Source organism: Ambystoma mexicanum, chromosome 7q, assembly GCF_040938575.1.
Source record: "Ambystoma mexicanum isolate Mex_15411 chromosome 7q, UKY_AmexF1_1, whole genome shotgun sequence".
Taxonomy (NCBI): domain Eukaryota; kingdom Metazoa; phylum Chordata; class Amphibia; order Caudata; family Ambystomatidae; genus Ambystoma; species Ambystoma mexicanum.
This window is the reverse complement of record NC_090941.1, coordinates 916,461,420-917,614,852: the sequence shown is the minus strand read 5'-3', so window position 1 is coordinate 917,614,852 and position 1,153,433 is coordinate 916,461,420. Positions and strand designations below refer to the sequence as shown.

Here is a 1,153,433-nt window from a genome sequence, read left to right as displayed (position 1 = left end):
CTCTACTACTTTTATCTACAGAGACATACTGTTCTTTTTTATCACTACTCAGGACATTATTTATTGTTATTTGAGTACTCGGCAAACTTTTAGAGATTGCAGTTGGTACTTCCACAACCTCTTTATCTTGAAAATCAATTACATCACATATTCCTGCAGCGACTAGGGAATCCGGGAGAGATAATTGCATGCTCTGGCTAGATTCCATAATATCTACACCAATTGAATTCCGATCGCAAATAGATGTTTCTTGCCTTTGGGTGTAAACAATCGCAGTGTTACTTTCGTCTTTACCCCCAAGGGCACAAAATGTTCTCATATCAGATAGAGCCAAACACGTTCTTATACTTGAGGCCGATTTACTTGCACGCACTAGATTGATTGTTCTAGAAGACAATTTGGGCGTAGAAATAGCCCCACGTGCGCATGCGTTAATAGCTTCTTTCGGCGGCATCCCGGTTCGCAACGTCATGACCATTTCAAAATGCAATGATTTTAAGAAAACCCCTTCGTTGTCACACTTACTATCGAAAATACAATCTTGGTTCTGGCCCACCTTTATGTTGTAGTTTGTATTCAAATATATGACTACTTAAGTGTAGAGACGCCGTAAGGCTCACTCAACAACAAGAAATGCGGTGTGTTCATACATGCATAAACAGCTAATCAGTCTAGCATTTACAATTATTTACGCACAATAAAAAGAAAAAGAAAAAGCAAAACCAGTACGTTAGCCCCCAGCCCTCAGCCAGCAGGCAGCCGACAGCACTTCTCAATGCACTTCCTCCAAATGCGCGCGCGCCAAATGCGCGCGGCCCGTTGTTTAAAAGGATTATGGGAGAAGGGGGCGGAGCTTACGCTCGTGGCTCTGCAATTAAGTAAAGTTAAAAAAAATATATTAAGTATTTTGGCACAATAATTAGTGTCCTTAGTATATTATACAAGTGTCTCTTTTCCTCGGTATCCAGAGTATCTTTACCAATTCAAACTTTGTAAATCCGTGTTCACAACAAATCGGGCATTCGAACTCCTCAGCAGCCGAAAGCACTTCTCAATGCACTTCCTCCAAATGCGCGCGCGCCAAATGCGCGCGGCCCGTTGTTTAAAAGGATTATGGGAGAAGGGGGCGGAGCTTACGCTTGTGGCTCAATTCAAACTTTGTAAATCCGTGTTCACAACAAATCGGGCATTCGAACTCCTCAGCAGCCGACAGCACTTCTCAATGCACTTCCTCCTGCACTTTGTTGTGACCTATTGGTATGTACTACAATTGCCAATGCATGCCCCGGTTGGGCCTCTGCCTGTATCTGTTTTGTTTGTGTCGTCAAGCTAAATAAATAAAGGTTTAAAAAAAAAAAAAGTCCCACCATGCCAGCCCCCTTTTGTCCGTACTCGTTGTCAAGTGGACAATTTGCTTTGACTGATGGAAATACATACAAGACCCAATGAACAGCACAAATTAAAATCCCCAAACAATATTATATTGCTTGGATTCCCATCGCTCAACCAAGATTCAATCACCTTCCCCGTCATTTCTTGTACTTCCCCAATTGAACATTCATCTGGATTCCAATACAAGTTCACAACTAAAAACTCTTGCCCACTCTCCACCAGTGGTATCACACAAGCTAAGATGCCCTTAAATGTTGAATCAAGTAAGTAGGCATCAATTGCTAGTGAGAGATCAATGGCTAAAAGTCAATTCCCAGAAGGTCTTCCAAACTTTCTAGTGGCAGTATAGGAGATGACCTGGTAGCCATTTAACAGGGGTGGGGATGTGAGCATGTTGTTTTGTAAACAATAAATATTGTGGCCCTATATACAAGACTCAACATTAGCTAGATCGTTGATGTTATGATAGCCATATCAGTTCCATTATAATAGTTTCAGGTGACTTTTGTTAAAGGTTGCGCTGTTGATCTTTTGGAAGGAGATTCTTACAGATTGCCTCCAACAACTATGTCCAATATTTCACATTCTCTTTTGGGCTTCCAACACTGATCTCCTTGACTGGTATCCCTTTAGGTCTGCTGAGTGAATTGTTTTGTTCCATTCCCATGGGACGGTCCTGGTCCTCAATAAGGGATTGATCTGCAGAGTCTCTCCAAAACGACATTATATACCTTAGGCTCTGAAAATGCACCACATAGAATCCACATAGAATCCCATGGATATTATGACATCTGCTTCCTCCCATACCAACTTTGCTCCTAGGTGGGATGACAAATGAACTACCAATGTATCTCTCCCTGAATTTAATATTCCCACATGTTCAATGTCCCCCCTATGTAGGGGACGTAAAGCTGGAACTTTAAAGAACATGTGTAGGAGTTTGCAGCGATTCAGTGAAAGAGAACCATTTATTTGCACCAAATTCTAAATTCCCACTATTCTGTTGTCAAAGGCAAAGTCCCAACTAGCTGAGGGTAATTTCTGCCACCCTCAATTCTGATTGCTAGTAGTAGGTGCTTTGATATTAGGGGCCTCATTACGACTCAGGCGGTAAGGGGTTAACGCCAGCGTTAACAGCGCCGCCCCCTTACCGCCTGATTTAGCAGGTGTTAAAATCCATGGCGCTAAGGGACCATGGAGTTAATTACGCCACCGTAATTTACGGTGGCGTAATTAACGCCTTCCCCACTCCCATTATGCCCTATGGGGCAAAAATGGGAATGGGGAAGGGTAAATGGGGATTGGGGACTTACCGCCCCGCCTAGGTCGGAATGGGGCGGTAAGTCCGCCAACCACCATGGCGTAAACGTAGTTTACGCCATGGTGGTAAAGTCACGGCCCAGGCGGTAACTTACCGCCTGGGTCGTAATGAGGCCCTAGGTCTTTGCGTGATGGTCTTATGCACATTTTGATGTTGTTCCTCATCAATCGATTTCACAGACTCGTCACATTTAAAAGATCACATTGGATCTGGCTGTTCATCCATCCAAGTCAGACAGAAAATCGTTATCAGGAGCAACAGTCAAAAGGCTCTTCATCATTCTATGGGATCAAGAACTTATTTTCCCTTGATTAGGGCAATTCGATAGTTTGCACTTTATTTTGGACTTTGCTACTTTCTCTGTTTAGTTGTATTTTCCGTTTCACTGGATATACTGTCCACATGTGCATTAAGGTTAATAAGTTGGTGTTTAGGAGGAATTTCCTAAAAGACTTCCTATTTTGGCCTCTCATATTCGGAAGGTTTTCTTTATTTCTTTTTTTGGCTACCACCTATCTTTTTATCAGGCAACTGAAAGAGAGAAAATACTCCACAAGAGGACTTTCCTTTATTGGTGTCACCACCGGAGAAAGGAAAGTGTGGATTTTTTCCATTGTCCTCCTGGGTAGGAAACAAAATAGGTGAGACACTTGGGGCCTGATTCACAGAGCGTTTTCCTATGGGATTACGCTATTATAAAACACTTCTGTGAATCAGGCCCTTAATCTTGACCTACTGAATATAGGTTCCAATTGAGGCCCGGATGCTGGTATTATGTCGCCCTCTTGTATCAGTGAGTCCAATATCAGGATTCTGGTTTGAGAAATCGGAAAGCGTCCACTCTCATCCGCTGATCACTCTGAGTAAGTTTAGCTAAAACCAATTTAATTAGGTTTGTGTTCTGCACAACCGAGTCCTTAATATTGTCATAAAGACGTAAAATGGACCCCAGGACTAGATGTGAAGCTGCTATTGAAGAGGGCCCCAGAGTGTTAATGTTTGGTGTGGACATCAACACATAACTGTGTTGAGATTTTGGGGGTGTCACAAACCCTGGTTTGAGATTTAAGGGCCTGCTGCTCTTCGGGGATCCCTCTCCTCCTTGGAGGGTTGCAGGTATGGGGGGAAGAAGTGGGGCTAGGGCCATGTCCAAGGTCAGGTCATGGAACACAGACACTCAGCACAGAACCCAATACTGGTGATTTGCATTAAAGCAAAGAGCATTATGGGAACATAAAATTTGACACAATTTTAAATTTTAAACATGTCTTATAGTGATTCAGCAAGATACCCTTTTGAGGGAACAATGGAAGTTGCACTCTATTGTTTCCATTGCTCACAATACTCACCCTAACAAAAATAAATGTGTGAATTGCAGAATATATATACCAGTTTGGACAGCTGTAACAAAGTATGGGAGGCTTTGGCTGTTTCTGTATTCAGCCACCCCATGCTGAGTCTTCAACAAGCAGTTAGTTGCTTGAGCTAGGCTTCAGTAAAGATTTGTGCGTTTACTGTGCTAGCATTGGAACCTGATGACAGAACCTGCTCATGGGCAACAGAAACTTTGCTGCAACACCGCATCATCTTGTTTCTGCCCTGGGTGACTCTTGAGAAAGGAAGCATAGGCTCTTTTGAGTTGTACATTCCATAAAACTTGCAGCTGAAAAACATAACAAAAGTTCATGATTCATTTGTAAAAGAAATCTTAACAATGTATGAAATATAGAATATTTGGGTAAACGTTAAAAGGACTTAATTCAGAGAAATATAAGGGGTTTGTTTTATTAGCTAAATTGGGACACTCTCGAGTGATGGTAGCAACAATGCCTTAGATGTGATGAACTAATGAAGGTGACAATTGGGGTTTAGTCCACCAAATTAATATATTGTGAAATGTGGCCTTGTGTAACCTGTGAAAAAGCACTACAAATTAGCAGAGTGTGGAGTGTGTTACTTATTTTAAATTGTGGAACTCAATATACTTCATCCATAAGGCAAGGCATCATGGCCATGAACCTAACTGCACATCACCACCATTGGCTCTTTCAAAAACCCCTTCGGCCACTTCCCGCTCTCCCCAACAGACACAGTCACTTGCAACCTCATCTACAGACCACCTATGCCCAATACCTTCCTCATCAGAGACTTCACAGACCTGGTCACTACCATATCTCTCACACATGCCAACAACATCTTCCCCAGTGACTTCAGCATCCCTGGCAACCCAGCAACTAAGTCCATGAAGGAAGATCTTCATTTCCTTCAAGACTCTCTGTACCTTACACAGCAGACGAAAGACCCAACGGACAGTAGAATCCTCAACCTCATCATCCCCACCCTGTCCAACCTCCATCACAGGACTCAAATACCACTCGACTGGTCATACCATCTGGCAAGCCCTTTTCACATTAGTCACAGTACACCAGTCAACTTCACCCACCGGAAACCCAGCAAACAACCCTTCAGATCATTCAAGAACTTCCCATGAAAGCCCTCACAGAAGCCCAACCCATCCGTCTCTCCCTCATTCACATGGACCAATCTACCTCAAATGAACCAGGATTGCGACTTGCTTCTCCAAGAACACGAAAACACCCTCAAAACCAACATCAACCACCAAGTCTCAGGGAAACAACGCACCCTCAAGACTAAACATTCTTCACACTGGTGCACTCAAGAGCTCATCCTCAACAAAAGAACTATCAGAAAACAATAAAAGACTTGGTGACAATCCCACTGCGCATCCAAACTCACCCTTCTCAAAGAACTCCATGTAGATGACTAATCACCATATCCAATGCCAACAATGAAAGCAGAGCTACCTTCTAAGTGATCAAGAAGTGCATCAACCCTCTTTCCGATCCATCCATACCAGTCTCCATCAAAATAATCCACCACCATCAACTCTTTCTTAACAAGATCAGCATGATCCGCCAGCACATAGACACCAGCACCACAACTGGCAGCACACCACACATTCCATCTGGCAAAACCACCATTACCTGGACAACTTTCAAGGCACTCATCATAGAAGAACAGACTGCCAATCTATCATCCTGAAAGGTGATGCTGTATGCAGACAACAATCTCCCTGTCTATACACTCAAGATTATTTTGACTGAGGCACTCCTTTCTTACCTATCAATCACCAACAGCACCCTCACTCCAGAAACCTTCCCCTCAACCCTCAAGAACCGACAAATTCTCCTTCTTCTCAAGAAACCAAGACTGAACAGTGATGACCTCAGCAACTACCGCCCCTAACCCATCTTCCCTTCCTAGGTAAGATCCTTCTGAAAGACATTGCCACAGAACTCCTCCAATACATCAACACCAACAATCTCCTTTAGTCCTACCAATATAGCTTCAGACTCATATGAAGCATGTCAACATCTATTATCAAGGTGATCGAAAATGCCCTGAACATCCACAAAGATTGACATCTTTGAATCCTGCTTCTCCTCCACTTATAAGCCCTGGAGATGTGACCTACATGTTTTAGCAGTACTCAGAAAAAGGACTCTGCAAATTTGACCACATTGCCTGACCCCCAAAGGAACTGCACTGGCTAATGTTCTAAGGACATATCACCTTCAAATCCTGTTGCATCATCTACAAAGCCATTGCCCTCAAGTCCATTAGCTACCTCGCTGAGAAGCTCTGAATCTACAGAGGCCTATGATCCACCAGAAGTCAGGAAATGTGCAGACTTGAACTCAGCCAGTGCAAGAAGGAAAGAACCAGAAGATATGCCTTCTCGGTCTATGCCCACAGACTCTGGAACCTCCTTCCAGTCAACATCAGATTTGCCCTCTTGCTTCTATATTTCAGAAGGGAGCTCAGGATCCTCCAATTCAAGGAATGGCTCGTCCCCAGTTCCTAAATCTACACACCCTCCATTCCACTTCGCCCTGAGACTGGGCGATCTGCTCCTTCCTGTGCTTTGACCTGGTTGCTTGCGGATCCCTGACTGCCAAATTACCCATCCTTCCTCTACCATACTGTTAGCTCCCAGCTCCCTTGTATTGTTCTCTTGTGATCTGATTCCCCCTCTGTACTTCTCCTATGAATTGTAAAGTGTTCTGTGGCCTCCCATTGCTAGGTCTGTACTGAATAAATACCCTAATAATAATGATAAACTGGTGCAGGTGAGCATTTCAGACTCTGCTATAACGTCTACATTTGGAACTGCATCTCTGATACAAGTTCTTTTTTTTGTCATGGACTCTCCAGGCTGCTTGTATTTATTTTTATTTATGTTCAATGCAAGGAGAGCTTCAACAAGAAACAGTGCAAAGAAGAAGTGGTAGTTACACTAACCAGATGGAGTAGGAGGGTAAGGGACAGAAAGTGGAAACAGTACAGATATGACACAATTATAATGTGCCATGGACAGAGTGGATAATAATGGTTTTCACTATACAGCACAAAATTGTTGTATGCAACGTATACATTGATAAAAGGGAGAAGATGGAGTCTCTGGGGGAGGGGAATAATTTTGGGCTGATTACTCGAATGTGCCCTCAGGTGAGAGGAAGTAGCCGTTAAAGTCTGTATTGAATGTCAAATAAGTGAGGATGGAAAGGTTATCCAGGATAGGGTATTTTAGTGGTGGGGTACTAATGTATGAAAAAGGTGGTTTTGGAGTGGTCGATAAAGGTCCCCATGAGAAAGAAGGGTTCACGTTGTATGCGCCATATTAGTGACTGGGAGAAAGACGATATTGACGCAATATTGCAGTTTTACATATATTTAGCATAGTTAATGGAAATGGGATATGTGTACTTTTAGTGTCAACTTGTGTTTGAATTCATACATTTTAGATTGCATATGCGCAGCAAGATAAATATCAAAATCGCTGATATGGGTATGGTGTGCCACAAAGCGCCTAGACGCTGGGTAACAAGGAGCTTCATAATGCACATGAGAGAAAGGGGATTTGCCACCAGGAAAACACGGTGAAGAGTATGCTGTAGTTTTAAAGCATGCATGCACTGACATACGTACATGGGTCTCAAGAGACATATGTTTGGGCTGCATGGTGGATATGTACAAGTCTGTATGCTGGGTGCTCTTTCATAGTTTGGCCAAACCCTGCAACCAGGGTTTTGCGAGGTGAACTCTGTGTGACTGGCAAAACTGGATTGGCAAGTATTAAAGGCTGAGGCAGCTTCAACAATGTCAGATGGTCAGTTACAGGCAGGCCCAGGGTTTTTACGACTTTTTGCGGAAACTTAATCGCCACTAAGGAAGCACTGTAAGGCATTGTAGTAGTCTGACAGGAGAAATGGCGCTGATTAAATTCAGTCTATACAACATCACACGTAATTAGCTCCTTTAAATAAACATGTACGTACATAAGAGGCAGGAGCTAAGCTTTGCCATACTTACATCACACTAATGCAGGGCAAACAGAGTGGGTGGAAAATGTCAGTGGTCCTACGTGGGATGTTTGCTCAGTCTGAGGAGGACACATTAATCAATCTGCCTTGTGTAACATTTTCAGCAGTGTCCAGTAGGTCAGACTTGATTACTCAGGCAACCGACTCCACTTGTCTGGAAAACATCCCATTCAGCAGGCCAGTCTGCTGGAAAAATGACATAATCAGAGAAATATGCGACATTTCAGATGGACCAAATTCAACGTGCATTCTGCATGGAATGCCTGATACAAAGCGATCTGACAGCGTCTGCGACACTAGCAAGTACTTCAGTGAGACGCCAGATCTGCTTTACCAAACGCACATTCGCAAAACCAATAGGTAGGTCTCCTGTTTTGATAAGTGAAACTATGTGTTTATAGATGGATCAGAGAGAATGTATGTGTGCTTTGTGTGTGTGTTGTGTGTGCCCACGTGTGTACAGGGGTGTGTGTGTGTGTGTGTGTGTGTGTGTGTAGTGCGCGCGCGTGCACACACGCGCGCGTGTGCAGGTGCGTGCAGAGTCGGACTGGGGCATAAAATGATCTTGGGCACCATTTAACAATTGGCGCACAGTTGCAAATGGCAGTTCATTCCTTTTGTGGCACGCAGTTTGAGTAGTACCCAAGGGGAAGGTGTTTGATCAAATGGGATGCAAATTGTGCATTTTAAAGAAGATTTATTCGGTCACGGTGGTCAAAACTACTTGCCGCATAGTGAAGTGACTTATCAAACTGGTCCAAAAAGTGGCCCACTTTGACCAGAAAAACTGTCCCACGCTAGCATTTTGCATTTTTGGTTCAGGCATTGCCCTATAGGCCAGTCCGAGCCTGGGTGTGTGGGCATGCATGTGTGTTTGTTATGCTTAAATTGCACTACTAAAAACCTATGAAATTCAGTAAAAAAAACTTTGTTAAAGGGACGTTATGGTTCCAAGTAAAACCGAAAAACCCCTGAAATTCGCCGGTTATGGTAAGCTAAGCAACCATAACTCGCGCCACCACTGTGCACTGCTAAGACTAACACCCAGGATATCAAAGATGACATCACAAATGTCATTGATGACATCACTGATAACATCACATGTCTGACTCGCTGTTTTTTCCTTTAGTGATATATTTTAGACAGTAATAGCTAGGAACAAAAAAATCTAAAAGTACTATATTTGTAGACTTATACTTTTAATATGTTCTTACAATAATTCTCTTCGGGTCCACTCACAGCATATAAAACATATACATAGGAAAAATACACAATCAGTAAGGTTATCAACACTTTCTTATGGTTTTGCTGTTTTTTTTATTACTGTACTTTCTCTGGATGTGCTCATATTTGTATTTACATTAGTTTCTTTAGGGTGCAATCACATCATGTGAAATTTGTACATAGGGAAGTAGTAGGTTTGAAGCAGAGCAACCCTTTCTGTGCATAAAGATAATCAGTTAGGTTGTGAACACTTTCTGCTTCTACTGCTGCTTTTTTGCATACTTCACTTTCTCTATATATACTCATATTTGTATGTGTTGTTGTGTCTTTGTGTTTTGTATGTAATAATGAAATTATGTAGTAAGTGGTTTTATTAGCTACTTATTACATGTTGCACAGTACAGAAAACTCTAATAAAAAAGCATTTATCATTTAACTATTCAACATGGCAAGATTATGAATATTGCACCTCCATCATGTATGCTGCACACAGTGCTTATATTTATACTTGAGTAGCTTAGTATACTGTAAAGAACTTCATAATAGAATGCTATTTATATCAATGCATTGCCTAATGTACTACATAGCTCAAGATATCTATTCCAATTATCCTTGACACTTTTTCTGTCAACATTATAATAAGAATCCCATGTACAGTTTTCATAAAAGTAAATGCACATGTGATGTTATCAGTGATGTCATCAATGACATTTGTGATGTCATCTTTGATATCCTGGGTGTTAGTCTTAGCAGTGCACGGTGGTGGCACGAGTTATGGTTGCTTAGTTTACCATAACTGGCGAATTTCAGGGGTTTTTCCGTTTTACTTGGAACCATAACGTCCCTTTAACAAAGTTTTTTTGACAGAATTTCGTAGGTTTTTAGCAGTGCAACTTAACCATAACGTCCCTTTAACAAAGTTTTTTTTACTGAATTTCATATATGTTTTTAGTAGCACAACTTAACCATAATGTCAGTTTAACAAAGTTTTTTTACTGAATTTCATAGGTTTCTAGTAGTGCAACGTAACCATAATCTCTACAAACTTCTGACTTCATTGCACACCTTCCGGAGAATGCCACATGAGCATATGGTGGCGCACAGCATGATGACGTGTCTAAGAACCCGTACTCACTTCACGATAAGATCTGTGCTTCGTGTGGAAGTACATTTTCTACTGATGTAGGAACTTGCAACTTTAACATTTCCCTTGCACAGCTCCAACACCTATCCAAACTCAGCCATTAACAATCTAGTACACAGTACATACTTTTAGCAAAACTGCTATTTATCTTAAAATGACATTAGCTAAGGCCATCCCTTCTCCCCAAGAGACACCACCAACGCTGTAATCAAAGAGCATGAGAAACACTGCGCCCTACCTTATAAATTACACACCCACAACATTTTCCCCCGTCCACCTAGCCCTCCATATTAGTGTTTGGTGCCTCTTCCCTCAGTTCCCTCCCCAACTTTCGTGCTTACCTCTCCTGCCAAAATAAAGCCATTCAAAAACAAAATAAATGTTCATTTAGGAACCACCTTTCACAGTTAAAAAATAGAAGTAAAAAAAACACGCATAGACTCCATCTAATTTGTATTTCTCAGTAAAGTACATAGACACAATAAGATTTTCCAAGATTTCCATTTGCATTTTGTGTTATGGTAATGGGAATATTGTGGCGTTCATCCTCCGACCCAGAGACTGGAACGGTGGATAAAAGGCCAGCAGGCCAAGTTATCAGCCCAATCGAAACGAGAGTGGATAACGAGGTCTCTCGACCATTACCCCCCATTCCAGCCCCTAAAATGGGGAATGAATGCCATTAGCAGACTAGGTTTCCAAAGCGGTAACCCGTGCTACTAAAAAAGAGGATTTGTCGTGCTATACCGGGACGCGTCCCTGTTTAGGAAAAAAATCCTTTTCCAAGATGGCCACCATGGAAAGGGAAGGCAGGGGTTCCATACAGGGCCCCTCTTCGCTTTCCATGGCAGCCTGCAAAAGGCAAAAACAAAACCCTGTGCCCATATTACCACGAGCACAATTTTCTTCCCTTTCAAATGTATCCTAATTTTGAATAACTTTACCACAAAGCCAGTCCCAGGTGGACATGGCCACTTTAATCCTATGTTTTGTTCCTTCTGGTCATGGCCAGTAGCCACATTGTCAGAATCATGACCTTATACCATGACCACGACATTCTGGCCACTGCCCATGGCTACAGCGTACCCCTCAGTCACTAAAGCAATACCGCTATTTTTTTTAACTACATCATGACATTTGTCAAATAAGAAAACACTGCCACATTTGCAAAACCATGCTTTTCGTTTGTTGCCAATGAGCCTTACGCAAATTTGCTGGAAATCCACCCACATTTTATTTTTTTCAAAACTGTCAAAAGAATACACAAATGATTCGTCATATAAGGTGTGCACAAAATCCCAACAAAATGTGTAAACTCATTCGAATTCACGTCAGAAATATTCCACCGATCAGCATTACCCCTCACCTCCCCAAACATTATTTCATAAGTTTCACAAGTGCAACGCTCAGAAAATATTATTGTCCCAAGGGTTCGACCATGTATTTTTGTACATACGTTGATCTATGGCAAACATTTCCAATGCACCTTACCTCATTTTTCCTCTTTTAGAAACATACGAAATGTGACAGAAGGGCGCATCCATCTTGTGCTATTCTTTTCCATTGCTGCATCTGCCTAAGGTAAACTACCCTGACGTCACTAAATCATATGCTCCGCCCCTGACCCTCACATAACCAACCTTACTGATATTCAACACCTTTCTCGCTGACGTTCCTCTTCAGCGTAGCCAAATGCGCCCATAATCACCTATGTGCTGTGACGCAGAACCCGAAAAGCAACGCACATCGAGTAACAACATAGCACATCACAATTCGAAATATTAAACCGGTCTTTAAAAGGAAACAATAACACTGTACAATTTGTAAAGTACAATAAACTCTCAGAGAACATCCGACTATTCCCATATTCAATCAAATTGCAAATTTGTTTCTTTGCTCGTGATCGAAAATGTCAATCGTGAGGCACATGTTGTTCTTTTCCCATACACAAAGTGTTCATTTTCGATAAAGGAACCGCTTGGGTCGCACAGTGAATTCCAGGGCGTCGGCATGAACTTGGGCCTATACCACCATAAAAGATATTATGTTACTCCTAAACGCTACTGCAGCGTACGGACACATGGTCCCTGGGCGATCGTCCCACAAAACAGTCACGGTGATCCAGCCGTTGACGACTACGTGCACCTGGCGAATAAAAAATCCATCAGTTGGCATCTGGAATCCATGGCATTCGCAGTAAGGCAGCATGTAGCTATTTGAAAACATAACAGAAAATATGTATGAATACCCAACCTTTATTACAATACATCTATTGATTTCTTAATTCGGCATACAGTTTAAACTAATGATTAGCACACACAGCAAACAATCTCAAAAAAGACAAAAAGAATGTGGAAACTGATAGACAAATCGGTCCGGTCATACATGACATTTTAAAGAAATATTAGCATTGAACCTGGGTGAATCTAGTGATAGTCTACATAGATTCTGCACTCCCCATAACCACACAAAAATGACAACCACACAGAAAGATAGTACTACAGTTACATTGCCAAAATTAATGTACAGATAATAATAAATTAAAGCTTGTTCCGGTGAACAGTCATCAAAAGGAAACTTACATGATATTCACCGTCACCATTCTCTTTCTGTAACTCAGACTGCAATGCTCAATGCTCTCGCACCAAAGGACCGTCATGAACTGATGTGACATGTTCCTTACAAACTTTTGGAATGCATAACCTTATCAAATGTTCATAATTCCAAACCTTATCTGCCTCCATTCTTACTAAATATTCCCTTTCCCTCAAGGTCAAAAAACAATTGACCCTTATAGTTTCAGTCCCATGCGTAGGCTTCCTTAGCTCGCAACCAAAAAATCAAAGCTGGTGACCTTCAGTCAGGATCCAAATACATTTGCACTTTGCAACAACATGGCTCAACGCATTCATGAGAACTGGTACTCGCATACACGTGCAGAGCCGCTGTTTCCATCAAACACTGCAGGTGGCTGCCTCAGATGCCAAACTCTAGGGGGGCGCCAGTCTGTCTACAATATTATTTTAAATACATTGTAACACAGACACATTAGTCCTTCACCTGTACTTTACACACATTCTATTGAGGAACACCTCCAAATGTACAGTATAACTTTCGTGACAAAAAAACACCACTTTTTTACTTCTTGCTGCCACATCCCATCCCAGCCTCATCAACCCTCACCTTCCGAGACAGTATTTGCTAAGTTTAAAAAGTGCAATGTTCTGTTTTTTTATATGTTTTTGCGGCGATGTCCGTTGACATCAAAACACGGATCAAAGATGGTGGACGCATCGGAACAATCTGACGCACTTCACGCTCTTCACCATCCATGAGCGAACGCATCACATGTCCGCGGACATGACGCACCCGATTAGCCAATCATTATATTGTCTGCGGAGCAAACAGGGAAGTGTGACCGCGGAGCGGACATAGATATCACTAATTTTTTAGACCTATTTTTTGATCGTTTAAAAAAAAAGTACTCAACAGATTTTCACCAAATTTGCAAAAGCACGCTTTCGGGACCAAACCGCTGCTCCTGCCGCAAATCTGGTGAAAATCCATCCAGCGGTTTGATCTGTAGCCGTGCGCAAAAAGTGCTCTTCCTATGGGATTAGCAACTTAACCATACTACGTGCCCACTGCTTCCCAGGGTCACAGAGGAATCCAAACCTTGGAACCTGGAGCTTACACAAACCCAACAAAGGAGCTACCAGACCCCTCACATAGTTCGAAAATATTGTTTTCTCATCCCTTTCGACTTTCAGGTCTCGTTTTGAATCTCTTAATGCTTAAAGACAGAGTTGCAGAAGAAGCTTTGCACCAAGACTTGCAAAACAATGTTTGGCTGATGATGCCCGAAATCGCATTTGGATGAGGACCACAACATTTCTACTGGTGACCAATACATCGAGCAAGGTTTCTAGAGTTTATACCTAGATGTTTCTTATCTCGTAGTTGAATTAGGCGTTTTGGGGAACATGCAATTGGCCTGTGCTGGAGAGGCTGTGGAGGGGTTGCCATCTATCTTCATGTCTGGTGAAACGACCAAAAAACAAACGCTATTGGGGAGATATTGTTGGTTTATTAACACCATTTCCGAAGGATATAGTCTGTTAACACCTGAAACATGTCTTTTAAGCGATTTGAAGGGCATGACCATCCCCTCCAGGATTGTCACTAAATCTTTGATTGCTAAAGCTTCATTATTAGCTAAAATAACAATTGCAACACTTTGGAAATCAACCCATATTCTCTCCATGAATGAATGACTTGGTAGGATGTAGAATTTTTTCATATGTGAAAAGATGACATATGTAATATAATGTAATATGGCACTTGTATAGCGTCTATTGCCACTGGTATGTCCTCAAAGCACCCTTGAATGAATGCCCTCGGAGGACGGAAGTCCCAGGTATGAGAGATTAGCCGTGGGAGTTTAGAATGCATCTGTGCATATGTTAAGCTAACCTTTTTTTCAAAGAATGAAGAGTTTTCTGGAATAAGTGAAACCTTTCAACAAAAGGTTTACTTGCCCAAAAAGGTTGAGGAGATCGAGCCTGTTGAACGATCATTAGCGGCACACATGGTTTATTCAATTTCTTCTTTCGGATGTATGAAGCTGTGCGCTCTATGAGGGATGTTACTTAAGCAATATGACCCTCGCGGCGGGGGCTTTACCAACTCAGTTAATGCACCGGGGCCCATAGTTATAGGCCCGAGCAAAGAAAAAAAAAGCTTACCTGAGTCCCCGGCGGGGGACGAAGGCAGCCTCTCAGCCATGTGGAGGCTCGGAGCAGGGATGGCCCCGCTTCGAGCCTCCTCATTGGCTGAGGGGCTGCCACGCCCCCAGCCGAGGATAAGGTGGCTGGAATCCTGGCCGAGAATCTAAGGATTCTCTGCCGGGTAAGGACCCGGCGAGAGCCAATCAGAATGTGTGTTGCATTCTGCTTGACTCTCACCGGGTACTAATAAGCCATCAATACTCTACGGCTTCTTTGCACTACCAATCCCTTGCGTGTGGCGCTGTCTGGTTATGTTAGAATATGATGCTGGATTTACGCTGAGGTGGAGGCCCTGGGTGCAAAGGCGACTTGGTGGGATGGGTTCGTTCACATTCATTTTTTAAGATCTGTTTTACTTAAAATTGTTTGTAATTTGGAAAAACATAATATAGGGCATCCAAATCGAAAAGAGAACATGCTGTGCTAAGATCACTGGTAATAGATTTGGAGGAAAAATGTGTTGCGAAAGAAACCTAGCCTGGCACTTCTTAGATACATGTAAGAGGACTTGATGCTGATAAGGGGAGCAATTGCCAAAGAAGTCTCTGGTGTGGACAGCGGTAATAGTCAAAAGGGTATGCAGAGGAGGGAGGGGCGCCGAGCAGAAGAGAATATAAGCAGAAAATAAATAAAGAAACAGAAGGTTTCTGCAGTAAATGGGGGAATCAAAGTATTAGAGCATAAAGAGATTAATAGTGAAACCTTTGGGGTTAGACAGAGTTGCTCTTTAGCTCCCTGCCTTTTTATCCTTTATATGGCAGATGTAGGTGAATTTTTGGGAAATACAGGCATGGTGAGGGCAAAATTGGGAGATCTCAGGCTCTCATGGTTGGCATATGCCGATGACTTTCTTCTTTTTCGATCATACCAAAGTCGGTTTGCAGAGGTTCATCTGCAAATTTGAAGAGTATGCCATTCTTGCTGGGTTGAAGATCAACCCGAGCAAAACCCGTACAATGGTCTTCTCTAGGGGAAGAAAAGGGAATAGCAAGGTGTGGAAAATAGGTGGTGAAAATATCATCAGAGCACACAAAATTGTCTATTTGGGATTTCTTATTCTGGCCCAAACATCGGCGATTGAATTAAGACGATTTCTTAGACACAAACTGCTCCCGCTCATTTCCCAATCCATAAGGTTAGACAATAAATATTGCATGTTTTCCCTTAAACCTGTAGTAGATTTTTTCAAGGGAAAGGTTACCCCAAAGCTACTATGTGGAATAGAACTCCATTATTTGGCACTCTTGACATTTTGGGACTCTCTTGAGGGTATCTATTGGAGAAAAATCTTGAACTGTTCCAATAGTGGCCATAAAATACGAACTCGGGTTGGTTTCATTGCGAGCTAGGATTCTCTGGAGAGTTCTTACATTTTTCTCAGCCCTGCTCTCTCACAAATCTGATACCCTCTATGTTGATGTGGGACAAACGATCTTCTCACAGGGACCTATGGATCAAAACGTATATCTTACTAGATTCAGTGATCTCTGTGATAAGACCTTGTCTGATCTTTCTACTGATAGGGATACTTTGTTAACGAATCCCAATAAGGTTAAGGAGTGTCTATTTAGTCATGATTGGAGCAATACGCTGGAAAAACTGCATACTTATCCTTCTCTCAGTGACCTACAATTCGATCATAAGAAGAGAGGCTCACTGTCTTTTATCCTGACTCAATTTCCAAATCGTTATTACCATGCACTACTCCTCAAACTTAGATGGAATCTCCTTCCCACTAGGGAAGTTCTACATAGAAGGAAGGAGTTTACTGATGTGGACCCTACATGCCGTTTTTGCAACACTCTTGGGGTGATTGAGTCTACTCGTCATCTCTTTCTAGAATGTGTTGCTTTAAAAGGTCTAAGGGATAAATACTTAGCTAGATTCAACACGTTAGGCCAATTGGGGGCAGATACTTTTATTTGGTCACAGTGTCTTGCCATTACTAATACTAAGGATGGGCTTGCTGTGGCGGGTTTTATTAAAGCTCTAGATTTGTATGCCCCTCTTTTCTGATCAATTTGCATGATGAATTTTATCTTATGCTATTTTTCTCTGTAGGTATATATAAAATCTCAATTTTCTGTGATATCTTTGCTAAAATCTGCCTATAAGTAATTTGAAGATGCTCTCTTAATTCTAAATTACTTTGTTGAATTTTAATTGCACTGAATCTTTTAAAATGTGTTTTTTGTGCTATGAGTCTTAATCTTGGAAATGGAATCTCTGTTTTCCATTGTATTGTTTTAAAGATGTCTGTATAAATGAAATTTAGTCCTAATGTATGTTTTTTTTTGTAAAGGTTTCTTTTGTAAACCATTTACAATAAAAATAAAAAAAAGTAAAAAAATAGTGAAACCTTTTGTATTTTTAGACAGGGCGGAGGTCATTTGTCTTTCTGGGAAATGAGCAAACGATTACAGACCGTGGTCGTTGTTCTTAGTGTTTGTGTAGAGTTTCAAAGTGGGTAGCAAAAGGTGAAATGGAAAGGGGTGGAAAGTAAATCTCTCTTTGGTGGAGGAATGTTCCCGAGTGCTGGTTTTTTGAAGGTATCAGGAGATATTATTGATAAGATTAGCTTTATAGAGAAGGGTGAACAGGTGCTTGGAATTAGAGTTGGTACTTTAGGGGAGTCGGAGGGGAAGGAGATAGGATCTCAGATGTATTCGCATGTTCATAAGGCATTACTCTGTTAAGAGTAGCAAGCTAGGTTAGCAGTGTTTTATGAGCTAGATATGTCACATTGTAAAACAACATTTTTATTAGTATTGTGATGGCTGTTTTGATTGCAACTTTCCTCCCAAAATCTAAATCTTTAGTTTTTGTTAAGTAATTTTTATTAAGTGTTTATAATGAACAAATACAGAATATAGTATTCAGCAATTAAGAACAATTATAAGAATTGCCAGTCAAATAATCCAAGACAAATAAGTACATTGAGTTAACAATTGGAAGGCAACAAAGTAGTGTATCAAGGTTGCAAGAAAGAGAACATGTAATTGATGTAGTCATTAGAAATTAATTAGCTTAACTGTATTCCAAACATAAAATTCTAAAGAGTAGAGATGTTCCTTGAGAAGAAATGCAAGTTATGACATTTTAAAGAAAGTTGCTAACTTCTACATGGGCAGAATTGAAAGTAGCAAAGGTCACCACTATGTGGCTGCTGTGGCGATCCAGTCTATCTAGGTACATGGCAACAATTAGAAATGTGTGGCTGTGCCGCCAAAAAGCCAAAACTAATATGACAATACGTTCAGCCTCCAAATGGTTACGTACAGTGCATCTTGTGCAATAGTATTGTTCTACCCAGGTCTCCTTATCCATGCATTCATTCATTATAGGGTCCATTTCCAGCATGGAAGGCTTGCGAGTCTGCTGAAGGCTCACAGGCCCTAGATGACAGGGCACATGAAGCTTTGTCTTTCAACAATGGCTTATGGACATTACGGCCCGGTAAGCATGCCCCGCCCGTTAATGCTATGAACACCACTGGCAAAAATCCAGGGTGTTAATGGTTAATTGATGCTACTTTTTATGGGACTCAGCTTTGTGCATACATTGTGTGCCTATTTCCCTTTAAAAAACTGCAAAGACTGCCATTTGAAAGAATAAAGGGAGCTTGTGCTTTGTCCTTTTACTATTTCCATTGCTGTCCAATGAGGAGTAGGATGTTTTGCACCAATTAACTACTCCTACTCCCTTTAATTTTGATCGCCTTACTTATGAGCCATTACACAACTATGAAGTTCATTCTTTCCTCGTCGCTTGTCTGCCCTACAATCGGTGGTGTTGCTACGTCTGGAAAAGATCAGGGGCTAAACTAATGACGGGACTGGTGGGATTCTGGGCAAGCTATAGCCTTTTGGTTGTAGTCCCTGAGCTTCTATCCGGGGCTACAACCAAAATACCCTGGATTATAGCCCCCTAGGCCCCCCCCAGCAACGTCTCTGCCTACAATTGTACACTTGAGGATGAACACATGGGTAATTGCTTCCCTTCTTCCCCCTTAGATGATCTCCCCATTAATGGGGGTGTTTAGGGTCTTACTTGTGAGAATTTAAACACTTCTATCAACCTCAACGAAAAGGTAAGAGTTTTTCACTATAGGTCCACTTGTTTTGAATAATAACTTCTCACACCTATAGTAGCATTTTTTCTACTACTCACACTCCTTTTAGTTGGTTGTGTAGGTTTTACTCTATCGTCCTCCCTCTGCGCTTCATGCCTCTAAAGAAGGCCCAAACTCACATGGGGTCCAGAACATGTACAATCAGGACCATTGCATTTTGGGGGTAAAAACAAACAAATGAAATATTTTGTTTTGTGAATTGTGTTTATAATTATGTAAATATTTTATGTATATGTTTTTATTTTCTTGTTTTATGATAAATGTGAAATGGATTCTGCACATACATAAATAAGAACTAATTTGGAAAGGGTATTCTTTATTTATAAAGTGCTTAGACACAAAACGAGTGCTTCAAAGCGCTCCAAGGTGGGGCGGCGCAGGGGTGGGGGGCAAACATGGGATACAATCATTCATAAAGCCTTGGGGAATTCTGAATGTTATACAATAATAATAAGCATACTAGGCCTGACGACATTTCTGCTAATTCAAGTGCGTTAACAGATAGTGGGGGAAATCAGGGAGGGGGAACAGAGGGGGTACATGGATAACAAACTGACAGTAGTGCAAGTGTGTGACAAGTAGTGAGGGCTGGAGGGAAGAGGGGGAATTTGAGTGCTTTCTTTTGAAACACCCATACAATATGTTCTTCGAAATGCTATAGTTGTGACAATATAAAGATTAAGGGCTGTTTGTGTTATTGCAGAGCGCAGGAGAGCAGGTAAGTGGCCTGAGACGGAGTATCAAGTGACAGTTACGAAGGGCAAGGCATTTAGGAAAAAAGATGGTACCTCTGACTGTGTCCCCAATTTAGCAGCCAGTAGGTGTAAAATTGGGAAACTTTCTCTGTTCATTTTTTATTTTGATCGTGCACATTTGTTCGGGCATTTAAAAAAAAAGTGTATTATAGAGGGTCCTCTTCGCGCCTCCGTTCCTTCACTCCAAACCCACCTCCCACCCTCTATGTCCCTAACCCCACATACATATATAAGATATATCTATAAAACAATTGTTCAAATTCTGGTCGGGCAAATGTGCACGGACAAAATGAAAACTTTTAAAACAAAGTCGTTCAAAACACGGGATACGAGGTACACCATAAGAGTGCATTTTTAATATTACTACATGTTTTCTTTTTCCCTCTTTCACTTTTCACCACTTCTTTCTCTACTTTCTTTTCCTTTCACATGATATGCCCCATGGACCCATGTATTTTTCCTACAGGTATTTATTGTTTGATTACCATTCTGAGCTGTTCTCATCTTCTAACCAATTTATTTATATGTTTGTTTTTTCATTTTCAGAATTAATATACCACTTTTATCCAAAGTGCTTCACAACAAAGAAACAGTACACAAATATGATTAAAAAAAAATACTAACTGACGAATATGCATCAAAGATTGGGTTCAAAAACATTATTCAGGAAAGGAGAGCTGAAGTAAATGGTATTACCCAAATTGTTCGTTTACAATTGTTCGAATGAACAATTGACTGAATTTAAAGGGTCACAATTGACCTTTTCACAATTGACCGAAAATATATATATATATATATATATATATATATATATATATATATATATATATATATATATATATATATATATATATATATGGGTTTCGGGGGGTTTGGCGTTGGGTGGGGGGTTGTGGGGGGTTCCCCCCCCACATATATGGTACAATTGACCTTCACAATTCGGTCAATTGTGAAAAGGTCAATTGTCATTCGAACAGTTGTAAAACGAACAATTCGTATACAACCAAGTAAATAAATTGTAAGACGTTTTTTGAATTGTGAAAGGTGGAGAAAGAGCGAATATCAAGAGGTAAGGAATGCCAGTTTAGGAGCAAGAAGTTGAACTGAATAAAAGCTGGTTGTAGCACAAGGAGGATGTGGAACAGAAGGAAGAAACTGGGAAGCAGGACGTAGGTTATATAGCTCTCAACTCTCATGCTTTTGGAGGGTGTCACCTGCCTTGCAATCAGCGGATTCACCCGCCAAGCCCCCTATACGCCCATTCACCTCAATGGGGTCTCACCTGCCCAAAAACAATTGCGTGTTTTCCCCCGCTTTGCTGACACAAAAGGTTGAGAGCTATGGGATTACTAGTGGGACGATAGAGGGAACTCAAGGTGCCCAGACAGGAAGGAGCAAGAGCATGAATACATTTGAATACATTTGAAAACCAATGAAATTTGCAGCGCCGTTAAACTGGTAAACACATAAAACAGGCAAGAAATGGGGAAATATGAGAAGAGGGATGTAGGTAGAAACAAATACTAACAGCGGAATGCAGAAGCGAATCTAAAGGAAAAAAGGCATCATTTGGAAAACTAATGTAAAGGGAACAATATCTCCAAGACAAAATCAGGAAAGCCTCATCTCGACCCACCAGGACTGCAAACTCGCATTGCATTATAACTCCCAGATTCAACTTAAAAAAAGCCGGTGGCACAAGCTTTCGTGTCCAGGCCGCTCTGCCGACTCATTTACGAATGGACCAACCATTCCAAATCTTCAAAAAAAAATACCAAAAAGTGCTTAAACTCTAATGACATTTGATTACCTCCTGCTTTGCTTTTTACCTCCTGTGTCGCTTGACAAACACTGATCCTGCCTATACCATATCTGTGCCGGACCAGAATGTTAGTCGACAACTGCACTTTAATTTGACTGTACCCACCCCTATGCTGTACTGTAACAGCTGTATCATTCTATAACACTGTAGTTATACTGTATTTATTGACATATGGAACTGCATTACCTGTAATTTTTGTGCAAATGCGTCCAGATACCTATGGGTTTGGCGCGCAATACAAATAAAGAAACAAACAAACAAAAAAACAACAATGGTATAGACAGGACAAAACCAAAGACTGAGCAATGTTTTAGCAGAAGAGAATGTAGGCAGACAGGCATATTTTCTTGCTGTTAAATAAATGAAAATGACACATGCGGACCACTGATGCAGTTTGAATCTGAAATGCAAGACAAAAAAGAACTCCTAAATTACGTGCTGGGATAACAAGGGAAGATGAAGCAAAGCAAAAATGATGGATAAAGGAGGGGCGATCTTAGAAGAAGATTGAAAGAATACAATTTCTGTTTTTTTAGAGTTTAGACAAAGAAAGCGGGAGGACATCCAAAAGGAAATGGCCGAAAGACAAGAAGATGGATGAAAATTATTACTATGATTAAAAGAAGGAAAAGACACAATAATGTGGGTACAAGCGGCATAAAGATAAACCTGGAAACCAAAGTGAGGAAGCCAGTGAGGAAAGAGAAAACCTGTAGTGTGTGAATAATACAGGACCAAGAAACGACCCTGTAGGAACACCATGATGGAGAGAAAAATAACAAGATGGAAGGCCCTTGCAGGAAACAGTGAAGGAGCGATTAATAAGATAAAAAGTAAAACACTTTAAGACAGTACCAAAAACCAAAGAGTCGAAAGACTCAAAAGTAAGGTAGAATGATCAACAGTGTCAAATGCATCACTGAGGTCAAGCAGAATCAACAAGGAAGACATCCTGTGATGTCAAGTGTTGCAATGACCGAACTCTCTCTTTTTGCTCTCATTGGGGCTCATTTTCGAGTTCCACGTAATTCAGTGGTGGCGACCTGTTACATTTACACTTTTGTGCAAACAGGTCCACACTGCCAAATTGCCCTCATTCGCACTGAGGAGTGCAAGAGGGGGAGTATGAAATGGCGGATTGCACACTTGTACGCCGCCCTTACCAACCCGTCCTGCAAATTAAGTAAACACTGCCTTCCATGTACACATAGCAGGCAATGTTTACAATGTGTTCCTATGGAGTCTGCCTGCTTTTTGCTGGTGTAAAAAGCAGCCAGACTCCATAGGAATCCATAGCATTTGCAGCAGCATGAACATCCATGCTAGACCAAATGCTGTAGAATTTTTACGGCGGATAGGAAGTGAGTGGAGGAATTGTAAGTTACAATCCGCCCCTCCTCTCTGCCATACAAATGAATGAAAATAGGACGTAAAGTGAATGAAAGCTGTAAAAGCCTTAGGCTGTGATGCCTTTCATTTACGTTACGCCACGCTCCAACCAATATGAGCTCCACTGTGTTTCGTTTTCTATTTGCCTCCTTCACTTAGATTTAGCTATTCTGCCTCTACTCCTCTCCTTGAATAGAATTACCTACATTATTGTTAAGAGTCTGCACTGAGCCACCTATTCTATAAGCAGTTCAAGTTCCTCCTGAAATCCTGCTTATTTCTAGGGATGGATATGGGACACTTGACGCCCTCTTGTTTTTGGGATCTAGTAACTGGGCAGGGTGTACCAAATATAACTTATACAAAATAAAGCTGCCCTGACATAGGCAGTCTGTCCCTCGCATCCCACAACATAGGTGTTCGTTTTTCACACCTCCATTTAATGTCATGCCACATTTTTGCAGCTCCTCTAAGGCGTAGCAGGGCAGCAAAGCGAAGTGTGCATCTCCTCAGTTTTGCGCTGGCATGAGATTTTCACGCAAGCATAATACCAATGGATTCCAATAGAATAAGTCTTTCAATTTGCCCCTGCTAAATAGCAAGCAGATTCCATTGGAATCCGTTATAGAATAATACCTGAAAAGCCTTCCTTGCAGGCAGTGTTTCATTACTCTCAAAACGGAGAGTAAAAGTGAAGAGTCAAGGTGATTTCACCGTGCTTTATTCTTCACACTTACCCCACGATTTGAGAGTTAAAAAAACTGCATGCAGTGGAGCCAACAGCACATGGGTGCAACGTAGGCGCTCCCCTGCATGCAATGATCATCAAAATGGCGCCATAGAGCTCGCAGTGGTATGCCTGCGATCATGCATGAGTGCAGCACTCTAGCAGTAGGACGGTCGTGGAGAAGAGCAGTTCAGCCTGAAAGCCAGGTGCTGCTGTGGTGAAGTAACGATGGGCCACTGGTACAGTCAGGGTGACCAGACATCCAAGTTGGTTCTGGTGGGAGGGTCGGTTTTTCACACCATGTCCCTGTAGGATTTTACAAATATTCAATGGTCTCACTTTTGAGTCTTGGCTTTGAAGCACGTCTTTAAGTGGTCATCTCAAGAAGGGGGCAGACACACCTTCCTCCAGCCATGGGCCGTCTTTAAGTGGTCGATTCGGGGAGGTGAATTGTGGTCTGTGTGAAGTTTTGTGGCGGGAATGCAGACAGACTACAGCTGCAAGAAAAGTCTGGCATGAGAGAGAGATCGTGCAAATGTTACCATCCATTATTGCTTCCAAGAAATCAGTTGGTTCCAAAACCAAGAACAGAATAAGGCACAGCGAAGTGATGGGATGGAATGTGAGGAGGAAACTAAATAGAGTGAGGATGGAATAGAAGGTGGATAAAAGGAAGGATGGGTGAAAAGGTGAGAGGTAAATAGGAAGGGACAGACAATGGAGCTCATTTTGAGCTGGGTATACCGGAAACAAAATGCGTAAAAGCCTTGTGTAGAGCTTTTATGCATTTAGTTTCTGGTACGCCCCGTTTTCATTCATTTGTATGGTGAAGAGGGGGGGTGGATTCTAACTTTCGATTGCACCACCTTCTTCCTCTCCGCCATAAATAAAATACTACAGCGTTTGCACCGGCATGGATTTTCATGCAAGTGCAAATGCTGTGGATTCCTGTGGAGCAGAAGCAAAAAGCAGGCAGACTCCAAAGGAATCCCTTGTCAACAGGCAGGCAGCATTTGGTTCTATGCGATTTCTTTGCTTTGGGTAGGTCGCCTAACAAAAAAAAGGTTTTTCGGCCGATTTTAAGCAGCCTACAAAACCGAAAAAAACACATTCCCTTGCTCCCCTCCCTCACCGCCTGCCCCTCTCTGGCGGGATTATCTCAAAATTAGGGGGTTTCCTGAACCCCCCTCCTCCCTCCAGCCCCCTCCACATCCAAGACTCTGCCAAATCTAAAAAATATAAACAAAAACCCAACACACACACACACAAGCTGTGACAAATCAACATCCGGGGAACCAGTGGTCAAGGGATTCATATCGGTTTCTAAACCATCAATCAGCCCCACACTTCTAGTACACCAGAAGGGATCCGAACAGATTGGAACACAAGTCAATTCTAAACTTCCTTGTTCAATTTTTGGTAACATGGACGGTACGGCAAGCTTATCTCCACAAGGTCCTGAATCATCGGTTTGTTGCAACACAGCGAAAATACAATTATTACCCAATGATAAAAGGGACTGTCCAGTAAAGGTTGTACAAAAATATCTACTTTATTATTACTACAATAGACAGTTCTAGCACACTGCAAAATACAACCCACCCTTAAAGCGCACAGAGGACAAACAGTTTAACGAAGGAAAGTGAAGCACTCTGGATACTGACAGGAGGGTAGTTGGTAAAGTAATCAGTCATACTGGTCAAAGTTATTTGGTTTCAGCACCAAGGGGGCAAAGGGAGAAGGACCACGGGGGCAGAACCACGATGTACCTTGTTCTTAAGAAGTTCTGGATGCTCGACAGCGTTGAGGCGGTTCCAGGGCGCTTTGCAGCTTCTGAAACAGAGTTTGTGGCTGGAGACAGCTGTGGGTATCAGGCCGCAGGCAGTTCATCAAGCAAGGCTGGACGGACAGCTGCAGGATGGCCGGCACGGCGGCTTGGGCCAAGAATCATTGTCTCTGTGCTGTTAGCGCATTTGGAGCACTGGCCTAGACATCTCGGACGGCTCTGATGACTGCGGCATAACAACAGTCAGCAGTGCAGCTGGATGTGGTTCGAGGGCTCGACTGTCTCAAAAATGTCCTTAAAAGATGGATGCTGGTTGATGCTTGTGTGGCACTCCTCCTAGCTTCTACGCAGGGCTCGTGTTGTCCTTTCAAGGCAGATGGCCCAAAGCTCAGGAACGTGTTTGCAGGCAATGGCCTTGTCCTTTGTCCAGCTTCTCACAGGGCAGGCTGTGTACAGGCTGGGTACCGGTTGTAGAGCTGCTAGACAGGTCCGCTAAATCCAGTATCTCCCTCTGTTCCCTGGGAGATGTTTAGGGGAGGGATCTTGCTTCCCTCTTGGAACACCTGGCCTTCCTTCACCAACGGAAGATGTAAGGTAGACTGTACCTTCAGCCCGGTCCAAATGAGTCCTTCTTCTTACTCCTTTCAAAGTCATCGGATGATCTGCTAAGCAAGAGGTCCCCCCCTATTTTAAAGCCAAATGGGCCACAGTGATTGGTGCAGGCTAAGCCTACCTTCATGAACCAATCCTGGGTCCCCACCAACAATCTTCTGTTATGCATGAGGTCAGAACCGGACTGCTCTGCAACAGAGAAAGATGAGGGGTGGCAACATATACCTAAGTCCCACCCATCGTCCTGTCTGTTGTAGATGAAAGTGTCTCTCTGGTTAACTGAGCCCTCTGTGACTCTTGATTAAGGCCTCCTTTGAAGTATGTGGTGAGAGCAGACTTCTTGACCCCCTCAAATCACATACTTCTCCCCTCTGAAAGGGGTCAGCTCTGCAGGGGTTTGCCTACGGTAAATTATGGACCCAGACATGCACGAAAGGGGAGTTAGCCCTGTCTTCCTTTTGTCTGTTCCGGCAACCAAGCCTCACCTCCAGGCTTACCCAGCCAGATTAGACAAAGGGAAAGCAGATACATGGAAACCTTGATATTTAAATTAGGCGGCCCATGGCTGGAGGAAGGTGTGTCTGCCCCCTTCTTGAGATGTTTTGATGTACCCGTGGCTGTCACATTCCTGCTGGACATGACAGGGGAGGACGGCACCTGTAGGCTGTGCCCTCCCAGAGTATACAAGAGTTGGCCCTCATTACGAGTCTGTCAGTAACCATGACGGTAAAACCGGCAGGTAGCCGCCAGACCCATAATGATTTACCAGCACCTGACTTGCCGGAAATACCGGGGCATAACAACCCTGGTGGTCTGGTAAGTCAGGCGCTGTAGTTGTAAATCCCCATTCCTATTAAATGGGAATGCGGACCACGGAAGCACAGGCACTGTTAATAACAATGCCAATGCTTCCATGAAAGTCTGCAGCCAGGTGCCGTTCCACCCGCCAGGTCTGCCCTGGCGGGCGATATGACACCCGGCCACACACTCGTAGTTTGTCAGTCCGGGAACAACGGTGGTGGTAAGCCTACTGGCACTGTTCTTTCAGACCGGCAAACTTGTAATGAGGGACAATGGGCCTCATTATAAGGCTGACGCTCCCGGAATGAAGGGGGCTGATTACGAGCTGCCCATCGCGGGACCCGGATCGCACGCCTGGTAAAACCAGGCGTGCTTTCCGGGTCCCGCGAGGGGAAGAGGGAGGCAATAACGGGCCAGATGTAATCTGCCTGTTATTACCTCCCTCCCCATTCCCATTGAGCCCTATGGGGGCTCAAATGGAAATGGGGATGGTTCCTGCAAGGAGGACTTACCGGGTCCTCCTAGGTCGGAGTAACCCGGTAAGTCCCCATTCCAGGAACCCGGTAATGGAGCCCGGAACGGAGCCAGCCATGGAGCTAATAGCTCCATGGCTAACTCTATTCTCGTAATGAGGCCCAATGTGTTTTGTGCGGTGAGCAGAGGAGATGTGTGTAGAATGGCCTCACACATTTCCAGAGACTGATCTCCCATCATTCATTTTCATTTATCAAAAAATTAAAAAGCTCAGGAGAGTGCACACTCCTGTGTGGAAGGTCCAATTCCTCACACAAGCACACATACATACATACATACACTTAGCATTTCTCCCTTGATGCGATTTCCGGGTCCTGGCGTGCCTATCAACCCCTGCGCGCAGTCATGTGTCTAACAGGGGCAGATAATTTGATTTAGAAAGACTGCTCTGTGCAAGCAAGAATTTTTATGAGGTCGTTTTTTTATTAAAACCTCTTCACTTAGGACCCAGCATTTACTCAATTTGCATGGATTGCAAAAAGGGCAGCGTACAGGAATGTACACCAACTTTTAACATTCTCCGTTTACACTCCGCCATGCAAATGTGGAAAATTTGGTGGCAGGAAGTTGTCTACGTTTAGGTGTAAATGGAACAAATTACAAGGAACTCGGAAAATGAACCCTAATATGTGTGGAGATAGATATACCGTCCTTCAATACGGTTCCAAGGATTTCACCATAAGTCGTTAAAACTGTGCACCCAAGTACTGTGCAGAAAAATACCCTCAATCACCCGGAAAGGGTTTGAACTATATAGACTGCATCAGGTCACAACAGGGCTAAAATAATACTGAAAGAATAAAAATATCCAATTCAAATGAAAACCACACCAGTCATTCTTTTACTTCACATATTGTTGAGTGCTCAGCTTTTAATGCCCTTATATTTTTTTATTTAAATTGTGGTCAGCATAACCACTGTACTGGAGGCAAAACAATGACTGAACACGCATATTGGTTGTGCCATTCCACAGTATTCGTTTCGGAGCCTCATTCTATAAGGTTGCCACACACAGTCTTTTTCCAGATGCAGTGGTGCCTGTGCACAGCTGGCTGGAAGTCTCACAGTCCTCTATGCGGCTGTCTGTACCATTAGGTGCGTGCCACTTCATCTGCCCTGCTATTGTTGTGCGGTGTGCTTAGAGTATTGTGTTTAGAGTTAGTGAGTCTGCACCCTGGCATGTGCTTGACCTGGCTAGCCTATAGCATATCGATATGACACACCTGCATGCCAAGCACCACCATGCCGACAACGCCTATGTATGAGAAAAAGCAGGACAATAGATTGGCCAAACTCTGCAACATGGTAGCCCATCGCCACCTGAACATGCACACGTCCGCCACAAAGAGCACCAGAACACACCTGCCTGTCATGTATGAGCCATATTGCTCATCTTTGTGCCTGACCATTTGAAATATCCGGTGCAGAATTGCAACTGACTCTTCAGAAGCCAGCTGGGCCGAGGCATCGATAGGGAGGGGACGAGGGGGTGGGGGGGCTATAGCGCCAGGGCCTTTGGTTGCAGCCCCCGACAGAAGCTCAGGGGCTACAACCAATAGGCTAGGTAGCCCTGAGTGCTGGCAGTCCCAACAGCATAGCCCCAGATTTTTTCCAGACCGAGCAACACACCTGATTCAGCTGTGATGTTCAATGGCATGCATGCCATGCAGACTAGCTAAATGGGGCAGAGGAGTGCCGCTGTTATGAGCTATGTTGCAGGCATGACTCATTCCTTTTCATGAATATCAATGAGGAAAAATTAGTATGCAGATCCGCAGTGTCAGCCCAGGTTAGGCCCATCAAGGTACGTGCCACTGCAGTGATGCATGACTCGCATTGTTCATGGCGCGGCTAGTAAAAAAATAAAATTGAATTCAAGATCAGTGCTGGCAAAATGTAACTGATTCACACAATCAATGTCAGTGCTTAGAAATATGTTGCAGGACTGAGCCCCAGCAAGCACCTGCAATACATGCAGCAGTGTTTGGGGGTATGTGTGACTGAGCATGGGAGGAGGTGGCTGGATCAGAGCACTATTTTTAAGTTGTAATCTTTTCTTCCCCAACCTATGATTTTTTTTGATGTTCCTGTATGCAGCCAGTGAGCATGCAATCATTCTATCATCCCCCGCTCCACTATGTGTACCACTCTCAACCTAGTAAAATTACACTGCATGACTCGCCCAGACTCAATTTTCCACTGCCCCAAGGTAATATTTTGCTCAATACGTTCAAGTCTTTCTCCTTTTGACAAAGTGGTAATTCCAATTCCTTGGCAATCCTATGTTTCGGCGTGCATGGCGGAAGGGGTGTTGCTAGGTCTGGATAAGATCTGGGGATAAGCTAATGTCGGGACTGTCGGGACTTGGGGCTAGCTACCATTTTGGCTGTAGGCCCTGAGCTTTTTTCCGGGGCTACAACCAAAATACCCAGGGCTATAGCCTCCTCAGGCCTCCCCTAGCAACACCGCTGCATGGCGGCATAGAGCTTTCACATTTCACTAAATGCCATGCTTGCCACCACCTACCACAGCATTGTCCAGTCTACATGATCAAAAGCAGTTGAGTCACATGAACACCAGATGGCTTGTACTCTTAGAGCCTTAAATATATTTCCAAACATTTAGTTCTAGGTTATGGGCCTACTCCAATATGTACTGTTTTCCTCAATCTCTGTGAGGAGTCTTTGGCAGATGACGGTGTCTAGGGTTTCCGCTTTGACTTCAATGGAGTAAGTGGGAGAGCATTCTCCCTGTCGCCCTTCCTGAAGATAAGCTCAATCATGTCCCTAAAAAATTCACCCAATTGTTCCATGACTTTTGAACCCCAGGAGGAGAGGGACACTGACACCACGAGCTGACCTTGTTGGGTGATGACCCCTTGCACTTCTGGTGGGACCAACAGCTGACCTTTCAGCCTGCAAAGCAAGCGCTCAGCCATATTGCTTCCCAATACTTCTGTGTGAGGGGTACATGAATTAATGCCCGGACCCCATGTCTGTGTGACAAACAGGAATACCGGCTTATGCTCTGGGATAACATCCTTGAATTTGTGCTGTTGTTGCCGACTGTCTACCCTCCTGACATCAGAGGGACAACGCAAGAACCAATCAGCTTCTTGAGTGCCAGACTCTTACAACCTAGGAAGGCCCTGGTGGGAATGTCTTTTTTTTTTTTAAAGATGTCTGCCAGGGAATGCTCCGCCAAAGGGCTTCTTTTGAAAATGCTATTTAGAGGCATGTTAACTGGTCCCTTCTGCCTACCCTCCCTGGAGCCTTTGAAAGGAATCCAGGCTTTGCCGTGTGTGGTCTGCTTTTCTGGTTAGTGATGCAGACAGTACAGGGCCTCTAGGTCACAGAGGTCACCAGAATGCTAATAGGAAATCTGATTGATGAGGGAGTGTCAGTGGACAGAATGGGATACTTAATTAATGACCCCAGCTCTGTTTAAGGGGAAATGTGCCTTACTCGCAACGCTCTCTTTTTGTCTTAAAAAAAACCCACCCCCGTAATCCTAACTTTTCAACATAAAGGGGACTTCAAAGCCTGACATGGACACTTTTTATGTGCTGGGCTGGATTGGTGATTCTTTCTCGTCTTTGTTTGGGGCAGCCGGGCTTTATTCCAAGGCTGCAAGAGAAAAGACCACATTGTTCACTGGAAATGGGGATTTTTTACAAGAAATTTCCTCCTCGCCAACGGGACAATTAACTGCTTCACATGGACGCTCTGTCGGTGTAACCCTCGCAGTGTGAAGAGCCTGGGAGCGTGTTTTCCGCAACACTGATTTGTGACTGAAAATAAGGGGCTTGGCCCTGGGAAATGTCCTGTGCGTTTCTGCGGAGCACCTTGACACTTGCGCTTGTGGAATAATCACATTAGGGAGGTGTTCGTCGAACCCATAAAATCCAGCCAGGTTTACGGAATAGCCGCAATGAATACTCATCGGGCGAATGTCCATATATTGGAGTGCATTTGAGAGTATTGTCAAGACAGTTGAACGATCCGAGAACTGGCTGGGGGTCGGTGACTGAGTATCTAACCACAGTTCTTCTTGCACGGCTGTTTTCCAGGCACTTGACCTTAGCCAGCATATACAACAGTACTCATTCAAAAGATCCCTCCTCTAGGAAAGCCGGTTATTGTATTTATATTGTAATCAAATATGCCCAGAATATCATAAGCAGATCCTCTCGCTCTCTCTCTCTTTCGCTCTCTCTCTTTCTCCCTCTCTCTCTCTCTCTCTCTCTCTCTTTCTCTCTCTCTCTCTTTCTCCCTTTCTCTCTCTTTCGCTCTCTCTCTCTTTCGCTCTCTCTCTATCGCTCTCTCTCTTTCTCTCTCTCTCTCTCTCTTTCGCTCTCTCTCTGTCTCTCTCTCTCTTTCGATCTCTCTCTTTCTCCCTCTCTCTGGTTCTCGTTCTCATCATTCCCTGGGTTTGATTTACAAAGCGTTTTTCAGTTCACTCTCTGGGACTGATTTACAGAGCGCTTTTCATTTCACTCTCTGGGCCTGATTTACAAAGAGTTTTTCCATGGGATTGAGCCATTGTAATACGCTTTTGTAAATGAGGCCCTACGTCTCAGTCTCTATGTGAGTGGTAAAGTCCTTTCCTCAGAGTTCAGAGTATCAGAAGCAGATCCTCTCTCTCTCTCTCTCTCTCTCTTTCTCTCTCTCTCTTTCTCTCTCTCTCATTTTCCCTCTCTCTGGTTCTCGTTCGCATCATTCTCTGGGACTGATTTACAGAGCGCTTTTCATTTCACTCTCTGGGCCTGATTTACAAAGAGTTTTTCCGTGGTATTGAGCCATTGTAATACGCTTTTATAAATGAGGCCCTACGTCTCAGTCTCTATGTGAGTGATAAAGTCTTTTCATCAGGTGTGCATTTACTATAGCTCTCCAGCCGTGGGTGACATCTATGCGAAAGACCTACATCTTGGGAGAGGCTGTGTTTTTTTTCTCCCAAAAAGCAGCTATTCAAAAAAAGCACTAAAATGAAATTGTTTAATTGTACTAACATTGTAACCTTCTCCTTTTAACATTTTACAATGTGCTTTCTAATGATGACTTTCAGAATATATATTTTTCAGAATGAGAAGGTTAAGCATGCCGTACTGAGCAAAGAATATTATCAAAACCTAGAGTAACCATATACATTATTCAAGGAAAAAACTTTATTTGCTGGGACGTTAAGGTGAGAACGTAACCCAACAAAACCCCTGAAATTCAGCTAGTCACCTTAACATCACGCCTTTTGCTCAGCCTATGACCACAATGATGGCATCACAGATCACATCACTGATGACATCTCTAATGACATGTTGTATGAGAACACTGATGATATTACAAATCGCATCACTGATGCCATTACTGGTGACAACAATAATTGCATTGTATATAACTGATTGCACCAATAATGGAATTAGACATAACATAATTTATAAGTTATCTCATGAAAACTTTGATTACCTTAATAACAATTTAGGCTGTGGACTTGGTCATGACAAAGACCAGGTCACTGGCCAATAACAAAGGCCGTAGCTAGTGGTCGGTTAGTGTTCTAAAATACCAATGTGCATGGTTAAAGCCATGCCTAGTAGCCCATCACTGTTTTAAAATATGCACTGGGCAACGTTGAAAGCTGTATTCAGTGGCCATAGCTAAAGGCCATACATAACTAGTGCCCATTAATATGCAAGAATACACAGTCGGCAGAGCCAAAGGCTGTGGCCACTCGCAAGTATTGTGTTGACGACCATGGCTAGTGCCTGATCAGTGTATATATTATACAGTGGACATGGTTGAAAGCTGTATCCACTGGTAAAGGGCAAAATCTATGGTTGGTACCCTGTCAGTGTTTTACAATATTCAGTGCACATGGGTGAAGGTTGTGACCACTGTCCATAACGGAAGGCCATTACTAGTACCCATTAATGTGTATAAATATATTCGGCCATGCACACTGACAATGGCTGAAAGCCATGCTTAATGCCAGTTACTGTTGTAATGTAATTAGTGATGTCATCATTGATGTGATCTGTGATATCATCATTGTGGTCACAGGCTGCGCAACAGGGGGTGCAAAGTTAAGGTGTGAACGGAGGATAGAAAAGAGGCAAGGCGCTGGTCTTGGAAGCAAGACCATGCAGAGCAACAGAAGTTCGAAACCGAATTCTGGTATGGTATTAGGCCATTATAAAAAAAACTATTAAATAAATAAAATGAAGGTGACTTTAGCTGAATTTCAGAGGTTTTGTTGCATTAAATTCTCACCTTAACGTCCCTGCAACTAAAATGTTTTACTTGAATTTCAAAGGTTTTGTTATTTAATACATAATTAACATTAGTACAAACAACTTGGTTAATAAAATCAAAATATGTATAAAGTAAAATAAAAAACAATTTTACAAGCATATTCCCCCCAAAACCCTATTTTTAAAAATCTTACTTAAAGGGATGGTTCGCCCAAAATGTTTTATTTAAAAAATAGATTGGCAATATTAAAAAAAATCGATTGTCAATTTTTTTTTCCAAGTCCCTATGTAAAATTTTGAGCAAATCAAGCTCAAAGAAAGCACATGGGGGCATCGATTTTGTGAAATGGATGCCCGCCGCTGTGCTCGCTTTGGCTTTTGCGGCACTAATGAAGGAAAATCCATCCAGCTTTATTGTGTTGCCCAAGAGCCCCAAATGGGAATTGCTAAATGCTGCAGTGTTTCTCCCTAAATCTGCTTTCCCATTTGGAGCTCTAGGGCTCCCTACAGGGAGCCCTAGAGCCCCAAATGGGAAAGCAGATTTAGGCAGAAACACTACGCGGTTGTTTTGTGCAAGGCTAAATGCTGCAGTGTTTCTGCCTAAATCTGCTTTCCCATTTGGGGCTCTAGGGCAACACAATAAAGTTGTATTTATGTTTGCGGTCGCTACAAAAGCTAACGCAAACATAAATACAACGTTTTTAAAGCTGCAGTTTTATTTCTAAGTTTTCCGGGCTCCTCCAGCCCGGAAAACTTAGAAAAGAAAATGCAGCTAGTGCTTATTTAAAAAAATAAATAAATAGCACTTACCGAGATGCAGCTGCAGCTTTTCTGCCTGTAATCTCCGGTCCGCGTCCTCCGAGTCCCGGCACCAATGAAGGAAAAGCCACCCAGTGGTAGCTTTTGTTTACTACAGCTGGCTGGCTTTTCCTTCATTAGTGCCGCAAAAGCAAAAGCCAGCAAAGGCGGGCATCCATTTCACAAAATGGATGAGCCCATGTGCTTGCTTTTGCAAATTTTGAGCTTGAATCGCTCAAAATTTTACATAGGGACTTAAAAAAAAAATGCCGATCCCTTTAACTTTTTAAAGTATTTACATGTATATGTACTGTTCAAAAATAGTTATCAACATGTTATAGTAACTGTGTACAAAGACTACACTCAATATATCTTCAAATAAATATTTACAAGACTACTGCCATATATATATATATGTAGATATATATGTTTAAAAAAAAGGTTTTATAGCTGCGTCTACCAAGGATGCATGAAATGAGCCAATAGGACATCAACCTCCTTCAATCCGGCTATGTATCTTCGTGCCTAATGTGCCAGCCAATCATATCATGCGCTGCGGCTCTGCACCTACATGTGACTATTATGTGCATCAACGAATGATCCAATCACACGTTGTGATGTATTCACGTGACTACGCCCATGCCGTTTGACATAACCTGTGCATCAGGCCTGAAATGAGCCAATAGGACATCGACTTCTTTTAACGCGTCTACAAATCTTCGCGCATGATGCACCAATCCATGAAATCATGCATTGCGGCACCGCGCCTACACTTGACTTTTAGGCGTGTGAACGAACTATCCAATCACACGTTGTGTTCTATTGACATGGGTACGCTCACACCGGTTGACGACATTTGCGCATACAAGACTGTCCAATGAGACAGTGCAGCAGTCTGTAGCCACGAATAATCACCACACCCAGAAAAAAGAAGTTTACATTTATCATTGCTTTTTGTACTTGCTAATGAAAGGGTTTTCGAGTAACTTCAAGCACTTTCAGCACTTTATCCCTTATATTATTGATCCTTTTTACCCACTTTTCCCCAATCCTATTTCTCTTTGTCCTGTGATTTGTTCAGTTTGTGTATTTTATGTATTACTTATTTTTTATTTTTTTAAGCATTTTCATTTTTTGCAGAATTATCTTTTTTGTGTTGTCTTTTTTAAAGTTTTCCTTTTCCCTTCCTGTAATATTCCATCTCAAAGCCCTGGAACATCAATAATAATAAACCATCTAGCGTGAGTCCATTGGGTTGAGGTGGATTATGAGTATCCAAAAGCACACGATCATCATAAAAGGAAAATGCATGGGGCCCATTCCTTGCACAGAAGGTGATCAGCACCACCTGCAGAACCTCCATCCACCAGTGCATCAACAACTCCAACTGGAAATGAAGCCTCTACATCAGCAGTGGTATCCACTACACAGACTTCTCTGTTACCGACACCCGATCTTACCATGATGCAAGTGATGTGTAAAAAATGCTGTGAATGGGTAGTCAAGGAAGGTGCCACATTTAACGAATGGCAGAAGTTAATCGCACAACACCAGATTTCCTGACATCATTCGTTTTTTTTAAAGTGGTAATTCTTTCGCACTTTTTATCTAAAAGAAAATACAAAAAAATACATGCAAATTTATGTTCCTTTTTATTTTAATTCCCTTTGTTATATATTTCATCCTTATGTGTTTTGCTCCCCTATTCCAAATACCTTTATACATTTTCTTTTCTTTCTTCCATAATATCAGCTCTTAAACAAAATAAAATATAGTTCATAAAATAAAAACAAAAGTGTTTACCTTTTTTTCATAATGGTACTAAGTGAATACTGACGGTATTCCTTGTATACAACCATTAACAGGTTGTATTCATTAATCATACTACAGAGGAAAACAACTTCTCAGTGGAGAAAAAAAACCTCTATTTATTTATTTGAAATATTTACCAATAGGTTTTTTTTATACATATGCAAAGTATACTCTATGGAACATAACATGTAAAATAAAAATGGCAACACTTTCAAAAAGTAATAGCTGCTACAGTGTAGTATAGGAAAACAATATCCAGTATTATCCCATCAGCTATACTAACCATTTACGTAACTACGAACTTAGTTTTGCATCAGCATATTCGAAAAAGAATTGCCCATAAATTCAATAGTTTGTACACATATAAAGACATTTCAGCCCAATGCACATATGTAACCATGCTGTACAAACATTATTTAATATTATAAGATAACCAAATTATAGATTACTTTATGCAACCTTCATCAGGAAACCAAGTCATATAACCTAACTATGTCTTCAGTTTTACAAATAAAAAAATAAGAGGTAGACAATAACAACTGTTGTGAGTAAAGATATTAACACTTAGAAAAAACTAAACTAATAACCTAACAAATGTCATTTCCATACTTGTTTTTCCATACTTGTTACAAAATATGTGTGCTCCTTTGTTTGACCACCTACACACATGAGAAGTTCATAATGACATTTCATATTGTACACAGCATATTAAAAAAAATACCTGCTAATTATTATATAAACGTCTGTTAGCACCGGTATGTTTACACAGTGTGGAATACCTTTTTTTACCATATTAAAATTCATTCTAAATTATAAAAAATATATCTACATTGCCATTTCATAACTTCTTTCATAATTTGGTGTGTGTCCTTTTTCTGGCCACCTACACACCTAAGAAGAAAACGACAATTTTCTTAAACCTACCATACAAAACAAAACAAGAGGTACAGTTTAATTACTAAAAAGATTATCTTACTTTTCTAAAACTTCACATTGCATTTAAAACATATTTATACATTTAACAAACTAACCCTTTCAGTAACATATTTTGATTTTTTTTCAATTATGATACTTTTTTGAAAATGGTGTGTGCATACTTAATTTCAACACATATACACATAATAAGTAAACACAATATATCTAAATTCTTTCATACATCTATAATTAGTAGTAACAACTCATTTATTCTTCAAACTTTACACTATCATTTTTTTGTATCTACAACCTACTGTTTACTTGTTTCAGATGTACACAGTCATAACCTTTCTACACTCCCTCACACTCTAAATAATGTACATGGAACCATTTTTGTAACCTAGCACTTATAAGGAACACTTGTACATAAAATATTCAGTGTTTTACACAATAAAATAAAAGTAGAAGATTGCAGAATGCTGTTTTCTCTTCTAATTTATATAATCTTCTGAATATTACTTGCACATTTATTACATATTATTTTTAAAGTACATCCTAGTAACAATCCCTCTACTACTTTACATAAAACACGTATCACCCTATTTCTGCATTTTAAACTTTTATTTTGGATACGTCCACTTCCTGTAAGTTTTTCATCCACATACACATACTCTTTTAAATGCATCATATTTATCATTTGCATTGTAGAAACTAAACTTTCTACAGTTCCAGTCAAAAGTATTTTATTTAAAACTGCAAGAGACATACTTGGTGTTTTGCACTCATACAGTTTAACTACAGGGTATCTCATTTTAGTATGATGTGGAGCCAGCATCCGTATTTGATGAAACTGACTCTTACATCTACTTTTATCAAGACAAGCTAGAGAATGTCCGAAAAAATCCAGGTTTTTCATGAACATCACAGTCATCTATTCTTTGTAGCATCTTGATCTGTGTTGAGGATTATCATATTTGTGCAAAATTTCCATACATCTGTTTAACACTTTATAAGAAAGCATATTGATATTGCACAAAACATTGCATATCCATACCTCACAATCCTTCTTTGATTTTATTTTTGACTGACCTAAATGTTCGATTTCCATCTTATCACATCGTAGATTTCTTCTTCTTTAGAAATCACACCATTGCGGACCTCATAGCTGCATCCACTCTCATAAATAGCTAGGGGAACATTCTTTCCTTGAATGTAACTCTTCTCATTAAAAAATCTATCCTTATGAGAAGTATGTTTCCAGTCTCCACCAAACACATTACGTCTAAATACATTAACTTTTTATATATGTGTATAGGAAAGTGTAGTCACCTTAAGTATTTTCTTAAGTTTATTCAATATGAAAATGAACAATTTCATTTTCATATCAAAAGCTTTCTTAATTATTACTTTGACTTTTTTCTTTTGCAAAATATGCTTCACTACATATCTAGATTTTGGTTTCACACTTCTCCAAAGACATATATAGGAAAATGTAACACGAGAGTGATATATTTTCCTATATATATCTTTATTCCTCTGTTTCAAATTGATAGCACATTCACTATCTTTTCTTCTAGAAATCTTTTTTTTACTAGCTAGTAATACATTTGATACATTTTTTCTATTTTTTCTTTCACATCTCCTATTTGATATTGGACGTTTTCAAAAGTATTATCGATAATAGTATTTTTGGCATGGGTGGAGTTTTTGGCGGGGCTCTCATAACATGATGATATGTTACACAGCCGACGCGCGTTTCAACCTAAGTCTTTTTCAAGGCCAATTGGGTTTGAGGGTTGAGCTTCCAGGTGGGATGGGCTGGTCCTCCCAAGTGTGGGTGCCAGTGAGCTGGTTAGCCGTGCTTGGCCGGGTTCGGCAGTGCTGGTGTGTGGAGTCGTGGATCCACACACTTGGGAGGACCAGCGCATCCCACCTGGAAGCTCAACCCTCAAACCCAATTGGCCTTGAAAAAGACTTAGGTTGAAACGCTCGTCGGCTGTGTAACATATCATCATGTTATGAATATTACCTTTACATCCAATGATGTCTTTCATTGGTGCTGACTACAACAAGGAATAAACCTAAAAAACCTCATGTTTTGACACACCAATAACCTGAATCATCTATTTTTTGTGCAAATTGCCTACCAACAAGTACTGGATTATCAAATCCAACCAGCGCCTTTCCAGTCCAAGAGTTTGTCGCTCCCCACAAATATTATCGATAATAGGTATTGTATTGTCTACAGGATTTGTATCTACAGATTTACAAACACTACTTTCTGAAATCTTTCACTGTAGAAATGTACATCCCTACCGATGATCCATTCTTATGGCTCGTTGGTGTTGCTTTCTTGAAGGCATCTTACAAAAAAGCTGTATAAAAAATAAATTGGGATAGTGAAGGTCAAGCATTGTGTTTATTTATATTTTCAATATATAATATAACTTCCATGCCCAGGCTGACAGGCAGAGACGGGGTTTAACAGACCGCCAGCCTGGGCTTTTTAAGGCCAAGCGAAACAAGGGCCTCAGTCAAGGCTGCGGAATGCAAAACCCTGAGACCACCCATCGTAATTCAGAACTCGAAATCTGCCTGAGATGCGAATAATTATCTTTCTTTTAATTCCTAACAGGAGATGTCCTATCCACTATCCTGCCTTTCACCTACAAACTAATCACTACTGCTACTCAACAATACATATTACCATGCATATCCACCCTCCAGTACACATCCCCACTCTCATCAGAGTTTGAATGGCAAATCCTCTAGGTAGTCCTATAAAGCTACCTTACCAAACCAATAATACAAATACCCCATACCACTATACAGTTCTTAAATAATACCTCAAATACCCTACACATAACTTCAGAGTACAATTCTGTTATGCTCACCTGGTCTCTGCGGGGGCGTTTGGGCATGGTTGCAGCCCTCCCAGGAAGTAGATCCCCTCTGCCTACCTTCTACCTCTGCAAATAGGCTGTGGACTGCGGTGAATTGTAGCACTGCTCCTGCGTAGATATGAGAGGACGTGAGTTTGTCAGCCTGTGACTGATTCCCCTCTCAAACCCTTCTTCCCATGGCGTGGTTGTCCACTCCTTATTAATGTCTATCTCTGCTTTCTCCCAAACAGGTGTGATTGTGGCCCAGCAGAGCTACGGAGCAGGAGGCGGTGCCGGATGAGATGGGAATGCTCCCACAGTGGTCTGGTAGCAGGTGAGTGGGTGTTTAAGGATGAGTGAGAAGAATTGTGCAAGCGCGACCTTAAACTGAATGTTCATTATGTCTAATATTGTCTTTCGTCCTTTTACATGGGCTACCTTCGGAGATGCAGAATGCGTCGTGCTGCGGTGTCAAGAGCAGGATTCCTGCATTTCGGAGGATGAAGATGATGGAAGAATGGACATCAGGTTCGGCGAGTGAAGAATGCGAGTGAATGCTGTTTTCAGGATGCAAGCGCGTAGGGAGGAGACTGGATTCCCAAAGTAAGTCTGCTTTATCCCAGGCGGCGGTGAGCGTTAACGCTGCATGCGAATGCTGACTAACGCAAAGCGCTTTCCTTTGGATGGAAGTGGCTTATATAGCAGAGTTCATGAGGCCATGCCCATCAGGCCTGGCTTGCCTGCCACACCTTGCCACTCCCTGAGTTAGCATGTGCACAGTAACTCAGAGAGGCCACACCCGAACAATGGGCACATGGAGCTGCTTCAGCAAAATTAAGCTCCAGAGTAAAATCATTTTTACACAAAATAAAGTGTTCCTGTTTACTGACTCTCATGAGCCTAGCGCCAAAAGCACCAGGACTGTGTCCACCCGGGCCCCCTGTAACTGGGACCCTTTGTCATCTTCGCCTGATGGCACGATGTCAGTGTCATTGGGCCTTTTGGACCAGTTACCATAAAAAATTCCCAAACAACTTCTAAAGAGAAGAACTGTTCACTGTAAACAACTTGACAAAAATGACCAACATTTTTACACACACATTTATAAAGGTGTTGCAAAAGAATAGGTAACACATCTTTCCTTTCATATACCAACAAACTATTCATTCATCTCTGGTGTGTCCTAAATGTACAAGTAACTTGATAAGACAACATAGCTCCAACATAATTCACTGCCACTTAGTTCCCACACCCAGCTCCAGTTTTCATACCTTAAAAGCCTCTACTTAACGACTGTAGTTGAACTCCAGGCACACACCATGAAGTCTACTCCTGGTCACATAACTGGGCCTTGCCACACCCTTGCTTCTCCCAACACCCACTTAGTTAGTTTTCCTTAGCCACCCTCATCGACAAACATGCAAAATGAACCACCTCACCTTTTTCCACCTATTTAAGCATCATAAGCCAATGGGCTTTCCCACTATCCGCCTTTCACCTACAAACTAATTACTACTACTGCTACTCAACAAAACATATAAGCATGTATAACCTCCACCCACTGCCCATCTCCACTCTGGGTAGGGTTTTCATGGCCAAGTGCCATGTGCAGCCCCACAAATCTACCCTAGCAAATCTCATCAATAATACTGTTTCCCCATACCACTAAACATTTCTTCAGTAACACCTAACATACTGTGATGCTGGAAATGCATTGGAGGCACAGGGCCTCCCTGTCCTTGTCCTGTAGTCCTTTTTCATTTGTGTTCTGTATTATTTTCTGCCCAGGAGTCCATGTGGGACTCCTGGCAGTGCAGCTCTTCCTGTTTTCGGTTTGGTGTACAGACCTATGGGATACCCTTATGGCACCCATGGGTGGGGGTACAACCCTGTGCCCCTAGTGTATGTTTTTGGGCACCTGTGGGTGGCCCGCAGAGCAGGGTATGGGCTGGTGGCAGCTCCATGCTGAATTGACAGGTGCTCTGAGTATCCTCCATTTTGGGATACCCAGGCCCTGCCATTGGAATCAGTTGATTCCTGATTGGAAACAATATGGGCCCTGTAGCCACTTGCTTTCTATTGCATGTTACCTTGTTTTCCCAAAGTCCTGGGAAGCCCTGACTCTGTCCCTTCCCCCTGACTGGCTGTTGGGTGGAAGTTCCTTATATGGTGTTGTTGTGAAGTCCAGTCCAGACTGGCTGGAGCCTTCCCAGTGACTGTATGTTGTGGGTACACCCTGTGGGTAGGACCTGCGTGAATGGAGTGTGTGACCAATATGCACTTCTTCTTGTGGCTGTCTGGTTTCTGGTATGAGAGACAAAGACTGAGACAGCCCTGCCCGAAACTGGCCTGAATGGAGTGTGTAGTGTTGAATGGCAGAGTACTTGTCCCAATCCACATTCCTTGTTGTGAGTGTCTGAGAGGGAGGAGGATGGCCTGAATGCACTGTGTGCCTGATTGGATGAGTGACTGCATGAATGCCCAGATTGGCTGCTGAGTGTGACCCAGCAGTGTGGATGAGAGGCAGGATAGTATATCTGGAGACTTCTCACCACTGGAAATTGTTGAGAAGCTGTGTCTACACTCGAAGAGTAACTGGAACTGCTGATCCTTGACACCCAGCTGGAAGAAGAAGACTTGCTGTTGCATTTGCTTCGACCTGATCTGAAAGCTGCCGAATTCGTCGAAGACTGATCCGAGAAAGGACCTGGTAAGGCGCCCCCTTCCCGTGCACCGAGGGACCATCGAGCACCGCTAACCTACTCCGAAGCTCCCTGAAAGTCAGACCCTCTAAAGGCTGCCGACCGGAGACGGGGACCGCCGAGGAGAACGAAGTGAAGCATCAGGACTTCGCCGCTGTCGAAGTCCATTGCCGTCGACCAGGGTTCACAGGTTTGTGTAACCGCTGGAGGCTGGTCGAGGTCGTGTTGCCCCAGGAGAGGGGACCGCTTGACGCCGTGCCGCCGACGACCGGAGCCGCCCGCTCATTTGCCTAAGAACATTTGAATTGAAGGACTCCCTTGTCTGCACCATCGACCGCTTTGTCCTGCTGGAGAAAGTGAAGGCCACCGATGCGCTGAGGAGAATCCGCCGGTGGGTTTCCCACCACCTGAAGGCCACGATGGCTTTGACGACTTGACGCCCTTGCTGGGCCACAGTTCTTCTGAAACTCTTTGCGGTCCTGAACAATCAATCGCTGAGGTGCCCCGCACACCTCATCCTCGCAGGACGTCGCCGACGAGCACCGCCTGGATCGACGCCGTGGTCTCGGCACCTCCGAACTTCCCCTCGACGCCGTCTACGCCAAGTTCATCTTCTTTGACGCCTCTCGACGCTCTGTGGCTCCGGCTTTAAAGAGAGTCACTCAAGAAGGATCCATCGACGCTTCTTCGAAGAACTCTGCTCCACCAGGTCTTGGGGGGTAGAAACCTTATAGGAGAACATAAGACTATTGATCAATATATGGACTGGGCTTGTGCTATATATCTTTATTTTACAGGTTGCCCAGGTGGGGGAATCTCCACACAGAACTGTGCTCAAGGGTAGAGGACAGTACTCTGCCTATTGTTTCAATCATCTTGCTTTCCTTTCGACCTCTATTGCTGGTTTCCTTGTTATTGATCTGTGTGACATTCTAACAGTATAGCTGATCCACTTTAATGAGATCTGATAATATTGGTGGTACCACTTTAGAATTTTATATATTTACCATTGTTGATTTCTGAGTACAAAGTGTGTTATCCTTTGTGGGGGTTCGGGGACTACACTGTACTTAAGAACCAGCCTGCATCACCTCCTGAGAAGCTAGGCCTTGATTGCTCGTCCATTGCTACCACAATAGAGAATCTTGGCTGGGGTCCTCTGTGCCTCTCCTCTACCATATAGAGAGCAGAAGTACAGACACCCCCCTCCGGTCCTTTACACTGGTGGCAGCGGTGGGATGCTTATGGTTTTAAGAATCAGTGTATAACCGTGCAACATACAAAATATCCGCACTTTATTAAATTAAGGTTTAGTTGTGTACAAAATAACTGCATTACAAACAATGGAGTCTATTGCAAATGGAAAATTGACTAGGATGAGCTTAGAGGCTCTCCAGAGTGCTTGTGAAGCCAGGGAGTTAGACTTTGTGGATAAGTCTAGGGCTGAGCTGATAGCTGCCCTGGTGGACTACCAGACTGATGGTGAAACTCTTGATGAGGGGGGGAATGCAAACATTGAGGACTCTGCCCCTGGGGTTTCTGCTGAATCTGTTTCTGGGAATGCCACCATTCCTGCTGCCTCTGTTCTGAACCCAGCAATTCCTTGGAGCTTGAGTTATTAAGGATGAAATTGGCCTTTGAATATCGCAAGTTGGAAATAGATGCTGAGCTTAAGAAGGAGGAGTTGGCTCAACGAGTGGAGCTCAAGAATAGGGATCTTGAACTCAAAAATAATGTCAGAGAATCCAGCAAGAGAAAGCTAGAGTGGAGACTTCAGCTAAACCAGTTGAGAGTGGCAGCTCCCCAGCCACCAAGTTTATGAAAGATTTGGTTGGTGTGTTTGTGGAGGGTTCTGAGATCCTCCAATGGAAGCGTTTGAAATGGCTTGTGCAATTCATGATGTTGACAAAAGAGATTGGGCTAAGAGTTTGTTAAGCAGAGCGCCTCAGACTGGGTATGACTGTATTCTGAAGCTGAGTGTGGAAGACAGGGGTCAGTATGAGTGTATGAAATCTGCTTTGATTGCCAAGTTTGGCAAAACACCTACCCAATACCTTAAAAGGTTCAGGTATTTTAAGAAAAGAGAGAATGTGTCTTGGGTTGACTGGGTGAGTGCTGCGCACATGAACATGATGGGGTGGATTGATGGATACAAAGTGAAAACGTTGAATTGTCCCACCTGTTGTTTTTTGAGCATTTTTCTGAAGCCTGTTCACCAGAGCTGCGTCAGTATGTTGCTGACCAGAACATTTTGGATCCCTTTAAGCTGGCTAGGTTGGCTGACAAGTGGGTCTCCCACCGGGTGTCCCCTAAGGACTCCAGTGGGAAGGACAAGGACAAAGAAAAGGGGGCCTCTCAGAAAGCTGAGGAGTCCCAAAAGCAGTCACAGTTGGGTAAATCTAAACCCTCCTCTCCTAAGACCCAAAGATCTAGTGGGGATAAGTCATCTGTGGGTGGGAATAAGAGTAGTGGTCCACCTGCTGCAAAGCAGGCTCCCAGTGGTTCCACGACCGTACCCTGCACTCCCGGCACTTGTTGGGATTGTGGGGCTCTGGATCACAAGAGGGGTGACTCCAAGTGTAACGGTAAGGCACTTGGAGTACAGGCTGTCAGCCTGACCTACCCGTACCCCATGTCTGAGTTGGAGGCCACTGTCCTCCCCTCCTCTACAGGGATCACATTTGGTGCTCCTGTAGGGATTTCCTTAGTGTCCCTTGGGGCCTGGGACCAGTACATGGAAGTACTGGCGACTATCCCACAGAACACGTGTAGATTTTTGAGAAGTGTCCTCTTGAATGGCCAGCCTTCTACTGGTTTGAGAGACACTGGGGCAAGCATGACAGTGGTGGACAGGACCCTGCTCAAGCCAGAGGACTATGTAGGTGCTCCTCTGAGAACCACCAGGTTAGCTGGTGGGCCTCCCAAATTATCACTGTAGCCTTAGTCACACTCATAATTGGAGACAAGACAGCAAAGCTTCCTGTCCTGGTTCAGGACAATGTCCCTGCTAACATTCTGTTAGGTAATGATCTAGTAGAGTTGGGGTTGATCTCGGATGGTCTTCCCATGACTGCTGCTGCAGTCACTAGGTCACAGGTGACACCGGGTCTGGCTGTGAGTCAGCTACCCGAGCCAAAGGTGAGACCTAAGGCAAGACGAAGGAAGAACAAGAAGGCCACCTCTGTGCAGGGGACTCCTTCTCTTCCTGCTGTTCCTACAGCACCCATTGGGATCCATGCTCCGGACGGGCTGGATCCAGTGGTAAACCCCGTCTCAACTCCTGTGGGAGAAGAGCCAGAAGACTCTCCTGTGGGAGAGGTTCTCAACCCGGAGGATCATCCCGATCTTCAATGCTTGTTAGCTGAAGGAGGGCCCTCCCGGGCAGACTTCTGTAAGGGACAGAGAGAGTGCCACTCTCTCGAGGGTCTGAGAAAACAGGCCCTATCCCAGGCATAGGGAGAAGTGCTTAGGACATTCCGGTTTCATTGGGAGGGTGAGCTCCTTGTTAGTGAGCCCACTAAGCCTGAACCTGGTGCCCTCAAGAGGTTGGTGGTACCCAGGTTTACAGGCCCTTCCTACTGCAGTTGGCGCATGAGGTGCCTTTGGCTGGTCATCTTGGTACCAAGAAGACTAAGCAGAAGCTCTCTGCCCATTTCTACTGGCCTCGTATGGGAGTAGAAGTCGAGTCCCACTGCAGGACCTGCCCAACTTGTCAGTTGTCTGGCAAGACTGGAGGCAGTGTCATTTCCCCACTGCAGCCATTGCCAGTGGTTGGCACACCATTTGAGAGGGTGGACATCGACATTGTCGGTCACCTGGACCCTCCCACTTCAGGTGGACATCGGTTCATCCTGGTCTTGGTAGATCATGCCCCCAGGTACCCTGAAGCTATACCCCTTCGGACTGTAACTGCCAAGGTGGTTGCCAGGGCTCTCCTGGGCATTTTCACCCGTGTTGGATTCCCTAAGGAGGTTGTCTCTGACAGAGGATCCAACTTCATGTCTAGTTACATGAAGAACATGTGGAAAGAGTGTGGGGTAACCTACAAGTTCTCCACCTCTTACCATCCTCAGACCAATGGTCTGGTTAAGAGATTTAATAAAACTCTCAAGGGCATGATAGGTGCTTTGGAAGAGCCCCTAAGGAGGAAATGGGATCTCCTCCTGCCATGCCTGCTGTTTGCTTACAGAGAGGTACCTCAAGAGGGTGTTGGTTTCAGCCCCTTTGAGTTACTCTTTGGACATCCCATGAGGGGGCCCCTCGCCTTGACCAGAGAAGGCTTGGAAGCCACCCTTCCAGGTCCCGCCAAGCAAGTGGGGGACTATGTGTTAGGCCTCAGACGGAGGATGACACAGATGATGGGTCAGGCAACAGCGAATCTCAAGGCCAGCCAGGAATTGAACAAGTACTGGCATGACCTTAAAGCATCGCAAGTGGATTGGACTCCGGGACAGGAGGTCCTCATGATGGAGCCCACCAAGCCTCGGGCGTTGGCAGATAAACGGACTGGACCCTTCAGGATAATCTCCAAGATGGGTGAGGTCAATTATCTGGTTTTACATGGGAGCCTCTGGGGTAGCCCCTTAGGTATTCCATGTTAACAGGCTCTAGCCTTTCCATAGGCAAGCAGAAGTCTCATGTCTCTTGCTAGCTTCAGAGCAAGAAGAGGATGAGAGTGAGCTTCTTCCTGATCTGCTGTATAGCAACCCTCAGGATGGCTCAGTGGAGGGAGTACATCTCTCTCCAGATTTGACACCAGAGCAGCAGAATGCCTGCAGGATTTTGCTCCAGCAGTATGTATCTCTGTTTTCACTGACGCCAGGCCTTACACCGTGGTTTAAGCACGAGATTGATACTGGTGACAGTGTGCCTGTCAAAAGCAGGAGCTACCGTATGTCAGATACTGTTAAGAACCACGTCCAGGCTGAGGTCGCCAAGATGTTGGATCTGGGTGTTATTGAACCCTCAACCAGTCCCTGGTCCCGTCCCGTGGTCCTTGTCCCCAAGGCAAGTTCCCAGGCAGGTACCAAGGATTGGAGGTTCTGTGTGGACTACAGAGGAGTCAATGCCGTCACCAAGACTGACGCACACCCATTGGCCAGGGCTGATGAGCTCGTGGACACCATAGGTGCTGCCAAATTTGTGAGCATCTTTGACCTCCCCTCAGGCTATTGGCAAATAGCTCTGTCGGACCATGCCAAGGAAAAGACGGCGTTCTGAACACCACAGGGACTCTACCAGTTTAGGGTCATGCCTTTTGGGTTGAAGAATGCCCCTGCCACCTTCCAGAGATTGGTCAACCATGCGCTCAGTGGGCTGGAAGCCTTTTGTGTGGCTTACTTAGACGACATTGCCATCTACAGTTCCACCTGGGAAGAGCATTTGACACATCTGGATAAGGTGTTGTAGGCCTTAATAAGGGCTAACCTCACTATCAAGGCCACCAAGTGCCAGATAGCTCAGGGGAAAGTCACATATCTTGGTCATGAGGTAGGAGGGGGTCAAATCCAACCTCTCCCCAGTAAGGTACAGGATGTACAGGACTGGGAGACTCCCACTACTCAAACCCAGGTGAGAGACTTTGTGGGCCTCACTGGGTATTATCGCAATTTCATGGCAGACTATGGAACCATAGCTGCACCCCTGACAGCTCTGACTTCACCCAAATAACCTAGGAAGGTTAATTGGACTGAAGACTGTCAGAGGGCCTTTGATGGCTTGAAAGAAAGTCTGTGTAGGGCACCTGTGTTGTGTGCGTCTGACTACAGCAAACCCTTTATCGTCCAGACGGATGCCTGCAACACCAGAATTGGAGCTGTCTTGTCCCAGTTACATGACAAATGAAGGGAACATCCTATCATCTTCATCAGTAGACAACTCAAGGGTAGAGAATTTAGGTGGGGTACTGTTGAGAAGGAATGTTTCAGTATAGTTTGGAGCCTTAGGCGGTTTAGGCTCTACCTTACGGGGTCTACCTTCAAGGTTCAAACTGATCATAAGCCCCTGAAGTGGCTTATGCAGATGAAGGGTAAAAACCCGAAACTGCTCAGGTGGTCATTAGCCTGCAAGGGCTAGACTTCACCATAGAGCACAGACCAGGGAAGAGTCACGATAATGCAGATGGCCTTTCCAGGAGGTATGTTGATTGTCTGGATGAGGGTGTCTATCTCGTGGGAGATTAGGCACCCTAACCTCAGTCTGGGGGGGGGGCGACTGTGATGCTGGAAATGCATTGAAGGTACAGGGCCTCCCTGTCCTTGTCCTGTAGTCCTTTTCCATTTGTGTTCTGTATTGTTTTCTGCCCAGAAGTCCATGTGGGACTCCTGGCAGTGCAGCTCTTCCTGTTTTGGTTTGGTGTACAGACCCATGGGATACCCTTATGGCACCCATGGGTGGGGGTACAACCCTGTGCCCCTAGTGTATGTTTTTGGGCACCTCTGGGTGGCCTGCAGAGCAGGGTATGGGCTGGTGGCAGCTCCATGCTGAATTGACAGGTGCTCTGAGTATCCTCCATTTTGGGATACCCAGGCCCTGCCATTGGAATCAGTTGATTCCTGATAGGAAACAAGATGGCCCCTGTGGCCTCTTGCTTTCTATTGCCTGTTACCTTGTTTTCCCAAAGTCCTGGGAAGCCCTGTCCCTTCCCCCTGACTGGCTGTTGGGTGGAAGTTCCATATATGGTGTTGTTGTGAAGTCCAGTCCAGACTGGCTGGAGCCTTCCCAGTGACTGTATGTTGTGGGTACACCCTGTGGTGAATGGAGTGTGTGACCAATATGCACTTCTTGTTGTGGCTGTCTGGTTTCTGGTATGGGAGACAAAGACTGAGACAGCCCTGCCCGAAACTGGCCTGAATGCAGTGTGTAGTGTTGAATGGCTGGGTACTTGTCCCAATCCACATTCCTTGTTGTGAGTGTCTGAGAGGGAGGAGGATGGCCTGAATGCACTGTGTGCCTGATTGGCTGACTGACTGCATGAATGCCCTTCTGTATGATTGGCTGCTGAGTGTGACCCAGCAGTGTGGATGAGAGACAGGATAGTATATCTGGGGAACTCTTACCACTGGAAATTGTTTAGAAGCTTTGTCTACACTTGAAGAGTAACTGGAATTCTGATCCTCGACGCCCAGCTGGAAGAAGAAGACTTGCTGTTGCATTTGCTTTGACCTGATCTGAAAGCTGCCGAATTCGTCGAAGACTGAGAGAGGACCTGGTAAGGCGCCCTCTTCCCATGCTCCGAGGACCATCGAGCACCGCTAACCTTCGCCGAAGCTCCCTGGAAGTCAGACCCTCGAAAGGCTGCCGACCGGAGACGGGGACCGCCGAGGAGAACAAAGTGAAGCACCAGGACTTTGCCGCTGTCGAAGTCCAATGCCGTCGACCAGAGTTTGCAGGTTTGTGTAACCGCTGGAGGCCCGACGAGGTCGTACTGCCCCAGAAGAGGGGATCGCTTGACGCCGTGCCGCCGAGGACCGGAGCCGCCCGCTCCTTTGCCTAAGAACATTTGAATCAAAGGACTCCCTTGTCCGCACCATCGACCGCTTTGTCCTGCCGGAGAAAGTCAAGGCCGCCGATGCGCCGAGGAGAATCCGCCAGTGGGTTTCCCACCACCTGAAGGCCACAAAGTCTTTGACGACTCGACACCCTTGCTGGGCCACAGTTCTTCAGAAACACTTTGCGGTCCTGAATAATCAATCGCTGAGGTGCCCCGCATACCTCATCCTCGCAGGACGTTGCCGACGAGCACCGCCTGGATCGACCCCGTGGTCTTGGCACCTCCGAACTTCCCCTCAACGACCTCGATGCCAAGTTCATCTTCTTCGACGCCTCTCGACGATCCGTGGCTCCTGCTTTAAAGGGAGTCACTCAAGAAGGATCCATCGACGCTTCTTCGAAGAACTCTGCTCCACCAGGTACATTGGGGGGGTAGAAACCTTATAGGAGAACATAAGACTATTGATCAATATATGGACTGGGCTTGTGCTATATATCTTTATTTTACAGGTTGCCCAGGTGGGGGCATCTCCACACAGAACTGTGCTCAAGGGTAGAGGCCAGTACTCTGCCTATTGTTTCAATCATCTTGCTTTCCTTCCTACCTCTATTGCTGGTTTCCTTGTTATTGATCTGTGTGACATTCTAACAGTATAGCTGATGCACTTTAGTGAGATCTGATAATATTGGAGGTGCCACTTTAGAATTGTATATATTTACCATTGTTGATTTCTGAGTACAAAGTGCGTTATTGTGATAGTGTACATACCTTTGAATATTAATTATATAAAGACTGTGTTTTCAGTAATACAGTGTGTGGACATTCCTTTGTGGGGGTTCGGAGACTACGCTGCACTTATGAACCAGCCTGCATCACCCCCTGAGAAGCTAGGCCTTGATTGCTCGTCCATTTCTACCACAATAGAGAAGCTTGGCTGGGGTCCTCTGTGCCTCCCCTCTACCATATAGAGAGCAGAAGTACAGACACCCCCCTCCGGTCCTTTACACATACTTTAACCATAACTTCAAACTACAATTCCCAAACAACTTGTAAAGAGAAAAAATGCTAACTTAAAACAATATGACACACATTTGCATCATTTCTTCATTTACGTTCAAAAAGGTGTTGCAGGATAATTTCTAACACATCTTTGCTTTGATGTACCAACCATTCATGCATCTCTAGTGTGTCCTCAATTCATGAGAAAAGTAATAACAGGAAAGAGCTGAAAGATAATGCACTGCCACTTACTTGCTCCACCCAGCTCCAGTTTTCACACCCTAGAAGCCTCTCCTTAAGAACTGAACACCAACTCCAGACAGACAACAGTCTACTGCTAGTCACATAACTGTGCCCTGTCACAACCATTCTCCACCTACCACCTATTTAATCAGTACTTCTTAGTCATCCTCATCAAATAACATGTAAAGTGAAGCAGCTTACTTGTTTCCACCTATTGAACCATCATAGGTCCAACAGCCTGATCCACTATCCTACATTTCACCTATAAACTAATCAGTACTACTGAACAAAAGATATCAGAAGTATGTCCTCCCTTCACTGCCCATCCCCACTTCACTAGGGTTTGAATATCCAAGTGGCCTGGCCAGCCCCAGAAAGCAATCTTAGCAAACATCATCAATAATACTGTTTCCCCATCCCACTATGCACCCCCATTTATTTTACATCTCCCTATGTCAGTGCACTGCGTAACAACATATTGCATTGCATGGCATGAAACCGAAATAGATTCCTGTCCTTCCAAAGCACACCATTTCCAAGCAAATAGTACATTTGTGAATGATGTACCGAAATGAAAAGTGACCTAATCTTATACACCATAGTATCCATTTTTTTACATAACATAGCAATTCATAATAAAGTATAAACATATTAAAAGAACCATATGCACAAGCCATGTCATTTGCAACTTCATACCTATTTACAAAGGTTCAGACACATATGCCCTCATTACAAGTCCGGCGCTGGACCATGTTGCTATAAGCACCATGGTTCATGCCGGACTCTGGCATGGTGGATGGCGGAATTACCGCCCCATTCCAAGGTGAGTGGGGCGGCAATTCCCCATTCACCATTTGCCCTTCCCCATTCCCATTTTTGCCCCATAGGGCATAATGGGAATGGGGAAAGGCGCTAAGTACGGTGCCGCAAATTGCGGCACCGTACTTAGCACCAAGGTCACTTTGCGGCATGGGTTTTAACGCCTGCAAAAAGCAGGCGTTAAAACCCGGGACCTCTTAATCAGGCGTTAAGGGTTAACGGCGCTGACGGCGCCGTTAAACCCTTAACGCCTGACTTGTAATGAGGGCCATATTATACATTACTGCACAAAAGCTGAAATACAAATTACCAAACCCTACCCACATAGCCACTATGAATTCACCATCTTCACTTTACTTCATAATTTCTCAGAAACCATTTACCTGGAGTGTATTACCTAGAACACCAAAAGACTTTCATAATACCTTGCATACTGTACATATAACTTCAGAGTACAATTCCTAAACAACTTCCAAATAGAAGAACTGTTTACTGTAAACATGACACAAATTACCATCATTTCTTCATTCACAGTCATAAAGTGTTGCAAACTAATACGTAACACATCTTTGCTTTCATATACCAAACAACTATTCATTAATCTTCGGTGTGTCCTTAATTTATAAATAAAGTGGTAAGAGAACATGTCATGGTCATGAAGTCAGGGGCACAGGAATGCAGGGGTCGCATGCACAGGAGACCTGGGTGGACACTGTCCTGGTACCTTTGGCGCCAGGCTCATGAACAAAAGTAAACAAGAACATCCACTTATCACCAAAAAGCTTTTATTATGGACATAGCACTTCAGATGCATTAACCTTGAACATTCCATCCATTAAGCAGGATTCATTAACCTTGAACATTCCATCCATTAAGCAGCCCCAAGTGTATTCTTAGGTGTGGCTGCTAATGGATTGCCTTCGCATGTGCTCACTCTCTAGGAGTGGCAGGGTGTGGCTCGCAAGCCGGCCCTTATGGGCATGCCCACGATCTCAGCTATATAAACTGGCCCGATCCTCAAGGCAGACGTTTTGTGTTATTCTGCACTTGCAAGCAGCATAGCGCTCACTGACGCCTGAGGTCAGACTTACCTTTGAAGATCCTGCTTCCTGGGCATCCTGCTTCCTGCCAGCATATTTACCAACTGGGGGAAGCTGTTCTTACCTGTACATCTCTTCGGCGAACCAAGTATTCATCTTTACACTTTCCGGAATGGCAAAATCTTCAACTTGGCACCGCAGCACGACACGCTTCATCGTCGACAGCAGCGCCTGCAAGGAAAAACAGAAGACAAGATTAGACATTGAAAAAACAGTCAGTTTAAGGTTGTGCTTCGCCATACTTTGCGCTTTTCCTTAAACCATCACTTACCTGCTGTCGAACATTACGGTAGCATCCATCTTCCATCCGGCCGCATCTCGCGTCTCACAGCTGCATTGAGGCCGCATTTCCATCTAAGGGAAGAAAACAGAAGAGAGACATTATTGCGGGCATAAACAGGAGCAACATATAAACACATTAAACCGAACGAACAGCATCACAAGAGCTCAAGAAAGACTTACCAATCATAAGGAGAAGCATAGTCGCAGCTGGACTGGACTAATCCTTATCAGGGATCAGTGAAGGAACTAGATCTCATTCAACGCGCCCCTGCCAGAAGTTGCAGGAGGAAGAGCTTATTTTCCATAATTCACAGGTGAGCTTTATGGGCCGGCGTATGCGCATAGAAACTGTACTTTGGGTGAAGGGTTCGAGAGGTACAACAATCACAGGTTGGCGCACTCACACACTGTTATCTCCACGCAGGAGCAGTATCACCACGTACCACCGCTTACAGCTCTTGTACTGAGGGAGAGGCCTGAAGGGGTGATTCAAGTTCAGGGAGGGCTGTAACCGTGCCCCAACGCCTCCGCAGAGACCAGGTGAGCGTAACAGAACATAGCTCCAAGATAATGCACTGCTACTTAGTTTCTCCACTCAGCTCCAGTTTTCACACAACAGAAGCCTCTACTTAACAACTATAGCGCAACTTCAGGCACACACCATTCAGTATACTGCTAGTCACATAACTGAGCCCTGCCAAACCTTTACTTCTCCCACCACCCATTTAATCAGTCCACCTTAGCCATCATCATCAACAAACATACAAAAAGTACCACCTCACCTGTTTCCACCTATTTAAGCATCATAAGCCAATGGCCTGACCCACTATTCGCCTTTCACCTACAAACAAATTATTACTACTTCTAATCAACAAAAACACATTGGCAGTATGTACTCCCTTAACAGCCCACCCCCACCTCACTAGGGGTTGAATATCCAAGTGGCCTGGCTAGCCCCATAAAGCTATCTTAGCAAACCTCATTAATAATGCTGTTTCCCCATCCCACTATGCACCACCATTCATTTTATATCCCTCTATGTCTGTGCATTGCGTAACAACATATTGCATTACATAGCAGGAAACCTAAATAGAATCTTACCTATCCAAAGCACACCATTTGCAAGCAAATTGTGAAACTTCCAAATATAGTTGTTGATTATTTCTAAAAGACTAGCAAATTTGCATTCACCAGATGCACAGCCTCATAAAACTTCTCAATTTTAAAGCCACATTCAAACACTTCAACAATTCAAAGACAGTACAAAATCAACAATATAGGGTCACAGAAAAACAGCTTTAATATCCAACTACAAAGCACACAACCAGCCACATTAATGGTCTAAGGTAGGGTTATGCTACTTGGTTCACACTAGGGTTTGTTATACAGCCACATTCATATTACATCTTCCAATTTCAATGTCAAACAACCTTTATTATGAAATATATTTTTTGTCACACATAAGCATTGCATAACATGTCATACGGCTTCATCACTCTCCTAAAAACACTGAATTAAATATGGTACACCCTACTTGCCAAACAATACTTATAAACCTGACTAAATCAGACACCTAAACATACTTCATTTATCTTAGAAATACAATTCAAAATGTACATAAAAAATATAAAAACACACTATCACTCACCTTCACCTGCTCCAATTAGTGAATAGATATAGCCAAACACAGAACATGTGCACACTCTGAATTCTGGAACCAGAATGTGAAGGATTCACCAACAGGTCACTTTCATAACTTTCATAAATCAATAGCACAACAAGAGGACTGTATAAAGCAAACTGCCCAACACATTTTTCTTACAACCCATATCAATCAATAAACCCCAACACAATCCTTCCAACGAATACTATGCACACTATATAAAAAATAACATTCCCGCCCCTAATTTTCCAAATTACATAACCGTGGCTATAACCCCGGTTACACGATGAAAAACCACCTATAGATGCGGTTACACATACATTTTTCAAATGTGATGAAAAACACATCTGACAAAAGTTTCAAAATCAATTCACACTAGCCTTCAGGTAAGAACATCCAAACAGAAACATATGTACACATCTGTGCCGAGGAATCCATAATATAATATGATCACTGCACCAAAATACAGACAGGCATAATCGCGGGTACAATCAACAGGTTCATACTTGCGGCTACCAAAACCTGCCACAAAGCATGACGTACGATTGGAGCGTTCATAGCCGTGGATCAAATCAACTGCCAACACTCACGGCTAATTGTAACATTTTTACAGATTCAAAAAGACGTATTGATAAGGTGTATCAATTGAAACAATATAAGGGTACACATGAGGGAATTGAATCAGAAACACATGTGAAATTGTGTACTGTGAAATCAATACAACAACATGATCACTGTACAGAAATTGTAATTGATATACCTGCGGCTAATGCTCTAGTTATAGACACAGCATAAACTGCCAAAAATACACATCTAATTGGCTTCGGGCTACCTGCGGCTATAATTCACCTGACAGGGCACAACCTTTTATTGGCTGCTGTCGTAACTGCAGCTATTTTAAAAAAAAGGCATCAAAGGTTTAAAAAGTTCTCTGGGTGGCTCTTAAAAGAACCTTTGTGTTCCTTTACCAATATTTAACCAAACAATGAGAGTTGTAAACCCTTACTGCCCAATTCCGAGGTCCCTCAGCGGGAGCCGCAAAGAACGTGTGGTCTGACCACACGTCCTTTATGGGTCCCGCTAAGGGACCAGGGTTCTAAAAACGGGCCTGCTATTCGCGGGCCCGTTATTAGCGCCTTCCCCATTCCCATTGAGTCCTATGGGGGCTCGTATGGGGAATGGTTGGTTGAATGGGGATTTACCGGGTCCTCCAGGGTCGGAATGACCCGGTAAGTCCCCATGCAACCAGACCGGACCCGGACCCAGTATTGGAGGCAGCCATGGGGCTAGTAGCGCCATGGCTACCTCCAATCTCGGAATGAGGCCCAATATATTTTCTTTCAGAGAAATGCTCTTCACCTCTATTTAAGCAATAAGCCCCTGAGCCGCGGGGGCATTACCGATGCAGGTAATGCCACGGACTCATAGTTGTAGGCCCGAGCGTGACAGGGTTCTAATAGCATTTTTTCTGTTCCAAAACGCGGTCGCGTTTTGGAACGGACAAAAAAATAATAATAAATGTCGAAAAAATGGTTGCCATGAAAGGAAACAGAGTCCGTTTCCCCTTTCCATGGCGGCCATCGGGAGCGGACGTGCTGGGGACAGAAGTGTTCCCAGCGCGTTCACTTCTGAAAAAGGAGAAACAATAAGGTAAGTGGGGTTGGGAGGGCAGTGAGGGGATAGTTTGCAGGGAACAGGGGTGGAAGAAAGAAAATACCTGAATCCCCGGCAGGGTACAATGGCAGCCTCCAGCCGTGTGGAGTGTCATGATGCCTGCCCCCGGAAGACCAGACCAGGCCCAGCAGCCCCGGAAGCAGGCATCATGCCACTTGGAGCATGCCCAAAAGCCCCAGTTAGGGGCTGTTTGGGTGCAGTCCTGGCGCCTATGACGCCAGGCTCATAAAGATAAAGTCAGTCCTGGCGCCATGGACGCCAGGCTCATTATTGATAACTTACCTGAAGCAGACCATGCTGCATACTCACCTGAGGCAGACCATGCTGCATGAAGACTCAAGCCAAATGAGGCTTAGGGGGGACTAATTTACTGAAGGGACTATTTTGTTACTTGGGTGGGGCTGTGGAAGAATACTTACCTGGATCTTCTTCCAAGGCTATTTAAACCACGCCCGGACAGCCACACATGCTTCGCGTTATTCTGCTTCCTGCAGCGTAACGCTCACCGTGTTTTCAGCAGCTCCAGTCTTCAGCCACGCCCGCTTCAGTCCTGGGACTCCTGAAGCAAGAAGAAAAGAAGGATAAAGGTTAGAACAGGAGTTTTAACTTTAATCCTTACCTGAATCCTGATCCATTTCGCCACGGAGCTGAAAGACAGAAGTCTTTGAAGCATCGCTTCGCATTCCTACGGCGCCACGCTGAACTCACCTGCTTGGCGGTACTTCAGCATTCCATCACGCTCCCTCCGTCTCGCGGCCGCCCTCCGACACCTGAGGAGACAAAGACAGCAAGGTGAGCAAGGGGACTCTCTAAGGCTATACAAGCTACCCCCAAGGACTTACCTGATTTACCACGGGGGGTACTCACCTCATCTCGGGTCGGCGCAGTCAACTCTGCTTCATTGCCGTACCCCGGCCCCTAAGGGGAAAACCACAATAGACTTACCTGAATCTTACCAATTGCCATTTGGAAATCTTCGAGTGGATTAATCGGCAACCTGCAAGGAATCGGACAGAGTGAACATCAGACATTTGAACTCTTATGAACAATTGGACTTTAGAGTCAATACTGGAACTCACCAATTCCTCTACGCCAGTGAAGAAACTGGTCATCAACGCGCCCCTGCGGTCGACGCAGGATGGAGAGCTCATCCTTCCAAACCATCAGGTGAGACTAAGGAGGAGACATCAAGAGTGATCTGTGGGAAGACAACAGGAGTGGGGAAGGTGGGTTGACACTCAATTCCACGGGTGGTTAATTCCTCTTCTCCTTTGCAGAAGAATATTCCTGCGAGCCAGACAAACTAGGCTGAGCGGGCCAGTCCAGTCAGTCATCTCGGCGCTACACGTCACGCTGGTGGAAACAACAGCGGCCCAGTTCCGGTCGACGCCCCAGTGGGAACCAGGTGAGCGTAACAGAACGCGAAGCCTACCCACAAATACCCACCTGGGCGTCATGGAGACCTCAGAAACTGATCAGTTGGCCCAATTATTAGGGGAATTAAGGGCCGAAGTGCATTCCGCCCGCAAAGAAATCAATGCTCTCAGGAGGGAACTGATAGTATCAAAAGAACGAACTGATGGGTTGGCCAGACAACTATTACAGAGCCAGGCTGGACAAACACCTTTACCAGAACTTGGGGCAAGTCCAGCTCCTGTACCATCGAGTAACCCAGTGCAGATAAATTTACCTGGAGCCGTTCCTTTGGCTCCGCCTGAACGCTTTGCCGGAGACCCAAAAGGGTTTGCAACATTCATGAATCAATGCCGCTTGCACTTTTTATGTAGACCTGGAGCTTTCCCAAACGATCAGGCCAAGGTAGCCTTTGTACTGTCATATCTCAGCGGCAGTGCGGCGGATTGGTCCATTCCACTAGTTAACCAGGATGACCCGATTCTTCGAGATTTCCAGGGTTTTCGAACAAGCATGGAAAGACTATTCGCCCGACACTCCCGAGGACAGGCTTTGGACAACGAACTTTTATCCCTACGTCAAGGTAACCAGGATCTTTTATCTTACATTGCAACTTTCAATAGATTAGTAGTGGAAACCGAATGGCCTGAAGCCAAGCGAATCACATTATTCCATCGAGGACTTCGGGGAGAACTCAAAGATGTTGTGGCCCAAATCGTGAACCCGCCTCAAGACTGTGCTGAATATATAGATCTAGTGGTCCAGCTCGATCACAGACTTCAAACCAGGAAGGCTGATCGAACCAAGTTTGAGAACAGGGTGTTGGTTAAAACCCACGTAAACTCCAAGGGAGTAGATGTCTCAGAACCTATGCAAATCGGGGGGGTTAAAGGACCCTTAACCCAGAAGGAAAGAGATAGAAGACGGCAACTGCAATTATGTTTATATTGCGGAACTACTGGTCATTTTCTTCTGAACTGCCCTGTAAAACCACCCAAGAAAGCTATAGGAGCAGCAGACGAAAACCATGTGAAATCTGACTCGGGAAACGACCACGCCCGGCAAGCGTAGAGGTCCGCTTGCCGAGCTTAAAGAAGGACACTCTGACCTCGCATTTCACCATACCCATGGTCCTTGTAGATCCAGAGCAGCCATCACGCATGCACGCGGTAAAGGCGTACGTAGACAGTGGAGCCATAGGAAATTACTTGGACTGGGAATCGGCTACCAGGATGAATCTATCTCTCACCTGCAAGACCACGGCCGATGTTGTCACCACTGTAGATGGAACGGAAATTGCCTCTGGACCCGTAACTCATAACACTGCAGAGATGACATTGCTGAGTCAAGATGGGCATCGAGAGGCTATGGTGTTTGACTTAATCAAGGCCCCACAGTTTCAGCTGATGCTGGGGATACCTTGGTTGGAAAAACATAATCCCTGTATTGATTGGCGAGAGAAGAGACTAACCTTCCCAGAATGTGCTCACACCTGCTACCCAAGGAAAACTCAAAACTCAGTCCTGGCCTCAGTAATTCCAGTAGCCATACAATTACCTGTTGAATACCAAGACTTTCAGGATGTCTTCCAAAAGGAACAGGCAAACACCTTACCACCTCACAGATCGTATGATTGTCAAATATATCTTGTACCTGGAGCACAACCACCTTGCAGCAGAATCTATGCCCTTACGGAACCCGAAAATCTCCATTTGCGCCAGTACCTAGACCAGTACCTTGCTAATGGCTTCATTCGCCCATCCAAGTCCCCTGCATCTTCAGCTTTGTTCTTCGTACCGAAAAAGGAAGGCGACCTTAGAACATGTATAGACTACCGCGCACTGAATCAGATAACCATCAAGAATCGATACCCACTGCCTTTGATCCCAGAACTACTAGACCAGGTGAAGGACGCTTGTATATACACAAAACTAGACCTTCGGGGGGCATATCATCTGGTACGTGTCAAAGAGGGTGACGAATGGAACACTGCTTTTCGCACCAAGTACGGACTATTTGAGTACCAGGTGATGCCCTTTGGACTATGCAATGCACCAGCAGCCTTCCAGTTCTTCATGAACGATGTCCTCCGAGAGCTTATCGACGTTTGTGTGGTTGTTTACATCGACGACATCTTAGTATACTCCTTATCAGAATCTGAGCATGTAAAACACGTCCGAGCAGTCCTAGAGAAGTTACGCCAGCATAAATTATATGCTAAACTGGAAAAGTGCATCTTCCACACTACGGAAGTGGAATTCCTTGGATTTATTCTGACCCTGAGAGGAATCCGGATGGATACACGAAAAGTGGATGCCATTCTTAATTGGCCTTCGCCAAGTTCAATCAAAGGAGTTCAAAGCATGCTTGGCTTTGCCAATTTCTACCGCAGGTTTATCCCAGACTTCTCGCACATTGTACATCCCATTACGACGCTATTGCGAAAAAAAAAACGGTTTGTGTGGACAGAGGAAGCCGAGAATGCCTTCCAAGAGTTAAAAGCTAAATTCACATCTGCTCCCATATTAAGACACCCGCGCCCCGAGCTTCCCTAGATAGTGGAAACAGATGCATCCAGTTCAGCCATGGGAGCAGTCCTTTCCCAAAAGGACCCCGAAACTAACCAGCTTCACCCAGTGGCGTTTTGGTCAAGAAAATTTTCAGCCCCCGAATTAAACTATGCCATAACCGACAACGAGCTGCTGGCCATCAAGTCCGCCTTCAAGGCTTGGCGGCACTATCTACTGGGTGCCAGACATACCATCACGGTCATCACCGATCACCGCAACTTACAATACCTAAAGACAGCCAAAGCCCAATCTTCGCGCCAACTCCGTTGGGCATTGTTCTTCGCCGAGTTTGATTTTGTAATAACCTATCGACCAGGTTGTAAGAATGGTAAAGCAGACGCCTTGTCCCGGATTGGAATGGGAGAAGCAGAAATAACTTTAGAACCCGTACCCATAATTCCGGAACAGAGAATCCTTGGCCTGACATCCATACAGACACTGGAGGACATTCAAAACAAGATCCACCAACTCTTTCATTCCGTTGCCCTACAGGACTGGGCAAAGAAAGGTCCAGAGTACTCTGTCATCGATGATTTACCTTATTACCAAGGCCGGCTATATTTACAGCAAAAAGAACTACAGGAACTTGTCATTTCCCATTACCATGACACCTTAATAGAGGGGCATCCGGGTATTGCAAAAACCGAAGCTAAAATTAGGAAGCAATTTTGGTGGCCCACCTGGCGAAAGGATGTCAAGTCATTTGTAATGTCTTGTGGCATTTGCGCACAAAATAAAGGGCAAAAGAAAAAACCTGCTGGATTATTGCAACCATTAGACATACCACCTACCCCTTGGCATACCTTGTCATTAGACTTTATCACGGATTTACCCCTGTACCAAGGTTACAATACCATTCTAGTTATTGTAGATCTTTTTTCTAAAATGGCCCACTTCATTCCTTTAAAAGGGATACCTTCAGCTTCAATCCTGGCCAAGGAATTCCTTGAAAATGTTGTCCGCCTGCATGGATTTCTTTCAGTGTTAATTTCAGATCGGGGCAGTCAATTCATTTCACATTTTTGGAGGAAATGCTGCCAACTGGCACAAATTGATGTTAGGCTTTCGACCAGTCACCACCCTCAGACCGACGATCAAACGGAGAGGACCAACCAGACTCTTGAACAGTACTTCCGTTGTATGCTACATCAGTCTGAGGGGAATTGGAAAGACATTCTGTGGATCGCAGAGTATGCGTACAATAATTCCGTACACTCAGGAACTGGACAAAGTCCTTTTTTTACCATTTATGGGCACCATCCTCGAACCTCGGATTTGGACTCACCCCAGCATTTAGAGATGCCCGCAGTGGACCATCTCCACGCTGTTATTACACAAGCCTTTAAAGAAGCAACCATCCATTTGCAAAAGGCTAAGGAAAAATACAAAAAGGATGCGGATCAGCACAGAAGTGAAGCTCCTCAATACCAAATAGGGGACCAAGTATGGTTAGCCACTAAGCACTTACCACTCAAGGGGACTCGGACCTTTAACCCCAGGTATTTGGGACCTTTTTCTGTCAAGGCAATTATTGACCCAGTGGCCGTCAAGTTGGACTTACCTGCTAATATGCAAATCCATCCCGTCTTCCACGTGTCTCTTTTGAAGCCAGTGCAACCAGGAACTAGGCTAACCACTCCACCTGAACCTATCCTCATAGACGGGGAGCCCGAGTTCGAAGTCAAGAATATTTTGGACTCAAAAAGAGTGAAATCAAAACTCTTTTACCTAATTGACTGGAAAGGTTATGGTCCGCAGGAAAGGTCTTGGGAACCTAGTGACCACGTGCATGCACCCCGTTTAGTGAAGAGGTTCCATCAGGAATTTCCAGACAAACCACGGCCAAGGGGGAGAACGACTTTAGGAGGGGCCTTGAGGGGGAGTGCTGTCATGATGCCTGCCCACGGAAGACCAGACCAGGCCCAGCAGCCCTGGAAGCAGGCATCATGCCACTTGGAGCATGCCCAAAAGCCCGAGTTAGGGGCTGTTTGGGTGCAGTCCTGGCGCCTATGGCGCCAGATTCATAAAGATAAAGTCAGTCCTGGCGCCATGGGCGCCAGGCTCATTATTGTTAACTTACCTGAAGCAGACCATGCTGCATACTCACCTGAGGCAGACCATGCTGCATGAAGACTCAAGCCAAATGAGGCTTAGGAGGGACTATTTTACTGAAGGGACTATTTTGTTACTTGGGTGGGGCTGTGGAAGAATACTTACCTGGATCTTCTTCCAAGGCTATTTAAACCACACCCGGACAGCCACACGTGCTTCGCGTTATTCTGCTTGCTGCAGCGTAACGCTCACCGTGTTTTCAGCAGCTCCTGTCTTCAGCCACGCCCGCTTCAGTCCTCGGACTCCTGAAACAAGAAGAAAAGAAGGATAAAGGTTAGAACAGGAGTTTTAACTTTAATCCTTACCTGAATCCTGATCCATTTCGCCACAGAGCTGAAAGACAGAAGTCTTTGAAGCATTGCTTCGCATTCCTACGGCGCCGCGCTGAACTCACCTGCTTGGCGGTACTTCAGCATTCCATCACGCTCTCTCCATCTCGCGGCCGCCCTCCGACACCTAAGGAGACAAAGACAGCAAGGTGAGCAAGGGGACTCTCTAAGGCTATACAAGCTACCCACAAGGACTTACCTGATTTACCAAGGGGGGTACTCACCTCATCTCGGGTCGGCGCAGTCAACTCTGCTTCATCGCCGTACCCCGGCCCCTAAGGGGAAAACCACAATAGACTTACCTGAATCTTACCAATTGCCATTTGGAAATCTTTGAGTGGATTATTCGGCAACCTACAAGGAATCGGACAGAGTGAAGATCAGACATTTGAACTCTTATGAACAATTGGACTTTAGAGTCAATACTGGAACTCACCAATTCCTCTACGCCAGTGAAGTAACTGGTCATCAACGCACCCCTGCGGTCGACGCAGGATGGAGAGCTCATCCTTCCAAACCATCAGGTGAGACTAAGGAGGGGACATCAAGAGTGATCTGTGGGAAGACAACGGGAGTGGGGAAGGTGGGTTGACACTCAATTCCACGGGTGGTTAATTCCTCTTCTCCTTTGCAGAAGAATATTCCTGCGAGCCAGACAAACTAGGCTGAGCGGGCCAGTCCAGTCAGTCATCTCGGCGCTACATGTCAAGCTGGTGGAAACAACAGCGGCCCAGTTCCGGTCGACACCCCCGTGGGAACCAGGTGAGCGTAACAGAACGCGAAGCCTACCCACAAATACCCACCTGGGCGTCATGGAGACCTCGGAAACTGATCAGTTGGCCCAATTATTAGGGGAATTAAGGGCCGAAGTGCATTCCGCCCGCCAAGAAACCAATGCCCTCAGGAGGGAACTGATAGTATCAAAAGAACAAACTGATGAGTTGGCCAGACAACTATTACAGAGCCAGGCTGGACAAACACCTCTACCAGGACTTGGGGCAAGTCCAGCTCCTGTACCATCGAGTAACCCGGCGCAGATACATTTTCCTGGAGCCGTTCCTTTGGCTTCGCCTGAACGCTTTGCCGGAGACCCAAAAGGGTTTGCAACATTCATGAATCAATGCCGCTTGCACTTTTTATGTAGACCTGGAGCTTTCCCAAACGATCAGGCCAAGGTAGCCTTTGTACTGTCATATCTCAGCGGCAGTGCGGCGGATTGGTCCATTCCACTAGTTAACCAGGATGACCCGATTCTTCGAGATTTCCAGGGTTTTCGAACAAGCATGGAAAGACTATTCGCCCGACACTCCCGAGGACAGGCTTTGGACAACGAACTTTTATCCCTACGTCAAGGTAACCAGGATCTTTTATCTTACATTGCAACTTTCAATAGATTAGTAGTGGAAACCGAATGGCCTGAAGCCAAGTGAATCACATTATTCCATCGAGGACTTCGGGGAGAACTCAAAGATGTTTTGGCCCAAATCATGAACTCGCCTCAAGACTGTGCTGAATATATAGATCTAGTGGTCCAGCTCGATCACAGACTTCAAACCAGGAAGGCTGACCGAACCAAGTTTGAGAACAGGGTGTTGGTTAAAACCCACGTAAGCTCCAAGGGAGTAGATGTCTCAGAACCTATGCAAATCGGGGGGGTTAAAGGACCCTTAACCCAGAAGGAAAGAGATAGAAGATGGCAACTGCAATTATGTTTATATTGCGGAACTACTGGTCATTTTCTTCGGTACTGCCCTGTAAAACCACCCAAGAAAGTTATAGGAGCAGCAGACGAAAACCATGTGAAATCTGACTCGGGAAACGACCACGCCCGGCAAGCGTAGAGGTCCGCTTGCCGAGCTTAAAGAAGGACACTCTGACCTCGCATTTCACCATCCCCATGGCCCTTGTAGATCCAGAGCAGCCATCATGCATGCACGCGGTAAAGGCGTACGTAGACAGTGGAGCCATAGGAAATTACTTGGGCTGGAAATTGGCTACCAGGATGAATCTATCTCTCACCCGCAAGACCACGGCCGATGTTGTCACCACTGTAGATGGAACGGAAATTGCCTCTGGACCCGTAACTCATTCCACTGCAGAGATGACATTGCTGAGTCAAGATGGGCATCGAGAGGCTATGGTGTTTGACTTAATCAAGGCCCCACAGTTTCAGCTGATACTGGGGATACCTTGGTTGGAAATTCATAATCCCTGTATTGATTGGAGAGAGAAGAGACTAACCTTCCCAGAATGTGCTCACACCTGCTACCCAAGGAAAATCAAAACTCAGTCCTGGCCCCAGTAATTCCAGTAGCCATACAATTACCTGTTGAATACCAAGACTTTCAGGATGTCTTCCAAAAGGAACAGGCAAACACCTTACCACCTCACAGATCGTATGATTGTCAAATAGATCTTGTACCTGGAGCACAACCACCTTGCAGCAGAATCTATGCCCTTACGGAACCCGAAAATCTCCATTTGCGCCAGTACCTAGACCAGTACCTTGCTAATGGCTTCATTCGCCCGTCCAAGTCCCCTGCATCTTCAGCTTTGTTCTTCGTACCGAAAAAGGAAGGCGACCATAGAACATGTATAGACTACCGCGCACTGAATCAGATAACCATCAAGAATCGATACCCACTGCCTTTGATCCCAGAACTACTAGACCAGGTGAAGGACGCTTGTATATACACGAAACTAGACCTTCGCGGGGCATATCATCTGGTACGTGTCAAAGAGGGTGACGAATGGAAGACTGCTTTTCGCACCAAGTACGGACTATTTGAGTACCAGGTGATGCCCTTCGGACTATGCAATGCACCAGCAACCTTCCAGTTCTTCATGAACGATGTCCTCCGAGAGCTTATCGACGTTTGTGTGGTCATTTACATCGACGACATCTTAGTATACTCTTTATCAGAATCTGAGCATGTAAAACACGTCCGAGCAGTCCTAGAGAAGTTACGCCAGCATAAATTATATGCTAAACTGGAAAAGTGCATCTTCCACACTACGGAAGTGGAATTCCTTGGATTTATTCTGACCCCGAGAGGAATCCGGATGGATCCACGAAAAGTGGATGCCATTCTTAATTGGCCTTCGCCAAGTTCAATCAAAGGAGTTCAAAGCATGCTTGGCTTTGCCAATTTCTACCGCAGGTTTATCCCAGACTTCTCGCACATTGTACATCCCATTACGACGCTATTGCGAAAAAACAAACGCTTTGTGTGAACAGAGGAAGCCGAGAACGCCTTCCAAGAGTTAAAAGCTAAATTCACATCTGCTCCCATATTAAGACACCCGCGCCCCGAGCTTCCCTACATAGTGGAAACAGATGCATCCAGTTCAGCCATGGGAGCAGTCCTTTCCCAAAAGGATCCCGAAACTAACCAGCTTCACCCAGTGGCGTTTTGGTCAAGAAAATGTTCAGCCCCCAAATTAAACTATGCCATAACCAACAAGGAGCTGCTGGCCATCAAGTCCGCCTTCAAGGCTTGACGGCACTATCTACTGGGTGCCAGACATACCATCACGGTCATCACCGATCACTGCAACTTACAATACCTAAAGACAGCCAAAGCCCAATCTTCGCGCCAACTCCGTTGGGCATTGTTCTTCGCCGAGTTTGATTTTGTAATAACCTATCGACCAGGTTGTAAGAATGGTAAAGCAGACGCCTTGTCCCGGATTGGAATGGGAGAAGCAGAAATCACTTTAGAACCCGTACTAATAATTCCGGAACAGAGAATCCTTGGCCTGACATCCATACAGACACTGGAGGACATTCAAAACAATATCCACCAACTCTTTGATTCCGTTGCCCTACAGGACTGGGCAAAGAAAGGTCCAGAGTACTCTGTCATCGATGATTTACCTTATTACCAAGGCCGGCTATTTTTACCGCAAAAAGAACTACAGGAACTTGTCATTTCCCATTACCATGACACCTTAATAGAGGGGCATCCGGGTATTGCAAAAACCGAAGCTAAAATTAGGAAGCAATTTTGGTGGCCCACCTGGCGAAAGGATGTCAAGTCATTTGTCATGTCTTGTGGCATTTACGCACAAAATAAAGGGCAAAAGAAAAAACCTGCTGGATTATTGCAACCATTAGACATACCACCTACCCCTGGGCATACCTTGTCATTAGACTTTATCACGGATTTACCCCCGTACCAAGGTTACAATACCATTCTAGTTATTGTAGATCTTTTTTCTAAAATGGCCCACTTCATTCGTTTAAAAGGGATACCTTCAGCTTCCATCCTGGCCAAGGAATTCCTTGAAAATGTTGTCCGCCTGCATGGCTTTCCTTTAGTGTTAATTTCAGATCGGGGCAGTCAATTCATTTCACATTTTTGGAGGAAATGCTGCCAACTGCACAAATTGATGTTAGGCTTTCGACCAGTCACCACCCTCAGACCGACGGTCAAACGGAGAGGACCAACCAGACTCTTGAACAGTACCTCCGTTGTATGCTACATCAGTCTGAGGGGAATTGGAAAGACATTCTGTGGATCGCAGAGTATGCGTACAATAATTCCGTACACTCAGGAACTGGACAAAGTCCTTTTTTTACCATTTATGGGCACCATCCTCGAACCTCGGATTTGGACTCACCCAAGCATTTAGAGATGCCCGCAGTGGACCATCTCCACGTTGTTATTACACAAGCCTTTAAAGAAGCAACCATCCATTTGCAAAAGGCTAAGGAAAAATACAAAAAGGAAGCGGATCAGCACAGAAGTGAAGCTCCTCAATACCAAATAGGGGACCAAGTATGGTTAGCCACTAAGCACTTACCACTCAAGGGGACTCGGACCTATAACCCAGGGTATTTGGGACCTTTTTCTGTCAAGGCAATTATTAACCCAGTGGCCGTCAAGTTGGACTTACCTGCTAATATGCGAATCCATCCCGTCTTCCACGTGTCTCTTTTGAAGCCAGTGCAACCAGGAACTAGGCTAACCACTCCACCTGAACCTATCCTCATAGACGGGGAGCCCGAGTTCGAAGTCAAGAATATTTTGGACTCAAAAAGAGTCAAATCAAAACTCTTTTACCTAATTGACTGGAAAGGTTATGGTCCGCAGGAAAGGTCTTGGGAACCTAGTGACCACGTGCATGCACCTCGTTTAGTGAAGAGGTTCCATCGGGAATTTCCAGACAAACCACGGCCAAGGGGGAGAACGACTTTAGGAGGGGCCTTGAGGGGGAGTGCTGTCATGATGCCTGCCCCCGGAAGACCCGACCAGGCCCAGCAGCCCCGGAAGCAGGCTTCATGCCACTTGGAGCATGCCCAAAAGCCCCAGTTAGGGGCTGTTTGGGTGCAGTCCTGGCGCCTATGGCGCCAGGCTCATAAAGATAAAGTCAGTCCTGGCGCCATGGGCGCCAGGCTCATTATTGATAACTTACCTGAAGCAGACCATGCTGCATACTCACCTGAGGCAGACCATGCTGCATGAAGACTCAAGCCAAATTAGGCTTAGGAGGGACTATTTTACTGAAGGGACTATTTTGTTACTTGGGTGGGGCTGTGGAAGAATACTTACCTGGATCTTCTTCCAAGGCTATTTAAACCACGCCCGGACAGCCACACGTGCTTCGCGTTATTCTGCTTGCTGCAGCGTAACGCTCACCGTGTTTTCAGCAGCTCCAGTCTTCAGCCACGCCCGCTTCAGTCCTGGGACTCCTGAAACAAGAAGAAAAGAAGGATAAAGGTTAGAACAGGAGTTTTAACTTTAATCCTTACCTGAATCCTGATCCATTTCGCCACGGAGCTGAAAGACAGAAGTCTTTGAAGCATCGCTTCGCATTCCTACGGCGCAGCGCTGAACTCACCTGCTTGGCGGTACTTCAGCATTCCATCACGCTCTCTCCATCTCGCGGCCGCCCTCCGACACCTAAGGAGACAAAGACAGCAAGGTGAGCAAGGGGACTCTCTAAGGCTATACAAGCTACCCCCAAGGACTTACCTGATTTACCACGGGGGGTACTCACCTCATCTCGGGTCGGCGCAGTCAACTCTGCTTCATCGCCGTACCCCGGCCCCTAAGGGGAAAACCACAATAGACTTACCTGAATCTTACCAATTGCTATTTGCAAATCTTCAAGGGGATTAATCGGCAACCTGCAAGGAATCAGACAGAGTGAAGATCAGACATTTGAACTCTTATGAACAATTGGACTTTAGAGTCAATACTGGAACTCACCAATTCCTCTACGCCAGTGAAGTAACTGGTCATCAACGCGCACCTGCGGTCGGCGCAGGATGGAGAGCTCATCCTTCCAAACCATCAGGTGAGACTAATGAGGGGACATCAAGAGTGATCTGTGGGAAGACAACGGGAGTGGGGAAGGTGGGTTGACACTCAATTCCACGGGTGGTTAATTCCTCTTCTCCTTTGCAGAAGAATATTTCTGCGAGCCAGACAAACTAGGCTGAGCGGGCCAGTCCAGTCAGTCATCTCGGCGCTACACATCACGCTGGTGGAAACAACAGCGGCCCAGTTCCGGTCGACGCCCCCGTGGGAACCAGGTCAGCGTAACATGGAGGCTCGGAGCAGAGATTGCCATGTTTCGAGCCTCCTCATTGGCTGAGGGGCTGCCATGCTTCCGCCGGGAACAAAGGATAGGAATCCCGGCCAAACAATCATACAGGTAGAAACACTAGTACTGTTATTTTCTTTGAAAAGAACACCACTACAGATAGTTGACAATATAGAGACACTGGGCCTCATTACAAGTATGGTAGAAAAGAATTGCAATCACTGGCATGCCGGTGCTACCATGTCCGTGCAGCACTGCTGCTGGAATCAACGGTTGATTCCGTGTCAGCGTGCACACGCATTCCAGCATGCCAGAAATGGCTGCACCGGCATGCCGGTAATTCCACCAAACTCCCACCCAAACCCCCACACCAGCACCCGATGTGGGTGACTCCGAATCCAGCTTCACGCTCTCAGACTTACCGGCACCGTTGTTACGGTGACTGGCAATAACATGAACGCCGGAACAGGAAATGTCTTCCAGGGTACCAGTAGCACGGAGGCACAAACTGGGGTTCAGCGAGGCTGATCTAAACATGCTGGCCAACATGCTAGTCGGAAATGCTGATGATGTGTTCAGCAGCAACCTATGGCGCCAGGCACAAATGCACAAAAAGGCCATCTGGAAGGAGGTGGCCCGGAAGGTCACGGCTGCCGGGACAACACCCCGAACAGTTCGGGACTGCCACAAAAGGTGGGACGATCTATGTCTGAAGGTGCGGAACCTCCTGTCAGCACAGTGCACCAAGTTCATGGGCACAGGAGGCTGCCCTGCATCTCCCATCCACCTGCAGCCATGGGAGTAAACATGCAGCAGCGTCATGCACCTCGAGGCCACTGAGGTAGTAGGTGCAGCAGAGGCTGGATGTGTAACATCGGATGTGGCTGGTGAGTACCCGTAAGCCCAATGTCAGCTCACACACCTTGTACCATGTATACAATTGAGTAGGCAAACATGTCAAGTATGTTGGTCCTAATGCCAGTACAGCCCTGATGGTGGCTCCCCTTCAACCTGGTTGCACACATCCATATAGAACTTGCTCCCAAACCACATTCATACACCACTCACACATCACACAGGCCGCCTGTACCGCCCTCAAAAGATGCACCTGCTGGCACTCAGACACACATCCCCCTGACAAAGCACAACTTCTGTTGTCACCGCCGTGCTAGCACATGCCCACAGTCTCGTCAGTGTCAAGCACCTCCACCAGCAGCAAATGACCAGCCGCACACATTAATGATACATGTGGCCCACTCGTTCCATCCACCACAGCCCATCCCGCTAAATCATCACCAACGCAGCAACTGCCATAGGCAGCAGTCACATGTGTAACAAATCCATGTCACAACCAGCCACACAATATCATTCAGCTTGTGTGGCATGCCCATAACACCCAAACTGGGAAACACGAGTACACCACACAACAGCTACTGCACACACCAGGTGCGCAAACCATGCATGCACCCACACAGCATCCCCGACACAGGCATGTGTGCACCATGCCATGGCTACCACCATGTCCATGACACAGCATTGCCATTGGAAAGCACTAGCATTTATGTCTGTCTCATGAATCCACACCCATGACTGATACCCGGCCTTTCTTACCCCCACTGGCACATCATATGCCAATGAAGCTGAACCACCTAGTACATCCCGGACCACAAGGCCATGATGCCGATGGACCACTACCATGTCCACGCAGGACTCAACTGCATCCTCCGGCAGACGAGAGAGCACAACAACTCCTGCACCCCAGCCACCCAAAAACCAGGAGGCACCTGCCCCCCAGCCACCCACAAACCAGGAGGCACCTGCACCCATTCTGCAAGGGGGTCCAGGAGAGGGTCCAGCTGACACAACCCACACCCCTGCGCAATGTCAGGGATATTGAGAGGCGCCTGTCCAGAATGGAGGCACGTCAGGAATCCCTGGCCTTAATGGTCCAACAACACCTACATGAGGCCCAGCTCATGTGGGAGGGTCTTCAAGTCAGCTCCAGGAGGTCTGCACAGTCACAGGGTAGTGCCACAGGTGCCATTTTGCATTTGGCATGGCGTTTGAGGGAGAGGAACAGTGTGATGTCCTCCCTGGTTGAAACAATTTCCATGTTGGTGCAGGCCCTCATGGACCAAAGGCACATGTCCATGCCACTGGCTCCCTCCACAAGTTCAACTACAGGGAGTTCCCTTCAGAGCAGCCCAAGGCGTTGCTCTGAGCATCTGTCTCGGCCAGTAAAGGCTGCACCCCTGCGCCTAAAAGGGGAAGGAAATAGGACACTGATTTGGTGGGTGCAGGGAGGGAAGGGTGGGGAGAGGCTTTGAGGATAGTTGGAGAGGGGGTGTGGGGATAGCTGGGGAGGAGGTGTGGACAGGGATAGTTGGGTGGGATAGTAGAGGAAGTTAAGGCTTCTCACTAATGTAAATAATAGTTTTTGTCACAATATATTTAGTGTTGAAAAATAAATCATGACTGGACATTGATCAGTGTGAGTGCATGTATTCATGTATAATGCCCAGTGTGCTAGATGTCCTGTGCCGCGTGTGTAATAGGTGCTCAAAAGTAGTGGTGTATGAGGTCTTCACGTGTGACTCGTCCATATGCCATTGCGGTGTGGTACAATAGCCAGCTCATCATCACTGTCGTACTCACCCTCTGATGGGTGCATGTCTATGTCGGGGGTAAGTGGAACGTTGTACATGATGCACATGTTCTGCAACATGGCACAGGCAAGCACAATTTTGCCAACCTTTTCAGTGCTGTACATGAGTGCTCCCCCCGATCTGCTGAGGCTGCGGAACCGGGCCTTCAACAAGCCAAAAGTCTGTTCAATGGTGCAGCGAGTACGTACATGGGCATGGTTGTATGCCTGCTTGTGGATGTTTTGGGGTTGCCTGACGGGTGGTATCATCCATGGCATCAGGGGATACCCAGCATCACCTGTACGGGAGCAACAGAAAGTGTACATGTCATTTTACTGGTAATTTCATGTTGGCACAGGTTGTATAGTGTTCATTTGAGGAGTCAAACATGTGCAAGCATAAAAGAGATTAGCGAGCATATGCCAATTTTCGGGTACCAATATGGCCCTTTGCCAGAATGCGTGAGGGGTGTCACGCAGTGGCATTCACACGGGCCATTCACAGACAACATGACCTTTGACCCCTTTTGTAGAACTGTTACACATGGAATGGATGGAAATGTCATCAATGTGTTACAAATTAATTCCAGCTATATGGCCATGTACAACAGTACATTTAGCATTTCTATTAAATGCATGTGTGATTGTGTGGTTGTGACTAGTAGTGTACCTGTCCAATTTGTGTGCAGTAAAAGGTTTTTGTGGGTGGTTGCTTCAGTATTCTCTGGCTGTGCATCATGAGTTGTGGTTTTGCTTCACTGTGTTTGTGCCTGTCATTGCCACTATGGTAAGGTGCATTCTGGTACATGTAGTTCTTTCGTTTTTCGCTGTACAGCATAGATGTGGTTATATATGTACTGGGTATTTTTCATACATGGATGCATGCCTGTCAAGGACTTGCACTCTGCCATGCTACTACTGTGCTGCACCTTGAGTAACACATACCCACTTGCACATTTCATGCACTCCCAACACTGAGTGGGCTCATCTCCACTTCAATGTTTGAGGTGTACTTGTTTTGCAGTTGTCGGTAATTATGTTCCTTGCTCTTGTTCTTGATCTGCCTTCCCCTTTTGCCACCCTATCCAGCCTCTGTGCACGTACATGGTGGTTGTGTAACAGTTTCAGCTAATTGCTGTGGGAGTAATGATGGGCCAGCCATGACCAGTGGATTGTGCACATCCACTGGTCATGGCTTGCATACTGGGCCATAATACGACACTGCGCATGTCCTAGTAGTTAGACTCACCCAGCAGCCAGTTTTGCTATGCTGTTTACTGCCCCTGCCCGCCAATTCAACACTGCACATGGGCTAGTAGTTAGACTCACCCAGCAGCCAGGTATGCAATGCTGTTTACTGCCCCCCCCCCAATTCAACACTGCACATGGCCTAGTAGGTAGACTCACCCAGCAGCCAGGTATGCTATGCTGTTTACTGCCCCCCCCCAATTCAACACTGCAAATAGCCTAGTAGTTAGACTCAACCAGCAGCCAGGTATGCTATGCTTTTTACTGCCCCCCCAATTCAACACTGCACATGGCCTAGTAGTTAGACTCACCCAACAGCCAGATACGCTGTACAGCATGTCGTGCCATGTACCGAGGCAGCGTGGTGTTGCGCAGCACCATGGAGTTGTGTGTTGAACCGGGATATGTTGCGTAACAGTGGGTGATGAGGTGGCAGGCATCACACACCATCTGCACATTCAGCCGAATGAAAGAGCTTCCTGTTGTGGTACAGTGCCTCCACCGCATGCCTGGCCATTGTAAAGACTAGAGGGGGTATCTGTACTCCTGTTCTCTATATGGCAGAGTAGAGGCACAGAAAACCCCAGCCAAGATTCTCTATTGGGTAGCGAAGGTCGAGCAATCAAGGCTTAAGCTCTCAGGAGGTGATGCAGGCTGGTTCTTAAGTACAGTGTAGTCCCCAAGAAGCACCCACAAAGGAATGTCCACACACTATGTTAGTGATAACACAGTTCATTATATAATTAGGCTCAAGTTATGTACAAAATCACAATAACACACTGTGTGCTCACGATAATCTAAAATGGTAAATATATACAGTTTCTAGGCGGTACCATAATTACTCTTTTATTCGATTAAAAAAGACCAATAAATACATATTTGAAAAAAAAATGCATCAACCGTACTCAGTTCAAATGTCATACAAATCAGTTAATAATGTGAACCAACAATAGACATAGGAGGAAAGCAGGTTGGTTAAAACAATAGGCAGAATACTGGCCCCGACCGATAGGCGCAGTTCTGTGTGAGGATCCACCCACCTGGCAACCTGTAAATAAAGATATAATACAAGCCCAGTCCATATATTGTTTATAGGAGTCTTACTTCCCTCTAAAAATGTTCTACCATCCCAATGTACCTGGAATAGCAGAGTTCGGCGTCGGGTCGTCGACGGATCTTTCTCGAGCGGCTCCCTTTAAGACAGGAGCCATGGATCGTCGAGATCCCTCTAAGAAATGATGAACAAAGGCGTTGAGGCAGCAGATTCGGTCCTGGGGGTGCTCGTCGTCGATCAGTCGGGGACATCCTGCGAGAATGAGGCATGCGGTGCACCTCGACAATGATAGTTCGTTGCCGCAAAGAGTCATTGAAGAACTTTGAGCCAGCAAAGGTGTCGAGTCGTCGGCTTCTCTGCGGTCTTCGGGGGGCAAGAAACCCACCGGCGGATGGTCCTCGGCGGTGCTGGCGAGAGCATCCTTGAATTCAAAGTGTCTTAATCAATGGAGCTTTGCGGCTCTGGTCATCAGCGGCACGGCATCAATCGGTCCCCGCCTCTGGGCAACATGGCTTCAACAGGCCTCCAGCGGTTATAGCAAACCTGCAAACCCTGGTCGATGACGGTGGACGGCTGTCCGGTGCTTCTCTTCATTCTCCTCAGTTGTCCCTAGTCTCCGGTTGCCAGTCTTTCGAAGGCTGACTTCCAGGGCACTTCAGCAAAGGTTAGCAGTGCACAATGATCCCTCATAGCTCGAGAAATGGTCTCCTAGCCAGGTCCTGTCTTGGATCAGTTTCGACGGTACGGCAGCTTTTGGATTGCGGTGAAGGTAACAGCAGTCAACCTACTTCTTTGGGCTCGGCTTCAAGATTAAGCATCAGTTTTGACTTCAGCTTCTGAACGATTTCCATAACAAGATTAAAAATTGTAAAAATTGAAAAAGAGGAATCCACTGAAGAACTCAGTCTTCAGTATTTTAGAACATACCTGCACCTGCTTGACGGAGAAAACCTATTAAAGACTCAAGAATTTCTTCATCCAGAAAGCGGCAGACACATGGACAGTCCTTAGTGGCAAAACATGTGTTTTCTAGCACGACATAGTGCACCCACACGCGCTTAAAAGCCAAGATAGAGACACGTGCCCATCCTAATCTATCCCAATAAAGAAACTGTGTGTTCCTGAGTGTGACTATCGAATTGGGCAATCCACAGTAGGCAAACCCGAAACAGTCCCTTGTGTTTTTTATTGCCATAAGGGTATCCCAAGGCTCTGTACACCAAACCAAAAAGAGGAAGAGCTGCACTGCCAGGAGTCCCACATGGACTCCTGGGCAGAAAATAACACACATGGAAAAGGACTACAGCACAAGGACAGGGAGGCCCTGTCCCTCCAATGCATTTCCAGCATCACAGTCACCCCCCAGACTGAGGTTAGGGCGTCTAATCTCCCACGAGATTGACACCCTCATTCAGATAGTCAACATACCTTCTGGAAAGGCCATCTGCATTATCGTGACTCTTCCCTGGTCTATGCTCAATGCTGAAGTTTAGCCCTTGCAGGCTAACGGACCACCTGAGCAGTTTCGGGGTTTCACCCTTCATCTGCATAAGCCACTTCAGGGGTAGGGCGTAAAATGCCTAAGGCTCCAAACTACACTGAAACATTCCTTTTTAATAGTAGCTCACCTAAGTTCTCTACCCTTGAGTTGTCTACTGATGAATATGATTGAATGTTCCCTCCCTTTGTCATCTAACTGAGACAAGACAGCTCCAATTCCGGTGTGGCATGCATCCTTCTGGGGGATAAAGGGTTTGCTGTAATACGGCACACACAATGCAGGTGCCCTACACAGACTTTCTTTTAAGCCAACAAAGGCTTCTGGACATATTCGGTCCAATTAACCTTTCTCGGTTGTTTGGGCAAAGTCAGAACTGTCAGAGGGGCAGCTATGGTTCCATAGTCTGCCATGAAGTTCAGATAATACCCTGTGAGACCCTAAAAGGCTCTAACCTGGGTTTGAGTAGTGGGAGTCTCCCAGTCATGTACATCCTGTACCTTACTGGGGAGAGGTTGGATTCGACCCCCTCCTACTGCATGACCAAGATACTTGACTTTCCCCTGAGCTATCTGGCACTTGGTGGCCTTGATAGTGAGCTTAGCTCTTTTCAAGGCCCGAGATACCTTATCCAAATGAGTCAAATGCTCTTCCCAGGTGGAACCATAGACAGCAATGTCGTCTAAGTAGGTCACAAAAAAGGCCTCCAGCCACTGAGCGCATGATTGACTAATCTCTGGAAGGTGGCAGGTGCATTCTTCAAATCAAAAGGCATGACTCTAAACTGGTAGAGCCCCTCAGGTGTTGAGAATGCAGCCTTTTCCTTGGCATGATCCATCAGAGCTATTTGCCAATAGCCTGAGGTAAGGTCAAAGGTGCTCACAAATTTGGCAGTACCTATGGTGTCCACGAGCTCATCAGCCCTGGGCAATGGGTGCGCATCAGTTCTGTTGACGGCATGGACTCCGCTGTAGTCCACAGAGAACCACCAAACCTTGGTACCGGCCTGGGAACTTGCCTTGGGGACAAGGACCACTGGACTGGACTGGGCTGGTTGAGGGTTCAATAACACCCAGATCCAACATCTTGGCAACCTCAGCCTGGATGTGGTTCTTCACAGTGTCTGACATCCTGTAGAATCTGCTTTTGACAGGTACGCTGTCACCAGTGTCAATTTCATGCCTGCACCATGGAGTGAGGTGTGGTGTCAGCGAGAGCAGAGGCGCATACTGCTGGAGCAAAGCCCTGCAGGTCCTCTGCTGCTCTGGAGACAGATCTGGAGAGAGATGCACTCCTTCCACTGAGCCATCTGAGGGTTGCTATGCAGCAAATCAGGAAGGAAGGGGCTCGCTCTCATCCTCTTCTTGCTCTGAAGCTAGCAAGAGGTATGAGACTTCTGCTCGCCTATGTAAAGGCTTGAGCCTGTTGACGTGGAATACCTGAGGGGCTACCCCAGGGATTCCCATGTCCACCAGATAATTGACTTTGCCCATTTTGGAAATTATCCGGAAGGGACCAGTCCACTTATCTGCCAAAGCTCTAGGCTTGATAGGCTCCATCACAAGGATCGCCTGTCCTGGAGTCCAATCCACTTGTGATGCTTTAAGGTCATGCCAGTATTTGTTCAATTCCTGGCTGGCCTTAAGATTCGCTGTCACCTGACCCATCATCTGTGTCATCCTTCATCTGAGGCCTAAGACATAGTCCCCCACTTACTTGGCAGGACCTGGAGGGGTGGTTTCCAAACCTTCTCTGATTGTTATGCTCACCTTAGCTCTGCGGGGGAATCCGGAACCTCCGTGCGACACTCCTTCCCTGGTTGTCTTCTCTAGGATGGCTGATCTATGAGTGCAAGAATGAAAGGGACAGTGAGTTCTGGGGGCTAGGCACTGATAAGCAAGCTTCCACACACTTCCCTTATTGCCTTTCCCACCCCTTGTGTGTGTGTGTGTGTGCTCACATTATGTGTTTTAAAGGTAGGCTCTCCATCCTGCTTTTCAGCTCTCAGCAGGGGCGCTTTTGTCCTGGATCATCAGTTACTTCACTGATGTGTCTTCCAGCCCAGTCCTGCTGTGGCTTGGAAAGGCGCTATGCTTTGGAGTGTTAGCCTTTTGTTCTTCCTATTGTCTTGTTTGTATATTAGATCTTTCTCTTCTTGCTTGCATGTCTCCTTTGCAGGCTTCTGTCCTTAAGTTCTGCTGCCTTGCCTTATTACGTTCTGTGCGTCTTTTCCTAAGACTTGCCTGCTTTCATTGCCTGTATTTTCTGTTGTCCTTATCGTGGAGTCTTCTGGCACCCTTAACGTGTGTTTCCTTTCCTTTGCAGGGTTTTGAGCAGAGCGGGGCTCAGAGCGAGCCAGCTGCTGTGGAGGCCGCAGTGACTGGAAGCTGATGAGCCAAAGATCTGATGACAGAGCAGCTGAGCCACGGATCGGAACGAGGAAGGGGCCAGAGCTACTGTGGAGCCGAAGACCAGATGATCAGAGCAGCTGAGCATTGGGTCGGAGTGAGGAGGGGCCGGAGCTGCTGCAGAGCTGAAGACCAGATGATCAGAGAAGCTGAGCCATGGATCGGAATGTGATGGGGCCAGAGCTGCTGGGAGCCAAAGATAGGTAAGTGCAGTGCTGGAGTAACTCCGTGGGCTGGGTCCTCCAGTACGGGAGTCGGATGCTGGAATTAAGCTGCTTTGCAGAAGATAGGTGCTCCTGAATCACAGTGAGCGTTCTGCTGCCAAAAACAGTGTAACGCGAAGCGTGGAGTCCCGCCTGGGTGTGGCTTATATAGGCAGCCACACCCAGGCTTTGGCAAAGACTAGTCCGTTGTTCAATGTTGGGTGACAGTTTATGTTGATTGGCCAAGCTGATTCCAGGAGCGCCACGCTCTGGTCCAACTGGGTTTCTCCTCATATCCTGTGCGGAGATGTAAAGCCAAATGAGGGACTCTTGAGGCACGTGTGTGTGGGTGGGTTATTGGCTTAGTGTGAGCAGGTGCATTTAAGGTAGAGGTTGTGACAGTACTCCCCCCAAGGCCACCCTTACGATGGAAACCCCGGGTTCAGGTTTGGTTGAATGAGTCTGATGGAACTTGTTTACTAGCCTGGGAGCATGGACGTGTTCGCTGGGCTCCCATGATGCATCTTGTGGGCCATGCCCTTTCCACTTGATCAGATACTATAATCTGGACTTAACAATTTTAGAGTCTAATATACTTCTGACTTCATATTCTAGTTCCCCATCCACGATTGTAAGTGTCGGGGGTGCTTGTAATCGAGTATTTGGTTGGACCGGCTTCAGGAGAGACACATGAAAGACTGGGTGGATTTGCATGCTTGCTGGTAGGGTTAACTTCACTGCCACCGGATTGATGATTGATTCGATGATGTACGGTCCTAAGTACCTTGGACGGAACGTTCTGGGTCCCTTCATTGGAACATGCTTCGAGGCTAACCATACTGCGTTCCCAACCTGATAAGCTGGTGCTGCCTTTTGATGTTGATCTGCAAATTTCTTCTGTTTTTCTTTAGCCCTAACCATTTGCTCTGTGGCCTCCTTAAATGCTTGCTTGATGGTAGTATGCAGCGTTCTCACTGCGGGCATCTCTAGTTCCTCAGGTGGATCGAAGGTGGAAGTTCATGGATGTCGACCGTACAGAACGTAGAATGGACTTTGCCCGGTACTGGAGTGTTGCGAGTTATTGTAAGCATATTCTATGATCTATAGGACATCTCTTCAGGTCTTCTCCGACTGATGAAGTAGGCATCTGAGATATTGCTCTAGCGTCTGGTTGGTGCGTTCCGTTTGGCCATCGGTTTGCGGATGGTGACTGGTAGATAAGCGTAGGTCCACTTGGGCTAAATCGCAACACTTTCGCCAGAATTTGGAAATGAATTGACTGCCTCGGTCCGACACTAGGATAGATGGAAAGCCGTGTAACCGGACTATTTGTTCCAAGAAGGTTTTTGCCAGGTTGAGCGCGGTAGTTAATCCTTTTAGTGCAATAAAGTGAGCCATTTTTGAGAATAGATCTACAGTATCGTATTGTAACCTTCACAGGGAGGTAGATCGGTAATGAAGTCTGGGGACAAAGTATCCCACGCTGTAGGTGGAACAGCTAATGGACGCAAAAGACCCGCTGGTTTCTGTTTTTGAGATTTCTTCTGAGCACAGATGCCACATGTGAGCACGAACCGAGTGACATCCTTTCACCAAGTAGGCCACCAGTAAGTTCTTTGGATTTTGGCCAATGTCTTTGCTATCCCTGGATGCCCTTCCAGTAATGCGTCATGGTATGTATTGATGACCTTTTCTCGTACAGCCTCAGTTGGGAGGTATATTTGTTTCCGAAAACACGGTAAACCATTGCATAATGTATGCTGACTGCTCTTGGTGACCCATGCCTGAAGTTCTTCTCTACTCATGTTGTGCAGTATTTCGGCTTTTAGAGCCGCATCAAACGGGCTGGTGGCTGTGGTTCCCACGAACTTACTTTCGGGTATTATGGCTATCGGTTCAATTTTTTCATAAGCCTTGTCTTCAGCCCCCAATCGTGACAACGCGTCAGCCTTGCCGTTGCGCACTCCCGGACGATACATAATGACATAATCGTACTCGGCGATAAACAACGCTCATCAGAGTTGGCATGATGATTGTGTTTTTGCTGTTCTGAGGTACTGTAAATTACGGTGGTTTGTGATGACGGTGACCGTGTGTCGGGATCCCAAAAGATAATGCCTCCATTCTTTGAAAGCAGCCTTGATCGCCAGGAGTTCTTTATCGGTAATTGCGTAGTTCATTTTGGCTGGAGTGAACTTCTTTGACAAGAATGCAACTGGATGTAGCTGGCCGGTGTCAGGGTCTCTTTGTGAGAGGACCGCACCCATGGCAGTGCTTGAGGCATCGGTTTCAACTACATAGGGAAGGTCAGGTTTCGGGTGGTGTACCACCGAAGCTGAAGTAAACTTTAACTTCAAGGTTTGGAAAGCAGTTTCTGCCTCCACGGGCCATTGAAGCGTTTGTTTTTTCGTAGCAGAGAGGTGATTGGATGGACTATTTGGGAAAAGCCTGGTATGAAGAGACGATAAAAGTTTGCAAAGCCAAGAAAGCTCTGGATTGCCTTGATGGAAGTGGGAGACGGCCAGTTTGAAATTACATCCACCTTCCTGTTATCCATTCTGATTCCCTGAGGGTTAAGGATGAATCCTAGAAACTACACTTCTGATACATGAAAGGAACACTTTTCCAATTTAGCGTAGAGTCGATGGCGTCTCAACCTGTCAAGAACAGCCCGCACATGAGTGACGTGCTCCTGTTCGGTGTTGGAGTACACCATGATATCGTCGATGTACACCATGGCACAGACGTCCAATAAATCCCTCAACACGTTGTTCATAAAGTTCTGAAAGGCAGCCAGGGCATTACAAAGCCCAAAGGGCATTACCTGGTATTCATAAAGCCCATATTTTGTCCGGAATGCTGTCTTCCACTCATCCCCACTTTTGACCCGCACTAGCAGGTATGCCCCACATAGGTCCAACTTTGAATAGATCTGTGCGTCCTTCACCTGGTCCAATAGTTCTGGAATAAGTGGCAACGGATAGCGATTCTTAATCGTTACCTGGTTCAGTAACCGATAATTGATGCAGGCTCTAAGATCCCACTCTTTCTTCCAGACGAAGAAGAGAGGCGAAGCTGCCGGGGACTTGGAGGGTCGGATAACACAGTTCGCCAGCTATTGCTCCAGATATGCCTTCAGGTGGGTGTTCTCCTGTTCGAGTCAGCGCGTAAATACGGCTACAGGGAACTTGAGCGCCAGGGATAAGATCTATCTGGCAGTCATATGCTCGGTGCAGTGGCAGCGTGTTAGCCTGGTCCTTCTGGAAAACGTCTTGGTAATCAGCATATACTTGAGGCAGAACACCCAGGACACCAAGTATAGTTTCTTTCCTTGAAATACCTTGGGCATCATTACGAGGTGGGCGCAAAGGGATACCGGGCACCGTTAAGGACATTGGTGCCGGTAATCCCTTTGCGCCCTATTCCGGGTCCCTTAGCAGGTCCCTTTTTTAACACCTGGTTTTTCCATGCGTTATGGACGGGGCCTGTTAAAGGACTTCAGAGCTAATAACGGTACCGCAATTTGCGGTACCGTTATTAGCGCCTTCCCCCTTCCCATTGAGCCCTATGGGGGCTCAAATGGGAATGGGGAATGGCTTTTTCAATGGGGACTTACCGATCCCTCCAAGGTCGGACTGGACCGGTAAGTCCCCATTGTACGGGACCGGACACATCGCCATGACTACCACCAACCTTAGAATGAGGGCCCTTGAGTTTGTACTTCCTGAGTAACCGTACTCTTGTAACAGGAATGGATACACTCCTCTGAGAAGGTTGACCTCCTTGCTCGCCAGTCGATTCACGGGTTATGGGCCTCTAACCATGGAATCCCCAGGATCAACCGAAACTGGGGAGCGCTTATTAAGTCGAAAGCGATGTCTTCCCTGTGACCATCCTGACAAAGGAGTGTTACGACTTCAGTGCAGTGGGGAACCGGTCCAGAGGACAATTGGGTACCATCCACCGCCGTAACACGTTCCGACATTGCCTTTGGATGTGTGAGGAGACCGATTCGGCCCGCCAGGTCCTGATCAATATAGTTACCTACTGCCCCACTATCTTTGTATGTCTCAAGGGCATGCAACCGTGTGGGCTTCTGTTGACTATCAGGATCACTCGGACGACGAGATGAGAGGCCTGTGGATCCTTCTCCTTGCTCGACAAATGGACCTCTACATTTGCCGGGCGTTGGAGTTTTCCGAATCGAACTTGGGCTCTTCTTGGTCCATTGCCCCTACAGATTTCCTGGGTGGTTTTACTGGGCAATCCCGTAGGAAGTGTCCTGCCTTACCGCAATACAAACACAGTTGCTGCTGTCCCCTTTTTTCCCGTTCGGCCTTAGTCAGGGCACCCCATACCCCGCCGATCTGCATGGGTTCTGGTTGGCTCTCTGACGGTTCTCCCTTCTGATCACGCTCGGTCAACCTTTCGATCCTGTAGTTTATGATCAAGCCACACCACAAGATCAATGAATTCTGCACAATCGTTGGGAGGGTTCACGACCTGGGCAAGAACGTCCTTTAATTCCCCTTGTAGTCCTCTATGAAAGAGGGTGGTCCTTTTTTCTTCCGGCAAGTTGGTCTCTGCCACCAGTCTGTTAAACGTGGATATATAGGTTAACAGGTGCTGATTCCCTTGTCGCAATGACAAGAGCTTGTTACCTAACGTTTGACCTCTGGTATGTCGGGCAAATAACTTCTCTAGTTCCCATTGGAAGCCTGCGTAATTACGCAATAATGGGTCATCCCGATTCACCAGAGGGATGGACCAGTCTGCCGCACTTCCCACCAAATAGGACAAAACAAAGGCCCCTCGTGACTGTTCATTGGAGAAAGCCCCCGGTCTGCACAGGAAGTGCAGACGACACTGGTTCATAAAAACACCAAACTTGTTAGGGTCCCCGGAGAAAGTTGGGGTGGGGCTAATGGTACTGCCCCTGGAAGAACTACCTGCACTGGGGCTGGCGGAGGTGTGACGGTAGGCTGAGCACCTGGTAACGGGGTCTGTCCAGCTTGGTGCTGTAACACTTGTCGCGCTAATTCCTCAGTACGGTCCCTGTTAACGACCAGTTCTCTCCGCAAGGCATTTGTTTCCTGCCTAGCGGCATGGACCTCGGCCCTCAATTCCCCGAACAATAGCACTAATTGGTCAGTATCGGAGGTCTCCATGATACCCAGGTAGAGGTTTCAAAGCTGGCTTCGCGTTCTGTTACGCTCTCCTTAGCTCTGCGGGGGTATCCGCAACCTCCGTGCGACACTCCTTCCCTGGTTGTCTTCTCTAGGATGGCTGATCTATGAGTGCAAGAATGAAAGGGACAGTGAGTTCTGGGGGCTAGGCACTGATAAGCAAGCTTCCACACACTTCCCCTATTGCCTTTCCCACCCCTTGTGTGTGCGTATGTGTGCTCATCTCATGTGTTTTAAAGGGTAGCTCTCCGTCCTGCTTTTCAGCTGTCAGCAGCGGCGCTTTTGTCCTGGATCATCAGTTACTTCACTGATGTGTCTTCCAGCTCAGTCCTGCTGTGGCTTGGAAAGGCGCTATGCTTTGGAGTGTTAGCCTCTGTTGGAATGTCTCTTCCTATTGTCTTGTTTGTATATTAGATCTTTCTCTTCTTGCTTGCTTGCCTCCTTTGCAGGCTTCTGTCCTTAAATTCTGCTGCCTTGCCTTATTACGTTCTGTGCGTCTTTTCCTAACACTTGCCTGCTTTCATTGCCTGTTTTTTCTGTTGTCCTTATCGTGGCATCTTCTGGCACTCTTAACGTGTGTTTCCTTTCCTTTGCAGGGTTTTGAGTAGAGCAGGGCTCGGAGTGAGCCAGCTGCTGTGGAGGCCGCAGTGACTGGAAGCTGATGAACCGAAGATCTGATGACAGGGCAGCTGAGCCGCGGATCGGAATGAGGAAGGGGCCGGAGCTGCTGCAGAGCCGAAGACCAGATGATCAGAGCAGCTGAGCCGCGGATCGGAATGTGGAGGGGCCGGAGCTGCTGCGGAGCCAAAGACAGGTAAGTGCAGTGCTGGAGTGACTCCGTGGGCTGGGTCCTCCAGTACGGGAGTCGGATGCTGGAATTAAGCTGCTTTGCAGAAGATAGGTGCTCCTGAATCGCGGTGAGCGTTCTGCTGCCAAAGACAGTGTAACGTGAAGTGTGGAGTCCCGCCTGGGTGTGGCTTATATAGGCAGCCACACCCAGGCTTCGGCAAAGACTAGTCCGTTGTTCCTGGTGCCTTGTTAGGCCCCCCCCCTCCATGTTGGGTGATAGTTTATGTTGATTGGCCCAGCTGATTCCAGGAGCGCCACGCTCTGGTCCAACTGGGTTTCTCCTCATATCCTGTGCGGAGATGTGAAGCCAAATGAGGGACTCTTGAGGCACGTGTGTGTGGGTGGGTTATTGGCTTAGTGTGAGCAGGGGCATTTAAGGTAGAGGTTGGGCCCCATCACTGCATGGCCAAAGAGTAACTCAAAGGGGCTGAAACCAACACCCTCTTGAGGTACCTCTCTGTAAGCGAACAGCAGGCCTGGCAAGAGGAGATCCAATTTCCTCCTTAGGGGCTCTTTCAAAGCACCTAGCATGTCCTTGAGAGTTTTATTAAATCTCTCGACCAGACCATTGGTCTGGGGATGGTAAGAGGTGGAGAACTTTTAGGTTACCCCACACTCTTTCCACATGGTTTTCATGTTACTCGACATGAAGTTGGATCCTCTGTCAGAGACAACCTCTTTAGGGAATACAACACAGATAAAAATTCCCAGGAGAGCCCTGGCAACCACCTTGGCAGTAACAGTCCGAAGGGGTATAGCCTCATGGTACCTGGTGGCATGATCTACCAAGACCAGGATGAACCGATGTCTACCTGAAGTGGGAGGGTCAAGGGGACTGACAATGTTGATGCCAACCCTCTCAAATGGTGTGCCAACCACTGGCAATGGCTGCAGTGGGGCAATGACACTGCCTCCAGTCTTACCAGTCAAGCCCTGCAGTGGGACTCCAACTCTACTCCCATCCGGGGCCAGTAGAAATGGGCAGAGAGCCTTTGGTTTGTCTTCCTAGTCCCATGATGACCAGCCAAAGGCACCTCATGCCATAACTGCAGTAGGATCGGCCTGTAAACCTGGGGTACCACCAACCTCTTGAGGGCACTAGGTGTTACACTCACTTGATATCCCCAGGGGAGTCTGGAAGGCTCTGAGATATGGAACCCTGGATGTGTAGTTGCCCAGTGCTGAATAATGAATCTGCAATTACAGAAGGGAGGATTTGTGATAACTGTCTCTAATGAGTGAATCTCCCATTTCCCTGTGACTGATTCCCTTCCCAATGGGTTATTTTATCACCTTAGTTATTTGTAGGGTGAGCTATCTGTCCTGCGTTTCTTGTGCAGGGGCGCTTGACGTTTGCTGGCGAGCTGTCCGAGTTGCTTCACTGGTGCCTCTGGAATCCATTAAGGTAAGTACAGCACTGTGCGGTTGTTTGATATTGAAAGCGAACCTGAATATGTCTCTTTTCCTTTGCAGATGTTGCTGCGGTAGCGGTTCGCCGGAAGTCCTTAAGCTAGTTCTCACAGGTGAGTGTTGTTTCTTCTTCTCTCGGTTTCCACAGATTGCAGCCCAGTTGAGATGCTGAGTGCTGGATGGTCTTTTCTCAGGTAAAACAGAATAATCTTGTTCTTGTTCTTGCAGGATTACAGGAAGATGCTGAAGACGAGGAGCTGGACACGGAGACCGTAACGCTGCGGGTTGCAGCATAACACAAAGCATGTTCTGCAGGCAGGGTGTGGTATATATAGCCCAGGTACAGTAGTACCAGGGAAAGTAGTTCCAGGCCTGCCACACCCAAAACACTAGACCGCATGGCTTGGTTCTTAGAACTAGACTATGTGGGTGCTTCCATGTTGCATTTAAAGGCCCATGTACATAAATGGGACCTAGTTTGAACAGCCCTTCCTTCTGACATATGAGCCTGGTGCCAAATGCACCAGGACTGGCTCCAGGAGCCCTTTCGCAGTAGTTTTAAGGCCCTCAGGGTTCTGGTGGGAGCCTGCTTGTGGCACAACTTGTGCCCCCTCACAGTGGTCATAACACCAGGTTCAGGCTTAGTGGGTTCAATACAAAGGAGCTTACCCTCTCAAAAAATCCAGAATGACCTAGGCACTTCTCCTTTTGCCTGGGCCAGGGCCTGTTTCCTCAGACCCTCAAGGGAGTGGCCCTCTCTCTGACCCGTACAGAAGTCTCCCCTAGAGGGGCCCCCTTCAGCCTGCAGGCATTGAAGGTCGGGGTGATCCTCTGGGTTGAGCACCTCTCCTGCAGGAGGGTCTTCTGCCTCTTCTCCCTCAGGAGTTGAGTTTGGGTTCACCACTGGAGCCAGCCCATCTGAAGCATGAATCCCAGTGGGAGCTGCTGAAGCAGCAGGAAGAGAAGGGGCCCCACTAACACCCAGGACATCAAAAACGATCAGGTCCGTGCTTCGAGGAGAGTTTGGAACTGAATTTCTACCAATCTAGGAACTGTCAAGCTCAAAATGTATCCTTGCACAGCTACTACACCTAAACTTACACATTATCCATTAACAATCTAGTACAAAGCACATACTTGGAAGAATATTAACAAAACTGCTATTTATCTTAAAAATTGCATCAGCTATTGCCATCCCTCCTCCCCAAGAGCCACCACCAGCTGCAGGACCTACACAACAAAAAAAGCACAGTACTTCCAAAGACAATGAAGACAACCAAGAACATGAGGTAGAGGAAGTGCCTACCTCTAGCACCCAGAGGAAATCATGAGTGTGGCAGTTCTTTACCACGGTTGGGAATGTACCAAAGGCTAAAGCTACCAAAGTGAAATGCACTAGTGGTGGACGACCTGGAAAGTACTCCTACAATGCCACACCATATCCAACCACCGCAATGCTCTCAGAAAGGTTGTTCCTTTCTTAGAAAGTAGTAGGCTGTCTTCCTCCACCTCAACTTCTTCAACCAATACTGTAACCGCAGAGCCTACTTCTGTGGGACACAAAGGCCCAGCAGCTCCCTTGCAAGCAATAAAAGAAGCTGTTGATCCATATTTTTCGAAGACAACAGTCCTCTGTATACTGCAACACACCACTCGGCAGCAGCGGTAAGCAGTTTCGAAGTGCTTTCGAAGCTGTAATCAAGGAGCATCAGAAACACTGCCCCTACCATAGAAGTAACACACATGCAACATCTTCCCCTGTCCACCTGCCTCCTCCATATTAGTGCTTGGTGCCTCTTCCCTCATTTCCCTCCCCACCGTAGGTTCTAACCTCTTCTGCAAAAATAAAAAAAAATAAAACAACAACAAAAGGAAGATTCCTTTAGGAATCACCTTTCACAGTTAAAAAATAGAACTTAAAAAAAATCTCATAGGCTCCATCTACTTTACATTTCTCAGTAAAGTACATCGACTCATTAAGATTTTCCAACTTTTCCATTAGCTTTTTGTGTTATGCTAATGGGAATAATGTGGCGTTCATCCAGGGACTGGAACGGGGAATAACAGCCCGGCAGTCCAAGTTATCGGCCCAAGTGAAGCGAGGGCGGATAATGAGGGCTCCAGACCGTTATCCCCGTTCCAGCCCCTGCAGTGGGGGATGAAGACCATTAGCACCCCGGGTTCCCAAGGCGGTAACGCAGGGTGCTAAAAAAAGAAAGGATTTACCACGATGGCCACCATGAAAGGGGAGGCGGGGCTCCGTACAGAGCCTGCAGAAGGCGAAGCGAGAACCCTATGACCATATTACCACAAGCACCATTTTTTTCCCTTTCAAACCTATTTCGCTTTCGAATAACTTTACCACATAGCCGGTCCCAGGTGGACATGGCCTCTTTAACCCCATTTGTAGTCCCTGGACACTGCCCATGGTCACAGGCTATACCTCAGTCACAAAAGTATATCACTATGTTTTGTACCTACATTATGACACTTGTCAAAAAATAAAACACAGACACATTTGCAAAACCATGCTTTAAGGTCCTTGCCAATGCTCCTTACATGGGTTTGCATGAAAATCCACCCATGTTTTATATCTTCAAAAGTGTCAAAATATATGTACATGCAATAGTCATTTAACTTAGCCCCCACTTGACAAAACCAATTCAGGCTTTTGAAGGCATGCGTCCCCAACCAGCACGATCCTCCCCGCAATGAGAGGCAATAAAGGACTCTCCCAAATCGGGAATAAAGCCAGGACAGAGTGCGAGTGAGCTTAAATGGGAGTTTATCAATTAGAATAGGGCATGCAAAGGACTCTGCAAAACTCCGAGAGCGCTCTGTCTGACAATAGCAAAGACAGGCGTATATATTTACAAAAAACGTCATAAGAACCTACACACTATAGGGGGCACAAGTTCAATGGGATTGGGTGGCGACGACTAACTATAGGTGCTGCTGCGATGTGGTTGGCTTTGGCTGGAAGACGTCACTGGTCAGCCTCGCGGGTTGGGCTGGGCCTGGCAGGTTGGCTGGGTTCATCCGGGCGGTGTTGTTGTGCCATCGTGGCCAGTGTCAGAGATGAATGTCCTTTCCTGACTTATTTGCCCTGGGCCATGCACACCGCAGTCATTCAGTCATTGCAATATTATCTTATTTGAGTAAATCTTCCAATAGGTTATTCTACAGGTTAATGCAACACAGGAGGAATGTACCTTGTGAGGGGTCTGGAGGCAATACGTCAGGACATGGTTACCAGTGTCCTGTTGACCGGGGCTATAGGTCGAGGGGCTAAGCTTCAGGGCCTGGGACGGGCGGTACAGGTCCCTCTGCCTTGTTAGAAGTTGTTATGGATGTTCCGCTATGTGTTGTCAAAGTGTTGGGTGTCCTGATTGCACAGGGCCATAAGTCTAAGATGGTCTGGTGGGCTATGGGGTTTACGAGGGGGCGCCGTTAGAAGTGTGTGTTCAGGCAGAGGTTTACTGCTGTGCTGTAAATAGTGCAGGTGGCGGGCCGTGGCCTTGGGTGCTGCAGAGGGGGCTACAAATCTTTGAAGCGGCTCCAGTCTGGTTGGGGGAGGTGGAGTAGCGCAGCGCGGGCCTCTGCTCTCATGTCTTGGCAGCCTTCGCAGGGTGGGAGGGGGAACGGCCTTGCATGCATTTCACAAAGGTATCTCCCTCGTGTGTTGCCGATTTTAGGTAAAAACATCACAAACATTTGAACACTCTATAATACTTATTCAAATCATTTTGAAACATGCATTTAAACTTTGCTGGATGTGTTTCGATTATACCCAGGCTGAGCACCTTATTCATACAATATATCTTACAACTACAGTAATTAGTTATGTGCATATACATTTGCAGTGAGTGAGGTAGTTCTAGGGTTGGTGGAGTACATAGAAAGTAACCCGCCACTGTACGTGGCGGAGATGGCACATGAGGAGCCTAGACATACACGTGTGACGAGTGCATTCTCGCACACTCTTCACATGTGTCATGGGTATGGTTACATTCGTTTTCTTGTGTACTCTAGCAGCATCAGTTTAGTTGTGGTGCGGGACTGCGTGGCATGGGGCTTTCAGTGGTACTTATGAGGAATAATCCCCCGCAAATGCTTTCACCATTTGTACACCCCTGCAGGGGTGTAGGTCCTTCACGGCTGGTGTCATGTACGATAATTACACAATTTCACAGATTTCTTTAGTAAGAGTGGTTGTATGGAGAGGATACATGTGTTAAAAGTGGTTTCGTACATTCATATTTGGGTACCTGTCTGCTTTCAGCAGATGACCATTCTACAGATTTTCCCATCGCCCAGGCCTTGCTGACCGGGTCATCGTGGAAGCAGCGATACACTGCGGAAGGTGGACTGTTACAATGTTAATGTATTACGCTAGATCATGCCCGTCTTGTTCGTGGGAACGTGCTTGCAGCGGATCTACCATGGTGCTGCGGAGACAGGGAGGACTGAACCTATCTGAAGGTGGGGGCCGTGCAGCAGCGCGCTGAGCTCACACCATCTTGAGCAGACAGAAAATGGTTTCTGAGGCCTAGCTAAATTTAATACGTGCGGGCAATGTCTTCAGCAGGTGAGCCATCCACCACCTGGGCCCTGGTGGTAGGAGGGAACGCCCGATGAGCCATGGCCCTCACCCGGGGTGGAGATGTAGGCAAGGGGGGGTCTTTTGGACCACTCCCCCCCTACATTTCCCCCCTTTCGTTACTTAAGTAACTTAAGAACTCCTCCAACCTTCCACACTCCGCTTCGTCCATCACTGCCTCGTCCCATGCAGGTGTGCCTTTTATGGGCATCCATGCTCTGCACACCCCCCTTAAGCTTTCCCCTCTTCTGGCATATTCATCTGGGGTACAAGTCAGGTAGATACATCAGCCATCTCCCGCCAAGTCTACCCACACCTCCTGGTACCATTCTAATACACGGGGCTCTCTAATGGTGGTGTGCCATGCTTTATCTATGATATCTTTGTCGTGATAGATAGGCACTAGCTGATATCTTGGTGTGTCATCTGTTCCTGTTTGGACCTGTACTTCCTGCATGTTTTGTATTGTCCCACGGGTGTTGCCCATTGTCACCATCATCATTGCACCATTGGGTACTGCGTTAGCACAAACTCGAAGACCCACCTGGCACAGGCAAAAAATTAAAAGGAGGAACACCACAGCTGGCATCAGAAACTTCACAGTTGTTCCAAGCCATGAGGGGACCCAGGAGAAGATGTTATCGAACCATGTACTGTCTTCTGCTCCGCCTTCCATTTTCATTTTTTCTCCTAGGTTGTGGACTGCTTCGATCACATGGGACAGGGAGCCATTTTCTGCGTCTTCGGAAGGTACGAACGTGCAGCAGGCACTTCCGATTTTTCGGCAAACACCTCCATCCATCGCCGTCAACAGGTCCAGGACATACCTGTTTTGCATGGTCATCAGTCGTAAAGCCCTTAGTTCCACTTTGATTACGTTAAACCCTTCTTCAGTGTCGTTCGCCAGCTGAATCAGTTCCCAGCGTGTTATCTGGAGCCATTTTGCATTTGCTCTTGCTTGGACACTTGAGACCAGTGAGGCAAAGAATGTTTCTGCTGAGCTGAATAATCGATATTTATCTGGGATCTGGGCCAATAGTTCTGACGATTCCTTTGATATGTAGTTTGATGCACGTTTGTTACGGTTCAGCATTTCTCCCTTGTTTCCGGAAGACAGGACATACATTTGTGACTCTGCAGTTGGTTGGGCTGCACTCTGTTGCCGGCGTCCCGGTGTCTTGTTGTTCCCGTCAATGTGGCTTTCTGGTATTACCATTAGGGCTGAGTGTAGAGTGGCCATTGAGCAGCTGCCACTCCACGACGGGGGGAGGTGTAGGTATGCCTGGTTGCCGCATACCCAGTACGTGTCCATAAGGGCCGCTGTCCCTTTTCTCAGATCTGGGATGGTGAGGGTCTTGTTACAGTTCTTGTTTGTTCCCATGGAGGTCTTCCCCTCCCCTTTAAAACACAGTTCATAGTCTATTTCGCTCTGTAGTTTGAAAGGTTTTTCAATGGCGGTTACCCAGGTTAGTTTTGAAATGTGTTCCTTCCATACTGGTGTGCATGTTTCTTCTATCCACTGCAATTTCGCTGGTGCCACACCTCTCAGTGCTTCCGCTTTGCACATTACTTCTTCATCCTTCCACTTGTTATCAGAAAAAAGTGTCCCTTGTATTACAAAAAATGGTTCTTTTAAACATACTACCCCTGCCGTTTTTGGGTACCACGTTTTCTCGTTCTGCAGCATTTGAAAAGTAACTTCGTGTGCCTGGAAGGTGTTCTTAATCCTGCATAACGTGAGATGAAGGAGACATTGGGCATCTATAACTGGCAACTCTTTGGGTAACAATACTTTGGGTGTACCTGAAGCGTGAGGGATGAGGGAGCAGACATAACAGCTCTCGTTTGTTGTTTGTTTAGCTGTGGCACTCATATCTGCATACCACTTATTTGTTTGGTGGGGGTGTCGTGGGTCTTCCATCTTATCTAGACCCAACCCATAGTACTCATCATACTTCCTCCTCCCTGCTTCCCTCTTTCGTCTGTTGTTCTTGTTCCTCATGTACTTCCCAACTTCCTGGGCGAAGGATAAAATAGACCCCCCTTTCTCATTCCCGCCCCCCGCGGCCCATTCATCGTATAAAATTTGTGTGCTGCTATCATTTTTTCCTTTTCGTCCCTGAGTTTATCTTGCAGGTTGTTTTTTAAGACGGGGGCAGGTTGACTGGTGGGGGTGTCATACAACCACGATATTGCAGACGGATTTCGGTCATTTAAGCTGCGAGCATTATACCTATACATCACTGGTGGAGACACTGGGCCTCATTACGACCCTGGCGGAGTGGGTTTACGCCAGCGGTATTCGCGGCGGACCCTTCCGCCCTACTACGAGTTCCCGTAGCGCCATGGAGCCGTTTTCCGCCTGGTTTTTCCGGGCGGAGAAATCCATGGCGCTACGGGACCTTGTTGTTAATTACGCCACCGTATTTTACAGTGGCGTAATTAACGCCTTCCCCACTCCCATTATACCTTATGGCGCAAAAATGGGAATGGGGAAGGGTAAAATGGGGAATGGGGATTTACCGCCCCGCCAAGGTCGGAATGGGGCGGTAAATCCGCCAACCCCCATGGCGGTATCGGCAGCTTTCCGCCGTGCTCCATGGTGCATATTGCACCACGATCTCCGCCAGGGTCGTAATGAGGGCCACTGTGTTGTTTTGCATTCCACCCTGTGGCTCTTTCTTTTCTGATATGACAGCATTGGATGGTGTGGTGTGATAACCCCATACAAGTTTAGTTCCATCCCATACCAGAAAATCACCTTCTCTCGTATTGACACTTGTAGTTACATTGGTCCCAGTGGTGCTGTTGGTCCCAGTGCTGTTAATCCCTCCCCCCTCGTTCATCTCGATAGAGATGAACGCGACAAACCAATATGTAACCAGGCCAAACATTAGCATAAAAAACATTGTAATGCACACAGATAATCCGCACTCATACGAATATCTACATCTCTCATTTAATAATTCTCTCATTCTGCTAATTCTATCCGTTGCAGGCTGCCTGTTAGATGCCATGGTAGTTCCTGTTTGAGATACAAAAGTGCATTAAGTGCATGCATGTAAACATTTTGTTGGCACCATTAGGGCCGTTATATGTTGACGGGAAATGGAAGCGGGTAGGGTTGTAGGGAGGGGAATTCACAGACAAAGGTGTTAACAAGTTATAATTTGATCATTTCATCAATCACATAATATGATAAAACACAACAAAAAACAAATAGACAAGAGAATGCAACAATACTTCATCAGTCACTTTCCCATTCGTGTTCATTGCTGAAGCACACACACACAAGTCGATGTTCAGACATTTTGTTCAGTTAAATTGGTTGCTGTTGTCTGTGCCTCCTCATCTGCCTCCTCTTGCACATTATTATAAGCTCTTCGCACATCTGTCAAGTGTATCCAGTACCGCAAGCCCTTCACTTTTACGGCTGTGGGTGTGCAGAACACTACCTCGTATGGGCCGTGGAACCGTGGTGCATTCCATCGACACACAAAACTCCTGACATATATTAGTTTGCCTTGCATTAGCTGTAGCTGCTGCTCAGGTTCTGTGACAGACCCTGTTATGTTTCCCTCCTCTCTAGTGAAGGGTGGGGAGAGCTGCCGTGATATTACGCGCGCTGCCCTTGTTAGTTTTTTCAAATAGTCCGTGAATTCTTCTCCTAATATCGCGGCGCTTCTGTGTGCATCTGAGTGTTCGCGCAGCGGGGAGTGTGCTGTGTGCATTCGTCTCCCAGTCACGATTTTGTGCGGGACAAATGGTGATCTTTACTTGGCTGATTTCTCAATTCAAATAGCGCAAGGGGCAGACAGTAGATCCAGTTCTTTTTCAATGAAAAGCAGAGTTTTGATAGCCTGCCCTTTAGCAGTCCGTTCATCTTTTCCACTACGCCATTACTTTGAGGATGATAAATCGAACACAATTTGTGTTTTATTCCCAATAATGCAGTTACTTCCTTGAAAAGTTCATTTACAAAATGAGTGCCATTGTCTGAGCGAATCACGTCACAAATTCCCCAGCGCGGGAATATTTCCCTCACTAGGAACTTGGCGGCGCTTTTGGCATCAGGCCGTGCACATGGTCCAGCTTCCACCCACCTTGAGAATGGGCACACAACCACGATTTATTGGGGAATGTTCGTAATACAGTAAGGGTGCCTTCACAGTTTTACCCCCCACTGTTACATCCAAAGCCTCGGTGTAAGGAACTTCAATTACAGCCCCAGAGAACCCCTGCGTCTCTAACTTCCGGTTAGATAACGGGAACCGGCCCTCTCTGATACATGATTTCTCCGCTCCCGAATCAACCATGAATATGAACTGCTTGTCTCCTATCTGCGCCCCTACCAATGGTTCCTCTGCTGCATTGTAGGTGGTAGACAGAACTGGACACCCAAGTGTTCTCTGTGGGCTGTCCTATGCGGGGTGTCTCATCGCCCCCCCCTCATTAAAGACACTTCCTGACACCACTGACATGCCGTTGTAAGGTGCTGGTGCAGGGGCCCCGTTTGCTGTTGTCGCGAAAGGGTTACCTGGCGTGTATTGCATACTGTCATTGTTTTGTGGGTGGTTCTGTGTTCTATACTGGGGTTCCTGTTGCTGGCCGGCATTACCTTGGCCTGGGTTTCTTAGTTGCTGTTGTCCCATTGGGAGACCATATGGGCTTCCCGGATGGGGATGGCCATATTGTTCTACCTCTTGGAACCCGTTGTTGGGCCTGCTCCTGCACTCTCTAGAGTAATGCCCCCATCTCCCGCAGTTCCAGCAACTTCCTTGCGCTCCTCTAGGACCTTGCCATCCATTTCCTCCCATTCCCCCGTACCCTGATCCACCTCCTCTCCGGCCCCTGTACCCACCTCGTCCCCCTCGAGGGGTCCACTCTTGCCACTGCGGACCTCCGCCTTGCTCCTGCTCATTCCACTGCCTCTGTCCTATTCCCGCCCAATTAGTTGCCACCCTTCCTTGTAGTGCTATCAGCCCCTCCTCCTCATCGTCTCCCTCCCTGTTGTGTGGGAGCGCGGCTACTGCCGTTGCAACCTTCACCAACTTTGTCTGTACTAACTTCGCCTCGTCTGCCAATCTTTTCTGCGCCACCTCCTTCTCCCTCTCCTTGATTCGTTTACAATGGTGTACTATTATGCTCTGAATCTCTGGCCATCCCTTTGCTTCAATACCTGCTATCTTGTCGAGCGCCTTCTGCACTTCCTTTGGGAGCCCTCTTTTTATAATGAAGTAAAATAAAGATGTCGATTGATACCAGGGCGTGCCCGTTTCAGCTCTCCACATCTCTTGGACCCGAAAAATGTAATCCATAGCCTCCTCCCCGTCATTCATTGTACACTGCATCACTGACTGTAAGTCCGGTGTATCTGGGAATGTTTTGCGTAAAGCATCCCACACCCTGGCGCGCACTGTGTTAAAGGAGGCCCCATCATGGCGGTCACAGTCTAATGTTACTCCCGGGAAACCGGCCTTAACCCATACTCTTTCAGCCTGATCACCCACTGCTGATACGAGCAAACTCTTCACATCCCCTATAGCTAGGGGCACCCCGGCAGTGTGTTTCTCAAAGGCGTATATCCACTTGCTTGCCCCTCCTGATAATGGGGGCAATAGCTTTAATAAATTGGCTTTATCCATCTGAGCCCATGGGATGTAGTTAGGCCTCCCTCCTCCCCTATGTATCAATGGGAGCTGTAGCCTTCCTTTTGCCGTTGCCTCTACACCCGTTCTTGCTGCTGAGGTTCCCAGTGATGCCATTTTCCCCACTCTGTTCCTTAATCGCCCCGTCCACTCATCATCCAGTGTTCTCATTGAACACGTACCATCCCCCCCTTCGCTTCCCCCTCCCATTGCCATGCTCAACCTGTCGCTTTCTTCTAACTCGTCCCTTATGTCACATAGCAATTCCTCTCTGTCCCCCATAGGCCTTTCTTCATTGTCAGTATCTCCCTCTCGTGTCCCTATTTCAATTATTCGTGTCGGTTCTTCTTCAATTCTGAACAGTATCTCGCCTTTTTTCCACCCCTCTTCAGGCTTTCTATTCTCACCTGGCGCTCTAGACGTGCGCCCTGATCTAGCCGTATTAAGTGCTGTTTGTCCACACATGTCTTTTATCCTCGAGAGCTCATCTTTTGCTATTGAGAGTCTTGACTGCAAATCATCTGTGAGTTTCTCTATGTCCACCCTTTGTGTACTCGTCTGGCCTCGCTCTCTCGTACTTTCATATGGTGGGGGTGCCGTGGGCCGGTGGGGTGTAGTAGTTGTCGGGGGAGTCACATATGTGGGGTCACTGTATCCTTCTGCGGGCACAGGCTTGTTTAATATCGGGTACAAACTTATTACCTCTACTGGTGGCGCTGCACTTGACAATTCTTTGACATCTTTCTGTATCATTAGTGGATTGTCTGTGGTGGACGGGAGATCAGGATTTAATGCTGGTGTTTTAGGCGGTGGTATCTCTTCAAATAACCTCCAAAGATCTAATACTTCCCTCCTATTTTGCAACTGCTTCCCCTTGTACTTTAAACAAATGCATGTGGCCACCATATCCAGAATGCTTTTATCAAATTACCCTCCCTCGGGCCATATCTGGGGTAACCCCTCTCCCTTCAACTCGGTTATCCATTGGTCGTGATATTTCTTAATCCGCTCCGCGTACCCTGGGAGATTCTTACAAATATGTGATAGGGGTGTTTCGGCCCCCATCTCTGCGCCCTCCTAGTGCTTGTGTGTCTCTGTGTGTCTGCAACTACAATGTAAATGTATTGTCAGTATTATTTTTCGTTTTCTACTTCACATTCAATATTGGGCTCCTTTGGGCTCTCCTCCCCTGCCTGCACAATACAAAGCTGGCTGTACACAGTTTCTACACTATTCTCTTTGGGGGGCACATACAAGAGCAACCCATCATTTATTTTGACAATATTAACTCAGAAATCAAAAAGGTACCCACTCACTTCACTGTATCAACGTTGTCTTCAAAAAAGTTTTATCCGGTCACACTTACCATGACCATTTAACTACTATACATGTATAACCGTTTTACACATTCACAACATCAAATTGTCTTTTGACACATACGAGGTGCACACACCTCTTGGTACCACTCAATTCACCACTCACGCTGCCCTCCCTTTCCTCCCTAGCCGGCTGTCCCTATCCGTCTTATTTGAATATATGGATGCGCATATATATATATATATATACTAGACTGCTCTCCCCCCTTCTAGTAGGACTTTTTTCCTCTTACTTTCCCCCTAAGTTTGTGCTAATCTCACTTTTTATTCTCCTCCTACCCCTAAAGAAAAAGAAAAACGAAGTAATAGCGGTTACTAATATATTCTCAGTGCCCCCTTTTGCTGAACACTTTTATCTTATATTCCACTTCCTCATATATTCCCAGTACTAGTCAATATAGCACTATGCGGCGCCGCCTTCCACCCCCTTTCGGAGCTAGGTTCCCGTCACTTTTATCTCTTAATCACCTCGTAATCCTAATGGCCATATGCAAAGAGAAAGCAAGACATTTTAAGATGATCCTTAGTAGATCTACGTACCCCCTCTTCGTTACCTGTCCTACACTTCCTTCCCCGATCCCTTTACAATCGCTCGCACTCAATACTCACGTGCCGTCTTGAACCGATAGTCTCCGAAACTGGGTCCGTCCAGGCAGTGTCACCGTCAGCTCAACAGTCAGCCCCGGCTCCGGCGAGCGGTACTCAAAGGGGATTTTTCAACCGGGATCCCGTACCCTTTCTCTATTGAGTGCGCACTTCTTAGTGTACCGGTCGCCGTTGGCGGGCAGCCTCCCGGAGCCGGCTCACCGTGCGTATCCCTTTTCGACCGGAGATTCTCGTGCCAAAAGGGGACGGTAATGTTAGGTCAGGAAAGAATAATAATAATAATAATCACGCTTTCGGGGTCACCACTGAAGGCATGCGTCCCCAACCAGCACGATCCTCCCCGCAATGAGAGGCAATAAAGGACTCTCCCAAATCGGGAATAAAGCCAGGACAGAGTGCGAGTGAGCTTAAATGGGAGTTTATCAATTAGAATAGGGCATGCAAAGGACTCTGCAAAACTCCGAGAGCGCTCTGTCTGACAATAGCAAAGACAGGCGTATATATTTACAAAAAACGTCATAAGAACCTACACACTATAGGGGGCACAAGTTCAATGGGATTGGGTGGCGACGACTAACTATAGGTGCTGCTGCGATGTGGTTGGCTTTGGCTGGAAGACGTCACTGGTCAGCCTCGCGGGTTGGGCTGGCCCTGGCAGGTTGGCTGGGTTGATCCGGGCGGTGTTGTTGTGCCATTGTGGCCAGTGTCAGAGATGAATGTCCTTTCCTGACTTATTTGCCCTGGGCCATGCATACCGCAGTCATTCAGTCATTGCAATATTATCTTATTTGAGTAAATCTTCCAATAGGTTATTCTACAGGTTAATGCAACACAGGAGGAATGTACCTTGTGAGGGGTCTGGAGGCAATACGTCAGGACACGGTTACCAGTGTCCTGTTGACCGGGGCTATAGGTCGAGGGGCTAAGCTTCAGGGCCTGGGACGGGCGGTACAGGTCCCTCTGCCTTGTTAGAAGTTGTTATGGATGTTCCGCTATGTGTTGTCAAAGTGTTGGGTGTCCTGATTGCACAGGGCCATAAGTCTAAGATGGTCTGGTGGGCTATGGGGTTTACGAGGGGGCGCCGTTAGAAGTGTGTGTTCAGGCAGAGGTGTACTGCTGTGCTGTAAATAGTGCAGGTGGCGGGCCGTGGCCTTGGGTGCTGCAGAGGGGGCTACAAATCTTTGAAGCGGCTCCAGTCTGGTTGGGGGAGGTGGAGTAGCGCAGCGCGGGCCTCTGCTCTCATGTCTTGGCAGCCTTCGCAGGGTGGGAGGGGGAACGGCCTTGCATGCATTTCACAAAGGTATCTCCCTCGTGTGTTGCCGATTTTAGGTAAAAACATCACAAACATTTGAACACTCTATAATACTTATTCAAATCATTTTGAAACATGCATTTAAACTTTGCTGGATGTGTTTCGATTATACCCAGCCTGAGCACCTTATTCATACAATATATCTTACAACTACAGTAATTAGTTATATGCATATACATTTGCAGTGAGTGAGGTAGTTCTAGGGTTGGTGGAGTACATAGAAAGTAACCCGCCACTGTACGTGGCGGAGATGGCACATGAGGAGCCTAGACATACACGTGTGACGAGTGCATTCTCGCACACTCTTCACATGTGTCATGGGTATGGTTACATTTGTTTTCTTGTGTACTCTAGCAGCATCAGTTTAGTTGTGGTGCGGGACTGCGTGGCATGGGGCTTTCAGTGGTACTTATGAGGAATAATCCCCCGCAAATGCTTTCACCATTTGTACACCCCTGCAGGGGTGTAGGTCCTTCACGGCTGGTGTCATGTACGATAATTACACAATTTCACAGATTTCTTTAGTAAGAGTGGTTGTATGGAGAGGATACATGTGTTAAAAGTGGTTTCGTACATTCATATTTGGGTACCTGTCTGCTTTCAGCAGATGACCATTCTACAGATTTTCCCATCGCCCAGGCCTTGCTGACCGGGTCATCATGGAAGCAGCGATACACTGCGGAAGGTGGACTGTTACAATGTTAATGTATTACGCTAGATCATGCCCGTCTTGTTCGTGGGAACGTGCTTGCAGCGGATCTACCATGGTGCTGCGGAGACAGGGAGGACTGAACCTATCTGAAGGTGGGGGCCGTGCTGCAGCGCGCTGAGCTCACACCATCTTTAGCAGACAGAAAATGGTTTCTGAGGCCTAGCTAAATTTAATACGTGCTGGCAATGTCTTCAGCAGGTGAGCCATCCACCACCTGGGCCCTGGTGGTAGGAGGGAACGCCCGATGAGCCATGGCCCCCACCCGGGGTGGAGATGTAGGCAAGGGGGGGTCTTTTGGACCACTCCTCCCCTACACTTTACACAAACATTCAAGATTGGGTTTATAATCTTTCTGGAAACTTTTTTCCACATTCATCCATTTAAAAATGTTGAGAAACCGCCCTCTAATTTAGCCCCCTCTTGACAAAATCCCACCAAACTTTACAAAAAACATTTATATCTAGATCTAAAATGTTTTTGCAAACCTTTGTGTAGATTTGTCATATGGCATCACATTTATAAGCCTTTATAAAACTTTTGGACCCCCTTCTAATTTTGCTCCCTCTTGACAGAATCCCATCAAACTTTCCAAAACCATCCAGAATCAGACCAGAATAGAATTCCACAATTTCATGCAGTTTCATTGAGTGGCCCCAAAGAAATAAGCCATCCGAAAATTGCTTTTCACCAACCCAGTATTGCAGTAATAGGCATAGATGTCCTCGAACATCTGAAGTGTCCGCGAACATCACAGGACTGTATGCAAACACCCAGAGTGTTTGCAGACTTTAACTGGTGAAAACACACGTTTTTTGGCTTCTTATGGACCTATCCCATCCCATCCTCATCGCCCCTCACCTCCCCAGAGATTGTTTGATAAGTGCAATGTTGTGTTTTTTAATATGCTTTTACCCTGATGTTCGCGGACAACGGGTTCTGTCTGCGAAACCAACATGGTGGGCGTTTCCAAAAATAACCTGCACTTCACGCTTTTCACCATCCAACCAGTGGTAGGGATGTAACGGTATTACGGTATACCGTTAAAGATACCGTGAACCACTTAATTGAACAATAATAACCGTCACATTGTTTATACCGGTATACTGTTTATACCGTTAAGTGTGCTTTTCAATCTGATTTGGAAAGGCTGCAGTAAGCAAGTGCTGCACAGTCTTGGTCTTGCACTGTTGGATGTGCCGTCTGCCAAGTAGTTTCAGTTGGAGCAGTTTTTAATGCCATTCCATAAACCACACATGCCTGACACAAAATCACTGTTAGCAATAGGAAGAATAAATACAGTGCCAAGAAGGGAAAGGGTTTACTTTGGGTTGGCGGCTTTGGGGTTTATATATTTATAATGGATGTTTTCTAAACATATTACAATGGGGGATTTCCCTGGTTCTATCATTGAATTTACATATAATAAGTCACACTGCGAAATTTACAAATCTCTGTGGGTATTCCCTGCTGCCATACCAAAGGTTAACATGTCCGTGATTACTGAACACCTTTTGGCCCGCAAGTAAACTAAAGGCTGTAACGTAAAGAGAGAGTGCGTGTGCGTATGTGTATGCGCACAAGCGTACACTACCATCGACTCCATTGATCTGTGGCATGCAGGTTATCAAGATGTCAACATGTTCATCTTCACGAATGGCCAGTGGAGGAGCTAAAAGCCTAAATGACCACTTAAGAAAAACTATTCAGTTTGCTTTGCCAGTCGCAGCAGGGCACCCCCCGCTGCCCCTCTCCTCCTCTCCACACATGTGTTTGTGTTTGGTGGAAGCAAGGGGTGGCATTTCAGTGGAAAGTATGTTGAAAAGCCCAATTCTGGCCCTGGATGCCTGGTTTTGTTTGTGATGATAAATCTGACAATTTATGACCTTTTAGAAAATATTTGTTAAGATTAGTTAACTCCACCTGCTATACCGCGATAACCATGATATACCGTCATTTGGCAAGAAGGCTATTGTATCGTCGTAAAAGTAATACCGTGACACCCCTAACCAGTGGGCGCGTCTGATGTCCGTGGACATCATGTCGCCTTCTTGGCCAATTGGATGCCCATCCATGGACCGAACAGGGAAATGGGTCAGCGGACTGAACCCAGATAACACACATTTTTTTGTACCTGCTTTTAGCACATTTTAAAGAAAACTACTGGATGGATTTACACCAAATTCACAAAAGCACGCTTTCGGGAGCAAGGCAACGCTCCTGCTGCAAATTTGGTGAAAATCCGTCCAGCGGTTTAGGCTGTACACAAGAGCAAACATTTTTTTCCAATGCGTCTATGGAAAAAAAAAATTGGGACCCCCCTCTATAACTTTGCCCCCCCCTTGATGAAACCTCACCAAACTCACGACAAATGTTCAGAGCGAGCCATATACTTTCTTTGCAAGTTTAGTAAGGATTCATCCAGGGGGAGCAAAGTTTTAAGCTGCCCAAGCTGCCCAAAAAGTGTTTTTCCTATGAGTTGAGAACTTAACCATAACTACACGGCTGCTACGTGTAAAAATAAATAAATAAATAAATAAATAAATAAATATGGCCGTGTAGTTATAGTTAAGTTGCTGTTTCCATAGGGAGAGCACTTTTTGGGCGGCCTATAACTCCACTCCCCCGGGACGAATCGTCACAAAAAGTATATGGGCCACTCTGAATTTTTTTGCAAAGTTTGGAGATGTTTGGTCCAGAGGGGGAAAAAGTTATAGGGGGGGTCCCAAAATGTCTTTTTTTCCCATAGACTGAATGGGGGGAAAACTTTGTGCACAGCTACAGGTCAAACCGCTGAATGGATTTTCACGAAATTTGCGCTAGGTACAGGGGCTTGGTCCAGAAAGCGTGCTTTTGTAAATTTTGTGACCTTCCGTGCAGTACTTTTCATTAAAATTACGAAAAGTAGGTCTGAAAAAATTAGTGATATCTATGTCCGCTTCGCGGTCACACTTCCCTGTTCGGTCCACGGACAAGATATCGATTGGCTAAGGGGCTGGAGTCATGACCGCGGACACGCAACGTCTCTGGCGATTGGCTGCTGCGAGACGTGTTCTGCGTCAGATTGTTTGGATGCGCCCAACATCTTGGATCCGCCAATTGCAGAGCAACAACCAGCGTACACATGCTTTATTTATAAAACTCTTTTGTTGTGTCACAGAGCGTTGGGAAAGGTTCAGTCAGTAAGACGTGGGTGATCAATGCATTTGTTCTGGGGGTCGGTCTTCATGATGTATTTTCTATGGCCACCTTGTACGCACAGAAAATGAGGGGTGTAATAACGGTAGCATTTCAGTCCATGCAGTGCACAGGAAACTTGTAACTGTTGTAAGGACATGTGTAGTGGTAGCGAACATTTAAATTGACAACATGCCGTAATTGCACTGCTTTTTCCTATGGGTATTATTATATTCATTAGTACGCCATCATGGGTGTCACATGCTACAGTGGTTGTGGCCAGGGCCTACAGTCTTGGATGTAAGGCCGTCGGTCTTCGCCTACAGTCTTGGATGTAAGGCCTTCGGGCGTCGCCGAAGGCCTTACATCCAAGACTGTAGGCCCTGGCCACAACCACCGCAGCATGTCACACCCATGGATACACCCGTAGTATTGCGTATCAAATGCCAGGTTGTGGGGAGTGTGTGCAGTCTTGGCCATGCACCCAAGAACAAAGTTATAAGTACTGGACTTGCAAGCCACTGCACACCCATCCCATGTAATATCTATGGACATACAGCTAGGAGTGAAGCCTCTGGCCAGAAGCACTGAAGGATACCACACCTATAGAAAAACCCTCACTACCACGCATCACTGAGGTGGTTGTGGGGAGACCATGCCGCAGGCCATGCACCCAACAGCACAGTTATATGTAGTGTACTTACAAGGCACAATGGGTGTGATATGGTGTGGTAGTGCATCACTCCAGGCGACTGTGGGGAGGGGCTGCAATCATGGGTGCATGGCCAAAGGCCATGCCCCCAAAAGCACATTTGTACATAGTGTAGTTATATGCCGCAATGGATGTCATATGGTGTGGTAGTAGTGGCCAGGATGCAGAGTATTTGAACAAAGTAATAAGCACTGCAGTTGTAAGCAGCTATGAATTTTATTTACTGTATACCCATACATTGATAATTCTATGGCCTCAAACTCACGTTTGTAGCCTGTGCCTACAAACTACTAAACCATATCACAGCTATTGGTACACTTGTACTATGCAACATCATTAAGATAGTTGTGGGGAGGGCGTAGCGTTTTGGGAGCATGCCCAAAGGCCATGCACCCAAAACCAACTGTGTACATAGTGAAATGACAAGGCACAATGGTTCCGATATGCTGTCGTGTTTCTGGCCAGGATCCAGAGTCTTGACTGCATGCCCAAAGGCCATGCACCCAAGACTGAAGTCATAAGCAGTGGAGTTATAAGTGAATATGGGTGTGGTGTAATGCGCTAGTTGTGTGCACGCTCTAGTGTTCTGGCTGCATGGCTGCAGACGATGGTCCCAAAAGTTAATTTATAAGTAGCTAATTTACAAGGACCATGGTTTTGATAGGCAGCGATGATTGTGGCTAGGAACTATACTCTTTGTACCTTGGTCGTGAGGCGTAGGTGGTAGGTTACACACCGAAGATGCAAGGGCCAGCCTACAGCCACTGCAGCATATTACTACCATAGATTAGACGTGTAGATTCGCATGTGTAGAAAATGACTGCCAATATACTTACTCTTACTTTGTTCAGAATCCACATATCTTTTTTAAATGCCTTTCGTACTTGGCGGAAGTATCCTTTTTTGGAATTTCTGTGATAAAAGAAAAAGGTATGTTAGTCTTTGCATTTTATGAAAACTCACTACATTGCATAATAGACAGTTTACCTTTTTTTTACCCTCATATTTAGTTTACAAACCAGTGTACTGTGCATTGTGCTCAGTTTCTGTGTTTGCTTTTCTAATCCTTGGGTCTGGCGAAAAAAATCCTTGTCGGATTAAAAAAAAACCTTCCTTTGCTATGGTACTAACTACTTCCTTGTTTCCTTTGAGTGTTTCCTTCATCTTTCTGATTAATGTTATGTTTGTTGCCTTCCTGCCGATTTTTAACAACAGTTAGATACCTTTAGGTGTATTCTAACTGTGCATGTGTTCCTACAGATCTGTGATATTCATTTATTTGTGTCGTTATATCCTGTTTCCTTCATCTTTCTGATTAATGTTATGTTTGTTGCCTTCCTGCCGATTTTTAACAACAGTTCTGTAGGCGTATTCTAACTGTGCATTTGTTCCCACAGATCTGTGATGTTCATTTATTTGTGTCGTTGTTATATCCTCTTGGGCAGTTAGATACCTGTCGGCCTATTATAACTGTTTGTAGTCTTTCACATCATTTTTTGGCAATCTTGAAGTACACATTATTTATTAAATTTTGGCTTTAAGAAGATTAAATACGCATTTGTAAGATTAGCTGACAATCTCTGCTTTAGAGTAATGGTGCTATCATTACATTCGAACCATCCACATTTCTTTTTAATGTATGCAGTGTAGTGACCTGCATTGGTTGTAGCTCCTGCATGGTAGATCATAGCTATTGTTGTAAAGGTTTTCTTTCCAAGTGACACTTGACCGTGTGTGAATCCAGTCAGTTTGCAGTTGTTTTTGGTACCATCTGCATTATAACGTAGAAGCATAAGTATTATGTAGGCACTATGTGATTGTATTAGTAAGGTGGAGCGATTGTCTGAATTGCAAATAGTACATAATCTGCCATGGTTTGCATTCTGTACAAGTTGCTGAAATGGAATGCTTTCACAATTTGGTATGAAAACATACACAAATCGCTCATTTGGGATTTCTTCCTGTATCACATTGCTACAGAGAGTGCATGTATGTTTCCACATGTACGAAATCTGGAAGATGTCATTTACAGGTATGGTTTTGTTTTCCAATACTAATAGTAAGTAGATTAGAAATTCTTGTGGTTCTTCTTGTGAGTTCATAGTGAATCTCACCATTCCAGCACAGTCGTCCAATTCTTGCCTTATTCCATGAACACTGTATGTGTTGTCAGGATTGCTTGTTGCATTTCTATGAAGCACTAACATTTGCAAACACAATTGGTCTGTACTATGCAAGTAAATATTGTTAACAATTGGTGGCAATTGAAATAGAATATTCATTGCTACATTTGCATGGCAATTTACCCCACTTTCATTTGCAAATTTGAATGGACCAGCTAGTTCTGTATCTGAGTGCATTTTTCAGAATTTCTGTTCCTTCTTTGACAACATCCCTGGTTTGCATTCCCTAATAGGTTCTTCTTTGTTTGTGGTAATTGATGAAACTTTAGCTTCTTTTCTTTGAGAAATTTGCTGTTGGATTCTGTTGCATTTCTGTTTCATTTAGTTTTCTTTTACCACGTTTTACTTTATCTGGAACAGGATATTGTTTCAGATGAGGGGTGTACATTGAATGCAGTCTATTGTATTCTAGAATGCAAGGAATATCAGCTTTGACTTTACTTGCATCAAAGTTCATTAGCAATAGACCGTCAAGTGTGCGTAAGCGTGATAATGCTGCGTAGCTCATGCCTTCCTTAAAGACTGTCAGGTCGATTCATGGAAATAATGTGCGCTGAAATTTTCAGCGCAAGCGTGCGAAAGCGTGCGAATCGCAGTGCCAGTGTGAAAATCGCAGCGAAATCCGCGCACAGCGATTCATGGAAGTCCGTGCGCGAGGAAATTCCAGGATGTGCTCCAAAATACTGCGTGACACACGCTGGGCACACGTCTTCAAACCGCGTGCACTAAGGGCACAGCAAAAGCGCACATAGCGCGGCGCACACAACAAAAGTAGGCGTAACACGGGGCGTGACACGCGGAATGGGGAACAACGCGTGAAAATTAGGGCGTTACAGGGGAAGTACAGGAGGCAAGTGCACAGAACGCCCACGCACTCGCCTACAACACGTATTCATGGAATCGAATAGGGCAAACCAGCGCACGGGCAAAGACGCGCACAGGCCTAAACACGTCCGCCACATGAAGGCAGGCGGTAGCGACAAACACTGACACCCGCTGTGTGAAAAATAGCGTGTGCGTGTATTTCGGGGGTGCGCGGGAAGTTTCACACGCGATAGGCCTTGGGCGAGCGGGGTACGTGTATTTCAGGGGTTCACGTGAAGTTTCACACGCGATTGGCCTTGGTACGTGGAATTCAGGGGTGCGCGGGAAGTTTCACACGCGATTTTGCTGTCAGAGCGGGGAACGTGTATTTCGGGGGTGCGCAGGGAGTCCTACACGTGAATTGGCAGTGTGGGTCCCCCCAGGTGTCCCCCTACCCCCTCCATGTCCCCTGCAGGCAGCCCACATCACAGGGGACTACCCTGCACCCCTGATCATGTCCCGCAGGCAGCCCATCCACCATGGGCATGCCCCCCAGCCAAGGCACATGTCACCTTGCAATATGATCAACATCTCATGTCCCCCTGCACCACCACCACCCAGCAGTCAGGGGCACCTGCCAGCAGGCCCCCACTCATGTCCCCCTGTACCCCCACCCCCCAGCAGTCAGGGGCACCTGGCAGCATGCCCCCACTCATGTCCCCTTGCACCCACAACCCCCAGCAGTGTGGGGCACCTGCCAGCAGGCCCACACACATGTCCCCCTACACCCCCACCCCCCAGCAGTCAGGGGCACCTGGCAGCAGGTCCCCACTCATGTCCCTTTGCACCCCCACCCCAAAGCAGTCAGGGGCCCCTGCCAGCAGGCCCCCACTCATGTCCCCTGGCACCCCCACCCCCCAGCAGTCAGGGGCCCCTGCCAGTGGGCCCCCACTCATGTCCCCCTGCACCCCCACCCGCCAGCAGTCAGGGGCCCCTGCCAGCAGGCCGCCACTCATGTCCCCTTGCACACCCACTCCCAAGCAGTGTGGGGCACCTGCCAGCAGGCCCCCACTCATGTCCCCTTGCACACCCACCCCCCAGCAGTGTGGGGCACCTGCCAGCAGGCCCACACTCATGTCCCCTTGTACACCCACCCCCCAGCAGTGCGGGGCACCTGCCAGCAGGCCCACACTCATGTCCCACTCATGTCCCCCTGCACCCCTACCCCCCAGCAGTCAGGGGCACCTGCCAGCAGGCCCCCACTCATGTCCCCCTGCACCCCCACCCTCCAGCAGTCAGGGGCACCTGGCAGCAGGCCCCCACTCATGTCCCCCTGCACCCCCACCCCCCAGCAGTCAGGGGCACCTGCCAGCAGGCCCACACTCATGTCCCACTCATGTCCCCCTGCACCCCCACCCCCCAGCAGTCAGGGGCACCTGCCAGCAGGCCCACACTCATGTCCCACTCATGTCCCCCTGCACCCCCAGCAGTCAGGGGCACCTGCCAGCAGGCCCCTACTCATGTCCCCTTGCACCCCCACCCCCCAGCAGTCAGGGGCCCCTGCCAGCAGGCCCCCACTCATGTCCCCTTGCACTCCCACCCCCCAGCAGTCAGGAGCCCCTGCCAGCAGGCCCCCACTCATGTCCCCTTGCACCCCCACCCCCCAGCAGTCAAGGGCCCCTGCCAGCAGGCCCCCACTCATGTCCCGCTCATGTCCCCTTGCACCCCCAGCAGTCAGGGGCACCTGGCAGCAGGCCCCCACTCATGTCCCCCTGCACCCCCACCCCCCAGCAGTCAGGGGCACCTGGCAGCAGGCCCCCACTCATGTCCCCCTGCACCCCCACCCCCCAGCAGTCAGGGGCACCTGCCAGCAGGCCCCCACTCATGTCCCACTCATGTCCCCCTGCACCCCCACCCCCCAGCAGTCAGGGGCACCTGCCAGCAGGCCCCCACTCATGTCGCCCTGCACCCCCATCCCCCAGCAGTCAGGGGCCCCTGCCAGCAGGCCCCCACTCATGTCCCCCTGCACCCCCACCCCCCAGCAGTCAGGGGCACCTGGCAGCAGGCCCCCACTCATGTCCCCCTGCACCCCCACCCCCAGCAGTCAGGGGCGCCTGCCAGCAGGCCCCCACTCATGTCCCCCTGCACCCCCACCCCCCCAGCAGTGAGGGGCATCTGCCAGCAGGCCCTCACTCATGTCCCACTCATGTCCCCCTGCACCCCCACCCCCCAGCAGTCAGAGGCACCTGCGAGCAGGTCCCCGCTCATGTCCCCCTGCACCCCACCCCCCAGCAGTCAGGGGCCCCTGCCAGCAGGCCCCCACTCATGTCCCACTCATGTCCCCCTGCACCCCCACCCCCCAGCAGTCAGGGGCACCTGGCAGCAGGCCCCCACTCATGTCCCCCTGCACCACCACCCCCCAGCAGTCAGGGGCACCTGCCAGCTGGCCCCCACTCATGTCCCCCTGCACCCCCACCCCCCAGCAGTCAGGGGCACCTGCCAGCAGGCCCCCACTGATGTCCCACTCATGTCCCCCTGCACCCCCACCCCTCAGCAGTCAGGGGCACCTGCCAGCAGGCCCCCACTCATGTTCCACTCATGTCCCCCTGCACCCCCACCCCCCAGCAGTCTGTCATGCTCACCTGATTCCCACGCGGGCGCTGGCCTGGTTTCGAGTGCTGATGCCTCTTCAATTGTGAAGCGCAGGGCTCTGAAGATGGATAGGACGGGCCCCTCTACTCTGGCTAATCTGGCTCGCAGGAATATCCTCCTGTACGTGAAAAGGGAGTATTACAATCTGGCGGAATAATGCTCGAGCCTCCCACTTCCTTCCAACCCTCCTCGATACCCTTCCACGATCCCCCGTGAAGTCTCACCTTAGGGTCTGAAAGGACGAGCTCTCCATCCTGCTTCTGACGCAGGGACGCGTTGAACCCAGTTACTTCACTGGATTGAGGTTTGATGGGAGTTCAGGTAAGCTTGATTATACTGGTAAGGCGCTGTAAAAGTTCTGTTGCAAGTCCGGAGATATGGCGCCGACCCGAAGTGAAAAGTGCAGTTCCAGTAAAGATCTGGTAAGTCCTAGATGAGCGCTCAGGTAATGTTTTTGCATTCGCTCATCTAATGTCTTTGTCTTTTTTCCCCATAGGGGCTGGGGTCCGGAAAATGCCTGGAAGCAGCAAGACCCAAAATGAAATGGGAATGACGCAACAGGCAAGTCTTAGAAGGAAACTGAGCTTTTCCTATTCCCTTCCTTCTCTCACCTTGTGTTCTTGTATTTTTCTCTCTAGGCTCTGGGAAGTGGCTGCGGATCCGGATGATCGCTGCTGAAGATGGAGGCGCCCAAGAAAGGTGAGTGAAATGCAGCGCTGCAGCGATCGGAGCGAAATGCTTTTAAAAATGATGTCTTCCTTTTCAGGATCGTCGGTGAGATGTCTCTGTGGTGCAGATTTAGCAGGTAAGGCCTTCTTCCTCTCCAATTCTCTTCTTATCCCCCTTTGCAGGTGTCCCAGGATGCTGACAGGCGTGGCTGAAGTCCAGAAGCAGGAGCAGACACGGTGAGCTGTGTCCAGCTGCTAGGTGCAGAACAACGCGAAGCACGTGTGGCTGTTCGGGTGGGGTTTAAATAGCTTTGGAAGAAGTTCCAGGTATGTGTCCTTCCACCGATCAGGTATGTATCCTTCCCCGACCACACCCGGGTGGAAAGTAGTCCCACAGGTAAAGTAGTCCCATTCAGGCCTCAAGAGGGCCTGGATGTAGCAGCATGGTCTGCATCAGGTAAGTGCACATAAAAACACTTGAACACATGTCCAGCTTTATGAGCCTGGCGCCTAAGGCGCCAGAACTGGGGTCCAACATGAGCCTGGCGCCTAAGGCGCCAGGACTGCGTCCAAAGGGCCCCAACTTGGGCCCGCTGGAACTTCCCTGGGGGGAATGATGCCTGCCTCTGGGGTTGCTGGGTCGTACCTGGCTCCTTGGAGGTAGGCATCATGACAGTACCCCGCCTCAAGGCCCCTCCCAAGGTTGTTCCCTCCGGGGGTTTCGGTTTGTTCGGAAATCTCCGGTGGAACCTTTGTATTAATCGAGGTGCGTGAACATGGTTACTAGGCTCCCACGATCTCTCCTGAGGTCCATATCCCTTCCAGTCAACAAGATAGAAGAGTTTCGACTTTAACACCTTGGAGTCTAAAATGTCTTTAACTTCGAATTCTAATTCCCCTTCAATTTGAACTGGGTCTGGAGGCTTGGACAGTCGGGTTCCTGGTTGTACTGGCTTCAAAAGTGACGCATGAAAAACTGGATGAATACGCATGTTGGACGGTAAATCCAGTTTAAAGGCCACTGGGTTGATTATAGCTTTGATGGGATAAGGTCCTATGAATCTGGGATTGAAGGTTCGCGGGCCCTTGAGGGGTAAATGTTTAGTTGCTAGCCATACCTGGTCTCATACTTGGTAAGGAGGAGTTTTACTTCGGTGCAAATCAGCGTTTTCTTTATACTTTTTCTTGGCTTGCTGTAAATGAGTTGCAGCTTCTTTGAAGGTACGGGTTATTGTGGAATGCAGATGATTTACTGCAGGCATTTCCAGGGTCAGAGGTGGATCTAGGTCGGAGGTCCGAGGATGGTGACCATACAAAGTATAAAAAGGAGTTTGTCCGGTTCCAGAATGCACTGAATTGTTGTATGCATATTCTGCGATCCAAAGGATATCTTTCCAATTCAACTCGGATTGGTGTAACATGCACCGAAGATATTGCTCGAGAGTCTGATTGGATCTCTCGGTTTGTCCGTCGGTCTGGGGGTGGTGGTTGGTGGATAACCGCACATCTATTTGTGCTAGTTGACAACACTTCTTCCAAAAATGGGAGATAAATTGACTTCCACGATCCGAGACTAATATGGAAGGGAAACCATGTATGCGAACTATATTCTCCAGAAATTCCTTGGCCAAGGTGGAAGCTGAAGGCAACCCTTTTAAAGGGATAAAGTGGGCCATTTTGGAGAATAGATCCACAATTACAAGGATAGTGTTGTAACCACCACAAGGAGGCAGGTCAATTATAAAGTCCATTGACAAGGTGTGCCATGGTGCCGGTGGAATATCCAAGGGTTGAAGTAGGCCGGCTGGCCTTTTCTTTTGACCGTTGTTTTGGGCGCAAATTCCGCAAGACAACACAAAAGACTTTATGTCTTTTCTCCAAGAAGGCCACCAGAAGTGGCGTTTGATTTTTTCCTCCGTTTTAGCGATACCAGGGTGTCCTTCCATTAATGATTCATGATGATGGGCAATAACAAGTTCCTGCAATTCTTTACTTGGCAGAAACAACCACTCCTGGAAGTAGGGTAAATCATCCTTAACGGTGTAATGAGGACCCTTTTGACTCCATTCCAGTAAGGCTGAAGAGTGAAGTTGTTTTACTTGCGTTTGGATATCCTCAATAGTTTGCAATGAAGTTAGGCCTAAGATTCTTTGTTCAGGTATGATTGGCACAGGTTCTAAACTCGAATTGGGTTCTTCCATGCCAATCCGGGATAAGGCATCTGCTTTACCATTCTTGCAGCCAGGGCGATAGGTAATTACAAAATCAAATTCCGCAAAGAATAGAGCCCATCGGAGTTGTCGTGAAGATTGAGCTCTGGCCGTCTTTAAATACTGCAAATTTCTGTGGTCCGTAATTACGGTGATGGTGTGTCTTGCCCCGAGAAGGTAGTGACGCCAAGCCTTGAAAGCAGATTTAATAGCCAGTAACTCTTTGTCGGTAATTGCGTAGTTGATTTCAGGAGGAGAGAATTTTCTGGACCAAAAGGCCACAGGGTGTAGTTGGTTAGTTTCTGGGTCTCTTTGCGACAGGACAGCTCCCATGGCCGAACTGGATGCGTCGCTTTCCACAATGTAAGGGAGATCTGGGTGTGGGTGCCTCAATACAGGTGCAGAGGTGAATTTGGTTTTCAGGTCCTGAAAGGCTTGTTCGGCCTCAAGAGTCCATTCGAAGTGTTTATTTTTCTTTAGGAGAGCTGTGATGGGTTGGACTGTTCGGGAAAATCCCGGGATGAATCTTCGATAGAAATTGGCAAAGCCAAGCATGCTCTGAACTCCATTCACCGAGCTAGGAGATGGCCATTTGAGGATGGCCTCCACCTTTCGCGAGTCCATTCGGACTCCTTGAGGTGTCAGGATGAATCCGAGAAACTCAACTTCTGTGGTATGAAAAACGCATTTTTCAAGCTTGGCAAATAGTTTGTGCTGGCGCAATTTCTCAAGAACTGCCCTAACATGTTTTCTGTGATCGGCTTCTGAAGAAGAGTACACCAGGATGTCGTCAATATAAACAAAGACACAGACATCAATAAGTTCCCGAAAAACATAATTCATAAAGTACTGAAAGGCGGCAGGTGCATTGCACAAACCGAAGGGCATCACCTGATATTCGAAGAGCCCAAATTTGGTGCGGAATGCAGTCTTCCATTCGTCGCCTTCTTTTATACGCACCAGGTGATAAGCTCCTCGGAGATCTAACTTGGTGTACACACTAGCGTCTTTCACCTGGTCGATAAGCTCAGGGATCAGGGGCAGAGGATAACGATTCTTAATCGTTATTTGGTTTAGGGCGCGATAGTCTATACATGTTCTAAGGTCGCCCTCTTTTTTCGGCACGAAGAACAAAGCTGAAGAGACAGGAGACTTGGACGGGCGAATAAAACCATTGGCTAGGTACTGATCTAAATACTGACGCAAATGCAGGTTCTCAGGTTCCGTAAGAGCATAAATCCTACTACAAGGTATTTGAGCATTGGGTACCAGATCGATTTGGCAATCATAAGATCGATGGGGAGGTAACGTGTTAGCCTGTTCTTTCTGAAAAACGTCTTGGAATTCTTGGTATTCTGACGGTAGCTGTACAGAGGTGGAAGTCGCTGAGGCTAAACCCATAGCTGGATTTCTTGGATAACAAGTTGGTTCACAATCAGGAAAACTTATCTTCTTTGCTCGCCAGTCTATTCTTGGATTATGTGTTTCTAACCAAGGAATTCCAAGAATTACTTGAAATTGTGGGGCCTTGATCACATCAAACACAATTGCTTCCCGATGTCCATCCTGACCCACCAGTGTCAATTCAACAGTGGAATGCGTTACAGGCCCTGAGGCTATTTCGGTTCCATCTACTGTAGTAATGACATTTTGGGTTACTTTCGGGCGGAGAGGGAGCTTAATCCTGGAAGCCAATTCACGGTCTACGTAATTTCCAATAGCTCCACTGTCGATGTATGCTTTTATAGCATGCAACTACTGAGGCTGTTTTGGGTCCACGAGCACCATTGGCATGACAAAATGCGAGGTCAAAGAGTTTGTTTTCAAGCTCGGCAAGCGGACCCCTACGCTTGTCGGGCTAGGTCGTTTCCCGAATCAGGTGTCAATAAATCATTATCAGTGGCTCCAACCACCTTCTTAGGTGGTTTAACCGGACAATTTCGAAGAAAGTGACCGGAAGCCCCGCAATACAGACAAAGTTGCATTTGCCGCCTTCTCTCTCGTTCCTTTTGCGTTAATGGTCCTTTAACACTGCCGATTTGCATAGGTTCGGATACATCGGCGCTCTTGGAGTTAGCGTGGGTTTTGATCGGTACTCGAGTTTCGTACTTGAACCGATCTGCTTTTCTATTTTGAAGTCTGTGATCAAGTTGAACCACAAAGTCTATGTAGTCTGCGCAGACCTGGGGTGGATTTACTATCTGAGCGAGAACATCTTTAAGCTCTCCGCGCAGGCCTCGATGAAACAATGTGATCCTTTTATTTTCTGGCCATCCAGTTTCCACAACCAGTCTATTAAAGGTGGCAATGTAGGACAGGAGATCCTGATTACCTTGTCGTAAAGATAGCAGTTCGTTATCAAGGGCCTGTCCTTGAGAGTGTCGAGCAAACAATCTTTCCATGCTGGCCAGGAAGCTCTGAAAATCCTGGAGAATGGGATCATCCTGATTTACCAATGGAATAGACCAATCGGCAGCACTGCCACTGAGGTAAGATAGTATAAAGGCTACCTTGGTCTTGTCGTTAGGGAAGCCCCCGGGTCTGCATAGAAAGTGTAAACGACATTGGTTCATAAAGACGGCATATTTCTTGGGATCCCCCACAAAACATTCAGGCGGGGCCAAAGGCATGTGTCCAGGTAGATTGATTTGTACTGGGTTATTCAAACCCATTGATGTGGAAGTACCACCGGAATTCGGTAAAAGGAATGTGCCCTGCCTGGGCCTGCATTAACCTTTTGGCCAGGTCATCTGTTCTTTCCTTGGATAGGATCAGTTCTCTTTTGAGAGCGTTAGTCTCCTGGCGGGCTGAGTGCACCTCTGCCCGTAATTCCCCCAAAAGCTGGGCCTGCTGGTCAGTCTCGGAAGTCTCCATAGCGCCCGGGTGGGAAATTGTGGGTAGGCTTCACGTTCTGTCACGCTCACCTGATACCCACGGGGGCGCTGGCCTGGTTTCGAGTGCTGATGCCTCTTCAATGGTGAAGCACAGGGCTCTGAAGATGGATAGGACGGGCCCCTCTACTCTGGCTAATCTGGCTCGCAGGAATATCCTCCTGTACGTGAAAAGGGAGTATTACAATCTGGCAGAATAATGCTCGAGCCTCCCACTTCCTTCCAAACCTTCTCGATACCCTTCCACAATCCCCCATGAAGTCTCACCTTAGGGTCTGAAAGTACGAGCTCTCCATCCTGCTTCTGACGCAGGGGCGCGTTGAACCCAGTTACTTCACTGGATTGAGGTTGGATGGGAGTTCAGGTAAGCTTGATTATACTGGTAAGGCGCTGTAAAAGTTCTGTTGCAAGTTCAAAAGTTCAAGCTTTAAATAATAATGTTCATTGTCTTTTTCAGGTGATGAAAGAAGATTCCTTTGGAGACTTCTTGCAACAAAGCGCTAATGTTGATGTCTTTTCCCCATAGAGGCCGGGGTTCAGAATGCCGGAGATATGGCGCCGACCCGAAGTGAAAAGTGCAGTTCCAGTAAAGATCTGGTAAGTCCTAGATGAGCGCTCAGGTAATGTTTTTGCATTCGCTCATCTAATGTCTTTGGCCCTCATTACGACCCTGGCGGAAAGCGAAAAACGATGGCGGAAATGCAATACCGCCATCGAATAGCGCTCGGTGCGACTATGACCCGTCACCGTAAAGTACGATGCCATTAGCGACACCGTAGTGAACGCCAACGCTAACTGCACCAAGTACGCGCGCGCGCGCCATGCCAAACCGTAATTAGCACCATGGCGCAAGGGTACGCGAATTCCGACCCTAGCGGACATGTACCTAACGCCATCAAGCACGGCGGAAAGTACCATTCCGCCATGGTGAGAAGTACGGCATCGCGAATCAACCGTAAACGGCCCCACTGAGTGCCTGTACACCGCTCCCTGGCCACATAGTACAACTCCCCGTAGGTGCAACGAAGTCACAATGCAACCAGTGAAATGTACAAGTCACCCATGCATGCCAACGAACAAAAGAATCACAAGAGGGGCCAATGGGAGCTGCAGGGCACAGATGGCACGAATACAGAAGCTATACCAATGGACATGACCTCAGTCTCCCACCAAGAAACGCACGCAAACACAGGCAGCATAATTCCGATAATCACATCATTCCACCAATCCACCTGGCTGACCGGCATCTGTTACACAAAACCTACCCCCCGCCCCTGAGCATGACATCATCCAAACAGTCATATTGGCAGCCCTCACCCCTGACCTCACTGGGCTTCGTAGGCAAACGCGCCCAGCACAGTACCACGCAACTATACTCCGAAGCTGGAACCCAATGCAGATCTCCTCACAATACATCGCTCCCCAAATAGGAATATGCCACATCACTTGCAAAGAAGAACGCTACACGGCCCATATCAGAATAGAAATTTAATGCACAACAGATTCACCAAGCCCATACAGCCATTAGGCCATGAACTCCAAAACACATTTCACCATTGTGGGCTGCATCCGCAAGAAATGACCAGCTACTTCCTGTGTGACGCCCTGTTCCCTCATGGTACACAGGGGCTACATTCCGTACGAAAAGGCAACATGGAAGCGCCTAGAACCGCAGGGCCGTCCCAATAGGGAGGCACTAGTCCAGCTGAAAGGCCGAAATGTTGCTCCGAGCCACTAGTACTGCGTAAGGGCATGTGGCCCATTGGCGATCGTCCCATAAGATCGTAATGCTGCTCCACTGATTAACACGAAGCAGCAGGTGTCGGGAGTAAAACCCATCTGCAGGAGTGGCATACAGATGGCAGTGGCAAAAGGGGAGGAGATACCTGTCAACAAAAAGAAAAGAATGGCCATCAGAACTACATTCGAACAACTCACTTCAATGATCACACTAGATCCACAGCCATATGCATGCTAGCCCACTCCAAAGGATCATCACTACCCCAAAACCACTTGCGACTCATAACTATCCATATCGAGGTGAAAACACCATCACAAACGAGTGTACCTGTGCATGCGTCTGTGAAAACAGAATCCATCAGATGGGATTGGTAACGTGCATGGACACAAGTGTCTGAAGGCGCGTCGAGACAGGGAGGGCTCAACAAGGCCAGATAGACGATGGTCCCACTATGGCAGCCCTGCATCACATAGCGCAGGGGAGGCGGACAGATTCCAAGAAGCCCTGTACATGGCAAACACCGTATCAAATCATCTGCCCATGCATCCATTCATCATTCCCTCATCCCGTAATGATAACGCCTGTTTCCATACTCACATAACATGTGAGAATTCCATTGAGTCTGTGCGTTATGCAGCCTGCAAAATCCACTGTGCCCCAGCCCGTAATTCCAGTGTTGTGAAGTAACATGTATTTGGGAACGTCCGGCCTCATCATCCACTTCGCTATTGCGCATCCCAAACTATTCATATCAATCATTGCATCCTCGCCATGGCCCCTGTCCCAAGGACACTGAACAATAGAACGTTATATTTGCAGTCAGACCTGTGGGCATCTCCTCGCCGCTAGCTGAAGACCGAAAGCGCCGCCCTTCGAATTCCTCATTTGCAACATCACGTCGAAAAGGCATCTGTGGCCGCTTGAAATCACAAATTAATCCATCTAGTGCGGCTGTGTGTGAAAATGGCAACTGCCTTCACCCACAAATGGGACGCCCCGCCCGTCGGTGCAACTCGGTACAGTGATGCATGAGGGCCCACCGTTACTCGAGTACTACGTTCCACTGACCCTTCACAAGTCTGTTCGCGACTGCAAAGAATGCATGTGAAACAATGGGACCATAGCCGAATGAACATATCAACCAATGTTACACGGCCATCGGGTACTAATACATGATTGTAATAGCAAGATGCCATTCCTCGAATTGCAGCGTTGTGTGCGGGACGTGCTCGCCCAAAGGGGAGAGCAGCTTGCACAGGTGGAATGAATCACCACAGGTGGAGGCCATACAGCCTGAAAACACATAAATTGCACGCCCAGTCTCCTCCCACAACCACTCCGAAATGCTACCGGCCGGACTCGCGATGTTGGCCCTGGGGGACCTGATAGCAATGCAAGTACTCCAACTCCAAGAAGAAGACGAACACCAACTACAACCGGCCGCACGGAGGAGACGCAGGAGGAGGAGGAGGGCAAGGCAGGGCCAGCAAGGGCCGCCAGCACAGCCACTACCACCACGCAGGCAGCCCGCAATCCCACGCCTCCGAGCACATCCGTTCAACCTCACTGATGAGCAGATCCACACCCTCTACCGTTTGGACCGGGACACCATAGCCGCCATTGTGGACATGACACAGGCTGACCTTGTCAGCATGATAGATAGCCCAACCGCCATCCCACCCCTACTGAAGGTGGTGTCTGTACTCCACTTCCTGGCCACAGGCACCTACCAGCACACAGTCGGACAGTTGCATGGCATTTCTCAGCCACTGTTCTCACGGACACTATTGCAAGTGCTCGATGCCCTCCTGCAGCACGCAGACGACTACATCTCTCTACCACGCTCGGAGCAGGAAATTACCAACACAAAAGTGGGATTCCATGCACTTGGCGGCATACCGGGTTGCATTGGTGCCATCGACTGCACCCATGTGGAATTGGTCGTCCCACATGCCATGGAGGGCCAGTACCGCAACCGAAAACAATTTCATTCACTGAATGTACAAATGGTGTGTGACTCCAACAGGATCATTACACATTGTTGTGCCCGATTCCCTGGATCAACCCATGATTCTATGGTCTTGAGGAACTCTACAATACCACGCTACATGGAGCGACACGCAGGGAACAGATCCTGGCTACTCGGTGAGTCTCATTTCATGCATGATGATGTGGGGTATGTGATGCGGCAATGACCTGGCAGGAAGGGGGGGGGGTGCGTACGTAGCAATGGCATTCCACATAATTCGTTTATCGTCCACATACAGGTGATGCCGGATATCCACTGAAGAGATGGCTCCTCACACCAGTCCGGAACCCGCGGGACCAGCATGAGGAGGACTACAACCATGCCCACTCACGTACCCGTGTAGTCATTGAACAGGCATTCGGCCTACTGAAGACCCGTTTCCGGTGCCTCAGCAGGTCTGGCGGGGCACTCCTGTACCGCCATGAGAAGGTTGCAAAGATGGTGATGGCATGTGTCATGCTCCACAACATGTGCGTACGTAGAAATGTGCCCATGCCCCCTGACGCAGAACTGCAAGCACCTGAAGATGGTCATGATGAGGGTGGGGATGTGGCAGCACCTCAAGGAGTCTGCGAGGCACAGGAGGGCCGTGAAATTCGTCAGCATCTCATAGATGCATGCTTCTAGCACTCACGCCTGGTGGCTGATACATGGACACGGGACTCGTGGCACTGTGTGTGTCTGGTACATGCACAATATGGACTGTACGCCTATGATGGCCTAGTACACAAAGATCATTGTCCACACATCTCATTGTTTGATCGTGCATTGTTTATGGCAGATGTGATATCATGTGGAACACCCTATCGACCCGCCACCCAAGTGAGCCCAACACACCCTCCTACCTCCCCCCCGAACACCAGTGTCCAAAGATGCTCATTGTCAGTGGGCAGTCGCTATTGCAAGCCCCCTCTGCGGGTATCAGGGGCACCCCTGCCTGTGGAGCGCAGGTTCCTCCCAGATCTACGTTGGGGGCTGCCCTGGACGGAACTTGCAACGGATGATGTCTCTGCCTGCTCACGTCCATGCATGTCCCTAAGGGTTTGTGAGAGCTCAGTGAGCACACGGCGCACTGCGGCAAGTTCGGCACATACGTCTTTGGACGTCGCATGCAGTTCCCCCCTCAGGCTCTCGGTGCTTCTCTCCATTTGGACTCTCAGGCTCTCGGTGCTACTCTCGATTTGTGCCCTATGTGTCTCAGTTGATGTTTCTATGTCTGCCTTAGTGCCCCCACATCCATCGGCATGGTCCTTGAGGAGCGTGGCCAGTTGCTGCTGTTGCACGATTAACTGGTCGAGGGACTGTTGCCTCTGCTGGGCCATGGCCATTTGCGGTGGTGTCACAGAGGGGCTGTTCGTCTCATGTTGCCCTGCCACAGGGCTTGTGGGGGATGGCCAGTCGTCGTCTTGTGGGTGCCCCTGCGTGGTATCCTCATGGTGTACGGGATGGAACAGACAGGGGGATTGGGACAGGTCATGGATGTATCTGACTTCGACATCCCCGTCTTCTGTGTCGGAGCATGCTGCCATTAATGGGGTGTCACCTATGGTGCTGCTGCCACCAGAGGCAGTACCTTCTGTGGCATCCATTGGGGGGACCTGTGGTGGTGCTGTTGTGGGCATGCTGGCTGCTGGGGTGCCTGTTGATGTTCCCTCCTGTGTGCTGCCACTTGATATGTGCTGCTGCCATGTCTTGATGCGTGCAGCTGAGGTGGAGGGTCTTTGGCCGTCGGTCTTGGCCCTCTTTGCAGGTGTGCTGGTAGGGGTGTCCTGGAGCTCGTCGTTTGGATCGGACCCTGTGGTGGAGTAAAGGAGGGCGAGCGTTATTAATGGGTCTGTGGGAATTGGAATGGCAATGTATCACATGCATTGGGGTGGTACCTGAGGGTGATTTGGGTCGGGGCCTTGGAGGTGCTTTCATTTGTGTGTGGAGTGAGGGTGCAGTTGTTTGGCAGCCTGCAGTTAGGGTGTGCCTGCTGCACGTGTAGTGGGTGTTATTGGGGTTTTTAATTATTTATGTATTTATTGTGGTTTTAAAGTGCGCTATCAGGCCAATGTGTATGGACGTTCTCCTGGCCATGTGTTTCTGTTGCACTATGTGGGCACGTGGTACTTCACATGATTGTACATTGTGGTTTTGGCATTGTTTTATTTGGGCCACCTACCTGATTCTCCGGATGTCTGCACTCCTTTCTCCATCCCTCCGACTCCCTCTATGCTCTCCATTCCAATGGTGGAGGCACAGATTTCTTCCCAGGGGGTCAGCTTGATGGGTGATTCCGACCCTCCCCCGGTGGCTGTGGCAATGTTGCGGTTGGCAGAAAGTATGCTACGGACGCGTATCCGCAGGTCGTCCCACCGCTTCCTGCATTGCTGTGGGTTGCGGGGTGCGGTCCCCACCGCACTTACCCGCTGTGCCACCAGGGCCCATATGGCCTTCTTGTTCGCAAGTGCCGTCCTGGTCATTTGCGTGGAGAAGACGGCGGCGGCATTCTCCTGGAGGGTCTCTGTTAGCACGGTGAGTTCCTCACGGGAGAAGTGGACCTGCCGCTTGCGGTCGCACGCTTTCTTCGCTACTTTTCCCATTTTTCTTGGTTTCACTAGGGTGGATGACGGGTTGGGATGTGTCTCAGGGTGGTGTTTTTAGTGGTTGTGTGTATTTTGTGGTTTTATAGGTGTACGGGGTGTTGTTTCCCGTTCCGGGCCCATGTTTTTACTTCCGTTTCCGTATATTTACGGTCACCGTACTTTCCGGTTGGCGCTCACTGCGGTGTCCGCTATGATGGGTGGCGGTATTGCACCTAGGGCGCCGTACGGCGGCGGTGTGGGCCGTTTTGGGGTCATTTCCGCCATCGCGGACTTTGCACTTCCGCCATGGCGTGGTGCTCGTGCCCAATGGGTCGGAATGGGCCGCACTTTGCTCCATCGTGCAATGGCGGAAACGCTATTTACGCTGTGGCGGTCCGGTCAGTCACTTTCCGCCAGGGTCGTAATGAGGGCCTTTGTCTTTTTTCCCCATAGGGGCCGGGGTCCGGAAAATGCCTGGAAGCAGCAAGACCCGAAATGAAATGGGAATGACCCAACAGGCAAGTCTTAGAAGGAAACTGAGCTTTTCCTATTCCCTTCCTTCTCTCACCTTGTGTTCTTGTCTTTTTCTCTCTAGGCTCTGGGAAGTGGCTGCGGATCCGGATGATCGCTGCTGAAGATGGAGGCGCCCAAGAAAGGTGAGTGAAATGCAGCGCTGCAGCGATCGGAGCGAAATGCTTTTAAAAATGATGTCTTCCTTTTCAGGATCGTCGGTGAGATGTCTCTGTGGTGCAGATTTAGCAGGTAAGGCCTTCTTCCTCCCCAATTCTCTTCTTATCCCCCTTTGCAGGTGTCCCAGGATGCTGACAGGCGTGGCTGAAGTCCAGAAGCAGGAGCAGACACGGTGAGCGTCCAGCTGCTAGGTGCAGAACAACGCGAAGCACGTGTGGCTGTTCGGGTGGGGTTTAAATAGCTTTGGAAGAAGTTCCAGGTATGTATCCTTCCACCGATCAGGTATGTATCCTTCCCCGACCACACCCGGGTGGAAAGTAGTCCCACAGGTAAAGTAGTACCATTCAGGCCTCAAGAGGGCCTGGATGTAGCAGCATGGTCTGCATCAGGTAAGTGCACATAAAAACACTTGAACACATGTCCAGCTTTATGAGCCTGGTGCCTAAGGTGCCAGGACTGTGGTCCAACATGAGCCTGGCGCCTAAGGCGCCAGGACTGCGTCCAAAGGGCCCCAGCTTGGGCCCACTGGAACTTCCCTGGGGGGAATGATGCCTGCCTCTGGGGTTGCTGGGTCGTACCTGGCTCCTTGGAGGTAGGCATCATGACACAGTCAGGGGCACCTGGCAGCAGGCCCCCACTCAAGTCTCACTCATGTTCCCCTGCACCCCCACCCCCCAGCAGTCAGGGGCACCTGGCAGCAGGCCCCCACTCATGTCCCCCTGCACCCCCACCCCCCAGCAGTCAGGGGCACCTGCCAGCAGGCCCCCACTCATGTCCCACTCATGTCCCCCTGCACCCCCCAGCAGTCAGGGGCACCTGCCAGCAGGCCCCCACTCATGTCCCACTCATGTCCCCCTGCACCCCACCCCCCAGCAGTCAGGGGCACCTGGCAGCAGGCCCCCACTCATGTCCCACTCATGTCCCCCTGCACCCCCACCCCCCAGCAGTCAGGGGCACCTGGCAGCAGGCCTCCACTCATGTCCCCCTGCACCCCCACCCCCCAGCAGTCAGGGCACCTGCCAGCAGGCCCCCACTCATGTCCCCCTGCACCCCCACCCCCAGCAGTGAAATGGCGCTTCCATGACACAAACCAAAAGTCTACTCATGTCCCCTTGCACACCCACCCCCAAGCAGTGTGGGGCACCTGCCAGCAGGCCCCCACTCATTTCCCACACAAGTCCCACTCATGTCCCCCTGCACCCCCACCCCCCAGCAGTCAGGGGCCCCTGCCAGCAGGCCCCCACTCATGTCCCCTTGCACACCCACCCCCCAGCAGTGCGGGGCACCTGCCAGCAGGCCCACACTCATGTCCCACACATGTCCCCGTGCACCCCCACCCTCCAGCAGTCAGGGGCCCCTGCCAGCAGGCCCCCACTCATGTCCCACTTATGTCCCCCTGGACCCCCACCCCGCAGCAGTCAGGGGCACCTGGCAGCAGGCCCCCGCTCATGTCCCCCTGCACCACCACCCCCCAGCAGTCAGGGGCACCTGCCAGCAGGCCCCCACTCATGTCCCCCTGCACCCCCACCCCCCAGCAGTCAGGGGCACCTGCCAGCAGGCCCCCACTCATGTCCCACTTATGTCCCACTCATGTCCCCCTGCACCCTCACCCCCCAGCAGTCAGGGGCACCTGCCAGCAGGCCCCAACTCATGTTCCACTCATGTCCCCCTGCACCCCCACCCCCCAGCAGTCAGGGGCACCTGGCAGCAGGCCCCCACTCATGTCCCACTCATGTCCCCCTGCACCCCCACCCCCCAGCAGTCAGGGGCACCTGGCAGCAGGCCCCCACTCATGTCCCCCTGCACCCCCACCCCCCAGCAGTCAGGGCACCTGCCAGCAGGCCCCCACTCATGTACCACTCATGTCCCCCTGCACCCCCACCCCCCAGCAGTGAAATGGCGATTCCATGACACAAACCAAAAGTCTACTATGTACATCAACACATGTCCCCACACGAAGACAGGCGGTAGCGTCCCTGTGCATTAAAAAAATGTGCGCTATCAAAAAGCACGTATATACAGCTCTGATGAATTTCCCATACTGTGGCCCTCCAGGACAAATGACGTGCAAAGGGGTACGCAACAAACACGGACACCCGCTGTGTCAACAATAGCGTGTATTTCGTGGGTGCGCTGGAAGTTTCACACGCGATTGTGCCTGGACGAGCGGGGTACGTGTACTTCAGGGGCTCGCGGGAAGTTGGGCTCGCATGAAGTTTTACACGTGATTGGGCCTGTGCGAGCGGGGTACGTGTAAATCTGGGGTGGGCGGGGAAGTACAGGAGGCAAATACGCAGAACGCCCAGACACACGCGCCAAAAAAGACGCGCTAATCCGGAAACACGTACACCAGCAGGAAGCAGGCATACGTGTACCCGCGCAGCATAAAAGTGCGCGCAAACAAGAAGCAAGCTCAGACGCCAGGATGAACATACCGTTCCTAGCAGCAGTGGTCGTTGGATACCGCAGGAGGAGGAGGATAGTCAGGCCCAGAATTTTCACACCCAGAACAAGCCTTTTTGGCATGCCTGATGACCAGGTGTATGGGAGGTACAGGTTTCCACCTCACATAATACTCGACCTGGTCAGTGAGTGGGAGGATGACCTCACATCACCCACCCTCTGCTCCCAAGCACTCAGCCTCCTGGAGAAGGTCCTCAATGTACTGCACTTTTTGGCCACTGGATCATTTCAGCGGACAAGTGCCATAGTGGGGTGGGTGTCACAGGCCACACAGTCATGCTGCCTACACCAGGTCTTGGCCATCATGACTGCACGCCCATCAGTGCGCAGGCACATATACCTGCCCAGAACACCTGCAGAAAGGCAGGCTGTCGTCCAGGATTTCTACGGGGTGGCACAATTCCCCAAAGTCCTAGGTGCTATTGATTGCACCCATGTGGCCCTATGTCCCCGCAGGGCATCAGAGCACATCTATAGAAACCGCAAGCACTGGCATTCCATCAACGTCCAGGTAGTATGTGATGCAAAGGGAATCATCACCTCAGTATATGCCAACTATCCAGGGTCCACCCACGACAGTTTCATTTACAGAATGTCAACCCTAAACCGGGACCTAGAAGCTGGGCGGCATGCTTATACATGGCTGCTTGGTGAGTATAAATGCCACAGCACATGCATGCATGCCAGATACTGAGTAATGTCACAACCCCACTAATGATACCCATCACCACTTCCCCAGGGGACAGTGCCTACCCTCTGAGCACCCACATGATGACGCCAATTCAGAACCCCACCACGCCACCCGAGGTAAGATACAAAACAGCCCATATTGCAACCCGGGGCATAGTGGAGCGCACATTCGGAGTGCTCAAGTCACGCTTTCACTCCCTTGACCGTTCTGGTGGGCAGCTGTTATACGCTCCCCCAGTAGTGTGCAGGATCATAGTGGCAGCATGTGTTCTACACAACGTTGCAACACGCCGGGGCCTGCCGGTGGACATGGTGGTGCCCCCACATCCCCAACCACATGCACGCCCGCTGCGCATGGGAGGGGAAAGGGCACAGGGTGAGGCAGCCCGAACACAGCTGGTGGCTAATTACTTCACTTAGAATCACACCCCTGTGGAGGGCACACAGCCCTGCCACATACCAGCTGAATCAATGATGATGACATGAGGGACAGTCAACTGTCACAACCATACCATCCTGAGATTGGTCACCTGGATGTGTCACAATGTGTGCATCCCTACCTACAGAAACACCACCAATGCTGTGTCATCAAAAGACACATATGCTGCTAAATGCATGATCCCCTTGCAAAATACAATATGAGAACAGTGCCATGTCACCCAACCCCTCCCCAGCACCGCCACCCAACACACCATGGCATGTCATGCTATGTGAGAGCAAACAAAGCAATCCCAAAAACCTGACACAAGTGTCACAAAGTACAGTGTCCCTAATGGAAACTGGCCACACACAATATGCTCCTAGTAATGTTGAACTAACAACACACATGATCAAATACTTACCAACTAAACAATGCATCTAGACAAGTTCAAACATTTCTAAAACATGACAGTACTAAGTTAAAGTAGTCGTAGTCATACAACCTGAATATGCCACCACATCGCCCCCTTCAAACTGTAGTCTTGCAGCCTTCAAAATTGGTCTGTGTACTGCATACAACATGAACTCCATCTCCAAAGTAGACGGCCTTGTGAAGACATGAGGAATGAACCTGCAAATTCAGAGGGAGACATGGAAGCAAAATCATACATTAATACACCATGCAGTGTACAATACAACAACAATATACACAATGAATGTCTACACAGTATTGACTACAGACTGCCCACACTGCTTATGGGAGCCCAACGTCACTGTGTACATCACTGTCACTTGGTCACACCCTTTGCAAGCCCATGGAAACGGGAAGCAGGGGGGGTGTGTGTCTCATGAACCCAAGCATCTAACCCAAACTCAGGACAAGCCTGCATGTGCCCAGCCGGAATACAGTGGATGCCCACGGGAGCCACACAAGGCAACACACTGTCAAATTATTTGTTTTAAAAATCAAAAATCAAAAATCAAAAATCAAAAAGGGCCATATGGGGGCTGGAGGGTGGGGGGGAGACCACCCAGGAGGTCCGAGGACAGGGTGTGCACCAACAGCCACCTGTGTGGATGTTGGGAAAAAAAACACCTCCATGGGCTCATGGCCTGCACGGCTATGCCAATGTGGGAGAATTGCTGACGTCGCTCTCATGACCCTCTGCTGCTCCATCAGGAGGTGGTGGTGCTATGGGAGGCAGCCCACGCAAAGCCCTGGTATGGTCCTCCATGGCAGCAGGCATGCGGGTGTGGAAGGTCTCGTTCTGGAGGATTATAGTGCGGAGATCCCCATGCAACACCTGACGTGATGCCCGGATCTCCTCCCAAGTTGCCCGCATCTCAGCTGGAAGCATACTTGTGAGGTGCTCCAGCCGCTGTTCTGCCCTAAAATTAGCGGAAGTCTCAAGCTCAGGAAGAGCCTGCCTGAGGTTATGGAGTTCTTCACTCAGGGCTTCCCTGTGGGCCTTGGACTCTATTGAGATGGATTGGCACAGAGTCTTCAGTGCCGCCCGTCGGTCCCTGTTGGACGCCAACATGTCTGCCCTGTGTGATTGGCAAATGGAGTCTGTTGCCTGCTGTAGTTGCTCCATCTGCCTTTCAGAGGGGATAATGGAAGTGGCCACCCTCTCCATTGCCAGAGCCATCATTTCAACTGATGCTGACTGTTGGGTTGCCATAGCGTACATGGAGTTCTCCCATACGCTATTGCCTGGTGGCGTACGGCCACCACGTCGACGGGCACCACACCTGTTTGGGGCAAGGCGATGTGCACCTTGCTGTGCTGGCACCGCCTGAGGCTGCAGGACTGCATTCCCCCTCTGATCTGCTGGCCCAGGAACAGGATCAGATGCTGTGGAGTGTGACCCTGCATCCGTAACCGCCAAAGGCGCCTCTACCAACACTGACATCCCCATAGAGGGACCTACCCCTGGTGCAGGTGGGTTGGCCAGAACAGAATCCCTGCCAGAAACACTTACCTGTGACGGCACATAGGTCTCATCATCCGAATCAGCACCTGAATAGAGGTCTGGGGAGGTGCACCCAGAGACACCCTTGGAAAGTATGGTCTGCAGGAGGATTGGGTTCTCACCCACCACCACACCACGTCCCCCGCTGGTGCCCGGTCGTGCCCGGTTGTGCCTGAGATTCCTCCTGGGTCTGCACCCTCTCCTCAACCTCAACAGCATCAAGTGTGTCATCCCCTGCAAAAACATGAAAGAGAAAAAATGGAAACAGGCATTAGCACCATAGCACACAAATAGGCCTGTCAAGCTACAGAACCAGTACATGATTCACACATGTCCCACATGACTATAACCCTCCCATGCCTGCCCTGTCACTCAGTAGTAAGGGGAGGCAAAAGGCAGACACTGATGACACCAATATGGGAGAGCAACACATTTGCTGCATGCTGGGTAGCACTGCCATCACACATTGGCCTGTGAGTGGCATGTCCAATACACATACATGACACATGGCAGCACACTGATGGCATTTAGCATAGCCATGGTACATTTGACAAGTACAGCCATATGTCAGTGATTGAGTACTGTCACCCATCCATGTGAGATGGACATGATGACATGAAAAATGCCGCATACTGTAAAGTACACATGTGCCACTCACTGCAAAACATGCAAGGTACAAGAATACAGTAATAGTTGGCTGATCTATTTTTCGTCACATTGACATCGCAGGAAACATCTGTCATTTTCCACATGCAAACAGGCACTCATCTAAACATTTGTGCTGGCCAATACTCCATCAGCCTGAATGGTCTCATTGTGTACATAACCAGGTAAAGCATTGCCCCAGTGTGGCCAGTAAACAATGACCGAAGCATATCACATATGTCACAATATGGTTGATAAATGTCTAGCAAAAAAGGGGAGAGTGGAAAATATTATCCTGAAGGCACACTTACAAATTCTGACCAATGTAGTTGCAAGATGGCAGTACAAGCTCAACTGCACAATTGTGGACCTAATAGGATACTGTGGGCAGAAGGGATGCAGTCATAGCCAAATACAAGGCACGTGATCCCATGTGAGGAAGGAAATGGGTGACCCATAAAACTCTGGGGTACACACCCTCACCTGGCACTCAATCAGAACCCGTCACCCAAAATACATACACATGCACTACACACACACGCATGGGCACTCACCCGAAAATGCTTCGTAATCAGGTAGTTCTCCCACACCTCGGATCTGTTCCTCTGTGACGAAGGTCCCAGCAACAGACTCATGTTCAGTGAGTTTGTTGTCCTCTTGTGGAGACCCACCACCAGTCACCAGAGTAGCGGCATGATTTGAGGCCAACTTGTCCTTTGCTCTGCGTTTCAGGTCGTTCCACCGCTTGTAGCAATCATCAGCTGAGCGCCTCACAAATCCAAGGGCACTTATGTGGTTGGCGATGGTCTGCCAGTGTGCCTTACGTTGACCAGGTGTGGTCTTGGACCCTGCAGTCACCACCATTTTGTGGCTATGTTGCGACACATAGCTCACAAGTGCATTAAGCTCCGCGTCATTAAAGCAAGGCTTCCTTGACGTGCTGGAGTGTGTAGCCGTGCCTGGGGTCTCAGCCTGTCGTGCCAGAGCACCCTTCTTCCTCTTTTTAGAAGGTGGAGCGGAGCCAGAGTGGCTAACGCTGCTCTGGTCAGTAGGGGCAGAATCACTGGTGAACTGGGTTGTTGGAGTGTGCGAATGCACATTGACCATAGGACTTAGTGCAGGCATTGTCTGAAGTGTGATGTTGGCAGGGGGAACATCAGTATGATGGACCAGGACCGACACTGTCCTGGCTGGGAGGGTCAGAGCTGGGGCAGATGGAGCTGCAGCTGCCCCTGCTGCCTCACCACCCTCCATACTTGGGGCAGCAGATGACATAGCTGCCCCAGATCCACATGCCTTGGTGACAACTTGCACCGCCACACGTGGCCTAGACTTGCTGACCTGGAAGTCAGCCAGGAAGTCATCCTGTGCCAGGTCAGGTGCCACAATGGGCTGGTGCAACAGGGGCTGAGCTGGGATGGTCTCAGCCACGTTTCCCTCAACCATGGGGAGGGGTGCATGGGTGTCCCTGATTGGTCCTCCACACATGGGGGTCTAGGGGCACCCTGCAAATCCTGGCCATGTCCCCTACTGCGCCCACCATGTCCACCTTTTGAAGGTCGGCCACCTTTGTCTCCCTTACAGCTTGGTCGCCTCCCAACCATGGCACTGATGTTGTTGTGCTTATGGGAGGAGCAGTAAACTATTGTCCTGGGCAATTGGGGGTCAAAGGGGTAGGGTACTAGATGAAATTCGTACCCTAGTGCTCTAACAACGCTGTCTGTGACCCCTGGGGGAAGATGACGGGTCACGCAACACACAGGCAGCCCAAAAACAAAAATAAACGTGCACGCAACCCCTCGTAGACCACATGCGTGGGAAAATGAACCCGCACTACGCTGTGGCACCCAGAAACACAAAAATAAGCGTACGCGTAATACACGCAGCCTACAATGACCTCTGAAGGGGAGTGCGACACACGAGGCAAGCACAGTTGCTAAGTACGTGTGGAACTCACCGTCTGCCTGGAATAAGCACGTGAAAAATACGCGCGTGTGCACGTTGGCAACACCCCCGCCAAAAGAAGAATTGTACGCTGTCTGAGGAGACAGGACAAAAGGAGAAGTGAACACTGTTTGAGGAAACAGGCCCAAAAAAAGTAGAAAAATGAAAGCTGTCAGAGGTAACAGGGAGTACGAACTTGAAACGCTGTGAATTAATCGCGTGTGAACCGACAAGAAGTACAAAATTCACCCACTCGCTCTCCACGAAAAGCACGTACAAGAAAATGGCGTTCTACACGTACCTTTTAAACCGGCCCACACGTACACGTCACTTACGCGTGTACGCGTCCTTTCCTCCAATTACACGTGCTGACACTCGGACGTGCAGCTTTTCCATGTGTGCTCTGTCATCACGTGTTATGAGGAAACACCTGCGCGTGTCACGTCACAGACACGCTTACACGCTAAGGGCCTTTGGTCCAATGAATTCACGTACGTGCCCTGACGCGCTTATGCGCTAAGGGCCTTTCCTCGAATTACACACTGACGTGCAAGATTTTCACGTGCCAAATCACTCCGTATCAAGCTGGCCACGCGTTCACACATGGAAGACCACGCTCCTGCCCAGAAGGCCGAATTACTGCCCCTCAGAGCCCCGAGCACGCTCCCACCTGCCATCTGCTGCTGCCTGATTGCATGCTGCCCACGTGCCCTGCCATTTGCTGCCTGCACGTCAGCCAGGGGTGCTGTTGCTGTGACCAACCCTGCTGGAACCGAAGACTCCTGACTGCTATTCCATCGCTCCACAGCCCAGCCCCAGGACCCAGTTGCCCACCCACACCTGCCTCTGAGGTTGCCATGTCGGGCACTACAACATCTGGCACCACTGGCAACCCCCAGCCAGAGAGGCAGAGGGGCACCAGCTTCACTGCCACCGAAGTTGGTGTCCTGGTGGAGCAAGTCCTGGGGCAGTATGATGCCCTCTTCGGCGGTTCACGCGCCGACAAGGAAGGACGGACTCGGATCTGGATGGACATCGTGACTGCCATCAACGCAGAGGGGGTGGCAGTCCGCGACTTCCAACATGTCAAGAAGCGCTGGGAGGACTTCAGGTCCAGGACCCTCAACAAGGCCCGGCACCTCTTGAAGGCAGCGGATGCTAAGGGGCGCCGGGGCCACCTGTCGGAACATCAGATGAGGGTCCTGGAACGCATACGCCCAGCGCTCCACGTCCAGGTCCTTGAGAGGCAGACCCGTCTGCAATCGAGCGGTAAGTGTACATGCATACTGATTGGAAGCTGTGCGTGTGGTGGTGTGCCAGTAGTGTGCAGGTTGTACATGTGGTTTTGTAGGGCCATGTATGGATGTGTATGTACAGGGCTGTGAGGCTGACACATGCAAGTCCTTTCATGTGTGAGACACATGGATGGTGTATGTGTGGGTAAGCATGCAGGCCAAATGCAGATGCGTGAGCACACATGTTTGGATTACTGTGTATGTAAGTTGGCATGGTTGTGGTGTCACACATGGATGTTGGTTCCAGCTGCATGTATCAGCACCGTGTACATGTGCATGTGTGTGTATTTGACATGGGTGCAACAGTGATGCAACATGGATGCATGTGAGACTGATATGTAGAAGACTGATTGCCAGATGTGACATGGATGCCAATCTCATCACTGCGATAGTTGGCGGAGGTGTACACATGCATGTAAGTGTGGTGGCGTGTGTGCATGTCTAGTGCACTCCCTGTGTTTCATGTGATGTCTGGCTCACCTCTGTCTGCTCATGCTGTTGTATGTGTATGGATGGTGCTGACTGTTGCAATATGGCTGTGGAATAGCTCATGTGTGTGAGTTGCAATGACATGTGTGTTGATGCCATGTCTGAAGTTTGACAATGCCACTCATGTACAACTGTCATGTGTGTATGAGTACATTGGACAGTGCCCTGATGCCTGTCTCCTATCTCTCCCTGTCTGCAGCGTCAACTGATGAAGAGGGTGGAGAAGGTGCTTGTTAGGGAGAATTCTCTGTTTAGGCTGAATTTCCTAACCTAGTGAGTCCCCCAGCAGCTTTGCTGGATTTCTGGAGTTTGTTTTTTCCATCCTGCCAAGAGTGAGACTCTTTTTCTCCCACTCTTGGACATGAATGTGGTTAATTCCTGTGAATGTCAATGTGTTCTATGGGCTATGGGGTCTTTTACTCCATAGGGTCTCATATGTTTTTCTATGTGTGTTACACCGCACCCTCCGTGCCGTAACACTGGGGCGTCCTAGAGGATCCCCACCCTAGACTCCATACCCGGGAACTGACTACTGTCTCCCCGGGCATGTAAAGTCACCATTGGCTTTACTAGACCTAAATTTACTAACGGAACTAGTACAAACCATCCTATTGTGGACGTACTGGTAGGGGTAATTCGATTACCCCTGGGTCTATTATTCGAGGGGGCACTGTCCCGTCCCCCCTCGTCGAGTTTTGGCTGGTGGCAGTGGAAACTACTTGTTATATTCGACCCCGAATATAACCTTATGGGATTCTTCCCATTGTTGGAGGTTGATACTTTTTCTCGTTAATCTCTAACATACCACCGGTTTATTCATCTTAAATAAATCTATCGGTTGGTATTTTCTGCCAGAACTCGGTTTTTAAAATGGCGTCTGTGTTCGTCTCTGTGACTCCTAAACCTGTCACGGCTTGCTCCCTTCGCTCCCGTTCCCGCCACCTGGGGGCATAGTTTGGGGTTTATTCCCTACTGGACATTTCCTCCGAACCTTACTCTACAGTACTGTGATGAATTAGGAGCACTAAAACCCTATTTTCCAAGTTACTTCCCTTCCGGATCCATTCCAGGTTTTTGGCAGCCAGCATGCTACTTTAATCTAATGACTATGCTTTCCAGATTGACTATGCTTCCCAGAATGCCTGGCTCACTGCTTCACCTCCTCCCTTGCAGGACAAGGTTGGGTGGAGGATAGGCAACACCTGTGGCTGCAGGTGCAGCAGGCGGCACACCTGAGAGGTGTGCTTGTTAAGCAGCTTTAAAAAGCCTCAGTTTGCTTCAGTCCAGCGCTGGTCATTGTTGCAGCGTTCCTGTCGTGACTGGTCCCTTGTTCCTGGTTCCTAGTTTTTGTGCCCAGTTTCTAGTTAGTGTTTCTTGTTCCTTGACCTGGAATTCGTATTTGAATGCTTAATTGATTTCTGCCTTCTGGAAATCCCTTTCTCCCTTTCTCTGTCTGCAGGCAGCCTTTCTCTGAGCTTTCCTTTTGCTGCAGCCCAATTGCCTGTGTTCACTGTTTCCTAGAAATTGTCCTTTGCTACTGAAAGACTTGATGCATTAATCTTTCCTTTACAGGTTTAGTTTCCTGCCTTTTCACCTTGGATGGGTGGGAAGGATTCCCTTTTGATATCGTTTTCACTGCTCCTGATCCTTACCTTCTATTGGGATCCATGCCATGTTTTCCTTTACACTTTTGCATTTATTTCCTATTTTATTATTAGGTGTGGGAAGCTGTTGTAACTAGCTCCTGTGTGATTATCTTTTGTTTTCCACACTGTACTATTCCTTCTTGCCTCTTGACTTGGGTTTAGGTATTTAGTTATCCTCACTCTTTGCCTTTACTGCCTTCTGGGTTCTTGTTTGATTTACAGGGTTGTGGGTTTAGTACTGACTTTTGAGTGGTCTTTCCGGTCCTCGTGAATACGGACATCCAAGTGGTCTTTCCGGTCTTCGTGAGTACTGGCATTCGTGTGGTCATTCCGGTCCTCGTGAGTACTGTTTCCAAATTCTTTATTCAGTACCGTCTAGAGTGTCAGCTCACAGATTCTGTCCCTGCTTGCCCTCTACGTGGGCTTAGCGCTGTCAGTATCTGTAATAGCATAGTGGGTAAGGAGTTTGCCGACTTTCCTTTCAGTCATAAGGAGGTTCTAAGTGCTTACCCTACATTCCTTTTTCATATAGTGGTATACATGAGTCTTGGGTATTGAATGCACGTTGTTAGATTCAAGGTTGTTTACTGTGTATTTTGTGCACATTTCCCCTGCCATATCCATCGCCTTCTTCCTTTCCTGACAGAATGACCAGCCGTTGTTCCCGTTTGAACATGGCCAGATTACGAAGGAAAGGCAGCAAGGCCTCTAACAAGTTTATACAGAAAGCTTCCCTTACAATTACCCGTGAAAATCGAATCTCTGCTCCTGACTTAAATGAAATCCTTGACACGAATGGGTATTTACGTGCAAAGTATTTTTCCCACTGGGTGGCCCATCCTACATTGCCTGATCCTAGCTCTGTCTTTAATTCTGATCCAGAGTCTATGTCCGCACAAGCCTTAGCAGTGGAAAACAACACACTGCTAGAATTTATACACACAAGTACCTCTGTTATTGAACCCCGTGACTCCGGTTGTGCTTTACCTCAGATTGAACAGTTTCATGATTCAAGCATGAAGAATGGAGGGGTTCCTTGCATATCTTCTCTTTTCTGCCCTCAGTCTACAGCTTACTCCTCTGCACAGGTTCTTACTGTGGTCTCTAATGCCAAGGGGTCTGATGCCAATAGTCTGCTTAAAAGAAACACAGACCACGTCGATAAGAGAGAGTATAGATCACAAGACCTGCAAGCAGTAGATGACAATATACAATCAGTGCACTTCGAGATGGCTAGGGCAGGATCCAGCCCTGATGCCACCATGCCTTCCCCTGTGTCTACAGATTGGGATGTACAGCTAATGTGGGACATGCTAAAAGCAGAATTTGAGGAGTTAAAACAAGAATACATTTCCTTAAAAGAGGAGAATAAGATGTTACAGTCTTTTTTGAATACACCTCCAACTTTATCCGTTGATGAAGTGAATACTGTTCAGTCCCTGAGTGCGGAGACTTTTGTAAATCATGATACTTGTCAATATGTAAGATCTATTGGGAGTGAAAGTCTTTTTTCAAGCACAGCGCTTATTCAGGGCACAGGTTCTGACAACTGTCCTACCGTTTGTCAGGAATTGCTGTTAGCTGAAGATTCACAAGCCACTCCTTTACCTGAGGCTTCCTGTGTAGCAGTTTGTCATAACTCTGAGCTTGAACACATACATGCTTCTGATTTCCAAACACAATCCACAATGGTGGCATACACAGAATCAGTCACAACTGTAGGCTTAGGTTCTGCCCTTGATCTAGCTGCTGAGACTGAAGTAGACATTCAAGCTGATGTGGAAAACGATGCTACCTCTGTGTAAACTCTTCCTTCTGCCAATTTCGGTCACTACGAGCAGTCAAAGACAGTGCAGAATTCATGTTTTGATGGACTCATTCCACAGATTACTGAACCAAAAACCCGGCAGGCGATCCCTGAACTGTTGACTGTTAATCAGCCACTTTCAGAAGCTAAGACAGAAGAATGGTCAATTGACGAAATCCTGATCAACAGAGACTTTACTATGGTGATTCCTCTGGTTGATTTTGACTTCTACAAAGGAAGAGACTCTGTGTCATCCACTAAGGAGAGGGACGGCAGGGGTACAGCTCAGACTTTGGTTACTGGTGCCAAGGGGTCAACTGCCTTAAAGGGGCTTTCCATTCCTGAACCACAAGTGTGTCTGTCGACTTCTGGGACTTCAGACTGTCCCCCTACTACCATTGACTCTTCAATAATCCTGTCCACAGCTCTGCAGTCATCGTTGGCACACGTATCTTCGATCAATAAAAAATTGCTATGTCTGCCAGTCACCCAGGAGCCTTCACCATGTACGCAGTCAGAGCCAAAGACCTTGACAAGTTTGTCTTCAGCTAACAAGATGGCTCCGGCTTGCATGCCCTCAGCCTCAGAATTTCCTCTGGCATGTCTGTCTTCGGCTACAGTGACTCATCCAGCAGATTATCCTTCAGCCATGGAGCCTCCGGTAGTCCATTCTAAGTGCATGTCTTCGGTCCCAGAGCCTACTGCTAGTTTGGCTTCAGTTCATGAGAGACCTGTATCCTGCTCAGCCTCGCTGCCAATATCGGAGGTGTACCTGTCTACACTGTCAGATCCTGCTGCATATTCTTCTGCTCCAGAGATTCCTCCTGAATCCCAACCATTTACTGATGAACATCCATCTTGCCCTTCCTATGCTTCAGGGGGATTACCAGAATGTCTGCCTTGTACACAAAACAATTCTTCCAACTACTTGACTGTAGCATCAGCGCCTCCCGAATATGCAACATCTGAGCCTGAGACTTCTGCCAGCTCTCTCTTCAGAAACATCAAGCCGGATCACGACTCGGGAGGGCCTTACATGCGAGGCCGCTGGACTTGCCTGGAGTATTACGAGAGAGAAACGGATGCCATCCGCCACGGCCCAGTCACCGAACGAGTAGCCGACCAGGATAGCGGGCTGAACGGTCCGCGTTTGGAGTCCGGTTTGGATCAACCGCTTGACAACCCTTTTGTTGCCGGATCCCACATGAGCCTGAGGGAAGGGACGGGCACGGCCCTCCAGCTGCAGCGCCAGTTGGGTGCTAGTAGCCAAAGGAGGGGAATGTCTGCTGCAGTTCAAGATGTGCCTGTTTTTGCTCCCGCTGCTAGTATGCCTGATATTCCGAGTACTGCGTCTAACACTCCTATCAGTATGCCAAACGTTCCTGCGGTTGTATCCCACGTGCAACAAGGTGGCTACTTGACTGGCTACATGACTGTCAACGGGAGTGCCAGCCTCGTACAACCCATTGGATCTCCAGACCTCCAAGGCATGGAACATATGTAGGCGAATCTTTGTCACTTTCAACCACAAACCTTTACCCAGATGGATGACAGAGTATCCGAACCTCTACCTCAGCCGCCACCTTCCTCTTCCGAACATAAACATTTCCTGAAACCTGCTGTTTCCTCACCTCCTGTGTGTCCACTCTCGGCAGTGAGGCTAACAGAACTTCTACCGTTGTTTAAGGCATGTAGCACCAGCCTGCCTCTTTCCTCAAAGATGTATGCATATCCTCTTCCAGTGACTAAGCTTCCTGGACCTTCCACCTCTGCTTCGGGTCCTGCAAGTCCTTCATGCCTTTCTTCGACCCATGAGTCTCTTCCTCAACGAATTCCTGCCTATGACTCTTATAAACTGCGGCCTGATTCTATGCATTCCAGTCCTTCTACTTTTGCCCGCGGGTCATCGTTTTCCTCAGTGCTACCTCCAAAGACAAAGCGCTCCTGTCGTGGAAGGAAGATGTTTTGTGCGGGTAACGGTCACCTGGAGTCGGCCGTGGGAGGGGGTATACTGTCACGGCTCGCTCCCTTCGCTCCCGTTCCCGCCACTTGGGGGCATAGTTTGGGGTTTATTCCCTACTGGACATTTCCTCTGAACCTTACTCTACAGTACTGTGATGAATTAGGAGCACTAAAACCCTATTTTCCAAGTTAGTTCCCTTCCGGATCCATTCCAGGTTTTTGGCAGCCAGCATGCTACTTTAATCTAATGACTATGCTTTCCAGATTGACTATGCTTCCCAGAATGCCTGGCTCACTGCTTCACCTCCTCCCTTGCAGGACAAGGTTGGGTGGAGGATAGGCAACACCTGTGGCTGCAGGTGCAGCAGGCGGCACACCTGAGAGGTGTGCTTGTTAAGCAGCTTTAAAAAGCCTCAGTTTGCTTCAGTCCAGCGCTGGTCATTGTTGCAGCGTTCCTGTCGTGACTGGTCCCTTGTTCCTGGTTCCTAGTTTTTGTGCCCAGTTTCTAGTTAGTGTTTCTTGTTCCTTGTCCTGGAATTTGTATTTGTATGCTTAATTGATTTCTGCCTTCTGGAAATCCCTTTCTCCCTTTCTCTGTCTGCAGGCAGCCTTTCTCTGAGCTTTCCTTTTGCTGCAGCCCAATTGCCTGTGTTCACTGTTTCCTAGAAATTGTCCTTTGCTACTGAAAGACTTGATGCATTAATCTTTCCTTTACAGGTTTAGTTTCCTGCCTTTTCACCTTGGATGGGTGGGAAGGATTCCCTTTTGATATCGTTTTCACTGCTCCTGACCCTTACCTTCTATTGGGATCCATGCCATGTTTTCCTTTACACTTTTGCATTTATTTCCTATTTTATTATTAGGTGTGGGAAGCTGTTGTAACTAGCTCCTGTGTGATTATCTTTTGTTTTCCACACTGTACTATTCCTTCTTGCCTCTTGACTTGGGTTTAGGTATTTAGTTATCCTCACTCTTTGCCTTTACTGCCTTCTGGGTTCTTGTTTGATTTACAGGGTTGTGGGTTTAGTACTGACTTTTGAGTGGTCTTTCCGGTCCTCGTGAATACGGACATCCAAGTGGTCTTTCCGGTCTTCGTGAGTACTGGCATTCATGTGGTCATTCCGGTCCTCGTGAGTACTGTTTCCAAATTCTTTATTCAGTACCGTCTAGAGTGTCAGCTCACAAATTCTGTCCCTGCTTGCCCTCTACGTGGGCTTAGCGCTGTCAGTATCTGTAATAGCATAGTGGGTAAGGAGTTTGCCGACTTTCCTTTCAGTCATAAGGAGGTTCTAAGTGCTTACCCTACATTCCTTTTTCATATAGTGGTATACATGAGTCTTGGGTATTGAATGCACGTTGTTAGATTTAAGGTTGTTTACTGTGTAATTGGTGCACATTTCCCCTGCCATATCCATCGCCTTCTTCCTTTCCTGACAAAACCAAAGGTTGAGCCCTTTGTTCCCCTTTTGGCGGGCTTCTGCACAGAGGCCCTCCAAAGTGGTGCCATTCTGTCTGGGTACCACAGGGGGTGTGGGAGGGGGTTTAGGCACCCTGGACTGAGTTGCCTTGCCAACTCAAGTCGCACTCTGGTGTGATTGGCCCAAGTGGTGAGACACCCCGCTCACCACTTAGCGTGTTTTGATTGACAGCTAGGCTGAATGAATGGGGGTTTTCTGCATAAAAGCAGGGCTTTTGGGACTGGATCTTCAGAAGTCGCCACAGGACCTAAGAATCCGACGAGGGGAAAGCTGAACTGACCTGCAACGACGACACCTCCAGTGGAGCCCTGCTGAACCGGCTCACCACTTCCCGACGACAGAGGAGATCTCCCCGCCGGAGAGTCTCTTCCCCTGACTGGTGGGAACAACCAGTCCCCTTTGCTTTTTCTTCGCTTCCAGGGCATAGTGGTCGAATTGCCCGTGCTGAGCACCCCGGCAACCGGATAGCCACTAACCCGTACCGCGACCAAAAGGTGGTGCCTTGTGACGGAGCACTCCGCGGCTGGTCTCTTCCCTGGTGGTGCAACGATCTACAACTTTCCTTCGACGACGAGATCATCTCTTCTCGTGGCAAAGCCCCGACTTGCATACACCACCAGGAACAACTGCCCCAGCCGGAGCTGTCTCTCCACATACAAGGTACCATGTCCGCCTGACTTCCCTTGTGTCGGTTAGCGTGAGGTGTCTTAATCCTCGCCTCTCCATTGGGTCGCCTCCAAACTTTCTTAACTTTCTATTCTGAACTGGTCCAATCTTTCTATGACAATTTGCGCCAAAGACTCTAAGTGCATTTCCACTGTGATACTTTTTGGGACATATCGCCTTGCCTCTCTCCGAGTGGGCCTGGCCTCTGAACTTTGCGATCTACAGTAGACCCTGCCTTACTTGCCTTGCATTTGTTCGTAAAAGTGTTGGTACCGAGTTGATTTCATACCCTGCCTTTTCTCTCCCATCCTAACGAATACTAGAGTGCCACCTAGGTTAAAGCATTCACCTCCGTCTGCAAATAAGTGGTGCCGTTGAACCTAGACTTGTCGAACTATTGTTAGGGGGATTGATTTACTTATAGTAATTGTGATTGAAGTTGTTTGCCGTATTAGTGGCAGAGTGTTTTCCATAGATGTGTTGTTATAAATAAATACCTATATATCTCTACACCCAAGCTCTGTTCCGTGTTTGCTTGTTCTACTGTGTAAACTGCCCTATCTTGTATACTCCACATACTGCCTAACTTTTCTTGAGAGAGGTCTGACTTCTCAGCCACAGCTACCAGGTGAATTTGTGTGGTACAGACAGCTACCAAGTGGGTTTACTGCCAACACCTGTAAGCCTAAATCTTTTGCAGTGGTCCGAGAGGGAACTGCACAGGTTTTCTGCTTAACACTGGTGTACAGCGGTGGGATTTGTATCGAGTATACAGTTTAGAGTGCTTTTCAACACTTTAGGATAACTAACCACAAAGCTTAGCACTAAAAAGCAACTTTCAAAAACATGTCTACTATGGAAGTTTACAGTCAAGAGTCCTTGTCAGGTGAAAATACTGAGAGTTTACGAGCCCTCTGTAGACAAGAGAATCTTTCTGTAAGAGGCAAGAAAGTAGAACTGATAGCGAGATTTCTGGAAAACCAAAGTTCAGAGGAACCAACTTCTCCAGCAAATGTAGATAACAGTAATGGTATTGATCTGAATCAAAGTTCTGATAATAGTGATGAAGAGGCTGAAGAGGAAGGAGAGGCTAACGAAACTGTCTCCCCTGCTCCTGTGTCTGCCTTACCAGCTGTACCTACAGGGCCTATAACAGGTCCCGCACTAAGTCCTCAAGTCCTTGAACTAGAAAAAATGAAAATAGACTTGGAATTCAGAAGGATTACGGCTCAAACTGAACAGAAACACCAAGAAATGCAACAAATTCTTAGGCTCCGAGAAATGGAGCTCAAGCACGAGTTAGAAATGAGAAAGTTGTCTGTCGAAACTGCTTCTGTCTCTGGCTCCTCTAGAAGTTCCAGTCCCAAAAGACCCCAGATGCCGAAGAAATTAATTGGTATGTATGAACCAAAGTTGGATGTGTTCGATTGTCTGAGTTTGTTTGAGTACAATCATGGGCTCCAGAACATCACAGGTAATGAGTTGCTTACCTGGCTGTTCTCTAGGCTCCCCCCTGTTGCAACTGATGTGGTAATGGAGTTGGGGGAGGAGGATAGGAAAGAGTACGAAAGTGTGAAACTAGCTTTGATAGCTAGATTTGAGAAGACCCCTTCCCAGTATCTTAAGATGTTTAGAACCCTCAAAAAGCATGATGGTACCCCTTGGGCTACCTGGGTGAGTGAAGGGTTGAAAAACTTAGAGGGATGGATTAAGGGTTACAAAGTGAACACTTATGAGGGTATGAAGAATCTGTTTATGTTGGAGTCTATTTATGATGCCTGTTCTCCTGAGCTCAGACAGCACTTGGCTGATTCGAAAGGAATTGGATTCCGGGAAGCTAGCGAAGGCTGCTGACTTGTGGGTTGCCAACAGGGCTACTCATAAGGATTCTGGGGCAACTCAGAAAAAGGATGAGGGAAAACAGCCTAAGAAAGACTCAAAAGAGAATTCTAATAACTCAAATTCCAAAGAGGGCCCCAAACAAAACCATAAGGGTAAGACACAAGGAAAACCGCAGCAGAATAGTGTGTCTTCTGGTGCCAAACCGGAAGGAGGCCAGAACAAGCCACCATTCCAGAAAGCATTCGGGAAATGCTTTGTTTGTGGCTCGACTGACCACGTGAAAGGAGATCCCAGATGTAAAGGTAAACCTTCAGGGGTCCAGCTTGTCTCCTTAGCCTTCGCTCCAGAGGAGGAAGTCCAAATGGCAAGTGGAAACTTTCTACTGCTGGCTGATGAACCCATTGGAGTCTCAGCCAGTGTTTCTTTAGTATCTCTGGGGTTGTGGGAACAACAGAATTTAGACGTCTATAATTCTATCCTCGATAATACTAAATAGTATTATAAGGACAGTGTCCAGGTGAATGGTCAGGAGAATCCTGCCATTAGGGACACTGGGGCCAGCATAACTGTGGTGGATAAATCGTTTTTTCAGGCTGAGGATGTTGCTAAGGCACCCAAACGCCTCACCAAGTTAGCTGGAGGGCCTGTGCAGATGCTTCCCCAATTACCAGTTCTCATCCAGTGTAACGACATGACTGTGAAGATTCCTGTCAGCATACAGAGTGAGGTACCAGGACGCGTTCTGTTGGGTAACGATTTGAAAACTCTCAGAGTTGTGTCGCATACCCCCAGACCTCCTTGTAAACGGTTACAGGAGCTAACCAGACCTGCAAGGGAGAGAACCATGCGAGGTACTCTCCAGGAGATGATGAAGAAAGAAATCACTCCTGCTCCACTGGAATTGTCAGCTGCTGTCTCCAAGAAATCAGAAGCGAAAGGGAAACCTAAGACTTCTATACCGAAACCAGCAGCCAGCATTTCAGTGCAGCCAACAAGGACTTCCCCGCGGTTGTCCAAAGTTACACCCGTAACTCCACCTCCAGCTGAGGCTGAGAGGGAGGTACAACCCTGTGTGGTAGAATTAGACTCTGAAGAGGAGCTAATGGAAGGCCAGGAACTCATTGGAGATCTGGATCCTGTTGACCATCCTGAGCTGCAGTCTTTACTGGCAGAAGGTGGACCCAGCAGGGCAGACTTCAGTAAGGGACAGAGAGAATGTCCAACTCTGGAAGGTCTTCGCCACCAGGCAGAAGCTCAGGCTAAAGGGCAAGAGCCTGGGAAATAAAGGTTGCACTGGGAAGATGGCCTCTTCTACAGTGAACCGACCGAGTCTGCACCTGGAGACTACAAACAACTTGTAGTACCCCAAGAGAACAGACCACAGTTCTTGCAGTTAGCCCACGAGATTCCTTTGGCTGGTCACTTGAGTTTCAAGAAGACTAAGGAAAGGCTCTCTCTCTACTTTTATTGGCCGAAGATGGGGGCCGAAGTAGAAAAACACTGCAGGAGCTGCCACACCTGCCAGACCGCTGGTAAGGTTGGCTCCAAGAATGTGGCACCTTTAGTGCCTCTCCCAGTTGTGGGAGTCCCATTTGAGAGAGTAGGGATTGACATTGCTGGTCCCCTTGATCCTCCAACCTCCTCAGGCAACAGGTTTATACCTGTTGTAGTAGACCATGCTACTAGGTATCCTGAGGCAATTCCTATGAGGACTGTTACAGCTCCGGCTGTGGCTAAGGCCCTCCTTGGTATTTTTACCAGGGTCAGGTTTCCTAAGGAAGTAATCTCTGACAGGGGGTCAAACTTTATGTCCCACTACATGAAAGCCATGTGGAAAACCTGTGGAGTTACTTACAAGTTCTCAACGGCTTACCACTCACAAACCAATGGGTAGGTAGAACGGTTCAACCGAACCATGAAGAGCATGATAGGTGCTTTAGAGGAACCCCTTAAGCATAAATGGGACCTTCTACTGCCATGCCTTCTCTTTGCTTATAGAGAAGTCCCTCAGGAGGGAGTAGGTTATTCTCCCTTTGAGCTTCTCTATGGTCATTCCGTCAGAGGTCCATTGGCCCTGATTAAGGAGGGGTTGGAGAGTGCTCCTTCCCCCAAGCCAGTCAGAGTGACTGACTACGTGATAGGTCTCCGGAGGAGAATGTCGCACATGATGACAGAAGCAAGCGATAACTTGAAAGCTGGACAAGCATTGGTCAAGCACTGGCATGATGAAAAGGCTAACATGGTTGAGTTCGCTCAAGACCAGCTCGTTATCGTTATGATCCCAACAAGGCAGAGGGCCTTGCAAGACAAATGGATGGGACCCTTCAGAGCTGTGGGTAAACTTGGAGAGGTCAACTATCTGGTGGACTTGGGCAATCCCAAGGAGGCTCCGACAGTCTTCCACACCAACCGACTCAAAGCGTATGTCTCAAGACCTGATGTAGGAGCATTGCTTCTAGCATCATCAGAGGAAGAAGAAGAGAGTGAAGCTCTTCCGCATCTCCTCAGAGGCTTACCCTTAGACGAAAAAATTGAAGGAGTAAACCTCTCTTCAAATCTGACACCCGAGCAACAAGAAGAGTGCAAATCTATGTTGAATCAGTTTGCCTCTCTGTTCTCGCTTTCACCAGGCTTGACCCCTTGGGGCCAGCATGACATACTCACTGGTGACTGTCTGCCAGTCAAAAGCAGAGGATACCGAATGTCAGAAAACATACGAACCCACATCAAAGGTGAGGTCAGCAAGATGCTTGATCTCGTGGTAATAGAGCCCTCTACTAGTCCATGGTCTAGCCCAGTTGTGTTAGTACCAAAGGCCGGATCTAAAAAACTTAGATTCTGCGTGGATTATAGAGCTCTTAATGCAGTCACCAAGACTGATGCCCACCCTTTGCCAAGAACAGATGAGTTGGTGGATAAACCTGGCGCTGCCAAGTTCCTCAGCACATTTGACTTGACGTCAGGCTATTGGCAAATAGCCCTGACAGACCATGCCAAGGAGAAAACTGCATTTTCTACCCCCGTTGGCTTATACCAGTTTAAGGTAATGCCTTTCGGATTGAAAAATGCACCTGCTACATTTCAACGGATGGTAAACCAGGTTCTGAATGGGATAGAGGACTTCTGCATGGCATACTTGGATGACATAGCAGTGTTCAGCAATTCCTGGGAAGAACATGTAACCCACCTGAGAGATGTTTTGCAGGCTCTTGGACGAGCCAATCTGACCATAAAGGCGAGTAAAAGCCAAATTGGACAGAGTAAGGTAGTCTATCTTGGACATGAGGTAGGAGGTGGAGAAATAAGGCCTTTGCTCAGTAAGATTGAAGCTGTGCAAAATTGGACAACACCTACTACTCAGACCCAAGTGAGAGCCTTCCTAGGCCTCACTGGGTATTACAGGAATTTCATGGAGAACTATGGGACCATAGCTTCTCCACTGAATGTCATCTCCTCGCCCAAATTTCCTAAAAAGGTTAGATGGAACGAGGAGTGCAATCAGGCTTTTGAAAACCTGAAAAAGGCTCTTTGCTAAGCCCCAGTACTCAGAGCTCCTGATTACCGCCAAACTTTCATTGTGCAGACAGATGCTTCAAATGTAGGAATAGGTGCCGTACTCAGTCAACTGGATGGGAAAGGTAGGGAGCACCCCGTTTTTCTTCATCAGCCGCAAGCTGAAGGATCCTGAAACAAGGTGGGCAACAATGGAAAGAGAATGCTTTTCTATCGTGTGGGCTCTGAAGAAGTTTAGGCCATACTTGTATGGTTCTACTTTTGTCATTCAGACTGACCGCCAACCCTTGAGATGGTTAATGCAAATGAAAGGGGAAAACCCAAAACTACTGAGATGGTCGATCTGCCTGCAAGAATTTGATTTCACCATTGAGCACAGGTCAGGCTGTCACCACCAAAATGCTGATGGTCTCTCTAGGATGTATGTCAATGACTAGAGGCTGGGGGGTGGGGGTGCAATGGGACATGAGTGGAACATGAGTGTGGGCCTGCTGGCAGGTGCCCCGCACTGCTGGGGGGTGGGTGTGCAAGGGGACATGAGTGGGGGCCTGCTGGCAGGTGCTCCACACCGCTTGGGGGTGGGTGTGCAAGGGGACATGAGTGGGGGCCTGCTGGCAGGTGCCCCACACTGCTTGGGGGTGGGGGTGCAAGGGGACGTGAGTGGGGGCCTGCTGGCAGGTGCCCTGCACTGTTTGGAGGGTGGGGGTGCTGGGGGACATGAGTGGGGGCCTGCTGGCAGGTGCCCTGCACTGCTGGGGGGTGGGGGTGCAAGGGGATAATGTGTTAGTGATCACTAGTGCAAGGTGACATGTGGCTTGGCTGGGGGGGTATGCCCATGGTGGATGGGCTGCCTGCGGGACATGACCAGGGGGCAGGGTAGTCCCCTGTGGTGTGGTTTGCCTGCAGGGGCCGTGGAGGGTGTAGAGGGAACACCTGGGAGGACCCATACTGCCAATTCACCTGTAGGACTCCCCTGCACCCCCGAAATACACGTACCCACTCGCACAGGGCCTATCGCGTGTGGAACTTTCCGCGCACCCCAGTAATACACATACCCTGCTGAAATCACGTGTTAAATTTCCCCGCACCCCAGAAATACACGTACCCTGCTGAAATCGCGTGTGGGACTCTCCGCGCACCCCAGTAATACACGTACCCTGCTGAAATCGCGTGTTAAACTTCCCCACACCCCAGAAATACACGTACCCTGCTGAAATTGCGTGTCGGACTTCCCCGCACCCCAGAAATACACGTACCCTGCTGAAATCGCGTGTGGGACTTTCCACGCACCCCAGTAATACACGTACCCTTCTGAAATCACGTGTTAAACTTCCCGCGCACCCCAGTAATACACGTACCCTGCTGAAATCGCGTGTTAAACTTCCCCGCACCCCAGAAATACACATACCCTGCTGAAATCGCATGTGGAACTTCCCGTGCACCCAGTAATACACGTACCCTGCTGAAATTGCGTGTTCAACTTCCCCGCACCCCAGAAATACACGTACCCTGCTGAAATCGCGTTTGGGACTTCCAGCGCACCCCAGTAATACATGTACCCTGCTGAAATCGCGTGTTAAACTACCCCACACCCCAGAAATACACGTACCCTGCTGGAATCGCGTGTGGAACTTCCCGCGCACCCCATTAATACACGTACCCTGCTGAAATCGCGTGTTAATCTTCCCGGAACCCCAGAAATACACGTACCCTGCTGAAATCTCGTGTGGAACTTCCCGCGCACCCCAGTAATACACGTACCCTGCTGAAATCGTGTGTTAAACTTCCCCGCACCCCAGAAATACACGTACCCTGCTGAAATCGTGTGTGGAACTTCCCGCGCACCCCAGTAAGACACGTTCCCCGCTCAGCGTTTGCTGTTTGGCAGCCCTGTATACTGGCCCAGGGTTAGCGCAGCCCTTTGCGCTGAATTGGGAATTTTTATGGCTTTTCCTTGCAAGAGGGCGTTCTTGGGGGCGTAACTGGCGCTGCTGCAGGGTCGCTGCGCCACTCTGCGCCACGGCTGGTTTTGGAGGCTAAAATCCATGAATATGCTGTGCGCCGAAATTGATTTTAGCGCACGCAGCTGGCGCAGACATTCGCACGTGCACACTGTGCGCCAGCCGTGTGCGCCACTTTTGTGCGAAATTCTATGAATTACTATGTGTGTTTCCTATATCTATCAATGCTTTGTCTAGGGTAAGACCTTGGGATTTATGAATGGTAACTGAATATTTACAAACTGAATGTTGCTGTCAAGTGGGTATGATTGAAAGCCAACAACTGTACCCAGTGCTCCATTAACTAGCACTTGCTCGACGTCAAGGTTACGTTTAAGCATTACTCTACAATTTAAGGATAATTTTAATATCCAGCTGTGTTAGAGATTGAATTTTCTAAACTATTTAGTCTTGTTGTGGCTTGCTCACACATGGGTACTGTCATACCATGTACGTCTAGTTTGTATGTGGCGCTAATTTCCATTATTGGTTGCATTTCTTTATTTAACATTGTTTCATTGAATTTGAAACAGCTTGCAAGATTTGGCATTAAGGCCATACAATTGACATTTGTGTGCGCTATTTGTTCCATAACATCAGTTGCACATGCATTATCACCATAAAGTGCATGAATGTGCTGGTTTTTTAATACAAAATGTGCTTCTTGCAATAGTACACCAACTCTAATACTTTTTAAGATGTTGGCATAAGTGAGATCTGCAGATTGCCGCATGTTCTCAGTTAATTCTCTGTATTGGAAATGTTGCCAAAGGTTGATATTACCTATGCTACAGTTTTCCGGCAGAGTTTATGGCCTAAGGTTTTAAAAATAGGTTCACCTTTCACTGGTGTCAATTGTGAAGATCTCCGAAAACGATAATGTGTTTCCCTGCAAAGAGTTCTTCATTGTTACTTTTAAGTACTTCTTGCAATCTGAGGTGAATCAAAGCCAACATTAGGTTGGAGACCATGCTCACTTCATCTATTAGTAGCATTTTCATTTGTTTCAATACTCTGCGTGATTCCATTGCAGCTTCTGCAGAAAGTTTGTAATAGACTAATTTATTTTGATGCTCTACTGGAAGCAGTAGTAATCGGTGTAAAGTGACACCGCCTATGTTGTAGGCAGCTAAACCTGTGGGGGCCGTTACAACAGCTGACAGTTTGTTGTTTGTCAATTGTTGAAGGAACTTGCTGATGATTTTGATTAAGAATGTTTTCCCTGATCCAGCTTCACCACTCACGTACAGCAGTATAGGTTTGTAATTTTGGCAGGTACATTCTTTATTTTCATGCTGTACACCATGTACAATTTGTTTTGTTACGTCTTCAAAAATGGTGCGCTGATCTTTGTTAAGTTTTGCTTGTTGTACAGTTAAGGCTTCTGTATCTTCTTGATACTGATACATAGTGTTTTCTACTTCTGCCATAGCTACTTCAGCCCCATTTGCTATTAGTGGTTGTCTTAGTGGTTCTTGACTTCCTGTTACAGAAGGTTGACTACTGTCGGAAGAGTCCTTATCTAGTTGGGCCTGAAGTTCTTCTTCCTGTTGCTGCTCATTGTGTAACATTGTTTTGTACTGCGTAAAGTTCACATCGGGGATATTGCTTTCATTTGCTTTGAAAGCATCTTCATAGCAGTCATAGTTATCTAGTATGTCTTCCTCTTTTCTCCATGGTTTGAAAAGTTGTAACAGAGACATGTAATATAGTTCTTTCTGTTGAGGAGTTTTTAGTGACAATTTTACATGATTAATTAAGCTTCGTTTGGTAAGTTTCACTAAGCTCCCTTCACAATCAGTCACTCTATATCTACGTTTGCTTTCATGGGGTTTTACATTATTTTTGTATGCAAAGTTTTGAGCTATGTGGTATAGACACATGCTTTCCAAAGCAAAGTGCTACTCCTGTTCGGATAGTATGTGTCCAGTAAATTGTTTTGTAGAATGTCTTGGCTGTTGGGATCATTTCTGGCAATTGTTTCTATGTCTATGTTTGCATTCCATAGAGGGCAATGATTGCATTGTAATCATTGATATATTTTGATTCTTCCCTTCTTTTTATGTAATACGTGTTCTTAGGTGATTTACCTTTAACACGATGTCGAACTGAAGACATGAAGTTGTTTACTTCACCTGTTTCTGTAACTGGTCTAGGGAAACCAAAGCGGCATTTGGTGTAGTATTTACCTTTGTTTTTGTATTTGCTGCAACAATATTTGCCACATTTGTGTCTTTGAAATTGTAAAATCTGCCCATGCAGCTCACTATGTGTCTGTCTTGAAGGGATTTCACAAGTGACATATTTTTGGAGAAACTGCAAAACAGTGCTATCACTGTTGTGACCAAATTTCGGTGCACATTTGATCCATAACAGCATGTGAATATGTGGTGCTCCTCTCGCTTGATATTCTTTTCTCCAAAAGAAGTGTTGCACTTCTCCAAAGGGAGGAAAAGTTTTATTGCAAATAAAGTGTAGCATGGCAATGAAACACTGATGGAAATTTCTTGACACATTAACTGGATCTAGAGCGCAAAGTTCTCCAGGTGTTAATATATCTATGTTGTTTTTGTTGCTGTTTGCTATGCGTAGGAACTCATGTAAATCTTCCCATGCATATTCTGCACAACTTAGCGTAACAAACCAAGTCGGTGGTCCAAGGTTTCTGATCATACAACGCATGTCTCTGTGCCGTCGGAACCAGTATTCCTTTGTACCACGCATGTTTGCAAACAAATTTGTTATACTTGATTGTAAAACCTCATCTTTTTCCTGTACTTTTTGTATTAACTGCGTAGCTGACATATTTTGAAAGTGGGTTCCAGATTTCAAAATGTGTGCAACTCCGTAACATAGCGTTGCTAATTCACTTTTATAGAGTAGGTGGAATATGTATTCCACATTTTGTCTAAATCTGTGATCTTGCGAATACATTCGTAATGAGCGGTATTCTGATGCCCCAATCTGAGTGGGTCTATCATCGTATCTTCCACCTTTGCCAGTAGGAAATAGCAGTGCAAAAGCATGTGTTTCTATACTTTTTTTCCCATATACTCATTGGTGACCCTTTGGTTTGTCGCATTTGGTAAGTTTCTAGTGCATCATCTATGCTTTCATTGAATGCAATGGATGAATTGTGTAATGGTCCAAAAGAGTGGACACTGTAGCAGGATCCAGAAGTTCGAATTGTCCAGTTTCTGATGGCTCTTGAATTATTTCAATTGTTTCCCTTAAGCTTTCATCAATATTTATTTCCTTGTAGTACTCATTATTGTCTTTTAGATATTGCAATGCTTGTCTAACTTTATGCAAGTCCACCAGTTGTTGGCAAATTTTTTTGTCCTTTGTTGGTACACCATTTACCAAGACTATTAAAGAATGCTCTATTGAATTGAACGTTGCACTCCTAGAGTGTGTACATTTTCCATTAGATCTAATGGCAAATAATCTACTTTGCCACGAATGCCTTTCAGAGGAAGGTAATTTTGCTGTTTTTGGATGAAGGCGTATAATTGCTTGAAATGGGTGAACTGTTTGCATTATTATGCTCTTATACAAATTGAGTTGTTGCAGAATTTTTGGTAGTGGGAACAATTCCAAATTATTTGTAATAGCACGTGAAGGAGTGTGGTTGTTATCTAATTTTGTAGTACAGTAACTGCAACGTATTAGGCATTCAGTTAGTTCATATTTGTTTTCTGCTAAAAGGTAGAGAGCTAATGCAAACCATTTAGAATCTTCATTGTCTTCTATTTTGTATGCTATGTCTACATTTTTTGTGTTCCTTTTGTAAAACATTCTGCGGCAACACACACACACACGGTTTGGTACTTCAGCCGATGACCTTTTAAATTTTACTATTTCTTTTCTGTATGTGTGTAATAGAAGGTTGTTATGCGCAGAATTGTTGCTACTATGTTCTAAAACTATTGCATTTTGTAAGTGGCTTTAACTTCCAAAATACTTTCTCTGAATACGGTCAATTTCTTCTTGTAAGTATTTGGGTGTACCATGCAGAAGAGTGTTATTTAAATTGCCTAATTCTGAAGCTGGACTTTTTGCATAGTATATTTTATACACTAGATTTCTTACATTTGAATGATGTATTGATATCCTTTTGATATCATGGAAGGTGCTTTTGCAAATAGGCCCAGAAATACAGGCCAATGAATGTCCTTGTAGTCCTGTGTATTTGCACACTGGACAAATATAAAAATTTTGCAGCACTTTCATTTTACTTTTGTCTTTATCTTTTACATACTGATTGAGGAACTGACGTAAAGATTTGAAAGCTTTGTTTGGAATGGCACACATTGATGTGCACGGCCATTTGTATACTGGACGGTTTGGTTCTGCTGAATCGAGAGGTAATTCTGAGTTTTCAGATGATACTTTTGTAAGCAGTGTTTCTTGTTCCATGATGGTAGTATTGATTTTCTCATACCCTCGTCCACTGCTATGGATGGCAATTGTGTTTGTTTGATTTTGTTTGTATGCTTCTTCATTCAAATATGGTTCTGTGGTTGTTGTGACTCCATTCACCACCACAAACATTTAAGAAATTATTTTTGTTCACATTCCGTTTATTGCTGAGTTTCTTTTGTAGTTCAGTACTTAGTTATGTTAGTGCTTTCATCCTATTTAACACTAATATAAACAACTTCCTTTTGAGAAGGATTGCACTGTCCACGAGAGCTTGTAGGATTAACTTTCTACGGTAGGTTTTAAGGGGTGAGGATGATTTTGGTCCTCTTCTTAGTAGATTCTGAAGGACTCTGTGATGAAACATTTTTGATAAAATACTTTTTTTACTATGGGTTCTTGTTACACTATCAGGATTATTAGGAGCATTGTTAGCTGTACTGGTGGCCGATTTGTTGCCAACATTTTTGTGACACATTTTGATGGAGGAGGTAAAGTTCTGGTAGTTGAAGCTTCCTTTGTTTTGCTAACCGACTGCACTAGCTGGTTTGTTCCAACATTTTTTAAAAACCCTACAACAGATGGATGCTTAGATTGGGCACTTTTATTTTTATTTGCTCTACTTATGCATTCCTTTCTACAGAGTTGCTTTTTGGTAGGCATTCTTTGGTGTCTGTTGAAAAAAAGAAGGCAGGCATACTTTGGTCTGTTGAACAATGTATGTGTGCATGCGTGCATGTGTCTGATGGGGAAGCTCTTTGTCATGGTGTGTGAATATGCATTGGACTCTTGCAATGATTTGGTAAGGCTATTTTACTGTTTGTATACTACTACAATGTGCTTCAGATGAGAGTAAAAAGTGGGCTAGTGGTGACGAGAACCATTATTAATGAACGAAATGCCATAAACTTGCAACAGCAACTTCTTTTCTAAATCTAACCTTCTAAGGATTACGTATGTTATTTGAGTTCCAAACACACAGGGATTTGTGAGCCATTCTGCCTGTTATTCTTTGTTCAATAAATGGATATTTGTAGGTAGAATGGTTCAGAAATCAATGTTTGCTTTGGTGCCCAAATTAAACAAATAACCCGCGCAGCCTCTTTGAGGAGTAGTTACAATATAAAGGTAGTACTCTACTTACTTTTTTTTGCAAAATGACCAGGTTTCTTCGGATATGTCGTCTGTAGTGTAGATGCTGTGATTCTCAGGAGAGTAGTCTTCACTGCGATTCAAAAAAACAAAATTAATTACTTTGTGTGTGAAAAAAGGAATGAAAAATAGAAAAGAGACATACGACACAAAGATCACAAAAAATACAAAACGCAACCACGATAGAAAGAGACGTGTCCCGAAATATAGATAGCAAAAAGGGCCATGTAAAACTGTAAAACAACAAACCACTACTAAGATGGAAAATGGTAGCGCTATGCAAACCTCAACATTTGCACATCCAAAATCAGATACACCTCAAGGATGGAACAATAAATGGTGTGACCTGAAAACTCATGCCAGTGTATGAACCCTACCTGATCCAATTATTCAGTACAACTCCACAAAATAACCACTGGCCTACCAACTGTGTGCCCTCCAATACCATTGAAATCAAAACTGGCGTGCAATAATAACAAAGTACCTCCTCCCGTATACACCGCCTGGAACTACAGAAACTAGGAGAACAAACTTTGCTCCTAACTAAAACTCCAACCTTAACATAGAGGAAAGAATTGTCAAGCGATAACCTTCAACGCAGACAATTAACTACTACTCTGATGACCTATGTCCCCAGATTTCATACGCATAATCTGTCCAAACTACAGACCTCAAAAATGGGCCCCATGCCCTAAGATCATCACTACTGGAGCACTCTACTGTGTCCAACCTCCTTAAAAAAAAAAAAACGTGGGGTTCCTCCTGAAGGTTTTATCTACACTGGTTAACACACCTGACCAGTATGTGAGAACCTAAACCCCAATACCTGCACGTAACTCCTAACTACACTTCCATACGTCAACATAGACATCTACAAACGTGCAACACCACACGTCAACAACATCCACAAACGTGCCACTCCACGCACGCACGCTCACACATACTCCTTACACCCAACTACCACACAATGCACTACAACTGCAGAACCTGCTGCCTCCTGTGCGCACCTTTGCGTCACACGCTGAAACTCCACATGCAACCACAATTGCAACTTAATACGCAATCATACAGAAACTTCAACAGATGCAAACACACATCGCTAAATTTGACTTTTTCAAATGCATTTCACAAAATTACCCTTTTTCCCAAAATTTGCATCCCCAAGGTGCAAGTTCGCATTAAGCATAAAATGATCATAGATTTTCCCAAAATAATATCATAGACATCTTCTCAAAATTTTGAGCATTTCAGCATAATTCCTCACAATTATTTGTGCTATTTCTTCAAATCCATTTGCACATGCAAGGTAATACATCTAAATAATCTCTATGTGTTCCCTTGAGTCCTACACCAATCAGTAAACGTTACCATTTTTAAATTGTACAAGGTTCCTCTAGAATAACGCCCACTAACCCATTCTGCACACTTGCAGCTTAATAGCTCAGAACTCGCATGTAAATCATACACTGCCTGATTTCTCCTGAATATTAAATATGTAAACACATTAATTCACCACAAGAACATAACTGTCAATATTCATTCTATCATGACCGCACCTTCCTGTAAGGTGCCAAATCGGCATTCGTTTATATTAGGAATGTACATTTCCTCGAGGCACGGACGTCGCACTGATACCCACAAATGCTCAGTTAAAATATTTCGCTGTTGTCGAAAATTAAGTTACTCCGACATCCGAACCACCACTGAGACTCACAAATGCTCAGTTCAAAATACTTCGCTGTTGCCGAAATTAAATTGCTCCAACACGCCGAACCACCACTTTAACATCTAAAGTACCTGGTGGCTCCTTGGACTTCCGAACTCCTGTTTAAATCCGCCGTTATGCTTCCTTACAGCAACACTCCAAAACATTCCATTAAGTACTACCCGCACACTGTTTCAACTGTTCCAAAGTTGATTCCTTTCATTTATAAACGTGGTTGTGTGACAGCGTTGTAAATCCATTATGAAGATGCCCCCTGTGTGCGTATACGCCATCATGCTGGCCTTCGTTGCTCCGGCTAACACTTTCAACTTCCTGATGCAGCGTCATCACGCTGAGGCAACGTTCTTGGGGCTATTCCTCAGGAGTGGGCCTTCGTAATATAAAACCCTCGTCCGAGGCTCTGATCATGGTGTAGGGCAACTCCGTGCGTTCCAGTCCAACGGCAGTGGCTGGAACGCAGGAGGACACCATTGGGCGCGCGCCACCCACGGTCCTCCCAGCATCTCTTAAAATGCCAAATTTAGCCCTTTGCATGGCCCAAACTTCTCACGGCCATATGCTTTATTACTTACTATTCCCCACAGTACCTTAAGTGAACGAGGCTGCAAAATCCGGCACAGCTCCATTTTAATTTCTTCTTAGCGCACTACGCGCTCATGACTTCACCTGGTATCCACATCTTCATGAGTACACCAATGCCAATGTTGTGTACTCTATTCTTCAGGTTGCCTGCACACCAACTTCCTGCAATGTAGGGCTTACACCACTCCAGGGGCATCCAAACCCCAAGGAGCATTGATTTCTCTGTTTCTGCGCTTTTTTCATGCTGCGGCCTCTGCTCCAATATTCTTGAGGCCTCTCTTCTCCTTCTCTCATACATCAACTTCTTCTGGGCTCAAGCATCCTCGTCGCCAAATGATGTATCCTGCCTCCTGCAGGATCTACCCTGGGCCAGTAACAACAAGGAGCAGGAACCAGGCTGACCCAGGTATGTAGAAAAGGAAACAAGCTTTATTCTCTTGGTTACAGGTTCAGTATAGAATGTAGGAGAGAGAGATCATCAGCAGCTTCTACCCTGGTTCCCTGCCCAGCTCCAAGTCCCTAACCATCTCCCCTGGAATTCCCAGGTGCCCCAACACTCCAAGCTCCCCTAGCATTCCAACACAGCTCTTACACTGACTCAGACCTCCTTCATACATATGCAGGATACAACAACAAGCATACACAGGGACCATAACGTTAGCAAAAAAACCTGCTGTATTACCAGAAACTATTCATAACTGTCCTCATTACCTCTATGCACAGAAAAAATTGCTGTGTTTCAGGATTTCTTCTTATCCTATGTATATGTATGATATGATGTCATTGTACCCTAAGGAAAGTATTTTAGGAACATATGAGAAGGGTTACAACTACAAATATCGCACTTTTTACCTTTTTACTTCCTGACTGATAGTGAAGAAAGGCACCTGCCTTAGATATGTCAGTGAATAAAAAATGAGGGAGCTAGACATGTGATGTCATCAGTGATGTCATGAATGACATTTGTGATGTCATCTTGGATGTCCTGGGTGTTAGTTTTAGCACTGCACGTAGATGGTGCGAGTTATGGTTGCTTAGTTTACCATAATTGGTGTTTTTTGGTTTCACTGTGAAGTATAACATCCCTTTAACAAAGTTTTTTTTACTGAATGTACATATATATATATATTTAGTGAAAAAAACTTTGTTAAAGGGACGTTATGGTTAAGTTGTGCTACTAAAAACCTATGAAATTCAATGAAAAAACTTTGTTAAAGGGACGTTATGGTTCCAAGTAAAACCGGAAAACTCTTGAAATTCGCCATTTATGGTAAGCTAAGCAACCATAACTCGCGCCACCATCGTGCACTGCTAAGCCTAACACCCATGACATCAAAGATGACATCACAAATGTCATTGATGACATCACTGATGACATCACATGTCTGGCTCCCCCTTGTTTCCTTTACTGATATATATAAGCCACATGGTTTTCTTCAGTAACAGTCAGGAATTAAAATTGGAAAAGGTAGTATATTTGTAGACTTATCCTTCAAGTATGGTCTCACAATAATTCACTTAGGGTCCAGTCATATCATATGAAACATATACATAGGGGAAGACACAAGCTTGAAAGACAGCAATCCTTTCTGTCCATTAAAATAATCAGTAGATTTGTCAGCACTTTCTGATAGTTCTGTTGTTTTTTATTACTGTACTTTCCCTGTATATGTTCCTATTTTTATATCTTGTATTCACACTACTTTCCTTAGAGTCCAGGCACATCATGTGATATCTGTATATATACATAGGGTAAGTAGCAGGTTTGAAACAGAGCAATCATTTCTCTGCAAAAAGGTAATCAGTTAGGTTATGAACACTTTTTGCTACTACTGCTGTTTTTTTTTTTCTTACTTCAATTTCCTTGTATATATTCATTTTTGTATGTGGTGTTGTCTCTTTGTGTTTTGTCTATAATAATGCAATTATGTAGTAAGTGGGTTTTATTATCTACTTATCACATGTTTCACAGTATCCAAAAGTCTAATAAGAAAACAGTTATCATTTCACTATTCAACATGGCAAGTTTATGAATATTGCACCTCCATCATGTATGCTGCACACAATGCCTATGTTTCTACATGAGCACCTTAGTATACTGGATGGACGAATTAGCACTTGATATTTATTCCAATAATCCCTGACACTTTTTTAAATTAAAATTACAATAAGAAACCCTTGTACAGACTTTTCATGAAAGATAAATGCACATGTGATGTCATCAGTGATGTCATCAATGACATTTGTGATGTCCTGGGTGTTAGGCTCAGCAGTGCAAGTGGTGGCGGGAGTTATGGTTGCTTAGCTTACCATAACTGGCGAATTTCAAGGGTTTTTCGGTTATACTTGGAACCATAACGTCCCTTTAACAAAGTTTTTTCACTGAATTTCATAGGTTTTTAGTAGCACAATTTAACCATAACGTCCCTTTAACAAAGTTTTTTCACTGAATTTCATAGGTTTTTAGTAGCACAACTTAACCATAACGTCCCTTTAACAACGTTTTTTCACTGAATTTCATAGGTTTTTAGTAGCAAAGCTTAACAATAGTAACTTTGACTTTATGTACATGTAATATGGAACATACTGAACCACTTCTACTGAATGTAATGTACGCAAAAATTTGTAATGTCTGCGGACATATTCGTACAACAGTACCACTACCTAAAAAGTCTGGGGGGGGTATGTTTAATTGTTATATTACAACATGATAACATTTAAAAAATTCACAAAGTAGTACACATACATATTATATGTAGTAATACATAAGAAATGTAACCCATATATGTACCGCACTAATCATTCATTTAAATACAATATATTCTAAAATGGAATATACCAAGAGAAGATAAATAGGCTTCCAACATAATTACCTCACAGACACTCCGCAACTAAGACCAAGACCAGACCTACAGAGTACTCAGAACATATCTTACCTGAAACAGTAAGTGTACATCATTTTACTCATATCTTTATAAACTTTCTGAATTAGATTAAAAAAAAATATTATGTATTTTTTTTTTCTCACAGAAATGTCTAGTACTCTGGAATGGCTAGAGGAGCACTTCCCACATGACGAAATGTCAGAAAATAGTGAAGCTAATGGTACACACGTTACAATATAAATCATTTAATTGTTATTATTTTATATATATTTAACATATATATTTCTTTTTGTACAGAGCATACCAAAATAGAAAATATGTCTGAAGAAACTGTTATGGAAAACATGCTTGACAGCTTAAAAGAAAAAATGGATTTATTATTGAGGCATTTTAATAATTTGAAAACTTTTGTTGAGGATCATTTTAAAACAAAAACCTCATACCATTGTCCCACATGTACCTGTCCCCCTCACCATATCCCAGTCAATTATCCCCAAACCCTCTCCATAATCCAAAACGTTTTGATGAGACTTCCATCCCTTCTTCACCTGATACCAATTCTCCTGTTTTTGTTTCTGTTTCTGCCTCACCTTCTCTGTCATAAATTATTAATATATGTGAAATAAAGTGAATTTTTTATATTGTGTTGTAATTACTTCCCATTTTTTATTTTTTTTAAAACAATGTAGATGTCCACGTTCTGAAATGTTCGCAAATAAATGAAAATGGAGGTGTCCTGAAGAACACTATACCTGTCCGTACTGTTCGCTAGCAAGTTGACACTGTTTTAAGAACACAAGCGGTGTCCTGAAATGTTCGTAAATAAATGAAAATGGAGGTGTCCTAAAGAACACTATACCTGTCCGTACAGTTCGCTAGCAAGTTCAAACTGTTCTAAGAACCCAATTGGTGTCCTGAAATGTTCATAATTAAACGAAAATGGAGGTGCCCTAAAGAACACTATACCTGTCCGTACTGTTCGCTAGCAAGTTGAAACTGTTCTAAGAACACAAGCGGTGTCCTGAAATGTTCGTAATTAAACGAAAGTGGAGGTATCCTAAAGAACACTATACCTGTCCGTACTGTTCGCTAGCAAGTTCAAACTGTTCTAAGAACTCAATTGGTGTCCTGAAATGTTCGTAATTAAACGAAAATGGAGGTATCCTAAAGAACACTATACCTGTCCGTAATGTTCGCTAGCAAGTTAAACTGTTCTAAGAACACAATTGATGTCCTGAAAAGTACGTAATCAAACGAAAATGGAAGTGTCTTAAAGAACACTATATCTGTCCGTAGTGTTCGCTAGCAAGTTTAAACTGTTCTAGAACATACGCGATGTCCAGAAATGTTTGTTTGATGTGTGACGCACTTTTAATTAATTCAGGACCCGAACACTGTCTGTAGAACATCAACGCGCATGCGCAAACCAATGTCCGTGCATTTGGTGTCCTGTGGACAGGAGCTTCCTTCGCGGACCTGCTCGCAAAGGGATCATGTGACCACGCCCATGCTGATCGCGTGTTCTGAATGCGGACACTGTTCATGTCCCCGAACAATGTAAAAGTACATTTTCGAGTAATCCACAATATTTTTCCATAAATACTCATCATGGCACAAGTCCCACATAGTAATCCTGAGTTTCTACATATCTTTTGAAACTTTTTTTACCCTTTTTTGTGTTTGATCTGTCCGCGGACAGTGCGCATGTCCGCGAACCGCGTTCAAGCACCCCTATAAAAGACCACGCCCTAGAGCTTATTCTCATTGTGTTTCTGGCTATTCTTCAGAGCACAGCTATTTCTCCAGCAACTTGCTGATTCCAACATTGAGATGGCATCCCTGGCTGCAGAACTGCCACCTGGTGCTGCACCTGCTTCAGTATCCCCCCCACCCCCTCCACCACCACCACCACCACCTTCCCAAGGGCCTGAAGAGGGGAACAGGAGTGAGGATGCAGAGGAGGAAGAAGAGGATGACGAGAATGAGGTAGAGGAAATCCCTACTACCCGCACTAGACGTGAGTCTTGGGTGTGGTGATTATTTTCCATTTATGGGAATGGTCCTAAGGCTCGTGCGAACCGTGTTATCTGCAATGAGTGCAAAATGATACTCAGTCGCGGGAAGCGCGGTTCGTACAGCTTTGGGTCCACGACCATGAAGCGACACCTGAGGTCATTTCACTCTGGGGCTATTCGCAAGGTTGTACCTTGCGAAGAACGTAGTAGGTTGATTTCCTCTACTTCATCCTCTGTTTCTGATCCTGTCACCACAAGGACCACCTCTGTGGGACAGCGTCTTCCTCATGCTGCCTCACAGGCCATACAGAATTCTGATGACCCTTACCTTTCGAGGGTCACAGTTGTATGTATGTACTGTGACACAGTACTCTGCAGGGGGGAGCGACTTCGGAGTGCTTTTGAGACTATCGTCTCAGAGCAAGAGAAGACCTGCTCACTACCCAAATAAAACCCACTCTACATCTTCCTCTCTCAGCTCGCCCTTTCTTATCCCTGTGGTTGGTGTCCCCCCTTTACCCTCCTTTCCCCTCCTCTCCTAGTGTGTCGTGTCTAAATAAAACCAAAAAAATACTAAATTACAAAAATCAAAAAAAATAAGGCTCTTTTCAGAGCCGCCTTTCACAGTTAAAAAATAGAAGTGAAGATAAATAAAGCAGGGCCCTATGTATTTCTTAAAAGTCCGCGGACAGTTCGCGAACATTAAAAAAATTGGGGTGCTACCCTATTGTTACCATTGCATTTTTCTCTGGGAGGAAGTGGTGGCTCTGAAAAGAGCCTTTGGGAGGAGTTTGTATGTCAAAAATTATAAATACTTAACACCTACTTCAAAATGGATGCTGTATTTCTAAAAAAGGTCCCAATGCATTTTGTACATTTCTCAGAAAAATCTGATTGCCAGCATAAGTAAGATGGACTCCATCTCTGCGAAAAATGTATGTACCACGAAACATAATATTTTCATTGTGAAAAGAGGACATGACAAAATCTCTTAGAAACGCACGGACAGCCTTATTAACATTGCACCTTGCTTTTTCCATTGTGGACCAAATGAAGAAGAACAAAGCCACATTTGTCTCTGCGCAATCCGTGAAAATATTACTTGAGAATTAGGAAACATGTCCATGACTTTTCCAAGTCCTTCTTTCATAGCAAATTGCAACGAAATTCCAGACACATGTCCTAAACTGTTCCCTCCACAATGAATTACAATTATGTCTGGATGTTGCTTTGTTTCCAAAGTAGCACAGAGAGGTAGCAAGTCCAACCACTTCATTCCACGTACTCCATGCCAGTGTACTTCCACATGTGGAAATCCAAGATCTACAGCTACTCCACAGCCTTCTGCATGCACCTTCAACCAATGTATCCACGAATCTCCCAAAATCCAAACAATCTGTTTTCTGAAACACACAGCCATAGCTATCTGTTGTTCTCTCAGCAAAAAGAGTATCTGAGAAACTCTCTCCTGGCACAACACACCCACTAAACTTTCCTGACCAATCCCTTTCTCTGCTCATTCTCATTTGCATCACTTCTGAACCCAAAAATCCCCGGATGTATCTCCCGATGTCCGCGAACTACCGCCATGTCCGCAGACATTTCGTAACATGAACAGCCCTTCTACCATTTCCACTTCACTCTCTGTGCCATTCCCTCATTGGATGTAGCTAAGAAATCACATGACCATGCACCAATCACATTCAAGACCTCTACATCTAACTGCATCATCATAGATCAGCACTGCAAATGTACTGTGAATCTCTCTGAGTACAAGTGTCATATCATTGGCAAGCACCGTCTACAAGAAATACTGTACAAGTCTCCAAGATTTCTACTTGCAGCTCCATGCATATCCATATGCATGAACACAAACTACAGGTATGCATATTTTCTGTACAGTACATGAACACATTTTCAAACTGACTTTTAGCTTGTGTAATATGTAAAATGAATCTACTGTCTTTTTTCCAATTTAATAATAATAATAATACTTTAATGTGATATAGATTGAAGAATTCAAACTTTACACATATTGCTTATACATAATCAGAAAAAGAAACATTTTAAAAATTGCAATTTATACAATTATGTAAGTATAAAAGGAAAAGGAAAAAAATCAAGTATATCTAAATACATATAACTTTACAATATCCAAAAACTTCCTAATTAAAAACTTCATAATAAAACATCACTTCACCCATTTATTTACATCCGGATGCCCATCGCTTTTTCAATCTGGAGCCATACATTATATAATGCAATGTAAAGATGCATGTTTACTGAATTAGTGCAGTATAGCCAAAATTGATTTTCCGGTATAGATTCCAGATTATGGGCAAATTCTCCTAGATATTTGACAATTGTGGGTCTCATTGTGAAGCATTCTGTTAATAGATGCTTGGCTGTCTCCAAACTGTCAGGTAGGTTACATATACGACATATTCGTTCTACAGGTGCAATCTTTTCCCTAGGTCCCACATTACACAAGGTCGGTAGTTGCTCCAGACGGAAAAGAATAATAAACCGTCTAAGCCTTGTGGAAGGGCATAGGTAAAGATATGCCTGAGGTTTCATAAAGTTGTAGAGTCGATACTTTACAAAGGCACATGACTTTAGACACCCTAGATGGGAAAAGTTCTCTAACCAATCCCATCGATCAACCTTTTTCCCCAATGCTGTAATGACCTCCTGGGAGATGGTTATCCCTCTGTCAGTCCAGCCAATGTCTCTCAAAAATTGGGTCATACTTTTCTGGAGAGGAGAGGCAGTACCTCTTTTACTTACTTCTATATACATGGTAACCAGCAAAGGGTTAGAAGATCTATTCTTCATCTTAAGATACAGGCCCGCCCTCTTCTTCAGTACCATTGCTTTAAGTGAGGGAAGTCCGAGCTCCAGCCTTATGAGGGCCATAGGAACACTAGGGGGTAACCCCAGTATGCGTCGCCAAAATTTTCCCTCAACCACTTGCAGCCAGGTTAGATCAGAAGAGGTTAGTGCTTCCAGGCCATAAGTAATCATTGGCGCAAACACCTGTATGTAAAGGTGTCTCGTCCCCCATAGTGTGAAACCGGCTTGCCTCCTGGTAAATGACGCAATTAAAGCTGTAACTTGCTGCGCCCTAATTCTCCTATTTTGTCTACATAGAGAGTAATCACCCCATGGTTCAATTTCAACTCCTAAGTACCGATAGGAAGGGGAATAAAGTATATTATCACTCTGCACCCAAAGCTCAACACGGGAGACTTTTTTCTTCGTGAATCTAATCACTTTGGTCTTATCAAGGTTAATAGCTAACCCATTGATCTTTGCGTATTCCCATAGTGCTATCGCTGAGCGCCTAATACCAGCAATAGTGTTGTCAAAAATGACCAAATCATCCGCATATGCCAGTACTGCACAAGTAGTATCCCCTACTTTAGGAGGACAGTTATTCACTTCGGCTAACACTCTTTTCCAATTTCCTAAAATCAACTATCACTTATAAACCTTTATACTATTTAATTTCTTTATACACACACTATCAAATCATGATAAACTAACATTTTTGAAATGAAATTTATAGACTACATATATTCAAACAAAATTGCATGCGTGCACACTATATGTTCCAATCTCAAAAAATAATACTTATACAATTACATTTATTTATTTATTTATTTGATTACTTTAATTTAAGCGTGACATTAAGGCACTATTACCTAGAACAGCTTAGTTACAGCACCCTCTCCGCCCTCTTCATCAGTTGATGCTGCAGACAGGGAGAGATAGGAGACAGGCATCAGGACACTGTACAATGGACTGATACACACATGCCAGTTGCACATGAGTGGCAGTGTCAAACTTCAGACATGGCATCACAATCCCCAACACACATGGCATGTCAACTCACACACCTGAGCAATTCCACAGCTATATGGCAACAGCCAGCACCATCCATACACATACAACAGCATGAGCAGCCAAAGGTGAGCCAGACATCACATGAAACACAGGGAGTGCACTAGACATGCACACACGCCACCACACTTACATGCATGTGTGCACCTCCACCAACTGTCACAGTGATGAGATCGGCATCCATGTCACATCTGGCAATCAGTCTTCTACATATCAGTGTCCCAAGCATCCATGTTGCATCACTGTTGCACCCTTGTGAAATACACACACATGCACATGTACACGGTGCAGATACATGCAGCTGGAACCGACATCCATGTGTGACACCAGAACCATGCCAACTTACATACACAGTCATTCAAGCATGTGTGCTCACGCATCTGCATTTGGCATGCCAGCTTACACACACATGCACCATCCATGTGTATCACACATGAGAGGACTCGCATGTGTTAGCCTCACGGCCCTGTACATACACACCCATACATGGCCCTACAAAACCACATGTGCAACCTGCACACTACTGGCACACCACCACACGCACAGCTTACAATCAGTATGCATGTACACTTACCGCACGACTCCAGACGGGTCTGCCTCTCAAGGACCTGGACGTGGAGCGCTGGGGATATGCGTTCCAGGACCCTCATTTGATGTTCTGACAGGTGGCCCCGGCGCCCTTTAGCATCCACTGCCTTCAAGAGGCGCCGGGCCTTGTTGAGGGTCCTGGACCTGAAGTCCTCCCAGCGCTTCTTGACATGTTGGAATTTTCGGACTGCCACCACTCCGCATTGATGGCAGTCACGATGTCCGTCCAGATCCTGGTCCGTCCTTCCTTGTCGGCGCACAAACTTCCGAAGAGGGCATCATACTGCCCAGGACTTGCTCCACCAGGACACCAACTTCGGTGGCAGTGAAGCTGGTGGCCCTATGCCTCTCTGGCTGGGGGTTGCCAGTGGTCTCAGATGGTGGTGTGCCTGACATGGCAACCCCAGAGGCAGGCGTGGGTGGGCAACTGGGTCCTGGGGCTGGGCTGTGGAGCGATGGTATCCCAGTTGGGAGTCTTCAGTTCCAGCAGGGGTGGTCACAGCAACTGCACCCCTGCAGATGGCTGATGTGCAGGCAGCAAATAGCAGGGCACGTGGGCAGCAGGCAGGCAGCAGCAGATGGCAGGTGGGAGTGTGCTCGGGGCTCTGGGGGGCAGGAAAATGGCCTTCAGGGCAGGAGCGTGGTCTCCCGTGTGTTTTTGCGTGGCCAGCTTGATACGGAGTGATTCGGCACATGAAAATCTTGCAAGTCAGCGTGTAATTCGAGGAAAGGGCCTTAGCGCGTAAGCGCGTCAGCGCACGCACGCGATTCCATTGGACCAAAGGCCCTTAGCGCGTAGGCGCGTAAGTTACATTATGCGCGCGGGCGTTTCCCTCATAGCACGTGATGACAGAGCACACGTGGAAAAACTGCATGTCCGAGTGTCATTGCGTGTAATTGGATGAAAGCGCCCGCGTACACGAGTCTCTGACGTGTACGTGTGGGCCGGTTTAAAAGCTGTGTGTAGGACGCCATTTCCTTGTACGTGCTTTTCGTGGAGAGCGAGTGGGTGAAATCTGTACTTCTTGTCGGTTCACACGCGATTAATTCACAGCGTTTCTAGTTCGTACTCCCTGTTACCTCTGACAGCTCTTTTCTGATTTTTTGTAGGGCCTGTTTCCTCAAACAGAGTTCACTTCTCCTTGTGTCCTCTCTCCTCAGACAGGGTACAATTCTTCTTTTGGCGGGGGTGTTGCCAACGCGCACACGTGTGTATTTTTCACGTTCTTTTTCCAGGCAGACGGTGAGTTCCGCACGTATTTAGCAACTGTGCTTACCCCGTGTGTCGCGTTCCCCTTCAGAGGTCATTGTAGGCTGCGTGTATTACACGTACGCTTATTTTTGTGTTTCTGGGTGCCACAGCGTAGTGCGAGTTCATTTTTTCACGCACGTGGTCTACGAGGGTTTGCGTGCACGTTTATTTTTGATTTTGGGCTGCCTGTGCGTTGCATGACCCGTCATCTTCCCCCAGGGGTCACACACAGCCTTGTTAGAGCACTAGGATACGAATTCCATCTGGTATCCTACCCCTTTGACTCCCAATTGCCCAGCACATCAGTTTACTGCAACTCCCATACGCATAACAACATCAGTGCCATGGCTGGGAGGCGACCAAGCGGTAAGGGAGGCAAAGGTGGCTGACCCTCAAAAGGTGGGCGTGGTGGGCGTGATAGGGGATGAGGCCGGGATTTGCAGGGTGCCCCTATGCCCCCATGTGTGGAGGAACAATCAGGGACACCCAAGCCCCGCCCCCCCATGGTTGAGGGAAACTTGGCTGACACCATCCAAGCTCAGCCCCTGTTGGACCAGCCCATTGTGGCACCTGACCTGGCACAGGATGACTCCCTGGCTGACTTCCAGGTCAGCAAGTCTAGGCCACGTGTGGCAGTGCAAGTTGTTGTCACCAATCCATGTGGATCTGGGGCAGCTATGTCATCTGCTGCACCAAGTATGCAGGGTGGGGAGGTTGCAGGGGCAGCTGCAGCTCCATCAGCCCCAGCTCTGACTCTCCCAGCCAGGACAATGTCAGTCCCAGTCCATCAAACTGACGTTCCCCCTGCCAACATTAACCTGCAACCAATGCCTGCATCAAGTGCTATGGTCATTGTGCATTCCCACACTTCTACTACCCAGTCCACCGGTGATTCTGCCCCTACTGACCAGAGCGGCGTAAGCCACTCTGGCTCTGCTCCACCTTTAAAGAAGAGGAAGAAGGGTGCTCTAGCACGACAGGCTGAGACCCCAGACACGGCTACACACTCCGGTACCTCAAGGAAGCCTTGCTTCAATGATCCGCAATGTTGGTGACTGCAGGGTGCAAGACCACACCTGGTCAACGTAAGGCACACTGGCAGACCATCGGCGACCGCATAAGTGCCCTTGGATTTGTGAGGCGCTCAGCTGATGATTGCTACAAGCGGTGGAATGACCTGAAACGCAGAGCAAAGAACAAGCTGGCCTCAAATCATGCCGCTACTCTGGTGACTGGCGGTGGGTCTCGACAAGAGGACAACAAACTCACTGAACATGAGTCTGTTGCTGGGGCCTTCGTCACAGAAGAACAGATCCAAGGTGTGGGAGGACTACCTGATTATGAAGCATTGTCCGGTGAGTGCCCATGCATGTGTGTGTAATGCATGTGTATGTTGTTTGGGTGACGGGTTCTGATTGAGTACCAGGTGAGGGTGTGTGTGCCTGAGTGATATGGGTCACCCATGTGCTTCATCCAAAACATTCAGCGGCCTTGGATTTGGGTGTGACAGTATCCCTTCTGCCCACATTAGTAATTTGGCTCAACATTACGGCAGTTGCCCTTGAAGTGGCATCTTGCAACAACATTGTATTTTTTAGTGTTCGTTCAGGCTGATTGTTTCAATTCTCCCACTTTGGCTATGCATTCCTCAGCCCTATTGTCACATTTGTGACATGCTTCTGTCATTGATGAACCCCACATTGGACCACATGTGTTACTTTGTTAGATGAATGATTTGACCATTCAGGCTAATTGAGTATTGGCCTGATCACAGGAATTTTTGGGGCCTTTTTGAATGTGGAACATGATAGTTGTTTCCTGTCATGTTGAAGTGACAAACCATTGATGTGTACATCGGCCTGCAATCACTGTATTTTTGTACACTGGATGTGTTGCAGTGTGTGCCACATGCCTATTTTGTCACACTATGTAGCATTTTTCATCTCATCATGTCCATCTCACATGGATGGCTGACAGTATTCATTCACTGACATATGGATGTACTTGTGGAATGTACCATGGCAATGGTACATGCCATCTGTGTGATGGCATGTGTCATGTATGTGTATTGGACATGCCACTCACAGGCCAATGTGTGATGGCAGTGCTACCCAGCATGCAGCAAATGTGTTGCTCTTCCATGTAGGTGTCATCAGGGTCTGCCTTTTGGGTCCCCTTCAAACTCAGTGACAGTGCATGCATGGGAGGGTTATAGTCATGTGGGACATGTGTAAATCGTGTAAATCATGTACTGGTTATGTAGCTTGTAAGGCCTATTTGTGTGCTATGGTGCTAATGCCTGTTTCCATTTTTTGTCTTTCATGTTTTTGCAGGGGATGACGCACTTGATGCTGTTGAGGTTGAGGAGATGGTGCAGACCCAGGAGGAATCTCAGGCACGACCGGGCACCAGTGGGGGACGTGGTGTGGTGGTGGGTGAGAACCCAATCTTGCTGCAGAACATTCTATCGAGGGGTGCCTCTGGGTGCACCTCCCCAGACCTCTATTCAGGTGCTGATTCGGATGATGAGACCTATGTGCCGTCGCAGGTAAGTGTTTTTGGCAGGGATTCTGTTCTGTCCAACCCACCTGTACCAGGGGTAGAACCCTCTATGGGGATGTCAGTGTTGGTAAGTCCACCTTTGGCGGTTATGGATGCAGGGTCACACTCCACAACATCTGATCCTGTTCCTGGGCCAGCAGATCAGAGGGGGAATGCAGTCCTCCAGCCTCAGGCAGTGCCGGCACAGCAAGGCGCAGATCGCCTTGCCCCAAACAGGTGTGGTGCCCGCCGATGCGGTGGCCGTACGCCACCAGGCAACACTGCATGGGAACAATCCATTCATGGTATGGCAACCCAACAGGCAGCATCAGTTGAGATGATGGCTCAAGCAATGGAGAGGGTGGCCACTTCCATTGTCCCCCCTGAAAGGCAGATGGAGCTACTACAGCAGGCAACAGACTCCATTTGCCAATCACACAGGGAGGACATGTTTGCGTCCAACAGGGACAGACGGGCGGGACTGGAGACTCTACGCCAATCAATATCAATAGAGTCCCAGGGCCACAGGGAAGCCCTGAGGGTAGAACTCCATCACCTCAGGGAGACTCTTGTTGACCTTGATGCTTCCACTAACTTGAGGACAGAACAGCAGCTGGAGCGGCTCACACGTTCGCTCTCAGCTGAGATGCAGGCAACTCGGGAGGAGATCCGTGCATCACGTCAGGTGCTGCATGGGGATCTCGGCACTATAATCCTCCAAAACGCACCCGCATGCTTGCTGCCATGGAGGACCATACCAGGGCTTTGCGTAGGCTGCCTCCCATTGCACCACCACCTCCTGTGGCAGCACCACCTCCTGTGGCAGCAGCAGAGGGTGATGATAGCGACAGCAGCAGTTCTCCCACATTGGCATAGCTGTGCAGGCCATGAGCCCATGGAGGTGTTTTTTTTCCCAACATCCACACAGGTGGGTGTTGGTGCGCACCCTGCACTCCGAATGTGCGTTCCACTATGCCCCGGGTTGCAATGTGGACTGTGTTGTATCTTACCTCATTTATACTCACCGAGCAGCCATGTATCGCCATGCCGCCCAGCTTCTAGGTCCCGGTTTAGGGTTGACATTCTGTAAATAAAACTGTTGTGGGTGGACCCTGGATAGTTGGCATATACTGAGGTGATGATTCCCTTGGCATCACATACTACCTGGACGTTGATGGAATGCCAGTGCTTGTGGTTTCTGTAGATGTGCTCTGATGCCCTGGGGGGACGTAGAGCCACATGGGTGCGGTCAATGGCACCTAGCACTTTGGGGAAGTGTGCCACGCTGTAAAAATCCTGAACGACAGCCTGCCTTTCTGCAGGTGTTCTGGGCAGGTATATGTGCCTGCAGACTGATGGGCGTGCAGTCATGATGGCCAAGACCTGATGTAGGCAGCGTGACTGCGTGGCCTGTGACACCCCCCCCCCACTATAGCAGTTGTCCGTTGAAATGATCCAGTGGCCAAGAAGTGCAGTACATTGAGGACCTTCTGCAGGGGGCTGAGTGCTTGGGAGCACAGGGTGGGTGATGTGAGGTCATCTTCCCACTCACTGACCAGGTTGAGTATTATGTGAGGTGGAAACCTGTACCTCCCATAAACCTGGTCATCAGGCATCCCAAAAATGCTGGTTCTGGGTGTAAAAATTCTGGGCCTGACTATCCTCCTCCTCCTCCTGCGGTATCCCACGACCACTGCTGCTAGGAACGGTATATTCATCCTGGCGTCTGTGCTTGTTTGTTGTTTGCGTGCACTTTTATGCTGCTCGGGTCCACGTACACCTGCTTCCTGCTGGCGTACGTGTTTCCGGATTAGCGCGTCTTTTTTGGCGCACGCGTTAGCCCCGTTCGATTCCATGTATACGTGTTTTGAACGTGCGTGTGGGCGTTCCCTGGGGGAACTTGCCTCTTGCCTCCTGTACTTCCCCCGTGATGCCCACATTTTCATGAGTTGTTCCCCATTCCGCGTGTCACGCCCCCTGTTCCTCCTACTTTTGTTGTGTGCGCCGCGCTATGTGCGATTTCGCTGTGCGCTTAGTGCACGCTGTTTGGAGACACGTGCGCCAGCGTGCGCCACGCAGAAATTTGGCGCACATCCTAGAATTTCCTCGTGCACGGACTTCCATGAATCGCTGTGCGCGGGTTTCGCTGTGATTTTCGCACTGGCACTGTGATTCGCACGCTTTCACACGCTTGCGCTGAAAATGTCAGCGCACATTAATTCCATGAATCGGCTCCTTTGTTTGTTACAGTTACTCATTGCAATACAATTTGTTCATTAAGAACATATCATACGTATTGAACTGGTGCAACGTATCTTATGTGAATAAGATAGTTTTAATGGTTTTAAGGAAGGCGCTGAGGATTTCAATTAAAAAAATCAATATCTAAATTAAAAACAATGCTATATACAAACAAAATTACTAATTTGTTTCTTTTACAATTGCAGTGAAGACCATTCTCCTGAAAAGAAGCAGCCGAATTTCAAGAACAAAGAAGAACTAAGAATTAAACTGCTCATTTTAGAAAAAAAGTAAGTAGAATATCAACATAATATTTGTATTATTACTCAAACATACTGTAAAGTTAATTCATGCTATTTCTGTGCCTAAAAATAAAGATTGTGCACCATTCTGTCCAAAAATCCCCATGTCTTAAACAGCTATTTACAGCCAGAATGGCGCACAAATTCCTACTTTTGGACACACAAATTACCCAACTCAACCGCTAGAATTTTCATATTATAGAACAAACAACTGTTTTTATTGTATACATTAGATTTACTATTTGAACTTCTCCACTAGCTTATTTCTTTCTGTCATCTGAACCTGAGTTTAGTAACATATTAATTGAAGAATACACATCCCTACTAGTTGTAGTTCCCAATGCACAATCAGACACCGTTACATACATCATCTTACTCAAACACTCATGCACACAGCACACATACATTGCAGAACACCCCAACCCATACCTTCTTTATTTGTTTCAACAGACCCTAAAGAATGCCTACCAAATGTCAAGTCCGTAGAAAGCAACGCAGAAGTAGAGCAAATGAAAATAAAAGTGTCCAATATAAGCATCCATCTCTAGCAGAATTTGTAAAAAAAAATGTTGAAACAAACCAGCTAATACAGTCATTTAGTGAAACACAAGGAGTTTCAAGTACAAAAACTTTGCCTCCTCTATCAAAATGTAAAACAAACCAAAAAACAATTAACAGAAAATCAGCTATCACTACAGATAAAACTACTTCTTTAAATTTTAATATAGTGCTTAGTAAGCATACCAAGAAAAGTATTTTAGCCAAAATGTTCCGTCACAAAGTCCTTCAAAATCTTATAAAAACAGGAGAGAAATCAAGTTCAATGCTTAAAACCTATTGTAGGAAATTCATTTGAGAAGCGTTGATAGATAGTGCAATTCTTCTCAAAATAAAGTTATTTATTTTAGTGTTAAACAAAATGAAACCACTAACAAAACTAATAACTAAATTTCAAAAAAGACTTCTCAATAAACGAAACGTCAACAGAAAGAACTTCTTAAGTATCTGTGGAGGTGAATGGAGTCACACTACGAGCACAGAACCATACTTTAATGAAGAAGCGTACAAACAAAAGCAAACAAATACATTTGCCATACATAGCAGTGGTCGAGGTTATGAAAAAGTTAATAATACCATAATGGAACAAGAAGTACTCCTTAAAAAAATATGCCCTGAAAACTTAGAATTACCTCTCAATTCAACTGAATCAGAACGTCTAGTGTACAAATGGCCATGCACGTCAATATGTAACATTCCTAAACAATTTTTCAAGTCTTTACGCCAATTCCTCAATCAATATGTAAAAAGCAAAGACAAAATCAAAATTAAACTACTGCAAAATATGGATACCTGTCCAGTGCACAAATATACAGGACTACAAGGACATTCATTGGCCTGCATTACAGGACCTACTTGTAAAACCACCTTCCATGATATCAAAAGAATATCAACACATCATTCAACTATAAGAAATCTAGTCTATAAACTGTACTATGCTAAAAGTCCTGCTTTAGCACCAGCAAATTTAAATAACATTCTTCTACATGGTACAGTGAAAGACCTACTTTAAGAAATTGACTATATCCAGAAAAAATATTTTGGAAGTGAAATCCATTTACAGAATGAAATGAAATAGCTTTAAAACAAATTAGCAACAATTCTACACATGGCAACCTTTTGCTAAACACATACAAAAAAGAAATACTAACATTTAAAAGTACATCAGCTGAAGTACCGAACCATGTATGTGTATGTTGCCGCAGAACTTTTTATAAACGTAACACGAAAACTGTAGACCTATCATATAAAATAGAAGACAATGAAGATTCTAAATGGTTTGAATTAGCTCTCTACCTTGTAGCAGAAAACAAATACGAAATAAGTGACCCCTTAATACTTTGCACTACAAAACTTGACAACAACCAAACTCCTTCACGTGCTATCACAAATAATTTGGAATTATACCCACTACCAAAACCCCTACAATAACTTAATTTATATGAGAGCATCATAATTCAACCAGTACACCCATTTCAAGCAATAATACACCTTCAACCAAAAACAGTAAAATTACCTCCCTCTGAATTGGTAAAAGGCATTCGTGGAAAAGTAGTTTATTTACCATTAGATCTAAAAGAAAATGTGCATACTCTAGGAGTGCAACGTCCAATGCAGCAATCCTTAATTGTCTTAGTAAATGGAGTACCTACAAAAGACAAAAAAATATGGCAACAGCTGGTAGATTTACATAAAGTTAGACAAGCCTTACAATATCTTAAAGAGAATAATGAATATTACAAAGAAATTAATATTGAAGAAAACTTGAAAGATACAACTGAAATAATTCAAGAAACACATGAAGCTGGTAAATTTGAGCTACTAGATCCTGCTACAATATCAAATACTTTAGACCATTATACAATTCATCCTTTGCACTCTAATGACACCATAGAAGATGCACTGGAAATGTACCAAAGGCGTCAAACAAACAAAAGGATCACCATTCAGCATATGGGAAAAAAGTATAGAAGCACATGCTTTTCCTCTACTCTTTCCTACTGGCAAAGGAGGAAGGTATGATGATAGACCTATTCAAATATCAGCTTCAGAATACCGCTCATTACGGATGTATTCTGAAGATCCCAGATTTAGACAAAATGTGGAATACATATTCCACCTACTCTTTGAAAGTGATCTAGCAACTTTATGTTAGGGAGTTGCACACATATTAAAATGAGGATCTCACTTTCAAAATATGACAGCCACACAATTATTAGAAAAAGTGCAACTAATGGATGAGGTTTTACTATCAAATATTACAAATCTATTAGCAAATATGCGTGGTACTAAAGAGTACTGGTTTTGACGTCATGGAGATGTACGTTGTTTGATCAGAAACCTTGGCCCACCCACTTGGTTTGTTACATTAAGTTGTGCAGACTATGCATGGGAAGATTTACATGATTTCCTACGCATATCAAATAAAAACAAAACAAACATAGATATACTAACACCAGGATAACTTTGTTCTTTGGATCCTGTTAATGTTTCAAGATATTTTCACCATTGCTTCATTGCTATGCTACATTTTTTTTGTAATAAAACTGTTCCTCCCCTTGGAGAAGTGCAACACTTATTTTCGAGAAAAGAATACCAAGCCAGAGGAGCCCCACATATCCACATGCTTTTATGGATTAAAGATGCTCCTAAATTTGGTCAAGACAGTGATGCCACTGTTTTACAGTTTATTGAAAAATATGTCACTTGTGAAATTCCATCAGAATCCACAAATAGTGATCTTCATGCACAAATTTTACAATTTCAAAGACATAAATGTGGCAAATATTGTTGTCACAAATACAAAAACAAAGGGAAATACTACACCAAATGCCGATTTGGTTTCCCCAGACCAGTTACAAATACAGGTCAAGTGAACAACCTCATGTCTTCAGTTAGACATAGGGCCTCATTACGACCCTGGCGTTAAGGGTTTAACGGCGCCGTAAAAGGTGTCGGCGCCGTTAAACCCTTAACGCCTGATTACGAGGTCCCTTTGCGGGACCTGACCTTAACGCCTGCTTTTAGCAGGCGTTAAAGTAGGGTGCCGCAAAGGGACCTTGGTGCTAAGTACGGTGTCGCAATTTGCGGCACCGTACTTAGCGCCTTCCCCATTCCCATTGAGCCCTATGGGGCAAAAATGGGAATGGGGAAGGGCCCATGGTGAATGGGGAATTACCGCCCCGCCAACCTTGGAATGGGGCGGTAATTCTGCCATTCACCATGGCGGACCCCGGCATGGACCATGGTGCTAATAGCACCATGGATTAGCGCAGGGGTCGTAATGAGGCCCATAGTGTTAAAGGTAAGTCACCTAAAAATACATATTACATGAAAAGAAAAGAAGAGAAGAAAAATATATCAATGATTATAATGCAATCATTGCCCACTTATGGAATGCAAACATAGATGTGCAGTACATTGCAGACAATTCTACTGCAGTTGCACGATATGTCACAGCATACTTAACCAAAGCTGAAAAGACAGAGCTCCAAGACCTCTGGAATGACCTGTCATCAGATTAAACAGTGTCTCAGAAATTATACACCTTGGGCATAAAAATGCTCTCCCATAGAGAATGTGGATCATATGAAGCAGCTGATTGTTTAACTGGTACTGCATTGTAGGGTAAATCTGAAAATATAGTATGGCTAAGTCTTGGTCCAGCTAAATCTAGAAAAAGAGTTCTAAAAACATGCGAAGATATAGAAACAATAGCCAAACATGATCCCAACAGCCAAGACATTTTAAAAAACAATTTATTGGACACATACTACCCAAACAGAAGTAATACTTTGGAAACCATGTGTCTATACCACATAGCCCAAAACTACACATACAAAAATAATATAAAACCTGATGAAAAAAAAGTTAATACAGAGTGACAAACTGTGAAGGCAGCTTAGTTAAACTCACTAAACCAAATTTAATTAATCATATCAAATTGTCATTGAAGACTCCTCAACATAAAGAAATATATTACATGTCCCTGCTACAACTCTTTAAACCATGGAGAAAAGAAGAAGAAATACTAGAAAACTATGACTCATATGAAGATGCTTTCAAAGCAAATGAAAGCACTATAACTGATGTAAACTTTACACAATACAAAACAATGTTGCACAATGAACAGCAACACGAAGAAGAAACCCAGGCCCAACTAGATAAAGACACTCCTGACAGTAGTCAACCTTCTGTAACAGGAAGCCAAGAACCACTGGGTGAACCACTAATTAGCTATGATAGAAGTAGAAAACACCATGTGTCAGTATGAAGATAAAGAAGACTTAACTATACTACAATCAAAACTAAACAACAAACAACGTAGCATTTTTGAAGAAGTAACAAAACAAATTGCACATGGTGTACAACATGAAAATAAAGACTGTTCCTGCCATAATTATAAACCTATACTACTGTACGTCAGTGGTGAAGCTGGTTCTGGAAAAACATTCCTAATCAAAATCATCAGTAAATTCCTTCAACAATTGACAAACAACAAACTGTCAGCTGTTGTCACTGCCTCCACAGGTTTAGCTGACTACAACATAGGTGGTGTCACTTTACACCGATTACTAGTATTGCCAGTAGAACACCAGAACAAATTAGACTATTACAAACTTTCTGCAGAAGCTGCAATGGAACTACGCAGAGTATGAAACAAATGAAAATGCTACTAGTAGATGAAGTGAGCATGGTCTCCAACCTAATGTTGGTTTTGATTCACCTCAGATTACAAGAAGTACTGAAAACAAACTATGAAGAGCTCTTTGCAGGAAAACACATTATTGTTTTCGGAGATCTTCTTCAATTGACACCAGTAAAAGGTGAGCCTATTTTTAAAACATTAGGACACAACTCTGCCATAAAACTGTTGGCAGCAATGGAAATGTCAACCTTTGGCTACATTTCCAATACAGAGAATTAACAGAAAACATGCGGCAATCTGCAGATCTCACTTATGCCAACATCTTAAAAAGTATCAGAGTTGGTATACTCTCTAAAGAAGCAGAAACAATATTGAAAACCCGGCAAATGAATGCACTTTATGGCGATAATGCATGTGCTACAGATGTTATGGAACAATTAGCCCACAAAAATGTCAATTGTATGGCCTTAATGCCAACTCTTGCAAGCTGTTTCAAATTCAATGAAATAATGTTAAGTAAAGAAATGCAACCAATAATGGAAGTTAGTGCCACAGACAAACTAGATGTACATGGTATGACACTACCTATGTGTGACCAAGCCACAATAAGACTAAATAGTTTAGAAAAATCAATCTCAAACACAGCAGGCTTAGAAAAGATATTAAAATTATCCTTAAATTGCAGAGTAATGCTTAAACGTAACCTTGACGTGGACCAAGGACTAGTTAATGGAGCACTGGGTACAGTTGTTGGCTTTCAAACATACCCACGTGACAACAAAATTCAGTTTGTCAATATACTCTTTGACAAACTTTCAGAAGTTAAAAGGATAGGATGCACAACAGCTCGATTCCTTCTCTTCAAAGACATCTATGTACGCAGAGAACAATTTTCTCTAACTCTTGCATACGTAGTCACGATTCATAAATCACAAGGTCTTACCCTAGACAAAGCAATGATAGATATTGGTAACACAGTCTTTAAAGAAGGCATGAGCTACGTAGCACTATCACGCTTATGTACACTTGGCGGTCTATTTCTAATCAACTTTGATGCAAGTAAAATAAACGCTGATATTCCTTGCATTTTAGAATACAATAGACTTTGCTCACTATACACTCCCCATCTAAAGACATATTCTGTTCCACAAAAAGTAAAACATTATAAAAGAAAAATAAATCAAACAGAAAAGCAACAGGATGTCACTGCAAATCCTCCAAAGAGAGTAAAAGAAAGTAATACGTCATCAAGTACCACAAGCAAAAAAGAATCAATTAGGGAAAGTAAACCAGGTACTTCTTCAAAGAAGGAAGACAAACTCCAAAAAATGCGGTCAGATACAGAACTACCTGGCCCATTTAAACTCTCAAATATTGTTGGTGTAAGTTGCTACGCAAATGTAGCAATGAATATTCTATTTCAATTACCACCAATTGTTGACAACATTTACTTACACAGTACAGACCCATTGTGTTTGCAAATGTTAGTACTTCACAGAAATGCAGCAAACAATCCTGACAACATGTATAGTGTTTATGGAATAAGACAAGAATTGGACTACTGTGCTGGAATGGTGAAATTCACATTAAACTCACAGGAAGATCCACAAGAATTTCTAATGTACTTACTACAAGTACTGGAAAACAAAAACATACCTATAAATGAAATCTTCCAGATTTCATACATGTGGAAACATACATGCACTCTCTGCAACAATGTGACACAAGAAGACATCCCCAATGAACGCTTTGTATATATATCAATACCTAATTGTGAATCCATTCCATTTCAGCAACTTGTACAAAATGCAAACCATGGTAGTTTATGTTCTACCTGCAATTCAGATAATCGCTCCACGTTAGTAATACAAACACATATTAAATACCTAATACTAATGCTTCTACGTTACAATGCAGATGGTACCAAAAACAACTGCAAGCTGACTGGATTCACACATGGTCAAATATCACTTGGTAAGAAAACCTTCACAACAATAGGTATAATCTACCACGCAGGAGCCACAACCAATTCAGGGCACTACACTGCATATATAAAAAAGAAATGTGGATGGTTTCAATGTAATGATAGTACCATTACTCTAAAGCAGAGATTACCAGCAAATCTTACAAACGCCTATTTAATGTTCTTAAAACCAAAATTTGATAACTAAACTGTACTTAAAGCTCAAGTAAACTTGTAGTAAAAAATATAAACTGTTAGAATATTCCAAAAGCTATCTAACTGCCCAAAGATTCTACAACAATTAATCACATAAATGAATACCACTAAATTAGAGCAAAAAATAGACAATTAGAATACGCCAATTGGTATCTAACTGTCCCAAAATTTAACAATATCCAAACAGATAAATCAATACCACTAAAATATATCAAAAAATAGACAGATAGAATACGCCAATTGGTATCTAACTGTCCCAAAATTTAACAATATCCAAACAGATAAATCAATACCACTAAAATATATAACAAAATAGACAGTTATAATACGCCTACTGGTATCTAACTGCTCCAAAATTTCATAATATCCAAACAAATAAATAATATGTTACTGCTCCAAAAAAAAATGAAACAACCCAATGTATGAAGCATTAGCCAGAAACAACAAATTAACACTGAAAACAAACAAACAAATAAACTGTAGCATAACAGAAAAAGTTTTTTTTTTTAATCCAACATGGATTTCTTTTTCTCCCACAGACCCAATGATTTTAGCAACGAACACAAAAACTGAGCAAATTGCACAGTACTCTGGTTTGTAATCTACTAAATATGAGGGTCCAAAAAAAAAAAAATGTTGATTATACAATGTAAAAAGTCATTACAAAATACTAATACTAACATGCTATTTTCTTTCTTTTATCACAGAAATTAACAAGAAATACATGTACTCCAGTTACTAAACCAAACATAAATATATTATACACTCTATGCCCTGGCCACAACCATCACAGCATATCACACCCATAGTATCTTATAACTTTGTTCCTTATAAATTTGGTTTTTGACCCAAAGTTATAAGCAACTATAAATGTGATGTGCTGCGGTGGTTGTGGCCAGGGCATAGAGTGTTGGGTGCATGGCCAAATGGCCATGCACCCAACACTCTATGCCCTGGCCACAACCACCGCAGCATATCACACCCATAGAGTAAAACATTTCAACTATGGCCTATGGAAACTTTTAATGTCCGCGGACATTACCAGTGTTCTTAGAACACTTTCAATTTGCCAGCGAACAATACGGACAGCGTCTTCAGGACACCCCCTACAAACATTTCAGGACACCGCAAGAGTTCTTAGAACACTTTCAACTTGACAACGAACAATACGGACAGCGTCCTCAGGACACCCCCTACGAACATTTCAGGACAATGCGTGTGTTCTTAGAAAACACCCCCATTTTGTTTATGTGCGAACATTTCAGGACAACTCGAGAGTTCTTAGAGCACTTTCAACTCGACAACAAACAATACGGACAGCGTCCTCAGGACACCCCCTACGAACATTTCAGGACAACGCGTGTGTTCTTAGAACACACCGCCATTTTGTTTATTTGCGAACATTTCAGGACACCGAGACAGTTCTTAGAACACTTTCAACTTGCCATCGAACAATACGGACAGCGTCTTCAGGACAACCCCTACGAACATTTCAGGACAACGCATGAGTTCTTAGAACACACCCCCATTTTGTTTATTTATGAACATTTCAGGACACCGAGACAGTTCTTAGAACACTTTCAACTTGCCATCGAACAATAAGGACAGCGTCTTCAGGACACCCCCTACGAACATTTCAGGACACCGCGAGAGTTCTGAGAACACTTCAGGACAACGCATGTGTTCTTAGAACACACCCCCATTTTGTTTATGTGCAAAGATTTCAGGACAACGCGAGAGTTCTTAGAACACTTTCAACTTGCCATCGAACAATACGGACAGCGTCTTCAGGACACCCCCTGCGAACATTTCAGGGCACCGAGACAGTTCTTAGAAGACTTTCAACTTGCCATTGAACAATACGGACAGCGTCTTCAGGACACCCCCTACGAACATTTCAGGACAACGCGAGAGTTCTTATAACACTTTCAACTTGACAATGAACAATACGGACAGCGTCATCAGAACACCTCCATTTTGTTTATTTGCGAACATTTCAGGACACCCCGAGTGTTCTCGGAACACATTCAACTTGCCACTGAACAATAAGGAGAGCGTCCCCAGAACACCCCCATTTTGTTTATTTGCGAACATTTCAGGACACCGCGAGTGTTCTTAGAGCGTCTTTAGGACACCCCCTACGAACATTTCAGGACACCGCGAGAGTTCTTAGAACACTTCAGGACAACGCGTGTGTTCTTAGAACACACCCCCATTTTGTTTATGTGCGAACATTTCAGGACAACGCGAGAGTTCTTAGAACACTTTCAACTTGACAACGAACAATACGGGCAGCGTCCTCAGAAAACTCCCATTTTGTTTAGTTGTGAACATTTCAGGACACCCCGAGTGTTCTTAGAACACTTTCAACTTGCCATTGAACAATACGGACAGCGTCTTCAGGACACCCCCTGCGAACATTTCAAGACACCGAGACACTTCTTAGAACACTTTCAACTTGCCATAGTAGAATACGGACAGCGTCTTCAGGACACCCCCTACGAACATTTCAGGACAACTCGAGAGTTCTTAGAACACTTTCAACTTGACAACGAACAATACAGACAGCGTCATCAGAACACGCCCATTTTGTTTATTTGCAAACATTTCAGGACACCCTGAGTGTTCTTCGAACACATTCAACTTGCCACAGAACAATACGGACAGAGTCCCCAGAACACCCCCATTTTGTTTATTTGCGAACATTTCAGGAAACCCTGAGTGTTCTTAGAACACATTCAACTTGCCACAGAACAATACAGACAGCGTCCCCAGAACACCCCCATTTTGTTTATTTGCGAACATTTCAGGACACCGCGAGTGTTCTTAGAACAGTTTCAGCTTGCTTGCGAACAAAACGGACACATATTGAGTCCTCAGAACACCCCCCATTCAGTTCATTTAGAACATTTCAGAACACCCGTGATGTCCGCAGACAAATCGAACACAAAAAGAACGTCTACCACATAAAAAAGCACAATATTTAACCTGTTTCATACCATTCCATCCTCCCCAAACACTTCTGCACACCAACACACTCTACTAAATACACATTTTGAACAAGCTTTCACCGCGCTGTCCGCGGACGTCCATGAATCCAAGATGGCGGGCGCTACTGAAAATGCGACGCGCTTCACGCTTCAACACCGTCCAATCAGCGAACACGTCACATGTCCGCGGACATCACGCAAGCCGATTGGCCAATCAGGACACTGTCCGCGGAGCGAACAGGAAAGTGTGTCCGCGGACCGAACACAGATATCACTAATTTTTTTGTACCTACTTTTTGGTCATTTTAAAAAACACATTTTCTGGACCAAGCCGCTGCTCCTGGTCCAAATTTGGTGAAAATCCGTCCAGCGGTTTGGGCTGTAGGCGCGAGCAAAAATGTTTTCCCATTCAGTCTATGGGAAAAAAAAAATTATGGGACCCCTCTATAACTTTGCCCCGCATGGACGAATCCTCACCAAACTTTGCAAAAAAATTCAGAGTGGGCCATATGCTTTTTTTTGCAAAGTTTGGTGAGGATTTGTCCAGGGGGAGCGAAGTTATAAGCTGCGAAAAAGTGCTCTTCCTATGGAAACAGCAACTTAACCTAACTACCGTGGCCATGTAATACATATATATATATATATATATATATATATATATATATATTTTTTTTTTTATTTTTTTTTTTTTCAGTGAAAAAACTTTGTTAAAGGGACGTTATGGTTCAAAGTAAAACCGAAAAACCCCTCAAATTCGGCAGTTATGGTAACATAAGCAGTGCACTGCTAACACTAACACCCAGGACATCAAAGATGACATCACAAATGTCATTGATGACATCACTGATGACATCACATGTGCATTTACTTTTCATAAAAACTCTGTACAAGGGATTCCTATAATGCTGACCAAAAACTGTCAAGGATCATTGGGATAAATATCATGAGCTAATTAGTGCATTAAGCAATGCATTGATATAAATAGCATTCTATTATGAAGTTCTATCCAGTATACTAAGCTACTCATGCAGAAACATAGGCAGTGTGTACAGCATACACGATGAAGGTGCCATATTCATAATCTTGCCATGTTGAATACTGAAATGATAACTGCTTTCTTATTAGTGTTTTGCGTACTGTGAAACATGTAATAAGTAGATAATAAAACCCACTTAATACATAATTATTACAGACAAAACACAAAGAGACAACAACACATACAAATATGAGTATATACCGGGACAGTGAAGTAAACAAAAAAGCAGAAGTAGTAGCAGAATGAATTCATAACCTAACTGATTGTCTTTATGCAGAGACACTATTGCTCTGTTTCAAAGCTGCTACTTACCATATGTATGTGTATCACATGATGTGACTGCACCCAAAGGAAAGGAGAGTGAGTATAATGTATACAAATATGAGCATATACAGGGAAGGTAGAGTAATAAAAATAAAACTATGAGAAAGTGCTGATAACCCTAATGATTATCTTCATGCACAGAAAGGATTGCTCTCTTTCAAGCCTGTGTCTTCCGCTATGTATATGTTTCATGTGATGTGACTTGACCCTAAGTCTACAAATATAGTACCTTTTCAATTTTTACTTCCTGACTGTTACTGAAGAAAACTATGTGGCTTCGATATGTCAGTAAAGGATAAAAAGGGAGAGCAAGCCATGTGATGTCATCAGTGATGTCATCAATGACATTTGTGATGTCATCTTTGATGTCCTGGGTGTTAGTGTTAGCAGGGCATGGTGGCGTGAGTTATGGTTGCTTATGTTACCATAACTGCCGAATTTCAGGGGTTTTTCGGTTTTACTTTGAACCATAACGTCCCTTTAACAAAGTTTTTTCACTGAATTTCGTAGGTTTTTAGTAGCGCAACTTAACCATAACGTCCCTTTAACAAAGTGTTTTTACTGAATTTCATAGGTTTTTAGTAGCGCAACTTAACCATAATGTCCCTGACTTCATATACATGTAACATAGAACATACTAACCCCATCGTAGTGATTTTCATGTCCGCGGACTACCGCCATGTCTGCGGACATATCGAAAATCTGAGCGTGGTAAATGTAAATTTAAATAGTGTGCCCCATTTCCCCTTTGAAGTTGGCTCTGAATAGAGCCGTTTTTTGTTTGGTTTTTTTGCAGATGCTTGACAGACACCTGTTATTTTGTATTTTTTTTCTTGTTTTTTTTCTTACTTTACTCCTAAAATCTTCACATAACCTTCTCCAAAGCAACCCTTACATTCCAAAATAGAAAGGCATTTCCCGTAAAAGATAAAGAAATGCCATCTTCTTTAAAATTAACAGCATTACTGGCATCAATATTCTCATTATTACAGAAGAACATACCAGCTCTAAGCATGAAGGCACACATGCCTCGGTTGATGACACACCTAGCAATGTTTTTTCTGAGGACAAAAAACTGAACTATTGTCCCATATTGCCCTACGTAGTAATCCAGAAAAAATTACTTTCGCATTTGGAAGGATCTTCATTACGGCTTGAACCAAGCGTTCCAAATCAGCCAACAAAGTAGGGGCACTGACGTTGCCCAAATGGAAAGCACCATAGTGCAAAACTACCACATGCGGACTGTTCATCGTGGCCATATCCTCACAAACTTGTACAATTCCCTGTACATTGCAATCAGGCACAGTGCTCCACACCACCTCCACTCCTTTCACATCAAAGTTCTTTGCAAAATGCCTGCATTGAGCGTACTGTTGTAAACCATACACAAACATATCTCCAAGCACCAACACCCTGACTTTCTCTACTTCTGCCATCTTCACCACACACAGTCTCTTTCAACACAAATCCACAACCTCGACATCTGATTGGCTGATCCGTACAGTCTTCTTTCCATGTTGGATTTCCTGGAAAAACCCGGATGTAGCACGCCCTGTCCATGAACAGCCGCGGTGTCCGCAGACGGCGTCCACTTTACTCTCTGTGCCATTCCCTCATTGCATACAGCTAAGCAATCACACAATACGAAGAACGTCCTCAGAACACCCCCATTTTGTTTATTTTCGAACATTTCAGGACAATTATCATTTCATTATTCAACATATTAACATTACAAATATTATACTTTCATCTTGTACTTTGCACACAATGCTATGTTTCTCCATTAGTAGCTCAGTATACTAGATAGAACCCCATAATACAATGCTATTTATATCAATGCATTGTTCAAAGCACTAATTACGGTATGATATTTATTGCAATGATCCTTGACACTTTTTTCGCAACATTATAATAAAAATCCCTAGTACACAAATTCCATGAAAAGTACATACACATGTGATGTCATCAGTGATTTCATCAATGACATTTGCGATGTCATCTTTGATGTCCTGGGTGTTAGTCTTAGCAGTGCACGGTGGTGGCGCGAGTTATTTTTCATAGCTTACCATAACTTGCGATTTTCAGGGGTCTTTCGGCTGTACTTAGAACCATAACGTCCCTTAAACAAACTTTTTTTAATATCACGCAAACAATAAACAAACATGGCGTGCAAAAACCAACTTCTCACAGATGGCTTTACACAGAATGTTGCAAAGTAAGAATTTATGCTTGTTCACAGTGAAGGTCAGCTGCTTCCATTTTTTTCTCGGGCCCCGGAGAGGCTCACGAAGCGGACTATAAGGTTGTATTGTGTTTTGACCTTGACAGACAGAGATTGTGATGAAAGACTTCTCTTAAAGGAGTGTTGCTAAAACGTAAGAGAAGATAAGGATGACATTTCTGAAACAAAACCACTTTTATATATTATATCACTATGCGAAAGATCGTTCGCACACGCGGAGTCGTATTTTGGGACTGCACTACTCGTAGACAATGGAAATTGCAATTGTACTTTAAGTAACCCTTTAGATTATTTTATACCAAATATAATTACAATAGCGTAGCATTAAAGACCGCTCAAGTTGAACTTGTTCGTTGAAAGTGGCATAATGTTTTCTACCACGCACTATCACCGCCGAATTGATCCTCTGTCGTTTAGAGGGCTCTGAAAAAGGCGGACGACACAGGGTGAGTTATTAGAAATAATAGAAATAATTTAACCGGTCTATAGGCGGTCAAGCGCTCTACTCGCTGTGCCACTTCACTGTAGCCTGTGAAGTGGCACAGCGAGTACAACGCTCGCTTTGACATCCGTGTACAGCTTGCTAACGCAAGTTCGAATCCCGGCGCGGCCAAACTCAGCCTTTCATCCTTCCGTGGTCGATAAATGAGCACCACACACTGTGGTTAATAATAAGCACCGCTTAGATACCTCACGGTTCTTAGCGCTATATGAATGGGAAAATATTATTATTATATTATTAACATACTCCGTTGCACTATCTTCGCTAGCAAATAGTTTCACGCCCTAATAAATAAAATGAATATTTTTAATAAAGATCGGCTGGTGAGACAAATTTATGTTTTTTAAAACAGGTATGTTGCCCCATTTTGCCAATGTCACGATTTTCAGACTCCAGCGGATGGATTTTTCAACTGCCAGGTGCAGCTCCATGTAAGCAACTTCATGACCCTCACCATTTTATGGGACAATCGCCAAGGACCAATATGCCCTTACGCAGTACTAGCGGCTAGAAGCAACTTACCAACCATTATGGTGGTCTAATGCCTCGTTGTTGGAGCAACCTTCCGATTATCAGTGCGACCATTTACTGCTTTTATCATAAACCAACAGCCTATCTACCGCAAAGGAACAGCGCGTGGCTCAAAATAAACTTTTGCTGATCGACAGCAGAGACAATTGCAAATCGCTGAATATTCACTAAACACTTCATGTGAAATAAATGTACTTTACCAAATGTACAATCCTGCTGTTTACTTTTAAACCACAGTTTCATATTCCGAATTGTGGCGCACTGTGTTCTAAGCTGATCTAACACCCTCTGTACCGCAAAGGAACATCGCGTGGCTCAACATGAACTTTTGCGGATCGACTACAAAGACAAATGCAAATCGCTGAATATGTAGCTTGTGAAGTGGCACAGCGAGTACAACGCTCGCTTTGACATCCGTGTACAGCTTGCTAACGCAAGTTCGAATCCCGGCGAGGCCAAACTCAGCCTTTCATCCTTCCGTGGTCGATAAATGAGCACCACACACCGTGGTTAATAATAAGCACCGCTTAGATACCTAAGCGCTATATGAATGGGAAAATATTAATATTTTATTATTAACATACTCCATTGCACTATCTTCGATAGCAAATAGTTTCACGCCCTAATAAATAAAATGATGATTTTTAATGAAGATCGGCTGGTGAGACTAATTTATGTTTTTTAAAACAGGTATGTGGCGCCATTTTGCCTATGTCACGATTTACAGACTCCAGCGGATGGGGTCTTCAACTGCCAGGTGCAGGTCCAAATATGCAACTTCATGTCATGATGCCTACTCCCGGGAAGCCAGTTCAGGCCCAGCGTCCCCGAAAGCAGACATCATGTCCCCAGGGAGGGACCCAGCAACCCCTTATAGGGGCTCTTTGGACATTGTCCTGGCGCCTTTGGCGCCAGGCTCATAGAAGGCATCAGTCCTGGCACCATAGGCGCCAGGCTCATTATGGGAGTGCTTGGATGGACTTACCTGATGCAGACCATGCTGCCGGATCCAGACCTCCTTGAGGTCTGAAAGGGACTATTTTACCTATGGGACTATTTTACCACTCGGGCGTGGCTGAGGAAGAATACTTACCTGGAACTACTTTGGGGGCTATTTAAACCACACCCAGACAGCAGCTCACGCTTCGCGTTGTTCTGCATCTATCAGCTGGACGCTCACCGTGTCTGCTCCTGCATCCTGGCTCAAGCCGCGCCCGCCTGCAACACCTGAAAAGGAAGGAAAGGAGAGAAAGGTGAATAATTGAACTTTACCTACCTCCATCCGGAGTCCGGAACCATCACTCCGACGATCCTGAGAAAAGACATTATTTTTAGAAGCGCATCGCATCGCTCGCTGCAGCGCCGCGTTCCACTCACCTTCACGAGGTGCCCTCGGGCTCTTCAGCGACCATTGGCACCATCCGTCGCTTTTCAGCACCTAAGGAGAAAAAGAGACAAAACAAAGGTGAGCGAAGGAACAGGTTGAGGAAGGCCTGATTCTTCCACCTTAAGACTTACCTGATTATTGTTGGGACAATCTTTCCTCACCTCGGGTCGGCGCCGCTTCTTTGGCACTTCCGTACCCCGGCCCCTAAGGGGAAAAAGACACACGCATTAGTGGGTGAAAGCAAGATCACTAAGGGAACAATCCATCAAAAAGACTCACCAGAGTTTACCTTTGGCGAATCCATTCCTCTACGCGGATTCTTCATCCTGCATCTGAAATAGAGAAAAGGACAACGGACAATTAAGGCTTGAACTTTTGCAACTGAATACTTACGGCCTCATATCGGAAAAGTCAAGCGGAGTTGAATACTCACCAAACCCGAGATCCAGTGAAGTAAATGGAAATCAACGCGCCCCTGCATCGGAAGCAGGATGGAGAGCTCGTCCTTTCAGACTCTAAGGTGAGACTCTACGGGGAATCACGGAGGGGGTTCGAGGAGTGTGAGAGGGGGAAGGGGGGGAATCCAACACATTATCCAGCAGACAGTTAATCCCCTTTTCCATCTACAGAAGGATTCTTCTACGGGCCAGACAGGCGAGGTTTGGGGGTCCGGTCCAGTCCGTCTTCCGAGTCCTGCGCATCACCTTAGAAGAGGTCATAGCAGTCCAGAACAGGTCGGCGCCTCTGTGGGAATCAGGTGAGCGTTACAGAACGCGAAGCCTACCTACAATTTCCCACCCGGGCACTATGGAGACTTCCGAGACAGACCAGCTGGCCCAGCTATTGGGGGAATTACGGGCTGAAGTTCATTCCGCTCACCAGGAGACGAAGGCCCTCAGGAGAGAGTTATTTGTATCCAAAGAATAAACTGATGACCTTGCCAGACAGCTATTACAAGGTCAGGCTGGTCAAACTCCTTTACCAGGTTCTGGGGGTAATTCCGCCCCAGTGGTTTCAATAACCCCGTGCAAATTAATCTACCTGGAAATATGCCACTGGCCCCACCGGAACGTTTTGCCGGGGACCCCAAAAGGTTCGCCGTATTCATGAATCAATGCCGATTGCACTTCCTCTGCAGACCTGGGGCCTTCCCTAACGACCAAACCAAGGTCGCATTTGTACTATCATATCTCAGCGGCAGTGCTGCGGATTGGTCAGTTCCACTGGTTACTCAAGATGACCCAATTCTTCAGGAACTTTCAAGCCTTCCTGACAAGCATGGAAAGACTTTTTGCGCGGCATTCTCAGGGACAGGCCCTGGACAACGAGCTTCTATCCCTACGACAGGGTAACCTGGACATCTTAGCCTATATCGCGACCTTCAATAGGTTATTTGTGGAGACTGGGTGGCCGGAGGATAAAAGAATCACGTTATTCCATCGAGGTCTACGTGGAGAACTTAAGGATGTCCTGGCCCAGGTCGTAAATCCACCCCAAGACTGCTCTGAATATATAGACTTGGTGGTCCAATTAGATCACAGACTTCAAAACAGAAAGGCAGATCGGTCCAAGTTTGAGACCCGGATTTTGGTCAAAACCCATGTTAACCCCAAGGGTGCCGATGTTACTGAACCTATGCAAATTGGAGGGGTTAAAGGACCTTTAACTCAAAAAGAGCGTGAACGAAGATGGCAAATGCAATTATGCCTTTATTGTGGGGCTTCTGGACACTTTTTACGAGATTGCCCTATAAAACCGTCTAAGAAGGCGGTAGGAGTCGCTGATAAGAACCTGATGGAATCTGAGTCGGGAAACGACCACGCCCGACAAGCGTAGGGGTCCGCTTGCCGAGCTTAAAAACTAACTCTCTGACCTCGCATTTCATCATGCCAATGGTCCTCATAAATCCGAAGCAGCCTGGGCGGTTACATGCCATTAAGGCATACATCGATAGTGGGGCTATAGGAAACTATGTGGATCATGAATTGGCTTCCAGGATCAACCTCCCTCTTTGCCCTAAAACCAGTAAGGATGTCATCACCACAGTGGATGGAACCGAAATCGCCTCTGGGCCGGTAACACACTCCACTACTGAAGTGACATTGTTGGGTCAAGACGGACATCGGGAGGCAATTGTGTTTGATGTAATCAAGGCTCCGCAATTTCAAGTAATTCTAGGAATCCCTTGGTTGGAAACACATAATCCTCGAATTGACTGGCGAGCAAAGAGGATAACCTTTCCAGATTGTGCACAAACCTGTTATGCAAGAAATCCAAATATTGGCCTAGCTACAGTAACCCCTGTCATTTTGCAAATACCGCCAGAATACCAAGAATTTCAAGACGTCTTCCAAAAGGAACAGGCCAACACTCTACCGCCTCACAGGTCGTACGATTGCCAGATCGATCTATTGCCCGGTGCACAACCCCCTTGCAGCAGGATCTATGCCCTTACCGAACCCAAGAATCTTCCTTTACGACAATATCTAGATCAGTACCTAGCCAATGGTTTTATTCGCCCGTCTAAGTCTCCTGCATCCTCGGCTTTATTCTTCGTGCCTAAAAAAGAAGGTGACCTCAGAACTTGTATTGACTACCGTGCATTGAACCAGATAACTGTTAAAAACTGATACCCTTTGCCTCTGATCCCTGAACTCCTTGACTAGGTGAAGGATGCCTGCATATACACCAAGTTAGATCTGCGGGGGGCCTACCATCTGGTGCGAATAAGGGAAGGCGATGAATGGAAAACTGCCTTCCGCACCAAATATGGGCTATTCGAGTACCAGGTGATGCCTTTCGGATTGTGCAATGCACCGGCTGCCTTCCAATACTTCATGAACGATGTCTTTCGGAACTCATCGACGTTTGTGTTGTCGTATATATCAATGACATTCTTGTGTACTCCTCTTCGGAATCTGATCATAGAAAACATGTCAGGGCAGTTCTCGAGAAATTGCGCCAACACAAACTATTTGCTAAACTTGAAAAATGTGTTTTCCATGCCACAGAAGTCGAGTTTCTTGGTTTCATCCTGACACCTAAAGGAGTCCGCATGGACTCACGAAAAGTGGATGCTATCCTCAAATGGCCATCGCCTAGCTCTGTGAAAGGTGTTCAAAGCATGCTTGGCTTTGACAATTTTTATCGCAGGTTTATCACGGAATTTTCTCGTGTGGTTCAACCCATCACTGCACTCTTAAGGAAAAATAAATGTTTCGAATGGTCTGAAGAAGCCGAGCAGGCCTTTCAGGAACTAAAAGCTAAATTTACCTCCGCACCTGTATTGAAGCACCCGCGCCCAGATCTCCCTTATGTCGTTGAAACTGACGCATCCAGCCTAGCCATGGGAGCTGTCCTGTCTCAAAGAGATCCCGAAACTAACCAACTGCATCCCGTTGCATTTTGGTCCAGAAAAGGCGCTAGACATACCATCACGGTGATCACCGACCACCGGAACTTACAGTATTTAAAGACCGCCAAGGCTCAGTCATCTCGACAGCTCCGTTGGGCTTTGTTTTTTGTGGAATTCAATTTTGTAATCACCTACCGTCCTGGCTGTAAGAATGGCAAAGCAGACGCTCTACCCCAAATAGGAATGGGAGAAACTGATACTAACTCAGAACCTGTACCGATAATTCCCGAACAGAGAATTTTGGGCATGACTTCTTTACAAACGCTTGAAGACATTCAAGCTAGAGTTAAAGAACTCCTGGACCCTACAGACTTACAGGATTGGGTACAAAAGGGATCTGACTTTACTATAAATAATGATTTACCTTATTTCCAAGGGCGCTTATTTCTGCCACACAAGGAATTACAAGAGCTCGTTATTTCGCGTTATCATGATACACTATTAGAGGGGCACCCCGGTATTGCCAAGACGGAAGAAAAGGTGAAACGACAATTCTGGTGGCCTTCTTGGCGAAAAGATGTTAAATCATTTGTGATGTCCTGTGGTGTTTGCGCCCAAAATAAAGGCCAAAAGAAAAGACCAGCCGGTCTCCTTCAACCTTTAGACATTCCGCCAGCACCTTGGCACACCCTGTCATTGGATTTTATTACAGACTTACCTCATTGTTCAGGATATAACACTATTCTTGTTATTGTGGATTTATTTTCCAAAATGGCCCACTTCATTCCATTGAAAGGTTTACCTTCAGCTTCAGTTCTAGCCAAAGAATTCCTTGAAAATATTGTTCGTTTACATGGATTCCCGTCTGTACTAATCTCAGACCGGGGAAGCCAATTCATTTCCCACTTTTGGCGTAGATGTTGTCAGTTGGCACAAATCGATGTAAGATTATCGACTAGTCACCACCCTCAGACCCATGGTCAAACAGAGAGGACGAATCAGACCCTTGAGCAATATTTACGGTGTATGTTGCAGCAATCTGAAAGTAACTGGAAAGACATTCTTTGGATAGCCGAATATGCATATAATAATTCGGTACACTCTGGAACTGGGCAAAGTCCTTTTTATACTTTATATGGGCATCACCCTCGAACCTCAGACCTCGACTCGCCTCAAGGCCTCGGAATGCCCGCAGTGGACCATCTGCATTCTACAATTACCCAAGCCTTCAAAGAAGCAACTACACATTTACAACAAGCCAAGAGAAAATACAAGAAGAATGCTGACCTGCATCGGAGTGAAGCACCTCAGTACCAGATTGTGGACCAAGTATGGCTGGCTACCAGGCACTTATCGCTCAAGGGACCTCGAACTTTTAATCTAAAATATCTGGGGCCTTACTCCATTACGGCCATAATCAATCAAGCGGCCGTTAAACTTGATTTACCAGCTAACATGCAAATTCACCCTGTTTTTCATGTGTCACTTTTGAAACCAGTGCAACCTGGAACCAGACTAATCAAGCCTCCAGAACCCATTCAAATAGATGGAGAACCTGAATTCGAGGTGAAGAACATTTTAGATTCAAAGATGTTAAGGTCAAAACTTTTCTATCTAATCGATTGGAAGGGATACGGGCCTCAGGAGAGGTCGTGGGAACCCAGTGACCATGTACATGCACCTCGATTAATTAAGAAATTCCACCGGATCTTCCCAAACAAACCAAAACCCCCGGAGGGAACAATCTTGGGAGGGGCCTTGGGGGAGAGTGCTGTCATGATGCCTACTCCCGTGAAGCCAGTTCAGGCCCAGCGTCCCCGAAAGCAGACATCATGTCCCCAGGGAGGGACCCAGCAACCCCTTATAGGGGCTCTTTGGACATTGTCCTGGCGCCTTTGGCAGCTGGAGGCTCATAGAAGGCATCAGTCCTGGCACCATAGGCGCCAGGCTCATTATGGGAGTGCTTGGAGGGACTTACCTGATGCAGACCATGCTGCCGGATCCTGACCTCCTTGAGGTCTGAAAGGGACTATTTTAGCTATGGGACTATTTTACCACTCGGGCGTGGCTGAGGAAGAATACTTACCTGGAACTACTTTGGGGGCTATTTAAACCACACCCAGACAGCAGCACACGCTTCGCGTTGTTCTGCATCTAGCAGCTGGATGCTCACCGTGTCTGCTCCTGCATCCTGGCTCCAGCCGCGCCCGCCTGCAACCTGGAACACCTGAAAAGGAAGGAAAGGAGAGAAAGGTGAATAATTGAACTTTACCTACCTCCATCCGGAGTCCGGAACCATCACTCCGACGATCCTGAGAAAAGACATTATTTTTAGAAGCGCATCGCATCGCTCGCTGCAGCGCCGCGTTCCACTCACCTTCACGAGGCGCCCTCGGGCTCTTCAGCGACCATTGGCACCATCCGTCACTTTTCAGCGCCTAATGAGAAAAAGAGACAAAACAAAGGTGAGCGAAGGAACAGATTGAGGAAGGCCTGATTCTTCCACCTTAAGACTTACCTGATTATTGTTGGGACAATCTTTCCTCACCTCGGGTCGGCGCCGCTTCTTTGGCACTTCTGTACCCCGGCCCCTAAGGGGAAAAAGACACACTCATTAGTGGGTGAAAGCAAGATCACTAAGGGAACCATCCATCAAAAAAACTCACCAGAGTTTACCTTCGGCGAATCCATTCCTCTACGCGGATTCTTCATCATGCATCTGAAATAGAGAAAAGGACAACGGACAATTAAGGCCGGAACTTTTGCAACTGAATACTTACGGCCTCATATCGGAAAAGTCAAGCGGAGTTGAATACTCACCAAACCCGAGATCCAGTGAAGTAACTGGAAATCAACGCGCCCCTGCATCGGAAGCAGGATGGAGAGCTCCTCCTTTCAGAGTCTAAGGTGAGACTCTACGGGGAATCACGGAGGGGGTTCGAGGAGTGTGAGAGGGGGAAGGGGGGAATCCGACACATTATCCAGCAGACAGTTAATCCCCTTTTCCATCTACAGAAGGATTCTTCTACGGGCCAGACAGGCGAGGTTTGGGGGTCCGGTCCAGTCCGTCTTCCGAATCCTGCACATCACCTTAGAAGAGGTCATAGCAGTCCAGAACAGGTCGGCGCCTCTGTGGGAATCAGGTGAGCGTTACACTTCATGACCCTCACCATTTTATGGGACAATCGCCAAGGACCAATATGCCCTTACGAAGTACTAGCGGCTACAAACAACATACCAACCAATAGGGTGGTCTAATGGCTCGTTGTTGGAGCAACCTTCCGATTATCAGAGCGACCATTTACTGCTTTTATCATAAACCAACAGCCTATCTACCGCAAAGGAACAACGCGTGGCTCAAAATAAACTTTTGCTGATCGACAGCAGAGACAATAGCAAATTGCTGAATATTCACTAAACATTTCATGTGAAATAAATGTACTTTACCAAATGTACAATCCTGCTGTTTACTTTTAAACCACAGTTTCATATTCCGAATTGTGGCGCACTGAGTTGTAAGCTGATCTAACACCCTCTGTACCGCAAAGGAACATTGCGTGCCTCAACATGAACTTTTGCGGATCGACAACAAAGACAAATGCAAATTGCTGAATATTCTCTAAACATTTGATGTCAAATAAATGTACTTTACAAAATTTACAATCTCGCTGTTTGCTTTTAAATCACTGTTTCATATTCCGAATTGTGGCGCGTTGTGTTGTGACATAATATGTGTTGTCTTCCGGGTTCTGTGTAAAGTCACTTAGGACTGCAGAGGACTGGGCGCGTTTGATGACGCACCCTGTAACGTCACGGAGAGAGGCGGGGAATATGAATGCTTTGATAATATCAGGCTTAGGGGCGGGAGATATGATTTAGTGTCGCAAAAGCAAGTCAGCCAGGTCAATAGCGCCAATCATAGGATTATCACATAATGTCGGCGCACACCAGCCGGATTTATCGTTTCATTAGTGGACAAAAAGTCGGTTGACGCCCATAGGAAATTGTACTATTAGCGGACAAAAGGAGTGGTCTTAAAACACTTTCACCCTGACAACGAACAATACAAACAACGTTCTCAGAACACCCCCATTTTGTGTAATTGCAACCATTTCGGGACACGGTGAGTATTCTTAGAACACATTCAACTAGACAGATTACAATACGGACAGCGTCCTGAGGACACCCCCAGTTTGTGTATTTACGAACAATTAAGTACACTGCGAGTGTTCATAGATCATTTTTACCTTCCTTGCGAACAAAAATGACACATACTCCGTCCTCTAAACACCCCACCATTTAGTTTATTTACAAAATGTCAGAACAGCCGTGTTCTCCGCGGACAAATCGAATGCAACAAAAACGTCTAGCACATAAAAAAAAAACATTGAACCTATCTCATACTCCTCCACCCTCCCCAAACACTCTTACACACCAACACACAGCACTAATTACAATTTTTTATCCACGTTTCACTGCGCTGTACGCGGTCGACGGCGAATACAAGATGGCGGGCACCACAGAAAATCGGATGCGCTCCACGCCCCTCGCCGTCCAATCAGTGAACACGTTGCATGTCCGCGGACATGACGCAAGGCCATGGGCCAATCGGGGTGCTGTCTGCGGAGCGAACAGGGAAGTCCGTCCGCGAAGCGAACACAGATAGCCCTAATTTTTTTGTCTTACGTTTTGGTCTTTTTATAAAAAACTACTGGACGGATTTACACCAAATTTGCAAAAGCACGCTTTCGGGACCAAGCCCCCGCTCCTGCCACAAATTTGGTGTAAATCCATCCAGCGGTTTGGCCTGTGGCCGTGCGCAAAGTTTTTTCCCATTATGTCTATGGGAAAAAAAAAGTTTTGGGACCTCCCCTATAACTTTGCCCCCCCTGGATGAATCCTCAGCAAACTTTGCGAAAACATTCTGAGGGACCCAAATACTTTTTTTGCCAAGTTTGGTGAGGATTCGTCCAGGGGGAGCGAAGTTATAAGCCACCCAAAAAGTGTTCTTCCTATGGAAACTGCAACTTAACCATAACTACATGGCCACTACCGTGGCCATGTAATATATATGTATATATGGTAGGGAACTAAAACAAAGGGGTTAAACATGTGATGTCATCAGTGATGTCATCAATGACATTTGTGATGCCATCTTTCATGTCTGGGTGTTAGTGTTAGCAGTGCACAGTGGTGATGGCAGGTATGGGGGCTTAGTTTACCATAACTGGCGAAATTTCAGGGGTTTTTCGGTTTTAATTTGAACCATAATGGGGAGGTTGAAATTTTTTTTTTAGTGAAGTGCACAGGTTTTTGGTAGGGCAACTTAACCATAACGTCCCCTCAACAAAGTTTTTTTGTAGTGATATATATATTCTGTGAAAAAACTTTGTTAAAGGGACGTTATGGTTAAGTTGCACTACAAAAAACCTATGGAATTCAGTAAAAAAACGTTGTTAAAGGGACGTTATGGTTCAAAGTAAAACCAAAAAACCCCTGAAATTCAGCAGTTATGGTAAGATAAGCAACCATAACTCGCGCCACCGTGCACTGCTAACACTAACATTTCTTTTTTTTTCTTACTTTACTCCTAAAATCTTCACATCACCTTCTCCAAAGCAACCCTTACATTCCAAAATAGAAAGGCATTTCCCATAAAAGATAAAGAGATGCCATCTTCTTTAAAATTAACAGTATTACTGGCATCAATATTCTCATTATTACAGAAGAACATACCAGCTCTAAGCATGAAGGCACACATGCCTCGGTTGATGACACACCTAGCAATGTTTTGCTGAGGACAAAAAACAGAACTATTGTCCCATATTGCCCAAGGTAGTAATCCAGAAAAATTACTTTCGCATTTGGAAGGATCTTCATTACGGCTTGAACCAAGCGTTCCAAATCAGCCAACAAAGTAGGGGCACTGACGTTGCCCAAATGGAAAGCACCATAGTGCAAAACTACCACATGCGGACTGTTCATCGTGGCCATATCCTCACAAACTTGTACAATTCCCTGTACATTGCAATCAGGCACAGTGCTCCACACCACCTCCACTCCTTTCACATCAAAGTTCTTTTCAACATGCCTGCATCGAGCGTACTGTTGTAAACCATGCACAAACATATCTCCAAGCACCAACACCCTGAATTTCTCTACTTCTGCCATCTTCACCACACACAGTCTCTTTCAACACAAATCCACAACCTCGACATCTCATTGGCTAATCCGTACAGTCTTCTTTCCATATTGGATTTGCTGGAAAACCCGGATGTAGCACGCCCTGTCCACGGACAGCCGCGGTGTCTGCGGACCGCGTAACTCTTCGACACGCCTTCTACCATTTCCACTTTACTCTCTGTGCCATTCCCTCATTGCATACAGCTAAGTAGTCACACAATACGAAGAACGTCCTCAGAACACCCCCATTTTGTTTATTTTCGAACATTTCAGGACAATTATCATTTCATTATTCAACATATTAACATTACAAATATTATACTTTCATCTTGTACGCTGCACACAATGCTATGTTTCTCCATTAGTAGCTCAGTATACTAGATAGAACCCCATAATACAATGCTATTTATATCAATGCATCGTTCAAAGCACTAATTAGGGTATAATATTTATTGCAATGATCCTTGACACTTTTTTCGCAACATTATAATAAAAATCCCTAGTACACAAATTTCATAAAAAGTAAATGCACATGTGATGTCATCAGTGATGTCATCAATGACATTTGCGATGTCATCTTTGATGTCCTGGGTGGTAGTCTTAGCAGTGCACGGTGGTGGCGCGAGTTATGGTTGCTTAGCTTACCATAACTGGCGAATTTCAGGGGTTTTTCGGCTTTACTTGGAACCATAACGTCCCTTAAACAAACTTTTTTTATTAGCACGCAAACAATATACAAACATGTAGTGTAAACAGCAAGTTCTCACAGATGGCTTTACACAGAATGTTGCAAAGTAAGCATTTATGCTCGTTCACAGTGAAGGTCAGCTGCTTCCATTTTTTTCTCGCGGCCCGGAGAGGCCCACGACTCCCAGTATAAGGTTCTATTTTTGTTTTACCTTGACAGACAGAGATTGTGCTGAAAGACTTCTTTTGAAGAAGTGTAGCAAAAACGTAAGACACGATAAAGATGAAATTTCTGAAACAAAACCACTGTTGTATATTATATCACTTTGAGAAAGATCGTTGGCACACGCGGAGTCGTATTTTGGGACTGCACTACACTTGGACAATGGAAAATGCAATTATAATGTAAGTAACCCTTTAGATTATTTTATACCGGAATATAATAACAATAGCGTGGCATTAAAGCCCGGTCAAGTTGTACTTGTTCGTTCAATGTGGCATATTGTTTTCTACTGCACACTATACCGCCAAATTGATCCCCTGTCGTTTAGAGGGCTCTGAAAAAGGCAAACGACACAGGGTGGGTTAATAGAAATAATTTAACCGGTCTGTAGCCGGTCAAGCACTCTACTCAGTGTGCCACTTCACTTTAGCCGGTCAAGTGGCACAGCGAGTAGAGCACTCACTTTGCTATCAGTGCACAGCTTGCTAACGCAGGTTCGAATCCCGGCACGGCCAAACTCAGCCTTTCATCCTTCCGTGGTCGATAAATGAGCACCACACACCGTGGGTAATAATAAGCAGCGCTGAGATATCTGACAGTTCTTAGTGCTATATAAATGTGAAAATATTATTATTTTATTATTAACATACTACGTTGCACTATCTTTGCTAGCAAATAGTTTCACGCGCTAATAAATAAAATGAATATTTTTAATAAAGATCGGCTGGTGAGACAAATTTATGTTTTTTAAAACAGGTATGTTGCCCCATTTTGCCAATGTCACGATTTTCAGACTCCAGCGGATGGATTTTTGAACTGCCAGGTGCAGCTCCATGTAAGCAACTTCATGACCCTCACCATTTTATGGGACAATCGCCAAGGACCAATATGCCCTTACGCAGTACTAGCGGCTAGGAGCAACATACCAACCATTATGGTGGTCTAATGCCTCGTTGTTGGAGCAACCTTCCGATTATCAGTGCGACCATTTACTGCTTTTATCATAAACCAACAGCCTATCTACCGCAAAGGAACAGCGCGTGGCTCAAAATAAACTTTTGTTGATCGACAGCAGAGACAATTGCAAATCGCTGAATATTCACTAAACATTTCATGTGAAATAAATGTACTTTACCAAATGTACAATCCTGCTGTTTACTTTTAAACCACAGTTTCATATTCCGAATTTTGGCGCACTGTGTTCTAAGCTGATCTAACACCCTCTGTACCGCAAAGGAACATCGCGTGGCTCAACATGAACTTTTGCGGATCGACTACAAAGACAAATGCAAATCGCTGAATATTCTCTAAACATTTGATGTCAAATAAATGTACTTTACAAAATTTATAATCTTGCTGTTTGCTTTTAAATCACAGTTTCATATTCCGAATTGTGGCGCGCTGTGTTGTGACATAATGTGTGTTGTCTTCCGGGTTCTGTGTAAAGTCGCGTAGGACTGGAGACGACTGGGCGCGTTTGATGACGCACGCTGTAACATCACGGAGAGAGGCGGGGAATATGAATGCTTTCATAATGTCAGGCTTAGGGGCGGGAGATATGATTTAGTGTCGCAAAAGCAAGTCAGCCAGGTCAATAGCGCCAGTCATAGGATTATCACATAATGTCGGCGCACACCAGCCTGATTTATCGTTTCTCTAGTGGACAAAAAGTCGGGTGAGGCCCATAGGAAATTGTACTATCAGTGGACAAAAGGAGGGTTCGTAGAACACTTTCAACCTGACAACGAACAATACAAACAACGTTCTCAGAACACCCCCATTTTGTGTAATTGCAACCATTTCGGGACACCGCGAGTGTTCTTAGAACACATTCAACTTGACAGATTACAATACGGACAGCGTCCTCAGGACACCCCCAGTTTGTGTATTTACGAACATTTAAATACACTGCGAGTGTTTTTAGCTCAATTTTAACTTCCTTGTGAGCAAAAAGGACACATACTCCGTCCTCTGAACACCCCACCATTTAGTTTATTTACAAAATGTCAGAACAGCCGTGTCCTCCGCGGACAAATCGAACACAACAAAAGCATATAGCACATAAAAAAACAAAACATTGAACCTATCTCATACTCCCCCACCCTCCCCAAACACTCTTACACACCAACACACTCCACTAAATACAATTTTTAATCCAAGTTTCACCGCGCTGTACGCGGTCGACGGCAAATACAAGATGGCGGGCACCACAGAAAATCTGACGCGCTCCACGCCCCACGCCGTTCAATCAGCGAACACGTTGCATGTCCGCGGACATGACGCAAGCCCATGGGCCAATCGGGGCGCTGTCCGCGGAGCGAACAGGGAAGTCCGTCCGCGAAGCGAACACAGATATCATTAATTTTTTTACCTGACAATTTGGTCATTTTTTTAAAAACTACTGGACGGATTTACACCAAATTTGCAAAAGCACACTTTCGGGACCAAGTCGCCGCTCCTGCCGCAAATTTGGTGTAAATCTGTCCAGCGGTTCGGGCTGTAGCCGTGCGCAAATTTTTTTCCCATTATGTCTATAGGAAAAAACAAAAGTTTTGGGACCCCCTGGACCAAACCTCTCCAAACTTTGCAAAATAATTCAGACTGGGCCATATACTTTTATTTCAAAGTTTGGAGCGAAGTTATAAGCCACCCAAAAAGTACTCTTCCTATGGAAACACCAACTTAACCATAACTACCGCGTCCATGTAATATATATGCACACACAATACACAACACACCAATAAAGTTATGGTGGGTTTAAAAACGCTTGGGAAAAACCCTTTCACCTGAAATGGTAAAGTAGGATAGTCCATTTGAGCCAAGTCACACTTTACACAACACAAGATCACCACCGTTTCTGAGCCACATCGGCAATGCATTATGGGTATGCAAATTAGCACAAATGCAAGCCTTTTTCTCAGAACTGGAGGTGACCGTACAGCGATGGCCACTAGGTGGCCATGTGGTATATGTGACTTGCCTCAAATGGATTATCCTACTTTCACATTTCACATTTCCTTCTATATATCTACATTTCAGTTTTCGTGTACCATGTTAGCCAAGAGTAATACAAAATGTTGCTTCCTCTCTCTCAATCTCAGTCTGTCTCTGTCTCTGTCTGTGTGTGTCTCTCTCTCTCTCTCTCTCTCTCTCTCTTTCTCTCTCGCTCTCTCTTATCTGTCTCTCTATCTCTTTCACTCTCTTTCAAATAGGCATATTGGGGCAAATTTTTGATAGGAATGTAAATGGATGGTGTAAAGTTACGCAATGCATTCACATCACACCACATTTTCCAGCATTTGTATGGTGGAGAGGAGGGGCGGAACACAACTTGCATTTCTGCTGCCTCTCTTCCTCTTCGCTTTAAATGCTGGGGTTGCCTCCGGGGTTTCCAGGTTTATGCACCTTGAGCAAGTGAACCCCATAGGGATCCATTGTAAACACCTCCTGCCCTGCGGACATGGCAGGCAGTGTTTACTTCATTTGCGCGTCAGAGTGCAAACGTGCAGGGCAGAAAGTGGCCTATATGCTTGTGTGCTGCCTTTTGCCCTGCACGTATGCACTCTGATGAGCAAACTGGCAAAATTCGGTGGCAGGAACCCACCTGCCTGTAAGACTACATGTAATTGGTCCACAACGCCGAATTACACAGCTCATTAAAATGAGCCCCATTGTGGTCACCATGTGCAACAAGGATCAGGGAATGGCAAATGAGGGGAGGATGCTGATTAAGGACTCCACTCATTACCTTAAGGGCAGCACTATGGGTTCCTAGGAAGCATGAACATTTTGCTTTAGAGAAAGCACTGTCTGGCATACAGAGACCCCTCATTTTACCTCCCTAAAATTGATGGTTGACAGCTGGAAAGTATTTGCACATTTCACTTTAGCATGCTCTTGCCCTGTGCCCAGTGGGGCCTGCTGGGCCTGCTGGGAGCCTGGCGGGTAAAATATGGCATTTGTCAGGTGTTTGTGAAGCAATCGAGCTAGGGGCCAGAATCCTAGCAGTCTAACCCATTGTCCCCAACAGGCCTCACATGCTTCTCAAATGCCACACACACTGTTACATGTCAAAAAGAGATCCAGAAAGTATAGCGTACCATCCTTTTGCCAAAGGGGGTCGCCATGGCTGTTGGAAGGTGGAGGAAGCATAAATGGAGGGATTTCGTTATTTTCACTTTATTGAAATTGCACTATTCATCCCACGCTCCACCCCCTTACTGGCACCATCGCCTGTCCTCTTACGCATGCACGAACATACACAAATTCTATTCCAGAGAGTCCTGGTCCCCATTTGCTGCCATGTCTTACCACCACACAACTGTATCGAAAAGATGTCCTGGGCAATAGGTCTCTGGCGTTACATCCTATCACACAACCCCTGCATTTAAGAAATCCAGAATGATCCTTATTAGGTAGATTATGGCACTGCCATGTGTATCAACTCTCATATTAAAAAAGACTAGGCCAGGCAGCCATTAATACCCACCGCTTTAAAGTCTGGGGCAAGCAAATCCTGGCCTTCAAACTGATCACCACTCTCCTGCATCAGAACACAGCCTGCTCTTCGACCATGCCTCAAGACATACCTCTGTGAGGGGGTTCCAGCGCCCACTGCCTGCCCTCAGAATGCATTGTATTTTTAGGCAGACTGTTAGGCTCTCACTCACTCGCATGCATTCACACGCAATCACGAGACGGAGCCTGGCCTGCTGTGAACTGCCTTTATTCACTCCCATAACATAACTGCCGTTTTCCCCTTTGGCCCCTCCCTTTCCGCCCTCTTCCCGCTTCTCCCTGTGTCTCTGTTCTTAAAGGGGCTGTGTCCAGTATGTTCGTTTTCCCTTGACTGATATCTTGGTGGGGAGTTGAGGTACGGGTCCACGTCCTGTTCGTGGGGGAACAGGGTTTCCCCCATGTATGTCACCCCTTGTTCTGGCGCTTGCATGAGGTCTCGTTGGTGGATGTCGTATAGCTCATGGTCTTTTCTGTCTGGTTCGATCTGGAGTCCTTCAAGGGCCCTTACGGTGTTCGGGCGTTGATAGGCGTTTATGGTGGATGGAGCGTTTCTATCTGCAGGGCGATGTTGTTCCGCGTGTGTCTCTATTGTGCGGTTGGCAGGCCGCTGGCGTGTTGAACCTCCTTCGGGTAGTTGTTCCTTGCACATCACTTGGAAGTGGTTTTCCATTCCACATCTTAGGCAGCGTTGGCCGATGGCGGGACACGGGCCTCTGTGTGGGTACTCAAATCCACAGCGGTAGCATTGGCCGTCATTTTGTGTCCGTTGAGTTGGGTATCTTGGGTTTGTTCTGTTCTGTGACACAGGGTATCGGGCATAGGGGTTTACAGCTGCGATAATGTCGCCCTTCTTGGGGTTTTCAATGGCTGCGGCCTGGATGTCCACTCTTTCATAAACTCTGACCAGGTCCAGTACTTCCTTTAGGGATAGGGGCTTCTTTAGGAGGTGTTTCCGGAACATCGAGGATATGCATCCTTCAATTATGCGCAGCCTGATGGCTTCGTCGTCATTAAAGTTGGCGAAGTCGCACTTCGTTTTCTTTCTTTGAAGGCGAATGACGAATTCTCCTATTGATTCATGGGGGAGTTGACCACATTGATTAAAAGTGTATCGTTCATAGTCGCTATTGGGTGAGATGACAATTTTCTCATTGATGGCTTGTAGGAGTTTCTCATGCGTGGTGCGGTCCTGTTAGGGGATTGTGCATATGATGTTTTTAATTTCTCTCCCTGCAACGTTGGCAAAGATGCTGAGTATGTTGGGTGGTTCTTGTGTGCCAATGGCACCTACAAAGTCCTCAAATTCTTCCACCCACTCTTCCCATCGCTGACCCTGATCGTGGTGCGGGTTCAGCGTGAATGGGACGGGCCTCCTCATTAAGCTAGCGTGAGAGGAGGGTGTCCCTGGTGGTCCTGGTGGTTGGGCATTGGGGTCCGCTGCATCTTGATTTGACATGGTGGCGCCGCTGGGTGCGCTTTAGTGGTTTAGGTGGCACCTGGACGCCGGTTGTAGTAGTTTCTCATGGCGCTGTGGTTGCTTGTCAGGTGTTAGGGTCTGGTATTTCCTTCTGGGAACTTGAGTTGGCTGGCCTGGTAGGGTGGGTCAGCCGTGACGTTTTATCTTGACTTTTGTGGTGTGCACGTCGGGTCGTTGGCCCTGGGTTTTGGCCTTTCTTGTGAGTATGTGTCACTGCTTGCAGTGCCACTTTCCTTTTTAATATTTTCTAGTGTCACTGGGTGGGAGACGCAGGGTTAAACTCGCTGGGTTTTATCAGTTTATTCTCAATTGTCACTCCGGGAGGCACAGGGTTTCCCTCGGCACTGGCTCCTTTCGCTCCCAGCCCCCGTCCGAGCTCCTTACTTGGATCGTTGCGACCACGTCAGTTGGGTGATACTTCTCATCCCCTCCGGGTGGGCGGGATGAATCAGCTGGGCCTGCAGTGCGGTCGCAGGCGTCTTCTCCTCTCTCCGCTGGCGGGATGAATCAGCTGGGCCTGCAGTGCGGTCGCGGGCGTCTTCTCCTCTCTCCGCTGGCAGCTCTGCAGGTCCTCTCCTCTCTGGAAGCTCCGCAGCTGCTGGGACTTCCATCACGGGCACAAGGGCCGCGCAGTTAATGTCGGGCGCACGGGCCCGCGGGCGGTCCTCTTCTGGTCGCGTAGGGCACACGGCCTCTACTCCCTCGCAGAGCACACGGGCCTCTGCATTCACAGGATGCACAGGCCCACCGCAATTGCTGGGCACACGGGCCCTTCGGCAGGGCACACGGGCCTCTGCATGATTGCAGGGCACACAGGCCCACCAGAACTGCTGGGCACACGGGTCCTCTGGCAGTGCGCATGGGCCTCTGCTCTATTACAGGGCACACAGGCCCACTTGAACTGCTGGGCACACGAGCCCTCCAGCAGGGCACAGGGGCCACTGCTCAGTTACAGAGCGCACGGGCTCTTCGAACCTGCTGGGCTCACAGCCCTCCGCTGCTGCCGTCACACGAGGGTTCGTGTCGGCCTCGTCGCCAGTGTTATTCTCTCACTCACTTGCATGCATTCACGCGCAATCACGAGACGGAGCCTTGCCTGCTGTGAACTGCCTTTATTCACTCCCATAACATAACTGTTGTTTTCCCCTTTAGCCCCTCCCTTTCTGCCCTCTTCCCGCTTCTCCCTGTGTCTCTGTTCTTAAAGGGGCTGTGTCCCTTTTAATCACGTGTAACACCGGCACCCCTGCCAGCCCCACAATCACTTAAAGAACGGCCTTCCAAGGTGGCCCATAGCACCACCGACTTCTCCCTCCCGAAGCAACAGTATATAGGTAGCAATTGTGAGCTCTTATTGGTCTCTGCATTTAAAGCATGAACTGCATTAGGCTATGGTGTGGGAATATAACATCTCACTGCCTCTGAAATGCACACACACACACACTGCAGTGAAGACCTGTTGCAGGGACCGGATTTACTAGTGATAAATATAAGCTCCTTGCCTCTCAGTTGCAAGAAGCACACAGACGTTTCTGATGCTGTGATGGGTTTGTGAAACACTGTGGCGTTGAAACGTGTAGACCCACCCACACTAGGATTTGGTGCTTGTGTTGTTAAGTGATAGAGAAGCTCTTTGCCTCTGAGCCTGCACACTGCATTATATCTGGTGCTGGAAAGGGCTTTTTGGACAGTATAGTCCTGACTGTACTTAGAAAGTACTCTGTGGTGTTACAAACAGGGAAACATGTCTGCCCTCTCTGTCACCAACAACACAGTTGCAGCAGTAGAGTCAAACACGGTGTGTCTGGAAATATTAGGTGCAGGCATCGGACGCTGGATGGACACAGATCCTTTAAAAAGATGCCTTTTCAGAGCTAGCAACTGCACAGGAACCCATTATATTCCACTGAGCCACTGTGGATACCGTTAGTGTATAGGTGGGAACACATCTCGGGTAGGAGGTCACAGTGGATGTAAGAAACTGAAATGTAAGTAGTGGTAAAGTAGGAGTGACTATGGGTCAGGGGTGAGGTACATTGGCAGAGCTGGGTCCAGTATTGGAAGAGCATGGGGCGGTGTGCCTGAAAAATGGTGCAATGATATATGTCTGCATGCCTCTAACAGGAACAACGTTCTATAGCTTAGATCAGAATTATGATGATTTTGTAAATCTTTTATAGGTCCCAGAAGTGGAATAACAGGTATTTCTTCAAGTTAGGACCGATGAACATTAGGAGACCTGTGAAAGAATCCTTCTGTAGTCAGATAACAGAGTGCTGCAGGTCAGGATTAAGATATAGGGCCTCATTCCGAGGTTGGAGGTAGCCATGGTGCTATTAGCGCAATGGCTGCCTCCAAACTCGTGTCCGGGTCCGGGTTCTTTGAATGGGGATTTACCGGGTCATTCCAACCTTGGAGGACCCGGTAAGTCCCCATTCAAAATACCCATCCCCATTCGAGCCCCCATAGGGCTCAATGGGAATGGGGAGGGAGCTAATAACGGGCCCGTTAACAACGGGCCCGTTATTAGCTCCCTGGTCCCCTTGCGGGACCCGCAAAGGACGTCTGGTCTGACCAGACGTTCTGAACGGGTCCCGCGACGGAACCTCGTAATGCGGTGGTAAGGGGTTAACGGCACCGGCATCCTTACCAGCGCCGTTAACCCCTTACCGCTGTACTCGTAATGACCCCAATAGTGTGTCAATGCCCTGACCCCGTCCCAGAGTACACTTTACTCTCGTAATAAGGAGACCCTCGGGATCAGAAAAGCTCATATTAAAAGAACCAAGGGACTTGTTGACCCCAATGGAGTCATCTTATCTATGATTAGGAGTTATGATGCAAGACCTACTCAGACTGTGGGGATATCCAACGTTCTAGTTAGAATGCTAGAGACCCCGATTCCAGCGGTGACGTCCAGCAGTGTCAGACTCCATTGATTTAATTATACACCAACCCTGTTACCTGGGGCCCAGATGTGAGATACACCAACTCATAGGGCCTCATTCCGAGTATGGAGGTAATCATGGCGCTATTTGCACCATGACTACCTCCCATACCGGTACCGGGTTCGACCTGGTTCAATGGGGATTTACATGGAAAAAACCATTCCCCATTCCCATTTCAGCCCCCGTAGGATTCAATGGGAATGGGGAAGTAGCTAATAACGGTACCGCAATTTGCGGTACCATTATTAGCTCTCTGGTTCCTTAGCGGCTCCCGCTAAGGGCGCCTGGTAAAACCAGGCACCCATTGCGGGACCCGCTAAGGGACCTCGGAATAGGGTGCAAAGGGATTACCGGCACTGATGTCCTTAATGGTGCCCGGTATCCCTTTGTGCCCACCTCGGAATGAGGACCATAGTCAGACATAAAGAGAAACACACACCGACTGTCCCCTCGCTCTCTGGTAGCATTCAGCCTGGGAAGCACATGGGAGAAACTCCTGCGCTGCATTCTATAGCGGTGCTTGCACACTTGCACATAAACTACACTTGCATCGACCTTCAGAGCACATGGAGAACAACAAACCGTATTAATAGAGAACATGAGCAGACAGGGCACACCACTAAGCTGCAATTCCCCACAAACCTTGCCTTTTTTCTAAAAAAGCTGCAAGCCAGGGAGGCAGGATAATGGGCTCCCCATGAAGTACACACTTAAAACACATGGCCTAGAATTAAAATAGCTGCACGCCCTTTTAAAGCTCTCCTTTCTCGATTCACTGCCAAAAAGATTGTGGCAAATAACAACTGACTGCCCCAGTCAATCAGTGTTATGGACTTCAAGGGCTAGCAGTACCCCCAAAGCTGAATGTCGAATCTTCTACTAAAGAGCGAAGAAAAGAGTCCTGCAGACCTGAAAGGGTAGGCTATAATCATAGACTAGCAACCATGACAGGCGACAGAAAAGGGCAGGGAGTCCAACTAAAACAAACATGTTTGCTTCCCATTCAGGGTGTAGACAGAATAGTCACAGGGTTTCCCACAATGCTAGGGGAAACTCTATCCTTTTGAGCAGTATTGTTACTACATTACCTCAATCTGAATGCTCATAGAAAGGAGCAGCAGAAGTGGACTTCTGTGTCTGGACTCTAAGGCAATGCTCAAAAGACTGAAGCCAGTACGGGTTCAGCAGGAATGGAACAGTGACTGCTTCCTGAAACAGAAACCAGCACCCTGGTAGTAAACACATGTGTAACATAGGGCAATATTGAAATGCAACAAACGAAAGGAACAGCTGCAAAACTCTGGACAAAGCCAAGTAACGACAGGAACAGTAATGCAAACCATCACAGACATATCCAGGGAAAGAATAAAGTAATGTAAGCAAGGTTTAAAAAAAAAAGAAAAAAAGAAAATACAGAACAGGGAGTACGAGCAGAAGCAAGAGAACAGGAAACTAAGCACAAGAGTACTTTAAATTGGAAAACAGACTAGAAAATGTGGGCTGGAATCAAGGCACTGCGGAATCAACGACAGACTAGGAACAAGGATCTCTGCTCCGGAACGTTGGACTATAATATTGAGGATTGAACTGCAAACTGAATTAAGGAAACTAGGAACTAAAACTCTGGAATTCAATCACAAGGACTGAACTTTGCAACTATCATTACAAGCACAGTACAAGGAACTGCGGCCAATGAATAAGGGGCTGCATGCAGAGAACAGAGGACCTCCAGACAAAGAAGTAGGGGGACTGTGGGTCTAGAGCACAGGGCTGCAGGGAAGAGGGTACAGTGCTGCAGGCAAAAAGCAGTGGGGTGCAGGGCAGAGGGCAAAGTGCCAAAGACAGAGAGAAAAGAACTGCAGACTCAGAAGCAGAGCTGCCAGGCAGGCAGGACGTGGTGGCAGGGAAGACACGGCTGCATACCAGGGAGTACAGGCACTGGAACTGGAAATAGAGCCGGTTCTAGACACAGCAGCATCGTGACACAGCAGAAAAAGAAGGTTCAAAGCAAGAGGGTCAGGACACAAACTCAATGCAAGAACTAAGTGCACCTGCCAGCAGCTCCCTAAGTACTGTTACGCCCAGGGCTGATGCAGGCTTGTTAGCAGCACTTGGAGCACCACACCTCAAGGTAATCTGCCTCCTCCATCTCTGGACCTGGTAAGTAAAAGCAGGGCAGGACTAAAAGGTTTCTGAGGATTGTAGTTCTTGGACTCTTACATTAGAATAGCCATGTTTCAAGCACTTGCCCAATGTGCATTATGGGACATGTGGTTTGTGCAATGGGCAAGTTCATATGCCTTCCAAAGGGAATATCAAACTGGAAATATGGGTAGATGTAGTTCTGCATTAATTGTAATAATAATAATAATTTATTGTGATTTGTTCCAAAATGTGAACTTTACACAAACATAACAACATCATCAAATGTCACAGACCATTGAAATGGTGAAAAATGTAAACATGCAGTAGTAAATTAGTAAAATATAGCACAGATTGAAAGTTAAATCAAATACTAAAACTAATAAGTATACAGTGAATGCACAGTTAATATTAATGGGTCCCCCCCCCCAAATGGGCCACAGCGTCCAAACTATCCTGTGTCCCGTGGGGCAAGGGGCAAAACGTATGTTCCAAGCTACAATGTTTTACCCAACTTCAAAGAAAGGGTAGATCAGGGACTGCAAAGATGGAAATACCATGTCCGATCTTTTAAGGAATTCATTCGACAGAAGACTCCACACATGTGTCAAAACTCTAAACATAGCAAGCTGAGATGAGATGGTGTCTGTATTAAGGCAGTAATCCCAGAATGAATCTCCGGTGATAGCATCAAAGCTATGCACCAACTTTCCCAGCATGCACATGTACAACGGTCCCAATTTGGGGCATGCAGTGAGCACATGTCTGGTAGTCTCCAGAAAGTCGGTTCTTCCACAGATACGGCAGTTCCTGTCCTTTGAGGCTATACCCAGGCGAGGGCCCATGACAGTAAGGACCTGCAGTTGGCTATTACGTAACCTTAACAGAAAATCCCTTACATCAGGGTCCGGGAATAGGAGCAGGTAGGGTTGTATCCTGCTGCATCTATGAACTACATGAGATACCGCCTCATATCATTTCAGCTTTTCTGAGTGGGTGTCATTTTCGCACCAATCCCAGCGATTTAACTTGTGTTCAAATGATTTTTTCAAGTGAATGTATGATCTAATTCTCTTCCTGGAGTGAGTCCAGCCTATCTCCAGAAAAAGGGATTTTTTAAAGTTGTTTAAGATTACATCTACACAGGACCTTTTCTAAATCATAATTACTTCCCGCTAGAGCAAGCAATTTACACACGGGCAAAGTGAATGATTTCAGGTAAAAGGTACCCCCGAGCATGTAGTGCCATTCCCCTCAACGAGGTGAAGCCCAGTTCTAACCTCAGATATTGCATAGGACAGGAGGGCCTGAGGCCTAATACTGTTCGCCAATAATGTCCCTCTAAGATGTTAAACCAGCTCAGGTCCTGCATGGCTAATGCTTCCAAGCCGTAAAGTATGACAGGTACAATGCATTGTTGGTAATGCCGGCCATACTATACCCTGCAGTTCCTTTTGCAAATTTACAGGCCTGGAGGGTGCACAGCTTGGCTTGCCTCTTTTTTTGTGCAATTATCAGGCCATAGGTAGTACGTCAAATTCCAGGCGCAGATAGGGGTAAGATCTAGTGAATTCAATCACACCCAGACTGGTTTCAATTCCAGATCGCCTGGGCCCCTTTCCGGTGATTTGGACTATCTTGGTCTTCCTTAAGTTGATAGTTAGTCCCAGCTGAGATGAATGCAGTGCAAGCTCCCCTAGCATGCTCTTGACGCCCGACAGAGTTCGATCGAACAATATCAGGTCATCTGCGTAGAGGATGCAGGAGATAGGTGAATTCCGTAGAATAGGGGTACAGTTGGATTTTGCCGTCATGCGTGGGAGGAGGTCAGCAATATAGAGGTTGTATAACATGGGAGTCGCCACGCATATCTGTTTAACCCCCATATTAATGCTGATAGATTCTGTCACTTCTCCCTCATTGTTGAGTTTAACACCAGTACCATTCTCACTATGCAGTGTCCTCAAAATATGCATTATCCAGCCAGGGCAATTTAGACCGCTGAGCTTAGACCAGAGTGTCACCACCACCTGGTCAAATGCGCTACTGAAGTCTACAAAGACTTTATATAAGGTAGCCTCTTTATTACTGAGAGTGGAGTTGATCAATGAGTCCAGAACTCTGATATTGTGTGTTGTAGTAGAGCCTGGTCTGAATCCGGTCTGGGCAAAACTCAGCACTTTATTGGCCACCACCCAGGCCTCCAGCCCTCTGAGCACTAGTGTCATAAAGATCTTGCTTGTCACATCCAACATGAACAGAAGGCAGTAATTGGTCACATTCCTCTGGTCCCCCTTCTTATGGACCAGAATAAGCACTGACCTTTGCCATGTCGGAGGAATAGAGCAAGACCTGTAAAACGAAGAGTAGAGAGTCAGGAGAACCAGTTGTTTGGATCCTTTTTCAAAACTGAATTAGCTAAGCCATTCGGGCCTGGAACATTTGATGTTTTAGGGCCTCATTACACGGAATGTGGTAAGGGTTTACCGGTACCGGTAAGGGCACCAGTACCGGTAAACCCTTACTGCCTTACTACGAGGTCCCTTTGCGGGACCCGACCTCAAAGGCTGGTTTTACCAGCCATTAAGGAACGGGCCCGCAAAGGGACCTTGGTGCAAATTACAGTAGCGCAATTGCGGTACCGTAATTAGCTCCTTCCCCATTCCCATTGAGCCCTATGCGGGAAAAAATGGGAATGGGGAAGTGCCTTGGTGAAAGGGGAATTACCACCCCCGCTCACCTTGGAGTAGGGCGGTAATTCCGCCATCCACCAAGGCAGACAGAGTAAAATACCGGCGGCAACCATGGCGCTTATAGCGCCATGGTTACCGCATACCGTGTAATGAGGCCCTTAGTTTCCATGATGGCCTATTTCACAATTGTGGAGCTCATTGGAAGCGGCCAAGCTTCACAGTATTCCATCACATGAGGTTCACATGTGAGGGCCTTATAGAACTTGGTCTTAACGTGATCAACCCACTGTTGAGTCGGGATCGGGTTCAAGATTTTCTGAGTCTGTTTCCCCCCCTGTCTGAGAGAGAATTTGCCAGATTTTCTGTGTGTCTCTATTACACAGGGTCTGAATAAAATGTGTCCACTGCCCTCTCTGCTGGGATTTATGATAGTGCTAAAGCCAGGTATGATATTTCCGTTTTAAGCTCTTTATCCGGGTAGTAATCACATAGGTGACTACAGAAGTGTGGGCTGCTGATCTGCAGGCTTGGATTTCCCGCCTCATTTGGCGCTTACGGTCCCGAATATTCATATCGAAGGGATTTCTACCCTCCCCGCCCATCTTATCTTTATGGCTTGATTATCCTTAAAGAGGGCTAAGGATAGGTGCTCTATCCAATTTTCAATGGCCTCAGGGTTTTTACCCCGAAGTTCCCAGTTTATCTGACCACACAGGGGGAAGTTGACAAGGGGGGTCCTGTGAGTCTCTCTGCCAGACATTAGTCCTGGTTACGAGAGACTTACCCAGAGTCTTTAGCTCACTATCTTTCACAAAGAAGAAATATCCCAAACATATCAGTCTTTGTCCTGCCCTGGGGCAGTCCAGCACCAAAATGCTAGGCAATTCTCCTCTGAACAAGAGTACCAACAGCATCCCCAGACATGTGTTTCGGTCTGGTTGGACCTCATCAGTAGGGAGGAGCTGTGCTTCTCTAAGAATAGTCAGCAAGGGGTCCACGTCTGGATTCCCCTAGTAATTTAGGGTGAGACCCAATGTTACTTAAATATGCAAATTGACAAGGGGGGTCCTGGGAGTCTCTCTGCCAGACATTAGTCCTGGTTATGAGAGACTTACCCAGAGTCTTTAGCTCACTATCTTTCACAGAGAAGAAATATCCCAAACATATCAGTCTTTGTCCTGCCCTGGGGCAGTCCAGCACCGAAATGCTAGGCAATTCTCCTCTGAACAAGAGTACCAACAGCATCCCCAGACACATGTTTCGGTCTGGTTGGACCTCATCAGTAGGGAGGAGCTGTGCCTCTCTAAGAATAGTGAGCAAGGGGTCCACGTCTGGATTCCCCTAGTAACTTAGGGTGAGACCCAAAGTTACTTAAATATACAAATTGACAAGGGGGGTCCTGGGAGTCTCTCTGCCAGACATTAGTCCTGGTTACGAGAGACTTACCCAGAGTCTTTAGCTCACTATCTTTCACAGAGAAGAAATATCCCAAACATATCAGTCTTTGTCCTGCCCTGGGGCAGTCCAGCACCAAAATGCTAGGCAATTCTCCTCTGAACAAGAGTACCAACAGCATCCCCAGACACGTGTTTTGGTCTGGTTGGACCTCATCAGTAGGGAGGAGCTGTGCCTCTCTAAAAATAGTGAGCAAGGGGTCCACGTCTGAGGGTAAATACGAATGTGGACATGGTTTGGGAGAGCTTAAGCCAGGGAAACATAATTGAGGAGCAGGTGACACAGTGATGTTTGGCTAACTGTGGGACCAGTGTCAGCTGAGATGCCAGTACCATCTGTTGGGAAATGTCAAGAGCCAATACCAGGTGAGAACCCAATACCAACTGAGAGACCCATGGAATCAGAGGCCTGGGATACTACAGCTTATAACCTTACTTTATCCACCCATGTTGCCCTCTCCTTCTCTGTGTGTGTCTCTCCTTCATTCCCCTAACTTTACATCTCTTCTCTTGCCATCCTTCACTCAGACAAACTCACACACACACTGTCTATTTCTCACACCCATGTGCCTCGCCCTAATCCTACACGTTCTAGATTCTTGAGGAATTTTCAATTGTGGACCCTTCATCAGTAAAACCGGCAGCTGATTAATGCGAAGCCGAAGCATCAGGTCATGACCCAAAGGGATGGAGGCATGAAAGGAGATACACTTGGGATCACATTAACTACATATTTATAGTTTTTCAATAAAGACAAATGAATGTAGTTTTTGATACAGTCCCACTGCAAAGCCTTTTTCTTAAAAAGGCATTTTGCTCTATCATAGTCGCTTGCCAGGTCTTGAGGGATTACCCAGTCGATAGTTACAAAAGATTCCTCATTTAAATCCCCAAAATATTTTCCTTTTTTGCAAGGCTCTGTACTATAATTTTCCCCTAGACTCAACAACATGGGATAGTTTGGTTCAGCTCTTGACCTCAAGTACAGCTCCCCTCTTTTCGTCAAGATCAGGCCTTGCAACAAGGTCAGTCCTAGCTCTAGCCTTATATACTGCATAGGGTTTGAAGGCGAGAATGTTAATATTGTTCTCCAGAAAAAACCCTCACGATGGTCCAACCAATCCATACCCTTCAAAAGCAGTGCCTCCAGCCCATACAGAATTGCAGGGCTGAAGCACTGCCTTTAGAAGATCAGGAATCCTTCGACAGAGAATCCCGCAATTTGTTTAGAGAAATTATTCACCAGATAAGTTAACTGCTCAGCTATTTTTATTGTGGCCTCTCTTATCTCAGCGTAGTCCATAGCATCACTCAATGAATGACCCAAATAGGTATGTTTATTCGCATATTCAATAGTCCCCAGTGCAGTTATCATCCTAACACGATTGATTTTTTATCCATGTTTATTGTCAACCTGTTTTCCTTGGTGTATTCTATTAGTGTATGCAGCTGGCATTTAATTCCACGAAAGCTATGATCTAGAAGCACTAGGTCATCAGCATATAAAATGCTGGTGACCTTGGTGCACCCTATTTTAGGCAGTCATCCCAACGTTCCATTACACCTAGTAGGGAAATCTGTAAGATACAAGTCAAACAATAGGGGAGCCACCACACATGCTTGTTTGACTACCCTATTAATACCCACCTGCTCTGACATAGTGCCCACATCATCTAGGCGAACAAAGGCCATTGCATCCTCTTGCAAAGATTGAATTACTTGCTCCAGCCACATTGGACATCCCAGAGTTTGCATCTTACACCATAGTTTAGCACGGCTGACTGAAGCAAACGCTGCATGGAAGTCTGCAAATGTCACATACAGTGATGGACATCCCGTGCTTGACGCTTTATGCATACATCTGTCCAGTAGTCTGTCATTGTGTGTGGTGGAGGATCCAAGCCAAAAGCCTGTTTAAAAATCATGCAATATTTTATTTTCTTCCACCCAGTTTTGGAGAGCTTTGAGTACAAAAGAGGTAAACCGTTTTCCAGTTGGACCCAACAGCAAAAGTAGCCTTAAATTTCCTGGCACCATTCTGTCACCTTTTTTGTACACAATGAGAATCGCCTGACGCCATGAGAACATGATTGTCTGTGCTAGGCACATTTTGTTAAATAGTACCTTCAAGATAGTTGCCCACCCCTGCCCATCCTTTTTCAGGACACTATTCGCTAAACCATTGGTCTCGGGAACTTTTAAGTTTCAATTTTGCAATTTCAATATCTAAGTGTTCAATATTAAAAGACCACTCTGAGCTCTGTTGTACCTCCCCACTATCTAGTACCTTGCCCGGCTCTATATTTATGTTTAGGTGTTTCAACCAATCTGCTTCTTTAATAGGATTCAATCATAGAGGACATCACACCTGCAGTCAGAGACAGTATTTGCCAAATTGAGTGAGATTTACCACTCCTTAGCACACCAAACATTTGTTGCCACTGGGCATTTTTAGTTGAGAGCTACCAACGTCTAAGCCAATTAGTATACTCAAGCTTGATGGCTTTCACTTTTAACGCCCTTGTCCCAGCTTCTACCCACATGTAGTTGCACTTTCTTACCTTGCTTCTTATAATTCTTTTGGGTTCTCGAACCGCAACATCAAATACCTTTGGCGGCCCTTTCCTAATCATGACTAATGAGCTCCTATTCCATGACGCCACTCGAGTAGCAAATCCAGTCATCGATTTGATTTGCAGAACGGTATAACAACTCTACCGCCCCATAGGAAACAACCTGGGAAAAGGCAGCAGTGGCTTTCTATTTGTTCTATATGTTGCTCTCAGACCATGTCAAGCAGGAGCCTGCATGAGAAATGTCAATCCCCACAGCATTTATTAACTTAGATCTGGTTATTGAGCTCTCAATTTTGAGTGATAAAATAGCATGGTCACTAAACTCAGAAGGTAAAATAGAGAGTTCACAGATACTTTCCATGAGAGCATTGCTTTCAAAATAGTAATCAAGAGTAGCCCTACTCTCACCATTACTCCAGGTGTATCCACCCGGGATGTCCCCCCTCGTTCTACCATTAAGGAGCGTCAATCCCCAATCTTTCACATGAGAGAGCCAATGTCTGCCTTGCATATTAACTTGCCTTTGACACATAATGCTTTTTTTATACATAGATGTTATCAAAAGGTGTGCAGGACTCCAAATCTTGGCAATACACATTCAAATCACCTCCCAAAAGTATTGCTTCTTGATCTGTAGTCATCAGCCAGGCAGACAGAAACTATATATTCAAAAATAGCTTCCACATTTGAGGACCTGCATACACATGTATCAATAGAAGCTTCCTACCAATTTCTCCCTCGTCATATACCACCTCTACAGCAAGTACATTTCCATTTGAATCTCGGGGTACAATTACAGGGAAACTTATATCCTGCCTCCCCCCAATTATAAGCCACCCTGAGTGTCTTCCTCACACTCCCTGTTTGGCAGGCACCTGGTACAAGTGGAAACCCTCACTAAAGATAAGGGAGGGTAACCATGTTTCCTGTAACAGGAACACATCAAACTTTACAAGGCTCGCTAACAAGCCCTGAGCCTCCAAGAGATGTGCGTTACCCTGGGTGTTCCAACTAGCAATAGTGCAAGATCATTTCATTTCAATACCCTTAGATGAGAGAAACGTTTTAAACCATGTCCAACCTTTCATATGTTCATCCTCTCCGTTGACAGGAGCCTCCTTACCCAAAGTTGATATTTGCAAATTTACACCACACTTACACTTTTTACATCCTGTCTCAATCAAGGGGACACATACTTTATTGTCTAAGACATAGCCTGAAGCTTTAAGGTCGACCTTATGGGCACGAATCCTTTGAATTGACTCAGCTGCAGGGCAGTGCACTCGAACCCCATTCATATGTTTTGCTTTCAAGGGTTTGACAAAATCAAAACCTCCTGAATTTAAAACTCTTAGTTTTGTAATTCTATACAATAAACTCAGGGGGCCAGATCTGTTCAATTTCTTCTTCATAGCATCCAGGGAGCTAGTCCCTGTAGTGCAATTCTAAGGATCCAGTAGCTTTGCTGTAGCCCTCTCATTTGCTTTCAAGTGGGCTTTTCCAGGAAGGGCGGCTGAGGGTATTTCACACGACTGAGGATCACTTGCTGGACTGTCAACCCCAATCTCCATCCTCCCCACTTTACTTCCATTGATTCTAGTAGGCAGGGAATTCTCCACGTTCACTTACGTCGCCATCTCCTTGTCTCTCACCAACCAACTAGTTAGAGTGCTTCCAACGTGTTGTCTTTTCCTCGGCCTTACAACTTTTTTCTTACTTTTCTTCCCTCTTTGTTGTGGGGTAGGAATCACAGTCGAATTTACCAATACTTGTGACTGGTTATTAAGATCAATGCTGGCATGCAACGTCTTGGTCTTTTAAAGCCTCAGTCATTGGCGCTTTGCTAATGTGCTTTCTTTCCTTGTAGCAAAAGAAATGGATTCATCCCCAGGCACTATTATTGCCCGTGCCTCTATTACCACTACATTATGTGGGACTCTGTTAACAATTTCCACCTCGAGCTGTGCTATGGGTATCTGCAATGAGGAATTAGGCTCCTTGTGTTGGAAGAATTTAGTCAGAACTAGTATCTGTGAGCCTTGTTTTTTCAAGTCCTCATTTATGATTCCACACAGCTTTAAAAGCATGTGGATTGCAAAGTGTAATGTATCGCAATTTGTCATACTCCCATTGCAGGTGTTGATTGCATCCATACCTCTCAGTTCGGTTGCATTGCACACCAAATCAGAATCAGGGAATACATTAGGAGAGACTGACATTATTTGGCAGAGGGCCTGATCAATCAAGGCAGTAGGGGAAGTACTTACCACTTTAGCCTTCACAAAGGGGGAGGTAATACCGAGCCCTCAAAAGTGAGTTTTAATGCGATACTACAGCGTTCTGTAGCGAGTAACACAGTTCTAAAAGAGAGTCATCATCTATATTATCACCATCGCACACAGAGCTATTAGGCTATTAGCTTTATCATTGCTTGGCATAGCCTCCCCACTTTTCATATTAATGCCTTCGCCCACAGATTTCTCAGGGTGGTAAAAAGCAGTTATTTTACCTCACATTTTACCTCGAATTTGCTTCCCCCTAGATCTCACACACGTGTCCCTGCTGGCTCTTCAACCATCACCTCCAGAGACTCAGGTGGTGATGTATTCCCCATAGTGATGTCTAGGGCTTTGCTTTTTGAATGTGGTTTACCTTTTCGTAAATTATAATTGCAAGGTCTGCTTACTTCTTTGCCGGGCATATTTCAATGTTCCAGTGCCTTGCTCCTGCTCCTTAACTTAGCTCTTAGTCACAACATACTAGAGGCTTAATCACATGGGCTGATTCCCCACCATGGGTGTTAGCAGCTACGTGGACACAACTCCCCAATCCAACAAGTTCCACTCTGGCGGCAGCAAATGAGCTTAACTAACACTGGTAGTAAACAGTTCAGGGCTAACAACAGTTTTTATAAGACATGCACATTTTGCCAGTCCAGGCCAAGCCAATCCAGACTTTAGCACAGAACCATAACGCACCAGAACGGCAGCGGGTCACAGAGAGCAGATGCACACTCACCAAAAGCTCACCATTCGTCCTGCATTTGGCACCTCCAAAAGCAATAACTGAAGATGGAAATGGGGAAGGGAGGGCACATATCACAAAGGCCCCCTTCAGACCCGCTGCAAACACAAACCAGGAAGCAGAAGCTATACTCAGCTAAGCAGCTCGTCAGCACACATCTCGTCTCTCTGTGCCTCTGTTTCCCGTTAGAGGAAAGAACCTCACTGTTACGCTCACCTGGTCTCTGAGGGGTTGGGGCACGGTTGCAGCCCTCCCGGGGGTGAGGTCGCTCGGGTCCGACTTCACCCTCTGCACTTATGTGGTGACTGTTGGTAATAGGTGATGCTGCTCGGAACTGCTCCTGCGTGGAGAATAGGGGCGTGAGTATGCCAGCTTGTGTGCCTGATCCTCTTCCAGACCCCTTCTCCCAAACCTTGGTACCCGTGGGATGCGCTATCCCTGGAAAAGCTCACCTGTTGATTAGTTTTGGCGAGCACTCATTCCTGCTGCTTCTGGCAGGGGTGCTTGTATGATCTGGACTGAGTTCCTTCACTGGTCCCGTGCACGTGGTAGTCCATTCCTTCTGTGACTAAGCCACTATACTTCAGGTAAGTGTTGCTGTTTGCCTTGGTCTTTTCTCATCTATTTTTGTTGCATTGTAAAGTTTGCTGTCTTGTATTGCTGCCCGTTCCGCTTTTGATGTTTTGCTCTTTTGCTTTCTTCCCTTGCAGGTGATGTTGCCAGCCCAGCAGAAGCTGCGGATCTCGAGGCGGCAGCTGGAGGGAATGAGGAACAAAACTGCAGCAGTACAGTAGCTGGTAAATTGTTAATTAGGGGGTGCGGGGGTTCAAATGCGGCGCAGCCCTTGGACGGATGTTCTAACCTTGTCTTTTTTCTTCTTCACAGGGTCCGAGTTCGTGGATGCGGAGCGCGGTGCTGCAGCGTCGGGATCAAGATCACTGGATGTCAGGAGATGAGTCTGAAGATGAAGCAATGAAGCACCGGTTTCCTGGAGGTGAGTATGCAGGAGAACGCCTGGTTTGAAAGGTAAGTAAACTGGTCCAAGTGGCAGTGAGCGTCACGTTGCATGCGATTGCACAGTAACGCGAAGCACCGGCCTTGAGGATGGAGCAGCTTATATAGCTGAGCTTCTGAAGCCACGCCCACCAGGTTCAACCTGCCTGCCACACCCTGCCACACCCGATGAGTCAGCGAATGAGGATGTTCTCTGTAATAAAGGCTTTCAGCTCCTGGAAAGTTCTTGTAAAATAAAAGCACTCCTGCACTGAAATAAAGTGTTCCTGCTCACATCTCTATATGAGCCTAGCGCCAAAGGCACCAGGACTGAGTCCAGCCAGGGTGTGATGCTGGAAATGCATCGGAGGGACAGGGCCTCCGTATCCTTGTCCTTTACTGCTTTTTATCGTGTGTTCTGTCATGTTTTCCACCCAGGAGTTCATGTGGGACTCCTGGCGGTGCAGCTCTCTCCTTTGTTTTGGTGAACAGACTCATGGGATACCTTAATGGCCCCCATGGGTAGGGGTGCAACCCTGTGCCCCTAGTGTATGTTTTTAGGCACCTGTGTGTGACCCACAGAGCAGGGTACAGGCTGGTGGCAGCTCTGTGCTGAATTGACTGGTGCCCTGAGCGTCCTCCATTTTGGGATGCCCAGGCCCTGTCATTGGAATCGGTAGCTTCCTGATGGAGACAAGATGGCCCCCGTGGCCTCTTGCCTTCCATCGCCTATTACCTTGATCTTCCCGAAGTCCCGGGATGCCCTGGCTCTGTCTCTTCCCCCTGACTGGCTGTTGGGTGGAAGTTCCATATATGGTAGTGTGGGGAAGTGCTGACCAGACTGGCTGGAGCCTTCTCAATGACCGTATGTTGTGGGTACACCTGTGGGTGGGACCTGGGTGAATGGAGTGTGTGACGAATACGCATTCTATGTTGTGGGTGTCTAGTATCTGGTGTTTGACACAATGACCGAGACAGCCCTGCCCGAAACTGGTATGAATGCATTGTGGAGTATTGAATGGCTGGGTACTTGTCCCAATACACATAACTTGTTGTGTGTGTCTGGAGAGAAGTGAATAGGCTGAATGCACGGTGTGCCTGATTGGCTGCCTGCCTGCCTGAATGCCCTTTGCCATGATTGGATGCTTGAGTATGACCCAGCGGAATGAATGGGAAATCAACAGTATATCTGGGGACCTCTCACTGCTAGGAATTGTGTTCAGAAGCTGAAGTCCACTATGCCGAGTAACTGGAGTAACTGAAGCTTGACCTTGAAGCCCTGCTGGACGAGAAGAATTGCTGTTGCTCTCCTTCGCAATCTGAAAGCTGCTGTGTCTCCAAGAACTGACCCAGAGAGGACCTGGTAAGGCATCGTCTTCCCGAGCTACGAGGGACCATCGTGCACCAGCTGCCAAAGCTCCCTGGTAGACAGACCTTCGACAGGCTGCCGACCCGAGTTGGGGACTGCTGAGGAATCCCAAAGAGAAGCGCCCGGACTGTAGTCCATCACTGTCGACGACAGCCATCGCCGACCAAAGCCGCCGTGCTCCCGTTTGCCTAAGAACTTTCGTATCCAAGGATGCTCTCATTCGCATCGCCGCCGTCCTATCCCGCTGGAGAAGGCCTGACCATTGACGCACCGAGGAGCATCCGCCGGTGGGTTTCCCACCACCCAAAGACCACAGAGACGCAGACGACTTGACGCCTTTGCTGGGCCACAGTTCTTCAAACTCTTTGCAGTCCAGAACGATCAACACTGAGGTGCCCTGCACGCCTCTTACTTGCAGGACATTTATGCTTACCCGTCAACGAGCACCACTAGGAACGAAGCTGCCACTTCACCGTCGTAGCTCACCCTGTTCTCCGTCGGATGTTCGACGACCCGTGACTCCTGCCTTAAAGGGAGGGCACTCAAGAAGGGCCGTCGATCACCCGACGAGGAACGCTACAACGCCAGGTACTTTGGGGTTGCAGAACTATTGGGAAGTCTCTTGTGAATTATATAAGGACTGGGCTTGTATCTTTATTCTACAGGTTGCCCAGGTGGGGGATCTGCACACAGAGCGGTATTTAACGGTTGTGACCAATATTTCTGCCAATTGTTCACATCAACTGCTTTCCTCTTTCCTCTATTGTTGGTTTCCTTTACAACTTGATTTGTGTGCCATTTAACCGTACAGTTGATGTACTTTAAAGAGATCTAATAGTGAATGTGGTACCACGTAAAATTGTAGATATTTACCATTGTAGGTAACCGAGTACAAAGTGCGTTATCGTGATATTGTATATAACCTTGAATATTAATTATATAAAGACTGTGGTTTAACTGATACAGTGTGTGGACATTCCTTTGTGGGTGATTAGGGACTACACTGTACTTAAGAGCCAGCAAGCATCACCTTCCTGAGAAGCTAGGCATTGATTGCTGGACCAGGTACCAATATTGAGAATCTTGGCAGGGGTCCTCTGTGCCTCTCCTCTACCAAATAGAGAGCGGAAGTACAGACCCCCCTCCGGTCCCTCACACAGGACCCCTGTGTTTACGAGTCCCAAGGGACATAAGTGAGTCAAGTGACCCATTGCCCCCATCACTAGATGGTGTGGTTTTTGTGTTCTGGGGCCTGTGGCCATGACAGCACTCCCCTGGCCCTGGTTTAGTGGGGTTATTGTGGTGGAACTGCCTGATTAATCGTGGAATGTGGACCTGCTCACTGTGTTCCCAGGTCCGATCTTGGGGTCCATAACCTTTCCAGTCTATAAGGTAGTATAACTTGGACCAGACCATCTTAGAGTCTAGGATCCTTTTAACTTTGTATTCTGGTTCTCCTTCAACTATTTCGGGATCTGGTTGAGTATTGATCCGCGTACCTGGTCTCAATGGAAACACTGGGTGGATCCGCATGTGGGCCAGTAATTCTAATTTCATGGCCGCAGGGTTGATCGCAGCCTTGATAGTATAGGGTCCCAGATATCGGGGACGGAACGCCTGTGGTCCTTTCAGGGGGATGTTTTTGGATGCTAACCAAACCTTGTCTCCGACTTGGTAGTTGGTAGTTGGGAGCTTCCCTTCGGTGTCGATCCGCAAACTGCTTCTGTTTCTCTTTGGCTCTGCCAAGATGCTCTGCTGCTTCCTTAAGAACCTGGGTGATGGTTTTGTGTAAGGTCGTTACAGCAGGCATTTCTAATGATTCGAGTGGGTCGAAAACAGATGTCTGTGGATGTCGACCGCACACTATGTAGAATGGGCTTTGTCCCGTACTGGTGTGAATGGAGTTGTTATATGCGTATTCTGCTAACCAAAGTATGTCTTTCCAGGTATCCTCGGTTTGTTGCAGCATACACCTTATGTATTGCTCGAGGGTCTGGTTAGTCCATTCAGTCTGGCCGTTGGTTTGGGGGTGATGGCTTGTAGATAACCGGAGATCGATTTTGGCAATTTTACAACACCTTTTCCAGAATGCAGAGACAAACTGAGTTCCTCGGTCCGATATCAGTATTAATGGGAACCCGTGTAGCCGGACAATCTGTTCCAAAAACATGGTAGCCAGAGTAGAAGCAGTTGGGAGACCTTTCAGGAGAATAAAGTGGGCCATTTTGGAAAACAGATCTACGACGACTAAGATGGTATTGTATCCATTATAGGAGGGAAGGTCTGTAATAAAATCCATTCATAGCGTATGCCAAGGTGCTGGGGGTACTTCTAAAGGATGTAGCTGACCTGCGGGATGTTGTTTTTGGGTCTTGTGTTGTGCACAGGTGCCACAGGTTGCGATAAATGGACAATGTTCTTTCGCCAAGTTGGCCACCAGTAATTCTTCTTTATTTTAGCTAGAGTTTTGCTATTCCCGGATGCCCTTCTACTAATGAATCAAGATAGTTTGCGATGATTCGATTCTGTAATTTCTTATCTGGGATGTACAATCGTCCTTGGTAGTTTGGTGGGTTGTCCACGATCGTATACTGGTCTCCCTTCCCTAGCCATTCCTGTTGCGCTGGTGGACTCATCAAGTGTTGCAGGTCAGATTTTAAGTTGTCTAGAGTGGTGGTTACGGCAATAATGCCTTGGATTCGTCCTTCCGGGTTGATGGCCACATGGTCTGGTGTAGTGAATGCCTCTTCTCCCTCACTCATGCAAGACAGGGCGTCTGCTTTTCCATTGCATAATCTGGGTCTATAGGTGATGACGAAGTCGTATTCCGCAAAGAAGAGAGCCCAGCAGAGTTGGCATGATGATTGCGCTTTAGCGGTCTTCAGATATTGTAGATTGCGATGATCCGTGATGACGGTGACTGTATGTCTAGCTCCAAGAAGATAATGAGCCTCATTACGAGTCCGGCAGTAACCGAGGTGGTAAAACCGCCTGGTTACTGCCGGACTCGTATTACCATTCCGCCTCCGTGACTCCCGGAATTACCGGGGCATTACAACCCCTGTGTCCCGGGAATTCCGGAGGCGGAATGGTGTTAATCCCGATTGAGTCCCATAGGACTCAATGGGGATGGGGATCATGGAAACACTAGCACCATCTTGTGATGGAGCCGGTGTTTCCTCGTCTGCCTGCAGGCGGGCGGTGTTAAACCCGCCAGGTCAGACCTGGCGGGTTTGACGCCTCCATCTGCAGGAGTTGTGATCGCCCGGCATGGAAACAACGGTGGTGGCGGGTTTACCGCCACCGTTGTTTCCATACCGGGCGAGTTATAATGAGGCCCAATGTCTCCAGGCTTTGAACGCTGCCTTAATTGCTAGCAGTTCTTTATCAGTGATTGCATAATTCATTTCAGGGGCTGAAAACTTGGGAGACCAGAATGCCACGGGATACAACTGACCTGTTTCGGGGTCTCGTTGTGACAGGACTGCTCCCATTGCTATGTTGGAAGCATCAGTTTCGACCACGTATGGTAGTTCTGGTCGAGGATGCCTTAGAATTGGTGCTGTGGGAAATGCTTGTTTTAGCTCCTGGAAGGCTTTCTCTGTCTCTGCGGACCAATTAAATTGTTTAATTTCCATAGTAAAGAGGTGATTGGGTGGACGATCTGCGAGAACCCAGGAATGAACCTGCGATAAAAGTAGGCAAACCTGAGTACACTCTGTACTCCCTTCATGAATGTCAGTGAGGGCCAGTTAAGGATAGCGTCTACCTTGTGCGTGTCCGTGCGTACGCCCCGTGGTGTGAGAATAAAGCTGAGGAATTCTACCTTTGTCACATGAAAGAAGAATTTCTTCAATTTGGCATATAGCCAGTGTTGCCGCAGTTCCTCCAAAACTGCCCGGACATGGTTGACGTGGTCCTCCTTGGTGGTCGAATAGATAAGAATGTCATCAATATAGACAAGAGCGCAGACATCCAACAGTTCGCATAGCACATCATTCATGAAAAATTGGAACGCCGCCGGGACATTACATAGTCCAAAGGGCATAACCTGATATTCATAAAAGCCATATTTTGTGCAAAAGGCCGTCTTCCACTTGTCTCCTTTTTTGACTCTTAGTAGATGGTAGGCCTCTCGTAAGCCTAGTTTTGTATATATCTCAGCGTTTTTGACTTGATCCAAGAGCTCGGGGATAAGCGGTATCGGGTACCGGTTTTTTACCGTGATCTGGTAAAGTGCTCTGTAGTCAATGCAAGTTCTCAGGTCACCCTCCTTTTCAAGCACAAAAAAGAGGGGCGAGGATGCAAGGGAATTGGATGGATGAATGAAGCCATTTGCCAGAAACTGATCGAGGTAGGTTTTTAGATTCTGGTTTTCCTGTTCTGTTAGGGTATAAATCTGTCTGCAGGGAACTTGAGCTCCAGGTACCAGATCAATTTGGCAGTCATACGGCCTGTGCGGAGGTAGGGAGTTTGCTTGCTCTTTTTGAAAGATATCTTGGTAATCCAGGTATTCAGGTGGTAGTGAACTGATGAGGCCCAGTATGGTTTCTTTCTTCGACAAACCTGGGTTGGTAAGTCCTTTTAATGAGAATCCCTTGCTATAACAGGTGTTGGCACAGTCTTGGGGAAAGGTCAAAACTCGTTTACGCCAGTCAATCCTGGGATTGTGGGTCTCCAGCCAGGGCATTCCCAATATCATCTGGAACTGAGGAGCGCTGATGAGATCGGAGGTGATGTCCTCTTGGTGACCGTCCTGACACAGAAGCCTGACCTTCTCGGTGTAATGCATCACTGGTCCGACCACCCCTCGGCCTGGGACCGATCCATCTTCCGATCCTGTAATCTGTGATCGAGCTGCACTGTCAGGTCGATGTATTCAGCACATCTTTCCGGGGGATTTACTACTTGGGCTAATCCGTCCTTAAATTCCCCTCGCAAGCCTCGGTAAAAGAGCGTAGTCCTTTTCTCTTCTGGCCAGTTAGTTTGTGCTATCAGACAATTGAAGAAAGCAATATATGTTAGTAGGTCTTGATTACCCTGCCGTAGTGACAACAGTTCATTGTCCAGAGCCCGTCCTTGAGTATGCCGTGCTAATAGTTTCTCCATTTCACGCTGGAAACCTCCGAAGTCTTGAAGCAAAGGATCATCCTGGTTTACCAAGGGTATTGACCAGTCCGCTGCACTACGTCCCAAATATGAGAGTACAAATGCCACTCTCGCTTGATCGTTGGGGAATGCCCCAGGTCTGCACAAGAAATGTAGGCGCATTAAATCATAAAGATGGTGTACTTATTCGGATTGCCTGTGAAGCATTCTGGCGAGGACAGAGGAATCCCCTTGGAGAACCACCTGTACTGGCGTGGGCTGTGGAGGCGCGGCAGGAGGGGCATACCCCGGCAGTGGGACCTGGCCTGCCTGTGCCTGGAGAATTTACCTTGCTAGTTCATCTGTCCGCTCCCGGTTCACAATTAGATCGCTCCTTAGGGCATTCATTGGTTTCCTGTCCTGAGGCAGGAACTTCAGCCCGTAACTCTCCCAGTGATTGGGCCAACTGGTCCGTTTCAGAAGTTTCCATAACGCCCAGGCAGAGATTCGAAGAGGCTTCTTGTTCTGTTGCGCTCACCTGGTCTCTGCGGAGGCGTTGGGGCACGGTTGCAGCCCTCCCGGGCGAGGTCGCTCGGGTCCGACTTCGCCCTCTGCGCTTATGTGGTGACTGGTGGTAATAGGTGATGCTGCTCGGAACTGCTCCTGTGTGGAAAATAGGGGGCGTGAGTATGCCAGCTTGTGTGCCCAATCCCCTTTCAGACCCCTTCTCCCAAACCGTGGGATGTGCTGTCCCTGGAAAGCTCACCTGTTGATTAGTTATGGTGAGCACTCCATCCTGCTGCTTCTGGCAGGGGCGCTTGTATGATCTGGACCGAGTTCCTTCACTGGTACCTTGCACATGGTAGTCCAGTCCTGCTGCGACTAAGCCACTATACTTCAGGTAAGTGTTCCTGTTTGCCTTTGTCTTTCTTCATCTGTTTTTGTTGTATTGTAAAGTTTGTTGTCTTGTATTGCTGTCCGTTCTGCTTTTGATGTTTGCTCTTTTGCTTTCTTCCCTTGCAGGTGATGTTACTGGCCCGGCAGAAGCTGCGAAGCTCGAGACGGCAGCCGGAGGGAATGAGGAACGAAGCGGCACGGCCCTACGATGGATGTTCTAACCTTGCCTTTTTTCTTCTTCACAGGGTCCAAGTTCGTGGATGCAGAGCGCGGTGCTGCGGCATCGGGATCAAGATCACTGGATGTCAGGAGATGAGCCTGCAGATGAAGCGATGAAGCACCAGTTTCCTGGAGGTGAGTATGCAGGAGACGGCCTGGTTTCAAAGGTAAGTAAACTGGTGCAAGCGGTGGTGATTGTCACGTTGCACGTGAGTGCACAGTAACGCGAAGCACCGGCCTTGAGGATGGAGCAGCTTATATAGCTGAGCCTCTGAAGCCACGCCCACCAGGTTCAGCCTGCCTGCCACACCCTGCCACACCCTATGAGTCAGCACATGAAGACCAGGCCTAGGGTGCCACACCCGATAAGTCAGCAAATGGAATAAAGGCTTTCAGCTCCTGGACCTTTCTTGTAAAATAAAAGTACTCCTGCACTGAAAGTAAAAGCACTCTTGCACTGAAATAAAGTGTTCCTACTCAAATCTCTATATGAGCCTGCCGCCAAAGGTGCCAGGACTGAGTCCAGCCAGGGCCCCTGTGTTCATGGGTACCAAAGGGACATAAGTGAGTAAAGTGACCCATTGCCCCCAACACTGGATGGTGTGGTTTTTGTGTTCTGGGGCATGTGGCCATGACACTCACAGGATCGTCAAGCCGCACTGTAGCAGGAAAGAAACAAATACCAGCCGTTTCCTACAATCTCCCACTTGTGGTTTTGCTCTGAGTTGTAAAATTCATCATGGGTTTCCTAGGTTGATCAGCGCTTGAAAAATGGGCTGAAGATAGATTGAATGTACTGGTGTGGACACTCTAGATAGGAGATCTATGAACGGCAGGCTCTGGCAATTCTAATGGTGAGAAGTGTCAGGGATGGCTTCAATAACTCCCAAACTCATAACAATGGTTCATATTTTTTTATTTTTCTAACAAGGTCAGAGTCACTATTTTTATTGTTGTCCGGGTTGTCAGGGTGTGCCGTAAAACACCCTAGGCAGCCTCTCCACAGTTTTATGTGGGATGGCTGCCGTTGCGGCCAATCCCAAGGGAAGTGATGTTGGGGTTAGGGTGGGGGCGTGGGGAAAGGGCAGTTCCTGTAGAGAGCGCAATAAAGAAGGGCGTAGAACACCATGCTGGTGTCGCTCGTATTATTACGTGTGCTCTGAGTCTTCGAGTGTGACCGCGGATGAGTTTTCAACACAGGAAAATAACCCCACGATGGCCACAAGCCAACGGCATCTTTGAGAGGTTCATAGCAAGCATCGAAAGGACTTTGCAGATAGCCACCATTCTCAACAAGCCGTTCGAACAGGCCCTCTACCAGCTGCTGAGGGAATATCGACACACCCCTCACAGCACCACAGGGGTATGCCCGGCCGACCTAATGTTCAGGAGACTCGTCAAGAAAAGACTACCGGAAGACACAAGCCCAACATCCTCAACCCCGCTAAAACAACAAGCGAGAGACAAGGACATGGACGAGAAGAACAAAATGAAGGACACAGCTGACGCAAGGCGGCAAGCTCAAGAGTCAGCCCTCAAACCTGTGGATCAGGTGCTAATACATCAATCGAAAGGCCGAAAGGAAGACGCCACATTCGCACCTGACCTGCTGACAGTGATACAAAGGAAAGGCACCATGATCACGGCTCAAAGAGAAGGACACTCCTCATTGATGCGCAAGTGTCACACTTTAAGAAGGTAGTGGCCCCACCAGAGCCGCCCTGAGAAAGGGCTGATGACAGCCCTGAGGAAAGATGGCACAACGAACCATATCTCAGTGATGGAGAATCATCAGCGGAAGAAGCAAGTGGGGCGAAGGTATCGCCGGTCCCATTGACGCCTCCCAGTTCCCGGAGGCCGCAGAGGAGCCGCATGAAACCTCACAGACTCATTGAAGAGATGGGGGAAAAGACGATGGGGAACCATTGCTTTAAAAGGGAGGGAGATGTCAGGATGTGCCGTAAAACAACCTAGGCAGCCTCTACACAGTGTTATGTGGGATGGCTGCCGTTGCGGCCAATCCCAAGGGAAGTGACATTGGGGTTAGGGTGGGGGCGTGGGGAAAGAGCATATCTCTCTAGACACATTTCTCCTCTCCTCTCTCCCCACACCTCTCTCATCTCCCCTCTCCACACCCTGTCTACTATTGATGCATCTGTGTCTTACACTTTCTCTGCCTATCTCTTCCAACTATGCCCCTTCCTGCTTCACTGTGCCCCCACCTATACTCCCATTATACCCTTGCTCTCTCTAACTCCCCCTACACTTCTCCCTCTCTATATTTGTCTCTTTCTCACTCACCTCTTACACCCCCTCACCACATTAGCCTACGGCAACTCTCTCCCTCACTACCTATACCTCAACTGTACTTTGTGCCAACTCTGCCACCAACTCTTTTGCATTCTACTCCACCATCTGTCTTTCATCTGATCTCCCTGTCCACCTTGCAGCGTCAGTCCTACAACCTACACTCTGGGCCTCATTACGACCCTTGCGCTCTCGGAATGAAGGGGGCCGGTATGGGACCAGCCCCCTTTATTACGGGAGCACGACTTACGAGGTTCCCTTTGCGGGACCCGGACCAGACATCTGGTAAAACCAGACGTCTTTCCAGGTCCCGCGAGGTCAAGAGGGAGGTAACAATGGGACACTTGTAATGTACCTGTTGTTACCTCCATCTCCATTCCCATTGAGCCCTATGGGGGCTCAAATGGGAATGGGGAATGGTTCCTGCAAGGAGGAATTACCAGGTCCTCCTATGTCGGAATGACCCGGTTATTCCTCATTGCAGGAACCCGGTAATGGAGCCCGGTTTGGAGGCCCTCTGTCTCTCTTTCTCTCCCCTTTTATACTGCTCTCTTCCTGATTCAATCCCCCCCTTCCGTTGGTTTCAGTGCTCAAATGACTCTGTGGGGCAATCTGGGCCTGTCTTTTCCCCGGGGACTGGTTTATGCAGGTGGCAGGCTTTAAAAACCCTCTAATCCCACCTCCCTTTTTCAGCACACGTTTGTGTGCAGTCTGTACTGTTTCTCTGGTGTTCTGTGAGACTATTGTTTCGTTTTTCTTTTGCCACAGTGAGTTGTTTGTTTTGCAAAGTGCTTTTTCGCTATGTTGGTGTAGAATGTGCCATGCGTAGCATGTCTCTTTTTCTCTCTACTCATTTTACTTGTTTGCTGCCACCAAGCATTCTGGTCCTTGTAGTTCTGCAAGACAAATAAGAGAATTCTGGCCAGCAACCGTACTGGGAGGCATTGTTAACATGCCTGGCACCAGGCGGGGGGGGGGAGGACCGGAGGCCCACTTCGATTCCCACTAGCTGCATCTGGGACAGGGTTGGGTCTTGGGAGAGGTCACCCATGACAGTGTTAAGTCTGTAACCATGTTACAGAGGCCCGCCGGTAGATCCATGATGGCAGTAGAGCAGTCGTCTTCAAAACATGGGCCCAGAGGATGTACGTGGGAGGTGCCAGGATCTATAAAAAGGGGACCATGTGGCATTTTTTAATTGAAAAATGTAAGTCTTTTTTAGAAAATATAAGCAATTACATGTAGTGAGGGGGGCCTGAAAACAATGTTTTTATTCAAGGGGGCGAGGGGCTTGGTATAAAAAAAAGTTTGAATACCACTTCAGTAGAGGAATGGTAGGTAGTTCAGGATGACAAAGGCCTGGAAGGTCCAGGATTTTGAATCTGTGGATAGAGTATGAGTTAGGTTGAGGTTGTTAAAGGAGGGACAATAAGTCCTGGTAAAATATAAATATGTGGTCAGTGGTGCTAGACCATTTGAGGTTAATAGGTGGTGGGGTTTGGCACACAGGAGAACTTAGCCAGTGGAGCAACAAAAACAAGCATTGACTTTTGTATTTTCATTGTATAGGCCTTTGCCAGACAATGGCATAATGCTAGTAGCTGGCCATGAGGTGGCAACAGCTGGAAATGATGTGATTGCCTTGGCATATGAAAGCAGTAACTGGTAAATGCTTTTCTAGTACTGATGCACAAGCCAAAATTGTTATCTTTGCCAATGCATGTTTTTAACTGGACTTCAGAGCAAGGAAGAGATATAAATCAAGTGGCTGCACACATGCTTAAGACATTTTTATTACACCAGTCGGGCATGTACAGGTATCATGTTTACTGCTTGATAGAGCAGGCTCAAAGAGATCCCAGGAGGAGGTGTTTTTGACAGGGATGGGCAGGTAGTGGGTGGGAACGGCTTTAGAGTTTAGCCTGTCAGTGGGCATTCAATGGGTGGTTAAATACCAAACAACACACACAAGCTGTGTTTCCCTCCTCACATGTCATCTGCATCCTAGCTGTACTCCAATGCAACAGGTTCGGCTTAAGCGCCACCTAATAGCGGATACTGAGGAGCCCCCCGCCCCCTCTGCAAAATGTAGTGAGACCCCTGATATTCCTGTAACCCAGAACAAAATGCAGGCCTTGTGCTAACCACCACAAAATGCACACACTCAGCAACACCCAACTAAACACAACAACACACTATAGAAAACGAAATCAATTACACACAAAACATCCCACACACACTCATACAACAAACACTACCTAACGCTTGCCAACCAAAAACAAACCCAGCACACAGTGACCGTTTATTCTGAACTGAAGCTGCTAACAGCATATCAAAGCCTTCTAGCGCTTTCCCTCTCTATCCCACTAAACCCACCCAGCCTTCCTTCCTTTTCAGATCTGCCAGAGCGCCTGGACACCAGGCAAATGGCAGCTGTGACAGCAGGGTCTGCTTCAAAGTCTGTTACGCATTTCATTTAGTGAAAGTGGATAGGCATCAACTGGCTATTTATTAATAAACTTTAGAGGGTGGTGTTGCTGGACCCTCAACAGGTTAACAGGTTAGAATTGTTTATAAAATGAGATCAGTAGTCGAAGTGTATTAAAAGAAGTAGTGGAACTATGTTCCCTGCTGGCTTGCTCCCCACTCCCCACAGACCCCATCACCACGCCCCCTTCGCTCATGCAATTCAAACCCCCCAAACAAACAGATCTTGCTGTTTAAGGGAATTTTCAGTGCAGTGCACTCAAGTGCAAGTTTCTACTTCTTCCTACACTTTTATTTTAAAACGAAACCATTCCGGAGAGTATAGCAACAGTAAAACGTAAAAAGAAAAAGTAGGGAAGCACCGCTCCCGCTGTGGTGTACCTTTAACAGACACACGCAGCTGAGTGACGTACCTTTGTTGCAGTGGAAATTAATAAAAGGGGTGACATGTGTGCTCGCCAGAGCACACGTGAAGCCCGGATGGGAAGCAGAGGCTCCTGTGTCTTCTGTTGGCCGGGGCGGCTCATGGTGCAACGGTAGGCCTCATTGCAGGGGCCCCTTTCCACACCCTACCACTTCGACCACCAGATCCCTCACATTACAACGCAATTTCTTATGCTAGGAATGTAGATGAGACACCGTTGTGGCCAATTTGTGTTGGGCGCAATAAAGCATAGGTTAGTTGGTGTGTGGCCCTTAATAAATCACAGCAAGATGTTTAGCTGCAGTGTGCTGAGGAAAGTAGGTTACTATTGCTGTGTCCGGCTTGGAGCATACTTTGCCCATAGTCGCTTCTTCCCAAACTCGATTATAAAATGTATCTAAAAAATGGTTCTTATGTTCCCTGATATTACCAGTCACAAGCAGTGGGCGCGAGCCTCTAAATCCACATTCGCGTATTGTTATCATCGGCGAAAAATGCTGAAAAGTGATTAACTGCATTTCACGCTCTACAAGAAAAGAAATGAATGGAACGAATTTGCTGCAAATGTTTTGCACATGCAAATTGATAAAAGCGGATTCCATTTTTTGCTCAGAAAGCGCCACCAAAGCGCTTGGAGCATACTTTGCCCATAGTCGCTTCTTCCCAAACTCGATTATAAAATGTATCTAAAAAATGGTTCTTATGTTCCCTGATATTACCAGTCACAAGCAGTGTGCGCGAGCCTCTAAATCCACATTCGCGTATTGTTATCATCGGCGAAAAATGCTGAAAAGTGATTAACTGCATTTCACGCTCTACAAGAAAAGAAATGAATGGAACGAATTTGCTGCAAATGTTTTGCACATGCAAATTGATAAAAGCGGATTCCATTTTTTGCTCAGAAAGCGCCACCAAAATAAATAAAAAATGTCCTCCCTTTTTTGGCACATATCAAAATGATGTTTCTTTCACTGTGCAGCCCTGTGTGCAGCCAAAAGAACATCCCTAAAACTTAGTGAATGTCAATGCCATCAGCCAAGGCTTCCAAGAGTTAGCAAGAAAATATCAAGAGACAAGAGCTGCAAGCCCTAGTCACAGCCGGTTCACTTCCATCACAGGCATGAAAATGAAACGAAGCCAGCAGGAGTGGGGAGAAAGCATTCATGTCATTCTGAAACGCTGATCAAAACAGAGCAGCTTCCACCAAGGCTGATTTGCATGTGTATCCGTCACTTGGGGAATAGTGATAAAGCGGCCTCTGTTTCCCAGGGAAATCAGGGCTCTGTATCATCAGCAGCATCTGTGCAGACGCACAAAAGCAGCGCAAGGTATTTAACTGGCCCTGTCCCTTTGCAATTGCAGCGATAAAAGCTTGGCACTGCTCCCCGTTTCGTTCTTCTAAATCAGCCTCTACGGGTCTCTGCATTGAACGTTTCACCTTCTACCCCTCAGCCATCATGATTGCAGATCCGTTTCTGGGTGCTAAATATTCTTTCCGTCGCCAAAGAGCGTTGGCAAAACCAATAGGTCTGGCTGCACGTAATGTCACGTGCTCGGGGACTGCCTCACATCCAAAACTGCTGCCACCATAGTCTAGGCGCAGCCTCACAGCGTCAAGTACTGCCATCATATGGCAAAACTGCCCATTTGCCGCCAAATAAGCCCAGTTGTAGCTAGATCGTTCGCACGCCCAGCTTTATGTTTAGAGCCCTCACATTAACAGATGCAGCTCATGTACCCCATATAGCTTTGCATGGCAGGTGCAGCCTCTCATGTGGCATGCCCTAATACTCACTCCCGTAGGCTTAGGCACCCCATCCACATCCCATAATTATTGTTCATTCGCTCAGAACAGAGGTACCATAAGACAACATTTCCCAGAATGCACTCGGTCTTATTCAGTACAGAAGTTCCAAGGTGTCCTAGAATACACGCTGCCTCATTCAGTAAATATGACACAGCAGCAATACATGTCCCATAGTGCACTTGTCCCCACCAATGAAGTGGACCCATAGGATTAGACGTCTTTACCATCAACATCTTATACGTTATTTTCAGAACTTGCCCATAAACCTGAAACAACAAAAAGCACATGGTATAAAAGACATCTGTGTTGAATAAAAAAGGTCATTAATAAAGTCAGCTTATAAAATGAATTCACAAGGTGAACATTTTCCACATTAAAATTAAATTATAGAGATCAAATATAAGAGTTCATTATTAAATGATTAATCAATACATCCCATAGATAAAACGCAATGCAGCCCATCCGCAGTTAGCTAACAGGAGAACAATAGATCATGCAGAAGCATATAGCAGCAATTGGCCACTTCAGTTTACATAAGAATCTATCGCACGAATCCTCACGGTGACTTCGAGAAAACGTACTTAATGCCCAAGCCGCAGACATAACTGCTATAGATTGTAAATAGACAATGGGCCTCATTACAAGTTTGGCGGTAGCCTTGCCGGTAAAACCGGCAGGCTGCTGCCAAGCTTGTGATTTATTCCGGCACCCGCGAATGGGCAATTACCGGGCCATTCCGGCCCCGCCGGACCCGGTATTTGCCCATTCACGGGCGCCGGGAAAAAAGATTCCCCATTCGAGGTCGGATGCACCAGCACCATTTAGAATGTTACCGGTGCATCCGACATGCTATGCTCGCGGGTGCCGCTCTGCCCGCCAGGTTTGACCTGCAAGCACAACTCGTAGTTTGCCGGTCCAGGAACTACGGTACCGGCAAGCTTACTGGTACCATAGTTCCCGGACTGGCAAACTTGTAATGAGGCCCAATGCTTGATGTTCACATTTGAGCCCTCTACCAGTCAGCAGGGTTCAATATACTAATACAAAGAAGGGCCTTTTCTAATGGATGTCTTCCTCCCTCAGTTTCCTCATCTATGATATTCTATCTCCAGTGCCAGCTGCCGCAGAATAGTTTCTTGCCACCAGGGGCTCTGTGCAGCTCCATTTGGTGCCTTTATGTACCCCAAGCAACATCGGGCAGTATACATGGAGTGGCTGCACCCCATGACCTCAGTTCCTTCCTTCTGCACACTCAATATGCTTCAGGAATGCCAGATGACTTTGCTATTTGTGATTGTATCATGTCTAACCCTGAGAAGGCCTCAGACCTAAAGCCATGTGTGGATTGTGGGAGGCAAATGTCTGTCTCTGATCCCCACAGGATCTGCCTATATTGTTTGTGGGAGGAACACAAACCTCAGGAGTGTGGGTCATGCCAATCTCTGCATCCAAGGGCCTTACAGAGCATTCCACAAAGCTATTCATCTTTTGCCACAAGAAGGACACTGGAGCCCCTTTGAAGTCTCCAGCCATAGATCAGAGAAAGGAAGAAAGCAACTGTATAAAGAGGCACCGAAAGAGATCAAGCTTCCCAAGCGTCTCCTCAAGGCATCATTCTTCTTCCTCGTCTAAAAAGAGGAGCCACCATTCCAGAGACTCCTCGGAGGAATGGACTCCCCAGATTCCATTTCCCACTCCTAAGCAATTATTGCTCAAGATGCTAGACATCTTCGCCAAGCCCCCATTACCTACCCTGAGACCAGTAGTACCCGCAAGACCCATCGCGCTTTTCCTCAGAAGACATGGATCCTATCTGACACTTTGCTGCTTCCGGCTACTGTGTCACGCTCTCAGAGAAAACCTCCTATTACCTCAGCAACGTTGACATCAGTAGGAACCTCTGACACTGGTGTCCCCCAGGAGTGTGACCCCCTTCCAATAGGCCGATTTATGTTGAAGGTGTCCAACACCTTCGAAGAGGAGGGTGACCCTCTCCCAATTGGAATGGAACTACATTGAAGGTGAAGACCTGCTGGACTGGGCCACAAATCTGCAAGAGGCCAACAGCATCATCCCCTCCCCAGATCTGGATATCTTTTCGATGCCGACTCCAGGAAACCTCAATGCTATTTCTCTAAAAATTATGACAAATGTGGTGGAAACACTGGAATAGCAGCACCCACCAGGCCCAAGGTTCAGTTTGAACTGACTGACATCCAGGATAAGGGCGTCACAGAGAGAGTCCCTCTTGCCCTTAACACGAAGTTGGAGGCCACAATGTTGAAGGCCTTGGAAAAGCCATCATTGATCCATAAGGTGGACAGCGACATTGACAAAAAGAATTGCCCCGTAACCTCATATCCAGTTTTCTTCTACACCCATGCATCCTCAGAAAAGTTAGCGGTGCAGGCTCCCATAAAAAATGCAATGAACAATTGGGGTGAAATGACCACTGCAGTGAGTTGCCCGAGATCCTAGTTTTCATTTCCAAGCCTATTGCTTTGTGAAGAGGTTCAACAATGCATTGAAATGCCTTTTGTGGAAAATAGTAGCCGCAGATGGAAGGAATTAGGATGCTTTATTACCTTGGTTGCTGTTTCCCATTGAAAAAGCTCATCAAGACTATGTGGAATTATTCGCAGTTGTAATAATCCATGGGAGAAATCTTAGGGACCTATTAGATATGCTGAATAAGAATTGGGAGGAACAGGTGTCATCTTAGTACAGAACACTCAATAAAGGATAGGTCTGTTGTGATATAGTATAGTCCTGTTCTGTCCTGCTGGCCATGGATGCATGCTGATAGAATGTTGGTGAATGTTATGATAGACAGCTCAGGAGAATGTTGGGTGAGTGTGGTGTGTGAGTGTTCCATGAGTGTTAGTTGGGGGCCAGAGCTGGTGGTGCGAGGATGGCTGGTGGGTGTACTGCGTGATCTGTGTCCTGTACAATACTACAAGTAACTGAAACTGTATATCTGTGTATATGTAAATAAATCTACCCTGGAACTACTACAGGGGCTACCCGGCTGGTCTATGAGGGAGCCTACCATACAGCTTCCTTATTATAACAAGGTATGGTAAGAAAATTAGTTAAACAGAATCCCTTAAAAGCTCAAAGCCAACAGACGAAGTCAAATAAATAGACTGATAGATTGCAAACGTGAATGACAAAGTTCTAACATACCAATTGATGTAGTAACTAAACTGAAAAGCGCTAACTCCTGGGACTTGGAAGCAAAGTTCCAAGTGTCTTCAGAGAAAGAGCATGAACTGAGAAGTTCAGACTCTTGGAACTTGGAGAAAAATGTCCTCGCGCCATTGAGAGAGTGAGAGAGAGGGCGAGGGAGAGAGAGATTAGGATTGGAGAGCATGGATCCTTAGAACTTGGAGGCAAAATTCCTATCTACATCTGAGAACGATATTGAGCTGAAAAGCAAGAAGTGCCAACTCCTGGAATTGTCCTGCAAAGTAACTTTCTTCACTGCATCCTGGAACATGGAGGCACATTTCCTAGTACTGTTTGAGAAAGAGATTGGTCCATGAAGAGATTGAATTCTGGAACTTGGAGAAAGTTCCTAGCTGTATTTGAGAAAGAGTCTGATCTGGAAAACTGTGATTCCTAGACCTTGGAGGCAAAGTTCTCTTGCCACTTGACAATGAGATGGAATGGAGAAGCATTGAATCCTGGGAATTTGGAAGTTCCTAAAACCACACAAGATAATTGGATTGGAAAGTGAGATAAGACACGGGGCCTCATTACGACCCTGGCACTAGGGGATTAACGGGGCCGGTAGAGCTGCCGGCCCCATTAACCCCCTACCGCCTCATTACAAGGTCTGCTCGCGGGACCCACTAGGGACGCCTGGTAAAACCAGGGGTCCTTAGAGGGTCCCGCGAGCAGACCAGGATGCTAACAACAGGCCCATCATTAACGGGCCCGTTGTTAGCATCATCCCCATTCCCATTGAGCCCTATGGGGGCTGAAATGGGAATGGGGCTGTACCAGGTCCGGGTTCCTTGAATGGAGAAATACCGGGCCCTCCAAGGTCGGAATGGCCCGGTGTTTCCCCATTCATGGAACACAGACCTGGTACCCAGAATGAGGGTAGCCATGCCGCAAAAAGCAGCATGGTTACCTCCAGGGTCGCAATGAGGCCCAGGGTCTTGAAGTTAAAGCTGTACCTTTTCATTAGACTAAATAAACTACCGTGATTAATAGCTAGGTACATATTAACCTTCTGGACCACCTGACCAAGTAAAAGTGTTGAATTGCATTTTTTGTCTGATGGTTTTAATTTACAAATTCACCTCCGTGGCCAACAATCGGAAAAAGGTACGTAATGTTATTTTGCTTTGGCCTCCCAGATACAAAATCTGGCCATTTATGGATTTTCATGGGAGGAAGGAGACGGGTAGCATTTCATTTTTCCATTTGTTTTATATGTCAGGTAAAATGTAATCACCTCTCCATCATCCCCGCCAATATCATATTATATTCCACAACCTGTTGAGCCTGATTCATCACAACCTCAAACATTTATAGGGAGTCATACCTGTAGTTAATATGACACGTCAATCTTCATTATTAATTTACTTATGTAGCTTAAAACAAAGGAATGCATGTGTCATTATTGAATCTCCTCAGAGTTAAAACAATATGAGGAGAAATATTTATGCATCACTAATGTTTTAGCCAAAACCCTGAAGCTGGTCATTGGAGAATGTGTCTTCTGAAATAGGGGCACATTGATAGATGACGATTCCAATCCAACGTGACTTGTCTGAACGTTCTAAGATCTTCGAGGCTGTTTGTATTCAAGATCATATCATTCAGGTTTATGGGATAAGCAAACCTACCAATGAATGCATGGGCCAACCTTTTACATTCTTATTTGTTTTACATTTAAATGCGTAATGGTTTATAATAAACCTTTTGCAAAATAAAAGTCACATAACTAAACAAAATCGAAACAATCATAATACTTAATACAAATAGGCTATTGATGGACATTGTTATATAAAAGAGCATTAATCAAACCAAGTTAAGACAGCTAAAATTAAAGACATTTGTGATTCATTCATTACTAGATTCCAAAAACCTTCAGTTTTAAGAAAAGGAGAATTATTTACAAAACAGTAGAAATATAGAAATTGCAGTTCATTCAGTTATTGACAATAAATGTGTACATTTTTATTAATGTCTCCAGATCGAGATGATAGCATCTGCAATTATTGTACAAGTCCCCATTACTAACATCTAAATAACATAAACTTGTGTATAGTTTTCCTGCAAGGAAACTAATCAATGTATGGTTGCTCTTTCTTAAACACTGGAAAACTCTCCACATAAAATGTGAACTTTTTTTTTAACTCCAACTTGGAAGCCTCTCTATACCAATCATACCCATATCCTCACAAATCAATGCTAGGGAGAGACCAATCAATTTGGATTTATATCTCTGGTGAAAACAACTCTTTGAGCATAACTACGAGTTTGGCAGTAATTTGGTCATAATTCTGCCGAACTAATACCAAAATCATTTACCGTTACCACCACTTGGTCCCGAGGGCTTACCACAGGATTACAAGTAGCGGTAGGGCAGTGTAATTCCCCGTTTTTGAAGTACATAGGACTAAATGAGGATTTGTGGCACATGTACCACCAACAGTATTGACAAGCAGTAAATCGGCTGATTTTTAGAGGAAAACTGGAGGATTTACCTCCAGCAAAAAGCTGGAGGTAGATCTTCCATTTTTCCTCTGAAAGTCGGCACATTTACCACACAGTAATACTGCCTGCAGTAAATCTGCCAAAATCTATAATTTGTCTATAATTTGGCTGTGCAGGAAAAACAGTGGTAGTTCCGTTACTGCCCAAAAAGTGGTTGTAGCAGAATTACTGCCACTTTTCTCCTGCACGCCAAACATGCAATGAGGTCCTTTATCTTTTACAAATGTTTTACACATTTATGTTTGCACATTAACAATACCTCTTTCAAGGTATGTAATAAAGTGCCTGCATTTGAGAATTACAGTTTTAAATAAAAACTAATTTTCCCCTTGGACAATATTTTAAGGATATTACTGTTTGTATACATTTTATAGGAGTTCTTTGAGGCAATCCCAATGCTGGGCACCATATTTGACCCTCATGTTTATCCAACCAGTCCGACATGGATTCCAAATCGCTGCATGTCACAGTCAGGACAAATTTTAATTTGTATGCCTTGAGGATATTTTATCCTGAACATGTTTTCACTTCTCTTCATTGTTAATAGAATCCCTAATTACTTAAATTTTTCCACTTCTTCAATTTCTTTTGTGTCAATTTTCCATCTTTATATTTGTATCTATTTTTATTTGTAAAACACATTATTTTAGCCTTAGCCACATTCAGTTGCAAATGGACATTGGTAGGAAAAATGTAATGTGCCGATTTTTGATTGGACATTTGTCACCCTGTTTAGAGCTGAAACTAAACCTGCAATCTAGAAAAGATTCTACATTCAAGCCTGCATCTCTGCGGCATCTAACAACATGGGCAAACTTTTCAAAGTCTGAAAGGAACTGGCCAACCGTACCGCAGCTGCAACCTTTATGATACCTACCTAGGCCCTTTGCTCGGCCCTGGCTGCACATTTCACCACTAAAAACACAAGACATCCTATCTTCTCTCTCTTCTGCTCCCCCTGCACCCGTCTCCGTGATACCCTGGGCATCACTGATCAGGCCCTGACGTGGCGCACCTCCTTTCTCTCTGACCAGCCCTCCAAGGTGGAACTTGGGCCCCTTCTCTCCTCTACCACTCTCTCTACTTGTGGTGTGCCCAGGGATCTAACCTTACCCCCTGGTTCTTTAATATCTACATGGCACCCTTCGCCCACAGGATCTCTACCTTTACCTCTAACTTTCTGTCTTTTGTGGATGACACGCAGCTCTCTTTTAGGCTACCCTCGGCCTCCTCCTCCTCGCTCATCCCTGTCTGTCTATCCGCAATTCAGGCTTGGTGTGCTGCTAATGATCTCTGTCAGAATGCCAGTAAGACAGCAATCATACTCATTGGGACCCCTGCTCCCACTCTCCCACTTTCTCACTGGCTTGCCTCCCTTGGCCCTGTGCCCTCACCTACCAATGAGGCAATAAATCTTGGGGTCATCTTCAACTCCACTCTCTCCTTCCCTTCTCACATCTCAGACATCTCCAAAAAGTCCAACTACCAACTGCACTTCCTCAGAGGTAATCTACCTTTTCTCACTTTCCCCCAGAGGCTCATCACCTCAAGAGCCCAGGTTCTCTCTAGGCTGGTCTATTGCAACAACCTCTATCTCAAACTTCCTACTTCTACTCTCTGTCCTCTACAACTCATCCAGAACAGAACTGCAAGACTCATTCTTGGCCTCAAGCCCTGAGACCACATCTCTCCGGCGCTGAAATTCCTCCGCTGGCTCCCTGTGGCTGCAAGGATCAAGTTCAATAACCTCTGCATAATCCACAAGCCTTTCTGGGGTTGGGGCCTGCACTATCTACAACGCTCTCTTCCTAAATACTCTCCCTCTAGAGTCCTCTGCTCGTCCACCTCCAACTCTCTGCCGGTGAGTAGCTTTCACAAACAGAGATTCGGGGGTAGATCTTTATCCTCTGCAGGTGCCTCCCTCTGGAACAGCCTCCCTGCCTCTCTCCGTCTTGAGCCAGAGCACCATAACTTCTGGAAACTCCTCAAGACCCTCCTTTTCTCTTCCTCCTTCTCTCTCCCTTTCCCTTGCTAACCTCCTTTCTTTTCTCTGTACCCTCCTTGTCCTCCCTATATCTGTTCAGTTTTTTGCTGACTGGTTGCCTGGGTCACCTGCAGAGCCTATATGTGCCAGGCTCCCCTGCCAGTTTTTTGCACTTGCCTCCGGGCTGCTGCACTTTGTTCAGCACTAGTGCACTTTCAGCTTACGCTCCATGAGCGGGGCAACCTCACTGCACTTAACCCAGGGCCCTGCTGGACCTGACTCGTTTTGTTCTTCCCCCCTGTCCCTGCACCTCTGTCTGTACGTATGCATGACCTAAATGTACTAGGACCAGTCAGTTCATGTATCCTGTCTCCCCGACTTCCACCATTTTCCGTCCCCTAGCTTGGTCGCAACTGTAACACTTCATGCACTTGAAGAGCCTTGAAGCACTTCACCTGTGTATAAATGCTGTATAAATACACAATAAATAAATAAGTGTAGAGGTTAAAGAGCAAGGTGGCCACACCTAAAATACTATTAGCTCTATTAAATACTATATCAGAATTGCCTGAAATAATTTAATTAGGAAAGGAATCGGAAGGCCAGAAAAAAAGTGAGTATATGAAATATGAAGCAGTTGCTCTGAATAGTTCATTCGATGATTTAAAGTAAACCCTGATAAGACTCAACACATACAGGGCGGCCTGGATGGAATGTTCAACATTGCTTTAAAGCAAAATGCAGATTTATGGGCATGAATGCTGCAGTTGTTATTTGAGGACATTCAATTGAAGGGTAAACTTCCCTCTTCCTGGAATGGAGTTTTGATCATTGCAATTTATTTAAAAGGATCAAGGGATTCCCTTTAAAATATTTTTAATAACCTTCCTGAACATATCCAGCAACGTTTTTGCTGCAATATGTCTGCTTTAAATAGAAAATGGAAACATTTTGTGATAGAAAAGGCCATGAGGAAGAGAGTGTCTCCTCTGTACGTGGCTTCATAGACTTTTCGTCTGCATTTGATAACACATTAAGGGATGATTTGTGAAAATAATTTACCGATTGGTGAATTGACCGGACATTGTTATATTTTATAAAGCTTTTTGGGTCAGATTGGAAGGCAGAGGTGCATTTTCTGCATGCACAGGATGTGGCAGAGGGATAAAGCAACATTGTATTTATATGGCATAAATCATATCCTAGAATTCTTTCATATTTTATTTCTTCAATATATTAAGCACATTAAACATATGTTGTGAGTTTTGATACACAGGCCTTCATTTTTGTGATTTTCACAAGTTCTTTTTGATGTTTTGATTCTAATTTCTTTCCTTAATTGTATTCTCTTTTCAATGATTTCTTTATCATTCCAAACAGCTGAATTACATTTAGTAGGAATTGCATCACATAAATCAGTCCATGTTTGAATATATTCAGACAAATCGCAGAAATTGTTTAAAGCAGTCACATTTTCATGGCCACATTTCCTCAATTGGTTCCATTAACCTCTTGTATATTTTTTAAATGTTCTTACTAGACCAAACATCTATTTTTCTCTGTGTATGTCTAACCACCCCTCTTCTCTGTATAAACAGACTACTTTTAGTTACTACAGTATCAAATATAAGAGGCAGCATGCTATGAACACTTACAATAAAAGTGGAAATACACCATTGAGTACAAAAACCCCATTGCAAATATGTAATCTGAAATCATTCCTACTTTCTTATAATAGCTGGTGTTTTCCCCTCTTATATTACTCTTTGTACGACCATTCAACGTCATTAGATTCCAATTGTAAAGTAATTATGACCACTTTCTTCCAACTTCAGTAATTATTTGTTGATTCAAAATCTCATCAGTAATTTTGAATTCATCCCTCGCCTACAGAATATGCCAATTGGAATGTTCCAAAGGGCATTTAGCATTTATGTCCGAAACTAATAAAACTTCAGCGAAGCCTTTTTCAAAATACCATACATGTAATAAGTTAATTACTTCTTTCATCAAGATATAGGTAAGGCGGAGAGCCATCAATATTGATGAGAAAAATATAATTTTGCTATAAGATCTATGGCAATAAGACTCCTACAGCTAAAATATTGGAATTTAGAGGAAAAGGTTCATAATGTTTTACTAACAAATACATGTTCACAACAATCAAGTGGCCACTAGAAAGCCGACTTCTACCTTTCTCAATTAACAGATTTAAAATAGTTTTAAAAGCATCACAACCATAAACATAAGGATTCTTACACAGCCAGCCAGACTTCTTGAAATGCAAACATATAATATTCTTCTAATGATCCAAATGTTTTGCTGCTTTTCATAAAATGTATATGCCCACTGGAGTTCTAGTAAAATACCTTAAACCGCATCAAATAATTACTAGTAATAAACCACAGAATCTGTTGTAGAGCACTAGGGAGCCAGGACCAGTCTGTTCCCACCCAACATATGGATATTCTTTATCTCTACATGCTCCACCATCCTGCCCCCAGCCTCACTTGATTTTTATATCTGTTGAACCACTAATTTCTTAAAAGATTTCCTGACTTCATTTACCAGTTTTGAGACTCATTTTGTCAGGAATCTCAATGTTTTTTTTTAAATGTCATCACTGGTCTCAAATCGAATCCTAATTGAGCTAGGGTTATCATCCGAAATTGAACGTGCAGGAGGGACAATCACATGCATCCTCCTACCCATTACTATTTAGTGCAGAGTCAAATGATCATCCGCACTGGGTGAGTTGCAAAGGGCAAAAAGAGCAAGGGGGAAGGAAGAAAGACAGTTTTGGCACAAAAAAGATGTTAGCTTCGGTAAGCGTTCTTTAAGCAAGCAATTGAGCCTTTCACCAGTCCTGTTTGCTTGTGGCCGGTACACTGTGCAAAGTTTGTGTTTTATCCCTAGGAGGTGCATAATCTCTTCAAAAAGGTTGTTGGCAAAATGCTGGCCATTGTATAACCGCTGATTTCTGTACTTCTCAACCAGTTAGGGTCTTTATCTGTCTTCGCCAAACTTGATCTGAGAGGTGCATACAATCTCGTGAGAATTGTGCCCTGTTTTGGAACTACCACATAAAGCTCTATTTCAGCAGCATCTGTGGTGCTAAGCTAAGCTGCAGGTAATTTAGACCATCCAGAGGTTGAACGGCATTGGGTACAGACATGGGATTGTTAAATACTGCCATTGAGAGGCACACCCCAGAGTTGCATGAACTTTGCTCTCCTTCAAACAGTCCCCATGCATGGGGGCGAACACGAGAAATTGGTCAGGTGCAGCAAGTGATGAGAGTCAACTCCTAGACGGGCACCACGACCCATCAATCCAGGCTTACACACTGCTCCAGAGATCCCCTGGTTTGAAAATAAGAGCGGATCTACACTGTGGTATCCAAGCACTCCCACCTCAGTTGAGCCCTACCATCATTAGCACCTCCTAAACCCACCACTCTACCATGTCTCATAGTCAGTGCATACCCCTCTCATAAAACATGGCCTGTCTCCCAGAACAGGGATGCATGTGTGAGCCTCCCTCACCTCTGCTTCCTTACCACTCTCAGGCTTCACCCTTCTGCTCTATTTCCATTGTGTAGCGGAGCAGGGGCACGCAGTGGAAATACCACTTCCACCACTCCCACCAGCTCCACCATACAAATCCCCCTTCGTTACCACAAGCATCAATATTTGATGCAGGAGATAATGCATTGGATTTCTGAGGAATCCCTTGCAAATGCTACCTGCAATGTGAAAATAGCAGGAGGCATTTACACAATTTGCACTATGAAATGTAAAAAGGAGTACAGGTTATTGTGCCGGTTTGTACTCCTTTTTGCATTTCGTAATGTACCCCTGGCCCAAATGGGCCCAGGTAGCATGGGGTTACGTTACATTACATTCATTCACCCCAGCATGGAAGAGATGAAAGAACAAAAAATACCAATTGCTGTTTAAACATTGTTTATTTAATCTGTGGGACCGATTCATGGAATTCTTTGCATGGTTGAAAGTGACTTTGCACTGCTGACACAAACTCTGATTCATGGAGCCGTGCAAAGGGTATTTTTTCACGGTTCCATGAATCAGGGTGTGTGTCGGCAGTGCAAAGTCACTTTTCAGCAGTGCAAAGTCACTTTTCAGCAGTGCAAAGTCACTTTTTCAACCGTGCAAATAATTCCATGAATCGGGCCCTGCATGTGTATTTCCGACTATGCTTTACTGAGTCTTACATGCAAGGGCAGATTTGTACCAATGAGCCTCCCCTGGGGAGCCCTGGAATGCTGGAAATAATGGATCATTGAAAGGTCACCCCGCAGGTGACCAAGTGAGTGGAATGGACTGAGGATGAAAACAGAGAGCAAAGTTAGAAAAGGTTTTTTTTATAACAGTTAATGTGATGAAGAAAGAAAAGGAGCAGGGGCACTTTGCTGTGACTCCCTGTGGGAGTCGTAGCCTCAAGCGGCACCCACAGGGCAGAACATGGTACCAACATGCAGGATCACGCATGTACGGAGTAGCCCGACAAGAAATAAAGGTCCTGGGCCGCATAAGCGTCACGGCCCGGGTAAGGCAATGCCCTAGGCTGCAACCCTTCCCATAACAACACTTGGGTCAAAGTTTTCACCATGAGGCTCAGCCTCCTTTGCCAGCAGTAAATGTAAAGGTTGGCACCCCTGATTCCAATTGTTTAAATCTGTATCTTGTCCATGGTTATTGGTGCCTATTGATAGTTTTATGTAGACATTGGTCCTACTATTAAACAAATGCAGTGAAGTGTCTGAAAAGCCATAGGCATGACGTGAGTTCCAATGCAAGCATTTGGTGCCGGTTCATTTCTTGGGGGCCAAGGTTCAGATACTGCAAAAAGTGTGTTTCCCCATGTGTTAATGTGGGCCACTTTAATGACGCGGCGTGCTGCTATGCTGGCTGCTTTACCCAATGCTAATGGACTAATGTGCATTAAAATTCACAATTTCCCACACATTTTCAAAAAACGTACCCCCATGTACTGCGCAAACAGTGTGCAGTGTAAGGTCACAAACTGAATGTGGTCCACACCTGTTTGGTGACCAAGACTATTTTTGGTTCTAGCTCAACTGTGTTATGTTATGTTATTTCGCATTAATATAGCGCTCTATATATTATTGGTATGACCTCAAAGCGCTGGACAACATAACGCACAACTTTAAGAGAGATCTGTGCGTGCTACGGTGGCTGAAGAAGTGTAATGTGTGTGGGTGCAAAGAATGCGACCAATCTTTCTAAGTGACAGACCCGCTAAATGTCCGGCACACCGGAGAGCCTAAGACCACAACATATAGATAGCTGCCTTTATTCTTCACACGAGATTGGACTACTTGGATATTCCGCCACCAGAAGAAATCTTCGCAGGGGGGCCAATATCATTAAGCGTCCGCTGCTTGAGCCATAAGGTGGCACTGGTCTGAGGAGAGGGAGCGGTTGCTGCACAGAGACCAGTGCAGGATGGATTTCCTAGTGCCTGTTGCATTGGCTGAGATTCAGCAGTGCTCCACTTTCCTGATGAGCTTGAAACGGGTGCAGTAATAGGAACGAAGCTGTGAGGGGGGACATAAAGAGAGCTTCTTAGCAAATATTCTCACGTATAGACTGCCAGGCAAATCCTCTGGTGTTTGTCAGAGAATCCTTGTAGTACATGAGCAGAGAAACCTCAAGATAGTGCAAACAAAACACATTTGACCGAGAATGATGGATGTATAGACTTAGAGGGCGTTACTGCACACCTGTTTATATAAAATCAAAGGATGCACTCAAAAGACAGTTTTCATAGAACTAGAGGTGCAGGGGAGGAACAATGATTCTGGCACAGAATCATAACACAACACTAGAAGAGAAAAAGGTCCATGGGTAGGACCCTCCCGTCCCCTGCACACTGTACAATGCTGAATCATCCGCAAAACGTATTGATTAGGGTCAGATCTTGATTGTACAGTGGGTATTGACATCAATAAATCCACAACTTGGACAAAAGTTTATAAACAATAAACACAGATTAATAACAACAATGTTCCCAAGATAATGAGTAGTCCAAGAAAGCTGACGCGTTTCAGGGTACACACCCCTTCTTCAAGAGCAGTTCGGAGTGAAAAAGACATAGCAAACAGAAACCATATCAATCAAGCAAGTCTCCTAAATAAAGTTCTCCTACAATTATCTTCATGGTAAAAGGGAAAACATACTTAATAAGAGGTGTTACCTAAGTAAAACGTTTACTAAATTCCGAATACAACTCACACCACTCAGAGCCAGCTGGATGTGTCCGTGCAATTAAGTAGGGAAATCATAAACCGGGGACCCTAATAGTCTACAGATGTGTCACCCTACTATTTTGTGGTGTAGGATGGTGTCAGCTTTCTTCGGATGATGGATGTATACATTGAAATGTCAGTGTAGGTAGTGATGCGCCATACATTTGACAAAATGCAACTGAGTTATTAAGCAGTAGGTATTGTTTGGGTAGGTTGTAACATGATAGCCTGCCTACAGGAGGCTTTCGCGCTTTAAGAAAGAAGGTTTGTGGGGTGGGACAAAGACGGAGAACATAGCATAGAAAATGAGTTTCATTCCAAGCAAATCAAGGCTTAGCATTCCAGAAACCAGGAAAAGACAGCATTTGAAGTTGAGATGCAGGATCCAAAGGGGCATAGATCCCAAAACTAGTGGTTCAACAGGGATTCCAGGGTTTGTCACTTGTGGAAGGCTTTGCAAAAGAAACGTATTAAGGCTTCCTTAACCTTCAGTGGCTTGGTTCCAGTCTCAGGTCGAGGGGCAGAATGCTCCATAGAGCATGGTCTCTGATTACAATAACATTATTTAGGTGGTTGCAGGTAGAATCAGATAGTTTGCTATGGCCGATCAAAGGGTTCTTCTATGTACTGTGACAAAGTGCCCTCCTTTGTTCTAGAGGTTGGGGATGTGCCACCAACCGCTACATGATGCAGTTCCCAAGGAGAGCACAGGAAGCATCCTCTGGTCTCCCTCAACACCGCCTGTGTGTTGGCAAGAGCGTGTCACAAGTGCAGCATGGACAATGTAAGAAGGTCAATGTTGCTGGTAGAAATGCAGAGAAATGCAAGAGAGAAACCCACTGAGACACTCATCCAACAGAACAGAAATTCTTAAGGGCGCAATCGACTAATGGTCGTTCACGAAACCCACGCTCAAAACAATATTTTCATGGCCATAAAGTCTCGCAGACCCAAAATCTCTGTTGGCCCACACATCAACACACAACTTCCTGAGGGTGCAAACAACAATGACAGATAATCCCTCCAGGTACAAATTGGCTCTGAAGATCCAAGATGGAGGATCACTGAGAAGAAGCATCGGTCAGTGGAGAGTAAGGAGGCAGAAGCACAAACTGGAAGGAAATGCGGTCCATGAAGAAACTCAAACCAATCACAGCTCCAGGGTGCAGGGTCTGGAATCAGGATCCCTGCAATCCATAGTCCTAAAACCGAACCAGAGGACCGATTTGGGAGAGTATAAGAATTCCATTAAGAAACTGGGTAATGTGGAAGTTTGCAGCAAGCAAGAGCATGTTGGGGGAGAGGAGATGGCTGGAGAAGATGGGAGGAGGTGACTGGGAATGGAAAGAGAGTTGGTGGAGAACAGAGAAGGTGGCCAAAAGGCAGCATGGAAGAGGGGAAGAAAAACAGAGTAAGGTGACGGAGAGAAGTTCTCCAAAGTTTGGGGAGAACGAAACCCAGAAGGTTGGAGAAATAAATACCACAGAGGTTGGGGAGAGAGATGGCCAAAGGTTGGGGAAGAGAGAGACTGGGAGGTTGGAGGGAGAGAGAGACCATACAAGTGAAAAAAGGGAAGACTCAGAGGCAGGGGCCATAACGCGGGGAGGAGCCCCAGGAAGGGAAGGGAAGGGGAATGGAGAAATAGGGAATTAATCAGAAAATAGCTCACCACCAAGGGCGCTGTAACGGTATAAAGGTCACAGAAAGCAAATAAGAAGTGAGAAAAATAATCCAGAAGGGGTCAGTGAGCAAGCAGGGAGAATAGGTGAGAGGAAAAGGACCCCAAAGGGCAATATCCTCCAGAGGGAAAAGGTCCTGGGTGACATGCTGACAGAGACGGAGAAAGAATTTCCCACCAATATTCTGTACATCTGTTGCATCAGTGGACACGGGAGGAGAGCAAACCCAGGAAGAGAGACTGAGAAGTGGCTCAGATGAGGGTAGACAGAAGACAAGGCTAGGGAGAGGCCAGCAAGCCCCAGAATCACAGGTAGAAGTCCCACCCCCTGAAGCCCCAGAGAGCCAACTAAAAGCATGACAGAAACCAGCAAAACTGTAACTGGCCAACATAGCACTCATATCAGGGGTGACGGACCAAAGGAGTAGCCCTTGCAGCCCCCTTGTATAGAGGCAGTATAGAAGAAGACAATACCAGTAGTACCAGTGAAAAGGAGTGCAAAAACCACCTCAGGCTGTGAGAAGACTACCATTCCCCATGGATTTCCTGACCAGAGAACCCGAGCATTGGGACTATTGGGGGTTAGTTTGACTTATTACCTCATTGTTTCAATGTTAGGAAAAGACGTCCGAGCATGTGTTTGCTTTTTTCCCAGTCCAGGGAGAAGATGACCTATTATGTGCATAAGCTGAGCCCTTTCCTTTGTTGGCTATAGAGAAAACACCTTCGAAAAACGTCATTGAAGTCAATACGTCTCCTCGATTCCAACTCAAGTTCATGCCAGTGCTTAGGGACCATGTTCCTAATGGCTCTTCTTGCAATGAGTAGTGTTTTATATTGTTTTACAAAGGTAGCGGGCGCCCCTCTCTCGCAAGAACAGACATGATAACCTGTTCAGTGGTTATTAACCACTTGAGAGTTCACAGCCACTGCTTTTACTCAATGTGCCTTTCACAGATGGGTAATATCCATTTGCATATCAGTCTTTGTCCTGCCCAGGGGCAGTCCAGCACCGAAATACAATGGCAATTCCAATCTGAACAAGAGTACCACCAGCAACCCCATACACGTGTTTCACCCTTGTTGGGGATCATCAGTGAGGTGAAGCTGATGCCTCTCTAAGCACAGTGAGAGGGAGACCACGTCTGGTTGCCCCCAGGAGACCTAGGGTTACCAATCCCAGGTTCCTTAAAAAATAGTTTTACAAAGGTAGCGGGCGCCCCTCTCTCGCAAGAACAGACATGATAACCTGTTCAGTGGTTATTAACCACTTGAGAGTTCGCAGCCACTGCTTTTACTCACTGTGCCTTTCACAGATGGGTAATATCCATTTGCATATCAGTCTTTGTCCTGCCCAGGGGCAGTCCAGCACCGAAATACAATGGCAATTCCAATCTGAACAAGAGTACCACCAGCAACCCCATACACGTGTTTCACCCTTGTTGGGGATCATCAGTGAGGTGAAGCTGATGCCTCTCTAAGCACAGTGAGAGGGAGACCACGTCTGGTTGCCCCCAGGAGACCTAGGGTTACCAATCCCAGGTTCCTTAAAAAATAGTTTTACAAAGGTAGCGGGCGCCCCTTTGTTTTATATTGCACACACAGCTGGATCAGGAGTCAGTGCAGGATCTATAGATCCTTAGCATTGTGGTTGTATTCATTTAAGGTTGGTTTCATATCTGCAGCTGGTTCTGAATAAACTGGGGTTTCTCAATCTCTCTTTTAGGTAGGCTAATGAACATTCTGTTGCAGTAATCCTATTTTGATAAAACAAATGCTTGGATGAGCAGTTGTTTGTGTTCAAAGGGGATAACTCTACCTAATGCACATAGTTTATATTGGCACTTGCTGAGGACAGGTGTGATATGCGAGATGAAAGGGAGGCTGGAATAAAATATTATAGCCAGGTTTCTCCCTTTGACTATTGGTGTTCGGGAAAGGTCCAGTAATGGGCACCTTGAAAGGCGGGTGGAACTACAACAGAGGAACAATGTTTTAGCTGCATTGAGGCAAATGCTGCTGTTCTTCGACTATCTCTGGATAGAGTACAAGCCCGCGGTTTCATTTCAGAGGCTTTGTCACCCCTAAAAAATCTGAGTACATGCATGCCATTTCATTTCAGAGGCTTTGTAATGCCTAAACAATTTGAGTACATATGCCATGCTTAACAATTCGATGAAGAACATGCATCATTATAGCCCCAAATTCTCCCAGAAACATCATTTAGAATTCTGTGTCAAGACTGGAGGCGAGCATTGTGCTTTAAACTCTTTAATGCCACTCTCCAGCAGCTTCTTTTCGAATATCAAACTTTTCTGAATTCGTTTTTTTTAACAGTAACTTAACCAATGTTAACAACACTTCCACCACAAGGGACTACAAATTCCCCAAAAGTCCACTTTGTCACTGTAGTTTTGTGTCTTTTAACAATAACCAATCCTGCTCCAGTAACCTCTCCATCTCATGCCCGGCTTGTGACTCCTCCTCTTTCTTTGCTGCTCTCCAAGCAGATACGTCACATTTATCATACCCTTGGTATAGGTGTGTTTTACTGGGTTGAATGAGCTCTGTAGCGACTTTCTTATTGCTTGGTATTACTGTAAGCATTGCGGTTTGGAGCCCTGCGCGTGCGGCAAACAGGAGTGAGGCAAAGTGTATAGCCGGCGGGCGTCTGCGCCTTTCATTGATGGAGCGTTTTATTGTAGCAGTGCTCAGTGGTCAATGAGGAGCGTACCAAGACCGCGGGTGATCACGCTCGCACCGGTAACCGCTGTGGTTTTGGGAGAGATTGCCGGTATATGCACATAGTGCGTCATAGTAGAGCAGCATACTCGCATAACTTGTCATATTAGAGGACGGGACCTTCCGTTCACGCGTGCATAATCATTAAATAAAGCTTGCTGCTTGCCCACCAGCCCACGGTCCACCGGGAATTTGATCGGGCCAATCTCATAACGGCTATATTGAGTGGAAGGTAATTGCTCTCGTCTGCAGCCTGCTACATTCAAGCCAAGACACGAGTGGTACATATATTTCAAGACTACACAAAAGAAACACTCTCGTGTTGCAGCTCACATTGTGAGTGACAGTGAGAGACTATGGAGGCAGAAAGCCCATCTCTGGAATATAGTGGTGCCTAAGCTGGACAGGGATCTATCCTGGAGTTTCAAAAGAGCCTTGGGAGATTCCTTGGCCACAGCAGATTCCCTGGGTGTTAAAACTATCCCAGACTGCCTGAAAGTGCTAAATACACTCATTGCCGCCTACAGCACAAGTGCTCCAAGGAAGAGAAGGAGAGAACACAGCCCTGGTGAGGTCACCTCAGTTTAGCACCCCAAGAAAAAGAGTGTGTAAGGGGGTGACAAGACCCGGAAGAGTTCCCCCTCTGCTACTCCCTGCCCCCCCCCCGCGTCAGAGTGAAGGGGTTCAAAACATGCCCTGGGAGGTTGACAAGCCTGTTTCCAAACAAAAGAGTGTCTTTTTGGGTACAGCAGCAGTGCCAAACCTCTCACCCACTACCACAAGGGCAACAAATACAGGGGACACCGAAGAAGACGATACACCTTCCGATGAAGAGGAGGAAGATGATGGCAATGATGTCTATCAAGATGATAAGGAGGATGAGGTGGACTGCAGCAGCAGGGGGCCAATAGAGCCCAAGCAGAAATCTCAAGTGGCTAACAGGGACGTCATTTGGGGGTCGCATGAGGTCGCAAGAGCGACCGCTGGCGATTGGCCAGCGACCCCTGTCAATCTCTTGCGACCTCTGGCATTGACCAATCAGAGGAGGAGGGGGCGTGGCCACAGCGTGCTGCGACGCTTGTGGCCTCCATTTTGATTATTGTTGCTGCATGTGAAACGCGTGTGGTGCGCTTCTCATCTCGCTGGCGCTGCTGAGGCTGAGAGTTTTGTCCACAGGCTGGCTGCATCCACGTTGATCCAGGAGGCCAGACTAGTGACCAGTGACTAACTTCCGACTCGTCTCTCGAGGTGAGTGACACGTGACTGAGTCCAGCGGTCGCCGCCGCCGACCGACGGCAGGGCAGCGCCAGAACCAAATTCATTTTACTGATGTGCAAATATGTGTCGGCGGTGGCTTGCAAACCGCCGCCGACACATATTTGCACGTTAGTAAAATGAATTTGGTGCCGACTGCAGGCAGCACCTAATTCATTTTACTGATGTGCAAATATGTGTCGGCGGTGGCTTGCAAGCTGCCGCCGACACATATTTGCACGTTAGTAAAATGAATTTGGTGCCGAGTGCAGGCAGCACATAATTCATTTTACCAACGTGCATATGTGTCGGCGGCGGCTTGCAAGCTGCCGCCGACACATATTTGCACGTTAGTAAAATGAATTTGGTGCCGAGTGCAGGCAGCACATAATTCATTTTACCAACGTGCATATGTGTCGGCGGCGGCTTGCAAGCTGCCGCCGACACATATTTGCACGTTAGTAAAATGAATTTGGTGCCGACAGCAGGCACTCAGTTACCTGAAAGTAATATACTTGCTCCCGGACATACCGAAAGGCGAATGGGCAAGGGTTTGATATGTTGATAAAGGTTTGACTTAATGTAGCCCTTCTTCTCTCTAGTGGTAACCATTTTCCACTGTGAAATAGCATTAAGTAGCAAAAATGGCCTACTTAAGGGATGGATCTTGCATGTACTTACACAAAATGAACCACCAGTGCACAAAAAACGGAAACTGTCTAATACTAGTAGCTGTACGAGTACGGGCCATGCTAGTAGTGCAGTTCCTGTTTCCTCTCAAACCTCTAGATGATATACAACATTAAATCCTGCTCTTCGCCATCAGGGGACTTCGTGAGCTTCCCTCTTAGCTATCCCTGCCTCACAGGTCAGAGGCAATACAAACAGCCTTCCTTAACAAGCCAGGACTCACAACAGTATTGCTCCGTTCCTTGCAGGGGTGGACATATTATACCCTCACCATCTCCTTCTGCCCTCCCTTGTGGGACCTCCCAGTTACCATTTCCAATAAACAAGCAGAACTTATCCCAGCCACTATAGCATAAACGTACGCAGAGTTTGTTCTGTTTTGATTACATCATCATTGCGACTGAGCCATGCAGCAGAGCGCCCGCACACACGTGGCCCATGGTGCAGAGGCCAACAGGGACATCTCCAGACTTCCTTGTAGGCCAGCCCCACCACTGGTTTCTTAGTGTCTCCACCTATGCCATATTGTGGTATGGGACATCATACAAATACACATATTCTATAAGGTTATGCATTTTGTTGTGCTTGTTTGGTTGCGTTATGACAGTGGGAAAAACAATATTCACTCGTTCCCCCGTTAGTGAGTGCATGTGCATATTATAGTAAACAATCTATATTTATATGAACATTGTATTAATGAGAACTTGATAAAACCTATGATTGTGTGCATACTATATGTGGGATCAGGGGTCCACTATAAAAGAAACATAGATAAATATACATGTCTTGCAGGAAAGTTAACACATCTGAAGAGCATAGGATATATGAACTGAGAATCCTGTAAGATCTAAACAAAGCTGCTTAATTCTACAGCAATGTGGTCCACTGATCGAGCAGATCCAGAAGGGATAGGAACTACTCCTTAATTAAAAGCAGCAAACGGCAAAACCTACCTGTGCTGAGGTTTTGATGAGGCAGGAAATTGTTCTGAGATTGTCAGTATCTACAATGCAATGGGGCGAACCTATCAGGCTGGGGTCCCACTCCTCTGTGTTTCAATTCCCTATCCGAGTCCTCAGAAACCACAACCACTGAGGCTGAAACGGGTGCTAGAAATGAAATATGAGTGCCTCCAAAATAAATTAAACATGTATGTTTTGTGGCAGAGTCACTAACAAGAGGCTAAGGAGTGGGGCCGAGGCACCCACCATTTCAAAGACAAAGGCACCATGACAAAGACATCTTACTCCAAAATTGTGGGGACCCTTTTGTGGCTTCCTCCTATGGAGCAACAGACCACCTAACAGAGTAACAAAGGTTAGGAGTTTCACTTCAGTTGAAAGTGGGAGAATGGACAAGCACCCAACCTAGACCTGTGAATATCTAAGAGCAAACAGGTGTCCCCAGCGCAGTACTAATCAGCCCAATTACATGGAAAGCACGGATATAAAAAGGCATTTGTCCCAATAAATGTGGTGGAAGGTAGGAGGCAGATTGCAAAGAGTGACGAGGGACTGAGAGAAAGGGGAGGTGAGGTAGGACTAAAAGAGATTAGAGGTGAGAAGAAGATGGATGAGCGACAGAAGGATGGAAGAGGCAAGGTGTAGAGAGAAGACCGCATATGAGGAAGGACAGGGAAAGAGGGGGTGAGATAGAGCAGTAAGAGCTAGGGGTAAGGAGAGAGAGAGAAGTGGCCAAGTGGAGAGTATAGAGGCGATATTGAAACAACAGAGGCAGGGAGAGCGGAAGCAAGGAAGAGAGAAAACCACATAGGAGGGTGGAAGGAAGGAGAAAGGAAGAGCAACAGAAAAGTAAACACTTAGAGGAAGGAAGAAGGTCAGCAGAATGAAAGAAAAGCACTGTGTGGCCATAGAGAAGGAATAGAATGAAGGAGGATTGAGGTAAGAGTGAGGTAGAGATGGAGAAGAAAGAGGGATGGCAAAAGGGGATAAAACCGTGTGAAAGTGACTGTCCAGCCTACACAGGGTGCCACGGCCCTGACCCAGAGAAAAGAATGGACTCCGGCCTTTAGCACTTTAGAAACTCAGTCCTCACAAGTTATGGCAGCCCTTGACATGAGCATTATTTTGTTTAGATTACCCTCTCGCTCATTTTCCTGTACTGACTTTAACCCAGAATATAGGGGAACAAAGTCAAGTGTCTCTGTCGTCGTCTGCGGATTTTACGGCTGGTACAGGGTTTAATGTACAATAAACCTAGGCTGTGTTCCAGCAGAACAGCTGCCATGTTTTTCCGGTGTGGTGTTGAAATAACAGGGCAGATCTACATCAAGTTGGGATTGGGGTTCATAAACTTTACGTGGCAACATGGACCTTGACGCTGCTACATATGATGATCCATTCTTGTATGAAATGTCACAATACACTGATATCATAACCATTTTTTTCTTAGTGCACTGAGGGATAATGCTTCATGAGGCCATGTCATGGTGGGGGCGTGGTCAAATGGCATCACTTACTGTGGGGGTGTGGTCTAATGACATCACTCCCTGTGGGGGTGTGGTTGAATGACATCACTTCCTGCAGGGGTGTGGACAAATGACATCACTTCCTGTGATGCCACTCTTGGGGGTGTGGCACTGTGATGTCACTTCCGCTACCCCTGGCATTTTGGTGAAATGACGTCCTTGGTGGCTAAGGCCAAGCTAGAGGAAGGGGACGTCACGGGAGACATGTTTGAGCCTGAGGCTATATGACACCCTAAGACTATGGACCTGCTGCCTTTGCAGAGAGTAGCTCAGCATATGGCTCAGCAGATCAGGAAGCCACTGGAGAAGAAAGTGCAATTCAGGATGAGAGCAGAGTGACTGTGCAAGCGCTGCCTAGAAACGTCATGGACATGCCACAGCTCGATACCAAGATCATCACCAAAGCGACCAAAGAGGTCAAAAGAGGCGTAGACCGCTCCTGAAAGAGTTGTCAGGACAAGGTCCTCGACCTAGCACACGTCTGGCAAAAATCATGGACTTGGCAGAAAGGGCTAAAGATACCAGTGAGCATGTGGACACCCTCACCCTAGCCAGCTGGGCACAGCAAGTGGTATACCTTCTCGGCAACCAACTGCACTCTCTCCTCGGAAAAGAGGTGCAGCCTTTTGTTGAAGATCGACATAAAGGTGGGACATCTCGCCACCTATGAAGTGGGAGAACCAGCAGAGGGGCTGCTTTTTGGGGAAGCCTTAGCAAAGGAGATGTCCCGGTTTGTGGGGACATATACTGCCCTGGAGAAAACGCAGACTTCAATTAGGAAAATATTTTCCAGACAGGTTTTCTCAGGGACCAGTCGACACAGAGGTCGTTCGACTGGTCATTTGACCTCGAAAAGAAGGCCCCAAGGTCCCAGGGCCCAGTACTCAGAAGCTAGGCAACATTACGCCTTTTTCCACCAGAGTAAGAGGTCAGCATGGCCGATGAGGATGCAGAGGTTGTAGAGTGCTGTCAGCAGTAAGTACGCTGTGCAAACATTATCCCAAAGTAAGGGGGAGAATGTTGAGATTTATAGCCAAGTGGCAGGAGCTCTCAGGTGATAATTGGGTCTTGCAGACAGTTGCAGGTTTCAAGCTAGGGTTTGTGAGCTACTCGCGACAGGTTCACACTCCAGCGTGGCTCAGAATGGCAAGGGAGGAGGAAGATCTCTTGAATACAGAATTTAGTAGTCTTGTAGAGAAAGGTGCGATAGAGCGGTGCCCGCAAGGGCTGTCAGGATTCTGCAGAAATATGTTCCTGGTTCACAGAAAGGGGAAGTCAAGGCTGGGGATCACCCTGAAGGAATTGAACAGTTGGTTGGTCTACCAGCACTTCAAGATGGAGGGCATTCACCTCCTTAGAGACATACTCCACAAACCGGAATGGCTGGCAAGACTAGATTTGAAAGATGCCTATCTGCCTATCCCAGTGCACCGTAGCGCAGGAAGTTCCTCAGAATCCTCTCGAGGGGGCAGAGGTGGCAATTCACATGCCTACCCTTCGGGCTAGCCTCTACCCTCTGGGCATTTACCAATGTCATGCGGTGGTGGCAGTGGCAATCAGAGACAGCGGAATCAGGATTATGATCTACCTGGACAATATTCTGATTCTAGCGCAGGACAGTGTGGCATTAGTAGAACAGGTGCGATGAGTAAGTTCCCTACTGGCATCCCTTAGTTTCCTGATCAATTGAGAAAAGTCAGGGTTGGTTCCGAGACAGTGGATGGAGTTTTTAGGGTTTCGTGATAGATACCAGAAAAGCCACATTGGAGTTGCCTCAGCAGAAGATGAGAGCAATCAAGAAGGAGTTGAAAGCAGTTCTTCAGAAGATGCATATTTTGCTTCACAATCTAGCCAGAGTAGTGGGGTCACTGGTGTCATCAATCCAAGCCATTGTCCTAGGCCCCCTGCATTACAGAGCACTGCAGGGAGGAGTGAGATATCAACAGCTAATATCGCTTAACGAGGACTGGAAGGTAGAGTTAAGATGGTGGTGACAGAATATGGAAGCATGTAACATCAGTTCCATCGTCGGAGACGTACCTGTGTTGGTGATAGAATCGGACCCAAGCAGATCCGGTTGTGGCGCAAGATGCAGGCAGCTGCAAACAGGAGGTAAATTGTCAGAGGAACAGTTTCAGCTGCACATAAACTGTTTAGAGATGTTTGCAGGTTCGGTCGTTGTGAAGACGTTTGCAAGAGAACGAGTGAATTCTGCTGAAGATGGACATCTCAGCAGTACGATACATTAATCACCTGGGAGGAACTTGATCGAAGATGTTGGTAGAGTTGGTGAAAGACTTCTGGCATTATTGCCTGGAGAGGAAGATAACGATAGCGGCGGAATACCTTCACGGAAATCAGAACATGATAGCAGACTGGAACTCCAAGTACCTGGAGGATGCCAGCGATTGCAAATTAGACGAGCAGTGTTCCTATAGTTGCAAGAACTATGGTGACCACTAGACATCAATCTGTTCACCTACAGCTTGAACGCTCAGACGCCCAGGTGCTACAGTTGGAGGTTGGACCCAGGGGTTCTGCTGATAAATGCATTCCTCCGCAGCTGGGCGGGTGCAGTAAATTATGCTTTCCCTCTGTTCATCATGCTGGCGAGAATGCTGCCAAAGGTAAGCAGGGAGAAAGTGGCGATGGTGATAATAGTGCTGCTATGGAAATCGCGAGTGTGGTTTCTGGTTCTGATGACATTTTTCTCTGGATTTTCCAAGGATGATTCAGTTTCAGCCGAACCTGTTGAGGAACCCAGAGGCATCACAAAAAGTACAGTTATCAAAGAGAACATGTACAGACGCTCGTTGCATTCAAAATTATTCAAAAATGTGTTCAATGCAATCCCTTTTCTCAAAAAGAATTCCAGAGATTGATTTTTGCATTTATTTCTTATTTTATTCTTATTGCTTTCTTTTTAAATGATCATACATCGAGACAGTGTACAAAAACAGCAGTCATTAAAACTCCATTACAGAGCATACCATGGACTCTGTATTTAAACAATTTCATCATGGTGACCTAGCACCATATTGTGCTCATACATACTCACTCATTCCTCTCAATTCCATACATGCACATACAATAACCACTCATACCTGTGCAAAATACACACAATCATAACAATGTCTAAAAAACCAAAGGTCATCAATTCGACCTCTGATGCAACATATTTTTTTGTTTTCTGTCCATGCATCAATCTTCCAATCTATTTGGCATGTATTAACAGTTTTATTCTGATATTTTCAATTGCCAAAAATTATTTTTGTAAACCAAAGAGAACAATCGAGATCCAAAACAACAATGAACTTGAGATATTATCATGTCTACTCGAGTTTCGAACATGGTGTCAGATGTGCTTTCACTACCCATGCCCTCATCAGGACAAGTGTTGTCATTTTCTATCACAATAGTAGGTATTGAATCTATTTGGTCAGTAGTATGTCTGTCTTGTCTAGGGCTTCAGGAGCATTTGTTATTTTAAGCAGGGAATCTGCAGTTGCTGGGGTGCAGAGTTTCGCGCAAAGATGGGGCTTGCTGGGCCTTTCAAGTGTCGCTGTGGATTGTATCAGAGACTCGTGGGTGCCTTCTACCCTTAGGAGCATACAGCTGAGATAAGGCTATTACACCGGGTGAAATTGCATAGTTCTCCGACGGTAAAGTATTTCGTGCTCTGGAACCTGGAGGTGGTTTTCCGCCTCTTCAGGCAGAGGCCGAGTAATGATCAATTGTCGATTGTCAATCCACCGTCTATCTAGTAAAGGCGATGTTGCGATGTTTGGTGTTGTGATGTTAAGGCTCTTACGATTAACAGGAAGTCGTTCTACCCAGAAGGTGTGGCATTCCATATCGCTAAAAGGACTAAGAGTGGGTGGGTCGTCCATAATTTCATACCCATGTTTTCCTGATGAACCCAAGTTGTGTGTGGTGCAGTGCATCACAGATTATGAGAAGGCTGCCGAGTGTGTGAGGCCGCGCCGTGTGCATCCGTTATTGTTCGTGCATAGAAAGCCTTTTCATGCAATGGCTTGCACCACCATAGCCAGGTGGGTCAGGGAAGTTATGCACCTGGTGGGTGTTGATTTGAGAATTTTCAGGGCCCATTTGGTTAGAGGGGCAATGGCGTCCACAGCCTTTGCTTCAGGGGCATCCCTACATGATATTTTGAGATCCACAGACTGGTCCACAGAAGCAAACTTTAAGACCTTTTATTTCAAACCCGTTTCTTCATTGGCTGCGCTATTGTTGGACAGCTTTGAACAAGCATTATGCTCGCCTCCGGTCTTGACATAGAATGAAGAGTATCCAGGCTTACAACGAAGGAAGTCTTGATTAAAATTAAAGACACAGAGGTGAGCGTTATCTGACCCAGAGTACGCAGGGTATGGGATTAGCATTTTGGGAGCATTTGTGTTTTCTGTGCTCATGGCAATGTTTTGATATGCTGATATGTGGCTGCGTATCCCCTCCCTCTGTTTTGTTCCCCGGTGATGAGCATAAGAACGGCCGAGGAAGGGGCATAGTCGTAGGTGTCGTAGGTCGGTGTTAGGCAGAATTATATGGGAACACTACACACAATTAAGACTACAAGTGACAGTATAATTTCACCTTTGGTACAAGCCTGTACTACACAGTTATAGTGGTAGCAGTAGCGGAGCAGCCAGACTTATCTCAAGAGTAAGTGAACAGTACAAATAGTTACACAAAGGACAGCAATTACTATGATTCAGGCAAACACTGACTCAAGGTTTCTAAGTAAAAGAATATATATTTATTTACTCAACAGTTGTATAACATTTCACTATTCTAAGCAAGTAAAAATCACGTTCATAAATACACCACACAACTTCCCTTAAATTCCAGACATGTTAAGCTCACAAAATGAAGTGGGAGCAAAATGACACTCCAGCAATTTAAAAGGGAGGTAAGGACAAAGTTATTAGAAATTAGGCAAAACCAACAGGTAAGTACTCAGGGCAATTGAACAAGAGAGACTACAGTGAGGAGATCAGCTAGAAAAGGCTTAGGGCCAAAGTCAATGGGTCAAAAGTCTTTTGCTCAACATCACACAGTTCAAGGTAGTTTGCGGTAAAGTTCATGGCACAGATTCCGGACGAGGTCAGTTGGTAGAAAAGTTCATTCAAAGAGAAGAGAAGGACAAGCCCTCGGTTTGGAGAAAGATTTCAAACACTTTCACCGCAGTTGAACGAAACGGACAACCGGATTTGCACAGTACCTTAAAACGGAGAGGGAGCTGTAGCCGAGGCGGACGTTCCTGGTGGTTCCTGCAGGCGACTGTCAGACTGACACGAAGTAGGAAGACTGGAGGGTCCTGTGCCACCCAGGGAAGAAACCAGCAGCAGAGCAAAACAACAAATAAAAGGTGCGCTACTTAAAACCCAAGGAGGGTCCGACCTTCCTGGCTATCCGGCCCACTGTAGCTCTGTACAGCGAATTTGACCAGAGGAGGGGTTCTGGCTTGTAGTTTGGGCGAACTGGTTGGTCCCACCAGCTCAAGGGAAGAAGTTTCCTGGAGGATCTTCTCTGTCGTCGGATTCTGGCGATTCGGACCTGCAGCAGTGCTTCACTGGGCGGTTCAGTCGTGGTAGGGGTCCTCTTCTTCCAGTTCCTCATTGGTTCTTTCGTTCCAGTGGCATCTCTGCTCTTCCAGTCCCAGAGACCTGCTTTTTATGCAGTTATCCCCCATTCATACAGCCTGTCTGTCAATCACACAGCAGGGTGGCTGGCCTGGCAAGGCCAGTCCCCGTAGCCAATCAGAGAAGAGTGCGACTTGTGTTATCAAGGGAACCCATGGCAGGGGTCCGAAGATCCCTCCCTCACATCCTGCCTATCTAGACTATCAGGCACCTTAAGGAGGGCTTCTGTGCAGAGACCTGCGAAAAAACAGCGAACAAAGGAGTCATCCCCGTTTTGGCACGCAGAGAAAAACACGAGACAGACTTTAACAAAAAGAAATGGCAAATAAACCAAGCCGGAACCAAAATAAAATGTATTTGGTCAAGCGGGTTTATGTTTGAGGCTAATATAATAGCCTGTATGAAGGATACTCAGAAACGAGACTGTGCCAAGTTAGTACTGAAAAACCAGTTGTTGGTTTTATTTAAATAAAACCAACAACTGGTTTTTCAGTACTAAGTTGGCGCAGTCTCGTTTCTGAGTATCCTTCATACTGTTTACCAATTCAAGTGGTTTGAGTGGCTTTTCAAACCACAACTCAGTGAGACGCGACACATCAGAAATTACAAAGGACAAGAATATTTCCATTTCTTTCATTTCTTTTTCTTTTGCATAATTTTGTCGCCTTAAACAATACCGACCACGCCACAACATCAATTTATTTAATATAATAGCCTAAAACATTACCATGTTTACATAAGATAATCACGGTAGAAAAGTTAGGGTAGATACCACTGCCACCAGCCACGTCTTAATGTTAAGGGAGCGAAACAAGGCTCAAAGAGGCACAGACGAAAAGGGATAAGAGTTAACCCTTTCCAATACTCTGTGTAAAATGGGGGTGTACTGAGTCTGTGATTTAAAGTGACTATATAAAGTTAATGGCAACTTTACCTGTTTCTGGGGGAAAAGTAGTCAGCCCCAGAAAAATGGAGTCAGTGGGAAGTCTCAAAGACAACCCTGTGTCACTGCACTAAAGGTGCTGTGTAACACACACAAAAAGTGGTGCACATGGAGTAGGTGAGCCTCCAGTGCCCAAGATCACACAGACAGTAGAAATACACATAGCAAAACACATGTAAGAGTGGGAAAAAATGCTCACACTCTTACCAGGTGAAAAAAATAAATCCTAGAAATCCAACAAAGCTGCTGAGGGACTCAGTAGGTAAGGCAAATCAACCCTTTATGAACATTCTCCCTAATAGTCGGCCTGGAGTGTGGCCATTGGCTGGGCAATGTCTGGTCTCAAGTTCGAGCAGAGTTCATATTAGAGCTTCATGAGACCATGGTTTGTCAGTTGGACTTGTGAATTGTTGGATCGTCGAAGAAAGAGGAGGAGTCACAAGCAGGACATGACATGGGAAGGTTAATGGAGCAGGTTTGGTTACTGTTAAAATACACACAACTACAGTGACACAGTGGACTTCTGGGGATTTTTAGTCCCTTGTGGTGGATGTTTTGTTAACATTGGTTAAGTTACTGTTTTAAAAAAACAAAAGAAAACTGGAAAGTTTTATATTTGAAAAGAAGCTGCTGAAGAGTGGCATTAATAATAATAATAATAATTTGGCATTTATATAATGCTACAAACCCTCAGGTATCTGAGCGCTGCTTATTATTGCCCACAGTGTGTGGTCCTCATAGACCTTGGAAGGATGAAAGGCTGAGTTTGGCCCTGCCAGGATTCGAACCTGAGTTAGTAAACTCTGCACGGATGTCAAAGCGAGCGCTCTACTCACTGTGCCACTTGACCAGCATTAAAGAGTTTAAAAGCATTATGCTTGCCTCTGGGTCTTAAATAGAATCAAGACTCCTGTGGTGTAAGCCTGGGTAATCTTCATTATAAAGGCAACTGCCCGAGTTCCATGTCGAGGGTCCTTTTACTCATTTAGTGTCCTACAATCACTTTGGCCTTTTTAAGACCGGCCACCAAGTTTCCATTGGGGCATCCTTTCATTGTTACTATGCCTTTGGTTGCAGGACCAGTTAAGAAGAACAGGGGTCGGGAGTCCTTTTACTCTTTCTGTGACATTCCATCCCTTTGGCCTTTTTAAGAAAGCCACCCAATGCGATTGGAGAGTAATTCTAATATTTACCTTTAGCTGCAAAACGAAGTAAGATAGCGGGGGGCGACAAGTCGCCAGTTTGACAAAGCAACCATGTTTTTGATCCTCCTTGCAACCCAGGCCACCAAAGGCAAAAAGGAATGTTCAGCAATCTCGCCTAGCGATGTATGGTGAAGTTTTCAGATGCAATCCCTTTGACTGTAAACATCCCTTTGCCTGTAATGAGCCAAATCCACACACTAACATGTACATTTTCCCAGTTATCTCCTTGTGTAGAAACTCAATTATACCCTTTGTGTATTTTCTGTTAAGATAGTACTTCCAATGTTGCCTAGGAAAGCATAAGAGCTGCTGTGAAGTTGGTGTGAAGGGAGTCTAGAAATAGAAATTGACATTCAATTAGCAATAATTATTGAAATGCATTTGAATGGATTTATGTTCTGTAGGGTCACACCAGAACAAGCCCTTTTTTAATTACAATTTAGGATAAAATCGGACATTCACATGGATGGTCTCTTGAGGTATGGGGGAGAATGATATAAGGTGCACTTATCTTCTTAACAAATGTGTGGTGTGATCCAGTCACTGTAAGGAGGCTAGAAGGATAGTTCTCTGGAGACTTTCTAGGGACCATCTCCATCTTGCATGCCACGATGCTGGCCCTGGAGGCAGCGTGTGGTGAGTCCCCCCGAATCTACACCTTTCCCTAGCCTCACTCCATATAGCCACAGAGAACCTTAGCATGAACCCCAAGCATAATATGTATTATTCATTTAAAAGGCAGTGACATTTTGACCCAAGAATACCGGCTCACTAGCAGGACTGCACCAGTCACATAATCCACTGAGCAGAAAACAAATACCCTCAAAGGAAAGCTGCACGAACATCGTTTGTGGGAGCATGCCCGAGAGCAGACCCACAATTTAAGCAGGGGAAAAGTGGAGCATGAAGAAATGCAGCAGCAGCATATCTGTTGGCACCAGCATATCTGTTGGCACCACCCTGGTGTTGGATGGTCACTGGTCACTGAGACAAGACCATACTTTTGAATCTTCCGTATGTGGAGACTTGCCAAAAAATGCAGCCCGAACAGGCTCACCAGAGGAATTGGTAGTCAAATTACAGGACTGGAAATCAGAAGCCCCACTTCAGATTGCCACGCAGCTGCCAGAAATTCCTCAAAGGCCCAATAACGATGAAGGGAGTATAATCAAACGGAGCCCAACCAGAGTTAGGAGTTGGATGGCAAGTGTTGTTAGGTAGAGAGGAAAAGAGGAGGAGGAACATCAACATAAAGAGAGGAGAGGAAGAAGAGGAACATCAAGGTAGGGAGATGACAGAGGGAGGAAGAACATCATAGCATACTCATACCATAACATACCATAACATACTCATTCCATTCGTTTCTCCATTGTGGTACATGAGGTACCAGTATGCTCCAAGATGGCCGACCGCCCTTTGTTGTCTGCCATTAGAGCCTAACCAGGCCCCTTACAGCCACTGCAACCATCTGATTGGCTGCCTCTGCCTTCTACACCGTGATTGGGCGCCAGCAGGCAAAGCTGGCCCACCTCACCAAGGCCCACAGAATCAAGGCTGGCACCTGTTTGTTGCCTGTTTAGTGCCGTGTCTGCCGTCTGCAAGACCCCCCTGGCTGTTACACCCTACCGCCACACAAGGTAACATCCACAAACTATTGTGTCCAAAACAGTTTAATGCACGTTATGCTAGTGAGTCCGTCCGTGTGACATATGCCTCCTCTACTGCCACGACTTCGCCCTGTATCAGTAAAATTGTACTCAATCTGTCTGAGAACCTGCTATACCTTGAACTCCACCATAAATACTGCATTTTAATGTGTTGATTGCACCCTTATTTGCAAAGCAGCATTTAGACTGCTTCTGCCTTGAACTCCACCAGCAATACTGCATTTTAATGTGTTGATTGCACCCTTATTTGCAAAGCTGCATTTAGACTGGCTCCCACTGCAAAATTGAATCTAGGTGATCCATTGTCCGTGTATTTGAATTGCTGCATTTAGGCTCCCACTAGAAAATTGAATCTAGGTGATCCATTGTCCGTCTATTTGAATTGCTGCATTTAGGCTCCCACTGCAAAATTGAATCTAGGTGGATCCATTGTCCACGTATCTGAATTACTGTAGCAGTATCTGTATTTGCATTTTTGAATTCTTTACTTAGTCAATGTTGCGCCCTTTACAAATACAGCATCTAGACTACTCCCGTATTTGCATTTTGAACTCAGCCACACAGCTTAGACCAGACCTAGAGAGCACACCAATACAGAATTTGATACAGGCTCCCCCGCCTACAGCACCCATACCAACAATACACACGCCCATGCGCATTCTGCTCCCCACCTCACACACAAGTATCATACACATCCTGCTCCTAGTACTAGCAACGTACCAATACCACACCACTCACTACAACACCATGTCACTACCTCCCAATCACGTTAACAAACCCTGGCCAACTGACTGCCACCTGCAAGGCCAGACACATAACACTCGACCTTGCAATACCCTCGAGAAGAACGGCAGACTCCGCTCACGACTTGCAAAACTCTATGAACCACTAACTAGAACCCTGGCATCCTCTAACAAACGAACAACTAAACACTGGCCCACTCCAACCACCACCAACAGCCCCCCTTCCAAGACCCAAACTACAGCTAGCCACACCTTACCTAAGATAAACACACCCTGCCTCAAGGGCGGCCTAGTAATCTCTAGATCGCTAGTTGCACACGCTACAGAGATAGCAGACATCATCCACTCTGAACAGCTAGACCTCCTAGCAGTCACTGAATCTTGGCTACACGCTGCAGCAGGACCCGCCCTCTCACTGACCATACCAAATGGATATACCATATTACGATCAGACAGAACCGATACTCGGGGTGGAGGCATTGCACTCTTAACGAGAAACAATCTACCTTGCAGACTAGTACCATCCCCAGTCATCAACTCATGTGAGCTCATGACAGCCAAACTAAACATAAATAACACCCAGACTCTCACAATATACCTGGTATATAGACCTCCAGGCCCCATTGGGACCTTTGAAGACGATATATCAAATATCATCTCGAATAATCTAAAAAATTCCTCCCAAGTCCTACTACTAGGCGACTTGAACTTAGGTTATAACGACCCCAAAGACACACATGCATCCAATGTGGCTAGTAACCTAGCAGAACAAGGATTTACCCAAAGAGTGCTCACCCCCTCACACAACAAAGGCAGAACCCTGGACTGGGTAGCAGATTACAACTGCAACGCCACGATAGCCTCCATTTCCCCCCAAATTTGGACAGATCACCACCTCATAACCTATACCCTAACTACTACCAAACCCACCTTGGCACCCACACCTCTAGCGACATCCATTCCTACCCGGAACAAAAAAAACATCACCTGTGACAAACTGCTACCCCTCATCCTCCCTACACTCAACGACATCCCGGAAAATCTGGACCCCGAAGCTATGGTTAAGGAATTTAACCACATCATGACCACATCTCTAGACTCTATTGCACCACTCAAACTTAGACAAAGTAAACCCAAAGCCCATCTCAATTAATGGTACACCCCATACCTAAAATCATTGCGCAAACAAAAAAGGCATTGTGAGACATCCTGGCGAGCACAACCTTCTGACAAAAACAAAGCCAACCTCAGCTCCATCACAGCCCTATACAAAAAAGAAATCAACCGAGCTAAACGCGAAACTTACAATGCTAGAATTGCCCAAGCCAACTCTAGCAAAAAAGAACTCTTTGTCATCCTCAAAGAGCTAGAAGCGCCCATCCCGGTGCCAGACAACTGTATCAAAGACCAACTCTGGTGTTCCAACATACAGCAAGCTCTAGCCAACAAAGTCACTACCCTTCAAACTAAAATTGCCAAGAAAAAAGCCACACTCGCCGGCAACAAACCCATTAGCGTCAACCTAGAGCAACCAAGTAACTCTACCAATCACCCCAGATTTAAGTTTTCCAAAGTCACCATAAAAGAAACAGAAAATACCATACTATCTCTCAAACCCACCAACTGTCAAGGCGACCTATGCCCCGCTCAACTTCTAAAGGATGCAGCCAGAGATCTGGCCCCCTTTATCACAAAACTTATCAACTCATACTTCTCCACCAATACCATCCCATCCAACCTCAAAGAATCATGGGTGCTTCCTCTACTGAAAAAGCAGTCCCTTGACCCACTAATACCCACTAATTACCGCCCGATTACTACAGTGCCCTTTCTCTTAAAGATCTTAGATAAAATGGCATACTCCCAGATACAAAAATACTTGAAAACCAACTCTCTACTAGGAACTAGGCAATCAGGCTTCCGACCCCAACATGGGACAGAAACAGCCCTCCTAGACCTCAAGTCACAGATAGATGAACTCTGGGATGAAGGGAAATCAGCCCTCCTTCTACTCCTGGACTTATCGGCTGCCTTCGACCTGGTCGACCACACAGTCCTTTGCAGCCACCTGGACTCGGCATCTCACTTCTCCAAAGAAGCCATAGCATGGATACAATCTTTCCTAACCAACAGGACTATGAGAGTCTTCTCTCCTATGGCAGCAGCCACCCCCATCCCCATAACCTGTGGAGTGCCCCAGGGATCTTGCGTCTCACCCACCCTCTATAATAACTTTACCAAGCCCCTTTTCGATGATCTGGACCTTCTGGGTGTCATCTACACTAACTATGCAGATGACACACAGATTTTCCTACCGCTTACCGGTGACTACGGCCAGGATTTGCCTTGGTGAACAGGATATATCTCATCATCCAGGCATGGATGGCCACCCACGGTCTATGCCTGAATGATGACAAAACAGAGATCATCATCCTGGGCACTCCCTCGACCCTCAAAAAACTCCCCCGAATACTCAGCATTCAACATAGACAATAATATTATTACTGTCGCCAAGGAGGTTAAAACCCTTGGTCTCTATCTGGACTCCACTCTCTCCTTCAACAAGCAGGCCAATGCCTTGGCCTCAGCCACAGCATATACATGCAAGTTGATTAGAGCTGGCAAGGCCTTCCTGTCACAGGACAGTTGCATCACCCTAGCCAGAGCCCTCATCTTATCCAGACTGGACTACTGCAACGCTCTTTACATAGGAGCCAATAAACAAACCATCAAAAAAATCCAACTCCTACAAAATAATGCGCTGAAAGCAGCCCTAAGAATACCCAAGAGAGAACATATCTCTAATACCAGAAGAGCCAACAACTGGCTCTCCACTCATGATAAAATAAAACTAAAAACTGCCTCCCTCACCCACAAATGCTTGAACAATGCAGCACCCCGTTACCTATCCGACAGATTCACTTTGAAGCCTACCACAAGAATCACCAGACTCGCCAACACCAACTACCTCTGGGTCCCCAGATACAAACGTGCCAAAATCGGAGGCAGCAGCTTCCAGGTCAAGGCAGCACTCATATGGAACTCACTACCATCCCCTCTAAGAATCGATCAAACCTATCACAAGTTCCGCCAGAGCATCACTAGTTGGCTCAAAGATGCCGACATCTAGGCATATACCTTGCTAACTTACCCCGGCACCTCTCTCTACACTGCATGTACCAACCGCACCAACTACTTTATAAAACTTTGCATGCCTTCAATGTACCTGCCTGTATATATCGTAACCTTATTGTGCCCACATGTAACCAATCGGCACTTGCACACAAATGTATTTTACATGCTGTAACCAAGCTTTGAATATCCTTATGCCTTGCGCCTGAATACCCTCGGGTCTGGAGCGCATTACAAAAAATAAACTAAACTAGAAGAAACATTGATTGAGAGAGAAACAGAGAGAGAGAGAACAAAAGAGCGAAAGAGAGAAGAGAGGAGGAATCGTCAATGCTAAGATAGAGTGGAGGTGGAGGAGGCACATCATGATGAAAGATAAGAAACCTAAAGGAAAATAAGTAGGAGAGGAGAGAAGGCTTGGAGTGGGAAGAGGGAAAGGCAGAAGAGAGAAGGCAGAGCTCTCAAGTTGCCCATGGCTATGCGTGAGAAGACAATCAGTCCTGGTTTTGTTTGGAATCTGGGGACTTGCAGTTTACCTATATTTCTAATGGGAATAAAAAACAAGTCCCATTTTCAAAATGGGAAAAAACAAGACTTGATAGCTTTCTCATGCATGGCCAAGGGAAGCAAGAGGGGAAATCATCTGAAGGAGATGTAGAGTGCAGAGGGACAAGTGAAAGGAAGTGAATACAAGGACTAAAGAAGGAAGTGGAGTGTGGTGGAGAAACCTGGCCGGAAGGCTGTTCGACAGTTGGCGGAGCAAGTGGAAGTTGAAGGGGCAGATATAAAGGGTAAAAGACGTTAGCGTCGACAAACTGTAAAACAGCCCTAAGAATAGTGTGGCTACCAAAAAGCCTTACCAGAAAGGTAACGTGAAAGTACCTTTGGGTTCAACTGCTCCTGAAGGGATTGATGTCTGACCCGCGTCAAACAGCCTCAGAGTGCAGGTTTGGTGGTGCCGGTAGCAGAGCGGAGGACCAACACTACATCCTGATGAAACTCTGTGCCAGGCAAGAAAGACCTGGATCAAGAAAGAAGATCTCAAGGGCAATATAAAATCTCAGAGACTGTGAATGACTGTTTGATCTACACAGGTTTACGGCCCTAACCAAGACAGTGAAAACGGACTCACGACTATGGTCCGAAAGGAAGCGATAAGTCAAGTAGAAATCCCAGCACTGTTTTGGCTCCAAATTTTGTAGTAGAAAGTCTCTTTCTGTTCTGCCACCAGAAACCACTCCTCTGCCCCCACAAGACTTTACACCTCATCCGTAACCATTGTGACAACATAAATAAAGGATCAAAGAAGACATTATTCTAGAGAACCCAGAATTGATTCAGAGCCATTTGTTGATCCCGCGACCATTACAGGGGACTCACTGCTATTAAGGTGCATTTCAATTAGTAATTTTTGTCAAGAACAGCGCAGAAACATACTTAGGTTTTGGGAGAAACTATCAGGCTCGGACTGGCCTATAGGCCAATAGGGCAATGTCTGATCCAAAAACACAAAATGCTAGTGTAGGCCTGTTTGTCTGGTCAAAATGGGACACTTTTTTTGACCCATGTGGGCCAGTTTGATTTTTACTTCACCATGCAGCTTAGTAGCTTTGACTAGTGTTACTGAATAAATATTCTTTAAAATGCACAATTTGCATCACGTTTTATCAACCCCCCCCCCCCGCCACCCTCTTGGGTACTACTCAAACAAGTTTGTCAAAAAAGGAATAAATTGCCATTTGCAACTGTGGGCAACGTTTTCTTTGGTGCCCGAGACAATTGTATGCCCCAGTCCGACCCTGACAACTACCGTGGGTTTTCGCGGCTTTTTTGACTTAAAAATTCAGTTTAAACAGGACGACTCAATGTGTTCATTTCAGCCAGTCAAGATTCATATGGATAACACTGCGATATTATTAAAATTCTAGACAAATAAAACGAGCAAAAGTTTATTTTGGTGAGGTACGGGGTCGCAGAATAATAGGCGGAGTGGGGCGTTGGGATCTCCATCCATGGATACCAAAACTTCAGCAAAATCGAGTCTTGCCATCTTTAAAATGATTCTTGTAGACACAACCGGACATTTCTTCTGCCCAGATGACAAGACTGGATGCACGGATTCCTTTTGTTGTCACTGCTAACAGACCGTGGATAATGCTCACTGATAGCGAATACATTTCGCTTTTAAAGCACCAGTACAAAGTGAATATGGCGCTGGCCACACTCATCGGCTGCGAGGACTGGTTTAAGTTTCCTTTCTTTACAACACCACCCCCTGCTGTTTGCCGGTGGTATTAATAACAGAGTCAGCGGGAGACCGGGCACCATGCGGCCTGCCTTGTCCAAATGATTATTGAATGACATAAGAACTGCTCTGTAAATTACTCTGTGACCCCGGGATTCAGCAGGTTACCACTATAACTCAGCCTGTCACACTTTATTGCCCCCACCCCCTGCAGGTCCCCATTTATTACAGCTGGTTTATACTTAGCTGGCTTCTTTAGGAAGGGAGCAGGGATGTTAGCTCAGAGAAAGCAACTCTGGTTAAAAGACAACCTACGTACTGCTGTTAAAGCCTCTCGGAAAGAAAGACAGTCGACTGATTAGAGGGTGGGAATTAATGTAGCACCGGCCATATATGCGGCTACGTAATGACGTCACTGTTGTTTAATCAACGGTGAGCTTAAATATGGTGACCCCATGTAAACAAAACCAATAACGAGCAGTGACTGTAAAAATGATGGCCAACACCCAATTTTGTAGACACATATTCAGGACAAACCGCTGGTTTACGCCCACTGCTCAAGACTACATCTAACCCACAATAACATAACATGCTGGGACAAAATTCATTTCATCACAACTCAAGCTTTTGCATAGCTGCCAAGTGCGCTTGTTCCATGTGGAATCTTTGAGCCAGTACTGTGTGTTTTTTTCATGTTGCCCGCTGGGACTTGTAAACCCACCCTTGCATTGAGAAAAACAGAAGTTCCAGCATGCAATTGGAACCAAAAAGCAGGACTGGCTCAAAGTGTCACCCACGGAATTGGTAAACTTGGCAGGGAAAGTCGCATGGGTCTTGTGCACACGTTGGTTGCTGGGTGCCTATGGCCGGGGGAATGGGGATGCAACAGACGGGGCCCCCCGAGGGCCCTGACCTCGAGGTGTTAAGAGTTTAGCCCCTGGTAGAAGTCTAGGACGCCTAAGGGCAGCTGCAGCACCCCAGGCCAGCCGGAGCGGGTTAGAGCTTTTACCTCTGGAGGAGGGCGTGGTGACCTCTGCCATGGCTGGGTGGGGGTGAGCGTTCAGGCTCATTTCTTGTGGGGTTCGAACCCAGTAGGCCCCTGCAGGATCCAGGACTGTGCTGAGTGTCTTCCCATATGCCTGGGTGTCCAGCTGTTTTGTTTGGTGGTACTCTCATTCTGCTCTGGCCCCCTGGGACAGGTTTATAAGGCCTGTGCTCTGAGATGCCAATCTAGGGGCCCCGGATTGTCTTGCAGAGCCCTGGTAGCTCTCCCCTGGGACTCCCGCTGGACCCCAGGTTCCACCTGAGCCTCAGATGGCAGCCTCGCCCTGCATAAGCCCATTGGGCACAAACTGCCCTGCGGCACCCTGGCCCCCTCAGGTGGGGGGACTCACTGTCTCCTGGGAGTACTGGTCTGGGTGCAGAGGAGGCATGCACTGCCTGCACCACACAGCCACCCAGCAGCAAGACGCTTCCCATCAACTATTAAGCCCTCACACATTGGGGGCATATGGAGCCCAGCCGTAGACAAATGTAGGAGCTAGTCGGGCCAGCCGTGACTCGGGCCAGCCGTGACTCAGGCCATCTGGTCTGACCACCCGGGCCAGATGGGTGGATAGGCCCAGCCAAAGGATCATATGGTCCATGACCGACCGCCTCAACCATTCGGTATCAGGTAATATTTTCGCCACCAAAAATATCACCGTACATATGGTCGTCGGGAACGGCCATAGGCGTTATTTTTGGTGGTGAAAATAATAGGTGCTGGGGTTGCGGGGGTGTCCCCCGCACATAAAAAATGATGCGGGGTTTGCGGGGGTGTCCCCAAAATATGGCAAACTTTTTGTATGGCGATATTTTTGCGGCGAAAATATCACATGGAACCGACCATTCACTTATAGTTGTAATTGTATATATACTTGATTTACATTGTTCTAAACAAATTAGTATATTGTATATCATTTGACATTTATTTTTGGTCTCAGCATCAGAAGATTTATTGATGTATATCATTTTTTCAAGAAAACGGTTTTTCACCATTAAATTCTTCAATTTGAAACGCCTTGTAGCTTTGGAATTATATGACCAATTATTTACATTACTGTATACCTATGTTTGACTTTAGATTTATTATTAACCGTTAATACACGGGATACTAATAGTGTGCAGGGGACGGGAGGGCTCCTACCTATGGATCCTCTTTTTCTTCTCAGTACGGATAGGTACTTGTGATCCTGTGCCAGGATTACGTTTCCTCCCCCGCACCTTAAAAGGTTACTTAAAACTATTTATAGTCTCTTTTCATAATATTCTTTATACAGGTGTGTGCATCTACAACCCCTTTCACCGACCATTCACTTTACCAGATAAAACTGGGATTGCTGAGCACCAGCTATCCTGAAGGAAACTTCAGAGGGAACCAGCAGCTAGATGGTTTGATTCACTTTTCACCCCTATATCCTGGTCGGATGACCGATTTTCACGACAGGACCGCTACAGACCTTCAGCAGAGTTTCCTCTGGCTTTGCCCTGCCCAGGCATAGTTCTCCATCTTTCAGGTCCTATCACACATGCTCATGCTCCACCTCCCCAATTGAGTGGGCGAGACAGGCTGGTGGTGTGCCCACCAAGCCGCTGCAACAGGATGCCACCTCAGTCGGCGCGCTCCAGCCCTCACCTTCCTTGAGCCAGAGGGTTTGTTCGGCCCACTGACTTGCAGATGTGTTTATCTCCTTGGTCTGTGTTTCAAGATGAGTTGGGTGGATAACCGACATCACGCCAGATCTCTGGTGACCTTGATGGGTCATCATGCTCAGCGGCGCAATGCGGTTGGGGCGCACCAAGGACAGTCCACCCCAGTCGATAGTCGCATCCGGAGCAGGAAGCCCTATCCCCTGTCACCCCTGAGAGTGCCGGAGGAGGGCACAGTGGCGGTCAATCTCCCTAGGCACATGGACATGGTGAAACTGCTGCCAAGGGGCAGAGTGGATGGGGGTAGGATGAATGAGGATCAGTGAGGCGGGGGTAGGGAGAGTGGGGGTAGAGTGGATAGTTGGATGTAGGGTGGGTGGGTCAAGGTAGGAAGAGTGGTGGTAGGATGGGCGGGTGGGGCACAAACGCCACAAAAATGTGACAAAACAAAAAATGAGGGTGGTGCCCAAGCGCCATTGTACAGGACTTTAGTAAAAATAACAAAATCAAAAAAGTAATAGGAAATAACTTAACAACATGTGGGCCTATGTATGGTTTAGAATACCATTCCCTACTGTGATTTAACACTAGCAGTTACATCAACTGTTAGATTGATAAACTAGAAGGAAAAGACAGTTCCGTCAGTGGGTGGAGCGATGATATTTGTCAGGTGAAGAAACTACAGTGCACCCTTTTGCCATTTTCTTTATGAATACTGGTCAACTGAGAATAATTAGACTGAGTGAATGAACAAGTTTAGGCTGATGACAACATTCTAGTACCTCAGTCTATTCTGCTAGGCTACCAACATCCGTCCCAAATCCGTACATCAGGTCTTAAGTGGCCAAGGTATGCAGAGCGATGGCATGTTCTGGAGGTTCACAATGAAGGTGCATATTAATAGTAGCCTGGGAAGCCATTCCTGTCTACTTGGGTTACAATGCAAGCGCAAAAAAGCCTTGATGGCTCCTGTGTGGTCGGAAGAGTCAGAGGAGCAGCACCAGGACAGGCTACTGTAGGTTGGCATTGAAAAGCAGGTGGCAGGATGAAGAAATAAATAAAATGAGCACATTAGTTGAGTTACTGTACTGGAACCAGGAAACATGACCTTCTTACAATGACTCTACAATTTACACCTAGATTCACACACAGGCATGCTAACATTTCCCATTCCATTCTGGAAATGCTTGTCCAGCAAAAAAAGGTACTTGTGATTTAACCATTCACAACCCAGGACTACGATCTTGGGCAATCATCTCCCGAAATGTAATTGTGGTGTACGGAATAGGAAAATGGCAGTCTCCAAGCCTTAATATGAATATTATCCATAGAATACAGTATGGGTGTTGTTGAGTACTCAATGAATACTGCACTGTGCATTGAAAACATTATCCTGAAGATGTCTTTATATTGCACAAATAATTATTATTACTAGTTAATGATGGACAGAATAATATTAATAAGAGAATATAGATAGAGATAATAATAATACAATTATAATACTAATAATAATAATAATAATCAATGATGGTGAGGAAGAAATCCACAGCACCTGCTGCTGCTTGCTTCCTAAGCAAGGATCTGAACAGATGGTCCGCCAAGCTCCCTTCAATGACGGGTGGCTGAACATGTTTTATGAATCTCCTTGTATACTAAGGAACCCTCATTCATTGTGAACAGAGCAGGTCTGCGCATACACAAGAGATTCTGTTGAATGACATATGGGGATGAGCCTTTAATCACCTTAACCCAAAACATAATTCATTGCTAGCAATAACTGGCCTAAGGCCTTTAACTTTAAGCGTGATTTCACATGGTGCGCTTACATATTTTAGCAAATAGTGCAAAGTCTGCATAAATAGGATCTTCTTTGAACTACTGATTGTGATCTCAATTCCCCAGACTCCTGGCCCTTCTGAAAAACCTTCTAATTTATGCAGCCACATACAGCCTCTGATGACTTGGAAACGCACTTAACCGCCAGACCCTGGCCCCGGGCCTCATGTTTATTACCACCAAACAAATGACTAACCCCCTCTAAATATTTTAACAAACAAGGCAAGATAACATCTGTTCCCTTGCCGGACTGTAAACCTTGTCCTGTTCATACCCTGACCTTCTTACTAGGTAACTAATTCTTCTGTAGAAGAGCAGTTGAATGCATTATCCGTAACTCCAACCACCTCACCGCTGTCATACTTTAACAGTAGGAGAAGGACTCTTTATGGGACCCCATATGTTGTTCCTATATTGCACCAAGTGTTCGAGAGATGATATGCACTCAGACAGCCATACTGAATCTACCCTCACACTGAAAGTGTGGAAGGATGCTGTGTGGAAGGATGTCTGGACACACTATTGGACATCATGGAGCGCTGAATGAAACCTGATGAGGGCAGAGTGCCATCATAAAGAAGCTATAAAAGGGCATACTGAAACGATATGAAAATACTTAAGAGTAACTATATAACTGAAGTGATAAGAGAAACATAAATGAAATAATAAAGTAATCATGAATGCAAAATAAGACAAAGTAACTTGCTGATCAATAAGTGTATATACGCAGCAACGCAAGGGAGAAAAGACCGATAGAAGCTTGCTATAGGGGAATATATAACGTGGCTAGGACAGCCATAGTTGTAAAATGGATGCCGGCTTGGGCAAAGATTCATTTCAGCTACCTCAAAAACAGACTAGAGTTGAAGAGTCAGGAGACGCTGGAAGAACAGCTGCATGTGCAAAACAAAGAGGAATCTATGTTGGCTGGGGATCAAGGATGCTATTTGAGGAATGGCTGCAAAGCACAAAGGTAGGCAAACAGACAAATCATGGATGTGAGACCTATTTCTCTTACATTAAAGAAGAAAAAAACATCTGCATCTGTATTGGACAATTGAAAGTGTATAAAGTCTATACAAGATGGAGTGAGCAAGTCTCTAGAGGCCAAAGAGCAATGACACAGAGTATAATTAAATCAAATAGCAGTAAATAAGAGGTTGAAATGGACAAGTTCTTGGTCTCTTCAGATATGACTCAGAAGTCGAAAAAAAGAGCTCTTCATTAAGCCTCGGATGAAGATAGTGATGTGCTTACACTCCCTTGAATGTTCCAAAACAGTGACCATGCTTAATGATTAACTACAGATGGGAAACGTTGGCTGGACAGATGAGATGATGTGCTAATTGGGAAAGTGAGGAGTAATCTGATGTAATTCAAGCACCTGAGTTACGGTTACCTTACGTGCTGCTAGCCGAGCTGAAAGTCCAAGGTTGAGTGAGAATGCCAACCAATCAGTGGGTCTATTGGGCAACCTGCTATACAATGTTGCATAGACTAATCCAATGCCATTTTGTTCGCTGTAATCAGTATTATACGTATTTAGAGGTATTTTGAGGTGTGTCATACAGATAAGAGACAGCCAATGAAGTGCTAACACGTACACATTCTATAAGTAGATATTTTCCCCTAACCAATCCCTCCCGCCAATAGGTTTTATGGTTTGCCATGTAGGATGATATCATAGATGACGCATATTGGGGTATAAGACCTTTGTGTAATCAAGTTTGTGTGTGAGTGTGCAAGCATCAGTCCGATGTTTGCCTGTTGACCCTGCTTTATTACATTGAAAATAAAGTAGTACTTTGTCATATTTTTTTAGCCTGTCCGGTTATTTGGTGCGAGATCTTTTTTGGTAATTCCATCTAGCACAAGAGACGCTTCAAGGTGCTAGAGCAGATTTCTTTCCTTCAAGAATCTCCCTGCTACTTAGAATTCATGTGCAACAGCTAACCGTGGAACAAAGCACCCCATTGTGTGGATTGTGTTTGTGTTGCATTCGCAGTTTTAATATGATATATTTTTACATGCGTGAAGATCTAATATGTATACTTCTAAATGATTGTAACACTAAAAGTAATATCCCCCACCCATAATGAACTCCATTCAAATCATATGGATTTGCAACACTGCCCCAGTTCACTGCCATCCCCCGTCATCAATATGGTTATGTTATGTAAAACTATTTATAAAGCGCAAATTCTTACCCCAAGGGGCATCATGAGGCTAAGGCAACACTATACTGAGACAGACAAAGAAAGACAAAGACCAAAATCAGAAATGAGGCTAAAAAAGCCAGGGTGTCAGGGCCCACCCAAAACTGAGATTATCCTACGTAAAACAAAGAGGCGTGGGCAGAGAGTTCCACAACCGTGCAGCCACAATAGAATAGGAGCGGCACCCCACACGGTTGCGTCTAACACGTTGAACCAAAATACAAGCTGTATTTGCCAACCTTAAGGAGCAAGCCAGCACTTACCAGCAACATTTCGCCTGCAGGAACTCAGGGGAAATACCATAAAAAGCACGGTGCACAATGCACAAGGCCTTGAACCGAATCCGGCTGGCCACTGGGAGCCAATGCTGCGATTTGAGTAGACCTGAAACAGAGATGGACCAAGAGGCGCCCGTGGCAAGCCGTGCTGCAGAATTCTGGAGAATCTGCAGGCGCTGCAGCAGATAGGCTGGTTGGCCCAGGTATAAAGAATTGCAATAATCCAGTGAGCCAGCAACCAGAGACGAGACCAGCAGTGGGTGAAGTCCCACGGGAAGAAAGGGGAGAACTTCATGAAGAGTGTGAAGCTAAAGTAAACCTCTTGACAGACAGATCTTATTTGAATGAGCAGGGAGACGGAGATTGAGAACTTCGCAACCAGATTTTTTACTACAATGACCAGCTGTGGCACAGGGCCCAGCTCGGGTGTCCAGAAATCGGCCGACGAGAAAGGAGTCTCAGGTGGAGCCCCAAAAACCAAGACCTCAGTCTTGTCGCGATTGAGCTGGAGCCAGCTGGCGCCCAACCAGACCGAGATAGCAAAAAGGCAATGTCGGCAGCACCCTGCTGTCGATGGCTGCGCCAAATCAAGGCGCATCAGAATCTGTGTGTCGTCAGCATAAGGTGTGAGCAACATGAATCCCTCGTAATAATGGGAACCCTCCTTGACCACCCCGACAGCCACATTGGCAACTAGTGGCGAAACAGACAGTGACACAAGACAGTGGGCCTCATTACAAGTACTCCGGTCCGGAATTAACACTGCCGGTAAAACCATACCGGCACCGTTTGCATGTCCGCACAATCATGACCCGCGGCCCCGGTAATAGCACCACCCTAAACCGCCACCGCGGAAATAGGGTTCCCCTTAATTCCGCCTGCACGGAAACCCCTCCGTTACCGGCAACACGAAACACCGTGAGCATCACAACTAGCGCGGACACGGAAATACCGGGAAAAAAATGGCGGAAATACAGTGATCACGGTGGCGGAACCGCCGCCACCGCGAACATGGCGTTATACACTGCCGGCTGAACTGAATCAGGGCACAGGTGCACCAAATCAGCCCAGCTGGACCTAGCAGGCCACTGGGAGCCTACAAAAGGGCCACACCCAGCCCAACACAACACAGAACCATGCAGGCAGCAGGGCTAGTAGCACTGGGACTGGGCCTACTCAACCAACAGGCAGTACTGCACATGGTGGCAGCAATGGCGCAGAGGAGGAGGCGTAGGCGGAGGAGGCGCAGGCGGCAACCAGCCAACCCTGCAGCTATGGCAAACCCCATTGCCCAGCCAGCCCGACCCCGCCGCCAGCCACCAATACCACGCATCAGGGCCTCACCCTGGAACCTCACCCCAGGACAGATCCACACCCTATACCGGCTGGACCGTGCAACAATCCTGCACATCACCGCCATGATTGAGGACAACATCAGCAGCCTAATTGACACCCCCACTGCCATCCCCCCCCTCTTGATGGTTGTCTCAGTTCTGCATTTCCTTGGCACTGGCACCTATCAACACACGGTTGGTGAGCTGCACAGCATATCACAACCGTGTTTCTCAAAAGTCCTGGTACAGGTACTGGATGCCATGTTGCGCCATGTGTCGGAACACATAGCCCTACCCCGCACCCTCCCCGGGGTCATTGCCACCAAGTTGGCCTTCCATGCCATAGCAGGCATGCCAAATTGCATAGGCGCAGTTGACTGCACCCACGTCGAGCTGACAGTACCACATGCAATTGAGGCGGTGTTCCGCAATAGGAAACAGTATCACTCTTTGAATGTCCAGATGGTTTGTGATGCCATGCAACTGATTACACACTGCTGCGCACGTTTCCCAGGCTCATCACATGACTCAATGGTACTGCGGAATTCCACGTTGCCACGGTACATGGAACGCTATGCCGGACAAAGCACGTGGCTATTGGGTGAGTACAGCTGACGATGCTACAACCCTGTCGGAGTGGTGTGTGTGTGTCCAGGCAATGAGCATTGTGAGTGTGCCGCTGTGACCGCACATGCATCACCCCCCTTCCATCTACCAAATACACAGCGGATGCCAAACATCATGAAGGAAGACATGACAGGGCACCACAATGTGCCCGTGCACACACTGCCACAGCCAATCCCGTCACTGTCCCATGAACCCTGTGCCACTGCAGACACCCACCCTCAATTGAAACACTGCCCCAAAAAGCACGAGAGGCGTGTAAATGATACGACGAGTATTTACTACTTCCGTACAGTGAAGTCACTCTGCCATGTGTGGACAGCACTGCACCATGACATGCACACAATCAAATGTCACCCGCAGGGCACAGCAAACATGCAAGTTAATGTGTAGGCCCATATGCAGTCAGCGACATTCCTCGTGATGGCCAAAACATACCTCCAGACACTGCATGGTTCATATGCATGAATGAATGATGATACAAGAATGCACAGCAGCAGATGAGGACATGATGCCACAAACACTGACATGTTCCCCCATCTACATCCCATGTAGGTGATGCGGGATATGCACTCACGCCATGGTTGATGACACCTGTACGGAGACCCAGGAACAGGCATGAAGAGGCATACAATAGGGCACATATCCGCACACGTGGAATGATTGAGAGGACATTTGGACTGCTGAAGGCCCGTTTCCGCTGTCTGAGCAGATCTGGCGGATCACTGCTGTACAGCCCAGTGAAGACGGGCAAAATCACGCTGGTATGTGCCATGCTGCACAATATATGCCTGCGCAGGAACATCCCAATGCCACCAGACGCAGATGAGGAAGATGGGGATGGGGATGGAGATGGGGATGGGGATGGGGATGGGGATGGAGATGGGGATGGAGATGGGGATGGAGATGGAGATGTGGATGGGATGGCACCGCCTCCCCCTGGGGGTGCACATGATGGCCAGAGAGCACGGGATGCCCTGATTCGCATTTACTTTTGAGTCACAGCACATTCACAGTAATGCACAAACATGGTGACGACAATGAATTAATAGTTGCACTGCAAAATAAATGATCAATGTCCACACATGTATGTCTTGATTTGAAATGGTGATGTATTGATGTAATAACAACAGGGAAGAAGGTGCATTGGTTAGGGAAGCTGTACACCCGGGGCCACCCACCACCCAAACGTGCCCACCCCCACCCAGAGCCCATTGTCCAAACCCCCAAAACTACCTACCCCACCACCCAAACGTGACCACCCCTCTCACACCCTTGTAGTCCACATGTGTCCTGCACTGCCCCACACACATGCCATCACTTCCGTGTGCGCTTCTGTGCAACCTTGCCCAAGGGACCCGTTAGCCTACTCGAGCGCCTCCTTGGACTGGCAGTAGTGGAGCTGGATGGGGTGGTAGTGTTTGATTGGCCAGAATCAGGGATTGAGGGCATCCGTGCCAGATTTGCCTGTTGGCCAACCAACATGGCCTCCACAAGCCTGGAGGTGTGGTCATTGCCCTCCCGCACATGGCGTGCAAGGGTCACTATGGTGCTCGCAAAGCGTCCAATGGACCTCGACAGGCGACGCACTGAGGCGCTGTAGCTCTCCCTCTGCAGCCTGGATTCCTCTAGCTGCCTCTCCACCAGCTGGGTGAGGGTAGCCTGCTGGTCCTCCATCCGCTGCATGCGGGCATTCAGTTCGGCCATGGATGGGGTGGGCGACCTCATGGGACTCCCCAGTGAAGTGGGGCTGAACCCCAGCTCATGGAAGGAGCCCAGGTCTTCCAATGTGGGCATCTCCCCCTGTGGCCCCGTTTCCGAGTGCTCTTGCGGGGCACTGTTATCACTGCAGGCCGCCCCCTCTGCAGTGCTGCTGCCTTCGGTGTTTTGTTGGGTGGCCATGATAGGTTCCTGTGGCACCTGTCTGGACTCAGCCAGTGTGGAGATGGTGGGGATGTTGGTGGTGGTGGTGGTGTGCTGCACATCTGTAGTGGCTGGTAATGTGGCCAGAGGTGCAGAACTGCCGGCAGCATCCTCCTGTGTGGTGGCGGTGGCTAGTGTACTTGCCGATGCTGATTGGCTGGCCTGTTGTGCAGTATCACTGTCACTTGAAACGGCTGTGGGGACACAAAGGGCATGCAATTAGTGTTGTTGTGGTGGCAGATGGGTGCATCACATGCGTCATTAAGATTGTACATTGAATAGTGTTAGTCACATGCATCTGATTGCTGGTGTCTGCATTCAGTGATATTGGTTGCCATACGGATCATAATGGGTCCTTTGGCCCACACATGCACTGCCTGGGGGGGGGGGGTTGTTAATGGGTCCTTTGGCCCACACATGCACTGCCTGGGGGGGGAGGGGTTGTTAATGGGTCCTTTGGCCCACACATGCACTGCCTGGGGGGGGGGTTGTTAATGGGTCCTTTGGCCCAGTACTCCCAACTGCATATTTACATGTGGCATTCATGTTTGGGCACTTACCGGCATCTGCAGGTGGGCTCACTCCTGCCTCAGCCTGCCCAATCCCATGGATTCCCTCTAGGTGGAGGACGCTGCTGCAACGCTCCTCCCATGCTTGCAGCCTCAGTGGGCAAGGGGGTCCTCCGCCTGTCCCACTGCTGCGTTGGCGGTGCGTGGAAATGAGGTTGCGTACCCTCAGCCTCAGGTCGTCCCAACGCTTGTGGCAGTCCTTCACGCTCCTCACTGCCACGCCCACAGCGGTGCACTTGCGTGCAGCTTCGGCCCACACCTCCTTCCTCCGCTGCTGTGTGGCACGCCGTTGGTCGGCGCTGAACAGCATCTCAGCATTGTCCACAATGTGCTCCACCAAGACGGTTAGCTCCGCCTCGCTGAAGCGCTGTTTGCGCTGCCTCTGAGCAGGAATCCTGGCAGACATGCTGGTGGTCCCTTTTGGCTTCTCAGAGTCAGGATTGTGCTTGTGCTGGCTCTGGATGGCAATGGATTGTGCTTTTATATGATGGCCGCCTCTCTGTTTCCTGTTTTGGCGATCATGGTATTTCCGGTTCCGTGTCCGTGGCGGCGGAGGCGGAAACGGGTTTTGCGCCACTTGTGGCTTCGTTATTTCCATTTCCGTGGGGTATTCCGTGACGGCGGTAACAACGTTTCCGAGTCCGTGTGGTGCGCGCGACCGACAGCGTGTAATCGTGCGGTTTTTCCGCACCCTTGCGGACACGGAAACGTTTTTACCGCCATCACGGATTTTGCACGGTCCCGGACTGGCAGGTTGTAATGAGGCCCAGTGTCTTGTGCAGCTATATAGACCACATCTCAGAGACATTTTGGAGCCAAAGAAGGTGGTTAATGTGTCGCAGAAATGTCGGCTTTGGCCGAGAAAATGGACAGTTATGTTTAAGTAGTTCTCTCAAATCCAGCAGTAATTCATTTAAATGAAATAATAAAAATGTATGGCATAAGGGGTGTCTTGGCATGAGATGACAGTATAGCAGAGGTCCTCTTTGTGGAAGGTGCTGCTCATGCCACTTGTCGGACACATCACCTGAGGCCAAAGGGTACCATGAATGGTCAGACACATTCCTGTTAATCCCTATTTTTCTTTGTTGGGACCGTTGGCCTATAAAATATGCAGGTACATCGCTTATCTGGCGTTTGTGAAGCAAATATTCATATTGCGGTTGCTTCAGTCAGCCACAAAGGTAGATGTTCAAATGACATGAAAGAGAACCTTTGGGAAGTTGTGACATTTGTCATTGCATTATGCCCTAGTGGAAAATCCTTCAGAGAAGAAATAGGACCTCTGGACTTTAAAGCAGTATTACACAGATCCCTGAGATAGCCAACGCTGCACACCTCTAATATCCAAACTTCATGCTACTCTCACAGCTCTGCTTTCGTGAAAAACATAGGGCAGCATCCAAACAGATCCACACATTTGCTGAGGAAAAGGCTCTCTTTGACAACTATCAAGTAGGGTTATGCTGGGGACGGGTTTAGGATCTGTCATGACCTCATTGATGCATCGTCTCCTCTGTGCAGGAAATTGCAACCTAGCACTAGCTTATATCAAATTCGATATATCTGATCATGCACATTTAGTAGCATTACTGTTTCTTGAATCAGAAGAAATAGCACTAGCTTGCTGAGTACTACATGACTCCATACGTTCTTTCCCGCTTTCTTTCAAATCTATCTCAAGCCACTGGCCACACAGGTCAGTAGCTCCTTCAACCGCTGATTTCTTCAGCTACACAGTGGAAGCTCAGATTCTGCTTAGAGTAAAGGACATCAACACATTACATCAATTGTGACAAACGTCACTGAACAGGTGAACACTGAAAGACTGAACCTCAACCCTAACAAGGACCGGATAATTCCTTTCAACTATGGTCCACTAATCTGGGCCCCAAACAAATGGCACCAATCCATGGGCCATTTGCCAAGCCTAGTACAAAAAGTTGTTAACTTGCGAATCATCATCTATTTGGAGCTTAAATGACATGCTGAAATCAGCTTGTAAGTCAGAAATTGCCAGCCCTGTCCACTCCTTAATTCAGGGGTTGATGGCACCTGCCAGCCAACCCCATCTATGCCACACACATGCACACCATCGACCAACAGTTTCTCATTATGGCTATGGAAAATAGGGTGCCACGGTCGAAAAAAGTCTGCATTCATTAATACAAAACGGTCTTTAATGGATGACATTAGTCGTTGGCTGACCATGCTGGACCCCTCGCTGAACAAATCTAGCATCTCAGTATTTTCCGTGATGATAAATTGTTCGCGAAACATCATATCAGTAGACATTAAAATACCAGCATGTGCTTATGGGAATGGTAGTCCGTGCTTGGTATAATATTATGGTCCGGTCCTTACTTTCCATACCTATGGACAGAAAAGCTGGTAATACTGAGAAGGTTTGGTTTTATAAGTTCAGGAGCTTTTAAGTCACAAAAGATTTATATTAGACAGTCACAAAGGTTCATTTTGATGATACCAGGTCCGTTAAATATGTTATTTTGGGGAAGCTGATGTCAGACATTATTGGGGTCAATCATTACCGCTCCCTGACTCTTCCTTGCCCCAACCGTGGATATATTGTTCCCTATGTCATGAGGGGGAATATTAGAGGTGGAATATGCAAAGGGTGGGTGGGGGGAGTATATTACAATAGGCCATCAGGGCCTGTGGAAGGGAAGGAACATCCTCAAAAGGTTGAGGGGGGGTATGTGTCTTCCTCCAATGATGATGTGTCCTCTCCCCGAAGATCACCTCCCCCCATGTGATCCTCCCTCCAACAACCGCCCCCAAGGTTTGGATCAGAAAGTGTTTGCCTCGCCCTGGCCACATGAGGGAAGGTTACCTCAGGGAAAGGAGTGATGACATTGTTGGATTCGTCACACTTCTTACTATGGACACTCATAAGCAGCGGCTGCTGGACTTCTGTAATGTGGCCTACCTTGGATTCCCGAAAGGTTGAAGTCAGCATAAAACTGGACCGCCTGCATCTTGGCAAGGCTTTGCCTCCAGTATAGAGTGCAATATACACAGTGCACTAAGCATGCCATTGCAATGCTCTCGCCCGCTTCACGGGAATATGTGTTCCCTATGTTAGATTAAGCACTTTCAAGCAATATGGTACTCTTGCACATGCCCAAGCGCTGTGGGCACATGCATAAACACTTCTTGTGCACGTGTGCTCATATGAGCACCAGTGCACATATAATCAAGAGGGTATTTTCAATGGCGGCGCTAATGAAATTGCCCCGGTGCAAAGCAACTGTAATACCAGTTGTTACGTTATGATTTGTTTTAATATGTCCCACTGTTGTATGCTGACCATGACAAAAGCGGCTTGAAGTATTCCTTGCGTGGTACTGGCACTCCAATAAGAAATCACATCAGATTAGTTTATTTACATTTTTGAGGGAGCGTTGCAAAAGCATGTATTGGAGGACACATTTTCAACCCAAGCCAGAGCCAAATAGTTTTGTCATAACTATAGTTACAAAAGGAATAAATACACTCAATAAAACCGTATATCTATTGTGTTCTTCTTACTCTTCTGAAGGCAACTTCAACTATAATTAAAGCAGAAATAACCAACAGAAAATATATCGCAAGCTATGAACAAGCAAAAGAGGGCTGTCATGATACATTTCCCGCCATGCACTGCACACGAATTGCAAAAAAATAACCATCCCCTCATATCTGCTTCTTTTGCCAACGGCATTTTGTATATGCCCGATGTGCAAACCTGACGCAAGGCACACTTGCTAACATTGGCATCAGGTGGCAGCGCCCCTTCAGAAACGCACAATACCAACATTGGTTTTCCCATTAAAAAAAAACCCTGCGCAACAAGTGTTTGGAAGATCCCGTCGCTTACGTGTTTAGACCTCGGGGTGTCATGGCCCGCGCCTTTGTATAGCAGGGAAAAAGTGAAGTGTGAGGGGGGATTAAACATTGCATGATGTCGCGGCGTCTGGAGACCAGGCCTCTTTAAACTCTCAGCAAAAATGAAATAAAGACCAGTTGCTTCCCAGAGCATCGCCCACTCCCATAAGAGAAGGGATTAAGCAGATAATTCATCCATTCTAACAGGGGCTCTGTCTCTAAGCCCTCAGCGCCTCTCTCCACCCCCTGGGATAATCACATTAGTTTGGGCATTAAAGGGCCTCTTTCATAGAAAGTACCTAACGCGATTAAGCCACCCAGTGAGGTGGCCTGCATTATGTACGCCAAGGCAAACGGAAGAGATTTTCTGTCGCACCCCCCACTGTGCCGCTGGCCCTTTTCTCTAAGCTCAGGAGACAGAACGAAAAAGATTTGCAAATGATTATGGAAAGCAGCGCTTTTTGCAAGGATTTCTTTTTTTTGTTGCAGCATGAATAATAAAATTTGAGGTCAAGAGGAAACAAATAACAGAATCTGGCAAACGCATGCGCCCATGCCACAAAGACGCAAATGTGTGCAAATACTGAGATAGCGCGTTAAAAGCAGAGGATTTATCAGCTTGCGCATGCGCCCCGGAGGGCAGCTCCACGTCGCCCACGAGACAGCTCCACGCCGTGCCAACAAGTGGGAGACCGACCATTTGACACAGTTCTGACATGTTGGGATTGTTCCTCTTTATACCTTGTTGTGAGGCCAATTTCCTATGACAATTAATTCCGTCTTCCCTCAACTTGAGAAGTCACAGTTTGTCTAAGTCCTGCTACTTCTTTAATCGCATACCTTATTTTTTTTATCGGGCTAGTCTCAAAATGATTGATGTCCCAATGTAATTATTATTTTCCTATGTATACACTTGCAGTGTCAGTGAAAGTACCACTGACCTTCAAAAAACGAAACACTGTCAGGGCCAATAGGCCTGGAGTTTTTGTGTGCATGTGTTCAGTAGTATATAAATGCTGCATTGGATGTATTTATGGCGAGCAAATGGGAGCATGACAGTGTTTTTTTGAGTAGTTGATTGGCATATGTGGGGTTATGTGAGTGAATGTATTGTGTTCGTGGAGTTGTGTTTTATACACTGAGTTAGTGTTGGGTGTGTAGGGATGGCACCATATGCACATTAGTTGCATCATATGGCAAGTTACTCCTGAGTGACAGAGCCATGGGAGCCGGGGGGGGGCGAGGGGGGGCAGTTCCACCTCTTGCACATGATGGTCTGCCCCACTGCCTAGTTAGATATCTGGTCCATTGCATGCTCCATGCCGGTGGGGAAGGTGAGCTGAGCAGCAGCACATAGGTACCGCTCACTCCAGACCAGAGGTTGCTTAAAAACCAAGTTCTGGACCCCACATGTGTTCCTGTATGCCATCACCACCTGCCGGGCCAGTGACTTCCTGAAACCTCTGGACCTCGAACCAAGCGGGAGTGAAGACAAGGTGGAAAAGTCATAAAGTCATCATTTTAAAAAGCATGTGTATGCATGCATGCATGTTTCAAATGTTATGCAATGTGTGTACGAACAAGAGTTTGAGTGAGTGTGCATGATTGAGTGAATCTGTGTGCATGTAAATGGGTATCAGTATTTGTGTTTTTGAGAGTGCTAGTTTGGCGAGGGGGTGTGTGTACACCTGCACAAGCAGCCTGAATATGTTTTCAGTAGAATGCTGCCGTTTATTGCGTGCACCATCTTGAAAGTGCTTTATAGTAGCAATAATGGCATTTTCCACATGTCATCTTGAACTAGTGCTTTATGGGGCCATGCTGGCATATATTGTGGACAAGGTCATCATAAGAATGTGCTTTACAGTGGCAGTGCTGGCATTTATTTTGTTACCACCATCATGAAAGTGTTTTACAGTGGCAATGCTGGCAAATATTTTCATTACAATTTTTTACAAGGTTCCTGTGTACTGTAGGTTACTTGGCATCCATCTCTTAGATTTCTTTCATGTGTTACTCTACAAAACTGGTTGTAAAATGCTTGGCTTTTATCCCAGTTTTCCTCCACAATGCTCTGCGAAATGCACTATTTAAACCCATTATTTTAAATTCCTAGAGAATCTCCTCCCACGCCTTCACAGCCAAATTATACTAAATTTCTCAAAATAATTCATGGATATAGTAACGCACTTGCAAAGAAAAAGAACTCCAGGTATATTTGGATATGCAATTTCTAGCACAAAACATTTACATAGACACTTTGGGATTAATTACAAGTAGTGCCATAATGGTAAAACATGGTTTACCACTCTGCACTATTATGGGTTGAAAAACTAATTAAAAAAAACATCTGCTTACTTTTGTGTGGTGGAAGCTACCGCCACACAAAAGTATTACCTCCACACAAAAGTATTGCTGGAGGCGGTACTACAGAATGTGGTAATATCGCATTAGCCCAATAGAATCCTACACAACTCCAAAATGAGAATAACTAAATGTAACCTCATACGTGCGGAGACAACAATTTCAGCAGATACTTACACTCACTTGCATAATTGCACATATTTGCACACCACACACTAAATGCCGACTGACTTGTAGAGGAGGAGGTACCTGTCTTATCCCTAGTCCCCACCCCCTAACCACCATCATATTGGGATGACAGATGAAGAGCCATGATGGGGAACCCATGTCTGAATCCTTGCAATAATCCTGTACCATATTGAGTACATGAGAGACAACATGCACTCAGACAACCCTTCAGAGTATACCCGCAAGCTGTCATAGTGGAGGAAAGTAACCAAGAAGGATGTACATTGTTGAGCTGTCAAAATGCAGCTATGAACCTAATGGATGAGCGTTAAACCAAAGTCTGACGACAGCAAAGGAATGTCATAAAGACGATATAAGAACCTATGCTGTAACGATATGAAAATACTTAGGAATGATGATGTAACTAAAGAAGAATACAGTTACTTATTAATCAATAACGGTAAATATGATGAAATGCAAAAAAGAATACATAGCGGCTTGCTTATGAGAGATATATATTCAACGTTTAGGATGACCACTAGAAGAAGATGGACAACGCCTTATGTCAATCAACCCGCTACCTCAAAATACGAGACCAGGATCTTAAAGTGAAAACATGATAAAGAAGTTGTTTCCCTTGCAAAGTACACTGGCTTGGACCAAGAATGCTATTTCGAGAGATGAAGGAAAACCACAAATGGAGTTTAACCAGCAGAGCATGTGCAAGGACATATTTCCCAAAGATTAGGAGGAGCAGGAACATTTACGGATTCCAAGTATTGGACAATTAAAAGTGCACAAAGTTTACATGGGATACTGTGAGCAAGTCTCCATAGGCCAAGAGGAGCAACTGTAGCCAGCATATTTGAATTAAATGGTGTTAAATGCACTGCCGACATGGGCAAATTCATGGTCTTGTAAGACTTGATGGAGAGCTCACAAACAAGGGATATTCATTAAGTCTGAAGCTAAGATAATGTTGTGCCTACACTCCCTCCAATGTCCTGAGACAGTGCATACTGGCAAGGTCAGCCTTCAAACAGAAGACACTGGCATACGGCCTACCGATGAGAGAGGGGATGAGAGAGGGTAGACTAATTGGGAAAAGAAGGGGAGCGCTGATGTATCTCCAAACACCTGGGTTTCGTTTCTATGTACGTGTTGCTAGCGAGTCAAATGTCCAAGGTTGGATTTGGGTTGCAACCAATCAGAGAAGCCTGCCATGCACTTTTACATACAATGTTGCAAAGTATTATTCTGCTGCCATATTTTCTGCTATGACCAGCATATTATACCACGTGTATAGGAGTAGCTCAGAGTGTGTCTCACCAACAAGAGACTGCCAATGAGGAATTAACATGCATATTATCTATATGTAGACATGGTCCCCTAATACAATCCCGCCCCTCGATAGGTTTTATAGTTTGCCATGTAGGATGACATCATAGATGACACATCTAGCATTATATAAACTGAGTATAATCGAAAAGACATTCTGATCCTGCATACATCGATTTGATGGGTGTTAATTCTCCCTGCTTTACTTCTTTGCTTCTTTGAGATAAAAGCAGTATTTTACCATCTCCTTTGAGTCTACCCGGTTATTTGGTCGCCGGATTGAAGTTACTCACGCCAGCATGCCTGAGCCAGTTGAACCTTTCCTTCATTTGTTCTAACTTTTCCTCCACACATGTTCATAGGTAACATCCAAAACATAAAGACCATTTCAAAATTTGATGAGATCTGAACAAGTTTGTCTAACAATGACAGAATCATACTGCGGAAAGCAGACAAAGATGGTGCCATTGTGATGCTGAACCGACAAACAAATATATATGAATGGGATCGCCAACTCAAAGACTCAACATTTTATGAAGTAATTGAAGAAGATCTGACAGTACACCTACAGAGTCTCATTAACATCAAAGTAGACAAAGCACTTGCTCGAGGATGGATCTGTAAACAAGAGCATGATTTTTTGATTGACGATAAACCAAGCATTGCAAGGTTTTATATCCTACCAAAGATTCATAAATCGCTTATAAATCCCCGGCCGCCCCATTGTTTCCGGCACAAATTCAGTGTTTTGCAGATAGACATCTCAAACCTTTTGTCACAGGTATCTATTCATTTATTCAAGGTACAACAGAGATCATTAACATAATTGAAGAATTTCCATTTGATAACAACACCCAATTGTTAGCGAGCCTTGATATTGTATCCTTATATACTTGCATTCCTCAAGGAGCAACACTGGCAGTAATCGAAGAGGTCCTGCTTAGCAAGAGAAGAGATGGAATAACACTGAATAGTTTTATTCTAGGGTGCGCTGAATTAGCTCTCACTGAAAACTATTTCTTCTTCAACAACCAGATGTATCACCATATTCATGCACCGCGATGGGGTCTTCAGTGGCTCCATCAGCATCCAATCTGTACGTAGAAGCATTCAAACTACATGTCATATACAATTAGTCTAATCCGTTTCTGCCTAACTTGCATTTTTGGAGGCGCTATATAGATGATATCATGATATCCTGGTAATCTCGGATGGGGACACAGTAAGGTTTATGCAGTTCATGACATGGATCAATGAGCAAAATAGTTTCCTGAAGTTTACTTCAGTACAGAGTTCAACTGAAATCAATTTTCTTGACATCACAATATGGGCAGACAAAGGCAAGAACATTTTGCAAGTTAGACCATTTCACAAGCCCACCAAAAAGAATTCATTATTACTGTTCGACAGTTGCCACCCAGTCACACCAGGGAGAAGCTGCCCATAGGCCATTTTTTTTTACGACTGAAACGTAACAGCTCAGAAACCGGATCATTTTATTTGGAAGCAAAGGCCTTAAGTGTCAAATAGGGCGCCAGGGTTACCCTAAATTGATTGTTAAGAAAGCCTACGCATGGTCTAAGAACAACAACCCTGATGCGTTACTTGAATATAAAATGATTTAAAAAACTGGTATTTGTGAGTACCTTCAATTATTTGTCTAATAAGATCAATAAGAATATCAAAATAAACTGGCACATTTTAGAGGGAGGAGATTGTCCACTCAAACCACCTATATGTGCTTTTAAACGAGGAGCCAATTTGAAGGACCTCATGACTAAGAATGATATTTGTAAACCGAACAGTTTACAGAAAAGTATTACCGAGACCTGGAGTTTGCCCAAACACACTGGTCATAGCCCTTGGGGCAATTGTTCTAACTGTTGCTACCCTAAAAGAACAAGAGAAGTACAGCTCGGACTAGAAAGGCCATGGATTCGGAGACAGTTTACAAATTGTAACTCCAGCATGGTACTGTATGCTATATGGTGCCTGTGCGAAAAACTGTACTTAGGCATGACAGAAAGAAAGGTTAATATTTGAATTTCGGCACATTGGTGTTGTATTCGGAATAGAGTCCTTACAGAACCATTGATAGGTCATTTTGTGACCATGGAACATACGTGCGATTCACTGAAATGGACAATCCTTCTGCAGTTCTCCCCATTTGACACATCAGCTGCTGCGAGAAAAAGATTACTCATTAAAGGAACAATGTTTAATCTTTTTATGCAATTCTGTTGAAGATGGTCTTAATGAATCGATCGATTGGCATAGTCTGTATTGAAATATTAGTTAATCCTACCACTCTTTGATGTACGCAGAGGTATACATCAACATCCCTCTCTTTTCACTACATCATATTATTTTATGAATGCACATAGGATTATATTGACTTCTGGTAATCGTTGTGTAATTTTTCAATGTCAATCGAAACATAGGTTCAGCCTATTTATAACCACCCAGGCGTTGATTGTCACTTACTAAGATAGTTTAGTTAAGAGAAATTGGCAGATTTTGTATCATGTTCAATCTGATCATGTTAAAGATGGCCGCTGTTTTACACAATATGCAAGTTCAAGCACGAAAAGTAAAGACGGACTATCCACCTGTGAAGACATTTGTTACACCCCAACAGTTTGGGTTGTGATGGTCAAGGCACATAATGAATGAGATGAAGGGAGAAAAGTAAAGATGGACTGTCCTTCAATGAAGTTATTTGTAATTTCCTGTGAGTCCCGGTTGTAGCAGGTTACATTATACCACTGACAGTGCGGTCACAGTAAGGAGGTGTTGTGTTGCTGAAAACCATCTATGCCGTTAAATATTACATCTAGGTAAGAAGAACGAATGAGCGTGCAGCAACATTACATGGTGGTGTTAAGTGATAGGACTATACACATTCACATTTTTCTAACAGTCATAGAGTGCGAAAAGCTGTGGAGATGGCAGCGTTCAACAAAAGTAACGTGTTCATTATGAAGCAGGCGGATGCTCGCATATAGAGAAAGGAACACAGCATGCAACGTTTGAATGCCTTTACGGTATGTCATTGTCTCCAATTGATGTTGGCAAGTTGGGAGCTTTAAAATAGTCCGGTTTAGCACTCGGATTAACATTTCTAATTTCAAGTGTCAGTCTGATATAACTGCTTGTACTGGTATTTTATTTAAGAAAGAGTTATGTGATGGGTGAGAGTACTGACGCATAACAGTAAGATATTGTTGAAAGAAAGGTTTAGAAGCACGGTACCATCTCGTGTATTGAGTGTTTTAATTTTCGGTGCTGTGTTGTATTGGTTCCTCATGGTTGTCCCATGGTATTTATTCAGATTACTACCTATTCACAAGGTTACTTAACCCACCGTTTGTCCACACCTAATGAAATAGACAACGGTACGTCCCCTATAGGGTATTTATTTACTTATGGGGTGTAACATTTTTCTTAAAATATCAGCATTAATTATATATATATGTTTATACTGTTTCCCCAGACCCGAGTATGCAACTGGAACTTAGAAGCCAGCAATCTAAACCAACACTAATGTGATATGTGTAGAGAACCTTGTCTCATACATCGTCTTCCCCTGAAGAAGTTCTTTGTTTGTGAACAAAATTGTGATAAGAACGAAACATGTTGGGCTAAGAATCACTGTTACTTTCAATAGTGTTTTAAAGTAGCATATGTTGTTGCATAAGGGTCTAGCTATAGGTACCGTTGATTCAGATGAGTTATCCCATTGCTAAATTGTATCACTGGTCTAGAGATCAGCACTGATTAATGTGATATAGCAGGTCTAAGAATACCTGCCATTGTTCTCTAAAAGTGGTTATTTGGAAACCTTTGATTGTACAGTTAGTAATGTAGAGCACACGTCATTTTGTTGATTTTTGTATTTGCAATTATGTGTATTTGTTATGTGTTTTTATAACTTGATATCTCATAAAATATTTTATATTTGAATAAATGAACAGATGATGAATGTGTTATTTTGATTGTTAACCTTACAAAGTTTCTGGAGCAACAGTTTAGTGACATTGGGATCCTTTGGTGGTTCTAATAAGTGGTCTATTGCAGGGTTTGATCCTAATGTCCTCAAATACCCTGTGCCTCTTGTAAGATATTTTGGTAACACCCATAACACTCTACGTATTTCGCTCTTCCCAGCCAACCTGGTAACTGTGGAGTGTTTGACTTTCTTCTCTGTAAGCTCACAAAAAGAACTAGGACAGTTGTAGCATGCAGGGCAAAATGGTATGCACAAGCGTATCTTTAAGCTGTGGGCCACCCGCATTGGTTTGAGAGTGGTACAATGAGGGTATTAGTATTTTTACCCCAATGTGACTAAGATAGGTAACTATCTCCCTAGAGGTAACTTGGACACCATCATTTGTTAGCCATTTCCTCTGATAACCTTCTCTCTGTAAAATGTAATCAATGAATCCTACCACAGAGTGGTTATCTGCCTTTAGAACAACATTGACCTCGACCCATTCTCTAAACGGGTCTATAAGCACAAGGACAAACTACCTATGTATGCTTCTCCATCAAAGGGTCCCAAGACATCCATGGCTACATAGCCCCACTGTAATTCTGGATATTCCTATGGCTTCAAGAGGACTGCATATACTGTCTCCTCACGGTATACCATCATTTCATCGACAGGCTTTTCATCGCAGGGTTTTTTGCTGCGATTTTCTTTTTGAAAAAAAAAACATCCATTTTTTTTGGGGGTTAAAAATTAAATACATTTGGTGTGTGTCTAGGGGAATATTTAAATAATTAAACGGATGGGGGGATTTAGGAGGTAACCCCCCTCAAACAAAAAAAAAATAGATGTTTTTTTTTCGAAAAAAAATCCACAGCAAAAAACCCTGCGATGAAAAGTCTGTCGATGAAATCACATAGAACCCTCCTCACTAGCCTGACACTGGTGGCATCCTTGCAACATTGACTCTATCAGTGTCAACCCCCTGCCACCAAAAGCCATCTCTCAACTTCCCACTACTTTTAGTCAGGGTGCCCTCATGACACACCTCCAGAATTCTGTTTCTGCCCACTTGAAGAGGAATTAACTTGACATCATTACATAAAAAAACATCCAAAACACTGAACTCTTTCCCCACCCTCCAATAGTCACTTACCCCCTTGGCAACAACATAATCTTGCAGCCACTCTGCACATACTTCACTGCCTCCTTCAAGATTAGGTTGTTATCCATATTCCTGCTCCATTCCTCCTTGTCCACCATGGTCACTTGCCGCTCCATATCTCTTATCTCCTTATCTAAAGATTCCTTGGACCCTACACCTTTGCTACATAACCTGTGGACTATATAATCAAGTGCACTTTCTCTACATATTATATTTCTTCTTCTTAAGCGTTTACTCTGCTCTCCTTACTGGCTACAGAAAAACTCCAAGTCTTGATTGTGTTTTTGTAATGACTTGCCAAAGAACACAATGTCATTCTGGAAGCACTTCACGCCCACTGTGACACCAAACAATATGTGCGTAATCCTCTGGAAGAGGCTGATCAGGCCAAATGGCATCCTTTCGAAGCATTCAATGTTATGAATTTAAGATGAAACTTAACCTGGTGGTATACAGATGATAGATCCAAAGAATTAGAAAAACACATCATATGGTCAAGGCTAAACATCTCTCCAATATTCGGCAAGATAAATCAGTCAACGATAACTGACCTGTTCACTGCCCTGATGCCCACACACAGTCTGATTTCCCATTTGGGTTTCCTAACCACCACTATAGGGGTAACCTTTCTGAAGCCTCCACTGGTTCAATAGTGTATTGAATTTGCAGATTGTTAAACTCCTTTTGCCACCCTCAAACTGAAACGAACGGCGCAAACATTTGCAGTAAAGGGAATGGCACACACTTTCAATTTCTTGAAGTGTTGAAATATGACATGAGAGCCACCCACCCAGGTGCCGCTGGGTCCAGTACAATTCCCAGATCACTTCAATGAAACAATTCCAACAAACTCCCTTTGTTTTTGGATACATACACTTTGTCCCTTACTGACCGACCCTGTTTCTCCAACAACTCTTCTATATCTCAGATTATCCATATGTCAAATATCGCATTGGGGCAAATACCGGCGTGTTATCCCAAACTTGTTTACCAATGATAGGTTTAATCTAACCCTGAACCAAACAGCATTCTCACCTTTTTTCCATTGATGCCAATCCATGCACAGTGCTTAGTCTTCTTGGGTTTATTCACTCCAACTCCACTTACTGAATATACCACTTCCTCAGCATCATTAACTCCATGGTCCTCGCCCAATTTCAAACTTAGCCACCCACTTCCATAGTTTTGGCGACACCTAGCAAAGTGTCCCTTCTTCTCACAATTCCTGCACTTCGTATTCCACCTTGGGTGAAAGCTGCTACCATATACGAAAGCACCTGGATGAAGTACCGCCTCCCATCCCCACTTAGTCCCTCTTTTCACTTTGCCAACATATGCTTTTTCTCCATCAAGTTTTATATTTCCTCTAATAGATGTACCCACATTCTTCTTTTCTTCTTTCCTAAACCAAGATTGGTTCTCAGCCCTTACCATAGACACTTCTTTTTTTCTTCCCGTTGTTTTTTCCCAGTTCTTAGAGATAGTGGAACATGTGTTCCATTCTTTTTGCGATGGTAATAACCTCTTCTAAAGATGCAACCCATTTGATCCAAATTCTTTGCCTGGTCTTTGGGTTTCTGACAAAATTAACTGACCTCTTACCTGCTCATCGTATCAATGATAAAAAATTGAATTGTTTTGCCTGTTATCGTGACCAAGTCACAAAGTCTTCCATTGACTCGCTCTGCTTTTGTTCCTTAATGCTAAACTAATAGCATTCCAAAGTTGTGTTCACCTTTTTTCTCATAGCATAGGTCCATCTTTATTATGATGGATTCATAAGGATTAAGAGGCCCTCCCCTTCCATGCCCTTCCCTGTTTTTGACAGTCCCTCCCCCTTTTGACTCAGAGAGCCGTTTCAAGATTCTCCATCCTTCCAAGCCCAGCATGGGCATAATCAGGAGACGCAAAGTCACCTCAACCACAAGCATAATCGAGTACTTTTTAGGTGGGTTGAGTAATATTGTCATGTTACTCTACCCCGTGGTCGAGTGCATCTTCTGAAATGTTTGTAAGCACTAATTGGCAGCAGTGCAGTGTGCTATTTAAGGTGCTGGTGAAGGCAGTCTGAGGGGCTGAGCTTTGGAGCAGGATGTGTACTAAGAACAAAGGAGTCTTCCTGCCTCAGGATCAGCCTGCTTCTACTTTCTCTAAGAAGAGATCAAAGAGGAGTACTCATTGAGACCCGTAAGTAGTTAGCATAAAAAAGATCTCCATATATCCTAGACCTGGTGTGGTACAATAAAGATCCTATATTACACCCTTGAGTATGTCAAAATACTCTGCATCAGACACTCTACTTTCCACACTGCAACTTGCTGAATGAAGTTTGTGGCTACATGACAAGCCCTCCACATGATTAGATTTTGCAAATATTCTTCAAGCAACAATATATATGACACATGCGCCAAGATGAGGTAGTACAAACTACACGTCAAACATACACACAGCACATTACAACATACACTAAAGCAATAAAATACATACATCAAGCATCATGACCACAGATATCATACGCACTTGCATCGACTACGTAAGCAATACAACATGACCACACACATCGTACATTCACTAAAGAAAGGAAATACAAAATTTAAGCAACAATATGCAGCCAACATTATCATGATCACTGTGATGGGTGAGAAGAAGGATGCAGACTCTTTTAGGACATTTTAGGCATGTTTTATTAAATAATAATCAGAAAGGCCTAGCTATCACTATGGCTATGTGGTGTTCCCTAACTAAATAATAACTAAGGTGCTCATCACTCATTTGGTTCTCAATGTCCAAAAATAATCTCTCTACCATCCAAAAATAGTAACATCTGATCCTATCATGTATCTCAACAAAATAAAAGCACTAGAATGACTCCCTTATCCTGCTTCACGCTCCCATCACTGGTTCTCCTGATATATACTCTATTATTTGGTAGTTCTTTTGATCAGTTCCAACTGTTCTTTTCTCACTGTATACAGTCTAAAAGCCACTTTAGGCAAATCTTTACTTTGTTCCCCTTTTGGTATTCTCTTTTCTTTATTTCACACCATTTTGTTTTGGGTATCTCACAAGCTTTATTATTATTATTATTATTATTATTATTATTTTGGCATTTATTGAGCACGGACATAGCTTTGAGAAGCAACAGAGGGCTTTACAGAGGTATACAAAATACAGATACATAACTGAGCACTTTACAGAGATATACAACAGTACAGATGCAAAACAGAGCACTTTCCAGAGGTAAGAAAAAACAGATATACAGTGGGGGGAAGGATAGAGAGGGACACAGAGGAAGAGTGCAGCTGTACCAGGTGGTGGGAAGGAGAGGGGCGAGCGGCATCTAGCGATTCAAATGGTGCCAGAGGCGATGTGATGGCCTAGGTTTGAGGAGGAGAGAATCCTTGAAGAGTTGTGTCTTGAGTTCTTTTCTGAATTATTGGAGCATGGGGGCGAGTCTGATCCTGATGGGGAGGAGGTTTCATAGTCTTCGGGTGTGGGCATATAATGCTTGTTTCCTGGTCCCTTCCTTTTTGCAGCGGGGGATTTCAAGTCTGCACGTGTCCTGGCTTCTTGTGGTGTGCTGTCCACCGTAAATGCTGAGTTTCTCTGGAGGTAACTGAGTGACTTGAGGGCGTCTGCCTTATAGATGATGCAGCAACACTTTAAGGTGATTTGTGCTTGCAGTTGGAGCCAGTGAAAGTCAATGAGGGCTGGGATAATATTGGCGTATCTGCGTAGACCATTGATGAGGTGTGCGCCTGCATGTAGGACACTTCTCAGGGGCACAAGGGAGACTACTGAGAGGCCTTCGAGGAGTGCATTGCCCCATCCAGGTGGGACAGGACCAGTGCTTGAAAGGGGGATCCTAAAGCTGCCCAAGGGAGGAAGGACTTAACTTTCCACAGAAGGGAGAGCTAATACCAAGCCGTCAGAGTTTTCTTAGCTGTGTTTCCATGAAGGAGAGGTGTTTGTTGATGTGGAACACAAGGGACTTGGCGCATGAGGTGAGCTCTGGTGTGAAGCTCTCAGAGTCCATGATTGATAGTCAGGTCTGTATGTATGGGTGTTCAGTAATGTATTTATTTATTTTATTGTGCATTTATAAGGCATTTCTACATCAAGAAATTGTGTTTCAAAGCACTTTAGGTGTTGTTGTGTGAGGAGTAGGCATTTGGTCTTGGAGGGGTTGAGCTTCAAGTAGGCACTGGACATCCGAGACCGATCAGTGAGAGGCAGGTCTTGAGCCTATAGATGTCCTTGATGGAGTCGATCTTGAGGTATAGCTGTGTGTCATCGCTGTATTGGTGGATGTTTTGTGTGGCTAAGAGGGCTCCCAGAGGCTCCATGTATAGGTTCAATATCACTGGGGAGAGGATGGAACCCTGGGGACTCCAAAGGTGACCAGTAGCATTGGCAATCTAGAGGAGTCCATCTGAACAAACTGCTGGAGGTTGACGAGGCAGGACCTGAACCAGCGAAGCACAAGGTTGCTGATTCCCATGCACCGATGTAGTGTGTCTGTAAGCACCTGGTGGTCTACTGTGTCAAAAGCAGTGGGGGGGTCGAGTAGAACCAGGAGGTTGGGGTGGCCATCATCAAGGATGTTGAGGGCTTTCCTTTCTTCCCCAGATAGAAATATGTTCCATAGGTTGTCTCCTTCTTTGGGGATCTCTTTGTCTCTCTCTCTCTTCTAATTACATTTCTAAGGTTTCTCTCTGTTTCATGCACATTCCTCTCTGGGAAGGGTTTATTTCCTTCTTTATTTGATCAAAGTTCACATTTAGTAAATGTACTGTACTTCCAGTTTCCTCCTCTCCAGGGAATACTGGTGTTCCTTTCCATAAACATTTACTCTTCCCCTTTGACAATAGTAAATCCTTTTTTATCCAATTCTCCTTCACTGCGCATGACACTTATTTCATCACAATTCACATATTCTAACTCTTCTTTGGTACTGGGACGGGTTATTCATTCCAAGTTACTTTCCTTGTTATTCTTCCTGTACCTCCCTGGTCCCTCGTTACCTTCTCTCTTCTTTGGAAATGGTCTTGGGTCTCTTACGCGTCTAGCAGCAGTTCCAGTTCTTCGCTGTGCTTGCGAACCGGTGTTCTCGGCATACCTAGCCTGCGGTCTTCGCATGTCTTCTGTTCTCTTCGGTATCTCACCAGAGAGACGCGTCCTCTGCAGCGGCTTCCCTCTGATTGTCTCAGCTTTGTTGCATGAGTCAGCTGGCCACCCTTACTCTTATCTGTTCACGCCACCGCCAAATTCTTCCTCTCTCCAGCTTTTCAGTACGCTGACAGTTCAGCATTCGTTCCCTTACCCAAAAGCAAGTTTTGATTTCATAGGATGAATGTCCCACGATCTCTCTGTCTCTTCTCAGGCTTACGTCAGCAGGGTACTGCCGCTCCGTGGAGACGTACTGCTCGCTCTCGCTCTCTCGGAACTCATTGCCCTTCCTTATATAACAAGTTTTTTCCTCTCAGTCTCCTCATCTCAGTACATTGGTCAGTTTTCATTAAAGAGATATTTTCTTTTTCTCGTGAAGAATAATATCCTTCAGCATCTTCTTTGGCACAGTATTTATATTTGTCAAAATTTGGTAATCCCATTCATGCGATTAGGCTTACTGGTGAAGGGAGTTCCTCACAGGAACAGGAATCCTTGTCCCCAAAGGGGCAATCTCTCCCAGTGAGGCCCCACTTGCCTCTGCCCCTGCGAAGGGTGTTGGGGAGCGGGCTCCTCTCCCAAGCCTCACCTGGGGGGCTCCACATTGGGGAGAAGGGACACATTCCCTCGATTCATCACACCACACATAACATATGCAGCATACACATGACAACATACACTAAAACAAGGAAATATATACTTCTAGCAACAACATCTAAACATGGAGCATGTGCAATCTACATGCCAACCATACGCATAGCACATTACAACATACACTAAAATAAGGAAATGGATAATTCAACCATCATAACAACATGAAGAGGGTAATAAACTATTCCCCTCATTACTCAAATGTACTCCATCCACCCTAAATACAGCCAATGTGACTTTTAATGCTCCAGTAAAAAGTATACTGTGGGCTATGTTGGACTAAAAATGTATATACACATCTATTTACATTTATGCGAGCACGATTGATTGTTTGATGATTCGCAGTGCCACACATCAACATTTTACATGCTGGCAAACTTGGAAAGATCATTTTTGTTTCTGGAAATAATCCTGCTAGGCATACCAAGCCAGTTTTAATGTCAAACCTATTTCAGTTCCTCTTTGGTAGGCCAAATCCTTCCCTCCAGGCGGAATTAAAATTAAAACTTTTTTTTTTACTGTGGAATAAATCATTAAAAATGTGTCAGTGATAGTCTACAAAGTGCAATTTCAAAGACAAGGAAGAAAGCTTGATGTGAATTCCAATGACAAATTTGATGAATGAAACAAACTGTAACTTTTGAAAAGAAAAGATGACAAGTTCTGCAAAAAATGTGTCCCAGGCTATATGCCTATGATCAGCTGTTGATACTTGTATCTTCATGCCGCTGGCTTGTGTTTCCACCTCCGATGTTCATGGGGTGAAAATGATCCGGCACAAGAAACCAACACATGAATGGGCGGCAGCACAGGAGACTCTCATTCCGTCCCTGTGACCCTGTCACCAACACATAATAAGAAAATGCTCTCTTCACATTGCATGACCCCACCTTAGTGTGCAAAGTCTAGGGCATGTGATATATTTGCTGATCTCTAGCAATAGTATTTTGCGAATGTGCTTTTTTAAAGAAGAACTAGATTTTGGGCCTCATTCCGAGTTTGGAGGTAGCAATGGCGCTATTTGCGCCATGGCTGCCTCCAAAACCGGGTCCGACTCCAGTTTGGTGAGATGGGGACTTACCGGTCCATTCCGACCTTGGAGGGACCAGTAAGTCCCCATTTACCAAACCATTCCCCATTCCCATTTGATCCCCCATAGGGCTCAATGGAAATGGGGAGGGTGCAAATAATGGCCTGGCACATGTCAAGGCTGTTATTTGCGCCCTGGTCCCCTAACGGGAACCGTAAGGTACATTTGGTCCGACCAAACGTACCTTACGGGTCCCGTTGGGGGACCTCGGAATAGGGCGCAAAGGGATTACCAGCACCGGTGTCCTTACCGGTGCCCGGCATCCCTTAGCGCCCGGGTCGGAATGAGGTCCATTGACTTTTGATATTAAATCCACCTTAACATTGAGGCCCTGATGAATTCTACATCTGTGCTGAAATAAAGTGAAGTTGCTCTCATTAATTAAACAGCCGATTTAAGATCCATGTGAACAATATCATAATGAGAACAGTTGTTTTGGTGCTTTTTATATTTGTGGTATGTTTATAACTATCTCCACTATAAGTTGTTTTCATACTTTTTTGTATATGTCTATTTCATGTTTCAGTATTAGTTTTGGATGTTATGTTATGTTAAAGGATATTTATACTGTGCACTATCACCATCTGAGTTGTCCCCTGGTGGGTCTGAAAAGCACAAGGTTCAGGTAAGTTAGTAGAACTGAGCTGGAAAAAAGCACAAGAGAGCTGTGTTGTGCTATTGGCAGCTTCAGTTCGGTTTACATTGTTCGTTGAGCGTAGTTGTGAATTTTCGGTCCGTAGTTGTCATGTGCTGTTGTGTGAGGCAATGTGTGATTTGTTTCATTGTTGCAGGGATCCCTACTATCTTCTTTGCACAGTTTTGGATTGTTTGCAGGACTATTTAGTGATGATACATCCTCCACCCACCAACCCCTATGTTCAGACAAATGGATGTCTACACCACTTTGTCCCATGGCATATCCTAGTGTGCAGCCACTATTACCTCCCTGCGCCCCATGCGGGTGGGGGGCCTCTTCCCTGTGTCCTTGAGCTCCCAGGGCCTGTGGTTTATCTGTTCGTTTGCCACGCTTTCCCCTTCAATTCTAATGCCCTCTGTGGTTCAACTAAAGACGTTCCTATCTCTCTTGTTAGTTTCCGTTAGGGCCCTCTATGTGAGTGGGTGCAGCTGGGTCTCCCACCCATTCAGGGGTTTCTCTACTTCCCTGTATTTCATCATGGTCTGGCCTAGTCCTTCGTCTCGTCATTTGTGTGTTCATTCTGTGGGGTGTGGGTGTTGCTAATTCGTTTTTGTCCAGTTCTGAGTTGAAGAACCTGGTTTTTAGGAGTTTTCTGAAGTTTAGATGGTGTTCACATTTTGTATTTCTCCTGGGGGGGGTTCCAAATGGTGGTGGCTAGGCAGGAGAATGCTGATCCACCAAGTTTTTTCCTTGTGTATGGGTTAGGCTCCCGGCAGATGTCGTTGCTGGATCTGAGTGTTCTGTCGGCTGGTAAATGGTGATTTTCTTTCGTAAGAATTCTGCTCCTTGGCCAAGGATTGCTCTGTGTGTTACGCATATTGTTTTGAATGTGATTCATTTTTTGACTGGCAGAAAATGTAGCATCTTTAGCGCTGGAGTGATGTGGTCCCTTCGTGAGAGTTTGAGGAGAAGTCTGGCTGCTGCGTTCTGTATATGTTGCAGTTTCTTCAGTAGATCCAGCATTCCGAGGTATAGGCTGTTGGCATACTTTATCCTGGACATGATGAGGTAGATTATGGGCAGGGTTTTGTGCGTGAAGGAGAGGAATGGTAGAATCTTTTTGATTGTGTGCAGGTGGAAGAAGCATTTCTTGATTATTGCGTTTCCTTGTGGTTCTAGGGTTAGCGCGTTGTACGTTAGAATTCCAAGGTGTTTCCCAATTCTGAATGGCATGGACGCTGTTCCCAATTCTGTGGGCAATGGGATGTATTGGTTGCTTCCTTGGTTTTTGGATGTAATCATGATTGACATCTTGCCAGGGTTGACTTTGAGGCTGTTTATGTTCATCCATTCACAGAGTTCTTTGAGACAGTCTATTAGGGTGGGTGTTCTCCTCTTGTACATCTTCAATTTTGTAGATGATTTGGGTGTCATCTGTATAGTTGTAGGTGAGGCTGTTTCTTTTGCTGAGGTTGATTAGTGGAGTAGATGTTGAAGAGGAGTGGGGATATGGAGGATCGTTGTGGTACTCCACAGGTGGTGTCCCATGGCGCAGATTTGAATAGTTTCATCCATACTGTTTTTGTTCTTTCAGATAGGAAAGATTTAATCCAGAACAGCACTGTGTCGATGATCCCTATTTTTTCCAGTCTCTTGATGAGGATGTTGTGCGTGACTATGTAGAATGCTGCGGAGAGGTCGAGTAGTATCAGTGCCGAGTTTGTGTTGGAATCTGCTTTGGTCTTTAGGTAATCCCAGATAGAGAGAAGTGCCATCTCGGTCGCTCTCATGGGTCTGAAGCTGACTTGTGCCTGGTCCCATAGTTGGTGGTTTTCTACGTGTTCCAGCGTTTGTTCGTAGACATAGGTCTCTAGTGGTCTTGCCGGATAGGGAATGTTTGATATCGGTATGTAGTTAGAGAGGTCTTCCTCATCGCCCATTTTATCCTTGAGGAGTGGTTTAATGTATGCAGATTTTAATACACGCGGTACTCTTACCGGTAAGAGCGATTTGTTGAAGAGGTTTCTGTGGCATTCCAACAGTGTGCCCTGTGTAAGGATTAATTTATAGATGTCTGGTGGGCAGGAGTCCATTGGGGGGCCTGCTTTGTTGCTTTGTTTCACCAGCTTGAGGAATTTCTCTTTGGGTGAAGCTTTGCAGCTTGTTCTGTGGTTTCAGGGTAGGTGGGGGTGGTGAAAGGTATGGTTGATTGGTCTTCCTTGTATGATCCAATCTATGTCAGTGATTTTATTTTTAAAGTGGTCTGCAAGATCAAGGCAAGTGTGTTATTGCACCCAGGTGGATTTCTCATCTCATTTACGATGTTGAATAGTTCTTTCTGGGCGTTGGTGGATTTAGTGATTCAGTTGATGTGGTATTTCTTTTTGGCTTTGAGAATTTCCTTTTTGTATGCTCGAATTTGTTTTTGATATTTTATTATTTTTGCCTGTTCGTAGTTTGTCCTCCATTCTAGTTCAACTTTCCGTTTCTTTTTTCTTCATTGTGTAGAAGTGAGGTTTAAACCATCTTGCCACTGCTTTCTTTTGTGATTGGATGTAGGGTTTTTCCGGGGAGATGATGTCTATTGTTTCGGTGATCCATTTCTGTATTAAGTCTGCTTTTTTTCGTCTAGGTCAGTTCCATCCAGGGTTGCGGTTGATGGTTTAGAGGATTCCAGATGGCCTTTTAAGTTCCTGCTTTTGATGGTATTCCAGTTTCTTTTCCAGATCACAGGGAGCTTTTGTGGCTGTTTGGGTGCTTTAGGTGGTAGTTGGATCCCAAACGGTATGATGAGGTGGGGGCTCCACAATATTTGTACTGGCTGTGCTGTGGCATTCATTTGTTTGTTGGGTAAGATTGTGTCGAGAGTGTGTCCTGCTGTGTGTGTCGCTCCTTTAACCATGTGGCGTAATTTCCTTGTCTTGAGCTGCTTGATTAGTGATTTTTGTGAGTTTGCGTTCTCTTCTTCAAACCATATGTTGATTTCCCTGAAGGATTATCAGGTGATCACGTTTGATGGTCAAGTTCGTGATGGCTTCTATGAAGGTGTCTACGAAGGTTGCGTCATAAGTCGGGTCTCTATAGATGACTATGAATGTGAGGTTTGTTTTTGAGTTTGAGGTGAAGGACGAGGGATTCACATTTCTGATGTTCAGCGGGTCATCTGTTTTTATTTTCAGGTGTTCTTGGTAGGCTATTTCAAGTCCTGCCATCTTTTTCTGTTTATGTTTCCCTTTGTGCATTTGAAGTTGTTGGATAGACAACTGTGTAGCGTGACTTTGTAGTTATCAACTAACCAGGTTTCTTTGATGAATAAGATGTCTACTCCACCGTCATAGAGTATCGTAGATTTCTGTAGTGTGTTTGGGCATTGATCTTGCGTTGATTAGATTGCAGTGTATTTTATTAAATGTTTTGCTTTGTTTGATTTTTGGTTTCGTTTTATGTTGATCTTGTTGTGAGTTTCCTTGTTACTCCCAGGATGTGAGGTGTGTTCAGAAGGGTTTGCGTTGTCATTTGAGTAGATTGGCTAGGTTCCAGATTTCTTCTGCTTTCTCTTCAGTATCTCATTGCTGTTGGTGCCGTAGGGTTTTGATGATACATGGAGTGAGGGTGTTGTTTTCTCTATTGTTCCTTCCTGATGTTTCTGGTCTTTTCCTGTGCAGTCCTGGTATCTTGCTGGAGTGTCTAGCATTTTTGGTGGCCATAGATTGTTCTGGTGGGTGGTCCATCGTGAGGTATGTTGTTGGGTATAAGGATTTCTGCCTTCATTTGGAGTTTGTTCTATTTTCTGTCAAGCTTTTGAGTGTGTGATCTGTTGCCATGTCTGTGTTTGTTGGTGTGGTGCAATGGTGGGGTTCCATTTAATTTATACTTTCTCCTAGATTTCTCTCTGAACATCACGTTCTGTGCCATGGCATATTGTGGCTCTTTGTAGTCTTCTAGTGTAAGGAGTTTGCATTATTGAGTTTGGGTGGCAGGAGCTCTTGCCCACCGACAACACTTTCCTGAGTTTTGTTGGGGTTGTAGTTGTCCTTCAGCTTCTTTGTGGTTTTTAGTGGTGTGTGCTTATCGATGTGGGGGCATGGTCGGGGGATCTTATTACGGTCTGATAGTTGCAAATTGGATGGGGTAGGGACCTGTGTGCAGGCCCTAGGTGTCCTTATACTTTGACCTGTCTATGTGAAGTCTATGTTCCTTGGTTTATTAGACCGCTGCCAATTTATGGCTGCCTTCTTCCTTCCCGCTAATTATCCCTAGTTATCCCTAAATTCTGAGCATTGTGGGGGTGGTGGAGCACCTAAGATTGTAGTCCTTTAATATGTGCAGACTTAGTTCTACTATTGTTTCACTTGGAGCAGAGCTGTAAGGCTAGAGAGAAGCTCAAGCTGGGCCCAGCAAAGGATGTGTAGCACCTAGAGGTGTGAGCACGGTGCTGGATTGTGGGGAGGATGTCTAGATTCCTGGATAGAGGGAAGAACGCATACATTTCAGACACCAGAGCAAGTGCAAAGCACCTAAATTCAAGATTCCTGGATAGAGGGAGAAATTGCCTATATTTCAAACACAACAGCAAGAGCAAAACATCTAGATCTGAGATTCCTGGATCGAGGGGAAAATGCCTACATTTCCAACACAACAGCAAATGCAAAACACCTAGATTTGTGATTCCTGGATAGAGTGAAAAATGCCAAAATTTCCAACAGAACAGCAAAAACAAAACACCTAGATTCGAGATTCCTGGATAGTGGATAACATGCCTAAATTTCAAACACAACAGCAAATGCAAAACACCTAGATTCGAGATTCCTGGATAGAGGGAACAATGCCTACAATTTCAAACCCAACAGCAAATGCAAAAAGCCTAGATTTGAGATTTCTGCATAGAGGCCTACATGTCAGATTTGGCTAATTAGCACAATTGGCTTAGATGCCAGCCAGATATGGCTAATTACCACAATTGGTCTAGATGCCAGATGTGGCTAATCAATACAGTTGGCTTAGATGCCAGGTATGACAAACACAATTGGCCTAATTGCCAGATATCACCCACTAACACAGTTGGTCTAGATGCCATATATGACTAACATCTAACACAATAGGTCTGGGTGCCAAATATGACTAACACACACAATTGGCCTAGATGCCAGATATCACTAACTAACACAGTTGGTCTAGGTGTCATATATGACTAACACAGTAGGTCTAGATGCCAGAAATGACTAACTAGCACAATTGGCCTAAATGCCAACTATGACGACCATGCAACTGTGGGCTACGTGGAGCAGACAACAAGCGTTTAGGTAATAAGTGTGGTGGGACAGTTTAATGGGGAGCAGTAATGGTTGTTCTTCCTGCCCAGACCTCACTAACCTTGTCAGTCACTGCTGGTTGACAGCTGCACTGTAGGCTTCACTGGCGAACACGGGCACACACATTCTAGTGCTGCTTCTTCAGGAGCTCCCCTTTGCCTTGGGACCCTTAGCTGAGGGGGCTGCCCGGGCAGGAGGGCTTCACACCATGGAGGTCCTTAGAGGGGCTGAAAGGCCCAATCAAGAGCAGTGTGGAAAGGACAAAGGGAAGAACCAGAATGCAGGGGATTCAGGTGCTGAGGAGCACACAGACGGTCATAATTACTCAACTAAAGCCTCCAAATTAAGGGTTCAGCAAGAGGAGGTGGATGGCACTTATCCCAGTTAGAAATTACAGTCAAGTGGCTGCTAGGATGTTCAGAGTGGGCTGGAGCCTGCTTGGGATACAGTGGGCTGAAAAGCCCAAGAGGAGCGGTGTGGGAGGGACAAAGGGATGAATGTGATATGTAGGAGCTGCGTGAATGGAACAAATGAAGACCAATTTATAAGCAACATGTTTTTGCCTATGTGTCTATAGACTAGACGTGATCTAAATAAAATGTGTGGTTCCCAAACTCACACCATATTGCCTCATTGATTAACCTACAAATCATTCAATCAGAGCTACAGCAAACGTGCAATGTTTTATTTTAGCAGTAGCATTTGCTTCTAGTTCCCCCTCTATTTTCCCCAGAAAACGCTTCTGTCACATATTACAGAAGTCCTGCACAAGCTGGGCCAAGACCCCACTAAGTGCTCTTCCTACAGGCCAATAGCCTTGCTGAATATAAATTCAAAACTCCAGTCTAAGAACATCGGCAAAAGATTGGAGCTGGCCCTCCACAAGATTTTAGATGAAGAACAGTTAGGGTTTGTTCTGGAGAGACACGCAACAGATATTAGTAAGCAGGCTCTAAAAGCAGAGATAGCATGTCAAAGGGTCAAATGGCCATTTCTTTGGTTGGTCAGGCAGAAATGTTGGTTTGGTGAGTGCTTCCAGAAGGTAGTAATGGTGATCTGTGCCTGGTTTGTTAAGGATTTCAATCGGTCAACACACACCGGACCAGGACCCTTGCCTTTATCCTTGGATGTAGCGTGTAATCGGAATGCTTTCTCTTTATTTACATTGAATTCAATTTGAGATGGCACACAACCCATCTCACACCCTCTTTTACAAATACCCCGGGTCACAATGGACCATGAACCAGGTCGGTTGGTGGGAATGCAACATTTATTTATTTTCAAAATTCAAAGGAATCACACACATTTTAATATTGGGCAGCAATCACCAATGGGGTGATAATTATAATGAAAATCACTCAAATACACTTGTTAACCTTCTACAAGAACATATCCAAAGCACATATGAATCAGAACACTTTTTCAATTAGGATAGATAGCAACCAAGTTGAGGTTTTCCCCTGCAATGTTCCCTCAACCCACAAATACTCGAATTCTGAGTGGAGAGAAAGAAGCAGCAGTTAGTCAGGGATATGAGGCAGCAAACAGAATCAAAAAGTTAAACCCTTTGCAATGGCATAAAATGACACTCAGAATTTGACAAATAATTAATTAATGTACGGTTAAATCAACGAAGCACATATATTTTCTCACAATAGCAGGAAGGTATAAGCACTAGAAACCACAAGGCAAGCGGTCAACAAAAGGCATACAGTTCAAAAAGCAAGTGGAAAGCAAACACACAATGCAGCCAAATCACACGTTGGAAAGTTGCATTTTACAAATTTGCAGTTTTAAATGTCAAAAACGGTTTCTATGAAAAACGGATTAAATACTCGAAATCAGAATGCGGTTTTTGGGCTGGCGAATAGATGCACATCACAGGGACAATATAGAAGTGAAATGATGTCTCCAGCTGAAGGATTGGATGAGATTTGCAAAATAAAGGGAGGTTTGGTTTAGGAAAAATAAAGCCGTTAAGGAGAGAACATCGTGTTGGAAAGAAAAAGACAAAGTTTACTTATAGTAGATTATCAAGAAATAGCGCTGCCCATGAAACAGGTCAAGCAGTGGGATTAGCCCGCTCCACGTTGTGCTTCTCTTTATCTGGAAATTACTTAAATTATTCAAAATATTACAAGGATTTACAAGATGGGGTGAATGAAAGAATAGCGCTAGCTCTAGGAATCAAGGACAGGATGCACAAAGAATTCTGACAGTTGAACAAATAACTAAGGCACGGATAGGATTACTTAGAGAGTAGAACAAAGACAAAGTATCAAGATGGGGTAGGTTATGTGTTGCTATGGGATGGGGAAATACTCACAGTCTACACTTGAGTTTGGGATTTGGGACAGTCAACCAGGTTCTTATCACCACAAGGGAAGCACCCCTTACAGCAGACAGCTGGGCAATTCTGGTCACTGGATGGCAAAGGTACGGCGTGCATGCAGTTAGTGGGCAAAAAGCCAGTCTGGTCTCAGGATGCTCTGCAAAAGGGTACCTCAGCTTTTCCCCTTTGTTTTTTTTTAGAGAGATTTCTGGATCAGGCCTTGCTGAGATAGGGTCAGCTATGCTTTGGCCTGGCAGTAGAATCTGGAATCTGGCAAGATGAATGTAGAATATCAGGATATGCAGGCGCTGGAAATTCAGGAGAAAGTGTGCATAGTTCTGTCAGCCTCCCTTATTTATAAGGCATGGTGACATCATATGATTATATGGTAGGGCAGGCTTAGCTGGGCATGCCTCTAAACAACTGGATTGGTCAGGGGTGATTGTTATGTGTCTTTACAATGCAAAGGATCATCCCACAGTTACTTTAGTTAAAATCATTCTCACATAAATCAAACATTTATGCAATTGTAGCATTTTTACAAATGATCTAGGCAGATTATATATTTTATGCAGAGCATGACAGTCCAACTCTCTAGTTTGTGAGACTTTGTTTCGTCCATCTAATAATTCTTCATCATTTTCAGTGATAAATATTTGACCTAAAATTCTATAACTTTATACATGGGTATAGATTATCATAAGGCATGTAAGTATTGAATTTCAAAGTGGCATCATATACACTTTCCTCGGAATATCCCCATCTCTGCGGTTTCTGTTCCCAATATGGCAGTGAAGGCTTCCACATCTTGTTTAAAAGCCACAAAAATGACGTTTAAACTGTTAACTTTTTTACATTCCTGCAAAGTCCTGTTGCAGAGATAAAAGTCTTTGAAGTTTATTAATAAGATAGTCTTTTGAAACAAATGGTCATCATTGTCTCCCAAATAAGGGCATAGTTTACAAGGCTGCTCTTGAGTTGGCTTTGAAGCTCCCAGTGAAAGTTGTGAGGACGTGTGATTTCCTATTTCCAATACTTATGGTTCACTGCCTTTGTAAATACCTATTATGGGAATAATACTGTATCTGTAAATAACTTTCATTGATGCATCTGTAAATACTTCTAGTTCACTACATCTGTATATACCTACTGACTATAAATACTCTCATTCTGGCTACTTCTCAAGCCTATTTATTTGTTTGTTTTATTCGTATTTATATAGCGCACAACAGTCCGAGGACATCGTGGAACTTGTTGCAGTACAATGCTTAGTTACTTGGTTACATAGTCATTAGCAATATATATACAGGGTACAATATAGTTATATAGTCATTAGCAATATATGTACAGGTTACATTATAGTTATATTACATTTGTGTCATATTACAATAAAGATGGCCAAAGTGGAGGAGGAAGTAGCAATGCTAGTTGAGGAAAGTGGCCTTGAGGTTGTTGCGGAAGACAGAGATTGAAGTTTCTGCTCTAAGGGTGGCAGGGAAAGAGTTCCAAAGTTTTGGTGCAATATAGGAGAAGCCTAGACCTCCAGCTGTAGCTCTTTTTATGTGTGCTATGTCTAGCTGGTTGGTGTACTGAGCTCTGGTGGGGCACGTGGATGTGGTCCTAGATAATGCTTCAGATAGGTATGTTGGAGCGATTTTATTGATGCATCTGTGGGTGATGGTGAGGATTTTCAGAGTGATACGGTCTTTGACCTGGAGCCACTGTGCATCACTGTAACGCTCACCTGATTCTCGCAGAGGCGCCGGTCTTGACTGGGCGACTACCGTATCTTCAAAGGTGATGTGTAGCACCCGGTTGGCTCTTTGGGCTGGACCTCTGTGCACTGTATGCCTGACGTGTAGAGTAAGATGTCTGAAGATAGAAAATATGGGGTTAATGAACTGGGGTTATTGGGGTGTCCCTATCTCTTTCCTCTTCTCCTCTCCTGTAGACCCCAAAGGTTAACGCTCTCACCTTAGGTAAGTGAATGCCGAGCTCTCCATCTGCCTCGGGGCAGGGTGCTGTAGCCAGTTTCTTCACTGGATAGGTAGCGCCGGCCTCTTGACTTCAGAGGACTGCTGTCCGTCGTTTACTGCACGAACGGTAAGTTTAGAGTCATTCAAATGTCTTTTTAAAGTCTTTAGTAATGATGTCTCTTGTTTTGCAGGGTTCCGGCGATGGCGGATGACGGGCTGAAGTGAGTTGAAGATGGAGCCCGTGTGATGAATAGAAGCGCCTGGAAGCACGTGAGTAAGCGCTTGTTGCCTGCTTCACGATGCGCTCTAACTGTCTTTTTATTTTGCAGGTACGAGTTCGGAGCGGCTGCAGGGTGCCGGAATACCCACTGGATTAGATGTGGAAAGGAGTAATGGCACGTGAGTATTAAAGTTCCCCAATGTCTTTAAACGCACCTTGTTTTGTCTTTCAGATGCGGATGCAGCGCCGAAGGCCTCCGGAGCGTGCGAAGAGTTGGTAAGCTTTTGTCTTTCAGATGCCGGAATGCAGTATGAAGACCTCCGGAGCGCACGAAGAGTAGGTAAGCCTTTGCCTTTCCGATGCCGGAATGCTAACCTGTTCTTTCTTGTCTTTATAGGTGTTGCTGAAGACTGGATTCAGGATGGTAAGCCTTTGCCTTTCAGATGCCGGAATGCTAACCTGTTCTTTCTTGTCTTTATAGGTGTTGCTGAAGACTGGATTCAGGATGGTAAGCCTTTTTCCTTAGGCCCAGGACTGGATGCAGAAGACACGATGAGCGTCCTGCTGCAGAGGGTGCAGAATAACGCAAAGCAAGATTCATCCACCGGGTGTGGTTTAAATAGCCTCCTGTAGTGCTTAGGTGTCTCCTTCCACAGCCACGCCTAAGTAAGAAAAGAGTTCCTGGTAAGAAAAGAGTTCCTGCCTTCCAGAAGAGTTCCAGTGTTCTAAATCTAGGGAGTGGCTCCAGCCCCACCCAACAGGAAAAGTAGTTCCAAACAGAAGAGGATCAGAGGCTCAACTGGCAGGCAAGTAAGCAGCATGGTCTGCTGCAGGCAAGTCCACCCAAGCATTATGAGCCCGGCGCTTCCAGCGCTGGGACTGGGCATATTTATGAGCCTGGTGCCACTGGCGCCAGGACTGGGTCCAAAAGGTCCCAATTGGGACTGGTTGGCACTCGGAACCTGGGTTATGGATCTGCTTCCTAGGGAGTTGGGAAAACCCTGACCTTTTGGAAGCAGAGATCATGACAGTACCCCCCCTCAAGGCCCCTCCCAAACCGGGCTTCTCCGGGGGTTTTGGCTTGTCAGGAAATGTTCGGTGAAATCTTTTGATTAGGCGAGGAGCGTGGACATATTCAGCAGGTTCCCAGGATCTCTCTTGGGGGCCGTAGCCTTTCCAATCAATTAGGTAGAATAGTTTAGATTTGGAGATCTTGGAGTCCAGAATGCTTTTGACTTCAAACTCGAGTTCTCCATCCACTAGGATAGGTTTTGGAGATTTGGTTAGTCGGGTTTGAGGTTGCACGGGTTTTAATAGAGAGACGTGGAAGACCGGATGTATCTTCATGTGCGGGGGCAAGTCCAACTTGACCGCTACTGGGTTTACTATGGTAGTGATGGAATAGGGACCAAGGTATCTTGGGTTGAATGTGCGTGGCCCTTTTAGAGATAGATATTTGGTGGATAACCAGACTTGATCCCCTACTTGATAGTGAGGGGCTTCCTTCCGATGTTGATCTGCTCCTTTCTTGTATTGTTCTTTAGCCCTTTGAAGGTGAGAAACAGCTTCCTTAAAGGCTTGGGTGATTGTAGAATGCAGGTAGTCTACTGCTGGTGTTTCAAGATCTTGGAGGGGATCCAACTCCAAGGTTCGAGGGTGACTGCCGTACAAAAGAAAAAACGGGGTTTTCCCAGTTCCCGAGTGGACAGAGTTATTGTAGGCATACTCGGCTATCCAAAGGATATCTTTCCAAGTTTTTTCAGTTTGTTGCAGCATGCAGCGTAAATACTGTTCCAGAGTTTGATTGGTCCTCTCAGTTTGTCCGTCGGTCTGAGGGTGGTGACTGGTCGATAGTCTCACATCAATTTGAGCCGACCGACAGCAACTTCGCCAAAAATGAGAAAAAATTGACTACCTCGATCCGAAATTAGAACCGAAGGAAAACCGTGCAGTCGGACGATGTTTTCGAGAAATTCTCGGGCCAGAGTTGCTGCTGTTGGCAAGCCTTTGAGCGGAATGAAATGCGCCATCTTGGAGAATAAGTCCACGATTACTAGAATCGTATTGTATCCGGAGCATGGAGGTAGATCGGTGATGAAGTCCATAGAAAGCGTATGCCAAGGGCGAGGTGGGATGTCAATAGGGCGTAAGAGGCCTGCTGGTCTTTCCTTTTGACTCTTGTTTTGGGCGCATACTCCACAGGACATTATAAAGTCTCTGATATCTTTTTTCCAAGACGGCCACCAGAAGTAGCACTTGATCTTTTCTGAGGTCTTGGCTATACCGGGATGACCTTCCATTAAAGAGTCGTGATAACAAGAGATTACTTTTTTCTGTAAATCTGTGCTGGGTAGGTATAATCGTTCTTGGAAATACAATAAATTGTCCTTTACTGCAAAGTCCTTTCCCTGCAGATGCCAATTCTGTATATCTGCTGGAGTTACAAGTTGCCTGGCTTTATCCTTAACTTCCTCTATGGATTCTGTGGCGATTACACCCAGAATTCTTTGTTCGGGAATGATTGGTACAGGTTTAGGGTTGATCAAGTGTTCTTCCACTCCCATCCGAGAAAGGGCATCGGCTTTACCGTTCTTTGTACCTGGTCGATAGGTAATTATGAAGTCAAACTCTGCAAAGAATAATGCCCAACGGAGTTGTCTAGAGGATTGGGCTTTTGCGGTTTTCAAATATTGCAGGTTTCGGTGATCCGTAATCACAGTAACGGTGTGTCGGGCCCCCAGCAGATAATGCCGCCAAGCCTTAAAGGCAGACTTGATAGCCAGAAGTTCCTTGTCAGTAATCGTGTAATTGACTTCAGGAGGCGAGAATTTGCGGGACCAAAATGCCACGGGATGCAACTGATTGGTTACCGGGTCCTTTTGTGATAGAACTGCCCCCATGGCAAGGCTTGAAGCATCAGTTTCCATGATGTAGGGGAGTTCGGGGCGAGGGTGTTTTAAGATTGGTGCAGAGATAAATTTAGTCTTCAAATCCTGGAAAGCTTGTTCCGCCTCGGTAGACCATTCAAAACGTTTGTTTTTCTTTAACAAGGCAGTGATGGGCTGGACTATTCGAGAGAACTCGGGGATAAACCTGCGGTAAAAGTTAGCGAAGCCTAACATGCTTTGCACACCTTTTACGGAGGATGGTGATGGCCATTTGAGAACTGCATCGACCTTCTTTGAATCCATACGCACCCCGCCAGGTGATAATATGAATCCCAAGAATTCAACTTCAGTCACGTTGAAAACACATTTTTCCAACTTAGCGAAAAGTTTGTGTTGACGCAATCTTTCGAGGACCATTTTCACGTGTTTCCGATGTTCAGATTCCGATGAAGAATAAACGAGGATGTCGTCAATGTAAACAACAACACATACATCTATGAGCTCTCTGAGGACATCGTTCATAAAATATTGAAAGGCGGCCGGGGCATTGCAAAGTCCGAAGGGCATGACCTGATATTCAAATAGCCCATACTTGGTGCGGAAGGCCGTCTTCCATTCATCGCCCTCTTTTACTCGTACCAAGTGGTAAGCTCCTCTAAGATCCAGCTTTGTATATATGCATGCTTTTCTGACTTGGTCCAGGAGTTCAGGGATCAAAGGTAACGGATATCTATTCTTAACGCTGATCTGGTTCAGGGAGCGATAATCGATACAAGTTCTAAGGTCTCCTTCCTTTTTTGGAACGAAGAACAAAGCTGAAGAAGCAAGGGACTTGGAAGGACGAATAAACCCATTTGCCAGGTATTGATCCAGGTATTGTCGAAGGTGAAGGTTCTCAGGCTCGGTGAGGGCATACATTCTACTACAAGGAGGAGTAGATCCAGGTATCAGGTCTATCTGGCAGTCATAAGACCTATGAGGAGGTAGAGAGTTAGCCTGATCCTTCCGGAAAACATCTTGGTATTCTAGGTATTCGGGAGGTAACTGGGGAGTCTCTGAAGAAATTGCGGCCAGTGCAACACCAGGTGGAGGGTGACAAGTAGAGACACATTCTGGAAACTGGACCGTTCTTGCTCGCCAATCGATCAGAGGATTGTGTTTCTCTAACCAAGGTATTACTAGAATAATCTGAAACTGAGGGGCCTTGATCACATCGAACACGATCTTCTCATGGTGTCCATCTTGACTTACTAGCGTCACTTCTTGAGTGGTATGCGTTACTGGCCCGGAGGCTATCTCCGTACCATCCACCGTAGTAATGACGTCCTTTACAGCCTTGGGACAAAGAGTTAGATTCATCCTCAAAACCATTTCATGATCCACATAATTGCCGATGGCACCGCTGTCGACGTAAGCTTCAATTGCATGTAATCGATCCGGATTATCAGGGCTAATGAGGACCATAGGTATCACGAAATGCGAGGTCACGGAACAGGTTTTTACGCTCGGCAAGAGGACCTCTATTCTTGTCGGGCGAGGTCGTTTCCCTGCTCAGAGTTTGTAACTTTGGTAACTGCAGCTCCTACTGCCTTCTTGGCAGGTTTCACCGGACAGTCTCGAAGAAAGTGCCCTGAGTTTCCGCAATATAGGCATAATTGCAATTGTTTCCTCCTTTCCCGCTCCCGTTGTGTTAGAGGACCTTTCAGACCCCCTATTTGCATGGATTCCCCAGAGTCTACTCCTTTGGAAGGAGTTGGCGGTTTGGAAAATACTCGAGCATCAAACTTGGAACGATCGGCCTTCCTGTTCTGCAGCCTGTGATCTATTTGAATGACCAAGTCTATGTAATCCGAACAGTCTTGTGGGGGATTCACTACTTGGGCTAAAACGTCTTTGAGCTCTCCACGTAGACCTCTATAAAACAGCGTAATCCTTTTGTCCTCAGGCCATTGAGTTTCCACTATTAGTCTATTGAAAGATGCAATATAAGCCAAAAGGTCTTGATTACCCTGTCGCAACGAAAGAAGCTCATTGTCCAAGGCCTGTCCCTGTGAATGTCTTGCGAACAGTTTTTCCATACTAAGCTGAAAGGCTTGAAAATCATGGAGAACCGGATCATCTTGATGAACTAGAGGGATCGACCAGTCTGCCGCATTGCCACTAAGGTACGAAAGTACAAAAGCTACTTTAGCTTGATCAGTTGGAAAGGCTGCTGGCCGGCATAAGAAGTGCAACCGGCACTGATTGATAAATACTGCAAACCTCTTTGGGTCACCAGAAAATCGCTCGGGCGGAGCCAGAGGTACATTCCCAGGTAGGTTGATCTGCACTGGATTCATAGAGGATGTTGAAGGAAGATTTGCCCCTGATGCGGGTAACGGGGTCTGTCCGGCTTGTGACTGTAGCACTTGTCTAGCAAGATTGTCTGTTCTCTCCTTGGAAATAATTAGTTCCCTTCTTAGAGCATTCGTTTCCTGACGAGTTGCATGCACTTCTGCCCTTAGTTCCCCAAGTAACCGGGCTAGGGGGTCAGTATCCGAGGTTTCCATAGCGCCTGGGCGAGAGTTTTGCGGTAGGCTTTGCGTTCTGTAACGCTCACCTGATTCTCGCAGAGGCGCCGGTCTTGACTGGGCGACTACCGTATCTTCAAAGGTGATGTGTAGCACCCGGTTGGCTCTTTGGGCTGGACCTCTGTGCACTGTATGCCTGACGTGTAGAGTAAGATGTCTGAAGATAGAAAATATGGGGTTAATGAACTGGGGTTATTGGGGTGTCCCTATCTCTTTCCTCTTCTCCTCTCCTGTAGACCCCAAAGGTTAACGCTCTCACCTTAGGTAAGTGAATGCCGAGCTCTCCATCTGCCTCGGGGCAGGGTGCTGTAGCCAGTTTCTTCACTGGATAGGTAGCGCCGGCCTCTTGACTTCAGAGGACTGCTGTCCGTCGTTTACTGCACGAACGGTAAGTTTAGAGTCATTCAAATGTCTTTTTAAAGTCTTTAGTAATGATGTCTCTTGTTTTGCAGGGTTCCGGCGATGGCGGATGACGGGCTGAAGTGAGTTGAAGATGGAGCCCGTGTGATGAATAGAAGCGCCTGGAAGCACGTGAGTAAGCGCTTGTTGCCTGCTTCACGATGCGCTCTAACTGTCTTTTTATTTTGCAGGTACGAGTTCGGAGCGGCTGCAGGGTGCCGGAATACCCACTGGATTAGATGTGGAAAGGAGTAATGGCACGTGAGTATTAAAGTTCCCCAATGTCTTTAAACGCACCTTGTTTTGTCTTTCAGATGCGGATGCAGCGCCGAAGGCCTCCGGAGCGTGCGAAGAGTTGGTAAGCTTTTGTCTTTCAGATGCCGGAATGCAGTATGAAGACCTCCGGAGCGCACGAAGAGTAGGTAAGCCTTTGCCTTTCCGATGCCGGAATGCTAACCTGTTCTTTCTTGTCTTTATAGGTGTTGCTGAAGACTGGATTCAGGATGGTAAGCCTTTGCCTTTCAGATGCCGGAATGCTAACCTGTTCTTTCTTGTCTTTATAGGTGTTGCTGAAGACTGGATTCAGGATGGTAAGCCTTTTTCCTTAGGCCCAGGACTGGATGCAGAAGACACGATGAGCGTCCTGCTGCAGAGGGTGCAGAATAACGCAAAGCAAGATTCACCGGGTGTGGTTTAAATAGCCTCCTGTAGTGCTTAGGTGTCTCCTTCCACAGCCACGCCTAAGTAAGAAAAGAGTTCCTGGTAAGAAAAGAGTTCCTGCCTTCCAGAAGAGTTCCAGTGTTCTAAATCTAGGGAGTGGCTCCAGCCCCACCCAACAGGAAAAGTAGTTCCAAACAGAAGAGGATCAGAGGCTCAACTGGCAGGCAAGTAAGCAGCATGGTCTGCTGCAGGTAAGTCCACCCAAGCATTATGAGCCCGGCGCTTCCAGCGCTGGGACTGGGCATATTTATGAGCCTGGTGCCACTGGCGCCAGGACTGGGTCCAAAAGGTCCCAATTGGGACTGGTTGGCACTCGGAACCTGGGTTATGGATCTGCTTCCTAGGGAGTTGGGAAAACCCTGACCTTTTGGAAGCAGAGATCATGACAATCACGTCCGGCGTGGGATATATGTTCCCTTCTAGGGATCCTCATCGCGGCTCTGTGTGCATTTATTTGTGTGGTTTGCAGTCTGTGAATGTTCTTGGCAGAGGTGACAGCTAGGAGAGCACTGCAGTAGTTGAGCTTGGCGCCTATAGTTGCTGTAGCTATGGCCAAGCGGTTGGGGGTGGATAGGTAGGGTTTAATGGCATTGATGAGTTTGGAGCTGAATGCTGATACAGAGGCTATGGAGCTGACCTGTTTTTTCATCGATAGATTTGCGTCAATGTGAACACCTAGAGACTTGACAGAAGATGATACAGAGATGGTAGAGTTGTCTATGTTGAAGTTGGCGTATTGGGGGCATGGCTTCGTTATTGTGTTTGTTTGGCCAAGGATGAGGATTTCAGTCTTCTCCCCGTTAAGACAAAGGCCATTGATTGCCTTCCAAGCTTGGATAGTGGAGTAGATGTTGTGAAGGGCTGTGGCGTCTTGGTGATAGAGTCCAGATAGGGGTATAAGTACTTAAGTGTCATCTGCATAGTTAGTATATGCAACACCCATGGAGTCCAGTAGGTCGAAGAGGGGTTTTGTGAAGAGGTTATAGAGGGTAGGGGCTGTAGAAGATCCTTTGGGGACACCACAGTTGATGGTGGTGGGATCTGTGTTTGCTGTGTCCGAGTAGACCTTCATGGCTCTTCCTTCAAGGAAGGATGTGATCCAGGATGCTGCTTGTTTAGAGAAATGGGCTGCATGGGTGAGGTGAGTGGTAAGTGTTTGGTGATCTACCAGGTCAAAGGCAGCTGATAGATCGAGTAGGAGGAGCAGGGCACGTTTGCCTTTGTCCATGATCTGTGAGATTTGATTTTTAGGTCTAATAAGGCGGATTCTGTTTAGTGCCCGACACAGAAGCCGGATTGCCTTTTGCCTAGTAAGGAGTTAGCTTTTATGTATGATTGGATCTAGTTGCGAGCTGCTTTGTCCAGGATTTTTAAGAGGAACGGGACTGTCGTTATTGGTCTGTAGTTGTTGGGTTGCACTGGGTCAAGCGTGGCCTTTTTTAGGAGTGGCCGTACCCAGGCTTCCTTGAGATTGTTTGGGACAGTTCCTGTTTGGAAATATGCGTTAATGAAGAGAGTAATCAGGGGTGCTAGGTCGTTAGCGCATTCCTTGATGATGTTGGTAGGGCAGATGTCTGCTTTGCAGAGAGACGGTTTGAGGTTTTTGATGAGATTTGGGACCTCAGGTTCAGTGATGTCTCTGAAAGTGAATTGAGCGTGATTGAAATTACTACACTTGTCTTGTGAAGGCCGGTTGGATTTTTGATTTGGGAGGGCTTTGCAATGGTTTGGGATTTTGTTCTGGAGGAGTTTTATTTTGTTGACCATGGCGGATTGAATGCTAGCGCACCAGGCTTTGTCTTTAGTTATCTCAGCGGTAGCCAGAGGAGTGACTAATTCATTACAGATTGCGAATAATTCTTTAGCTTGGGTATAAGGAATTTGATGCATATTTGGTCCGTCCTTGGGAGGGCAGCATTTGAGATAATGTGGGATGCACAGTTGTGATCCAACACCCAGTCAAGCGTGCAGCTTTTAGAATGAGTGGGGGTGAGGACTCCTTGGATGAATCCTAAGTCTGCGAGTTATTTAGCTAGGGTTGTGGCGGATTTATCCTTAGGATCATTGTATCCTAGATTTAGGTCTCCTAGTAGAAGGATTTTGGAGGACTTTTTAATGTTGTTACTGAGCCGGTGGGAGAGGTGCTCTTGGAAGTCCACTGGAAGTCCGGGAGGTCTGTATAGGATGTGGATATTGATTAGATTATTGGGGGAGAGCGTAAGCTTGGCTGATAGGATATCAGCATTTCCACCCCATGTACTAAGGTCTGCTAGTCTGATGGACATTGAGTCTTTGTGGATAAGGGCGACTCCCCCTCCAATCTTATCACATCTATCTTGCCTAATGATGGTGTAGCCTGTGGGTAGGGCTAGTGAGATGGCTGGGCAGGAGGCCTCATTGAGCCAGGTTTCGGTGATGCATAGAAGGGCCAGATTGAGTGTGGATAGAAGATCATTTATCTCTAGGACATGTGCATGTAGGGAGCAGACGTTCAGTATTGCACATTTAAGAGGTGGGTATTGTTTGCCTTTGATGTTTTTGTTTTGTGTGGTAATGGGGGCCTTAGTGCAAGGTAGTGTAGAGGCAGGTTGTGGTGGTGGGGGAGAGGGGCAGTGCATGCATTTTCTCATCTCAGTGTCAGGTAGTGGTGCAGTGCGGGTGCCTAATCTGGCATTTCTAGTCGTGATAGGTGTGGGTGAGCAAAGTAAATACCTAGGAAGTGATTGCTTTCTGATATTGCGGAGTCTGGTAGCTAGGCTAGGTGGCTGAGTCTGTGTGATGTTAAAGTCTGGTACTGCGGCATGTGAATATGGTGCCTGGCGCCGAGTGAGGTGTGCTGGGTATATGTGGGGAGGCGTAGAGGCCATTATAAAGAGGGCTATAAAGAGGGCTATTAGGCTGTCTGAACGGAGTGTGGCAGGGAGAGTGTGGGAGAGTGAGTCTGTGCTATGATAGAGATGTGAACTCTTGAGCAACATGATAGTGGAGTGTCGCTGTGTGTGTGCGTGCAGCTGGTGTGTGCAGCTGGTATGTGACAGGGAATGACCGGGAGATCGAGCAAATAGTGCTGGGTGGAGGCAGGTCGCAGTGGGTAACAAATTCAACAGAATACAATGCCTAGATTCGATTTTCTAGGTGGGGGCAGAATCAATATGGTCACAAATGGGCAGCAGTTCAACAAATTACAATGCCTAGATTCGATTTTCTAGGCGGGGGCTGAATCAATATGGTCACAAGTGGGCAGCAGTTCAACAAATTACAATGCCTAGATCCGATTTTCTAGGTGGGGGCAGAATCAATATGGTCACAATTGGGCAGCAGTTCAACAAAATACAATGCCTAGATTCGATTTCCTAGGTGGGGGCAGAATCAATATGGTCACAATGGGATAAGTTCAGCAAAGGGCACAGTAGGCTGGATTCAACAGCATGGCCAGAGTAGGCAAATAGCGATATAGTCGCAGTATATAAAAACTAATATGGTCACAATGGACAAATAACAATGTAGTCCTAGTTGATAAAACAATATGGTCACAGTGTGCTGAGTTCAGCAAAGGTACAGTAGGCTGCGTTCAACAATATGGGCAGAAAAGGCTAATAATAATACAGTCCCATTATTCTATATTTAGTATATTCAGTAGGGCAGCATATCGAGGTACAGAGTAGCTTGGCAATGCAATATGCACATACCGACAGTCAGGGATACAACCAAATAGTCTACCATCGTTGCCTGTGGCAACACTTGTAAATAGTTTTTACCTGCTCTCCCGTGCTCAGATACCCAAGCGTTAGGAGCGCTTTACAAATGCTAAATAAAAATAAAATAAAATAAAAATATGTGTCCCAGAATCTCTATTGTCAGAGGCCTCTGCCGAGACAAAAGTCTGATGGGCATGGGATGTTTTGCCTCCTGGTCCATTCAAAGTTTCCAAGGGCATAATTATCACAGAGGTGTCCCAGAATCTGCTGTGGCTTCTTTTGGGGGTAGGGAACTCCTGTTGTAAGCAACCCCCCCACAATGCAGCCAATGCCTTTATTTAGTTATTTATTTATTTAATGTTCCTCAATCAGAAACCAAGGCTGCTGAAATCAAACATTATATTATAGTTCTACCAAAATCCCCTTACATTTCTAGGCAAGGACAAATTTGTATTCAACATTGTACTTTTAAAGCAGGCATTTGTCTTATTTGTAAAAGCACATTTGACATGTGGTGAATGCTGCTGGATGTCCCTTTCAAATTCGGTTTTTCTCTCCCATCTGGATTCCAAACACTGTTTGTAGCCCCAGTCAGTTTCTCTTACACCACAGTCGATATAAGGCAAAAGGTCCCTTGAAATTGACATATGCACAGAGCTATGATTTCTTTTGCCGGGTTTATTTTTGACAACTTGTAGCAAAAAGTCAAGCACTTTTCCATACAGCTGAAAGTAAAGTTTCTGGTGACTCCCAGATCAGGCCTGACACAGCCTGTCATTCAAGGATAATGTTTTCTTTTGCTGGCACAATCTGGATATGGATGGGCATGGCAGGGCCTCATTGATAGAAGCAATGTGGTGTTGAACAGATGAAAATAGTATCAGGGCAGCGTTCAATGTAAAATATTCCCTTTTCAATGGTAACTTTTTTGCAAGCAGCAGAACAGCGCTGCTTTTGAATTTGCTTCTTTTGGTGCACACAAGAACACATACTGGCAGCCTTTCTCAGAGTGCTCTCTGTTCCAACTTGCCCAATAGTTGTTTGGCAAGATGGGGAAGCCATCATTTTGTAGCTGCAAAACACAGTTTTGATGCGGGGCAATGGTGCTCCAAGGAGCCAGCGCAGCCATTTTGCTGTTAACTGCTGAAGTGCAGCTTGATCATGGATAGGAATTCTGCTGAGTGGGTCAATGTACCCCCACAGGTTGACTGCCAGGGTTCTGTGAATGGGCCTCTTTCTGAACATTCTTCCCACCAATGAGACACCCTTAAAGGCAATGCTCTTTGCTTTGGCAATAAACCCGATAAAATCTCCCTATTTGCTGATGACATAATACAGACTTGCAAAGCCGGAATCCACCATAGCAACTCTATTGACCCTTGTCGGCAGCTTCCAGAGTGCCTGCAGATTTAATCTTGATGAATAAGAAGACCCACAATCTCACTGTAGCTCACAGTGTGGACCTTTTTTAAATGGGTGAAGTCTCACCTGATATTTCTTGGGATGTGTGTCACCAAGAAATTATCAGAGGAAATGTGAATTACCAAGAGGTTCTGCACAAAATTAGGGAGTTTCTGAACTCTTGGAAACACCTAGGTTGGGCACACTTACTTATGAATAAATTTAATTTTTGCCTAAGCCATTGTATTTATTGCAACCATGTTAGTACACGTCGCAAATAATATGATAGAAGTACTGCAGCATGACATTTAATGGGAAGGACACCACGCCTAGGCTCCCAACACATCTATATTCCATCCTAAAACAGAAGGTGACAAGGTTTGCCCTGACATAGGAAACTTCTACTAGGCTGCACAACTGACACTGATTAGTGAATGGCCAAATTAAGCCTAATTAAGCCAAATTAAGCTTAATTAACAAATGGAAATCCATACAAGAAGACACTACAGGTAATAGCCTAAGGTATATGGTATGGCTGCAGAGACATAATCATCCACTTGCTATGCAAGATGTCCCAGCTATACAAAATACGATGAACACTTGAGATGGACTGGCTCCCACATGAGGTTGAACTAATTTCTGGGACCGGTTACACCAATTGACGGGTACCCTTATTTTGCACTATCTTTTCAATAGGCAGGACTTGTGAAATGGAAATGGGGGGAGGGAAATATGTGTCTCAGATGTCCAACACTGCAGTGTTTAAGTATTTACAGCGGTTTAAAGGGGATTGTGCTCTCAAGAAGGAATCAGCGTACATACACCAATCTCTAAATGCAGCATTGGGTAACACACAAGAAATTGCAAGCAGGGGTTACAAGAGCCATGACTGCTTTTGAAAAATGTATCATTTGCTTCCTGAATAGAATGGGTCTTATCAAAACCTTACATACATTACTATTGATAAACAAACCCACCAAAGCGCTGTGCATAGAACATATTTACATACAATTTTCACCCAACCGAAGTTGGAACTAATTTATTAACCTCTGAAGGATGAAGGGCTCAGCTGGCCTGGCCTGGATTCAAACCTGCGACCTGCAGATCACACATAGATCCCAGCAGCGAGCTGTATTCATTTATTTCAAGAGCTCTTACACCTCAGCTCTGAACAAAAGAACAAGGCGGTACAACTTTCAGGAGTAAAATACAAAATAACAATACAGTTATAAAGTAGAATAAGGAGGAAGGAGACAGAAGAAATGATTTAAGCATGGAGTGAAAGACAAGGAGGGTAGAAGAAGAGAAAATTAGACAAGGAAGGGAGTTCCAATACTTCAGGGCAATGATAGAAAAGTATTAAAAACAGGAAGGGGCACAGGGAGACTTAGGACTGGCAAGAAGCAACGGGGACTGAGAGCAAAGAGAACAGGGAGGGGAATAGAAAGAGACGAGAGAGGTGGAGAAAAACCATGAAGCGATTTTAGAGTAATACATACAAAATTAAAAAGAGGCAAGATTCAAAAGAGAGCCAAGACAGCAAGAGGAGAGCATAGGAAATAAAGGGAACGGGGAGGAAGGGAGAGAAGCATAGGAATAGAAAGATGGTAGACAGAGCGGAGTGGAGAGAGCTGATAAGCAAGAAGACCAAATAGCAGGAAAGAACAGTGGAAAAGATGAGAGAATATGAAAGCAGAAATAAGAGTTTTAGAAGCAGACAAGAACAAAACATGACAAATCCTACGAATATTAAAGTGAAACTGACAGTTGCAGGCATTAGAATTAATGTGGTGAGAAAAGGAGAGAGTTGAATCGAAAGTTCCGCCAAGATTGGGAGCAGAATCAGAGAAGGGCAATAGCACAGGAGAAAAAGAGAGAACAGAGACAGGAGGTGGAAGAGTAGAGGTGGAAGGAAAGAAAATAATGTCCTTCTTGGAGGGGTTCAAATGATGAAATCAAGAGTGCATCCACTGTTGGATTGCAGTCAGTCATGAAGAGAGAGAAGTGTGGAGAAAGTCAGAAAAGTCAGAGAAAGTGGAGTAAGCTCAGCATAAAAATGAAAAGAAACCCAAAATGTAGAAATAACTTTGGAAAGAGGGGAGGTATGGAGGGAGAAAAGAAGGGGGCCAAGAACTGAACCCTGGAGGACGCTGTGCTGAAGAGATAGGACCCAGACCAGGAGACAGTAGAGGTGTAGTTATAGAAATAAGAAGAGAACTAACGAAGGACATGATCACAAAGGCCCAAAGAAGAAAGAGAGGAAAGGAGACAAGGGTGATCAACTGTGTCAAATGCCGCTTAGATATCGAGTAGAATGAGAATGGGTTATTCTTTTGAATGTCTTGCAGCGATAAGAGTGTTATTGATGTGAAGTAAAGCAGTTTCAATTGAAATCTTAGGACAGAACCCAGATTGATGGAGATTAAAGAGCGAAGGGCAGTGAAACCCTCGTGAAGAACATGCTCAAGAGGTTCAGAGAGAAAATGGAGAAGAGAGACAGGGTGATGGTTTTAGGGGATCTTACCAACTATGAGCGTGGCGTAAGGATCTAGGAGTCTCGGAGGCCTTAGCTTGGAGCCACACATGTACATAGGCATTTACCTTCATAAATGTGTCCCAAACAATGAGCTGAGTTATAAGATACTATGTCTTTGGTACCCACAAGATCTTTTGCTTCAATAAAGCGGAATCTGTAGTGACTGTGGAACATAGATATTTATTCATATCTGGTGACAAATTGGCGAGATATTGGGCAGACACTATTGCAGAGGTCAGGGCAATTACATGCCATCTAGTGTTTCTACTGAACAAACAGATAGATAGGGGTACAACCCTTGGCTCGCAGGGCAAAAGAACTGATCACAGAATTACTTTTACCTGCAAAATGTAGGTTCTTGCAGAAGGGAGCATGCACTCGGTTTAGTCCACTGATTCACAAGGGTTTGGAACATAATGATGCCATGGTTCTAAGGGATTTCCTTGTTGGCAATGCTTACTAAAACAAGTATTTCCAGCAAATAAAAGAGCAAGATGTTGAATGCCACTACCAAGTACAGGACATGACTGTAAAATCAGTCCCAGAAATGTTAGATGACATCTTGTGATAGTCCAGCTGACTTTTTATTGTGTCAGAATGTATTTTAAACTCTGATAATAGGGCAATTGGAAATAAACACACACGGACCATGTATGTGCACAACAGCCCTCTCAGGCATTATTTCAATGTGTAACTACCATTGGTGTAACTAATACAACTTCTGTGGGCACTCTGGCGCCTAGGCGGCGGGGGTCGAAAGGGGGCAGTCTCGGTCACCCACCCCATGATCATGACACTGCTGACCAAGCAAATGATTCTGGCACTACTAATTTGTCTATAGTTCGCTGAAGCCTCCCGTGCTTGAGGCAGCAAATTCAGCCCACAGCAAAGGCGAGATCCACCCCACCTGGTGCGTCTAACATTGCAACTTTAGCATTGTTGCATTATTTGTACTTCATTGAGAGCCTGAAACCGAGTCGCAGTGCAGCTGTTCGCCTGGGGAAGAGATCAGATCAGGTGAAACACTCAGCACTCAATGGCCTCATTAAGACCCTTGAAGGGGGTTCGGTAAGGCGCGTATTACGAGGTTCCCTTCGCGGGACCCGGATCAGACGTCTGGTAAAACCAGACGTCTTTTCCGGGTCCCGCGAGGGGAAGAGGGAGGTAACAACGGGACATTTATAATGTGCCCGTTGTTACCTCCATCCCCATTCCCATTGAGCCCTGTGGGGCTCAAATGGGAATGGGGAATGGTTCCTGCAAGGAGGATTTACCGGGTCCTCCTATGTCGGAATGACCCGGTAAGTCCCCATTGCAGGAACCCGGTAAAGGAGCCCGGTTTGGAGGCAGCCATGGAGCTAATAGCTCCATGGCTGCCTCCAAACTCGTAATGAGGCCCCATGTCATCACTTTCGCACAGTCACGCCAGCAGAGCAGCAGGTATTGATTGCTCAGTTGTTGAGCTGAACTCCATAAACAACCCACCAGGGCTCGGAGGGCAGATTGATGACTGGAAGAATGTGTTATAAATCGTATTATATTTGTAATGGTATTTGCCAGAAATGCCTTATTATGTAAGTTAAGGTTTACTCTTTGCTGCTGCCTGCACAAGCTCGCTCTGAACTGCTCCTTGCCAGCAGGCATGTGTTTCAATGATAAAGACACGTAGCAGCATTTGACACTGATTTTCAGTTATTGAATGCCTTTTCTCAGCTGTGCATTGCCACGGGTTCGTTAGCCAAGATGCCAGCCCCAGCACAGATACAGCCTCAAGCGTCTAAGCAAACATCCTATTTCCAGCCCTGACCAAAAGCCATCACCCGCACCAGAACCACTGGACCCCTATCAACTCTGCCCTCGCTCTCTCCTTGGGTACCCACCGTCCAGCCCCTGCTTGCTCAGGGGCCTGACCCCTGGGGGCCTCTGCGTGCTCCCGCCCCTTCCTGTGATGGTTACTGGGAAGAGGGGGCAAAGTGAGGGGCTAGGGCAAACCATTGCAGGCATGCTGGAAATGCTAGAAGGCACAGGAGGAATGGAAAGGACTAAAGCACAACATTCCTCAGAACGCCTTGCACGGCACGGCCACCCAGAACACGCCCGCGCTAATCCGCCACTCTTCATGGGATCCTCAGCAACATGCCAGCGGTGCTTCCATCGAGGGGTACATGCCAAGCACCTCCCACCAGGCACCAAGCAGAGGGGCCACCCATTTCCAGATGTAGCAAACACAGTGTCAATTACACTTCCTGAACCACCCAATGGCCTTTACCTTGGCCCGGTCCCCGCCAGGCTTTGTAATTTAGTATCTCGCGGGTGATTCTGTGCATGGGTGACACCTTTAGTGAAGAAAGATGAGAGTCCTGTACAATTGGGAGGAGTATATGCAGGACTTTGAATGCATATTCGACCAATGAACGTCGATGCAGACAAGGAGAGACTGACAAAGAGATGGGGAAGTCCAGACCTAGTCACCGACATTACAGAGCGCTGCCGACTGTTAGTGAAAAGAGAATGGCCCCAGGACAAAAGGCAGACAATATGTTCCCAGGGTTTCCCAGACCAAATCAAAGATCTAGTAGCCCAGGTGTGTCCCAGCCAACAATTTGCTCAACGCTGATGGATGTGGCCCTATGTTTAGATAGTAAAGTGAGAGAAAGACAAATGCAAACAAGCCATGTTGGGCGACTGGACCAGGCCAAGAAGGATGGAGACCCAAACATGCTGCAAACAGGAATCATCTGGAGTCGGATTAGAGTGAAGGAAAAAGCAAAGAGAGACACAAGAATAGGCTCTGCCCAAGTTTCCTTGTACCTCGACTAGCCCTCTGTACCTGTTCATCAATCGAGTTTCCTTCCCTTAGCCTGTACTGAAACTGCGTTACTTCATATGTCTCATTCTCTTCTTTCTGCTCGCCAGGATAAACGTTCTCACAGTCTTGTTCTTTCAGATCTCTGGGCCGATTCTGAGATGGTGGAGCATCCTATGCGTCTCTCTACGCTTTCCCTCGCTTGGCTTTTCTGGCTCTGTGCTTCAGTGCTTCTAGTGATCAGAGCTACTCACTGGACCAGGACGCCTTCTCGAACATTTCCTTGACAATTTAGCGTTCCTTTATGAAGTGCACCATGTGAAAGTGTATTCATTCCCACATTCCTGAGATCATACTAAAAAAAGATAACACCTGTCAGAAAAACAGACTGTTGTTCCAAATTAGTTTTAGAAGTTTGGCCGCACAAATCGTGAAAACTGTATGTGTATAGGATAGCTGAACACATAATTAAATAGCCAACTACTCAAAATGTGTCATTAATACATTCTTTATAAGTTTCTTCCTGCAAAATAAGCCATGCCTGACATCAGAATATAATGCCTACCTATCTGCAAAAGTGCAAGCTTAAACAAAAAAACAACAGGGTCGGGAGGCACTGTCAAAAACCATACAATTTCAATAAAGGGATTAAAGTAGTCCGTCAAATGCCATCGTAATTAGTACTTTAGAAAAATGCATGATCATTCCCATTTCCGGTCCACAGAAATAATAGAAGGCATTCCCCTGAGATGTATTATACCATTTAGAGGTTACTTTGTTTAATTCTAAAAAAGAATTACAACACATATGGGAAATAAACTGCTGTAGTTTAGCAAATGGTGTCTAAATATGATTGTGGGCCATCAGAGTTTGACATTAATGTTTTCAGCCGGTTTGTCTCTTTCTGAAGCTGTCAATCTTCTCCAGAGTTGTTGAACCATTCCATATAAACAGACTTAATCCTTAGACAAGAGGATTTATCCATTCTGGCTAATTCCTCAAAGCGCCATACTTGCATACTTGTCTTTAGTTCCTTTGTCACGTAATCTATTCAGGGTGTTGTTGGTAATTTGCTTTGTTTGAGAATAGAGCCTATACTCTGGCAAGAAAGAGAACCCTTTGGATTAACTCATTTGTGTAATGCTACGGACATAGCACAGTTCTAGATACCGTAGACCCAACTCTTTGGGTACAGCATAAGTTGCTGCAGATAATGGGAGACAAAACTCAACAAAATGTATTTCTTGAATCATCAAACAGAATGGGTTCCCAAACCCCCATAAACCCACATTGGGCCACATGATGTGCAACATGCTGGCTTCATACATTGTAAGTATACAATCAATTGGCTGGGATTTATACTGATTACAAAAGTGAAAAATCCCCCCAGTAGTTTGCACCATTATGTGCTCCACTTTTTTGAAACTATGCTCTCGATAGAGGGTTTTGTGGAACTTGAAACCCAGATAGTTGTAAGATTGTAAGATCTCACCCATGCTATTACCTTACTTTCTGTCATAAACTTAAAACGGGGATAGGATTTCCCTCTTCTTGAATATGTCAATATAGCTGATTTGTCTGCATGTATCCTTGGGTACAATCTAAACATATATACAGTATGGACATGGATTCTTTTTTTAGAGGCCTACATACTGAATTGCCTGAAGATACACGTGCAGGTATTCTAAATGTATCAAATGAGACATAGCATCAACAACCATAAGCTCACTGTGAATAGAATTAGTACATACATTAAAAGCACAGGGGCCAAAACACAGCCTTGTCTTACTCCAGTTTCAATATTAAAATGTCTGGTTGTAGCACTATCTTGCTTATAATGAACAACAGTTGTATTTCCACTATGTACAGGCAAAATACTTATCAGCAAATTCAGGAGAATACCCATGATTAAGAGGGCTTGCCCAAGCTTTCACCTTTCAAAAATGTCGAATGCAGAGGTGTGATGCATAAAAGCAGTAAATACTCTTTCATTATTTATTACTCATATCGACTGAATTGGCTAGTTTAATTATAATTGGTTATTTAGAACACGCTTAATACCCAAAGGTTTCCAAACATGGACCCGGGGATCCAACCTGTGTTGCTCAGTGTAATCTTGCTTCCAAGATGTCCATGTACAAATCAGATTTAAATGGACTATATATTAGCACCTGTAGACCTCACTGAAGCCTAATTAGACTTGTGACATTATCTTGTTTGCTTCAATCCAGTCTTCTAATTTGGACAATATTACTTACCGAAAATGTTTAAAGTACTGTTGAAAAGGGATGTAGGTCTATAGCAGGCTGGCAGATGTCTGTTTCCCTTGCAGAACTGCAAGACCCCAAAAAGGTGGAGAGATGTTAGAAGAAACCATTGCATTAAGTACATTAAACTGTTCTGAGGTGCGGTGATTGCCACCTCTAGCTCCTCCCTCATAATCGGGGCATCCAACAATTCCCGCTCCTCCAACGTAAGCCCAGAGAGACCTTCCAATAGACAATAGGTGGACACCAGAGGAGTGCGAGAACCTCCTCCCATCTCTGCAACAGCGTACCCTTCGACTATCTCCACCTTACCCTGCTCAGAGTACTGAGTTGCCCCATCCCCGCCGTCAGCCCAGTGATCATATTCCTCATCTGCAAAGCCTTTAATTTGAGTAACAAAAACATGTTTGCTTTGTTAGCCTTAGCATAATTGATTATTTGGTACAAACAAGAGCCTGGGAACTGCCACCGGCCCAATGAGCCTCGAGTTTGTTCCTCGCCAAACGCGATTGTCTCATACCCTTTACCAAACGTAATTGCTTATGGCGCAATTCCGCACTGCATACCTCCGCCTCGAGAGTATCCTGAAAATATCTGTTGCTTAGTGTACACTGCACTGTGGGCAACACATTCCCCTCTAATCACTGCCTTCATTGCCTCTCACAGTCACATCAGGGACCCCCAGATCCGCATTCTCTGCAAAGTAATCCACAATCCCATTGGCGTCACTTAGGACCAGGTCCCCCAGGAACGGCTCATACAACTCCCAGGGAGGCCTGGGGATAGAGGAGAGCTGATGCACAAGCACTACCAGTTCCACTGTGGCATGGTCCAACAGGAAACATGTGGTAATGAGTACCTCAAGAATGTAATGCACCAACAACAGAGACACCAGGAGGAGGTCAATCCTGGAGAAGGTTGTATGTTAGAAATGAGTTTAATCACGCTGCCCATCATGTAGCCTCCACAGATCAGCCAGACTCAGTTCCCTAAAGAAGTTCCATACAGCCAGGGCATATCTGAGGTAAGTTGGGGAATGGGAATGTAATTTGTACAAGTCAGGATCAGGCACCAAATTGAAGTCCCCTCCCCCCCCCCCCCCCCGATTATCGCCTCCCCTTCAATAAAGGGAATCATTAGATAGACACCATTTTAAACTGGAAAATTGAGCAGAAACCCACCAGAACGGCTGACCTGTTGCATCTGGTGGCACACACGAGAGGAGGAGAATGTATCCTCTTGTTTAATATATATGACCAGCCTGCTGCACCTGAGGGTCTATCTTTAAATGTAGAAAATTCAGGAAATGGTTGGATCTTAGAGATGTCCGGAGCCAGAGAAATTCCATAAAATATTGGCTGGGGACTTCAATCTTCAATTAGAACCCATTAGATAATTGGAAGCGGTATGGGATGAGAAACATATGGCATGGGAGATCCCATCACTGGTAGAAGACAGACCCAAGAAGGTGCACAAATATGCTATTGACACCACTCGTGTATTTTGTCCAATTTACACCGGAGACCCTGTAATGGAAGCTGTCCTGGGGATGAGCCCACTCCCCAAACATTTGTGGGGGTGAATGGCTGCACAGTAATAGACTATATATTGATAAAGGCTAAGGACTGGAGTAGGGTGGAAGGCTTTGAAATATTGAACATACAGGACAGTTACTATCGCCCTCTAGCCGTAAATCTCAGATTGGAACAGAATTGTTTTCTAATTGAGTATAACCTCGTAAAAGATGGGACCATAATGGTATCGGGACACACCCCTAAGGCCATTTAATGGTCGAAAATCATCTAAAGACAAAAAGCCTGTAATCTATGACTCAACTATGAGTAAGTTAGAGGTGATTTGCCATATGGACATTCCAATTGAGGATATCCCTGGGGAATTTGGAAAACTGACTGCAAAACCTGCCCAACATTTTACTTGAGAGGCCCGTAAAGTCAAGGCAAACACTATAAATCAGGCCAAGTGGTATGATGCGGAATGCCGAGCTGCAAAGAAGCAAATATTGAAACGTTTAAAACCAGATATTGCAGTAAATAAGGTTTGCCTGCGCCACTGTACAATGATTTATAAAAAAAAAGATGGTAGTAAATAAGAGGAAATGTATATGTTCGGACCTTATGGTACCAACTGCAGCAGGCATTTGATAAGGGGGATTTAGTAGATTTTTGGAAAAGAATCGTGGGGGCTAATACAAATGGGGATGAGATGCTGTCTTGTTATATTATGGCTGATGATTGGTGAGAACATTTTATGAACCTATGTGAATCCAGTTATCGGTGCAGGAAGCATGCAATGCAATATGTAAGCAGAAGAGCGGAAAAGCACCCGGCACAGATAGAATGCCAATAGATTTCTATAAAGATGAAACAGCTGCATGGGGCGTTAATCGTCCCGATATTTACAAAGGGGTGTAGAGATTCGACAAAGAATTATCGGCCTATAACACTGTTGGATAGCAGCGGCAAAATCTTCCCAAACTCATTTCTAGGACATTTGCAGGCTTGGGCGATTTTGGAAAAACAGAAGCACCATGGATCAATGTTTCTAACTATTCTTATTGGTGCCGAAATATACGGGCCTGAGAAGTATGAAGTTGTACGCAATTTTCGTAGACCTCAAAAAGGCGTTGATGGAGTGTCATAGGAAGCTCTGTGGCAAGTGCTAAAGAAAAGGAAAGCTCCTCTTATTTAATCTCGATCATCCAGGCACTGTACAGTGATAAAAAAGCAGTAGTAAGATACACCCTGGATGGGAAGATTACGGAACCATTCCCAAGATTGCAGGGGATTAGGGAGGGCTGCTTGTTAGCCCCTCTGTTGTTTTCCATTTATGTGGAGGAGATCATCGTGCCACTGATACAGGAGTACAGGGACTGTCCTAGGATGGGGGCAGATAAGTACCCTGCACTCCTGTATGCAGATGATATGTTGTTGCAAGCAACAACGCCCGGCGGCCTGACACATACTCTGAACATCTTAATGCAAAAATGCAAGGAACTCAATATGAGGCTGGCTACTAACAACACAAAGACATTGGTTTTCAGGCCTTAGTTCGCAAAATATTGTAGGCTAGTGATTGGTGTGGAAAGGAAAAGCTTTGAACAGGTACCGTTTTTTGATTATCCGGGAATCAGATTCCATGAAAATTGACTTTCTGCACATGTAGATAAAGCCTCTTCCACCCTGGGGAAATATGCTTGCACTGTGCGAAACCTGAAGGTGTCTCCCTGTCTAATCCCCGGGGATCTGTCATCCAGGTGGCCAGGACACAGCCATCGCTTTTGGATCCAGTTCCTGGGGGTGGACCAGTGTGGAAAGATCACCTGGATGGGGGGGTCTTTGGGGAGTGGGACATCGACGGGTGAGACATGGTATCCCCCTTCTTTAGACACCTTTTCCCCATTCTATCACATAGGATATTCCAAAACACAGCCCCCCTTTTCTGACATGAAGATTTCGCACAACACGAAAGAGAACGGACTAACATCAGAGACGGTTACCTGACATGTCCCAATACAAGGGTCAGGCAAAGTCAGACAATTGACCAGAATCACAAACACCTGATGGCCCTTTCCCTTCCCCACAGGAATAAAAGGTGGAGCACAAGAGCACAGGACGAGCAAGACAGACCACTCAACATGAGAGCTAACTCAGCAAAGCAGTTCAAGAGAAAGAGAAAGACAGCACAAGTGGAAAGGATACCGAGGGGAGAAGTGAGCATGCCGTTATCGACAGATACCTGTGAAGCCTCAAGAGAAGGAATCGTAAGGCCGTGGACAATAGCCAGTGTGTGTTGGAGTAGATGTCAACAGTACTCAGGCACCTCCTCCGCTGACAGTGAAGCTGAGGAGAGATGCACGGGCCAATTGTACCGGCCTTGACTCTACATACAAGAAAGCAAAGCAGTTCATCTCAGCCAGTGAGTTGAGGGGAGAGCCGATAAAGAGACCGAAATGTGTTGAACGAAAGTAGCAAGCAGCTAATTGAATTTTGAATAAACAAAGAACTGTTGATATAAGAAAAGGGGAAAGCCAGCATAGCAGAATCAAACACAACGTGGGTGTTCACTCGAGAAACGCTAGGCGATTACCCTGCTATTGAACTACAGTAACCAGAAGGCCTTAGGAAAAGGCAGAAGGGGGTCAAAATGGTCATACAGGGGTCTTGTCAAATCCTCCGTACAGTCGAAAGTCTTTGACCGGCAGATGATTGGGAAACAAGTCTTGCATGATATGAAAAGTACACAAACAGTAATGTTGTAAAGGTTCGCAAGATTGAACCCGGTGGAGGGATGCTAACAAGAGGGGACGAAATCTGAAGTCCCATGAACATTTTGTTACCAGGAGTGAACCCAGCGGAGGAATGTCCACAGTGAACTGGTTCACAACAGCTGACAAGAGTGAACCCGAAGGAGGGAGACTGGCAATTGAAAAAGGGTCCGAACCTGAAATAGGGAGATCCAGGGGTGGAAAGTCATCACCCAAACTTCGTTGAGAAAGGAACTATTTCTCTTGTCGAATACGACTTATGAGAGGTCTACCCTCAGAAGAGGGGGACCCAGGTGTGAAACATCACCCCACGCCATACCTGGAACAGAAGTGTGTGTTTGTTGAAAATATCAGGCCCTCGAAGGCAAGGGACTTTTTTATTGAAAAGAGACTTTAACCATCGAAGAACCTGATAGCTGGAGTGGAACTGTCGGCTCGTGCTGGGAAAGCTCGAGTTGTATTGTGCTCAGGAGACCCACCTTGTCCCGTGCTGAAAATGTGGGGAAGGGAGACCCCTGGCAATCACATACTCACTTATTATTTGTGAACACTTCTTTCTTTATTGAAACCCCTATCCCACACTCTTTCTATGATTAGTTGTAAGGATTTGGCAACAGTTTTTTTTAGTATAGGCCTTTTACTTTGACAAGGCGCCACAAGGACTGCCTTATTTTTCATTTGATGGTCGTAGCTTGCTCCCATATTAGATTTAGGTTAGGTGTTTTTCCATCCTGCATTTACAGTTTAATAAACACCCTTGAACTGTGATCACAGGTGTCTGTCTTTACTGTTGCCACCATGAGTTACGTACAGCACCCACAAAATGTTCCATGCAAGGCATTGCAGGGGGCTATTGCCCTGGCATTAGAAATGTTCTGCAAACAAGCGATTACTGCAGGTCTTTATGGGGGCTGAACTCTGGGGCCAGGCTAAGCCAAAAATGTTAGCGGTCATGGTAAACAAACATTTGAAACAGATCCTCCAAATAGCCACAGGTACTCCGAATGCATTGTTACATCTGGAAACGGATGTGTACCCACTTGAAGAATAGATGTCACTTCAGCCAGTACTTCATTGGATAAGGGTATTATGATGAATCACTAATGATTCCTCCCAGAAATCTGGTCTGGGATCCTTCTCATATGCCCAGGGAAAGGCAGATGCTTCCTGATCCAGATCGTGGGGTGGTGTACTCTATCAGGATCACATGGGGTGGGGCGGACAGACCAGGAAGACTGGGAAACCCCCATGTTTAACTTTCCCTGAAGTCCCACACGTTTAATGGCTATTTGCCAAACATCAGAAGTTAAAATAACTAACTTTATTATTATTGGGGACTATGAGTCCCATAATCCCATAAGTACTGGGGGAGGAAGAGGGCTGAAAACGCATGCAGTAGTAGTAGCCAGTCAATTAAGTAACAGCCCACACCTGAAGGAACCTGTGAGGCATAAAACGCCCCCTCAGGTATAGGCAATCAGAAGGAGCTGGAACTATGACTGGAGTATGAGCTGTAGCAGTACAAGCAGAAAGAAGAAGGCCCGAAGCTCGCAAACCAAGCAGAAGTGGGAGAACCAGAGGGACGCCGGAACATGGATACAGCAGATTTCACCTGCTTGTTGTGAGATGGTCCTGTTCCCCCAAACTCTGAAGTGCAAAGGCTGCACAGCGTAAGGCGTGCAATAGAGCTGTCTTTCCCCATGTGAGCCTGATTGGCATGGTTGCTGTGAATAGAACGTGCTGGAGACTGAGGGAAATGAGCTGTTACCAATCCTTGGGTCTCAGGAGCGAAAGTGGCTCATTAAATGTGTGGCCGGATCATAGACACTTTCAGAGAGGTAGGGTGTGGGTCTCTGTGAAGCCAGAAGCAGTAGAAGTTGTGGCAGAAGTCATGGAAGTCGTACGACCCGTAGAGCAAGTGTTACAGAAGCCAGTGAGCCTGCCATTCTAATACCTTGCACGAGAATTGCCGGCAACAGTATCCAGCTTCCTATTCACTCGCGTATAGTCAAAAGCGAGCTGAAGTTTTTTGTTGAAGCTTTAATAAGAGAGCAATGGAAAAGTAGCACTCACGTGTATTGGGTAATTCCTTGTTACTTGCATGAAATGAAAATGCTTCTAAAACCCATTGGTAAACCCTTAAAAGTCTGTAAACTATATAAAGGAGTGGTCATGTGTCACTTGTTAAGAAGAGTGAACATTGCGAAGACCATTGCTGAATATGTAACATTGATAAGACTATTTTTGAAACCTTTAACAGTTTAAAACTACATCAAGGAGTGGTCACATGCGCCTAATTGTGATTCACAAAGGAAGACTGAACTCCATTCTTTACTTTCACATGAGCAAACATTTCCTATACAAATCCTTAACCTTTGAAAATGACATTATGAAGTGGTCACATGTGCCTAATTATGATTTCCAAAGGAAGACGGAAATCTATCCTTGGCTTTCACATGGACATACCTTTTATATACAAGAAGTTAAATAGTTAATCAGTGTATCTACTATTGAAGAGAACACGCATTGCCCAAGCCAAGAGTCTCCTCATACTAAGAGTGAAACCAACCTTTCTCTAACCCAAAAAGCAATCCAACTATAATTGCGAACACAATAACCATCCGACTTTGCCTGAGATAGTGTGTAAGCATTACCTGAAGCCTAGGACAGTAGCACCAAGGCATCTGTGCAATTACTTCGGCTAACAGTTGGCAGAAAGGTGAAGGCAAAGTTGGGGAAGGGGAACTGGCTGCTTGTAAATTCAATTTTGAAGTTAACACAACCTATAATGCCAAAGACTGTGAAAGGAGGATATTCAGAGGAAGAGTGCCTTGCCTACTTGACGGTGTTGAAGTGCTTGAAAGTGAATGTTGTCCAAAACATTCTTGAAGTCCAAATTACTGAAGCTGTAGCAGTAGTGCAAAATACTGAAGTTGTGGTGGTATATCTGGTTGTCAGTATATGCAACTTGGCATTAGCCTAAACAAAGTAGAACACTATGAGGCAAAGGAGACTGTTCTCACCGTAAGTTTGAGTTGAAGTGGAGTTGCTGAAGTGGAAGTAGCGGCACTGTGATGTCAACCTGACAAATATACCTACTGTGAATCCTAATTCTGTCACTGAAGACATTCTAAGTGTTAACCAAGAACTATGTTTCACTAACTGTGATAGAGTTGCATTTCTTGTGAACTGTGGCAAGTCTTGTTGGATTGCTGGAAGTGGTGACAAAGTATCGAGGTTGGGATTACCAATGGTGCTATTCTGAGGAAGTGGAAAGTGCATATTTCACCAAGGAGAAAAGATTTGTTGTTGGAACTTTGGTTGATAAAACTTTACTTAGACAATGGGGGCCTCATTACGAGTTTGCCGCTCCAGAAACAAGGGTGCCGGTAAACTCACTGGCACCCTTGTTTCTGGACTGGCAAACTATGAGTTTGTCTGCTGGGGCCGCTGTGGTCGACAGGTCTGACCCTGCCAGGCACAGCAGCCACAGTAGGCAGACTCTTCGTGGAAGCGCTGGCACCGTTAGCAACAGTTCAAGAAATACAAAGTATAGGTGGGCACCACGGTACTTTATCCTGCAATCAGTTTCATCTGTTGTTTGTTATTAGATCAGAGTTACTTTGTCCTGGAGCTATCAGTCTGAAAAAGGTCCTTTGGCATCCGGACCTTACAAACAAGAAAAAAGGAAAAATAAGGTGACTACACCTTATTTAAGACTGATGCTCACAGTTGGCCCTTGTCAGGGCTGCATAGGTAAATAGGATGTTTTTCAAAGTGTGTTTCTTTTTCAAAAATACACAGAATCAATAAAAAGTTTCACAAGAGAAATGTTTAATTCACATTTCTAATTTTCCGTGTCTCGTATAATACTCTCATATAGTGAGGCAACCAGTAAATACGTAGGTCAGTTTGTTAATAAGTACAAGTGCCAATGCATTTCGGTCTATGACCATCTTCAGGGCTGTACTTTAAACCATATTCAATATTTCTAAACCATTGTAACAAGTAGGACAATGCATCATATTACCATAATAAATGTAAAACACATACCCCAAGTAGATCCGGACGGTAGTAGTCAAAAAGAAACAAGAAACACAAAAATAATGTCAGCCGCGTTATATATTGTAATAGACAAGTATTTCTACCATGTGAATCTCAACAATCTGTACCTTCTGTGCTGGCGTTATCCTCACGGCTACGTGTACATAATATTCGTTGTGTCCAACGTTCCTATTAAATATGAGAACAGACTGTCAAAGCCCTTCTATGAGGTGGGTGTCTCTTCTGTGCGGTGTGCATGGAGGTCTCTTACCTGCTTGTTCGTGCTCACGTTCTGGACCAGGCACATTCGCAATGGAAGTAAAAGCGAAATGTGCGCGAGTGTAGATGCTATGATACATTCCCATGGAAATGGGGGCGGGGCGAGGGGCAGCAGCGCGAACGCTGCTGCACGTACGCTTTGGGCCCCACCTCTCTGTGAGGTCACGGAAGGGCGGGGTACAGCCCTGAAGATGGTCATGGACCGAAATGCATTGGTACATGTACTTATTAACAAACTGACCTACGTATTTATTGGGTGCCTCACTATATGAGAGTATAATACGAGACACGGAAAATTAGAAATGTGAATTAAACATTTCTCTCGTGAAACTTTTTATTGATTCTGTGTATTTTTGAAAAAGAATACTTTGAAAAGCATCCTATTTACCTATGCGGCCCTGACAAAGGCCAACTGTGAGCATCAGTCTTAAATAAGGTGAGATCCTTATTTTTCCTTTTTTCTTTTACCGTTAGCAACAGTGCCAGCGCTTTAGAGTCCCCTATGGGACTCCATGGGAATGAGGACTATCATTTTACTGGCGCCTAACTTCCTGAGCAGCCGGACTTGTAATGTCCGGGTGGCACTGGGAAGTCAGGTGCCAAAAATGTTTTACGAGTCCCGTGGCAACCTGTCGGAAGCACCGGCAGGGTTACCGCTGGACTCATAAGGAGGCCCAAATTGAAACATCAGGAACTGATTTGAGACTGACACACCCCAAGCATTTCCTGATTTCTTTCTTTGGTTGAACATTGGAGTAGAATTGACTTTGAATACTGGGGAAGGGCATCCACCCAGGTTACTTAGAGCTTGTCACAAAACTGAGAATTTTGTTTATGTTATTTGAATTTCCATGTATTCTCTTTGTGCATTTGTTGTTTAGTGTGAGGGCCAGACATCCTGTGTTAGAGTGTTTCCCTTTAGCTTTGGTTAGGTAGAGAAATCCTCAGCAGAGTAGGGATACTGAGGCATTTTACTTTATTTGGTATACAATAAAAAATTGCATGTTTTGAACAATCATAAGAGTTGTCCGCCCGCATTGCTGGCCCCTCACAGTATGTAGTAAAGAAGGTCTAGAAAAATATTGTGACCCAATGATATATGTATGGGGCCTAGAAGGAGGCAATAGTATCCCTTGGCTTGCGCGTGTGAAAGGGGTGTTATTAAGCCTTGTGGAAGGAGCATTATGGTTGAATCCAAAATCCATAGGGAAGGGTGATAAAGTAAGGGTAAATGCTAAAGCAAAAATCTTTTCCCAGAGTAAATTGTTGCAAGGGTCTGGTAGGTTAAAAACTGGCCCGATCTATCTGGCACATAAACCAGAATTTGGGCAGGAAGATTATCTGGACTATCTGAAACCATAATATCCGTGTGCACTATTCATCAGCTTTAGGTTGGAAACATTGAATATTGATGCCCTCACTAAATCGTGGAAAAATGGCAGGGTTGGTCTCTGACTCTTATGTAAGGGGCGTAAGAGACAATGGTACATTTTTTATTCTTGTGCAATTCCTTGAAACCGCTACTATAATGAGAGGGGATATGATTAGTGGCGGACGTTGTAAAGTTTTGTAAACGTACTGCTATCCTTAACCATGTGATAAACATTGCAAGTTATATTCACAGGGCGTGGCTATATAGGTGTAAGATTTGTATTAGAATTGCAGTAGATCATTGATCCATCTAAAATGCTGTCAAGGAGATCGAACTGTTGGTAATCCTGGGCTGCAAGTCCTTTCTACCCACATAGAGAGATGCGGCTGCGAGTGTACTCTCCCATATAGAGATGGTGCTGTGGATGTGATCTCCCCATATAGAGATGCGGCTGCAAGTGTACTCTCCCCATATAGAGATGCGGCTGCGAGTGTACTCTCCCCATATAGAGATGCGGCTGCGAGTGTACTCTCCCCATTTACTATAATCTAGGATGTAGGTTTTTGGATAGTTTTGGTAACATTGTAATTTGTAGGTAAAGTACACATTAAATAAGTACTAATAACATAGGTATTACTGTGTTGAAACTGAAATTTCACACATAATCTGATAAATTGTATGTTTTTGTTCCTACTGCACGGTTCATATGGATTGAATACCTTTTTAAATTATATGTCCAGCTCTGTTCTTAATCAAAATTGTTTTAAACTTAAACTGTGAACGTTCTGTGTGGGATATAAGTGTTGTATCTGTGATTGTGTTTGCTTTTATGGCTTTGTGCCAAAAATAAATCGTTACTTGACTTCACTTGACTTGAAATCATTTCAGACAGAAAGTCGGCTAGGAACAAGTCCTGCCTTTTGTTCGGGGCATAAAGAGAAACTATAGAGAACAGGCAGCCAAACAAGAATCCTTTAACCCCCCACAAACCTGCCCCCTGGATCCTGCTTAACTTCGAGCTCCATGAAAGGCACATCCTTGGTGAATAGTATCACAGTCCCACCCTTCTTAAAGCCACTAGAGGCAATATATTGAACGGGAAAAAGCCTATTTTGTAGCCTACCAAAATCGAGCAGACACAAAAGAGTCGCCTGCAACAAAGCAATAGAACAACCCTTATCATCAAGTCTTTGCAGAACTGACCTGCGCATATTGAGAGAATTAAGTCCCTGCACATTGAGTGTAAGCACCCTGACCCTGGTTGCGACGGGATCCACTACCTCGTCAGTTACAGGGTTAGCTGGCATGGGGGGGGTCATCCTGTAGTGCCAAACATTACAAACTGCTGTCAAACCTCTTAACACTTACTGCGCCGCATCCAATTCCACCCCAACACCTGACCACCCACCTCCCGCAAACCCTACCAAGCCCAAAACCAAAAAAGAAAAACTAGAACCACCACCAACAAAAAACACACACAAGTTGGAGCTACTGATGTCATATCTCCGGGCTAATGCCAGGCATCCCCGGGCCGAACCGCCACTGCTAGAGTCCACATACCTAGCTCTCCCCCATTACAGCAAACAATAAACAAAACGGTTCAGTCAAGGGTTCCAATATTGCAAAAGAGCTAGTCAATAGTGACACAGATCCACTCGGAAAACAGCATACCGCCAAGCGTGACACAGTTCTTACAGACTAAGGTGGTTGCATGACTGTCACTTCACCACTGAGGGTCCACTGGGCTTCGCGTTACTCCTAGCAGATGTAGTCAGTGAGGATGGAGGAACCTCTGCATGGGGACAGCCGACCTTCTGGAGGGAAGGGCCTCTGCATCCAGGGGTGACTTAATTACTAGCTGTGTGTCCCCAAGTGTTAAAAAACAAGGCAATAAGGAAGCCCCATCTATAGCGAATACCCTCCTGCCTAAACCAGCTGTCGGTGGACTGTGACAGTGGCCAGATCCTGGAACACCTGCAATGCTGTCCCCCTGAAGGTTATTGTCAGAGCGAGTTTGGCTGCACCTGTTATTTTCTGCTTAAGAGGGAAGAAGTGAGGTTGACTGAGGACATCAGGGGGAAAATTGGCCCCCTCCCTGGAGAAAACACGGAGGAGATTAGTATGATCCAGATCAACAGCCTTGTCTTCCGAGACGCCAAGAAGTGAACGGAAAAGAGCGCAGACATACTCAGGAGTTCTGCATCCACACCGAGCTAGGGATCCCACGCACTCTTATGTTATCCCTCCTAGAACGGTTTTCATTGTCCTCCTGCATAGCTTCAGCGTATTGAAACGTTGCCTCAGGTGCAGCAAACATTGAGCTGTCTCGGTAGCTTCCAGTGTCTGCTCACAAATGGTATCCTCAATCTCCCCAATATGCTGCTCCGCTTCAACCATTCTACTATCCAGAGACGTGAGCTTCGGCCATGCCATTCCAGAACTTCTGTTTCATTTCGCCCAGTAAATTCACCAAGTCCAATTTGGTGGCCGAACCGTCCCTACACTCCCTAGTATCACCTGGACTGGGCTCCAGACCCACCAGAGTACTGGCTTTCTTGGATTTGTCCTGGCACTGTAAGAACGAGGTGATGTCGCTGCTGCGAGTGTTCTCCCCTTGTTTCACACTCTGACACGCCACTTCTCTTCCCCAACCAGGAACTTACAGCCAGAAGCAAATGCAATCCCTGTGGGCAAAGAAGGGAGGGAGCTCACACACTCCTGAGCACCCCAATAACAGCACCAGGTGCCAGGCCCTGGGTGAGGGGGGTGCAGGCCGCAGACACCCCCCACGGTGCCAGCCCAGGGGGTCCACTGGGCCTGCAACAACCAAAAGTGGAGAGAGAAGGGTGAATTCCACCCAGGATAAGGCAGACGCACCACTGCTGGACCCCTGGGGGCCCGAGTCACCCTCCCAAATGGACCACAAGGTCAAGACTGACATCTTTATTTTAGAGTGCACCCTGCGCTCTTCCAATGGGAAAGGAAACCTCTGAAGCACGGCCATGACGAAAGCTCCCTCACTGTCATCACCGGCACAGCACCCTCCCCTCCATGAATCCCCATATCACCAAAACGGCTGGACAACAGAAGCAGCAGCACAGAGCTCTGGGCCCGGGTTAGCACGGAGGCCATCACAGGCCACGCCCCTCAGATATTTCTTTTGTTTTTTCTACTTTGGCTTTGGAGGCCGATTTATCATTTCTGGGCCTCACATTGATGTGCATGACTCGTTTGGCATGCGGGGTATGGTCCCATTACTCTACAGGCGCCATGCACACTATCCTGCACTGTACTTTCTTTGCAATGGTGACCACATCTTCTAGGGGTTGGATCATCTTTGGCCCAGGGTTTATTCCTAACTTTACCAGTGGTACAGTCTACCCTAATCCGCACATCAAAAGACTCACACAAATTACATGTTAGAGATAACTGCCGTGCCCTTACATAATCCTATACTATCTCATGGTCAACGTGTACTGAAACAGTGCCATCGCAAAAAGGTGCTAGTCTTATTTTCAAAAAGAATATCCAATTTCTTTAGCACTATATCAAAGTATTTTAGCGATTCAACTCCCTGGTGTTCTTCAGTTAGTGAGGGCAGACCTTCCCAAACATTGCATAAGTATATCGATTTCGTGATGTAATTGGGACTATATGGAACCAACATGTAATTGAGAAATCTCTTCCATCTTTTCTATTGTATGTTGTGCTCCATATGCATGGGCAAGAAAATGCAAGGGCCTGGTACATTCTGCATTTTGCCGGAAAGTGGGTTTGCTACTAGCTGCCCACCGGAAAGGGACGCAGTAAAAAAATAATAAACCAACACAAGCTAATGAAACAAACTAGCTCATCAAACTTTCACTAAAGCATTCTCTCCTCTTCCTGGCCTTTTCATTAAGTGCGTGTGACACCACGTTCCGTGTTTATTGAGAGAACGTAACCCCTGTGGGTACGCACAGTAACCTGGGATGCCTGTATGCACACCACAATGCCGGACATCTTATCTGGGACCACACACAAGGCGTAGCTCCTCTTCAAGCGGATGATGACACCAGGCATCTATCGGACAGCCACAGCTTCTGCATGGAAGCACTCTGCTGGGACCTTTACTTTCGGCCATATCGTAGCCTATAGCTGTGTTATCTACACCTTACATCGGCTGGAGTGCTTTTCTCAAGTTGCTTGTCCATGAGATGTAGGATGGGAGTGAGCAGCATAAACTGCAGCAGTGGAGTCTCACATAGCATACTTGGCTGGATGCTCTCAGATGCAGTGCTGACCCCGTGTGCTGGCAGAAGGTGCAGCTATTCATAGCGGCACATCAACCTTTGTTGTGACCATTAGGTGCTTGATGTATGAAAGGATGCTCTTGCTACAAGGAAGGCCGCAGGCCATGAAGCAAGGTGGGCAGGGGCGTGAGGGGGTGGCAGAGTGTTTGTACCTTGATGGACACTGCTTCTTCTCGATGTTACGTTGTCAACACGGTTCCATGTGATAATGTCTACGTCAAAATGTCGCTATGCAAACGATTAGCTGAAAAATCGATGTTTTTTTGTGGAGACATTATGTGGACACCCCCGCTCCTCTTGTCCCTATAAATATGGTCATCTATATAATGCTGCCATTAACATTTCCCAACGACATTATGTACAGCGACCATATATATAGGGACATTATTGCGCGATACCTTCAACAGTATAGTGAAGTTCTCAGCATGCCGATCTGAAGCACGTATACTCACTATAATGGACCACTGAGCAAACCTGCTTCTTCCGTTATGCTGCCCTCAACAAAGTCCTCAACTTTGCAATATGCGCCCTTTTCAACCTTCCCAGACCCTCATGTGGTTGGCGTGGAAACTGGAAACATTAAAAGGTGACAGTTCGGAAAAATAGATAGCCCCAGGCTTCATAGCTTATATGACAAAGGATATGCCAAGTTTCGGAATATTGAACATGACCAATTTTGGAGCTTGCGGTACGGGGCTGAAACACCTGTTGTAACCTCAGGGGCGCACCATATTTGGAGCATTGTTAAAACTAGATTATTGGATGGAATGGGTCTGTTTTAATTTGGTAGTGTTGGATTTAAATTTTAAATATGTATTTTATGTTTCTTTATGAATTACTTTTATATTGTAGTGTGAAAGGTTAATTAAACCAAATGCACTTAATACACACACAAAAAAGATACATTATATACAGCATTTTACACCATGTACTGTGTGAAAAGGTTAGAGCAGAAACCTGCAATTTGTGGCTCTCATGATGTTCTGGACTATGACTCTCATGATCCTTGATTGAATATGTTAGGTAGGCTTGATGGAACGCATAGTCCAAAATACCTGGATAGCCAAAAATGGGCTGCCCCTGGAGCAGAGCATCATGCGGATAGCATAATGCCACTGTGGGACTGTAGGATATGTGGTACTTCCTAAACTTGGTTTTGAATCATTGTACACTGGTAGTAGTCATGAGGCAGTGACTTCTTCTTAAGAGCAACAGGATACAGGAGCAAAAAATGTGAGGCCATGCAGAGCAGGTGTGAAAGAGACAGGCTGAGCAGGACTTGAGATGGCAGAGTGCGAGGAGGAGAATATTGGAGATGGAGAAAGCCAGATGGCCAGCCAGGCCATGAATTGATTTATAGGCCAGAAGGAATTTGGAGACGGACCAGTGTTTCGTATGGGAGGTTAATGAGTATATGTGACACAATTCTGTACTTTGTTCATGAAAGTCAAGCAATAGAGTGGTGGTCCCCTTAAGGAGGTGGGAGCAGTAGTAAAGGCTTATGGGAACAAGAGTTAGCAACACAGTTCTCGTGTTGGGATGTGCAGTGGGGTGGATTTTACAGATGTTTAGAAAGCTTAGCCTGGCACCAGTGGCAGAGGAGGTTATACACAATTGGCATTTTAGGTGCCAATAGAGAGAACCCATTGGTAACAATCCTTTCAAAGTGGATGGGGTAGCCTTACAGGAGGAAAGGATATAGAAAAGGCGAGAATGGGTGAGACATCAGAAGAAGTAAGGCAGATCACTTCTTTTTTGAAAGAGTTGAGAGACATAGGGAGTTTGAGATGCAATACTATTTTTCAGTGGGGAAGGAATGGATGGAAAAGATTTGTATGCCAGAACAACTGGCAAGACTCCAGGTCATTCAAAATAACGTGGTGAGAGTGGTGGAAGGTCCCAACCGATCGGACCACGTCTCAGCTGCCAGACAAAATCTACACTGGCACCCAGTGGAAAAGAGAGTGATTTTTCGGACACTCTGTATTACACACCAATGCCTCCACAGAAATGTCCCTAGATAACACGCTCAGTAATCGGTTCAGCTGCCAGAGAGAAGGGTTCTTGGATCAAACAACTCATATCTTCTGCTCATTCCCAAGGCATGACTGGCCATGGTTGCACAGAACTCTTTTGTCCACACAGCCCCTACGCTATGGAATGATCTTCCGCCTGACCTGAGAGCTTGTAGCAGCTTTCTGAAATTCCAACAGGTTCTTAAGCCACTCCTTTTCTACTAATTCCTTAAGCCCACACTTGCCCTGTTTTCTCGTCCTAATCTGTTTTGTCTTATCTGTGTGCCCTTGTGCTCTTATGCCTAGAAGACAGAACTGAGAATAGACCTCGAGGAACCCCTAGAGATGGTGTGGTGAGACAGGTAGGAGGCAATCCAATCAAGGTTGTGGACGTGGAAACGAATGAAATCGAGCATGCCGAGGTGGGCGTGATGGACACCAGTGTTGAATGCATTAGAAAGACTGAGGAAGAAATGTATGGAAGAGTGTTGAGATGGATGAGCATTGCTTTTGTAAAGTGATTTCTGAGAAATCACTGTTCGTGAAGATAGGCTGTTATTTGATTAAACTTCACTTGTTGCAGAAATTTAGAGTAGTGGAAGAGAAGGAAAACAGACTGAGTGATTCCTGGGTTTTTAGGGACCGCAGATGTTTTTTTCATGATGGGAAGGGTGGTTTTAACTTTAATGTAAGCTTGAAACGTCCCCGAGGCAAGCAATAGTTTGAAGAGAGTAGAAACAAACGAGTATGGGAGGTTTCCATAGTCTTTGTTATTTGCTGGTTCCAATTGGGCGGCAGGATGGGCAAGTAGAGTAGAGAATGGGTGTCAGTTCTGTCCTTTCCTAATGTTGCCATATCCTGAGCTCAGGGGAACAAAGCAAAGACGGAAGAAAAGGCAAGGAAGAAGGCCATTTTGGAGGGGACCATTCCAGTGTAAGGTTACACCCGGTCCACCTCCACAAATGCACAAAAACACATGTTTTAAGTTTTAAACACCAAAAAAGAGATTTACTTTAAATGTAGTGCAGCCAAGGACATTGATAAACATCCAGTTCCAAATGATAGTGATATCCCATACTCGGATAGCCGTTCAGTGCCGGCGAGAGGACTATTACTTAAAGACTGCATGTACCAGCATCCATTTGAAATAACTGGAAGATAAACAATTATTTGGGACGAAAATCCATTGACAAAATGAAGGTTGGTTGCACTGACGCATTAACTCATTTTATCAGTGTCACTAAATTGGGCCCAAGAAGAGTAATCGTATCCCAAGTGGATGTTTTCTACTAGACAGAAATGTGCCTCAGTAGGACAACCAGCATTTCCACAGCTAAGCTTTGACCTATGAATTACAGTCATATCATCATACTAATGATAACATGGAAGTATCCAGTTTCTATAAAGGACTCACGTTGGACTCCCGCTACCAGGGGCTGTAATAATAGGTTAATTCATTTGTTCTTATTTGATGTTTTCATGAGTACTCTCATGGTAGACCCAGTATCTGTGAGGTGCAAAATATGTCTAACGGGTATCAACTGGGAAAACTAGACAATCCACATACGGAAAAGGTGAGACCTTGATCGAGAGTCTAGTGTCACGACAACTTCTCCTCAAACATAAAAATCTCTTTTATTTGTATTCGTTCCTTATTGTGCTCATTCATGTATGTTGGTCTGGTTGCAAACGACCTGTCCGTTTTGTGTCTTTGACGTGTTAACGTTAAATGTATATTGCTGTCGAACCATTTTTGTAACTCTGATCAATTGATTGTATGTTGATGCACACCTTTTTTTAATACTGTCACATATATGTTTTTCTACATTTATGAGAGCTATTGATGCAATCCATATAATACGCCGTCATGGTCTCTCCTTTTCCGTATGTTGATTTTTCATAGAGGGCTAACCTGCCTAAAAAGCTTCTGAGCAAGGCACAAAAGATAAAAACACAGATAAAGAAAAGACGAACTCAATTGCAGAATCAGATCATGTAAGTAAGATTACAAGTTACAACAAACTCTTAAAAATCAATCAATTTTATACAAAGAGCTGTTTAAATAACAATGGGCCTTATTATTATGAGTTGGCGGGTGCAGTGTTAACATGTCAATAATTCCCTTTATTGGCATATTACTGCACCAGCCAACTCCGAGTTTGGTGGTGGGGTGGCCAAAATTACCTCCAGCTCACAGCTGAGGTAATTCAAGTTCCCCACAATCAGAAACTGGCAGTAATACCAGCAACTCCCCCATGGAGTCCTGCAGGGAATGGGGAGTAACTGCCCTTATTGGCACTTGGAATCTCCAGTAATTGCGGAAGACCAGGTGCCATTAACAGCATTACCGTTTGGTGGTATCCCGCCAGATTTACCAGCAGGATACCACCAAACTTATAATGAGGCCCAATGTCTTCATAACTCTACTACACTTCAGCAGCAAAGTTGATAAACTAAAACAGGGCCATAGAAAGAGAAGGCCTACGTCCTTGTCCTTCTCCCTGATCCCAAGCAGGCTCAGGTCCTGGCTATGCACTGACGTCTGACAGCAAGATAAACAGACTTTATTTGCTAAATATATTCGAATTTTCATAATGAAAACCTTATAATTAAGACAAGAAATGTTAAAGTACATGCTTTTAAAGGCAGGCAACGAAGGGACTTCAACACAGGGGCGATAGTGATACATCTGCTTCCCTCCATCCAACCTGGCTGCAGAATGCAGAACTGATTTTAAAGGCAATAGGGAATTATCTGGTAGTCCTGCTTGAATTGCATCCATCAAGTTTAGATGTGATGAGATCAGTGCTTCAACTCTGACTCTAAAGTAGTTCTCTAAAATAAAAGGTTTGATCTTACATGAAACCCGGAGAAAGTGTTATTTTAGATTATTGTGTTATATGGATCTTAACATTCAAACAGGAGACAAAGTTAAAATCCCAAAATATGGCACATGGCACCAGCAGTAGTGAAAACGTTCCATATTCAAAGCTGAAAGCCCTATCTGAACATCTGCAAAGTTTTTAACATTACTCAACAGGAAGGTCTCCATTCTAACTGGATTACCCTTCAGGGAAACAGTGGACATCAAAGCTCCTAGAGACACACAGCATTTGCTCAGGTGGGCTACATCCTCAGATGATGACATCTTAAGATATAATTGGCTATCAACATTGTACTCATGTATGGAGATCCGTCCGCCTTCCAACCACACTTTCGGCAGCCCCATACAAAGATTGAAATTCCTGGGCAAGGAACAGGTGTTCTGGAGGTTTCCAATTGAATGAATTGGCTTTGGCCAGGAAGGGAACATATAAACCACTTCAAGAAATCCTACCAGTTGCCTGCAAGCACAGACAATAGGGCCTCATGGTCAATCTTTATCAAATGCTGCTGAAACGCCAAGCATCATGGTCATAAGCAGGTCCCAACCAGGTCCCAACCAGCCAACATCCGCAGGGCATCGTCCACCTACTGAATAGTAGCCATATCAATACTACAAAGGTGCCTAAACCCCGACTGAGACGGTGCCTGTAGCTTGTGATAGTGTGTGTGTACCTGAAATTGACTTGCAACTATATGGCCATATCGTCCCAACAAATGCTAGAAGGAATGACAATAACTTAGTGTTTTTGTATCAAGAGGATTTTTGATTTTCTTTTAACAATGGTAGGATCTAATCAGATTTTAATCCATGACTCTGTATCGAGGTCTTCCCAATGTTAAGCAAAGGTCTTAGCTCTTCTTTAGAAAACGATTTGATCAAAGGGGCTGGAAGAACATTATCCACATTAAGTTACTTTAAAGGATGAAATACTGTGAAATCTGGCATTTCCACCAATTGGAATGATCCCTACATTGTCACATCTCTACCCTCCATACTGGGCAGAAAAAGCACTTATCACTTAAGCTCTAAGTCATTTATGTGATCATCCATTTTCTCAGTGAAATAGTGGTTAATGGCCATGACCTTCTCAACAAAATGGGGAATGTTTAATGCTGAACTACCTTAAAATAAACCAAACTCATTATTTGCTTCAGTAATTCCTTCGGAATAATATTGAAATAATAATATTTCAGAATAATATGGTAACTTTGCACACTTAATACCGCCCTTTCGTTTTTTTCTAAACAATTTCGACTGAAGAAAAGGCTGAGATGACATTTTCGGCCAACGGGTTTTAACTCGATGACTCTGTTGAATCTTTGTGACTCCACTGTCTACAATGGTGATAAAGAGAACATTTGGGGGCCGATTCATGGAACAAATGTGTGCCGAAAATCATGGCGCAAGCGTCAAAAAGCAAGCGCACATGCACGCGGAAGGCCCTGTGCATGTTTCCCTCGGGAAGTGTGCCAAATCCGTGCGTGGCACACACGGGTGCACACGTCATTGCAACATCCAGAACGCTGTGCGCGAGGCGCACAGCAAAAGCGCACAACATCAATGCACACACCAGAAAGGTGGCAGAACATGGGGCGTAATGCGCGGAATGTGGAACAAAGCGTGAAAATAAGGGCGTAACTGGGGATGTACTGCTGGGAAGTACACGGAACGCCCACACGCACGCGAACCACACGTATTCATGGAATCGAATAGGGGAAACCTGCCCACGGCCAAAGACACGCACAGGCCTAAATACGTCCGCCACACGAAGGCAGGCAGTAGCGTCCCTGCACATTACAAAAGTGTGCGCAAACAAAAAACACGTATATACAGCTATGATGAATGTCCCATTCTGTGGACCCCTAGGAGAAATTACGTGTCACGCAATGCACAGGCATCCCAGAAAAGCAAGAAAAAGAGATAAGCGACCCCTGTTGCCCACGTGCATGTAAAAAAACACACGCAGTACGTTGTGGCAGCCAGGAGCCCAAAAAATACATACATGATCAACACGCAGGCTAGTATGCCCGTAAAAAAACGGGTACGCGACAAACATGGACACACGCAGTTGGAAAAATAGCATGTGCGACTCACCGCCTGCCTTGCGTGTAGAAGAAGAACGCAGAGCCAACACCCACCCGCTGTGAAGTAATCGCGTGTGAACCCCAACGGCTGGAAAACACACGCACCACTTCCCATGAAAAGCACGTACATAGCGATGGAAACCCACGTGGGACCTTCAACCCGTGCCAGGGGAACGCTCGCGTGTGTCACGTCACAGACGCGCTTACACGCTAAGGGCTCTCCTCTAATTACACGCTGACGTGCAGTTTTTTCACGTGCCAAATCACTCCGTATCAAGCTGGCCACGCGACAAAACACGGAAGACCACGCTCCTGCCCAGAAGGCCATGTGCCCTGCTATTTGGTGCCTGCACGTCACCCATCTGCAGGGGTCCAGTTGCTGTGACCATCCCTCCTGGAACAGAAGACTCCCGACTGGTATTCCATCGCTCCACAGCCCAGCCCCAGCACCCAGTTGCCCACCGACACCTGCCTCGGGGGTTGCCATGTCTGACACAACACCATCTGGCACCAGTGGCAACCCCCCAGCAGAGATGCAGATGGCTGCTAGCTTCACTGCCAATGACGTTGGCATCCTGGTGGAGCAAGTCCTGGGGCATTATGATGCCCATTTTGGAAGTTCACGCGCCGACAATGAAGGGCGGAAGAGGATCTGGACATTGTGGCTGCCATCAACGTGGAGTGGGTGGCAGCCCGCGACATTCAACACGTCCGGAAGCACTGGGAGGACTTCAGGTCCAGGACCCTCAGCAAGGCCCGGCGCCGCTTGAAGGCATGCTGGGTCCGCCTTACCAACATCCAGATGAGGGTCCTGGAACGCATACACCCAGCGCTCTACCTCCAGATCCTTCAGAAGCAGACCCGTCCGGAGTTGAGCGGTAAGTGTCCATGCATACTGATTGGACGCTGTGCATGTTTAGGTGTGGCAGGAGTGTGCAGGTTGCACATATGTCTTGGAAGGCCTATGTATGGATGTGTATGCACAGGGACATGAGCCTGCCGCATGCGAGTACAGTCATGTGTGAGGCACATCAATGGTGTATGTGTTCAAATGCATGGTGCCCAAATGCATGCGTCGGTGCACACGTGTTTAAATTTCTGTGTATGTACTGTGGCATTGTTGTGGTGTGACACATGGATGCTGGTTCCACCTTCATGTATGTACACAATGTACATGTGCGTGTGTGTTTGTATTTGACATGTGTGCCACTGTGATACACCATGGATGCATGTGACACTGACATGTTGGAGGCAGATTGGCAGATGTGACATGGATGGCGATGATTTCACTGTGACAGGTGGTGGGGATGTACAGATGCATGTATGTCTGTGTGAAGACAGGAGGGGGGCGTCTGTACTTCCGCTCTCTAATGGTGGAGGGGAGACACAGAGACCCCTGCCAAGTTTCTCTAGTATTGGTAGACGTAGTCGAGCAATCAAGGCCTAGCTTTTCAAGAGGTGATGTGAGCTGGTACTTAAGTACAGTGTAGTCCTCAGGCACCCACAAAGGAATGTCCACACACTGTATCGGTTAAAACACAGTCTTTATATAATCAATATTTAGAGTGGTGTACACGATCACGATAACTCACTTTGTACGCAGAAATCAACAATGGCAAATATATATCCAATTCTACAGTGGTTATTAGATCTTATTAAAATGCATACGGTCAGAATGACACACAGATCAAAATAAAGATGAATAAAGATGAAACCAGCAGTAGAGAGAGGAAGGAAAGCAAGATGGTTGAGCAATAGGCGGAATACTGGTAACTACCGTTAAACACAGCTCCGTGTGGAGATCCCCCCCACCTAGGCAACCTGTAGACGAAAGATACAAGCCCAGTCCATATATTGTTCGTTCTAGACTTTCCAATAGTTCTGCAACCCCAAAGTACCTGGCGTTGTAGCGTTCCACGTTGGGGAAATCGACAACCCTTCTTGAGTGCCCTCCCTTTCAGGCAGGAGTCACGAGTCGAACATCCGACGGAGAACAGGTCGAGCTACGACGGTGAAGTGGCCGCATCGTTCCTAGCAGTGCTCGTTGACGGGGAAGCATAAACATCCTGCAAGGAAGAGGCGTGCAGGGCACCTCGGTGTCAATAGTTCTGGACCACAAAGAGTTGAAGAACTATGGCCCAGCAAGGGCGTCAAGTCGTCGGCGTCTCTGTGGTCTTTGGGTGGTGGGAAACCCACCGGTGGATGCTCCTCAGTGCGTCGACGGTCAGGCCTTTTCCGGCAGGATACAGCGGCGACGATGCGGATGAGAGCGTCCTTGGATCAATGAAGTTCTTAGGCAAAGGGAGCACGCGGCTCCGGTCGGCGACGGCGGTCGTCGACAGTGGCGGACAACAGTCCGGGCACTTCTCCTTGGAGTTCCACAGCAATCCCTGTATCGGGTCGGCAGCCTGTCAAAGGTCTGTCTACCAGGGAGCCTAGGCAAAGAAAAGCTGTGCACAATGGTCCCTCGTAGCTCGGGAAGAGGGTGCCTTACCAGGTCCTCTCTGGGTCGGTTCTTGAAGCACAACAGCTTTCAGATTGCGAAGGAGAGCAACAGCAATTCTTCTCGTCCAGCAGGGCTCAAGGTTAAGCTTCAGTTACTCCAGTTACTCGTTGTAGTGGACTTCAGCTTCGGAACACGATTCCTACCAGTGAGAGGTCCCGTCCCCAGATATACTGTTGATCTCCCATTCATTTTGCTGGGTCATACTCAAGCATCCAATCACGACTACGGGCATTCATGCAGGCAGGCAGCCAATCAGGCACACGAGGTATTCATGCCATTCACTTCTCTCCAGACACTCACAACAAGTTATGTGTATTGGGACAAGTACTGAGCCATTCAACACTCCAAGCTGCATTCATACCGGTTTCAGGCAGGGCTGTCTCAACCATTGTGTCAACCACCAGATACTAGACGCCCACAACATAGAATGTATATTCGTCACACACTCCATTCACCCAGGTCCCACCCACAGGTGTACCCACAACATACGGTCATTGAGAAGGCTCTAGCCAGTCTGGTTGGCACTTCCCCACACTCCCATATACGGAACTTCCACCCAACAGCCAGTCAGGGGGAACGGACAGAGACAGGGCTTCCCGGGACTTCGGGAAGATCAAGGTAACAGCTGATGGAAGGCAAGAGGCCATGGGGGCCATTTTGTCTCCATCAGGAATCTACCAATTCCAATGACAGGGCCTGGGCATCCCAAAATGGGGGACGCTCAGGGCACCTGTCATTTCAGCACAGAGCTTCCACCAGCCCGTACCCTGCTCTGTGGGTCACACACAGGTGCCCAAAAACATGCCCTAGGGGCACAGGGTTGTACCCCTACCCATGGGTGCCATAAGGGTATCCCACGTGTCTGTTCACCAAACCAAAAGAGAGAGAGCTGCACTGCCAGGAGTCCCACATGAACTCCTGCACGGAAAACACAACAGAACACACGATAAAAAGCAGTAAAGGACAAGGCTACGGAGGCCCTGTCCCTCCGATGCATTTCCAGCATCACAGTCTGGTGGCGTGTGTGCATGTGTTCGGCACTCCCCGTGTTGCATGTGACGTCAGGCTCATGCTGTTGTATGTGTATGGATGGTGCTGCCTGCTGCAACATTCCTGTGAATTTGCGCATGTGTGTGGGTTCAATGATATGTGTGTTGAAGAATGTGATGCCATGTGTGAAGTTTGACACTGCCACTCATGTGCAACTGTCATGTGTGTATCAGACCATTGTACAGTGCCCTGATGCCTGTGTTCTGTCTCTCCCTGTCTGCAGGGTCAACTGATGAAGGGGGCGGAGACAGTGCTGTGGAGCACAGCGGCAGGGATCCCACCTCCAGCCGGAGACGCAAGGGCCAGCTCCCCTCCCAGGTTGTCAAAATCGGGGAGTGAGAAGTCGGGTGCCGCGTCTGTGGCCGCAGCTGCCGAGGGTAGGTCCAAGAGGCAGAGGTCGGAGGTGGACTCTTCGGCAGCAGAAGGGGCAGCTGAGACCCCACAGGGGCTTATGGAGGAAGATGGCACGGAGTCATCCAGGTTGGTGGGGGGTTTGGTTGAGGAGGCCGTGGAAGGGCCACACACAGGGTCTGGAGGGGGGATTCCACTGGTGCTAGTGGTGCAGTCCAGGGGCAGGGGCAGGAGGCAGCACAGGCGGCCGCGGAGGTGCCTGTGTGTAATCCTGTCCCCGATCCTGTGACTGCATCATCCTGCACCAGCAGGAATGCCTTCGTCCAGACCTGTTTTCAGGGAGGGGATCCGCCAACAACAACTGCCCTTCCTCTCCCTTTGGAGGTGGCAATCCGGGACCGTGTTGAGCCTGTCCTGGCTGGGGTGGCTTTCCGTCAACGTGGCATCCGGGATGACATGCAAGGTTCTCGTGAGGACTCTGCACGTTATTTCGGATGCCTCATTGACCGCGTCGACCTACTAGGACGGGTCACCAATGCTGGGCTTTTCCGTCTGCTGGACCTTCTACCAACCCCCTCCTCAACTGAACCCCCTATGCGCCAGTCGTCCTCTGTGCCATCTTCCTGGCCATGTATCACCTGGCCACCCTGTGGAGCTGCCATTGACCCAGCAGCCAGGCTGGTAGAGGACACATCCCTGCCACAGTCGGGAGTCGGAGGTCCAGCAGGGGTGGCCACCCCAACAACTGGACCCCAGCAGGAAGAGGACGTGCAGGCATCAACAGGCAGGGCACATGCACAGCAGCAGCAGGCTCAAGGTGGGAGCGATGATGGCTCGGGCCATCAACATCAGTGGGGCAGGCATCGGCCGGAGGGCAGGAGGACCCTGGATTGGGAGTGTCTTCCCTGTGGCAGCGGTTGGGCCAGCAAATAGATGCAGAACGGCGGCAGGTGGAAGAGGCACGGCTCACTATGGTCAGGGCGGAGAACTCCATGTGCAAGACGTTGAAGCGGGCTGAGTGCCTCGAGGAAATTCGCAGGGAGTTGGAGGGGGACATGGCTTTATCCCTGCGAGACCTCGGGGCCAGGGATCAGGCCCGCCTCCAGGACGTTGAACAGGAGTTCGATGATGCCCTGGCCCGGGAAATCAACAAGTGAGCCGTAGGACTTGCCCGCCGCCATTGTTTATAGTTCATTAGTGCTAGGTTTCCTTTCTATTTTTCTTTCATTTGGGGCGCATGGACTATGCCTCACCTTTTTGTATATAGTTATTTATTCGGTAGGGTTTTTTGTAGGTTTCCTTTGGATTGTTGGGCTCATGGACCCTTGGATGTTCTTTTGTAAATAGTTTTCGATGTGGATTTCATTTTCTTGGACCCATAGTGGAAAAATTGCTTTTTTTGAACTGTAATTTTTTTTTTATGGGCAGACCCATAGGAGCCATTTTACTTTGGATTTTATTGGTTGCAGCATTTATTATTTTTGATAAATTTTGGAGTTCAGGACTATTTCTTTTCATTATTGTGTGATTTGGTTTTATTTATTTCGTTGATGCTTCAATACCCTTTTTTTCTTTATTTTACTTGTGTGGTCTGCAATCATTTGTTTTGTGCATGTCACAATGTTGTTTTTCACAGTCATGTATCACCATTGTGTGGGTCTGAGGAACATGTATTCATGGGCATGCAGGTTATGTATTTTCTATCATGACTTTGGGAATTCAATGTGGGGTTTTTGGACTGGGGTGGCCTGGGGTGGGATTTGGGTGGCCATAAGGCCCATGGGTCTGGAGTGTGATGACGTTTCGGGTGGGGGGACATGAGTCGGGGCCTGCTGGCAGGTGCCTGTCAATGGTGGGGGGGTGAGTGGGTGGGGGGACATGAGTCGGGGCCTGCTGGCAGGTGCCGTCACTGCTGGGTGGGTGTGGGTTCAGGGGGACATGAGTCAGGGCCTGATGGCAGGTGCCCGTCAATGGTGGGTGGGTGAGTGGGTGGGGGGACGAGTTGGAGCCTGCTGGCAGGTGCCCGTCAATGGTGGGTGGGGGTACATGAGTCGGGACTCACAAGTGTGCTCACAAGTGCATGGTCCCAGGTGGGCTGCCTGCAGGGCATGGGGAGGGGGGAAACCGCACACCCGGGAGGGCCCACAATGCCAAATAGCATGTGAAACTCCCTGCGTACACACCAAATACATGTACCCCGCTCTCGCCTGGAGTATCGCGTGTGAAACTTCCTGCGCACCGCCCAAATACACGTATCACGCTCGCACAGGGGCTATCGAGTGTGATACTCCCCGCGTACCTCTCAAATACACGTACCCCGCTCGCACCAGGCCCATTGCGTGTGATACTCCCTGCGTACCCCCCAAATACACGTACCCCGCTCGCACCAGGCCCATCGCATGTAAAATTCCTTGCGCACCCTTCAGAATACACGTACCCCACTCGCACCAGGCCTATTGCGTGTGAAACTCCCCACGTACCACCCAAAATACACATACCCCACTCGCACAGGGCCTATCGCATGTAAAACTCCCCGCGTACCCCCCAAAAATATGTACCCCGCTCGCACAGGGCCTATCGCGTGTAAAACACCCCACGCACACCCCAGAATGCATGTACCCCACTCGCGCCAGGCCCATCACGTGTAAAACTCCACGCGCACCCCTCGGAATACACGTACCCCGCTCGCACAGGGCCTATCGCGTGTGAAACTTTCTGCGCACCCCCGAAATTCGTGCTGGCTGCCCATCCACCCTCTCAATGCCCCACAGGCAGCCCATACCACAGGGGGAACTCTTTCCACGTAATTTACCTGGCGCCAGTCGGGTACGTGTATTCCGAGGGGTGTGTGGGCAGTTTTACACGCAATAGGCCTGGTGCGAGCGGAGTACTTGTATTCGAGGGGTGCGCGGGGAGTTTTACACATGAAGGGCCTGGCACGAGCGGGGTGCATGTATTCTGGGGCATGCGCGGGGAGTTTTACATGCGTTTTCGTGGTTGGGGGGGCTGTATGCTGGTCCACTGGCCTTTGCGCCATGTACTGGATTTGTGCGATGTTTTTGGCGCACGGGGCGGGGTTGGGGGCATAACTGGCACTGCTGCAGGGTCGCTGCACCACTCTGCACCACGGCTGCTTATGGATGTATTAATCCATGAATACGCTGTGTGCCTGAATGGGTTTTGGCGCAGGCTGCCGCACTCGCAATCTGTGAGCCAGCCGCGTGCGCCACTTGTGCACCAAATTCTATGAATTACCCCCTTAGACTCTTTTAAACTTCAAATGAGCATACAAGTCTGCTTTCTTTAGCACAGTAGAATTAATTACAAGGGGCAATTCATCCCCAGAGTAACCTTTGCGAGCCTCAGTGCCCAGAAGAGTCAGCTCTTTATGCAGATTATCCATTGGGAAATCTCTCAATGAGGGAAGGTGTTATTATTACCGAATTTAATGGTAGTCAATGTATCACCCACCTACGAAGAACAAAGGGCTGAGTTGGTCCTGCCAGGTTTTGAATTTGTGCCCTGTAAAGTGATCCTTTAATTCGCTGCACTAGCTCACCACCTTGCGATTCAAAGACCTAACCAGGAGCTTTGCATTTTCCCCCTGGGTTTGCTTTAGTCACTTCAGTGAATGGTGATCAGTCTAGTATTTCAAATGTGTCATGGCACCAGTGGGTCGTGAATCTTCTAAAGCAATGCTATTGCCCCGAAGAAAAACCTTCAGTTGTTCCTTTGGAGTAGGAGCGCCATTCCTACAACGTTGGAGGTTGCCGTGGAAACACAATCAACAGCCATGTCAGCATACGCAGCAGCGTATATAACACAACCACCCCGGGTTACGGTACATACCAACAAGTCACTTAAGGGTACGTACTCATCATGCAACGTGAGTTGTCGTTGGATTGTTTGAAACCCGGAAGACGTTGCTTCTGATTACCATTGCTTACAGCGTTTTGTATCCTGACATTCCGATGCTGATTCTATCTTGTTTCCTGACCTTCCCTTGGCTTGCTGATTCGGTACGTCGACCTTGCCTGCTTCTATCGGGCTGCATTCTCATACGGACATCGGATTTGGTATTTACTTTCTATTTCAGCACTACGGTGCATCTACTCCTTACATTACAGCGCGATCACGCTCTGCTGTATTATCAAAAGTCTTCCACCCGGCTTGCAGCACGACTACGTTCCGCTGCAAATTTTGAGAGACTTAATCTCAATATGGTCCACAATCACATTTGCTGAATGTGTCTGAAATCTGCATTGAACTCCCTTGATCTCGTCTGGATTGAACTTCCTTGATCTCCTGTAATCTCTTCAACTGCTACTGCCATCTCTGCTCAACTGATAAACAAATCTACAATTCCATATTGAATCCACTCTACCTGCTTGCCTGATTGCCCAGTCCATATTATTGTGTTACAACAACGTTCACTGCCTGGACACTTTGCAGAGTATTTTGAGTCCTCCAGCCCGTACCTAGTGTGTCCCTCGTGCCGCTCTGGTACACTTATTTTAGTAACCTCCTTTCCTATTCACATTTTGGACTATTCCTCATCAACTCCTGACTCCAATCTCTAATTCAGTCCTCACTGGTAAGAAACATACCTTCCTCTTATGCCCACTTACTACTCTTATTCAGCCCTATTTTGAAGCAGTTTATTTCTTTCATGTCTCTGTAGTAGTGAAAGGGGCCCCTAGGGGACCCTGACGTCTTTGGAAAGAAGGCGAGTCACCACACACGATAGAGACGCCAGACACAAGGTTGTATTCCCAAAGCTAGGGTTTTATTGCAAAGCAAAAGTCTCAGTTGGCCAACTCAGGTCTCAACGCCCCGCGACGTGTATCTCTAGACCTCGTGGGACGCAAGAGAGTGAATTACGTACTTCAGTTACATATATACAAAATACATATCAAACAATCAGCTATGTCATGGTTAACACCCCTTTTCATTGGGTTTCTTTGAACTTGGTGCGACGATGGACATCTCCGGCCACTATGACACCTTCAAACATCTATTATAGTAACAATTTGCAATTTGTGAGTGCGTAGGCATCTTTCGGTTATTAAATAGAACATGGCGCTTCTGTTCTTGGAAGCGAGCTACATGCAGAGGGGGTTGCATTCCGGACCTTGCTATCTATCAGGTGCTATTTGCGTCCTGGGAGCCGACATGCTCTTAGCGGGCTCAGAAAAGGGGGGCTGTTAGAAAAGCATAATTCAAGCCTTTAGCGGTATTATTCTAACATATTCTACCATATAACGAGACTGGCTGGCAGCTATGAAATTATTAAATGCCCTGCAGCTCTGCTTCAAGGCTACATTTAGGAGGGAGCCAGGCATTCTTCCTGGCGCTGCCTACGTTTGTGTTTCAGCGAAACTCTTGTTATCCTCTTGGCCCTGTGGCCTTGTCCTTTTCATATACAGACAGCAATGTTCCACAGTCAAGCAGTGTAAGCGGAAAATATACTGCGAAGCAATAGGAACAGAAAGCAATGAGCAATGGTTAGAAAACAAAATGGCGATTCTTGTTACATCAAAATGGCTGTTCATTAGAACACTCGAAAACCTATATTCTGTCGTATCGTGCAAGAGACAGTTGGCCCACGGCCACCAAAATACGTTTGCGGTCTCGAATTAGATTTCTAGACTGACAGTAGGGGGTGCATCAGTTGAATTATTCACAATCTTCTTCCCATGGGTCAGTCCACAAAGTCATCCACATCACGTAGACTACTTCACTTGTTAGTCTATTCTATTGTTCTGACCATATTTTCAAGAAGAGATCTAATCTGGTGTTGTTTTTCTTTACAGCCTCGGCATTCTGCAATACTTAAATGTTCCCAGTGGTGTAATGAATGCCGTCAGAGCCTGGCTTTCTTCCAGTAGTGGCACCTGGTGGTAAGCCTGAGATAAATCTATTACAGGAAATATACTGGCCCCCTCAAGAGTTGTCAGTTTCTCTCCAATGTTAGGGAGAAGGTGCTTTTCAACCACAATGTTCCCATTCAAATCTCTTAAATCTATACATGGTCTGATTTCACCATTGGACTTTGCCGCTACAACCACTGGTGAGAGCCATTCAGAGCTGTCTATTCTCTCAATGATGCCTTCTTGTAACAACTTATGTATTTCCTGTTTCACCTTCTCATACAAATGGTGTGGTACAGGCCTGACCTTGTGTACCCTTGGCACTGCCCCTTTCTTGAGTACAATTGCATGCTGGAATCCTTTTAGCATACCCAAATCCTCTGAAAATACTTTGGGATACTCCTACTCCAATTTATCCTTTACTTCCGCAACAGATATGGAGTACTCTGCGTTGGCCTGTATTCTTATGTCCGATTTCCTCTGTTCTGCCCACCCTAATAGGGAAGACCCCTCCTGCATCACGTACACCTCGGCCTCACAACTGCGACCCTTGTACTTGATGGACGCTTGAAACTTTCCCAGCATCTTGATCTTAACATTCCCATAGGCATAAGGTTCAATCATATGTTTCTCAAATGCTCAACCCTTCCTTGCATACATCCTTCAAATGTTTTTCTTGATATAAGGGCCCATGATGAGCAACCATCTACCTTCATAGTCACAACCCTACCTTCGATTAAGAACACGCCTGTCGGTCCTTTCCCACTGGGACACAGCTCCGCAAATTCCAGTACATGTTTGCTTTGAAATTGAACAACGTGACTCACTTCTTGTTCGGGCACCCCCACTTCTACATTGTTAACTTCCCCATGCTCCTTGCAGACTCTTGCAAAGTGTCCCTTTTTCTTGCATTTCAAACAGTTGACGTTCCTTGCTGGGCAAAACATACTTGATGCAACATGGCGGTTGCTGCCACATTTGAAGAACTTGACCTCCTTGAAGGCGTTCGACTTCCTCGAGTTTGAATTCCTTACCGCTGCTACTTCACTTGCTGACTTGTCTGCTCTCATGGTTAACATATATTTGCTTGTTTGCTCCATACTTCGTGCCATTTCCACTACTGCCTCCAGCTGCAGGTCACTAGACAATAGCCTTTCTTGAATCTTGAGACTACTAGTGCAGCAAACTAATTGGTCTCGTGTGAGTGAGTCAGTGAGCGGACCGAAATCACAGGAGTGACTTAGGGTCCTCAGGGCAGCTACGAAGTTCTCAACTGGCTCTTGAGATTCTTGCACCCTCTTGGAAAATGTGTCTCTCTCGAACGTAGTGTTCTTTTTAGGCTCAAAATGAATTGTCAGTGTTCTTTCAGCTATGCTATATGCATCCATTTCACCTTGACCTTCTTGCAGTGGTTCATGTAGCCCATCGTACACACTGCGACCTTCCGCACCTAAGTTGTGCAAAAGAATGGCTTCCTTTCTAGCCGGAGCACATTTCTCCCCTCCTATTGCAGAAAGGTGTCAAACAGTTTCTTCCACCTATGCCACCTAATGATAGGTATGCCCGCTTCTGGTAAGAATGGAGGAGGTGTCGCCATGCTTACTGCAGCCATGTTGAAAGTGCTGAATTGGTATTCTGCAACAAGGAAATGTAACAACTAAAAATAAAACTTAGTCTGTTGAATGTTGTCCCTGGTTATAACAAGGTGTGTATTGGATTGCCTTCAATAGTCTCTGGGCTGTGATGAACATATGTCATGTTGAAAATATGTTTCTAGGCTTTTCAAGGTTAATCTTCCTCTTTGCTTATGTGCTTGGAACTGTTTAGTGATCAACCTGACTCGTTAGCACTTAACCAATCACCAGTGAAGTTGGATTAATACAGTTGAAGATGTTTCCAGGGAAGTATTCAGGTATTAATTCCAGTTAGTGAGGTTGTATGAGGCTTAATCAATTTGTAAGCTTGGTTTACCCTTTTTTCTTTTTTTTTTCCTCTTTCCAGTACTTTAAGGGTTACTAGTGAGGGGAGGGCCAGCCTTCACTCCTTTCCTCCTCCCTCCACCTGCCTCCTCACCCCTGTATGGTGCGTAACGTTGATCAAAGGAGGAGGGGGCGGGGCCAAATACCAGCGTGTTAGACACACTAGTGCCTCCCCACGATCCTTCGTAGGGGGAAGCCGCCCCCAGGTGTCCATGTGTGTCAGTGTTGGGCCTCGGAGCTCTTGGGAGGACAGCGGGTTGCTGTTCCCAACGACATGCGCACGTTCACGATGAGCCGGCAGCAACTCGCTCCACACCGCTTCCTCCGGCGGGCCTGTTCTCCAGCACCTTTATCCCATCCTCGTCGCCATGTGTAATGACGAGGCCGCAGTGGGTATCTCATTACTAGTTGAAGCACACGGTTTGGCCGGTTCCCTGCCTGCTGCTAGACAGGAAATTTCTAAGAGCAACAAGGGCCCACTTTTGTAGTAATTACAGAGGCCTCAGCTTCTAGTGGAATAACTGGTGGGACGATCTAAGCACGTAGGGAAAAATCGTGCTAGTGAAAAGGCACTTCCCTGATCCAGAGCTCCCATGCTGTCTTAGCTGTGCCCTGGTCTTGCCTCCTTGAGAACAAAGGGCCTCTACCTGCAATTACCTTCCTTGCCCTAGTAATCACAGTTAAGCAGGTTCTGAAGGCTTGTTTGGGTTCAGCCCAATCTTTCGAAAGATTTCCCCTTGCATGCTGGTGACGGGCAAAAACCTCACTTGGAATTAGAAAGTGCTTTCTGGGTTGGCCTGATACCATTTGTCATCAGTCTTGAAAGGAGGAATGCTTCAGAACAAACCTTTATTTAATCTAGATACCAATCAGTGCAGGTCAAGTTTAGTAACATTATTTCTGTAAAAGTAGAATTGGCAAGAACTTTTTCTCTTCAACCACAACATTATCCTTTAGCAGAAAAATGTGTATATTAAAATTAACCTAGCATCCAATTTGTAGTGTGCTTGGATACGGACACCAGGCATGTGAGAACATTGGAAATACCAATAATGAATTTAAACATGGGGCTTTATGATGTGAAATAAAACTGCACTGCTGCCAGGCATATTTAGGCTTGATTGGGTTTTCCTGATTAACAGTATGCTTGCCCCAACGTCATCCTTTAGAAATGATAGGCTCATGGGTGCTTAAAGACGGAGTTAAAACATATAGCTACCTCCCTAGTGCCAAATGGGCTCTTAAAGGGAGATAATACGAGTATCAGTTACATATTTTCTGCATGTGCACATTTGATGTGAATTCCACTTTTGGTGACTTCAACCTCCTACCGTGAAAGAGAGTAACCCATATTCAAGATGAAATTTACGAAAGCCTTAGGAGATTTCTGTTTTTCAGTTTGTCTGCTTGTCTTATCTGGGAGCTTCGCTCAGAGAAAAGTCAGACAGTCCAATTGTAAAATGTTGCTTTATTCATCTGTCAATAACAACATAGAAAGACGGACCTGATTCTATGAGTTTTTTGCGTGTCTACATTCTGTTCTATACATTTTATAGCATGCTTCTCTTTCAGGCTTTCTTTTAATGCTGTGATGAAAAGGGCCTGTCTCAGGATATTTACATGTCCATGTTATCAACAGCAAATATATCCCGTTCAGCTCAGACAATGTCTCTGAGTTGAATCAGTTGCAAGAACACCGAGTTGGCATATTATAAAAGGTATTTATTAAAAAAAAACAATACATCTCCACAGTTCTGATAATCCAGCTTAATAAAACACACTTTTAGGTTGATTCACTGCCCTACAAAAGATATCCACCCTTCAGGAATTCCTTCTTTACAATACAAATACTATACAATAGTTTGCAATTGCATCTTATTCTTCTAAAACATTTCTGTCTGTTGTATTGGAAATAGTTAAAATGTACTACTGCACAAATATGTGGCAGACACGTAGATCGAACCTGAATCATGCTTAGTGTATTGGTCTCAATCAAAGATTAAATGCAGGCCTCTCTCTTGGCCTATAATGTAAGCCTTGGGACTTTAAGCTAACATGATTGAAATTGCTCCTTCTAGCTCTCTACTTTGTGTTGTGTAATCAAGAGTAAAGTTTCTCAAAATTATCCCTTGGATTCTCACTATGAACTCTAGAAACGCTCCTTTGTATTCTCACTAGGATCCTCTAAAAATGCTTTCACTTTAATGGCTTTCCTGGCACCTCTTTGAATAATGTTAATTATTAATTTAATTGGTGTAGCGTATGTGTTCTTCAAAAAAAAGTTTGTCCAATTAATGAATTTCTATTTTTAAACATTACATACCCATGTCCATATTTTTGCTTTGGTGTTTCTGCTCCTTCAATTCAGCTAAGGTTCTCTGCTCTTTAGATCATCTTCTCTGGTGAGGGGGCATCACCTCCTTCCTCTTCCATTCTTCTGAGGCTCCTCTTAAGCCGTTACTGTTTTTGAGGCTCACTAAATGTAATCTTACATTACCTCATCTTTTAAGTGCCAATTAAATGTAATCTCAATTGCCAAATATTAAGAATTACATTTCTTCATCGAGCACTTATGTAGTTGCCATATTTTGTTTACCTATTGGTCAGGTTTGGTTATAAAAACTGTCCCGATGTTGTTGTGTATTATGTTACCTCATCTGGTACTTGTCATTATTCCGGTGTTCTGTGTCCCATTAGTTATTTTATTTGATAAAAACTTCCCTTTATTAACTGAAAGCTTGTCCTTATCTTATCCATCTAGATGCTCATATGTTCCATCTTTCTTGGCCTAATTGATCAATGAGATTAGAGAAGGGACTTTTCCACATTTAGTATTTACTGACTATGTCAGAAAAATTGCAATATAAACATATGGGCCTTTCAATAACAAAGTATGGCTTTTATTTGCCTGTTAAGGCTTTTTCCATAGATCAAACCTTAATATATGTATTTAACTAACCATCTCAATAAGCAAGCTCGTTCTAAGCACTTAGAAAAGGTATGTGTGTGAAGTGATTGCATAGCTTCTTGAGGCATTGTGTTGGCACTATATTAATGATGTGTATCTAATGAAAGCATAGCTACTTGAGGCATTGTGTTGGTGCTTCAACAATGATATATGTACCTGCAGTCAAAGCATAAGCTTAGTGCATTGATATCTATATTATTTGCAAACTTTCTTTTACATAAGTGTCAAGGTTAAACCAACAAAAACAATTTACGAACATCAGAAAGATAGTTAAGGCAACATAATAAACATTATTAATAAATCAAAAACAATATATTAAAATCAAATACAATGGTAAGCTTAACTCATCCTGTTTTTGTAATATTTTGATTTAGCCTTAAAATGTTTTATAGGTAAAATAATGTAATGTGTTGTGTTAATATTTGTTTTTTAATCAAATGTTTAAACTGTTTATTATATTTTTTAAAGTGTTTTACATTTGTGCTGCTTTTTTCAGTATTTAGTTTGGATTAGTTACAAAATTCAATTTAACACACATTTAATGTTTACATTTTCTATGAACTGTGTAATGACTATAAATGTTTTGTATATATTGGTAGATATACATGTTACCAATGTTTCATTGTATATATTTTAATACCTTTGTAGTTTAGGTTATCTTTTTATAATGTTATGTTTGTTTAGTAAATGATATATATTTCTGATGCGTACCTTGTTCATTGACATTGTTGTATATGTAAAGTACGACACTTGAATGCTTATGTATACTTTGTTATTGTAGATATATTTTTAAAATATTGTGTATTTTGAATTGCAATTTTTTATGCTTGTTAATATTATATTGGAAGTTTATGTAGTCATTTTGTATTTCAAAAATGTTATACTTTATCAGTCTACATTTAATGTACTTTTCAATGACTTTACATTTTATCCATTTACTTGTTTTTATGTGTGAAATTGTTATAATTTGAAGGTAACATTGTATGCTTTTAAGTGTGTGGGTGTGTTAAAGTTACCATGATTTTTTGGGGAGATTTATTATTAAAGTGTATTACGTTGTTACCTTAATGGTATTATTGTATTTGGTAGACTACATGTTTGTTGGATTAACCTTAACTATTTTATAAAAAATTGTATTTATTCTGAGTGTTTGTTGTAATACTAGCATGTGTTGTAAGAGCATGTAGTATAAGTGTGTGTGTTTGGCATAAGAGCATGTTGCATAACAGCCCATGGGATAAGTATGTGTTGTAAGTGCAAGTGTTGTAAGTTTCTGTGTTGCAAGAGAGTGTCATAAAATGGTATGTGCTTTAGGAACATGTGTCTTAAGAGTGTGTGTCGTCAAATGGCATGTTGTGCGAGAATGTGCAGAAGGAACGTGGGTTCCACATCCATATGTCGTACATCCACATGTCATATGTGCATGTGTTGCAGGTGCGATATGTGATACTACTTTGCCCTCTGATGTAACATCTCTTCCTTTTCCAACATGCAACCATTTCCTTCCTTCCTTTGCTTTCTCTCCCCTCATCCTGACTCTGTACCCACTCCATCTAACTTTCTCTGCTCGTGCCACAATTTTTCTGCCTTCAGTCCTGCTATTTTCATTCACACTGTATTAGCCTCCCTCACCATCAAACGTTTCTCTTCTCTCTTCTGATTCCCTATCCTCCTTGAATTCGAATCTTGTTGATACTCTTGACACTTCACCCTTCTAAACATTTTCGCCCCTCATGCCTTTCTAGCTAACCATGGGTCTCTCCTAACCTTCTGTCACTCCGCTTCTCCCTAAGCCAAGCAGAGCGCAAATGGAAAAAACAACTCTCCCCCAGCAGATCTCAATTATCTCTGAACTTTTCTTAACTATATTAATCCCTAGAATGCAAATGGCGGAAAGACAAAACCACCCTGAGTAGATCCACATTAGCCCGGCACCATTGCCACTGCAAAGCCGAAATCCGGAAAGCTAAAAAAGCCCATTACAACTCCTGATACCTAAACTGTAAAACCCCAGCAAAGAACTCCACAAAATCATCTCTGAATTCTCAAAACCATCATGTACCACCACCCATCCAACCCCTCTGCGACTCACTCTCTCTCCACTTCTACACCACTGCTCTCGAAAGAACAAACTCTCTAACCAACAAACTAGCCCTCTTACACCCACTACGCAAGCCACCCACCCCACCTGCCATCCCACCGCCTGCAACCGCTACCCGCCCGACCTTCGACTCCTTCACTCCAATACCAATTGACCAATTTCTCAAATTTCTCTCTGCCCGCAAACCATCCGGCTCCCCGCTGGACCCCTGCCCAGCCACAACCCTCAAAGAAATATTTGCCTCTACCTGCGCAGGAGAACACGCAAGAGCCATCATAAACAAATCCCTCTCTTCAGGAATCTTTCCCGATGCGTTCAAAACTGCTCATGTCAAGCTCTTCTAAAAAAAAACCTTCACTCGACCCTCTCGAGCCCAAAAACTACCGCCCCATCTCAAACACCAGGTTCTTCGCTAAACTCATTGACCGAACTGCCTACTACCAAATGAATGCCTTTGTCGAAGCGAACAATCTCCTAGACCCCGCTCAATCAGGTTTCAGACCCCGACACAGAACCAAAACCACCCTAACCTCAATCTCGGATGACCTCAAAAACACTGCAGATTCTGCAGGATGCGCCGCATTAATCCTTCTTGACCTATCCGCTGCCTTGGACACAATCAACCACTCAATCCTCCTTGACCGCCTCCACTTCCTGAGAATCCTTGGAAACGCTCTCAAATGGATAGCATCCTTCCTCAACAATAGGAGCCAAATAACCCTACTCTCCCCCTATGCTTCCAACGCCCGATCAGTCAATACCGGAGTCCCACAAGGAGCTTGCCTACCAGCCCTCCTGTTCAACCTCTATATGCCCACCCTCCCATGAACTATTCGCTCGCACAATATCCTGTGCTACAACTACGCTGATGACACACAACTAATCCTAAAACTCCTTAATTCAAAACCCAACTGCCAACCCAACCTCACTGCCTGCCTCCTTGCCATAGATCATTGGATGACCACAAACCACCTCTTGCTAAACCCCTCCAAAACCGAAATCATGGTATGTGGCAACACCAAACTTCTTCCGCACCCCCTACTCTGGCCTTCCGCCATGGGCAATCCCCTCACACCATCAATCTCAGTAAAAAAAACCTTGAATGTACCCTAGACTCTGACCTAACCCTCTCGCTCCAAGTCAACAACGTCTCTAAGTCCTGCCACTACCACGTCAAAACTCTTAGGTGCATTTTTCCATACCTCACCTTTCCCAACAGACTCTCCGTAGTCCAATCAATTGTTATGTCAAGACTGGACTATGCTAACCCCCTCTACCTCGGAGTCCATGGTTACCACCTGACTAAACTACAAAGAGCACAAAATGCGGCGGACAAACTGCTGGCCCAAGAGATCACATCTCCCCAGCTCTCAAAACCCTGCACTGGCTTCTGGTTGCCCGAAGAGTGACCTTCAAAACCTTATGCATATCTCACCGGGCAATGCATAAAACTGTGCCTCAATATATTCAGGACACACTAAAACCCTACCATCCACCACACACTCTAAGATCAAGCTCTGCCGGCCTCCTAGTGATACCAAAAACCAACTCAGTCAGGTTAGGTGGATCATCATTCTTAGCCCTGGCCCCCACTCTGTGGAACTCACTTCCACCGCACATCCGACTCACCGAGGACCTCATGTCTTTCCGCAAATTATTACTGAAAACATGGCTCTTCCCCTAAAATCGACTCTTAAACTCAAACAGGACAACCACAACAGAGACAATAGCCCAAGGGGCCATATAAAAAAAAATAATAATAATGATAAAAAATAATAACAATCCAGCATCAAGACCTGAGCGAGTAAGAATAAATATCAAAACTGCTAATGTAAATTAAAACAGATAAACTGAATAGAACGTGTGAAGTCGATGAAAGGAATGAAGTGGTCAAAAAGAATAAAGTGAACGAAAGGAATAAAGTGGACAAAAGGAATGAAAGGTAGGAAGTGGATTAATTAAACAAAGTGGACAAGAGGAATGAAATAGATGCAGTGGGTGAAATGGATGCTACGGATGAAATGGATGTAATAGATGCAGCGGACGAATCAGATGCAGTAGGTGTAACGGATGAAGTGGATGGCACAAATGAAGTGGACAGTAGGAATGAAGTGGACAGAACTGATTGAGTAGACGGAACGGATAGAGTGGGCGGAACGGCTAGAGTAGACGGAACGGATAGAGTAGACGGAACGGATAGAGTGGATGAAACAAATTGAAGTGGACGGAATGCATGAAGTGGATGGATCAAATGGAGCGGACGGGTCAGATGGAATAGCTAGATCGGACGGAGGGGATGGATCAAAAGGAACGCAATGAGCGGATAGAACAAATGGAGAGCGGATGGAACGGATAGAGCGGATGGAACGGACAGAGCGGATGGAACGGACAGAGCGGATGGAACGGACAGAGCGGATGGAACGGACAGAGCGGATGGAACGGATGGAGTGGATGGAATGGAATGGATAAAGTGGATATACCAGTGTCGGTGGAATAATTGGAGTGGATGGAACAGATGAAGTGCATTGAGCGGAGGGAGTGCATGGAATGGACAGGGCGCATGAAATAGATAGAATGCATGAAATGGAAAGAGTGCACAGAATTGATAGAGTGCACGCAACGGATAGAGTGCACGCAACGGATAGAGCGCACGGAACGGATGGAGTGCACGGAACGGATGGAGTGCACGGAATGTATCGAGTGGATGGAATGTATCGAGTGGATGGACTGGTGGAGAGGATGGAACTGGTGGAGTGGATGGAACTGGTGAAGTGGTTGGAATGGATGGAGTCGATGGAACCAATGGCGTGAATCAAACCAATGGAGTGGATGGAACGGATGGAGTGGATGAATGCATGAAATGGATAGATAGAATGCATAGGGCGTATGGAGCACGTAGGACGGATGGAGCACGTGGGACGGATGGAGTGGATGGAACAGATGGAGTGGATGGAACGGATGGAGCGGACGGAACGGATCGAACGGATGGAGTGGATGAGTGCATGAAATGGATAGAGTGCATGGAATGATTGATAGAGTGCGTAAGGTGGATGGAGTGCGTAGGACGGATGGAGCGCGTGGGACGGATGGAGCGCATGGGACGGATGGAGTGGGTGAAACGGATGAAATAGATACGGAGTGGATGGGACGCACGGAGTGGATGGAACCGACAATGCAGATGAAGCAGATGGAGTGCATAGAACGTAGGGAATACATGAAACAGATGGAACGCATGGAATAGTTAGAGTGCTTGGAAGGGATAGAGCGCTTGGAAGGGATAGAGCGCTTGGAAGGGATAGAGCACTTGGAACGGATAAATTACATGGAATGATAGAGTGCATCAAATGGATGGAACGGATGCAGTGCATGAATGCATTAAATGGATGTAACGGATGGAGTGCATGTAGCGGGTGGAGCACATGTAGCGGATGGAGCACATGTAGCGAATTGAGAGCATGTGACGGATAAAGAGCATGGGACGGATGGAGTGCGTGGTGCGTGGGACGGATGGAGTGCATGGGACAAATGGAATGCACGGGACGGATGGAGTGCGCCGACGGATGGAGTTCAGACGTTTCAGTAGGATCTCAACCACCAAATAAAAACCACCATACCTCATCACCACGCTCACTCTCTCCTATACACCATCACTCATCTAGAACACAGCGCTACTATGACACATTCGGTATAGCTGTTCTCATACTAACACCAGCCACATACTCCTCATCAACCTATTTTTAAAAACAGCTGACTCTGGACACCCCCCAACCTATGCGTCTCCTCAGGCCTAACGCAGCCAGAAATCACTCTGGGTATCAACCCACCAGAATGATCACATATTCCTGACCTCCCAACCACCACACCTATCGCTAAGAAGCAGCTATCATGCAACTGCCACACCAGCTGCACACATAGCCAGTGTACCCACGCACCTTATGACTTACTCTCTATCTCTCTCCCTACTGACTTGAACTACGGTTCCTGAGGGCGTTCAACCTACCAGCGCTTTGAGATCATACCAATGATACATAAGGCGCTACATAAATGCAAAGTAACATAACATAACATTACATCTCTCATGGCAAAAAAGGAGTATTACTCAGATCTTATTCATCAATATTCTCCCCATCCTTGTTGACTATTTCGCCTTCTTAATCAAATTCTTTCCCCTTTCCCCTGATCCCTCCCTACTTTCTCCTTTCTCTATCTGACTTTGCCACTTTTTTCTCCGACAAGCTCACACAACTTTGTGCCTCCCTTTCTTCAAACCTCTCTTCTGTGTCCTTCTGTCTGCACTACTTGCTCTTTCTCCTGCTTTACCCCACTATCTGATTCTGACACTGCTCACTTCCTTACTCAAACTCATCTTACTGTCTCCCCTTCTGATCCCAGTCCTCCTTCTCTTATCCCTAAAATCTATCCTTTAGTATTACCTTATCTGACTTCCCATATTAATAATCTGTCCCTCTCCTCTGCTATTTTCGCTTCAACTTTTAAGAAGGCTTCAGTTATCCCTATCCAAAAGATAGTCTCCCTTGACTCTACACCTCTCCCTTTAACTTTAATTCCACTTTTCTCTCCAAGTTATTCGAGCTGGTGATCTACTCTAAAGGTATCCACCCATCTCAACTCCAATTCACTACTTTCTCCCTCCCAATCCGGTTTCCGCCCTCAGCATTCTATGGAAACTGCACTCTTAAATGTTTCCAACTCCCTTCTCTATGCACATCACTCAAAGCTCTCTTCTATTCTCATTCTTCTTGATCTGCAGCACTTGATACAGTGGATCATCCTACCATCTTTTCTACTTATATTCATTTGGGTTCTCTGGCCCCGCCCTTCAGTGGTTTTCCTCATAGCTTACTGATCGTTCCTTCCCCATTTCCTGGTCTGGCAAAACATCTTCTCTTTACCCTCTTCATCATGGTGTACTTGAAGGCTCTGTGCTTGGTCTCCTCATTTTCTCTTTATACCACCCCTCCATCCTCCCTTATTTCCTCCTTTAGGTTATCTTCTCACTTCTATGCAGATGATTCCCACATGTTCATCTCCTTTTCAACATTTACTGACTACCTCCATTCCAATACTTCTGCCTGCCTTCTTGCTGTCCAATCTTGAATAAATGATCATTTTTCTTCTCTTAATGGATCTAAAACTGAAGTTCTCTTTTTCCTTCTTCTACCATTCCTTCTCTCTCCTTTTCTCGTTTCCACCTTCTTTGTTTCCTCTTAACCTTGCTTCTTGTAATCCCAGCATCATTTTTGTCTCCTTTCTCTTTCACTCCTCATATAACTGCTATTTCATGACGTTTTCAGCTTTTTAATATCTGCAAAGTGTGGCTCTTCCCGTCATTCTGTGACAAAGCTTCTTCTGAATACCCTTGATTTTTTTCTCACCTTGACTACTGTTCCTCTCTCCTTATTGGTCTCCCCTCCTATCGTCTTGCACCTTTATGTACTATCTTCAATTCAGCAATTGGCACCCTCGGTCTGCTTTCGCCCCGATCCTCTGTCTCGTCCTCTAGCCACTCTCTATCCTGGTTTACGTTCAAAAACTGCATACTGTTCCACTTTCTATCATCTACAAAAGCACCTCTGGTCTTGCTACCCCTTATCTCTCCTTGTTGCTTACGTGCCATGCTTTGTCTAGGCCCCTTCGGTCCACCAATCAGTTCTTACTCTCTTGTTCTAGGCCCCCCTGTGCAGTGTCTCATTTCTGCTCTTTTTCTCTACTTGCTCCCAAGCTTTGGAAACTCCCTCCCTCTTGAAGTTCGATTCCCACCTTTTATTACACCTTTTTCTTACTCGTCTCAAATAATTTCTCTTGAGTAGCCTGACCTACTTTCTTCTGTTTTTCTTGCCCCACTATGTTCTTTGTAAATACAATCCTCATACCTTGTACCGCTTCCTGGTATGGTTTGTGCAGAGTTTTAGTGAAAGCGCTTAATACATTAATTAAATACAAAATGTGCACGTATTATAGGTGCATGTGTTGTCGGTGCACATGTTACAGGAGCATGTGTCATAGCATGTGTTAGGCGGTGTATGATAACAGTGTGTCGTGAGAATGTGAGTGCGCATCATAGCAATATGCTTTGTAAGAGTGTTGTAGGAGCATGTGGGATAGGAGCGCAGGTGGTCATGGGAGTGTGTATTATATAAACTCATGTCTTTTGAGTGTGTTGTAAGAGGGTGCAAAGTAAGATTTTTTGTTATAAGTGTTCATATACAAAAAGTTAATCTCACAAATGTACATGTAGGCTGTTTAATATAAAATGTACTTCCATTCTGCTCATGCATTGTATAACTCCAATATGCATGAAAGCTCACATTAAAGTAAACAAACTTTTATGTGCATTTTTAATATGTATTCATGGCGTCTATGACTTCTCCGATTTGTACTTGTATGTAATTTATAGCTCGTGAAAACTTACAAAGCCCTGACTTTACTATCAGTTTTCAAAACAGGTAATTTACAGTTTCTATGAAAAATGTACATTTATCCCCTGAAAATTGTAAAAATCAGCCTTGACTGATGAAAGTATTTATCTGTAAACCAGGTAATGTCGGAACTGTAAAACGCATATGCTGTGTGTACAGCTTGTTTCAAAAGTGTACATTTATTCCATCCCCTTAAAACAGACATCAAATTGAACTGCGACTTAACTTTCATGTATGTATTTAGGAGATGTAAATTGAAAATGTACAAACAGTAAAAATCCTACACTTTGTGTGCATGCCTTTGATGTGAGTTTTTAGGAGATACATGTGTAATGTACCAACTGCAAAACTCATATGCGCTTTCTGACTGCGGCACATGTTGTAGGTGCCTGTGTTGTAGGAGTATGTGTTGTAAGAGTGTGTGTCATAGGACCATGTGTTTCAGGTGCACATGTTGTATTGTAGTAGCATGTGTCATAGGAGTGTTTGTGTGTAGTAGGAGCACATGTCATAAGAGCAAGTGTCATAAAAGCATGTGGTCTATGAGAGCTTGTTGTGGGAGTGTGCGGTAAGTGTGCATCGCAAGAAAGTGTTGTGTGCATATTAAGAGTGTTTTTCATTAGTGTGTGTGTGGTTGGAACATGTGTCATAAGAGCACATGTTGTAAATCCATAGGTTATGTGTCGGCACTTGTGTAGTAGGTGCACATGCCATAGGAATGTCAGAGTGTGTGGTGTATGTCAGAAGAGTGTGTGTGTGGTAGAGGAGTGTGTCGTAGGAGCATGTGTCATAGGCGCATGTGTCATAAGCGCATGTTTTCTAGGTGCATGTGAGCATGTGTTGTATTTCCACATGTTATGTGTAGTAGGAGCATGTGCAGTAGGTGCATGTGTCATAGGAACGTGTATCATAAGAGTGTGTTGTAGGAGTGCTCATCGAGAGCAGCACATGTCGTAGGATCATGTGTCGTAGGCGTGTCTGTTGTAAGAGTGTGTGTGGCAGTAATGTATGTCATAGAAGCTTGTGTGGTCGGAACATGTTTTGCAGAAGTATGTATCGTAGGTGCATGTGGAAGCATGTGTTGTACATCCATATGTTATGTGCATTAGGCACATGTGTAAAATCAGCCCTGACTTTCATGTGAGTTTTTAGATGTAAACTGCGTAATGAACAAACTGTGAAACTCATACTCCTCTAGGTACAGCTTGTGTGAAAAGTGAACATTTATTCCATCACCTTAAAACTGACATCAAAGTCAGCTGTGACTTGCCTTTGATGCAAGTTTTTAAGATTTCAATTGAGTAATGAATGAACTGTAAAATTGATAGGCTGTGTACAGTTCGTATGAAAAATTACATTTATTCCACTCTATAATCCAATAAAAAGCATATTTATTCCATGACCTTAAAATTGACCATCAGCTGTGACTTACCTTTCATGTGAGGTTTTTTGATGTTAATTGTGTAATATACGATCTGAAAACTCATACTCTCTGTGTACAGTTCGTATGACCTGCCTGCCTTTGACGTCATAATAGTGTGCGTTGCAAGAGTGTGTGTGGTTGGAAAATGTGCCATAAGAGCATGTATCATAGATACATGTGTTCTAGGTGCATGTGAGAGCATGTGTCATACAACTACGTCATGTGTAGTTAGCAAGTGTGTATTAGGTGCACGTCTTAGGAACATGTATAATAGGAGTGTCTGTTCTAGGAACGCTCATCATAGCATCACGTGTCGTAGGAGCACATGTCATCAGAGTGCATCAATAGAGTGTGTTTGGTAGCATGTGTCCGAGGCATATATGAGAGCACATGTTGTACATCCACATGTTATGTGTAGTAGGCATGTGTGTAAAATCAGCCTTGACTTTGATGTGCTGATTTGAGTTGTAAACTGCATAATGTACAAACTGTGAAACTTGTATCTTTTTTGTGAAAAGTGAACATTTATTCCATCACATTAAAACTGACATCAAAGCAGTGGTTCATTCCGTTTTAGAGTTCCTATACTTTTATTTTAAAAAGAAACCGTTCCCGAATGGTTTCATTTAAAAATAAAAGTGTAGGAAGAAGCTGAAACTTTCTCTTTCAGTGCACTGCACTGAACGTTCCCCTAAACAGCGGAAGCATGTGTTTTGGGGCTTGTATTGTGAGTGGGAGAGTGTGTGGCGATGGGATTTGTGGGGAGCTTTGCAGGCCAGTAGGGAACATATTTCCACTACTTCTTTTCATACACTTCGACCACTGCTTCAAAGACAACTGAGACATGCCTTTGATGTGAGTAGTTAGGAGATGTTAATTGTGGAATGTACGAAAGATAATTGTGTAATGTACAAAGCGTGCATTCATTACACGCATGCGTCATATGCAGCAGCATTTCAAATATTCTCAAAATTGGCAGAGTTGATTTTAAAAACTTTCTTTCAGTGCACCAATTGACTGACACCACTTTATAGCCATATATCATCTGCATAAATTGTGCCTGATTAGCCAAGCACACTTTACTGCAGACGGTATACCCATGCAGATGCATGCTGTCACAGGTATCTTACTCCAAATCCAAAGGAGATTAATGGAGCAGCATTGACAGTCCAATGTAACCTGGGCCTCACCTTAAATCTCTTGCAATATATAAACTGAAGAAAGAAAAAACATTGGCGTGATTTCCAGTTGAAAAAATCCAGGAATGTATGTAGTCTTGTTTGATTAGTGCACAATCATGTCATTGTGTGTTCTTACCTCAAGAATTTCAGGTATAGAATATGCATTGCAGCCTTTGGAAAATAGTTCAGAAAAGACCAAGAAGTATTGGGAACTGATTTGCTCATGGCAAAATACTACAACGAAAATGAGGTGAAAAAGGGAAGCCACTACAGGTCGACTCCTAAAAAAAAGTATTTGCTGGAATAAATGAGAGGCATTCAGTACTCACCAACAGGGGATCTTGTAAATGGAATCTAATGGATGCAAGATAATGATGGGATCCCGCAAAAGACTCCTCACACCTGCCGGTTGACTTCTCTGTTACATTTCTAGTACTCAGCTGAGGGGTTTAACTGGTTCTGGCACAGTCATCCTGCGAAATATGGCAAAAGGGGACCCAGCCTGTGGGGGAGTGGGCTTAGTCTCCATTTGTCGGCTCTCTTCCCGCACTAAAATAACTTGTTTCATAAAGTCAGTGAGGAATTAAAGCAATGCAGCAAGGTCTCCCAGGGGAATTGTATAATTGGGTAGGAAGCTGAAAAATGCATAAACAGGCAGAGAATAAAGAAATACACGGTCTTTGGAACAAGAGGTCATGAAGATTATGCAGTCGTAAAAGAATATAAGATAGAGCGAAGAGAACAGAGCAATGCGCAAATTACTATAGGAATGATGCGAAGGACACAGCAACAGGCAATTATGTGTTGTATGTGAGAGAAAAGAGGTGCACACAAGGCAGCAGAAAGATGGCTTTGTTGAGAGTATGCAAATGAGTGTGTGGTGAAGCTGGGGATTTATGTGAAAATGTAGCGGGACAATCTTGTGCGGGAAGACAAGAGTATAAGAGATTTAAGGATTTCTGAAACCATACATGAGATTGGTTAAATGAGCAGAATAAGTGAAAGAAGGCTTCTGAGAATGAGAAAGAATAAAAGGTGGCTTATGATGGGACATGTTTTATAGTAAGCAGAAGGAAATCAATGGAGGAGACAGAAAATTAATTTATGGGAGACAAACAATAGACAACCTAAAACAGCACGCGTCAATTCAAGTTTCACAGCAGCAGTGAAATGGCTCATGAGGAACCATGCCCCTTGAACAAAACTTATTGGAGGCAACCAAAATCACAGCTCCCTAATTGTTATTTCTTGTAGCTACTACAGATGCTGCCCCCGATTTCCATGGTGTTATGAAGTTGCTTTTGTAAACCGAGTAGACTCAACAGCATTGCCCATGTTGCTGTAACTAAACTCATTATTTGCTGATAGATACTTATACAAAGGATACCAAGTCATGAGAAAAACTATTCTGTGAGGCTCCCTATCGTGTATTATCTGAGTTATACTCTTCTAAGGATCAACCAAACCACTCTTGCAGGTGCAACCAATCAAGCTATTAGTGATTCTATTAGCATATGGATCAGAGTACAAAAGGGAGAGTACCATTATGGTTAGTGTGGAAGTTGGAGACAGTCCAAGAGTGCAAGTGAAGGAGAGCAGGAGACTTGAGAGGGAAATGAGAGCAGTAAGAGGAAGGCATGAAAGGAAGACAGGATCCGAAGACAGAAAAATGAGCCAGGATGAAGTCAAGATGAGGAAAAAGGAGATGTTAGAGCAGGAAAAGATCAGGAGACCGGAACAAGTTGAAGGGAGCAGAAGAGGGGGGAAAGAGCCAGAGCTATCAGGAAGTGTTGGGGACAAGAAGAATTGATGGCTAGTGAGGTCTTGAAAAGTAACCCATCATTGGCCAAGTCAACAAGGCCAAGTGAGAGACAGGAAGCTAGATGTTTTGAGGCAGAGCCTGCAAGGGCTTAGCTAAAGGGGGCCTACAGTGCCTTGGCTTATACAGCTAAACGTCTTGTTGACATAGGGCAGAGAATTGGCAGGCACCACACCTACAGAAGACAAGATTGGAGCTAATCCAGGAGCCATAATCCAGAGCTGGTGGAATTGGCAAGCACACCAGAAAATCTAAAGAACACTTGCCTGCTAAGCAATTAATACAGTGTCTGGTGTAACATCACCTATGTACAGTAGAAAACGAATAATATGATAAACTGATCACAGAAGCGGGGAGGATAATGAAATGAAAGGCCGGGATCAGGGACTTCCGTGGGTGAAATAAATAAGAGAGGAGAAATACATGTGTGCTGCTCCTTCGTGACGTCACCCCTGTACCACTAACCCTAGTGTTTTTTATTTTTCCATAAATCCCAGTGGACTCTGGTTATGGTACCCTTCATCCCCTATTGGCACCAGGTACTGCTGGCTATGTAATCTGAACTGTGTATGTGCGCCATGTGCACCGAATTTGCTAAGTATGGACATTCAGCATGCCTCGATGACTGGGGGCAAGGCCACAGACTCAGTTCAAGGGATTGCACCAGTCTGAACTGGCCGCAACAAAGGACTTTTCATCAGCCCCTGACATCACAGGGGTGGAGGCCTATACCCCTCTCCTGAGGAGGACGATTCTGGAAACCCTTAGGCGCTGCCATGTTTTACCCAGAAGTGCTTCCCCATGTGACAAATTATGGACATAGAGGGTGGACTAATCCCTTGAGACAGTCATTACCATTGTTCTAGAAAAGTAATAGTGTGCCGGAAGGCCTGATAAGTGCCTTTTGATGTCTTGGGGTTGAGCAGCTGTAGCAGATTTGAGGAGCAAGCTCAAAGGACAGAACAGGTTAGTCGGTTGGGAACGGGTTAATGCTGGGATGCTGCCCGTTTGTCTTTCAAGAATAACCCTTTTGCTCAATACATTGCACCAAATAAAGACAATTATTTGTTGAAGTTCATACCCATGGCTACAGTCTTTGAGGACAGACTGAATATCCACCCAGCATAGAAGATGAGTGACTTTCCTTTACCAATATCTCAGCTACAAACTCTTTTGCACTTAATCATGGAGTAACAACCCAACAGAGACTTGCACAGAGTCTTGTGAATATACAAAAGTGTCAATTCTTGTGCATTTCGAACTCCAAATGTCGCTTTTAGCGAATATCCCTGTGACTGTTTTGCTGCATGAGCCTCATCCTCGTGGTCACACTTTACATGCTGAAGTACCAAAGGAGTGTTGCCACGTTGGTTAGGTTGCTGTGACCAAGCAGAAGGGAGCTGGGTAGTAAAGCGGCCAAGGAAGAAACAAGGAGCGGGGTCTATGTGTCGCTGGGGCTGGCTCCACCTCTGGACTGGATGTGGAGGGAAAGGAGAAAAGGGGGATGAAGATGTTTTGGGGTGCTGGTTCTCCCTCACATCCACGTATTCATGATTTATCAAGGCAATCATGCAGTGCTGAGGAGTAGGGTTGTAGATGTCTCTTTTGCATACAAGAGTCAGGATCGAGGAAATGAAGGAAGGGGAGTGTGGAGATGGCCATAGAATATTGGAGTATAGAAGACAGAGTGCCATCTTTAAAGCTTAGTGGACCACAGTACATACAGCAAAGCCCTACACATTGGATAAAAACAATCTGATCAGGGTAGCAAACTAATGGACAGGGATAAAGACTTTACCACAATGATCACTAACACAGATTCGGAAAGAGTGACATATGGGAGAAAAACACAGACTGGAACATTCCTGGCTCTTGGTAGCATAAAACACAATGAGAGTAATGAAGGTAGAACCTTGTTCTGTGTTTACATTGACCTTTGTATGTACAGCAGAGTAAATGTGTTTGCTACCCGAAACCTGACAAGTCCTCTGTTGATCACTATGGATAGAAGGGATAAGGAAGGTGAGAGGGTGTATGGAGGAAAGGGGACTAGAAATAAGGAATTGCAGAGTAACCTTTACACACTTCTACATCATACTCACTTACCTCCCTACTTGTGGGAGAGTCCAAAAGAGCATGTTGTCATTGGAAAGGGGATCAATGTAATCCTGACACGGATCGGCTGTGAAACTCTTGGTTACAAAAGTAAAGTTAGATTATCTACATATAATCAGATCCGGTTACTGTTAAGTATAGTTACAAAGAGAGACCACCCGCCAGCTAAGGTCATGTTCTCCAACTCAGGCATTACTCAACTTTCTACTGAGATGCCAGTCATAGACTCACACCAACATTCTATCAGCATTTATAGATGGCCAGCAGGTCAAGACATATTGGGGTTGTGTTTTTATGAGACACTTTTCCATGGAACATGGCCTCCCACACACCTCCGTTCACTCCACATCCACTCCGCCTTCGGTCTCACCAGCCCCCATGGACCATTCCCAGTTACCCTTCCGGTGCCTCTCCCATCCCCTGCTCCTCTTGTGGCATTTCTGTTTTTCTTTTTTTGCTTTACGCACTCCCAGTGCCGTCTTTGCAGCATGAACGGAAATTGTCCATTGAGCGCGGCTTTGTTCATGGTGTCCTTTCAAGAAGCACCCCACTGTGGCCCTCTGCCCGGTTTTTATGAGCGACAGGGTGTTTGTTTTTGTTTTTCATGAAGAAAAGCAATCCACAAAATCAAGCCTCAAAAAAGGGACCCGGTCGCCATTCACAGCACAGTACCACTCAAAATGGAGGAAGGTAATCCAGCTATCTAACTAAAATGTTTATAGAGCGGTGCACCAACCCGAGAGCTGGCATCCATTCAGAACTGCCTACAAAAAGGAGGAAGAAAAAGTGGTTGTGTTGCAAATAACATTAATTAACTCATGCGTCTGAAAGGTTATGAAGGTACCTTTAGCATGCACTATGTGGGAATGAACACCCATAGAAGGTGCTCTTTTTTTCTTAACTTTCTAAGGCTCCAGGATGCAAGAAGCTGAGTGACAGATAGAAGCATTCCAATCCTAGTGCCTGAATGATCAATCCCATAGGTAACAAACTCTTAGAATCCCTGAAAGCCTTTGTTCTGTAAAGATAGAACTTTAAAGACTTGTAAACATCAAAACATTGTAGAGCCCTCTCCGTATACGAGAAAGGATTAAAAACAAAAAATCAAGAAAGCACATTCCTTGGTTTATTTAAAGCACTTTTGGAACCTTTAGCAAAATGGAAGGATGGCTCTGCAAGACAACCTTGTCTGGTGGAAGATTTCCAAATAGCAAAATGCAATTCATAGTTCTTTATACATCATTTGCCGGCCAGTGTGTATAAATACTTTGCACATCATATGCATAAAACTAACTTTCTTTTAAAAGCAACTCATTTAAGAAATATTTTATTTTCTCCAAAATCAATAAATAAATATTGGTACCTGAAAAAAGGTTGCATAAACATCAACATTACCATGTTTCATTTGCTATGAATCACCACTCCCCCATGTAGATGTGGTGCTGTGGGTTCATATCATACGCATATAAAGGAAATACAAACTAGGGTGAGCTGTGTCATAATCTACAGGCTTGTGTGTAGGGAAGCTTTATTATCAATTTAGAATGCACAATATTGATTTATAAACAGTGTGCATCCACCCAGGGTTATGATTTTCCAAAAGGAAAACTATCTCCCCAATTATATCATTTTGCTCCATTGCATAATTTGGCGGCAGGGAGCCGTTACATGTAGACATACACGCAGGCCCCTGCCATCAAATTTTGGTCATTTTCACGGCAGAGTGCAAATGTGCAGGGTAAACGGCAGCATACGCACGTGTACACCACCTTTTGCCCTGCACATTTAAACTCCACTGTGAAAATGAGTAAGGCTGCCTGCTATGGTCACATGGCAGGCAGTGTTTACAATGGATCCCTATGGGGTCCGACTGCTTTAAGCTGCATGAAGCAGATGAGCCACATAGAGATCCCAATCATTGCCGGCACAAATGCTAGGGCATTTGTATGGTGGAGAGGAAGGGAGGTGATGGAAATGCAAGTTGCATTCCGCCCCTCCTCTCCACCATACAAATTAATGAAAATGGGGTGTGACATTAATGGAAGGCATAAAAACATCACACAAGGCTTTTAACGTTACACCCCTATTTAAAATGAGCTCCAATTTCATTGGTAAAATGTTACTGAAATTGCATCTTTTCTAGGGAACAGGAAAGAGGCCAGCTATGCTCCATTTCACCCCAAAATGTCTCTCAAAATATATATGGCTTTCTTGGATCACAAATTATCAACCAATTGTGAAAATGTGGAAGCTGTACACCATTTCACAAATCCATTGTCAGACTACACCAGAGAACAGGCATAGGATTTGATTTACTTGGCTTGGATTCGCAAAATATTGCGCTCTTTACACTGGGAAATACTATCTACACTGCGCACACAAATGCAGAAAAATGTATTTGTTCTTATTTAAAAGTAAATGCACTTGGTTTTGAATACAGTGAGAAAGCAAAGTGCATTTCATACAAGCTACAGCATTCTGTTTGAATTCTATTGGTCATAGTTTATTTGCCACCATGCTCAGGAAAATGCTATTTGTTCTAGAATAAATTAGATTTAACTTGGCTTCAAATATAGTGATGAAGCAATGTCACATTTCACATGTTAAAGCATTCTATTTGGGGTCAGTTTCCACTAGCAGCAACCCTTCAGCACCCCAATTCCTGCACTACAAAGACTTAGCAGGGAAATGATTCTAGGAGTGGTATATATCTAATTGAATTGGAGAATTTGTATACTCACTTGGGATAATTATTTTAAGTCACAGAACCAGCATGGACCCCCAGAGTTTCCAGGCAATTCTCCCCTGTCAGCTAGGTCCCTCTGGTCCGTTTCACCCACCACTAGGAAATCATATCTGCTTTAGGTACAATCAGGCTTCCTCCTGGATAAGGCCCATTCTTCTCCAAATGTTACCCACGTTCAGCACTCATACAGTTGGACATAGGATTGTCTTTCTGCAACCTTCACAATCCCACAGTTCTCTCACTTCATGTGTGCTTCTGCTTATATAATGCTCAATTTTCCCGTAGTATGTCATGGATTACATCACACTTTTTAAATGGTCAAGTCCTTCAATTGGCTTAACAGACTGACACTCCATGAGAATACACCCCTGCTTTTAATAAGTCAGAATCATTTCAACATGTTAATGGGGTGTGTTACAAGCAATTTGGACTCATGACCATACCTTCTCCCATATCTCCCAACAGTAATGCTTCCCATCAAAGAAATAGGGATGTCTAGATTCACCTCTTTCTCACATACTCAGAGACCTGTCACATGTGCTGGCAAGATTCATTTTGACAAAGTTACAGAATTCTACAATTTTATGAATAATTTGTACATGCACAAATATCTTGTTTAGTATCCTATTGTGCGGTAGACTTGCACAATATCAGAATATGTTTTTCCTTTTTGTTGCATTACACAAAAATTGAAAATTCAGTTCAGCATTTCTAATGTATTTCAAAGTTAACATATAAATATCTGCTGAACTTTGCACATTGAAGCAAAACCTTATGTTAGAATAATGAATCATTCAAGCAGCAGTCAAGAGACTCTTTTTGAAGCTAATGATTAATGGGTGAGTCTGAAAGACTGATTTTGTTGGTTCTTTCATTAGTACAGCAGATGGTAGATGTTGATGGGTAGAAATAAGACGTGAAATCTTAAGTCCATTCTGGCATTTGATGCTTCAAAAATGAATGTCAGGCCTCTAACCCATGTGATCAGCTTAGATTGCATCAGTTGTGAAACCCACATACGAGGCCCCACTGGAATGTATTTAAATGTACTTCCAGAGGCCTTAAACCTGGAAATCATTTATAGTACAGGGCCCAAAGAATTATTTGATGGCTGCTTAAGAGGGTCTAGTTGTTGCCAGAGGGCCCAAGATAATGCCCACTGGGCCCTAAGCCTTCCACCATCAGGAATGTGCTTGCCTGTAGGTTGAACAGATGTGTTGCTTACCCTACTCACTGGAGAACCAGCAACAGCACTGCTCAAGCTAATATAAGCAGTGCTGTCCAGGCATGCAGATTTAAACAATAATATATTCTCTGAATAACTAACATTCCAATATGTCATTTTGGAAACTTGTTAAATTTAACATAGGTTTCTCTCTATAGTTTAATTTGTATAGTTGACATTATTTCACATCCTCCAAATAAAATGCATGCAAAAGTTTAAGAAAAGCCATGTAAAGCCTTGCACGATGTGATGCGTCATTGGAAAATGCCTGGCAACAATTAAAATAAACATTTAGAAATTAATATTTAGAAAAGGGTATTCCTGCATCTCTTGCTATTAACAAAGTTTATCAGAACTTCAGCCTTCTTGTGTTCTGTAACGTTCACTTTATATATTAACTCAAAGTTCATGGGGAAAATGGTGTCATTTGTCACGTGCGTTATCCATTACATGAGAAGGTATCCATGTGCAGTCCCCCATCGCACCTTTGTCATGGTAGTTAAATGAAACAAAATGCATTTGAGTAACACAGGGTACCACTTCAAAACCTGGAACTTTGGAGGAGTACCTGTGCACTTGGTTTCTCTAGGTTTGGGTTTATATATACCCCATTCACCCCGCCAGGACCAAGTATCGAGATGAAAGGCATCGGAGTAGGGTTTGTTGCTTCTACGGGGAATTGAATAATGCTTTTATTTAACTTTGACTCCACATTGGTTGCAAAGAAAAGTTCGGCTTACCCCCAGGTCTCCTGGACTGTGACTGAAATTTTATATTGTTGACACTGGGGTGTCTTTTTTAGCTGTGAACTAGAAGAAGAATTCCGATATCCTACTGCTTCTGTGTAGTTATTGAAGTGAATTTTGGCACAAACTTGAAAGTAATATTACCATAATGGCATGCACAAATATAAGGATTATGGTCTAAATATTGATATTTATTGAAGCTCTCATTTACTTTGTAGACGTTGCACGTCTCATGAAGAATGAAGACATACATACACATTCTGTGTTAAAGAATTGTTGCTCCTGATGAAGGAATTACTCCCGAAATACAAAGAGCTCCTTGTTTGGTATAAACATATTTATTATTAAAAATATATATATCTGAAGATACTCTTTGCGCTCTTGAAATTGGCATGTACTATGATGAATGATTTTAACAACTTATGAACATCCTACACTTTTGACTGACTTACCCCGGTATTGATGGTGTGCAGGGGATGGGAGTGTCCATTACTATAGGAAATTAATATTTTCTTGCTTTACAGTGGTAGCTTCTTGTACCAGAGCTGCATTTTTCTCCCTTGCACCCTAAGAAAGTCGTAAGTGACTCTACTAACCATATGAACTTCTACTATTAATTCACCTTTATCTGGTGTGCGCACCATTAGACCACAGTTTCTTACTAATGCTCATGTTGCAGACAGCTTCGGTTCACAGGTGCACGTCACTATTTGGAATTACACTTGGTGGTCACTCACCCCCTGTTCTCTTTGGTCCACGTCTCATCTTGGATTGCAACAGAGCGATTCTGTGTTCCCCAGCGGTCTGCTCCCTTTACTTCTTCTCCACGCTTCTTCCCTCACTACATAACTCATCTGCGGCAGTGCATCAAGATCCATGGTTCCCTCTCCTTGCACCGCCAAAGTAAGCATAGAAGGTAAGTCAGTGGTATCAGTTGGAGGGGGAAGGAGGGAGAAGTGTTGTGAAGCCAGGGTGCCAGCTCCAGGTCTCACCCATTTGTTCTTTCTGGTCTGTCCAATGCAGGAGACTGTGGAGCCACCAAGGGAGGACCTGTAGCGGAGTTGAAAGCCTACCATAGTTATAAGGTTTCATGTTTCTGCACAAAAGTGCTGCAGGACAGGGGCACCGGTGACCCTTGGAAAGTGCATCAAATTCATCGCGAATGTCAACAAGAACCGCAATATGCAACACTTACATAACAAATTACTGGACCAATAAAGTCAATTTGAATATTGGACCATGGTAATGCTACCTCATGTGCATGATTTACAATTATGCTATGAAATTAGGTAGGTACCTCCCTCCGATTGTAACCGGGTTCCCTGACCAATAATCTATCTTGAATTTGGAACGTTTTCTGGAATTTCCTTAAACTCAAAGTTCTTCCTTTCCAGTCTTGCTCAGTTAAGGGAAAGTCTTCTGGATCTTCTTGTGATGATGATCTCCTCGTCAAAGCTCAATAGCAACAGTCTGTCTTCTATGTTTACTTTTCGTTACTCCAATATGGCCACCTTTCAGTATTGTGGCAGTGGCAGTTTAGCCTTCCATTAACCATCCCAGGAACTGGTCACCACGCCCTCTTCCTTCTTCGCATATCCAGGAGGTTGGCTTTGGAATCCTTGCGTTGCTACTCTATTCAGAGTACCTGAATGCTTTGTAAGTTCATACAACTTTCACGATATTGTCGGTCTTGCGATACTCTCCATATCTCTCATACTTATCCTTCATCTTTTACACTCTCTCCTAGCGACCTCACGTACCCGTCATTTCTTTACATGCTGATCCGCTCCAGTGCTGTGAGGAGCTCTGACTTCCGATCGCGTTGCAAGTTACATTTCTATTTTCCCCAGGGACCGTGATTTCTTCCGCGTTAACCCCCAGGATCCAAGTATTCAAGTATCAGTCTGTTTTCTCTCTGGTATTACAGGGTGAATTACTTTTTACTTTCCGCCCGCAAAGATCTTTCCTTCAGAATCACCCGGAGGTTGGTACCTCTTGGAAGCCACGCCTCCTGCAGTCTATGGTAGGGGAATCTTCATATTTCCGGTACCCGTCTTACAGGGGTGCAGTATTCTTTATATTTAAAGCTCTCTTTCTGTACTCAGCCGATCTGTATCCTTCCCCGCTCCCAGCAGTCTCCTCTTCTTCTTTGGCCCATAACAGAGACAGTCTTATTAGACTAGGGTAAGGAACTAGGGTCTAGTGGGGTCTTCTTTCTGGCTACAGATTATCACAATATTAACTGCCTCCTCCTTTACTAATATAGTTGAAGTCCATATGAGCCAGCTCTACCTGGAGAGACAATCTAGGATCTTCGGACCTTCGACCTGGACAGATCCTTTTGCTGATCACGCACCCTAGCAGCTTTCCACAGGGTTTTCACCCCCACAAGGGTTTCCCTGGGAGTCCCACCATGTTCAAACCTATTATGCCAGATCACGGAGGGGTTTCCAGGTAGAACCCCATCTGCTGGATCCAGTGGTGGTCATCTCACTACCGGTAGGTGGTTTTTTGAGGGTTACCTGTGCTCTGTTGATTATAAGCCATTCGAAGCATAACACTTCTTTTTTCTGGCCTGTGATCAGTTCTTGATCTGGAGCATCTCTACTCTTGCTTCCCAATTGAGTTTGCGATAGAGTTACTGCTGTTATTTGTATTTCTCCAAGGAGATGTTCGATATCAATGTATTCTCCTTGGAGTGCTCCCATTCTGGCTAATTGATATGCCAAATAATTTCCTGTCTTGTAAGGGCCCTCAACTTTTGCGTGCCCCTTAATTTTCTTGCAGTATACGGTCATATTTTTTTATGTCACAAAATCATCTATTGTTTGGATTAACTTCCCATGTTTCAGGGATTTGCTGTTGGCACAAAGGCATACCCCTCGCTTTTCAATTCACCAGATCTTTGACGAATCAATATGACAGTCTAAATCAGTTAGAATGACTAGTTCCTAGAGCGGATGGTTTACAGCAGCAAAGCATTTCCAATCCTAGCTAGTAATTCCTACTCATGATCTTCTTTAATATGGTAGGAACATCCATCCACATACACAATGGGGATTCCCAGTGTGGTGACAAGGAATGAAGAGACGGACCAAGTGGTGCCATGATGGTTTCTATGGACTTTTCTTCAAGATACAAGTAAACCTCTGTTCTTAATTCTAAATGGGGTTTCCCCTACCTGAACTAAAAAAAGAAACGGGTGCTCATCAGGAAGTCTGCTAAGTCCAAATCAAAAGGCACTGTCCCAGTCAAAAAGGCTCCTACGCTATCCCCGACACTGCAATGAATCATATTAAGTGTTGCTCCTGCTGAAACTAAGGAGAATGACTCCCTTGTCCTGGATGTAAAGTGGCCCAAAGATTCTCTGTTTGCTCAAAACAAATGTTCCATAAAGTTCCCGCTTCTGAAAAGCAAACAAAACAGTTCTGCAGTATCCTCGTGGGGCTAAGAGAATGACTGCCTTTTCCTAGCTGGTTCCCCAATGTCTTTCACAGTTCTCAGCAATACTTGTACTTCCCTTATAGCGGTTTTCACTGACTTACCATTTTTTATGTTCTTTATTCTTCCCCCAGTATGAGAAAAATGCCCTCTCGGCTCTCCAGCACCACACTGTTGTGTAACAGCCCAGGGAAGGGTTTTACAAAGTGGTTAACTGTTTTCTTGGTTTCTTCACCTCCCAATCTCTGATGTTCTCAGTTCCCTGGATGATACCAGGTTCCTTTCTGAGACAAAGGATTGGATGCTCAGCTTTTTATAAAAGAGGAGACGAAGACAAAGATTTGCTTCTTATTTCATCAAGGAGTGTTGACCCTATGGATTGAAAGGAATGGACTCTTGGCAGGATCTGGTGTTGACAATTTGTAAGGTTGGCAGAGCTCCTTTGATAGAGGGCAATTGTTTTTTTCTCGGAAGACCAGCCCTAGATAATTCTGGGGTGTGCACCGGTAGACCTCTATTTGACACCTGCTTTGGGATGTTACGTCTTAGTCGATGACTTATCCTCGAAAGCCCTCTTCAGAACCCTGTTCTCACTAATGATGCTCCAGAAGACCCCCGGGTGGGCTTCTGTTCCCTCTGCAGAGTTTGATAAGATAACCCCTCGAATAACATTTGGAGAAGCTGGGTTTGGAGCGCTAAAGACAGACTGAATTCACAAGCACTGAGGTGAGTGTTACTTAACTATTCTTTGTGCCCGATTGCTTATTTATGAGTTCTTTACATTAATATGTTGTTGCCAGTTTTCAAGGCACTCTTAACTTTCCCTCTGCTCCCTCCCAGACTTTTAACGACTCCCATTACCTGCACTTGGCGTCAGGATGAGTCACAGGTTCTGCCTGGGACCTTTTGATGATCAATAGTTTTTCTTTTGTTGGGTGCTTGCTTCCTGGGTCCTGTACAGTTGATAATGGACGCGATTGTCAGCAACCACCAGTCTGGATGCTTTTCAAGCCTGTCTATGCGACTTTGTGACAAGCTGGGGTTAGCAGTCTTGGCACAGTTGTCGGACTGCACAGTCCACCCACTACCGGTTATGCCACCACTACCCAATCTCCATCCTTCCAATGGGCCTGTTCCCAGCCGCATGGTATGATGCTTTCTGGATGTCTCATAATGAACATATGTTTGTTTCGCCCGGGCGTTATGCCGATTCTCTTCTTTCTCAGCCTTACTCTCGCCCACCGACCACCAGGTTTAACTTCTACAAGCGTCATTGTTCTGCCTTTGTATGGGACGCCTTCTGCACTTCTTGCTTTTACTTCGACTACTGCCAATACCTAGTCGGCCTTAGAAACTTTCTTATGCATTCTCTTGTACCACACCCTCACATCTCTTTAGTCTTTCTTCTTTTTCTCCATTCGCCTTGACCTTGATCTCACTTTCCAATTCTACCTTCCTCTCCATCTCTCTCTCGGTCTCAATCACTCTTATTCAGTCATTTGTTTCTGGTGTTTTGATACAGCAGGGTCCGCTTTGATGTGACGTCCATTCCATTGACAATAGTTGGTCAAGCGTTTTTCCTGCTTGACTGTAGTGTTCGAGTTTTCCCTCGTCCCTGTACTTTACACATTAAGAGTATCTAACCCAATACAATACCCCATGGCTTCTCACATAAGTCTGGCCCATCACTACCTTATGGGGTCAGGAGTTAAAGGGGCCATGTCCCTGATTTGCATCCATGTACCCAGGAGGGGAGTTCCTCTCTATGAGGGTCTCCCACATAGTACCACCCTATGACGAATCCGAGGACACTGTCACTGTTTTTTTTACCAACAACCACTATTCCAGCGGTTGATGCAGGACATGACCAAAAGAGTTTACCCGTTGCTACCAATTAATTTGTGCCAAAACAACTGATACTCACGCAGACCAACACCAATAACAGGAATGTATATTACTGTGACAAGGAGGACCTATACTTAAGTACTAGGAAAGTACCAGCAAAGCTCTAGTTGTTATACATGTCATGATGCCTACCCCCAGGCATCCGGATCAAGCCCATCAGACCCGGGAGCAGGCATCCAGATATTTAATAAAACCCCAGCAGCCCCAGCTGGGGGCGGTCTGGGTTCAGTCCTGGCGCCTTAGGCGCCAGGCTCATAATAGAAATCAGTCCTGGCGCCATAGGCGCCAGGCTCATAGTCTTTACTTACCTCATGCAGACCATGCTGCAAATGAATCCAAGCCAACGTGAGGCCTGGATGGGACTATTTTACTACAGGGACTATTTTTTTACTCGGGTGTGGTTCTAGGGACTTCTTACCTGGAACTACTTTGGAGGCTATTTAAACCACGCCCGAACAGCAGCACATGCTTCGCGTTATTCTGCATCCAGCAGCGTAACGCTCACCGTGCCATCAGTCAGCATCCAGTCTTCAGCCACACCCGTCTCGAATCCAGAGCTCCTAGCAATAGAAGAAAGAGAAGGAAAGGTTAGAAAACAGATATTAATTCAATCTTTACCTGAATTTCGGATCCATCACGTCTTCGAACTTGAAAAGGACATTCTACACGCGTCGCATCGCCAGCTGCAGCGCTGCGCCATACTCACCAGTCCTCACAGCATTTTTCAATCCGGCGCAGCCTCGATCATTTTCTCCGCCGAATTCCACCATCTAGGGGACAAAAGAAACATAAGGTGAGCCGAAAAATCCAACAAATACAACATCTCCACTATAGACTTACCCGATTAATAACCAGCATTAGTCTGTAACAAACCGCAACTCCTTACGCCACACCTGTAAGGAGAGAGAAACCAGCAATTTAAACACACGCATCTTTTGCCGGACAGTGTTGGGTAATACAGACTCTTACCTGAACACCATCAGCTGCCACAAGACAATCTTCCCTTGGACTCAGGTACAACACAAGAAAGGAATGTACAAGAGTGTACATCGGACATATTGAACTCTTTGAACTTTATACTTACGGGTTCTCGGCTGGAACCTCAGAGTCAATATTCATCCGGAACTCTTCCAACGCCTTCAAACCAGTGAAGTAACTGGTATCTATGCGCCCCTGCATTCCGCGTAGGATGGAGTGCTCATCATTTACAAACATAAGGCAAACTTACTGAAAGTGAATATCGGTGGTGATTAGTGGGGAGAACAGTGCGGTGCCATTACTAGAATCCACGGGTGGCTAAATCCCTTTCTCCACTTGCAGGAGAATACTTCTATGGGTCAAGCAGACAAGGTTAGGCGGTCCAGTCCAGTCTGTCATCTCTGCACTATGCTTCACGTTAGAGGAGGTCGCAGCTGTCCGGGTCCGATCGACGCCCCTGTGGGAGCCAGGTGAGCGTAACAGAATGCGAAGCCTATCTACAAATCCCCACCCGGGCGTTATGGAAACCTCCGAAACAGACCAACTAGCCCAATTATTAGGGGAACTTAGGGCGGAAGTGCACTCTGCGCGCCAAGAGACTAATGCTCTCAGGAGAGAACCGATTGTGTCAAAGGAACGCACAGATGATCTTGCTAGACAACTGCTGCAAAATCAAGCTGGACAAACACCCCTACCTGGACTCGGGGGAAACCCAGCTCCTGTTTCATCGAGCAATCCTGTGCAAGTAATCCTACCAGGGTCTATTCCTTTAGCTCCAGCCGAACGCTTTGCTGGGGACCCAAAAAGGTTTGCAGTGTTTATGAATCAATGCCTCTTGCACTTTTTATGCAGACCTGGAGCTTTTCCAAATGACCAAGCCAAAGTAGCCTTTGTACGATCTTATCTTAGTGGCAGCGCAGCTGACTGGTCAATTCCACTAGTCAACCAGGATGACCCTCTTCTTCGGGATTTTCAGGGTTTTCAAAGAAGCATGGAAAGACTGTTCACCAGACATTCACAAGGACAGGCCCTGGATAACAAACTTTTATCCCTACGACAGGGTAATCAGGATCTGCTAACCTATATCGCATCCTTTAATAGGTTGGTGGTAAAAACCGGATGGCCTGAGGAGAAACAAATTACATTATTTCATCGTGGGCTTCGGGGAGAACTCAAAGATGTTTTGGCTCAAGTTGTGAACCCACCTCAGGATTGCGCAGAATATATAGACTCAGTGGTCCAGTTAGACCACCGACTTCAGAATAGAAAGGCTGATCGAGCTAAGTTCGAGAGTCGGGTATGGGTTAAACCCAATATTACCCCCAAAGGAACAGATGCATCAGAACCTATGCAGATCGGGGGGGGGGGGGCTAAAGGACCCTTAACTCAAAAGGAAAGAGAAAAGAGACGGCAGATGCAATTGTGTCTGTACTGTGGAACCGCAGGACATTTTCTACGGGATTGCCCTATTAAACCATCCAAGAAAGTAGTAGGAGTAGCTGACAAAAGTCAAATAGAGCCTGATTCGGGAAACGACCACGCCCGACAAGCGTAGAGGTCCGCTTGCCGAGCTTAAAGAAGGACACTCAGACCTCCGACCTAATTATACCAATGGTCCTAATTGATCCAGGCCAGCCATCACGTATGCACGCAGTAAGGGCATACATTGATAGCGGGGCCGTAGGAAACTACATGGACCACGAATTGGCCTCAAGGATGAATCTACCCCTTTGCAAAAAGACCGCTTCGGATGTCATCACCACAGTTGATGGAACTGAAATTGCCTCTGGGCCTGTAACTCATTCCACTACTGAGCTGACACTGTTGGGTCAAGATGGGCATCGAGAAACTATTGTGTTTGATTTAATTAAGGCCCCGCAATTTCAAATAATTCTGGGAATGCCATGGTTGGAAACACAATCCTTGTATTGATTGGCGAGAGAAGAGAGTGACCTTCCCAGATTGTGCACACACCTGTTACCCGGAAAAAACCTTGAACAAAAGCCTGGCCACCGTTGCTAATCCAGTTGTGCAGCTACCTCAGGAATATCAAGAATTTCAGGATGTTTTTCAAAAAGAACAGGCAAATACCTTACTACCTCACAGATCATACGATTGTCAAATCGACCTAGTACCCGGTGCACAACCTCCATGCAGTAGAATCTACGCCCTTACGGAACCCGAAAATCTTCACTTACAACTATATCTGGACCAATACCTTGCTAATGGCTTCATTCGTCCATCCAAATCTCCTGCATCCTCAGCTCTATTCTTCGTGCCTAAAAAGGAAGGTGACCTTAGAACGTGCATAGACTACCGCGCATTAAATCAGATTACGGTAAAAGAAATGATAGCCATTGCCTCTGATCCCCGAATTACTAGACCAAGTAAAGGATGCTTGTATCTACACTAAGTTAGACCTCCGAGGGGCATATCATCTGGTACGTGTAAAGAAAGGCGATGAATGGAAGACTGCCTTTCGCACCAAGTATGGGTTATTCGAATACCAGGTGATGCCCTTCGGGTTGTGCAATGCACCAGCAGCCTTCCAGTATTTTATGAACGATGTCCTTCGTGAACTCATTGACGTCTGTGTTGTCGTATACATAGACGATATTCTAGTGTACTCCTCCTCAGAATCAGACCATGTGAAGCACGTTCGTGCAGTCCTTGAGAAACTACGCCAGCACAAGTTATACGCAAAATTGGAGAAATGCGTTTTTCATTCTACAGAAGTTGAATTCCTGGGATTTATCCTGACTCCAAAAGGAGTTTGAATGGACTCTCGAAAGGTGGACGCAATCCTCAAGTGGCCATCACCCAGTTCAGTTAAAGGGGTACAAAGCATGCTTGAATTTGCTAATTTCTATCGCAGATTTATTCCTGAATTCTCACATATTGTACGAAAAAACAAACATTTTTTGTGGACTGAAGAGGCTGAAAGAGCCTTCCAAGAGTACAAATCGAAATTCACGTCTGCACCTGTTTTAAAGGCATCCACGCCCTGAGCTTCCATACATAGTTGAAACCGATGCATCCAGTTTATCCATGGGAGCTGTCCTGTCCCAGAAGGATCCCAAAACCGGTCCACTTCATCCAGTAGCATTCTGGTCAAGAAAGTTCTCAGCACCCGAATTAGACTATGCGGTTACTGATAAGGAGTTCTTAGCCATCAAGTCCGCCTTCAAGGCTTGGCGGCATTATCTTCTCGGTGCCAGGGATACCATCACTGTAATCACCGATCACAGGAATCTGCAGTATTTGAAAACAGCCAAGGCCCAATCATCGCGTCAACTTCGGTGGGCATTATTCTTTGCCGAATTCGATTTCGTGATCACTTATCGACCAGGTTGTAAAAATGGCAAGGCAGATGCCCTATCCCGAATAGGGATGGGAGAAGTATATTCGAACCCGGAACCGGTGCCTATAATTTCAGAACAAAGAATTCTTGGCATAACTACTCTATAGACTCTAGAAGACATTCACTTAAAAATCCAACAACTTTTCGATCCAGCAGCCCTGCAGGACTGGATAAAGAAAGGCCAAGATTATTCAGTCATCAATGACCTGCCTTACTATCAAGAACATCTATTTCTACCACACAAGTAACTACAAGAACTAGTCATCTCCAATTATCATGACGCCCTTATGGAAGGACGCCCAGGTATCACAAAAACTGAAGCTAAAATTAAAAGACAATTCTGGTGACCCACCTGGCGAAAGGACGTAAAGTCATTTGTGATGTCTTGCGGTATCTGCGCCCAAAACTAAAGTCAGAAGAAAAAAACAGCTGGACTTTTACAACCTTTGGATATTCCACCTACACCATGGCAGACATTGTCTTTAGACTTCATTACAGATCTACCTCCGTGTAATGGGTTTAACAGCATTCTAGTTATTGTGGATCTTTTTTCCAAAATGGCCCACTTTATTCCTTTAAAAGGATTACCTTCTGCTTCGATTTTGGCAAAGGAATTTCTCGAAAACATTGTTCGAATCCATGGATTTCCTTCCATATTGGTCTCTGACCGAGGTAGTCAATTCATTTCGTAATTTTGGAAGAAATGCTGTCACTTCGCGCAAATTGACGTAAGGCTATCAACCAGTCACCACCCCCAAACTGATGGTCAGACGGAGAGGACCAACCAGACCCTTGAACAATACCTACGTTGTATGCTACACCAAAACAAAACCAATTGGAAAGATATTTTATGGATTTCCGAATACGCATACAATAACTCCGTACATTCAGGAACTGGACAAAGCCCCTTTTATACCATATATGGACATCATCCTCGAACCTCAGAACTCGATTCGCCTCAACACTTAGAAATGCCTGCAGTGACTCATCTGCACTCTATTACACAAGCCTTTAAGGAAGCAATAGAACACTTAAAACAAGCAAAGGAGAAATACAAGAAAAATGCTGATCGACATAGAAGTGAAACTCCACAACACCAGATTGGAGATCAAGTTTGGCTGGCTACAAAACACATACCTCTAAAGGGAACTCGAACTTTCAATCCTAGATATTTGGGACCATACACCATTAAGGCCATTAACAACCCGGTGGACGTCAAATTGGAATTACCCTCTAATATGCGGATTCATCCTGTCTTTCATGTTTCACTTCTAAAACTAGTTCAACCTGGGACAAGATTAACCAAACCACCTGACCCCATCCTAATAGATGGAGAACCTGAATTCAAGGTAAAGAATATCCTGGACTCTAAGATGGTTAAATCAAGACTTTATTTAAATCGACTGGAAGGGTTACGGACCACAAGAAAGGTCATGGGAGCCTAGTGACCACGTTCATGCACCTCGGTTGGTGAAGAAATTCCATCGGAACTTCCCAGACAAACCAGGACCAAGGGGAAGAACAACTTTAGGCGGGGCCTGAGGGGGGACGGGGGAGTGCTGTCATGATGCCTACCCCCAGGCATCCGGATCAAGCCCATCAGCCCCGGGAGCAGGCATCCAGATATTTAATAAAACCCCAGCAACCCCGGCTGGGGGCTGTCTGGGTTCAGTCCTGGCGCCTTAGGCGCCAGGCTCATAATAGAAATCAGTCCTGGCGCCATAGGCGCCAGGCTGATAGTCTTTACTTACCTCATGCAGACCATGCTACAAATGAATCCAAGCCAACGCGAAGCCTGGATGGGACTATTTTACTACAGGGACTATTTTTTACTCAGGTGTGGTTCTAGGGACTTCTTACCTGGAACTACTTTGGAGGCTATTTAAACCACGCCCGAACAGCAGCACATGCTTCACGTTATTCTGCATCCAGCAGCGTAACGCTCAACGTGCCTGCAGTCAGCATCCAGTCTTCAGCCACGCCCGTCTCGAATCCAGAGCTCCTAGCAATAGAAGAAAGAAGAAGGAAAGTTTAGAAAACAGATATTAGTTCAATCCTTACCTGAATTCCAGATCCATCACGTCTTCGAACTTGAAAAGGACATTATTCTACATGCGTTGCATCACCAGCTGCAGCGCCGCGCCATACTCACCAGTCCTCACAGCATTTTTCGATCCGGCGCAGCCTCCATCATTTTCTCTGCCGTATTCCACCATCTAGGGGACAAAAGAAACATAAGGTGAGCCGAAAAAGCCAACAAATACAACCTCTCCACTATAGACTTACCTGATAAAAACCAGAGGCATTATTCTGTAACAAACCGCAACTCCTTACGCTGCACCTGAAAGGAGAGAGAAACCAGCAATTTAAACACACACATCTTTTGCCGGACAGTGTTGGGTAATACAGACTCTTACCTGAACACCATCAGCTGCCACAAGACAATCTTCCCTTGGACTCAGCTGCAACACAAGAAAGGAATGTACAAGAGTGAACATTGGACATATTGAACTCTTTGAACTTTATACTTACGGGTTCTCGCCTGGAACCTCGGAGTCAATATTCTTCCGGAACTCTTCCAACGCCTTCAAACCAGTGAAGTAACTGGTATCTACGCGCCTCTGCATTCCGCGCAGGATGGAGAGCTCATCATTTACAAACATAAGGTGAGCTTACTGAAAGTGAATATCAGTGGTGATTAGTGGGGAGAACAGTGGGTGCCATTACTAGAATCCACGGGTGGCTAAATCCCTTTCTCCACTTGCAGGAGAATACTTCTACGGTTCAAGCAGACGAGGTTAGGCGGTCCAGTCCAGTCTGTCATCTCTGCACTACGCTTCACGTTGGAGGAGGTTGCAGCTGTCCGTGTCCGATCGACACCCCTATGGGAGCCAGGTGAGCGTAACAATACAGCTTCAGGAGATGCGCGTCAGACAAGAAGGGAAGTCGAAAATGGACAAGAGAGAAATGAAAGCATGAGTAGAAATAGCAGTGGATCAGAGAATAGTAATTGTTGGTGCAGTCAAAGAGGTAGTGAGGACAGATGATGGAGAGAAATCAGATGGAGTAGAGGACAGAGTGGAGAAGACAGCAGCAGTAACAGTAGGACAGCAGGAAAGGAGCGGAAAGCCCAAGGTCCTAACATCGGGCTGGTAGTAAAGTGTCCAACTGAACCTCGGAAACGCCAGCTGTCTCCCTTGAGCAAGGAGTGCGGCTGTCACACTCCAGGTGTCAGCTCCAAACAATGCAGGCGGTGATATCCCTGGAAGTCCGGAGTTTATGTTCAGCACATGAAAGGCGCTTGCCTTAGAACATTAAAAAGGATTTTTAAAAGGCGAGATGCCTCGAGCTGAGTTAGTTCCCATGATACTGCTGCAGGACTGGGGGAGAAGCCCGGAGAACAAGACCTTTGTCGGCTGGTACTGAGGACAACTGGAGTTGTCACAACCCTGGAGGTCCCACTGGGACAAGCTGGCAACCATCTACTCATTGTGCGTCGGCAACTGAGAGTTGGCAAACGGCACAGTGGAGAGTGGATAAAGAAGCGAGATTGTGATAACCGGATGCAGCCCTAGAAGAAGGTAAGAGCTTACTGGGACTGGCAGGGAAGGAAGGGAAAACAGGGGCAATAATAACAAACCACATTGGGGAGGAGAGTGAACCCAGTTTGTTACACAAATAAAGAATGTATTATTTACAACACTTCCATACCTACAGAAAGTACCAAGAACCAGCAAGTGGACATAAACATACCCAAGCCATACAGGGTTAAAAGCTAGCATTGTTTGCGGAAACATAAGATATTACTTGACAAGCAAACACAGACCAAGTCTACCTAAAATTTATAAGTTTGATTTCCAGTAAATTTGCTAGTAATCAGGTGCTTTGAATCCAATGAATCAAGTCCAGCTTTCCATTAGTCTAGCAGATTAAAAGTGGGAATTATCTGATCTGTAATTGCATCAGCAATCTTTGCAATCAAGGCCTTGGATATAATTTCAGTCTATTCCCCACCACAGTGGAGAACCACTCATTTGGAGGAAGGTTAATTCTCAAAGGTTCTGTGGGAGTGCCTTCAGTCCCATCTTGTTCCTTCACAGATACGATAGTGATATCGGGCATTTGGAGTATTTTGGAAATTAATCTCCACTCGGTCTGAATGTTTTTTTAATCAAGTGACAGGTGCCATTCAATAGTAACAATTACATAGTTGGCACTCCTATTTAATTTGATTGGGTGACAAGTTTGCTCCAGAGGACCTGGTTCATGCAATCTATCAAAGACAAAAGCCTTCGAAGTGAATCTTTTTCCAGTGAAACATGTTTTCTCTGAGGAGCCACAACTATTTCCGGATAGGTGAGTCTATGCCGCCTTATTTTAATTTCGACTTCAGAAACCCATCTACTGAGATCGCCTTTCAATCAAAGTTATGCAGTACCCCAATGAGGGATTTGACGGTAATTCAGTGATTTTCCCTCTCTTCCTTGGTTCAGCGTATCAAGTACCTAAGATATCAATGTCCCGAGACCCTTGCATCTATGAGAGCCAGTAAGAAGCACTATCCTTGAAGCTGTATAGGCATGAAAAGTCCTACATCTGTAATTTACAGAGAAGGTGAGAGTCAGTGGACAATCCGGATTGCATTTTGTTGAGGTTTGGAGTTTCAGGATTTTGACCTTGTGCAGACACCTCGGGGGCATTCTCTCTCATGTTCAAGTTCATGTGGGTGGAAGTAAAATAAATGTGGAGATCATCATTGGTGTAGGGACATCCTCCAAACCCCCATTCCACTTCCTAGGGTTCAGGTCATGGCTTCTATTCACAGTGCACTCCCTAGAAAAATCTGAATGAACGAAAATTCTTTGATTTGAGTATCACAGTTTACGTTCTTTTGTTATTTTTCTCTTAACTCCGATCACCCAGTCCAATTGGTCAAGGCTGAAAGACTAATACCAGATTCGCAAACTATACTCCAGAGTAAGTACAGTGGAACGTTTCCTTGTCTTCATTGCAATAATTGCAACAATATCATACAGGACAACTATGTGAGACATCCCCATACAGGGGCGAAGATCAGACTCAGAGATTTCGCCACATGTGACACAAGCTCGATTATATAAGGCCTGAGCAGTCCGTGTGGAATTTTCTATGTGGGACACACAAAGTCTTACCCCGAGTGGCATGAATGAGGAGTCCCATCTAGGAGCATTTCTATAGAACAGTGTCTGGAAAGTCATATTGGTACACTGGTTATATTATTAGGAATAATATACCACACAGATTGTAAGCATGTCCCAACTCTGTATACATTCACCTGGAGTATCCCGCCCGGGCCTTATGGATCCCACAGGAGCTCAGTCAGGAATACGGTTACCATTCACCTATAGGGACATTTTAATGTAATCCATCATTGGTCAAAAAAATCAATGTTTTTTGACAGACTGTGTGGTGTACCAACTTGATAGGAACATGTGACAACCATTGTGCCAAAATAGGGGGATGAGTTTATACAGCATGAAAGCACCATGCATCACATATGGTGCTTTAAAACTACAACCCTCCTTCAAAAATATATTTTCATTGATTTTATATCCTTACTATTTTTCAGCAGAATCCACATTGTGCGGTGAAATACCTTAATTATAGACTGCTTGAGGATGAAGGGAGTCTATGAAATCAAGGGGCACCCAGATTTGCTAAACTAGAAGGTTCAAACGAGTGACGTCTACTACTTAAGGCTTCCATTTTAGAAAGCTGCTGTGAGACATAATCAAAAAGATTAGATGAGGTAACAGCAACGCATCGCGCTGTAAGCCTAGATTCCTTCCCATAACTATGGCTAAGAATGGTAGGGGTCCAACAGAAGAAACACTGATGGAATATAATTTACTTTCTTGACAAACGCAGGTTTTTTCGTGGTGGCGTAGGAATCAGATATCACGCCATCTAACTAGCGCATCAGTTGATTAGCACCTTACTGACCCACAAGAGGTAAGCCTTTGTACATCCCAGTATGTACATGTATACTACATGAATAGCAGGTACTTAGTACAGGTATTTATTTATTCATAGGGATGGGGAGAGGGACACAGTACCATCTCTTCACACAATCGTCTATCCGACACAATTATTTGAAAATGACCAAGAAAATGACCAAGAAGTTGAGTTATGTTCTGGACCCAAAGACCTACATATTAGACTATGAACAAACAATTGAAGTTGGCTTTATAGATCTGATTGAAAATTATTGCCTATAGGAAAAGTATAGACAAGATAGTCACGCTGACCATCAGAATGGAGGTAAGAATATCTTTCTACCATTGAGTCATAGTATACACCACCTTGTATTTCTGAAAATGGAAGTGGAACAAAAGGAGAGATAACCCTTATCTCGTATCTATTCTACAGGTTGGAGCTCAGTTGGAATAGAATATATTAGAATCAAAGATATCCCACTGAATCGTCTAATCCTGAGAATCTTGAGCTACACAAGGTGAATGGGTTAGTGATGGGTCATGATAGTATGTTAGTGATGATAGTGGCTTGTATGAATACATGTATTTCACATACTAATGGAGTGTATTCTTTATCTTGGAGCTGTAGATTGCCATGAAGCTTCTAAAAGAACAGTGAATTTTTTGCTCCTGAGGAAGGGATAGAAGTCCCGAAAACGCATAGAGGACAGATCTATGTTTTGAAATGTTTAATCATTTGAAACAGCTTTTGTATTGAATTCTGTGTTTTGGATAAAGATTAGGAATTGAAATATGAATACTTTGTATATCCTTCAGGTTATAATTATTTCTATTAAAAAGTTTGAAATATTGCATTGTTTGTTATAAAATATTAGGTTTAGACGGGACACAAGTGTTCCACAGCCAGAGGACACCTATCCAGGGAAACAAGTCAGTCATTCAAGTCCAGGGGCTGTATGATCTCGGCAAGGGCGATCTACTTGAAATTATCCTTGGGCAAGTACAAGTTCAGCAGCTGAAGACCCAGGACGGGTCTGCAGGCGTTCCTCCGATCTTCGGATACCAATCCCTGCCTTGTTCCGGGTAGTTTGCCAATTCTATGATCCCTTCTGCCAGAAGCTCACGGATCTCCTCCAGTAGGAGAGGGTCCAGAACCAAGGGTTGGTGACAGGGGGATGGCCTGAAGGGGAGGCAGTAACTCTGATGGGGACCTGTAATTTCCAGGCATCAAAAGTTGTAAGCATCCATTCTTTGCTGAACTAGGATAGCTTCCCTCCCACAAGGTACAGGTGGCAGAAATCCCCTTCACAGTGGCTTTGCGACAGGGGTTGCAAAGGTTACAGATAAGGCAGAAGCACCTCCTTTGGGTATGTCCCTGCTCCTTCCCCTGTAGGGGTGATGCCGACCTTGCCTGCCCAAGGGGACCTGACCTCTACCATTTGGAAGTGGTGAAGGACCTAAAGCCTCTGCCTGCAGGGTTTGCTGGATGCTGTTGGACTGCTAGCCCCAATGACTTTGCTGTAGTCTTGGAGGCCTGAAACCTCTGCCGGGACCTATCGTCCTTGGTGCCAAGTAAGTTAATGTGATCAAAGGGCACGTCTAGAAGTTTCTCTGGAAGTCTGGGGTGAACCCTGACGTCCTGAGTCATGAGAACCTGTACAAGAAGCCATAGCCTTTGCTACACAGTATGCAGTATCAAGAACTGTCTGCATTACCTGTCAGGAGGCTTTGGTGCTGTCCCTGATCTGGGCCTTAAAGCCTCAAGGATATGCTCAGATGACTCTGCAATGATAGACTATAGCTCTAAGGAGAACTTGGCCTGTGCATCGGAGCACCAGGATGGAAGAGCCAAAAATCTTTCTTCTCGCAGAATCCAGTCTCTTGCTTTCCCTATCTGGGGCAAAGAGAGAAAAGAAGTAGTCTTAAGGTTTGCTGTAAACCAACATGGGGGCCGACGGAGCAGGACTATGCTTCTTAGCCAGGTCATATTTGACTGTGGACTGAGGGCGGCTTTGCTTAGCGCTCAACCACCAGTTCTTCAACTGCCAGATTGAAGGGCAATAGCAACTCCTTCATAGAGCCCTCGTCCAGTAGGTCTGTGGTCATCCTATATTTCTAGATGTGAAGGGGATGATTACCGCAAGGTTTTGACCAGCTTCGCCATCGGGCACTGCAAAGCAGCCTGGGGCTTGCCCAAGGGAGCAACCAGGAGCATGCCTGCCTCCAGAGAGGGGTCCAGCCCACTCTGCTCTTGTAAGTTGGCTGCAAGGTCCACTAGAACACCCTGTTCCCTGTCAAACTCCTCCAGGAAGGCCTACCTCTTCCTTGGAGGTAGGGGTTCCAGACCAAATGGCCCTGGATCCCCTTCAACATCATAAATGTCATGTAATTGGGACATGCTCTCATGGAGCGTGGTACAAATTTCCTTGAGATTCCTGCATAGTCGGCACTAGCTGGCACGATGTTTGGAAGGACCAATGTTGTGAGGCTGATGTACAAAGACAGAACAGTGTGACCTTTTGATGTGACCTTTTCGTGTCTGTCTATGGAGTCACACCAGCTTGTTTGAGCGCTGTGGGATCCGCCGGCTATGCCAAAGCAGTTGGTGCAGATGCCATGACCAATGGCACTGATGCCCTGGCTGCCGGCGACTTGGTAAAGATGTTAAGCATCTTCATTGTGAATGCCTCCCATTCCTCAGTAGTAGACGGGAAAGGTCCCTGTGGAGTGCCTTCTCATGAGGTGTCGCTGGAGTGGTGGCTACTCTTCTTCGAAGACAGAGTGGTACCTCCAAGAACCATCACGAGATATGGGTCTCTTGTAGGGTTTATTCTTTTTCTTGTCCTTTCAGACAGGAGACAATTCCTCTCTGCTACGGCCCATTACTGGCAACCTCAATTGAGTCCGTTTATCACCCCTCTCCTTATGGAGGAAGGTAAAATGCTTTGCCTGTCGTTGACATGGTGCATTCGGATGCATCGCTTGACATGGCAAGCTATCCTGCTTGTCATGACCCTCACTGAGATAGTAAAGGCTAATGTAGTGCGGGTCCGAAACAAACATTTGAAGTCCGCAATCTATGCAGGGTTTGAAACCCCAGGACTCCCTGGGATTCGGCATCACATCAAATGACATGGAACAAGAAGCGATTCATTTGAGAAAACAAGGACGTTTTTAAAAGAGCAGTGTTCCTAAAGTGAGCAGAGTGCATGGAAAAAAGGAACTGAGACCACAGCACCTCAATTTATACTGGCCCCTATGGCGTGTCCAAAGCAGGGTGCGTTGAGGCATCGGATGGAGCAGAAGCAGAACCGTGCTCAACCCCAAGGCAGAAATGTTTCTAAGGAGCAGCAGCGCTGAGAGACAGATATAGATGAGGAATCCGGGGAAGGAAGGAGTCCATTAGAATATCAATTTTATTAATTCACTGTGTTTTGGTCATTCTTCAATCCACCTGTTCGTACAGTTCTATATGTTACCATTATATATTATGGACTATTTAGCATTTTTCCTCTAAGCTTTTTATGACCTTTATCTGTTTGATGTTGTCATTAACAAACCCTTACTTGGGTCCAACTTCCCTCATCAGAGTAGAGCCCCTACTTGAAACTCCTGCCCGGTTTGCATATTTGCTCCCCCACCACCATAATGAGTGTAGGGAGCTTTCCTATGTGTGTGGTACAGGAGATATTTTTACTTCTTCCCATTGGTCTTCAAGGTTATATGCTTCAAATCTTTTCTGAGGGGCTGGATATTATGGCAATTTCTTATTGTTCATGATCAGTGTTTCCTCATCTACCTATGAGTTCTGGGATATCCCCATAATCCTGGATATAGATATGTGCCTTCAGAATACCTATTTTGAGTTGCATTTTCTAGCTGACACTGATCGCAAGATTTCGGCATGCGTGTTAATTATGGCCATGTCTTGAGCATGGTCTGAATTGGTGCAAATTATTTTAATGTTCAGAAAAAGTTTCTGACACTAGCTAAAGGAGGAAGAAGAAATGGGCGGAAATATTCACAAGCATCTGTTTTTCCTCCCTCACCATGGAGGCCATGTTTAATTTTTGCAATGCATCATCTAGAGGGTCTTTTGGAGCCCAAATATCTATTCCTAGATTTTCCATAATGTCCTTCAATGATTCAAGATCCTGTGTCACTCATTGCCGATATAACACATTTATAGGCATTGCATGATCAAGAGCCACTTCTAAAATGGTCTCCTGATGTCCTGTGATGACCTGGCTAGATAACATATTTGATCAGAAATATGGATATATATATATTTATCACTAATCAATCAAATAAACCAAATTATTTTTCTCCTTTAGAATTCACTATTTCTCACTATACAGCTCCACAAATGCCAGATCAATTATATAATTCAATTAACTCGGTAATGTTCCAAACAACCTGTCTAATGGGACTATATCTAATTGAACACACAAATGCATCTCATCTTGGGAACATGTGTATTGACATCAGTGAAGTCATCTGCTTAGCGCCCCGACAGAGCCCTCACTGTGTTACAATACTTCGATGTGTGATAATTGTCCTACATTAAATGTAATCTCTGATTTAAAACCCTGTGGTTTACAATTTCACCCCAAAATTCTGGGACAAGAAACAGGCTGTATAAGGTATCATTATTTTGTTTAATTAAAGTAAAAATCAATTCAAAAGGTGGTCCCCTAAACGTATGCTCTGGAAGTCACTACAGTAATTTACATACACATGGGCAGCTGTCTTACTGAAAGAAAAGGTGGCCTGCCTGTGAGGAACTAACACACACATACATGTCATAAATCAAATGATGATATTTCTGAATATTTCTAAACATCTATTTATAAATAGCACAATACAATTTACATATCCTTTAACACTTGCCAGACCTTGATTTCTTTCAATATCAATAAACAGTATTGATTCCAGAAGGTTGCATGAACAGCAACATTAGCAGGCCTTATTTGCAATCAATGCAATCTCCCCCACCACCATGTAGATATGGTGCTGTGGGCTCATATCATATGTATATAAAGAAAATCCAAGCCATTGTGAGATGCATCCCAATCTGTAGTCTTGTGTTTACGGGAGCTGTCCTACCAATTTAAAATACAAGGCACATTGATGTATCCACTATGTATCCACCCAAGATTATGATTTTCTGAAAGGATAACAATTGTCCTGCCAATTCCCTTGGGCGATTTAGGTGTATCTAATTCAGGTTCCTCTCACTTCAACACAATGGGCAGTGCAGATAAAAGTGTCGGTAAAGCAGTGGCACTAACAGTTTTCTGGTATTGTGGAGGATTGACCTCCAGCAAAAAGCTTGCAGTAAATCTTCCACCTTACAGCCAAATATCAGTGAAATTACAACAGTCAAATTACCGCCAGCAGTCATTCTGCTAAAATCCCCATGTAGTCCGATGACCTCTAGAAATAAGGAATTACACCGCTTTATGGCCACTTATGGTAAACCCAGGGACCAAGTGGTGGTAAAGTAATCGAGTTGGACGGTAATTCAGCGGATTAACATGGCCCAATCTCTTGGGTGAAATGTCACTTATTTTAAATTGAATCTTCTTAATAGAAATTTAAATGCCCTGCTAACCTCCCTTTCCTCCCTAAAAAGTCTCTTTTAAATATCTATGGGTTTTACAGGTCACAAATGATCATTCAGTTGTGGAAATGCTAAAGTTGTACACCATTCCACAAATCCAGTGTCAGACTACACCTGTGAAAGCACACAGGTTTTGACTTACTTGGCTTGTGTTCACAAAATGCTGCACTATCTGCACTGGGAAATGCTATCTGGTCTACACTGCGAACACAGCACAGACAAATGCAGAAATATGCTATTTGTTTTTATTTAAATGTAATCTCACTCTGCTTTAAATACAGTACATTTCACACTAACATGCTGCAAAATTCTGTTCACATTCTATTAGAGATAGTTTATTGGCCACTGCACGCTGTGCACAGGAATATATTTTTTCTGCAATAAAGCAGGATTCACTTGGCTTTAAAAATATAGCTAGAAAGCAATGTTGTATTACCCACATACATGATAAAACATTCTATACAAGATCAGTTTCCACTAGTGGCAAGTGGCATACCCAGCAGTTCCTCCCACTCCAGGGACTTAGACATTATTCTAGTGAACTTAGATCTAATTGCAGTGGGGAATTTTTATATTCACTTTGGATAATAATTTTAAGTCAGAGTCAGCATTGACCCACAGTTACCATGCAATTCTCCCCAGTTAGCTTTATCCTTCTGGTTGGTTTGACCCCCCCCCCTCTATGAAATCAGGTCTGCCCGAGATAAAATCTGCTTCAGGCTTCCTACTGGACAAGGTCCATTCACCTCTGGATATTATGCGAGACAAGAACTCATCCAGTTGGACACAGGTTTGCCTTTCTGCAGCTTTTACAATCCCAGAGCTCTCTCTCACTTCATGTGTGTTTCTGTGTATATAATGTCTAATTTCCCCACAGTATGTCCTACCTGACATCACACCTTTAAATTAGTCAAGTCTTCGCAATGGCTTGCTTAACAGACGGACACTCATGGAATACACCCCTTCTTTTAATTTGTCAGATTATTTCAGCATGTGACAGGGTTGTGTTATTAACAATTTCGACTCAATCATGCTTTCTCCGATACCTTCCGACAGGAATACCTCTGATTAATGGAATATGAATTCTAACTGTGCCTCTACCTCACATTCAGGGACATGCAACCTGAACTTCTAAGATACAAGTGCAGTAGAATCCAATATCAAACTATATTTCCATTTTGTTCTTTCATTTCATTGCAGAGTTGCATCAAACATTATGGTCTGCATTTCTAATGCATGTCAAAGTGACCATTTTAATATCTGCTATCCTTTACACATGTAAATAACACATTGCAGCCATTTGTGAAGCTAATGATTAATGGTAGGGTTTGACAGACTTGTGTTTGTTCTTTCATTTGTAGAGCAGATGGTAGATTTTAATGATTAGGCTAACGTTAAGAGGAGACACCTTAAGTGCATTACAGCATTTAATGCTTTGAAATTTAACTTGAAGGCCTCTACCCCAAGTGATCAGCTCATAGCTCACATTTGAGGCCCTACTGAAATATATTTCAATGTATTTCTAAGAATATTTCTATTGAGATGAGCATTTGTGGGTGGGGGCAACCCATTAACGAAATTCCTCACTAGTGCTGGGCTCCAAGTACTTCTTTGATGGCTGAAGAAGAGGATCTGGTTTCCAGATCGCTCATGGGGCTCTAACCCTTGACCCTCTCCGCAAATCATAAATGTGTTTTTCTGTAGGTTGAACAGGAATTTAGCTCATGAGACTCAATGGAGAACCACTAACAACAAACATTGGTCAAGCAAATATAAGAACCGTTATCTGGCAATGCAGATTTAAACAGTAATGTATGACCTGTGTAATCTCTAACAGTCTAACATGTTACAATGGACATTTGATCCATTTATCGTAGGGATCTCAATTTATAGTTGCATCATTTTTATATTTGACCCCATTTCACATGCTTCAAACGAAATACACTACAAAATTGAAGCAAATCCTTGTACAATGTGATGCTTGCTTTGAAATCACTTGACAACACTTTCAAGGTAAATGCATTATGTCACATTTAGAAAAGGGAATTTCAGCATCTTTTGCTGTTAATCTAAAATGAATAAGAACTCCCTCCTTGTGCCTTCTCACATTTTGGTCCCATGCAATTCAAATATTGACTCTAAGTTTGTGGGAATTTCTGTGTCAGTTGTCAGGTGCTATTCAATCCCCTGAGAAAGTATTTATGTGCAGAGCGCCAGTGCACCGTTTCCATGGTAGGTAAATGAAACAAAGCACACATGAATAGTACAAGGCACCGCTTCAGCAGCAGACTCTTCAGGTGAGGATCTTCTGACATTTCTATTTCTTTGGCTTTAGATGAGAAGCCACCACAGGTATTTGTGTGCACTGGGGAGGAAGACAGCCTGCCACGGAGGTTGTGTGCACTGTTTTAGGTAGGTGTGTGTTTTTGTGTGGGTTAGGGGTTTCTGCATCACAGGTCTGGTAATGGACCATCCAAAGTTTGACGTTACACAAGATAGTTACAAAAGCAGTGATGTGAGAATTCAGCACTTATACCAAGCCTGTGCACAATGGTGTGGCATAATCAACATCATTGGCTGAAGGTATAGTTGCGGTAGACGCACATGTGGCAATCCGCAGGGTTTCAAATATTCATCAGAACTTAACTTGGAGAACACTGAAGTAGTTTCTATGGATTCTTTCATTTCTCAAAATATTGTTTTTGTAGGACATCCAAACATATTAGTGGCAACCTGAACAAAATAAGGAAACAGAATTTGAAAAAGAAAACTGTTTATTGGTGACTGGCTGGCTTTTTATTTTGTTTTAAAGGAGCCTGCCTTTTCAAGAGAACAATCTTTGGCAATCAGTGCATCTCACAGAAGAGAAGACACAGAATATAAAACCCATTACAAAAATATTGTGGATGGGAAGAGCAAAATATACATGCTAATTCTGTAACAGTCAACAAAATCAAACAAAATGTTTGGAAGGCCAAACATTGTATTATCAATTAGTAACCGTGAATGATGGACACAAAATATGCACACGCAACATCAACTCATGCTGCGTAGTACTTGTTCTTTATAACAAGAAACCTTGGTGTTAGATGGCAGTCTCGTAGCGTTGCTCACTGGCTCAAAACCAGTAGCTGTTTTTACTAGGAAACCATTACAGACATTGGAAACCACAAAACAGAGTACGTGCTTGTGGTACATACGTCTGAAGTTCTGACGATGTTTGTGACGGAAACCTAAAAGGGTATAAGTCTAAGGAGAAGCGTGTTTCAGTACACAACTTTTGAATATTACAAAGGGTGGAAGAAACCAAGCTGAAAGTCAAAAGCCAAGTGAACATAATATTCAAATCAAAATTGATTGAAAAATGTGTTCCACATGAAACTCCCACATACACCATATCTGTGGTCAGACAAATCCTTAAGAACATGGCACACTTGGATACTGCATCAATGTTATCAATGACCTGCATGCAGTCCATATCCATGAATGATTCACTGATTCATGTGCCAAAATGAGCAATTGCAATTAGTATGCAATTACATGGAAGGTTTAAATGCATCCTATTGGACAAAACCTCAAATTAAACAGTTACATAAAATGTGTTTCCTCCAATAAAAAGGTTCACACAAAAAAGTTCAAAAATAATTCCACAAATTTCATACAAAAAGAACATTGTTATGAATCAATCTCATCTGTATTCTATGAAGAGTCATGCACATGTTTACACAATTTCCCTCCAACATCACTGAATGAACAATTACCATATAGTAAAATGTGTATATTTCTTAAACTGTACTTACATATTTACAGTGCAAAAAACAAATAAAAAGAGCATTTTCCAAGAAAGTAAAGGTCTAGTGGTGAAGACTTTGGTACATTTTATTGCACTTAAGCAAATTTCACATATGGCAGTGGAGCGGTTTCTGGAGAGTGACCACAAAATGAAATGACATCAAGCAATACATCTCCCCTTTTCTTCCTACAAAGTCTTTGCATATGAGCCTTTGAATTTCTGTAGCACAGCACTAACGGATGCCTTTTCCGTCACAATCACTGGCATCCTACACAAGAAAGATTCTGCCCATCACCAAATAAGAGAAATGTATGGGCAATAGTCTGTTTGACAAATCATTTTACATTGCATAATGACCGATTAGCTAGTGAACCTCACCTACGGAGACTGAAGTTGCATACATGCCTAGATCGATTGCATAAGCGGAATAGTTTTTTTTTTGTTTGAAACCTCAAATCAAAATTAGATGCCAAAATCTTGGTCAGTGGTTTATTATTATGCTGCACCAATCAACAAATGTGTTTGCTTATTTGTGAGGAATTATACAGACATCATCGGCCACTCTAAAATATTTAACATCAGGAGTTGATCCATCACAGTTCAACAACAAAACTGTGTTCCAAGCTCCCCAATGTTTGTCCAGCAAACAGTTTTACAAAATAGAAAACAAGACTTCTTGCTAAACTATCTTCCACAAACAGACAATGCATCAGCACATCGGTGGATGGATTAAATGACCAGGCTAATTATTTTTCAGTCAGCTCACTTTATAAATTATGAGTGCCGCACTACTTTCATGGAGAGCCAATTAGCGGTTCCAAGTGCAAATCGGGAAAACAAACAGCATTTGTGCAAAACGAACAAAGGGAAGACATAAAACACCCAGTCTTCTGGGCGACAACCCTGTCTTGGCAGCGATCCCAGATCCAAGACAAGGACTGGCAAGAGACGAGCGGAAACTAAATATCCAAGGCAGTATTCCAGCAAGTCTAAAGGAGAATTTGTAATTAAGGATACCTAACTGCTAGCCTGCCCCAACATTTACAGAAAAAAAAAAGAGGGCAGCAAGGAACATTTATTTCGCTTTTCCAATCCATTGTCGACTGATCATTCTAGTCCAAATCAAAGCTACTGCCTGAAATATATATCGGAACCTCAGTCTGTTGTGAAGCAATGTCTCCTGATAAGCTAAACTAGCAAAGCAACATGTAACAGTGCAAGGAAAATGAGGCAGGTCTACAGTCAGCCAGTCATTACTCAGCCCAACCGCCCTTCGTAAAACACCATGTTAAATATCATGGTAAAACATGGTCATATGTGGTTGAGCATTGGTAAGCTTAGACATTGTACTGCAAACTACAAGAACACAATGTCTACAAAAGACATTCGATTTTAGAAACAAGACATTAAAGCTTCCCACTTTGTCTCTCCTGGTCAGAACTAGGGTAGCACCTGTTAACACGCAATCCCTGCATTATTCAAAGTGTGTTTCAATGTCCCAGAGACAGCATAACAAGAGCCAATTTAAAGAAGCTGATCTTTCTAATGATCAATCTAAATGAAAAAAGCAATTCCTATTTTCTAAGTTATTCCCTTTGGCTTTTCCTACAGAGTACCAAGAAATGACTATGATGCAAAAGAGCTTAACAGAAGATGTAAGGTTTTGAAAAAAAAGCAAATACAGCATCTTTATGTGTACCAAGAACTACACTTATGCAATAATTGCACAGGAACCCTTAATCATGTAATACAATGTTAAGAGTGTGCTGATTGTAAACCTACTGTGTAACAGGTTCCATTTAAAGCCTTATTCACCTCCCTCATTTTATACTGACAGAATGCCCAAATGTTTTTTTTATAAGAACAAAAAAAGAGAAATGGGCACTCTGTCTTTAAAGATGGAGACTCTCTAACCCCACCATTTCAATTTCCATGGCAGGATTTGTGGACCACAGAATATGTCAGCAGCGCAAGAGAGGGGGTGCTGTCAGGGGTAAGAGGAAGAGGGGAGCTGCATGCATGGTGGTGTGCAGAACCAATCAAGAAGCTTGCAATGTAGGCCAATGCCAGCAGTTTGTGCCTTGCATTTGAGGCGTCTGAATCTTTGTCCTGCTTAGATTTAAACCTGTGACTGCAAGTTGCATTAAGATGTCCACCATGAAGAACTATATTACAGGCAGTGAAGAAGAGGGGACTCCTCAAAGCTAGCGTGGACTGGATATGTCTGAATGAACTGCACCTCACACAACAGGAGCAGGAAGGTTTGAAGCCCCCTCTATGATGGTAGCCTGAGCATGCTTCATTGCAAATTGAATTTCTTTAAATAGAGCTCCTAATGCTCATGCTTAGCCTGTGTTGAAATGTTCCCAATATGAGCAGTTATAAAAACTGAGCCACAAGTAGAATAGTGATCTTTCTCCAGTATCAAAATCTTTTTCTTAGAAGGGAGGATTAGAACAGTCACCTGGTTCCACTCTCAAATTAGACACTCCACCACACTTCCTCCACCCATCCAATAAAAGCGTGACAAGTGACTGTACTTTATGTATGAGAATCACAATACATTTGTTAGGGGACAACCATAAACACATTGTAAACTACTTGCAATTAGGGGGGTTGGATGCACTACATTTTCACCCTGCCCACCAATACACACATTCCTCGCAAAACTGAAGAAAGTTATAAGAGACAGGGAAGAAAGACCAGTCTAAAATGAGGTCAAGTATGCATGCACATATAAAGGTAGATGGGTAAGATGTGTGTGCATACAGGGAGAAAAGACAGTACAAATATTTTGTTTAAATAAAAGACCACATTTGTCATGGTAACTCAGCAGGAAACTACGGCTTTCCAAGATTTAAGGTACCCATGTATGTTAGAGGTGAGAGAGAACCATGAACACCACTTAGTCTAACTAGAGGAAAGCCAAGCAGGGGATGACCTCTCTCACAATCTTTGTTTAATTATGTTCAATGTGGTGATTCAGTGTGAATTTAAACCATTATGAAAAATGCAGCACTGTGAAAACATGGAGTTCAAATATTTAACATCATGATAAACTGGACGACTTCTCAACTGCAAATTCACACCTTCCACTGGACCAACTGTGCTAGGAAACAAGCAAAACATGGAATTTGAAAAGGAGACACACAAAAGAGAAACAGAGGTATAAAATCATGTTTGGCCAGATCATTTACAGAGCGGTGTTTGTCTTTTTTATCCACTGTTTCATGTATTTAACTTCCAGTTGTCTTGCCCGCACGACGGACACAGGGTCATCAGCATGTTTTGATCGCAAATCCAAGTGGTGGGCTCCCTCTGGTATAAATATTGAAACTAAGGTATCTGTGATGTTCTTGTGCACGCCGCCTGCAGACCATGGATCCAGCCCACCATTGCTAAAAAAAAGAAAAACAACTTTATTTTCTTTCAGTAACTAAAATGGCATCCTATAATACCCCTTTTATAATGGGAATTACAGTCAATCAAGAAGCAGAAATGTAGATTAATCGGTAGAAGAATGGGATGGTTTTCCAATAAGAGATTAGGACAACCTCGAGAAGGAAGCATGAATTGTTTAGATCACTCAGAACTTCTATAGAAAAAATGTCACCTTGTTTATACATACCCATGAACAGTTATGTATGTCACGCTCCTTCCACCCCTTCCCATGTTCCCTCTTCCCTCCTTAGCGGTCCCCCATGAGTTCTGTGCCGGGGTGAACAGGCCAGTAATAGAGCACCTCTAGTTACAGAAACATATCCTTCCCAGAGAAATGAACGATGTCATTCTACTGTGCACAATTTCCTGAGGCTTGCCCCACCACATAAAATATAATTGTACACCTAGTCACTCTGCAGGCTTTGCGTGAAACATGATTTCCTGAAAGTCTGTTCGATAATTGTGAACAGAGTCTTTCCCGTGGCAGTATATGGGCTCAGTGTGGTTCAATTTACTGAGTAAGTCAAAGTTAGTGTCGGATTATAGGCACTTGGCACTACCAACAGGAGGAGGGGAACCTGAAGATTTTCTCAGTGGATCTTACATTAGGCCCATTGCAGCTGCTTCATAACCTTTTCAGTGTCTCGGGAGGATAGCTCAGGGGCAACATGCTCACCTTGGAAGCAAGATGACACGGAGCACACAAGTTCGATCCCCGGGTCCACGCTTAGAAACCTCTGGGTATTAGGCGTGTTATAAATAACCTATCATATCATATCGAATGACCTGATAGATGATGCCCCATAAATCCCTCAATGATGGCCATGCTTGCCTCCTAGTTCTCCTTTACCTCTCAGTTCTCCTTCACCTCTCAGCAGCATTTGACACGCGGGACCGCAAGACACTCACTGACAATCTACCCACCATATGCGATCAGTGAGAATGTCCTCATTTTAAAGAGGTCTCAAGAGAAAAAGACCTTTACAATGATGGCTTTCCGTTCAAAAGAAAAATCGGTCATAGTAAATCTGTCTTTCTCTCGAGACCTTTTAAAAAAGATAATTTCACATAGAACCAATGAGTTACAGTAGCTAGTACACTCCGCACCTGTGCAGCAACCGCTGGTGCCTGGAACTGCGCTGGGAGGAAACCCAATACCTTACGCAGTACTTTCAACTTGTAGTGCCCAGACAGACAGACAGACAGATAGATAGATAGATAGATAGATATCACCTGGGCCTCCATAGAGAGTGAGGAAGAGATCTTGACTCCCAAATCCTTCACAACAGAAACCGGGATAGGACAGGAACCAAGAGAAGAAGGCCAAAAAGAGGGAGTCCAAAGAAGAAGCAAAAGAGGGGCCAACCACCACGACCTCAGTCTTTTTGATCAATTTAAGCCATGTGTGGCCCATCCAACGCCCCCACATCCTCCAAGCACCCCCATAGCTAAGACACAGGATCAGGATGAGAAAGATCAAGCCGCAACAATTATCTGTCTGTCATCAGCATATGAGTAACATAGGTGGCTGTGGGAATGGATGAGGTAAACTAACAGCTGGATGTACAAATCAAACAAAGTGGGGTCAAGGCCGACCCCAAGACAGTGGGGCAGAACCAGAGCGAAAAGGAGGAAGAGAGAGAGTGTGTGAATGATCACCAAGAAAAGCTGAGAACCAAGATAACACCTGCCCAGTGATTAACGCTGCAGCAAGACGGGTGAGCAGGATGGAGTGGTCGACCGTGTCCAATGCAGGCGATAGGTCTAACAATATCAAGGCTCCCAATCCACCCTGGTCAGAGGCGCTCAAGGTCATCCACCACCGAGATCAGCACACCCATTGTGCCATGGCAGGGGCGCAAACCAGACTGGAAAGGATCAAAGAAGCTAAACGATTCAAGAAAAGAGTTAAGATGAGGAGAAATTAGAGACTCCAATAACTTCATAAAGAAAGGTTGTAGAGAAATCAGATGAAATTTAGCGGGCAAGAAGAATCCAAGGAAGGTATTTTTAAAAGAGAAATCACCAGTGCATGTTTCAGCTGTGAGGAAATGGACTCAGACACACGAGTAGTTGATGGCCTGAACCACCCATGGAGCAATAGTCAGTATAATGTCCTTACACGCAACCAGTGGGATGAGTCCAGCGCGGAAATAGACTCAAGCATGGATGTAACCCTGATCTCCTCTGCTAAGAGCAAGGGCAAAGAGGACCACAGACTCAGAGGAGCACACGCGGGTATAATTGGTGGAAGATGCGCAGGGCCTGAGCCCGAAAGTGAAATCATATTGCAAATAATCGCAATTTAATCAGAGAGGAAATTCAACAGCGAGTCACATATCTCCTGCGAGGGGGACACCCCTGCCTGGGCCACAGCAGTGGAAGATAGAGAGCGTACAAGTTCAAATAATTCCCTGGGCTAAGAGCAGCTTCCATCCTACCCGAGTAGAACCTGCCCTTAGCAGCCACAATGGCATTCTGAAACACGACAATGGCCAGACGCAGAAGCACCCGAACGGAATGTAGGTAGGAGCTTCTCCACTTTCATGCAGCCTGCCGTCGCTCAAGGGTCCGAAGCTTCAGATCATCATCGAACCACGGCTCAGATTGACTTACTGGCTGTATAGATAATCTAACAGGGGCAAGACAATCTTCCATCTCAGTAAATACTTGAGACTGAGACATCAGGTCCACCACTGGAAGGGTCTGGCACACTAACTCAACAGACTGAGCCACCTTAGCTACGCCTACAGACCTCCAGCTACACTTCCAAACTTTGTATATTGGAGGTGACCCGAGGAGTACTCCAAGCTATTATGGAAAAAGGAATCGCAAAGTGGTCCTACCAAAATAAATGAAGAGCTAGGAAGACCAAAACCACAGCAGGTGATGAAATAATAATATCAGGTGTGTTGCCCAGGCAATGTGTAGGGCTAGATACAAACTGTGGCAGATCAAGATCCTCCGTCCTAGACAGAAACCACAAAAGGGGCTTATCTAATTGAGAGTGAACTTTCAAATGAAAATCCCCAACAATTATCAGTTTATTAAACTTTAGTCGAGGCTCAGTGACCAAATTATTAAAAAGCATCAAAAAAAGAAGGATTGGCTGGGGGAGGGGGGAGTAAACCATTAGAACATAACAAGAATGTGAGTGTGTAATAGATAAACTAGAAGGGATTCCATTTTAACCCCATGAACCAACAGGATTACACAGCTAGCTAAAGCCGACTTGTAAATAAAGGCAATACCGCCGCCAGATGTCAAGGAGGAATGGTCCAACCGAATGATATTAAAGTTTGATGGAAGTGCCTGCACTAGTACAGGCCAGAATGTTTAAAGTAGGCAACATCCGGAGCATAGTCCTCCAGTAGATCATGAAAAGCTAAGGCATGCTCTGCCAATGAAAGGGTATTACATTAAGACAAGAAAGGTTGCCAGAATGGTAAGCCTTCTTACCAGACACATGCTTCTGTATGAAGCCCACACTGTACTTGCCGGCACTGCCTGTACCAGCTGCTCGCAGGACAGCACCTGTGGACTACTAAACAGATCCCCAGATTGCCGACAAAAAAAACCTCTGCAGCCCTCACCTGTATTGTACTGCTAATAGATGCATGTGCAATTCTGTTTCTCCTTAGTGTGGATGTGTATATGTTTATCCTGTGATTTTTTCATGCTTAGTGTGTAAACTAAATGTCGAATAAATATTTGTATTTTTATACTGTCTATCAGGAATTATTGGTGTTGCTCTGTTTGGACTAAGTGTAGGCCTAGACCACCTTCACACTTACTGCGACTAAGCCTTGACTGCTCTGCTACCTCACCTGAATTGGGTTTGTCTAACCTCTCGGTGTCTTCCCATTTCACCATAATAGGGTGGCATCCCAAACTCCTCCCATCAGGGCTGATTTTGGAAATCCATCTTAACGGACATACTCCTTCACTCTTACTTTATTCTTGTCTGGGTAACTGTATGACAAGTAATACGTTGTCCAGAAGAGTGTTTACGGGATCCCCTATAGAGCAGCATCAGAGATAGCATCTCGCATCTGATGGCGTCCCCTGGCCCCCAGAGTTCTCCAGTCCTCCTCAACAGGCATGCCAAAGATGACTTCACTACAGCTCAATGAAGTGAACGTTCTGTTCTATAATGGCTGTGAGCTGTGTCACATTTACAGTCTCTCTGACCAGCAAACCTACAAAGCACCAACATTCAGGCTGCTGAATGGCCCTGGATTACTCTGCCGAGTGCTCTCTACACTCATGGGGTATTTACAATATTCATTTGTGGGGGTCCGTGGGGAGCTGTGCACTCCAGTCACTGAGGGGGAGGGAAGATAATACTGCAAGTCCACGAAGTCCACCTAATAAAGGACTAAACAAGAGCAAAGGTAGCAGATTTCTTAACACATCAGACTTATTACTTTGAGGTCGTAGCAGATCACTGAATCCAGCTGAACCCTTCAAAGAAAGCACTGTAAATTTGTATTCTCACTGATCTGATTTTGAATGAATAAACAAGACAACACAGAGCTGTTTACCACAAGTGGACGTGCCATGCAAATAAGCAAGTATCTGAAAACAACTTTCAAACAATTAGCCAATGTACCTGCTATCCATGGTTTGAAGAGCCTTTACACTTTCTCATTCCATCAGCTAGAACACGGCTTCACTATTTGCTACTGACTTGATGTTGCTACTTTGCAACTTCTGCTAATTCTTTACTGCTAATTATAACTCATGGGCCACTGCTGTTGCAAAACCACATCAGTGAAACGTGTTATTTCTATTTATTTGAAAAACACGGATGTTATTTGTGACTTATCATAACATATTTACAGATGGCGGAGGCGTTCCCCTGATGGGTGCCTGTGCAATAGAACAAAGATGAGAACATGTGGCAAGTCTGTTTTTACCCTCATGAACTGAAAGTTGTACATGGACCAGGGACAAAATAAAAGACACCGGAAAAAAGATTATTAGAAACAGATGACTTACAAAGATAACATTAACCTAAGGGGGCAAGTGCTTCATACTAAAGAGTAGTATATAACTATACACAATCACATTAGTAAGGGTCACAGGAGGGAGTGGTGGGGTCAGGTAGGGAGGATGAAGAGAGGGCAGGAGGAGGTACCTCTTTAGCAAGTAAGTGAAGCTTAAGCTGAGCTTTGAAGAGATCCACAAATGGACAGCGCGACACGTAAGCAAGTAGGGAGAAATGGTAGATGAGAGATGAGGCATGGGGGAGTCATGAGACAGTGAGGTTGGAGAAGAGGAGTGGAGGGAACGAAATAGTGAGTATACAGAAGTACAATCAGACAGGTATTGAGGAGAAAGACCATTCATAGCTTTGTGGACTAGGAGATGGAACTTGAAAATGGTGTTAGTAGGTTGAAGTAGAGAGGATCTGAGAAGGCTGCAGAGAGGGCAGGTAGTGAAGTTAAGTACTTTGTTAAGAGGGAATAAGGAGTACATAGGAAGGCCAAGACTTTGGTTGGAACACTAGTCTGTTTGCGGAGTACAAGGGTGGAGATTAGAGTTTTCATAAAGTGGTGATTAAGAAAATGATGAATTGACTGAATGTTGAGAAGGTAAATCTGACCATCAGAGGAAGTCACTAGCAAAGAGTATTCCAAGGTTGCAAGCAATGAGCAAGCTTGGCAGTAAGTTTAGGATAGAAGGAGACAGGAGAAGGGAGGGTAAAAATGGCACTGGAAGCCAGGAGGAAGACTACTTCCATTTTTTAAAAGTTCGGTATTAGGCAGCAAAGAGCCAACTAGTGACGAAATACAGTGAGACAGTTGGCAATCTGTTCCGAGGTGGCTGGGGTGAAGTACGGAAAGGGGGAAAAGATTTAAGTGTCATCAGAAAAAAGAGGTGCTAGTGAAAGCCAAAGGATGAGAAGTCTTCCTAAGACAGACACAAAGAAAGTGATGGGCCAACAAGAAGAGGGGTGGGGCCAAAGGTTTGTGAGTTCCATGAGGTTGAACTGGAGGCTTCCAGCCCTTTAAGATGAGGTAGCAATACCCTTGAGATGGAGGTGCAGAAGTAACTCAAACATCAATAATCAAAACGACTCAGGTAGTTGGCAAAAGAATAACTGTTTTAATATCAATTATCTAAAACAGGGAGTACAACGGACATCAACGGACGTCTCAGCGTAACATCTCTCAATACATCTTTAAAAAAAGACTTCTTTTATATAAAAAAAATTGTCAAAGGTGGCATCAATCTACGTATTACTAATGTCCTCCTATGTGGCAAACTACAAAAACTTTTTTTGTGATAGGGTCCAGGAGAATATCTAAGTATACGATCCATACTCGTCTACAGGAGTGAAGAAAAGGTTTCGGTTTCTTAACATCAGGTGGGACAACTAAGCCATCCCCTTAAGCAGGTCACTATGAACAACACTAAATACACAACGTTACATTGGCTACACAAACTATAGGACCCTTAATCACGCTGCACCCTACCATTGGTTGGCATTCTAACCTCTGTCAGTACTTTTCCACCTATGTTAGCAGCATATAGACTGGGCTTCCAGGTGCTGGCGAGCTAGTCTCCAACCATAGCTTCCCAACAATTAGCATATTCATCTATTATCACCTCAGTGGTCTGCTGTCAATTATGGCTTTGAACCTGTCTTTGGCAGTGTTCTTTGCTCTAGAGAATTCAGGGGAGTGAAGGCATGCTCTGCCCTCATGTGTAGGTGTGACCATCATGTTCGTCCAATTTCATCCTTCCACATGACTGAAGACCACAATGAAGACCACAAAATCAAGCCCTGGTGTATTTAAAACAATATTTTCTAATAGACCTCTGACGTCGCCCTTGTTTTTGTCCATGTCTTCTGAACAGAGGCTTAGTTCTTTCACATAATTTGTATCCAATGTCTGCTCACCCCAGCCCGATATGGCCTTGGCTTCTTGGCTCATCCAGTCTCAACTTTCTAAGATTCACTCGTAATTCACTTGTGATGTCACCTTTGATGTCCTGGGTGTTAGTCTTAGCAGTGCACAGTGGTGGTGCGAGTTATGGTTGTTTAACTTACCATAACTGGCGAATTTCACAGGTTTTTTTTTTTCGGTTTTACTTGGAACCATAATGTCCCTTTAACAAAGTTTTTTTTACTGAATTTCATAGATTTTTAGTAGTACAACTTAACCATAACGTCCCTTTAACAGTTTTTTTTACTGAATTGCATACGTTTTTAGTAGCACAGCTTAACGATAATATCTCTGACTTTGTGTACATGTAACATGGAACATACTGAACCCCCTGTACTGAATTTGATATCCGCGAACTCTTCTAATGTCCGCGGACATGTGCTGACAACAGCAGCACTACCCAAAAAGTCTGAGGGGTATCTTTAATTGTTATATCATAACATATGAACACTGCACAAATTCACAAACCAGCACACATACACATTATATGTAGTAATAAATAAGAAGTGTAACCCATATATATAACACATCAACCATTAATTTAAATACAATATGTTCTAAAATGGAATATACCAAAAGAAGAAAGATAGGCTTCCAACATGATTACCTCACAGAAACTCCACAACTAACAGCAACAGCAGATCTACAGACCAGTAAGAACACGCCTTACCAGAAGCTAGTAAGTGTACTTAATTTTACTAATATATTTCTAAAATTTCTGTATTAGATACAAAGAAAGTGATATTTTTTTTTTCTCAAAGAAATGTCTAGTACTCTGGAGTGGCTAGAGGAGCATTTCCCACGTGAGGAAATTTCTGAAGATAGTGAACCTAATGGTAGACACTTTTCTATATAAACCAATTAATAAATATTATTTTATATACATTTAACATACATTTTTTTTGTACAGACCATACAAACATTGAAAATAGTAAACAAAAAGAAATATTGGATAAGACTCTCCAGCACATGGAAGAAAACAAAAAATGGACCTACTCATGGAAAATTTCAACAATTTTAAAAACTTTGTGGACGATCACTTGAAACAAAAAACTAGATACCATTGTCCCACATGTTCCTGTCCGTCCTCACCATATCCCAGTCAATTATCCCCAAACCCTCTCCATGAACAAAAACGCTTTGATGAGACTGCCATCCCTTCGTCACCTCATATGAATCCTCTTGAAATCCCCAATTCTCCTGTGTTTGTCTCAGTTTCTGCTTCACCTTCTCTGTCATAAATGTAACATCCATATATTAAAATTATTATATTGTGTCCTAATTTATTTCTTGTTTTTTTTTAAAAAAAAAGCAGGAGGTGTCCACAGACAGCGCCGGTGTCCGGAATGTCCGTGAAGAAACGAAAATGGAGGTGTCCTAAGAAAACTATACCTGTCTGTACTGTTCGCTAGCAAGTTGAAACTGTTCGAAGAACACACGAGATGTCCGGGATATCCGCAATTAACCAAAATGGACATGTTCTAAGAACATTATCCCTGTCTGTAAAGTTCGCAAACAAGTCCAAACTGTTTTAAGAACACATTCGGTGTCCGAGATGTCCGTAATAAAACTAACACACGCAGTGTCCTGAAAAGTTTGAAAATAAACAAAATGGAGGTGTCCTAAGGGCGCTAGACTTGTCCGTGCTGTTCGTAGGCAGGTTGAAACTGTTATAAGAACACATCAAGTGTTCCGGGATGTTCATAAATAAACAAAATGGGGGTGTCCTCAGGACACTGTCTGTCGGTATTGTTCGCAGGCGAGTTGAAACTGTTCTAAGAACACAGGCAATATCCTGAAATGTTCGTAAATAATCAAAATTGGGGTGTCCTGAGGACGCTGTCCGTATTGTTCGAAAGCAAGTTTAAACTGTTCTAAGAACACACGCGGTGTCCTGACATGTTCGTAAATAAACAAAATGGGGGTGTCCTTAGGACGCTATGCCTGTCCGCATTGTTCGCAAGCGGATTGAAACTGTCCTAAGAACAAACGCCTGTTCGTAACTGTTCGTTTCGCTTGTGTCGCACTTTTAATTAGTTTCAGGACCTGAACAGTGTCCGTAGAACACCAATGTGCATGCGCAAAACAGTTCCCGTGCATTTGGTGTCCTGCGGACACCGCTTCCCTTCGCGGACATGTTCGCGAACCTATCATGTGACCGCGCCCACGCTGAGCACGTGTTCTGACTGCGGACACTGGTCGTGTCCCCGAACAATTTAAAACTACCTTTTCAGGCAATCCACAATATTTTTCAATAATAAATCACCATAGCACAAGTCCCAGACAGTAATCCTGACTTTCTACATACTTTTTGGGGCTTTCTGAACCTTTTTTTGGTGTTCGATCTGTCCGCGGACAGCGCGTATGTCCGCGAACCGCGCACAAGCACCCCTATAAAAGGCCACACCCCAGAGCTCATCCTCATTGTGTTTCTGGCTATCTTACAGAACACAGTGCATTTCTGCTGCCAATTTTCCAGATTTATTTCTGAAACCTGATGGCATCCATGGCTGCACTACTGCCACCTGGTGCTACATCTGCCTCAGCACCACCCCCATCCCCTCCACCAGCACCACCTCCCCAAGGGCCTGAAGAGGGGAACAGGAGTGAGGATGCAGAGGAGGATGAAGAGGATGACGAGAATGAGGTAGTGGAAGTCCCTACTATCAGCACTCGTCGTGAGTCTTGGGTGTAGCGGTTATTTACCGTTCATGGTAACGTACCTAAGGCGCGTGCGAACCAAGTCACCTGCAACCAGTGCAAAATGGTACTGAGTCGCGGGAGGCATGGTTCGTACAGCTTTGGTATGACTACCATGAAGCAACACCTAAAGTCGTTCCACGCAGGGGCCGTTCGCAAGGTTGTACCTTGCGAGGAGCGTAGTAGGTTGACTTCCACTACTACATCCTCCGTTTCCAATCCTGTCACCACAAGGAACACTTCTGTGGGACAGCGTATTCCTCCAGCTGCCTCACAGGCCATTCACAATGATGATGACCCTTACCTTTCGAGGGTCACAGTTGTGTGTATGTACTGGCAGGGGGGAGGGACTTTGAAGTGCTTTTGAGACTCTGATCCCAGAGCACGAGAAGAACTGCTCACTACCTAAGTAAGGCCCACCCTACATCTTCCTCTCTCCACCCGCCCTTTCTTATCCCCGTGGTTGGTGTCCCCCAGTTACCCTCCTTTTCCCTCCTCTCCTAGTGTGTCGTGTGTAAAAAAACAAAAAATGTATATAAAAAAAGGCTCTTTTCAGAGCAGGGCCTTATGTATTTTTTAAAAGTCCGGACAATCTGCGATCATCTAAACTTTTTGGGTGCTGCCCTATCATAACCATTGCAGTTTTGTCTGGGAGGAAGTGGTGGCTCTGAAAAGAGCCTTATGGCGTTGTTTGTTTGTGTTTTAAAAACTTGAAATGCTCAACACCTGCTTCAAAATTGGATGCTGTAATTCCAAAAAAGGTCGCAATGCATTTTGTACATTTCTCAGAAAAATCTGATTGCCAGCATGAGTAAAATGGACTCCATCTCTGCGTAAAATGTATGTGCTACGAAACATAATATTTTCATTGTGAAAAGAGGACATGCCAACATCTCTTAGAAAGGCACAAACAGCCTCATTGACATTGCGACTAGCTTTCTCCATTTGTGGACCAAATGAAGAAGAACGCAGCCACATTTGCCTCTGCGCAATCCAAGAAAAAATTACTTGAGAATTTGGAAACATGTCCATGACCTTCCCAAGTCCTTCTTAAATTGCAAATTGCAAAGAAATTCCAGACACATGTCCTAAACTGTTCCCTCCACAATGAATTACAATTATGTCTGGATGATGCTCTGTCTCCAAAGTAGCACAGAGAGTTAGCAAGTCCAACCACTTCATTCCACGTACTCCTTGCCAGTGCACTTCCACATGTGGGAATCCAAGATCTACAGCTACTCCACAGCTTTCTGCATGCACCTTCAACCAATGTATCCACAAGTCTCCCAAAATCCAAACGATCTGTTTTCTGAAACACACAGCCATAGCCATCTGTTCTTCTCTCAGGAAAAAGTATCTGACAAACTCTCTCCTGGCACAACACACCAGCTAAACTTTACTGACCAATCCCTTGCTCTGCTCATTCTCATTTGCATGCCTCCCCACCCCAAAATCCCCAGATGTCAAACGCGATGTCCGCGGACTACCGCCATGTCCGCGGACATATCGTAACATGGACAGTCCTTCTACCATTTCCATTTCACTCTCTGTGCCATTACCTCATTGGATATAGCTAAGCAGTCACACGAGCATCCACCAATCACATCCAAGACCTCTACATCTAACTCCATCATCATAGATCAGCACTTCAAACGTACTGTTAATCTCTCTGAGTTCAAGTGTCATATCATTGGAAAGCACCTTCTACAAGAAATACTGTACACGTCTCCAAGATTTCTACTTGCAGCTGCATGCATATCCATATGCATGAACACAAACTACAAGTATGCATATTTTCTGTATAGTACATGCACAACTCTTATAGGTTCATACAAACAGATTAACTGACTTTTAGCTTGTATAACCTATAAAATGAACTGTCATTTTTCCCCATCTGCTATAATCAATGGTCACTTCCAAACCTATCTGCTATTTAATTTCTTTTTACACACACATTTGAAAAGCATGTTGAACTAACATATTTAAAGTAAAATATAAAGAGTGCACATAGTCAAACAAAATTGCATGCACACACTATTTTCAAATATCAAACAATACTTGTACAAAAACATAAAAATCAATGTCTAAATTATCAGTTCTATATGCAAACAAAATCACTAATTTGTTTCCTTTACAATTGCAGTGAAGACCATTCTCCTGAAAAGCAGCAGCAGAATTTGAAGTACAAACAACAACTAAGAAGAAACCTGCTCATTCCACAAAGAAAAAAAGTTAAGTTAAATACCACCATAATATTTGTACTACTACTCAAACACACTGTAGGGCTAATTCATGCTATTTCTGTGCCTAAAAACAGATTGTGCATCATTCTGTCCACAAATCCCCATTTGTTAAACAGAGATCTACAGGCAGAATGGCGCACAAATTCCCATTTCTTGGCACACAAATGACACAACTCAGCCCCTAGAATTTTGATATTATAGAACAAACTGTTTTAATTGTATACCATTAGATTTACTATTTGTGCTTCTCCTCACCACTAGCTAACTTTCTACTGTCATCTGAACCCCAGTTCAGTAGCACATAAATTCAAGAATACCCATCCCAACTAGTTGTAGTTGCCCAATGCACAATCACATACATCTTTATCATCATACTCTGACACTCATGCACACAGCACACATACATTGCAGAACACCGCAACCCATACCTTCTTTATTTTTTTCAACAGACCCTAAAGAATGCTTACCAAAAATCAAGTCCGTAGAAAGCAACTTAGAAGTAGAGCAAATGAAAATAGAAGTGTCCAAAATAAGCATCCATCTCTAGCAGAATTTGTAAAAAAAAGTTCAAACAAAACAGCTAATACAGTCATTTAGCGAAACAAAACAAGCTTCAAGTACAGAAACTCTGCCTCCTCTATCAAAATGTAAAACGAAACAGAAAACAATTTACACGAATTCAGCTACCACTACTGATAAAACTGCTCCTATAAATCTTGATATGCCAAGTAAGCATACAAGAAAAAGTATTTTAGCAAAAATGTTCCGCCACAGAGTCCTTCAAAATCTTATGAAAACAGGAGAGAAATCATGCAGAACCCATAAAACCTACCGTAGGAAATTAATCTTAGAAGCTTTGATAGACAGTGCAATCCTTCTCAAAAGAAAGTTATTTATTTTAGTGTTAAACAAAATGAAACCACTAACAAAACTAATGACTAAATTACAAAAAAGACTTCTCAAACGAAATGTCAACAAAAATAAATTCTTAAATATCTATGGTGGTGAGTGGAGTCACACTACAAGCACAGAACCATATTTTAATGAAAAACCATACAAACAAAAGGAAACAAATACAATTGCCATACATAGCAGTGGACGAGGTTATGAAAAAGTTAATACCATACCATAATGGAACAAGAAATACTGCTAACAAAAATATCCCCAGAAAACTTAGAATTACCTCTCCATTCAACTGAATCAGAACGTCTAGTATACAAATGGCCATGCACGTCAATGTGTAACATTCCCAAAAAATCTTACAAGTCTTTACGCCAATTCCTCAATCAGTATGTGAAAGGCAAAGACAAAATCAAAATTAAACTACTGCAAAATATGGATACCTGTCCAGTGCACAAGTACACAGGACTACAAGGACATTCATTGGCTTGCATTTCAGGACCTACTTGCAAAACCACCTTCCATCATATCAAAAGGATATCAACACATCATTCAACTATAAGAAATCTAGTCTATAAACTGTACTATGCTAAAAGTCCTGCTTTAGCACTAGCCAATTTAAATAACATTCTTCCACATGGTAGAGCAAAAGACCTACTTGAAGAAATCGACTATATCCAGAAAAAAATATTTTGGAAGTGAAAGCCACTTACAGAATGAAATTGCTTTAAAACAAATTAGCAACAATTCTATGCATGCAACCGTCTACCACACACATACAATAAAGAAATACTGAAATTTAAAAGTACATACCAAACCATGTGTGTCTATGTTGCTGCAGAACTTTTTATAAAAATAACACAAAAACTGTAGACCTAACATACAAAATAGAAGACAATAAAGATTCTAAATGGTTTGAATTAGCTCTCTACCTTATAGCAGAAAACAAACACGAAATAACTGACCCCTTAATACTTTGCAGTTACAGCACTACAAAACTTGACAACAACCAAACTCCTTCACGTGCTATCAAAAATAATTTGGAATTATTTCCACTACCAAAACCCCTACAACAACTCAATTTATATGAGAGCATCATAATTCAAGCAATAATACGCCTTCAAACAAAAACAGCAAAATTACCTCCCTCTGAATTGGTGAAAGGCATTAGTGGAAAAGTAATGCATCTACCATTAGATCTAAAACAAAACATGCACTCCCTGGGAGTGCATCGGCCAATGGAGCAATCTTTAATTATCTTAGTAAATGGTGTACCTACAAAAGACAAAATAATTTGGCAACAACTGGTAGATTTACATAAAGTTAGACAAGCCTTGCAATATCTAAAAGACAATAATGAATACTACAAAGAAATTAATATTGAAGTAAACTTGAAGGAAACCACTGAAATAATTGAAGAGTCACCAGAAGCTGGTAAATTTGAGCTTCTAGATCCTGCTACAATATCCAATACTTTAGACCATTATACAATTCATCCATTGCACTCTAATGACACCGTAGAAGATGCATTAGAAACGTACCAAATGCGACAAACAAAAGGATCACCAATCAGCATATGGGAAAAAAAGTATAGAAGCACGTGCTTTTCCTCTACTCTTTCCTACTGGCAAAGGAGGAAGGTACGATGATAGACCTATTCAAATAACAGCATCAGAATACCACTCATTACGGATGTATTCTGAAGATCCACATTTTGTCTAAATCAGGGAATACATATTCCACCTACTCTTTGAAAGTGAACTAGCAACTCTATGTTACGGAGTTGCGCACACATTAAAATCAGGAACCCACTTTCAATCGTGAATCAAGGACTAGTTAATGGAGCACTGCGTACAGTTGTTGGCTTTCAAACATACCCACATGACAACAACATTCAGTTTGTCAATATACTCTTTGACAAACTTTCAGAAGTGAAAAGGATAGGACGCTCAACAGCTCGATTCCTTCTCTTCAAAGACATGTATGTACGCAGAGAACAATTTTCTCTAACTCTTGCATACGCAGTCACCATTCATAAATCACAAGGTCTTACCCTAGACAAAGCATTGATAGACATTGGTAACGCAGTCTTTAAAGAAGGCATGAGCTACGTAGCACTATCACGCTTACGTACACTTGACGGTCTATTTCTAATCAACTTTGATGCAAGGAAAGTAAACGCTGCTATTCCTTGCATTTTAGAATACAATAGACTTCGTTCACTATACACCCCTCATCTAAAAACATATCCTGTTCCACAAAAAGTTAAATGTTCTAAAAGAAAACTAAATCAAACATAAATGCAACAGGATGTAACTGCAAATCCTCCAAAGAGAATAAACAAATCTAATACTTCATCAAGTACCACAAACAAAAAAGAAACTATTAGGGAAAGTAAACCAGGTACTTCTTCAAAAAGGAAGACAAACTCAAAAAAAAGCACTCAGATACAGAACTACCTAGTCCATTTAAACTTTCAAATGTAATTGCTGTAAGTTGCTACGCAAATGTAGCAATAAAAATTCTATTTCAATTACCACCAATTGTTGACAACATTTACTTACACAGTACAGACCAATTGTGTTTGCAAATGTTAGTACTTCATAACGCAACAAACAATCCTAACAACACGTATAGTGTTTATGGAATAAGACAACAATTGGACTACTGTGCTGGAATGGTGAAATTCACTATAAACTCACAGGAAGATCCACAAGAATTTCTAATGTACTTACTACAAGTACTGAAAAACAAAAACATACCTATAAATGAAATCTTCCAGATTTCATACATGTGGAAACATACATGCACTCTCTGCAACAATGTGACACAAGAACAAATCCCCAATGAGCGCTTCATGTATGTATCAATACCTAATTGTGAATCCGTTCCATTTCAGCAACTTGTACAAAATGCAAACCATGGTAGATTATGTACTACCTGCAATTCGGATAATCGTTCCACCTTACTAATACAAACACATAGTAAATACGTAATACTAATGCTTCTACGTTACAATGCAGATGGTAACAAAAACAACTGCAATCTGACTGGATTCACACATGGTCAAGTATCACTTGGTAAGAAAACCTTCATAACAATAGGTATAATCTACCACACAGGAGACACAACCAATGCAGGTCACTATACTGTATATATATAAAAGAAAATGTGGGTGGTTCGAATGTAATGATAGTACCATTACTCTAAAGCAGAGATTATCTGCAAATCTTACAAACGCTTATTTAATCTTCTTAAAACCAAAATTTATTAACTAAACTGTACTTAAACAGTAACAAAACTTCTATTAAAAAACTATAAACTGTTAAAATATGCTAACAGCTATCTAACTGCCCCAAGATTCTACAACTAAACAGATAAATGAATACCACTAAATTATATCATAAAATAGACAGTTAGAATACGCCAACTGGTATCTAACTGCCCCAAGATTTTAAAATAAGCAAACAGATAAATCAATACCACTACATTATAACAAAAAATAGACAGTTACAATATTTCAACAGATATCCAACTGCTTCAAAAATCTGCAACAAGCCAACATACAGAACATTAGCCAGAAGCAACAAGTGAACGCTGAAAACAAACAAACAAATAGACTGTTGCATAACAAAAAAAGTTTTTTTTTAATCCAACATGGATTTTCTTTTCCCCACAGACCCAATGATTTTAGCAACAAACACAGAAACTGAGCAAATTGCACAGTACACTGGTTTGTAATCTACTAAATATGAGGGTCAAAAAAACCAAAAAATAAATGTTGATTATTCCATGTTCTAAGTCGTTACAAAATGCCAATACTAACAAGATCTTTTCTTTTATCATAGAAATTAACAAGGATTACATGTACTCCAGTTACTAAACCAAACAGTAAGTATATTATAATAAGTATAACCATCGCAGCGAACCACACACATAGTGACTTATAACTTCACAGTTTATAAATTTGGTCTTGACCATGCACCCAAGACTCGAGGCCCTGGCCACAACCACCGCAGCATACCACACCCATAATAGCTTATAACTTCGCTGCTTATAAATTTGATCTTGTCCATGCACCCAAGACTGGATAAGCCACTATGGGTGTCCTATGCTGCGGTGTTTGTGGCCAGGGCATAGAGTCTTGGGTGCATGCCCATACGGCCATGCTCCCAAGACTCTATGCCCTGGCCACAACCACCGCAGCATATCACACCCATAGAGTCAAACATTTTAACTATGCCAAATGGGCACTTTTATCGTCCGCGAACATGACGAGTATTCTTAGAACAGTTTCAACTTGCCTGCGAACAGTACGGAAAGGCATAGCGTCCTCAGGTCACACCTATTTTGTTTATTTACAAACATGTAGGGACACATGTTCTTAGAAAAATTTCAACGTGCCTACGGACAATACGGACAGCATCCTCAGGACACACCCATTTCATTTATTTACGAACATTTCAGGACACCGCGTGTGTTCTTAGGACAGTTTCAGCTAGCTTGCGAACAATTCAGACAGTTCTAACGTCCTCAGAACACCCCCCATTTTGTTTATTTACGAACATCCCCGGACACTTGATGTGTTCTTAGAAGAATTTCAACTTGCCTACGAACAGTATGGACAGGTATAGCGTACTCAGAATACCCCCATTTTGTTTATTTACAAACATTTCAGGACATCGTTTGTATTCTTAGAACAGTTTCAACTTGCCTGCGAACAATACGGACAGGCTTAGTGTCCTCAGGGCACCCCATTTCCTTTATTTACGAACATTTCAGGACACCTGTATTGTCCGCGGTCAGAACAAACACAACAGGGGTGCCTGCCACCTAAATAAATAAATACAACATTTAACCCATCTCTTACTCCCCCACCCTCCCCAAACAGTCTTGCACACCAAAACACTTTACTAAATGGTATTTTTCACCAAGTTTCACTGCGCTGTCCGCAAATCCAAGATGGCGGGCGTTTCCAAAAATCTGACGCACTTCACGCTCTTCACCGGCCAATCAGCGAACACGTTGCATGTCGGCGGACATGACGCAAGCCGATTGGCCAATCAGGGCACTGTCCGCGGAGCGAACAGGGAAGTGTGTCTGCGGACCGAACATAAATATCACACATTTTTTGGGACCTACTTTTTGGTCATTTTTTAAAAAACTACTGGACACATTTTCACCAAATTTGCAAAAGCACGCTTTCGGGACCAAGCCGCTGCTCCTGGTCTAAATTTGGTGAAAATCCGTCCAGCGGTTTGGGCTGTATGCGTGAGCAAGGTTTTTTCCCCATTCAGAGTGGCCCATATACTTTTTTTGCAAAGTTTGGTGGAATGGACACAGCCACTCCGCGGACAAGAAATTGATTGGCTAATTCGTAGCGTCATGTCCACGGACATGTGGCGCTTTCACCGATTGGTTGTGGACCAGCGTGAAGTGCGTTAATTTCTTCGCGGCCTCCGCTATATTTTGTTCATGTTTTGGTGTACACGGACATCGCCGATAACACATAGAAAACAAGACACTAATGCACTAGTTACAATTATGAAATACTGTTTCCAAAGGTGAGCTTTACTTAGGTTGGAATGGAATGTGGCTGCCTAAAATTGAAAAAGTGGTGCTTTCTTGCCACCAAATTCATACAGTAAAGTGGAAGTTGGTGCTCAATGCACGGCGACGAATGCCTGCGTCTGTGTTACAATGTTTTCATATTAATATTGAAGTCGGACTGGCGTCCTATGTTTTGAAATCTGAGGCGGCCACCTAGAGTGTTTGATGGAAACAGTGGTTTACACGCCGTATGGGAGTAGCGGTTCTCATGATAGGATGCTCATATGTTGTTGCAAAGTGAGAATGTATTGGCCTTCTGAGTGAAGGTCAGTTGATTTGCTTTTTTGGTTGCGAGCTCAGTAGGCCCACACATGCAAGTCAATTCATAAGGGGCTATTGTTTTTTGACCTTGAGCGAAAGGGAAACTTTAAAAGCTATGCAAGGAATGAAAGCTTGGAAAAAAAATACTATTTGATAAGGTTATATTTTAAAAACGCTTGTAAGGAACATGAAATCACTTCACGAATATCCTTTGATGCAAACAGTTTGCTGTCTGACTTTGGCAAAAGTAATGGAGGCTGTGAAGATGATGTAAGTTTAATTTTGACGAATGTACACTAATTGTGACAATGTAACTGAAGTATTATATTTTTGCACAGTTGTAATTTTCCTCCAATAACAGAGTGTACATTGTTCGCGTTTGCAGGCTATGACTCCAGTCACCGTTGGTGACCGTTACTTCTTTTTCTTTCAAATGTTATGCTTGCCCACATAGCTTTGTGTATCAGTTTGCAGGTTCTTTTGGTCTTGTGTAACATTACGACATGTAATTTCTTCTTGCTTGTCCATTCATGCCGCCTTCATAACTGAATTACCATCTCACTGTGTAGTTGTCCTTTTTTTAACCCTTATGGCGAGTGCTGTTTATCTGCGTTTGTAGGGTGTCATTATATGTACCCAAGGTCAACTCTAATTTCTTTAAAATGTCATGTTTGGCCACTTACATTTGTGTAGTACTTTCCACAATCTTTGTGTCTGTTTTGGTATTTTTTCCTAAAGGTTGGGTATTGACACAGATTTTCTCTTACGTTTTCCACCTAGCTACATTTTGCCATACTGTGCGTGCCATGGTTTCCAGATGCCGAGTGACGGCTTCTTTCCACGCCAGATGCAACTGCTGGTGACCGGGTGACTGTCCATTATAATGTTATGGGAGGACAGGCCAGGGCCGCTCTGTCCCTACGCTGAACTAGCGACAAGGAGCGACATACCATCATTTATGGTGGTGTAAGGCAACGGTGATGCCGATGTGTTGGAAATACCTGTGCAAACAAAGCGGGTGCTTTAACAGCAACGCATACTTTGTGTATGCGAAATTAACATGTGTCTCTCCATGAACATTTTCAATGTCGGCCTTAGAGTCATTGCTACAAATATTTTGGAAATGGAATTAGTCTGTTGATCTCTGACAGTTGTTTGTTAAATAAAAGTACTTGCTTTGCACATCTATACTATTATTGTCAAATCTTATTGCGTCTATGTCCTTTACTGTGAAAGGTGGCTCTTAACGCAACATTTACTTTGTTAACGGATGGCTTTCTTTTTTGGTAGGACAGCTAATAAGGCCATTTGCGAACGGAAATGAGGAAAGACGTATCAAACAGTGATATGAGGGAGTGGGTGGCCGTTGCAAAAATATTGTGCGTTTGTTATTTCTAAGGTTGCGGCAGTGTTTGTCATGCTCCTTAATTACAGTAGTGCTATTGTTTTTTGGGGAGGATGGATAGCGTTAGCTGATGTCATTTTCAGATAACAAACTTTTGCTGAAAGTATGCAATGTGTACTACATTGTTAATGGCTAACTAACAATACGTGTTGGCGCTGTGTAAGGCAAATGTTGCAGGTGGACGTTCCTACATCAATATGAAATCTGTTTCCACATTGTCCACGACACAAACATCTTATTGTTAATTGATTACGGATTCTGTGACACTTTACCGTGCTGTACACCAGCATATTGTCAAGTGGTATTCTCCGCAAGGTGTTTAAATAAGTCAGAAATTGCTTTACATTATGGTTACGTGGCACTATTGTAAACCGATCACCTTTAGCAAAAACACTTTGCAAGAGGGACGTTATGGTTAAGTTGCACTACTAAAAACCAGTGATATTCACTAAAAAAAAAAAACTTTATAAACGTGACATTATGGTTCAAAGTACAATCGAAAAAACCCTGAAATTCGACAGTTATGGTAGGCTAAGCAACCATAACTGCCCGCACCACTGTGCGCTGCTAACACTAAGACCCAGGACAAAGATGACATCACAAATGTCATTGATGACATCACGTGTAGCCCCTTCGTTTTTGTTCATTGCCATATCTAGACCAGGTGGGTTTATTAACTGACAGTCAGAAACTTCACTTTCAAAAGGTATTACATTTACTAATGTTGCTATTCTCACATGTTCTTACACTACTTTCTTTAGAATTTAATCGCAGCGTTTGATGTACATATATAGCAGAAGAAGCAGGCCTGAAACACAGCAATCATTTTTGTGCGTGGATCCTATCATGTAGATTATACACAGTTGCTAATGATACTGCCTCTTGTATGATTACTTTACTCTCCACATATAAGCCCCATCTTTGTATGCATTGTAGTCTATTTATGTTTTGTGTGTAGTAGTAGATATATGTAGTAAGTGATGTATTATTAGAAACTTGACCAGAAAAGTGTGATACAGAAACATTCACCTTTTTATTATACAACTTTGGAAAGTACAAACTCAGCAGCTCTGTGGTGTATGCTGCAGCCAATACCTACATTTCTGTATGAGTCGGTTCCTGTACTAGAAAGAACACTGCAATGGAATTTTCTTTATAACGCTACATTACGTGATGAAGTATGTACTTTATTACACATGTCCTGATAATCCCTGATATTTTTTTGCTAAAAAACATTCACAACCCCTCGTCTGAAAAGTAAATGCACATGTGAGGTCATCAGTGATCTCATTAATGACATTTGTTATCTCATCTTCGATGTCCTGGGTGTAGGTGCTAGCAGTGCACAGTGGTGCGGGCAGTTATGGTTGCTTAGCCCACCATAACTGTCGAATTTCAGGGGTTTTTCGATTGCACTTTCAACCATAATGTCACGTTTATTAAGTTTTTTAGTGAATTTCACAGGTTTTTAGTAGTGCAACTTAACCATAACGTCCCTCAAACAACGTTTTTTCTAGTGAAATATATATATAGGCACATGCCGCAATCTATTCACTACTTAGCTAGCCGCAAGAATACTTCATCTGCTTGCGTTTCTTTGCATCTGTACACATGTAAAATGAGTTGATATCTTCATCAGTTCTGTAGCATAAGTTTCTTCATCTTGATCCCAAGATGCCACTTATCTTCGACACTTTCTTGATGCCTTATAGAATATCTGTATTCTCTAGTCTCTGCATCTCATCTATGTATATCATCGTGGCTCTGTGTGACGTCACCATTCTTCTTTGCCGTTAAGTGGTCCTGCTTCTTCCGGGATTTCATTCAAATGGCCATCATACTACTGTCTCGTATGCAGGTATGGTTTTCTCAATGGGAACCTTGCCTCCAGGATTCTCCTTGGTATCAGTACCACACGTGTCTCACACTCTGGTTCCCAACATCCAGGCAATATGGGCAAAGTGGTTGAGGTGGGGGTACTTAGCTCCTTCTCTGCAAGGTGTTAAAGGATCAACCAGATTTGCAAGTCCAAAGGTCCTGGAGTGTGAGGAGGAGAGTGGAGTTATTGACCATGTAGAAAGTGGCAGAGGAGTCCAAAAGGATGAGTATAGAGTGCATGCTCAGTGGAGTGTTCACTTTAGAAGATTGAAGTGGATCTCCAAGGTCATTATCGGCAAGGTACTTGGTGATCCAGTAGAAGACCACAGTGGGAAGGACATTTGAATAATGAGGCAGAAGGGAAACTGGGCGATAGTTTGATTTGATTAGTTATTTATAACGCACTTAATACCCAGAGGTTTCTAAGCGCAGACCCGGGGATCGAACCTGTATTGCTCTGTGTCGTCTTGCTTCCAAGGCGAGCACGTTGCACCTGTTCTATCGTCCCAAGAGCTCCATTAAGTTTGGATCAGCAGAGGCTTTCTTCATATGGGTAGGACAATTGCAGTTTTTGTAGGATGCAAGAAATCCAGCGGGTAGAGAGGGAGATTTTAAAGAGCTCAGAGAGATAAGGGAATGTGATTGAGACTAAATCTTTGACCATTTGGGCAGCAAATGGGTCGACAGGAGTGAAAGATGGGTTGGCACTTGAAAAAATAGGTGCTCATTCGATAGGATTGGTAGGAGAGAAGTAGTTGAGTGGAAGGGGTAGATGGAGCACAGTAGGAGGGTAGGGGAGAGAGAGGAGGGCTGTGAGCGTGTCACACATTTTAGAGGAAAAATAGTGAGCAAAATCATTACTAGAAAGGAAGGCGGCATTGGATATTGGCTTGGGAGGTGCGAGCAAAGCTGAAAGGGTAAATGAAAGTTTGCAAAGGTGATTGCAGGGGAGGTTTGGCTTGTGAAGGACGAGGATTTGGCAGATTCCTGTGCATTCTTTTTTTGTACGATGAAAGTAGGTTACAGGTCTGAGATTTGCACCAGCGTCATTGACCAAGGAACATGCTCGTTTTGATGGTCTGAATCACAAAGTGGATGCAGGGCTAAATATGTGAACGGGCAAGTGTGAATGTGCGAGCTGGATAGTGTTGGTCAAATGGAGTCATAAGTGCATAGTGAGAGTCAGAAAAGGCATGGCCAATGGCAGAGGCATGAATAGGGGGAGTTAGACAGGAAGAAGTCCTCACATAAGGGGCAAGGGAGTCCTGCTTGAATTTCCTCAGGAAGAGTAGAGAAGTCCTCACATAAGTAACAACGGAGTGATCTGAGAGAGAATGGTCAATGAAGGAGAGTGAATTGGAGAGAAGAACAAGTTACTTACCTCCGATAAAGTTCTTACGACTTGATGTTACTCCCACATATTCCTCATTTTATGATCGCTTAGTTTCCAGTTTCATCTGCTTCTGAAAATATTTTTTTCCGGCAGAGGGTGCTGGTCGTCGAGACGGTCAACCCGATGTCCCTCGAGGGCCTCCATCTCGGCTGACGTCATCGTCTAGTACATATACCACGTGGCGCGCCTGTTGGCTTCAGTTCTGTTTTTACACCACCCATATGCAGAATTACCGCCAATGATGAATGCCTTTAATTCACCAGACCTTAAAAGAGCGTAAAGTCCAAAGCTCTGACATTCTACAGTGGGGTAGGTTGGGAGGGCTATGGGGAATACGTGGGAGGAACATCCAGTCAAAAAGAAAACGTTACCTGTGGTATGGACTGTGTCCTCCCACATATTCCTAATCTTATGATAGACTCCCAAGGCAGTATTAAGTTCTTTTGGAGGAGGGTGTAGAAATTTGAGAGTTAATGTTTGTCAAGAATGGAGCATAGAACTGCCTTCCCAAATCTTCCCTCATTGTTAGAGGTGTCTAAATAATGCTTTGTGAACGTTTGGATGGTGGACCAGGTAGGTGCCTCGCACATGTCCTTTATCGGAACTCCCCTCTGAAGGGCAGAGGAAGTTGCCATGCCCCTAGAAGAATGAGCCCTTAAAGTCTTCTGGGGGGATCTTTCCCAGCTAGCCTGTAGCACTCAAAATAGCTAGTATGATCCATCTGGATAGGGTTTGTTTGGTAACCGACTGACCTAGTTTGTGTCCTGTATAGCTAATGAAAAGTTGGTTGTGCCGTCTCAACTTTGCCATTCTTGAAACATAAAAGATTAGAGCTCTCCTTGGATCGAGTTTATGAAATCTTTCCTCTTCCTTGCCAGGATGAGGTGGAGAATAGATGGCCGGAAGCACAGTTTTCTGTGCTAAATGGTAAACCGGTACAATCTTAGGTAGAAAAGAAGGTTTGACCTTAAGGAGAACCTTATCCTTGTAAAATGTAGTATACAGAGGATTACAGGATAAGGCCTGCAACTCAATCACCTTGTGGGCTGATGTTATGGCTACTAACACAATGGTTTTGTAAGTTAGCAACCTTAAAGGGTAGGGATGGAGTGGCTCGAAAGGAGCACATCTAAACCAAATTATGTTCCCAAGCTGGGAATTGCAAAGGTGTAGGAGGAAACACATTTGTGAGTCCTTTAAAGAATTGGGTTATTAAGGATATCTTGTAGTAGGATGCCTCTTCCGAAATGCGCTTGAATATGGAGAGTGCTGCTAGATAACCCTCGATTGTTCCAATCTAGAGCCCCAGATTTGCCAAATGTAGTAGAAACGATAACACTAAGTGTATCGCATTGAAAAGGTTCCACATCTTTCTCCCTACACAAGCTGCAGAACTTGTTCCAATGACAGCAGTATAAGGATTCATCCGGGAGGTCCCAATCCTTGTCGCTCAGCCTCTCAGAAACCATGTGTGAAGGCTGAGTGTCTTGACCTCCGGATGGAGAACCTGACCGTCCTCTTGTGAGAGAAGGTCCTCTCTTTGTGGAAGACGTATTGGAGGGCAGATGGACATGTCCAGAAGGTCTGGGTACCACGTCCTCCTGGCCCAATCCGGGGTAATTAGGATCATGGATTTCCCGAACTTTCTCATCCTCCTGATCACGGGTGGAATGACAGGGACTGGAGGAAACGCGTACAGGAGTAGAAACTGCCAGTGCACTACGAATGCGTCCCCTAGAGCTCCTCTTGGAGGAAATTCCCTGTAGCAAAATAGTTCGCAATTCCGGTTGACACTGGTTGTGAATAGATCTACTCGAGGGGTTCCCCAAAGGGTGACAATCTTTTGAAGGACCTTCCTGAGTTGGTTCCCACTCGTGGGAGACTGTGCTTTGCCTGCTCGGAGCGTCCTAGGCTGTGTTCGCCTCTCCGGCTAGGTGAGCTGCCTATAGGAAACTTCCTTCTTGAATTGCCCAGAAGGGGAGCAGCATTGCCTCTCTGCACAGTGGTAGTGACCCTACACCTCCTCTCTTGTTGAGGTAGTACATGACCACTGTGTTGTCCGTCATTATCAGGACATTCTTTCCCTCTACAGAGGGCAGACAGGCCTTCAGCGCTAGTCTGATTGCCTTCTGCTCCAAAAGATTGATATGTAGTTTGGACTCCGATGGAGACCAACAGAAGCAGGTTATCAGATCGTTGGCGTGGGCTCCCCACCCGGAGAGTGAGGAGTCCATCACTACTGTTATCTTCGGCCATGTTTGCCAAAACGGTTCTCCCTTCAGAATTTTGTCCTCGCAGGCCCACCACAGAAGGTCCTGTGCGACTCTGCTCGGAACCTGAAGATGGTCTGACATCCTGCCTTAGAATTGGGACCACTGAGTCCCGAGAGCCCAATGGCGGGATCTCATTCTCAGGCGAGCCTCTGGCACCAGAAAAATGCAGGATGCCATGAGGCCGAGCAAACTCAAAAAGTAAAAGGTCGGAAGACGTTGGCCACTGAAACTTAGTGACAATATGCAAAATGTGTTAAGCCCTCACCTTGGCTGGCCAGGCTTTTCCGAAGGATACATCCAGGACCGCTCTACTGAACTGGAGTTTATGAAATGGTATCATGTGGGATTTCTTGTAATTGAGGGAGAAGCTCTCTCTCCCTCTCTCTCTCTGCCCCTCTCTCTCTCTCTCTCCCCTTCTCTCTCTCTCCCCTTCTCTCTCTCTGCCCTTCTCTCTCTGCCCTTCTCTCTCTGCCCTTCTCTCTCTGCCCTTCTCTCTCTGCCCTTCTCTCTCTGCCCTTCTCTCTCTGCCCTTCTCTCTCTGCCCTTCTCTCTCTGCCCCTTTCTCTCTGCCTCTCTCTCTCTGCCTCTCTCTCTCTGCCCCCTCTCTCTCTCTCTCTCTCTCTGCCCCCCCCTCTCTCTCTCTGCCCCCCTCTCTCTCCCTCTCTCTGCCCCCCTCTCTCTCTCTCTCTCTGCCCCCTCTCTCTCTCTCTCTGCCCCCCTCTCTCTCTCTCTCTGCCCCCCTCTCTCTCTCTCTCTGCCCCCCTCTCTCTCTCTGCCCCTCTCTCTCTCTCTGCCCCTGTCTGTACTCCTGCTCTCTATACGGCAGAGGAAAAGCACAGAGGACCCCAGCCAAGATTCTCTATTGTTGATAGCAATGGACGAGCAATCAAGGCCTAGCTTCTCAGGAGGTGATGCGGGCTGGTTCATAAGTACAGTGTAGTCCCCAAGCACCCACAAAGGAATGGCCACACACTGTATTAGTTAAAACACAGTCTTTATATGAACACGGTTCAATGTACACTGTCAAGATAATACACTTTGTGCTCTGACAATTCTAAAATGGCAATTATATACAGTTCTAGGTGGTACCACTATTACTCCGATTCCATTAAAAACGCATCAACTGTATTTAGTTAAAATAGCATACAAATTAACACAGTAAAACGATATCAACCATAGACTTAGGAGGAAGACAAGTTGGTTAGACAATTGGCAGCATACTGGCCCCATTAACTAGACAGTTCTGTATGCGGATCCCCTCCACCTGGGCAACCTGTAAATGAAGATGCACTACAAGCCCAGACGTTTATTTGTCTATTAGAGTCTTATCTTCTTCAATAGTTCTGCAACCCATATGTACCTTGTGTTGGCGAGTTCGTCAGGGAATCAACGGGCCCTCCTTGAGTGCACTCCCTTTCAGGCAGGAGCCACGGGTCGTCAAACTTCCGAGATGAAGGAAGGGTGAACGTTGTCGTGGAGAAAGCAGCTTCGATCTTGGCAGTACGCGTTGATGAAAGCTTGTGAACGTCCTGTGAAGAAGAGGCGTGCAGTGCACCTTGACGAGTGTTCGTTGCCGCAAAGAGTCCGTGAAGAACTTTGGCCCAATAAGGGCGTCAAGTTGTCGGCGTCTGCAGATGGGACAGGACCAAGGCTGGCTTCAGTAGCTTTGTCAGCGTATGAGGTCTTCGGGTGGTGGGAAACCGACTTGCGGATTATCCTCGGTCGTCGACGGCCTTGACTTTCTCCGGCAGGATGAAAGCGGTCGTCGAGGATGAACAAGGGAGTCCTTGGATCAAATGTTCTTAGGCAAAGGGAGGACTGCGGCTCCGGCTGGCGATGGCGGTCCGTGACCGGCTGTCTGGTGCTTTTCTTAGTTCTCCTCGGCGGTCCCTTTCTCTGGTCGGCAGCCTTTCGTAGGTCTGTCTACCAGGGAGCTTTGGCAAAGATCAGCTGGTGCACGATGGTCCCTGATAGCTCGGGAAGAGGTCTCCTAGCCAAGTCCTCTCTTGGATCAGTTCTTGAAGGCACAGCAGCTTTCAGATTGCAAGGAAGGGAACAGGGGTTCACCTTCTTCCAACTCGGCTTCGAGTGTAAGCATCAAGTATCAACTTCAGCTTCTGAACGATTTCTAGCAGTGAGAGGCCCCCAGATATACTGTTGCTCTCCCATTCATTCTGCTGGGTCACACTCAGGCAACCAATCACTCAGAAGGGCAGTCAGGCAGCCAATCAGGCGCATGGAGCATTCAGGCCATTCTTCTCGATCCAGACACTCGCAACACAGAACGTGGATTCGGACAAGCACTCTGCCATTCAGCACTACATACTGCATTCATACCGGTTTCGGGCAGGGCTGTCTCAGTCATTGTGTCAAACACTAGATACTAGACACCCATAACACAGAATGCGTATTCGTCATAAACACTCCATTAACCCAAGTCCCACCTCACGGCGTACCCACAACATAAAGCCATTGGGGAGGCTCCAGCCAGTCTGGCCTGGACTTACCCACAACACCATATATGGAACTTCCAGCCAACAGCCAGTCAGGGGAAACGGACAGAGTCAGGGCTTCCTGGGACTTCAGGAAAAGAAAGGTAACAGGCGATAGAAATAAAGGGGCCACAGGGGCCATTTTGTTTCCCGTCAGGAATCCACCGATTCCAATAACAGGGCCTGAGCATCCCAAAATGGAGGACACTGAGGGCACCTGTCAATTCAGCACAGAGCTGCCACCAGCCCATACCCTGCTCTGTGAGCTACACCCACGTGCCCAAAAACATACACTAGGAGTACAGGGTTGTACTCCCACCCATGGGTGCCATAAGGGTATCCCAAGGGTCTGTGAACTCCTTCGAGGAAAACAAGACAGAACACATGATAAAAAGCAATAAAGGACAAGGATTCAGAGGCCCTGTTCCTCTGATGCATTTCCAGCATCACAACACTCTCTGCACATGTCCCTTCCAACCACCTCCCTCCTGATTCACTCGGCCCTCACCACTGCCTTGCACACATCACTTTTCTACTATACACTCTCTCGCCATGGCTTCCACCTCACCCTCACTCCCCCCTCTCAAAATTCCCTACTTTTCTCTCCCTCCATTTATTTCTCCATCTCACCTTTCACACCCCCCTCTCACTTTACACTAAAACAGGTACACTCTCTCCTACACACATTGCCTTACACCTGCACTCTCTCAGAAAACTGACATGGTCTCCTCTGCACTCCACAATCCGCCCTCCACCTGGCCACTTGGTCTAACGACTAATCGACCTGCCCTCAATCACGCACCTTTCAATCTCCTCTGTGCTTGCTGTGCTTCTATAGCCCCACCTACCCCTTCCAACACACCTCTCGGCTCGCATTGAACTCCCTGGTCACATGTTCCCCTTGGCCAATCTCTGACTAAACTATTCCTGGAAGGCTTTTAGCCCCTTTACAATCGCCACTTGCAGGGTGGCAGCCATGTACTCAGGCTGCTAGTTTTTCCAGTGGCTTTCTTCCTGTGGTGGCGAGTTGTGTTCTCAACTGGGTTTGGGGAGGATTTTCCTCAAGTGCAAGCCAACAAGGTATGCTAGAGATACCTGACCACCTAAAATGACAACACTCACAGATCCCTCCTCCACAAGAATCTTTGCACCTCAGTAGACACTGCTTACCTCGCGGGAAGCCTTACCACTGCTCTCAAACACACAGTAGTTTGTCCTCTCCTAAAAATGGCTTCTCTCAAACCAACACACCCAGGAAATGTTCATCTTATATCACAACTGCCCTTCCCAGGCAAGCTATGCAAATTAGCAGCAATGTCCCAACTACAACCATTCATAAAAAGCAACAACCTTTCTCGGAAAGTGGGGTATCGTATGAAGAAAACCTTTGTTCCTGGAAAGAAGGGAACACATGGAATCAGAGTTTGGCTTATAAAGTTAGAGAGGTTGCACACTGGATTGCGAACAATTGATGAACATTTAAAACGTCCTGAGAAAGAGATACAAGCGATTGGGCCAGGAAGAAGCCTAGGAGAGAGACTAGTGTTCCGGCCTAATTTTTTCAGTTTTTTTTTCTTTCTAAATGGTAGGGCTACTTAAATTATAGGATTTTTACTAAGGACTATTTTCTTTGTGGACTTTGACAAGTGCCTTCAATTTACTTGGGCTGGAAACGTCCCTCAAAGCAGTGGGGCTAGATAGGCGTTTTATTTTTATTTAAATAAAGATCTACTTAACTTTCCCACCTTAGTCAGAGTCCTTCTTCTGGTCCGCCACAGTTGCCACTCCGATAGTGAACCCTGGCCCTTCAGGAGGTATACGGGGGATCCTCAGACCACCTTCGCCGAGTCCGTGCAGTAAAGAATGGGTAGTCACAGGAATGCCCACCCCCATAGCGACACAAAACCACCAAGGGCATAAACACATGGAAAATGATACCCCCACGACCACTAGTCACGTCAGGGAACACTATAAGGGAAGGATAGGGAACCCAATCCCACACCTGTCAATGACCCTAATGAAATCCAAGATGGAAGCAGGCCTTTAGCCTCACACCATCCACTTTCAAAACATGAATAAAACATGGTACAATCAGGCAATAGTGCAATCCTCAGTGTCCTCAGTATCCTTCGGCTCCATCCAATTGGGGTAGAGTGGGGGTTGGTGCGGGCGAGGCTACTATAAAAACAGTCAGTTTAATGTGGTTGGAGGGAGATTCAAGAGGAAGTTGGAGAAATAGGGGGTGCTGTCTAGGGGACAAAGGAGTAGCCTACATAGAAGAGAGAAAGAGAGAGTGAGAGAGAGAGTGCGAGAGAGAGTGCGAGAGAGAGTGCGAGAGAGAGTGCGAGAGAGAGTGCGAGAGAGAGTGCAAGAGAGCGAGAGCATGAGAGAGACCAACTGACCATCAGGAGACCAGGAGGTTAAAGTCCATAACATTGGTGGCGGAGACAGCAAAGGTATGGGGGATAATGCTATGGTACCCAAGGAGGCAGAGGAGAACAGATACCCCTAATAGACAAAGACTGGGGAGTTTCCAGTGGGTCAAGGCATAAAAAGCAGAACGCAAGAGGAGGTACGAGATGGTGTAATCGCACAATGTGTCAGGGAGCTCACGATAGAGGTGGTCAGCAATAGTTTTGTACACAGGAACAACCACCATAGAGCAGGGAGGTAGTCCTCACACAGAGAATATTCCAGGCACTACTGCAAGGGACTGGGAGTGTGCATCAGTGCTGGGAAGACTCGTCCAAATCCCCTACCTCCTGGAGGAGAGTGCCAGAGTAGTTCAAGCCCAGAACGTTTTGGCTGCAGGAGGCCTGTCATCGTGCGGAACCGGTGAGGGTTCAGGAACCTTGCAAACCCACAACCCGAAGACAAAGGCAAGGGTTATAAATTGGATCCTAAAGCAGGGGTAGAAAGAGCCCCTTGGCTGGAATAGTTGTCATGGACTTCCTTTATGATTTATGACCAAGGCATTATTCTACAATTTCTGCTGTTGGAAAAATAAAACTCTTCTGTTGCCGAAATCTATCATTGTGTCCGCTTCTTTAGCCCCTCTCCCCCTTACCATGCCATGCCATAAAAGGAGGCAGGCACCTCCTGTAAATCAACGGGAGCCGCTGTAAATCTGGCAGACAAACGTACATGGTGACTGCTATTGTCACCTTTTCTGGTGGGGGTGTCAAAAGACACGAGAATTCAAAACCACCCACATTTCCAGGTTTTATTTACACCCCCACCAGAAAACAATCAAACTCCAACAAAAAGGGATGTATAAGTATTAGCAATTAAGGTTCCTTCCATGGAATTAGCACCCTGCCAAAAATGAGATATCTGTGATTCCCCAATGTATGTGTGACTTCATACTATAGACATGCTTACCTGAACACAATATTGCTATGTGAAGAGATGTTCTTCCCACCAAATTCTGTTGTTATCCATGTTAGTCGAGGGATCACCCCCCATTGTTTGAAGCAGTCATCAGCATAGCTCTTGAAGTCCCAAGGCAGGGGTTCAAACATATCTTTGATTCCGTTGGAACAAATTGGCATCACCATTTCTGTGCAGGCCTGAAGGAGATAATGTTCCAAAAGTGATCATCTAGTGGTAAATTCAGTACCTTGAATTGTTATGCTTATGTGGGTTTACAGTTTCTATAGAATACACTCTGGTCTTAAAGCCAATACCGATTTCTGATTATTTTACCCCTTGAGTGATTTAAATTAAAAAAATGCAGAGGAGCAAAACACCATTTTGTGCTACTAGAATTTCAAATGCGAGTGAAAGTCAGTTTTTTAAAATGCACACTCCACCGTTGAACGCACAAAAAACAAGGACTATTCTAAAACAATGCAAAAACCTTCAAGAAGGGCAAATAATGAACAGCTTTCCTGGATTATAAACAGGATTCCAGAAAGGCAAATTGCATTCTGTGGCCAATCACCAAAACTACATTTGGTACAAACACAAGTTTAGTATGGTGCAATATTCTTTGTTTAAATCTGGGTTTGAATTTTAATAACTTAATTCACAAACAATTGGCAATCACTTTTCTATTTACAACAGAGAGAGAAAATACATGCGTAGACGACAAAGGGAATGAGATTTGGGGAACATCAAGGAAAGAATCCTGCTCCCCTGTACCATAAACTCATACGGATTCACCTTCCAATAAATGGATCAGTACAGCACCTGTATTATGCAACAGGCGTGACACAAAGTGAGTGTGAAACATCCATTGGGCAATACCATTAAGCGAAAGGGGACCAGATGGTCCTGCCTAGCATCATCTGAGTGATGAATAGGGAGGAGTGAGTCTGAAGGGGGCAAGCACACTGGTGAGTGGAGGGTGAATGTAAGGAAGAGGGGGTGAAAGTGGCAGAGGTGTCCCCTAAATAGTGACAGAGGGGAGGGGCCAAGTGTAGGGGTGAAAGAAGGAATGGGGCACCAGATGTGCGAAAATCTAAGCACAATGTGACCTGCAAAAAAAGGATCTTATCTCATTCATAACATAGAACAAAATGGCTCATGTTATTTAGTTAAACAGGTCAAAAGAAGGTCCTTGTATTCTATCAAACTTGTGCAGAATAGATTTCAGTTATCAATTACCTATAAAAGCAATGCACAAAATATACACTGGCAGTGACTATGTAATCTCAGAAATGGGGACAAAAATATAAAATAAATGTAAACTAAGGCGGATTAAAACATAGGCATAGTCATTTTAAAGTGCATCTAAAGGTATTTATTGAACAGATGGTAAAATACATGTTTTTGGATTAGCCTAGGACTCCCCTTAAGTGCCAATAAAATAGTAATTGAAGTAATGTGAGTTGGTAGAAGGCCAATTATGTACTGCATATTTTAGTACAGTTTATGAGGTTTTGACCCTGAGAATCGGTCTTCAAAGATGCCATGAAATGAATAACTTCACTTGGAAAAATCCCTAAATTGTGATTTCCAAGACCTACTGGAATACATTATCATGTAAAAATAAGGTTTTCAAATACATAAGGAAACAAGCTTCTGAAATGCAAATGAAATTACCTACCTGTAACAGTGGAATCTTTCAAAGATTCATATCCGTATGTGTGGGCATATGCGCGCGTGTGCGTGTGTGTCATTATCACCCTGACTAATTAATTAAGGTGGTAGGATTAGGCTCTGCTTTTGAAGACCAATAGGATCGAGAAAATGGCCAGTTCTAGTGTGGGCTCACAGTGCTGCTACTTCTACAGGATATTTATTTATTGTTCACTATTTATTTATTTATTTATTTATTGTTTGCTAGTTAGGCGCTTATACAGCAAGTAAATTCTGTTTCAAAGCGGCAACAAGGAGGGGGACATGGGAATGAGACACATTAAAATACATAAAATTAATAAATACAGTGGTGGGGGAAAAAGAACGAACCTACAATGCCTTGTGAGTATTCAGAACGTGCAAGTGCAGACGAGCGAGGGCATTGGTAGTAGGTGCACCCGGTCGTGGGTGAGCAAAAGATGAAGTGCAAGGTAGGGTAAATGCAAGCCTCCAGGACGGAGGGTGTGCCAAGGAAAGTGCTGAGGCTAGCCAGAAGCTGGGGGTGATTGGCTGTGGGAGGTCAGGGCCCCGAGGATGCATAAAGGCCCTCAACACCAATCAAAGCAACTGAAATTAGCTGAGGGGGGAAGAGGAGGTAAAGAGGAAAGTCTTGAGGAGCTTCCGGTATTTAAGAAAATCCTGCTCAAGAGGCAGGGTAAGGGGGAGGCTGTTCCACAGAAGGGAGGCAGCTGAGGAAAGCGGTCGACCTCCTGCCCTCTGTTTGGCGAAACGCTTTACACACAAAGAGGTGGTACCAGAAGACCGCAGAGATCTAGTGGGAGAATATTTAGTAAGAGACGTGCAGATAGTGTGGTGCCCGGCCGCAGACAGCCTTGTGGATGATACAGAGGGATTTGAATTTAATCTGTGAAGCATCCGGGAGCCAGTGAAGACTTGTTAGGGCAGGAGAGATGTGGTCCCTGGGCTTGAGGCCAAGGATAAATCTTGCTCTCCTATTCTGGATTAGCTGGAGGGGTTGCAAAGTGGAACAAGGTAGATTCAGGAGGAGGCTATTGCAATAGTCAAGCCTAGAGGGAACCATGGCTCGGGTAACATTGAGCTTCTGGTGGAAGGTGAGAAAAGGTAGAATTCCTTTGAGAAGGAAGAGCTGAAAGTGAAACTTCTTGGAAATGTCCCGAGTGTGAGGGATGAAGGAGAAGTCGAAGATGACTCCAAGGTTTCTGGCTTCAGAAGGCAAAGCAGGTGGAGAGCCCATGGAGGAATGCCAGAGTGAAGGGAAGAAGGCAGGAGCGGGGTCCCAATGGGAAGGATCTCAGTTTTGCTGGCATTGAGGCAGAGATTATTGGAAGTGCACCAGGCCTGGAAGGCAGATAGGTAGTCAGGGATGATGGAAGGTACATGAGGGTTAGCATGACATTCGAAGAAAAAAAAAAAAGAGTTGTGTGTTATCTGCATAACACTGGAAGTTGGGGGAGAAGGAGGAGACAAGGAGTGCCAGCTGTGTAAGGTAAATGTTAAAAGAGCCAGGGGAGAGGATAGAGCCCTGGTGGACACCACATGTGGGGAAGGAAGTAGGAGATTAGAAGTTTCCCAGGATGACTTGCAATGTGAAGTGCTACCTGCAGGCGTCCAGTGCTGACTTGTCAAAGGATTTCCAGGTCAGGCACGGTGATGAAATGCTCCAGGGAGCAAAGGGACTTTGCAATAACACTCCTCGGTTGGGAGATGGTGGTCTAGTGAGTCCATTTGACAGTGACTAGATGTCCTGGCACTGCCCTGGGAATGATGCACTGAAAACTGGAGCATTGGTTGCTCTGGGACATATATACCTCTGCAGATGTGAAGTTTGGTCTTGAAAGACTATTGTGGCCGCCCATTTTCTGACTGGCCTCCAGCTGTATCATTGGCTGGTGAATTTTGTTATACTAGTTCTGTTTTACACTGACAGTAGTGCAGATATTTCTGGGTGAGCTGGGACATTAATTACTACAGAGTAGTGAGTCAAAATGTTCTATGGTTAGTGGTATACATTCTGATAGCTCTGGCAATTTTAATGGAGGGCTGCTACTTAAAATAGGACGCCTCTCAAATTGTGCCTGAATTGACCTAAACAATTTTACCACAATTTCCTCTTGGATGTGGTCATTCTTTTCTTTGAAATCGCTAGCATTTGTTTGCAAAGAGAATGATTAGGTAGCAGACTTTCCTTTGCACTCTGGCCTTTGGAATTCCTGGATTATTTTTGTGAGTGTTGATGAGGCAATCCTGCTGTGGAATAGTTTGCATTTTTCTTGTGATTGTTAGCACCTTTTACCTTTTCCAATAGCAAACTACCACTAATTTAACCACACAGCGATTGTTTTGAGCCTTGATTTCAGTTAAGCTGCATTGATTGTTTTCCCATTTAAAAGGGTGCTAAATAGTCAAGCTCTGGGCCTATAACAAGAGTTAAGATTTTTTATAACTGAAGAAGGGACTGAAAGAGATTCTTCATCGAGTCAGCATTCAAGAGATTATCCACAGGTTCACATTTCACATGTCGAAGGGAGGTATTGTTTGTTCTCTGCGCTCAAGTCCGTAAAAAGGAGTTGGAAACGGAAAAGCAAAGAGTTCTAGCCATGCTAAAGGGATAAGAATGGCGGTAGTGACGCATGGCCAAGATAACACACAATTACTGACGCCAGAATAAGCTGAAAGGGTTTTATTAAAAACAAGTAAAACATAAGACTATTGCATAGACATTTGTTTCAGGATGGCTTTAACAACGATTCCCAGGAAACAGTCCTTGAACTCAATTATAAAAAAAAAAAGGCATTCAGAAAGTTTGAGAGGACGTTTTCCCCTTTAGGTCACTCCTGCAATCTTCATTTTTTTTTCTGGGGGCCACAAGGCCACTCTGCCTCCCTCAGGATTTAGGGCTTCCTCCCATTGTCAAGTGTCCCAAAAGACCTTCCATTCACTGGTGCTCTCCTCTCTCTCACGCATTCCGCTCTTCTGGGCAAAACAAAAGCAGTGATGGCTGGAAGGTTTAGAATTAATCTTATCCTCTGGCATTGCTCTGGGCAATCCTCCAGACCAGTGTTCATAACCTGCCAACCCATTTCAGAAGTGGGAAACACCATATGCAAATCAGTCTTGGTCCCACCCCAAAAGGGGAAGTCAAGCCCGAACTGCACAAGACCACCAGCATCCCCAGACATGTTTCGGCCTCATTGGGTGTCATCAGTAAGGAGTAGCTTGGGTCTCTATGCAGGCACGGGCACCAGCAAGATTGTGACCCACAACTGGTCATACCGGTCCCACTCTGGGTGACTAAAGCAAAATGGCTGGAAGGTTTAGAATTAATCATAACCTCTGGCACTGCTCAGGGCAACTCTCCAGACCATCGTTCACCTGCCAAGCCAATACAGAAAGGAGAAAGACCAATTGCAAATCAGACTTGGTCCCACCCCAAAAGGGGCTAAGGGGCTCTCCCCCCTCGTTCTTTTACTTGGGGATATCGTGCACTGCTCACTTTCGTTCTCTCCCTTCATTGCAGCACAACCCTCTTCTGCATTGCGGGAGCTCTTCTCTTCGGTTGCACATCCCCTCTTCTGGGGTCAAATTCCCTTTTACTACTTCCCATCCATCCATTCTCTCAGGTCATGGATCTCCTTCGTTTGGTCTCAATTGGCTCTCATCCTCCCCACAGGAGCCCTCCTGTTCTTTGGGGGTACCAGGGGCTCACATCTTCCTCGCTGGATCAATCCACTCTTCTGCAGTTAAGGGGACTCCTGTCCCCCTCACTGGAGCCCACCCCTCTCCTGGAGTTCAGGGGTGCCTCCTCTCCCTCACTAGAGCAGCCCCCTTTTCTGTGGTACAGAGGGTCTTCTCTTCTTCATTGGAGCACACCTCTCTTCTGGAGTACTTCTCTTCTCACTGGAGTACACACCTCTTCTGGAGTTCAGGGGGCTCATCTGTCCCTCACTGGTGCAGACCCCCCCGTCTAAAGTTGAGGGGAATCCTCCCTCACGAGAGTGGAACCCTTTTCTGGGGTTCAGTGGGGCTCTTCCCCCCCCCCACCCCCCTCACTGGCACAGACCTCTTCTGGGGTTCAGGGAGCTCTTCACCTCAATAGAGCAGAGCCCTTTTCTGGAGCACAAAGGGTCTTCTCTTCCTCATTGGAGAACACCTCTGTTCTGGAGTTCAGAGGGATATTTCTCCCCCATACAGGCGCAGACCCCTCTTCTGTGGTTCAGGGGGCACTTCTACTACCTCACTAGAGCAGACCCCTCTTCTGAGATCCAGGGAGCTCTTCTCGCCCTCACAAGAGCAGACCCCTTTTTCAGCGGTAAAGATGATCTCTTACTCACTGGAGCACACCCCTCTTCTGAGGTTCAAGGGGCTCTTCTCATATTCACTGAAGCACACCATTCTTCTGGGCCAATGAGCTTCCCTGCTCTGGTGCTCCCCTCCTTCCTCAGAAAACTCAAGCACTCGGCTTCCAGCCTATTGTTTGCATCAGTTTTAAAGCCCTCACCATCCTCCCATTAGATGAGGCAAACTTATGAATTGATTGGGTAACAGGCTTCCTATTCCAAGACATGGGAAGGGAGCCTTTAAAAGACGTGCCACCACCTTTGATTTCTTTCAATTGGTTTCCTAGTGCAAGAGCTGGTGATTGTCTGTTGCTCTGCTCTTGACTTGCCTCCTGGATGTCCCCTGCACACACGTTCATTTTGTGAGTTTCTGGTGCTTGAAAGGTCATCCCAAGGGACAGCAAAACCTATAGTAAGTTAATAATTTCAGGTTTATTTCGGATTTGTACATCCATAAAACATAACAGCAATCACAATTCACATAATAAAAGCAAGGTAACAATTGCAAAATTAAAGATAAAGCAAACAAAATATACAAATTGACAAATTCTGACAACGTACAAAACCAAGTTTAAATATATGAAGCCCTCAGCACACATCCACTGAAAAGGATTCCATCACCGATTAGACCGCAACCAATATCATAATAACAGCATAATAATGCTGGCAACAGATAATTATGAATCTGGTATTGAAACGGGTTATTGGCTCTGTACAGATTGTACTGCCCTTTTTCTAGGCACCTGAGCCCGATTAAGATAAGAGCCCAGAGCAATTGAGACTTTCAACACAGTGCTCATCAATAAAATCATAAGAGCAGGTCTACCGCTGCCCCCAAGTATGCTCAGTCAGATCTCTACAAGATTCGTATAGATAGGGCAAAACAAAATTAAGGGAACCAGATCCTCTGCTCCCCCACAAACCCATGCGACTGCATCCCCTCTCAATCTGCTGGTCCATGCTGCTAGTGGCAAAACGTCCAAGGTCAGGTAGCTAGGCAGGCCCACAGATGGGCATAACTGTAAATAGTTCCTGACCTGTGTGCTTGTTAAAATGCTGGATTCCCCATCATCTGGCTAGGTGCCATTCGATACTAGTTTTCAAACTTCTTTTGGCAATATCTAGAAGGTGTACAGGATATTTAAAAAGTGCCTCCAACTCCTGCTTACTAAGTGTGGACTTAATCTGCACCTACCAGTCATTTGGACCCCAATTACTATGTATCAGCAAGTTGTGCATCAAAGCAATAGTATGCCAAAATAAAAGCGGTCTAGTAGGTATCAGGTTCAATATAAGATGCCCTTTTAACAGGTGTGAAATATAACTCACTGTCAACTGGGGGACAGATAAAAGGTTCCTTAAAAAGCAATTTTCTACAATCTTCAGAATTATCTGGTTACTATAGCCCCATTTCACGCAGTTGTACGACTCCACTGCAGCAGCCTTTCTTCTGTAGATAGTTAGCATCTCGGCTGGTAGAGAATGCCCCAAATTCTGAGGGAGCCTGAAAATTCTACCCGTTTGCTGTATTTTTATCCCCAGTTTTTGTAAATGGTCACCCCAGTTTAATTTGTCATTAAATCTCAGACCACGGTAGTTAAAACTTCTACAGACCTCAATCTGCTGCCCATATAATTGTATCCCATAGAGGCACATTAGGGTATTTCTTTACATTTACCTTTAAACCCTTGTCTGTCATATAGTCCCACATGTGCAAATTCATTTTACCTTCGGGAAAGGGGAAGGAAGTATTTCTCTTAAATGATGAAGCTGCCTTTGAGGGAGAACACCGCTCTCCTTCACAAGCGATGTTGCTGGTGGAGGGGGTTGGCATACGTTAGGTTTTTCCCATACCGGATCTGTATGGTTGACTAAGGGATCTCTCTGGATGGGCCACGTAGCGTATGTTTCCCTGAATGCCTGAAAGACCCTCCTGAATCTGTCCCAGGTGTTGGATTGATATGACTGATGCAGAGATGTAGTCCTGTACATCCGGTTTCTTTGGGCGCTGGTAGTTTATAACTCGTTCATCTATCAGGGGGTTTGGTATTAGTTCATGGCTGATCCTGTCAATCCTCTCAGGCAGATCGTGGACTGGATTAAAATGATTGGACTTTGACTTTGTCACAGTAGTTTGCATGCAAGTACCTCTATCAAGCAAATCAAGTGTATAGCCCTCCGAGTTGACCGCATGACTCTTTGTACATAGTGCAATTCTTCTATACCTAGTGGCATATTTTTGGTGGTGTTGTGGTTGGGATATTCCTGCTAAAGGGATAGGTCTTCCAAAATAGAATGTATTTTTACATCACTTTGTTAGTGGGCGGATAGGCCTATGAAGCTACAGGAAAACAAACCATTTAATTTAGGGTAGACGATAGATTCATAGAATGTTTTCTGTTGAGCATAGCTAGAATATGCATTGAGTCAGTAGAGATACACTGGCTATGATGCCACTGCAATCCAGGATTTTAGGGCTAAGTGGATAACTGTGGGGCTGTCTACATGGCCAAAGCAGCATTTCACGTGAATAATTCTGGGATTACTAGGACATAGAAGATAAGGACGCAGACATCCTTGAGTCAAATCCCTTTGAGAAAGAGCATGTCAACCTTTTGGTTCATAAGGTAGTCATAGATGCATAGTATGTGTTAGAGCGTTATATAAGGGTCTGTCAAAAGTTCTTCAATAAAATGCAGGGACTGGAAGCAATTAGGATATAGCTGGATGTAGGGAGGAGGTAATTTGCAGATGTCATCTATCCGGTGAAGATGAGCCAAGTTAATATGGTTTATAACCAGCACACATGGTACCAGATTACGTGCTACAGATATATTATTTGAGCTGTATAGGCAGTATTGTGTGTGAAGGCTGCATTTTGTGCCCAGATGCCTGCATGACCATGGGAATGAATAGCTATCTTTGCCCCTGGCATGGCTTCAGAGCATAGCCATGTGGGTGCACCATGAGCGGATGCTTTGTTGCGGAGCAGGCCTCTCCTACCTGAACATGTGCCAAATGGATCAAGGACATGTCAGGGTAAGTTACACAATGTAGGGGAGAAAAAGAGACTGGTCCCCAAGCCTTGGCTTTACAGGGCATGCGACATTGATCAAATAATTTAACATATTTAACATCAAAATAAAATCTGATCAGTGATAGAAAACCTTTCTGGTGCTGAGTTCAGAACTGTTGCACAACATCCGAATGTAAGTGTCTAAGCAGACACTTTCAGCCACTCATTCGTTGGGGACTAGGCCCCTCCTACCTGAAACTACAAAAACAGAAAGAAGCAGGGAGACTCTATACCCTGGACCAGAGTATTATTGTACCACAGAAATCCGGAAAAATTGTCCAGAGAGCAAAACTGTGTTGCTTCCAAATTTTATCAGTTTTTATTTAATCATGATACAGAAATTTGAAAAATAGTCAATTAATGACAATACTTTAAAGAACATATTATTACATATCACAACAGCAAGGGTAAATATTACACATGGCTAAAATTAGTCCATCATCAAAACCATTCATAGTGCAGCATTCAAACCATACAACATTCAACGTGACATTCATCCAAACAGCAATAGCTAAAAATGACAAAATTGATTCATAATCGGGAGTGAGCACAATCCTCGCATCCCGTCTAGTTATTTTAATATATTTTTTTTGTTTTTTAGAAGTAGAAAAACATACAATAGAAATGATTAAAACAATCTATCATAAGGGCAGATCTGACATAAGGGCGGATCTGAGGGTGAAAATGTAGTGTAGATCACATCCCTGGGAAACAAAGCTCAACCGGTTTCGACGTGGTATGTCTATTGCACAAAGTCATCATCAGGAGATATGGAACCAAAGACTCACACAGTCAACCAGAATCTGGCACAATAAATGGAGTGTCTATGCTGGAATAAGGGCCCAACAAGGGGCTACAGCTGTTCATGAGCTGTCAGAGCAGGACTGTGCTTGATGGTACCCATCGATGTGGAATCCGATGAGGTGGCCTACTGGACATGGAATACAGTAGGAAAACTCGTATCGACTTCAGATGCCCAGGCTGGTTGGTACTAGGTATACAGGCTAGCTGTATGGGAATCGAGCAACCCGCTCGCGAAGGTCGGCGTTGTCACGTACTGCGTTATCGGGAGTGCGATAGATACACTAATCCAAACTCAGCCCGCGGTGTAGGTGAAAACCTGCCCAATGGATCAAAAGTAAGGGAACTGATCTGAATAAGCCTGCACAATTGCAATCGATGTTGACTTTTGCAACTCTGTAGTGTACTACAAGCAGTACCAATAAACCAGGTACAGTTTCGGCTGACTCCATCAATATTACCTAGACAATTTACTCTAGTTCCCTACTAATGGTCCCAAAATCCCAGCCTTGGACACAATCGGGTTAATAGGTTCCCTCCTTCCCCACTGGCGGTATGTCCATTCAAGTTTCCAAGTATGTGAATATGCTGGGGTTGGTGTCCAGTCATATTTTCGAATACAATATTTTCGAAAGTCAAAATGTCAAAAATATTTTGTTGAAAATAAAAATGTCGAATTACAAAAATGTCAAATTTTTTTCAATTTGTTTTCAAATTAATGTTTAAATAAATAATTAATTAATAATAGTTTATTAAACATAATTTTTTTAAATAATTAAAGGTATATCCATGGTGGGTGGGGGGATGCGGAGGAGGGGGGGGGGGGTTGGGGTAGGGGTTTGGGATGGGGTTTTTTAATAATTAATTATTTAATTAATGGTTTATTAAATATATTTTTTTTTAAATTAAAGGTATATCCATGGGGGGTGTTGGGGGGATGGGGAGGAGGGGGGGGGTTGGGGTAGGGGTTTGGGATGGGGGGGTTGGGGGGGACCCCCCCATAAAAAACATTAGTATTTGTGACATTTTACATAGTTATTTTAACATTGGTTTTTCGATTTTTTTTTCAACATTTTATTTTCGAATTAATTACTTTTTCTATTATATGTATGTGTTTGACATTTTTGTAAATCGAAATTATGGTTTCGAAATTATGACTATAAACCGCTGGGGTTGTATCTAGATGCCGAGCTAAACATGACCCGGCACATCAATGCTCTTGCTTCCACTAGCGCGCACCATCATTGGCAGCAAACTTGACTAGTGTATTGTCTTGTTCTCAGGTTTGTCCGCCAAGAACATGGCAACATTACAGCTCCTTCACAATAAGGCCCTCAGGGTAGCACCTTGGATTAAGCTCTCAGACCACATTTCCACCATAGGAAGAGATGTTCACTGTCTTCCCATCAAAGCTAGAATTGAATTCAAAACACTTTTCTTCACACCCAACGATGTCTACACCAGAACGCCCCCTCTTACCTCATCTCCCACATTGCAGCCAAAACACCTTCACACCCCCTTCGCCCCACCAGGAACTCTTCACCCGCAGATTCAACCGCAGGCGTGCTGGGGTTCAAATGTTTGCACCACAGAGCCCACCTTTTGGAATGCCCTCCCTGGACACATAAGAAATTAAACATCTCGCCTTGCCTTCAGATAGTTCTTCAAAACCTGGCTTTTTAATAAGTATGATTAAATGTATTCTCACTTTTCTCTTCCACCATCTTCCCTATGTTGTACCAGTGTTGTGATACCTCTGGGTTTCAATGCTACATAAATGTATACATAAATAAAATAAATAATTAATAAAATATAAATCCACAAAGACCATGATACTGATTAGTAAAGTATGGAAGAATTTTGCCGTCATAAATCTTCATTGTCCTGTTCTTTGAAATCAGTACACATATTATCAAGATACATGACTGATGTTGCAAGAAAAAAAAAGTTTTCTATATGAAGCCAAATCAGCATACAAAGGGACTGATGGTACCAAAGAAGAATAGATCTGACAGTATCTCCCCATCTCTGCGAATGTCAGCTGACTGCTATAAACCTTTAGCCACGCTCAAAGGAGCTGGTAGATAGTTTTGCAAAAAAAATAATTGGGTTACATCATAGCCAATTTGTCGCACCCTGGTATACTCTAGAGCTGTATCTCGACAAATAGGCCCTTCAATCTCTTTAAGATCCCCACACCAGAGGACCCTCTATCTCTTTAGGTCTTGCATGCTAAAAGGCAGAACCTAATAGGTAGCCAAGACTACCTATTACACGATCACCATTAAGGCTGCCTCTAACAGGAGCAAAACCCTTTTGCAGCAGTCAAACACTTTTGGAACCCCACATTAGACCCAGAGGTACCAGAAACCCAGGAGATGTCTGAGGCTATCAATAGGTTTTTTTTATCAACAAGATGTATACCATCAAGTTCCACATCGAGGGCTCCAAATTCTCTGGCCTCCCTATTTGTCCCCCAGATGGACCCGTTAACCCTGGACAGACTTCTTCTCTTCCCCTCTTGCCTGAGGACCTCTTGTACACGCTTGCATCCTTAAAAACGAACCTCTTACCCGGAGGACACCCTCCCGGCCACCATCCTTAAACAGCGTATACATCCTGCCCTGACTGTTCTTCTTAAACTTGTCAGGGAGATTATACGTCCCCTCCTGAAAAAACCTTAAGCCCCGAAGACCTAGCAAATTACCAGCTGACCACGAGCCTCCCACTTATCGGCAAAGTCACCAAGAAGGTAGTTGCTAACCAACGACATGCTACAGATTAGTAATCTGGGTTCTGCCCCAAATGCAGCACTGAAAAAGCCACCATCATTCCAAGATGGCCGCCGCTTAGAGCAGACGCGAGAGTACACGCTCTGTCTCTCGCTCGTTTGTCCCGTCCTGCTTTATCAGTAGCCTGACCATCAGAGGACAAAGCATACGGCACCCACAACCCCCTCGCACCGCGGCACCACATGACAGCACCATGAAGTAACTTTAGGGCGGACACTAGATCACGCCCGCGAAGTCCAGTCCAGCCGGCACTGTCCAGAATCATCACCTGAGCTGGAGCTCAGGAGGCAGTGGAAGCCTACCTATCGGAGGCATCTACTAGAAATCTGGAGGCGCTGGACCCTCAAGAAGTTGCATACCACAGTGGGCAAGCGCACCGTGAGTAAAGAAGGTACTGGCCACACACGCACAACTGACACACTGCCAAGCTGAGTAAAGATATTACACAGAGGCATAAACCTCAGCATTACGTAGGGGCATTCGAAATCTGACTCTGCAACAGTGCTCCACTGCGGAAACGCCCTGATGCATGTGTGACCCAGACAATGTAAAAGACCAGCACATGCTTCCCTGAGGTAAGCGGCAACAGCAATTTTTACTGCTTAATTCAGCATGGAGGAGTCTTCAAAAGTAATATTTCAACTCCTTCTGCCAGCTGACGTTTTTCTTCCTGCACTCACTGGAAGCACCAGGAGTTGTAAGCCGTGTACCCGCCGGGAAAGATTTGGAAAGGGTGTGGTTCACAGAAATGGGCTCGCACCAAATTTTCAGAACAGTGAAGGGTGCGCACTCCATCGCACTGCAGGTGTACTTCAAGCAATACTTTAATACAATACACGTCTCCTCTGAAAAACAATGTTATGTGCATGAAGTACTGGTGCTGAAGCAAAAGGTCACAATCAGGGTACTGTCAACGTAGAGTACATGTCTGGCCACAGGGAGAAACAAAACCAAACCGGACCGGACCGCCCCAACCTCAACCTCAACAGAAACACAAATCATTGGAAGAATTGTGGGCGAAAAACAAAAGCTCTCCGGAGGCCACCACTACACTTAAACCACAACCATCTTCAGAATTGCAACATACCACTCCCAAAATAGCAGCATCCAAGGAGTACTTTACAACTAGCTTCCAGGAGCGGTTTACCTCTAATTTTCAGTCGCAGCTCAACATTTACAACTGATATCAGAAGCTCACTTGCAGCGGTTACCAGAAAAATGGCCTCCTTGGTAGAAAGGGTGGATATGAATGAACAGGCAATTCATGATCTTTCAGAAGAGAGTAAGCAATTGGATGTGGTTTTGGAAGAACTATCCAGAATTATGCACAACCTTGAATTGCAATGTCGTAGATCTAATGAAAGGATAAGGAACCTCCTGGAACTGATCCCGACTCAGTTCTGAGAGAGGGTGTGCTTGGGATATTTACAGAGCTTATTGGAGCAGAGGAGCCAACAGACATCCCAACTGATCATCTACATACATAGGGACGGACAAAAGAGATTGCCCACGCAATTTTTTAGCAGCATTAGCAGCATGCGCACTGTACCCTCAAAAAGAACATATGCTCAAAGAAGCGAGAGCTAAGCCATCAATTTCATACAACGGGGTGGAAATACAGATTTACCAAGACCTTTCTAGAGTGACAATGCAAAAAAGCCGGGAAATGCACGAAGTGGTGAAGATCCTCCAGTCCCGGGGTATCAGATATAGGTGCACATTTCCCTTAGGGTTACTTTTCACCCTGGATGGTAGGCAACACAGCATCACTGACGGGGAATATGGTATGGCTTTGTTGCAATCTGAAGAAGAAAACTTGGGGAGCCAGTCAATCGACACCAAGTTTGACGGAGCAACACGTAACAAGAAACTGACAGCAGCGGAATGTTTTACGGACACCAGGCACAAAAGGAATAGAAAAGGTCCTACAAAAGATGACTGGAGATCTGGGGTCCAATCCCGAAATCTTCATCATGAACCTGGGAATCACATAATGGCTATCGGGAGGAGCGGATTATAAACATTGCTCAGGACGGAATTCAAAGGGTATAAAACATTTTGACAGGAAAAAGACTGAGCGGAAAGTGACATGAAGGAATCTTTCTGTTTCTCGAAACAGATGGGGGAGCTAGGTCTCCATCTCTTGACCCAGGATAAATGCGGGACCGCTGCTGGGAGAGTCTCTCCCCGGAAACATTAGGATCTGTGATTCACACCAGAGAACTATTTTTGGGGAGGTCTGTTCTGAGGGAGCGGGGTGGGTCAAATTACAGTAGTGTGTTGGAGTAGCGAGTAGGGTTAATGTTGAGGGGGGAGAGAAATGTCTGTCATGCTTGGGAATATTTTCAACGGTCATTAGTAGTGTGTTAGTTTCTATCAACTTAAGGTTATTCCACAACAAGCAAGTTAAAATGCTTAACATGGAACGTACAGGGGCTTAATACCCTGCAAAAGCGCGGGAAGGTGGAGTTTCTCTTGAGGCAGCACCAAGCCGACTTGGTGGCACTTCCAAAAACCCATATCTGCAAAGCAGACCGAGGCAAGCTCTGCCTGCGTCGATGCCCAATATTAACACCGGCATGCGCAGAGGGCAAAACAGCAGGTGTACTGATTGAGATCATAGAAGGAAGTGGTGCGCAAATTAATCTATCAAAATTCATAAGGAAGACAGATATGGGTTTGTTATACTAAAGGTTAATTTATTAACATTGACAGTAGCGTCAATGTACGCACCAAACACTGGCCAGGAAGGGTCACGGAAACAGGTAATGGGACAATTGGATGTCTTTAGAGATGGGGAACTACTTTAATTTAGCGTGGGACTACAGTGTCATTGTTTAGTATGTATGATTGCGCTGTAAAAGCAGATTCAATGTGATGCAAGCAGGATAACCAAAAGGGTGGTCTAAAACACAGTTTAGAGTGAAGAATCACATCACCATCCCTCCAGATAATGCCAATCCAGCGCCATCACTCCAGCCAATGTTAAATCCACTGAACACTTCTCTGCGTGACAACCTATAGTTCCTCAGCAGCAGTCAGTTTTCACTCCCCAACATAATGGCAACAACATGCCCTCCAGACCTGGGACCTTTGATTGTCTCTTCATTTACTTGAACCATGGCCTCAATGGGTACTGGAGCACTTCCAGACCTCTAATTCTTGGGTCCTCTCCAACACCCTCGATCAATACAATCAAAAAGAAAAATGCTGGGGCAGTGGCATATATGCTACACCAGTGTTGGTTGGATAGGGCCAAATACAGTGGGGCTGGACCTGAGGTGGCACTGGCAATAATGATGACAAAATGGTGGGGTCGGCGCCGTGTGGGAGACCACTTGGCCATCTCTTCCCACCACTTCAAAATGGGGGCGAGAACACAACAAAGAGAAACCAACTGCAGCAGGCCCCATAGGTGTGAAGAGACTTTGAACTGACCTGCTGCCAACTCTGGCCGGATTGCTGCAGGGTCTAGCAGCGTTTGATCATGCCGCCCGAGTCAGCTAAATGCATGGCCTCTGCCGGCACCCATGCAAAATGTGCCCAATAAACAAGTCAAGACAGACAAAGTCCATGTACAAAGCAGAAAGGAGGGTGGGGCTTCCCCCTACCCTAGGGGGCCAACCGCCACTGGAGGCAGGTACCCGCATTGCTGTTTCAAGACCTCTAGAGCAGGGCACATGCTTCTGTTCGCGTTGTGTAATTCATGGCAGCACGTGTCAGATATTTTCCTGTTCATGGGATTCTGTTGGGGCGAGCCCCAACAAAGCTCCAGTTCAGGAGCAGTTTTTGGAGACCCTAACGCTCCCTGGGTGTCTAAACATGGTTGTTTATCACATGGTTGTGATAAACCATCTGCAGTGTGTTTGCAAACCACAACACATTTACTTTGCCATCATCCGTACATATAATTTAAATTTAGCCAAATTATCCCCCACAAAGCTCACTGGGAAGATGTAACTTTACTAATATTACAACATAGCACACTGACACAGTATAATTATTCAAAGCACACGGTATACATTACATTGCATCCCTTCTTACTACTCTGCACATATCCAGCATTCCTTAATCAAAACAATGCAAAATCATTTATTTAGCATGGTTTTGTTGAAGGCATTTGTTGTACAACTTTACCCGCGTAACTATTAGGTAAGAGACTCTGTGAAAAATCTGCTCTGAAAGATAGTGGATTGGCACACGCACACCTGACATCTCTAGTCCTACTCAATAAACCCCCCTTGCCCACGCCTGCAAAGAGTCTGTAACCCCATAATAATGTCTTTACTAAAGTTAGTAATGAACTGTACACTGAGACGACACTCGACAGTAAACTTTATCTCCTAACCCAGCCCCTTCAGTTTACATTAATTTCCCCTGTCACAGGAGAGCCAAATATTCTATCTACCAATCTTCAATGGTGCGATTCAAGATCGACTGCCAGTGCCTTCGTTCTTAACGAGTAAATCAACTATATATGGCATGACACCATATCCAAGTGCAGATTACAGTAGGCCGTGTGGTGCATTAAATATGCTAATGTAAACGTTAGCGTATTCAATGCACCACAACAGGACAGGAGTCGAGAGGCGACTGCGAGTTCGTTACTTACAGTTGGCGTTACAGTTGGCGCTTGGCAAGGGTTAGGTACAGTAGCTCTATGCCACAGTGCACGTGACTGGGCCTGTTCTCTGGGCAGCTTGGAGTCCTGCAGTCCACGGTCCACCAAGTCAAGTGAGAACATGGGCACTCATGTGCGCCCATGCGAACCCACCCACACTCATGATTGCCATTGGCTGGAAAACCACCAATGGCATTCACATTCTTCATCCTGTTGCTATGTTGTCAGGTGGTGTGCTGTCTATGCACAGATTATATACTGGCAGGGCTACCCCTCAAGCGCCCCGCCAGCCTCCTGGATGAGGGTGGGTTGCGTAGAGTGCGTGGAGCTACAAGCTCCACACACTTTATACAGGGGAACATCTATGTAATACGGGACACACCCCTTTGTGAATGGTCATCGCTAAGTACAGGACCGGCCAGCCACAAGAAGACTCATGCAGAGTGGAAGATTATTTACAGTGAATTAAATACTTAATCTGCCGCTCTGCAACATTGATTTGCTGCCACTGCCACACCAATATTCTCTGCACACTCCCTAGAGGGCCTTGGTGGGAGGTGCAGCGCCCCTCGGCCCTATGTAAGCGGCGCCACTGATCAGGCTACTGGGGGTAAACGTCACGCCGACACTTAGAGGTCTATACTTCGCTAACTTCCCTCCTCTGTTAAGAGAAATTGAGACCCAACTACAAAAGTGGGACCCTCTCACGATTTCATGGTTAGGCAGAATTAACTCCCTTTATCTATTCCAAGCATTACCCATTAAGGTTCCGATTACGTTTCTTCACAAAATACATCGGGCAATCTAGGCCTTTATAAAGCAAAACAAAACACCACGAATAGCCCTATTCACCCTAATGCTCCCAACCACAAGGGGAGGGCTAGGCCTTCCCTTTTTTTTTTTTTTTTTTTTTTTAACCTTCTACTGCGCAGCACAGTTAAGGGTGATCCGGGAAATAGTCCATGGGCACAACTGCGAAAAATGATGGGTTCAGATGGAACAAGCAGTGGGGGCACCTAGACTTATGGACGTACTGTGGCTACCAAAACAGGATCGCCCAGCAAATGTCCATGTGTGTGAAAATACGCATACAGTAGAGGACATTTAGGATGCTGCAGTCAAAAAATATGGGTTGACATTTCGCCCCCCCCATTTACTCCCCTGTTCCTCAATCCCCAGTTTACACCCTGCCTCAAACCAAACGCATTCAAGGAATGGAAAGATGCTGGATGTGAAAAGCTGAGGAACATGTTTCAGGGTTCAGAGTATAAATCATTTACCTTCTACTGCGCAGCACAGTTAAGGGTGATCCGGGAAATAGTCCATGGGCACAACTGCGAAAAATGATGGGTTCAGATGGAACAAGCAGTGGGAGCACCTAGACTTATGGACGTACTGTGGCTACCAAAACAGGATCGCCCAGCAAATGTCCATGTGTGTGAAAATACGCATACAGTAGAGGACATTTAGGATGCTGCCGTCAAAAAATATGGGTTGACATTTCGCCCCCCCATTTACTCCCCTGTTCCTCAATCCCCAGTTTACACCCTGCCTCAAACCAAACGCATTCAAGGAATGGAAAGATGCTGGATGTGAAAAGCTGAGGAACATGTTTCAGGGTTCAGAGTATAAATCATTTATACAGTGCAAAAAAGAAATGAAAAATGCGGGTTTCAATATTTTCAGGTGAGACACTAGATTTTAGCTCCCTAGTCAAGGCAGCGGTGACAAGAGAATTAACTCGGTTTGAGAAGTACATATCATCCACTCCAGGGAATAAAGCCCTCGTCTCTAACTTATACAAAATAATGGGGGGAGGCATCTCCGAATGTGGGGATTAACTACAAAAAACACTGGAGGAACACGTTGGGGGCAGAGGTTTTAGATCACGACTTGGAACATTTATGGAAAGTAATACCCAAACTTATCAGATCGCTTCAATCAGAGAATCCTGGTATAAACCTATGGTGCCATGGCACTAACTCCAGCACAGCTCAATCATACAAACACTACTGTTTCAGATAAATGTTGGAGGGAATGTGGATCAGTGGGGGTTTGGGCAGATGTATGGCTACCCAGTCCAGGTTGAGGACGCTATCTGGAGAACGTAAATAAACATGTGTGAAGTATTTTCCATTTCTACACCTCCCTCTATGCGTTCAGGTGTGCTGGAAGAATATCTCATACGTCGTCCAAAATCAAGCCAGAAAGCCTATGTAGCTTTGCAATTAGCCGCATTGTTTGTGATTGCTCAGAACTGGAAGTATAAGGATCCGCCTAACATTACGGAGTGATTTTCCAAAGTATGGAACTTTGTAGCTTTAGAATGGAGGACATACTCTTTTCAGGGAAACCACTAAGGATTGGGGAAGTGATTCTGAACTTATTACATAAGGATTTCAACACTGTATATTGTCTGCAAAAACTGAGAATATTGGGTATAGCATGAGACATTTTGACTTGCTAACTGATGGCTTGGGTACTTACCTCTCAAATGAAATGCCCTGAGGTACGGTAGACGGGGGAGGGAAGGAGGGCAGGTGGAATACTGGGGGCTAATGGGAACGGTTTGTTATAATTTCTGAAATGTCAATAAAAACTATTTTGTTTTTAAAGCCACCATCTAGGTGGTCAACGACCCCTTTCAAATTATGGACTAAGGGGACTTGTGGCTGCTAGTTCCTGGACCTCACAGCTGCGTTCGACACAGTTAACCATCACACACTACTCACCCACCTTGCAAGCAGGTTGGGTTTCTCTGGCACCGTCCAGAAATGGTACACATCCTCCTACCCATCTGGCAGACACCATACTGTCCAGATGGACTCTTCATGTCCAAAATCCACCATGTCTCTGGGTTCTACTCACTACCTGGTCATCTTCAATATGAAACCACTGGGCTCACTCCGAGATGACTCCAGCATTATGATACACCAGTACGCAGATGATACAGTTGTACTTAAAGATCAAGATACTTGCTCGCTTTCGCTCATGACATTCAATTGTGGATGACAAGTGCATACTTAAAGCTTAACCCCTCGAAGACCGGAATCATAGTCCTGTGCCACCCCTGCAAATGGTTGCTGGACGAAATGAGACTGAATTGGTTAAACCATCACCTCACACACTCAGCAAAATCCTTAGGCTTGATTGTGGATAGTGTGGGGAACCAAAGGGTGTCTCACCTGTTAGTGCCCGGGGATCTCTCTCTCAGGTGGCCAGGGCATGCCAATTGCCTTTGGATCGAGACCCTGGGGGTGGACCAGTGCGGGAAGATCACCTGGGGGAGGGGTCTTCAAGGAGTGGGGGTGAGGCAGCCTGTGGCAAGACACTGTATTCCTCCCTTTCCCATACCCACGATCCCTCCTATTTTATACAATTCACTGGTGTCATAACTTACCCCCCCCCCCGCCCGCCCCTCTTTCCACACAACAATACTAGGCCAAGGAAGAGGGCATAACAACAGTCAGGGAATCTGGTTGTGGGAGAAAAAAAAATATATATCCTAAAGTGTTAGGTACAACAATAGTTATATCACACATGAACACCTTCAAGGAGCATACTCGAATGCTTTTTAGAAACTGGTTTCAATCTTTTCATCAAATGTGTTTGCTGCATACTTCCCTAGTCCAAAGAACATCCTATCTCTATAAGGTGTCACTATCTATACTACGGTTTATAGTCATAATGTAGAAAAAAAAATGTAGAAAATAATGTCGAAAACCTATACATATAATGAAGTCCATTTTTAGAAGAAAAAATTCGAAAAAAAATGTCAATTAGCACTATCAATAAATAAATAAACAAGAAGAGTATAATTTACTAGGGAGGGGGTCCCCCCCACCCCCCTCACCCAACACCCCCCGGCCACCCCCCCAGCACCCTCATACTCAACACATTTTAATTATATATATATATATTTATTTTTTTAAAAAACATTCTAAAAAATGTAGAAAAAAGTCGACATTGTTTTTCGACATTATTGTTTTCTAAAAAAAAAATAATAAAATAAATCGAAATTTTGACTTTCTACATTATTGCATTCTACATTATGACTGACCACCCTATACTACCTATACTAGGAAGGAGGTAGTGCATAGTAGAGAATATGTTAAGTACTACTGGTTATCATAAATTATTAAACAATCCAGATTCGAAATTGAGCAGGACCAAGTTTTGGGTAAAAATAAGTTGGTCAGGCATCTTGTAATTCGGTCGGCCATTTTTGATAAGACAAGTCAGGCAACTAAGATGGATGCTTAAGCATATAAAATGGTTAATTTCTGCTAGTCATGATGAGGTCAGTGGATAACTTTTTTCATAGAAGTTCATGAAGAGGCCACTGGTGTAGAATGTGTTAGATGAAACCTGTTCAGACTGGGTCTGAGCGACAGCTAAGGCCACCAACCAGGGATTGAAAAAGGGATCGTCTTCAAATACCAAAGCCATGTCTTATGATGATCATTGCATTACCTCACTTTTTAAAAGAGTATATAAGAAGCTGAAAACTCAGGGGATTTGGAGGTTCCAGATTTGTCTTCAAAATGCTGTATCCTGTTCTGCTGCAAATAATAAACAGATGACTTTGAAAATCCAGTCTGAGTGTCTTGATGTGCTTCAGCCCGTTCCTGAGAGAGAGAGAGAGAGAGAGAGAGAGAGAGAGAGAGACTGACTCTGCCGGTGCCCGCACATCACTAAAGGAGAAGGGACTCACTGGCACCTGAGGATAGGAAGGGTCTATTTTTTGGAAATCTACCAAGAAAAAATATTTTGAGACATATTTTGGGAGTCTTCAAGAAAAAATTATTTTGAGTGTGGTCTTTTTAAAAAATGTTCTTGTCTTTGGGGAAACCATGTCTTTTCAAAAAATAAAAAAAAATATATATATATATATATATATATATATATATATATATATATATACATACACACACAGTAACTGAGAAGTAACGGAGGATTGACTGAAAGCAGCTTAAGACGATGAGCATCGAGTATTAAAAAACGGACTTAAGAGACGCCAAGCAATCGAAGAGGTATTGTGAGAGAGGCCATGATAAACGATACGCCCAGGATTCCTGCGTTTTAAAGAACACGGAAGTCGCACCTAGAGCCCTATGGACGGTTGACGTAGGAGGCGAACTCTGTTAAAGACTAGTTTCAAGATGCCGATTTACAACCCATGTCAGGATATTTTTAGGGGAAAGACAGGTCTTAAAGAGAAGACTGAGATATTTGTGGCTGACCAGTCTATCATGTTTGTCAAAATTGTATTGTATGTTATATGTTATTTTTTGCATGCATTTATATGAGAAAAGGTAAAGAAAAGAGATGTTTAGTTATTCAAGAAATAAATGGCACCAAGCCAGAAATTAAAGTGATCAATTAAGGAGACAAATAGGATATAAATATGAGCTATGGATAAAAATGCACATGCGTGCGTTGTGTAAAATTATAGTAAATGCAATATTTAGTGAGAAGATGTAGAAAAGGGTGAAAAAATGGTCATCTTTGGACCCTGGTAAAAAGGAGAATACAGTAAATACGGGGTTAATTCTTGTATTTGCCAAAAATAGACGGGTTAAGCTTTTTAATTAACTCCACACGACATGAAACTGCACTAGTTTTGTTAGAAACGGAGGCCAGATAAAACTTGACAAGATTTGAAAAATGGTGTCTTGGTTTAGGCTGAGAGGCTATGGAGCAAGGGGCTGTAAATGTGCCAGTGCATTTCTTTCTTGCTCAGAGAATAGAGTGGAGATAAATACAGGACTTAAAAGTAACTATTGTGCAGAAAAGGATATTTGTTTTTGGAGTGCGTAGCTTGGCAGTTGGCCAAAATAGACAGCGCTCGTCTGAAAAGTAGGACAGTGTTTGTCTAAACAATTAAAAGATAACAGCCGACACAGTTAAAATGAGGTGATTTATGATCTCTGTAAAAGTTTTCCTGAGTAAAATGTAATTCAGGCAGTCTGCGCAGCAAACATGACAATGAATAAATGGTGAAATAAACAGATGTCAGGAAGGCCCTTGTCTGAGAACAGAGCAAATGAACTCCTTAGTGATCAGTATGTTGAAAAAAACTGATGTTTTTAGACTGAAGGAGAAGTGAATAAATGGAAGTTGTTGCCTGTATGATTCAAGGTTATGGCAGCAGAGCCATCTGTAGGGTGGGGAAAGCCACGCAGACACATTGTTTAAGAATTAAAGGAGCTATTTTTTAATCGAAAAAGGTTCACTGATCATGTGGAAAATAATGGTGGAAGTCTTATGTGGAGGGAGTATTAATGGAACATGGAGCATCTTTTATCTGGGTGGTGATGAATGATTTTTTGGTGGGTGCATTTTGAGAACTGCCCCTAAAGTTATTGGGTTTATGTGTGGCAAAGACCTCGGACATTTAGACATGTCCATAGGTTATTGAGTCATGCACATGTTGACTGGGTCATTTTTTTATTGCGTCATGGAGAGGAAAGGAGACAGATAGACAAAAAGGAAACAAGAGGGTGTTTTAGATAACTAGAAAGAGGAGAAGGCTGGGAGTTGGGAATAGAGAAATATTGCACTGCAATGGTAGCATGAAGTATAAATGCATGTGAGTTTAAAAACGTGCACTGAATACATTTGGAATATAGTAGACAAGTGCCGAGCAGGGGAGCAATGTTTCTAGTGCTGTATATTAGGTCTGTAAAATTAGAGGACATCTGGAGACAAAATCGGAAATAATATGTCTAGAATCACACAAGTTGAAAGAAGTGTAACTGAGATTCAAAATGTAACTGTGTGTGCAAAATGTGGCAAAAAACAGACCAAGGTACTACTAGATGTTATTTGAATTAGGCACAGTGGATGTTTATGACAAATGAGAAAAATAAATGAGAAAAAAACACTTTTCAAAAATTGAGATGCATGACAAAAGTGCAAAAATATTGAATTTAGCTTAAAGAAGCAGTAAATCATTGAAGGAAGTGCTCGCAAGCTGTACCAATATGGGCAGGCATTCATGTAGATGCATTGACATGGGAGAGGATGTAAATATGTATGTACACACTCATGCAAGCACCCACATATTTGCACATGTGCATATGTGATTTTATGAAAGTATAAGCAATCAGTACATTACAGACAATACATCCTTTTACACGCATGCACACACTGGATGTTTTTGTATTTTTAAAATGCGAGAACAGGAACAGTAACTACATTTTTCTGTGGTCATCAGCAAAGACTGTTTGAAGTAGATATGAAAGCAGTTTGGAAACAAGTGGGAGTAGCTGTCATGATGCCTGCCCCCGGGAAACCAGACCAGGCCCAGCAACCCCAGAAGCAGGCATCATGCCATTTGGAGCAAGCCCAAAAACCCCAGCTAGGGGCTGTTTGGGTGCAGTCCTGGCGCCTATGGCACCAGGCTCATAAGAATAGTCAGTCCTGGCGCCATGGGCGCCAGGCTCATAGTAGAAAACCTACCTGATGGAGACCATGCTGCAAACTTACCTGATGCAGACCATGCTGCAAGAAGCCACAAGCCAAATGAGGCTTAGGAGGGACTATTTTACCTAAGGGACTACTTTTTACTTGGGTGGGGCTGTGGAAGAATACTTACCTGGGACTACTTCCAAGGCTATTTAAACCACGCCCGGACAGCAGCACACGCTTCGCGTTATTCTGCATCCAGCAGCGTAACGCTCACCGTGCCTGCAGCAGCTTCCAGTCTTCAGCCACGCCCGCCTCGAGTCCGGAGCTCCTGGAAACAAGAAGAAAGAAGGAGGAAAGATCAGAACAGGAGTTTTACCTTTAATCCTTACCTGAATCCTGATCCATCACGCCACGGAGCTGGAGAAGAAGTCTTTAAAAACGCCTTACTTCGCATCCTGCAGCACCGCGCTGTACTCACCTGCCTTGCAGCACTTCAGCATTCCATCACGCTCTTCTCCATCTCGCGCCCGCTCTCCGACACCTAAGGAGACTAAAACAGCAAGGTGAGCCAAGGGGATACTCTAGGACTGTACAAGCTACCCCCCCCCAAGACTTACCTGATTTACCACAGGGGGTAATTACCTCATTTCGGGTCGGCGCAGCGTCTGCTGCATCTCCGCCGTGCCCCGGCCCCTATTGGGAAACAGAACAGCAAGGCGCAATAAGGGGAAACCGATTTTTTCCCAATAGACTTACCTGGTTTTACCGCTGAAGGCATCAATCCCCAAGACCTCATACCACATCAGCGCCTGAATGGGGGAAAAGCCACCTGTTATACATTGACACCATTTTATAGAACTGAGCCGGATAATATAAACCCTTACCTGCATCTTACCGGTTGCCACGTGGAACTCTTCATAAGGGCAATACAGCAACCTAAAAGGAATTGGACAGAGTGAAGGTCAGACGTGTTTTGAACTCTTACGAACTACAGACTTACGGCGTCTCGCCGGCATTCTTTGAGTTAATACCGTTCTGGAACTCCCCAACTCCTCCACGCCAGTGAAGAAACTTGTCATCTACGCGCCCCTGCGCTCGAAGCAGGATGGAGAGCTCATCTTTCCAAACCATCAGGTGAGAGCATAGAGGGAATCCAAAAGTGACCTGTGGGAAGAACTACGGGAGAGGGGAAGGTGGGGTTAGCGCTCAAACTCCACAGGTGGTTAATTTCCTTTCTCCATTACAGAAGGATATTCCTACGATTCAAACAAACGAAGCTGGGTGGGCCAGTCCAGTCCATCATCTCGGCACTACGCGTCTCACTGGTGGAGGAAACAACAGCTGGCCAGTTCAGATAGACGCCCCCGTGGGAGCCAGGTGAGCGTAACAGTAGCAGTGAGTTTGCCAGAAAAGAATGTGGCATATATGTGCTGGCTCGAGGAAAAGCTTGCAAAGGTCAAAGCTGATTCATGAGAGAAAATATTCAGGTGTAATGGGGAAAGTCACAAACCACAAACAAGTGAGGGCATCGCTGGCAAATAAGTGTTAAGCAGGCTTTGTAATCAACAGCTTGCAGCCATGCAGATATGACAGAGCGCACATTGTACGCAGGATGGACAAATTTAAAACATGAGAGGCTTGTTCTGCCTTAAGCATAGAGCCTGGTCTATGGACAGGTTGATTTAAAAGAGACTAAAACGGTGAGATTCACGCGAATTGGGGACAGGATATGTCGAATAAGGGCAAAGAAACCTTCCATAAGGAGGAGGAAGGCAATGCATGTGGCCCTGAAGGGTGTTTTTCAATGGATAAGGAAGTAAGATGGTCAGATCTAGACCTACCCAAATCCCGGATGTCAGAATCATTGACGCGGCTAGATCGACATAAAGAGCGATCCCATGGTCAGAGGGGGGGACTTGCCACCGTATGTGAGCAGGCTAAGGTCACAGCCAGGAAGAAGGTGGAATGCAACCATTGTCCCTGCTGTGGACAGACAATGGGTGATGAATATGAGTTTGTTATCTTCGAGTTACCCTTGTTAGAGAAAGGAGGAGCCAGGCCACAGTATATACTTTGACCACAGATGAATAAGGATAATTTAAGGTGTAAAATCTGGAGTCCAATTTCTGGCGCTAGGAAATGGATACATGAGTTAGAGAAAATGACAGGAAGAGACCCATTAGCTACAGAAGATAAAGGTCTTCTAGCTGCTATTCTTGGGGAAAGGTCTGATGACGTTCGGTCAAGAGCAGGGTATTCTAGTGTTACTACGGTAAACACTGCTCATGATGGAGCACCGTTCAATAAACTGTAGGGCGGCAGTCTGGATTAAGCGCTGAGAGTGCTGTGTCCGGACATGTGAGATATGGGAGCTATTATGATGTCAAGGGTTGCCAGAGCTAGTACAGAAACAGCTCAGGAAGTTAGTGAGTATGGAAGCAACGCCAGGGTCAGAAATACAGCTGACCATTGCGTATTGCAGATTTTTGCAAAAGAAGAATCGGCAGAAAGATGATGTTTGGGAATGTAAGGAAGCGATATTAGTGTAGAAAATAAAATGTCAAAATACGCCTTGAAAGGGGTGATGTTGACTAGTGCGGAAGGGTCGGGTTTGCAGCAGACTATAAGGCAAGCAAATATGGAATATATAGTGACACACAGGAGTGAGTGTCATTAGGAAAGGTAGAAATGCTTTTGTAAGATTATGCATGGTTATGCATGTACTCACAGTGGGAAAGCCTCATAGGGCGACTTGGTGTGTTCAGAATTGTTAGTGGCACTAAGCTTCAAAGAGTGCCGCAAATTAATATGGCAAAAGGAGAACAATTTTTGTTCTAGTGGCGAAGACAGAAAAGTGTTGAATGATTATTAGAACAATTGAGGATTTTAGTTGAAAACTATAAACACAGTCCTCTTGCCCGGTATTGAATTATTAGTCTTTGGAGGAGTGTGTGTTATTTTAAATTGTGTTACATTTGTCACAGGCACCCGGATGATACGAGCTTAAACATGATGATTTTGTTTAGGTGATTAGGGGAAGTGTGTTCTGTTTTGGGGATGTGCCATTTAAATATGGGCGAGTTCATAGTGGCATGTATAGGGCAAGAGAGCCTATGAGACCTTTCTGGTAGAAACCAGAGGTTTTTACTGTTGTAATGAAAGCGCAGTACTGCAGATAGCTGTGTGACCTAGTGGAAAATTGGCGAGAGTATTTGATGGATTTAGTCTCAGACCACGGATATTTACGAATAAAGAGGGGGGAAGATGACCCCCATGAAATTAGAAACAGCCATAGTAAAAGGGAACATGGCAAATTATCAAGGAATAATTAATAAAAATGTACCACAGAGGACAGTGATGGTTCTCAAGAGAAACGTCCAGGTTGATTAAATATCACTAATGATGACATATTTAGGTAGGGTTTACAGAAGGATGAAGTGGTGTTTCTTTAGGAACTTTACGCACTAAAAAGAAAGGAAAGGATAGATTTTATTACATATGGCAATAATGTAATCGCATTCAGTATAATCCAAGGAAGATTTAGAGAGACTTTGGGCCTTTTGGCATGGGTACAGAAAAATGAATTAGGAGAAGATAAAAATAAATAATGTATTTTAAACAATATAGGAATAAAGAGCCGAGTTTAAAACGTTATTTGGATGAAATAAAAAAATATAAATTTGTAAATGAATGAACGGAAAAATGAATGAAGAAATGATTGGATGAATGAATGGATAGTAGAGTAACAGGGAGCATAAAATTAGCAGAAAATTCAAATTTGGTAAATAAACCGCACCAATGAAGATTAAAGGCCAAAATTGAAAAAGTTGCACACTACAATAAAAAAGAATTATGGGATTAATGAAGAACCAAAAAGGGGTATGGTTGACCAAAACTGGGTTAACCGTACAAGAAAGATTTTGTACAGAGCCAATTCAAGAGAACATACATGGGTGAGTAAAAATAACATTATTTGAATGTACTTGATGGTGTGGGTTTATATTTTTTTTTAGATGAAAACCATGGACCTTCAGTGAACATTGGAGGAATGTCTGCATGGCCTTAAATAGGGGAAGAGTCAGTATATCATGATACAGGTGTTAGTGAATAGGGAGAAAAGAAAAACAAGAGGAAAGCACTGGTTCACACCACAGGGCGTGAACACACTGATGATCATTATTAGGAGTAAGAGGACCCAGGTGAGTAACAGAAGAAGAGGCAGATGGAGACAAAGGGCCTGATTCACAATAGTATTTTATAATGGTGCAATCCCATTAAAAAATGCTCTGTGAATCAGGCCCATATTGTTTCAATTATGTAGCCATTTCTTCCCCCCAAGATAGGTGCAAATGGTTGTAAACAGTAGCATATAGATGCAAGCATGGCCACCTCAGACAAACGCAGGATATAGAAGAAGTCAAATAAAAGGTGGGTAACCTTTTTTATTTTTGATAAATTGGCAGGATGCCAACAAGGGTAGATTTGGCGAACGTATAAAAAATATTTAGAATAGGCAAACAATGTAGTTTCATGATAAAACGGGAAGGCACATAGTAAGAATTGGTGCCATATTCTAGATAAATAGGGTTAGGCTAGATTAGTGTAGTGGGGTATGTAGGAGATAATGTGGAGCTAGATGTTTATTGTGCCTCAAACAGGATGAAAGTACAGCACAGAAGCGAAATGACCGCGGTCCAACGCGATTGGAAGGAAGATGGCGAAGGAAAAGCAGGAAGCACTTGCAGCAAAGCAGGAAGCACCTACAGCAAAGCAGAATGAAGTATTAACAGCAGAGCAGACGAAGACCGTTCAGCTGAGCTGGGAAAAAAACAAGAATAGGTTCAAATGTGTATAGGCCCAAAGAAAATTATTATGATTATTATGTGCACCAACAGGTAAGAGACAGCCTATGATGGGATGAAAATAGTGAGAAATGACCGTAAGAAAAAAAAGAATTGTTAGCAGCAAGGAGAAAGGGTTTGGGTTAGGAAGAAACTTGACCCCCCTGCCAGTTCCCAAATGACTTTTGTCTCCATTTCGATTTTCTACAGACAACAGGAATCCCGGTCAGCGATGTCCTCTTTTGCTACGGATGAAAAAGTCCCCTGAAGGGACAAATAATTTGTGTAAAAAGCCCATAAGACATAAGGGCAGAAGTAAGACAGGCAAATGTATTTATTGCCTAAACAATAGACGCAGCTGAATATGTTTATTGTAAACAAACTAGATACCAGCAATCAGACAGCATACAGTATGAGAAAAGTAAATGTGTATGAAAAAGGGAGAGGATTAGTAGCTTTGGTATATACAAAACCAAAATAAATGTGGAGGTTTTTTCGAGGAGGCAGGGATGTTCAAAAAGCGATAATGAAGTTTGTTCAGAAGGCAGGGATTTGACAGACACATAAAAGTAGATTAAAACGTTTGGGTTAAAAGGAAAAATGTTGATGATGGACATACTTATTTTTCAAGGAAAACTCATTCAGCTTTCTATTACAGGTGGACAACAAGGACCTATATAATTCAGAACATTGGCAGCATACAAGCCTATGAACAGAGAGAAGGGTCAAGGGACATAACCAGATGCCCATGCACAAATGTTTCTACTGTGCAGTTTTGACAGCAGACACATTTTTTGTGAAAAACAACCATATCCTTGAATCCCCCAAGAAGTGGCTGAATGCTCCCATGTTCACAATGTCATGAAGAAGACATTAAAAAATGAAAATCAATGGACCGAAGCAGCCTATGTATTGGAAGGCCCAAATATTTGCTGTAAGGCAGCCTAAGAAGGACAAAAACAACCGGACATAGGCAATCTATGGAGTCCAAGCAAAGATGAGTCAGATGGAAGATATAACGACAAACAATGAATAAAGAAGAAAAAGAAAAAAGGCACTTGTAAAAAATGCAATTGGGGAAGACAATGGGGAACCAGGAAATGTTGCGAAATGGGAGTGGTGGAAAGAATGTGGAGTATGAGCCACATGTGGATATTGTGTAATGAACCGGGCTGGTGGGTTACCTCGAAGAGAGACCCTCTCTCAAATCCTCATAGAGGCTGTAAAATCATGTGAGGCATATAGTTAGTATAAAGTTAATTGGGTAATGGAGATGGGATTCAAATAAAAGTAAACCACGGTAGTCTTTAGGGGCACATACATGTTTAGACTAGGAGAGAATAATGTGTTAGTACTGACGTTGTAGAAATGTTTTAGGAAAACTCTCAGATTTAAATAAATTGTTGCACAAGAAAGAATGATTAGGACCGAGATGTATAGGTAAACTGAAAATTGAGGAGGGTGTACATGGGTGTAGTAGTATGTATTGAGTAGATGACCAAATACAATCCAGAGGGGGGGTGTACAGGAGGTAGTGCTACCCCCACCCTCAAACTGACTGTATAGGAAATAGACCCCACGCCCCTCAAACCAAATGTAGATAACTTACTGGGTTGATCAATGATTAACACTGCGAAAATCAGAAATGTAGTGCCTTTCAGAAAAGCACTTTAAAGGTAAACTATTTTGTGGGTCCAGAATGTCGTGCATAGTAGATAATATGTTAAGTACTACATGGTTATCATAAATTATTAAACAATCCAGACTTGAAAATTGACCAGGGACCAAGTTTTGGGTAAAAATAAGTTGGTCAGGCATCTTGAAATTTGGTTGGCCATTTTTGAAAAGACAAATCAGGCAACTCTAAGATGGATACTTGAGCATATAAAACGATTGATTTGTGCTAGTCAAGGATTGGAAAAGGGGTTGTCATCAGCCAATCAGGATGTTTTATGATGATCTTTGTATTACCTCACTTTTTAAAATAGTATATAAGAAGCTGAAAACTGAGGGGATTTGGAGGATCGAGTTTTCTTCAGAATGCTTTATGCTGTGTCCTGCAAAGACTAAAAAGATGATTTTTAAAATCCAGTCCGAGTGTATTGATGTGCTTCAGCCTCCCTTTCCTGATCCCGGGGTGCCAGGACCCAAAGAAGGTGTTGGGACCTTCTGTACACTAACATAATTATTACTAATGTTTATTTGATGACTTGTAAAAGTCTCACTACCAGTGTAATCTGTTCAGTACTATGTTTCTCCCATGTTAAGTTAGCACTATAAAATGAGATAATCATAATCAAACATAGAAAGATGACTTTGGGTTCGGCCACCAGGGGGGCGCACGGATGACTCCTGCCTCTATGTGTGCTCTGCACATCGTGGCCCCATAAGAGGCTTGATCCCACGCTTATGGTCCCCCCCACCCTTGTGACAGTGAACGTGAATGAAGTAAGAACAATACCCCTCCCCACCACACTGAGTGAAAACCCGATCAAAATCGGTGCCAGATCGCTCAAAACCTCAAAGAGAAAGTTGTGTGTTCCAACAGTGGCCCTGTGACACGTTACTACTACGGCCTGGCCTGCCCAGCGCAGGACATTGCAAGGCGCTGAAGCAAAGCCACAGTGAGACACAAGGGCGCGGAGTTGAGTGAAATTGCTCCCGCCTGAAGAGGAGCTTGGAGGAAGCCCGGTACCCTAAAGATTCCATAGACTCAGACTAGGAAACTGCTCTAGTTTGGATAGCCCGCCACTGAAAGGAAACAGAGGGCATCATAAAAACACTTTATACTATGAGGTGAATCCCACATAAGATTCTTGTGGACTCTTCCTGATGCCCTAACCGCATCCACGATTGGTGTCTAATTACCAGAAAACCCACCAGCCCCATATAAGTGGAACTGTCAGGAAAACCTGCCTACCTTGGCAGAACCAATTCTATAAGGTGTGCCCGGTGATTAAAAATAGCATACCACTTGCGAACATTACAAAATACTGCTTGCCCCCCTGGCTTGCGATGGGCAGGCCTGAACCGAAAAGCAACATTTATGCGAGTCAGAAGCATGCTAGAACGTGCTCCTGGAACCATTCTGGAGCTCTGCTACCCTGGACTGCCACTGTACCTGAATTAGCACCATTACAATAAATCCTCACAACTTGAAGGTATTATTGAGGCATATACTAAGACTATCTGGAGGGTTGGGCCCCCGAAACAGGGGCGTGTGCCCTCCTCCGGCCTGCCTACCATTGATAGACGCCAGTGAACAGCCCCCATTGAACAAAGCAGGCTCCCATTAGAGTATATGCCGAGTGAGTAGCCGGTTGACCTAACACGCGAGCTAGAGTGCGACCCTCAGAGACTTGAACCATCACCTCCCTCTATTGGATTGGTGGTACATCCACTTTTAACCAAACTACCAATGGAAGAACTGAATAAGCTCTACATTTATGGTGGAAGGGTTGGGCCCTCACGGATCAAGCGTGTGCCCTCCTTCCAAATCTGTTCCCGCAGAAGGGTGGCGAACCGCACAACTGCTTTAAAGCACTAGTCGAGGGCTCCACCCTGAAGAAGTGGTGGACCTGTCCCATCCCCGGACTAGGCGGACCTATTACCATCTAGGCATAAAAGACAGGACACATAGTACCCAGGAGATTGCATCACGTATATGACCCTGTGCGCCACGAGGTGGAACCCGGATTGCACACCCCGCACGGGAGACAAAGCGATGTACAATCGGAGTCACTAATAGAGGGTTGTGCCCTCCTCTACGGAAACTTTGCTACCAGATGGGCCATTGACAAGCTGAAAAACGAACGTCCATTAAGTGGTTAATCATAGAACAAGCATCTCCATCTGCCAGGGAGTCCTACGAGTGAGGACCTGAGAAGGTGCACTTACAGACTCTCCTATCTGACGCACCCCAACGGCCCAACTTGGGTCCCACGTTCCTGACTTCTATCTGGCACTGAGAGGGTTGGGCCCCCCGTTCTTGGGGCATGTGCCCTCCTCCACAGACAACCTGCTGGGAAGAGGCACAAAACCCAGACTACGCCAATGCCTAGTGCACCGCCAGAGGTGATAGTGCATCCACGGGCACAGCGATGGACAATGTGACAAGAAACCCGGAGATTCTGGGGAGCGGCGACCTTTGCAACCACAGGCTGGGACTTCCGCACTGAACTCAGAGCGGAGAGCGCATTCCCTGCCAAGAACCCTCCATAAAAGCATACATCGCTCCTTGGATGAACCTGCAATACCCAACTCGTGACACGCAGGGAAAGGACTCTTCTCCCCATCATTTATTAGTAAGCTCAAACCTCAACCAAGGAGCCTGTCTTTAGGTCGATGGACGCAAAAACCGAAATTAGCAGAGTTTGCATTCTCCCCGCTGCCCCCTTCACTCGAGGCCCCCCAAGACATAACCATGGCCACCTCAGGAACCAAAGCAGCAGCTACCAAAGGCGATGTGGCAGCCATATTAAACGAGATTAAGAACATGGGAGCTAATGTAGGGGTGGGGGGGATCATCGATAGGATCACGCAACAAATGGACAAGATGGAAGAGAGACTCAAGGGAGTTGAAAATAACCAGACCTTTCCGAATACTCTTGAAACTGAAATGGACCATAGAATTGCGGAGATAAAACACAAAAGAAGAATGTCGCCTAATAATGGATGACTTACTGAATCGTGAGAGACAGAATAATCTACGCTTATTCGCCATCCAGGAACAAGAGGGGGAGTCGGAGAGCAACCTCAAGAAAACACTCCACATAATGAAGCTTATTTGAGGATGATGTGATAGATGACCCAAAAACAGAGCTGATACATAGAGCGGGAGGACCACCAGGCGGACCCAAGATCGGGCTTGGCCCACTTCCATGACTATTAAGACAGGGCTAGAATCCTTGACAGAGCCAACCGCAGTGGCCCGGTCGCTCTTGGAGAGGCGCAGATCAAGATCTTTCAAGACCTATCCTCCCTGACCCTCGCTCTGAGGCGAATGTACCTCCCTATCATGAAATGGTTGAAAGAACACGGAATCCGCTATAGATAGGGCTACCCTTTCTCCCTCTCATTTGAGAATGAAGGCAAAAAAGAACGACTGAGGTCCGAGAGGAACATCAAGACCTATATATCAGAATTACTGGACAACCATACTGAGGGGAGTGAACAGAGAGAGGAGGGACAAAGTGGAAGACAGTGGCATATCCAAGGTCCAAGAAGAAGGCGCGTTAAAGGCTTGAGGAAATTCTGAAGAGGAAACGCCTAACCGGAGGAGGAGGGCTGATTATAAACGACACTGTAACACGTTTCCCAAATGACATCACTTGACCTTGCAGGGACCTTAGTACTCAGAAACACGCATGGTTACTTTTGGGGTGATCGTGCATCTGTCCCTGCACAGAAACACCCCCTGATACATAGCTGAGGCCCCCCTCAAAGTAACCACCCCATAGCCCCGGGAATCTGAGGTTCGAGGCTCCTTAGATGACAAAGGAAAGATGTTCGGTTGGTGATGACCGAGTCTGACCCCTCCCTCCCCGTTGTAGACAGGCTTGGGTACAGGTACGAATTTATCACAGTGGGCAGCTCGTGATGGGGAAGTAGAGCAGGTCAAGGTGGCTGAACTTCAATGGGAAATGTATGTTCACTGCGTAGTATTAATGCTGGTGGTTTGGGGGGGGGGAATGGAAATCAAATGTTATTGTGATTTTCTTGTGCAGGGGGCCGTGAGGTAATAACTTCCGCCTGTGGTCCGGCACTAACCCAGTGAATTCAGCTGGGTCAGATCAGATGCCGACAGGGGAGGGAGGGAGAGGAGGGAAAGGGGGGGGAAAAAGGGGGTAAGGGAGGCATAAGGGGAGGGTAAAAGGGTAGGAACAGAATTCCTGTTAAGTGACAAAATGGTGTGGGTGCGGATGTTGCATTTTATGCTTGTTGCCGACCGCCGTCGAGGGGTCACTTGATACACGTTATGAGGAATGGCGGTTAAATTAGACACAGAGGAGGTCTCCTCAGGGTGGGGACTCTGAACACAAAAGGCCTGAACTCCCCTACCAACAGATCCCTAGTATGTAGAGATTTTCGCAGAGCTGGGCTTGATGTCCTGTTCTTGCAGGAAACCAAATTTGCCTGTGGAGAAGAACGAAGGATTCTTAGCATGAGACTGGGGACGGAGTACTGGGGGTCTGGCCCCCTGAGGAAGATGGGGGGTTAGAGATACTCATCAGGAAAAGCTTAGGCTTTATACTTATAAAGATATGCGTGGATGTAGAAGGGAGAGCTCTACTTGTAGTAGGTTTCATAAGAAAAGCAACCATCGCATTTGCCACAGAATACTCCCCGACCTCGGGTCGGTCCCGATTCCTTACCAAACGATTCCCAAAATCATGTTAGAAGCAATGGGACATATCCTCCTTGGAGGAGACTAACTTATGGGCTGACCCAAGGTTGGATAGGAGGGCGGGTAACCCCAATGCAAAGGAGCCAGTAGACGGGTGCAGGGGGTCACACAGGAGTGATAGATATGATGGAAACATACCGTTTACGAGACACATGGAGGGTGCTCCACCTGGAGAAAACAGGGTACACTTTCTATTCTGCCCCTCACAATATGTTCACCAGGATTGACTCTGTTTGTCAGAGGAAGTAAATGATGCAGTCGGAAGTTCCGAGATTGTACCGGTTACCTGGTCCGACCACAATATGGTTACGGTCGACATATCTAAACAGGGGGGACGATGGAGGTGCAATGAGTCTATCTGGAAAGAACCTGTCTTTAAGACGGAGATGGAACACGAGATTAATGAATATTTTAAGACCAATAATACGGGAGAGATCTCCAAAATGGCGGTGTGGGAGGCAGGAAAAGCAACGTTGCGGGGAATCCTAATCATAGACGGTGAGGGTAAAAAGAGGGAAAGAGCCGTTGTTGAAGGGAAACTTAGGAAGGAGATAAGTCATCTGGATGAGGAAGTAAAGGGAACTGAAGAGGGGAGGTCCAATAAGATTCTAGAGGCCAAGCGGAAAAGGGACGAGATCAGACTCCTTGAGGAGGAACAAATAGTCCGGAAGTTACAACTTCTGCGACAGAGGTTTTATGAAAAGGGGGACAAAGCAAGTGCATTGTTAGCGGCCAGACGAAGAGAACAAAGTACAGAACAAAGGGTTGTGGAAATAGAGAACGGGGGGGAGCCCTCAAAGTCCAACGGGGAGAGAAATTCCAGAGGTGTTCGCTACCTTTTAAGAAACGTTGTATAGATCAGAGGTAGACCCCAGACAACCGGGTACAGAAGATTATCTGACATCAGTTGAGATGCTGAAACTCTCACCTTGGATGCCCCGATCATGGAAGAAGAAATCAAACATGCAATTAAGAGGCTACCTCTTGGGAAGGCCCCCAGGGGAAGATGGATACACTGCTGGGTTCTACAACTCCTTCCTATCCCCTCTTCTCCCTTGTATGGTCGAGCTCTTTAATGAGATCCTTGATACTGGGAACGCCCCTGATTATTTGTTTGTGCCCTTGTCCAGGTGATCCCCAAAGAAGGGCGGGATCTTAAACAATGTGGTTCATACCGCCCCATATCTCTGTTGAATATAGATGTGAAGATCTACACCTTCCCGCGAGACTAGAGACATTTATGCCCCGCCTGATAAATGCTGACCAGGTTGGATTTATATGGGTAGGCAGGGTGCTGACATCATGAGTAAGACCTTACATTTGATTAATGAGTCTCGAAATATGACCAGGGTCGAATGGGGCTTTCTCATGGTGGTCCTCCAAAGGGTAGGGATAGGACCGAAATTCAGAAAGGGTATACAGGCGCCATATACGTCCCCTAAAGCATCGGTATTCATGAATGGGGAATACTCCCGTTGGTTTCGACTGAGCAGGGGAACTCGACAGGATGTCCCCTTTCGGAAATACTTTTTGCACTCTGCTTAGAGCCCCTTGCTCAGAAGATGAGGGCTGACTGTGAGGTGGAAGGGCTGCAAATGGGTGCGGCAGGGAAGAATATAAGGTGGCCCTATATGCTGACGACCTACTACTGCACATAACGAACCCCACATCATCCATACCCAGAGCAGTCCAGTTAATTGAAGAATATGGTGCACTCTCAGGATTTAAAATAAACAGGGCCAAATCCATCTGGTAGAAAACATCATGCTAAAATACCTAGGAATATACGTCATGAACAACATTAATTAACTATATGAGGCCAATTTCCTCCCTCCCTTTTATTAAGATTCCATGCAGATCTGGCTAGATGGGAGAAACTTGCAATATTGTGGCTGGGTAGGCTCAACGCAATTAAAATGGTATGTCTCCCTCGATTCTTTTACCCGTTCCAGATGCTCCCTATACAGATACCGAAGCACTTTTTTGACAAGGTTAAATGGGCAATATTGAAGTTCCTCTGGCTGGGAAAGAAAGCAGGTAAGTCTTATGAGACTTTAACATTGCCTAAAGATAAAGGGGGAGCGGGCCTCCCATATCTGAGAAAGTACTACAAGGCCGCCAATTAAGAATCCTGATTCCCCATCTAAGGAATCGAAAGGAGCCTCAATGGATCTCAGTAGACAACCATTACTGGGCCCCAGCAACAGTCTCTGAATGGCTTTGGGTGCCGAGGAATAAACTGATACGGAGACTACGGGATCACCCAATACTGGGGACGATGTGGGAAATATGGAGGGAAAGGGATGGGATGCATCTCCTCTTAGCCACATATGGTCCCCGGGTATTAGAGAGGATATCTCCAACTTAGAGAGAGTTTTCAGTCCTGGTATGAGGCTGGGTTGGAGAGAGTGGGCCAGCTGTGGAGAGACGTCTCCTTCATTACAATTGGGGAATTGGAATAAGCCTTGAGGCTAGGCCCCCTATCTGTCTTTCACTTCCTGCAGCTTAAAGGCATTCTGTCTAGGGACAAGTGGAAGGAAAGAGTCCGTAGAGATATCACTCCGTTTGAGAAGTTATTGAACTCCAGAACAGAAATGAAAGGGCGGATATCCGCTATATACAGAGAACTGAAAGACGCTGGGAAGGGTTCTACCATGCATTTGAAGAATAGGTGGGAGAGGGACCTCGGCCATGAGATTGATTTGGACATATGGGCAAGGATGTGCAAGGATGCCTCACAGGCCTCGATTGCAAGTCAATATAAGTTGCACGCCATTAAATTGCTACATAGATGGCAATGCGACCCCCGCAGACTCTCCCAGATGTTCCAGTCAATCAGCCCCTTATGTTGGTGTGAATGTGGAGAAAATGCTGATTACTGGCATATGTGGTGGAGCTGTCCCCGAATAAAAATCTTCTGGGACGCAGTCCTGTGGAGGATCAAAGACCTCGATGGAATCTAACAGGTAGCCAAACCCCTATTGACTTTATTTGGGTTTGAAAGGTACGAAGATGAATGGCGAAGAATTACAGGTTTGGCTGCCTCCCCCCCCCCTTTTATTGGTTGCTCGTGCCGCCTTGGTAATGCAATGGAAATCTAAGAGCGTACCGACCAAGGGAGAGTGGGTCAATGTGGCCAGGAACATTTGTGTAATGGAAAAGATCACCGCTGCCCTACATTCAAAATCAATGCAATGTGATCTGATGTGGGGGGCCTTTGTGAATGCATATGTGCCTGAGACTGTATGTAGTCTATAGACGGGGAAATGGACAGCCCCTAGTACCCTAGGATGGCCGCCATGTGATGTTCACCTCCAGAGGAGACCTTTATATTTGTTCCAAATAAGATACAAAAGGGCAACCACGCTTAATGTTATTTTCAGCACAATCTCTATGCACTAATCACAACCTTACGTAGTATTTTAACGTACACGACAAGAGTGTACACTGTTCCGGGCGGGGGGGGAAAACCTCTTTGAAATGGTTAATATATAAAACGTTGGGGGGGAATGGGAGAGACGAACGTACATTGCGGTCATATGTCCTGAATATCCAAATGTACTGATTTTTGCACTGTTGTGAAAATTTCAATAAAATTTGAATAAAAAAAATAAAACAGAACGATAAAGGAGTGCCATTGGTACGGATGGTGTACACTGAACAACCTCCTGAATGTGTGACTAAAAGCATTTTCTCCATATTCATGATCTTTTTAGTGTACCTTAATTCTACGCCTGCATTGAGTTGTGTTGTGGGGGGTGCATACATGATTTGCATGCGGGCAGAGGTAGTACAATCCTTGTTTGGGTGAGCGAAGGTCCATGGTCCTTTAAAAATGGAGGCTTCAGAGACCTGACCATGGAGCCTCATCACAGTGTTCATCAAAGATGCTTAGTACTTGGAGACAGATATGGATGCTTGTATTTAAGTGCCCACTGTCAAAGCCTGTGGTGTTGCAGATGATGACCTAGACGAATGCATGCAAGCTCACACAGGCCTGATGAGCCTTCATCCGAAAACATGACAGATGTCACAGCATCTTTGTCAGTGGAACCCAGGAGTACATCCGGGAAGTTACTGAAGGATGGACAGAGGGTCTAGGTGGCCTAGACACAGGTCAAGGGAGACTTCTTTTTCCTGTAAGGCTGCTCTTCCTGCTACATAATAGATTAAAGTTCCTTCACTAGTATGGGACATACGGCACATGAGTGACGCAAAGCTCTTTGTGGTGATTTTGATCTTTAGTCACATCCCACAACTTTTTCTTCTGTGCCATTAGTGTTTTAAGGTCAAAATGTTGTTGCCAAAGGAAGGTTGGTAGGCCCTGCACCCGCAGGGACAGAAACGTGCTGTGATGCAAACTCCTTTAGCTTCGGGTTGCCAAGTGGTATAGTTGGTCATGACCTTAGCAGAGTTCCTAGAAGTAGAGCAGGACCATTTCCAGGCACAAGACTCCCACTTGGAGAAAGAGCCTCTCACAAACAGGGAATACATATCAATGGGCTCATTTTGGTCTTGGTTTCTTGCTATGATGGACACTTGCAGGGAAGCCCAACATGGAATTCTGAACATAGTCTTCATGAGATCAGAAGTAGCTCTGGAGGACATCTGGAAAGTGTCTCACAACATGCTTTAGAACTTCAACCGCAGCCCAGGTACTTAAATCAATCTCTAGAGTCATAACAAGCAGGCAGCTTCTAGCAAGCCCCTAAACATTCACGGTCTATGGGTACATTTGAATTAAAAGAACAGGCTGTCTCATAATAACATCTGTTTGCCGATTACGGGTTTCTTGTGATTTGATAACTTACATTCCGCTCATTCAGCACAAAATATTTTAACGTCAAAGAGTCCCACCACATATAGGTGCAGGTTGGGATTGGGAGTCCAACCTAACGGGGAGTCAAAAAGGGCACAGCCAGGCAAAAGTAATGAAAGAAGGCTGAGGTAATGTAAACCAACATTGGGTGGGTGAATCTCAGACCACTGTACAGGACAGCCACAACATTGTTTGGAGCCAAACATGTGACATAAAATGGCACAAAAATAAACCAAGAAAAAGTCAACAAAACAGAGGAAGATCCTTCTCTTCTGCCATGAGTGACCTGGCTTTGAATCCGCTTGTATCTGAACCTATGCACACATTGGGTAACACACTGGACCTCATTTTCGCAGATGATATACTGGTCTCTTTCTTTTCTCCTTGACAGCTGACATGGTCAGACCACCTCGCTGTCCCTTTCACTTTGCAGACCCCTATTCCCTGGCTAGCCCCCAGATTTAAGGCCACCCTCAGGCACAGCTATCATACTGTTTCTAGAGAAGAGAGGGCCCGCTACCCACACCTGTTCCTGTGGGGAAAAATGCCAGTTTCAACTTCTTCTCCATCTAACGAGGCCCAGATTAGTGTGGTCTATCAGACCATCCACCTTCAACTAAGAATCCTGCAGAAGTCCTGCCTTTTCTGCCGCACTATCTTCAGGCATCGGTTGTTGCGACTCCCGTTCTGAGCAACATTGACTAGTGCAATTCCCTCTTTCTAGCTCAACCACTCTACCACACTATGCACCTTCTGCTCTTGCAGAATATGGCATCTCGGGTGGCTACAGACACGCCTTATGGGACCCATATTTACCCTCTGCTCTGGTCACTGCACTGGCTGACTGCATCCAAGTGCATCTCATTCAAGTTGCACTGCATTGTTTACCGGGGATTCTATGGAGTGGGGGCGCGGAGTACCTACAGGACAATTTTTCCACATTATTGCCCCGCACGTGCCCTGCGCTCCCAGAACTCCTGGTTGATCTTAGTCTCTCGGTTTCACCTTGCCAGGTTTGGTGGCCGCTCCTTCTCCATAGCTAAGCTGTGGAACTCCTTGCCACCTACTCTTAGGGCTATGGAAAACCATCTTCAGCTATACCAAATTCCGTTCGGATGGTAGTCACTATATGCTAGTGGCAGAGGTGGGGGGATAAGTTAGGTATTTCAGTCTGGACGGCTGTGTGTGTTGCTAGACCGGATGTGCTTAGCCATAGCTGTATTTTATCATGCATGTATGCTTTGCCGTGCCTGCGGCCTGTGTACACACTAGCAGTGTGAGATATACGTAACGTAAGCTGCGATATTGTTTGGCTGGGGCGATATTTGTCCAGGTCTAGAATTGAGAGTCCTATACCAATGAGCCTATGTTTCACAATGTAGCAGGTTTCAGTGTATATTAAACTAAGATGGAGGCTAAACCTAGGATTGAGAATCCTGTGTAGTGGGAGAGAGGCCTACGTTTCACAGTGCAGTATGCTTCAGCATATATTAAACTAAGATGGGGGCTACAGCTAGATTTGTGACTCCTGTATAGTGGGAGAGAGGCCTAGGTATCACAAAGCAGTAGGTTTTATCATATAGTAAAGACAGAGGCTACACCTTTATTTGAGAATCCTGTATAGTATGAGAAAGGTCTAGGGTTCACAACGCCTAGGTTTCAGCATGTAGTACATTTGGTTTCTGTAATATAACAGTCATCGATGGTTTGTTATACCTAGATTTGGGAGTAAATTTGTAGTCTGAGATTGCTAGTATTGGGAATTCCCTGAGTCAGCGATGCAGGTTAACAATTGCAGGGATTCCTTAGTAATGGGCGTGTGCTACCCTGGGCTAATTATGTCAATGTTCATGGTCTCTCATGTGGACCGACGGGCGGGAAGCGCGGACAGGAAGTTGCGGGTGTGCCACAGAGAAAACGGCTGGCTTACCTGGAGTGCTTGTCGGCTAGGAGTGTTGTTGTGGTGGGTTGAAAGTGGTTCAAGTGTGCCCAATGAAAGCTGCTAGCTTACCGGGGGTGCTTGTTGGTTGGTAGTGTGCTGAGCAATTGGAGGTGGTGTGTCAGGTGAAACAACTCAGAGCTGCCAGCCCCTGTGTTGCGATTGGTGGTGGGGAGATTATTAGTGGTGTGTTCTCAGGGTGCATTGAATTAGGAGACTATTGGGAAAAGCCAGATTTTAAGGGCCTTCCTGAATTTCAGGTGGTTTTCAGTGTTACGAATGGGCAGGGGTAGGGAATTCCAGATGATTTGCACTTGTACTGAGAAGTAGGATCCGCCTAGCATTGTTGAGCTGTGGGATGGGACCACTAGGTGAAATGCTGTGCGAGATCGGATATTCCTGGAAGGTTGGTAGCAGACAATTTTATCTCATTGGAATTCCGGGCCGGTGTTGTGGACTGCGCTGTGGGTGATCCACATGAGTTTAAAGGTGGTGCATCGAGCAATAGGGAGCCAGTGGAAGACTCTCAGGGTAGGGCTAATGTATTCTCTGGCGGTCAGATTAATGAGCAGGCGTGCTGCCACGTTTTGGATTCTTTGGAGTTGCCTTAGTTGGGATGCCAGGGCTCCTAGGGAGAGGCAGTTTGCGCAGTCTAAGCAGGAAAGGACGATGGAGTTGATGGCCGACAAACAGCAGGGATAGGTGAGGTAGGGGAACATCTGCCTGAGAATACGTAGGTGGAAGAAGCAGGTTTTGGATACGCTGTTGGTGTGATGTGTGAGGGATAGGTCTGAGTCCAACTTACATCCAAGGTTTTTCACCACGTTAGATGGTGCAGGTCCTAGTGGTTTGGGCCACGGGATTGGTTAGGGGAGGAGCAATGTTTGCCCACAGACTAGGATTTCGGTTTTCCCAGGGTTGAGAATGAGGTGGTTGGTCGTCATCCAGTGGTCAATGTCGGAGAGGCAGGATGACAGATCTGGGCTGCCTGAGCCTTTGGAATTTAGGGTGAGGATGATCTGTGTATCATCTGCGTAGTTGTAGCAGGTAAGGTTGTACGAGCGAATAATTGCGTGGATGGGTTGTATGTAGAAGTTGAAGATTAGGGGCGATGTGGATGATCCTTGGGGAACACTTTTACATACTTGTGATATGGATGTGAACTGGTCGAGGTGCATGATTTGCGACCGATTAGAGATAAAGGATGAGTTCCACGACAGGGCTGTGCTTTTGATTCCTAATGTTTGTAGTCTGACTAATAGAATTGAGTGATCAATGGTATCGAAGGCTATGGAGAGGTCTAGCAGGATGAGAAACGCGAAGCCGTCTGCATCGGCTGTTCTTTTTAGGTCGTCCCAGATAGAGACTAGGAAAGATTCTGTTCCCCTTAATGGTCTGAAGCCTGATTACGCTAGGTAAGGAGGTTGCTCGCTTCGGCAAATTGGCCAAGCTGTTTGCAAGCCACACTGTCAATCAGTTTGGCAATGAAACGCGTATTGGAAAAAGGATGGTAGTTCTGGGGGAGTAGTGGGTTCAAGGGTTGTTTTTTTTTGTGCGCTATGCAAGTTTATGTAACATAATAAAACATGCCCTTTTCATTAAAAAATCCCAAACCGTTCAAATCAAGATGCATTTAAAGTGGATGACAACTCTGGAAGAAGTGCTAGATTAGTTAAGCAGATGGAACGAACTGGGTGTTTGGAATCTGGTGCATTAATAAGCTGGGAGAAGCCTGCGCCTAGGTGTAGCCGTGCTGCACATAAGATTCCTCTGTTGCTTTGCACACATGGTCCCATTCGGAGCACTGTGGAAGGAAATTCTGGAGCAAAGACCCATCAGTATTTGGTAAATGTATTGACAATTTATGCATGTATTTTTAAGACCATCATGCTGACCCACTGCTCATGGTCTAAGGACACAATTGCACTTATGGTTCCTATGAAGAGGGAAACAATTGCAAGATTAAACTGCGTACAACTAGTGATCACTTAAATATTAAATGCACAACACAAACCTCACAATATTCCTGACATGGTATGACCTCTTTCTATGCGCAAAGATTATTCTTTACATTCTTCATCAAAGAACAAAAATGATAGATTTACCTGATAACTCCAGCCTCGGTCCCCAAGACTCACTGTTGCTGCTTGAGATATATTCAAACACTGCGTGTTCCCTGTATAATTGTAGTAAACATTAACAGCCTTGAATATATTCTTCAGTAGTGCTTTATCATCGAGACTGGGATCGTTCAAAAACTTGCAAACTACCTGAAGAATCATGGAATAAACATTACATTCTGGGTCATGAGCTCATAAAATTTACATTTCTAAGCTGTGCAAAAATGTAGCTAAAACATAATGACAATATGAAACATCAATCACATACCCTAGCAGCCGTCAAAAATATTGTTCAGAAAGTATTGGTTACATTCCTATACCCAACACCAGGCAAACATTACAAAATTACCAACTAAAGAAACATACTGACCTTGAAGGTTAGATATGAACAATTAAACATCTGATTAGTTCCTGACCTAAATGAGTGCATTTAAGTGATAGTTGGGTAGATGTGCTTTGGTAAACAGGGTTCCAGTGCGCGATTTACTCTCTTGCCCTGGGTTGTGGCCCCAACAGATCTTTACAACCGTCAACTTTCGGGACCAGGAGAAGCCTCCCTTCCCCCAACGTCTCTTGATCAAAAGAAACTGTTTCTTTAATTTTCAGAGCCAGGAGAATGACTCCCTTCTCCGGTAGTGTCTTCAATCATTCAAATATCAACTCTCTTTTTAAGGGTCTACTACTCCTCTTGACCCGCTTCCTTCTTGACACCACATCATGAGTAAGTTCCTCCTTCCACCATGGATTTAACCCATTCAGATTGGAGTCTCAACAATACCCACAGATTTGGGCCAAGCATGCCCTCTCATGCCTTCCTGTTCAGGCTAGCTAAGGCTTTGCTAGCCTATTGCTCTTTCTCCTGACTCCTCACTACCACCTCCTCTTGATATTCTGGTCAGACCGCCTCCTGCCATTCTGATCCAATCTCTTCCTGATGTTCTACTACTCCATCCTCCATCCTCCATCTGGTAACCTCCAAACTTCTTGTGATGACTTCCAACCTCCACCTGATGTCATCCAATCTCCGCTTGCTATTCTATGCTAACCGTTGGTTGATTTCTTCCAACTACCACCTGATGTTCTTCCCCAACCTTCTCCTTCCTCTCCTTAACCTCCTTTCTCTGATAACCTTTTCCTCTCCCGTCGCCCCACCTGCTCCTCGCTACTTTGTTTCTTCAATCTTTCTCCTTGCAAAATTGGTAATTCCTTCCAAACGCATGGTGCAATCTCCCTCACCAAACAAAACACCACTGTGCTTTCAAAAAGCCTTTTATAATCTGTGGGATTCTCGCCAGGTTTGTCATTAGGGTTTGTCATTTGCACCTGTACTGCCCCCTGAATTTGTCAATCTCGATTTATGGATTGTGATCATGCTTATTTGTGTATTGGATGCACCAAGGGGTGGGTAGGCAGAGTTAATTTCTCACAAGCATTATTTAATCACCAAATGTAATGTGCAGCCTCACATGCCTAGATGCTGTCATAGGAGGCCGAGACGCAAATGCTACAGTAAAAACAGTTGCTATCTCAAGCATGGTATAGGCCGCAAATGTAAAGTCATATGTTTAATGGCTTCCATCATATGCACCATTAAGCCTCAGACACCTCTTGAATACCATTCAATGGTAGCGAATACCTCATATGCATGTTATATTTTGTGTTCCGACTTGGCCCTTGATGCCAAATTCCTCCCATTTCTAAGTACTGCAAAAACAGGTTTTATTGCCCTATATTATGGCACTAAACTGTCAACTTTGAAAGAGTGAATGGCCTGCTAGACCCAGCAGTGAGATTGGAACTTTCTCAACACAGACTAGACCCATATGAGAGGCATGCCATTTAATTCTGAGCCATCTGCTCGGAGAGCTCTGATAGGTACCACGTTAAGCACTGTACAGCCCGATATGTGCAACCATCATTTGCCAAGTAGAGCTTCAACCGCTACAGTAATGGCACCTGATGAGTTAATTCCACATATGCACAGCACCAGACCAATTGGCCTTAAAATGCATGGTATTGCAATCATTTAAAAAAAAAATGTATTTGTGAAATTGCCCAACCCAAAAAAAAAATTGTATCACTTTTTTTTGATTGGTGTGACTAGCTCCAAGTGATTTACACTTTGGCACAGTTTTTATTTTATAGTTATGCGAGAATTCAAAACCCACTCTAAAAATAGAAATGTGCATCCTTTCATATATTAATTTTACTTGCACGTGGGCTTTAACATGCACTATTTGGCACAAATAGCAAACAAAATTGTTAAGATACAACCACAAGACAGAGGGATGCCAAACGAAAGCTATGAGAAGAACAACCCTGCTTTCTGATGAAAATGAGCAATACAGGAACTGTTAGAAATACTTAAACTGTGTAAAAGAAAGGCTGTAGTAAACCCGACTGATGGAGGTCCAAGCTGCAAGGAGGATCCGAGCCCGGCGGAGGGAGATCCTGGGGGGGGGGGGGCGAAGAGCAATTGCCCAAGGTGCAAGATCACAGAGAACTTTTGTTTGTCATTTTGAATTAGCAGGCCTTCTAGGGCAAGAGACTTCATCAAGAAAGAAACTTAGCCTCGGAAGGTTTTGAAATCGTTGAACTTGTCCAGTGCTTAAAATGTGGGGAAGGGAGACCCCGCCATACCATCCCGACTTATAATTTTGTGAACACTTCTTTCTTTTCTGGTGAACATTATCCCACTCTTTTTGTAATTTAGCAGTAAGGATTGGCAATAGGTTTTTTAGTATAGGCTCTTTTTATTTGACAAGACGCCACTAGCATTGCCTTATTATTTGATGGTCATAGCTTGCTCCCATCTCAGATTTAGGTTTAGATTAGGTGCTTACCTCGCCCATTATAAAGTTCAATAAATACCCTTAAACTGTGATCACTTGTGTCTGTCTTTACTGTTACCTCTATGAGTTCATTACAATACCCAGCTCCCAAGGAAACCTTTCTTGCTTGGTACATCAATGAATCTGACATGATGAGGCAGAAACAAGGGACGCTGATAACAGCACTCAAATTGAGCTCAAGACTTAGACCCCTAACTGAATCCTGACCTACAGCAGTGTCTCAGGTCCCAAACTGCGTGCCCTCAGGAGTATGGCTGTACCTGCTCACTGTCCTAACCTAGTCTTTAAAGAGGCAAGAGCACATGTACCTGGTAACTGGCAGAGCCCAAGGCCTGCAGTAGCAATGCCTTTGTAAGGTGCCCTTATCTCCCTGGTTAAATAAACCATATGTAATACGTGGTTCCGCTCCCTTGCTTCCTGCAATCTGGTGAATGCACCCATGTTCACCACCGCTGAGCGCAGACTCTGCTCTGCTGGAAAGGACTACACAACCCCGCTGCATGGGCATCAATATCAAGTAATCCTTTACATGCATGAGGAGGATACTTAGAACATGAATAGCGCATCATACTTGGAGGCTTTTTGAGCCAGCATTTATTACCTGAAACAAGCATGAACACCTTCACGTATCATTTACAAGAGAAAAAACATTTTCACAATATCTTTGTGGACATTTCCTTTTTTCAATAATACTTTGTTATCCTGTATTGCTGTCTAGTTGGCAGATGACTGACTGCTCGACAACAGTTACCACTCAGCTAGCTGAGAAAAGATTAAGATTCTCGGTTTGCCTAACCTTAAGAGGATGATCTTATACCCTGAACACACTATTGATCTACTTTTTGGTGGTATGATTCTCTTCTAAATAGTGATGTTTCAAGATGCAATACTTTTGTTGCTCCTTACCTCCTTATTTTTATTTGTCCCCATTTAATTTGGACGTATTCTATGGGCTTGGTTAATCCAAATGGGTGCCATTAGTTCTCAAGACATGCTGGATCCATACAAACCAATAGTCATTCAGCTCCAGAAATGCACTCTTCTATGAACGCACTTGTTTTGGACTTTTAGTGTGGGTTTCACTCATTGTAGCTTTGCATTCTTTAGCAAGGGGTGGGAGAACCCAAGTGTGGGATATGCTCCAATTCTAGTCCATCGTATTACTGGAGTGGGGCGTAGATCCTGAAAAGTCATGCACTCAATGTTGTGATGGTTTATGCTTGAGACATGGTCCCCAGGGATGTAATCACTTCTCTCTGAGATCTAAGTGTAATGCCAAAGTACAGTCCAGTGATCTTGGGGATAACCAAATTCAATGCATTTTGGCAAACTAGTCTGAAAAACCAAAAGTTAAGACAACGCTCTAGAATTTAAGACCAGTGGTGGGCCATCACCCATGCGGCACCTGCACGTTCTGTAGATACACCAAGAAAATGAAATCTTTCTGTGTGAAGGATAACAAATGAATGTTCAGATACTTTTCTAATTGTAAGAAAGCAGATATAATTTATTGCAAACAATGCCTGTTGTAAGTGACTCCAATCAAGCAATCCCACTAAGTCAGTGCCTTGTCTGGGATGCCCAAGGGAAGCCCTTATTTATATATTTTTATGGCAAATTATAATCTGGATGATGAACCCTTGTATAACACCCCTCTCTTAGAATCCCCCTGACCCCGCTGAGCGAAGAAGTAGATTTGTTTTGCAAATTTAAAAGGTTTATTTGAAAAATTTAACAATATATATATCACACTTCTATAAATAAATTGATAATGGATAGTACACTTGTGAATATGAGCAGTAATCAGCAAGAGGTAATCCTACAGTAGCACAGTTCTTGGTTACTTATGAATAGGAACAGAAGAATAAGGTGGGAAAGAATGCTTTATATGGTTCAAGGAAACGCAATGATGAATGAAATGCAGTACAGAAAATAACTTGATATGGCTTCAACAAAAGACAATGTAATCGCTTTTCCTTGACAATTCACTCCCCCCCCCCCTATGCAATGTAAGAAATGGAAGGAGAGCACACAGTCTTCAAGAATCCCAACAAAATGCAATACGAAATGCAGTTCCCCCCCAGCAAGCTTAGAGGAAAACAGGTAGAAGTTTGAAACACAGGCCCAAAATGCCTTGAATGTGATGACAATGAAGTGAGAAATGTGCTAAAAATGCTTTTAATTCCTTCTAGAGGTTCAGGGTGGGTGATATCTAGTTTATATTAGTTCAGGCTCACTTTAGCAATAATCTATGGGTAACTAGCAGGTTAAAACGAATTTTAGCAAAGGAAAGCAAGGAGCTGCTGATTTTTACACGTGGCTGAAATTGTGCAAAATGTCAAATCGTGGCAAATTTAATCGCGTGCGTCGAACGTAATTACGGAGACGCTATAAGGAGTCGGTTCTATGTCCGTTGGAAAGCCTAGAATCTTAGCTTTAAGATAAAAGTTAAATTACACTCCTAGCACAAACGGTTCTGGAGATACGGACGATTTTGTGAAGGTAGTTTTTCGGATTTGAAATTTAAAAGTTCAAAATGACAGGTGACAGTTTTCAGCTTTAAAAAGGACAGAATGACACACAATTCCTATGAGGTAGTTCTAAATAGGTTAAAATAGTTTTAATTAGATTATTTTAAACTAAGAGATTAGTCTGGCACAGTCCTAGAGTACTTGCACTATCTTTTGGACAGGAATGGCTTTGTCACCGATCGGGTCAGGATTGGCTGGACTTCTGCTAGCGGTTCTTCACAGCGGTCTGGTCTCTGGTTCTGCTCTCAGCACTGCACAGTTCTGGTCTCTCTGGATCTCTGGTCTCTGGAGGTTGATGGATTTGAAGTCTGGAGTCTCCCGGCAAAGCGTCCCGCAAGAAAGTGGAAAGTGAATGTCCCCACCTGTCCTGCACTGTCTGCTTTTATGTGTTTAGAAAGTGGGTGTGTGCGTGGCATAACTGAGCCTGCCCCTCTCTACTTGTCATTGGCCCAATTCTCCCCTCTCCTATGATTGGGGGAAGGAAATGGATTGTCATCATGATGAGGTCTGTTTATGGGTCAGAGGCTCCTCCCCTGGTCAATATGCCCACAAATCTATATTTGATTCAAATACATATTTCCCAGATACACAAGTGGTTGACATTACATGTACATATTACAGATAAATGAAGACAGGTCTCTGTTCAAGCCCCATGTTCCTGCGAGCTGGGATTCAGAAATGACAACATTTTGCGCTTTTTGGTCGGTTTACCAATATCGGACATTTACCAAAAATGACACCAATGTGCGCAAGGATTATGGACATTAATTGATGAAGTGTCAGATTTTTAACATGCAGACATTTGGAGTAAGACCCTATTTTCCGCTAGCAACCCCCCAGAATACACCACAGGGTCCTAACACCTCTTAAAATGTGCACCGAAAAATCACAAGAATAATGGTATTAATTATATAATTTTGACAGGTCCGTACTATGAATTATCCATCTTTTTAAAATTATGCTCTGGGCCAAAGGGGTGTGGTTTCCCCCAAGCACATGGTGGAGTTTCTGGTTTGTCCACTTCCCTCAAGCTCAGCTTGCTAGCAGAGGCACTGCCCCTCCCAGTTTCTCCCAAGAGGAAGCCATTTTACGACCCCCCCAATATAACATTTGCCTGAGTCCAGGACAGGGCTTTGTTCAACTTCCTGCAGTCCCTAAGTGTTCCTCCCCAAACCCAATCAGAGAGGTGTCATCTCCTTTTGGCAGGGGCAGCAGGATGCAGCTAGGCCTGGGAAGAGTGGCTGAGCCGGTTTCTCCTGTCGGGGGTAGTTGTCAGGCAGAATTCAGCTAAATGTCACTTTAGTTCCCAGTTTTCTACATTCCAATCCAATTTACATGCAGCTATTTTTTATATATACATTAAATAATTACTTCCTTCAAGTCATTTCAGAATATAGTTTTACATTGTATCCACCTCTTAGCAAGTCTTTCCTTGGCCTGGTTTTGGTTCATCTGTTCAGTTTTACACAAAAGTCTGGTGGTTTTAAAACGCTGGCTTTCTGATAGTGGTGAGCACCGGTATTGCATCCATTTTTGACATTAGGAAAATGAATTCCCCACAGTTCTGGGTTGCTTTTGGCAATCAGCATTGCCATTCCCAATGGTTTCAGGCTACTGTGTGTGTAGCCCAATGGTGGTTTTAGGCAGTGCCCTCTGCTCACAACATAGGCAAAAATGGGTGGCAGCCTATTCTTCACGTTTTCCCTGTGCACTTTCTGGGGAGTTCTGGCCATCATGATGTTTTCAATGCCAGTAACGCACAGTTTTATGGTAGGGCTTGGATGCATGGGTAAAAACATCCCACACTGTGTGGGTTCAAGTATATTGGCCAAACCAACCGTCTCATACACAAAAGGATTACTGAGCACAGATGTAAGATCAGGTCCAAGAATGTAACAGCATCCCTGCCCTCAAATTTTCTGGAAAACTCCCACTCACCAGATGACATTCTTTGGTGGGTGACAGAAGTTATAGGCACATCACTGGATGTCCGCTCTGCACTTTTACGGACCCATAGATTAAACACCTCAAAGAGCAATTCACCATAATTTGGTGAATCAAATAAATGAGCATGCCCACTTACTACCTCCTATCTGCCGTACATTACACAGTGAACTAGGAAGTAGATAGGTTGCAGATATAGCTGTTACCCTTAATATATTAAGTAGACCACTCTATTGAGTCCATAGGTCATTGAACATTTTAACAATTCATATCTTGATTTATTCTCAAGATCCAACAAAATCACAGCCGACACGTGTTTCGTCTTCAACTTCCCAAATTTCCTGGAAGAGTAAACCCAAGACCGTTCTCCAGGGGTTGCAGGTCATTTGGTCGAAAACCAAATGGTCGAATGCCATTTGATCGAGAGTCAAATGGTCGAAAAAATGGTCGATTTTTTTTTATGGGGGGTTCCCCCGCAACCCCTCTTTTTCTATATTCATTTTTTTTTACCAAACAAAACTAAAAAAAATATATGAATAAAAAAAAAAAAAAAAAAAAAAATCGACCATTTTTTTTCCGACCATTTGACTTTCGATCAAATGGTCATTCGATCTTTTATTTTCGACCATTTGACCGGACACCTCTCCAGGATGAACAATTATGATCAGATTTCTTATGTTTACAGCTACAGAATATTACATCTAATAATTCTTGAATCTGCGAAAATGATCTTGTGATCCTCCCTAATCTGACCCTTACTCTATAAACTTAATACAATGTGTACAAGGAGGCTCTGGTGAGCTATATACTTGCAGCCTGCTTCAAAGTTTCTCAACTAACTTTTAAGGTGCAGAACAGAAAAGTGGTAAAGGTTCTGACAGGAAAGGGGGGTTCCCTTCCCCTTTATTTTCTCTGTGAATTTAGAAGATTCTCCAGTACTCCTGGACAGAGGTCAATAATATTACACACAAAACAAAGGGAGAAGGGTTCCAGCTTGTCGTATTGTTCTACTCACAATATTTTATTTCATAGTTTAATGTGGGGTGGGGGGTGACGGTTTTCTTACAATTCCATATTTTAAGGGAAATACTTATTTTCTTTTATGGAGTTCACTTTTAACCTTTAACACTCCAAGACAATTCCACTTAACAGCAGGGGAATGGTGTTTCTCTTCCAGTTTCTATTATATTTTATCCCAATTTAACGTTATTTCAAGGGTATGAAACTTGGCTTGCATTCCTTCCACCATGCAGTTCTTTATAACATTCAATTTCTTATGTTCTGTCCCCTTTCTAACTCTGTTGCACTTTCTGCCAGGGTATGTGTGACTTTCTCTTTCTTTGGGTCTTATAAAAAGGTATGACTCATCCCTCTTGGATCCACAATTTCAAGTTTTCTCATCTTCGCACTCCTGATTTATTTCCTTGCCAGGATAGTTTTCACCTTCTTCTCATTCGGGTTGATGACCTTGCCAGAATATTGCTTCACTATTCACTCCTGGTTTACTCTCCTGCCAGGATATTTTCTCACTCCTGGTTTACTCTCTTGCCAGGATATAACTTTACTTCTTATCTTGTTTGTCTGGTGCACTAACCTGCCATGGCTTTTCCTCTCTCTGTTCACTCTTTTTCTTAACCACTTTATCACAGTACTGCAAAGTTGGGTCACTGACCCTTTCTTGTCAAAGTTTGCATCAATATTATTTCTCTCTTCCAAGTATTGGGTCGTGGACCCTTTCTCAGCACTCTTCCTATGTATTTCTGTTCAGTGCATATGATACGTTGAGTACTTGCTGGTAAGCTAAATCATTATTGTAATCTTGAACACGTAACTTTCAAAAGCAATGCAATCCGATTCTCTTTAAATACAAGAATTGAACTAGTGACGTGTAACGGCTACTTGAGATTGTGATGTCAGCACGGTTGCGTAGTGGACGTATTGAGACCAAACCCATAATTAAAACACATAAAACTGATTCCCACAGAGGAAAGTACTGCGTTGCCTCTCAGAGCACGATGTTGCCTGCAAGGAATCAAGTACGAAATGCACTCTCACAAAGTGCGACTCAAAACAAAACATAGCCCGATGCAAATTCTAATCCTGGCACAATTTGCAACTTACGCCAAAGCATGCCTAACTAGGCCTGCTTGTGTGGATGGGGACTTAGATTCTCCTGTGACGGCAAACGAAAATGTTTCCTCACACAATCAAAGGAAAAGCTTTCTAAGTATGCGAGAGTTTAAAGAGACGAATAGCTTAGGAACAACTGAAGACACTTCCCTTGGGCCTCCTTCTGATATTTCTATTATGGCCCGGCAGTGCTATTAGAACTGGAAAAAAGGGTAAGACTCTTTGCCGGATCATCTACTCCGGTCACGGCCGGCCCCGGCCACAAGGACAAGGTACACCTACATTGTGAGGAACATTGTCTACCCACTTCCGCATTGAACCTGCTCGAAGACGATCCGGAATTATAGTCTACTGCAGCAGTGTCAATGCATGAGAAAAATGAGGTGATACCTCAGAATGTACCTGGCCAGGACTGTTCATCTCCCGAGGAAGCAAATTCCTTGCCTTCCATACCCTCATATAGAGAAAACAATCCAGCCTTGGAAACTAACCCTTCATCTCTAGCAGAAGATTTGCAAATGTTCGAATCTACCTATCCGGTGATTTCAAGAATCCTTAATCTTTTAGATCGAGGACATGATTATACACACCATGAGCTTCGCAATATTAAAGCTGCGCAGTTATTGATGCTCTCTAAAGTAAATAAACTGGAGGGGTTTATTTTCGCCAAGAATTACAAAGAGGAAGGAGGATGTATTTCACCTCCTCCAACCACTAGACAATACTATTTCATAGCCATCCAAACTACGATGCCTACTGAAATAGTATTGGTAGATAACCCCTCAGAGGGACCCCCGGTTTTTGCATTTCCTCAATCTTTTGCACAAACAGTACATGCAACCAAACCCAGTGAGGTAATTCAAATCTACACCCATGCCCAAATATGTCAGATTGTCACCACTCATGCAGAAAAAAATTGATCAGTTGATATTTTTTAATCAACCTAATGAGGGGGGATTTGGGACATTTGATACGCAAGGGGCTGACCTACAGCAAGCGATGAATCCGGACTATCTAGATAGTCCTTCCGCCCTTAGTGTACTCCTGGACGAGGAGAACAATAAAACAGACGCAGAGGATTGTGGCGTGTTCCCTGAGGACACGCACGAGATCACCCATCAAAAACATTTTGCCTCACGAAAAGAAAAGAGACTATACATGCGCGCAATTAACAGACTTAATTTGTGCAAGGCTTCTCAAGCGGAGGCAGACCACACCAACAAAAAAATAAAAAAAGGGAAACAGTCTCAAAGTATCCCAAAAACAAAAAATGAAACTACCAATCCAAAGAGAGATGTCCCAAAAAAAGGATGCTGCCCTGAACAACTCCACTAACCAGTTTTCATCAGAACTGGGGATCGATGTAGAGGAGCTCACATCAGAAAGTAGATTAGCTCTCCAGCCCCATTCCTGGGTGGGTGAACCTACGATAAAGAAGCAAACGGTTGTAGGAGTAACTCAAACCTCGACAAGCAAATCGATTTTTCCTCCTCCCTTACCGTTCCACAGCAAACATTCCTATCAACATACTACAAACCCATACAGAACGAAAGAACTATTGTGGGGAAATGCAAAGGTGTTGATAGTCCAAACAGTAACTCTGTGGGACGGTGCACAGTAACAGATAATCATACTGCGAAGAAAATGGTTGAGGAGGATATGCTAGCCCTAACTCGCCAAGAAGGTGCACAGTTAGTGTCCCCGGTTTCGGACTGCCAACAGAATATGGAGATCGCTCCCATGATTGGCAGCTTGAAAAAAATCCATGCTGAACCTGTCCAACGCTATGGTAAAGCCTCCCTCAATTAAGGGTGACTTCACTAAAGTGGAAAAAGATCCAACGGCCCCTCAGGATGACAGACGGACCATTGTGGAAAAGAAGATCCAGTCAATCTTCCTCAGTTTTCAAGCATTTTGGGCTGGATTAGCATCCTGGGATTAACAGAGACAAGAGCCTGAATCGCTCATTTATGCTCCAGGTTTTCCAGAAAATCCCTGCACTAAGAACACTAGAGACATTGTATGGATTACACTTCCTCCTGTTAACTACAGGATGGCGTTCCAAGTGCAAACTACCATAATTGCAGAAATAATATGGACACACAGAAGTGAGCTGAAAATGCTAGGGTTATCCCTGTACTTACTGCAATCTATTGAGGAAGCAAAAGCATTTAACGAGACTCCTCTAGAGACTCCAAAGGCACCTAACTCAAAAGCCTTGGGAGTAACATCTTCCCAACCTCCGGAGGCAGCGGTGATTGCACAACTAGCAGTTATTTACTCTAACACAAAATATTGGTCGTGGTTATCTGTACCTCAGTGATATCCTTTTATGAGAATATGATAAAATTGCTTGATGAGTTCGCATTACGACCAAGTGATTTGGAATCTCGCTGTGCTTATGTAAAGAAACGTCTCTGGGTATGACTGGGCAAAAACGCTATATGAGATGTATTCTAAGTATTCGTACACTGAAGCATCTGTATTTTCAACCGCGAGGCTGCCCCATAGGTTGTACCTCCTAAAATTCCCTTGTAGTAAATTACGAGATTTATATTTAAGATTCAAGCTTAATCAATTGCACACTTTGGAGAAAACAGTAAGATGGGTCAAGGGAAGTCCCTTGGATGACAATACATTGTGTTGTTTTTGTAGTGATAAGGCTCAAAGGGAAACTATAAAGCACTTGACAATTTTTTGTAGTTACTTTGAAGCTTGTCGCACCTCGGCTCGGAGTGGAATTGATTGGTACAACACAAATCACAAGAGAATGGTGTTGGAAGATGTTCATGCGGGGATTTTCGTGTAAATCGATTCTGGCACTAACAAAACTTCTTTGTGTTTTAGTTAGAGAATTGGATAATAAGCTTAATCCTGCAAAAGTGTAATGAAACTATGTATTTTATGTATGAGAAAAGATTTATTTTTATTTTTTGGAAAATTTAAACTGTATGGAAAAAAAAAAAAAAATAGAATGTATTGATATCATATGATTTTTAATTATTCCAATGATGATGTTGTAAACCTTTGTTAATCAAACCAATTAACTTTTTAATTAAAAAAAAAAAAAGCAGTTCTTTCACTGGTTGGGATTCTAAGCCTCTTTGAGCCTTCCTTATCGATATGTTTGTCAATGTTTCCTTTTAAACACTGGGTGTCTGCCCTGCGTACAACGCGGTTTGTATATGTATCTTTTCATTGTTTAACACATTGGGTCGCTGGCCCTTCTTTCAAAAAGTTCTCGGGCGAAGTGAGCATTCTAGCAGGAGATGCTGCTCGGTTATCCTCTGCGTGTGGCCAACTGTTTTGGCGCTCTACTATTCATGCTTACCTGCTTTTCATTCATAATCCAGCCTGTGGTGTGGAGCGCACGAAGGGCGAAGTGAGCAGTCTGGCGGTCAGCCGGGCAACTGCACGTCAGCCCTCAATCTACTGTTGAAGTTTGGCTTGGCATCAGATTGCCGAATTGCGGTAGAGAGACTTTGTATATGGTTTACATATTGCGTAGCAATATGAGATGGCAGAAGACAAACACGCTAACAGGCATTACGGAGGACGAGACAAGTGTGCCATCTACAAGCAAGGCTACTTCTGTGGCCGCTAATTCTGCTAAATTAATGGGTTTGAATGTGTTGCCAGTAGTGTCCTGTACACGGGTGCAAGTGGTGGCTGGGATGGGGAAGCCCGGCCCCACAAACCAGATAATCCAGTTATTGGGTTCGGCAATGAATATGCCTGCGAGGACAGGGCCGGAACGGGCGACTGGTGTGGATCTCAATGTATAAGGGCCCTCTTGTTCACTGGAATGCATCGATAGCCCTAAGGTACCTCAATTCAATTCAAAGAAGATTATTAAGGTAAAACATAGCATAACATAAAAATACAGCAATAAACATCACAATATCCGTAAAAACATCAAACAAATAAAATCATCAGACTTAAAAACAAAAACTCTAAAATCATGAACCGTCAAGCCTTAATAAATATTCTCTTAATGACAAAGCACGATTTAAAAACATCAGAGCAGTCCACCCAGACAGAATCAACCCGTGACAAATAGTGTAATACAGGCTTGTAGCTTTGCAGGCCACCGCCCTGCAAAACAACCACCTATGTTTGTTCCCCAATTGTTGTAAGGGTGGGGCAAAATAGGAAGAAATGTGCTAGATCTTCTTTGGGTGCCCTACAGGAGACAAGACTAGTCCGTCCTCCCTTTGGACCAAACCAACATCACAGCTCTCAGGTGTACGCAGCTAAAACGAGATCTTGAAAAAGGAAAACGCTGAGACGGATGGTTGACCCGGCTCAAATATTATTGAAGGCCAGGAGACATAATTAGTGAATGTGAACTGTTGGCAGGCTTCATAAACTCTTAAAATGCTCTTCTAGCTAAAAGAAACTGGAGTACACTTATTCTCACAGAATTTGTAATTTCACAAGTTAGCAAAACTGATGTGAGAAAACAATAACCCACCCCATCATCAGCCAGCAGCATTTTCACATGCCTCAGAAAAGGTATTTTTAGATAAGAGTCTCTGGGCACCAAATAATTCATTAGTTCCCGAGTCAAGGTGGCTCTAGTGTTTCTCCAAATTCTGAGCCAATGGCTGACCGGTAAAGCTACAACCAAATTACCCAAGAAAGAACAACCAAGCTCTTGGTGTACTGCAAAATTAGGAGCAGACCCAGGCAGCCCCAGAATGTTCTTTAAAAAGTCATTCTCTGCCACCTGGATGGACTCCAATTTGCCAAAGCCCCACAGTTCCATACCATATCTTGCCACAGATGTGGCTTTGCCATAGTGGACTGTCAATGCTACTTCTAGCAGTTTCGCTTGAAATGAACCCAGACCACTGACTATACCCCCCACCGCCCGATTGCATGCTTCTCCATATGTGCGTTTGGCCCAAAATGTGCAGAGAATCTCACCCCAAGATTATCGAAATGGTTCACCCTTGGCATTAGATCTCCTTTACAAAAGATGACTGAAGACCTTGGGGGTGGGAGGGGGTTCCTTGCGCAACAGGCCATAACGCCCAGGCATTTATCTTGAGTCTGAGATTATCCATAAAACCAGAGTAGTCAGCCACCAAACGCTGTTATGATCTGGGGGTGCGGGCAAGTAAGACCACATCATCAGCGTAGGCAAGTACTGGCAGATGTCTATTGCCCAGCCTAGGGAAGTCGGAAGACTATTTCAATAGGTGTTTGTATAGGCTGTTAGTGTAGAGACAAAAAAGCAGATGAGCCAGGACACACCCTCGAGACACCCCACACTCCACCTGGAAAGAGGGGGTGTGTTGTCCATCAGCTCCACTTCGCACTTGGGCCATTGTAGAGAGATGCAGTCTCTCCATCACATCCACCAGTGGCGTGGGGCTATTCACGGATCTGAGCACGGTCCACAGCCTAGCAAGATTGACCTTATTGAAAAGCTGTGCTCAGATCCAAGAAGGTAAAGAAAAAAGGCTCAACCTTAACAAAAAGTGAATGTGCTGTAATCAAATAAAGATTCACCTGCTCTGCTATTCACAGGCCTGGCCAAAAGCCCAGTTGAGTAGGGGAGAAAATATTTGCAATACCAGCCCATGGCTCGAGTCTCCCTAAAATGGCCTGTCCCAAGATCTTAAAAGCTAAACCTAGCAGGGAGATCGGTCTATAAGACACTATCGGGCAAATCAGTACACAAGACCAAGAGGCGGGAATAGGGCTTCCAGCACAGAATACTTTAAATCCCGGGGTCAAAACCTGAGCCCCCAAGTCCGGCAGTGCCATGAACAGGTCTGCTGGAACATCGTCCAGGTCAGGGGCCCTGTTCCTGCCTTGCTTTTGATAACCAGCTAAACTTCTTCCACTGTGACGACAACGCTAGCTATCGTGTTACAAATTGTCAATTTGGGGCGTCGGAAAGACAGACTGTCCCTATGTAGGCTTGCGCAGTCGCTGCTAAATAGAGAGAATTAATGAACCACACATGACTGTTCTGAAACCACCACAGGTTGCCCACAGGTCCTAAATGTATAGAAAAACAAGTTACTCTCTTACCTGGTAACGTTCTTTCGATGGGATGGTCCAACAACGTATTCCATATCTATCACAGTAATCACCACAGCTGTGCTGCTTCGGAAAATCTTCAGTGCCTGCGCCCTACGTCGATGACCTCCTCCGACGGCCGACGTCACTGGATGTTATAAGTAGGACGCATGACGCCCGTAGCATCAGTTGTAGTTTTTTCCCAGAACGTGTGCCACCAGTCTTCTGACAGTCTGACACACAAAGCCTTGCGGAAACGTAAGCTGCAATCGCATAAGACATTCTGTAGCGGGGAAGGTAGGGAGGGAGCGATATGGAATACGTCGTCGGACCATCCCATCGAAAGAACGTTACCAGGTAAGAGAGTAACTTGTTCTTCGAGGGGATTGGGTCCTCCGATGTATTCCATATCTATGACTCCCAAAGCAGTACCAATGCAAGGAGGTGGGAAAAGAATTTAGAAAACAAAAATTTTGCATGCCCAATCAAATTGTGGAGTAAAGGACCACCTTGCCAAAGGCCAGATCCTGCCCCCAGATGGAATGGAGGGAATAGTGACATAAAAGAGTATGTAACGAAGCTCCGGTGGCTGCATCACAGATGTTTCGAATAGGAACACCCCTCTGCAGGGCAGTAGAGGCAGCCATGCCCCTGGTAGAATGGGCCCGTAAGCCGACCGGTGGGTCCTTACCCGCCAAGCGGTAACACTCAGCGATAGCCAAAATAATCCAGCGAGACAAAGTCCGTTTCGTCACAGCCTGTCCCAAACGCTTTCCAGCGTAACCAATGAAGAGCTGATCTTCCACTCTGGCCCGGGACATGCGTGAAATATAAAAGCTTAACTCTCTCCTAGGATCAAGCCTATGGAGCCTCTCCTCTTCCTTACCAGGATGTGGAGGAGGATAAAATGCCAGAAGAACAACCTTCTGGCCTAAATGAAATTCCGATACCACCTTCGGAAGAAAAGAAGGACGAACTCTACGGACAACCCTGTCCTTATGAAACACAGTGAAGGGTGGTTTAACTGAAAGTGCCTGTAACTCACTCACTCTGCGAGCGGAAGTGACCGCAACTAAAAATACAGTTTTAAGAGTTAACAGTCTCAAAGGGCATGTATGCAAAGGCTCAAATGGAGCACCCATCAGAAACTTGAGAACAAGGTTCAAATCCCAACCGGGTACCTGGAAAGGTGACGGAGGGAACACATTAGTGAGCCCTTTCAGAAACTGAGAAATTAAAGGAATTTTAAAATAGGAACACTCTTCAGACGAGCGCTTAAATATGGACAGCGCCGCCAGGTAACCTTTAACGGTACCCACTTGCAGGCCCCTGTGGGCCAAAGAAAGCAAAAAAGACAGAACTACAGGAATATCACATGAAAAAGAATCCACATTCTTAACCCTGCACCAGTCGCAGAACTTTCTCCAACGGCAACGGTACAGGGACTTTGTTGCTGGCCGTCTGGCCGAGAGCAACACCTCCATCACGTCTTCAGGGAGGTCCCAATCCTTATACCTCAACCTTTCAGAAACCAAGCGTGAAGGTTGAGGGACCTGACCTCTGGATGGAGAACCTGACCCCCCCCCCTCCCATGACAGCAGATCGTCTTGGTAGGGAAGACGACGTGGAGGGCAGATGGGCAAGTCGAGAAGGTCCAGGTACCATGTCCTCCGGGCCCACGCCGGAGCAATGAGGATCATCCGGGAATCGAACCTCTGTAACCTCCGCAATACATGCAAGATGACGGGGACTGGAGGAAAAGGGTACAGCAGTGGGAATGACCACTCCACCACGAAAGCGTCTCTTAAGGCTCCGTTTGGAGGAAATTCCCACAAGCAGAACTTCTCGCACTTCCGGTTGACACTGGAGGCGAAGCGATCCACTTGAGGGGTCCCCCAAAGGGCGAAGATCTCCAGGAGAATCTCCTGAACCAACTCCCACTCGTGAGAGATCGCGCTCTGCCTGCTCAGAGCGTCCGCTGTCTCATTTTCGTCTCCTGCCAGATGAACTGCCGTGATCGAAACTTCCTGCTGGATTGCCCAGAACCAGAGCTGCATCGCCTCCCTGCACAGAGGAAGTGACCCTGCCCCCCCCTTTTTGTTGAGGTAGTGCATGGCCACCGTGTTGTTTGTCACGATCAGGACATTCTTCCTCGCACAGTCGGCAGAAAAGCCTTCAGGGCTAGCCTGACGGCCCTCAGCTCCAACAGATGGACTCTGACAGAGACCAACGACTGCTGACTGTCAACTCGTTGGCATGAGCTCCCCACCCCGTGAGGGAATGCGTCCATCACGATTGTCACCTCCGGCCAGGGCAGCCAAAATGGAGCCCCCCTCATCAGATTGCCTTTGTCGGCCCACCACAGAAGGTCCCGGGCGACCGAAGACAGCACCTGAACAGGGTCCGACATCCTGCCGGAGGACTGAGACCACTGGAGCTTGAGTGCCCATTGCAAAGATCTCATCCGCAACCTGGCCTCTGGCACCAGAAGAACGCAGGATGCCATGAGGCCGAGCAGTCTCAAGAACTCGAACGCTGGGAGAGTCTGGGCAAGTTGAAACTTGTGCACCATCTGCTGAATGTGATGAGCCCTCACCTGGGGAGGAAAATACTGCCCCAGGGACGTGTCGAGCACTGCTGCGATGTACTGGAGCCTCTGAATTGGTGTCAAATGGGACTTCTTTAAGTTGAGGGAGAAGCCCAGCTTGTGGAGGGAGTGGCAGGTGACTGACAGATGATCCAGGACTTGCTCGGAGAGACTGCGCACTGATCAACCAATCGTCCAGGTAGCGGTAGACGTGAATCCCCCCCTTTCCTGAGGTGCACTGCCACCACTACCATGAGCTTGGTGAAGACCCTCGGGCGGAGGTCAATCCGAACGGCAGGACCCGAAACTGAAAGTGCGAGTCGCCAACCGCAAACCTCAGGTACTTCTTGTGCTGTGGATGGATCGGCACATGAAAATAAGCATGCTTGAGGTAGAGAGACACCAACCAGTCCTGAAGTTAAAGGGCCTGGAGGACTTGAGAGTAACCATCTTGAACTTGTCCTTCCTGAGGAGTTTGTTCAAACCGCGCAAGTCCATGATGGGTCTCAATCCCTCGTCTTTCTTGGAAATCAAACAATAAGAGGATCGATGTCTTCCTCAAAGACTTCATAGGTTCACGTGGTCTCGAGCGTGTCAAGGACCGGGACCTGGACCGGGCATGCCGAGAACGATTCCCCTTGTCGAGCGGGACCTTTCCCACGAATCGTGACGACCACCCGAGCCCGAAGGCGTGCGAGCGGCCTCTCTCGGCTGATCACGACCGACCCCACTCTGAGGCGCGGACGGACCAGTGCCCTGCGTTCGAGAATCGCCAACATTTTCTTCCCGAAGGAGGCCCATTCCTCCGGTGTCTCATGCTTGGTGGGGTAACCGACCCGCCGACGGGCAGAGTCCTCGGATGAGGACGAGGAAGGCGACCGATGATGGCGCTTCCAGGAGTGCCTCGAAGAGGCAGAGGAAGGCGAGACCGACTCCAGGACCGAGACCCACTGGACTTCCGATGACGACGCAGAGAGTCGCCCCTCGAGTCGTCCGTCGAAAGCCCCGCAGACCTCGACTTCCGGGGCTTGGACACCTTACCTACCGATAACTTCTTCTTGCGCTCCCGCAAGGCTTTCGACGTGAGCGACTGGCAGTCGACAGTCATCCGTGTCATGGGCCTCCCCGAGGCACCAGAGGCAGGAGTCGTGCGAGTCCGTGACCGACATCTTGGACCCACAGTCCCCGCACTTCTTAAAGCCCGGACGCGGTGGAAATCTTCACGAAGAAATAATTCACAAACAGTTTAGAAGAACCGAGAAAGCAACAGAAACTCCAAAGAGTCGAGGCGCGCCGAGATTCCCGAAGCGAACACGTTCGCTGAAAAAACGGAACTGAGGCTACGGGCGTCGTGCGTCCTACTTATAATATCCAGTGATGTCGGCCGTCGGAGGAGGTCCTCGAGGGCGGCGTATCGACATCATCGACGCAGGAGCCAAAGATTTTCCCAAGCAGCACAGCTGTGGTGATTACTGTCATAGATATGGAATACGTCGGAGGACCCAATCTCCTCGAAAGGTCCCTTACTAACAATTTCCCAGAACAAGAATTAATCCAATGCTCCCATATCTCTCTTTCAATTTCTTGCTTTCTGTGTGCAATGGCCTTCTTGTATGCTGCACATGCCCTAATTATGTTCAGCTTTGTGGATAAGGAATTCTTCAGAATTCTTAGCAAAGAGGACTTCAGTTATGCGCATTCTGAGTTGAACCACCTAGGATGAGAAGTAGCACTCCTTTTGCCCATCCGCAAAGTGCATGTGGCTGAAAGGTTAGACAGAAGTAGCAAAAAATCTGCCCCAACAGCACCCTGTTCCACCCACAGAGTAGTCTTTCCAAAATGTGCCAGTTATTTCTAACAATAACACTCTGCAGGCACTGAGAATCCACCGTTTGCCATTTCCCCCAACAGTACAGAGCAGGAGAAGGCACTCTCTGAGAGCCAACTAAGCCCAGAGGGGGCTGTCCACAGTGCAGTCTCATTTTGAGCTGGATAGGAAAATTATCACTGCCTAAATCGTTAAGTTCTCTAAACCCACTGATACGGCTCCAGAACGTGACTGGGGCACAAAAGTAATCAATGGTTGAACGTCCCAATGTGGGGAAAAAAAAGATACGTTCCTCGGGATGTCCTCTATAAAACGACCCTTGACTGAACGCAATCCCCACCCGTAAAGAAGCTTCGCCCCCCCCTCTTCAAATTCAAGCATTTTTGATTACAGGAAGCAGCCCGCCAGCCAGATAGTCTTCAGACGGAACAAACTAAGTGTTGCCTACTTCACTGCCCAGCTTTGCATTAAAGTCCCTTCCCAAAATGAGAAATACCTCATTTCTGGCCGATCAACTAACCAAACCCTCCATCGCTAATGTGTTAAAGTTGAAAGGCGCATTTCACCAAATTGAGAATGGGGGCTGTTGTAAAAATGAACCACCACCATGTCTTGGCCACCCCTCCTACGTATTCTCACCCCTTGCAACAAGGAGTGAGAAGACTCAAAATGGAAAACATTGCTCACAGGGAGCTTGACCAATACACACAACCCACCATGGTGACGCCCAATAGAGCTCTTCAGGGCCAGGACAGATTGGGTTGTGAATCCCTCTACAGCTATGTCCTGCATAGCCCAGGATTCCCAATATCAATTCCTTCATGCAACAACAAAGATGTCAAATATCCTAGTTTGGAGTTGATACACACCACATTCCAAGACAAGTACCATAGTTTCCATAGGCTTAAGGCAGGAAGATGAGACAAACATTTCATCAGCAGAACGTGGGCCATGTTGAGCAGGCCATTGCTGGGGCAGTTCGAGAGCTCCCTTACAGCAAGGGCCCTAAAATCTCTGCTGTTGCTTTGTCCATGGAGCCCAGGTGGCAGAGGCATACACCATATCCCGTGCCTGCTCTGAAATCTGGATGGATATTGTAGGTGGCTACCTCAGCCTCGCCTCCAGTTCAGACCTTGTCAGGTCGATGTTAAGACAAGTATGATCAACAGGAGGCTCAGGATGGTTAATGCACTTAAGACATTGATGATCCACAACTGCCCCCTATCCTGCCAGTGCACCATGGGGTAGACACCATGTATTCGCTCATTGCTGGACCTTTGTATTTGTGTGCTGCTGCCGCCCTGCAATATGGGGTAGGCACCATGTATTTATCCTTTACTGGACTTTGCATCTGTGTGCTGCTGCCCTGCTACATGGGTAAAGCACCATGTACTTGCCCACTGATTTGCCTTTGTATCTATCTAGTTGCTGCCGCTCTGCAACATTGGGTCAGGCCCAATGGATGTGATCACCATGTAATTCTCTTTTGCACTTGGCGTATGATGTATTACCTTTTGCACGTTCCACGATGTAGTTCACCTCTTACGATTCCTTTTCTGTAAACTGAAGCACTTACTGTAACTGTATTCTTAAGTTAAAAGCGCCTAGATACCTCAGTTTTGTGTGCTACATAAGTGTCAAATAAAATAAAAAAATTAATGTGCCACAACTATGCCCTGATGTCTACAAAAACGTCCCCTTGCCCTTAGAGGACAGGCCCTCACGACAGTTCCAGACGTGGTGCGAAAGTTGAAATTGGTGAAAGACAAAAGTAAGTTGCACCCCTTACAAAACATGCAGTCCTATAGAATGCAGACAACAGGTAACAGTTTGAAAGAAATGTCACTCACCCCCAACACTTCCGTCAAACCCTGCACTAAATCTTTTATAAGCAATTTTACTGCCATGTGTTAGGCCCATAAAACAACAGATCAAATGTTGGTCTCGCCAGCCTCTCAGGGGATCGTCCTCTACGCTTCTATGACCCAGTGTGGTGCTAAGAGTAACCAGAGGCCAGTAGAACCTCAACGTTCTGTTGATTAGAGCCTCGCAGGCACTCCAGCATTCCATTAGGTCTGGCCTGAATATCTGCGACAAATTGTACAATCACTGTGTCAGTATTGCAAATGGGCGGGAGGCCTATAAAGTTTGTCTCAAGACCATCGGACTGCGTTGAGATTGATCTTGTTCCTCCAAGGGGCCTCGGAATCACTGAAGTCATTGCTCCACCAAGACCAGGTCTACAATTCAGAGCCTCCATATCCAAGGGCACTGGACCAGAGCCAGGCCCCATGAGCTTCTTGCTTCCATTGCCAATAGCACCCATGTCAGAATGATCAGGATAACCAGAGACGGCCTCCAAGTCCACAAAAGCTTTAGGCACCTCAGCTCGAACAGCGATCAGCTTTTTACCTCCAGACAGGAGTCCAGTCGCTCTGCGCCTTTGTGATACGGATCTTTAAGAGACCTAAATTCCACCTTCAATTCCAAAAAAAGTTGCGGTAAGACTGTTAGGATGGCGAACAAGGAGAGATGCTTGGGCTGTGTCTGAGCCTGATAAAGGTTCGGCAGCTCCAGGATCCAAGAAACAAAATTCAGTCTGCTGCACGGCCGTCTGTTCTGGCAGTAGAGGTTCCGGGAGCTCAGGTTACGGATTGCCACAGTCCCTAATCACTGTAGAAATGCGCAGAATCTTGCTGAAATGACAGCCCTCCCACATTCCGGGGTTATCATTGTGGCCTGGCAAGCCCCCCATTGGGACTAGAGGACAAGAGTCCTGAGTAAAGTTACAGTACACAATGCCCCTCAAAGCGTCCCCATTCAAAGAATCTGTGTCAGTTGGCCGAGTAAAGGAGCACTAGGCTCTATTGGTTCACTTGTGGCCTGCTCAATCCGTCCCGGAAAGCAATTCTCTCCATTGTAGCAGTCAATGGAGCGTTCCAGCACCTCCGAAGACGCTCTGGTCGAACAATCGACATTGGCACGTCTGCTAATTGTGGCCATGAATCCATTGTCGACTGTGTTCAAGCGATTCCCGAGAACCATTTGCAATAGAGCCCAGGCCAGGAGTGGAAGTGTAAACAATTAGAGTCACCCCCCCAGGTCCCTGGGTCTACTCTGCAGCACTCTGCCCCCGACAAGCACCTTGTTCACGCTGCTGAAGCCTAATCAGCGGTTCCTCTAGCACGTCCATATTGTCCATATTCTTAGCAGACAACCGCCATGCCGCTGCTGTCCTCTGGAATTAGAAAGGCCATGTGGGCCCCAGCGATAGACTGTCATCAGGCTTCTCTCCCCCCTTCCTCTGCCAGGTTTACCAGAATTGTCTCAGCTACTCCTGTAGCCCGACAGCTAAGGGACACCCAAACGATGGTAGATTGCTGGGACTGCCATAACGGCTTACAGTGCCCAGTGTTCTTTTAAGCTTTAACTTTAAGGCACCCGCCTTTGGGATCTTGCGAGTGCAAAGCTTGGCCACCATTGGAGACCTTTAAAAGCTGCAAGATTGTGGTAACTTGGAGCAACTTTAGCTCCTTTAGCGACCTCAGTATGCTAGGACACCCACTGTCTCCAATGCACCAAAATTAGACAACACCGGGCCTCACTGAGCACCCTATCCTGGATTAGACTGAACCCTGGAAGTGCAAGGAGGACAGCCTAGGATGCCAACACCAGCACTGATTTAAAGGGCTTTGGGCCTCATTACAAGTTTGCTGTTCCGGGAACTACGGTACCAGTAAGCTTGCCGGTACCGTAGCTCTCGGATCAGCAAACTATGAGTTCTGCTTGCAGGTGCCATTACGGTTGCCAGGTCTGACCTGGCGGCAGTACCGGCACCCGTGAGCAGAGCATGTCAGATGTACTGGCACCATTCTGAATGGTTCCGGTGCATCCAATCTCCCTATTCCGGCACCCGCGAATGGGCAATTACCGGGTCCAGCAGGGCTGTAATCAGTGGCGTAACACAAAATGTGGGGGCCCCCCTGCGAGCCATGCTGAGTGGGCCCCCCAACTCGGCAAGAAATCACGGGTCGTGCCACACTCTGGGCCGGCCTAGATTATCACGCTTGCACAATATGCATGAACGTGCTGCTGAAGGGGTATACTGCACACTGTACTAGGAGAAAGATATAAATATGTGTTGCATAGCTCTCAACTCACACGCTTTTGGCGGGTGTCACCCGCCTTATAAACAGCTGACTCACCCGCCAAGCCTCCTGCATGCCCATTCATTTCAATGGGCCTCTCATCCGCCAAAAATACAATCGGGTGTTTTCACCTGCCTTTGTGACACAAATGGTTGAGAGCTATGGTGTTGTAATGCAATATACAGCACACCTTCTGAGAAAAATTGGCTAAAAAGCCAGATTGTGTGCCATTGTTTTGTAGGATAACACCAATCCAATACATGCAAGTCACCAACAGTGCACAGGAACATGAATGCGTTGCTATTAAAAATGCCATGCCACATTGATAACATGTCCCACTGGCTGCACAATGTAGACCAGTGTAGATGTTATAACATTACAGTAAAGCATGCCAGGCCACATTTAGACATCCCTAGACTGTTGCGCAAAAAAAAGTCGAAGCAATAACACTCAAGAAGAGAGCACACATTGAAGCCTGGATCTCTGCTGCCTCTAACAACACAGCCAAACTCTTTCAAATCTACACGGAACTGGTCAATCCTGTTGCGGTCTCCACCTCTCCTGTTCCCTCCCAGGCCCTCTATATGGCTCTGGCCTCTCACTTCTCCGCTAAAACTCTGGACATCCTGTCCACTATCTTCTCTTCCCCTCCCTCTTCCTTTCTCGGCCCCCCCCTTTGGCCATCTTTACCTCTCCTCCTTTCTCATCTTTCTCTCTGCCAACACCTGACAAGGTTTCTAGACAAGTCCGATCCATGAAAGTGCTGTCCAAACAGGTGCTCCCCTGCTCCTCCAGAACCATCAAGGACCATATTGACACCCTCGCTGCACCTTGGCCGATTTCTGTAATCACTCTTTCACCACTGGAACCTTTCCCTCTGCCCTTAAGCACTCCCTTGTGAAGCCACTCCTCAAGAAGCCATCTGCCGATCCAACCTGTCCGGCAAACTATTGCCCAATCTCCATCACCCCATTCCTGGGCAAACTCTTGGAAAAAAAGCTGCCCATCTCCTAGCTTACTCTCCACATTGAATCTGTTTGTTGTCTCCATGACCATCAGTCTGGCTTCAGATGCCTTGTGGGAAATGTAGTGCCCCGGCATGGACATGGCCGACGTCTGCGACTAAGACGTAACGTGGGATCCGTCAACCACACTGAGGTTTATACGGAATGGTAAATATTGATTACCCATCACTATGATAATAACCGCTTCCAAGCCATACATCTATTAATTAAAAATATGTATTGATCTACAGCTTGAACTATTGAGATGGACTTGCCTGCCGCCAAAATTAGATTGACTTTTGCAATCGCCTCGCCCATCACATCATAAGAAATAACCATAAGGTCAGCAATTTGGCTACGTTTTTGCTTTTTAATCATTACAACATTGATACAAGGTTTTTAGACACTGAGCAACTTTTACATTTATTCTATTTTTACTTATCCCTTAGGTTACCACACCGACATATAGGCGCCATGTTGATAGTGTAACCTGGTTCCCAACCAACTGCGTCCTGAAGACGGGTCCAATGACACCATTGATAAGCTTTAGACTGCAACGGTGCTGTCTCTGGCCCCAGAAACACACTTAGATTGTAGACGCTACTATACTAATTTATGTATAATTGTAATGTGATTAAGTCACGCTATTACTAACATCACATTTGCCAATGAATGCTTACCTACTGTAAAATACATTGGTTTGAACAACAGCCATACATGCAAAGTGGTATTTTCTATCTCTCCACTGTGGTTCGAAAAAAATGATGAAAGCTGGAAATGGTTTTTATGCCTTTTTATTGTTATGTTTTTGAGTAATTCACTATTAAAATATGTCAAATATATTACCTTGATCTTGATGAAATTCGTAGTATGAGGAAAATTGCTGATGAGTAGCCCCTTTGGTGTGTTAGAGGTGGGTAGCTAGTGGTCAGTGTACCTTGTTTTTGATGTATCCCTCCTCAAAGACCACATCCCCCTTATAAAACATTGAGGAAAACCTTTTTGCTCACAACACTTTTTTACCTGGCTTCAGAGCTGCCAGAGGCACCAAAACTTCTCTCCTGAACACCCGTGAAGATATGCTGTCTAACCTTGATTCCAGCATTCCTTCTGTCCTAATCCTCCTTGATCTTTCCTCTACTTTCAACACAGTCATCCATGCCATTCTGATCAATCGACTACGTGAGAACCTCTGCATCACGGATCAGGCCCTGGAGTGGCTGACCTCCTTCCTCTTGGACTGCCCCTTTAGGTCAACTTGGCCCCTTTCTCTCTGCCACCTCTCTCTACCTGTGACATCCCCCAGGGCTCTATCCTCTCACCCTGGTTTTTCAACCTCACTTGGCCCCTTTGGCCCACCTGATCTCTACTTTCTCCTCTGACTTTCAGTGTTCTGGGGATGGCACTCAGCTTTCCTTCAGGCTCCTTTCATCTCTTGCTCATTCCTGACTGTCTATCCGTAATTCAGGATTGGTGCACCTCCAACTATATCTACCTTAGTGCCATTAAGATGGAGATCCTTCCCATTGGGACCCCTGCCCCTGCTTTCCCTCTCTCACTCAGGCCGCCCACCTTGGGCCCTCTTCTTTCTCCTTTCTGCAAGGCAAAAACCTTTTGTGTCATCTGACTCCACTCTCTCTTTCTCTCCTCGCATCTGAGACGTTGCCGAGAAGTCCCACTACCTACCAGCTGCTCCTCCTCAAAGGGACTCTTCCCTTTCTCACTTTCCCTCAGAAACTCACTGTCTCGAGAGCCCTGTTTCTCTCTAGGCTGCACTACTCTTTCTCAAGCTGCCTTCCTCTACCTTCCGCCCTCTGCAACTAATCCAGAACAGGAGAGTGAGACTTATCCTTGGCCACAAGCCCAGGGATCATATCTCTATAGCCCTGAAATCACTCCACTGGCTCCCAGTGGCTCCAAGAATCAAGTTCAAGACCCTTTGCATTGTCCACAAGGCTTTCTGGGGTCTGGCCCACACTACATCAAACACTCTTCCAAAATACCTTTTTTCTCGAACCCTTCCCCCGGCTACCTCCAACTCTCTAAGGACTAGACGCTTCTTCAGGCAGTGAGTGGGGGTAGATCTCTCTCCTCTGCATATTGCTCCCTCTGGAATGGCCTCCCTGCCCCTCTCAAACGTTTACGGACCACCTGATGTTCCGGAAGCAGCTCAAAACTTTCCTCTTCTCCTCTGTTTTCGCCCTCTCCCTCCCCTGCTGACCTACCTGTCCGCTGTACTGACTGGTTGCTTGGCTACCCCTCAGAGTCTCGAGTCCAGGCTCTTTCTTGATCAGTCACCCTTGCACTGCCTCTGGCCTACCACGTACTTAGGGACTGTAACTGTAACCCTACAGTCCCTTGTTCTCCTTGCAATACCGAGAGCCTCAATGTCCTGGCTGCACTTACTCAGAGCATTACAGCTCTGTTTTCCCCTCCCTTCTTCCTTGCACTTTCCCCCTCAAATTCCCCTTGCATTTCTCATTCTCGCACTTACACGATTTGAATGACACAAGGCCTAGTAAGATCATTTGTCTTGTCCACCCTCTATCTTCACTCCATTGCTTGTCGCGCCAAGAAACACTTGTGTATAGGTGCGTTATAATAGACTTATATCATATCATTTTATCACAGATGCTCAAAAAAATATACATTGCTGCAGTAAGAAATGGCTAGAATGGCAGCACCCAAATGCCAATCTAGCCAGGTAATTACACTTAGCAGGACTGCTTTATCAGAAATGTGCAGTTAAAAAAAAGTCATACCAAACTGAGGAATAACTAGACTGGGTGCACCAAAATGCCTCTCTAGCCACTAATGCCACATATCATGCCTGCTTAGCCTGGACATGGACAACCATTATGATTTATCGCACAATCCCACCGCCCACACATTCCCTCTCCCTCCCATGTCCTACCCAACCTCCAAAATCAGCTCCTTGGCCCAGAATTACCTTCACTTCCCTCTTCCTTGTCCCACAGCTTACGTTTGAGGCTCCTTGCCTCATAGTTAAGTACTGGGATGAGGAAGCGTGGGATTAGGAGTAATGAATATAGAGGTAGCTAAGTCAGGCATTACCTCCATGTACCTCTACCTCATGCCAGTGCTCGTGTGGGAGCTATATTCCCTCCCACACAAGTACTGCCTCATTCACAAGTACAGGGACAAGGAAGAATAGGGCTATGAGTAATGGCGATTACTAATAAGTAATTAAGGCATTAAACACAAGTAAGGGCTTAACAATATTCAGTTGACTGGGCTGCAGCACTCACCCCCAGAAACTTGGGGCTATGTTGACTCAACCTGGCTGACCTTCAGAGCAGTTACCGGACAGAACAGGACACAGATGTTAAATGGCACCCGGGTTTCGCTGTTAACAAGGGCCCAGTAGTTACTAATGTAAAGCATTTCACTGTTAGTACCTGCATCCAAATGCCAAATTTTTTAGGCAATTGAAATGGTAATGTGGGTTTAGTAATTTCATGCCAGGGAAGTGATTGGAAGGATAGAAAGGGAACAGGAGACAGTTCATTCTCACAACAGTTCATAAGTGGGTGCGTTCACACTTAAAGGAGAGAGTTAACTGCTTGTAACGTTGAAGCTGCACTAGAATAGTCTCATTAAAATGCGTAAAGAAGTTAGATGCCCCCATACAAATAAGTTTGCCTCCCCCACCACCCATGAAGTTAGCCCCTCTTCTAACATTTGAAGGATCAGCCCCCCAAAATGTAGGTTTTGTTGTGCCCCTGAACACAAGCACAAACACCATTCACCATATACACGCATGCATGCACAGCCATCCCTACATTTAAGTGTGCACCCTTTCACCGTACACACACCCAGTCACCCATACATTTGTATGCACCCTTTCACCATACACTCACACAGGCAGCCACCTCCACATTTAAGTGTATAACCTTTCACAATACACTCATACACGTCATTGGGTTGAGGGGCACCCTATTACTTAAAAAAGAAATTGGGCGTCAGTATAAGTTTGCTGGTCTGGTAACAACGGTAGCAGTAAGCTTGCCGGTACCATTGTTACCAGACCAGCAAACTACGAGTTCTGCTCCCGGGTGCCTTCCCGCCTGCCAGGTCTGACCTGGCGGGCGTACTGGCACCTGCGAGCAGAGCATGTTGGATTCACCGGCACCATTCTGAATGGTCCCAGTACATCCGAGCTCCCCATGCCCATTGAACCCTATGGAGATGAAATGGGATGGGGAGCATTTTTTCCCGGTGCCCGCTAATGGGCAATTACCGGGTCCGGCGGGGCCGTAATGACCCAGTAATTGCCCATTCGCGGGGGGGCGGAAAAAAGCGCAAGTTTGGCGGCAGCCTGCCGGTTTTACAAACTTGTAATGAGGCCGATTGTTTCTTTTTGAAATCACTCTGACTTCATAAAGAAATTATTTCTGTTATGGACCGAACCATAACGGAAATCATTTCTTTATGAATGCAGAGTGACTTCAAAAATAAACTATTTCTTTTTGAAGTACTAGGGCTACCCCACCCCATGACATGGAGGCCTCCAGCCTGGGGTCTTCCATGTCATGTGGTAAGGTGAGCCCTCGGACCTCTACAAAAAGAAACTTTCTTTTTGTAGTCACTCTGTCTTCATAAAGACATTATTTCTGCATCAGAAATAATGTATTTATGAAGGCAAAATGATTTAAAAAAGAAAAAAAAAAGTTGAAAAAATATTTTTTTCGATTTTTTTCTCCAAGTGGAGCCCTCCCAGGCATGGGTTAGCGGGGCCCCCCGCACTGCGGGGGCTGCGGAGGCCCCTGTTACGCCAGTGGCTGTAATCACCCGATAATTGGCCATCGCGGACGCCGGAAAAAATTGTAAGTTTGGCAGCAGCCTGCCGGTTTTACCGGCAAGGCTACCACTAAACTTGTAATGCGGCCCTTTGTCTTTGTTCAGGGGCTCCTGCATCCCCGACATGGTGTACTAAATGTGGCCCACCAGCGACTCCCAACTCTTAGCTCACCTGAACCACTGGGTGCACAGCACGACGCAACACCTTAGAACCCCAGAGCACTGGTTGCAACTGATTAGAGACTGCGCTGGTTGCGGGGCAGAATGCAAGACGCCACACTGAACTCACCGAGTTAGGCAGCTAAAAACCTCAAGCACCTCGGACACCTCCCTGCATCTGCTTCGCTTGATGCTTGGACTAATACTGATATAGGGACCGCTACAGTATTCAGTGTTTCGGCCATACCTCTTCTGCAGGCTGGGTGGGTATATCGAGCCCCCTCACCCCCCCAGCCCCCATCGCCTAGCACGTCCCCACCCCCCGCCCCCATCTCATTTGGCCACTGATCATCCCAGCACCTATGCGGCTTCTATCTCAGGGGATCAAATTGTGGATACTTTTTCTTTTCCTGTTTTGTCACTTATCCACAATTCAATGGACAAAGGTTATGATACGCTACAGTATGAATTGCGTGAAGTAAGATCTGTGTTAAAGGATCTAAGTGCTAAAATGAACTTCCTGAAAGGCTTTATAATGGCATATGGTAGACCACAGAGTGATGTAGAGCCATTTAATTCACCCCATGTAGTTACTACTGGGGTTCTACTGAGAAGCGATGTCTGTATGAAGGGCCCATTACTTGCTACCAGGGCTTGTCAAGTGGCTGTGGAGGAACGGCTGGGCGAGGGGGAACTCTGTGGATGCGGGAGTTCTGCCAGTGTTTCCCACTGTTGAAGTCGGGCATGGGGAACTAAATGGCTCAATTATAAATGTTTCCTCACACTCATCCACTGTGAAAGCTGCCCCGTTGTTTGAGTCTGAGGGTTACCACAGAAATCAGCCAGAAACAATAGGTCTTATGCAAAGACATTTCTAAAAAAAAAAAAAAAAAAAAAAAAGTAGAAACACCAGAAAAAGATCCCAAAACAAGGTTTGAAAGGGTCCCTTATGTTTTTACAAACACTGAAAACCCAGTCTTGCAAACCTAGGAGAGAGCGAGAGGTGGATGTATCCATAATTAATGGGAAAGTTGCAAACTCTGACTTATGTCAAGTACTGCAGCAGAGGGAGGTTCGTGGCGCTGTGGCTTTCGGCCAAGGGGATCTCCCCTAAGCAAATGTCTGGAAAAAGGAAGGGTACAAAATAAATCACATTTCTCCTATAAAAGGGTAAAGGTGCAATTACCAACTTTTGAAAACCAACTCTGCAGTTGAATAGTACGTTGGACTTAAGTATGCAGGCTACCTCTTCGGATTGTACAGAAGGTGACACCCCAGACCATCTAAAAGAGGTGATGAGGAGACCACCAGGGGGCGCAGGCAAAATGGCTGCCTGAGCGCTCGGCTCCATCGGAACCCCCAGACTACTGCAGGGAACCACCGCTTGCCCAGCCCGTTAACAGTCCCAGAGGAGTACAGAAGGGGGGAGAAGCCTTCAGCTACAACTAAACCTCCCCCCCTCACCAACAATAGTCGCCCATCACCTTGGAGGAGCAGACGTGCTGTTCAAGCCCATGCACAGCAGAAAGTGAGCGCGCCACAAAACCCACAACAGATCAATAACAGTCAAGGGGATTCAACAAACACCCCCACTCCAAGGTAAGAGAACCAGAGAGGAACCGGCGGCAACCAAACAACTCAGACAACACCTCCACAGCCGAGGCTCCCTGGGGCAGGCACGAAGGGCGGCAAGCATATGCAGAGTGAGGTTGACCCCTCCACGATCCTGAAACTGCAAGAATTCCAACTAGACTATGCAACCATGGCCACGTCCCAATCACAGGAGACTCCCCTCACTTTTGGGGGGGAGACCACGAGACATCCACCAAAGCGGATTTTTGACTATTGCTCGAAGAAATCCGGTCGTTCAGGAACAGCATGACCACAACTGTCACAGTACTCCAAGAGAATTTGCATAGGAGAGAACATAAAATCGAAGCGCTGGAAAATTACCAACAATCAGCAGATATCATGGAACTGAGGACAGAATGCAGACTCCAAGACCTTCAGCAAAGGAACCAGGATTTAGAGACTGAGATTGATGACTTGGAGAACAGAGAGAGGAGAGCAAACATTAGAATTCAAGGCCGCAAAGAAGCCCCCCCCCCCAACGAGACACCTATGAGCCGAGAAAGAAGAGTCAAAGCACTCATAACCGCCCTCTTGCCCTCTCCATTAACCCCAGATCTTGCATTTGAAAGGGTGCACCAGGCTGGTGGCCCTCCAGGAGGCTCACACGTAGTCCTGGCAAAGTGCCATCATTACAAGCACAAGGGAGAAATCATCAAGAAGGCTAGAGAAGAGACCATCGACTTCGAGGACTCGAGAGTCAAAATCTACCAGGACCTATCTGCCAAAAAATGGGCTCATAGAAGGGCATGACCTCCCTCTAACAATCTGGCTCAGAGAACGAAACACAAGATATAGATGGCGCTTCCCATTTGCGCTCACGTTCATGTTCACTTACGCAGAAGAGGAGTACGGAGTGATCTAGGGAGAGGAAGCAGCCAATGTACTGAGAGGACCGCAAAATAAAGATGGCCTAATGGAAGGTGAAGAAATGCCTTCCTCATCGGAACCTGCTATAAAGCGGACCGGTCCCTGGCCACAAAGGGGGCGCTCAAAGGGAACGAGGAAATTTACAAGAATAAATACGCCTTGAACGAGAGATGTGAGACTGCAAAGAAAGAATAGTCCACCAGGCCCTGGGCTGGGGGGGGGTCAGGGGGGGGCTCAGCTGACCAAAACCTGCAGCAATAACTGATTGGAGTGTCTCTGGTGCACTGCAGCGGGGAAAGAGATGCTAATCTTCCTGCTATCAAGATGCAGGCCTCATAACCGTTTTCCGTCCCAGGGCCCCACTGCGAAAACGCAAACCGGGCTAGGCGAACAAACACGACACCATTATGCTCTCATGCCAAGTTAAAACTGTTAGACACAAAGTTGGTACAAAGGGTACCGGGGGCTTCACCCATTGTGTGGCCCTAAGTTGACACCTAGGGCTTCTTCAATGTTAGGAGAGGCCTTTTCTTTCCTTTTTCTATTTCTTCTTTACCTCTCGATTGTTCAAAGGAGGGCAGGAAAGAGTTTAGGGGGTCTGTCCGAGGCACAAAGGGTCCAGAGGGGAAACCAGGAACTCAGAAGTACAACACGCCCAAAACGTATCCTAACCGGGCACAGCACAAGAGTGGGCAGACACTGTAGACACAAAACAGTAACCCACCCGCACACCAGAGAGAGGCAGCCCAATCGGTCTTTGGAAGCACACAAAATACACAACCCGATAGTGTTTGAATGGGAACCTTGAACGTCAAGGGCCTCAACTTGCCGCAAAAGAGAGCCATGCTGGTCAGATTATTTTCATCAGGCCAAGTTGCACAGCCTCTTTTTACAAGAAACGAAGTATAGACATAAAGAGGAGTTCACCCTGAAAGGGAGAAACCTGGGAGGAACGGTATGGCCTCAGGACCGGAAAAAAAGGGGGGGGTATTCTGTATCGCTCCACCCTTGAGTTTCAATTAACACAGACATACAGAGACCCCGGGGGAAGGTTCTTCATAGTTCAGGGACTCATTAGGTCCAAGGCGATAACCTTATGCTCCGTGTATGCTCCCAATTCCCAGCAATTATCCTTCTGCAGGGACCTCTTTGGGCAACTAGACATAGAAAGAACGGGCTCACTAATCTGCGGGGGGAACTTTAACCTCATCATGAACCCAGACCTGAACTGGAAGTCCTACAGAGAAGGGGCCGTCCCACCAACACACAGGAAGGCCTTTCAAAACCTGACCACGAGTCACTTGCTAGTAGACACGTGGAAGTCCCGGCACCCACTAAACAAAGAATACACCTTCTATTCCCTGGCCTCACCACACCAAACCCATTCTCGCATACACTACTTCTTCATTGAAGGGGACTTCGAATACCTAGTGAAAGAAGCCACAATAGAGGCAGTGGGATGGTCTGACCACGAGATGGTCACCGTAGACCTAGACCTGGGTCAAGGTAGGCTGATAGATAAGCGATGGATGTGCAATGACACGCTCTTTAAAGATATACTTTCAGAGACTCACTGGATGAGGAAGCTTGCGACTTCAAGAGAAATGACACAGGAGATGTCCCCCGTACCACGGTCTGAGAAGCAGCGAAAGCAACAATGAGATGCTTGCTAATGGCCCAGGGTGCCTCAGTGAAAAGAATAAAATCTCTCAGGGAATCCAAAATCAAGCAAGCAATAAAAGAAAAAGGAGACAGCCCTGGGGGAGGAAAAAGACAACACCTCAGAACTTAAAGAGGAAATCAGAAACCGTAAGCAGGAATAGAAAGAGGTCTGGCAGGAAAAAGCCCTAACTCATCTAAGATATGTGAAGCAAAGATATTTTGAAAAGGGCGACAAAGCGCAGACCTTAATCGCAACCAGACTCCGAAAGCATAGAGCTGACAGGGCTGTCCTCAAAATTAACTCCCCCACAGGGACCACCCTGACAAAAACAATAGAGATCACTGCCCACTTTGCACGATATTATGAGCAACTCTACACTTCAGACTGCAATCCCTCGCAAGAAGCACAGGCAGAGTTTATGGCGGGAATTTCATTCCCCTCAATACAACCCACCGCCCAAGACAAAATGAACGCCCCCATAAGACCGGAAGAGGTAGGCCAGGCCATCTCTCATCTAAAAGCAGGATCAGCACCGTGCTCGGACGGATATACAGCCTACTACAAGAGGCTGAGAAGCACCCTCACCCCATTCTTAGCGCTCCTGTTTAATGACATCATGGCCACAGGGGAAGCTCCACCATCATTCACGGAAGCCAGGATTATTGTTATACCAAAAGAAGGAAAGGACAAGTCGGAATGCGCCTCGTACAGGCCAATTTCACTGCTGAACATAGACGCAAAGATATATGCAAGTATCCTAGCTAATAGGCTGAGCCAAGTCCTCCCTCAACTGGTCCACAGTGACCAGGTGGGATAAGTGAAAGACAGACAGGGCGCCGACAACGTTTGAAAAACACTGGACCTAATAGCATCGATCTATAGACACAACATGAAACCCACATTATATCGGTCAATGCCGAAAAGGCCTTTGATAGGGTGGAATGGCGCTTTATGACACAAATCCTACAAAAGGCGGGGTTGAGCCCGGAATGGGTAAGAGGTGCACAAGCTCTGTATAATAATATCCGCGCTAGAGTCATAGACAATGGGGTTGCATCGCCCCATTAGTCCCTCACCAGGGGAACCAGACAAGGATGTCCCCTTTCGCCGCTGCTTTACATCCTGGTAATGGAGCCCCTGGTCCAGAGGATTAGAAACGACAGGATACAGGGCTTCAAAAAACACGGCAGAGAGTATAAACTTGCCCTGTTCGCAGACGATGTGCTAGTCTACATCACCCACCCCACACAATCGATCCCCGCCTTCCTAGAGAGGATAGAGAAATATGGAGCCCACTCGGGATTTTGCATAAACAGCAATAAAACAGTGGCCCTCCCCCTGGTAGTAGACGGAATCGGAAGAAATAACTGAATCCAAAAGTCTGATCTGACAAAAAGTCCTAAAATGCATACCACCAAAGATTCAAACACCAAAAGTTGGAACCTTCGGTGGCATGCATTTTAGGTAGGTTAAAAAAAAAAAAAAAACTGGGGCTTCCGGAGGGGGGGGGGGGGGGGTGTTGGGGGGGATGTCCCCCGCAACACCTTGCTCACTATGGTACACAGTATCCTACCGCGACTCCTCTTCCTTTTCCAGTCTCTACCCGTTATTCTCCCGGAGTCCTTCCTCAACACGGCCAAAAGCACCTTACTGGCCTTTGGGATAGAAAAAAAACCAGAATCGCATGCAACACTGATTCTCCCAAAGGAGAAAGTGGGGGGGGGGGGTTTATCTTACACAGATCTCCACGAATACTACAGGGCGGCACAATTGCGAATACTAGTTGACCATATTCGGGAGTCAACAACTAAACAGTGGGTCCACCTAGAGAACGGCCTTTTCGCCCTGGTCTCCCTGGGAAGAGTGGCTTTGGGCCCCCACCTAATCAATCCCAAGAAAAGCTTGAGAACACCCAGTTTTGGAGGCACTGTGATCTATATGGAACATAAAAAACTCAGACATGGCGGGGGTCGCAACCTGGCCATACCCTCCCTCAGCTGCATTTGGGCTCCCCCCATTAGAGACTCCATAGTAGACCCAAATTGCACCCAGGCACAATACGAACAAGGGTTGGAGAGGGTAGGCCAAATGTGGAAGGATGGGGTCCGACCAAGGAGAAATTGGAAACTGTGCAGCTGGGCCTAACCATCAAACCCCTCCCATTCCTGCAGCTAAAAGGGGTCCTGAAAGACTCGAAGTGGAAGGGACAGCTGCAACGCCAGCTCACCCCCTTTGAAAACATATTAAACACCCAATTGGGCACAAAGGGCCTCATATCAAAAATATATCAAGTGCTCATAGACAGGGCCATCTGCCACCACCACACGCAAAGACACACTGGGAGGAAGCTCTGGGTGGGAAAACAATCAAGAGGGCAGGAAGGCAATATTTGGGGCAGTATGGACATCATCCATTGCAGTAAAATACAAAATGCACAACTGCAGGATCCTACAACAATGGCACCCAATTCCCCCAACGCCTGGCCAAAATGTATGCAGGCATTTCCCCATACTGTTGGAGGTTGCACCATAATTAGTACGTATTGGCACCAATGGTGGGAATGTCCCTGCATTCAATTGTTTTGGAAAGAGATCCTCGGGTGGATTCAGCAGATAGAGGGCATCCATAGAGAACTTACCCCCTCTCGGTCCTATTCGGGGTTGAGCAGGTCGAAGAGCAATAACAAATTCTCCCCCATTTGCCCAGAAACCTCCTCTTAGCGGCCCGTTTCTGTGTAACCATGAAATGGAAAGCAAATGCTCTCCCTACCAAAACTGACTGGCTGTGAAAAGTGAAAGATCTATGAAATCGAGAGTCTCACAGCCTTGCTTACGGAACCCACACACACACACACACACATTGATCTTCAATGGCTCCCCTTTATTGAATGCTTAAGAGAGGCAACCCCTACACCACGAACCGGCACACAGTAGGGCATAACTACACCTACGCCTGCCAAGAAAGGTTCCGTCTCTACCAGCTATACTTTCTAATTTCAGTCTGTTTATCTCTCTGTAGTCAGAACTGTTGTGCTAAGGGCCTACATACAGTGGAAAAAAACAGCGCAATCCGTAGCCTAGGGTAGTGTTTCCCGATTCCATGGACCGAGTGTACCTGGGTGGGAGGGGGATGGGTAGCAAGGGGTGAGGGGGAGGGGAGTTTGTGGTTCTCAAAACAGTTAAAATCTACTTTTATTGATCACGCTCAGAGATATTGATATGAGAGAATACTGCATTGTATTCGTTTTGCCTATGTTGATCACAATAAAAAAGAAAAAGGTGGAAAAGGTTTTGTGGGTAGAGCCTATGGCTGAGATGACGACAGGGATGGCGGGTGTGTTCTCTAGTGCAACTGCACCAACCTTTATCACAGCAGTGTAGAAGGCTGTGTTGGAGGAGAGAGTTTTCTCCATCTTCCTATCTTTGGAAGAAAGAAGGTATTGGCTCAGGAGCCTGAAATTGAGGCGTTTTTACCGAAAGTCATCACAGTGCCTCTAGGTGTTGCAAAGCAGCCCATTTGAGAGCCGAAATTGGGTGATAACCAACCACAGGACTTGTTAGGTCTTACAGTGCATAAAGGGGGCTAGGCGAACAGAAATTTGTTTCATGTCTATCCAGAGCGAAGTCTTAATGTGAGTGGCATTGTTCCCCTGAATAGGCAATACATTTTAACGTTGTTTCGAGATCAGAAAGTAGTGTACTAGACAGGATCATTCTCTAGTGGGTTAAAATGGGTGATCAGGGTTCTGCATCCCTGCAAAGAGGATTTGCATCAAAGACGATGCTGTTCATCTCACAGATTGGGTTGTATATAGAACACCTAATACAAGAAGCAGCTGGGCACCATATGCGATGGTGTTGCATGTAAAGCACCCGGGGAGACCAGCATGCCCTAACTAATGAGGTGGCAGGGCTTAAGCTCCAACCCAGTCAGCCATCTTCAGATTTTGAACCGTGAAGGCTGACAGTTGATGACTGGCTAGAGGAAGGAGCAGCCTCTCCCCAGGGGAGGAGGGTGGGCGCATGTGAATCTATGAAAGATACCAATGCTGGAGAAGAACAAGTTACTAACCAACTGGTAATGTTCTTTCGACTGGATGTTCCTCCAACGTATATACCAATCAGATGGCAGAATACAGAACCTCTTTACCAAAGGTCATATCTTGACCATGGAGCGTATCCAGGGAGTAATGTTTGACAAAGGTGTGGATAGAAGCCCATGTCGCTGCGTCGCAAGTATTCGTAATAGGAACTCCCCGCTGCAGGGCAGTGGAAGTAGCCACGCCCCTAGTGGCGTGAGCTTGCAACCCTTCAGGAGGGTCCTTGCCCGCCAATCTGTAACGTTCAGTAATGGTGAGGATAATCAACCTGGACATGGTCTAACTGGATAACAGTCTGGCCCAATCGGTGTTCAGCACACCCCACAAAGAGTTGATGGTCCACTCAGGCCCTGGACATCCTACAAATATAAAAGCTCAGAGCTGTCCTAGCGTCCAACCTATGGAGTCACTCCACTTCCCTACCAGGATGAGGAGGATAGAAAGCAGAAAGTACCACTTTCTGGCTTAAATTAAACTCAGACACTACCTTAGGCAGAAAGGAAGGACATACCGTCAGTACAACCCCATCCTTGTGCAACACAGTAAAGGGTGGCTTAGATGAAAGTGCCTGCAATTCACTCACTCTGCGAGCGGATGTAACTGCAACCAAGAAAACAGTCTTGAAGAAAACAGTCTCAAAGGACAAGAGAGCAAAGGTTCAAATGCAGCACCCATCAGGAATTTCAAGACCAAATTCAGATCCCATACCGGCACCTGAAACGGGGACGGCGGGGACACATTAGTGAGCCCTTTTAGAAATTGGGAAATGAAATGAATCTAAAAATAAGGATACTCTTCAGATGTGCGCTTGAATATAGACAGCGCTGGCAGGGAACCTTTAATGGTACCAGAAAGAGAGAGAAAGAGAGAGAAAGAGAGAGAAAGAGAGAGAAAGAGAGAGAGAAAGAGAGAGAGAGAGAGAGAGAGAGAGAGAGAGAGAGAGAGAGAGAGAGAGAGAGAGAGAGAGAGAGAGAGAGAGTCCTCTCTGTATGGTAGACGCCGTGGAGGGCAGATGGACATTTCTAGGAGGTCTGGATACCACGCTCTCCTGGCCTGATCCGGAGCAATGAGGATCATGTGGGATCCGAACCTCTGCAACTTGCTGAACATTTGAGGAATGACGGGGACCGGAGGAAACACGCGCAGAAGTGGGAATGACCAATCCACGACAAATGCGTCTCCTAATGCTCCTCTCTGAGGAAATTCCCTTAAGCAGAATCTCTAGCACTTCCGGTTGGTACTGGTCGCGAAGAGATCCACTTGTGCGGTTCCTCAAGGGTGAAGATCTCCAGACGGACTTCCTGAGCCAACTCCCACTCATGAGAGACCATGTTCTGCCTGCTCAGAGCATTCGCCGCTGAACTCTCCTCTCCGGGCAGATTTACTGCTGAGAGTGATATTCCTTGCTGGATTGCCCAGAATCAGAGCTGCATCTCCTCTCTGCACAACAGGAGTGACCCTACCGACCCGCCTTTTTTGTTGTTGAGGTAATGCATGGCCACTGTGTTGTCAATCATGAGCAGGACACTCTTCCCCTGCACAGATGGCAGAAAAGCCTTCAGGGCCAACCTGATGGCCCTCAGCTCTAACAGGTTGATGTGGAATTTGGACTCCGACAGAGACCAACGACCGCTGGCGGTCAGATCGTCGGCATGAGCTCCCCATCCTGTGAGGGAAGTGTCGGTCACTACAGTCACCTCCGGCCACGGTTGCCAAAACAGCTCCCCCTTCAACAGATTCCCATCGTTGGCCCACCACAGAAGATCCTGCGAGACAGAGAATGGAATATGAACGGGATCCGACATCTTGCCTGAGAATTGTGACCACTGCATCTTGAGGACCCATTGCAGGGATCTCATCCTCTGCCTGGCCTCTGTCACCAGAAAAATGCAGGATGCCATGAAGTCGATCAAACTTAAGAATTTGAAAGCCGGAAGACGCGGGGCATGTTGAAATGTGTCCACCATCTGCACAATGTGATGAGCCCCCACCTTGGGAGGCGAGCACTTCTCCAAGGACGTGTCCAACACAGCCCTGATGTACCGGAGCTGTTGGGAGGGTGTCAGATGCGACTTCTTGAAATTGAGGGAGAAGCCCAGCTTGTGGAGGGAGCAGCAGGTGAGGCTGAGATGATCCATCGCATGCTCGGGAGAACGCGCACTGATCCGCCAGTCGTCCAGGTAGGGATAGACGTGAATCCCCCCCTCACCTGAGATACGCTGTCACTAGCACCATTAGCTTGGTGAAGACCCTCAGGGAGGAGGTCAATCCGAATGGCAGGACCCGAAACTGAAAGTGCGAGCTGCCAGCAGCAAACCTAAGGTACTTTCTGTGCTTTGGATGTATCGGCACATGAAAGTAAGCATCCTGTAGGTCCAGGGACACCAACCAATCCTGAAGTTGAAGGGCCTGGAGGACCTGAGAAAGAGTGACCATCTTGAACTTGTCCTTCCTGAGGAGTTTGTTCAACCAACGCAAGTCCAAGATGGGTCTCAATCCCCCGTCTTTCTTCGGCATCAGAAAATATGGGGAATACCATCCCTTGTTCCTCTCCGCTACAGGCATCAGTTCTATAGTGCTTTTCTCCAGCGGGGACAAGATTTCCTGCAAAAGGAGCAGATCCAGAAGCTTCAAACAGACAGTCCCCGGTGAATGGTCGCGAGGCCGCTTTAGGAAGGGAAGGCAGTAGCCGTAAGCTACTGTATCCAGAACCCACGCATCCGAAGTAATAACTCGCCATTCTTCGAGATGCTGAGACAGTCTGCCCCCAACCGGCGAACAATGGAGCATGGCCTCAGTTGTTTTGGAGCAGCTGCGGCAGCCCCTGAAGGCAAAGAGGCAGATGCCTGAGCAGCTTTGGGACCTCTATTTCCCCGGTCACCACGGGTACTTTTACGCTGACCCCTTTGACTGGCGGCTCCTCACGTCCAACCAAAAGAGGAGTCGCAACGAAAGTAACCTCCCCTCCACTGCTGTCCCCTAGGACGAAAAGGCAGAGGTTGACGCACAGCTGCGCTCAAAGATTTAGCAGGAGCTTTTGAGGTCTTCAACCTCTCAAGGCTCTCGTCAGCCTTGCTGCCAAACAAATGCGAGAGATCAAAGGGCATGTTCAGAAGACGGGCTTGTACATACAGAGCAAAACCAGACTTCCGCAACCACGCAAACCTGCGTATAACGGTGCTCGCAGCCATGTACCAGCTAACACTGTCGGCCGTGTCCAATCCCGACTGAAGGGATTCACACATGGCATCCGTGCCATCTTGCACCAGAGCAAGGAACTCATCCCTTTCTTCCCCCTCGGGAATATGCTCAGCCGCTAGAGAAACACAATTCCACAGAGTGTGAAAATCTTGCTAAGGCACAAGTGGAGTTGACCGACTTCAGCGCCATACTCCCCACAGAAAACACCTTGCGTGCCCATTCATCAAAGCGTTTGTTGTCCCCATCAGGAGGGATGGTAGAGTACGCCGCCTGCCTCGAGGTGGCCGTAGCAGCCGGAACCAACAAACTCTCGTGAGTGGGGTGAGAGGAAAGGTAGCTGGGGTCGCTACTGGTCGGGCGGTATTTTTTAGTTAACAACTTGTTAACCGCCAGAAGAGATTCTGGAGTTTGCCAAGCAGCCGCCACCCTTTTCTGCAAAGTCAAATGAAAAGGTAACACCGGGTCAGAGGACGGACCGTTATCCAAAATATCAGTTAAGTCATCCTGAACAAATGCCTTCGGAGGACTAGACCAACCAAGATTCCCAGTAACCCTAACCATCCGTCTCCTAGAAGAGGACTCAGCATGAGCCCCAGGCTCAGGCCTGCCAAACTCCACCTCAGGAGAAGTGTCCAAGCCACTTGCATCATGGAGTGATTGATGCAATTTTCCAACTGACTGTCCCCGGAAAAGACAGGAGCCACATCAGGCTCAACAGGGTCAAATTCCAAATCTGACCTCGTCTCATCCTCATAGATGTCATCCAGAGGAAGAAAGAACTCCTGCCTAGGGACAGAATTGGGTCTGAAATCATTAACAGGCCTCAGCGACTTGGATGTAGCCTTTCTTGGAGGATCCACAGTACCAGGGACCTCCATCGGCAAATTCCGGCCAAAAGGCCCCAAAGGCGTTGATGGCGCCAATGGCTACAGCGTCGACATCGGCGCCGAGGGCTGATGTGAGGGCAAAGCCTCGGCATCCATATCCGATGGACACGGCGCCAACGGAGTCGATGCCGACCTTGAGCCCTTAACAGATTTCTGCGGTTTCGCCGAGGATAAATACCGAGACCTGAATGCAGCACGTCTCTGGCGATCAACCTGAACCTTGTCCGAACGGGACCTCGACGGTTCCCGATGAGTATCACGCCGAGGACCCGGGCCCAAAGGCGCGCGAACATCAGACAGAGACCTTTCTTTGCCAGGTTCTTCTGAAGGCGCGGACGGTACTGTGCCCTGGGATTGAAACAATCGCCAGCATCTGCTCCCTGAAGACTGCCCATTCCTCCGGAGTCGAGGACTTAGTGGGACAAGCCACTTTCCTTGATGTACCATCCTCCGAAGAGGACGGGGAAGGCAACCGGTGACAGCGCTTCTGGGAATGCCGAGACGAGGAGGACGAATGGCAGGACCCACACCGGGACAGAGATCGCCGGGACTCCTTCCGACGAGGAGAATCGCCCCACCAATCGTGCCACGAGAGGTGCCACGCAAGAGACCGGGACCCCACCTGAGACGGCGACAATGGCCAAGACCCCGAAGTGCAGTAAACGGGGAGACATTTCGTTCATGCTGCAGGCGGCGGAAAGGAGTAAACGCACAGAGGTGGTGGCAGCTCAGATCCACAACACAGAGCCCTTGCCTGCCATGCTTACATAGTTGCCCACAAAGGCGGATCTGCAGGATTTATTGGCTAACATTTGCAAAGAGATAAATAAAAGCACGGAGGAACTCTCCCATAAAATCCTGGCGCTTCACACAAGGGTGGCTGAGGCAGAACATTGGTGTCCGAAGTGGAAGACGCACTCTGCGATCAATCATATGCGGTGGAGGAATGCTCTGAACGCTTGGAGTCCCTGGAGGTACGATGCAAATCCATGGAGGAGAAGCTGGAGGATGGTGAGAACCGTTCACGAAGAAATCATTCACATTCGGGGCAGCTCTACCACAGTAAGGGATGAGGAACTGCCAGCCTTTGTGGCAGACCCGTTTCGCTACATCCTCAAGGTGCCAGATTATCAGGAAATGGAGCTGGATAGGATGCACCGCACCAGATCGCAGGTTGCCCTGATTCAGGACAGGCCTGCGGACATTCTGACCCGGTCCATTTCTTTCAATTCAAAAAACACAAGGATGGCTGCAAGATGTACGCCAATGGTTACCTTTCAGAACATGTTGCTTTCTTTGTACCAGGATCTGGCTGCAGCAACTATAACGAACAGAAGGCATGTTCATTGACCGAATGGCTGCGCACAAGAGTGATACCTTATCGCTGGGAGTTCCCCACTGCCCTGCACTTCTCCCATCAGGGGAGGCGTTGGCTGGTGCGTTCCTTGGCGGAGGCTGAGGGCCTGTTGAGCCCGGGGGGAGGGGAGAGAGCAGGGGGTGGGGACAGAGCCTGTTGGGGGTGGAGTCGAGGTCTCTGCAGAGGTGGCGCAAGGTGGGCAGGGGGAGGCGTCCGAGGGGTCCTAGCAAAAAGTCCTGATGGGATGGTGGTCAAGGCGGCTATCTTGATTCTCTGTAAGGCCCAGAGGTCTGGGATAATTGTGTATGGATGGGGAGCGAATCCCAACTGTGAAAATATACTAATAATCTAGGTATGGAAGATAGAGGGGGTGAGTGAGACTAAGGGAGGATGAAGTCCTCTTCCGCCCCCCAAGTCGGGCCCTTGACGTATGTATACATTGTTTGTTAGTGGCTCAAGTTGGAGCCAGTTGGCAGGGTTGGGGAAAGGGAGGGCTGGAAGTCAAAATGTTGTTCGTGAGGCAGACACTAGCATCATGGGGACAGGTTAGCGGTGGTACACAGGAAGGGATGGTAAGATGGCGGTGGAAAACTGGGTTCCATGGGGGATGAGGTAAACGAATTAGAGGGAAAGGAGGACACCTTGACATTGGGCACATGGAATATGCAGGGTTGGAACTCCCTGAACAAGAACTGGGCAAACTGAAAGATATGTCATTGTCTATGGTATTCTTGCAGGAGACTCATCTGTTGGCCCGGAATGAAGGGCGCATGAAAAGTAGGGAATTTCCACATCAGTATTACGTCTCGGGTTGTGAGAAAAAAAGGGGGGTGGCAATACCCCTAAGCGGGCAAGTCTCAGTTGCAAAACTTAAGGTTCTCCGAGACCCACAGGGGAGGTATATTTGCGTGAAGGGGCTACTCTGGGATCGAGCATTTACGCTAGTGTTTCTATATACCCGAAACGTAGGGCAAGAGGACTTCTTAGAAGGCCTCATACCCAAACTACTAACATTTGCAGAGGGGCAGATCCTACTGGGGGGGGGGGGGAGACTTCAACCTGGTCCCAAATCCGATGGTAGACAAAAACACTCCCACCCACTAAATAAGATTGCAAGCATTCTACAGCATTTTGCCTTTTTCTGTGCAAAGTGGGGTTGATGGATGCATGGAGGTTGACTCATGGGGATGACAGGGATTTCTGTTTTTATTCACATGTACATGGAGGCTACTCTAGACTGGACTTAATCCTGATACCTAGCGCATTGTACCCATGCACTCGGGGGGGGGCGACAATAGGCACACACACTCTGACAGACCATGCTCCCGCGTTGTTAACTCAGGCAATCGCTGATAGATCGTAATAGAAACTGTATGAGCCGATGCTCAGGGATCCCGGCCCGCGTTGGATATTGTATGGGATGCTATGAAAGCCGTGGCAAGGGGGGAACTAATCAGTAGGATGGCAGCATATATGAGGGAAAGGAGACTGGTCCGGGAGAGGCTGGAGAAGGAAGTTAGCCAAGCTGAACAAGAGCATAAAAAAAGTCAGCGTCGCGTAGGGCAATGCAGGTATTGAGGGTGGTGCAAAAAGAAACTAGAGGCACACCTGGCGGATAGAACAGCTCAAGCAATAATGAAAACCATTACTATGGAAAAGGGAATTGGGCTAATCGGCAATTGGTGGCCAAATTGCGCAAACTCCATATCCGGAATACGAGTCAGGCCTTACGGGATGGGGAAGAGAAATTACACTAAAATGGGAATTCTGGAGGCACACTTCTCTGAAGTATTCAAGGGGGAGCTCCACTGGTGGAGGCCAGGTCCAATATTTGGGGGAGGTGCACCTGCCTAGATTGAAGCAGGAGGACTGGAGATGACCTGGCAGGCCTTGAGACACTAAGGGGGTGGTGGAATGGGCCATAAGATCATTAAGGAATAAGGCCCCGGGCCTGGACAGCTTTCCAGCCCCCTTCTATAAAAAGTTTAGAGGAATTCTGGTTCCCCATCTATTGAGATTTTTAGACGCATTCCTGACTTCTGGGAGGGTAGAAGCGTCCATGAGAGCCTCTGCAACAGTCCTTCTGCCTAAACCGGGTAAGGATCCGAATTAGAGTGACTCATATAGGCTTATTACGCTTACCAACGTAGACTCCAAGCTATTTTCCAAAATACTGGCCCACCGTATGATGGGGGTTCTGCCAGAGCTTATAGACGGTGATCAGACCTGATTTATCTCAAGGCAGAGCGCACAGGACAACGTGAGACGCACTCTGGAGTTGCAGGAGCTGGGGTTACGATCGAGCCTGGATCTGGGGATAATCACTTTAGATGCCCATAAGGCCTGACAGCGTAGGCTGGGGTTACCTGAAGAGGGTCTTAGAGGGATTTGGGTCAAACTTCATCACATGGGTCATGGCATTTACCAGAGTCAGTCCACATGACTGCGAATGAATGGGGGGACCTCAGCTACCCTGCACATCACTAGAAGCACTAGCCAGGGATGCCCACTCTCACCGTTAATTTTTACGTTATGCATGGAGCCTTTCGCCTTTCGTATCCGAGCGGCAGAGACAATAAAAGGTGTGAGGGCAGGGGCCACAGACTTTAAGGTGTCCCTCTATGTGGACAATGTCCTGCTAACTCAGAGTGCTAGGGCTGCCTCCCTGGCAGTGGTAATGGGGGAACTAGATGAATTTGGTTGGGTCGCCGGGATCAGAATGAACTACAAAAAGTCACATGGCCTGGATGTGTCCCTTAGGCCCACTGACAGAGAGAATATAGGTGCACTTGCTCCCATACAGTGGTCTCGGGAATCTATTCCATACCTGGGGATCCGCATCCCAAACAAAACCTCAGAGGTGTACAGAATCAACTTCCTTCCACTACTTGCGGAAATGTGTGAAGACTTGGAGAGGTGGGGAAAGCAGGAGATATCATAGTTTGGCCGTATAAGAGCAATCAAAATTAATAATATACTGCGCCTGATCTATGTGAGCTCGGCACTGGCCGTGAGAGTCTCAGATTCGAATCTCTGTCGGCTGCAGGAGAAAATTCTGGGCTTTATTTGGGTGAACAAAAGAGCTAGGGTATCGAAGAGGGTGTTATTGAAGCCAATGAGAGTGGGCGGACTGGGAGTCTCAGACGGGTTCCGATATAACTTACCTGCACAGGTGGCTCATGCCTCTACATGGAGTAAACAAATGTCGAAAACCTAAATGGAAAATATAGAGGGGACCCAATCATGGGTGGGTCGACTTGGCAAAATGCCTTACATGGAGGCGAGACACCTAGGTCCAGAGAGGAGCTTTGCTTGCTCTCGACAACAAAAAACACTTTCTACTACATGGGTAGGATGCTTCGCAGATGGGGTGTAGGCAGAGGGCTGGGGCCCCTCCAGTGTGGAATAATCCAGACTTTCGCCCGGGATGTAGGGGAGGGAGAGACAAGAGCCTTTACAGCCCTGGAATAAACACTGCAAGATAATGCTGGGAAGGGAAAGGTATCAGGGCTGTACAAAATCTTAGACGCAGGGGACCCAGTAACATGTCTACCATACATGATTAGGTGGGAAGAGGATCTGTGCATATGGGGATGAATGTTTAAATCTTCCCGGTGCATGACGGACAGGTAATGTGCTTATACAATTTGCTACAGGTGGTTTCTTACCCCCGAGAGACTCCATCACATGGACAAAAATTAAACAGCTGCATGTTGGCGGGGCTGCAGGGAGAGGGGCACACTGTTCCATATGGTTTGGGAGTGTCCTAGGGTGAGCCTGTATTGGAAGGAAGTACTGTCGAAAATAAAGGAGATCACGGGGCTGGCCCTTCCTGCGGACCCACGTGTGGTGATTCTTGGGGGTGCATGGCGGGGTGGTGTTTCCCCTGACTGGCTCCTTGGCCACCTTGATTGGGCATCTCCTACTAGCGGAAAAATGAGTTATCGCCCGGATGTGGAAGGTGGCGGAGGGGCCAGCAATTCAGATGTGGTTGGTTAGGGTCTGGGACATATTGGTGGCAGATAAGATCACAGCGATATGCGAGGGACGCTATACACGGTATGGGCCCCGTTCATTGACTATGCTGAAAAATACCCCGCCATGGTCGCAAAGCCTCCAAATTTGCAACAATTTTCCCCACTGTGAGCAGGACTGTGATGAACTTAATTGCTGCCCGGGTTGGAGGGGAATCCATTGGGAGGCACTCTATAAAGGGGCCCTATGTTACTGTACCTAAAGCTGAATGTGTTCTGCACTCACGACTTGTTGTATTTAATAAAATTTGTTTGAAAAATAATTACTGGTATACCATTAAACACCAAAACTGCACTTGTCACAGTGAGTGACTGTGGTTCAAATTACATATATTCATTGCTTCCAGCGACTACTCTGGAACACCTTAGATGTGTCCTACATGTTGCAGCATGACTCACAAAGGACTCTGTAAATTCAACTACATCACACGACCCTCAACAAACTTCAGTAACTTCCTCTGCAAGCAGATATCTTACAATCCTGCTACATCATCTACAAAGAGGCCACCCCCAAGTCCCCAAGAAACTCAGCATCTCCGAAGGCCTATGACATACCAGAAGGAAGGACATGGACAGACTCGATCTCTGCAGGTGTAGGAAGAAAAGAACAAGAAGCCAGGCCTTCTCAGTCTATGACACCAGACTTTGGAACCTTCTCCCAAACTCGCCCCCTTGTGTATACATTTTAGGAAGGAGCAGAGGACCCTCCTCTTCAAGGAATGGCTCCTCCCTAATAACCAGGTGCACACACCCTCCACCTAACTTGAGACTTTGTGATCTGCTTCCCTCCGTTTCCTCCCCTGGTTGCTTGTAGATGCCTCAAATGCCAAATTGCCTGCCTTCCCCATTGCTGGTTTCCACTCCCTTGTACCTCTGCTTCCCTCACCAAGTTCTTCGGCATATAATTTGTAAGGCGCTCTGTTGTGTACCAAAGCTTGGTCCACACTCCATACCATAATAATAATAAAAATAACAATAATAAGAATGCTTCTCATTAACTAACTAGCGGTGCCCCGTCATCAGTCATACCAATGGTTACGCTTTCTGCCAATCCAATGTACTGTTATGGTTAATGTTTGAGATATGCAACACCTATTGCTTGGACTTTAAGTTCCTCAGTACTAAATTTGGTCTTGCCCGTCATTGGCTTCTGCTCAGAGAGTGTCTGGCTTTTCTATTACAACTGTGCCATGCAGCTTGGATCCTGGTCCTGGGGCTGCTAGAGATAACACTGAAACCCTTAAGTCAGATCACACACCTTGTGTTACAAATGACCTCTTAAGAGTTGCCAGTTTTTATTTGCTTTTCTTTGCTTATTTCTTTCTCTTTTCTGTCTGTTTATCTGCTTTTGTGCCCACTACTTATACTCTTCCCCTTTAATTTCTTCTTCAGGCTTGTGCCCTTTCACCTCTCAGATACTGAATAACCTTGTTCATGTTGTAGGACATCATTCATTTTATTATCTAAGAACTTTATGTATTGTTGATTTTTTCCATAGAATATGTGGTTGAAAAACGTGTATAAGAAAAAGACTCAAAAAGCCAATTATGCTTCATACAACATTAAGCACAGGGAAGATGGGTAAAGCTTTCACTTTGCCCATAAATTGTCTTAATGACCCAGTACAAGCTCCTACCCTGGCTATCATATTTTGTATATGTTCTTTACTCAAAGACCAAGATAAACAGACATTGGGCCTCATTACGACCCAGGCGGAAAACCATGGTGCTAATAGCACCATGGTCCATACCGGTAATTTACCGACTCCGCCATGGAGAAAGGGGGAATTACCACCCCATTACAAGGTTGGCGGGGCGGTAATTCCCCCTTCCTCCATGGCCCTTCCCCATTCCCATTTTTGCCCCATATGGCTCAATGGGAATGAGGAAGGCGTTAAGTACTTAGCACCAAGGTCCCTTTTCGGGTCCCTACTTTAACGGCTGGTGAAGACCAGCCGGTAAGGTCTGGTCCCGCAAAGGGACCTCGTAATCAGGCGCTAATGGGTTAACGGCGCCGCAGCCTTTTACGGCGCCGTTAACCCATTAGCGCCAGGGTCGTAATGAGGCCCATTGACTATTTTGAGTTAATGCTTATAGACTCACCAGACAAGACTTCTGCTGACAAAGATCAAACATCAAGTTTCCATTTACCTGAATAGGCCAAGCAGGAAGAGGTTGTAAGAAGTCTGCTTCATACGGATAGTTCACCATCGCCAAATTCACCCAGGTTTCACCAAGCCATGCTTTAAAGTATAAAACATCCTCCTTGTTCTGCAAAGGGCTGCATAAGTGAAACGTTTTGGAAAGCCATTGGCGGCCATAAGCTAAAGGGATAAAAAGAAGGAGGAGTAAATGTGTGCACACGCTAATAGTCTCAAGGCTGTGATATAAAAACCAAAAGGAAAGACATGTAGGCCTCTCTGGTCCCTTGAGTGCCTGATGGCAGTTTAATCTCTGGTCCCATGTATGTTTTGATAACTAACATCAAGGGGTCAAGTTGTGTAAGGAAATAAAGTGTATAAGTGGAAATGTGAGCTTGCAAGGGATGTGAAAGTATTTGTGAAAAGGCCATTTACACTCATTTCTTCTGGAGTACGTTTGCTAAGTGTTCTTTTTTAATATTTTACCCTGTTCTTTAATATCTTACCCTTTTCTCCAATCAGTCAAACATAGCCGAAGTTATTAACCAAAAGAGACCTTGGCGTATTCAGCCAAGTTAAATTACTCGTTTACCAACCCAAAAGGTTTAACTTGTGTGTTGTTCAATATATCTATTACCTACAATGTTCTCTACAACTGAGAAATGTATATCTATGTTAATTAATATTTTTGTGGCGACAAAAGATAAAAATCAACTCACGTCAACATTAAACTGAAAGGAAATAAAATACATCCAGTAAGGGCAGAAATTGTACTTCTTACAGAACTGCAAACCACTTCTTCAAAAATGCAAATACAGTATAACACATGTCAAATAAAGTCCACAGTCAAATTAACACTGCTGTGTAGCTTGCACACTCAAAAAGCAATACTTGTCCAATGAATTAACATATAGAGTGTACCATCATTAAGATCGGAGAACACGCTTTGCATCGTGCAGAGGAGGTTGAATTGCAGGCTTTGTTTCACAGGCAGCCATCATAAACTCAAGGAGATGTAGTCACTTCTTTTCAGGATAAGAGTCCTCCTGTTGGTACAGTTCTAAACCAGATGTACTGGTCTGAATGAGAGGCAAAATATTAAATTCCTCCATGCAGATGTGCCTGTTTTTTCATATGCTCGAGAGGAGGATGTGGAGGTGGCTTGCCTAGAGGTAGATGCACCTCTTGGCTCTGGTACCGATTTCCTCAGCCTTTAATGTTATGATTTGTTTTATTTTCTGTCAATTGTTTCAGGTTTTGTTCTTGCTTGATAGCTGATTTGTTGTGATTATTCAATGGCCCCACACAAGGTTGCAGGGTTGGTTTAATTTGTAATGGTTGTATTTTTTGCAGTGCTTGGAAACTGTTCTGCGAGTAGTGCTATATGAAGAAGAGGAAGATCAATCTCATGGCCTATTAGCAAGACCCTCTCTAGGGGTGTGGGCAAGTGGGCCCTCCCTGGGGGTGACACTCCTCTAGGACACAAGACTCCCATTCCCAAGGGGATCTCCCTATACCAACGCAACTATCTTCTTGCATAGGACTTCCCCCAAACATCAATGATTTGGATTAGTATCTATTAGTGTCAGGTAATGATGGACAGAAGACAAACCATGAATGGAAACGACGCACCCCTTTTCCGCACAAGACAACCTGTAAAAAGGAATGAACCAGATCTGGAAGGGGAGAGAGCGATACACTGGAGAAACCCTTCGGCGTTTACATGGCCTGCAGGGGCAAAGAAGAGTGCAGCCGCAGAACCGGCAGAATAAGAGAAGCCGAGCGAAGACACCAGGAGCCTGCAGGAGGGAGCAGTGGGGAAGCAGCTGTACGCCTGAAGGTGAGCTGACCCTTGCAAGTGGTGGCGTCAGTACAGGGATGCCGTGGCAGGTCTGGGACCCAGCTAACAACGGAGAAACCTGAGCGAAAGCGAGTAACGAAGCCTACATTCTGCAAACCTTTGCCGAGCATCCAGAAAGCACAGGACACGGAGAGCGAGCCTGCAACGAAAGTGAGGAAACTGATGCGCAAGAAGCCATATTGGATGCACCCCAAAGCCGAACCTTGTGAATCAGCCCACGCTGAATGAAGGTACCAGGGTGATTCTGAGAAGAGGAGGCCACTGGGATCAGATGCACGTCATCACAGTGACTGTCACTTTGAATATGAAAAGCTGAGAAAGCAAGAACCTGTATGTGGAGAGAACCCAGGAAGGTTGGAAAGGATAACTATTGCTAAATATTAGCAGCCTTGAGAAAAGACTATGAGGAAGCCAAGTCAAGTAATTCAGAGAAGAAATTGCCAATTTAAGAGGAGAAAATAAAAGGTCCCAGGAAGAGTGGCTTCAGATACCTAAAGAGGAAATCAATATCAAGGGTGAAATACCCAGTATTACAAGTGTTTGACCATAAAAAGTAAAATATTAAGAGAAGATTGCGAAGTGTGGGTGAAGAGGAAAATATATTCAAGTTTTGCAGAGTCAAAAGCCTCCACCCTATAATAAGAGCTGCAGAGGTTCATTTGTGAGAATTAGAAGAGGAGAAATATTCTATGGTGACTTTATGCCTAACAGAACTTTACACTTTGTAAAACCCTAAATCAAAGCCTGGAGAAATACAGCTAAACAGAAGATACCCGAGTTAATTATAAATTTAGTGGTAGGACCAGACAGGAATAGTTTATTATTGAGGACATATTATTTTGTGGACTTTGACTATAGACAAGCACCTTAGTTTGTTTGGTTAGGAAGCGAACATCCCAATAATGTTAGGATCAGAGAAGTGTTTGCCTTTTAAAAAAAAAGAAAAATAATTATTCATTTGTTTAAACCAGTGAACATGCACTTGCTTAATCAACATTACAGTTTTTCACCCAAACACAATGACCGTGCTAGGAAACCAGTTTACAATTTACCATTTTTCAACCAATCCGAAAAAAGAAAACATTAACTCCCTGCCCCGCTCTCTACCTACCTCCTCGCCCCAGTACACAGGCGGGTGGTATCGATTTTCTGACAAAGATTCTATGGACCGTCAGGGATTCCTTTCTCATATTAGCGTGCACTGCCTTAGATCATGGTTCTGGGACCAGAGACAGCTACCCTGCCCAGGGAGCGTCCTCCTTTCTTGAGTTCCCCAATCCACAGCAGGGCCCAGCACCTTTCCAAATTATACTTGCTGAGGAACGCTGCCCATTCCATCCCTCCTGTGGGACTCAAATCGCACAGGGCCCCGGTAAGGTTTTCTATTTTGTAAATTTCCCTGCATTTTCAGGCCAACGATTTCTCTGTAGGGAGTCCTTCACATTTCCACCTAATGGTGAGACAGACCCTCGCCGCCAGTAACAGAAAGTGCGGCATGTGTTGCAAGCGTCTCCACTATCCCCCTTCCCCCAATGTTCTCTAAACCAAACAACATTAACTGTGGGCCACAGGGTCTTTCTATGCCCTCCAGGTCTTTCATCTCACCCAACACCTTCTTCCAGAAAGTCTGCACCCTTGGGCAGGCCCACCACATGTGCCAGTGGTCAGCTCCCTGGCCACATCCCCTACAGCACAGCAGGTTAGATCCCCCGCGATACATTTTGGAAAGGCGGACCGGATCATATTGTCACCTATAAAGAAGCTTCAGGCCATGCAACTTGTATTGGCAGGAAAATGAGGTTCAGTGGGTGTTAACACATAGCCGTCGCCACTCCCCCTCTTCAATTTCCTTCCCCAGGTCTTTTTCCCACCTCTTCACAAGAGCCTCCCCTCCCAGCACCCAACAAAGCTAGATACATACAGGAGATCAGCCCTTTGGCATTGGTGGCCATGCTTAAAATACTCTCCATTGGCGTTAAGTCTCTTTGCAGGCTATCCTTAAATTTGTCTGACATCAGGACCACCCCCCCTTCAGTTGCAGGTGCACCCTTAAATCATCTGCCCCGCCCTCTCCAAACCTGCCTCAAACCACTTTTGGAAGAGGAGCGTTTCTTTTATCTCATCCCTGAGTAGGGGAGCCCAGGTGTGACTTAGTGGGAACAGCCAGGTGGTGACCCCCTTCATCTTCCGTTCAGTCCACCATAGTTGCAGGAGTGCACCCATTATCCTGTGGTTGAGCACCTTCTGTGGGATTGTCGCCTTTGGGGCTCATAACCATTCTCACAGGGTCATTGGTCGCAGTAAGTGATTCTCCATCTCTACCCATTGTTTGTCTCTATCCCCCCCCTTAGGTGTGAAACCAGGGCTCTGAACTGTGCTGAGTCGAAGTAGCTATACATGTCTGGGAAATCCCCCCCTACCCCACCCCTTCCTCCATAGTCCTCAGTCCTTATTAGGGTGGAGTAGGCCACTCTATGTTTCTTTCCCTGCCAATGGATTCTGCACGTAAGCTCTAGGAAGTGTTCGCTTGGCATGTCTATTGACATTGGGTAGAAGTACAGAACCTTGGGGAGTAACGTCATTTTAACTGCGTTCAGACGTCCCAACCTTGACATAGCTCATCTGTCCAAATCTGTAAAAAAGGCCTTTCAGAAGCAGGGGGGAAATTGGCCTCAGAGGTCTTTGGTAATCCTTATACCCAGATACTTAAATGTCACCCACTCAATCATGATCTCTAGCTCTCACAACCCTCCCTTCCTGGTCACCCATCCAGTCTACAGTATGGAAACAGGATCCAACTTTTCTGCGTGGCCTTTGAAACCCGCCCACTGCCCATACTCCCCAATTACACGCAGTACCTCTGTAATGGATGCGGTTGAGTTAGCAAGATATAGGAGCATATCATCGGCGTACATTTACAACTAGTGTGCCTCCCTCCCTCTTGGATTCCTATGCTCGGCTCTCTCCTTATCACATTTCTGAGTGGCTCCATGAAGAGCGCATAGAGGAGAGGTGAGAGCGGGCAGCCCTGCCTGGTTCCCCTGCTCAGGCTAAATTTCTTGAGGTTTTCCCATTCACTATCACCTTCGCTGTTGGGGTTCCATATATCACCTGCACTCCCCTTAGAAATGTTTTACCAAAACCGTATTCCCCAAGCACTGCGAAAAGGAGCCCCACTCCACCCGACCAAAAGCTTTCTCTGAGTCTAAGCTGAGCAGCACGTGATCCCCTCTCTCCATTCTGAAGTGTTCCAAAATGTCTAAAGTTTTGCGCACTGCGTTCCCTCCTTGTCATCCCATGACAAAGCCGACCTGAGCCAGTATATCAAATCGGGGCAGAATCCCCACTAAGTGGGTGGCTAGAGCTCTGGTGTAAACCTTTCCCCTCTGTATTCAGGAGGGAGATGGGCCGGTACGATTTACAACTCGCCAGCTCCCTGCCTTCTTTTGGGATCACTGCTACAATTGCCTTCTCAAATGAGCCTGGGGCTATCCCTTCTGCCCGTATGCAATTAAACAGCTCCACCATATGCGGGACTAAACCCCTGCTAATCTCTTGTGAAACCCCATCGTATAGCAGTCCCCAGATGCCCCACCCGGAGGCAGCCAACCAACACCTCCGCAGGTATGAAAGGGGACTCCAGTAGCATCCTCTCCTCTTCAATCAGTTCCGTGAGCCCCCGCAAATTCCAGATATTGCTTAATCCTCCCTAGGTCACTTTCTCCTTCCCTGGTGTACAGTACTTTATAATATTGCGTAAAGCACTCCACTATCCCCTTGGGATCAGTGATGCACTGATTTCCCCCCCCCCCCACCCCCAGAATTTTTCTATCCATTTTTCTATCCCTTTGCGCACAGAGCCTACCTGCCAGCAGCATGTCCACCTTGTCCCCTTTCTCATAAAACATTTACTTTAGAACTTCAGTTTCCGGACTGTTTTCAGTTCCACCCTTTTCTGCCTGTCATGATCCCTGCTTCCAAGGGGTCAGGACTTGCCTCACATCCTTGGAAGCAGGCCCATAACCTTGATCCTGGGTACCAGCCAGTCCCTATCGGGACCTTTTGGACCTTGTCCTGGCGCCAGTGGCACCAGGCTCATAAAGATGACCGGTCCCGGCGCTGAAAGCGCCGGGCTCATAATGCTTAAGAGTGCTTGGGTGGACCTACCTGCAGCAGACCATGCTGCTTACTTACCAGCTCGATGGTCTTCTGATCCTTCTCTGCCTGGAACTACTTTTCCTGTCTGGGTGGGGCAGGAGCCACTCCCTGGAATCAGAACACAGGAACTCTTTTCTTACCTGGGCGAGGCTGTGGAAGAAGACGCCTAAGCACTACAGAAGGCTATTTAAACCACACCCGATTGATGAAACGTGCTTCGCGTTATTCTGCATCTGCAGCAGGACGCTCACCGTGTCAGCTCCAGTCTTCCTGAGATTCTTCAGCTCCAGTTCCTGTGAAAACGAACTCCTTACCTGCTAGAGATCCGATCCTCAGCTGCACCTGCCAAGACAAAACAACAGGTTAGCAGAATTCAATTCGAGAGCAGCGCTCTTACTTACCAAATACGGCAGCATCTTCCAAAGCCTTCCGCCGCTTTCTTCGGCTCCCCATCGACATCTGCAAAGAAAAGGACTTGATTAAGCATTGCATTCTTGAATTGCTTACCTGCGCTCCGCACGTTCTGAACTTCAAGAAGCGCTGCATGCCGGCATCTGCAAAACAAAGGGAGACATTTAAAGGCGCATTCTAAAACAACCATAAACTTTCTACTTACGCGCTCGCACGTTCGCCGGCATCCATCTAGCAACGCTCTCTGCATCCACGATCTGCAAGGACAAAAGAGACATTAAGGCGTGCTTTTGAAACAAACAGCAGTCATTTTACTTACGTGCACCGCGCTTCATCTTCTTCGTACATACGCGCTTGCACGATCCTGGGCACTTATTCATCAGCGTCCATTGCACCTAAACCTGCAGGACAAAGAGACATTAGAAAGGGTGACAGCAACCGGTCATCTTTCCTATTCACCTGCTCGCCGCATCATTCCTCTACAATTTCAATCTTGACACCCTGAGACTGAGCAAGGGACTAAATTAAGGGTGCTCCAATAAATATCAAGAAACCGCTCGTGCGGTAAACGGCGGTATCTTCCAACATCAACCTCTGCAATCAAGAGGATTGTCAGTGAACCAGTGAAGTAACTGGTACTTGCGCCCCTGCAAAGACGCAGGATGGAGAGCCCGGCCTTAATATATCTAAGGTGAGCAAGCCACGCCCTTGGTTCGAATAAGAGGACTGAGGAAGGTGAAGTTCAGTCAATCCAGTTCCTAAATTCTTGTTCTTCCGCCTGCAGACACCTCACTCTACACGTCCGGTACATCGTGAGAAGGGGACCAGCCCTAGGAGAAGGCCGAGATCTACGAGTCACACTAGAAGACACGGCGACAGCTCAGTCCAGCCCAGCGCCTCCGTGGAAATCAGGTGAGCGTTACAGAACGCAAAGCCCACCACAAATCCTCCACCCAGGCGCAATGGAAATCTCAGATACTGACCAACTAGCCCAGTTGCTAGGGGAATTAAGAGCAGAAGTACTAGCAGCGCGCCAGGAAACGAACGCCCTAAGGAGGGAGCTAATTGTGTCCAAAGAGCGCACAGATGATCTTGCTAGACAGTTGTTACAAATGCAGGCGGGGCAAACACCGCTGCCGACCCCAGGGGGGGGTAATATCCCAGCGACCTCCACTAATCCTGTACAAATTAATCTACCTGGAAATGTGCCTTTGGCTCCACCCGAACGCTTCTCAGGCGATCCCAAAAGGTTTGCAGTGTTCATCAATCAATGTCGTCTGCACTTCCTGTGTAGGCCAGCTGCATTTCCCACTGATCAGGCCAAAGTGGCCTTCGTACTTTCATATCTAAGTGGCAGTGCTGCAGACTGGTCAATTCCCCTGATAACCCAGGATGACCCGATTCTTCGTAATTTTCAGGCCTTCCAGTCCAGTATGGAAAGACTATTTGCCAGACACTCTCAGGGACAGGCCTTAGATAACGAACTCCTCTCTTTACGACAAGGTAATCAGGATCTTCTGGCATATATTGCATCATTTAACAGACTGGTAGTTGAAGCCAGATGGCCCGAGGATAAAAGGATTACGCTGTTTTATAGGGGGTTGCATGGAGAACTCAAAGATGTCCTGGCCCAAGTAGAAATCCTCCGCAAGATTGTTCTGAATATATTGACCTGGTGGTTCAACTGGATCACAGGTTACAGAATAGGAAGGCTGATCGCTCCAGATTCGAAGCTCGGGTTTTTTCAAGACCACAGAGTTCTGCCAAAGGAGGCGATACCGTAGAACCCATGCAAATAGGAGTCGTGAAAGGGCCATTAACACAAAAGGAACGAGAAAGAAGAAGACAGCTGCAATTGTGCCTCTATTGTGGGAATTCAGGACATTTTCTTCGTGAATGCCCGGTGAAACCTGCTAAGAAGACCGTGGGAGCTTCCGACAAAAGCATCGAAAAGCCAGAATCGGGAAATGACCTCGCCCGACAAGTGTAGAGGTCCGCTTGCCGAGCGTTAAAACCAGTTCTTTGACCTTGCATTTCATCGTGCCCATGGTCCTAATAAGCCCAGAGAAGCCAGATCGTTTGCATGCCATCAAGGCATACATTGACAGTGGAGCAATCGGCAATTATGTGGATCGCGAGATGGCATCCAGGATGAATCTACCTCTCTGTCCTAAAATGGTTAAAGACGTTATTACCACAGTGGATGGTAGGGAAATAGCCTCTGGACCAGTTACCCATACCACCGAGGGAGTGACGCTAGTAAGCCAAAATGGACATCGTGAGGAGATCGTGTTTGATGTGTTCAAGGCCCCTCAGTTTCAAATTATCCTGGGGATCCCTTGGTTAGAAAAACACAATCCTCAAATTGATTGGCGAGCAAAGACGATTCAGTTTCCGGAATGTGCCTCCACTTGTTATCTGAAGTCCGACATTAAGCTGGCAGCAATTACATCCGAGGGTCCCCAACTGCCTCCTGAATATCTAGAGTTCCAAGATGTCTTCCAGAAAGAACAAGCCAACTCCCTACCCCCGCACAGGTCATACGACTGTCAGATAGACCTGGTACCTGGGTCCACTCCTCCATGTAGTAGGATCTATGCTCTCACCGAACCAGAAAATCTCCACCTTAGGCAGTATTTGGACCAATACCTGGCCAATGGATTTATTCGTCCTTCTAAGTCTCCAGCCTCTTCAGCTCTGTTCTTCGTTCCGAAAAAGGAAGGGGATCTCAGAACATGTATCGATTATCGCGCCCTGAATCAGATTACAGTCAAGAACAGATATCCTTTGCCATTGATCCCTGAACTTCTAGACCAAGTCAAGAATGCTCGCATTTATACGAAGTTGGATCTCAGAGGAGCTTACCACTTGGTCCGGATAAAAGAGGGCGACGAATGGAAGATGGCCTTCCGCACCAAGTATGGATTATTTGAGTATCAAGTAATGCCCTTTGGACTATGTAACGCCCCGGCCGCCTTCCAGTACTTCATGAATGACGTCCTCAGAACTAATTGACGTGTGTACAGTTGTCTACCTCGACAATATCCTTATAGATTCGTCCTCAAAGGCCGATCACCGGAAACACGTCAGGGCAGTTCTTGAGAGGCTTCGCCAACATAAACTCTTTGCCAAGCTTGAGAAGTGCGTTTTCCATGTCACCGAGGTCGAATTTCTGGGATTCATTCTGTCACCAAATGGAGTCCACATGGATTCAAGAAAGGTAGACGCTATCATTAAGTGGCCATCACCAACGTCGGTGAAAGGAGTCCAAAGCATGTTGGGTTTCGCCAATTTCTACCGTAGATTCATTCCAGAATTCTCCCGAATAGTCCAGCCCATTACTGCCCTTCTAAGGAAAAACAAACGCTTTGTGTGGTCTACCGAGGCGGAGCAAGCCTTCCAAGAGTTAAAAGCTAAGTTTATCTCCGCTCCTGTTTTGAGACATCCCCGCCCAGAGCTTCCTTACATCGTAGAAACCGACGCCTCCAGTCTTGCGATGGGTGCAGTCCTATCGCAAAGAGATCCAGAAACAAACCAGTTACACCCCGTGGCATTTTGGTCCCGCAAATTCTCGGCTCCTGAAATCAACTACACCATTACCGATAAGGAACTTCTGGCTATTAAGTCCGCCTTCAAGGCCTGGCGACACTATCTTCTGGGTGCCAGACACACAGTCACAGTGATTACAGACCACCGCAACTTACAATACCTAAAGACAGCTAAAGCTCAATCCTCCAGACAACTCCGCTGGGCACTATTTTTTGCCGAGTTTGACTTCGTCATTACCTACCGACCAGGCAACAAGAACGGTAAAGCTGATGCCCTTTCCCGGATGGGAGTGGAAGAGCACATGGTCAATCCTGAACCCGTACCTATCACTCCCGAACAAAGAATCCTAGGTCTAAACGGCACACAATCCATCAAAGAAGTTGAAGCCAAAGTTAAACAACTTATAACTCCAGAAGACATACAGAATTGGCATCTTCAGGGAAAAGACTTCACGGTGAAGAACGACCTATTGTACTTCCAAGAACGTTTATATCTACCCTGTGCTAGTTTACAGAATCAAGTCATCTCTTGTTATCACGACTCCCTAATGGAGGGACACCCCGGTATGGCCAAGACCTCGGAAAAGATCAAGCGTCACTTCTGGTGGCCGTCTTGGAGAAAGGATATCAGAGACTTTGTAATGTCCTGTGGAGTGTGCGCTCAAAATAAAAGTCAAAAGGAGAAACCAGCAGGCCTCTTACGCCCACTTGACATCCCACCTCGTCCCTGGCATACTCTCTCCATGGATTTCATCACCGACTTACCTTCATGTTCCGGATATAATACGATCTTAGTAATCGTGGACCTATTCTCCAAGATGGCGCACTTCATCCCACTGAAAGGTCTACCGTCAGCAGCAATCCTGGCCCGGGAGTTTCTCGAAAACATCGTTAGGTTGCACGGCTTTCCTTCAGTTTTAATCTCGGATAGAGGAAGTCAATTTGTCTCCCACTTTTGGCAGAGTTGCTGTCGGTTGGCTCAAATTGATGTAAGGCTTTCAACCAGTCACCACCCCCAAACCGACGGACAGACCGAGAGGACCAATCAAACTTTGGAACAGTACTTACGCTGCATGCTGCAACAAACAGAAAGAACTTGGAAGGACATCCTTTGGATAGCCGAGTACGCTTACAATAATTCAGTCCACTCTGGAACCGGAAAAACCCCGTTTTTTCTTTTATATGGTAGCCATCCTCGAACCTCTAATCTGGATCCACCTCAGGATCTAGGGACACCAGCAGTAGACCACCTGCATTCTGCAATCACCCAAGCCTTTAAGGAAGCCACTTCTCATCTGCAAAGGGCTAAGGAACAATACAAGAAAGGAGCAGACCAACATCGGAAGGAGGCCCCTCAATATCAAGGAGGAGATCAAGTCTGGTTATCCACCAAACATTTACCCCTAAAAGGACCGTGCACCTTCAACCCAAGATACCTGGGACCCTACTCAATCACTACCATAATAAACCCAGTGGCAGTCAAGTTGGACTTGCCCCTCATATGAAAATGCACCCAGTCTTCCATGTCTCGCTACTAAAACCTGTGCAGCCAGAGACCCGATTGACTAAATCTCCAGAACCTATCCTAGTTGATGGAGAACTCGAGTTTGAAATCAAAAACATCTTATATTCCAAAATCTCCAAATCAAGGCTATACTACCTGATTGACTGGAAAGGTTATGGCCCCCAGGAAAGGTCTTGGGAACCTGCAGAACATGTCCACGCACCTCGTTTAGTCAATAAATTTCATCGAACATTTCCTAACAAACCAAGACCCCCGGAGAAGTCAAGCTTGGGAGGGGCCTTGAGGGGGGGGGGTGGGGGGGGGGGGTGCCGTCATGATCCCTGCTTCCAAGGGGTCAGGACTTGCCTCACATCCTTGGAAGCAGGCCCATAACCTTGATCCTGGGTACCAGCCAGTCCCTATCGGGACCTTTTGGACCTTGTCCTGGCGCCAGTGGCACCAGGCTCATAAAGAGGACCGGTCCCGGCGCTGGAAGCGCCGGGCTCATAATGCTTAACAGTGCTTGGGTGGACCTACCTGCAGCAGACCATGCTGCTTACTTACCAGCTCGAGGGTCTTCTGATCCTTCTCTGCCTGGAACTACTTTTCCTGTCTGGGTGGGGCAGGAGCCACTCCCTGGAATCAGAACACAGGAACTCTTTTCTTACCTGGGCGAGGCTGTGGAAGAAGACGCCTAAGCACTACAGAAGGCTATTTAAACCACACCCGATTGATGAAACGTGCTTCGCGTTATTCTGCATCTGCAGCAGGACGCTCACCGTGTCAGCTCCAGTCTTCCTGAGATTCTTCAGCTCCAGTTCCTGTGAAAACGAATTCCTTACCTGCTAGAGATCCGATCCTCAGCTGCACCTGCCAAGACAAAACAACAGGTTAGCAGAATTCAATTCGAGAGCAGCGCTCTTACTTACCAAATACGGCGGCATCTTCCAAAGCCTTCCGCCGCTTTCTTCGGCTCCCCATCGACATCTGCAAAGAAAAGGACTTGATTAAGCATTGCATTCTTGAATTGCTTACCTGCGCTCCGCACGTTCTGAACTTCAAGAAGCGCTGCATGCCGGCATCTGCAAAACAAAGGGAGACATTTTAAGGCGCATTCTAAACCAACCATAAACTTTCTACTTACGCGCTCGCACGTTCGCCGGCATCCATCTAGCAACGCTCTCTGCATCCACGATCTGCAAGGACAAAAGAGACATTAAGGCGTGCTTTTGAAACAAACAGCAGTCATTTTACTTACGTGCACCGCGCTTCATCTTCTTCGTACATACGCGCTTGCACGATCCTGGGCACTTATTCATCAGCGTCCATTGCACCTAAACCTGCAGGACAAAGAGAGACATTAGAAAGGGTGACAGCAACTGGTCATCTTTCCTACTCACCTGCTCGCCGCATCATTCCTCTACAATTTCAATCTTGACACCCTGAGACTGAGCAAGGGACTAAATTAAGGGTGCTCCAATAAATATCAAGAAACCGCTTGTGCGGTAAACGGCGGTATCTTCCAACATCAACCTCTGCAATCAAGAGGATTGTCAGTGAACCAGTGAAGTAACTGGTACTTGCGCCCCTGCAAAGACGCAGGATGGAGAGCCCGGCCTTAATATATCTAAGGTGAGCAAGCCACGCCCTTGGTTCGAATAAGTGGACTGAGGAAGGAGAAGTTCAGTCAATCCAGTTCCTAAATCCTTGTTCTTCCGTCTGCAGACACCTCACTCTACACGTCCGGTACATCGTGAGAAGGGGACCAGCCCTAGGAGAAGGCCGAGATCTACGAGTCACACTAGAAGACACGGCGACAGCTCAGTCCAGCCCAGCGCCTCCGTGGAAATCAGGTGAGCGTTACACTGCCAGAGGGCTTCTAAGTGCTCCTCATCATAGTCCCCCTCCTCATGCAGTTTGCCCTCCAGTTGTAGAATATTCTTACGGAGCTCCTCCCCCCTGAAGTCTATGTTCACGTTTTCTTCTGGCCCCTTCGCTTATCGGTAACCCCTGCCAGGTGGCCATTCTGTTTTGCCATACTGTGCCAACCCAAACTTCCCTGTTATTGTTCTCTTTAAAGTAGTTCTCTATTGCTGTAGTGAGCTCCAAGGCGAAGACCGTATCCCTTCACAGATCGTCATTACATCGCCACCTGGATTCCCCCTAATTCATCCCCACTATATCCCTCTCCATAGAGACCATATCATGGTCCGACCAACCTACTGGGTGGATGCAACAACTATACACTCTCCCTATATGCTCTTTGTCTAACAGTAGGTAGTCTATCCTTGTGTAAGTTTTGTGCACCCCCAAAAAGAATGTGAATCCCTTTTGGTCTGGTGTCTGAACTGCCATACATCGGCCAGGCCTTTCCCCTCCAAGGTCCTCCCGAAGAAGTCTCGCCCTCCGTGCTCCGCTGTGCCCTGTAATGCCCCCCTTGAAAGCCTGCCCAAGAGAGCGTCTGCCCATGAATTAAAGTCCCCTCTAATTATAACCATTCCTCACCGCTTAGCCAGTATGCAGTTTAACGCTTCGTCCTTAAAGAATGTTTGGCCTTGGTTGGGGGTCTACACCGTGGTGAACACCACCCAAACACCTTCCAATCGCCCCTGGACCATCAACAAACTCCCCTCCATCAGGGCACTCTCTTAAAGCTCTAGCAGGCAGAGACGTTTATGCATCAGTATGCCCACTTCTTTTTTACGTGCCCCAAAAGGTTTTTCCTATCACATTTCTCCTCGGGGGCCTCTCGTCTCCTGCCTTCAATTGTCTCTCTTGTAGGAATAACACGTCCAAGGCAGCCTTCTTGAATTCCTACCCCACCAGGGATCTTTTGCAATTTGCTGTCTCCCGCCCTTATTTTTGCTACCTCCTCCATTTCAAAGTAGAATGTATCCTAGTACAGCCCTGCCACCTCAACTCTATCACATTACCCCTGTTCATCTCAGACCTGCTCTCACTGCCCGCTTGTCCCCCATCAGTCTCCCTCCCCTTCCTATAAACGTAACTCTTCAATTCACCAATTTAGGCAAACCCGATGGCAACAACCGTGTAGAGATGCCCTCTAGAAATTGAGGGCCACCAGTGGGATACTCTAACCCACTGACAAAACATTGCCTCCTCCTGCAGTCTTCACCATATCGACTCAGCACTCTGAGTTCAGTGTCCAGTCAGTCCCAGTCATGACTGCTTCATTGGCAAGAGGCCGCTGAGCTTCATGTATTTCTTGCCGACCTTGCTCCTTTTATGCCTGGAGGGTCCATCACAAGCTAGTGCTTCTCCCGGAGCATGTGGACCGGATGGGCCACCTGCCCTCTATTACCCCTTGGTCTGTCAGGTGCTGCAAGACTTGCTCTGCTCCCTTGGCTGTGGTGACTCTATATTCCTCCCCCTCCTTCTCGAAGAGCAGAGAAAACAGGTAAGCCCACCGATATCGAATTCCTTAATCTGTGAGCCATCATGTCAGTGGGTGGCAATCTCTTCTCCGTCCCAGCGTAAAGCCAAACAAGTCTTGAAAAACCTTCACCTTAGATCACTGGTAATCAACTTCCTGCACTTGCTTCACTCTTAACAGGACTTCTGTTTTTTTCTGTGTAGCTGTGGAATTTGCCACAATGATGCGAGGGACGTCACAAAATGTTCTTCCCCCTCTATGGGCACGTTCGATCTGTACCACTTTACCGGCCTCCGCTCGGAAAAGGAGATCCACTTGAGCCGGTGCCTCCCCATCTTTCTCAGTAACAACAAGATGAGTATCCCCTTCATCGCGGACATAGCGGAACCTACTATAGCAAAAGTACAAAAGGGGTTGTGTCTCGCGGAACACCACACAAATTGTTATTTAATAATATATTACGGACTTCAAATGAATGGCTGAGAGGAGGGCAAAGACAAAACGACGGGAAAACAAACATATTCAATTTTTAATTTGTATTCACATAATAAAGATAAAAACTATTGATCTGAATGTTCTGCCCATAATTCATGTAAGGTCTCAACTCGAGATACTAAAAAGCACAAGGGATCGTAAAAACTGGTGCCTGGAATCTAACATTATAGACCTATGGTGCAGTCTGTGCCAATATACAAATGGCAGAGGGACATAACTCACTCACCGTGATCCAAGGCTTACGGGGAAGGAGGCTGTAACTCTCTAAGGTATATGATAGAGCAACACGCAGAAATTCTATCAATTCTAAAATACATCAAATAGATTGAAGTACATTAAATCTAAAGTGCATCGAATGAATCCATTAAAGTGCATTGAGTCTAAACTACATTGAATATAGAGTCAGTTGAGGTGCATTGAGTCAACTACAAGTTATGGCGAAATAAAAGAAAAAAACATATTTCACCCAAACAAATCCTTAGATTAGTAGTTTCGACGATTAGAGATATCTAATCCTCAAAGATTGATCATCGTCTTCCTCAGGACAAAACACTCAAACTAAAAACAACAAAATATTGCATTAAGGTAATAATAGCTGCTGCTGAGATATCACAACTTGTTCTTCTGTAGCTCTGTTCTTCGGACAGAAATTTTATGATGGAATGGAAACACGCATTCTGTCAACAAAGAAATGCAAACGTCACATGTTAGAAAACTCTGACCCAGCCAACCTCTCTGCACAGGCAAACTGAAATTCAATAAAATACAAAATAAAGGAGAGAACAATATATACCATAGTCTCGACCCAAAGGAGTGAATACGGCAAAAATTCATTCCAGTGCCGAGCTCAGTCAAAGAGACGGACATAAATAAATCAGTGGAGACAAAAAGGACAAAAAAGAACTGGGATGAATACAATCCCTAGTTCAAGAAAAAGTGAGATAATCAGCAAACGCCCTCTCAGTGTAGGGCTGCTAACGTAAAGTCAGACTATTGATTGAAAAACAGACACTCACCTGTCTAAAGGAGCCAGAAGTGTCTTAATATGTCAGATTCAGTGGTCAGCATGGAAAACCATTAGACAAGATTGGAATGTGAAGTGTGCCGGTCAACTCCATTGTAAACATAGTCTCGTGAAGATACTCTGAGCACAATGACTACAAGGAGACAAAGTACGACCAAAATGATGTAAATAATTAAAAGTCTGACAAAAACAAGCCTCAAGATTTTATACGATCTGGAATTGCTTCTGATGTTGGCAAGTTAGCGCCTGAGACAGTATGGCCATGCACAAGCGTCCAAAACAGGTTCAAAGGGGAACAGGCCAGAGTTATTTTATTTTGCTTCGTCTTAAACTCCAAAGTGTCAGGGAGCGCCCTAGTAGATATTAAAGTCAAAGCATAGCTGAAATGTTATCAACTGTATATACCTTGGAATGTAGGCAATAAGACTAACCTCGTTCATTTTCAGACGGCGTACTGCATCGAAACGACAGTCAAAAGGTTTGTCGCGGTTGTTTCTGGAAAGCACTGCCTCGCAGAACATACATGAATACATCTTATATGGGCAGGCTATGTGCGTATGTTGGGATAGAACACATGATGTCTTGCTAGTTTCGTAAAGCTAAGATGTTGGACCAGCTGACCATTGATATAGCGAACGCCCGCCTTCCTCTTCACATGACCATGATGAAGACAGAAAAAGGACTGGGTTGTATCTAGTCTACTGCCAAGTGTCGGAAAAGGCAGTATTGCAATTCTCGATATATCAACAAAGCCAATAAAGGCACTATCAAGGCGCACAGGGGCGGCGATATCGGCACAGCCTGGAGCTCGAATGTATCACATGCAATGTATAAGCCCCTAAATGAATCTGGAAAAAACAATGCATATTTTTTTTTTATTAATATGATGAAGAAGACCAAAAAAGAATAGAAAAAGCTAAATATGGACAGACATAAAAGACATCAAAAAGTGTACATGTTATAGCCAGGGAGGCAATCGAAAGGCCAACAATAGGCAGCTCAGGAGTAATCTGGTGACTCATTAGGTGCATAATAACCCCTCTTCTTTCTGACTGAGGCCAGTGTGGTAACTCTGTGTGTTATACATCCACCATTGCTCTCGTTGGGATAATCTGGTGGCAATGGAGTTAGAGTCCACCCCTCTCATATATTCAAGTGCCCACCATTTAAGCTCTTCACAGCTATGGTTATTTTCAATAAAGTGGGACACTAGGGGTGATGTAACATGTTTTGTCCCGATTTTAGACTTGTGCTCAGGAATTCATAATTTAACAGGCCTGGATATTTTGCCTATATATGACTTGGAACATGGACAAACAATAACGTAAATGACATTCTTAGAATTACATGTGGTATGGTCTTTAAGAGTCCATCATTTCTTATTGATGTTAACTAAAGTACATGCCGTAGTGGACTTGCACTGGCAACAAAAGCCACACGGAAAATGTCCACAAATCTGTTTGGACCCCGAAAGGCCAAGGATGGTTTTAGGGCCTTGTTTCACTTTTGCTCTATCGGCTCTGGAAAGCCATTTAATGTTTTTTCCTTTCTTGAAAGCATGAATCGGATGTTCAAGAGTAGGATTGTTTAATTGCCGCAAAGGCCAATGTTTACAAATAGCTTTTTTTGATAGCGTTATGGTGTGTGCACACTATCTGTGTGTTATTCAAATTCTCTTTAGCCTTCTTGGCTAATAATATTTCATGATGTTGGTTCTTAGCCCTCTTACGGGATTGTCCAAGTACATGCAGTGGATATCCCCTACGTGACAATCCGTCTAATATGATGTCTGCTTGAATGGAAAAATCTTAGTAATGGTGCAGTTGCGCCAGGCTCTTAAAAATTGTCCATAGGGTATGCTTTTATGTAAAGATTGAGGATGAAAGCTGTCAAAATGAAGAATTGTGTTCCTGTCGGTCGCCTTACGATACAGGTCCATGACAGTTTATCCATCCTGAATCTTGACTAAAAGGTCCAAAAATTGTACTGACTGGTTGCTGAAGGACATGGTGAAGCGTAAATGAGCGTTCAAAGTGTTGATCCATCTCAAAAATTCTTCATGGTTGCCTTTGTCTTTGTCCCAAATGATGAGGTCATCGATGTATCTTTTGTAAAAAACGATGGCTTGCTTAAAGGGATTAGAGTTGTCTAGAATGAGGGTTTTTTCGAAATGCCACATATATAAAGTGGCATAATAGGGGGCAAAGGCTGCCCCCATAGCGGCCCCCTTGATCTGTAAATAGAACTACTCTGCAACGGAAATAGTTCTTAGTTAGAGCTATCTCAAGGAGTTCGATCAAAAATCCACTAGGAATTAATTGAAGATCGCTCCTGGAGTCAAGAAATTCTTTCATGATAGGAAGGGATTCTGCCTATGAAATGTTGGAATAAAGGGATTCCACATAGAGTGTGATAAGCAGATTGATGGCTGGACTAAAGGATAAACCTTCTAGATGTACAATGGCATCCGTAGTGTCAGCTAGATACGTTTCTGTGCCGGCTGCTAAGGGCTTGAAGAAAAAATCTAGAAATTGACCCATGGGCTCCAAAGTGGAGCCACAAAGCGAAACTATGGGTCTCCCAGGAGGATTAAGGCTGTCTTTATGTACTTGGGGGAGGATATATATATATATATAAGGAGTCCTAGTGCCTTTAATGGTTAAGAATTGGAATCCTTTTTCGCTTATAATTCCAATTTATCGGGCCTGTGTGGAGATAGAAAGAATTTCCTTCCTGATGCTCTCGGTAGGATCACCTCTTAATTTGAGGTAAAAGGATGAATTTCCTAGTTGTCTCACGACCTCTGTATCATAGTTGTCTGCATCGCAGACAACCACTCCACAGCCCTTGTCCGCCTGTTTAATAATAAATCGAATCATCTTCTTTCAATTTGCAAAGACAATCCCATTCTTTTTTGGAGAAGTTATAACTTGTTTGATGTTTACGTTCCATAGAAGGTGTGTAAATGGAATTGAAATCTCTCAGCACTGCTCGTTCGAAAATGGCAGTTTCTTTTGAAACCGTCTGGAGTATCGGGGTCAAATTAGATTTGCATTTAAACAGAGTATTAGTTTGACCACTACTCTCATCTGTACTCTCGAATCCAAAGTAGTCTTTTAGATACATTTTGCACAAAAAAATAAATAAATATAAAAAAAAATGAAATAAAAAAAAAACGCAATTCAATCTCTAGCTCCATTTTACTTGGATTCCTCATAGGAATAAATGAAAACCCCTTCAAGAATCGATATTTCGTCCTTGCTCAAGATCTTTTTCGAAATATTGTAGATAGCCGATGGCCTGTCTACCTCTGGTAGGCTCTCTGCCTGGTCTCGGAAAAGTTTTCTATTGGAGGCGCCCCTAGATCTACAGGAGGAAAAGGCAGATTTGGGGGAGGAAAAAAGGGGTATGTCCCTTGTGGGGCAAAGTTAGAGGGCTGGCCGTAGTGTTGATGTTGCCAATATTGACGCCCTCTTCTTCCCCTGTTTTGGCCTCTATTCCAATTGCGGCATCTAGGCCTTCGAGGGTTCTTGTTGGAATAAGAACCGCTCCCATCCGAAGAGGTATCTGAAAAGGTGACCGGGGTCATTCCAATAACCGGGCCCCAAATAATACGCACTGAGATATGCATAAGCGCTTTCCTTGGTGAAAGCTTGGATGTCATTTTTCAATTTATCAATTTTTTTATTCGTGGTCAATTTGATAAATTCCTTGGAATGTTTCTCAATCAAATCTAATTTTTCTTTGATGTTTACAATAGTCGTGCCTAAAGCAAAGGCTGATTCTGCTTTGTCAATCTCGTCAACCACTAGCACACTTAAGGACAGTGTTGATTGTAAGCAACATCCAATCCCGGCTGAATTTAGTTGCAACCCCTGAGAAGGATGTTTTGTATGCATTGTCATCAATGAAAAGGCAAGGTTAATTGTGAACCAGAAGGCCTTGAGGAATTACTTTCTTCTTCAAATATTCAGTGAGCAAATGGCCATGCATTTCTGTTCTAAACTTTTTTTAAGTTTCAAAATGCTCTCTTTGGTGATACAGGTGTCATCTCCCCCAACTGCAAGTATCTGAGAGTATCAAAAAAAGAAGGTACTAAAATTGCCTCGGCTAGCTGTTCCTCACTGAACAGTTAAGTATCAATAGCTGCCATAGTGTGAATCTAATGTAAGAAATAAGTCTGAATAGTCCAACACTGAAGAGGGAAAGACAGCTAAGAATCTCACAAGTGTCAAACAAAAAATCTCATAATATAATAGCCCATGCAACATGTAGTTGCGCTTAAACTGTAACAAGATGGGTATCCCCTTTATCCCAGACATAGGAGAAACTACTATAGCAAAAGTACAAAAGGGGTTATGTCTCACGGAACTCTACATAAATTGTTATTTAATAATATATAACAGACTTCAAATTGATGGCTGAGAGGAGGGCAAAGTCAAAACGATTAACCGTATGTTGTTTCTACGTTATCCATTTGAGGGTGACTAGCTTCAGAATCACTTCCTCTTCCCTAAACTCAATGTGTCATTCTCGCATCTAGCCTCATCTCCCTCAGATCTGCATTAAATTGGTTGTGCTTGAGTCCTTCAACTTTCTCTTCAATTGCTTCAACTTTCCCCCTTAGTTCTGAGATATATGTTTGAATATCAGTGCGGAGTGCCTTTATCCCTGCCATGACTCCCACAATATCCTCCTTGATTGAGGCTCCCCCCATGGTGTCTTGAGAGATTGGTTTATTAGTTTGTGTGTCCCACTTGTCTCCTAAATCTTTGCAGGGATGCCACACTCGATTCCAAGGCTCTCTAAGAGGCCCGAGCCTGCCTCACCTGGGCCTCTGCGACCATGCCCTAGCAGGCAGGTTGGGCCATCCCTGCACACAGCTCGCTTCCAACTTGCCGATGGTGGGTGCCGGATATTCTCTACCCAGACATCCTCTGTCCACTTGGTTCGAATCAAGCACCTCCCCTGCTGGTACCTCTACCCACACCATTGTCTCTGGTGCCTTCACACTATGCAGGGCCCACGGTACCCCGCTCTGCACTCCGTCCAAGGGACGATTACTACTACCCCTTAACTTGCGGCCAATCTTTATTGCTGTATTCTGTTCCACTGTGCTGCTGATCCCTCACCCGTCTCCCAGGCTAGACCTATTCCCGGCTACCACTTGGGCATCCACCCCCCTCTAGGAGAGATCTATGCTTTCCCTCTTGGCGGGCCTCCCCTTTCCCACAGTTCTTGTCTCCGGCTTGTGGGTACTCACTTCGGTTCCAGAGGCGGGTACTCATCCCTCCTCCCCCCCCCCCCCCCCCCCCCCCCCCGAGTCTCTCTGGGCTCCTGCTGGGGCAGCCAGAAATCTCAGCCTTTTCTGCTCCTTCCTCAATAGGCCAGTCCTCTTGTTCAGCTCATTTTTACTGACAACCTGGCTATCCCGGTCGTCCCTTCCAAGCTCCCTCTTTGTCCTCTGAATGCCGCCTGATGTCTTCATGAGTCGGAACACTGAGCACACTGCAGCACCATCCACCCTTTCCCCATCGTCTCAGGGGTACCTTTGTGTCTGGGTCCCTGTTCACCTCCTCAGTGCTCCTTATCTCGGGCTGCTGGCAACTGTAAGCCATCTCCGTCAAGGCCTCCACTCTATCTAATTTGACCCGCTACAGCATTGGGGCCCCGTTGTTCGGTGCCATTCGTGCCCTCTGCCGCACTGAGATTACAGTTTTCCCAGAAGTTGGGGGCCATGGCCCCACCAAATCCCAGCAGGATCCGGGTTCCACTTCACTTCTCTGCGGGCCTGGTCAGCTGGTCTGCATCACAGCTGTTCAGTACACCGGCCGGCACTCCCGCTCAAGACGGGATCGCTCTGCCTCACTCGCAGACTTGCAGGCCGCTGCTACTGCTCACCTCTTGCACCGGGTTTCTTTTGTCTACCACAGCGTTCAAAGCAGCCCACTTTGTTCTCACTTTGTGGGTGACCTTCGGTACAGCTTTTTACCCGGGTTCAGCAGCGTCAAAATCACTTTATCCTCTCAATATCGTCAGCGGGTAGCAGAGCTGATGTTCAGGCGGCCATTGCTGCATGCGCCCCATGGTGGTCTCCCATTTTCTTTCTTTTTAAGAAATACAGATCACCAAAGCATCCTTGTTGCATCAGAGTCCTTCTGGTTTGCCACATCTGCCACAACATTCTGGACTTGACTCTGGGAGAAAATATTTTAGAATTCGTTTTTATAACATACTCAGTGGTGATGTGCATAATGGAGGCTGCCTGCCAGCCTCAGTGTAGTCATGTCTCAGGACCCTGAGGCAGGAGTGAGTTGGGTCAACCCCTTGCATTCTACCCAGAGGATTTCATTTTCAATTCTGGTGTAGTTTCTTCCCTTGATCGCTCCCTCTACCGGACAGTCAGATTATCCAAATGGTAAAGAAACACAACATCGCTAATTAGATGCCAGAAGTAGCTGAGGTTGACAACAGTACATGGGAGTGACCTATTCAAAAACATGTTGTGGTTATTTCTTCTAAGAGGGAATGGGGTTTTACAGCTATTCACATGCCACATATTTGAACATCGATACATAGGCTATACTACCAGAATGGAGTACCTTAAACTAAACCATCCATGCAGGTGCTACAATGTTGGTTGGAGACCGCAAAATAACCAAAAATAAATATTAAGTCTGTAAATTAATCCTGGTCTCAATTTAATGACAGACGATATGATACATGATATGATATTTTATTGATATCGCACCCATACACAAGTGTTTCAGGGCGCAAATAAAATTATTAAAACTTCAGTACCTATGTGTACATGGCACAACAGTCATGCTACATACAAAATGTTGCTATGTGGACTAGACCTTAACAGATGTTTCGGCAGGAATGATTTTGAGGGCTGGTTGGCAAAGCCACTATATTAAATCCTACAATGACATTCTGGATTTTGGGACTGATTTATAAGTAGAATGTATCTACATACACGTTCTGGGTAATAAAGTGCATGTTTGGGGCACAACATCTGTTCTGTGTGCCTTAAAAGGAAAAACAAAAATACATTTCCCAAATTAGAAAAAAAGTTGGGTTTCGAAATCCCAGCGGTGAAATCTTTGTAGCATGAAAGTCAAATCTAGCTCCGAGGGTCAACATGCCTGCAATCGCAATCCAAACCCAACCTGCAGATCAAGTTTGAAATGATATATAACTAAGCCATTCTACTTCAGAGGTTGAAAAAGTAATTAACACTGAACTTTGCAAGAGTAACTAACACCTGTTCAAAGTACTGTATAACAACAGCAAGAGTGGGGCAGCAAGTGCTATGTAAAAATAACAAGCTTGTTTATATTACAAACTGCCAGACATGACTAGACAAAAGAAAGCTCCTTCAATGCATGATAGATTAGGTTAGTGGGCTTTGTACCAGACTGCGCTGCTATTTTCATGGCCTTTTGTGGTGCTCTGGAGGATCTGAAAGTGGGAGGTTTAGGCTAGTGGGGAGGGATGGAAAATGCCAGTTGGCTTTGCTGCTGTTGTTGTGATGCATGCAGTGTGTAACTGTAAAGACTGGAGGGGGTGTCTGTACTTCCGCTCTCTATATGGTAGAGGAGAGGCACAGAGGACCCCAGCCAAGATTCTCTATTATTGGTAACGTAGTCGAGCAATCAAGGCCTAGCTTCTCAGGAGGTGATGCAGGCTGGTTCTTAACTACAGTGTAGTCCTCAAGCACCCACAAAGGAATGTCCGCACACTGTATCGGTTAAAACACAATCTTTATATAATTAATATTCAAGGTTATGTACACTATCACAATAACTCACTTTGTGCTCAGAAAATCAATAATGGTAAATACAGTTCTACAGTGGTACCACAAATATGATCAGATCTCATTAAAGTGCATCAACTATACTGTCAAAATGTCACACAGATCAATAAAGAGGAAACCAGCAGTAGAGAGAGGAAGGAAAAGAGGTAGGTGCAGGAAAACGGACGCAAGGTTTTGCTGTAGAGAGGGCGCACAGGTCCCTCCAAAAGAAGCCCCCACCTGGCTCCCACCCTCGCCCTATAATTGCCAAGATACTCAATTTCCAGGACAGGGAAACTATCCTGAAATATTGCCGAGAGGGTGCAACCATAGAACGCGGCAACTCCAAAATAACTATCTACCCAGACTATATCCTGAAATATTGCCGAGAGGGTGCAACCATAGAACGCGGCAACTCCAAAATAACTATCTACCCAGACTACACCCCAAAAGTCCAAAGGGAGCGAAATTATTTTTGTGCCGATTAAAGCGCGGCTCCGACAGTTGAACTTGAAATATATGCTGCTCTACCCTTCAAGATTAAAGGTCATCCACAAAGGCTGTGCGATATTCCTGGAGACTCCGGCAGCATCCAATATGTGGATGGAACGTAATAATCTGGCAGAAGGCAGGGCTACCCACCCAGGGGCCCGACAAGAACCAGCACAGTGGATGGACGAATACCCCACATCCAACACCCTCGGAGCAAACATATGCATGACAAGAATCTAAGAAGGTAACTTACACACCAGGCTGCTAAATGGAGGCGGCACCTCCATTGCCTGTGCAACCCCGCTCGCGTCTGATACCCGGATGGGTACAGACGGCGCGAGAGCGCCCGAGCATCGCATGGACACTGCAGTTGCTGGGCGCACCAGTTACAATTATGTTATTAGTTCTGTTAGTTACACAGTCTTCGAATCACTAGAACTAATGAGACATGGAACACGACAAACTCGGGAATCCGGGCCTGGCGGACCCAGCGACACAAACAAGAAACTCACCTACTGGCATCAGGGACCACTCCAGAACGCAAAAAGGGACCGGAGAGGTGAACCCATTGCACCACTTAAATGGCTACACAACTCAAGGTCATGACATGGAATGTAAGAGGTATGGGCTCTTACCTTAGAAGGAATAGGATCCAATCCTATCTTCGTAGGAAGAAAGTTTCAATTGCGATGCTCCAGGAAAATCATCTAACAGAAGAGTCCTCATCCAAACTGTCTGAACGATGGGGTGGGACAGTAAGAGGGGCACCCTACTCCAAATATGCACGGGCATTTTCACGTGGGTGCATCCAAATGTACCATTCCAGGTTTTGGGCCTGGAAGCTGATAGAGAGGGCAGATACCTAATAATGTGGGGCACCATTGAACATATTGAGGTGTGCCTTGTGAACTCCCACTTTGCCACTCATGGAATACCCTCTCATCTTAAAACACTGTATGCTAAAATAACGCACCATAGAGCGAGAACCTTCATATGGGGAGGCGATTTTAACTGTCAGCAATGGAACCATCGTTAGGTCCGAACCGCCACTAAACCCAAACACCGCTGCCACCCAGGCACTGAACGACACGCTCGACCACCTAAATTTGGTGGACATCTGGAGAGAACACCATCCTGCAGAGAGGAATTACTCCTATTTTTCATCCCCGCACAAGGTCCACACTAGAATAGACTATCTGTTCATCGACAGGGAACAAATACCGATGGCTGAGACCACAGCATACCTTGGCAGGCCAATCTCAGACCACTCACCTTTAATCATGCAGTGGAAACCTAGAGGGCCTAGACCACCGATCCCCACATGGAGGATGCCCATCGCAACCCTCACCGACCAGGAATTCAGAGAAACTCTTAGAGCCAAACTAGAGGATTATGTAATCAACAACAAGGGCTCAGTTGCAAGCTGGAGCACACTATGGGAAGCCATGAAGGTGGTGACCCGAGGCGAGGTGATTGCGGGAGCAGGGGGCATCCGGAAACAACTGATGAGAGAATTGAAGATACAAGAGGCGGAAATTACGCACCTGGAAACTTGCACTGATCCCACACCCGAGGTGGAAGCACAATTGAGGGAAATACGTGAGAGCTGCCGAGCGGCTTGGGACAGGCTAGCCAAGTTTGATTTCGCAACCTACACCGCCAGAACACAAAGAGGCAGATAAGCCTGGCAGACTGCTGGCATGGCTGTGCAAGCGTGAACACCCTAGACACCTCCCGACTGAGATCATAGACAAAGGAGGGAGAATACACAGGACGCAACAAGATATCAACAATGCATTTTCCGAATTCTACTCCAAATTGTACTCCCATGAAAAACAAGTACCCAACGAGGAAATCACAGACACCTTGGAAGAGATTGAACGCCCGAAACTGACTACTGACCAGAGAGAAGCATTAGATCTAGAGATAACCCCAGAAGATGTATCGGATGCGATCAGATCACTGTCCACATGCAAGGCCCCCGGCAGCGATGGCTCACCACCGTTCTATAAAACTTATGAAGCAACCCTCACCCCGATTTTACATGAGGTGTACCTTGAAGCATATGAGAATGAGATCCTGCCCAACACCATGAAAGAAACGATCATAATCCCCATACTTAAACCAAATAAACTGCGACTCCTACCGCCCATTAGCGATGCTGAACTACGACAGCAAGATCCGGACCACTATCCTATCCAAAAGACTTGCGACGGTGGTGGGAACCCTAATCCATGAGGACCAAAACGGCTTTGTCCCAGGACGCAACACCACGTCCAATCTTAGAAGGCTCCAACACATCATGGCAGAAACTCTCACGAGAGATGAAGACTTGGCGGTGCTATCACTCAATGCCATCAAGGCCTTTGATTCCATATTCTGGGAGTGGCTGGTTGAGGTACTGAGAAAATTCAGCTTCGGAGAAGGCTTTGTAAGATGGGTTAAGGTGCTCTACAACTCGCATGTGGCTAGAGTGAAAACTGGCGAAACCATGTCAAAACCCTGGGTGATATAAAGGGGCACCAGGCAGTGTTGCCCGCTATTACTGATGCTGTACATCTTGGGCCTGGAACCAATCGCTATCTACTTCAGAAGACAGTACTTCGATGCAGGCATAAAACTGGGCAACGAACACGCCATAATATCCTTATACGCAGACGATGTGCTTTATATCCAAGGGATCCACAACTCAACGCGCAGGTGGCCTTGGACATCCTCGATAATTATGCAACCTACTCGGGGATTAAGTTCAGCAGGCTGAAGTCCTGCGCTTTTCCGCTAGCTCGACTCAGAGGCTTAACTGAAGAAGACTTGCCTGAAATTGGGATAAAATGGCAACCGGACATGTTCCGTTACCTGGGTGTCAACATAAAACGCACCCCAGAACTCACACATGAGCACAACACGGAAATTGTAATGAAGGGGCTGCACAAATCCATGAAATTCTGGTCAAAACTGCCACTGTCAATGATGGGCAGAGTGGCTATCACCAAAATAATCATCCTACCCCGGTTTCTATATTACTTTGTAAACATCTGCTACTACATCAAACCACCCTTCTTTAAGAAACTAGAAACACTACTCAAGGAGTTTCTTTGGGAACCAGCTAGGCATAAACTCTCCTTATCGATCCTTACACTACGCCACAAAGAGGGTGGGATACAACTACCTGATTTTCGGATGTATTACCTGGCAGCACAACTAACCCACGCATCCAAGTGGCTCCAGGAAAAACCCACAGCTGAAACTAGACTACTGGGCCAAATACCTTCCCCGCTATTCCCTACGGAGACACTTTGGAACCCACTGTGTCAGGTGCAAAACATCCCCATGGTCGTAAAAGTAGGCAGGCAGATATGGTCCAAAGCCTGCTCGGAGAGGTGCCTCAAACATCCTTATTCTCCCAACACCCCCATACTGGTGGATGCATGCAAAACCCGAGCAGACCTCACAGCGGCAAGAAGATGGGAAAGCGCTGGGATATACACATGGGGGGACTTGTTTGAAGACGGCAAATTCAGGGAATTCAAATCACTACAAACAACCGAAGGACTATCGAGTGGCCAGTTCCTGTGGCACCTCAGACTCAAACAGATGGCCAAGAAGAAATGGACCAACTGGCCGGAGGAATCTACCTCAGATCCTCTCCTACAAGAGATGTACGACCTAACAGATGGCTGGAAACCAATAACCAGGCTCTACAGCCGACTGATGGACACACCCAACCCCAGAAATGCTACACTGAAGGCAAAATGGGAGGCAGATCTTGAGATCTCATTATCTGAAGAAGAATGGGAAAGAGTGTTACTCTACCCCAAAGAGGTATCCAGGAATGCCAGATTCAGGCAAATACAACTGAACGTACTATACAGGATTTATATGACCCCCCCCAGAGAGTAGCCAGTTTTAACAAGCAAGCATCACCATCATGTCCCTGGTGCGGCAACAACACAGCAGATCTGATTCACATGTTCTGGACCTGCACCAAAACCATGGCACTTTGGTCTAAGGTTAAACAGACCTGCACAGAAGTGGGGATAGCCAGATACACATGGGCCACCAAAGAATGCCTACTAGTTGCCTACACTAGAGTGGCCAAGTACAAACACATATTTAAGCTGATTGACATATCCTGTATCCTGGCAAAAGGAACCATAGCAATGGCATGGAAGTCCCCGAGGGGCCCGAGATATGAGCGATGGATCAAAGAACTGGAAAGATGGACAGAGGCTGAGGCCAAGGCCTGGCAAGAAGGGGTCAATACAGGAGATGAAAATATAAATGACACTTTGGAATCATGGAAGGCCCTCCTGTGGGACATTCGTTTCACCGCGGACCACAAACCACCATGAACTCACTGCTCACACTGAAATGACCCAGAAAGGGGTAAACCCACATGCACAGGCAGGACATTTGAAGCAGATCCCTGATGATCCTTGATCTGCCGGACCTCTGTACAACTAGCCTGAGCCGAACTTCTGTGAGATCAACGCAAGTAGAAGACTGTTTTCGTTAAATATTTATTATGTTATCTCTTTTTGTTTGTTATCTGTTAAAAGAAAGACAATGACATTGTCAATGTTGAAGCAATACCCAAGTTTAAATAATACTTGACTGTAAATAAGGAAATGTCAATAAAATACTTCAAAAAAAAAAAAAAAGAGAGGAAGGAAAGCACGATGCTTGAACAATTGGCAGAATACTGGTCGCTACCGTTAAAGACAGCTCTGTGCGGAGATACCCCCCCACCTGGGCAACCTGGAGAATAAATATACAAGCCCAGTCCATATATTGTTCACAATAGACTTCCCAATATTTCTGCAACCCCAAAGTACCTGGCGTTGTAGCGTTCCTCGGCGGGGAATCGACAGCCCTTCTTGAGTGCCCTCCCTTTAAGGCAGGAGTCACGGGTAGAACGTCTGACAGAGAACAGGGTGAGCTAGGACGGTGAAGTGGCAGCGTTGTTCCTAGCGGTGCTCGTTGATGGGGAAGTGTAAACGTCCTGCAAGAAAGAGGCATGCGGGGCACCTCGGTGTCGATAGTTCTGGCCCGCAAAGAGCTTGAAGAACTGTGGCCCAGCAAGGGCGCAGAGTCGTCGGCGTCTGTGGTCTTTGGGTGGCGGGAAACACAACGGTGGATGCTCCTCGGAATGTCGACGGTCAGGCCTTCTCCAGCAGGATAGAGCGGCGACGAGGCGGACAAGAGCATTCTTGGATCAAATGAAGTGCTTAGGCAAACGGGAGCACAGCGGCTCCGGTCGGCGACGGCGGTCGTCGACAGTGGCGGACAACAGTACGGGCGCTACTCCTTGGGATTCCACAGCAGTCCCAGTCTCGGGTCGGCAGCTTGTCGAAGGTCCGTCTACCAGGGAGCTTTGGCAAAACATCAGCTAGTGCATGATGGTCCCTCGTAGCTCGGGAAGAGGGCGCCTTACCAGGTCCTCTCTGGGTCAGTCCTTGGAGGCACAGCAACTTTCAGATTGTGAAGTAGAGCAAGAGCAATTCTTCTCTTCCAGCAGGGCTTCAAGGTTAAGCTTCAGTTTCACTCCAGTTACTCTTCAGCTTCTGAACACTAATTCTAGCAGTGAGAGGCCCCCAGATATACTAGTTGGTCACCCATTCATTTTGCTGGGTCACACTCAGGCAACCAATCGGTCAGAAGGGCATTCATGCAGGCAGGCATCCAATCAGGTACATAGTGCATTCAGGCCATTCACTCCTCTCCAGACACTCACAACAAGTTATGTGTATTGGGACAAGTACCCAGCCATTCAACACTCTACACTGCATTCATACCAGTTTCGGGCAGGGCTGTCTCAGTTATTGTGTCAAACACCAGATACTAGACACCCACAACAGAGAATGCATATTCGTCACACACTCCATTCACCCAGGTCCCACCCACAGGCGTACCCACAACATACAGTCATTGGGAAGACTCCAGCCAGTCTGGCCTGGACTTCACAACACCACCATATATGGAACTTCCACCCAACAGCCGGTCAGGGGGAAGGGACAGAGTCAGGGCTTCCCAGGACTTGGGAAAACAAGGTAACAGGCAATTGTGTTTAATAATAATGTGATACAGTTTAGAATATAAACTTTACACATATATATATTAAGGAGTAAAATACAGATATATAACATCAAAAAAAGAAATCAAACAATATTAAATAAACAAAAATTAACAAGCCAAAATCAAACGGGACAAGGCAATAGAAAGCACGCGCCCACGGGCGCCATCTTGTTTCCCATCAGGAATCAATTGATTCCAATGGTAGGGCATGGGTATCCCAAAATGGAGGCTACTCAGAGCACCTGTCAAAATCAGCATGGAGCTGCCACCAGCCCATACCCTGCTCTGTGGGCCACACAGATGTGCCCAAAAACATATGCTAGGGGCACAGGGTTGTACCCCCACCCATGGGTGCCATAAAGGTATCCCATGGGTCTGTCCACCAAACCAAAAGACAGCTGCACCGCCAGAAGTCCCACATGAGCTCTTGCGCGGAAAACACGACAGAACACACGATAAAAGCAGTAAAGGACAAGGATACGGAGGCCCTGTCCCTCCGATGCATTTCCAGCATCACAGTCGCCCCCCCCAGACTGAGGTGAGGGTGCCTAATCTCCCACGAGATAGACACCCTCATCCAGAGGGTCAACATACCTTCTAGAAAGGCCATCTGCATTATCGTGACTCTTCCCTGATCTATGCTCTATGGTGAAGTCTAGCCCTTGTAGACTAATGGACCACCTGAGCAGTTTTGGGTTTTCACCCTTCATCTGCATAAGCCACTTCAGGAACTTATGATCTGTTTGGACCTTGAAGGTAGACACTGTAAGGTAGGGCCTAAAATGCCCAAGGTTCCAAACTATGCTAAAACATTCCTTTTCAACAGTAGCCCACCTAAATTCTCTACCCTTGAGTTGTCTACTGATGAATATGATCGGATGTTCCCTCCCTTTGTCATCTAACTGGGACAAGACAGCTCCAATTCCGGTGTCGCAGGCGTCAGTTTGAACAATAAAGGGCTTGCTGTAATCAGGCGCACACAACACAGGTGCCCTACACAGACTTTCTTTCAAGCAATCAAAGGCCCTCTGACAGTCTTCAGTCCAATTAACCTTCCAAGGTTGTTTGGGTGAAGTGAGAGCTGTCAGGGTTGCAGCTTTGGTTCCATAGTCTGCCATGAAATTGTGATAGTACCCAGTGAGGCCCAAAAAGGCTCTCACCTGGGTTTGAGTAGTGAGAGTCTCCCAGTCACATACATCCTGTACCTTACTGGGGAGAGGTTGGATTTGACCTCCTCCTACCTCATGACCAAGACATGTGACTTTCCCCTGAGCTATTTGGCACTTGGTGGCCTTGGTAGTGAGGTTAGCCCTTTTCAAGGCCTGCAACACCTTATCCAGATGCATCAAATGCTCTTCCCAGGTGGAACTGTAGACCGCAATGTCGTCTAAGTAACCCACACAAAAGGCTTCCAGCCCACTGAGCGCATGGTTGACCAATCTCTGGAAGGTGGCAGGGGCATTCTTCAACCCAAAAGGCATGACCCTAAACTGGTAGAGTCCCTCAGGTGTTGAGAACGCTATCTGTTCCTTGGCATGGGTCCGTCAGAGCTATTTGCCAATAGCCTGAGGTAAGGTCAAAGGTGCTCACGAATTTGGCAGCACCTATGGTGTCCACAAGCTCATCAGCCCGGGGCAATGGGTGCACGTCAGTTTTGGTGACGGCATTGACTCCTCGGTAGTCCACACAGAACCTCCAATCATTGGTACCTGCCTGGGAACTTGCCTTGGGGACAGGGACTACTGGACTGGACCAGGGACAAGTTGAAGGTTCAATAACACACAGAGCCAACATGTTGGCGACCTCAGCCTGGATGTGGTTCCTAACTGTATCTGACATATGGTAGCACCTGCTTTTGACAGGCACACTGTCACCAGTGTCAATCTCGTGCCTACACCACGGTGTAAGGCCTGGTGTCAGTGAGAACAGAGAGGCATACTGCTGGAGAAAGGTCCTGCAGGGCTTCTGCTGCTCTGTTGTCAGATCGGGAGTGAGATGTACTCCCTCCACAGAGCCATCCTGAGGGTTGCTATGTAGCAAATCAGGAAGGGGCTCACTCATCCTCTTCTTGTTCTGAAGCTAGCAAGAGACATGAGACTTCGGCTTGCCTGTGGAAAGGCTTCAGCCTATTAACATGGAATACCTGAGGGGCTACCCCAGAGGCTCCCATGTCAACCAGATAATTGACCTCGCCCATCTTGGAGATTATCCTGAAGGGTCCAGTCCATTTATCTGCCAAAGCCCGAGGCTTGGTAGGCTCCCTCACGAGGACCTCCTGTCCCGGAGTCCAATCCACTTGCGATGCTTTAAGGTCATGCCAGTACTTATTCAATTCCTGGCTGGCCTTGAGATTCGCTGTTGCCTGACCCATCATCTATGTCATCCTCCGTCTGAGGCCGAACACATAGTCCCCCACTTTCTTGGCGGGATCTGGAGGGGTGGACGCCAAACCTTTGATTAAGGCAAGGGGCCCCCTCACGGGATGTCCAATGAGTAACTCAAAGGGGCTGAAACCAACACCCTCTTGCAGTACCTCTCTGTAAGCAAACAGCAGGCATGGCAGGAGAAGATCCCACTTCTTCCTTAGGGGCTCTTCCAAAGCGCCAAGCATGCCCTTGAGAATTTTGTTAAATCTCTCAACCAGACCATTTATCTGGGGGTGGTAAGAGGTGGAGAACTTGTAGGTTACCTCACACTCTTTCCACATGGTTTTTATGCAACTCAAGTACTAGTCTTTAAACTGGTGGCAGCATAGATGTACTTGGCCACTCAGGCATGTGTGGAATGTGCAAGAGAACCTCTGAGCCAGGTAAGATACTGATGGTTCCAGAGAAGCGCACCCAACTCCACCTTGCACTGTTCTTGAGGATAGGAGCTGGCTGGAACCTGCTAGAGTCACCACAGCATTTGCACAAAAAAGTCTGTGCTTATCACCAACTCATCCACTTGCCCTCAGATTGGGAGTAATCCGCCAACATGAGTGGACTTGCAGGGTGTTCAACTGCTATGGGGGCCCGTAGCCTCTAACCACCCATGCCGAAGGACAAGCTCCTCTCACATAAAGGCACTTTTCCTTTATTTCTGTGTCCTGGTTGTTCTTGGTGTGTGTGAACATTGTGAGGGGTCTGACTTTTGTTTCTGCACCTTCTTGGCTGGATACCGTACAGAGATCTTTGATTGAGCGCCCTCATGGTGCTGGACCGCTGTCACTGGTATTGTATTTTTTCCTTTAATATTCCAACATTCATCAGCAATTAAGCTTTCCTCGCATCTTTCATCACACGCGTTTCAATCTTTGTTCTTGCGCTCTTTATACAATGTTGCTGCTTGCAACCTTGACTTCAACACAGACCGTTCTTGCATCGATCTCCCCAACTCACTGACTGTGTCGATCGCTCTCTCTGGCACCGCTTTAATCTTGGAGGCAAGGACAGAACCCTGGCGGCTGCTGTTCCTCCCTGACTCATTCAGCCGTGCAGGAGGGACCCAGGTATCTCCAACACACAATACAGCATTCTTCCGTCTGGTTTCCTGGCCATATGCTTTCTGAAGGGTCTGGAAAGTAATGGTTTCTCGCCAAAAAGGTCAAGGGTATTCTCCCCCTTGCGTACCCTTCTTGGTCTGCCGTCAGGAAAGTACTGTTCCTTCGTGTGTTTTGCCTCGCTGAGATGGGGTTTCGTGTTCTACCTTTTATCCGTGCGGGGAAGTTTAATGGAAGTCAGGTGTGAGTGATTACCAGTAATTGCCTGACCATAATAGTGGGACAGGTGAGGTACAATGCTCGGTTCCGAGTCTGTTTTCTCCCAGAGCGGGCTGTCCGTGTTAAAGTGTTTGTGATGGGAAAGAAAGGAGGGGGGGGTGGAAGAGTTTAAAATATCCTATCGGGTAGGATGGGGTCAATGTGTTACAGGGAGGGGGATACCGCTTCTCGCCATTCGGTGTCCCACTCCCTGAAGACCCTTTACCCAGGTCATCCTCCAGCACTGGTCCACCCCCCAAAGTCTGGATCCAAAGGCAATGGCCATGCCCTGGCCACCTGAGAGAGAGACCGCGGGGACAAGCGGGTGAGACACCTTCTGGTTTCTTATATGCCCTTCCCCTATGTGATGTCCTATGTGATGTAGCCACATCTGTTTCACAGGGAAACCAGGAAAGGAAATCAACGTTCCCCTGGTCTTTACCTTTTCAGTGTTCCACAGTGAAACAGTAGGGTTGCAGGTCTAAAAACCATTGCATGACTCGAGGGTTAGAGTACTTTTTGTTGGCTCGTCCATACTAAATGCGAGTGGTCTGTGACCAGTGTGAAGAAGATAATATTTTAGAAGGGCGATTGCCCATTTGATGGCAAGGGCCTTCCGTTGTTCTCCCGTGGGAAGAGTTTTCGACTAGTGCTGCCTGAAGCCAGAGTCGACAATGCCCATTGCTGAATCACTGACTTTATTCAATGCAGTCTCGCCCTCGATAATGATTGATCTCGCCTCAATCTGCATGTCGCTGTGCAGGTGTAGAACAAACTTGTCCCTCTTAAACCGTATCTTGAAGTCGTATTGAGCATGACGGCAAAGGCATTAGCACCCCAATTTGTCATTGATGCTGATGGGGAAACTATTACATTTGCTTCCAGTCTCCTCGCCTACTTATCCGGAGGTAGGGTGAGCACGGAAGCAGGATTGGTTGAGTAGTGTTATGCTTCAACTGTTATCGGATAGAGTCCAAACACAAGTGTCTCCACAGAGTGGAGCGGTGTCAAGGGCTCTGGAATGTTTGTCTTGTCGGGCCATGATTGGCTGTGCCGACAAAGGGTTGTTTCCCAAATGTGGTTTAAAATTGGGATGGTAGTGGTGATATTGCACTACCTGTCCCTATTGTTGAACAGGGAACACTGCTTTTCTTCTGAAACTACCTGCAGGTCACAAAGTGCGGCTGCTTTCCCCATAATCTGTTGGGCGGGAGCAGCCTCATCAGGGGATAAGACCCTGCCCCCAGCCTCTGGTTTGTAATGCTTTGGCATTAATCGTCCCATTCATTCCCATTACTCTCCAAGTGTGTTGCACGCTCCCTGTGTCTCTTACCATCTCCCCTTGAATGAGGGAGTTCTTTGAGTATCATACTGGCTGTATGGGTCAAAGGGATCATAGGGATCACCATGGTCCCAACCATATTTTACCTCAGAGGAGTGTTCAGGGGTGTGATGATATATGTGCCTGAGGGCAGGTGGGGGTATCGAGATGGGGGAATGCCTTCTTTTTCCAGGGCTGACTTTCCACACCAGTGATCCTCTCAGACTTCCTTTCTTTGCCCTCATGGTAGTCCAGAACCAAGCACTAGAAAGATATGAGTAGTGTTTTGAGGAAAGACTTGACTTGGATTTGTTCTTTCGATGAAGAAATTGTGGCAATGTCATTTTTGAGTGTGAACCTCTCTATGCCATTCTAGCTTCTGCTTGTTCCTTGAGGAGCCTTAATCCTGGTCTAGCAATAGGACAGCTGGCACCACCAGGGATTCTGAGATTATGGACAATGTTCGCTGTGAATGTAGTTACTGGATATTCAGATCTTTTAAAGTGGTGAAAACTGTTGACGTTGAAATTGTTGTTGATCTCTCTGTGGACAGTGGGTGATCATCAGACTTATTTTCCATGGGCGAGAGACCCATAAAGAAAAGCTGTTGACCTTCCCATGGATGAGGAACTTGTGGACAACATTGATGACTGGTTATCGCGAACCGTCAAGGCATTGGGGTCGAAAGGACAGGCGGCCACTTATCGATCAGGAACTAAGCCCCTGACTTGGATGTTGTTGGATACTGGTGCCCCATCAACAAAGCTGATTTGGATGCTGGCGGAGATGTGGATGGGCATCCCGCCGACACGGATCAAACCATGCATGGTGTTGTCCCCACTGCTGCTCTTCAATTGCAGTCTCTTTAACAGTCGCGGTAGATAGACCCGATGACAGAACATTGTCTATGGGCAATTCCGGGTCCCCAGATGTCACCAGCACTGGTGGGGTACTTTTAGAGGAGATTAGAATCAGGGAGGGGTTTAAAGGCTCTACAGAGATTCTGGCCAGATCAGAGCCTTTCACCTTTTTTGCCACGGTGAGACTTTGCTCACTGTATGGAGACTTTTTTGGGATGTCAATTTTGCCCTTCACCCTCTTCCCTCCAGGGATCTACAAGCAGTTTGGGCAGACTCTACACCTGATGAATGCACCTCACTCTCACTAATGAAAAAGAGCAGGTGTAAACTTCTGTCTTGAAGTGTCTTGTGAGAGAACTACCTGCAGGTCGTACACTCTTCTGGGATGTGGTCTGGATGCCCGCAGCAGATGCAAATCTGCAACAGTCCTTGAGAATAACATTCTTCTTGTGACATTTGCAACATTCTTTCAAGAGTGATTTTCCAGCGTTAGCTGGGTCTTGAGATGCCGAGTTTGGTCCATAAAGTGTGCTGTAAGCTTTACTCTATGAAATACGCCTGAGAAATATGATTGTGACGGTTCAAACAAAAGATGATCCTGGCTGCTGCGTTGGGGGATACACAGAGGTTTTAGTAGTTTTTCTTTTTTTTGGGAAGGGCAAGGTAGACTGAATTACAATACGCCAAACAAATGGTTATAAATGCATTCATCAGTTGTACCTTTGCAGGAAAGGCTAAATCTAGAAATCTTTTCAGTTGGAAAATGGAGCAGCTGGTGAGTTTGCTAATCTGGGTAGTCATTGAAAGATTTGACTCCAGCCAGATGCCTAGATTAGAAGGTAGTGGACAGGAGCCAAATGACGCAGGCCATTAGTGGTCTTTCCACGCCGGTTCTTTTTCAGAAACGACATCTGGTGGTGGCGAGTTAACAGTTAAAACTTGCTCCAATTTTACTAGAACAGATTCATATATCTGTTTTTTGGACATTTAACTGCAGACAATTGACGTTCCATGCAGTTTTCAAACTTTCCAATATCGAATTCCTCTGGATTATCTAAATGAAGAATCCATTGGGTGTCATCAGCGCACATAAAGAAAACTATCCCTGCCCTATCAATTAGGTATCCTTATTACATTACTGCAAATTCAACTGCATCTAAATATTTTTGCAGTTTTATCAATATAGAGGCGGGTTGGGTATTAATTAAGGTGGAGGGATGCGGTTGGATCCGCATTAGAGATGAAATCTGCACACACCAAGAAAAGAAAGAACAAAATAAAACTAAGCAAACCAATTTGATGGAATCGAATTTGCAGTAATGGTTTCGATGTAATCGCATAAATCCATGAATTCAACAAAAGTTTCATATTTAAATTGAATAACGAAGGACTGAGTTAAGAACCATGTGGGACTCCACAGTTGATAGATCGCTGAGAAGATGAAAAAAAAGGTGGTAAGGGAATCAACTGCACTCGATTTGTGAGAAAAGATTCCAGCCATCTCCAGGTACTGCCTCCGATGCCCATCCTATACAGCCACCCCAACAATATTCTATGGCTCACAGTATCTAAGGCAATGGGCAAATCCAGTAATACAAAGGCACCTGTTTTCCCAGTATCCATCCAACATCTAAGATCATCTAGTACTGCTAACAGCACTGATTTGTGCAATGACATGGTCTACAACCTTTTTTTTTATTGTATTTTAGTTATATTTATACTTTTCACAAATGTATGTAAAAGTATGTCATACAAAGTTGCACATACATATATATTTCATAATATAAGAATAAATTGCAATTTAAAATCTAATTTTTCAATATAATTTCTCGTAGAATTTTCATTATCCTTTTAAAAACTTTGTATATCTTTTGGGATATGGCTTGGTGTTTTTGTGGGGCTTAATCATCTAATCATCTTTAATCATTTTTTTTTCTCAAATATGTGCCATACTGTAATAAAGGCACAGGCTAATTTTAGGCTATGTCCCTCAATTCCATTTAACAAAAATTGGTTTTCACATTTTCGTTAAGTTCTTCTGCCCAATCTTTATACCATACATAATCATATTTTCTCATAGCTTGACAATCAGTTAATACATGTCTTATTGTTTCAATTTTGTTGTTAGGTATTTTGCACATTTTACATATTCTGTTTTCTTTACTGACTTTTTTCCAAGTGCCTGTATTGACCAGCACTGGTAGTTGATTCATTCGGATCTGCATGAATGTTCTTCTATATTTAGGGTCAGGGAATTGGTGTATATTTTTTTGGGGGAGCAGGTAACAAAAATGTAACAGATGAATCTTTTAATGATTCCAATTTATTTGCATGCTCATGGTTTTTATCCAGTTCCATGCGAAGGAATGTTTTTTAAATAATGCTCTTTGGACCCCATATCCTTCTGTCCATATGGGTGTCCAATCTATCTCTTTTTTTTTGTTTGAATTAATTTAAGCTCTTACATTTACCATTTCTTTCTTTAGTGTCATTAAGATGTTTTCTGAGCTAGCATGCATTATATTTAGATACATCATTCCCCCCTATTTTTATTTGTGTACTTGGGGTGGTTAATCCGAGCTCGATACAAATTGCTTGTCTGGGAGTAGACAGATAATCCCAGAATGTTACACCATATCATTCCCTCAAGGCGGTTAGCCCATTGATCCAAATCTAGATAGGCACATTCCATTGCAATGACAGCCACCAGTTTTTGGCGATATAGTGTAGTTATTCCCATCAAGCTATAACCCAAGTTATACGATACAATGTTTTTTTAACATGGCTATCAGGGCTAATGTTTTTATGCTGCGATGTAACATATTGTTCATTTTGTTTTACACCCATTTCATAGCCTAGATATTTATAGGCTTCAACTTTTTCTATCCAGTTTTCACTTACAACCATACCATTTTTTTACAACTTTTGTGACTCCAAAGGTCATCATTTTTGTTTTTTTAAGCTTGTACGAAGATTATTTGTTTTCACATATTTCATGATTTTTTTCTGCACTCCGTTTTAATCCTACATATGTGGTTTCTAGAATAGCAAGATCGTCCGCATATGCAAGATATGTTAATTTAGTATTTCCCATTTTTGGCGGGTAGGTGTCTTCTCCTATTAAATCTTTATCCATGTCTGTCTGCCATGAACAGGTTGAACTGAATAGATGATAGGGGACACCCTTGTTTTACTCCCCTAGCAGTTTCAATAGGGTCGGTAAGATTTCCAGAACTATCAAGACTCACCTGTCAACAAGCGTATAAAAGATGTAATGGCAGGTGCATTTTTCCTAGTTTGTCCCACCATTTTTATCTATTGTATTGAACGCGCTGGTAAAGTCTATATAGAGAATATGCAGGGAGATGCATTTTGTAAGGTGGCTTGATGAATTAGGGTGTTAATAAAAATATTATTTAAGTAGGATAAAGCCTTTTGAAATCCTTTTTGAAATTGACTTCATTTGTTTTCCCCAAGTATCCACTTTTCTATTTCTTTTAAAATCAGTCCCGCAAATATTTTTCCTGAGCCATCTAGTAATGATAGAAGTCGATAGTTGTTAAGATTTTCTCTAGGGCCTGGCTTGTACATTGGGATTAAATAAGATACGGTCCAAGATTTGGGTATTTGTCCTTTCGCAATTACTCTATCAAATAGAGGTTTCATGACATTGGCCCATTTTTCCGGATGGTCTACAACCAGCCTAAATTACATCCAGCTCTCCCGCGATTAGCTCTGCTTCCAAAATTGTACTAATATATATACGGAAGTTTCTAAACTAGTTGATAATTATCAGGACCACTAGGACCCAATTTAGCTTTCTTCAAAGTAAGGGTCAGCACTGCGAGCTTAAGACAGGCTGGAGCTTTACAGAGGAGAGTGAGCCATTTATTATATGACAGATATGTGTCAGAATGGAGGCTCAGAAAACTTTCATGAGCCATGCAGGGCGTGCATGGGTCAAGGGGAGATCCTGGCTGTTGCGTGTGTGTTGTGCCACTATGCTGCATCAGAAAGTCATCACAGAACCAACCTGGCTCAAAAAGTGATTCAATTATGGTAAACTTATTAAAAAGCACAGTCATGTTAAAAAATATGAATCGTCTTGCAAAATATGAAATCCATTTGCTGCTTGTGACATTTCAATTACTTTGTGATGGCCACTCCTCAGTATGATGGCTTGCTGGGAGTGTTTTGTTTTCGGGGGACAATTCTTCGAATGATGGGACACCTAGAAATGTTTGTTGACCTAATCTCTCAAGAGTCTTTTAGTTACATTCCAGATCTGTCCCGGAAATGCCCTTGCCAAGTCATAGCACTGGTGATTATGGCAGCCCTTTTGGACATAGTGAGGGACTGCTGGATAAATATGTTAAACGAATAATTCAGGAAAAACGCATTAAGTTGCTTCATTCGGTACCATATATAAATAGTGACGTATACGTTGTTGTCGTTCAGTGGTGTGAGGACTTGCTGTCTGTGCCAGTCTATTTTTTGGACTAGTTGTCTACAAAATGACCGCTAGGTGGTGATATTGAGCTTTGTATTACTTGTACCGTAGAGAATAATGAAGACAAGTCAATGTACAATTACTAGCTGTAACCAAAAAAAGTTGACGAGTGCTTTGTGTTTATACGGCTGAGAGCTTGAAACGAACGAGGTGGCACTCAGATTTGCAGCGCTAGATTTGTTGTTATCTCCATTCAAGAAAATACAATATTATTCTCTTTACAGACTCACCTTTCACAACCAACTGTTTGAATTAACAAATCCTGCACGGACATCTTAATTTTCACATAGTACATCAAAAAACGGAGTTGCCTTCTGAAAATCTTTAATGACCATTCACACAGGCGTATGCTGGAAAACCCTGCTCACACACTCCATATCCCACACACACATTATCAACACAATTTACACAGGGAATCTTATGTTTCAGGATAATCAATCGACTTTGAGCAAAGTTCCCGGCTTGCTTCCCTCCATCGGAAGATTGCTCAAAGCATGCCTTTCCATCACTCAACCCGATATCTCCTGCTTCTCTCTTCCTGCCTTCCATCAGAATTAATACACGGGGGGGGGCGGGGGATATCAGCATGATGCCTCTTTTCTAGCTAGGTTGACAGTTTCAGACCCACTTCCCTATATAGCTCACCTCCTCTTCCACCATCAGCCACACTGGTTCACCATCAGCTGCTTTTCTGCCTGTGATCCGTTCTACTCCCTCAACGCCTTCTCAGCTCCATCTGCAGAAACACCTACAAGCTCGCTCCCTACCCTACACACTCTGATCTAGAAAATGATCTCACCCTTAAGGGGAAAACACTGCCCTGTTTGGCATCTCGACTGCAGATCTGCCATCAAACATGCTGCAAACATTTACTAATTCACTGATTAACAAATCCAGGCTTTGCATCAGGGGTGTGCTTGCAAAAGCAGGTGAAGAAACGTAGGCAACCATCTCCATTCGGTTAAACCGACATCAGGCTGGGTTTCTCGAGCATTTTCAATGTCACACCTCTATTGCCTGCAAAATTACGATTACAATGTATTGTTTAATGTATGGTATCCTTGGGTACAACCCATGCCCTCATCTCCTTTACCAACGTGTTTAAGCCCGAAAAGGGTGCTACAGAGGTCCAGGACAACAACTTGCTTTTAGGCAAAGCATTGACTGCATCTCCAGTTATTCCTTTGACTAATGCAGAGTCCTACAAACATACTGCGACTCTTGATGGTCACTTCCAAGGTTTATACTCAGCACACTCTAAGAACCTGCCTGACTTAAATGTGGCTAAATTAAACACCAGCAAAGGAGACCGCGGCCCAGAATACACTGCACTCTCTTCAAAAACAAGTGTTTCTCTTCATTGTTCACCGCTCTTGTCGACTTACATGTTGCATTAGTCCCAACCTCTAAAACATAGCGACTTGGCGGGGTCAATGAAGTGTCAGTCATTTGGTAAAATCTGCTCTTGCCTGACTTACTTGGAAGGTTTTAGCTTTCCAGCTCAATCTGATACACCAGCCAAATTAGGCCTGCCAAAACAGGAATGAAGCATGGCTCCAGGCACAGGTGCTGCACGCACTGGCGTACCTCTTCCTGCGCAACCATCAAGAAAGCCTGCTTGCCTGCACAGACTGCATGGACAGTAAACACTGTCAGTGTTTTCCTCCAACCCACGGTGGGCCTCCACAGCTCAATTGGAATCTCTAAGGAGAGGGCAGAGGAAGTAGCTTGGCGTTAAGGGGCACTCAAAGCGGTCAAATGCTAAAATCCATTACTGTGGGAGGTGCACCAGCACCCGCTCACCTGCAAACACACCTTCCTCCAGCTCCACAATCATTGACCACGCCAGAACAGGCAACTCCCCAGTTCTCAACTAGCGTCACCACAGAATCTTACAGTTACAGCTGTGCAGGTTGCTGGCCACGGTTCACAGGTCCAGGTCCAGGTCCTAGTCCCTGAGTCTCACTAGTCCCCCGAGTCTCACTAGTCCCCCGAGTCTCACTAGTCCCCCGAGTCTCACTAGTCCCCCGAGTCTCACTAGTCCCCCGAGTCTCACTAGTCCCCCGAGTCTCACTAGTCCCCCGAGTCTCACTAGTCCCCCGAGTCTCACTAGTCCCCCGAGTCTCACTAGTCCCAGCTCAGTTCACAGTCACAATCGTGTAATGTTTGCAAGAGAACGCTTTAGCTCTTTTTCAGAGGCAATCCTCAGTTCCCGGACAGCTTTTCACGTCCTGCAATGGATAATGACATTCTCATCTGTGCTTTTAGCCACAACTGAAGCATTCTCATCGAAAGCCATGTGCCACTAAAACAGCTCTGTACCAGGGTAAAACACCTACCCGCTATACTTTGGAGCTCTTGAACAGCAAACGCAGCACCCGTAGAGGATAAAAGATCATAAAAACAAAATTCAATTGGATCTTGACATGTCTAAACAATTGAACAGTACTCACTCCACTCAATCATTAAAAAAACAAAAGAATCAGTCTACACAGAAACAATAGTGAAGGCAGCAATCCTCTCTCCGGCTGTAAAGCATTGTTACAAACCCTCCCATAACTCAATTCTCCTGTCAGTGGAGGAATAACACGCCACGAACAGCGTTTACACTGATAAGATCATGAAATTGGAATGCACAACGATAACACCCTCAACTAATCTGCCTCCTGCCTCAAACATCCCCGCGAGAAATGTACCTGCCGGGTCAAACGTCAGGCCCATCACAACCAATGAACTTGCCAATGTCCTCGTACCCTTCAAACTCATCACAAACTAGGATGCGATCTTTAATTGGCTTGCTGATGGTGGTGGGAAGGGTCAATCATTCTTGCCCTGCCTTCAAATCATGTGTTTCTCTCACAAAGAACCTTCCCCACACCACTTAGGAGGTTTAATATGTACACTTCTCAAAAAAACTATCTTGACGTGGAGGGCCTTGCAAATGATCACACAATCACGAACAATCATTTTCTGGGGAAACAGTAGCCATACACATGCATAAAAAAAAAAATCGAAAACACAGTCTTTTACTGGGCAATCAATCAGGATCATACCAAAATGCAACACCAAAACAGTAACTTTGCAGTTCAATGATGATGCATACTCAATGACATGGATAAACGATTCAATTCTAAGAGGCTTCTGTAACTTTTCTGCTGGTTTGACAGTCGCCTTAAAAAAACTGTTAGCATCACGGATGGGGTTCTCCAGCTCTGTGTTCACTAGTGTCTCATATTTATCGGTCAGACATCAGCTAATCTAGATGGAGAAATTCAGATCAATGCACCGCCCAATCACATGCAAGGTTCAATTCTATAACCGCCATCTTCAATCTTTAAATGACAAATAACTTTCTAATAACTCTACAATCCCAGTCCAACAATTTGCAGTTGATAAAAAATTATATTTGAAAGGTCAGTTACACTAAAGACATCTCACATATGAAGCAATGTGTCAAGTTTATCTAATCCTGGCTGGCAAAAGCTCAGACATATCTCAACATCACCAACACGAAGTTTGTGATTCTCAGCAACTCGGCGAGGCAAATACTCATTTCATCATTGTTATCGGGCAAAGGTTCATATTGCAGTTGGTCCCCAGAAGCACATCCGTGGATGTTATACTTGACAGAAACTTATACTTTAAGCCTCACATCGCCAACTAGTATAAAACCTTTACTTTCAACATCTGTCATCAGAATCACTGTCCAACCATAGGCATGGTCACATCTAGGTGTCAGGGCCATCTTAAGCACTCTTGAGGCCTGGGGCCCAGATACCGGTGGGCCCCCCCCCCCCGTCCACTGAACCAAAATAATTAAGGGATCTGAATAGTTGGTCACGCCTCCCCTCATCACAATCATAACTTGATATGCTGCCTCGCAAAATAAGCATAGGTACTCCTTTTCAGTTCCAATACCCTCATCATTTTTGCTATAATCAGAATGATAATGAAGTAGCATTTCAAGGGCACTAGCAGTCCACAATAAGGGTACTTGTGTTGTAGCATCGTTACAGGACACTTTTCATCAATAGCAGCCACAAGGAAGGTATACTGGCCATAGTATGAATGCAGGACACAGATCCAATGAAAAAGGTTCTCATAATCCAGAATAGACAGACTACTTAGATTAGATGCATCACAGAATGCGAAAGTGATCAAGCATGGATACAAGAGACAAGTGGAACAGGGAGAAAGCTACACCTACCATTGCATTAATACTGGATGAAGATTATAAGCTACCAGGAAGGTGTGCGTATCCAGGCAGACAGATCAGAAGGGCATATTTTTTTAGTAGTGTTACCATTGGAGAACAAAGAAACAAGTGGTTGCGGTGTGCAATATAAATGCTCACTATTATTATATGGGAAGAAACACTGTAGCCACTCAAGCATGTGTGAGTGTTTTTTTAAGACCATACCCTGAGAACGAAATCACTGTGAGGAGTGACATTTTTTAAATGTTTAGGGACTGGTAATTTTGTGAAATTAGGCAACAGGAGATTAAATGAGGTGAGGATCACACATTGGTTAAGCAGTGATGCTTGGATTCGTGCCCATTCTGCAATTTCTGCCAGTTTATTTTCCACTTCTTACCACGAACTTAAATATTCCAATTTTATGCAAGCAACTTGGAAATTCCACAAGTCACATAACCCAACATGACAGTTGTTTTAAACAAAAATTTATATTAGCATATTATACAAATGGCGATGATTCAACCTTCATTTTCACCATCTTCAAGGGACGTATTAAAGTACCGGCATACTGATGTGATCTTAAAATATTTTATCTGGGTTTCTCTTTTGTATTTTAAAGCTTTAAATATGCCCGAAATACCGTATTGCAAAATTATTTATGAACGCACAGATAAACCTTTGCATTGTACAAAAAAGCAGACTGTTTTTTGTGCTAAATGAGCAGTCTTAATATTCTTGTCAGAGGCCTTCAATATCTGGTCTGCTTTCTTCTGTGTAGAACCCCTTCACTAAACATGACCTATATAAAAAGATCAGTTAATGGGCTAAACAATGCCACACACATGTGAGAAGGCAAACCTTTTTCACAGAAGACAGCACAGCACTGTCAGCATCCGCTAACAAAGCCAGGACACGAGAATTAGCAACTTAAAATTTGATACACCATCACGTCTCCAGACGAACACTCTATGCTCATCAATAGGATTGGCTGACAAGGTTTTACAGCCACCCGTCTGAAGAAACTGCCTACTTATTTCTAGACCTTCATCATACCGATGCTTTTTATTTTTATAGCAACCACTATCTGGTGGAGGTACATTGCTGAGAACAGCACATGATGTGCTACATAGCAAAGTGCACATACATGCAGGTTTATCAACTTCAAACATAGTTACGGCTGAATCAGCCTTGCTCAAATTTGGTTTTGTAATCTTGCACATGAACACAGATCTCAGCACGGCGTGCTTAACACACAGAGCTGTCTTCTGCACCATTGCAGCACTCAAATGTATCAATATGTATTTCAACTTTGTCTTTTTCACATGATCAATAGGGTCCCCACAGAAAGGTGAGAATGCTACATGAGATGTGCTGTCGGGGACGCACACACTATGTATACCACAGTGAACAAAGAAAGCATTAGAGGATGAATTAATCGGAGCAGAATGTTATGGTCAACAACAGACAGGCCTATTGGCAGGGGTGTTGCTAGGTCTGGAAAAGATCAGGGGCTAAGCTAATGTCAGGACTGGCGGGACTCAGGGCTAGGAAGCATTTTGGTTGTAGCACCTGAGCTATCCGGGGCTACAACCAAAAGACCCGGGGCTATAGCCACCTCAGCCCCCCCCATCCCCTAGCAACACCTCTGTCTATTGGTTTAGCCTCAGCAGCAGCCCATGAAATATCCCAACGTGAGCCATTTAGGTTTCCACAACAATGGAAAGACGTCTCCGCTAGGTGTCACTGCCTCAGTGCTTGCCCCACTCAAACTTGGGCAAGCGACCAGTGATTAGTCCGGTATCAGGAAATTCAACAATATCCCTCCCAGTCTCAAAAGGCATCATTGGCTGACAATGGCACTCTTAAAAAAATCATTTTTTCACAGCCTATGTTAAATTCAAGGGCACCACAACTGAAGAGCGGCCCTACCAAACCGAAAAACTTGCCATTTTCAGGCGCAGCAGAACTCCAAAAGTTGCAACATTACGAGACAGAAAATAAAATGTGCAGGAAAGAAGACCAGGACAGAGGCCTTCACTGGTTATTCATTCACAGATACTGTGGAACAACAGCCCAGAGAACGGTAGATCCTGCAGTCGAGGAATTCCTCTAGAAGTGCGACAGCTTTTAAATGCCCCTAAAACATGCGTAGGCATAAGGGACTGACACCATGGGCCTCATTATGAGTCTGGCGGTAGCTGTGCCAGTAAAGACAGCACGGCTGCTGCCAGAGTCATTTTTTTGGGGCCCGGCAATGGGGACTTACCGGGGCATTACAGCCCCGGCGGTCGCAGTAATTCCCTATTGCGGGGGCGCTGTGGAGTATTTTTACCCACGCCACTGCGCCACACTGCACCCCTTTCAAGAAAACTGTCAAAAATGGAGGAAATAACCCCATGCGCGTCAAATCTGCAAAATTGCGCATGGTGCATAAAACCACCAAAGAGATGCACACCCTGCGCCACACAGGCAAAGTTGGTGTAAAAACGGGACTCACTGCTGTCATCTGCCATCTGTCATCTTTAATCTGTCACTTTCACTTGAAACAAGGCCACAGAAGGGCTAAAATCCGAAAATGCTCTTAATTACAGTTTCCTAATCAATGGCAACATTCAAAGTGCTGTTTTGGCGCTAAATTCAGTCATTTACCCCAGTGAACTGTTTAAAGGAGAGTGTGCTGAAATCATGGATTCTCCAGGCAGTCAGAGGAATCCAGGCCTCACTGACTGACAGCTACATCAGAAAATCAGCTGTCAAACCCAGTTTAAAAGTGTTTATTTCCCAATTAAAACGGCAAAAATCACCTCCATTGGTGAAGAGCTAATTCTTTTAAAATGTTTAAACTCTTTATAAACTGTGCTTATATTTTATAAGGGAAATGAAAAAACTTCAATGTCAAAGGGCCAATCTGGGACCAATCCACTATGTAATTCTAATCGGATAGCCTGGCCTGGGAAAACTGACATCTCTGCTTGACACTTGAGAAAAGGAAGGCTAATGGTTGTTAATGGTTCCCGCATAATGAAAACAAAGAAAGCCTCAGACATTTGTCTCCTAGCTGACCCAAGGAGGACAAAGGAAGGCTTGGACACCCCTCTTCCTAAAAGGAGGGGCCGGATGTGGAGGAGGTTTCTCAGTGAACTTCAAAGGACTGGCCATTTGCTCACTTGGAAGTATGAAAAAAAACCTGGACTGGATTTTGAATGGAAATTACTTATTTGCTTCAGAACTTTATGACATTTAACATGACATCCAAAAGCAAACAAGTGAAACATGCACACTTCTAAATCTTAACTCATGCTAGACAGTTGAAGATGTGGTAGGAATTGTTACTACATAAGGAAACAAAGATGCTCTAAAACACTGATTGTGGTAAAACTATTAATGTTGCAAGCTTAAAATTATATGTACATGATCCCCTGATCAGCGCCCAGAGATGTATGAAATTAGAAATTATTAATCCAAAGTGTTATGGGTAACATTTATATAAATCCATAGAATGACCAATACAGCTCTCACAAAGATGGGAAGTGAATGTAAATGTAGATAATCGAGTATAAAGTATATGTGTACGGTTTTATGAGGGTACATAATGGTAGAAATGTACATTTGTGCAAAGGTATGGTTTAGGTAAAAATCCAGGTGGGTGTTCCTAAATCCTGTCATAAGATGACAGCTCTGTTTAGACTGCCAACCAGGACAAAGCACATGCCAGTAGCCAATCACAGACATAGGGGTGTGTTTTGAAGTTCTGCCCACACCATAAACTTGGGGTTGGCATTTGTAATGTATAAATATAGAAGCTTCACTACACAAAAGACACACTACTTCCAGAACCCATCCAGATGTCTGTGCAGCACCTTATTGCAGAACGTTTCAACTTGTAGCTGACTCAAGAATTCTTTGAAAGATCAGGATTTCTTGGCAGGATCCGGACTCTAGCATTGCAACATTATTGCTATCCTAACCCAATTGCAAGCATCCCAAACTTGAAGGGATTTAATTCTGATTCAGCTCAGCTTGCTACCACTAAGGCTGGCCCACTGAAAACTTGCATCCTGCTATCTTCCGTGCCCAGTAACCAGAAGGGGCCCTTCCAAATCCAGGCTGAGGTGCAGTCCAAATTGACCAGAACCGCCTTGCTCATCCAATCACGCTAGAGGTGCCCTGCTGCCGGTAGACCAGATCCAATCATTGAGCAGAGCTGACGGTACAATTTAATAACTTCTTCTGTAAGTATTAACAGGAAGAACAGTGACCCTTAGTATATCTGCATTGTATTATCCCTCTCTCAACCCATCCCATCCCATCTTTAATTGAGAACTCCAGTATTGTTAGAATCTTTCTTGCGCCGATTGTCTCACACCGGTGTTTCAAAACCATAACTCCATAGTGATTCTGAATAACTAAAGTAAATCCCAGCAAGAAGTAGAGTATCCACAACAGGACGGGTTACGCTGATCACGTGACTAAGATCCATCTGTGGCATTCTCTTTTTCCTTAGTCATAATATAGTGTAATCAAACCCATCTGTCATTTTCAAAAGCGCATTTCTGTTTTCATTTTCGCACCCATTTTGCAAAAATGCCTCTCACTAAAACCTCTAACTCCCTCAGTTTTAAAGATAGAAACGAAATTTCAACTCACTGAAACCTACATCCACAACTAAAAACCGCATTGCGGAACAGTGTATTTGACCCATTTTTATTTAATATCGCATAGTAAAAGTTTTCTCCAAATTTGCAAAGTTCACAAGTTTACACGTGTCATTCTCCCATTTCAAAGTGCTTTTTCCATTCCATCCTAATCTCAAGTGTGTATTGTTGTTTATAGTATAGCTCATGTATGTTAGGACCTGATTAGTGTTGCCTTTCTTAGAATTTCTATCCATTTAATCAATTTTGCACCCTTTTGCAGTAGCCATTGCACAAAGCCATTTTCACCTGTCATTTTCAAAGTGGTATTTGCCAAAATAAGGTTTTCTCTCTTGTTTGGGAGGGAGGATTGCCTATAACTCTAGGCATTGTATTTTATTCCTGAAAACCTGCTGATTACTCACATTGGTGTAGGATTGCTCTTTTGTATTTAAACAAAACTTTGCAGGTGGAACATTAACCTAAACGCTATCTGTGTGCAAAACAAACTCTTCTTTTTCCCTGTTTTCTCTATTTTGCCTCCGTATAAGTGAATTTAATTGCTTTGCTTATCTTTCTGAATTGTATTGTCACTTTTTGGGTGATTGCTGCCCCATATATATCTATATTAAACCTATGTGTGATTGAATATTAAATAAAGACATCTTTACCTTTACAAACTAGCCTGATTCCTGGTTCAGTGTGACCTGGGGGGTATTTTGAGAAGGGTGTGATATGAGTGGTATATCATTCAGAATATTGAACTTATAGACAAAATAAAATAAGGGCTTAATTTGCACACTACATTGCTAGGCGAGACCTGGGTGTGTGCCGGATTGAAATCCCTTACAGCTCAGGAAAAAATGACTCCCCCATTCGTGTCCCATTGGACTCAATGGGAATGGGGAGGATGGATGCACCGGCACCATTCATGAATGGTGCCGGTGCATCCGTCAAGGTCTGCGAGTGAGTGTCGTTCCTCCCGCCAGGTCAGACCTGGCAGGCTGAAAGGCACCCGCTCGCAGACCTCGGAGTATGCCGGTCCGGTCACAACGGTGCCGGTAAATTACCGGCACCGTTGTTACCGGACTAGCACACTCTTAATGGAGGCACCATGTGTCTTGTGCCAATGCTCTTGTGAACCGTTTGTTCAGTGCTCTGCTGCTTTCTACTTGGGCTATATGTAAACACATACTGTGAATGCTTTGGCTGTGTACTAAGGAGTGAGCCAGATGAAGGCAAAATTGGGACTATGAAAAAACAATGCAACTTGCTACTGCTCTATTCTTTAGTACAAGATAAGTGCGTATGCTTTGGCCATGCTGTGTTTGGTGAATAGTGGCCTTGTACTTTCCTGTTCTTTGACCTGCTTGCCTATTTGCATGCCCTATTTTGATTAACTCCCATTTAAGCTCACCCGCACTTTGTCTTAGCCTTATTCCCATCTTGGGAGAGTCCATTATTGTCTCTCATTGTGGGGAAGATCGTGCTATCTGGGGGATGCTCGCCTTAGTGGTGACCCCGACAGCGTGATGATTATTTTCTCATATATATATATATATATATATATATATATATATATATATATATATATATATATATATATATATATATATATATATATATATATATATATATATATCCCTACCGTCCCCTTTGGCACGAAAATCTCCGGTCGAAAAGGGATACGCACAGTGCGCCGGCTCCGGAAGGCTGCCCGCTAACGGCGACCGGTACGCTCAGAAGGGCGCACTCAACAGAGAGAGGGTACGGGATCCCGGTTGAAAAATCCCCTTCGAGTACCGCTCGCCGGGGCTAACCGTTGAGCGTACGGCAACACTGCCTGGACGGACCCAGTTTGGAGACTCTCGGTTCAAGACGGGCGCGTGAGTATTAAGTGCGAGCGACCCTAAAGGGAGTAGGGGGGGAAACAGGACAGGGAACGAGGTTGTTTGAAAGGGGACACTTTGGAACTAACAAGAACTACTTTAGACTTTCTTTACTTTTTCTTTGCATATGGCCATTAGGATCAAGAGGTGAAAAGAGATAAAGAGACGGGAACCTAGCTCCGCGTGGGGGTAGAAGGCGGCGCCACATAGTGCTATCTTGACTAGTACTGAGAATATATGAGGAAGTGAAAATAAGATAAAGGTGTGTGGTAAAAGGGAGACACGGCGAATATATTAGGGACTGCTATTCTTTCTATTCTTCTCTCTCGGTTTACGGGGAAAAAACAGGGCTAGTACAAAAAAAATAATAATAATGTAAGTGGAAAGACGAGTGTATATCAAAACTACAAGACAAATTAATATCAGATTAAGAAAGAAAGGGACAGCTAGTAAAGGAGGAAAGGGATTACAAATTGAGCGGTGAATAGAGTGTTGTCTATGAGTGTGTAAGCATCACATGTGCCAGAACATATTTGTCACGTTGAATGTATAAGAGTGGTCATAAGTGTATAATTATGGTGTGGTCATGGTAAGTGCGACCAGAAGAAATTTTGCAAGGAAAAGAGCAATGCAGTAAGGCGACTGTTTTTTCTTTGGATAAATGTGCTGAAGATATTGGCAGGGCACGAAGGATGCTTTGCTCTTGTATGTGCCCCCTAAAAGCATATGGGAAAAAAAGGCTGTGCACAGCAATTCTTCGATTGTTCAGGTGGCAGAAGCACACGCAGGTCCCCACACGCAGTGATACAAAAACACTCAGATATATCTGGTGACACATCTATATAAGGATATATAGATGGCAACTTTCTTTTGGTCACATTAGATGTTGTTTCCCTTTACACATGCATTACTCATTCAAAAGGTTTGCAAGCAGTTAAAAGATTCCTGTCAACTGGATCGTTGAGTTTTCGAGAACACTCTATTATGCTCTTGGATATGCTTTCTTTCATCTTAACACACAACACCTTTATGTTTGATTCCAAATATTACAATCAAATCTGTGGCACGGCAATGGGTACAGCAGTGGCTCCTACCTTTGCTAATCTATACATGGGTGCATGGGAAGAAGACCTTTTTCACAATGACAACTATAAAGAACATACAGATAAAGTAATCATGTGGCAAAGATACATTGATGATCTTTTTATTATTTGGAGCGGGACGAACACTGAATGGATAACTTTCTTTCATACTCTGAATCAAAATCAGCAGAATCTACAATTTACAGAACATCATAGTAAAACAGAAATAGTTTATTTAGGTATTAAGGCGAAAATTGTTGGAAACAGCATAAGTACAGAACTGCACAGAAAAGAAACAAGTACTAATACACTATTACATGCAACCAGTGCGCATCCACAAAGTCTCAAAAACAGTATTCCATACGGAGAGTTCTTACGGGTAAAAAGAAACTGTAGTGAGAATGAAACATGGGCAGAAAATGCCAAAATAACTGCGGCTAGATTCTTAATCCGAGGCTATAAGAAAACAGTTATTAACAAAGCCTATGATCAAACCTGCAAGAAAACCCGAGAGATGATTCTAGCCAAAAGAAATACAATCAAAAATTCAACAAAGGATCTACCGCATGAAGATTGCGCACTCAGATTCATTACCACTTTCAATTCTGGAGCAAAAGAAATCAAACAAATCTTAAAGAAACACTGGCATCTCTTGAAAAGAGACCAGGACATTACTCCATACTTGCCAACACATGCCACTATGACTTATAGAAAACCACCTTCGATACAAAGTAAACTATCACCGAGTATGTTCCGATCGCCCAAACAAAGTACTAACACCTGGCTACCCACCGAAATATCGTTTTTTTTTACTTGTGTTAAATGTAAAGCATGTCGTCATGGAATAAACATGAAAATATTTCTACATCCTCGGACCAAGAAAGAAGTTAAAATCAAACAAGATCTGAGATGTTTCACACAATTTGCCATCTATGTGATTATTTGTTCCTGCAATTTATGGTATGTAGGTAGCACTAAACTAGAAGCTAGGCTAAGAATATTGCAACATCTACGTGCAATCAAAAATCATGACATGTCTTACCCACTTGCTAAACATTTTAAAGAAGTACATCAAAATGACATCAGTTCTTTTAAGTATTTCATTATTGACTCAGCTAAAATTCACCCAAGAGGAGGGGACAGACTACGAATACTCAGACAAATGGAATCCAGATATATAGTAGATTTTAACACCAAGTATCCAGGAGGTCACAATCGTGACGAAGAACTATATGCATTTTTGGGATCCTAAACATTTAAAGACTTCAAATCTCAATCATTCATAGACCTGAGCCCTTCCGAATTTTTCCAATTTTTCTGCATTTTTGAAAATTCTATATATATTATTTGCATATTTTGTGTATATCTTGTCTATTTGGTGGATATGTACAATGAAATAAGGTTTTTAGAAAATTGAGTCTAATTTGGACGCCTATGCATCCCTACACGGTTTTCCCTGCAAGCAGTTTTTCACTTTGATTGTGTGTTGTTTCATATCACCAATCATTTTAAATTAGCATCTTAGTTCAGGGAGAGGATGTTTTATCTTTAGCTCTACCAAGTGCTGTTTTTATCAATATGTAAAGTGCATTTATCATTTAGTTGTCAAATGTATTGCAAGTTCCCTCAAAACAATGTGCATCAACCACAGGATTGTTTTAAATGTAACAGATGGGTTTGAAGTATGGGAGAAGGCAATAATTTGAATGTTAAAAATATCATGCCCCATATCCACTAAAAAAACTTTCAAGCATAAAACACCAGCACATGAATGTGACATCCAGCACTATGCACCTTAAATCGTTTGTACTTGAATTATAAGGAGTAATCAACATATAACATCAAGCAACTTAACTCTTTTTAAAACTTTTTTCAAAACTTTTTTCACAATATGTCCGTACAACAATTTTAGAAGGCAATATTTATTCTTGCATTTGCATTAATTACTTTTTACTACCTTGCTAAATATACAGGTTGGCACAGTCACAATATATAGGCGCCCGCAAGGGTAACACACTGCCTATGTGTACATATTAGACCACCTATATGTTTTATTATGAATATTCATAATATATATCATGGATCGTATGTCTCTTCCAAGTATAGTTATGCACAGTAGAATCGACCGATATGTAAGGCACCCGCAAGGGTCATATACAGCCTCATGTCACAGCATCTGGGCGCCCGCGAGGGTAACACACTGCCCATTAATATCAACATTTTTGATACTTATGATATACAGAGATCTGAATGGGATAGAATACACATTAGAGGCACCCGCAAGGGTTAAGTACCGCCTCTAGATTTAATTCCCGATCACTTGCGATTTTGCAATATGCACTTTATACTATGCACTTTATTGATAGCACTCAGCACTTTATCAATCAACCGTTTTTCAATGTTTACAAAGCATGCAGCACTTTATTACCTATAAAACACCTGCATATCTCAATTTTGATGTCTGCAACATATATGTTGTAAAACAATTTTTGAGAGCACACTTCAGTCCATGTTGAGACACTGTGTCGGCCCACTTGGGCTGAACTAAACAAACCCAGCACAATAGAAAACGGTGTACGATCGTCTTACCTAATTTTATTGACATTGGCAAATACCAAGATGAAACCACATGATTTAATATCAGTGATTCAATATCAGTAATTTCAGGCTTTCTGTCCACCCCTTACCCCACTTGGGACATTTGGTTTGATCAAACAAACATGTTTCGAACCGCTACACTGTTTATGAAAATGCCGTGTCTCTTATAAATGCACTGAGATGTGTTGTTATTTAGGTTCCAACATGGCTGCATTTTTGTCTACCACTTGTTACCTTATTTTAGTGCAAAACATTGAAAAAGGACTCATACTTGTCTATATAATACCACAGTCCTCTCTCTATGTCACTTACCAGACGAAGCCCGAGTAGGGTGAAACGCGTCGTTCCTTTCTTGCACCTAAGACCGTTGCTGCCTCCTTTGTCCATGTATCTTAAACAATAAAGGACACTTTGACTGCACGGAATACAAGTCTGTGTGTGGATTTATTGAAGACATCCAGCCTTTCGCTTTCATCACAGCCGGAGTGCCGATGTAACCTGGATTGGTTTCCAGTCCTTTTTTATATATATATATATATATATATATATATATATATATATATATATATATATATATATATATATATATATATATATATATATATATATATATATATATACACACACACACACATATCCGTATCGAGCAGCCACGAACTATGGGGACAGAAACACCATTAGCCCATATTTGTAAGAATCTACCTGGGTATGCTGAACGCATTAAGAAATATCACGATCAGTGGATTACAGAGCTGAAGGGGGAAGGGTTACCCCAAATATGGCCTGAAGGGGGATCGTTTGACAAGAGTGTCCTAGATATGGTAGCTACATGCATTTATTTGAAATACAAGGGGAAGCAGCTACATAATAGGAGAGAAATATTAGACCTATGGAGATTGTTTGAAGAGGTACCCCCACCTAAGAAAAGGGAATTAGGTACTGATCTGCCATCTACCACTGACAATCCATTACTGATACCAAAAGACGACAAGGTGTTGCCAGAAGGGGAGCCACCGGTAGAGGTAACTAGGTTGTACCCAATACTAAATAAGCCAGTGCCCGCAGAAGGATACAGTGACCCAACATATGTACCCCCAACAACAGTCACTACGACTCAAGGGCCAACAGCACCCCCACCGTATGAGAGTCAGAGAGCGCGACCAGGCAAGTACACCAATAGTGAGCATAGAGAAACTAACAGAAGACCTAGAGTCCAGGCTCTCTGTAGCAAAAGACGAGCTCTCGAGGCTAAAAAGCATATGTGAACGGACTGCGACTAATGCTGGTAGGTCAGAGCCCACATCAAGAGCACAGAGTCAGGATAAAAACATTGAGGAGGGATGGAAGAAGGGGGGAGATATTGTTTAGGATACAAGAAGAACCGGCCCGAATAATTGAACTAGAGGAGAGGGAGGAGCGCACTGACGATGAGATAAGGACCACAGGAGGTAGAGAGGAACTATTGTGTGATATAGGAGAGGACTTAGAGGAAAGTGAAAGATTAAGCATGGCAATGGGAGGAGGAAGTGAGGGATTGGATGGCACATGTTCAGGGAGAACCATGGGAGAAGAGTGGACAGGACGACTAAGGAATAGGTTGGGGAAAATGGCACCACTAGGAAAGAACGGAATGAAGGTGAGTGCAGATAAGACAACAAAGGGGAGGTTACAACTCCCACTAATACACAGGGGAGGAGGGAGGCCGAATTACATACCCTGGGCTCAGATGGATAAAGCCAATCTGTTAAAGTTATTACCACCGCTATCAGGAGGGGCAAGCAAGTGGATATATGCATTTGAGAAACACACAGCCGGGGTACCGCTAGCAATAGGTGATGTGAAAAGTCTGCTAGTATCAGCAGTCGAGGATCAACCTGAGAGTGTGGGTAAAGGCTGGCTTCCCGGGAGTAACGTTAGATTGTGATCGCCATGATGGGGCCTCTTTTAACACAGTACGTGCCAGGGTGTGGGACGCATTAAGAGAGATGTTCCCAGTCAGTCATGCAATGTACAATGAACGATGGGGAAGATGATATGGATTACATTTTTCGGGTCCAGGAGAAGTGGAGAGCAGAAACGGGCACGCCCTGGTATCAATCAACATTATTATTCTACTTCATAATAAAGAGGGGTCTCCCTAAAGAGGTACAAAAGGCACTTGACAAAATTGCAGGTATTGAAGCAAAAAGGATGGCCCGAAATACAGAGCATAATAGTTCACCACTGTAAACGAATAAAAGAGTGGGAAAAGGAGATAGCGCAGAAAATATTGGCAGACGAGGCAAAATGAGTACAAACGAAGCTGGTGAAGGTCGCTGCAGCAGTAGCCGCGCTCCCACACAGCAGGGAGGGAGAAGAGGCGGAGGAGGGGCTGGTAGCAATACAGGGGAGGATGGCAACGAATTGGGCAGGAGCAGGGCAACGACAGTGGAATGAGCAGGAGCAGAGTGGAGGTCTGCAGTGGCAAGAGTGGGCCCCTCGAGGGGGACGAGGTGGGTACAGGGGTCATAGAGGGGGTGGACAAGGGTACGGGGGAATGGGAGGAAATGGATGGCAAGGTCCCAGAGGTGTGCAGGGAAGCTGTTGGAACTGCGGGAGGTGGGGGCACTTTTCCAGAGAGTGCAGGAGTAGAACAAACAACGGATTTCCAGAGATAGAACACTATGGCAACCCTCACCCGGGAAGCCCATATGGTCTTCCAATGGGGCGACAACAGAGGGAACAAGAGCAGGGGTACCCAGAGCAAAGACCAGCGCATCACTACAGAACACGGAATCACCCACAAAACAACAACATTATGCACTACAACCCCTTCGCAACGAATGCCAATGGAGCACCAGCCCCCTATAGTGGTGTGTCAGTAGTTTCAGGAAGTGTCTTCAGCCAAGGGGGGACAACGAGACAACCAGCATAGGACAGCCCACAGAGAACACTTGCGTGTCCTGTTCTATCTACAACCTACGATGCAGCGGAGGTACCATTGGTAGGGGCGCAGATAGGAGACAAGCAGTTCATATTCATGGTGGATTCGGGAGCAGAGAAATCATGTATTCTTGAGGGCCGGTTTCCGTTATCTAACTGGAAGTTAGAGACGCAGGGGTTCTCTGGGGCTGTAATTGAAGTTCCTTACACAGAACATTTGGATGTGACAGTGGGGGGGAAAACGGTAAAGACACCCTTACTGTATTATGAACAATCGCCAATAAACCTGCTCGGAAGGGACCTTCTTAGCAAGCTTAACATGACAATACCATTTACAGAAAGAGGGATAGTGTGCTCGACACCAGGAATATGCCCATTACACGTAATGCTGGTAGTGCAGGCTAGGACAACGGCACCGGAAATACGTGGCATGCCAGTGGACGAAAGAATGTTCATCGAAGGCTTAAAAACGCTGGCCCAGGTAGTCCCCGAGCTAAAAAAATTGGAGTGGAAAATACCCGCAGAATTCATCTTCCGCACAATAGTGCGCCCAGACATAGCACCAGGGTCAGTGGTATCCTTAGACCTGCATGCTGTGCAAGTATCAGCAAAAAGGATTGCAGTGATTGGGATGGACATAGATGGGTGTGAATGGCGCACTGTACTGTGCATCAATGCTGATATTGCCCTACGGGAATTATCTGATGAGGATCTCTTTTCTGATGCAGAAAATGATGGCGAGATAATAATGGAAATAGCAATGCCCTGTGACATTTTGATTCAGACAAGACAAGTTCCCGTCCAGTTGATGGCAGTGGTGGGAACGCCACCGTCCTTTTTTAATGATGACATGCGACTGGTGCCAAACAATTTGTGGACAACAGGCCCCCATGATGTAGGTTTGTTGCATGCAGTGACACCAGTGGTAATAAAGCTCAAACCAGGGGCAATTGTGCCCAGAGTGAAACAATATCCATTGTCCCGCGAGGCTGAGGAAGGGATAAAAGAAACAATAAATGCATTGTTAGCACAGGGGATAATAGTGCCTTCAAACTCCCCATGTAACACCTGTATCTACCCGATCAAAAAAGCAAAGGGAGGGGCTTGGAGGATGATACAGGATTTACGCCCCCTAAATGATGTCATACAGAAAGAGTTCCCTTTAGTCCCGAACCCTGCTTCAATATTATGCAGCATCCCAAAAATGGCATCACATTTCACAGTGGTTGATTTGAAAAATGCATTCTTCTCCATCCCCTTGGCAGAAGAAAGCAGATACCTGACAGCATTAACATTAGGGGGAAAGAGATATGAGCATTGCAGGTTACCTCAGGGGTACTGTGAAAGTCCAAGCATATTCAACCGCTTACTACACGAAGACCGGGGTAATTTATCAGTTGAAAGCACGATCATTCAGTAAGTAGACGATTTGCTTGTCTGCGCACAGAGTGAAGAGACGTGCAGAAAAGACTCAGTAACACTATTGACGTTGCTGGCGAATAAAAGGTACAAGGTGGACAAGGGAAAGCTACAGTACTGTCCGTCAGAGGTGCTGTACCTGGGACAGCTGATATCAAAAGACGGGAAAAGAATAATCCCTGACAGAGTGGAAGCAATAAGGTCAGTGAGAGAACCAACAACAGTGAAGGAGATGCAGAAATTCTTGGGAATGTGTAACTATTGTAGAGCATGGATATTAGATTATGCAGCCTACACCAGGCCATTACTGCAAGCACTCAAGGAGGCCCAGCAAGAGAACAGGAACAGAGTGGTCAGAAGAAATGAGTGACTCGTTTGGGTCGCTAAAAGAGCTGATTTCGAGTGCTCCAGTACTCGCCAATACCGATTATGAGCGCAAATTTTACCTGTTCTCACATTGTAAGGGAACTCTTATGACAGCTGTACTAACACAAAAGGCTTCCCTAGGACACAAACCATTGGCTTACTATAGTGGCACATTGGATGCGGTGATGCAAGGCCACTACGCGTGCGAGCAATCTCTCTCCGCCGCCACGTTCGCCATTGAGAAACGTGCCACAATAGTAATGGGGTGCCCTGTCACGTTGTTTGTGGAACACTCATTATTTGCAATACTTGAAAGATCAAAAAGTACACTGACCACACAGCGAGCAACTGCCTATGAGATAATATTGTCCAGCGCCAATATTCATGTGGTAAGGTGCAGGACAGTAAACCCTGCAACATTCATCACAGAACCTTGCACACTAGAGGACATGCAAGAACACAATTGTGCAACTTACACAGGAGAAACGGGGGAGGGCACGGTGGTGTGCAAAAATGTCCTGGGAGAGGTGTACTTTGTGGATGGGTCAGCGTCGATTGACATGGACACAGGAGAGAAACATGTGGGACTGGCAGTAGTGAGGCTAGAAGAAGGCGAGTATGAAGTAATAGTACAGTACCGCCTTCCGTCCCATTTCTCAGCTCAAGCAGCGGAACTTATCGCCCTAGTAGAAGCATTACATGCATCTAAAGGATGTGCCGTAACAATATAAACAGATTCAGCCTACATGACGACAACAGTACACGGAGGTCTAGCACGGTGGGGGCAGAGAGGGTTTCGAAGGGCAGATGGGACCCCAGTGCAACATGCTGAACTACTGAAAGAATTGATTGAGGCCCTAAAAGATCCAACAGTGGTAGCAATAGTGAAGTGCCAAGCACATACGTCCAACACAGACGTTGTATCTTTGGGCAACGCAGCAGCAGCGCTGCTGCCAAGGAAGCTTCATATTTTGAAAGACATGGAGCAGGTGAGTACCTATTACAGGACAAGACGAACGAGGAGCTCCCAGAAGGATACAATGCCATGCCCATATCACAAATACTAGAGCTGCAGGAAGGGGCCAGTTGTGATGAAAAGATGGTGTGGGAAAAAAGAGGTTGCAGCCAATCGGCAACAGACTTACTATGGCGCCAAAATAACTCAGGAAAAGTAGTAATGCCCATCAAACTGTTAGAGATAGCATTTCAGCAATTACACTTTCCCGCGCATAACACTAAACACATTGCAGCAGAGATACAAGAAGACTGGTTCGTGCCATGTCTCCAAGAACACATATCTAGATTGACAATGGAGTGCACAACGTGCCAAATATACAAATCTGGAATGACGCTACGAACACTCAGGGGGACAATTCCAAAACCCATAGGGCCCTTCAGAGAACTGCACATTGATTACGCAGACATGGGGGAGAGGTGTAATGGGGCACGCTACATGATAGTGGTTGTATGTCCATTTTCGAGGTGGGTGGAAGCAGGCCCATGTGCACGACCTGATGCTAAAAGCGCTGCAAAGTTCCTAGTAAGGGAAGTGTTCCCGCGTTGGGGAATTTGCGACGTAATTCGCTCAGACAACGGCACTCATTTTGTGAACGAGCTCTTCAAAGAAGTGACCACGTTATTGGGAATAAAACATAAATTGTGCTCGATTTATCATCCTCAAAGTAATGGCGTTGTCAAAAAGATGAACGGACTGTTAAAAGGGAGACTGTCTAAATTGTGTTTTTCGTTAAAGAAAAACTGGATCTACTGTTTACCCCTTGCGCTGTTTGAGCTGAGGAATCAGCCGAGCAAGGACCACGATCTGTCCCCGCACGAAATTGTGACAGGGAGACTGATGCACACTGCACATTCCCCACTACGCCAACACTCAGATGCACACAGAAGCGCCACGATATTGGGAGATGAATCCACAGAATACCTGAAGAAGCTAACTAGGGCAGCGCGTGCATTCTCAAAGCAGCTCTCACCACCATTCACAAGGGAAGTAGGAAACACAACAGTGTCCCTTGCAGAACATGAAGCACCGGCACAATTAATGCCACGGGTTAATTTATGTCCGGAGCTTTGTGTGCCGGTGGAATGCCCCAGGGTTCCATGGGCCGTACAAAGTGGTATTTTGTACCCCTAGAGCTGTACAAGTAAAGGGGATCAAATACTGGATACATTTGACAGATGTGCGAAAGCCATATAATAGTGTACAGGAAGAGGTGGATGGGGAGGCACAGACAACAGCAAACAAAAGTAATGAAAATGATGAGTGAACGTGAACAAGTGAATGGAGGAGTGTAACTGACAGACAAAAATGTTAACGAAAGAAATTATATTACAGGTTATCGATCGAGATAAATGAATAAAAAAAAACGTTCAAGTGTAAATAACGATGTGAAAAATATGTATATTGTCTGCTCCCTTCGCTGTACATTTCCCCCCTTACCCCCTCCCCTACCCAACCCATCTCCCTTCCATGACCTCCTGGCACAAACAGTGCCAAAAAAGAATGTTTACATGCACGCACTTAATGCACTTTTATATCTCAAACAGGAACTACCATGGCAACTAACGGGCAGCCTGCAACGGATAGATTTGTTAGATAAAGAGAAGTTTTAGCTGAAAGATGTAGATATTCGTATGAGTGTGGATTGTCTGTATGCATTACATTATTTTTTACAATACTGTTTGGCTTGGTTACGTATTGGTTTATAGCGTTTATCTCTATCAAGATGAACGAGGGGGGAGGGAACAACGGGATTAATGCGACAAATGAAACAACAACTGTAAATACTAAAGAAGGTGATTTTCTGGTGTGGGACGGATCTAAAAACTTGTATGGGGATATTACACGACACCGCCCAATGTTGCTATCTCGCCAAATGAAAGACTGCAGGAAAAAATGCGAAACAGCACAACTTCCCCGCCAAAAGCATCTAATTACAATGCCCACAGTTTAAATGATCGCAACCCCTCTGTTATATCATGGTTATACAACACCCCCACTGTTACGCTCACCTGGTGTCCACGGGGGCGTCGATCTGAACTGGGCCGTTACCTCTTCCAGCGACACACGGGGCGCCGAAATGATGGACTGGACCGGACCACCCAGCTTAGCTTGTTTTGCCCGTAGGAATATTCTTCTTTAATGGAGAAAAGGGAATTAGCCACCTGCGGGGACTGGGCGCCAACCCCACCTTCCCCCACTCCTGCGATCTCTTCCCACAAATTACTTCCAAACTCTTGCTATGTTCTCACCTGATAGTTTGGAAAGATGAGCTCTCCATCCTGCCTCGAGCGCAGGGGCGCGTAGATGACCAGTTACTTCACTGGTGTAGGATGTTGGAGAGTTGCAGAACGGTATTGACTCCGTAAGGAAATAGTTTGAAAAAGAGTTCAAAAACATCTGGCCTTCACTCTGTCCAAATTCCCTAGGTTGCCTTAATAGTTCTTGAGAAGAGTTCCAAGTGGCAACCAGTAAGATGCAGGTAAGTGTTTATGGATTCTGTTCAGTTCGATAATGAGGACCTGGTCTAACCTGTGACCCTTTCCTTTTGCAGGCGCTGAATCGGTGGAGGTTCTGGTGATTGCGGCCTCAGGCAGTAACCAGGTAAGTCTGTAGCGGAATTCGGTTTCCCATACTTGCGCTTTTGTGTTGCTTTAGTTTCCCCTTTGGGGCCAGGGTACGGCGGAGAAGCTGTGGAGGCCGCGTCGACCCGAGATGAGGTAAGTACTCCCTGTGGTATCAGGTAAGTCCTGGGGATTGCCTTTATTGTCTGGGAATGCTCCCTTGCTCACCTTATTGTCTTTATTTCCACAGGTGTTGGAGAGCGGCCGCTGGATGCTGAAAAGCGCGATGGAATGCAGAGGATTGCTTCAGGTGAGTTCCCGCGTGGCGCTGCAGGATGCGAAGCGGCGCGCGTCTGTTGATTTCTTCCTTCTAGGTCAGAGCCAACAAGATTCAGGATTCAAGTAAGGATTGCAGGTAAAACTCTGGTTCTAACCTTCCCTCAGCTTTCTTACAGGTTTTCAGAAGCTCCGGCATCCAGGCGGGCGTGGCTGAAGACTGGAAGCTGCTGCAGGCACGGTGAGCGTTACGCTGCAGGTGCATTATAACGCGATGCATGGGTTGCTGTCAGGGCGTGGTTTAAATAGCCTTGGAAGTAGTTCCAGGTAAGTATCCTTCCGCGGCCCCACCCGAGTAAAAAATAGTTCCTAGGGAAAAATAGTCCCTCCTAGGCCTCATTTGACTTCTGGTCACTGGCAGCATGGTCTGCCTCAGGTAAGTTAGCAGCATGGTCTGTTTCAGGTAAGTCCTTGACCATGAGCCTGGCGCCCATGGCGCCAGGATTGATTCTGAACTTATGAGCCTGGCGCCATAGGCGCCAGGACTGCACCCAAATAGCCCCTAATTGGGGTTAATGGGCTTGCATTAAATGGCATGATGCCTGCTTCTGGGGTAGCTGGGCCAAACCTGGTTTCCCGGGGGCAGGCATTGTGACACCCACCAGCGTGTCCACTCCCGCAATAGAAAACACACTGCTAGATAGTATTAAGAAAGAGAATGAAAAGATGGCTGTGAGATACGAAGCATTATACAATGAATGGGGAAAGGGGGGCGAAGGGGAGAAAGGGGGCCTACACTGTTCCTTGCCCATGGAGCTGGGAGATATCTTAGAAATAACAGGAGGAAAAGGGAGGCGGGAAGGAGAAAATACGAGTATTACGGGTTGGGACTGGACAAAATGGAAGACCCACAACACCCCCACCAGACAAATGGTATGTGGACATGAGTGCAACGGCTAAGCAAACAACAAATGAGAGCTGTTATGTCTGCTCCCTCATTCCCCATGCTTCAGGTACACCCAAAGTATTGCTGCCCAAAGAGTTGCCTATTGTCGATGCCCAATGTCTCCTTCATCTCACGTTGTGCAGAATTAAGAACACCTTCCAGGCACATGAAGTAACTTTTAAAATGCTGCAGAATGAGAAGACATGTTATCCGAAGGCAGTAGGAGTGATATGTTTGGAGGAACCATTTTTTATAATACAAGGGACACTATTTTCAGAAAATAAGTGGAAAGATGACGAGATAATGTGCAAAGCTGAAGCGCTGCGAGGTGTGGCACCAGAGAAACTGCAATGAATAGAAAAAACTTGCACACCAGTCTGGAAGGAGCACATCTCAAAATTGACTTGGGTCACGGCCATTGAAAAGCCCTTCAAGCTACAGAAAGAAATAAACTATGAACTGTGTTTCAAGGGAGACGGGAAAGTCATCATGGGGGTAAACAAAAATTGCAACAAGACCCTCACCATCCCAGATATGAGAAAGGGGACAGCGGCCCTCATGGACACTTATTAGGTATGTGGCAACCAGGCACACCTGCACCTCCCACAATCTTGGAGTGGCAGCTGCTCATTGGCTACCCTACATTCCGTACTAATGGTGATACCGGAAAGCCACATTGATGGGAGCAAGAGAATGCGAGAGACCCCTCAGCAGAATGAGGCCCAGCCAACTGCAGAGTCACAAGTACATGTCCTGTCTTCCGGTAACAAGGAGGAGATGCTGTCACGAAACAAACGATCATCGAACTACATATCAAAAGCATCATCAGAGCTGCTGGCACAGATCCCAGATAGATAGATTATTCAGCTCTGCAGAAACTTTCTTTGCCTCACTCATCCCTAGCATCCAGGCACGAGCAAATGCAAAATGGCTCCAAATTACACGCTGGGGGCTGATCCAGCTGGCGAATGACACTGAAGAAGGATTTAACGTAATAAAGGTGGAACTGCGAGCACTGCGGCTAATGACCATGCAAAATAGGTATGTCTTGGACCTGTTGATAGCAATGGACGGAGGTGTTTGCCGAAAAATTGGAAGTGCCTGCTGCACTTTCGTACCTTCCGAAGACGCAGATAATGGTTCCTTGTCCCATGTGATCGAAGCAGTACATAACCTAGGAGAAAGAATGAAAATGGAAGGAGGAGCAGAAGCAAGCACATGGTTCGACAACATCTTCTCCTGGGTCCCATCATGGCTGGGAATGACTGTTAGGTTTTTGATGCCGACAGTAGTGTTCCTCCTTTTTATCTTTTGTATGTGCCAGGTGGGCCTTCGGTGTTGTGCAAATGCAGTACCAAACGGTGCAATGATGATGGTGACAATGGGTAACGCTTGCGGTACGGTACAACATATGCAGGAAGTAGAGGTACAAACAGGAACAGAAAACGCACCAAGATACCAGATGGTGCCTAGGTACCACAGCGGAGATATAGTAGACAGGCTGTGGCACACTACAATTAAAGAGCCCCGTATACTTGAATGGTATGAGGTGGTGTGGGTGGATTTGAACGAGGATGAAGGGTGTATATATCTGACGTGCACCCCGGACGAGTATGCTAGAAGGGGAGAAAGCCTGCGAAGAGAGTGTAGGGCATGGATGCCCATAAAAGGTACCCCTGCATGGGATGAGGCTGTAGCTGAAGAAGAAGAATGCAAGAGGTTGAGGGAGCTACAGTATTCGTTACTTAAGTAACGAAAGGGGGGAAATGTATGGGAGGATTGGTCCAAGAGACCCCCTTCCCCTGCAGCCTCTCCCCCCTGTGAAGTCCATGGCTCGTCAGGGGTTCCCCCTGCCGCCAGGGCCCAGGTGGCGGGTGGACCACTGGCTGAAGACATTGACCAAACATGCTGTATTTAGCTAGACCCTGGAAACCATTTTGTAAAATCAAAATGGTTTGAGCCCTGTGCACCATAGCGCGGCCCCCACCCCTGGAGAGTCTCACTTGTCCCTGCAGCCGCAGCTCCCTGGCAGATCCACTGAGAGCCCGTTCCCACGAACAGACGGACATGAGCTAGTGCTAGATGCAAACACTAACATTTCACCTTCCGCAGTGTATCACGGTTCCCAGTATGACCCCGGGCAGCAGGGCAGGGGTGGAAAAGAACTGTAAAATGGTCCCCTGGCAAAAGCAGAGCCCCCAAATACTAATGAGCAAACAACCTGTGATGAAACTCTTCTCTCCATGACCTCTGACTAAAAACATGTAACCTCCATGAAGATGGCAGAATGTGTGTTTATATGGCATTCGGGTTGAAGTACCCACATCCCCGTAGCTATGCGCAAATGGTAAAAGTGTCCCGGGGTTTTCATGTTATATGTTTCGCCGAGAAGGCTGCACCCCAAGGTCCCATGCCATAACTGAACTAATGCTGCTAGAGTGCAAAGGAAGACAAATACAACCCTACTGGGAGCTCATGTAAATGGTGCACGAAAATGCACAGTATGTATGTCCAAGCCCACCATGTGTCACTGCCATCAGTCTTATTAGCCGGTTGTTCCTGCATGCTCCACCAACCTTACTACTACCTCGCTTACTGCGCATGTATATTAATGTAACAAAATGTTGTGGTTGTTAAATACTTAACATATAGGTAACGCATTTGAAATGGCCATGTAAAAGCACTAACAATGTTGAAAACATAAGCTTTTAAAAGACTCAATGAGCATTGTATATTATATGAATGTTTATGCCTCTTCCACTTAAATCTGCAACACACGAGGGAAATACCTTTGTGGGCATATCCAAGGCCATTCCCCCTTCCTCTCCATTGAAGCCTGCCAGACGGAAAAGCAGAGGCCTGTGCTGCTCTGCTCCACCTCCCCCAATTCGGCTGGAGCCGCTTCAAACATTCACATTCCCCCGCAGCACCCAGGGCCGCGGCCTGCCACCTGAATTATTTACAACCCAGCAGTAAACCCCGGCCTTAAACACAGATCCGAAGGCGCCCTTTCTTAGACTCCACGACCCACCAGCTCACCCTAGGTTAATGGCCCTTGTAAAATTAGGACACCCAATCTCATAGCAACACTACAGGAACACATTCATTACCACTTCTAACGGGACATAACTCGGACAGCTCGTCCCTTGCCCTGAGACCCAACCTCACGACCTATGATACCCGGTCAACAGGACGATTGTAACCATGTATTGATGTATCACCAAAAGACCCCACTCTAGGTGCATTCCTCCTGTGTTGCATTAACCTGTAGAATAACCTATTGGAAGATTTACCGGGGAAGATAATATTGCAATGTTGAATGAATGCGGTGTGCGTGGCCTTAGGGCAGAAAGCCAGGAAAGACGTTCATCACTGACACTGGTCACGGCTGGCACAACAACAACGTCCAGATGAACCCAGCTGACCTGCCCGGCCCGGCCCACGAGGGTAACCAGTGTCGTCTGCCAACCACGGCAAAACACATCACAGCGGCACCTATAGTTAGTCGTCGCCACCCAATCCCCACGAACTTGTGCCCCCTATAGTATGTAGGTTCTTATGACGTTTTTTGTAAATATATACGCCTGTCTTTGCTATTGTCAGACAGAGCGCTCTCGGAGTTTGCAGAGTCCTTTGCATGCCCTATTCTGATTGATAAACTCCCATTTAAGCTCACCCGCACTTTGTCTTAGCCTTATTCCCATCTTGGGAGAGTCCATTATTGTCTCTCATTGTGGGGAAGATCGTGCTATCTGGGGGACGCTAGCCTTCAATGAGTAACACAACGGCAGGAATAACAAAAATAATTATAAGACATTCCAGTTTCCCTTTTTTTTTTTTAATGACAGTGGAAGATGAAATAAGGAAATAAGATATGATTTTCTTTTTTCAATCTGTATATTATTGTATATCCCTAAATATGAAACATACTACTGGCAAATTAAGAGGTGTAATTAAAAGAGAGGCCAATGCCTGGCCATATTTAGCCACTGGTGTGTGGGGGTTGTTTCAGGGTTCAGCTTGGTGTCTAGCTGTCTATATGCAGGATATTCACATTTCACTGCTTACTGTCCTGTGAAAGGGGTGGTACTCGATCAATACCAGTACCAACGGTTAGACCTTAGGGTCATCGTTGGGTATTTTCTGTACAGACTATAGATAGATATTGGTAATTGATGCTTACTTAGGCTTGTTCCATAGACCCAGACTGCCACCCTTATGCCAAAAATGTAAGAAGTAAAGATGGTAGATACTGATGAAGTAAGGCTCCATATTGGCGATACATACTGTGAGAAACAAGAAGGTGTCTCACCCACTAGTCCCCGGGGATCTGTCACCAAGGTGGATAGGACACGGCCATTGCTTTTGGATCTGGTTCCTGTGGGAGGATCGCCTGGTTGAGGGGTCTTCGGAAGTGGGACACCGGATAGTGAGACGCGGTATCCCCTTCGTTGTAACATCTCTACCCATTCCTACCAGGTAGGACATTTAAGGGGAAAAAAAGCCATGTCTAATCCATCAGGCAGACCAATCTCTCCTTCTCACCTCATATCGCTAACCTTGCCAAGAAAGCCCACTTTCAGCTTCACCTCCTAAGAGGCATTTCTCCCTTTCCTCACCTTCCCCCAGAAACTCAATTTCTCCAGAGCTCTGGTTGGTTCTCTCCAAGCTGGACTACTGAAACAGCCTCTTCCTTAATCCGCCTCTTTCCTCCCTCTGCCCTCCTCAACTAATCCAGAATGGGACTGCAAGACTTATCCTTGGCCTCAAGCCCAGGCACTGCATCTCTCCAGACCTAAAATCTCTCCACTGGCTCCCGGTTGTTGCAAGAGTCAAATTCAAGAACCTTTGCACCATCCACAAGGCTTTCTGGGGCCTGGGACCTCACTTCATCCAACTCGCTCTCCCTAAATACCTCCCTGCTAGAGTCCTTCGGTCCTCCAGCTCCAAAATTCTGAAGATCAGATGTTTCTCCAAGCAGAGAGTGGGGGGTAGATCTCATTCTTCAGCAGGAGCCTCCCTCTGGAACTGCCTCCCTGCCCCTCTCCGACTTGAGCCGGATCTCCTCAAGTTCTGAAAGCTTCTCAAGACCTTCCTTTTCTCCCCCTCCTTCCCTCTGCCCCTCCCTTGCTAGTCTCCACCTGCCGTTGCAACTGGTTGGCTGTGTCCCTTATGAGCCTTATCGGGGCCAGGCCATCCTTCGACCAGTGTTCCCCCGCACAACTGTTTACCAGCACTTGCCCTGACTAGCCTACTGAGTTTGGTCCACCCCTGTCCCACACTAGTTGACCCCACCATCCCAGATCCCCAGGCACCTTCCCTCCTGGGCTCCCCTTAGCACTTGTCCAGCCCTTGCCCTCCCCCATGCACTTCTGTCTCCCCCCCTCCCTATTCCATCCCTTCACCCGGATCTGCCCCCTCCCCCTGCTCTTCTTGTTACTGCATGTGCACAATCTGAATGTCACAAGGCCTAGTAGGACCGGTATTGTTATTTTCTCCTCTGCCCCCCCTCCCACCTCCACACCACCCTTTATGTCTTGTGGCGCCTGGAAACACCTTTTGCTGTATAGCCGTCATACAAATGTTCAATCAATAAAATCAGAGTGCCTCAAGTACTGGTAGTACAGTAGCCTCTGTGCCTACTACTACCAGACACTTGACAAATGGAAACAAAAACCCCCTATGGTCTTGAAAAATGGCACTCACTAAATATAGGAGAGAGTGGTGCACATATTCTATGAAAGCAACATCTGAAAATGTAGACTGTTTAAATATGTATTAAATAGATTGGCCTATTTGTAAACACACTTGGAGGTCTTTTCATACAGTGCTGTGGTGTGCCTTAGAAGAAGAGCTGGGCATTAATTTTACTGATTTTGTCCATCACTGGCTCTGCCCAGTGAAGGGCAGAATCAGCCTGTGTGGTGCACGGAAATGCATTATGTTTGAGTCACCTGACTACACCAATGTACGTATATGGTACAGATGATAATGTATTTGACAGCACATTACTGGCTTGTTCAGCTGGGCTCTGTTAGGACAGTATTTCTGAAGTTCAACTAAGAGCTTAGTAAACCCATTTAACTGAGACAGTACAAGACTCCACTCTTAGTATAAGGCTGTACCACCTGAGTTCTTGGTAGCGTAGACAGAGCAGCCAGGCTAATTAGGAGGGAGAGAGGGCTGTAAAATCAGTACAAATAAATTGTATTATATATATGGTCCAAAGAAACACTGACACACTATGTATTGTAAAAATAAAGGGTTTATTTTATATACAAGCAGACCGAGAGATTCTTGGGTAAGTACTATCATAAAGCATATAAACACATCAAAGAACATAACAATATGCTTTAAAAATACAGATCAAAGCACAGATCTTATTTAGAACACCTAACAGTATTTCTAGGGGGGTACCCACCATAGATTACTTTTGGATTACTTTCAGTAATACAAGGGTAGTAGACCCGGTCAGATAGGCAGCAATACTCAACAATGAAATCAGGATGGGGCGTGGCCAACCGCCGAACGATGCGGACGCGAGCCGTCATTGCTCTTGAGCTGCCAGCCAAATCCAGAGCTAAATCCTGCAAAAATAGCCGTTGTGGACTGTTTAAAACTAACATATAGCTGTCCGAACACGGGCGGCATCGATTCCTGCAGGAGCGAATCCGATGCAGATTCCCGAAGATACGACCACCAGCAAACACGGGCTTGGAGCCGCGCTCAGCACCCAAGATGGGCGCCGCCAGCTCGACCGAAAGCGAAATACAAAGGGAGCATGACATTAATGCGACGCCGGCGGTGAAAGAAGGGGCCGCAAACACACCTGGATGAGCGGGGGTCACCCACTACTGCGAGACCCCGACGCTGTGGTGCCCAAAACTCGAGGGGAGATCGGGGCTCTGGTCACCCCGAGCGCTGCGACGTGACCGGCTTCACCACTCTGTCTGGCGCCTGAGACAAGACTACGACGCCGGTCCGGCTTTTGAGACTGACGGGCCACGGCCGGACTCAGCCAACACACCCCTGAGGATCTGGATCCACTGGGCCTGCTCGCTGAGATATTGCCACTACACGCCAACGAAGCTTCAACGGTCAGCAACAACGTGGGTGCCCCGCTCCGCATAGAGCGCCCGCGAACCCTCCTACGCCCATGAGACAATCCCTGCAGTACTGAATACCAACGCGGTAAGGAGTGGAGGGTGGTGACGCCCTGGAACTGGGGAGTGTGATCGGTGCCCTTGATTCCCCCCACCCCCTTCTGGGAATAACCGCGGACAATATCTTCCAGCTACTGCCCTGTACACAAAGATCTAAACTCTGAACTGCCTCTACTACCATCTCCGCAACACGAGTGATGGTAGAAAATGGGGAATGATAATCCGAGGAAATCCTCGACGCAAAGTCGAATTGAACGGTACGCAACAACGCCCGTATCTCACTCTCCTGAACAGCCTGCTGATGGCAGAGGCAGCTCCCTTGGAAGACGAGATCTCCCTCCGTGATATAATGAGTGCCATTGCTAGCTCCAGAACCTCGATGGAGAAAAAAATAGATAGCATAGGCGCAGATGTGTCCCTGCTAAGGCATGACCTACAAAAACTAACCGCACGCACTAGAGAGGCGAGGATCTCGGGAACTGAAGACTCCATACGAGGGGCGAATCGCCAGATGTCCAGCATGCTAGCACGGATTAAGATCCTAGAATCAAGGGTGGATGACAGCGAAGGAAGGTCTCGGCGAAATAATATCTGCATACTCGGCCTCCCGGAGATGGCAGAAGGAGATTGTATGGAACTGTTTCTCGAAGATTGGCTGTTAAATACATACAATGAAAAGGCCTTCTCCAAATTTTTCTCCATAGAAAGAGCCCATCGCATACCGACTGGGAAGGCTGTACCCGGCGCACCCCCGCGTACAGTCATTGCAAGGTTCCTAAATTATAGGGACAGGGACACCCTGCTCCAACTGGCAAGATCAAAAGGCACAGTCACATACAACAGATCGAGAATTGCTTTCTTCCCTGCCTTCTCCAGAGAAGTACAGAAAGCGTGTCAATCCTTCGATCCACTCAAGAAACGCCTGCAAACGATGGGAGTCAGATACGGATTAATATTTCCCGCCCAACTGAAATTTTTTCATAATGGCACCTCAGTCCACTTCACTGACCCCAAGGAGGCCTGGAACTGGGCGGAAAGGCACATAGACGGGGACTGGGGCGCTGAGGGGAGGCAGAGAGGGGAGCGCGGCAGACCGCATCCTGAACGACCACCGGAAATAGAACCCTAGCCGGACCCGCACATTGCGATCCCGCACCAAGCAGACGAATAATTAGTCAAAATATCGCTCCAATGAAAGAAACTACCGAATGAAGTGAGCTAAATAGCCCAACCTGGACAATGCAAACCCGAGCCACATGGCACAACAAGGCTGGCGACTGATCAGCAACCCACCCCCCGCCTCGAGACAACAAAGAGAACTCGAAGTACCCCGAGTAGGTGCTCTACAACCAGGCCTCAACTGGTGCGCCGTGTCTCGCAAACTGGTGGCACCTCCAGACTGGATGCCCCCACGAAAGCAGGGCGGGCGCATGCTGATTGAAGTTTAACTAGTTTGTAAGTTGATGTTGGGCCGACAGATGCTTCAGTTGGGGGTGGAGTATGGGGAGGGGGAGTTGGAATTGTTAAAGTTTTTTTACGTTTAGCATACAATGACAATATGAGAATACTACGAAAGGCAATTGCTGCAGTAAGTCTCGTCCAACTGTCTGCGACGCAGATGCGGCCTACGAAATGCACCCAGGAACCACACACTCAAATACTTGATGGCATCTGCATCGACTCCTAATAACAAACACCTAAAGCTCATAACCTGGAATGTGAATGGCCTGGGATCCAGCATCAAAAGAAGACTAGTGCTGCAATACATAAACAGACATTCCCCGGGTATAGCCCTCTTAACCGAAACGCACCTTGCGGGAACCACATGCAAACTGTTCCAGAGATCCAATTACCGCGCAGCGATGCATGCTGGCTTCTCCACAGGAGCGAGAGGAGTGCTGGTACTGGTCCACATGAGACTACCGCTTGAAATCAAAAAAGTAATACGTGACACAGGCGGGCGATACATACACCTGCAAGCGTCACTATGGAATCAAACCCTGGCGATAACGGCAATCTACTCCCCACCAGCCCTCCTCAATACCTTGCTAGCTGACATTACCCCTATCCTGGTGTCATGATGCCCGCTCCCGGGGAGCCGGTTCAAGCCCTGCGTCCCCGAAAGCGGACATCTAGTCCCCAAGGAAGGACCCAGCAACCCCATATAGGGGCCCTTTGGACAGTGTCCTGGCGCCTATGGCGCCAGGCTCATTATGGGAGTGCTTGGGTGCACTTACCTGATGCAGACCATGCTGCAGGATCCCGGCCTTCTTGAGGCCTGAAAGGAACTACTTTACCTGTGGGACTAATTTACCATCCGGGCGTGGTCGGGGAAGGATACATACCGGATTGGGGGAAGGATACATACATGGAACTTCTTCCAAGGCTATTTAAACCCCACCCGAACAGCCACACGTGCTTCGCGTTGTTCTGCATCTAGCAGCTGGACGCTCACTGTGTCTGCTCCTGTATCCTGACTTCTGCCACGCCTGCCAGCATCCTGGATCACCTGCAAAGGAAGAGAAGAAGAGAACAGAAGAAGGAAAAGTCCTTACCTGCTAAATCCGCATCCCACAGACATCTCGCAGACAATCCTGAAAAGGAAGACTTATTTAAAAGCTCATTGCGTCGATCGCTGCAGCGCCGCATTTCACTCACCTTTACAGGGGTGCCTCCATGTTCAGCAGCGATCATCCGGATTCGCAGTCACGCCCCAGCGCCTAGGGAGAAAAAGACAAGAACAAAAGGTGAGAGAGAGAAGGGAATAAGTAAAGCTAAATCTCCATGTTAAGACTTACCTGTTGATTCATTCCCTCTTTATTTCGGGTCCGCGCCGCATCCTGGCATTTCCGGACCCCGGCCCCTAAGGGGAAAAAGAGACATCAGCGTTAATGAGCGAATGAAAAGACATTACCAAAAAACGCTCATTAAAGACTTACCTGATTTCTACAAGGATTTCACCTCTCATCTAGGGTAGGTGCCTGTTCCCCGGCATTCCGTACCCCGGCCCCTATGGGGAAAAAGACACTAGTATTAGTACATTAATGCATGGACACAAGGGGAACCTCTTATCAAAAAACTTACCTGGAAGCCAAGCAAGTTTGGTTCTCACCAATCCGAAAATCCAGTGAAGTAACTGGATACCAACGCACCCCTGCATCAGAAGCAGGATGGAGAGCTCGTCCTTCCAGACCCTAAGGTGAGACGCTACGGGGAATCACAGAAAGGTTTCGAGGAGGGTGAGAGGAGAAAGTGGGAGGCCGATTGCATTACCCCGCAGACAGTTAATCCCCTATGTTCGCCTACAGAAGGATACTTCTGCGAACCAGACAAGCCAGACTTGGGGGCCCGGGCCAGTCCGTCTTCCGAACCCTGCGCATCAACTTAAAAGAGGTCACAGCAGCGCGAACCAGGCCAGCGCCTCTGTGGGAGTCAGGTGAGCGTTACACCTGGCGACGGGAATGGCAGAAACATGTATAATAGGAGGAGACTTCAACGAAGTAATGAACAATGCCTTAGACCGTACACACCTTCGGACCAGAAACCCCAACACGGTCACCAGACTTGCTGCCTTTGCATCCGCACTGGGGCTCCGAGATACGTGGCGTGAATTGCATGGAGAAGAACGCGAGTACTCCTTCCACTCAGGAGCGCATGCCTCAATGTCCAGGATAGACATCTTTCTTCCATCCCAGAACATTCATAAGGCCTGTAAGGCATCCTTCTTTCCAAGAGGCATATCCGATCATTCTCCACTGCTAGTGGAGCTGGAGACAGAGAGACCTCGCCTGCCGCCCATCTGGCGTCTCAACTCCTACTACTTGGGGTTCCCAGAACTACAGGAAAAAATAGAAACAGCCACCTCGGAATACTTCGAGCTGAATGCAGACTCGACAGATGACCCCCTCCATCCTGTGGGAAGTGTACAAACCAGTCCTGCGAGGCGAGATCGTATCATGGACCTCCGCTAAGAAGAAGATGCAACGCAAATTGATCACCAAAGCTGAGAAGGAAGTTTTGACCAAGGAAGCAGAACATATCTCCAGAGACGCCCCCCAGACACATAGAGCCTAATGTTGGCGCAGAAGAAGTAACATAATCTGTCACTGGATTGGGCCCAAAAAAAGCACATAGTGCCATGAAAGCACATCTATATGAAACAGGGGAGAAAGCAGGCAGGATGCTTGCATGGTTGGAAAAAACGTGAGGAAGGTCAACGCACAGTAAAAAGCATCAAAACGAGAGAAGCCAGGATAGTCTCCACTGATGCGGAAATAGCGGAATGCTTTGCAGACTTCTATGAAGGACTCTATGCGCCCCTCACCGATACACCGAATAGCTCCATACTAGACAAGATTGATCTACCCTTCCTCACCATGGAACAAGCTGAATCGCTGGACGGCAAAATAACAGAAGAGATCTTGACAGCCATAACAACTCCAGGCCGGCAAAACCCCAGGTCCCAATGGCTTCCCTGTTGATATTTGGAAACGTCTGAGCCATTTAGAATTACCTACTCATCTACTCAATCTGTTTGAAGACTCCCTATTGAAAGGCGTGCTCCCGCCAGACCTCCGAAAAGCCACGATAATCGTGATCCCAAAAGAAAGCAAACCTCCGCATGAATGTGGCTCCTACAGGCCCATATCACTGATCAATATGGAAGCGAATATACTGGCCAAGGTACTGGTGAACAGACTTCAAACGGTCATCAGAGAGCTGATCCACCCGGACCAATGCGGCTTCATGCCCCAGAGGTCAACCAGAATGAATATCCGTAGGCTGCATCTGGCCTTAGAGAGAGCTCCCACCCTGCAACAATCAGCGGCACTGTTAGCCATAGACTTCGAAAAGGCCTTTGATTCGGTGTACTGGGAGGCATTGTGGGCAATTATGAAGAAAATGAACTTCGGTGAACCATTTATAAAATGGGGCCAGCTTCTGTATAAAGATCCCCTGGCAGAGGTGAAGGTGAATGGTTGGCTCTCACACGTCTTCCGATTGGGGAAGGGCACCAGGCAAGGATGTCCCCTCTCGGCAATGCTGTTTGCCCTAATAATCGAGCCACTGGCAGTCATTCTGCGGGACACAGACACATGGTCAGGCTTTCACTGGAACTCAGTGGGAGGACAAGATATCCCTCTATGCGGATGACCTCCTGATATACTTAGGTGACCCAGCAATCTCAGGCCCCATAGTCACTGCGATCCTAAGAAACTACGGAACCTTTAGCGGCCTCAGGGTGAACTGGCTCAAATCAGTGCTCTTCCCTGTGAAGGGTGTGGACTGTGTACCACTACAGGGCTCCCCCTACCAGATTCAGCTTACACAATTCCGATATTTAGGCACTAATACCAATGCCCTCGACACTTTCATACCCCAAAACCTATACCCAATAATGAGGAAATTCGAACAAGATGTGGTTCACTGGGAGGCATTACCACTGACACTACTAGGCAGAGCAGCGCTCTTTAAGATGTTAACCCTACCCCGATTCCTGCACATCCTTCAAAATGCCCCCCTTCATATCCCCACGGAAAAATTCCGCAAAATAGATGGAACAACACGCAGGCTGTTGGGGGGAGGGAAACACCCGAGGATAGCCCTCAAAACCCTGCAACGTTCAGTCTGGGAAGGGGGGATAGGTCTCCCCAACATCCAAGTTTATTACTGGGCGACCCAAATGGTGACAGTCAATGATATTCTGCATGGCAATCCCAAACTCCCGCATATACGAGCGGAAATAAAAGCCAGGCAGGATGTGTCCCCACTCAAAAGTCTCTATGGGAAACAGTGTCGTCCTCCTGAGCACTCGATAGTGGCACAGCCAGCACAAATATGGAAAGAGCCTCAAATATATTGGCTGGGATAATAAAATCACCCCAGTCCAGCCTATTTGGAACAACGCCCATCTCACAGGCTTCAGTAGACTCCCCAAATGGCCCGGCTGGGCCGCAGCCGATATACACACTCTACAACAAATATTTGTGAATAATCAGCTCATTCCATTTGTCGAGTTCTCTACTCAATATGCCCTCCCAGTTACTGAACGCTACCACTATGAGCAGCTGCACCATGCCCTTTCAGCTGAAAGGGATCAATTGACAGACATGCCGGAATGCACGCCTATAGAGCGAAACATAGTTCTATACAGGGTAGAAAACAAAGTCACTTCCACCATGTACAATGCCATTTCCGCTTTTGTCACGACAGAACTATCGAGCCTGAAGCTGAAATGGGAAGGAGATGTTGGCCCGATACTTCCCGGAGATTGGATTTCGGCCCTGATGCACCCCAAGGATATAGCAATCTCGGCCAGAATCAGACTTATTCAACTAAAGATCCTCCACAGAATATACTACCCGCGTCTAACATTGTATAACTGGGGGAAAGCAACCGATCCCAAATGCCTGCGCTGTAAACCGGAAGAGGGCACCTTCTACTGGCAATGCACGCACATACAATACTTTTGCGGTAAATGTACTGAAAGACTATCGAGGGTCATGGGACGCCCGATACCTAATGACCCCAAACTACTCCTCCTAGGTATTGAAGATGAAGGAGAACTATCCTGCTTCGAAAGACTGTTGCTGTCAACAACCGCAGGGATAGCCAAGCTAAACATTCCACAATTGTGGGGGTCAGAAATCTGGCCAAGCTATCACCAATGGTCAGTGGACATGGATGCGGTCAGTCTGATGGAACGTCGAGTGTATCAAGCAAGAGGCTGCCCTGGCAAGGCGGATAAAATATGGGGAAAATGGGAACAAGTACTATGAGCAAGCAGTGTTTGAGCGAATGAACTACATTACGTAGCATTGCCACCAAGCCAGGACTTAACACGAAGAAATGTCTCGCCACCACCCGGTTGTGAAGCCAGACAATAATGCAGCTGGTCTTGTATATGTGTGTATCCACAGTGGATGTGCATGTGCGTCCGGACAGATTTCAGTTTTCATGGGCACTGCCCCTTTTTCATATGTATGCAAATTATGTTTTAGTGTTATGTTCAACTTTGTTCTTTTATTTTCTTTGTCTTGATTGGATATTGCTCGTTTTGTATACATGCACAAAAACCCAATAAAACTTATTAAAAAAAAAAACAATGAAATCAGATAGTCAACCAACTTACAAATATACTTTTCTGAATAGTGGAACACCGATTCAAGCAACAGTTTATACCTCTACTACCTTTGTGATAACACACAGTTAACCAATTCAAGCAACAGTTTATACCTCTACTACCTTTGTGATAACACACAGTTATACTAGGTGAGTAAGACCTTGTTGGTGTAATATACAACTCCAGTCTAAGATAAGCAAGAACTCTTTACACTAATTTTAGATGCTCTGGGCAAATCAAGGCCAGCTACACCTAAAGGCACACTTTTCAGGAACGGCACACAGCTATTCTAGGCAGGCAACACCTAATGTTGTAATATTCTATTACATTTGTTTTATAAAATCAGTGGCACACAGATTGAGATAACTTATTTTAGGATGGCACACAGCTAAAACAAGGTAATTAAAACATATACTTTTTAAAGGGGCTATCATCAACTTAAAGGTAAGTATAACCTTAGGCAGACTTATTCTCGACAGGCTAACAGCAAGTCAGGGGAAGCAAGACCCAATTGGGGACACTTATACAATTATCCTAACAGGAATAGTAAGGTGTAGCCAACAGCATTACTTTTGGGGAAGAGGCGCCACCTATTCACACTTGAGTAACTAAACCGTATACATACTTTTCAGAATAGTGAAACACACATTCTAGGTAATTAAGAACATGTGTTCACTCTAAGAGTTACAGTTACCAACTAACTTCTTTTACAAGTAAGTAACTTTTGAACATGTGTTATTCTTTTCAAGGCAGAACTCTTTTCTTTTCCAGTCTGCCTCTTATTCTATAGCATGAGTTCAATCAGAGGCTGTAGAGGGAGCCTAGTGGTCTAGGTGCCAGCTGTAGACAGGGTGAGATAGGGTTCAGTTGCAGGCAAAGTCAGAGTTCCAGGGGAAGACTGTTCAAACAAGTATTTCACTTTAAAGTTACTTGAGGGTGCAGGGACTTCAGAGAAGACACTGTAGGAGGATTCCGCAGTGGGCCTGGGTGAACTGAATGAGTGGCCTCCCAAACACAGCAAACAACCCAGAGCTATACAGAAATCACAGAAAGGCTTAAGGTAGGTAAAATAATCCAGCCAACATAGTACCTCAGGACAGAAGAAGAGTTGCAGCAGGAAGACTTCAGGGTTTGTAGTGAAAAAAACATGGTTGATGGTTTCCTTTGTCAAGAAGATGGAAGACCAGCCTTTGGAGGGACTTTTGCAGCAGGGATCACAGAAGGCGGCTCCAGGCAAGAGCTTCCTCACAGCTGGATGCAGCTCTGTGGATTTGCCTCCTTTTCAGGAGCACCGAAGAAGACAGAATATCCCTGGTCAGATTCTCATCGTTTGCACAGTCCAGCACTCCAGTGAGGAGACATTCTGGACTGGAAATGTGCCTCTGGAGATCCAAAGGGATGCCCACGAAGTTTCAGCGAGATTCGGAAGACCGTGCACTGCACAATGGCTCGAGGCCCTGTGGTATTGGGGTATTGCAGCCCTGCAAGGTTGAAGCACAACGTGGGATGGCTCAAAACTTTGGTCAACAGAAAAAAATTGAACCTTGGCAAAAGAGATGTCAACAACCAGGTTTTTTTTCAGAGAGGGAGACAGAGAGGCCGACCGAGAACCAGACAATTCGGACCAGGTGTCCGAACAAGACAATGGTATCAAAATCAATAAAACTAGACGATATTCCTATTTTTAATCTATTATCTAAAGAGTTGACTGACATTAAATTAAGCTTACTATCCAAGGAGTTGTCGTATGTTCCAGTGTCTAAAGTGGATCCATTCAAGTGTGAAATGGAATTGCAAAGTTTTTTTAGAAAAATCAGACAAACATTTTGAGGTATTTCTACCAAGTACATTGACTGGCAACAAACAAAGTGTCCGGGAGCGTGACGAGGTGAAGAAGATCACTGGTTTAAAATTGAAATCACACTTCACACCTCCCATACATGTGTGCCCCCCGGAAATTCTGACTTATAAAAATATAGTGAGGAAACAAGTGCAGGAGGCTATAAGAAAGAAGAATTTCCATCCAGATAATCTGAAGAAGGGCGAACGACAAGCTCTTACGAATCTGTGCAATGACCCCAATTTAACAATCAAACCAGCGGATAAAGGGGGTGGAATCGTAATTATGGATACCCAAAAATATGAAGAAGAATGTCTGAGACTTCTGGGAGATGCGAAGTCATATAAAGAACTTGACTGTGATCCCACAAAAACGCTACAAGATGAGATGGTGAATCTGATGAAACATGCAGTAAATGAGGATTGGATCAGTGAAGAAGAACAACTATTTTTATGTAAGACTAACCCTCGCAAAGGGGCATTTTATGTACTGCCCAAAGTACATAAGAATGCCGAACATCCACCGAGTAGACCGATAGTTTCGGCAATTGATTCATTGTTAGAGCTGTTGTCTGTCTATACAGAATTTTTCTTAAAACCACATGTCGAACAAATGCTGGCCTATATAAAAGATACCACCCATATGCTACTGATGCTCAAAAATGTTATTATGTAACCAGGGGACATTCTAGTGACGATGGACGTTGAATCACTCTATACGTCCATTCCACAGATGCAGTGTCTGGAGGTTTTAAGAACTATCCTCGACACCAGGACAAAACCATTAACTCCACCGACAGGTTTTATCCTGGAATGTGCACGTTTAGCAATGTGCGAAAACCATTTCTTGTTTACAAAAAACCTATACAAACAACTAAGAGGTGTGAGTATGGGGGCGACTTTTGCGCCCGATGTGGCAAACTTGTATATGGCGGACTTTGAGCACAAATTTGCATTGGGACCCTCAAACATCTTACAACAAAAACCATTTGGGAAGAACCTGATTGTGTGGAAACGATTGATAGATGATGTGTTCCTCGTGTGGAGAGGCCATGAAGATTCCTTGGCATCTTTCCACACATGGATAAACTCTTGTGATCCCCACATCAAATTCATAATTGAATGCAACAAAATCAGTGTCAGTTTCCTCGATTTAGTGATTCAAAAGATGTATAATCATCTTAAAACTACCCTATTTAGAAAGATCACAGATAGGAACACACTTTTACATTATCAAAGTTTTCACCCTATGGGGCTGAAATCAAATCTACCATATGGTCAATTCCTCCTTATTAGAAGGAATTGTACTAAAAAAAACAGAGTTTGTGAAACAATCAGTGAAACTGAAGGACAGACTAATTGAGAGAGGACACCCCAAAAGATTGGTCAAACAACACTACAAACATGTGCTGAACACACATCACAAGACCTGTTTGCTACCAAAGACAAAAGAAAAGAATAGCAGATTGATTTGTGTATCTACTTTTTCTCCAATAAGTAACTTAATCAAAAGGAGTGTGAACAAGAACTGGAACCTGGTTAAATAGTCCCGGGAGTCTGGCACAAAAACCGATGTTTGCGTTCAAACTCAACATGAATTTAAGACAGAAATTGGTGCACACTTACAAAGAATCAGAAGAGAACCAAACAGTGATGAACCAATGAGGTTTGAAACCTGTCATAGGACATCACAAGTGTGGTCACTGTGTGGCATGTCAATTCACCTCAACAAGAAAATCCTTCGAATATGGTAATAAAGGATTGGGTGCTCAACAACCATACTATCTGTTTGAGTAAAAATGTCATATACATTACCCAGTGCCCATGTAATTTAATAAGACAATGAGAGAAGTGCACCAAAGGATTTGGGAACATCGTTCATGTATCAGAAACAAGATACAAGACAAACCTTAAGTTGATCATTCTTTGAAAATGGGACACACAGACAAGGACATCAGGTGGTTTTTCTTCAACAAATTAAAACACCCATGAGAGGGGGTGATATGTCCGCCATGCTAAATCGATAAGAGCAAAGGTGGATTCATTTTTTGGACTCAGTCAAGAATGGTCTGAACATTTCCATTGAGTGGAATAAATTGGTTACAGGATAAGGGACTTTATAGATCATTTTTTTTTGGTCAGCAGAGCTATATACGAACATGTGTCTGTAACATGTACGTTTATACCTCCACCATGTGGATGTGAATTGAATAGCTTTACTTGCGCCTGTATGGACTGAGTTATACAGCATTTATACGAGAAGCTCATACCCCTACTTTTGCCAATTTTGATTAGGTGGTGGCTATGATGTGGATAGAAACGATCCGTCGATGCCGGCATACGAGCATATACCCATGGGTTTTCTCCATTGGGATGAGCTCCAGATATTGCTGAAGTGCTACGACCATCCTTTGGAGAGACTTCAAATGGTTAGCCTAAGACTTGGAAGGTTGATTGGCATCCATTTATCTGGGACACCACAACAATCATTTTTTGCTAAAAAATGTTTGATGCATCATTTTTTTGTGCAATCATAGAATGAGGACACTGCACACCCCAGAATTTTCTGAGGTTGAGAGGACGCAGTGAATTTTTTCTGGCGATTGCCCTCATGAGGTAGCCATGCTCATGCTCGCTTGAGAACGTTACTGGAGAGCTGTTTTGAAAGCGAACACATTGTGTGGAAGTACATGAAAGAATGGTAAGAACTTGCAGTTTTTCTTGTGAATGTGATGACACTACACATCCCAGAATTCTCTGAGGTTAACTGGAAACAGTCCGTTGATTACCTTCATTAGATAGCCACGCCCACGCATGCTCGAGAGCGTTACCGAAAGCGAACATAGTGCAAGGAATCATATGAAAGAATGGTACGTACTTGCTGTTTCTCTTATTTATAAAAGATTTTGCATCCACGCGTCTGTGTAGATGTAATTCTGCGGGTAATTTCCACATTGAGACTTTATGAGTGGTCAAAGCACCGATTATAAGCAGACGTGCAGAGCCGCGTTTAAACAAAGCATGTAAACATATGACACAGCGTTTAGATTTACTTTGCTTTTCTCCATCAGGCGAGACATTTATGGCATGTGAATTAGGAGAGTCATTTGCACGCTGTCCAAAGCGCATGCTGCGGCGTCCGAGAAAGAGAATGATTTTGCAAATGGAGCCACACATTAGGTGGACTTTCAACTATCTCTTCTCCTTGCAGAGGGGGATCGAATGTGTATGCCAAGTTCAGTAATGAACGGAGGCACCAATTGGGTAAAATATTAAAATGTTTAACAAACTACATTTTTTCTGAGCCCACGACAGTCAGGCGAGATATATTTAAGCATGAGAATGCAGCCTATATGTATGCATAACAATGAGGAAGGGCTGCCACATTGACATGGGGTATGTGGTAATTGCGGAAGGAATTATGGGACATTTGTGAATGAAGAAGGGGGTTGGTATAGCAGAAAATGAGGTATATTGGCTGGTTTACCAACTTATAGTGGGTGCCAGTGAATAAGAGACAGGTAGTGTGACATACCACGACATTTGTGTAAATAGGTGGACACGCACATACAAGAGTGGAGTGAATTTGTCCTATGTATCCTTTTTTAGGAAGATGGACCACAGACACTGCTGAGCCTGTGATTTAATGGCAGGTAGGGAATATACCAAACCACGTGTCTACAAATAGGTGAGATGACCTCAGAGCTGGCCATTATGTGGAATGCTTTTTATCAACTGGTCTACACATCTTTCTGTGTTGAATCCTAGAGACGTGAAAGGCTGTTCCTTCCCTGAAAAATTGGAAAACAGGGAACATAAAGTAGAAGGTGTTGAGATATATATCCAGAGACCTGTAAAATTGGAAAACAGGGAGAATTAAGTGGAAGGTGTTGATCCACATCCAGATACCTTCGCACCCGATTAGTACATCAGCTAAGCTGGTGTGTAGTTAAGCATGCAGCGATGTATACAATGTTGATATGTCCTTCATTAGATGTATGAGAGAGGTTGACTGACCTGCCTTGTCCTCTTTTTCTGTTACAGTTTGTTACCACTGTAGGATAAATTCCATTGCTGACACGCGACTCCATTATTTTGTATGGAGGGGAGTGACAGTTTGTATATACATATACTGAAATATACACAAGATATATCTGTGTTTACGAACATTGACAAATCGTCTATCATTTATTTGTAGATATACGTGTGGACGACATCCCCCACCTTTTTTGGACAATTTTGAGTGGTCGTAATAGGACCAGCCATCTCCTGAAGACGGTTGCCTTCATTGGTTGGCCCAAATTGAGAGCCTATCCCTTGATGAGCAAAACATTTGTCGAGTGAAACTAAATAAGCAGGATGTTATTTGTTGTTGTGTATTAACACTCACTGAAATCATAAAAGGGGTGTTGTAAGATATGTAAAAATCAGATTATTGAGGAGGATTGATTATTGTATATTCTTTTGTAAAAAACTGAAGCATTGAGTGAGATTGTGTTCCGATTGATGGAATGAATGGTGGTATATGAACAAGGGTGTTGATATTTGTAATAATTTGTGAAAATGTTCATATAAATCATTTTTCTTCTTGACATATGTTGGCATTGTCTAGATAAATGTTCTGATTTCATATGCCAAGGTTACATTTTTTCTGTTCACCGATATTTAGCCTAAAAGAACATTGACATTATAGGCTCCCTTATTTAGAAAAATCAAAATCCAGGTCTTCTTGAGTGTAGTGGGTCGCACCAGGCTCTGGGTGGGGTCGTCTTTTCGGGATCCCCAGGTCGATTGGAAGAAAGGCACAGTACGCTCTCCGGTCGTTGGAAATTGCTATGGCCTTTGTTTATTCATCATCCTCTTTGGTTTTGGTTCCAGTGGTCGCCTACCTCTTCAGCTTCCAGGATCAGACTTTAATGCAGGAACCCAACCAATCAAACAGCCATGAAACATTCAAACTTGTGGGGATGGCAGTCCTTTTAGGACAGCCATCCTTCCACACTGAACTGGATTCCAGCAGTCAGGCGTCAGGCTGGAAGACAAACGGGCTGCAGAGTTTTTGACTCCTCCTTCGCTTCCTGCCTTCACAGACACTCTGGCGCCTGGGCGGGGAATCCACAGGATTCCCCCTGAAGATGAAAATCCTCCAAAGGAATTTCCCACCCTGAATGTCAGGAGAAGGGACAAGAAAGCAGAAGGGAATGCTAAAATGGTGAAAAAAGAAGACCGAGTCCATTTTGGTAAAACGAGCACCCATGTATGAATAATTTTTAAAACACCCTATGGAGTCTTAAAAATGGCACCCATAAAAAGAGTAAAAGACAGAGTGTAGAAAAAGGTTCCCACTCACTGAAGTATAGGGAAAAATAATCTACCAGTCCAGCAACAAGTTCTGGGGTTGACACAGTTCATTAAGATTTATCATTGATATGAAAATCTTACCCAACACTCTCTCCCATGCAGGTGGAGGCGTCTGAATCTGAATTTAAGTAATCACAATGTTTACTCAAACACACCCCTGATCCTACAGTGTGCAGCATTTTATTTGTGCTGTTTGGTCTGGGTCCAGGTAGAAGTGACTCCGATCCACCTATGTGCATCACATGCATTGTCGCCTGTTGTGGGGGGTGGAGAGTCACAGTAATAGTCAGATAAGTGCAGTATATTTGTTACTTTAGCCGTTCCTTGAGAGTTTTACTTGCAGAGAAAAAACAACCTGCTCACTAATGGCCATACCATTACGTTTGTTTGTTTATTTATTTGTATTGCGCACCAGACCCAGAGGTATCAGGGCGCAGAGGTTACAAGAAAGTTCGCAGCTTAGGTTACATGAATAAATACACAATGCAAAGGCAACAATTACATGTGTAGGGAAGGGTAGGTCAATAGGACCCCCCTCCCACTACATGTCGCACCTTAACTTGAGACCCATGACTCGTCGGCGGCCCCCCGGCCTCCCGGGCCCAGGCGGCAGGGCGGCTGCCGGCCGACACGTGGGGCTGCACCATCACATTATGTGGCAGAGAATAGAAGCCATCTTGTATTAAGCCCTCTCCATCTTGCTAGAAACGTGCATATCTAACCCAAGGCAGAAACACTGAACGCTGCAGAGTGACCCCTACGTGACCGCGCTCACAGAGGCCCACACTTTCCCCCCCCCACCTCCCACTGCATGGCAGATCCGCTGAAGACTTGTTCTCACGAGTCGCCAGACGCGAGCGACCAACAAAATAAAACACTAACTGTTAACCTTCCGCAGTACATCATTGCCCCAGCTATGAACGAGAATACTAGGATGTAACTGAGATCAGCCCAAACCCTGAAGGCCCTGACCCCTACAACAAGCCCTCCAGCTATAGACGGTGTGGCACCTTGCACCCCTACCCACCCCGAAAGCCCTTGCAACGTGCAGAACCATTTATGTAATATGTGCCTGTTGACTAACGTTGGCTGCTAATATAAAGGAGAATGGGTAAAGAGAAAGTTGTGCAACCGATATTACATGTAATGACGAGATATACAAAGACTGGACAGCTGATAACTGAATAATAACTTGTGTTGCTCTCTTAAAACACTCTTTATACACACCTGCTTGACACTACCTCGTGTTCGTATGTCAACTGTAAATGTGAAATGCTATGTAAAAAAAGTATGATCATCAGCTAGTATCCCATGTAAATACAAATACATAGGAGTGCTTTTAGAAACCCCATGTGTTAGTCGCCCCTCACCCATACGACAGTAAAACCGCCTCGTGCAAAATGCCACGCACAGAGCTGCAAGGCCATTTCCCCCTTCCTCCTGCCCAGGCTCTCTCGAGAAAGCCTTGCCTTCCCTCCTGACCCTGCTGGACCCGTTTCAAGCATACGCCACCCTCCCCCGTGTCAGAGGCCGCCACAGCCTAACTCCGTGACTTACGAGCTACCTGGTCCTAAAATCCCGCCACCTTTCAGGCACCGGTCACATGCCCCCCACGGGTCAGTAGTACCTCCGTCGACCCCGAGTTAATGACCCTAGAAAGGGGGGCGCACACGTGTACCAACAGATCATACCATCCCTCACTGTTATTGCCAAGGATGGTTAGTCAAGCACCCCCGCCCATGCCCCCGACTATGCCCATGGGGCCTGATTGCTCGAACCTAAGGCGCCTCCTAAACCAATGTATTAAGACACTCCAGATCGTGTATCAACGTTCCTGGCTATGTATTGATCTACATCAACTTACACTTACAAGAGTTGCAACTCAACAGGACACATGAAGTGTGATGAATGGGTGGGAATGTGTGGCCAAAAGGGCAAATGTTAGTTTAGCTATCAATCACTGTTACAAGGCATGTCCGGCCCAGTGCTACATCCCGATGAGCCCAGCAGACCTCCGGCCCCACGTGGCGCAGCACCAACGTCCACCATTCCTGGAGAAGAAACTGTATACAATGTATACCACCTAGCCATCACCACCCAATCCCTGAGACTCTGTGGCCCCTATAGCTTACCTCATGCATGACGTGTATTTGTAATATAACTAACTGTCTTTGCTATTGTCAGACAGAGCGCTCTCAAGAGTTTGCAGAGTCCTTTGCATGCCCTATATTGAATTATATAAAGCTCTTTTGATCTTACCCGCACTTCGTCCTGGCCTCATTCCCCTCCTGGGGTGTATCCATTATTGCCTCTCACTAAGGGGGGCGCGTTTCTGGGGGCACATGCATTCAGTGGTGACCCCATAGACGTGATTTGTTTTGTTAACTTTAAACTGTCCCCTTGGCACGAGACGACCCCGACTGCAGTGGAGACGCACGGCGCACCCGTTCAACAGAGCCGCCCACCTACGGCAACTGGTACGCAGAGACGTGTGCACGCAGTTAGGGCGAGAGGGTACGGGTCCCGTTTAAAAAAACCTTAGTACCGCTCGCCGGAGCCGGGTGGGGCCATTGAGTGCGAAGCCGCGCTGCTTGGACTGACCAAATCCGGAGAGTCTCGGATCAAGACGGGCACGTGAGTATTAAGTGCGAGTGATATTAAAAGGGAACATTTTTAGTTTCTTTGAAGGACAAGGGGAAAGGCGAAAAAGGGAGTGGGGAATATAAGGGGAACTTTCTTACTTCTAATACTTTCTCTTTCTTTGCATATGGCCTTTAGGACACAAAAGTGAAAAGGCAAAAGAGGACGGGAACCTAACTCTGTAAGGGAGTAGAAGGCGGCGCCGCGTAGTGCTATCTCGACTAGGGCTGGGAATAAGTAAAACTGTGAAAAGATAATCCAAGGGTGTCTAAGTAAGGAGACACGGAAAATACGTTAGAACTAGCTTTTATTCTTACTCTTCTCTAAATTTCTCTCAATTCAGGGCAGAAACAAGGTCTTAAAAAATATATATATATATATACATATACACACACACACACACACACACACATATACAGACAGAAGAAGTGGTGTGAGGGATAGAGGGGGTCGCCGTAGAAGGCGAAGGGCAAGACAGGGAGGGTAAATGCTATACGTGTATGCTGAGGTGTGATGAATGTCTGCGTGACACTGTATAATTGCACTGTTTTTAAGCACTTTCCTAGGGGGGTATAGTCATTGTAAGTGTGGCCTGGTAAGATTCGACAAACAAACATCTGTTCATTGAACAAAGTGAGTTGTTTAATGTAACGTGGAAGGGGTTGAAGCCATATGTACGCAGTAACACACACATAGTGACATAACAGATTAGTACATATGAACAGAGTAACACCGGTTTAGGCATGGGAGCGGAGACACCCCTAGCGCACATCTGTAAGGGTTTACCAGGTCATGCAGAAAGAATAACTAAATACCACGACCAATGGGTAACGGAAATGAAGGGGGAGGGTCTCCCCCAGGTCTGGCCACAAGGAGGGTCATTTGATAAAAGCGTCCTGGACTGGTAACCACCTGCATGTTCCTAAAATACAAGGGGAAACAATTTCACAATAGGAGAGATATACTAGATCTATGGCGATTATTTGAGGAAATACCCCCACCAAAGAAAATAGACACCACATTTGATCAGCCTGCCCTCACGGCTACCCCATCAGCGCGAGCAGAGGGTAGCAAGGAGGACGAGGGAAAAGAGGGAGTCATCGAGGTGACTCGATTGTACCCACTCCTAAACAAACCCCCACCCGCTGAAGGTTACAGTGACCCCACATACGTGCCCACTAGCACCCCCAACCCCACAGCAAGACCAACTGCGCCACCACCATACGAGTGCCCCCGATCAAATGGGCAGGTAAGTACCCCCTCGGTAAACATATGTAAATTGACAGAAGATTTAGACGCCAGACGCAATAGCAAGGGAAGAGTTGTCAAGGATACAAAGCCTATGTGAACAAGGTGAGCCAAGTACATCAAGGTCGGAACGATTGTCCCGGTCAAACCCCTTAGATAAGTCAAATGAGGAAGGATGGAAAAAAGGGGAGATACTATTCAGAATACAAGAGGAGCAAACACAGATAGTAGAACTAGGAGCGAACAATATAGGAGGAAGTGTAGGGGGAAGGTGTGGAAGGTGATGGGAGGGAGGAGCTGTGGTGTGACATAGATGAAGAGGAGCAGGAAGCTGGGAGATTGGGAATAGCGGCAGGTGGAAGTTTAGTGGAATTAGAGGAACCACCACCGGGGAGGGAATCCGAATTACATACCTTGGGCACAGATGGATAAAGCAAACGTATTGAAATGACTGCCCCCGTTATCAGGTGGAGCTAGCAAATGGATATATGCCTTTGAGAAACATACTGCAGGGGTGCCCCTAGCCATTGGAGATGTAAAGAGTTTACTCGTGTCAGCAGTGGGGGACCAATCAGACAGGGTGTGGACAAGGAACAAGTTACTTACCTGTAACTGTTGTTCTCCAGCATGGGTCTGGCATGGATTCACATGCTCATGAATATTCCCCGTCGTCAGGCTGGGAATCCTCGGTAAAGAAAAAACCAGTATCAGTTTCGTTTCTGATCTGTCTTTCGTAGTAGTAACCAATCACTGGTCTCTGCGTCATACTGACCACAGCCAATGACTGCCCTCTACCTAAGCCCCGCCTCTGGCAGCCATCTTCAGATTTGGAAGCACGTGAAGTGGCAGTATGACCAAGTGAAGAGCCGCAGAGGGATAGGCGGGAGGGTTCGCATGTGAATCCATGCCAGACCCATGCTGGAGAACAACAGTTACAGGTAAGTAACTTGTTCCTTCTCCAGCATGGGGTCTGGCATGGATTCACATGCTCATGAATAAAGAATACATAGCAGTACCCACATGCACAACCAAGGAAGGTGGCAAAGGCTCAACATTAAGCATCAAACTCAACATTAAGCAATCTTACCTCCTCACCAGGCTCACCTCAGGCGAACAGGTTGCGCAGCACTGCTTGGCCGACCCTGGACTCCTCCCTGGAATCCCGATCGACGCAGTAGAATTTCGTGAAGGTGTGCGTCGACCTTCACGTAGCAGCCCTGCAAATGTCCAGCAGGGGCACACCAGATAGGAACGCCGTGGTAGCTGCGATCGCTCTGGTGGAATGTGCTCTCGGACGGCCAGGCAGCGGTCGGTTTGCCAACCGGTGACAGTACATGATACAGCCGGAGAGCCATCTGGAAATGGAAGCCTTCGAGAGAGCCTTCCCCTGATTGACAGGTCCAAAGTTCACAAAGAGTTGTGACGTCTTCCGAAAACACTTCGTGCGATCCACATAGAACTTGAGCGCTCTAGCCACATCCAGCGAGTGCAAAGTCCTCTCAGCCGGCGACGAAGGCGACGGGAAAAACACAGGCAACACCAAGGGTTCGTTGAGATGGAAGTCCGACGGCACCTTGGGCATGAAGGAGGGGTGCGTCCTGAGCACCACCCTCGTGTCGTGAAAAGTCAAGTACGGGGCCTTGCAGGAAAGGGCCTGGATCTCTCCCACCCGTCGTGCGGAGGTGATGGCCACAAGAAACGCTGGTTTCCACGACAGGAACTTCAACGGGGTCGAGTGCAGAGGCTCGAACGGAGGTCCCATGAGCTTGGTCAGCACCACGTTGAGCTCCCACGCCGGGGCCGGAGCCTTCACCGGCGGGAACGATCTGAACAGTCCCTTCATGAACTCTTTCACCAGACGATGAGACCACAAGGACGTCCGCCCCGTGGTTCTAGTGTATCGGGAGATCGCAGCAAGATGAATCTTGATGGACGCGTGTGCCAGTCCAGCTTTGGCCAGCGTCAACAGGTACGGCAGTACTTGGGGAGCCGTAATCCTTAGAGGGTTAATCTTCTGTGCGTGGCACCAGACAGAGAACCTCTTCCATTTGTGTCCGTAGCATTTAAGAGTCGAGGACGCCCTGGCCTTTGCAAGAACCTCTCTGCAGTCGGCCAGTATGTCGTATCCTCCAAACTCTAGCGCTGCAGGAGCCAGGCCTGCAAGTTCAGCGACTTCGGGTCGTGGTGGAGGATGGCGCCTCCTTCCCTGGAGAGCAGATCCGCGTCCACTGGCAGCTTGATTGACGGGGACGCTGACAAGTCCAGAAGGTCTGGGAACCATATCTGCCTCGGCCACGCAGGTGCGACGAGGATCATCCTGCACCGTGACCTCTTGAGCTGGTTGATGAGCCGGATCAGTAGTGGCAATGGAGGGAACGCGTATAGGAACAGGCCCGCCCAGGGGAACGAGAAAGCATCGCCCATGCTCCTCGGCTGGGGAAACCTGCTGGCGAACCTCCGGCACTTGGAGTTCGTCGCCGTCGCGAACAGGTCGATCTGGGGTGTGCCCCACCGTCGGAAGAGGCGATCCACTAGATCCTGCCGTAGCTCCCACTCGTGGCACGAGCGCAGCTCCCTGCTGAGTGAGTCGGCGATGGTGTTTTTTATCCCTGCCAGATGAAACGGCACCAGAAACATCCTTTGGGCGACGGCCCAATGCCACAGTGTCAGAAAGCACCAAAGTATTAACTGAAAAGGATACAGTACTTAAAAGGATACAGGTGGTAGGGTCTTCCGGATCCCTGTTCACGCGTTTTGATAGTTGTGAAGTCAAGTTAAGACCTTCCAAATGATACAACTCTCTGACTGGTAAAACAGGCAGAGCGATGGATCACTGGAAAGGGCGTGGGTAAGGTATAAGAAGTCAGCCTAGAACAAAATAAAGTATCATGAATAACTGCCCCAACCTGGGTATGATGGAATAGGAAATGTCATGAATGCACACACTGACCTTGAGTCTAGGGCAGATGAATCCAGCAGTGTCTCTTGCGGAATCCAAGGTAGAACAAACGACAAGGAAGGGAAGATTAGTAAGGGAGACTTATCCCGAACGGAACGAGGCTCACGCTAGATACCGGGTTGATGCACCACAGGATAGCGTCCAAAGTACTGTTCACTGTCACCTTCCAATTATCCTTGAAAAGTTTCCTTCCCACGTAGTGTAAAGTATAGAAATGAATCAATCCCCCTGTTAATGACACAGGTGCAGGAGTTGGAAATAGCGCTCCTTTTAGGGTATAAACAAAGTACACGCGGTTCTGGACAGCCGCAAAGAAAAGAGTGTGCGCGTGTGGATTTACACGCGATTAGGATTCAGGCAGTCCCGGCCAGCAGCGCTTGAAGACAACATATGCGTGTGGATTTACACGCGAGCAGGATTCACGCAGTCCAGGCCAGTCGTACTTGAAGATAGCGTGCGCGTGTGGATTTACACGCGAACAGGATTCACGCAGCCCAGGCCAGCCGCATTTGAAGATAGCGTGCGGAATTACACGCGAACAGGATTCACGCAGCCCAGGCCAGCCGCGTTTGAAGATAGCGTGCGCGTGCGGAATTACACGCAAACAGGATTCACGCAGTCCATGCCAGCAGCGCTTGAAGATAGCGTGCGCGTGTGGATTTACACGCGAACAGGATTCACGCAGCCCAGGTCAGCCGCGTTTGAAGATAGCGTGCGCGTGCGGAAATACACGCGAACAGGATTCACGCAGCCCAGGCCAGCCGCGTTTGAAGATAGCGTGCGCGTGTGGATTTACACGCGAACATGATTCACGCAGCCCAGGCCAGCCGCGTTTGAAGACAACGTGTGGATTTACACGCAACCAAAGAGCTCCAGGAATCAGCGTGTGGCGGAAAACACGCTATAGAAGGCCAAAAAGGTAGCTGTAGTAACCTGCAAGGATGCAGACCGGAGGTTCAGCTATACAACGCCAAATGATTCGATCAGAAGCAGCGAGTGAAGTTTCCACGCTGCTTAAATACGTAATGCCGTAGTTCACGTGACGAAGCAGGATACACGTGAGTTAGCGACGTGAAAAGCGCAAACGTCGTTTTCCCGGCAACGTGTCGAACAACCGCCATTTGGAATAGAACGGTCTAGCTGTTCTACGAGCGTAGGAGGTAGGACCACGTCCAGCATGCATGACACACAGGTCCTGCGCCTCCTTGGACAGTGCTGGGGACCTGGTTCCGCCCTGCTTCCTGATGTAAAACATGGTGGTGGTGTTGTCGGTGAAGATCCTCACCACCTTGCCCTTGAGGGACGGAAGGAAGGACCTGAGGGCCCAGAACACTGCACGGAGCTCCAGGACGTTGATATGGAGGGACTTCTCCGTCGGGAGCCAAAGGCCTCTCGCGTGCAGATTTTCGGTGTGCGCTCCCCACCCTTCCAGGGAGGCATCCGTGGTCACTGTCTCCTGGTGGTCTGGGGTCTGGAAGTCCATGCCCGCCGTCAGATGCGCGCGGGTGCCCCACCACCGGATCGCTCGGCGGAAACTCTCGTCGAGTGTGATCCTCTCCTCGAAGCCGCCCGTCGTTTGGATCCAGCGCGCGTCCAGGAACTCCTGCAACGGGCGCATCCGGAGCCTGCACATGGGAATGAGGTAGATGCAAGAAGACATCATTCCGAGGAGGGACTTGATGGACCTCACCTTGGCCGCGCCGGAAACCAACATCCGCTGTACCTTGCCCAGGATGGACCTGGTCCTTTCCTCCGACGGGGAGGCCAGAAGGGACACTGTGTCGAGCTCCGCTCCCAGAAACAGTGCGTTTTGCGCGGGTACCAGGTGGGACTTGGCGTAGTTCACGGAGAATCCCAGGTCCGTGAGAAGTTGGACGGTCCTTGCCGTGTGCTCCACGGCGAGCTCCCTCGTCTTGGCTCGGATGAGCCAGTCGTCCAGGTAGGGGTAGACGTGGATCCCCTCTCGGCGCAGCTGCGCCGCCACTGGTGCAAGGCACTTGGTGAATACCCTGGGTGCCGACCGTAGACCGAAGGGAAGGGCTCTGAACTGGTAGTGACGCCCTTGGACCACGAACCTGAGGAATTTTCGGTGCCCCTTTAGGATGGGAATATGGAAGTAGGCATCCTCCAAATCCAACGACGACAGGAAGTCGCCCTCCTCCAGCTGACCCAGGACGTGCTGGAGGGTGACCATCCGGAACTTCTGAGCCTTGATAAACTTGTTCAGCCGTCGTAGGTCTAGGATGGGGCGCCATCCTCCCGTCTTCTTCTTCACGAGGAAGTATCTTGAGTAAACTCCGGAGCCCCGAAGCCTCCTTGGGACGAGTTCGATGGCGCCCTTCCTTAGCATCGCCCTTACCTCCCGGAGAAGCTGAGGGACGTGAAGCTCTTTCCTGGCCACAGGGGGGACGCGCGGGCACCTTCTTTGAAACTCGAGCGCGTGGCCCTAGGCTAGGGCGTCCAGCACCCAACGGTCGGTGGAGATGGACTCCCACACGCTGACGAAGCTCGCCAGCCGGCCTCCCACCGGGGTGCTTCGGTGGGGGCCCGACCCCACGGCCGGTTCCATCCTGCTTAGACGAGGCTTTGCCGCCTTGACCTCCTTGGCGACGACGGCGGGGTCCGCCTGACTTGCCTCGTCCCCTGTAAGCTTCTTGAGACGACGAACGGGCCGCTTGACGGTAGGTGGAAAATCCGCCGCCGGAACCTTTGGAGGCGCCCTTGCCTCCGCCCCTCCGAAACGGAGGCGGCCGTTGCTGGAGAACCCCGAGAGCCCGGGCTGTCTCTGTGTCCGCTTTAATGGCTTGAAGGGAATCGTCCACTGTTTTCCCAAACAGGTTGTTCCCATCGAACGGCATGTCCAGGACTCTGGTCTGTACGTCTTGACGGAAGTCCGTAGCCTTGAGCCATCGACGCCGCCTAAGGCACACGCCGTTGCCCAACTGGCGAAATCCAGTGTCGGCGATGTCCGTCGCAATAGTGATGGCGTGGTCCGACGCCACCTCACCCTCCTGCAAGATCTCCAGGGCATCCGCCCTCTTGTCGTCCGGTAGGAAGTCCAGCAGGGGAGCCAGCTTGTACCACAGCTCCCTGTCGTACCGTGCTACGATAGCCAAGGCGTTAGCCGCCTTAATCGTCGTCGCTGCAGACGAGATGACCCTGCGCCCCATCGTGTCCAATTTCTTTCCCTCGCCGTCCGGCGGGGAAGTCGACGTGGAGGCCGCGACCCCCCCCCGCTTTCTTCCTGGCCGCCGCGGAGACGACGGAGTCCGGGGTAGGCTGCGCCCGGAGGCACAAGGGGGCCGCGTCCGGGACCCGGTACTTCTTCTCGTACCGGTCTCTTCTAGCCGGCGTTGTGGATGGGTTCTTGAGGAGGGCGAGGCCCTCATCCCAAATATCGTCCAGTAGAGGTACCGCGAGGACCGTCTTCCTCTTGGCCTCGCGCCGCTGATAAAGGAAACCTTCCTTTTTCTTCTCCTCAGGGCAGAGCTGGAAGAGCTCGGATGCCCTGGCGATCATGGAGTGAAAAGATCCAATCTCGTCGGGCGGGGAAGCCCGGGTGGGAGGAGACGACGGCAGATCCTCGTCGTACACCTCGTCGTCCGTACCCGTTGCGGCCGTGTCAGTCCCCGTATCATCCCCTCGAGTCGTGGACGGGGAGGAGGGCTGAACGGGGCGCGACGGCTGAAAAGGAGGTGGAGGGTGAATCCTTCTTTTCTTAGGAGGGGGGCTGCCCGAAGGGCCTGGTTCCGGGTCCCCCGACGGGAGTGGTTCCTCCACTGGTAACGGCAGTCTCGTCCTTATCTCTGAGCATAAGGACTGTATAGCCAACAAAATGGCCGCTGAGTTGTCTTGCGGCACTGGCAGAGGGGAATCCGACGGGCGGTCAGGGGCCCCGTCGGTACCCTCGACGATGTTGTCATCTCCTGCGTCGGGATCCCTCCCGACGGGCTGGTCTTCTTCCACGCCAACGCCGTGGCTTAAGACCTCGATCAGTTCTTCCTCAGAGGTTGAGGCCGAATCCACGGCGACCTCCTGCCCCCCCTTTTTCTTCTCCGTCGGAGGTTTCACGGGGGTCCTGTCGATGGGCATAAAAGAGGACTCCCTCCGCGGTGGCAGGGAGACTCTGAGCCCCGAGGTCGCCACCACCGGCGTAGCCTCCACAGGCTGAGCCAGGGCCGCCACGACTGTCTCGATAGAGGCCTTGGCCGGATGGATTAAGGCTTTCACCACCCTTGGTGCGCTCACCGCCTTCTCCTTGAGGGGGGGGCACTGCCTCGCTCCCCCTCCGCCTTCGAGCTCGACCGGGGTCTCTCCAGGAGCTTCGCCGGGTGCTCGGCCTTCCTCTTACCCGACCCAGAGCGTTGGCTCGTGGTTGATGGTACCGGGGAGGGTGCGCCCTGCCTGGTGCCCGTAGAGCCCGACCGTTCGGCGCTCCCGGTGCCAGCGGACTCGCGGTGCTTGGCCTTATGTTGGACCCCCGTCGCGTCCTCAAAGGTCTTAGAAGACCGCTCGGATTTCTTCTTCTTCTTCTCGCCGGACGGGCTCTTCCCTTCCAGCCAGTTGGCGAGACGTTGATGGCGGTCCTTCATGGTCCGCTCCGACATGTTGCCGCAAAACGCACAGTCCTTCTCCACGTGCGTCTTGTCTTCATGTAGGCAGTAAAGACAAAAGGAGTGTTCGTCTTCCTTAAAGACATTCTGCAGCTGGCATCCAGGGCAGACCCTGAACAGCTTTCCGGGCGTCGAGCTTCCCTTCTCCTGGGCCATGACCGAGATGGGCCTGAGAAACTTCTGGAGTCCTCCAAAAGCGTAGCTCGACGAATCTTCACCCTTGAGGGGCGTAGAACAATCCGACACGGGTCCCCGTTGATCGGATGGAGAGTCGGTGGAGCTTGAGGCTCTTTTGACCGAAAAAAACGAAGTTTTTGAGAAAAAACGTGAAAAAATAGCACTAACGCTCGAGAGCAATAGCACGAGGATCCCAACACATGAACGTGCAGTAAAAATCTGAAGATGGCTGCCAGAGGCGGGGCTTAGGTAGAGGGCAGTCATTGGCTGTGGTCAGTATGAAGCAGAGACCAGTGATTGGTTACTACTACGAAAGACAGATCAGAAACGAAACGGATACTGGTTTTTTCTTTACCGAGGATTCCCAGCCTGACGACGGTGAATATTCATGAGCATGTGAATCCATGCCAGACCCCATGCTGGAGAAAAGCAGGTTTCCCGGGAATAACGTTGGATAGTGACAGACATGATGGCGCTGCCTTCAATACAGTGCACGCTCACGTTTGGGACGCATTGAGGGAAACATTCCCAGACACCCCAGATTTAGAGTCAGTAATGCAATGCACTATGAATGATGGGGAAGAAGTTACAGATTACATTTTCTGGGTACAGGAGATGTGGAGAGCTGAAATGGGTACACCATATGACCAATCAACATCGTTGTTTTACTTCATAATAAAGAGAGGGCTCCCAAAAGAAGTGCAAAAAGCGCTTGACAAAATAGCAGGGATCGAAGCAAAGGGATGGCCAGAGATACAGAGTATAATAGTGCACCATTGCAAAAGAATTAAGGAACGAGAAAAGGAGGTGGCACAAAAGAGGCTGGCAGACGAAGCCAATTTAGTACAAACGAAACTAGTGAAGGTCGCAGCAGCTGTAACAGCACTCCCACATACAGAGACCCAGAAGAGGAGGAGGGGGGGGATTAGTAGCGATACAGGGGAGGATGGCTGCGAACTGGGCAGACAACGGGCAAAGGCAGTGGAATGGACAAGAGGAGTATGGAGGACTGCAGTGGCAAGCGTGGCACCCCAACAACAGAAGAGGTGGGTACAGGGAGCGAAAAGGGGGTGGACAGGGATATGGAGGTAATAGCGGAAATGGGGGACCAGGACCCAGAGGGGGGCAAGGAAATTGCTGGAATTGTGGGAGGTGGGGACATTTCTTGCGCGAATGCAGGAGTAGGCCTAACCCAAGTTACCAAGATGATCAGTATTACGGGCACCCCATCCGGGGAGCCCATACGGGTTACCCCGAAACGGAGGACGAGAACAGCAAGATGAAAGAGGGCAAGAACAACACAGGGAAAGAGCCCACCACACTCAACATCCACAAAGCAGTGGACCCATACCATACACACAAAACAACCCATTTACCACGACACCTAACAGCGCGCCCGCCCCATATGGAGGAGTAGCGGTAGTTTCAGGTAACGTTTTCAGCCAAGGGGGAACTAGGCATCCAGCATGGGACGGCCCTCAGAGAGTACCTGCGTGTACAATCCTATCGACAAACTTCAATGCAAGCGAGGAACCATTGATGGGAGCAGAGAAAGGAAACAGACAATTCATCTTTATGGTAGATTCGGGAGCCGAAAAATCGTGTATACGCGAGGGCCGGTTTCCGCTATCTAATCGTAAATTGGAGACGCAGGGGTTCTCTGGGGCGGTGGTCGAAGTTCCTTACACAGAAGATTTGGACGTCACAGTGGGGGGAAAAACAGTGAGGGGCCCCCCTATTGTATTATGAACAATCCCCTGTGAACCTCCTGGGAAGGGATCTCCTCAGTAAGTTGAACATGACCATCTTGTTCACAAAAAGGGGAGGGATTGTGTGCTCAACCCCAGAGATGTGTACTATGCGCGCCATGCTAGTGATATATTCAAGAGCAACGTGCCCAGAGGTGCGCGGCATACCCGTGGACCCAGATATGTTTATTCATGGGCTGAAAACATTAGCCAGGGTGGTCCCGGAGTTGAAAAAACTAGAATGGAGAGTACCAGCAGAATTTGTTTTTCGCCCAATCGCCAGCCCCGAGATAGTGCCTGGAACAGTGTTGTCAGTGGACATACATGCAGTACAAATAACAGCCAAAAGAATAGTTGTAATTGCAATGGACATGCACGGCTGCGAGTGGCGCACGGTACTGTGCATAAACGCTGACATTGCACTCCAAGATCTGTCAGATGAGGAGCTTTTCACAGATTCAGAGAGTGACAGAGAAATAATAATGGAAATAGCTATCCCTTGTGAAATAATGATACAGCAAAGACAGGTGCCAATACAGCTGATGGCAGTGGTAGGCGCCCCACCTTCATTCTTTAATGACAACATGCAGTCAGTACCCTGGCAATTGTGGACGACAGGTCCCCATGACGTAGGGCTACTACACAGAGTCACACCAGTAAAAATCAATCTCAAGCCTGGAGCAATTCTGCCCCGGGTCAAACAATACCCCCTGTCCCGAGAAGCAGAAGAAGGTATAAAAGAAACAATAAATGCTCTACTTGCACAGGGGATAATAGTACCCTCGAACTCCCCGTACAATACATGTATTTACCCAATCAAAAAAGCGAAAGGAGGGGCCTGGAGGATGATCCAGGACTTACGCCCACTAAATGACGTCATCCAGAAAGAATTCCCTTTGGTCCCAAATCCGGCATCCATCCTATGCAGCGTACCAAAAGACGCATCCCACTTCACTGTAGTGGATTTAAAAAGCGCATTTTTCTCAATACCACTCGCAGAAGAGTGCAGATACTTGACAGCATTTACCCTACGGGGGAGGCGATTGCACCAGGGTTATTGCGAAAGCCCCAGCATATTCAATAGAATATTGCATGAAGATCTTGGATACATGACTGCAGACAGCACAATAATACAGTATGTGGACGATTTATTAATCTGCAGCAGAAACGAGGAGGAGTGTAGAAAAGACTCCATAGCCCTTTTGACATTGCTATCGCAAAAGGGGTACAAAGTAGACAAAGAAAAATTACAATACTGTCAACGTGAAGTGCAGTACTTAGGGCAATTGATATCAAAAGATGACAAGAGAATAATACCAGACAGAGTAGCGGCTATCTCGGCCATAGGACGACTAAAGACAGTGAAGGACATGCAAAAATTCCTGGGGATGTGCAACTATTGTCGGGCATGGATATTAGACTATGCTGCATACACACGCCCGTTGCTCCAGGCACTCAAGGAAGCACAAAAGGAAAAAACAGAAATACAGTGGGATTCAGAGATATGCAATGCATTCACACTACTCAAAGAACTCATTTCAAGCGCCCCAGTACTCGCGACCCAAATTTATGAACGCGGGTTCTACCTATTCTCGCACTGTAAGGGGGCACTCATGGCAGCAGTTCTGACACAGAAAACGTCCCTAGGTCACAAGCCTTTGGCATACTACTGTTGGACACTGGACGCTGTAATGCAAGGACATTTCGCATGCGAACAGGCTCTCGCAGCAGCCGCGTTCGCAATTGAGAAGAGCGCTACCATAGTAATGGGATGCTCACTGACACTGTATGTAGAACATTCATTGTTCGCCATACTCGAGCGATCAAAGAGCACATTAACCACACAGAGAGCCACCGCATATGAGGTCATACTATCAAGTGCTAACATACATGTGGTAAGATGCAAGGTGGTTAACCCCGCAAGATTCATCTCAGAGCCATGCACTGTAGAGGATATCCAGGCACATGATTGCGCAACATACCAGGGCGAGGACAATGGCACAACTGTGGTAAGTGAGAACGCACTGACGGAAGGAGAGGTATTTTTCATAGATGGGTCAGCTTCCATAAATTCAGAAAATGGACAAAAACATGTAGGAGTGGCAGTAGTGCGAATGGAAGAAGGCGAGTACGAGGTCCTAATACAGCAGCGACTACCAGCTCATTTCTCATGCACAAGCAGAACTGGTAGCATTAATTGAAGCTTTAAGAGCAGCAAAAGGATGCGCAGTAACGATTTACACGGATTCAGCATATATGGCCACAACAGTACACGGAGGGCTTGCCAGGTGGGGAAGAAGGGAGTTCAACAGGGCAGATGGCTCACCCATACAACATGCGGATTTGTTGAGGGAACTCGGAGGCCTTAAAAGAACCCACAATGGTAGCAATAGTGAAATGCCAGGCCCATACCAATTACACTGACTTCGTCTCTTTGGGAAACGCAGCAGCAGACGCAGCTGCCAAGGAGGCGTCATAGTTGAGAAAAGAAAACAGAGGTGAGTATTTAATGCAAAGAGAAGCAGAGGAGAGTATCCCGGACGGGTACAATACCATGACAGTGTCTCAAATACTGGAACTACAGGAAGAGGCGCCTGAGGACGAAAAAGAGTTGTGGACAAAAAGAAAATGCAGCCAGTCGGCAACTGATTTATTATGGCGGCAAAACACAGGAAAAGTAGTAATGCCAAATAAACTATTAGAAGTAGCATTCCAGCAGCTACACTTCCCATCACACAACGCAAGGCAGCACATCGCAGCAGAGATACAAGAAAATTGGTTTATCCCAGGATTACAGGAACAACTCTCCAAGCTAACAATGGAATGCACAACGTGTCAAATATACAACACTGGCATGACTTTGAGAACACTAAGAGGAACGATACCCAAGCCAATAGGACCTTTTAGAGAGCTCAATATCGACTATGCAGATATGGGTGAGAGATGCAACGGAGCGAGGTACATGATAGTGGTAGTTTGCCCATTTTCACGCTGGGTAGAGGCAGGTCCCTGTTCCCGCCCAGATGCGAAGTGTGCTGCAAAATTTCTCGTGCGGGAAGTATTCCCCCGCTGGGGAATTTGCGACGTAATTCGATCTGACAACAGCACACATTTTGTGAACGATCTCTTTAAGGAAGTGAAATCATTGCTGGGGATAAAGCATAAATTATGCTCGATTTATCACCCGCAAAGTAACGGAGTAGTAGAAAAGATCAATGGATTACTAAAAGGAAGACTCTCAAAACTATGTTTCACCCTTATGAAAAATTGGGTACACGGTCTCACCTTGGCCCTTTTCGAGCTAAGGAATCAGCCAAGCAAGGACCACCATTTGTCACCCCACGAGATCGTGACAGGGAGACGAATGCACACAGCAGACTCACCCCTCCGTAGACATTCAGATGCATACAGAAGTGCAACTGTACTGGGAGAAGAATTTAATGACTACCTGACTAAACTTACTAAGGCAGCACGAATGATAGCGAGACAACTTGCACCACAATTAATAAGTGATGGGGAAAATGAAACGCACACTCCAGAGAAAGGAAGCCCAACAGGTCAGTTGGTACCAGGGGAGATGATATACGCCAGGAGCTTCGTGCGTAGATGGAATGCTCCAAGATTTCATGGCCCCTACGAGGTGGTGTTTTGCACACCCACAGCGGTGAAAGTGAAGGGCCTGAGATATTGGATACATTTAACAGACGTCAGAAAAGCATATGACAGCGTGGGGTCAGCAGAAGGTGCAGAGGGCCCCGAAGGGGTAAATGTGCATGAATAAAAAGAAAAAGCGAAATGTATTAAAATGACAACTGTATTATAATGTTTATGACAACGTGTAAATAAGTATAAAATGTTCTCTCTCTCTCTCGAAAAGCGGAAAATGCAAAAATAACTGCACTGTATGCTTAATGCGCCCTTTTCTATGTTTCAACATGTAGGAGTAACCATGGCAATGAACAGGCAGCCTGCAACAATTAGCAATAGGGACACTAGGAATAGAAATGTTTTTGATTTACGAACATATTCATACGAATGTGGGTTGACTGTGCTATTATATTTTTTACACTCATGTTTGGCTAGGCAACATATTACCTAATAGCATTTATCTACATTGAGATAAAAGAGGGGGGAGGTAATGGAAATAATATGGAAAATGTAAGCAAACCATTTAAGGAAGGTAACTATTTAATATGGGATGGCTTTCAGCTGGTATGGGGGTATGGCCCGCATCCAGACGAGGCGAAACGTCAGAATGATACTAACAACAAGCCGACCATCCATTTGAAGCCCCAACGCCACACCACAAATTTTAGCGTACATGAACTAAATGATCGGCACCCATCTGTTATATCATGGTTATATGGCACCACTGCTACCCCACCCGGAACGACAACCAGTCCTCCCTGAGACAAAGACTACACCACAGAGAGAATGAAGGAAAATATTGAAATGGCTAACAAATTCATTACTCTGTATGAGGAATGGGAGAAGGAGGGGGCTGGGGAGAGGGAGTCCCTGTTGCACGCAGCCAGGCATGCTAGAACATTCCTTAACAACAGGAAGAAGAGAGAAATAGGTAGAAAGAGATATGACGCATACTATGGCCTGGGGATTGACACGATAGAGGATCCCAGACACTCACACCAGTCGAATGAATGGTATGCAGACATGAGCTCCACAGCCAAACAAACACTAATGAAAGTTGCTATGTGTGCTCCCTGATCCCCCATACCTCAGGCACACCTAAAGTCTTAATGCCACAAGAATTGCCTCTTGCAGACGCCCAGTGTCTCCTCCATCTCACTCTGTGCAGAATCAAGAACACCTTCCAGACACACAGTATCTTATGAAATGTTGCAGAATGAAAAACGTCAGAACATGTGGCAAAATTGACCTGGGTGAGTGCTATAGAAAAAGCATTGAAACTACAGAAGGAAATCTCAAGTGAACTTTGTTTCCTAGGAGAAGGGAAAATCGACATGGGAAGAAACACGAACAGCAGCAAGAGCCTAATGATCCCAGGCATGAAGAGAGGAACAGCAGCCTTGATGGACACTTACTGGGTCTGTGGCAAGCGGGCGTACATGCACCTTCTACCATCATGGAGGGGCACGTGTTCCCTGGGGACACTGCACTCAGCTATAATGGTAATACCGGAGAGCCACCTGGGCCAGGGCGGCCGGAAAACGACTCAAGTTACAACCAACGCCTCACCTACTGAAGAGTCACCACTGTACGCCCTATCAGAGGGAACAGCCGACAAAATAATGTCCAGGAAGCGGAGGACATCGAACTATATCTCAAAGGCCTCCTCAGAAATTTTGGCACAGATCCCAGACAGACAGGTTATTCAGCTCAACAGAAAGCTTCTTCGCCTCCCTCATTCCAAGAATTCAGGCCCGAGCAAATGCAAAATGGCTGCAGAACACACGGTGGGAGCTGATTCGATTGGCCAACGACACTGAAGAAGGATTCAACGTGATCAAAGTGGAACTAAGGGCACTGAGACTGATGACATTCAAAACAGGTATGTCCTAGACCTGTTGACAGCGATGGACGTAGGTGTTTGCCGAAAATCGGAAGTGCCTGTTGCACTTTTGTACCTTCTGAAGATGCTGATAATGGGACACCATCACACGACATTGCCGCAGTCCACAACCTGGGGGAACGAATGAAGACAGAAGATGGCACTGATCCAAGCACGTGGTTCGACAACCTTTTCTCCTGGGTACCTTCCTGGATGGGGCTCGCAGTGAAATTACTAATGCCCCTCATCATGTTTTTATTGTTGATTTTTTGTGTGTGCCAGTTGGGTCTTCGATGGAGCAATGATGGTGACGATGGGCAATGCCGGAGGAAGGGCACAGGCGCAACAGGAAGCACACGTACAAACTGGAGAGGATTCAGAACCCAAATATAGAATGGTGCCCAAATATTACGATGGGGATATAGTGGACAGGCTATATCATACCACGATAAAGGAACCCCGGGAACTAGAGTGGTACACGGAGGTATGGGTGGACCTGGAGGGAGATATGGGATGTATATATATGACTTGCACCCCAGACAAGTATTCCAGAAGGGGGGAAAGCCTTCGGGAGGTGTGCAGAGCCTGGATGCCAATAAAAGGAACACCAGCCTGGGAGGAAGCAGTGTTGGCTGAGAAAGAGCGCGAACGACTGGGGGAGCTAAGGTATTCGTTACTTAAGTAACGAAAGGGGGTAAATGTAGGGAAGGGTAGGTCAATAGGACCCCCCTCCCACTACATGTCCCACCTTGGTTGAGACCCATGAATCGTCGGCGGCGCCCCGGGCCCAGGCGGCAGGGCTGCTGCCGGCCGACACGTGGGGCTGCACCATCACATTATGAGGCAGAGAATAGAACCCATCTTGTATTAAGCCCTCTCCATCTTGCTAGAAACATGCATATCTAACCCAAGGCAGAAACACTGAACACTGCAGAGTGACCCCCACTTGACCGCGCTCACAGAGGACCACACTTCCAACCACCTCCCACTGCATGGCAGATCCGCTGAAGACTCATTCTCACGAGTCTCCAGACGCGAGCGAACAACAAAATAAAACACTGCAACTGTTAACCTTCCACAGTACATCATTGCCCCAGCTATGAATGAGAATACTAGGATGTAACTGAGATCAGCCCAAACCCTGAAGGCCCTGACCCCTACACGAAGCCCCCCAGCTATCGACGGCATGGCGCCTTGCACCCCTACCCACCCCGAAAGCCCTTGCAACGTGCAGGAACCATTTATGTAATATGTGCCTGTTGACTAATGTTCGCTGCTAATATAAAGGAGAATGGGTAAAGAGAAAGTTGTGCAACCGATATTACATGTAATGACGAGATATACAAAGACTGGACAGCTGATAACTGAACAATAACTTGTGTTGCTCTCTTAATACACTCTTTACATACACCTGCTTGACACTACCTCATGTTCGTATGTCAACTGTAAATGTGAAATGCTATGTAACAAAAAGTATGACCATCAGCTAGTATCCCATGTAAATACAAATACATATGAGTGCTTTTATGAACCCCATGTGCTGTTAGTCGCCCCTCACCCATACGACAGTAAAATCGCCTTGTGCAAGATGCCACGCACAGAGCTGCAAGGCCATTTCCCCCCCTCCCCCTGCCCAGGCTCCCTCTCGAGATAGACGGTGTTCAAACAGCAAAGCCTTGCCTTCCCTCCCGACCCTGCTGGACCCGTTTCAAGCATCCGCCACCCTCCCCCGTGTCAGAGGCCGCCACAGCCTAACTCCATGACTTACGAGCTACCTGGTCCCAAGTCCCACCGCCTTTCAGGCACCGGTCACATGCCCCCCACGGGTCAGTAGTACCTCCGTCGACCCCGAGTTAATGACCCTAGAAAGGGGGGCGCGCACACACATGTACCAACAGATCATAATACCATCCCTCACTGTTATTGCCAAGGATGGTTAATCAAGCACCCCCGCCCATGCCCCTGACTACGCCCATGGGGCCTGATTGCTCGAACCTAAGGCGCCTCCTAAACCAATGTATTAAGACACTCCAGATGGTGTATCAACGTTCCTGGCTATGTATTGATCTAAGGTCAACGCTTACAAGAGTTGCAACTCAACAGGACAAATGAAGTGTGATGGGTGGGAATGTGTGGCCAAAAGGGCAAATGTTGGTTTAGCTATCAATCGTTGTTACAAGGCATGTCCGGCACAGCGCTACATCCCGATGAGCCCAGCTGGCCTCCCGCCCCACGTGCGCAGCACCAACGTCCGCCAATCCTGGAGAAGAAACTGTATACAATGTATACCACCTAGCCATCACCACCCAATCCCTGAGACTCTGTGGCCCCTATAGCTTACCTCATGCATGACGTGTATTTGTAATATAACTGTCTTTGCTATTGTCAGACAGAGCGCTCTCGGAGTTTTCAGAGTCCTTTGCATGACCTATATTGAATTATATAAAGCTCTTTTGATCTTACCCGCACTTGGTCCTGGCCTCATTCCCCTCCTCGGGTGTCCCCATTATTGCCTCTCACTAAGGGGGGTGCGTTTCTGGGGAGACTTACATTCACATGTCATCACAAAACAGTTAGGACCATGACAAAAACGCTAAGTCTAAGACCTAGGACAGCAGATGAAGCGTTTATGTACAAGGTGGTAAGGGTGGCAGACCTAGTGATCAGTAGTCTTAAGCCAGTTGATGCAACCAGGTCTAAAGTTCTGGTATGATTGATTGCACTGTGTCTAAATATATCTGCGTCCTGTATGCTACCAGCATATTGTAACAATATTTAAGGAGGTATTTGCTGTCTGACTGTACAAAACATTTAGTAAAGTAACTAAACTGAGTGGCAGAGGTTCACAGAAGGTGTGTGTGTGTGCCATCAATGGCATCAGTCATATTGCACCATTATGAAAAATTCCAGAATCCCAGAAATCTTCCTAGGCTTATGTAGGCATGTCAGTGGAGAATGTTGGCAGGTTGTGGAGTGGAGGGCAGGGAGAATATGGTCCTGATGAACTGGTGGCGAGTTTGTAAAATAGCAGTTTGAAAATCTGCCACCTCCCAGGGCTAATCTGAACTGATGGATTCCCAGAGGCCAGCTGATGTAATGAACACTGTATGTGTATGTACCCGTCTATGCAAGACTCTGTGGCTCATTGTGGGATCTAGCTCCCAGATTAGGTCATAAAACAGCTTTTTAAACTGAAGCACATATATGTCTCTGCTTTACTCTTCCTTGGCACGGTTTTTGATATGCTCTGCCTTAAAAATCCTTACGATTCCTAAGGCGGGCAACCCTAAACATAACCCATAGTGTCTCACAGAAGTTGCCCCTTTTCTGTTAGCCATGTGGCTAAGCTGGTGCTGTTTTATGTGAAACGTTTGAACAACACTATCCAAGAAATCCAGTAACATCTTTAGACTTCAATTCCCATAAACCCTTGAGTACTGAGACGAGAGAGTCAGGAGTGCACGCAAATCAAGAGAAGCCTGAAGTCTAACATGCAGGCTAGTTGTTTAGCTGGACCTTAAGTGCATGGGACATTTAAAATTAGCATCTGTACTAATGAAAAGGGCAATGTGGGAAAGAAACTTGCAGGCGGAAGTGTGAGAGAAGAAGTGCAAATCCAGGCAGCGGCTCCCATACGTGAGACACATACCGCTATGGTAAGAAAGAAAGAGGCGCAGCAGATACCCCTGGAGGATCATGAAAGCACTGGGAACCGCAGAGGGGCTCCCGGAGGAACGGTAGTGCAGAGAAGCAGCGCTCTCCGGTCCAGGCCACAGAGAAAAGCGGGCAAGTGATCACAGAGCTGCAGGAAACGCTGAGTGAATGTCTGCACAGCGCACAGGCATGTCAAGTGTCAGAGTTTATCCAAACTAGTTGGGGACCCCGAGGCGTACCAACATGCATGCAACCGAGTGAATGGTATGAGATTGCTAATACGGACAATTTACAAAAGTGGTTTGAATGCAGACAAAACCCAATACAAAGTCAAAACCCAATAAGAAGAATATTTGAATGCAGACCAGACGAATTGCAGTCACAAACCCCAAGCAAGTACAGGAGCATGAGATGCCAGTGTAGGGGAAAGCTGAAGCGAATATACCGAGCACCTCAGGCTATATGCTACTGCAGTATAGTGAAAAAGACTAGTGAAACAAATAAGTCCTGGTGGGCAAGTACACCAGGCAGCTGATATTTTGGGAGGATACTTGGCAGAGGGTTATATCAGGGGATCTGCAAAACCCATAGAATGATTCCTGGCAGGGGAGTTCACCAGACAATCCGTAAATAATTACAAGAACTTCTGACATTGTGGAAAGACACCTGGCGGGTGTCAGGTCCCTGAGAAATAGAAGACTTTAGGTTAGGCATTACTAATTAGGAAAGGCCAGATGCATTGAAAAGACATTTCCTTAATGTAACATTTTTATCAGCCAGCAACTATTGTCCCAGCTCAAGATGGTGGGGTGCTTCCTGTTCAGCAATGATTGGTCATTGGCTACTGTGATGCAGTTTGGAACCTAAGGAAAGGTTCTAAACTGCCTTTCATTCTGGATCAGTTCATGGATGGTCACAGCGCATCAGAGCTCCAGTAATTTTAAAGAGAGAAACTAAAGAAAACTTCAGAACATCAGGATTTATTTCTTCAGAAAAAGCAGAGAAGAGAAAACTCAGATAAGTGACTATGCATAGTTAATACCAAGTTGAAAGAAAACAGTTTATTTTTTAAGTAATATTACTCAAGTTCAGTTTAAGAAAATCAAATGATTTCAAGTTATTTATTGAAGAAAAGCCAAAGATTTATGTTGTGCTACTAATGTAAATCATTTATGGAAAGAAAAGTAACTGCAATGCTGAATTGAACGTTCGTTTTCTGAAAGTGCACGCAGGTTTTGAAATATAAAAGCATCAGCTCTCGTTCGTCTTTAGAAAGTCAGCTGTGTAATTAGAGGCGGTCATGGAGCGTCGCACGTTGAATGAATTAAAGGAAAGGACCTTGTAGCGTGAGACGGCGTGCCCAGGAAGTTCCTTTAATACGCATAATACGTTTTAGTTACGTCGTTTCTGAGGAGATTTGTTTGAAGTTGCGGTCATCATTTTGGTGCGCGGTTTTGATCCAAAGCTGCGTGCGGTTTCGAATTGCTAACGAGCACGAACCAGTGGCAGTGCGCGGTCTCCCCATAGAAGGTGGCGCAGAAGACAGCTTTTATTTTTGTAGTGCGTTGCGCCATCCTGTGGCAGTGCGCAATCGCGATCTCTTCATGAGAAGGAGGCGCTCATCTGTTTTACATAGTCAGTGCTGGCTTGTTTCTTCAGGTAACGTGCGCGCGCATGCGTGTCTGTTCCACGTTCCTTCAGCTGTGATTTTAAAGTTGATGCTTGTTTGTTGAAGAGTACTATATTTCTACAGATGAACTATATATCAAGTCCATAGAAATACAAGTGAACTCTGCAAGTTAAGACAAAATAGAATCTAACTGAAAATTTCTATTGATTGAGCTCCAAAAGCATACAAAGACATTCTTTGCAAGTGAAAAGCTAATTTACTGAAGAATCTTCAACACAGTTATTCTAATATTTAACTTTCTGAGGAGTTTGAAGTCTTAAGTATTCAACTGAGAAAAGCAAGTTAAATAATAAAGATAAAACTCCTCTAAGAGTCTCTAAGTAAAACTACTGAGACTATCAGGTAACAAGGGATCCTGGGAAAGTTCATAATATAATTGATAGTGAGTTATAAATTGAGGATTTAATAATTTGTTGTATGCTGTATCCTTTGCAGGTAACCAGGGTCCCAAGGTTCTGAGCAGTAGAGGACTCCAGTGTTTCCTGATAGTTTGTTTTGTTCTCCAATTCCCCTTTTCCCCCCATTCTGGTCAATTCAATAATTGTTCAACTGATTGTTGGATGTACTGCTTTGAGGGTCTAGGCGGGCCAATCGTTTGCTCCTGCAGGAGATCCGGCTCTGGGACCCGATAGCGGGGCAGTATACCAGGAGATCTGAGAAGACCATGAAAGAAGTTCTGGCAGGCAAGTATACCAGGCACCTCAAGTTGTATAAAGAAATTATATAAAGACATTCCGACTGTCGTGAGAAGATACGTGGCAGAAGTGTATTCTAGGGGATCTGAAAAACCCATAGAAGGTTTCCTGGCAGGCGAGTACACCAGGCAATCCGCCACAGTTACAAAAAGAGCTAAAGAAAGACTGTAATGGAAGTTATTGTTTGGACAAGAACTTTGTGAGTCCAATAAAGACAAAATGGAACTGTTAGATTAAGAGACACTCTCGACATCCTACCTAGAAATCCAGGGGAAGGGAAACACCCTCTGGATCCAAGGGTTTCTCCTTGTAAAACACTTTTGTTGGAATCATAGTTTGTTTTTGGTGGTCATGAACACTTTTTGCAAACATCAAGTCGAAGAAATTTCCATGCACCCTTTGTTGCTTTGTTTCTAGTGGGAAGGACAGCTTAGAGTATTTTGGACACAGGGACGACTTTTAAATTACTGACTACTTGACAGGCAGATTCTTAGTTTTAGATTTCAAGGTAGGGGAAAATCCTCTTTAGAACAGGACTAGAGAGGGATTTTTCCAACCCACTTCTGTCTAATTCCATAAGTGTGTCCAGCTCTCATTTCTGACCCCTCATACCATCTTGGGCCACTGGATGCCTCTATCCCAGAACTCAGAGTTGCGGTTTGCCTGAAATAATTTCTGTTTTACATATGCAGATGCCTCTCTCGAATAGCATGGATTCACTCCTTTGAGCGAGGGCCCTTGTGTGCTATTGGGTGCCGTGTTCACTCAGTGCTTCCTGAGGGGGATAAAAGCAGACTCACTTACCCACTCCCCTTTTCTACTGCCGGAACTCTGTAACTGCACCCCAGAAAGCCTTCTGCTCGAGGAGAGGCAGAAGCTCAGCACCAACAGGCTTTGATGCTCCAAAGAATCGAATGGTGAAGCTCTGCTGCTCCAGGATGAACAGAAGGGACAAACTGTGCTGTCCTTTCTACTCATCTGGTGGTTACAACTGGACCACAACTCCTGCTCAAAGGTCTCATCTCCCTGAAGCTCCTGACCAAGTATGCATCGCCGGACCCAGAAGAGGGTGCCCCTTCACTGCCAGGACTCAGAGGACTCTGCTTTCCAAACTGAAAAGAGAGACTCCATCACAGGACATCAGGCAAGCACCCTGTTTCCATCTCACACCCTCAATTCCCCCCCCCCGCTCCAATCTGTGACGCTGTAGGGGCATGTGCGGCCTTCATGCCTTTAAAAAGGCACCCTGCACTGTCAAACTCCTCTTCAATTCGTTATTGCAAGGCGTGCTCCTCTCTGCAGTGAATTCACAAACATTTCTTCAATATTCATTGTCCCTTGAATCTCCTCTTAACAACCCCAGCCTCAGAAGCTGAATTGTGTGCCCGAGGATGAAGTAGGAAACCTGCATCGATGATTCCTGCCGCCCTTATCATACTCATTCTTTCCCTTCTCTAGCTCCGACCCTCGACCTGGAAATCACTGAATTGTGAATAATCATTCTTCCCAAATGTTTTGGGGTCATTCCTGCAGGAGTGTCATCACTAGCACCTATGGTGGTCACCAAACGATATGCACAGCGACCGCCTTTGGGAACCGTCAAACCATTGATGCAGAACTGCTTTTTTGGTCCCAGACCTTCTCTCAGCTGACTCTACAGCGTGACTGGCGAGAGCCTTTCATTAATTTCTTTATCCCTAGAGAACAACTTCTTCACCAGGGGTCTCCTGTAGCTAAACTCCCACCGGCACGTCAGGAACTGCTCTTTGGGGACAACTTCGAGAAGGTAACTCTCCCACCGCCACAGACTGACCCTATTTACACTAGGGGTCTACCTTTAGCTCTCTAAAACCTTCTGATCTATGTAGGAAAACCGTTTACATATCTTATTGCATTTCACCTTCTAGGAAAGATCATTCTAAAAACTCTTATTGAAACACTTTCTACATTGTGTTTTACTAAGTTTACTTGTGAGTATAGTGAGTTTTCACTTTGTTATATTTATACAGAAATATAGTGTTTGGACACCCTCGCAATGATATACTGAAATGTGTGTACAGTACCCATACCCCCACTCCAGCACCCGAGAGTTAGGTCTGTGCTGTCAAAACTACCACATAGTGTCTGGTGAGCTTGAAGAAACCCAATAGTAGCTAAATCAGGAAGACTCATCTAAAGACTGGCCGAAGAGTATGAGGAAATTCTCCTGAACAGTGACCAATTGCATATTCTCAAACACTTTGTACGTCTGGTCCTCTGTGTTCAACAAATGGATCAAGGAGCTATCTTCCAACTACTTCACAGACAAAAAAAAGAGGTCAGCCATTCAGTCAAACAAGAACCCTACAATTACCATAACCGTAGCGAAAGGTGACTCCCTCCCCCCTTCCCCCCAGTTAAGATTCACTGAGATAAGTAGGTTTTCTAAATAGGCCCCACCTCTCTGGAAAACCTAACAGTATAAACATAGACTGGTTGCCTTTTGCAAAGCTTTGAACAAACACGAATTTGTTCAATATTTACATTCTCCTGAATTTGCACCTCTGCTCCAAAAACGTACATGTATGGCCTGAATTGAAGAGTTTAGTAAGAGAGACAGGCCATCAATACTGATCACGATTGTGTCCTAAAATACTGGAGCTCCTTCGATCCATTTGGTAGGCAGATTATCAAATTGTATTTGCCCTTTTAATTTTCACTAGGACCTGTCCAGTCAGAGGCGTTGCTAGGGGGTGGCTTAGGAGGCTATAGCCCTGGGTCTTTTGGTTGTAGCCCGGATAGAATCTCAGGGTCTACAACCAAAGGGCTAGCTAGCCCAGAGTCCCAACAATCCCGACATTAGTGTAGCTCCGGATCTTTTCCAGACCTAGCAACACCCCTGAGTCCAGTTCAAGGGCAGGGCTACATTAGGCTGCTGCCAAAGTGTAACCTGCAAGGAGTGGCAGATTGCTCCTTACCTCCACAAGGCATCAGGGACTCCATTCTGTTTGCTATTGTTTAAACCTTGGATGACTTTTGGTGGCGAGGGAAGCCTTTTTGCTTCACTTACCTCGCTAAACTAATTTGTTTTGGGGCACTGATCAGGACGCATCGCTATTAGCGCCGGAGAACGCTGTTCTCCATGTAAAATTCTGTTTTCATTTTCCTGCACACATCACCTTCAGTGAAGTGTGGTAGGGACACTGTCACCTAGTAGCTTTGTTGTCAGCTACTTTCTGGTTACTTGTATGATGTTTTTAGTTTTGTGCACCTTTTCATTTTACCGCATAATGCCATATAGAGTACCATATACTCTAAAATAGCAATGCCACGAGATTTTTCACCTGCCCTTTGGCCATCTTGCCTTTTGACATTCCTGCCCTCGGGTGGTAGGATTATCCATATATGGTAGTCCCATTCCCGGGGAAGGTTCCTGCTTTCACAGGCAAAGTGGTGGTCTGTGTGTGTGGCCGGAAGGTTGGGGACTTGATCTGTCGGGACCAAGTCCACATCTCTGCCAGGTGATGCTGGGCAGATGCAGTGGCCAGAAGCTGTCCAGGATTGGACAACCCCTGCAAGTGTTGCAGATCCTTGCCAGTGGGTGTGCTGGTGCCAGCTCCAGCCCAGATTCTAGATAAAAAGAGAACTCCTGCAGCCACACTTCAGATCATCTTTCTGGGGCCGGGTGTCGTGCTACATCGAACTGTCTCTTCCAAAGTACCTTCCTTCTTGAGCCCTTCGCTCAGCCACCTCCAACTCTGAGTGACAGATGTTTCTCCAGGCAGAGAGTGGGGGTGGATCGCTCTCCTCGGCAGGGGCCTCCCTAACCCTCTCAAACTTGAGCCGGATCACCTGAAGTTCTAGAAACAGCTCAAGACCTTCCTTTTCTCCTTGGCTTTCTCCCTCACCCTCTTCTGCTGACCTACCTGCCTGCTGCGCCGACTGGTTGCTTGGCTACCATCAGAGTCACACTGGGTACCCAGCTCCTCCATGATCAGTTCCCCTCACAACTTCCCAGCACTGCCACTGTCTACCGCGGACCTAGGGAATGTAACAGTAACCCCTACAGTCCCCTGCCTCCTTGCACTTACCCAGAGCCGCGCTGCCCTGGCTGCACTACTGAGAGCATTTCTTCCCTGATTGAACTTCCGCCTTCCCTCTGCACGACTCTACCCCCCCGTCGCCCTGTACCTTTGCGCTGGCACAATCTGAATGACACAAAGCCTAGTAAGATCATTTGTATTGTCCTCCCTAGGTCTTCCCTCCCGTGTCTTGTTACGCCTAGAAACACCTGTGTACAGGTGCGTTATAAATGACATATCATATCGTCGGAGCCAAGACCAAGGATAGCGGTCCACTGAAGACAGTACTAGTCGTTGGAAAACCGCCCACAGCCCTTTCTTCACTTTCCCGGCGAAGCCTCATCTCTCTGCAGATTTCAAGAAGACCTTCATCGATGCTTCAACCCCTGGACTGGTGGTAACTAACAGCAAGTCCCAACCTCTGATCGAAGATCCAGTCACAGGAAGCGCTCAATACAATCCTGGAACTATCCTGTTGGCTAGCCAGATGTCCTCCTGGGCTAGTTCGCTGCAATGATTGCCGTCCCGACTTGAGCCATGGGACTCCTCAGATCCTCCGCTTATAGTACAAGAAGCATTTCCTGTACCGATGGCTCTCAACCACAAAGATGGGCCTTGCAGGACCTGCTGCATTTCTTCTTAACACGCCGAGGGATGTCTTTTGCCATTTTAAACAAGTGGCCAGCACTGCCTGCCGCCTGTATCACATCCTGGGAATCCCTCGAGGTTGTTGCAGAAGTGATGGTCCACAAGTATGTGTGTCCTGAGTGGACAGCTGTCTAGACTCCAGAATCCAATCCATCGAAACACAGAAACATGAACTAGACAGACCCAATAACCCAATGCCTGAAGTAACCCCTGCACCCGTGACCTCTGGGCTTCAACCAACAGAACCAAGTCACGAATTCAGAAGGTCCGGCGATTTCAGGAATGCCTACAGTGAGTGAATCAGAGTACAGGAGTAAGTTAATGTACCGGTTTTGCACCCCCCCGAACTCTTCTCCAAACTGTTGTTTGGGAGTAAAATCCTAGTCACATCTCTCCCTTGCATAGCCTTGAATGGTGGTGTTCTGGCTTGGTGTCCTCCCCTGGGGCTCCACTAAAAGGCTCGCATTGGTAGAGGGACTTTTAAAGACTTTCCTCTTACTTGTATTGAGCTTTGAAACACGTATCACTACTTGTTGGCTCAAGCTAACACTTGTACAACTTCCTAAAAGACTACTAGCGCCCTGAAAAAAGACCTTTGTGTTGGAATCTGGAGTCTAAGGGCACAAGGCCCCTTTCTTTTCTCACTAGAAAAGGGCTTTTTAAGGTTAGAACCTTAGCTCTAAGGTTTTGTATGGTGTTTGAAGACTAATAGATTGAGAAGAAAGAAGTTAGCAAATACCCAATGACTTACCTGGTTCCATTTTCTTTTTTTGCTTGCTTTACTACACTACAGTACTGTGAAAAGTAGTTCTAACTGTGTTTAAAAGTAAAGTGTTGGCGTTCTTAGCAGAGCACCCAAAAGTTGAATCTATCTAAATAATACATGATTTAGTGTGTGACTTCCCTGTGGTTCTTAATTGATGAGATGGCCAAGGTCTAAATAAATAACTATTTTTATACATTCTGCCCAACTTGTATTATGAAGAGTGTGCTGCATGTGCTTAACTGAATCCTTCACCATGTCCACATCTTCCTAACTCTAAGTCTTGGTGCTCATCTATACTACCTAGGTAGAATATGGCTAGACAGTGTGTGTCCCTGTTCATCAGAATAGGGTGGCCTCTCAGAATCTGTTGACAGGGCAGAATATGAAAATCCATCTTAACAGCCCAGCAAGCAATAAAGGATGCCCAATTGCACAATGTGGGTGTGGACATCAAACTGTACTTTTATCTAAGGTAACTGAAATCTATGCACCACCCTAAAATGGGAGAAAAGGCCTACACAAATCCATTAAGTAGTGGAACCCTCTCCAGTCTTCAAAGTGGCATTTTAAAGTGCAGTCTGAATCCTCAAACGAGATGTGCTTTCAAATTCCCAGAAACAAGGGCTTACCCCTGCGCCTAACAGGCACAGGGGGAGATGCAAATCATAGCAGGGTCATTTTGAACCCTGCCAGGATTTGTTTTTGAAGTGCGACATCCATCCACTGGTTAAACCTTGGCTGTCACACTAGCATTTCCATCCACCAAACGGGTATGTAAGTGCTTTCTTTAGCGGCCCATCTCTGTGAAATGCGCTGCCAATAACTACGTGGTTGCTGGAGTGTCATACGTTGGTGTCAGGAGCATCCTCGCAACACCAATATATGCCATGGGGCTGGAGAGCACATCTTTCCACCACTACTATGCACTTAGGGGCTGCAAATGTAACCTGTTCAGTCCCCCTACCTCCTTGCACTTACCAGAGCCACGCTGCCCTGGCTGCCCTTACTAAGAGCAATGGTGCCCCGATTACACTACCCCCCCACATCCCTCCCACTGGCACATCTGCTCTTGTCTTGCACTGGCACGATCTGAATGAAAAGGCCTAGTAAGATCATTGTCCCCCTCTATCTTCCCACCCTTGTCATGTAACGCCTTGAAACACTTGTGTACATGCGCGTTATAAATGGCCCATCATACCACTGTCCAGACCCTCCTGAAATGTGCAAGTCAACTTTGAGAATAAGGTGACCTGCGCATTTCTAAAAATAGCGCAAATGAAAGGAGTGACAGCACCCCTTTCATTTGCAGAATATTTTTGCCACTCTGCCCCAATGCGTTTTAGCTTTTTCTTTTTAAATTTCATTTTAAGAGGATCTGCACGTTGAAGGGTTATAGCAGGCATTAGCAGGAGACATATTACTTAAGAACAATTTACAAGAAGTTGAGACATACATTTTTCTTCAAAACATCAGATGGTTCTTGAAGCGTTTAGGGAAGATCTTCCCTTTAATGGCTGCAACAGCATTGGCTTATTGCGTCACTGTTATTCTCTTTTGAGAAGCACATTGGGAATTTAATTCTGTATACTTTTCATTTTAAGATTTTCCAGATTAAACCATGACCACTATTTTTTTTTCTGAAGGTGCTTTATAAAAAGGAAGTTTACTTATAATACCTAGGTTACATTCTGATACGTATTTAGAAGAATAATTATGCATTCTTTTGGCAATGTGCTTTTGTCACATGATGCAAAGTGATGCAGCCTGAAAGGCTCCGAGATCCAGTCCATTCATCCATCCATTTTACAATTTCCAGTCCACTCATCGACTCAGTCAATCTTACCTTTAGCCGAGAGGTTATTAATTGCATTCCAAGATTTTGAGACGCTTTCGGAACATCCTTCTCCACTCTTGTGAAAGTCATTAGTCACAATATCATAGAAAGCATCACAGGGAACAAGGTCCTCAAATTGCCAGATTGGAGCAGATGCTGCAAGAGCACTGCAACACAAAAACAAAATAAGTGACAATCTGGTTTTTAAATTATTATAATGTACCCAACTTTTTTTTTTAAACTGCGTGTAAGACCAATAGTTCCAAAATGCCCTTCACAGTCCACCCAATGAGAGCAATGTTTCCATTTTTAGTACACCTTACACATTGTAGACACAACAGAAAGCCCAGATCGTATAGGATGCAGAAAAGCACAATAAAAAAAAATCATAAATAACTTGGAGGACAAAGTAAGTAAGGAGGAAACACAAACAATCAAATGAAAATGAAAGGCCCTGAAACATAATGGAATGTAAAAATAAAGCAAGGATGGGGATAAGGTGATTAATAAAATCAGACAAAAACAAGAGACAGGCCATTCCGACAGCGCCCTCTTTCAACTACCATAGGAAAGGCTCAACGTTAGTACCGTTACTCAGAACTTTCTGGAAGTAGCCATGTTACTTGAGGAGGAGATGATTACTTGTTGAGACAATGCTCATGGGTTAAGCCTTAACTAGCACAAATGCGACCATGAGTTAATTTCAGGCCTATCAGTTAGGTTTTATTTTATTTATTTAATTCTGCATTTGTAAGGCGCGTATACAGCTAGACATTGTGTTTCCAGGGAGTATGTTGCTGGGACCTGATAAAGTGCTTGAAGGTCACCTCAAGTGCAGTCCTGTGAGGTAACACAGGCCAGTAGGTGCCCACAGGCAATTGCTGGGAACGGGTGACATAAGGGCCAAGGCCCCCCAATCTCAGCGATTGAGGGGTTTAGCAAGGGAGGGAGAGTGGGAAGTCTTGAAGCGCTTCTGGAATTTGAGGAGATCCGGCTTAAGACGGAGAGGGGGCGGGGGGTCTGTTCAGAGTTGGGAACTAGCCGCGGAAAGAGATCAACCACCAGCTTGCTGCTTAGAAAAGCACTTGACACAAAGAGTTGGAGCCGGAGGAATGGAAGGACCTGGAGGGAGAGTATTTGGTGAGAGCAGATTGTAGATAATGTGGTCCCTGACCCCAGACAGCCTTCTGGATGGTAGAGGGATTTGAATTCGATCCTTGCAACAACTAGGAGCCAGTAGAGCGATTTTAGGGTTGGAGAGATGCAGTCCCTGGGCTTGAGGCCAAGAATATGTCCTGGAACCCTATTCTGGATAAACTTGAGGGGCGGACAGAGGAAGAGGGTAGATTAAGGAAGAGGCTGTTGCATTAGTCCAGCCTAAAGAGCCTCAGGGCTCTAGAGACATTCAGCTTCTGGGAAAAGGTAAGGAAAGAAAGGATGCCTGTGAGGAGGTGGAGTTGGAAATTGACCTTTTTTATGTATTATTTAATTCCAAACTTTTCACTATACACATTTAGTTTCCAATTCATTTCTCGTCTCAAAACAAACACCACCAGAGAAATACATCATTTGATAACACCAATTCATCTCTTATTAATCCCCATTGTTCAAAAGAACATTATTTAAAAATTTGATCCCCACATATTATACTAACGTTTCCCCCACTTAAAACATATTCCACCAATCCTCTGATGACACAGAATTCATATCCTTGGTAATGTCTCCCATAAATGTTGTTCGCTTAACCATTAGACCTGTTCATTCCAATAATATAGGTTTCCCTGACTCAATCAAACCTTGCCCAGTGCAGAATCGCCAATGTGCCTCATCTCTTGGAATTTGACTCTATAACACCTCTCTAGTAGGTAATACGTTTAGACGAAGATGCAGAAAAGAATCCTGTATAATGGCACAGGGAAATCTGGATAGATACCGTGGAATCTGGCCAGTAAATCTCCCTTCAAGAATCAAATAATGGGATCATTTATAGGTTTTCAGTTTATTTTGGGCGTTAATCCAGTCTCATTTTAGGATCTTGTTTTTGACCTTTTCTGGATTAGTCATTAACACCTCATCCGTGGGATTAAAGGATATTAACCAGTTTGGCATCTTTCCTTCCATTTCACCAAAAGCTATTCACTTCGCATCTTCTGACTACTTCTCAAAAGGATGGAGATTGTCTTGCAATATACATCTACGGTACAGAGCTATTGATTTCTAAAGGATGATAGATTGGAGGGATTGTAGCCCTAATTCAAATCTGATTGAGGCTATAGGCAGACCCTTAGGGAGGTGGAGTACCTTTTTCCAAAAGTCCCTTTCCAAAAGATTCCAGAACGGCCATGATACGTTTAGAGCTGTTAAGATAGCAGTCCCCTTCTCCTTATAGAAGGCGATTAGAGGACTTTCCATAACTTCCCTTAAGAACTCTGGCCAGACTAAAGGCTTTTTGCTTTAGATTTTAGAACTAGCTTCCAGCCACTTTCATCAATGTTCTCATTAACACATACTCCAAGGTAGGCGATTGCATGTACTCTTTCCAGTGTCCGCTTGCCCATATACCATTTAGCCTTTTTGGCTCGACTCCCCTTGGCCTTTGACCATACCATCATTTTCGTTTTTACATTCTCTTTAAGGTCATTCTCCTCCATATAGGTTTCAAGAAGATTTAATATTTGTTGCAATTCCACCAATAATAATGTAGCAAAAATCTTCCCAAAGATATCCAATCATGCAATGGGTCGATAGTTGTGGGGGTCAACCCTGTTCCCTTTCTTAAAAAGAGTGATCATCAATAATGTGTTCAATGAGGCTGGAATTTCTCATACAAGACAGACACCATTAAACAAAAGCATACAAATGTCTACCCAAGCCTCTGGGTTTTGCTTTAGGATTGAGTTTGTAAAGCCATCTGGCCCCGGAGCCCAGGAAGAGCTCAATTGTTTAATTAATGCTATGATGTCCTCCTTTTTAAACCCCAACACCCAAGATCCCTGTCCTCTCTTTTCTTCACTAAAGCCATCAGACTCATGTCAAGCAAAAAGACTAGAGAAATGGAAAATCCAGACCTTCTCTGGAACAGTGTTAGGGAGGGCTGCTGATTGATAAGATGCATTATTGCTCAATAGGGCCCACAAGTTACACACGTTTTGATTACATACCAATCTTAACTTATGCTCAGCATCCTTTTGTGCTCTTAAGGCCCTAGAAGAGATTAGCCGGTTTGTATATTGCGGTCTTCTGATTTCCCCCCCCCCCCCCTAAGTCTGGCACTGTCCTCGACTAGGAGCCCATTTATTTTCCTCATATCTGCTTGGTATTGTTTTCTACCTCCACCACCTCCTTATTATAAACATGAAGTCTAACAAACTATGTCTTTAGGCCCACCTGACTTTTTCTCTAAAACTTTGGAAAAGAGTAGAGTAGTCTAAAACCTCCTTGCCATTTGCTACCTTCATACAATACTGCTCGGTAATAGGTTGGATCTCTGCAGGGCTAATTCACTGTCTATTCCCCCCATAAGAGAGTTGGAGAGGGGGACAGATCCTATCTTTTGCCATTAGTAATTCGGCCGTCGATGTAACCGTTAACAATTGATGGTCACTATGTTTCATTGGAGTAACCGTTAGAGTGTCAATTAGATCGATCACATTTCTCAACACAAATAATCCAAATATGCTCTCTGCTCTCCACGGCCCAGTGTGAACTTGCCTGGCATATCCCCGTTTGTTTGCCCATTAAGCATGAAGAAATCTCATAATCCTAACTCCCGGCAACACATTGCGGGTCTGTTTCCGAAATCAACCCTCGGGATTACCAATCCCAACTTGTTTTAAACACTTCAAGTTTAAATCTCCACAAATAATCACGTGAGGATGTTTTAAATTGATGTAGGAGTCATCAATCAATGATATCAAACAGTTGAGAAGAAATGCATCCCCAATCTTAGCAGAGTTCCAATACACATTAACAACACTAGTGTTTTAAACATGGAGGACCGCTGATTATGCCTACCAATACCAACATCTGTATAAAGGGATTGAGATTCCTCTCTTCCAGCACAGTCAGGCCCAGACCCACTCTCACCAATTTCATCAGGCCAGAATAAGTTCTACCCACCACCCCCTTTGAGGCAGGATTCAGGAATACATTGTATCCATCACATACTGGATGGCTGAAAGCCAAGTTTCTCGCAAATACAAGATGTCACAAGCTGCCAAATGATGGGTTTCCATGTTATAACGATACACAAAACCTCTTGTATTCCAACATTCCATGTAGCAAAGCGTCATCTCCTCCTTCTTGGAAAGCTATTGGGTAATAGATGACACCAATGAAGCATCCAGCCATGACCAATCCTGTGGTTTATATGTAATAGCTTGTCTTTATGAGACTCTGACTTTTCTCTCGTGTCTATCCACCACCTCAAAGGTCACTTATCATGGCCTGCTTTTTTCCTGGTGCGCTTCCAAATCCCGTTTTTTAAAAATTTTTAATAACACTGTTTATTTGGCACTACACAAAAATACCTCAAGCAGGGTACGTATTAACAACGGCGGTGATCTTACTGAGGAAATATTGACATACAAAGGTGTTAGCAGCCCTCTTGTTTAAGTTACACATCTCAGAGGTATCGGATGTGCTGCAAGAGGTGCAGTCCTTTCCGCCAAAAATAAAATGGACACTTGATTAGTTGTCCCATCTATGCGGACGACATTGTTCTAATTGATTCAACCCAGATTGGCCTTCAGAGGCTTCTAACTAAGCTGCTATGCTACCTCCAAGAAAACAAGCTAGAAATTAACGCAAGCAAAACAAAGATCGTCGTAATTGGAGGAATGAAAAAACGGAGAGACATGAATATCAAGTGGCATCTTGCTGAGACAAAAATCCATTCAGTGCCTGCTATTCGATATCTAGGAATCCAATTCAATAACTCAATCAGAGAACAGGACTGGTTTATGGATTTGAGGCATCGGATGACATTTTCACTTCAAGGAGCGAAGTTACACGCAGAATTTGGCAAATTTACATTCAAACCAGTTTTGACTTTCTATACTCAGAAAGTTATTCCATCTATTACATTCGGAGCAGAGGCAGGTTGGAATTTAAATCATCGCCTATGGACAATCATAGAAGGTCATTTTTGGAGACGTGTTCTTAAGCTACCTATGAACGTATCAATGAATGTAGTAAGACACGAGCTTGGAATCGACTCAATGTATGGTACAGTGTTGTGGTGATCCATTGCTGCACTGCGAAAAATGTTGTTGGTTACTTGCCATCCAGCCTACCAACTATTAGCCTTGTCAGCTATAAAGCCCCATCAAGGACTATTGCTGATGTGGTCTAAAAAAATTAGAACCATCTTAGCATCTGCCGATATAAAGTGGGAGACAGTGCTTTTAACAGCACAGATAGCAAAAACAAAATTGGGACTATGGAACTGGTTACAAAACAACAAAGGATAACAACGTTGAAAACAGCTTTATACATGGGTGTTGCAGCCAACAGTCTAGATAAACTACCGAAATATCTAGAGAAATTTCCTACAAGGAAACATCACAATCAATTCTTAAGGCTCCGTGTAAATGTCTATAAAGCTAAAGAGAGTCTATACAGTAGACACGATAAACGGAAAAGTGACAACTGTTGTAGATTCTGTAAATTTTCAATTGAATCCACAAAACATCCAATAACTGAATGTGTTGAATTAACAAGTTCCAGATCTTTTTACTTATTGAAATATGCACCACAAAATGGTGACATGGAAGATTGGTGGATTTAAATACTCTCAAGTCAAAATGTGCTATTAACATGTGCAGTCGTTGATTTCTTGGATAAGAATTTGAACGATAACGAGAGCATCACATAAGGCTAATTTCCAAGTATAAAGTTGAAGTCCTCTAAATTATGTAGTAAATTCTGGATTGCTTTATCTATCTCTGGGGAATGGCTGTTGATAAATTGTAAATTTCAATATTGATGTTCCCCTGCTGTAGAGATGGAGTTGGCTCCATGATCTGATTTAAGGTGGTGTGTAAAGTTGACAGCTTTGGATGCTATCTTATTCATTCTATTCTATTTTAGTCATTTAATTTCCTGTATGGTAATTTATATGAACTTGTTTGCCCTTTGGAAGATTGATCATGCTTTCTTTTGAAGGAATTGGATTTGATATTGTGACAAAGGAATTTTCAATTTGTAATTAAAGTTTGTTTTCAAATGAAATGTTACAAATAAAATAAAAAATAAAAAAATAACACTGTTTATTTGGATTTTAACAACAAAAACAACAAACATTGGCATTCATCAGAAAATCACGGTAGTATTGTCAGTGAAAAAGGCGACAAAGTCAGAGATAACAATGATACATCCGCAGAACAGGTAATAGATGGTAGTTCTGGTTACGTCTCGTGTCTTTGGGTTAGGAGAGGGGGTGAAGGGGAGAGCGAGGGAGGGGGCGGGGGGGTCGTAGGGAGGGGATGTGCCTCAATGAGCGTCCAGCCATTTCCCCCATATCTTTTAAAATTTTCGGGGGCAACCCCTCGCATTGTACGGCGATCCCGAGATGCGCACCTACTTAGTTTGTTGATCCAACGGTTCAAGCTTATTGGGTCCGCTGAGCCCCAGTTTGCAGCTATAAGTCTTTTCCCTGCACCCAGTGCCACCACCAGGAAAATATTTTCATACTTAGTAAGGTCGACCTCCCCCCCAGATTCCCAAAAGTGTCATTTTGGGGTCTTTAGGAATTGGCGTTCCTAGTATAGTGGAGATTGTGTTAGCGTACTCACACCAGAAGACTTGTAGCACTTGACAGTCCCAGATCATGTGAAAGAAGGTGGCCGTCTCCCATTTGCAATGGACGCATGTCTCATCTCCGGTTCCTCCCCATCTGGCCAGGGCTGTGCGAGAGTAGTATGAGCGGTGGAGTATTCTGAGTTGTATCAATGAAGTTTGGCCTCGATACCAATTTCTCGGGGGGACAGTGTGTCTATCCAGTCCTCTGGTTTCAGATCACCCAGATCTCTTTCCCACCTTTCTGTCAGCTTATCAAGTTCTTTAGCACCGAAGGAGTTAAGGGCCTGGTAGAGCGTGGAGGTGACTTTGGAGGGGAAACGTTGCAGGAAAACGTTGGTCTCTATGGGGGAGCAGGGGGGTATAGTGGTTATGTCTGGTAACTGGGTGTGTATGGCGTGAGCAAGCTGTGCGTATCGAAACCAGTCCATAGGTACTAAACCAAATTTGTCTTGCAGAGTATCAAAGCTTAGCAGGCGTCCCTCTTGGATCATGTGTGTTAGTGTGGTTATCCCTTGTGTTCCCTAGTTCCCAAAACAGCCCATTTTCCTTATTTCTGGGAGATGTGCGTTGTGCCATATGGGTTAGGCTAGTGTTGGTTCTGCCTTCCAACCAACAAGTTTTTGTGCGTCCCCCAGGCATGGCGGATGTAGCGTGTCATTCTTGGTATTTTCAAGAATTGGTTGTTGGTGGCGTGTAGGACCTGTAGGAGCGGCACTGGGAACACAGTCTCTATTTCAATGTGGATGTGCTGTAGTATGGGCTCGGCGTGTAGCCAATCATTTACCACCCCCCCCCCCATCTGTGTTGCTAGGTAGTATGTACACCTGCATGGTATTCCAATGCCTCCCTCCCATACAGATCGTTGTAGTGTAGTGAGGGCGATTCTGGGTTGTTTCCCTCCCCAAAGCAGCGTACAGAGGTTCCTATCTATGAATGCAAAGGTTTCGTGGGGGATGGGGAGCGGAGCATTTTGGAGAATGTATAGGAGTCTTGGGAGTGTCATCATTTTAAACAGGGCTGCCCTGCCCATTAATGATAGGGGGAGCGATTGCCAGTGGGAGACATCCCTGTTAAACTTCTCTAGTACAGGTTGTAGGTTGAGTTGGAGGAATCCGTCTAGGGTCAGACCAATGTGTATGCCCAGGTATTTAAACTCCCTGATACAGACGTGGTAAGGGCAAGTCTCGGGAATCGCAGTTTCGCCGCCCTGGATCGGGCAGTAGATCGCTGGCCTGAAGAAAACTAAGGTTTGGTATTCCTTAAGGATGTGAGATACAATCGGGCATGAAGTGACCAGATTTCGAAGGTATATAAGGAGGTAATCTGCATATAACGAGAGCAGATCTTCTCCTCCCCCTTGCCAGGCGAATCCGGACCAGCTTTTATTCGATCTGAGTTTGATTGCTAGTGGCTCGATAGCGAGCACGAAGAGGAGTGGGGAAAGAGGACATCCCTGTCTGGTTCCTCGGCCCAGAGGAAATGGTCTGGAGGACTTGCCGTTCACCCTCACGGTAGTCTCTGGGGATGCGTACAGGAGTCTAACCCAGGAGATGAAGCTTTGCCCAAAGTTCATTCGAGAAATGATTTCCCATAGGGCCTCCCACCCCACAGAGTCGAATGCTTTCTCAAAGTCCACCGCCAGGAGAGCCAGTGGGCACGGTATCTCTGAGGCCCAGTCTAGGGCAAGTTGAATTCTGCGTAAGTTCATGCGGGTAGATTTGTTGGGCATGAATCCACATTGATCTAGGTGGACGAGTGTCTCCAAGACCTTGAGCAGTCTGTTAGCAAGTGCCCTGGCAAGGACTTTGGCTTCTCCATTGATCAGCGAGACGGAACGGTAGGAAGCACATTCTTCCGGGGGTTTTCCGGTTTTATGTATGACCACTATGCTCGCTCTTCTGAGGTCCGGAGGGAGTGCACCTTGTTCTTTGCTGTGGAGGAACATGCGTTGCATGTGTCCCGTTAGCGTGCTGCCATTTCCAGGTCTCTGTTGGGAACCCATTGGGACCTGGGGTTTTCCCAGGTCGGAGTTGTGCAAGCGCCTCTTGAATTTCGATTTCGGTGTCTAGATCTGTTTGTTGTGTTGACAGTTTCGGGACCTCAATCTGGTCGAGAAACCTAGAGGGAGCAGGTGTGGAGTTCCCGATTGGTGGGGTGTACAGTTTCTCGTAGTAGGCGGCGAATGTTTCTACTATGTCAGAGTCTGCAGTCAGCAGCGCCCCCTCAGGGGATCCGATGGCTTGCACGTACCCTTTAGTTTGTTCACCTCTCTCCAACCAGGCAAGAGTTTTATTTGCCTTGTCTCCTTTCTCGTAAATTTGACTCTGGACTAGCCAGTGGGCCGCCTGTGCATTATCCAGGGCTATGTTACTGAGGGCTTCTTGCGCTGTTATCAGGGCTTCCTTTGTGCTTTGGGTACCGTGTGCAAGGAGTTGTTCTTCACACTCCAGTACTTGCTTTTCGACCTCCACGATCTTCTGAGCGTGTCGTTTCCGGTAGGCCGATACCGCGGAGATAGCTTCTCTTCGGAGGACAGTTTTATATGCTTCCCATATCGAGATCGGGCATTCCACTGAGCCTTAGTTTATTTCAAAGTATTCCGAAGTCTTTTTCTTGAGCTCTTCAGCAATTCCGGGAAGCCGCAAGTGGTATGTATTCAGGCGCCAGGTGATGTCTGGGCGCTGGCGAGCATTTTTCATAGTTATAAAGGAGCGGGGAGTGGACCGAGATACCTCTTGCCAGGAACTCAGCGGATACAAGCCTGTGGGATATGTTGCGGCGGATGAAGGCATAGTCGATTCTCAAAAATGTTTTGTGCACGCCGGAGAAAAATGAAAATCCGGCCTCACTGTCGTGCAGCGATCGCCAAGTGTCCGACAATCCCAACGTCTCGGCAAACGTGTACAAAGCTGTCGGGGTGAGTCAAGTTCCAGCCCTTCTGCGGGACCTGTCGGCCATGACATCCATAACTTCGTTAAAGTCGGACCCCTATGGCCCATAAGTCGGCGTCCTCCTCCAGGAGTATGTTCTGCAGTTCGTCAAGTAGTTCCTTCGTAAGTGTGGGGGAGCGTAGACCGCGACAAGACCCCATTTTTCACCCCAGATGTCAGCGAGCAATATCACGAATCGGCCCCGGGGGTCGGTCTGTACTTTCCTGACCTGTAAGGGGACTTGTTTGTGGATGAGTATCATTGTACCCCTGTCGCCTTTTGTGAACCCAGCTTGGTAGGTATGCGGGTAGTTGAATCTTCTAAAGAAGCCGTTGCCGGTTCCGATCAGATGTGTTTCCATAAGGAGAGCTATATCTGGTGAGTATTGGTTTCACGCTGAAGCCTAGGCCGTTGACATTCCAGGTCAATAAGGACAGCTTGTTGGCGTTTGCTCTAACTGCATGAGTCTCGTTGTGAGGCATCAAGAAGGATCTGATGTCTTGGTAGCCTCTTGGGTCGTATGTAGTGCTCTCTCGAGCTCTGACCGGTGTGTCCCATGTCTGGGTCCATCGCTGTTAATGGGGGCTTAGTGTAGACCTGGGGTACCCATGTGTATCCCTTGGAGGGGGGAGTCCAGAGGTTGCCATGTGACTGTAACTTGTGCCTGGATAATGCGGGTATCTCGAGCCCAGCAAGTGGGTTGTTTGTGTTTCCTGTGCCAGTAGGAATGGGTGTCTTGCCTTCTTGTTCTGTGATTGCGATTGCCTACACCCGTAGAACTCCCCCCCCCCCCACCCTGTATTTCCCCTCAACTGGGAGCACTTGTCACCCAAACATTGAACTTTTAACTGTGAAACTTCTTCGGGATAATCCGGACTGGGCTAGCGATTGCACCGCTTAGAGGGCGGCGGCCGCTAAGTTAAAGTTCCCATAGTGTTGCGTTGCAGGTCAGTCCCTATGGTATAGAGGCCTCATCCATTCTCTGTGGTGCTTTTGACAGGATGCTGTGGTGTTTCGGCTTCCGGGCCCACCAGGATTTAGGGGGACGACAGCTGTCCGGGCTTGGGCTTCTGTGCAGATGGTCTAGAAGGCGAGCGTCGGGCTCCGGGACCATTGAGGATTTGCGTTTCGAGCCATTCCCATGCCACTTTGGGGTTGTAGAACAGGTGAGTGGTGCCCTTGTGATGGACTGAGCATTGCCAGGAAAAAAAGAGCATACTTGATTGACAGAGATTGGAGTTTCTTCTTGACAGAGTCAAACGACTGGTGGGCCTTTTGGACCTCCTTAGTGTAGTCTGGGTAGAACCCTATCTGTATCCATTGTATGTAATTGGGCCCGAGGCCCGTGCCATCTGGAGGATAGCGTCTCGGTCTCGAAAATTTTAAAAGGCGTGCAATTATCATTCTTGCTGGGGCTACAGGGGTGGGTCGCCCGGTGGGCACTCCATGTGCTCTTTCAATGGAAAAGAACTTGGATAGTTTTTTGGGGGCGAAGATATGAGCCAGCCAATCTTCCAGGAAAAGTTTGGCACTGGGGCCCTCTTTTTCCGGGATCCCGAGAATCCTGAGATTGTTGCGTCGCGCCCTTCCTTCGTTGTCCTCAGCGCGGTATTCAAGTTGGTTAACTTTTTGGGAGATTACAGCTAGTTGCTGTTCCAGTCGGCGGACAGTGTCCTCTGTCTGATACTCTTTGTTCTGCTTCGACGACTCTGACGATAGGTTGCGTAGGTCTTAGCGAAGGAGGGACACTTCTGTGGATAGCCCTCCAATTTTGAGTTCCAGAGACGTTCTCGAATCCCCAATCGCTTTCATTAGGTTGGTCAGTGAGACAGGAGGGTCTTGAGCCTCTTCTCTGGATTGTTCCTCTTCCAGGGTCTGTGTCCCAGGGTGGGGAGGGGCCCCTACTGTGAAGAGGTCCATTTTACTTTGTAGTGTTTGTCTTTTGGCTTTATCCTTGCCCATAGCGCCATTCGGTGATCTCGGTGAGATGTTGGGTCAAGGTAGGTTGTGTTAGCGTCCCGAAGAGGGTTGGTGTTAGAGTTGGGGGATTTTGCGTGTTTCTAGCCTCTGCGCTTCCGACCTCTGTTCCGGGGTGCCAATGAGGTTACCTTCAGTCCCTTAAAAGTGGATCCCTTATGTTTGATTTACCTGTTGCGTCTGGTTAGACGTTGCGCACTCAGTGGAGGGTGTCCACTGCTATGTCCATACGAGGGCGATAGCCGTGGCTGTAGGCTGTGTTCCTCTTGGGTGGAGAGTGTAGGAGACTGCAGCCTCGAAGGTTGGCTTCTGGTTCTCCCCTATGTGGGTGGTGGTCGCCACCATGTGAATGGAGTCTCTAGAGAGGTTGCTGCTTGGCCAGTGCTGAGTGGGTTACCCCTGTGGTCGTTAGTTTCCTAGGCCTCTTTGTCTAGGTTAGTCCAGTGAGTTTTGGGGTTTACCCAGCTATCACCCTGCTTCTGTTCGCCCACTGTCACAGGTGTGTTGTCTTGCCAGAAGATTCTCCCGTATGGAGTGCTTGTCGTGAGCCTTGTGGGGAGGGTTTCACCGTTCCCAGGATCAGGCCTTTTGGGCTTTGGGTGCTTGCTGTAGTCTCAGTGTCTATTTCTTTGTGTGAGCTGCGCGTGGGTCCTTCATCTAGGCCATTTATTCTGCAGGGACTGTAGTTTGTGCGTCGAGGGTCTGTGTCCCCCGGGTAGCAGTGCCCCACAGGTGATGCCCCTCTGCCAGTCTCTTTTAGTCGCTTGCCAGTAACGTGGTAGAGGAGGGAAAAGTCTATGACCTTGCTGTGGGTATAGGGTAATGCAGGTGCTTATGTTGGCTGGGGGAGGGGTTGACTCTGGTTATGGCCGCCCAGGACGTGGGGTTCAGTGTGTGTGATCTCTGTGAGAGGGGGGGTCTCTCCCTCTGTTGTAGGATGATGCACGTGTGTCAGACGCACCTCTCGCCTTGATCCGCTGGCGTGTGTTCTCGCTGGAGTTTGTGGCTGGTGTCTGGGTGGACACTGGAGTCAGGCGGGTGGGAGGGAGGGGTCTTAGGTGGCGCCTTCGGCCATCCCGGATGTGTTGATGGGATACGGCCGCTTCTCTATGCCCAACACGCACCACTGCCCATCCTCCGCCGCTGTTCCGCCTTCTCCCCAGGAGCCTTGGTGGTTGTGGTAACTTTGGGGGGGGGGGGCGGGCCGACTGCTCTTGTCAGCCAAAATGGCGGCTAGCAACACGCTGGTGGTCACCGGCTCGAATCTTGTGCATCCGGCTCCGATTTTTCTCCGGGATGCAGCGTGTGCTGCCCTGGTGTGTCCGCCTCAGTGTCGTTTCGTTTTGGGGCTTGTTTGTTGTCTGGGGGCAGGATGTTACAGGATGATTGCCGTGGCCGCCGGGAGCCGATGCAGTTAGCTCTTCATGCGTGGCTCGCGCATGCGCAGTCCCCAAATCCCGTTCTTGATGACTTGGGTTCCGCAAGGGCAGGGAGGTTAACGTCTCTTCTTTTGTTTGTTTCTCCCTCATATGTCCCCTGATCTTAACACTCTTCCTAGCAAGAGGTGAATCCTCACCAATTATCTTCAACTGTGGGATTGGTTCTTCGCTCAACTCAAAACCTAGGGGGAAGAAGATCCGCAATTGCATCCAATAAGGCCATTTTTACCAACCTCGATGTCAAATGTAATATAACCCAATCGAGGCGAGCTTCATTGACAAATTGCAATATTTAATGCTATCCGAGAAGGAGCAGTGCAAGCGTTTGAATACATTTGTTCAAAATAAAATTAGGCCATCTCTAGTGGGCAACAGTCTTTCCACTACTACAGTTCGATGCGTTTGATATAAATGGGCATCTTTAAGTCTGTTCTTCGCCTTTCGGTATGTAAATATGTTATGTGATAATTTGTTGACCTTGTTGTGGAAGATGTGATTTCTTCCAAAGAGCTTTCCTCTTTTCTTCTAGGGTTTGGAAGGTGTTTGGGCTTGCATCCCTGGGAATGGCTTGACAAACTTCTTTTAGAATTCCCTTCATGACAAGCCTCCTTTTATCATTTGTTCCTTCTGCCCCAGCTGACGCCTCTATAACCCCTTTTTTCAAGTTCAGGTCATGCCTCGCAGACTACTCTATCGGCATCTGGCTGAAAGTCAACATCTGAATATATTGTAAGTTCCAGTAGGGCCAACATTCCTGAATCAACACTTTCCATGGATTGGTTGACAGCTGGTTCCCTACATTTTGACGTTTCCACATTCACCACTGAAAGCGATGTTGGCTCTTGGTTCTGAAATAACTTTTTTCTCTCGCTTATTAAAATGTAGCAGAGCAATGACAACTCTAGGAGGAATACTCAAGTTTCACATGAATGCACGAGATCCATTTGATTTAGATTTCATAGTTTTGAGAGGTTTGGTCCTTGCTTTCCTCTTTGTTGTAGACCTATTTTCTCAGGAGAACGCTGTTTCGACTTTGTTTTCTCAACAATTGGAAACACGTTCTTGCTGGAGTGGGTTTTAGTTGACGTATCTGGAGACTCGACTAAATGGATCACCATGAGACCAGTAGAAACTCCCAGCACAGGGGATTGATTTCCCAATCCCCGATTTTGACTGGTCAAAGCACTGGCCTATAGCAGCGCGGTTCCCTGAGCAGTTAGGTCATCTCTATAGCTCCTCCTTGGTAAAGAAAAAACGAGTTGAGTAAGAGAGGAGCTAGATATGATTGAAATTCACTTCCTCAGGCATCGGAGTAGTTTCACAGGGTCCAGGGACTCCTGCTGCAGGTTTATGTCCTGATGCAGAGTCTGTCTCCACCTCAGCCCTGTAAAGTGGGATATGGCCCATTCCATACGCCGAGGCACTGGTTCGTCACTGCCAGGCAATTGGCATTTTAATGTCTGCAATATCACGCAACAATCGCGCACCCAGTTTTGAGTGCTGAATAGATAGAAAATCAGCCCCTGTCCCAGATTCAATAGGAATGCTGGCCTCCTCGAAGGACTCGTTAGCGGTAGGATCCCCGTTTAGAAAGCTGTAACGCTCACCTGGCTCCCACGGAGGCGCTGGTCTGGGTTGCTGTGGCCTCTTCAAGCGTGATGTGCAGAATTCGGACCACCGATTGAACAGGACTCCCAAATCTTGCTTGTCTGGCCCGTAGGAATATCCTTCTGCAGATGAGAAAGGGGATTAACTGTCTGCTGAATAGTGTGCTTGCTCCTCCTTTCCCCCTTCGTTCTTCTCTGACTTCATCCAAAACCCCCGGTTTAAGCTCACCTTATGGTTTGGAAGGATGAACTCTCCATCCTGCTTCTGGTGCAGGGGCGCGCGTTCGTCCAGTTACTTCACTGGTTTTCAGAATGGCGCTGGTACATCCACTTGACTTTTCTGAGCGATACGCCTTAAGTATGAAGATGCAAAAGTTCAAGTGTGAGCCTCCTTTTATGTTGTTTTTTCTGTCCTTTATTTCAGGTGCAGAACAAAGGCGATGCGTTGAGGGGTTAAATTGCCGGTGGTAAAATCAGGTGAGTTAGTGATGAGGGCGACCCCTCTAAATGTGTTTATAATTCCCCAGTAATGTCTTTTGTCCTTTCCCCATAGGGGCCGGGGTGCGGTACCTGCCAAAGATGCGGCGCCGACCCGAGATGTGGAATGGTTCACCAAGAAAAGCTGGTAAGTAATATGGCTGAAAAATCGGCTTTCCTCTTGTGTTCCCTTGCTCACCTTTTGTCTCTTCTTCTCTCCACTAGGTGCAGAGATGTGGCGACCGGTGCTGAGAGCTGCGATGGAGCCGGGCGGCGTCTCGGGAACAGGTGAGTGAAGCGCGGCGCTGCAGCGAGCAACGCGGTGCTTTTAAATGAAGTCTTCCTTCAGAAATGCTGGCGTGAAGATTCCGGGTGCAGGTAAGAAGGTTGAATAAGTTCTTGGTTTTCACCTTTCTCTTCTCTTATTCCCTTACAGGTGTTCCAGGTTCGAGGCGGGCGTGGCTGGAGTCCAGGTGCAGGAGCAGACACGGTGAGCGTTCAGCTGCTGGGATGCAGAACAACGTGAAGCACGTGTGGCTGTCCGGGCGTGGCTTAAATAGCTTTGGAAGTAGTTCCAGGTGAGTATTCTTCCACAGCCCCACCCAAGTAACAAAATAGTTCCTTCAGAAAAATAGTCCCTCCTAAGCCTCATTTGGCTTGGTTCTTCATGCAGCATGGTCTGCATCAGGTGAGTGTGCAGCATGGTCTGCTTCAGGTAAGTGCACCAAACACTTCCCCTTATGAGCCTGGCACTTATGGCGCCAGGAGTGATGTCCAACATGAGCCTGGCGCCAACGGCGCCAGGACAGAGTCCAAAGAGCCCCTATAAAGGGCCGCTGGGCTTTTACCCGGAGGCGTGATGCCTGCTCCCGGGGGTGCTGGGCCTGGCCTGGTGCTCCGGGGGTAGGCATCATGACAAAAGCGCTCATATTCTGGTGAATCAGGGTGTGTGAAGATTTCTTCCAGAAAACCACAATCGTCTGCAGCGGATAAAGATGTGTCCTTTGAGAGAGACAGCAGATGTATTATATTTCCTATCTCTATAGGCCCCTGTCTGTGTCTAAAGGTATTTTAGCAAGGTTCCAAGTTGACCAGATAGGCTGATCCATTGTAGTCAGAGACTCGACGCTTTCGGGAAGAGCCGCAGCCGATCCAATTATGCTCTGTAAGTTTGAAGGTATTAACGTACCGCCATCTACAGCCACATTACACCTCAACAGGGACTCCGATTTTTGATGGGGGTGGCAGACATCATCCATACCAGCACCACTAGGCACTGTACAATTTGACACATGAGAAGTCATAACCCTACTTATCTCTGCTTCCACTTCTTCATGTGGTAAGCACAGCAAAACACATCATCATCATCATGCAACTTAGCCTGCTCCAGAGTCACCATTCTGCTCTTAACACAGGGAGAGGGTATGGGGGAGCTCACCTCGCTCATCGTCACCGACACAGTGGGCCCGGGGATCAAACCTTCTCTCATTTTTCACTGAGTACAAGGGCCCGGCATCATCACTGAGAATTTTGGAGTTACGATCACTAGGTAGCGCATATAGTCCTTGTAGACCAGAGTATCCCTCGTCCCTCTCACCTCACTCCTTGCAGAGCTGATAGAAAATCCAAGGGACAAACATGCTCAGCTGTTGCTCCTCACCTGCCATGACTGCGCAACTCTGCACTGCAAGGGGTTTTTGAAGAGTAGACATTCCCGCCCAACGAAAGGCATGGTAGAAAGACTGGCAGCACCTGGATAACTGCCGTGACTGCTTTACCCTATGCAATTCCTTCTTGGCAAGGCCCATGATGTGAGGGAGGAAAGAGATTTCTGGCTTCAGAAGGAGGAGGAGGTGGGAGGAGCCCATAGAGGGTGGCTAGAGAGAGGGGAGGAAGGTGGGAGCAGGAATCCTGATAGGAAGGTTCAGTCTTTCTGGCATTTAGAAACAAAATCATGTATCACTACACAGTGGCACAAATATGCACTCCTAGGGGGACAACAGTCACTGTAGCTGTTAAAACATTTCCATATGTGGATAACACAAATTAGTGTAGGTCAGTATGCAATATTGCTGTGTATTCTTATTGTAAATGTTCAATGGCAAATACCAAGTAAACATATATAACTAACATTGACATCAGAAGAAAATTACTTTAGATAATTCGGACATGCAACAAACAAATTTATTAGCACTGTTCAATACACAAACCATTCTCCATATTAGCATGAACTTGTTATAACATTCAACACAGACAGGAGGTCTGTGCAAGTTAGGCACAGTCCAGTGTTTACAGTCTTCACACTTGGACTTAAGCAAGAGTCATAACAAATTCATAGTAACTCCACAATAGCTCCTTTTGGGTGTCTCAATGACCAACACGTTTCGGATTCAAGATCCATCTTCAGGGTGGGAGCTGTATGTTCCTTTTCAATCTTTTTCATATGTAAGACCCTATGGGGTTAGAAAGGATATGTATTCAGTATGGGATGTTAATGTAAATGAACGCTAGAAAAAACTAGCATATTGAGGGATCGAAATCAAAGAGCACTAACCTTTACATTCTTGTCGAAATTCTCAAACAAATACATAAAACGTTGAAGATGAAGCGTGAGTATTATGTCTCAAGTTAACATATTTGTACGAAGTAAAAGCAGCTGTTTTGCTGGCCTAAGGCCAAACACAACCACAGACTACTCACCCCATCACTTGGGTGCAGTCGAGAAGTAGTGGGGAATGGCGGTGGCAGAGTCAGGCAAGTCGTATCTATATCAGTAAAAGAAAGTAAAATTTAACTAGCGGTTGAGACTGGGAGGACTCAGAGTGTCACGGAATTCCCCCTTTCTCACCTGGGAGCGATCCTTGCAGGATTTCTTGGGCGATGTCTTCTTACACACAGACCTGGTCTTGTATAAGCCCGCGCGAGCCACTTCTAACTCCAGCGTGCGTTCAGAGTTCTGGGATTCAGATACTCCGGGATCCAGGAATGAAAAAGGTGCGCACAGGGCGCACAAGTCCAGGAAACAAGGAAGAAGGAAGAGGGGTATGGGAATGGAATTAGGAGGTCCAGGAACAAGGATAAGAGAGTAGCGAACTACGGAGCACACGTCTAGTCGCCGCTTGCAATAGCGTTGAGACGCGCTGGGCCGCGGCCTATTTGTAAAATACGCTACGTCTGACGTAAAGGCAGAGGAAGGCGTTCCACGTTAGACGGCCATGTTGGAATTATCAAGGAGTACAAGCCCCGTTGTGATAAGGACCATGAAGTCCAAAAGGGGTGCATTCTGTGGGTCATGACAGCATGCCTCCTGCGGAGACCCGTTCCACCGGGTTTGCCTGGGTGTATGAGATGGTATCTTCTGAGCAATCGAGGGGTGTTCAGATTAGAAGTTGGTTCCCAGGTTCTTTCACTTGGAGGATGTCCTTTCCATTCAACCAGGTATTGAAACTGACCCAGTTTATACCTGGAATCGCATATTTGGGACACTTCATATTCCACTTGGTCGTCCACCACCACAGGAGGGGGTCTGCAAGATTTCCGGGAGGATCGGATGTAGGGTTTTAATAAAGAAGTGTGAAAAACTGGGTGAATTTTCTTCCAGGAGTCGGGTAGCTTGAGCCGGTATGAGACTGGATTTATGATTTCCTTGATGGAAAATGGACCATAGTACCGGGTGCCAATTTGTTTGGTCGTAAATGTCGGGGTAGTAGCTTCGAGGACAACCAGACTTGATCACCAACTGCATAAGGCGGCCCTGGTCTTTTAGAATCTGCATATCGCTTAGTATGTATTCTGGCCTTCTCGAAGTATTCTTTGGCTTCCTTGTGTACATTGAGTGTTTCCATCCAGGAGTCGACGGTACGAACTGGTGTGGGATGTGGAAGAACAGAGGGTAACACTGATGGATGGAATCGTTGACTGCAATAAAAGGGGCTGGTCTTAATTGCTGAGTGATCAGAATTGTTGTATGCGAACTCAGCCACAGGTATTAGGAGCAACCAGTCATCCTGAACCTTGGCGGCGAAACAACCAAGGTATTGTTCAAGGGTCTGGTTTACACGTTCCGTAGCTCCGTTCGTTTGTGGATGAAAACCTGATGAGAGCGCGCGTTGGATTCCTAGAATGCGACAGAGATGTTTCCAGAATTGTGAAACATATTGAGGGTCTCGGTCTGATATGATCTTGGAAAGGAGTCCATGAAGGCGGAAAATGTGTTCCAGGAAGATTCCAGCGAGTTCTGATGAGGATGGTAGTTTATACAGGGGTGTAAAATGAGCCATATGAGTGAACAAGTCAATGGTAACCATGATAGTCGTGTATCACCTGGAAGGTGCCAATTCCACAATGAAGTCTGTAGCGATGAATTCCCATGGTCTTGTTGGTAGTGTAGGTTGCAGTAGGAGACCTGCCGGTCTCTTGTTATCGTATTTGTTCTGACTACAAATAGAACAGGCTTGGATGTACTGTTGTACGTCAGTCTTCATTCTAGGCCACCAAAATTGTCTTTGTATAAGACGGAGGGTGTTGGTGATGCCACGATGTCCGGAGTGAAGGGTATCGTGGCAGAGGTTTATTATCCTTTGTTGTAATTTCCGTGTGGGGATGACTAGAGCGTTATCCTTGAACAAATAAATATCCATCCTTGGTTCTCAGATTCCATTGATTCTTCCTTGAAATATCCTTCCAGAGCTCAGAGGATTGGGTTTGCATCCGAATTTCTTCCAGGAGACTGGCAGCTTGAGCTACAAAAATCATATGGGGAAACATCTTGGGATAGGTCCGATCTCCAATAGTTTCATAGTCAGGACGTCAAGATAAGGCGTCAGCAATTATGTTTTGTGATCCAGGGACATGACTGATGTGGAACTGGTACTAGGCAAAGAAGAAGGCCCAACGGGCCTGACGACTGTTCCTACACTCCAAGGATTGTAGAACTTGAAGATTCCGATGGTCCGTGCGGACCTGGACTGGATGTCTCGCTCCCAGGAGTGGTGTCGCCATTCGGTGAAGGCTTGGCGGATGGCTAACAGCTCCTTTTCCAGGACGGAGCTCCTTTTCCTTTTCCCATGTGTCTCACTGGGAGTCAGGGTTCGTGAAAGGTAAGCAATGGGGTGTTCCATCTTGTCCTCAAATTCTTGCTTCAAAACTGCTATTATGGCGTAGTTAGAGGCCTCCGTCTCCACTAGGAATGGCCGATTAATGTCGGGTTGGGCTAGGATGGGGGCTTGAGTAAACTCTGTCTTTAAATATTGGAATGCCTTGTCTTGAGGAGTAGACCAGAGAAAGGGAGTGACTTTCTTCAAGAGTGCAATGATCGGCTGAACAATCTCAGAAAAGGTGGGTATGAACTTCCAGTAGAAATTGGCAAGCCCCAGGAAGGATTGAACTTGTTTCACGGAAGTGGGAGCCGGCCAAGATAGTATGGCCTTTACCTTCGAATGATCCATACCAATTCCTTCTGGACTAAGGACATATCCTAGGCAATGAACAGAGGTGACGTGAAACAGGCATTTCTTGGGTTTGGCTAGGAGTCTATGTTCACGTAGTCGTTGTAATACTGCTTTAACATGCTCTTCATGCTCTAGAGGGTCCTTGGAGTAGATCAAGATATCGTCCAGGTAGACGATGACGAAGAGGAACAGCATATTAGAGAACACCCTATCCACGAAACGTTGAGACGGTAGGGGTATTAGCAAGTCCAAAGGGCACGACCAGATATTCGAAGTGTCCAAAGGGTCTTCTAAAAGCTGTTTTCCATTTGTCTCCTTCCCTTATACGAATCAGATGATAGGCACCCCTGAGATCCAGTTTCGTGAAGATTACAGCTCCTCTCACCGCTTCCAGGATATCCGAGATCAAGGGTAAGGGGTAGCGGTCCTTGAGGGTGCATTGGTTTAATCCATGATAATCGAGGCAAGGTCTAAGTTCCTTGGTGTCCTTTTTGGGAACAAAGAACAAGGCTCCAGCTGGGGATTTCAATGGTCTTATGGTGCCATTTTCAAGGTTGGTATCCAAGTATTCTCGTAGTGCTCTTTTTTCAGGTTCTGATAGGATGAACATCCTCCCGAAGGGAATCACTGCTGAAGGTTCTGTGTCTATGGTGCAGTCTTCAGGTCTGAGGGGGTAGAGCCTGGACTATGGCAGTTGAGAACACATCAGCATAACTCTGATAGGCCTTTGGAACCTGTACAATATTGGAAACCATGAGTGGTACTTGCTGATCTATTGATGGTTCTTTGGAAGGTGTCAAGGAGGATTCCAGGAATAGACAGTGAGACATACAAAACTCAGATACGAGAAATAAGGATCAGGCTGCCCAGTTGATATAACGATTATGTTTCTGTAACAAGGGCATACCCAGGACCATGGGGTAATGAGAAGACTTAATGATGTCAAATCTGATCAGCTCTTGGTGATGGTTTATTAAAAGCTGAATCTCTTTAGTCTGCAAGCTTATGGGTCCTGAAGTGAGGGGTCTTCCATCGATCAATTCCACCTGTTGCATGGTACTTCCAAGTCTTGTATGGAATGTGGTGACTAAACACCCAATCTTGATCAATGAACATTCCCATAGCTCTGCAGTCAACCAAGGCCAAAATGGAGTAGGCTGTTTTGTCCAGGAGAGTTCAAGGATGGAATAGACGTGGAGCAAACATCTCTCTCCTGAAGCCTTGCTCCAGCTAGGATCGGGAGCTGGCATTTCCCGAACGCTGAGGAGGGGCTAGAGGGCATTCTCTAACCAGGTGTTTATCCGAGGCACAGTACATGCATAACCCCGTATGAATCCTTATCCTCTCTTGCGGGGATATGGGTCCACGGAAGGCTCCTACTGCATAGGTTCTGGTTCAGTAGCTGACCCTGGATTATTGTCAGTTTTGGAGGTAGTCTCGAAGGATAACTTCGGGGGGGTTACTTTGGATTTCTTCTTCTCTGCCTTTCTTTCCTGGATACGAAAATCTATTTGCATGGCAAGGTCCATAAGAGCCTGGAATGAGCTTGGGCGAGTCACTCTGGCCAACTCATGTTTGATCTCCTCATTCAGTCCCCTTCTGAACAGAGTAAAACTTGCTTCAGGAGACCAGTCAGCTTCCTTGGCCAATTGCTTGAATCGGGTTACATACGTAAGCATATCCTGGGATCCCTGTTGAAAGTCTAGCAGGCGCTCCTGCGCACTATAGACCTGCTCTGGGCAGTCAAACATGGTTTTAAGGGCTTGTATGAAACCGTCGTAATCATCCAGGAGGGCATCACCAGAATTGACCAAGGGCGTAGCCCAGGTTAGAGCATTTCCGGAAAGGTGTGAAATTATGAAGCCCACCTTAGCCCTGGGAGTTGAAAAGTAGTAGGGCTTAAAAGTAAAATGAACCAAACAAGAATCGAGGAATCCACGAAGGGTTTTTGCTGACCCATCGTATTTGTCAACAATGCCGCCCAGCAATACACTTTCCTTTGTTGCAGAATCACGGGATAGAACTAATTGTTTGAGAGCAGCGTTTTCCGCTTTTAAATGTTGTGCCTCGGTTGTTAGTTCTTGCATGCCACGAGATCCTGTACAGCCGCTTCAATGTCGACTTCGAGTTCGGTCGTTTGTCGTCTCAAACTGTCACGGAATTCCCCCTTTCTCAACTGGGAGCGATCCTTGCAGGATTTCTTGGGTGGCGTCTTCTTGCGCACGGACCTGGTCTTGTATAAGCCCGCGCGAGCCTCTTCTGACTCCAGCGTGCGTTCAGAGTTCCAGGATTGAGATACTCTGGGATCCAGGAACGAAGAAGGTGCGCACACGGGGCACAAGTCCAGGAAACAAGGAAGAATGAAGAGGGGTATGGGAATGGAATTAGGAGGTCCAGGAACAAGGATAAGAGAGTAGTGAACTACGGAGCACACGTCTAGTTGCTGCTTGCAATAGCATTGAGACGCGCGGGGGCGCGGCCTATTTGTAAAATACGCTACGTCTGACGTAAAGACAGAGGAAGGCGTTCCACGTTAGACGGCCATGTTGGAAGTATCAAGGAGTACAAGCCCCGTTGTGATAAGGACCATGAAGTCCAAAAGGGCCGCATTCTGTGGGTCATGACACAGGCTCGGAAATCATAAATGGAAATGACAAGCAAAAGTGACCAAATGCTGTGGTGAGTCTGGGTGTTGGATCACTCTCATAACTTATACCAACATGTACGGTGTGGTCGCCCCATTGTGGTATGCTTGGGAGGAAGAAAATCACAGTATATACATATTCCAAATCCGGCTTATACTATGTGTCTTCGCTTCACGAAGGCAACACTCAATGCTATGGAAAGCATTACATGTGTACTGCCCTTGTTAACTGCCATAGAGGCAATAGATAAAATGTACAGTAGGGGGAAGCACGGAACCAGCCTCCTAGTGTATTTATAGAACAGAGGCATATTCAACGTAATGAAAACCATTCCATGTGATGTCCCATAGTTAACAGCCACGGAGGCACTAAATAAAAGAACAAGAAAACTGCCTCTTAATATAATCAGTACCGGTTAATGGAATAACTCGTCGTACGCGTGATCAACAGACCGAGGTTGTATTATTCCGGTCAAAGACAGGTCTTAACTGGCACAAGAAGACCACAAACACTCCAGCCGCCCAGTCGCAGCTGGCTCTGGTCGCAATGTTTAATCGGTCTTCATGGTTCCCACGCGCATAGCGAGCCATGACTACCATCAGCCGTTTTGATGTGGGCAACGTCGTTGCTACGGACGCCGTGGGTTTTAAGTGTGGTTTGAAAAGGTAAGCATCTCAAGCATACTGAGAGTCGCAGTGTTGTGAAGTACAATGATCGCATACTCGAGGTAGAGTATGCCCATGCACGAGTGGGAGGAAAGCCTGCCACAGGCTTCAAGGGCACTAAACTACAGGAACAACCAATGAGGTCTCGCTTTTGAGTGCAAGGCTAACAATGAACTAGTGTCCCCATGGGGACACGAGATACTGCACGGAACATAACAAGGTCATCCCCGGTGATTATAGGAACAATCACCCTATCAAATAACCGCATGAGTGTGGGGGCACAACTGCAAACTAAATAGGGATATTTATCCGGGGGGTGCCCCCATGGAAAATACACTTCGTAAGGTGTCTCATATGGACAGTCACCTGTGTATTAATGTTGAGAGAGTTCTATTCCGGAAGTCTAAACCGGACCCACTACCTTTGGACGAACTTAGAGGATTGCTCTCTCCACAAGGTACAATTAGTATGAATGCTTCATTAGCTGACAGAAATGAGACAATCAGTGGGCAAGATCAGTAGTGTGCCGGTAAGTGTAAAAATAGTTAAAAGTCAGCACTTAGTGGATCGAATGTAGCCCCCTTAGGGGCCAGGACCCACAGCTCAAGTGTATTAGGGACAACATTGGTGACACAAATTGGTTCACTAGCGACTTCAAACATTCTTCTTACTAATAAAGCAGTGTAGAGCATGCTAATGAAAGTGAGAGACCCCCCAATACTGCTGGCAAATCACCCAACAGAGTCAATAAAAGTACATCCCAGGAGGGAATGAGAACAAGACCAAGTGAGAGTGCGATTAAAGGCTTTTATCTAAAATTAGGGCAAGCAGAATCTACTCTGCTCACGCCGAGAGCGCTCTGCAGAAAACAGGTTACAGTCTACTTTTATACATGAATATCGTCATCAGGTTGTGGGAAGGCCTCGGGGGCACATGAATACTTGGGATTGGCTACTAAGAGTGGGCACCTATAGGTGCCATAGGGTCAGAGATGGCTGGTTGGTCCACAGGCACGTGATGAGATGACATGGTGTTCGGGGTCAATCGTTCAGCTGGGCTCATCGGCCTGGTATTTCATGTCGATTCTTTGTGTGTTCTTTGAAATCCTACCTTCGCAACATTTGCCCTTGTGGACAAACATTCTCATCCATTCAGAACTCTGACCTGCTCGTCCGGTGGCAAGGCCTGCATCTTAACACTTGTGAAAACAGGGTTCCAAGAAAGGTTTATTTATTGCTAGTCATGAATTAACCATTCCACATCAAAGGTATTGCTCCCTTTATTCAAACATATTTAGGAATATATTGGCTAGGGGGTAGAGCTCAAGGGGTCAGTGTATGGTCGGAGGTGTCCATTATGTACCAACAAGGGGAATTCAGAATATATGGCTGGGATGACCAGGTCACAAAAAGGTGCATATCATGATAAGCATACATTTCATTGTGGCGGTTCAGTGATCTAATGTCCAAACATCACTAACTCTCAGTTGACACCCAGATGGACTGGGACGGATCGAGGCCTCTGTTGCAGTCTGGTTACATATTAAACAATAACTCGGGGTCTTTCAGAACACAATTTCACATACTGCTCTTAGCTCGTGGCTGGCTGTTTAATACTTAAATCACACAGGTCTAAAGCATATTTTTATCTTCATTTAACTAGGCACTCATTATAACAAAAAGGGAAACACAGGTTTCATTGAGAAGCAATTGAGAACTAAACATGTCTTAAACTCGAAATTCCCTTATACATACACGTGCAAATCACAGCAAGGGGTCTATGGGAGTGCCTTTAGCTGGGGGCACAGCTAACTAGGAGTGATTTGCCTCTGTATTATGTTTGTATGACACACTACATGTATTCACAGTCAGCTTCGACAAAAATGAGGTAGCATGGTGTTAGTACGTACAGATTTATATTTGGTTAAACATTGTAATGTTGCAATTAGTGTTATGAGCTTTTCAGAATCATAGGTCGACATACATTGTGCTTTCAACATAACAGGGTGGCAAAGGAACTTCCAGTTACACACGTATATGCATTTACATAGTTTACTCATAGGCCTTCTTAGTTTATCATTAGGTTTGTACGCTTTTGCACAAGAAGAAAAGCGCGCTTAGTTTTATCCATGTCAGAGGAAAAATAAGCTCACGGGCTTAAGGGTCTTTTTCAACGGTTGGTTTTGCCCTAGAAGGCACAGGGATTATGTTTTTATGGCCAGGTTTATAGAGGCAAATAGCTCTTGCTTTGACCCTTCCTCTGGGTTGCATTAGAACCAGCGAAGGGAGTCGGGTGGAAAATGGGTGGAAAATGATACAGTGTGGATTCTGTTGCATTCTCGCATCCAGCCTTCTCATGGGAACCGAGCAGTTGTGGAGACGGCACAGGGGAAGAGATAGGGGGAGGAACTTGCTTACTGAGCGCGCTTAACGGGAGGGCTGCAGGCTGGAGTGGAACCTCCATAGTCGTTTAACTTTGCAAAATGGAGTCAGTGGATTACAAACTGGAGTCTTATTCACCTCTGGTTTTGTTATAAAGTATGAACATGAGGGGATGGTAGCTTCTAGGGACATTCCCGTACGAAAGGGTTGGCGGTTCCTAAAGGTGGTCCTGCACGAGTGCTCCGGGGCCCTGTACCCAAAGCAGCCGTGGCTGGGCCTACCCAGGAAGTGCAGGAATGAGGGGGGGGGGGGGGTTTAAAATGGCCCCTCCTTCCACTCACTATGATGGACATACAAAGCAAACCTGCAATTAACTCATGCCCCAGTATTGAAACATTGATCATAAAACAATGAACATGAATTGGTTCACTAGCAGTTAAAAAGAGTCTTATTAATCATAAGCCGGTGCTGAACCTTCGATAGTGGACTTACACTATAACCTGCAGTTGACATTTGAATCATACCCCATATCTAACATGACATGTGTAGTCATAAGAGCATTATAATGTCTCTGTAAGCCACAGTCAACCTGCTCAATCTACTTGAAAGTTCTGATGTCTCAGTTCCTTCAGACAAAACACATTAGGTCAAACTCATTGTTCAAACCCATAGGGCTCAGTGAGTCCAACAGGTCCACCCACAAAATTTCTCTCTAACAGTTTGCGTTGGCTATCGCCTCCCCTACTGCCCATTGTCATCTGTTTAAGGATCACGCACTTGAGCTGAGAAATCGTGTGCCGGGCTTCAAGGAAGTGCATAGATACCGGACACTTTGGATTTTTGGTCCTAAATTTTGACTTGTGTTCTGTCCATCTTGTCTTAACCTTCCTGGTGGTCATACCCATGTAATATTATCCACATGGGCACTTAGGGCATAGATCACTTTATTTGAATCACAAGTACATGAATGCTTCAGCAGAATTGGTTCCCCCCCCCCCCCCCCCCCGAGTGTGGATGTGAAATACTATTTCCTAGAATAATGTTTCCACAGTGTTGAAAGTTGTGGCATGGAATCGTCCCTTTGAATTGACTTTTGGTTTATGGCTGAAGAACCTCTGCTTTTACCAAATTGTTGCGTAAAGACATGCTGTTCCTGTACACGAATGTAGGTGGTTTTTGAAACCGCTGTTGGAGTTGGGGATGCATTGCCAGCATCGCCCAATTTTTTTGTATTATCTTCTTGATCCTCCTGCTTTGTGTTGTGTGCGTAGTAACAGGGACAAAGGATTCCATCGTCTTAGGTGGTTTTGGAGTGAGGAGTGTCTCTATCAATCCGGCTGACATTCTGACCAACTTCAGAGATGAGTGTTGGATTATAGCCCCTAGCCATGAACTTAGTCTGCAGCCAGAGGGATCGACGTTCATACTCTGAATCCACAGAGATGTTTCTGTGGTAACATAGAAATTAACTGAGTGGAAGGCTGTCGATTGTTCTTTGTAACTGAAAACTTTTCGCCAATAAAAGGCTATTTTGGTCAGTTTTTTTAGTATAAATGTGTGTTGTCCCTTTCTAGGGAGGCGACTATTTACCATCTAAAAGTCCAAATGGAAAGCTTGTATAAAGAGATTGGATGGATTCCCGCATTGAGGGGCGACTATGACAAATCGAAGAAGGGTCTGTCTAAACGGATAAATCTATGGGACTGGCTGGAGAACTACGAACACCTGAGTGAACTCACAAAATATCAATTTGTATGATATAGACTATATGCATACTTGAAACCACAGCTGTACATGAACTTGAGTCCCTCCAACAGGCTCAGAAGCTTTCTCCTTTTGCTGCGTCTCGAATGTCTTCCGGTGTTAGCCAATAAATGGATTGATAACCATCTGGATCCACTCAAGATATACTGTCATCTGTGTAAAAACATCTCTACTAACGAAACGGCTATGCACTTACTTACAGCTTGTCCGACTTTGGCCAAAACCTACGAACTATACTATGGAAATCTGGTTCACAACATGGAGCATATAGAAGAACCTTGGGTTTGGTACCGCAGTCTAAACTCGATCTGCACAAAAATTCAAATAGCTATGTAAAGCATATGGCTGAGTTTCGAAAAATCTGAGTATTGCCATCTAGTACATACAACACCGTAATGCTATAATAGTCTACTGGGTCAAGTATGTCGGGCTCCCTAATATAATACGACTTGTAATTAACAATATCTTGAAGCCCTACCAGTGCACGATATTAGATCTTGAGAATTCGATCTAAATTAAATTGAATCTTCTTGGTTGGACAATGGGATGGCCGTGACCCTGAGTAATGAAAGGAAATACACCCTCGGTTTATGTACTGAACAGAAATTGACGGATTCCTCTGCTTCCCGCTACTGTGAATCTGTATTCTTAAGTTAATTCTTAAGTTAATTGATTTTCTTGTAAATTCCATGCGCAGAATAATCAGTTTTAAATGAGGTCTCCGCCTTCCCTATTTTCTCTGATCCCACCCTGTTTTATATGTTATCTCTTATTTTATCTTTTATATCTCATTTTACTTTAGTTCATATTCTTTTCATTTATTTTTATTTTCTCTATGTATATAAGAAATATGTGTAAAGTTTATACTTAAACTGTATCACATTATTAAATTAAATAAAAAATAAATGTGTGTTTCTAGGGACTGGTCCTTTGTATAGATCACCACGTCGAGGAAATGTATAATCGTTTCACTCGTCTCAGAAGTGAATTTGATTCTTGGGTGTATCTCGTTCATCATTGTGAAGAAGTCCTGCAGATCTTCCCGAGGGCCAGTCCAGATGCCAAAAATATCATCAATGTATCTCACGTTGTTGGAGATCCCTCATCCATCTAGGTGAGGTCAGCACATGCTCATGCGCTAGATAGTACATGCAAGTATTGGCATAGCATGGTGCCATTGTGGCTCCCATGCTTGTATCCTAAGTCTGAAGAAAGAAACGTTCTTGAAATTTCAACATCCTCTATCCCATCCTTGTGTACAATATTCCTATAGAGTGACGTCACATCCATAGTAAAGAGTATATCTCTTCCTTTTACAAACTGCACACTTTTGAGCTTCTGCAGGAAATGCATTGCATCTCCGACATAGGTAATAGTGTCCTTGATCAGAGGTTGTAAAATTTTGTCGAGGTACTGTGCCAAGGGTTCCAGGAGACTCAGTGGCTGCGATGATGGGCCGGCCCGGTGGTTTGTTCAGTCTCTTATGGATTTTTGGAAGTATATACATAACCGGCATGATCGGGTGTTTGTTCTCCAAGAAGCAGCAAGTTTTTTCGGATATCACTTCTCTCTCTTCAGCTTCATCTAAGACTTCCTGGATAAGAGCTTGCACCCTCTCAGTGGGATTGAATGATATTTCCTTGTATGTTTCTCCATCATTCAGCGGATGTTCAATTTCGTCCTCCTTATCCATGAGCACTAAGGCTCCGTTTTTGTCGGCTGGTTTAAAGATAATCCCCTTATTATCCAGTAAGTTCTTCACTGACTATCGTTCCCAGACTGTAAAGTTCCCATGCGCTTTAGATTTGAAGTCTAGTCTTTTGAGGTCCTGTAGGACAGTCTTCTCGAACACCTTTAGAACATGGTTCTGGATTCGTGGGTTGAATGTACTCTTTGGATTCAGTTCAAGGAACCTATGTGGTTCATCGTCCATAACATCATCATCCAGCGAGTTAAAAAAAAAAAAAAAACATAAGCCTTAGTTTCCTCATCAGTCTGAAGAAATCAATCTTTTCCCGAAGTAGTGTATGGTTATTGCGTGGGAAGAAGGAAAGACCCTTTGTTAAAACCTGTAGTTCCAATTTAGACAGGGGGTAAGATGAAATATTCACCACTATGGTGTCTTCATCCTTTTTTTCCTCTGGTGTTTTTTCTTCTTTCCTCTTCGGATAGGCCTTTGTCTAAAAAATGATTTTGCAGCTGCAGTGTCAGCTACCTCCGGTGTAGAGATTATTTCAGAGCTTGTACGTGGGACAACCTCGAGCTCGGTGCTGGATGTATCTGATGATGCACCCTCCGTCGTCGAGGTTCCTTGTTTCGGGGTCCGACCTTAGTAAGGTTTATTAGGACGCTGGCCGTAATACTCCTGCCAACTATATACTATATCTAGTTTATATTCATGGGTGTCTTCTGAATTTTCAGATTTATTTCACCTCCAACTCCTGTTAGTAGCTTGCCACTTTATGGTTGGTCTCCTCCAAGTTTTGTTTCAGCTGGTCTGGGGTAAAGCGTTTACTCAAGCACCAGGACTGGATAGCAGCGAAGCACTCAGGAATGGTAGTGGAAGTAGCAAGTGGGTCAGAGGAAAGTTTGAACAAGAGTTGGGTGTCATCTGCATAACACTGGACCCTGGGGTTGGGGGGAGAAAGTAGAAACAAGGTGAGCAAGTGGGGCAAGATAGACTTTAGGGCCAGAGTGAGAGGTTGGAGCCCCTGTGATGCCACAGGTAGAGATAGAGGTGGGAGAGGAGAAAGAGCCAAGATCTCCCGTGAGCAATGGTCGGTGAGGCTGGAGGTGAGCCAGTCCAGTGCCCGCTGCGAGATAGCAAGGGTATCATGGGGTCTTTTTATGCTGATGGAGTGGTTGACCATATCAAATGCAGAGGAGAGGTTGAGTAGAATGAGAACAGCAGGAGATTTGGAATACATAGATGCAAGCAGTTCTTCACAGGTGCTCAGGAGAGCAGTTTTTGTGCATCTGGATGCTCATAATCCAGATTAATGGTTGAGTAGGCAACCAACCAGCTCAGTATACGGCGTCAGTTGTGGGAGGACCAATTTCTCCAGGAGTTTACTAAGGAAGGGTATGATAGAGATGGGGGGCGATAGTTAGCCAGACAGGACGAGTTTGCAGAAGGCTTTTTTAGGAGAGGGCGCAGAAGAGTGCTTCAGGGAAGAAGGGAAAGACCCAATAGCAAGAGGGGGGATTGCAGAAATCAGTAAGTGCAGGGGTAAGGGAGCCAATGTTGTCCTTAATAGTTCTGGAAGGAAAGGGAGGGGGCGGTTTGGAGGAGACCCTCATAGAGCGGACAACCCTACAGACATCGTCCGATGGGATAGGAGAGAATGAGGAGTGGAAGGCAGAGGGAGGATGGGAGGCTAGGGGTCGCAGGGGCATGGGACGGAGGAGCGGGGCAGTGGGTGGATGAATTGATTAATCTTTAAAATGCCAATCTGTAAGCCACTAACTTTCAACACCGATGGGATTAGGCACTCTCGCCAGAAAAAAAGAAGCTTTGCTGCCTTGCCAAGAGTCCCGGTCAAACATTTGTTAGATTCCAAAGTCTGGCTGATCCCTGGCCTGTTCACAGGACTTGCATTGGATACTTCTGATTAATAGCTTGCTTCTGGGAAAACGTTCTTACAAGCCTAGAAAAGCAGGGCAAAGTAGCTGTAGTGCCCAAGCCCTTCTCCAATCAAGAGGGCAGGAAGACCTTGCCAGCCCAAACTAAAGGGCTGTCAAAAAGGTATCAGCAGAAGAGTTCCTTGAAGCCAGTCGTTTCTGCCTTTAGGTGCTGGGATATTTTTAAAAAAAGCTAGCGGCTGAAAGTGGCACCAACCCAGTTTATACTCTGAAAAATGCTGCACATAGAACTTATTCATTTGGAAGCTATGTCCAAGAAGACGCTAAGGGCCAGTGCAAAATCATCATCCCGACTTTGATCCCATTCAAATGCTAGCTTCAATTCAAAACAAATTTGGAAAAAAGTATTTTTAAGCATCGTTCAGAGTGCTCCGCTCATGGTGACTCGGGAACACAGAACCTGTGTTACATCCATCTCATAGCAGAAAATGCTTGAAAGAACAGTAATTTGAATAAATGAGAATCACAAGAACCAATTAAGGAACCAGACTAAACTAATTTGAGTATCTCACATCCTGCCTCCAACTTCTCCCACCTTTTCAACTCCTAAAGCCATTCTCTCCGAGAGTTCCCATTGGGCCAATCATATGAACGAGAACCTACTCTGTCACAACTCGCAAAGTGCTTCCACTCAAGAGAACTGAACTATTGTTGTCAGTAGCAAGATAATACACATTTACTATTGCACCTTTGTTTGGACTTTAGGTTGGTCTCCGGATTGGTTTTGCAGCTTGCTTGCTGCTGCTTGTATACCATGGCATCTCTACTGGGGTTAAAACTTCAGCTTGCTCAAAGCTATCAAAAAGGGAGAGCGAAGATGACCTATGGGAATGTTGATTGGAAGTTTCGAGATCAGAGGTATCGAGAAAGCCCAGGATGAGCATATTAAGTTTCTATCTTCTCCTCCTCTTCCACTCCTTGGCTGAGCTCCTCACATATGTCAATTAATAAACCAGCATAACATTTAAGTAATACACATGTGACCAATATCTTCTCTTGAATACTCCGAGACCATGAATAATGTCCCATTTTGTGTTGTAAAATAAGAAATGAGGGACATTACAATCTAGATATTAAGAGTACACACCACAAATAACTGCATGCTACAAAAAATGTACTTCGTGGTGTAGTCTTTTATCCAAAGAAGTCACATTTGCATTCGAGGCTGACTGCTATACACATTACTTCCTGGCAACCTTGTCAGGAATTTGGAAATCATAAATATATTCTTAAAGAACTTTTAGGAGAAATCTGAGAAAACAGTGAAATCAAATTCATTGCAATATGTAAAATCCTTTTATGTATTGAGCATTAGTGGAAGAGTTTGCATGAAGGAAAAACAAAGCACAGGCCTGTGAACATTACACTGTGCTTACACATTGCAATTAATTTTGACTGTTTTCTCATATTTCCCCTAAACGTTCTTTGAAAATACATTCACACTTGATTCATAAAGAGGTCCTTCCAGAAATTACAACCTGCCCATTCCCAAAAAAGCAATTTATTTTCACGTACCCGACTACCACATCTGGATATTTCATCCGAAGCCACGCTGCCAGCATACCTCCATATGATCCACCAATTGCAATGACAGCGCTATCTTTTGCTCCAGGTATTGTAGCTTTTAGATACCGGATCAGCACGGCAAAATCTGCCAGGGCCTGTTCAGATGTCAAATAATTTAAGCGTTTGGAATCCTGAAGAATGAGAGAAAAAGGGATTTTAATATCTGGAAATGACTTGCTATGGATAGTAAGGTCTGTGGCTGCAACATGTAGTTGCAGTGACTCACCGCAAAACAGAGGCGGAGGCAAATGGCTAGTGCAGAAGAGTCGGTCTTTTTTTGCAACGTTTCCCTTACCATCCCTCTTTCCATTTCAGAAAACGCACCGCCCTACTTTACCCGTGGGACATGTGAAGCATCCATGAGCCCGAAGCATGCTGGGCTCCCAACAAAGTGAGCACATGTTTGCACTAGAAACCAGTGCACCACTAGACCAAACGATTTTCCTTCCTCCAAACCAGTCTGCCTAAGAGCTATAACACATGTAGCCTGTAATACCTGTAATAAAGGCATGCATGTAATTTTATTACAATACATGGCAGCCTGCAAGATCTCTGGAAATAATTTCCGATTACAGGCTAGTTGTGACATCACAACTGCTCTGTAATCAGTTGTATGCTTCAGTTGTGACATCAAAATAACTGCTGCTTGAACCAGCAAAGAGCAGAATTTCAGCTATCACCGTAGCACTTAACGCCGTGACAAGCTTTTCTTCAAATTCCTTGTTTGTGCAACAGTTTTCTATGACACTTTACAGCCAGTCATTGGCAAGGAACTGTTTATAGTAGAATGTTTAATTTGTGCAATGTTTAATTTGTGGTTTAACACATTTGAGGAAGAACCTGCAAGTTTCTGCTTTTTTCAAAAGCACAAAATCAAAAACGGGTTATTGATGTATTTTCGCAAACTATTTTTCTGCAACACTTTAGGAGCTGCATATTTTTTAATTCTAAAAGATTCTACTTTGATTAAATTGATGAGCAAATGAAAGGCCTCTACCCTTAGATTAAGTGAGAGGCTAGGTACTATAAGGAATTGTGTGTGGCCATGTATTATAAAGAATAAAATATCCCCTGCCGGCCCGTACACAAAATGATATTGCATGTCACCTCGGAGTTCTGTGAGTCTATTTGGTCACAGACCGCCTGTGACATGCAAAATTCTTATAACATCCGGTAGGGGGTACTTTATCCCATATATCATAGGCTACTTGTGACATCACTACTGAACTGTAATAAGAAAATGACCTTACTATTGCCCTATAATCAGTTACTATGCTTCAGTTTTTACATCAAAATGACTGCCGATTGAGCCAGCACAGAGCAGAATATTAGCTGTCACTTCCACAACTAATTAATGCCGATACACGCTTTTCAAATTCCTTTATTGTAAATTTCTGTGACACTTTAAACTACATGTAGAAAACCCAAGGCTGACCTTGGGAAGCCGTGTGCTCACGTATTGCTAAATCTTCGCTGTAATTTCTATAAACGAATCGGCAAACCTTTCTTAAAATGGTCATTGCATCATTCATATATGTAAACCATAATTCATAGTTTTCCATAAAAACAAATGTATTTGTACATTAATATACATCATATTCTGATACAAGGTAGGCATTCCAAGAGTGACAGTCTGTTGCACCTCTATTGTACGCTTTGGAAATACCCCAATGAGGAAAGGGGGCAAACAGCAGTAACAGGGATGTTTCCATTCTGCTGTGCATATAAGCTAATAGTATTTTGGTAACATAATGACCACAGACCATTACAGTTGACATAATAAAACTGTGATAAATCGGTTCTATGCTTGAATCAATAATGTAAAATGGGCTTGGTGCTCATTTTTTATTTTTCTACATACCCACGCTAACATTAAAATGTTTGCAACATTGAAGCATACATACTTACCCGGTCATAAGGCATCCAGAGAAAAATTTGATCATGTAATGTTATTACGGTAAGGAGAATTGTAAATTTAAGTGTGAACTGCAATGAATCAGGGTCATTGCTATGATTGCTATAGACATTTATTAAAGTAAAAAGAGGGTTGGGAAAAGAACTCTCGCTCTATCGCTATGAGGGATTTCCCTGCCTCAACTAAACTAAAGGATGTCAGTGTCAGAATGTCCATAAATAAAGAGTTCTCTGTCCTGTGTCCAAAATCCTAACCTGGCCCTTCTACACTAAACTCAATATAACATGCAAAGGTATATAGTATTTGAAATGGCCATCTGTAGCTTTTTCCAATGTTCCAACACAATGCTCCAAAGGTGCAAACAAAATACACAGATTATCAGAGTTCCACAACTCTCAGAAGGATGGAGAGGGGGACCACCTTCCCCTGAGTTTCCCAGCTTCCTCAAAGATCACAAGCAGTTATTTTTCTCTGGAAATGCATGTTATCCAATCCAGGGGGTATGACTCCCTTCCCTTGGGTTTCACACACTCAAGGGGGTCCTTTTCCCTTCTCCTTGATTTCCACACTTTGATCACCTTTTTAGCCCAGGGGATATGGATCCCTTCCCCTGGGCTTTCACCTTTCAAGAGGCTCTCTTCCTCTTCTTGAATTTCAGTCTATTTGTAATTGGGTGCTGGTCCTAGACTCACAATCAGATTGCCTGGTATACTCTCCTGCCACGGCTTTCTCTACATGCAACAATTCAATTCACTCAGGAATTGGGTCGCGACTCCTTTTCCTTCATCTCATATTCAAATGTATTCGGCATCCCAGCTCTCTTGCCCAGGTACACCCTGTGAATGTCTCTGCCTTTGCTTGGCATGCACTATACGATGTGAAGCGCCCAGTGTCCCAATTCCCTGCTCTGGGCTCACCAGTGTCGTCTGGGTGCTTCGGCGTTCTCCACGATCTTCGATCTCTCCAGTGGGGCACCTCCTCCTTCTGCCAGCGTCCCGTCTTCACTACGGTACTCGCTGTGCTTGGGCCTCCTCTTCACAGCGTCTCCTGCTGTCAGCCTTCGTGCGGCGTACCTGCTTCCCTTCTGCTGCTCATGCCGGTGCCGGTAGGAGCTCCTCTGCACCTGCTGTCACTGACTTCCTTCTTGCTGCCCAGCCTGTGTCAGGTAAAGTGGAACTAAATATTCTTCGAGTTGTTGGTGTTTTAAACGTCCGTGCACCTATCGAACCGTTCCAACCACTAGAGAATGACTATCTGCAACCTTGGTGCTCTGCATTACTCGTTTGTTCTTCCTTGTCTCAAATCAAAGTTTTTTTATGGCCCTCATGTGTTGCAGCACCCGCAGTTTGTGCTTTCCAATGGTGCTGCCACATACCACTTTTTACATGGGCACGTCAATACATAAACCACACGTGTAGTATTACATGTAATTCTAGACATAATCTTAACATCAGAGGCCAATACTGGATGGTAATAGCTAGTAGTACTAATGGTGTGTTTCAAACCAGTGGTATTCCTGTTGAGCCAACATGTACTTTGTGTTTTTGCAACTGGCTTCATGAAACTAGACACCAAATTGTCTTGGTGTGATGTAGATTTCCGGAAGGTAATGTTAATTTTGTCTCCCAAAATAGCATTAGGGTCATGGTACAATTTTAGCACATGCCAATGCTTATTGACAATGTGGGGAATGTTTTTAGAGCCATTACCCCAAGTCAAGATGAGACGAGTGTCATTAACTTCATCAGTTTGCTCTATGATGTTTGATTTGCGAATATATATTTATTTATTTTCATTGAAAACACTGTTAAAAGGGATGTTATGGTTACAAGTAAATCTGAAAACCCCAGAAATTCGCCAGTTATGGTAAACTAAGCAACCATAACTCGCTCCACCACTGTGCACTATTAAGACTAACAACCAGGACATGAAAGATGACATCACATATCTGAGCCACTTGGTTTTTGCTTACTGTCATGATTAGGGCTGTTTTTACTGACAATGAGAATTTCCAAAATGTAAAAAGTGCTATATCTCTACACTAACCTTTTCAATATTCTTAAGGTACTTTCCTTAGAATTTAATCTGAGTTCATAATGCACATACTTGGGGCAATAAGCAGGCCTTAAACACACAATTTGTGAACATTATGATTAACTCATGTTATTGTCATTTTTGGGTGCTGTTTCTTTCTTCCTTACTTTAGTTTCCCTGTATGTGCCTCCAATTAAAATGCCTTGAGCGTTTTTATATGTATTTTTTCTAACAAGTGTGTGGTAAGTTTTTCAATGTTTACCTATTAGTAGTACAAGGGGTCCCCTTTCCTCATGAAGTAAATTTGACAGGTGGGAACGCCCCCTTTGTGTCTTTAGTCCCGCCCTCTTGATATGATTTTGATATCAATTTCAAGGTCTAAAATTGATGTCAAATGTATATTTTTATAGGAAGTGTGTTTTCATATGTTTTGATATGAAAAGAGTAGCATTTATATCAGTTTGATACAAAGCTTATATTAAAATGATTTTAATATGGGAGTGTGCATGTGCGCCGTTGCTTGGTCAAGGGCATAGTGAGTTAGCCAGCAAGTGTGAGGTTTTGGTGACGCTTTGATGATGTGAGAGTGGGTTGTGGCCTTGATGGTATGACATCCTGATTTTATATAAAGCTGGAGGGGATTTATTTTGATAAGCCTTTGAATAATTTTATATAAACTTTACATTATTTCTAAAAAAAATGTGATCTCAAAATTATCAGATTTTTTTAATATCAAAATTCCTGAAAATGAATAGAAAAAATGTTTGATAAATTATCTCAGACTTTTTTTTAATATCAACATTTTAAAAAAATTGAAAGGAAAAATGTTTGATATCAAAATTAGATCGGAATTTTTTATATAAAAATTTACAAAACTGGTATCACTTTTTATATCATAATTGCATAAATTTGACATCAAAATTATATCGGATTTGTAGAAAGGGCTGAAAGGTGACGTCAATTTTATAACAGATTTGCTATAAATGCTTGAATACATTTGATAAACCTGAATACATGTCATATAAACTTTATCTAATTTTAATAGAACATTTGATTGAAAGGGTCGGCGTAAGGCTAGGGTGACACAGGGGTGGGCTTTAGAACCCGGATGTATAGCTTTTTGCAACAGGGTAGAACATAGCACTTTGAGATAACCAAGGGCTATTCAGAAAAGGGGGCGACTATGATTAGCTATAGATAGGATGTGGGGAAAACGCCTCGAGGAAGTCCCGGGGGTTCCGAGGCTAGTTCTACCCCATAATGTTTCATGGATAATGATGATCTGGAGCTTGATCAGGACTTGTGACGGACCGTGAGACCAGAGAGCTCTGTAAAAACATGGCTACACTTTCTGTTGACAGCAAGCAGTCACTTACTGTTACGGCTATGGGGGAGTCTGTTGGAGATTGCATACAAACATTAAGGAGCATGTGCCCATAACAATGGCTAATGTGCGGATTGCAACATGGAATGGCGAGGACATAATTATGGCGCAAACAGCATTCGATGCGGGCGCTGAAGACAGTGGAATGAATCTATGGTTTTGCAGGCGGTCGCGGCAACAACGCCAAAAACGAAGTATGCCCTACTGTCCCATCCGAAAAAATGGGGTGCGAAACGGCAAGGGTATCGGACGGCGTGCTATCCGGTAAGTATGTTTTAAAACGATCATGTGTATTTTGTAGGGCATAAGAAGTAGCCATATTTAAAACTGTGCATATTTGTTTTGTTTTCAGCCTTTAACCGATAAAGTGGACAGCATTGAGGACAACCAGGATGTAACAGAGACCATCAATATTTACTGCGTTTGCAGTTCAAGCCAAATAAAAAACTCAGGGGCTTCTGAAAATGTCCTGTGTGTTTCGCTAACAGAAACTGATAGCAAAGAAAATTATACGGGTTATAGCGGCTGTGACCTGGACCGTAATTATTGGATCTCGAAGGTTTTACAGCCATTGTTGTGAAATCATGTTTAAAACAACATTTCACAGATTGTGCTCAGAGCACAAAATTGGTGACCGCTGACAGGATACTCAGGAATGTTTCGAAAAAGCTTACAAGGATAATTTGCTACGTAAAATATGTCACATGCTGAGATCTAAATGCCTCGTAGAAGTTATGTGCTCGAAAGCAGGTGCTAATACAACTAAGGGCTATCCAGGGGCAGAGCGATGTGTATCTGAAACATTGTGGGTGATACAAACAGTGAACAGCCCCCCTTTTGAAACTGAAGCAATTTAGACGGGGCTACTTTGTATTAGAATTATTATTGAGAAAACAGTTTGTAAATGGGGGGATAAAGTATATCAAAGATAGTCTGGTAGAGCAATGTGCATGAAACCCCGTAAAATTACCTACGAGGCCTGAGACTTTAGATGTTTTCATATGTCTCGGGACGATAGCTCAAGGGCAACATACTCGCCTTGGAAGCAAGACGACACAGAGCACCACAGGTTCGATCCCCGGGTCTGCGCTTAAGAACCTCTGGGTATTAAGCGCGTTATAAATTACCTATCATATCACGTATTTGCGCTTGTTTGCAGGAAATAAAAAATGAACATCTGCTGAAAAGTGATCAATTTAATGTGAAACCAGCTACTATATGTCCAAGGCTGCTGAGTTACCAACAGTGATATACAGAAGGAAATGTAACAATCTTTTATACATCGCAAGCATATGCGTCAACAGCAATCACCCACTAATGAACAACTACTGGCAAAAACATCACAAAATAGGTCACTGCGTTTTAAGATCGCCCGTCGGGTCCTCATTGTAGGTAAATGTGGCCAACATGCAACAAAGTTTTCGATGTGTTAAAGGCCACTGGTAGTTTGAGAGGGAGCTTTATGAATATACTTATTGATGCAGTGAGAGACAGGCTGTGCATGAAGTAATTGATGATACAAATTTGTATCCGAGAAGATCGTTGTGCAACAGGCGATAACTCAAGTTATTTAATGTGAATAAAAACACATGTTTTAAATATGAATACAAATCTGCTGTTTTATAAAACCTGGTTCCGTCTTTTTATGTTGAACAGTTACGGAAGCCAAACACGCCCTGTATAAAAAAAGGTATAAATATATGACAAAGATGTCAAGAGTTTATAACGAATGCGAAGATAAAGTCATTTGAAAACCGTATTCTATAGCGAGATTAAAACCAGTCTCTAAAAGTTGATGTCCACAAGCACAACATAGCTGATGGCACCTAATTAACAAGTGATTTGTTATTATACAGATAGTAAATAGGACCACGTAATAAAGAACAAGACCGTTTTTATGAATTGTAAAAATATTTTATTTATAAAAAAGAAACTTAATACAGAAAGAAAAAATACTTATGTAAAAACATTTTAATGTAGTAGAAAAATAGCAGAAAGCTCAGACATTCAGCTTGAAGGGACACAGCACAATTACAACTGCAGAAGTGCTGTGAAAAAGCGAAGGGCTCGTAGAGGTTCTTGTTAAATTATTTAATAGCCATAGGGTTAACCCGCCTGCTGCCAGTGTTCCTTTACCAAACACAACCCTGAGCGTCTTTTGTAGACCGACAGTGTTCATTTGCCACATTTTTCTATTGCGCACTATACACGGATGTGTGACGACGATAGACTGTCGGGTGCCACATGCATCTCCCTGTACAAACAAAGGATTGCACCAGATCTTTTAAACTGTCGAAATGTATCTGGGCCGTGTGGTTAACATTTGAAGTTCTACCTTTTACTTTCATGTTGACTGTTCCTAGGGATGTGCGATAGGTGTATGTTTTGGGCCCGCAGATATGAACTCCACAACGTATTCTTCAGGAGCTAGCTCAGAAGTCCCATTTCCTAGATAATTTACGGTGGCCGGGTTGACATGCTCGGGGCAGCTGACAAAAATAATGCTATCGGTATCGTGGTACAGAATCCATGCTTGTAAATGCTCCATTAAAGCAAACATTTTTAAGCGGGCGTGAGTGGTTGTGAACGCTGCTATGAATTTGTGTTGTCTGAAGTTGTTGGGTATTCTATGGCGTTGCTCCAACACAGACAAACTGGTTGATCGTCTATGAACACACAGCTGCTCACGTCATAAGAAATATCAAATAGATAAGACGGGAAACACAATGGGCTCTGTAATAAAGGTTGTATTGGGCAAATTAACTATTTGCGCAAACTTACCCCACAAGGAATTAAGTCATAATTTTGCCAACAGCCGACGAGCGGGGTTGTCCTCAATGTGCTCCATACGCAAGCGTATGCCCGGATGTTTCTAATAATCATCAATGTAAGCCTGTTTAGTAGCATCGTCCAAACACTCCACAGGAAAGACTAGGGCTTCTCGTTTCTGCTGTAGGAACATGGAAACATATTCAGAGAAGAGCTTGAGGGTGACTGTTTTAAAATGCCATATTTTATATATGTGCCCTAGGCAAAATCCCCGATTCAGAGCCGACTGTATCGAGATTGTACACCAAGTCTTGCTCAAACCTCGCTCCCCATCCGTGTGTTCGCAACAGGCCCGTTTTGTCTCAACGCATGTGCGGCAAAGAAGAAGCATTAGTTTACTGTCGCATCTATAGGGTAACACTGGTATGTAGAGGCACCGGGATGGATAGATCTTGCCTCTGATTAGACCAAAATATTGGTCTATTTCGCCAAAATTGTTACAGATGATCTCGGTAGTCTCACAGAGTAAGATTTGTCATTATTTATAGAGGGTTAAAGACTGGTAAAATCTAGATAGTGTATTTGCTCACCTTCTGAGACTCGGTGGTGTAGCTTTAAAGCATTTGCGCTGCTACCGTATTGCGCATCTCGGGGGTTTAGCAGTACCAGCAGATTAATCTCTTTAAGAAAACGGCACACAACAGGATTGTTTTGTACCAGCATGCGCCATTCGTGTTCCCCCTAGTGACGACGCAAACATCCAGATTGCCTAGAAAAGTTGGTTTCAGCAGAGTACATCTATACAGCTGTTCTTAAGTAGTGCCTGTTAAAGTGTTAAAACCCCTGGTGGGGTAGCAATCAGGAAAGCCATGATAAAAGCAGCAGGTAAATTCATAGGCTGTTACCACTCTTTGAACCACCGCATAACCATCCAACCAATACTGCCCGTAGCGTTTTTCACCAGCGCCAGTTAGGACGTGCTTTATAGAGACGTTCTCTGTTTTTGAGATGTATAAGAGCCACTGAATAGCCGGCATGGAATGACCTTTTTGCTGGCCATGATACGAATCATGGGGCAACAGCGAGATTGTTTCGGGTTTTAGATATAGTAGTCTGTAGTTCAGCATACATCTACCCAGTGTGATATTTTGAAAATGGTCTATGTATGACATGTGTATTCGCTTTATAGGTGTTTCAGAACGAGTCATTTGAATGATGCCGTCCCAAAACAAATTACAAGCTTGTCAAAAAATGCTCACATCTTGACAGTAGGCCCTCAACTCTCGGCAAAAGTTAAACACGCCGTGTTTATTCACCTTGTACCAGGCCATAAAGTGGTCTTTCTCGCTAGGCATCATCCGGGGGTGGGAATAGGCCTATATAATGTTGGTTAGCAGCTGTGTTAAAAAGATAGGGAAAGAAACCCTTTGTACCGGGAACGCTAAAAGCTATAGGAAGCTTGCCGAGTTTCGGGGGCAAAAATTTCAAGGAATCAAAGCATATTTGTAGGCGCACCACAAAGATGGCCATTAGCTTAGCACCTTGGGTGATGTTTTATTTAAACCTTTTCTCGAACTAACTGACTCAACAAAAAGTATGACTAATTTGGAATTAGGGGCTAGAAAGGTATAACCCACAAATTTAATTGTTACAAAGGTGTTTGTAAAAGTAGCCACACAAGCGTCCTCTGTACATTTCCAATAACTACCCCTGTTAGATGTCAGGGATAGATATAGTTCCGTTGGTGGGTTACATTTTCTTTGCGGACCTTCATGTTGTATATAATGTCAGTGGTTTTATTTTGCTGTCTGCCGGCCGTCATTTAGCACAGGTGTGCAGCCGTGTTCACAATAGAAACTTTGCACACTCTGCAAAACATACCAACATAGTTGAGACTCTCGGGAAGACATTTTTGTTCAATGCGTGGCTCACACCCGACCGCCCCCAATGCCGCTTTTTTAATGTGTGTGTCTAGACAAGCTTGAGAACACACGAACGCGTGACATCGAGGGCGTTTTGCAGGTTTTTCCTTGAGCGTTTGACATTCTTTTCCTAGACACAAGCAACAGTGGTATTGGCAACTGTATCTGTTTGTTTTTGGAAATGTGATGACAATGCCGACAGATGTTTAGTCCCCAGAAAACCTTTTAGATTCAATACACCATAGAACTGGTTGTAATGGTGTAAAACAAAGTGTTTTTGGCTGTATCTTGATGGGTCTATTAAAATAATCCTCAAAGAGATTCAGTTGTACAAACCCTACCGGCGTGTCCATCGGGAGTCCCAACTCGTGTGTGCACTTGCAGAGCTTTCGCACATATGGCGGTGTCGGTTATGCTTTGCGGCTCAATTAAACCTATGAGAGTAGACGCCAGACAAAGATTTTGGGGTTTGTGATAGAAAATTAGCAGACATCTGCCTTTGGATTTTATGATGTGGCTGTGCAGAATTTTGCTCAGAGGCTTATATAACCACCGCCGGAACGCGCCAGACAACTAGCACCGCGATTTTCAGCGGCGCAAAACACAAAATCTCAGTCTTACTCTGCAAAAGTCTTCAAAAATGTTCCCAAAACTGAAAAACGTAAAGTATCAAGATGTGAGCGCCTTGTAAACAAGGGTCTGTTTAAACCATCAGCCTCCATTCTTATCTGCACAAAATCATTGGGCCCAACAGTTTTCAATATTTGCCAGATAAACGTTTTCACAGCATCCATTATGACTGCTATCCCGTGACCCAAGGGGCTTAAGTGATCCAAGTTCACAAATCTCAATTCCTTGTAATGTTCCATGGCCGAAAAGGTTTTATAACTTCTCTGATAAGTTTGCACCCTTTCCAAATAAACCAGTGAATCAGGCATCTGGGGGGTTGATATTTGCAGCGTGCTAGCTAGATTGTGTCTGGATATAACCATTCGTACCTTTAAGATTTTATTTTAATAGGCAACGCCTATGAGCTCGAGATCTAGCCAATTTTAAGTTTTGCCGTCTGTTTTTAGAGCACGGTCAAAGCGGATATCCGCCTCCGCTTTGAACAATTAGCCCATCTGTAACAATGGGTGTGTTAGCTGTTGTGTTTTAATTTTACTCAATCTCCCGGAGCACCGGGCGCTGTGGAATTGTTCTTGAGCGGTTTGAGGGGGCTCACTAGTTGCTAGTCAGAACTTTGCAGGTTCCTCTTATCGGTTTAATAGTTGGGATATTTCAGGAGCGGGGCGTGGAAAATTGGCTAGACAGGCGGTTAGTGGATTGTGTGCAAGACCCGGTGGCGTGTCTAGCACTGTAGCCGGGTGTACCTCTGAATGTTTCACAAGGCGTATCAGAGGCCGCTTCTACGACTAATGGGGTGTGTTCAACAACCAGGGCATCGGTTAGTGTAATATTGACTGGCAAACCCGTAACTGTCCAACAAGACAGCGCCACTTACGCATTAGTATCACCATCAGGTGCTCTAGTAGCGTCAAAACAGTCCCTTCTGCATTTTCAAAAGCGCTCTGAACCACTGATTGTACAAGCCGTTCCCTTGTACAATAGGGGTTTAAGCTTTTGACGATGCTCAGTAACTTTTATAACTGTATTCTTTTAAAACTGGCCTTTTTTTTCTTGTTCTTTTGAATAACCACTGCACGCTCACACGTGACTATCTGAAACGTTAATGAACCCAAAATGGCCCTCGGCTCCCATACCGTGATCACCTTCATTTTGCGTGTCTGTATTACTAATCAAAATTATAGCGGCTCATTGTGCTGGGTTTCAACAGGTGTATTGGTGTTAGTGTATGATGTTGATGAAACTTCGGATGTCACAATGCCCTGTGGTTGAACACTCTGCAGCAGAGCATTTGAAATATTAACATCTACATTATAAACCTCTTCATTGTGCCTACTATAAAGACTGGAGGGGGGTTATCTGTCCTTCTGCCTACTATATGGCAGAGTAGAAGCACAGAGCACCGCAGCCAAGATTCTCTATTGTTGGTAGCAATGGACGAGCAATCAAGGCTTAAGCTCTCAAGAGGTGATGCAGGCTGGTTCTTAAGTACAGTGTAGTCCCCCACACAGGAATGTCCACACACTAAGTTAGTGATAAAACAGTTCTTTATATAAATAAGGTTCAAGTTATATACACAAACAATAACACACTTTGTGCTCAGGTAATACTATAATGATATATGTACAATCTCTATGTGGTACCACAATTACTCAAAATGCACCAACTGCTGACAGTTTCAATTAGCATACAAATCAATAGCAAAGGGTATCAACAATAGACATAGGAGGAAAACAGGTTTGTTAAACAATTGGCAGAATACTAGGCCCCTACCACTAGGCACAGTTCTCTGTGAGGATCCCCCCACCTGGGAAACCTGTAAATAAAGTAGATTGACAAGCCCAGTCTATATAGTGTTCAGCAGTCTTATTTCCTTCCATGAATAGTCTACTACCCCAGTGTCTCTGGTTTAGCAGAGTTTGTCGACGGATCCTTCTTGAGTGAAATCCCTTTAAGGCAGGAGCCACAGATCGTCGAGATCCCTCAAAGAAAAGGTGAACAATGTTGTCGAGACGGCAGCTTCGGCCTTCGTGGTGTTAGTCGGTGATCGCTCATGGACGTCCTGCAAAGATGAGGCATACGGTTTACCTTGACGACGATAGTTTGTTGCCGCAAAGAGTCAATGAAGAACGTAGGCCCAGCAAGGGTGTCGGGTCGTCAGCGGTTGGCAACGGCGATCGGGACTCCACCACGGCTGGCTTTTGGAACTTTGCTGGCATCTTTGTGGACTTTGGGTGGTGGGAAACCCACTGACTGGATCTCCTCGGTTCGTCGACAACCTTGACTTTCTCCGGCGAGACAAAGTGGTCGACGGTGATGAGCAAGGGAGTCCTTGATTTCAATGTGTCTTAGGCAATGGAGCATTGCCGTTACGGTCGAAGAGGTTATATCGGTCCTCCGAACCTCGGTCGACAGTGGCGCTCGTCGATGGCCTCAATGTCCTGGTGCTTGACTTTAGATTCCTCGGTGGCCCCTGTCTCCGGTCGGCAGCCTTTCGATGACTGACTTCCAGGGAGCCTTGGTGAAGGTTAGCTGGTGCACGATGATCCCTCGTAGCTCGGGAAGAGGTCTCCTAGCCAGGTCCTCTCTTGGATCAGTTCTTGGAGACAACAGCTTTCGGATTGTGTCGAAGGAAAGCAGGAGCAAAGCCTTCTTCTTCCAGCTGGGCTTCAAGGTTAAGCATCAAGTTTTGACTTCAGCTTCTGATCAATTCTGATAAGGGAGAGGTCTCCAGATATACTGTTCTGTCCCCCATTCACACCGCTGAGCCAGGCTCAGGCAGCCAATCATTCAGCAGGGCATTCAGCAGGCAGGCAGCTAATCAGGCTTACAGTGCATTCAGGCCATTCTTCTCCATCCAGACACTCACAACAAGGAATGTGGATTGGGGCAAGCACCCAGCCTTTCAAGCACACCACACACTGCATTCATGTCAGTTTCAGGCAGGGCTGTCCCATTCTTTGCGTCACATAGACTGAAACCAGACACCCATAACATAGAATGCATATTGGTCACACACTCTATTGACACAGGTCGCACCCAAGGGTGTACCCACAACATACAGTCACTGGGAAGGCTCCAGCCAGTCTGGCCCGGACTTCCCCACAATACCATGTATGGTTCCTCCACCCAACAGCCAGGCGGGGGTAGGGACAGAGTCGGGGCTTCCCAGGACTTTGGGAAAACAAGGTAACAGGTAATAGAAACCATGAGGCCACAGGGGACATCTTGCCTTCCATCAGGAATCCACTGATTCCTACGACAGGGTCTGGGTATCCCAAAATGGAGGATACTCGGAGCACCTGTCAAATTCAGCATGAAGCTGCCACCAGCCTATACCCTGCTGTGTGGGCCACACACACGACTACCCATGGGTGTCATGAGGGTATCCCAAGGGTCTCTTTCACCAAACACAAAACGAGGAAGAGCTGCATTGCCAGGAGTCCCAACCGGACTCTTGTGCAGAACCGAACACACATAAGGGAGTACAGGACAAGGACATGGAGGCACTGTCCCTCCAATGCGTTTCCAGCATCACACATACTTACCCCAACATAGCAACATTTATGTCCAATTTAGAAAGTTTCACCTTAAACCTCTGCCATTCCCCACCTTCTATGATCATTTTTAACACTTCTATACACTTTTTGCAACTTTTCCCACTGTTTTTGTGTTCATCGATGTTCGAAAACATCGAGCATCATCACTTACTTTTCAAGTCAGTGTCACTTGACCAGACGCATAGAATGACGACGTGTTCACGAACGCGTCTGCACTTCGTGAACAGGTACGTGCTTCGCGAACAGTTCAGAACTGCATGTTCAGCTGATCTAGGCACTTTGAAGCTCACCATTAACCCGTGTACAGCTCCTTCTCTTCTTACTCATTATCCATTAACAATCTAGCACACAGCATATGCTTGTAAGAATATTAGCAAAACTGCTATTTATCTTAAAAATGCCATCAGCTATTGCCATCCCTCCTCCCCAAGAGCCACCACCAGCTGGAGGGCCAACACAATACTTCAAAATACAATGAAGAAGACCAAAAAGATGAGGTAGAGGAAGTGCCTACCTCTAGCAACCAGAAGGAATCATGGGTTTGGCAGTTCTTTAACACTGTTGGGAATGTACCAAAGGCTAAAGCTACCAAAGTGAAACGCACTGAGTGAGTGCAACATTGTACCGATACATGGACTACCTGGGCAGTACTCCTACGGGACCACCTCCATGCGCCACCACACCAAATCCAACCACCGCAATCCTCTCAGAAAGGCTGGTCCTAGGGAGCGCTGTTGCGCACGAGTGGAAATGGCCGGCGAGGACGAGGGCCATGCCACAATATCCGTCATATGATTCCGGTTCGTCTCTGAATTAGTGGGAGATGTGCAGCAATACCTACAGTGCTGTCAGGCGAAGTTTGGGAGTGGGAGCTGCGGAGGCACCCGCACGGCAGCGAGCACAACATCTCACGCGCCGAGGCGGGAACAAGCCAGAGACGCGCTGCAGACGGTGCAGAGGAGCCTGGCGCCAACCAACTCGAGCGGCGGCAGAGGACGGAGAAGCCCAGCTGTGTCTAGGGCAGGACGCGGGCGCTCCGGAGGCCGTCGAGCACCTGCGGTCACCCCCCCCTCAGCCCCAGCAACACTGCCGCATGAAAGGAGCAGCTCTACCCGGGGGCGGGCCCAGGAACCGCTGAGGTAGGAACACAGACGTGAGCCGCGGTGCTCTGCTGGAGTCGAAGCCAGCCCTATCTGACATTTAGTGGGCCCCTGTGGACACGCAGAGGTAAAGAAGCTAGGAGGCGGGCGATAGGGTTGCGCACAGGAACCTAGACTAGTCCCCCCCAATCTGGTGGTCGACTGGCGATACTGGGGGGAAAAGATAAGGACTCGCCACAACCCCCTAGAAAAAAACTTTGAGGATCTCCCACGTGGGCAGCTGGTCTTCCCGCCTGCGCCGGGCCGGTCGCAACCCAACCCTTAACCCACGCGGCCCAACATAAATAAGGCCACAAGCAGAAGTAACCCAAGGCTCCCCGCAACACTGAACGTGGCAGACAGCGGGGTACGCGCAGGCACATGAATACCCCCTCCGATCGCGCAACCCTGAAAGTTGAGCCCACAAGGAACTTCAGCTGCCGCCTAACACAAAGGGCGCTTATCTTTGCCCCCAACACGGGTTGAAGATACGAAACTCGCCACAGCAGGATAGGCATGCAGAGGCAACGCGGCTTGAGAGTCACTAAGCCCAAGCAGACCAGGCGCATGTACTCATCACACCTCACTGATACCAAGCCTACCCCTGAGACTCTATCAAGTTCAACGGGCCAAGATACAAGCTAGAGGCCTCCTCAAAGTTAGTGCTACAGACTACCGCTCCTCGAACTGTGGATCTCATAAACAATTGCTGATACGCCCTTTCAGCCACGATAACCCGAGGTTCCCGCAGGTCCACTCTGCCCATCATCGTGCGCACACGAAGCACAGGTATCATGTGCGGAAACAGTGTGTTGGGCTTGCCCTAGAGCCCACTCCATCGTGAGGAGGAGACAAGGAGAAAATGATGCCCAAAAGCTTTGGCTCCAAGAGAGGTAAAGGAGCCATTGATAAGTACACAACACCAGTAAGGAAAGAAATGGAGCAAGCAATGGCTGAGGAATCGCCCCCACAAGAGCAAATGGCCACCCCGGGACCAATGGTGGACCCACAGGCAGTTTTTCTGGCCATGCAACAGGGCTTTTCATCCCTCAATGATAAGCTGGATGGTATAACAGCGAATGTTGCCACCATTAAAGCACAACTGGACAAAACAACTTCAAGGATGACAGAAGCAGAGACGAGGATATCTGGCACAGAAGATGCGCTGGAGACCTTGAAGAACAGTGTCCACAATGGCAATAGAACTGGTAACAGTGAAAACAAAATGTGAAGATTTGGAGGCTAGATCCCGGCGGAACAACATCCGTATAGTCGGAGTTCCGGAGGAAGCACTGAAAGGATCCATGGAAAAAGCAGTGGAAGACCTATTACGTAACCTCGTGGGAGACCCCAGATGGTCGGCTATGTTCATAGTGGAACGTGCACATAGGTCACTCGCCCCAAAGCCAAAACCTGGCGCATATCCTCGACCTATAATAGCACGCATGATAAACAACAGAGACAGATCTAATTCTGAAAACGGCCAGAGAAAAACAGAAATTGAAATGGGAAGCCAACATCATACGCATCTTTCCAGATTTCAAACAAGTGGTACAACAAGAAAGGAAGTTATTCAGAGGGGTCAAGAAACTGCTTTGAGAACGTCAAGTACAATATGCAATGCTGTACCCGGCGAGACTGAAAGTACATTATCAGAACAAAATATATTTTTTCACATTCCCAGAGGAGGCAGCAAACTTAGTGGAAACGCATATCCAAGCCCCGCCCGAATGACCTATAAGTGAGAGAAACTCTTCAAACCTGAAGCTATGTAATAACAAGCACGTCAAAGATAAAGAACAGAAGCATGAAAACTGAGGCCCCTATGGAGCCTGCATAGAGGGAAACCATGACTCATGCTATGCAACAAGATGTTAGAGATCATCCCGAATGCGTTAACACTAGTGAGAGCAACATGTTGAACTTGGAATACTTTAAAAGACCAGTCAAGGCACGGGCACTTGGACTCGCCGCCGTTCCCCCTGTAGCAGGTGCACGAAACGTTGTTGGGAGGGGAGGGGGGAGATTGAAAAGCATAGTTGAAGTTCGGGGACTATGACGGAGGGGGGAGGGGCCAGGGAAGGGGTTGTTGGGATTTAGTTTTGTTAAGAGGAAATTTAAAACAAAAAGCACAGACGTACTAAGCACACAGATTTCTGAGCATGCATATGACTACTACCACGTCATGGATAATTTCTGAACAAGGTACGGATAAAATGAATATTCTGAGTTGGAACGTACGAGGCCTAGGGTCCCGAGTCAAGAAAAGGAAGATTCTAGCATGCATCAACAGGCAGAACCCCAAGAAAATGTTCCTACAAGAAACGCATATAGGGCCTCACTATGAGGGGCAACTGATGCCGAACTGGGGGAGCTCACCAATACTACACAAAGTACTCAAAAAGGGCCAGAGGGACGGCTACTCTGATTCATAGAACCCTCCCGTTTACCTGTATTGCCTCTGAATGCGGCCCCGAGGGCAGATACATATTGCTCCACGGGACCCTATACAACCAAGAGATAGTCCTACTTAATGTATATGGCCCAAATATAGACGACTCCGTTTTATTCCACACTATTTGAGAAACTGGCATCCTACCCCACGTCCAGTTTGATAAATTGGTGGAGACTTCAACACAATCCTCGACACACACCTAGATCGCACCTCAACACAGCCAAGAGCATTGTCCAAATCAGCACAAAAGATACTAACCCACATGACAGATCTAAATATAAAAGATCCCTCGAAAAGGGAATATACATACTACTCCACAGTGCACGATATGCATTCTAGGATAGATTTATGGCTGGTGGACAACGTAGCTCTGACATGGGTCGATAGTGCCCACATCTATCCTAGAAGATATTCAGATCACTCACCAATACAGCTAACGCTATGTATGCCTGATGCCACGGTAAACAGACCCCCATGGAGATTTAGACCCGCGGCCCTACAAGACCTGATATACAAAACCGCACTGACGAAACAAATACAGGAATACTTTGAAATTAATGAAAACTCGGTCACCAGTCAGGCAATACTGTGGCAGGCATTTAAAGTCTGCATACGAGGCAATTCAATATCCATAGAAGGTGGAGTACTCAAAGATATCAGGGGTAGGCTAACGCACTTGGAGGCACACCTCTCCTCCCTACAATCACTGCACGCACATACCACATCATCTCAACTGAGTTTAGAGATTAAACTTAAACTCGGCGAATACAAAGAGGCGGCTGACCAGGAGATCCGATATTTCGATAGACCAATGGCAGCACGCAGATATGGAGAAAGTGAACGTCCTGGGCGGTTATTGGCTAGAACAATAAGAGGTGAAAGAGGCCCCACAAACATACCATGTATAAAACTAGCAGACGGCAAAGTCACCACTGACAACAATAAAATTCAAGAGATGTTCTGTGAGTTCTACAAAGAACTATACTCCCCTCAATCTCGTGTCACGAAGGAAGAGATAGATCATTATCTCTCCCAAATACCAACAACGCTGCTTGCAGACGCTACTAGAGAATCACTAGAAAGTCCGTTAACCGAGGCAGAAATAACTGAGGCTATAAAAACTCTACCCAATGGAAAAGCCCCCGGGACAGACGGCCTTGGGGCGGAATTCTATAAGGAATTCAGCCATCTCTTGGTGCCCAGATTGCACGCCGTATAGGTGGAGGCCCTAAATAAAGGGGAACTGCCCCGAGACTACCAGAGAGGCGGTGATTATACTACTGCTCAAACCAGGGAAGCCCCCCCGAGGAGTGCGGCTCGTATCGACCGCTATCAGTAATAAATACAGATGCTAAGATCTTAGCAAAAATACTAGCCACCCGGCTAACACCGCTGATGCCCCATATGGTGCATGAAGATCAAGCTGGGTTCATCACGGGCAGGTCCACAGCCACAAATGTAAGGAGATGCTATAATATTCTAGCCAAAATAACCCCCGAAACTCAAGGTGTAGCGGTATCTCTCGATATGCAAAAAGCATTCGACACAGTTTACTGGCCCTTCCTATTTGGTGTAATTAAAAACTACGGATTTGGCCCCAATATCATAAAATGGATTACAGTACTATATGCGCACCCTTATGCCAGGATAAGAGTTAACGGCGCCCTGTCAGATATACTAGAGTTACTCGGAGGCACCAGACAAGGATGCCCATTGTCAACCCTGTTGTTCGCTCTAGTGATAGAGCCCCTAGCTGACATACTGCGGTCGCGATACAGCTCATATGGGTTGTGGCTCGAGGGCAGACTACAAATTATAACCCTCTACGCTGATGATATCTTGCTGTATCTTCGGAACCCAGATCGCACATTGGGCAAGGTGCTGGCGGAAGTTAAAAAATTCGGGGAACACTCCAGCCTAAGACTCAACCATAACAAATCAGAAATTTTCCCACTCACCAAAAATCCAGTAGCACCTCAGGACCTACATGGGCTCATTGGAGCCCGATGCATATATTGTATCTAGGAGCTTACATAGCTAGGACAGCCCAGCTCTCTCGGGCCCTAAACTACAGTACATTGGGCGACATCCTATGTGCTCAAATGAAGCGCTGGAATGCTCTGCCAGTCTCAATGATGGAAAGAGTATCCCTAGTCAAAATGATAGTGCTGCCTACGTTGTTTTATCTGTTCAACACAGTCCCGGTGTGGCCTGGTTGCGCCCTGTTTGCCAAAATAAAAAGTGCATGTGTTTCAATTGTGTGGGGAGGGCACCCGAGGTTGAGTTGGGGGACATTAACTAATACATACACAAGAAGAGGCCTGATGGCACCTGACTTAGAGCTATACTATCTGACGGCACAAGCACACTATGCCGTCCAGTGGGCCACAACGTTCAACAATCCTGGGAACCCCCGCCTGATGTAAGAGAACGTGAGGCGACCATAGCGCTACACAAGATGACAAGATCTACCCCTAAGCACCACAATTCCATAGACCCCATGAAGGTAACGAGCACGGCTTGGGCCAAACTGGCAGGTTATTCACTGATGAAGCACTTTGTGCAATGGGAAGACATTAAAGAAAGAGTGGGAAATGACAACAAATACAAGCTGCATTATGCCCGGATAAGAACCGCAATACAAAATGTGTGCCCCACCTTCCCTAATGAACCAGAAATAAACATGGGGCTCGGCTATATGTTCACAGGGGGGACATAGAAAATGTCAGCCTCCGCACTGTACAAAGTAATAATGCAAACATGCCCAGTAGGAAATCACACGGCTAGGAACAAATGGGAGCAAGATCTGGGACAACAAATAACAGACCAAGAATGGGCCCAGATTTGTGAACTGACCAAACAAATATCATGTAACACCAGGTACAAAATAATACACTATAAGATAGTACACAAGACCCATTATACCCCTGTTAGGCTTAAACTACTCTACCCAGCCATGTCAGGAACATGCCTGAGGTGTACCGCCGTGGATGCAAACATACCATATGCTTTGGGAATGCATAAACCTGAGAGACTACTGGAAGGAGGTTTGTTCCGCTTTGGACGAAATGGCTGATCAACCTGTTGAATGGACGCCACGATTATGCTTGCTGGGTGCGACGGGTAAAATGAACCCGACCTGTCGAAAACTGCTAAATCTTAGCTTGCTAATAGCCAAAAGGGCAATACTCATGAAGTGGAAAAATGTTAATCACCCAACTAAAGCTGATTGGGATAGAGACATGCTATGGACAAACGATACAGAGGAGCTACATATAAACTCGATGCTGCCCTCGACCAGACCCAGAAATATATGGGCCAGATACAAGCAATACTTAGCAGACAAAGCTGAAACTGAGAATTCTGAAGTGGAAGCAAATTAACCTGTATTCAGTCACTATTAAATGCTGTTTATTCATAATTTTGTATGTGCTTACCCTGTGCAACAATAAATAAAGTTTATTAAAAAAAAGAAAAAAAAGAAAGGCTGTTCCTTTCTTAGGAAGTAGTAGGCTGTCTTCCTCTACCTCATCTTCCTTAACCAATACTGTAACCAAAAAGCCTACTTATGTGGGACTCAAAATCCCACCAGCTACCTTGCAAGCGATAAAAGAGGCTGTTGATCCATATCTTCCGAAGACAACAGCGCTCTGTATATACTGCAATACACCACCTTGCAGGGGGGAGCAATTTCGAAGTGCTTTTGAAGCAGTAATCAAGGTGCATGAGAATCAATGCCCCCTAACTTAGATGTAACATATGCGCAACATCTTCCCCTGTCCACCTGTTTCTGCATATTTGTGGTTGGTGCCCCTTCCCTCATTTCCCTCCCCACCTTACTTTCCGGCCATTCCTGCAACAACAACATAAAAAAAACATCAACAAGTTTCCTTTACGAACCACCCTTCACTGTTAAAAATAAAATGGATCTAAAAAATAAGCTTATAGACTCCATCTACTTTACATTTTTCAGTGAAGTATTTAGATTCAATAAGAATCTCCAACGCCCCCATTAGCATTTTCTACTATGCTAATGGAAACAATTGTATACTAGAGAAAAAGAAAAAAGCACGAACAATTTTCTGTCCAAAATTCTTCTCTCTGGTATACAATAAACACCATAATCCATTGCCCTTTATGACTATCCACAGTCTCTGTGCCTTATTACAAAACCCAGATTGCACATGCACACCCATCAAACACAGCCCTTCTACTCTTTTTACTGTTATGTTTCTACCACTCCATCATTGCCTGCTTTAAACCATTCACACATATCCACCAATCACTTAAAAAAACTCTACATATAGCCTATCAACATATTAAACCTCCACCGACTAACTGCCACTTAATGTTCTACAAATCTTTTGCATCTGCATTTCCCATACTTATGCCAAAAGATTATACATAGTGCTCCTATAAATGCACATATGCATTGTGCAGTGAGAGAACTCCATAAATAAAAGGGGCAGTAGAGATGTACAAGTGCTCATGGGAGTAAGGTGGGAGGCTTGAAACACCCTAAATTGGCTGAAAATGCTGCATTCCCCAATAAGTAAATAAGAGTAGGCATTCATCCTTACCGAGGGCTAGGCCCATTGTCCATGCACCAAACTTCTATCACAATTTGTTATGCTTACATGTGCACACTTTGGAAAAATAAAAACACAACAGATTTGCAAAAGCATGCTTTCAGAACCTTACTGATGCTGCTCATGCAGGTTTGTTGTAATTCAGTGCAGCACTTCAAGTTGTAGCCGCAAGCAAAATATTTTTTCCTATTCAAACATAGGGCTTCAGCCATGCTGCACGCTCCAATAATCAGAGCACCTGATTATCAAGTAATTGCATGGCGGCAGAATGGGTAAATCACTGTGCTTCATCTAGTACTTTAAAAGGATTACCCTGCAGCTAGTGATGGTGTTCTTTTTACTTCTTCAAATGTTAGGTTTGGAATAGGAGAGCGAGCCCTTGGTGCTGGGTTATTCAATAAGTAACTTTTGTTGTAATATAGCAGTCTTGAAAACCATTGTCGGTGATATATTTATTGTTAGAAGTCAGCCCACACGCGTTTCGACTCTCTAGGGTCTTTCTCAATGCGTGTGGCTTGTGGGCCAGTCATTGGTGCGAGGTTGTGGAAAGGAGTCCAGCAAGCAATCCCAATATCTTGTCCCTGTATGGTCACAAATGAAGGTAGTTAATGATTTGAAGGGGTGGCCTGGTGAACACCTGGGCACCTGGTTCAGCATGCTCTGTAATTATCTGCTGATTAGCACCATCTCGGAGTGCATGCAGCAGTAGTCGCAGCGATCTGTTAATGCAATACTGTGCAGCACTTCGAGCTGTAGCCACGGGCAGAATTTTAGCCACAGGCGAAAAGATTTTTCCCATTCAAACCTATACTGATTTTGAAAAACATGACCACATGGCCATTCCCTGGTGGCCATATGCACTTTAACCCCTTTGCCAGTCGCAAGTGGTCATGGCCAGTAGCTAGAATGTCCAAGTAGCAACTTGGCAACTGCCCATGGCCACAGACTATACCTCAGCCACCAAAAGTAGATCACTATTTTTTGTACCTACATTATGACGCTTTTCAAAAAATAAAACACACACATTCGCAAATCCTTGCTTTCAGGTCCTTTCCAATGCTCCTTGGAGGACGTTGCTGCAAATCCATCCATGTTATTTTTTGAAAAGTGTCAAAATGTACATACATAAAATAGTCATATAACTTAGCTCCCACTTGACAAAATCCATTCAGACTTTGCACAAACATTCAAGGTTGGGTTAATAATCTTTCTAAAATCTTTTGTAAACATTCAAACGGCAGCAAAGTTTTAAGCCATCTAAAATGTTCAAACCCAACCCTCTAATTTTGCCCCCTCTTCACAAAATCCCACCAGACGTTGCAGAAATATTCAAATCTGGGTCCTAAATCCTTTCGCAAACTCTTGTGCGGATTTGTGAAATGGTACCAAATGTATAAGCCTTTCAAATATTTTGGGGAGCCCCTTTTAGTTTTGTTCGGTCTTGGTAAAACAGCACTAAACTGTGTAGAACCATTCAAGTACAGATCTAGAATGAGATCACAAAATCTCATGCAGTTTCAATCAGTGACGCCAAACTTAGAAGCCATCCAAAATCTGCTTTTCGCCAACCCTGTAATGCAGAAATATGTATGGATGCCCCCGAACATCTGAGATGTTCGCGAACATTACAGAACTGTTCCTAACTGTTCGCGAAATTTGAAGGTGTAAAACCATCACTTTGATTGACTTTTTATGGCCATATCACATCCCATCCTCATCACTCAACACCTCCCCAAAGATTCATTCATTAATCTCACAAGTGCAATGTTGGATTTATTTACTATGTCTTCATCGGTATATCCGCAGGCAACGGCTGCTGTCCGCATATCCAACATGGCGACCGTTTCAAAATATCTGACGCAGTTCACATTTTTCACCATCCAATCTGCGGGCGCGTCCGATGTCTGCAGACTTCACGCTGGGCCCAGATTGGCCTAGGAGGTTGTCCGTGGAACGAATAGGGAAGTGAGTCCAAGGACCGAACCCAGATATCATTAATTTCATTTTACCTACTCTTTGGCAGTTTTTAAAAAAACAACTGGACAGATTTACACCAAATTCACAAAAGTGGGCTTTTGGTACCAAGCCGCCACTCCTGCCGCAAATTTGGTGAAAATCCTTCCAACGTTTCTGGCTACAGACATGAGCAACATTTTGTTCCCACTGCGTCTATGAGGAAAACCACACATTTTGGAAACCCCCCCCTATAACTTTGCCCTCCCTGGACGAAACCTCACCAACCTTCGCATAATCAATCCGAGGGGGCCATATACATATTTGTTCAAATTTGGTCAAGCTTCGTCCGGGTGGTGGTGGGGGGCGACTTATTGATTTTTTCTTTCTGTTCCTCCCCAAATAGATGCTCGGATGATGTTTGAGCAGGTATGTATGCATACATTTATAAGATGCAAATGTGGGGAGGGTGAATGTGGCAGGGGAGAGGTGGGAATCTGTGTTTATCTATTTCCGGGTATTGATTATCAATGAATGGTAGGATCCAAAACTTTGTGATTTACGTCAGAAGACCATGTGAAGAATAGTGCACAGTAAATCCAGTGCAGCAATCCTTTCATGAAAATAAACACCACAATACTTCCTAAGATACAGTGCATAGGGGGAATGCAGACAGGGTATTGGGCACAGAATAGGGCACACCGCACAACCCACCTCAATGTGCTTATCTCAAGCCTTCATGCACATTGATTTTTGATTTTCTGACTCCAGTTTCACAGCTCAGACAGTGACAATAGGAAGGAAGAGAGGAAAAAGATGGATCAGAGATAAGTGGGAGTAAGGCATCGGAAGACAGAATATGGAGCCCTAAAGGACCAGGTAACAGATATAGGAGATGGAAAATAGGTCGTTTGGCTGATCCTCAAAACAGCCGCCATCCCAGGAACAAAGCAGAAGATCAGAGGCTGGAGGTCGTATACTCGGGCTCAAACACATTTTGTTTTCTCTCTTCCACTCTTACCATCCCAACTTTCAGATACTGACCCAGGAGAGTGATCTCCAAGGTGGTCAATGTCAACTTGACCACAACTACATATCAAAGTGCCAGTCCTAAACCCTCAGTATTAGGTCAATAGACCTTTTTCAAACAAACAAATAAAAAAAAGCGATTTAGAAAGACTGCTTTGTAATCGCACAGAGCAGTCTTTCTAAATCTAACTGTAAGCCCCTGCGACGCACACAAGTGCGCAGTGGGGCTGACAGGCATGCCAGGACCCAGAGGCAGCCACGAGGCTCAGGAAGTAGTGTTCAGGGGTGAAACACCCCGATTCGGAGTAAAACCGGGAAGAGACAGTGGGGAGTGGGGGGCTTTAGAAACACCATTATTTCCATTTGTGTAGGCTGCCTAAAAATCAGCTGATTTTTTAAAAAAAATATTAAAATAAAAAATACACAAAATTAAAATTAAAAAAAAAAAAATTGTTTTTTTGCTAAGGCGACCAACATAAAAATTAAAATAATGACATAGAACCAAACCCTCAGTACATGGATGCCTGATCTCAAGCAATGTAGAGAGCTGCCTTCCTTACACCTCACTTCACCACCTCAATACAAACATCCTCAAACCCACCTCATCTGAGTTGGGATAAGAAACAATTTCAGGAGCGTAGAACAACATTTATAAAAAATGCATTCTAAGCATCTAAGAAGTACCGAAAAAAGCCCAATTGTGGCAGTCGGTGATTAAAAAAATATGAGGACAGTTTAACAAAATTCATACGATTGCAAGCAAACATGATAAACTAGTTCCCTTGTTCCAGATTTGCAGTGGGTAAGGCAATGGGCAATTCCGTGCATGATGAGTAAAGTTGGAGTTACATATAAACAAAAAGCAAGGTCCACAGTAGGGATTCCTTTATACAGTAATTTTTGTTACCTTTTAATATGACTCCACAATTGTCTTTCCCACTTAAAAACAATTCCCCAATTATTACAAATATTTTTCAAGGGGTATCAAACTAATTATTTTGAATAATTGTGCAAAATGAACCGTAATATGTTCTCATGTCTTGAGGGTCTTCCAAAAAACTGAAAGAAACAATAAAATAAATATGCTCAATCCAAGCAAATTGCATCTACTTCACATCAGAAACTTAATTATAATCTATTATGAAAATAGGGTAAAAAATCATGCTTTTCTATCTCCCCCCAAATTTTAGCGTTTCCAGGAGGCCCAGTTCATCCTCCAATCCTTCATATATGGCTCCCTGCTCTAAACCTGGTAGCAGTTAATCACATCTCAAAGGGTTCCTTGAGACTGCATGTAGTTGGGGTTCCTGTAACAAAGAAAAATCACACAAAAGTTGAATAAAATTAAACACTTACAGCATAAGACTCCTCTCCGAAGGGCAAAGACTCTCCATAGTATCGATGTTCAGCAAAGACCAACATCGCTTGAAACTCCTCAGCCACATCCCACATGAATCCCTAAAGGACACATTATTAGAAATGTTCAATTGTTTTGCTTTTCGGGCAATGCAGTAAAAATAGGCATCCACATAATAGGTTCTGGTAACCAGTCAGATACAGTTAGAAAACCAAGTAACTTGCCAGAAAAAGGGAGATGCAAAACAAAAATGCTGATTAGACATGTTGTGTTAACGGAATAACATAACATTAATGCTAAGCTACAATGTATGAAGCAGAATTAGACAGATGTGCAATAGGTTTATTACAAGTATTCAAATACTCAATTAGCTTTTTCTTATATTGGATAGTGTGGTGAATCGCTACGCCTTGACCCATACAAGAGCCTTACCCAGGACTGCCTGGCGGTGGCAGTGAGTACCCGCTGGAGCGGGATAGCAGCAGTGGGTCAGCTAATGATGGGTGGAGTAACTGATGGGTATCCACCCCTTGGCGTGCCGGTGCAGGAACACCAGGAGCCAGGTTAGCGGTGTGCTTCACTCTGAGGTATGGAAGCCAATGAGGCGACGTGGAAGAGACACAGTAGGACCTCAGAGGAAAGGCCCTAGTCTTTTCCTTGACAGCGCTATGAAACGTCCCCACTGTTTGGCACTCCATGGCGCTTATGGGACGGCCAGGTTCAAATCCCCATAGAGAAACCAGTGGAAATGTAAGAGGTACTTAAATTAATACAATAAAAACCTGAGCCTCAAGGATCAGACAAATCATATTTAAAAAGGAGCCCAAGATATAAAAAGCAATTATTTATTTAAATTTTTGTAACGCGACACATGCCCATAGGCCTCAGGGTGCACACGGAACAAACAAACAAGACAAAGACAAACATGAAGGTCATCAGACAGGGAGACAACCAGGAACACCCCGGGTTTAGCCTATATTAAGGTTTAAGAGGTGGTGTTTGATTCATTTTTTGAAGTGGCCAAGAGTACAGGCCAGCCGTATCGGCCCAGGAAGGGCATTCCAGAACGGGGGTGCCTGGATGTCAAAGGACGACCCACCAAACCGAGCCAGCGTGTGTCTGGGTTGATGAAGTGTCGGATAGACCGAGGATCGGAGCAGTCTCCCCGAGGTATGAACCTTCAGGCGATCCTTCAGGTATTTGGGGCAGGCGTTGGACTGGCATTTGAAAGATATTGTGAAGATCTTGTGAGTAATCCAATGTTTCACCGGTAACCAGTGCAGTTTCCTACGTACAGCGGATAAATGGGTTTGTTTGGACATACCACGGGATGGCGCGAACTGCGCAGTTTTGTGCCGCCTTTAAAGTGTGCAGGGTGGAACGTGATGTGCCAGCCAGCAGATTGTTACAATAGTCCAGTCTAGAGTTAATTAAAGCTGTGGCTAGAATGGAGCAGTTCTTGACTGAAATAAAAGGACGGATGTGATTAAGTTGCTTAGAGAGGAGGCCACATGAAGATCGAATATGGGAGATATGCGGCTTCATAGTCAGTTCGGCATCAAGGATTACCCCCTTTTTTTTTACCTTCTTAAAGACATTGATGCTGTTGCCGGCAATACAAAAGTTATCAAAGGCAGTATCCAGCTTCTTAAGACTAAAACCAGATGCTACGATCAGGAGCTTAGTCTTTTTGCTGTTCAGGGCAAGTGAATTGTCAGCCATCCATGCCCGGATTGCGTCGTAGATTTTATTTATGGCGACTCAATCCTGCATGCAGTTCCGACTCAGCTCAAGGGCGACCTGTGTGTCATCAGCATAAATAGTATACAGTACACCCCGGTCATCTAGGGCCGGATATAGATAGTAAACAGATGGTGAGATACATGAGCCTTGGGGAATGCCTCATGTTTGGAGGACCGGAGAGGAACTTGCCTTGCCCACTGCCACACAGGCAGTCCGGGGTCCAAGAAACAAAGAGAACCATTGTGCTGCTAACTCAGAGCAGCATGCCAAGTCCCTGAGTCTAGCAACTAGGAGGGAGTGATCCACCAGGTTGAAGGCTGCAGAGAGATCCAAGAGCATCAGCTGTGTCGATGACCCCTATTACACTATGCTGGCCAAGGTGGATTTTAGGTCCAGCATAGCAGTTTCCGTCCCATGCTGGGCTCTGAAACCTTATTGACATGCCCTCAAGATGTTTTGCTCTTCACTCTATCCCTGTAGCTGGGTGTAGGCTACTTTTTCCATGATTTTAAGAATAAAAGGGGACATTTGTGATGGACCAATAGTTTTTGGCAACTTGTGGCTCAGTATTACTGTTCTTTGGCAGGGGTGTGATCTATGCCTCCTTAAGGGATGATGGGACTAATCCTTCATCGAAGGAAAGATCGATGAGCTTTGTCATCCAAGGAACCAACAACTCAAGCAAGCCCTTCAAGATGTCAACGGGGCAGCTATCGCCGAGGCAGAACAACAAGTTACTTACCGACTGGTAACGTTTTCTCGATTGGATGTTCCTCCAACGTATTCCTCATCTTAGATAGATGTATTCCATCCGCCTTTAGCTGCTTCGGAAAACATTTTCGGCAGAGGGCGCCCATGCGTCGATGTCGTCGAGTCGATGGTCCCTCGAAGGCCTCCGTCGAGGGTGACATTATTGGGTATATAAGTAGCACGCGCGGCGCCCGTTGGCCTCAGTTCTGTTTTTCCTCCTTCACTCTTGTTCTACTGTGTAGATTGTGCCGGTAGCCAGGTGTTCACCTTGCGAGAGTTGAAATGGCAATAACCCGGAAAATCTATAGAGGGGTAGGATGGGAGGGCGATGAGGAATACGTTGGAGGAACATCCAATCGAAAGAACGTTACCAGTTGGTAAGTAACTTGTTCTTCGAGTGGATTGTGTCCTCCAACGTATTCCTCATCTTAGATAGACTCCCAAAGCAGTATGGACAATTCTTTGGAGGAGGGAGTAGATTTTTTTTTTGTTTTTTTGGATACCTTTAAATGGCTGAATATAGTACTGCTTCACCAAAATTCAGCTCCTTAGACTGGGAAGCATCCAGACTATAGAATTTTGAAAAAAGTATGCCGCGAAAACCAAGTTGCTGCTTCACAAATGGATCTTATAGGAACACCTCTTTGAAGGGCTGTTGAAGAGGCAATACCTCTGGTGGAATGGGCCCTTAAGCCTTCTGGTGGGTCTTTCTCTGCCAATCTGTAGCATTCTGAAATGCAAAGCACAATCCAACATGATATGGTTTGCTTCGACACCGATTGACCCAATTTCCTTCCGGTGTAGCCTATGAAAAGTTGATTATCCACTCTAAGCTTGGAAAGCTTAGCAATGTAAACGCTTAGAGCTCTTCTCGGATCCAACCTGTGCAATCTTTCCTCTTCCTTATTAGAATGAGGTGGAGGTTAGAATGCGGGTAGAACAATTTTCTGATTCAAATGAAAATCGGACACAACTCTAGGTAAAAATTAGGGTTTAACCCTTAATACCACTCTGTCCCTATGGAGGACAGTATAGGGTGGCCCAGAAGACAGTGCCTGCAATTTGCTCACTCTTTTTGCAGATGTTAAAGCAACTAGGAAAGCAGTTTTCCATGTCAGTAATCTTAATGGACAAGTGTGCAAGAGTTCAAAAGGGGCACACATTAAGAATTTTAGAACCAGATTAAGATCCCAAATTGGTACTTGGAAAGGGTAAGGAGGTAACACATTGGCGAGTCCTTTTAAGAATTGTACTACTAAAGGAATTTTGAAATAGGAGCATTCTTCTGACGAGCACCTGAAGATGGAAAGCGCTGTAAGATAACCTTTAATGGTCCCAACATTTAGACCTCTATGTGCTAGGGACAAGAGGAAGGACAGTACTTCCGGGACAGAACATAGAAAAGGATCAACATTCTTTTCCCTGCACCAGTTGCAAAACTTTTTCCAACGGCAACGGTATAGAGATTTTGCTGGTGGTCTACTTGCCGAAAGCAACACTTCCATGACATCATCTGGAAGTTCCCAATCCTTGTATCTCAGCCTTTCAGATACCAAGCGTGAAGGTTGAGAATCTTGACCTCTGGATGGAGAACCCGACCCTCCATTTGTGAGAGAAGGTCCTCTCTCTGAGGAAGACGTACCGGGGGACAGATGGACTTGTTTAGAAGGTCCGGGTACCACGTTCTCCTGGGGCAATTAGGATCATGCGGTTTCCGAACCGTCTCAGTCGCCTGATGACCTGAGAAATGACGGGAATCAGAGGGAACATGTATAGTGGGAAGTTCCACTCCACCAAGAACGCGTCCCATAGGGCTCCTCTCGGGGGCAATTCCCTTGAGCAATACCTTTCACACTTCCGGTTGATTCCGGTCGCAATAGGTCTACTTGAGGCGTTCCCCAAAGGCCGAAGATCTCTTGAATGACTTCCTGAGCCTGTTCCCACTCGTGGGACACCTTGCTGCCTGCTCAGAGCGTCCGCCGTCATATCTCCTCCCCGGCTAGATGAACTGCCGTTAAGGAGATTCCTTCTTGAATTGCCCAATACCAGAGCTGCATTGCCTCTCTGCACAGAGGTAGTGACCCTGCACCTCCTCTTTTGTTTAGATAATGCATGGCCACTGTGTTGTCCGTCATTATCAAGACATTTTTTCCTCTGACAGATGGTAGAAAGCCTTCAGCGCAAGTCTGATTGCTTTCCGCTCTAAAAGGTTGATGTGTAGTTTGGACTCCGATGGAGACCAACGACCGCTGATTGTCAGATCGTTGGCATGAGCTCCCCACCCCATGAGCGAGGCGTCCATCACTACTGTAATCTCCGGCCATGGTTGCCAAAACTGTTCTCATTTTAGGATATTATCTGTGCAAGTCCACCACAGAAGATCCTGCCGAACCTTGTTCAGAATCATTTGACCTGAGAATTGAGACCATGGAGTCTTTAGAGCACATTGAAGGGATCTCATCCTCAGGCGTACCTCTGGCACTAGGAAGATGCAGGATGCCATGAGGCAGAGTAACCTTAAGAAGTCGTAGGCCTGGAGAGTTTGGGCATTTTGGAATTTGGAAACCATCTGAAGAATATCTTGAGCCCTCTACTTGGGAGGCGAGCTCTTTCCCAAGGATGTGTCCAATACAGCCCCTATGTACTGGAGCTGTTGGGAAGGTGTCATTTGTGACTTCTTGAAGTTGCGGGAGGAGCCCAGTTTCTGGAGGAAGTGGCAGGTGACTTTCAGATGATCCAGTGCTTGTTCGGCAGAACGTGCCCTGATCAACCAATCGTCCAGGTAGGGGTAGAGGTGAATCCCACCTCTCCTGAGGTGCGCTGCCACCACTACCATTAACTTGGTAAAGACCCTCGGGGCGGAGGTCAATCCGAATGGCAGGACTCAAAACTGATAGTGTGAGTCGCCAACTACGAACCTCAGGTATTTTCTGTGCTTGAGATGAATTGGCACATGAAAATAAACATCCTGGAGGTCCAATGACACCAACCAATCCTGAAGTTGCAGGGCCTGAAGGATCTGAGAAAGAGTAGCCATCTTGAACGTGTCCTTCCTGAGGAGCTTGTTCAAGCCTCTCAAGTCCAAGATGGGTCTCAGTCCTCCGTCATTTTTGAGGATCACAAAATAAGGGGAGTACCAGCCCTTGTTTCTCTCTGCTACAGGTACTGGCTCTGTAGCACCTTTCTGTAGCAGGGATAGAACCTCCTGCTGCAGGAGCGGGTCTGAAAACTTCAAAAGGTGTCTCCCTGGTGGGTTGCTTTGAGGTTGCGTTAGAAAAGGGAGGCAGTAACCTTGGGCTATTATTTCTAGAGCCCAAACATCTGAAGTAATGGCTCGCCATTCTTGCAGATGCTGCGACAGCCTGCCTCCCGCTGGTGTCTTGTGATGCAAGTCCTCAAAGTGGTTTTGTGGCGGTTGCTGCAGCCGCTGATGGCAAAAAGGCTGCAGCTGGAGTTAGCTCTGCACTTTTTCCTCGTCCACCGCGAGTGGCCTTTTTCTGGCCCCTTTGACTGGCCATTCCCCCTCGCCTTTCCATATGAGGAGTAGTAACGATAGGATCGTCCCCTCCAAGATTGTCCTGGCACACAAAAAGGCTGAGGTTGCCTAATAACAGCTCCTAAAGACTTGGCAGCTGCTTTTGAGGTCTGCAACCTCTCAAGGCTCTCGTCAACCTTGCTGCCAAAAAGGAGAGACCCGTCAAAGGGCATGTTCAGAAGGCGGTTCTGCACGTCTGGTGCGAACCCCGACTTCCGTAACCACGCAAACCTGCGCATTACCGTGCTAGTACCCATGGACCTGCTCACACTATCTGCAGTGTCCAAACCAGATTGAAGGGATTACTGCATGGCCTCTTTTCCATCTCTAACAATGGCTAGGAATCCTTCCCTTTCATCCCCTTCTGGTATGTGCTCCACCACCATTGCAATGCACTCCCACAGAGTGTACGAAAACTTTGCCAAGGCACATGTGGAGTTGGCTGATTTTAACGCCATACTCCCAGCTGAAAACACGCTTGTCGTCCCTGTCCAGAGGGATAGAAGGGTACGCCATTTTATTTGAAGATGTGGCTGCCTGGACCACCAGACTCTCGGGAGTGGGCTATTTAGACAGATAGCCGGGGTCGCTACTGACAGGGCGGTATTTTGAAGTAAGGGATTTATTCACTGGAGGAATAGAATCCAGAGTCTCCCAATTTTTGGCCCCCCTATTTTGCAGGGCTACATGGAAGGGTAGGATTGGATCGTCGGTGGGACCATGGTCTAATATGTCGGTCAAATCATCCTGGATGAATAGGGTTGGTGGTCTAGCACATCCTAAATAATCGACCACTTTTGTCATAGGTTGGCGGTATGAGGGACTGGCATGCTCCCCTGGTTCTGGCCTGCCAAAATCTGTTTCAGGCGATGTATCAATGCCACTTGCATTATGCAAGGATTCCACCAGGTCGCTCATCCTGCTTTCTTCAGAAACCAGGCATTCTGGGACATTTGGGGTACCATATTCCAGCCCAAAGGGTACATTCTCCATCAGATTTCTCGTGTTCCTCAAAAATTGAAGTCAGGGACTTGAAAAATTCCTTCCTAGGAAGAGGTTTAAAAACCTTTTCTGGGAGAGGTGCATTAGTGGACCCTGAAGGCATTATAGGCTTTCCAGCCTTCTCCTTTCCTTTTTTTGGTTGAGTTGGCTAAACTGGAGCCTTTGGAACCTTTAGCGCCGAGGACTTCGGGGTCGACAAAGGTGTCGATGAAATAGTGGTCGTCGACGGAGCCGGCGTCGAGGCGCTCTTCGAAGATTTGCCTTTCGTGGTGCTTTGGGTTTCGGACGGCTTCGGTGACCTCAAGCGGTCGACTCGCGCAGTCTTTTTCGCTCGGAGTCCTGGAAGGTTCTCGATCCTTCCTTCTTCGATCACCCGGGCTCGACGGCGCACAAGTGTTGGAGCGATAACGCTCCCAGCCAGCTTCTGAAGAAGGCGCGGACCAAGGCTTCGCTTTCTCGAACACCTACATCATTTTAACTCTGAATGCTTCCCACTCTTCGGAGGAAGAATGTTTTGTGGGGCATTTCATCCTTTTTGGGGATTCGTCCAAGGACGAGGTGGAGGGGGACCTGTGGCATCTTTTCTTTGATTTTTTCGTAGAAGATGAGCGATGTGAATTGCTTCGGGACCTAAACCGATACCTTTCGCATCGAGGAGACTTCTCCTCACGGGACCTCGACTCGATGCTAGAGGTTTTCCGGTCGGATTTACAGCCTACCTGTAGTTTTCTCTTCCTATCTTGCAAGGCCTTCCCAGTCATCGCCTGACACTTCGTACAGGCCTCCATGTTGTGGCCCTTCCCCGAGACACCACAGATATTCTCAGTACGGGTCCGTCAAACATATTTGAACTGCAAGATTTGCACTTTTTGAAACCCGATCGCGGGGTCGTAGTTGGCGTCGATGACGAGGACATATCGATATATATATATCAGTATTTCACTGCATCACAGAACTCGAGGCGCACCGAATCTCCGAAGCAACATGCACCGTGGAAAAACGGTACTGAGGCCAACAGGCGCCGCGCGTGCTATTTGTATACCCAATGACGTCACCCTCGACGGAGGCCTTCGAGGGACCATTGACTCGACGACATCGACGCACGGGCGCCCTCTGCCGGAAAAAGTTTCCGAAGCAACTAAAGCCGGGTGGAATACATCTATCAAAGATGAGGAATACGTTGGAGGACACAATCCACTCGAAGGTAGGTTTCATAGCGAGGATAGTTTTAAGAATTAGATCCTCGGAACAATGGGTGAAATAAAACAGGGTTACATTATTAAGCAAGTGCATCGTCCTGAGCGATAGTTCGGGGGAACGTGATTGCAATTGCATATTACTGATGGTCTGTTTATGAGCTGAGATCTCAGTTGAAAATTCATCGTGAATTCTAATACACCATGCAAGGACACTTACAAATTACTCCAGAAAGGTGTTATATTAAAAATATAGACACATTTATTACAGGGCCTTTGTAACGTAGACCATAGCAAAGAATCACAGTAACACTAGAGTAAACCAATACATCATAATCAATACAATATATATACAAGACCAGAGGGGTCTAACGGAGTAGAAAGCACAAAATATGTAGACCACCTAGATGGGGAGGAAAACAGGCAGTGCAAGTAATCGTTAGACCCGGTTCAACATCAGGAATACACCTAACTAAGAGGCAGTCCAAGCCCTATGAAGAGAGGAGCCTTATGCTCAATAGTACATGCACGTGCTTGTGCCAATGGACAAAATAGGGTCTCTTCAAGGGTCTCTAGCAGCTCAAGAAGGTGGATGTGGTGATGAAGAACAAGTTCCCACTATTCAAGCAGGACCTCCACTTGAGGGCAGAGTTAGGTTAAGAGTGCGGGATGGAGTCGCTATTTCGCAATAGCTGTGGAAAGGAAAGGGGCCCTCAGGGGCCACTTCGTGTGTAAAAATGGGCTCCTGCGCTAGGGGCCACCGGCTGGGGTAACGACTACTCAATGGTCCCCTGTCGCTGGCAGGTTCGAATGTGACAGTCAGGACGTCTCGACACCGTGTAGTTTCCGCGGTACAGCAGGGATTCCCAAACGGGACAGTGGCGATTTGTCCGCTCCGGGTGGAGGAATCAGCCCAATTCCACTGCAGCAGGCTTCAGGGTCAGGGGGGTCACCAATGCAGCGAACTTGCACAGGTCGTTGCCACGGCAGGGCAACACGGTAACCGAGTTTACTAAGGTCCGGGCGCACTCGTCTCACTTCAGACTTGGGAATGCCAAGTGTATGAAATTCGGTGTGAGGGTGCCGTGGACACAGAGCAAGCAGTATACCAAGTTCCGAGGGCCTCCTCCAAACCGCGGCGATAACAGAGCAAATGTCCCATGTAAGCTGGTCAGCCCACTGGTTGGCCCAGGGACACTTCCGAAGAGGTTTACTTGCAGGGTTTGTTGAAGGTGCCGAGAATAGTTGATCCCGCTATTCCAAAGGGTCGAAGCGTCGTTGCAGACCTTCTAGGACGATCAGATGCAGAGGGGTCCCACAGGACGACAGCAGGCTCAGGGTGCCAAACCTTCAAGCGGGTCACCAGTGGTTCCTCGACTCGGCTTCTGGTTACAGGATACTTGGCTCCTTATCCTTTGTTCGTGTGAACTCAGGAGATGGACCTGGTAGAGGTGTTTCCAGCCTCCTCTTATCCAAAGTTCCCTTCACGCCAAAACGGAGAGGACCCAATGGGAGATCTGCTCACAAACACTCACTCCATACGTGGACCAATCACAGACCACAGTGGTCTCAGGCATTCAGGACACTCCAGACTCTCTGGCACCCAGGATTTGTATTGGGAACAGACATACCAGCCCACATCCTGGAGGAGGCGCACACCCAAGACATGCAGAAGCCTGCGAAAGCATTGGGTTGCGCGGGAAAGTGCATGCCTGGGGAAGGTGAAGGGGCAAGATGGCCAAAGGACAGGATAAAGAACCTCGTGGCATGGCCATTTTGGAGCCAGGCCACCTATTTGAGCCAAAACGCGGAAATTGCGGTTAACATGGCAAGAAAGGGTTAAAAATATAAGAAAACGATAGCTGCCACCAGTCATGTCTATGACACATCTGCACAGTTCATTAAAAGTCCAGCGAGAGTTTCTAGGGCCTTTGGAACGACTAGAGGCCCAAGTGTGCTGTAAGGCAAGTTACATCGGACACTTGTTACATGTTGCACAAAAGCTGCAACATGAGGAAAGGACTAAGGGAACCAACGTCTCCCAGTACTGACCGTCTTAAGGGCATGTCAGTTTCCCTATTAAAAGTGAGCGAAAGCCCAGAGGAGTGCAGCTTTGGGCTGTGCTTCTCTGGCAAAGTTTAGATCAGGGTGTAAAACAGCAGCAACAAGTTTGGGGGTTGACACATGGAGGGAAAATTACATACAATTATGAAATCTTTCCGAACAGCCACCAACTTTGAGGAGTTGGAAAAGCACTCGCGGGGCTGAAGGCCACAAGATAGGTGTGCTGAAAATTTAGAGGGGGTAACATTTGTAACGTTTCTGGAGAATTTTTGGACTCTTGGTATTGCCTACAATCTTACTTGAGGGGCAGGTAGGTGCACAACTGCTTGCACTAAGAGATGGTCAGACCATGCACACAGGGTGACTACGACGTTGGAAACGGGAGTATAATGGGATATGACCCAATCCAACGTGTGACCCCCATTGTGTGTGAACATCCAAATGGTATAAAGGGAGTCAATGAGCGAAGATGCCTGCTTATCATAGGGGTCCTCAGCCCAGAGATTAAAATCACCCAGGATAATGAGCAGAGTTTTGACCTTGGCAATATGAGTAAGTAACTCAGGAAATTGTTTCTCAAAGAAGGGCATGTCCCAAGGAGGTCTGTAGGGGGGGCAGGATACTTAAAAAGATGTTGGCGTTAATCTTTATCTTGACCAAGGAAAGCTTCACAGTCGTCAGGGCTGGTTTGCGTAACAATGTGACAGTCAAGATGCTGCTTACACATAAGTGCCACACCTCCACCATTATGGACCAGGGGATCAGACCGAAAAAGCAGGTAAACAAGAGGGAAAGACAAGGTGGCATCAGCAGGTATGGAGAGATTTAACCAAGTTTCAGTCAAGACCATCATATGCAGAGCCATATTCCATTGCAATCTCTACTTAGAGCAAAGAACAAGTGGAAGTGTGCCTGAGTCTGCTGGAGAGATGGCAAAACCAACTGACTTAAGAGGGGAAGTGATTTCTTGAATCGTACAGTCTAGAAAAACGGGCAGAAGGTCAGAGTGAGTGACCAGTCTGCCGGTGAAAGTGTCAGTGGTAGGCATAGAGCATGTGCTAAATCCTGCTTGCTTCCAGAGCGGACTCGGGGAGACACCAGGTTCAATATGAGGGGCCAGTGATATGGGTTAATCCAGACGCACGAGGAAGCACTCTGATATGCTAAAGTGTTTCAATTTGTATGCCATGGCAGGATGACAAAGGTTTGAACAGAGATTTTGTAACATTGGTCATTTCGATATACAGATTGGTAAAGAAACTGAAGAAACTACCTGCGTTTCCAAGAGCAAAAGGAGACGCACCACGCACTCCGTGCGCAAACCGGCCCCTCCAACGTGCTGGCGCTAGCGAACCACCAATGTCGTTTTGAGGCACGGGTATACCGGTAAATGTAGTTCAGAGAGCCTACAAAAGACAGACAGCACAGAGGGCACGCATCAAAGTATGTGCAGTGCTTCTGGGTCTAAATGCAGAAGACCGAATATAAGTGGATTTATAATGGGAAACAGAAATTGACTAACGGGTCAGAGCCATCAGTAGAAAATTAGCAATTTAGCAGTCCTTACTGCTTGGAAAGGACACAGCAAATGCAGCAAGAACATTACGCTGTATACATGCAGCAGATAGAATCAGGGATGCAAACACACAATTAATAGAAGCCCAACTGGTCAAGACAGAGTCCAAACAAAGGAGGACCAGAGAGGAAACACCCTGCCAGCCAATCCTGTAAGCAGGATTTTCCAATAATCGGCAGCCATAAAGTGGAGTCTGGCTATAAAAACAGTCTGCTCGTTCTGAACTTGTCTCAGTCAGGGACAGGTTTCCTGTACTTCTCTCCAGCCGCTGCTGTATGAAGAGGAGCTGTATACCAAAGGAGGATTTGCTGCCTGGGTGAAGGAGCCTGGATTTCCGTGGAGCACTGCCTGCCTGAAGCTGATTGACCCAGGGTAGAAGGAAAGTACCCCTGCATCCCCACCTAAGCCAGAAAAGGTGGAATAGCTGAGAAACCTAAGGAGACTAGCTAACCCTGGGGAAAGAAGGAGAGTACCCCTGCAGCCCACATAAGCCAAAAGCATGGAAGAGCTCACCTGCTCGGGAAGTCGGAGAAGAGGCTCAGCAAACTGACTAACCCAGTTGGATGAAGGACAGTACCCCTACAGCCAGAAAGATGAAAAAGCTGACTCGATTGGGAAGAGGCTAATGCAAAACCTTGCTAAGATCCTAATAAAGAGACCAGGACAGAGGCAGGATCCCTGAGAGGAAGGGGCCAAAAGCAAAGATCCCCTGAAAAGGAGAGGGCCGACAATCCAGGTCCCCCGAGGATGTGACGGGCAAGATGGAAGTTAAAGAAGAGACTCCTGAAGGAAAGGGGGGGGGAGAAGAGAAAGAGAGAGAGAGAGATCATCTGTAGGACACAGATTGAGAACCAAAGCACAGGAACCACCTTTTCCCTTGTCTAAGAGGTCCTTCTAACAATAGAAAAAACTGTTCCTAAAACATCGGCCTCAATTTGTACACATACACAAGACACAAAAGATATCACATAACAAAACACAAAAATCTCAATGTGTCATTAAAATAACAATCCCAACATGTTTCTGTTCTTCACAACCCCTTTCGGGTGAACATTCTTCAGGGGATAATTTAAAACATCCACTATTCTCCTCAACACCATGTTGACTGGGTAGTTTCAGGCACCCTCAAGCGGAAAAAGATCAACAGGGCCTTTGAAGGAAAGACAGAGGAAACTAATGAACTCCAGTGGGAAGGGGTACTACAAAATGTAGAAAGGAGGCCGGCTCAAAAATTGTGCCAACGTCACAAGGGTCCCAAAACAAAATGGACCACTAAGATTTACCTTTAATTGGTAAACCTTCGATGCGCGTCTGAAAATGACAAATTTGCTGGTCTCTCGCCAATGGAAAACCAATACTTCAAAAGGCGTCACAGTCCGCCGAGGTATCGCAACACCTGAATGAGACAAACCAACACACAGAGACCACATGCTCTGTTTCAACCAGAAGACACTAAAACACAGGCTTCAACAAAATAGCAACAGAACTATAGTCATAATTGCCTCCACAAATGTAGGGATGGGTATTGCGGAAAGCAATGCAGCAAAGAAATCCCCCAAGAAAGCACCAAATGGACCAGATCCAAAAGATTCTATGGCTTATCACAGTATCAATCTGTAAAGCAAATATAATCATAAACGACCTGTGGTGCCTTTCAATGTAAGACTGTCCACCTTCTCCACCCCATGCATTATCAGGACTAAAATTAACATAGTAAATAACTGGATGCCCCTCTCATGCCAAAGTGTATGCCAGCACAACCCACGTGGCAGATATTAAAAGGGCACAACTAAGTGATATGCGGACAACAGCACCATGTGTCGATACGGGTTCGAGTGTAATTAGGCCACACCCCAGTGAAACACCAGTATGTGACATCTGTAGTGACTGAATCACCTGGCTGTACAATCACTAAAACCGTGAGTTCTAAGGTCTCTAGGCAATAATACATGCCCACACATAACGTGCGCCTAGGATAAGCACATCATACAGTCACTGACATGCTTACCTATAAAGCAAGCTCACTCCGCCACAAATCCAAAACCAAAACTGCGGTAGAAAGCCATTAGCCATCTACCCACGAGTCCATGCAGGCGCGGAAACGCTGCCTGTGTATCTATGACCCAAACACAGGGTGTAAACACTGAAAAGGGACTAATCTCCTCAGCGGAGCACGACGTTACTGAAAAACAAGTGGCCATCTTAACAAGGACCCATAATCAGTCCACACGCTGAACGTGTCGGCCGGTGTTGAGGAGATTCATGGACTCCAATATAAAAGCTGGACCGTTGTTAACAAATAGAAAATGCAATTTGTTGCGATTACAAAAAAGCAGTTTTGGGACCCTTGTGACATTGGCACAATTTTTGAGCAGGCCTCCTTTCTACATTTTGTAGTACCCCTTCCCACTGGAGTTCATTAGTTTCCTCTGTCTTTCCTTCACAGGCCCCATTGGTCTTTTTCCGCTTGAGGGTGCCTGAAACTACCCAGTCAACACGGTGTTGAGGAGAATAGTGGATGTTTTAAATTATCCACTGAAGAATGTTCGCCCGAAAGGGGTTGTGAAGAACAGAAACATGTTGGGATTGTTATTTTAATGACACATTGAGATTTTTGTGTTTTGTTATGTGATATCTTTTGTGTCTTGTGTATGTGTACAAATTGAGGCCGATGTTTTAGAAACAGTTTTTTCTATTGTTAGAAGGACCTCTTAGACAAGGGAAAAGGTGGTTCCTGTGCTTTGGTTCTCAATCTGTGTCCTACACAGACACTGTTTTTTCTATTGTTAGAAGCTGCACTGTGGTAGGTGAGTAGTTTTTTATGTTAAAATTTCAGTTGAAATATTTTGAATAAATAATATTTTTGTAAGCCAATTTTAGCACGCAGTCCATTCTGTCAGGACTTGTAGTGCCGGTAAATCTATCAGAGGTTCTCAATTGAAGTGGTTGGGTGTGAGTAGAGAAAATGAATCATCTTACTCTTTATTGTATTATATAAATTGATATCCCTATTGGTGGAGTAAGATGTCACTATATAAATAGGGACTTTGTGTACCTATTTGAACATATTACTAAGAGGTCCTGCACCTGTAAAACCACAGGTCCCACTTTTATTGCTTTTCGTAAGCGGCCCTATCGTTTGTCTAGCTGAGGGAATCGTAAGAGAACCTCTTTTGAATTGTTAAGACTTTTGTTATTTAGGGAAAGACTTTAAGTTAGATATTCTACCCTCAATACTTTTCACCCAAGGGAAGGACTTTAAGTTTATATTCGTCATTGCACGATTTGATTTAGCTATTCTGACAACTTTCTTTAAAGGAACTTTCGATTCAGGAAAACTTTATTTTAAATTAAAAGATTAGTTGCGACAGGTGAGTTTTCTTAAGCGGTTTTATTACTTTGGGAAACCTTTTTACTTCGTAGGTGAAGTACACCTATGAAGTTTGCGTTATTCACTCAGGAATGGACTTCTAATGCATTTACATTTGAACATTTAGCTTTATTCTTGAAACTGTTTTGATTACACCTGCTTAATAAAGTAATTTCTGCTTAATAAAGTAATTTCTGTAAAAAAGCCCAAAGAGACCCTCCTGTTTGCCATGTCGCCATGTCACTGCACTCATCAAAATAGGATGAGATGGTTTTTGGCATCTCTGCAGTGTTTTTGACAACATATAGAACTGTAGGTGGGGAGGGATAGAAAAACAAGGATATTTTTCACTGAAGGTTTATGAATGACATCGCTGGCAATGGGAGGAAAGCCTAAGTGGTAGTTTGTGACATCACCCAGAACCCCAAGCTGGAAAACAGCCCCTTGTTGATCCCTCCCAATTACAATTGTATTTTGTGTATGGTGTTTTTTTGACTGCTAGGCGATGCAATCTGTGGAGGTGGTTTGCGGGGGAATCTCCAAGAGCCCTCCCCAACAGTTATCAAACTCCAGATAGGTTGTAGGAAAAATTCTTGGCCACATAACTCCCAATATTCGACAGAAACTAGGCACACCCCTTTCAACGGAACCCCACTTCTGGTTTCAGGGAACGAGCGGGTGAGGTACAACTAGGCAGTGTCTCTGGATTCAGGACCTTTTCAGACAAGATCCCATAAGGTAGCAGAAGCCCCAATCTCACAAGCACAAAGTTCAGAGAACAAAAGGTAAGGTGCACCAAACACCATGCAAGGTGGCAGAAAAATGCATCCCAAAACGCTTTTTATTAACAATGATGTCGCCCACCCCCACCCACCCTCTGATTGAGCCAGAGCAGCTCAATGTAAACACTCCCCTTTCCCATTCAGTATATAGGCTTTCACAGAAACCCCATGTATTTCCTATTAAAACTCCACTAAAAACACAAACTAGAAATCCCGATGGAAAGGGATGCAAGAAGGCACCATTCCTAAACTTCTTTAGATGCTGAGAAGGCAGCAAACCTGGGAGAGAAGAGGACCATATGCTAACCAAACAAGCCTCCGGATTGCATGGAACGGATTCAAAATATACACCAGACTTATTAAATCCCACCCACCTCCAGGTTCTGAACAAGGAAGCCTCACTCCCATCATTGAATGGAACCACCTGGCTGCCTCAGTCATTCTGTGAGCAAACACACGGTCCACACAATATAAAAAAGCCTCTTTTTCCCCCATTTCACTCTGCATGGGGAGGTGCTGGAGTGCAGACATGCCTTTCAGAGCTGTGCTAAAGGAAGGGCCTCGAGACCTGAAGGAGCTATAGGGGGAGGTGCATCTAGACCAGGGCACCGTACCCCACACATGGTGAGGAGGGCACATCCTATGCGGAGCAAGAAAAGCAGTGGAAAGGTTAGCACTAGAGGGGAGAAAGACCATGTGAAAGAGGCATGAGCTGGGAGGAGATAAAGGCCACAGAGGTTGGCATTGGGAGGAAAAGAAAGACAGAGAGAAAGAACGAGTCCAAAAGAACGAGTCAGAAAGAAAGAGAAAGAAAGAGAAACAAGTCAAAAATTGTATTAGAATGACAGAGAAAGTGAGAACGAGAGAGAAAGAAAGAGGGACCGAAAGAACATAAAAGAACTAGAGGGACAGAAGGAGAGAAAGGGAAAAGAAAGAATGCAAATGATCCCACATATCAAGTCTCTGCTCCTGGAAGACTGTCTATAGGGCAGTACTATTTCATACATAGCATTTTCCAACCCGAGACCAACAACTTTCAAGAATGCAACAACTAAAACGTGTTTCTGGCTTATTAGGTATCATCAGCGCAGTAAAGTCTGACTTCTAGTGGTTGGTGCATTGGGGTTTAAAGAGCTTGAGAAAAACGTTTCCACGCGAGATGTGAAAGCAGAATTACCCATTTCAGGCAAGTCACACACAGCACAGTGTCCCCCAGTAGCCATCATTGGAAGTTCACCGCCAGTTTATAGTCGGATGGCCAATGCATTGTGGGTTGTGAAGGCATAATGGAGTAAAACACAGACAACAGATTGAAATGTATACTCCAATGTTTCATTTAACTTAAACATCAGGGTGGAGTAAGGCCTAACTTGCCCTATGCTACGGTGAGATTTTCCTACCTAAAACAAACTAAGGATAGTCTTTGTCAGGATATCCAAATCAAGTAACTGTCTGCGTCCAAAAACCTATGCTTGCCCTCACAACTACCTGTATACAATGTGTAGGATGTCAGCGTCAACATGAACAGTGTTAGAAATTCCAAAGAACGTGTACAGCCTCTTCCGGCTCTTGGCCTATGCTCAACGCCCCTTCCCCAAGTTCAAAACAGTTCACAAAAGACAGGGGTTCCCTTCGCCAAGAGTTAAAGTTTTCCAGCTTTGCAAAACAATACAGTTCCTTGTGACACTTCCCAACTCTCTGGTCAGTAGCACTCACTGGTTTACAAAACAAGTCCGTTTTGTGACTTCAACATCATATAAGCTGCCATTGCACAATACAAACTTCTGTAATACTTTCATTAGCTTTCTTCACAAAGGGCCCACGTTCTAGGCGCAGTTGTCTGACCACACGGTTCACCCATTACATGCCATGCAACTGATATCCCTTCCTATCTGCTTTCCATTCATAATTGTCCATTGCTCTCCCTGAACAGTTAAATGTGTCCCTTTCATCAATGTTAACCTTCCAACACTTTACCGCGGCCTGGTTTTCCACCATGCACTTTGTTATACCTTGTGAATTCTTCTGGCTCTTGCCAATACAGGTTTTCCCTTAACCTGCAACTCTTGAACTATTTTAATACGTGGCTTCTCCTTTCATACCCTTCTTGGGTTTTCCTTGGCTTTTGCCAACACTTGTGTTTCCAACAATTCACTCTGTGGTATCTCTCACTTGCACCATCTCGTTTCCATACCACTCCTAGATACTCCTAACTGAGGTTTACTTTATGCAGCATTCAAAATGGATCACAGTGTCTTCCAATACGTTTGGTACTCAAAAATACCTGGCTTTGGCTTCATGCAACATACAGGTCTAGGTTAGAGCTGAACACTAGCCTTTGCCATTTATTCCCTTGACAATAAGAACTATGTTTTAGGTTAGGATTTAGTTAGGATAGGTGAGCGTAGATATATTTTCCCTTTTCTGACCCATACACTTGCATTACCTATTATTTCTGGCTGTGAAAGCCACCTTACACAATCATAGATATTTAGAATGCGAGAAGCCGTTCTGCAGTGCCTGAGAGGCTGCAAAGTGGGAGTCCAGCTTCACTCCCCCCCAACCACAACCCCCCCCACGTCAAGCATTGGATTTCTTGTCAGACTGTGTGTTAGGATTAAAGTCCTAAAGTGTGATTCTCAATGAGTCTGCCGTAATTTCTTTTTTTTCCCCTCACAGTTTACCAACCTCTTTTTTCAATGAGTCTCTATCCAAGGCATCACTGGTGATGTAATTCAGTGTTGTGGGCTAGCGAGTATCATTCGAATAGCAGTAGCAGTCACCAAAATCCTGTCTCTCCTGCAATACATTAGGAGTAATTGTGTCCAAAACCTTTGACTGCTCCAGCATCAATTTACCTGCTTTAAAATAGTTGGCCCTCCATCTGCATAGTTGTTCCCACTATGGCCACAATTTTGACATTGGCGGTACCTGCACCAAGCTCTGCGACTGGAATAATTTTTCTTCAGCCAAGAGACATCATCCTGGGTCTGTGCACCATCCTCTTTTGGCGAGGCTCTGCCCGCACACCCTGTACCTCTTGCACTGATTTGTGGCCCCAAAAGCTCCCAATCACCATAAACACAGGGTTGGGCAGTTGACTTTATCACATAGAACATTGGACCTCTAGTGAAGCATCAAGCACAATCCTGACTTGTGCCAACTCTGACGATCCTTCAGATGGCGTCACTTCTCACCAGGGAAGAACCCCTCTCCATGAGTCTGAGGATAAGGACGCGATTGGGAGGCACTGCCCCTTTAAAACCCAATCCGGTAGGCTGATGGTAGGACCTGAACCTTAAGGGTCTAAGATCATGGCTCAAACCATGTATTACTGCGTAACAATCTAGCCACCCTGACTGTTTAAATATTGCGACAAAGAAGCTCTCGAGAATGCTACAAGCTACAGGGATAAATAACTAGCTCATGTGTAGTCAATTAAATGTACGTTGCGTCAGGGCAGGCCCTACTATATCAGGCCATCAGAAACCAACAAAAGTGGAAGAGTTCTAGAAAGGGTACAGAGGAGAGACCGACAGAGTGAGAAAGACCAAAGAGAGAGATTTGACACTGGAGAGATACTTGTGGATGAGAACGAGGAGAAGGCCGAGGTCGAGAGCCTGAACGAGAAGGGTTTGGCAAACGAGGCCAAGCATATCGCAGAAGGAAGAACAGGATGGCCTGAGAGAGGGGTGTGGTTCAGGAGAATGCTTGAGGACACCCAGCCGGCCGGTCCGGTGCTGGGGGGTGAAAAGTAGAAAGACTAAGCATGCGCAAGACAGAATGCTAAACCTCATTAGAATTACACTTGGTGGCTGGCAGGTGAAGATAAGACTGCAACCAAGAACGAGTGGCCTTCGCGTCAGCAAGACTAATTCCCCTGGCAAGCAAAACATGTCTCCTCAGAGGGCCAGCAGAGGGCCCAACCGAAAGACAAAATGTACAGCAGTGGCATGAAATGAAGTAGGTGGCTAGTCGGATTTAACAACTACGCAGAGAACGCTCCCCCAGACTTTCTACAGAGAAGTGAGAACGGGCCTTTCAGAACTACAGAGTGCTGGTGGCACCCGGGCCTATATGAGAAGGATGGTCGAAGCCACTATCGATATCAGAAGAATGAGCAGTGCAAGGCTCCAAGAATTGATGTACAGCAACAGAGGAGGCAGACAGCGTATTACACCCGTTGAAGCATCCTGACCACTATACAGGTAATGTGAGTTATCGAAAGTCCGGGAGGGAGTGGACGAGCGGTTTAAGAAAACTCTTTAGATATTCCATTAAAATTGAAGCAACAAGGGAGAACAGTGAATAGTATGAACTGAGAGCACCCACCTCAGTAATAGAGAAGACAGTGTCCGTGAAACCAAAACCCCAACTCCCTGAAACGCCATAAAAATAGGGGTGATCTGATCACCCTGGAAAGTGCCACCGAGGGGGCTAAAAGGGTTGCAGGCCCAGGGATAGTTTATGCTCTCCTTCTCTACCCAAACAAAGTAACTGGAGGGAACCCCATCAAATGAGCAAAGCACTGTACACACCCCAGGATCGCCTAGGGCTGGACCAGCGAGCCAAACCAATCATCTTCTGTTATCAGGTGATTGCACATCAATGACTGGTGAACACCAGGTCCTGCCAAGAGTGTTACGCTCACATGGTATCCACGGGGGCGCCACACGATACTGGCTGTGCGCTATTTCAGACCCCTCTCCACTTGTTTGTGTGCCAGCCGTTGGGTAGCGCCTATGACAGGAGAACGGAGGGTTAAGATACTGGGCCCGTGATGGGTGGACTCCCCCCTCCCACTGATCCAAATCCCCTCCCTTGGTGTTATGTCTCATCTTAGTGTTTTGTGCTTTGAGCTCTCCGTCCTGCGTCTCTGTGCAGGGGCGCGTTATAGATGCAGGCGTTCTGAGGACGTAGTTACTTCAATGGTCCATGTGCCCTTGTGTCGGGTCCAGACCAGCTGTGACTCCGACTCTGCTTATTGTGTTCAGGTGAGTCTTTCAGTCTCTGTTATGTCTCTTACTTCCCTTCGCTTTCAGTGTCTTCTCAATGTTACTTTTCTCCACTATGCTATTTAATAATGTCTCTTTCTGTTTCCACAGGAATGGTTGCGATTTCGGAGCCGCAGCGCCGGATGGAGAAGATTATGGTAAGTTGTTGAGCGTGGTGCGCGGCGCTGTTTATTTGGAGTTAGTTGCTAACCTGTACTCTGTTCCGTTCTTTATGCAGGTTGCGGTGATGTTCCGGAGTGGTGATCGATCGAAGCGCTGCTTACCCAGGTAAGTGTTTTACAATGTTGTCCTTGTTTCTTCTTCGACCTTGCAGGTTGCAGTGAAATCCAGAGATGGGCGAGGCAAACGAGCGCTGGATGGATTCAGGGCCTGCTACTCACAGGTAAGTGTATTTGCTTGCTAATACTGTTCTCGTTCTTCCAGGTTGGCAGTGAAATTCGGATTGATGGCTTCAGGATCGGGCCGCCAGGAGAAGCAAATGAGCTGGAGCTGGACACGATGAGCGTTACGCTGCAGGAGAGCAGAATAACACGAAGTGTGAATTCTAGTTTGGGCATGGCTTGTATAGCCAGCCACACCTGAAAACCCGGTAACACCCAACACACTAGTCTGTACAGCTCGGTTCTAGGAGCTGAGCTGTGTAACAGACCTCCATGTTGGTTTAGGGCCCAAAATGGGTACTTCCCTTATGCCTGGTAATGTGTCTGGTGCCAAAGGCGCCAGGACTGACTCCATGTCTTCGGATGATGGAGTTTTAAGGCCCTTGGAGCCACTGTGTAGGGCTGTAGCCCCACTACTGTCAGGGGGCTGTTACACCTGAGGGGGTCATGGATGTGGATCATGACAAGAGTCCCATCTTAACAGCTCATGCCTTAACCTTGTTTTACTCAGATACAAAAGAAACCCGAATCATTAATACAGTTCCCTGGCCAGTGCCACAGGAGTGTGGTGCTGGAGATTCGAGAAGGACTTCAAGAACAGCTCTATTGTCCCAGTGGAACCAGACCCAGAAGTGTACAAAACAGAGGTTGTGAAAGCCTCGCTAAGAGTTAAAAACCGTGGATGAGAACTGTGCAAGACATTGAGGAACCAGCTCTGAGAAGGGAGTCATTCTCCTAGCCCCACAAGAATTTTATAAGAAAGTTTAATTTTTATTGGGTGAAGAAAAAACTCTGAACTTTTGCTTTGGACAACCTGAGAGGCATTTGTACGCTTTACATCCATGAGAAGAGTGTCATTCCCCTGGATTAGGAACAGTAACTGGACTTCATGTTTTGTTGTAGTGACAGGGATAGGGATGGGATAGGAGCCTTTGTGACTGGGACAGTACATCTTTTGGTTGGACTCATACATACTTCCTCACAAGTACCAGAGTTTCTTTAGTAATAAAAGTCTATAGCAATCACTATTGAACAACCTGGTCAGTCTCTTTATTCCTTGTCGCCACACAACACTGAACCCAGTTCAAAAGCTCCTTTACCACATGACCACAAGGTTTCTTGTTCGATTTATCCCATTTGTTCACATTTGGATTTGGACCAGTTCTAAAAAGTTTGGCTAAAAATACTGCAAAAATGGGCCCAAAGGAACTTATAGGAAGACTTGGTGATTTTTGAGGAGGTCCTTACCTCTTAAGACTAACTGATAAAACTATGTATCATCTGTACCTTCTTGCAAAACACTTTTTTGCCAATGCTATATAAAAAGAGTATATTTGTAAATTAGTTAATTGATTTTAAATGAAGCGCAACAAACAAAAAAATGACAGTCGATTCCATCCCATACAATAACTAACTCCCTCGAGCTACAACCATTACATGCATTCAATACTTCTGTGTTCCACTATTAAAAGGTAATGACTGCATCTTGTGATGAATCTCAGAGTCCTTGTCCTCCTGATGACCCGCCAAAAACGCATTAATTTACATTTATTTTACTGATAATGAACCTATGTAGATGGCATCATGTCCTACACTATCATTCAAGGCTGCATAAAGACAGCTGTCCTGAGAGGGTCATAGCGGTTATGGTAATTTGCATGATTCAGGTATGCCATTCTGAATATGAGCCCAGGTCACTCATAAGGACTCCCAGTAAGGGTTGGTAGGCAACATTCTGCCAGTGTCCATTTTCATAGGTTACACAATTTTTTCAGATCATCGCGATCCACCTTTTAGCTAACACCAAGCCCAGCACCTAAATATTCAGCTCATGCTTAGGTTTGATTTTGTTTTCAACTGGAAGCATTCCAAAAACATTACATTGATGGTACTAATTTCCAGGACTACATTTTTCCAGAACTAAAATCTATCTTTTTTCTCTCTCTCTCTCTCTCTCTCTCTCTCTCTCTCTCTCTCTCTCTCTCTCTCTCTCTCTCTCATATAAAAGAGCCAGGTTATCATTATTTGATCCTACCTTTTGCATCGATTTCCCTGGCTTGACAGAACAGTATTTGTTGTGCTCTACTTTTTGGGTTGGATGTGCATGCCTGTTTAATAATGTTAGCTGTATTGATCATCAGTTGTAAAGGTGAAAATTTACTCCCTCTGTTCGACAATCCTGCAAGCTCCCACACATACCACTCACCAACATCCCTCACACTCACCAATTCCCCATCGCAACTTAAACCCCCAAACCTCTCCCTCTGCCAGTCACATGACTCACGTCACATACTCACGTGATCTGTCACACTGCCAAATCCAACTCGCACTTCCCAGTACCTGCCATACTTGCAACCATGCTCCCAACTCATACCTTATGCACCCGAGTGCCTCCTCAACCGTACAGTCCATTATTCCTTTTCGCTCCTGCTGCCTGCTGCATCTTGCATCCTTTCTCCCTTTCTATCGCACTCATCCTTGCTCCTAATCTGCAGCTCTCTACCTTTTTCCGGCCAACAGCTCCCTCTCTGCTTTTTGGCCCACCATTACTCCGATAGCCCACCACTCCTGATGCTTTGTGGACCACTGCCCCACCTGTGCCCTGTCACACCCTCTCTGCTCTCTTCTCACCATTTCCCCTCACTTGCCACTACCCTTCCTCTACTTTCTTGCCCATCACTCACCGTCTGGCTCAGTGCTACCCCTCTCTATTCTTTCCCCCTCATATTGATATTAATGGTTTACTTTTTTTTCTTTTTTAAAGTTGATTTTGCGCAACTTCCTAAAATAAATGGGACAACTATAAAGAGAGCAGAGGAAGCGCCGTTTTAGATGCCCCATTTTTTAAATGCACAGGTCACCTTATTCTCAAAAGTGCATTTCCAGGGGGCCGAGCTGTAGCGCACATGATTAGCTAGCCTGCCGAGTTCAATACATTTAGTGTCAGGAGAGCGGTCCCGACACTAATATTGTACAGTCTCCGACCATCCAAGTAGGCGCTGGGAGCACATTATTCAGTGAGAGCCTCTCACTGTAAAATGTGATTTAAAAAAAAAAAAACATGTACCCATTTGAAGAATAGAAATGCAAGTGAGTCACTGTTAGGCAAGAATTGATATATTAAACCTGTGGGAGACTACACAACCCGTGTCCTCTTGGTATTAGGTAACCCACCTATTGGTATAGGTCTTTACTACACAAGTTGGTAGTGTGACTGGGTGTCTAGTCAAATGGTCGACAGACAAATGGTCGACAGGACAAATGATCAATTTTTTTTTTTTAGTTATATATATATATATATATATATATATATTTGTTTAGGTTTTCGTTTAGGGAAAAAGGGGGTTTTGCGGGGATGCAGTGATGCAGATCCTGTGTTCCTGGGCCTCAGTCGTGGGGACAAGAGGGAGGACGTCTGGAGGACTCCTGCACAGCAATAGAAAGGTCGGAGGCTCAACGAAAGTATTGATTGGCATCTGGTAAGCCAAAGATAGAAGTATGAAATGTTCATGTTTGGGCTGAAATCATCTTGTATATGACAAACGTTGCTTTTTGTGACACGTTTGGTCCAGTGCATTCATGAGTATGTAACTTCTCAATATTTGTATTTACCATGCCTCCAAATATTGCCAATATGCTTGTTTTTGACATCTGCAATGTGTTTCTGGGTTTGGGTTATTTATGTCCCCTCATGCACTTATTCCCTCAACACGGTTTGCATTTGGTTGTTGGGGGTTTTCAGGCAAAGATGGCCACCGTGTTTTTGGCTGGCAAGTGTTCCGTTGAATAGAGTTGTCCTTCCTCTGTGTTTACCTGGAAGTTGATATCGTGTTGCCAGCCGGACCATATCATTGTATCTGGTAGAAACGTGTGCGGGTGCCATAATGGCTGTCTAGACCTCCGCGAGTCACTAGCAAGTGTTTTGCATTTGTGAAGCTAAAGGTAAGCTTGTTGGTAATTGTGATGTATCGGGACACTGAACTGAGGTTGTATCCTGAAGTGGCTTGTGATTGCTTTTGTTTTAATTGCAGATTGGCACTGTGTTATTGTACAGTCATCTGTGGACTGGTGTTGGTTGCCAAAACAAGGGAGTCTGTTACAACAAGGGAGTTCCTCCCGTTGCCCCACGCTGTGGGGTGTTTCACTCGTGTGGAGGTATGTCCCCGTTACCACACATTCTTTTGAATTTATCATGACTGGTATTTTTGATAATCTGTGGCAACAATAGTATGGATGGCTCATTGGTAGTGTGATGTGTGTTCTTTCCAGGTGTGACGATATCTCAGCGGACTAGGACGCCCCTTTTGGAAGGTTTTTGGTTTTTCAAAGAAGAAAAACTAGCTTATCAGTCATTTATCGACGTGCATTGAAGGTTCACCATTTTTAAGGTAAATCTAAGTGGTTTAATTTGTTTTTAGACCCGTTGTGGAACTGTTCTCTTTCTTGAACTGATTCCACTCTTACATTTGGTAAACACCCCATCCCCTGTGGGACTGATTAGTTTCCTCTGTTTCTTTTCCCTTTAGGCTGTTTGCCTGAAACTACCCATTCAACACGGTGTTGAGAAGAATAGTGGATGTTTTGATGTTTTAAGGTTTCTCCTGAAGAATGTTCGCCCGAAAGGGGCATTGAAGAACAGAAACATGTTGGGATTATATGTTTTTTATTGACACATTTAGGTTTTTTTGTATTGTGTTATGTGATTTTGTTTGTGTCTTGGGTACTTGTTTATTCTTGAAGCCTAGTTTTTTAGACTTTGTTGGTTTTAGTGTTAGCATTCACAATGTGTTAGGTGAGGGTAGTTTTTTATGTTTCAATTTAAATCGTTTTCTATGTTTCAATTTAAATACTTTGAATAAAACAAGAATGTTTTTTTGAAATTTGGAATGTCGCACACAGTCTATGTTGTCAAGACTTGTAGTGCCTGGATTTTTTTTTCAGAGGGGTCTATTTGATGGGGGAGAGAGAGGGGTGCAAGTAGAGAAAGTGTATCATCTTATCCTTCTTTTATGAAAAATTTCTATATTCCTATTGGTGGATTAAGATGTGGTATGTGTAAATAGGATTGCTTGTACCTATTTGAATACAAGTGTTTTTTTTTAAAGCCGTCTTCTGAGAGTTAATGACTTAATTGGAGCTGTGAACGCATTACTCATGCAATAAGAATGTCTTAGCCAATCTGCCTTCAGCCACTCTATTTGTAAGCACCATGTGTGTCTTTCATTGAAGTCCTGTTAAAAACAAGCAGTGGGGCGGGGGGGGCGCTGTTGCACACAATCCAAGATGGCCGTTTGAGCTCTGCAGCCCGGCAAATTCACACAGCACAAATTTGATCCTTCAGACCACAAACCTCAGCGAACATCAAGCTATGGCCAGCTGAGACCCCCGCCCCCCACCCCCAGTGCTGCCAACCCAGTTTGGTGCATGTTGGACCCGAGGAACTGCTATCCGCTCCCATAACCAGCGCGGCCCGCTCCTGGGCTGAATAGCTGACACAGAGGTCTGCGACGCTCTGACCGAGTGGTGTACACTGCGCGGCCCATCCTGCTGGGAAGCATTGCTGTGTCTGGACCGCACATGGCCCCTGCTCTAGAGGACCAATGTGCTCCTCGACTGTGGAGCGGTACCATGCAGAGGCCACTACGCTGGGGATACATCATTGGTGTTTATAATCGCAGAATGGCGGTGAGTGGAACCACATTCCCTGCCCCCTATGTACCCTTAGTGAGAGAAGTCCTGGACTGCTTCTTTCTTCCCACTGCTGTGGGGACACTGTTGAAACTCCAGCAGCTCTCTGGGCCTGCTCCCGAACTGCCGCCGGCGCTGCTTGGCCTGCTGTGCTGCTGGCACAGGTACTTGCTGTGCCCTAGTGATGGGGCTTGTGCCGCATCGACTACCTCACCGAAACCACCATGCGGTGACTGCTGCAGCACCTGTGCCGTCCCTGGCCTCTACCCCAGGCAATATCTACACTCCTCGCTTCCAGCAGAGACCGTGCTGGGGCTGGCTTGCGCCTGAAGGTGGACATTCCCCAAAACTCAAATCCCAAACTCAGAATAAATGGACACACCCCATTAGGGAATGAGACCAGGAGAAAGATTGCAAGTTGAATAAAGTATATATCAGGTAAAAGGTGCACGCAGAGCGCTCTGCCAAATGATACACGAACAGTATATTATAAAGGAAAAATACGTCATAACATACAGTGTAAAATAGCAACGTTCACTGGTGGGCCCCTATAGCCGAGTATGTAACAAACAGTGCCATACTCCAATTGGTTGTTGCAGCTGGGGCGCTCTGTGGGCACGTGGGTCAGCTGGGCTCATCTCCGCAGGGTGAAGGTCAGGCTGGATCCACAAAATTTAACTGTTCAAGCTAATCTAAACTACACAATAATTCTTGGCATGCAAAGAGTAATGTTGGGCATAAACCTTATACCACAATGAGGGGTCGCCTATAAATCGTGGCCAAACACATACACATTCTTAACCCAGGCCTGTGTGGGGGCCGGGGGCAGGGTTGGTCTTTACCCATTCTTAACCTGGCTCTCTCTCAGGGGGGGGGGGCATGTGGGGTTTGATCTGAGATTCATTCTCTCTGGTGCCTCATGGTTCAAACGAATGGATTGACGGGTGTTAGTTCATGGAGAATATATGATGATACAGGATTAGGTATATGGGGGGCAATTTAGGGTGGTCCGAGGGGAAGGGTCTCACAAACAGTTACATGAAAGGAGAGTAGAGGGGCAAAAGGTTGTGCAAGCAGTCATTTCTAAAGGTGGGGGTTGAAGGAGCAGGAGCCGCTTTGTGGAGCCGGATGAATACACACGTCAAGATTTGCCCCGGTCACACACAGGGCAATGAGCTCAGAGGAAGAGAAAGAATACTGTTTCTGTTTGCAACAAATTGCGCCTGGGCTGAGAAAAGGGCTGGTGCAGCACAGACAGGGGAAGAGGTGGTGGGGTGTATGGCCTGGCTGTGCGCGGTCCTGGATGGTGGGAGAGAAGGCTGTTTGGAAATCATTGTGCGGCCTAGTAAAAAGATGGAGTCTGGGTGAAACAAAATGGAGTCCGAGTGCATCATCCAATGGCTTCCTTCCACTGTCGTCAGGGAAACGACAAGGGAGACGTCTCCCCGCGATGGGATTAGCAATAGACTCCTTCCATGCAGAATGTATAGGGGGGGGGGAGCCCCTTTCTCCCTTACAGGCCATCGGGGAGGCATCATTCAATCACCCAATATTGAGCCTGCAGTGAGTGTAACTGCGCGCTTTGGTCCCTCAGCCTCCCTCACACGGGTGATCTGGGATGCCCCTCTTTCTTCCCTCCTGGTGGGTCCATTGCTCCTGCTGGTTTGTGGTGGTGCTGCACCAGCCTCCAACAGGCATTGGGCTCTGCTGGGTTTGGCGCCCACCTGCTAATGATCAAGCCCCCCGTGGAGTTGGAGTGGTTTGCTGCTTGACAGTATCCTAGGGGATGGCCCTCACAACTTCAAGCTGTACGATTCCATCTGAGCACACTCTGGGCTGCCCTCCTTCTGTGCTGGGGATTGCGCAGAACCTTCACAGGGACCAGATCTGTACATGCCTGGGGGCCCACATTGTGCTATATTACCTTCCCTGGTCAATGTTTGCAATCACTCGCCCTAAGCGTCCTGCTGAGCCTCACCCAGAATACTGGGTCACTATGACTAAAGGAGTGGGCAGGAAACAAAGCTCAATCAATATGTCTGCCAAGTCATTGCCGAAGCCCCATGAATCCCAAAGTGAAGCAGATGACTGCCCCACGACATCTGGGGAACCCTCTGAATGCCAGAAAATGATGGTTTTACATGCGCAAAGGATTCACAACACTGCACACCAAACTTGACAAAATGAGCGGCACGATCAGCTCCATCAAGGCTCACAAGGAGAAAACAGACATTCAGGTGGCAGAGGTCAAACCCAGAGTGGGCTCTGCTGAAGACAACATCTCAGCGCTCAGATCCAAGGTCAACTTGCTGGCTAGGCAGGTACAGGCCACCACCAAAAAGAATGAGGATTTTGAGTCTCAGTCACAGCGCAACAACCTGTGCATAATTGGGGTGACAGAAGACAACATTGAAGGGCCCATGGAGGATTTTGTAGAATGCACTCTCCGTTCTTTACTGGATGGTCCCAGATTATCACTGCAGTTTGCAATCGAACGTGCCCACCGATCTTTGGCTGCGAAACCTAGGCCTGGGGCTCCTCCTCGGCCTATAATAGCTCGAGTCCTTAATTACCGTGACAGGGATGCATTGCTGCGGGCTGCCAGAGTCAAAGGAGAACTGCTACTGGGCTCTGCTAAAAGCCACCTCTATCCTAATTTTTCTGTCACTGTACAACAAGAGCGCAAATCCTTTTTAGCTACCAAGAAATGGCTCTGTGATTGTTGGGTCAAATATTCCATGCTATAGCCGGGCCGAACACGCTGAAAATGTCTACTTCTTCACCATTCCTGAGGAGGTCTTGAAGTTTTTAGAAGACCATTTCCCTGGGTAATCACTATGGAATTGAATATCTGGTCTGCAACTGTGCTAAGTGCCCTGTGAGGACAGGGTAGATCGACCCGCCCCTCATTATGGGGCCTCCCGCAGGAAATACTCATGGTTTTTATATTGCTCCAAGTCACTTTAAAATGTGTAATTGATTACCCTATTGTGTCACACTTCTGTGCTGAAGCCGGCCTGTAGTCTGTGCACAGGCCCATTGCAGAGTTGCTATTGGTGTTGGTCAGAAGGGAGATGGGCATTCACGCCTCTATTTGGGGGGCGGGGGGGACGTTGGGGGGAGGATGGGGTGGGACAAAAGTTTAAAACATTTCTTGACTTGCGGACCAGGGTGTGGGGTACATTTCATTTTTGTTTATGCAAATAGGTACCTTCGTATGGCTCAGGCCGGGTGTGGATTGTCATATGCTTACCGACTAAATGGCGGATGAGGGGCTTCTATTTATGAGCTGGAATGTTAGAGGGTTAGGTAATCCTCCACTTGTGCAAACTCCACTTGTATGTTGAACATCACAAAGCCTGTGTCCTGTTTTTACAAGAGACACACACACTGGCTATGGGCTGTGACAGGGTTGCCAAGAGTTGGGGAGCATAGCAGTACTACACTACCTACTCCACCCAGAGCCGTGGAGTAATGACCCGATTGCATAAATCTATTAGATACATTCACCAGATGGCACACAGACCCTCTAGGGCGATTCATCCGGTTACATGGTATATTGATGGGACTGGAAGTAGTGCTTTTGAACATATTACGGGCCTAATGTCGATAACCTGAATTTTACTCCCAGCTGACTGCCCTTCTAGCCCAATATCCCCTTGTTCAATACTGTGGGGTGGTGACTTTAACACCATAGTTGATGTGGAGCTTGATAGATCTGGCACTAAGGCACGGCAGTTGACCAGGTCGGCCATGGCCATTTTGGAGGGGCAGGCTTCATTGGGTGTCATGGATGCTTGGAAGCTACTCCACCCGCTGTCCGACAAGTTTTTTACTCTACAGTACATGACTCACATTCGCGGATTTACAGGTGGCTACTGTCTGATAGACACGATGGATATCTTGCCCAGGACCTTCTCTGATCATTCCCTGGTGACCGTGACACTTGTGTGGTATGAGAGATGCCTTATAAGGTGATTATGGAAACTTAAGCCTGATGCGTTTGTTGACCCTGTCTTCAAGACCAAGCTTGGTTCTAGTATCAACAAATACTTTGAGATTAACACTGGTACAGTGGATTCTCAAACCACCCTGTGGGAGGCCTTTGAGGTCTACATTTGCGGCTTGGTCCTGTCAAAAGAGTCTGGGATTCTGAAAGCGATCTGCCGGTACATTCGAGAGAGTGAAACCCTACTTGCTAGACTTGAGGCGCAATACGCTGTGTCCCCCTCGACTGTCATGCTCAGTTAGATCGGGCTGCCCTGGACACATTTATGGAACAGGCAGACAGGGAGTGCAAGTTCCTTGACAACCCCTGGGCTGCGAGACAGTATGGAGAGGGGGAGCTCCCTGGCAGACTATTGGCCAGATTGGCGCATCAGGAGAACAGCCCTCAGCATATCCCCCTTATCGAAAGGGGGGGATGAAGCACTGGTACATACCGTTTCAGACGTTAACGACGAGTTTCGCTCCTTCTAGGAGTCTCTGTATGCAAACAATGATCGGTGTTATCCGGTGAAGCCAGACAGGGACTAGATGGCCCAATGTCCAGCGAGGAGATACTCTGTGCCATCGAGGCGCCTACATTGGGTAGGGCCCCCAGAGCCGACGGTTTTACAATTGATTTTTTATAAATGTTACAAAGCTCGCCTGGCCCCTCGGCTGTCCGCCATGTGGGAAGAGTCTTGTCCTGCAGGGTAACTCCCCCCCACACTGCGGGAAGCGGTCATTTCAGTATTACTGAAGCCTGATAAACCGGCCACGCAATGCGGCTCCTATCGCCCCCCTCTCTCTGATAAACAGCGATGTGGAGGTCTTCGCCAAGGTGCTGGCCCTTTGACTCGCTCCATATATGACATATTATTCACCCCGATCAGGCTGGGTTTATTCCAAGGCGCTCTACAACTCTTAATATTAAATGACTTTTCAACATTTTGGCCAGGAGGCGTAGGCGGTGGCAGCGGCGCTAGACATGCAGACAGCCTTCGATTCCATGTCCTGGCGTTTCTTGTGGGCCGTGTTGGAAAAAAGCAAATTTGGCCCTGGTTTCATCTTGTGGGTGAAACTGCTGCATGCTCTCCCGGTGGCCAGGGTCTGTGTTAAAGGAGTACGTTCTGCTCTCTTTGACATTGCCAGGAGGATTAGGCAGGGCTGCCCTTTTTTGCCCCAGATATTCGCAGCGGTGATGGAACCCCTCGCTGATAGGATTCGCCAGAAGCATGCCCATATGAGAACCTGAGATTATTTCACTCTATGCAGACAACGCACTGCTATATGTACGAAACGCTGATGCTAACCTCGCTCCCATTATGCGGGATGTCTCTCTCTCTCTCTCTCACTTTGGCACCCTGTGGGCTCAAGGTCAATTGCACCAAGTCCGAACTGTTCCCGCTGACAGACGCCACAGTGGCCCGCGGGACATACTGGGGTTCATCTGGAATTATGGGATATATCTGACGGCGCTCTTGCAGAAGCTAAGCATTTGGGCAGAGTTGCCAATTACAGCAGCTTGATGTGTCGCACTCCTCAAAATGGTGGTGCTTCCGCAGCTACTATAATCGATTCCTCAACATTCCTCTTTGGCCGTGAGCTGAGCTGTTCGATAAACTTAAATCTTCGATCAACAGCTTTCTATGGCATTCGGATGCTGTCCGGGTGAAGTGGGACATGCCGAGTAGACCATGCAATTGCGGAGGGTTGGACACGCCTAATTTTGAAAGATTACTCGGATGACAAACTGCGGTTGATGATGGGCGCTGGGGGGCTTCACTGGCCCATGCATGTAGCGATTGCATAAAGAATTGGTTTCATGGTCAGATTAGAAAAAGTCTTCTTTATACATTAAAACTTGTTGTTTTATTATTGCTTATGCAACTCCATACGATAAAAAATGAAAGAACATAGTGATGTATAACATCAGTCATAACCCATTGGTAAGTGAAAACAGCCGACGCGCGTTTCGAGCGAAGTCTTTTTCAGGGCAAGATCGGTAGTAGGATGAGCTCTGAATAGGGCTAGAGGCTGGTCCTCCCGAGTCCGGGCGCCAGTTGTGCTGGGTAGCCTGATCTGAAGCCGTATCCAGCTAGGAAGTGCGTGTATCCTGACGAACAGATTCTCATTCCTGCACTATGTTCTTTCAATTTTTATCGTATGGAGTTGCATAAGCAATAATAAAACAACAAGTTTTAATGTATAAAGAAGACTTTCTAATCTGACCATGAAACCAATTCTTTATGCAATCTCTACATGCATGGGCCAGTGAAGCCCCCCAGCGCCCATCATCATCCACAGTTTGTCATCCCAGTATCCTTTCAACCTATTGGGGATCTGGAGTTGGTCCCCAGAAGAACAAGGAGTGAGGCTGCAGGTTGACCTAAATTGTGTTCCAAAGAAAGGTGCGCGGCAGGTAGGGAGTACTGAACCAGAGAACTTCAACCAATTGCCACTTAATTTTGAAAGATACTGGATTGCAGCCCAAGCGCAATATACAGCATATTGCTTTGATCCCGACAGTCCATTCCCTCATGTCAGACTAGAACGACAAGCAGCTGGTACTCGAGATATGCGCTCCCTGGTTGTGCCCCCACTGGTGCAGACTCTGGGAGATACTGAACCGGCTGGGGTTACAATATTTGCAAAATCTGAAAGCAGATGGGTGTCCCCAATTCGTTTCATGGTGATCTTCCCCTCTGAAGGCCCCACTGGGGACCCCACCTGATGGATGGAGTGACTGACTGCACGCAGCTGGTCAGCGGGTGGCTTTGGCTTCCTCCAAGATATCGACGAGATGGGGTCCGTCATCAAGTGGCAAGACCTAGCCGAACTCTTCAGGCCATGCCCCTCCCGTTGGCTACACTTTGCTGGCCTACGTTGAGTTATCAAGAACGCGTGGAAACAGTTTCACTCATTGCCCCCTAAAAACCCACTACTAGCACTAGTCATGGAGGGCACCTCAGCCCGTGGGAGATTGTCTAGGTCATAATCAGCTTCAGGACCGGCATGCCAACCACTACTTAAGTTTCGTGGGGTCCGGAGTAGACGGAACAGATGAAAGGTGGGATTCCATGTGTGCTTGTACACGCAAAGTATCCTTAAACTATAGATGGTTACCAGTCCTTTGGTCGAAAACATTTGGTCGACGAGACAACTGTCGACACCATTTGGTCGAATGCCAAATGTTCGAATTTTTTTTTTTTTTTAACCCCTTTTTTGATTTTTTTTGGGAGGGCCCCCCCCAAACCCCCTTTTTTTCTCTTTTTTTTTTTCCCCCACACGAAAACCCACAAAACACATATATAAATTAAAAAAAAATTTGACCAAATGGTGTCGACCAAATTGCAGTCGACCAGTTTGTTGTCGACCAATTGACCGGACACCCTATAGATTTAGTCTAATCCAATTTAAACTACTGCATAGATTTCACTACACCCCCACTAGGCTAAACCTCATGTTACATGATCGCTCTTCCAGGTGCCCGAGATGCAGCACTGATAAGGCAGGATATATCCATATGCTCTGGGCCTGTCCGAAAATTGTTGCATTTTGGGACGGGGTATGTGAGGTGTTATCGGTGATGCTCGACTGTCCTGTTGAACAATGCCCAATGCCATGCTTGTTTCATCAATTTTCAATGCCTCAGCGCAGCTATAAAAGACTGGTTGGACTTTGTAGGTCCCTAGCACTACGCTGTATACTCTTGCTGTGGCTGCGCCCTGGTAGTCCCAATGTAAACCAATGGCTTCACGCTGTCACATGGGCCTCGGATATTGAGTAATGATGGGTCATTACGCAATCGGCTGCCAACAGACATATGCCCCCCCCCTTTTCCGTACCTACCTGCAGTCATTAAACATTGACAATACTGGTGATGCAGATGCCCCTGCATGCCTCCACCTGTAATACTTCCCAGTATGGCCTCTATCCATTTTACAGATCATATATACACTGTATGCTAGATGTACTGTTCACATATGTCCCTGTTGTAATGTCAAGCAAATATAAATAAAGTTAAAAAAACAAAAAACAAGCAGTGGCAAAGCCAACAGTTTTGAGTATGTGTAGAAGTATTCAGCATTTGCCAGCCACTGCTATAAAATGCCCAAGTATTTGCACCTGCGACCATCATTGGCCAGTTAATACCACTACAGCAGTGCCTGGCAAGTGCCTTTCCATGCCTACACAAAAGCCCAAACTGTGGGTACTACCAATGTGTGTTGCATTTACGATTCATCTGCAGCTACTTTTGATAACTGTAAGAGATGCACCCGCTATGCCACACAAAATATAATTTTGCCCACGTTCTTATCCTCGGGTGGATTATCTGTGGCAAATTATTTCACAATGTGTTCAATGATGACTGCAGAGGGATGTGCAGCATGGGGAAAGGGACAGCAGCCTGACCAAGGGGAAAGGGAGACAAAGCACTGATCATCCAGTTAGTTGGTTGTCCTGGAATTGCTAAATGACTATTCAACACTTATCATCAGGGTTATACTGGTCATTGGACAAGGTATAAACAAAACCTGATAGGATGAAAGGCAGGTCTTAATGAAACCCAGCCAATCAGGAGCTTGCTGTGTTGAGAAAGAGTATCTTCCTTCCATTCATATAACAGGTGGTCTATTAAAGGAACATGTCTGAATGTAGTCGATGTAGTAGCAGATCCTGCTGCAAACCTCTACCTATGGATGCGGAGGTGCTGACCCTTATACTGCTAAGCATTCTGAAAAATCTGTGCCCCGAAGGGTCTGTGCACACCAAAAGCACTGAAGATGAATGTGAACTTTGAATGCATCCTGAAACCATTTTACGGTGTGAAAGAAAATAAAGTCTCTGTGAAAGTGTAACCAGTTAAAAGTAGGGGAAACCTCTGCTATTTCTTTTTATCCTAAGCAATGAAAAATGCAGTCAATGACACCTGTATGACCCGTTTTAAAATGGGACAAGAGACAAAGGGAAACAGAAATAACAACTTTCTACCTTCTTTTGATGATGTAATTGAGAAAACTAAACATTCCTGGTCCTCTTTATATTCCAACCATTTGTCACACCTCTGAATGTCTGTTAGGAATCAGACATACCAAGTGTGAAGATAACCTGCTCATTAGATGTCCCCTTTCACTGCTAACTTGGCTGAGGTATGTGCAGCCTGGTGACAGGAGCATGTTTAATGCATTTCTAATTTAAAAGGTGAAAGAGTCAAACAGTTGTATTCTTCCACCAGCAGAATATGCTTTAAAAAGGATGCCTGAATAAGATGTCATGATGCTGGCAAATGGCAAGCAAACTGAATACAAATAAAACCTTTGGAATGGATACTACATTTAATTCAGTTATTGAGATTGTGTCCCTGGCAAAACAACAAGTTACTCTCTTACCTGGTAACATTCTTTCGATGGGATGGTCCGACGAAGTTTTCCATATCTATGACAGTAATCACCACAGCTGTGCTGCTTTGGAAAATCTTTCGGCGTCTGCGTCCATGACGTGATACGCTGTCCTCGAGCACCTCCGTCGAGCCGACGTCACCGGATGTTACAAGTAGGACGCCCGACGCCCGTAGCCTCAGTTGTAGTTTGTTCCTCAGAACGTGTGGCACCAATCGTCTGCCAGAATGACCACAGAAAGCCTTGAGGAAACGTAAGCTGCAATCGCATAAGAAATTCTGTAGCGGGGCAGGTAGGGAGGGAGCGATATGGAATACGTCGTCGGACCATCCCATCGAAAGAACGTTACCAGGGAAGAGAGTAACTTGTTCTTCGAGGGGATTGGGTCCTCAGACGTATTCCATATCTATGACAGACTCCCAAAGCAGTACCAACGTATGGAGGAGGGAAAAGAATTTAGAATATAGAAATTTAAAATGCCCAATCAAATTGCAGAGTAAAGGACCGCCTTGCCAAAGGCCAGATCCTGCCCATGGATAGAGTCTAGGGAGTAGTGTTGTACAAAAGTATGGACCAAAGCGCAAGTGGCTGCTTCACAGATGTTACGAATAGGAACACCCCTCTGCAGGGCAGTAGAGGCAGCCATACCCCTAGTAGAATGGGCCCGTAGGCCTACCGGAGGGTCCTTACCCGCCAAGGGGTAACATTCAGAAATTACCAAGATAATCTAGACAAAGTCTGCTTAGTAACAGCTTGTCCCAAACACCTTCCAGCGTATCCTATAAAGAGCTGATCGTCCACTCTGACTCGGGACATGCATGAAATGTAGAAACTTAAACCTCTCCTAGGATCCAACCTATGGAGCCTCTCCTCTTCCTTACCAGGATGCGGAGGAGGATAAAATCCCGGAAGAATGACCTTCTGGCTTAAATGAAAGTCCGAGACAACTTTCGGAAGAAAGGAAGGACGAACTCTAAGGACAACCCTGTCCTTATGAAACACCATGAAGGGTGGCTTAACAGAAAGTGCCTGCAACTCACTCACTCTGCGAAAGTGACCGCAACTAAAAACACAGTTTTAAGGGTTAACAGTCTCAAAAGGACAAGAATGAAACGGCTCAAATGGAGCACCCATTAGGAAATTTAGAACAGGGTTCAAATCCCAATCGGGTCGGGGACCTGGAAAGGTGACAGCGGAAACACATTAGTGAGCCCTTTGAGAAACTGAGAAATTAAAGGAATCTTGAAATAAGAACACTCCTCAGACGAGGGCTTAAATATGGACAGCGCCATCAGGTAACCTTTAATGGTACCCACTTGCAGGCCCTTGTGGGCTAACGAAAGGAAAAAAAGACAGAACCACAGGAATGTCACATGAAAAAGGATCCACATTCTTAACCCTGCACCAGTCGCAGAACTTTCTCCAACGGCAACGGTACAGGGACTTGGTTGCAGGCCGTCTGGCCGAAAGCAACACCTCCATCACGTCTTCAGGGAGGTCCCAATCCTTATACCTCAACCTTTCAGAAGCCAAACGAGAAGGTTGAGGGATCTGACCTCTGGATGGGGAACCTGACCCCCCCCCCTCCCGTGAGAGCAGAACGTCTTGGTAGGGAAGACGACTAGGAGGGCAGATGGACAAGTCTAGAAGGTCCGGTTACCACATTCTCCGGGCCCATGGCGGAGCAATGAGGATCATCCGGGAACCGAACCTCCGCAGCACTTGCAGGATGACGGGGACTGGAGGAAACGCGTACAGCAGTGGGAAGGACCACTCCACCACGAACGCGTCTCCTAAGGCCCCTTTTGGAGGAAATTCCTACGAGCAGAACCTTTCACACTTCCGGTTGACACTGGAGCCGAAGAGATCCACTTGAGGGATCCCCCAAAGGGCAGAGATCTCCATGAGAATCTCCTGAGCCAGCTCCCACTCATGAGAGATCGCGCTCTGCCTGCTCAGAGCGTCCGCTGTCTCGTTTTTGTCTCCTGCCAGATGAACTGTCGAGATCGAACCTTCCTGCTGGATGGCCCAGAACTGCATAGCCACCCTGCACAGAGGAAGTGACCCTGTCCCCCGCCCCCTTTTTGTTGAGGTAGTGCATGGCCACTGTGTTGCCCGTCAAAATCAGGACATTCTTCCTTCGCACAGTCGGCAGAAAAGCCTTCAGGGCAAGCCCGACGGCCCTCAGCTCCAACAGATTGATATGAGTCTGGACTCCGACAGAGACCAACGACCGCTGACTGTCAACTCGTTGGCATGAGCTCCCCATCCCGTGAGGGACACATCCGTCACAATCGTCCCCTCCGGCCAGGGCAGCCAAAATGGAGCCCCCCCTCATCAGACTGCCTTCGACGGCCCACCAAAGGAGGTCCTGGGCGACCGAGGGCAGCACCTGAACGGGGTCCGACATCGTGCTGGAGGACTGTGACCACTGCATCTTGAGAGCCCATTGCAGAGATCTCATCCGCAAACTGGCCTCTGGCACCAGAAGAATGCAGGATGCCATGAGGCCGAGCAACCTCAAGAACTCGAACGCTGGGAGACTCTGGGCATGCTGAAACTTGTGCACCATCTGCGGAATGTAATGAGCCCTCACCTGGGGGAGGAAAACACTGCCCCAGGGACATGTCGAGCACTGCTCCGATGTACTGGAGCCGCTGAGTTCGCGTCAAGTGGGACTTCTTTAAGTTGAGGGAGAAGCCCAGCTTGTGAATGGAGTGGCAGGTGATGGACAGATGATCCAAGACTTGCTCAGGAGAGCACGTCCTGATCAACCAATCGTCCAGGTAGGGGTAGACGTGAATCCCCCCCTTTCATGAGATACGCTGCCACCGCCACCATGAGCTTGGTGAAGACCCTCGGGCAGAGGTCAATCCGAACGGCAGGACCCGAAACTGAAAGTGCGAATCACCAACCGCGAACCTCAGGCACTTCTTGTGCTTGGGATGGATTGGCACATGAAAGTAAGCGTCCTTGAGGTCGAGAGACACCAACCAGTCCTGGAGTTGAAGGGCCTGGAAGACTTGAGAAAGAGGAACCATCTAGAACTTGTCCTTCTTGAGGAACCTGTTCAAACCGCGCAAGTCCATGATGGGTCTCAATCCCCAGTCTTTCTTCGAAATCAAAAAATAAGGGCAATACCATCCCTTGTTCCTCTCTGCTACAGGCACCAGTTCTATGGCGCCTTTCTCCAGCAGGGATTGTATTTCCTGCGCAAGGAGCGGATCTGAACTCTTCAAAGAGAGATTCCCTGGTGGATTGTCGCAAGGCCTCTGCCGGAAAGGAAGACAGTAGCCGTGGGCTATGATCTCCAGAACCCACACATCTGAAGTAACAGCACACCACTCTACAAGATGCTGCGCCAGCCTTCCCCCAATCGGCGAACCATGGGACATGGCCTCATGACTGAGCTGAAGCGGCTGCAGCAGTGCCTGAGGGCAAAGAGGCAACTGCCCGAGCAGCTTTGCCACCTCGAGTACACTGTTTTCCACCTCTGGTACACCCTACGGTGGCCCCTTTGACTTGCAGCTCCTCTTGATTTACCAAAGGATGAGTAATATCGAAAGGAACCTCCCCTCCATTGCTGTCCCTAGGACGAAAAGGTGGAGGTTGGCAAACTGCAGCGCTCAACGACTTCGCTGCAGCTTTGGAGGTCTGCAACCTCTCAAGGCTCTCGTCAGCCTTGCTGCCAAAAAGATGTTCACCATCAAAGGGCATGTTGCGGAGCCGGGCTTGCACATCCGGAGCAAACCCCGACATCCGCAACCACGCAAGCCTGCGTATTACGGTGCTCGCCGTCATGGACAGGCTGACACAATCTGCCATGTCCAGACCCGACAAAACAAACTCACACATGGCATCCTTCCTATCCTGCAAAATAGCAAGAAAACCATCCCGTTCCTCCCCTTCAGGAATACGATCAGCTGCTAACAAAATACAGTTCCACAGAGTGTGCGTGAAATGTGACAAGGCACACATGGAGTTGGCTGCCTGTAAAGCCATACCCCCTGAAGAAAACACTTTCTTCACCCAGCCATCAAAATGCTTGTCGTCCCTATCAGGAGGGATGGTAGGGTATGACGCCTGCTTAGCTGGGGCCGTAGCTGCCTGCACCACCAAACTCTCCGGAGTGGGGTGCGTGGTCAAGTAGCAGGGGTCGCTACTGGCTGGGCTGTATTTTCGTGGCAAATACTTGCTCACTGCCGGGAGACTCTCCTGAGCAGTCCAAGCTGCTGCCACCCTGCTCTGCAAGGCCATATGGCATGGCAGTACCGGGTCAGTTGGTAGACCTTGGTCGAGGATATCCATCAGGTCATCCTGCAGAAAATCCACTGGTGGCGCAGACCACCCCCAAGTATTCCGTGACCCTCAACATAAGGTGCTGGTACGAAAACTCGGCATGGGTGCCAGGCTCAGGTCTACAGAACTCCACCTCCGGAGAGGTGTCCAGACCACTGGCGTCGTGCAACGACTGCCGCAGGTCTTCAATCTGCTATGACCAGACAAAATCTCGTCAGGTACCTCCTCAGGAACCATACCTTCCTCAGACCCTTCATCCACCTCAGAAATATAATCCAGAGGCTGGAATGAGGGCACAGAAAAAGGGACAAAGACATTTTTAGCCTCGGCCAGAGCCCTTCTAGGGGGTTCCACTGTGCCACGGGGTACATCCAACAAAGCAGCCTCGAAAGGCGGCGATGGAATCGGCGTCGAGCGTGGCGCCAATGGCTTTGACACAGTCCTCGAGGGCGGAGCCCAGAGTGTGTCCTTCGACAGCCTGGGCGGCAAAAGCGCCAACGGCTTCCTCAGAGGCAGAGAGTCCCTCGACGACCTTGGCGCCGATGTCTTCTTCGAAGACCTCACAGGCTCCGACGGTCTCGAGGGCGTCGAGGACCGGGACCTGGAGCGGGCATGTCTAGAGCAACCATCCTTGTCCGACCGGGACCTCGAAGGTGCCCGGTGATCGCGACGACCGCTCGAACCTGAAGGCGTGCGAGTGGTGTCTCTAGCACGGTCACGGCTGGCGTCTTTCGCCGGCGCGGACGGAACGGAGCCCTGCGATAGAAAAATCGCCAACATCTCCTGCCGGAATGAATCCCATTCCGCAGGAGTGGAGTGCTTGTTGGGACAAGCCACCCGCCGACGGGCGGAGTCCTCGGACAAGGATGGGGAAGGCGACCGATGCCGGTGCTTCCGCGAGTGCCTCGAAGAGGCAGAGGAATGGCGGGACCTACTCCTGGACCGAGACCCCCCCCCCAGACATACACCGACAATGCGGAGAGTCGCCCCTCAAAACGTCAGTTGAAAGCCCAATGGATCTCGACTTCCGGGGCTTGGCCACCTTACCTACAGAAAACTTCTTCTTACGCTCCCGCAAGGCCTTCGATGTAAGCGACTGGCAGTCTATACAATCATCTGTGTCGTGGTCCTCACCAAGGCACCAGAGGCAAGCGTCGTGCGGATCAGTCAGCAACATCTTGGACCCGCAGTCCCAACACTTCTTAAAACCCGGCCACGGGGTGGAAGAAGACGAAGACATCATGGAAATCTTCACAACGAACAGGTTCGAAGAACCGAAAGAACAGAACTCCGAAGGACCGAGGCGTGCCGAGATCTCCAAAGCGAACACGTTCGTGGAAAAAACAGAACTGAGGCTACGGGCGTCCTACTTATAACATCCGGTGACGTCGGCTCAACGGAGGCCCTCGAGGACAGCGTATCGACGTCATCGACGCAGGGCGCAGAAAGATTTTCTGAAGCAGCACAGCTGTGGTGATTACGGTAATAGATATGGAATACGTCGGAGGACCCAATCCCCTCGAAAGGGTGTGTGTAGTGCGTGTCCTAAAACCAGCTCTGGCTGGTAGATGCATGTCTGAGACAGTGGAATCATTCCCTTGTGCAGGAGACCCTTCCAGAATCCCTTGGTATGCTTATAGGGATATTCTACAATTCACTGAACTCCCCCCTATTTGCCAGGCACTGCCACCTCTCTCTAGAACCTCTGTCCTGCAAATCTTCTGATTTCGAATAACTGTCCTTCCTCAGAGTCAGGGGCTCCCATCTGGCTTGATGTGCCGTCGCTGAACATGCACACAAGCACCTTTGGAACGACCAACCCCTTCCTGCAGAAGTATTGCTCTCCTGACCCTCAGGCACTTTTGGTGACATTTTATTAATTTCCTTCTTCATCATAGACCCCTTCTTCATCTCCACCGTCTCTCGAGGGGCTACCTCCAACGGAACTGCTTCTTGAAGGCCCTTTTAGACCGGGGCACTTTAGCACAGAGGTAACTCTCCCCCACCGAAGACCTCGCCCAGTCACAATACTGTCCCTCTTAATCGGAATCGAAAAGTATTGACTTATTTATTTTATTTGCCAGGAAGGACTTTTGTACTGACTCTGAAAGAAACCATATTTAAAAGCAATGCATGCTTGCCACATTGTGTCTTCTTTGTTTTACAAAGTTGTACGTACTTGATAATGAATTGTTTTTGCTTGACCTTTTATTGAAATGTATTATATTCTTTTACACAAACAGTGCATAGAACCTCTCTTATATGGGAATAATGAAAAGTGTATTCTGTACCTGTGGACATCCTCACTCCAGCTCATTGGAGTTAGGCCTGAGCCACAACTACCTCTTGGAGACCCTGGTGAGTATGCGGGGAAATCACTAGTAGTAACCAAGCCAGGAAGATATACCAGAGGCCAGGTTCACACTAGCTAGCACTAGATTCTAGTATGGGCAAATTGTTTGGGCTAGAATGGACCACTTTTTTGGCAACATTGGGCCAGTTTCATAAATTACTACACTAGTTGAACCAATATCACTATCCAAATATGTTTTCAAATGCATTATTTGCAACATCTTTTACCAAAAACACTGAAAAGTAACAAATTGTTAAGACGTGATTGTGGACCACTTTTTCATTGGTGCCTGGACCGATTTTATGTCCCCTAACAACTAGACATTCAAGGGAAGGCCTTATAATGGATCAATCAACCAAAGACATTTTGAGATACGGATTACAACAAGGCTGTAACCTGGCCAACTTCCACAGTCTCTTTAAAATTCACATTACCCATATCCCGCCACTGATTCAGACTTTTGGAAAGCTCATCCAGCTGAAACCTTAAGAAAATCTGAATTTGCAGGATGCAGAGCAAAAGGTTCCTGAATAAGTTTAGGGACAAATAGTGCCCCAAATAGTGGTACATTTTGTAGCAAGATAATAATGTGACTGACCTGTGGGCATATGGAGAGTGCCTGTGAAAACTAGACACTGTAGAGCTTGGCTTCTCGACATCTGTCTTAAAGCTACTAAATAGTTCCCCTACAGATCAGTGGAATTCGATCTGATCTCTCTTCCCATCTCTAAACTGATTAAAGTAGCTCAAGCAAAATATTTTGTAAAACATCTATCCCAAGGCTCTGAAATGGTTGATGAGGCCTGGCATGCACAAGAAGAGATTGAATGTCCATGTCAGATTGTAATCTCTTCAAAATGGAAACTAAAAGCACATGTAATGGATGTTGCTACAATAATAAAACATCTACTTTGCATAAAGAGGACAATGATCATGCAAGTTAGAAGGAAAATCAGAGGTGTGCAAAGGAAAACAAACTGCGGCAAAACCACTGAAAAATAGCCACTCTTTGAGGCAACAGAAAAAACTTCCAAACCCCAAACGTTTATCTTTGACTTGCACGAGAAAAGGTTTTTCATGCTCATCCAATTCAGCCATCTCATTCTAAATGGATCTAAGATTAGGAAATACATAGTTGCTCCACTAGGCTGCGCCCATTGCAGCTCAAACCAAGAATTTCTAGTAGATCTGCTTTTCTTATGTCCATTCTACAGAGAGCAGAGGAGAAGACTTATCTTGCCAATTATTGGAACACAGGGCATTCAGATTGTTAAACCAGCTACTGCCTTTTGCATTTGCAGACTCAACACCGGGTGTCACCACGAGAATTCCCAGGTTTCTAAAGGTCACCATGAGAAGAAACGAAATACACTCGGAAGAAGGCAAGGTGCCTCAGAGGAATCTGATAACTAAGATGAAGCACTATAACATCAAGAGCAAAAAGAGCTGGAAATTAAAGATAACTACAGATTGACGGCGGAACACAAACTACTCCAATCGCACCACATACGTTTCCTTCCCTCTTTTTGTTCTCCTTTCTACACCTTTTAGGTTTTATTTAAATGCTATGGCTATCATAAGGATTCCATTTTTAAATGTTGGATGACAAATGTAATGCACAAACGGTTTTGTATTGTCAACAGTGCTTTTAATAATCAGTCCTTCTACAACTATACAGATTATATACAACTCTACTTTAAAGCCCTTCCAAATACATCATCTCTAGGACCCAATATTACACAGAGTGTGCACACCATCCACTAGTGGATGAGCAACAATGTTTAAAAATTAAATCACTACAAATTGTTGATTATGTTGGTAGGTGCATCATACTTCCTCTGGTCCTATGGGAGATGCTCCAAGCATATGGGTATACTCCCCAGCCCATTTTTTAAATAGTAAAGAACCTGGGCATGATGATGGATAAGAACTTGCCTGACTCCCAAGATCTCAGCTGTTTTGAAGAAAGGCTTTCTTAAATTCCAAAGGTTTCACCACATCTTCACATATATGAGGTTTCCACTGTGTGTCCAGGTTATACTCACCTAGGCGATGTCACAACTGGGCCATGCCAACAATACCTCTGTGGGCCTTCCAAAGCATGCCCTAAATCATCTGCAGTGTGTACAGTAACTCTTCTACATATCTTGAGTTGTTATCTTATGACACCTACATAGCACTTTTTACATTGGCTAACTGTGGAAAATGTTGCCACATTTAGGGGGATCTGTAAAGTCCTCAGGATTGAAAGAATTTGAGCCTAACAGGCTTAGCTGATCTAAACATGGGTTGTCAAAAATGTGTGTACAAAAGAAAATAACTGGAGGCTTTACGTTTTCAGTACAAGCTGCAAGAGCCTGAAAACACTGTTCAATCGAAAGGAAAGATACTGCCGACCACCTTCAATTCAGGAAAAATGTGACCCACTTCTTTTGAATCCATTACTGAGATCCTCATGTTCCCATGCTGATCTATCACCACATTTTCTGCACCATGAACTCTGGTGTCAGTGTTCTCAACCAATCGCCAATAACACAACAGCAGGACAAATGTTTGCAGATCTTAATTAAAGCAATAGTATGTCTGACAAAAACCTTTCAGAAACCTTAGCCCTGATGATTCCTTTGTATGCAGCAAGGTGGCCCAAAGATTACCTACATTCATTTAAGATTTGTCTCAGCTATCACAAAGACTGAGGAATAACCAGCAGGTCCAGTTATGCAGTTTGCACTTCAGCCTTAAAAGTGAAAAGGCAAAATATATGTCTGGTCATTGCTTCAACATGGACAACACACACACATTCAAGGCATCAACACCATGCACTGTGTTCGTGTTCAAAAGAGGTTTTGTTTACATCTGGTACATTCAAGAAATGAAGAAAAGAGTACAGACCGTATTATTACAGAACAAGTCAATGTCTCCTTCATTTCCGGCATAGAAAAGTATCGGTCCACCATTCTCATTCCAGTGTTTATCTGCTAAAAGGTAACGCTGCTTGAATGTGAAATCTTCATCAAATCCAAAATGATCTATCTGAAATAAAAAATGAAAAAACCAGTTACAGTAGGTTTAATATATCACTCGATCTAGGCATCTCATATTTTATAATTTACCAAGGATCAGAGACCCATTTAAATCCTGTTTGCTGCCTAGAAGAATGAGTCTGGTTAGTATGACACCAACAACTCACAGAAACTACCTTTGGCTCCTCAGACCAACTCGTGAAATAAATGCCTAGATGTGAAATTATCTCTGCAGTTAATAAGGCAGATAAAGGAGCATAAGGACACTTAGAAGACATTGACAGCAGAATTGCCATACAGTGGAAAAAGGGCTACATTTAGCATGTGGAAATTGGATACTAGCCCCTCCTTCTCCTGCTTACTGGATGATGTCCGATACCTCATATCCACTTTTGGTCCCTGCCAATCAATTCTTTTTTCGATCTCTGGTGTATCATGCTGAATGTAGCAAAAGCTCCATTATGAAGTCTTCACACCGTACGCTTTTGTAAAAGATGAAATTTGTAAAATAAAAATAAATTGTTTGATTCAATAATACTATCATCATAAGCCATTTTTCTTATACCGCACTCATTTTATAATTAGACCCGTGGTGCGATGAGGAGTGGTCATAGCTCTCAACCGACCCTCATTTGAAGGGTCCTACCGCAATATAGCTTCATTTTATGCCAATGTCCAGCTGCCAATGACCTTTCAAGCCATTCCTTCCATCTAATGCATTTCAATCAGAATTTCACATTGGACCAGCGTTTAAGTGCCGGTAGACCCTTACTACAACTGGTTGAGAGTGGTGGCACATGGAAGATATTAAGGATTAGCATTCCAGAGGTTTCCGCACACTTGTGCCAAAGCAAAGAGAAAGGGGAAATGTAGCACAATAGGCTACATTTCCATTCCTCATGGTACAATAGCACATTCATTATGAGCACGGCAACTGAGTTAGCTCTCATTTTACAAACTAACTTGGGCCTACACGGACAACTCAATTTGCAAAAGGAATCAGATGCAGACTTATTGAATCTTAAAAAAAATCTTGTTGGTCACAAGTGTAATGGCAGTTGCTTGTTCTTCAGAATTAAAATCTTGGTCTGATCCAAAAAGATGTACATTTGTTTTTTTTTTAAAAACAGAAAAACTAGAGTTGTTTAATGCCACCAATTCTTAAATAATATTTTAACAAATTCTTTGCAGAAAGGGCAAAACAGTGGTTTTGCCAAATGGGCATAAACCCTTAGCGTTGGCATTTATTAAGTAATTAAGCCACAAAACGCCCAGTTCACCAAGGGTCAAAAGCTTCTCCATTAAAGTACAAGTTATAACAAGACTACAACAATCCACTGTGAAACAGACATGGAAGGACAAGTTAAATTGTGAGAAAGAAAGGCTGTGTTTAATTGATTGTCGTATATTAGACCTATGGAAGATATGCAATGACGAACAAAGCATGTTTTCGCTATATTGCCGAACACCATGTAAGAATGGATAAAAGTAGTCCCAACGAGGGCCGGGTATGGATCCCATTGATACGTCATGATATGCACACACTTCCTGGGGTCATCACTCCCAACTGGGTGAGTGGACTATGCAAAGCAGTTCTCTTGGCTCCAGCGTGTATTTGTGCATTATGCATTTGAATTCATAAATCTCTCTTTCCAAAGAACTTTACAAAGAAATTACCTAAGCGGTAACACCAGCCCTACAGATAAGGGGAGTATAGAGCACTTTTATTTTTATTTATTGAACATTTGTAAGGTGCCTATACAGCAGAATGTGTTTCCAGGCGCCACAAGACAAAAGAGGGAGGGGCAAGGGAGAATTTAACTAACAGTAACAGTCCTACTAAGCCTTGTAGCATTCGGATCGTGCAAGTGAAGTAACAGAAGTGTGGGGGAAGGGGAAATCAGGGCAAAGGGATGGGATGGGAAGAGGGGTAAAGGTAGAAGTGCAGGATCGAGGGGGCCCCAGGGGCTGGGCAAGGGCTGAGGGGGGGCTAGGAGGACAAGTGCCTGTGAAAGTGCCAGGGGTAGAGGGTCAACTAGTGCGGAACTGGGGTGGACCAGACTAAGCTCGTCAGGGAAGAGTACCCGAGGGCACGTGCTGGTAAACGGGAGGAGGGGATGACCGGTTGAAGGACGGCCTGGCCCCAGTAAGGCTCATAAGGGACGCAGGCAAGGGAAGGGGGAAGAGGGTAAGGAGGAGAATAGGAAGGTCTTGAGAAGCTTTTGGAAACTAAGGAGATCCGGCTCAAGACCGAGAGGGGCAGGAGTGCAATTCCAGAGGGAGGCTCCTGCCAAAGAAAGATCTACCCCCACCCCCTCTCTGCTTAGAGAAATTTCTGATCTGCAGCGATTGCAAGTACTCCCAAAAAATAAAAATAGGGAGTAAAAATCCTCACAACAAAAAATAGGAAAAAGACGTGTAGAATCTTGCGTTCCTGCTTTCACCCTCACAGATCCATGGATATGTTTGGACCAGTAGTACACGTAGTACCACAGGAAGAAACTATTAGAACTGCCTTACTGTAAGAAGTAAACATGGATCTTTTAACGTGCATGAATAACAAGGTGCAAAAAATTGATATTACAAAAAGATTTCTGTTTTTCATATGAAACAGTTTTACTCACTTATAAAATACTCTCATTGGTAAAAGGACATACATTTTTACTCCCTAAAAATCATTTTACTCCCAACTTTAAAAAATAGGGAGTAAAATACTCCCACTTCCAAATTTTATCTGGAGCACTGGTAACACAGTTTGTGACACAGAAAAATGCATTATCATCATCAGAGAATAGCTAAAAAGGTGAGATTTCAGAGATGAGTGGAAGGAAGCAACAGTGGGAGCAGAGCGCAAAGAAAGAAGGGTGTTCGAGTGTTTAGGGGCCAGAAGAGAACATGAGGCAAAGCAGAAGTGACTCAAACCCGTCCTCGCGTATCTCACTTCCCTCATATTTGAGTGTGAGGAGTTCCTCCAAATCACCACAATGGAAACATGGAATGTAGCAGTGGCAAATTGTGCCCTTTTCTGCAAGTTACATTTTTGGTTACTCTTATGCACACTTAACAGGCTTGGTGGCAGTGAACTGAGTTTTACTTTTTTTCCTTATGTGTACCCCAATAATGTCTCTTGAGTGACAAATACTCAAAATGGCTCCTTTTGAATGAAGCCTTGTTCTTTGTTACATAGGCTTTGTTGATCATCTACCTGAGCTATTAGGTTGGAAAGCACCTTACATGGTCAAGCACTTTCTCAGGAGTGTTGAACAGGCTGTGTGTGCCTGAGGTCTTCGGAAGTGGGCATTAGGGCTATCTGGCCCCAATACACATTTAGCCAGAGTGGCATAGTGTTGCTGGACAGATGTGTGGTGGCTGCCTGATCACCAGTGGATACCTCTTTGAATGTTCCATGCTCCTTCTATTGGAGGACCATCATAGGGACATCAGAGGACTGTTGATGTGACAAGCATTGACTTAGCCAACCACCGCAAATCATAGCTCTCCCTTCTTCTCAACTGAGAGATCTGCAAGAAGTGCTTGCTTGTCTCCATTGGCCTGGTGGTACCAACCAGTCTGAAGTTTTGCTAGTTGTCCTCAGTGCACGAACACCTTCTAGCTTTGGGGCTGTAAATAACACCTTGGCTGAACTTCACAGCCCGCTTCACCTTGCTGCTGTAGTTCTTCAACACAGATAAGGGCCTATAAAGAACCAAAGTCTGACCACCAAGCTCCCTGCTGAGCCTGCGTGGGGTCAAAACACCTGTTGCTGAAGGCTGCTACTCTTGAGGGGTCCTGCTGTCTCAATGAGTCAAAATCGAGGAGTCTTCTCTCCATCTATGGTCACCTGTTTGTGCCTGACCTGATCTTCGGAAGAAGTCCTGCACCTGCAATCTGTAGCCGGCTGCTGCAGAGTTCATCAGTAAACTCTGTTCCCAATGATCCTTTGCCTTCATGCAGTGTGTCGGTTTTGTTGTTCGGAGTTCAGGAGGGAGGGTTACCTATATGTCCTTAAGTTTCCCTATCCCCATAGGAACGCATTAAATTAGAAAGTGAATTTCTCTGCAGTTGGAGTCCCCCCTAAACATTAAGGATTCGTAGTGTGCCTCTTCCTTCAGATGAACCTTGACTTTCTACTACTTACCTCATCTGAATTTTGCTCCAACACTTTTAACCATCTTTTAAGCCATTTGGAGTATATTGTGTGTTTTATGATTGAGCCATTTGAGACGGTCGAGCCATAAGTGGGTGCTCAAATGGTCCTACCTAAACCTGTGCAACTAGGGTTACATACCTGTAGCACACCTGGGAATTAGATAGGATAAGGCTGAATTTCTTAAGTATAAGTGGAAGTGCTTTGAGTGCATTATGAAGTTATAAGGTCTGCAATGTGTGACGGAACATCTTTTCCCACACTTAAGGAACAGATACAGTACTTATGCATATTTAACTGTATAAATACCCAAGTGTGTGGTATATTTGAGAAACATCTGGACAGAAGTGAGAGGATAGATTGAAGGAAGATATGAGTTTTGAAAAAGGAACAGTGTAAAGAGAAAAATGAAGTGGACAAAGTACTGAGCCCTGGTAAATACTGTATTGGATCTAATAAGAAGTAAACCATTGACGAGAGGGAAGAATCAGTGAAGAGAGGGGAGACAGAAGGGCGGGATGATCCACAGTGCAAAATGCAGCTGATAAAATCAAGGAGGATGAGAATAGAAGATAATTTGTTGTGCCAGGCGGAATGAAGAAAGTTAATGATATGAAGGAGGGCAGTTTTTATGGAATGGGATGGACAGAAGCAAGATTTTAGAGAAGGAAGTAGGGAGTGAAGGTTTTAGATAAGAAGAATCTTGGGAATAGAAAATCCATTCCAAATGTTTAGAGTGGAAAGAAGACAGGAAACAGGGTGATAGTTAGGGTCATAGTTAAGCACAGGAGGACAGTCGGGAGTGGATATGTTGGATTGGGATTACAGTGGCATGCTTGAATAAGGAGGGAACCAAACTAGGAGGAGAGAGATTGAAAAGACAACATGCTTGTACCACTGCATACCTCGAGTGTTGCCAGTTGCCATATCAACAAGATATTCTAATTGACGGACACTGTATTATAGAATTCAATAGAATTCAAATGGAAATATAGATGAATCAGAAATAATTAATTCTCAAGTGTCATTTTGTTGTTAGTTTAGTATTGTGCCCAGATGCTATTAGAGATGCCATTGTTCCCTTATTCCCGTCCACCACATAACATGCATTTTTTTTTTAACACCGATTTGCAGCATCTACTTTTTCTCATAAAAATCTATTTGTTGTTATGGATACCAGGCTAAAACATACGTTTGCGTGTGTGCTGGCAGGCCTTGCAGCAGCAGCAATATTTTTTTGTCAGAAAACGCCCACACCGCTATATCACATGTCCCCGATATCACATTTCCCCGATAATATTATCTGGTTCTACAGCTGCTGGCAACCTCTTTATACCACCTTGCAACATCAGTTTAAACACCTTTGGTTTGTAGGAGGTATGCCCGACAGTCTCAATGACTATCATTTACTTCTGCCTAGCATGGTGAATATAATCAACTTGGACAATTAGATGACCGAGAGGGGCCAGAACGCTGAGCTAGAAAAAGCCTTTACTCAATACTCCCACCACCGATATCTAAGCATTTGTTACACTGTGCAGAACTTGTTCAACAGGGGCAAGAGTAACAGATCTATAATGCTTAACACTAGTCATATAGTGTTATTTAAAACCCCCTGGGATAAGCAACAACTAGCCGTGATAGCCCACCAGATGTATCAGTCCAAAACATGTTTCTTTATGGAGGCTTTTGAAAACGCGACCAATGAGCCCTACGGATATCTCCTGGTTAATTTAAAAATAACCATTCTTGAGGATTATAGATTTTGCACAATATATTCCTGCCAAAATTACCCGCTGTGTATATTCCTAAAAAAAACATTAAATCACATTACAGCGTCAGTAGCCGGTTGTGCTTTCACCATGTCGGCACGCACACAAAGAAACATCGAGCTGCTCAAAATACTTCTATACTCCACCCCTCAACAATGCAAGGCCATTCTAGCCGCGGCCTCAGACGATCTGGTGGCTGTTATTTCAGAGATTGCTCAGAACACTTTAAAAAGGGACACGTGCCCCTAACACCGTCAAATAAGTGTGTTGAAAAAGAAGGTCATCAAGAAGCTGATCAATAAGCCAATATCGCTAAAGGCTAACAGAAAAGCAGTCTTGCAAGCTTGCAGATTCATGGAGTCTTTGAAAGGCATAGCCCTACTGCTAATCACCAGCTTGCTCGGGGGTCAGTGATGGAGCATACAATACAATTTATTTTGTGGACAAGCGTCAGTTAGAAAGTGTGATGACCCCACCCTACTCCCACACCGGATTGGGATATACATAAGTTCACCACCTTGAATCTCGACTCGGAAATGAATGATGTTTTAGACAGACCCGATTTAGCAGCGCATGATAAAGCAGCCTTATATACGGATGTTCTGCATAAATACTTAATTGACACCCGACACAGCGATACAGAGAAAAACAAACTAACTTTAAACATGTCTCGAGAAGAATCTAGTAGTGTGAAGGCTCCACCAGAGGTAGATCTGGTTGTGGATGATGTGGTGAAGACACTTAGCGAAAGCTATAAACCTATTGTGGAACTATTGCTACATAAGATGAAACTTGCAACGGATGTGGCCGCGTTGGCTGACAGGGGAGAGCTTATCTACAGAGGTAGGGTTGTCAGGGGCTCAAACTTGCACGATCTAGTACGAGGTGTTACGAAACACCCCGTTGCTATAATAAATGCCCCCATCGGCTGGAAAGAGTTTATACAAGTGGTCGCTGATTTAAACATTGTGACTTCGGTCGTGGGTAATATCAACCAACGACACGTTCTGCAGCAGCTAAAAGCTGGTGCCCCCGTTACTCCTGGCCAACAGGACAGCCCTTTAGTCACCCCTAAAGACAGTTCCCGCTCACCCAGCCCCGAAAAGGAATGGAATACTGCTGAAGTGTCTAGGTCGCGTCAAACACGTGCCCCCTATATGGTTATCCGATTAATGCACTCCCCATCATTGTCTGAATGTATGCATTTCTTCTTTGGTATAAAAAAAATCTTTTGGTATTAAATATGGATTTTTATTAATAAATGATTTCAATTCATAAAATCGACTGGTTCCCTATTGCGTTCTATTATTTGTTATGTACAATAACTCAGTACGCATGATGAATTTATTTTTTTAAGTTATTTTATTGACATGTGTATCACTGGATAGACAACCCACATTTACATTTTTGACACAGAACATTTTGCGACATCTATACACATTAGGGAACATCTTGTTAATGAATCTGGCCACCACTAGATCGTTTTGATTGCGATTGCTCGAATACAATTTCAAAACAGCCGACAACTATCGCCATTCAGACATTTGACTGATAAAAAATATACAGTGCTGACCACAGGTCACGGCTTTAGAGTCTTGAACCAGCACAGTAGTATAGTTTAAAAACTTTGCAAGGCTTTTCACATAATCCATTAAAACTGTGGCTTATGTTGCGTGTTGCAGGAAGTGCGCCAACCTATCAAACACTGTTAGCACATCCCCCTCCAACCACAAAGCTATCCAATGAGTTCGACCACGGATCTGCGGATTGGTGTTCACCACAAGGCTAACCGGCCGATTTCTGGGTAGGCGCTTTGGACATTTATCGCTGGCGTACACACCATGAACTGTTTTCCGAGCGTGTCTATGACTATTGTGAGAAACCAAAGCATGTCTCACTTGCTAGTCCCCCGGGATCTTTCTCTCTCAGGTGGCCAGGGCTCAGCCATCGCCTTTGGATCCAGACCCTGGAGGTGGACCAGTATGGGAGGATCACCTGGGTGGGGATCTTCAGTGAGTGGGGGTGAGGCAACCGATGGTGAGCTGCGGTATTCCCCCTTTTCCGTTCCCATACCCATCCTATTTTTTAGGATTCTCCGATGTCCAAATTGCCTACCCAGGAATCGGCCGGTCCCTACCCAACCGTCCCCCTTTCTACATAACCACTGAGCCGAGGAAGAGGGTGACAGAGTAAAGAGGCTAACCCTTATATATCTCATTGGAGATGTCCCATTAATCAGGTCAGGCCAAGTCAGGCATTTGACCTTAAATCACCTTCATCTGATAACCATTAGCTCCCCCCACACGGATAAAAGGCAGAACAGAGACACACTATGAGCAAGGTGAGACACAAGAAGGTGCAGCTCTTCCGGGGCGAAGGTGAACCCACTGGAGCAGGACAAGCGATCGAGGGACCAGAGTCAGGGGTAGGAAAACCCTGAAGATCCCTGCAGGAGGTTGTTGCCTCTGGGAAACAGTGAAGGATATGCGGAGAAAACTAAATCCCAGACAAGAAGAAGCCTGCATTGTGTTTCAAGGATGCCAACAACCATCCCAGGTGAACGGCAGAGTTGGGGAGGCAAGGCCAAACCTGTGGTATTAACCTCGACTCGTGAATCAAAGCTGCAAAGACAGGAAAGGAATGCGCACAACCGGTGAGTTAGCGGGAGAAATGAAAGACCGGTTTGTGTCAAGAAAAGATTGAAGCCGCAAAAGTGTATTGCACGATTGAAGGTTGCGCACGTGCTGATGAGACGTGAAAGAAAGCAAACAAGTAATGGACTTGTAGGTTACAGATAACTGTGAAGCCAGTGATACAGAGTAGCCGAGTGGTCAGGCGAAAGGAAATAGCCTACTCGAAAGTCTCTGCAAAATGTTTGATGTCTTGTTTTAAAGTGGCAAAGTGAACAAACTCTGAAATGCGCAATGGTCAAGATTAACCGCGACGAAAGAGAAAGTTAAGTGATTGAATGAAGAGGAAGATTTCTTTGAACTTTTGTGATTGAGGTATCGAACTACCAATACTAAGACATTGCAGCAAATAACATTAAGGGAAAGCTGAAGTGAAAGTCGAAGTGGTCCTGCGGAGGTCTATGGTAAAAGCCTTGCACATTCGAAAGTCTTCGACATCAGTAAAAGGTCTGAGTCCGGCTGAGGGAGAACAGAAACATGAAATAAGTTAGGGGAAGGGAACCCCTAAAGAATGTGAATGAAGCTTGGGGAATGGAACCTCTGCAAGTGCTGTGATTGGGAGGTCCGAGCCATGTGGAGGGAGAAATACATGAACTTTTGTTGAACTGTGAAAGAACTTTTAGAAAGTTGGAATAAGTGACTTGACCCACGTTTTGAACTGCCTTTTTTTGATAACCCGAGCCAGAGTGTTTACGGTCCGCCTTACTCCGTGCTGTTCAGCTTGGAGTGGAGAGCTGGCTCAGCCACATTGATCCTTTATGTTAGAACATTGCATTTTCTTTGCATAGAAATTCCCCTTTACACACTTTTTGTATAAGAGATAGGGCAGGCATTTGGTTTTGTTATTATAGGCCATTTTGATTTGACATAGACTGACTAGGACTGTGTTTTCTTTATTATTTGATGGTAGAGACTACTCCCATCATAGCTATAGGGCAACGTAGGAGTTTTTCCAAACCGCAAGATTCTAATAAAGGTTTTGAAATGTGTATCTTTTGTGTCAGTGTCATACTTGCGATACCATGCCCCCTTAAATAATGCGAAAATCCTTTTATCTGTAGGGTATCCATTCACTATCAAAAAGTATGTTTCTTTGTGCGATGATCTCGAGAATGCCATCGGAAACACTCCACACTAATAGCACGTGCGTGGCAGTAGGTTTCTTTCAAACTTTATTTCAGCACATAGGTTTCCACTCCTCATGAGGTTGAAATGACCCGCTGATGCGCTGTCGGGCCTTAAATCGAAGGCCGGTAGGGTATAGCCGAGAGCATACTTGTTGCGTGTGATTGAGACTGGTGCTTTTGTAGGGATCAGGACACCGATCCTATGCAATGCTGCATAGTTTATGCTAATGTTTGAAGTCACAGGGATTCGATCTACGCGCCGGTCAACGATCCCGTTCTACAATACCCATGATGATTATTTTTGGAAGCTGGCCCAGGAACAGGTTGTCTTGACTGGTGCATCGGCTATCGGTAGGAATGCTGAAGACTTTAAGGGTGACTCTCGCCACATGATACTTCACGTTAGATATCTGCAGTGCCTCGTCATGCGCAAAAATAATGGTTGGTGACGCCATCATAGTGTAGAGGTAGAGTCAGATACCCCCACCAAAAGCTCTGCCCCCATGCTGCCTATATGTTGGGAACCATATTGTAACCCGTGCAGTACCAGTAAGGATGCCTGTACCGCAGAGCATCATGGAAACGAGGTATCCGTTGAGAAAACCCTACACACATGCACAGAGACATAGTGTTCTTTTGGATGATGTTCCGGAGGAAGAGTGCATTTACTCAAGAAAGAAGAATAGTGACGTCATGCAGAGAAGAAGATGACGCACCTAGAAAAGAGGCTGAAGAAAATAAGTTCTGAAGAGTAGATGGTAAAGACGAGCAACATTGCCAGCTCGAGATGAAGATGCTCATGCTACAGAAACGCTGAAGAACATGTAAATCAGTTTAAACTTGTACAGACAGAGTAACGCAAGTAGACAAAGTCATCTTAAGGCTGGCTACGAAGTGAATAGTTTTGCAGTGATGTGCCAATGTATGATGCATAGGAATGTATAGAACCTCGATATTCCACAGTGCATCTTAAAGCAAGGCTGAAACCCATGATTGGAAAGAGTTTTCAGTGTGGCGTAGATTGAAAATTACTGATGGTAAGAGAGAAATTCAAGAAAGGCGTGGCTAGCCCAACACCAAGAAGACGTGGCCACCGTGAGCATGGGTGTCCATCCAGTAGTTACAATGAACATGAGAAAAAAACAACTTCTGTTTGAGGTGGAATGGAAAAACACTGAAGGCGTTAAGAGTTCATCATTTAATAGAATTGACAGTAGAGACCCAATCACTTCCCCTGGTAGTATGGAACGTATACCTAGATGTTCCCTGTAACCCTATCACAACCCGAGTAGGTTTTTGTAGTTTGCCACGTAGTGTGACATCATTTATGACACATTTTTACTATAAAAGCAAGGTTTATGAAAAGCTGAGAGAAATCGAGCGAACGTCCGTTGATGTCTGTAGTAACTCCCTGTTTTAGATCAAGGCATGAATTAGTTTTCCAAAATTGATTAGCCAAAATTGCTAAGTAGAACACAATTAATTAGCAATCCAACATAAATGATTAGCAATGTTTAGATCTTTATTTTTAAAAGGATGAGCAGTTAATTGCAAAATGGTAATTGCCTAAATAAGTCGCAGTTGCAACTAACAAAATGTTTTACAGAAGTAATCTCTGGCCCTTTTTAACCGTGCAGCGCAAGCACAAGTCATTTATCACATGGCTATTCAAACAACATTTAGGCCGCCTCATGCCTGCAAGTTGTTATCCGTGCGCGACAACTTCTAACAAATGGCTGGGAATAATGCATCTCCAGCCAATCATCGGGCAGGAGAAACATTATTCCCAGACACCTTATAGCACACATCCCCACACTGAGAACACAGCCTGCAAGCATATGCCTTCTAAATGCTCTTTGAAGCATAGGACGGCAGCAAATCACTGCAGTCCGGCGGGAGAGTCTGTGCCTTTCAACCTTTTCAGTTGAAAGGTGCCCAAGTTTGGGAGGGTCCACAAGAAACTGTCCCCAAGTTGGTTGTTGGGAATCTTCTGACATTGAATCATACTTCTTATATTTCAACTTTAAATGCATACTTTGCGGTGCACAGATTACACACACAAAAAGCTGCATTCGCTGGAGTCCTTTAGGCCGTCACCTGCCTTGGGCCTCCTCGGTATCTAGAAGGGTTATCACCTTGTTGCCTTTTAAGCCAGGTGGCTTTAAAATAGACCCTTGCTGCTAAAGAGGGACCAATATATTTTCAGTGGAAGTTTAGTGTTTCAGTTCCCCGCAGTTTGGCAGTCTTCTGATAATCTGTGGTATTAACCCCACTCCCCAGCTGTATTTCTTTGTCTTCATTAGAATGTGTATTTGGTTGTATTATTTCATTTTATATTTATTTGTTCTAATTTACCCAAGTGTAAAAGATTCTTGTAAACTGAAAAACACTTAACAAAAAAAAAAAGAATCTTTGCAGTCTTTTTCTCTGCTCCAGGCTAAGGGGCCCCCAAACATCAGATTGAAATGGGCCTGCACGAGCCATGACAAATATTCAGCCGGCCATGCTGCAGTCTGGCACTTCAAAGACATTTAGAAGGCCTCATTACTGTAGGTCGTGTTTTCAGTGCTGGGGTGACCATTAGCAAACGGCTCGGAAGAATATATCTTATACCAATCATCGGGCAGGAGAAATATTTCCAGACACTTGATAACACACAACCTCTTGATTTATTATTTTTTTTTGGAACCAGTTTATTCAAATTTTCCAAAAAATAAAAAAATAAAAACCTCTTGATAATACAACCTGCAGACAGACCCTGCCTAACCTTGCCCGATTCTGTATCCTATTTTAAGTAGTTGACCCTTTTTTCAATATAGGGAAAGGCAAGGACCGATTTTATAGACATTATAGAAGCCGGGCTGCAGAAATCACAGTGTTTTTGATTTTCAAATGTAGGCAAGTCTGCCTGCATTTGAATATATGCAGGCATATGACCATGTTGTTTGAAACATGATGAGCAGACAATCACTGTACTCCCACGTTTCAAAGAACATTAAGAAGGCAATGCCTTAAGGCAGAGGGGCACTTGTGCCACCCCCCCTCTGTTCTCTTTGAGCAACGGGCAGGAGTGTCATTTTGCAACCATAAAGAATCCGGATTGACATGCTATTCTGAATCACTCCGGCTGGCCTTCTCTCTGGTTGGTTCTGGCTTAGTTAAGTTTTAACATGCATCTTGCAAAACATGCAAGTGCTTCTCACTTCAAAGGGGGGTGGGGGAACTGCCTTATTGTGGTCAGCCTTGATTGGGAGTAGGTGGTGGACAGGCCAAACAGTTTGTGGCCGAGCTGTCGAAGTAGGAATTACAAAAGCAGAATACTGCACAGACAGCCCAGCAGTTTAGGCAACTGCTTCTGAGTTTTTATAGGTTTAGACCTGCCTATAAATGCTGTGGCTCCCCCCCCCAGTGCAGTTCCTGCTGGTAATTGGGTTTTAAAAAGGTGGATGGATCCGGCCCCTTCACTTCACAGTATGGGAATTTCTGCCCCCATCGCGAAATTAGGTTCTGCCCCTGTAATGAAAATCAAAACTTGGCACCCATACCTACAGGCAGTGGCACAGCGAGCGGGGGAGGTAGTGGGGGGGGGCAAGCTGCCCCCCCTACAGGCTCTTTTGAAAACCTGACTGGGATTTTTGACACTGGGACACCTCTCCCGTTCGGCACCTCAACGAGGGTGCCCAATGGGAAAGGTGTCACGCTGGGAGGGTAATGTGCGCCGAGCAATTCCTGCTCAGCATGGTCATTGACCTGGCAGCAGGAGACACCTGACCCCTTCCAAACGGGAGAGGATCCTCGCTGCCAGGACAATGTCCCAAGGTCTGTGAGCTAATGTGAGCCATTAGGCACTGATGGGAGGGGGGGCTATTAACAGGGACCTTTGTCCCTTTAGAAATGTGCATGGGAGGGAGTGATCAGCTTTGAGAAGGGTGCATAATACGGCAGGCATTATGAAATAATGACTATAGCTTTACCCAGGGGATATTGGTTAGGCTCACATTAATCTGCATGATGCTATTGTAAGTTTGCCTGAAGGATGGGGAGAATACAACTAAAGCCATCCTCTTATTGCTCAATATATTTCTATAATAATGTATATAGTGTAAAGTTAATTATAAAAGGGTAGTTTATTATGTAATGTGCTTTGCTTCCAAGGCATTGCTTTAAATAAAGTATTATTTAAGCACATGAAATGCAAAGGGAAAGCTTAATAAATATATATACACCAATTAAACTTGTGAAGATTTGCTCAGTTGCTTAAATTGTCCACATCCCGGTTTCACCACTTAACCAAAGTGTGTGATCCTTGGCAGATCATTTACTGTGTCTTATCAGCAACTCTGCGATTCACTTCAGAGCGTATGTAAATATATCATGCTGTTATTTTTTTTAAAAAGTCTGATATAGAGTTGATCCATAAAGAACACTAGTGCAATTTAGGTATTTTGCACCACAAAGTTATTTGCCACTTGGCTTACTTATGGCAACTTATTCTAAAGTTGCTTCTATGGTGCCTCCAAGTGATACTCCTTGCGATGTCCTTTTCTGTGAAGTAATTTCTGTTGGTGCAATCCACATGCAAATTAGGAGGTTGCATGTATTTTGGCCGACCGCACCTGAACAGACCTCTAATAGATGGGTTTCCTGCATCTGTAATGATTCTGCAGTTTTATATATTTTTGTTGTGTTAAAATGCCATCTACCACGAGCAGTGGTTTGTGGGCTGAATGAGACCATATAAAATTGTGCGCACTGCATTTGCGGGGAAAGTAGCAGGACTATTTTCATTGCTCGCACTCCCACTCTTGCAATGCTGGATATTCCCCTTCCTACAGGCAGTGTTATCAGTGCTGTGGCAGTGTGAGACCGCACTAATAACACAGTCCAGGGCTTTCTAAAAGTTTTTGAAACGCAGGACCGCAGAAAATGACTGTAGTACCGTGCTTCAAAGGTGTGAATACTCAATGAGCAAACTGCAAACAGTGGTCCTATTATTAGGGGCTCGTAGGGGAAGGACTCAGTAACAGAGAACAAGGGGTTGTCCCAACAAGCTACCTTTTGATGTCAGCACTAGAGGTGCCAGGCATCATCACGCCAGCATCGTTGCATTGTGAGTGCTTCGTTTCCCTGGCGTAACTGCGGACTGCCCTTTGAATTGCACGCGTCGTAAGCGCCTACGGCATACCCCTGAAAAAGAATAATAACACAAGAAAATTATCGACACGATATGTGACGTGCAGCAACAGCCCCACTATCAGGAGTCAAAGTGTGTGCTGATGTTTTCCATGGTACTTGATGACTACGCAATTGATTTAGTATGAACCAGAGTAAAAAGATATGCCAAGATAATATGCAATAGTACTTGTGAGATTCCACCGTACACCCCTAAAAGCCTGGGGTCCATGTGTCCTGAGGAAAGCCTTACACGAATGACCAAATATCTCATGAACAAGTGACAAGTCTAAACGTGTGTTCAAGAATAAGGCTTGGAACAGATTTACTCCAGTCGACACAATTTATATTGGGATTTTCCTAAAATCAAACATGAACTGGATTGTTTAAAGTCACCCATCTGTTACTAAAATCACTTTAAGTACAGTGTATGTTGTGAGACACTACTAGAGTACAAGGACAAAAACTGTTAAACAACTAGCTATTGCTTTCTTAAAAAAATTGTGTTTTATGTTATTTTTTGATTTGCAAACGAATTGGGTTAATTTTTAAATGATGTGTTACAGAATAAACTTAGATATATATTTTTTGTAAATCCGACCACTCCATTCTTTTATATATGTTGAAAAAGATGACGTAAGTGAACGCTGGGTGTGATCTAGCTCTTTCACCTCTTGTGCCGACATCAAAAAGGTAGCTCGTTGGGACAACCCCTTGTTCTCTATGTACCATGCTTCAAAGAACATTGAAAAGGCAATATGCATGCAGGCAGTTTTATCAACGCAGGGTCTGTGTGAGCCCCGCACTGATAAAACTGCCTGATAAGACATTCTAAAATGTTCTTAGAAGTGCAGGACGGCAGCAAATCACTGGAGTCCCTGCTTCAAAGAACATTAAGAAGACAAGCCCCCTGCACTGATCACACAGTCTACAGGCCTCTTTATTTACTTACCCACAACATTCACGATGACTGGGCAGCTGAGCTGTGACTTGAGCTCTCCCTTGCGTGCTCTGGCCTCTCTGCACATGAGCACCTCTCTGCATGTCTTTCAGCCGGGAGACTCTCCCCCCCTCTGCCTCGCCTGTGCGCTCTGCACCACAAGCACAGGCCAGGCTAACTAAACATGAACCTCATTCTAGAAATCATGTCGCAGTATGTGCGACATGATTCTTAAAATAAAAAGCAAATCAAGAGTATTGTATCGCAAACTGCGATGCGATACCGCCTATTCTACGCCTTGTAGACAATTGCAAATAAAACAGCATCTTTTTGCCAACTTCCTGAGTCGGTTTAATTATTGATGTTTGACTAAGTTCTGCATCCCCATTCCTCTCAAAGTATTGCTACCTCGTCTTCGGTCACTGGGTTCACGTGGTAGCAGAGAGATGATGGTTCGAGGTCTGTTGACCCAGTAGGCTTTTAAGGGTCTCGGAATATTGATGTCCTCCGCCATTTAGCTGGAGGAACGTGAAGCTCCCTGTAGATAGCGGCCAGCAGTAAAAACATGCAAGTCACATGCGGGTCCCTCTTTCACTGAACACTCTTCCCCGTTTCTACGGGCATCTCAGCGGACCGAAGGAGGAGACGATCCCGAGGGTCAGAAGCTGAAAGGCAAATGGTGAGTAGACAGAGAGCTGGCAAATCATAATGTGTATTAAATGAGGAAAGTGAAAATAGGGAAAGAGTAACGGAGGGTTGGTTGGGTATTTGAGTTAACAACAAAGAGTGTCGACTAGAAGTATTTGGTTGTGGACTAGGAGCGATCCATAAAAGATAAGCCCAAAAATCCTACGTAACAGATACATAGGAGACAAACAGATCTGTTAAAGGAAACAATTCCCACGCCGATCAGAGTCATTTATTTGGGGCGAGAGTTACCACAAGGAGCGTTGGCAGAAGTATGTGGCCCGTCCAGTCAGTCTGTCCGTCTGAATATTGTATGTTTTGTATGTGATAAGGAAATAATGAAATGACGAGGAGCAACAACCTATAGATTGTGGTAAAAGGCTGAGAACCGATTATTTCATAAAGGTGTCGACTAGCCAGGTAGACTGAAGTAAAGTGAGACAGAGGATTGGAGCTGCGACGAGTGGTGCATGCTCATATTGTGTTATTTTTCTGGGAAAAGTATTTTTTCTGTAAAAAGATGGTAAGTATTGACAGTCGATTGTGACTTGTCATGATGGAAGATGTTACTCCACTCATGCACCTGTGCACACTGCTGCCAAAACACGCAGTCAAGTTTAAACAATACAGTGCAGAATGGGTTAAGGGCACGGCAGATAAAATGTTCATACCATGGCCACAAGGGGGGATCACTGGCAAAAGCAGTTTTACAACACATGACCACATACTGCACGCAGCCTACACGGGCAGGAAGTTCAAAAAAAGGTTAACTAGTTTAGATATTTGGGAAATGGACCACGAGGAATGGGAAGACCCACCTCCTGAAGATCGGAAGCTTAACCAGTGTAAAGAAGGGGTATCGAGCCTTCTGCTCCCACCACCGCGCCTGAAGAAAATGACGATTGTACGAAAGATGAAGTAAATCTAAGAGAGCTTAAGGCAGCGGCAGGATATAGTAATCCACGCATGAGCCGCCCATCTATAGCAGTGACGAAAATCCGGAATAAACTCCAGAAAGGGATGTGATCTCCAAAGTCTTACGGGACAAAGAGAAGTGAACGTCCGACTATGACTCTGGATATAGAAAGAGAAATTAAGAGATGGAAAGGAGAAAAAGACAAAGCTGGCGAGATATCGCTCGTACAGAACGAATGGATGGGCAGTCAGATATTGCTCAAACTTGATGGGAAGAGCATTGAGGAAGTACGTCAAGGGGAAGATCAAGACGAGCAAGATATAAATGACAGGGAAGGGGTTAAATGATTGAAAGAGGACGAGGCTAAGAAGAAGAATAGATTAATGCGAAAACAACTGTATCAGGAAGAGCAGTAAAGAAAGGAAGAAAGAGCAGAAGAACAAAGAAAATATGATAATAGACAGAGCAATTGAAGAACGAGACAGGCTAGAAAAGGAGAGAAGAGGAAGAGCAGAAATTGAGAGAGAAAAGAATGCAAAGATGAAGAGACGACGAGGTGCGTAGGGCAAATGAGGGGAGAGATGCAAAAAGACAGGAAGAAGAGAGGGTTAGAGACGAAGCAAAGAACCAAAAGGTACTTGATGAGGAGATGGAATGAAAGAGGAGACCGAGCATGCAACATCGCCTGCATTGAAAAAGAGCCAAGAATTATCGCATTGAAAATGAGCAAACAGACACAAATCCAGTAGTAGCATGGGAGGACAGGGGAATTCTTCCCATCGTAAGAACCAATGGCAGGGCCCTCCAGGGTAAATCTAGAGAAGGATTTTGATATAGGAGATACATTTGACAAAGTTTATAAAGAGAGGAGGACAAAAGGTGAATTGAAAAACAAAGGCAAAGATGATTGATTTGAGATTTCCCAGCCACGAGATAAAGAGGGAAGCTCGTTTAGTTTCGAGCACAGAGCTTTGTCTTTGGACGGTCTGACTCTAAACAGAGACGAGAAAGAGGATAGCCACACCAGTTGGGGATACGACATGTCAGACAAAGACAGGGAAATGTTCCGTGGGGAGTGGGGGGTGGGGAGGAGGGAGCTGGTGCATGCGTTTCCGAGGGATGTTTTCCAATGGATAAAGAGGTTAGATGGTCAGATCTGGACCTACCTAGACCAAGGACGCCAGTGCTTGTGGCGCAGCCAGGTCGACCTAAAGCACGATCCCATAGTGTAAGAGGGGACTTGCCACCACACGTAAATAGAATAAGGTAATTGCAAGGAAGACGGCGGACAGGAACCATAGTGACAGGCTGAAACACGATAGCTATAGGGGACATTAAGGGTCTTCTAGCAGATATCCTTGGGGAGATGGCTGACGACATTTGGACGAGCGCAGGATACGCAAGTGTCACAGCTCTGAACACAGCGCACGATGGCGTGCCTTTTAATAATTGTAGAGTGGCAGTCTGGAAAGTGCTTCGAGTACAGTATCCCAATACGTCGAATATTGGAGCTGTAATGGAACGTAAGATGCAGGAAGGGGAAGATCTGCTTGATTACATTCAACATTTTCAAGAGAAGTGGTCTTTGGAAAGTTGAGAGCCGTGGAGAAAATCTGTACCTGTATTTTATCATATATTATGTCAGGGGTTGCCAGACAAGGTACAGAGACAGCTCAAGAAGCTGGTGGGCATGGAGGCGAAACCATAGCCAGAAATACAGTTGACCATCGCCCAGTATTGCAGATAGTTGCAAGAGAGAAATCGAAAGAAGGGGGATGCTAGGAAGCTAAGTTAGTGCAGAAGAAACTGTCAAAGTATGCTATAGAAGTGGGCAATGCCGACTAGTGGAGAAGGGCAGGATCACAACAACTATCGGGTATGTCACAGGTGAATAACCAACAGCAGTTTGATCAAGGAGGGAACGGATTTATGCCAAGAGGCAGAGGATGCTTCTGCGGAAGAGGAGGCTTTCAGAATAATCAGGGAAACGTTCAGAGTAATCAAGGGGGTTTTCAGAATAACCAGGGTGGTAATCAAACACGCAGGGTGAGCAAGTTAGAAGATTCCCTCCTGTGTGTTGGACATGTGGAATGACAGGGCACATTGCACGAACATGTGGGAGCCAAAGGTATGTGCAAAATGGGCAATTCTCAAGAGTCGGGGGGCAGCTTATCCTCCAGTATATAGCCCACAAAGCAGGGACGGGTTCGCCCAAGATCAGACTGCGTTTCAAACACAGGTACCGTCAAGCACAGCAGGCTTTACAAGCACAGCAAGCACCACTGAAACCACCTCAAGTTCAACTGCAGCATGCACCCATGCAGATACAGCCGAGCGCAAACACAGGACATGTGTTGACTCCTAGAATAGGGGGTATCCCTGTTAGCGGTGGGACTCCCTTTACACGTATGGGAATAAGTATGTGCCCACAATAGGACAGCTCATTGGGAGACTTTATGTGTTCAGTACTATCTTTGCGCCTAATCCTCAAGAGGAACCAAGGGTTGACGTCACTTTAGGAGGCAAATTCCTTTCTTTTTTAGTAGACACTGGGGTGACTCGCTCATGTATACAAGAGGGAACATTTTAATTATCAGGTAGTGCCATGAATGCTCAAGGGTTCTCAGGAGCTACAAGTAGAGTTCCTTTTACTGAGAAATTGTCAGTCTCTATAGGAGAATGTGACATGTCTGTTCCATTGTTGTATTCAAAACAGACGCCAGTTAATATACTGGGAAGAGATTTGATGACGAAACTAAATATGACAATCTCATTCATGACAAATGCATAGTGTGCTCTACGCCAGGAATACATCTTTTAAACATGGGCAAATTTATCATGGCATTTGCAGGACAAATAGCTATGCGAGGAGCGCCACTAGAGACAGTCTTTCATTATGGGGTACGCATTTTGTTAAACATGGCCACCCGGTTTATTGGGTAAAGTTATGAGAATACCTGATGAATTTATGTTCAGGCCACAGATTCTCATGGACAAAGAGGGGGGACAGAGGTTTCCCTTAGAGTTTCAGGCAGCTGTAGTGCGAGGGGAGCTGGCCATACTCGAAGGATTTGAGGATGATGGCAGACCATGGAGAATAGTGATTGCTATTGGGGAAGGATGCCGATTGACTGACGTCACTGATGAGGTTATGTTCAGAGACGACTCGTCAGATGATGAAGTAGTGTTTGAGATGAGCCTTACATATTGGGTCAGGACAGAAGGGAGAGAGAAATGATTGTGCTGACTTCTTTATGGACTACAGGGCCCCATGACTTAGGTCTATTGAAAGGGATTGGGGAAGTCAAGATTAAGCTGAAGAAAGGAGCAATTTTACCTCAAGCAAGGCAGTACCCTATGTCTCCAGAAGCAGATGAGGGAATTTTTGAGACTATCAGCCATGATGGATCAAGGCATCTTAGTGACGTCAGAGTCACCATGCAATACTGGTGTGTATCCTAACAAAAAAATCTAACGGGGGGGTTGTGGTGTTTTATTCAGGACATGAGGCCAATTAACCAGATTGTAGAGTCAGAGTTTCCTCTAGTTCCAAATACGGCAACAATCCTATGTAGTATCCCAGTTGAGGCATGATATTTCACTGTGATCGACTTGAAAAATGCATTTTTCTCAATCCCGTAGCATAAAGATTACCCAAAATCTTAAATCATTTACGTTATGTCAGACTTAGTTGAAAAGCACAAGATTGCCACAGGGGTATTGCGAGTCTCCATCGATTTTCAATAGGGTTCTGCAGATGGACTTAAGCAATATGGATTTGCCAAGTGTCAATGCTGCAATACGTAGATGACATTTTGGTCAGCAGCACATCGGAAGAGTGCAGACGAGACTCAATGCAGCTAATGATTATTCTAGCAGAGAAAGGATTTAGAGTAGATGAAGAGAAATTGCAGTACTGCCAAGAAGAGGTGTTGTATATAGGGCAGTTAATCTCACATGAAGGAAATAAGATTACATCTGAAAGAGCTGAGGCGATTTTGAAAACAGCAAAACCACACACGATAAAGCAAACGCAGCAGTTTTTAGGACTGTGCAACTATGTCAGAGCATGGGTATTTGATTATAGTTCTTATACAAGGCCGTTGTTGCAGGCCCTGAAAAAGGCACAGGTTAATCAGGAAAAAATGGAATGTACTGAGGAAATGGGGGAAGAGGTTTGAGGAATTGAAAAAGGCAATATGTACAGCGCCAGTTTTGGGACTCCCCAATTATTCTAAGAATTTATTTTTTTCTCTCATACGAAGAACAGTTATGACAGCAGTGCTTACGCAGAGAACTACATTGGGGTACAAGCCTTTGGCATATTACAGTGGGATTTAGGACCCAGTAATGAGGGGTCACTTCCCTTGCGAACAATCGTTGGCAGCCACCGCGTTCACTATTGAGAAGTCTGCAACCATAGTAATGGGGTGTTCCATGACATTTGTTGAGCATGCTTCATTAGCTGTTTTGGAGAAACCTAAAAGGTACACTGACATCTCAAAGAGCTTCTGCTTATGAGGTGGTGATATCGAATCCGGCGATCAAAATAGTCAGGTGTAAAATGGTGAACACTGCAACGTTTGTAGTTGAACCACTGGCAGAGGATGAACAAGTGCATGATTGTTCTAATTATGAGGAATTCTATGACGACATCCCGAGGGTGAAAGAAAATGCTCTAGCAGCAGGCGAGATTCTCTTTATTGACGGTTCTCCGAGGATCGATCAAAGTGATGGAGAAAGACATTCAGGTGCTGATGTGGTAAAACACAAGGCTAATGGGGAGTTTGAAGTGGCAAGTGCAAGACTACTGTTTCACTTTTCAACACAGGCTGCAAAATTAGTGGCACAGATTATCGCATTTGAGAAACACGCAGACCAGGAAGTAACAGTGTACAGTGACTGCGCCTATGTGATGTCAACCGTGCATGCAGGGCTAGCATGATGGAAAAGGAGGGGCTAAGGGGCTAACTCATAGTGGACGGCACTCCAGTGCAACACGCTGCTTTATTGGACAGGCTCATTAAGGCGCTACAACTCCCAGTAGCCATCGCAATAGTGAAGTCCGCAGCACAAACTAAGAGAACATACTATTTCACGCAGAAACCAAGCCACGGACGGAGAGGCAAAAAGGGTTGCATAGTCATCTGGCATAATGAGTTTCGACACACCTGATGTGAAAGAGAAAACTCTTGTGATGATGACTGTGAATGAAGGTTTTAATCACTTATCAAAAATGCAATTTATAGAAGTTCAGGGTGAATCCCCACAGGAAAAGAAAGACCTGTGGACACAGAGGGGGTGTTCTGTATCCCATTCAGTGGCACTGTGATGACAAGACAGCACTAGTAAACTGGTGATGCCTGTAGCCTTATTAGGGGTGGCGTTAGAACAGCTACACTACTCTGCGCATGTCACTAGGGAAAGCCTCACAGCAACGATTGCGGAGGACCGGTTTGTACCGAACCTGCTAGAACACGTTGCTTTTTATGTAGTAAATTTCATTGCATGTCAAAGGGTTACTGCTGGGCACATGCTGCAAACAGTCAGAGGAGTAATTCCTCGACCAACTGGTCCTTTTCAGCATTTACATATTGACTATGCTGACATGTTAGGTTATGTTATATTATATTAAGTCATTTATACAGCGCCAAAGCCCTTAGGCACCCAGACGCTATCCCTACAGAGACATTCAAGATTGTCCAATAATAGTCTGGAGTTCCTATCCTACACAAAAAGCCTGGTTTTCAGGCTTTACCTGAACACCAGGTGGTTTTCCCCTTTCGCATGCGCTCAGGCAATTAATTCCATGCCCGCGCTGCCAAGAACAGGAAGGAGCGTCCTCTTCCCTGTGCTCTACTTGTGCAATCTATTTTCAGAAGAGGGGCTTTTCCTGAATGCAGATGGGGCAATTCCCAGAATACATTTATGGGCCTGAGTGAGTATCTTAAAGGCAACTGTGGCTGCCACCGGCAGTCAGTGTAGCTCCTTCCTGGCAGCAGATATTGGGTCTTTCAGTGTCAGATTAAAAACAATACGGACAGCTGCATTCTGGGTCTTTTGTAGGGTTTCTATAGATTTTTTACTCGATACTCCCAATAGGGAGTTACAGTAATCCAACTGCGAAAGAATAACTGCTCTGGCCAACTTCGCACAGTTTTCTTTTTTAATCATTGGTTTAGTTAGCCTTAAGATTCTTAAGTAGTAGTAGTGTCATGATGCCTACCCCCGGGCATCCGGATCAAGCCCATCAGCCCCGGAAGCAGGCATCCAGGTATTTAATAAAACCCCAGCAGCCCCGGCTGGGGGCTGTCTGGGTTCAGTCCTGGCGCCTTAGGCGCCAGGCTCATAATAGAAATAAGTCCTGGCGCCAGGCTCATAGACTTTACTTACCTCATGCAGACCATGCTGCAAATGAATCCAAGCCAACGTGAGGCCTGGATGGGACTATTTTTCTACAGGGACTATTTTTTACTCGGGTGTGGTTCTAGGGACTTCTTACCTGGAACTACTTTGGAGGCTATTTAAACCATGCCTGAACAGCAGCACATGCTTCGTGTTATTCTGCATCCAGCAGCGTAACGCTCACCGTGCCTGCAGTCAGCATCCAGTCTTCAGCCACGCCCGTCTCGAATCCAGAGCTCCTAGCAATAGAAGAAAGAAGAAGGAAAGGTTAAAAAACAGATATTATTTCAATCCTTACCTGAATTCCGGATCCATCACGTCTTCGAACTTGAAAAGGATATTATTCTACACGCGTCGCATCGCCAGCTGCAGCGCCGCGCCATACTCACCAGTCCTCACATCATTTTTCGATCCGGCGCAGCCTCCATCATTTTCTCCGCCGAATTCCACCATTTAGGGGACAAAAGAAACATAAGGTGAGCCGAGAGAGCCAACAAATACAACCTCTCCACCATAGACTTACCTGATTAACAACCGGAGGCATTATTCTGTAACAAACCGCAACTTCTTACGCCGCACCTGTAAGGAGAGAGAAACCAGCAATTTAAACACATGCATCTTTTGCCGGACAGTGTTGGGTAATACAGACTCTTACCTCAACACCATCAGCTGCCACAAGACAATCTTCCCTTGGACCCAGCTGCAACACAAGAAAGGAATGTACAAGAGTGAACATCGGACATATTGAACTCTTTGAACTTTATACTTACGGGTTCTCGCCTGGAACCTCGGAGTCAATATTCATCCGGAACTCTTCCAACGCCCTCAAACCAGTGAAGTAACTGGTATCTACGCGCCCCTGCATTCCACGCAGGATGGAGAGCTCATCATTTACAAACATAGGGTGAGCTTACAGAAAGTGAATATCGGTGGTGATTAGTGGGGAGAACAGTGGGGTGCCATTACTAAAATCCACGGGTGGCTGAATCCCTTTCTCCACTTGCAGGAGAATATTTCTACGGGTCAAGCAGACGAGATTAGGCGGTCCGGCCCAGTCCAGTCTGTCATCTCTGCACTACGCTTCACGTTGGAGGAGGTCACAGCTGTCCGGGTCCGATCGACGCCCCTGTGGGAGCCAGGTGAGCGTAACAAGTAGTTGGTATTTCTGACAATTCCTTGGACCTAGGCATCAGCGTTCAGGCATGCCTCGATGTACACCCCAAGAGTTTTAACCTTAGCCACTACCGAGGTTAGGCTCTTCTCTATAGTGAAGCCACCAAATAAGGGACTCCACTTTTCTCTTGCTTGTCTGGATCCACAGATCATTAACTCTGTTTTGACCGCGTTCAAAAGGTAACCAATTATTCGACATCCAGTTTTTGATTTCCAGGTATATATTTGTGAGTTTCTCTTGATCCTCTGACTAGTTTCTATTTATCTCCATCGTGAGCTGAAAGTCATCAGCATAGCTGGAGAAAAAGAATCCAAATCTCTCCAACTCCAGACATAGGGGCTATGGCTATATCTATTAAAGAGCAGTGGTGACAGACGTGCCTCCTGGGGGACACCACACTTCAGAAGAATTGCCTCCGAAGCGCTATCACCCCAATACACCCTTGAAATGCGTCCTTCCAAAAACGATTGTACCCAGACAATTTTTTTTTCTGGCAGCCCCCCTATTATTTTTAGCCTCTCCAGTAGGATCTGATGATCTAGGATGTCAAAGGCTGACTGGAGATCTAAAAGGGTAAGCAACCCTAATCTGCTTTTTTCCAATGCCTCCATCATATGCGTCTGGAGATCAACTAGTGCACTATCTGTGCCATGTGCCCATCTAAAGCCAGATTGTTTCATGCGATATATTCCTGCGGCTTCCATGTGGACTTGGAGTTGAGTAGCCGCAATCATGTCAGCCAATTTAAGCATGAATAATGTATTTGTAATTGGCGCAGATTGTTCACATTCATCAGATCTAACCCCTGTTTCTTAACCAGGGGTGTAACTGCCACATCTTTTAACAGCAATGGAATAGAGCTGTGCATAAAAGAGGAGTTTACAAATCTGCAGAGGAAAGGAATAAAAATATCTTTATTTTCAAAGATAACTCTGGACAGTATTAGGCCTCCTGGGCAGTTTGTCAGATGCATATTTTTAAAGGTTTCTTTAACTTCAGGTATGGTAATCTCCTCAAAGTAAAACCTTCGAGTAGAATGCCCGCTTTGACATCCGTGCAGAGCCTGCTGACGCAGGTTCGAATCCCGGCAGGGCCAAACTCAGCCTTTCATCCTTCCGAGGTCGATAAATGAGCACCACACACCGTGGGTAATAATAAGCAGCGCTCAGATACCCGAGGGTTCGTAGCGCTATATAAATGCCAAATTATTATTATTATCATTATTATTATTATAACCCCCAATATGCACTCTTTTGACCGGCAGCACAATTTTCATCTTGTCTTTTATGCAGTTCCTCTCTAGAGTCATTATTTTTAGTGTCTACTTTCAGACCCTCAAGTTCTTGCCTAATTTTGTCCTAGGCCATCAGCAATTTCTCTGTGAAAGCCTGTTGTACTCAGTCGCAATCCTTATTGGATGGGTTTATATCTGGTGTTAGAACTCTGGGTTTCTCTGAGGATTTAAAGATTCTAAAAAGTTCTTTAGTATGATTCCCTGCATTATAAATTAAGTCATTGTAATGGTTACACTTGACTTTGGCAATCCTTTCTTTATATTGTTCTTTGCATCTCCATGCTGCCTTATTAGTCTGATTTTGAAAACCAGTTTTGATGATTTGGTGTTTCCTTAACACTCCTTAATTTGCTGGGAGCAAGCCTATCCAAGAACTTTGTCACCACCTCATTGTATCTATTAACTAAAGAGTCAGGATGATCTGAATCATTTGTATTTGACCATACATCACCCATACACTCGACCCAATCCTCAGCTTTAATCTTTTTAAAGTTCCTACTTACTATTTTCCAGGGTTTTTCATGCCGATTCTTTAAGCGGAATGGGAAACATTACTTTACAATTGTGGCATGATCAGACCATACACGCGGGGTAGTGTTCATCTCAGTAAGTAGTAAATTACCACTTGCAACCCAAACCAAGTGTTAGGGAGAATTCTCTGTTTAGGCTGAATTTCCTAACCTAGTGAGTCCCCCAGCAGCTTTGCTGGATTTCTGGAGTTTGTTTTTTTCCATCCTGCCAAGAGTGAGACTCTTTTTCTCCCACTCTTGGAAATGAGTGTGTATAATTCCTTTGAATGTCAATGTGTTCTATGGGCTATGGGGTCTTTTACTCCATAGGGTCTCATATGTTTTGCTATGTGTGTTACACCGCACCCTCCGTGCCGTAACACTGGGGCGTCCTAGCGGACCTCCCTCATAGACTCCATACCCGGGGACTGACTACCGTCTCCCCGGGCATGTAAAGTCCCCATTGGCTTTACTAGACCTAAATTTACTAACAGAACTAGTACAAACAATCTTATTGTGGACGTACTAGTAGGGGTAATTCGATTACTCCTGGATCTGTTATTCGAGGGGGCACTGTCCCGTCCCCCCTCGTCGAGTTTTGGCTGGTGGCAGTGGAAACTACTTGTTATGTTCGACCCCGAATATAACCCTATGGGATTCTTCCCATTGTTAGAGATTGATACTGTTTCTCGTTAATCTCTAACATACCTCCGGTCTACTTATCTTAAATAAATCTATCGGATGGTATTTTCTGCCAGAACTCGGTTTTTAAAATGGCGTCTGTGTTCGTCTCTGTGACTCCTAAACCAAAGGTTGAGCCCTTTGTTCCACTTTTGGCGGGCCTCTGTACAGAGACCCTCCAAAGTGGTGCCATTCTGTCTGGGTTACCACAGGGGTGTGGGAGGGGGTTTAGGCACCCTGGACCGAGTTGCCTTTCCAACTCCGGTCCCACTCTGGTGTGATTGGCCCAAGTGGTGAGCCTCCCCGCTCACCACTTAGCGTGTGTTGACTGACAGCTAGGCTGAATGAATGGGGGTTTTCTGCATAAAAGCAGGGCTTTTGGGACTGGATCTTCAGAAGTCGCCACAGGACCTAAGAATCCGACGAGCGTAACGCTGAGCCGACCTGCACGACGACACCTCCGGTGGAGCCCTGCGGAACTGACTCACCACTTCCCGACGACAGAGGAGATCTCCCTGCCGGAGAGTCTCTTCCCCTGACTGGTGGGAACAACCAGTCCCCTTTGATTTTTCTTCGCCTCAGGACGCAGTGGTCGAATTGCCCGTGCAGAGCACCTCGGCAACCGGATAGCCACTACCCCTGTACCACGACCAAAAGGTGGTGCCTTGTGACGGAGCACTCCGCGGCTGGTCTCTTCCCTGGTGGTGCACCGGACTTCACTTTTCTTCGACGACGAGATCACCTCTACTCTTGGCAAAGACCCCACGTGCATCCACCACCAGGAACAACTGCCCCCGCCGGAGCTGCCCTCCACAAACAAGGTACTGTGTCCGCCTGGCTTCCCTTTTGATCGGATAGAGTGAGGTGTCTTAATCCTCTCCTTTCCGTTGGTCGCCTCCAAGCTTTTTCTCACGCATTGTTCTGAACTGGTTCAATCTTCCAATAACAATTTGCTACACAGGCTCGAACGCATTTCCACAAAGTCTTTTTGGGACAAATCGCCTTGCCTCTCTCCGAGTGGGCCTGGCCTCTGAACTTTATGATCTATTGTGGTTCTCGTCTTCTTGCCTTGCATTTTTCCCGTAAAGTATTGAACTGTGTTGATTTCGTAACCTACTATTTTTCTCTCCCATCCTAACTGATATCAGAGTGCCATCTAGGTTGAGGCATACACCTCTGTCTGTAAATAAGTGATGCCGGTAGAACCTAGACTTGTCGAAATATTGTTAGCGGGTTTGATCGATTCTTCTTCGTAGAGTAATTGTAATTGAATTGTTTGCCGTGATAGTGCCATAGTGTTTTCCATAGATGTTCCGTTATAAATAAATACCTTTATATCTTTACACTGAAGCCTTGTTGCGTGTTTGCTTGTCTTACTGTGAAGAATTGTCCTATATTGTATACTCCACATACTGCTTAACTCTTCTTGAGAGAAGTCTGACTGCTCAGCCACAGCTACCAAGTGAATCTGTGTGGTACAGACTGCTACCAAGTGGGTTTACTGCCAAACACCTGTAGTCCTAAATCTTTTGCAGTGGTCCCAGAGGGAACTGCACAGGTTTCCGCCTAACACCAAGATATTGCCTTTAACATGGGTAGGCTCTGAGTTAAGAATTGTTAGGCTCTCATTATTTAGGAGAGTTTCTAATTCTAATGCTTTTTTGTCTTTTATCATCACTTCTCCAAAGATTAAAATCCCCCAGTAAAAATCACTGTGGAGTTTGGTGTCCGTATTGAAGATAAAACATTCATAAGATTTTCATTAAAAGTCATAGATTCTCCAGGAGGTCTCTATAGGAGCAAGAAATGTATAATGAAATTATGATTGGGGGTAGCCTTAATGTGCAAAATATCACATCCCTCACAATCGATTTTCTTCTCATATAGCCCCAATTCTTCTTTTTTTACAGATCATCGCCACCCCCTCTCCCGGGCCCTCCTTTCGGTGTTTACCGAAAAAGATGTAGTCCGGGGGAGTAACTTGTTCGATCACAGCGCCATGTGATCGAAGATAGCCAGGATTCCGTGATACACATTATATCCACATTATGTTCTAGGATATAATCATGCATGGCCAATGAGTGTTTAACTAAGGATCTAGTGTTGAGTAAGGCTAATTTCATATATGGCAGTGGCATAAAATGCATGGGGAAGGGTTTGTTGCCATATTGCATCCCCCCCGACCTCTACTGCAAGTAGCTTCCTGCGTGTCCCCCACCCCAATAGGATTTGGAGAGACTGGCTCTTCAACACTAGCCATTATGGGCCTAGGTAGGCTCAAGACGTATTAGCTGCACTATTAAAGCCTCCCTCCGTGTTGGTTTCCTGACAGAGTTCCCTCAACTCTCCAGTGTCATTCTTGGATTGCATATGATAATTAATTTTATCATTGTCCAATATGTGTTGGCCCTGCATAGCTGTCATTTCTTTCCGGGTTTTTGTTACTAGAGGAGCTACCATCAGCAGTGATTGCCCATTTCCCACATTCGAACATATGGTGAAGTAGCCGATTTCAGTCTCGCTAGGAAACACCTCAGAGTTCACGGGCAGCCCTTTTAAGAGCATTTCTTATTTTACAAGTAGAGCAGCATTAGAGCAGACCCTCCCTGCGGACATATTATCCGTACCGCCTATTAGACAAACCATATCATGGCGAGCTATTGAAAAAGGTTTATAGTTTAACCTACTTTCAGCGGCTTCAATGGCTGCTAATACTTCAGCTACACCCATGATTTGGCAGTCTAAACAGCCAGCACACACGCCTCGACACGGGTCGACACAGACCGGCTTGTCTGCTCACGTATCGTTGCTCACGCGCCTGTTTGGCAAATATGCAGTCGAATGGACTACAAGCCTGATGGGTAGTGTTTTGTACTACGAGGCAAAGAAAGGCACTTGAGTCACGCTGCTACCAAACACGTTATGTCAGGAAAGGAGGTTGAAATAGCACAATGGCAAACTGGGCTCTTAGTTAGCATAAAGTGACTAACTGAAACAAAATATATTTTTTAAATGGTCAAATAGATAAGGCTAGATGCACAATTCAATTGCAAAACAATTTCCTTCAGCATACTCTCAAAGGAGTAAAAGCACACTCTCCTCGCACACACGTAACAAAGCAAATAAGATGAGGCGGGAGAACCACCAATTTAAAGACCCTGCCTCAGACTACAAGCATGATAGGTAGTGTGGTTTTGTACTACGAGACATGCTGCAAGCCTGTAATGGATATGGGTATATGATAGTGGTGGTGTGCCCCTTCTCTAGGTGGATCGAGGCCGGCCCATGCATACACCCTGATGCCACTTGCGCTGCGAAGATTTTAGTCCGAGAAGTATTTCCTAGATGGGGAATATGTGAGCTGCCGAGATCAGATAATGGCCCCAATTTTGTGAATGAGGTTTCTGAACAAATTAGCTTATTATTGAGCATTAAGCACAAGTTTTCTTCTGCTCATCACCTGCAAGCAAACGGAATGTGTGAGAGACTCAACGGTCTGCTCAAAGAGAGAATAGCCAAATTGAAGCTAACCCTAAAGAAGAGGTGGCTGCATTGCCTGCCCCTTGCATTATATGCATTAAGAAATCAGCCTGGCTCAGACCACTACCTCACACCCCATGAACTAGTCACAGGGAGACAAATGAGAACGCCTCCAACTCCTCCATCGACGACCAGGAGTGATGCCCAGACAATTGCAGAATTGTTAGGAGATGAGCTATGTGCGTACTTAACATGTATGATGGCTAATATCTCTCATTTCAGATCAAGTCAAGCAGATGGGGTGTCAGTCTCAGAACACAAATGAAGACCATACAGCAACCACAATTCAAGAATTACCTGTACCTAGACTTTTTTCCTGGAGATCAAATACTGACCAGAAATTTCACACAAAAGTAGCACAAGCCTCGTTTCAACTGCCCTTTCGTAGTATAGGACGTTACTCCGTCAGTAGTCAAGGTCCTAGGATGATGAGCTTGGACACATCAAGGTGACGTGAAAGTCTACGCAGGAGAAGCCGCATCATCCCCACCCCACTCGGAAGCAAGTCAAGGTGACGAAGTTCAACATGTGCAGACTAGATAGATGATGAGGAAGAAGGGCGCAGAGACTGTCCAGTAGACAGATAAAGAGGACATTGGACTGTGGCTCCCTCGAGACACTCTTTGTAACTTCTAAGCAAGAAGTGAAAAAGCTATTTGTTCTTGGGTCACAGGGGCTTGTGCACATTGGACGGTGGAGTGCGGAAGTAAGCAAAACATGCCAGGACTTGACTTTGTATTCGACGACTGGAGAGGGAGCAGTTCCCGGATTTGCTTCTTACTAAGTTTCTATTTGGAGGCACCTACCGTCCTTACTGATGCCGATATACACAGACTACTTCTTGCTGTCTTCATATTTATACTCCGAACTTACCCTGCTCTTGGTGTGAGGAGCACCAACATACGTGAGTTTCTCCAGGATTCCAAGAATGGCCAGCTATTAGACGCTTATTGGCAGCAATAGTGGATGTTAGGCAAGATTGTATGCAGTACCCTTTGGGTGCACTACAGCAACCCTAACCTCCTGGCAATAGCAACCCAACCTTTGGTATAAGTCTGCACTACACAGGTTGGTAGCATGTGGAGCAGCCAGTTTCATCTCAAGAGGGCTCAATGTGAGCTATAGGGGAGTTACACAGAGATTCACAGTGACAAGTATTCAAATAAACTCTTACACACAAGGTTTCCTGAGAAACAATTATTAATTTATTTACCAGTCAGTTATAATAAGCCTTCTTTAGAAGGGAGCAGTATAAAACACCACACAAATATACTTCAAAAATACACACTCTTAGTTATCTAAATCAGCAAATACCCATTTGGGATGAGACAGAGGCACTACCTACACCCTCAGGTGACCTCAATAGCTAGGGTGCTGTTGGCATTAATATATCACTGTTGCATTTAGAATATTCTTAAGAGTAGTGTTAAAGAGGAGAGAGTTCAGAATGAAACCAGTATTCAGACAGATATTCTCAAGCAGGTAAGTACTTTCCATACAGCCCCCCTCCAATGCAAAGTCGGTTAATCCTTTCCTGGAAAGAAGGCAAAAACACATAAGCAGCAGAGAGAAGAGTCATTCAGGGAGCCTAAGCCAGCCAATGTTAAGTTAGCAAAAGTCAAGAAGAACTGAAGCACTTCTTGCAGGTAAGTAGAAAGCCTTTTCCAATGTCTTCAAAAGTCATTGTAGAATAGAAGAAAATCCAAGTAGGGCCACAAGCTGATTAGGCTTGTGAAGTAAAGAAGCTGGCAGCAACTCTACACATGCAACCAAGCAAGTCTCCAACGAGGACAAGTGGCTACACAACAAGAGGTAAGTTCTCTTAGACTTTAAAGTACCTTTAGGTTGAAGAAAGAGAACCGCAGGTGGCTTCTGTTCCTGTGCAGCTCTGCACATCTCACTGTCCCTGGGCCTCAGTCATGAGGAAAAGAGGGAGGACTTCTGGGGACTCCTGCACTGCAATGGGACGGTCACCGCTCGCAACCGGCAAACTTCAAACAAGTGGCTGCTCGGTGTTTCAGCTCCTCGCGTACACCGCAAATAGAAAGACAGTGGTTCCTGGCTGTCGAGATGGGCTTTCCTTACTTCTGGGGTCCCGCACTCTGTTGAGGGGGCTCAGGCTCAGTCAGTCCTGCTTCCTGGGAGTCCAGAAGATGTTCCTGGAGCTCTTGGCCAACTTAAAAGCGACGCACACAATCTGGTGTTTTTCTCCCTGCCATTTCGGTTTCCAGCAGCAACTCTGTGGAAATTCAACCAGCTCCAAGAGAATGTCCAGGTGGCATACTTTGAAGTGGATTGGTCCCACCAACTCAAGGGGAGAAGTCGTCCTTGCAGGGGCTTCTCTGTCGATATGAATTTGTAGTTTCAACAAAGCAGCAGGGCTTCACCGGGAAAAACAACGATATAGGAGTTGCAGCAGTCGTCCTCTTCAATTTCTTCTTTGGATTCCTTCATCCAGTGGTTGACTCTTGTCTTCCAAGACAAAAAAAACCTTGCCTTTTATGCAGCTTGTTCCCATTCATTCCAGCCTAGCTGTCAGTCACCCATCAGGGTGGCTGTCCTTGCCGGACAGTCAGCCGGCCAATCACTACAGAGTGCATTTGGGTCTACTAGGTGACTAAGCACAGGGAGTTGCTGGCACCTCCCTCACTTCCTGCCCCTGCCAGCCATGCTGGAGCCAGAGGCGGGCTTCACTCGTAAATCCCACCAAAGGCAAAGCGAACAAAGGGACCAAACCTGGTTTGGCGCGCAGAGTAAATCTCAAGGAGGACCTTTCCACAAAGAAATGGCAAAATAGAAGACCAGGGCCATTTTGACAAAAATGGCACCCATGGGTGCTTTACCATGGCTGCGAACCCAGCCCGCTGTAAAATCCCATAATGGTAGTAAAACATAAACCACTGCCACCAGCCATTCAGTGAGGAAAGGGTAACATAGAAATGTTACATGAGAAGCTAGACAAAGGGGATACTGAGTAACCCCCCCCCCAGGTACCCTATTGTAAGATAGTGTGTGCTGGGTCTAGATAGTTACAAACGTAAGTAAAGTCAAATTTAATTTTACTGTTCTGGGAAACAGTAGTTTATCCCAGAGAAGGTATTTAAACCTTTGTGAAATCTGAAAGACTTCCCAGTGTCACTGCACTGAAGGTGCTGTGTGACACAATGTAAATGATTATGCCTATGGAGTTTGTCAGACTCCACAACCAAAAGAAACAAAGTGTACAAAAATCACATTAGAATACATGAGAGCGGGAAAAAGGGTCTCACGCTCTCCAGGTTAAAAGAAATCAAGTCCACAAAATCCAGCAAAGTTGCTGGGGGTCTCCAAGTTAGAGGGAATTAGCACATTTCTGAATATTCTCCCTAACAGTAGAGCAGATAAGTCTGTTACCTGATCATTTTACTGGAGGTACAGATGGTCTTGTCTAACAATGATGCCCACAAACTACTTGCTATGATCTTTTATTATTTGCTTCAAGTCCATCCTTAACTTGTTTGGCGCGACACCAACAATTTTGTGTTCATGCAAGATCCTATAAACCGTCCAGCAATCAGCCAGTTACTTGTGGAAATCATTGAACAGATTCAGGGCTACCAGAGCATCTAACGAGTTTGCCTGAATAAAAAGAGTTTTTCCTTCCTTAAAAAGTAATCACAGGCAAACGTGTTTTCCATAGAGCATATTGCAGGTCCAGACAGTGAGCAGAGTCAACGACAAGTGGAGAGAAGTCGATAGTGGAGCCTCATGTATTGGTGTATAATATATGCCTGCTCTACATTCATTATTGTTTTTCTGATTCTGCTAATTCACATTGTGTATTTCATTGGTCATAAAAAAAGCAGTGGTCCATTTGGTTCTTCCTTCCCCAGTTACCTTGGCAGAACTAGACATTGTGAGAAAGCCAAGGCCTTATGTAATTGTCCCTACTCCAGTAGCTCATGCAGAGGTACCTGTACATGTGACAAAAGACCCAAACGTTCCCTTTGGAGGGAGATCAGTTTTTGATTTACTTTATGGTCATTATAGGGAAAATGATTTAGCAAGAATGAAACAGAGACCTAAGAGAAGTGCAAGGGAGGATAATCATGAATTGAACGATTATTTGGACAGTACAGCGCATTTGGGGAATAACGTGGTATCAGCACATGAAAGAGGTGGGAAGAGAACCTCTGAGGAGGATTGCTATGTATGGGCACTCCTGCCTTATGCTATGGGGAAGTGGAAGATATTCATAGCTATTGAAATAGATGTTCAAACAGCTCATTGCCTCACTCACAGTGCACTCTGTCTCACAAAAGGTCAATTCCAGGGCAGAATAGCATCTTTGATATGGGTAACAGAATGGACGGCACCTGATGAAGATGATTATGTGCAAAACAAGAGCAAGAGCACACACCAGTAATCATGTGATAAGATATGAACAGCCTGGTATGAAGGGAGTAGGAATCAAATGGGAAATCAACAGAAGACTCAATTGTCAAGGGAAAACTGATGAAGAGGTTCAAAGATGTAAAGAAAGAGGGCAGATGGCAGGGGAACAGTGCCTTCTCCAGATGGATGGGAAGAAGGTGTGGTTATATGCAAAGCACATGCAACACAGGGAACGTACAAATCATCTGTGGAAAACGCTGAAACGACTGTGTAAACCTCTATGGCCAAATATTGCAAAACTTTTGACATGGGTCGAAGAGAGAGGGGGGCCATTGTGCAGAACTATGCTTCAGAAACAATGGCACAAGAAATGTTGGGAGAAAATAAGCAATGTGGATGAATTTTTGATGTGCCAGGAATGAAGGATGGGACAGCAGTGATAATGGATCACTACTGGGCCTGTGGATCCAGAGCTTACATTAAGCTGCCCAGAGATTGGGGAGGACTATGTTCTATAGCGATTGTTCATGTTCTAGCATTAGTGATCCCGAAGAGTGACTTCAACATTCGTGAATTTCCCAAAGCAGATGCTCATGCTCACCTGAGGAAGAAGAGATCTGTTGAGCTCCTGAATTGGATGAAGAGGGAGAATTATTTCTCAGCCAAGTCAATAGAAGCCTTTGATTCTATCCCATATGAACAAAGACTGTTTAGTAAGACTTCATCAACATTCACTATAATTTGCATGCCCAGGATCCAGATGGATGCAAAAACGAAATGGTTACAAATAACCAGATGGGAGCTTTTGCAGATGATAAACACCACCATAAAGGGATTCAATGCTATCAAGGAGGAGTCGAGAGGCATAAGACTGATGACTCTGCAGAACAGGTATGTCCTGAACATGATTACAGATATGGACGGAGGTGTTTGTGCCAAAATCGGAGAATCATGTTGCACGTCCAGACCTTCTCACGACGACGAGAATGGTACTGACAGAGGCCATAACGATGCTGACAAACATGCATGTCAAGATGGAAACTAAGTGGAAGACATTGGTGATGACAGCTGGTTTGGATCAATCTGCTCGTAGGTTCCACAATGGATGACGAACATTTTCAAGTTATATTGAGTCGGTTTGATTATTGATGTTTGAGTAACTTCTGCATCCCCATCCATCTCAAAGTATTGCTACCTCGTTTTAAAGGGCCCTAGGACACTGGGTTCACTAGACTTAGGGTCATCCCTTTAGATCAAAATGTGCATCAAACATTCTTGGAATTCTTAAAATATCTAAAATGTGTATAAATATTATTGGGTTTCAATAAAAATGCTATCAAAAACTTTGGAGGGCTTATCAATTGAATATAAAATGTATTTCAGCTTCCTAGCTCAGCAGGCGGATCCACTCTGATGTCATCGCTGTGTCACTCTGCGAAACCCTAGATTCACAGTCCCTGTCTTCAGAGATCAATTCAGTATCGGCAAGCGCCACTCCCATCTATATATAGATTTTATATCAAATGTACATTCACTGTATATCAAAACTGATATCAATTAGAAAACACTTTATATCCAATATACATTGGATATAAATTCGATATCAAACGTGTTTTTTATAATTTTTATATCAAATTTATATTAAGTTTATATCAAAGAACATCAAACGGGGGAGGGACTAAGACCGGAAGCAGGGGGCTTGACCATCTGTCAAAATTTTGACTTATGCAAAAGGGGACCCATTGTACTACTCTTTTCCCCCTCTACTCCTTCCCCCTCTGTTCACACCCTTCTTGTGTATCATCTCTCTCATTGTTTTCCCAACTCACGTATTCCGACACTGCTGACCTTCCTTATCTCATGGGTCTTCCGAATATTTCTCTTGCTATGTCTTCCTTTCCATACTTCTTTAAACATGCAATAGTTATAACTCTTCTAAAAAAAACTCGTGTCCCTCCCTAGAAACTCCTGACCCATTTCTCTTCTCCCTTTCAAACTTATTGTGTGTGCTATCTACTCACATGTTTCTTCTCAGCTGAATCTGCATTCACTCCTTCCTTCTCTTCAATCTGTCTCTCACCTTGCTCACTCTAGTTAAACAATCCTCTATAATTATGCTTCTGAACTTGTCGGCAGCCTTTGACACTGTTAATCACTCTCTCCTTTTACATTAACTGCCCCATCTTGGCTTTTCCCACTGTATCCTCAAGTGGTTCCAATGTTATTTGTTGGACCGTTCCTACTCTGTCTCCTGAGCTGGTACTACTTATTTTCCCTGTCCTTTCCACCACAGAAGACTCTGTTCTTGGCACTTTGTTTTCTCTCAACACTATTCCTTTATCTGACCTCCTCTCTTCTTATAATCATGTCTCATTTCTACACCGATGACATGCATGTTTTTCTCATTTTCTTTCTTTTCCGACTCCCCACACTACTGTTTCTAACTGTCTTATTTCTCCTGCTAATACTCAACATCCCCCCTTCTCCTAACACCTCCTCTTTCAATTCTCCATTCATCCCTACCTTTTTCATCCTCAGCCAAAAATCTGTGAGTTGTCTTTGAGTCCTCTCTATCCTTCTCTTCTCATATATCTAATACTGCTCTTGACTGTCTATTTAATCTCTATAATTTTCCTCACCCCCAACCTGTTTTATCCTTCCCGCTAATAAACTCCTCCTATCTCTTCTCTCGCATTGACTATTGCTCTGCGGATTGGTCTTTGTTTTTCTCATCTGACCAGTCGGTGCTCTGTTTATAATTCTGCGATTCGTCGCCTCTTTTCTCTGAAAGTGAAACCCTCTGACCCCCTATCCTATTTCTCTCCTTCCTTTTCACTCTCCTCTCCTTTTCCACTTATTAAGTCCATCCATGGCCTTGCTACTCTTTAACTCTCCTCATGTATGTCCCTGTATATTCCTTCTCATTCACTACAATCGTAATCCCAATTACTGCTTACTGCTGCTTCTCTTCCTTGTGCTCGCTCTAGTTTTCATTCTTTCCCACTTCTAGCAGCTAAGCACTGGAGCACTCTTCCGCCATCTTTTCAATGAGCTCCTTCACTCAATCTATTCAATACCCATCTTAAATCTTCTTTTCCAGAGAAGATCTCTGAACTCTTTACAAAAGGTGCCCTTTAAATGGGTGCTAATACCCATTAAAAAATTATGTTGAGATGTTTAACTATGGAATGCCTAGAGGCAAACTGCCTAACTTTGCCTGATGTTAAAAATTGCACATGTAAGATATTGTTATTTTATAAATGATTTTGCATTGCTTGTGTTGTGTTCTGCCAACTCAGAGTACTGATTCAAGGTGCCCAGGAGGTTACAATCCCTTTGATACAATGGGAATAGAATGAAAGGGGTTGCAGGTACAGAATGATTCTAAACAGGGTATAGAATTGAGGAAGGGCTTCTCCAGCTGCTGCAGAACGCTGCTGCTAGAGCTGTTTTACGGCCCTTTTTGGCACCCAGATGACTCCATTACTGAGGCAGCTGCACTGGCTCTTGGTATAAAAGCAGATTCTATATAGGTCCTCGTGTATGGTGCACCATGCCTTTAACAGCTTGGGAATTGAATACATTCAGGACAAATTCCCGCTGTATACTCCAACTCAGTGTCTCTGCTCTCAATCCGCATTTCTTGTTGTGGTGCCCGGCTTCAGATTGATGCGCACTGGTGGATGTGCCTTCTCAGATGTTGCCGCTAAGGCTTGCAACGCCCTTCTCCTGCGCAGGACCAGTGATCACCACGTCTTTCGTTGTTTTCTAAAGACATTTGTTTTCTAATTCTGGCTGTCTAGGTGTCTGTTCTCCTTTGTTATTTTTCTTAGCATAACGAAAAATAATTGAAATAAAAATATGAATACAATTATTATTAATGGTCTCTTTGGTGCAGACATTCAGATAACGCAAACAGACTCTGAAGACTATCCCGATTCAGCATTCTCATAGCCTACACTCCTGGTCCGCAGTTTCTGCAGAGTGACCCGCAACAACGGAAGCCCTACCTCCCACTCTAACTTGGTGAGCACTTAGTTGTAACCATTGCATAATGTCAGGTGGTGGTAAATGTGGATACTGCAGACCTACTCCTGGTCCAGTTTACTCTTCAGAATGCTGCAATGTTTGATTCTTTAATAATTTAGTCCTCTACGGTGACGAAGTGCACATACCAACGGTTACCTCAATGTGATTCAAGGGCATGAGAGTACTACTTCTCTTTCTTTCTTTCTAGAATCCCCAACTATAGAAATTCCCCTACTACTATAAAATGCCGGGGTTGTAGCATCCAGCGTGTTTGTGGGCTTCAGCTACCAGCAGGAATTTCTCCTCCCTGCCTTACGGATCAGGCCTGGGTCAGATATCACTACAATTGTGGGTCACCCTCCTGGGATAAACAGGTTACCTTTACGAGACTCCTATTGCTGGCCAGCATTTCTTAGTCTTTACTTAGGGTTTTTATCAAGCTGTGTTTTCGTAGCCTATCAGCCATGGGTTACCCTCCTGGTCTAATGTGTCTTGTTTAGCTCAGTGTCCCCTCCCTTCGACTGGGAAGTAACCTTCCACAAAATCTCTCCATTATCTGTCATTTCCTCGTTTCTTTATGAAGGCAGTGTGGCTTAAATAAGAAACAATTTCTTTTTTAAGTCCGAGGACTCCCCTCCACCCCATGACAGGCTTCCATGTCATGAAGTGTGGGGGTACAGGGGCTACGACTTCAAAAAGTAAAAAGAACGTTTCTTTTTGAAGTCACTCTGCCTTCATAAAGAAATTATTTCCGTTACAGCAGAAATAATTTCTTAATTAATTAATTGGGCTCCCCCCACTCCATAACCTGGAGGCCTCCAGATACTCTGCACATGCCGTGAACAAGCGGTCCTGGCTGCTGCAGGGGGCTGAAGGCCTCGTTCCCTGTCCCTGGACCAACGGATTCAAAAAAGGTAAGAAAATGTATTTGTTTAAATGTATGTGTGTGTGAAAGTGTGTGTGTGAGAAAGTGTGTGTATGAACGTGTGTGGGTGTGTGTAAGTGTGTGTGTACGTGCAAGACGTATGGGTGGCTGCCTGGGAATGCGTGTAAGTGAATGGTGAAAGGGTGCACATGTAAATGTATGGGTGGCTGGTTGCGCACGAGTGCATGGTGAATGGTGTGTGCGCTTGTGTTTAATGCATGGATTACTAATTGGTAATCTTCATTACTCCTGGTCTCATCCCAGTAATTGTGTATGAGGCACTTTGCATCATACACAAATACTAGGATGAGGTAGACTGGCATGGAGGTAATGCTTGGCTTAGTTACCTGTAATCTTCATTACTCTTAGGTGTCCTCGCCCCAGTACTTACGTATGTGGCACCTTGCCTCATAGGTAAGCAGTGGGACGAGGAAGATGGATGTGGAGGTAATTCTGACCAGAGTAGCTGATTTTGGGGGTTAGGGGATTTTGAGGGTGGGAGGGAGAGGGGATGTGTGGAGGATTGTGCGCTAAATCGTAATGGTCATCCGTCCCCCCCTCAACATTGCTCACAGCGGGGGCACCCAAATGTAGTGCTACACCACTGAGAGGAGTGTGAAGGGAATCACTGAGGCTGCAGGCCAACAATGTAATGACCAGGGCAAAGGTCTGCAGCACCGATTGTGGGCAGTAGAAACATTTGAAAACTCGTCAAAATCACTTCTGAAACACAAGAAGGATTGTATTTAATGTGGGGAAAAATAGATCATAATTTCCAAAGATAATATGAGATCATGTCTTCATCTGCTGAATTACGATCACCTTAGATGTGCCAGAGTCTAACTCCAGTAGCTTAAGTAGTAATACAACTGTGGGTGAAACGGCAAGAGCCAGGACTATCAAAACAGTGTAGCTACAGCAGGTGTTTTCACCTAAAAATGCTAGCTAGGTGTTAGGGAGAATTCTCTTATAAGGCGAATTGTCTCCCACGGCATGTAAAGTCACCATTGACTTTACTAGTCCAAAATTGTGAACAGAACCAGTACAAACCATCATATTGTGGAAGTACTGGAAGGGGTTAATTCGATTGCCCCTGGGTCTGTTTCCAAGCGGGCACTGTCCAGTCCCCCCTTGTCGAGTTTGTGGCTGGTGGCAGTGGTTACCACGCAAAATATTCCACGAGAATATTTCCTATGGGATTTTCCCATTGATTTTAAACGCACCACTTTTTGGTGCAATTTTAAAGATACCGCCGGTTTATTAATTTAATATTAAATCCCCGATTCTTTTTGCAAGAACTCTTTTCTAAAATGGCGTTTGTGTCCGTCTCTGTAACTCCAACCAAGGTCGGGCCCTCTGTTCCACTTTTTGGCGGGCTTCTCCACAGAAGCCCTCCAACTGGTGCCACTCTGTCTGGGTTCCACAGGAAGTGTGGGTGGGGGAATTGGCACCCTGGACTGCGTTGCCTTAGCAACCCAAGTCGTACTCCGTTCTGAATGGGCCAGTGGTGAGCCGCCCGGCTCACCGCTTAGCATGTTTGAGTGACAGCTAGGCTGATGAATGGGGGTTTTTCTGCATAAAAGCAGGGCCTTTGGGACTGGAACTTCAGAAATCGCCACAGGACCTAAGAATCCGAAGAGGGAAGAAGCTGACCCATCTGCAACGACGACACCACTGGTGAAGCACTGCTGCAACTACCTCACCACTTTCCCGACGACAAGAGAAGATCTTCTGCTGGACGAGTCTTCTTCCCCTGAGCTGGTGGGATCAACCAGTTCGCCCTTATCGCCTTCCAAAGACGTCTCTTGGTCGAATCGCTCGTTCCAAGCACCCTGGCGGCCGGATAGCCAAGCTCACCACTTTTGACCGAGAATAAAAAGGACCGCACCTTTTAATCGGGAACTCCGCAGCTGGTTTCATCCCTGTGCAGTGCAACAACTCCAGGTTCCCTCCTCGACGAGATCTTCTCTTCCCCTGGTCGGAACCACGAACTTCAACCACTGCCAGGAACAACTGCCCCCGCTGGAGCTTCCTTTCTCTTTAAAAAGGTACTGTGTCCTGCCTGGCCTCCCTTTCTACAGATTGCTAAAGGTGACCCTTAAATCCTTGGCTTCTAAACTGGGTTGGCTCCAGGCCTTCTAACTATATCTTTTGAATCTCCCCAACCTCTTTTGAACACTCTGCAAAGACTTTCAGTGCACTTTAAACCATGTGATCCTGGGTACATTTCGCTTTGCTCCATTTAAAGTGGGCCTGGCCTATGAACTTTGGCTCTACAGTATAACCTGCCTTTCTCCCCTTGCTCTGAATTCCTAAAAGTGTTGGGAACTGTTTTATTCTTACACTCTGCCTTTTTCTCTCCCTTTAACTACATTATCAGAGTGCCATCTTGGTTAAGCGCTCACATCTGTTCTAACAAATCGTAGTGTTTTAACCCTGACTTGTCTGATAACTATTAAGGGAGGTGTGCATACTTTACCCGACTGTGTTTTAACTTGCTTTTGATTGAGAGTGCTAGTATATGCCATAATGTGTGTTTTAAATAATTATATACGTTTTATACAAAGCTCTGGTCAGTGTTTGTTTGCTCTACTGTGTTTTGGCCCTATTGTGTATACTCTACATACTGCCCTACTCTTCTTGAGAGACGTCTGACTGCTCAGCCACAGCTACCAGGTAAATCTGGGTGGTGCAGACTGCTACCAATTGGGTTCACTGCTTATTCCTGTGGTCTTAATCTTTTTGCAGTGTTCCCCAAGGGAACTGCACAGGATTCTGCCTAACTGCTTCCTTTAACTCCTCTAAAGTCATCATTAAGGTCTACCTAAATGACACTGATATGGTCCAAGGCCCTCAGGCCAATCTCCTCCCCTTTGTTAGGTGCTTCCCTCGCCTCACCAATTTCCTCTCATCTCCTGCTGTCCCCTCCTCTCCCCCCTTGGCTACCTTGCCCTCTCACTCCTCCTACTCTGCCCCTTATAGGGCTCTTACTCCTCCGCAGGGTGTACCATTGATCTGTACCCCTCCCTGGAAGGTCTTTAAGGCTGGCAACCTTCATATTGCCACTCTCAACTCTCGCTCTGCTGTCAAACACTCCTCTGACATCTGCCACCTCCTTGAAGAACTAGATCTTGATGTCCTTGGTCTTACTGAGACATGGTTCACGGCCAGCTCTGTCACTAACTTTGACACTCTCCTCCCTGATGGCTACAAGATCCTTTCCGCAGCCAGATCCTCCCGGTCCGGTGGAGGGGGGAGGGGTAGCCCTGATCTTTCCTGAGCGGATTCCTGCCTCTATAATTCCCACTCAGACCTACTCCTCTTTTGAATGCCTTGTCTGTAAGCTTTCTCTCTCTCTCGCCTAGCCATTCTCTTACGGCTACCATCTACCAGCCTCCTGGTCAAATCACATCATTTCTCTCGGAGTGGGTGGACATCTCCTCCACCCTCCTGGACTCTACCTCTCGACTCCTCCTCCTCCTCCTCCTCCTCCTCCATATACATTTAGACTCTCCTTGTTCTTCCTCTGTACTCTTCCGTGACCTCTGCCACTCCCTCTCCCTGTCCATCCTCCCCTCTGGCCCGACTCAGTTTGCAGGGCACACACTCGATGTCTTGATCTCCTCTCACCTTCCCCTCTCCATCCCTCTGACCACTCCTCTCTCCTGGAGCGATCACTCCCTCCTCTCATCTCTCCCTCTCATCCCCCCAAGCCAAGCCTACCTTCTCGGACATCCGGCCCATGAAGCGGGAATCAGTTGAGGCTTTTGCCGCCACTTTCTCTCCACCCCCTCCACCCCCTCCACCTCTGGCTGTCTCATATCCTGACACAGCCCCGTCTCTGCTCTACTCTACTCTACTCTACTCTTCAATTTTTGATACTCTTGATGCTCTTGCCTCTGTCATGAGAATCCGTTTGAAGTCCAAAGCCAAGTGCAATTCCTGGTATGACTCTGACCTAGCTACACTTAAACATAAGTGTAGGGCGGCTGTGAGGAAATGGAGGGCTTCTTGTTCATCCTCTGGCAAATTGGCCCGTCGCCTGCTACAAAGGCAATACGCAACAAAGGCAATTACGCAACAAAGAAAAACAAACAATTCCTGTAACAGCGCCTCGATGCCTGCGGGCTGTGTGAGCGCTTTATAAATGTAAATAAAATTTAAAAAAATAAAAATACTGACTCTCTGGCCTCACCAAGAAGAGAGTCCACATTCAAGCTCTTGTCTCTGTAGCATCAAACAACTCGGCCGAACTCTTTAAAATCTGCAAGGAGCTGTCCAACCCTGCTACAGTCTCTACCCCTCCTGTTGCCTCCCAGGCTCTTTGCAAAGCCCTTGCCTCTAACTTTATCTAAAAAATCCAGGACATCCTGTCCAGCCTCTCCACCACCACCCCTCCTCTCACCTCTCCATCTGTGTTTGCTGACCCTACTCTAGCCACCCCCCTACCCACCACCCTTCTCGTCCTTTCCTCTTTTCTCCCCTGACGAGGTCGCTAGACAAGTCCGATCTATGAAAGCCTCGTCAAAACAGGTTCATCCCTGTTCCTATAAAACCATCAAGGACCACATTCAAACCCTCACTCCGGCCCTTCCTGATTTTTGCAACCATTCCTTTGCCTCAGGATCCCTCCCCTCTGAAGCACTCCCTTGTGCATCCTCTTCTCAAGAAACCCACAGCTGATCTGCTTGTCCAGCTAACTATCACCCAATTTACATTACTCCCTTTCTGGGCAAACTCCTGGAAAACTTCATTCCAATTCTGTTGGCGGTCTCCATGACCAGCAGTCTGGCTTCAGAGCTGCCAGGAGCATGGAAACTGCTCTCCTGAACATCCGTGAAGATCTGCACTCCAACCTTGACTCCAACATTCCCCATGTCCTCATCCTCCTCGATCTCTCTTCTGCCTTCGTCACGGTCAACCATACCATCCTGCTCAACCGTCTCTGTGATAACCTGGGTAACACTGATCAGGCTCTGGCCTGGCTGACCTCTTTCCTCTCTGATCGACCCTCCCAGGTCCAACTTTGGTCCTTCCTATCATCTATTTTCCTCTCTACCTGTGGTGTTCCCCAGGGGTCTAACCTCTCGCTCTGGCTTTTCAACCAATACCTGCCAACTCTTGCACACTGCATTGAGATTTTCTGCTCAAATTTCCAGTGCTACGTTGACGACAACTCATTTTCAGGCTACCCTCGGCTACCTCCTCTCTCTCTCTCTCATCTCCAATTACTTAACTGCCAATCAAGATTGGTGTGCCGCCAATGATCTTTGTCCAAATGCCAGCAAGACGGAGATCCTCCTCAACGGCACATCTTCACCAACCTTTCCCCTCACTCTCTGGCCGGCCTCCCTTGGCCCTCCTCCTACCCCCACCTGCGAGGCTAAGAACCTCAGGGTCATCTTTGATTCCACACTTTCCTTCTCCGCCCACATCTCTGATCTAAGAATTCAAACTTCCTACTGCACCTCCTCAGATGTACTCTGCCTTTCCTCTCCTTCCCCCAGAAGCTCATGGTCTCCCAAGCCGATTCTCTCTAGGTTGGACTGTTGTAACAGCCTCTTTCTAAATCTACCTGCCTCTGTTCTCCACCCTCTGCAACCAATCCAGAACAGGATTGCAAGACTTGTCCTTGGCCTCAAGCCCTGCGATTGTATCTCTCCAGCTCTGAAATCCCTCCATTGGCTCCCAGTGGATGCAAGGATTAAATTCAAAACCCTCTGCATTGTCCACAAGACTTTCTGTGGCCTGGGTCCAAAATACCTTCAGCTATCCCTCTGCAAATACCACCCCTCTCGAGCTCTTTGCTCCTCTACCACCAACTCCCTCACGGTCAGTCGTTTTTCAAAGAAACAAGCTGGGGGTAGAGCTCTGTCTTCGTCTGGGGCTTCCCTCTGGAACAGCCCCCCTGCCACTCTACTTGAGGAGTACCATTGCCGGTTCTAGAATCACCTCAAGACCTTCCTCTTTTCTTCTGCCTTTGCTCCCCTCTCCCCTGCTGATCTGTTCTCTCTTGGCACCGTGCACCTCGTCACCCTCTGTCCACCGGGCCCAGGTACGTGCTCACCCTGCCACCCTCCCGCACTGCCTCCGGGTCACCCCTTGCACTGGGGTCTGTATCTGTACCCATACAGCTCCGCCCTTTTTCTTCCTGCACTGATCAGGCCTACCCCGTCTGCTGCCTTAAACCTAGCACTTGCCTATAGCTGGCTGCACTACCACTGTTTGTTGCCTTTATTATTTATGTTTTTATTATTATCCGTTTCTCATTTGCTTCGCACTTTCCACTTCTCCCACTTTCCATGCACTTCCCCCCCTCCCCCTCTCCTATGCACTTGCGCGTTCTCAATGTCACTGGGCCTAGTAAGCTCGTTGTTTTGTTCTCCCCTGTTCCCCTCCCTTGCCTTGCCTTGTCGCGCTCTGAAACACTTGTGTAAGAGCGCAATAGAAATAAAATATCAATATCAAAGGATAAGCTGTTATAAAAAACAGATAAAGTAATAGGTTTGCATCTTGTGTGAAAGTTATGTACTAGCTCCAGATTTCCCAGCAATAGATCCTGGTCACTGGTTAAGGCTGGATGCCCAGGATCTGATTTTATCTCCTGCTTATCAAATCTTAATTTCGATCCCTGTTTAGGGATTTCAAAGTAAGTAGTGAAGGCTAGATTTGTGATGCCTCTGAGATGTGGTCAGATGAGCCCTTGAAGAGTGGAGATTGGTAGTGTTTTTATGTGCCCTCTACAACCCCAGGACTATAATCTGGGACTGCCAATACAATTGTGAGTAGTGGAAGAGCCTATAATTTGCTCTGTAAAAAGCTGAATGAAGAGAACCACATTGGGAGAGAGGTAATGGAGTTGAGGAAATGAAATCACACTTGCAGGAGCCATACATGCATGACCTTTAGTTAGAATTCCATAAGGCAAACTGCAGAGCATGGGAGGCGAGTGAACTGGACCATCATCTTCTTGCGAGGTACCTTCCTTTTTGAAAATGTTATTTGCACGGTCACCAGTATAATGGCAGGTTCACAAAAGCTGACAGGGCTTACCTGGCAGATGTAGAAAAGTTACCACAGTCTAGTGGGAGTGCAAAAAGGAGAATAGCCTATCTTTCCGATGAGTAATCTCAGTGTGACAATAAAAACACCCAAACTCACACGGTCAGGACAAATATTTTATTATATGCATGAAAAATGAGAAAGAAAAAAATAGAAAAATACAATTATAACATAATTTATAACATAATCCCTTCACAGGATTTCCACCAAAGGAGAAAAACACTGCAGAGAGAACATTCAGTTTAGGGTAAAAACTACTACAGGCTTCATCCGACCACCAACCAGCAGTGGAACAGACAACAATTGAGAGATTTTGTTTGAGGTTACTACTTCCCCCTCCCCGGTAAAATGAGCAAGATCCTTACAAATATTTTTTTCTATTAACATAAATTGCATGAAAATACACCACATAATATATCCACACCGTCTTCCTTTACACAGTTTAGTCCGTTTACACAGACGCCTTCTCTAGTTTTCAATAAAACACCTGAAAATTACTTGGCTTTTCATCTCATATGTAGTGGTTATTACAGAAGTGATCCAAAGACAGGTTATGAAGTATTTTTTTTTTAACAACTTTATTTTGGTTATAGCATATTAAGCATGTTATCTGCATTGGAACAACTCCCATCATTATCGGTGTACATCAAATATGTTCAACCCCCACCCCCTCAGCAGCCCCCAACGTGATCTCCCCCATGTCTGTGATGCTCTGGCGGTCTGGGGATCTATCGGGGCTCTGGGGCTCTAGAAAGTTTGTCACCAGGCGCAATTGGAAAGTCAACACTGGGAATCGGCTATCGGCCCAGCAGTCGATGGAGGGCCCCCGCTCTCGCCGCTGTGACCTTCTAAGTCACCAGTATTTCTCAGATTTTTATCCACCAGGGGGGGCAGTACGGGGCCCTCTTGCGTTTTCCATTTATATGCCACTGTGATCTTGGCTGCTAGTAATAGCTGTGTCAGCAGTTTAGTGGAGCGTCTCGTTTTGGGGTAGCAGTCCGGGCTCGCTACACCCAGGAGGATCACTTCTGTGTCCATCGGCAGCCTGCGCTGGGTGAGGTCCTCAATGATTTGTATGATCCCCTTCCAGAGGGCGCACTCCTTGTTCGTGAAGCATCTGGAGGTCAAGTTGATCCTTGACCACATCTCCACCCACATCTGGTCATCGATGGGGTGTCCGAGGTCTGTTTCCCCCAACCGGCCATGTATGGGGGTCTGACCTTTAATATATCTTCTTGGAGGAGGCGATACAGCTTAGTGATCTGACCCCGGTGTGTGCCGTCCCCCAGTGCATGTTCAAGGAGCTGCAGGTTCCTTCGTCGCCCCTTGATGAACCGCTGGTTGTGAGACCCCACTGGGGCATTTGAACGTAAGTGAACCTCTCCCTCTCTGTCAACTGGAAGCGTCTCTTGCATTCCTCGAAACTGAGTGGGGTGTTGCCCTCAGAGTTGGGAGAGGGATCGGAGGCCTCCCGTGGTCCATCGGCCTAAGTTTGCTACCTCCATTCCTGGAGAAAAGTCGACGTTTCAGATGACCGGGGAGAGCGGGCCCAAGCCAGGCAACTTCTTCCTTCGCCGGGCCCATGACCATGCGTCTAGTGTTGCTTTGGTAGTTGTGGTCTGCGGCTCCGGAGGGCCCCTGAAACGTGCGGCAGGGAGTGTAGCTGCGGCTGACATTTAGCTTGCTCGATCCAAGCTCACTTCGGGGGGAGGGGGTGCTTGTTCCATCCATGCGTAAGCACTCACCAGTTGGGCTGCCAAGAAATAGTTCACGAGGTTGGGCAGAGCCAGGCCACCCATTTAGCAGATTCTGTCATGACTTTCATTGGTATTCTAGCTCTACGCCCCTTCCAGACAAATTTCGCAAGCTTCTTCTGTAGCTGTTCCAAGGCTTGTTTCGGGGGTTGAGGGGCCGGGAGAGAGGAGCACAGGTATAGCACAGGTGTAGCAATCTGGGAAGGAAGTTAATTTTGCATGCTGTGACTCGTCCCAGTAAGGAGATTTTTTGGCTGTCCCAGCGTTGCAAGTCATTCTCCAGCTCCTTGAATAGTGGGGGGTGTATAGCCGTTTCGGGTCCGCTGTGAGGCGTATCCCTAGGTAAGCTGATGAATCGGTGCTCCATGTCAGTGTTTACAGGGCGGCTATGAGTGGGGCATCCAGATTGATGCTCAGTCCCTCAGATTTGGAGTAGTTCACCTGGAATCCCGACACTTGTTCAAACGCCTCCAATTCAGTCCGGACGGTGGCTAAAGAGGCCTGGCAATTGGTGATCGAGATCATCACATCGTCAGCATATAGGGAAATCTTAAACTGCTCCCAGTTTACGTCCAGCACAATGATATGGTCATTCGATCTTGTCCTTTGGGCGAATGGTTCCATGACTAGGGCGAAGATCAGTGATGAGAGCGGGCAGCCCAGTCTCGTCCCACATGACAGCGGGATCAGAGTTGAGGTCTTGTGGTTCAGTCGCAGTGATGTTTACGGGGCTTTATAGTTAGCTAGTAACATCCTCTGGAATGTGGAGCCAAACCGGAATGCCTCCAATGTGAGCCGCATAAAATTCTAGTCCACCCTATCGAAGGCTTTGGTGGCATCCAAGGTCAGGACTGCCATGCCCTGTCGTTCTTGAGTCGCCACTTTGATGAGCGCTCGGCGGATGCACAGTGCCTGTTCACCAGTACTTTTGAGTATGCGTTTGCGTCCACATTAAGAAGTGATATCGGTCTATACGATGAACTTGCTTTTGGGTCTTTGCCTGGTTTCAGAAACACGATTGTAGTGGACTCCTGCATAGATAGGGCTATAGTACCTGCGTCCTGGAAAAAGTTGAAGAGCTCAGTCAATTGGCGTAGTAGCAGGGGGCGAAAGAGTTTTTGTAGAACTTGTGCGGGAAGTCTTCTGGTCCTGGGGCACTGGGCTTCAGGGATTTAAGTGTTTCTTCTACATCTTCGGTCGTGATTGGGGCCGTTTCCAAGAGGTGCTTTAACCGGGCACCCGCTATAAATTGTTCCAGGAGAGCCTGTGGGCGAGGGACAGAGGTCAGAGTGTTGGCTAGGTGGGTCGCTGCTATTTGTAGTTTTGCTTCTTCCCCGTACCGGGTTCTACCCTCCGGGTCCTTCAGGGCGAGGATATGGTTCCGTCGGCAGGTTCTGGCTAATGTGCTCACCAGGTACCTATTGGCCTTATTGCCATTTACAGAATAGCACTGCTTTGTCCTAATCAGGGACTGGGCTGTGTCCTCTGCGTAGTGAGCCCCCAATTTCATGCAGGCTAACCTCACCATTTGGCTGCTTTGGGTGACCATTTCTTCTTCAGGATTGCGTCTACCTCAGCCATCTCCCCTTCCAGTTGGTTCCTTCTCATGGTTCGCCTGTTCCTGTATGCGGCGGCCTGGGATTTTAATTCCCCTCCGATTATGCCCTTCATGGCTTCCCATCTTGTAGCCGTAGAGGTGAGGTCGGGGAGGTTTCCTTAAAATAGTTATTGATCGCCTTAGATATAGTACCACCATGTCGTGCAGCATCAGCTTGTATAAGGACCATCAGCGTCTTTCGGGGGGGAGTGGGGGGCTCCGGGTCAAAGATCCTTGCGGGGTGAAAAGGATTGGGGCATGGTCAGAGAGAACCCTCGTGCCGTTTTCGACTTCATCTGTAAACTGCAGGAGTTGCGGGCTTGCTAGGGTCAGGTCAATTTGGGATGAGGAGCGGTGGACGTGGGAGAAGATTGAATTGTCTGCTGTATCCGGATGAAGGACTCTGCAGGTGTCCACCACACCCAAGGCTCTGAATAAGTGGCAAAGGGCCAGAGCAATCCTGAAGCCCCTGGGTGATGGGGGCACCCGTTCTGTCCAGCAGGGGTTTGAAATCACCACCCAGGACCACCTGGCCCTCGAGAAATGGGAGAAGAGATGACTACAGGTCTGCTAAGGTCTCCTGAATTTTGTCGTTTGGCGTGTAGGCAGCAATCAGCGTGTGGAGTTGGCCGTAAAGATCCCCTTTAACCGCAACAAATCTGTCATCCGGGCTCTGCAGAAATCCCTTCTCCTTAAAGGGGGTACCTTTCGCCAGCAGGATCGCTGTGCCTCCTTTCTTGCTGGTCCCCGAGGCCAGGTATTGTGTCGGGAATGCCCGACATCGTAGCCTAGGGAAGTCCTCTGCTAAAAGGTGCGTCTCCTGGTGGAACACCACCGAAGCTTGGAGGTCCTGCAAGCGGTGGAGGGCAGACCTGCGTTTTACAGGGGAGTTTAGGCCCCAGACATTCAAAGAGATGTAACATAGCTTGGTATGTGGTGGGGGGGGGGGGGGGTCCACTGGCCGTCTTCAGGGATCAGATAGGCAGTGGAGTGGGGGAGGGGGATTAGCCCTCCGCTGGGGAGAGTCTGTTAGTGGGGGTTGTAGACACAGGTCAGCTGTAACTGGGTTTTAACATTATCCAAACCAGGGGCAAACGTGGCCCAGTAACCCAGAGGGCCGGGAGGGGGCCCAGCCCAACAAAAAAGGAAAAACAAAAAGTCAAGTCAACCAAACTAGGGCCAAAGGGCCTCGGGCCGAAGTGACTGTCCATCCACCCAGCTGGGGCACTGGGTGGGACGCCCGGGTGCCGAGAGTGCAGGTTTCGGCATGGAGAATCGACAGTTGGTTGTTTAGTCATGTGCGGCGGGGGGGCTTCCCTCCTTTTGGGACTTTCATCCAGCGACTGCGCTGTGCCCTTGCCATTGAGCTGCATGGTTTTTCTGCCGGGGAGGCAGTCAGGTCTTCGGGGGTCGAGGGCTCACCCCCCCATGATGCCGCAGGCTTCCTCAAGGGCATGGATTACCCTTGTCCGACCCTCAAACGTGAAGTGGAGCAAGGCCTGGTAGAGCCATCAGTATTTGATCTTTCGATCCTGCAAGAAAATAGTCAGCGGCCGCAGGGCTCTACTACGTTGGACTGTTGAGGCCATCATAATTTCTTGTTTCCTGGTGAAAATGTGGACTCTGCTGATCACCTCAGGGGTAGCGGTCTTCACGGTGCTCCTGCGACCTCACAGTCTATGAGTGCGGTACAGCAGGAGCAGTGATTTATCACAGTCCGGGAGGAGTGTCTAGAAGAGATCCCCAATGTAGGCAGGGAGGGCTTGGTCTGGTATCGAGGTGGGGACTCCCCTGATGCAAATATTGTTCCTGCGGGCCCTATTTTCCAAATCTTCCTGTTTGCGGTGCACGTTTTCAGTATTGTCCTCCAGAGATTGGAGTTTCCATTGCAGTTCCGCGATCTGGGCCGAGTGTTCCACGACTTGATCTTCTGTGTCCCCCACCCTATGTTCCACCTCCTCAACGCGGCTGTCCAGGCCCTGTATCTTAGTCGTGACCTCTGACATACAGTTGCGGAACTCTGTCTTGATGTCAGCTAGGAGGGCCTGGATATCTTCCTTTGTGGCCCAGTGCCCCTGGGATGCTGTGGGCGATGAGGGCCGGGCCAAGGGCGGGTCCGGTGGTTTAGATTTGTCCTTCTGCAGCAGGTTGGCTATGTCGGCCGATTTTGGGCCCTTTTTTTATGCCTCGGTCACTGTGCGTTCAGAAGGGTGTTTCCCGGTGGTTTTTGCTGAGGGCGGCCCCATGTGGTGTGGGGGCCGGTGCAGACTGGGCCCCCATAGTCCCCCCCCCCCCAAGCTGGATGCACAGGCCTCAGTGATGTAATATGGTGTGAGGGGGGCCCTGCCATGTTTAGTGGGGGACACCTAGCTAAGGTGAATGAGCAGCTTGGCTTCCCCTGCTGCGGCTCGTCAAGTAGGTCAGGCCCCTTACTGCCAGATCGCTATGTTGTTGGCAGGATCTGGGCTGTCTCGAGGGCCGGGCTGGACCAGGCCGGAGCGGTGGACTAGGGTCAGGAGCCTCGCTTTAGCAGATTCATGGAGGCGTGTAGTGGGGGAGAGGACTCCCGATGTTCCTTCCAAGATCTGCGGGGACCTGGGTGAGGGAGGCCCCAGAGGGCAGTTACGGCGGGCGGGAGCTCCCCACAGCTGGGCCTCTCTGAGCCTCTCCTGGTAGGTGCTGGGGCCAGCGGGCCTGGTGCCTGCGCAGGGTTGGGGGGTGCAGACCAGGGGTCCAGCTCCGGCTGATGTCGGGCCTGCAGTGGTGAGTGGGGGACCAGAGATCCCACCACAGCGTCTTGAAGCCCCGGGGGCAACAGGGCGAAGGGACTTCGGCGGCAAACAGGGTAGAGGTGCAGCGAGTGCCCACACAGCTGGGCCTCCAGTGCGCAGGGTCTCAGCAGCCCTCGGGGCAGTCCTCCCCGATCTCTCCGGCTGCATGATGGTGGGCCGGGTCGGGTGTGGTGGCGGCTCCCCAGATGTAGCTGCGGCCGGTGCTCGCCTCAGTTGCAGAATTTGCTGATGGGCTGGATTGAGTGCTGGTGCCGGCGATGGGGGAACTCAGACGTCCGGCTGGTGTTGGGCCCGTGTTGATGGGGGAGGGGGGGGGGTGAGCAGAGGTCTCACCAAGGGTTATGAAGTTTTAATGATTTGCCAAATAACCACCGAAGCAGTCTAAGAGTAGCTAAGCTTGTCCAAAATGTGGCATATTGGGCCACCTCTAGGTGTTTCCAGACCACAGTTTGTGAGGAAAGGTAAAAAGAGGTAGGGGTAAATGGAGCGAGAAAAAGTGGGGATAAACTAAGGACGAACAAGAAAAGGCACAAACTAAGAGAGGGGTAATGGTTAAGCTTGGACCAGTTCAATTTTTTTTCTTTTATTATTGTGCATTTGGTTATGCAATACAACCTTAAGCACACATACAAGTCAATCATATGACATCTTAAAAGTACAATCAATGTATCCTTAAAAGGCTACATGCAACATAAAAAAGCATTAAAACTGGGTAACAGGTTTAATAAAACATCAATCTCCAATTGATATACTCATACAGTTACCATAACAATTCATCTTTAAAAATAGACATTAAAATACAGCACAGTTCAGCCATTAAAGCAAACGTGACGTATGTCCGGCTCATTAATGCATCATTCCAGTCTGGCCATGTCCCAACTGGCCTCAAGGAAGCCTGGGTGCGCTCGCTCCTCAAGAAACCCTCCCTTGACCCAACGGTACCGGGGAACTACAGGCCCATCACCACTGTCCCTTTTTTTACTAAAAATACTGGACAAAGCAGCTTACCTGCAAGTCCAGAAATTCTTTGAAGACAACCGTCTCCTGGGCCTTCAGGAGTCTGGCTTCAGACCATGACATGGCACTGAAACAGCGCTCCTGGACTTAAAAAATCAAATGGATGACATTAGAGACGCCGGCATAGCAGCTTTCCTTCTGCTCCTTGATTGATCACCTGCATTCGACGTGGTGGATCACAACACACTTTGTCACCATCTCTCTATAGCAGCCAACTTCTCCCCCAAGACCTGCGTATAGATCACCTTGTTTCTACAGGAGAGGGCCATGAAAGTCTTCTCCAACTTAGCATGCGCTAGTCCTAGTCCTAGTCACCTCAAATGTGGAGTTCCCCAGGGCTCGTGCATTGCGCCTACCCTCTACAACCTGTTCACCAGACCTCTCTAACATTCTGGATGCACTGGGCATCTCATATGCTAACTATGCTGATGACACCCATGTGCTCCCCCTCACGGGCGATTAGGGGGTCGACAGGAACACCCTCAACTCCATTTACTGTACGATCCAAGCCTGGATGGCAGAAAACTTGTTATGCCTCAACAGCAAGACAACCGAACTTCTGCTAATTGGGTCACCAACAATTCTGGGTAACTTGGACAAACAATACTGCTCCTTCACCATTGATAATATTCCCATCTACGTGTCCCAAACAGTCAAGACCCTGGGCGTTTATCTTGACTCTAATCTCACTATGAATAGGCAGGTCAATGCCATTGCCTCCTCCTCGGCATACTACTCTAAATTGCTCAATGCAGCTAGGCCCTTCTTATCCCTACAGAACTGCCTCACGATCGCCAGGGCAACAATTGGTTCTAGATTGGATTATTGTAATGCCCTCCTTTGTGGGAGCTCTGGCAAAGACATTGCCAAACTACAACTGGTTCAAAACAATGCCCTGAGGGCTGCCACGGGAATCTCCAAAAAGGACCACATCTCTGAAGTAAGAAGGCAGGTCCATTGGCTTCCATTCAAAGAGAATTATCTTTAAAATCCTCTCTCACGCATAAATGCCTCCATGACTTGGCACCCCCATACCTTGCTCAGAGAATAACCAAGCCAACGTCCTCCAGGCTTTCAAGAAAGGCGTACTCAAACTTGATCTCCACACCTAAGACCCGTAGAGTGCGTGCAGGCAGCACCAGCATCCCAGCTATGGCGCCATCACATTGCAATGCTCCACCTACGCACCTTAGGAGGATTGACTCTCACCTAGCCTTCCGTGATGCCATTAAAACTAGGCTATTTGTGTGACGTGTATGATTCTGCGCCTGCGCCCTTCCTACATCCTGCCTTATGGCCGGATGCTCTGCACATTTGACTCCAAACCCTCTTTAATGTAGACCCTGAAACCCTCCCAATGAGTATCACCTGTCACTAAGTAAGCTTTCAATGTTCCAAACTGTACTTGTAACCAAATACTTCTTATTTATTTTGTAACCAAGAAACCTATGTGATGCCACAACCTTTGTAACCTTAATCACGCATACCTACACTTTCCTGTAATAGCGCCTTGATGCCTGCGGGCTGTAGTGCGCTCTACAAATGTAAAGAAATAATGGTAATTAAATCCATTATCTATCTTAGTTAACGCCTTTCCTCTATCATACACATACACATACACACACACACACACACACACACACACACACACACACACACACACATCACACACAATATTACCAGGGAACTGGCTCATGAGCGAGCTCCAGAATTCATCACCTTGTGTATTCTGTAGGTCTTGTACCAAGGAATTGTATCCCTTGTGATACTGCTTAGTAAGTATAGTAAACTGTGTTATGGTAAGTCTGGCGGACCCAGTCCGTGTCTTACCCAATCTACACAGTCATTTCTCTGGGTACTCCTCTCCAGGCCCCTGTGTATTCATATGTGGGCAATATATTGAAGCAGAGATAGCTCACAAATCTTCGTAGCTCTTTACTGCAGCACTTGGTGACATCCGTACAAGGTTTATTGGGTAAAAAACCATGTATGCTATATTCAGAGTATCTCTTTTTCCTGACTAAGTTGGGCGATCGAGCAAGCCCCGTCCCAAACTTGTGTTTGTGCTTTAAATTAATCATATACCTCAGGACCAATTTTACTTGTAGAAGCATCTCCACTCATTTCAATCTCCAAATGTATGTTATTAAGATGTTCATGTGCTGTTTTTTTTAAGAGCTCCTCGGAAGGGGTTAAGGTTGGGGGACTGAATTCTTCCTGCAAAAAAAAAAAAACAACCAGTGAGAGGCTTGTGTTTGAAGGCGTGCTCAAAGTTATATATAACCTACAGCGTTTACGTAACAAGTGTCTCTAAGCGATTGGGCTCCTAGTTCCAGGCGCAGGGCCTCCACTGGGACAAATTTGGGGACTCAAGTATTGTTCTAAGGTTTTTCCGTTCTAATCTTTCCAGCCAACCTGTATGGTGCTCTGCAAGAAGTTCCAGCCCATACAAGGGACCTGGTGTTATACTAGTATTATAAACAGTGAGTAACCCTTCGATGTTATTCCCTCCATGTGTTGCTATATCTCTTTGGATAGACCCCCCCATTTTCTTAGGGCTTTCCCTCCGATGTGGTCCCTATAATTCATTTGAGTAGGGGTCAATATAAATATTACAAGTTGTAGGGCATGGTTACATGATGGATTGGAGATGTGCTCAAAAGATTGTTTCTGCTTTCACTGCAAAGCAATACATTCAATTACTCACACAAAACAAAATCAATAATAGTAATTTTGGAATAGCTAAGTCATGAATCGAGTGTGTGAACGGCAAATGTAGTTGGCGACACATGGGGTAGGCAGCAATAGATGGACCAGATATAGGTCCTTGTTTGCAGTGACAGTCTGCCACCCTTTTGTGTGACATTTGCTCAGTATGCAAGCATGTCTTTGGCTCAGCAGTGGTTAGGCATTTATGCTTCCCACAGTGACAGATGTCATTTTGAGCCTGGGTGTGTTGAAACCATTCACAAAGTAAGAGGAGAGGAGAGGAAATCCCTGCTACTTACTTCCCCGTGCCATGAAAGGGAAAGGTACTATAGGCAGGAAAGCAAAGAAGAACTACAAGGACTTTTAAATGGGAGTGGGTTTTGAACTGTGGTACCTCTGGGAGCAAAGCCCTGCACTGCACCGGCCTTCCTGGAAGTTCTTTTGGCCACCTCGGAAATGTATGGAGGTGGTTATAGTGATGTGAAAGGCTGAACTGCTCTGGGACCGAGGCTGGGCTCTTCCAGGAGTCAATGTGCATAATTCAGCCTTGTCCAGCCACCTTGACAAGTCCCTTGTCCTGTTAATAGAGGGTAGCACTGAAAATGTGCTCCAACAGGGGTGTGGAGTATTCTAACCAGCTTCATTGTAGGCCTACTTTGGTCATTATGACCCTTTCATGAATAGATTACTGCTCACATGTAAATATTATTCCTCCTCGAAAAGGAATCAGACAGGACCACCATAATGGAAGTTAAGCATTGCGTGTACAAAGAGCTATTTTCCCCTAAAATCCAGCCGGGTTAAGACCAAACCATCCAGCCCATGGTACACCTCCGAGCTAGCCACCAACAAATGCCCAATCAGAGCCCTAGAAAAACAGCTCCAAAACCATAAACTCGGGAGACCTCACCAACCTCAAATCCCTGCGCACAAACCACAGGATTCTGATTACCGAGGCAAAAGCTGCTTGCTACCCCATCACCATTGCAGCATTCTGCCAAAGGCAAAGCCCTCTTTGAAGTAGTAAAGCATTGTACCAAACCCTTACCTGACCCCGAGGTACCAGCAACTCAGGAAAAATGTGAGAGAATAAACATATTTTTTATTGAAAAAATAAACAAATATCTGAGAAACCTTCCAATCAACCTCCCACAGCATTAGTATCCCGAGCATGCAGACTGCCCCTCAGGACCAAATGCGCTCCTCTTTTTCCCCCGGATCTCCCAAAAATGCTTTCCTCCCTCAAACCTACTTCTTACTATACGACGATATAATTCCAGCCTACATCAAACAATTGACGGGCCCAGCGCTCAATGCGCTGCTCAGCATCATCAATGCCTACCTCGCTGAAGGATCATTCCCGATACCCTCAAGACTGGTCTCGTATGACCTCTTTTGAAAAAGCCAACCCTAGACCCAGATGACCTGGCCAACTACATGCCCATTACGAACCTCCTGTTTATTGGCAACATCTTGGAAAAAGTAGTTGCTACAACTACTGGCCAGAATCGAACAACTCCACCTCCTAAATGACTATCAGTCAGGATTCCATCCCCAAAGTATAGCATTGAGACAGCCACCATACAGGTTGTGGATGATGCCCTCCAAATCATGGATACGGGCGACTCATGCCTTCTCGTCCTCCTTGACCTCTCGCCTGCATTCAACACCGTTGGCCACTGCATCCTTCTCTCCCTCCTTGCTGACAGGATGGGATTCTCTGGCATCGTCCTGAATTGATTTACCTCCTACCTCTGAGGCAGACACCAGGCTGTGCAGATGAACTTGTTGCGTTTTAATAGACTCCAGCTCTCCTACGCTGTCCCCCAAGGCGCCATCCTCTCAACAATCCTTTTTAACCTTTGCATGGACAGGGCTCGCAAAATCTACTATGCCATTAGCATTGTCTAATAGTTTTTATGCAGGGCGAGTACCATTTGCAGGATACTCTACCTTGCTGGCCAGTATGGGGCTGTAGGAAACTTCATTTTCATTTACTGCAAACACACTTTGTTTGCAGTAAATGGCAGTCACAGGTTTCACTGTGCATGCTTGACAGGATTGCAGTAAATATGAAGTGTGCGTATGGCGACGTGCACCATTTTACAAAAAGCAATGGTAAATATTTTGTCACCAGTCACCTTGGGTCAAGTGCATTTCTCTTAGGTAGAGTACACTAAGGAACTCGCCCTGCAGGTCTAGTGGGATTTTTAAGAATGTGCAAGGCCTGATGGAGGCTCTGGGCACTCTCCTCAAAGATCCCAATATATCCATCCACCGTGGATGATACTCGGTTGTACATGACAGTAAATAGCGCGCAAGGCATCATTCATCTCTGCGATTACCCAGCCATCATCCAGTCCTGGGTGTCGACTGCCTACCTCAAACTAAATCCATCCAAGACAGAATTCGTCCTCATTGGTCCTCCCGCTAAAAACAAAACTGTCCAACAATGGCTCAATGATATGTACATAGAAGGATTTGATCCACAACTCTCAGACGCAGCAGAATCCTTGAGGTATATCATTGATGGCAATCGGGCCTTCCAGAAACACGTGGCCAAGAAAGCCCAAATAGCCTGGCTCAGAATCTCTACCCTTTGACAATTCAAACCCTTCATCCTGCTGCAGGACATACAACACAGGCCCTTCTGGTCTTGCACATCGATGGGGGAAATGCTCTCCTGACAAGGCTCCCCGCTACTCACTTGGCTCCCCTAAAAGCAGTCCACCACACCTTATTACAGGAGCAAAGAAATTTGACGGAGTTACATCCCCTCCCCCACCCCCCACCCTGTCCTATCTTGTGTGAACTACATTGGCTTCCACTCCAAGCCAGGATACTGTTCAAGACTGCATGTATCATCTACAAAGCAGTCACGAGTAGCACACCAGCATACCTGGCGGCCAAATTTCACATGTCTGGTGGCACACATTCTTCACGCAACAAATCGACCAACTAGCTTAAATCATAACTCGTCCGCAAAGAGAGGACCTACAAAGAATCCTTCTCTCGTCTTGCACCCACCCTCTGGAACTCGATCCTGGTGTCAGCTCAGAATGCCCCACAGGTATCAAATTTCACAAATCACTCAAAATATGTCTCTTTCAACACCTGACCAAGGGCTAATTTCAATGGACGCACATGCCAACGAACAGACCTCACAGTGCTGCTGTACTGCGCCCCACTGCTCTCAAGTTAGGTCCGTGCTTAAAACTATAAAATAACATTTTTTTAAAGTAAAGATCCTTTTGTACAGCTGATCTCTGGTTCCATCCGTAGATTCAAACTTACTAGAAACCAGATGGGCAGAAGTTCATTTCTGGGTACAACAGTACCATTACTGCTGAAAGCACAAAGCAAAAATGAGGAAAATCCTAATCACTTGGCAGAAACAATATATTGTTCCATGTGAACAAAACAAAACTTCTTTTAACGATCTTCATACATTCCGGATTGCACCCGTCTCCACACTTCTGGCATGATTCGCGAACGATTACGAGTCCCTGGCCACTTTTATGAAGGGCTTTTGGCTAACAGGTGGACCTCTAGGTTGAGGACCTTCGTGCTAACACGAGTCACCTTTACAAAAGGACTTCCAGAAATTCTTTTATTGATGCAAGTCATGAGCAAATCTTGGTGGACTTAGCTTTCTCTTACTAGGGAATTAATTTGTCTGAACGCACTTTTACGCTGTCATATACATTCTCTTTTCCTAATCAAACTTCTCTACTGTTATTTAAAAGTGGAATTTAATTTGGATAACTCCTGGGAAGTTACTGGCTTCTCGTCTGGCTAGAGTGGCCCACCAGTGCAGATTCTGAGGCGAGGAAACATTGGCAAGTGCCAAGCACTTCATCATGATATGCGAAAGCCTTAGCTAACTGCCCAAAAGGAACGGGTTGGCTTATGATAAAAGGATCTTTAATGTCGCAATTGATTGAGGAACTTTCGTGCTACTTGTTTGGTCGGTATATAAGCTTTTTATTTTATGCACTTGTTATTTTATTGTTTCTGTTGTAGAAGGATGTTGTTATTTTTCCTTTGTTGAATGGTCGTTGTAAGTCTATAAAGTCTACGACTATATTATACTAAATATATTTAAATAACTATTGCTATTCTTCTTTACCTTATGCAGTATACCGTCTTAAAATCATCTGGATATGTTGGTGTGTTAAAACGTCCAAAATTAACGTCTTTGCCTACCGTGTTACACAACAGTCTGCAGCTAATCAGCAAAAACGCTGTGGGCAAAAAACAGGAAGGCAATCCATTGGACACAGACAAAGGGAGCAGGCCACACCACAAAGCCCTAAAAAAAACACAACGCGAAGCTGCTTTAGACAAACCTGTATACAACGCACCAGCGCCAACATTAAATCCGGGTACTATAATGAAGGCAGGATTTAGAGATGTTCGCCATTTAACAATTTAGCTCTATGACCTAGTGCTTAGAGTTCATTAGAAATCGCCCCGTAGAGAGTAGAGGTCTGTTATCATTAAATCACTCCGAATGGATTCTCTGGCGACTGCTCCCTTGGGAGAAGAGACGTACATGGAGAGGAAATTCAGATTTCCTGCTCAGTTCCGAAGGATGGTGCCTGCCACTTGACCCTTTGATAAGAAGTGCATACAAATAAGATTTCACTGACAAGCAATTACAAGTACTTCCTTTCCTTTCATATACACAGAAAAGCAGCTATTGTTGGTCCTGGGGTTCCTCGGTTTACTTAAGAGTATGACATCACACCCCAATATTTGAAGAGGGCTTTAAATACCGTAGATAAATTCAGCGAATAAAATGGAACATTTGTACACAGTGCTTTGCTGAAGTGTTGACACTGCTGCTTTTACCAAAACGACTGAAAGCTTATCGTTTTCCAAGATACTAGGTGGTGAAAATGACAGAGGTGTGCTATACAATTCCAGTGATGGTAAGATAGTGGAGTAAGTTCAGCGCTTGTTGTTGTGATCTCTGTGTGGCATGCAGGTTTCAGGTTCGAATCTCGGCAAGGCCAACTTGGCTTTCCACCCTTCTGAGATCGATAAATGAGTAACTTCAATTGGGTGATAATCCCATAATCCCATGTAAATGATTACAAAAGAGAGCACAGCATCACTTTTCCTGTTGTAGTCTACAAGTGGAGGCAATCCAAATAACCTGACTAGAGGAGTAGCCTGAAATCACACACTTACCTTTTTAACTCCACAACTCTATGTGTCAATAGCATCACAGGCCTCGGGAGGGGGTCATGATTAGTTAGTGTGATGAATCCCCGGATGTCGACACTTCTCCCCTAGGGGCAGCCCCTTCCCATGAGGCCAGGGAGGTGAGGCCGCTACTCGATAGACCCCCTGTGGTGGTGCTCTGCGGGTGGCTCTCATGGGAGGGTAAACCCGTATGGGATTAGCGAGGACCTGGGGAGAACATCATATCCCCACAGCCCACCTTACCCTAGCCCCTTCCTCACAAACCCATCCTAGTACCATTTCCACTGTTCCCATGTGTTTCTTTTACACTTCCAGTATGGGAAGTACTGGGACGAGGAAGTGTAGCAACTACCGAAAAAGAGTTCCCCTTCCTAATACCAAAAAGAGGATGAAGTCTATTAGTTCCCGGGTGATTGACCTATTTAGTACGGAGAAAGAGGCGTGGAATACCAATGAGTAACCCATGGAATCAAAGTGAGCAGTCTAGCCAATATGGACTTGATCAGTGTAGAAAAAAGTGAGGAAGGACTTTGACTGGAGTCAAGCCCTCCCAGGAGGACCCAGAAGTCCAGAGAATGAAGCGCTGGAGAGAAGGCAGATGGGGACGGCACAAATGAAGCACACAGCGAAAAAAGGAGGGTCCAGTGTTGAGGGACCGCTCCAAGAAGGAGGCGAAAGAAGAACGTGCAGTGCAGGAGGCATGATCGCCAGAGCCGCAGCAATCAAAAGAGGGGCCACTGACCAGCGAGGAAACACAGGTGGCCCAGAAGCATCACGGAAGCCCCAAGAGCATCACGGGACTATAAAGAAAGGTATGCGAATGCAAGGGGAGGCAAAAGGGGCCCAAGGCAATGGTGTGGAAGCTGGGAACCTGAAGAGAAACAAGAGTTACGGGTCTGGGACCCCAACCCCCAGAATATAAGGGGGTCCGACAACATTCAAGTTAATCATCCTAGTATCAGTACCGGGAAGGAGAGTATACCAGGTGGACTGAATGTGGTGAGAAAAAGGTGCGAGTCTGGGACCCACACCCATAAAGGCAATCAAGGCCTCCAAGTTAAACATAGTTACAGTACCTGGCAGGAGGGTATACCAGGTGAACTCTATCTGTGAGTCTGGAACCAGCGCCCATGAAAACATCTTTGTTAATCCTATAACAATAGTAGCAGGAGACTATACCAGGTGAATTGTACACGCAAGTCTGGGACTCGCACAGATTGAACTATCCTCGCCAATCTTAATACACAGTGCTGGACAGCGAAGAGAGTCAAGTTGACGGAGCACTGAAGTAAAACAAGGGAAAGGAAGCATTACCCTTGACACAGTCTCGTGAACATTGCAATATCAAATAACTGGCAGACTGAGAAAATACGTTGGTGACAAGATCAGTGGAAGGAAGTCATACCGCATGGTGCTTTATGAACACTACCGCCAATAGAAGGGAGTCAAATCTCTTGGCACCACCAGACATATGAAACAAGGGGAAGAGAGGCACACTCCCCCCACCCCACTTGTGCGTTGTGAACATTCTGCGATAGCAAAGTGAAGGAAATCATTCTCTCGACATCCTAACATACCCGAGAGAGCCCTGGGGATGGAAACATTCCCACAGGAGTTGTGAGATAAAAGACAAGACTTAACTTTGCCGCTTCATGGGGAGTTAAATCAAGGAGCCTTTTGAGATTTTGTTTTGATGCTTTGATATTGACGAACATTTCCTTATAACTGAAGCTGGGGGAAATCCCAGAGAGTGAGAGAGAGAGGTTCTCCTCAACCAAGAAGATCACTCTTTTCTTTAGTTGACTTAAAATGTAACAGAAGGAAATGGGTTTCTGGCATGTTGGCGGACCATTTATATTTGACAGGACCTCCTGACAGAGTCCTTAGTTTATTTGAAGCAGGGAAACGCTTGGGTTTTAAATAAATGTCTATAACCAACAACATGCCACCAGTGTGTCAGACGCGTACTTCTGCACCCTTACATTACACCAATGACCCCTTCTCCAACAACATAGCGGTCAGCTTCAACTCAGGCAATAACCTCTGGGCGGGTCATTATCAGCCGATCGAAACCCCTCCTGAAGTCTGTAAAACGTAAGTAACATTCAGTTTCTGCATTGAGCAATATGGGCAAGAGCCAAGCACTCCCATGCAAATACAATTGCCCAGTTCCCCGTCTATCATTACCACAACCTTCTGCTACAAACCATCGATTTCAAGGTGTTATTATTCTCCTGTGCCTGGTTGATTTTAAATTCAGTTACTTATTCACATCACCTCTGAATGCCCACGCTAACATTTTTCTGGGAAGATACTGGATTTTGTTACTACTCTAGATTAAGCAGGGCTTGGGGTTATGAGAGGAAACTCATATAGAACTTGGGGAGGCATCACCTCTGCAGTCCCAGGTGGACCAGGTTCTCTAATCATGCAAACATGAAGCAGTTTCTTCCCTAGATTCTTCGCATACAAGTGCAAAACACTAGGGTTTTGGTCTATGTATGCCGCAGCCTGGGGCATTATGTCATCATTTCAGGAGGACACTCAGTCTACTGACTATGCTGATTTGCCCAGTTTATTTTTAAAACGCCGGCACAAGGTGGCACCCTGCGTGATATTCTTGGGTTGGGCCATCTACCAAAGCTCGATCTCCCAGCTCATTTTGTAGGAGAGAAGAGACCATTGAATCCAGTTTTTAGTAAGACATACAGATGGTTTGTTAGGCCATGAGCCCAACCTGCTCGCCTATCTGGCGCTTTCGGTTATATAAAAAAGGCCCACGATTCTGCCAACCACCCCACCCCCAACGCTTTTCTCTCCCACCAAGGCCGTTTAGGATTCAGAGCCACTTAAGCCTACACACGATGTCTCAACAGAAACAGACATGCCAAGTCTCCTGCAACTCTCAGGAGTCTCCAGCAGAGGGAAAAAAACTTCAGCACTCCCGCATGGAGACAATCATCTCGCAAAATAAATGGCTGCTCTCCATTTCTCGGAGTTGGGACTCTCATGTCAGGAGCGACGCGCCTCGTGATTGGATAACATTTGTTGAGTGCTATGCAACCATGAGGGGCGTATGACGTCCGTGACTGCTGCGAGCCATGCAAAAAAGTTAGTCTCTCAACTGTTCCCCTGCCCCAGCCTCTTTTCACCATGGAGCCCGATGGTCCATCTCCACATCCTCAATAACTTTGATCAACAGGTCAGATATGGGCTGGCAGAAGGACAATGTAGGAAGTTTTGTAAAAATGAATATGTGCAGCTAATACTATGACACAACAGGAGGCTTCATATTATGCAAAAACAATCTTTACTACTGACACATAGCAGCAAAGAAAAAACATTTTGTAAAACAAAATCTTTTTACAAGAAAAAACAAGGAAACCACAGTATTCCATTAGAACCACAGGGAAGCAATCCCAATCCAAGATGGGGCGCAGGTCAAGCCCCCCCAGGAGCCAATCAGCAGGGATCCACCCCCACAAAAGTCGCTTTCTCTAACAGCAACTCCTCTTTCTTTGCTGCTGACGCATGAACCAAGTGCACTTCTCGTCACGCTTGTACTTTGCGTTTCTATGAAAGATATTTATTGTTGCGTAGCAAAAACAGTAATGCACGCATGCGCGAGCAGCATCGAGGCTCGCGCATGCGCTCAAGTTATTAAAGGCGGTGCGCCGGCAGTTCGCGCCGGCGACCGGAGCAGACACACGTCTCCGGCATCTGATCTGTGGATGCCTGCCCGCATGTGTGAGTGTGTATGCGTGTGAGGCCCCGACACGCCCTGAGGCCCGTAACACTGGCGACGAGGGCGGACACGGAGCCGTCCTTCGCTCCGAAGGCATCGGAGAGAAAGAACGTTGCTTCGTGTGCATCGATCGTATGCATACAGACCCGCACGCACGGCTGGCGGACATTTTCTTGATCTACTTCTGCACGCAGATTGCAGTGTTTGCGGCCCGAGAGGGTGCTCGCGCGCCATCTGCCTTCTGCACTGCTCCAGAGCAATTTTTGGAACCACCACAGCCCAGATACCACAGGGTTGTGGTGAAGACAGGGTGAAAGCCCTCTGAAGTTGACTGGTCACCTCGACATCTACTGGACAAGGATCACTGTGAGTACATCTCATCATCATGGGTGAAGAAAGAGAGGAAGAAGAAAATGCTGTCGCCCCAATACCACGCAGAATGCACAGTACTCTAGCCCTCATGCCTGAATTTGATACCACAGGCCCCCCATCTAAGCTAGGACCGAAGTGGATCACATGGGTCAAAAAGCTGGAAATGTTTTTTAGGGCCTCGGGAGAAACGGATGATGAGGCGAAGATTGCCATCATGGTCTATTCTGCAGGGACTGAGGTTCAACGCATATATGACTCTCTCAACATTCCAGCAGCTACTTATGATGCGGTCAAGCAAGCACTCCGTGACCACTTCCTTCCTATGGCGAACGTTGACTTTGACAGGCTTGTCATGGGCGCTGAGAAACAATTGGAAGAGGAGTCATTAGACCAGTTTTGTGCTCGTTTGAAACACCCAGCGAGTTCCTGTAGATGGGTTAACGAGGAAGAAATGGTTTGCAACCAGCTGCTGCAGGGTTGCTGCTTAGGGAAACTGAGGAGACAAGTCCTAAGAGAACCTGGACTGACTCTGCAGCAAATTCTGGACATGGGGAGAGCGTACGAACTGGCGGAGGCAAGAGGGGCGAAAATGGACGCTGCTACACGCTCCAGGAAAGAGGAAGAAGCATATGCAATAGGATGTTCTGCCACAGGGAAGGCAAGATGGACACCAAGGAGAGGTGACGGGCCCACAACGCAAGGGAATGTCTCATTGTGTTCATACTGTGGATACGATTTGCCGCATGCGGGAGAGTGCCCAGCAAAGTCAAGAACCTGTGGTCGATGCGGCACATCGGGACACTATGCGAGGATATGCAGGGCAACGGCACCAGTAACAGTTTCAAGAGGACCAGAGAGAAGTGGTAGGAGTGTCACTGGGAGAGTAAGGGGCGCATCCTCTGTCGAACAAGGAATGCAAGATCTCAATATCGCAGAAGAGGAGGAGGATGAAGAAATCTTTTCATCTCAAGCATTGCGCAAGGCCCTGGAGACCGTCGACAACCCAGATGCACCGTCAACATTAGCGAGATGCCAACTCCAGTCCTCATAGATACTGGGGCGTCTGTCTGCGTACTTGCAACCGAACATTACAATGCTCTTCCTGGTCCACCAAGGCTGACGGATTCCACAGCGCGAATCTACGCATTCGGAGGAGATACACCTCTCCCCATCCAAGGAGTATTCGTGGCCCCAGTCTCTCATGGTCAAAACAAAATAAAAGCAAGGTTTTTTGTCACCAGCGTAAGCCCACACTCCCTCCTAAGCTGTGCCACGTCAGAAGCGCTAAACATTGTACACTTCACTTTTGCTGTATACCTCACCGATCTGGACCGCCTATTACAGCGCTTTGAGAAGATTTTCACTGGTATTGGAAAACTCAAGGCTGAACTCATACGGCTGCACATAGATGGGTCAGTGAGACCGACAGCGCTTAAACATCGCTGCATCCCTTTTCATCTAAGGGAACAAGTTGAGAAAGAGCTACAGTCACTGGTGGACAAAGACATTATCGAAAGGGTAGATGGACCCACTCCCTGGGTCTCTCCAATTGTGGTGGCCCCAAAGCCGAAACAACCAGGGGCAGTACGCATCTGCGTAGATATGAGGCTGCCCAATGTGGCGATCAAAAGAGAACGCCATCTCACACCTACCCTAGATGACATCGTCGGAGAGCTCCAGGGAGCAAGGGTTTTCTCGAAGCTAGACTTAAGATGAGGTTACCACCAGTTGGAGCTCCACCCCGAGTCTAGATACATTACTACCTTTACGACTCACGAGGGGTTGTATCAATACAAAAGACTTAGTTTCGGGATCTCGTCCGCAGCGGAGGTCTTCCAGAATGCCATCAGGGGGGCACTGTCAGGACTAAAAGGGGTCATCAACATGTCGGATGACATCCTAGTCTTTGCCAAGTCAGAAGCTGAACATTTGAAGCGCCTAGAGAACACCCTTGAGAGACTGTGCAGTGTCGGTTTAACCTTACATAAAGAAAAATGCAAATTTTTGAAGGACAGGCTTGAATTTTTCGGATTTGTATTTCATGCTGGAAGAATTTCCCCTGATCCGGAGAAGGTAAAAGACATCCGAGATGCATCCCCACCAGCGTCCCCAGCCGAAGTAAGAAGCTTCCTAGGGATGGTCAACTATTGTGGCCGCTTTATCCGAGATCTAGCCTCTCTATCAGAACCACTGAGGGCGCTCACCAGAAATGATGTGGCGTGGACATGGACAGGGAAGGAACAAAGGGCGTTCACCGCCATCAAAAATGCCCTATCGGAGCAAGAAACAATGGCTTATTTTCACCCCGGTCGCGATTCTGAGATCGTAGTTTATGCCAGCCCAGTGGGATTGGGAGCAGTCCTCATGCAAGCAGATCAGCAAGGGACCATGAGGCCCATTGCCTATGCCAGCAAGGCCCTGACCGACACGGAGAGGCGTTACTCCCAAATAGAGCGAGAAGCCTTGGCCATACTATGGGGGTGTAAACATTTCAGAATATATATATTCTAGGGAAGCCAGTCGTTGTGGTGACTAACCACAAACCCCTCATCCCGATATTGTCAGGAACTTCGTCCAAACCGCCTCCGCGCATAGAAAGGTGGATGTTGGCACTCATGGAATATGGGGTCAAACTACTATATCGACCAGGGACACAACCCGGCGGACTAACTATCGCGCCATCTGGGCACTGGGAGACCCAGGGACTCACTGGAGGTGGCGGACTGTGTGGAAGCCATACATCTGGTAGTTGAGGCAGCACTGCCTGTTGCCCTGACACGTCAGGAAATCGCAGATGAATCAAATAGTGACGAAGCATTCCGAAAGATAAAAAGTGCAGTGGACACAGGAGAATGGCGGGAGGTCCTCCTAGACAACTCCCGAAGGACTGCAGAGGCACAAAGGGATCTACAGGCACTCTGGAAGACACGCCATGAACTATCGGTGGCGGACGATGGAATACTGCTAAGAGGGCACCAGATCGTGATACCAGGGGCGTTAGTTGTGAAAGTCCTACAGCTGGCCCACAAGGGACATCAAGGAATGGCCAAGATGAAAGCTTGTCTCAGATTGAAAGTCTGGTTTCCTGATCTGGAAGGCAGGGTGCAGAAATTTGTGAAGGCCTGCATCCCATGTCAAGCCGCAAGCCCTGTGGAGAGGGGGCCACCCATTCAGGCCATGGAAAGAAGTGACCGCCCATGGGGGACAGTGCACGCGGATTTCGGATCCACGGGCCGAGGTTTATACTTTCTGGTGGTGACCGACCAGTGGTCACAATACCCAGAGGTGGAGTTGGTCGAATCCACATCCAGTGACCACACCATTCTAGCCATGAACAAAATGTTCGCCACACATGGTTTCCCTCTGGAGATTTGCTCGGACAATGGGTCACCATTTCAAGGCCAGCGTTTTGCTCAATACTGTGAGGACAGGGGAATCAAACATCGCAAAATCACCCCACTATGGCCGAGAGCAAATGGCGAGGTAGAGCGGTTCATGCGAACGCTCAACAAAGTGTTCCGCATATCGGTGAATGGGGGAGAAGATCTCCGGCGCAATCTGGTCGACTTTCTCAGAGAGTATCGCACGACCCCACATCAGTCCACCGGGGTCGCCCTCGCAGAAGCCCTTTTCAAACGAATACCAAGAGGTCTACTACCCGAAGTAGAAGGAAGACTACCAGGAGAGATCGACAACTGCAACGTGCGCACAGAGAGGGTCATTCTGAATGAGAAGGAGACTACACGGCGAAAACTACCAGAGAGGGTGATCGCAATAGGTGACACCGTGCTGGTGCGCAACAGAAAGCCAGAAGGGAAGTTAGCGCTGCCGTACGAACCACAACCATTGGGGGTGACCCACGTCAAAGGGTCGATGGTCACGGCTGCCAACGCAAGAGGGACTGTTACCAGAAACATTTCGTTCAAGCGCATAGAAACTGCGAACCCTGAGGCAACCGTCGGAGATGACTCTGATCAGAATACTGGAGTGCCGTTGGAAAACGATGGGCCGCCAGAGACTCCCGTGGCACCCGAGGACCCCGACGCAGGGGCACGCAGGTACCCGAGCCGGGCGGGGCGCAAGCCACCGCAGAGGTTCAAAGACTTTATTATGGACCCTACCTCGTAACTAAGGGCACATTTATAGTGAAAGCTATGGGGGACCCTGTTGGTTCCTATGTTTGCTAATGTTATTTTGTTTTGGGAGAAAAGGAGGGATGTTGCGTAGCAAATGCAGTCATGTACGCATGCACGAGCAGCATCGAGGCTCGCGCATGCGCTCAAGTTATTAAAGGCGGTGCACCGGCAGTTCGCGGGCGACCGGAGCAGACACACGTCTCCGGCGTCTGATCTGTGGATGCCTGCCCGCATGTGTGAGTGTGTATGCGTGTGAGGCCCCGACACGCCCTGAGGCCCGTAACATTTATTGTTATTACATTTGTGTTACGCGACAGCTGAGCTGCTTCCTTTGTCCCCTCAGTGGTCGTGTGTGTTACGCTACATCAGCGTTCAAAGCCGAGGCCTTCCTGGCCTCCCCACGCTGATCTTAAGTGTGGGAAGGCAGAACCCTCTGCTCTGCCCTTCGTACCCTGTGGGCAAGCCAGAGCTTTCCCTCTCGTCCGCTCTCCCTCCCCCTTCCCTTGTTAACGCGCGTTTTTTCATACGGCACAGGGTGCTGCCTCGCCTCGGCATCCAGTCAGCATTCTATCCAGTATTTGCTCGCGCCTGTACGGCGGAGTACCGCTCATAGAGCGCATTTATTTATGTTGGATTGAATACTCGCCTGTTCGGCGAAGGCAATTTATTTTGAATTCAAATATTCACCTGCTCAGCGAATGTTGGTATATCTGCCTCTTTATTAATATAAGCTGGTATGTAGGAGTAGGGGAGGGCGGATAACGGCTCTCTCTTTTCCTTTGTGGTGCAAAATGCATTTATGTTAATGTATGGGCTACGCTTATCGTTCTTGGTTTCCGGGCTCAGCCTGATACAATGAATAATTAGTGTTTCACTTCCTGCTCGGCTTGCTAATTAGCCCACTGCGGCCCATGTGTTCTTATTAAAAGGGCAGTTTTGTACATGCACATTATTTTCATTTTGTTTATTTTCTCTTTTCACTATTCAGCCCGTTCGCTTCCAGGGGCTCCCTGGTTGTGTTTTTCACATCATTTTTTGGGTATAGTGAGATTTCCCTTTTGCTTGGTGGGTTCTTCCATTATGTTTTCATCCAAGGGTTCCCAAGGGTTCCCTTCGGCTGATGTTTATTTCCACGTTAGGTCTTCTAATAAAACTGGAAGTTTTGGGGAGGTTTTGGGGTGGGGGGGGTCTTCAGGAGAGTTTTCCCTAGCGGCCCTCCCGGCGTTAACTGGGGCGGTTCAAGACTGCCCCATTTAATTTGAACTTAACGCTAGCCTCAACTTTTGATAGGCTGATTGCAGGGATGCCGATTTCCATCCCAACTAATCCGGGTCCCACCTCGGTCAATAGGAAGTGTTCAAGGAAGTCTAGGTTTTTAAGGTCAACTCAGTCCTAGGTATAGGTCTCCCTCTCCTGCCAATTACCCGGTTAGGGTGTGAAAAAGTAAACTGTGAGGGGTGGAGTGTCTCTCAGCTGATTACTTCGACTCAGGCCACTCCCTCTCCCTTTTCCTCTGCAGATAGTTCTGATTGACCGCCTAGGAAGTGTAGGAATAAGGGGATCCCTATGGGTTTATCCCAGAACTCTAAGGGGCTGTTGGACGGTAGCAGGGTTCCATTTTTTGACCCCTCTCTCATCCAACATCTAAAGTTTGCGGATCCTTTAGAGGCGGTTTCTTCTTTTATTCATCATTGGGGACAGAGACTGCTTCTCGAGGAGGATTGGAACAAATTAAGTTTCGAATGTCAAAGACCTGTTATTCCAGATAATGTAGCGTGTACCCCTGAAATCGATCACTCCATGCTGCCCTGTTTGTCTCAGAAGGGGGAAAAACCTTAATAGAGGGGTTCACAGAGTCCTTCGCAATTGTTTGGATAATTTATCAGGCGCATTGGGACACTTGGTATTATTATATGAAATAGCGTTAGACGCTGCTCTCACCAATTCCCCAGTGGATGTCCAGGCACTCAGAGGTAGGGTGCAGAGATCACTATGACTGTTCGGCAATGCCAATGCTGGAATTTCCAGGGAAAGGCGCAAATGCATGCTTATGCGCATTGACTGTAATCTGCTGCACATGGCAGAATATGAGGCTGGGCCTAAGGCCCTGGGTAACCGGTTTGGAGACAGGTTCATTAAAGATCTCTCTACATATGGGCATTCCTTCACGACACTTTATAAGGGCCGATCACATTTCAACAAAGTTTTTGCCCCCAGGATTTTAGATGAGATGGGGCGAATTACAGCACACCCTTCCAGCCCTTGCTTCCAGGTTCCTTCCGACTCGCAGCAGTATGCTTCCCGAGGGGCTCATCATTCTCCCTCTTCTAGAGGATCACAGGTAGCCCTTTTACCCCCAGACAGATTTTCAATAGTAAAGCATGCCGAGGGGTGTGGGCAGAGCGGGGTCCGCTCCAGGTACTATCACATGTGTATTTATAGGTTTTTACATGTTTCTTCCCTTAGAGATGTTTTCTCCTCAGACTGTGGGCGGTTACAAATGTTTCAGAAGTTTCAGTGGGAATTCATTGCTCTTTGTCAATTGTCTCCTCCTCCTCCTCTCTTATTCGACTTGATCCCAGCCACCTTTAAATTTTTTTTTCTATTTCTCAACACCGAGATTCCTGGTTCTGAATCCCAAGAGGGTTTCATCCAGTCATTGAGTTTTACATTCCCAATTATTTGATGGTTGGCCAGTTTTGTCATGATAAAGGGTATTAGCCTTCTCAGGGATTAGAGGATCTGTTTAGACCTCAGGGACCTTCTTCCTGATAGTTCCAGTTTTCCTCTTCATCAGGGGTTTCTTTTTCTCCCCAGTTCCGGGACGGCAGTCCACTTCAGCAGTGTTTCTGCCTCCATCCTGGTAGGTCTCCTGACGGCCTGTGGTGCTTCCCCTAGGTAGTGTACCAGTGATTACCTTGTCTCTGGGAAAGGAGTTTTTGTTTTATCTTTCCAGGACTTCATGCTCTGTATAGCGCAGAATTTCCAGATTCTTCTACCTCTCCTGCTTTGATAGGGTCCCTGTGGTTACCCCTAGTTTTTTCTAATTAGCGTGGAAAGACCCAGCCTTTGCATTTGGTACACTAGCAAAGTCCAGGAGGGGACTTCCCCTCTTTTAAAGTTGGAATGGTGTCCCTCAGGTTTTCAGAGTAGGAAGGGGAGAGGCTTCCGCCGCCGTGCAGACCATCTTTTCAGCTCCTTTCGCTCAGCGTGTTGTAGCGCCTGGGGTGGGGAAAAACACTTTCACCAGAAGGGTCATACTCTCAAGTAGTGGTATTGTTCCCTAGGCCCGGTTATAACTCATATGGTACCTCAGGCGTATGTCCGCCCGGAGGGTCTTGGAGAGGGGTCTTGGTCCGTTACAAACTAGAGCTTGGAATAGGGGATCTAGCATGGAACGGAGGGGGAACCTCTTGGAGGTCCTGGTGGATATAGCAAAGAGCTTGGAAATTCTGGCTTGTAAGAAGCTTCCTCTTGTAGGCAGCCCTTTTGACCTAGCATCTCATCTGTCTAGTTCACTCTCTCTCTCTCTTCACTACTTTGGCAGTTGCAGGTCAGGTTTTATAATTTGACGTCCGTTGTTTCTCCTGAGATTGGGCAGGGTCTCTGTTCTTGGGTTTCCTTGGTTCTCCGTAGTGGTCAGAGTTCTGAGGCAAGTATGTAGGAAGTTGATAACATTTTTTATTAGCCGTTGCCTGTTGCTCATCTCGGGTGTGGTTTGTCGCTTGCTAGGAGACGGTAGGAGGTATCCCATGCCCTCCCCCTATCCGTTTGAGGCTCGTCACGGACCCGGCGGGTCTTCCTCGGGTCTTGGTCCTTTCGGGCCGTTTTTTCTCTCGTATACCATGGACGCTAGTGTGCTCTTTAGGTGCTTTCGAGGACTCTTGCGGGTCTCGGTTGTCATCAGGAGTTCCTAGGCGGCCTCCACTTAGTAGGTTTTGTTATCTGTATAGGTCCGCTTTGTGAGCTGGTGTTTGGCCTGACACCTCAATCCTTCTTTCGTTTGGTTGAAAGGTTCGAGGGAGGCATAGCTTACAGGACTGTTACTGGATTAGAAGCAGCCATTTCGGCTGGTCAAGTGCTAGTCCAAAAGGGAGTAGGTGGGCAACGCCCTTTTGGGTATGATAGGCCCTTAGGTCCATCCGCATTAAGATTACCCCTTCACAAAAGATTTTTAAGTTCTTAGGAGGTTAGGGTCCTAGGTTTTTTCTCTCGGGGCCCGTAATGATAGTATGTCCTCTACCTCTGAAGAGTAGCTCGGGGGCCTCTGTGTGGTTGACAGGCTGTAAAGAGCATGTCATATCGCATCATACTATAGTTTTCTCAAGGTTAACAATGTTTGTTCGTCTCGTTTTTCAATTTAAAGAGTGTCCGTTTTTAGATCTTTGGCATAAGGTTTTTTTCTCCTCATTGGGGTAGTTTTCCTTGTGTCTAGAACAAATAGATACTTGTTTTTTCTTATTTAGTATCCAACATTTACAAAATGTGTGTAATTTCTGTTTTTTTCAAATTTTTAAGATGTCTTGAAGTATGAAGGTATTAGGATCTCCAGGTACCTTTCAACTGCTTTCCTAAGGGGAACCTTATAGCTTCTATCTCCAGCCTCCCTGGCCATGCGGGTTTGGGGGGGTTTATTAACTTCCTGGGATTGATATTGCTTCCTTTGGGGCTTTCTCAGCCAAAGAAAGGCCTTGAGTTGTCATAGCATCCTCTGGAGGGAGGTTGAACAAAAATGTTGAAAGCAGCTGACTGGTTGAGGAGGTTCACATTGAAGACATTTTATCATAAGCGTATTATTAAGGTTGCAATGGATGTAATGCAAGGGCTTAGAACTTGAATAATATGAAGCCTCCTGTCGTGTCACAGAATGATTAATCCCCCTCACTAGCATGAGAGGGGGTTTAGATTCTATTAAAGACAGGAGGAGAGTATTATAGCCTATTTTATTTTATCTGCAGCTTCGGGTTGTGGAGGTGCAGGTAAAGGAGTCTTGCCAGGTCCCGGATAGATGTGCGTGTACGGATCCCGAAGATGGTCATCCATTCAACTCTGCTGGTTAATGTTTCTTAAGGATGGCGTCAGAGTGCAGCTTCAGAAGAGGAGTTGCTGTTAGAGAAAAGGCCTTTTGTGGGGGTGGGTCCCCGCTGTTGGTTCCTGGAGGGGCTTGACCTGCGCCCCATCTTGGATTGGGATTAGTTCCCTGTGGTTCTAATGGAATACTGTGGTTTCCTTGTTTTTTTTTTGTAAAAGATTTTGTTTTACAAAATGTTTTTTCTTTGCTGCTATGTGTCAGTAGTAAAGATTGTTTTGCATAATACTTGTCTCCTATCTTTAATAGAATCTACACCCTCTCTTGCTAGTGAGGGGGATTAATCATTATGCCCTAGGACATATGTATTTGGCTATATTTTGATAACTCTCAGATAGATAACGTTTCCTCAGTGTTCACGTGTCTGAAACACTGAATAAAACTGGTGTATTTCTTTTCTTTTCTTTTCTATGCAAGTTGTGAGAAATGTCTCAAATGTAAACCTCGAAAATCACGTTTAAGGGGAGCTGGTGGTTAAGGGTTTTGCAGTTGGAGGTAGGCAAAACCTCCAACAAAATGAAATTTTGACCTTGGCATCCCTGCAGAAAGAAGGAGGATTCTCCAATGGCAGATACGTACTCATGAAGAGGCAAAGCGAGCATGGTCACTAGTAGCAGAAATATCTGGGTTTAGCTAATTTTACATGCCAGGCTTTCCAAGAATCTGTTCAGTATCGATGAACACGTCACAAAAACATTTGCCAGTGAAATATTCAGCGAAGGCATTATTTTCTACTGATTGAGGGCACCAAGGATTGGAGCGGAATATACTTCAGTAGCAACGCCTTGAAGTCCCTTCTTTAATAATATCATAAGAGATTACCAGACTTTTACCTTTAAAGTAAAACAAAAGAGGCATTACAAGGAGCACAAAACCTGTCAATGTTTGACATTGCAGACTTTGAGATACGTTCGATTGATTGGTGCATCACTATATCGTTGCACCGTGAAGCCACATCAGCAGCGCCGCAGTTGGGGACCTCATCAAGGGCAAGCCATAAACATAGAACATCCAAGCAGCGCCATCCTGCAGACTCAAGAAGCGGCGCACAGTGCATGCAACCCTCACTAAAGGCGGGTGGGCGGCTGCGCCTGGCTCGGAGCCGCGGGGACCTAGCTCAGTGCGCACAGTGACCAGTGCCGGCACATCTCTCGACAGTCAGACTGATCCGACGCACACTGAAGTCCCCACTCCTTACTTTGAGCCAGCCGCGACGACACCAAGTGGGCGAGTGCGAGTGCCCCACTCCTATGTGGGGCACAACCAGCGGCACCCAAGCAAACACCCCGCCTAGGTGCCCCGACTTCTGAGCACAAGGCAAAAGGCTCACCACAACCATTTTCATCCTCCTACCGGCACTACCATGGCAAAAAGCAGCAAAGCAAGCAGACATTGCGGCAATGATGCTTACCTCCAATCAGAGTAAAGCACAAAAGCCTAACCAAGCGCCGAGTGCGATGCCCGACGGCACCCGCACAACGGAGGAGCCGCAGGTCGAACATTTTCGCCACCAAATCAGATCTAAAAGATCTTCTGGATCTCTTTGGTAAGAGCCAGCAGAAGGGCACAGACGAGGTAAACAAGAAAATAGCGTCACTTGATAGGAGAGTAGAGGAAGTGGAAAAACGCACTGAGGAGGTTGAATACAGCCTATGCGACAACACATTTGAACTGGAGCGCGGCCTAAACAGAATAGCAGCCCTGGAGGCCAGAAGCGAGGCGCTCGAAACCAAGCAGGAGGACGTGGAGAATAGGTCCCGCCGGAATATCCGCCTCCGCAGGATCCCCACCACAATAACCGACGCCGAGCTCGAGGGCTTCACCAAAGACCTGTTCAGGTTCATAATTACACTACCGGACAGCGCCCCCCTAGAAATCGACAGAGTCCACCGCACTGCTCTGAGACAAGCGTCAACCTCCCCACCGGACGTCCTTGCCCGAATCCATCTCCTCAGAGTCAAGGTGGAAATGAGGGAGGTTAGATCCTCGAAGCAAATCACTTTCAGAGGGGTAACCATCGCGCTTTATCAGGAACTAGCAAGTATAACTCTCCAAAAATGCAGAGCCCTCTGAAATCTAACGGAATGGCTACAGGAACGTAAAGTACAATACCGCTGGGAGCTACCCAACAGCCCTAAACTTCATATGGGAAGGAACCCACAGGCACATCCGCAGTCCAAAAGAGGCGGACCGCTTCCTGGGGAAGGAACCCGCTGGCGTGGGCTCCGAGCCAGACACACGTCCCCTGTCACAGCCCGGTTCGCCATCATCCGGCCACTGGTCTCGGGCAGCCCGGCGTCGCGGGCCCCGGGGACCTCGGAGATGGCACCACCCGAGCTAACTCGACAGATCGCTCCTATCGTCTTGGGGCCACTATGCAAGGTCAGTGCCACAACTCTCTGCATACCCTAGGGACACATGAGCAAGACCAAAACTGCGCACTATTCCTATCATGGGGCGGGAGGGAGGTCTGATACCCATGGGGGCAACCATATATGTGCAACTGGTGGCATAATGCCACGCCAGCTCCAAATGATCTCGCCCAGAGTCCAGATCACCAAGTAGCTCTCTCTCGCTGTGGCCCCAAAGTTAATCCCCTTCACTTGCAATTCGCATTTAACCGACGGCGAGGCTGACAAGCAACCCCATGGATGAGCTTTATGGTCTCATCCCAACTGCTCTTGGGGGGTGGGGGAGGGAGTTAAGGTGACTGGGAACAGTTCGGAATCCCAGATACCACTGTTAGTAGTTATAAACGCAGACATTGGCAATCGCGGCACAACAATATACATGCACGGGAACCCTCACAAAGCTTCCCCTTACTGCACAGCACTGGCCGCTCCGAATCAGGGGTCCCCCTATAACCAACAGGCCCGGATAACGCTAGAGATGTCTGCATCCTGACCTGGAACGTCCATGGTCTTAATTCACCTAGGAAGCGTAAATCGGTGGAGAATAGATTAGCGGCACTAAACGGGGACATAGTAATACTCCAAGAAACTCACCTCTTAGCAACCGATGAGCACTGAATCAAATTTAAACGCTTTAAGCGAGGCTTCTTCGCCTCCGGAGGTGAAAAGAAAAGAGGAGTGGCGAGCTTGTTAAGCGATAAATTTCCCCCGAGCAATCCCTCAGTTAAAGATCCGACAGGCAGATATCTCCCCCTGCGAGGGCAAATCGCCGAACAACCAATCACAATCGCAGAAATGTATGCCCCCAACACAAACCAGGACAAGTTCCTATTGGAGATACTCCCCACACTTCTAACTTTCACTATGGGGTACCTCATCATCGGGGGGGTGGGGGGGGACTTTAACGCAGTCCCGGACCCCACAAAGGATAAATCGATGCCTCCGTCCAACTCAGAATTCGCCAGGGGGCTGGCCTAGCTAGGTTACTAAGAGAGTCAGGCACGGTTGATATCTGGAGGGTGGCCAACCCTGAGGGCCGCGATTATACCTACTATTCAAACGCACATGGGGGACACTCCCAAATTGACTTGTTACTAGCCACAAGCTCACTCTTCCCCTGCTTTAGCAAGATCGAAATCCACACGCGCATAGTATCTGATCACACACCAGTCTCGGCGGACCTCTCAATCCAGGGGGGCCCTAACCCACCTCCTAGATACTGGAAGCTCAATGATGCTCTTCTGCTGGACCAGGTGATCAGGGGGGAGATGGAAGACACCCTGGTTAATTACTTTAAAGAGAACAAGAGCCCCTAAGTCACAATAGGGCTTTTATGGGAGGCCATGAAACCAGTAATAAGGGGAGTGCTCATCAGTTCAGCTGCCGAGCAATTTAGAATCTCCAAGCTACAGTAGCTAGCCCTAGAATCCAAGGTCTCCATACTAGAAAAGGAACTAAAAACCCAATTCTCCAGAAAAGTGGACAGGGAATTGAAAAAGGCTAGAAGGGCCCTAGAGATGCACTGGGCCGACCGCACCGCAAAGGCCCTAGCGTATACTAGCAATTCTACTATCATAAAAACAACAAAGCAAACCGCATACTAGCATACAAATTACAGAAGACACATAGTAGGAATAACATCACGCGCCTCAGGGGGCCGGACCGGAAATCCAAATACACCACCCCAGACATAAAGATCTTAGTGAGCCATGTTGGTTGCTGGAGTTGTATTGTCTGACGTCGGAAGCGGCCTCTTTCCAGTGTTTCCTGTTTCCTGGTTCTACGGAGGTGCGGCTTGACGTTCGCACGTTATTGGGTCCTTTCCTCTGCTCGAAGGACGAGCCAGGCCGAGACCGAGAGAGGGAGTGAGTGTTTTAGGAACCGCGCGGAGGAGCGCTGATCGTGCGTGACGAATCTTCGGACACCATGCACTCTTGCAGGCTGTGGCTGTGACACAGTACAGCGGAGCTCGGGGGCGAGGTGAAGTGGGAAATCCACTCTTGACTCACTCTCGACCCAGCCCAGTGTGGGCATGCAGTGAGCGGCAAAGACAGGGAAGTGCCTGTCACGGAGCGGTAAGCTTTTATTTCAGCTGCTTCTCAGCGGGCTGTGCTACAGAACCCTGATATTAGCACAGGCGCGCTGTCCTTCTGACTACGGTGTGCTGGTGCAGTTGCTGTTTTTTGCTTTGGGCATTGTGGCCCCCTTCTCCAGCCCCCCGGACCCCTGCAACCTAACAGCCCCCCCTAAGTGGTTGCCCTCACGTCAAAGTAAACTCCTGGTTGATGCCAATTTTTGGCTCACAGGTGGGCGTATATAGAAGTAGCCCTCTTGTAGTGAGGGCTTAAGGGGTGACCCCAAACATAGAGTGGCCTGTATTCTAGTGTTTGCGCTCTTTTGGGGTTGGAGTGACCAGAATGAGGGGTGGGTAGGGAAGTGGTAAGACTCCGAGTGGCTGGGTCTGTAGGAATTGGAAGTGGAGGCGGCGAATAGCATAAACTGACTGTATCATTTGGCAGTGGTCCCTGGAGGAGTGTCTTCTTGTGGGATTATCATCCTCCACTGTGTGTGAATCACCAGGACGACTAAGTGTGAAGACACAACGTGGGAGCGGTTGTGGGCTCCATTTATCTTTACCCTTTATTCACGGTGTTGACTATTGACAGACCCAGATTGACAGGACCCAGATAAAGTGATTGCAGTCACATCGCAACCACAAGTCATGCAGCGGGGGAAAAGACCTCCCCATTCGACCTACAATCTACGGAAAACCAAGACTAAACCTGCGAAAGAATACGAGAACAACAAGAAAGGGGATAAACGCAAGAAGAACGCCAAAAATCTTACTCCAGGGGCGCAAGGAGCTATCACTGACTTCTTTGCGGTAAATCCCCCCCCTGAAATAAATTCAACGACCAATGAGGAAATGGGGGAGCCTGTCCCAAGTGGTAATATTTCCTTGAGCTCCACTAACTTTGATGACATAGACAACAATTCTTTACTTGATCTCGGTTTAAATATACAGAAAGGAATGTTATCTCAGATTCCTCAGAAGGCACCCAGTAGTATAACATCTCCCAAGGATAACATCTGCTCGCCCTCAGGTGTGCAAAATCCAGAGGGTAGCAATAGTCGCCTGTCTGCCTCTCCAAATTTAGCGATGGCTTCCATGGAAGACGGACCTGAAAACGAGGTAGAGGATGATAATAGCCCTCACCTAAATAGAACTACGATAGCTGAGCTCCAATCCTCTGTGGCTTCCCTGCAATTTGCGCTAGAAATACTCCTGCAAATGTCAGGATGTATTTTGCCAAATATCAACACCATCACCTTGGCGCTAGAGCACAAGGATATCCCTCGAGATGATGCGGAAATAAATCATTCCGTGCACTTGGTGGGTGAGATGGAAGAGCAGGAAGTCTCTATCGTGGAAGATGGGGAAGATTCTGTGCATCACAGGAATATTCCAGATAGGGAGGTACCTGTAGAATGTGTAGAAGACCTGGAGCCTGTACAGAGTCCAGGGGCTTCCCCACCACTCACACGGAAACAACGGAGACTGGCTAAGAAGGCGCTTAAAAATAAGAAAGCCACAAGGAATGTTCCACCTTCCATTGCTGGTTCGTTAACTGCCCCGGAAACCCGCTCCAAAAAAGCCAGGAAAAGAGTTGCTCGAGCGGTGGCTCAAGCGGCAGTGACAAAGGGGCCTCTTTCTGGGTGGTTAATACCGGGAGAGAAGGCTACTGTGGTGGATTTAGAAGAAACCACGCCGGTGGACTCTGTGCAGGATCTTGATTCCAGCATCCTCTTCCAACCCGAAGAATCTGAGGAGACGGGTGTAGTAGGAGAATTACCAGAGCCTATTCGGCATGGACAAAAATGTTTAGTGGAGGAATGTAATGAGAACCGCATTTGCTTCATTAAGAATCTCTATCCCAGTGGGAAAAATCCTTGGCTGTCACGCTCAGACTTCCTAACCAGACTTCATTATATCCCTCAACTTCGAGTACTGAAATCTGAAGACTTTTTGTTCATTGAACCTTTACAGGTGCCTAACTCACATGTCTCGGCTATACATTGTACCTTTTTGGCCTCTGAGCATTTACTCAGAAACTTTAAAGAAGAACTGAGGGCAGTTGATATTGAGATTGATGTGGATCCTCAGGAGAAGGATCCCCATGATGAACTTGAGGACAGTGCTACAGTGGCTCCTACAGTAACTGAGTCTAAGTCTGTGGCAGTGGAAAACTCTGCCTTGGCTGAAATACAACAAGCCCTTAAATCACTTTTGGAATCCTTGCCGCGAGCACTTCAGAATCATTGATGTTTTTCTTTAATTTCCTGGAATTGTCGAGGCTTCGCGCATCTTTTAAGGCCTGAGGGTTCAGCTGTCTTATTGTCTAATCACAGCTGCATTTGTCTCCAAGAAACTTAGTTAATGGACTCCCTACTACTTGATGGCTTTGTTACATATCAGTCATTTGCTAAGAAGGGTGACAAGGGACGCCCTTTTGGGGGTTTACTTATAGGGGTGGTTAACACAGTTACTTCACGAAAGATACAGTGTAAAGCAGAGGATTATCTGCTGGTGGTAGAGGTTGATTTTGTTAATGAAGGTGATCAGTGTAGATTTCTATTGATCAACCTTTACAACCCCCCTGGCGCTGTGATAAGAGAATCTCTACAAGATGCAATTCAGGAGATATTATCTTCTTGGTCATTAAGGCCTGGTAACATTGCGGTAGTGGTAGTGGGGGATTTTAACTTGCATATGACAGGCGATTATCTTGTATCTTCTAATCCTGCCCTCAGTGCAAAATGCTTAATGTCACATGGTAGAAGGGAGGGAGAAGGATTAGGTTGGTTGCAACTATTTGAATCATGGGAATTGGCCATGATCAATGGTCGCACATTGGGAGATCGGCCTGGGAAACACACCTGGACGAATGGTAAATCGTTCAGTACCCTGGACTACATATTTATGTGTCCTGAGATGCAGTCCAGAGTTGCCGACATGATTGTCACTCCCAACAAATGGAGCGACCATGCGTTGCTCCATTGTTCTTTTCGCCTCCCTTCCCCCTCCTCACTCCATACTAATATTGGCAGTATTCAAACTAATAGTTCATGCACTAGAATAGTTTGGACAGAGAAGAATATAAAAGCAGCCTCGGACGCTCTTATAGCTGCTGAGATACGGGATCTTCCTTATTTTGATCTCATGACAGTAAATGGCATAGAAGAATGGATTCGGGGATTCGCTGGCATACATGCCACAATAAAAACTAGGCAAATATTAAAGCCTGAGGGTAGAATTCTCCATTATAATAAGGAAATCCGGGAGGCCAAGAGAGGATATAGAGCTCAGATTCGGGGTCTTAAGAGCATGAACTTAGTGGGAGCTGTCTATTACGAGAAAATCAGAAAGGCTAAAAACAGATATAGAGCCTGTATTAAGAGCATAAAAAGGACAGAGGAATAACAGACATCAAAGGCTTGTACAAACTATCTGTTCTAGAAACTCTCGTAGTATATGGTCCCTACTAAATGAGAACACAGAGAAGGTTAATGCACCATTAACTAACCCCATTGGCGCAGAAGAATGGATAAAATTCCTATTAGGGCGTAACTCGGGAGACGAGGAAGTCCCTAGAATATCTCAAGTGAAGGTTCCCTTCCCTCCGCCTCTTGAGGTTTCTGCAGAGGCCATTTATAACAAAATAGTTACCCTTAAGGCCTCTAGAGCCCCTGGCCCCAACGGGCTGGCTAATGCAGTAATTAAGAACTATCCTACATTTTGGGCATACCTCCTTTCGATCCTCTTTAAAAAGATCTTAGCTTAGGGGACCATTCCCTGTTCTTGGCAAACGGCTATCCTCGTCCCCGTGTTCAAAAAGGGTAGCCGTATAGATCCTATTAACTACAGGCTCCTTTCGATACTGGATATTACTGGTAAACTTTTTGCTGCTTTACTGCTTAGTGAGCTGCAGAAATGGGTGGAACAAACTAACATACTTAGCAGGTTCCAATGTGGTTTTCGGTGAGACTTCTCTACCTCTCATAATCTATGGGTAATGGACATCTTTCGCACACAGGCTCTTAGTAAGGGGCAGCCCCCGCTTTATGCGTTATATATAGATTTTAAGGCTGCCTTGGATACTATTCCAAGAGCAAGGCTATGGATTAAGTTGGAAACAATGGGTTGCCCGCCTGGTCTGTTATATTATTTAAGACAGCTGCACCATAACACCTCTGTGTCCCTCAGATTAAATCAGGAAGCCAGCACGACTAGACAGGTGATCCAGAATAGGGGGGTAAAGCAGGGATGTGCAACTGCACCTCTCATTTACAATCTCTATGTATACGACATTCCAGCAGCACTTGCCGAAGCGAATAACTGCCCTCCAAAAATAGGTGACACTCCCTGCATAGTTTTAGCATATGCTGACGATTTGGTTGTATTCGACAACACCATAGCAGGATTTAGGCGTTCTGCAATAACCTTATGGGATTATGCTAGGCACAACGGCCGGATTATAAATTTAGATAAAACAAAGGTACTTAGATTCACGAGGAAAAGAGCATCTTGAGTCAACCTACGGGTATATAATAATTATATACTCTATGCTCCTTCCTATAGGTATCTTGGAGTAGACATCGAGCCGCTGGGAGATTATTCCTTGTGTCAGCAAGGACGTGAAACCAGAGCTATGCAAGTAACCGCATTAATATCATTGTTTACTAACAAGCAGGGTGGTTTTACCTTGTGGGGGACTAGACATCTATACATTCAAGTGTTTGCACCTATGGTCATTTACGGTCTGGAGTCTCTTCTTTCTTTTGATCTTGCCTGGCTGCAGGTGGTGGAGGGTAAATTCTGGCGCAGGATACTGGGATTACCTCCAAGTGTGCCAATGGCCCTGATCAGGCTTGAACTGGGCCTTTCCTCACTTAAATCATTGGTGCTCAAGAGGAGGGCAGGAATATATCTTAAAATGAAGGGTAGCCCAACTATCCATTATTGGCAGTGATACATCAGGAAATATGTAAAAAAAACACACCACTTCCCCCTTTTTGAAAGATATGACCAAATTTCTTATAGCAATAGGTTGGACGCACAGAGGGGAGACTGCCTCTAAAGATGTATTAGGAGCACTCGGCAAAAAGGTGGACTTGTGGGACTGGTTAGAGAATTTCGCACATCTAAGTAGTTTAAAGTCTTATCATTTTGTAAAATATAGACTTTATATTTTTATGCAACCTCAAGCATATTTGAATCTTTGTCCAACTAATAGGCTTAGACGCTTTATTATCTTGTTTCGACTAGAGCAACTACCCACTTTTTATAATGTAGGAGCCAGGGAAAATATACCTATTAGTGAGCGAGTCTGTCGGATATGCAAATTCCCCAAATGCTTGGAAACAGCCAAAAATGTGTTGACTGAGTGCTTGATTCTGAAACGGCTGATTTTTAAATATCTTGGGGAATTTGTACATGATCATTTGACCATCTGTGAAACCTCATTTTGGCTCTATTGTACAAATTCCAGCAATATGCATCTGTTTATTGCATTGTATAATGTTCGGCAGCAATTTGAAAAACATCTGGGTTCTTTGCTTTGAGTTAAAATATTTCCTTATGGTGGGTTGTAATTGTTGGCAGTAATTTCTCTAGTCAGAGATAGCATACACAGGATGTCTTATTTTTTACTTCTAAGCAGGACAACAGTGGGTGAGAGGCCTGCTGTGTGTGTTTGGTGAAGATTGTGTTGAGACGAAGACAAAGATTTAAATTAACAAAATTGTTTCATTTGAGCACTTTGTTCCTTTTTTGAGGATTTAATATTTTTAATATCTTAAAGAAATTTCGCTTGTTTGTTTAATTATGTATTTTCATTGGTCTATTTATTGTATGTAATTTGTATTATGTGTAAAGTTTGAATTTATTTCAATCTGTATCACATTAAAGAAATTGTAAATTATGCAAGGGCCGCCCTCCTCTCCAGAGGAATTGGCTCAGCAGAGCCACTACCTATTACCACTTCGCGACCCAGCGGTCACCCTTCCCCTCAACTCTCTGGAAGCCCCAATCTCCTCAGAGGAGATCCTAGAAGCCATAGAAATCACTGAAGAACACGGCACCTGGTCCAGATGGGCTGACGACTATGTTTTATAAAACCTTTGCACACGTTCTAACCCCCCCCCAGCCCCAACTAACATCACTATTCAACTCCTTCCTAGCCACCGAGACGGTAACAAAATCCGTGGCCGAATCAACCACTATCCTACTTCAGAAGCCAGGGAAAGACCCCGAGCAGGCGGCCTTATATAGGCCAATAACGCTAATGAACATGGAAGGAAAAATGTATTCCAAGGTCCTAGCAGCTAGACTGGGAAGGGTCCTCCCTGAGCTAATATACAAAGATCAAACTGGTTTCATTCCGGTGTTATGTTCGATCTAAAATGGCACTGGTGAGCAATGCATTCTGGGAGCGCTCGGAGCCATGATGGATATTTACTTCATGCCGCAGTGAAAAGCTGCACACATTTTGCTGAGTGTTAGATTCACGGTGTCGAGAAAAACATGCTTTCCGAACCTGGTATGCGGTCAAGGACATTTCTGCTGGGAAAGCTAACTTTGTTATGGCTTGCTACTGTTCTCTGCGGAGTGTGTTTTTAGAGAAGGGAGGCACTGCGCTTCTTGGGGGGGAGCTCTCGATTGACCCAGCTGGCAACCGACGGCTGTTCCTCAACTGCACAAGTGCAATTTCCAGAATGTTTGAGAATTCACTCCCCTCTGTGGAGTGTGTATATATGCGGAAGCCCGGAGGTGGTCAGGTGAGACTTCAGCCAGAGAAGGACGCTTACGTCCGGCTCCCGTGAGCTGTAGTGCTCTCGGCCTGGCTGTTCCCGGGGTCTTCCAGCCGCTTCTGGACGAGATGAGGAATCCTGTTACGTTCACGGTGATGCATTTCCTTTTGACTTCTTTACTTCTTCTGTGATCTATGTCCATATTATTTTTGTGAGTTATTTCAATGTACTTCTAAGATTTGAATAAATAGCCGTATAAGAGCCGATTATCTTCTAAGAGTGCGTGGCTGTGAGTTATTGTGTCTGTCTACGTTCAAAGTATTTGCTCTATAATCGCATTGAGGATTTATGGTTCCGTGCATTTTTGGGGAGAGCAATACATTGTTGGCGTCACAAACAGGATACTTGTGATGAGTTGTTCCGAGTATTCAAGAATCTGTTGAAACGTAGATAGGATTTGGTTGTCTTGTAAGTGAAGTTTTTGAATAGTGACTTTTTTTCTCCCTTTTGTAAGTGTGTGAGTGCCTGTGGGAGTGATTGCAGTGTGGAGAAGAAAATATATAGATTTAACAAGGTTTTGTTTTATTTGCGATAATGAGTAGTTTGTTCAGGAAGAACAAAGTAACCGCTGGCGGTGACTGTTCTGATGTTGTTATTCCAGGCTGGACTAAGAGTCCATATGATAAGTTGGCTCAGGCGTGGGCATGTGGTGCCGGTTTAAGTGAAACATGGGATAAAGGATTGGGAAATGCCGATCCGGCTGATGTAATGGCAAGCTTGCAGCAGGTTTCAGTAGAACGTGGCAAAGAATGTGCGGCATTAGGTAGGCGAGGTTGGGTTCTTTTGCATGCTTATAGGAAAATACATCAAATGAAGGTGGAAATTAAAAATGAGGTCTTGCGATTAGAAAGAGAGCTAGCTGCATAACGGCAGACTGCGTTAACGCAGCAGATTCAAATGAAACTGTTTAAAGATAAGGGCGACACATATCAGGCGGTGGCCGAGAGGGCAGCAGTCAGAGTAGCCCGGTATAAGTATAGGAAAAGACGGGGAAGGGTCAACAAAAGAAAGGTGGCAACTGTAGTCACTACCGCTGGCGTAGACTGGGATATGGATAAGTGGGATGGTGATATTTTTGATTCCACCAGTCTAGAAAATAGTTCCGCAGATGAGTCGGACCCCAAAACAGAGGCGAAACAGAAACAGTGGCGGCTAAGCCCGTTAGAAGACGGCGAGCCGGACCCCACCCGCAGAATCCTGCTGGCGGAATGGTGGATTTAACCATGCTGGAGGATTACACACAACAGGAGGCTGGGGAAATTATTACCCGTTTGAGGCAAAAATTAGGGGCAGCTTTACTGACATGGATGGTGAGATTACTATATGGGGGTGCTGCAGGGTTGTTGGTAGATTCTACTGATTCACCGCGTTTTTTTACCCCTGTCAATTGACACCAATGTACAGGAGGTCTTAAGAGCAGGACCGCCCCTGATGCAAATGGTCAAGATACGCAGGTGTCTTTGTTGCACCTGGTAGCCCAAGCATGTAACCGTAAATACCCTATTACTACAGATTGGCCTAGTGAAGAAACGAAATGGTATACGTTGAGAGAACCAATTCAAAAAGTCAGAGCATGCAATGAAAGAGGCGATTCACATAGATGCTCCTGATCACATGGGAGCCGTGCCGCTCTCAGTTTCAACTTGAAACATGGTGATTAGAACTGCGCCACCCGCATACAAAAGTGTCATTATGACTTTGCTCGTAGGTATGATGGGCAAGGCCTCTGATGAGGTAGCAGATGCCATTCGGCAACTTGCAGACTTGGGAGAGTGGGATAAGAGTGATAACAAGCCACGGGAGAGAGAGGGGCGTAGTAAGAGAAGAACCGAAGGCAGGCGGCAAGATAGCAGAGACTCCCGAGTGTCCCGAAAAGACATGTTTTTGGCTTTGTTAAAAGATGGTGTGCCACACAAGGAAATTGATGGCATTGAAACCAGAGTAATGTATGAATTCTACAAAAAATGAGGACTTGCAGCCAAAGACCGCTATAAACAGGTTAAGAAACAAGTAGTCACCACGCCACAGGGCGGACACCTCACCTTCTGCTCCCCCTGCGGAAGAACAAGATGAAGGGTCTATGGGGACACCTTCCCCGTGCCAGCCAACATACGCCGATTTGAGAAAGGTGGTGAGTGTGATGTTAGAGGCGGAGTCGAGTTACACTCATTCAAAGTTTGACTAGGGCTTCGGCCAAGCTCCGGCAGCGTCTGCCCGCATAAAAGTGGATAGGCGGCCTCATGTTGATGTCAAGATTTTTTGGGGGCCAGGAAATACACAAGGGGTGCGAGCATTGATAGACACCGGGGCGGAGGCCTCTTTGATTCATGGTAATCCAACACGATTTAAAGGCAAACAGTTTACTATTACAGGGTTAGGGGGAAAGGAGACCACTGCAGTACAAATGAAAGTGGAGATAAAAATAGGCAATTTGAAGAGGCAGAAATATCAAGTGTTGATTGTCCCGATACCCGAATATATAATTGGCTTTGACATTTTGGAAGGGTTAACCTTGGGACTTGGCGGTAAAACGTACCAGTTTGGGGTGAGTGTCTTAATTTGTACACCCATTACCGTAGGCAAATTGAAGATGCCCCCAGTGCAGTGCCAGTGGCAACCAAGCGGGTAGCAATGAAACAATACTGCATACCTGGGGGGCACAAAGAAATTTCAGACTCCATCAAAGAGTACGTGGAGGCGGGTGTATTACGCCCTATTACCACCTCATGGAACAATCATCTCTGGCCTATTAAAAAGGGAGATGGGTCGTGGAGGATGACGGTGGATTACAGGGAGTTGAATAAACATACTCCTCCCTTAGTGCCCGCAGTCCCAGACGCTATTACCTTGATTGAAAATTTCCAAAAGTTTGAGGGGACTTGGTATGCAGTGATCGATTTAGCTAATGCATTTTTCTCCGTGCCAATTGCTGACGAGTGTCAAGAACAGTTTGCATTTTCGTGGAGTGGACGGCAGTACACTTTCACGAGGCTACCTATGGGGTACATGCACAGCCCGACTATCTGTCACCGGCTGGTGGCAGAGCACTTAGACAAGATACCGTGTAAACCTGACATACAAATCTCTCATTACATTGATGATATTTTGATCCAGGGCAAGGACGAGCACAGTATGCAAAGTCAGTTAGATGTCCTTATGGAAGGATTGAAAAAGGAAGGGTGGGAGATTAATCTGAGTAAAATTCAAGGCCCAGATGAAACAGTGATATTCCTAGGAATTCAGTTGCATCATGGGCATCGAGAAATGGTGCCAAAAGCCCGACAGAAAATACTTGAATTTACCACTCCAATGAACAAAAAACAAGCTCAGCAGTTTATAGGACTGTTTGGGTTTTGGAGACAGCACACTCCTAATTTAGGGCAGATATTGCCCCCCCCCCCTACAAGGTGGCACAAAAGAAATAGGAGTTTCAGTTGGGGGGGGGGGGAGCATCAGAAAGCCTTTGAGATGGCAAAAGACACCGTGCAGCAGGTGCTTGATTTATGGCGCTTGAAGTGGAATTAAATGTGTCTGTACAAGACAATTATGCTAACTGGAGTGTGTGGCAGAAACAAGACAGGAAACGTGTGCCATTAGGGTTTTGGAGTTGTAAGTTGCCCCACGCTGGTAACTCATACACTCCGTTTGAGAAGCAATTGCTGGCATGTTATTGGGCTCTTGTTGATACCGAGCAGATGACGGTGGGCCATGATGTATTCATGAGACCCGAAATACCAATCATGCAGTGGGTACTGAGCTCTCCTAAAACGCATCGAATAGGACAACCTCAAGAAGCCAGCATAATTAAGTGGAAATGGTATATTCAAGACAGAGCCAAATCAGGAAAGGGTAGAATGGCAAAATTACATGAGCAAGTAGCCAACATACTGCCCTCAGATTACATACCACCGGAAGTGCCTGAAAAACGTGAGTCTCCCGTGAAATGGGGAGTACTTTACAGCGATTTGACCGTGGAGCAAACAAAGCACGCTTAGTTCACAGATGGTTCAGCTCGATATGTGGGAACTGAGCAGTACTGGAAAGCAGTGTCGTACAATCCCAAAACAAAAAAGATGTTGACAACGACAGGGAAAGGAAAGAGCAGTCAGTTCGCAGAACTTTACACAGTTTATCAAGCATTGAAACAAGAGACCCCTGGTCAGTGTTATGTGTACACAGATTCATGGTCAGTGGCGAATGGATTGGCAGTGTGGTTGCCAACTTGGCAAAAGAATGGGTGGAAGATTCATTCAAAAGAGTTGTGGGGAAAAGAACTGTGGCAAGATATTGCAGAAATGTTGTTACAAAGTGAAGTCACTGTATATCATGTGGACGCGCATTGTGCCACAGACTCATTAGAACGTTGGTTTAATTCTGTTGCAGACAAACACACCAAGATTTCATCAGTGGATGCAGAGGCTCAGGAAGACGATTTGGAGGGTTTGGCCAAATGGGCCCCATCAGAAATGTGGGCACCTTGGAGAAAAGGCTACTATCAGGTGGGCACAAGCTCAAGGATTCAGTCTTCCTTTAGAAGTAGTGAAAACAATCATTTTGCAATGTCCCGTATGTCAACACCAATTACATAGACTCATACCTCAAATTGTTGGAGGCACATTGAGAAGAGGAAAATTACCAGGTCAAATTTGGCAGATTGATTATATCGGTCCCATGCCAATCAGCAGAGGTTGTCAGTATGCATGCACTATTGTGGATACATACTGGGGATATTTGATGGTTTTGCCGTGCAAACGTGCAACCCAACTAAACACCATCAGGTTGTTAGATCAGATCATATTACATTATGGAGTGCCTTTGCAGATTCAAAGTGACAATGGGTCACATTTCAAAGGCAAACTAATCCAAGAGTTTTGTCAGGAAAAGAGCATTGAGTGGCTGCATCACGTGCCCTACCATTCAGCTGCTGCAGGGTTAATTGAACGAATAAATGGGTTATTGAAAGAACAGTTGCGCAAATCTGGAGACGGCAGTTTGGCAGGCTGGCGTGATCGTGTGTTTGATGCGGTGCAAGTATTAAACAATAGGCCTGTGTATGAACATGAAACTCCTTTGATGCGATGACTCCTACTTTACAGGTTCAACCCAATTCAGTTAGAGAAACACTATTGTACTGGGAAATTACTCCAGTTTCTTTAGCTCCCTATCGAGCAACTCCAGAGTCAGCAGGGGTAGACTTGCATTCCCATGAAGAAATCAGATTAGATCCAAGAGGAATAGTTGTAATTGAAACAGGAATTGGAGTACAGATTCCCCCAGAGCATATGGGATGGATTGCCCCTAGATCTGGCCTAGCATTGAAAGGAGTTCAAGTGTTGGGAGGGGTAATTGATGCCGATTACCAGGGTGAGATTAAAGTCATCCTAATGAATAGTGGGGATCAATTGTTATCAATCCACAAGGGTGATCGAGTAGCCCAATTGATAGTCATTCCCATTAAGTTGTCCATGATTAAAAAGGGGGAGCCTCCTACAGTGTTAACTACTCGTGGGAATCGCGGTTTTGGCTCTTCAGACAGTCTGGTACCGGGTGCAAAGGTGTGGGTGGAAAAGCCAAGTGGCCCACCAGTGCCCGCAGATGTCATTGCATCAGGCAAAGATCAAGTAGTTTTAGTTATGGAGCCTGGTAGAAAGAAATGGCAATATGTACCCGCAGACAAATGTTACCTGAGAGAGTCATGTGCAACACTGATATCTCTTTTCTGGGTTTGCTTTGTAGATCCTGTGTCTGGTTGGTGTAACTGTGGCACTAAATGGACTCCATTTGGGAGAGTTAAACAGTCTGCTACCACCAACGAAAAATGTCACATCTGTGCAAGTGATCAAGGGCATTCTGATAGTGATGAATAATGTTATCCCCAAGCAGCCTTATGCCAGTGCCGAAAAGCCAGCCAGATCGAAGACATGGATTCGTGAAATGCGACAAACACATCAGGAGCAAGTCAAAACAACCTTGATGCCAGTCGTGCAAGACACGTTCGTAGGAAGGCGGAAACACTCTCCTATGATTACGCAAGAGGAAAATATGTGGATATATCTGGCACAGCAAGTACTGAACATATCACACTTTTGTCTTACTGATGTGCCCAATGCTGAGGCTTTATTGACTACGTGTTTAGTAGCGGTGCCGACACCTGTTCCGGTTTTAAAGCATATCTTCGGCGTCACACACAATGATTCTTTAGTTCAAGACTCAGACATTAGACAATCTTTTTCAGTTTATGAATACTGTCGGTTCTGCCAAGAGACTGACAGTAAATGGAGAAATTTGACACGTGTTATTACCTACAATATAACCCAAGGTGATGTATGTTACGTTAGGACCTGCAATGCACAAGAAATTGGCAGATGCCGACAAATAGAGTTGACCAATCAGCGCAATCATACTATGTTCGAGAGGCGACTATGTTCGCAAGTATCACGCAAATGCACCAGTGTAAATAACACTATGTCTTGCAATCATACAGTGATAAGTGCTAGTCATTTGAATCATGTGAAACTTCCAACAGGATGGCTCTTTTCATGTGGTAACATTACATATACTTATATTCCAGCTAACATTTCTGGAGGTCCATGTGCTTTAACTCGATTAGGACTAATGATGTTTCCTTTACACCCAGCGATAACTCGAGGTAAAAGGTCAACTTTTGAATCTGTAGGTCTATCTCCTGACTGTGATTCACATGTACATTTGTTATCAGAAGCGGAGGTTCTAGCATTAACACTTTCATTAGTTTGAGTTTGGGGTTTAGCTGCTGGAGGTTACAAATCTTTGATGAAATTAGCATGTTTAGTAGTTAAAAGCCTTAATCATACTTCGTAGGTTTTAGAAGAATTACTCCTTGATAACTTGACTTAGAAAAGCAACTTTGCAGAACAGAGCTGCTGTTGATTATCTATTGCTAAAAGATCATTTAGGGTGCAACGCATTTGAAGGTCTGTGTTGTTTCAATTTAAGTGACCATTCACGATCTATTGAAAGTCATATTCGAGGTTTGAGGGATCTCATTTCTCAAGTGTCTCAAGATCGTAATAGAAATTGGTGGGATTGGTTATTTTCATGGATACCTGATATTGGGGGTACACTTTGTTACGTTTTTGCTTGCATCTTTATTATCGATCATAATTGCTTGTTGTTGCATTCAATGTATTCCCAATTTAGTTTTAACATTTCGTAGGTTTCAGAGACCGGTTCCTGTGCCACTGGATTATGGAAGGTAAATATCCAAGGGTGGAATTGTTATGCTTGATCTAAAATGGCACTGGTGCGCAATGCATTCTGGGAGCGCTCGGAGCCATGATGGATATTTACTTCATGCCGCAGTGAAAAGCTGCACACATTTTGCTGAGTGTTAGATTCACAGTGTTGAGAAAAACATGCTTTCCAAACCTGGTATGCGGTCAAGGACATTTCTGCTGGGAAAGCTAACTTTGTTATGGCTTGCTACTGTTCTCTGCTGAGCGTGTTTTTAGAGAAGGGAGGCACTGCGCTTCTTGGGGGGGGGGCTCTCGATTGACCCAGCTGGCAACCGACAGCTGTTCCTCAACTGCGCAAGTGCAATTTCCAGAAGGTTCGAGAATTGACTCCCCTTTGTGGAGTGTGTATAGATGCGGAAGCCCGGAGGTGGTCAGGTGAGACTTCAGCCGGAGAAGGACGCTTACGTCCGGCCCTCCTGTGAGCTATGGTGCTCTCGGCCTGGCTGTTCCCGGGGTCTTCCAGCCGCTTCTGGACGAGATGAGGAATCCAGTTACGCTCACGGTGATGTATTTCCTTTTGACTTCTTTACTTCTTCTGTGATCTATAATCGCATTGATGATTTAGGGTTGTTCCGTGCACTTTTGGGGAGAGCAATACACCCGGGCAGAGGCACACATGACAACGTCAGAAGAACATTAAACATTATTGAATCCGCCAACAGAACGGGGACTGCGCTACTAATCATCTCCTTGGACGCGCATAAAGCATTTGTTCTAGTAAAATGGGATTACATTTGTAGCACCCTGACAAGCATGGGACTGGGTAGCAACTTTATAAAATGGACCATGGCAAATTAAACGACCCCAACTACACAGCTTTGTATCAACGGCACTAAATCTGAGCCCATTCCCATATCCAGAGGCACCCGCTGTCCCCCCCCTGGTGTTCGCTCTGTCTATGGAGCCATTCACTGAGAGGCTCTGACAAAACCCAAGCATCAGGGGGATCACGGTGGGCGGTATAGAGCACATAGTGGCACTCTGCGCTGACAATGTCCTCCTAACTATCACCAGCTAGGAAACATCGCTGCAACCCCTACTAGAAGAACTCGAGGCATTTGGGGCAGTCTCGGAGTTCAGAGTGAACTATGATAAATCTTCAGCCTTACCGATTACTTTACCAAAACGGCAGAGAGACTGCCTCAGCCCTGAACTCCCCATCCCTTGAGCCAAATTCACAATGGAATACCTGGGGGGTCCAGATCCCCAAATCTAGCGCCCCGATTTATAAACACAATTTCCCAAAATTGTTCAAAGAGCTTCGGGCAGACCTCGAGCGGTGGAATGAGCAGGAGATCTCCTGGCTGGGCCGAGTAACAGCAGTAAAAATGAACTTGCTTCCTAGATTGCTTTACCACTGCCTCGCGCTCCCACGCCTCATCACAGAGGGGGATCTCACCTCCTTGCACCGGGAAATCATGAAGTTTATATGGGGGGGGATGGAAAGACCCTGCATTGCAAGGATAATTTTGATCCGGAGTCGCCACTTGGGTGGACTGGGTGTCCCGGATATCTCTAGATACAAGCGAGCGTCACAATTCTTGCATGCCTTTGCCTCGACCCGCGCCGAGGACCGACCATGCTGGCTTCAACTAGAGGAAGCATGGTGTAAGCCCCCTCTGACTGACTTGCCACATAGCCAAGCCCGGAAAGCTCTCCCCACCCTGAATCCACTGCCAGCAACAAGCAACATGGTGGACAGTTGGAAGGCCGCCGTTAGGAAATGGGGGAGTTATGAGCTCATTGGGTCCACTGACCCCGATTTGGGATAAACCAGGATTTACCCCCGGTCTCTGCAACCGCAGCTTCGCCAAGTGAAAGGAGGGCGGCCCCACAGGATCTCAGACTTTCTGGTGGGGGTCAGCCCCTCTCGTTTGAGGACTGCAAGGCGAAGTTTAAAGTCCCTGAGGAGGAAAGATTCCACTACTCACAAATCTGCCATTGGATCGCCCAGCAAGCCGTCAAAGAGCGAGGATCCAGAGACCCAATGCCCCTAGAACTCACATTAACATCCTCGCCCCCGAGGGGCAAGATTTCCACCCTCCATATACTCCTGGCAAGGACAAACCCAGACGCAAAGGAAAGATTTTGACCGAGAGGCATGAAGCAGAATATGGATGAGGTTTCACAAAAGCACCCAGTGTATTGCCAATAGGGAAGGAGGATATAAGGTTTGCTACAGGTACTATATCATGCCAGCTCAGCTGTACAAATCCGACGCCAGCCCCTCACCGAACTGTTGGAGGCTGTCCCCAAGAGGGTTCGCTATTCCATCTACTCTGGTAATTCCCGAAAGCAGCACAGTACTGGAGGAGTGCCTAATCACATCCGGGCAATCACGGGCCTCTCCATTCCCTGGGACCCCGGAATCATCTTGCTGGGGGCACGGGGGGCAGTGCTGCACCACTGCCCCCCCCCCTGCTCCGGCGCCAGGCGACACAAACTGAATTGTGGGACGCATCCTGGTCTGCCAATACCGGTGACAACTGCTTCTTGTTAATAAATGTAATGAATATCTATGTTGGGAAAAGTATGCATAGTTGAGGGACTGTTACCGCGTAAGGATCGTATTTCCACTAGAAGGGACAGTCCCTCTTCCCCCAACTCCCGAACAATCCGAGCGCCATGCCATGCAGATAATGAATTGCGACGTATTATGATTTGCCAGTGTCGATGTTTGCCATGTTTAAAAACTTAATAAACTACCTTTGTTGAAAAAAAAAGATATGAAGGCTGAACTTCACTCCCAGTGTGTACCATTCCACTATCAACCTTGATGTGTCGCTAAATCAATTTAACCAAAACTTTGTGGTTACAGACCACATCATCTCATACTGGTATAGAAGGTGTAATCCCAAACATTCTCTGGGATCATTTTTACCCTTTAAAGAAGCTCACCTTGCATCACAAGATTCTTTTTCACTACCACAATCATACCAACAGGGTTAGCATGTTGAGAAAGCAACATGATGGAATTTTTATCGGAATAACACCTGCTCGCTCACGGCAATGGTGCAGCAGCCCATGTGTCCATAAAGGTATTTTGTGTTTGAGAGGGAGGGTGGGGGGAGGGGTCTGTTTTCTAGTACTCCTGCCAGGGGGGAAAACTACTTGACCGAATTGTCACTGTAAATCCTTGTGTGGTAGCAGTTCGGGAAGAATTAGAAAAACATGCAGTGTTAGTCATTCCCTGTGAATTAAAACATAATGGGGCTAATTTTTAATGAGCCAGAACGGAAATCCAATGTGTAAAAGTCAGGCGCAAGACTTTTATGAATTAGATTTCCAACACAGTTCCTTTGTATGGTGGAAAGGAGGGGGTCCAACCTCCCCATCCTCTGCGCAATACAAATACTCCACGCATTTGCCCCAGCACGTATTTTCATGCAGGCACAAATGCTGTGGATCCCTACGGACTGCGCCTGCATTTTACACCAGCAAAGGACTCCATAGGAATCCATTGGAAACATTGCCTACCATGCACGTATGGCATGCAGTGCTTACTCAGGTTGCACGGAGGCGTGCAAACGTATATGCCTACTTTTTACACCCTGCCGTACAAATGAAGAAAATTAGGTGGCAGGGACCGGTTTACACAAAAGTGTAAACGTAATCGGTCCACTCCACGCAATTACTCTTCATTGAGATACATTCCGCGATCACCTTGCAGGTTCGACGTGAAAGTTGCAGTTTAAAATGGGAATTTGGGTACAAATACAAAATCACAGGACCAAAACTCTTTAATTAAACTCTGCATTTGTTATTTCACTGCAGGGATCTAAAATCATTTCGGTTTGAAGCAAAATTTTAACTTCGAAACTATGTGGCACAAAAATAACTGGATTTTGCAACTTTAAGATCTTAATGACGTCTTCAGTCCAATCGCTAGCAGAGAAACCAGTATCGATCGTATTTTGTAGATACCGTTTTGAAAATGTGTATTGCCAACACACTCCTACGAGAACATTCCTGTTGTACAGATGACACGATCCAGGTGCAGAGGAAATGCAATTTGGGCTCCTTCGGCATCGCCGGTGCCAGAGATGAACCCAGCTAACCACTGCTGAATGAACATCATAGGAAACTCCAATCAATGGCACATGTGCGATGGCGTGTGCTGATTGCCCTCGCAGTCAAAACAGCACATCTCAGCGGCAGAGATACAGAAGTAAAGACAGGATGTGGCAGGATACAGGCTCTAAAGAGGAAAAGCCACGCAAAAAGGAAACAGGACCCCCGATGAGATCACACAACTCTATACATGAAAGCAGTGCTTTCATAAACTCATCTCACAGCAGAGTAGGTTTGAGGACACATACTGTACTCTATAAAAACAACCCCGATTATCGCAAGCGAAGGCTTTTATAACTGTATAGACCGTGGGCGCAAATATCCAAGCATATTCGTGTACATGTTTAGGTGCGATACAGCTATCAGCCGCTTGCTCATTAAAACGATAAGCATATGGAGCCATTAAGTCATAAACTTATCCCCTCCATCCCTGGGATTGTTATGAAAAAAATGGTCATGCAATGTGGGACTGAATAAACAATAGCACTGTTTGAGCAGTGTGGAAGTATCATGGCTTAGCAGTGATCAACAAGCTACACACATTCAGTTTATAAAACTAAAAAACAATTCAACAAATGTTGACTAAGTGAAGGGAGGGAGGCTTACTAGCTATACCGGGCGTTAGTTTTTAGCTGCTTTTGCGAAACAAACATAGCCTCTAGCCCACACGCCCGCTTAAAATATCTGTGTTTTGCTCTGGTCGGGCCAGCTCACCTGATCTGTAAGAAAAAATAAATAGAAAATCTTTATAAAACCCACCCATGTGGAAAGAACAAAGAATATGCAAGAAAACATTGAATGCACCACTCTGGGTGAAAATACAGCGGTGAAAATCAAATCAATTCAAGGAAGATCATGTTCTTTTAAAAGAATAAGTCTGATGAAAAAGGTGCACAAGTGACCTAAGCAGTCACTAGGGCTAAATATTGACTAGGGGGCAGTTATAGGTCAATAGTACATTCTTGGTGGTTCTGCAAAGGTGAACGAGGATTCTCGCTGCTGTGTGTGTGGTTCAAAGTGTCTCGAAGGCAGCGGTCGCGTTGCTATAGACTGGCAGCAGTGTCGAGTAGGGTCGAACAGGAGCTTGTTGAGGTTCAAATGCGATGCTTGAAGAAGGGCGGATTATGAGAGCTACTAGGGTTGGTTCCATGGACTGTTAGATGGCGAAGATGCTGGCAACTGACAGCGCAGGTCAGTTCAAGCGGTCCAATGCAGCATCCAATGGTCAGGGCTCAAGGATCCACCAAGGTCGGTTCGACTGAGATGAGGAATAGCAGCGGAGAGGATGGTGGGGCGAACAGCGGTTGGAATGGAGCAGATGCAACAAAGAGCCTGAGCAGAGGTAATAATTAACTCAGCTAGCGTGGTGCGGGTCAAGTCAGAAGAACTCAGACCGGAGGACATGTTATCAAAGGGTTTGATTCAACTTAAAAGAAAATGCCTTTCTAAGACTATTGCTAAAAGGGGGGTTTCCCTCCTTACAAACTATACTAAGATGCTTGTCAATAGTGAAAATAACAACAATGGTCCTCTGTCCAAAAACATGCTCTAAAAACTGACCCCAACTCTTAGAAAACATATATAAAATAAAAACGAGGCAGATTGTATTATTCAACTACAAATCAAGTGTGTGGAAAGGTGAGTCATGCTCAATCACTGGAATTGATAACAGGATTCAATTAGGAGTACAGATGTCAAATAGCAGATGCATGCACAGATTCATAAGTTATTTTAATTCAAATGTAGAACAGCCGACACGTGTTTCGACACAAAGGTAGTTTTCAAAGCTGTGATACTCAATTTTCATAAGCAGAAAAAACAGCAGTCATGATCATACATAAAAACAATTCATTAAATACAAATGCCAAGCATCGTTTTGAGTGAAAAGTAGTTTGAAATACAATGTAATCAATGATTGTTTAAAGCATAAAATGATAATGCAAAACCAAAACAAATCACAAAATCATACCAGAGTTCAGGTTGAAGACATGCGATTCAGGATTCAATGTGTAATAATTGATCAAAAAATGAAAGATGAGATAACAATTAGTGATGTTACTAGGTGCCAATTCATTATGAAATCAGTAACCTCAAAGATCAGTACATAAGTGGAAATAGGACATGACCAACCCGTCCCCAAAGCGGAATCAAGAAGCTGCTGATGAATGTTAAGTAAAGGAGTGAACAAATTCAAAGTGGTCAAATTCATGGCCTAATGGCATCCTGTATTATTCACCCCAATCTCTGTCAGGGCCCTCAGGAATCCCTCCTGGTTTAGGAACCCCTGCTTATCCGTAGACAATTCTCCCTAGTTTAACAGTTCTGGACCATCAGTCAAAGTTCCAGAAAACATCAAATGTTCAGGTTGCCGTAGGTGGAGGGATACCCCCTTAATCTATCTCCACCACTTGGGTGGGGTTCTCCCCACTAGGTTCACATCTTGGTTGCCTCTGTAAACCTACAATTTGTTCTTCACTTGTATTATTGTGCCCCTCTGGCTCCCTTGAGTTTCACTGTCCCAATGTCTCACTTATCTCCCTGGGGTATTGGTAACCTATCTTGGTTTGCGATAGTTTGTGAGCCATTTTGCGGCTCAAAGCCATGTTTCTCAGGCTCCCATAACTAACCCCTCTCCTCTGAAGTTGCGGACGGTCTGTTGAAGGATTAGACTATTGGGTGCATGGCCATAGGCCATGCACTCTAGAACCTAGGGCTTGAGTACACCCACGGCAGTAATGCATTTTTGACTCTGCATCAGTTAGAGGGTGGTGACTTGTACGGAATGGTTGTGGAGCACATTTCAGATGCAATAGAGCAGCAGAAGTGAGCTGCCATGCGTGTACGTTTGGTTTTGCAGGTGAGGTCACTGTTAGAACATTGTAACGTTTTTCATGTGTGGTTGGAGATGGTGCAGTGAAAAGGCATGCAGTATGGGCACTGGGTGCAGTGTTTGCATGCTGTCAGTATGAAGAGGGTATGGTTGAAGTGCACCTTATATGTGCTTGGATAGTGTGCTGTGTGCAGATTGCTTGGAGTAGGAGCAATGTTGTGAGCATTTTGTGGTTAGGTTGGCAGTGACACAATACTTTGAGTGGAAGGGGGTAAGACTATAGTATGCGAATGAAAAGGGCGTAGGGGTGCTGGAGACAGTGTAATGTTTGTAGCTTATGGTACCTGTTGCATTTTACGCTGCATAGTTCCAATGCGGTGCAGAGGTTGGGTAGGGGTGCTGGTGCCAGTGGTGCGTTTGTGCATAGTGGTAGTTGGTGAATTGCAGACATGCATGGTTGCATTACGGTGCAGTGAATGTGAGCAAGGACCACACCCACTGTAGCAATGCAGGTTTGACAGTGCATGAGGCACAGGGTGGTGATATTTGGAGAATGGGTGTGGAGCACATTGTAGACTTGCTACAGCAGCACAAGTGAGTTGAAAAGCGTGCATTGTGCGTTCCATGGTTGTGGAGATAGTTGCAACATGCTACAGTATGTGGAGTATGGCAGGAGATGGTGCAGTGAGAAGTTGTGCAGTATGGTGCAGTGTGGCCACAGGGTGCAGTGTTATAGTATGGAAGAGGGTAGTGCAGCTTATATGTACTTGGTTACTCTGCTGTGTGCAGATTTATTGAAGTAGCCCCAATGTTGTAAAGATGTTGTGCTTAGGTTGCCAGTGACAATACTTTGTGAATGGCAGTGGGTGGGGTGGTGCAGGCTGTGGTATGTTTGTGGAATCTGCTAATTGTGACACGTTTTCGTGATTGTGTGTTTTATGGTGTGCGGGAGTTGGGTAGAAGTGCTGCTACGTATGTTACGTTTGTGCATAATGTTAGCTGCCCATATGGTCGCATGCATGGATCCATAGTGTTGTGGTGGGTGTGGGCAAGGGCTGCACTGTTGTGTGCATGGCCAAAGGTGTGCTAGGTGCGCCTCAGAATCGTTGTGGATGCTGCAATCGTGCATTCTTTAGCAGAAGTTTATGGTGGAGGGGCTTTGGAATCAACAAGAACGTGCACTGAGAGTGTTTAACGGTAAATATGCAGTGGTGTACAGAAATGATAGTGTGCAATGCAGAGGTTTTGTATGCGATTGCTGCATGCATGTTTGTAAATTTCGCAGCACTCAATGAGGGAGTGCTGCAAAGATGGCAGTGCAAAGGGAAGAAGTATTGTGCCTGCCATTATGAGCATGGTGGCCAAGGAAATGCAATTGTGGGAAATTGGCAATTAGGTGTTTAGGGTGTGGTTGACAGAAGGGGCGGTACCATTTGTTCCCAATACTGTGTCGTGAGGTTGGTAGAGAGACGCACAGTGCTCATCGTCGGTGATACCTTTGTGCGCCATCTGCACAGGAGTTGTATGCAAAGAGGCATTGTGGTCATTTCAGTTTGGAAGGAGTGGGGCTGTCAGTTTGACTGCAGTTTCGGCAGGATGGTTTGCCGTTGCAGATATATGGTCTCTGTCACGAACGTTGACTTTGTCGTGGTGCACTATGGATGTCTACATTTGGGTTACATGGCGTGTGGACATTTAATCCGTCACCTAAAGAGATTGCTGAACGCAGTGATGCAGATTTTTCCTACTGCCAAGGTTGTTTTCTCATGCATAACACCAAGAGGAGTATGGGCCCATGCCGATGTAATTTGTCCCCAGCCAGAGGCCGGAATTTGTGTTCTAAACAGAAGCATGAGTGAATTTATGCAGACTGCTGGCATATTCTCCACCCACTAGGAGAACATGAGATCGCAAAATATGCAGTGGTTCCGCAGAAATTGCATTTATTTGAGCGCCATTGGCAATGCCGTTTTTTTTTTACACTGTGCAAGAAGCATTGAGCAGAATGTGGTAAAAATGTGATGAGAGGCAAACAAACGCAAACAAAGAGAACAAAAAAAGTTGCTTGTGCGCCCAAAAAGAAAAACCTTTATACATCTTTGATGGAAGACCCAATCCCCCACGCAGCTTGATATTGCTTCCCCTCCCCCCCTCACTATCACGAAAAGGTAGCGGATTACACGGTTCTTTCAGGATTACACGCGTCACATCTTAGGTGGCCGTGTGGATGGAGAAATCGTGCATTCTTTTACTGAACTTTGTAGTGGACATGCTTTGGAATGGCACGACACTTGTACTGTGAATGTGTAACGGTACATTTTAGTGTGTTGTACAGGAGTGACAGTGTTGGATGATGGCAGCTTCGATGCGATTGGTGGATGCGGGTGTGCCTATTTAAGCATAACCCAATGAGGTAGTGCTGCATAGAAGATAGTGCAAAGGGAAGAAGGACTGCTCCAGCTTTACAGGGGTGCCGCCCTCGCCGTACTTTGGGATGTGTACGTGCTACAATCTACCCTTCTCATCATGTTGCCCAATTGACATGGCGCTGTGGGGATCATCAAATCAGGCACTGTGGGTGTGGTTCACAGGAAGGGGCAGTCCAACTGTTGTACATTATACTCTGTGTACTAAGGGTGGCTGACATGGCAAAACACATTGTGTTGACTGTAGGTGATCCCTTAGTCATAGATCTGCACAACTATGCCCTGGAAAGACACTTTGATGACAATATTGGTTTGGAAGGAGTGGACGCATTGTGGAACGCGGTTTATGAGTGCAGTTTCGCTGATGTGCATGCACTTTGCGAAGACCTGGCCACTTTTGCCACTGTCGATGTTATTGTCATTCACTATGGTGGCATACACATGGGTTACGTGGCTTGCTTAGATTTGTTCCGTCGACTGAGGCGATTGCTGGATGTCGTGAAGACGCTTTTTCCCACTGCCAAAGTGCTATTCTCCTCCATAATACCCCAAAGATTATGGGCAACTGCTCATGGATGCTGTTCCGAGCCAGAGTCAGGAAGGTGTCATCAATAAAAGCATTTATGCTTTATCCGCTCGTGGAATGTTCTTCTGCAACAATGACCTCCTTAGTTGTGGAAATGCTTAGTTTTTCGAAGAAAATGGCATTTTGTTGTCACCCATTGGCAGTGCAGTTTTGTTTGCCCGTCTACAGGATAAGGTGGAGAGTTTACTCTAATAATGTGAACACAAGAAAACACAGAAGCAAATAAAAAAATTAAATAAAAAAAAAAGGTGTTTCTCTAGAAGCATATAAAAACAAATTTAAAAAAAGGCTTTTAAGAGCCGCCCCTTTACACTAACTCCCCCTACCCTGGTTGCATGTTAATCCCCCAGGCCCAGACGCAGCACGAAAGCCACATCTGGGGATTTTGAGGATGGTGGCCATGGAAAATGGGACTGTGGTGATTGTCCAATCAGGGGATTAGGGTGTGCAGCAATAGGAAGAATGACTCCTGCTTCACTCGGGCCTCGCCCTCACAGTACTTGGGGAAGTGCACGTGCCACATTCGTGGCTTCTCACCATGCTGGCCTATGTAAATTGAACAATAGGGATTGCCCTATCAGATGGGACTGTGGTGATTGTCCAATCAGGGGATTAGGGTGTGTGGCAATAGGAAGAATGACTCCTGCTTCACTTGGGCCAGGCCCTCACAGTACTTGGGGAAGTACATGTGCCACATTCTTGGCTTCTCACCATGCTGGCCTATGTAAATTGAACTGTAGGGATTGTCCTATCAGGTGCTCAGGGAGTGTGTCACAGGAAAGCGCGGCAATAGAAAGAAGGACTCAGCCTGCTTTACTAGGGTGCGGCCCTCGCGGTACTTGGGAAAGCTCACGTGCCACATTCTGTGCTTCTCACCATGCCGGCCAATGGAAATGGGACTGTGGGGATTGTCCAATCAGGTGCTCAGGGTGTGCGTCACAGGAAAGGGTGGCAATATATTTTCCCATTACTCTGAGTACTGACGGTGGCAGGCAGAGATGGAGGGACGCACTGTCTTGATACTCGGTGATGCCTTTGTGGAAAATCTGTTCCAGTATGCCGTTGAAAAAGGCTTTTATGGCAATTTCGATTTGGAGGGAGTGGAGGTTTTGTGGTGATGTGGCGATGTGTGCAGCTTCATCGCTGTGCTTGCAGTATGTCGACGAGTGCCCACTTTAGCTACTGGACGTTGTGTTGTCGTGCACTATGGAGCATTGCATTTGAGTTCCATGTCTTGTTCCCGTCTGTACCGTCAACTGAAGAAGGTGATGAAAGTAGTGCAGTCTATTTTTCCCACTGCCAAGGTGCTTTTCTCATGTATACCACCAAGATTACTATGCACCTCTTCCAATGATTGCTGCCGCCAGCTAGAGGTCGGAAGGGGTCTCATCAACAGAAGCATGTATACTTTTTTGTCCGTTCGTGGGATATTCTTCCGCAACAATGACCCCATTAGTTGTGGAAATGCAGAGTTATTCCAAGCAAATGGCATTTTGTTGTTGTCCATTGGTAATGCAGTTTTCTTTGCTCGTCTACAGGATGCGCTGAAGAGTACTGTAATAATGTGAGCACCAAGAAAAAAAAAAAAAACTACTACATCAAATAAAAACCAAAAAAATGTGTTTCTCTAGAAGCATCTACAAAAAAAAAAAAGCTCTTTTCGGAGCTGCCCCTTACAACAAACTCCCCCCTACTCTGGTTGCAATTTATTCCCCCACGCAGCACGAAAGCCACATCTGGAGATTTTCAGGATCGCGGTAATGGGACTGTGGAGGCAGAGGGATTGAGCCATAACGTTTCTGGGCATGGCGTGTACGCAGTGGACTGTTGTACAGAACCGATACTGTTACATGGGGGAGATCTTCAATTTTATTGGTGGATGCGTGTGGAATTTTTTAACAGAATGCAATGACGGCGTGCTGGAAAGAAGACAGTAGAAAGGGAAGAAGGAATGGTCCTGCTTTATTGGTGTTACGCTCACCTGATATCCCCGGGGGCGTCTGGAAGGCTGTGAGATCTGGAACCCTCGATGCGTAGTTGCCCAGTGCTGAATAATGAATCTTAGTTATGTGTAGGGTGAGCTATCCGTCCTGAATTTCTTGTGCAGGGGCGCTTGACGTTTGTTGGCGAGCTGCCCAAGTTGCTTCACTGGTGCAGTACGCCTTCCTTGGGCCGAGGCCTGCTGTGACCCCGAATCTGCTGGTAGGCAAGTAGGTTTGTTAATTGTAAGTCTTTGTTCTGTTTATGGTGGGAATTTGTTGATGTCTTTATCTCCTTCTTTTCGGGTGCGAAGGTCTTGATGCTGGCGTACCGGATGGAGAGGCACGTTTCTAGGCAAGAAAAAGCACAAAGCACAGCGCCTTTATTGTCTTTTGAAGCTAACCTGCGTTTTCTTCTTCTTCTCCTCCTCCTCCTCACAGGCCGCTGTGGTGCTGCGAGTGGATGAGAGTGCGATGAAAAACAGGCCCCTGGAATCCGTTAAGGTAGTACAGCGCTGTGCGGTTGTTTAATATTGAACGCGAACCTTGAATATGTCTCTTTTTCTTTGCAGATATTGCTGTGGTGCTCCGGATGGAGGCGTGGCGTAGCGCGATGGAATTCAGGTAAGACTGATGGAATTCGATGTTTTGGAAGCGCGCGTTCTAATATGGTTTTTCTCTTTCTCGTTATTGCAGGTAGCAATTTTCGAACAGCAGCTTTGGTAGCCGTTTGCCGGAAGTCCTTAAGCTAGTACTCACAGGGGAGTGATGTTTCTTCTTCTCTCGGTTTCCACAGATTGCAGCCCAGTTGAGATGCTGAGTGCTGGATGGTGTTTTCTCAGGTAAGACAGCATAATCTTGTTCTTGCAGGATTACAGGAAGATGCTGAAGACCAGGAGCCGGACACGGTGAGAGTCACGCTGCTGGTTGCAGAATAACACAAAGCATGTGCTGCAGTCATGGTGTGGTTTATATAGCCCAGGTAAAGTAGTACCAGGGAAAGTAGTTCCAGGCCTGCCACATCCAAAACACTAGACCGCATGGCTTGGTTCATAGAACTAGACTGTGTGGGTGCTTCCATGTTGGATTTAAAGGCCCATGTAAATAAATGGGACCTAGTTTGAACAGGCCTTGTTTCCTACATATGAGCCTGGTGCCAAAGGTGCCAGGACTGGCTCCAGGAGCCCTTTTGCACTGGTTTTAAGGCCCTCAGGGTTCTGGTGGGAGCCTGCTTATGGCACAACTTGTGCCCCCTCACAGTGGTCATGACAATTGGGGCACGACCCTCACCGTCCTTCGGGAAACGCATGTGCACATACTCCCGTTGTCAGTGTGCTACCCATGACATTGGGACAGTGGGGACTAGCACACCTATTGGTGTGGGTCACAGGAAGGGCAGTTCTTAATTTTCTACATTGATGTGCACACTGAGCCGGACTGACATGGTTACAATTACTTGCAAACACAATGTAGCACAGCCCATTTGGTCCAACTTCACCTACGCGCCAAACCTATGTGGCCTGCTGATGTGTTCTGAAAAGCTGCAAACAGATTGCGGAGCAGCTCTGGGGTGTGGCTTTTTGTACGGCTGCTGTGGAGAACTTGCTTTCCATTGAACATTTTTCCATTGAATTTCATAGGTTTTTGCTAATGCAACTTAACCATAACGTCCCTTTAACAACATTTTATATATATTTATATATATATATATATATATATATATATATATATATATATATATATAGAGCTCAATGTCATTTTCATTTTATCAATTTCTTGCTGTTGTTGAATTTGTGAAATTTAAGATCTGTACTTTTATGGTTTTAAATTGAATATGGATGTAAAGTGGATTTTACTGATTTTTACAGGTAACAATATGAGACAGGCATGGTATCAAGAGATGACACAGACAACTGATGTAACAGTTTTGAAAACCTTTATTAAATTGTCAGGATGGGTGTAACGCCTAACTTGCCCTGTATCTATAGTGGGGATTGCCCTACCTAACGAAACTAAGGAATGAATATGTCCAGAAGTCCAAAACAAAAGTCTGTCTGTGTCGAAACCTATGCTTGCCCTCATGTCTAATACCCAATTGAGGTGCAGGAATATTCCAATTCAAAATAGTGTCCAAATTCTGGAGCAATCTCTAGCTCCCTTCCACAAGTTCAAGATACAGTTAAGACAATGTTCAAACAAAGTTCCAAAAGAGCTTGGGGGTTCCCTTCACCAAGCTTCAAGCACTGCTCACAACACAATGTTCCAGAAAGGGCTCAGGGATCCTTCCCCAAGCTTGTGGTCTTGTGTCACCAATAATCTCACAGTGTTCAGTAGGCGCTTAGGTTTCTCTTTCCCCAAGCTTGTTGCCTTGATTCAAAACCAAATATTCCGCTCTTTCTAGTTTCTCGGTTGCTTGTACAGTTCCTATTGGTCAAGGCGCAGTTGACAGACTTCACGGTCTACCCACTACAGGTTGCGCAACTAGTTTCTCTCTTACCCAAGCACTTTATCCCTGTAATTTAAGAATGTTGGGTTATTCCTACTTGGAAGATTCAAATCAATGCAAACTTTCAATTCAGTATTTTGTTCACACTTCACTGCTCCCCTCGGCTGCTCACTTGCAGAAATTTTTTTATGATTTCACTAGCTTGTGCTGCTTTAGAATTGTCCTTTAACAGTTCAGAATCTTCTGAACACTTATTCTTCCTTAAACGTGACCACTCTGAAATATTGTTCTTCATATAGCCAATTCTTGGCCTTGCATTCGTCTATTTCACCATTCAGTTCTCATCAGAGGCTTTCGAGAAACACGCTGCTTGCATGCGACGACTCCGATAGAATGTAGCTTCACTACTCTTCAAACGCGCACCGGGTTTCTTTCATTCATAGACACTCATCGGTCACGTAACACTTCTTTGCAACCTTCTTGGTTCTCATGACCTCTCTGCCTGCCCTGCAGACACCTGTTAGACTGTTGCCTCCAGTCAGGGAGTGAGCACATTTCAGCCACAGCATAGCGACCGCCTGCTTCCACGGCTCCCTTCTCTCACTCTCCCCGGCTCCTCAGAAACACGGCTCCCTCCCACTCAGCTTTACTGTGCCTGTCTCCAGCGTCTCTGCGTTCCGTTCTCCTCCAGTTTCTCACGGACTGTGCTGGCCTTCCTGCTCTTCCCTCACTCCACAGGATTCTTGCTCTCTCCTTGCACCTGCGTCTCCTTCCTCTTGCTGTTTGTGGACTCCACGTTTTATACAGGCGAGTCTCCGATAGGCTGCAGGTGTGATGTCCCAGGTTCAATTGCCTGACCACAATCAGGCCAAATACCAGGACATGCCTGACATTCAGTTATATAGCTTTCAGGCTCCCTCTTCTTCGTCTCAGTACTTCAGTGGTGTTTCCTACAAGTAATCTTCATTACTCTTGGGGTTAGTTTCTTCAGAGTACTTTGTCCAACTTCAGGGGGAGAAATAGCATCTGAATAGCAATTTGCTACAAAGGCTAAGGGAGGGTAAGAGGAATCACTGTCTGGAAATGGAGGATACTGCGTCCCCTCCCTCTGGCACCCTCTCCACAATCAACAAGGGCCCCCCGCCCAGGTGATCCTCCTTCATTAGTCCATCCCCAGGGTCGGGATCCAAACGCGATGGCCCTTCACTGGCCACCTGAACAGAAGATCCCCGGGGAGTAGGTGCGAGAGTGCTTTCAGGTTTCTCACAGTATGTGTTAAGGTTTGTATGTATCAAACTATATGACGCAAATACAATATATTAATTAATTTGTACTTTAGTTCGATAATAATTACCATAAAACTCAATAAAGAAAATACAGACAGTAAGATCATGATAAAGCCTCAAATCATTAACACAGTTCAGGGTTAATTGTATGAATTACACAATATAAAGAGAAGATGTACTAGAGTAAGAAAAGAAGGTGCAAGACAAATGCAAGTATGGGTCACTCAACAATTAATGAGCTAAGCAAATCGAATTTCAACATGCGAACAATAAAAATGTATCTGCCACTTGACCCTCTTTGCAACTGGACCGGAGATTCAGTCAGGGGGTAAAATAGAGGCCACACAATGATTGAATCAATCAAGGATGGTTAAAAAACCCACCCTGCTTTACCCAATGAATTTGCTCCTTCTCTAGGCCCTCAACAAGAACCAGCCCGTGGCAAAGGTTGCAGCAGAGTCATTGGCTGATAAACATAGAAACCGGGCCTCTGCAACTGTGTGTATATCTCAAGAAATGAGGAGAGGTTTGAAGGATCTCTTCTTGAGGTCACCACAACAAGGGCACAGGAAGAGGAAATTAGCCATATTTTCTGTTGCAGCCTTGCATAGTGAACATACTGGAGTGACCTCATGATTCCATTTGTTCAAGGCAGCTAGGGGCAAAATGCTGATGCATCCCTTGATAAAGTTTGCATCTGCTTTGGTTGCATCTGATCTAAGTAATCTTCATAGCCCAAATAGATCTTCAATGACCAATATCTGGTAAACTGGACCGATACAACCAATTTAGCCCTAATTTCCTCCAAGTCTCTTGCTGTCCTAAGGGCATCACCAATAGCAGTTTTTAAATCTCTGCTAGTAGTACAAGGGGCAGCCCAATACTCATTTAAACCAATGGCCTGAAATTCCTTCTTTACAAGCAAAAACCATGGCAGCAACCTGCCCCCCTTCCTGGGAAAGCACATCAACAAGTGCCAGTCTGTATTTCATCAGGTAGTTGCTAATCCAAAGCCTACCACAATAAAATAATGGTCTGGCCCTGCAAACCTTTGTAATTGGCCACAAATCTAGTTCTAGACCAACAAGTGCACAAGTCGGTAGGCCCAACAGGTTCTTTAGAAACTGGTTTTCAGTTGTAGCCAAAGTCATCTTATATGACCAACCACACAGCTCTGCACCAAAACGTGCTGCCTGCCTGGCCTGGGCTTTATATGCCTCTAGAGTTACAGACAGCACCCCCGTACTCCCTGGTGAATGTAGCTAGTGCACCACTGCACCTAGCAAGCACCAATGCAGCTTTGCCCAGTTGCTCAGAACATGTGCTGTCATCCTTAACTCTAATGCCCAAATACATAAGTGTGGAGTTGTTCAATTGGGACAGTTCCCATGGAGAGTTTGAGTTTAAGTTGTTTCCTCATCCTGATCCCCATGACCTTGGTCTTTTCGGTGCTGATGGACAGACCATTTGCATGGCAGAAACCCTAAAAAATGCTTCGATGCAGTCCCACTGGTGTTAAAGAGAGAAGGACTGTGTTGTCTGCAAACAGTGTTAGGGTTGGCTCTAATGCTTGTCCTGTGCCAGGATTGATGTCATCATCAGAATGTAGGCTGTGAGTGTGGAGTGTGAGGTTAGAACGTTTGGAGTTGAATTGGTTCTAACCCAGGCAGTTAAAATACGTGAGCCTGGGTGGTGGGAGCCAGTGGGCTCCTATCCCTGATCCTCTTGATATCTCAATGACTTGATGACATCTGATCCTGTAACTATGAAACTAATAAAGTAACCACTAAGAGTGCCTGGCCTGAGCACCTTGAGTGAGATGAGTGAACCCTATGACCAAGGATTGGTCATAACACATAGGTATGGGGATCCTATCATTTCCCAAAAGAGAGACGTCTGTGGGTTCCCTCAAAAGATCATTACAGTAGGGGGGGTGGGGGCCAGGGTGGGAGGACGCATCCCTGCCGGACCCCCATTTCAATACTCGCTGATGTGGACAGTGCCCCAGCCAGCCCCCATCGTATTCTTGCCCCATTAACCACATGAAACGCACTGATGGCATTCAGTAGTTCAATCAGGATGCCCATATCCAACAAGGTAGTCCACAACCTGGTTCTTGGGACAGTTATGAATGCTGTCCTTAAATCAATAAAGACGGCGTAAATAGGCATGCTCCTCAGGATTACATATTTAAACCGCTTAAGAGGCGTACACTTAAGCACTGGTCCACGGTACTCACTACCCTCCGAAAACCTGCCTGGAGATTGGTCAAAACTACAACCTCTCCTACCCATACCTCGAGATGCCCCAGGAGTGCACCAGCATCAAGAAGGGAGATAGACCTATAATTGTCTCGATCTCCCTTCTTGAAGATAGGCACTATGACTGCGTGTGTCCACGAATGTAGACCCCTGTTCATACTCAGAGCTCCATTAAAAATCAAGTAATGGACCCAGATCAATGGTTCATTGCCAAAATAATCCACCAGAATCATATCTGGACCTGGGGCATTGCCCATCTTCTGTGACTCTAAGGCTATCCTCAATCAGGCTGGTACTAATATCACCAGCATGCCCATTGTCAAAGACGTGTTGGTCCTTATAAACATTTGTGAAGGGATTGAACCATATCAATTCAAGGATAGCCCCCAGTAGGCGATTATGCTCAAGAGGGCAGGCTCCTCTAAAAAGTTGCCCAGTACCTTTTCTAATTTCCACTTTTCATTGCATGAAACAGTGAATCCCACAATTCACTCCGATATTCTTATTTCTTTTTAACATTAATGAGTACTCCCTCCTTGCGGTGCGCAAGCGATCTAGCCCTTCAGTTCTCACTGCATTGGCCTGTCTGATCAGTTTGCCGTTGGCCCATCAACACTCACCATTGTCCCAGGAATTATGCCATATTTCCCAGTTTTCAGTGGCTTTAAAAATAACCCCCCCGAAACTCTCAACAGTTCATCATATGCCATTACAAAGTCAATTTTTGCATCAGAGAACAAAGAAAAATTACTCTCTAGAATTGGAAGGATGCAATTGTAAATCAGGGAGTAACAAGTCTGTATCGATCTTTGCGCACCTCAAAACTCATCTCGAGTGCCCAGTAATAGAAATTGGGATTGCTGTACCAACATCATGTTCATCAGCCATTCCAAACAACTTCGGGGAAATTGTTAACATGACCAGGTAATGATCACTCTCAACCCTCGGTCGCACCTCAAAGCCAATAATAAATTGCCACACCTCAAGATTAAGCATAGTCAATCAGACTTGAGCGATTAACACAGTGGAATGTGGTTCCAGCTGGAGAAGCCAGGGAACCTGCAATTGCATGCTTGGAGGCTGGGTGCCATCTTTATACAAGCCATTGTCTCAGAGTTCTTGTACTTCCTTTTTGGTGCTAAAGCCACCAGTTGCCCTATACCCAAAACTCTATCCTTTTCCTCAGGGGAAATCGACCATGATCTCAACTGGTTTATGCTGCATGTTTAAATCACCCATTACTAGGATCTTCAATCATTCTCCATATTTCGAGCTCCAGGTGTCCACTCGATGTTGCGAGGTACGACCGAGTGCAGGCTCACGGTTATACAGGTTGATCAACAAGAGGCTTGTACCATCGGGACAGGTTAAATGCAATTCCATAAAGTCCTGGTGGTTAGTATCAATCACTTGGATTGAACTAAATATCAATGGGTCCTCCACCTCGGCCTACCCTCTTTTCCTTGGGCTGCACTGATAGACTAAGATGCACATCCTTGAATTCTTTGAGCTTCCATATTTAAAAACCCATTGCCTTAGGCACCAAAAAGGTATTTAATGGAATTTGTGGTAATTTCTCAGACTAATCTGGAGCAAGTTTGGATGTGGTCCCAATATGCCTAAGCTTTTCTATCCAACTTTTAATCCCCATCAAGATGAATCAATGACAGTCCATCTTACTCACATGGGCCACTCAATAGGTATGCCCTTTCTCCACACTAATTTATCTGTCTATGGAGCCCTTAGTGTTAGAAAAGTAGGGCATAAGGACAGTTATAAGTGGGCAAAAACTTAAAGAGCCATTATTTGTAGATGACCTGCTTTGTATGCTGAAAGATTCCCCATCGGTGTAGGTCAAGGACCTTTCCACTTTTGGGGTTGTGGCTGGTTTTAAAGAAGAAATATGGGGGCATTGTACGTTTTCTGGCTTAAATGATTTTTGATACGTTTCCATTAACAATTGTAATGCACACAATACATAACACTGGTATACCTGAGGATCTAATACAAAAAACAGCAAGCTTGGTCCAGTGGACTTCCACCCGAGAAACAGACAGCACCTGTAACAGTTAGATGTTTCTTCTAAAGATCTAGCAATGACCTGCTCAAAAACTAAAACAGTGTCATTAGCTGGTGGCTGTACTCGGGATATGGGTGTACAAAAGACTCAAAAAAGTCTTGACACCCGTAAGATAAATTCCAAAGCTCACATGAATGATGAGAGACTCTGATACGCAGAGATTTAAAATATTCAATACCCTGATCTTGAAATGTCGAGATGGTGCATTTCCAAAATATGACCTATGCCAAGCAAGTGTGTTAAATATTTTTGGTGGTGTTGAGGGATTGGAAGCTATATCCTCTAGTGATATAGATCAAATTGAATTTCTCTGTGACAGAAATGTATCTATTGTTAGGTTGTGGATCAAATCGGGGATAGTTTGCAACACTCTATGGAATGCAAGAATGGATATATTTAATTTGGGCTTTTTATTAGCCCAGGACCCAGCGCGTCAGAACCTGCAGGACTCTGATAATATAGGGTCAATTGTAGGTCCTACAGTAGAACCAGTTTGTGCATGCCAATTTTGTGTTAAGGAAAATGTTCATAATTCAATGTCAACGTCAAATATTCACTCATAACCACAAACAAGTGGTATAAGCGTTGAAATTTCATTGGCTAGTTGGAATACGCAAGTTTCTTCTCATCTCCAATGGACACTATAACGATGACATTGCAGCCTTACAAGAAACGTGGCTGTTGCATTCTCCCACATGGGATGATCATGATGTTATTTTGTTGCCAGCAGAATTTTCTGGTAAAGGTAGGCCCTCCTCTGGCTCGTTAGTGGCAGTGAAATCCAGCAGGGGTTTTGAAATCTCTGCGTGGCAGTCTCCTAACAAGTTTATGCAATAAGTTAAGGTCACCTTTGGTTTAGAAACGTATGCTTTGATTAAGCTTTAGCGAAACCCAGTTGGTATTCTTGATGACACCTTTTATTGTGCTTAGTCGCTCCCTTTTGAAACAATTGCTACTCACAAGAAAATGTCTGGTATGTCTTTATGAATACCAGTAAATTTGTTGTTGTTAAACAAGTACAAAGTGATCATTTGCTTTCCCTATTTTGGACTATCGCAGATCAAAATTGTACTGCTTTTAAACAATGGTCCAAACAAGCCCTTACTATTAATAATGGTAGTAATCGTTTTAGATGGTCCGCTAATAACCTTTCAGATTTGAACTGTGCAATTTTGAACAGTCATAGATTGAATAATGCCGAATCCTATGTTGATGTGTAAAATACATTCAGGAATATTTGTCCTGTGCATAACAAGAACCTTAAGAATCATACTCATGGTTTTGATTTGGCCCTTTATGAGCGGAAAAAAAGCTTACAGAAAAGAGATTAGGAACCTATGTAAAGTACCCCTGATTGATCAGATTAAAGCCGTTAACGTGGCCAGCTGTGGTTATCGCAACTGGGGGAAGATCAAGAAAAGCGGTTTTATTTCAAATCGATAGTGAAAAAATTTTAACAGCATGCTGTAATAAGAACTCTGCCCAGGTGTGGGAGTTACTAAACAAATGTAACACTGTTTCTCAAGTTAACCAACTTAATGGGGTTACAGAAGCACAATGGGTTAACCATTTTACCAAACTGTATGCTGATAAAAAGATGGATAGTTATAATTATACTAGGAGTTTGGTTAGCTGTTGGCATTTGAAGTGTTCAGAATCAATTGTCGAGGACTTTATTAAGAAATCGTCCTCTTCAAGAGCAGCGTACCCTGATGGCCTTACAAATTATATGTTTAAACAAAACCCAAATGAGTGGGCGACTTTCCTAAATGATGCTTTTCATCACATCATGCAACCAAAGTAATACCTAATTCATGGCGCACATCTCTAGTAGTGCCGATATATAAAAAGGGTGACCATAAGGACCCTAAAAACTATCGTCCGATTGCGCTGTTGGAAGCCCCGGGAAAAATCTTTTCTAGGATGGTCCTAAGAGAATTCAATAATTGGACGGTGAAAGTTGGGCAGCGTGATCCAGCTCAGACTGGATTTGTAGCGGGTCTAGGGACCGCTGTAAATTTGATTACTTTGAATGCTATCAGGCACCAAGCTCAAATCAAGAAACAACCAATTTATTTCGCATTCGTGGATCTACATTACGCATTTGACTCAGTGTCAAGACCAAAACTTATGGACAAATTGGTCAAAGCGGACTGTCCCTCGACCTGTAAGGATATTTGGCGTGTTACAGCACAGAGTACAGCACTACTGCACAGGTAGCAATTTTTTTTTTGATGCAGCACCAAATGCCTATGGTGCATTGCTATATGTGTTACCAGATTAACAAGGAAAAACAGGTTATTCAGTCAAAAACGATTTTAACATATAAGATGCAAATCTATTTTTACAGTTAAAAGCACACGTGCACATTCAAAAATGCACACTATTTTTCACCTGAAATGCCTATGGTGCGAGAGACACATTTGAAAATTAATAACTAACATTACTCATAACTAACCTGACTAATGAAACTGAAGTTAACATAATCCACTAATAAAAATGTGTCTCCACTGCAGAAATACCTACTCTGAAAGTGAACTTTTAAACGCACATTCTTTTTTTTTCGTTTTCTCTGCTGCTCTGTCCACATAACTACAGGAAGCAAAAGGGCTCGAAAGAACAGGAAATCAGTTGGTTACAAAGTATTACTATAAAAATGAGCCATTGTGTAGAGAGGGAGGAGATGGCATGATTGATTCTGATTGGAGCAGCGTCATAGCAAGTATCATGCTAGAGGCAGTGATTAGGGTTTTGCTGGGGGGAGTTTGAAGGGAGAGAGAAGGACAGTGGAGATTTGGAGAGCTAGGAGAAGGACCTGTTTTTTCCTGGTTGGAGCATTTCTGCTGAAAAAGCTGAGAGTTCCAGGCAATGACCCCGGTTTGAGAAGGAAAGGCGCTCCTTTTCACTGGGGTTAATCTTCAAGGGAGCCACATTCAGAAAGAGAACAGCTGAAGAAAACTCGGGCTGAACAGATAAGGTAATTACATAAGTGTGGGAGCTGAGTGTGTACGAGAATATTCAGTCAGAGTAGGAAAGGAGATTCCGGTGCCTTAATCACATGTTAATGTTGCAAATCGAGTTCTTTGCTCCGTCACTCTCTTTTCAGTGTATCACAGACAATGCTGTTACTGTGCTATTTTATTTATTTCTGTAAAGAGTGAGATCGTGTTTAAATGCAACTTTTATAATAGAGAAAAATATTTGAAAGCAGACGGGTGGTATGTCTTATATTTACCAATACAGTGCTGATGATGAGGGGAGATTTTTAAACAATGCAATTGTCATTTTAAGACAGATGTGTGCATGATCATATTCAGTATGGACAGTTGAGAGTGATTGTTTGTAGCATAGCTCGTTGGAGGTACATGAGCCAACGGGAAGAGGGACTCTCTGAACATAGTTCCCTACAGTATATAAGGTAGTGGAAATTACCACAAAATTACCACATATAGCTCTCCGTCGTAAATAAGTCAGTGAGATCGCCCATGGTGGCACACTAACACTGAAAATGTGGTATTCCTAAAATGTAGGTCTGAGGTCTCTCTAGTGATTACACGAAAAATATAAGTGATTCTGGACATTGGGGCCACAAATAAAACAAGGGAATTATGCTCACCAAAATACCACCAACCACGCATACCAACCACGCATACCAAATATGCATGTCTGGGTGCTGAAATAATGCATGTCCACTGTATTATTGTTGCACATGGCCCAATCTGAATACAAGGAGTGATTATTGCTAAGTTTTTTTTCGGCGGTAATAAAATACCGTCAGGCCCCAAATCTCCACAAAATACCCTACAGACCCTAACTGATATTTTTGCTCTTCACTCTCAGACATAGGTATTTGCTTTCAAAAGCAGTTGCAACAAATAGAGGATTGAAACAGGGATGTATTTTAGCCCCTGCACTATTTAATTATTTTATTAATGATGTCCGTTGGATTTTTACTAAGGTTGTGACTGATGCTCCTAAGTTGAATGGTGTGAAAATTAATGCCCTATGGTACGCAGACGACCTTGTTATAGTTTCTAAAACACTGAGTGGTTTACGTAATCTTTTGTCCGCACTCTGCTCCTATTTTAGAGATAATTAATTGGTTGTAAATCGTAATAAAACTCAAATCGTCATGTATGTACCGAAGGGCCTTAGTAGACATAAATTGGAGTGGAAAATAGAAAATACTATTTTACAAGTAGTCCCAAATTATGTTTATTTGGGCCTCATTTTTGATGGTTGTCCTTCACACCATTCACAACTGTGTAAAATAGAACAGAAGTTATATACTGGAATCAGAATGTAGTAGCCACTATATTATATGGCTTGGAGACATACAACAATTCCTTTGACTTTCTTGAATTCATTGGAAGCTAGGTTCTGGCGTGCAGCTTTACATCTTCCATAATGCATCCCTGGAGTGCTGATCCGCTATGAACTAGGCCTAATTTCGTTAACTGCCATGTATAATTGGCGACCATGTGCCCTGTTTCGCAAATGTTTATTGTCCTCAAGGAACACCACCACACTAGCTACAGTTTCCAGTGACTTACTTAAATCATCTCAAGTGTTTCGGAAACAATGGTCTGGAAATATTCTTACTATTATGCTGCATGCCGAGACTCTCGTACTTAATCCTGAGCGAGCTAAAAAAAAAGACACTTTATTTAATGGTCTGGATTGACACGAGGACCAAATGTTTACAATATAAAGATTTCGATACCTCAGTATTTGGTCCAAAACGTTACAGAGAAACAGCCTCTTATCTATGCTTAGCACCATCTGCAGCAGCAAGAAATGCCATATTGCGTTTACGGTTTAATTATCTGGCCTACTCGTGAGGTTAAAGCTAGAAGAAAACAGATTGCTTCGGATGCTAAATGGTATCGTTTTTGTAGAAGTCATGCAGTTGTTGAAACATTGCAACATATAATCATTGACTGTCCAGAACTTATAAATTTGACGAGAATTCATTTTGTTAAACATCTTGCGTATTTTGCACAAATTGATCCTAGAAATCGATGGGTTGCATTAGCAGCTACTGAATGTATGAGCATCAGATTATCAACCATTAACTTCTAAATGGCCTTGAAAATTGAATGAACGGTATTCAATTTTCTCTCTGACTGTATTCTTAAATTGTCTTCTGAATGTGAATTTTAAGGCTTTTATTTATTTAATGTATTTTCCATTTTATAATATGTTTATTTTAATGTTTCTAGCATGGTGCGTAATTGAAATTGTAAATGTAATTATATATTATCTTTTTCCTTTTTGTAAAAATGTTTTTGAATATAATTTATAATATTGTATTAAATTGAAAATGTTGATTATTTCAACTATATTCAATAAAAATAAAACATTTTTTTGAATGCAAGACAAATGTATTTACCTTATGTCAACACTGAAATGTAAAGAGCAGTTATGACATCCCATACACAAGCAGGTCTGTAAAGTAACGTGTAACCCAGCACCTATGTTATAATTCATAATTCAGCCCACGAAGCGCGTGTCAGTTGAGGCTTTCGCTGCCACTTTCTCGCCCCCTCCTCCACCTCTGGCTGACTCATCCTGACACTGCCCTTTCCACTCTCCACTCTGCTATCTCCGATACGATCAATGTTCTTGATCCTGTCATGAGGATCCGCTTGAAGCCCAAAGCCAAGTGCAACTCTTGGTACGACTGACCTAGTTAGCCTTAAACACAAGTGTAGGGTGGCTGAGAGGAAATGGCAGGCATCTTGTGCATCCTCTGACAAACTGGCATACCGCCTGCTCCAAAGGCCATACCGGCTCTCTGTCCACACTAAGAAGATAGCCCACATCCAAGCCTGTGTCTCAGCTGCATCTAACAACTCAGCAAAACTCTTTAAAATCTGCACGGAGATGGACAATCCTGCTGCAGTCTACTCCTCCTGCCCCCCCCCCGGCCCTGTGCACGGCCCTGGCCTCTCATTTCATCTCTAAAACCCAGGACATCCTGTCCACCCTCTTTTCCTCTACTCCTCTTCCCCCTCTGTGACCTCCAGCCCACCTCTCCCCCCTCTTTCGCTTCCTTTCCCATGTTCTCCCCTGACGAGTCCAACCTATGAGAGTCTTGTCAAAACAGTTTCTTCCCTGTTCGTCCAAAACCATCAAGGACCATATGGACACCCTCGCTCCGACCCTAGCCGACTTCTGCAACCACTCCTTCACCTCTGGAGCCTTCCCCTCCCCTCTGAAGCAGTCTTGCGCACAATTCTCAAGAAACCAACAGCCGACCCCTCCTGTCCACCTATCGCCCAATCTCTTTCCTGGGCAAACTCCTGGAAACACTGGCCATCTCCCAGCTTAACCTTCACACTGATTCTGTTAGTTGTCTCCATGACCAGTCTGGCTTCAGAGCAGCCAAAAGCACGGAAACCGCTCTCATGAACATCTGTGTAGACCTGCTCTCCAACCTGGATTCTAATCTTCCCTCTGTTCTCATCCTACTCAATCTCTCTTCTGTCTTTGAAACAGTCAACCATGCCATCCTGTTCAACTGCCTCTGTGATAACCTGGGTATTATTGATCGTGCCCTGGCTTGGCTGTCCTCCTTCCTCTCGAAACCGACCCTCCCAGGTCCAACTTGAGTCCTTCCTTTCCTCTATCTCACTCTCCACTTGTGGTGTTCCCCAGGGGGATAACCTCTCTCCCTGGCTTTTCAACCAATACCTGGCACCCCTCGGCCACTGCATTGCTGTTCTCTGCTCCAATTGTCAGTGCTATGCGGATGACACTCAGCTCGTTTTCAGGCTCCCCTCTTCCACCTCTTTTCCCTCTCTCATCTCGGACTGTCTGTCTGCAATCCAGGAGTGGTGTGCCGCCAACTACCTCTGCCTTGATGCCAGTAAAAAAGATCCTCCTCATTGACACTCCTGCACCTTCCTTTCCTGCCACTCTCTGGTCGATCTCCCTTGGCCCTGTCCCTGCTCCCACCTGTGAGACTAGGATTAAGTTCAAGACCCTTTGCATTGTCCACTAGGTCTTCTGGAGCCTGGGTCCGCAATACCTTCGGAAATACCTTCCTACTCGAGCTCTTCACTCCTCCACCTCTACCTCCAACTCCCTCAGGGTCAGTCGCTTCTGCAAGCAACGAGTTGGTGGCAGATCTCCCTCTTCGGCTGGGGCCTCCTTGGCCCCACTGCCTCTCTGAAACACGAGAACCATCTTGGGTACCGGAAGCAACTCAAGACCTTCCTCTTTGCTTCTGCCTTCGCTCTTCCTCTCCCCTGCTGACCTCTGTCTGCTTCGGCACTGGGCATCTGGCTACCCTCTGATCTCAGGCCCAGATCCCTGCCCACCCAGATGCATACCCGCACTGCCTTCTGGCAACCCTTGCACTTGGGTCTGTATCTGCAACCCTACAATCCCCTTCCTGCACTTCCTTTTTTTTTATTGTTTATAGTTGAATCATTCAACTTTTACAATATAATTTTTAGTATCAAACTTACTACAAATCTCATCATTATTTACAGTGTTTTACAATTATGATCAATCATACAATTTCTAGACTTATAAAAAACAATCAAGAACATTTATTTACACAAGAAAAAGAAAACAGAAAAATAATGTTATAGCTATTCTGATACTTACTAGCTGAGCAGAAACAATGATTTTCCACCACAAATCCCGATTTAACTCTGCTAAAAAACAATCATTGTTTGCAAAATGTATTTTTCTGAGAGAGACTAACTCCGGGCATTCAATTATTAGATGATATAGCATTTCTTTTTCATTACTTAAGAGACAGTACCTGCAAATGCTTTCGGATTTAATTATCCGTCTATCGGCCAAAACCTCCCTGGTTGGTCACAAACTGAATCGCAATCGCATAGTTGCTGCACGAATTGCCAGACGGGCTCTTTACCAAATAAGATATAATTGTCCTGAATTTCTTATAAACATTTTGATGGCAATTACATGTTGCATAAGTCAAACAAAGATCTCTTGTCTGTATCCAATTTGTATTAAAGATTTGCAACTTGGCTTTTATCGGATTGCCTACAAGAAGTTCAATAGTAATATTTGCAGTTACTAGTGTATCGTAAACACTTTGCAGCCACCTTCTAGGAAAAATGTGGTTAGATGACAACAGATAAGATGATAACGTATGCAAAAGAGTCAATGAAGCATTGCAAATGAGACACTTTCTGAATAAGGCACACAATCGGCAATGATTTTGAGCAGCTAAAGAGGTCAAGCCTAATTCATAACGGATCCATGCAACCGGTATTCCCTGTGGTAAATGTAGGCCTTGTCTCCAGTAGGTGGCTTCAAGTTTGTCAAATGTGTGATCCTCGATCAGATCTAATACCTCCATCCCATACAGCAGTACAGGGGTGCATTTTTGGATGTAGTAGGTCCAGGCTGGCATTATTGTAAACTTGCCATACTTACTGACTCCCATTATCTGCTCCTGATTCTTGCACTTGCCACCTGCTGGCCGCACTACCTGTTGTTTTGATCATGTGTTCAGCAATTTCCACTCCTCCCCTGCCCCTTGCACTTTCCCCCTTCCCTCTCCTCTGCACTGGCGCGTTCTTAATGTCACGGGGACTAGTAAGATTGTTGTTTTGTCCTCCCATGTACCCATCTCTTGCCTCGTCGCGCCCTGAAACACTGGTGTATGGGCGCGATATAAATAAAATATCATATCATTCAGCTCATGCAAATTTATTAAGTGCATTACTTTGATAGTGAGAATCCATGCACACAAGGATATTTACTTGACGGTAGCCAAAGTTACATGTAATGCAAAGCAGACTCAAAAGATCAATTTTACCAAAATGAAATCCACTAAACATGTTATAAGCTTGCAGTCATGGTCACACAAGACATACAATAAGCAGTGCAGCATAGCAATTTGCTATGAAATTCTGTACATTTGCTAATTAAACTACCACTTGTGTAGCACGGTTAGCTATTTAAATTACCTAGTTCAACAAAACAGTAGCTCAGCTCAACCTACATTATTCTGTTGCCCTCAGGGCACTCTCTGCCCTCTTTTCTCTGTTAGCTGCATGTCCATAGGGGCTATTGGAGGGAGAGAGGGAAGTGATAATCATCCCCTCCACTCCTAAAAGTGCCAAAGGCCTGTGTGGGATTGCTAGGCAAGAAAGGCCTCTTTTCCAAACAACTGCAAACCAGAGGTAAATCGGGATGATACTCTTGTTACGCTACCTATATCCTATTTGGCAAAGAGCAGTATGTTTTATTTATGTATTTTTCTTTTTTAAAGACAGTCCTGCAATTCCATTTCTAAATATTAAAGTTTTTACGTAATCATAATTACAGTATTACTACTGTAAAACACTGCATGGTCCGTTTATCAATAAGGTTTAGGTTAGTGCATCAAAATCTCACATTATCAACTATATTTCATTTTGACAAGCGAACACTTTTGAAAATGTACACAATCAGATGTCCAAATAATTTTGATGGCAATCCTAGTCCTGTGACCTTCTGGTTGCATTCATCCGTGCAACAGGTGCTCAACCCATGAGCTAATTGCAAACTCTTTGACATTCCAACTAATCACCTTGTTGACTTATACCACCTATCTTGAAAGGAAGATGGCCGCAAACTACAATGTTCCCCATTGTTTGCGGTCTGCTACATAGTCCACTCTGCCAGCTAGATGTTTAAATTCCGCCTATATGACCAGTGATGAATCCTGCAGAGTCAGCACAAAACCCCAGCCTAAGATCTCCTCCCATGTGGCTAGGGGATGGCAAATCGTAACCCTGGGGGGCCGGGGGGTTGTACTATGACAGAGGATCACATGGGAGGAGAAGGCTTTCAGGGGGAAGTGGTTACTCCTTTGGGAGGGATGCGGTATACAACTTCTTGTGAGGATGAGAGTCCTGTAAACCCCAAATAGCATTCTGTGAGGACTTACCTATGCAGAATAAGTTATGTACTTTGGGAGTTCCTGAATTAGATGCGATATCTTCTAATGGCCATGATTCTATTTGGAGTATAAATCTTAGCCCTAATGATAAGTCACACATTAATCATTTAGTATCTACTAACTTAATAACATTCAGTTCATCAATCAAACAGAAATGTACAGACCCAGAAGACTTGCTTAATCATCATCATCAACTTTTTACAAACACAAAATACATTACTCAAAACATTCACAATAAATCAAGCTGCCATCCCGCTTCCCTGCTGCTAAAAAGCAATGTGGTTGAATAAGAACAGGCCTGCTCTTAAATCAGCAACACATTTCTTCATAGCAAGCCAATCCAATGGCCATATGGGTTACCACCCCTCTTCCATTGTTAGCTAGACACTACATTCTTGGGTACACTGGCGATAACACCTTCCAAGCTAGGAATTGTTGAGTTTATGGCATCCCATCCCTTAAAATGTGGGGAAATACAAGGCTTTGGAGCTACAGCGGTGTCAAAGTTCTATGGCGAGGTCAGGCTCGAATTCTGTGGCTGTAGGGCCAGGGGTAATAGTAGTTGGCTCGTGGCCACCTAGAGTGTCGTTACAGGAATCGGGGCCTCCTCCACAAGCCAGAGCCTTCTTTATGGTACAATTGTCCTCTTAATGCGGGTCAGTGGCCTTACACCCTGCAATGTCTGAAGTGCTCGCCAGGAAATGGTTAATCTTTTTCAGGCACATATCAGGTCTATGGTTCTGCACCTCGGGTTCAGCATCTAAAATACATGGGTTGGGGGGGATAACAACTGTTTCCTTTTCACAGTCAATATTTTTCTCTTAGGCCAGGGAACACCGAAAAACTTTGTGGGGCTACAGGAGGGGTAAGAGGGGTAGGAGCCCTGTTGGTCCATTACAGTCATTGCAGAAGTGATAGACATGGTGTGGTAAGTAAATCAAGACAGAAGTGGTTGCCGAATTAATACAAGTGGGTCGAATGCCACCTCCCGATGATGCCTCTCCTCTTCGGGCCTTCCTAGTTGGGCAATACGCCACAGGACCACAAACACAGGGTACTCCTTGCGGGAGCCCAGCACCTGTGCCCTTGTCCCGCAGGCTTCAGCCAGAGCCAGAGCAGAAGTAGAAGTTGGGGGCGTGGCCCCAGGCAATTCCAATATGGCGTCCCTCCTGGACCAAAAGACAGCCATGCAGTGAGGTGGGAGTGCAACACCCGCGCCCTTGTCCCGCGGGCTTCATCCTTGGGGGCCGGGGCACAAGTAGAAGTTGGGGGCATGGCCCAAGGCAATCCCAATACAGCGTCTCTCCTGGACCAAAAGACAGCCGTGTATTGAGGTGGGAGCGGGTCCATTATGGACTACAAGATCCATAATGTCTGTGGTAATGGGACTAGAAGTTAATGGGGGATCAAAAATGCCACTCAAAAGAATGTGTGGTCTAGTAGTTTGGAGGCAAGGCACCGGAGCGGGACTTTTAAATCTAAAAGTAGACCAAAGCTGTGGAGAGGTGGAAGAGGAAGAGAAGGAGCAGAAGAGGCAGAACAGTGCAGGAAGACACTGAAGTGGTTGACGTGTGTTCAGAGTGGTGTGGAAGCGGACATAGTAACGGCTGTGAGGAAGACAGGAGACCGAGAGAGGCACGGTTGCTGGGAGTGGAGCAGCAGAAGCTCCCAGGGAGAGAGACCAAGACAGCTAGGGAACCAGAGGTGTCCCTGAGACGTAGAGATGCTGAAAAGGAGAACCACTGGGCCATGCAGCACTTGAGGAGGATGCTGAAGCTGCCAACAGTAACCAGTGACCCTCAGATGAGATACAGGGCTCCAGGGGACACAAGGGTGCCTGGTAGCATTTTCTGCTACCTCAATTAAGCTAAGGGGAGCTTGAGAGCAAAGTGAAAGGAGGAGGTGAGAGGCAAAGATAGTTGAACATATGCCGGAGTAAACCCCTAGACTGGCTAAATATAAAAGGGTACAACTCCCCACTTGTGAGAAGTCAATTTGGGGAAACCTGTAACCCAGAATTGCAACATCACAGACATTATACCAAGAGATAAAATTGCAACAAGGGCGCAATTCTCCTTTCTTGAGACACCAGTTTGGGGAAAATCTGCAACCCATATTGCCACCAAGAAGAGAACAACTGTAGCAGGAGTTTTATTCCTGGCAGGAGAGTGAACAAGGAAAGGGACCATTTGTAGTTAGTCCTGGCAGGCGAGTACACCAAGAAAGAAAAGCAGTTGTGATAAGAAGGTGTTGTGGAAAGACATTGGTAACTTTATTATGCTGATAAACAGTTGCATCAACTAAAAGAAAAGGTAGATGCTGTGCTATTCTGACCAAAGTATTTCATTGAAAGAATAAGCTGTGATAAAGACATTGTGTGGAGGAAAAAAAATGCCTTGGTTTATTACCTAATAATTTGTGAAAGAGACATTTACTTTATCAAGTGGAAGAACGCAGTCGATGGAAAAGACCTTTTGTTGAATTTTGAACTAAACAGAATTGTTCAATCTAATTTTTTCCCCCAAAGGAATTCTTGAATTGATCCAGGGGAAGGCAGTCCAATTCCAGGGATAAGAAGTAATTTCTAAACTTAATAAGTTTGAACTTTTGCAATTTTGTGTTGAATGGAAGACATACATATAATAAAAGTGTAGAAGGAATATTTGTCTTAGTGTGAGGGTATATGCTTTTTGGACCCAAAATCATCTTTCTTTAGTTTGCTAGGTAGGGACATTCTCGTAAGAATAGGGAAAGAAACGCCTCCCTTTTTATTTAAAAAAAAAACAAACAAAAAAACAACGGCATAAAAAAAAGAAATGGCAAAAATTGAGAAATCTATACCTGTGTATCCGTCTCACATTTCTGACCCCTCACAGACCACTTTAATAATTTTCTCACAAGATTCTTCTCTCTGGCATGAATGAATTGATGCAATCCTTATCATTACAGCATGAATATTTTCAAAGCTATAGATTGTTCCCTTTATCGCACTTCTACGTTGATATTCAAATTCTTTTTCCATCTCAACAGAACAGGCTCGTCACTGCGAATGCTTTGGCGTATGAGAGTAGTGTGCACACTTTCTTTACCGCAAAATACAAAATAGCTAAATTTACATAATTAAACTCACATTAGTGAAATCGTTTTCGTAGCCATCATCTCAAACTAAGCATTTCACACAAAGAATTTGGTTTCTACAAGGTATTTATGACAGGGGTCTGGGCATGGTAACATCCCTTATAGTTTGCAGTTCTTGGAGGTTTTACGACTTCTGTCCTGTAATGTAATGTAACGTAAAAATAATTTAGAAAGCGCACCTAAACCATCATGGCGATATGGGTCACGAGACTAACGGTAGCGAGTCAAGAGAAAGGAAAAAGAACCCAGAAGGAGCCAGATTAGGCTATGAAAAGATGTGTTTTCTAAGTCCGATGAAAAGAGAGATGATTCTCTGTGGCGTGCAACGACGGAGGAATGGCAGCCTGCCCGTTGCAACAGAGAAGTACCAGCCACCCATGTGAGCCAGCTTAAAGCAGGGGACTGTGACCCCTCAGGAGGGGGGGGGGGGTGAGCAGAGCGCAGTGACCGGGCAGGGATTTTGGGTTGAAATTTCACCTGCAGAAATCCCGGTCCTCTTCCATAAAACACGCAATGGACCACACAGAGGGCTTTAAATTTAATATGCTTGTCCACTGGGAGCCAGTGTAGTTTCAGCAGAATCATAGTAGTGGTGCAGAACCGAGGAGCCACCTCTGCTAAACAGGCTGCAGAATTCTCCTCTTGAGAAGTTTCCAGACATACAGTCCTGTCAAGTGTTAAATTTGTTCGTCCAGAAAGGCCTGCAGGACCACAGATTCATCTGAAATTAAATCATTTGTAAACACCGTTCCCACCCAGACAGACACACAGGGCAAGTAATAAAACTCCACAATTATAACGTGATCTGATTTGCTTCGCCTGTTTGAAGAAGGATCTGTATCTGCAGTGGGCAGCTTCAAAGAATGTATTAACTTTGGAAGATAATTTATCTGTCCACCCATCCTCTATGCTGGGAGTTGGGATCTTTGAGAGTTGAAAGAATTCCCTTATGTCAGAATTGCAGGCTCCATTTAAAGTTAGTTTGTCACAATTGCAGCTTATAATGTGCATATTTTCATAAAATACAACAGTTCTTATTGCACTGGCTTATCAAACCCCAATCAACAGTCCACACTCTCAACATTGGTAAGTTTCCTAATCCTGACTATTTCTATAAAAGAAAATAAACACACACAAAGAGCAGCCAAGTGCAAATCCGTTTTTCTTTCCATAACTGCTGTTCCTTCTCCTCAGATTAGTCAATCCCCCAGTTTAACAAAAATTGCAGGTTATTTTCTGGTACTTTAACTGTTCATCTCAGGTCTTGACAGCTTTGGTTTTGAGTGGCTACAAAACATTACACATTTTGTTGGCATATGTGTTTCCCAACTGCTGTGCCCGGGCTGTAGCTTCAATATGGTTTTTAAAATGACGCCTTGCTCAGCATCTTTTCTTATGAATTAAATTTCCCTACATAGCCCAACGTATGGGGCAACTATACATATTTAAGATCCAAGAAAAACTAGACACATTCAGACTAATCTAAAATAATATACAAAAAGAAATGCAATTGATCCTTGCCAACTGAGAAATGTTTATTATGCGTCAAAGCATGATGAATGAAAAACCAAGTAATGTATTTTACCTATGAGAAATGTATTTTATCATGTTGCTTTACACTGGAGATTTATGTTATGCATAGGCAAATAGATTACTTTGACTAGTAAAACTAAATCTCATGATAAGGGTGGATGTGACTTTAATGAGCCATGGGGTCCCAAATTCATTGTGCCTAAATTATTCCATTAGCCTATTGGTATTATTAGTATGTGGTAAACAGGCTCCACTTATTGTTTGTTTCTTGCACTATCAGAGGTTTCGTCGAAACAGAAACTAAAAGGCACGAGTTACATCGTGGAAAATCCCTCGGGAGCATATGGTACTGTGCCTCCGATTGTGGACTCAATCACACTTCTCATCCATGGCAAAGCAAATAATGCGGCGTTTGGAGGAGGGTTGAAGAGAGTGTGGGGGGACCCCACATTACAAGGGATACACCCCAGGGTCTTTGGGAAGGAAAATGTTATGTCCTCAATTATGTAGAAATCTCCATCCTTATAGATTTAAAAACGCGCTCATGCAGAAACTTGCTTTCCCCCTTATGCTCACATTATTGTATCTTTAAGGCACATTAGTGGCGCATAAAGCTGTCGAAGGAGCAGATCTGTCTTGTGTAGAACGATTTATACAGGGTTTATTGCAGGAATTGCTCAGTGTGGAATGGTTTGACTTTCGCAGTGTTACAGAAGTTAACGATGCAACCAAAAGGTAAAGTCACGATGAAACATGCAGCAAAGTATTTGTCACGAAGAACTTGTCAGCTTTGAATACGTGTACGATTAAACCACGTAGATCTGCTTCTTGGGACATTAGCACATAAGATTGATACAAATTGCTAAGAAAAACAAGCATTGGTAATGCCAACAATGTGGGCGTTTTTGTGTAGACATGGGAAAGGCACTTGGCCAGTCACTGCCATAGTGGAATGAACTGGCCATTGATGGTAGCAGGTGAAAAATGGTGCGACTACCTGGGCATCTAATAGCAGTGCCTAGCAAATGCCTAACACTTATACACAAGTCAGAACTGTTGGCTTTTGCCACTGCTCGTTTTTAACAGGACTTCAGTAAAAAATATGCATAGTAGGGTGGATGAAGGGAGGCCTGGTTAAGACACGTTTACTACACCAGTAGCTCTTTTACAGATCTAACAAAGGCCTTCCCTCTCAGAAGACTGCTTTGAAAAAACACTAACAGGCACTTAGAGTACAAGGTTTGATGGCAAGGCTCAATTAAAAAGCGCTGAAAGTTTCCAGAGGAGGTGTTTTGGAAGGGTAAGAACTGGGTGGGAATAGTCATAGGAAGTTGTATGGCCATGGGCAGTCAATGGGTGAACAAATAACCATACAACACCTACAAGCTTTGTGTCCCTACTCATTTTTCCCCATCTTTACTCCAATGCAATAGTTTTGGCTTATACGTCAAAGCCCAAACGAATAACCAATTCTTATAAAAAGGCCACAAGATCTATATCTCGATCGACTGACTATTCAAACTCACTATGGAAAAAAAAAGTGCATGCGCTTTTTGTATCTCCGCCCAGCGCTGAAACAATTGGGACTAGAGAAAGTAAAACTACAGAGCACAAAGAAGCCAAAGACTTAAAGATCCTGGGTTGACTGAACCTTGGCAGCAGCATCACCCTCCAGCACGGAGTATACCACATCTCCATGTGTGCATGGTGTGAGTGCCAGAATATATTATTTTCTCACATCAGCTATGTCAGGGATCTGCGACCTGTGACTCTAGATGTTTAGAGGTTCAACCTCCACATTCCCACACAATTGATTAAGCGGCTAGAGATAATGGTAACTGTAGTCCAAAATACCTGGAAAGCCAAAAGGTTGTGGACCACTGTGTGTTATTAGACAAAGGTGTAGAGTGCAACATCCGCCCGGCGGCCTCCCTGAACATGCAACAACCTTTATACACCTTGCACACTCCACTTCAAGACAGTCTACCAGAAGATGGAGGATAAATCCCAGGGAGAACAGGGTCAATAAATATCATAAGGAATTTTTAGACGTCAACAGTCATGTCCATGAGATTGCTTTAGGCTTGTACTAAGGTGTTTTTAAGAAAGATCATGTTACAGAATTATTTAGTCTGTCAGGAATGACGAAAATTAAGAACTGAAAATGATTGAAACCACAATTCAGAGTTCACTGCATGATATGTACAAAAACCGGGCGCTGTAAAATACCCGATCACTGGGTCTTCATACTCGCAATGTTTTGGCAGTGTTGCTGGGTCGACGTGCTTCCAGGTTTGGTTTGTGTAAGAGGTGCAGAGGGAGAGAAAGGTCACCTCCCAATCGGAGGAGATGATACTCAGAGGTGGTTGGGTACCTTCTACGCACCACGAGCTCACCTTCCTGTATTTCCGTGGCGTGGAGACAGTGCAAGCACTGAACCGGAAGGTCGATATGACTCCGAGAGGTAACCAGGAGGAGCCAGGTAAAGATACCAATATGGCAAAAAGATCATGGCCAAGCCAAGAGAGAAAACTGGTTGAGGAGAGAGAAGGAGTGGAAGAGGAGAGGGAGAATGGGAGCAAAGCAGAGCAGGAAACCCAGAATAAGGCTGCCAGAGGGCAAGAGGCAAGGAGCAAGAACAGCAAGCTATGTAAGAGGCACAAGGCTCAGGACAAAGGATGGCCAGGAAACAAGCAAAGCGAGGATCCGGGTCGGATCGTTGAGACACGCCGATGAGAAGGTGCATTGGGTTTTTATTGCCCGATCGTGTTGTGGTTGTCTAGGTGACCGGGATGCACCATGCGTGCATGGCGCTCTACATGCCGCGTGCAGCGTCCTACGTCTGCCTCTCCTTCAGAGCTGGATGGTGCCATCTGTATTCGGGAGGACCGCCTCTCTGACCGGTGGCCTCTACCAAAGCGCCATCGAGAAAACAGGTGCCAACCCACGCCAGGGTCCACCCCGAGGTCATCGGGGCACCCGATTTTCATGGGTACTGTGAATAGAAGCAACAAAGAAGGTGCGTAAACTTGGGTGGCGGGCTACCACATGCAGTTATCTGCTGAGTAACCAACCCAATCAGATATTTTAATCGACCGCTCCGAAATCTGGAATCACAAATGGAGCGTACTTCAAACTCCAGACTGCCGTTGACATCAACAGGAGGGGGCCGTGTGGGTTGTCTTCCATAGGAATTCAGCACCTAAGGTTTCAACAGCGATACATGGAAGACCAGGCTATGTAGCTGGCAAACCCAGGCGGAAAGCCACAGCAGAAATCTGAGACCGGGTGTTCCTTTTGGAGCCAGTAGGCTGACGGGCGGTAGGCAGGTTTAGTAAGCCCAGGTTTTGGCTCCTGCTGCGACATGGGGGGGGGGGCGAATGCTTAGCAGTTGTTTTCTGATGGGAGTAGGTCTGAGATGGTTGTCATAATTGGGGGCGGGGGGGGTTTACTGCGACTCCCAAGTCTGGCTAACCTGCAAGTTAGTATATCTTGGTGGAGGGTGGTGGTGTGGGGAATGGTTGCAGGAGCATCAAAAGGTGGGTTGAAAAAGGAGGGAAGGAAGCAGGGGGGGCAATGTCTTCAGATTTTAGAGTTTTTTTGTCTTTGGGTTGCTGTGGGTGAGGAGGTAGGAACAGCTCTGATGGTAAGGCTGCTTTCTGTGACATTTCTTCTTATGCATCAGAGCTTAGCGCAAGGCAGTGAGCAGAAGTGGCCACTGTGGAGGGGGTGACGGGGTCACAGTATGCTATAGCAACTGTGCCAAACGGCCTATAGCAGTAAGTGGAACAGGTGATAGAACGTGTCAAGGATACACATAGTACAACAACATGCAGCAATCAAGGCCAACTGTTGAGATGGCTTACACTGTATGCAAAGACAGGTCATGGCTGATATTTAACAATACAAAGTAGTACATTTTTAAATTCTCCGTACAAAAACAGTGTATTTAAAATTTCTGGATAAATAGTAATAATGATGCAGAGCTTAGTAGGCAAGGTTTGTTGGTAGTTACAGTGCACCGTGTAGAACTAGGCAATGGCTTGGAATTGTAATACACAAGATGCTAGGGATCGGCTGTACTTGCAGAGAGCATGGAATCGGCTATTAGTCCACAGCTACTTGTGGGGGGGCTTTAGATAACAGGCATTATGATAGCCTGACGTTGCAGGATAAAGTGGAGGATGAGGCTGCTATAGCCTTGTTGCAGGCATGAACTACACCGTGATTAGACAAGGGGAAGAGCATTACGCACAATGTTGGATAAGGCGCTCTTGAGGGTGCCCTAGTCATATGCAAATGCTGGGCGGCGGGCAGGGTGAGCGTTCTCTTAACAGTAGTTTGTATCCCTCTTCTCGGCCACAGAGTAGGTGGCGTGAGGATGTGCAATGGGGAGAGGGCAGGCTAGCACGCTTAATGGAAGGTAGGAGACACAGCACTATGTGGGAGTCTAGTTGCAAACGTGAGAGGCTGGTCATAGCAGTCTAGTACTCACTTCCTGGGTGTAGTAGTCGTGGAATGTCGGGATACGTGGCAGGCAGGACTGAGTTTCCAGGCCAATGGGGCCAACGGCACATATAGCCCAGACTTGTGATTGTTAGAACTACAACCAGCAGTCCACCAACTCAGACTGCCACCAGAAAACTAAGCAAAGGGAGGTTTAATGTTTCTATCAGACTTGAGTCTTAAGGTATGTGGTTATTGTTTTACCCCATGGTTTCCAAGGGGATAGAGTATTGTTTGTGACTGTTGATTTATTTGATGTCCACTGAGGTTTTAAATGCGTTATGAAAAAGAAGTGTAGTGTTGTCCGCTGTAAGAATTTGTGTCATTATCTGGAAAGGCAAAAAGTCACGGATCCCACAGAGAACAATGCTGAGCGGCCCAAACCTAGGAGGCCTGGGGGTCCCCGATCTCCAGAAATACCAGATAGCGGCGCAGATAGCTCACACTCGAGCTTGGACCATCACCTCCACGTGCCCAAAATGGGCAGAGATTGAACAATCTCGCTTACCCCTTCCCCTCCGCTTCCTCCTGCATCTGCCTGCCTCCCTGCGTAGAACATGGCCAGCCACCTTGTCCTCCACCAAACACAACCTAAAAGCATGGGAGTGGGTGGGTAAATATAGAGGCATCCTGAGAGACTTGAGCCCGTCCGCCCCAGTGTTTTATAACCTGGCCTTCTCACTGGGAGCCTGCCACTCAAACTTCAAAAATTGGATCGTCAGGGGTCTTAGCTCCTTGGGTCAGCTATTTGAGGGGAACCAACCGCTCACCTTCGAACAATGTAAGAGCGCTTTTCGCCTAGCGGAAACTGAAAGGTTCTCGTATGTGCAATTATGACATTGGTGCTCACACCCACTGACCCGCTTAGCGGCCACACTAGAACTAGACCACATCAAGCTGACAGCGGCAGATCCACCGAACCGGGGACGAATCTCGACGCTAAATAGACTATTGCAGACAAACTTCCTCGTCGCTAAAGCAACCTATATGCTACAGTGGGAAGCAGACTTAGGACACCCGATACAGGACCAGTCCCGGGCAGACATTTGCTCAAGAACTCATTCGGCCTCCTTCTGCATCACCAACTAGGAGTGTGCGCATAAATTACTTTTAAGGCGTTACTACCCGCTGCTCCGACTACATCACTTCAACCAGGCCTTGGACCCCCAATGTTGGCGCCGCTGAGGCCCCCCCGGGCTCTTATCTGCATATGTGGTGGTCATGCCCGGTGGTTGCGAACTTCTGGTCCCAATGCAAAACCACCATAGCAGACATTACGCAGATAACGTTGCTGTTGGAGCCAGAACCTATTTTGCTAGGAGTCCCGATCCCAGGCATATATCCAAGATCTGGCAAGAAGGCGGCCCTCAAAACACATCTTCTCCTCGCCACTAAGATCACAGTTGCATGCACCTGGAAATCCCCGGAGGGCCCCCTAATGATCCTGTGGTGGCTAAAACTCTGGGACATCTTCATAGCGGAAATGATCACGGCGGCAAACAGGGACTCCTTCACTGCGTCACAAACATCTGGTCACCCGTGATAGACTACGACCAGAGCTACCAAGCACTAACATATAAACCACGTTTAGTGGCTAGTGGCCTGCTGGCCGAGGACAAGGTAACGGTCCAAAGATCGGAGAAGCGAGAACTTGACGGCGATCAAGGGGTAGAGGGTGGAGGTAAAGCTTAAGGGAATTTGAATATATGGCTTAATAAGTTGCATGTACTTAAATATATGTAATGCATTGTTCTCCTGTGCGCTGATCAAAAATAAACAAGTTTAAAAAAAATAAAAAAGAATGTGTGTCAAGAGGCTCCCAATAAAAGGAGTCTCAGCTGGCACGTGCACTCATTTACTGGGCCGGCAGGCTGACGCCGTGTGATCACGGTACTGCAACAGTGGCCTGCGGGTTGACGCTGTCTGATCATGGTATTGCAGCCCCCACTGATCTGTGTCACAGATCACAGATCAGTATGTGCAACCTGCGTGCCCCAGGCCACAGTCCAGCCGTGTGCCCACGGCTTCCCCCATAGGTCTGGGCGCCCCCGGCAACTGCCCAAGTTAATGTGATCAAGGCAACGTTGGTGCTTGCTGGTGCCCCCAGCAACGATCCGGCTGGCCCGGCCCGTGTGGCCACCCACAACAATGGCAACGGAATGTTATGCTGGGTGCCCCCAGCACCGATTGGGGCGGCCTGTGTGCCCACTGACCACCCCATAAATACTGGAAATGACAAGGTCGGTAAACATATAGTAGGATAACAGTCTTTAACTTGTAATGTATAATTTTGGTGCAGTTTGAACAGCAGACGTGCACAAAACTAAAAGGAAAAACAAGGGAAGTGCATGCCAAGTTTCGGATTGAAGGAGAAGTCAGGCGGTGTAAAAGCACAAACAGAGACAGGGTGGTGCTATGATGCAAAAGCTGATCTGGATAGGCCCCACAACAGCTCATCCTCGCAAAACAACTTAACTCAAATCACATGACGAGACACACTCCTTAGCTATGAACAGGCAAAACAAAATCCAATCTCAGCAAAACGGAGTCGCTCGTCCGTTCCGGTTTAACCTTTAAAACGCGTAATGGAAAGTTGAGACAGAGCCGAGTGTGCATAAACCAATGCACGGGAAAGAGTATATATTTGATGCGGAGCTGCAATATGCTGACACAGGGCCCTGGCAGGAAGTTGCAGGAACAACAGCTCAAGACACACGAGTTAAAATTCCGTTCTGTCAACAGATGGAAACCAGCCCCAGCCAGTCAGCATTTGAGTCGCACGCGTGGTGGCTTTCAACAAGAAACATTAATATTAAAGAATTGGACACACTAAATAAAAGCAGCTTTAGCGCACAGTAACACTGTGCCATGCTGTATCTTGCACAATAAGGAGGAGGAAGCGGATGGTTGCCAATACTAACACAAGGTGAAATTGAAGTATGTACCACCGTGAATGTATACGTTACACTTATATACAGGGACGGCTGTTTACAAATCGTGTGAAGGGATTGTGATTTGTATTAAGTATTGTATGGATGTGGAATACGCTCACAGTGTAGTGAACAATCGTGCGGGGGACTCCCCCACAGCCCTCGCCACCGAATGGTGGGGGATTTTTGTAGAATCTCTCATTCGGAATTATAAACTCAGTCATTTTGGGCGTTTCCGTATGTTAACACTGGCAATCAGCAAATTAAGGTTTCCCCTTTCTGCGTGGTTTATCTTCTGTGTCCTCTGATAGGACAGATTGCTATATCATTCCGCATTTGCGTATCCCCAATGTTTCGCCATAGCAGTATCTGCAAGTGTGTGAATAGAGCACGGCTTAAACAGCAACAGCGTGAACGCATTGGCAGGTGCACTCACTACAAGCTTATATCTGCTTCTTGGAGTATTACACAATGGTAATGGATGGTGTAACATTGATGTACACTTGTGGATGTCACTACCCTGAATTCACACTTTCACAAGTGCAAGGTTCGGAATTGGAGGGACCTGGGAGCTATTTGGTTCCTGCTTGTAATCTAGAGTAGCCTGGTTAGCATGACACCAAAAGCTATCAGGAGCTTCCTTCGGCTTCCCAGGCCAACTGATGCCAAACAAACACACCCATTACTGAATATTACTCTGCATTTGGGACAATCTATAAATAACTATTAGGACACGTCTATATGACAGATATAGATTAAAGGGTAGTAAATAATGTACACAATTATACCTTAGCAATTTACGTTGAGTTTGGATTTGTGGAGCGCTATGTACTAGCTCCTCATTTCCCAGGGGTAGCTCCTAGACACTGGTTAATGCGAGATAAACAGGAGCGGCTTTTAGCGCCTGATTTTCCGACCTAGCTAGCCATCTTCATGTGCTGCCATGCCCCATTTGAAAATATCACTACAGTGTAGTGTAGTAGTTGCAGCTGGCGAAGTTGTAAAACTGAGGGGTGTAAATGTATTCCCTGAATTTAACCAAGCAAGTGCGCCTGAACTAACAGAGTAGGGTTTCAGACTGTGCTTCCCATTATACGTTCGTAAAAATAATGAGTTGAAATAATGCATTTCACAGCAACAACTTCAGAAAAATTGGGCAAAGATATAGAATTGACACTCTGCTCCGCTGGGCACATATAAAACACGTTGTGGGTGGCACAGGCAGCAGGGCCAATGAGTGAAACCATAAGATGATATTCTTTGCAAGGCCTTTGGTCGCATTACATTTATTGCATCACAAAATACAACTTCAAGCAGAATATGCGGAAAGCAAAAAAAGCCCACTACAACTCCGGAACCCTAAACTGCAAAAACCCAAGCAAAGAACTTGACAATATTATCTCCGAATTCACCAATCCGGCTTGTAACACAACCGTCCCGACCCAGTCACAATCACTGTGTGACTCACTCTCCCTCCACTTTTACTCCACGGCTATCGAAAGGACAAAAACTCTAACCACCAAACTGGCTACAGCCACCAGGCAATCCTCCGCCCGTACTGGCCAGCCCATCAGCTGCGACCTCTATGCAACCAACGTTCGAATCCTTTAGTCCAATATCACCAGAACAATTTCTCAAACTTCTATCTGCCCGCAAACCATCTGGATCACCACTGGACCCTTGCCCAGCCACAACCCTTAAAGACATTTTTGCTTCCACCTGCGCAGGACAACACGCAAGATCTATCATAAATGCCTCCCTTTCTTCCGGTATCTTTCCAGACGCATTCAAAATGGTGCACGTCAAACCTCTAATTAAAAAACCTTCGCTCGACCCTCTCGATCCCAAAAACTACCGCCCCATCTCAAACACCAGGTTCCTTGCCAAACTCATTGACCGGTCTTCTTTGCTGGAATTGCGTGCTTTTAACTGTGGAAACAAACGTTTTTTTTTTCTTCTTTTCCTTGAACTTGCATGCACTACGAGCTGCTACCAGGCTCTTGCAGGACCTCGAGTGCTGCAGTGAGGAGGCGGGGCCTGTGCAAGTCACGTGAATCATCACGTGACCAACTCCATCCTTAAAGCACCCTGCCATCCACCCTTGCGGCGCCAAGCCCAGAGGAGACAAGCCGCTGGCTGTTGTGCGGCTGTTTGGCGCTAACGGCGTGAACGGGAGACTGCGGAGGTATCCCCTCTTTGATCCCGTTCTTGAGACTAAGGTAAGCCTCAGCAACACTAACTGCTCGTAGGTCTAGGGTAAGGTCTAGGGAAGAGTCCCGCTTCGTCTGGACGTCTTGACTTTTTCTCTGTGCTTCCCAAAAGAAGAGGACTGTTGCCGTGGACTACTCTTCCCATAAGGCATTCTGTAACATCTAGTGGGCGTGTGTATAAGGCAACATCTGCACGTGAATCGCGCTCACGCACCCGAAGAGTCCCGCTTTGCCGCGGCTCCCGGGGATCCGGAGGTGCTTTATTTCACTGCCCATATTATTATATGTTAACTCAATTTCTACAGCTTGAGTGACCAGCACACATTGTTTGTTTGGTTAGAACTAAGGAGAAACACCCTTGCGTGACTTATGACTTCGAAGGGCATCTATCGTTTAACAACTGCAATGCCGGTAAACATTCGGCAGCGAATTATGTCGGAATCTCAACAAATTTATGAAGAGCAGCCAGCAACTAAGGCAGCAATGAACGTCTGTTCAACTCCAATTTTGCGAACTCCCCGACGTAAAACAACAAACAATAAGAAAAAAGGGGGAGTGCAAGATAACATTGATATTCGCAAATATGGTTTTGGCAATGTTGCTGTGTCTCTGCCGTCCATGAAAGATGTTTCAACAGCTCCTTTACCAGTACAAAATATTAGCTTAGGTGACACGAATTCCAAAGTGGGAATGTCTACCAACGGTCCAGCAGGTTCCAAGGACAGTATACAGGTGGAAGTACAGCCTAATTCTGATGGCACTAGTACTTCCCTTACGGATAGCATGATCCTACGCAATGCACTGTCAGGAGCTCCGGCTCAAGTAATTTTGAATTCATCCAACTCTAGCCAAGAAGCTGTGATTGAATTAGACTCTAAAAAATCCTGTTCTTTGGCCATCTCAGAGGATGCAAATCTTTCTCAATCTCCTGATTTGTTCCGGCAATCTGGCTGCAACATATCAGGAATAGACGCATCCTATAGAGCACCTACACCTCGGAGATCCAATGGAGACTTGCCAATGTCGGCAAAAAACATTGAGCCCTCCAAGACCCCACATTTGACCTTAGAGGTAATGAATATTGCCTTAATGGCACTTGCCAAATTGTTTGAATCTGTTGATAATAATTTGAAAGATCTTTCTGAAAATGTCAACATTATGAGACATGATCAGTTAATTATGACCACAGCGTTTGATCATTTACAGAATAGTCTAAATGAGAAACTAGAAAAGGCAATTAAAGCATCCAAAGAGTGTTCCCAGATGCTGGTTGAGAAACAGAAAGGTCCTTTAAATGCTATGGCAGTTTATACTGATGGTGACACACAAACAACCAAAATTACTGAGTGCCATTCTGTTATAACTGTTTCGGATTCTATTGCTTGTGAAAATATCATGCCTTTGAAAACTGCGACATTGAAAACATCATTGCCTTATGTTAAAGGAATAATTAGAGAAAAATGTGTAGCATCTGATTCAACATCTATTCCACTTGACACACAACACTCGAGTCACCCTAATAATCCTATGAGTGGCTCTCATAGGATTGATTTGAAATCCCCATACCCTGTTTTTGATGTAAGGACCGCCAACATCTTGATCCCAAAGAATTTAAACCCTAAAAAAACCCATGCGCAAAAGAAAACGAAAAATGTGAAGACTGTGAAACTAGTTGCGACCTCTGCGACAAAACAGTTTATTAATAACTTAACGCGTGCAAATAGTAGAACTCTTGCTGTATCCAATAATATAACAAAAAAATATACAGCGCTGGTAAATTTAAAGAAAAACAAGTTCATTGAATCAAGTGTTTCTTCCAGAAAAATTACTGACCATCCTCCATTAGATGAACTGATTAAATTAGCAGTACCTCAGCAGACATCTCAATCAACAATCACCGAGAATCAATCGCGTCCTTCTCAAACTGTTCTCGCCAGATGCGCATCCAAAATACAAAATGGATCTCTCAAAAACCCTACTGATGCGAGAACAGCTTTAAGGCGAGAAATTGATTTGTACCTAGAACAGCGCACATTTGGTCCTCCTGCCATTCCCATCATTACAAATGGACCTGCTAAATGCACTTCTGTTCTCCCAATTTCAACTGCACTGTCAATGATCCCTAATGAGAATAAGAGTCTCCTGTCTAAAAAAGTATCATTTGCAGAATTGGAGTCTCAGGCGACAGATTACACTTTGTCCAAGAACACGAACTATGCACATTCTTCTCCAAACGAACTTCAGGAGTTAAGAGACTCAATTGCTCAGTTATGGCAACTGAATGAGAGACATGGTTCAATGTCCCAATCAGGTAATCCAGTAGAACGCAAAGGCCAAAAATCTCAAACAATGTATAGACAGGATTCTAGCATTATGCCGGGGTCATCTCAAACGCGTCCATTACCCCCTAGCAAAAAAACAAGTTCCATGCCAGAAACGAGATATTCTATGTTGTTATCATGTCGTCCTGAAGTCTCTTCTGTGTATATTATGAATCGTCAGAGTATATTAAAAATTTTCTATGATACTTTTGAGCTACAAGAAATTCGATCAGATTGAATTCCCCAACCAAAATAATTTGGGTTCAGCTCTAATATGGACTCGCTCTTTAGTAATACATAATATCATTTGTGCTGCAGAGGTTGCCCTGTTTAACTTGGGATTCTTGGTTACATCCAATTATAATGTTAAAAGTCCTTTAAAATCTTGTTTTAAGAATCCGTGGAATCCTGTTTCTTACATTCCTAGACAAAATGTTCTAGAACACAAAGAATTTAATCACACCACCAGAGTGTAACTAGATTCCGTTACTGACAAAGTGAGCTTAACAGTAATTAGTTGGAATACCCAAGGTTTTAGCCATTTTATTAATAACCCTCGTTCTATTCTGGGAAATTACGATCTTATTCTTCTCCAAGAAACCTGGCTGACTAGTTCTCCGGTTTGGAACAACTATGATATTAATCTGGTACCTGCTATACGTGCAACCAAGGGTAGACCAATGTCAGGATTGCTAACTGCCTCTAAATCTACATCTAACTTGCATCTGCATTCCTTGCCCTCTGTTAATCCTTTTATACAATGCTCTTTCTTTGTTATTAATCACATCAAAATAGCATGTATTAACATATATTGGAACCCTGTGAGCATATCGACTAACCTGTTTTTTAAAAATCTGACATCCTCAATGGAGCATATCATGTTGGAAAGTGGCATCATTTATGTCATCATTGCAGGTGATTTGAACATCCATCTTGTAAATACGCCCGTATCAGGAAACCAGGACCGAGTTAAATCATGGAATACTTTTTCCAAGGCTTGGAATTTGGTAATGCTGAATGGAACTAGTGTGGATGATTCTCCCCCAAAACCAACTTGGGCCTGTCGCAACCAGAGTGCGATTATTGATTACATTTTTGTCACCAGAAACTTGCTTGTTCACACTTTAGAATTTGCAGTAATATCATCTGAATATAGCGATCACAAACCGCTAACTTTCAAACTGGTCATATCATCCCCCATTTGTCCACAAAGACAATGGTTTCAAGGTGTGGTGAATACAAATAACTCCCAGAACCGATTAAAATGGTCGGAAAAATCCCTTGTTAAATATAGAGATCATCTGAAAAGATTTGATCAGACGGGTATGAATGACACAGATGAGGACTATGTAGCGCCCTTTGATTTAATGCAGTTGTATGCTACTTGTCAGAAAGTAAAATCAAAAATACCTCGCTTTAATGATAATACTGTTAGCATTAGGAAAGCATTATTTAAGAAGCAGAAACGTCAAGCCTGTTTGGTACCTGCGGCCTTTAGAGATGCAGCCTTGAAATCCATTAAAACAGCTTATAAAAATTGGATGATTGAATACAGACGATTTTTACAACAAAAAGAGGGTGAGAGCATGATAATGCATATTCAAAATAAGAACACTGCTCAGATCTGGCAGTTACTTAATGCAACCAACAAGGCTCCACCATTAACATCAGAGCTAAATGGAGTCAAAGAAAATGACTGGATAGACTACTTCTCGGCCATTTATGCTTCTCCTGTTCAACAGGTTGTTGTAAGTTCTATGCCTATCGTTTTCGATCTACAATTTGATAAAGATGACATTCGTCTTTATATTAACAAGGCTAGCATGTCTAGAGCCCCGGGTCCCGATGGACTTTCAAATCCAACATTGAAAAAAAATGTTGACCTATGGGTACCAATTTTGTACACTTGATTCAAACTGATCATATGCAACCAAGAGCTGCCTAAATCCTGGACGCATTCAATTATTGTGCCATTATACAAAAAGGGCGATCGACAAAATCCTTTGAGCTATCCGCTTATTGCACTCTTAGATGTGCCAGGAAAACTTTTTTGCAGATTAATTCTACGTGATTTTAATGCTTGGTCGTTGGAGCATCAGTGCAGAGACCTGTTTCAAACGGGTTTCGTTTCAGGTCTAGGTACCTCTATCAACTTCACATTACTTAACATTATCAAGTCCTCATGCACTACACGGAAACAACTCATATACATGGCTTTTGTTGACTTTCGCATGGCATTTGATTCTGTTGACAGAAATCTTCTCATAAAAAAATTGATGAAATACAAATGCCCTGAATCTTTGATAAAATTGGTGAATCTTTTGCACACAAAAACGACCATACAAATAAAGCTGAATATGGAAGGCCTCTTATCTAGGACTATATCCACCGCCAGAGGCCTGAAGCAAGGCTGTATTCTTGCTTCAACATTGTTTAATCTTTTTCTGTTGGACATTTCGGTTGACTTGGCTCTAGCTGTTTCGGACTCTCCAAAGATAGAAAACCAAATTATATCTTGGCTGCTATACGCAGACGATTTGGTTTTAATCTCACAAACTCCAGCAGGTCTACAAACTCTCCTTGATACACTGGAGCGCTATGTAAGTGCCAATAATTTAACGGTGAATGAAGACAAAACACAAATAATGATATTGAACAAACCAAAATCCTCCTTCTCAAACAAGCATGAGTGGTCAATGTCTGGGTCAAAGCTACAGATAGTCTCAGAGTACAAATATTTGGGGATGATGTTTAACAACTTAAAATCGGATAAATCGATTGAAATAATAATATCTTCAAAACTTACTATGTTAACATCACAAGCAAAAATAATTTTGGCGAAATATTGTAAGTTTACATGTAATCCAATTATGTCCTACTACCAACAAAAGGTCATACCTGTGATTACTTATGGAATGGAATCCATGTTTCCCAATACCCCACTATTTTGGAACCGAATAGAGGCTACATTTTGGAAATTGTGCTTAATCTTCCAAAAAGTACTCCTACTATGCTATTAAGATTTGAATTAGGGCTTTTGTCTATGCATTCGCAAATTACTTGGAAAATGTGCACACTGTTGAGAAAATGTATGCTGGGTATATCTAACAGAAATAGTCTAGCCATCCTAGCGAACCATTTATTGACCTCAAATCAGCTATTTCCATCCAAATGGCGAAATTATGTATTAAATGCACTTGCCAATGCAGAAATCTCAATTGAATTATTGCTCACAAATCCGTCTAGAGCTAAGAGCAAATTATATCAGTTCGATTGGATACTCACTCAAGATCAATGCATGAAGCTGAAAGATTTTGATAGGACTGTCTTTGGTCATAAGAGATTTCGCTTGATGGCTGATTATCTTGTGAAATGCCCGTCTGCTGCCCTCAGACAGAAAATTCTAAGATTTCGATTGAACCTATGGCCGGTAAATGAGATTTTGTTTAGAAGAGGGTTAGTGGAAAAAGATCTAATCTATTGTCGATTCTGTAAGAATTTATCTCATATAGAAACCCTTTATCATATTGTCACAGAATGTGAGGCTTTTGTGGAAAACCGAATTAAATTGGCCAAATGCATGCAACATAAGTTTAATACAAGATCTGCAAATGAAATCTGGGCCGAACTTTTCAGCACTAAAAAGATTTTGGTTAGAATTGCAACCATTAACATACTTGATGCTGCATTTCCATTTGATCAAAAGAAACATAATGGTCATGTGATAAGGAAAAATGTAACTGTGCTGATAACATCTGACGTCTTTGGAAGATAATTGTATTATCTCCTAAATTGTATCCATTATGTGCTTTTACTTTTTTTATTGTGTAACTTGAATGATGTAAATTAATTGATTATATTTTAATAATGATGAATATTTTATATATTTGTAAAGTTGATATTCAACTAAATCAAATAAATTAAATAAAAATAAAAAAATTTGACCGAACCGCCTACTCCCAACTAAATGCCTTTGTCGAAGCCAACAATCTCCTAGACCCCGCCCAATCAGGGTTCAGAACTCGTCACGGAACTGAAACCACCCTAACCTCGACCTTAAAATGACAGCAGACTCCGCGGGATGCGCCGCACTAATCCTTCTCGACCTATCGGCCGCCTTTGACACGATCAATCACTCAATCCTCCTTGACCGCCTCCACTCCCTAGGAATTTGTGGAACCGCTCTCAAATGGATAGCTTTATTCCTCAAAGACAGGCACCAAATAACGACACTCTCCAACTTTACCTCCCAAGCCCGACCAGTCGACACAGGAGTCCCACTAGGAGCATGTCTATCCGCCCTCCTGTTCAATCTCTACCTGATCACCCTCCCACCAATAATTCGTTCACACAACATCCTGTGTTACAACTACGCTGACGACACTCAACTAATTCTAAAATTCCTGAACTCGAAACCCAACTCCCGATCTGACCTGGCATCCTGCCTCCTTAACATAGAACGCTGGATGACCCAAAGCCACCTCTTGTTAAACCCCTCCAAAACTGAAATCATGGTTTGAGGCATGTCCGATCTTCTTCCGCACCCACTACCCTGGCCACCCACCATGGGCAACTCACCGACACCCTCCAACACAGTGAAAAATCTTGGATGCACCCTGGACTCTGACCTAACACTCTCGCGCCAAGTCAACAATGTCTCAAAGTCCTGCCACTAGCACCTCAAAATCCTTAGGCGCATCTTTCCATTTCTCTCATTTACCAACAGACTCTCCACGGTCCAATCAATCGATATATCAAGACTGGACTACGCAAACCCCCTAATACCTCGGAATCCATGCCTACCAACTGAATAAACTCCAAAGGGCACAAAACGCGGCAGCCAAAATGCTACTTGCGCTCGGTCCAAGAGACCACTTATCCCCAGCCCTTAAGACACTGCATTGGCTTCCAGTAGCCCTTAGGGTGGCTTTCAAAACCTTATGCCTCTCCCATAGAGCACTGCATAAAACTGGACCTCAATATCTTCAAGTGGGATGATAAGCTAATACCTTATCATCCCACTCGCACCCTAAGATCAAGCTCAGCTGGCCTCCTAGTAATTCCTAAGACAAACTCAGTCAGGTTAGGCGGATCATCATTCTCAGCCCTAGCCCCAACCCTGTGGAACTCCCTCCCACCCCACATCTGCCTAACTGAGGATTTAACGTCCTTCCGCAAATTACTGAAAACCTGGCTCTTCCCCCAAAACCAACCGGTTTCCAAACTAGCATCATCACAATAACACCGACCCAACAAACTACCTGAAGCGAGAAATTGACAGCTAATAAACTCGAATGTAAACTAGAAAGACAAACAGAACTAAACATGTAATGTAGATCAAAACAGTGAAGTGGATAATAGGAATAAATAATTGTGAAAATAGGAGATCTAAACTGATGAAATAGACACAATGAATGAGGAGGGAACGTAGTGAATAGATGAAATAGTTAGAATGGATGAAGCGTATAGAACAGATGAATGCACTAAGTGTAAGAGTGCATGAATGGAAGAACAGACGACTAGAAAGATCAAATGCGTATGGAGATCGGATGGAATAGATGAACATACTAAAGCCAATGAGTGTGTAGAGCGGTTGGGTGTGCAGAGTGGACGAGCGTGTAGATTTGTTGAGTACGTGCAGAGTTGATAAATACATAAACGCAGAGAAGCAAATAGAACACAGAAGGGCGTAGAACTGATGACTATACTGAACGGACGAAAGTATCGACTGTATGAACGTTTAGACCAGACGAACGAGCATGTAGAAAGGATGAGTGTGGAGTGCAGACGAGTGCAGAGGGCAGACGAGTGCAGAGGGCAGACGAGTGCAGAGGGCAGACGAGTGCAGAGGGCAGACGAGTGCAGAGGGCAGACGAGTGCAGAGGGCAGACGAGTGCAGAGGGCAGACGAGTGCAGAGAGCGGACGAGTGTTGGGAGAACAGAATGGACAAGTACGCGGAGGGGACGACTACGCGGAACGGACGAGTGGGTAGAGCGGACGAGTGGGTGGAAAGGATGAATGTGTGGAGCGGATGACTGGAGCGGATGACTGTGTGGTACCAATAAATGTATGGAGCGGGCGAGTACGTGGAGCGGATACATTCATAGAACGGATGAGTGTGTGGAACGGATGGGTGTGTGGAACGGATGAATGTGCGGTGCCAAGGAGTGTGTGGAGCGGATAAATACATAGTGATAGATACATAGAGCTGATGAGTGTGTGGAACGGATGAATACGTAGAACGGACGAGTAGTATGTCAAGCGGATGAGTAGTATGTTGTGCCGATGAGCGGGTGGACTGGATGAGTGTGCGGATTGGACAAATGTGTGGAGCGGACGAGTATATGGAATACATGAGAGCATGCGCGGGGCACACTGGAGAATGAGGGATAGACTAGAGCATGCAAGGTGAACTAGAGTGTGTAAGTGTGTCGAGCAGACAGGAGTGTGTAGGACAATCTTGAACGCCTGAAATGAATAAAAATGCATAGAGCGGACCTGATCGCATAGAATTGCGTGACGTACATAATATGCTTTGGAATGCAGGGAACATTTGAAAGAGCATACCACACCCCACGCTTACTCTCTTCTTTACACCACCACTCAAATAGAACACAGGGATACTATGACACCATTCGGTATAACTGTTCTCATATCAACATCTCCCGCTCACTCCCCATCTAAGTAAACACTGCTGGCTCCACACCCCCCAGCCAGGCGTTCTCCTCAGGCCTAACGCAACCACACTCGGTCTGTATAAATCCTGTCAGAGCAAACACATACTCCTGATCTCTCAACCACCACACCTATCGCTAAGAAGCAGCTACCACACGAATTCCGCACCAGCTGCACACATACCTGGTGCGCACACGCACCTTTGGACTCTCTCTACTGACTCGAACTTCGGTTCCCCTCATAACTCAATTCAATGCAATGTGCCCCAACATACCGTCATAGGCAGTCTGACCTACCCCTCACCGACAAGGCTTATGCCACCCCCGTCGATCAGAATAGCCCTTCAACCATTCAATGTATTGTACAATCCTTAAATGTCTGAACGAAATAAGCTCACAATTTACTCGGAAATACACCTGCGACAGCAGCATCCAGCAGGAATTCGCTATCCCGCTCCTGCTGCCCCATCTCTCCAGTTCCATCCAGCACCTGTCCGTGGCATCAGCCAACTGGGACATGTCAATCCGTTCTCCACAGGGTTGCCCTTTATTAGTATCGGGGCACACCCTGGCATACAGAGAAGCACGGGACGCGTGTTGCTGGTGCGGAGTCCCGGCGGCAACTGCCGTCTAGGGACCTCCCTTTATTAACCGCGCATGCGCAGGCCCAACCGAGGCTCGCGTATGCACATAACCGTTGTGTGATACGCAACATCCCTCCTTTTTCCCAACCAAATAAAACACTGAACATTAACTATAATAATGACACAAACTTGGCTTACGCAAACAGTTCCTAGTCTCTTACGAGACCGGGTCCATGACAAAGTCTTGAAACGTGGATGGCCGTCGACACCCCTCCCTGCTTGGGTACCTTCTGGAATCTTCTTGGGATATTCCGGGTGTCCCAGGAGCGTCTGGTGAACCCTCCGCCTCTGGGGTGGCTGTCGGGCCGATCTCTCCTGAGAACACCTGAGCGGGAGCCCTCTGTGCTCCTCCCGGCACGCTGGCCTGTATTCTCTTGATGTAGGACACATTCCTTGTAACCGTCCCTCTGTCATTGGCCGCCGTGACCATAGACCCTTACACATGATTCACTTCCAATGGACAGGTCTCATACGCGAGCGACAACTTTCCCTCTGGATGTCTATTGCGTACTAGTACGATGTCTCCTACTTCAATAGTCTTTTCTTGGAGGTTTCTCCGGGCGCCTTCATCTTCATTCTTGGCCCGTCGCTCCAGGCTGATGCAGCGGTTGTCAATCACCCCGGGGTTTCATCCCTCTACCACCGGCAGTAGCCCCCTGGGACAGCCACTGAATAGTGCCTCGGCCGGTGTGACCCCTGTGGATTGGTGGTGGGGGGGGGGGGGGGTCGTTCCATATTCTCGGAGGAACTCGAAAAGGTTCTGACGCAGTTCTTCTCCCCCATCCAACGAGATTCTGAAGATTTTATTGAGTGTTCTCATGAACCTCTCGGCCTCCCCGTTTGCTCTTGGCCATAACGGTGTCACTCTCCTGTGCTTGATGCCTCTTTCCTCCAGATACTTGGCAAACCGCCGTCCCTGGTAGGGTGGGCCGTTATCTCAGCACAGTTCAATCAGGAAGCCATGGGTGGCGAACATTTTCTCCAGCCCCAAGATGTTGTGGTCACATGCCGTACACTCTACCAGTTCCACCTATGGGTATCTCAACCAATGGTCTACCACTGCCAAAAAGTACATGCCTCTCTCCATGGCTCTGATCGGCGGGCCCCTCTCAGCAGGACTGGCCGCTTGGCACGGAATGCAAGCATGCACGAAGTTGTCCACTCTCCGTTCCAGGTCGGGGAACCAGACTAAATCTCAGGCGCGCCTTCGTTTTAGCGGCTCTCTGATGGCCTTTGTGGGCCAGTTGTAGCATCTTGGCCACCAAAGTCCGCAGGATGACAATTTGACAGCCCCGTAGCAGGAGGCCATCCTCGGTCACAGAGTTCATTCCATGTCTTCCACAGTGCTTGAAGGTCCCTCTGGGCTCCTGCCTCCCACCTGGCATTGTTGTTGAGGATGTCTCTCCACTCGCCGTTGCTCATAGCTCCCTTGATGACCTGAAATATTTTGTCTTCTTCCGATGCATCCGCAATCTCCTGGCGTGAGAGTGCCACCTGCAGACCTACCTCCACGACGTTGCGGATCATGTCAATGCAGCCCACGGTGTCCAGTTAAAGTTTAGAAAACAAAAGGGTCGAATGCAAAAGGGTAGAGTCATGCCCGGCCCCAGGATGTCTGGATAAATAGTCTGCTGGGTTATGAGTGCCTGGACGATACTGCAATTTGACACTATACTCGATCAGGGATAGCATCCATCGCTTGATTCGTGGTGGTGGTTTGGAGCATGCCCCAGCCATGATTGGAATGAGTGGCTTGTGATCGGTGATGACAAACACGGGCTTTGTGAGGATGTACAATCTGAAATGCTTGCATCCCCACAGAACGGCAAGAGCTTCCCGCTCAATCTGCGAGTATCTTTTCTCAGTTTCCGTGAGTGCCTTGCTGGCGTACGCTATGGGACACATAAATCCATGTGAGTCCACGTGCATCAGAACTGCACCCAGTCCCAACGGGCTAGCGTCCACAACAATATCTGACTCTTTGTCCGGGCTAAAGTATGCCATTGTCTCTTGGCCCGACAGTGCAGTCTTGATGTCGGTAAATGCCCTTTGTTCCTTGGACGTCCACACCCACGCCACATCGTTCCTAGTGAGTGCCTGCAAGGGATCTGATAAGGACGCCAGGTCGCGAATAAACCTCCTGCAGTAATTCACCATAACCAGGAAGCTCCTCATCTCTGCTGGTGACTCGGAGGGGGGTGCCTCGCGAATGTATCTCACCTTCTCCGGATCTGGAGTGATGCCCCCAGCGTGGAAAACGAAGCCGAAAACTCTATGCGATTCCTGAGAAACTCGCACTTCTTCCTGTGTAGTGTGAGTCCTAGATTTTTCATTCTCTCCATCACCCGTTCCAGTCTTTTGAGGTGTTCGGATTCCGACTGGGCGAACACCAAGATGTCGTCCCACATATTGAGGATGCCTTTTAGTCCTGCCAGGGCTCCACGGATGGCATTTTGGAAGACTTCCGCCGCTGACGAGACACCAAAACGGGAGCCTTTTAAATTGGTATAGCCCTTCGTGGGTGGTAAATGTTGTCATGTACCGTGAATCTGGGTGAAGTTCTAGCAGATGCGGACAGCCCCCGACTGTTTGGGCTTGGATGCTACCAGTATGGGGGGGGGGGGGGAGACCCACGGCATCAGACCTTCCACCCTTTCAATGATATCCATGTCGACCAGCGATTGAAGTTCTTTTTCGACTTGGGCCCTAAGATGGAATGGTATCCTTCTGTGCTTGAGGTTTGTTGGTCTCACGGACCCATCAATGTGCAGTCTAATAGGGTCACTTTTTAGTTTGCCCACACCCTGGAATACGCTCTCAAATCGTTCCAGCAAGCAGTCAATGTCCGACTGGTACACCGCCATAGTGAAGTGTACAATATTTAGGGCTTCAGAGGCAGCACAACTCAAAAGGAAATGCAGGCTTACGGGGGTCACAAAGAATCTAGCCTTGATCTTATTCAGTCTGTGCAACACTGGAGCCACGAAGACCCCCTGGATCAGTAGTGGCGTGTCCCCACCAAAAGTGTATATTCGGGCCCTGGACTCTTCTAATTTGGGCGGACCCGGGTTCACCTCGCAGTGTTCTGCTGCTAGGACGCAGACTGACGCACCTGTGTCGATCAAAACGGGCATGGGCACATCTCCGATGTTCATGGTGCATGTTGGTTGTCTTCTCTGTTTCGCTCCTGATGCGATATTGGAGATGAAGAAGACCTCCTCCTCATCCTCATCCTCCTTTTCCTCGGCAATGTCCAATTCCTGCACTCCCTGTTCGATCGTTACCACACTTCTGAAACGTCTGGGGTTTCCCCCACTTACTCTTGTTGGTCCCCTTGACGCAGTCACTGGATTTGCCGCCCTACACACTCTAGCGTTCTCTCGTTTTTTCAGGGCATTCCCCTGAGTGCGGCAAGTCGTACCCACAGTACTGACAGGACTGTGTGCTCGTAGATGAGGAGGCACGGTCAGCTCTTTTATGTCCCCAGTGTGTCTTCCCTGGGGCTAGGCGACCGATAGCAAAGGCGTCCCCACTCTAACCAGGTTGCACAGCCGCGTCCAAACTAGCGCCTCTGTTTTCAGCCAGTTCATAAGCGCTCCCTGTGTCGAGGATTTGGGCCAGTGTCAATCCTGGCCCTCAGAGTATCTGTCTCCGCAGCTTCCCGGAGATACAACCTTGTATTAACTGATTACGCACCATCTCTTCTTCATTCCCCCATCTGCAGGTACTTGCCAGGTGTCTCAGTCTTGCACAAAACTGGTCTAGTGATTTCGTCACCAAGTTGCCTTTCCGCACCCATCTGTCGAAGTCTACATTCGCCATGGGGAGAAAATGGTACTGGAGGGCTTGCTTGACAGCATCATAAGTGTTCACCTGAAGATTGAGCGAATCGAAGATCTTCTGCACCTCTGAGTATAAAAACTTGGCCACCTTTGCATCATCATCATCAGTTTCACCCGTGGCCCTGAAGAACATCTCAAGTCTTTTGACCCACAACAACCATTTGGGACCTAGTTTGGATGGCGGACTTGAAGTATCAAATTCAGGCATGGGTGCCAGGGTGCTGCTTAGCCTGCGTGGTATTGGCATGTTCAAATGTAAGCAAGTAGTGATTTTTAAAGAAATATTATTCAGCAACAATAGTCAAAACTATTAGCTGCATAGTGAGGTAACTCATCAAACTGGCCCATATTGGCCAAAAAAGACTGACCTACATTAGCATTTTTGGTACGGGCATTGCCCTATAGGCCAGTCCAAGCCTGGCGGCTCATCCATAATGGGTGAGGGGGCATCCACCCAGTGGCCCCCTCACCCATTATGGAGGAGCCTAGGAGCAAGCCAAGTGAAACACCGAGCACTCCCTCAGCTGCTATTGGGCTAGCTGAACTGTCAAAGGGCAACACTGTTTCCCTTGACTGTTCAGTTCCCCAGCCGCACATGCTCACTGAGCCATGCAAGGCTGGGGGCGTTTTGCTTCGTCTCCCCTGCATAGCTCATTGGAAATGCTGGCCGGGGAACTGCCTATTTGTATGTGCGAGGGGAAGCTCCTGCGCCTCCTTGCACAAACGGACAGAGCAACCCGGAGCAGGGCATTCAGCAGCCACGCGCAAGCCCCAGCAGAAGGTACATTTATTTCATTTAAATAGGTGTATGGATGCGTGTATGCTTATGTTATGAGGGAGTGTATGGTGATGGGTACTCGCATTCATGATAGAGTGATTGCCGTGTTTGTTTTGGTCTGTTGAGCAGATTTTGGCGAGTGGGGTAAATGCCATGCTTTCCCCCTTGGCCCCCCGAGCACCAATTGCAAACAGTTTGTCTTTTTACCCATTTTTTTTTTAAATTTAAGTATGCTCTAAAAAGTAACATTTTAACACGTTATTAAAAAAAGAATTCACTGGGGGGGGGGGGGGCGAATAACCCCCCGAACCCGCCTTGTTTGGCTCGGGCTCCCTATATGCGCTCGGTCGCTATGGCATTTTTGGGGGAAATATTTATTCAGGGAAATTCACCAGCTTCCACTGCCCGTCGGACTGTGTTAGGAACAGGGCTAAGGGGGCCCAGGGACTGTGGTGGGAGCAGGATGGACAGGAAAACTGGGATAGTGGTGGGAGCATGGTGGGGAGAGTCCAGGGTCTGTGATGGGGTGGGGAGAGCCCAGGGACTGGGATGAGTGAGCCCAGCGACTGATGGGAGCAGGTGGGGGAGCCCAGGGGTCTGTGATGGGAGCAGGTTGCAGTGACGGCGTGCAATAATTCATAGTCATTTGTACATACTGTCCATTTGGCATTTTTGTGGGGGGGGCAACCTGCCCAAATTTTGCTCCGGGGGTGGGGCTCAAGCCAAAAAGGTTTGAAGACCACTAAGCCCACCATCTCTAGCCATGTCTCTCGCCTTTCTCTCGCCCTTGGTGCAAACTCGCGATTACTACAATATGTACCCCATGGGGCCAATATAACATGAATTATTACCTATGTTGTACCTTAACATGTACATGCATAGAATTGTCACGCCACTTCTCACCGCACCTCACCACCCATATGGACCATGTGTGTCATCATGTAATTCACAAAAAGTCTTCCGATATTTTGCCTAGTTACCATTCACTGCAACTCACCATGATATGATATATGCTATGGCATTTATAAGGCGCCTATACACACTATATACTATGAAACAAGTGTTTCAAGGCGCGACAAGGCAAGGGAGGGGAAACAGAGGGAAGACAGAAACAGAGATCCTACTAGGCCAGGTGACATTGAGATTGCGCAAGTGCAGGGGAGGGGGCAGTACATAGGATAACAGAAAAGATAAATAAGACAATATATAAAGGACAATAAACAAAAGTGCGGCCAGGTGGTGGCAAGTGCAAGGGTAGGTGAAGACATCAGGTGTCAACTGCTAGTAGGGGCTGTAGGGATACAGAAATAGTCTGAGTGCAAAGGTTGCCAGGGGGCAGTGCAGGTATGCAACTGGTGGGGAGGGACCTAGGCCCGAGATCATAAGGTAGCCAGGTAACCAGTACAGTTTCAGATTCAGCCAGGAGATCAGCAGTGGAGAGGATGAGAGAAAGCGGAAGCAAAGAGGAAGGTCTTGAGGTGCTTCCGGAACCGGAGATGGTTCTCCTCAAGTTTCAGAGATGCAGGCCCCAGCAGAAGAAAGATCTGCCACCAACTCGCTGCCTGGAGAAGCGACTAACCTTGAGGGAGTTCTAGGCGGATGAGCCAAGAAGGAAGATATTTAGGAAGAGAGAATTGAAGGTATTGAGGTCCCAGGCCACAGAAGGCCTTGTGGACAAAGCAGAGGGTTTTAAACTTAATCCTCACAGCCACTAGGAGCCAGTGCAGAGATTTCAGTCCTGGAGAGATACGATCCCTGCGCTTGAGGCCAAGGAAGAGTCTTGCAGTCCTGTTTTGGATGAGTTGCAGAGGGCAGAGAGTAGAGGCAGGAAGATTTAGAAAGAGGCTGTTGCAGTAGTCCAGCTGTTAGGGAGAATTCTCAAGAATGCGCTAATTTCCCTTACCTTTTGAGACCCCCAGCAACTTTGCTAGATTTCTAGGATTTTAATTTTTACCTGGAAAGACGGAGCCTTTTTTCCCCACTCTTTCAAGTATTTTGATGTGCGTTTTACTTTTGTCATGGAGTTTTAAAACAACTCCATAGGCATCATCTTTTTCATATGTGCCACACAGCACCCTCAGTGCAGTGGCACAGGGGTGCCTTTCAGACTCCAAGGTTTAAATAGCTTCTCTGGGACTGACTACTGTCTCCCAGAGCATGTAAAGTTAAATTGACGTTACTAGTTTAAATTTACAGACCCAGCACACACTATCTTCCTATAGAGTGCTGAAGGGGTTGCCTAGCATCCCCGGAGTCTAAACACTCATGTAACAGTCAAATGTTACCCTTTTCTACTTGAAATGGCTGGTGGGAGTGGTTTTTAACAAACTACCATGATTTTTCCCGACCGTGAATACTGGTAGCTAAGTCAGCCAGGTTTTCCAATAAGGCGCCGAAGACCCATCTGTAAAAACAGACTCTAGTTGACTTTTTTCACCGTTTCTTTTAGAAAAAGGTCCTTCTTGTGTTCAACTCTGTGCGCCAAACCAGGTTTGGTCCCTTTGTTCATTGGCCTTTAACGGGCTTCAGTGCTGAAGCCCTCCTCTGGCGCCTGAGTGTCTGGGGTGGACAGGATGTGAGGGAGGAGCATGAAACTCCCTGTGCTTAGTCTCGGTGTCCGGTCAAAGGTTCAACACCAAAAGGATCGAATGACCAAAGGGTCGAGGTAATAGGACCGAAAACCAAAAAGGGTAGAATTTTTTTTTTTAATATATTTTTTTTTGGTTTTCGTATAGTGAAAAAAAAAGTGTTTTTTGCACCAAAAACAGGGGTTTGGGGGAACCCCACCCACCAACGAAAAAAAAACAAAAAATACAAATAAAAATTCGACCCTTTGGTCATTTGATCCTTTGCATTCGAACATTTGACCTAGAACCCTTCGTCTCCTAGGAGACCTGAATGGACTCTGGCGTGATTGGCCGGCTGGATATCCGACAAGGACAGCCACCCTGCTGTGTGAGTGACAGCGAGGCTGGAATGAATGGGGGAGAACTGTTTAAAAGCAGGTCTCTGGGACTTGGAAAGCAGAGTCGACCACTAGAACGGAAGAACTGAAGACGAGCTGAAGGAAGACGACTGCTGCAGCTCCTGGTCCACCGGTGAAGCCCTGCTGCAGGTCCGAATTGCCCGAAACTCCATCGACAGAGAAGCCCTTCAAGGTTAACTTCTTCCCTTGAGTTTGGTGGGAACAACCAACTCGCAAGTCACCTGGACACCGTCCCTATACTGGTCGAATTTTCTTCAGAGTGTTGTTCAAAACCAGATAGCCAGTGGGAAGGATACCAGTTTGTGGTCTTTAAGGCACTCACACCTTAAACCGATGTTTTGCCAAGTTTGTGGCCTCTTCCCTGGGCAGTCCAGGAACCTCCCAAAGTCCTCCTTCTTGTCCCCACGACTGAAACTCAGGAACAGCGAGATCTACAGGAACTGCCAGGAACAACTGCCTCAGCTACAACTCTTCTTCATTTAAAAAGGTACTGTGGAAGGGTTATAGGTCAAAGTTTTGAAAACAAAAAGGCACGAATGCCTTTTTTCCAGACGGTAAAATAACCAAAAAAAAGGATCCATTTTTATTTATTTATTTATGGGGGGAGGTTCCCCCCAGTCCCCAGTTTTCTCTTTATAAAAAAGTTTTTTATACATGCTAAACTAAAAAAAAAAAAATATATAAATATTAAAACATTTCGAACCTTTTTTTCGGTTCTTTTGTTTTCAATGCAAAGGTCATTCGACCCTTTGCAGTTAAACCTTTGACCGGACACCGTGTGCAAGTCCGATCCATAACTCAGTTCGGCCGCAGTGAAAGGTGAAAGTTGGTGAAACTTTCCCGACTTTGAAGGCTTGTCCTTCCCTAAACCAACATCTAACTTTTCATCTGACCAACTAATTCTAAAAACCGTGGCAAAGACTTAATTACTGTTTACTAGCAGAACTGTGCTATCCTATCCAAGACTGAAGCAGTGACTTTGGCCCAGGCCTATTGAATTGAATTGCTGGTTCAAGTGAACTGAAACTATTTGCCCTACCTCTGAAAGCATTTGTACGTTTGATTCTTATAGCCTTGTCTTTTTAACCCTTTTTAAAGTAACTGAGGTGCCATTTTGCTCCCACTTCAGGGGAGCTGAACTTGTTCAGGAACTGATTGGCTGTGTATTGTAGTGAATTAGATTGTGATATTGAGCTGCATTTGCAAGTGGAATGTTTTCCAACTGTGTAAATAAATGTAAATTCTTTTACCAAGAAACCTTGAATAAGTGTTTGTTTGAATCACTGATTGCTAGTCCTTTGTGTAATCTCCTGTACTGCTCACTTTACTCTTGATATAAGTCTGGCTGCTCAGCCACTACTACCACATTACTGTGTAGAACAGACTTGTACCAAAGGTGAAATTGTACTGAAACTTCTAGTCTTAAATATGTGTAGTGTTCCCAAAGGTTATTGCATGTGATTCTGCCCAACACCAGCCTAGAGAGAACCAGAGCTCTGGAGACAGTGAGCTTCTGGTGGAAGGAGATGAAAGGAAGAATACCTCTGAGGAGGTGCAGCTGGTGGTGTCACTTCTTAGAGATGTCAGAGATGTGAGGAGAGAAGGAAAGCGTGGAGTCGAAGATGACCCCGAGGTTTTTAGCCTCACAGGTGGGAGCAGGAAGAGGGCCAAGAGAAGCCGGCCAAAGAGCGACAGGAAAGGAGGGATGTCACCAACATACACTCTCGCCTTACCACTAAAAGCATAGCCTTGATAAAGACCGTTGGTCGAAACACGTGTTGGCTTTCCTCATGTGAAATAGCACTAGGTGCTCTGAAAACCACCGGCAATTCCTTGGCCAGTAAATCAACACTACAAGCACAATCAAGTGTCATGACTCATCATTTAACCATGCCACCAGCAAATTCTTCACGGATCCGGCGTCAATACAGAGTTTCTCCACTTTCAAGTAGGTTCTGCCCAAACCAGATCGGAGGTCTGTCCCCCTTTCATGCACCTTGTGTCCAAAGTAATGGTGGCTGTGTCAACAATACATGCTAGCATTGCCCAAGGGAAAAAAAAAAAGAAATCCTGCTGCTAGTGTACAAAAAGGCCTGCCTCAACAATATATACCCACAGTGCCCAACTTTCATTTTGCTAGTGGCAAATCAAATCCTACATGCTATCTCAATATATACACGTGCTGAGCCCAGTTCTGCATCACGTCGTTCCCAGTGGACACAAACTGCACCTGTGCCCAAGAGGCATACACCCACATGCATATGTACACAAAACATTGACGCAAACATATCGTTTTGAAGCAACCCTTTTTTCTTTGTTCTGAACCTCAAAGACAGAAATGGTTAATAATTTCACACCTTAAATTACAAACAGTTTAGCAACCTGAAAACATGTAAATCCTTATAGAAACATGTTAAGCAAGAAGACTATAACGGTGCTTTTATTTGCACGTCCTGAATGGAAAACTACAGGTCCCGGAATTAAAAAAAAATTATATATTTTTTTAAAAAAGCCTTATTTTACACAACTGTACTTATCGAACTTTAAGACAGACAATGAAATACATTGTGTACCAAGGTCACCTGGGTATAGAGATGTTCAAACGTACAGCTTGCTGCTATGCATGTGTTAAGAAAGTTGGAATATACACATAAAAGCAAACCTATTTCGTGCATGTAAAGCTAGCAGACATCATGGATATACATGTTTAAAGTGAGTAACACACTAGAGCTCATTTTAAATGACTTGTTAGCAGGCCCAGATTTTCGAGGAAAGTAGAGGGAAGCTGGGCAACTAAACATTCCTACTGCCTAAGAAAGACTGCCAACAAAAGGACTGTTTCGCAATAGTAATGGCAAGGGTGTTGTAAAGGTGCTTTTATCCTCTGCTTTTTATTTCTGCTTATGACAACTGTGAAGGTTAGCAGGTCCATTCAGAAAAAGCCCAAATTCGGAAGGGAGTGGCTTTACGGTATACTGCTGCCCATTCGTAGGGCATTGTTAAAAGAAAGACATGCGTGGAAGCTTAGCCACTCAAGATAGCATCATGATGAGCGGCCAGGGCACTTTACGCAAGTATAAGGGACTCCCGAGGCAGCCGCTGGTGAAGAAGTCCCGGACCGAAATATCCTGATTTGTGAACACTGTGCCTGTGGAGGGACAGGGAGCCCCCTCATCCGCCCCTTTGTCAATACGCTGCAGGCTATAGATCCAGTTGCCGAAATATCATTTTCTGGGGAATTTTCTGCCCAGATTATGTGGGACATTTCGTTAGCATCGTGGAACGGGTTATAGGCGTATTGGAATTTGTATTTAATTGGTTTAACTACCGAATATTTCCCAAATGGATCCATTTGAGATCATGTGTAAATGTCCAAGTGAAACGGTTACCAAGATAGCTCAATATTGACTAAAATGCACATATGAATAAACAAAACGAAAAAACGATTCTGTGAATACGTGTCATGCAGTCTCCTGGTCAATGCGCATATGGAAGGGTTTATCTCTTACCTTCTGCGGGTAATACAAGGTTCTGTAATCGGGGGCACGTCTGCTCCTGTGTGAAGTGCCCGGCGAGCCCCTCCTAGCGCTGGCGGGCTTCAGTGCGAGCGCTGAGCTGGCCAGCAGCAGCAACAACAGACAGAGGGGACCCGAAGAGCCGCGCTCAGCAGATGCCATGGTGATTGTCCTGCTCACTTCCGGGATCCCATTCTAGAGACCCGGCGGGAGTGGGCGTGGCCGCTATGAAAATGGGCGGGGCTTATGGGAGACCTTGGCCCATGGGAGAGACACGGACACAAAAAGAGGCGGAGAAGAGAGGATCGCCCCTCCCACTACCCGGGAGGGGGCGGGCTAGACTTCACATTAACAGTAGGTGATTTTGCTAAAAGTCTTGACCTATAATACATCTTCGTGTTGGGAAAGAAAACGGTTATCCTCTCTTTGCCACTCGATCCCGTGCCCACCATGTGTAACCACAGAAGTGACTATAAATAGAACTGCTTTTAGCTTCATTTATCCAAGCGGTAAAGATATTAGAATGACTACTGGAACTACTGAGGTGTCCATCTGGAAAGGTAAATGTTTCCATGAGTGAAAATGGCTTTTTTTTTTACAAGGCCGAAACACGTGTATGGGGCTGTGTAGAGGTATCGCGAGAGCACAGCTCTCGCGAGATCTCGCTCGCGCGACCAGCTCCGCCCCCGCGCGCTACGCGCGCACGACGGGGACGAGCTGAGGACGCGCCCGGCAGCGTCTTCCCGGCTCCTCCGAGCACGGGAGATTAAATATAGATAAAGGCTCTTTATTAATCACGGCACACAAACCTTTGTTGGCCACGTTGGCCCTGCTGATCCAGGACATATATGTGTGTCTCCTTTATACAGACCTGTGAGGAATAAAGTCCTGTAGAAAAGCCTGCCTGTATCCTGTCTTCATTCAGGCCCTTTATACTACATAAATTGGCGACGAGGACCACAACAACAACCCACGCAGAAACATGCAGGGAGCCACACCGCCACCACCCTTTCTACAGACACCAGGTAGGCCTGCCATTCCTTGGCCACAATGGCAGCCCCTGTTCACGACCTACGTGGAGGCAATGGGCGGATCTGGATTTTCAGCGGTGAGACGCAGGGCCATGTTGCTAAATGCCTTAGGGGTGGAAGGGCAAAGAATTTTCGAAGGCCTTACCCCGATACCAGTTGATGACGACAATGACGACGTGTTCATGGAGGCCGTGAGGAGAATCGTTAAGCGGTTCGCAAGCAAAGAGAACACGGTACTCCATAGAATAAGGTTTTACACTCGGAAACAGGAGCAGTCCGAACCTGTCGATGACTACGTCACGAAGTTAAGGGAACTAGCAGCCTTGTGTAATTTCGGTACCGAAGCGGAAAACCGCATATGCGACATGCTACTCGTCCATACCAACAGTCGCAAAGTCCAGGATAAGTTCATCCTAGAAAAAGAATTGCAATTAGAAAAAGCCGTGGAAATTGCCAGAGCGGTAGAAGAAACCGCGGGGAGAAGGAAAGAGTTTACAGGAGCCCAAGTCCCCACTGAAATACAAGCAGTTGGATTCCGTCCTAGAAAGGAGAAATCCGCACCAGACACGAGAGAGTCAAGAAACAGCAAGAGGGAACCTCTCAAGTGTCATAGGTGCTCCAGCACAAAACACCTGGCCTATGACAGAGAATGCCCAGCCAGAGACAAGGAGTGTTCAATTTGCAGACGCATAGGACATTTCTCGACTGTGTGTAGGTGGAGGAACAAGAAAGTAGCGAGCCTCACTACGGATCACACGAAAGATGGCGAATCCTCGTCAGAAGAGGAGGGGACACCCACGGTCATAATGGTAAACAGCACCCGAGCCCGGAGAGAGAAGCCTCACTGCGTCATCAAAATCGATGGAAAAGAGACGCGGGTCATGGCAGATTCCGGGTCAGACCTCACAATCCTACCCCTTCAGACTTATAAAGACATGGTGGGTAAAGAGAAAGTGGAAGTGCTCACCACACGACACAAGCCCACAGTATTCGGTGGGGCCTCGGTCGAACTCTTAGGGTACATCAACGGTAAAGTTGAATTCAAAGGAAGGGAAACCATCACCAGAATTTACTTTAGCCATGAAGGGCCGGCAGTATTGGGCTGGGATGATCAAGACAAGTTAAAAATCAGACTGGATCCCAGCACAGAAGATCAAGTCCTATCAGTCGAGATGAAGAGCGAAGCAGTGGTAAAGAGCGACTACCCATCACTTTTCTCGGAGGAGCCGGGACACATTAGAAGCTTCATTCACAAGATCGTGCTCAAGAGGAATGCCGTCCCTGTCAAACACAGGGTGAGACCAGTACCGGCCACAGCAAGGGACACCCTGAGACAACAGCTGGACAAAATGAAGAGGGAAGGAGTGATAGAGGAAATCGAAGCGTCCGAATGGCTGAGCCCAGTAGTCCTGATAAAGAAACCCCACTCCCAGGAACTAAGGGTATGCATAGACCTGCGCAGCCTAAATTTAGAAGTCGTCACAGACAACTACCCGCTGCCAAGCATAAACGAACTCATATTATTAATGAAGGAGGCCAAAATATTCTCGAAGCTTGATATGAGAAATGCATATCATCAGATACAGCTCCATGAAGAGTCGAAACCCCTTACAGCTTTCATCACGCCCTTTGGCACGTTCCAATTCACGAAAATGCCTTTCGGGTTGTCGTCAGCTGCGTCGGCCTTTCAGCGCATGATGGACGTCCTACTCAGGAAAGTCGAAAATGTAGTATACTTTCAGGATGACATACTAGTTTATGCAAAGGACAAGCTGACGCACGATACCACCCTCAAAGTGGTTCTCAACAAACTACAAGACGCAGGAGTGCGTTTACGTCACGAGAAATGCTCGTTTGGAGTGAAAGAAGTGGAATATCTAGGCTACAAAATTTCGGAAAAGGGGATCAGCCCGAAAGAAAATCTGATGCAAGCCATCACCAAAGCTCCCGAACCAGCCACCAAAGAAGAGGTGAGGTCATTTCTGGGATTGGCTGAGTACTACGCGAAATTCATACCTAAGTTTTCGGAAACCACGTCACCACTACGCGATCTACTCAAAAAGGGGACAGAATTTTCGTGGAATGAACCGCAGAAGATGGCAATGGACACCATAAAGCGCCATATCATGAAAGCTCCGTGTCTGCAACCTTTCAACCCAGAGTGGGACACGGTCATTACCACGGACGCCAGTGCGTACGGATTAGGAGCAGTGCTAACGCAGAGGAGAGGTGACACCGAACATGTGGTGGCCTTCGCGTCTAAGGCACTATCAGAAGCAGAACAGAATTACTCGACGATTGAAAAGGAGATGCTAGCATGCGCATGGGCAGTCGAACACTTCAGAACATATGTGTGGGGCACAAAATTCAAGCTGGTGACAGACCACAAGCCGCTCATCCACATGCTCAGCCCGGGAGGCACCAAAACATCCACGCCCAGGTTGGCTCGCATCGCAGCAAAGCTACAAGAATACACGTTCAATATCCATCACATATCGGGTTGGAAAAATTCGCAAGCCGACTGCATGTCGAGACTGCCAGAAAACAAGGAAAGGGCTACCACCTTCCTACATGGGGAATGCATAGTTGCGTCCATATCAGACATAAGGACCCCAGATTACCTGGAACTCAGCGAAAGACACTGGGAAGAAGAAGATGGAAAGGACCCGATCATGGCCAAGATACGCAATTGGATCAAAGAGGGTTGGCCCAATGAGAAAATGCTGCCGGAAGGCATGAGAGCCTACTGGAAGGTGCAGGATGAGTTGTCAGAAACGGAGGGAATAATCATGAAAATGGATCAGATCATCCCCCCCACTGGAATGAGGCGCACCATACTCTGCAGGGCCCATGCGGGTCACCTGGGGAACACGATGACTCGCCGCAGGGTGAGAGAAGCCTACTGGTGGCCGTCTATGGACCAGGAAATACGCGCCATGATAGAGCGCTGCCACGAATGCCTGAACAGTGACAAAAGACTTAAGGTCCGACAAGCGCCTCTCATTCCCACGGAGATACCAGAAGCGGTATGGTCCAAAGTGGGCATTGACTTCATAGGCCCCCTGGAGGCCATGGAGACGGAACATAAATATGGCATTGTGTTAGTCGACTACTTATCCAAGTGGGTCGAAGCTGAGTTTGTCCCGAATATAACCACAGAGACGGTCATAGACGTACTCACTGAAATCTTCCAGAGGGAAGGCCTCCCCAAAGAAGTCGTCACGGACAATGGGGTGCAACTAGTATCCAAAGAAATGGAAGCATTTTTGAGAAAGAACAACATCAAACAAAAGAAGGCGGCCTTGTATCACCCCCAAGCAAATGGACTGGTGGAGAGGGCAAACAGGTTCATAAAAGGGGCCATCCAACTGGCAACAGCGTCAGGAATGAACCCCCTCAAAACTGCCAAAGAAGCCATAGCGGCTCACAGACTCACACCAAATGGGATTACCCAAATATCCCCATTCAAAATGTTGAGAGGGAGGAGTGCGGCTTCCACCCTCATTCCTCCATGGCTGGCGAAAGTAAGGGAAGATGAAGCAGTCGACATGACTGAAGTAGTCTGGCGCATGGAAAGAAACAAGAAACGCATGAAAGCGTGGAGTGATGGAAGAAGAAGGACGAAGCAAGCGCCCAACTTAAGAGAAGGGGACTGGATCAAAATCAAATTGCCGAGAAAGGACCCCGACACAGGATCCCGATACAGTAGGCCCATAAAAGTAGCTCACCAAGGGACCAATCACGTCCGCACTGAAGACGGGCGCTCGTGGAACTTGGAAAGGGTAGCTGTATACCAGAGAAGGCAAGAAGAAGCGAGGACCCAAGAGACACCCCACGTAGAAACCGGGAATGACACTAGGAGAAACGAGGAGCAAGAAGCAGAAGGAAGCGAAGGAGAAGGAGAAGCAACCGTAGGAGAACGGGGAGAACCAAGTGAAACTCTCGAACCCGAACAGCAGAGACCTTGCCCTGAAATCAGTGAGAGGCCCCGAAGGGAATGCAGAAGACCGGTGAGATACAAAGACTATGTAGTACAATGAACCTGTTCTGCTTTTGGGAGAAGGGAGGTGTGTAGAGGTATCGCGAGAGCACAGCTCTCGCGAGATCTCGCTCGCGCGACCAGCTCCGCCCCCGCGCGCTACGCGCGCACGACGGGGACGAGCTGAGGACGCGCCCGGCAGCGTCTTCCCGGCTCCTCCGAGCACGGGAGATTAAATATAGATAAAGGCTCTTTATTAATCACGGCACACAAACCTTTGTTGGCCACGTTGGCCCTGCTGATCCAGGACATATATGTGTGTCTCCTTTATACAGACCTGTGAGGAATAAAGTCCTGTAGAAAAGCCTGCCTGTATCCTGTCTTCATTCAGGCCCTTTATACTACAGGCTGGTGTTGGTACTCTTGTTCAGAAGAGAATTGCCATAGCATTTTGGTGCTGTCCTGCCCATGTGGGTGGGACAGAGACTGATATGCAAATGGGTATTTCCCTTCTGTGAAAGGTACAGTGAGCTAAAGTGTGGCTGTGGACTCTCAATTGGGTACCTTCCCAAAGAACAGGTCATTTAGCTGTGTTCATTCTCGCAGAGGGACGCCTGTGGGCTATTTTTTCATTGTTTAAGGGATTTAGGATTAGTCACCCTACGTTTTCTAGGCTCTCATGCTCACTGCGCTCAGAGACACACAGCTCCACATCACTGATGAGGCCCAACAAGGCTGAAACATGTGTATGGGGTTGCTGTTGGTACTTTTGTTCAGAAGAGAATTGCCATAGCATTTCGGGGCTGGACTGCCCATGTGGGTGGGACAGAGACTGATATGCAAATGGGTATTTCCCTTTTGTGAAAGGTACAGTGAGCTAAAGTGTGGCTGTGGACTCTCAATTGGGTACCTTCCCAAAGAACAGGTCATTTAGCTGTGTTCATTCTCGCAGAGGGACGCCTGTGGACTATTTTTTCATTGTTTAAGGGATTTAGGATTAGTCACCCTACGTTTTCTAGGCTCTCATGCTCACTGCGCTCAGAGACACACAGCTCCACATCACTGATGAGGCCCAACAAGGCTGAAACATGTGTATGGGGTTGCTGTTGGTACTTTTGTTCAGAAGAGAATTGCCATAGCATTTCGGGGCTGGACTGCCCATGTGGGTGGGACAGAGACTGATATGCAAATGGGTATTTCCCTTTTGTGAAAGGTACAGTGAGCTAAAGTGTGGCTGTGGACTCTCAATTGGGTACCTTCCCAAAGAACAGGTCATTTAGCTGTGTTCATTCTCGCAGAGGGACGCCTGTGGACTATTTTTTCATTGTTTAAGGGATTTAGGATTAGTCACCCTACGTTTTCTAGGCTCTCATGCTCACTGCGCTCAGAGACACACAGCTCCACATCACTGATGAGGCCCAACAAGGCTGAAACATGTGTATGGGGTTGCTGTTGGTACTTTTGTTCAGAAGAGAATTGCCATAGCATTTCGGGGCTGGACTGCCCATGTGGGCGCGACAAAGACTGATATGCAAATGGATATTTGCCTTCTGGGAAAGGTACAGTGAGCTAAAGTGTGGCTGCAGACTCTTGAGTGGGTACCTTCCCAAAGAACAGGTCATTTAGCCGTATTCATTCTCGCAGAGGGGCACCTATGGACTATTTTTTACATTCAAATATAGCTTGACACACAGACGGTAAAAGTCAATGGAAAGATTGTGGCATTGTTAGACTAAGAGCCAAGTTTTCAGTGCTTTGCGTAAGGCCCAGTATGACTAGTGCTCTGAGATCTGTGGGGAGGGTAATCCAGTGGGTAGCCGCCACTGCAGGGAACCTCACTCCACTGCCTTTGGCTCTCTTCACTCTAAGTGTGGTTAGTTTGTAGGTGTGACAGGATCTCAATGGCCTCTTTGGTTCAGCTCTAATGATTTTCTGGGAAAGGTTTTGTGGGGCTGAGTTGCTCAGGCATTTGTGTGTGATGGTGAGAGTCTTGAAGATAATCCTTTCTTTAATTGGCAGTCAATGCGCTTGTTTTCTGGCGGTGGAGATGTGGTCCCTTTTGGGGATGTTGAGTGCTGCTCTTAGGGTATTATTCTGGATAGTTTGCATTTTCCTTGGAGGTTCCTGCAAAGAGGGAGTTGCGCCTATAAAAGCTCTGGTAATGGTCAAGCAGCTGTCCAATGGGAGGAATTGTCTCATCGCAGTGATGAGTTTTGCCATGTAGGCTGAGGATGATGAGATAGCGCTCACTTGTCTGTCTAGGGTGAGTGAAGCATCTAGGTACACCCCTAATATTTTGATCACATAGAATATTGTGATTTTGACCCCATCTATCATGAAAGCAGATAATTGTGGGTTGAGTTTTTTGAGGACTGTTGGGGAGCCTACTAGAAGAATCTCTGTCTTATCGTTGTTGAGGCATAGGTGGTTGGTTGACATCCATGTCTGTTTAGTGGCATACACATGGTTGAGCAGTTGGCAGTTTTGGTCATAGTCGGCTATCAGGGGAAGGAGTACTTGCGTGTTGCCGCATAGTTGGTGTATGAGATGCCTAGTTTGTCCAAGAGGTCAAATCAGGGGAAGGAGTACTTGCGTGTCGTCCGCGTAGTTGGTGTATAAGATGCCTAGTTTGTCCAAGAGGTCAAATAGGGGTTTTGTGACTATATTGACAGCAAGGGGGAAGACACAGGAGCCCTGGCGACACTGCAGGGGATGGGGGTGGGGTTTGCTCTGGCTGTGCCTGAAAACAATCTCATCGTTCTCCCTTCTAGGAAGGAGGCAATCAAGGGGGCTGTTTCTGGGGAGAAGTTGGCAGCTACCATGAGGTAGTGGCAGTGTATGCTATGGATTACCACGTCGAAAGCCGCTGATAAGTCCAGTAGGAGTAGGAGGGCTGGTTTGCCTTCGTCTTTGCAGGCATCCATTTGTGTTTTCTGATCAAGTAGTGCTGATTCCATGCCATGGCCAGGTCTGAATCCTGATTGTCTCATGCCGGGAACGTGATGGGATTCCAGATAGTGCTGAATATGGTTGTAGGCAGCTCTATCTAGGATCTTGAGGAGGAAGGGAACTGTGGTGATTGGTCTACAGTTGTTTGGGATTTCAGGGACATGGTCTTTTTTTTATAAGAGGGAGGCCCCATGCTTCTGTAAGGCTAGTCGATACTAAGTTGGAGGTGAAGGAGGAGTTAATGAATTTGGTGATGAACGGGACGAGTTCTGACGCACAATCATTTATGACGGTGGCTGGGCAGATGTCACCCATACATTTGGATGGTTTAAGTTTGCTAATGAGGTTTGTAGTTTCAGCCTCAGCTATTTCTCTGAACTTAAATGTAGGGGTGATGAAGGAGCTGGCTGGGGATAGGGGGATGCTGGCAGAGGACTGATTTTGCTTTTGGGCAATTCTATCCTGTAGCAAGCAGATTTTCTTTCTTAGTGCATTCGGGATGCTGTAGTGTTAAATAGCACCTTCTTCAGACTTCTTGGGCTTATTTAGACATACTTTATTGTAAGTTACACTGAGCTGTTAAGCACAGAGAAACCACTGGGTCTCATCACCCAGGCTCAACTGACATGGTTGGAACACTGGAGCTGAACTCATAGCCACACATTCCAAGTACTCTCCAAGTGTTCCATGCCAGCTCATAACAATGCATCAAGTAACATCACAACGCATCTCCTCCCTTTCCGATGACAAACCATACATGAGCTGTCCAACACTCTCACACCCCTTAACACAAAAAACCCTATCAAGGAAGAACCTTGTCAAGGAGGACCAACTAAACACTTCCAACACACACATACCCCTCCTTGCATGAGACCACCAAGAAAGCCACACCCGTACAGGGGTAAACTTGCAAAGAGAAATTCACTCCAGAGAGATATGCCAGGCATCTTTTAGAGACAATGCAACTCACAACAAAATCTCAAACAACATCACTCACCACTATGGTGACACTCGCCCACAAAAACCCGGAATAGCTATCGCCTTACACTTTGTGGCACTCACCCACAAGCATTTGGAGTCGCTACCTCCCCACACTTTGTGGCACTCACCCACAAACATTCGGAGGCGCTACCTCCATATACTTTGTGGCACTCACCCACACACACTCGGAAGCGCTACCTCCCTACACTTTGTGGCACTCACCCACATTCAGAGGCGCTACCTCCCTACACTTTGTGGCACTCACCCACACACACTCGGAGGCGCTACGTCCCTACACTTTGTGACACTCATCCACAAACACTCAGAGTCACTACCTCCCTAAACTTTGTGGCACTCACCCACCAGCACTCGGAGGCACTACCTCCCTACATTTTGTGGCACACGCCCATAAACACTCAGAGGCGCTACCTCCCTACACTTTGTGACACTCACTCACAAACACTCAGAGTCGCTACCTCCCTACACTTTGTGGCACTCACCCACACTCACTTGGAGACGCTATCTCCCTAACTCTGTTGTGGCACACACCCACACACACTTGGAGACACAAGCAGTAAACGTAGCAAAAGCACTTTGTATTCATAAGAGTCCAAGTTGCTGTTTGCAACTTACCCTGAAATGCCTCAAAAGCATTAACTCTAGCTCACTCATCCTACCACACATAGGACACTTCCACACTTCTTCCTAGAAAACTACTGCGTTCTGACCAGTCCATATGAAGCCACTGAAGAGTCCATAACAGTCCTTCCCGAAACTCCTCAAACGTTTTATTCTACAATAAAAATACAGCAAAGCTAATCGTTTTCAATCACCAATACTAGTATGCTGCATATGCCCCTCATTCAATCCCATTTGCCACCTGTACAGCATACACTTCATGTACATAGCTTCTGCACATAAGAATTGGAAAACAACTTCAGAAAATTCTTGCCGACAGCAAATATACTTTTAAAAAGGATACTCGATGCTCTCGCCGCATGAGAACATCTTCCTCAAAAAAAATGCTTGGCACTCAGGTTTCTAGGGCGGTGTCCGTCTACAGCCTCCTAGGAACGCCATCACTCATCTGTCCCATGCCGTCACCAACTGCAGACAAACATTTCCTGAAGCCGACTTTCCGTCGTCGCTATTCTGACAGGCCCACCAATAATCCAAAGTTCTTCATGTATACGCTTTATGTATACGCGTAAAATCCCTGCAATGGTCACTCCGTTGCTTCCTTACCATGCTGAGGCCACGCTGAGGCTCGTCATACAGTGCCTTCCTCTAACTTCCACAAGCGGCACTTGGAACCTCACAACAGCCAGCCCTCTCGAATGTGGCTGACAATAATATCCCCCTCTTATCGCCATACAATATGATTATCAAACTTGTGAGGGTGGGAACTAATGCTCGCCTCCTAGTCTTTAATAGAATTAATACTCCCTGCGCAGATAGCAGGGGTAATCTTTATTCTATGACAAGACTGGAGGCGAGCATTATGCTTGTTCAAAGCTGTCCCAACACTGTGCTCGCCAAACTCTCTGCTGGTTTAAGATAAAATACTCTGAAAGTTCGATCATTCGCCCAATCAGCTGCTGCCATAATATCCTGCAATGGAACTCCCGTCCTGTACGCTTTAGAAGCCATGGCCCCTCTCACTGAGAGCGCCCCATACCGCTTCAGATCGATACCTGCTGCTAGCATCACCTCTTTTACCCATCTCGCAATGGTAGCTGTCTTTACCGCCTGAAAAGGTCTCCTGCGCGCTATTAGCAACTGATTCGCGTTTGTCGCTCTTACTTCTGCCATCCTGGCTTCATATTCTTTTATGCAACTAGCTACACGCCACTTGTTATTATTTGGAAAATACGGATAGTGCACTGAGGTTGTGTTCGACTTAGTCCTTTGGACTACTATAAAGGTCACCCCTTCTGGTCCAAATGTCCTTCTATTAATCTCTAATGCTCTAACATCCGATACCCTTTTACAAGATATGAGACATAACAGCATCGCCAGTTTACCTGATAACTGCTTGAGAGACAAGTATCTATCTCCCGGCCAGCTTTCCAATAATTTCAGTGCTCTCGCCACGTCCCATAAAACTGTATATTTGGGCGCAGGTGGCGCTCTGAATTTAGCTCCTCAAATAAGCCTGCATACCGCCGGGTGTTCGCCTGCTGGCACCCCTTCAATCGGACTGTGACCTGCTGATATCGCTGATCTGTATACTCCGATGGTACGGAAAGCTTTCCCATTATGCAACAGGTGTGCTAGGAAGTTTATAATGGCTACTACAGGTGCCGAAACGGGATGAAAACCTCTCCTTCTGCACCAATCTGTCCACCTGGCCCAAGCCGCGTCGTAGCTCCTCCTAGTCGATGGAGCCCAGGATTCGGCAATAAGTTCCGCCGCTTGCATCGAAATGCCCGGCAGTTCCCATCGTCTCCGGATATCCTGCACGCGATGAGCGGGAGTGTCCCCTTCACTCTCAGAGGATGACACTGCCCAGCTGGGTCCGTGAGCAAATGCTCTCCTTCCGGAAGAATTCTCGGCAGATCTATCAGATGTTCTATCAGCGTCGGGAACCACACCTGCGCTTTCCACAATGGTGCTACTAGTACTAGCTCCGCTCTGTCCCTGCGACACGTCGCCAGCACTCTGTTCAGCATCATGAATGGAGGGAATGCGTAGTGCGTGCCGCCTGCCCATTCCTGTAGGAACGCGTCTGTACCCTTGGCTTCTGGATCCAATCTCCAGCTGAAATAACTGGGTATCTGGGCATTCAGGCGCGACGCAAACAAGTCTGTCTGTAAAGGCCCCCATCTCTGGACCAGCTTCTGAAACACCGCTGGATCCAGCCTCCAATCGCTGGTGTCACGAATGCCACTCTAATAAGAGTGGCACAAGACACCCAGAAGAGTTTGGGTGCTGAAATAAAGTGGACAGATAGGAACACACACAGCGGAAAGGAAAGGGAGTGAAGAGTAGGGAAGAGTAGCAAGGGAAAAGGTACAGAGTGAATACCCTCTTGGGGTGTATGCAGAATAGGAAAAGAGTATTCCACGAACCTTGGAAATACTCTAGCCTTCTGCACAGTTTGCTATAACAGAGTCCCACGCTGTTTGCTCATAACTTGGAACAGCAGCTATGGGTGTCTGTGATATAGAAACGAGACAAGGGAAGGGGCAGAGGTTGACTGATGGGAACCAGCAGACAAGCTCTGTACAAAGGGTCTACAAACAGTACAAGAGAAGATACAACAGACAAATCCAGGAAAGGAGATGATAGCAAACTAGCAGAAGGATAGGAAGGGAAAGTCGTGTAACAGGATATGATAACAGAGGACAGAAAGGTAGGTGGAGAGCTCAGAGGAGCAGGAAGGCAATGAGTAAGCCCACAAGAGTGGGACGGTAAGGTAGAAATATCAGAGGAAAAGGGCTTAGGGCAACAGAGTAAAGCAGACTGCACGGCAAGGATCCCAGAAGGGCAGGGCAGTAAGGAGTGAACCCTGAGGGGCAGGGCCGCCGAATGTAGAAGGTTGCAGAGGGCTGTAGAGGGCTGCTAGGCCGAGGACTCAGCGGGGAAAAAGGTAGAGGGTAGGCAGCGGCGCGTGATAAGCTGCAAGTAGGAAGCCCAGAGGACAAGGGCTGTTGGCAGCCGGAGAAAGGTAGGCTGTAGAGCAGGGAGCCCAGAGGACGAGGGCAAAGGCAGCCGGAGTGAGGAAGGCTGCAGAGCAGGGAGCCCAGAGGACAAGGGCAAAGGCAGCCGGAGAGAGGCAGGCTGCAGAGCAGGGAGCCCAGAGGACAAGGGCAAAGGCAGCCGGAGAGAGGCAGGCTGCAGAGCAGGGAGCCCTGAGGACAAGGGCTAAGGCAGCCGGTGTGAGATAGGCTGCAAAGCAGGGAGCCCTGAGGACAAGGGCTAAGGCAGCCGGTGTGAGATAGGCTGCAAAGCAGGGAGCCCAGAGGACAAGGGCTAAAGCTGGAAAGCAGCAGAGCGTGATACGCTGCAATGTGGAGAGCCCGGCAGGGCAAGGGCGGAGACTGGAAGGCAGCAGAGCGTGATCCGCTGCAATGTGGAGAGCCCGGCAGGGCAAGGGCGGAGACTGGAAGGCAGCAGAGCGTGATCCGCTGCAATGTGGAGAGCCCGGCAGGGCAAGGGCGGAGACTGGAAGGCAGCAGAGCGTGATCAGCTGCAGTGTGGAGAGCCCAGAGGAGCAGGGCTGAGAGGCAGGGAGCCTGGAAGGCTATGACTGGAGGCAGCAGGGTGGAGCAAGCAACAAGGCAGGGAGCCCAAAAGGCTAGGGCTGTAGGCAGCAGGGTGTAACAAGCTGCAAGGCAGGGTCCAAGCAGGAGTGAGGGTAAACCGCATACAAGGATCCGAAGACACTCGCGAAAGGTGGAGGAAGGACTCTCAATGCAAGAGGCTGAGCCACTGCAGACAGCAGCCTTATATACTGCCTAGCCCAGCACAGAGGCAGGCCAATTGGTTTCACCTGGCGAATCACACCTGCAGGCAATCGGCCACCTCCCTTTCTGTTCCTGGGCTGGTGGAAGCAGGACCAGACCCTAAGGCTTCTGGGGGGTGTAGTTCCATAGAAATCCAATAGGAACGGCCAGGAAACAATGCTTGCGGCCAGGTGCATTATGGTATGCGTAGTTAGTTGACAATAATCATTAAGTAGCAAAGTCCAAATGGAGCAAAAATGGATGTGCCCATGGCGCAGGCATGACAGTATGCCCCTCTCCAGGCCCCTCTCCAGGCTCCCTGAAGACCGACCTGTAGGAAGAGTGTCTGTTCCACAGTACAAGAGTCTTACTCCAAAAAGACACATCATGAGGCACCAGAAACGAGTTGTAAGGTGAGAGTCTTGAATGACGGAGCCGGTACCAATGTTCTGAACCTTGGATGTAGAATTCAGAAAAGATGAAGTCTTTGGAACACAGACCCCAACTGTGTGTGCATGAAGAGAGGAACTGCGAAAAACTGCTGCAGGCTCCAAGATAGATTTTTCCTTGATGGGCAACAGTATGATGCTGGAAAGTGGAGCCATAGGTACAGCAGAGTTGGTATCTTTAGGAAGGTTTTCCAAGACATCCGAAGTAGTAATGACAACATTAGGGTTTGCCATAGAGAGTACAGAGGATATAGCAGCGGTGAGATCTTGGATGGCTGTAGGGGGTATCGAGGCTGTAACAACTAGGTGTGAGGGAACCATGAGAGAGCCAGCGGGCTGGAAAACACCTGAGACTGGTAGAGTAAAGTCTGGCAGTCTTAGTGCTATAGATATACCAGCAGGAACAACTGGAGTAGTAGTTTCAGGATTCATAATAGCTATAGCGACCTCAAGATCTCTAGTAGGGACTTCAGGAGTCTCAAATGTGTCCGGGGGTTTAGGAACCACAGCAGTAGGCAGATCATGAATAGCAGTTGGAAGTTCGAGTGCTATAGCAGCTCCAGACAAATCAGGTGTTGCAACTACTGGTAGATCGGGTACCACAACCACTGGCGTTTCAGGGGGTTTTGAAGAAACAGAAGATGTTAATTGCTCGAGAGTGATGTCTGATAGCACAGCCACACTTTGGCAAGCCCCGCTTGCCACTTCCGCATGCTCGGTGTGAACTGTGCCAGTCTCTTCAGCTGCCATTGTCATTGCAGAGGAGGTTGTAGGTGTGGGTACTGGACGATAGGCAAGGGTGAGGGTGGAATCATCCTTTGACTCAGAAGGATTTTCAATCAGTGGACCACCCTTGTCTTGCGGTGTAATGACTGTGTGCGTGATATGACCCACCGGAGGAGTTAATTCTTTTCTATCAGTACAACAACCTGAGCTTCTGCGGCTGGAAGGTGAAAGAGCTGTGTCAATCTCTAGAAGGGATACATATGATATATTTAGGTCTTCCATCTGCTTGGTAAATGTCTGTATACTTTTCTGTATGGCAACTCCAGGCCTTATCATGTCGATCTCTAAAGATAAGATGTCAGGTGTTGGACATAGTGTCAAAAGGTCTGGTGACTTGTGTCCCTTCATAAGATTCTTGTGATACAAATAAACAAAGTCATCATAAAGGTCTTCGGTCTTTCTTTTAAGTCGTAGGAGTTGTTTGTGTAGCAGGTAAGTATCATTAGTTTGATCTACAGCTTCAGAAGCGGGTGTGGCAGAAAATGTGGTTGTAGCAATGGGAAGACTGACCTTAGGGTTATTGTGGTTAATAGATACTGTGGAAGCATTAAGACAACCGATGGTTAGTATAGGTCTTTTGTACCCGGAACCAGATGCACAAACCTCAGGATAACAACTGCCTTGTCCTGTCGAATAAGGTTTTCCAGCATTCTGGGGAGCTTGCCAAGCTGATCTTGCGCATATTACACTGGCAACAGCGTATTCTGGTTTAGATTCTCTCACAATGAGTGATATGTCCTTAGCTGTTACGGTGTTAGAAGGCTTGTCAGAAGACGCAGGAGAGTTTTCCACTGTTTGGTCTAATAAGATCTGTAAGAATTCATTATCTTGCTGTAGCTCTGCAACAGATAAGGACTGCGGATCATAGTCGCAAATGTCATAATAATTGTACATGGAAGAAGGGTCAGCAAGCCAGTGGGTATAGTACCGTGCTTGTAAATCTTTGTTTTCTAAGGCGAGACTGTCCTTTAGACTAAGTTTCTTGTTTGCTGTCCTTAGGGAAACCATAGGTTTATGCAAAGGTTTCTTAACTCGAAAGGGAAGCATCTTTGGTCTGTGTGTGCCCTTCCGGCCAATGGAATAAGACATTTTTGGCTCTTGCATTCTGTCACGAATGGCACTCTAATAAGAGTGGCACAAGACACCCAGAAGAGTTTGGGTGCTGAAATAAAGTGGACAGATAGGAACACACACAGCGGAAAGGAAAGGGAGTGAAGAGTAGGGAAGAGTAGCAAGGGAAAAGGTACAGAGTGAATACCCTCTTGGGGTGTATGCAGAATAGGAAAAGAGTATTCCACGAACCTTGGAAATACTCTAGCCTTCTGCACAGTTTGCTATAACAGAGTCCCACGCTGTTTGCTCATAACTTGGAACAGCAGCTATGGGTGTCTGTGATATAGAAACGAGACAAGGGAAGGGGCAGAGGTTGACTGATGGGAACCAGCAGACAAGCTCTGTACAAAGGGTCTACAAACAGTACAAGAGAAGATACAACAGACAAATCCAGGAAAGGAGATGATAGCAAACTAGCAGAAGGATAGGAAGGGAAAGTCGAGTAACAGGATATGATAACAGAGGACAGAAAGGTAGGTGGAGAGCTCAGAGGAGCAGGAAGGCAATGAGTAAGCCCACAAGAGTGGGACGGTAAGGTAGAAATATCAGAGGAAAAGGGCTTAGGGCAACAGAGTAAAGCAGACTGCACGGCAAGGATCCCAGAAGGGCCGGGCAGTAAGGAGTGAACCCTGAGGGGCAGGGCCGCCGAATGTAGAAGGTTGCAGAGGGCTGTAGAGGGCTGCTAGGCCGAGGACCCAGCGGGGAAAAAGGTAGAGGGTAGGCAGCGGAGCGTGATAAGCTGCAAGTAGGAAGCCCAGAGGACAAGGGCTGTTGGCAGCCGGAGAAAGGTAGGCTGTAGAGCAGGGAGCCCAGAGGACAAGGGCAAAGGCAGCCGGAGTGAGGAAGGCTGCAGAGCAGGGAGCCCAGAGGACAAGGGCAAAGGCAGCCGGAGAGAGGCAGGCTGCAGAGCAGGGAGCCCAGAGGACAAGGGCAAAGGCAGCCGGAGAGAGGCAGGCTGCAGAGCTGGGAGCCCTGAGGACAAGGGCTAAGGCAGCCAGTGTGAGATAGGCTGCAAAGCAGGGAGCCCTGAGGACAAGGGCTAAGGCAGCCAGTGTGAGATAGGCTGCAAAGCAGGGAGCCCAGAGGACAAGGGCAAAGGCAGCCGGAGAGAGGCAGGCTGCAGAGCAGGGAGCCCTGAGGACAAGGGCTAAAGCTGGAAAGCAGCCGAGCGTGATACGCTGCAATGTGGAGAGCACGGCAGGGCAAGGGCGGAGACTGGAAGGCAGCAGAGCGTGATCCGCTGCAATGTGGAGAGCCCGGCAGGGCAAGGGCGGAGACTGGAAGGCAGCAGAGCGTGATCCGCTGCAATGTGGAGAGCCCGGCAGGGCAAGGGCGGAGACTGGAAGGCAGCAGAGCGTGATCAGCTGCAGTGTGGAGAGCCCAGAGGAGCAGGGCTGAGAGGCAGGGAGCCTGGAAGACTATGACTGGAGGCAGCAGGGTGGAGCAAGCAACAAGGCAGGGAGCCCAAAAGGCTAGGGCTGTAGGCAGCAGGGTGTAACAAGCTGCAAGGCAGGGTCCAAGCAGGAGTGAGGGTAAACCGCATACAAGGATCCGAAGACACTCGCGAAAGGTGGAGGAAGGACTCTCAATGCAAGAGGCTGAGCCACTGCAGACAGCAGCCTTATATACTGCCTAGCCCAGCACAGAGGCAGGCCAATTGGTTTCACCTGGCGAATCACACCTGCAGGCAATCGGCCACCTCCCTTTCTGTTCCTGGGCTGGTGGAAGCAGGACCAGACTCTAAGGCTTTTGGGGGGTGTAGTTCCATAGAAATCCAATAGGAACGGACAGGAAACAATGCTTGCGGCCAGGTGCATTATGGTATGCGTAGTTAGTTGACAATAATCATTAAGTAGCAAAGTCCAAATGGAGCAAAAATGGATGTGCCCATGGCGCAGGCATGACAGCTGGAGTCTGTGAGGTGTCGCAAGTTCCAATCTGCTACTACATTCAGCTCTCCGGGCAGATACTCTGCCGTTACTGATGTCCCTGTTCTCAGACAATAATGCCAGAAGTCCTTCGCTAGCTCGGCTAGCATCCTGGACCTTGTCCCTCCTAAGTGGTTTATGTAGCGAACTGCTGAAATGTTGTCCATCTTCAACAGGACGCAAGACTTCACTTTGCCTCTCGTGAACGTCTTTATCGCGAAGGAGCCCGCTAGAAGCTCTAGGCAATTTATGTGGAGGCTGAGCTCTTCTACACTCCATTTGCCTCCAGTCTGCAACTCCCCGCACCGGGCACCCCATCCTAGACGACTGGCGTCCGATTCTATCACGAGGTCCGGCCTGTCTCCGAATATGGCACGTCCATTACAGGCGTCCATATTCTGCAACCACCATTCCAGTTCCGTTATAGACTCCTGATCTAGTGCAATCAATTGGTGATATCTCAACCCTTGCTGCAGGTGCCTTATCTTTAACCTCTGTAAAGCTCTGTAATGTAAGGGACCCGGAAAAATGGCTTGGAGAGAGGCTGCTAGGAGGCCCACTACTCTCGCCAGGATCCTTAGAGAAATCACTTTCTTCGCTAGACATGCTCTGATCTCTCTCTTGATATCTCGTATTTTCCTCGCTGGTAGCTCCAGGGTGGCTTTCCTCGTATCCAGGATGAAGCCGAGGAAATCTAACCTCTGCGCCGGCTTTGTATCCGACTTCTCCGAGTTAACTAGGAAACCTAGGGACTGCAGCAGGTCTAGAACCCACTTCGTCTGGTATTCCAGCGCCTGACGATCCTCTGCAAGAAGCAGTAGGTCGTCCAGGTATATAATCAACCGAATGCCTTTCTCCCGAATGGCTGCGGCGACAGGTTTCATCAGCTTCGTGAACGCCCAAGGCGCCGATGATAGCCCGAATGGCATCGTCCTGAATTGCCAGAACTGTTCCTTCCAGCGAAAAGCTAGGAATCCCCTGAACTGCTCCTGAACTGGGATTGTAAGGTATGCGTCCTTCAGGTCTAGCCTGGTCAGCCAGTCCCCCTCCCTCAGGGAGTCTCTGAGCTGATGGATCCCTTCCATCTTGAAGTGATGGTAAACTATCCACCCATTCAGCTCTTTCAGATTGATCACTGGGCGTACTTTCTCTTTCCTGTGAACGAGAAACATATTGCTGATAAAGCTCGGGGTCCCGGGGCACCTCTCTATGGCCTTTTTCTTCTCTAACTGCACTAGTTCTGCATCGAGAGCCTCCTGCTCCGCTTTCGCTAAGAACGGGCGCTGGGGGATAGAGGTCTGTATAGGATCTTGAATAAACTCTAGCTGCAGACCTCTGACGGTTTGCAATATCCAGGCATCGCTGGAAAGCGCGCGCCAGTTTCCCCAGAACATACATGTCCTCCCTCCCACCGGAGGATAAGTTCCCGCTCTCACCTGGTGTAAACCCTTGGCCTCGTCCGGAACCTCTTCCTCGTCGCCCTCTGGTGTTGCGACTTCTGGATGGGAAGAACGTGTCTTGCTGTCTGTTTTCCCAATACTGTACTCTGTAATTCGAGGGCCTTCTACCTCCTTGTTGGCGACCGGTCGAGCGACCCCTGTATCGACCGGTCCCGGCAAAAACTCTCTGTGGAAAAATCTTTCGTATGGAAGCTTGCGCTTTCTCCAGTGAGGCGTAAGTGCCTACAAAGCGGCCCATTTCTTTCCCAAACGTCTCCCCAAACAGGAATCCTTGGGCGGCCTCTCCTGCCTCGTAGGATGCCAGGTCACTAAGCTTCGAGTCTATCTTTAGAAGCAGTCCCCTTCTTCTCTCGGAGGCTATGGCGCAGTTCGCGTTACCTAGTAGGCACACCGCTCTCTGCGCCCAACCTGCTAGGGCTTCTGGGTCCACCTCCTCGCCCGTGTCCCTAGCCCTCTCTGCTAGGTCCATGATCTTGGCGAGGGGACCGGCTAAGTCCAGAACTTTCTCCTGGCAGCTCTTCCAGGATCTGTCTAACCCTTTACGGGGGTCTTTACTGGTCTTTGAGACAAACGTGAGCATCTTAGGGTCTAATTCGGGAGCTTCCGCTACCTTCCCTGGCAGATCAGGTCGAGGGCATTCTGCTCGTAGACGCTGCCTCACTTCCTTATCTAAGGCCTTCCTTAGCCTCGCCGTCATATATTGAGCCACTCTCGGGGAAGGTTGCCAGTCGGAAGATCTCGGATTTCTAATGGCATCCGGATCGAACATGTCGTCTTGCTCCTCCTCGAGGTGCTTTTCTTTGCGGGCTTTCTTCCCCCCGCTGGGCTTAACCCAATCTTCCTCGACTGTGTCCTCCGGCTCTTGAGGAGGCATTACCCCCTCCTCTGACTCTCCTTCCGAGCCTAGGTCATCATCTCCTTCTTTTTCTTCCCCAGGAGAGGGGGTCGCGAGGTTCGGCACGGCCTGACGCTGCAAATATGCTTTCTTAAGCTTCGCGAAGGCGTCGGCAACCTCCGGGGCCTTATCATTCGCCCCATCTGAAGGGCCCTGGGGGTCTGCAGAGGCTTTCCTCTTGCGGGCCTGGATACTCCCGTATTCCCTGTACCTGAGGGTTCCATGGACCAGCTGTGAGTCCTTGTGGTGCTTTCTTTAGGCTGATGAAGCATTGCTTCCAGAGTCTCCAGCCTTTCCTGTAAGGGTCTTACCCCTTGCGCCACTGCGTCTACTAGGGAATTCCCTAGCACCTCCTTGAAACTGGCAGCCAAGTCTAGCAGCTGTTCTTCCTCGCTCCACTCGAATTCGGACATGACAAGGGGTGCTTTGTGCCTTGGTACCTGTAAGAAGGTGTCTTCGCTGTCCACTTCCTAGTAGCTGCTTAGCAGGGATCCAAATTCCCTTTCTTAAATTTTTTTTTTTTATGTGGCTGCACCGGACTACTGAGATATTTCTTATGCCTGAGGCGGCTTTGGTTCACTGACAGTCTTTCTGAGGTTACTGCTTCGTGATGCGATATACCGTATGCCTGAGGTGGCTTGGGTACCTTGACCGTCTTCGAGAGGCTTCTGTCTCGTGTGCGTGTGCTGTTCGCCAGCCCAATCCACGCGGAAGCTGAAGCGGCCTGCTTCCTCTTTCAGCTCTCTCCGGGAGCTACTCCCGCAAGTGAAGTCAAGCACTTCGACGTTCGGCTGGGTCTCGGCTCTGTTGCGTGTTTCCACAGTGGAGCCGGTGTCTCGGTCCGTGTCGCAGACTAAATGCGACGCGGCTCGGCACTGGGCCCGCTCCGCCCACGCGAAGGAAGGGGGCTGCCCTTCGTATCGCTCTTTGGCGGCTGTCTGCGCTCGGCCCCGCCCCTGCGCTCTTCAAAAACTGCGCTACCTTCCGGGGAGAGCCGGCGCGGTTCTGTGAGTTCCGCGGCTCGCCGACGCCCCTTGAGGTGCCGGGAATACGGCACGGGGACAAGGCGGCTGCCGGAGCTCCTGATGCGTCCTCGGAGTGGTACGCCGTACTTCGAGAAATTCGAACCGACTCCGTCCGGAATACCGCTATGCGCTAGTAGATCCTACGCTCGCGCTTCCCCATAAAACTCACTGAACTATGGCATATTGCAGTTGTTATGCTACTTAAAGACAAATAATAGCATCTAGGCATCAGTTATTGCTATGCATATACACGTTAACTGGAAAGTAGAGAGAACGTGACTTATCTGCGTGAAGAGCAGTAAAAGAAGAGGAGGAGCTCAGGGACAGGATGTGGTCATAGCTGAGCTGGAAGGATGAACTACAGAGACTTTGGGATTTGTAGTTTCAGGAAAACGAAGGTTATATGGACATATGAACATTCCTAGTTGGTTTGAAATAGTTTTGTTGAAACTGCTGAAGGGTAGTAAATAAAGAAGTTGAAGCATAATGCTCGCCTCCAGTCTTGTCATAGAATAGGCATGCCATCGCCGACCCTCGCAGCACCTTCACCGACGTCATCATTTGGGATTCCGACACAAAGCCAGCCACATCTCCGGCACCTTTCCTTAACGCAGCATCTGAATCCTTATGGTGAGCATTCACAGAGGGGCAGTGTTCCGCGCTGTAATATGTTCCTCCCACTTTAAACTTCTTACTCCCATACAGCTACAGTCATTTGCATGGTGTCGCATCAGAGCTTAGTGTAGCCATACACCAACGCTTCTCATAGTAAGGCAGCTCACACCATCATTGCACAGCTACACTGAAATCCGTTACCCATTATTTCTCTCCTCACTCACCCCGGGGCTGCGCTTAGCTTACTTTGCTTCCCCTTGCGCTTTGCCCCTGCAACAAACTTCTGCCTTTGGGGTCTGCTTCACATTAGGGGCTAATTGCTTCACTTTGTGGCTTATCTTCACAACCCCTTTTCTTCTTTCTTCTACCTGTAGGGGCCTGCCTTATTTTGGGCTTACTTCACTTTCCTTTCTGTTACAGATCAAAGTCTTTTCCCAAATCTCTGCGCAGGAACTACACGGCACCTTCTGCCACATGCATGCCGTCGTTTTCTCTTACATTTCCCTCTCTGATTGCGACGCCAGGGCACATTTCAGGCTGAGGCTTCCTACGCTTGTGACTTAGGCGCTCTGATTGGGGCTTCTCTCCATTACCCCAGTGACTTCGCCAAATCAAAGCCCTTTACGCTTTAAACCTCAAGGCGTCCCTTCGAGGCCTATTTCACGTTCCCCTTTTACTCTTCGGAGTACTTCAAACATCTTCTCATGCGGCCTGCCCCTCGCTCTTGGGGCTTTGCTTTCTTTCTTTTTGGGACTTAACATCACTGCCCCATCTCTTCTGTTTCTACTTGACAGTCTATGCCCCCTTATCTTTACGCAGGTGATTCCCCCTTCTTCTTGCCCTGAGTGATGGGACTTAATTCTTATCTCTGTGGGCCAGTGGTTCCTTCCTCTCCTTTCTCTGCTGCTCACCCCTGAGCAGTCTTCTTTTTCTCTGCGCAGGTTCTTAGTGATCCTCGTAGCCACTGTTAAATAGCACCTAATTCAGACTTCTTGTGCTTATTTAGACATACTTTATTGTAAATTACACTGAGCTGTTAAGCATAGAGAAACCACTGGGTCCCATCACCCAGGCTCAACTAACATGGTTGGAACACTGGAGCTGAACTGATAGCCAAACATTCCAAGCACTCTCCAAGTGTTCCATGCCAGCTCATACCAATGCATCAAGTAACATCACAACACAACAGCAGATTTTCTTTCTCATTGCATTCTGAATGCTAAAGCACAAGGTTTGGTCTTTGGTTACAGCTGGGGATGGGGGGGGGGGGGTGCTGTTGGAGATTCTAATCCTCTCAGGATTTAAAAAACATTCTGGTGAGTTGGAGTGAAATTTGGCAATCCTATCATTGTATAATTCTGATTTGGCTTTTAAAATGGCTTGCTTGTACTCATTTGCCGATTTTGGTGAAGCCTTGTTTGAGCGGGGCAGTGTTTTTTTTCCAACTGGCTTCTGCATGGCTTTTTTTTAGTTCGAAGTGCTGGCACAGTGGGCCTCATTACGACCCAGGCGTTAAGGGTTAACGCCGTCGTTAACCCTTAACGCCTATTCTGATTTTAACGGCTACTTTTAGCAGCCGTTAAAATCCATGGCGCTAACCTGCCATGATGCTAATTACGCCACCGTAATTTACGGTGGCGTAATTAGCGCCTTCCCCACTCCCATTATGCCCTATGGGTCAAAAATGGGAATGGCAAAGGGAAAATGGGAAATGGGGATTTACCGCCCCACTCACCTTGGAATGGGGCGGTAAATCCACCATCCACCATGGTGTAAACGGAGTTTACACCATGGTGGTAAAGTTGGCGCAATTAGCGCCTGGGTTGTAATGACCCCCAGTGTCTGTGTACCAAGAGTTTCTTTGGTCTTTGAGCTGGTATTTTCTTGGGAGCAGAGGCGCTACATGGTCTAGAGCCAGAGAGAGGGTTCTGCTGTAGAGGTCTGCTAATTCTTGCGGGTCAGATGTCGTAAGGTTAACCTTGGCTATGGGAGCAAGGTGGGGGGCAAGCTTTGGTGATCTGTTTTAGAGTTTCTGTCTCTGGCGTGGGTAATGGCTGGGGGGAGACTGGAGCCAGTTTGTGAGTGGATAGGTTGAAAGTGAGTATGTGGTGATCAGACCACAGGATCGGCTCATTGGAGGTGATCTTTATTTGGTTATTGAGATTGGCGATCCAGTCTAGGATTCTGCTTTTGGAATGAGAAGGGGCTGAGATGCAATGTATGAACCCTAAATCGCAGAGGGTGTTAGCAACACTACTGGCTGCTTTGTCGTTTGTGTCGTAAAGACCTAGGTTCAGGTCACCTAAGAGTATCACCCTTGAGGAGAGTTTGAGGTTTTGGCCAATTAAGTGACTGAGGACCTCTTCAAAGTTAGGTGTTATGGCGGGTTGTCAGTAGATTATCTGTATAGTGATGGTATCTGAAGGTGAGACAAATAGTTTGGCGCAGAGGCATTTGCAATTATCTATTTGGGGAGGGCTCATGAGCCTAATGTGCAGGCTGTCTCTTTAGATGAGGGCTACTCCGCCACCTCTGCCGTCGGGTCTGTCGGCTCTGAGAATGGTGTACCCAACTGGTAGGACTAAGGAGAGGGTAGGGCCTGAAGCTTGGTGCAGCCAGGTTTCGGAGATGGCTAAGAGGTCAAGGTTCTTATTGGTGATGAAATCGTTGATATCCAGTGCGTGCGCTGTGCCTTGCATTAATGAGAGCTGTGAGCAGCACAGTGTCTTTCTCTGGCAAGTTAGGGGGGTTAAGCCTGGAAATAGGCTGCTTACAACTGGGTTCAGGGGTATGTGAGCGTAGCTGAGTGTCTGGGGGAATGATCTTGCTGGGGCCTATTTTCTTGTGGGCATGCTTCATATTGGCCTTATTTTCGGACTCAGGTGGGTTAATGAGGTAAGAGTTGAAGCGCAGGGATGTATCTCAGTGGTGGGTTCGGCAGTCGGAGGAGCTCACAATGGGGCGCCGCACACCCAGCTGCTCATTTCTCCTGGCAATCTGAGCTGGTAAGTGGTTGGGGAGGTCTGGTGTGGTCATGCAACCGGGCCGGCGTTTCATAAGTACAAGAGTGGGCTCGATAATGTGAGGCACTGCAGTGTGGATGCTCTTGCGGTGGCTGTGTGTAGTCTGGGAATCTACACAGGCTGTCAGGTGGGGCGTAGGAGCTATGCGCATGCACGGAGGTGACCATGATGGGACGTTAGTCGTTGTAGACACTGTGGAGTAGTGGAGGGTTGACATGGGTGGGATCCCTTGTGCCAGCGTGCAGCGGGATGAGGGGAAGGGGCGCTGTGAAATCGGTGCCATTGGAAGCTTCTAAGCTACTTCGGGCAAGGGGTTAATTATTGCGGAGTCATGAACTATGGGAATATTGGGTGGGGTAGGAGAAGTGGGCGGGTTGTGGGTTTGGGCTCAAGGCCACAGCGCAGGTAGGAAGGGACTTGGGCTCATGCTTTTGGCATGGCGTACGCAGGTAGTGATCCGGAGGGTGGCTTTGATAACAGTAACAATGGCAATACATGATGGTTTATCAGGCTTACCTTGCCTGTGCTGTGCTGTAGATGAGGCAGTGATAGCTGGCCAGCAAGCACAGGAGAGCGGCAGAGAGCTCCTCTGCCCTTAAGTTGCACCCTTGATGTGCGCCCAGCTCTGCCATCCGGCGAACCGGGCAGTCCGGTAGTGGCTGGGACGCTGGCCAATCGGATCCTTTGTTGTGGGGTGAGCAAACCCCTGGCTGGAAGCAAGATTCCTCAGCAGCCATCTTTTCACCTCCTGGAGGCATTTCAATGGGCAATGGGGAACGAGGTTCTCTGCGATGATGCCGGTGTCCTGGTGGTCTCAGGGTGGACATAGGGTGCATGGGAGTGGCAGAGAGCTCCTCTGCCCTCAAGTTCCGCCCTTGATGTTGATCCCTAGAGGCCCTTTTACTCAAGGTAACACATCATACCATGGATGGGACGGAGAATAACTTCTGAAAGTAAATAATAAGACCGACTCAGGAAGTTGGCAAATAACTCTGTTTTATTAACAATTGTCTAAAACAGGAAGTACAACGGACATCACACAGCATAATCTCGAAGCATCTCATAATAAAACACTTATATACTAAACATTCGTCATACGTGATGTCATACTACATGGCAAACTAAGGAAACCTACGGGAGATTGTGGTTGGCTCAAGAGGAACGTCTAAGTACACTTTCTATATGGGATAGGATTGTGATTGGGTCTCTATAGTCAGGTGGGCACTCATGCCCTCCCTTAGTGCAAGTCATCTTCGACAGTAATTAGAAACACAACACTTCATTGGCTCTCAAACTATAAGGCTCTTCGTTATACAGCCTTCTATAATTGGTTGGCGTGCTTGTACCCTTCTGGAAATTCGATACTCTAGCAGCACGTAAGCTGGTACCCCAGGTGCTGGTGGGTGAACTTGACTGTATCTCCCCACCCAATTAGCCCAACATCTCTCATCACTCATGCCATCTGCCATTCACATTGACTTTGAACTCGGCCTTGTTGTAGCTTCTCGCCTCTAGGAATATAAGGGAGTGTGAGCACTCACTATCTTCAATCTAGTGCCCCATGCCCATCATCTATTTTCATCTTCAGCTCACATGATCAGAGACTGTGAATTTGCACGTATTATAGCATTTCATTGTCTTTAATGAAGAAACCTGGCACTCATGGTGTTCTCTCTTTGCAACTTATCAAGGGATGCCTCTGCTTCTCACGTATGCTGTTCTTTGCAGCTGATAAACAGTTTTTGGCTGCTTCCAGTGTTTGACATCAAGCCAGACAGCCTCTTTGGTCTTGCTTCGAATTTGAGCCTATACTTTTCTGCGACACACATAGCTTCCAATCCGTCTTCCTTCATGGAGACTCGCTTACTAAAATTGTATCATCCAATGTCCAGAATTCTATATACATATATGTTGGCGGTACCGCCTGCTGTCTATAACTACACATAGCCAGCCTTATGAATACTTTTACTTGCTTTGCAGCATCTGTACAAGTGTAAAGTGGCTTGTGTTTTCTGCAGTGCTCTACACATGTGCAATCTTCATTCTGCACATGAAAGTCTTCTTGATTCTTTACTTCGCCATCAGATTCTATATCACCTCTGCATTCTCTTCTCTGGTCATCCTTCCCAATTCATCACTCTCCTCTTTTGTGACGTCACTAGCTTCACCTTTTCACATCTTCACACTTCTTCCAGCGCTTTTCTTAGGATACCATCATTTTTTCGGGGATACTTCTCATAGGGTCTTCTCAACGGATACCTTGTCTCAAAGATTCTTTGTTCTATAGGTATCATTACTGGCATTACACATGTCGCAATTTCCGGTTTCCAGCATATATGCAAAATAGGGGTGGGTCTTCCTGTAGAGGCACTCGGCTGCTCCTCTACACTCCCCCCTCTGGTCAATTCTTCAAACACTCCTTCACAAGCTTCCACATCTCAGCATCCTTTTTTGAAAAAGTGCTTCTTTGGAGTACAAATTTCCATTACTCATTTCAGAGAACCTGCTGATTTTACATGTTCATCAACACTCCAGGCCCCTTTGGTGCTAAGATACTGGCTTTTATGTAGTCTCTGATTTTTTCATCTGTCAACTCGTTAGATCCGAATCCTGACTCAACATCTATCATGATCTTCATTCCTACTGCTTTCTTTGCTGTCTTCTTACACTGTGTAATCATTATATTGTTTTCACAGAATCCAAACATCACCATCAGAGGTATAGCTCCCAAGAGCTTGAAGATATTCGCCATCCATTGTGGAACCCATGAGAAGATGGACACGAACCAGCTGTCATCTGCAACATCTTCTGTTTCGTCTTTCATCTTGTTGTGCAGGTTTGTCAGCAGTGTTTTGGCTTCCGTCAAGGTCCCATTCTCGTGATCATGAGAAGGTATAAATATGCAACACGATGGCCCGATTTTTGCACAAGCACCTCCATCCATTGCTGCGATTATATCAAGGACATATCTGTTCTAGAGGGTCATCAGCCTTATGGCCCTCGATTCTTCCTTGATCGCATTGAATCCCGTTATGGTAGTATTGATCGTCTGCAGATGTTCCCATCTGGTGATTATTTGTCATTGGCCATCGTCTAGATCCCAGGCATAAAGATAGTTGTGAAGACCACTGCAGTGTGGCTGAACAGTCTGTGCTTATATGGGATGGCATCAAAGGCTTCCATTGATTTTGTTGAAAAATTATTCCCCCTCCTTGTCCGGTTGAGGAATCCTAGCGATCTTCTCTTCCTCAAATGGGCATGTGCCTTTGGAAATTCTCCAATTTTCAAGTCACTTTAAGGAATCACTAATGCTGGAACATGTATGAGTACCAAGGAGCACATCCGTACCCAATCCTTGGCCAGCTTCATGTAAACTCTGGATCCACAAGCCCAATATCGGTCCATCAGGACGACTGTCCCTGCTCCCATTGTAATTACATTGATTGCAGTCTTTCAGACTTTATTTCTTCCCACATAATTCTTCCCCTTTCTTTGGAAGCACAATGTCGCATTTATCAATGGAACCACCGTCATCGGGTCTGATTCATCTTCTACCCATGTCAATAGTCTGGCGTGGTTGGGCCAGGACTTTAAACAAGCATCATTCACTCTCTGTACTTCTGGCAAATATTCTGACTTCAATAGATGATCTGTGCAGGACATTAGCCCTCTTTCCCATCCTTTTGTGGATTTCACGTGTCCATAAACTAAGACTTGTGTTCATTTCCAACATCCAGGCCATCCTGCTACTTCTGCTTTATCAGGGAAATTCAATCTCTTCATCTCCGCAACTACCACCTCTTCATGTTCTTTCTCAGGATATGTAAGCATCTTGGTTTTCCATGTAGGTTCCTTTTCCATTTGTGCAGTCTTGATATAATCATCTTGGAACGGAAATGACAATTTCGACCTCCATCGTAAGATGGCCCAGCTTCCTTGAAATTGGCCTCTTGTCATACATGCTACAAGATGAACGCGACATCTGGCGTCGTATTCCGAAATTGCTCCAGAAATGAAAGTTTGTGTTGCATCGATGGCCTAGGGTATGAGTGCGCAAACATAGCAACTCTCCTTAGATGTCTTCTCTCCCACCATTTTCATGTGTTGATACCACATGTTATTACCCAAGTGTGCTATACTGTCTAGATATGTGTTAATCCCATCATGAACTTCATCTGTATTTCTCTTCTCACTACTATCAAATCAGTGCTTAAATAATAATCATGAAGTATATCATAAATAATTCTCTCTCTGGGGAGAACCACAGGAGTCTCTACCTTAATGGAAGTAAATACATCAAGAGCAATACTTGTAGTTGGGGGAATCACAGTAGTCCCTGTCTCCTCGTGAACGTTAGTAAAACAGGGAATGCTAAACAGAAAAACCAGAAATACACTGAGGATGGCGACACATACGTATATCATAAACCAACATATCAATCTTCACCATTTGCAACATTCTGGATTAAGTTGGACTGGCTCATTTTCAAGATTCCTCATTATGCCTGTATACTACCTTAAGGAAGAAAAAACCTTTTTAATCATGCATTCAGTAAAATCAGGTAGCTGAGGAATCTGTTCAGTTATCGCCGCAAGTAGCCTCCTTATCGCAGGGCCATTTTTAGGATCATGCAGAAAATTACGTATGTTGACACTACGCCCAACAAGAGCAGAATTAGCTTGAAGAATATATATGAAAACAGCAAGTAAGAGCCGATGGGCATCGTCGTTTGTCAGAACCATAGATTCAACCAAACAATTGCGTCGTAAAAAAAGAATCAGCGTATTGGTCACACTTCCAATTTCTTACTATGTGTTGCCGCTGAAACATATTCACATCATGTCAACAACTTTCTAAAGTTAATTTTCAAAGAACTCTGTGGCTCAAGAAATGGATTTGCACGCCAGCTATAATATCTATAAGGAGTGTTCGCGAGAGCTACAGTCCAAGCGTAAATTTGCACTTTTTTAGTCAATCCATTAGTTTATCGTCCTTCTTCCTCGTCATCGATCGAGTCTGCATATGCTGAAATTCTTCTTCTCGTATTGCTTCCAAATCGATCGTTAGGGGTGTGTCGGCCTCTCCAATGCAAGTTTTAACATCGCTGAGGTGGATCCATGCTCTTCTGCCTGGAACATGTACTACAGAGGGAGTCATGTCGTCCAAGATAAATGGCCCAACAAATCTAGGTTCGTGCCACTTTCTAGTTTGTTTGTTTATTTACTTTTATTGCGCACCAGACCCGTAAGTAACAGGGCGCAGCAGTAAGAAAATGCAAAGCTTACATAGTTACAAGAAATACAGTATATACAATAAACGTTTAAATAGTATCCATGGTTATAAAATATACAAGATATACAATAAAGACTTATGTGATTACAAAAATATGCAATGTACAAATATACAAGTTACAGAGAGGCACAGAGTTTAAATGAGAATATAAGGCGAGTGAGACTCAACTGATCAAGGTACGGAGTAGGAGACTAGGGGTCGGTAGAGATGAGGTGTTTGATGACATTTTTTCGGAAAAGTGGGTAAGGTTGGTCTACTCTTAGATCTAGTGGCAGTAGGTTCGAAGATTTAGCAGCCTTCACTGGGAAACTATTACCACCCATTGTGGTGAGTCTGTATCTAGGTATGGCAAAGCAATTAGCATTGCCAGCTCTAGTAGGTCTGAGAGAGATTCTTCTATGAAGTTTATCTGTGAGGTAGCTAGGGGCAGCGTTATTTAGAGCTTTGTGAGTCAGTGATAGCGTCTTTAGCTGTATTTTGTTACCAGTAGATAGCCATTTATGATGGCGTCTAATGGAGGAGATATGGGTTCTTTTATTTATGCCAAGTGCTGCTCTCAAGGCATTATTTTGTAATGTTTGGAGCCGCTGGATGGTATTTTTATTAGCACCACTGTATAGGGCATTACAGTAGTCAGTTCTGGATAGTATTAAGGCTCTGGCCAAGATCAAACAGCTGTCATTAGAGAGGAATGGCTTGCCAGCTCTAACCAGCTTGCAGGTGTAGGCTGTGGTGGAGGCCAGGGATTTTACCTGTTTATCAAAGGACAGGGTGGAATCTAGGTAGAAGCCAAGGGTTTTTACTTCCTTGGAGACTTTGATGGTATTTCCATCGATGTTGAATGAGGAAAATTCCTGACCTAGTTTTAGGATGTTGGCATGTGTTCCCATGATTATCAACTCAGTCTTATCGTCGTTCAGGCATAGGCCATGAGTGGCCATCCATGCCTGGATGATAAGATATACCCTGTTCACCAACTCCGTGTCCTTGCTATGATCCCCAGAAAGCGGGAGGAGAATCTGTGTATCATCTGCATAATTGGTGTAGATCAGGGGAGTTGCTAGGTCTGGAAAGGACTCGGGGCTAAGCTGTTGTAATAACTGTTGGGACTGGGGGCTAGCTAGTCTTTTGGCTGTAGCTCCTGAGATTCTATCCGGGGCTACAACCAAAAGATCAGGGGCTATAGCCCCCTTAGCCCCCCCTAGCAACGCCCCTGGTGTAGATGATACCCAGATGGTCCAAATCATCAAGCAGGGGCTTGGTGAAGATGTTGTATAGAGTTGGAGAGATGCAAGAACCCTGAGGAACACCGCACTCGATAGGGGTAGGGTCTGCAGCTTCCGATGGAGAGAAGACTCTCATGGTTCTCTCGCTCAGGAATGATTCAATCCATCTGATGGCCTCAGGGGAGAAGTGAGCGGCAGAATCAAGGTGTCTACAGAGTATCTTATGGTCCACAAGAGCAAATGCAGCTGAGAGATCAAGTAGGAGCAAAAGTACTGACTTCCCTTTGTCTCTCAGCTCACCAATTTGGGATTTTAAATCGATAAGGGCAGTTTCAGTTCCGTATAGTGGGCGGAAACCAGATTGTCTGTCTCCTAGGAGTTTGTGCCGTTCTAAGTGTTTCTGAATTTGGTTATAGGCAGCTTTGTCCAATATTTTGTGTAAAAATGGTACAGTGGTAATGGGGCGGTAGTTGGTAGGGATGAGGGGATCTAATGTCTGTTTTTTAGGAGAGGGAGCACCCACGACTGTTTTAGGTTAGCAGGGATGGAGCCTGAAGTAAAGGAGGCATTAATCAATTTAGCAATGAACGGAGATAGTTCCCTGGCAGCATCTTTTATTAGTTGCGCAGGGCAGATGTCGCCTTTACAATTAGAAGGCTTCAATGAAAGGATGATTTTTTCTACTTCCAGAATAGACATTTTGGTGAAATGGAAGATATTGTCGCGTGCCTTCGGTGGGTCGCTAGGCAGAGGGTTTTTAAGTGAGTGCTGTAGATTCAATGTTTCTTTTTTGTGCTGGATTTTATTTTGGAGCATGTTGATTTTGTTTGATAATGCCTGTTGGATGTCTGTACACCAGGACTTATCCTTAGTACAAATGTCAGGTGGGAGACTCTAATTCTTTTAGTATAGAGAAGAGTTCCTTCATGCTAGAGTTGGATTTGGCAATGCGCTCGTCATAAGAATTACGTTTAGCCAGGCAGACTTCATTCTTATAGTGTGAAGAGAGCAGGGTTAATTTGGCTTTATCATCGGTGGAGGGGCAGAGTCTCCAGTTGGTTTCGCTTTTTCTTTTCAGAAGGCGTAGGTCTCTAAGTTGTGGCGTGAACCATTTATTTAAGTGGGCTTTGGGTTTGCTAGATCTAAGTTTAAGAAGGGCAATTTTGGCCAATGTAGTGAGCATGATATTGTTGAATTCATGGACTAGGATGCTAGGATCTAGATTTTCTTGTAAGGCATTTAGAGTGGGAAGGATCGCAGGGATTACCTTATCAACTGTAATACTTTTTTTGTTTCTTGTTAGACAAGGTGGCGCTAGTAGATGGGCAGTGGGAGTAGGTCTGGTCGTGGATAAGTGAAAGGACACCAGTGAGTGGTCTGTCCAGGAAAGAGGTGTGATGGATGAGATAGTAACTGCACAGTTATAATTCGCTATCCAATCCAATGTTCTCCCCTTCAAATGAGTGGGTTTATTGACTTTTTGAGACAAGCCCAATTCCTTGATTGTGTTAGCTATATCTGTATCATTTTTTGTCCATCAGGTCATTAAAGCCTATATGGAAGTCCCCTAGTAGGAGTAATTGAGAGGTTGGTTTGAGGTTGTTAGAAATTATATTATGCAGATCCTCCTCGAAACTGCCAAGAGGACCCAGCGGTCTGTATATCAGATGGATGGTGAGTGATTGAGAATTATTTATCTGGAATTTAGCAGATAGAATTTCGCAGGATTGTGACAATTGGGTAGGGGCTAGTCTGAGGGATAGGCACATTCTGCAAATGATAGCGATACCACCTCCTCGTGCACCATCTCTGTCTTGTCTGGCTATTGTGTAGCCATCTGGGGTGGCTAACATAAGCGACGGTCCTGCTGCGTTATGTAGCCATGTCTCGGTAATCGCAAGGAAATCAAAATTGCCTTCTGTGATTAGATCAGCAATGTCAAGGGCATGGGCGACAAGCAATCTTGCATTGAGAAGTGCACCTTTAAGGGAAGGGGCCTCAGTAACAACTTTGACCTGGACAGGTTTGGCTGTGATATTATCGCTTGATTTACGTTTATGATTATTGGTTTGGTGGGCATTAGAATTGGCGATAGAATGTGACGGTGACAAATTAGAATGAATAGGTTTCAAAATATGTGAAAGTGAGTCTTCAGGTTGGTGGGAGGTAGGGATCTTCTCAGTGGTTCGTGTAATTTTATTAATCTGGCGCGGAGTCTAAGGTTTCTATTAGACATGGCACAAGGTAGGGAAGCAAAGGATGCTGACCCTAGGGCACTGTGGAGTGCAGGTTGTGAGGGCGTAGCATAGTGTATAGCTGTATTTGTCAGTTTGGGCGGGCTAGGATCTAGTATAGGTGCTAGAGGGAGCTCAGCAAAGCATACTAGGCTTCTAGTATCAGTATGTAATGTGGCAGCCATAGTGCAAAACAGAATAGTTAGAATTAACATCTTACTCAGTTAAGCGGCAGGAATATAGCAGTGCTAGTAGAGGCACCTATTCCAGGTACCAGTTGGTCAACACAAATAAGGCAGTACTTGTGAGGCTTATGAGGCAACTAGGCGCCTGGGCCAAATCACAATTGGGCAGCAAGATTAGAGAAAGTAGGTCAATGCAGGTGAGGCACCTGGGCCGGCACACAATAGGGCAGCAAGAATAAACAAGTAGGTCAATGCAGGTAAGGCACCTGGGCCAGAACACAATTGGGCAGCAAGAGTAAACAAAGTAGGTCAGTGCATGTAAGGCACCTAGGCCCAAACACAATTGGGCAGCAAGAGTAAACAAAGTAGGTCAATGCAGGTGAGGCACCTGGGCGAGAACACATTTGGGCAGCAAGAATAAACAGGGTAGGTCAAACAGGTGTGGCACCTGGGCCAGCTCACCACCAAGCAGCACGAGTGTGGCAGTGCCAATAGGCAACTGGGTGAGATATCTATTCACAATTGGCAGTTTATGCAACCCAGATTGTACCGTGCAGGTGAGGCATCTGAGCACCTAGGCCAGATTAGAAAAGGGCAGCGGTGGTGGGCAAGATATGTAAATACAGGTGAGGCATGTAGGCGAGGTAACAGTTTAGCCGTTAGACAGCCCCGATAAAGTAATGCAAGTAGAGTGGCAGGGTAAGTTGCCAGGTATGGAGTAAGGTCAATACCTATGTGGTGCCACGAAGTGTAGACAACCAATGGGCAGCAGTCCAAATGACACAAATATAAGGGGTTTCATAAAGAAGCAAGTGTATCATAGAACACGTGCGCATGATTGTGGCATAATACAGTGCAGCAATGATGAGAACACATACAGTGCAGCAATTATGACAACACATGCAGTGCAGCAATAATGACAACACATACGGTGCAGCAATAATGACAACATATACGGTGCAGCAATAATGAGGACACATCAAAGTGAATGCGTGGCTGTGGGAGGAGGTGAAGACGAGAGTAATGGGAGATGGGATTACAGGTCCCTGAGCATGGTTAAGATGCTAAATATAGTTCGAGCGTGCACCTGTGACACAGCAGGCTAGCGAAAGTAGGATAGCACTACGAATCAGTAGGTGGCATGTACACGTGGGCAAGAGGAGTAGTTCAGGGACAGGTGTTCAGGCAAAGCAGGCAATGGTCCGATAGCCACTAGGGCTGTAAAGTTACCTTAATATCAAGGTGCAGGGGTTAATGCAGAGGCAGACGGCTGGTGACAGGCTGAGGACAGGTGCTGGCCTTGTCTCCTTGGGCCTTGCAGACGTGAGCCGGCTTCCGCCTGTTGGCTCACTGGATAGGCTGGTGAAAAACGGCCAGAAAGCCAATCAGAGCCATGTAGGGAGGCCTGAGGCTGGGGTTAGGTTGAAGAAGGCAGTGAATCTCGGCGGGCGGCCATCTTGGAAGGTACTTCCTTCCTCGTGCACCACAATGGCATCCACAAGCACAGAGGACCCCAGGGCAGGGCAACTGGGCCTGGGACAGGGTGGCAAGGTGCAGTAAGGCACAAAGGGCAAATATGGAGGCAGATTGTGGTGATTTCGGCGCGCGTAGCTGGGAGCGCTATTTCCGAATTTGCATGCGCAATTTTAGTGCCCTTACCGTTGCTTCACAGGGAAATCAGCTGGGGCATCCGAGGCTTGCCCACTGCTCCTGCAGTGGACCGAGGGAGCTCCTGCTCCATAGAGGGCTGGTTCCAAGCTAAAGTTCCTAGTAAAATTCCGAATCAGTTTTATATCACCAATAAACAATCGAGGTGCTGATAATAGTTTAGAAACTCCGGCTGCTGAATGGTCGTCATTTGTCTTCCGAGACCGATCCCCTTGGCGCTTGAGTTAATCTGAAATGACTAGCGGTCATACATGTCAGGTACTCATTTAATTCATTTCCTAACAGTTTTGCAGAACTGTGGGCATTGGTCCTCGCTGGAGGAGTCAAAGGCATTTTCATTCTTCTTCCTGTCACTAATTCGTAGGGTGTGAGGTGATGGTCCGAACCAGGCTAATTCCTTAGGGCATATAACGCTAAGGGAAGGCAATACAGCCATCCCTTCTTCAGTGTCAATTTTAGTTTGGCGACTCTCTCCTTTGAGAGGCCATTGAGTCATAACAGCATGCCTCCTCCGAAGGCCTTTCCCTCCAGGTTTGCCCGGGTGTATTAGGTGAAATCTTCTGAGCAACCGAGGAGCCTTGATATTTGAAATAGGTTCCCAGGTCCTTTCGCTGGGAGGATATCCTTTCCACTCCACTAGGTATTGAAGATGGCCCCGCTTATACCTGGAGTCACAAATCCGGGACACCTCATATTCCAGTTGGTTGTCAACCAGGAGAGGAGGTGGTCTACTGGATTTTCGAGAGGATTGGATGTAGGGTTTCAATAGGGATGTGTGACAACTGGATGAATTCTTTTCCAGGAGTCAGGTAGCTTGATTCGATATGAGACAGGATTGATAATCTCCTTGATGGGAAATGGACCATAGCAGCGGGGAGCCAGCTTGTTTGGTCGTAAGTGTCGGGGAAGTAGTTTTGATGACAACCACACTTGATCACCAACCGAATAGGAAGGACCTGGTCTTCTCTTGGAATCCGCATACCTCTTGGTCTGTAATCTGGCTTTCTCTAAGTGTTCTTTAGCCTCCCGGTGAATGTTGATAAGAGTTTCGATCCAGGAGTCAACTGTAGGTACTGGTGTAGGGTAAGGAAGAACCGAGGGTAAGACCGATGGATGGAAGCCCTGGCTACAATAAAAGGGGCTGGTCTGTAGTGCTGAGTGTTCGGAGTTGTTGTAAGCGAATTCCGCAACGGGTATCAGGAGAGACCAGTCATCCTGGACCTTGGTGGCAAAACATCGGAGATATTGTTCCAGGCTCTGATTTGCACGTTCACTGGCTCCGTTGGTTTGGGGGTGATATCCTGAAGAGAGGGCACGTTGGATTCCTAGTACCCGACAGAGGTGTTTCCAGAATTGTGAAATGTATTGGGGACCCCGGTCAGATATGATCTTGGAAGGAAGCCCATGTAGTCGGAATATGTGTTCCAGAAATATTCCTGCTAGCTCTGAAGAGGAGGGTAGTTTCGTCACTGGTGTAAAATGGGCCATATGGGTAAACAAATCTACGGTGACCATGATGGTAGTATATCCTCGGGAAGGTGGTAACTCCACTATGAAGTCTTTAGCAATGATTACCCATGGTTTAGAGGGTAGAGTGGGCTGCAGAAGAAGACCCGCCGGTCTCTTGTTATCATGTTTATTTTGGGTACAGGTTATACAAGCCTGGATGTATTGCTGCACGTCAGACTTCATTTTAGGCCACCAGAACTGTCTCTGTATAAGACAGAGGGTGTTGGTGATACCTCGATGCCCGGAATGGCGTGTGTCATGCTGTAACTTCCATGTAGGAATGAGTAGTGCATTGTCCTTGAATAAGTAGCCTTCCTTAGCTCTTCATTTCCAGAGATTTTGTGTTGAAATGTCCTTCCATAGTTCCGAGGATTGAGTTTGCGATCGGACTTCTTCCAGGAGATCAACTGCTTGGGCTACGAAGATCGTGGGAGAGAACATTTTAGGAAATGCCTTATCTTCAGTGGTCACGTAGTCAGGACGGCGAGACAAGGCGTCAGCGATCAGGTTCTGTGATCCAGGGACATGGGTAATGTGGAACTGATACTAGGCAAAAAAGTAGGCCCAACGTGCCTGACGACTGTTCCTGCACTCCAGTGACTGTAGAATCTGAAGGTTTTGATGATCAGTACGGACTTGGACAGGATGTCTGGCTCCCAGAAGTAGGTGTCGCCATTCAGTGAAGGCTTGGCGAATGGCTAAGAGTTCCTTTTCCAGGACAGAGTAGTGCGTTTCACTAGGAGTCAAGGTTCTTGACAGATAAGCAACGGGGTGTTCCAAATCGTCCTCCATCTTCTGCTTCAACACTGCTCCTATAGCGTAATTAGAGGCATCCATTTCCACTAAAAAGGGTCGACTTGTATCGGGTTGAGCCAAAATGGGAGCTTGTGTGAACTCAGTCTTTAAACGCTGGAATGCAGTTTCTTGTAATGTTGACCAGACAAATGGGGTGTCCTTCTTTAGCAGAGCCACTATGGGTTGTACAGTCTCGGAAAAGGTGGCTATGAACTTCCGGTAGAAATTGGCTAGTCCTAGGAAGGATTGGATTTGTTTCACGGACGTGGGAGTAGGTCAGGCGAGAATGGCCTTTACTTTTGAAGGGTCCATGCCAATCCCCTCTGGACTAAGGATAAATCTCAGATAGTGCACAGAGGAAACGTGAAACAAACATTTTTCAGGCTTGGCTAAGAGGTGATGTTCCCGGAGTCTTTGTATAACTGCCTTAACATGTCCTTCATGCTTCAGCGTGTCCTTGGAAAAAATCAATATGTCGTCCAGATAGACAATGACAAAGAGAAACAACATATCAGAGAACACCCTATCCACAAAATGTTGGAATACTGCTGGGGCATTGGCTAGTCCAAAGGGCATGACCAGGTACTCGTAGTGGCCAAAGGGTGTTCTAAAGGCGGTCTTCCACTCGTCTCCTTCCCGGATACGGATCAAATGGTAGGCACCCCTGAGATCCAATTTGGTGAATATTACGGCTCCTCTCACAGCTTCCAGGATATCCGAGATCAGGGGTAGTGGGCACCGATCCTTGAGGGTGCATTGATTTAAGCCTCTATAGTCGAGGCAAGGTCTGAGTTCCTTAGTATCCTTCTTGGGAACGAAGAACAATGAAGCACCCGCTGGAGATTTCGATGGTCTTATGGTGCCGTTTTCAAGATTAGTGTCTAGGTATTCCCGAAGGGCCTTTTTCTCGGGTTCGGAAAGAATGAACATTCTGCCGAAAGGAATTACATCTGAGAGATCCGTATCTATGGCACAGTCTTCAGGCCTGTGAGGGGGTAAGTCCTGGACTATGGCAGTAGAAAATACATCAGCATATCCCTGATAGGCCTCTGGAACTTGTATGATATTGGAAACCAAGAGTGGTGTTTCTTGGTCTCTTGGTGGTTCTTTAGGAGTTATGGAGGAGGGATCCAGGGATAGACAGTGGGACATACAGAACTCTGAGCCCAGGAATAATGATCCTGCTGTCCAATTGATATACGGATTGTGCTTTTGTAACCAGGGCATACCCAAAACCATGGGGTAATGGGCTGACTTAATGATGTCGAATGTAATCCGCTCTTGATGATGGTTTATAGAAAGTTGTATCTCTTTAGTCTGCAGGCTTATGGGTCCTGAAGAGAGGGGTCTTCCGTCAATTGCTTCCACCGGCTGCATAGTGTTTCGGGTCTCGTACGGAATATGATGACTAACAACCCAGTCTTGATCAATGAAAATTCCCATAGCTCTGCAGTCCACCAAGGCCAGAATGGGATAGGTCTTGTCTTTGGAGGGCGACAGGAAGGCCTGTGGTATCAACAAACTGTCTTGTCCAGGAGAGTTCAAGGATGGAATTGATGTGGAGCAAACATCTCTCTCCCAAATCTCTGCTCCATTTAAGATCAGTAGCTGGCGTTTCCCGAACGCCGAGGAGGTGCCAGAGGACATTCTCTGACCAAATGTTTGTCTGAAGCACAATACATACACAAACCCGTATGGATCCTTCTCAATCTTTCTTGAGGTGATATGAGTCCACAAAAGGCTCCAATTTGCATGGGTTCAGGTTCTGGGGCTGGACTTGGGTTTGCGTCCGTTCTGGCTGTGCTCTCAAAGGACGTCTTAGGTGGGTTTCCCTTGGATTTCTTCGTTTCAGCCTTCCTTTCCTGGATGCGAAAGTCTATTTGCAAGGCCAGGTCCATTAGTGCTTGAAAAGAATTTGGTCTGGCCGCCCTAGCCAGTTCATCCTTGATCTCATCGTTTAGGCCTCTCCTGAACAGGGTAAAACTAGCCTCAGAGGACCAGTCTGCTTCCTTAGCCAATTGTTTAAATCTGGTCACATAAGTGAGCATGTCTTGGGAGCCCTGTTGAAAGTCCAGCAAGCGTTCTTGGGCAGTATAGACCTGCTCTGGACGGTCAAACATGCCTTTAAGGGCCTGTATGAACCCATCGTAGTCGTCTAGGAGGGCATCGCCGGAGTTAACAAGGGGTGTTGCCCAAGTTAAGTGGTTGCCGGAAAGGTGGGATATGATGAAACCCACCTTAGCTCTAGGAGTCGAGAAATAATAGGGCTTAAAGGTAACGTGGACCAGGCATGAATCCAGGAATCCGCTAAGTGTTTTTTCTGAACCATCAAACTTGTCAACAATACCGCCCAACAGGGCACCCTCCTTTGTAGCAGAATCCTGGGATAAGACCAATTGTGTGAGCGCAGCATTTTCCGCCTTAAGATTTTGAACCTCGGTTGATAATTCTTGAATGCGTCGCATTAAGTCCTGCACGGCAGCTTCCATCTCGTTTTTAGGTTCGATCGGGTGGCGTCTCAAACTGTCAAGGAGTTCCCCCCTTCTCACCTGGATCCGATGTTTGCCGGTGTCTTCGATCGCTGCTTTCTTGGGAACGCTCCTGGTCTTGAACAGCGCTGCTCGAGTCTCGTCTGGTTCCAGGTTGCGTTTAGCTCTGGGATCGCAGAGTCCAGGAATCCAGGGGACTGGAAAGGCTAGAAATGCTCGGAACCAGGAAGGGGGAAAGGGACAGGAGTGGGAAATAGCACTGGAACAAAGGAAACAATACCGCGAGCTACGAACACACGCCTGGGCTACTCTGCAATAGCATTGAGATGCACGGAGCCGCGGAAGGCGTGGTCTATAAGTAGATCACGCCGTGTTCCGCGCATGGAGCGAGCAAGGGCTTCAGGTCTGGACGGCCATGTTGGAAGTAGTACGGAATGTAAGCCCCGCTGAGACAAGGACCAGGAGGTCCAAAAGGGGTGTGATCTGAAGTTCATGATAGCAAGTGGCATCAGGGTGTGTACAAGTACCTGCTTCGATCCACCAGGAGAAGGGACACACCACCACTATCAAATACCTATATCCACTACATACTTGCAGCATGTAAACATAATCAATATGTAAATGCTGAAAAGGACCATTCGGTCGAGGAATCACTCCTCTAATTGTTCCCAGTGTAGGGCCAGCGGTAACATTTTGACATACGATGCAATTTATTACATAAAATGCAACGTGTTCTAACAGGTTTGGCACAAACCAGTCTTCCGCAATAGCTCTCCCAAGTTACATGTGCTGGGTAGTGCAGCTGTTGAAGTACTACCCTTAATAATGCTCCTGGCATAACCGGCTTTCCAGTTCTGTCCTGTAGCCATAATGCTTCTGGGAGGGATAAAGAACACCCCCTTCATTTTCATAACTCTTGCTCTTCCTGTGGTGCACTGCCTTGAATTTCCATTAACTGAGCTCTTGAAAAATGGTAAAACACTTCTTTCACCCTCAGAATCCAACCCCTTTTTCCTTAACTCCTGGAGCATCAAAACCTGAAATATCTGGTGCATATGCAACCCTTTTGGCTTCTGCGTCTGCGGCTTCATTCCTGCAAGAAATAAAATCAGTCTGCTTAGTATATGCTGCACATTTAACTATCGCTATAGCTACTGGGAATTGTAGTGCCTTAATAATCCTGTCCAATAGTGATGCGTGTTGTACTGGAGTGCTGTCCGCTCGGTGGTAGCCCTGCATGTACAGCAGAGTCACTGTATATCATCACTTCCTGTCCTTCGTGTTTTTAATGTGTCGCAATGAGCGCTACCAATTCTGCCGCTTGTGCCAAAAATTGAGACAGTAGTCTTGCACTTGCTACAACCTCAAATTCACTGTTTGCTCTATGCCTCCCTACAGCTGTGGCGGAATGCCTTTTCCCACTCATCTGATACAATTTCGAAGAACCATCAATAAAGAGAGTCTCTCCTCCTTACAGTGCGTTTTCTTTAATGCATGGTATGTTGTTGTAAAACTCTTCATAGTTTGCGAAATCATGCACATGCTTGTCCTCTGCCACTAGCTCAGCTACAAATGTGGCAGGGTTCACTATTTTACATCTGACAATTTTAATCGCTGGATTGGATATAATAACTTCGTACACAGAAGCCCTCTGAGATGTCAATGTACCCTTAGGTTTCTCCAAAATGGCAAACAAAGCATGCTCTACAAAAAGTGTCATGGAACAATCCATTAAAATGCTTGCAGACTTGGCTGCTGCGAATGACTGTTCGCACGGAAAATGCCCTTTCATGACTGGGTCTAGCATCCCACAGTAATATGACAGAGGTTTGAACCCTAATGAGGTTCTCTGTGCTAGCACTGCTGTCATAACTGTCCCAGCAGTGTGTGAAAATAAAAATAATTCATCAGTATAATTGGGAATTCCTAAAGCTGGAGCCGTACAAATTGCTTTTTTCAACCCTTCCATCTCCTTCCTCAGTCCATTCTATGTTCTCCTTGTTTACCTGTGCTCTCTTTAAAACCTGCAATAGGGGTCTCGTGAACTAGCTATAGTCAAACACCCATGCTCTTACATATTTACATAATCCAAAGAATCGCTGCATCTGCTTTACCGTATGCGGTTTTGCAATTTTCGTAATTGCTTCAGCTCTTTCACGTGTCATCTTCTTTCCCTCATGTGAGGTCAACTGGCCTATATACAATACTTCTTCTTGGCAATATTGTAACTTCTCTTTATCTACTTTGTATCCCTTGTCTGCAAGGATAGTTATCAACTAAATCGAATCTTGTCTACACTCATCTTCTGTTATGCTACAAATCAGAATATCATCTACATACTGTATCACAGTACTTTTCAAATCGATATTGCCAAGGTCCATCTGCAAGACTCTATTAAAGATCGGCGGAGACTCACAGTACCCTTGAGGCAAACAAATATGTTTCAGTTGAATTTGGCAAAGCATAAAGGAAGTTAAGCCTTGTGAGTCTTTGTGCAATGGAATTGAGAAAAAACGCATTTTTCAAGTCAATCACTGTGAAATATCGCGCTTCTACTGGGGTACTACCTAGTATTGTCGCCGGATTCAGAAACTCAGCCTCTACAGTCTGGTTAATTGGTCTCATATCTTGTATGAATCTCCACGATCCTCCCTTTAATTTCTTCACAGGGTACACTGCGGTATTACATGATGATTCTGACGGTACCAGAATATCTTGCTTCAGCAATGCTGACATAGTCTCAAAAATGCCCTCATCTGCCTCTTGAGACATTGGGCTTCATTACGACCCTGGCGGAAGACCATGGTGCTATTAGCACCATGGTCCATGCCGGTAAGTTACTGGGCCTCATTACACGGAAGGCGGTGGTCCAGGGTGCTATTAGCACCCTGGACCATGCCGGTAAATTACCGGCACCGCCTTGGCGGAAAGGGGATTTACCGCCCCATTCCAAGGTTGGTGGGGCGGTAAATCCCCCTTCCGCCATTGCCCTTCCCCATTCCCATTTCTGCCCCATAGGGCTCTATGGGAATGGGGAAGGCGCTAATTACGGCACCGCAATTTTGCGGTGCCGTAATTAGCTCCGAGGTCCCTTAGCGGGTTGGTTATTAACGCCTGCAAAAAGCAGGGGTTAAAACACCAACCCGCTAAGGGACCTCGTAGTAAGGCGGTAATGGTTAACGGCCACCGTTACCATTAACGGTGGCCGTTAACCATTACCGCCTTCCGTGTAATGAGGCCCACTGACTCTGCCATGGAGAAAGGGGGAATTACCACCCCATTACGAGGTTGGCGGGGCGGTAATTCCCCCTTCCTCCATATCCCTTCCCCATTCCCATTTTTGCCCCATAGGGCTCAATGGGAATGGGGAAGGCGCTAAGTACGGTGCCGCAAATTGCGGCACCGTAATTAGCACCAAGGTCCCTTTGCGGGTCCCTACTTTAACGGCTGGTCTACACCAGCCGTTAAGGTCGGGTCCCGCAAAGGGACCTCGTAATTAGGTGCTAATAGGTTAACGGCGCCGCAGCCTTTTATGGCGCTGTTAACCCATTAGCGCCTGGGTCGTAATGAGGCCCATTGGGTATTGTCTCACTCGAGGTAAAATTGCTCCAGGTTTCAGCTTTAATTTAACCTCTCCCACTTCTTTTAATAGGCCTACACCATAAGGGCCTGTAATCCATAAAACACTTGGCACTTTTCCCAAATCTTCATAAAAAATACAGGACGCTGTCACATTATTGCCATGCGCTGTGGGATCTCCCTTTTCTTTATTCCGATCCAATACGTAATGCTCATAAAGAACACCACTTCATCGTCTGATGAATCATCTCTAAACATGTCATAGTCAGTGACATCAGTCAATCTGCACTCCTCCCCAATGGCAATTACTGTTCTCCATGGTCTACCATCATCATCTGTGCCTTCGAGCATTACCATTTCCCCTCATACTATGGTTGTATCTAATTCTAAGGGAATAGTCTGTCCCCCCTCTTCATCCATAGGTACCTGTGGTGTAAAGAGAAATTCATTAGGTAGCCTCATAGCCCTTCCCACTAAGCCATGTAGCCATGTTAACAGAATGCTCACCCCATAAAGGAAATCCAAACTCACCCACATTCATATAGTGTATCCCAGGAGTGGAGCATACTATACCTTCATCAGTAAAATCATTTTTCATATTAACTTTTGTCATTAGGTCTCTTCCCAGAATATTAACTGGTGTCTGCCGTGAATACAACAATGGGACAGACATGTCACATTCTCCTATAGTGACTGGTAAATCATCAGTAAAAGGAACTCGACTTGTAGCTCCAGAGAATACTTGAGTATTCATGGCATTTCCCGACAATGGGTATTTTCCCTCTTGTATACAGGAATGAGTGGCCCCAGTGTCAACTAAAAATGAAAAGGATTTGCCTCCTATCGTCATATCAATCCTTGGTTCCTCTTGGGGGTCTGGTGTCACGGATAGTACTGCACACATCAAGTCGCCCTGTGAGCTGTCCTATTGTGGATACATACATATCCCTGTACCTGTAAAAGATTCCCTCCTGCCACTGTGACACCCCCTATTCTTGGTGTCAATAACTGTCCTGTGTTTGCATTCTGCTGTACCTGCATGAGGGTGTGCTGTGACTGCCCTTGTGGTGGATTCAATGATGCTTGCTGCGGTTGCTGTACCTGTTGTACTTGTGCCCGATACACTGTCTGATCATGATACACTGTCTGATCATGGGTCAATCCTTCCTAGCCTGTGCGCTATAAAGCTGTCCCCCATCTTGAGTACTGACCATTTCATATATACCCTTGGCTCCCCCATGTGCGCGCAATGTGTCCTGTCATTCCACATGTCCAACATATAGGAGGGTTTAGTCTAATTACCCCTCCTTGGTTAAATCCTCCTTGCACATTCTGATTCTCATTCTGCCCATTCTGAAACCCACTTTGAGTGTTTTGAAATCCAACCCTTCCTCTGTAACCCATGCCTCTACCTTGTGGTATAAACCCACTTCCTCCCTGATTCATCGGGCACTGATTATTCGCCTGCGATGTGTCCACTGCTTGCTGTTCTTCTAGCCCTTCTCCGCTTGTCAATACCACTCCTTCTATGGCGTATTTTTACAGTTTTTTCTGCACTAACTTAGCTTCCTCCATTTTTCTAGCATTGTCTTTCTTTTTGTTCTTCTCCTGTAACAGCCGACAGTGATGCACTATAATCAACTGTATTTCAGGCCACGGTTTTGCTTCCATCCCCACTAGCTTCTTAAGCTGTCTTTGTACTGGCTCAGGCAGTCCCTGACACAAAATGTGTTAAAATACTACCACTGTTTTACTCCATGGCTTGCGCATATCAAGAGACCAGCGCTCTTGAATGTCTTGAATGTAAGCAAGCGGATCTTCATCTTCTTTCATCTTTCGTGTCATAATCGCACCCATATCTGATAAATCAGGGTATTGTACTCTAAGGACTCTCCAAACATCTGCCCTACAGTTATTAAATGACGCTCCACTGTGCGCCATGTGTGGTCCGTAACACTCGAATAGCCTGCTCTCGTCCAAATGTCATCTGCTCTCTCTTCAAGAATAGCTGCTAGGAGACCTTGATATCCCTTATTGCCAAGGTATTTCCTGCGGTCATTTTCTCCAACTGATAAATCCATTTTCCTGCACCTGCCGTTAAGCTCGTAAGTTTGCACCTTAAATTATCTTTGTCCATCTGGGGCCATGGAATATACTATGGTCTCGCCCCTCCCTTCGCCAATAGGGGAAACTACGTAAATCTTATTCCACAATCCACTCCCATCGTCTGCCTATCCATGGTAGGAATCACCTTCTTCCTGGCAGAGACCTTAATCGGTTTACATATGGCGGCGATTCTCCCCTTTCACTATATGATCGTCCTTTAGGGTGCTCTGGACATGCTATAGGATCTGGTGTTCTATCCTTAGGTTACTCTAAATCAGACCATCTTACTCCCTTGTCTGCCTCTAAGCCTCCCTCGGGGGAACACACACTCCTTCCCTCCCCACTAAAGGATTCTCTCTCTTCATCTGACATGTCTAGTCCCCAACTAGTATGGCTCTCCTCTCTTTCACTCTTATCTAAAGTTAGCCTACTTAAAGACAAAGCTCTATGCTCAGAACCAAATAAGTTTCCCTCTTCAACTCGTGATTGGGAGATTATAAATCGATCTCTCTTTCCTCAGCTTCCCGATTCACCTCTTTCTCTTAAATCCTGATAGGGTTTATCGATCCTATCTCCGATGCTCCCTATATCAAAATCCTCATCTAATGTAACTTTTGATGGCCCTGACGTTGCTCCATGTGACAGGAGGAACTTTTCCATGTTACTCCATTGTATCACAGGAATTGGCTCCATTAATTCATTGTGAATGCAATCAATCTCACATTCTCACTGTCTCTTTCGTTCTAATTCTTCATATATTTCTCGTCACTTTCTTGCCTCCCATGTAATTCTTTCTTCTTCCTTTCTTATTTCTTTTCTCCTTCCCCCGCTCTTCTTTCTTCCTCTTCCTTACGTCTCTGTATCCTCTTATCTCTTAATTTCTGTGCTTCCTCTTCTCCCTTCCTATCCGGTCTATCCCGTTCTTCCATTGCTCTCGGTCTATTATCATACTTCCTTTGTTCCTCTGCCCTTTCTTCTTTCTTTTGTTGCTCCTCCTGGTACAGGTGTTCTCGCCGCTGTCGGCTCTTTCTTTTCTGTTCATCTTCTCTTAATCTCTTTTCTCATTCCCTGTCTTTTCTATTTTGCTTGTCTCGATCTTCCCTTTGCCTAACTTCCTCAATGCTTTTTCCATCTAGTTTAAGCAATATCTGTCCTCCCATCCATTCATTCTGTACGAGCGTGTTAGGTTTTACAGACCAAGAGCCAGGGCTCACCTGAGACTTCTTCTTGGACGGTAGACTTGGCTTACTTCTTTGCAGTGCGGGTCTCATGAAGAAAGGGGCAAGCTTCCTCTGATGCCATCCTGCTAGTACTAAAAGTCCAAGCAGGCTGACACCGGGATACTACCCAAGAACAGGAAAAACCCCAGAAGAGGGGAAAAAACCTGAAGACGTTGTTGTGGATAGTAGCAGGCAGCAAGGAAAACTGTGTCCAAACAAGGTAAGTGGCAGGCGCAGCGATCACAACATGAATTGGAATCAGGATGGCAACAGGGAGACACAGGGAAACAAGGATAGCTGGAGGCCAGGAGGAAGGAGGAATCAGGGAAGGGAAGAGGAACAAGGACAAGGAGCACTGAGCTGGGAAGCACAAACTAGCAGCAAAGCTACCGAGCGTTGAGATGCACAGTCGCTGACTCTTAATAAATGGCTGCAGCTGGGGGAGTCATGACAACAAGACCGCGGCTCTGCGTTCTGCATAGACTCGGGACGGCCATCTTGGGAGGAAAAATGGCCACCACAATGACACAGCGGCCTCTCCATGCAGCCCAAAAGGGCCTGGAATAGCGCTGCATGACAGCATGCCCCTTCCTAACGATCCGCCCCCGGGCTTACCCGGGTTAAGTAGATGAAAGCGCTGGATCAAGCGAGGGGAATGCAAATTGGCGACCGACTCCCAAGAGCGCTCACTGGGAGGATAGCCCTTCCAGTCAACATGATATTGGAGATGCCCTCTCCTGTATCTGGAGTCACATATCCTGGAAACCTCAAACTCCACTTGGTGGTTGGTAGCGATAACAGGTGGAGGACGCACATCAGTCCTGGTTGATGGGTGGTAAGGTTTGAGGAGTGACGTGTGAAAAACTGGATTCATTCTCTTCCAAGTGACAGGTAAGTTAAGCTGGAAGGCTACAGGGTTGATCACCTTGACTACAGAAAAAGGACGATAATACCTGGGAGACAACTTGTTTGGTCTTAGATGTCTGGGTAGGTACTTGGAGAACAGCCAGGCCTTCTCTCTGATGTACAATGGTGACGGACAGCGTTTTAAATCAGCATATTTCTTAGTATTCTCTCTGGCTGCTTGTAGGGTCTCTCTGACCGTTCTATGGGTAGTAACAAGATTGCTGATCCAGGCATCCACTTAAGGTACAGAAGTCTACAATATGGTTTATATAGGTCACAATGAAGGGGAACTGTCACAAAGGGTGTCCATATTGGACTATATGAACAAATAAAATGACTGCTAAGAAAAGTCTAACTCTAAATAATCATGTTGGCATAAATAGATATGAGTTGAATCATTCGGGGAAGTCACTTGTGGTTTTTGACAAATGAATTATAAACAAGGAATAGTGACATTTAGTAAACACAAGAGTGCCACCGTTATATGTATCGATACACCAACAAATTCAAAGATTTATAAATCAAAAATTATTCGTAATGTAAATATTAGTTTAACTAATGATGTATGGTACTGTCTCTCTCTTTCTACCAATCCTATCTAACTCTAATTCCTATTGTCTGTCCACATAATTAATGGTTTGTACATATACGTAATTAATGTAATTGATACAGAATATGATTCATTCACATAGGATATGTGTGTTCAGTAACATTTAGCCCTGTTTTGAGAAAGGCCTGGGTGGCCGAAACACGTGTCAACACAAACGGGCGCTTAATCAACTCACAAATAAAATTCAAATCATTAGACCTTCAGAGAATTTTTGAATGCCTGCCGCAATCTTAGAGTACAACCAATTACAAAACCTTAATCAAATATAAGGAAAGGTTGTGCCTTACTGTACTCTGGATGCAACGGACATAACTCTTTCTTGATGAAAAGTTCCACGTCTGTCATGTCCCAAAGGCGTCGCTGGTCCATCTGGCACCGCTGGAGACAGATCAGCTCTGTCTCTTATTGTTCCCCCAACATGGTGACCCGTAGTCACAGAACCATTCCCGCCACTCTCCACTCTGCTCTGAGGCTGGCTCTGCCCCGTTATCAGGGAAGGACTATCTGGCATTCCGAACAGGACTTTGGCGCGTTACTACTCTTCTTGTTGCCACGCTTCATGAGTTCGTATGCTTGTAGCTCTGATAATTGCCTCTTGCTATTTATCTTGTGTTCACCTCTTGCTATCTTTCTGCCTTTAGGAACCTCATCTAGCCTCTGTGAATCTCCCGTGACCCGATCGTATCCTGTCGACATTCAAACATACACCCAGGGGGATCCTCCCTGTGTACATCTCACGTCCTTAGATTCCACATCTTCACATAGCCAGATCGCCCAAGATTTACTTTCTCGTTCCATTTCCGAAATACACCCAACCTCAATTGTTACCAAGGCAACGATTATCGCTTCCAGCAAACCCATAAGCTTGCTCCTGCTTCTCTGCAGTTAAAGCTGCAGCACCACTTGCACAGCGCATGAGAAAGACGACCAGGGTAGGTTTCTGTGCTATCCTTGCCTCTCCCCCTCTTTTCCGATTCCCCGCTTGCCCTTACTCACAGTTACGTTCTTGCAGATCCTGTCTTCGCCCTCATCTCAAAGCCATCCTGACAGCTGTTCCGTCTCCAGGCTCGATTCTGGTTCAGCATTTATTCCCATGTCCATTCCCCCTGTACGCAGTTTCACTAAGATGCCTCTACCAGATTGTCCTTGGCAGATCATTTCTACCGATTTTATTGTGGACCTACCTCCGTCTCAAGGTTTCACTAATGTAATGGTGACTATAGACTCATTCTCCAAGATGGCACACTTTGTACCACTACCGGGTGGCCCCTCTGCGGTCCACATGGCGAGGGTGTTTATCGAGCGCATCTTTTCGTTGCATGGACTGTCTGAAACTATAATTTCGGATCGGGGTTCTCAATATACCTCCCTGTATTGGAAACAAATATGCTCCATTTTGCGCATCAAGCAAGCACTAAGGTCACTTTTACAGCCAGTGAATTAAAATAAACGGCTTAACTTCCATGATGACCTCCGCAGATCCTACAATCTCTGGTACCATGGGTACTATATTTGAGGTTTTGTCGCTGGGGAATAACAACCCTTCATTTATACAATCTTTATTTTCAATGTATATATTTGGTTGTTGCAAGTTGCACTGTTTAATATTTATTTTGTACTTTAGTTAACGTACGCATATCTTTGTCTGTATATATTTTTGTTCTGAAATTTGATGCATAAGTGATTTACATGTTTCGATTGATTGCAGATTGTAAGCCATACTTGATTTTACTGTAACGGCTTTGAGTACACAACATTGCGATATACAACATTGCGATACACATTAGACGCTTCCACCTTGTATGTTGACTAGATCGTGACAACACACGCACTCATTGCCGACATTAACATTCGTACAAATTGTATTACGGTCAGATATTGGTTCTATTTGTTTCCACATGTTGTGTACCCACACTTCAGGCTCCCCTACCGTTTGTGCAGGCCCATACAACATTGGGCGACACCACATAAACTCTGCCTACTTCACGGCATTACATCTGTAAAGTCTAGGCGCTTGCACGCTGTTCCTTTAACTCTGCAGCTGACGTGCAATCAGCGTGCGCTACGCTAGCCAAACTGCACACTGTATTCTCGCCCCAAGCGTATGCGTCTAGCGAGTCTGCCCCCTCAAGCCCCTGTGGCATTTTACGATTAGCTACTGGGCGGATGACGCCCTACCAGGGGAACGCCACCACCTAGCCAATCAACACGACCGACGGGTTTGATTACCCGAGGTCGTCATGGCTACAGTTTCACTTTCACGGCGTTCGTGTCCAGAGACGCTGCGCCGCCTCGCCTAGCCCAGATGAACACATTAAGGTACGAATGTAAATCAAACCTAATGCGCTCTGATTTTGGGCCATGAAACAGGGCATAGCACAGTATGTTGCCCTCACTATACCTGCAGACCAATATTTTGCTCATAGAAAAGTTTCTTTTCGTCCTTACCCATGTGCCTTTTCCGTACACAGATACTGTCACGTTTGGACAATCTGGGATAGGAACCACTATCCTCAGTGGGTGTGTCTGCCATTTTGAACCAAGAAGACACATTTTACCATTTGAGGTAAGATTTTACCCATTTTCCATTCACTCATACATGGCACCACGATCTGTACAGAACTCTTACAGATCTTTATATGTCGTTACAGGTAAACATTTGTTCCCTCAATGGCGCATTGAATGCCCCAAAGATATCTATACCCATGATGGATTATCTTACTTACCCTTGCACTGGATAAGTCTTTAGTAAGATCTAGGCTCCTCCACTAGGGAGTTTCCTGTTTCTTTTTTAATGAAGCATCCTATGGGAGCTTTGTGAATTATCATTTTACTTGAGGTCCTTGTTCCACTTACCCTTTCCCATTTGTTGTTCATAGATAGAGACCCCAGGACTATCATCCATTCCATCACATGTCCTGATGAAGGCCTGCTCATAAAGCTGCACTATACAGCTCTTCGAGGCCGATACACCTTTGTGTCGACGATATCACCATTTAAACAGTGTACATTTGAAGCATTGTTAATGTGCTTTTGTATATATGTCCATTTATGTGGGTTTATGTTTATTCCTGTGACTGCACAATTGAAATGATCAACCAATAGTAGCAGTTTTCCGTTGTTGTTATTGCATTGAGATCCAGCCTGTCTTACTGGATCATACCTATATGTATTGTTTTTTCTAAATATCTCTGGGTGCTCTATCCCCACCAACATTATCCATATGTCATTAAAATACATTTTGTGAAAAGAAATGCAGTAAGAAATGACTGTTATATTTGTTATAATGTTGGAACTGTGTGACCTCTCACCCTGAAGTTTTGTTTTTGTTTACACTTTGTACCACTACCGGGTGTCCCCTCTGCAGTCCACATGGCGAGGGTGTTTATCGAGCGCATCTTTTCGTTGCATGGACTGCCTGAAACTATAATTTCGGATCGGGGTTCTCAATATACCTCCCTGTATTGGAAACAAATATGCTCCATTTTGCGCATCAAGCAAGCACTAAGGTCTGGGTTTCACGCTCAGACCAACGGTCAAACCAAGAGGCTTAATCAGACCTTGGAGGAGTATCTTCAATGCTACATCTCGGCTGCTCAGGACAATTGGGGAGAACTCTTTCCCTTGGCGGAGTTCGCGTATAAAAAAGCTTTGCATACTTCGCTTGGTACAAGTCCTTTTCACTGCACCTATGGATTTTACGCGGTTTGTTTTTCCACTGTCACTCCTACGGCTATATCCTTCCCAGACATTGATTGTTTGCTCCAGGACATTCAACAGGGTCATAGGACTGCCCAGTCGGCACTCGTTGAAGCTCAAGAGCGGATCAAACATTTTGCCGACCGTCATCAGGCTCCAGATATCTTGATTGGGGACATAGTGTGGTTGGCCTCCCGTTTTCTCCCTAGGCATCTGGTTCCTTCAAAGCTATCCCATCGCTACTCTGGTCCTTCCGAGGTGTTGCATAAGCGGGGATTGGCAGACTATCACCTACAGCTCCCTGTATCATGGGCACAGATTTACCCTGTTTTTTCATGTCTCCCAGCTCAAGCGGGATGTTCTGGATCGGTTCCATCAGGGAGCCCGTTCCCGCCCCCCTCCTCTGTCTACCTCTTTGGGTCCTGAGTTTCAGGTATCCAGGATATGTGATTCCCAGTATCATCGAGGCTCTTTGCAGTATCTCGTGGATTGAAATGGGCATTCCCCTGCGAAGCGGACGTGGGAACCCGCCACGGCTGTTCATATCCCTCGGCTGGTGTTAGGCAGAAACCTGTGCAGTTCCCTCTGGGACCACTGCAAAAGATTTAAGACTACAGGTGTTTGGCAGTAAACCCACTTGGTAGCAGTCTGTACCACACAGATTTACTTGGTTGCTGTGGCTGAGCAGTCAGACTTCCCTCAAGAAGAGTTAGGCAGTATACAGAGTATTCACAATAGGTCAAAAGAACACAATAGAACAAGTAAACACTGACCAGGGCTTGGTGTAAAAGAGATATAATTATTTATTTAAAACCACATCTAGAAAAACACACAGGCACTAATAGTAAACAATTCAAAAACACGGTCACTAAAAGATATACACTCCCTTAGCAGAATATTAGACAAGTCTTAAGTAAAGCCCCACTTATTTTCAGACAGCAGTGAGCGCTTAACGCAGATGGCACTCTAATAATTCGTTTTAAAAGGGAGAGAAAAGCAGAGTATAAATTGAAACAGGTCCCAACACTTTTACAAGAATACAACAAGAGAGGAAGGCAAAGTAAAACCGTGAAGTTAGAGTTCAGTAGGCCGGATCCACTTTAAGAGGATCAAAACGAAATGTGTCCAACGTCACACGGTTGCAGTGCACAAAAGTCTTGTAACGGTTCAAAAAGAGTTGGACCAAAGAAAGGGACCAGTTAGAAGGTCAAGGCGGCCAGCCCAGTCCAGAAGGTTAAGGGGTTATTATTACCTTGTAGCAATCTTTAGAAAGGGAGGCCTGGCGGACACGGTACCTTAAAGTGGTGAGAATACTCCAGCGGGGGCAGTTGTTCCTGGCAGCGGATGCAAGTCGGTGCTTCGTCAGAGGGAAGAGAGGATCTCGTCGGGGAGGAAGACAGGAGTCCGTTGCACTGCCAGGGAAGAAACCAGCCGCGGAGTTCTCAGTTAAAATGAACGGTCCTTTAGTTTGCGGTCCAGTGGTAAGTGGCTATCCGGTTGCCGGGGTGCTTGGCACAGGCAATTTGACCACAAGCCGGTCTGGGGTTCGAAGGGAAGAAGGTAAACTGGTTGTGCCCACCAGTCAGGGGAAGAAGCCTCTCCAGCTGGGAGATCTTCTCTGTCGTCGGGAAGTGGTGAGTCGGTTCCGCAGGGCTCCACCGGTGGTGTCGTCGTGGTGGGTCGGCTCAGCTCCTCTCTCGTCGGATTCTTAGGTCCTGTGGCGACTTCTGAAGTTCCAGTCCCCAAAGCCCTGCTTTTATGCAGCACACCCCCATTCACCCAGCCTAGCTGTCAATCAAACATGCTAAGTGGTGAGCCGGCCGGCTCACCACTTGGGCCAATCACACAAGAGTGTGACTTGAGTTACCAAGGTAACTCCGTCCAGCGTGCCTAAACCCCTCCCACACCCCCTGTGGTACCCAGACAGAGCGGCACCACTTTTGGAGGCTTCTTTGGAGAAGCCCGCCAAAAAGTGGAACAAAGGGCTCGACTTGGGTTGGAGTTACAGAAGAGAACACAAATGCCATTTTAGAATCGAGTCCTGGCAAAAAATACCAACCGGTGAATTAATATTAAATAAATAAACCAGCGGCATGTTCGAGGCTATGAGAATTAAATAATTAAAGTTGGCAGCCTCGAAAAATGGGAAAATCCCATAGGAATATATTCGCGGGCGAATATAAAAAGTAGTATCCACTGCCACCAGCCAAAACTCAATCAGGGGGGACGGAGACGTGCCCCCTCGACTAACAGACCCCGGGGCAATCGAATTGCCCCGACCAGTACGTCCACAATATGATGGTTTGTAGTGGTTTCTGTTAGTAATTTGGGACTAGTAAAGCCAATGGTGACTTTACAAGCCCTGGGAGACAGTAGTCAGTCCCAGGGTATGGAGTCTATGCTGGGGTGTCACTATGACACCTCTGGGTTACTGCACGGAGGGTGCTGTGTAACACACATAGTAAAAACTCATGAGACCCTATGGAGTAAAGGACCCCATAGCCCACAAAACACATTAGCAGTCAAAGGAACACCATAAATCATGTCCAAGAGTGGGAGAAAAAGAGTCTCACTCTTGGCAGGAGAAAAAAACAAACTCCAGAAATCCAGCAAAGCTGCTGGTGGACTCACTAGGTTAGGAAATTCAGCCTAAAGAGAGAATTCTCCCTAACAGCTGGTCCGGCGGTTTCACCTTCTTCATCCCGGGAAGCCGGGTACTTATGCCTTTCGGAGGGGGCATACTGTCATGTCCCACAGGCGTTGCTGGTGCATCGGGCACTGCTGGAGACCGATCAGCTCTGTCTCTTATTGTTCCCCAAAAATAGCGGCCCGTAGTCACAGAAGCATTCCATCCTCTTTCCACTCTGCTCTAAGACTGGCTTTGCTCCCGTTGCCAGGGAAGGATTATCTGGCGTTCCGAACGGACCTCGGCTCATTGCTGCTCTTCTTGTTGCCACGCTTCGTGAGTTTGTATACATATAGCTCTCATAATTGCCTCTTACTATTTACCTTTTGTTCACCCCTTGCTATCTTTCTGCCTTTAGAACCCTCATCTAGCCTCCGTGAACCTTCCGCGACCCGATCGTATCGTGTCAGCATTCAAACATACACACAGAGCAATCCTCCCTCGGTATGACTCACGTCCTTCAATTCCACATCTTCACATAGCCAGATCACCCGAGGTTTACTTTCTCGTTCCATTTCAGAAATACACCCAACCTCCATTGTTACCAAGCCAACGATTAGCGTTTCCAGCAAACCCGGAAGCTTGCTCCTGCTTCTCTGCAGTTCCAGCTGCAGCGCACTTGCACAGCGTATAAGAAAGACGACCCGGGTAGGTTTCTATGCTATCCTTGCCTCTCCCCCTCTTTCCCAATTCCCTGCTCGCCCTTACTCACACTCACGTTCTTGCAGATCCCGTCTTTGCCCTCATCTCAACGCCATCCTGACAGCCGTTCCATCTCCAGACTCCATTCTGGCTCAGCATTTACTCCCATGTCCATCACTCTAACGGTAATCAGCCTCTCACGCTTATCAAAACTGCGAAACATTCAGATGCCTCATAATGAATACCCTTCTTTGCATTCACAGTACCAGTAAGAAGAGACTGCACCTCATGCTACTTCCTGACGTCCTCCATTACCTACACCTAGAAGGGCTCTGCCCCAGCAAGAACTAAATCTGGGTTTTCTTCCCCAGAGGGTTTCCCTGGAGGTCCAAATCCACCCTGGCAAACAGAGCCTCAGGCTAGAAAGGGATAACCAGGTGGATTCTCATTTCTTCTTTACTGCTGCCTCTGGTGCAGGTTAGTGTACCTTGCATTGCCTTATCCAGCGAGAACATGATGGCCATAACATTGCGCGACCAAAGGGATACAAGGACAACAACCAAAAGATGACAATATTACTAGATAGTAATATTCCAATAACCCAAATGTACATAAACCTTACAGTGGCCACTGGAAAAAGATGGCTTTTTCCTTGTAGACATAAACGAATATTGCATTTGCGCCGGTGGTTGAACAACGCAAAACATATTCCGACATAACGGCAGTACCAAAGCAAACTAAAAACAAACAAACAATAATTTGCTGGGCGCTCGCTATCCTGACACCCGGATAAACAATTGGCTATCAGTTCATTGGATAAAGCAGAAGCAAAACAGTTAATGGGTTGATAATAAAACAAATAATTCTCTTTCCTTTAACTGTACGACCTTGTTCCTTGTTGATGACGGCTCACGGCTGCACATGGGAATGCCCCCACACAGCGTGGATCCGTTGCTGCAAGGAGGGGTGTTCCGACAACATCATCAATCCTCTGTAGCTGTTGAGGAGGAAAGAGCTCCTTGGTGGAAAAATCCTGCTCCGCAAGGAGGACGAACGGGGCACCGTCAAGCTTTCCAGGTGTTACATGATTCCTGAGACCACATACTTGACCGGCCGACGACCTTCACGCTTCCTCCCAGGGAGTCTCCATGACCTCGAGTGGTTAGCCCCGGAGAGTCTTCTCTTTCAGTGGCGGGCGAGGAACAACCCACCGTACTTGACGTACCGCTTCAGTGACCACCTGGCAGCGACAACCATGGCCAAACCCTGCTGGCGCTGTCATCGCTTTGCTACTCTGCCAGATGGTCCTGAACTCGGCAAGCATAACCTCTGGTTTTGGGGCAGGTCCAGAAATGTTAGCATTGCCCCCTTTCTTATGGAAACGTTGCCCATGGCCCATTCCGAAGGTAATTTTGAGTGGACTCCTTAGGTATACCCCAGCCGTGGAGCTGGCACTAACTGGAAATGTATAATACATCCTGGGGAAACCTTTCTTTAACTGCTCTGTAACTACGGTGCCACTCTCACCAAGAAGCACTGTGTGTCATGCACAACAAATCAGTTACACAACTACGCACCACACTGCCTGATACCCCGACACACACTGCTAGACTCCCCGGGTCACAGTCCGCCTCCCAAGCCATCCCTTCACCTATGGTGCGAGGGAGTCGTCATCACCGGCGGATTTGGGCCGTGCACAGAGGTCGGCCCTGTTTGTTGCCTCGTTTCCATTGGCAACTCCCGTGGAGACTGCTTCGGGCTGGAGCACCCGATCCCGGTTACTTCCTGGTTCTGCGACGGCTTCCCGATCACGTGCTCAAGTTTCCGCTCACGTGACTGGGAGCCGGCGCACGTAAAAGCCGGGAAGTTCGAATTCTTCTCCGCTTCACAGCTGTTTCACAACTCTGTTTGGCGCTTTCAGGATTTACGTTGTATGCTGCATCAGATTTTTGGACTCAGGCTTACGAACCATGGATTGGCTTTCTTGCTCCACGGATACCGTCACTCGGAACTCTGCACGGATACTTGTACTCTGGACTCTTTTGCTATGCTCAACGGATTGCTTTCGGATTTCCCCTTCTGACTTTTGATCTTCCGACCATAGACTTTGTGATCAGTTTCAAGTTCCCTTCGCCTACGGAAGGGCTACAGGTATCAGCCGGTACCTACCATCTGGGACACGGCGGCCCGGATCTTTGACGCTTCCTCGCATCTGACCCCAGGAACCCTAGCACCATCCCGCTAGACTTAGGTAAGAAGGTTTTGCACACTCATTCATATCAAAGTACTGTGTTTGCCTGTGCTAACTCTAACTTCCTTTTAACAGCCTCTGGGGTCCTCGGCGTCATCAGATCCGGCAAATCTTCAAAACCACCTGTGGCCTCAAAGCTCGCATAGGGAGTTCCTTTACTTTCTCCCTGTGGGTGATTTGTGGACAGAGGCCCACTTACTCTTCACTACGCAGCAAGTCACGACACTGTGATTGCTGTATGAGGGCTGGGGACCTCTATGTTGTTTTGTGAGCATGGTTGGGAATGCTTGGGGCGGGGGGGGGGTCAGTGGGTGGTCATGCTGGTGGTGCCTGCTGATTCCCTACACATCTTATCCTCCTTACCTGGTACTCTGCTGTGAACTGCCTCCAGTCTGTCTCGTTTTCCGGTTACTCTTCTTTCGGTTCCTGTTACTCTTCTTATGTCTTTTGAAAACTCGTCACCAGTGTTGTAACATAGGTGCTCTTAAGGTGATGACTTAAATGGTCACTCTGACACAGTCCACCTGTGGAGTCTGTTGGTGGGTTCCAGGGCAGCTTTATTGCTACATATTTACACTACATACAGATTCCATTTACTTGCAGGCTATGTACAAAGAGACCGGACTGGAGCTGGGAAACTGACATACTTCAGACCACCTACTGGCCATCCTCACACCTCTCAGCATCAACCCAACTGACGCACATGTAACGTTCATACAAAATCTCACATCAACATTCCAAAAGGCTGTCACTCACACGCTCAGTAACATTCCATCAGGGACTCAGATGGCCAGCAGACATGGAAGACAGGGCTGCACATCATAACAGGAGTATTATGTTCCTTTAACTTTAATTCTCATAGACAGCATCAAAGAGAAAATATATATGTAAAGATTTCACAGACCTCTCTAAATTTGAAAAATAAAAACCCTGAGATTTCTGCGGCCTCCGTTGCGTGCACGTCTCACAGCACCTAAAAGTATTATAAACTCTGCTACAGTGGTGAACCTAAGCTAACCCTTCAAATGTTGGGAGAGCCTCTCCTGGAGAGGCGCTAACTCCAGTGACTGGGGAAGGGGAAAACATACTTATGTGGAGCCCTCTAACCTCTTTACGCATTATAGAGAGACTATTCTGGTGAAGCTTCAATGTTACAAGAGGTTAACTCTGTCCTTCATGTCTGAAACCACACACTTAAGGACTGCTGTGAAGTGGTGTGACCTGAACCCATGCGGTAAAGACGTAGCTGTGTGGAGCTCCCACTGTGATCCTGGCTTGATCCTTACCGCAACCACTAAAACGACTCATTCATACACTAAAAATACACCTTCAAGCGGGGGGAAACCGACGCGTGACCTGCAAGCTTTATCCTGATGAAAATCAGAGCCAGCAAAGCAAAGTGACCTGCGAAGAAGCCGGGGTACCCCTGTGCTCCAAGATGGTGGATGTTATGTGGAGGAACGAAGACCAGTGCAGCTTATAAATATCGATGGCTCTGACCGCTTACACAGGATCAGACCCTCACTCTTGGCTTGCTGCCATTTACCCAGCGAACGCGCCCGACCGCTGACCAGGTGGATTTGCTAAGACCTGCTACTGGCCCCCTTACGCAGCAGGGGCATGAGCTGAGACACACATCTCAACCCTGACAGAGCCTACCAGGAGCCTGCAGTGATCGATAGGGTGCAGAATTGCGGCAGAGCTAACCGGCATAACATCTGACTGCCCAGGACCGAGGAGAGCCACCCAGAACAACACCATCACCACCCGCATCCTGAGACCATGCCAGCGAGATGTGGGAACTGCGACTCATTGCTACTCACCACACGGCAAGTACTCTTTGCCTGCCACGGCGCACCTGGGGCTCCTAATTATGCATAACCCCAACAATTGCACTGGACCACTAGGGAACATGGCTTGCAACCAGGCGAGGGGGTCCTGGTGTAAATCTTCCCTCCCCCTCCTCCTGGTCAACTGCTGCATGCCATCCTACACTGCCTTCACCCATGGAATCAGACCCCTTTGTCTCTCCACTTTGGGGCATATAGACAAAGGGACTCCACCTATCATTCCGGCCTCTGCCTTCTTTGACTGTGGGCACCCCTGCTCGCCGAAAGCAGACTACCTGTGAAGATATCAGGCTGGAGATGTTTTGCCTTAAAGATAAAAATCCTTTATTCAGGTTGTAAAGCTGCTCGCTCGTGGCAGAGCTTAACAATTCGGTATGTTCTCAGGAGTTTCAGCTTGAATTCTGGAGTAGGGATGCCGTCTGTTCCTCAGCAAGAACGGCACATTAGTATGCCCAGTGGAATCCCTTGTCTTCCTGTCTCCAGCATTCTGCATCTCTCTTGGTCTGCAGTCCCAAAGAAAAGAACACAAACAAACATTAACGCTCCCATAATGAGCCGGACCATTTCCGACCACCATCCAATCAGTGGGTTCCTTGGACGCTGCGCTGCGTACAGTGCTCCAGCTGACTCTGTCCCACCCCTTTGGGCGGTACTTTCCTTTGAGTAGCGAAACATTGTCCAAGCCTAGCTCCACCCTGGAGCGACACCCGTCCTCAACAGGGCTATGGACAGCCGTATCTGCGACACAGGGCAGTTTACAGGACCTGGACCGACCCCTCCCACCAAACCGTGAGTACTGACTGGTAATACCACAAGCCGTGTGTGTCTCGTTGGCCAGGGACGAGAGGTAACATGGGAGCTGCGACATTGCAGGGCAAGATGCAACATGTGAAGTGTAGTGCATGGCTGGATCTGGCGAATAGCTGATGCAACCTCACAAATCCCCACCAAGGGACCACGCCGTTCGGGCGGGTCCACGCTGTTTGGCGGGTCCACAAACCAAGACATATAGTCGGCCACCAGTTGGAATCTACCTGGCTTATGCGCTGTAGAGAAGTCAAAAGGCTGGAGAGTAAGAAACCAACGCAGGACCCAGTGGTTGGAGTCCATTAGGAGGGCCAGCCACTGCAGAGGTGCGTGATCAGTGTACAAGGTGAAGTGACATCCCAACAAGTAATATCTTAGGGATTCAATGGCCCACATGATTGCGAGGCACTCCTTCTCAAGAGTAGAATACGGCAGCTCACGGGGCAGCAACATTCGACTAATAAAATCGATGGGACAGAGATCAGTTTCACTACCCTGAGAGAATACAGCTCCCAGACCACAACCAGAAGCATCCACCTGTAGGAAGAACGGTTTGGAGTAGTCAGGGCAGTGCAGCACAGGGCATCAGAAAATGGTTAGAACCAGGGTGTGGAAGGCCTGGACAGCTTCATCCTGTAGAATCGCTGGATGATTAGCTCGAAAGGCATCAGTTAAGGGAACAGCAATAGTAGAGAAATGTGGGATGAAGCGGTGGTAATACCCCACGAAGCCCAGGAAGGTCTGTATTTCCTTACTTGTGGTGGGAATCCATAGTCTCTGTATGGCTTGGATTTTGTCAGTTAGAGGTGTTATCATCCCACATCCAACAGTATAGCCCAGATATCTGGTTGCCTCTGCAGCCAATCAGGTTTTCCTAGGATTTATATGTAACCCTGCCTCCTTGAGGGCTGTGGTTACCTTCAGGAGGTGGTGAAGGTGTTGTTCCCAGGACGAGCTGTATCATCTAGATAAGCAGCAGCGTAGGACTCAGGATGTAGGACTCTATCCATCAAGGTTTAAAAGGTGGTGGGTGCCCCATGCATTCCAAAAGGATGAACTGTAAACTTGAAAAGACCATGTGGGGTCAAAAAAGTGGTCTTCTCTTGGTCTTCAGGTTTAAGAGGGATTTGCCAATAGCACTTTGTTAGGTCTATTGTGCTCAGATGCATAGGAGAGGTTGTCCAACAGCTTGTCTATGCGTGGCATAGGGTATGCCTCGTAATGGGAAATAGCATTTAGTTGTCTAAAGTCCATGCAGAACCTCAATATGCCCTCTGGTTTTGGGACTAATATGACGGGTGAACACCATGCGCTTCTGGACGGCACTATGGTGCCCATTTTTCGCATCTCATTGATTTCCCTGGAAACTTCGGCCCTTTTTGGCTTCTGGTATCTGATAAGGTCGAAGCCGGACAGTTTTGCCAACTTCGGCCTGGTCGGTCCTGCCAGGGATACCGGAAAAGTTGGAAGCCACGGGGGCTAAAACCTGAGCGGTTCCTATCTTTGGGCTTCACTCAACTGGTTTCCAAGGAAAAAGTCATTGATATCACTTTGGCTGCTTGGGACCAATTGTTCTGGTAATTTGAGATACACGTTGTGGTATTCAGTACTGGGACCAGTGTTTCCTTCCAATATTTCAGCAGAGTGATGTGATAGTTCTGCAGTGTTAACCTTTGGTCTAGTTGTTCAATTTCTTTATTTCTGGTCCCAATACTCAAGCCACCATATCAGTGCCGAACCATTGAGCCAATAGTTTGTTCTCACTGGTAGGGAGTAAAACTAGCACCTTATTGCATACCTTAAGTGAGCGTACTCGAGCAGTTCTGTTATATTATTTTTCTTGTTGCCCTTGTGCTCATCCCAAATTGTCTTGGGCGAACTCACTCAAATGTCCTAAATGATCTCGGAAGTCACATACATAATCCATCAAGTTTGTCTCTTCTTGTGTTTCCCAGGATTCCTTTAGTAACTCTAGGATGGTTTTCGGTTGCTTCCAAATAGGAGCTTGAAAGAAGAAAATCTGGTGGAGGAGTGAGGAGTGTCCTGAAGAACCATTAGCACCCAGGGTAATGCTCGGTGCCAACAAAGTCCTGTAGGTCCTGTTGCTTGTCAGAGCATTTACTTGATGGTTTTATTATACCTCTCTACGAGGCCACATGTCTGGTGGTGATAGATGGTGGTTTTCATGTGTGAGATTCCTAGGGTTTTGCAGACCTGTTTCATAACCAGGGGCATGAAATTGCTACCTTGGTCTGTGACAATATCCTGTGGTAGCCCAACCCGTGCGAAGTAGGGCAGTAATACATCACAAACCTGTCTCGTTGAGGTCCCCCTCAGAGGGAATGCTTCCAGGTACCTTGTGGTTAGTCTAAGACTACTAATAGGTATTGGTAGCCTCGACTGCTAGGCTCCAGGGGACCATCCCTATCCTCTGGAAGGGTTCCTTTATAAGGGGCATTCTTTGTAAGGGAGCCCTAGGTGGAATATGGGCACTCGTTTTCTGGCATATGGGGCATTCTTGACAATATTTAGCCACGTCAGAGTATATGCCTGGCCAGTAGAAGCCCTGTAGGAGCCTTCTTTGCATCATATTTTCTGCCACATGCCCCCCCGTGGTGTGCTCATGAGCCGACTTGACGAGGCCCTCCCGATATGATCGAGGTACTAGTAGCTGTTCCTTCTCAGTCTGATCTACCCATATGGTGACTCTATACAACAGACGCTGTTTTTCCTTAAAGAATGGGTGAGAAGGAGATTTGTTTATAACGTCCCGAGTTTGTTCACGTGCCCTTTTAAAGGTTTCATCAGTTTCTGTTTCGGTCCGGAAGGACGGCAAGTAGTCTTCCAGCCTCCAATCCACTAAGCCCATATCCCGAAGACTTTCTCTCCACCTGGCCTTTACCTGTCTCCTAACTGAATGGGGCTTGCGTAGTCTAGGTTGGGTTGAGGGGGTTAGATCAATGTCAAAGAAAGATGCCACTCGTAACCACTCAGTCGTGGTGAGTATCTTAGAGAAACCGGGGATGTTGCTGCCGAGCAGAATGGGAGCAGGCAAAGACGGAATCACAGTGGCCTGTACTGGTATTAATGCACAATGGATCCCCAAGGATATGTCTCTGCAAGGGTACGTTCTAACATCACCATGCACACATTTCATCAGAATTGTTCCATCACGACTATTTGGCTTATCACTTACTCACTTACTTGAGGTTGTATCTCGGTTTGTCGACTACCGCTGTCTATCATCACTTGGGCTGGTCAGCCATCCACCGTGACTTCAATGGTGTAGGGGAGGCGTATTCGGCGATATTCCTGGGTGTGTAGGACTCCTATTTCCATGGGTTCAGTTTTAACCTTCCTGGGACAGAACCGGGCGATGTGTGCGCACTCGCCAAATTCGAATCACTGAGGTTGTTGGGGTCTTGCTGTAGGACCACCAGGGGTGGTTCGAACATCGAGTCGGGGTTTTAGTTCACTCTGTATTCATCTGGGTGGGCCATTACAGTTGGATAGGGTTTCATTACAAGGCTTTCCCGAGTTGACTCCAAACACTCTGGGTAGCCCAGCCTTCTGATAGGCAGTGGCCACATCAATGGCATCGGATAGCAACAGGTGGTGATGTTGTCGGACCCATCTTTTTTTTGGTCCTGGTAAGGCCTCCACAAACCTCTCCAGGAGGACTTTGTGCCTTATTTGGGCGACCGTGTCTGTACTGGTCTGGAGCAACTTCTCAGACAAGTCCCGGATTCTGTAAAAGAGCTGACGTGGGCTTTCGCCGGGTTTCAAACATGTCTCTCTTGTACTGCAGTCGATAAGTCTATTCAACCATGCCCAGTCTCTCAAGTATGGTTTTCTTGAGGTCTGCATAAGGCGTTTCTCCTGTTTGGTTGGTGGCTTGATAAGCCCCCCCCAACACACCATTAAGCAGAAGGGCAAGGAAGAAAGCCCACCACTCCACGGACCATTCGGTGGCTCTGGCAATTTGCTCAAAATTCCTGAAGAAAAAACTGGGGTCATCGCTGGTCTGATATTTCTTTAACAAGGTGGGGGTATGGCTGGTTGAGTTTTACTAGCAGCCACGGTTTCCCCTAGTAGTCGAAGCGCTTCCCGGCTCTCGTCTTGAGCAGCGCCTTGTTTTTGCAGGGCCTGTTGTAAACTTTGCCGGAATCTTGATAATGGTTTCCATGGGAGCACAGGGGGTGTTGCTTTATCCCACTGATGCCACCACTGTGAAGATATCAGGCTGGAGATGTTTTGCCTTAAAGAAAAAAGTCCTTTATTCAGCTTGTAAAGCTGCTCGCTCGTGCAGAGCTTAACAATTCGATACGTTCCCAGGAGTTCAAACATGAATTCTGGAGTAGGCATGCTGTCTGTTCGTTAGCAGGAACAGCACCTTAGTATGCCCAGTGGAATCCCTCGGCTTCCTCTTCCCAATGTTCTGTGTCTCCCTCTCTCTCTCTCTCTCTCTCTCTCTCGGTCTGCAGTCCCAGGGAAAATAACAAACATTAGCGCTCACGTAAGGAGATGGACCCTTTCCGACCACCAGCCAATCAGCGGGCTCCTTGGATGCTGCAATGCGTACAGTGCGCCAGCCCACTCCGTCCCACACCCTTAGGCGGTACCTTCCTTTAGGTAGCAAAACCTTGTCCAAGCTTAGCTCTAGCCCGGATTGACACCTGACCTCAACAGGGCTAGGGACAGCTGTATCTGTGACACAGGGCAGTTTACAGGTCCCGGACTGACCCCTCCCACCAAACCTTGAGTAGGGACTGGCCATACCATGATAGAGGCATGTGTGTCTCGTTGACCAGGGACAAGAGGTAACATGGGAGCTGGGACTTTGCCGGGTAAGATGCACCATGGGAAGTGTAGTGCGCAGCCGGACCTGGGGAATAGCCAAAGCAACTTGACACTGCCACACCAGACACACAGGATTAATGTAGCACCAAGTGTGGACCATCTGTTCGCCTGAAGACTTCTACTCTACTATAGGTGCACCGCTGTGATAGTTGCCCAATCGCAGCTCCTCTGCCTCTTGGAATGTGAATACCATCTAGCAGAGCCCTGCTGCCCACACCTTGCAGTGCACTGTCTCCCACTGCTCTGCCCACACAGTGACATGGTTGCTGCTGACTATGATTAAGCTAAGGCACCACGGACTAGGTCACTACAAGAGTGTCCAGTGGGGTAGCGCCCAGAGACACACTGCAGGCACACCAGGATCCCCCTGGCTGCGCAACGAAATGCTGCTTACCTAAACCTACCTACAGTATAATACTGCATCATGTTGCCCACCAAAAACAAAAACAAGTCCATGACTATGTAATCATTCATGTTCCAGGACAAGAATTGCAACACCTCACAGTTAGAGAACACAAACCAATCACCGGCCCTTGCAACCCCACAAGACCCATGAGAAAACCAGGTTCTTGCAGCGATAGTGGCCCTGCAATCATCCCTCGAATCAAAGATAGGCAAGGTCAAAGTCGATGTCCAGCTCCTTTAGCAGGATATCAGGCAGCTAGCTGAAAGGGTTGCATCCGCCGAAGTGCTCCTGATAGAGACATCAGACTCTACCAAGGACCTAGAAACAAGCATCAAGGAACTTCAAAGACTAAACGCAACACTGGAATTGCGTGCAGAGGACGCTGAAGGAAGGTCATGAAGGAAACAGTGTGCGTGTGCTTTGTCTGCCGGAGGGAACTGAGGGACCAGCCCCTACCTCTTACATTGAAAATCTGCTACTCCAGGAGATTGGACCCGGCAAACTCTCACAGGGGTTTGCTGTTAAAAGAGCCCACAATCCCTTCAAAAAAGACCCACACCCGAGTCCAATCCCCGGCCAATGATGGCCAGGATCCTCAACTTCCGTGACACTGAAGTTATCCTGCAGCACTCCAGAGAAGGAGGCGAGATAATACGAGGTAGCTCAAAGATTGCTATCTGTCCGGACTATACACCGACTGCCCAAATAGCCAGAAACACGTTCATACCCATAAAAGCGAGGCTCAGACAGTTGGGGCTCAAATATATGCTTATATACCCAGAAAAGACTACAAATCCTGTACAAAGGTAAAGGGCAATTTCTGTCAGACCAGAGGCTTGCGGACATGTGGATGGACCACAACAACTTGTCCAGCAAGAACGATTTGGACCCGTAGCACATGAAATACATAGTAAGGCCTTCACAAAAAACAGGAGCCCTCGACTCTGGGCTCTGGCAACTACTAAAAAGGACCCCATATGGTAGAACTGACAAACATTGAGACCATATGCTGCATTCAACCCACTTTCGAGGGGAACACAATATTGCCACCCAAGGGACGTCCTGATTCCCCGAACTACACAAGGAGCACAAACTATTGCTGTTACTAATGTCCTTATAACCACAGTTAGGGGCGGAGTCCAGCTACCAACTGTTGGTTTAATCCACCCGCCCATAAATTGGCACTGTGTCCCAGCCCGTTGCTGGACCCTACATCTGGTACACAACGGCCAGACCAGGCTTTGGAGATACAGGTCTGCCTGCACAACCTGGTGTTGTTGGGCAATATGTTTAGGTCTTGTTATTGTTTTTTTGTTCAATTCATACAATGCGGCTCACACGGGCCGCTATCTGGCAGATAAGACGAGCACAGAAGTCGCTGAATTGGAGCACCTGCAAGGTTCACGCTTGCATTGGGGAACTAGTGAACTTCATACCAAGCTGGCAGGGGACTAGCAGAGCTGTGGAGGCTGAGATGTGCCACAGGAAAAGACACGCATGCCGTGGGAGGGCCAACCGACATGCAGTGCAACAATGGCTACCATAAGAATAATGTCTTGGAATGTGCGGGTCATGGGCTCTTACCTCCATAGAAACAGGGTGAAATCCTACATACAACGCAAGAGGATATCCTTAGCGCTACTTCAAGAGACACACCTGCTCCCTGAGGAACAGGGGGCACTACTGATCCGTGGGGTGAGACAGAATACAGGGCCACCTACTGTAGGTTTGCCAGAGGAGTGCTTACCTGGATTGATGGGCTGCTACCTTTCTAACTAATGGAAGTAGAAAGCAACAAAGAGAGATATTTAATTAGCTGGGCGTACTTTGACCACAGGGAAATCTGCATAGTCAATTCATACTTCCCAAATCAGAAAATCCCAGCACACGCACACACCTTATGTAAGCTTGTAGCAGCTAGGAGTGAGGGTTTTGTGCTAATGGGTGGGGATTTTAACTGTGTGATAAACCCTATGGTGGACAGACCCCCCCGCAAACAGCAGCCCCTGCCCAGCCTCCATTGCCTTGAATGCAATGCTAATAGACCTTGACTTGGTAGACGTCTGGAGGGGAAATACACCCGAACAATAGGAGTTATTCCTATTACTCACCCCCTCACAAGCTATAGACGCAAATCGATTATTTTTTTGTAGGATCAGAGCGCCTTACAGAACATAGCAGTGCAGAATACATGGGCTGCACAATGTCAGACCACTCCCCCCTGGTGAACGAATGGTGCCTGAGATATCCTAGACCCCCTATTCCGACATGGCACCTGCCTACCGGGGCCCTGACTGATGCTGCCTTCAAAAAGTCATTATCAAATTTCCTAGTAAATTTCCTTGAGAACAATGTTGGGAGTGTAATGTTGGGGCCCCATCTGGGAAGCCATAAAGGTGGTGACTAGAGGTGAGGTTATAGCTAGCGCCAGGGGCATTCACCAGTTATAACGCAAGGTCTTGGAGTCCATAGAAGAGGGAATTAGGGCACTGGAGTCCCAGCACTCGGGCCAGCAGTTAACGAAGGAGAAATTGACTGAGTACCGATCCAGGTGTCGATCTAAATTTGATTATGCCTGTTAGGTAAGAATTGATGTAGTAACACTGTGTGAGCCTACACAACACTTATCTGCTTGGTATTAGGTAACCCACCTTTTGGTACAGGCATGTACTACACATGTTGGTAGTGTGACTTAGCAGCCAGGCCTATCTCAAGAGGGGTAAATGTGAGCTGTACAGCAGTAGCAATGACATTTGCAAATACAAGTAGCCAAGTAACACACTCAAGGTTTCAGTTATAAATAGTTATTTATTTAACATCAGTTTTTAAATAAGTGTTCTTTAAAACGGGGAAGATATGTAAAAATCAGATATACTTTAAAATACTTCTCCAAAATCAGCACAAGTTTAGTAGATACTCTTTAGGGAAGCTTTTTACACACTTCCTACACCCTGAGGTGACCTCATTCACAAGGACAGTAATGGCATTTAAATATCACTAGTTATACATTGCAGATTCTGAGGTTTGCAGAAAGGAAAGGTTAAAGGAAGGAAAAAGGTTAAAACAGGTTTTTAGTATAGGTGAGGACAATTAATCTTCTTATGAGATCGAGACATGCCTTTCCCAGCAATCAAAGTCTAGAACAAGTTACCACCTATGAGAGACAGAAATATCAAAGCCAGTGGACTAGTAGAGCCTGCAGAGAGCCAGGACAGCCAAAGTCAATTGGAGCACAGTCTATGGAGCAGAGTCACTTCTTAGATAATAAACGTCTTGCACAAAGTTAGAGAGTTGTGTAGAAGCCACTTGTAGGGTCACAAGCTGTTACACTTGTGAAAAGCAGAGTTGGAATCAGCTCCAACAAAAGTAGCCAATGCAAGTCTCAACTGAGAAAAGCACAGCTAAAGGCACTGAGGTAAGTACCCCAAGTCTAAACAGTACCTCTGGTTTGAAGAAGAGTGGTCCAGCTGGATTCTGTCCTGGGTTCCTGAGCCTCAGTCGTGGGGACAGGAGGGAGGACTTCTGGAGGACCCCTGCAACAGCAATTTGGAGATCGTCGGCAGCTACGGGCTCTTTTCAGATCAGCAGCACTTCGCGGTTTCAGAGAGCGGTAAACAGCATCACAGCAGATCTCAGATACCGGTTGGGCTTCCTTCACTACTTCAGTCCTGCACTCTGGTAAGGGGACTCGAGCTCTGGTTGTCCTGCTTCCGGAGGGTCCTTGGGAGACTCCTGGAGCTTCTGGCCGGATTGCAGACGTTGCACTCGACTATGGATTTCTCGACCGTTGGCACTCAGTTCTTGCAGCAGTGAAGTACAGCCAATCAGGGAAGGTCGTCCAGTGGAGTTTGTCTCGGGGTTAGTTGGTCCCACTAACCCAAGGGAAGAAGTCGTCGCTTCTGGAGCTTCTCTTGTCAATCAGAAAAAGGAGTTTCAGCAGAGCAGCAGGGCTTCAACTGGCAATTCAAAGGTCCAGAAGGATGCATCAAGCTTTGTTCACTGTTTCTTCGTCGGGGGCTTCTCCCAGTGGTCAACTCTGACTCTAGTCCCAAAACCCTCACCTTTTGAACAGGTTTCTCCTGTTCATGCACAGCCTAGGCTGTCACTCAAACAGCAGGGTGGCTGTCCTGAGAGGACAGTCAGCCAGCCAATCAGGACTGGTTACATTCATGCACTCCTAGAGACAAAGCACAGGGGAGTTTCGTGAACCTCCCTCATATCCTTCCTTTCCAGACACACTGGAGCCAGAGGCGGGTTTTATGACTGAAGCCAGCCAAAGACAAAATGAACAATGTGCTCAAACCTGACTTGGCCCGCAGATTAAAACCCAAGGAAGACCTCACAACAAAAATAGCAAACAAAAAGAAGCCGGGCCATTTTTATAAAAATGGACCCCCATGGGTGCTATACTGCAGCTGAGCATTCAGCCTGCGGTAGAAAAACACAATGGTAGGAAAATTAAACCACTGCCACCAGCCATTTAAAGTAGTGAGGGTAACAAACATTTTTACATTCAAATGTAGTATAAGGGGCTACTAGGTAACCCCCCAGCACTCCACATGAGATGGTGGGTGCTGGACCTACAAAGAGAAAAGGTAAGTAAAGTCAATTTCACTTTACTATTCTTCGGAACAGTAGTTCACACAAGAAAAGGTATTCAAACCTTATGAGAAATCTAAAGGATTTCTCTGTGACACTGCACTGAAGGTGCTGTGTGTGGGGGATATATTGACCCACTCAGCTGTGCTTTACCCCATCACTTTGCTGCATTGGTGCAAGAAACAGCAAAAATGGCTGCGCTGACTTCTGTGCGCGCCAGGATCTCAAAATTGCATTTTTACAACAACCATGGCTACAGCACCCTGCCACACACATTTCAGGTGGGGTGGAACAGGGTTCACACTGCAGGAATGTGCCATTGTCCTCTGCAACATTTAACATTGAATTAAGTAAATAGGCAGCATTGTCTTGCTAAAATCCCCAAAATTCCCTTTCAGAATGAAACCTTTTTTCACCCTTTACAAATGCTGTTTTGAGGCTAAACCCATCCGTTTACTATGAAACTGCTGTAATTCAAAAGGTCCTGCCATGCCCAGGAGAAGTCATTGTGCATTAGCAAAATTATGCCCAGTTCCTGAATGACAGGCCCAGTCATTTTAGCTTGGAAAGAAATCAACAAGGATCTTTATTTTACTCGCACAGGAAAGCGCGTGTATTCCTCCACAATGGATCAAATACCAGCTGTCTTCAAAAGAACTTCAACTATCTGAGCCTGGTCAGTTTCATGTATCAGTGTTCAGATAAAACTCATGCTTCCAGGAAAATTACTTTGGCTGCAAGGCAGTATTGCCCTGATCCACAAAAACTCACTTGGCTTAAGAGGTGTACCTAATGTCAGCTTGGAGTCCGCGGAGCTACTCTCAGTCAAACTACCTTTAACGCCCAACCAAACTGCCACAGTACACCTTATCTACAGACCACCTGGCCCAGCCTCATCCTTTGCGGATGACATTTCTACCTTATTACTTTATAAATCTAAAACTAACTTGCAAATCATTCTGCTAGGAGACCTCAATTTGGGATTCCGTGACCTCAATGACCCTACTGCCATTGACCTTGCTAACACGCTAACCAATCTCGGATTCACTCAGCACATCTTAGAACCTACACACATCAAAGGAAGGAAACTTGACTGGTTAGCTGATACCAATTGCAATATGAATGTAACATCTAACATACCCTGCCTATGGTCCGACCATCATATCATCACCTTTACGATTGAAGCAGCCGTTCGCCCTCTACCCAAAATGGCTCCTGCCATCCCTACGAGAAATAAAAAGGACATAACTAGAGAGAAATTAATTCCTCTTTTACTCCCTTCCCTCAACAAGGTCATACATACCTGCTGTGATCCTACCATCCTTGCTGACACTTACAATCAAGCAATGCGCTCAGCTCTAAACTCTATTGCCCCCATTAAACTGAGAAATCCTAAACAGCATGCGCACCTTAACGTCTGGTTTACACTGCAGCTAAGAGTGCTCCGCAAAACTAAACGTTGCGCAGAAAACCGTTGGAGAAGCCATCAGTCAGATGCTCACAAAGACAGCTTTATCCTAGCCACCCTTAACTATAAAGAAGCTTTCTACCACGCCAAAAAAGAATCCTTTAATACTCGCATTATGCAAGCATATTCGAATACCAGAGAACTATTTAAGATCTTAAAGGAATTGGAATCTCCTGCCACACCGCCTGACACTTGCAATAAAGACAGTAAGTGGTGCGCTAATATCCAGACAGCCCTACTGAACAAAATCGCTTCCCTCCAATCCAAAATTACAGACAAACAAAATGGACTAAAATTTGAGGATCGTCAGCCCACTTCCCTCACGACTGCTCCCACGGTACCACCTAAGATCAAACCGTTTGCCTTCGCTCCACTCACCATTGCCAAAGTGGAAGACATCATCAATAGAATCAAACCGTCAAACTGCCAAGGAGACTCCTGCCCTGCTTCCATCATCAAAGAATCAGCCTATGACCTTGCCCCATTCTTAACAGCCTTTATCAACTCCTCCTTTAAAACAGGTATTGTCCCTGACATTCTCAAGGACGCCTGGGTGATCCCAAAACTAAAAAAAACTTATTTAGACCCGAGTGTTCCAACTAATTACAGGCCTGTTACTACTGTCCCGTTCATGCTCAAAATACCTGATCGTGCGGCCTACCTGCAGATTCAAGAGTACTTGGAACTTAACAACCTCCTTGGACTAAGACAATCTGGCTTCTATCCCAGGCATGGGACTGAAACGGCTCTGATAGATTTGAAAACTCAAATCGAAGTCTTGAAAGATAATGGGAAATTAGCCTTGCTACTACTTGTAGACCTGTCGGCGGCCTTCGATCTTGTCAATCACAAAATCTTATGCCAGCATCTCCGATCGGCTGCCCACTTCTCTGATTCCGCCACTGCGTGGATCAGCTCCTTTCTCAGTAATAGACACATGAGGGTTTTCTCCCCTTCAGCAGCCGTTGACCCAGCACCTATCCAATGTGGGGTCCCACAAGGCTTGTGTGTGTCACCAACACTCTACAATGTGTTTACCAAACCACTCTTTGATGTTCTTGACTATCTGGGTGTCTCCTACACTAATTATGCTGATGACACCCAAATACTCATCCCCATCACAGGTGATCACATTGCAGATACCAAGGCATTGAACAAAGTCTATCTGGTAATCCAGGCTTGGATGGCCCAACACGAACTTTGTCTCAATGATGATAAGACGGAGCTCCTCATCTTGGGCTCCTCTCAAACGCTTAATAAATTAGATCACTTGTACCAGGCCTTCATCATTGATGGCAATGTCATTAAAGTGTCCAAGGATACCAAAACCTTGGGCATCTATCTGGACTCCACCCTGTCCTTGACAAGACAAACTAATGCCATCAGATCAGCGTCGGCATATACCTGCAAACTCATTGCGGGCTGCAGACCCTTCCTGACCACCCCCAATGGCATTACCCTAGCTAGAACGCTTATCATGTCCAAGATCGACTACTGCAGGTCTATTCGTTTGACACCTTTTTCCCCATCATTGCCTTACTTCGTTTCTTGGACATCCATAGCGTGTTACCCTGTCCATGTCCCCTCCTTCTTCCTCATACCCATCCAGTGAGGACACAATTATTATGCAATCCCGTCCATCTAGGGAACATGCTACCCAAAAAGCATCATAGTCTTCTGCATTTGGTGGGGGTACTGTAAAAATCACATGCACTTTGTCCTCCCCCTCATTCACCCTGGGAGGCTCCCTCTTCAATCTGCTACCTTCATCACCAATTTTATTAGCAGACATTATATAACATACTTTTCCCTTGCAACAATTACACTGCTAGATGATCCACTGTCCGACACAGAAGGCAACAAGCATCACAACAAGCAAAGGGATAGTTATTTTGAACATAGCCGCTAGCCAATCTGGTACCCAGGCAACTGTCTGAGGTGGTATCATGTATTTCTTTTACCATTTTTTCATCTAGTGTACATATCTCCTCAACAGCTTTCGTCAGTGTTCCATTGGCAGCATCATTGGCGGGTATTGCTGTACAACAGCTGCTCCTAATTTTATGGCAGATCCTGCCCTCCATTGCAGTCATTAGATCAAGAATGAATCGATTCTGGTGGGCCATCTGGCACAGGACCTGGAGCTTGTTTTTCCCGTCGCTTTCATCAACTCTATCACCTCATTTTCAGCCATTTGGCATTTGCGGCTGCTTGTACCCCGGAAAGTAGTAGGGATGTGTAAAAGACTGATGCCTTTTTGCAAAGTCTTAAATGCTTTGGGATTGCATCCAAAATCTGTGATGATTCGGCTGAGATGTAATTGCTTCTCCTTTTCTTTCTTGCCATTTGCCTTTGTTCATCCCTCCTCTCCTTCTAGTCTTTTTCCTTTTTCCTCTGCCATGATGTAGGAAGTTGTTGGAAAGGTAACAGTTCCGCCCGGGGCACGACCAATGCAGGGTTGTGGAGGGTCACAATGTGCACACCCCTTCCCAGTCCGGAGGCAGCTTGGACTAAGCTTTGGATCTGCATGCCCACCATTAATCCATCATAACCGCCGTCTCTTTCTGCAATGCCGGGATGCTCATCGACTTCTCGCAGGCAGTGTTCAGCCCCAGTATGGCCGTCCCAGTTGTTCTGAAACACAAAGAACGCTTGACATTCCATATTCCCCTAGCATTCGTTGTTTATTTTCATTACCACCCCTTCTTCATATCCCACCAGCCAGTCTGCCCAGCAAAGCACCATCCCCCGTTCTCACTTGCCATTGTGAAACACTGAACCCCTAATTCACATCAGGGGCCTGGTGTGGCACCACGGAATATCATGAACTGTTGAGCTTTTGCACTATATTTTCTCCTGTGGGTAGTGGCCAATTGTTCCCCCCTTTCAGCCCCTTCTATACTATGTTCCAATATTACATGCTTTGTTACCTCTTCCCTGGCCATGCTTTCAAGTTGTATATAATTATCTGCATATACCTCCTCTAACTTAGTCTATCCATTGCACTTCTACTGTATGCCCCCGAAACAGGCCCGGAGTTCTACAGAAGGACAAGTGCATCAGGCATCCTCCCTTCTCTGCTACTACTTCCTGGGCAAGAATTGTTTTGGTGTCCCTCTAACATGTAGGATTAGCGAGCACACATAGCAACTGCCATTAATGCTCTCTCGCACCATCCTTTTCATCTCGTCGTACCATACGTTTCCAGATGCTGTGTCTCCCCCCTCCCCAATGGTGTCTTAGAACCCCTCAGTGCTAAATATACTTCTGTTAGTATGTGCCACCTTTCCATTGTCGGTGGGCACACCCCTACATTCTTTATACAATAGAAACCAGAAGAAGAAGAGAGAAACAAGAAAGAGAAAACAATCCTATCCCTAGAGTTTTCACATTGTGTTATCCTTTCTTTAATTCCCCCCACTTGTGTCCTGCCTACCTCTTTCTCCACTGGAGGGCTTTCTGTATAGTCTAATATCTGTAAATATTGTCAATGATAACTGGGTAATACTTCCCATTAAGTTAGTCCCCTCTCTTCTTCTGAGGGGATGCTGCTGTTGTCTTTGCAAACATCGGAAATGTGGATCCATAACTTCTTTTCTTAAATCTTCGCTGCTGTCGGTGTGGCATACAGTACTTCGTAGGGACCGATGAATTTTGGCTCTCTCCACTTATATATGAAATTACTGACAAATATCTTGTCCACTGGGTAGAGAAGTTGCATTTGTGGGAATTCTTCCCTGCTGTGTGCATTTGCCTTTTCTTCTATGTTGGTCAGCCGACTTGTTGAACGTTGAACCTGGCAGGAGACATATTTGAGGGCATTTTTCATTTCAGTTAAATATGTTTGCAGTTCTTCTGTCATGATGCTTACCCCCGGGGACCCAGACCACGTCCAGCAACCCCGGAAGCAGGCATCAAGTTATCCTAAGCATATTGAGAGTCAGTCCTGGCGCCATAGGCTCACAGTTAGATCACAGACTTCAGAACAGAAAGGCTGATCGAGCCAAGTTTGAGAATCGGGTGTTGGTCAAAACCCACGCTAACCCCAAAGGAGCAGATGCTTCAGAACCCATGCAAATCGGAGGGGTTAAAGGATCCTTAACCCAGAAGGAAAGAGAAAGGAGACGGCAAATGCAATTGTGTCTATATTGTGGAACTTCTGGGCATTTTCTACGGGATTGCCCTGTAAAACCGACCAAGAAGGTGGTAGGAGCTGCTGATAAAAGCCATATGGAGTCAGACTCGGGAAAAAGACCACGCCCGACAAGCGTAGTGGTCCGCTTGCCGAGCTTGAAGAAGGATACTCAGACCTCGCATTTCATCATACCAATGGTCCTCGTAGATCCAGGGCAGCCATCGTGTATGCACGCAGTAAGGGCATACATTGATAGCGGGGCCATAGGAAACTATGTGGACTATGAAGTGGCTTCCAGGATGAATCTACATCTCTTCCGAAAAGCCACCTCCGATGTGATCACCACAGTCGATGGAACTGAAATTGCCTCTGGCCCTGTAACTCATTCCACCGCAGAGATGACACTATTGGGTCAGGATGGGCATCGAGAGACTATTGTGTTTGATCTAATCAAAGCCCCACAGTTCCAAATAATACTGGGGATACCATGGTTGGAAACACATAATCCTTGTATTGATTGGCGAGAGAAGAGAATAACCTTCCAGGATTGTGCACAAACCTGTTACTCAAAGAAAAGTCAGAACGCAGGCCTGGCCACAATAACCACAGCAGTCATGCAACTACCTCCAGAATACCAAGAATTCCAGGATGTCTTAGAAAAAGAACAGGCAAACACCTTACCTCCTCACAGATCGTACGATTGTCAAATCAATCTCATACCCGATGCACAACCCCCTTGTAGCAGGATCTATGCCCTTACGGAACCTGAGAACCTTCACCTATGACAATACTTAGACCAGTACCTTGCCAATGGCTTTATTCGCCCACCCAAGTCCCCTGCATCTTCAGCTTTGTTCTTCGTGCCCAAAAAGGAAGGTGACCTCAGAACGTGCATAGACTACCGCCCATTGAACCAGATAACTGTTAAGAACCGATACCGATTGCCTTTGATCCCTGAACTACTAGACCAAGTGAAGGACGCTTGTATATACACTAAATTAGATCTCCGGGGGCATACCATCTGGTACGTGTAAAAGAAGGCGACGAATGGAAGACTGCTTTCCCCACTAAGTATGGGTTATTCGAATACCAGGTGATGCCTTTTGGGTTTTGCAATGCACCAGCAGCCTTCCAATTATTAATGAACAATGTCCTTCGTGAACTCATTGACGTTTGTGTTGTTGTATATATCGATGATATTCTAGTATGCTCCTCTTCAGAATCTCACCATGTGAAGCACGTCCGAGCAGTCCTTGAGAAATTGCGCCAGCACAAACTATATGCAAAACTGGAAAAATGCGTTTTTCATGCCACAGAAGTGGAATTCCTTGGGTTTATCCTGATCCCAAAGGGAGTCCGAATGGACTCAAGAAAGGTGGACGTAATCCTTAAGTGGCCATCACCAAGTTCAGTTAAAGGAGTACAAAGCATGCTCGGCTTTGCCAATTTCTACCGCAGATTCATCCCAGATTTTTCACATGTTGTACATCCCATCACAGCACTCTTGTGAAAAAATAAATGCTTTATGTGGACTGAAGAAGCTGAAAATGCCTTCCAAGAGCTGAAAGCGAAATTCACGTCTGCACCTGCATTAAAGCACCCGCGCCCTGAACTTCCATACATAGTGGAAACTGATGCATCCAGTCTAGCCATGGGAGCTGTCCTGTCTCAAAAGGACCCTGAACCTGGCCAGCTTCATCCAGTAGCATTTTGGTCCAGAAAGTTCTCGGCACCCGAGTTAAACTATGCGGTTACCGACAAGGAGTTATTAGCCATTAAATCCGCCTTCAAGGCTTGGTGGCACTATCTTCTCGGTGCCAGGCATAACATTACTGTGATCACCGTATTTAAAGACAGCCAAGGCCCAATCGTCACATCAACTCCGATGGGCATTGTTCTTTGCCGAGTTTGATTTCGTAATAACCTATCGACCAGGTTGTAAGAATGGTAAAGCAGACGCCTTATCCCGAATAGGGATGGGAGAGGCAGAAGTGAACCCAGAACCAGTACCAATAATTTCCGAACAAAGAATTCTCTGAATGACTACTCTACAGACACTAGAGGACATTCAGTTAAAGATCCAGCAACTCTTTGATCCTACAGCCCTGCAGGACTTGGTAAAAAAAGGCCCGAACTACTCTGTCACCAATGATCTGCCTTATTACCAAGGGCGGCTATTCCTGCCACACAAGGAACTACAAGTGTTAGTCATTTCCCGTTATCATGATACCCTAATGGAGGAGCACCCAGGTATTGCAAAAACTGAAGCTAAAATTAAAAGACAATTCTGGTGGCCCACCTGGCGAAAGGATATTAAATCATTTGTGATGTCTTGTGGCATTTGCGCCCAAAAGAAAAGTCAAAAGAAAAAACCAGCTGGACTCTTACAACCTTTAGATATTCCGCCTACACCATGGCACACCTTATCGTTAGACTTTATTACTGATCTACCCCCATGCAATGGATTTAACACCATTCTAGTTATTGTGGATCTTTTTTCCAAGATGGCCCACTTTACTCCTTTAAAGGGATTACCTTCAGCTTCAATCCTGACCAAGGAGTTCCTCGAAAACATTGTTCGCATACACGGATTTCCGTCCATATTGGTCTCTGACCGGGGCAGTCAATTCATTTCACGTTTTTGGAAAAAATGCTGTCAATTGGCGCAAATCGATGTGAGGTTATCGACCAGTCACCACCCCCAGACCGATGGTCAAACAGAGAGGACCAACCAGACTCTCGAACAATACCTGCGTTGTATGTTACATCAGACTGAGAGTAATTGGAAAGACATTCTTTGGATCACCGAATATGCATACAATAATTCAGTACACTCTGGAACTGGACAAAGCCCCTTTTATACCTCATATGGGCACCATCCTCGATCCTCAGACTTTGACTCACCCTAACACTTAGAAATGCCCGCAGTGGACCATCTGCACGCTACGATTACACAAGCCTTTAAGGAAGTAACTACACATTTAAAACAGTCAAAAGAAAAATACAAGACAGATGCTGATCGGCATAGAAGTGATACTCCACAATACCAGATAGGGGACCAAGTATGGTTAGCCACAAAACATATACCTCTAAAGGGAACACGGACCTTTAACCCTAGATATTTGGGACCTTACTCTATTAAGGCCATTATCAACCCGGTGGCTGTCAAGGTGGACTTACCTGCTAATATGCGAATTCACCCCGTCTTTCATGTGTCACTTTTGAAGCCAGTGCAACCAGGGACAAGACTAACCAAGCCAGCAGACCCTATCCTTGTAGCGGAGAACCTGAATTTGAAGTTAAGAACATCCTGGACTCCAAGCTGATAAAGTCAAAACTCTTTTATTTAATCAACTGGAAAGGTTACCGACCACAGGAAAGGTCATGGGAACCTAGAATTCCACCGGAATTTCCCAAACAAACCGTAACCACAGGGAAGAACGACTTTAGGAGGGGCCTTGGGGGGGAGTGCTGTCATGATGCCTACCCCCGGGGACCCAGACCACGTCCAGCAACCCTGGAAGCAGGCATCAAGTTATCCTAAGCAAGCCCAACAACCCCTTCCAGGGGCTATTTGGGTCCAGTCCTGGCACCTATGGCGCCAGGCTCATATGGAGAGTCAGTCCTGGCGCCATAGGCGCCAGGCTCATAGATTAAAACGTACCCGATTCAGACCATGCTGCAAACTTACCTGATGCAGACCATGCTGCTAGAGCTCCAAGCCAAAAGAGGCTTAGAAGGGACTACTTTACTTAGGGACTATTTATTACTCGGGCGGGGCTGGGGAGGAACACTTACCTGGGACTACTTTGGAGACTATTTCAACCACGCCCGAAGAGCAGCACACGCTTCGCGTTATTCTGCATCCAGCAGCGTAACGCTCACCGTGCCTGCAAGTCTGCATCCAGCCTTCTGCCACGCCCGCCTCGAGTTTGGAGCTCCTAGAAAAAGGGAGAAAGAAGGAGAAAAGGTTAGAACAAGAGCAATACCTTTAATCCTTACCTGAATTCCCGATCCATCGTGCCTTCGAGCTGGAAGAAAGAAGTTATTTTATGTGCGTCGCATCGCAGCATCTTCACATTCCACCGCATCCTCCTGCATGTTCCCGCCGCACTCCGGCATCTAAGGAGAAGACAAGAACAGCAAGGTGAGCCAAGGGAATACACAGAGGAATATTAGTTACCCCCCATAGACTTACCTGATTTTACCACCGGGGGTACTATTCCTCTTCACGTGTCGGAGCAGCTTCCACTGCATCTTCGCGGAACCCCGGCCCCTAAGGGGAAACAAAAGGACAGCAAGGTGAAACAAAGGGACTAACAAGGGGAACCCTCCTCACCACAATAGACTTACCCGATTTTATCGCCGGAGGTATTATTCCTCAAGACTTCATACTTTCTCTCAGTGCCTGAATAAGGGAGAAAGCAACAGGTTACATATTGACATTATTTTATAGAACTGTGTTGGAAAATACAAATCCTTACCAGAATACTATCGGTTGCCACAAGGACCTCTTCATTAGGGTCAAGCTGCAACCTGCAAGGAATCGGACAAGAGTGAAAGTCAGGCATTTGAACTCTTACAAACTTTATACTTACGGCCTCTTGCCGGGAATCTCGGAGTCAATATTGTTCTGGAACTCACCAATTCCTTCGAGCCAGTGAAGCAACTGGTTATCAACGCGCCCCTGCGCTCAATGCAGGATGGAGAGATCATCTTTTCAAACCATCAGGTGAGACTATAAGAGGGGACATCAAAGGCGATCTGTGGGGAGAACAGCAGGGGTGGGGGGATTTACGCTCAACTCCACGGGTGTTTAATTCCCTTTCTCCATTTGCAGAAGAATATTCCTACGGGCCAAGCAAACGAAGCTAGGTGGGCCAGTCCAGTCCGTCATCTCGGCCCTACGCGTCACATTGGTGGAGACTGCAGCTGTCCAGTTCCGATCGACGCCTCTGTGGGAGCCAGGTGAGCGTAACATCTTCTCCCAAAACCTATGCCATGTTATTTGCATCTGAAATTGATGTGCTGGAGGAACAGGAGCATGCATCCTTCTACCAGTTACAATTTCGTGCAGAGTCAAACAATGATCCATACCGGTTGAGTTGGGAAGGGCAAAAAGCACTTATGGGAGGCAATATAGCCAATGTTTGCACACTGTCATGGTTAGCTTTCCTAAGAGCTCTTTAAGCAAGCCGTTAATCTCTCAACAATTCCATTTGCTTGGAGATGGTACACTGTTTATTGTTTGTTTATTGGTCATACTGTTTCAAAGTGCCCACAGGGCAACAAGGTGGGGACAGGGGAAGGTAGACAATGGGCCTCATCACGGGTTGGGCAGTAACCGCAGTGGTATTACCACTGGGCCTATTAGCATTACCACCAAACCCCCCAGTGCTATTAGCGCCAGATCACAGGTTTGGAAGAACGGTAAGTCCCCATTCCCCATTGGGCCCATTCGGGAATTCCCCATTGGGCCCAATGGGGAATGTTCAGCGCTATTACCGCCAGCGTTATTACCTCCGGCAGTAATAGTGCCGAAAATCAGCAACATCGCAGCAAATTTGCCCCCAGCTCAGAGCTGGTGATAAATTGGCCAAGCCCATGATTTGGCGGAGCCACCCTTCAATGAGACAGTAATAGCATTACCGCCGCAGTTAAGGGTTACGCCAAACTCGTGATGACCCTGAATTAATTAAAACAAAGATAAATAATGAGAATAACAAGGAGGGGAGACGGACCTACTATGCCTTGTGAGTCTTCAGAACGTGCAAGTGCAGAGGGGTATAAGGGATAGGTGTTGTGGTGCTCATGGAGAAGTGCTTGGGGTGAATTTCTAAGAAGAGAAGAACATAAGTGCAACCTCACGTGGGGAGGGTGAGCCTAAGTAAGTGCAGTAAATACACAGCAGCTGGGATGAGAGATGTGGTGGACCGAGCCCCCGAGGATACATAAGGGCCCTGCACATTGGTCACGCTACTGTATGATTAGCAGGGAAGGGAGGAGGAGAAGGAAGAGGTAAAGAGAAAGATTATTAGGCTTTTTCGGAATTTAAGGAGGTCCTGCTCAAGACGCAGATGGAGAGGGAGCCTATTCCACAGGAGGGAGCCTGCTGAGGAAAGTGATCGGCCACCAGCTCTCTGTTTAGCAAACTGCTATACACGCAGGGAGTTGGTGCCAGAGGAATGCAAGAGTCTAGAAAGTATTTGGTCAGTAAGCATTGAAGATAGAGGGGTCCCCGGTCCCAGATAGCCTTGTGGATGATACAGAGGGATTTAAATTGAATCTGTGCTGAGACTGGTACAGTGAAGGCTTTGTAGGGGAGGAGAGATGTGGTTCCTGGGCTTGAGGCCAAGAATAAGTCTTGCTGTCCTATTCTGGGTACGCTGGAGGAATCGCAGTGTAGTTGAACGCAGATTACGCAGGATGCTATTGCAATACTCTATCCTGGAGAGGACCAGAGCATGGGTAACATTGAGTCTCTGGGGGAAGGTGAGGAAGTGTAGAGTTCCTTTGAGAAGACAGAGCTGAAAGTGGGACTTCTTGTGCATAACCCGTGTTTTATACGCAGGAGGTGTGTTATTTCCCTAAATAGGTAATTGGCAAAATGTTGCCCATTATCACACCTTATCTCATTGCATAGTTATCTTATCCCCCATCTCGAAAACACCTCCCGCACTAGGAACTTCGAGGGCGACTTTAGCACAGGGTCTGTCTCAATCCAACATGAAAATGGACAGACAACCACAAATATGTAACTTTAAGAGGCACAGCTTGTCAACATAGTCGATATGCAAGTGCCAGAAGGGCCCTTCCGGTCGCAGCAATGTCCCTCTCACCATTTGTAAAGTATGAACAGACAAAAAACTGCTGACACACCACACAATCCCCGTAAACTCTGCCACTCGCTTGTGTAAATTTGAACATACCACTCTTCATTATTTCTGCCACTATGTGTTCTTTGGATCATAAGCAGGAAAGTGCAACTGCTCCAGTGCTACACTTAACAACATTTTTGGCATTACCGGTTCACCTGTGCTATTTTGCCTCCATATCAAATCGGTGGGTGAGACACAACAACCTCTTTGTATCCACAAATCTTTTTCCTCCTGCAGGACCTCTCCTTGCAGCTCTATTATCTGTACAATCTGTATTGTGTTAAAGCTTTCCCCCTCTCTTGCTCTTGACCTTTTTCCCTCTCTGCCACCATTATATGCATTCTGTCTTTTGTACCTGGGTATAGTCTTGTGATCCCTTCAGTAAATAGGGTGCTTCTTTGGCTGCTCTGTCACACCATCTCATTCCCTAAAGATATCAATTCCTGCTCACCTGTGTGGGCGGCACATTTTATTACGGCCACCTCCACTAGTAGTTTCAATGCTTCAATCAGTCGCCCAAGCAACTCAGCATGTTGTACTGGGGGCCCGTCACTTCTCCTAAACCCCATTCTTTTCCATTGTGCTAATCCTGAATGTATTGTGAATATCATGTAAGCTGAATCTGAAAATATGTTAGCTGCATGCCCTTCCATTATGTTCAATGCACTTATCATGGCCACTAGCTCTGCTGCCTGTGCTGAATGATGCGATGGTAACCTCTGCTGTGATGCTATTAGATAGTCCACATTCTTGTAGCACACTATCGCAGCCCCAGTTTGTCTCCCTCCTGTATTGGCATCTATAATTGACGACCCATCAATGAAGAACATGTCTGCCCCTTCTATTTCTTCTTCTTTGACCCGTATGTTCCTTTCCGTTCTGTCCATATGTGCCACGCAGTCAGTCATATAATCTCCTTCCTCTGTAGGTTCTGTTATGAATGTTGGCGGGTTTATCACATGACACCTCACTACCCTGATGGCTGGGTTTGGCAGTATTATTTCATACCCTGTCACCCTCTGTGTTGTCATGGTACTCTTTGATTTTTTCAAAATGTCAAATAATGAATGCTCCAGGTACAGTACCACTGGACAACTCATGGTAATTGTTGCTGACTTTTTGATTGCAAATACCGCAGCCGCAAGTGCTTGTTTGCATAACCAGGCCTAGAACACCACTATAGTAAGCCAATTATTTGTGTCCCTTGGGCTTTTTTTGTGTGAGGACCGCTGTCATCACTGAGTCATCTGTGTAGAAGAAAAGGTAAAACATCTCGTTGTAGTCTGGGGCGGCTATCACTGGCACATGAGCCAATGCTTCTTTTAGTTTTGTGAAGTTCTTATTAATTTCTGATGTCTAATTGAGTTCCTTTTTTTCCTTCTGCTCCTCCTTAAGGTCCTCCAGTAAGGGCTTTGTAAATGTCGAGTAATCAAAAACCCACACCCTGCAGTAATTACATAACTCCAGGAAATTCTGCATCTCCTTCCCTGTGCATGGACGTGCAGTCAAGTGAATTGCCTCTACCCTCTCCTGCGTTATCTTGCGTCCTTCAATGAATATCATGTTCCCCAAGTACACAACCTCCTCTTGGCAGTATTGCAGTTTTTCCTTATCCACCTTATACCCCTTGTCTGCTAGTAGTTTCAGAGATGCACCAAGTCGGCCCTACACTGTTCCTGAGTCTGGCTGCCCACCACCAAATCGTCAACATATTGTATCACTGTGCTAAACATTTTTAAGTTGCTTAGGTCCATTTGTATGACTCTGTTAAAGATACTGGGTGATTCGCAATACGCTTGGGGCAGCCTAGTCTGTTCAAATTGGGTTCCCGTATATATAAATTCTGTCAAGTAGCCAGAGTCTGGGTGCAGTGGGATGAAAAAGAAGGCCTTCTTTAGGTCGATGACCGTAAAGTACTTTGCCTTCACTGGAATGTTGTACAATATTGTAGCAGGATTCGGGATCAGGGGAAACTCTGCTTCTACTACACCGTTAAGAGGGCATAAATCTGCTATAAATCTCCACGTCCAGCCCTTTGATTTCTTTATCAGGTATATAGCTGTGTTGAATGGTGATCTGGACGTCTGTATTATTGTCAGGAATCAGGGGTGGAAGTTACGGAGCCGCTGGAGGTACTAGTAAGCTGTGTGCAACGCTCTAGTCCTTACCCAACATGCCGGAGTCTTCTATAACTGCTGACTCCGGCCCCTACTTCGGTGCGTTGTATCTGTGTTTGTTCACGCTAACGCTCCGTTGCTCTCAGTGCTTACCTTCTTTTCTTTGGCTTTTCATAGCCGTTTGTTTAGCCTTCTAATTTCTATCTGTGCTATCTTTGTTCCGGTTGCAGTCTTTTTCATATGCATTTTCTCTCCGTCCCCCTGCCGCCCTGCATGCTTTCTTCTTTCAGCTTCTCCGCCGTTCCCATACTTCCGCCTGCGGTTCCCCAACTGCACGCAGCTCTATTCTTTTGTCTTTCCTGCTTCGGCACCTTGCCGTCTCTGCTTCCCGCCTGCAGCCCTTCTGTCTGTACGCGGCTCTACCCTGCACTTTCCCGCTCAGCTTCTCTGCCATTCTTTTCACTACGCCTGCAGCCATTCTGACTGTGCGCGGCTGCTATTGCTCGATTCATCTGCCTTCCGCGTACCCTGCTGTTATCGGCTTCGCCGGCAGTCGGAACGCGGCTCTCTCTTCTCCGCTCTATGGTCTGAATTTCTGCACCGCAGAATCTAGCCTTTTTCTCTTCCACCTGGGTGCAGCCTTCTATTCCTTTCTTCGGTTTACTATTCATCCTTAGTTTCTTTTACCTATGCAGTATTCCTCTTCTTGCTTCTATTCTTTGAAGCCTCTCATTTTATCCTGATACTTACTTTCAGGAGAGAAACATTCTTGCAACTCCCTGTTCCTTTGCCTATAGAGGAGTCTGCTTCTGATATTCGATATAAAACCACTAAATTGCCCATCAACCACCTTCTGTGTCATCTTCCGGCATTTCAGCTGTCAAGAGGTGTTTCCTTCACTCACCCTTTGGTTCCTAAAGACTGAACACCTCGTCTCCTACAATCAAGATCCACAGGGTTTTTTCTGCCTTATGGCTTTTTCCCTGGATGTGAGGCTGGCCCCCCTGGGAGCCTCCAAGACAGGTTTCCACCACTGTCAAGGTGGCCTTCGGAGGGGAGAGACTTTATCTACATGAGAAGACGGTCCGGACTCCTAAGGACAAGACTTCAATCAAGAAAAAGAAGCTTCCAAAGACCAAGTATCATCTCAAGGAACAAACCTCCGAAGAATCATGTGAGGAGCAAGGGGAGGTGGAACCGGAGTCTGACAGAATACAACACCCTACTTTAACCATGGCGTCCTTAGAGCAGTACCAAGAACTTGTTGCGGCAATGCAGAATCTCACTGCAGAAGTTCAAGCTCTGAGAACAGAAAACATCACTCTTCGACAGCAGGTCGTACTACACCGAGATGATCATGGTGATTTACCTACTATGCCACTCTTCTTTGGCAAATATGATGGTCATCCGGGTGAACTTAAGGATTTTTTGGACGCCTGCAAAGTTTACTTCACCTCCAGGTGTCATGCCTATGGAACGGATCGATCCAGAGTTGGTTTCATCATAGCCAATCCCACAGGGAACGCCTTGTCATGGGCTACACCATTAGTTTCAAATGAGGATCCTTCCTTGAATAACTATGACCAATTCGTAGCAGCATTCAAGGACAAGTTTGACTGACCTGAAGTTTTGTACTCTTCCTTGGAAGCCATCCTGGATGTTTGTCAGGGAAACACGGACGTCCAAACATACATTTCCTGATTCCTGAGGCTTGCTGCCAAGGCTGATTGGCCGGACTCGGCACAGGAGACGATATTCTGACGAGGGCTTCAAGATGAAATTAAGGACGAGCTTGCTCGAGTACTTCTTTTCAAGGCTTGATGACTCTAGCCCTCCAGATTGAGTTTTGGTTACAAGAGCGTCGTCAGGAAAGAAGACGGGTTCGTGGAAACCCGCAGGTTACCTGTCTACTCTCCCAGACTCCGGCTCAGAGGACGCCTCCCTTAACAGATGAACCCATGCAGATAGGAGCTACTCATGGTCCTCTTACTCCAGAAGAGAGAAGACGCCCTAAGGAAGCGGGTTTATGCATGTTTTGCGGCTCTTCGAAACATCTTTTACGGAATTGTCCTGAGGTTCCTCCTAGGCAGAAGGAAAACTCCAGCCCCCGAACTGCGGCAAGGGAAGTGTCGGGGGACCTACCAAACACCCTTGCTACAATGCAAGAACAATAGAGGACACTGAAGCAAACAGTTTAATGGTGTGCAAGGTCTTCCTATGGTTGTCAGATTCTGATCCTATTGAAGTGTTGGCGATGTTGGATTGTGGAGCAGCTGGAATCTTCATGGACCTCAACTGGGCCAAGGAAAATCTTGTTCCCACTAGACCCAAATCAAGGCCCATTCCAGTAGAGGGTGTGGATGGGAAACCCCTGTCCTCAGGACCTATAGTAAGAGAGACGATTCCTCTGCGAATGGGACTGGGCCACCACCAAGAGCTTCTGGTCTTCGACCAGATCAGAGCAGCTCATTTCCCTTTGGTATTAGGTATTCCGTGGTTAAGGAAGCATAACCCGCAAATAGATTGGACTGCAAACAGGGTCAGCTTTAACTCAATGTTCTCTAAGACAAATTGCATGAATCCTTCTGCCACTAAGGAAGCAGCCTTAGAAGGAACTAAGGTCATCGGCCCTTTAATCGTGTCATCAGTCCCAACACAGTATCAGGAATATTCAGAGGTGTTCGTGTTCCTGGATACCATACCCAGACAGCTACCTCCACACCGAGCGGAAGACTGTTGTATTGACCTGTTGCCAGATTCTACAGTGCCTTTTGGTCGAATGTACCCCTTGTCTCTTCCAGAACGAGGTGCCCTCCAAGACTATCTTGATGCCAATCTCCAAAACGGACTAATACAAGAATCTAAATCATCTTGTGGAGCCTCGTTATTCTTCATACCAAAGAAGGATTTCGCTGAGTTACGCCCATGCATAGACTACAAAGGTCTCAACAAGGTAACCATCCGAGATCGATACCCTATGCCCTTGATACGAGACATCCTGGAGGCAGTGCAAGGTGTGAAGTACTTCACCAAACTCGAACTGAGAGGTGCATATCACCTCCTGAGTATAAGACAAGGAGATGAATGGAACACTGCGTTCCGGACCCCTTTTGCGCTGTTTGAATATAAGGTAATGCCATTTGGCCTTGTGAACGCTCCAGCGATTTTTCAGAGATACACGGACAAGGTATTTGCAGACATGTTATTCTTTTCAGTAGTGGTCTACCTAGATGGCATCCTGATATTTTCAAAAGAATTAACTGAACACAGGCAACAGGTAGAGTGTGTTACAACGACTACAGTCCCATCAGCTGTTAGTCAAACCAGAAAAATGCCAATTCGAAATTACTTCAGTATCATATCTTGGATTCATCCTATCCCAGGAAGGTATCAAGATGGATCCCAATAAGGTTAAGGCTATTATGGGGAGATCAAGATGGCCGCCGGGGCCTGAGGGCAGATCTCCTTTGCATGACTGTGGCTCGGGGCGGCCTGACGTGGTGCGGTGTGAAGCGGTATACGAGGCGGACACCATTTGAACCTGCTGGCACCCGGAGGACGCCTGGAGAGACCCGAGCCTGGTGACAAGCGGCCCCCATTCTTGGGCCATCTCGTCCCAGCGCCGAGCGGTGGAGGACAGCAGCGGCTCGGCTAGACCGCGCTAGAGGTAGGTGGGTTCCCCTCCTCCCCCCCGCTCCACACCAAAAACGGAGCCGGGTGCCGCGTAGGAGACATAAGGGGACCAGCACCTAGCGAGGGACTGTGAGATACGACGGAGGCCTGCACGGTCTCTGGAGGCCCCGTGAAACCCCAATACAGGACGCCGAACCCCTACCACCCGGAATACATATTGGCCTGTTGGAGGACGCTCTGGGGGACCCGCGGCTCTCCATCTGATCCGCTGCAGGCCTGCAACACCACAAACCGGAGTGGGTTCAACTGGGTATAAATAATATCACTTGACCCATTGTGCCCGACGCTCCACGGTCTTCGGAGCCATGGGGAAAGACAGGCAGAAAAAACCATCCACACAGAGCAGTATGGACCAATTTGCTGTCGCAACTACCCCGGCCCCGACGGGCCCAGCAACACGACTAAACTCCCCCACGGGGGACGGCTCTCTTTCCCTACATGATGTAATGGCGGCCATTGCTAATTCCCGATCCTCCATGGAGACCAAAATAGACAGTATGGCGGCAGATGTTTCCTTCCTGCGCCACGACCTGCAGAAACTAACTTCCAGAACAGGAGAGGCGGAACACCGCATCTCTGAAGTGGAGGACAACATTGGCGGGATCAATCGTCAACTGTCCAAGGCCTTAAACCGCCTTAAAACCCTCGAATCGAGGGTGGAGGATGGAGAGGGGAGATCCCGCCGTAACAACGTCCGCATCCTGGGCCTGCCGGAGGGGGAAGAGGGACAATGCATGGAACTATTCTTGGAGCAGTGGCTCGTGGATATCTTCGAGGCCACATCCTTTTCAAAGTTTTTCTCAGTGGAGAGGGCTCATAGGATGCCGCCGGGCAAACCACCCCGGGTGCTCCTCCGCGTACTATTATTGCCCGCCTACTCAACTATCGAGATAGGGATGCCCTCCTGCAACTGTCACGATCAGAAGGGTCGATTACCCATAACGGCTCCCGAATCGCCTTTTTCCCGGACTATACCCGAGAAGTGCAGCGGGCACGACAATCATTTGAACCACTCAAGAGACAACTGGCTCAACTGAATGTGAAATACGGCCTGCTCTTCCCGGCCCAACTAAAGATTTACCATAAAGGAACTACTGTTCACTTCAGTGACCTGCAAGAGGCATGGAAATGGGCGGAGGCCCACGTAGAAGGCGACTGGACAGCAAGGCCAAGGAGACCGAGAGGAAGACCCCGGCCGAGGCCTAGGCGAGCCTCCCCGAGGAGAAACCCAGAACGGGAAGGACAGGAGATCCTGGAGCCAGTGGCAGATCAAGAAGAACATTAAACGGAGTATTCCCCCTTACTCCCGGGGCCTAGGATATATGCTCTGACATGGGGGCGTGCACTTTTCGCACTCCTGAGCCCCACGCACAAATAGTCCACCATGGAAGATGTTGACATTGGCGCAAGGGAGGGAACTCTGGAGGAGGCTCTCACCCCCCCCCCAGCTAAGTCCTTTCCCTCTCCCTTCCTTTCCCCCCCCCCTCCCTTTTTCTTTTTCTCTTTCTTGTTTATCTAGACCCTGTCCAAGGGTCTGGTTTTTGAGCTGATACCTTAATTGAAGGCTCAGCTATGTTGGGGCGACAGGTACTTCGTGTTGGGGTGGAGTATAGGGTGGGGGGGAGTTGGGAATGTTTAAAGTTTTGTTTGTTATCTCAAGGCTGTCATGTGTTCGTAGGTCAAGCGAACCATTATCTCTGGTTGAAGGCGCTCTGTACTATTTTACAGAGCACCCCCGCTCTTTTGACACAGGCAGATACCATATCGCCTTCTTTCACTGATTGCTACACCCTAGACAGTCCCACCATGTGTACTAAGTATCCTCCGCACAGACTAACTGGACACCCATACGACATACTAAATCTCTGAAATTCCTTATTTGGAACGTGAATGGGATGGGGTCGGGAATCAAACGGCGTCTTCTCAGGCAATTTTTAAACAGACACTCCCCTGATGTGGCCCTTCTGACAGAAACCCACCTGGCGGGATCAAACTGTGCCTTTTTTCAGAGGACTAACTACCACCTTCCACTCCGGCGCTCACGGCTCCATGTCCAGACTGGATTACCTCTTTCTGCCACATACCGACCTCTACAGGGCAATGTCCGCAGTTCTACTCCCCCGGGGTATCTCGGACCACTCACCTCTCTCAGTTGAACTGTGTATGCAGGGCCCCCTTCCCCCTAGAACGTGGAGACTCAACAACTACTACCTGGGGTTCCCAGAGCTGATAGCCCGCCTAGAGGAGGTGTCTGCCGAATACTTTGAAATTAACGAGGAGTCGGTGGATAACCCCGTGATACTATGGGAGGCATATAAAACAGTCCTCAGGGGTGAGATTCTCTCCTGGACGACACATAAAAGAAACACCCGGCTTCGGGAAATATTAAAAGCCGAAGAGGAAGTGAGTAACTGGGAGACTAAGCATATCTCTGACCCTACGCCCGAGACCCATCGATCCCTCCAGCGTGCCCAAGAATGCCTTCGGAACAGAGCAATGGATGACGCTAAGCAGGCCCATTGGCAGGCTAGAGCGAGGGTGTACGAACTAGGGGACAAGGCGGGTAAACTGCTCGCCTGGCTACAGAGGAGGGACGAAGGACAACGCCATGTCCGGGAAATAGTTACGCCACAGGGCGACAGCTACCATTCAGACTCTGGGATCGCTGAGGCCTTCGCAGAGTTTTACGTGGACCTGTACCGAGCCCCGACCTCACCACTAACCCCCTCCCTCCTAGATGCGGTAACGTTACTGACTCTCTCGGGGCAACAGAGAGACCAACTGGACTCTGCCTTATCGGAGGCTGAGATTTCGGTGGCGCTCTCTCAGCTCCAATCAGGGAAGGCCCCGGGCCCAAATGGATTCCCTGTCGAAACTTGGCAAAAGCTAGGAGCAGATAAAATGGCGGCTCCTCTACACAAATTGTTCCTTGCTGCCCGGGATCAGGGGACCCTCCCACCAGACCTTTGCAAGGCGACTATCGTAGTCATTCCCAAGCCTGGCAAACCTCCACATGAATGTGCCTCCTACAGGCCTATATCACTGATCAACGGGGAGGCTAAGATCCTCGCTAAGTTACTAGCGAACCGTTTACAGTTGGTTGCACCCACCCTGATCCACCCGGACCAATGTGGATTTATGCCGTGCAAATCGACTCGGATGAATCTACGCCGCCTCCATCTAGCATTGGAGAGATCCCCGATCACAAATGAACCCTTGGCCCTGTTGGCAGTCGATTTTGAAAAGGCGTTTGATTCCATTCGATGGGACTGCCTCTGGGAGGTCATGCGCCGTATGGGATTCGGAGAGGCCTTTCTGGGATGGTGCAGTTACTTTATACTAACATCAAAGCTGAAGTGAAGGTAAACGGCTGGTCCTCCAGGTCCTTCCCCCTGGGTCAGGGTACACGACAGGGATGCCCACTGTCCCCTCTTTTATTCGCCCTTGCTATCGAGCCACTGGCTCTTTGGCTTTGCCAAAACACCGCCTGGAAAGGATTCAGATGGCCGGAGGGACACGAGGATCGTACGTCCCTGTATGCAGACGACCTCCTCGTATATCTGGGTGACCCACCAAGGTCTTCCCCCATTGTAACACAACTGCTCATCCGCTTTGGGGAACTCAGCGGACTTAGAATCAACTGGGAGAAATCAGTCTTCTTTCCGGTAAAGGGTGGAGACCAAGCAATTCCCCAGGAGTGTCCGTATCGGGTGGAACGACAGGGCTTCCGATACCTGGGAATATGGATATCTGGGGACTTAACAAGTTATATAGAACACAATCTCCGACCGATCACGGACCGCTTCACTATTGACGTCCGACACTGGAAACTCCTCCCCCTGACACTTATGGGAAGAGCGGCACTCTTTAAAATGATATCCCTTCCCAGATTTCTTTACGTTCTTCAGAATGCCCCGCTTCGAATCCCCGATCTGGAGTTTCACCAAGTGGAGACACTTCTTAGAGATCTCATATGGGGGGGAGGCCAACCACGAATTGCGTTAACCACACTTCAGAGATCGATCTGGGAGGGAGGAATAGGAGTTCCCCGTCTACAAACGTACTACTGGGCATCACAACTGGTAGTGGTTAATGATCTTCTCCACGGAAACCGAGACTTGCCCCACATACGTGCTGAGATAGCCACTATGCAGAACACCGACCCGCTGTCCCTCCTTTATCAACCCCTCCCGAGAACCCCCCCACCCACAACTAAAACACACATGATTACGGTGTGGAGACAAGCACACCGATTCATTGGGTGGGGAAACAAAGTTACTACTGCACAACCCCTCTGGAAAAACAACAATCTAGCTGCGACTCAGAAGTTTGAGCCGTGGCCCAAGTGGGTTAAGGCGGGGATTATTGGGGTTGGGAATGTGCTCACGCAGGGAAGATTGACCTCATTTGATGACCTGCAATTGCAATTTCAGATTCCACATACGGAACGATACCATTACATACGCCTGGCCCACGCCCTAAGTCCCTACCTAACAGATGATACACAACTGCCAGACTATATCCCTATAGAGCGTAACATTCTCCCGGCGTACATTCCCACCAAATGCACTTCCATCCTCTATAATGCCATGTCCTCCTTTGCCACCCCTGAACTGAACGAGCTGAAGGCGAAATCGGAAGCGGATGTGGGAGAGATAGACCCAGAGGACTGGATACAAGTCCTCATGCACCCCCGAGAAATCGCTATTTCCTCTAGGCTTCGACTTGTGCAGCTGAAAATACTGCACCGGGTTTATTATCCTAGAACGCGCTTATATGGCTGGAAACGGGCCCCAAACCCGAACTGTTTGCGATGCGGGGAGGAGGAGGGAACCTTCATTCATATTTTGTGGGCATGTCCCCGGATACAAACCTTTTGGAACGCATGTTGTAGGGAACTCTCTCGAGTTCTGAACCGAACCCTGCCACTGGACCCAAAGACTCTGCTCCTAGGTGTGCCTGGCGAGATGGAAGCTAATAAGTGGGAGATATTACTCCTACACACGGCGATGGGACTGGTTAAGTGCAACATAGCGCAGAAATGGGGAGCTCCTGACTCCCCAACACTGGACCAATGGAAATTAGATATGGACAGATGCGCTATGATGGAGCATAGGATTTACTCAGCACGAGGCTGTCCCAACAAAGCCTTGAAAATATGGGGCAGATGGGAAGAAGGAGCGACCTGAGAACCCCTCCCACAGCCTGAGGAATGTGCACTGGGTGTTTTGTTTTGTTTTGTATTAGTATATGTATTTGTATTACATACTACTACACGCTCTGGGGAAGCCGTTCGACTTCTGATGCTATGGTACTATCCCCATTGATTCTGAATGACCATGACAGTCTTTAAGTTGATTTGTTTGCTTGTTGCTTTATTGTGATTATTTTATTATGTTAAAAACAATAAAATACTTTATAAAAAAAAAAAAAGGCTATTATGGAGGCTATTATGGAATGGAAGGAACCAACTAACATCAAGGAACTACAGAGCTTTCTCGGATTATCCAACTTTTACAGGCAATTTATTCCAAATTTTTCTAAGATGGTACTCCCGCTAACTTCACTACTCAAGAAGGGTGTCAAGTTTACCTTTGACAAGGAAACCCGAGAGGCTTTCCTTTTTCTCAAAAAGAGGTTCTCCACAGCACCCGTTTTAGCACAACCTGGTCGGTCAAGACAGTTCATCCTAGAAACCGATGCTTCAGTCGGGGAATTAGGAGCGATTCTACTACAATGTTCCGACGATGGCTATGAACATCCAGTGGCCTATTTCTCCAAAACATTGACCTGCAGTGAAAGGAACTACTCGGTAATAGAAAGAGAGCTGTTGGCCATCAAGTTGGCTTGCCAAGAATGGCGTCATCTCTTACAAGGTGCCACACACTGCTTTATCATCCGCATGGGTCATCGTAACCTTAGAGTCTTACAGCAAATGGAATGTTCCAACGCGCGGCATGCCCTATGGGCTTATTTTTTTTTGCAATATGACTTTGTAATTACTTTCATTCCGGGTACAGAAAACAAGAAAGCAGATGCTTTATCACGAAGTCTTGGAGAAGGATCTGGGTTCTGTCAAGGACAAGACTTGATGTTTGCCGGACTTAAGATCCTGGCTTCCACTACCTCCTTTCTCGAAGAGGTGATACCCCAATATCAGACCTGCACTGAGTTTCCTTCTACTATTGTCCAAGGAGACAATGGGTTGTACTACCATGAGAAAGCTTTATTCATCCCTACCAAGAAACTCCAAAGCAAGGTTCTTTCCTGGTGCCATGACACTCCCTTGACTGGCCATCCAGGTATTAGAAAGACATGTGAACTCCTAAGGAGGGGCTTCTGGTGGCCTACTCTCAGAGACGATTTATACCAGTTCGTGTCTACTTGTTCTGTTTGTGCCTCCAACAAATACCAGATGGGTAAGCCGTTCGGATTGCTGCAGCAACCTTCTTTACCGGAGCCCCCCTGGGAACACACATACATGGATTTTATAGTGGATCTTCCCCAGTCCTATGGTATGACTGTCATCATGGTGACGGTTGATTCATACAGCAAACTGGCACATTTCACTGCCTTTAAACAAGTTCCATCCGCCTCTGATACTGCAGCTGCCTTTCTTAGAGACATTGTCCATTTGCATGGATTGCCCAGAACCATTGTTTCGGATCGAGGATCCCAATTCACCTCCAGGCTTTGGGCCACCCTCTGCCGCATTCTGAGTATCCAAAGAGCCCTTTCCTCCGGATATCATCCGCAAAGTAACAGCCAGACTGAAAGACTCAACGCCAGCCTGGAACAATATTTAAGGTGTTCTTGTAGTCACCAGCAGAAAGAGTGGTTTCAATTCCTCCCGCAAGCTGAGTTTGCCTATGACAATACTTTACACACCTCGATTCAGATTAGTCCTTTCCTTTGTACTTACGGATTTCATCCACAACACCTACCCCATCTTGCTCCACCTACTGCCAAAATTCCTGCATTGGATGGAACATTAAATGACCTGCATGAAGTTCAGGATCTAGCGAAGAAGGCTCTCTTGGCTAGCCAACATTCGCAAAAGAGATGGGCTGAGAGAAGCAGACGTTCCAACCCTGGTTGGAAAACAGGCCAGCTAGTCTGGTTGTCCACCAGATTTCTCCGAAATGGATCCATACCGGGAAGTTTTCCCCACGTTATATTGGGCCCTTTGCCATTGTTCAACAGATCAATCCAGTGGCGTACAAGTTAAAACTCCCTAGCTCTCTCAAGGGAGTACATCCTGTCTTCCATGTCTCCTTACTCAAAGAGCATAAGGAAGACCCCTTCCAAAGACCAGCTCATAGAAGGCTCTCTCAAGTGGAAGAGGTTCCGGACGAATACGAGGTGGCTCGTCTAATCGATTCCAGGTACCGCAAGGGCAGATTACAATACCTGGTTCACTGGAAAGGCTATCCAATTGAAGAGAGATCTTGGGAACCAAAGGGCCAAATCCATGCCCCCCGTTTGGTAAAGATTTTTCATCAGTTACACCCGGGCAAACCCGGGGGATCCCCGAGGAGAAGGGGGTATACTGTCAGGAATCAGGGGTGGAAGTTATGGAGCCGCTGGAGGTTCTAGTAAGCTGTATGCAACGCTCTAGTCCTCACCCAACATGGCAGAGTCTCCTATAAGTGCTGACTCCGCCCCCTAGTTCGGTGCGTTGTATCTGTGTTTGTTCACGCTAACGCTCCGTTGCTCTCAGTGCTTACCTTCTTTTCTTCGGCTTTTCGTAGCCGTTTGTTTAGCCTTCTAATTTCTATCTGTGCTACCTTTGTTCCGGTTGCAGCCTTTTTCATAAGCATTTTCTCTCCGTCCCCCTTCGGCCCCTTGCCGCCCTGCATTCTTTCTTGTTCCGGCTTCTCCGCCGTTCCCATGCTTCTGCCTGCGGTTCCCCAACTGCACGCGGCTCTATTCTTTTGTCTTACCTGCTTCAGCACCTTGCCGTCTCTGCTTCCTGCCTGCAGCCCTTCTGTCTATACGCGGCTCTACCCTGCACTTTCCCGCTCGGCTTCTCTGCTGTTCTTTTCACTCCGCCTGCAACCATTCTGACTGTGCGCGGCTGCTATTGCTCTATTCATCTGCCTTCCGCGTACCCTGCGGTTATCGGCTCTGCCGGCAGTCGGAACGCGGCTCTCTCTTCTCCGCTCTATGGTCTGAATTTCTGCACCGCAGAATCTAGCCTTCCTCTCTTCCACCTGGGTGCAGCCTTCTATTCCTTTCTTCGGTTTACTATTAATCCTTAGTTTTTTTTACCTATGCAGTATTCCTCTTCTTGCTTCTATTCTTTGAAGCCTCTCATTTTATCCTGATACTTACTTTCAGGAGAGAAACATTCTTGCAACTCACTGTTCCTTTGCCTATAGAGGAGTCTGCCTCTGATATTCGATATAAGACCACTAATCTGCCCATCAACCACCTGCTGTGTCATCTTCCGGCATTTCAGCTGTCAAGAGGTGTTTCCTTCACTCACCTTTGGTTCCTAAAGACTGAACACCTCGTCTCCTACAATCAAGATCCACAGGGTTTTTTCTGCCTTTTGGCTTTTTCCCTGGATGTGAGGCTGGCCCCCCTGGGAGCCTCCAAGACAGGTTTCCACCACTGTCAAGGTGGCCTCTGGAGGGGAGAGACCTTATCTACACGAGAAGAAGGTCCAGACTCCTAAGGACAAGACTTCAATCAAGAAAAAGAAGCTTCCAAAGACCAAGTATCATCTCAAGGAACAAACCTCCGAAGAATCAGGTGAGGAGCAAGGGGAGGTGGAACCGGAGTCTGACAATTATGCCCTGCTGCCACAGTGCATGTAGGGTCGAGTAGATCCCCTCATCTGCTTCTCTGGACAATGGGTAATATTTTGCTTGGGCAGCAGCATCCCTTCATTGAACTTTATCTTTACCGCCCTTACCCCTTTAATACTCCTACCTCATTGGGCCCTTTTGTCCATAGTTTTTCTAGAACCCTTTTGAGATCCTCATCTGTGTGTCTGCTTTCCCTCTTTACCAGTTGTGTGAGTATTGGCACCATCGTTTCTACTAGTTTTACTGGGCAGGGCATTTGTAGCTGGAATATCATTTCTCCTTCCTCCACATTGAACAGTTGTTCATCCGTTACTCCTGTTACTGTCAGAGTTGGGTCAATGCATACCACTGTAAGCCATTCCATGTCGTCATTGTCCGTCCCACATAGAATCACCATGTCTTTCCGTATTACTACCTCTTCAAGCTGTAGAACTACCATGGTCCCTTTCGTGTCTTTCCTCTGGGCTGTGGTCTGAATAAGAACTCTGACGAGAATCAGAACACCTTCCCTCGTATAACCGGGACCCATCCCAGCAGTAGCTCAACCCCATAGAGAAACATGCTAGGGTGCATGGATTGGCCTCGTAGTGTGCTCTGAGTTGTTGCTGCTAGAAGGAGCACAGCCACTTGTGCATAATAGATGCCATGCATTGAGCACCCCATCTCCTTTTCCGTGAATGATACTGCAGCGTTCAGTTTGCTGAGCAAGTCTCTCCCTAGTATATTTTTTTTTCATAACAACATTTTATTGAGTTGTGCAAGATAGTATATTTCATACAACAATCCAATACTTATCAGCTCAAACATCAAATAGTGTCTTTATAGGCTTTTGTGGGTTGGGGGTAAGAGAGATGGTGGGTTGATTCCTAGCTGTGGCAGTTGGGTGGCTTGGTCCCGGGTGATTGTCCGATTCAGTTCCGGCGTGTTTGGGGGTTGATCAGGGGTCAGTAGAGGGGGCTACATTGGAGCCACCTTGTAAGCGGGGGCCTCCTGGTGAGGGTTGGGTATTTGGCTGCATAGTCCAAGAATGGGTCCCATATATTCAGAGTTCTATTTAGGGAGTCTGAGCGCATTGCTGTGATTTTTTCTGATACTGCTATCTCCCAGCATTTGGCCCACCATAGGGCGATCGAGGGGCCATTTTTGTCTTTCCATATTCGGGTCATTGCAATTTTCGCAGCTAGTAGTAGGTGGTTGCATAGGCGGGAGATGTGACCTGTAATCGGGAACGCTCCGTCACCAGTTTCGCCCATAAGGGCAATTCCTGGGTCCCAAGGGATTGAGAGGCCAGAGATTTATTTGATGTGTTTCAGCACTTCCTTCCAGTATACCTCTGCCTTTGGGCAGGCCCACACTAAGTGAAAAAGAGATCCGGGGGCTTGGCAGCCACGCCAGCATGTGTCGGGAATATCCGGGTTGGCCTTACAGATTTGGGTGGGGGTGATATAGTATCTATAACACAGTTTATAACCTCCTTCCTTATTCGTGACGCATTGTGAGCTTTTGTGTAATCTGGCCCATATTTTCTCCCTGTCTTCTACTGCTATTTCCCGGCCAATGTCCTTTTCCCATTCTGTCATGTATCTTTCTTTCTTTGCCGGGTCAGATCTGTCTAGGAGCCTGTATATAGTGGATATTCTGCCTTTGCTGGTCAGAGATGATAAAGTGAGTTCCAATGCTGTTGGTTCTCTAGAGCATTTGTCTCGAGTTCTCCTGTGTGACATCCAGTGCCTGATTTCAGAGTAACGGAATCTTTCCCGTTCACCCACTCCGAATTTTATTTTGCACCTCTCGAAGGTGATGGGAGAGCCTTCTTCCAGAAAGTCGCCAGTTTTTGCCAGACCCCCTGCTATCCAGGCATGGAAGTCCTGTGGAGGGTTTCCTGGTGTGAATTCTGGGTTGTTCCAGATGGGGGACATGGGACCCAGGGTGCCTCGAATTCCCCATTTCCGCGCTGCGGTTTTCCAGCATTGGGTCGTGACCGTCGTGGCAGATAAGGGCCCAGTGTTGGCTTGTGGTTTTAACAATGGCAGGTGTGGGAGATCGTGTAGTGGGACCGGACACCAGGTCTCTTCGATTTGTCGCCATTTCGTGGGTCTACTTCCTGCACCCAGGAGAATGCGTGAGATAGCTGAGCCGCAAGTGAGTATCCGGCTAGGTCAGGGACTCCCAGTCCCCCTTGGGATTTTCCTTTCAGCATAATTCGTTTGTTGATCCGGGGCTTTTTCCCCCCCAGACGAATTCCATTATTTTCTTCTGTAGAGCCCGTATGGCAGGGGACGGGATCTGTAGTGGTAGTGATGCACATTGGTATAGCCATCTGGGTATCAAGTTCATTTTGACGGCGGAAATCCGGCCAAACCAGGAAATTTCTTGTTGCTTCCACCTTTTGAGGTCATTCTGCAGAGCACTGATTAATTGTGGGATGTTATTTGAATACAAACGCATTGGGTTTTTGGCAATCTGGACTCCAAGGTATTCTATGGCCTCCTTGGCCCAGGGAATTGGTGAGAGTAGTGCGACCGCGGCCTCGTCCTGGTGGGAGAGGTTGATGGGTAATGCTGAGGATTTGGGTATGTTGACCCAGAATCCCGATAAGGCGCCAAACACCTCGATCTCCCTCCACAGGGCCCCCAGGGAAGTTGAAAGGTTTGTCGCAGTTAACAGCACATCATCGGCATAAAGTGCAATTTTATACTCGTGGTCCCCCACCTGAATTCCTTTTATGCCTTCGCTTTGTCTGATTCTGGCAGCGAAGGGTTCCATGGACAAAGCGAAGACCAGGGGTGATAATGGGCAGCCCTGTCTGGTGCCTCTTGTGATGTGAATGTAGTCAGACCTGGTGCCATTAATTTCGGAGTTGTGTTGTGGGGATTCGGTAGTTGGCCATGACCCATGACATGAAGTTAGGACCGAAGCCGAAGCGTTGAAGGACCGCACGGATGTATCCCCAATCCACCCGGTCAAAGGCTTTGTGGGCATCTAGTGAGATTGCTGCCATCTTTGTTTTTGATTTGTGGGCGCACTCAATTAGGTTTTCGTTCGCCGAACGTTGTCATGGGTCCCTCTACCAGCAATAAATCCTGTCTGGTCTCGGTCGATTAAGCCTGGAAGGGTCGGGGTCAGTCTTCTAGCTAACACTTTGGCGAAAATCTTCCCGTCATTGTTCAAGAGCGATATGGGACGATAGGAATCAGGCAGTTCGTGGTCTTTCCCGGGCTTGTGTAGCAGGATCGTGATTGATTCGGCCATGGATTTCGTGACAGATCTCGTGGATAGGAAGGAATTGAATAAGGCGGATAATTGAGGGGCCAGCACCTAGGTGAGAGGGGTTGCGGGGCGTTAGCGCCCTCATGTATTCTGGTAGGTCTGCTAGGTTCGATGGTTCGCTGGACAACAGTTCATTAATTTTATCCGTCTCGGAGAGGAGCAGTTTTCCATTTTCCCCTCATAGTTTGAGTATGTTGTTCCGACTGCGGATCGCCCTTAACTTCTGCACTAGTGTCCTGTTTGCTTTGTTCCCTTTAGCGTAGTAGAACTGTTTTGTATACGCTAGGGATTTAGCTGTCCGGTCGGCGCCGTGCATTTCCAGGGCGGTCTTTGCCTTTCTCAAGGCTCGTTCGGTTTTCCTTGAATATTGAACTTTTAGCTGTGATTCATGGTAGGATACTTCTTTTTCAAGTTTGGATGCAGCTATGTTTGAGATACTTCGTTGTTCCGCTCCGGCCCCTATCAGTACGCCTCTGACCACCGCCTTCATTGTGTCCCAGATTATGTTGATGGGGGATGTTTGCGTGGTGTTTTCTTTAAAGTAGTTGGATAATGAGTCCTCCACTTCGGCTCTTATACTGATGTCGAGTAGGAGTGAATTATTTAGCTTCCAGTACCTCTGGGGGGGGGGGATTTCTGGCCTGAGATGGTTAGGTTCACGAAGACTGGAGAGTGGTCGGAGATCATGCATGTGTGGATTTCTGTATTGTTGACACATGGATAAAGGATGCCGGAAATTAAAATCAAGTCGATTCTTGAATATCCCTTGTGGGTATTGGAGTAGTGTGTGTAGTCTCTTGAGGTGTCATTTTGTATTCTCCAGGCATCCACGGTCTCCGTTTCTTTGAATAGATTGAGTAAGGCCAGGGCCTGCGTATAGTCTGTATTCGTTGGGGGAAGCGTTTTATCTAGCAGCTGGTTCGGCATGGCATTGAAATCTCCACCGACGAATAAGTAGCCTTGCCGGAAGGATAAGATGGTTGGGAGGATTTCTCTGAAGAACCTGCTTTGGGAGGTATTGGGGCTGTAAATTGATACCAACGTGATGGGAAGTTCTTCGAAGAGGCCTTTGAGTAGAAGGTAATGGCCCTCTGGATCTCTACTTATTGTGATGTTGAATAGTGGAATTTTGTCGCTGAGTAGAATTGCCACCCCCCTTTTCTTTGAACCAGAAGTGGCGAAGAAGGTTTGCTTATATCTCTTGAATTTTATGCGATGTTCATCCTCTGCTAGTAGATGCGTTTCTTGCGTTTCTTGCAGTAGGACAATGTCTCTGGATAGGTGACCAAGGCGGTGTTCAACCGATCTGCGTTTCCTTGGCGAGTTCATCCCCTGTATATTCCAGGAGATGATTCTTAATTCGTTTGTATTAGCCATCTCTTACGCTGTAATATTGAGTGTGTCCCATGAGCCTTACCCCCGGCCTAGCCTGTGAGTTTTGGATAAGATATAGCGGATGTATTGAGTTGTGGGACTGTTTTCGGTTGTTTTTGCATGTTGTATTAAAGAGTCCTCGGATGACTCTAGGGACGGCCGATGTCCGTGGTGGTGAAGGTATTCTTGTAAGTTTCATCCTTCTCTCTTTTCCCTTCCTCCTTTCCCAACGTTGAACTGGTAGAGGGAACATCGACTTACTGCCACTGGGGAATTAGTGGCACCAAAGCGCTTGGTGTGGCCAACTGGGCCGCCGAGATGAACCGTATGGAAGCTCGCCGGAGGTCGCGCCTCTGTGCAGGTGCATATGAGTTGTTTGCGATAGCTCCAGAAGGGCCTCAGTTGGTCTTGGGTGGACTCTGCGTGAGGGGTCCACAGACTCTTGGACCAGGGAGCTGCTGCCATACGCTCAACCCCTGTCGCCGTCTTTTTTCGGAGGGCCCCTGAGTCTGCGCCGTCTGTTGGATTTGGACCACGTCCCTCCTGGGGAGTCGTCTCGGTGAGGGCGAACTGATTCTTCAGGTTCGGCGCTGGGGTCAGTATTGTTTATGCCTATGAGTTTCTCCGCCTCTTTCAACGATTGTATTTGTCTCTGTGATCCATCCCATTTGAATTTCACTGAAGTGGGAAATCCCCAGTGGTATGGGATTTTCTCATCTTGTAGCCAGGTTGTCAAGGGCTGCATTGCTTTCCGTTTCAAGAGTGTTGCGTTCGCTAGGTCTTGGTAAAGTGAGATTGTGGACCCTCGAAAGGTGATCTGTCGCATTTGCCTTGCTTCTCGCATAATGTCCTCTTTTATCTGAAAGAAGTGTATCCTGGCCAACACATCCGGGGGGAGCGTGGAAGTTTTCCTTGGAGTAGTTCTGTGCACCCGGTCTAATTCTAGGGGGGAAGTGTCTGGGAGGGTGATGATGAATCGAAAGAGATCGGATATGTAATCTTTCAGGTCTGATTCTGGGATAGTGGTTCGGATACCTCGGACTCTGATGTTGTTCCTCCTTGATCGGTTTTCCAAATCCTCCTGTTTTGCATCAAGGATGTTGCATCTTGATTCAAGGGCGGCTATCCTGTCCTTGTTATGTTCACTTTCAAATCTCTGGTCACAGACTTCAGATTCAATTTCGGTAGTCCGATGCTCCACTTCCCCCATTCTTTTGTCCAGTGAGTCTATTTTCTTAGTAATTTCCTCAGAGCTTTTTTGGATTTCCCTGGTTAGGGCCACTAGTAGGTCTTGCAGATCAGCTTTGGTTGCAGCTTGTGGCAGAGTGGAATCTGCTCCTGCAGATTATAGAATGCTATTCTTGTTAGTATCCTCTGGTGGGTCGGCTTTCTTGGCTCTTTCAACAGCCGCGGTAGTCATGAGGGCAACAATGTCAGATTGTTTAGGTGCCTTCCCGCTTTTAGACATTGTCGTGGGAGAATGGGTGAGTGTGGCAGCACCTCTATGTGATGCCAGGGAGGCTCTGGGGCTGGATCTCTGAGTCCAGTGGCGAGAGTCGCCTGCACTAAAGGGTCTAAATCTGAGGCTTGGGGGAGTTCTGGAGGTGTGGGAAAACAATAGTCGGGGTAGGGGTTGTGTTGGCGCCCAAGGTAGATCCGGTGGGGTCTGATGATACGGGGCTCAAGAGGCCGGGCCGATGAGTCGGTGGGGCTTCCCTCAGCCGCACACCCAGATCAAGTAGGATGCCCCCCGCCTTCCCCGATTCCTCACCACCCGGTGCTGGGGTGTTGCTGTGCAGCTGTAATGGTTCCGGGGACTTCCTGCGACCCGGGGACAGCCTGTATAGGTGGTGGGGGTAGCAACCCCTGTAGGCTTGTGGAGCGATGATCCAGTAGGATGGCCAGAGATTCTGTGAAGCGTGTTGTAGCAGGCAGATGAGGGGGGAGCGGGGGACAGCGCCAAAGGGCTACCCCCGGTATTGGGGTGCGAATTCGGGCCCCCAGCTGGGCGTGGTGGACGTAGTGGCCGGGACGGCAGGGGGAGGGAGGACAAAAGCGATCTCCGGTGTTGTTATGAGGAGGGCAGGATGCCCCGTTGCAGTGATGGGTGATCCGGGCTCTGGTAGTGGTCCGCAAGATGGCCACCGGGCCTGGAGGCACTGTAGATGTAGGATCTGTAGCGGGAGTCGTAGGATGCTGGAATGCTGAAATAGCCCGGACGGGCTGAGGCGAGATGTGCCGGATGTTTCACCGCTTGCCCAGTGCCCCGAGCAGAGGGAGAGAGGCTCGTGGTCCGCTGCCTCCGTGGATATTGTGCGAACACTGTGCGTGGGCTAGGAGAGCGCGCACTCCTGGCGGGCCTGGCGGCCGGATGCTGTTGGGGCACCCGCACTCAGGCGGCGTTGGAGAGCAACTGATGGACCCCTGTGGTGGGCCTTGTGCAGGTAGGTGGACTGGGTGTGTGGAAAGCTGTGCCGCCTGATCCCAGAGCTCAGGGGAGAGGAGACAGTCCAGCGGCTGCGTCCCGGCAGGAAGGGGAAAGCAGAGAGCCGGAGGTTCCTCTGCCCAGGGCATAGTGCTGCTTTGAGTGTGGAGAGCGCAAGCTCTTGGCGGGCTCGGATGCCGTTGGCTGTCGTTGGGCCACCCAGGCTCGGGTGGTTTCGGAGGATACCTGATGGATGCCTGCGGTGGGCCGTGTGCAGGTAGGCGGCCTGGGAGTGCGCAAAGCCGAGCCGCCCGATCCCGGGGCTCGGAAGAGAAGAGACAGTCCAGCAACCATGTCCTGGCAGGCGAGGGGTGGTGGAGAGCTGGCGACCTCACTGCCCAGGGCGCAGTGCTGTTTCGGGCGGTGCTGGCGAGGGGAGCTGGGCTTTGGGTCCAGAGGCAGTGGGGCACAGCAGCGAGCGGCGAGCAGGCACACACCGGTTCACCTCACACAGCAACAGATCGGCAGGGCTTCTATATCCGCTCCGCCCCCTCCTGGGCAGCCTCTGGGTCTCGGAGCTGCGGCGGCCATTTCTCTGCCAAGTGGGTCCCGGGGCAGTTGAGAGGTCACATCAGGCAGTCCCAGGGTGAAACCGAGACCCACTCGGTCGGTGGGTGCAGGGGGCGTTCCCACACCAGTGGACGCAATCATGGGCTCAAACGGAGGCGGAAAACGGACTTTATATAAAAAGGCGCATTGGGCCGGGTGGGAGTTCTCAGGAAAGCATTCCAGTCGAGTCGGCTCCAGGCCACGCCCCCCCTCCCTAGTATATTGATAGGGGTGTCTTTGGAATGCAACAGGGGTGCTACAGTGTGCTGCGTCTCTATTGTTAGTGGTAAGTCTTTCGTTACTGGGACCATCACTACTGCCCCAGAGAAGCACTGCATGTCCATCACTTTGATAGCAGGAATCCCCCCTCCCTTATACAAGATTTGGTGGTTCTTGTGTCTACAAAGAATGAGAACTCTCTTGGTCCTATTTTCACTGCTATCTTGTGTTTCTCCTCTGGGCCATCAGTTACTGCTAGGATTGGATACACTTGAGCTTTCTGCAGGCACCCCTATTGTTGCGGTTTACTCTGTGGGAAAGGGAACAGATTTCCTCCGACAACGCTGACCCCGGTGTAGTGCGGGTACCGGGTCTGCCCTTACACCACTGTACTTTCTGCAGCTGGTGCAGGTGTTTGCATCATACTTTGAGGGGCCTTTCCACCATCAGTCGGCCCCCTCTTGGGCCTGCTGCAGGCCCTACGGCAGGGGCGGCTTTAACTGCTGCAGCTGGGCTGGGTGGGGTTGCATCTGCTGCCACTGCTGCTGTGCTATGACAAACCCTTGCTGTTGCGCCATTTGGATCGCTTGTGCCTGAGCTTGTTGCCCCAAGGGCATGTGCATGCGAAAGGCCCCATGTTCTCACATATAAAGCATGGCCCAAAAACCTGGTATCCTACTTCCTGGACCAACCCTATATGTAATACCCCTGCTGTGGGGCTCCCTATTTATTTTATTTTTTCACATTTGTTTAGCACGCAAACAGCCCGGGGGCATTGTGGCGCTTGTTACAGAAAATAGCTTAGTTGCAGGAATAATACATTTTTACAATTTTTTTATACAGATGAGGATATACATACAGTGCTCTGCAGGAGCGCAGAGTGGCAGAAAAACGTGAAGAAGTACATGTAATACATTGTTTATATGGTGCAACTTGTACAACAGGATGGGTGTAAGATAGGGTTAGTTGAAAAGGGAGGTTTTCTGTTTTTTTCTGAAGGCCATGAGGGAGTTCTCTGCTCTGAAGGCTGTGGGGCGAGAGTTCCACAGTATGGTGGTTTGGTTAGGGAACCCGATCCCGTCAGCTTTGGCCCTGTTGGTGTGTGGGGTGCATAGTAGTTTAGAGTAGCAGATTCTGGTGGGACGTGAGGAGGTATGTTTGGTAATTGTCTCAGATAGGTAGGACAGAGCTGTGAAGGAGAGGCATTTGTGTATGAGGGTGAGGATTTTAAAAGTGATGCAATCTTTCACAGGAAGCCAATGTGTTTCCTGCCTGGCATGGGAGATATGGTCCCTTTTGGGAATGCTTAGGGCTGCTCTTAACACATTATTTTGAGTGACTTAGAGTCTGTTTAGGTTTTTAGCAGAAGTTCCAGCAAGGAGAGCGTTGCAGTAGTCTAGTTTGGCCCCTATAGTAGCTCTGGCTATAGAGAGACAGTTAGGCTTGGAGAGGTAGGGTTTTATGGCGTTGATGAGCTTAGTGGTATAAGCAGAGGCTGAAACAATGGCGCTGACCTGCTTGTTCATGGACAATGTAGAGTCTAGGTGTATGCCTAGGGTTTTTATTGTGGAGGAGACAGGGATGGAGGAGTTGTCAATGTTGAAGTTAGAGTAAAGGTTGTCGAGTTTGGCGAGCGTGCCTTTCTGGCGAGAATGAGGATCTCGATCTTGTCTCCATTGAGGCAAAGGCCATTTGCCGCCATCCAGGCCTGGATGGTGGCATAGATGAGGTGCAGTGATTTGGCATCTTGGTTGTAAGAGCCGGAGAGTGGCAGAACAACTTTAGTGTCATCGGCGTAATTTGTATACGCAATGCCGAGTGCATCAAGCTTCTCAAAGAGCAGCTTCGTAAACAAGTTGTATAGTGTAGGGGCAGTGCAAGAGCCTTGAGGGATTCCACAGTGGATGGTAGAGGGAGCTGCATTGGCTATGTTGGAGAAAACCTTCATTTCTCTGCCCTCAAGGAAGGCAGTGATCCAGGAGGCTGCTTCTTTCAAGAATTTGGCTGAGTGGGTGAGGTGTGAGGTGAGTGTCTTGTGATCTACAAGATCAAAGGCGGCCGAGAGGTCTAAGAGTAGAAGAAGTGCTGGCTTACCTTTATCAAAGATTTGGGTTTTTAAGTCTACAAGGGCTGTTTCCATGCCGTGCCCTTTGTGGAAGCCAAACTGTCTTTTCCCTAGGATAGAGTTATCTTTGAGAAAGTGTTGTATCTGGCTATGCGCTGCTTTGTCCAGGATTTTGAGGAGGAAGGGGACGGTGGTTATGGGTCAGTAGTTATTAGGTTCTGCAGGGTCTTGTGTTGGATTTGTAGGAGGGGGCTGACCCATGCTTCTTTGAGACTTGCTGGGATGATGCCTGTTTTAAAGGAGACGTTAATGAAAGCCGTGAGTAGAGTGGCGAGGGAGTCGGCACAGTCCTTGATGACTTAATGAGGGCAGATGTCTCCCTTGCACATGGGAGGTTTAAGGTGCTTGAGGAGGTTGATGACTTCTGTCTCAGTAATATCTCGGAAGGAGAATAGGAGGATTGGGGGGGTTTGTAGGGGAGGGAGCTGTTTGGGGGGGTAGATGGTGGGTGGCAGGGCTTTGTATTGCTCCTGGAATTTGTTTTAAGAGGTCCATTTTGTTCAGCATGGCAGCTTGTATACTTGCACACCAGGCCTCGTCTTTGATAATCTTATCTGGGTTTATAGGGGGGGGGAGATGAGCTCATTCAAAATAGCTAAGATTTCTTTGAATTGGGAGTTTGCACTGGTGATACAAGTGTTGAAGGAGTTGGATTTGGCTAGGGTGATGGTGACTTTATATTTTTGTGAGTTCTGGTTAGAGTTGTTCTTGGTAAGGTCACATGGATTGGCTTGCCAATTGTCGAAAGTCTTTCTTTTGTTCGCGCGAATGGCCTACTGTGGCATATACTGTGGTGACACACACAACCCACCTGCTGTGCTGCGTTCGCCAATGGAAATCCTCCCTGTTGGGGTGGGGGTGCCACGGCCGCAGCGGAAGGTATGAGCATTGCCCCTTCCATTGTATACCGTGCCAGTTTCGTTTGCACCAATTTGTTTATGCCTTTGCACCATTTTCTGCCATTTGTCTCTCGCTCTCTTGCTTCCTTTTACAGTAGTGTACTATTGTTGCCTGTGTTTTCGGCCACCCCTTCACTTCTGTTCCTAGAATCTTGTCTAGCGATGCCTGGACATCTGTCGGCAATCCCTTGACCAGTATATGTTAGAATAAGGGTATGCACTTGTCCCAGCACCTTCGTGTTTCCTGCATCCAGAGATCCTGGACCCGTTTTATATATTCTGCGGGGTCCTCATTAGGCTTCATCTTATGTGCTATTACTGTCCCTAAGTCGTAACTATCTGGGCACATGCTTCTCAGGACCTCCCATACGTGCACACAGCAGTTGTTGAACGGAGCCCCATCATGTGCGTTAGTGCTTAGTTTCACCCCTGTGAGAAACCTGAAGGTACTCTCACACAAGACCGGCAATGTTCATTAATCTGGACAATAAATAAGGTAATGTCCCACCCTCCTATACCATGAATAAGTACATTTCTCACTAATGTTATCCTGAAATGCTAAGCCACACTTGAACCACTAGGATCAAGTATGGGACTAAGACGAAGATAAATAAGAGATTCTAATCAGACAAAGATACCCTAGGAATGAACTCCTAGACCCAGTTACATTATGGCAGAGAGGTGCCACCTAGATCATTAGACCAGAGAAGGACTCTCTCCCTTGACAATGCTTAATTACCCCATGCACCCGTATACAATAACATCTTTTCTCATGTTATACGAACTAAAGTCCACAACCTATTATATGTGCTCTATTTCTCGGTCTTCTTGGACCGGTCTGTCTCTCACATCTTAAATGAGGAATAATGTCATGCCTTGACTTCCGTGTATTGCCATATCTAGCACGTGACACTCCAACTTATGATCTCCAACCCCTAACATGATTGTAAAGGATCAAGTGTATTTGAGTGACTAATGTCATCTGAAACCAACCCTGTTTAGCTAATTATAAGTTTGTTACACTCTGGGACTCTAGATTTTAGGCCTCCAGATTCCAATTATATATTTATTATATAATTTTGCCAATTGATATTAAATCTCCATTCTTATACTGCTTTTTTGTAGGGGAAGATATTTCTTACAGTCCTCTCTCGCCACGACTCCAAGAATTAAAAGATTGGAAATATTGCATACCAATTTATTTGGTCCCTGAATAAACGAGACGATCACGAAGTATCAAGTCACTGCCATTGGACAACAATTCCATTTATAAATGTGCACCTGATGAATTTCCAAGGATTGATTCCCCTAAAGTGATTAGGGAAGAAACATGTTGGGCTTTTTATCCCTTGTTTGATTCTTTAATGTGTGAATGAATATGAATATATGAAAAATTAATTGGAATGAATGACCAAGAGAGGAAGTGTGATGAATTTTAGTATGATTATGTGATGCTGCATGACACAAGCCACTTTACTATCTAGGCCCCCAACTGTGGGATCTGACTTTGGAATTGTTGTTGCACTAATTTCTGCAGTGAAGTATGATCAAGTATTTTATTAGCTTCTGAATATATCTGTTTGAAATAATTTGATTGTTTTATAAGACTAATGTGTTATGTAACTTTGTGTAATACTAATTGAAATATGTATTTTTTGATACTTAATAGTAATGTCCTTTTCACTATTGAGTGTTGGCTGAGGTCTGAGGATATGAGCTAGTTCTTCCCGCTACTATAAGAAAGCGGCATTCCGGAGTCACAAGCTCTATTGTTTATTATCTAAGGGTTAAGCCCTTCATTTGAGGGTCCGCTTGAGACTCCATATATTTCCCCTCAACCTCTCTGTGTTATGATGTGGCACTCTCACAACTACTCCTTAGGGACACTCTGCTCAGGTGGCCAGGTAAGGGCCATCGCTTTTGGATCCCGACCCTGGGGCGGACAAGCGAGGGAGGATCACCTTAGTGGAGGGTCCTTGGGGATTGGGGAGGGAGGGCCGGATGATGAGACATGGTATCCCCCCTTCCCTAAATCAGACTAACCTACCCATCCCTCAGCCTTCATGGATTACGTTCATTCATGCCCTAATTACCCCAGCGAGTACTCACCAAGTACTGAGAAGAGAAAGAAGCAACTAGGAGTAATGCATACTTCCTACTACAAACACCACTCTAGTACTGGGACGAAGACGAGCAGTATAGAGCCATCCAATACTAAGTGTCAGGCATGTCCTATAAATTGGATTAGTTATGGCCAGGCAAGATCTGAGCCCCCTTAATAGGAATCAGGTGTATAAAAGGGGGCGGCCCAAACATGAAAGGGGTGGCGAACTGCCGAGTTGGGAAGAGACAGACGTCTGAACGCCAGCATTGATCCTGGAGCACCTACAGCTGTTGGGTTCAGGACCGGGAGATCTCTAATTGGAAGGCGGGCAGCAGGGACTGTCGAACTGATGAGAGAGAGAGAGAGAGAGAGAGACGCTGTCTGTGCCGAGACGCGGAGGCAGCTGGAGCTGCAGAGCCAGCCGGGAGAAGGGGGTTGCAGTCCGCGTCTGTTGTGAAGCAAGAAGCCAAGAAGGAAAGTCAGGACGTGCCCGACGAACGTAGCTGTCTGCTGACCCACTGCGGAGAAGGCGAATAGGAGTCGCAGGAACTGCTGCTGGGTAGACCAGGAGAGCCAGTGATTGTCAGAGGACACGGGAAGACTGGAGCGCTCCACGGGGACTGCATGCAAGTAACAGTCTAACTGAATGTGAAGAATATTGAATACCGAACTGAATTAAACTGCTAATTGAGTATATTGAACACTGAACAGAATGAACATTCTAACTACCAACGTGAGAGAGAGTCATAGCTCTGTGGCAAGGTAAAGACTGATGCAAAAAGAGTGTTACATTAACCAAGGAGAATACAGGTGCTTCGGGAGCAGCTGCATCCTCCTATTGCAGTGGTATGACATCCTTTCATCGCCTGCATTTCCATCCCCTGGCATTTTAACGTGCCTATTACAATGAATATGCTCATCAAATTTTTTAGGGGTGGTGGGAAAGGGCAGATAAGGGTTTTGGCGGGTAGGAAATAGGCAAAAATAAATGTGGGAGGGGGACTTGGCACCCCCCAAAAAAAAAAGGATGAGCATTTTCGTTGGAATGTACATGTTAAAATGACAGGGGATGAAATTGCAGGTGATGAAATGACATGGAACCGTTGCAGTACGGCTTGACGCCTAAGGGTCCTTTCCTCGGTTTCTTTCTCTCCGTCCCTCGCAGCTCTTCCTGCTTCTCGCTACCTTGCCACGTAGCCTGCCTTGTCAGTGACGGTCCGGCTGGAGCTGCAGTATGGCGTTTGAGTTTGCCGGTACTTGTGGCGGCTTCTGGCATTTATGGGTACCATTGTGCTGTGTATTATGCAACCCTGAAGAGCTTGCTTCAGAGAAGCACTGACACAGAGATTCTGTCTTTCCTGCCACTGAACTTCGGGAGTTTATGCCACTGTCGCTGTCAGTGTTTTAACGGCTGAGGGGTGCACCATTAGTCACTGCAGCATTGTTTCTGGCATCAGCTTGGTATTATTTTTCCCAGCGTTTCATCTTGCTTGCTAATAAGTCTGGTGCTTATGGTACAACATGCCTGCTAGAAGAAAATGTGCGTCCGAAAAGCCCTCTATACCCATGATAAGCACTCTATCTGTGTTGGCACCTGCAGAATGTAGTACTATGGCTGGTTCCCCAATCCCTAATAGGGACCGCATGTCCGAGCTCCCCGTACTGAGCTCACAAAGGAGACAGAGATTGCGGGCCAGGAGTACAGATGTGCCTTTTGACACTGATGATATCCATGTTTCTGACATTGATCATGTCCAAGAAGCTGTTATCGACTCAGTGTATAAGCGAGGATCTCGGTTGCCAGAAGATTAATCTGGAAACTTCAGGAGTTTCTACTCCTGATGCCCAACTAGTTGGCAATCATGACCCCATGATACTCTTTCCAATAGCCATATGTTTACCTGAAGGAAAAAGGAAAAATTGATAATCGAGAGCCATCGACACACCCTACTATTCTGCCTCATTTGGGGCCTGTGACAACATCTGAGGAACATATTACCCTTGCACAGCGGACTCACATAAAGGCTAATATAACAAAAGAGCTTGATTTGTGTAAAAAATCATTCAGACTTTTGCATTTGGGTAGATTTGTTGGACAACTGTGTTGCGAAATTCCATCTCTCTAAAATAGACAACTTGTGTCAAACAGATTTTCAACCTGTATCAGTTGTACATCATCCCATAGTCAAAACTGTCAATCCTGGCCAGGTTGTCATACAACCTGAAAGGGTGGGTCAGTCTTTGCAAACCCCACACAATGTGATGGACTGTGGGGTATCTGAAGTAATCTTAAATCCATTTACTGTGACAACCTCCTCATCAGATGTAATACATGGACTATTACAGGATTCTACTCCTACATTCCCTGATGATGAATGTAAATCACTACCAGTACCCTCTCTTCTTTCTCATATGGGAGGTTTGCGTATGGGAAAACTTCAAATACCAATAATAAAGGATAAAACAATGGGAGCCTTCTTAATGGATCACATGAATTCTGTTATTACAAATCTCGAGAAGCCAGGAGAAAAAGAACCTAGAGAAGCCTTATGCAATAAAGTACTGGCATGGCTTCACCAGAGAACAGGACCGGGAGTTGTCAGATCTTCTCACCTGAAGATTCTACATAGGATTACACTGGATGACTGGTGTACTCCGACAAACAGGGATGTGGGTCTAGTAATATACCCCTTTATTTGAGTATGTGTCAATACCGTCCGAGGGGTTCTTCGAACCTGAGCTTGGTACTCGTCCTGAGTTAGGTTAGTTTTATGATTGGTGATGTTGTTAAGCCCCCTTCCCCCGTTTGACTCTTTTGTCGTATGGTATTTATTTATTGTTTTTTGAGTTTGTCCTAATTTGCTTTTGTTCTTTGTGATTTGTCTTGTTTTAGTGCTATTATGCTTGTGTTCATGCACTTTGCAAATAAATAACTAAACTAAACAAGTGTAAAGTCAAAAGCCCAAGGCAGAAGAGCCTGTGAAGGGGCCAACAAAGCTAAGGGAACTTGTGGTTGTACGTAATGATTGGCCCATATGGTCTGACAACTGCGCCTAGACCTGAAAGTTCACCACTATGAAGATCACAGAAATCACAAATCAAGCCACGGAGAAGCCTAGGGTTCCTGGTTGTGTGACCTGTAATGGGTGGACCTTGTGGTCTCAATGAAATTTAGGTGTGGAGGAGCACTCCTTAATTCAATGAACCTTGATGTAAACTCAAATGCTTACTTGTTGGAATTAAATACAAACTTAGGTGCTAAACAGAGTTTGATTCTGGGCTAAAGAATCAGAATAAACAGTGGTTTGAAAGATCACTTCAGCAAAAATGATCATACTCTGTGCACACTTTTAGGCATGGACATGCACAACACATTATCTTAATGCAATTTTTGCTTTCACATTTTATTCTTAACCAAAAAACAATCACCCTTGGCAGTCTGGGTAGTATCTCTATTCAATTTTGTTAGTAATTCAAAAAATACCCATTTTTCAACAAAATGTTACATGCAGTCTCGTGTTTAAAACAATATTCAATAAACCAAACAATATATCTGTATTTTCACAATTTTTTCAAAACGAAAGTGTTTCTAATGTCCCTTTAACACTCTTTTTCTTGTTAATCTTTTCAATTTAAAGTCCATAGTTCTCAAATGAAATAAAGGGACTATTGATCAAATAGTCTCTTGTCTTTCCGTTGATGCACAACGCATTTCGGGCTCTCTCTTAGCCCTTCATCAGGTGCGTCCAAATTCTATACTTCAATCTGATGTATCTGAAAGTTAAATATATATTTCTATTTAGACCCTCAGTTCATGTTCCATATATCTTCACAATTACTTTTGACCAAATAGACCAATGTACCTGTAATACTGTGGATCTCTCCCATCTGTCAGTCTCTAATACTTATGACTTTCATTCCAGTATCGTGTTATTCATCCACTCTTGGTTTGTCTTGAGTATTACACCTGATCTGTAAAGAATGAATATGACGTGGTTTGTTCTACATGAATTTTGAGTGTTTATGAGCGAGTTTGGTGCTGGGAACAGTCGCTACATCATAGCGCTGTGCCCCAGTCACCAGACCCTAATTCAGCGTTTTTTCATGCTTGACTTTTATATCATGTCCCCGTTGTCGCACCTGACTGTGCGGACCGCTGTCGGCTACTTTCTTTGGCTTGCCGTACGTGCGAGCACGTTGTCGTCAGCTCAGCACTGCCACAAGCCGCTCGTGTTGACGTCTCGTACCGTTCACGATTTTGATTTTTCTCCTTCACTTGGTCCGCGCTCTCCTGTCCCATTCACAGCATGTGTGTCTCCTTGAGGTAGCTCCGCGGTTGCCTTGATTGTGTTTCTTAGAACTCCCCGGATGGAGTCCCTTCTTGTTTTCTACCAGGCTGTCAACTGACTGGTTTTCCGTGATTACATGGCCACCATCTTGGAATAGTTTCGATAACTGTAGTTTAAATTCCTGTGGTGTGGTAGTTGTATCTAGAACGTCGCTACAGACGTCTAGGGATGTTGCTAAACATGATGTTTGTTGTTTTAAGTGTTGCTTGGCTCATTGTAAAGCACCCAAAAATGATTTTTATTTATTTCATATTCATTTGTTTTGTACCAGCCCGATTTTTTACAAATACAATTTTTACGTGGGGAGCTATTTAGATTCTTGCTGTCTGGTTGATGTTTCTGTGCTCTTTTATAGAAAACAACTTAAATCCCAATCTGCGTTCATCCCATTAGGTTGCATTGAGTTCAATTTGTCGATCCAGTATGTTTCTCTTTGCAAAGGAATTTTGTTTAGATTTCCGCCCCTTCTTGATATTTTTATCTGTTCCAGAATAATGAATCTTACTTGAGAGATGTTGTGTCTTTCTTTTTTGAAATGTTGAGTCACTGGTGATTTTATTGCACCTGTTCTGATATTTGACTTGTGTTCGGACCATCTTATTTGAATAACACGATACTGGAATGAAAGTCATAAGTATTAGAGACTGACAGAGGGGAGAGATCCACAGTATTACAGGTACATTGGTCTATTTGGTCAAAAGTAATTGTGAAGATATATGGAACATGAACTGAGGGTCTAAATAGAAATATATATTTAACTTTCAGATACATCAGATTGAAGTATAGAATTTGGACGCACCTGATGAAGGGCTAAGAGAGAGCCCGAAACGCGTTGTGCATCAACGGAAAGACAAGAGACTATTTGATCAATAGTCCCTTTATTTCATTTGAGAACTATGGACTTTAAATTGAAAAGATTAACAAGAAAAAGAGTGTTAAAGGGACATTAGAAACTTTCGTTTTGAAAAAATTGTGAAAATACGGATATATTGTTTGGTTTATTGAATATTGTTTTAAACACGAGACTGCATGTAACATTTTGTTGAAAAATGGGTATTTTTTGAATTACTAACAAAATTGAATAGAGATACTACCCAGACTGCCAAGGGTGATTGTTTTTTGGTTAAGAATAAAATGTGAAAGCAAAAATTGCATTAAGATAATGTGTTGTGCATGTCCATGCCTAAAAGTGGGCACAGAGTATGATCATTTTTGCTGAAGTGATCTTTCAAACCACTGGACCTTGTGGTCTGACAACTGTGCCTAGACGAGAGAGCCCTAAATGCTATGAAGCAAAGGACATTGAAATTGAACCACGAAAAAACTGTTAAACCATTGGTAAAGCAAGCTAGAAGGTGGGTCAAGTGGACCTATTGCTTTCTGATATTAAATCTTGAGTGAATTAAATTAGCAAAAGTGCTACAGTGAAATCTTGGGGAAGGGAACCCTGAGAGTTGCAAGAATTGAGAAACACTGTCTTTGGGAAGGGAACCTCAAGACCCCCTTTTCTTTGGTGTAAACTGTGCCATATTGAACCTGGGAAAGAGAACCTCAAGACCTCCTTTTTATGTGAACTATACTATTTCGAACTTGGGGAGGGGAAGCTCAAGACCTGGCAGGACATTGTTGAAACAAGTAGCTATTGGTACTATGTTGACCTTGGATAGGGAATCCAAGGAGAACTTTGAACCAAGAATGACTGAGACTTTGCTTTTGAAAACTATTTTTTTGTACGCTAAAAGAAACCCCACAGCATGTTTAGTTCTAGATGTGAGGGCAAGCATAGGTTTTGACACAGACAGAAGTTTTGATATGGATTTACAGACCCAGACTTCCTTTATTTTTCTTTATGTAGCGACATTCCCACCATAGTAATAAGGCAAGTCAGGCCTTACACCATCCTGATATTTAATAAAGAATACTATTGAATCCAAATCTGTTGTCTGTGTCATCTCTTGATACCATGCCTGTCTCACACCCACTTGTATCCCGCCTGCTCCCATATTTTGTCCCCTCATTCCCATGTTATGGTCGCAAATAAACTTTTCATATCCCCTATTGCCAGCGTCACCCCTTTCCCGAGCGCCTGTAGCCATTTGCTGACCCCTACCACAAGGGAGGGCAAGCTGCATATTAGCTTGTATCGGTCCATTGTCTGCCACGGTACATAATGTGCATCCCCTCGCCCCTTCTGCAACAGCGGCATCTGCTTCACCCTGGGCCCTGTGCCTCTTCCCCACTTTTGTTGCCTGAGCCAGTGTTATTTTTACCTTCTTCCAACTTCAAAGGAAGGTTGACCAGTCCCTCCTGGACTCCTCAGTTCGTTCTTGTGTTTATTCATTTTTTCTCTCTCTCTCTCCCTCTCCCTCTCTCTCTCTCTCTCTCTCTCTCTCTCTCTCTCTCTCTCTATCTCTCTCTCTCTCCCTCTCTCATACCTCCTATTCTGTCACCATCTCTGCTTCATTTAATAATGCATCCACCTGTTGTTGTGTGTTCTTCTCGATGTCCGCTAAGTATATCCCTCCTTCCCTCTGCGGATTTGTAAACCTTGCCAGGGGCCGTAATACCGGAAAGACACCATAGGACGGGGGCCGAGACCTTGGTCCACCCCCCTCGTCTGTCCCCTCTCCCTCCTTCTTCATTGGCTTCCATTTCTTTTCCTCATACAGTATTCAAAACCCAATATATTCTGCCTGCTCTTTCACTTTGAGCCTTTATACTTTGTTAATAAATGAGAACATGTTTTCTATTATTTTACTATGGAACGTTCCCTCCCCGGGCCATGCATGGAAACACTGACCTGCAGTCGCCTGGACCCACTGAAAGTTACACTTTTTTTAAACATTTTTTTTTTATTTGCATTTAATCAATAAGAGATTTTTACAAAGGACTTTTAGCGTTCTTACTGAAAGAGTTCTTGCTGAAAAGTTCTGATGAGTCTACTTGGGACACCGCTCTCAGTTTCTTTTTTTTCAAAAGTCAGTTTCTCCGCTATCGTCATCAGACTGATCTATGACCATTTGACATTTGAGATTTCCCAGGTTTGCTTTTTTTAAAGCAATGTCCAAGAGTTTGGCTGCAGTCCTCGACCATCTAGCAGAGTCGCCAGAAATAAGCCGATACCAGCCTATCTCTTCACTTACTACAGATGGATGGGATAGTAGCGGTGCCAAGTACGCCTCTCTTTCCGAAGACAGCGCAGAACAGGACGTCAGAAGATGTCTCACAGTTTCAAGTTGGGCAGGGTTCTCACATAATCGACATGAGGCTATTGTAGATTTTGATCTAATAGACAACATTTCCCTTGTGTGTAGCGTTTTTAACCGTGCTCGCATGAACATTTTTCTCAGAGCTTTTTCAGGGAATTTTTCGCAATATTTCAGTGTGGCTTTTGGTTTATTGTGTCCAGGCGGAAGATCTTTCAATAGTTTATATGACAGAATGTTTTCGTTTGTCAAGATCCAGTCTTGCTGTACTATTTTTTCCTTCACTCTCCCAGGATTTGAAATTAGAAGCTCTTCCGTACAGGCTATCTCTTCCAGTTTGTCTTTCCGTTTCTTGACCCAAACAATTAGAGGTTTACATCCTCCTCTTTGGATTTCTTTTGCTACCACCTGAAAGATGGGGAGGGCGTTTGGCGAGACAATTTTTCTGAAGAGTTGAAGTGCCCCTTGCTCCACTGTTGAGGCAAGGGACGTGAGACCAATGTCCCGTCGGATCGCCGCCATGGGGGCTGACTTAGGGAGGCCCAATACCGTCTTCCACACAAAGCCTTCCAATTTTTGCCATAGTTCTTCCGGAAGGTTTAGATTTGCGCACATTCCATAAGCTAGTGCAGGGACTATTTTTGACTTCTAAAAATTTAAAGCTGGTGTCCATGAGAACTTTCCAAATGTTCTATCAACAGCTTTTAGTTGGGCAGTCAGATTTCTTGTTTTATCCCACAAAGCCTCCGTAATGGTGTTTTCTCTCAAGGAATTGTCTATCCACACCGCAAGATATTTATATTCATTGACCACTTCCAACTTGTTGTTTTCCAGGAACCAGGCCGATGAGGTTTTTCGGTTGATTATCGATTTGGTAAAGAGCAAAATTTTTGTTTTCTGAGTGTTGATTTCTAAGTTATTTTCTTTCAAATAGGCAGAGAGATTTGATAATTGTCGCTGTAGACCTATTTTTGTCTGGTCCATTAGGATCAGGTCGTCCGCGGACCATAGCCTGGGTACTTTTGACAATCCCACTTTTGGCAGAAATAAGCCAATTTTTTCTTCCGTGTACTGGAAGTCGCCTATATAGGCAATGAACAGACCGAGGTCAGGGGGCAACCTTGCTTAACCCCACGGTTGGTAGGAATTTTGTTTGACAGGTGGCCTTGCTGGCTCAGACGAACTCGCATGGAAGTTTGGGTGTGTAAGGCTATAATTGGATCCAATATAGGGGTCGGGCAGTTCCAGGTTCTCAGTTTTTCCCAGAGTTTCTCGCGATCCACCATATCAAAAGCCTTTGATAAGTCGACCAGGGCCAAATGAACTTTAGGGGCACCTGATTTCACCCTTGCTTTGATGATGTTTAGAATAAAGATGTTTATCGTCGTCCCTGCGCCCCTCTGAAAACCTATCTGGAAAATATCAGTTGCAGGGGAGGCTCATGCCCACTTCTGAAAGTGCGTGAGTAGCAAAGTCGCAAATATTTTTCCCAAAATGTCCAACAGAGCAATAGGTCTATAGTTGGACGGATTTTCCCTAGATCCTTTTTTAACAATTGGGAGCAGTATCGCCTCCGTCCAGGATGCCGGGATCTGTTTGGTTTTGTGTCAATAGATAACGATTTCCCTTATTACTGCGGCCCAATCTTCCGGATGTTTTTTGATGTCAATGTTGGACAGGCCATCAGGTCCCGGGGCCCTTGAGGTTTTTAGTTGTGTTACTACTCTCAAGATATCTTCCACGTCGGTCAGCGGGATCCAATGATCATGTGATGGCTGGATTTTCCTCTCTCCGGATGTAGGTGGTGGCTGAAAAAGGGCGCTGAAGTATGACGTCCAGCTTTGTTCCGAGACTGCATTTGCGATAGAGGGTGCTCTTTGCCCGTTGGTAGTTTTTAATAAATTCCAAAAGTCTCTTGTATTTTTTGAGGCGAGGGACTTCTGCATGGCTTCTGCTTCCAACTGATACAAGCTCGCCGCGAGATGTTTTATACACGATTTATAGTGGATTGCACCCTTTTGTTACTGGGACCATGTCTCTGCTGTTTGGTGCCTTCTTGCAAAGTTTTTCAGATTTCTAACTTCACGTCTCTTGGTCACCACCAACCGGTCATAGGTATGATTATGTGCAGGTTTCTTACCCCTTGTTCCTTGGAAGGCCACCCTGTGGGGCGACAGTAGGGGTGTGTAATCTATTCTTTTAGCAGCTGTGCTAGTTGTTCTGAACTGAGGATCCGTACTGAGCCTGGCTTTTATGGCTCTGATGTTCTCAGCCGTAAGGCGCAGTCGAGATTGTTGCTTGTTTGGCTCTACTTCTGAAGCGTATATGGGCCTTTCCGGTACGTGTGCTCCCCAAGCTAATTGTAGCAGATTATGATAGCTTTCCAGAGTTTTCACGACTTTGAAAGATGAAACAAAGGGAATCAGACCCTCAGTTACAAAGATATAGTCCAAGGTAGCAGAGGATTAGTCTCTTTCCCATGTAGGAATCTGGGGTTCGTATTCTTTTAAGGTGGCTGCATTGAAAAGATTTCTTGATTTCATCAACTTTGACCATGCAGAACTTCTTTTGTCTGCCAGAGAGTAAGTCGACAGTGGTTTTTCAGATATTGCAGAAGTTTTGCATTTAGCATTTAGGTCACCGCAAACTATGATATTATCAATGTCGAAGTCTGCGGTGATGGTGTCGATTGCTTGAGCCACTGTACTGCAGAATTTTTTTTATGAAGTTCTCTCCGGGTTCCAGTATAGGATTATTATCACAAGGTCTGAAGTGATCCATGCAGCCTGCCCAGGGTCAAAGCGCTGGCGTGAGGTCAGGGTTCCGAGCACACCATATGCTTCAACGATTTTAGTTTTTGGTGTAATCCCTGAGCCTGTGCGAATAGCCGTTAAAAGGCCCGAAGATGGTCTTCCTAATATTGATCTGTAAGCTGGAGAAATTTCTATTGTGAATCCATCTAATGTCGGAGGGTCTGTTAGCCAGGTTTCTTGTAAACACAGGATATCGAAACTCCCTAAGTTTATGTCGCTCGGGCGAGTCAGATGGTTGAAGCCTCTAGTGTTTCACAATGCCATAACCAGTTCTTTATTGGCCGATTTGAGGGTCAGTTTCTCTGTAGACGTCGGAAGCTCTAAAGGACTTCTTGTTCGTTGCTATTTCTTATGGGATCGACCTAAAGTGTCCGCCAAACACTTCCATGGCCCCTCTGAGATTTTCGCTTTTGCTGACACGTTTGATTTTTCGTGAAGTCTTCCCATTTGTCAATCGGGTTGTTTCTGTTTGTTGGGGTCCGCATGGTTTTATAGTTGTTTCGGTGATGCGGGGTCCGACCGGTGTTTTCCCATTTTGATGATGATTCAAACCTGTTATCTTCTTTTCTCCGATTGATGTGTTCCGCGCCATTTCTCGGTAACTGATGCTGAATAATTTTGCTCCTCGAGGAGTCTTGCCTGCGATTTTGATTATACAATGCTTCAGTTCTTGAGATATAATGGGCCCTTTCCGGAGAAGCCCTCTTCCGAATTTCCTTTTCTGGTTGCTTTCTTGCCTGTTTGGAAACTGAGAACAAGTCAAATCCTAATTTGTGTAAATCTTTGGAAACTTCTGAGGTGACTTCTGCAAGGGCTTTGTTTTTTATATGAATTAATACTTTTGCTCTGTGGTCCCGATGATAAGGTTCCACCAACTTGACATCATTTGTCGTCAGATGTTGTAAATTCTTGGCTATGATTTTGAGAACCATTTTTCTGTTTAGGACCATGGACCCTTCTTTAGATGACGTTTGTTCAATTTTATAGACTGTAGTTCCTGCAAGTTTTTCATCAAGTTCCTTTGATCCTTTAACGCCCATTCGTTTTCTACATGCTTTGTGTGCCTTCGGGCGATCCTGCGTTGTTCAGTTTGTTTTTCTGGGGCCATCACCTTTTTTTGTCTTTGATCTCCAAGGCTCGTTTTGTAATTAGTTTTGGGTTCCGTTTGGTCCTGAGCAGCCTCGGTTCTCTGGTGTCTTTGGATGAGAGCTTCTTTGTCATCCTCCACTTCTTCAAGGTCATTCGATAAGGTCGTTTTTGCTACAACTGCTAGAGCTGATTTGGCTTCTGGTTGGGTTGATATTGTCTTGATTTGGGAATCTTCTAAATTATCGTGGTGCTGGGACAGGTTCATTAGATCTCTATTTTCTTGAAATTCCTCAATCGTTTTTGGAGATGTAGGCATAAGCTGTTAAAATGGTTTAGCAGATGGAGTAATTCAGTTCAGTTTTTCTTACTTTGGTCTCTTCATGCTTCGTTCCTTTTGTTCCAGAACCCAAAACCAGCAGTGGATGGGTTGACTTTTCTTCAGTTTTGTTGGTTCAAGTATCAATGCGTTTTTTGCTTGCTGAGTTTGAGTTGGATTCGTTTTTCGCAACACCTGCTCTGTTCGCTCTTTTTTGGTCCTCAATTCAGATATTTCAGATGGGTTCCCTGATGGTTTCATTCCAAAAATGGGTGCCAAATCCTTATGGATAGGCCCTTCACCAGTCTGTTAGCCAATAGAGATTGAAGGTAATGGTATTTGAGCAGGGGGGGCGTGGCTAACCGCCCTGTGAAGAGGACGTTCGCTCCGCGCGCTCCGCCTGATGCGACCATCATAAGCTGCCATTAACTACATTTTTTTGGGGGTCCTGAAGCCCACAAACCGCCTCACCGAGGGCAGATACCCTGCTGCACCTGCGGGGCAAATCCCGGGGCTCTGAGCGACCAGATTCGCCTTATATACCGTGCGACACGATCCAGCGGATCAGAGCCAAAATGGCGGCTCCCACACCCAGCACTGCGCAGCGACCCGCACTCTAAGGCTGCATCCGAGCTGCAACGCCCAGGCCGCCGGAGGGGAGAAGACCCCCCCACCGTACATGAGCGCCCGGCCGGACCGACGAGGGGGACCTGCGAAGCACTCGAGCGGCCGGGTGCGCGAACGAGAGGAGGTGCAACCAGGACGCAGAGCCCAGCCTGATACGAACCGGACACGGGTGCTACCCACTTCGGAACCGTGTGCCTGGGTGTCGGAGAATCCTCGAGGTGAGCGGGGGGGACAAATCCAACTGCTATATACGGCTATCTCCGCCGGCCCCCCACTCCCTCTTCCACCCTACATAGGCACGGTGTCCCCCTCCACGAAATGCCAGCCGGGCCCTAACCACTACTTCTGAAACCAAAGAAACGGCCCCGACGCACGCTAGCGAACACTGCTGGTCTGGCCCCTGCACATCATACTGCGGCCCTCTACCGCTGCTCCCGTCAGGACCGAGCCACACAACGGCTCAACCACTGGAGCGGGCACTGGGAACTCACGGCCTCTTCGCCTCACCATACCCCGACCACCCCTAAACCAGCGAAGCGCCTGTGGTCCAGTTGATATGTCCACCAAAGGGGCGAGGGCCAAGCAACGCCAGACCACCATCAATACCTTCACGGCGGCGTGGCCCACAGTGCCTGAGACCATGAACGGGGCACACGCCTTAGAGCTACTCGTCCCCTCGAAGCCAACAACTGAACCGAGCAACACAAAGATCCTCGAAGCCATTAAACAATCTGAAACCGGCTGTGGAACATAAAATTGACGCCGTCGCCATAGACCTGGGCCGCCTACGCCTTTGGCCAGCAGGACAGATACGCTGGAAGCACAGGTCCACGAAAATATCGAAGCCAAAACTGTGCTCCTCAGAGATGTAGATGCACTCAAACAGAAAGTGAAAAACCTGGAAGACAGGACTGAGGAGGCAGAAGGGCGTGCACGCCGTAACAATATTCCCCTTCTGGGTCTCCCTGAGGGCATTGAGGGATCGGACCCCACGAACTTCATCGAAAACCTCCTACTACAGGAGGTAGGTGCAGAGAAACTCTCCCAAGGTTTCACAATCGAAAGGGCTCACCGATCCCTCACCTCGAAAGCCCCCCCTGGCAACCCACCCAGACCAGTGATCGCAAAGGTACTTAATTACAGGGACCGTGAAACCATTCTCGCCTTCTCGGCCAGATCTGCAGGGGCTCAGCCAAAATATCCATCTATCCGGACTATACCTTTCAGGTCCAAATGAAGAGGGCACTGTTTATACACACCAAAGCTAGACTGAAGTCTGCCGGCCTACGCTACATGCTCCTATACCCCTCCAGATTGAAGGTGATACGCAACAACAAATCCTACCTCTTCGATACCCCTGCCGAGGCTTGGGACTGGATGGACAGTGAGCAGATCCTAGACATTGAAGTTAAGAAGCGACAAGCTCGCTGAGGCTCGTCCCTCAATGGCTATACCTTGCCCCAATGTCTCTCAGGGGCCCTACCAAGGAACGACTACACACACCGCAGCTGACTTGATTCCTCGAAACATGACGCCCGGACGAACACTCTCCTACCCCCAGAAGCTCTGTCTTGTTAAGGGTACCCAGATACCCGCCCGTAGGGCACCATTCGACCGATGCTCGGTCTAAAGGAGCAGAAACGGGACTGTCATAGTGAGGGAGACCTCGCTCGACCTGGTTTATGTTTGGGACGTTCAAAGTTATGGGAGGGAGGGAAAAAGGGAGTTGGCACAGAAGTTAGGTGCCTGAATCGGGAAAAACCAAGACCACCAACAACCATCGTAGACAGCACGGATGAAGCACTTTCCCTACGCCGGACGCAATTGCAGTTATCGGAGCTGAAGTCAAAAAACGCAGGCACCCCAGTTGGAACCCACATCCACGACCCACCCAGACCTCAAACGAGCCCCACGCGCCTCTCACCACACGCAATGCCTCCAGATAAGCCTGAGATAGATACTGTAACCCCTGATTCCCATGGCTGACCCGATAAAAATCATACGTGGAACGTCAGGGGCATGAATAGCTTCATGAAGCAACGCTGTATATTCGCCTACATTAAAAGAAGTAAAACCAGAATAGCCCTACTTCAAGAAACGCACCTATCGTCGGACAAACTGAAGGCATTGGCCAAAGCATGGCACGGAACTCTGATAAGATCCTCCTACTCCTCTTATGCCAGAGGTGTCCTAATTTGGGTAGACCCCTCTGTCCCCTTCAGATTAGTAAGCTCCAAAGTAGACGACGAGGGCAGGATGGCACTAGCATGCGGCACAATCGAAGGCAGGGAGATATGCCTAGTTAGCACCTATGCACCCAACCACGACGCAACAGCCTTCTTTCATTCCCTATTTTCGCGTCTCAGCCCTTACAGGGACCAAACCATGATATGGGGAGGCGACCACAATTGCACCCTTGACCCCCAGAAAGACAGGTCAGATGATAAGCATACACGCCCTTCTCCACCAGCCAAAATACTCTCCAGGCTGTTACAGCAGTTACAACTCCGGGACTTGTAGAGAGAACAACACCCAGACCTGCGAGAGTTCTCCTTTTACTCCCCTCCACATGCGGTCCACACTAGGCTAGACTATCTCTTCGTAAGCCTAGAACAGCAGGCAATGTTTGGCGGGGCTCAGTACCTGCCCAGGGTGCTGTCCGATCATTCCCCACTTCTGGCCGCCTGGGAGGTTTATCCGCCTAAACCCCCTGTCCCCACCTGGAGACTTAGGGCAGAGGCCCTCCATGACGCAGCCCTCCGCGAACACATCACGGACAGGACAGAGGACTATTGGGAAAGAAACCTCAACAGTGTCAAATACATAGGCACCGCCTGGGAGGCATACAAAGTGGTCATGAGGGGTGAGATGATTGCAGCCATGGGTGGAGCACTAAGGTCTGTTACTTCCTCCCTAGAACACTCAGAGAGGGAGCTGGGAGAACTGGAAGGCAGATTAGACCCATCCCCTGAACACTTACAGAAAATAATTGACCTAAAACAAACCTGCCTTACGCACTGGGAGTCCCTGGGAAGGCTGAGCTACGCCAAACACATTGAACGAACCCATGCCCTCGGTGATATAACCGGTAAACTCCTGGCTTGGCTGTACAAGAGGGAGACCCCCAGAACACCTATTTGCCAAGTACTCAAACCAGACGGCTCCTTAGTGCACACCCAGTTAGAAATTAACTCTGTGTTCTCCGACTTCTACGGCAACCTATACGCCAGACCCCCGCCCATGGCCGACTCCGACATTGAGGATGTCCTGGATGACATCGTCCTTCCCAGGCTCGATCCTCAAATGACGGACATCCTAGACGAGCTCATCACCCCTGATGAGGTCAAGGTAATCATTAGATCACTCCCGGAGGGAAAATCCCCTGGCACGGATGGCCTCCCCGGGGAATTTTACAAATTGTATGAAGAGACCCTGGCCCCTCTGTTGGCGCAGGTGTTTAACGAAGCTGACGAGCATGGTGCTCTCCCTGACTCCATGAGGGAAGCGGTAATTATCCCCCTCCTGAAACCCGGTAAAGACGGATCGCACTGCGGTTCCTACAGGCCCCTCTCCATGTTAAACGTTGATTGCAAAATCTTAACCTCCCTGCTGGCGAATAGACTGCGAAGGGTGATCCCCCACCTGATCCATCAGGACCAAACGGGTTATGTGCCCGGAGGCTCCATAACAGAGAATCTGCGTAGGCTGCATCACATCATGTACAGCACGGAACAGAGGCCTCAGAGATACGCGGTTGCGTCACTTGACGCCACCAAGGCTTTCGATTCAGTGCGCTGGGAATGGCTATATGCCACTATGACTAAAATGGGAATCGGACCCGCCTTCCTGAAATGGACCCAGCTAGTCTATACCAACCCCACCGCTAGTGTGCGCACAAACAGGACCTTCTCAGACAAATGGTCCCTATACAGGGGCACCCGTCAGGGCTGCCCACTCTCCCCGATGTTATACATCATTGCCACTGAACCCGTAGCCGCATACCTCAGACAAGAATATGGAGATGAGGGCATCGTAACAGACGGAGTGACCCACCTCATCTCCATGTACGCGGACGATACACTATTGTACCTACACAACCCCGAACACCTCCTGCCCTACGTTCTAGAGACTCTGGACGGATTTAGCAAATACACGGGAATCCAAATTAACAAGGACAAGTCCTGCCTCTAGCTGCACTGTATAAGGAAGACCTAAGATCCCCCCCCCCTTGATCTAAAATGGCAAGTGACCTCCTTTAGGTACCTGGGAATCACGATACACCGGGACCCATACACGGAACATATACTCAACACTGTGAGAGCTAAAGACTCTCTTCTATGGAATTCTGGGGCAAGCTCCTGCTCTCGATGGCCGGAAGGGCAGGTCTCCTCAAAATGGTTGCACTCCCCCGCTTACTATACAATTTTACAAATGTCCCCTACAACATTCCCCCCTCCTTCTTCAGAAACATTAATAAACTATGTAGACGGTTCCTCTGGCAGGGAGGCAGACATAGGGTGGCGCTGGACACACTCCAAAGACCCTACGAGAGAGGTGGAATCAACGTCCCCAACTTCGAACTGTACTACCTTGCAAGCCAACTAAGGCATGTGATGCGATGGATGGCCGATGAGACCTCCACGGACACTAGGCTCCTCCAACCTGCATTGCCCAATCTCCTCCTAAGGGATCTACTCTGGGTCCGGAACAGACTCCCACAGCCCTTCCCATACCTAATCAAACTTGGAATAAAGCTCTGGAACAGAGCATGCAGAACAGTGGGGTCAGCTGATCCCTACTCCCCACAAATCCCCATTGCAGCAATTATGGCCTACCAGCCATGGGGCTCTATTGAATCGCGCACCCAGTGGGAACCCTACGGAGTGACTACCCTAGGAGACCTAACACGAGACCAAGAGATCATACCCTTCCCCGATCTCACTGAGACCACGGGATTACCTGCTGGCCAATTCTTCCTCCAGAGGGCAGTGATACAAGCCATAATGGTTAGATGGCCAGAGGCTACTACCCCAAAGACGGAAAACAAGGTCATAGAAACATTATTAAACACAGCCGAAGGTGGCCATGAAACCTCGCGACTGTACGAAACCCTGCTCCAGGGCACGACAAACAACGAGCTCAAAAGCAAAGTAAACTGGGAAACCGAACTAGGCCAAGACTTTGCGGACGAAGAATGGGAGAAAATAACTCACTACCACAAGAAAGTTTCTAGGAATGCCCGTTTGCAGCTCATTCAATTATACATCACCAACAGAGCCTACCTAACACCTGAGGCCATATCTAAATTCAAGGGGGCTGATGCCCAAGTATGCCCCAAATGTAAGGAGCCCAGAGCGGGAATGACGCATATGTTTTGGGGCTGCCCAGAGATACGCAATTTCTGGACACAGGTACAGGAGAGGGTGGCAAACGCAGATATTGAGCTTGAAGTGACCAATCCCTTAGCCTGCATCTTGGGCAGATGCAAACGTAACCACAAAAATAAGCCTCTAAACAAACCCAAAGATCTGAAATACATAACGGCGAAGAGACGCATAGCCTTGGGATGGAAGAGCCCAAGAGCCCCGACCGAGGCACTATGGTGGGGGGACCTTACGAAATGGATAACGGCTGAGACTGGCGAGTGGGAAACGGCTATCCTCGAACAGAGGCTGGACTCCAGTGGGGAACTGCATCGCTGGGTGGCGCTAACAGTACCACTACTTCATCCTAACAATACGGACGATACCTCGGACGGTTCGGACTGTCCTCGCCTTCAATCCGGCCCAATAAGAACGGACAATAATGTTGACTGTGGTCTTGTGTTGGGGGTGGTTGGGGACGCGTAATTCTGTTGATTTGCGGTAAATATTACTAGTGATGCCAATTATGTTTGTTATACTGTTAAAACCAATAAAGAAATTAAAAAAAAAAAATGGTATTTGAGCAGAGTTGTGCTTTTCCATAAGTTGGGCTTCTAATTTGGCAATTTCTTTCTCCATAGTCGCCTGTGATAACGTGCTTTTTCTATTCAGGGCTGTTATAAAGCTATCAATGATGGTCAATTTAGCCAGCATTGCCGATGACATAGAGGTGTTATCTTTGAGAGTTTCATTGATGGACTCGTAGAGCTTAGCGAAGGGATTTAAGGCGATTGTAAATGATGACATTATTTGCAGCAGATCTATTATTTTGCTGGGGGATTCCTTTTGAGCCGGCGCTGATATTTCACTGAGTCTTCGACTAGAGGCCGGCGTGTGAAAGCCCTTGTCACTAGTATGTACAGAAACTCTGTCCATACTTCTTCTGTCTGTGAGCAGTCATACATCTTGTGTACAAAGTTCTTCTTCTGCTTTGCAGCCTTTTGGGGTTTCTGGAATGTGGGCTTTAGTCCATGCGTGTCTATCTTCCATTTGTCCCACTGCCTGTTTCGGAGAACACCGTGCTTCTAATGGAGTATTTGGCAGAGGGAGACTAGCTACCCCCTGAGTCCGGGGAGCTGCCAATGTTTCCTTTGCTTCTAACCTAGGAGGCCTCTCACTGCTGCTATGAGGGCTTGAAGGAGCTGGGCTGTTGTGCTTGTCGTTTTTTCGACAATTTTTTCCTTTTGGCCTAGTACCTTTGGTTTTCTCATGAAGCTGACTAGTTAGAATACGTAATGCCCCTATAGCCAGACATACGTTAGTTAGACATTATTGGAGCAAATAGACCGGCCCTCTCCCAGCTCATCCCCTGCCTTTGTGGTGCCACATTGCTTCCCACTCCACCCCGCAAACAGTTTGCAATTGGTAATAACATAACTGTGCTGACCTCCGGATCTTCATTTGTCTGCCATTGGCCAGCACCAGAAAGGAAGGAACACAAGACTCCCTGAACTAGTGGGAAGGGAGACATACACACAGCTACTGCCAGATGATAAGCTTCGCAAACACTATTGTGGACACTTCGTGGGCTTGTTACTTTCCAGGGACACCAGAATTTACCGTCTGATTGGCTCTTCTTGGACTACCCCTCCATTCCACATCCTTGTTCCCATACCCACTGGCCAAGGGGCGATTTCAAACCGCCTTTGTGCCATGTGAGTGCATCCATGGATGAGGTTGATTTTCCCAGCTCCCACGAGTAACCTTGGGACTGGCTCGCCGACCTGATTGTATCGCCCGGTGCTGTTCCCATCGACTGCGATCTGCTGGAGACGAGCTGCCTGAATTCAGCTTCCCCCACATCTCGGCCGCAGCGTACAGGTTGTGTGTTCAAAGCTGGCCTGTCGGGTGAGCCCCACCTGGGACATTCCCCCATGGCGTTCGCTTACCTGCAGTTCTGCCTCCTTTGCATGTATGCGGCAGGTTCCCTTGTGTCCATATTGTGGTATATACAGAGTGCCCCCCCTTGTTCTCCTCCATGCTTGGTCCCTGGGGCTGGCTACAGCTTCCAGAGACCCCATTGTTTCCCCCCTTGGGGGTGTCCCAGTCCCCCCCCCTTTTTCCTGGAATTGGTAGGTGCACCTGGCGCTGAATCAGCACCTTCATTGAATTCCCCCCTTCAATCAACCTTTTGATCAATAACTTTTTCCCCTGCGTGTTTGGTGTCAGTGTGATACTGCTGTTGGAGTGAAGTTTTTAGGTATGTGTGTAATGGTGTATATACAGGGATGGTTGTGGTGATGTGTGAGATGTATTGCTTTGGTGTTTGGGGTCTCTCATTGTGAATAGAATCTCACCTGTGTGTGTGTGTTATGCAACATGTTGCACATGGTTTAGTTTTGTGTTGTATCTGGTGACAGACCATGCACATTTGCTACTCGAGGTTGCGTTTTTTGTACGTTGAGTTACTTTCTGGTCCACTGATGTTTAGGTGTTCCTTTGGCACTTGCTTGTCAATGTGGATGTGCCCACACTTCATTCACTGGTAGGGGTGTACTTATGCACTCAATGGTAGATTGCTGTATCCCTTCCAAGGTACGGTCACCCACTCACACACATCTGTATTCACCCACTTCCTGCTCTCATATCATACATCACCTCTGTGAAGATTTGACATTTGTACTTCTCTTAACAGCGGTAAACTGTAAACCAACAACCTCAATCAAGGGCTATAACAGGCCAATCCACCGAGCCTCTCTAAGCTGTTTTTGTCTCGGTACCTGAAGAAACAGCAAAGACTTGTTGGGAAGGAGTGGCTTAAGTTTCATGCCCCTCTGCAATTTTGGAAAAGAAGATTTTAGAAAGAGAATGGAGGGGGAGGGGGACACCCATAGAAGTTGATTGTAGTAGAAATGTAGTGGATTTTAGTGGTAGCATCATGTTTATAATGGGACTCCATTTTAGAGGTTAGAGGCCATTTTGAAACTGAGGCCTAGTACCATGACTATGCTTACATGCTCACAGTTAGTCCAGAGGGTTAGAAGGGCGGCTGCGCATTCTATGCTCGCAGCGCAGCAGCCCTGTAGAAGGTTAATTTTCATTAGCCATTTTCATAGTCACCGTTAAGAAGAAATAAGGATGACACTTGACCTTGACAGGTTTTTTATGTATTTTTTTTTATAGATTTGAAAATGGCTTATTCCATTCCATGAAGGGCAGGACTACTATATTTTGCCCTTCGTCCTGAAGAAGGTCTTGAAACAAACAGGGACAGTCATTTCTGTTATATTCTGACCGAAACACGTGTCGACAACTCCAAGAACAGTCTGGAAACTATAACCAGATGATATACGACACCTGAAACTAAGGATTGTGTCACATATACTTGGAAAAATGTGTGTAAACATTGATGTGGAATTAGAACATGACTACACAATGCACAGTAGGCCATAATGGTTTTATGTATGAATGAGAGAATGTGGGATTGAGAATTTATGCTTGAGATATGAAAGCAATGTGATTATGTCTGCAAAATAGAAGAATAGTTTTAGCAAGTACATACAGTTATATGTTGATATAATGAATTATTGAATAAATGTGGTCTTTTTTTAATTGTTTGTGTCATCCTGATCCACTGGTCCACCTTTTGTCTTTGCATCATGTACTTTAACTGAAGGACCAGGGATTTGATTGCAGGTAAACCCCTTTATTTATAAAACATTTGTGCTTATGACATTGAACTAACCAGACCAAGAGACACTGAGGCAAATAATACAAGAGTGTAAGCTGAAGGGAAAGTCGTAGTGGTCCTGCGGAGGTCTATAGTAAAAGCCATGCACATTCGAAAGTCTTTGACAGGAAAAGGTCTGAGCCCGACTGAGGGAGACCCGAAGTGTTATAAGTAAGGGTTGGGAACCCCTAAAGGATGTGAATTAAGCTTGGGGAAGGGAATCCCTGCAAGTGTTGTGTTTGAAAGGCCTGAGCCTGACTGAGGGAGACCAGTGTAAACTTTTTATTGAACTGTTTTGAAAGCTGGAAAGAGAGACTTTAATGTGGAAAGCCAGGTGGGCCTCAATCCACTTTTTGAACTGCCTTTGCTTTGAGAACCTGCGCCAGTGTGTGCCATCCTATTTACAGGGACCGCCTTATTCTGTGCTGTCTAACATGGGGAGGAGAGCTGACTCAGTCGCATTTATTCTTTATATTCTAACACGGATTTTCCTTTGTATACATATTCTCCTTTACACACTTTATGTACAAGAGATAGGACAGGCATTAGGTTTTGTTAGTTTAGGCAATTTCGATTTAACTGACTCAACTAAGACTGTTTTATTTATTATTTGATGCTAGAGACTACTCCCATCCTAGATATAGGGCAACATAGGAGTTTTTCCAAACCCAGAAAATTGAATAAAGGTTTTACAAATGTTATCTTTCATGTCAGTGTCATACTTGTGATACCATGCCTCCCTTACATATGGTGTCAGAGTGAGGTAGGATTCAATTGAGACAAATTAGGGGACCCTAAAATTATAGAATCTATAGAGCCTCAGACCCCTCTACCATCATAAAACAATCCATAGGCTTTGACATTTGTAGCAGCAGAGAAGCCACTATCCCTCCTGGAAAAAGAGGGATGATTCCCACAGACATAGTTCTAATACCCCCTGCTGGTTGTTATATAAGATTGGCCCCAAAATCTTGCATGGCCTGGAAGTTTGGTCTAGATGGCCTAGCAGGCGTTTTAGATCTAGACTTTCGGGGAGACAAAGTTTCTCCTACAGAACCATGGCGAAATCCCGTTTGAAATACGCCCTGAGGACAAAACTGCACAGGGAATTCTTGTGAAGGCTGTATTTCCCTGTTTTGAGGAAGAAATTGAGCCAGAAGAACCTGAGAGAGATAACATAGGCTTTGGAGAGGCAGATGAGATACGTATTACTTAAGCAAAAAGGGTAGAGGAACTTTCCATCCTTCCCGATCTAGCTTTCGCCCAGCTAAATGAACCAGTACTTGCAGGGGCTTTCTTACAAGTGATTCCTGAGGGAAAAGGACAAGAAAAGTGGAGCCTGTTTTTCTTCCTGAAACAGGGATTGCTATATAGACGGGAAACCTCCAGTGAAGGCCTAGGTAAGACGCAGTTAGTAATCCCCAAAACCCATCATAAGATCATGCTAGAGATTGCACACTCTCATTTGACAGGGGAGACACTTGGGACAGTCTAATACCCAAGCTCACACTAGTGGGAAATTCTAATGGCCAGGTATCCATGCGGACATAAAGAACTTTATTCAGACATGCAAGATATACCAAAAGGCCACCTCACATATTCCCTGATCTGCCACTCTAAACCCATTACCGATAATAGAAGTCCCTTTCTCTGAAATCAGGATGGATATCATTGGACCGTTGCAAACTTCTAGATTGGGCGATACATATGTTCTCGTAATCGTTAATTACACTACCCGGAACTCAGAAGCCTTCCCTCTGCGGAACAACACAATCCAGCAAATTTAAAAACACTTGTTGACATTTCTTTCTAGGGTTGCTTTCCACAAGGAAATTCTAACAGATCAGGGATCTAATTTCATGAGTAAGCTTATGGGAGAAGTTAAGTTAAGTGAAGTTACATTACCACCTTAGGAGCCTCAGTTTACCACCCCCAAACTGATGGATTGGGAGAGAGAGAGATTTGATAAGACCCTCAAAATGTTTCTGAGAAAATGAGTAGATGAGGATATGAAGGACTGAGATCGTATGATCCAGTGGTCCTTATTTGCAGTGAGAAAGACCCCTTTAGGCATCCACGGGTTTCTCCCCTTTTGAGTTACTCAACGGTAGAGAGCCAAGATATGTATTAGACATGCTGTGGGAGACCTGTGAAGAAAGAGACATGCTCCGGGAGACCTGGGAAGAAAGAGAAGAGACGCTGAATTCCCCTCTCACAGACAGCTACCCGATTGCGAGAGCACATGAAACTCGTTCGGAGTCTAGTCAACACTTACATGGAGAAAGCTCAAGCCCAACGAAAATGTACCTATGACAAGCAGGTACATTTAAGATCATGTTCAGTAGGACATAAAGTATTAGTCCTCTTACCTACCTCTGAAAATAAACTTGTTTCAAAGTGGCACAGGCCCTATGAGGTGCTAGAGCAAACATGAACCTGTACCAATAAAATAGCCCAACCCGTTAGAAGGCAAAAGACCCACCTCTACCACGTAAATCTATTGAACGAGTGGAAAGTAAATCCTTCCGCTACTACCTCCTCTATATTGTCTTGTTTGGTACCCGAGGAGATAGACAACTCTGAAATTATTCCCCCAAGAACTATCTAAACATAAGCAAGAGGATTTGAATGACCTTATTACGGCATTCCCTGATGTATTCTGCGAGAAACCATTCCGAGTACATGGTATTTGCAATTATATGACAACTCCAAAGGGGAAAGTGGTCAATTTTAAGCCATATAGACTCCCAGAAGCACAAAAGCAGATAGTAATTGATGAAGTTAGGTATGTATCTGACAAATTTGGGATAAACCTACGGTAATAAACAATCAATCCTAGGAATGCCCCAAGATCTCTCTTGGTCTTGGGTGTGGGGTCATCTAGGACGGCCTTCACTTTTTCTTTCTGGGGTTGGACACTGCCATTCCCCACAAAGAAGCATAGGTATTTCACTGCAGACTGAGCCAGCTTACATTTTGATTGATTGGCAGTTAAGCCGGCCTTTCTCATAATAGTAGAAAGATGAAAAAGATGGTCTTCCCAAGTTAACTACAAATGACTGTCATCATTATAGGCCCCACATAAATCGCAATAAGGCTGTAATATCCTGTACATGAGTTGTTGGAAAGTGGCTGGGGCCCCATGCAATCGAAAAGCAAGGACTTTGAATTGGAATAGTCTGAATGGTGTCGAGAAAGCTGTCTTTCCCTTATCAGGTCCATGTACAGGGACCTGCCAATATCCCTTGGTTAAATCTAGGGTTGACAGGAATGTGGCATGTCCAAGTTTATCTATTAACTCATCGATACGTGGCATAGGGTAAGCATCGAAGGCAGAGATGGCGCTGACTTGCCTGAAGTCTATGCAAGTCCTCCAAGAGTTATCAGATTTAGTCACCAACACAATAGGGGAGGACCATGGACTCAGGGAGGGATAAAGCCCTAGACAAACTAAGAAATGTGGAACCCTAGAAAATGTGTTGGACTGATGAGGACCTTGCTTATTACAATAACTTGAAAAAACCTTATGCCAAAATTCAATACTAAAAGTAGTTCGTAAAAGCAATTCGTATTACAGGCCGATGCCTGCCTCACAGGGTTAGGAGCAGTGTTATCGCAAATACACGATGGATTAGAACACCCCATCCTATTCACTAGTCGTAAACTCTTCCCACGTGAGAGGAACTACTCCGTGTTGGAACTAGAAGCCATTAGCAACAAATGGGCAATCATACATCTTAGGTACTACTTTCTATATCTCATAACCAAAGGGTGTCTCACCTACTAGTCCCCAGGGATCGATCTCTCAGGTGGCCACGGCACGGCCATCGCCTTTGGATCCAGACCCTGGGGGTGGACCAGTGCAGGGGGATCACCTGGGTGTGGGGTCTTCGGGGCGTGGGGGTGAGGCGACTGATGCTGAGACAAGGTATTCCCCCCTTTGCCATACACATGCCCCATCCTATGTTATAGGATTCTCCAATGTCCCAACTCCCCCCTCTACACAAACACTGGGAGGAGGAAGAGTGTGACTGAGTAAAGAGGCTAACCCTTACATATCTCATTGAACATGTCCCGCTAGTCGGATCAGGCAAAGTCAGACACTTGACTTTAAGTGCATACTTGTGATGCCAATTAGCTTTCTCCACACGGATAAAAGGCAGAGCAAAGAGGCACACTCTGAGCAAGGTGGAACACGAGCAAGAGCAGAACCTTCAGGGTGAAGGCAAACCTACTGGAGCAGAGCGATGGACCGAGGGGCAAGAGCAAAGGATAGAGAATCCGGGGAGTTCCCTGCAGGATGTCGAACCTTCCAAAAGGCTGTGAAAGACACATGGAGAAGGCCAAATCCCAGACAAGAAGACTGCATTGTGTTTCAAGGACGCCCTCGACCCTCCCATCTAAACGGCCGAGTTGGGGAGGTGAGGCCAAGCCTGTGGTATTAACCTTCACTCGTGAATTAAAAACTGCAAATTCAAGAAAGAAATGGACACAGCCGGTGTGTTGGCAAGCCACATGAAAGACCGGTGTGTGTGAAGTTGCAATAGTATATCGCACAATTGAAGGCTGCATGCGTGTGGATGAGACGCGAAGAAAAGCAGATGTGATGAACATCGAATTACTGATAGCTGTGAAACCAGCAATACTGAGTAGCGGAGTGGTCCGGCTAAAGGAAGTAGCCCACTCGAAAGTCTCAGTGAAAGGAGAAAGGTTTTTGATATGAAGTGATAAAGTGAATGAAATATGAAAAGTGAAGGGATCAAATTTAACCCTGGGAAAAAGGGGAGGACTAAAAAGCTGAACGTTGATTTCTTTGTGCTTATGACATTGAACTACCCAGACCAAGAGACAGTGGGGCAAATAACACAAGCATGTGAGCTGAAGGGAAAGTCAAAGTGGTCCTGCAGAGGTCTATAGTAAAAGCCACACACATTTGAAAGTGTTCGACATCAGGAAAAGGTCTGAGACGACTGAGGGAGACCCCAAGTGTGATAGGTTAGGGGAAGGGAACCCCCCTAAAGGATTTGAATTAAACTTGGGGAAGGGAATCTCTGCAAGTGTTGTGTTTGAAAGGCCCGACTGAGGGAGACCTACGTGAATGTGCTTGCTTTGAAAGGTCCGAGCCCAACTGAGCGAGAATGTCGTGAACATTTTGTTGAACTGTGTTTTGAAAGCTGGAAAGAGAGACTTTAACGTGGGAGGCCAGGCGGGCCACGAACCACGTTCTGAACTGCCTTTGTTTTGAGAACCTGAGCCAGAGTGTGTCATCCTGTCTACAGGGACTGCCTTACTCTGTGCTGTCTACCGTGGGGAGGAGAGCTGACCAAGTGTTACACATCGCCGCAAGTGATCTTTATGGGCACGGACCCGCTTGTGCGGCGCTCTGATTCCTAACATTTCAATGATGGAGGCTGGTGATTCTCCCCGACCGGCTGGCAGCGGTCTAGTAGTTGCCACCTCCCTTGACGTACGGACGACCGATCACGTGATCCTTTATCCGGAAATGAAGCGGCCAGTGCTTCGCGTCGCTTCTGCCTTTGACGCTCCGTGAGTTCGCTTCTGAATCCTCTCTCTCCATGCTCTCATTTCCCTCTGTGTTTGCGGTTCCTACTTACCCTGTGTTACTTTCTCTCTTCAGATCCTTCCCTCAGCTTTCGCTGGTTTTGTTCTCAATCGGCTTTGCGAATCAATCTTATTTGTCTCCCATTCCGGCCAGTTCCCCATCTGAGTAAGTTCCCTTTCTCTAGGATTCCCTTGAGTATTTTTACCCGGTCCTCATCTCCTGTTATCCTTCCAGACTCTCCCGACTCGTCCGAAGCTTTCCTACTCAGCCAGGTTCCAGATCCGAACTTTCCCTCAGTCCTTTTCGGGTGAGAGGATTTCCATTGATCTCTCCTTTCCTTTCCCTTCTTTGGGCCCTCCTCTAACCTGCTCCCTATTTCTTCACTTCTCATTCCTGCAGACAAGGTGTCTTGTGTGAGTCCCGGGGGTTCCTGTCGGAGACGTCCAACCTTCCACCATTAGCCTGATCTGCACAAGCTGGGATTTCGTCCAGGGTTTTCTTCCCATTGAGGGTTTCCCTGGGAGTCCTGCCCGCTCCCCTGGGTCACATTACCCTGGGCTGAGTGACCAGGGCTGTCACTGGGAAATCTTCACAGCTGCTTTAATTCTCCCAGTTGGAGTCATCGATTGCCAAGGTGAGCTGTTTGTGAGTTATTACTTAAATTAGTACTACAACAGCTTATATTACTCATAATTATACAGTGCCCTAACAATATTAACACCAAGCCACATTTATTCTTTAAATTCTAACACTAATTTTCCTTTGCATACATAGGGCCTCATTACGGGTTTGGAGGTAAGTCAGTGTCCTTATCAGCATGGAGCAAATAACGTGTCCATGTTGCAAAGAGCCCGTTATTAGAGGGCCATTACGACTTTGCAGGCATGAGCTTTGCGCCATGCCGGTAAGGACCTTACCGCCATGCCGTAAAAGACCCAAAAATCACCCTTAGCGGCATTAGCAGTGACCGCTATCATCGGAGACCGCTAATAGCGGTCGCCGCTAATAGCGGTGACCGTAAATAAGCGGAACCGGAAGTAGCGTCATCGCACAGGAACGGGAAAGAGCAGGGTGGCCATCTTGAAAAACACAATCCATTGCCATCCTCTGCACCCAGGATCCACATCACCACCACACCTGTCCTAAAATAATCCAGCAGCATATAAGAATGCCCAAGGCACTTAAAAAAGGAGCTGCGCGCCTGCGCAAGGAGCTCTTCTCGGAAGAAGAGCTCAACATGCTCTCGGACACCTTGGCTGAAAATGGTGATGTAGTGTTTTCTACTGATATGCGTCGACCAGCACTGTTGCGCAAAAAAGAGATCTGGGCAGAGGTAGCGCGTAATGTGAGTGCTGTAGGAACCACCCCATGCACGGTGAAAGATGTCCGGAAGCGCTGGGATGACCTGTGCCAATGTGTAAGGAACATCCTCGTAGCAAACCGTAACCAGGGAATGGCAACAGGTGGCGGAGGCGGCTCACCCATAAAGATGCATCGCTGGGAGGAGATTTGTGCAACCACCATCGGAATGGAGTCAATCGAGGGAGTGGGGGATATGGAGCGTGGAGCCCTGTCATCGGCTGATGCAGGTAGGTGTTACAAATAAACCACTGTATTGCAAACCATGAAGATGTCCCCCCAAACTCACAGTAAAATGATGCAAAGCTGGGTCCACCAGACACATGTGCACAACCCTGCCTACAGGCAGTGCACAGCACCATCTTATCCACATGCATGATGCACCTCATACATGTGTCATCCCAGACGCATCCCTGCATGACCCAACCAAAAGGCAAACAACCTGTATGTCAGTACTCCAACGGCAAATCCCTGCCATTCCATAGAAATGCAGCTACCCCAGAGCATGCCTGATGCACGTAGACCCATCACTAATGCTCCCCCTCTCTTGGTCCCCCACAGGCACACAATCCGACAGCGATGATGAGGACCCCAGGGAGCAGCCTGCAACACCAGTCAAGAAGTCCAGGGGCATGGAGGGGGCAAACAGGGCCTCAAAATCAAGGGGAAGAGTGAAACCAGGACCACATCACAGGGCCAACACACCCCAAGAACCTACAGCACCATTGTGCAATAGGTCTACAACCACAGCACCCACACCAGCCACCACCACACAGGAGCCAGTGGCTGAGGGCACTGTATCCACTGCCAGCAGTACTGTTGGAGAGTCAGCTGCCACGGCAGCCGTGTCAGATGATGAAGCACATACTCCGACACCCGAAACACCTACCGCTACAGGCCCCCTGCAGTCACCCCACCTCTCCCCACCCAGCATACACAATACCAGCAGCCATGAGCTGTCTGCTGTGGAGTCATGGCCAGGGAGCTTCAGCCCCACAGGGAGCATGCATGAAGAACCAACCATGTTGCATGCACCTTCGACATCCACCAGTGTCCGAGACAGGCAAGAAGGGAACATGGTAGTCCAACAGCGCCAGGAGGAGCTGACTGGGCTGGTGACCCAGCACATCATTGAAAGTGGCCAGGCAAGGGAGGAATTCAGGGAATGTGCAGTGTCCCTCAAAGCTGCCATTGAGTCCACATCGAGAAACATATGCAGCGAATTGGTGGCTGTGAGGCAGGTCCTCACCCACATGGTGGAAGCCTTGGAGGCCCTGCGTCCCGCACAGGTGGTTGAACAACCAGACACCTCCTCAAATGCCAGCTCCAGACAGACCAACCCCCTGCGTAGGTCTGGGCAGAACGTGCGCAGGTCAGACAGGGGTCGACCCGTAAGCAGGAGCTGAACACAAGTCAGGCGGACATGCAAATAACAGCCTACTGAAGCCCGCAAAGTACCTTACTGGCATGGAGTAAATACCGCGATCGCGAACCACAACTCCAACCTTGTAATGAGGCCCATAGTCCCCTTTGCACACTTTTTGTACAAGAGATAGAACAGGCATTAGGTTTTGTTAGTGTAGGCCATTTTGATTAAATGGACTCAACTAAGACTGTTTTAATTATTATTTGAAGGTAGACACTACTCCCATCCTAGCTATAGGGCAAAGTAGGAGTTTTTCCAAATCCCGAAAACTGAATAAAGGTTTTACAAATTGTACCTTTTGTGTCAGTGTCATACTTGTGATACCATGCCTTCCTTAAAATACAGAACCCTTTATTGAGTCTTATCAGCAGTACATGCAACCCAGTAATATTGTACCCTGTAAGGCCAGGAGAGGGCTGGAATAGATCATTAAAGAGGTATCCCGCGAGAAGGGGGGTGAGGGCCTTAGGCCTTCTCCAGTTCAGATCTATATGTTATAGCGGCCCAACACCCCGAAGCCCCAGACACAAACAATCCAGTACCCCAACCAGCCCAAGACCCTTGGTCATAAACATGGGTGTAATTTTAGGGGGGAACGGGGGTGTTTGTCCCCCCAACTTTCATAGCACACTATTTTGTCCTCATTCATTTGAATGGGGCACCTTTTCTTCAAAGGTCATGCCCCCCCAACATTTTCAGCAAAGTTTCTCCACTGGTCATAAAGCTGTAAAGTGATCAGTTGATCAAGAAGAGAAGATCAGAGAGCAGGGGCAGCCAGGCCCCAATAGTGGCCTGTGTGATTTGTGCTGCGAGGTGCCAGGGGGAAAGGTACCAGGTGCACTGTAGAGCTAGAAACTAATGATTTGTATAACCCAAGTGCCAATTACAGCATTCATATTCGATGACGACAGAAGAAGAGCCCCACATGGAAGAAGATGGACAAACGATGCTGGGACCAATCGCCTGGTATCCCGTATGGAGCAGGCTATATGTGTTTAGGGTCACACCAACCAGCTTCCCAGATTTGTAACCTATGTGATGTACGTCACTTGTGATGTTGTGTAACCTTAAAAGCTATTGTTTACACTGTTTTTGTCAAGAGCGCTCCATGGCAGCAGAGTTTTTTGCGGGAGCGTCTTTTTATAAGAATAAACCTTGTATTCCTTGTAAGAGGTGTGCTGGGCCTTTTTCCCCAGCGAGTTGTCTTTTTTTCTGGTGTGAGCTTTGAGGGGTTTCCCTAAATTTTTGGTGACCCTGACATGATCCCAGGTTTTCCGCAAAGAGAGAGGCTTCCAGGCCGCACATCTGGAGGGGCAGCACCCACCTGCAGAGACCAGTCCCAGGCGCACAACCCGTAGTGGTGTACAGGAGCCGTTTTCACAGAATTCCTGTCTGCTCCTTGGAGCGAGGCACAGCTCCTAGGAAGGTGCAGGCAGGGACGTCATTTCGCCAAACTGCCAGGGGTAGCAGAAGTGACATCATTCGACCCTTGACCTCTGATGACATCACAGGAAGTGATGTCATTTGACCCCACCCCAAAGTGACAACACGGGAAGCGAAAGAACTTGACTTTTCACCCCTTGACAAAACAGGAAGTGACATCACATAGCATTGTTTCTAAGTACACTATGAAAAATATGGTTACGATATCCCTGTAAAGTGATGTACATTTATGCAAGAATGGATCACCATATGTATCATTAAATCAGCGTGTATAGGCCCATATTACCAAATTACTGTGAATGCAAGCAGATGTCCAAGGCCAAATGCTAATTTGGCCCCACCCCAAAGTGACATCACGGGAAGCGAAAGAACTTGACTTTTCACCCCTTGACAAAACAGGAAGTGACATCACATAGCATTGTTTCTAAGTACACTATGAAAAATATGGTTACGATATCCCTGTAAAGTGATGTACATTTATGCAAGAATGGATCACCATATATATCATTAATATCAGCGTGTATAGGCCCATATTACCAAATTACTGTGAATGCAAGCAGATGTCCAAGGCCAAACGCTAATAATGATGTGTTATTATATAGCACTTACGCTTAAGTGCTTCATATAGAACAAATATACACACAATATTACCCAACCTGTGTTGGTACTCATTTATCAACCTCTGCAGGATGAAAAGGCTGAGCCAAACCTGCAACCTGCAGATCACACACACATTGCAGCAGCGAACGCTCAAACCACTGAGCTGACTTAACGGCTATAGCTATCAGAAAATCAGCCACTCCAGAAACAAAGAGCCACATGCTGCTGGTCACAGCCCAGGAGCCTCAATTTAATTTTTTTAAAAAATTAAAATAAATGTTTTTTTTTTTACAAAGGTTTGTTTAGGGTTAGCAAGGGATATAACAGGGATAGCAGGGGAGACCTCTGGGATTGAAGGTGCGACCCCTGGTTACCCCTAAATGACATCCATGAGTGCAGGCTGTTATTCAGACCCCGTGACAGAGGAGCTTGAGTGAGCATGCAGATGTAAGTACACCTCTTGCGGGTGACAACAACGGGGGTTGACGTTGAGAGGGAGGTTGAGAGAATGCAGACAACGGTGTATGGGTTTGTGTGTATTGAAGAAGAGGGAGCGAGAGTGTATGGTAAATTGGTGTGCAATTGAGTTGGGTAGTGTGTAAAGATAACTGTCATGTCCCGGCTTTCGATTCTCCTGTATAGCCGTGGGACCAGGAATAACTGGGGTTTGCCGTGGCGCTTGTTACAGGGAAAATCTAAGGGAAACTACATTGCCCAGCATTCCCTGTCTAAACACTGTCATGTGATGCAGAAGCGACGTGCCTCCCAGCTTCCTGATGGTAACACTACTAGTATCGGTAAGACACACTCCTCAGATGCTCCTGAACTGTGTTGTGGATTCACATTAAGTCGCATCCGTAATTACGTCTTTTTTGGTATCCCGATCTTTGGATTGTTTCAAAGGACTGCCTTTCGTCTCTTCCTTGTCTGTTTCCTGACATCCGGTTTCCCACCCGTCTAGTGCTCGTTTACTCGGTTATTGAACTCTTGGACTTCCTCCCGACGCCGTTTTCCTCTCAGCCCCTGAACCTGCTTGTCGCATTGGAAACTTCTGTTGCTGGCTCAGGTTTACGCCCGTGCACTAACGTTCTGCTATCCTACTCGCGCGGAACAAAGTTTGTGAAATCGCACAGTGCTCTACTCTGCTTTCACCACCCTTTGCTAATCTGCACCTTGGCATATTTTACAGTGAACGCTGTTCGTTCTACTGCAGTTTAATCCCCCTTGTGCACTCACCTGCGGTGTGCTTACCTTCTGCTTCCTCCCACTCCAGTGACCTCCGGACGCTCTGCTGTATTCTACTCCGGTCACTTAGCTGTTGCAAAACTACCCTCTTGTGACCTCTGGACGCTCTGCTGTATTCTACTCCGGTCCCTTACCTGCTGCACAACTACACCCATGTGACCCCTGGACGCTCTGCTGTTTTCATCTCCTGGGTCACCTAACTGCAGCTCATCTGAATCTCTTGGCTCCCTTTCTACTTAGATTTGTTGGAACTTTCTTAGATGCGCCCTTGCGTCATTCGGGTTAGGTTTGTTGGAACTTTAGCACGTGGATTAAAACTTGTTCTTGGGACCTGGTTCTTCATCTCAAAAACGTCTTTTCACAGGATACATAGGTTCTTCACATTCTCACTTGACGCAGCAGGTAAGACTGGGGTGTACTGTAGGGGGTGTTGCAGAGTTTGTGGACCAGAGGTTTGTTGCTCACATTGTGGTATTGTTTTTTTCCCTCTAGCTCTGTTGCTGCTCTTGACTTTTTGCTCAAGCCCCTGGCCTGGCTGGTGTCATATCTACCCTGCAGGCCGCGCTCTTGGGAGAAAGGTTTTTCTGTCTACGGTTTTTGGTGGTTTTGAGCCGGCTCACCTTCATAGCCCGACAGATTAAGGAGCCTATCTTTCTGTCGGTATGGAACCCGGGGCAGATCCTATGACTGCACTTTTGCAGGCCTTCTCTCCCCTTCGTACCGATATGGCATCCACCCACGCTACACTACATCAGTGTATGGATGTCTTAAAGAGCTTTGTGCAGCCTCTTCCCCGCGATGAAGAATTTGGTGATGCTGAGGCTGCCGCAGCTCCTTTGGTCCAACCACCCCCACCTCCTGCCCCGACTCCAATGGTTCTTCCTGGGCCAAGGTTCTTCGCATTCTCACTTGACTCAGCAGGTAAGAGTGGGGTGTACTATAGGGGGTGTTGTGTAGTTTGTGGACCAGAGGTTTGTTGCTCACATTATGGTATTGTTTTTTTTTCCCTCTAGCTCTGTTAATGCTCCTGACTTTTCGCTCAAGCCCCTGGCCTGGCAGGTGTCATATCTACCCTGCAGGCCGCGCTCTTGGGAGAAAGGTTTTTCTGTCTTCGGTCTACGGTTTTCGGTGGTTTTGAGCCGGCTCACTTTCATAGCCCTAGAGATCACGACAATAACGTGGCATGGTTTCATTATTATTATTATAAGCATAAAGAGATGAGAAATAGAGAAGTTGGATCCTTTCCGAAGTAGGAAAGAAGATGGCGGCACATTTTGAAATGTCAAAAAAATAATACAGAAGTAGGGGCTCCGTATAATTAGAGAGCTTGGATTCTTGTTTCCAATATATCCTGGGTGGGGGAATAAGATGAAGTTGTGGTTGTTTTAGTTTATTGTTTTGGCTGTTGTTTTCGTTTTTTTAAATGTTATTGTGTAGCAAGTGGGGCCCAAGCGAGGGCCTGTGGAAGAAGTAGTGTGGGTGTTGGGTGCGGGTAGTTCGAGTGTGTGTGTTTTTTTTATTCATTTGTAATGCGCGCCAGACCCAAGGGTATCAGGGCACAGGAGCAACAAGGATATCCCAGCTTGTTTACATTGCTGAAGATTGGTTTACAGTTATGTACATAGGTTAATACAGGTGTAAAAACAAGACATATACATTAAAGCGAGTTACATAATGTATATAGTGAGGGCATGCAAGGGTGAGGTTAACGGCCATTTTCCTTTATCCAATGAATGTAATTATGCCTGAAATGAGAGTAGGTTTAGGGTGTTCTTAAGGTGGGTGGCTGGGAGTTCCAGTGTTGGGTGGCTTTCACCTGGAAGCTATTACCTCCAGTTTTGGATCGTTTAAATCTGGGCATGATGAGTAGGTTGGAATTTGCAGTTCTGGTGGATCGGTTGGGGGTGTATCTCTTGAATCTGTCGACAAGGTAGCGAGGGGCTGCGTTATTGTTGCATTTGTGCATCAGTGATGCTACCTTGAGCATAATTTTGTCTGTTGTGGTGAGCCAGTTGTGAGCTCTCCTGGTGTTGGAGAAATGTTATTTTTTGGAAATATTCAGAGCTGCTCTGAGAGCATTGTTTTGCAAAATCTGGATTTTGTTAGTAATATATTTGTTGGCTTCAACATATAGAGAGTACAATAATCCACTTTTGACAAGATTAGGGCTCTGGCTAGGGTAGTGCAGCTCTGGGCTGAGTAGAAGGGTTTAGCTGCTTTGATTAATTTACAAGTGCAGGCCGTGGAGGAGGCCATGGAGCTGACCTGTTTGCAGAAGGATACAGTGGCGTCTAGGTAGAAACCTAGCGTTTTAACTTCTTTGGCTACATTAATAGTGTTGCCATCTATGATAAAGCTGGCGTATTTGTGATTTAATTTGTTTAAGTTGGGTGTGGTGCCAAGCATAATGACCTCAGTCTTGTCATCATTCAGGCATAGATTATGAGAGGCCATCCACACCTGAATGATGATGTACACCTTGTACACCAAGGCCAAATCCTTGTCGTAATCTCCCGACAACGGGATGAGGATCTGGGTATCATCAGCATAATTGATGAAGGTGATACCAAGACCATCGAGATCAGGTAGGGATAGTTAGAACTTCCGTCTATCCTTCTGTCCCCTGTGTTTGGTTTTTTGATGCAAGCTGTTAGTTGGGGCTCACCCTACGGTGATCCACATTGGTTCAGAACTGGCTTGCGTCAGCGCAAAGTGCTGACGCGAAGCCTATTTAGGCCTGTTTGCGGCCCGATTAGGCCTTCAGTGGGGAACTCTTGTCAGTCGCCACACCATTGAGTTTTACAATACAAGGACTTCCCTAGGTGAGTTTCCAGGGCATTTCGGGCTGCCACTATAATTTGCGTGATAATGCAGAGCTGGATGAATGTCATCCAATTTGATAGCAAATCGTTGCAAAATATGAGCAACTGTAATGGAGCCCTTTCACTTCGCGCCTTAAATAAAATTCGTAGTCTGGGTATAGAACTGATAAAAGAATTTGACCATGTAGAGCTAGAACTGTTGGGAGGTGCAACCCTTAACGCAGTACTGCTAAACACTAGGTCAGCAGTGAGCCATGCAGCAAAAATAAATGATCTTATAGAATATCATAAGTTGGATATCCTTTTCTTAACAGAAACTTGGTTTAGGGATACATCACACACAATGTTGCACATTATTTTACCAGAAGGATATTCAGTCCAAAACATTGATTGTACCAGAAAGAAAGGAGGAGGGATAGTGCTAATTTATAGATCCCAGATACAAATTTCACATTTTGAAATTTAACAGTGGGATGCTACTGCAGAAATTGGAAATGTGGTCCTATCAACATCACCAGGCAGTTCGATAAGGATACTGTTGGTTTACAGGCCTCCACGTCTGGACCAGTATCTCATAAATATCAGAAGTAAATATAAAGAAATCCTTTGGGAGATTATAACACCTGGTTGGAGGATCAATCAGGGTTAGATTCTAAATGATTGTGGGAGAGAATTAACTCACATGACCTTATACCTTTAGTGACATCAGCCTCCCACAAACTTCAGCACTGCTCTAGGCATTATTGGTAGGAGGAAAAGGAATTGTGATGACGGATACTTTACCAATCTCCTGGACAGATCATTACCTTAGGCTTTTCTCAGTGAATTTTAAAAGGCCTAGAGAACAGTCATTTAGTGCAAATAGTTTGGCTCCAGTCTGTAAGCCTAAAGAACTGGAGAAAATCCCGGGCATGGGACTGAGAAAACAACTGGGCTTTACAAATTCAATATGTTAATGTGATGCCTTGTTTAAGCAAGGGTTCACAATCATGGACAACATCTGTACTCGTAAGGCCCCTTGAGAGCAAAAGTACAAAAAATAGTTTTTTTTCAAATCCTGGTTCACTACTCAGCTATTTAGAGCAAAGTCTGACTTCCTAAGTGGAAAGATAGACACAGCTGCAAATCCTGCATGAGAACTCTTTCTGGTTATCTAAAATTTTGTCTGTCCAAAAAATGTACTCCACGGGAGGGAGCCATCAGTAGAACAGGCCAATGCATTGAATCACTTTTTCTTGGATAAGATTAAGCTAATACAAGGAAACCTCACACAGGAGAGGGAAATTGAGGTAAGGGGGGCATTTAGCCACCCCGACACGAGACCTCTGTTGGAGGCAAATAGCACTCTGTTTTGCTTCAAGACAGTAATGGAAGAGACCATATGCACCCTTCTAGTGGCCTTTCAACCCACAAACAGCAAACTCTTTCCCCTCCTGGCGTGTGTGGCAATCCGGATAGCATCATATATAAGGCCATTCTTGACTAGTTTTGTAATTGTGTCATTGAGACAGGGGATAGTTCTGGATGAATTCATGCTATCCATAATCTCTCTACTGCTGAAAAAGGTGAATTTAGATCACGATAATTTACAGAACTATCACCCAGTAGCAGGTCTTCCTTGGCCGGGAAAACTCTTGGAGAAAGTGGTCACAATGCAGTTTCAGGAATATGTCAAAAGAGAAGGCCTACTGGACCCATTACAATCAGGGTTCTGTCCAAAATTTGGAACTGAAACTGCATTGGTTGCAGTTTGGGATGTACTATTGCGAGTGGGAGACCAAGGAGAACTGTCACTTCTCGTAATGTTAGACCTATGCGCAGCCTTTGACACATTGGACCACAACAATCTCATTGATTGACTGAGGACAATAAGGAATGTGTCAGTAAGTGCCCTTAAAAGGTTCACAGTTTTTTTGTCAGGACAACAACAATGAGTGAAACTAGGGGGCTTTATTTCAGATACTCTTCCACAGTGTATCCTCCTTCTTCCTCCTTATCAACGTTGTTTAATCTCTACCTACGTCCCCTGATGGACATCCTGAGAAGATATAAAGTTAACTTTCAGTCATATGCAGATGATGCTCAGGTTTTCCTTAGGCTAAATGACAGAGGAATCCTTCATACAGATTAGTAGACGTCTGAAAGAAGTAGGAGGTTGGATGTCCACTAATTGGCACCAACTTAACCCAAACAAGACTGAAGTAATTCTGTTTGGTACAAAGCATTTGATTGGCGAGAACAGGTGTCCTCCACCACATTCTTTTCTTGGATCAGAATTGAAGTATGCCTCCAGGGTTAAGAACCTGGGGTGGATATGACAGAGTGAGCTCGGCTGCAAAGGCCAGGTTACAGCCAAAGTACAGACTGTTTTTCACAATTTGCGGCTGCTTTGGCAGGCACTTCCTTATGTTCCCCAAAAAGATTATGCCACAGTGGTAGGAGCCATAGTAAATTCCAGATTGTATTACTACAACAGGGTATTGACGGGGGGCCCATGTCAAACAAATACAGCAACTTCAAAACGCAGTGGTTAGATTAGTGTTTGTGGTAAGGAAGTCAACACCCATATCAGGCCTTCACCAATCAATCCATTGGTTGGCGGTGGAGGATCGGATTAAGTTTAAAATCGGATGCATCATTTTTAAATGTCTGAATAACCTAGCTCCTATGTATCTGGCAGAAAGGCTAAATTTCTATGGACCAACACAGTCCTTAAGATCAAAGGATAAGTATCTGTTGATTATCTCGACAACTCGATGCATGTCCAGAGGCGACTGTATATTTTCAGTATTCGGACCACAATTTTGGAACAGCCTTCTGCTGGAGTTAAGAAAAGTGGAATCTTTGCCATTATTTCAAGATTTGTTTTTTAAAATGTATCTGTTTAAATAAGCTCGAGCTGCAACATTAAAGGGGGGTAGAGCAATCTGAATGATTTGATGATTCTAAACTGAGCTTTTGTTGCTATATTAACAACTGCGCCTTGATACGATTTGGGTCATCCTGCTGCGCTATATAAATATCTCAATCAATCAATCATGATGGGGCACCTTTTAATAATATCAGAGCGCAGGTGTGGGATCCACTGCGACATAGGCATAGCCTGATACACCAGACTTGCAGTCCATAATGCAATATACAATGGGGATGACGAAGACTCCGCTCAGTACATTTAGAAAGTACAGGAGGGCGGGTACGGGGGAACAGTGCGACCGATCAGTTCCACATTTCTATTTCGTTATCAAAAGGGGATTGCCCAAGGACGTACAGAAAGCCCTCGAGAAGATAGTGGGCATAGAACCGAAAGGGTGGACCGAAATACAGACTATATTTATACACCACTGTAAGCGGATCAAGGAATGAGAAAAGGATATGGCACAAAGGTTGCAGGCTGAGGAAGTGAAACTGGTACAGATAAAATGGGCGGAAATAGCAGTTGAAGGGGCGGTAACGACAGTTACTCAACCGGAGCCATCAGAGCACTCAGCTGCATAAACGATTGCAAGAATAGCAGCCAGAGGGCAGTGGAACGGTGGGTCTCAGCCACAGTACACCAAGTAGCACCAAGGAGGTCAGCAGCGTGGAAGGGAAGGGTTTCAAGGAGGAAGGGGGGGTAGAGGTGGATTTGGAGGGATGGGGCCAAGAGGGGGAGCGGGACCAGCTCAATGTTGGGAATGCGGAAAGTGGGGTCATTTTGCAAGGGAATATAGAAGTAGGATGGTAGTGGGATACGATCCATACAACCCGGCTGGTCTAGTCTAACAAAAGCAACACTTCCCTGTGCCCCCGATGCCCACATTCATCCCATACAAAATACACCAAGCATACACACAGCTACCACCATGACCCCCACAAGTGGAGTTGCCTGTCCCGTCCAGTGCCCCAACCCAATCTGTACTGTCAAACCAATCACATGGTGCTCCTATACTCAGAAGCAGTGCCGTCCCAAATGGGACAGTGGCACCTTACCGGGGAGTGAGTGTACTGGGAGGTAACCCTTTTACTTTCCCTGGAACCAACTCATATCCTGACTAGGATAGCCCATAGAGAGCTCTTGTATGCCCTGTCCTGTCCATGACTACCCACCCTGATGAGGACCCCTTGGTGGGCCCTGTGAAAGGAAATAAACAATTCATCATTATGGTTCACAAAGGTGCCACTAAGTCATGCATTAGTGAAGGAGATTTCCCCTTATCAGGCCAAACTCCCGACATGCAAGGCTTCTCTGGGGCTGTGGCAATGGTTCCATTTACAGAAGATGTAGCCATCAAACTAAGGGGAAAAGTGGTGCATGCACCAGTATTATATTCAGACACCTCCTCGGTGAATTTATTAGGGTGCGACCTACTAAGTCATTTAAATATGACCATTTAATTTACAGATCGGGGAATAATATGTGCTATCCCAGGAATGTGTGCTATGAGAGTGATGGTGATAATACAAGCAAGGGGTGGTTTGCAGCATTCCTGTTGACCCTGATATGTTTGTGTATGGGATCACAGCTGTATTTGATGCAGCGCCCCAAACTGATACAGCATGTTGGTGGATGCTATCGGATTTAATTTTCAGGCCTGTTGTGACCCCAGAGCGTGTGGCAGGGATGATACTCTCACTGGAGCAGCAAGGGTTGGTGGTGTCAGAGAAAAGGATTGTTTTAGTGGAAACTGATTCAGATCGGCGTGCGCACTGTATTCTGTATTGAACAGACAGTACCCCTAAAAGAAGTAACAGATGCAGAATTGTTTGAGGGTCAGGTTGATGATGGAGAAATCGTGCTGGCTATTTGCATCCCCTGTGAGATGATGGTGCAATATGGTAGGGTACAATGTTCTTTGATGGCTCTTGCCACCCCGCCCTCCTTCACTGAGAAAGATCTAGAGCAGGTCTCTGAGAAGTTGTGGACAACCAGTGCCCATGATGTAAGACTTTTGCAGGGAGTGGCACCGTATAAATCACACTCAAACCAGGTGCAGTGTTACCTTGTGTGAAACAATATCCACTGTCCAAAGAAGCAGAAGAGGGAGTATGAGACACCATTTCCACACTCCTAAATCAAGGAATTATTGTGCCCCCCAACTCCCCATGCACTACAGCTACATACCCCAAAAAAAAGGACAAAAGGGGCAAGTTGGAGAATGATCCAGGATCTCTGCCCCCTGAATAACATTGTACAGGCAGAATTGCCAATAGTTCTTAACCCTGTGCAGCATCCCTAAACAGGCAGCACATTTCACTGTTGTAGATTTGAAGATCGCCTTCTTTTCCATACATCTGCATCCAGGCTCTCAATACCTCACTGCGTTTATACATAGAGGAAGGCAGTACAAGCACACAAAATTACCACAAGGGTATTGTGACTCCCCCAGTATTTTTAAAAGAATATTACATGCAGATTTAGGGATCAACCAAGTGCTGTAAGGAAGACATGTTATGACAATTATGACACTGACACAAGAGATACAAACCTTTATTCAATTTTCAGAGTTTGGAAAAACTCCTGCTCTGCCCTATAGCTATGATGGTAGTAGTCTCTACCATCAAATAATAAAGAAAACAAGTCCTAGTCAGTCTTTGTCAAATCAAAAATGGCCTATACTAACAAAACCTAATGCCTGCCCTATCTCTTATACACAAAGTGTGTAAAGGGGATGTATGGAAAGTAAAATCAGTGTAATAACATAAAGGATCAAGATGGCTGAGTCAGCTCTCCTCCCCACGTTAGACAGCGCAGAGTAAGGCAGCCCCCGTAGACAGGATGACAAATTCTGACTCAGGTTCTCAGAACAAAGGCAGTTCGATTGGGGCACGCCTGACCTTCCATGTTAAATTCACTTATTCTAACGTTCTAAAAGTTATTTTCACAGTTCAATAAAATGTTTTTTTTAAATGTCTTTATTATTTTTCCAAAACATTCAACCTTCAATACACTTAAAATAAAACAAAACATTCCCCAACTAACCCCCCACCCCAGCCCCCCACCCTTCCCTTGGAGTCTTGCAATCTACAACATCCTTCTTCTATCTTGTGGCTACCTCGCTTTCCACACCCTCTGAGGAGCTATCCGTATCGGTGTCCTCCTGGCCAGTACCTGACAGAGATTCGACCAAGTGTTGCCAGGCTATAAGCGTTCTCATTCTTCCTCTCCCCCTCTGCCCACTGCCTCCTTCCATACTACTGTTTCAGCATATGTGCATTTTAGGAGGTCTCGCCACCAGGCTTCTGCGCTTGGCCTCCCCCTTGCCTTCCAACTCATGGCTATCCTGCGCTTGGCTAGGATATAAGCCAAATCTTTGAGTCTGCTCACATGCTTAAGCTTGAGCGGTCTCGGGAATCCCCCTACCATGCACGCATAGGTGTAATTTTAGGGGGGCACACGGGTGTTTGTCCCCCCAATTTTCATGGCACACCATTTGGTCCCCATTCATTTGGCTGGGGCACCTTTTCGTCAGATGTCCTGTCCACCCCAACATTTTCAGCAAAGTTACTCCACTGCATGCACGCCCACAGAGAGTCCACCTCTAGTTTAATACCCTTATTATCCAAGAGGTTCGCAACTTCTTCCCAGTATCTTGCTATCTCCGGGCATTCCCAAAACATGTGTGTCATCCCAGCGTCCCCCTCTCCGCATTTCGGGCATCTCTGTGTAGTGGCACTTGTGAATTTAGCAATTTTCTTGGGGGTCATATATGCCCTGTGTGTAATGTACAGCTGAATCTGTTGTAGTCGTACGTTCCTTGATACCTTTTTATGATATCTCTGCATCCTCCCCCATAACCCAGCACTAATTGTCTCCCCACTTTCGACTTCCCAGTCTCGCCTCATGTGCGTCACTTCTTTACCAACTTCCGCCATCATTATTTCATAAATGCGTGAGATCTCGTGACCCCTCTCTGACACTGCCTGAAACATTTCTATAGCCACATTTGGCTGTTGGGTCAATTCCAACTCTGACCATGTCTTCTTCACCAGTGCCACCAATCTAGCATATGTAATATATTGACCGCTATGTAAACCTGTTTCTTCTCGCAAAGTATCAAATTCTATCTTCCCTTCTCCTTGCCATATGTCTCCTATGGTTGCTATCCCTGCTGGTTCCCAGCGTTCCCTGATGATTCTCCTAAGTTGGTCATCTACGCCCTTCAGCGCCACTAAGAGCACCTGCGGGGAGCACAGCAGTGGGCTTCCCATCATCTGGCACGCTCTATGCCAGTACCTCCTGCCCAAGTCCAACAGTGCCAGCCTCCTCCTCTTCGGCGGGTCCGCTACCCATATCCATTCATTCAGAAAATAGGGCGCACATTCCGCTCTTAGCAATCTGGACTCCGGTGTAGTGTCCTTGGATAGCCATCTTGCTACATACTGGAGCTGGCCAGCTAGGTAGTATACTTCGAAATTGGGCAGTCTGATCCCTGCTTGATCATATGGGTTTTGTAATTTCCATAGGGCTATCCTGTTCCTTGAATTGTGCCAGATGAACCTCCTGCATATGCTCTGTATCTTGTTGAAGAACCGTTTCGGAATCAGATATGGGACATTTGTGAAGTTGTGCAACAGTCTAGGTAACACTATCATTTTAAGCAGTGCCGACCTACCCATCATAGTCAAGGGCAACCGTGCCCAAAACCCCATGCTGTGCTCTATCTTCTCTACTGCCTTCACTGTGTTGTTCTCATGTTCGTCCTCAATCCTGTGGTATACGTCTACCCCCAGATATCTAAAGGTGTCAATTGCCCACTCGATTTGCAATACTGGTAGCTCGTGTTGTGGGACCCTTACATATCTGCCTAGGGGGAACATTCTGGACTTCCGTGGGTTAATAGTTATGCCCGACACCATAGCGTAGAGTACCATTACCTCTAATATATACTGCAGGTTTTCCTCTGGGTTTGTCAGGTACAGCAGCATGTCATCAGCATATAGCGATATCAAGTGCTGTCCCCCTTTCGTGCGAATGCCACAGTTCAATAAAAAGTTAACGTAGGTCTCCTTCCATTGGGCTCAAACCTCTAAAAACTTTAACAGTTCACATAGGCCTCCCTCTGTCAAGCTTGGACCTCTCAAAGCAAAAAGTACCTGATTCAACATACATCTCCCTCAGCCAGCCTCGGACCTCGTAATCACAGCACTTGCAGGTGTTCCCTTCCCCAAGCTTCATTCACATTCATTAGGGGTTCCCTTATCCTAACTTATTTAACATTCCAGGTCTACCTCAGTTGGGCTTGGACCTTTCACCGATGTTGTAAACATTTGAATGTACAAGACGTTTTCTATGGCCCGCCACAGGACCACTTCGACTTTCACATCCACTCTCCTTTTGTGTTATTTTCCCCAGTGTGTTTTGGTCTTGGTAGTTCTGTACCAGAAGCAAGTTCAAAGAAATCTTTCTCTTCAAGCATTCACCTTTTCACTTCCCCTTTTGCTGGGGTTAATCTTGGCCATTATGCATTTCAGAGTTCATTCACTTTGCGGCTTCAATTCAGGAGTCCAGGTTAATACCACAGGCTTGGCCTTGCCTCCCCAACTCTGTCGTTCACCCGGGAGGGTCGCTGGCATCCTTGACACACAATGCAGTCTTCTTGTGTGGGATTTGGCTCTCTCCCAGTTTTTTGGAGGGAACAACCTCCCTCAGGGAACTTCAGGGTTTGCCAACCCTTCGCTCTGGTCCCGCGATCGGCCGTTCTGCTCCAGTGGGTTCACCTTTGATCCCTCCTTTAGATTCTCACACAGATCTCCCTCAGTCGGGCTCAGACCCCTCCTTTAGCTGCTCACACAGGTCTCCCTCAGTCAGGCACAAACCCTCTCGCTTTGCACAGTTGTTCAATCAAAAAAATAAAATCTCTCTGTCTGGACTTCAGGTCCCACAATGCAGCTTTCTTATTTTGCTCCAACTTTGTCAGCTCCCCTTAATGGCATCCAGGCAGTTCTGGAAGCTGCCAAGGGTCTTAATAGGATGTATCGAGGTCAGGGTCTCTTCAAAGACCCGGGCCTCTGTATCTGACCCAGGGGAGGAGCTCTGGCATGGGTGCTGATAGGTAGCCCCAGCTGCCCCTGATTTGGCCTCCTGGAGCCACAGCTCCCTCGCCACACTGTAGCCGCCCCCGTACTCACAGGTTCAGTGTTCAGATAGTCTCTCTCCTTCAGGCCCTCCAGGGTTTCTTCTGATGCTGTTCCTTCCTCCCGGCATCTGTACACTGTGCAGCATCCCCAGCTTGCTCAAAGTGTGCCTGTGTGCTCTGCCTTTTATACTGACTGAGAGCCTTAACAGGTTTCAGGTGGGAATGATTGTGGAGGAGGCCTGACCTTGCCTGGTCTCATTATCAGAACAAAATGGCGACTGCCCATAGGAAACCCTAGTGCATTGGTTCCTTTGGTTTATCTTCATAGCTCACTTTTTCCTCATCTTCTCCTTAGTATTGTTTAAAAATGGGGGGTGGAGGACATGTAATGGCATTGCACATATTTCCTAAAGGCAGAGTGCCCGTGATGGTGACTGAGCGCCTGACCCTACTTGGTCTTATTAGTGGGACAGTGCCGTTGCATATCATTATAGGCAATCTTCCTAGTCTCTGTCTTTGGGTTTTTATAGGGGATGGCAGGATTGTGGAAGTTGGCGTTTTTCTTAGGGATCATGAAAAAACCATGTGGGTTTTTATCAGGGTGAAGGGGGCAGATGTGTTGTTGGGGTGAACGGGTTTTGGGCAATAATATCCCATGATGACTGAGGGGATGTCGGGTAGGGATGTATTGAAATGGGGGATACCATGTCTCACCCAAGGGCATTCCTCCCACAGTCTTGAAGGGTCCCTTTCCCAGGTGATCCTCCCTCGCTTGTCTGCCCCCAGGGTTGGGATCCAGGAGCGATGGCCCTCCCCTGGCCACCTGAGTGAGGGATCCTCGGGAATAGCATGGGAGAAACGCCTCAGGTTTCTCACAGTGCCCAGTACTATCATCCAAAATGTGGATGCTCTGCTAGTGAAATGAACAACAGTGCCAAAGGGACTCTGTCACTCTCTTGCAGCTGTTAGCATATAAAAGGTACAAGGTAGACAAAGCAAAGTTACAATAATTCCTCTAGGAAGTTCTTTATTTGGGATAATTGATATCTGTCCATGGAAAGAAAATAATTCCGGAACGTTTTTCATCTGTGCACAGCGCCCCTCAAACCAAGACTGTTAAAGTTTCTCGGATTATGCAATTACTGCAGTGCGTGGATCCTAGATTACGCTGCTTACACTAGGCCTTTGTTGCAAGGTCTTAAAGAAGGTGCAAACTACAGACAACAAGATTATGTGGACAGAGGACATGCTCACTAGTTTTGACGAATTGAAAGAGGTTATCTCCACTGCTCCAGTGTTAGCAACCGCTGACTACCTCAAGAGTTCCATTTGTTCTCCCATTCAAATGGCGAGATGATGACTGCAGGACTTACCGAGAAGAGCACTATAGGCCACAAGCCATTGGCCTATTACAGTGGAGTGCCACACTCAATAATGCAAGGACATTTTCCTTGCGAACAGGCGTTTGCCTCTGCAGCATTCACAATTGAGAAAAGCTCCACAATCATCATGGGGTGTTACTTAACATTGTACGTGGAACATGCAGTGTTTGCCATTTTAGAACAGTCTAAATCAATAATTACGTACTGAGCTTAAGAGCTATTGACTCCAATGATCTACAAACAGTTGAATTTTTTGATGAACCCAACAATGACAGTGTACGTCTTCACATAAATTCAAGATTAATTTGTGATGTCTTACTGAATGCTGTCTCCATCATCTTGACAATGGGCTTTGATATATATGAAGAAAAAGAAGGCAAAACTATGACCAAACCCTTTAAGGACATGAGCAATGAGAATTACACTTTCCGGGACAACTGCAACAAAGCAATCACAATTCCGAAAGTGGTAAGAAAATCAGACAGCGATGCCACAACTTAATATAGAGAGTAGAGGTTACCTGACTATCCTCACAAAGGTGGACACTCAAGAAGAAGTACTTCAGGGTGAAAAGATCAAAATCACGTTCCAGTGTATCCCCCAACCTCAGAGGAGATTTAACTCCTTGACTGATAACACACTAGGAGAATCAAAATCAAATAATTGGAATTGACTCGCTGGAGCCCTAACAAGCCAAAACAGCCAACACCAACAAGAACATGTAAATCAAAGTTTTAACATCAGAACATGGAATACAAGGGGCTTCAATAATTTGTTCAAGGAAGACACTGACATCATATGTTTACAGGAAACTTGGATGTCTAACTGCCCTGTATCTGATGACTTCCAGCTAGCAATAAATCCAGCTATAACAAGACCAAAAGGGCATCCGTCAGCAGGTCTCCTTACTTTAGTAAAGAAAAATTCAGGATTGAAAATTAGCAGTACAACAAACCACACAAACTTCATACAACATATAGTGGTGGAATCAACAAGTGTCTCTACAGAGATTATACTTCGACTTGACTTAATCAATGTTTACTGGCATCATAAAATGGCAGGTACAACCAAATTCATGAACACGGTGTGCGAATTAAGTGATGATATCAATGGTGCACAAGAGGTACCAAATATAATACTGTGTGGAGACTTAAATTTAAACTGCATAAAACTGAACAAAAGCAGAAATGTAGAAGACAAGAGAACGTGATAAATGGCACAGCCCTTGATGAAAGAAACATAAGGTTGTTGAATGGAAATATTAAAGGTGACATCCCAGCCCAGCCCACTTGGAAGTGCAAAAATCAAGACTCCATCATAGATTATTTTTTCGCCTCTGAAAATCTAAGCTTATGTGCAGCTGCTCTACAAATTTCCACATCTTCCTCTAGTGACCATAGCCAACTGAAATTAAATCTGCTTCATCCAAAAATAAAAAAGCACAAATGTGGCAGCATAGTGTCCAGGTAGAATCAAGTAGAATATGACTAAAAATAAAAACAGAAGACATCAAGGCAATTACAGATGCATATTGTGCAGGGGCGAATTTTGCAACAAAAAATAGAGTGGAATATAAGAATTTGTTGCAACAATTTGTTTGCCTAAATCAAGGCCTAAAAAACTGTTTGTTTAAGCCAAAACATGTATGTGACGTTAAAATAGCCAACAGAAAGCGTCGTCAGCAACGTCAAGAGCTTAGACTCCATAGTACCTTAAGCCAGTCTGATCAAGTAACAGCAAAAAAAGCCAGCAGACAAAAGTATAAAAATTGGATAATATCTCACAGATCTCTCGTACAACAACAAGATGCAGAAGCAGTGATGAAAAGTCTGATGAATAAAAACTCACACGACTTTTGGAAACTAATAAACAATATTAGTTGCTGTTAGGAATCCGACAGCCTTGACCTCGTCGTGTAGCCGTGGAATTCCTCAGACAATTTGCCACTTGGGCAGCCGTGGAATTCCTCAAGACAATTTGCCACTTGGGCGTAGATACAAACTACACACGCCAAGTAGAAGATTGACCAGAAGATGGAGATCAGCGGGACGTCTGGGTAAGTGCGGAATGCCGACAATCCTTCAGGGATGGTTGTTCTGGCTCACGTGATGGATTAACAAGGTGCAGAGTGAAGATTAATCTATAGAGAGATATACCAGGTCACCACAAGTTTGAACATGAACGTAACTAGCAATTATACAACACAAGGACTGACATTAATCATAAGATGGTAGGGCAAAGAATATAAGTAGAAAGAACAATAGCGATCTTCCCCTGCAAAGGGTAATGAAAAGGTAATGAGAAATTTGGAAACAAAGAGAATATTCAGAGCAGAAGATCCAAGAAGAATCAAGGCTTACCACTGTGTAGAGATGGACTCTTCTGCTCTGGTCCAAGGAAGGAAACTCAACCTGACGACATGCGTATGCCTTTAAACCGAAGGTGGCCAGTCTCTAGTCCCCAAAGAGCCACCAGACCGACGACACGAGGACGCCTGTTGCTAAGGTGACTAGTCTCTAGTCCCAGAAAGTCACCAGGCCCGACGGCACGAGGACGCCTATTGTTGGAGAACCTCAGACCAGAGCGAAGCAGGAGATTCGTTCTTGTAGTCCTGAAGACAGTGTTGAAAATCCACAGGTAGGTATAGAGTTCACCAATGGAGCCCCGACACACCCAAGGGGCTTTGAAGACTACCGCTGAAACGAGGTGTTTACATGACGAAGTGTGAGCCACCGCGGGACGTAGAAATATGGACTTCCCGGTGGTTCAGTAGCAAAATGAATGATGACAATAAGAGCAGACAAACGAAATCCAAAGAAGTCCGTGCAGCAAATGGTGTTCGGCAACTGGCAGAAGAATCTGAGCAGATGAGGGTAATCCGATAACACAGTCCGTTCAGCAAGCAGGGTACATAAGCATAGGACAGACTGTGGTTCGTAATCAAAAGACCAGGTGACAGGTTAAGTAGAAGGATGAGACAGAGGCAAAATCCGTAAGACAAGGCAAGGAGTCAGGAAACCAAGAGACGTAACAGGAAAAGCTTCTCACAAGGCAATACGACTCAACTAGAAGCACTGGGCTTCTTCCTGTACGGGCTCATGAGACGCTTATCACGTGATCGCGTCTTACGTAGCACGTGATCATGGCGTGACAAAAAGCGTCCTAATTTCCAAGGCAACCGCACACGTTCCAGGAAACGGGTTCGGGCAGTAATGAATACCTGAGGAGTCAATGAATCCTAGTGTGGTCAGAAAGGGGAGAACCTGAAGGTTCTGGTACGAACAGTGACGTTGACCTTTAGGGATTGCGAATGTGGAGCCTGACCCACCTTGGCAGAGCGTTCCTTAACAGTTGCCAACAACAAGCTATTCAATCTAACACGGTCAGCGAAGCACAGTGGATGACTCATTTTCAAAAATTGTATGAGAAGAAGGAGAAGACAACTGAACACATGCTGCTCCATCTAACACAATGGGACCTTGACTTTGACATAGAGGATATTTTGCAAACCATCAAACACAGCAGCGCGTCGCGAGCACCAGGGCCTAACAAACTACATCATGAAACAAAATCCAGAAGAGTGCGCCTCCTTTTGTGCAAAGCTGTTTGGGAATGTGGTCTCTGAGGGTACACCACCGACAAGCTGGAAGAGTGCATTAGTGGTGCCCCTTTTCAAAAAGGGGAACAGAGCCAAACCTAAAGACTATAGAACCATTGCACTGTTGGATGTACTAGGAAAAGTTTATGCAACACAATTATAGAAACAACTCTTAAGGTGGAGAACCTCAAGTGGCCACCTGGATAGTAGACAGACTGGGTTCATGAAAGGAGTAGGCTGTAGTTTGAACCTGATGATACTCAGCATCTTGAAAATGGAATCAATTAAAGCAAATTAAAAGATCTACTTGCCATTTGTTGACCTATCGCAAGCTTTTGACAGCATCGACCGGGAGCGATTATGGACAAAAATGAGCGCATGGAAGTGCCTGCTAAGCTTGCTTTTAGCAATAAAAGATCTGCATACTGATACAGAAATAAGAGTGGGATTGGACCAAAAGGGTTCATTATCAAAACCCATAAAAACATGTCAAGGGGTAAAACAGGGATGCCCTTTAGCATCAATCATATTCACCTATTCATCTCTGACATCGAGGAGGCATTTGCAGAAACAAATGCGTTCCCTCCTAACATTAATGGAAAGGTTGTTAATTGGATATTGTACGCAGATGACCTAGTCCTTCTGGACCTAACACCAATAGGTCTCCAGCGCAAACTAAATGCACTAGATCAGTATATCCAACAAAACGGCCTATGCGTCAACACAAAGAAATCTGAGATATTGTATTACAGAACCTGCAAAAGGGTAACTATGCCAAGGGGAAAAAAATACTTTGTGTGGAAAATGGGGAGTGAATCTATTGAAACTGTAAAGCAAACCACTTACCTGGGAATGTGCGTCAGTTCCAGCATCAACGATGCTCCCTGGCTGGAAAAAACGAAAGCTAAATGTAAACAACTAGCGATTCAAGACAGCATTCTGAATAAAAGTTTTTGTAAATTCTCCTTAATGCCAGTCTTGAACTTTTACAAGCAGAAGGCAGTTCCGGCGTTGATACATGGAGCAGAGTGTGCATTTGGATGTCCGGCGGAATTTTGGTCTTCCCTTGAACACTCATTTTGGTCTAAGGTGCTTTGGCTCCCAAGGGGTGTCCCGACGGCATGCATAAGACATGAGCTTAGCTTGATATCCATCAATGCGAGAATAACCTGGAACACACTCACCTTATACGGAAAATGACTATTGAACAAGTGATTCCACAATTTCTGATCTTCAAAGATCCTGCAAGTGGAAATACTGAAAACATCCTCACGTTGTGGGCTAACCGCTGTGAAAAAACTTTAAGTGACATTGGTGCCAACTGTTGCATCTTACAAAATAATCTGGATAAAGTGAAAACGATGCTATGGATACAAGACTGGATTGATACAGGAGACACACGATGCAAACACATAGTTATGTGTTTGGTCCCAAGTGAAGAAAGAAAGTACAATAGTATCCAGACCTACTTAGAAAAATTCCCAGGAAGACTTCGAAGGACGATTTTTATGAACTTCAGACTAAATCAAATCCAAACAAGAGAAACTGCAAGTCTATGGTCAAAAGAGGAATATCCAACTTTGCATGTTTTCCACAAAGACGACACAGTAGAGACATTAAAACATCTGACCCTATTTTGCTCAGACCTGAGACAAGAATGAACAAGCCACATGGGAAGCATTATGGCCGCAAGACCGCTCCTAGATGCAGAAGACTGGTGGAAAGAACTCTTTATTGATTTAGATCGAAAGTTATTCAATTGACATTTTTTCTAGAAAAGGTGATAAAAAGACTCGCAGAAGCTGATGCAACACTTAAAGGATACATGAGGACTGTGAACTGTATGAAAACTGCAATGCCATACATAGTGAAAAATTCTCTTTTGCCCTCCGGCTTCATGCTTTTTCTTTTTTCTCCTTTTCGTATACTATCTGCTTAGTGTAAAAATATATTTTAAAGGTTTGTAACAAACCAAATAAAATTTTTAAAAATCAATTTTTTTAAAAAAAATCAACGATAACCACACAGCGGGGATCCGTCAGAATCCAAGGTCGTAAAACTCGAGATTGTACCCATAGTGTAGCCGTCAAATTTTTCCTACCAATGTAATCCTCTGAACACACAAGGTAAAATACAGAGGGATCTATTAGTCGAAAGATAAGGAACACCACATGAACGACCAGGCACTGCAAAGGAACAAGGGCAAATTACTTGGAAAGTCTATCTCAACTAAGCAATAAAAAAAGTAAAGAAACACCTAAGCACTGACCAGAGTGAAGAACAATTCTTCCTGAAAGCTCTGGGTCAGTTCGGAGCACAAGACGGGATGGTAGTACGTGATCTAGTGAGACAAAGAAGGACATGAGAGAAGGCTAAGGTGGAGGATCGAAGAATCAGAGACAGTAATGGCAGAGACTTACCAATAACCTTTCGGATGATATTCCTGCACCAACAATACACACAGTGTAATCTATTCCTAACCCGACAGCACAAAGACGCCTGAACGATTGAGGCAGTCTCTAGTCCCAATTCTATGCCGCCGGCACAAAGACGCCTAACAACTTCAGCACATACAGGCAGTCTCAAGTAAGTGCAGTGCTTTCTTGGTACACTAGGGTATTGTTGGTGTCTTCCAGGAGGGAAGTAATGAAAGGTCGGTAATCCAGGTTGGTGAATTCCAAATCAGCAGGTAAGCGGTTTGTCAGAAAGCAGACCAGGTTTGGTGCACATGAAGGCAAGCAGTTCTGAATCAGCAGGCAAATGGTATGTCAGAAAGCAGTCCGTGTTCGGTGCACAGGAAAGCAGGCAGTTCCGAATCAGCAGGCAAACGGTAGGTCAAACAGGAGACCGGGTTTGGTACACAGGTAAGCAATAATCCAAATCGGCAAGCAAGTGGGATGTCGTTAAAGCAGTCCGGGTCACAAGGATTTGCAGAGGTAAGGCAAGGAAACAGGAGCAAGGCAGAAGTTCACAAGAGACAGGAGATGGAGCAAAGCAAAAACCGCAAATGATTAAAAATCAGAAGCAGCGTCGTGAGCAACCCGGAAGTGTCATATAGGTTGCCATGGGAATTAGACTCCATGGCCTCCGTGTGACACATTGTAGGAGGAGCGTAATAGATGCCAGAGTCACCATGGTAACCCGTATCTCTTACATCTATGGAACGGGTACGGCGTAGATGGAGTGGGAGATTAGACGACCGTAAAAGCAACAGTCTTTTACTGTTCAAACCCTGTTTCTTGCCTTGATACCGACTTCTGAATGAATGGGAAGGATTTGATGTGGGGCGAATCCTGACAGCATCCGCATATGAGGTCATTCTGTCCAGCCCAAACATTCACATAGTGTAGTGAAAGACAGTAAACCCTGCTACTTTTCTGACAGAACTGTGTACTGTAAAAGACATCACGAGGCATGACTGGGTAAGATTTGAGGGGGAGGAGGAGGCTATACCAAAAGCAAAAGACCTCCCGCTCAAAGGGGGGGGCTTCTTTTTGTTGACAGACCAGCAACTATTGACTAGAGGACAAACCCGACGCATACTGGTGTGGCAGTTGTCCGCCTAGTAGACAGAGATTATGAGGTGGTGGTGCAAAAAAGACTGCCCATGCACTATTCAGCTTAAGCAGCAGCACTCATGGTGCGTATTGAAGCACGTCTAGCATCTGAGGGGTGCTTTGTGAACATTTACTCTGACTCAGCCTATCTCACCACAACTGTGCATTCAGGGCTTGCACAGTGGAAGAGCAGAGGGTTTAGGAGGATGGACTGGTCCCCGGTGGAACATGCAGCATTATTCGACAGATTAATTGAATCGCTTTCCCAGTCCTCCATGGCGGCAGTGGGCAAATGCACCACCCATGCTAATGACATGTATCAAGTTTCACTCAGCAATGCCGCCGCAGATGCGGCAGCAAAACAGGCCGCTTATCTTCCAGTGCCCATCATCTCCGAGTATCCCATAACAGCACAGGCGTGTGAGCAATTGCCAGCACCCTACACTTCACTTCCCATAGCACAAATTATTGAAATACAAGGTCGGGTACCAAAGGAAAAGAAAGAAGTATGGCAGAAACGGGGGTGCACGCAGTCCCCTACCACTTTATTGTGGTGGCAAGAAAGCACAGATAAAGTTGCTATGCCGCGTGAATTGTTGCTGGTCGCCTTTGACCAGCTACACCATCCATCCCATTTGTCAAAACACCATATTTCTCCAGATATACAGGAGGCTTGATTTGTTCCCAATCTTCAGGAAATTCTTACTAAATTAGTGATAACTTGTTTGACCTGCCAAACCTACAGTACTGGTCATGCTTTAAGAACACCCTACTGAGCCATTTTGGGAGCTCTACATTGATTATGCGGAAATGGGAGAGAGATGCAATGGGTAAAGGTACTTAATTGTTGCTGTATGGCCCTTCACCTGGTGGGTTGAGGTGGGACCCTGTGCACATCCAGATGCTAAATGTGCCACCAAATCTTTAGTGAGAGATGTGTTTGCTTGCTGGGGTGTCTGCGATGTACTGCGGTCAGATAATGGCACCCATTTCTTTAATTAACTTTTTAAAGAAGTGAGCACACTGCTAGGCATCAAGTATCGGATGTGCACAATCTACTACCCCAGGCCAACGGAATTGTAGAAAGGATCAATGGATTACTGAAAGCAAAACTTTCTAAGCTATGAGACACCCTCCAGAGAAGTCAGGTGCACTGTCACCCCCTTGCCCTGTTCCCTTTGCACATGCAGCCATGTAAGGATCATCATTTATCACCACATGAGGTGGTAACAGGCAGGCGGATGCATATGCCCTTGTCTCCGGTAAGGAAGACTTCTGATGCTCACAGGACAGCATCCGTTTTGTGCGAGGAATTGAATCAGTACATGACCGCTTTGACTAGAGCAATCACATTTATTTCTCAACAGATAGCACCACAGCAATCTGAAGAAAAAAACAGTGCTGTACCTGCTTCGACAACAACTACTTAAGAGCCTCTCCAAATGTTAACTGGTGACTGCATGTTCGTGAGGAACTGTGTGCGCAGGTGGAGTGAACCGAAATACAACAGCCCTTTTTTTGTTGTATGCATATCAAAATGAGGACAATGACAAAATTCTGCAAAAGTATGCTACCACGGTAATGCACGGGAAATATATATAAATGTATTATCAGATGCAAGCATATTAAAGCATTCTAGAAGACAAACTAGGAAAAGGTATGCCGAATATAAAGGTTTAGGGTTTGATATGATACAGGATGTGCACCACCCAGAAATGAGTAACAGTTCATACGCAGACATGGGCTTGGTGGGGAGGTAGAGGGTAACTAGGAGTTGTTACATTTGCTCCTTAATACCACACGCGTCATGTGCACCCAAGGTGCAGATACCGCAAGAAGTTCCATTTTTGGATGCGCAATGTCTTGTCCATCCAGCACTGTGTAGATTGCGAAGCACGTTCCAGGTGCACAGTATACGCATTTTGATGATGGATCCAGATGAACAGCAGTGTGCCCACAACACTTAAAACCTACAGTGTTTGCAAAGACCATATGTGCAGCTAGAAGGAGTGAGGTTTGTAGCCAATTGTGTTACACATTGTGGTAGATGGACTCTGTGGTCCCGTACCCGCTTGTGCGGTGTCGTGCGGAAGTGCAGTTCCAAGATGGATGCCCGTCGAATTCCTCCAGCCGACAGCTACGGTCCAGTCTTTTCACATCTCTCCGAGACGCCACTGACCGCTCACGTGATACTATATCAAGACTCCAAGCCAAGGTTTCATCGCGTCGCTTCTGTTACCGACGCTCCGTGAGTTCGATATTGAATCCTGTACTTACTTGTCTATTAGTTCTTGTTTGCCCTTTAAACTGTCCTAATCTTGTCTTTACCTATTTCTCAGAGATTATCTTCATTCACGCTATCCAATCACTGCTCCCTTCGTGTTCAGTCCAACCCGGCAAATCCTGCTTAACTTAGCCGTCTATAGAACCTCCTCCACGGCATTACCCTCTGCTTTGAAACCCGTCTGGGTAAGTTCCTTATTCGCTAAGTCTTCCCTTCTAGCCCCGATTAGGATCACTTACCTGTCTGTTCTTGCAGAAGACCTGCCTTTCATCCTCTGTTCTTCCGAAGTCCATTTCCGAAGCTTCAGTCCCAATCCTTCCCTCCAAGGGTGAGAGCTTTTCCCTTCCGCCTTCTATTTTGGCTGTCTTACCTTTTCCATCTCTCTGACACTATCTTATTCCTTTCGTTTACTCAGAAGGGATATCCTGTGCAACTTCCGTTTGAAACCACCTCGCAAGGATTCTTCTGCTACTACTACTTCCCGATCAACGAGATTCCAGACTCGAGAAGGGTTTTCTTCCCATTAGAGGGTTTCCCTGGCGATCCTATCCTCTCCCCCGGTTTTTTCTCTTTCCGGGTAGGAGGGGCCAGGACTGTCTCAGGGGAACTTTCACTGCTGCATTTGTCTCTTCCATATTGGATATCCAAATTGTCAAGGTGAGCGGGTTTAAACCTTTCACATTTACTGAGGCTAACTACCGCTTTAAGCAATTTGCAGTAATCATAACAAATCGGTGGGAAGAGACTGTGCTCAGCTTTATGGCAGCAGGATTTATAGAACAGAAAAAAAGTGATTCAGAGGGTGAATGAAGCATGCCAACAATACTGGGGGAAGCATGTGGCAAAGTTAACATGGATCGAAGTGAAAGAAAATCCAGTAAAGGTGCAGAAACAAGAAGAATATCAACTGTGCTCATATAATGCAGGAGATGTCTCTGTGAGTACCAATGATAAGTGCAATGTGAGAATATACATTCCAGATCTCAAGAAAGGAACAGCCACAGTGATGGATACCTTTTGGGTCTACGGCCAGAAGGTGTTCTTGCACCTCCCACCATAATGGAGGGGTGTATGCTGGCTGACTAAGCTGCACTCAGCACTTCTCGTGATCCCAGAAGTGCACCTACTTATGAAACCGGGAATGTTGGGTACCCCCACATCATCACCAGAGACCACTGCTTCTGCATCCCCACTGCAGCCCCTGTCTTCCAAATTCTGCCAGAGAAGAAGGGAAATATACTTCTGAAGAGGGAGAAAAAGTTTATCTATTTATCATCAAGCTCAGCTCAATTGCTCAAAGAAATACCTGATCAATACAGACTGTATAATAAAGAAGAGACATTTTTCACTTTTCTGTTAGTGCCAGGAATACAAGCATCAGCCAATGCCAAAGGTCTGCAAATAGATGCAAACGGATACAGCTGGCAAATGACACTGAACAAGGCTTTAACACAATTAAAGTTGAATTGATAGCCATCCGATTAATGACGCTGCAGTACCAGTATGTGCTCAATCTGCTCACAGGCATGGAAGGAGGAGTTTGTAAAACAATTGGAGAATACTGCTGTCCACAAATGATGCAGCAAACGGCTCTCTCATGCAAATAATAGGACGTGCACACCCTCAGAGAACATATTCTGACTGAAGCTGGGATCCAGAAGAGTGACTGCTTCGAAAATCTTTCCTAATGGTCACCATCGTGGATGGGAGCGATCGTCAAGATATTAGTGGCAGGGATGGTGTTCGTGTTGGTGATTTTCTGCATGTGCCAGTTGGGACTTTGATGCTATGCTAAGGCGATCCGTAATAGTGCAATGATGATGGTCACAATTGGGGTAAGCAGTGCACCTTGTGGTACAAAAGATGGGCAGGTACAAACAAATGACCCAAATAAGCCCTGCATGGTGAGAATAGAGCTAAGTATTAATCCCCCTGGAACAGTTACCACTGCCCCACCAGACTCATAACATTACGAGGAGCACTGGATTGATTTAGAAGGAGATTGGGGGGGGGTTGTGCATATCTCACTTGTACCCCAGAGCAGTATGCCCAAGCGGGAAAAGGTTTGCGGTCTGTATGTAAAGTGTGGGTTCCCAAGAAAGGAACATGGAGGTATGAGGAGGCTGAGAGAATGGTTAATATAGAATTAATGAAAGGGGGAATGTTGGGAAGGGGGGGCAGAAGTTTCAGGCCCCTCAGCGATTAAGGACAAACCGATTGTAGAAGGAGAATGGAGGGGACGGGGGGGTGGTCACCCATAGAGGTTGAATGTAGGAGAAATATTGTGGATTTTAGTGGTAGCATCACATGTATAATGAGACATCATTTTAGAAGATAGACACCATTTTGAAACTGATGCCTAGTGCCATGACTATTCTTGCATGATCATAGTTAGTCCAAAGGGTTAGAAGGGCGGGTGCGTGTTCTTTGCTCGCAGCTCAGCAGCCATGTAGAATGTTAATTTCTTGAAGACAAACACACACACATACACACAGTCCTTTATTGAATCTTATTAGCAGTATAAATGCAACCCAGAAAGAATTTGCCATTCAAGGCCAGGAGAAGGCTGGAATAGATCATTAAAGATGCATCCCGTGAGAAGGGGGGGTGAGGGCCTTAGGCCTTCGCTGGTTCAGATCTATAAGTTATAGCGGCCCAAGACCTCCAAGCCCCTGACACAAACATTCCAGTACCCCAACTAGCCCAAGACCCTTGGCCATAAAGCTGTAAAGTGATCAATTGATCAGGAAGATCAAAGAGGAGGGGCAGACAGCCCCCACTAGTGGCCTGTTTGATTTGTGCTGCGAGGTGCCAGGGGGGAGGTAACAAATGTATGCCATGGGTGGGAAGACCGTGGAGACGCCGACGTGTCTGGGAAAGAAGCAGGGGCACACATGGTTCAGAGAAAGTTATTGCGACCTTTTAATTAGCCGCCTCGCTCATGTCTTTGGTACCAGGTACACTGAAGAGTTAGAAACTAATGATTTGCATAACCCAAGTGGCAAATACAGTTTTTATATTTGATGACGACAGAAGAAGAGCCCCACGTGGAAGAAGATGGACAGACTATGCTGGGACCAATCGCCAGGTATCCCGTATGGAGCAGGCTATATATGTATAGAGACGCATAAACCAGCTCCCCGGTCACATTGTGATGTTGTGTAGCCTTAAAAGCTATTGCTTATGCTGTTTTTGGCAAGAGCGCTCTGTGGCAGCAGACGTGTTTGCTGGCGCGTACTTGTCTTTTTATAAGAATAAACCTTGTTTTCCTTCCAAGAGGTGTGCTTGGCCTTTTTCCCCAGTGGGTTGTATTTTTTCTGGTGTGAGCATTGTGGGTTTTATCTACAGATGCTTGCGTTAAAAATTAGGGGGAAACTGTATGTCTCTCAGATGCATTCTACATTGGATCATCATTAGGGATGTGTATTTATTGTCACAAACCCACGTTCGGTGCCGCCTAATTGCTGCATACCCTATCCAGGGGCAGCCACCGTTCATCCCTTGCTTCTGCAGCTTCTCATCAGCATCCACAAATGTAAAAATTAAAGAATGTATTTTTATCTTCACATACCTGCCTACCATTTGAGTTGCCAAGGTGGGTGAAACAAGAGGATTTTGCTTTTGTGGGTGAAGGCTCCATTGATGCCTATTGTCAGGCAAGGGGATTGGCGGGTGAGTGAACTGACTGTATGGCATGTGTCATCCCCCAAATGTGGATGAGTTGACAGGTATGCCTTCGAATCCTAAACACTGCTCCTTTTGGCTGGATTCCATTTTCAGTGTTGTTTACGCCAGTGTAAGCAACATCGAAAATGAATTATTGCAGAGAGCAGCAGTGTTACTGATTTAAAGATTAGTTTTATGTTTTGATTATGAAATTACTTTATCATCAGAGTTTTGTATTTGCGGGTGCTAATGGCATCAGCCCTACAGATGAGGGGAGTATCGGACACTTTTACAAAATGGGCGAATACAACCAAAAAATAAAAATCGAGAGTCAACATACTCCCAACAGAAAATAGGAAAAAGACATGTACAATATTGCACCCCTGCTTTCACCCTCAGAGATCCAGGCATATGTTTGGACCAGTAGTGCACATAGTACAACAGGAAGAAATTACTATTTTAACTACCTGATTGCAAGAAGTAAACATGCATCTTTTAATATGCATGAATAACTAGGTGCAAAGAAAGAAATATTACAAAAACATTTTTTTCAGTTAAACATTTTTTACTCGCTTAGAAAATACTCTCATTGGGAATTGGACTTACATTTTTATTCACAAAAATATCATTTTATTCCCAACTTTAAAAAATAGGGAGTACAATACTACCACTTCCAGATCCTATCTGGAGCACTGAATGGCGTTATTGTCTACCAGGGTAGGCAGCTTCTGTGGGGTAACTGCCTGCCATCTGCGATAAAGCTCCCTCACTTCGCCTGGAGACTGAGATTGGCTAAAGCTGTTTTTAACAACAAAAAAACCGAAACTTACCTTCTAATCAGGGACACCCTTTCCGTTGACTGGAATCTCTATTCAGTGATGGGTCAACTATGAAAACAGAATAAAGCCTAGAGCAGCAATATTCCTGAGTCAGGGTAGATACATATATTTTTTCATTTTTTTAAAAAATAAGTGGGGGCTAATGCCATTATTATCCTCCAGGACATTGTGATACTGTCGGTTAATGGCAGCACCGCCTGCACTAAAAAAACCTTACTATATACAGGCTTTTAACTTAGGTGACAAGCTCTTACCAGCAGGGTTAGCCTGCCCAGTCTGATAATAACACCTCAGTAAATCCATATTTTGACAATATTAGTGTAAGAATACTAATACCTCTATTAATAATTTCTTTAAATGCTATTGCAATATCGCCATATATACTCCCCACATCATCTCTTTCCGCTCTTACACCACCATTTTAGAATGCTATGGTGAGATAATAGTTCACCTCTGTATCTTTAGTAGATTAATGACTTTCCGAGATGCTAGTATGGAAAATATGGTGTATTGCTTGACCAGAGGCTGGTCATATGTTTGTTCAAAGCTTACTTCTAACAGAGCCCCTTGGTCGATTGGTTTGAATTAAAAGGTCTGCCAGTTTGAATTCAATCTGCTGCCTTCGCAATGTGTTCCAATCTTGTACCTGCCACAAATGCCTTTTGTGACAGAATTCCATCTGGGGAGGGCAGAATGGCCAGAGATTCTTTTATTTTTAAATGCTAAAATGATGCAGGTAACTCTGCTTCTGAAAGGGAGGTCTGCTAATCAGACCCACCTTTTATAAATTCTCTAAGCCAACATTATTATGCAAACACGTGCCTTCCCATAGACATTCTACAGACACTCTCATCCCAGGTTTATAGGTCACATCTGCATTCCTATTTGATAATGGAACATTACGTTTCTAGGAACAGAGGTGGCGTTTTAATCCTCCGCCCCTCTAATCTAATAATAATAATGGTATGCCTTAGTTAGTCAGGTGGCACATAAATCTGTAAACATAGGCCATGGCTTGTTGTGGCATGCCGACTGCTAAAAGCACACAATTATGCTATGCTACAGCAATTTAATATCTAGCTAGTGTTAGCTCTGTGAGCAGAGTCCAGTTGTGACAGCACTTATGTTTATTAATGTCTGATCTCACCATCTCCACAACATCCAGGTGAAACAATAGCCAGGATTATGCTTCCTTGACTCTCCTGCGGGAAGAGTAACACCTTGCCCTAGGGCATAGGAACCTTTCCTGGAACTAGTGCTTCAAAGGCGTCAGTGACATAACAAAGCCACTCTCACACCCTAGTACTTACAACTGGCGTCCCTTTAAAGTCAATAGGCATGAGAAGGGGTGGAGTTAGAACACCCATAAAGGAGAGGTTGGCTGAGGGAAGAGTCCCATCATCTTAGTTTTTGTGATGTTCTCTTCTTTCTCTTTGTCCCCTCCATTTCTTGCAGGCAAGTGTAATGCCCTCCCCCAAATAAAGGTTGGTGCTAGGAATAGTACCTGGTCCCCAGGGTAGTGTTGTGTGAGCCCAGATCATGAAGGGGCAGATTTTTGGGCACTCAACTGTTTGCACCATGTGACTTATAGACAGATAAGACCTGTCCCAAGTGCATTGGACCCTAGAACGGAAATGACTGAGGGAATATTTATGTGTTTAATTTTGGGATATTTATAAGGCACTTATACAGCAAGACAATGTTTCAAAGCACCACAAGGCAAGAGGGAAGAGAACAAGGGAGCAAATAAACAATGAAAATGACAATGACTACAATAGAAATGGACAGCGGTCCTACTAGGCCTTGTGACATTTGGAAAGTACAAGTGCAGTCAAAGGAAAACATGGGGGTGGGATGGGTTAAGTGCTAATTACGGTCCCCCAAGGGAGGAAGTGCCAAAGGTGCCTGCTGGGGAGGCAACAGGTAAGTGCATGGGGGCGGGGATGTCCTAAGCGAAGAGCGAGGTCTACCACCCAACAGGTAAGTGCAGGGTGGAGGGAAACCACCCGACAGGTGGGCGCAGAGAGCAGTACAGGGGGGATGCTGGTGGCGATTGGGCAGAAGGCCAGGACCCTATTAGTGTCTTGAGGGGCCACCCGCCAGGCTGCCAATCTCAGGTACTGGGGGGGGGTATTTAGCATGGGAGCGGGAAGGGAAGGAGGAGAAGAGAAAGGTCTTGGGTTGTTTGCGGATCTTGATAATGACATGTTCAAGACGGAGATAGAGAGGGAGACTAGTCCATAGGAGGAAGCCAACTAAGGAGAGAGATGTGCCCACAGGTCTCTGCTTGGAGAAATGTTTGGTCAGCAGGGAGTTGGAGTGAGAGGATCAAAGGGATCTGGAAGGAGAGTATTTAGTGAGATAGCTTCAGGTAGTTTGGTCCCTGGCCCCAGATAGCCTTGTGGATGATACAAAGGGTCTTGAATTTGATCCTTCCAGCAACCAGGAGTCAGTGGAGAGATTTTAGAGCTGGAGAGATACAGTCCCTGGGCTTGAGACCAAGGATAAGTCTTGCATCCCTATTCTGGATTAGTTGAAGAGGATGGAGTGAAGAAAGAGGCAGATTGAGGAAGAGGCTGTTATAGTAATCCAGCCTGGAGAGGACCAGAGACATTGAGCTTCTGGGAGAAGGTGAGGAAAGGGAAAATGCCTCTGAGGAGGTGAAGTTGAAAGTGGGGCTTATGCACTGTAAAACTGATTTGGGCAGGAAGGAAAACTTGTATGTAAAATGCGCTTTTAAAATACATTGATTTCTCTGGACAGCCATTATTGCCTATGGACCTTGCTTCTGTTCAATGGACTGCACTGGTTTCAATTGGCTGGACCTTACCAGTACACCAGCTTTGCTGCTCAGCTCACAACCCAGATCCGTTTATCTGACTTTTCAGTTGTGACAGTTGGAAAATGATAATTTATTTTTTCCACTTTCCCCATACCTATGATGGAGGAAGATCTCAGGCCACCTTCCCATTCAGGAAAAGACAGCCCACCTGTGCAAAACTGCAGGATGTCATTCAGACTACTTCTTGCGCCTGCATTTATTTAGTTAATTCTATGAAGACAGAAAACATTGTTTAATTGCATTCATTGTTTCATTTTAATTTTGGGGATGTTTTCATTTGTATTATTCAGTTAGCAATATTTAAGTTATTGTGTATATATTTGTTGTTTCTACCCCTTTATAGGCAGTGCACTTGCCCAGTGACTCCTTGTTACCACATCCACTTGGTATGTCCCTTTGGCATTTTAGCTGAAGCCCCTGGTTTTGGAGGCTGCTGTTTTCCCTGGAAAAGACTCTGCGTCTGCAAGCTTGTGTTCTGCTGTCAGGCATATCTGCTGTTGGAGGCCTGCCCCCCTAGTAGGCATACAGACTCCTGTGTGCTGCCTTTCTACTGTCCACCATGAATTTGCAGGAAGCTCTGCAGGTTCTGTGGCTCCTGACTTCATATGAGCACTCTGCTCCATGTTCCGAGGTTATGCTTGTGAGTAACTGGGCTGTCTGCTGCCTAGTCTCACCTTGTCCCTGCCTTTCCCCACTCATAAAGTGTTTTGGAGTAGAGGTTGATCATTGCAACCATGATCTCCCACTGTGGCATGATTGTGTCTGTTAAAGCTGCATTTCCTATTATCATATATACATGCCTATGTTTGGATTTTGGTACTCTGCTTAGCCCTGCTACAGTAACTTCTGCCATTAATAGATGGCATTGCACTCACCTTTCCTTTGACTCTGGAGAAAGAAAATCACCCTAACTGGGTGAGTTTATTTCTGTGATGTAGTTTAAGTGCAGTACCTCTACTCACATCTAGAGGTCCCTCCCCTTTGCCGTTGAATTTCTGTAAATGCCTTGTGACGAATCTCAGGATGTTGTCACTGCAGGGAGATGAGGCTGCTACCCGATAGTCCGCCTTGGGGTGGTACTCAACGGAAGGATCTCACGGGGAGGGAAACCTCCTATGGGACCAGTGATTACTATTTTCAGAGAGCGCTGCATTTACACCACACACACACACCTCTCCTTCAACTCCACTCTTTCCATCCATCCTTACCATCCTCTCCCATGTTTTGATGTAAGGAATCCATAGTATGAACAGTAAGACAGACACAAGTGACCACAGTACAAGGCTGTTTATTGAACTTCAATAAGGGTATGATAAATGCCTATCTAATCGTAAATCTACAGATGGGAGCAAGCTACGACCATCAAATAATAATAACGCAGTCCTAGTGGTGTCTTGTCAAAATAAAACACCTCTAAATACAAATAGTGGTGTGGGGGTAGTGTTTATGAAAAAGAAAGACGTGTTCACAAAGATGACATGTCAGGATGTTCAGGTCAGGCCATTGGCCTCCTTTGCCCACGTTTTCAGCATGGGACAAAGCTGTTCACTCGAGCATAGCACTATCTCTGGCTTCTTTAGCACAAGGATACAGTTCAATCATTAGCATCAGGGCCTTCTGTGCCCAAGTCACTTTGCCTATCAAAGTCTCTTCACGCAGAGGGCCTGATAGAACAAAACAAACAATAAGTTATTTTCATCAAGTACTCAATTCAGGTGATTCACTATTCACCCCGGATCCCTGTCAGCTGGGCTCCGATCCCTTTAATACAACGATTGTCACTTTGGATCCCCCCTCTTCTGGGCTCAGATCATCTTCCACAATGTTCATAGGATATTCCTTCTTCGGTGACTCACGTTTTACCCCAGATCCCCTTCTTAATACAATTAGTCTCCCTCAGCGTGACCAGTTTCAGTTAGCATCAACTATCAAAGACTTTTGAATGTGCACAGGGTTTGGCTTGACCCGTTGCAGGACCACTTCGATTTCACAATTCCTTTTTACATTTGCCATCTTTCAGTTGGATACCCATCCCCCAAGAGATCTTTGAATGAGCATCCATGTGGCGCCGGACCACTCTGTCTACTACATCTGTCTTGGCTTCAAACATTCAGTCACTCATCTGCTGTTTAATTATATTTGCGTCTCTTGTCTCATACGCTTCACACACTATTCCCTTCAGTTTTCTCTATACAATATTTCCGGTTGCAACCTTGGCTTTAACATAGACCGCTCTAGTATCAGTCTCCCCAACTCACCGGCTGTGCTGACACTGATGGTGCTTTGTTGTAGGAGCCAAGGACAGTACCACAGTGGCAAACAATCCTCCCCACCTTGGCTATCAATACGGCAGAGCCCCGGGTACCTCCGACACACAATGCAGGTTTCTTCAGCTTTGATTCCGGGTCTTACTTTGCTGAGCCTTTGAGAATAAGAAACGTAACAGTCTTTCTCTGAAAAGGACAAGGGCACTTCCCTCCTTACAACCCTCTTCGGTCTTACCGTCTTTCTCCTTGTATTAAAGTGCCATCTTGGAACTGTTGCTTCCTGTGTGCTTTTCCTTGCTCAGAGTGTGCTTTTTCGTGCTCCACCTTTTATCTGTGTGGGGAAGTGTGATGGAAGGCAGGTGTGTGTAATGATCAGTAATTGCCTGACCCTGCCTGACCATTGTATTGGGACATGTCAGGTATACGGCTCGGATGTTAGTCCATTTTCTCTCATAGTGAACTGTTTGTGAGAAAGAGTTTGTGTCGGAAAGGGGGCTGGGGGTGTTGAGTTCCTAAGTATCCTACCTGGTAGGGCAGGGAAAGGTGTTACAGGGAAGGGGGTACCGCATCTTGCCGTCTGGTGTCCCACTTCCACTCCCTAAAGACCCCTCATTCTGGTGATCCTCCCGCACTGGTCCACCCCCAGGAACTGGATCCAAAAGCGATGGCTGTGTCCTGGCCACCTGAGCGACAGACCCCCGAGGTCTAGCGGGTGAGACACCTTCAGGTTTCTCACAATGTAAATCCACTGAAACAAGAAAAAGAGCTGTGGAGAAAGAGAGCATGCCCTCTGGAGCCAATCCATGTACATATGTAGCGACATAGGGTTAAATTCTACTGAGACAAGGAAGAGGCCAGGCTACCCCAGTAGGATGCATACGACAAGTACCGAGACAAAGGAGATGCATGGAGGCCTGATCAACACTCCCATAAACCCAGAGCAACAGTCTAGCCTTGCATGTAAGCAGGAAGACGATATGAAACCATACAAGGGACTTACAAAAAACACACAGTCCTGGAGGAAAGCCAGCCCAGGAGCAGAGCAGCACAGGGGTTGGATAGGTCAGCGAGATCCAAAAAGAAGAAGAGAGCGGAGGCCGCAGAAGACAGGATGTCGGCCCGTCAGTAGAGGCATCCCCGAGAGGTCCATTGTCATTAGACCAGGGAGAGCAGCAGAAGCAAGTCTGGCCCACCAAGCACCTGAGCTCGACATATGGCCAACATGTGTCACACAGAGTGAGAACTGGTGAGCACTGCAGCCCTGCTGAAGAGCCTGGAGAGAGAGGAGAGCCAGAACTGGAATGAGAGACCCACGAACAACCAAAAGAGACTGGTAAGCTCCCAAGAGACAGTTGCGAGACCGGGATGGTTGCAGGGAATCCTGAAAGGGACGACAGTACTAAAATATGGGTCTGGGACCCACACCTAAAACAAGGGTGCATCCAGAGGCATCCTTCTCGTGGCAGTACCTGGGAGGTGAGTTCGACAGGTCTGCCAAACTCCCTAAGAGGGGAGACATGGGTCTGGGACCCCATCCAAAGCAAGGGTGCATCCAGAGGCATCCTCATCGTGGCAGTACCTGGGAGGTGAGTTCAACGGGTCTGCCAAACTACATAAGAGGGGATACAAAAAAGGTAGCGGGCGCCCCTCTCTCGCATGAACACGGCAAGATAACCTGTTCAGTGGTTATTAACCACATTGAGAGTTCGCGCCCATTTGCTTTTTGGTCACTGTACCTTTCACAGATGGGAAATATCCATTTGCAGATCAATCTTTGTCCCGTCCACAAGGGCAGTCCAGCACCAAAATGCTATGGCAATTCTCTTCTAAATAAGAGTACCAACAGCAATCCCATACACGTGTTTCAGCCTTGTTTGGCCTCATCAGTGAGGTGAAGCTGTGCCTCTCTGAGCACAGTGAGCAGGGAGTCCACGTCTGGTTGTCCCCAGGTAATTTAGGGTGACCAACCCCAAGTTCCTTCCAAAAATAAAAAAAGGTAGCAGGCGCCCCTCTCTCTCAAGAACACGGCATGATAACCTGTGTTTTGCAGTTTGTCGGGATCTACTCGACACTGGAGAAGGCACAGAGCTCCTTCAGTGATTCACCAGCGTCCTCCGCTCCCATTGCACCACAGCGGCTCTGGTCTGCCGACAGGATTTGAACCTTCCCCTCTGGAGACCAATGCTGCCGCTCACGGCTGAGCTTGACAAATTCTTTAGTCCTTGTCTCTTCTTATACATTCTTGCCAGTCCCGCCCTGGCAAATTGTCAAAGTCATTTGTTTCTTTTGACACCTTGATCTTCATGCCACCTTGTACCAGTACTAGCAGTCAGTAATCTTAATGTCTTATGTGCTCTTCGTCCTAGAACTTTCTGCTTTGGCTGTATACCGTGTACCACAGAAGTGTATTGCTCTTCTCTCAAGGAAGTGGTTTGGAATGGAGGGGGATAGACAAGGTTGGGGTGTGACGTTCAACAGGCTGTACCCTAGGTGATCGTCGTCGTCACCAGAGGAAGAGACCCTCCCCATGGGATCCTCCTGCATTAAACTACCCCGAGGGGGACTATTGGGTAGCGGCCGCACCTCCTCAGCTTCACGGGAAAGGGATACCCCTCTGGGGAGAAGTGATGATATCTGGCGAATCTTCACTGAGAGCGGAACTGAAGGACTTACCTTGTCCCTGGAGACTCTGGATTAGTTCTCCCCAGCTTGTGAGCTACTCCGACCCATACATCACCTGATTGTCACAAGCTTCTTTCTGCCACACGCCGTTGCTGCTTGTGAACTGCACCATGTGTTCGACCCAGTTGCCCAGTCACCCAGTTTTCCAAAACAACGCTGAATCATAGCCTCAGAAAGCACCTTGAAGCCTGGCTTGACTTCCCTGAGGTTCATTTTAAAGGACCATAGTGACTCATCTACCCAAGGTGCCCTTTTCACAAGTCTGCATTCTCTGTGTTTTCCTTTACATGTATAGGTTGTCTAGTGTTTTCTCGTTAGTTGATTGCATTTCATTGTTTCATTAAAAGACTGTAGTTTTATAGAAGCTTAGTTTTGGACATTCGTTTATTTTGGACTATTGTACTTACATCGATTTGGTTGTTACTGCTATCAGCTCACACTCCTTCTGCAGAATATAGCCAGCCGTCAGCCTGTACTAGCACAAAAGGCAAAAGTGGTATGCATGTCTGTTTCACCTTTCTGATTGGGATCACTGCAGGTTGTGGGGCGGAGTAGGCGGTTCAGCCACTACTCATTACTGTATGTCTGCATAGCAGTAGTCATTTTTTCACACTTTTGGAACCACAAACAATTATGGAGCAAACCCCAATAGACACAGTGTAGAAAATACACTACAAAACAATATTCCCTGTTTTCGACATTTCTGTAACCAAAAAATAAAGGAGCAATTAAAAAATGTATTGTTTATTAGAAGATGTACTTTCCGCATCCATGGGGAAGAAACATATGCACATGTATTTAGAAAATGTTAACAAGGAGTCTGCAATGTTTGGTTCTTGTGACAAAACCAAGGCATTCATCCCTTCTTTCCAAGGGCGAGCCACCTCTTTTGTGACTAGGAAGGTTAGTCCACTAAGCAATATACCCCCTTGGGGACAGGGCAAGCGGGATCTCACTGGGGGTTACCCCCTCATACAGGGAGATGTTCCATACCACCCTATTGTACTGAAGCATACATGTTTGTAGGATATATAGCAGTTCTAGTATCGCCTAATATTAAGTGCTATTTAAAGGGGACTGGCTTGATGTCTGACCTTACCCTGATGACTCCCCCAACAGAAACTCAGAACCAATGGTGTCTTCTCTCTGGTTTCAGGAAGGAACTGAAAAGGCTTGGGGCCCATGTAGGAAGAGGAAGATCCAACCCATTGCTGAAATTGAGGAGTCTGAGTCAGAGTGCAGAGGAGGGTACAGGTCCCTCGCATTCACCTGGTGGCAGGACCATGTTGGAGGCGTGGTGGGCAGAGAGCCAGCCGAATGCTGCCAAGCCAAGGGTGGAGGCGGCCAGCACCGAGCTGCCTGTGCAAAGGAGAATTCAACCACTGCTTGTCCAATTGTCAGCATCCACCAAACCCAACACTGAAGTCATGTCACCGACGGACAGGAGGATCCGAACACAAAGACCCGACAGCAAGGACATTCAAGGAGTGGTTCCACAGCAGCTGAAGCAGCTGTCTCCTCCAACCCACACAGCCGCAGGAACAACAAAGGTACGTGGGTGTAGAGAGGCAGCGGGAGGAGGGCGGAAACACAGTAGAAGAATGTGAGGGGCCAACAGTGAGCATAGACTACAAGGGGATGAAACTGAGTGTAACCTGTGTGGGGTGTACATTAGGACAGCCCCGAGAAGGGGGAAACTAGGCCCAAAAGCCAATGAGGGGCCAAGAGCAAAAATACCTCACAGGGAGTGACACTGATCATAACCCACGAGGGGTGAACATTAGGAATATCCTGAGAAGAGGTGAAACTAGACCCAGAATGCTTCGAGGGGTGGATATTAGAATATCCAGTCAAGGGGTGAAACTAGGCCCAGTAGCCTACGAGGGCCCAAAAGTGAAAATGCCCCATGGGGGATTAACACTGAGCATACATAATCCACAAGAGGTGGGTATTAAGAATATCCAAAGACGGTGCAAAACTAGACCCAGAAAACTTTTTTCCAGTGTAAACACACAAATATTAATGTATTGTTTCATTGCGTGCCATTTGTCAAAATTACCTTTCTACATTGGCACTGGACAGGGTACCATTTCAACATGGTATTTGGGCCCTCCTTGCTATAGCCAGGCTTGTACTGGCCTATAGGCCGAACCAAAAACGGAAAATGCTGGTGTGGGCCTATTTTTGGGGTCAAAGTGGGCCACTTGTTTGGCCAATGTGAGCCGGTTTGATGAGTTACTTCAGTATGTGGCTAGTAGTTTTGACCCGTGCTGCTGAATACATATTCTTTACAATGTACAATTTGCATCACATTCTATCAAAAAACTCCCCCTTCGGTACTATTCACAGTGTCACAAAAGGAATGAATCGCCATTTAGAACTTTGGGAAACTTTTTCATTGGTGCTCCAGACAATTTCATGGCCCAGTCCGCCCCTGGCTATAGCTAGGAAAACCTACCCACATGTTAACAAAAATGCATTGCTTTGGGGCAATTCAAGATGTTCAAATGGAAACGGCAGTGTACAAATTGTAAATATTTTTTTAGGGGATGCGCAGGTTCAGTTGGTGCAGTTTTCTATCCCTGGAGCACATTTCTAATGTGATCCTGGTCAACATGTTGCTCCTTGAGACTAATTCTGCAAATATTACAAACCTGAAATTAAAATCCTTCCGTAATAAAAGCTATGGTATAGAAGTTAGAAAAGCACCTTACCCAGCACTGCTATTTCAACCGAATTGATGGGCCTGATTTACACAAGCGTTTTCCATTGAAAACCCTCTGTAAATCAGGCCCAACATGCTTTGTGAATGGAGTTTCCAGTATGAACGCACAAAGCACACTTTAAGCATGTCACCCTAAAGCAGCCGTGCAAGGTAGGGACCCTACACATCTCTGCAGAACCTTTGTATAATCACTGTGAGTGGAAGATGTTTCATGTTTGCATTTTTCATGCCTTTTTCTTAGTGACTCAATAAAACAAGCGCAGGTTTTAAAAGTAACCCTTTCCTCACCAGACTCGCACCTAGCGTTTTCTTTCCCGCGGTAGGCAACCACACGTCAGGAGTCCTTGAAGGGAGTGGGGGGACGGGGTCAGCACCACTGCGTTCGGTGGCCCTCGTCGCTCTGCCCAGGGGTGGACTGGGAAACAAAAGAAACCATGGAAAGAATTACTGGGAGCCAAAAGAGGCCCTGGAATTGATATGATATGATAGGTTATTTATAACGGGCTTAATACCAAGAGGTTTCTAAGCGCGGACCCGGATATCAGACCTGTGTTGCTCCATGTCATTTTGCTTCCAAGGCGAGCACGTTGTCCCTGCGCTATCCTCCCGAGACTATTTTTATTTTCAAAGTAGCCTCATATTACAAATGTTCAGCAAGCCCAATGCTTTTCCTATGAGAACATTTGGAAATACCACTTAAAAGAGGCCCAGCGTGCACAGGCCTACTGGGAAATCTCCAGAGTTCCTTATGAGCTTGTCCACCCCTGGCTCTGCCTCTCTTTCCAGAGTGGCAGCCATCAGCAACTGCAGCCGCGCCCGTCCCATCCCCCCACCCCACCCCCCCCCCCTTAGCCAGACAGCCACCCTGTCTCCAGGGACGGACTGGGGCATACAATTGTCTCGGGCACCAACGACAAAGTGGCCCACAGTTGCAAATGAGAATTATTATTTCGTTTTGTAACGCTGTCTGAATAGTATCCAAGGGGGAGGTTTTTGATAAAATGTGATGCAAGATGCAAATTGTACATTATTTAAGAATATTTTTTTCAGCAACACTGCTCAAAACTATTAGTCAAGTAACTCATCAAACTGGCCCACATTGACCAAAAAAGTGGCCTACTTTGACCCACACAAGCATTTTGCGTTTTGGTTCAGCCATGGGCCTACTGCCCTATAGGCCAGTCCGAGCCCGCTTCAGACTGTCCCCGAAACAGTTGCCAATGTGACAAAAAATTGCCAAATGTGACTGCATTTTTCAGTTTGTGCGCCAATGCTATACTTTGCTACTTTGTTACTCATAGATTTGAACAGACAAGCACTGTTCAGCTGGGAAATCGTTTTATTACAATTTTGGTTACTGCCAGCAGGGGGAGGTGTTGCTTTATTCACTGTTTACCGGATTTAGTTTAGCTAAACTTTTGATCAAATTAAAGGACAGATTAGCAGAGTTGATTAAATTGTATGTGGCTGTTCATTCACATGCAAGCTTCTCATTTTATGAATTAAGTTTGAAAATATAGGTTGCAATTTTAATATGACACTCTTTTGTAATTAATCTAAAAGCAATCATAATTTCATTGTTCTTATAAAGGTAGAATGCTGGATTCCTCGACTTAATTTGCGGTGAAACGTTCCAGCAAATTGAGCTACTTTATTTCATTTCCTAATAATGTTTTAATTCACCTTAATTGATAACTTAAAACAAAGACTCGTATATAAGGGAACGTGGTTCCATGGCTACCCGGAATAACCTTACCCACAATGCCTTAAGAAAGGCACGTGACAGCTCAAAATCATTGCTGGGTTGATGTTTGGAGAATTGAGGAGGCCATGCTGTCAAATACAGAAATGTGTTGTGTGATTTGCAAACTTCAGACTATGAATACTTCCATAGTACCAGTCCCATTAATGGCACAGCGAGGCCTCATCTGCACTGTGTCTGGATTCTTTCTTGGCTGACCTGGACATGGAAAAAAATATGGAGAAACCACTACAATCACCCAGACAAAGTAAAATACCAAAGACAATTCAGAATATAAAAAATCAGCAGCCATCAAAGTAAGAACAGCATACTACTCCACGAGGTGTCACAACTTACCGGCCTTGGTCACTCTGGAGGATGGGTTCACGGATCGTGGGTGGCATTTCTACTACCAATATGGTGGACGGCGTGTTTGCAGGTATTCTATCATTCCGCTCTAGTGCTTCCAGGCTGGAAATCACGATTGAATCCATTCACTGACTTTGGGACCCTGCGTCTCAACGTTTGGTATTAGGTTTGCCCTGTCTCGCTCAGCGCTTTGTTGGCTTTCAGTTTTCCTTGCCTTGCGCAGCCTTGAACCTTCATTCCTCCCCTTCCCCTTCCCGTTCTTGTTCCTCGTCAGTGCTCTTGTTCCCGTTCTGGTTCCCTGCTCGCTTCCTGCTCCTTGCTGAATCCCTTTTTCTACTTATCTTCCTTAGAGTGCCTTCTTGCTGGATTGCACACAGTGTTCTGGAGCTTCAACTTTACCTGTCTTACTTCGAATCTGCATTACAAAGAACCTTACCTTCTGGAGCCATCGAAGATCTTAGGTTTTTTCCTTCCTGTTGAGGAAGGTTTTTTCTCCTGGATTTGGATTTCTACTCCAGACTCCACCCAAGGCAGGGTGGCGTCCGGAGAGTCCCGCCCCTTTCTCCATGATACCTGAACCCGACAGAAGTCTCACCAGCGATTGTTTACAGCCAAAATCATCATGCAAAAAAGAGTCAGGTGAGCCAATCCATTGATGATATTGACACAAGGAACGTAACGGCAACCGACCCACAAAAGGAACTCTTCTGAATCAAAGAAACTTAAAACCCCAAATCATGCAACAACATGTGCCCCCTCATCACAAACACTATGCAACAACATCACCAACTACTTTTGAGAAAAAAAATCTAAACAATTCTACAGACCATTGAAGCAAGCCACGCAACTATAAACTCAACCAGAGAACCACCACCAACAAGCAACCCACCAATCAAAGCAAGACTCTCCCGATTCGAACCAATAGATGAAGCAGTCTTTTTTTTTTAAACGCACCAATAAAGAAAACCAACCTCGCCGGTTCCCCTAACGACCCCTGCCCCCCCCCCACCCCTGAGTATCTACAGACAAATCCTCAAACACAACACAATGGCATCGCACTTCTGACTTTTGATGAACTTCGCAGTGAACACAGGAACAGTACCTAAACCATTAAAATCAGTGTACATCAAAACTCTGATGAAAAACAAAACAAAAAGCGCAGAAGACTCCAGCAGCTACAAACCGATATCTAACCTGCTGAACCCCGCAAAAATGTTGGAGAACCATGTATACAACATTCTACTCAACTACGTAGAAACGAGCAGATTACTTGACCACTCGCAGGTAGGCTTCAGACCTAGGAGAGGAACAGAATCAGTGCTCCTATTAATATAGGACGACTTAAAAATAAATGCAGACAAGACCCGATCTGTCTTCATATGTCATCCGCAACCGCTACCGCGGATGGCGGCTCCTTCCACGTTGGAGGCTCTCCGGCAGGTAGAGCCATTTAGTCCTTTCTTTGTATCTAGTACCTACCACCACCAATCACAGCACTGCCGGCAGTTTATCTGTCATCCAAGCCCGACAGTCGCTGCGTTTCAACCGTTGCTGGCGCTCTCTCCAGCGGCTCGTGTTTTTGCGCTCTCCAGCGTTGCCCTCTGCTAGCCTCGACTTGCAGCGGGTCTCCTTTGCTTGCTCACTCCTCATTTTTGGTATAGGAGTTCTTTTCCTCTTACCTATTTCGCTGTTTGATTACAGCGGCAGATTTTTGCTTTTTGCAGCATTTTGTACTTGCCGATCCTTCGGCTCTTCTTCGTTTTTTCTCTTTCTAGACTCGCCGCTCCGGCGGCGGGCGTGCTATTTTTATCCTTTCGCTTTGCCGCTCTTTTCTCTCGCGGCTCTCCAGTTTTCCTTTTTTCTCTGTCCATCAGTTTTCTTTTCTCTTTCTCTCACCGCTCCCAACTTATCCGTGGCCTGGTTCCTTCCACCATTCTTTGGAGCATTGGATATCCCTCCTGAGTTCTAACCAGTGGATCACGCATCAGCTTCCAGTTCGATTCGTCCCACTCCTCTTTACCAGAACTTCCTAAGGGTTTTTTCCCACTTGTGGGTTTTTCCCTTTCTTGTCCGGCCTGTTCCCGGTCAAGGGGTCCCAGGACGGCTGTCCAGTCAGCGGTCACTGTGGCTTCTCACCGAGACAGGCAAGTGCTACCTAAAAAACAACGGGATTACCTGAGCCGGCGAAACCTACAGAACACCGGTGACTCTGAGGACTCAGGTGAGGAGAGTGTGGAGGGAAGAAAAGAGAAAGGGGAGACACAGCTTTCACAGCCACGTAAATCACAGATTGAAACGCCATCTAGGACCAAGATGTCTGCCGAAGAACAAGTCCAAGAATTATGGAAGGCTTTTCAGGCCATGTCACTGGAATTACAGGGGGTAAAGTCGGAGAATGCCCTTCTAAAGCAAATGGTAGCGGTCCGGGAACCCTCACATCCTCCGGAATTGCCTCCTATGACTCTTTCGTCAGGAAGATTTGATGGCTCACCTAAAAGGGTGAAGGAATTCCTGGAAGCCTGCAATGTATATTTTACCTTCAGACCACACACCTTCTCTACAGATCAAGCCAGAGTAGGTTTCATGATCTCCAATATGACAGGGAATGCTTTAGCCTGGGCTACTCCGCTAGTTACGAGCAGCAATGCTATTCTACAGGATTGCTCAGGTTTCCAGAACCTATTGAAACAGACTTTCGAGCGACCTGAACTATCTTTTACTGCAGGTGAGGACCTGCTGGATGCACGACAGGGTGCACTGGATGTGCTGTCATATATTTCCTCTTTTAAGACACTGGCGGCAGGAGCAGGATGGTCCGAACAAGCACAATACGCTGTATTCCGAAGAGGGTTGAGAGAGGAGATCAAAGATGAGTTAGCCAGATCTCCACGCTCTCCCACATTTCCAGACTTACTTGCTGCCGCGCTCCACATTGAATACCGTCTCCAAGAGAGAAGGACAGAACGCAGGAAACAAAGAGGACCAGGAAATCTCATGAACCCTCCTTCACACTCTCCTTCTGGACGATTCACCTCTACTCCAAGCGAAGAACCGATGCAGATCGGAGCTACCAGAGCACCTCTATCGTCAGCGGAGAGAAGGAGAAGAAGAGAAAATGGGTTGTGCGCCTATTGTGGTTCCGATCAACATGTACTGAAGGACTGCTCTGAAGTACCGGAGAAGAAGGTGGGAAACGATTACCCTCGGCGCCAATAGGGACGGGCAGCCGGGGGTATTCAGATCTTTTTCAGCGTCCCTATGTCACACTTTCGGTATCAGCGTCAGAATCCCAAGAGGATTCCAGACTGATGGTACTATCTGTTACCTTGAATTTGAATGGAAGACTGGTAGAAACATTAGCCTTATTGGATTGTGGAGCGGCCGGAAACTTCGTGGACACTCTGTGGGCAGACAAGATGGGGCTCACACGGATAGTACGGAAGGTGGGTCAGAAGGTAGAAGGAGTGGACGGTACACCTTTGTCATCCGGATTAATCACTCATACCACTGAACAACTCTCCATGGTCATCAACCAACACACAGAAAACCTGCAGTTCGACATCATTAGAGCCGCACATTTCCCCATAATCTTAGGCATTCCCTGGCTGCGCAGGCATAATCCGTATATCGACTGGACGGAAAATCGACTAAGCTTTTGCTCTACTTACTGTTCGGTACACTGTTTTCCTCCCGATACCAGGGCGGATCAACAGTCTATCAGAGTTCTCTCCAAGGATCATATAGGTATTCACGCGCTTCCTAGTTTCTGTGCAAGATATTTCGGGGTATTTCAAGAGAACCTTCACGCTCAGCTACCTCCCCATAGACCAGAAGACTGTGCAATCGATCTCGAACCTAATGCACTGGTACCATTTGGGCGCATGTTCTCTCTCTCTCAGGCCGAGAAGAAGGCATTAAGAGTCTATCTAGATACCAACTTGGAGAACGGTCTTATTAGACCTTCGAAGTCGCCTGCTGGCGCCTCCCTGTTCTTCATTAAGAAAAAAGACTCGACTGATCTTCGACCCTGTATCGATTACCGGGGCCTCAATAAGGTTACAATCCGTGACCGGTATCCCATGCCACTCATAACCGACATTATTGAGGCAGTACAAGGGGCTCGAATATTTACAAAATTGGATCTCCGAAATGCGTATCATTTGCTTCGCATCACCGAGGGGGACGAATGGAAGACGGCTTTTCGAACTCCATTCGGTTTGTTTGAGTACAGAGTAATGCCGTTCGGCCTAGTGAATGCACCGGCTATATTCCAAAGGTTCATGGACAGGCTATTCTCTGATCTGCTGTCAGTCTCAGTCATCATCTACCTCGATGACATTCTGGTTTTCTCCCCTACCCAGGAGGAACACGTTCAACATGTCACACAAGTACTGTCTCGCCTTCAGAAAAATCAGTTGCTAGTCAAGAGCGGGAAGTGTAAATTTGCAGTATCCTCAGTTCACTATCTCGGATTCATTCTTTCAGAGGAAGGGGTGGCCATGGACCAAACCAAGGTGGATGCGATTCTGGATTGGCCAGCTCCTACTTCAGTCCGAGAAGTCCAGAGATTCCTAGGACTAGCCAACTACTACCGCAGATTCATTTCAGACTTTTCAGAGGTAGTATACCCGATTACGCGCTTACTCAAGAAGGAGGCTATTCCTTTTTTTTGGTCTGAGGAAGCAGAGAAAAGCTTCAACTTTCTCAAAAGATTGTTCTGTACTGCTCCCATTCTCCAGCATCCGGATCAATCAAAACCTTTTGTTCTGGAAACGGACGCGTCTGCGGTAGCTGTAGGAGCGGTGCTTCTCCAGTTTATCCAAGGAGCGGAACACCCCGTAGCCTACATGTCAAAGACCCTTTCTCCCAGCCAGCTCAACTATTCGGTACTGGAGAAAGAACTTCTGGCCATGAAACTAGCCTGCGAAGAGTGGCGCCATCTCCTGCTAGGAGCCAGACATCCTTTTCTGATTAGGACCGATCACAAGAACCTCAAGGTATTACAAGAATTGGAATGTTCAAATTCCAGACAGGCCAGGTGGGCACATCACTTCGCACAGTTTGAATTCCAAGTCTCGTATATCCCGGGATCCCAGAACAGTCTGGCGGATGCCTTATCCCGCAAAGACTCTACCAAGGAACACTTGGAAGTAAAGAGGGAATCCATGTTCAAACGCAACCAAATTCTGGCCTTGGTTGGTTCTTTCCTCAAAGAAGTGAAGACTGCCCTCACTCAGGAAAGACTTCAAATACCCCTACGTAACACCTCTCCTTTTCAACAAAGAGGTGACTGGTTATTCTACAAACAGAAATTTTACATCCCCACGGGTCCTCTTCGTTCGAGAATTCTAAAGTGGAGTCACGACTCTCGCTCGGCCGGCCATAGAGGACCTGAGAGTACTTTGGAACTTCTCTCTAGAACATTTCTTTGGCCAAATGCTAGAAAGGAGACATACGAGTATGTCAACACTTGTCCAATTTGTGCCAGAGCCAAGTACCGCCTAGGAAAACCATTGGGTCTGCTCACTCAGGTCAAACTTCCAACGCGCCCTTGGGGTCTTATATCGACCGATTTCATAGTTGATTTGCCTGTTTCGGAATCCTGTACCTGCATCATGGTCACAGTAGACGCTTTTTCAAAGTTGGCTCATTTTTCTCCCCTTCCTGGTCTGCCCACTGCTGCTAAGATGGCGGAGGTTTTCTCTCGAGATATATTCAAGCTACATGGTCTTCCCGATAAGATAATCTCGGATCGGGGAAGTCAGTATATCTCAAAGTTTTGGACCGCCTTCTGCCACCGTTTGGGCATTGAAAGAGCTCTGTCTTCAGGTTTTCACCCAGAGACCAATGGTCAGACGGAACGCCTTAATGCAACACTGGAACAATACTTAAGGTGTTATATTTCTCAACATCAGGACAACTGGGTATCGCTGCTTCCCACAGCGGAATTCTCATACAACAATACTAGACATTCCTCGACAGAACTCTCTCCTTTCTACTGCACTTACGGGGTTCACCCTCGTGCAGTATTTCCGGAGGTTCCCAGTTATACTAACTCCCCTACAGTGGAAGAGGTATTAGGAAATATCAAGGAGGCCCAAACCTCTGCTATGCGGAGTTTAGAGATTAGCAGAAGACGGACGAAATCCAGTGCCGATCAACATCGGAAAGAATGTCCTGTTTGGAAGCCAGGGGATCAGGTGTGGTTATCCACCAAGTTTCTACCTAGATGGACAAGGCCTTCTAAACTGTCTCCTCGTTTTCTGGGACCTTTCACTATTCTCTCTAAAGTGAATCCTGTAGCTTTCCGCCTTCGGCTTCCTTCCTCTCTTCACCGCATTCACCCGGTCTTTCATTCCTCTCTTCTCAAACCTTACCATCCCGATCTTCACCAGAGAACTATCCCCAGATCTATACTAGCAAAGTCCTCGGAGCCTGAGGAATATGAGGTATCTAAGATCCGTGATTCCAGGTATTATCGTGGACGTCTTGAGTACCTTCTGTCCTGGAAGGGATACCCGGAGTCGGAGGACTCATGGGAACCGGCTTCTCAGGTTCATGCACCAAGGTTATTGGCTACTTTTCACCGCCGCTATCCGGGGAAGCCTGGGGCGGTTAGGTGGGGAGGGGGTCATACTGTCATCCGCAACCGCTACCGCGGATGGCGGCTCCTTCCACGTTGGAGGCTCTCCGGCAGGTAGAGCCATTTAGTCCTTTCTTTGTATCTAGTACCTACCACCACCAATCACAGCACTGCCGGCAGTTTATCTGTCATCCAAGCCCGACAGTCGCTGCGTTTCAACCGTTGCTGGCGCTCTCTCCAGCGGCTCGTGTTTTTGCGCTCTCCAGCGTTGCCCTCTGCTAGCCTCGACTTGCAGCGGGTCTCCTTTGCTTGCTCACTCCTCATTTTTGGTATAGGAGTTCTTTTCCTCTTACCTATTTCGCTGTTTGATTACAGCGGCAGTTTTTTGCTTTTTGCAGCATTTTGTACTTGCCGATCCTTCGGCTCTTCTTCGTTTTTTCTCTTTCTAGACTCGCCGCTCCGGCGGCGGGCGTGCTATTTTTATCCTTTCGCTTTGCCGCTCTTTTCTCTCGCGGCTCTCCAGTTTTCCTTTTTTCTCTGTCCATCAGTTTTCTTTTCTCTTTCTCTCACCGCTCCCAACTTATCCGTGGCCTGGTTCCTTCCACCATTCTTTGGAGCATTGGATATCCCTCCTGAGTTCTAACCAGTGGATCACGCATCAGCTTCCAGTTCGATTCGTCCCACTCCTCTTTACCAGAACTTCCTAAGGGTTTTTTCCCACTTGTGGGTTTTTCCCTTTCTTGTCCGGCCTGTTCCCGGTCAAGGGGTCCCAGGACGGCTGTCCAGTCAGCGGTCACTGTGGCTTCTCACCGAGACAGGCAAGTGCTACCTAAAAAACAACGGGATTACCTGAGCCGGCGAAACCTACAGAACACCGGTGACTCTGAGGACTCAGGTGAGGAGAGTGTGGAGGGAAGAAAAGAGAAAGGGGAGACACAGCTTTCACAGCCACGTAAATCACATCATACTTCTAGACATATCAACAGCTTTCCACACAATAGGACAAACAACGCTAATCGAAAGACTTGAGGGATACGTTGTAAAAGACTTAAAATGGCTAAAATCCTTCCTCACAAAGCACAAATCAAACAGAGAGACCCTGCCTACTGCCCTTTACGTCTACCACCAAAATTGTCTCCTGCAGAGTGCCTAAAGGATACAGCCTCTTCCCTCTCCTTTTCAACCTTTACATGCACCCCTTGATAAAAATCATTCAGAACCACAGACCAAACGACCTATAACTATGCAGCTGATATACAACTGATCATCAAGATAGCCGCAACTCAAGGTCCAAGCTACATCCTCAACAAGTGCCTCACAGACATATACAGCTGGAAGACAACTAACAATCTCAAATGAAACCCATCCAAAATGGAAATAATGATCTCTCCCCCAGAGGACACCAAAATCAATTCACAGATGGACTGGCCCCCTGACATGGGAACTCAACTGGAGACATCAAATGTGGTAAAGAACCTGGGAATACTGATGGACAATGGACACTCACTGGAACCAAGAGTCAACACTGTTACAAATAAAATAGAAAGTAGAGCTTGGGGTATTACGGAGAGTCCCTCTGCGGTCATGGATTCATACATTTATAACAGTTAATCTGATTAGGTACCCCATCGCATCGGAAGTAGCCAAGCAGTTAACCTCTACTCCAGACACTGTTATTAAGAATCAATTTCCACTTCAAACTGCGCCAGGTATATTTATTGCAATTATAATGCACATCAATTACAAACCAATATAGTTTGCTATATCATTCACCACCACATGAGCGAGTCCTTTAGAGGTAATAAATACTCCGAAGATTGTACTCACCCCATTGACTTTTAACCTTGTTTCTTTTAATGTTTTAAGTCATTCTTGATAGTGACTTGAATTCCGGGTTTATGCCTTTCTCTACAATATAAACATCATGTACTGAGGTTCATGATTAATTCCTTCCTTGTTGTAATTTCCTTCCTAATTCCGTTATTAAGTATATCAAATGTTCTAATTTGTCATTCTGAATGCCTAATATCTAAATTTTTACAATAGTAAATTACTGTGGACTGAAGTTGTATATTGCCCAAGACATTGTTGCTGTTAAGTTTACATGCCTAAAACTCCTCCTCCCACTACTCGCCAGATTACTTAAAACAGTGTATACCCTATTTACCGTTGTTCTGCATCGAAAGGTATGTCTGAATGAGATACCCACACACAAGCCAGCGGCTCCTTGCTTAGCCCAAAACTGCTTGGGAGCATAGTTTTCCTCACATACACGGTCCTAGTCAAAAATTGTATGCGACCACCAACGTTAATATGTATAAAGAATCTCACACGGTTGCAGGACTCGACTAATGCAACAAGTGAAGCCCAATTGCCCCGTCATTCACCTGAGATAACGGAGCTTGGTTCTCCTCGTGGCCGCGTGGCTTACAAGAAACGTGGCTGCCATTTTGTAATCAAATAACTACAAAAGTGGCATCCGACAGGCCTGGCCCACTAGATGGTCATACAATGTTTCACAGGGGTTCTTGCATCACCCTCTTCGATTTTCCTTCGTGAGCACAATATTGTTATTTTTAAAACACAAATAGACCTACTTAGATGGTCGAGTGCCATTTGATTCTTCTTCGGAAATTATTTTACTGAAGCGCTGTGTTGCTTATGATTTGAAAACCAAAGCAACTTTAGTGATAATTTTTTCTATCAATTTGCAGTCTAGAAAAGCTGGCACATGGCGACTCCACATTTATGAACAATAGGATGGTTGTCATGCAAAATTGTTTATCCCGCTTGCGAGACTGCTACACAGCAAAAGGACAATGTTTATGAAAAAGGGGATAATTTGCGCCAACAAAAGTCTTCAAAATGATGCCAGTTGGTGATTAAGAAATTACTTGCCAGTTTAGATTTTTGTTAAAAAAAATAATAAAAAAAAGGTCTTTATTTTCAGACTCTCTGTTTTCAAACTCTCAACGTGTGTTTCACCATTCAAAATTCAAAATGGCTCATCTCGAGAAGTTTACCAATTGTGTCCATGTGATAATCACATGGGTTAGGTTTTCCTGTATGGATAATTCTTATTTACTATGGTCAATCAAACATTTTTTCTTGTATTTTCACAAATGTGATGAGTCTTCATTAGCTGTCAATTTGCTTTGGTTGTTGTTTAAAATATTTAAATATGAGGCCTTTGTTCGCCTGTCCGCTCCCAGATGATTCCTGTTGTGATTAGACAGATTAGAACGTGCTCTTGGTTTAATTATGTATACCCTGCACGTTATGCAAAAAAATAAAATACTACTATTAAACCCCCATTTTCTGTATGTATTTGTGAAATACAATGTGAAATTGGTAATTAGACAGTGTAAGGTGTATACATAATTAAAGAGCACTTTCTAATCACTAATGTTGCTTTGGTTTTCAAATCATAACCAATACGTCGCTTCAGAAAAAATAATCGAATGGCACTCAACCATCTAGGTCTATTTGTATTTAAAAAATAACAATATTGCGCTCACGAAGGAAAAATCCAAGAAGGTGTTGCAAGAATCCCTGTGAAACATGGTATGACCATCTAGTGGATGGGGCCTGTGGCTGCCGCTTTTGTATTTATTTGATTTCAAAATGGCGGCCGGGTTTCTTGTAAACAACGCAGCCACGAGGATACCTGAGCTCCATTATCTCAGGTGAGTCAAGGGGCAATTGGGCTTCAGTTGTTGCGTTAACTGAGTCCTGCAACCGCGAGAGGTTCTTTATACATATTAGCATTGGTGGCCTCATACAATTTTTGACTTAGACCGTGTATGTGAGGAAAACTATACTCCCAAGCCGTTTTGTGCTAAGTAAGGAGCTGCTGGCTTGTGGGTGGGTTATCTCAGTCATACATACTTTTTGATGCATAACAGCGGTAAATAGGGTATCCACTGTTTTAAGTAATCTGGCGAGTATTGGGAGGAGGAGCTTTAGGCATGTGAACGTAACAGCAACAATGTCTTGGGTAATATACAACCTCAGTCCACAGTAATTTACTACTTTAACAATTTAGATATTAGACATTCAGAATGACAAATTAGAACATTTGATATACTTAATGGAATGATGTAGGAAATTACAACAAGGAATGAATTAATCATGAAGCTCAGTACATGATGTTTATATTGTAGAAAAAGGGATTACCCCGGAATTCAAGTCACTATCGAGAATTACTTCAACCATTACAAGAAATGAGGTTAGAAGTCATTGGCGTGAGTACAATCTTCAGAGTATTACCTCTAAAGGACTCACTCATGTGGTGGTGAATGATATAGCAAACTATATTGGTTTGTAATTGATGTGCATTATATTGTTTTACTAATTTGGTTGCTTAATATATCTTTTCTCTTTCTTTTTGTTTTTGTTTTACCCATTAACCCAACCCTTTTCCAACCCCTTTTCTCTCTCATCACACACAATTATTGCAATTTATATAATTGTTCAGCTGATGTCCGGTTTTGAGACAGGCCAAGGGACAAAACACGTGTAAACCTTAGGACATAAAATTGCAATAAATACACCTAGTGCAGTTTGTGAAGTGACAATTGATTCCTGTTACAAATAAATGCTTCTACTTCCGAGATTAATCAGAGCGATGCTGCCTTATCTTTCCTTCCCCCACAGAACCCTCACAATCATCTACCAGGTTTAATACAAAATCGACAATGCAAACAGCCTCTACTTTGGAAGACGAGAACGGCTCACCAAAAATCTCTGGCGCATCCAAATCACTGCAGCAAGGATAATCCTGAGAGTAAACAGAAGAGACCACATGACACCCGCGCTAAGATCCCTACACTGGCTCCCAGTAAAAAAACAAATTTAATTCAAAAACCTGTGCATTACCTACAAATCACTTCACGGACAAGGATCCAAATTCCTTCAAGTCAAAATGAACCGCTACCATCCATGAAGAGACCTATAACCCAGCAACGACCTCCAAATTGAAAGGAAACAATACGAAAAAAGGAAATTTGGAGGAACCGCATTCTCAGGCCTATTTGCCAATTTATACATGACAATTTATGTAACACAGTGCCAAAGGAAATCAGGACAATAGAAGACCATCTTACCTTCAGAAAACGACTGAAAACCTGTCTGTTCAACTCCCAATGACCAGCACAAAGTGGATACTCCCAATGGCTTAAGAGGGACCATAAGAAACCACCTATTACTAACCACCCGCTTCCAACTCCTCTCCAACATACCTACACTTACCTCACATGATCCTCAGGATAAACCTAGTCTCCACTGAAAAACACAACCCACTCAAGCACCACAAAATTAACTGCCGTAAACAAACACCCAGTCACTTGATGCTGCCCATCCAGACACAATAGCTCCAGTGCACACAACCAAAACACACCTAGAAACCTGACCCGCACTAGAAGCCAGTTCCTCCTGGTTCTTCAAGCACCAAGAGATAAGCACAATTTATTTCCTACTCCCTCTCCTCCCATTAACCTACCCAACCCTTTCTCTTGCAGAGCCAAGAGAGCGCCTGGAGACCATACTAATGGTGACAGTGTGCTGTACAAGACAATTTAACATTACATAACAATTTAACAAGTGATGGGCATGGTTGGGAGTTGTCCTTTGCTACTCTGAGAGGTAGCATGTACTCTTGCAACTCTTCTGTCTTGGATTGCCATGTCTTCCTTGGGGGCAGGGGCCATCTCAGTGTGTCACCTCACCAGTCTTGCAGTGATAGCCAATGTCTGCACAGCAAGCGGTTTCTGTGTTATACCCGAAGTGACTCCTATGGGCACTGCCAGTCAGCGTGTGTTACCATAGCCACAGACAGCCACCCCCCTAATGAGGTATCCCTAGTCACATGGCAAATACCTAACTTCTATCCTCTGCTTAGTTCTGGCATTTTTTCTCTCTTCCGGCAAATATTGGGGGCACTGCTGGTCAGCAGGTGTCAGCATATCCAGTCTGTGCAGTCCTATGCAGTCTTTCCACAGTGTTTCTTACAGCCGGAGGGTGGAGCCATTTTCCACCAAAAGCTCCATCAGAATGCAGAGAATTTGCAGAGTTTTTCGTCTTTGCAGTCCTGTGCAGCCCTGTGCAGTCTTTCCACTGTGTTTCTTACAGGCGGAGGGATGAGCATTTTCCACCAAAAGCTCCTTCAGAATGTGGAGCGTTCGCGTAGCTGTTCGTAGAGGTGTTCGTCTTTGCAGTCTTTGGCAGATGACGGCTGCGATCAGCAGACACGCCCTTTCTGACTGTTAGAGCTGCGAGTAACTGTGCTGTGAAGATTCCGGCTGATTGGATCTCAGCAGCTGCTTCCCGGGGAGAGTGAAAGCGGCATCCGTATAAGATAATGGGCCTCATTATGAGGCTACCGGTCCGGTAACAATGGTACCGGTAAGCTACTGGTAAAAGGATTTCCAAACTGTGCTAGAGTACATGGAAGTCAAGCCTAACTCTGCCCTTATTACTTCGATTGGGACACAGGAAGGAAGTGTCAAGCGCCTTACTTCGTGGCGCCTTCTGCCCTGGGTTAATTTACATGGCGGCCATTACGGGTGCTGCGACGTATCTTCTGTACGAACTGCAGCGGTATAGTTGATTTCTCGTAGCATTCAGGGAGGCTTATATGCCACGCCCTCCCTGCGTGCTACGCATTGCAGCTGCTCCAGTTCTGGGTATCGTTCTGTGCCTGTAGCGTCTTTTGGTTTGCTGCGCTAGTTTTTCACATTTTCTACCCACATGGGGTATTCCTCCTCTCTCTCTCCAGTCACTCTCTGTGCCTTCGTTGCTTGCCTTTTTCTTTCGCTCGGCGCTCTGCTCTCTGACTCACTCTCTCTCTCACTACTTCCTCACTTACCTGGCTTCTCTGTGTTCTCATTCTCGGAGTCCAACTCCCTCACAGTTTCGATGTGGGGTTGGGCACCGTTTCCAGCTTCTGTGTTGCTCTGTATTTAGAGGTCTTACCCCTCTCCGCTCCAGATTTCGTTGAAGTCTGCGGAGCCCACCTTCCATTTCCAGCTGCGTTTGTCCTCTCAGCTCATCCTGGTTTTTTTTGTGGCGAACGGCTTTTTCCCCATTAGTCCCTTTCCGGGGAAGGGGCCACTGGTAACGTTGTTTTCAACTTCCCATTGTGGCTTCTCTCCGGGAGGGTGACATTGTCCACAAAAAAAAGAAGGAAAGAAAGAAGAAGAAGGACTATCTCTCCAGGAAACCGTATGTAGAGGCTACATTTGATTCTTGGTTGTCAGGTGAGGGGGAGGCTGAGGAGGGGAGTCTTCAGCCCGGGGGACTGACAGTTTGCAACACCAAAAAGGAAATATGGCTACTGCAGAACAACTCCAAGAGATGGTGGCTGCAGTTCAGAACCTCTCTGCCGAGGTCCGTAACCTCTCGATGGAGGTACAAAATTTAAAGGCAGAAAACTCCGTTTTGAAGCAGCTGGTCACAGTTCGAGAACCCAGACAGGTCGACTTGCCTCCCATGTCACTTCCTTCTGGCAAATTTGATGGGACTCCTAAACAGTTAAAGGAGTTTTTGGACGCTTGTAACGTGTACTTCACCTTCCGTCCTAATATGTTCACTACAGGCAATTCCCGAGTCGGGTTTGTCATCTCAAACATGTCAGGAAATGCATTAGCCTGGTTTACCCCTTTAGTCACCAGAGCTGATCCTGCACTTCAAGATTATAATGCATTTCTGACTCTACTCAAGCAAAATTTCGAAAAACAGGAAATATCGTACACTGCTTGTGAAGACCTCTTCGATATACGTCAAGGACAAGCAGATGTTCTCTCCTACATCTCGACTTTTAAAAGACTGGCAACTGAGACGGGGTGGTCGGAGCAGTCCCAATTCGTCATCTTCAGATGAGGTCTTCGAGAAGACATAAAGGACGAGTTCAGCTGGAAAGACGTTGCCATCGCTCCTCTGCTTTTGCTACAGACCTTCCGCCTCCTCCCTCGTCTGGCAATACACGCACAGAAGAACCTATGCAGATTGGAACCACCATACCTTCCCTCACTCCCGAAGAGCGGAAGAGAAGAAGGGAGAAGGGCCTATGTGCATACTGTGGCTCTGATCAGCATCAAATCCGAAATTGCACAGAGATTCCCTCTCAGAGATCGGAAAACGAACACCGTCAGTCCTAGGAGGTACAGGAGACCGAGGGGTTTCATCTAGTCCCTATGTTTCGCTGTCTGTAGCCCCAACTAATCAGTCAGAAGGCTCAAGACTCATGATACTTAAGGTCACTCTTTGTGTGGATCAGCGTCAAGTGGAAGCACTGGCCCTTTTAGACTGTGGTACTGCCGGAAATTTCATAGATACCATTTGGGCCAACAAGGTGGGGTTACAGAGAGTGGACAGAAAGGAAGACCAGAAGGTGGAAGGGGTAGATGGTAGCCCACTGAGCTCTGTGTAACGCTCACCTGATTCCCGTAGAGGCGCCGGTCTTGACTGGGCGTATACCGTATCTTCAAAGGTGATGTGTAATACACGGCTGGCTCTTTGGGCTGGACCTCTGTGCACTGTATGTCTGACTCGAAGGGTAAGATGTCTGCAGATAGAAATTATGGGATTAAGGAACTGGGTTATTGAATGTCTCTCTCTTCTTCCCTTTCTCTTCTCCTGTAGAACCCCAAAGGTTAACACTCTCACCTTAGGTAAGTGAACGCCGTGCTCTCCATCTGCCTCGGGGCAGGGTGCTGTAACCAGTTTCTTCACTGGATAAGGGGAGCAGGCCTCTTGACTCCAGAGGACTGCTGTCCGTCGTTTACTGCACGAACGGTAAGTTTCGAGTAATTCTAATGTCTTTAAAGTCTTTAGTAATGATGTTTCTTGTTTTGCAGGGTTCCGGCGATGGCGGATGACGGGCTGAAGTGAGTTGAAGATGGAGCCCGTGTCATGAATAGAAGCGCCTGGAAGCACGTAAGTAAGCGCTTGTTGCCTGCTTCACGATGCGCTCTAACTGTCTTTTTATTTTGCAGGTACAAGTTCGGAGCGGCTGCAGGGTGCCGGAATACCCACTGGGTTAGATGTGGAAAGGAGTAATGGCACGTGAGTATTAAAGTTCCCCAATGTCTTTAAACGCACCTTGTTTTGTCTTTCAGATGCGGGATGCAGCGCCGAAGGCCTCCGGAGCGTGCGAAGAGTTGGTAAGCTTTTGTCTTTCAGATGCCGGAATGCAGTGTGAAGACCTCCGGAGCGCACGAAGAGTAGGTAAGCCTTTGTCTTTCAGATGTCGGAATGCAGCGCGAGGCGTTGGTGACAGCCGATGGACCAGGTAAGTGCAGAGCTGTCACTGAAGACCGTAATGCTAACCTGTTCTTTCTTGTCTTTATAGGTATTGCTGAAGACTGGATTCAGGATGGTAAGCCTTTTTCCTTAGGCCCAGGATCAGATGCAGAAGACACGATGAGCGTTCTGCTGCAGAGGATGCAGAATAACGCAAAGCAAGATTCATCCATTGGGTGTGGTTTAAATAGCCTCCTGTAGTGCTTAGGTGTCTCCTTCCACAGCCACGTCTAGGTAAGAAAAGAGTTCCTGCTTTCCAGAAGAGTTCCAGTGTTCTGAATCTAGGGAGTGGCTCCTGCCCCACCCAACAGGAAAAGTAGTTCCAAACAGAAGAGGATCAGAGGCTCAACTGGCAGGCAAGTAAGCAGCATGGTCTGCTGCAGGCAAGTCCACCGAAGCATTATGAGCCCCTCGCTTCCAGCGCTGGGACTGGGCATATTTATGAGCCTGGTGCCACTGGCGCCAGGACTGGGTCCAAAAGGTCCCAATTGGGACTGGTTGGCACTCGGAACCTGGGTTATGGATCTGCTTCCAAGGGAGTTGGGAAAACCCTGACCTTTTGGAAGCAGAGATCATGACACTCTGGGCCCATTACTGAAACCACCGAACGTCTTCGGCTCCTGATACCCCAACATTGAGAGGAGATTCAGTTTGACATTAACAGAGCGGCACATTTTCCTGTGATTCTCAGCATCACTTGGCTGCGAAAACACAACCCATTAATTGACTGGTCTACTAATAGCTTGAGTTTTGAGTCTCTTTACTGCAAGAAGAATTGTCTGTGTAATCTCCTTTATCTGGAAGCAACAACTCACACTCCACCTTTTACAAATACCATTGGGGTCCATTCAATTCCCATTGGGCTTGCAGAATATGAAACAGTCTTTGCCGACACTACACTGATGGAGTTACCACATCGTCCAGAAGATTGCTCCATCGACCTAACTCCCAATGCTCTAGTGCCATTTGGCCGCATGTTTGCATTATCCCAACTGGAGAAGAAGGTCCTTTCGCTTATATCTGGACGAGAATCTACAAAACGGTCTCATTAGACCTTCTAAATCCCAGGCTAGGGCTCTGCTTTTTTTCATTCCCAAGAGAGACTCCCAGGATCTCAGACCTTGCATAGACTACCGAGGGTTGAATAAGGTGATGATATGGAATCGATATCCCATGCCCCTCATATCTGACATGATTGAGGCAGTCCAGGGAGCTAAAATCTTCACAAGGTTAGACCCCCGCAGTGCCTATCATTTATTGAGAATCCGTTCCGGCGATGAATGGAAGACAGCATTCCGCACTCCATTCGGGCTATTTGAATATCATGTGACACCCTTTGGGTTAATCAATGCGCCAGCAATTTTCCAACGATTCATGGACAGGGTGTTCTCAGATCTAATGTATGTGTCAGTTATCATCTATCTGGATGACATATTGGTGTTTTCTCGAGAAGCCGATGCAGGGGAAGCCTGTCAAGCGCCTTACTTCGTGGCGCCTTCTGCCCCGGCTTAATTTACGTGGCAGCCATTATGGGTGCTGCGACATATCTTCTGTACGAACTGCAGCCGTATAGTTGTTTTCTCGTAGCGTTCAGGGAGGCTTAAATGCCATGCCCTCCCTGCGTGCTACATGTTGCAACCGCTCCAGTTCTGGGTTTCGTTCTGTGCCTGTAGCATCTTTTGGTTTACTGCACTAGTTTTACACATTTTCTACCCACACAGGGTATTCCTCCTCTCTCTCTCTCCAGTCAATCTCTGTGCCTTCGTTGCTTGCCTTTTTCTTTCGCTCGGCGCTCTGCTCTCTGACTCTCACTCTCTCTCTCTCTCTCGCTCCCCCCTCACTTGCCTGACTTCTCTGTGTTCTCATTCTCGGAGTCCAACTCCCTCGCAGTTTCGGTGTGGGGTTGAGCACTGTTTCCAGCTTCTGTGTTGCTCTGTGTTTAGAGAGGTCTTTCCCCTCTCCGCTCTGGATTTCGTTCGAATCTGCAGAGCCCACCTTCCATTTCCAGCTGGGTTAGTCCTCTCAGCTCGTCCTGAGGTTTTTTGTGCCGAACGGCTTTTTCCCCATTAGTCCCTTTCCGGGGAAGGGGCCACTGGTAACGTTGTTTTCAACTTCCCATTGTGGCTTCTCTCCGGGAGCGTGACATTGTCCACAAAAAAAAGAAGGAAAGAAAGAAGAAGAAGGACTATCTCTCCAGGAGACCATATGTAGAGGCTACATCTGATTCTTGGTTGTCAGGTGAGGAGGAGGATGAGGAGGGGAGGTCAGGATCTTGGGAGTCTTCAGCCCGGGGGTCTGACAGGAAGGCCTAATAGTTTCCTCCGGAAAAGCCCCTCCAACTTCTTCCAGACGTCATATGAAAGAGTAAATGAAGCTTCCGCCCCATAAATTAAAATAGGTGAGACTTTCATCCGAAAGAACTCAATTGGCATCAAGGAGAATTTACAGTATCGAGCTAATATCACTCTTGCTTGTGCTGTCAGGTTTTAAAACGTGCTTCAAAGTCCCAATTCACAATGTACGTCGACTATGCTATCATTCAAGCACATGCCAAGGTACGTGAGAGAAGTAACCTCCAGGATTATTTCGCCTTGTAGGAACCATCCCCTGGCTTTGCTTGCAGCAAGAGTCCTCTTCCGTCCAAGTATTAATATGCTTGATTTCTGCACATTAATTTTAAGGGAATTAGCTTTAACATACTCCTCCAGTGCATTTAGTTGTCTTTGAAGACCTATTTTCGCTTGATCGAGGACAATCAGGTCATCCGCATACATTAGACGGCCAATCGCCACCCCCGCCAGATGAGGCTGAAAACACTGTGCTGGCTCCAAAGCTAAACGCACATCAGAGATAAAAAGGTTGAAAACAGCCAGTGCCAAAGGCCAACCCTGTTTTAATCCATTCAATGTTTCGGTTGCTTATATTTCCCTTTCTGTCCAACATGATTTGCAGGGTAGTATCTTCATGCAGCATGGCCCACAACAACCTTCTGTCAATTGTATCAAAAGCTTGGGCCAAGTCGATTGAGGCTAGGGATAACTCTGAGCCATTAGCCCCCTTTGCCAAGAGGACAATAGCCCTATAATTACCCAGAATAGACCCATCGCCTCTCTTGAAGATCAGAACCACTATGAAGCTTTTCCAGGAATTTGGTATTTTTTTTTCCATGTTGATGACCTCAAACCATTTGTGCACAATACTAGCCCATTTCTCTGGATTGCTTTTGAGAGTTAGGTTAGTTACAGTATCTGGGCCAGCAGTCCTGGAGTTGCTCTGTCTCTTTATGCAATCTAAGTTATCCTCCTTTGATGTTGAGAATTCCCACAAGAAATCTATCTTCTCCAACTCGACAGTCACGTTCTTCTGTGCTCTGGAGTACAGTTGGCCAAAGTGTGCTTCCCAGACCCCCGCTGGTGTGGGGTTTAGTTCCAATGCTGCCTGAGGCGCATGGGCATCATTCATAAGTCTCCATACCTCTGCCATATTCTTTGAGGCAATGCTATATAGCATTTTCTCTGCATCTTGTTGGAGCATCCAGAATGTATTCTTAAAAGCCTACTTTGATTTTCTTGATTTTCTTGAGGAATCTCTTAAAAGGTCTGTGTTTAACAGTTGATTTACTCGAAGAGTCTTATTTAGAAGTTTCTTCCTTTGAGCTACTTCCCCGTCAAATATGTGGCGCTGTTCAAAGCCAGGTGTATTGCTTTTCATCAAATATTTTCAGTCCCATGTGCACGTTATTAGCCGTTGCAAAGACAAAGTCTAGAATCTTTACTTCCTTGCCTCTTTTCCAAATAGGATAAGAAGGCACCACCCCCCACCCCCTTAGTGGAACCATTTGCCATAAAAATGTTTCTCTGGGCTAGTTGTCACAGGCAGGCAAGCTTCAATCAGATGGAAATTCACATCTAAACAATGAATGTTTAGATCCCCACACAATATAATTTCAATGGCTGGCCAAGTTCCTAATGCCTCGTCTATCAGAGCCAGGACAGAGTTTACAAAGGAATTTCCCATAGCTGCATCTGTGTTCCAATACAAATGAATCAGCAGGAGTGTCTTGCTGGTGCCTGCAGGATGTATACATGATGATAATACTAGGGCTTGTATTAGAGGAGATTGTTGAATTTCATAGAGGACTTCAGTTTTTTCTGAACCAATGAGTTATTCTGCCTTTGCTGCATTATCCTCCATCTCCTTTCAATGTTTTTTCTTGCAAAAGTGCACAATTATCAACTCTATCTCAGGCCACCCCTTTACCGCAATTCCCACTATTTTTTCTAAAGTGACCTGTACATCTGCAGGGAGCCCCTTCACTAGGATATGGTAAAAAAAGGTATTTTATTGTCCCATGACTGCTTATTTTTCTGTCTCCACATTTCCTCTATGGATCATATATGTATTCCACGGGGTTCTCGTCAGCCTTAATTTTATGAGCCAGTATAGATCCCATGTCTGGCATGTCTGGAAAGAGCACCCTCAGAGCCTTCCAAACATGTGCTTGATTATTGTTCAAGGGTGCTCCATCATGTATCTTAGATGGATTTTGTGCTTTGCTTCTAGACCTACTCGAACCTTGCTCCACAGCAGTAAGAAACACTAGGTTAGGTTGCAGATTTAACAAAACTTACCTAACCTTAAATAGCCCATTTGTCCTTCTGAAGTCTAAAAACCCCTACGAATGAGATACAATACTAGGTCCAACCTGGTCAACAAAAAACATCTTCATCACAGTAACTCACCTCACAACTTGAACCCGTTAAACATCAATTCTCCTCATATCAAAGGGGCTCTAATCAATGTGAGATCCATGGATGCCCATGAGCTAGACATAGCTGACTTAATCACCACTAAACAACTAGACTTCCTAGCAATAACGGAGACTTGGCTCTACGCAGCTGCTGGACCTTCCCTCCTTCTTGCAATCCCCGAGTACTACACAATTCTAAGATTGGACAGAGAAACCTCCAAAGGACGCGGCATTGCCTTTATAGCCAAATCTAGTCTAGGACTTCTACTCACCCGCCTTTCACTTCTGGCAAACTGCTGACAGTGAAACTATCTCTGACTAACTCTCACACTATAACTATGCACCTGGTATATAGACCTGCCGGCCCTAGTGGCTCATTCGAAGAAGATATCACAACCCTACTCTCAGCTAATACAAATCCTTCCTCACAGTTTCTAGTCTTAGGAGACTTTAATTTAGGTCTCAAGGACCCCAACGATCAACATGCCCTGGCACTTGCTAACTCGTTAACAGAACTAGGTTTTACGCAATGGATCAATAAGCCTACACATGTGAAAGGTAGAATCTTAGACGGGGTAGCTGACCTTAATTGTGATGTACTAATAACATCCATTGAACCTTATTCCTGGACAGACCACCACCTACTGGCCTTTACTATCCAAGATTGCCCCCATCCAACCAGGACTATCCCTTTGGCACTCCCTCTCCTCATGTGGAATAAATGTAGTATCACTGTGAATAACCTACTTCCTCAGCTCCTTTCTTTGTTAAATACATTGGCTGATATTTCAGACACAGAGTTGTTAGTAGACCTATACAATACTACCATCACCCAAGCCATAGATAACATTGCACCCCTAAAAATGTGAAAAGGCAAACCCAGAGCCCATCTTAATTCATGGTTTACCCCTAACCTCAAAACTATACAGCCGGAAAAATGGAAATTAGAAGCCACATGGAAAAACTGCCCTACAGCATTTATCAAAGATAACCTACTGAGTATTACAGCCAAATATAAACTAGAGATCCTGCAAACCAAACGGGATTCGTACAATGACAGAATAAACAAAGCAAGTTCTAGCACTAGAGAACTCTTTGGCATCCAAAGAAATGGAATCCCCTGTCCCTCCCACGGACACTTGCACTAAGGACAAAACTTGGTGCACTAATATTCAAAATGCACTATCAAATAAAATCGCCCTCCTGCAAACTAAAATAGAAGTGAAGAAACTGAACTTTTCTAACACAGTTACTGTTCCGAGGACTCAACTTCATCCTAATAAACCTCTCCAGCTATTCAAATTTGCCCAAGTCTCCACCCAAGAAGTGGTAGACATTATAACCTCGCTCAAACCTGATGCTAGGTTTATATCTGTCCGGCCTCGATTATTAAGGAAGCTGCGAGAGAACTAGCCCCCTTCATTACCACTCTCATTAACTCCTCATTCAAATCATGTACTGTCCCTAGCAAGCTCAAGGACGCATTAAACATTCCAAGAAGACAGCACATTTCAGAGGCTAGACGTTACAACAAGTGGCTGTCAGTCAAGGACAGGCTCCAGTTTAAAGTTGCATCCCTCACACATAAATGCTTAACTCTGCCCCAGCCTACCTTACCGAGAAATTTGTCAAAAACTCATCGACTCGTCCTACTAGAGCCCAGCATTCATTTGGCATCAAGAGCCCTAAACATAAATTGCAGAAAGCAGGGGGTAGTTTCTTTCCGGTCATGGGTGCCCAGCTGTGGAACTCCCTGCCTACCACACTAAGAGCTGACCAGTCCTTCTAAAGCTTTAGGAAAAACACCAAGAATTGGCGCCTTGCCAATGATCCATGACTGGCTCGAGCAGCCTGCTGCTATTACTAGCCAACATTTTTACAATGCTTGTATATATGCAAAGGGATATGTATATTGTTTATGTATAATACTGTTATCTAATATGTATAGTATTTATGTATAGTACTGTTATCTTCACTGTGTTAACTATGTAAAGAATGTAATGTAATGTAAGTTTTACTCCCTGTACTATTTGTAACTGATAACCTGCTATGCTTGTAACGCGCCCAGATACCACAGGGTGAGGAGCGCTGTATAAATAAAACAAACAAACAAACAGCGTTCCATCTTGGTCAAATCACATGTACATCCTTAAGTAGCTTTGGTTTATGAAATTGTCCTTCCCTGTCCTGTATGTAGTCATTGAAGGGACGCCATACTGTCAGGAACGTATGGTACGTCCCCGTTTTCAGCGCGCTTACCTTCTCCATGGCCAGCACTCCCCAAATCTTTACCCACCACCAAGCTATTACAGGTCCCTCCAACGTTTTCCACCCCTGGGCTAGAGTCATGCATGCTGCCATAAAGAGGTGCTGAATGAGTGTGGCGATGTTACTGCTTGCCGCATAAACGCCCTCTACCTCTGCCCCTTTCAAGATCACCCGTGATCTCTTTTATGTGCCCCAGGATCTCTTTCCAGTACATTTTAGCTTTAGGGCATGTCTACCACAGTGTTGTAAATCTCCTATTTCTCTGCATTGCCTCCAGCACTTGAAGGGTGGGGATATTGCACATTCATCCAATGTAACCGGTGGGGGGGGGCAGGTACCATCTATAGCAGATATTGTATGCCGTTTCCCTAATAGCCGTACTTTTGGATATTTTGTGTGCGCTCCTCCAGACTTGTTCCCATTCCTTGTCCATAATCAGGGCGCCAAAATCCCTTTCCCATCTATTCATGGATGGGAGTTTGTCTCCCAGTTTTGCCCTGTTCAACAGCCTGTACAATCTCGACAACCCTCTAATTGTCAAGCGGAGAGTTATTTCCAGTCCCACCATTTCTAGTCTTGTGGCTGCCTTTGTAACCTCCTTCTGGGGGATCCAATGTCTAACCTGTATATATTTGTATCATTCTCCCTCTCCTATACCGAATTCCTGCTTACATTCTTCAAAAAGGAGGGCCTTCCCATTCTGAATAAAATCCTTTCATATCATCAGGGGTTTTGTTCCCATCCACTTATCCCCAAATGTCCCTTTCTGGCCAGCAATAAAGTCTCTATTATAAGGCATTGGGGTGTACAGTCCCAATCCCCCGGGTATTTTTTCCCTTTTAAGTGCTTGGTCCCATTCACCTAACGATACCTTACTTCCTTCTAAAAGTTGTCCTTTTGCCCCTCGAGCCGCAGTTTGCATAGCGTGTAGTACTCTCAGAGGATAGATGTGACTCCTTGTTCAATCTCACACCAACCTTTTTGTGTCTCCTGTGCTGCCCATTTCAGCATCAGCGCTATTTGTGCTGCCAGGATATATCTCTCCATATCTGGATCCCCCAGAAGCGTTGGACGCATTAGGACTTTTTGTATTCTTGGTTTCTTTCCGTGACATATAAAGGATATGATTTCCGACTGCAATGGCCTAATCATACAAGGTGGTATATCTAACGGAAGTGAACCCACTATATACAGCAGTCAGGGAAGCAATGTAATTTTAACAGGTGCTATACATGCAAACTAGGAGAGTTCCTAAGTATCCCATCTATGTAGATCTTCCTTCAAGTGTTTCCACAGTGGGGTTATATTTGCCCCATATAATCCTTCATACCTGCTGGTTAAATATATCCCCAGATACTTTATATTCTCATTTTCCCATATTAGGGGGTACTCATTGCTTAAACTTAATATTTCTCCTCGGTCTTCAGTTATGTTTAGAGCTTTAACCTTAGTGTAGTTTATAGTAAAACCTGAACCTATGGCAAACTCGTGTAGCCTCTCCATCACTCAGGGTATCGAGGCTTTCATTTTCTTCAAAAATAACAGTATGTCATGGACATTGAGCGCTATTTTATGTGCCACTTTTCCACTCATTATCCCCTGCATCCTCTGATCCTGTCTAATTATGACCGCCAACGGCTCCAAGGGCATGGCAAATATTAGGGGAGACAAAGGATATCCTTGACGCGTACCTCTCAATATTTTAATCTTTGCCCATTTACCAGGACATTTGTTGTAGGTATCTGGAAATTCGCTAATATCATCCTAGTGAAGTCAGGTCCACATCCAAACGCTTCGAGAACCATCTGCAAATTTCGCAAGTCTAGGCTATCAAAAGCTTGACGTGCATCTAGCGCTGCTAAAGAGAATTGTTGCCCAGTTCTTGTCCGCAGGTCTATTATGTCTTTGGCTGGTCTTAAATGATCCTGCGTATGCCTCCCAACTATAAAGCCAGCATGGGCTTCATGAATTATTCCCGGGAGAGCCCTCATAAGTCTAGCTGCCAAAACTTTGCCATACATTTTAGCGACACTGTTTAGTAGAGAGATGGGGTGATAACTGCCACAGTCTGTGGGATCCTTCCCTGGCTTAAGGATTAGCACTGCAGTGGATTTCCCCATGCATGTCTTCTGTGATCATGCCTTGTTCTCTTATGTGATTGAAAAGACGTGTTAGAGGTGCAAGTAGTTGAACCCTAAACGTTTTGTAGAAACCGTTTCCTAAGCCATCAGGGCAAGGTATCTTATTACTAGGTAAGGATGTAACTGGGTCACTAACTTCTTGTAACATAATGGTTACTTCTAAGGTTTCCTTTTCCTCTCTAGGTATCTGGGGTAACTGTAGTGCTTCCATATAGCTAGTCTGCAACAGCGGGTCCAACCCTTCTTGTTTCAATAGGCCTGTGTGGAACTTTTCCATGATTCTCATTTTATCTGCTTCTGTTGTAAATAGCTTACCTCGCTTGTCTTTTAGTTGGTTAATATAATTCTGGGGTTTTTTCTTTCTCAGTTTAGGAATCGGTTGGCCTTCTGTCCCTGCATGTAATATGTTTGTTAAGTATTTAGTAGAGCTCTTGCAGAGCGGTCTGTCACGTGTGCTTACAGCTGTGATCTAATCTTCCGTAATGCCCTCAATGATTTTTGTGTCTGTCGAGTTTTATGTTGTGCCTCTGCTTCTTTGACCTCTCCCTCCAATTTCCTCCCAATTACTTATTTCTCCCTAACATATATTATGGATTGGGATATAAATTCCCCCTGGACCACCGCTTTCCCTGTGTCCCCAACTATCTCCCAATCTGTTTCCCCATTATCATTTTCTTTGAAATATTTACCAATTACCTTCTCCATGTGCGCTCTTCGTGCTATATCTCCCACGATCAGCTTGTTCAGTCTCCAATGTTTCGGAGTTTCTAGGTTACCCTTAGTTTTTTCATTTTGTACTATCACCGGGGCATGGTCGGTAAGGTATTTGACCTCGATTTCTATCTTTACTACTTGGGAAATTCATGTTATAATATGATATATTTATTTATATATAAACAAGCACTTCAAGGCAAGGGAGGGAACAAGGGAAAATACAATGGGCCTCATTACACGTTGTGCGGTAACCATGGCGCTATTAGCGCCATGGTTGCCACCGGTATTTTAACATGTCCGCCTTGGTGGATGGCGGAATTACCGCCCTACTCCAAGGTGAGCAGGGCCGGTAATTTCCCATTCACCCAGGCCCTTCCCCATTCCCATTTTTGCACCATAGGGCATAATGGGAATGGGAAGGTGCCAATTACGGTACCGCAAATTGCGGTACCGTAATTAGCACCAAGGTCCCTTTGCGGCACCCTACTTTAACGGCTGGTAAAACCAGCCGTTAAGGTTGGGTCCCGCAAAGGGAACTCGTAGTAAGGTGGTAAGGGTTTACCAGTACCGATGCCCTTACCGGTACCGGTAAACCCTTACCGCCTACCGTGTAATGAGGCCCAATGACATTCTTAAAGGCCATGAACAGTAAGGATGTGAAATTAACTATCGTACTTGGCCTGATGACATTGCAGATTGTGCAAGAGCTAAGAGAAGATAAGGAAGGGAGGGGGAGAGTGGGAAGGAAATGGAAACAGAAAGGGTGACTACTGTACTAGGCCCGATGACATTTCTGGTAGAGCCGGAGAAAAACAAAAGGTGAGGGAGAGGGGTGAAGAAAGGGGGGGGAGAAAAAACAAGCGACTATCGTACTAGGCCTGACAACATTTCAGATAGCGCTGGGAGGGGTGGGGGGGAGGTAAAAAAAACAAGAAAGGGGAGGAGACAGACGAGGTTGCTATTATACTAGGTACAGGGACAATTCTGATAGAGTAAGTGCATAGAAGAAAGTAAGGGGAAGAGGGGAGGAGATAGGAAAAGGGAGAAAGGGAGAGGAGGAAAGAACAGAGAGTAAGCAGTCAAAAAGAGTGGAGAAGCAAGAGGGGAGAGCGAATACAATTGCAGAGGTCAGTAGTAAGACATAATGTTGCAAGCCAGGATACAAGATGAAGATGGAAACAGCATGTTTCAGGGCCACCATGAGTACGAGATTCAAAGGAAGTCCAGCATGATAGTTGAGAAAGGGTGACGCACCATGAATCAATGAAGTCCATAAAAGTAAAAGTAAAATTCAGCATTGGCCACAAGATGGTGATGGTGATACCAGAATGTATCAGTACATACTCCCACAGGATTGGGCTGGAGGGAGGGGGAGCAGGGTAGAAGAATCAAGTAAAACAATCTGTGTGCGAGAAGGGTGGGGGCACAAGGGAACATCACGAGGGACAAGAGGGGGTGGGTATGGCCTGTGGGGACAGAGGGGGTAAACACAAGTTGGTGCATGCTTACCTGCTGTCTGGGCAGGGGGCCGGTCCCTGGGTTCTATTAGTCCGAACAGGTCCAAAACAGGAATTGTTGCGGAGACTAGAACCACATCTATTCTTTAGTAACCTGTGTGTACCGCTGAGTACTGGGTGTAGTCTGCCTCTAGGTCATGGAACAATGTCCATGTCTCTATTACCCGCAGGTCTCTAAATAGTCTCCCGAGTGCTTGCCTATTCCTTTCGTCTTTAGGGGGAGGTGGAAGTGTTTTATCTAATGTAGGGTCCATTACACAATTGAAGTCTCCTCCAATAACTAACTGTCCTTCACACCAACTTCCTATTTTCTGAAGTACCTCTTTCAGGAAGAGGTCTTGCTCCTCGTCAGGGGGCGTAAAGTACAATCAGTGTGTATATCTGGCCCCCCAATGAACCCTTAAGTACCAGATACCTTCCCTCGGGATCCCTATAAAGGAACCTTTTTTTTTTTTAAATCAGCTTGGCTCCTATCAAGATTACTACCCCTTTTGTCTTTGTCCCACTGGAAGCATAATTCTGTTTGGGGAAGGCCTTATGTGACATCCTTCGTTCATCCTTGGGAAGGAGATGCATCACCTGTAGGAATACTATGGATGCCTGTAGTTCTAAAAGCCTCCCAGTATCGAGTGACACGTTGTCGGTAGATTCAGACCCTGCACATTCAAAGTTATAATTTTCACCTAAGCCATATCCAGAGAGTCCTAGTATCCATCTATCCATGTCTACGCCTTGTCCTTCTTCTACATTCAAACCCACTATGAGATCTAAACCATACAACCAACTATTCCAAACTCCCGGAACCCAAACTCCTCCCCCTCCCCTCCGTTTCCCTCCCCCTTCCCTTTACCCCAACATGGCCTAAGTTCTCACTAACCCCCCCGGTACAACTCTGCGACGTTGGGCCTTGTACAACCCTGGAAATTCCCCAAGCCAGGAAATTCCATACCCTGAGTTAGATTCCAAGATAACCTCACATTTCTCCCTCCAATTGGGCTCGCTCCTCCTTACTCTAGTGAGCTTATTTATCTGTTCCTCTCCCCATACCACGCTGTGCCAATTCGTAGTCAGTCCCCTTTCACTTATTTAGTGCAAGGGCCTGTCAGTTTTGCTTCACTTTCACGCCTCTTGTTTCTGTCCGCCGTTCATTCCCATGGCCTGGTACCTTCACTCAGATGATTTTGTCTTGTCATCTGCTCAGTTTGGTCCTCATCGCCTTCCATCTGCATCAGAGACAGGCCTTCCTCATATGTAGTGATCCGGTGCTGGGTGCCGTCCCACGGGAATAGCAGTCCGAAAGGGAATGTCCATTTGTAGGTAATGTTTTTAGCTACTAATACCTTCGTAACTGGTTATATCAACCTCCTTTTTTGTAATGTAATCAGAGTTAAGCCTTGATATAAATGAATCTGGGTACCATTTATTGGCAGGTTCTGATGTGGTCGCGCAGCTCTGAGTATCTCTTCTTTCATGGTGTATGAGGTTAAGGCCACCAAGATGGCACAGGGTCTTGCTCCTGGGTCTCTGTTGTTAGGACCCACTCTGTGCACCCAATCTATCCTCATTTCCTTTGGTTGTGTTCCCTTCAGAAGTCTACTGAAACATTGCTGTAGAGTGTAATTTCGGTCATTGTCTAGAACAGATTTCACCAGGCCCTTGACTCTAATATTGGACCATTAGAAGCGGTTCTCCAGGTCTTCCGCTTGGATTGCTAGATTGTGGGTAGCTCTAGCTACCTGTTTGAGTAGTACGCCATTTTGTTTGAGCTCCTCTGACATCTCGGATAAGGCATCCTCTGTCACATCCACTCTGTTCCCAAGATCATTAATTTCTGTTCTGACTTCCTGTAGCGATGTCTTGAGCTCCTCCTTCATTTTCCCAAATTGGTCCTGGAATGATTCCATCATCCTGTTTTCCATTCCTCTCAGGCATTCTTGCAACTCTTCCTTATTTAATGCCATAATGGGATGGCTCTGTCATGAATCCCGGGGGATATAGGCTGTGGAATCGCTGGAGGAGCCGACTCCATTAAGTTCCCCTTCACGTTCTATCCGCGTTTCTTCCATATGCGGTCTAGTCTTTTTGGCAACATGGCCACCGCCAGTTAGCCTTTAGTCATTCAGCTACCAGCGGCAGACGCGTTGCCACTCGTTAGGTTTTCTTTGCTGCTTTGTTGCTTCACTCCCAGGTTTATTTCCCTTAGCAGTGCTCCGCTTCTTTTCTTGCTTTCTCCTCCTCGCCATGTATTTTCTGTTTTTAGGGACGGATCTTGCTCCGGTCTCCCTGTTTTCCTTTGTTTTGACTTTCTCTTTCGCTTCCTTTATTTCCCTTCCGTAGGCTTCCGGTGGCTTTCCACTTCGGCTCCTTTGCCGTCAGCCTTCTCTTTCTTGCCTCGGTTCCTTTCCGGTTTTTCGTCACCTCTCTGGATTTCTATTTCTGCTCTCTCTTGTCTCTTCCCCGTTTGGGCTTCCCGCTTACTGCCATACCCATGCGGGAGCCCGCTTTACTTTCCTATGGACTGCCTTCGGTTTTCTCGCTTTGTCTCTCTCTCCACCTCCTTGCACCTGACCTTCTACGGTGCTCAACCCTTTTTCGGAAACTCCTGGTGTACTCTCCCTTCTATTAGGGATATTGTAGGTCCTTCCTTGGGGCCAATCTCTTCTTTTTTGGTACTCTGTGTTCCTTACCTTACTTGAGGTATTGCTGGGAAAGATTTAAACTACTTTCTACTTACTGCAGTTTTGCTTTCGTCTACCATCCGCTGGAGCCTCTTTGCACGGATTTCAGACCGTACACAAGCTCATCTACCCTGCTAATGTCCTGGGGTTTTTTATGCTGGAAGGCATTTTCCCCATACACTCGGTTGTTCCGGGAGCATAGTCCCTTGTCTGTCTGACAAAGCAGGCACAGTGGCTTCTTTCCGTGGCAGGCCTTACCTTCTAAAAAAAAGGGAGATACAAACTAGAACAGTGGTATTTTCAAACTGTGGGTCGCGACCCCCAAGGGGTCCGTAGGTGCATCCCTGGGGGGCCTTGAGAGCTCAGCAAGATTTTTTTTTTTTGAAAAATCTTTTTGTTTTTGTTTATTATTATTATTTTTTTAGATTGGAAGAAATGGGCAGGGGTGGCTCACATGGTCGGGCTGAAGCATGAAACTGTCTCAGGCAACAATGAAAAAGTGGCCCACAGTTTTAAATGGATATTCATTCCTTTAGTCACAGACTGGGCCTCATTACAACTCTGGGGGTACGGTAACAACGGTGTTGGTAAGCTACCGGCACCGTTGCTACCGTACCGCCATAGTACGAGTTGTGCTCGCGGGTGCCTGACAGCCTGCCAGGTCTGGCCTGACAGCCTGCCAGGTCTGACCTGGCAGGCCGTGCGGTACCCGTGAGCAAAGCTCATCGGATGCACCGGCACCATTATTAACGGTGCCGATGCATCCGAGCTCCCCTTTCCCATTGAGCCCTATGGGGCTCAGATGGAAATGGGGATCTACCGGTACCGGCACCTGCGAAATGGCAATCATCAGGTCTGCCTAACTCGGCATGACCCGGTAATTGCCCATTCGCGGGTGGCGGACCCGGATACAACTCCGTCGGCAGCCGTGCCGGTTTTACCGGCACAGCTACTGCCAGGGTTGTAATGAAGCCCACTGTTTCAATAGTACCCAAGGGGGTGCTTTGTGTTAAAATAAATTGTGACATATTCAGCAACAATGGTCAAAATTACTAACTGCATAGTTAAGTAACTCATAAACCTGGTCCACAGTGGCCAAAATGGTGGCCCATTTTAACTGGCCCACGCTAGCATTTTACATTTTTGGTACAGGCATTGCCCTATAGGCCAGTCCGAGCCTGGCGGCTCATCCATAATGGGGAGGGGACGCCAACCCAGTGGCCCCTCACCCATTATGGAGGAGCTAAGGAGCCAGCCCAGTGAAACAGTAAGCACTCCCTCAGCTGCTTTTTCCAGCTGATGGAGTGCTCCTGGGCTGGCTGAACTGTCAAAGGGAAACACTGTTTCCCTTTGACAGTTCAGTTTAGTTCCTCAGCCGCACATGCTCACTGAGCCATGCAAGTGCTGGGGTGTTTTGCTTCGCCAGCATTGCATAGCTCAATGGAAATGCTGGCTGGGGCACTGCATGTCTGTATGTCCGAGGGGGAGCTCCTGCGCTTCCTCGCACATACGGACAGAGCAGCCTGGAGCAGGGCGTTTCAGCACCCACACGCAGGCCAATGCAGAAGGTACGTTTATGTTCATTGTTTTTATTTATTTAAACATGTGTATGGATGCGTGTATGCTTATGTTATGAGTGAGTGTATGGTGATGGATGCTCGTGTGAATGATAGAGTGATTGCTGTATGAATGTGCAGCGCCTTGCATACACACATAATCATGATGATTGTGTTAGGCCCAGTGGGGCCCAGGAGACAGGGATGGTATCTTTTTACTGGACATCTATCATAGATGTGGAGTAAAAAATGTCACGCCTGCCCCCTGGGCCCCCCAGCACCAATTGCAAACTGTTTGGCTATTTACCCATTTTTTTGTTAAAAGTATGTGCTACAATTCAACATTACAACCCATTATTTAACAACAATTCACAGGGGGAAACCCCCCCCGAATCCCTCTTTATTGGTTTGGGCTCTCTCACTATGTTCGGTCGCTATGGCATTTGTGGGGGAAATAGTTATGCACCTCCACTAAAAAAAAATCACCAGCTGCCACTGGCCCTCAGACTGTGTTGGGAACGGGATGGGGGGACCCCAGGGACTATGGTGGGAGCACAATGGGCGGGAAGCATGGGATAGTGGTGGGAGCAGAGTGGGGAGAGCCCAGGATGTGTGATGGGGTGGGGAGAGACCAGGGACTGGGTAGGAGTGGGATGAGGGAGCCCAGCGACTGTGATGGGATCCGGTGACGGCGCGCATACATACTGTCCATTTGGCATTTCTGGGGGGTCCCGACCTGCCCAAATTTTGGTCAGGGAGGCCCCTGCCAAAAAAGTTTGAAGACCACTGAACTAGAAGAAGAAAGAAGATCCTGTCGCCTGAACCCAGTTTATCAGGTGAGGAGGAAGAGCGGGATTTTGAAACTGAGGCGTCAGCGTCTGAGGAAAGAGTGATTGACAGGCTCTCTGTTTTATCCCCTCTCTCTGCTTGTTTCTCCAAGGCTGGTATTTGGGTATCTTCCTGTTGTTATCTCAACAATGCTCCAGTTGTCCTCCTTGCGAGTTAGTTGTCCCTTTAGCTCTTGCTGGGGTGCTTCTGGGTTTTGCCCCTGGCATCTGGGAGCTTTGCCCTTTATTTCCAGGTGCCCCTCCTGGTGTAGCTGTAATTCCCCTTAACATGTGCGCACACAACATATCTGTATTTTCTTCCGGGGGGTGAGAGGCCAATATTCGATGTGCTTAATACCACCAAGCGCAAATCTGAGCAGACTGTATAATATTTACAGTGATTCTCGTCCCTTGTTCCGGGCTTCCTTCCGCAGTCTCTGCAGGTGGCACGCCAGCGTTTAGTCCGTGCTAGAGCCGGGTGGAAATTAAAGTGTTAATGTTATCTTCCCTAATTCCGCCCCTGTATTACTCACAGGACAGGCTTTTAGAGGCCAGGGATAGTGCATAGTTGCATCTTCACACAGCTCTCATTGCGTGTTATGGTGAATGTGGACGTGAGATTCCCCTTTATTGCCTTCCATATTCACAACTTTCAGAAGTTTCCGTGTCTGCCACGCTGTCCTCCACCCTCTCCCAGCTTCTTCCTTTTGTTTTGTCCCTTTCAAGTGAATTGTCTTTCAGCTAGCTTCCAGCCAGCTGCCCCTGCATGTTCCAGCAACCCCAAGTGCAGCGTCTGTCCCACGGAGCTCCCTCCTCCATTATTTCCAGTTTGTACTTGCCGGTCCCAGTCTTCCACTCCGAAGGGATCTCACTTTTCCTTTCACAACAGGCCGAGTGCCCACACACTCTTGCTCACCTCTTACTCCGGTGGCCTGCCCCTTGCTCAAGTATGCTGCCGCTCCGTCTGCTTCACCTCCTTCTGGAGTTATAGGCGTCTCAGCGTCCCTCTCTGCTGGCTTCCGTGTTACGTTGTCTGCTCTCACTTTTGCAACTTGCTGTTGCTTCAGCCACTCGTTCGGGACCTCCAATCTGTTCCGTGCTGCTGCAGGACTTACTTCTTTCTTCACCCTGGCTGTCCTTGGCTTTGTTGCTCCCTGCTCGTCTGACAGGGTTTGTGTTGTGGCTATCCCCCGTGTCCCAGCACGCCTCCTCAGTTCCGTCCCGCTTCCACTTACTGGGGGGGCTGGTGGCAGAGGACTCCACGCCCAGCAGCAGACCTCCTCAGCTCTTCAACATGCCGCGTGGAGAGGGATGCACTCAATGTTCGGTTCTTGTTGACTGCCAATTACACCTTTTGTCGTGGCTCGAGACGGAGCACTGTCAGAGCTCTGAAGAATCCCTGGTGCGAGCTCTGTTCCAGCAGTTGAACTCGTCGTGTAGCTGACGAGTTCTTTCTGCCAATGCACCCCTCAGGGACGTGAAAACAATCGCCTGAGGAGTTAATTGACCCAAAGATGAATGGACGTCACAGGATAGGTCAAGATTAGTACCAAGTTTAACACAGAAGTAGCTAATCACCAAGATCGCAAATAAGTACCTTGTTAAGAGAATCAACCCCCCAACACAAGGTCACTGTTCCTGACTTGAGTATGGACGATCCTATGACAAGATATAATGGTAGAAGGGTTGAGTAACCAATAATTCTGTGCTTAATAGAAAACGAGAAAGGACAACATGAACAAAAAGGTCTTACCATTGCACCATAGGACCAGGGAAGGGAAAAGCAGGATGAAAGAGGAACTGAGGTAGATGGTTACCAGTGGAAAGTCTGAGTTCACATGAAGCAATGATCCACCTAGCACCCGCCGGAACAAGGACACCTAATGTTGTTCCAGGAATACCTCCAAGTCCCAGCAAGCACGTTCCACTTCCACCCAACACCCGCCGGAACAAGGATGCCTAATGTTGTTCCAAAAATGACTCCAAGTCCCAGCAAGCACGTGGCACCCAACGGAATGCGGGCGTTTGGCAGTGCTTGTAAACGTAGAAATCAGTAGAGCCGAAGACAGCAGGTAAGTTTGTGAGAGCGTGAGTTTGTCTGTAGAATTAGAATGGTCAAGAGTTCCGAGTCGGTTACCGTGCAGGCAGCAGAAGTACCGTTTCAGTAGGCAGAGCAAGTCGTGAGAGATCCGGGTCGGCAACAAGTAAATCAGCAGCAGGTAAGGGTAGACGATGTAGTTCCATGAACAGTTCTGAGTCGATAACTTGCAGGCAGAAGAAGCACGATCCAGCAGGAGAGAGAAGGTTGTGGACGGTCCGAGTCGGCAGCAGGATTTCCAGGCAGCAGGTAAGGGGCAAGACGAAGGAGTTCCATGAAACGTAACTAGGTTCAAAAAGCAGAGAGCAAAACAAGGCAAGGTGGCAAGGCTGTAGAATACAAATTCAGAAGCAGGGTAACAAGGAAAAGGTGGAGCATAAATAGGGAGTCAGTCACATGATTCCATGAACAAGACTAACCTGTGAAAACACGTGACTGCAGGAACGCTGAAGGAGCGTGTCTCCAAGGTAACGACCAACGCCGTTTCTGAAGTAAACAGCGGCTGTTCATAGTTGCCATTGAGTTTTGTGAAGTACGAGACGGACTTCTAACCAATCGGGAGCTATGGATGGGGTGTTTAATCCGAAAGCAGGGCCTAGTTCTATGTGACCTTATGGAAATGGGTCGATTACCAGAGCGTTTCCTGACAAGCACATGGCCGTGCACCCTCACGGTCCGGCAGCAATTTTGGAATCCTCCTCTGATGCCCTTTCTACTTCTGCTATTCTAGGAGGGGAATTGGCTCAGTATCTCAAAAAACTTACCAAGTCCCTTAAAAACATATAATTACAGAAAGCCCTAAAAATCCAGTGCTTACCAGCAAGTGATGCGCACTGCAAATTTCCAAAAGCAGAACCTATTTTTCCTGGAGACCAAGTACTCGTGAAAAACCATAGCCGGAACTGGAAAGAGGAGTGCTTCACTGGCCAGCATACCGTCGTCTATTTGACACCGACAGCAGTCAAGCTAGAGGGACAGCGCTAATGGGTCCATATAACAGACGCTCGCAGAGACAAAGGGGCTGTTTCCCAAAGCACAACATGATGGGAAGTATTACCGAAATGTCCTTTCAGTTTCTAACTGCATTGAGATTTTTTCAGAAACCAGCAAAAGAGGGAGCAGAAGAGGGGTGTGCTGTCAAAAGGATGACCAAGAGAAAGACATTTTCAGGTTTTTGGAGTATTATTATGTTAATATGTTTTAGTATAGCATTTTTTAAATTTGACATGTTTCTTAAAGAAGAAAGCGGAAACACAGTTGAATGCAAAAAGTAAAATGGGAAAGAGGAGTGTGATGAAGGGGGAGGGCATCCACTATAACACCAAGGAAGAGCATAGTTCATTAACAGGCAATGTCTGGTATGATGAGATGATGCATGTGGGAGAGAATAAATGGCACATGTTACGTGCGCGCTCTCATTCCACATGCAGTAGGTGTTTCCAATGTTCTTCTGCCTCAGACTAAGTCCTATGAGGAGGCTGGATGCCTGATGCACATTGCTCTTTTGTCGAACTCGCAGTTTGTTCCAGGGCAACAAAGTAGCATTTCACTGGGTGGGTGAAGGGGAAAATGTTTATGAGGATAATTATGTACAATTCCTGTGAATGCTCCAAAATCAGAATGCAAAAAACAACGTTATAAAATATAAAGAGAGAGAATTAGAAATAGAGGATCATAAAAGAATCCAATGCGCAACTAAAGAAGGAAAAAGTGCCCCCTGGTTTCACACTAGACCACTTATGCAGATAGAGCGAGCAGTGTGGTTTGGGGACAAATGGGAGGGGGGAACAATGCAATGTTGTGCTGAAGGACTGGTGGGGTTTGTGCAAAATGTCGTAGCCAAGGTTAATGGAAACTGTAGAATTATCTCGGGAAAATATGTCCATGCCTTTACTTGGTTACATGAAAAACATCAACCAGTTGAAATAAGGAGCTTTGCACAATTTCCTTTGTGTTTCAGGTCAAATGGCTCAATTTTCCTGGGAGCCAATTCTGGCTGCGCCAAGGTTCTGCAGGACACGGCGCTGGCATCGGGGACATTTGCACCCATGGACCTGTGGTGGGCCTGCGGATCCAGAGCATAGGCCCAGCTTCCGTCAGAGTGGAGTGGAGTGTGTTCCCACGCCACCTTGCACAGCCCTGCACTTGTGGTGCCTCAAAATAGCACTGTCATGAAGATCGCACTGCAGGGCAATATGGCACATCAAAGTAAAAATGGTGAGAAGGAAAAGAGAGAGTATCTACTTCTACAGGAAATGTTCTGACAATGTGGCCGCTATCCCGGATGAGTAGCGCCTGTTTTCTTCGGCAGCCACATTTTTTACCTTTTGTTACTTCTAGGAGTGCAGGCTGCAGCTAATGCAAAATGGCTGAAGCTCGCACACTACGAGCTATTGCAACTAGTTAATTCAACCATGAAGGGACTGAACGCAATCAAAGAAGAGATGAGGGAATTGCGCTTGGTGGTCCTTCAGAATCACTTCGTTCTGGACCTCCTAATAGCAATATAAGGAAGTGTGTGTGTGCCCGATTTAGGTCAAGCTGTTGTACGGTAATCCCTGGCGGGGGGTCTCAAATGGAACGCTAAGTGCAGCTATACAAGCGATAAGGACACTCCAGGGAAAGATGACAAGTGAGGTTAATGGAGTGCAAACAAAAGACTGGTTGGACAGAGTATTCGCATGGGTGCCCATCTGGCTTTCTGGACTTTTCAGAGAAACTGTCCCCATGCTGGTGCTGCTTCTCATCGCCTTCTGCGTTATTAAGAACACTCTTAAAAAATATTTCAAGGACTTTTGATGTTACCCTTGAGTACTGATAAAAATAACACTGAAATGGAAAAAAGGAAGAAAGTAAGGGGGGGCATGAAGGGGAGGATCCTCACGGATGGGTGTTTACACAGCCTGCTGATATTGAAAACTACAACCAGTATTAGATCCAATGCTAAAAGATGGGACAGGGTGTGTCTGGGTTGGAGAAGACCGGAATGGCTGGGAAGAAACTGGGGGAGACAGGATGCAGTTAGAAAAGATATGAATCCATAAAGATTAAGTGCCTAAAAAAAGATTGAGAGGCCCAAAAAGATGTTGTTATTAATAAAAGGGGGGAATAATGTAATGAAAATATAAGTCTAGCACGGTATGAAGGAACACACTTATCAGATGAGAGAGTATCACTCTAAAAGGGGAGGGTGCCCTTTCTCAAATACGCGAAATTAAAAGCTTAATTAAACTAATCCATAAATCCTGAGGCCCAAGTAAGTATAATTAAACTTAGTGGTAGAAAGAACCACAGTAAATAAGCCCCAAAAGCCTGTTTTGTTTTTAACAATTGAGAGCATTTTGTTAGCTGCAAAGGCCACCGCAGACGGTTCACTAGCATATAGCATGCAATCTCTCACCAAGTGTACGGAGAAGCACACATAGGTTATTTTCCAAGGTGAACTGAGTAGAGCACACAGGGTTTGCTGGTGAAAAAGAAATATATGACCATTTAATTATTCAAAATCGTTTATGAAATATGATTTTCTAGAGAGCCCGGAAAGTCCCACAGCAGTTTCAAATCGCCTGCAGACCATTTTCCCCAGGAAGAGGGTTAGAATGTTCCCAATATGCAACAATAATTTAAAAGTAGGTCTGTGAGTCAAAGCTCTGAGGATGTTGGGATGGGTAGCCGTTCCCATGGGAGACAGGAAGAGGCGACCAGGGTAAAGTAATGAAGTTCTGCCGGTGGTCTCAAATGTTTCAATCATATAATTTTGTATTGTGGGAATTGGGGGTGGATTGTGACATTACAAAATTGTAAAGGAGGGCGGTGTGGGAAGGTTCATGGCCCCAATTATCCAGCATAATGTACACAATTCCATAGGAGTCCTAAGTGCAAGAACCAATCATTTCTGTGTGGAGAGATTTAATCAATGTCGCACGATAAAAAATGCAAATTCCTTTACTGTGTATAAAAGATTTAACTTCAAGGGCGGCTCTTTGACAGCACCTTTTCATGCAGTTCTGTTCCCAGTTCTGTTTGAATTTGCTGTCCCACCTGCGTCTGGGGCGCTGAATAAAATTGTGTTACTTCTTGCACCGGCGTGCACTCCTTTTTGACTACTTTTGTGCTATGAGGCGACCCACGAGACAGTAGAAGAAGCTGCTTCTAACAATTAACATTTGTCAACACTGAAGTTGCTGCGACAGAGTGTAAGCATAATTAGAGTCCTCAGAAGGAATGAAGTTCACACTTTGTTTCACTCTAAATATACCCGTTATAGCAATTAAAAGATCACTATGTGGTTGGAAAAAGGAGCTGTGAAGAGTTTGGGTGAATAACTCTATATCTTCACATAGTAGAAGAAATGGGACCTATTTTAATCATTACTTTTATGATCACAAACGTAAAGGTGGGGGGTGGGAGGGAACAAGATTGGAATGATCAAGAACGCTGGATAGATCAGGGGGTTGAGTAAATGAGGTAATACTATAGGATAACTGGGTCAGTCCTGACCCCTGAAGCTTCTGGGGTCGACATTGGACAGCTGTCACTTTCTCACACAGGCCGTAGTGTTTGTCATTCTTATTGGGCCAGAACTTAAAGCCATTTGTCAACTTCTGCCTTGAGAAGGAGACTGCGTAAGCGATTGTGGCAGAAACCGTTGTGTGCAAACAGAAATTTCCCTTTTCAAAAGAACATGATTTTAACCTCTTATGCCGAGCATTTTGTCATTTTTTTAAGCAATGTCATTCTGACAGACTGATTCCAGAAGTGCAGTTTGTTAACTTGAATACTGACAAATAGCACTGAAATCATAGCCCTCGGAGCGTTTGCAGGGTTGGAAATGCATTTACAGAAGGAACCTCTGCTGGGATCTGACAAAAGCGTCAACAAGCCATTTAGTTATGCAATACCTCGCAAAATAAGCAATATTTAAAGCTTCAATATATGTCGCAGAACAAAATGGCGTTTAATAACATGGATTTTCTATGAAATCCTACAAACCTTAAGGTAGAGCCTATATTCTGGGTTGAAATTCTTAAAGGAAAGAGTTCAAGTTATACTTTTATGACCCTTCTGATTTCTTTTTTTTTATCCAATGAATACCTTGATTGTATATTATTATTCCGTGCTTGTCATTTTTTTTGTTGAACGTAATGTTCAATTAATTTCCAAAAAGAATAGTGATGTAGCATGCTGTAGCATGTAGCATGTAGAATGTTAGCATGCCCACACCTGGATGGAGTTGTGAATATTGGCCTGCGTCGCATCTAGAAGGGACTTTGAATGCTAGCATGCCCGCACCTAGATGAAACCTAAAGACTAGCATATGCCAGACTTAGAATTGTGAACACTGGCCTGCGTGGCATCTAGATGGGATTGTGAGTGTTGGCATGCCCACACCTGGACGGTTTTCTGGACACTGGCCTGCGCCACATCTAGATGGGATTGTGAGGGTCAGCAAGTACTCATCTCACTCAAAAAACTCACACAACCATCTCCCGCACAACAAGCCGCATGCACTTCACAACACTGCAACAACACATAAGCCGGAGCAACAGCACACGCGGACTGACACCGATCCAATACCTGCACCAAAGCTCAGCACCCGGTGTATTCCGAGTTGAAGCTGCCAACAGAACACCACTCCTCTCACTATCCTACTCCCTCTTCACCTTACTAACCCATCCCACCTTATCGTTTACAGATCCGCCAGAGCGCCTGGGAACCAATTCCGTTGGTGACGGTGCGCGGTACAAATACCTTTAACATGTATGCACAGATTCATCTATATGCTGCATTTGCCAGGCATCTGCATAGCTCTCAACTCACCCACTTTTGGCGGGTGTCACCCGC

At 45.9% G+C, this 1,153,433-nt stretch overlaps 1 protein-coding gene across 1 annotated transcript; it reads right to left on the bottom strand.

Moving 5' to 3' along the window:
- Positions 1-415,652: 415,652 nt before the first annotated feature.
- On the bottom strand, positions 415,653-929,968 carry PRCP (prolylcarboxypeptidase). The gene is made up of 9 exons (XM_069639880.1): positions 929,763-929,968; positions 770,239-770,379; positions 724,207-724,308; positions 697,424-697,605; positions 664,140-664,297; positions 545,293-545,465; positions 495,351-495,515; positions 450,518-450,705; positions 415,653-418,982 (listed from the first exon to the last, which is right to left on the bottom strand). The coding sequence occupies exons 1-9, from the start codon at positions 929,928-929,930 to the stop codon at positions 418,778-418,780; spliced, it is 1,482 nt and encodes a 493-aa protein (XP_069495981.1). The 5' UTR covers positions 929,931-929,968; the 3' UTR covers positions 415,653-418,777.
- Positions 929,969-1,153,433: the final 223,465 nt, after the last annotated feature.

Coding starts and splice junctions, on each gene's coding strand:
- PRCP (XM_069639880.1), bottom strand. CDS start 929,930: ATGGCATCTGCTGAGCGCGGCTCTTCGGGTCCCCTCTGTCTGTTGTTG. Junction 770,380..929,762: donor CCTTGTATTACCCGCAGAAG/GTAAGAGATAAA, acceptor TTTTTATTTCAG/ATAGATCATTTTGGATTTGA. Junction 545,466..664,139: donor TAATAACCTCTCGGCTAAAG/GTAAGATTGACT, acceptor TTATCCCTTTAG/CTTATGGCCGCCAATGGCTT.